The 1,034,965-nt window shown below is 41.1% G+C and overlaps 44 protein-coding genes, 2 long non-coding RNA genes and 3 other non-coding genes across 122 annotated transcripts; 18 read left to right on the forward strand and 31 right to left on the reverse strand.

Annotated features, from left to right (window-relative positions):
* Window positions 1–1,523: 1,523 nt before the first annotated feature.
* On the forward strand, window positions 1,524–17,304 carry LOC114800549 (synaptopodin-2-like). The gene is given in 10 exon segments (XM_028998051.1): window positions 1,524–1,645; window positions 6,341–6,492; window positions 7,192–7,255; window positions 7,258–7,945; window positions 9,179–11,753; window positions 11,756–12,731; window positions 12,734–12,809; window positions 12,812–12,967; window positions 12,970–13,009; window positions 16,534–17,304. Coding segments are annotated over 10 exon segments (5,367 nt in total). The 5' UTR covers window positions 1,524–1,537; the 3' UTR covers window positions 17,066–17,304.
* A 2,145-nt stretch (window positions 17,305–19,449) lies between these two features.
* LOC114799536 (myozenin-2-like) lies at window positions 19,450–24,201 on the forward strand. Its single transcript, XM_028996314.1, has 6 exons — window positions 19,450–19,579; window positions 20,229–20,318; window positions 21,237–21,400; window positions 22,250–22,379; window positions 23,600–23,783; window positions 23,890–24,201. Exons 2-6 carry the CDS (start codon window positions 20,237–20,239, stop codon window positions 24,134–24,136), a joined length of 807 nt encoding a protein of 268 aa, XP_028852147.1. The 5' UTR covers window positions 19,450–19,579; window positions 20,229–20,236; the 3' UTR covers window positions 24,137–24,201.
* A 17,858-nt stretch (window positions 24,202–42,059) lies between these two features.
* Window positions 42,060–64,591, forward strand: LOC114799061 (inactive ubiquitin carboxyl-terminal hydrolase 53-like). Its single transcript, XM_028995272.1, has 16 exons — window positions 42,060–42,338; window positions 42,906–42,998; window positions 43,077–43,211; window positions 43,981–44,094; window positions 44,586–44,668; window positions 45,095–45,194; window positions 45,450–45,596; window positions 49,621–49,770; window positions 51,066–51,228; window positions 52,401–52,562; window positions 53,597–53,749; window positions 55,793–56,564; window positions 58,456–58,532; window positions 61,726–61,777; window positions 63,221–63,936; window positions 64,012–64,591. The coding sequence occupies exons 1-16, from the start codon at window positions 42,195–42,197 to the stop codon at window positions 64,089–64,091; spliced, it is 3,141 nt and encodes a 1,046-aa protein (XP_028851105.1). The 5' UTR covers window positions 42,060–42,194; the 3' UTR covers window positions 64,092–64,591.
* Window positions 64,592–65,035: 444 nt separating this feature from the next.
* Window positions 65,036–95,603, reverse strand: frem1a (Fras1 related extracellular matrix 1a). Of its 6 annotated transcripts, XM_028994839.1 has the most exons (39): window positions 90,147–90,283; window positions 86,765–86,836; window positions 83,699–84,040; window positions 82,136–82,230; window positions 81,717–82,027; window positions 81,327–81,523; window positions 81,157–81,193; window positions 80,870–81,060; window positions 79,424–79,532; window positions 79,162–79,293; window positions 78,740–79,084; window positions 78,511–78,653; window positions 78,222–78,418; window positions 78,059–78,149; window positions 77,810–77,977; window positions 77,158–77,366; window positions 76,919–77,012; window positions 76,575–76,827; window positions 76,059–76,238; window positions 75,724–75,909; window positions 75,402–75,598; window positions 75,086–75,311; window positions 74,300–74,444; window positions 73,516–73,657; window positions 73,183–73,378; window positions 72,797–73,061; window positions 72,237–72,654; window positions 70,796–70,997; window positions 70,544–70,688; window positions 70,306–70,435; window positions 70,162–70,234; window positions 69,938–70,087; window positions 69,184–69,392; window positions 68,228–68,275; window positions 67,611–67,775; window positions 67,347–67,481; window positions 66,228–66,343; window positions 66,003–66,088; window positions 65,036–65,910 (listed from the first exon to the last, which is right to left on the reverse strand). In XM_028994839.1, exons 3-39 carry the CDS (start codon window positions 83,936–83,938, stop codon window positions 65,708–65,710), a joined length of 6,429 nt encoding a protein of 2,142 aa, XP_028850672.1. In that variant the 5' UTR covers window positions 83,939–84,040; window positions 86,765–86,836; window positions 90,147–90,283; the 3' UTR covers window positions 65,036–65,707. The 6 variants fall into 6 exon arrangements, 5 of the variants coding, with proteins under 5 accessions (XP_028850672.1, XP_028850507.1, XP_028850587.1 ...); XM_028994674.1 differs by lacking the exon at window positions 90,147–90,283 and adding an exon at window positions 95,562–95,603 and having other exon boundaries at window positions 80,870–81,193; XM_028994754.1 differs by having other exon boundaries at window positions 78,059–78,113; window positions 80,870–81,193.
* On the forward strand, window positions 75,254–94,963 carry LOC114799190 (bone morphogenetic protein 4). 2 transcript variants are annotated; one of them, XM_028995720.1, is made up of 8 exons: window positions 75,254–75,338; window positions 83,840–83,988; window positions 90,497–90,547; window positions 90,889–90,998; window positions 92,486–92,704; window positions 92,840–93,461; window positions 94,059–94,118; window positions 94,350–94,963. In XM_028995720.1, exons 5-8 carry the CDS (start codon window positions 92,509–92,511, stop codon window positions 94,474–94,476), a joined length of 1,005 nt encoding a protein of 334 aa, XP_028851553.1. In that variant the 5' UTR covers window positions 75,254–75,338; window positions 83,840–83,988; window positions 90,497–90,547; window positions 90,889–90,998; window positions 92,486–92,508; the 3' UTR covers window positions 94,477–94,963. The 2 variants fall into 2 exon arrangements, with proteins under 2 accessions (XP_028851553.1, XP_028851465.1); XM_028995632.1 differs by lacking the exons at window positions 75,254–75,338; window positions 83,840–83,988; window positions 90,497–90,547; window positions 90,889–90,998 and having other exon boundaries at window positions 91,553–92,704.
* A 36-nt stretch (window positions 95,604–95,639) lies between the features above and the next one.
* On the forward strand, window positions 95,640–109,066 carry tspan5a (tetraspanin 5a). Its single transcript, XM_028996057.1, has 10 exons — window positions 95,640–95,995; window positions 101,204–101,254; window positions 101,779–101,925; window positions 102,664–102,834; window positions 103,402–103,527; window positions 104,057–104,104; window positions 104,945–105,061; window positions 105,731–105,792; window positions 107,352–107,386; window positions 107,532–109,066. The coding sequence occupies exons 1-9, from the start codon at window positions 95,915–95,917 to the stop codon at window positions 107,362–107,364; spliced, it is 816 nt and encodes a 271-aa protein (XP_028851890.1). The 5' UTR covers window positions 95,640–95,914; the 3' UTR covers window positions 107,365–107,386; window positions 107,532–109,066.
* Window positions 109,067–110,108: 1,042 nt separating this feature from the next.
* Window positions 110,109–147,609, reverse strand: rap1gds1 (RAP1, GTP-GDP dissociation stimulator 1). Of its 4 annotated transcripts, none has more exons than XM_028979630.1 (15): window positions 147,269–147,609; window positions 139,454–139,564; window positions 137,985–138,107; window positions 131,585–131,710; window positions 125,514–125,660; window positions 122,395–122,523; window positions 122,073–122,198; window positions 119,699–119,842; window positions 118,581–118,712; window positions 117,614–117,748; window positions 117,238–117,363; window positions 116,514–116,653; window positions 115,013–115,139; window positions 112,276–112,404; window positions 110,109–111,578 (listed from the first exon to the last, which is right to left on the reverse strand). In XM_028979630.1, exons 1-15 carry the CDS (start codon window positions 147,270–147,272, stop codon window positions 111,451–111,453), a joined length of 1,827 nt encoding a protein of 608 aa, XP_028835463.1. In that variant the 5' UTR covers window positions 147,273–147,609; the 3' UTR covers window positions 110,109–111,450. The 4 variants fall into 4 exon arrangements, with proteins under 4 accessions (XP_028835463.1, XP_028835453.1, XP_028835484.1 ...); XM_028979620.1 differs by having other exon boundaries at window positions 117,229–117,363; XM_028979651.1 differs by lacking the exon at window positions 125,514–125,660.
* A 10,776-nt stretch (window positions 147,610–158,385) lies between these two features.
* On the forward strand, window positions 158,386–169,762 carry slc1a1 (solute carrier family 1 member 1). Its single transcript, XM_028969836.1, has 12 exons — window positions 158,386–158,665; window positions 161,024–161,164; window positions 162,156–162,248; window positions 162,395–162,509; window positions 162,604–162,646; window positions 162,751–162,852; window positions 163,041–163,225; window positions 165,103–165,210; window positions 166,207–166,329; window positions 166,644–166,838; window positions 166,927–167,061; window positions 167,324–169,762. The coding sequence occupies exons 1-12, from the start codon at window positions 158,566–158,568 to the stop codon at window positions 167,562–167,564; spliced, it is 1,581 nt and encodes a 526-aa protein (XP_028825669.1). The 5' UTR covers window positions 158,386–158,565; the 3' UTR covers window positions 167,565–169,762.
* Window positions 169,665–186,453, reverse strand: spata6l (spermatogenesis associated 6-like). 9 transcript variants are annotated; one of them, XR_003748867.1, is made up of 13 exons: window positions 186,267–186,453; window positions 185,878–186,015; window positions 185,623–185,671; window positions 185,376–185,417; window positions 185,135–185,259; window positions 183,655–183,747; window positions 183,321–183,584; window positions 182,649–182,763; window positions 182,180–182,226; window positions 181,852–181,943; window positions 181,393–181,486; window positions 181,088–181,206; window positions 170,115–170,199 (listed from the first exon to the last, which is right to left on the reverse strand). XR_003748867.1 is itself a non-coding variant. In XM_028969900.1 (12 exons), exons 1-12 carry the CDS (start codon window positions 186,312–186,314, stop codon window positions 170,113–170,115), a joined length of 1,194 nt encoding a protein of 397 aa, XP_028825733.1. In that variant the 5' UTR covers window positions 186,315–186,453; the 3' UTR covers window positions 169,665–170,112. The 9 variants fall into 9 exon arrangements, 8 of the variants coding, with proteins under 8 accessions (XP_028825733.1, XP_028825715.1, XP_028825690.1 ...); XM_028969900.1 differs by lacking the exon at window positions 181,088–181,206 and having other exon boundaries at window positions 169,665–170,199; XM_028969882.1 differs by lacking the exons at window positions 170,115–170,199; window positions 181,088–181,206 and adding an exon at window positions 176,045–180,598 and having other exon boundaries at window positions 185,878–185,898.
* An 878-nt stretch (window positions 186,454–187,331) lies between these two features.
* Window positions 187,332–192,784, reverse strand: trmt10a (tRNA methyltransferase 10A). The gene is made up of 8 exons (XM_028972014.1): window positions 192,661–192,784; window positions 192,187–192,376; window positions 190,619–190,781; window positions 190,433–190,504; window positions 189,163–189,237; window positions 188,442–188,591; window positions 188,198–188,303; window positions 187,332–188,128 (listed from the first exon to the last, which is right to left on the reverse strand). Exons 1-8 carry the CDS (start codon window positions 192,665–192,667, stop codon window positions 187,845–187,847), a joined length of 1,047 nt encoding a protein of 348 aa, XP_028827847.1. The 5' UTR covers window positions 192,668–192,784; the 3' UTR covers window positions 187,332–187,844.
* A 916-nt stretch (window positions 192,785–193,700) lies between these two features.
* Window positions 193,701–203,166, reverse strand: c1h4orf54 (chromosome 1 C4orf54 homolog). The gene is made up of 2 exons (XM_028971999.1): window positions 198,642–203,166; window positions 193,701–197,126 (listed from the first exon to the last, which is right to left on the reverse strand). The coding sequence occupies exon 1, from the start codon at window positions 202,882–202,884 to the stop codon at window positions 198,664–198,666; it is 4,221 nt and encodes a 1,406-aa protein (XP_028827832.1). The 5' UTR covers window positions 202,885–203,166; the 3' UTR covers window positions 193,701–197,126; window positions 198,642–198,663.
* LOC114785611 (uncharacterized) lies at window positions 200,323–206,744 on the forward strand. The gene is made up of 2 exons (XR_003749084.1): window positions 200,323–201,213; window positions 204,916–206,744. It is a non-coding gene; the product is annotated as an uncharacterized LOC114785611 (long non-coding RNA).
* A 12,397-nt stretch (window positions 206,745–219,141) lies between these two features.
* Window positions 219,142–254,636, reverse strand: mllt3 (MLLT3 super elongation complex subunit). 2 transcript variants are annotated; one of them, XM_028967084.1, is made up of 13 exons: window positions 254,582–254,636; window positions 251,623–251,803; window positions 238,035–238,117; window positions 237,694–237,837; window positions 236,765–236,803; window positions 236,036–236,164; window positions 233,674–234,312; window positions 226,544–226,616; window positions 224,929–225,067; window positions 222,672–222,771; window positions 221,663–221,731; window positions 221,335–221,406; window positions 219,142–219,487 (listed from the first exon to the last, which is right to left on the reverse strand). In XM_028967084.1, the coding sequence occupies exons 2-13, from the start codon at window positions 251,717–251,719 to the stop codon at window positions 219,356–219,358; spliced, it is 1,716 nt and encodes a 571-aa protein (XP_028822917.1). In that variant the 5' UTR covers window positions 251,720–251,803; window positions 254,582–254,636; the 3' UTR covers window positions 219,142–219,355. The 2 variants fall into 2 exon arrangements, with proteins under 2 accessions (XP_028822917.1, XP_028822882.1); XM_028967049.1 differs by lacking the exon at window positions 254,582–254,636 and adding an exon at window positions 252,325–252,456.
* Window positions 253,707–299,039, forward strand: focad (focadhesin). Of its 4 annotated transcripts, XM_028967021.1 has the most exons (45): window positions 253,707–253,748; window positions 255,307–255,393; window positions 255,497–255,571; window positions 256,270–256,424; window positions 258,924–259,022; window positions 262,708–262,809; window positions 265,542–265,761; window positions 265,990–266,196; window positions 268,287–268,374; window positions 268,752–268,945; window positions 269,803–269,902; window positions 269,990–270,063; window positions 272,343–272,447; window positions 273,348–273,449; window positions 273,600–273,730; window positions 274,109–274,235; window positions 274,316–274,450; window positions 274,652–274,702; window positions 274,809–274,892; window positions 276,187–276,319; window positions 277,866–278,054; window positions 278,520–278,641; window positions 279,377–279,469; window positions 280,840–280,928; window positions 282,446–282,487; window positions 283,046–283,154; window positions 284,558–284,674; window positions 284,911–285,149; window positions 285,623–285,712; window positions 285,792–285,939; window positions 286,076–286,195; window positions 286,729–286,851; window positions 287,139–287,216; window positions 290,261–290,332; window positions 290,607–290,709; window positions 291,315–291,395; window positions 291,510–291,638; window positions 291,720–291,835; window positions 292,177–292,437; window positions 293,943–294,032; window positions 294,481–294,658; window positions 294,997–295,094; window positions 297,480–297,731; window positions 298,098–298,173; window positions 298,493–299,039. In XM_028967021.1, the coding sequence occupies exons 2-45, from the start codon at window positions 255,331–255,333 to the stop codon at window positions 298,564–298,566; spliced, it is 5,334 nt and encodes a 1,777-aa protein (XP_028822854.1). In that variant the 5' UTR covers window positions 253,707–253,748; window positions 255,307–255,330; the 3' UTR covers window positions 298,567–299,039. The 4 variants fall into 4 exon arrangements, with proteins under 4 accessions (XP_028822854.1, XP_028822828.1, XP_028822873.1 ...); XM_028966995.1 differs by having other exon boundaries at window positions 269,803–270,063; XM_028967040.1 differs by having other exon boundaries at window positions 269,803–270,063; window positions 285,043–285,149.
* Window positions 298,278–305,586, reverse strand: hacd4 (3-hydroxyacyl-CoA dehydratase 4). 2 transcript variants are annotated; one of them, XM_028967108.1, is made up of 7 exons: window positions 305,521–305,586; window positions 305,288–305,394; window positions 305,070–305,197; window positions 304,139–304,206; window positions 303,931–304,037; window positions 299,617–299,745; window positions 298,278–299,507 (listed from the first exon to the last, which is right to left on the reverse strand). In XM_028967108.1, exons 1-7 carry the CDS (start codon window positions 305,523–305,525, stop codon window positions 299,425–299,427), a joined length of 627 nt encoding a protein of 208 aa, XP_028822941.1. In that variant the 5' UTR covers window positions 305,526–305,586; the 3' UTR covers window positions 298,278–299,424. The 2 variants fall into 2 exon arrangements, with proteins under 2 accessions (XP_028822941.1, XP_028822931.1); XM_028967098.1 differs by having other exon boundaries at window positions 304,139–304,251.
* A 5,466-nt stretch (window positions 305,587–311,052) lies between these two features.
* Window positions 311,053–314,042, reverse strand: fcer1g (Fc epsilon receptor IgFc epsilon receptor Ig). Its single transcript, XM_028976078.1, has 5 exons — window positions 313,807–314,042; window positions 312,114–312,205; window positions 311,997–312,035; window positions 311,752–311,775; window positions 311,053–311,447 (listed from the first exon to the last, which is right to left on the reverse strand). Exons 1-5 carry the CDS (start codon window positions 313,865–313,867, stop codon window positions 311,385–311,387), a joined length of 279 nt encoding a protein of 92 aa, XP_028831911.1. The 5' UTR covers window positions 313,868–314,042; the 3' UTR covers window positions 311,053–311,384.
* A 125-nt stretch (window positions 314,043–314,167) lies between these two features.
* ndufs2 (NADH:ubiquinone oxidoreductase core subunit S2) lies at window positions 314,168–319,621 on the reverse strand. Its single transcript, XM_028976069.1, has 14 exons — window positions 319,466–319,621; window positions 318,952–319,055; window positions 318,675–318,865; window positions 318,004–318,124; window positions 317,753–317,865; window positions 317,581–317,655; window positions 317,420–317,497; window positions 317,196–317,281; window positions 316,707–316,826; window positions 316,484–316,613; window positions 316,309–316,404; window positions 314,622–314,705; window positions 314,474–314,531; window positions 314,168–314,356 (listed from the first exon to the last, which is right to left on the reverse strand). Exons 1-14 carry the CDS (start codon window positions 319,567–319,569, stop codon window positions 314,319–314,321), a joined length of 1,398 nt encoding a protein of 465 aa, XP_028831902.1. The 5' UTR covers window positions 319,570–319,621; the 3' UTR covers window positions 314,168–314,318.
* Window positions 319,622–320,433: 812 nt separating this feature from the next.
* Window positions 320,434–342,584, reverse strand: kirrel1a (kirre like nephrin family adhesion molecule 1a). Of its 2 annotated transcripts, none has more exons than XM_028996675.1 (15): window positions 342,330–342,584; window positions 334,583–334,729; window positions 333,515–333,664; window positions 333,127–333,284; window positions 331,891–332,044; window positions 331,440–331,545; window positions 331,211–331,359; window positions 330,994–331,121; window positions 330,775–330,901; window positions 329,843–329,943; window positions 328,319–328,532; window positions 326,341–326,448; window positions 326,104–326,225; window positions 325,663–325,776; window positions 320,434–322,651 (listed from the first exon to the last, which is right to left on the reverse strand). In XM_028996675.1, the coding sequence occupies exons 1-15, from the start codon at window positions 342,376–342,378 to the stop codon at window positions 322,013–322,015; spliced, it is 2,466 nt and encodes an 821-aa protein (XP_028852508.1). In that variant the 5' UTR covers window positions 342,379–342,584; the 3' UTR covers window positions 320,434–322,012. The 2 variants fall into 2 exon arrangements, with proteins under 2 accessions (XP_028852508.1, XP_028852514.1); XM_028996681.1 differs by having other exon boundaries at window positions 320,435–322,651; window positions 325,663–325,740.
* Window positions 342,585–343,630: 1,046 nt separating this feature from the next.
* trnar-ucu (transfer RNA arginine (anticodon UCU)) lies at window positions 343,631–343,704 on the reverse strand. The gene has a single exon. It is a non-coding gene; the product is annotated as a tRNA-Arg (tRNA).
* Window positions 343,705–345,192: 1,488 nt separating this feature from the next.
* Window positions 345,193–350,390, reverse strand: il13ra1 (interleukin 13 receptor, alpha 1). Of its 2 annotated transcripts, none has more exons than XM_028982275.1 (10): window positions 350,159–350,390; window positions 349,865–349,989; window positions 348,682–348,826; window positions 348,236–348,332; window positions 347,956–348,140; window positions 347,735–347,871; window positions 347,426–347,546; window positions 346,773–346,869; window positions 346,563–346,632; window positions 345,193–346,324 (listed from the first exon to the last, which is right to left on the reverse strand). In XM_028982275.1, exons 1-10 carry the CDS (start codon window positions 350,232–350,234, stop codon window positions 346,238–346,240), a joined length of 1,140 nt encoding a protein of 379 aa, XP_028838108.1. In that variant the 5' UTR covers window positions 350,235–350,390; the 3' UTR covers window positions 345,193–346,237. The 2 variants fall into 2 exon arrangements, with proteins under 2 accessions (XP_028838108.1, XP_028838100.1); XM_028982267.1 differs by having other exon boundaries at window positions 345,193–346,327.
* Window positions 350,391–350,435: 45 nt separating this feature from the next.
* Window positions 350,436–387,153, forward strand: LOC114776533 (uncharacterized). The gene is made up of 3 exons (XR_003745585.1): window positions 350,436–350,510; window positions 386,351–386,390; window positions 387,070–387,153. It is a non-coding gene; the product is annotated as an uncharacterized LOC114776533 (long non-coding RNA).
* Window positions 350,744–410,529, reverse strand: dock11 (dedicator of cytokinesis 11). 5 transcript variants are annotated; one of them, XM_028966747.1, is made up of 55 exons: window positions 410,323–410,424; window positions 406,654–406,770; window positions 406,309–406,398; window positions 406,073–406,155; window positions 405,800–405,863; window positions 403,669–403,764; window positions 403,168–403,302; window positions 402,360–402,531; window positions 401,599–401,678; window positions 401,233–401,316; window positions 400,897–401,037; window positions 397,201–397,446; window positions 395,281–395,403; window positions 394,739–394,821; window positions 394,456–394,578; window positions 394,036–394,112; window positions 393,231–393,415; window positions 392,975–393,040; window positions 391,265–391,357; window positions 389,381–389,492; window positions 389,177–389,298; window positions 388,928–389,011; window positions 388,700–388,789; window positions 388,472–388,593; window positions 388,265–388,334; window positions 387,830–387,952; window positions 387,268–387,339; window positions 385,692–385,838; window positions 385,483–385,566; window positions 384,398–384,509; window positions 384,067–384,105; window positions 381,836–382,017; window positions 378,319–378,432; window positions 378,030–378,102; window positions 376,373–376,455; window positions 372,820–372,934; window positions 372,389–372,455; window positions 371,858–371,905; window positions 371,374–371,516; window positions 371,030–371,139; window positions 369,717–369,854; window positions 368,746–368,928; window positions 368,347–368,460; window positions 367,045–367,260; window positions 364,050–364,107; window positions 360,625–360,731; window positions 359,479–359,601; window positions 357,962–358,075; window positions 357,176–357,322; window positions 356,264–356,474; window positions 355,691–355,881; window positions 355,411–355,508; window positions 354,976–355,114; window positions 353,327–353,346; window positions 350,744–353,112 (listed from the first exon to the last, which is right to left on the reverse strand). In XM_028966747.1, exons 1-54 carry the CDS (start codon window positions 410,422–410,424, stop codon window positions 353,332–353,334), a joined length of 6,126 nt encoding a protein of 2,041 aa, XP_028822580.1. In that variant the 3' UTR covers window positions 350,744–353,112; window positions 353,327–353,331. The 5 variants fall into 5 exon arrangements, 4 of the variants coding, with proteins under 4 accessions (XP_028822580.1, XP_028822554.1, XP_028822569.1 ...); XM_028966721.1 differs by lacking the exon at window positions 353,327–353,346 and having other exon boundaries at window positions 410,323–410,529; XM_028966736.1 differs by lacking the exons at window positions 353,327–353,346; window positions 384,067–384,105 and having other exon boundaries at window positions 410,323–410,529.
* A 10,114-nt stretch (window positions 410,530–420,643) lies between these two features.
* Window positions 420,644–426,824, reverse strand: lgi2a (leucine-rich repeat LGI family, member 2a). The gene is made up of 8 exons (XM_028975624.1): window positions 426,538–426,824; window positions 426,393–426,464; window positions 426,018–426,089; window positions 425,473–425,544; window positions 425,300–425,371; window positions 424,536–424,705; window positions 423,986–424,150; window positions 420,644–422,472 (listed from the first exon to the last, which is right to left on the reverse strand). Exons 1-8 carry the CDS (start codon window positions 426,714–426,716, stop codon window positions 421,655–421,657), a joined length of 1,620 nt encoding a protein of 539 aa, XP_028831457.1. The 5' UTR covers window positions 426,717–426,824; the 3' UTR covers window positions 420,644–421,654.
* A 2,558-nt stretch (window positions 426,825–429,382) lies between these two features.
* Window positions 429,383–439,541, reverse strand: sepsecs (Sep (O-phosphoserine) tRNA:Sec (selenocysteine) tRNA synthase). Its single transcript, XM_028981309.1, has 11 exons — window positions 439,289–439,541; window positions 439,057–439,211; window positions 438,805–438,923; window positions 438,388–438,546; window positions 437,976–438,129; window positions 435,931–436,033; window positions 435,671–435,800; window positions 431,588–431,679; window positions 430,634–430,727; window positions 430,350–430,437; window positions 429,383–429,903 (listed from the first exon to the last, which is right to left on the reverse strand). Exons 1-11 carry the CDS (start codon window positions 439,400–439,402, stop codon window positions 429,654–429,656), a joined length of 1,458 nt encoding a protein of 485 aa, XP_028837142.1. The 5' UTR covers window positions 439,403–439,541; the 3' UTR covers window positions 429,383–429,653.
* A 712-nt stretch (window positions 439,542–440,253) lies between these two features.
* aco1 (aconitase 1, soluble) lies at window positions 440,254–451,612 on the reverse strand. Of its 2 annotated transcripts, none has more exons than XM_028989917.1 (21): window positions 451,335–451,612; window positions 449,416–449,552; window positions 448,841–449,009; window positions 448,334–448,471; window positions 447,179–447,248; window positions 446,883–447,066; window positions 446,228–446,367; window positions 445,876–446,047; window positions 445,674–445,774; window positions 445,450–445,566; window positions 444,962–445,121; window positions 444,745–444,880; window positions 444,203–444,287; window positions 443,954–444,110; window positions 443,763–443,887; window positions 443,556–443,660; window positions 443,262–443,404; window positions 442,946–443,093; window positions 442,526–442,648; window positions 441,435–441,620; window positions 440,254–441,091 (listed from the first exon to the last, which is right to left on the reverse strand). In XM_028989917.1, exons 2-21 carry the CDS (start codon window positions 449,510–449,512, stop codon window positions 440,975–440,977), a joined length of 2,673 nt encoding a protein of 890 aa, XP_028845750.1. In that variant the 5' UTR covers window positions 449,513–449,552; window positions 451,335–451,612; the 3' UTR covers window positions 440,254–440,974. The 2 variants fall into 2 exon arrangements, with proteins under 2 accessions (XP_028845750.1, XP_028845761.1); XM_028989928.1 differs by having other exon boundaries at window positions 451,323–451,612.
* Window positions 451,613–452,095: 483 nt separating this feature from the next.
* Window positions 452,096–455,202, reverse strand: LOC114796061 (U2 small nuclear ribonucleoprotein A'). Of its 3 annotated transcripts, none has more exons than XM_028989937.1 (5): window positions 455,118–455,202; window positions 454,263–454,494; window positions 453,775–453,957; window positions 453,572–453,649; window positions 452,096–452,510 (listed from the first exon to the last, which is right to left on the reverse strand). In XM_028989937.1, the coding sequence occupies exons 2-5, from the start codon at window positions 454,424–454,426 to the stop codon at window positions 452,366–452,368; spliced, it is 570 nt and encodes a 189-aa protein (XP_028845770.1). In that variant the 5' UTR covers window positions 454,427–454,494; window positions 455,118–455,202; the 3' UTR covers window positions 452,096–452,365. The 3 variants fall into 3 exon arrangements, with proteins under 3 accessions (XP_028845770.1, XP_028845778.1, XP_028845786.1); XM_028989945.1 differs by having other exon boundaries at window positions 454,263–454,348; window positions 455,118–455,192; XM_028989953.1 differs by lacking the exon at window positions 455,118–455,202 and having other exon boundaries at window positions 453,775–453,949; window positions 454,263–454,368.
* Window positions 455,203–457,949: 2,747 nt separating this feature from the next.
* ppp1r15a (protein phosphatase 1, regulatory subunit 15A) lies at window positions 457,950–459,977 on the forward strand. The gene is made up of 3 exons (XM_028998685.1): window positions 457,950–458,181; window positions 458,455–459,435; window positions 459,705–459,977. The coding sequence occupies exons 2-3, from the start codon at window positions 458,632–458,634 to the stop codon at window positions 459,906–459,908; spliced, it is 1,008 nt and encodes a 335-aa protein (XP_028854518.1). The 5' UTR covers window positions 457,950–458,181; window positions 458,455–458,631; the 3' UTR covers window positions 459,909–459,977.
* Window positions 459,978–460,800: 823 nt separating this feature from the next.
* Window positions 460,801–467,129, reverse strand: acer2 (alkaline ceramidase 2). Its single transcript, XM_028998697.1, has 6 exons — window positions 466,773–467,129; window positions 466,515–466,629; window positions 465,193–465,334; window positions 464,927–465,064; window positions 462,089–462,226; window positions 460,801–461,979 (listed from the first exon to the last, which is right to left on the reverse strand). Exons 1-6 carry the CDS (start codon window positions 466,875–466,877, stop codon window positions 461,793–461,795), a joined length of 825 nt encoding a protein of 274 aa, XP_028854530.1. The 5' UTR covers window positions 466,878–467,129; the 3' UTR covers window positions 460,801–461,792.
* Window positions 467,130–468,131: 1,002 nt separating this feature from the next.
* On the reverse strand, window positions 468,132–510,057 carry dennd4c (DENN/MADD domain containing 4C). 3 transcript variants are annotated; one of them, XM_028977101.1, is made up of 35 exons: window positions 509,819–510,057; window positions 490,394–490,704; window positions 487,822–488,074; window positions 487,404–487,473; window positions 486,495–486,664; window positions 485,195–485,436; window positions 484,917–484,983; window positions 484,751–484,809; window positions 484,075–484,219; window positions 483,646–483,821; window positions 483,423–483,523; window positions 483,053–483,271; window positions 482,691–482,836; window positions 482,543–482,581; window positions 482,216–482,346; window positions 481,684–481,816; window positions 478,902–479,108; window positions 478,654–478,782; window positions 477,174–477,321; window positions 476,824–476,952; window positions 476,522–476,644; window positions 476,082–476,222; window positions 475,452–475,882; window positions 474,027–474,731; window positions 473,546–473,726; window positions 473,343–473,440; window positions 472,978–473,153; window positions 472,045–472,227; window positions 471,775–471,958; window positions 471,583–471,693; window positions 471,241–471,378; window positions 470,921–471,038; window positions 470,666–470,819; window positions 470,435–470,499; window positions 468,132–470,337 (listed from the first exon to the last, which is right to left on the reverse strand). In XM_028977101.1, exons 2-35 carry the CDS (start codon window positions 490,690–490,692, stop codon window positions 470,201–470,203), a joined length of 5,808 nt encoding a protein of 1,935 aa, XP_028832934.1. In that variant the 5' UTR covers window positions 490,693–490,704; window positions 509,819–510,057; the 3' UTR covers window positions 468,132–470,200. The 3 variants fall into 3 exon arrangements, with proteins under 3 accessions (XP_028832934.1, XP_028832927.1, XP_028832918.1); XM_028977094.1 differs by having other exon boundaries at window positions 475,452–475,879; window positions 476,824–476,961; XM_028977085.1 differs by having other exon boundaries at window positions 476,824–476,961.
* Window positions 510,058–511,105: 1,048 nt separating this feature from the next.
* Window positions 511,106–520,056, reverse strand: haus6 (HAUS augmin-like complex, subunit 6). The gene is made up of 16 exons (XM_028984229.1): window positions 519,618–520,056; window positions 519,022–519,117; window positions 518,761–518,839; window positions 518,524–518,656; window positions 517,564–517,708; window positions 517,344–517,406; window positions 517,210–517,267; window positions 514,968–515,141; window positions 514,678–514,871; window positions 513,533–513,662; window positions 513,304–513,406; window positions 513,155–513,218; window positions 512,922–513,087; window positions 512,444–512,539; window positions 512,067–512,193; window positions 511,106–511,831 (listed from the first exon to the last, which is right to left on the reverse strand). The coding sequence occupies exons 1-16, from the start codon at window positions 519,746–519,748 to the stop codon at window positions 511,128–511,130; spliced, it is 2,463 nt and encodes an 820-aa protein (XP_028840062.1). The 5' UTR covers window positions 519,749–520,056; the 3' UTR covers window positions 511,106–511,127.
* LOC114802962 (small Cajal body-specific RNA 8) lies at window positions 512,739–512,869 on the reverse strand. Its single transcript, XR_003751839.1, has one exon.
* A 1,521-nt stretch (window positions 520,057–521,577) lies between the features above and the next one.
* Window positions 521,578–523,851, reverse strand: plin2 (perilipin 2). Its single transcript, XM_028990127.1, has 8 exons — window positions 523,750–523,851; window positions 523,609–523,667; window positions 523,319–523,514; window positions 523,079–523,161; window positions 522,663–522,948; window positions 522,327–522,511; window positions 522,135–522,239; window positions 521,578–522,019 (listed from the first exon to the last, which is right to left on the reverse strand). Exons 2-8 carry the CDS (start codon window positions 523,627–523,629, stop codon window positions 521,612–521,614), a joined length of 1,284 nt encoding a protein of 427 aa, XP_028845960.1. The 5' UTR covers window positions 523,630–523,667; window positions 523,750–523,851; the 3' UTR covers window positions 521,578–521,611.
* Window positions 523,852–525,754: 1,903 nt separating this feature from the next.
* On the reverse strand, window positions 525,755–533,052 carry larp7 (La ribonucleoprotein 7, transcriptional regulator). Its single transcript, XM_028983311.1, has 12 exons — window positions 532,450–533,052; window positions 532,192–532,292; window positions 532,027–532,110; window positions 531,596–531,760; window positions 531,233–531,338; window positions 530,839–531,159; window positions 530,385–530,517; window positions 528,270–528,406; window positions 528,063–528,178; window positions 527,791–527,950; window positions 527,277–527,368; window positions 525,755–526,817 (listed from the first exon to the last, which is right to left on the reverse strand). Exons 1-12 carry the CDS (start codon window positions 532,658–532,660, stop codon window positions 526,740–526,742), a joined length of 1,704 nt encoding a protein of 567 aa, XP_028839144.1. The 5' UTR covers window positions 532,661–533,052; the 3' UTR covers window positions 525,755–526,739.
* A 1,116-nt stretch (window positions 533,053–534,168) lies between these two features.
* On the reverse strand, window positions 534,169–538,153 carry LOC114792285 (NACHT, LRR and PYD domains-containing protein 3-like). Of its 4 annotated transcripts, XM_028983274.1 has the most exons (6): window positions 537,703–538,153; window positions 535,780–537,490; window positions 535,248–535,331; window positions 535,084–535,167; window positions 534,811–534,888; window positions 534,169–534,603 (listed from the first exon to the last, which is right to left on the reverse strand). In XM_028983274.1, the coding sequence occupies exons 1-6, from the start codon at window positions 538,004–538,006 to the stop codon at window positions 534,264–534,266; spliced, it is 2,601 nt and encodes an 866-aa protein (XP_028839107.1). In that variant the 5' UTR covers window positions 538,007–538,153; the 3' UTR covers window positions 534,169–534,263. The 4 variants fall into 4 exon arrangements, 2 of the variants coding, with proteins under 2 accessions (XP_028839107.1, XP_028839116.1); XM_028983283.1 differs by lacking the exon at window positions 534,811–534,888; XR_003750104.1 differs by lacking the exons at window positions 534,169–534,603; window positions 534,811–534,888 and having other exon boundaries at window positions 535,144–535,167; window positions 535,248–535,688.
* A 369-nt stretch (window positions 538,154–538,522) lies between these two features.
* On the reverse strand, window positions 538,523–628,780 carry LOC114791890 (ADAMTS-like protein 1). Of its 11 annotated transcripts, none has more exons than XM_028982432.1 (26): window positions 628,353–628,780; window positions 597,821–597,943; window positions 576,611–576,738; window positions 569,765–569,810; window positions 569,370–569,606; window positions 569,065–569,191; window positions 566,890–566,964; window positions 566,071–566,228; window positions 563,962–564,073; window positions 563,698–563,836; window positions 563,402–563,452; window positions 562,159–562,363; window positions 560,559–560,706; window positions 560,290–560,374; window positions 556,498–556,790; window positions 553,794–553,923; window positions 551,255–551,462; window positions 550,704–550,883; window positions 549,374–549,527; window positions 547,903–548,896; window positions 546,345–546,472; window positions 545,780–545,870; window positions 545,239–545,425; window positions 544,840–544,949; window positions 544,507–544,727; window positions 538,523–540,845 (listed from the first exon to the last, which is right to left on the reverse strand). In XM_028982432.1, the coding sequence occupies exons 1-26, from the start codon at window positions 628,401–628,403 to the stop codon at window positions 540,736–540,738; spliced, it is 4,491 nt and encodes a 1,496-aa protein (XP_028838265.1). In that variant the 5' UTR covers window positions 628,404–628,780; the 3' UTR covers window positions 538,523–540,735. The 11 variants fall into 11 exon arrangements, 8 of the variants coding, with proteins under 8 accessions (XP_028838265.1, XP_028838273.1, XP_028838292.1 ...); XR_003750062.1 differs by having other exon boundaries at window positions 540,711–540,845; window positions 544,507–544,671; XM_028982440.1 differs by lacking the exons at window positions 597,821–597,943; window positions 628,353–628,780 and adding an exon at window positions 580,126–580,291.
* A 14,242-nt stretch (window positions 628,781–643,022) lies between these two features.
* col25a1 (collagen type XXV alpha 1 chain) lies at window positions 643,023–767,230 on the forward strand. 18 transcript variants are annotated; one of them, XM_028990149.1, is made up of 38 exons: window positions 643,026–643,578; window positions 643,681–643,750; window positions 709,570–709,614; window positions 712,716–712,723; window positions 726,106–726,132; window positions 728,198–728,224; window positions 733,013–733,084; window positions 733,879–733,995; window positions 734,686–734,721; window positions 737,752–737,778; window positions 739,260–739,304; window positions 740,516–740,560; window positions 741,098–741,124; window positions 741,870–741,914; window positions 745,298–745,330; window positions 745,444–745,479; window positions 746,589–746,633; window positions 747,848–747,910; window positions 749,829–749,897; window positions 750,788–750,832; window positions 750,950–750,994; window positions 751,712–751,789; window positions 752,003–752,026; window positions 754,737–754,781; window positions 754,941–754,985; window positions 755,078–755,158; window positions 755,282–755,344; window positions 755,498–755,548; window positions 757,195–757,221; window positions 757,836–757,916; window positions 758,225–758,260; window positions 758,712–758,765; window positions 759,284–759,337; window positions 759,423–759,449; window positions 759,627–759,680; window positions 761,729–761,815; window positions 763,803–763,841; window positions 764,058–767,230. In XM_028990149.1, exons 1-38 carry the CDS (start codon window positions 643,315–643,317, stop codon window positions 764,058–764,060), a joined length of 2,040 nt encoding a protein of 679 aa, XP_028845982.1. In that variant the 5' UTR covers window positions 643,026–643,314; the 3' UTR covers window positions 764,061–767,230. The 18 variants fall into 18 exon arrangements, with proteins under 18 accessions (XP_028846776.1, XP_028845563.1, XP_028846224.1 ...); XM_028990227.1 differs by lacking the exon at window positions 761,729–761,815 and adding an exon at window positions 762,236–762,313; XM_028989985.1 differs by lacking the exon at window positions 761,729–761,815 and adding an exon at window positions 762,236–762,313 and having other exon boundaries at window positions 764,722–767,230.
* Window positions 767,231–767,296: 66 nt separating this feature from the next.
* etnppl (ethanolamine-phosphate phospho-lyase) lies at window positions 767,297–776,815 on the forward strand. Its single transcript, XM_028991074.1, has 13 exons — window positions 767,297–767,432; window positions 768,229–768,347; window positions 768,529–768,688; window positions 769,939–770,013; window positions 770,546–770,639; window positions 771,234–771,350; window positions 773,010–773,092; window positions 773,207–773,432; window positions 773,592–773,746; window positions 775,341–775,430; window positions 775,633–775,763; window positions 775,858–775,928; window positions 776,033–776,815. The coding sequence occupies exons 1-13, from the start codon at window positions 767,374–767,376 to the stop codon at window positions 776,138–776,140; spliced, it is 1,488 nt and encodes a 495-aa protein (XP_028846907.1). The 5' UTR covers window positions 767,297–767,373; the 3' UTR covers window positions 776,141–776,815.
* A 2,088-nt stretch (window positions 776,816–778,903) lies between these two features.
* On the reverse strand, window positions 778,904–782,209 carry ostc (oligosaccharyltransferase complex subunit). Its single transcript, XM_028983191.1, has 4 exons — window positions 781,807–782,209; window positions 781,387–781,480; window positions 780,432–780,629; window positions 778,904–779,306 (listed from the first exon to the last, which is right to left on the reverse strand). The coding sequence occupies exons 1-4, from the start codon at window positions 781,943–781,945 to the stop codon at window positions 779,288–779,290; spliced, it is 450 nt and encodes a 149-aa protein (XP_028839024.1). The 5' UTR covers window positions 781,946–782,209; the 3' UTR covers window positions 778,904–779,287.
* Window positions 782,210–784,305: 2,096 nt separating this feature from the next.
* On the reverse strand, window positions 784,306–785,887 carry rpl34 (ribosomal protein L34). Its single transcript, XM_028988505.1, has 5 exons — window positions 785,852–785,887; window positions 785,341–785,413; window positions 784,925–785,024; window positions 784,727–784,830; window positions 784,306–784,448 (listed from the first exon to the last, which is right to left on the reverse strand). Exons 2-5 carry the CDS (start codon window positions 785,403–785,405, stop codon window positions 784,364–784,366), a joined length of 354 nt encoding a protein of 117 aa, XP_028844338.1. The 5' UTR covers window positions 785,406–785,413; window positions 785,852–785,887; the 3' UTR covers window positions 784,306–784,363.
* Window positions 785,888–786,113: 226 nt separating this feature from the next.
* Window positions 786,114–795,218, forward strand: trmt44 (tRNA methyltransferase 44 homolog). Its single transcript, XM_028982286.1, has 11 exons — window positions 786,114–786,529; window positions 786,606–786,720; window positions 786,858–787,077; window positions 787,229–787,297; window positions 787,467–787,574; window positions 788,521–788,592; window positions 789,358–789,464; window positions 790,277–790,460; window positions 790,768–791,122; window positions 794,563–794,679; window positions 794,820–795,218. The coding sequence occupies exons 1-11, from the start codon at window positions 786,199–786,201 to the stop codon at window positions 795,050–795,052; spliced, it is 1,911 nt and encodes a 636-aa protein (XP_028838119.1). The 5' UTR covers window positions 786,114–786,198; the 3' UTR covers window positions 795,053–795,218.
* Window positions 795,219–814,447: 19,229 nt separating this feature from the next.
* Window positions 814,448–816,725, forward strand: gpr78b (G protein-coupled receptor 78b). Of its 2 annotated transcripts, XM_028983253.1 has the most exons (3): window positions 814,448–815,374; window positions 815,695–815,808; window positions 816,040–816,725. In XM_028983253.1, the coding sequence occupies exons 1-3, from the start codon at window positions 814,707–814,709 to the stop codon at window positions 816,275–816,277; spliced, it is 1,020 nt and encodes a 339-aa protein (XP_028839086.1). In that variant the 5' UTR covers window positions 814,448–814,706; the 3' UTR covers window positions 816,278–816,725. The 2 variants fall into 2 exon arrangements, with proteins under 2 accessions (XP_028839086.1, XP_028839095.1); XM_028983262.1 differs by lacking the exon at window positions 815,695–815,808.
* Window positions 816,726–817,574: 849 nt separating this feature from the next.
* LOC114792267 (carboxypeptidase Z-like) lies at window positions 817,575–824,928 on the forward strand. Its single transcript, XM_028983240.1, has 11 exons — window positions 817,575–817,885; window positions 818,201–818,230; window positions 819,368–819,742; window positions 820,743–820,961; window positions 821,407–821,636; window positions 821,915–822,079; window positions 822,173–822,334; window positions 822,646–822,781; window positions 822,915–823,054; window positions 823,301–823,400; window positions 823,579–824,928. The coding sequence occupies exons 1-11, from the start codon at window positions 817,801–817,803 to the stop codon at window positions 823,917–823,919; spliced, it is 1,983 nt and encodes a 660-aa protein (XP_028839073.1). The 5' UTR covers window positions 817,575–817,800; the 3' UTR covers window positions 823,920–824,928.
* A 21,529-nt stretch (window positions 824,929–846,457) lies between these two features.
* On the reverse strand, window positions 846,458–847,799 carry LOC114798427 (homeobox protein HMX2-like). Its single transcript, XM_028994140.1, has one exon. It carries the CDS (start codon window positions 847,737–847,739, stop codon window positions 847,179–847,181), a length of 561 nt encoding a protein of 186 aa, XP_028849973.1. The 5' UTR covers window positions 847,740–847,799; the 3' UTR covers window positions 846,458–847,178.
* A 320-nt stretch (window positions 847,800–848,119) lies between these two features.
* On the reverse strand, window positions 848,120–849,389 carry LOC114797646 (homeobox protein HMX1-like). Its single transcript, XM_028992590.1, has 2 exons — window positions 849,022–849,389; window positions 848,120–848,814 (listed from the first exon to the last, which is right to left on the reverse strand). The coding sequence occupies exons 1-2, from the start codon at window positions 849,212–849,214 to the stop codon at window positions 848,387–848,389; spliced, it is 621 nt and encodes a 206-aa protein (XP_028848423.1). The 5' UTR covers window positions 849,215–849,389; the 3' UTR covers window positions 848,120–848,386.
* Window positions 849,390–859,687: 10,298 nt separating this feature from the next.
* On the forward strand, window positions 859,688–877,328 carry tdrd7b (tudor domain containing 7 b). Of its 3 annotated transcripts, XM_028979238.1 has the most exons (17): window positions 859,688–859,801; window positions 860,493–860,704; window positions 860,792–860,936; window positions 862,961–863,147; window positions 864,168–864,250; window positions 864,612–864,829; window positions 865,077–865,636; window positions 865,891–866,086; window positions 866,162–866,273; window positions 867,423–867,625; window positions 867,712–867,846; window positions 868,407–868,490; window positions 869,492–869,626; window positions 869,746–869,856; window positions 872,587–873,116; window positions 874,004–874,164; window positions 874,816–877,328. In XM_028979238.1, exons 2-17 carry the CDS (start codon window positions 860,498–860,500, stop codon window positions 875,034–875,036), a joined length of 3,288 nt encoding a protein of 1,095 aa, XP_028835071.1. In that variant the 5' UTR covers window positions 859,688–859,801; window positions 860,493–860,497; the 3' UTR covers window positions 875,037–877,328. The 3 variants fall into 3 exon arrangements, with proteins under 3 accessions (XP_028835071.1, XP_028835082.1, XP_028835089.1); XM_028979249.1 differs by lacking the exons at window positions 859,688–859,801; window positions 860,493–860,704; window positions 860,792–860,936 and adding an exon at window positions 862,407–862,622 and having other exon boundaries at window positions 864,168–864,266; XM_028979256.1 differs by lacking the exons at window positions 859,688–859,801; window positions 860,493–860,704; window positions 860,792–860,936 and adding an exon at window positions 862,407–862,622 and having other exon boundaries at window positions 864,168–864,254.
* On the reverse strand, window positions 876,202–885,880 carry plaa (phospholipase A2-activating protein). Its single transcript, XM_028979264.1, has 14 exons — window positions 885,657–885,880; window positions 884,995–885,185; window positions 884,655–884,755; window positions 884,448–884,568; window positions 883,861–884,028; window positions 883,336–883,471; window positions 882,824–882,993; window positions 882,545–882,696; window positions 881,684–881,903; window positions 879,507–879,572; window positions 878,926–878,997; window positions 878,575–878,682; window positions 878,158–878,325; window positions 876,202–876,936 (listed from the first exon to the last, which is right to left on the reverse strand). Exons 1-14 carry the CDS (start codon window positions 885,803–885,805, stop codon window positions 876,365–876,367), a joined length of 2,394 nt encoding a protein of 797 aa, XP_028835097.1. The 5' UTR covers window positions 885,806–885,880; the 3' UTR covers window positions 876,202–876,364.
* Window positions 885,881–886,759: 879 nt separating this feature from the next.
* Window positions 886,760–901,576, forward strand: zdhhc21 (zDHHC palmitoyltransferase 21). Of its 3 annotated transcripts, XM_029000234.1 has the most exons (10): window positions 886,760–886,916; window positions 887,629–887,689; window positions 888,197–888,355; window positions 888,876–888,974; window positions 891,837–891,948; window positions 893,991–894,129; window positions 894,824–894,940; window positions 895,546–895,603; window positions 897,710–897,753; window positions 897,903–898,043. In XM_029000234.1, exons 3-9 carry the CDS (start codon window positions 888,202–888,204, stop codon window positions 897,724–897,726), a joined length of 696 nt encoding a protein of 231 aa, XP_028856067.1. In that variant the 5' UTR covers window positions 886,760–886,916; window positions 887,629–887,689; window positions 888,197–888,201; the 3' UTR covers window positions 897,727–897,753; window positions 897,903–898,043. The 3 variants fall into 3 exon arrangements, with proteins under 3 accessions (XP_028856067.1, XP_028856077.1, XP_028856058.1); XM_029000225.1 differs by lacking the exon at window positions 895,546–895,603 and having other exon boundaries at window positions 886,763–886,916; window positions 897,903–901,576; XM_029000244.1 differs by lacking the exons at window positions 895,546–895,603; window positions 897,710–897,753; window positions 897,903–898,043 and adding an exon at window positions 895,096–895,515.
* An 8,849-nt stretch (window positions 901,577–910,425) lies between these two features.
* LOC114784552 (nuclear factor 1 B-type-like) lies at window positions 910,426–995,314 on the forward strand. Of its 6 annotated transcripts, none has more exons than XM_028970041.1 (12): window positions 910,426–910,621; window positions 924,916–925,447; window positions 965,319–965,372; window positions 967,129–967,197; window positions 970,449–970,569; window positions 970,899–971,020; window positions 974,259–974,381; window positions 974,587–974,771; window positions 977,712–977,850; window positions 978,258–978,334; window positions 983,859–983,947; window positions 989,349–995,314. In XM_028970041.1, the coding sequence occupies exons 1-12, from the start codon at window positions 910,526–910,528 to the stop codon at window positions 989,476–989,478; spliced, it is 1,737 nt and encodes a 578-aa protein (XP_028825874.1). In that variant the 5' UTR covers window positions 910,426–910,525; the 3' UTR covers window positions 989,479–995,314. The 6 variants fall into 6 exon arrangements, with proteins under 6 accessions (XP_028825874.1, XP_028825896.1, XP_028825888.1 ...); XM_028970063.1 differs by lacking the exon at window positions 910,426–910,621 and adding an exon at window positions 920,914–921,260; XM_028970055.1 differs by lacking the exon at window positions 910,426–910,621 and adding an exon at window positions 922,066–922,372.
* trnah-gug (transfer RNA histidin (anticodon GUG)) lies at window positions 917,408–917,479 on the reverse strand. The gene has a single exon. It is a non-coding gene; the product is annotated as a tRNA-His (tRNA).
* Window positions 995,315–1,034,965: the final 39,651 nt, after the last annotated feature.

Genomic DNA, 1,034,965 nt, shown 5'->3' on the forward strand with positions numbered 1-1,034,965 from the left:
TGTAAATCATGAACAGAATCATAAATACATTTTTAAAATGCTCAATCCAAGACTGTGTGACACCAGGGCAGCGAAAGCTGCGATTAGTAAACAGGAATATTTGACTAAGAATGACAGTTGCTTCTTTACTTTTCCTTCAGTGCCAGTCAGAAGGTTTAAAAAGGACCTTTGGCATTGAACTACGAGATAAGAGTTGTGTGAACACAATCATTTGGAGCCAGTAGGCTTCCAATAAATACATCATGTCTTCAACTAGTTGTCCATACTCATCAGAATAAGTATTTGACGCTATCACTATAAATACCTCTGCACGATGAATAAATCAAGCTATATTTGACTGCATGAACGTCACGGGTGTTAGGTGTTGCAGGTTTTACGTGAGACTAAATAAAAGTGGCTACACTTCACCATACTGTCCGTGGCGTCGCAGTAGCTGACATTCATTTAAAAGTCTCAGCGTGAGATACTGCGCAGGCTTGGCTGGGCCTGTTGGCACAGTCACAGTTGTGACATAGTTCAGTCTGTCACTTAAACGAAGATCAAGAGTGAGTGAACAGATAAAACCTGCTTTCCTCCAGCGACATCCTCACCGTGCCTCTTACATAAAGCGCCCTGCCCTGAACTGCCACGTCAAACACCGTTATGAAGCATCAGCATCATGACGCTAGCGAGAATGAATGGGCTTTTTATTTTAGACTGTATAATGTAGCTCGAATAATAAACGGCAGGTGCGATCGAAGCTAAGAACGGGATTTTGCAAGACGAGATCAGTTCTACACACGCTGCAAACACTTCCAGATCAGAGAACTTTCGTATAACGATGCGATTAACATGAAACGTTTGAAAAGACTACTGTCCTTGGCGCGAGGCGAAACGCGGCGATTTTACCCTGAGTTTTCGCTCGGTACCCGAACGCGGTTGTATTTACCTGTGCGACGCTGAGAGGCGGCGGTGGCGCCGAGTGCCACGTCAAACTCCAACACAGCTGCACGTCCAGCGGCGTGCGCATGCGCGGAGCGGAGCCACGCAGCGAGCGCCACACGTCAGATGTTGCGGGAGTAGGAGGTTCCACATGTGCTCCGATTTCACCAGCAAAGCTGCGACCAGTGCAGACTAGTGTACAGACCTGTTTCCAAGGAGACACGGAGATGTTGAGCTGGGACATAAATGAAATAAATCATTGTTTACATTTAGTTATTTACATTTTAGGTATTTCCTCCACTTCTTCTGTATCACATGGATCGGTAAACATTTTCAACACGGAAGAGAAAAATCAGGTTTCATAGTAAACTTACACTAAGACATTTATGGAACGTTCAGCACAGTGAGCGATGGTCAAATATTTAAACATAAATGGTTGAGCTATTCTTTCACAGAAATAACGATCCGTGGGATCAACAGAAATGAATTTCAGGGATGAAGTCCTTGTGAAATAAGGAGGCGGGACCTGGAACGTGACGCGGCACCGGGCTGGACCTCCAGAGTAAAAGCCGAACCTCTGTGCCGCAGACTGCCGGGACCCGGTGCTGGGCACAGGATGGGCGCGGGGGATTATTACTGCTTCACGGTGCGTGGGGGAGCGCCGTGGGGCTTCAGCCTGAGCCAGGATAGCGAGGACCGTCAGCATCCTCTGCACGTTCATCAGGTAGGGTATCAACCATCACCATCACTAGCAATTTAGTGATCAGCTACAACTGAAAAGTGACTTTTTCAAGACGAAATACTGAAAACGAGCTCCACCGGGGCTCATTTTGCTTCACATATATTTTTAAGGGCAAAAATAATACTTACTTAACTCTTGAACTAAAGTTATAGTTAGTTATGATAAATAAAAATAAACTCTTTCACTCTCTCAATGAATTAATCATAAATTCCTACAACAAAGCATTGTTTTTCTATTTCCCGACATCCTTATCGGTGTTGACCATTCTTCTGCATGATTGCAGCTTGCAAACTGGCTGCGTTTCTTACTACTGAGTCATGGGAACGGCGCATTGGTTCTGATGGAAGATGGATTCGTTGGTTTTCTCCTGTAAAAAAAAAAAACAGCCGGAGACCTTATATGGTCACGCCAAGGAGAGGGTGGCTGATCCGTGATCAGTTTGAACCCTTTTCTTTTGCCACACCACCATCCAGCACACAGACCACTGTTAAAAAACGTGGACAGGTGACTGGTGGGACAGCTCACGCCTGAGACAGGGAAGGTCATAGTGCAAATTCCTTGGACGGGGGGGCTTGGCTCCCCGGAAAAGGGGAGCGGTGAAAAATTGACCACTTCTGAGTTATAAGTTATATTTTATTTCCCATGCATTTAGGCTCCTGAAGATCTTGGTATAGATGTTTTAAATTATTATAACAGTAATAGAACAATCACAGTAACCGTCATGTGCAGAGGGCTGCATGCGACGACTACACACCTTATGCCCTTGTGTTTGGGAATCGTTTTTTAATAAGGGCAGGACCTTCAATATGACTGACACGAAGCAACATTACTTTCTCTCTTTTAAAAGGGATTGAGGGCAAAATGTAGGCAAAATTTATTCAATGGTAACTCACTATCGCTCCTATATGGTTAGAACACTTCAGTAAATGTTTTTATGTTAAGTGTTCTTTTTTAATTGATCTTTAAGATGCAATCATTCAAGAAATTGTTAGATTAAAATAGTTCCCGTTGCATCCATAAAACTGAAAGCCCTGAACTGGTTCTGGCAAGTGTAATCATTGGCAAGGTACAAACTCTTGGCAAGTGCTAAACACCTCTGGGAACTCCTTCAAGACTGTTGGAAAACCATTTCAGATGACGACCTCTTGAAGCTCATCGAGAATGCAAGAGTGTGCAAAGCAGTAATCAGAGCAAAGGGCGGCTATTTTGAAGAAACTAGAATATAAAACATGTTTTCAGTTATTTCACCTTTTTTGTTAAGTACATAGTTCATAAGTTCATAGTTTTGATACCTTCAGTGAGAATCTACCAATGTAAATGGTCATGATAATAACCATGTGTCCAAACTTTTGGCCTGTACTGTATATGCACCATATCTACATGAGTCATTGTTTCATGTTTCTATATCTAAACTTTGGCCAAAGAATGTGGGTCCTTGTATTTGTAAGCAGTTGTTTCTCTTCACTGGCCCTCATTAAATTACAGGCAAAGTATCTTCATTAATAGCAGCTGATAAAAACTGAAAAGGCACAAAAACACGCAAAGAATCCAATTTTGACAATTTTTTTTTTTAGATTTTTTAAGTACACTATCTTTTGCATGAGGCCACCCTTAAAGCTTGTGGTGTTGGTTTACCAAACCTGTCAGCATGCTGTCTTCTTGCCCAGAGAAGTGATAATGTCTCTCAGAAACATCCCCACATTCCACTGGGATCAGAGCTGCTCTTGGAGAAAGAACTACTCCAGTGCTTACAACTAGAGTCATTTTCTAAAAGAGGATTCATGGCTGATGGCACATCAATTCTGTTGATCTAATGCTGGACAGATTCACATATTCAGTCTGTTTATACTGAATAGCTCTTATATTAAATTGCTATATGATGTTGAGTTAAATTTGCACTAAACCATTTGCAGATGACCAATCCTTTAAAAGACATTATGTTGTGATGAATACACTTGTACCTTTGTGATGATGGCAATTGAAATCAAAGATTTCCCTCTATATGTAGCTCTATGGCTGCAGCAAATCATACAAAAGACAGACCCTAAACCCATCTCTGGATTTTGCAAAGGAATACTTATTGGCAAATATATACGTATTATACCGAGGTCAGACTGTTCATGCATTTTTCAAGGAACAAGCAAGCAGTGAAGTTTTGATGTGCTGAGGGGGATACACGCTCAGGAGTCTGTTTCCCTTATATGGCAGAGTGGCTTTTATTTGGACTTTTTGGGAGTCCTGGCTGGAGTACAAAGAGGGTGAAGTCATAACTCCTCAGATTTTTTAAAGGTGCAGGGTGGCCATTCTTCACCAGAAAATAAGACAGGAACCTAACTTTGCATGGAAAAAATGGATGAAGAATGCAAACAGATGTGTGTGTTATCGTATCAGATAATTTTTTAGAAAGCATTTTCAACATATCGATGTATTTTTATTAAATGCATTTTAGCTTCATTCTGTAACAATGTGTAGAATGTGTTCTACACATTAATTCTATTGGATACTCAGTGCCCTCCCACTCATCATGGGTGCCACCCACAGAAGACCTTTATACTGGACAAGACTGTTGCTGGACTGAGTAACCATTTTCATACTTTTTTGCCACAAATTTGAAACCCTATCAGAACTCTCACTCTCCTGTTTGAAAGTTATTATTTCCTCCATCCACACGCATGCATCCTGCCTTCCAGCCTTGATCTACCTCCATGTCAGACAGTGGATGCTGTGAACAGTTTTACCTGTCCAGTCACTGGTTAATGTTTGCTGTTAATGTGAAAAGCTCATTGCTGAAAGCTGATTTAAGCAAGAAAAGCCTGCAGGGTTACGCTTCCTGTAGCTTTTTTTTTTCAACTTTCCCATGCCATGCCTCAGGAACTTTCTAGAACAGCCTTTGCACTTTACTGCAAATAGTTTGTGCAAAATCGTTATGACATATTCAACAGCAATGCAATTTATAAATTATTTTGTATTCTGTTCATCACCAACACTTGAAGCGTTGGAGGCAGCAAGCCGAAAAGGTTGCTCTCAGATTTCCATTGTGAATGCAGATTTGTGTATTTCAATGAGGCCATGTGTTTTGAAAGATTTCCCTCCCTTTTTTGGAGGGGGGTTGAGCAGGACTGGTTGGGCCAAGTTGATGTCTTGTTACTTTCTTTGTGAGGTGTGATTCCAAAGACACAGACTGCACAGGGCCTCCATATACGGCCGTCTGAACAGTAGAAGCAGGGAGAGACTTTCACACTGAGGGCAAGTACAATATAACACACCCCACACAGGGCAGGTTTAGGAATGATTGGTGTTTAAAATAAACGTGGTTCCTTTTAGCAGTAATGGTCTGCAAGAAAGGTCTGCTGTATGTGTGTTGCAATCAAACATTTCATACAAATATTTAATTGCACTGGAGTTATTCCATGCAATACACTTATCAACACATGAACATATTATACTTTTACTGTGTCTCTGAACTGTTAGTGAGGTTTGAATTGTGAGGCTGATTTTGTGCTGCCACCTAGTGCTAAAATAAGTGCATTGCAATCAATCTGCAAAATTTCCCCCTTTCCCACATATATAGTGTGTTAACCAAACTTCATGTTCCATATATAATTAAGTATATTTGAAATATATATAATATAATATATCAAATATACTATATTATATAAATATATATATTTGAAATATATATAACATGAAGTTTGGTTAACACACACACACGCACACACATATAAACACACATTACAGATTATAATTATGCTAAATGGCAGTTCAGAGAGTCAATCTGTATTCTTAATAAATGTAGGTACATTTGAACATACCAATGTATTAACATTCCCACCCTCTTATGACTGCTTTTGTTATGTCAAGTTAATCATTTTTCATATTAATAATTTTTCATACTGCAATATACAGAGATTTGTTACTTTGTATCATCTGTTGTGTCAAATAAAGTTCTTTGAATTGACCTGAATTGAATTAAAGCAATACTAGCTATGGTAACATTTCAACGATCCTGAATTATAGATGTTATACTTACAGTTGGAACAAACTACCTAAATACATATATAATGTTTGGATATAGACCTAACCATGGTTTGTAGAAGTCATGTGAGGTAACTTCAATTAGATACACATACAGTATATTAAATACAGGTCACTGCATGCAAAATGACATTGCCAGGGGCCATAAAGCTGATGTCAGACATTCATTGCAAAGTTTATGATGTTGCCCTTTCCTAATGTCAGACCACAGCACATACGGAAGTAATAACTCTGCCCCCCAGACACAACCAAGCAAAGAAGAATATAAGGAAACTTGGCTACTGCTGAAAACTGGCCTTGATTTTTATGTACCAACTGGTGTTTTTTGGACATGTCAGTGCAATATCCAGAACATAATTCCAGTGTACCCTGCTGCAGCTGATTACATTATTGAGCCGACTGGTTGCCATTTTGGTGCTGTCATAAAGTACAGCGTTAAATCTTGCACTCTTGCACCTGCCCTTTCTGTGAACACCGCCTTTGTGCTGTCACATGGACCGTCACCTGTTTTCTGGCAATCACTGGGATGATCTCATTTTGATGTGGGTTTTAAATGAAATGTTATACATTAAATGAATCCGAAAGAAGATAATGGATACATTTCAGGTGGTCCATTAATATCACAAATGCCCTTTATTTCAGGTAGAGGAGGACAGCCATGCCTCACTGGCTGGGCTTTGTGAGGGTGATGAACTGGTGTCACTGAATGGAAAACCCTGTGCTGGCCTCACTCTCCGGCAAGCTGTAGCTCTTGTTGAGGCCTCTGCCGACTGCCTAAAACTGCTTGTCAAAAGGTACAGTTCCACTGGATAGATGTCTCTCTTCACAGGCAGACATTCTGGCTTGATAGTTATTTCATAACCACAGAAATAAATGAGATCTGATTGCACAATTATATTTGTGTCTGACTGACTTATTAATATCCCAAAAGAGGCACAATGAGTTTATCTTTTAATTTTCCTATAAATACCATAGCTGTGTAACAGTTTTTTTTCCCCTCAAATATGCACACAATGCAAATCGTGGCTCTGTTAGTCTTCAGGATGCTCAGAATTGAATTAGCATGTAATGGGCGTTGTTTATGGACACGTAGTTGGTTGGTGTGAGTTGGTTTATAAGCAATTAAGTTGACCTTTGTCAGCCAGGCATATTGCAAAGTAGTGTCTCTGTTCAGCACACAACTGCCCAGATATTAGTTTTATGTTAGTGCCCATAGGTTCTATGATATGGTGTAAATTATTCACATGCACTTCTACCGCAGTCTTGGCTCATTAGTTCAAGCACAATTCATCAATTAAATCTCTTCAGGTAATGAAAGGTCAAAAAGAGATTAAGTGCTGGGTATCTCTTTAATAATTCAGAAAGTGTTAATTACAATTACAATTTATAATTAATTGATTTAATTGTAATGTTAGAATGAATAAGCAATTAGAGACAAGTAGATATGAACTTTATCTGCTGTGTTGACATGATTTCCTTCCTTCCTGTTTCAGACATTGTGTTCAGTCATCCCAGGGCTCAGATTCAGAGCAGGAAGACTTCACTGGGAGAAAATCACTAGAAAGGGTCTTCAGAGCACAACTCTCCGCATCCCATCTCTTTACCAATCCCAACCCCAGCGTGAGCTCTATACATCAGATTCCCAGGATGAAGCTTATTATGGAGAGACAGACAGTGATGTTGATTGCTCCAGGGGAAGTCGGCTGGTTCGAACTCAGTTCTGCGTGCCAGAATATGAGGGCAAGGAAGTACCGGAGACTCAAGATGCTAGACATTCAGGGCCCCGGGTAGAGGTCCCTGCAGGGACTATGGTGGAGCTGCAGCTATCCCTCTCAAAACATACAATGGAGGACTCAGTTTGCACCTCTCTTGGCAGTGCTAAGGGGGTGGAGGGGCCTGTCTACAAAAAGAAAACCTCTGAAGAGACCAAAAGCACATACATCAGTGCCCACAGCTCCCTCTATATACCCATCTCTGAAAGAGAGCCTCTTGGTCAACGTGCTCTGTTGGTGAGGTCCCCCGCACTCCACACCCAGGTGCAAGTGACGCTTCAGGCTTCAGGGGAGGGCTATGAAGGACAGAAGGAGGGGCATGGGGGGTCAGAAGCCGGAGCCAGTGAAGAAGAAGAAGGAGGGCAGAGTGAGACAGCTCCCGCCTCCTCTGGCATCTGCTGTGGTATCCTTTCAGAGGAGTCAGAGTCTGAGAAGGAGCTAAGTAAACCCAGCAAGCACCGGGCAAGACATGCCAGTAAGTCTCTTTTTTTTTCTAGCCTGGTGTAAAATGTTTTTGGACAGCATGTGTAATGTATGTAATCTGATAATGTATCTGACAGTATGGTCATTGATTTTGCAAAGGCTATATCAGAAAATATATCAAAGAGCAAAATTTGTCCACTCAAAAAAAACAACAATGTAGTGATTCCTTTGCATGTAATTAGCCATAAAGTTAAATTGTTTACGTAGAATTACTTCAGAATTAGCTTTACACAGTAAAGGCTTTCAGCAGGCTGTAATGTGAAGTTGACTGACACGGTGACCAAACTCTTACTTTGGCTTTTGGGATAAGAATAAAACACGGGCATGCTGATGATGCCTGCAGAAGTGCTGTTTGACAGACACCAGCATGTGGGTTGCTCACTCATTACCCGATCCTTTAAAGCTGCAAATCTTAGCCATACTGAAAAGGGAAGCACTCACTCCTACAGATCTCTCCACATTGAGGTTAGGCGAGTGTAAACTGTAACAAAAACGTTGTTTAAATGTTGTCTTTGATTTTCTAGATATAAATGAGAGCTGCCATAGAGCTCTTATGTTACTGGGCTTCACTTTACTGAAAAGAGATATTTAAATTGAAAAGGCAAGATCTTATATAATCTCATTCTGCCAAACCAATTTCCAGGGTAATTTTTATTCGTATTTATCATCGTATTTATTATTTACTTGCACTTATTCCCTGGCTTCAAATTGACACTTGAGGAATATTATATGTTTAGATTACTTATTGTTTAAATAATTATTGACTGTGTAACTTTCTGCTGGTTGAAGGAACGATATATATTAAAATTTGTGATGTTATTAACTGTTAAGTTTTGCATGTATTAAAATGTTTTATTTTAATATTTCTATCTTTACTTATTGTTCAAGAAATGCAATGAAAGGATGGCTTAATGTTTTTGTGCTTGAATAACTGTCCATCCCATTATACAAAAGGTAATTTAAATATTACAGCAGTTAAAATTGATTTTATAAAACTTAAGGTGTTAAAATTTAATATGCAATTCATGCATTTACTATTCACACTAAACAAACTACTCACGTTGCATGTTTTGTGTGGAGATCTCCTTTACCATTACCTTTAAAATGTTCATGTTTTATGTGTGGAAGTAGATCACAGTGTGTAATAATCAGAAATATCTCTCTTGTATCCTCCTATCTCCTATCATCTTTCTCTCTCTCTGTCTGACTTCACCCTTTCACACAGGGCTCAGGCGAAGTGAAAGCCAATCAGAAAAGCAAGTAAAGGAAGCTAAGTCTAAATGTAAGCGCATTGCACTACTCCTGACTGCTGCAGCCCCTAACCCCAATAATAAGGGGTTATTGTTGTTTAAGAAACACAGACAACGGGCAAAAAAATACACACTTGTGAGCTACGGTACTGGTGAGGACAAGCCTGAATTTGAGGAGGACGACGACGTAGAAGATAAAGAAGAGCATGCTGTTGAGTTCACTGTACTAGCAACCAGTGAATCTGAGGTTGATGAGGACTTCTTTACTCATGCCCAGAGCCACGGAAGTGTTGTAACATTTGACTGGGACACTGGACTCCTCGAGATAGAACGGAAGCTTGACAACCAAGAGGAGATGGATCGACTTCCTGAAACCAAGGGTAAAGGAGCCCTGATGTTTGCTCAACGACGGCAACGAATTGATGAAATCGCAGCTGAGCATGAGGAAATGAGACAGAAAGGGCTCCCTGTAGAGAGTGTCCAAGAGGCAGAGAAGCAGTTAGTCTACCAACAAGCTGAACATTCTTATATGCAAGCTGAAAGCCAAAACTACATGGATGTCAATCTGCACCAACAACAACAGCAGCAACAGTATCACCAAGAACAATATTATCAGCAGCAACAGTATCAATATCAGCAACAATACGAGCAACAGCAACAGTACTTTCAGCAACAGTACCATGAGCAACAGCAACAGTATTCCCCTAACATGAATGGAATGGTTCATCTCCAAGCTAATGAGATGCAAATGACAGTAGCAAACAGAAGTGCTAAACCCTTTTCAGCAACCCAGAATAGAACTCCTGCTCCATTTTCATCCCCCATTCAAGAGCAGTTATCATATTCTACAGAAGGACAAGGGGAACAGATTGCATCCAGAGATGAGCGAATTTCAGTGCCTGCTATTAAAACTGGAATTTTACAGGATGCAAAGAAGCGGAACACTTCCAAACCTATGTTCACCTTCAAGGAGCCTCCAAAGATTTCTCCAAACCCTGAACTTCTGAATCTCCTCAACAGGAGTGACAAGAAAGGTTTTGAATCAGGTCCAGAAGAGGATTATCTGAGTTTGGGAGCAGAGGCTTGCAACTTCCTGCAGACCCCAAGAGTAAAGCAGAAAATCCCTCCACCCGTTGCCCCTAAACCTCAAATCAACCCAGCCTCTCCCCCATGGTCACCACAGCCAGAAAATGCAAGCCAGGAGTTGCCTCAGCATACTGAAAATAACATCCCCACACATGCTGAGCCCCTTGTTCATGACACCAACCCAGCTCCAGAAATGGAGTACTCTCCAGCACCTGCCCCTCCCCCATTGGCTGTTCCTGAAGCCAATGCTGCTTCTGCCAAACTTCCCTCACAAGAGCAAGACACCACAGCTAATGCCTGGGGTACAACAGCAGTTCAAATTAATTTATCCCAGCAACCTGAATCTTGGGGTCAGACCCATCAGCCAGTGAGTGTTCAGCAACCCACAATGTCACATCCTCAGTCTGAGACACCTGTCAGTTCTTGGGCTAATGTTCAAACTCAGTCACTACAGCAACCAGCTGTGAGTACCTGGAGTCCATCTGAAGTTCAAACTCAAGCTGCAACTCAAGATCAATCACAGCCCACGTGGGTGACCCAGGCTCAATCACCAGATGTGCAGGTGCAGGCACAAACTCAATCGCAGTCTCAACCCTCTTGGGTAACCAATGCTCAAGCCAGTCTTGTACAGTCACAAACATCAGTGCAAACACATTCTCATTCTCAGCTGCCTTGGGTAACACAATCCAAACCATCTGCTGAAGTGCAAACTCAGCCTCCAATGCAGTCACCTGCACAACCACCTTGGGTGTCACAGTCACAACCTCAGGTTAATACTTGGACAGACTCGTCTCAGTCCCCACCCCAGATGTCTTGGGTCCAACCACAAGACCAAGCCAAACCACCAGCTAATGCTTGGTCCCCTGATCAAAATCAGATACAGCCACCTTGGGTTCAACCATCACAACAACAAACAGATTCTCAGCCACTTCCACCCTGGGCTTCTTCACTCAAACAACAGCAGCAACAGCAGCCTCAAGCAAGTGCTTGGGCCCAGTCTCAGTGTCATCCACCTTGGATGACTCAGTCTCAGTCACAGTCATCTCCACAACCAGCTGTAAGTGATTGGGTCCAACCTCAAAGCCAACTGCAAACTCCTCCACAGCCACCATGGGTTCAAACTTCTCAAGCACCCCATCAGCAATCACCACAAATGCAGCCTCCCATCAGTTCTTGGCCTTCTGCACTGCCAGCAAACTCACAGGCACAGCCACCATGGGCTCACTCAGCTTCTCTTCAGGAGCAGCCTCAACAAAGTTTGAATGCTTGGGCCACAGATCAGAACCAATCACAGCCCATTTGGGTGCAACAACCATCAAATCAATCTCAGCCCCAACCAACATGGGCACAACAACCCTCTAATCAGTCTCAGCCTCAACCCCCCTGGACCCAACAACCAACAAATCAGTTTCAACCCCAACCCCAACCCCCTTGGGCCCAACATCCTCAGCAGACAGCACAGCCTTCATGAATCACTGGAAGCCAGCTCCTTCACAGCCAGATCCAGTGGGGTCAGTGAATACATGGACATCAAAATCACAGCAACCTTCAGTAAGTACCACTGGCCATGTAGAAAACAATGAGGTGTCACGCCATCCCCTTAAAATGTGGAACCAAACACCAGACAGACAAGTTTCAACACCCCCTTCAACACAAAGAATGAATAACTACACACTGGGCACCAAAGTTGCCCAAGTGGAAAGTTTGGGTTCAGCCTTTGAGATGCCTGCCTTAAGAGGCAAGGGGGCAGAGTTGTTTGCAAAGAGGCAGTCTCGAATGGAAAAGTTTGTTGTAGATTCTGCCACAGTGCAGGCTAATAAACTTAGACCTGCATCCCCCACACCATCTTTACCAAACTCCTGGAAGTACTCACCAAATGTCCGTGCACCCCCACCTTTGGCTTACAACCCTCTTCAGTCACCTTCATATCCCCCAGGTGCAGTCAAACAACCTCCATCTTCAAGCCCATCAACAAAAGCTAAGTCCAAAAGCAAAGAAAAAGAGAAGCCCACCCCTAAGCCCCTTCATGTCTTGGATGTCATGAAACACCAGCCCTATCAACTGAAAGCTTCTCTTTTTACTTACGGTCCAGCAGCAGAGGCACTGGCAGAAAAGCAAAAGGCTGAAGAAGCAGCTCAAGCTCAGGCTCAGGCCCAAGCACAAGCACAAGCACAAGCCCAAGCCCAAGCCCAAGCTCAAGCCCAGGCTCAAGCCCATGCCCAAACTCAAGCTCAAGCACAGTTAGGCCCAGGACAAATGCCCCCAGGCTATGGCTTCATAACACCACAGTCCCAAACACAGCAGCCCTATGGGATGCCTGGCCCATCACCTGCAATGCATGATGACCCCTATTATAATGCTAATGCTTACCAGCAAGCTTCAGGGCTCACTGCTTATCAGCGTTCTCCTTACCAGCAACCCTACAACCAGTCCTATCAGTCAGCCCCCTGGCTAACCCTTATCAGCAAGCCCCTACTTCTGCATACCAGCAGGCTCTCAATGCTCCCTACCCACAAGGCTATAACCCCCCTACTCAGCAGCCCCAGCAGCACCTGCAACAAATTACCAGCCATCACCCAATACCTATGTGGTGCCCAGCTTCGCAGCAGCAGCCAAGGCAGACTCTGTCTCCAGTGGGACTGCAGTAGCAGCACCGAAGCCAAAGTTCTCAGCCAAAAAAGTGCTGCCCAGGTGTGGAAGCCATGTGCTACAGAGAAGGAGTGACTCTTTGCTCAAGAAAAACAAAATTCATATTTGATGCTTCAGTGCAGGGAGTAATTAATGTATATTGATTGGATTTTATATGGTGTAAAATAACATTTTTTAGTTTTTAGGTATGCTCTTGTAAAGAACCATTTAAACCAAGAGTAAGTGACAAATTTATTGCCTTTTTTTTTTTAGAAAAGGCATTTCAGAAAGCAATACCTTTTCTATGCTGGAATGTATCAGCTAGACTTTGATACTGTACATGAATTTGAATTTCTAATTTATTTTTTCCTAGAACAGGTAGATTCATCTTAAATTTCATTTTATAGCCAATCAAGATACATTACCCAGTGGTTTAATGATTGATGGGGATACGGAGTGAGAGATGAGAATTAGTTGCTGTCCAATCTATAGTCTCCGCCAAAATCTAAATAAAATCCATTAATGGAAATATTCACATTTTGGTGAAGTAGATTCACCTATTCTACAACTACAAAGAAAAATAATATGAATTTGTGCAGAGTCAAACATTAAACACTATTAGAGCTGTCAAGATTTTTAAGTGTGGGGTATTCAAACTTTTTCAGTGTTAGATGAAGCCAGTATTTCTGACCCTTTTAAGTAATCTTGCAATGGTTTTGGAGAACACTGCATCTTAACGGAGCATAAGAAGGTTTGGGTTTTGATGGAAAGAGTTTGTGTTGTTTGGTATACTCCAATAGATTCTTAGTGAATATGAATAATTTAAACTTTCCCAGATCGTAGACTGGACAAAATTAGACGATGATTAATGACTCAAGGGGCAAATGCAATGTTAGCAGCTGGAGTTTGCAAATTTGGATAGGGACACAATTCAATAGTCAGTCATAGTAATGTATAAAAATAAAAATGTAAGCTTAACATACAATTATTTAGAAATATATATGCTTTATTTTGTAAATTGAGTTGGAACCCAGTCTCAAGGATGAGAATGTGTATGTATGAATGTAATTGCCTGTGTTGGTTGTGAAGAATGGTCTTTCTAAGACCCAGTTTGAATACCATTGTTTTCCTTTAAGTTGTTGCTTTGTGTAATTGAACTTTTCTTAAGTGAAAATTCTGTAAGTGAAGGCAGGTGAAAAAGATGTTTCTGATGAGTTTGTAATCTTAGGTAGCTGTTGAAGAGTTAGGGAGACTCAGCTACCAAAACTATGCTAAGTTTGTAGGCATACAAAAACATAATTTTCCCAACCATGTTATGCAGTGCTTACTTTTCTTCACTTTCATTCTTCCGACTGTCTTTTTTTCTCCTTGACACATCTGGTGACAGAAGAGCAGCAGGTTTAAAATGCCATGATTCACCTGTGTATGGTTAAACTAGCTTTAAAATTTAGCTGCACAGCTCATAGGCCTCAGTTTCTTGATATTCTTTCATTCTTCCTTTTTCTGCTGCATCTTTTGTGTGTTTATTTGTTGTGCATATGCTCTGCAGGTTTTGCCACAATATTAAAATGAATCATGTCCTTCAGTTTATGTTGCTTTGGTTTACTATTGCATGGGTCCACTTCCATCACGCATGGCAAAAAGCATTCATTCACTGCCTTAGACATTCATTCTGTATCATCTCACCTTTACTCAAAACATGTGAGCCACATCAATATTTTTTTCTTTTTATATGATTTTTAAATTATAACAATGTCTCTTTTTAGAATAGGGTTAAACAACTATTAGAATTATTTTAAGTAAGTGAACACATTTCAACCGATAAGCTTTAACAGCAAATTAGCTTTATTTTCTGTCATATGATAAATGCAATAGCAAAGGAGCATTATTTAGTATCAAAGTCTGGCTCTATCTACTGAATCTATAACTATCTAAAAGTTATAATTCACAAACTATGAAGAAGTGCCTACCTAGAAACCATAGCAGTTTCTGATAATAATTTCCCATCCCCTTCTAATGAAGCTCAATCTACAATCATGCTTTAAAATTGTATGTATGCAATTAGCTAAGTCCTCAAATATATAAATCAATGCTCAGAGGAGTCTGAGGTCAGGGGCTATATTTGGAGAAATCTGATCTTCTGTCTCCCGCCCTGAGGGGTGCACAGCATTACAATTTGTTACACCTGTTCTCAGTTCTATCTTACATGAGAACCTTTTTTTTACTTATAACATAAAAAAAGGTATTTAGAGAACGATGACAGATTTAGAGAAATAAATCATGCTTTTCTTTATGAGCAAAACACATAAGGTCAAGTCATAATGTGTAATGTTTCAGTCATAATTTTCAAAACTGCTAGTTCTTTCCATCGTCTAGGACTGAAAGTACTTTTCCTGGCTTTGACCTTTGACCCATATCCCACACTACGCAGCAGCATTTTGTGCAGTAGGCAGTATAGTGCTGGGTCACTGCAGATTTTCCAAACTATTTTAAGCATTGTTATAGATTGAAATGTATAAATCTTGATAATCTGCATCAGAACCCTGATGTACCATATGTGGCAGTGCAGGCTAAACATCTGTCTAAAAAAAAAAACGCCATCTGGTCAGGCAGTTCAAAGACTGGTGGGTGGGCAACTACAACACCCCCTGACAGAGTCCTGCTGTCAAATGTCATATAAGGTGCAGACAAATGACAATTATATAATACGAGTTTATTTTGGATGGAGATATCTACTACTGGTATTTTTGTATACTCACTGAGATTAAAAATTATTGCTTTGCCAGAGACTGATAATAAAGATCCATGAACATTACTTTACAATATGTTCTATACAGCACATGTGTACATTCTGTCAGGCAGTAATTGCACCTTCACAATTATTATGAAAATTATAATATACTGAGTTACCCAAGCACGTAAGTCTGAACGTTATCTTTAAATGTTTAAAATGTTTCTGTCAGGGGTAGGTGGAAACGCACTGATTTTTATTAGTCTTTTGCCAGAAGGTGGCGGCAAACTCCTTCATGCTTGCCTTGTGCAAGTAGATCAGGGCGCACAACTGAGGATAGACTTTCTCTGTTGCTTGAGCAAGTTCACAAATGGGCCTAAAACACAGCCGAAAGTGATAGAACTGATAAAAACCACCTAAGCAGACTTGCTGACTCTCGGAGATGAAATGGAAATGTGTCCTGCGCAAGTCCCATTAAAAAGATCTAAATATGACTTATGGGGAAAAGCAACTTATGCAAGCCAATTGTTCTAAGAAATCAAAGAGCTGGACATGGTCCAGCATAAACGGGCAAGTGGCTCCATACAGAGGAAGCTACTCAGAGCAGTGCTCTGCACAAGTCCGCTATTGTTTCTTATGTATAACCACTCAGGGGGCTCTTGTCTGAGAGAATGTTTACTTGGCAACATTTTACATTTCTATCCCAACTTAAAAAATGAGAGAAAATGTTACTACAGAAGATAAATGCTTCAATTTTAACAATGCTGAATTTAACAACACATATTATAAATGTACTGCTGTGAACCCTAATCAATATTTGAGCTCACAATACTAAAATATCTTTTTATAGGGTCTTGGCAGAAGCTCCTTTTCTCCTCCCGCAAGATTTTCTGCTGTAGGACTCAGCGCTAGATCTTCCTCAGCCTCCCCATCACTGCGGCTGCAGGCCCCCAGCTCCTCGACCAGAGCCAAGGAAAGGCAGGTTTCTAAGTTGGACCACAGTCACAAGCCACCCACTCCCTGGGAGGCAGCTTCACGTCACCCACTGGGTATGGTGGATGAAGCATTTGCTTTTCAGGACCTGCAGCAGTCTATTGCCACCAACCTCCGGTCAGCAGCTCAGCGCAAGATGCTGCCTCAGCCTCCAGAAGAGTGGAAAGCCTGTGGGGCCTACAAGCCTCCACCAAGGACCCACATCTCCAACCGCTCCCCATTACCCTTCCTCTCCCCCACAAAGAGCACAGCATCAGCTCCTGCTGCCAGCACTATCTACACTACATCTCCTCTCCGACAGTCCCAACCACAAAGGTCCAAAACCGAATCAAGCATTGGACCTCCATGGGTCACTTCTGAGCCCGGCAAACCACGGGCACAAACGCCCTACAGATCCACTTTCACCGGCACCTTGAGACACTAAGTGTTGTAGGGTGTGTGAAAGCTATCAGTCATCACCATGATCTACACCCGTAGTTGCAGATAACAAGCAAGCAGTGTTTTCTTGTTTTTACCTACTTATTGATGTAAATCTTGAGGACATAATTGAACTGGTATTTGCAAACAAGCCCCATATGCCACGTCCATTACATCACATTAAAAGTAGGGCCCTAAATCAGATATCTTATTTGTTAACACAATTGAGTACTACGATAACAGCCTGAACAGAAATTATTTAGTGTTTTTAAAAGAGAAACTTTACAGAATGACACCCAAAGACCCATTCCAGCCAACCTATCTGCTGACAATGGAACGAGACACAGGCCAAGGAAGTCTGACTAAAGACAGTGGCAAAACTGTAGTGTAATGGATGTTTATGGAGAATGTTTCCTGATTAGTGTCAAGGAAGTTTAAGTGATATCGAGGAATTTTAAGTGATAAGTTGCCTGATATAGGCAAAAAGACATGGAAATATTGGAAAAAGTTCTGACAGAGCCCCATGCCATATTCTTTATTGTTTGTGGCTCTGGATTGTTTATGAAAAGGATATGGTTGTGAGAATGAAGAAAGAGAGGAAGAGATCATTGTTTGAAATGAAAAGGAAGGTCAAGTTCATATGACTGCATATATAGAACAATATTCAGCCATTTCATTAAAGAGACATATTATTGTTGTAAAAGAGGAAAAGAGCTATGACTGCTACATGAGCCTCTCTTCATCCGATATAACCCATAGTAGAGTTTCATTAACAGCAGTACATCAATCTGTGGGTACAGAAGCATGATGTGCAGTGTAGAAATGCACAATATATTAGGAAAAGAGTCCGTGGGACCCCACATGCTTGCGAAACATGTGCAGGGCAGTGAGTGCTCAAAACAGCCAAATCAGAGGAACTTTGTACATTTGGCGAATGGCTGTTGCATAAGCACCACTTAAAAGGATTACGTTGTTCTCTAGCTGTTGCCTTTTATTTAACTGTGACTCCATCCTCACCCAAGAGTGGATGGTTGATTGACAGCTGGATGATAATACGTCACCCCTTATATGGCTGTGGCTGTTCTACACGGAAGACCTGCATTGTGTTTGTGACTGAAACATTTTTAATGGGAAAAGGCCCTAGAGCTTGCTGCTTAATTGTGTTTTTTTCTTTTATCCTCCAACATTAACTCCACATTAATGCCGTCTGATTTATGTGAGGATCACATCTTTGATTGGTGTTTTTGAGTATGTTTTGGATTTGGATATAATATATATTAATATACATTAATCACATCTAATTACACTGGTTTATTGTTTTATGAACAGTATTGAACCCAATCATTTGAGAGCGACAACTCAAAAACATTTTACATAATCCCCATTGGTTTTTGGATATTATAATTAAAAGAAGAGCTAATTTCAAACATTTGCTGTTCACTGTATGTAGTATTATTTTGAGCTTCTTTCTGATGGCATCTCAACAATGACAAAACAGCACTTGATTGTTGCATTAACTGTATTAAAATGGATTTTAAAAAAAATGAAAGAAGTGCCATGGTGTATCTACAACTGGCCATCTTTGAACCTCCTGTAGAGTGAGTGAGGGTATGAGTGTGTGAGATTCAGTTACTGTAGTTTTGTTGCTGAGGGAGATTGTGTATACCCTTGATTTGGCCTGATGTGATAATTTGCAAAACTGCATGTGTTCAGTAGGGTGTATGACTATCTGTAGTCATGCAGACAGTTACATAAAGTCCTATAGTCAAGCACAGTGAGTGCAAAGTAGACTATAACACACATGAATTATGTCTGCCACTCACACTCACTTTTAAAAAAAGACTAGGTCAAGCTCATGCAGTTCACAATTTGTCATCTCTGCTGCTGGAGTAACTCCATATTTGGAAAATGTATTATTTTCATTAAATTCATGTATTCCTATATTTGGACTATTTTACTTTTTTTGTACCTACAATTGCAAATTTCTAAATAATGTGTTAAAGTTGGGTGTTTTGAAAAGAATGAACTCTGACCTTGGCTTTCAACCATAAAGAGCTTCCATGACATTATGGCTCATAAAAGCTATGAAACTATGGGTCTTATTTCACCAGAAATAAAGAAAAATAAAAATAAATTAGAGAGAGAGAGAATATAAAACTCCTTTATTACAAGAGTCATGTTATGAAAAACAAAAGCCAAACAAAATCAAAGAGAGAGAGAATATAGAAAGAAAAAAGACAGAAAATTACTTTAATGAAAGTTAAGTTCTAGTCTGACCTTAACCTTATTCAATTATTCTAAACTGAAAAAGTAGTTTGTGTGTGTATGCGTGTGTGTGTCTATAACACTATATTTAGCTGGCTGTTAGCTGCATACCACTGACCATACACACACAGACTGGGTACAGTCTCAGAGTTGTGCGGAAAGACACAGCACCCAGTCTGACCTCACGCTTCTCACCTTCCTTCTTCACGGGTTCAGACACCACCCTAAAATCTCAGTAGGGAGCTCCAAGCCACAGGTAACTGCCTGCACATCTCTGCCAACATGTAAGTCTGTATTGCTGTCTTTCTTGGAGCAGAATGTGACAAGACATGATTTGTATGCAATGGAGATGAACATGGAGATTCTCAATTCTATTCCTATACTACTTGAGAATAGATTTATCATGATTTTTGTTTTCTGTAGTCACTCACATCTGTAAAATAATTTTGAAGGCAATATTTCATCATGAATGGTGTAAAAGGATTGGATTAAGAGTGCAAGACGAAACTGACGACACAGTACACATGTGGACAGTGACTAGGACTGGCAGTTTCTGTCGCTACAGATTGTATTCATCCCTCTGCTCTCACCTGCCTTGTGTGATGTGTGTTTAAAGGGCTTCAGTACTCTGTCAGCCACAGCTGTGTTACACAAATCGATTGTGTGCCCTGTACTGATCGCCACAGGAGAGTATTCCTCATGTGTAGTGGCTGCAGGTTATTTAAAGGGGTGTGCTAACTCTGCCTCTTTTTAACAGGTGTGATAAATCCTGACTCCTCGAGCATGAGTGACCAGAAAGCTTGTCACCAGAGAGTTTGAGTGTGCGTGCATGTGTCTGTGTGATCAATGTCAGTGTCATGTTGGTGTAAATGCTCATTGTCCCGTGGCGGCTGTGTGCTCTCCAGGCTCCAGTATGTCACAGCACAGCCTGATGACAACACAGGAGAGGAAGCTGCAAGCAGCAGCCATCTGCAGAGAGATCAAGGGACCTGATGGTAAAGGATCAAATATCTGTGCAACTATCTATGGCGGCAGAGGCCTAGCGGTCAAACAACTTGGCCATCAATCAGCTGACCCTCAAAGTTAGAAGTACAGCCATGCACCCATGCTCTTCCTATTGCACTGTAATTACAGTCTGCATGCTGTACAGCCAAGCACATATCAAGCGGGGAGAACCAGAGGGTCACATGTGACATTTCACCTTTTAACTTTACAGAAGCAATAAAACTAATTGATTTGAACTAATTTAGTAGAAGTGCACACATGGTCATCCCATTGCACCATAATTATTGCTCATGCTGTGAATGTGTTAAATCAAATATTCAGCAGACTTACGGCATTACATTCCCATTGGCCCACAATGTTTCGATTTGCATTGGTACTTTTTTGCTGTACATGAATGCTTACAAATGCTGAGAGGACAACCTTACCCTGAGTATCTTTTTAAGCAGCACACTCGAACATGTCTAAATATAAGACAGTTGGATATTTTAATATCCAAAGAAGAAAAAAATTGAAATTCTATTTTTGGGACAGCCACAACTGCACTGTCCCTGGGAGCTTGAGGTTTGCTGACAGCTGAAGCAGACTTGGGTGGGACAGGTTCCCCTGCCTTTGACAGGCTTATAACATTTCCGTAATTGGCCGGCATTTGGTGTTCAGCATATCTGGACAAATGAGGTCAGTCATTTTAATGCCCCACTGACTGTCTGTCTCTGGGTATAAGCCAAACAAACTCATTTCTATTAGCCTAGAGCCAAGCACATGCAACTTTAGCTTTGCAAACATCACAAAAAAACAATTTAATTTTAGATTGAGAATTGATAATATTGGCATAGTATTACACTTATAATGTATTCTGTACATGTAGTTTGCACACACAGGAATTAATGACACTTTTCTTTTCATCACAGATCCAGACATGGATCTTGGAAGGAAACTGAATGCTCCAAAGGAGATAATGCTGGAAGAACTGTCCCTGGCATCCAACAGGGGCTCCCGTCTTTTCAAAATGCGTCAGAAACGCTCAGAAAAGTACACCTTCGAAAGCATCCAGAATGCAACAAACACAGACATCATGTAAGAATAGGCTCTGTAACACATCACATTTCACCATGAGGGAAGCAGTAAGACCAAATACTGAATAAAGATTTCAAAGCATGAATGTAAAGGGCAAATATGACTAGATGTTGTTCATTCAAACACTTGAACATTAGTTCATATTGCAGTGGCCATAGGTAGAAACTATCATGACAGCATTTTAACCTGGATTTCATAGCTTGTGGTTAGCATTTAACACACTACATATTTAACACTCTGACAGTATTAACAATAAAATCAGTACCTCAGTTTGAGAACCATAGTCATAGCACATGCGTAAAGCCTTCAGAAGCCGTTTTTTATGTAAACCAATAATTGTAGAAAAGTCATACTAGAACATAATCTTCCATGTTGTTTTAAGAAGCATGTCCTCAAGTACTTACAAAAGCCTTTACACCCTTGGTCTCACCAGGGTGTACACCAGGGTGAGATGATAATATCTATTTCATAATTTCATCTAAGCCTTGGCAGCTATTGCCTGGATAACACAACAGCTTCAGACTCCAGTGTGTCCATAAACACTTGCAACGCTGGACAGGGGTCATATGTGTGTGAAGAACTAATGCTGTAGAACAGAAGCTCCTTCTTTATTTAGAGGCAGTGTGCCAAGAATCCCTTAGGATGTCCTCGGATTTTCAGTCTTCAGTTTTAGATGTAGTGGCTGTAGGAAATAGAACTAGTCAAAGAATTTTCCATGCTAACTGCAGAGAATGATATTGTATAATTTGTCATTTTATAACTAACATTTTTCAGATTCTATCAATTATTTTTAACACTCTCTTTATCTGCTTTTTCATTCTCTTCCACCCTTCAGAATGGTGTACACTCTGACCCAAACTGTGCCAATACCCCTGAGCTAAAATTTGATACTGATGGGGATGTTGACCAGTCAACAAAAACACCTCCAAACACACCAGACCCAAGAAGCATGGCTGACCCCAACATCATAGCCCCAGGTGAAGCCATTTTTGTTTATTTGTTCCTGTGGGCACAATCCATTGCATTCCATTACTCAACGGGTGTCCACTGCTGCCCCTTCCTATCCTTTAAACATGCCACATTTTGAACTCTGCTGAATCTGTAATCGCTCTCTTTGTCTTCCGCTCAGTGTTTTTATCTTCTCCCTCCTTCGCTCCTTTGCTCTTTCACTGACCTGCAGTAGAAGGCATTTTTGTTTAATAGTGCTGTGAGCCCCACAGGAAGCATGTTATGGATTTCCTGTACATGTAACAGGGTTGCTGACACTATCATGCCCCCATCATCTCTCATGCTCTGATGTTGTCCTCTCAACATTACAACATGGGTGCTAGATTTAAATCTCTTCCTCATACAAGGTAGTTTTGAGGCTTGCAGTGGGCCAGTGCAATTGGAGGGTACGTTGCTGTAAATGCAATGGCAAGGGGATGTCCTTTTGGTAGAAAATCAGGAAGCCTAGCTAGGACAACATTTTCTCCCTCTTTATCAGGTCTTTGTGTGTTGAGAGCCAGATTAGAAGAAGCACTCAGACAGGCATGAGGTGCTAGGAATGGAAATCTTTGTGCTATTAAATAGAATCCCTTGGTATACATGTATAAGTTTTTTTTTGCTCCAGGGGCCTAATAGTCTCATACTGGATGCTGCCCAAATATGCCCAGAAAACAAATAGCTGAACAAATGTTTCAGGGCTTTGAATAACTAATGGCTGGGCCCTTGGGGATGAGCACTATGGTGTGTCCCGTTTCCTTAGGCCAGATGAACTCAGGAAAGAGTTTGCTCACAGCGCAAGGCTGATACGTGACAGTTATGTAACAAAGGCAGTGCTCAGGTTTGAGGCTACAGATAATCAGTTTAGGGGATGCTGGTTTGTTCAAAGTCTGAGGTGGAGCTGTCCAGTTTGCTCGGGCTCAGAGGAAATCTTTATTAATGTGCACAAATGACTTAGCCATGCGTAAATTGAGTCAATCCTGGACTGCATTCCTTCCTCACATGAACACAGCAGGAACTGTTTCTCCTTGGCCTGTGAAGCCCTCTCTCAAGGCAGCAAGCTTGTCCTCATTCATCATCCTATTTTATGCTCAGAGTTGCACCTCTTTCATCCCTCTTTCCCCACGCTGTCTTCATTTTTATTTTATTTTGTGTTTTAGTCTTTTCTTCTCTCTCTACATGGTAATGAACTTCTGCCTGATACTCCTTGTAGGTTATGGGGGACCTCTGAAGAACCTCCCAGCAGAGAAATTCAATTGCACAGCTATACCTAAGTCCTACCACACGCCATGGGAGCAGGCCATCATCAATAACCCATCCCTGGCTGACACACTGGTCAGTTGCATGCCTGACCCAGAACCGAAACAGCAGGCACCTGGGTACAAAAGTTTTAACAGGTTGGTTACACAAATTGAAGTTTCTGCACAATTATACACAAAAATAAGCATAATTAATGAATTGGGAATGTTTGGTCCAAATAACAAAATGACTTGAACTTTTCAGAGTTGCCACTCCATTTGGTGGTTTTGACAAAACCCCCAAAATTACTGTTCCTAAGGCAACAGATCCAATTTTCCATTCAAGAAGCAGTCCTTTACCCCCAGTGATGCCACCTGAAACTGTGACCAAGCGTCCCACCTTCAACAGAACAGCTCTAGGATGGGTCTCTGACAGTGCTCCCCTGGTTCTATCAAGCGCCACCCTGCAGTTCTTGCCACCTGGGTTCCTCCCTGAGACAGAAGACCTGTAAATATTGTTCATTCCAGGGGAGGAGTGCCATTGTATCCTACGTTCTGTGGCATTCACCACCCCTGGCAACACCGGGAGCGCAAGTGAAGCCCATCTGCACAGTACATAACAAAGCTAGTCTATTATCAGAGCTTGCCCAGTTACTCCAGCACATCTGTATATAGACATGTAAAAAAAAAAAACTTATGATTAATATTTAACATTGATCATTTTAAAGTAAAAAATAAAGAAAACTAACACCTTGTTTGTGCATCTCAATATAAAAATAAGCAGAATATTTATTTATTTGGGGATTTGAAATATGTCTGCATTGAGAAATGCTTTTGCAGGTGTGCCCACTAGATTCTGCATACACACTATAGAGCATCCTTTGTATAAGTGTGTTGTTTGACATTGTGTGCACTCTACATATTGTACACTCCTCAAGGTTACACACTCAAGGCTGACAAATTGAATCTGTTTCACTGACGCCAGTCTGATGAGTGATGAGTCTTTTGCCTCTTGGCCACACTTCAGTCTATTCCTTCACAGGGTACTGCTGCTGAAGAGCTCGGGCCATGGCTATCGGGCACGCACACACATAAACACACCCTATCTCCCTCTCCCTACTTTCTTACTTTGTGTATTTCAGGGTGGAGAGGCAGTAGAAATGGCACATGTTGACCTGCTCAATAGAAGTAAACACAAGCAGCTAGAGGCAGTAACATGTCACTGGTGATAAATAAAATAAAGACCAGTTTAAGAAAAAATGGTGAGTAATACCAGCCGCCAACATCCCAAAAATGTTTCAAGAGTGGGACTAAATGGAGATTCTCCTAAAATTGGTTAAGATTGATTGAGATTTCTGCCCAAACTTTGACACACATGAGATTAACTTGCAAGTCTCACTCAGGGAGAAAAAAAAATAGATGCAGCAGGCATAAGTAACAGTTTTATTTTCTTCTCATTACCATACAGGGGGCGCAATTGAAGTATTAAAAAGATCTTATTTTGCATTCTGATGGGGATTGGTTGAAAGTGCAGCTTGATTTTTCCAGGCTAAGATACAAGTCATAATAATATAAAAATAAACCACCCTGCTTCTGCTAAGTCTATGTGATTCTGTAGCACGGGCCCCGTCATGCTGCTGCCAACGTTGTGGATATAGCCTCCATGATCTGGAAAGTGTGGGCAGGGATGACCACTCTCACCACTTCAGTGGTCATTTGGTATGCTCAGATGGTGCATGGGACTGACACCGCACAGCCCACAACTACTGATATACAGTCTCACCACTTCCTCAGATGAGAATTTAAAGCTGTGATTTACAGTCACATGCTAGAGCCGTGGATTGCCAGCTGGGCCGTCTTGAGTCAGGTTGTGGGTATGAGAAATGAGGGCGGGCAGGTGTCAAAGTCCTGCGACTTTCTTTACATGAAACCATAAATCTGAAAAAAAAGCAAGCTGGATGTCTCCAAGCATCGTTTCCCAGGACGTATAGCTCCAGTGGTAAATGGGACTCAAGCTGGATCCCAGCCAACCAATTAGCTTTAGTTTGCTAGCTCAGGATGAAAAAGTTGCTGATTTTTCTGTCTGCTGCTCTGTGACTGCTCTCTTGTCTTTCGTTTCTCTCTTTACCTCAGGGGAGGGAAATGTCATGAATTCTGTGCTGTGCTGTGTGCTTTGTACAACATGTTTATTTACCCTGATCAAGCACATAATGCTTTAGTCTATTTTTTTACCAGGAATAAGCTACATATTATTACAACTTTGATCAGTGCGGTAAAGCATCAAAAGTACCATCATGGCAAAAAAACCATCCGGAGTAGTTTTGCGTGCAGGACATTTTATGAATTCTTATGTGCTCCAACTGACAGCCGCAAACAGGAACTGCCATTCTCTTACAATGGATCATCCAGTGCGGCACTTCAACTACATTCCTTGATGCTGTTTTGCTTGGAATCCACAGCCCCAGGGAAGCTACTGGACGGGAAATGTCCTGTACGTCCAGGACTTACTTGCTCGAGAGTCACAAGCAGAAGATGTGGTGTGTGTTTAATAAGGGTGGGACGAACTCACTTTGAACTTTTGCTGTGCGTCAGTACAAGAGGGAGAAAGGAAAATATTGTGAGACATCTGTCTTTTATGTCCACCTGCTCCCCCCTCAACAGTGTGTTCTTTGGCAAAGGGGCATGCTACAATATCTAGTCCATCTATGAGAAGAAGTTATAGACAAGGCCAGATAGTGGGCTTGGTCACTGATACTTATTTGTATAAAACCAGTATCTATAATTAATAATTAATGCTGGACTGTTAGCGTCTGATCCGTTACCTTTGGGGTTACCAATGTGAAATGTATTAAAGAAAAATAGCTCCATATAGGTTTTATGAGAGCAGCACGTTGAAACAGTGACTCAGACGACACTAAAGCTACCAGGAAGGTGCTGCTATACCTTTAATTCTGGAGACCCTACCGCTCAGTAACCAGTCTGTAAATCATCCTGCTTATACGCAAGATGAAGTATGGGGAGTCACCTGGGGAGGCCGCCACTGCACTCAAAGCTCCCAGAGGAACCATGCAGAATGGCAGATGGCCAAATAAAAATTATCTCTGCCAAGATCCATACAGTATTATATACACTGACGCAACCAGTACATATCTGAATAAAACAGGGGGGGGGGAGTTTGGCTTCCCTGTTTGTACATACATGCATCAGGCTATTATTCAACCATTAACAACAACAAATGATGCTATTCATGAGCCATAAAAACGAATGAGTCATGAATCTTTTGCCTCTTGGTCACACTTTAGTCTGTCACTGTACTGCTCTTGAATAGCTCAGGCCATGTGTATAAGGCACATACACAAATGGAAATATTATAAACAGAATGTAAATTGACCTGTTTTTGATATAATTCCATCTTCCAGTGGCATCCTAATAGCATCTTTCTTGTTTTTAATTATGTGTGGAATGCTTAGGTTCAGTGTAAAAGTTAAGCCATTGGAGAAGAAATGGGATAAGTTAGCATTGCATTGCTGACCTAATTGTTGTGAACAGCAGTCAACGACACCACATTTTAATCAGTGATACCCATATACAGGATTTGGCAGATGCTTTTATTCAGAGCGACTTACATAAACGCTTTAAGATGTCTATCATTGTAATTACTCATTTGGTTTACAAGGACCCGGTCTGCAAATAAATATTCATTTACTATCCTTTACTGCTCAGTTCTGTTACCATGGGACACAGCTCCTGAAGCCCATCCTGGGATGTTGGGTGCAGACTCACCCAGGGTAGGGCACCAGCCCACCACAAGGTGCACACACACATCATTCAATAAAACACTCACATCTACGGTCAAATCAGATTTGCCAATCCACCTAGAGTGCTTGCCTTATACAGTGGAAGGAAACCAGTGCCAACATGGTGAGCATTCAAACTCCACACAGGACCAAGCTGGGATTTAAACTCACAACATTGGAGGTGTGAGGCCATATCGCATCACAGTGCACATCTTAACTGCTGCATCACAGTGCCGTTCTGAAAGAAAAAATACCCATTCGTCTATAGTCAGATGTGGGACAATGTTGAGTGATGCAGACTTGTCTCTACACCTAAGGTGTAGAAGAGGAATTAAAACCAAGGGGAGAAATCACCCAACAACAACCCGACAGTGAAAAGACACAAACAGGGCAGCTGTATAAAGGCATACACAGTTGAAAACAATCCGGAATCAAAGTAAAACAGGACATACATAAAAATCCATTCTGAACCCTGAGACCCAGAATATGCCCTTCTGAACCGGATCCTGACACTGAGGCTATTGTGGATGGAGTGAGGGATCTGGTAAACAACGCTAGTTTAAAGCTCCATAAACATTAGAAAGCCTCAAGTCATTGTGACTTTCCATCCCTTAAATTTATTCAGGATCAATGGCATGCACCTTTTTTCTGGAGAACAATTATTCATTGACTGAACTGGTTAATCATTCATGAGAAAAGGCCACATGTCTATTCTGAATCATTTTTAATAATTTTGTAACAGTGTATATGTCTAAAAGTTATTGGTTAAGCCACACCGAGGATTGTTATTGTGGGAATAACATCCTCAAGAGGCCAATTAACTTCTTTACCATCACAGAAAGGTAGACTAAGAGATAAAGCCCAAGAGGACTGCGTGAACTGATGTATGAAGAAGAGAGGACAGTCATGGATTCTAGGTAATGTACACGCAGTGATGGTTTTACCTTAAACAGACTTTGCCTCAAATTCTCTTGGCTAAGAGGAAAAAAATGAAACTCAGCAAAAAAATTGGAATTTTTCCTGTAAGGCAAGAATGTGCCAGAAGACATTTTTTTACAGAATGAAACTGCAGTGGGATCCCAAATGTCAGTGCCCATTCCTTTCCTTAGCCAGAGCAGGAGCATCACTTCTGCTGCAAGTGCCCTGCGCTGCCACGGATACAGCAAACAAACCAGCACAATACATCACAGTCATTGGCTGGCCACAGGCCAGAGTTAATGTAACATGGTCATTTGCCAGAAAATGCTGCTTATGTCATCCCATTTTCTCCCTTCCCTTTGGTAGACGCTGTACAAGACAGTGCAGCAGTAAGAAGGTAAAAGGGAGGTGTGAGATACACACACACACACACACAATAAAAATGATATTCATTGGTAGTTTTATTAATTTTGATTTTGTGGTATGTGCAATTCTGCAAACAATGTATTCCTCTAAATGACGTTTGCATTATATCAGCTAAAACTCAGAGAGAACTGTGTATACACACTCAATGTTTGGAGTATTTATGCAAGTGACTGGGATTTAACCAGTGGAATGGGGAGAAGGAAGATTTCATTTTGTGTGTAATCTCATTTGAAAATAAATGCAGTCCCAATTATAACATTAAAATTACAAAGCACAACATCTTCATTGTTTAGCATAGCATATGAAAATAATGCACTGGAATTTGATTAGTTTCAAGTCTCAGTAAATCCTCTTCAATGATAAAATGAGAGCTGTGTGACCGGCTTCTGACATATTGGGAGAAATGCTGAAACAATGACTGTTTTCTAGGTCATGAATGCATCTTTTAGTCAGCTTGTTTCTTGCTATTGTTGATTGTGACCACTTTGCCCCCTTATAATGGAGCAGAGGTTTTAACAGGGCTCATTTGGCTTCCTTCTGAGTTTCATTGTAAACATGAAACATAATAATTATTCCATTGCACAATTTTGAATTTGTTCCAATGCCAAGTGAAAAATAAAATGGTTTAAAACTCTCTGAGCTGAACAACAAGAGCTTATGGTCAATAACAGAATATGTTATGTTTACCAGTGGCAACCCTGGCAAAGTCACAGCCAAGCCCAGCCATCAGAATGAGCAAACATGATCTGACTCTGCCTGGCCCCCGATCAATACTGTGAGTTCATCTGAGGCCATTAAACTGCCAATTTGATTGATCCATCACCGATCTCCTCTATGGACTATTGCCACTAATAGTCGGTTGTGCAGGGATATTGTTTCTCAAGCCTAACTTCATTGTACGTCCGGGTAGTGAGTGGGGAAGACCGGCGTGTCAGTCAATCTGCCCATTGCAGTGTTAAGCAAAAAACTCTCTCAAGGTGAGAAACAGGAGCAATCACACTAGGCCTCGAGGGGGAAGATGCTGTGCCTGCACCAAACTTAATGAATCCCTCATTTAAATGTGTCTGTCACAATGCTGCTGCTGTGCTACTGCACAAACTTTCCACTGCAGAGCCATGGAACCAGAAATGAACCAAGATTCTGTTAGTCTGGTTCGTTCTCAGTAACATGTATGTGTGAGAATGGGTCTGTGATTTGTAAATAGGTCCATTCTTTCTTGCAATGCACATTTTGTGCTAAACTGTGCAATGACTACAAAGAAATCTTATGCAAAGAAATTCTGTGCATATATCGCAAATGTCCATAAAAATAATATTCGCCACAATTCCAGTCTGTTTTATAGAAAAAAGTCAATATTCAATAGTCAGTGACTGTCTATCGGAATTTTGGTTCTGTTGGCGACGAGAACATCTTTTCAGGATCTCACAAGTAGCTGTGTGATCAACCAGCTCTCTTCAAGTATGAAACAACTAACCAGTGATCCTTTTACAAAGGATTCCCCTCAGGAATCATACTTGGCATAAAATAATCTGGTTTTTCCTAGTCTTATTAAAAATATGTAATTCCAACCTATGCTGTTTACAACCTGCCACTTTCAAAATCAGTCAAGATTGGGTTAGAGTAAAAACTATTTAAAACTATTCAGAACTATTTAACATTATTTCAATACACGGTATACTGTGTACACTGTTGCACTGATATAAATCTCTCTTGAATCTTGAATCTTGAAGTATGTCCTGCATGCACAAGGTAGGGAAACAAGTGAAACACGTCTACAGGCCAATTGTGATGTTTTGTCTTATCCTGCTAACCCAGAAATCCTTCTTAGTTTGAATCCCGCCCAATGTCCTCTCCAGCCTGTTGTACTGTGTTTGTTGGCACCACTTTAAAGTGAAGGGACAACACCCAAGAAATAGGCGTAGCTGTATATTTATATTCATGTGTGTATGAGAGTGAGAGATGTTGTGTGAGATTGTGTGTTTATGTGTGGTTAAATGTCACAGGTGAGTAAAACATTCATTCGTAGTGGAGTCTACAGTAGAGTTGAAAGTTTTTAACAGATCTTCTTTATCAGAACAAAACACCATTTCCTTACCACTTAGGGAAGCGCTTGTATAACTGATCTCACTCAAAATGGCACCACCATGCAGTTTTCCAGGCCACTGGATTAAGTCATTGATTACACAACCATCCAAAACATGGGAGTGTTTCTATTCAATGCCAACCGAGTCAGTTGTCCAACTACTGGCAACCTGTGTAAATCCCATCAGACCACTAGCTCACATATGCCTGAGAGGGTCTGCCCTTCCCATCACGCACCACGATTAACATGCTCCGAGACTTGTTGCACATTGGCAGAGGAAGCATTATGTGTTCCCCAGGGAAAGACTAGCAAAGGGGAAAGAGCCATTGTCCATATTGAGGGCCTTTTAAGTACTTCCCTGGGAAAGCCTGGCCCATTCAGATACACCGTGACCCTTTTCACTGCGCACACTTGATGATTGTGTCTGATTTCCGCATCCGAATTGGACAGCTCCCACTAAGAAAATCTTTTTCCTTTACCAGGCTGCCCGGATCTTTGGCCTTGTGTGAAAATGACCGTCTGATATCAGATTAAGGACGAAATTATTCACCTTCCTTTTGACAGGAATATCTCATTTACTTGCACAGCTGTATGTGATCTATGAACTAGATATCTGAATTAGAGCTGTTTATACCTATGGCATCTGCTAAATTCCTCATGAACTTTAACTTCAGTGTTATATTTTGAACTGGTGATGGTATGTGTCAGTTTAAGGATTTGTGTTCCCGTAATTTCAATGCTTTGTGTGCCTGCAGAGCATATGGGAAAGTACAGTTTTAAAAACGTTGGTTTACTATCCTTCTGTTTGACAAGTGTATTACTACATTTCTTGAGTACTTTTATATGCTTATATAAGTATATGGTTTGTAAAAAAAAAAATCGATGTTTTCTACAGTTGTTTTCTAGCCGATTTGTAAACGCGTTTTCCAATCGAGAAGTCTAAAAAGTTAAATTGTTAGCTTTTATGTAACGGGATGGAACAGATGGTGTGTGGATAAGCGTGCTCTTACATCACATTTGGTTGTGGCCAGTTTCTCTGCAGCCTCTGTCTGGGGCTGCATTTTTTGGCCCCGCATCCAGAAAGTGAGCCGCGGATGCAGACCAACGTGTACCTGCTTAACCCCTCCCCCTATCCCGAGAGAGAGAGAGAGAGAGAGAGAGAGAGAGAGAGAGTAAATATGTCTCAGAAATAAATGACGTGTCCGGATATGTACGCGCATGTAGGAGTGTGTGCTTGTGGGAGAGAGAGAGAGAGAGAGAGAGAGAGACTGCAGCAGATACAGTAGAGTGCAGGGGGCGGGGCCAGGGAACATCACTAATCCAGTATTTCAGGTGCCCGAAGCCGCCGCGCGCTCACTCAACTGCTCGGGAGTCGCGCTCGGAACGTCGCGCTTCCCACGGAATTAATGAAGGGGCTGGAAAAGGAAGCGGAGAAACTAGCAAACCGGCTTCATTTCTAATACGCGCCAGTCGATTATATTAAAAAAAAAACAGACGAAGCGAGAAACTCCTCTTCGCTCCAGGTCCCAATGTGGACTGAATTGTGGATCTAACTCCGACTTCACAGGAGCAGAAACTGAGGAAAATTCTATCCGGGATTCGTCGCTGACACGGTAAGCGGCGGCCCCGCGCTGCCTCTCCGGTGTTCGGTGGAAAACTTTTCCTCGCCATTTTTCTGAGCTCCATTGCGCATGTGGAGGAAATGTACCTGATTCAGGTAAACAGGGCGGTCGCGACAGCGACAGCCCGCTGACACGAGCGTTGAAATGAAATAAACCCCCCGAAACGGGAGCAGCCGAGCGGGTGTTTACTGTGACCCAAGCCGCCGCGAGGCGTGTAACTTTATTCGTCGGTCGCCGTGTCGCATGTTTGTGGTGGAAGTCGCGGGCAGGCCCGAGAAGCAGCGAGCGGGTTGCTGCTGCTGCCGCCGCTGCTGCTGCTGCTGTTGTTTGTGTGTGGTTCTTAATTCTGAAGTATTATAATATCCGTACTGTTAACAGTGGTTGTGTCTTTCCCTACAGTTGGAAGTATAGAAGCTCCTGGCTCCGTTCCGCACGTTCACTGGTCGTAATGCGCCGCGTACTGTACGATCTGCCAAACCGCCTGCCGCATCGTAAATTTACCGAAGTAAATGCAGCGAGCTGCAACACACCTGCACATTCTTTCTCTTATTTAATCTGTAAATAACCTACATTAACTTTTTTTTTTTTGTACACTTGTTTAACTGTTTAACCATGATTGTACCCGCACGATGTAAACTTTCATTACGCTGTATTTGAGGAAAATAACTGGACAGATAATTAAGAATTCACGGGTATGAGGAAAACATTTTATATATATATATATATATATATATATATATATATATATATATATATTATATAAAATCTAGTTAATATGTGATTTTAATTATCATGAGCAGGGATGTGTAGGTTGTGGTCTTTGCTGCTGGAGTTGCGTGGAAACTCTGTCAAAGCTTCTGGTGATTCTGGAACCCCAGGCGTGATCATGATCAGGCTTCCTGTTTGGGCGAACATTGATGAGTAGTAGGCATGGGAGTGGCCCTGTTTATCTCTGCAGTGTTTATCCGGCCATCTGAACACGTTGTGACTGCTGCAGACACATCAAACTTGTGCATAATTTTCTTTTAACTTCTGTGTTCAGTGAGCAGGAGGAAGCTGGACTAGTGCGGGCTCCATCTGGCATACTTGTCATTTTTCACACGCTCAATTTTACCTTTCGCTGCTTTGTAGACCGTGCTGCACGCTAGTTAGTTCGGCCAGCATGATTGCTGAGCTGGGAGAAGTATGCGGTGCAACTGGCTGCCGTAGTTTCACCAATATGCAAACAATACGCTTCCTGGTGAAATGAATGAAATGAAATTGTTTGGGTGGAGTCTGCGGTGTGTAGTGTGTGTGTGTGTTTGATGATGTGGAATCAAGTTTGGACGTGTTTTCTCCTCCCCCTTCTCAGCATGGAAACTGTGATATCAGCCATGGTTGAGAACGCAGGAGTTACACGTACAGACACCTCTTACTCTGACGTATTTATGTAGGTTGTGATGATGCCTGGAATAAACGTCTGGTCAGTCACTCGCTCAGTGTAAAAATGTAAAGAACAGGACTAGTCATGTTTTATTTTGAACTAAACTCCTTTGGTCCTTTTACTACAACCATGGAAATTGTGTCTTGTGGTGAACACAGTGAAAATTTGTCTGTGTTCTTTGGTCCCTTCTTTTGATTATTAGTGCGGTGTGGTCATGTGGTGAGGGTGTGACTCAGTGTGGTGCAGATGGTGACCTGTTCACTGTTTTGGGACTAAGCCTGTGCAGTAGCTCTCAGGAAGCGCACGCAGGAAGTGGCTGCTGCATTGCTGCTTTGGCCAAACATCCCTCGCTGAGGCCTTCAGGGAATTAGGTTTCTCCTCTGTTGTTTCGGGGTTTCGGGAACGTGTCATGTTGCGTCCCAGCAGCCTTCTCCACGTCAGCTCCCCCCACCTACAAGTATTTCTCAGTTGTTGCTTATTTCTTTGTCAAGTTTGTTTTGTAAATATATATTATAATATTAGTGTGTGTGTGTGTGCGTGTGTGTGTGTGTGTATATATATATATATATATATATATATATATTAATCAAGCATGAAGTTCAAACTTATTTAAAACTGCCCTGTCAAACTTCAGCTCTTATGCTGCAATTATTTTGTTTTGTCCGGATTTCCTCCTGCGTGTTTTGGCCACAAACAAAATGGTCCCATGGTGCCACCCTGCACATCCTCCTCAAACCTTCGATTTGAAGATCATGCATGATGTGCTTTCAACTTTCTGCTGAGTGGCGTGTAGGGGTCCGAACATGGTATGGTGTGTTGTCAGGTGTCTTGTCCACTTTATGGTGGGGAAAAGTGGGGGTGTTGTTGCTTTTCATATGTAGTTCAGGGAAGAAAACATCTTGCACAGGAAGTTGTTCTTTTTCACAATAGATCTGCAATGCACCTTATTGTAAGGAGCAATGCAGTGTTCCGGTTTAGGAAAAAGTACTCCATAAATGTGAATTTGTAGATATAATGTCTCCAGGGGCAAGAATTTTATTACATTAGTAATGGCTCCTAACCCTTTCATTATAGCCCTCGGCGGATCTGCATTTCTGCTCTGAGGATCTCAGAAGGAGGTGGAGGAAAGCCTTGATCACTCTAGCGTGTGTGGTTCATAATGTCAGAGGTTTCCAGTTACATTTATACATGAGTTTCAATTAACAATTTAACAGCCATCGTCGTTTTCCTCTGGCTGCCCCCATTAGGGGTCGCCACAGCAGCCGGTTGTCCGCAAAATTGATTTGGGAAAAGTTTTACGTCTGATGCCCTTCCTGACTCAACCCTCACCATTTCCTCGGGTTTGGGAATGGCAGCAAGAAATGCACTGTTCTATGCATCCCCAGCTGCTGGGTTATCAATAAAACAGCCGTACAATGTAAAAAAGGTCTGTATAGAATTGTTGTAGATTTAAGTCTGTTCAAACATAAGTTTTTTTTCATTGACAGCAGGTCATGTGCCTTGCTGCAGTGAATAAATAATTTAGATTAATTTGTTTTACAGTAGATGCAGCACTGAGATGAAGAGATGTTTTAGCAGTTTGATTATTGCAGTAGCATTATTGAATGTGTATTTAGAATTCTCTTTGACAATTAGTTCTGCTAAAGCGCATTTCAGACTCTATAAAGATTTTCCCTATATGAAAATTAAAAGGCGCCTTTGTACACTCCAGTGAAGTGGTGCAGGTGATTAATGTTGTCTTCACAAGAAACTACTTTGCCAATTAGTAACAAGCTATACTGTGTGTGTGTGTGTGTGTTGTTCACTTTACATTTGGAGTTAATTAATTTCTGAATCAATCTCACGTGCTGTCAGTTAATCAAAACACTCTTGACTTTAGCACAGTAGGGCTATAAGTTATATCACTGTCAATAGGGAGATTCATTTAAGAACTGCTTGTGTATAAATCACCTCTCAGGACGTGACTCTCTCTAGCCTGTATTTCCATCCCAAGTGTGGATTATGAAGTCATAATGTGGAGGCAGAGGATAGTTTTCTTTGAATCAGTGAACATAATCAGCTAATTCTGCTCTCATATCCTGAGGATTATGGCTTCCACTGCAAAAGCATTTCATCATGCATTGTGATTAATTATCTCTCCGAGTTACAAGTGTCGAGGGGGCAACATGGAATTGTACTGGCTAAGGGATTTGAGGGGAGGTAGCCGAGCTGAGGGATTACAAATCGGCATGAAGAACACTGCTCTTGGGGTGGCAGCTGTTTCAGAATTCATTGGGACTGAGAACTGCGTGATTGTTAATTTTCTTAGTCTCAGGCAGCCCACTGAACGGCTGGACTTAGATCCTGAATGTGTTCTTACTACAAGATTAGAGAAATCCAGTAGCTTGTTAGATACAGAATTTCTGTGAAAGTCACATATTAGTGTGACAGAACTATCTTATCAGTGTGACCAACAGATCTGTGCTTACTGTTGATGCTCACATTATTCTTGGCTTCTCTGATGTTTTAAAAAACATTTACTGCATGTATTTGCTGCTAGTTTGTACGTTTAGTTTAGTACAGAATGTGGTGAAATGATAATGTCACGCTGATGTCACATGCCTCATGAGTAACCGGAGATGATGTCACTTTGCAAGAGTGGGGAGTGGTAGAGTCCTGTGAAATTTCAGTCACATAATTCAGAGAGCCAGTGGACAAAAAAAATTAGCCTACGTTTAGAAAGTCCAGTTCACTCTGCGAAGAGATTTTCAATAGAAAATAAAGAGAACACAAAAATAAGACCCCCTACATCTGAATGAATGAAATTTTCTTATTGAACACTATTTTATCAACCCTTCGAGGTCTTGATTTGGAGTCACACCCTAAATTAAAGTCAAAATGAGCCTCAGCAGTGGTGTGTGGCCTCCTCGTGCTTGTATGACTTTCCTACAACACCTGGACATGTTCCTGATTAGGTGGTGGATGGTCTCCTGTGAACCTTCTCTGGTCTCACAATTCGATTATGATTATCAATGCATCGATATCGATGAATCATGATGCATCCCATAAATTTTCAACATGGTCACATGATGTTTTCAAATACAAGAGTTAAGGTATCGTACACCTGGGTGGATGCTTTGATTTGCTACAATAAGCAGAAAAACAGTCTGTGTTCAGTTTGCACCCCCAACACCGCAAACGGCAAAAGAAATGCCTGGTTCACACCATGGTGTCAAGTGAACAGGGACTGAGCACAGACCATTTGTCTGCTCATTAGAGAGAATCTAATGTCCCTTTCGGACCAAATGCTCTGCGTGCATCACAGGCTCAGACCAAAAAGTATGCATGTTTTTCTAAACTCCTGATAAGAACATATACGATAATGTTGGGTTGTAGATCTCTGGACACTCAGAGACTGTTTGTTTGGTGGGCCAGCCCATAGCATCTTGCCTTCGTGTTGCTGGAACTGCTGACACACTCCAGCCACATGAGGTCTAGCATTGTCGTGCATTAGGAGGAACCCATTGCCAATTGCACCAGCATATTATCTCATAAGGGGTCTCAGGACCTCATCTCTGTAATGGCAGTCAGGCTACCTCTGGTGAGCACATGGAGGGCTGTGCCCCTCCCCAAAGAAATGCCACACCATTACTGACCCACTGCCAAACCAGTCATGCTGGAGGATGTTGTAGGCAGCAGAACATCTGTCAGACATCAGACAATTTTCAGACATCTGTCACATGTGCTCAGTGAACCTGCTTTCATCTGTGAAGAGCACAGGGTGCCAGTGGCGAATTAGCCAATTTTGGTTTTCTCTGGCAAATGCCAAACTTGCTGCATGGTGTTTGACTGTAAGTACCTGTGGACATTGTTCACTTATACCACCCTCATGGACCTGCATGGGGCAGTAGTGGCCTAGCGGTTAAGGAAGCGGCCCTGTTCGAATCCCGGTCTGCCAAGGTGCACTGAGGTGCCACTGAGGATAGTACCGTCCCCGCATACTGCTCCCCGGGCGCCTGTCATGGCTGCCCAGTGCTTATCAAGGGTGATGGGTTAAATCGAGAGGACTCATTTCGTTGTGTGCACCGTGTGCTGGAGGTTACTTTGCAGGGCTCTGGCAGTGATCCTCCTCTTCCTCCTTGCACAAAGGCAGAGGTAGCGATCCTGCTGCTGGGTTGTTGGTCTCCTACGGCCTCATTCACATCTCCTGATGTATTGGCCTGTCCTCCTGGTAGCACCTTAATGCTCTGGACCACTATGCTATGCCTTGATGTGGCTATCCTGCTCAAGCTGTACTACTGAGCCACTTGTGTGGGTTGTCTCATTCTACCACTAGAGTGAGAAAGCACCGCCAGCATTCAGAAGTGACCAAAACATCAGCCAGAAAGCATAGGAGCTGAGAATTGGTCTGTGGTCACCACCTGCAGAACACGCCTTTATTGGGGATGGCTTGCTAATTGCATATAATTTCATTTGCACAACAGCATGTGAAATTGTCAGTGTAAGTGGAGCAGTTTTCATAGAAGTGTGATTGACTTGGAGTTACATTCTGTTGTTTAAGTGTTCACTTTATTTATTTTTTAAGCAGTGTAGTTCTGTTCTAACAGCCTTAGTCCAGGCAAGGGATATGTCATGCAGGAACGAATGGCCATGACTGGTCAGCAACCTGCCATATGGGAAAGAAAACTGCTGGCCACCATGCAGGACTGTCTTTTGGTCTCCTCTGGTGTGTCATCACCAGACTGCAGCAGGTATAGTTTGCACCAGCGCATTATTGTCAGCAGTCACCAGAAATGATGTGTGCTGAGTCCACTTCAGGGACATTGAGGCAGGGGAGAAGGTAAAAGGCTGTTAATGGCTACAGTATGTGGGGAGAGTGGGGCCGTTAGATAAATCAAGTTAATAGCGGCACCTGGTGATTGATACCCATAAATTTGGTATGAGCACGTGTATATACATACACACATTTAAGCTTGGAGAACTGAGAACAGTGAAGTACTTTTAATCAAAAATGCAAGCTGAGCCTTTAGATTTTAGATTAAGGATTAGTAATTGATTTAAACGTAAAGTGAAGTGCTTGTCAATGTGATACACTGTAGCACAGCACACTGTGCACACAATGAAATGTGTCCTCTGCTTTTAACCCATCCCCCTTGGTGAGCAGTAGATTGAAAAACAAAACAAGAAAGCATTCATTTCCAACCCTTTATTCAACAACAGAACAAAAATCTTTAGAAAGTGCTCAAGCATGTTGCTCTTTGAGCTGTTTTAATAATAATAATAATAATAATAATAATAATAATGCTCAGTGGCACCTCATCGGCACCTTGTGGTTCGGGATTGGCGTCACGCGTGGTCTGTTTTAGCATGTACAAAAAAGCGCACGTAATGTGTGGTAGTGCAGAGCATATGGCGCTTTTCATAAAAACACGTTTTTTTTTTAGCTTAAAACCATGTGTTAAAATGCAGGCGAATCATGGCCCATATGGCCTTGTATCTTTCCTCTACCCTCTGCTCATTTTTTTCTTATTGGCTCCACCCAGTTTATCAGATGCCGAACTCTGCTAGCATCAGTGTGCGAGTGTTGAGTGTGTTTCGCTGCTCTCCACGTACAACTAAAAACAGAGATGTTCTTGAATGCGTTCTAGCTTTGGTCTAATCCCAGAGGCCTTGTCGTTTCGGCAACACTGGATTTAAGGCAACGCTTTGGAATGCTGTTGCCATGGAAGGCAGCAGCCTACATGGCAAATGTGCAGAGCACCTCAGTAAGGTTTTCTAGAAGTGGTTTCTGTTGGTGTTCTGTGTTTTTGTGGAACAATGAATGTGGAATGTGAAACAGCCAGTCGTACCATAAAACTGTGGCAATAGTTGAAAGTCAGTCATTGGGTCACATTGCAGTGTATGTTGTACATCTGGTTCAAAGGGCAGCTATGCTGACAAACTGGTTTTGAGTCCCAGCTCTGTCTAAACATGCAACAGTGTGCTTCACTGTTTGAACTCCAGCTACAAGAAATACACATGTTCAGTAGACTTTGTGTAATTTATATAACCAAATAGTATAGCTACACTTTTTTTTTTTCCTGCAGAATAGTACAGTAAGATAGTTTGAAACATATTTTGGCCCTAGTGCTTGCTTTTGTGGTGCAGATCTGTTTTTGTTAAATATATTAATTAAAATTCAGGTTTAAAGATCACAAACTTCAGATTCCAAACTGACACTGCCCAATTCTAGAGTTGTATTATTGAAGTGTTGGTTGTGGAGAAACTGGAGCTCTGCTCTGTGCATGTGACACATTCTCTCAAACAATGAGCTGAGAGTGTTGCCAACTAGGGTTGCTGCTTCCGCCCCTAACTACTGATATTCACCAGACACAACAATCCGAGTTTCAGCCATGGCACTAATGAGAGATCTTGGAAGTTCTGTGGTGTCACCTTGATGCTTAAATGCAACATTCATTATCAGTCATGTAAATTAAGCCAGTTTCTGTTAATGAATGACACCCACATAGACTAGAGATTAACTACGAACATGTGACCTTTTTTTTAGCCAGGATGCACATTTTCTGTGCCTGTAGCCTTAAATGCAAACAAGCACAATGTTTGCTACAGACAGGAAGTCGTGTTACCATTAACCCACTGGTTCTTCGATACATGTGTGCTCATTTTCACATCCAGTCACCGAGCAACTGCAATGCTTTGTATGTTTGGAAGCTATGAAAACATAAGGGGACAAATTACAGATCAGACCGTCTAAGCGTCCACTTTCTGAAAGGTGAAGCAGAATGGCCGAAGCACTTTTTAAAAATCTCTCTCTCTCTCCTCCTCCTCTCCTCTCTCTACTCCTCTCTCTCTCTCTCTCGATCACCATAACTAGCCACTGCAGGACCATAGACAGGCTAGGGGAACTGGTATTAATGTTAAATAATCTCACAAAATTTCACTTTCGTGATAAGGGGACCTTTAAGTCTTCATACATTGTCTGGTGTCACATTTGTTCTGAATCTTATGATATTTGCCTGTGCGTTACTGAGACCAGTTCTTGGCACATGTAGACCACGTGTACAAAACTGAACCTACTGAAATAAAATTATTTTATAATTTGAAAAGTTTGCAGTTTTAAGTAGCTTCATTGAATTGATCGTGTTTTAATGTTTAAATTAGGTGATCTTCTATTGCACCCTTTGGCAATATGGCGTATTAGTCATATTTCATCATTATGTGATTTTATAGTGTAGTCCTGGTCTGAGATTAGTTTGAAGTTGCATGTTTAGGGTGTGTGGTGTGTGTGTGTGCGTGTGCACGCTTGCACTCATCAATAGCTTGTGCCTAAGGAAAGTTTGGCTTGTTTCTGAAGCATGCAGCAGTGTGGTTGAGCAACTAATGGGTCAAAAAACCAATAGTCAAAACAAGATATTTATAACCCTTTCAGTTACATGTGTATAGGTGTATTTTGCAAAAAAAGTTTTGATCGTAAATAGGTCAGACCAAAGAACAGTTGTGCACGTTAATGAATAACCTTTGTTACAAAGAAAATGGGGAGGGTGTGGGGACTGCTCTACTGACCTGAGAAGTAACACCGTTTTCTGCATTTTTTCTGCCAGCTTGTGGTTTCCACCATATTCAAAAATATTTGAAGCGGGTGATTAATAATACGACCTGAAGGGCAGATGTTCTCTTTGCTGATCATGCTTGGTTTTGTAAAACATATGGGCATAAAGCTCCTCTGGGATATGTTTGTTTACGTGTCAGTGTAGACCAAACTTTTAGTAACCCAGCTAATTAGGATGAAATTGACACCATTTAATGCATGTTATGCTTGTTCATGCTTGAATCTTTTGGCAAATGTTTTTCTCTTGTGGCATCTACTTGCTTATAATTTTACTTATTTTTATTGACAGGGTTCCACTGACAATATTTTAAGGCCTTCCTGGGGCTGAAATTCCCTCTAAGGGAGCCTTGGATGAGACAAGGATTTCCTGTTGATCTTTGAACAGCCATGCGGCAAAGACCAAGAGACATTGGAGTATTCGGGTTGTGAACAACAACAACAGCAGCTTGCTATTCCTCCAGATATCCCTCAGAACCCAACAGAACATTGTATACTCTGAAGACCTCATTGGGTTTTGGTTCTTTACATGCTTCATGCTGGTGCGTCCAAGAGCCTGTTTAATAGATCTCCAGTGTCGCAATGCTGGATCTTCTCCTGGAGGAGTAACATAGCATCTGGATCACAAGGCTCTTTCCCAAGGGAGTAAACACCACTACCCCCCCAGCCTGACTCTTGGTCCCTGTGAAAGCAGATCCTCCCCCACCCCCAATCCAATGGCATGGGTCAAGTTCTTCAGAAGGCCAGGAGGCAATCTAGGGAGGTCTTACCAGCCAGGGAGCATGCTGTCACTTGCTCCCACTAAAGGGCTACTGAATGAGCCGGGACAGAACAGCTGCTTTCTCAACAGTGCAGTGCAGGTGAGTAGCTACTCTAACCACACATGAATTGAGCAGAATTATAAATCCATGTTTTGAAAGTCATTTTTACAGGTGTAAAGAAGTTTAACATTTGCATTTGACTGTCTAGTGTCCCTCATGTATTACATCACAAGAGAGCCTAAATAAAAAAAGTTCATCACAAAAACATTTATGCAATTGAGTCATATCTACCCTGAGGACTACAGTCAGTTTCCTACGCCACATCCAAATTCTGACTCACTGTCTGCTTCACCAGCATGTTACTGGAAGGTTATTTTTCTCCTGGGGTGGAATGATGGACAGTGTGAGTAAACTCGCTGTCAGTGGCAGTGAGCTTATTCCGTAGGCAGAATTTGGGCTTCCCTAGTTCCTCTTGCCCTTATGAGGTCCAGTGAGTCAGGATTTTAGTCTCCCATGTCTTTCAGATGTCCCTGGTTTGAGCAGTTTCATCAGGGAGTGAAAAGTGCTTGAGCAGAACACTGTAACTGCGAAGCAGCGTGTAAGACACGCACATAGTTGTTTATTACTTGGCAGTTGGTTGTGAGTGAATCTTATTTTGTTTCCCAGGTTCTCTGGCAGCTGGATATCTTCAGGAGGAGTTTGCGGCAGCTCCCTACACACTATTGCCTTGGGGATTCATGTATCTTCTGTGCATTAAAGGTATGAATAAAAAATTAATAAGTTTGACAAATATTAATTAAGTAAGTAAGTCTTAAAGTCTTATCTGTCTGTTTTCAGGGCATTTTTTGCCAGTTCCAGCATAGTCGAGAGCGAGCCCTGCCTTCTGATAACCTCCGTAACGCTCTGGCTGAGACCTTTAAGGATGAGCAGCGCTTCCAGTTAGGCTTCATGGATGATGCTGCAGAGTGCTTTGTAAGTGTGTAATTGAGGCACAGCAGTGCTGGTGTTTTGGGGTGTGTTCCCTCCTATGTCTTTGTTCACCACAGCCACGCTTTATCTGCTATTTCCTCAGATGATGTAAGAGTTTAATCAGTAAGGGATGTGATGTAATGGCCACATGAGCACACTGACACTCTAGTGTGTTTAATCTCCTTCCCTATAAGCACTCAGAATATTATGAAATTTTGTGGTCAGTATTTTGGAACAATGTTATGTTCCCCAAAGAAAGTAATAAATTGTCATTTAATCACTCTGCTCATTAGCATTTACTATGTACTGCAGCTTATAAAACTTGATATTTTATTTAGGGTTGATAATGTTCTAAAGATTTGTTCCAAATCAGTGTAATTATTTCAACCCTCCTGCTTCAGTTTGTTTTCACTGGGCCACAGAATAACATTTGTCCTGCAGTAAGCATTGTCCTTCCCCCAGGCCAACAAAGGCTTCGTCCCTGCAGGATAATTGCAGTAAACCTGCTTAGCACAGAGATATAATCTTTTTCTGTTTAGCGCAGCAGCTCTGTGTAGAAATGAAGCCATTGGCTTCTCTTTAGTACATCAGCACCACAGTGAGAAGTCTTATTTACCAGTCAGTCTCTAACCTATGAACAGACAACTAATTAACCAGTGTCTCATTAGCAACACCTTATTTCTGGGGATCTCTTTCCCCAAGCTGTACCTTTTGGTTGTGAAAATGAAAATTTCCTTTGAGGATGTGAGAATATTATGTTCTGTTTTTACAGGAGAATATTTTAGAAAGAATCCACCTGCACATAGTTCCTAATGCTGAAACAGATTCCTGCACATCCAAGTCATGCATAACACATCAGAAGTTTGCCATGACACTGTATGAACAGGTATGAACTCGCTGCCTTTTTTTCCCTTCTTTCCTCTCGCTCGCTCTTTCTCTCTCTCTCTTAATCACATTTTTGTGTGTGTATTGAACATAGATCACTGTCATTAGTGAGGGTCTCCCAATTAGTCATGTTGTCATGTTGGAATACTCATGGAAAAAATAAAAAATGATCCCATTTGTGGTGCTGACACCCATATCTAATGCACTACTGATCCATTATGAAAACCACACCATGTTTTAGTCAGAGTCTGTGTAAGGTGCTGTGCAATGATTCTTGCACAGCATCGGCGCCCAAAATGGCCACATTAGGGGAAAATAATGAACACAAAAGCAAATTCTTTTTGCCTATGCATGTTACTCAGAAATGACCCAGGTGCCTGTAACCTCAGTCTGTACCCCTACTGTCCTCCAAAATATCCCACTGAGAGCAGTAATTAGCACTTAGCAGTGGCTAAGTGGTGCCTTGCTCACTCGGCTGTTTGCTTTCTGCAGTCTGTGTGCCGGAGTTGCGGAGCGTCGTCTGACCCTTTGCCCTTTACAGAGTTGGTCCACTATGTTTCCACCACCGCCCTGTGGTAAGGCCGCAACCCATATCATCCATGTCTGGACAGTCTGGACAGAAGCCATCTTATTTTTTTCCTTCTCTCTTACAACCATCCTGCATAGTTAGGATATTAACAATCATCTCAGCCTAATTAAAGAAAGTTTGGAATTGAAATCATGTACAATATCAGGACCGTAGACTTCTGAGAACTGGGCTGAAAACAACTTCACACCATTTTTGACAAACCAAACTGACAAAACAGTGTAAAAACAAACCCCACAGAGCTGTAGTCACATTTGTCTATATTAATATACTACATCTAATATTATTAATACAATTTATTATAATAAATAATGTTTTTATTATAATAATTTCTACAGTGTGCCATCTAATCTTTACAAACACAATTGTCATGTGCTTGACGAAAGGTTTGAGAAGTTTTTGTTTATTTCTTCAGCCAGCAAGTCTATGACCGGAGAGAGGAGAAGTTACACACCGACACGTTTGGGGAACTTCTGCAAGCAGCTAGTACATCTGGAGACCTCCGGAACTGCCCAGTAGGTGGCCAGTGAACAGCCTGATTTTGGATAATTTTGGATTGAACTTATGTTTCAGTTTATACATTTTTTTTGAATATTGACACTGACTTTTAAGCATGCAGAGTCAGAAAGAACCTCGGTCAGTGAAATTCTACACATCACTTGAAGTTTCAAAATAACCCAGCCTTTTATTTTTCTTGGCAGTAGTTAGCCTGCCAATATAATAGTTTCTAATTCTAAATCATTGGAACCAAGATGTGTTTCTCTTCTCAGAGCAACTGTGGCCAACGGATAAAGATTCGCCGTGTGCTTATGAACTCACCTGAGATAGTCACCATTGGCTTTGTGTGGGACTCTGAGCATTCAGACCTGACTGAAGAGGTCATCCGCTCACTGGGGCCACATCTCAACCTGTCAGGGGTGAGTGTGATGTACTTTTAGCCTTTTTTAAATTAATTTCAAGTGAGCATGTTAAAATTCTGATTCAGAAGATCCAGTGTTGCTGGAGAGCTATGCAAAATCCTCTTGTACACACCAGAAGTGTACACTCATGGAATCCACCAAAAGCCTTTTCATTAGAATAGTGCATACACAGCCTTCCAGGCAATATACAGTGCATCCGGAAAGTACAGACACACCTTTTGTTATGTTACAGCTTTATTCCAAAATTGTCTGTATACCTCCGAGACAGGATCTGGTATCACAAATATGGAGAAGGTTACAGAAACATTTCTGCTGCTTTGTGGGTCATAATGAGCACAGTGGCCTCCATCTTCCATAAAAAAAACCCAGAACTCTTCCTAGAACTGACAGGCTACCTAAACTGAGCAATCTGGGGAGAAGGGCCTTCATCAGGGAGGTGACCAAGAACCCGATAGTCACTCTTTCAGAGGTCGTCTGTCAACTGGGGAGAACCTTCTAGAAAGACAGCAATCCAACAATCAGGCCTGTATGGTAGAAAGGCCAGATGGAAGCCACTCCTTAGTGAAAGGCCCATGGCCTTGAATTGAATTGAATTGAATCTGATTGAACATCCCTGGCGAGATTATCCAACCTGAGCTTGAGAGGTGCTGCAAAGAGGAATGGGCGAAACTGTCCAAGGATAAGGCATGCCAAGCTTGTGGCATCATATTCAAAAAGACTTAAGGCTGCATTTGCGGGGTTTTTTTGTGTGTAGAATTCTGAGTAAAAGAATGCATTTATTTAATTTTGTAATAAGGCTGTAACATAACAAAATGTCGAAGAAGTGATGCTGTGAATACTTTCTGGATGCACTTATAGAGTGCCATTATAGAGCCATTCAGTGCAAAAGAATTAGTTAGCAGGTGAAATGTAAACTCTGCGTCTGGTTGCGCTACAGAGTAGTGTTGTTGTAGTCTTGTTTTAAAATAGCAACAACTCACTGATTGCTCAGAGATAGTGTTGCTGATAGTTTGGGAGAGATTGATGGGGAAATATGTAAAAATGTTGTTCGGTAGATTTGCGTCGTGTTGACTGTTGAAGACATGGGGGTGGAACCCTCCTTCCCCTATCCCCTCCACTGATTGAATGTTGTCATTGTGGTGGACTGTGGCAGTTTTAATGGTGCTCCACAGCATATGAGGGAGCTAAAGTGCATCTTTATCTGCGCTGTTCAGCCACTATTGTGTAACCACCCACTATGCTCCACTGGCCCAGGCTGATCCAAAGCTCTCTGTCACCAGAAGGTCACCTCATGTCAGCCTCACACTGCCAGGGGTCTTTGTGTATGTGTGCATGAGGGAATGAGTGTGAATGTGTGGCACTGACCTTGTTGACGCCTAGCTGTCCCCACAGTCTCTGTAGTGTCTTTGAATTAGTCTGTAGCCATGTGAATTTTACAAAGTTTCAGTTATCAAAAGCTTACTATCTCCATATTTTTATATGGCAGTCAAACTGTGGCCTGCTGGTCACAAGACCTCAAAATGAGATGTGTTTGAATCATCCAGACTTGACAGTCCTCAAGGCATGTCTACATTGTAAAAACAACCTTTTATTTTCTTCTTTCACATTGAGATTAGAACAATGACCTACTTCTGTCAAGTTCAAACCAAACATCTCCCCTTCTGTGGCCTCTCATGGATTTGAATACATTCCAGTTGTGGATTAATTCACCAGATCACCATGGATGCCTACAAAGGCATTTTCTTGTGTTCCATGTGATTGTTTTGGGTGCTAAAACAGCCTCCATCTGTGGCAGCCATTGTTTAAGGTGGCTTTGGGAAAACCTGTTATTCAAGAAAACGGAGCAGCACATTTTGCAATAACAGCTCATACAAATGCCTGTTGAGTGCCTGAGGAAACGTGAATGTTATAGAAATCTTGCTCTTCATGTCATCTATATTATGTATAGATGACATGTAACATTTACAGGGTCCATGGACTTTATTTATTTTTTTTAGAATATTTTTTAAGAATATGCTGAAGTCTATGGTATTATTATTACAAGTAAGCTTTTCCTGTCTGGTCTTTGCAGTGCTGGTATACAGCTTTTTTTTCTTACTGTATGATATTAAATCGGTTTTAGTTTTTTCAGTCTTAGGCCCATTTATATTCCCAAAATGACAGAACTGGTTTGTGGGCTGTCTTGCTCTCACATGTCTTTTCAGCCCCGACCACAAATTTTCTATGGGATTGAGATCAGTGCTTTGTGATGACCACTCCAAAACATTGACTTTGTTGTCCTTAAGTCACTTTGTAGCAAATTTTGCAGTATGCTTAGGGTCATTGTCCATTTGGAAGACCCATTTGCGCCTGGCTGATGTCTTGAGATGTCTTTCTTCATGATGCCATCTATTTTGCAAAGAGAACCAGTCCCTCCTGGAGCAAGACACCCCCCACAACATGATTCTGCCACCTCCGTACTTCACAGTTGGGATGGTGTTCCCAAGTATTCCCCCTTTTTTCCTCCAAATATGAGTATGGTCATTATGGACAAACAGTAAAATTTTTGTTTCATCAGACATGTCTCCAGAAATCAGGTCTTTGTCCCTGTGTGTATTTGCAAAGTGTAATCTGGCTTTTATGTTGCCTTTATGTCCTTCTCTACTCACATCAGCAGTCTTTCCCGCTCATGTAGATTCCTTCTCTACAATATCAGATGAATCCACCCTTATCTATCAACACAGGCCACCCAGCTACTGGTTCAGTACCATCCGACCTCTACAACTCATACAAAATGAAGCAGCACGACTGATCTTTAACCTTCCCAAATTCTCCCACACCACCCCTCTGCTACGTGGCTCCCAGTAGCTGCACGCATCAGATTCAAAATACTGATGCTGGCCTACAAAACCAAACATGGAGTAGCACCATCCTACCTCACAGCCCTTATTACACCTCGCACTGCACCTCGTATACACCGAGCCTCCAGTACTGCTCGCCTGGTCCCCCCCATCACTAAAGGTAAAAGACATTCATATAGACTCTTCTCCGTCTTGGCCCCTCGGTGGTGGAATGAAATACCCCTTGAGGTCAGAACCTTTTTCCTTACTGAGAAGTCTTTCAGCGCATGTCGGTACAGGACTCGTTTCACTGTGGATTGTGATACACTTTTACCAGCTTCAGCCATCCAAACGGGCCTAAAACTGAAAGGGTTTTGTATGTTTTAATATCAGACAGTTAGAAAAAATACAGCATATGTAAACTTTTGGTTTCAACTGTATATGTTCAAAATTTTGTCTTTCCAGTTGACTTAACTTTAGTCTTTGCGTCAAGCTGTCATATTATTTACTCATTTCATTCTAGTAATGTTTCAGTTATAGGTTAGTCAGAGAAATCTTTAAACCTTTACTGTTTAATGTGTTAGTCAACATATACTGATGACAGTTACTGACAGTTATCTTATTATTTTATTATTGATACTTTATAGATTCTCTGATTTGATCCATATTTTTTTGATCACACATTCTGTTTTCTCTTCTACTTCACATTAAAGTAGATTTAAAGGTCGCTTCATTTTCTCCTAGCAATCAGCTAAACCACCACAAGTATCCTGAAATCTAATTAATGCCATGATTGCTTATTGCGGAAGCAATGTCATCTGTACAACCAGATGGGTGATACAAAACACAGAAACCATGATATAATAACATGATTAAACGAGGAAATAACGTCTTGTCTCATTTTTCATCAATGAAAATTAAGACTTTAGTATAGTTGTTATTATGTAAACCATACTGAGTCAGATTTTAATTAATTGTACACACTACTTCTGTTTTATGATTAAAGTATATTGATTCATTTTAGACCATTACAAATAGTTTTGTTTATGAAAAAAGATGCATTTATAATCATTTTATCATTGTTGCAAATTCTTCGGAATCAAGAGATGCCAAAAGATTCCCATCCCTATTAGCAGTATGTGGTACTGTAAATTCTATTGCTTACAAAGTTTGTTAAACACACTTTTTGTTTTGTTGTGCAGCTCTTTTACAGAGTGACAGATGAACATGCCAAAAAAAGTGACCTCCACCTGGTAGGGATGATCTGCTATTCCAGTAAACATTACTGTGCCTTTGCCTTCCACACTAAATCCTCCAAATGGGTCTTTTTTGATGATGCTACTGTCAAAGAGGTGGGTTCCCTGAACAAACTATCTGAAATGGACACTTAAGACATGTATAATCAGATATGTACAAAAATGTGATTATAAAATATCTGAGATATATATAGTTATGACAGGGTTGAACTTCAATGTTTTTTTTTTACTCAATTGTAATCATTGGCAAAATTGTAGGTTTCCATAATCACAGTCATTGTCTGTGTGCTCGTATCCCTCAATGTGTATCTAGGTTTTAATCTCTATTTAGATTCAGTGGCCAGTCCTTGGTAGGTGGGTGGGACTGGTTCAATCTATCAGCTCTCTCTGGTTGTGCTGCTTGTGCTGTGTGTGCAGTTCAGCACCGAAAGCCGCATGTCACCAACTCACCAAGATAAATCTTTTGCTCACTCTCTCACACACACAGACCCCCCACCAAATATCACACACACACACACACAGACATATAGCAGAGTTACTGCTAACCTGAAAAAATGAATTCTGTTGTTCACTAAACCACACAACAGACTAAAAACATAAAACTCTTCTGCTGCTCATAACCTCTAAACAGCCATTATGAACTAAATGCTGTACACCATCATGGTCCACACACTCCAGTCTGTCCATGGACTAAAGTGTTGTTTAATTTGTGCAGTGAATCAATATTGTTGTTTAAAATGTGCTGTTCTTTAAATGAACTCAATTAGTGCAGTTTCTGGGTAACCAACCCAGAGTTCCTGTTGGTGTATTTATTTATTTTTATTTTTTTGTAATGCAATTATATTGCAAATGTTTGAGCTTGGGACATTTATGGATGCCCAGTCACTACTGATTTCTCATGTTTGGATCCATGTGGCATGTGCTGGGACATTCCTCAAGACATCAATCCTTTTTTTGTTCTGTTCTTTTTCTTTCTTTTTGTCTCTTTCCCTGTATAATTAAGGACCTTGTCTCCATCTGTTTGCCTGTAGTCATGCTCCGTAGCCATGTAGCAGAACACAGATGTGTACCTCTTACCTGAACCTGTTTTATGAGGGGGAAAATAATATGAGGGGTTTCTAATAATAAACCTACCTTGTCAGGCTAGATCACGCACATTACGTGAGTGTAGGGGAGAGTTCTGTCCATGTCCATGTCCTAGTATCTGTCAAGAATATATCCTCTGTGCCGAAGAGAAATATGTACACACCTAATTGCACTCTCTAAGACAATTCACTTTAGGACTTCTGAATGAATCAACATCAGATTTTGTAGTTTTGCCAAATAAACCTACTTTTAAGATAGCAGGTTCAGTCTGCTGAATTCTTCAGATTTTTTTTTATTTGTTATAGGTTGGCACAAAATGGAAAGATGTGGTGGTCAAATGCATTCGGGGCCACTTCCAGCCACTGCTTCTGTTTTACTCCAACCCAGACGGCAGTGCAGTGCATACAGACGACTCTGCCAAACCCAGCAGCATCTGGAACAAGAGTCCTGCCAATGGGGACACCACTGGTGAGAAATGTCAAAAGCTATGCTAGCCCAGCAGCTCACTTCATGTTAACATGGAGGATTCTGTCATTGGCTGTCACACTTAATCTTAAAAAGGAGATGACTATTGTCCAAATAAATAACTTTTTTGCCAGATGCACTGTCAGTCTGTTCCTGGTCTAGCCTGACCAGCCTGGTATTTTGGTTGAAATTACCAATTGTTTGGAGGAATTGCTGTTCAATGTCTGGAAACTTAACCCTAGCGGTTTTGTGAATTTTTCATACACTCAGAATTTCTTTTTATTTTGTTTTTATTGGTGTGTTTTCAGATATTTGTATTTTTCAGTTGTTCCCATGATTAAAACGTCATCTACATGCCCACTTATTTGGTTCACTGGACAATACTCTGTCTATACACAGGCATTACATGGACTTTGTAACAGGGAGCTGGCAGGGTGAATCCCATTTAATGTCTGGTTCAACTGGTTTGCACAGTTGCATTCACACATAGAGCCCCTCAGGGTGATGTCTAGATAGGTTCAGGGTTGCAGTGCATGTCAGAAAACAGCTTGGGTGACCTGAGATCTAATGACTATTGATTAATGCTAATTGACTGGTGTGCTCTAATTTTAGACCACTGTTATAACAGCTCAATTTCCCTGTTAAACCAGGACCAGTTCCACATACATACTGAATGAACATTCATTTAGACTGATTGTATATTTTATACTTTTTTCACATTAATTTAAATGTAGTAAATTTGGTACAAATAATAGAAACTTATAGTTGTAATAATTTAGTGTTGACTGGACTGATCCTTTTAAAATTGAGAGAGATGCTTATTGTGGAACTTGACAGGATCTTGGAACACTTTTGTATTTGATACAACATTGTAGAATTGCACTTTTTGAAGTATAGGTTGTCTGACTGGGGGTTGAACTTCCCACTGATCCTGCGTCCCAGTGTCCCCTACCATCATGCATTAATTTATGGCTTCTTCTGTTAATTTCCCACTTCCACTAACCTCACTATGATGTATCTAGATGTATCCTTTTTCTTTTGTTGAGTTAGGAGTTTTAATGGACTTGTAGGCATGGTTATGTGGTTAAATAATATAGCTGTATAATTTTTCTGTGTATCAGTTATTATTAATATCATGTATTCATGTCCATATCTTAAATGTGTGTATATATTAGGTTTTTCTTTAGTGCCAGAGACCCCTCTGGTTGCACCCAAGAAGCTCGAGTTGACCAAAGAAAATCTGAATGCTCTGTCTGGCCAAGGAACCCTGAAGCAGAAAACGCCCGCATCGCTCTTCAGCCGAGGAAGCAACCAGACCAGTGGCGGGAGAGGACCAGGTACCACCACTTTTGAATTTTTTTTAACAAGAGTAATATATGTGACTCAATGTAGTAATCATGGCATTTTGGGCTTATTTTTAAAATACAAATACTTTTGGAAAAAGACAAAGCTCATGGTACAAGTGAGGATGAAAGAGATAGCAGGAGGGTACTGACATTATTGCCCTAGATTCTATTTGTAATTAGGGAGTGCTTACACATTAGCTTTGTTTCCTAAGTCTTCACCTTCTTAGAAAAATATAATGCTAGACCACCATACTGATTGCCAAAATTGCACTCAGTGAGGTACAGCCATAAAAGAGGTCAGATAAAGGGACTGATGGTCAGTTTCACGTTTGAATTTAAGGAAGATGATCTTGGCTGCTTGGCATTTTTTTGAGGGTGGTGTGTGTGTGTGTGTGTGTGTGTGTGTGTGTGTGTGTGTGTGTGTGTGTGCGAGTGAGAGAGAGAGAGAGAGGGGGGGGGGGTGTTGCAGTGCCAGCTCAATGAATTTCCCATACAGCAGAATGCTGATCTCGCAACCGCCCAGCATCGATCACTATAAGGAGCCTCAGTGGGTGTCAATTGGCATCATCCCAACACTTACCTTATACACACACACATATATGCAACAGGATAAATCATAAATGTGCACTTAAGTATTCACATTTTATATATATATATATATATATATATATATATATATATATATATATATATATATATATATATATATATATATATATATATATATATATATATATATATATATATATATATATATATATTTTACACACACACACAAACATGTTATTTATGTTACATCTTGTCTATTGAAATTCAGGTTCATACAATTTCCTGCTTTACTGCAATCTTGAAATGTAAATGTATGTTTCTGCAGGACTGTTTCTTGCCTTACTTCATTTATACATGCTTATAAATATATACAACTTTTTAACATCCTGTCTCTTGCTCTCTCCCCCACACAGATAACATGTGTAGTTATGTTGTGTAGTTATGGTGAGTTAATGTAAATGTTTTTTCCTCCACAGTTAAAATATTCAACGATCCCAAGAGCCGATTACGGGAGCTTTCAAAAGAGGTGGCCCAGAGGGCTGGGGAGATGAGGGTAGCCAATCTAGTTAAGAAGGAATCAGAAAGGTCAGAGCGAACCCAGAGACGACATGACACGTTAAGGAACAGAGGTAAACACAAACCACACAGGCAGTCCTGCAACAAAAAATCTGTTCTGTTACATTCCATATAGCACTTATTTCTTTAATTAAAGCTGCTGCACCTTTATTGCATTTCATAGGATGAAACTAAGAAAAAAGTGGCTTGCTATGGTACACCACTGGTCTTTGTATAAGCTGGCCTAGGAGAAAAAGATTAGTTTTTTTTTTTTTTTTTTTTTATCCCCCCCCATTCCCATTTCGAGCAGTCACAGCCACTTCATAATGAAGAATTCTTGACTCTCTCTGCAACAGTCAATTTGAACAGCCAGAGCAGTGACCACACTGCCCAATAATAAACCTTCTTGTTGGAGCAGGAGCACTGATTAAGGCTTTTTTCATGACACTGTTACTGAAAATATTCTAATTGAAATTTTGGCATGATTGGTATTTTTGCCAAGAGAGTAAGCGTGGTCATTGACTGAAATTCTGTCATTCATTCAGTCGCCATGTAGTCATCATCTTCGCTCACTTTTTTTTTTTTCTCTGTGCTATGCCTGAGACAAAGACACACCATGTATCATCAGAAGAGTGTGCAGAGTGATTTCATTCAAATTTAATTGTCAGCACAATTCCCCTCCCTCCAGCTGCCTAATGGCTCATTAGAAGCCACGTTGATGGGCCTGCGCTCACATACATCAGCGTTCAGCTATGCTCCAGAGTGTGGCGATGGCCCCTTTTGTAAAACCCGTATCAGCACTCACACCACATCAAATTACCTCCTACTCTATACCACCTCACCATGCTGCGACCGCAGTCCATTAGACTGAAAGATTTTGATGTGTTCCGTGGCACAAATTCAATCTGCCTGCATTTTAGATGAATGTAAATGTCAAAACATTCAGTCACATTGAGTGTGCAAATCAATTAATTACAATGAAAGCAATCATGCATGCGGCTTTCTGAAGGGAGCAATAACAGCACAACAAACACCCCCTTGTGTGAGTTTGTGAATGTGCATGTATTTGTCAGGGGGAAATGCTGCAGGTTTTTTCAGAACACTTGTGTGTAACACAAAGAACGTAATGCCTCCATGCTGGGAGCTTGGAGGACATGCAAATTGGTTGTAACAGTGACCGTTCCCCTTTATTGCACCAGTCCTCTTTTACGACTAGGCATTAGCAGGGCGTTAGTGGACATTAGTGACTGCAGTGCAGGTGTCTGAGGTGTCACTACTGGGCACTTGATCTCCACTGCGATTCATATTGTCCATGGGTCACAGCACAAACAGGAGCACAACTAGCCTGACCCGTCTGTGACAGAGCTGACTGCACTAATTCAACAAGCTCAGACCCTCCATAATAAACCACAGAGATACTGATTTTACTTATTGGGTTTGTAATTGTCTGGCAACACGCTAACAGGTATATCTGTCTTTTTTTTTTTATGTATTTAAAAAAAAATAAAAAAAATTTTTTATTGGACTCTGAGATGCATTGTCACCTTTGGGTGTCACTGAAATTCTATCTCTACAGTTTGACTACACACTTACTGGTGTTTTAAATGCCAAACTGAAGACATGTACACACATCAGCAGCCTTTGACGAAATCCAGGGGGTTTGCTGAACTTGGCAGTGTCCACTGACACAAAGGCATTTTGACACATTAGGGCAGTTGAGGGGTGTGTGTGCCAGATTTAACTGAGCCAGATTCAGCAATATTCTGCATGGAAACTCTCCTCCTTTCACCAAGAAAGGTCATCCAGGCTGTTAAAAGCGCCTGTCTTCTTCCATTGAAGATGAATGGCCCTGCAACTGCCAAGACCACATTACAGCTCTGCTCTGCTTACACACTGTGCCCTGTTCTGTTGCTTTTTTATATATATATATATATATATAAAAAAAAGATAATTTGAGGTATTCCTGATCATTTTAAAATGCGGTAGTGGCTACAATACATGAATTCACTCATATTATGATTTGTGTTTTAAGAAAAGGGTAAAATGTGAATCCTCTTTACAGACATGCCATAAGCTATAATGAGTAATACATTTTTTTTTTTTTTTTTTTTTGGTAGATATGCAATCAGAGAAGACACTGTCTCGCTCCCTGTCCCCTCCAGAGAATGGCTTCCGGCAGTACATGGAGCCAAGACTGTACAGCAGCCAGGGCAGGGGTCCCTTACGGACTGACAGACCCCACTACCCCAGCCGAACAACATATGAGCCTCGTGCACACTCGCAGGGTAGGGTAGCTGTTCTGCACGGTGACAGCAGCAGCAGAGGCACAGCAGGAGGTTACAGCGGTGGGCAACACGGCCGACGGTTGGATATTGCAAATGGATATGACACAGACAGCAGCAGTCAAGACTCACGGGAGTGTCAGGGCAATGGGCGCTCAGGACGCACTAATAGAGTATGGAGGCCAGTGCGTGAGGCACTCAATGTGGACCATGTGTTGAATGACCAAGGACAGTGGGGTAACAGCAGCCCTCGGCGACAAGGTCCCTTTCAGGAGCAACCGCTATATGAGCGAGATGTGGCCTGGACAAGCCACGAAGATCGCAAACCCAAGAGCCTGATGACCATCTATGAGGATGAGCAGCGACATGAGATGGGCAGTCGCAGTTCATTGGATTCGGATAGCCATGGCGGCCCTCAGGACCAGGAGCGAATTAAGGGCCAGGCTAACCTAAAGGTCCGCAGCGACAACTGGAAAATCCAGCGCACAGAGTCTGGCTATGAGAGCAGTGACCGCCTCAGCAATGGCTCTGCCAACCTGGACTCTCCTGTGGTGGAGAACGTCATTACCAAAGAACTGAGGCCCATACCTGAAGCCCATCCTTCAAGGTAAATGTTAGTTTTTTTTCTGTTTTTCATCTTTTGTTAATGTTTTGTGGTGGAATAATGAATATCCTCCTCAGAGCAGAAATAGGTACCTGAAAAAAGCTGTTAATTCGTATGCATGGTTTCATTCGTCAATATTATGCACTGGGATTTTATTTTGAAATTGATTGTGACCAGGAAGTATGGTCAAGCAACAGAAGTGAAGGGGGAGTTTCAGTGTTTTCTGCCAAATTTATTCTGGTCCTCTTTTGTTCGTGTCTGCTTTGATTCAATAGTTATGTATGTATTAGAGCAATGTACACTTGTGGTACACTTATTCCTTAGTCAATTAATCAGACAAATGTTTTTCACCAGTTATTGATCATGCTTTTTATTGAGGCTTCCATACCTCAAATATTTTCCCAAAGTACATAATCATTAAATATTAATAACTATTTGGATTATGTGTCTGTGCTGTTTTTTGAATGGAAGCTAGTCTCACTGGCTTGGTTTTTCCTAGTGTGAAATGTATGGGAAAATAAACCAGCAAAGTCTTGCCTTTTCTGGACGAAAATCTGTGGGTCTTGGTGTGTTTTGAAACCTATATAACTATATGAAAAGTCTTACTCCGTTATTTGATCAGCCTTGATAAGGCTGCCCCTAAATGATTACTCTGCTAGTTGCTTGTTCAGAACCAGTTCACACAATCCTATTTGTAGCTGTCCTTTACTCACATGATAATGTGCTTTCAGAATCAGTTTTTTTTTTGATTGGTTTGGATTTGACAGTCCTGTTTTTATTACACAATGTACCAGTCAGTTGTATCTGGCTTGCAATTTCATTGCTACAGATTGCAGACAACAGTGCAAATTGTGTTTTTTACTGTTTGTATAGCCATTGCTAGCAGTGGTTTTGGGAATAGAAATTAGAGAATCTTGTCCTGTAAAGTGTTCAGTAGTTCTTGTATGTTGCTTGTATGTAGCATGATAACCCTTTAGCTAGGAATTAAACACTAGTAGATATTTGGAGGTAGTCCAAAGACACAGTGGTTTACAAAAGTCTATGGTGTCCACCATCAATTTAAAATGACAGAATAGACTAACTGGTATAAAATGCTTTTATGAGTTTTTCTTTCTCATTCAGTGCCTAAATGCACCTTGTTTTCAGTCCGTTATAATAATGTCTTAAAACGTATATACTCCCATGATGTATTCAGTTGAAAGTTAAAAAGTGCATGTGTGCATTTGTGTAAGGGTGCAGAATTGCTGTGCTTTAGTAAGGATTGTTGATTTGATTTGATCACATTTCACTGCTCTCTATGGACTATAAAAGGCTGCAGAGTGTTTTAAATCAATTCAAACTCAGTCTTGGTGTCAGCAGAGGCGTATGTGTTGTGTATTTACCGGCCATTATGTGGACCTCTAAACGGGTGAAAACCTGCTAGTGTCAGATGCTTCTGTCTAGCTGAGCATTAAATACAAGGAGAGAGCCTTCCCAGCATGCCTCAGTGAGACCCTTTTGCAGCAGTCCAATGGATACTCAGCACACCGTTCACAAAATGAAATATCTCTGCATTTAACCCATCACCTTGGTGAGCAGTGGACAGCCATGAAAGGTGCCCGGGGAGCAGTGTGTGGGGACGGTACTTTGCTCAGTGGCAAAGGCCGCTAGGCCACCACTGCCCCAGAAAGGGGAAAAAAAAATTGTGGTTAAGTGTCAGCCAGTACACTGGTGTAAAGCAAGAGTGGCGCATGTGTGTTTATGCCCGGGTATAGATTAAAGGTAATCAGGATAAAACGTGAGCTGCAGAAAGGTCTGCATGCTGACAGTTGTTTGTTAGATGTGTTAGCTGGGGTGCATGCTAGGCCTGGATGCCAGCTGCAAAGTATTTATTGCTGTGAATTGTCTGTTTTAGGGACCAGTTCTATCACAGGCGGTATGATGACTCAAGATCTCGAGATGCAGAGATCTCACACACTACCATCTCTTACGGTAAGCGTTTGTACCTGGAGGCCATTTTCATCCGGACGTGGTTTAATTGGAAGAGTACCTGGATGATGTGATCACAGGGTCCATGCTGAATCTGGCCTAAACACTGCGCAGAACATGAAGGGAGACATCTTATGCATTCCACAAATTCCACTGAATTCCTGCATATGGAGTAGATTTGAATCGGGGGTTTCATATGAGAGTTTACTTGCCCATGGAATTTTGGTTTTTAAAAAATATTCATCCTCTGTGTTCATCTAACCACAGGTCTGAAAATGGCTCGAGTGACCATGATTCCTAAATGGATTCCTAATTTCTCATGTAAATATAGGACTTTTAAAAGCATATAGTACAAGAAAGCAAAATTGAGACTGGTTTAATGTGGAACTCTATAAGGCTGAATCTTTTCATCTCATAACCACACTGTCAAGTCACTTGAGGGTCACTTTTCAGAGCTGGAGATGAGTGGGAGGCGGGCAGTGGTGGAAAATAAATAGTTTGCCGTTCATTTTGAAAGTGGGGGGGGGGGGCTCGCAAGTTCTCAGAAGCCTATACTGTGAAGAGTGTCTTCCGAGGGGTCAGGAAGAGAGAAGGGCCCTGTTTACCCCGCTGTGCCCATCCAACCAGAATAAATGGCACAAGTGAGGTTTTCAGTGAGGGTGGCATTTTAACACACAAATGAAGCAACATTTTAGGTCTGTGCACAAGCCAAAACTCCCACTCCAGCGGAATTTAGTATGCCGTCGGTTATCTGGCTGGTGTTAAACATAGTCCTTAGTCCTGTTTAGAGCAGCAGTGATGTGTGCGTGCGTGTGTGTTTGTGTGTGTGTGTGTGTGTGTCCCTTGTGGAGGAGAATCTGTTTACCCTGTTTGAAGGTGGTTTATGTAAGACTTTAGTGCTGACAAATCAAAGCGGAAAGGACAGCGTTTAAGGCTGTCCCTACACCAGAGAGTGTCTTGACCAAGGGGGTCCATGTGCAGAATCCCTCCACCAACTGCATTAAACCCCAGCTCCTAGCTCTTTAAATCTTTTTTTTTTTTTTTTTTAATTGCTTTGTTTTTTTGGGAAAAAAGAGACTCAGTTGAAACAGGACATTGTCCCAACACTAATGGCTTATATTTTAGAAGATTTGAATGTGACATGAATTGAGAACACTTCTTGCAATCAGTGACTTGAGTGCTGCTGTATTTGGGATTTACAACATGCCGTCTCATGCGTTTTAGAAATTTATGTAAAAAAAAAAAATTTTTAACCCCCCCTGGTTACAATAGTGGTGTGCTTGTTAAAAATGTTGACACATTTGAGTATGGCCACATACTTTATTTGAAAATGTAATACCTTAAGCAATTACTGGGTTATAAGAAAAGGGTATGTACAATGCAGCACAGTATAAATTGTTAGTGTTTTACGTAAATATTTTGTAAATGTAATCTTGTCTGACCTGGATCGGTTTGCTGGTTTAATTAGCAGAGACCTTATCTGAGGCTGTGATGTGGCTTACGCATTTGTAGCACATTGTAAGTTGTAGCTGCACAGAATTTTTTTTTATTATTATTTTATTTTCTCCTTGCAGAGCACATAGAGTTAATTCTCAGAGGCACATAGCCCAAAAGATTTTGTTTCAAGATGGAAAATAGTTATTCTTAGGCATCAATAAATACTTTTTGACAGCTTTCTGGTCTGCTGATCTGTAATCTGGTAAAAATGTAAGACTGCCTAAGCATGCACAATCAGCACATTCACATTTTCAGATGTCCTTTGTCTTTATTTTGTATGCAGATTTGTATTCATATGTGGACTATTTCAGTATGTCAGTATGTCTTTCATCTCAAAATGCACACAAGAAGAGGTGTGTGTGTGTGTGTGTGTCAGCGTCAGCTGCTTAGCTGTGTGTGATGTCATTGTCCCATATAGCACAGCCTGACCACGCTGATTTATGACCCAACAAACTTCTTATAGCCTCTCAAGTCTGTTCAGTGCAGACATGCTCAGATCCATGTCCTTTTTTTGTTTTAAGATTTATAATGAAACCATGATTTAGCTTTGTCTTCTTTAAAGACCTTGTTGATGATCCAGGACTGACCTGTTTCATTTCAAGAAGCTAAAGTGATTTGTTTTATATGTTTTCCAGTTGGTTTTGTTATTCCTGCTTGCCAACATTACAAGTCAATACCATCAACTGAGATTCTAGGCATGAGCTTAGCAGCTTAACTGTGACAGCCTCTGAAAAATAGAAAATGGGGTCTGAAGTCCAATCCTCTCATAATTGTTCTAGCAGAGGGGATTTTAGACACTAATGCACTGGGAAAAACAAAACGGACAAAGGAGAACGTAGATTGTGCTGACGCATCACACTTGCACCCATACGCTTGAACACACACACACACACACACACACTTAAGTGACTGGCATCCTTTCACACATGACAGCAATTTGGGTTTGCTGATAGTATGATTGGATCCAAGTAATCCCACCCAAAATGTATTTTAAAACATTTTTTTAATTTTGTATGTACACATCTACTGCCTACTTTTTTTTTCTTTTTTTCTTTTAAATCAAGACAAATGGATTATTTTACTATTTTAAAAGAATGTGGATTATATGCATTGAAAAGTTTAGAAGGATTCATTTTAAAATTGCAAACTCACTAAAATGACAATAATGTTCCCAAATCATCACAGTGGTGTTTGTGTGCCCCCTACTGGCTTGTTAACAAGAAGTCATAAAAACACTGACTTGGTAACTTCAATCGAAGCATCAACTGAACAGTGTGTCATCAGGCTGAGGGTCTGAAGGCTGCCCCAGCATCACCAGAAACACATGCCATCATGAGATCCCTGCCTGTCCAGTTACAACCGGATAGTCCGGCGGGGGCATGGGGGGAAAGACCTGGTAAAAGGGAGGGGGGTTGAATCCAACAGATCCTGGGCTCTCCAGTCTCCAACAACATATTATTGCTACTGCCAGACAAGCTCTACCCTGACCCCCACACTAGCTCTACTGCAGGGAACATCATGAGAATGCTTCCTCTGCTGTTTAATGTTCTTAATGTAACACATTAAAATGAATCTGTCCAAATTGTTTCAACACTTGCTAATTTTACAAAGCCCTTTAAATATGTCTGAACGATTTAGAAAAATTATGCAAACATTCCCTAATGTATTTTTTTCCAATTCTTTTCCATTTCTTCTTTAGGCGAATATCTCCGGAAACCTCAAGACCTTCTATCCAGTCCAAGTTTACAAAGGTGAGACTGAGACATCTGCCAAACACAAGTTTAAACTCTGCTTCCAGCAATACAGTTTATGTAGGTGATGCAGGATATTTTCCTGGTAAAGATGAGCCAGTAATGTAACATTGAAGGTAAAGAATAAAACTTTTTCATCCCCTGAAGCTAGTTCAAATTATAGCAGCTATATTTTAAAATGGGAGAAGTGTTTTTTTCCTTTTTCTTTTTCTTAATGATAGAGAGGTTTAAGGCCTCATATGATACTAGCATGATAATGATTTGTAGTCCACAATTTATGATTTCCAGAAAAAGTGTGGTAGACCACAGATCAAGGTACTGAGTGGGAAGGCAAAGAACCACTGTGCAACAAGCATAGAGACACATGGCCTTGACTAAAAGAGAACTCACTTGATTTCTCATCTTCAGAGTCATACATTTGTTAATGAAGATCCTGTCACCCAGAATAGAGCTGGGTGGAGGTGGGGAAAAAAAATCAAAATATACTTTCCAATGTTGAATATTGCCAAAGACACCATAGATAATGAAGAGCTTATTAACATATTAAACCATGACTTGAGCTGCCCTCCTCAGCTCCATTTTCAGCCATTTCACTCTTTGTGGAAGTGAAGTGATTGTCATTGTGAAACGCAGCATAGGATGCACACAACGAAATGTGTCCGTTTGCTTTTAACCCATCATCCTTGGTGAGCAGTGGGCAGCCATGACAGGTGCCAGGGGAGCAGTGTGTGGGGACGGTGCTTTGCTCAGTGGCACCTTGGCAGTTCGGGATTCAAACCCTCAGCCTTCAGATTATGGGTCCACTTCCTTATCCGGTCGGCCCTTTTTCATCTTTACTCAGTGAACCACAGATCACATACTATTGTTCTCTGGCACTAGGCAACACAGATGGTGCGTTGCCTAGTGCCACTACGTACTGCCATTTAATACACATTCAACTATTTACATCCAACACACACATTTCATTTCCCTCTTAGTTTAGTGCTCGTAGTGCTCTCAAAGCATGCTGGTACAGTCAGGTTGACCAGCCTCTGCAGTCACAATAATGTCGGACTGTAAACAGTTTTGGTCTTTTAAAAAGTCATGCTTGTCATGCCCGATTACAGATGTAATGTAACTACACACTGAATGTAGAGCAAGCAGTGCTGCCCAAAAAAATAAAAAAATTAAAATATCTGTTTAACTTAAGTGACTTGTACTTGAAAGGGTAGACTGTTCAAGTCACAAGATACCACTGAAGTCCCCTTGAACAAGGTACTGCCCCCACACACTGCTGCCTATGGCTGCCTACTGTACACTAAGATGCAGAGGACATGAGGATATGTATGCCCAGCGCTTCCTGGTCAGTGCCTATACCGGTCCAGTTTTTAAAGCAGAAATTAGCATCAGTCAAGTCAGTTTTATAATACTCTTTTATATCCAACACACTTTTTTCCTTCACAGACGCAGAGCTTTCAAACACACCCCAGGTAGTCTGGAAAAAAACGAGGAGATGGAGGATGAATTGGATGAAGTAGATGGGGGTCTTTTCCCCTCATACCTCCCCAAAACCAGCAGCTCTGAGTGGAACAGTTCAGATGACCTTACGGGCCCATTCTCTGAGCAAGAAGACACCTTGCAGCACTCCAGTGACACCACCCCAACCTTCCCACCCTTTTCCTCACGACAGCACATCTATCGCAACTTTGCACCTCCTCTCCCCCCGAAACCCTTCAGTCTTCAGCCTAGGGAAGATGGCCCTAGCCCCCCTCTTCCACCCAGAAACGGCCACTCTGGCCCACAGCGATGGGCTGAAAGCCTAGTCGATCCAAACACTCTATCCTCCTCAGACTCCAGCTCCAAATCTGGCTCCTCCGACCAGGAACGGAACGAGCTGTCTGCGAGCGAGGGTGAAGAGAGATTCACCAGCCACTGGCCCCACCAAGACTCCCCTCTGCCTTCTGACACGGTACTGCCAACAACCTACTTTTCTGTGGACAGCTGCATGACGGACACATATCGAGCCAAGTACCACAAGCGGCCGCCTCTGTACATGATTAACGATGCTAAAGCTGATGACCCTTCCTCATCTGGGGAAAGCGATCATGGAGATGGAACAGTTCCTTCCTCCTCAAGTCCCCTGCCTGAAGAGGGCCGCAGACCTGCAAAGATTGAACCGGGTAAGGATTTTAAATGAGTAGTAGGTACCGTTTGTACTAGAGCCACATTGTCTACAGTCTGATTTTCTGTTTCAGGTTATGCTACCACCACCAAACCCACCGCAAAATGGAACCCAGTCTCTTTCAAAGGCCTGGATGAGCATGGGTTCCTGTGATGTGAAATGTCTGAAGAACACAGAGGCAATTCTAATGGTGTTTACCATCATGACCAGATCCATAATCCAAATTCCAGGCATGAATTTTCTGAAATAGGCCTTCACTATAATGAAATTATGTAGACCTTTCTAAAACGTTGTAGAATGGACATAGAGTTGGATGCCAAAGAGATTCAGATTTTTTTTTTCTTTTGTACAAAAGCAACATGAGATCTATTCTTTTTGCAAAGAGCTTTCCATCAAGGAGCACGTAAGCTGCTGTTTGGCACTTTTTATATTTGCACTGTTGTGAGCCAAAAGAGAATGATTTCACTTAACTAGAATAATCAAATTTTACAGATTTCCTTTGTCTGATCCTTTGTGGTCCGTTTTGCTATGAGGTCATTTTTTACAGTGGAAAATGTAAATAATTTAAGGTTATGTACAATGGAAGCATCTGTGGACAAAAATACACTGCATTGCACTCCATTCAGTCTTGGTTAAACCTGTGAAGAAATTCTTTTTTTTTTTTTTTTTTTTTTTTTTTGCTGGTTTGGAATAGAGGCTTCTGAATGAATCCAGTTGTATTGGCTGAAGTCTGAATTCATTGCTCAGACCTGGTGTGTGTTGAAATAGTCTTAAAATGTTTAAGAAAACAGTATGATGGTGTACTTTTTGCAGTTAAAAAAACTGGGCACACTAAATATGAATGGGTAGCATTTCTTTCTCTGCTAATAACTGTTTTGTTGTAAAAGGTTATTTTATTTTTGTTAAATACATTTTGCATGTTGCTTCACCAACACTGACCAGTGCCTTATGTGTATTATGTGTTAAGATGGCGTAGGTATTACAATTTGTAAAATGTGTACTTTTGTAGATGCTTTTATATAACACTTTAATTTTGTTTTTGATTAACATATGTTTAATAAATGCTTTTATTTAATCATACAACTGAACATACTTCATTGTATCATCTTTGACTTTATTGCAGAAGCACATTTTCAATTCACTTGCCAAAAATGGTAGAATTTAAGCATAATAGTTTTATGTTTTATTAAATAGATAGTGAGTAATATGTAAGCCTATAAATCCTACATTTTCACAATCATTTGAACAGTGTTTCTACCATAAATCCATGTTTTTCATTTCTTATAGGAATAACATTTCTAATGTAATTTATGGGAACTGTGTATATGCAGTATAAATGAACTACTGTATTTTTTATTATTTTTTTTTTTACTCATTACTTACATACTGTAAATAAGGTTTTAAGAAAATTCTGTCATTTTTATCAAGCTACTGTGGTATAGCCACCAAAAGGATTTTGGCAGATTTGCAGCTCAAATGAAAATATATGTATATCAGTTTATATATCAGTACAGTTTCTTCCATATCTTTGAACATCTTTATTGTCTACTGACTGAACCCCACACTGACCACCCATTGATCAGTTTCGTACCCCATGTTTGTGGATCTAGTCTACACACAGATCTCCTGTCAACTTTTCCACAGAGACCTTGAACCATTCCATAATATTTTACAACTGTATATAATCAGTATACCCTGGTTATTGTCCATTAATCAATGCTCAATGTGCCTTTTGAGGGATGATATTGATAGAATTGTCCTCCACAATCTCATGATTTCCTGTAGCACACATATCTATGGCCTTTTCCAGTCTTGCAGTCCTGGACCTGCCACTTGGACCTCCTCCAAACCAAAACACACTTCCTAGAGTCCTTTTTACCAATCCTTGGTGGGCTCCTCCTCCAATTGGTGAATGTGACAGGCTCCCCACCCACCCATTCCCATTGTCCTTTACTTTCACGGTCATTCAAGCCTGTGAAAAGGAAGCATTGAAATATTTATTGATTCTTTATTCATGGTGTTCGTATTCATAAAAAATCAGATCGATAATCATGATTTTTTTACCAATCCAGAAAGGTTTCCGTCCACTGAAATCCCACAACCAGTCCATATCAGCTTTAGAGGGTACACTCACAAGGTTTCCACTGAATCTATTAATAAAAACTGTTGATTATCATACAAGAATCATGATTTTTCAAACAAAATTTAGGTTTAGGTTTCAGTAGGAAGAGCTGAAGAGTTTCCTCTGATCCTTCCCAAAAAAGTTCAAGTAATGCATTTTGTGTTCACCTCTCCCTGCAGGTTCTTGCTGCAGTGTTCCACGTAGCCTTCTTCTCTGTGCTCAGGTAGTAGCAGTAACGGCTGTGGTGGGTCCATCCCTGTTGGCACTTCTGAGCACTGACTATCTGTATCAATGAGGATGGAAAAGAATAGCATTTCAGCCAAAAAGCAGTTGTCAGTAAAAGGTTTTCTTACACACGTATGCCATTAGAATGAGAATTTGTTAAGATATTGGGATTTTTTTGACAGCACATCTAATATTTCTAATACCTAAACACATAATACCTTTAATCAGATTTATGGGTGATTGTCCTGCTTCCACTACCAAGTCTCAATCTTTTAGCAGAGGGTTTGGGGTTTTGCTGAAGAGCTTCTTCATTTTCACAAAATAACCAAAATAAACAGTAGGACCACCATGCTCTTTTGAAAAATTGATCATTCCTCCAGAATGATTTCTCTCAATGTGATTAGCCACAAACTGAGTTTAGCACTGTTTTCAAATTGGTGCTAAGTGCAGTATTTTGGTGGGGCCGGTTCACTGGTAAAATGTCAAAGAAATCCTCAGGCCTTTCATAAATAAATGGATAAAACAAAAAAAAAAACTGTATTTTTATGCATGTGACATAATGACTTTCAGACTGAGGAACTAGCCTGTATGAGAGCTGTCCGTGATTTGGCTTCTCCCATCTTAAATAAAAAAAAAAATGAAAGATCATAATCATGATCATGGGTGACAGAAATATTACGGTCAGTGAAATACTGCAATGAAATGCATACTGTATTTCACAAAAGTGAGTAGTCACATTTGTGTAAATATTTTGGACAATTTGGAAATTTTTGGCAAATTTACACTGCTGTACAAGCTGTACACTGACTAAATTGTCATATCTTCAGTGTTGTCCCAAAGAAAGGTATGAATATTTACATAAATGTGAGCTGTATCTATGATGAGTGTATGTCAATGTTTGAGCACAACTGACTTCAAATATTTCCATTTTCTAATGCATAAACTTTCTCCTGAGCCATCTGTTTAGAACACATTCCCTGCAAATAAATGATCAATGTCCATCACAAGGACAATGAAAGCCCAGGGAAATGCAGCTCAATGTGCCAACTTCGAAGGTTCACCTCATGAGTTGGTGCCCAGGGTTTCCAGGAGACTCCACTACATCTGTATAGCTGGCCAGAGCCTTCGCTGAGATGGAGGAGCCCTTTCAAATCGGGGGTACAGGCTTTGGGAACAGGTGAAGGAGCTTCTAAATTCTATGGAGATTTTTGGTCACATTAAAACGTAGGCAATGTGTTTTCTAATTAGGTAGTTACATTGTACAGAGATAAAGTCATAAACCAACCATTTGAGGTTTTATGTAGCAGATGTAACTTTTTGCAAACCTGTGAAGATGGACCATTCTTCTTTTGGGAACTTGAGAGCAGGTTTATACTTGATATAGTTCCAGTCCCATACTGGCCTCTGCTGGTCACCTGCACATTTGCTCTCCTGTCCATACTTGAAGCTGTGGTTTCATCCTCTACACGCATTGACATGATCCCATGGTACTAAACACAGCGAAACAACAGCATGTACTTATAATCTATACACTGCTGATAATACTGAAATATATTACTAAAATTATATTACTATTTCCATAAATTTTGTGTCACCTTTAACATGAATGAAAACAAAGTGAATTGCAAAGTGCCTTCGTCTCAGCAGATTCAAAGCAACCATGAATTTTCACTGTTGCAAGTAGCATCCCTATTTGGTGGTCAAGATAAGGTCTTTTGTTGAGGAGATGAGTTTTATCTACACCCACTGGAAAAATGACCATTACGGTCTGACTTTAATAAACTTTATGTAAGATTCAAGAATTAACTTTTGTAATTTGAAATTCAGGATATAACCACTGGCTTTATTCACATTAACCCCCCCTAATTAGTATGCATATTTTCTGTATCAATTAGTACACCAATTTTCACATTTGCAATAAGAATATGAGAAATCATCTTACTGTGTACACAATGTCAGATCCATTACGGTGAACTGAAGAAGGTTTCACCTGGAAGAATATGTTCTGGCTGACTATTCCAATATAAGGAAACAGAGAAAGTAGTGCTGTATACTTTAGACAAACATACAGTGGGTATGGAAAGTATTCAGAAAGAATTTTCATGCTTTGTTATATTGCAGTGATTTTCTAAAATCATTTATGTAAATCATTTCCCTCATTCCCTTATTCATTGACAGAAAAAAAGAATTGTTGAAATGAAGCACCCTTTTGATCTAATACAGCCATGATTGTTTTGGGAAAAGATGCAACAAGTTTTTCACAACTGGATTTGGGGATTCTCTGCCATTCCTCCTTGCAGATCCTCTCCAATTCTGGGAGGTTGGATGGTAAAACGTTGGTGGACAGCCATTTTAGGTCTCTCCAGAGATTCTCAATTGGGTTCAAGTCAGGGCTCTGGATGGGCTTCAAGAACAGTCACAGAGTTGTTGTGAAGCCACTACTTTGTTATTTTAGCTGTATTCTTAGGGTCATTTTCTTGTTGGAAGGTAAAACTTCGGCCCAGTCTGAGGTCCTGAGCATTCTGGAGAAGGTTTTTTGCCAGGATATACCAGTACTTGACCGCATACATCTTTCCCTCGATTGCAACCAGACGTCCTGTCCCTGCAGCTGCACAACACCCCCACAGCATGATGCTACATCCAGGATGATCAGAAGAAATGGACAGCACCTGACTTAAATATATGGGTCACAGCAAAGGGTCTGAATACTAAAGATCAAAGTTTTTCTTTTTAATAAATCTGCAAAATATCAACAATTCTGACAGTATGGGGAGCTGTGTGTACTTATTAGGAAAAAATGAACTTAATTAATTTTAGCAAATGGCTGCAATATAACAAAGTCTGAATTCTGTCCGTACCCACTGTAAACTGCAGTAGAGCTTTGCTGTTTGACTGTACCTTTCTGTGGCCATTAACTAATAGTCGCTTTTTCTTGTTTTGAGGCACCATCTGTGGCAGACCATCTCCCCGTGTGATCAAAGTCCCTTCAACCTGATCTAGGGGCAGACTCTCAACTGTAATGGCGCCGTGTTTTGGATATGGGCCTGGATGGACTTTTGAGCCTCCTAGTCGAGCACCCTGTGTATCTGTCTGTAGACCGCACCTCCCTGAAAAGAAATTAATGGTGGACAGATAGTGGTTTTGAGAGTAAGTTTCTACCAGTCAACAGTTTGGATTCACCCATTCTGTGGTAGTTCTGGAGCCAAAGATAGAGGCAATTTGTAGAATCCACATGGTGAAAAAAAGAAATATTAAGTATTTGTCATATCAGGAGAAAGTGTTTAAACATAGTCACTTCTTTTAACCCTCATACCTTCTTTGTTCGCTATTGTCATCATCATATGCCACGTCATGAGATGCTCATTACCATGAGTGAATAATAAGAAAGTGATCAACATAAACCTCCAGGACTGTTGGAAAACGTCTCCTTTGTCCAACTTAAGGTGGTGGAAAGAAAATGGCAGAAATGCCTTTTTGCCTTGTTTATTTTTTATGTTTATTGTACAACAACACATATGTTATTTCATAGTCCTGTGTATACAGTTTTATTCTATAATATAAAATGTAAGACCCATAAGTGCATCCAACTTTTGACTGGTAGTATATATTGGGCTCATATATGAAATATGTGTGAGTTCTAAATTCTACTAACCTTTGTCTGAATCCATAATTTTTACAATAGCCTTGGTGTTACCACGCAGCAACGAGCCCACAGGGCTCATCAGGGTAACTTCAAAAGCCTCATCTGCCTCTTCAAGATGGTCCTGGGTTATTCCAACCCTCCAGTTTCTGCTTGACATGCCTAAGAAATATATGCAATAAGGACAAGAAACCACAAGACAACCAATGTTACCGATACCAAAATGTTGTCCTTACCAGGATCAAATTGGATCAGACTAGAAGATGGGGGGATAAAATCTTTTCCTTCAGACGCAGTGATATCTTTTACCTAGGATAAGGCAAATATGTTATTTATGTTAGGAGTTTCAACAAAACTCACCAATTAACATCAGAACTAACCTTAACAGTCACAAATGTTGACTCCTTTATGTTGCCCCTCCTCAGAACTGTTAGCGTTATGGCACCCTGGCTCTCACATGTGACATATTCTGTCTTTTCAAGCTCAACTGTAGACCAGCTAAACTCCAATCTGAAAATGTCACTCTACCAGTCAGTCCCTTTCCATGTTACACTTGTGGAGTTTTATTACGTCAAAAGTTTTACAAATTGAAGGAGATATAGAGAAGGAATGTTTTACGTTTGGGAGGGTCCTGTGTTGCCCAGTGGATCAGATACTTGAAACTCCAGACTGTCAGAAGAAGTGTCCTGGGTGGTGTCAATGATGAACAGAAGAATTCTTCTACTCAAATCTCTCTGAGAGAAGCGATGACGGACAAATTCTCCTGGTGGAAAAGATGGTAGCTGTTCCAAACTGTTTACAACTTCGGACACTGTACATCATGGTTGAGAACTTTTACACACTGTCACAGGATTGGGAAAGGTTTCATACCCGTGGCAGTATTTTCAAGGTATCCATAATATGGAGTCTGGAGAATTTTAAAATTAAGTTCTTCATCAGCAGATTCTGTATCCTGAGCCCTCAAATCTCTGGAGGAAATGAAGATCCCATAACGTCCATCTTTAAGATGCTCCACTTTCCATAATGTTTGCTGGACTACAACCTGGGGGGCAGAGCTGTCAAGACACTCTATCTGCAACACACACAAAAACAGGAATTTCACTTTGATATTACACTCAAGTTGCATGTTTGCTACTCTGAAGGTCCAGGTTTGAGACCAGTATGCTTTTGCTACTGTTCCCAAAAAAACATGTCAAGGTGTTGACACCAGAAAATGTGGAATTTTGCACAAGATGCTATCAACAGATTCTGTACATTGTCACATTCCAGAGATGCTCAGTCAGACTGAGGGCATCCAAGGGAATTACAGTACAGGCCAAAAGTTTGGACACACCTTCACATTCAGTGAGAATCTACCAATGTAAATGGTCATTAAAACACATTGAATGAAAAGGTGTCTCCAAACGTTTGGCCTGTACTCTACATGTAAAATAATATTCATAAAATCAGTAAATTCATCAATCAGTGAATCAATTTATCTGTCATTCTAAAATGCTCAATTTCACTTTGGAAAGTGTGCACTGAAACGAGAGAATATCATTACAACTGAAGGTGCTTCTGGGGGTGGGATCAGCTATTGTACACTTACTCATTTTCCAGATTCTAGCACATCACTTCCTAAAAAGTCCTGCCCATTGACAGTTGCCATGACAGTGAATATCACTTATAAATGCCACTTGCAACAAAATAACTCTCTCACTCACATTCCATGTACCATGTACCAGAGCCCATCCAGCCCACAGCAGGGTGCACACACACACCATTCACTCACACACAGAGACAATTTAGAGTTACCAGTTCACCTAGTAAACTGAAAGTGAAGTGATTGCCATTGTGATACATAGCAAGGAGAGCACACCGTGACACACCTTTGTATTTAACCCATCACCTTTGGTGAGCAGTGGGCAGCCATGACAGGCGCTCAGGGAGCAGTGTGTGGGGACGGTGCTTTGCTCAGTGGCACCTCAGTGGCACCTTGGCCGACCAGGATTCAAACCAACAACCTTTGATTACGGTGCTGCTTCCTTAACCGCTAGGCCACCACTGCCCCCGCTAGGATACACAAGATCTGAGTTGGGAGTCAAACTCACAACCTTTAAAATGGCCACATCGCTAACCACAGCATCACTGTGCAGCCAGCATTTTCAAAAAGAATAAAGCAATCAAAACTCAACAAATAATTTACATAAAGTTTAAGTTAACAAATATTGTCATTAGCAATGGAACTGTAACATATGTGTGCAGATAATGAAATCTGTAAACTTTACCATATTCTTATTAAGAGCAAAACCAAAAAAGTGGTGACCCTTACCTGTATGGTGAAAAATACTGGCTCTGTCTGCATCTTTCCATCCAAAAGAAAGCCCCTTCCACTGCTATCAGAGGCGGTGAAAGTAAACCGATCAATCTGGGATGACCCTCCTGAGTGACGGTATGCAACATCAAGGTCCTGGAGGTGCTTTTGGGTGAAGTTTCCCGGAGATGGTAGAGGTACTCCTTTGAGGGTCAACTGACCATACTGCGGTGGCTTCGTTATGCTGAAGACCAGGGTGCTTGGTGGGGTGTCGGGATCTGATAGGCTCAGGGAGTCAGTGGTCAAGGTTATGGTAGAGCCTTGCGGCACACGCAGTCCGGCATTCCGCACCAGCAAGGGCAATATCCTGTCCGTCATCTCCACCAGTATCTCCAGGGTGCCATTGCGGGTGGATTTGCCATTGCTAACAACAAATCTGGTAAATCATAACAAAGGATCTTTGATTCCATTAAAACACTCGCAATGGAAATGGAGTTCACAAAACTGAAAAAATAATCATATAATTAAGGCCAACTAAATGTTTTATTTTCTTGAACAGATAAAGTGAAATTTCCAACCTCATTGTCTCCTTTGATGACGTACCCCTGTTGTCATGGACGTAACACACAAGGTTGGCTACAATGTCCAGCTGGCTAAAGGAGTCGACGGGAACTCCGACGTGTTTGATGTACTCCATGTGGCCACTGGCAGGGGGCACTGTGACCACATACAGCATTTCCTCAGGTTTGTTTGTGCCGTCCACAGCTAACAGAACATCTGTGGTCAAAACCACACGCTCTCCTCGACTAGCCTTCACAGGCTTCACAAACAGGGCAATGTCACCTGACATATAAAATAATAATTGAATAAAATAAGTTATTCTTACATTTTAAGGAAAAAAATATTAGGAAAACAATGTTTATGTTTTAAAAAATGACTGATTACAGAAACATATTCACACAACCTTTTGCCAGATCTTTGAGAGAGATATAAAAGTGCTGGGCTGGTGATTGGTTCTTTCCATCATGTAGGTGGAACGTAAAGAAGTCCTCTGACTGATCTACTGGAGGTGCTGTGTGCTGGTAACGCAGCAGGTTTGTGTCAACCATCTCCTGAGTACAGTTCATCCCAGCAGAGAGCTCCACCCAGTCCAGGCCTGCCTGAGAGTGTACCTCACAAATCAGGGAAAGGTTGGAGGGCACTTAAAACCTTATTCATGTTCAAAATAACACAGTATTTTTTACAGCAATAACTGTTTAAAATGTGCTATACCAATAATGTGAAGAACGGCACAGACCTTAACTTGCAGTTTTCCACGAGAAGGTACACTCTGAAATATATATAAAATGTTCTGAGGTGGTGTATCATTGTCCTGGGCACAGAGAACAGCACTGGATATGAGACGCGCCTCACCAGCATCTACTTCTATCCCAGTATTCCTACAACAAAAAATTATAAAAATATAACAAAAATATAACCCAGGTTGTGTCTACCAGTTTTAGAAAGGCATTGATAATCCATTGTCATCATCACTTATTTGCTATGGTTACTTATTTGCCCTGTGTGTGTGTGTGTGTGTGTGTGTGTGTGTATATACTGTAGCGTTTGCACCCAATAGGGCTGGGCTCATTTTCAAATGGCTGCCTCTGGGGGTAGCGAGGTGAGGTTCTACCCACTGTTAGGGTGAGTGTTGGGTGAGTTAGTGGGCTGTTGCCTGGAAATGGGGGTACTTAGAGCAGGCAGCGGGTGTGTTGTGATCTAAAGTGAATGCCTCCCCTGTTGCTGAGTGGTCTGTCTAATGAAAAGGCATTTTGGTGCTAAAAAAGTGTACCTCTCTTTCCTCCTCATCGCCAATCTGCACTATAATATATATATATATACACACACACACACACACACACACACACACACACACACATACATATATATATACATACATACACACACACACACACACTGTAAATAAGTAACTATAGTAAATAATTGATGAAGAAAGTGGATTATCGATGCCTTTCTGAAACTGGAAGATACATGTGTTATAATGTGTTATAATATATATATTTTAAGTCTTAATGTGTTACCGTGTAATGTGAGGCTCCTCATCATTAACAGGAAGTACTTTGATGACCACTTGATTCTCAACAATATGCTTCCCATCAGTAAGTTGGATGGTGAAGCTGTCATGCATGTTCTCTGTACCATCATGCACGTAGAGGAGACTCATGCCTAAGAAGAAATGGGGATGTGACATTTGGCAATATACCTGTCCCATTTCAGACATCAATATATGTAGAATGTTTTTGTCCATTAATATTGCTAATTTAATTAGAAGGGATGTAATGATGCACATGGAGCACCGCAGTGGATGAGAGATCAGTCACATTCTAATCCATGAACAGTTATGTTTTCTCCAGACTGTCTTCATTATGTTCCATGGTATTTTTGTACCCTTTTCCAGACTGATACCTTTCAACAATTATACATTTTTGATGCTTTGTAAGCTGTCCATTAACCATGGATTTTGTTGTAGCAGTCAATTGAATAAGAAATCCTACTAGGGCAGCTGATTTTGAGTAAATCAGTCTTGATTAACGGTAAGAAAACTGAATCTGTCCTTAAATCAAAAGTATTATTTTACGGGGGTGCACTCTTATGCCACCAGATTTGCTTGTTGACTTTGCTGTTGATTTGTTTGTGTTTTAATTGGGATCAGTCATGGGTCACATCAAGGATGGTATTGTGGTCACATTGTGGTCTCAGAAATACCTGGCATTTTAATGTTTTTTCCACATGATTGTTGCCAATATACTTATTACATCAAAAAGTAAGACAATGGGTAGTCAGTGGTGTCTATATTTAAACAGTACCATTCTTTAGCTCCTCCATGGTGAATGCTTGCACAACAATCCCCAAGTCAGCCTCGCCTTGCTCCACCCTCCTGGGACGTACCCTGTCATCTCCATAGAGACTACCTATAACAGAGCCATGCTGCGGGGCTCTTGTCAGGCTAAACTTCAAGTGATCCCGAGGAACATCAAGGTCAACCGCATTGATGATGGATCTGTCAAGTTCCTTACTGTCTCCCTCCTGCACCTGACAATGCAACCAAACCACACTAAGGTACTTGACAAAAGGATTCTTCTCTGGATTCCTATTATTTCTTTGTTTTATCAAAAAACTCACTGTGATGTTTTTGGTGAGGATTTCTGGAAGTTCATCATTGGTTGGGTTGATAATGATATAGAAGGAAACTACAGGAGAGCGGCGCAGACCATCCGACATGCAGACCATGAAGTGGTCAGCAGTTGGCTCTATTCTGTGGTGTCTGGACTGCACATAGTTAATGTTGCCATTCAGTACATCTCTGTAGGAAAACAACCCTATCAGTGGAAAGAAAGCATTAAAATTGCATTTAAATTTCTATGTTTGTGAGGTACTTCTGCATGCAACAACAATTATTGCAATTATTTCAGTTTCCCAGTGTTGTCAATAGTGATGCACTCACCAACACTGATGCCCATGTTGCTTTTCTCAAAGCCGGGGCTGGGTAAGACATTTTCAATGTAGCCAAACTGAGGAGGAGAAATCAGAATAACATCCAGCTTCTGCAGAGGGGTGTCCATGTCTGTGGCTGTGATGTGGGTAACAGTGATAGAGGCCGAACCCCCTTCATCCACCACGAATACGTCACCTTCAAATATTAGGACAGTAGATTACCACAAAGGCAATAATGGCATGTGATTCAGTCTGCATTAGATGGCTGCTTTCGCTTCACAATAATATTCAAATCATTTAGAAGTTAAAGGTCTAATAATAATAACAACAGTTCAGATCATTTACCAATAGTTATGGAAGGTGCTTGAGTGTCAACTGGAAATACAGTGACCTTGAGGTCATAGACAGGAAGGTTATGTGACAGACGCGATGTTGGCCTGTTAAAGCAACATGAAGGATCTGACTCGCCATCTGAGATCACAAATGTGATGGTGTCATTGCGGGGAGTCAGTCCAATCTCTTCTCCTAGGAAACAGGTGAACAAAATGGCACATAACATCTTGAGGAACATTTTGTTTTTATTTGAATTATCAGCAATAAGAGATTAGCCTGCAGTGGCCTCAATAAACAAAACTAACCTATGACAACACATATTACTAAGAAGCACTTTGTATGGTAGTAATGGGGAACCTGATCCATTGAAGGTTGGAATGGGCACAGGTTTTTTTTTATTTATCTCTCACTGAACCTATTACACCGGGGTACAGAGCCATGGGAGGATTTGATAGGTTGTCTCAAAAACCTGCATCCACACCAGTCCACCATGGACCAATTTCCCCACTCATATTATGTTTTCAGTACCTGTGTGCTTGTAAGTGATAATCCCAGCAATTATATCAGATTGAGTGAACTGGTCAACTATAACCCCATTTCTTTGAATGACACCATAGTAAGGATGACGGGCAATCATGTAGGACAGCCGGTTATCTTCACTGTCCACATCTGTGGCACAGACATACTCAATGGTGACGACCACTTCTTGTCCCTCTGCACAGTCCAGAACAGGTTTTAAACCTGAATTCATGACTGGCACTTCATCATTGACCAAAGTCACCTGATAATATAGACACAAGATGAATTGCACTGATGATGTTAGTTAAAAGTATTCCTGACAGTCATGGAAATGTCCTTCAAATATTTGTTACCTTTATGGTTAAAATAAAATCCACTGTATTTATCCCATCTGTAGCAATAAACTCAGTAGCATCATACTCAGTCTCTGAGCTATCATGGTGATACCTGTTCATGCAAGCACAATACAATTATTCTGACTGTACAGTGCTGTATAAAATGTGTTTACTGGAAGAATGAAGAACCTCATTGTAAATTCAGTTTATTTCAGATAAGCCATCACCACAAAATAAATGTCAGAAGAATGTCTGACCTAACTTTTAGTCTGTTCAGATCCAGCACTGTGAAGCTTTGCCCTGGCCTCATGGGGGTTCCATCAACCAGAATGTCTCCATGTTGGGGCCTTTTCTTCATCTCAATCCTGATATTTTCCTGGCTGGAATCAATATCTGTGACATGCAAGTGATCCACACTCACCCAGCAATCTGCTCCTTCATCCACAGTCAATGGATTTGTGAACACCTGAAAAGAATTATATGCTCACCAGACTCAAAGGATTTTCTGTCTTTAACACATGTTCTTGCCACATGGCAGAATCAGTTCATTGCAACCATATCATACATGACTAGCGCTGCATGTGAAGGGCCTTGTCAATGAAAATGAACTGTTTAGAAGTACACAATACAGTGCACTATACACTCACTATACATTTTGTCGTATGGCAAATATATAGTTACTCAAGTAACTGTGCTAACTCATTTAACAGGGAAAACCCTTTACTGTTCCTCTCATCATGCAGGACTGAAGGCAGAATTCATGATTCATTCATTCAAAAATAACTTTAGATTTACAAAGTGATATTCTGAAACAGGGCATGTTGCTGCTGCTGGTTTTTGCACATTTCTCCATTTCTCCAAAAGAATACAGTCTAAACTATGATTATGGATGGATGTTGCAAAAAGTACCTCAGGTGCCTGGTCGTCCACTGGGAAAACAGTGATGTTGAAGCAGATCCCAGTGACCGTTTTTCCTTTCTCGTTGGTCACAGAGAGCACAAAGGCAATGTGTTGGGTGTATGGTCCAATGTCCACAATAGGAGGCATGTAGGCTACCTTCATGAAGTTGACTGCTTGCTTGAAACACAACAAGGACCAAACATGACTTTTCTCTGTGATCAATGCCTGTTTGGCAAATTGGAAACACCTTAAATATACCTGTGTGAAAAGTCTCAGGATGGGTGCATCAGGATCCTTGGTAAACTTTGGGATGCTGTCAACCAAGAAAAGTCGTCCAGCATCAGACCCCCTGTCCAAGAGATGAAAATGCTGTATACATTTCACCATTAGCACCCACAGTACTCAATCGGACAGTGCTTACCTAAAATTGCTGGTAAAGAATGGAGGCGTTGTCACTGTGTATGTAAGCTCACATTCAGGTGACTCTAAATCAATGAAATGGAGCTGTTTCTTTGTCAAGTGGATTACCTCAGTTTCCTTGACAAATAGTTTTCTTATGACACCTGGTGCCTCTGCTGGAGGCTGATCAGGTACTGGTTTGATGACAACCACAATTATCTGGGGAAGGTTAAAACCATTTAGAAAATCTCCATGATATTTGAGTATGGAAAATGTAGTTTCCTGGGGAGAAAAGAGACAACTAACCGTACCTGAGGGTCTGAGAGGTTGGGTGGGTCATGGAAATCAGAAAGGACCACCTCAAAGGAATCATCAAACACCTCATTGCCCAGATGTCGGTAGTAAATGATCGAGTGAAAAAGGTCTTTCTGAAGAAAGCGCCTAACAGGATAACCTAGACATGCAAGGTTTCTCACAATAATTCTAAAATGGTTTAATATTTGTACTGCAAAAATAAATAGCTGCCTTTTGTCATCTCACCTGCGATTCCTGGCCCAGGGATCTTCATGATCTCTCCAGCCTGTGGTGGTCTGGTAATGTTGAAAAGGATGTAGTCATCACTAGAGTCCATATCGGAAGCCTGAAGGATTGACCCCCTTAGTAGGGCAGTCTGACCCTCGGAGAGTTCCAATACCATGTTTGTAATGAGGAAAGGGGGACTGTCATCCTTGGGTAAGATATTTATGGGGAATTTGTGCCTGGTCTGGTGGTGCCCATCAGTGATCCGAAAAATCACAAAGTCTTTGTTGGTGTCACTATCATCATGGTGATAGCGCACAACTCCTTCTTTGATTTCGCTGATGCTGAACATAAAGCCTTTGCCTCCTAATCAATAAGGATAAAAACATGTCATGTTAAAACCATGTATAAAATTATATTTAATAATTTTAATGCATTTGTACCTCTCACAGTGAGTCTTCCATGTTGTAAGCCATCTACAGTAATAAGGTGGACTGCCTTTGGATTGTCATTGTCAACAATCTGAAGCTGATCCCATGTTATAGGCCTAGACTGGCCTTCTAGAAGACTAAGACCTGTTAAGAGAAAAGGCTTGTGCTTGGTAAGTAGGGCTAAAGGTATGACATATAACAGAACCAGAACCAGAGGTCCCAGATATCCTTAGCAATACAAAAACAGATTCTACAGATCCTAAACTGGACTTACCCATGTTCCAGGACACTCTGGGTGCATTGGTATTTGCAGTCTGAACAGAGATGTGAACTTTTATTGGAGTGCTTTTCTCAAAGTAGAAGTCTTGGGCTTCAAATTCAACCTGATAACAAACATGACAGTTTATTTGTTTGTATTTTTTAATGCATTTTGATGTTTTCTTCCTCAGAATTCTACACCTCATAATGACAATGTGAAAAAAAATTCTTGAAAAAAGAGAAAAAAAGAGAAAGCACATCAGTATAAGGTTCCACAGTTGACAGTTTATGTCAAACCAAGCATGAAGTCAAAAAAATTGTCTGTAGACCTCTGAGACAGGATTGTCTCCAGGTACAAATATGGGTAAGGTTAAGGAAAATTTCTGCACAATGGTCTCCATAAACCGTAAGTTCCAAACTACCAGGACTCTTCATAGAGCTGGCCGGTCACCTAACCTGAGCGAGCGGTGGAGAAAGGCCTTAGCCAAAGAGGTGACATAGAACTCGATGGTCACTCCAGAGGTCCTCTGTGTATAGAAGGTAACCTTATAGAAGGACAACCAACTCTGCAGCAATCCAGCAATCAGGTCTGTATGGTAGAGTGGCCAGACAGAAGCCACTCCTTAATGAAATGCACATGGCAGCCCACATGGAGTTTGCCAAAAGCACCTAAAGGACTCTCAGACCATGAGAAACAAAATTCATGGTAGTGGCATCATGCTGTGGTTATGTTTCTCAGCTGTTTTTCAGTGTCCCAACCAGTGTCCTTCAGTGTCCCACTCAATGCCAAGACTTGAACATCTTAAAATGACACATGCTTCCCATACAACCTGTGAAGTGAAGTGAAAGTGATTCATTGTCACCTGTGACGTACCACAGCACAGCACACAGTGAAATGTGTCTTCTGCTTTTAACCCATCACCCTTAGGGAGCAGTGGGCAGCAATGACAGGCGCCCAGGAAGCAGTGTGTGGGGACGGTACTTTGCTCAGTGGCACTTTGGCAACCTTCCGATTATGAGTCTGTTTCCTTACCTGCTAGGCCTTCACTGTCCCATAACCTGATGCTGCAGAGGTGCTGCAAAGAGGAGAGGATTTTCCAAAACCTAAAGTAAACCTTTTCAATTTTTCACATGGGGTGTTGTGTGTAGAATTCCAATGGAAAAAGAATTCAATTCATTTTAGAATAAGGCTGTAACATAATACCATGTGGAAAAAGTGACGCGCTGTGCATACTTTACATTTACAACTCCTCAAACAATAAGAGGGTGTCCTCTTCACATGTGACACACCACAGCACAGCACCCAGTGCACACAGTGAAATGTGTTGGTTTTGTGTTAGTTTAGAAATGTGGAAAAGTTTAGAAAAGTTTAAGAAAGGTGTAAAAGTTTAGAAAAGTTTGAGTAGGTTTGTAAGAACAATGAGCAAAATTTAAGAGTCCAAATAAAATGTGGTGATGATACCTCATAGTTCCTTCGCTGGATGTGGCTGGAATTGGGAGGCTGATAACCGATAAGCATTTCATTAAGGTCTACCCATGTAAAGGATGAGATAGACCTGGTGTGGTCTGAAAGATGGGTGATGAAGCCTTCCTTTGGAGGCTTGGTTATATTGAATACTAGTCTCTGTTTGGGAGTCTCTTCATCCACTGCATCTAGTGTGGTGGTGGAGAATGGTGTCAGGATGAACTGATCCACCTCCAGGGTCAACATGGACATGAAATTTGGCTTTGGTGGCTGGTTTGTTATACCACTGATGATTTGTACTGGAATCCAGGCATGTTCAGACTGCAAAGACCATACAAGCACACAACATTCATTAATTCAAATTTTTATATCCCAATGGAAACCATAAATGTATATCATTTGGTTACCATCGGATTTTTAAAAATGAGAGTGATTAGGAATGAGCAGAAGGTACCTGGTATACATTCCTGCTTCTGGTGTCTACAAGATCCAGTCTGATGGCTATATAGTCAACATCAGGTGATGGTGGGTCAATATGCTGGTACCGCAGACCCATCAATAGAAAGTCTTCACAAGGCATCTTTGTTATTTTCACTAGTTTGAGGCCCTTCAGGCAGTGCTCACTCTTACATTTGGCCCTGGCCTTGTTATCTGAAGTGTGAAAGTTATTACAGACAGTAAATTAAAACAATACATTTTTGTTTAAATGTTCAATATGTCAGTGCAAGACAAAAGTGAAGTGAAGAAATAAATGAATAACACAAATGACCAATCAGTCATACTGTGATTTTTCCTTTTTGTCATGAAAATAATTAGCCATAATTCTTTTAATATCATGCCATACCAAGCTGTCGTAGGAGTGGGACAAAGCTCTCAGGCTCATCCCCTCTGGCCTCCAGTTTGTCTGGTTCACCTGTGACAAGTTGACCGTGCACAGGAAGATGGGTGTCAAGTGTGATGATCTGAATGTTGCACTCCAGGTTTGTACGGCGCTCATAGTTGAAAGACATCACATTGCCATCGAGTACATTGGACAGACCATAGAACTCGGGCACCTCCATGTTTTTGGGCCCCAGATCAATGATGTTACAATCAGGCTCCAAAATTTTCACATGAAGGTAGAATGTCTCAGTGTAGGTGTCTGTTTCAGTAAACCTTGGAATAAAAATAATATATTAGCCTCTGCATTTTGTTCAATTTGTTAAACTAAATGAACGAACAAATGGACTCTCAATTTTTAACTCATCATACAAAATAGCATACCTATAGAGACGAAACTTTACAGTGTCTTCTGTTAAAAGAGGGCAGCCATTGTGGACATATTTGACCTCATCCGTTAAATAGTGGCAGTCAAAAACCTTCAGCAAACCAATATATAAATTATATAGACATTAAAACACAGTGCTAACAAAATAATCATTTACATTTGCAAACTGGGAATGATACAGTCCCTATTTGGTTATATGAGGGACTAGCCTAAAGCAATGCACCCTCATTAGTGGACAATGGGTGGAGCTAACATCCTCTGAAGGGGCTGTAGAATTTTGAAAGCTCCTAGGCCTGTGTTACAGAGACACCTTTCAGTGATCAAAGCCAAGCTTGTCATCAACTCTCTGAATGCTTTTAGACAACATGATAACAGGGAGATCCTTTTAAATGTCCACCTTTACCTTCTCACTTGTAGTTTATCACACATAATGTGTTTCCACCTGAAACACCCGATCAACATTTAAGGAACCAGCAACTAGTGGTTGACACATGTTTTTAGTTAAATGGCTCCCTCCTTAGTTGGCTTCACCATTTCACCACTTCAGAGATTCCTGTGGACTTTAAAAGCATTTGGGTGGCCCCTTTGAAGGATGATCTCTCTTTCATGTTATCTTTGGGAAGTTGTGAAGGATTGAGCTGACAGACCAAGCAGCACTCAGAAGAAGAGCATGTAAAACAGAAACAAAATCCCTACCAATGTGTGCACAGAAAACATCACTGTCATTTCGTTTTACACACTAATTTATAGAGAGCTTTACAAACTAATTATTTCTTGTGCTGTTTTTATCCAGAGCTACAATTTGTTTTAGCATTAGTAAAGAAAATATATTTTCAATATATTCAATAAACATGTAATTGGTTGCAGTGGTCATATAGCTCAGACGTCAGACAGACTTGCAAGAAGATCTTTCAGCACATCTTCATTACATCTCATGCCTCTGTGTCTGAGCTTGCTTGAACAGTTATCTCTACATCTGCAGCTCTTCTGAGGGAGTGCTGTTTGGTTCATTGGTCAGAACCATAACAGTGTTCCAGCTATGAATGATGAAAAAGGCCACAAGAATCTCCAAGGCCGCACACTAGAGAAATATCACTGCTCATAGTTTTGGTCTGTATTGGGTAAAACCTGCATGGTCAATCTCAAACTAAACAATTCCCAACAAAATTCTGGAATAAAACATTTTAAGTGTCATAGACTACAATACGTAATTGTAGACTACAATACTTAAGTGTGATATTTGTAAATTAGACAGATAAAAATTAAAACAAATACTGTAAAATCGCCTGTTATCATACTGTTATGTATATTGTCTAATATAGATGTAAAGGCATTATTTTAATTAAAACATCTAAATTGGAGACAACTTGTAACATGACAAAAGCACCTCTTAGTTTTACAGTAATATGTAAGAGTGTAGTGTCTTATGAGAATTGTGCTGATAACAGACAGGAATAATCTCACAGTTTTAAATCACTGACGCCACTCATGGCACCTTAACCAGTCTTCTAATTGACACTAAAGTGGGTTGTGACTGACAGCACAATGTGGTTTGTTACCTGAGGCTGCAGTTTTCCGACACGTTGTGTTATGGGCTCGTTCAGGATGACCTCTAGCTTACAATTGTCTCTCTCTCTAGGAATGTGGAATTCCAGGTCCCCTTTCTGTAGGAAGCTTGACTGACCCCTCTTCACTTTCAGGCCAAGGTTGGTCTTCACTAAGGACCCATGGATGCTCCCAGTAGCCACAATTAAGAAACAAAAATGCAGTGACCACTGTGTCTTCATTTGTTGATCCATGGTTCTCAGTATGCAGCTGTCTTCAGCCTCCACCAGCCAAAGAAATCCAGGTAACTAATAAGAATCTATGTATGTTACCTTTGACATGTTTCTTTGAATTTTCTGTAATAAACAATATAATTAATAAATTAAGTTAATTGTTAAATTCTAAATTGAAAGACATTTTAGTGCAGTCCTCATTAATACCCATTAATAATACCCAATTAATAGGCCACCACTGCCCCAGTGGTTTTAATAGATAAGCTGATCTATCTTGTACTGAAGCCAGGCCAAATAACATCAGTTTGAATGAACACACTGACTTCTCAAGGGGCACTGTTAGAAACATGGATTCAATAAAAAAATATACTATTAATTAGGGGTTGATACTGGCAATCACAAATACACTGACTACTGCAATTTTTTGTGATATTCTACACAGGTTGGTGCTTTTTATATTAATTATTCAACACTTTGATATTGAACTGACATTGTATTAAAATGAAAACTAACACTCCTGCACTTTATCTGGACAATGTGCTTCATCTGCTCATACATCCTGGGCACAGCTACCTCCGTGATATGTGTGCGTTTGAATCCAGGATGTAGACCTGTATCTGAAGTGGGTGTTTTCTACCACATTATAATTTAGCAAATCCTGTGTCAATAGGTTGTTGCTGTACTAATAAAGATAAATAAATCACCAGTGGACCCCATCAGAATCTTCCTAAGGGTGACTGTATTGTAATTTGAGTTCTGCCTGCTATGCTTTCACAACCCAGTCCTAAGTCTTGATTTTGCACATAGATATTTTCCAAGTATGAAAAAATTATTTTACACAATTGTTACATGTTACATTCAATGCACACCTTTAGGAAAATACAAGAACAATTTCATTGCATGGATGGCTGTTTTAAAGAGTGTGTCTTAAGCACACATTACCCCAGAGATGACATAGCAACTTGATTGATTGATAGACACATGAAATGGCAGTTTCCTACAAAGTGCTTTACTTAACATTTAATGGACGTTTATATCAACTACATAGGTAAAATCTGTGTTTATCTTAAATTCTAAATGAATGCAACTCTTTCAGATGGTTAATAAGTTTTAGATTAGGCCCATATGGTTAAAACAATCAGCTAACTTTTTGATCGCATCTGAGCTAATAATAGCTGAACTAATTGCACTACAAGAATGGGGTCAGCTCTCCCAGCTCTCAGGCCATTGACCAAATTGCTCCAGTATAAAAGGCACAGATGTATTTCATTAATCACACAGGCACCCACAAAGTGGATTTCCCTTATGTTGCAGTTTCATTATCATCCAAAACACACAGGAAGTGGCAGGCAGCCAAAATAACCACCCTTGGGATGATTCTGTAAATTAAGTGGTATATATGTCTTTGTAAAAAATGGGAGTCACATTCTCAAGTGAAAACAAGTCTGTTTTCACTTGAGAAATCTTAAGCTTGTCTTTGTTTATGTTTTCTTTTCTTTACCCTGTCTTGTGCATAATTTCTTTCATTTGCACATCCCTTTCACCCTTATGAAATGAAATAGTAAATGACAAAATCTATCTGGGGATTAACAAAAGGATACAAAGTAACATTCTTTGGAAAATACAAATCAAATGAGGCAGAGAGATTATATTGTTTATGGTTCACTCTCTCATCTGTAACTGCTGAATTTAGAGCTGTAGCTCAGCATCCCATCCCAGGACATTAGCCACTGGGTGGGGATGTAAGGAATAAAAAAAATAGAGATGAAGAGGAATGTCACTGTTGCACATTAATAAAAATAGTGTGCCATATATTTAAGAATTTCAGAATAAATGTATGTTTTCAGTATTTAGTTACAATTATTTACAATTAAATCTTCTCCCACTTTGACATCCATGACATACATTATTGTCTTTTCCTGTACTTCTGAACAGATTAAGGGGCAAGGGGTCAGGGGAAAATGTGATCACTATTTGGCAGGCCTGCCTGTGATGTTAAAGTAACTGACATTACTCTATACAATCTTTTGCCATCTAAAATTTACATTTACAGCATTTATCAGACGCCCTTATCCAGAGCGATTTACAATCTGTAGTTACAGGGTCTCCCAGCTCCCTGAGGATTATATGTCTTGGTCAGGGACACAATGGTAGTAAGTGGGATTGGAAGCTGGGTCTTCTGGTTCACAGGCAAGTGTCTTACCCACTAGGCTACTACGACCCTGTGGTACCAACATGATCTCAAACATGTTTAAATTTTGGCAGAGAAACTCGCTTAATGCTATTTATGTTGACCCCAAAATTCTTCATCCTCCACCAGCTTCGCTGGTACTTGGAAAGAGACATGTCACAGTTATGTTGCCTTGCTGAGATTATATGTCATTGTGAAACAATGCAACACAGCACATGGTTAACACAACGAAATGTGTCCTCTGCTTTTAACCCATCACCTTTAGTGAGCAGTGGGCAGCCATGACAGGCACCCAGGGAGCAGTTTGTGGGGACAGTGCTATGCTCAGTGCCACCTCTGTGGCACCTTGGCGGATCGGGAACCTTCTGATTACGGGGCTGCTTCATTAACCGCTAGGCCACCACTGCCCCAGAAGGCCAACACTTCCCCTAGAGCTTGTTTGGTTTTAATATGATCAGTCCAACAGTTTCGAAGTTTGAATAGTTAACAGATAAACCACAAGATGGTGAATTAATATTAACTCCTTTTACAGACATCAGATGTCTATGTGCTCTCTTTCCATAGGAGCATAAATCTCATTATCTGATACGGATTTGGTTTCCATGCCCAGTGCCTGCAGTAATTACACACAATGAAAAACATCTGAAAGTCTTTACCTGTGGTGATGGATTTGTTTGGGCCTCCTTGATAATATTTCACTCTTTCATCTTCCTGGCTTCATAGACTGGCTAAAACAGAGAAGCAGATGGAAAAATGATAAAACTCTTTAATCTAGGCAGTCACACACACTATTCCCAGGACACTAATTCCAAATATGACAACAAGTCTCAGATCCAGAGCTGCATGCATTCCTTGTGCTCACCAGCTTTGTTGGAAAACCAATTAAATTTTGTGGACACTCCACTTACAGGATGTTGTATGAAGCCCAGACTAGAACTAAGGTCCAGACAAAGAGGGTGTAAAATGAACCATCATGACACTGAGGGCCTTAAAGTACCAAAGACCCTGTGGATTAAGTGTGCTCAGTAGAGTGAAAAGATGGTAAATTCCTTAACAAATTTTCCCATCATTCTCGTCCATTATCCATTAGCCCCATCCAGGATTGTGGCAGAGGGTGAAGCAACTCTGAAGTGAAGTGAAGTGATTGTCATTGTGAAACAGTACAGCACAGCACACAGTGCACACAACGAAATATGTCCTCTGCGTTTAACCCATCACCCTTGGTGAGCAGTGGGCAGCCATGACAGGCGCCCGGGGAGCAGTGTGTGGGGACGGTGCTTTGCTCAGTGGCACATCAGTGGCGGTTCAGGATTAGAACAAGCAACCTTCACCACATCAGGATCTTGCTATTTAGCTGGACACAGGCCACCCAAATACAGGTTCAGTCATTAGTAATCTCACAACTAGATTACTGTAACTCCCTTCTTGCTGGTCTTCCTCTATGTACCATCCGACCTCTACAACTAATACAAAATGCAGCAGCACGACTGATCTTCAACCATCCCAAATTGTCCCACACCACCCCTCTGCTACATTCCCTCCACTGGCTCTCAGTAGCTACACGCATCAGATTCAAAATACTGATCGTGGCCTACAAAGCCAAACATGGAGCAGCACCATCCTACCTTATTATACCTCGCACTGAGCCTCCAGTACTGCTTGCCTCTGAAGGTAAAAGGTAGACACTCATCTAGACTCTTCTCTGTCTTGACCCCTCAGTGGTGGAATGAACTCTCCCTTGAGGTCAGAACAGCTCAGTCACTGAGCACTTTCAAACGGCAGCTCAAGGCCTTCCTCTTTAAAGAATATTTAGATTAACTTGTAACCTTCTTAACCTACAACAGAGTGAATAAAAAGATTATATTCATAGTTGGGGGTTCTAGTGAACCAGAATTGATCACTTCATTGATGGTAACATGGAAGCACGTTGTAAGTCACTCTGGATAGGGTGGTACTAGCCTAGTGGTAACACACTCGCCTATGAACCAGAAGACCCAGGTTCAAATCCCACTTACTACCATTGTGTCCCTGAGCAAGACACTTAACCCTAAGTTGCTCCAGGGGGGACTGTCCCTGTAACAACTGATTGTAAGTCGCGCTGGATAAGGGCGTCTGGGATAAATGGGGAGGGTTCCATCAGGAAGGGTGTCCAACATAAAACCTTTGCCAAATCACTTATGCAGACAACCAGACTGGTTGATTCGCTGTGGCAACCCCTAATGGGAGCAGCCAAGGGGGAGTTATGATTAATCCCCATACAGAAATCACATAATATGTGAGTTTCCCCATTCATTAATCAAACCTAGTTCTAGACGGAAAGAAAACTTCAGTGAGGTTCTCAATTAAAAAATGAAGTTTTTGTCTAGGATTAATCCATGACATAATTTAATAAACTACAGTTTTTCACATCTCTGCATAGTCTTATTTGATTGCTCATGGTCAGATGCACCTTGCTGCAGAAGAGCATATACTTTATAAGACAACCAAGTGCATTCTCCCCTAAACATCATGTTTCAACCACTCAGCGACCCGCTACATTGTTCTGAGGGCAAGATGAGGCATGTTTCAGAAATCCTGGCCATGATTATACCATTCACCTTTGTTAAAGGTGCTCACCGTGAGGTTTGGAGCAAGTTCAACACACAAGTGTTGAAAGGACCCTGTGTAGCTTGAGGGAAGAACAAGGTAATAAAGACACCAGTTATATTTATGACAGAGACAGACTCTGCTGAGGTGCAAATAGCGACAGACTCCAAAACAGACTTATGTTGGAACAGAAAATATTTTTCACTGAATTGACATCTCTGAGTTAAGTTTTCTTTCACTGTTAGTAGCACACAGGTCAAACAGAGTTGATGGATCATCAGAATTTTAGAATAGAAAAATAACACAGAATACTAATACAATAATACATGTATTATTTATAAAATATCTATCACTCAACTTAAAAAAACTAACCCTGTCCTTCAACCATTTCAAAATGAATACTTTATTTACATAAAAATATTAATAAAAACATATTACATAAAAAGTTCAAAGAGTCAACTTCTGCTGTGTCAATCAAACCTGGCATGAACGGAATGGCAACATATCATATGAACACAAGTCTGGACATTTTGTTACCTGGGTTGTGCTTTGTTCATGCTGGATTTTAGAGGCTATATCAGGCTCTGAGCCAAGATCATTTCAAAGTTCATTTGGTACTGTAGTTTATAACTAATGTCTGTCCTCTATGAGTAGAGTTTTAAAAAGACCTCTGCTAACCATTACACCCATCCTCACCCATCTGCTGTTGAATTCCAAACCGCCACAACAGCAGTCTCTGACACCATAATTGCAACCATGCATTTTCAAAGGCACGCAAACACAAACTATCTTTTACACTGACTGTAAGAGGAGCAAGTTCTCCCCCAGTCTGACTGGAATGGTTGGGCCTTGCACAGCTGGACACGCAGCCATGCTAGTTTTCCTCATGCTAGTGTAACTGGTTCTCGTCTTATACATGAGAGGGTCCTCACTAGCCACATTTCCATTGTCCGAGAAGATCAGAAAGAGAGAAACGGAAAATGTTCTACGAAGAAGAGAAAGGAAAGAAAAGGAAATGCAGGAGCTGTAAATACTTCTGTACATAATGACATAAGATGTTTTTCCTTCAAAACGTTACAAAATTTTCATTTAAAGCAGATGAGTTTTGGTTGAATAAAACAGTTTAACAGACACATGTTCTAAATCCACTAAGGTCACATAAACAAAGACCAGTGCACCAGAGCAGTAAAATACAAAGAGAACACAGCCTGTCACCCTGAGGATTCATTTCTGCCCGAAAACACACATAGCCCAAAAAACACTCAAGAAATCATGTACCACAATTTAGTGAATTAGACTAAGAACACATTTAGGACATGAACACGATGGCAATTAACACATACAATCAATTCACATTGCAAAATACACATCTTGCCACCAAAACAAACTCTGACATCACTTTTCCTGTGCCGACATGGTTCCATGCATCTATATACAATAAAATCAACTTACAGAATGATAGATGTACAGGTATAATTTCCGCCTTCCTCCTCTGCTCCGTTGCCCCACAAAAACTGTCTTACGTACAAAATGGACTATACACCCCAAATGAAAGGAGGAATGAAGGCGAAGAGGAATCTGTGTGTGTGTGTGTGTGAGGAAGGAGGAGGGGATGCAGGCCCACATTTAAGGAGGAGTGGGTTGGTTCAAGGGGGAGTCACCCGACAAAGAGTGGGAAAATGCCAGAGCCAGTCAGAATGAAACAAACATGATCATCGAAAAAGTCAGATCAAAGACAGACTCAAACACTCCCCACCAGGCCCTTGGGCAGTGACAACAGCTTCATCTCTCTGTAATTACAGAGCAAGAGCTGCCTGTGATTTCTTCAGCAACAGAGCAAGAGAAAAGAAGCGGTAAGTCCATGGAAGGAGTATATGGCATATAAAGACCTATTGCCTTGTTCCTGTGTGCTTTCTGTTATTTAAAATGAAATTCTCAACTGACTGAAAATGCACAAACCATCCTTCCCACAACTATGTTTATGCAGCACACATTATTACACATAATTATTAATCATATTAAATTACATAGTATTATGTCATGTAATGTCATACTATCATTAATTAAGAAATGTTAATTAATTGATTGATTACAGTCGTTGTGAGCAGTGATAGTGTGGGGAAATTACAATGCTGATAACACTGAAAAGTGTTGTCAGCAGTGTTGCAATTAATCCATGTATCTTATTTTATAGGTACTTAAAATGTCAGGTAATGCAAGAAAAATGTGTTGCAAGACCTTAAAAGGCACATCATCTGCTGTGCTCCCACGCCTCAGGCCAGCCAACAGACGCATTTCTGAGAAGTAAGTGGATCCAGGTTTGACCAGCCAACAGTCATGAGGACAACAGGATTACGGCTGGACATGCTGTCTCTACCTACTATCAGCCATCCTTCTGCCACTGATCTCTATGTGTCAGAGGGGTCATTTCTTTACAGGTTTTTATGATGTTTAAAGATTCAGAAGACCCTTCAAAACCCACCATGTCCCAGTTCAGCAGCACAAAACAAAGACTTTTATCAGAGAATGTTAATGTAAAACAAGGCTGAACAAAATTCACAGCTCAATATTATTTGTTATTTAAGTGTAATGGTAGGGTCTTAAAGGTTATCCTAAAAGCCTGCATACATGCAGACCTTGGGATTAGAGTTTTAAAATAATCAAAACTTGTTTAGTGAAAAGCAGGAAAGAAATGACCCTCTAGAAAATGAGCAAATTTTAATAAAAAATCTCTTGTGAAACTATCTGGCGGAAACCTGTTAATTCGCTTTGGATAAAAGCGTCTGCTAAATAAAGTAAAGTGAAGTAAAGTAAAGAAGGAAATAAATACAGCTATCTGCAAACCAACGGAAGGCTGTTGGACTTTTCAGATAGGCCTGGTAGTTACCTTTAAAACCCAACTCCTGAGGCCAGCAGAAATTCCGGACAGAGCTACCCAACAGCACTGCTGGGTAAACAAGGCCTGATTGAAACTGATAAATTGGCTCATTGATCATTCAGACCAGACCACTGACACAGAGTGACAGACCTGACTGTGACGTATGGCATTAGCAGCAATGGTGAAAATAATGGCTAACAACAGCCATGAAATTTAAGACTGAAACTGAAGTTCATTTGAGACATATTGGAAAATGGGTTTAAAGGTTAGCCGGTGGTTTTGCACCTTTCAGTGTGAGTCAATATGTATGTGGTAAGTCAGTTTAAACCAACTTTTGGCTCCACATGGTGGTTATGTTAGGTCACTGCTGCAGTGTCTGCATTCTACTGTAGTATTTCAGTTTCTGAGTAGTCACTCAGTACCATTTAATTTCATTTAATTATTTTCATTTATTTTAGACAGATATAGATCTGCCATGAGATCTTTGTAAATGTGTACAATCATTTTTGGAAAAACAAATAAAGTACGCAGTTCACAAAAAAGGAAAAAGAGTAATGAGTTGTGAAGGACCATAAACTACCCATCTTAAGGGTTTGTGTTAAACTGGAGATGGCCCTTTTCCCGCCTGCCTGCTTGTTACAGAGAGCTCACAATGCTTGTCAAATGGACTGTGACATTCCAGTGGTTTTCTGTTTGAAAACTTGGCCATGGGATCTGTCAGTTGCTCTCATTCCTGCCCACCTCTTCCAATTAGTGAGCAAGTCCCCCTTTCTAGTTCCTCTGGCGGTGAAGAACAGTAAACAACGTGTCCACTAAGCTGTTGGTTTCCTCTAAGTGAACAGCATGTGGTTACTGCGCTGCTTGACGGTTTGTGTTTGTGTAGTGACAATGCTTCTTGTCTTTGGTTGGGCAGGGGCCTTCAGGTTACTGGAGCACATGGGAGAGGCAACGGAGAACAAAGATCTAGGGAAAGCCATCCTGGAAATGCTGCACATTGACAAACTGTCCGCACCCCAGCAAGCCAAGCCACACCCCTACATGAGGCAGATGTACCAGCTGCTCTATGCTCAGGAGGCCGGAAAGATGGGTGGAGAGGATGGGACACTGGTGCAAAGCTTCCGCAGCATCCAAGGTAGGATCAGCATTTTTCTTTTTTCAACAACAAACTGATAAAGATGTGTCTTTGGATTTGCCTGTTATCTTTTGACTCATCAAATAATTGCTGTTTTTATTTAATGATGCCAGAAACTCCTGCTGCTCCTTTCAGGCTCTAAATATGGCAGCCCTGCCTGGATATGGTTTAATATATCTCACCTGAAGTCCTCCATGACTGTGGCAGAGCTTGTGCTGCTGAGGAAGACCATCCATCCGGAGCCCCTGAGTGTGACAGTAGCTGTTCACAGCATGTCAGTCGCTACAGGCAGCATAAATGTTAGCGCTCCCCTTGTTGAACGTCTCCTTACCCTTGACCAGCAACCACCCCTGGGCTTTGACGTCTTCAATGTGTCTGAGGTCCTGGTGCAGCAAAGAGGTTCAACAGAGGTCCTAGGATTCCAGCTCCGCTACCACGATGAGAGTGGTAGCCTGGTGTTCCATGAAGCCTTGACCCAGAGCTTCTACTGTCTGAATGGAAGCTCTCTCAGCCAGCCCTTGTTGGTGGTCTACCGCACACACCCACAACAGCACCATAGGTCAGCAGCTGGAGTGATGGTGCAAAGGCAGCATCAGCAGTACTTCACTACCCAAGTTGGCCAGGACAAGCATTTTCTCTCTGGACGTCCACGAAGACATGAGCACTGTAGGGTCCATTACCACTATGTGGACTTTCACAAGAGTGAGCTGGCATTGTGGATCATACAGCCTGAAGGGTTCAATGCCAGTGTCTGCAGGTAAGGAATTATCTTGTCTCATGATCCTACATTTCCAGAACTATTTTTCCAATTATATAAATCAATTCATGAGGTGATGATATTTACTTAAGTACTTAAAGCCATGTTTGCACTTACAGATCTAATTGGTTCAGATGAATAAACATTAGTTTGTCTTAATGGTTAACTTTAAGGACCATACAGTCTTGTTTTTTTTCGTACATGCAGAGAACAATTTGTTTGAAGAATGGACCTTGATATCTAATTTGTGGAAGATCTAAAACCTTTATTTTTACCTGTGGAACCCTGAGATTCTGATGAGCTCAAGAGTGTTTTACAAACATTTTATTGTCATCAAAAGTGAAAACAGATCTGACTAATAGTCTGTGAAGAACTATCTAATTACCCTACAAACTGCACAGTTTGGTGCAAATAATATATTCCCTAGTATATATTAAAGAACCCTTTAACACTCTGTGAACAAATAAAAATCTGGGAACCTACGGATTCAGTTGAATAGAAAACACATCTCTTAGTTTACAATAAAAATAAACGTGTCTGTATATAATCTGATTACTAAAGGTATTGATTTTCTTTAATCAATTTTACTGTCCTCAGAGGTTCCTGCTATACAGGGGCCCACACTGAAAAGAAAAGCAGGCAGGCCAGAAGGAACAGGTAGGTAATATTGACAGCCCTACACGCTTCTCTTCTGTACTGAACACACAGAGATCAGGTTCACAAATCACCGCTGAATGAAGGAAGAATGAATGACTTGGAAAATGATCAGATGACACACAGTGTGTCAACCTCACAGTGCCGTGGGATCCCAAGAGGAAGACTGGAAATTAATTCAGCCGTCACAAATGTTGGTGTTGATTAGAACCCCTGTGTATTCTTTTACTGCAGTGCAAGCTGCACGGCACAGGAGCTGTCATCGTTGATGGTGATGTACAGGACAGAAGGGGACAACATCTTTATCGAGGAGTTCGGACAGGCAAGAGCAGAGAGCTGTGTGTGCCAATCAAATGTCTAGAAAGTACCACTCCCTCCTCTGACCCTTCAGCACACATAAAAATAAGCAATTGTCCTCTGTCATGCAATACAACCAAGTCACCAGGTGAGGGAATAAAAGAGCATGGATGTGAAAATGTGCAGTTCTAGGGTACTCAACATGTAAAGAATATAACATATACGGTGTGTATAAAACCGGTGCAGTGGTGGTCTAGAGGGAAAGCAAACAGACCCGGAATTTGAACATTGCCGTTCCCACTGAGGTGCCACTGAGCAAAGCACCATCCCCACACACTGCTCCCGGGCGCCTGTCATGACTGTCCACTGCTCACCAAGGGTGATGGTTAAAAGGACACATTTCACTGTGTGCACGGCGTGCTGTGCTGCGATGTGTCACATGTGAAAACGAATCACTTTCAGTTCACTTTAACTTTTATTTCTTGTAAGTAATTAAGTAAATAATGCCACACATATATTAGCTGATAATAGAATATAGATTTGGGTTAAAGCACCAGTCATCAAAGAATTATGCCTACAAATTATGCAAGTACCAATTTGTATTTGCATGTATTTATATCTGCATATAGATTAATCCACTTACAAACAACTATAAATATTGATAAACTGTAATAAATGGTAAGAACAATGTGTTTTCAGCTGGTTAAGACACCATGGCGTTTGTTTGAACAATTTGTTTTTTTTTTGCTATGTAGAACTACCGTTTTAATGAAGAAAATGTATGTTTAATTGCTGTACTGAGTGATTTGCAAATATACTGTTGTTATTATTTTTGTTGTTACGAAGATATTCCTGAAAATACAGACTAAAGAAATGAAAATTAAAATAGCTCTTTTGTGAGGACTAAAAAATTAACTCTTAAATTAATTGTTTAAACCTCTCTTTATATCTCTGATATAGAGGCAATGCCCACCATGCCAAATCTCACTGCATAACCATAAGTATGCATAACTATGAGCTAAATAGGAGAATTCTGTCGTGCGGGCTCACTCAGTATATCATCGTATGAGGTCCAAATGGCGGAATATTGAATATTTCAGGGATTTCTCCTGTCACAGCATCTGGACTTCAGGGAAACAAATCAACTACCTTCCCATTCCGTCCAATAGGATGCAGCGGAAAGAGGAAGTGGGTTCCTGACCCAAAATCCACGCGTCTGATTGGTCCGCGGCGCCGTCCATCACGCAGGAAGGCCATAACACGGGCGAGAGCCGCGCTGCGCTGTCACTGTGAGGAAGGGCTAGTTATTTCCACGCAGCCCGGCCGGATTTGGCGCTTTCGAGCGAATGACGCCTCTCGTGTCTGTTTTTGTTGAACATTACCCGTCTAACGTCACGCCGCGCCTGGCAGGGTGGAATGCGTGTGTATGCGTTGTCAGCGCTGGGCCGTTGAACCCGCTGTCGCCCTGCGTTGCTGTATGTTGATGCTGAAGAGACGTCGGGATGTCGGGCAAACATTACAAAGGCCAGGAGGTCAGCTGCTGCATCAAGTACTTCATCTTCGGATTCAACATCATCTTCTGGGTGAGCTCCCCGCCTTTCTTTGTTCGGGTGGTCGCGACCCCCCCGGCTACGACCCCCGGTTACCGCGAGGCCTGTTACCGGCGCTGCTGTCGGGGCGCTGCGGTGGAGCCTGCTGATGATAAGCGGATTTGTTTTCGGTTTGGACCGATTCTCTGCCGTGATCAGCTTATTGTTGTAACGTAGTCGGCTGTAGGGAAATTCATGACCCACCGCTTTCATATTCCATCATGTTTATTTCACTAATGCTCATGATAAACACTTCAGCAACAATAAATAAGTCAACAAGTAGAATGAATTTCTCATTGTACTTAGATGTTAAAAAAAATATTCAATGTCACATTCCTCGCATTTAATCTGCAAGTGAGCACAGTGGCAATGATTGGCTGCGTTTATATTTGTCAGATTCTGAATTCGTTTCTTATGTATAAGGCAGCGAGCTGTGGACATTTTTTTATGAGGTTTTGCAGGGTTAACAGGTGGTTTGCTGGCTGAACATGTGTCTTCACTCTCCCGGAGGATATAAATGTTACTGGTAGCACGAACCCTGAATGTACAGCACTGTACGACAGTACGGTTCTCCGGTAAACAGCAGCAGTGTGAAGCAGGGCTCCGGGAGGGACGGGAAGATTGTTTTAGTAATGGCGTTCCACATCCCCTGTGTTCATGCCTCAGCAGCATATTTCCTCCCAGGGGTGAAGGGTCCTTCTCTGGCTGAGGGGAAACCCGAGGGAACAGAATGTCTGGTCACTGACAGGCTGATGTGTTGTACGTCCGCGAGGATTCACTCCCCAACCCCGCCCCCTCACTGCTTCCGAAAACGTTTCATGATCAGTAGGTGTGACTCTCACATCTCTATAATCTTGCATTCAGGCGACCTGCCATATTCTACTCCCCATACGCTCTGGAACATTGGTACAGGTCAACAATGCCTGCCAAATTAAAGACCTAAACTAACATGAATGACTGAAGACATTCTCATACACATTCTACACATATACTCTAGGTATAGATGTTAGAGGTTTCATTAATCATTGGTAAATCAGTCTTTTTGGGCATGCATAGTTTGGTAATATGGGTGTCACATTCATTAAAGTGTTGCAAGTGTAGAACAATGACTTTTGATCATTTGGTATATCAGGAATTTTGGAATATATCTTCTGTTAAATCATAAAATATAATGTGTGATTTCCAGGTGATTGATGAAGGTTGTAAGCATATGTGAGGTTGTATTCAAATATATTTAATATACGAAAATTTGCTTGTGTAAATGTTTATACCAGTGTCTGGGCATTGATGGTCTTGCCCTGACATCCACTGAAGTTTCTTGTAGGCTTTAGAATTGTAAGAAGCCTTTGAAACTGCAGCGAAAGGAAGGACTTTTTCTGAAGAGTAAATTGGAAGTTTGGCTCGCTATTGTGTTTGCATACAGGCTCTTAAGTCAGCCATGTTTGCACAGCAGATCACACTGCTGCTCGGCAGTCTGTGTGCACACGGCTGACCATGCTGTCCCCCACATGGTGGTTCAGTCTGGAGTGGCAACCGCTGCCCCTGGAAGTCTTGCCTTTACATTAGGCATGGATGCATTTATTTCTTTTGTGTGTGGTAAAGAGTTTGGGGGTGATATTTTTCCATGACAAGCTGGATTTAAGGGATGAACAGAATGGATAACTGGTAGAAGAGTCTTGTTCTACTATTATCATGCACTGGGGAGCATTTCTGTTCATTTTACAGACATTTTATTTTGAATTATTTTTTCTTTTCTGGTTTTGTCAAATGGCCTCATTGTCATATTTATCAAACTTAAATATGTGTATGGAATATTTATATTTATCTTGAATAATATAAATTAACTATGTGATTGCATATGCCTGCCATATTAGGACATTTCAATATTTTGAAGAATCTTTTAGAAAATGTGTCCATGCCACTCTTTACCATCTCATAACCATTAACAGAGTAAATGAAAAGAAAATGCAAAGTACCCAACATAGGAACACTTTCGGTGCAGGTATCTGACCTGTGTGTGCGTGTGTGCTTTCCAAGGATCAGTGACAGATTTGTTTTTTTCCTTCATCACTTTATACTTTAAAACTCCTTTATACACCTTCACCCTACCTGTTACACATATTTTATATTTTAGATTAAAGACATAAAAGTGTAATGTTTTGTTTTGTTTTCAATATTTGCAAATTGGTTCATTGTATATTTGCAATACTGTGGTCTGTAGCAGTCGCTAAAGTATTTCACTGCATATCATACCGTGTATGACTATGTATGTGACAAATAAAATTTGAATTTGAATGGCTATCATCCTGTAGCTGAAGGCAATTGTCCATGTTTTCCATAGTAATGTGACAAAACGTCCACTGATTCCAAACCTTTCTTTCACTTCACAGTACAGTTTTGTGTGTGTTTGTCACCATGGTCTGTGTGTGTTGATAGCAAGCTATGACTAACACTTCACAGCCAAAATACACTTTCTGTTGTCTCTGTTTTTCAGCCGTTTACATGGATTGATCTGTAAAATGATCAGCTCATGTTTTGGATGCAGTTGCACCTAAGGCAATTATTGTTGAGATTTCTTGCTGTGATCAGAAATACAGATTCTTTTCAGGGAATTGTGGGTCTTGTGAGGAACATATGAAGGTTGCATGTATTATTTGTTTTGTATTTATTTTATAATTGTCTGGTCTGTATAGCTTTGTTTAACTGCATGAATGTAAAGAATATCTTGAATTAAGGAAAAGCAGTAGCTCCTTCAAAGATTTCCTTCTGTGTAGTGGCACAGTGTATCGTGGTGGTGTTTGAACAAAGTGAAGGCAAGATCAGCCCAGTAAAGTATTTTATGGTTTTAAATCTCCACTGTCTATTTGCACATCTGTGTATTTCTGCATTTTTGAGGGTTGCAGGATGCAGTGGACAATAGGTCATTTCCTCCTTACAGTATTTGCCAAAAATGGTCCGAGATTCACAGACCATGTCCTGGCTCAGAACTGTGGAAGTCTTTGGTTTCCAGGGAAAAGCTGAGGGTGTTCCTTATTACAACAGCCGTCATTCGTATCTGAAAGTTATGTGCAACTTTTGTAAAAGGTTTTTTTTTTTTTTTTTTTTTTTTTTTTTTATAAAGGAGAAATGTTGAATTTAGAATTTTTAGCTCCACAGCTATAAATCCTTCATGGACTCCCATCTGTTCTTCATATATATAGAGAGAATTTTAGAGCAGCTAGCTGCAGATTTTAATGCATATTTCTTTTTAGCCTGTACATTTTCGTGCTTTTAACACTAATTCTACCCTGCATTTAAAGCTTTACAACATCCCACAGGAATCCATACAGCACTTTTACGTGGGTGTTTCTGTGGGAGGATGTGAAAGCGTTTCATTATACTTTTGATTTCCAGCATATGCTGAATTCCTGTGCTTGTTCATGCTTGCAGATCAAGAGCAAGTTGAATATCTTTCCATACTCATCCATTGTCATGAATAGTTGATTCATAAATGCACCCATTCTGGCTTGATTTCCATCCTTAGACCCAATGGAAAACCGAAAGAGAAAGACAGATAGGCCGCAGACATGAAAGGGTTCATGAAGGGACTTTTTCAGCGTCCAGTGTCCTTTTGGAAGATTTCCAGTTTTCCGCCTGCAAGAGGAGAAACATGCAGAACAGTGATAGACAGATTTGTCCACTAGTGGCAGGTTGACATTGAATAGCATTTTTTGGTTTAGTTTTTTCTATTCCATATGGAGCAACTTTGTGCTCATTCTCACTCTTTCTTTGGCTCAGAGTCTCTTGTGTCTTTTGGAAACAGATTTATGCATCCATCAGCTTGGTGTTCCAGCGCTATTTATTCACGTACTTCTTTGCAGAGGTTTTTTGGCCTTGGTATCAGAGTAGTGCACTGCACTGCAGGAGTTTAGTCTACTGGAGAATGTTTTTGGTAGTGTTTTAGTTAATATTCCATGATCCTACCCTCATTCAGCCCAAAATAAATGTCAGTCACATGAAACGTTACATAAAAGAACAGTGCAGAGTAGTACAAATTGTGTGGGTGAGTCGGTCAAGGTTATGGTTTCTGGCACTCCCATTGTCCCTGCAAGACTGAACCAATGTCTGGTGGGTGAGTTAAATTAAAATGCATTCATATTCTGTACTAAAAATGAAATCACAGGAAACTTACTTAAAGTGAAGTGATTGTCACTTGTGATACACAGCAGCACAGCACACGGTGCACACAGTGAAATTTGTCCTCTGCATTTAACCAATCACCCTGAGTGAGCAGTGGGCAGCCATGACAGGCACCCAGGGAGCAGTGTGTGGGGACGGTGCATTGCTCAGTGGCACCTTGGCAGTTCGGGATTCGAACCGCCATTACGGTGCTGCTTCCTTAACCGCTAGGCCACCACTGCCTTAAACTTGTGTGAAAGGAATGTTTTAAAAAGAAATGGCTTATAGTCACAGACATCTTATGAGGGTGGTAGTAGCCTAGTGAGTAACACACTCGCCTATGAACCAGAAGACCCAGGTTCATATCCCGCTTACTACCATTGTGTCCCTGAGCAAGACACTTAACCCTAAGTGTCTCCAGGGGGAGTGTCCCTGTAACTACTGAGTGTAAGTCGCTCTGGATAAGGGCGTCTGATAAATGGCATAAATGTAAATGTAAATCTTATGACCCCAGTTTCCCATGTAAACTTCACACATAACCTCTTTCATTATGAAATCATGCATGCCCTTTAGCCTGGTGGTTGGTTGCAGGGCCACTCTTATAGGCGGGCATAAAATATGGCATTCCAAAATTTCCTTTCTAACAAACTGAGGTATTTCATATGTGTGATATAACAGGTGTAATAAAACATTCTCGCAAGTAAAATCACATGCTCATTCAAATCCTGAGCAGCAGTGCGTATGCCTCCAATGCGGATTCGATACACAGACTTGAGTTGTTATGATTCCCCTCATCTGTATATCATTTCATGCATGTGTACAGTGTGTATACTCAGTCTGCAGCAAGATGTGCAGAGGCATTTTTTCCCCATTCTTGGACGAGACTGTTAGGCATGTCTTAAGTGTGACAGATGAATCTTGAAATTTAAACACTGCTGAGCAGAATGCAAAGGAATGTTGAGACTGAAAACTTGGTGCTTTTATTTATTCCCCCTGCATTCCTAGTATTTGCACATGTTCATTCCAGTCTCTTCTGATTTCCAGTTACTGGGTGTGGCCTTCCTGGGGATCGGACTCTGGGCATGGAGCGAGAAGGTTTGTAAGAACATAGAATAATTGGTAAACAACAAAAAGAATTTCAGTTTAGTTATGTAACATTCTTCCTGTGCATGTCTGCATGGTAGTGAAGGTTGTTGGGCTATAGGGGTGCTGTGGTGAGCAGCTGTGTGGAAGCAGCATGGAGAGAAATGTGTGTGGAGTCGTTTGTTTTTACCAAGACTCTTAATAAATGATTATAAATGCAATAGTCACAGTCTATGCACACACACAGACAGCACATGGAATAGTAGACTGAGTTTCACAAAGTCAATATTGACTCGCTGCTTATCCTGGCTGGCCCAGTAGCTGCGAGTATGAAATTCTTTCGGCAGTCCAGCCGAGCTCACAAAGTGCTCCAGGCCCGGCCTGACCTGGCTGCGGTCCAATCAGAACAGCAGAACATTGCACCATGCTCCTCTGCCATTTTTCTGCAAAATGCATGAAAAAGTATCTTTTAAGGCACTGCAGATTTATTTCTCTCCTTTTTTCTATCCCTTTTATTCATTCTCTCTCCCCTGTAGGGTGTCCTTTCGAACATATCTTCCATCACAGACCTGGGGGGGTTTGACCCCGTGTGGCTGTTTCTGGTGGTGGGTGGAGTGATGTTCATCCTGGGCTTTGCTGGCTGCATCGGGGCCCTAAGGGAAAACACTTTCCTCCTGAAGTTTGTGAGTTGTATGCTGAAAGTGTCCCTGTATATTTCATTATTGCATGTGATAGAAATTATTAAAGGTCCCCTGAGGTGAAACATTTTTTTGCTTTTATTATAGGTCTTAGTAGTCCTCTAACGCTATATCTGAAGTCTCTTTCTGAAATTCAGCCTTTGTGCAAACTTACAGCCACAAGGATGCGCACGCCACTTTTTTTTTTTTTTTTTTTTCCCCCAGGACTCACCATTTCAGTGTCTGTATCTTTAAATGCTAATGAGGAAGAGAGCAGCCTATATAAGTCCTCAACACCATTCACAAACCACAGACAGGAAGTAGTGTCAGCGTTTTTTCCAGAATAAAAAAATTCCCCTTTTGACCACATCAGGGGACAAATTCCAGATCCGGATGTCTGAGCTGTTGCTCTCTAAACAGCGAAGCAGAATGGCCGAAGCACTCTTTACACCCATCACCATTTCTATCCACTGCAGGAACATAGACAGGCTGGAGGGAACTCGTATTAATGTTAATTTCACTTTGTGACATTATTTTTCATAATAGGGGGGGACCTTTAACAATGTCCAGATACTGAAATATGTCAGAGCAAATCATCAAAAAAAAAAAAAAAAATCTGTGAAACATAGTAATAGTAATTATAATTATTACAGTGTTGGGGGTTGGGAACCTTTTTAGTTTTTCCTCATGTTGTAAAAATAATATTGTAAAATAAATTGCCATTTTTCTTTCTTTGTCTTCCAGTTTTCTGTGTTTTTGGGAATTATTTTCTTCCTTGAGCTCACAACTGGGGTTCTAGCATTTGTCTTCAAGGACTGGATCAAAGATCAGCTTAATTTCTTCATCAACAACAACATCCGGGCATACCGTGATGATATTGACCTTCAGAACCTCATCGACTTCACCCAGGAATACGTAAGATGCAGAGACTAAATCAATCTATATGCAGATAGAGCATTCAGGGGGAGGTTGTTTGACTAGGTTTTTTGGAGTTTGCATATTGTTTGACAAGAATGGAAGTGTGGATGACCAAGTGTTCCAAGAAGTATATTTTCAGGCTTGTAAAAGTAAAATATATTTTTTTTAAAGTTTTACGGAATTACAGGTGGAAAACCCCTGTAGATATGGTCTAAGTGATTGTTCCTTAAAATGAAGGAACATGATCCAGATGCAGGGTTCAATATAATATTTGGTTATCCAGCAACCATTCACAATGGATACATATGTATTTGTATTTTCCAAATAAAATTTTATCAGCAGCATACTGTAGAGTAAAAGGTGGATAACAAGAAAGAACAGTTCCAGACATTTAAAGATCTTCTCTGACCACCTCAATCAATTTTTGGGGCAGAAAAAAAGAGCATTTCAGCAGAGCCCTTTATATGAGATCCTCACTGACCTTGTGCTCTTTGCAGTTTCTAAACCACATGAAGGTCACAGTGGAAACACTGGCACCCTAATATCTCTCCCTGTCTCTCTCAGTGGGAATGCTGTGGGGCCTTTGGAGCGGATGACTGGAACCTCAACATATATTTCAACTGCACAGACAGCAACCCCAGTCGAGAGAAGTGTGGAGTCCCCTTCTCCTGCTGCACCAAGGACCCTGCGGTATGGGATTGGTTGGGAGGGTCAGGGTTCCACAAATAAAACTCCACATTTATTTGTTGAGTGTGCGCGCAAGACGTGGACAAGATGCAAATGAGGAAACAGGAAATTATGCACCATAAACATGAACCCTCAGACTGATTGACAAAAAAATTATTAACCAACATTAATCATTCACAATAAAACTTAATCCATGCTCATCCTGCTCTAATGCTCCAGGGAAACTGAAGCATGTACAAATAAATGTAACCTCTAAAATTAAAAATATTCCAAAAAGAACTGTCAAATTAGTCTTGTTTGCCCGTTTGTGGTGGATTGCAAATATTTCTTAGTTCTGTTAAGGACTGTACAATCAACAGTCTTTCAAAGACTGATGTTGTAGTGTTTATTATAATGTTAAGGCACATATATGCATAAACATATCTGTATGCTACATTGTGAAAGGTATACAGGTTCTAATGTCATAATGTCGCTGAGGCCATTTGAACACAAAAGCTTCTGCAGTCCAGCTAATAGGTGGATCTTTTTTCAGGAGGATGTCATCAACACACAGTGCGGCTATGATGTGCGAGCAAAGTCGGTGAGTGTTTCCTTTTTCCCATTGCCTCAAATGAACTGAACAATCATTTGGTGAAATAGTCTGTTCACGGTCCTCTCCCATGTCATTGTGCATGGTTATTAAGGGCAGTCTATGTGGACTCTGCTGGCAAAAGATCCCTGTAACTGTTAGTAGGCCCTTAGAGAAATAAAGGCCAGAAATCTATTGTCATGAAAGAAGAAACCAGGCTGTTCTGGCGGCCTGTCTCAACGTGCGGTTCTGGCAGCCTGCCTCAACAACTCCACAGGAGCAGCTCCAGAGAATGCCACCCTAAAGTGCCCACTATAATCACACATGCTTCAGAAAAGGAGAATATGCTATGAACAAGAGAGCCTTTTCTTGTAGATACAAGAAGAAATCAGTCATTACAGGGACAGTAACTCAGAGTTAAGTGTCTTGCTCATAACCTGTGACTTATGGTCTTCTGATTTAAAGTTGAGTGTGTTAACCACAAGGCTATTATCACCATCTCCACCATCTTTGGCATAGTGGAAAGCAAAGTTCACTCATTACATTCAAGTATTACCCCATTCAGGTTCCAAGTCCTATGTTTAACATCTAGGCAGTGGTGACTCCCTATCCGCCAAGGTGCCACTGAGCAAAGCACCATCCCCACACACTGCTCCCCGGACGCCTGTCATGGCTGCTCACTAAGGGTGATTGGTTAAAAGCAGAGGACACATTTCGTTGTGTGCCCCATGTGCTGTGCTGTGTATCACAATGACAATCTCTTTCACTTTTTTTTTAATACAGTCACACAACATAATAATAGTAATGAAAGGTAGTTTCCATGTTTAACACTTTGCCCACTGCTCTGTTTAGGATGCTGAACAAAAGACCTACATCCATGTGAAGGGCTGCGTACCGCAGTTTGAGAAATGGCTTCAGGACAACTTAACAGTCGTGGCAGGAATCTTCATAGGCATTGCATTGCTACAGGTGAGTATGGCGCCCCCTGGTGGCAATGGACCCCTTATGTCGCAAAACTGTCAGGGAAATTCACTCAGACTTTACTGGGTGCTGGGTACGAGCTGAACATTTATTTGTTTTGATTATTTTTCCATAGACTGTAATATTGTTTTCCCTTTAGACGTGTAATGTGTCGTGTGACATTCCACAAAAAAACCCCTGCAAAGTCACAGGTTCAAACCCCACTTACTACCATTGTGTCCTTAAGCAAGACTCTTAACCCTGAGCTGCTGCAGGAGGACTGTCCCTGTCACTACTGATTTTAAGGTGCTCTGGATAAGGGCGTCTGGTAAATGTCTATTTGTAGAATGTAGAAACCAACAATGTACTTAAATTTAAAGATTCTGACAGCATTGGCACACTATAAATGTCTGGCTGTATTTTGTTGTGTTCTGATATCAGCAGATCTAGAATTTTGTACATGTTAGTGTGACTTCTGGGAACTGGTCACTGATTAAGCTAAGATACATCACAACAGAACTACAGACTCCAACAATTCACACAGAGAGATTGTAAGTCGTAGCGGTAAATGTGTACTGACCCACAGAAATATATATTTTGTAACTGCCATGCTTTTTATTAGACTGACATTTGTTCTGACTGGATATCAAGTCTGATACTCTATTGGTTTGTCTTCAGATATTTGGAATCTGCTTGGCACAGAACCTCATGAGTGATATTGAAGCTGTGAGGGCGAGCTGGTAAGACCTTGTTACTCAAGAGAAATTCTGCAGCCTCACTCACTTTGTCATTTTGTTTCTTTTACTCACCACAATGTGTGCTAAATCCTTGTACAGGATTGTGATTTTGCTGAATTTAGCTGCTGCTAAAAAAGGCATAGCTGAATTAAAATGATTTGTTAAAAAAAAAAAAAAAAAAAAATCATACTTTTGATTTGTTAGTCCTTTCATAAATCATTCTAAATCACCTTAACACAATTTTGATGAATTTAAGTTAAACCTGCTACATTTTGTCTGCCAGTCACAATACATTTGCATTATATTTGTTTTATATTAACCATTTGCTGTGACCTTTTTTTTTTCTTTTTTAAAGCACAGACAAAATCACATCCTGCTCACATACATGCGAAAGCGGGCCACTATGCCACACTATCACACCAACTTACCTCACTCTTCATTCTTCCTCTCCATGCCTTGTCAGAGTGCCCCCTTTTCTCCCAGTCTTCGCTCATTGGTTTCCAAGAAATCCTCTGCCATGAAGTGTGTGTGTGTGTGTGTGTGTGTGTGTGTGTGTGTGTGTGTGTGTGTGTGTGTGTGTGTGTGTGTGTGTGTGTGTGTGTGTGTGTGTGTGTGTGTGTGTGTGTGTGTCTCCCTCTCCATCCATCCATCCACCTGGTGGGTGTGCAGTATTCTTCTTTCTGCTCTGTACCTGCTGTTTCTTTTTATATCTTTGCTAATATTAGGGCTGCATAGAATAAAAGGTACAATATAAATTTGGCCAACAGGAGAGATTTTTAATATATTGCCCTACCACAGAAATATCAGTTCCTTGCGAGTCACCTGTGAGAAACATGCCTACTTGCCGCACAAGGCATTTGTTTTGGGCAAAAGCAAAGAACCTTAAAAAGGTCTAAATTAGAGTTAAAAAAATTAAGGCCTTAAATATCATTAAAATGACTAGTAATCATTAAGTCTTGTTTAAAGGTATTAAAATACTGTAGACCCAATAAATAAGATAAAACAAGCCTTCAGTCTGTCAGTAATCCGCACTTCCGGGTTCAAGCAGAACCGCTTTGGGCAAGTGATAGTGATAGCATGCATGACACCTGTGCTAAAACAAGTCATTATGATTTTTAAAATCACAAAATTAAAATTTTGGAATACTAGAGGGACTGCATAGTGTTTTTTTTTTTTTTTTTTTTAATACAGAAAATCTTGATTTTGATTGTGATAATCAAGCTTTTTCATGCATTAGTCTCCTAATTCTAGGTTATATGGAGAGTAACATTCAGTCATTCATACAACACTCATGCTAACTAGACTTTTTCTTTTACTGGTCATCTGTGTCTGTTTATGTCTCCTCTCCAGTATTAGTGGTGTAATAGCTGCCATGTCATGAGAAGAACTGCCACCTCTGAGAACTGTGCCACTTGTTCTCCTTCCCACTGTGCACTTCATATGTCTGCTCTCCCATTAGTGTTACCCTTTTGCCATCCCAAATCTGTCCACGTGACATACAAGGTGGTTTTGTTATATTATGTCTGATCTCACTTCCTTCTTTCTCTCTACTTTTCATGCAGTTTGTTCTCTTGATGCCAGCACTAGAAATACACAGGTACAGAAAAACACATTGTTCCTTAAAATGCAGATGACAGACATTTGAATATGAATTTCAGTAGAGTACACTCATAAAATTAGTCAGTACTTTATCAGTGATTACAGTCTTCTAAAAATACTGTTAACTTGTCTTTTTGGCCCAGGACTCCACCAGCATGAAAGTGCCAGCACAGGGGATCTGCAAATGCCAAGTTCAGCTGGGCGTGTGCCCGCATGTGCCCAAGCTCAACCTGAATCTATTCTCTTTTATGATCTGTAAATATTACTAATGTTTCTACCCTTACTACTGTTGGACTGTTTTCACAGAGTCTGTCTTTAAGTAAGAGCCTGTGTGTGTGTCTAAGGCTTTAAATGCACTGTATGCCATTCACAGTGGCAATAATGTTTCCTTGATGTAACTTTTCACTCACTCTTCAATACTGGAATATACAGTTTATCTCAAAAGTACTTCCTGAAATATCTTTTTTTTTTTTTTTTTTTTTTTTTTCCCTGAAAGTGAGGAATGAGTATGAAATTGATACTACACAACACTGACTACTCAAATCACTCCTTTTAATATTTATTCAATTAAATGTGTTGTCCTACATAAGTATTCAGTCTCCACACAACAGTATCTGTGACAGCATGTTACTGGCTCTGCAGATTACATGTCAGGGTCATATCAGCAACTCTGGATATTGCACTGAACTATTATGAGTTTAAGTGGAATAAATAAAAGGGCCATAAACCTCATTCAATCAGTGTAAAGCACACTGAAGCAGACCTGATGCAATTTCACCATTTAAAATATAGAGTATCAGTGTTCTTCAATAGAGGCTGAAATTTGAGTTCACACACTTTCGAGCTCCACTGTGCATCAAGGAAGCCTGAATTGCAGCTATGCTTGTCACTCCAAGGGTTTTTGAAAGGTGGGGTTATAGCCAATCAGGGCTCAGCTTGCTTATAGGAGGGCGATGATCACAAATGCAGAAAGGTTTTCATTAATGCCCTTTGCACCCATTTCCACATGATGCACATTGTCTGTGTGGTTTTATGTTAAATGTTTTTGAAACCGTGTACTTTACACAGAAATGAAAGTGAAGGATTGTTCTTTCTCTGAAAGGAGTCTGGATGTGTTATACTTTGTGAATAGCTGAAATGTAGATTTAATCAGTCTCTTGCCAAACAGTGAACTGTAGTTTAAAATAAAGTAGATTAAAAGTATGTCAAGCCTTGGTCCCGAAGGTCCAAAGTTTTGTGGGGCGATGAGTACACACAAGTAGGCATGTAGAACCAGGCCTGTTTATTTAGCCCATTAATGTTATCTGCTGTATATAAATTACTGTTTTGTTTTCTTTTTAATCACCTTGCCTTTCTCACCTTTCCTGTGCATATGAAATTTATTTGTTAATTAAGTCACTTTGAGTTTATCTTTGCAATGAATCAAATGACAAGTAATTCTAATTCAATAATTCTAATAAAGAAGGTCAAATATACCCCACATCTGCAGGTTCAAGTCTCAGAGGCCATCATGGTAGGAAGAAGTTAAGTGCTGAACTAACTGCTAAAAGCAGTGGCCACACACTAGATTAACCTTTACCTCTCCTGCTGCCTTGCCCTCATGTAAAGCAAATGACATTTTGTTTTTTGTTAACCCACTGACATTGTGAAGATATTAATAAACATTAAGAAAAGCTGAGAAGAGTGTGTGAGACTTTTTATTAATCTGTAATAGTCTGAGTAAATTTCCACTGGAAGTAAGAATTTCTCTTTAAAATAATACTTTCAGATAGTGTTTCTTTAATGATGGGAGAAGCAATGATGCCTTGCGGCAGTTTAAACATAGTTTAAAGGATGGTTTAAAGGATATAAAGTACAGGCTTAAAGTTTGGACACACCTCATTCAACGTGTTTTCTTTATTTTCATGACCATTTACTTCAGAGTCTCACTGAAGGCATCAAAACTATAAATGAACACGTGGAGTTATGTACTTAACAAAAAAAAAAGGTGAAATAACTGAAAACATGTTTTATATTCTAGTTTCTTCAAAATAGCCGCCCTTTGCTCTGATTACTGCTTTGCACACTCTTGGCATTCTCTCGATGAGCTTCAAGAGGTCATCATCTGAAATGGTTTTCCAACAGTCTTGAAGGAGTTCCCAGAGGTGTTTAGCACTTGTTGGCCCCTTTGCCTTCACTCTGTGGTCCAGCTCACCCCAAACCATCTCGATTGGGTTCAGGTCCAGTGACTGTGGACTCCAGGTCTCCACTTTTTGTTAAAAGTACATAACTCCACATTTGTTCATTCATAGTTTTGATGCCTTCAGTGAGAATCTACCAATGTAAATGGTCATGAAAATAAAGAAAGCACATTGAATGAGAAGGTGTGTTCAAACTTTTGGCCTGTACTGTAGATAAAGGCCTAAGCTGAAACTGTGGTAGTGTGATGTTCATGCATGCCTATTTTCTGACATTCCATATTCTTCTGTTGCTTTTACATTGTAGTAGCCACTTTCAATTTCAGGAGACTGAATACTGTACTGAACCTCAGTATTTTCCTTTTCATCACTGATGGCCCATACAATATTATTATGTGCTTTGTTAATGGAGAAGAACACGACAGACCTGGATTCTGTTGTTAAAGGTGACGTGATGGAAGTACCGCAATGACCACAACGCTGAACGTAATTGACTGTAACTGGTCTACAAAGCCCAGCTTTACTCCCGAAAAAATCCAGTCATTGTCAGCAAGAATCTTTAATAATAAGTTCACTTTCAAACTTTCAAATGTACAATTCATCTAGGACACACACACAACAATGAATTTATATTGTATGGAATTCACCTGTGGCTATAACTCCTCTTTGTTTTACTGTAAGGGTATAAATGTCTTTATTATGATTTTTTTTTTTTTTTGGTGAAACAAAAACAAAAGGGATACACCACACGGTCATGTTCTGTATCTGACATGCAGGAATGTGCATGTATGTGATACCGTTCATCTGTGCAATCAAAAGATCATTATACACATGCAAAAATATTCAGTCTGGCAAAAAAAAAAAAAAAAAAAAAAAAAAAACGTACGCAAGAAGATTCTCCTAAAGCGTCTTGTGTACAAGCAGCTACGACAGACAGACACATACTCATACACACCGACACACCTGATCTGTTTGTTGTGATCATTCAAAATTACTCATTCCCAGGCTTCTAAACATCATAAAACTTCAAATAAATAAACCACATTTTCATGAACCGCTATGGTGGAGAGACACCTGTCCCCAGCCAGCATTGCTTCATTTGCTCAAACAGGAATAGCACTATTACTACTGTAATTATTATCATTATTAACATTATTATTAGTCATTTAAAACACCAGACCAGTGACGGGAATATCATATTTCCCAGCACGGTGAATTGATAGATGTATGTGACGGGCACTAGGACCAGGAGGCCAACGATAAAAAGAAGAAAAGGCTGAGGGATTACTCCCTGGTCCAGACTATTTATTACAGTACAAACACGTTTGATCTCTACAGACGTACTGGGCAGGTGTGCAAACGGGGGTTTGAGCTGGGCGACTGGGCAGTTGGGTTATTTGAAGGTAAAAGGCAGGTCGGTTCGTGTAAAATATGGATATAACAAGGCTGAACACGGTCACACAAGCAACGGCACTAAAGGAACATGCACGTCTTTATTTCTCGGCTTGTTGCTTGAGCTACATGGAACACGTGGGATGAGTCATGGTTGGCTTTTCTTTTTTTTTGCTTCGCTTTTTTTCCCTTTTGATTAATCTCTCCCTTGGCTCCAAAATGTTGTTTTTAAATGTACTCTCACTTTATTATCACAGCTGCGGTCTTTAAGTATTCCTTCTTCAGTGTAAATATCTATTGCAAAAATGCCATGGAAGGACCTTATTGACTGAATGGCATTGAGCTGTGTGTGCATGCACAGGATTCAGGGTGGGTTGTATAAGGGAGGGTTCTGAGTGGGTGTGGCGCCTTGGCACATAAGAATGGAAGGGGAGCTGAGGTCGGGGGACACAAGGCAGGCTTTGTGGGTGCTAGGGAAGGCGGGGTGTGTCCTTCAGCTCTGTGCCGTAAGCTTCTGCTCTGTGAGGGATGCCTGGTGGGCCACTGTTTTATTCTCATGGGAGCGCAGCTTGGACACCACATCGATGAAGGCCAGGCTCTGCACTTCTTTATGGAGAGGCTCTGAGGAGAGGTGGAGGGAGAGAAAGAATGAGTGGCAGGCTTCAGAAAACTTTACATATGTAACCAATAGGGCTGCCACGTTTAGTCAAATATCAAAATAGTCTATGACCAATTTATGACCCTATTGTTGATGAGTCGTTGATTTTTTTTATTTAACCAAGTTAACATATTGTGGAGTTTTGTTTTCAGCACAAACTCCAACCAATAATATTGCATGAGTAAATGGCTCTAAATCATATCATTTGTAAACAGTAGTTTTGAACACTTACAAGAATGTTGCTACATTGAATGTTTATGCTACTTAAAGAATTGTTTAATGCTACAAGCTGCAAATTGCATTAAAAGTTTAATAAACTATCATCTTGTCTTTATTTTTAGCTGACACGTACCTTAAACACTAATGATGGTTATATAAGAGAAGGTGCATACTGGTGCAATAAGCTGTACATTTAACATCCAATGTATGATCATAAGTCAGTCTATCACAACTAATTGATGACTAATAAATCTAAACCAGATATTTGCTCTGATGCATAGTATCAAATTAAAGACACAGATCAGTCCTACATCAGCGCTTGCCAACCACTAATGGCACATTTGTAATATTGATTACAAAGTACAGTCAGTTCTTACAACAGAACCTTTAATGAAGTTTCCTTTTCAGTGAATGGGGAAAATATAAGAGAGGCACCTCTACCTGAACCCATGACAGCACAGATGAGGATCATGGAGTTGTATTTGATTTCAGGTGCACTCCTTTCGTCTGTCAGCAGCTTGTGGAGGACCTGCACTAAGTTGGCCCCAACAAAGTCCTTCTCTGCCAAACCTGAAAACAATATAAAAATAGACAGAAAATTTTGACACAGGAGTAGACCTAATGAAATGTATGACTGCTAGGATTTCAAACCATGATATAGCTCGCAGGCTATACATCTGAACTAGCAGCAACATTTCTGCCAATTGACAAGCTATACCAATGATGAGGGACATATCCCAAGGGTTTTTAGTTTCATCTGTACAATTAGTGTGGACACAGACTGGGCACAGGGTGTTGAAATTAATTGTATAATCGATGCATTGTAATGCAGACGTGGACTATTCTGCATCGATGCAATGCAGAACATAATCAACAATATCATAATGATTTTATGGCCATGACATAAACGCTTGTTTTTTTTTTTTGGCCTGTCAGTAACACAGTTGACTATATGTGCTGTCATAATTCACTCGTCATTCACGTCATGTTCAGCTGCTCCATTGTGCCTGTGTGAGCCCTCATACACACATATGCAGATATTCACACATTCACCCAACATGGAGATACACAAAAATAAACGCTGTATACACATTCACAGTCCCCATACTTACTCTACCCCAGACCCTCTAGCCCAGGCCAAACCACAGAGGAATAACTACACCCCAACATTCAGTCAACTCCCAGACTAAGACAATAGACACCCAAGTTGGGTCCATCCTCCACCCCTGATGGAGCTGCCCCACCTGTTGAGTGGATGTGTAATCTCCCTGCCTGCTAAAGTTCCCCGCACACAAGGAACGGGCTCTGATGTATACACCAGGTCGCGACAATGGAGACACACTAAATCAGGACCCAAGCCCATTCAGACCCTGCTAGAACCCTGGTCTGGACGCAGAGCACCCCCAGAGGCCCAGGCTCCCAAGCCCACCCCTTAAAAGTAGAACTGGTAGTGACTGTGGCTGACTCATCTGAGCACGACACAAAAAAGCATGGCACTTGGTGCTTTCAAAACGCAGGGGTCAAAGTTGAAATTTGTTGTACTTTGACAGCTGCGTGTTGTGATGCATTTCCATGCATCAAAGTGGTTGTGTGTTCTTTCTGCCACTTTGAAACACACGACTGCATGAAATACACTAAGCTGGGTTCGCTGCCAGATTTGGAAAAAAATCCAGGGTGAGTCTGTCAACGTTGTTAGACCAGCCACGGATGAAGTTAGTTAGTAGAGGTGTGAACCTTCACTGGTCTCACGATTTGGTTCGATTACGATTATCAGTGCCTTGATATCGGTGCATCACGATGCATGCCATAAATTTTATACATGGTCACATAATGTTTTCATATACATCAGTTAAGGTCTCGTACGCCTGTGTGGACGCTTCGATTTCCTACAATGAGCAGAAAAATGTTTTGTATTGTTCTCTTCCGAGATGGTGGCCTGTAACCGTTAGTAACTTTCAAAATGTCTAATTTCACTGCAGTGACAGAAGGTAAAGATTTTAACTGACATTCAGGTATAACAGGTATAACAGGTATAACAATTGCATGTCAAAACCTCTATATATATTCAAATATAAACAGTGAACAGCAAAACAAAAATCCAACCCTGATGTTATTGTGACATCTTAGTGTAGTAGAAAATGTTTTTTTTTTTTTTTTTTAATTCAATTGAATTAAACTAAACATCCCATTTCATATGACCCTGATGGGACTATTTAGACTGTGTAGATTGAGAACTGTACACTGTGTGGATGATTTGATTTGCTACAATGAGCAGAAAAAAGATCTGTGTTCAGTCCCCTGACACCACGAATGGCAGAAAACGCCTGGCTCAGACGTCTGTGGCGTCAGGTGAGCTCAGACTGAACACAGACTGTCTTCAGACAAAATGAGCTGTGTTCGCCACGGCACTCAGCACGAAAAGAAATAAGCGTGTTTTTCTAAACTCCCGATAAGACGATAATGTCTTGTTCTAGATCTCTGGACAGCTTTTCCTCCATTCCCGCCTTTGGTAGAAAGAGAACTTGGCCTCTCGGATTCTATTGGTCACACAAAAATACATCACGGCCGCCAAGCCGCCAGTTGCCGCACCGTGCAGCGTGAAACACTGTACCCTGTAGATCAGGCCGCCACAGTCACGACAGGCACTGCTTTTTAACGAGAATTTTCATATCTCACCAAGCAACATCATTATGCTATGATCGATTATGTTCTGCACTGCATCGATGCAATATCGTCCACGTCTGCATCGCGAGGTATTGATTATACATTAATTTCAACACCCACCCCAACCCAACCGGGTTTGTTATTGATGGCAATGAGGACCGGTCGACCAGCCATGGCCGAAGACTTTAATTTTCCCCTTTGCTGGAGATCGCGGTGTTATTAAATAAAAAAAGGTGGTGGCAGTGGTATCAGCTCAGATCAGTAAGGTCCTCTTTATTGAGAACACTTGTTACACATGTACCAAACCATGAACCAAACAATAAGTAATACAAAATTAAATAGTAAAGGAACCACAGGACCTTGGACCAGTCTGCTCTGTTCCTCTGGTTGGTGGAGAGTCAATCTGATCAGCCACATAGTGAGTGAAACACATTGGCATCACAATTCTCCAGTACACACTCCCAAGTCACATGGCCTAAATAAATGCCTCGGAGCAAGATTTAAGTCCACTCACCCAGATCTAGAGCCGCAATAAGCCCCAGGGCTACCAACGCTTCATTCTGCATGATCATGTGCTCGCTCATCGCCATGCTGACCAAGTGCTTCACGCCTCCACCCTGAATGACAGTTCTTACCACATCCTGGAAGCAAAAATGTTTATAAACCTTCAGAATTCATATGCAGTTCAATTTATGCACATTTCATCTCAAACCCACTTCACACTAAAACTGGGGGAATATTGTCACTGCCACTGAAGTGAGTCATGACTGTAGCAATTTTGTACCTGTACTCTCACCACACACTGTGAACCATTCAATATACAGTTATGTTCACTATAATGGCAATTTGTTTAAAAAAACGTAAAGCTCAAAATCCTCATAATGTTTTTTATTTCCATGGATATTCAAAATATGAAGAAAATGTATCAATTATTTAATAACATTGAGGAAAAATTAGGTAAACAGAACATAAGTGTCTGCTTTTGTCTTTACACACTTTACTGTATAAACGGAAAAATCTTTAGAATTTAACAATCCTATGAATTACTAAACAATTTTTTTTAATAATAACGTCTGTCACATATGAATAGATATTTCAGCCCAAGATGATCTGACAACATTCCACAATTCCTCTGCAATTGCCTCAGAAACAACTATTTTGATGTCAATCAGATTAAGGTCAAGGGGTTTGGCAGGCCTCTCCAAACTGATCCACGATCCAGTGTATGTGATAAATAGGCCTGACACCATAGTGAGAGAAACATTCCCATATCATGATGCTTGCACCACCATGCCTCACTGAATTCAAGCAACAGGACACACTGAAGACAGTGTCTGGGGGTCATCGGACAAACTGTCTGCAGCCATTGGACCCAAAAGTACTCTTACTCTCATCCCTCCACAAAATGTTTCTCCATTTCTCTTTAGGCCAGTTGATGTGTTCTTTGGCAAACTGCATCTCCTTCAGCAAGTGGAGGAAGAAGACTTCTTGCAGTCTTCTAACTGTTGACTCTTTGCCATTCTGGCAATTATTCGATTAATTTGATTGGAAGTAGATTGGATGTGCAAATAGGGTGTAAGGCAGCCAATGTACAGAGTCAGGCAACTGAACTGAGCTGAAAGACCACACAGAATAACGACCACACACATATCCCAGTAATACATAGGATACATAGGTCCTGAAGGGGAAAAAAAGTTATGTACAGAAAAAAAGCACAGAAACTTAAATCACTCCAGTTAAATTACACATACTTCCTGTATGTTGAACATGCACAAGGTGTAATGTTTTATGGCACAGTATGTTGCACGGTATGAGACACGTTACTTAATTTGTACCTAAATGCACTGAAATCAGTTAAATGAGACAGAATAATTAAAACATTCAATATTCAAACAAGCTAGAAAAACAATGATTGATCGAATTAATGTTGATAGCTAACTATGATAGCTGGAAAATATCAGCATCAACAAACAATGTAACTGGACTTCTTTGGACGAGCTGGTCACTGGACTGACCTTTGACTTGCTGTGTCGAATGAGAGCAGACAGCAGCCTGTTCGACTCCCCCATCACCCCCGCATGGTCTTTGGCTTCACACCACTCCACCAACCTCTCCACCAGCTTGGTATTTGTACCCAACTGCACAGCTGCATCAGCTAAACACAAACAACACAACTGCATCTGCATTATCCACAGCACTGCTCGGGAAATGCACATTTGTGGAACACACACTGTGGTGGCTGAGCAGTTAAGGAAGCGGCACCACTGGAACACCAGGAGAATGAGATTAATGTTAATATTTGCAGCTGCTATGTGTTCAAATACAGTGTAGTTATTATTCTGAATATCCTCAGTGATGAAGAGTGTTTGACTGCAGTACTGCAATTATCTTTCAATACAACATTCGTGTGACCTGACATTTAAGTAATTTTAATTAAAGTAATTTAAGTAATTAATTTTATAAAAGACCTGCTCTAATTACTGAAGTCATTGAACGAGGGTATGAAATTATAGGTTATTGCTCAAAGACTAAAGCATCTGAACTGATGACCAGTCAGAATGTGCAAAATATGCCAACCCCAATCTCCTTCTGTTATACTGCCATCCATGGTAATTCAATCAGCCTCTGATGCTATCAATATCTGTCTCACTTCATCTCCTCTAAAGGCTAAATGATCTTTTGCTGTTACTGGGCTAATCAAAGTGCTCTGAAGGGAGACTTCTTTCGTACTTTTTATACCTTGTGTGTCGATGAGCATCCGTAATGTTCCAAGCAGCTTGAACTGGACCGGCGGCATCTCAGACTGCAGAAACTTCAGAACGACATCGGACACGCCAGCAGACAGCATCTTTGATTTATTCACCACTGAGGAAAAGAGTAAAGTCTAAATAAGGCCAACTAAATTTACTTCTCCACTGAATATTCTTTACAATTCTAAACCAGTTATGTTCTGGTCATATTTACTTTGCAGTAAAACATATTAGGCTGTTCTTCTGTTTACAGTACCACTAGCCATGAGCCAAAATGTACCTGACTGATTTCTACAGATAAATGCAATGAAAGAAATAGAACAGCTTAATCGAACCGTGGAAAACAGCTTTTTACAGATCTTTACCAGGAATGGCGAGGTTCCTCAGAGCACTGAGGGCTGCGTGCTGTACAGTCACATTGCCTTCCTCCACATGTCTGTCCAGCAATTCCAGAAGTTTCTGCACAATGCCAGTGTCCACCATATGGATGCAGTTACCATCTAGAGACATTTCAGACATTATAACCTTTCTGAACAAGTAGCACAATTAATGTCATACGTAATATTATCCAGCCATTTTCAGTGTGGTTTATGGCTTTAAGCAGGGTTTTTGGTGGGAACATCACCAAACGGGGTGGTAGTAGTAGGGTTCTCAACATTCTCAACCCCAAATGAGGGACACTTTCTTGCAGGTGCACATGCAGAGCAGCTAATTTCACCCCAAAAAACAGTGGTATAGCACATCCCTAGTGGAAACTGCTCCACTGCCGTGAAAAGATCCTGTTCGACATGCACCTGAAGCACTGCATTATGACATATGCTGGTTTAGGGGTGTCAAACTCGTGGCCCACTTTATTATGGTGCTGATAACATGCAAATTACAGATCCCATGATGCAGTGCATGCTTGGCTGACAAATTGAGTGCACATGGCGCTATTTTGTGCTGCTTCACAACCAATTTGCAGTCAACATGGAAACTTCTCCTGTACAGATTCAGTTGCAGTGTAAAGATTGCATTCGGCAAGGCAACTGAAGCACTGCTGTGCTTGAAATACAGGACTGGAGAGGTCCCGATAATTCAATTTGTCCCAGACAATTTGGGATGGTTGGCATACCTAGGTAGTACCCTAGTGAACCAGAAGAACCAGGTTCAAACCCCACTACAACCAATGTGTCCCTGAGCAAGACACTTGGGTGTCTTCAGGGGAACTGTCCCTGTAACTTCTGATTGTAAGAATGTAAATGTAAACATACTAGGTAGAGCCATAATGCAGGTGGTGCCATAATGTTCCATTATATCTGGTGAAGGTTTTGATTTGCTGGAAGTTCTTACCATTGCGGGCAAAATTGGCAATGGCCAGAGCCCCTGCCAGCTGGAGCTGGTGGTTGTTGGACGGAACCCAGGAGAGAACCCGCTGGAACACACTGCCCTTCCCCCCTTCAAAGAGCTTCTGCATCGACTCATCTATTAAGAAAGGGCTGGACAATTACACACACCCTCTGCACTAGAATGACACTTCTACTAAAGAAAACAGATCACGAATGTGGAAAGCAAATAATAAAAAGCATTTGATGTGCTTAGTCAGGCTTTCTTTTAAAACCGCAGTACTAAAAGTGGGTTACGACCACTGCAGTATTCATTACCCCTCTGCAAAGCTTGATGCCAGCAGTGAGATGCCATGATTTTATCAAGACTACAGACACCATAAAAATAGTTATGTAGAAAGGAGCTGGGCCAATAACTCTGTACAGGTCACAATCCATTAGCAAACACGCAGTCAACTGGTATTAAATATTCATAAAAGATTGAGTCATTTTGCTGCATACACATACAGACACACTGCCTGTTCACAAAGAGATTTAAAGAATATCCAGCACCAGTACAGGGTGTTTGATGTTGTCTTTGTCATAATTGATCTTGGGATTGGGGTATAATGATCAAATACTGGGAACGATACATTGATCTTCAGATTCCTCATAAATCTCTAATGAGTACCACTGTTATAATGATTATATCAACAAAAATGTAAAAAAAAAAAGGGAGATTTTTCAATTTATAAGGATAATATAAGAAATCTCCATTAGTGTGACTGGGCATATGCACATTCATTCAATTATTGAGTGATCGGGGTAACTTGGTCTTCTAATTTTAGTCACTTCTCTGTAGTCAATGAAAGCCATTATTCCAGGCTTCTTTAAATAGGACGTTAAATTAATAATAAAGCACATCTTATAAAACTAAATTAAACAATTATCAGTACAGTAAATGTGCAGTAAAAACATATATGAGGTTACTAAGGCAGGACGCATAGAGATGTGGGATGAAGTAAGGGTTATTATTTTTTAGCCGTATCGGTCTTAGATCTCAGACGTTTTCACACTGTGACCCTCAACCGTGAGCTACATCACGTACATATGTAAATTAAAAAAAAAATAATAATAATAAATTACCTCCCAGCAGCAGCAGCACCATGAGGTCAGAGGCTGTCTTGAGCTGCGCCATGTCTTCCTCGCGGTCACTGTCCATCGTCTGGGCCACCACCTCCAACAAGCACTCCACCAGGCCCGCCTCTACCAGCTGTAGCTTTATTACATCTGAGAGGGCGAGCGAGAGTTAAAAGGGAGAGGAAACGGCATAATAAGAGGATGCTACTGTAACTGCAGCGTGATTGATGGCTGGAGCGGCGGCCTCATTAGAGAATAGTGTGCACTCTCCACTGTCTTTAGTGATACAAAACAGCCTACTAGATAATTGGCAACAATTTGTACTTTAAAGACGATTAATTTGCAACCATCTATGAATAATTAATAACTACTGAAATTAATTGTACAGCTGAGGAATAGCCTACTTTGTTTAAAAATGTTAAAAAGCAGCAGCAACAGCATTTTAATGAAACATTCCTGACTGTCTCCACACATAACAAATCCACCACAGTGCTGCAATGAGAGCAGTTTCTACATCATTAAGCAAACTGCTGAGTCACTGTAAGAGACTGTAAGAGTACAGATGTGTTTTGGAGCTGAATGGAAGGTGATCCAGTAGTACCATTTGGTACAGATTAAGTCCAGTGCGGGACCAAAACGTACAGCTGCTGTTGTGTTGCTCTGTTATGTAACATCCGAGGTCTCTCTCTCTCTCGCTCTCTCTGCTGGGCCCACATGAGGCTTTGCGCCAGGTTACTGTGTAAAGGCTGTAAGTAGGACGTTGTCTTGGAGACTGGCAGAACGGGAGAGCCCAGTGTGCTCAGAATGATAACAGTCAGCCTCAACACTACCCAACACCTCCTCTACGCGCTCTCTCACACACACACACACACACACACACACACGCACACGCACACACACACTACATATCAGTCACACATTCACTGCTCACAGTCTACTTCTGACAGCTTTTAATAAACATCCTCTCTCTCTCCACTTCTGGTGTCTTTCCTACATTCTCTCTAACATACAGCTCTCTGCCCCATCACTCTCTCTCTCACTGGAACAGTCGTCCTCCTGGCAAAGTGCACTCTCTTTAATTTCCAGATTTCTCTCTGTACCTCATCTCACAACCATTTCCTCTCAATAATGCCTCACTAGCCTCTTGCATCTTCCATTCTAAGCACTCTCATCACCTGCATTTTTCTTCTTCTTCTTCTCTCTATTCTCTTTTAAAAAAAGATTTCATTTCCCACCATGCATCCAGGAGGACCCTTGTGAAGGGCGTACGGTTCCTGAGGTGAAGGAATTAATAGACCAGACTGGCTGTGGTCTGGCACGAGCGCAGCTGCATTGGTGTTGTGTCCGTCTGTGTTAATAACATGTCATAAGGCACTGGTGTGGAGTGGGGTGGGGCTGTGTTTCTTTGCAGTTGGAAGAACACAGGTGGCATCAACAGTGCCAGCCCGTGGCATAGGCAATAAAGGCAAATGCTAACGGTGCCATCCAAACAGAGGGCAGAGAGAGAGAGAAAGAAAAAAAAAAAAAAAGTAGTTGGTATTACTAAAAAAAGAACAAGATAGCGTGAATTTACCTGCGTAGCAAAGCCTATTAACTAGAAATAGTAATGTAGTAATGATAAATAAATTTCCTCTGAGGCCACTGAAGTGCACCCTCCCCATCCCCCTCCACTACAGCAAGCCAACAGGGCCAATAATTGGCAGGTTCACAAGCATTTTTAGAGGTAACACCGTAAAAAAAATGCATTTTGTTGCAAGAAAGCAGTATTAAAAAAAATGCCGTTCAATCCTCCACTATGCCGTTTTATTTAGTGGTATTATCTGCATTGTTTGGTGGTTGCTCCGTGTTTATTATTATTCTAATATACTAACTATGTAACTATTAGGGGTGTGTATTGGCAAGGATCTCACAATATATACAATTAAATCATGGTATATTGCGATATTGAACATTTTCCACAGTTTACTGAAAATGTAAAACAGAGCTGAAATACAAGATGCTGTTTATGATCAGTGTGGATCACATTACATTAATAATTCAGCCAAAACAACACAACTCAGAACAGAATTCTGGACTAAATTTATATAAAAATTTCAATATTTGATGTCCCTGTATTAATACAATATCACCACGTAAAATATCACGATATATTGCTGTACTGATATTTTCTAACACCCCTATGAAAAATTGTCTGTTTGTAAACCATTGCCTCTCATGGTTTGTTTTTTATTAGATATATTCTTTATGTTACTTATACTGTAGATACGTACAAGTAGATGCAGACCAAATATTCTTTAATGACAATGCATAGGTTTAACTGATATTATTGGTTTAATCTAAAAGCATTTCCTTCTCATACTGCCCTCTGACCCAGTCTTACCATTCTCTGCCAATGGTGCCAGCACCTCAAAGATCATCTCTTTCTTCTCATGCTCCACCTGTTTCCTAAAAAGCCGCACCAGCTCCTCTGCAATGTTGGTGGAGGCAAACTGCTCCTTACTGGACTCTAGATGAAAGATAAAAACTATGATTATTATGATACTGTTAATTGCATTATGTTTTTAAATGTGTTTAAAATGTCATTTCATTGTAGATCATGGATCTTACGCTGAAAATCCATTGAAATTGCACAATCCTGCTACATACAGTACATCAAATCCGATATATAGATATATATCTCCACATTTATATTCACCACACACCCAGTTCAGCCAGATTCCCAAAGGCAATCAGGCACATCTCAGTCAGGGATGTATTCTGGGAATGGATCCCCAACAGCTTAACCAGGGTAGGAATCACACCCATGTTGATCAGCTGCGCTTGCAAAGAGTCTGGAAAAAATTCAGAGAAAGCAAGAGAGCAGGTAAGACACAGACATGCGCTCAAATAATTAAAAAGATATTCTTATCAATCATAAATAGTTTAATAAATTAAAGACCTTTCTGGAAAAGCCAAAAAACTGTCTGAACTGTTAGACCATGACTTTAATCATATCCAGTGGGACCTTTATGGATTGGCCTGTCAGATTAGACCAGGATGTGGCAAAGGCGGATTTTTCACCCCTACCAAATAAAAACCTTGCGAGATAAGCGAGAGACTCTTACGAGGGCCAGCTCAACATTAAACATCAGGCAGCCAGTCAGACCACCTCTTTCTGGAATGAATTAAATGTGAAAAGGTCTTGTTCTGTCTTTCCTCGTCTGCAAGCTACAGGAGGAAAAGAAAGCATGGTTGTTAAAGATTTTACAGCTAATGCTTGGTGCTCATTTGGTCTCATTCGCTGTGCTTGGCTTTTAAAACCAATAAATCAATGCAGCACACACATTACTCTAAACGCAAGAGAATATGGGCACACAAGCATATGGGTTCCTATAGAAAAGAAAAAGAAAGGAAGAGAAAACCAGCATCTTCCCCCCCAGCCACACTCAGCCAGAGAGAAAGACAGACATCTCAGTAATGAAAGCTGGGAGGAGCAAAGGGATGAAGGAAGGAAGTCTAAGATAATGTGTGAGACTGAGCCTGAGTCCAGGAACAGGTCCATGGGAGTTCCTGTGCAAAGGAACGGAACTCTTAAAAAATACAAATCAATCTGGCACGTATGAAGATTAACGCAAATGGCGCAGAAAATTCCCCACCCTTCAGCATCAATGCTCTAAATGATTTTTATTAGTGTACAAAAATAACAACAAAAATGGAATAATGTCACAGGGTTCTGGTATCAACAGTAACAATTCCATGGTTGTCATTAATTACCTAGAACATTAAGAATATCTCTTTCTGAACGTTTGCAACCTCTGTGAAGTTACCCCATCTCTCCCACGTTTCACACCGTAATTGACTGACTGCATTATTCCACCTTTGTCAAGCTCCTATGTTGAGTTCATTCATGTCCTGCAATAAGACGGTCAAGACAGAGTGAATTCATAGAGCAACATTTTCACATTTAATGTCAAATGGTGCTGACCAGTTATGAGCGGAGCATAAAATGTTGCATTTATCTCATCTCACTTTAAATTAGGATGGAAGCTTGAGACACAGCAGATGTTACAGAGCCAGTGATGTATATAATAAGTACACAATGGTGAAAATACAGGAGAACACATCATTTCCAGTGAGCCAAGTCCTTCTGACAATCTTGTCCAGAGGAACTCAGTCAAGAGTTATAAAGAAAATTCACTTTGACTAGATAGGAAGGAAGCAAGAGAGGAATAAAGACAAAAGACTGTGACGCACGCTGTGTGTACGCAAATTCATTGCAATTACAATCTCATTTTAACAAGCAGATGAAAGAGAGCAAGACAGGAAGCTCTAATCTCTATAGAGCCAACAGGCTGTGACTGGCTGACAAAGCAGAGGAAGTAATACACTGAGTAGTAAATCATCATTCTGTGCCTGGTGAGACACGGTGAGAGGGCAGGGGGGAAAGGCTGGGCATCAATTATTCATAGAGATTCTTCCAGGCTGAAGTCAATGCACAAAATGGAGATGTAAATAATCAAAATGTGCCTGCTGCCGTTCCTTACATATAATCCCAAATAAACCCATCCTGAAGTCATTCACCATCCCCCCAAAATCAAAGAAAACCCTGAGACTGCAACATTTTACTCTAGAATTAAGAAAACATTGTGGTGGGGTATACAGACAAAGATTTAAATGTGTTTATGTCCAAATATTTATGGACCTGGCTGTATATGTTGACTTAGGGGCAGAACACAGATGAACAGAAACCTAGTGAAATGCACAAGAAAGCTGCTTTTCCACTAAGGATGAATCGCTATGAAACACGCAATAGACTAATTTTTTTACGAGAATTTTTTTCCATTCCAATGGTTGGGAGCCATTGAGTAAGCATGCAGTCTAGCTTAAACCAACTATCAGGAACTTTACTAGTGTCCTAGTTGGCAGCCTGGTTGGCACGGTCCACGGTTCGCATGGACATCTGAACCAGGCCTTTTCTGGCATTTGAGGAGTCAGGAGAGCGACTGTTTACTGCTTAATGGAGCAAATTTAAAGCGTCCAACACGGGCGTTCAGCACCATCATTCTGTCGGCTGCACATTCGAATGGCGTAAAATAACGCTGCAAATTAACGTTTTTTTGCCGTTAATTTCTGCCGAAATCCTGACTAGCGTAAAACAGTGATTACTGAATGCCAATGAACCACCAATCAAAACACAGCTAGAATGCTGGTGTGGACAAGGCCGAACTCCTACCGCCGTGGCGCAGTACTCAGATCAAGCAGCCACACTCACTACCTGCACTACTGTTGACTAGAATCGATGCAGAACAGCCCACACCTAATTTTTGAATGCATGCCATGTTCTGTCTGAAACCAGCTTTACTCGATCCCTCTCATGCTGTATTTCAAATGCTCTAGCATGATATATATCGTGATTCTTGAGTGTTCCAAAGCGATTCATCCTTTGGTAGCTTGTCCTTTCTCAAAATAACTTTTGTTGTTTTTTTTTTTTTTGTATCTGTACGTGCGCTCAACCTGCATGCGGCTGTGTGCTGGATTGGTTTGGAATTACAAAATAATCAGTCTGACAGGTCGATCACCAATTTTGATCCCTTTCATCCCTATTATGTATGTATGCATGTATGCATGTATTCATTCATTCGACACCCACTGACGAGAATTTGGGAAAGGGAGGATGGAAAATGGGAAAGGGATACTATGTACAAATGTACAAATTTGTTTGGTCAACAACAAAGTCATACGAGTCACAAGCACACAGAGAGTAAGCCTGAGATCTTCCATGGATGACGTTAAAAAGAGTTAAGACTGTGTGATATTTTTTCGTCGGGGCGGTGGTCATTACCATTATCATTGCTATAGTTCATCAGCATGCCACAAAAGACAGTCAAGAGCTTCCCATTGGGTGGGTCAGTATTTTGGGCCAGTGCCCTTATGTGGTCAGCAACTAACTGCGCACCTCCAGCCTGGTCAACTGCACTCCTGCCCTCATCTGCAAAACAAAGAGGTCAAGCAAACATAAAAACCAAGAATCAAAAGAGAGAAAACCTGAAAATTATAAAAGTTGGAGGAAGTAGGATTAACCAAATTGCATTAATCAAAATGCAATGACACAAACAAATTGCCCTACAAGAAAAATAGACAATGCATCTGAAAATAAATACAAAAAAAGCTTTCAATAATGAAAAAGATCAAACAATCCTCCCTTTCTGTATGAAACAGAACCAGATTCACTTCAGACAACCATATTGGTTGTTATCAATACTCCATAATGTGAAAAGTTTGCTTTAAAACATCCAGAAAATATCGATACAGCAATATATCACAATATTTTAGACGGTGATATTGCATCGATTCAAGGACATCAAATATCAATATTTTTATATACAAAAATATGGTGTTGGCTCAGGTCTGTACAAGCACCACACCAGCCTTAGATAACTGACTGGGCACTTAAATATATTCTTTTCAATCTTATACATTAATGTCCACTACTTTAGTGTGTTCAAATGCAAAGACAATACAGTTAAAATTCAGTTCTGAGTTATATTATTTTGGCTGATTTATTAATTTAAGGATTGTAAGAAACAGAGCTGGGTACAGAATGAATGTCCCAATGAGCACAGTGTCCTCAATCATCCACAAATGGCTGCCGGCCAATCAGTGTGGGAGGGCCCTAGTCTGGGAGGTGACCAAGAACTCAATGTTCACCCTGACAGAGCTCAAGGATTGCAGCGATAGGAGAACCTTCCAGAGGGACAACCACTCTGACCTTCGGACTGGAGGAAAGATTCATCTTCTAACAGGACAACAATCCTAAGCACACATCCAAGGTATCAAAGGAGTGGCTACAGAACAATAAGGCAAATTCCCCTGAGTGCCCCAGACATCTCTGGAAAGATCTGAAAATGTCTGCGCACCAACACATCATACATAAGCACCCATCCAACCTGACTGAGCTTTAACAAGTAAATACTTGTATGTTTTAATTTTGTATTTTTAATTGCAAATTTTATACATTTTAATAAAGTTTCAAGCAAACGTTTTTCACTTTGAGAATATAGGGTATTGTTTGTAAAATGGGATCTGTTGAGTTTGATTGCTCTCCCCGTGCTGGTGCAGGTTTCCTAAGGGCTCTCCGGTTTCGTCCAGCTGTCCAAAGGCATGCACACCTAGGTGAACTGGCTACTCTGAATAGTCAGTAAGGTTTGCTTGTGCCTTGTGTTGGGCTGGCGCCCTGCCCTGGGTGAGCCCCCGCCCTGCTGCGCACAGTGTCCTGAGGTGTGTCCCTAGATGAGTGTGAGTGTGTACAGAAAAAGCGCTGTAAATTCTTTCCAGATACACTGTAGATGGAACACCCCTTAAAATAATAATGCTGATTAGTAAGCAAATGTCCACCATTCCCTGCACCTCTATTTTTCTGTATCCAGTATTTTTCATTTTATCTTTCCTCATTATTATTCAATAAGTATTTTAGAATATTTGCAATGCATGCAAACAAATACACACTTAAAATTAAATTCTCTAAAACCACAAAACAAATTATTAAGGAAAAGAATTGTCAAATAAACAAAATGACTCAATAGGTATATTAGAGTAGTAAATTGCTTCAGCTGCTGCCCTTGAGTAAGAAGGAAATGTTGAGAGGCCACCAGTGGAAAGGACAGAGAGCTGCGCTGCATCATCTCTCCTTCAGTCTCGCTCTGCTCTTATTTTCCCCTGTGAAGAGGAGTTGTGCCCGACAGCCATGTGGCCCACAAATGACTTGTTATCGCTGACAGACACCGCACCAGACAACTGCACTCACACCCACACACGCTCAGACAGGGAGACCGGGTATACAGGAGGTAGTGAGTCTAGCAGCAGACAGGACACACAGACGGACAGAGATTTTGAATGCCAGGGAGACCCCTGAGGTGACCTTACACTTCAAGACGCTTGCTTTGTGTTTTGTCTTGGGACACCACCTATCCTTCCTTAAAAGTCAGTATTCACCCGTCATCTACACCAGCATCCAGGAAGACAGAGGGGCATGAAAGTTGTCACAAATGCCTCCAGACAGAGAATTTATATACAGTGTTGTAAAAAAAAATGTTTGCTCCTCTCTGATTAGTTACATTTATATGTTTCAGATTCGTTTTTTTTTTTTAAGTGAATGATTATATTATTAAGGGAGACAAGAAAAATCCAAACGTAAAGGGAGCAGGGATTCTGGAACACAGTCTCAAACATATTTTCCTGATTATTTAGCAAACAAAAAAAGTGCAGTTCAAGTAGAGATGTGGGTTGCATTAATGCATTAATGACTGCATTGATAACTGCATTGCAGACCTGCCAAACCATCTTCAAACCAATGCCAAAAACATACTGGAATAACTCCAATTCATTTTGAAGAGTCATCCCAATGACAGAATTGATCAGTATAACACACACCTTTATATATATATAAAATACCTGAGCTGCAAGAACTGCATTATTCTGGCCAGGGTTCATGCTGCTCTTGGTGTGTGTGAGAGAGAGAGACAGTGAGCAGGAGAGGCCGAGTGTGATGGAATGAGGCAGATGGAGATTACTGTGGAAAGGACTGCCTCACGCAGGATTGAGGGATTTTGGAGCATATCCAGAGTCGTTCCACTGGTCTGGCTGGATGTCTTTCAATCTAAATGATTACTGGTTTCTGTCCTAATAAACAGACATCCTAAACTTCAGTCTCAAACAGTTAATATGGATTTCACACTGCACAACTCAGTTTACATTTGGTGTTAAAATCAGTCTTGGGTGACTGAATCATGAGTGAACAGAACTAAATACAAGAGGCAGCAAAGAAAATCCCCAAAGCTGGAATTGGACAACATATTTCTTGGTAAACACTGTTCTGTCTCCAGCACAGACATATATACAGAAAATGTATAATGAATGCAGAACATGATGTTTGTTTTACTGACATCACTGACAGTAACTAGTGTCTAGTACATGTTCTTTCTAAGACCATGCTCAACAAATGCAGCCTGTGTGCTGAAATTATGGAAAAGATGAAGACATGATAGAGCCAAATGTTAAGAGAGGTCTCTCAGATGTCTACTTAAGATCAGATTGCCCAAGGTGGGTTTTTATTTATGTGTGTGTGTGTGTGTGTGTGTGTGTGTGTGTGTGTATATATATATATATATATATATATAAATACAATACAGGTCAAAACTCTGGACACACCTTCCCCTTCAATGTGTTTTCTTTATTTTCATGACCATTTACATTGGTAGATTCTCACTGAAGGCATCAAAACTATGAATGAGAAGGTGTCAAAACTTTTGGCATGTAATGTACAGTATTTTAAAACAGTGCTTTGACAGCGTTTCAAAGAGATTCAAACATTCTAAAGTATCGATCTAGATCAGGGTGGGAAACTGGTGGCTCCGTGGCTGTCTGTATTTAAAGCTGGTTTCAGGCTGAAAGAGGATGAACTGCGCTGCACTCAACACTGTGAGAAAGAAGTTTGAAAACAATTTTGGGTGTGGTAGGCCTGTGTTTGGCATGATATGTTGCCTTTTTTTAAACAATTTTAACCGATGTAGCCTAGCGGATAAGAAAGTGGAACCGTAATCGGAAGGTTGTCAGTTCGATTCCTGATCTGCCAAGGTGCCACTGAGCAAAGCACCGTCCCCACACGCTGCTCCCTGGCCGCCTGTCAGGGCTGCCCACTGCTCACTAAGGCTGATGGGTTAAGAGCAAAGGACACATCTTGTTGTGTGCACCATGTGCTGTGCGTGCTGTGTATCACAATGACAAACACTTCACTTTCACTTTGTTGAGTGGCTCTTCACAATTGCTTGAGGCTTTTTTTTTTTTGCCAACCCTTTATTCAGGTTGCCTTCCATAAGTGGTTGGATATTTTGGGGTTTTTAGGGCTACGACTATTTTCCTTCCAGTTTATGACCTGTAGGTCATGCAGGTCTGCAGGGGTGTGGCATCACACCATGGTCTGGGTTTTAGGTGAAAATGGGCATACATTGCCCAGAAAGGTAGATGGGTGCTACTCATAGGCTCTTATGCAGTTTGGATAGTTTTGTTTAATTTAATCATTAAGCTAAATGCAACACATTTTTTATTCAACATAAAAGATCAAGAAGTCAATGTAAATGTTGAATCTATTTAACAGGCATTTGTAAGAAAATAAAACAAAGTTCTGATCCCCTTTTAGGGCTTGGAATGACCTTTAATTTCATGAAGTGATTGGGTTCTCTCTATACTATACTTACAGAGAAAAGGCAGGCGTTGTCCAATGGACAAATTTTTGTGTTTGGAAGAATTTATAAATGTCATTTAGGCACACATTTTCTCCCTAAAATATATACAACTCATGTGCGATGCACAATCCTAATTCTGAAGAAGGAGCAAAGGTATTTTAAGCTCCCAATTTGACAACTGGTCTTCAGGCACGGTAAGGGAAGACCTAAAGATCTCCCTGTGCAGGATAGCTGAGTGGTGATGGCAGGGAAGACAACACAATGTGGATGGCAATTAGAGACAGACTCAATTTATTAATTTATATATTTTTTAAAAAACTTCAATAAATACAGTTTTACTATATACAGGCCTAAACTAAACAGCAATATCAATAGGTACCATTACAGACCTTGGGTCTGTTACAGGCACACATGATAAAATCCTAATTGCATTTTGTAACATACTGGCTGAAATGTAAACACTGGTGTGCTGAGAATGCAAATACTTTCTATGAAAAGGACATAGATCAAAAGATTTCTTAATTTTCTTTTCAGCTTTGAACAAAAATGATGAACTTTGTTACACTACATGAAGGAATGTAACAGAAATTGCAACTCAGCAAAGTGGCATAAACATTTAGGAAGGTATAATAAGGTTTAACTGTGACGAATTGTTATTTAACTGACTGTTAATAGTATTTTTTTTTGCATGACTATTAATAATCGTAGTTTATTGACACACATAAACTTTATAAAGCACTCATTTTTGCATTGAATCCTGGGAAAATTTTGGGGGAAAAAAATTTTAAATTCTTATACGGCAGGGAGACAATATCCAAGAACCTCTAGAACAAGTGAAATTTCTGTAGAACCACAGATCATACTCCTTATATTTAGTCACTTGTTACAAATCTATTTTCTGTGATGGAACTGCAGTTGTAGTTCTACATATTGGGTGGGTTGGTAGACACAAGGTTACTGGATTCTCCAATTACAAATGATTTAAAAGCATAATGAGACCAGACTTTTTAATTCTCCACTCACGCAGTTACATAAAATAAGCAGCGCAAAGAAAAGATACCATTAAAAAAGCACCAGTCAAGCATTACACAGTCAAAACCACATAATATCTGCACAAAAATAATTATGCAACAATAATACAGGTCATCCAAAGCAATCATGATCAGACGATTATGTAATAAATTGCGACATGCATAGGCATAATGAGAAATTATCTTTTTATGGAAAAGGGCTATATTGCCGTACACTTGTTGAAATCATAAATTATATTTTATTTGTAATTTTATTACTGCACTACTGCATTTGCTACTCAAATGCAAAAAAGAAACAAGGCAGACTTTTATTCCATCATTTATCTTTGTCACTGCTTGCCTTTTCAATGTATTTTTTTTGGGTCCCGTCCGCAAAAAGCACTGGTGTCAGCATGGTGGCACATGTACAGACATCAGGGAGTCTACAGTCTGGGCTGCCAGACAAGCGGGGGGCCACAGTTGCTGCACCACCTGTCCTGTAGCACTCTCCTGCACTTTCTTCCACATACACACCGATCATTCTTAAATTCTGGCCTTGGAACAATCAACAGTTACACTCATAAAAGACTAAAAAGAACTGAAGTGATTAGATTAATGGGATGCAGTGCGACTCCTCTGTATGGAAGATCACGGTTACTTACGGCTATCATAGCAGATGTTTCCCAGGGCCCGACCCGTCTGTAGCAGAATTTCCTGGTCCTTGCAGTTGAGTAGTTGCACCAGAGGTGGGATGAGTCCGGCTTCCACACAAGGACTTCTCATGAACTCTGAGAGGAAAGACATCATTCTATCAACACATTTACATAAACTATTCCAACCAACACACAGAACACTTGAAATGGAAATGATGCCAATATTTCTCCAGGTTATATAGACAGTGATGCAACATTCTAGAAATAACAACCAGTAAAGCATACAGTAAATACTATGGTACAAGGCACTGAAGCAGAGGGTTTCCCAGACTGTGCCAAGATATGACTCAACACAGATGTTGGGAGAGGATGCAGGGGGGAAATAAATGCCAAGCCTGGCACACCAGCAGTCAGTGATCATTAGCTGCCTAGCTAGCTCCTAAAATCCCATTCATTATTTTAACCTTTTTAGCTCCTCTTCCACCTCCATATGTAATGAAACAGGCCTCTAAGGAAACAGTGGCGTCTTACAAGCACTGATACCATACTCTTGAATGGGTAATTTGGGGATAGAAGAACAGTGTTTGAAAGTTCTGACTTAAATAGCTTTAAATATGAGCAAGAAAAATCAAATTCATCTTTTAGTGAAACCTAAAATGTTTATAGCCTATGAGCAGAGCCAAGGATTTTCCTACAAGTTCAGTATGTGTCATGTTACAATAATGTGAAAAAGAGAGCTTGTTAAAGCTCAGAGGCTGCCACGGTTACCAATTATAGAAGGATAATTTCTGATTACAACAATATTCATTAGGAGTGTTGAAATTAATCTCATAATCAATACATTGTGACTCAGACATGGACTATTCTGCATCGATGCACTGCAGAAAATAATCAATTATATCATAATGACATTGCTTGGTGATTCTTGTTAAAAAGTAGTGCTGGTAGTGACTGTGGCTGCCTGATCTGAGTACAGTGCTGCTCTGGATGGTAGTAATGCTCATCTCACTTATGCATTTGAAACTATAATGAAGAAAAATTGATGGGATGCATCAATGATGTATTGCGATCCATCCCGAATCAAAACACTGACATGAATAGTGGTACCAGTAGATGTTCACATCTCTAATATTTCACCTAATCTCACATTTGGCTCACATACGCATATTCTTCTTGTATGGCGGATTTTATAAAAGTAGATCTGATCCACACCTCCATTTTTCATGCCAATACTTGACATTTGAGGTTATTAACTCAAGGGTTCATATTCTTTTTCCACTAGTAATATGAGCTGGTGTTCTCAATAAAGACAAAGATCAGAATTGTGTTATTATTTAAGGCACATTATATTTATCAAAACCCTTGACTTAATGCTAAAAAACATGACATTCAAAAGTGTACTTTTAAAAAGAATCATCAAACATAGGTTCAGTTATACTTTTCTACACATGATAAGAAATGAATATTTTTTCATGCAACGGTCACTACATTCCAATCGAGCAACCTGAGGAACATACACAGACTTTAAACCATACCAACCAATACCACTCTACAGGGAGTGCAGAATTATTAGGCAAATGAGTATTTTGTCCACATCATCCTCTTCATGCATGTTGTCTTACACCAAGCTGTATAGGCTCGAAAGCCTACTACCAATTAAGCTTATTAGGTGATGTGCATCTCTGTAATGAGAAGGGGTGTGGTCAAATGACATCAACACCCTATATCTGGTGTGCATAATTATTAGGCAACTTCCTTTCCTTTGGCAAAATGGGTCAAAAGAAGGACTTGACAGGCTCAGAAAAGTCAAAAATAGTGAGATATCTTGCAGAGGGATGCAGCACTCTTAAACTTGCAAAGCTTCTGAAGCATGATCATCGAACAATCAAGCGTTTCATTCAAAATAGTCAACAGGGTCGCAAGAAGCGTGTGGAAAAACCAAGGCGCAATATAACTGCCCATGAACTGAGAAAAGTCAAGCGTGCAGCTGCCAAGATGCCACTTGCCACCAGTTTGGCCATATTTCAGAGCTGCAAGGACAATGCTCCATCACACACGTCCAAGTACTCCACAGCGTGGCTGGCAAGAAAGGGTATAAAAGAAGAAAAACTAATGACATGGCCTCCTTGTTCACCTGATCTGAACCCCATTGAGAACCTGTGGTTCATCATCAAATGTGAGATTTACAAGGAGGGAAAACAGTACACCTCTCTGAACAGTGTCTGGGAGGCTGTGGTTGCTGCTGCACGCAATGTTGATGGTGAACAGATCAAAACACTGACAGAATCCATAGATGGCAGGCTTTTGAGTGTCCTTGCAAAGAAAGGTGGCTATATTGGTCGCTGATTTGTTTTTGTTTTGTTTTTGAATGTCAGAAATGTATATTTGTGAATGTGGAGATGTTATATTGGTTTCAGTGGTAAAAATAAATAATTGAAATGGGTATATATTTGTTTTTTGTTAAGTTGCCTAATAATTATGCACAGTAATAGTCACCTGCACACACAGATATCCCCCTAAAATAGCTAAAAATAAAAACAAACTAAAAAATACTTCCAAAAACATTCAGCTTTGATATTAATGCATTTTTTGGGTTCATTAAGAACATGGTTGTTGTTCAATAATAAAATTATTCCTCAAAAATACAACTTGCCTAATAATTCTGCACTCCCTGTACACTTCTATATCAAGCGTTAACATCTTCTTGCAAAGTAGTATTCATATTTGCTTTGCATTGATTGATTTTTAAATCATTAAAGGCTTCCAAAGTTACTGATTATACACCTTCCTTCTTTGCAGTTAACATGTAATGAGGATGTGATGGTGGAGGATGTCTGATTTCTGCTGTGCAGTGCAGCAGCTTCTCTTGAGGAGAAAAATGTAAGCTTAGCTGATGCTGGCTGCACTACAGGGACGCCGTCTTTATCAGCGCCACACATCTCAGACAGGCTGTCAGGGACTGGCAGCCCTTCCACTCAGCTGGGAGGAAAATCTCCAGGGTCATAAAACAGGCTTCAATAACATCATTAGCAGGCCCTTTGGAAAACTTGCTGACCAAAAGATCACAAGGGGTCCATGTTTCCTTTTTTTAAATAAATCAAATGCCTTAAATTTGAGATTGAAATTACTTAAATATAAATTGCCCACACTGAAATCTGATTATTTTGTTACTTACACAGGCAATGATCCAACACATACACATGTTCTCTCTCCCCCACTTCCCATGCCCTAATATATTTCCAGTTGAAACTGTAAGATGGGAAGTCGTGGAGCCATGACATTTCTGTGCCTTTGTTGTGAGATTCAACACCTCTGTTTTTGCATGTCCTTTGTCGAGCGACATTGCAACAGTTGGGAAGTCTTGGAGCCATGACATTTCTGTGCCTTTGTTGTGAGATTCAACACCTCCGTTTTTGCATGTCCTTTGTCGAGCGACATTGCAACAGTTGCCGGCCCTCCCCCGAGCCAAACATGTGAGGTGTCGGCCGTCGGGACAACCTACTCTCTTTGTCTACCCCAGACGGGAGGCACCGGGGGCATGACGTCAGAAACAACAGGTTCTGATTGGTCTGTGACAGCTTCCTGTAGGCCAGTGGTATAAAGATCTGTTCACATGTGGGGAAGGGACTTTCTATCTTTCTTTCTCAGCTTTTTTCCATCGGAAGCCTTATGGCTTTTCGAGGCTTTTTCTCTCTCTCTCTCTCTCTCTTTCTCCCTTTACTCTTTCTTTTCATCTTGGTTTTCCCTGTAACATTGGTATCCCAGAACAAAAGCAAAAGACCATGTGAAGATGCTGGCAGCTAGTAAGATTGTATCACTATCCAGAGTGAAACGAGTCCTGTACCGACATACACTGAAAGGCTACTCAGCGAGGAAAAAGCCATTACTCCCAAAGCTACATAAAAAGGCCAGATTACACTCTTCAAATACACACAGGGACAAAGACCTAATTTCTGGGGACATGGAGACATGTCCTGTGGTCCGGTGAAACAGAAATTGAGCTGTCATATTTGGAGGAAAAAGGGGTAAGCCTTCAAGCCTGAGAACACCATCCCAACTTTGAAGTACAGAGGTGGCAGCATCATGTTTTGCTGCAGGAGGGACCGGTGCACTTCACAAAATAGATGGCATCATGAAGAAACAGTATGTTGAGATATTGAAGCAGAGTCTCAAGACATCAGCCAGGAAGTTAAAGCTTGGGCGCAAATGGGTCTTCCAAATGGACAATGACCCTAAGCATACTGCAAAATTGGTTACAAAGTGGCTCAAGGACAACAAAGTCAATGTTTTGGAGTGGCCATGACAAAGCCCTGATCTCAATCCCATAGAAACTTTGTGGTCATAGCTGGCAAGCCGGCCTACAAACCTCAATTACACCAGTTCTGTCAGGAGGAATGGGCCATAATTCCACTAAATTGTTGTGAGAAGTTTGTGGAAGGATTCTCAAAGCATTTGCGTCAAGTCATAGAGTTTAAAGGCAATTCTACCAAATACAAAGCAAATGTATGTAAACATTGGACTTTGAAGAAAGTAATCTGTAAAAAACAATTAGCTCACACATTATTTTGACATTTAGCAAATAGAAATTATTTGGGGAATCTGACCTAAAATTAAAAGGGTTAAGTATGATTAGATCGGAAGAAAATGTATTTGTAATGTATTTTTATACAGTGTATATAAACTTTTGGTTTTAACTGTATATGGCGCACCAAAGCAAACTAAATAAAAGGAGAGACTGGTGTTTTTATAGTATTGTAATGTGTTTTAGTTTAATAGATTTAGATTGATTAGAAAATTGATTAGTGCAGAAAAATAAAATAAAAAAAAAACCCAAATAAAAAAAGGAATAAGTATAACAGCAGGAAATAGTAGACTATTTTGATAGTCAACTGATCATAGTCTATAATCAATTATCAAGTAATCAGATCACAAATTGCATTAATAAAATGCGCCAATTTAGCATAAGGTTGCTTACATTATATATATTCTAAGAAAGATAGATTCTTCACTCCAATATTGGATATTTGTAGGCTCTATGTAAAACATCTGAACTTCCTTTCTCAACATTTTCACGTTTCAAAAAAAATGTTTTTTCTTTGCCTTATCTAGGGTGAAATGTTCTAGAGCATTTAATGTGTGATGATGCCTGATTTTTCTACTGAATGCGATTCTCACCAGAGTGTGGTGTTTTGCAAACACCCCAAGTCTCCTGGAAGTTTCAGGAGCGGCTCCCTGATGGCCGCAAATTAGTGGTGGCCTAGTGGTTAAGGAAGTGGCCCACTAATCAAAAGGTTACCGGTTCGAATCCCGATCTGCCATGGCGCCACTGAGGTGCCACTGAGCAAAGCACCGTCCCCACACTCTGCTCCCCGGGCGCTTGTCATGGCTGCCCACTGCTCACTAAGGGTGATGGGTTAAAAGCAGGGGACACATTTTTATCACAAGTGACAATCACTTCACTTCACTTAAACAAAATATCCTGGAAGCCAGAGCATGTACATGAAACAATAGAGTAACTGACAGTAACTGTGTGTGTTAAATGTTCATGTAGCCCGGGCTTGATAAAGAGCATCCTGATTGGTTAACTTAGTGAAATAAGGCAATCAGATGTCAGTGCAGACAAGCTTTTCTGAAGCACTGAAGTTATGATAACGGTTATTGGTTGAGTGTAGAATCAAGGCAGTGGAAAAATGACTTCACTCCTAGCATTATTATCAAATTTTCTCTACAATGTCAACACCCCTCATTTCACCCATAATGGACATCAAGGAGATGAGAAACTGGATGACAGAAAATTCCCACAACCCCCGCATACACACAAACACACGGTGTACACACCTCGAGATACGCCTTTTGTCTATTAGCCCAATGCCGTCTGTTGCAAGTCAAAACAGGAGGCTGTTCTGTCTGAAGATGGGGCACCAACCATCTCTACAGTAAAGTGTGGTGGTGCCACCTTCATACTGCTGGGTATCTTTTCATGGGCATAAACCTCCCATCTTCTAGAAAGGAGGATGGGGGGACATGTTGGAAGACCTCAAGCATGTTGATGGCTAAGAAATGTGATTAACTTTCTACAAGTTAGTAGCACAATATTCTGAGCCCACACTATACATCTGCAATCTCTGTGGGCCCTCTTCCTCTCATTCCAAACATCAAGGGCATCCACTCAGTGGGGATCTTTGTCCCTCCACCTATAATACGCATGGCTTTCCACATGAAAGTCAATGTCCAAGTCACTCTGTAACAGCCCCCAAAAAGAACTATCATAAAATGTCTATTTTAAGTATATCACAAAGCAGCATTCCTCCAAAGCAGCATTGCTGAATTGCAAAAGAAGGATATGACCTTCCCAAACAACAGAATGTGGATGAACATTTCAGATTCAGGCTGAAGGTGGGGTGCTCACCGTTCTTGGCCACTTCTGCTATGATGTTGGCTACTTTGGGTGTGCAGGAGGACTGTGAGCTGAGTAAAGCAGGCAGCTGAGGTAGGACACCCATTTCCAGGATCTTCTCACTGGCCTCAACATCTAGGGAGTAAATGAACATAATGACAATATGAATTGGTTTGTCAATTGCTTTATAAAATTATGACAAAATGATATGCTGCTTCCATACTAATTGTGCATACCAGTAGCGTTATTAACTATGCCTAAACACATATTTTTACATATAAAAAGATGTTATAATAGTTCTGAGTTGACCTCAGTGTTTGTCAGTCACAATTAAGCTCCTGATTTCTTCTACTTCCAGTCGAAAAATGAAGATAGAAATCCATTAAACTACAAAAAAAAAATGATTTGACATTTATCTCACTGACATTTTTGCCCATGTCTCCCTGTCCTACCTCTACTTAACAGTGTCCCTGGAAACAACTGTAATTACACTGAATCAAAGGTTGCCTAAAACTCAAAGCTGGCTGCATATGCTAATATGTATTTCAGGCCGGTCAACATAATGTACCCTGCCATACTCAATCTTTATGGCTTTCCAGTTAAAATTGTATCTAAAGATGTAAAATGGTCACCAACATCAACTGTTTCCATCACTCATAGAGACATGGTGATCATTAGTTCATAACTTTCATTTCTCTCTAACAATGAAAGACAGTAGCAATGACAATAGTTTGCACACAGAATTTACGCCGTTAGAGTCTCAATTTTCATGATTATAATGCAAAGTACCTCTTTCTTAAATTAGCTGCACATCACTAAAGAGCTTTTTTTAAGTCACTTGAGCTGTGACAGACACAGTCTTCATATGTAAATTGTAAATGACTTCACAACAAGTTGAAATTACATGGCATTTGCAGCTCCAGCTAGCAGTCAAACTGATGTACTGGAACCATGATAAGTCAGCTGATTTTCTGGCATGACTGGCTTGCGCTAGTTTGCGTCTTTTCTCTATTTCTGAGTTTCTGAGTTATTGACTGCAAGTGGTCATCAAATATGTTCTTACAAAAGAGTTGTCCTTCCGATTCATAAAGCACTAATAGTCGATTTCCATAATTTTTGCATTTGCTTCGTTTGCGCGGAACCAATCGGGCAACCAACACAGAGCATGCACAATACATATGACTACAATTTTAAAAACTCTAGTACAACCTAAATAAATCAATGTAGAACTATATAGAATGACTAGTGCACACACATTTTTGTTAATTACTGTCTGTTGGTCGCATTGTAAATATCACTGTGCTGATCTATTATTGTGAGGTTTTTAAATAAAACCAAAATATTTAATGAATTATGCTTCTGAGCATGAATTAATATACAAACGATACATGTAAGATACACACTTAAATGTACTGTTAAATACATATATAATAAATGATTCATATTTGAATCCAATGAAATGGTGATTAGATCAAACTTACTGTTGTGAGCCAGGGCCTTCAGCAGGCAGTCCAGGCAGCTCTCCACACTGTCATTTGAGCTGCAAGCCGAGGAGAGCTTCAGCATCTTCAGGGCTTCACTCAGGTTGTCCGCTAAAACCACAACACAAAATCAAAGGTTATCCATTGCCCTTACTTCCATAAGTGTATGGCTATGGTATTGGATGTCTGTCAAACAGGGGTCAAAAGGCCTTCTCTGATAAGAAGTGGAGCAAATGGTGGCATTACAAAGACCACAGCAGTTTTGTCACAAGGATGACAAAACTGTCATTTTGCCTTATATCATTCTAGTACGCTTTAAAACCGTGGCAAATATTTTAGCACTTTCTCTGTGGCTATATATTGAAGATGGAATTAACAGGAGCTAATGCACAAATCCGCTTAAGGAATGTCAACCCAGAAAATATTAATACAGCAATATATTGTGATATTTTGTGTGGTGATATTGTATCGATTCAGGGGCACCAAATATCAATATTTTTGTATACAAATGAGGTCGGTCCCCAGTGAACAGTCACCTTAACAGTCACTGGTGGAGGAGTTTGAGAGCCCTAATGATCCTAGGATCATGTCTGGGTCACTTGGTGGCCCTGGTAGGGTCTCCCATGACAAATTGGTCTTAGGTAAAGGGTGAGACAAAGAGCCAGGCCTGGGGTTTGGGCCCATGAGCGAGCGCCTGGTGGCCTGGCTTTCACCCATGGGGCGAACCGGATACATGGGCTCATCCAACTGTGGACCCACCACCCGCAGGAGGAACATGAAGGGTCCGGAGCAATGTGGATGGGGTGGCAGACCAAGGCGGGACCTTTGGCGGTCCAATCCCCAGACAAGGAAACTGGCTATTGGGACATGGAACGTTACCTCTCTGGCAGGGAAGGAGCTGGAGCTTGTGGAAGAGGTTGAGCGGTACTGGCTAGATATAGTTGGAATACATAGACACATAGCCTTTGCTGGAGTTGCTCCGGGTGAGAGGCGGAGGGCTGGGGTTGGCTTTTTGTTAGCACCAAGACTCTCAGCCTGTTTGTTGGGGTTTACCCCGGGAGACGAGAGGGTAGATGGCAGGGGATAATGCCACGTAGCCCTGGCAGACCCAAACGTATAGTGAGGGTGCCTGGCAGAAGAACCTGTCAAGATGGTCTTTAATTCCTTGTTCCGCTCTGCAATTGTTGAGGCGGCTGTTGCTAGCTGTGGTCACAAGGTGAAAGTGAAGTGATTGTCATTGTGAAACACTGCAGCACAGCGAAATGTGTCCTCTGCTTTTAACCCATCACCCAGTGGGCAGCCATGACAGGCGCCCGGGGAGCAGTGTGTGGGGACGGTGCTTTGCTCAGTGGCACCTCAGTGACACCTCAGTGGCACCTTTGGCGGCTCGGGATTTGAAGCCGCAACCTTCTGATTACGGGGCCACTTCCTTAACCACTAGGCCACCACTGCCCCTACATCGGTTAAAATAGTTCAAAACAAAAAAAAAAGCAGTCTGAAACCAGATTTAAAACTGACAGCATCTTGTTCGGGCATCTGGTCAGGAATCCTCTTGGATGCCTCCCTGGGAAGGTGCTTAGGGCATGTCCTGCCCTACCCAGGACACGCTGGAGAAATAATATCTCCAGTCTGCTCTGGGAACGCCTTAGGGTCCTGCCGGAGGAGCTGGTGGAGTTGGCTGGGGAGAGGGCTGTCTGGGATTCCCTACTTGGGATGCTGCCCCATGACCTGGACCCAGATAAGCGGAGGAAGATGACGACAACGACGACGACAAATGAGGTCAGTGTGCAACTAAAACCTCCACTGCTGTAGATGGCACTGTACTAGGGCTGCACGATATATAGAAAAATTACCATAATCGCAATATTAGTATACCTGATATCTGTATAGCAAAGAGTTGTGATAAATGAAATTTATGCTGCGTCCGAAATCTCATACTACCTACTATTGTGACAAGCCGTCGCTGCGAGGTCAGGAAAGGAGAAATTGGCTCAATCAAGAGTTTTGGAATAAAGCTTTTTATTGAACGGAAGCCAGGAGGTGGCGCCAACAGCCAATACCTACTCCCCGGATTTTACATCTCTTCTTCTCCTCCAGACCTACACAACTACATCCCGGTGTAAAGTTTCTCCCCTTGCACATGCTACATTAAATCCCCATAACACACACATCCCGAACCCCAACAAAACACATTTACTTGTAACATGTGGAAAAACTCATAGTCCAAATTCATAGTATGGATGCAACGATACAGACTCCACATTTTCTAAAGTACTCATACTTGTTAAAAGTCAGCCAATACCGGGGACTGATACAACGGTCTGGGAAATATCTGTGTTTGAGCAGCGTGTACGGGTTAATCACAGGCGCCAAGAACAGAGAAAAATGTCCAGAGACAATCCACGTGAAAATAAAATGGGCAATTATCGAGTGCATTGCATGGAGTGACCAGCCACTCTTGGTGGTAGAAAATGTGGGATTCCTGCATCTCCTCCATGCAAAATGTGATTACGGAGGCAGCATTAATTTATATGCCAAGCATTTGTGTGTCCAAATTTGTCTAATCAGATGGGAACTTGCTATATTTATATCCGCCTCCCAAGTAGGTGATATAATGGTATTGGCTAGAATGGGCGATGTAATGTTAATATAAATTTTTGTTTATGTGGATGTTGGCAATATGTTAGTGTTTCCACTACATACCAATTTATTTAAGGCCTGTACACTTTGTTTAATAGTATTTTCTTATTTAATTTTTGTTTAATAATAATAATATATATGTGTGTGTAAAAACAGGCAAGGCAAGGAAATATTTTGTTTAAAATATGCTCTTGTTTTAAGACACTCTTGATGAGTGTACGGTTACATGTTAATAAAAAGTAATCTTTGAAAGTAATTCATATTGTGTTGGCAGGTCTATGGTAACAGCAAACAAAAAATCTGAATATCTGCTTGAATTTGAATTAATTAGATCAGATGAATATATATTACCTGTTTATTTTAGTATGATCATTACATATGTACATTATTTTTTAAATAGCTAATAATAATAATCACTTAAAAAGCATTTCTCTAGGGAAATATTATGTCGCAAGAAATATTGTTCTCAATATTCAACAACAATATCGCATATATCGCAGCTGTATGTAATGTAAACAGTATAAGTAACACATACTTTATTACCATTTCTAATAATGAGTTGTATTTGTCAATGGGACCAGCCTATACAGAATAGAAAAGGCATTATAAAGTGCAAAAAGTGGCTCCACACATCAGCTGTCACTCTGAAGAATATAAAGGGCATCTGGAGGTGAGTGCTGGAGATCATTATTACATCTCCAACTGTCTACTCCAGCAGGTATCGGCTGGATTGTGCTAACAGGGTGTCCCAGGATTTTATTCAGATTCAGCTGTCACTGCAGTCACTGTGAAAAGGAATACAAATACAAATAAATTGTATAGCAATGTAGGTGCATGGTGTGAAAACAGATGTGCAGGTTCATTTTTCAGTATCAATTCATAAAAAAAAAAAAAAAAAAAAAAAAAACAAGGATACACTGTGATACTTCTTTTCTACAATCAAAATGATGATCAATATTAGCAGTGCATCACCGGGTATTCAGTATTGATGTATTCTTAGGATGAACGTTTAAATGGAGGAACTGAATGTGTTTTTACAGTTTTTCAGCTATAATCATCGTAATATGTTGATTATTGTACAATAAACTGTATTGTGATACCAATAGTCTACATACAGTGTTGGGAAGGTTACTTTTTAAATGTATTCTGTTACAGATTACAGAATACATGCCCCAAAATGTAGTTTGTAACGTATTCCATTAAGTTGCTCAATGTGAGTAACGATGTGAGTAACGTATTCTGAATACTTTGGATTACTATATATATATATATATATATATATATATATATATATATATATATATATATATATATATATACACATACATACATACATACATACATACATACATACATACATACATACACACACACACACACACACACACACACACACACACACACACACACACACACACACGCTTTTTACAACTACATGAATGTAGCATTCACAGAAAATAAAAAAGCCCTGTTTTTCCTTAACCATTTCTTTATTTATAAAGCTGAAAAGTGGAATAGTATTAGACAAATATAAAATATGCCATTGAAAAGTACTTATTTATGGTCACCAACATATTCAATCACTTAGTTAAAATAAAGTAGCCTTGCACAAGGACAAAAAAAAAACAGCATTTTCAATGACCCTTTTTAAAAAAAATTTTTTTTTAAAAGAACTGACTTCCAGATGTTTCTTTAGGTTGCATGTGGAGTCTTTGGACGCTGAGAGCAGCTTGGTTGCTAGCAAACCAAGTTTGCATTAAATGATCAGATTCATCCCTTCCTTCTTTAAATGTGAAGTGGTGTCAGAATTTCCAAGTAACAAATGCATTCCTGCCTGGCCACTGCTGGCTCCGGGTCCACCAACGTTAACAGGACGCTTACATTAGAGCCGCTTATTGCGTGTTTTGTTTGGGTTTCCGGTGTTTTGTGCTGCTTTGTCGGTGCTACCGTATAGGGTTCCATTTAAATTTGTGCATTTCTGCTAACGGTACAAATCACTTTAAATGGCACCAATACTCAGTCCATATGCACTGTATAAAGATCATATTTATTTACAATTTCAGGGGTAGCATGGATTTATGGGCGCTAAAACAGAGCGCAAGCGCAGATCCGCTAGGTAGCACAACTCGCACCAGCAACCTTCTGATTACGGGGCTGCTTCCTTAACCGCTAGGCCACCGCTGCCCTCAAAAAGATGCACCACTCCTTCCAGCCGAATGACATTGACGATCACAAGAGCGGTTTTGTGCATCACCAAGAACAGCACAAGCAAGGTTGAAATGAGTTGAACTTTGACCGCTGTGAGCCGTGAAGCAAAAAATGATATTAAAACATCAAAAGCAATCTAGTGGAGGGGGTTATTGAGATTTTCTAAAACAATGCCTTCAAATACATATCTTTACAATAAAATATAGTAAAAGGCGGCATTCAAGCTGGCAGAAAACAGTTTTTACAGTGTTTTATTGTGAAAAACACTCAATAACACTTAAATCATTTAGCTGTGTAGCGTTGTTGGCTACAGATTGAAGTTCACTTCCTATTTGACTATAACAAGTATGTTTTCTTCTCTGCCAGTCTCATAAAAAGGAATTTCAAATGTAGCCTGTTTGCATAGACCCTAAAACGGTAACTCCCATAAAGCGTTTGTCTGCAGATCGATTTCGTTTTATTTAGTAGGGTGACAAGACGTGCGTACAAGTTGAATTTTTGGTAGCCTCTGTGGATTGCTCCAACTGATCCTGCAGAGAGTGTCCAGCAGTAGTGGCAATATTCAATAGTCATCAATCAAGGCTGAGCTCAGAAAACAGGAACACACTCACAATTTTGCACTTCAACTGTTGTATTTAAGATTTTGGCAGCAACAAATGAGCTGTGCTACCTGCTGATGTGTACATCAACAGGTAGCACATTTTATTTTATTTACACATTTTATTTTTCTAACTGTCTGAAAAGATGCAATAAATAGCTTCTGTAAAAAAACTTAACATAATGTGTTTGTATGATTTATATATGTTAATACAGTTGTGAAATGAATTCACATAAAGATAATCGTGAAATCTGGATTATTTCAACACTATAATCGTGCAATCAGTTTGTAGTCGTTGCATCAAAATTATATCAAAATGAGGCCGCATTATGAAATCGGGGAAAACTATTTTGAAATAAAGGAGTACTCAGAACAAAAGGCCATTTTGGAATAAAAACTGCTGAAATTAAATAAAAGGCCTCTGCAATTATGTATGTTGGTGGTGAAAATTAAAGACCATGAAATTTTATTTCACAATAATTTAAACATTTAAATAATGAGCTGTATATCAAAATATGTTCAGCAAGTTCACAATGATCATTTCTTTTGGTTCCCATGTTAACATTGCCACAAATACCTGATAATGTACCTCAAAGAGCACAGTCTTCTCTTACATATGCAATGAAATCATGTATTTTGCAGAGTGGGTTTTAGTGGACATGGATGTACGTCACACATCATGCAACCCTAAAGCAAACCAGTTAACTGCAGTATAAACATCTGACTAACCATCTTTGAAACGCCAAAAAAAAACGGTTTCATCAAAGGTTACTGCACAAAACAATATTACCTATAAAAGAAACATGAGTCACTGCATTGCCTTCACAAGATGTGAAAAACAGAGGTACAGTCTTAACATGCCTTGCTATTAAAAAAATGAACACACCAATGAATAGGTGGATTCTGCGGAAACGCATCCTGAGGAGGCAGCGGACCTTGAGCAATGACAGTGAAATAGTCTTGAAACAAAAGCAGCCAGCACCTCTCTGGGTAAATAGCCATGCACTACCCACACAATCTGCCTCATCTGCTGTGTATGGGCTAGCGGCTCTGTGAGGCTGTGAAACGCTCATCACTGAACAGCTCTGGAAGAGCCACATATTACACCTCCCGTCTTCACCTCTTTTAATGAGAACACTGCAGACCTTGAAGTCCCAAATTGTTGGCTTTATTCACATTTCCAGTCTAAATATTCCTGTTGTCATGATATTAATGATTGCCTTATAAATACCCTATAGACTGCTATCCCCTGCCATCTAAATCCATGTGTGTTCCTCACCAGATGATTCCTCTTACTTGACACCGCTAGTCCGCCCTGGCTGGCCATGACGACTCATGCTGAACGGGCCACAAGGGAACGAGGGGGTCACTGTGACTCTGACTGTGACCTCAAGCTCTGGCCTGTCTAACTCAACCCTGCAGGGCAGGGTGCTTCAGGCAGCCGTGAGGCAAGATGATGTGGATGTGCAATACTACAAAGAAAGAGCCCTGGTCATTTGGAACTGCTTAAACGCTGTATGACTGACTACACATGACTCGACAAGGCATGGTGTGGAAATGCATAACAGTTTGGCATAAATCTACTACTGAATCTGCAAACAGCAAAGCATAACTGGAAAGCAGTGAGAAGTGTGTGTGTGTGTGTGTGTGTGTTGGGAGGGGGGGCAGAATTTATAGAATTCACATGCTCACATCTGCAAGGGATCTGCAATAAGAAGCTGCAAACGGAATTTAAATCCTTGCCACATTCCAAGGTGCAGGGTAACAGCTGTGACTGAAGAAATGTCTCTCGTACGTAACGGTCACTGATCTACGTGTCAAATGATCCTAAATTTACACACTACTCCGCAGCTGCATGGTCTGACTGGGTGTGGATGTTCCTGGCCTTTTTGCCAAATAGTCTGGACTGAATTTATTATTGTTAATGAGCACATGTTCTCGTAGAAATGCCAATGTAACTTGGCTAAAAAAATATTTTGCACATTATACAGGCAGGACGTGTTTCCAGTCCAAAATGTACATTTCTCATTTCAACTCAATTAAAAAAGATTATCTGAAGGTCTTGCTCCGAATAAAGCGGACTCTCACACCGTGCACAAAAAAAAAAAAATCACGGAATATTCCCGCATTTATGATACGTCACGGCCCAGCACTCGCCACTCCGTTACTACGCTGGAGTTACGTAATGTGATGCTCTAACGCAGACGGTCGGTGGTTCTGTCAGACAGACAGACAGACAGATAGACCTACTCTACTCGCCTGCTGCTCGGTGCCACAAACACACACCTTCTACTCTACACGTACTACTCCACGACTTGGTTTTACAAGCAGATGCTTGGATCGAGGAAAAAGATGCGAACCGCACTCACCCATCTGGCTCGCTGCGCTGCTCGGGTTTACACAACGAAACGGGCTCTCCGGCGGCAGACTGCTCCGCTGAATGGGCAGGAGGTTGTCAGATATCCGGGCAAGGCCCACCTTAACCCACGCCACGCCACGCCGCTCCGTTCCGTTCCACAGCCCGGAGCTACCGCCGCCAACGACACAGCAAGCCGGGCCCGCCAAAACCCACCAAACCCAGCAGGTCGAGGTTGGCGTCCGTGGTTATGTAACTTATCCGCGGAGACTGATGCGCAGAGGCACACGACGTGACATCTACAGCGCCTCGGCGAATTTACTTCCTACTGTAGCCGCCTGGTTGCGGCACGGAACCTTTCAGAGTCGGAGCACCGCCTTCTTCACACCTGATTGGTCCACGGCTTGTACACGTGGTGCTGGTCCTGTCGCTTATTGGTCATGGCACGTGTCGAGCATTCATACTACAGCTTGACGTGTTCGAAACGCAGTGCCGTTCATTCTTCACAGGCAAAGCATCGACGTTACTTTCAAGCCTCGCCCAAAAGTAGCTGCTCACTCAGTATATGGCTTAATGCGGGACATTGTTCCCGTGTTTTAATTGGCGCATTGTAAAGCCATTCAGTGAGAACCGACGTATTTCTTGCCCGGGTAAATTGTGAGAGTTGCGATCAGGAAGAGCATCCAGCGTCAAACTTTTAATAGCCAGACCGGCTGATCATCTGTGCGACCCCCGACGGGAAATGATACATTTAGAAGGATTTATATCATTTGTGGTTGGTTCATTATAAACGTGAAATCTTTGTGCACATTTTCCATTGTGTAGGTTTAATTAAAGTGCCTGACTTAATGCACATTTCCTCTGTACAATGTACAGAAGGCGATCTCTGCATAAATAATAATAATAGTTTATAGTAAAATATGAGAGAAATGCTTTAAGAAATAGGCCTACCACACAGATGTTCTTGAGGGTGCATATATATCTCCAACTCCTGACAGGCTCCTGTGACAGACAGTTTGATGTCAGAACGCATCATTTTGACATTTTGAATACAGGTGATTATAATACATTTTTGATGTGTAAAATAAAATATTTGAATTGTAATTGCTGTATTTTCTCTTCTCTATATTTTGCTATATTTGCTATATAATTGCTATATTTTCTCTTCTCTTATTTTCTAAATTCTTTCAACGTTTTATTTGGGGTGCACTGCCCCCTGCTGTATTTTTTTTTTAAATAGTTGAAGCTGGGCAAGACGAAAGAGACAAAAATCTTATACCAATAGGTTACACAAAGAATATAGAATTTAAATAATAAAATCATTGCTGACCTTAAGACACCATTCTTCAGAATAAGACTAGATTATTTACTAGTATTTACATTGAGATCATAGAAAAAAACACACAACATTGCAGCTAATCTGAAACTTTTTATTCTTATTGTAATCAACGTGAAATCAAACTTTAAAAATGAATGGTGCCATTCAAAGAAGATTTGGTGGTTAAACAAGATAATGCTGATGCCATCTTCATGTTTATGATAGACATAGTTTTTGTCCTGTCAGTAACAAGCATGAAATGTAATTATTAGTGGTACAATTTTTTTTTGTATTGGTACTTTACTAAAGTATTTACATTTGTATAGGGTTTTTACATTTACTGAGGGTGTAAAAATCTTTTACTTTTACTCCAGTACATTTAAAAGTAAAAAATCTTTTTACACCACTACTTTTTCAAAATGCTGTCGTTCCTTTTTCACGTTTAAAAATCTAACATTTGACCTGTTAGATTGCATTCGGCAATGCAACTGAAGCAGTGCATTATGGGATTTGTAGTTTGTGTGTTATCAGCGCTTCATATCACCAGACCATAATAATAGATCTATAATAAATGATCTCGTAGGCCGGATGTAAATGTGACAACTGCACAAAAAACAAGCCTAGTATGTACAGGCAGATGAAAACAGAGATATGTACCCTGTCGTGCCAATGGCATAACCAAAAATGAAAATGAAATGAAAATGATCATACATTATGGGATTGTTGCTAATTGTTGTTTGTACAATATGTAAAATGATCATATAAATACAATAATTATCGTACATCTGGTAACACTGTATGTTTATCAGAGATAAACATGATAAAGGGTCTGAAGTCAAAATCCCTGAGCAAGACACTTAACCCTGAGTGTATCCAGGATGACTGTCCCTGGCACTACTGATTGTAAGTTGTTCTGGATAAGGGTGTCGTAAAAATTAAATATATGATAATTTATCAGTGGCATAGTAATGAATGTCATTCCACTAAAAATTTGTACCAAAAAATTAAAATGAGATATTAGATCCACAATAAATCACTTTTTGCTTTTGATACTTAAGTACATTTGAAGGCAAATACATTAGGACTTATTTGTACTGCCATGTAGTGTAGACGAGCGGTCTAAGGCGTTGGAACACAGCTTCAGTCTCTCTGTAGTTGTGGGTTCATATTCCACTAATGCCTGGGGTAGCAGTGGCCTAGCGGTTAAGTAATCAGAAGGTTGCCAGTTTGAATTCCAATCCACCAAAGCGCCACTGAGGCACCACTGAGCAAAGTACCGTCATCACACACTGCTCCCCGGGTGCCTTTCAAGGCTGCCCACTGCTTACTAAGGGTGATGGGTTAAAAGCAGAGGACACATTTTGTTGTGTGCACCATGTACTGTGTTGTGTATCACATTGACAATCACTTCACTTTTGCTTAAGTAGAGATTTAAAAAGAGGACCTTTATGTTTACTGGAGTCAAATTTTACCCTGAGTTACACTACTTTTACTCACTCAACAGATTGGGTCCAATAAAAATTGTGTAAATTGTGTACCACAATAAAATATCAAACATGTAGCAGTGAATAAGTGTCGAAATGTGATGCCCCGGGGCCATTTGGCTGTCAATGGCACCTGAGTCCTGCGTAATCTCAGCTGGAGCCAGTGAAACATGATTACTCAGGACCCAGTTGGTGCTGCAACATTGATGTGGACCTTGTGTTTTGTTGCTGTCATTACAACACATGCCATCTGGTTGTTTTTCGTTCTCCCCTTTGTTCCCTCTTTTTGGCCCTTGTGTCGTTTTTGTTGCATTTATAATAAACCTTACCTTTCCCATTCCTCTGCTGCTGTGCATCATTCCCCATCCGACCCCGAGATGTGACACAAAATTAGAATAATTAAAAACATTTTTGGTTTTTTTTGCAAGAGAAAGCAGTGGTAACCAGTGGATTCACCACTAGATTGAAATGTTCTGAGATGAAATGCAGCAGACCAGTGTCTTGTTGTATTGTTTAAATTTTGGGCTCCTGTTGTTAAGAAGGGTGTTCCAAAATGTTATTCTGGTTCTTCCTTGACCTAAACTGGAATTATTTTTGTCTGCCTTTGTTTAATGTCAGTAATGGTTAAAAAAGCAGATTATGAATCACACAATCTCATCAGAATAACTGTCTACATTGTGTTACTGTACAGATTTATCATGGTGAATAGACAGATCACACAACCCCATTCGGCCCTTAAGTCTCAAGATCACAGCAAGATGTGAGAGTGGCATTCTGTGGATAGGAGTTTGTATGCTCTCTTAGGCATAGATTTCCTCTACACTAATTGGATTGATGTGTATGAAATTGGCACTGTTTGTGAGTTTAAGTGTTAGAGAGAGTTTCAGTGGTTGACAGAGTTCTGTGATTTAGTTACTTTTGTTCAGTGGCTCTGACTGATCACCTCACACACCCATCCCCATATAACAGCCATCAGCTGGACTTGGCACATTATCATCATTGCAAGGGCGTGGAGTTAAGTGAGCCCTGATAGAGCCCTGATAGGAGGTGACTGTTGAAGCTCCTAGAAAATGCACAAGATGGCGCACTTAAAGGTCCCCCATCATGACAATTTCATGTTTTTGTCTGTTTTTATTGTGATCTTATTGAGCCCATGGTAGTAAAAACACAGCCTCAACCCATTGTCCTTCATCTTCACTTTCACTTTCTTGGCCACGAAGAAGAACCCGATGGGGTTGGTGATGTGGACGGTCTGATGCTTCCATTCTGTAGGGCCTCCACCATGAACTTCTCCTTGGCCTGGTGTTCGGATCTGGACAGTGAGTCCAGTGGTGGTGGACAGTGAGATGTCCCAGTGGTGGCGGTGTGCCTGGAAGCAGGTCGATGGCCATGTCCCCTGTTCGGTGTGGAGGAAGCTGGGCTGCCCTGGAAGGACTGAAGATGGTCGTCTGGTCGAATAACGGGAACGGACTCAAAGGACTGGGGTGGAAGAGGAGGTGGTGACGTTGCTGAAGGTGGTTATTGTGGCTGAAGACAGTGGCAGAGAGAACCCCACTCTGATTAGGAAGCTGTGGGCAATGCAGAGGGATGGTACTGATGGTACAAGGACAAACTTGAGTGCAGGATTCAAGACAACAGTTTAAGAGAAAGACTACAAAGGGAACAAGATCAGTATCTTGAAAAAGCAAGAACAGCGGAGACAGTGAAAACACAACAAAAGATTTGTTCAGTGAGAAATGCAGCGTGAGAAGATTGCTTCTCAGTGAGAAGCAATGAACATCGAGTAGTTAAAATGAGAGCAGCTCCAGACAAGGTGGGTTGAACGTAAACCAGTGCACAGAGATCTGCAGGGGAAAACCTGTGGTAGATGTGGCACGCACCATCCTCCCAGAAAATGTCCAGTATATGGAAAGGTTTGTCACAACTATAACAAAAAGAACCATTATGCACGGCAGTGTAAAAATGAGACACAACAGAGCAAAGTTCACACAATAAATGAGACTGACTCTGAAGAATTCTGTGGGGAAATGGTACTAAATCAAGAGTCAGAAGAAAGAGACTGGATAATGACATTGAAACTGAATGATACACACAGCTCAGGCAAACGTAATATCAGAGGCCGTGTTCAACAAAATTAAACCCAGACCAAAAATACATTCAACAAAAGTGAAAGTAAGCTACTCGGGTGCAGCGACACCTGTTAAAGGGAGATGCATCGTAAAAGTGACACACAAAGGCAGAGTGTATGAACTAGCATTCATAGTAATATCTGGAAATGTGCAGGCCATGTTGGGCTTATCTGCTTGTGAGAGACTGAACCTATTAAAGAGAGTACTTGTGGTGGAAAATCCAGAAGATTTGGAATATAAAGGATTGCTGACAGAGTACAGTGACCTTTTCCAAAGTCTTGAATGTCTTCACACAATCAGAGTGGGTGAGAATGTACCACAAGTCATCAATCCATGTTGGAAAGTGCCATTCGCTCTTCAAAAACCATTGAATGAAGAGTTGGACAGGGTTGAAAAACTAAAGGTGATCAAACGGAACTAACTGACAGGGCGAGTTCACTAGTCATAGTCAGAAAGAATGGGAAACTTAGAATCTGCATGGATCTGAGACAGTTACATAGAGCTATAAAGAGAAAGCATTTCAACCTTTCCACTAGAGAAGAGATAATGTCTCAGTTCGAAAATGCACAGTACTTCAGCAAGCTTAATGCATCATGGATTTTGACGGCTGAAGTTGGACAATGCAAGCTCAAGACTGTGCATGTTTAATAGTCCATTTGGTAGGTATAGATTTCTTAGATTACCTTTTGGCATACCCGCCTGAAGTGTATCATAAGACAATTTACATGGTCTATGAATCTGGATGAAGTTGACACATCCATGGATGACATCTTAGTGTGGGCGAGTACTAAAGCTGAACATGACATGAGAGTTAAAAGAGTCCTGGAAGTGACAAGAAAGGAATTTAAGACTAAATAAAGAGAAATGCCAGCTCGGAGTGGGAGAACTGACCTTTGTGGGTGACATTCTGAGCAGTGAGGCTGTTAAACTAGACTCCAGAAAGATATCAGCAATAGAAAATATGCCAAGACCACAAAACAAGAAGGATGTTCATAGGTTTAGTGGAATGATAAATGACATGAGGAAATTCATACCTAACCTCTCAGAATGATTAGCACCACTGAGACACTTGACAGAGAAGAAGACAGAATGGGAATGGAAACATGAACATGAAAAGGCGTTGAAAGACCTGAAGACACAGCTCACAACAGAAATTGTACTGAGATTTTATGACCCAGCAAAACCCAGCAAAATATCATCTGATGCTTCACAGAGCAGACTAGGAACTGTTCCACTGCAGAAGAGCGAAGATTGTTTACGCATCACGCTCCATGTCAGATGCAGAGACAAGGTATGCACAAATTGAAAAGGAACTCTTGAGCATAACATGTGCCTGTGAGAGATTTCGCCAGTTTGTTGAAGGGCAGTTCATCAGTGTGGAAAGAGACCATAAACCGTTCATTGCCTTATTTCAAAAGCCTCTCACAGACTGTCCTCTGAGAATCCAGAGACTGATGATTGGGCTGCAGAGATACTCGTTAACAGTGAGTATACACCAGGTAAGGTGATGTATACGGCAGACACGCTATCCAGAGCAGTTGACCCACAGGAGCCAAGTAACACTTACATACAGGATAATTTAGATGTCTCTGTGGACATAATCACAGTGCATTACCAGTGGCAGATGAGAAAATGGAGGAAAGAAACTATCAAAGATGTGACTTTGAAAAAACAAAGCTGTGAAAAAATCATCAAGGCAGGATGGCCTAACAATAAGCAAAACTGTTTAATCAAAATCACAGAGAACTGGAATTGCAGAGCAGAACAGTGGTTGGAGATATTGTGTACAAGGATAGCAAGATATTAATCCCAAAGAGCTTGAGAGAAGACATGCTCAAAAAGATACATACAGGACACCTCGGAATTGAGAAGTGCAAGAAAAGAGCATGTGAGGTAATGTATTGGCCAAGAATCAATCAAGACATAACAAATGACGTGTCCCACCATCAAACATGTCTGAAATATCAAGCAAGCGAACCAGCAGAGCCACTGAAGCCACACCCAGTGCCTGACCGACCATATCAGAAAGCCAAACGAAGTCTTCTCAGATAATGGTCCACAATTCTCCAGTGAGAACTTTAGACACTTTGCGAAGGAATGGAACTTTGTGCATACAACCTCTAGTCCTCATTACCCACAATCGAATGGACTAGTCAAAAAATCAGTTCAGACAGTGAAGAAGCTGCTATCAGTGGAACTGACTTCTATCAGGGCCTGCTTACTTACCATACAACACCATTAGAATTTGGCATGTCACCAGCTAGGCTTCTCATGGGGCGTCAGCTAAGGTCAAATCTGCCCATTCAGGAAGAATTGTTAAAAACAAAGAATGAGAAGGAGGTAACGTGAGTTCAAGGAACAGCAAAAAGGGAAACAGAAGTCATATTATGATCGAGGAAAACAAAAACTACCTAAACTGCACACACGTGACCCAGTGAGGCTCAAAGACACAACAAACACATGGTTGAAGTTCAAGTTGAAGTTCAAGTTGAGCTTTATTGTCATTTCAGCTATATACATGTTAGACAGTATATAGAGAAACATAGTGAAAAAACATGTAGATAATCATACAATATAACAGAGGTAGTGTGTATGTGTGAGCATGTCAGTTCAGAGAGGAGAGTCCCACTGTGTTCAGGTGTCTGATGGCTTGTAGGAAGAAGCTGTTGCATAGTCTGGTAGTGAGGGCCTGAATGCTTCAGTTCCTTTTCCGGATGGTAGGAGGGTGAAGAGTGCATGTGAGGGGTGTGTGGAGTCCTTCACAATGCTGGTGGCTTTCCTGATGTGGCGTGTGTGGTAAATGTCCGTTATGGAAGGAAGAGAGACTCTGATGATCTTTTCAGCTGTCCTCACTATTCGCTGTAGAGTCTTGTGGTCCGATGCGGTGCAGTTCCCAAACCAGACAATGCAGCTGGTCAGAATGCCCTCAATAGTCCCTCTATAGAAGGTGGGGAGGATGGGTGGTGGGAGATTTCCCTTTCCTCAGGCTACACAGGAAGTAGAGACGCTGCTGGGGTTTCTTGGCTGTTGAGCTGGTGTTAAGATTCCAGGAGAGGTTCTCCTCTAAATGAACACTGAGGAACTTTGTGTTCTTGATGATTTCCACACAAGAACCGTCAATGTTCAGTGGAGAGTGGTCCCTCCTTTGTCTTCTGAAGTCAACAATCATCTCCTTCGTTTTGTACCCATTCATCTCCTTCATTTTGTCCCGCCAATTGTTGACCTTACACCAGTCCGTTAGTCGTTGCGCCTCCTGTCTGCATGCTGATGACCAACCACAGTCGTGTAATCAGCGAACTTGATGATGTGGTTGGAGCTGTGCATCACTGCAAAGTTGTGGGTTAGCAGGGTGAACAGCATTGGATACAGTGCTCAGTGTGGTGATGCTGGAGATGCTGTTCCCGATCTGGTCAGACAGAGGTCTCTCAGTCAGGAAGTCCAAGATCCAGTTGCAGAGGGACGTGTTCAGGAATGGTGTTGAATGCTGAACTGAAGTCTATGAACTGTGTGTATGTGTCCTTATTGTCCAGGTGGGTGAGAGTCAGATGCAGGGTGGCAACGATGGCATTGTCCATGGAGCGTTTCGGGCGATAGGTGAATTACAGTGGGTCCAGGGTGGAGGGCAACAGGTTCTTCATATGTTTCATGACCGGCCTCTTGAAGCACTTCATCATGATGGGTGTAAGTGCAACGGGACAGTAGTCATTGAGACATAACACTAAAGTCTTCTTCAGCACAGGCACGATGGTGGTGGCCTTGAGACATGTAGGAACAACGACAGTGAGAAGTTGAAGCTGTTGGTAAGAACATCTGCCAGCTGGTCTGCACATTCTCTAAGCACTCATCCAGGGAGGTTGTCTGGTCCAGCAGCCTCATGTTTGCCGTGGTTAGACACAGCACCTGATCACAGGAAGGAGGGTTGGATTTCCTCATAGTCACGTTGTTCTGTGTGTCGAATTGTGCGTAGAAGTCATTCAGCGCATCTGGTCTCATTCCAGGACACTGAGCAGTATTAGACAGGACAGTGCGGTCATGCATGATGTGGTCTGGGGGCCTGCCGATCATGCCACCCTGATCAGCTGGGTGGTGTGTTACCCGGATGGATGGGACAGAGGGCCCGATGGTGTTTGGGGGAAACACAATACACGTAGAGGTCCTCTCAGCAGAGCCGTTCCAGTTCCGTAGGTGTTAGGGAGGTCCGTCGCAGGGGTTCCGAGCTGCAGGGTGGTTGGTGCTGGTTCTGGGTTGCAAGAAGCTTGGTCAATGTGGCCAGTGTACTGCAGATGCCTAGCTGGTGGATCAGCAGATAGAGGTTGATCCGCAGTGTGAGCTGCACCAGTGCTTCAAATGTAGACAGCACCTCCCGACTGATCATCTCACTGAGGATCCGAGGGGCCAGGTCTTTGTAGTACATGGCCTGGAGGGCGTAGGGATTCATGGAGGTCTTGGCTGCCAAGGAACGGAACTTGGCTGAGGATGTACCCTGGTGTAGATGGTACAGCTCAGAGGCCACATCCTCCACATCATCTGGATGGCAGAAGATGGCTTTGAGTTCTTATACAAATGCCAAGTAGGTGAGGGACACAGTGGTGGACACAGCTGCCGCCCATTCAGTGGATTGTCCAGTCAGAAGTGAGAACAGCAGGCCGATCTGGAAGCGGGGTGTAGGGTAGCGGATGGGCTGTAACTCAAAAATTAGAGGCATTGGGGTGTTATTAGAGGTATTAGGGTGGTCAGAGGTATTAGGGTGGTAAGAAGGGCCCTGTCGCACCCAGAAGCCACCTCATGCAGGCGCTGTCACAGGAGATTGGCCTCCTGAGACAGACGATTGGTCACGATGGCTTGCCCACTATGCCACCACTGACCCAACAGGCCACCACTGCCCCCAAATTTGCTCTGATGCACTGTATTCAATAACAGAGCTAATACTAAGACTTAAGATATGATTTTACTTATTGTTACAATGTACAGTACTAAGTGACTTTTGTATGTCCAGTAGGGGGCAATGCGAACCAAATCTGTCACCCTATAAACAATTTAAATCCTAACTGCATTTAATGTTTGATCAAATGAATATTATATGTATTTTACTGTTGTGGTGTGTGTGTGTGTGTGTGTGTGTGTGTGTGTGTGTGTGTGTGTGTGTGTGTGTGTGTGTGTGTGTGTGTGAATTTTCCATATTGGGGGCCGAAAATACCGGGGTGGAGCCTGCAGACAGGTAAATCTGTGCATCTGAGTGTCTGCATCATGGACGCCATGGGAATTTTAGGCTGTGGATGAGAATGAGGGTGGTAGTAGCCTAGTGGGTAACACACTTGCCTATGAACCAGAAGACCCAGGTTCAAATCCCACTTACTACCATTGTGTCCCTGAGCAAGACACTTAACCCTAAGGTCAGTCCACGCCAGGGTTACCGCGGCCAATCTCCCAAGCAATCGCCTATTACCATTTTATCCAGTATATCTTTATTTATTCATTAATCCCATCTAGACCCTTGCTTATCCTGAAAGTCTTTTCTTTTTTGAATTTTTAATTGCATCTTAAACCAAGGTTTGTCCACCGTTATTGAGTCTTTAAGCCAGATTAGTGACACTGCACATTTAGCTTTGCAACTCACCTCTTGTTTGCTGACAGTATCAACATAATTGCATGAGCCAAGTATGAGACCATATATCAAGAAAAGCTCACACATATAATACCTTTCCTCACGCATCTACATACAAACCTCATGCATACACCATATATTTCTCACGCATCTACAAACACAGCAAGTCAAATATAGAAAGTCTTTATTTCAACCTCATAATTTTCTTTAAAAAACAATACCAGAACCACTACAGGTCCACTCAAAATACATCGTTAATACCTAATAAGGATTTTTTTTACTATTGAATGTATAAATGTATATTTTTTAAATCAGCATTTTCAACCTTTGTCTCTTATTATGTAATTTTTGACATTTTTATCTTATAAGAGACAGTATCAAAACATCAAAAAATGTATATGATTATTATTAATTTACATTATATTATGCACATTATACACATCATTTGAAATGTAAATTATATGCTAATAACTGGTCCGAGATCAGGTACAAAACCCGCACGTTTCTGTCCTCTCGCTAGGTATAGGAGCTGCTCACACACACGCACACACACACACACACACACACACACACCTTGTTGTTGATACTCTCGCACACTTGCATTCAGTCACACACAGTCGCGCAGTCCAGGCGCAGACAGTCTCCTCCTCCTCTTCCTCCTCTTCCTCCTCCTCCTCCACCCATCGACCTGGTGGAGCAGACAGCAGCATCAGCACCATTCCTCATAATAAAAATCGCTGCTGGCGAAGCGAACAGCCTCGCCCCGCAGCCGGCATGGAAATCCTGGGGAAAAGGGAGCGGAGCCGCTGCGACGTGAAGAGCTTCCTGAAGAGGAACTGGCTGCTCATTGCCACCGTGCTGTCGGTGGTACTGGGTAAGAGCTTCATCCATCTCTACCTCGCCTCGCCTCGCCTCGCGTCACCCGCAGTGTGACAGAGGACGTGACGGGAACAGCCATGACCTGCCATGGCGCTCATTCCATTCAAAATTCCTGTCGGAGTGCAGCACATATTTTATTCTGACATGGAACGAGCGAATGGCGAAAATCTGTATGTTTCATGTTCATCTCACATTATATATATCATTTAGATGATGCCTCAGATCTTTAATTACAATCTTCAAGGATGAATGTGTTGCTCAGGGACGCAGTGTTTGCAACTTTGCGGTTCCACCTGCTCGTAGGCAAGTTTCCTTTATAAAAATCCAAGATTAGCATAATAACTCTCGTCAAGAACAGAAAGCACGGTTGTTTGGTTAACCTATGTATGTTTTCAGACATTACACAGTGTTATAATTATAGAGATTATAAGTATTTTAAAGCAATTCACCTCGATTTATGCCTGCATATAAAGTGCAATGGTTTTCATATTACCTTTCAAAAATTGTGAACTTTGGATGATGCTCTTACTGTACAGAGTGAATCATCAGAGGCTGTAAAGTTGGACAGACAGAGAATCAATGTTCTGAATACTCTGTTTCGCCAATTCAGGAGAAAAGAACGGTGGCGTACCTTGAGTCTGAGGAGGAAGACTGCAGTCTTTAGAATGTAATCCAGTCAGACATTGACTTCCATGCACCTAATAAATCACATTTTTAACAATTGTAGTGTATATGTCATATGTCAATTCTTTTATAGAGTCCAATCATCATTCATCAGAAACGTGTTGTTCCTGTAGTGCTCCCCTTGGCAGTATGTAGTATCTAATTAAGATTATCGGGCTTGATAGCAGAATGAGGAATCAGTACATGCTTTTTGTTTGATGATTAGTCAGGGGTGTTAACCTTAGTTTATGTGACTGGGTTTTCAATTTTAACTTAAAAAAGTGGGATTTGCACCTGTGATTTTGTGGGTCAGCAGGTTAACCCATGAAGCATATAAATGTAACATTATTTCAGCCAGTTCATGTAAGGGGCAGTGTCCCTAGACATGCTAGTGTTTTGTTAAATCTGTGCACGGGAGGGACAGATATGAAAAGTGACAATGATCCACAGCATGCTCTTTTCTTTCCATTTCGCAATGGCAGAACATGGGTTTTATGGACCATTTCATATTGCGTTGCTAGGCTGTCTGTTCAGAGAAACATTAAATTGTCCCATTATCACAGGATCACTTTTTCTCCACCTTTTTCAGGGGAGGAGCTAAAAATAATTCTCCTGCCTTTGGATTTTTGCTGTCTCATGATTTTATGGTTATTGTACTTGTGTTAGTAGTAACATAGTGTCATGGTGTCAGGTAAAAACAGAAATGATGAAATGAAATGATGGCACTCAGACCTCTCCCATGACCATGCAGTGATCATAAATATGCTCTTTTTCACTGTGTTAATGAAGTATTGATCTGGAACTGTTAACACATTCTCGCCATTTACTGTAACTCAAATTTAAAGCACTGCATCAGCAGTGAAGTTGGTAACTAATTTAAGCTCACACACGCTGTATGAACTTTTTGTAACCTTTGTCACAACTACAGGTTGTATGCTGTACACAGTCATGACCAAACAATCCCCAACTTGATTAGAATTTCAGATGAATGAGGCCTAAATGACCAGGAATCATATAGTGAATGATCAAATTGCAGTTTTTTTTTTTACAAGGCTTTTACTGTGGCTTGTAAATGTAGGTCAAACATACACACACACAAACACATGCATTAGATGTACAACGGTGAAATGAGTAAATGAGTCTCCTAATGGCTTTTCTCGTGCTGTCATCTGCCGCACCTCTCAGACAGGCAATCGTCCTATCATTGTGACCTCAGACCATGTGAAGATGAAGCATCTATTATCCTGACCACAGAGAACCACCTTCTCAGCAAGACAGATTACCACAGATCCGACCCCAGCAGAATTAAATGTGTATTTGACATCATGTACACATGCTGACGTGGATGAGTGATGTCTGTTCATAGGGAATATTCCTGTCTTCCTGTGTGTGTTGAGATAAGAGAGAACTATTGCTCAGAAATTCCAAAAAGATACACTGTGTCACTAGATGCTTTATTGTGTCATTGTTGTATTGTGTCCTACAGCTTAGCAGAACATGTAACTGTTATTTTATTAATTTACACAGTGGGAGCAGTAGTATATTGTGATGACACATAGTGATAATGTAGATTATTTTTGTAGGTCAGGGTCCATGTTGAAAACATGAATACTGGTGACATTTTAACAGTATTCCCTCCCTCCCTCCCTCTTTCCCTCTCACTCTCTCACACACGTCTTAACTACTTCAGGAATTGGGCTGGGTGTGCTGGTTAGAGAGTATGCATCGCTTTCCAACCTAGACAAACAGTACTTTGGCTTTCCCGGAGAGCTGCTCATGCGAATGCTGAAGCTGGTCATCCTCCCTCTCATCATATCCAGCATGATTACAGGTACTCCAGGCTTGGGATCTGGGAGCAGGAAATTGTAGCATTAAACTATCACTCGTGAAAGAAAAACCCTAGTGTGTGCCGACACAATGCACGCTTCACACATTTGTGTTTGCACACCAGAAACCCACAGTTCTCCCCTGTCTGCACACATCTCCATATCTCTCAATGATCTCCTTATGCACACCTGCAGAATAATGGCGCAGAATGGAGATCACAGCCAAACAGGAGCTGTGTCTGACGGCTACATCTGAAGCTCTTTGTTTCTGAAGCTTTTTGGGGAAATGGGGGAGTGTGCATGTAGTGGAGCAGTATTTATACAGGGGGTGTTAGAGTAGATAAGACAAGCATAAGACATAAATTATTCCTCCTTGTGTTTGCTCTTATCCAACAAAGGATTAAGGACATATCAGATATATTTGCCAAAAAGAATGACAGAAATGCCAGGCCTGGGTGTCGATGGGCCAAACGAATATGAGTAAGGATTTCTCCCTAAACAGGAGAGAATGGATAGTTGTTGCCAAGGCAACGAAGGCAACGCATTCTCTATTTTTCTTTTTTTGACTTTGTGCTGCTCTGTTGGGTATGCAGCAGCCCACGCCTTCTCAGCTCCCATCAGGTCAATGTGACACCCTCGCTCAGCATTTCTGAATTGACCCAGTCTTCTAGTTACTGACACTTATCATGTCTTGGTTGACTGAATTCAATAATGCTTAGTAATGGGGAATAAATCAAAAGTAAATATAATTTTGTACCCTATTAAGACATGACATGTTTTGTCAGCAATTAAAAAAAAAAATTATACACATTGACCTTTATAACAGCCCAGGGTTTTTTTCCTCAGTCTTGAGTTAAGTTTGACGTTTCAGTCTGTCTTTACCTGTTTACCGATGTTATTCACATCCACACACAGTTATCCTGTGTAACCTTGTGCTGAAATAAACATTTCGACTTGGAATGTAGTGCGGTTCATTCCTGGCCTTCTGTGTTGTAGGGGTTGCTGCTCTGGACTCAGAGGTGTCTGGAAGGATTGGCCTTCGTGCAGTAGTATATTATTTCTCTACCACTATCATTGCTGTTGTTCTAGGTGAGACAACATGAGATTTGATATTTAGTAATGCATTACATTAAATGATCTATTTTGATGTAATAATAACCAGTTGTTATTAATAATAAACTAAAATTTCTGAATTAAATTTTCAATCATTTGAATCATCAATGCTGCTTGCATAGGAATCTTGTTGGTGACAACTATCAAGCCTGGAGTCTCACAAAGTGCAGACAACATTGATAGGGAAGGAACAACTCCCAATGTTACCACAGTGGACACACTTCTGGACCTTGTTCGGTGACAAAATCCATGACATTTGCAATATCCTATTGAAAAAAATAAAGAATGGAATTAATTTTGGTTACTAATGTAAATGTTCCTTGACCAACAGAAACATGTTTCCTGAGAATTTGGTCCAGGCCTGTTTTCAGCAGGTGAGGACTTTAATGAAATCTACAATGGAACCTTCATCAAATTCATGTTACTGTCACACATGTTTTCAGTCAGTTTTTACTTACATGCACAATTGATTTTCCAGTACAAGACGCAACGCAAAGAGATCATTGTGTCTAATCCAAGTCCACCTATGAACACCACAACGTTTCCACCATTGACAACTATCTTCACTACAGTCGCTCAGGTAGGGATGACTTAATTGTCGATGGCTTACTTATGTGTATCAATTAAGGCTCTAGTGTTGTCTCTTAGTGTCAGTTATGTAAAGGTTACGTTTAGACTCTCAACAGCTTGACAAGGGATTTATTTTGCTCTCATTTCAATAAACTGTATGCCAAAAATAAGACATTTTGCTTTTGTATTCTTTTGCAGAACCTAACAAAAGACTATAAGATAGTGGGGGCGTATTCTGATGGTATCAATGTTCTGGGCCTTATTGTCTTCTGCGTGGCCTTTGGGCTGGTGATTGGCAAGATGGGGGAGAGAGGACGCATCCTGCTGGAGTTCTTTGATGCCCTAAATGAAGCCACCATGAGACTGGTCCAGATCATAATGTGGTAAGGACTAGTATAGCCTAATTTGATGTTCAGTAGGGCTGAAACGATTATTCGAATAACTCGAATGATTCGATTACAAAAAATTGTTGAGGAAAATTCCTTGCCTCGAGACTTCGTTTAATTCGTCACCAAAGTCCATCTATAATTGTATCACTCCCACGGAGCTGCACAGCACCGGAATCATTGTTCTACACGGACTGATTTTAATGACGCGCTTTTCCAAGATTTAAGGAGGCGCGATTTATTGCCGGAAAATGAAGATACCAGTGTGCGTAAAAGGCATAAATGTATCAGATTTTTATGATTGCTAACTAACATTAGCGCTTCTTAGAACGTACATTATTTGTAATTATTTGTTATGAGTCGATAGTGAAGAGGCATGATAAGAGAGCAAATACACCACAAACACACGCACACACACACTGATAGGTTACATCTCAAAACACGCCTTCCCCATACATAAGGTAGTAGTAATAAATGCAAAAGATGGACAAATCTACATTCATTAGCATAGAGATTTACTTTTGGGCGAGTTTATAGCATTTGTTGTACATCACAGCGGCGCAGGCTTGCACATGCATTGCACACACATGCACTCTCTCTCTCTCTATTTTGCACATAACATTGCACAAAGACAAACATTCTACCTACCTACCTCATCTGGATACAACTGGAAACTGAACTGTATTGTATAAGTCGTATTATTAGTAATACTTGAATTGTTTGTTTATATTTTCTTTTTACTATTTTGTACCTTTATACTTTTGTTATTCTCAGATGGGCTATAGCAGGGGGTACACCCCTTTTTCCTTTTTTTTCCTTTTTTTAATGAAAATAAAAACAAGGACAAATAGGCTAACCTATGTTTCATAGGTTTTTTTTTCATGTACATCATGAATGTTTCACAGAAAGGTTGATTAAATGGGCTTAGTTCTGGAGCCAGTTACCCAAAGATTTTAAGCTTTCATCTAATAAAAAAAACAAAAAACTTTTTTTTGTGAGGAACAAAAGCCAAATGCTTGCTCATTTTAAGAGGATTTTCATGTTGCAAAACACATTATTGATAGAGTTGTTTACTTGTTGTTTATTGATAGAGTTGTGATTACTCGATTAATCAATAAAATTGTCAGAATACTCGATTCCAAAAATATTTGATAGTTGCAGCCCTAATGTTCATGATTGTTTAAATCAGCATATCTTCTCCATATAATAATGACTGGTCCTAATAGTTAGGTAGCACATCCAGTTTAATGTCTAAAAAAGTTTTTGTTTCCATAACTACAGCATCTCAGATCTTAACACAATTAGCAAAAGAATTGCTTATGCATTTGCAATTCAAATTTGGACTGGAAGCTGTTAGTTATGGCTGAATCCTGAATAAATAGCCATGAATGCATTCAGTAATGTATTCCATTACAGTGCATAAATGTTCTGCATTCAGAATGCTTTTAGAATACATTTTAAATGTATTTTTTATGCATGTTTAAAATAGCTGTGCTGCATCATTATGATTTACAAAATCTTGGTTGTACATTAATCCTTGGTTTTAGGATAAGTTAATGATATCCTTAATTTTGGCCAAACTGGATTTCTAATTTGCTTTTTATGCAAAACCATGAGTTTCATGCCATCTGCATGAAATTGTTCTGATTTGAATCTCCTCAAAATGCTCATAAACATGTGTGGCTTTGCAATCAGCATGCCTGGCATATGCAAATCTTGACAGCAATTATTTTTGTATCCTGAATATGTATCAGCATTCATATTGTATTTGGTTACATCCTAATCCTGTTTATAGATCAATATAGAATTATAGTTTCAAAACTATTTAAAAAATGGAGTGCCTAAATCTTTCTGTTATCTGCCATTTTGTGCAGCTACATGCCTGTAGGCATTCTATTCTTAATAGCAGCCAAGATCATTGAAGTGGAAGACTGGGACATCTTCAGAAAGATGGGACTCTACATGGTGACAGTGCTGAGCGGGTAAGCTAATGCTAACATCATTAAGCACCATTCCTCCCCACTCCAGGACCAATAAACTGGATTCACTGCCGCGCTCAAGCGTCTCCGTTTTTGCGGTGAGATATTGCAAAGGTCTCTGATCGCCCACAAAGGACGTTTTAAAATTGCTCAACCTGCAGATACAATTTTTGTGAAGCGCAGCACAGCCCACCCTTAATCTCCCCTGACATGACTGATGCTGCAGAACCCAGATGGTGGCCTTTGGAGGCAGGGGAACATTGTGAACCGCAGTCATGTTATGTTGTGGGGGGCAGTGCTGACTCATCCACTGCCTGATGCTTGTATCTCAAGCACCCAGGCCAGACATTAATCTCTCCGGGTCTCCTGTTAAACTGTTCTTTATAGTGAGAATGATGAGCAAGATCTTTAAAGGAGATGAAATTGCTATTCACACTTTTTTGCTACCAAAAGGGATCTGTTTTGTTGTAAGTGAAACCTCGCGAAAACCTTGCATGGACCATTGGCTGGTCCAAACATAAATTTCAATTTCTGTCTTCCATGTAGTTATGCAGAAGCAAAATGTAAATGCTGTCTAATAACAATAAACTTTTCTGAGGTTTTACTAGGTTACCCATGACAAAATAAAATGAAAAAAACTGTGTTTATTATATTCTTCAAGTACAGATTGTCAAAATTTCAATAGTTATCAAAACCATTCTAATACAATACTGGTGCCATAATTATACAAGGCTTTAAACAAGTTTATACTAACTATTATATAATACAACAAGAATGCTTTATCTTCTGAATGGTTCAATTGTCAAACCAGGAGGTTTAGTTGTCAAAATAGGAGGTTTAAGTTCACAGCACTGGATTGAAAACCTTTCATAGTTTGATTGCGCTAAAATTCTCCCTGCCATATGTACATAGTTTTCTGAAGTGGTCGAAGAGTTGTATTATGCGTGCTATTCATTGAGAGGTGTGTAAGTTTCAAATGTAATTTTTCTTTTTCAACAGATTGGCCATTCACTCCATAATTTTTCTGCCCCTGATTTACTTTGCTTTTGTGAGGAAGAATCCATACACATTTGCACTGGGAATGGCCCAAGCTCTGGTGACGGCCCTCATGATCTCATCCAGGTTACTACCAACCTAACCCTTTACTCTAGATGTGACTTAAACATTGTATTCATTGTATTCCCATGTTTACTTTGATTGTTGCTTATAGTGCTTATAGTGTACCTACTTCCTACATCAGGGCAGGACAGCATCAGACACACACACTTATAGTGCAAGCAAAGAATATTGCTGTCAGAAAGATTTTTTTCTTGCTTTTTAAAGCAACCAAGAGAGGAAACCCCTTTCACCAACAAACTCAGACAGCAGATGAATTTAACAAGCTATAACTGTAACAATATTACATTTAACAGTTTAATGCTGTAAATTCTCTTCAGTTCTGCCACGCTGCCGGTCACATTTCGCTGTGCTGAGGAGAACAACAGGATTGACAAGAGGATCACCCGCTTTGTGTTGCCAGTGGGTGCCACAATCAACATGGATGGCACTGCGCTGTATGAGGCAGTGGCAGCCATCTTTATTGCACAGCTCAATGACTTTGCACTTGATGTGGGACAGATTGTCACCATCAGGTAACAACTATAAATCATCTGTGACAGTTAAATTTTTTCACAGCATATTTTTTTTATTAAACTTGTATTGTTTACCCTCCGACTGCAGTATAACAGCAACAGTTGCCAGCATTGGAGCTGCAGGAGTGCCCAATGCTGGCCTGGTTACCATGGTGATTGTGCTGACTGCAGTGGGCCTGCCTGCCAGTGATGTAACCCTTATTGTTGCTGTTGACTGGCTAATGTAAGTCCCCAGTATAATTTAATATAATAATAGGTTGTTTTTAAGTGTTCAGTGTTCTGATAAGTGGATGGGAATTACAGCGTGACTCATAAATTCAATAACATTTCAATATGTTGTAATGAGTAAATCACAATACAGCTAATTCATTGATTATAAACACAAAGCATATTATAGCGCTGCTTGCAATGCAATCATGACAGTCAAAAACACTTTTTTATTGTATCACTTCTATTCTGTATTAATGTTCTTCTTTCTATTGCAGTGACCGCTTCCGTACAATGATCAATGTCCTTGGTGATGCCTTTGGTGCTGGGATTGTCCAGAAGCTGTCCAAACGTGAACTGGAGAGGATGGACCTGACCTCAGATGTAGATGTGGCTAACCCTTTTGCACTGGAGACCACTCTGGATGATGACGAGTGTGAGAAGAAGTCCTATGTGAATGGTGGCTTCACTGTAGACAAGACCGATGCCATTTCTTTCACCGAGACGTCACAGTTCTAGAGCTGGTTGTGGAAACAGCATATTACAGAGGAGCAGGGAGAGGCAGCTGCCTTCGCAAGCGCAGGAAAGGGCAAAGACGATCCATAAAATCAGTGCCATTAAAAGGGAGGAAGCAATTACAAAGGACACCTTCAAGTTCAGACATTAGCAATAGCCACCATTCATCCTGTGATGACACCCTGTTCAGAAACGCCTGTGCAGTTGTCAACTAAAAAAAAGACTCTACATTCATGGAAGTCACAAATTCATCTCGGATTTCCAGTGCTTCCTCCATTCATGTTGCCAAGAAATATGCAGAGTCACTTTAGATTTATGATCATTTTTAACTGTTGCTGTTTCGTACTCATAGTAAATTGACAAGAGACAGAAAGAAGGAAAAGCTTTGTGTGCCATTGTAGCTATTTAGTATTTTATCACTGTATATTTTACATGTAATCAGTTTGTGTGAGTGTGAGTGAGTGCAGAATGGACCATTCAAATTGACACTTCACCATGCCTGGCAGAAAGAGCTGTGTGTGTTGCAACCAAGGGCACATCTTTCACAACAATTATAATCCAGAAAATGAACTATACAGTAAAAATAACAACTAACAGCAGAGAAATAGTGTACTGATTGTTGCTTGAACTTTACCAGTTTTCTTAAGTCATGCCAGCTCTGTGTGCACACATTTGTTTAACAGCCAGACCTTGTGATCTTTCAATGTGTCAGATCTACTTTTTGTGCCAAATTGGTATGGTTTGAAGGGAGTGTCAACTGATTTTATAAGCATGAACTTGTGTAAAGCTTTGTCCATATTTCTGAAATCCTCAAATCCCATTTTCTCAAATCCTCAAGTGCTCAAACTAAACAATTGAAACCATATCAGCGAACTGTAGACAGAGAGCAATGTTCTTTTTGAAGAGCAGTGGCATTCTCCTTACACCCCCAACCACAAATATGATAGATCTATTCTTTCAGCATAATGAGGCACCTAACTGCCATTCCACTGAGGTTCACACACATTACTACAAGAGAGCACTGGCTGAGCTATCTTTGATAGCATTTTTAATTAAATTAAACACAAACCTCAGCCCTTGCATTCAGAAGCTGGTTATTATTGACACTCACAAATGTGGAATATTGAAGAATTTTTTCAAGTAATAGAAACTCACAAAAACTTATTACATTTTTGTCATATTTATGTATGATTCCTAAGGGGTTCACAGTGAAAATGGTATTACTTATTACTACTTATTATTATTACTTATTATGGTATTACTTAATGACTTATTATATGTAATACAATATTACTATAATTTCATCAAAATGTTAGTGTGAAAAATATATGAATTGTATTAAATTGGCATATTAAATGGCTCTCATTTTCATGAGGCCATTACAAAACCTGTGACAGCAGTTTTGAAGGCCATTCATGAATTCACATGGAAGGCACAGCAAACATTTATGCTGAGTAATTACAGGCTTGGATTTCTGTTTTATTATAACTGCAGACAGCCTATTAATTTAGGACTTCTCTAATTATTTTTAATGCTGTTCGTTTTGATTGAGGCATAAAAAATCATTTACTGTCCATTAACTTAATAAACCAGAAATCATAAGATAGATTGAGTAGTTAAATACAAGTGCCAATTTAAAAAGTGCTGGCTAAAGAACCCCATGTGAGATAAGTTACTTTATAGATGATATGACAGCAATGGAAAACCTGACAAGACCTGTATCAAACCTCCCTCATTACAAAAGCACATGAAGCCAAAAAATAACACAACCAATGGAATTATGAGTTTAGTTATATACAAGTTATATCAGTTTTCTATGTGGCAGTATATTACTTTAAATGAAAGTATACACAACTATTTAATAATAATCATTGTATTTTCTGTATGTTAACTGGCTAGCTTTTGGTGGATGAATAATTATACTTATGTTCTCAAAAACAAAAGTAATTAGTCTTTTGGCATTGCTTACATAGCTAATACCTATGCTTAAAAGCTGCAAAATGATTCCCTTTGATCACTGCTTTTCACTATGATCACACTACAGTATTCTGACTGCATATCTTCTGAATGTTCTCCAAGCAAACACACCAGCTGAAAACTGTATAAAATAAAGGCATTTATTAAGTAATACAAATGCATTCTGAACATTAATTCTTTCTTTTGAATCATATCATCATTACTAAAGTCAGGATATAAGTTTATCATAGTTAACCCCCTAAGATGAAGCCTTTTAAAACAATGTTTACCATTAAAAACCTGTACATAATTCCACTTGGAATACATGTATGAGTATCATTTTAACACAATATGTTCATTTAGAAAAGATCAGTGGTTCTCAAGCAAGTTAAACATTTTGGTTGTTTTTCCAACACCATCATGACACTGTACACAGGGTAATATCATAGCACCACCAAACGGCTGTTCTTATCATAGGCCATTGTTCACCTTAGTACCATCCTAACAATGTCTGTTTTCATCACAGGCCACTGTTCACTTTACCTTAGACCTTGCAGGAAGGATTAAGGATGTATCACATAGTGTTACCAGTTCACTAGTTTTGATTTCTGTGTGAAGCCCCTCCATTGGGAGAAATTGACATCCGTGCCAGCACTTCATCAACTTCTGAAACTGTAGCACCCTGCATCAAACACAAAAAGAGAAGCAGCAGTCAGAGACATACAGAGAGTGCATGAGTATAAGCAAACATGTTGACAGGCTTCAGACCCAATACAGACCCAATAAAAGTCTATGGGTACGGTTTATAGGTTAATCGGACACTTATATATTCCTCTTAAAAGAAACTCAACAAAGCAGCACTGCTGTTTTTTGCAGGTGACCAACCTTCTATCTCAGTAAAATATGGGTCTGTCATTTTAGTGTTATTTAAGATGGCCATCCTGCATCATCTTGCTTGTAATGTTGTTTGCATTGTGCTTATTCTGGCTTGAGCAATCATCAAATGTAGCGAAAGCCCACACATGTATAAGAGAGCACTGGCTGAGCTACTCTTTTGAACTAAATTAAACTTTAACATCAGCCATTGCTTTCAGAAGCTGATTCATCTAATGCTGTTTATTCAGTACATATTTTTTTCTCAATATTTTACATTCACCATTACTTCTCCACAAACATTGCTGAATGCTATTATGAACTGGAATAAATATATGTTTTGTGTGTGTCTGTGTATGTGATTGCATGCTTGCGTAAAAGGTGGAGGTAAAGGTGCGTGAGAGAGTGAGAGAGAGAGAGAGAGAGAGAGAGAGAGAGGGGGAGGGAGAGGGAGAGAGAGAGAAACTATGAAAGAACAATTTTATTCTGGTATTTGGAATTTCAACCTGTGTTCACCAGACACTTAAGAAAAACCAAGTCATCTTAACCCTCCTTAGACACATTTTAAAGGTGTACAGAAACAATCTATTTCTAGAAACAGTTTTTCAGCCACCCACTATCACAAGTGTGTATTTCTGACCAAAGGACAAAATAGAGTTTGTGAATGTCAGTTGTATAAAGATTAATCACGTCTTTGTTATTGACATCTTTCAGTGAATGAGAATACACTGAGAATCACTTATCTGGACAATCATCAGCCTCATCTGACATGAAACAGACTTGAATACAGTCTCCCATCCAAAGTTTTAGCACAAGATGAAGAGGGGCTGCCAAACATCTGAGACATCACACATCATAATATAAACCAAAGCTTTTAAAGCCACTTCTGCTGAAATATAAAGCACAGATAACCAGTAAAATCTAGAATTTCTCAGTACTGGCCTTAGTAGATAAAAAAAATGTATTCACATTTATGAAACATTCATAAACCACACCATCTTAAGCGCAAGATCATTAGTCATTAGGTGAAAAAGTATTAATGTCATGCGAGGATTTTTTGGGAGCCATTTGATGACAGCGAGGAATATTTAAACTGTGCTGAAATGCACCACCATCAGAGCCACCCAGGCACTGTCCAGTTGGTCCATGGTACGCATCCAGCACAGCATGAGACCCCACAAGATTTGCCCTCACTGGCCACCACCAGAACTGGCACCCAGACACTTCATCCCACATTCATCCGTCTCTATGGTTTCAGCACTGGTGACTGTGGCTGCCTCCAACACAAGCCTCCCCAGTAGGCAAGCAGCTAGCACAACTCAAGGTCCCTGCTGGTTGCCTCCTGCACCAGCGACACACCCCACCTTCATCTGGCTCCCTGGCCTCAGCGGCGCTGATGGCGGCAGCACCAGCTCATCCTCCACGAATCCTGACTCCACCATTACTGACCACATCTCCTGATTGGGGGCAGCTCTAATCGTGAGCAAGACGGGGCAGAACCCCTTTAAACAAATGTCCTGCCCCCTTAAATCAAACTTTAAGACATGATAAATTACACAAACTGAATATGGAGAAGGTTCACCACATCATCTGACAAATCCACTGGAAAAGGCACAAATGAGATGTTGGGTCTTACTTCTTGTTTGAGGGGGGGGTGATCCTTCCTCACCCTCCCCCCAGCTAAACATCCAATCACTGTTAGTATGCTAATGAGCATTTTGGTTTTTTTTCTCTTGTGTAAATAAGCACATTGAGTTTAAGATGCACAAAGTCCTGTGGAGTGTTTTCCCTAAGGGGATCTAAGGGGCACATTAAGGAACTACCTCAACACTTTGTAAGAGGAATCAGCTAAGCTGATTTTAGTCTGTGTGCTTTTGAAGCCATGTCTCTTCTGCCATGGGAAACACACTATGGAGCGTTGTAAGAAGTGTTCACAAAGACAAGATCAGCTTTCTGAAGGTCTTTGCTCCAATTGTATGAAACAGGGACATATGAGCAGAATATGTAAAGAGAAGATAAGGTGTCAAGAATGTCAAGAAAAGAAAAAATATATATGTATATACACACTTAACTATACTGACAAACAGGACAACATCATGTAAGATGCTTGTAAGTGGATATTTTGGACATTTCAAACATATTTCAGACAAGACACACAAGACAAGACAAACATGTGCAAAATGAGCAGAAATGTGCAAAAAGAGCAGCTATGTGCTAAATGAAGTCAGATGTGCAAAATGGGAAGAATGTTTTGCGGTGCACAAGGCTGGAAGTGTATTGTTGTTGAGTTTAACAATCTTTTGGTGATGGCAGTGCATTGACAGCCCTGACTGCTTGTAGGAAAAAGCTCTTGCAGTGTCTGGCAGTTACAGTTCTGATGCTGCAGAACCATCTGCAGACAGTAGGAGGGAGAACAGGGCATGTAAGGGGTGGTGTGAGTCCTTCAAAATGTTGCAAGCTCGACGAATGAGGTGATTCTCATAAAGCTGAGAGATGGGTGGAAGTGAAACCCTGATGATGTGCTCTGCTGTCTTCACTATCCGCTGCAGGGCCTTCTGCTCAGCGGCAGTGCAGTTACCATACCAGACAGTGAAGTGGCAGCAGAGAACAACAACAACAACAACATTTATTTCTTATATAGCCCATAAATACATACAGTATGTCTCAAATGACTTGAACATGCCCTACAGTTGACCCTCTCCACACTTGACCCGTCTGCACACAAGGAAAAACTCCACTCATAAAAAACTCTAGGAGAGAGAAAAAAGAAAGGAAGAAACCATGGGAAGGAGTGATACAGAGAGTGACCCCCTTCTAGGGTAGCATGAGCCTGCAATTGCAGTTAGTGCAGGGTTGGTGATGATTTGTCCAAGAAGAGATAAAGTCCTGGAAAAGTCCAAAGTCTAGTATAGAGCATTTGTCCATGTTTTAGTTCAGTGTCATGGTGTACATTGCATGTCCATTATAATGCTACTGGTCCATTTGCAGATCCCTAAAAGTGAAACTGATTGTCACTGCAGCACAGCACACGTTCACACAATGAAATGCTTTTAACCCATCACCCTTTGTGAGCACTGGGCAGCCATGACAGGGGACGGTGCTTTGCTCAGTGGCACCTCAGTGGCACCTTGGTGGATTGGGATTAGAACCGGCAACCTTCTGATTAAGGGGCCACTTCCTTAACTGCTAGGTCACCTGGTTCATTTCATGCAGTTCGTCTCATTATGAGTTCATTGCTAGGGATTAACTGGTGCTTCATCTGGTGGTCTCTTCATTGGACTCTGCAGGTGGACTTGATTCAGTGCCTTGGAGAGAACAAATACAAGCAGCTGCAGACAGTGGCATTGTACAAGTGGTATAGAAATATGTGGCTATAATGGTATATTTGTGCAAAAGTGGCCCGATACCATAACTAGGACAGCCTAAGGTGAATTTAACACTGTCTGAGCTTGACAGGGTGACTGTGTAATAAAGTGGACTTAATAATTGACACGGTGTCTGGGATTTTAACAGAAGGCCAGATTTAAACACTGAGACCGTGTCTGTGTTCTGACCACTGACTGGCAAACTGTTCCACAGCTACGGACCTCTACGAGAAGGATCTGCTCCCAGCTGTGACATTTTGTACTTTGGCTACCCATAGTGACCCCACACCCTTTGAACACAGAGGGCGTGGTGGGTTGTAAATAAGTAATAGTTCACTGTGGAGTGAGACCATTTAGAGCTTAATAGGTCAAAAGGAGGATTTTGTAGTCAAACCTGAATTTGATGGGTTGCCAGTGCAGTGATTGTAAGACCAGGGTGATGTGTCAAATTTTCTAGTTTTAGTTAGAGCTCTGACAGCAGCATTCTGAACTATCTGGAGTTTACTCATGCACCAAGTAGAATATCCAGACAGTAATGAGTTGCAGTAATCTAACCTTTATGTAATAAAGGAGTGGACCAACTTTTGTGCTTTGTGTATTGAGATGATGTTTCTTATCTTTGCAATTATTTGTAAGGTGAAAAAATGCTATCCTAGTGATATTATGTACACCTGCATCAATAAGGACACCAAGATCCTTTACTTCTGGACACCAGCAGGGACATGCTGTGGAAAGGGTTGAACGCCACCAGAAGACACCACCCTGGGGTATGGTAAGCGGTCTGCCCATGATTGAGTTTGGACGCCTCTGCGCTGCTCCCTTGACGGGGGTACTGTGACGGCCCGGGACCATGGGGCTGTCACAGCAGGTGCTGTGATAATGGAGTCCTGATCCATTGCACCTGCCACCAATCGGGACTCCATAAAAACAGGGTTGTGACATTGATGTGGCCTATTCGACTTACGTATGTAGTTGTTTTCAGTTCTGGCAGATTATTTTTCGTAGTAATATCAACGGAGCTGTTTGGTTTGCTTTTAATCTTAACTCTATTCGTAACAATTTAAGCATTACAGAAGTTCATAAAATTGTCGCTACTATGATGATATTGAGTGATATTATCCATGTCTGGATATAAGGAATATATTTTATTTGGAATAAGTTCAATTTGGGGCAGTGGTGGCCTAGCGTTTAAGGAAGCGGCCCTGTAATCACTGAGGTGCCACTGAGTAAAGCACCGTCCCCAGGCACTGCTTCCCGGACGCCTGTCATGGCTGCCCACTGCTCACTAAGGGTGATGGTTAAAAGCAGGGGACACATTTTGTTGTGTGCACCGTGTGCTGTGCTGCAGTGTTTCACAATGACAATCACTTCACTTCACTTTACGCATTTACGTACTAATTTCATTATAATTCGCGGTCTTCTTAAGCAAGTGCGTGTCATCATTATACCAAAGTATTACATTTATATCTCTGACTATCAGGAGCAACATTGTCTAATGTAGTATGCAGTGTTAATTCTAGTCACTTTGTGTCAGGATTGCCTGCAGCTGGGCTCCACACCTGACTCCAATCCTGACACCCCATAAATGCCGGAAGTTTCCGCCCCTTCTAGGTCTCCGGCATTTTCGTGAACTCTCTGCACGAACTTGACCTGGTTTAGTTTCATGTGTTTTGAGTTCTGGCAATCGCCACACGCCTACGGGTTAGTTTCAGTTCTTGATTTACGTTAAACTGTTTTCGGCCACCGCGCCATTGTTTATTTGTATTTATTGTTTGTTTGTTATAATAAATCCCCTTCCCAGCATGTCAGACCTCTGCGCTTCCTTCCCCCGTAAGTCCGTAGTCGTGACACTTTGTCGAGTTCAGCAGGGTCTGACATGAGTTGATCAGCGGTGAGAAATCTGGTAGGGTATTAATAAACATCTGCGCTGTGCTTGATATAATTATCTGTTTGTCTCTAGAGCGCAGAGAGTTGATTTTATTGTCTAAGACATATTTTAAAAAAATAAGGGAATGATCTGATAATATCTCAGATTGCAGAAGAGTGACTATGTCTGAAGGTCAGCACAAGATCGAGCATCGAGCAACTGAATCAATTATAGACAGGAATGTTGTTCTTAGCAAGTCTTCAAAATGATCACAATTAAGGTTTTATCCACAAATACAATTTTGGAAACAAAATCTGTAAATTCACTAAGAAACAATTTATAGGTCCAGGGGGTCTATAAATTATAATCAATGGAATAAACTAATGATTTTTATTTTGCGAGACTACATGGGTTATGGTGGTATAGAGAATCTCAAAAGAGTAAAATCCATTTTGTGTAATACCAAGGTTATCATTATATATAACTGTGACGGCACCTTCTCTTCCAGTCAAGCGAGGTTGGTGTACATAGCTGTATCTAGGAGGACTAGACTCATTTAATGCTACAAATTTGTTTTGTTTTAACCAAGTTTTGGTCAGGCACAGTACATCAAACCCCTGATCTGTAATAATTTCATTGACAATGAGTGCTTTAGGGGTGAGATATCTAACATTTCATAATCCTATTCTTATATCGGAGGTACGTTCAGTAGGAATGATATTAACGGATAATAAGTTGCTGAAACAGACACCCCGTCCAGCCCGGGGAACAGGCACAGTGTCAGCATATTTATGTGTTTTTTTTATTGATCTTCCTGTTTCTTGTATGAGCTCTTGTTTAAATAGAGCGAGGTAAAGACAGTGTCAATTGTGTATAAATTCAAATTTTATTTGTCATGTATACACTGGACAGCTCTACGCAAATGGCAGTTCAGCCAGTCTGTCTGCCACCTGGTCTTTTTGATTCAGAGCCAGATTTTTAGATAACTGAGTGCCGTTGTCCAAAAAGACCAGACTTCCCCCGAAATGTTGGCCAGTTATTAATAAAACCCACTTTATTTTTTGGACACCACTCTGACAACCAGTGATTTATATTGAGAAACCTGCTACAGGTCTCGTCGATATGCTGAAACTGCGGTAACACTCTCAATGGTACTGCTGAATGATGTGAGGGAGGTTGTCATTTTTCAGCTTTCTGAGGGAATGCAGACATTGCTGGGCTTTCTTTTTTGGTGGAGGTGGTGTTCAGGCTCCAGGAGAGGTCGTCTGTCATGTGCACACCAAGGAACTTCATGCTGCTGACGATCTTGACAGCAGATCCATCAACGTGCAGTGGGGTGGGGACAGTCGGTTTCTTCATAAAGTTAACAACCATCTCTTTGGTCTTTGAGAGTCATTGAGAGTCAGATGGTTGCTCTGGCACTAATCCACCAGATGTTTTATCTGCTCTCTGTAGGCAGACTCATTGTTGTTGGTGATGAGCCCCACTACTGTTGTGTCATCTGCAAATTGGATGATATGGTTCAAACTGTACTGTGCAGCCCAGTCGTCCTTGTGGGGAACCTGTGCTCAGACTGAGGACCAAAGTCCAACATCCAGCATCCAGAGTGGAGAACTTATTCCCAGCATGTCCAGTATTGACAGTATTGAATGACAGTATTGAATGCTGAGCTAAAGTCAATAAACTGCATTCTGGTGTAAGTGTCTGGACCAAGCGGCTCGGCCGGTAGGCGAACTGAAGCGGGTCCAGATTCTGTGGAAGTTGGGTCTTCATTGAGGCAGGACACATCTAAATTCTTTGACACTGGGGTGATCTTTGTGGTTTTGAGGTACCATGTAGGTACCATGGCTGAATTCAGCGATGTGTTGAAGTTATCTGTGAAGATAACTGCAAGTTGGTCAGCACACTCTAGTAGCAACATACCTGGTAGGGTGTCTGGTCCAGCTGTTTTCCGTGAGTTTACTCTGCGGAGGGTCATGCTGACGTCTCCCGTGGAAAGACAGAGGACCTGGTCGTTGGGAGAGAGGATTGTCTTCCTTGTCTCTGCCTCAAACCATGCAAAGAAGTCATCTGGCAGGGAGGGGTCGCTGCTGCAGGCCAGATGTGTTGCCTTGTAGCCCATGATGGTCTGGATCCCCTGCCACATGAGCCGTGTGTCCTTTGAAGATGTGAAGTGGCTGTACATTTATTCTACATAAGCTCACTTTGCCTCCTAAATAGCCTTTGGTTTGGTCGGGTGATGACTGTCTTGGAGATGTTGACATCCTCAAAACACTTGCTGATGAAGTTAGGGACTCTTTCAAGTCCTGTGTGGTCATAGGTGGCTGCATCTGTAAACATCTCCCAGTCTGTGCAATAGAAAAAGTTCTGGAGGGCAGAGACTGTTTCGACTGCACAGAACACATTGATTGGCTATAGTGAAAGTGAATTGAAAGTGATTAGTTGTCACATATGCACGGCACAGCACCCAGTGCACATAGGGAAATGTGGTCTCTGCATTTAAGCCATCTCCTGAGGGACAGTGGGCAGCCATGACAGGCGCCCAGGGAGCAGTGTGTAGGGACGGGAATGGGAACATTTGATTCAGTCATTAAAGTTACAAGTGCTAGATGATAAAAGGTCTTCATACCATCATGTGTGAGACAGAGGCGATAATCAACAGTTGTCCAATTACAAAGGCCTCTAATGATCTTTGGCTCTCACACCCAACCACCTTATGCTGCTTCACATCAAGGCCATCAGGACTTGGAAGGCAATATTTTGAGCTTATTAAATCAACCGATCACCAAAATCTGTCTTTTCCAAGAAGCAGTTTGAGACCATGGTAAAAACTGTTATCCTATGGTGTGCCATGTGCTGGTAACCTCTGACACTGGGGAAACGAAGATTGTTCTCAGAAGAATTGTCCTGTTTCTTTATATAGTTTGGCTCAAAATGTTTAATTGTTTGGTAACTGTCCCCATTTTAGAGTACAATTAGGGGTTGGTATATAGGAGTTTTTAATTGTTAATTTGATTTGAAGTTCTCGGCCACTGGCATCAGGTGATGTGTTGTTAGCCTAGTGCTCATAGCATGCAAGGAAAGCCCGGTTTTTAAAAGGCTGTATTTGTCATGTCAGGTAGGGTTTAGGCCGAATTCTGCGGGGCTTGAGCAATTTTAATCACTGCAATTTTAGTAAAGCTTATTGACTTTTTATACTATTTGGCCTACCCTTATTAGTTTTTGTCACCGTGGGAGTTGCAGACATGCTTGGAGCGAGGGGACAAGTTGTCGTACAGGGAGAGGACACTGGACAAGTTAGGGAGGATGACCAGAGGCACTTGGCCAGTGAGAGGGAGGCAAGAGTTGAGTGGGAACAGGAGTGGAGCAGTGGACAAGCCGCAGCGCGGGAGGGAAGTCATGGGTTGTGCCACCTTGCTAAAGTTGCAAATGAAGCGACGGTAAAAATGAGCAAATCCGAGGAATTGTTGTAGCTGACAAATGGTGGTGGGTTCAAGCCAGGCCAAAGGGCATGACCAAATACTCATAGTGTCCGGATGGCGTTATAAAATCAGTCTTCCACTGGTGGTATGCATTTCGGAGGTCCAGCTTGGTAAAGATGGTGGCCCCTGCCAGGAGTTCAAAGGCGGTGTTCAGAAGGGGGAGGGGTACCGGTTCTTCTTGGTCACCGCATTCAATTTACAGTAGTCAATGCATGGCCGCAGTCCCCTTCTTCCCCACAAAAAAGAACGGGGCTGATGCTGGAGAGGTGGAAGGATGGATTATGCCACTAGCCAGGGATGCCGAGATGTACTCATCCATCGCCCCTCGCTCCGGAAGCGAGAGCGAGTACAGACGGCCTCACGGTGGTAAGGCGCCAAGGAGCAGGTTGATTGCCATGTCATAGGGTCTATGATTTCTCCTTACCAAAGACTGCAGAACCCCCAGTAAGAAGGGGGTGGCCCTGTTTGGGGACTGCGGCGTGGCAGATGAGGGCACATGTGACGAGTCGTGTTCCATGGGTGTGACTTCAGTCGATAGGCATGGCTTGGTCATGGTTAATCATGGGAGCATGGGAGCATGGTTGACATGGCACTGGATTGGACGAGGGCATGCGTCTGCAGATGGGCATGGTCTGCCTTGATCTTAGCTTGAACAGGGGTGTGGTTGAGTTTGGGGGTGGGGCTACTGCAGTCTTGGACCGGGGACGTTGGCTTAGGCATGGATTGAGGGGCGTGGCCGAGTCTCACCGTTGCCACATGTTTGGGGCGAGCGCGACTCGTGGGCATGGCCTGTTGGTGGTGGACGCATTGGCGTCCCCACTGTTTGACGGTGCCCGTGGTCCAGATGATGTGGGGCTCGTGGACGGTCAGCCATGGGTAACTCAACACAATGGGATCGTGGGGAGTTGTGGTTAGGTAGAGTGTTATAGTTTCGACATGGTTGGGCTTGAGGCAGATGGGCAGGGACTTGGTCTGAAACAGTACCTGACCCGAGCCATCCAGCCATCCAGCCCCATGGCCGCTCGTGGTGCATCACATCGGTTGACCGGGAGCTGGATTCGATTGGCCAGGTCGACGTCGCTGAGATTCATGGCTGCCCCGAAGTCCACCAGGGCTTGCACTTGATGTCGGCCGGGTTTGGGTTTCTTCCAGCAGACGGTGATGGGAAGTGAGCAGCGGATGGTGCAGCAGGGAAGGGATTTGGTGCTCACCAGGGGGTTCTGAATCTCGGGCAAGGGATGAGGGTTACCGATGGTTGTGGTTTGGTTCGACGGTTGGGACAGCTGGCGCTGAGGTGGTTCGGGCCTCCACAGTAATAGCACAGCCCCTGCTCTTCCTGTCGCCTTCATTCGTGGGTAGTAAGCGGGGGTCGGGCTCGGCCCATCTACATGGGTTCGTCGGACACGAGGGAGGGTGGAGCTCTAGGGGCATCAGGCAGGCGTGCTGTGGGGGCACTGTGGAAAGGTGCGTGCCGACACCGTTCTTGGCCGAAATCTGTGAGACGTCATATGTCAAAAACACTTATCCAGACTCACTGGTCTCACGATCTGATTCGATTATAATTATCAATGCCTCAATATCGATGCATCCCATACATTTTCTACATTTCATAATTTACATGATGTTTTCAAATACAAGTGTTAAGATCTTGTTTGCCTTTGTGGACATTTTGATTGGCTACAATGGGGGGAAAAAATGGTCTGTGTTCAGTCTGTGCTCCCCTGAATCCACAAGCTGCAGAATAATGCCTGGTTCAAATGCCTGTGGCGTCAGGTGAGCGCAGACTGAACACAGACCGTTTTTCTGCTCATTGGAGAAAATCTACAGCCGCTTTCAGACCAAACGTGCTGCTCAGCTCAAAAAGTGTGCGGATTTTTCTAAAGTTCTGGTGTTGTAGATCTCTGGACACTCAGTTACTGTTCGTTTTTTTTTCTCCAGTCCCGCTTCATGTGTTTGTTTCAAAGTGACAGAAAGAACACTCACCCGCCTGGATTCTATTGGTCGCGCAAAAATACATCATGGTGCGCAAGGGTCAATGTTCAACAAAGGACAGCGGTGCGAGAACAAGGCCACCGGGTGCCACACTGCGCAGCGGGAAACTCCTACCCAGATCAGGCAGCGACAATTACTACCAACACTAATTTTTATCGAGAATTTTTATGCTGGCAGCAGAATATCATTTTACAGAAAAGTGTCCCTATGTGGAGAGGAATACATGTGGTTACTGTGCAACTGTATGAGATCTAAATAGTGTTAGAGTGCGCATGTGTGTGGAGTTTCACACTCACGCTGGCCAGCCTGTGAACAGCCTTTGGGGAGGCGAGAAGGGCATGGAGGCGCTCCTGGACATTCTCCCACACATTCTGAGAGCTAAGCAGTGACCTGTTTGGATACACATCCTTCAATAACAAGCACAACACACCTTACAGGTTGGTGAAACTCACTAGCCTGGGATATGAATCTACATGGCACAAGTTCAAGCAGCCACTAAGACTCATTTACAGAGTTGGGTTGGTGATCAAAGTCTAAGTGAGTTTTACATTTCATCTTTTTTTCACATGTGGTAAAGAAGAAAACTAATTTGAAAGGTTTTCTATTTTGGATATTTCCAAAATAGAAATTCGAAAAGCGGAAACAGCAAAAGTTGACAAATGTATAACAAAACATGACATAAACAGTGTCAATAAAATCATCAAAGTGCATACACAAAATTACACACAACCACAAACAATGCTCAATGCACAAACCTGCAGAGACCTGGGCTCGGTCGGTAGGCCCTAGGCTGGGAGTCAATGGCGTGTTCCTCAGTATCTGATGACCAGGACTCTTCATCGGGTGTCTGCAGACATAGCCATTTTTAGAATAAATGTTGCACATATTGCACAATACATGTTTGTATATTTCTGTATATGTCTATTGTTAATGTTATTTATATACATTTATATTTATTGTTTTTGTAACCGTACTGCTGTGTGAGAAACTTTGCACACAAGAATTTAAGTCATATGCACCTGTTTATTGGTGTCAATTGATGTGACAATGAAAGCAATTTGATTTGATTTGAGGAGAACCTACCCAGCCACTGGAGCATGTCCTCTTAAAGGTTCTGAAGCAGTGTTCTTCTGAAATAACAATGTTGGTTATGTTCACTCAGCTTGCGATTTGTTTGTTATCATACCCTTGGATCCTCCATTAATCCCACCTACTGCTCACTTGACTACCATTATTTTCAGAGGTGTAGGTCATGATTGCCCTTGCCTCTGGAACTCTCTCCCACCTTTAACTTTTCAAACTTTCATTCTGACCCTGACACTAACCTGAACAGGCCTTATTCAATTTTTCAATTCCTTTTGTTGTTTTACTGTTGTTTTCTTTATATTGAGTCCTTGAAAAAGCCAATAAGTAACATAACATTATGTATTTACATCCCAAAAGTCATTGTTTTAGGACATACATTTACATCTCTAAAGTTCAAACTCTAAACTGGGCCTTGCTCTGAAGAAAAACAGCTGACAGACTGAGAGCTGACAAAACCTTTTCATACCTGGTTTTTGAGGAGCTTCTGAGGTAAGCAATGAGATTGTTCTCCTGTTGGTCCTGAGCATACCTGGAGAAAAACGGGAAGTGGAATGCTGACCTTCCCCTTGCCACTGTTCACACTTAAATATAAAAAGAGAAACAGAGAGACAATGTGACAGAGATATAGCCAATTTCCTATTATTATCATTATTCTAATGAAGACATTCGATTCAGCATGAGCTGTGAGCTGTCAGCAGAGCAGGGAAAAAAATGAACTTTAATGCCACCTACTGGTCAGATCATTTGAGAAAAAAAATGACGTTCCTAAATTATTTAGTTATTACATCATTTTTTTTATCCTCACTGCATACTAAATATATAAAAGATGCCAAAACAGCACTCGCTGTATATGCTATACCAACTATATATAGAGTGGTAGTGAGGTAGTACAACTATATATAGGGTGGTAGTAGCCTAGTGGGTAACACACTCACCTATGAACCAGAAGACCCAGGTTCAAATCCCACCTACTACCATTGTGTCCCTGAGCAAGACACTTAACCCTAAGTTGTTCCAGGGGGACTGTCCCCTAAAACTACTGATTGTAATTAGCTCTGGATAAGGGCGTCTGATAAATGCCGTAAATGTAATGTAATTTAAAATTAATACTGTTTGAGAAAAATGAGTTGACGCTTACATTTTCGCACACAGACTCAGGGCTATGTACGGTGAGGCTGGAGCCAGGTCTCTGCTGTGCCACCCTATGTGACCCACTGTAAAAACCCTCAAACAGACTGGGACCCTGTGGGCACATGGGACTCAAACTAGGTCCGGCTGACAGCGCCCTCTTTTGGATTTGCTGCCCTCTCAGCCTGGTTGGTGAGCAGGAGCTGAGCCTTTGAAGAGAGGACAGGCGTCCCTGCCTTTTGGACTTCTTGCTTTTTTTGTGTGTCAGCACCTTCTGAAAAAAGAAGACTAATTAATATATTCACAGAACAACTCTATAGAGACTGAAGATAAAAGACCGGTACCAGTGGCATGCTGGCATTGCTAATCTCTGCTGAGTTGGCAGAACACTCAATGATTGTGGTTCTGGTAGTGAATTCTAACCTGGGACAAATACCCTGTAGATTGAAAAAGGATAAAACATTGTTACCATATATAGTGGTTACGGAAAGTATTCAGACCCCATTTTTTCACTCTTTGTTATATTGCAACCATTTGCTAAAACAAGTAAAGTTATTTATTCTTTATTAATGTACACACAGCATATTGGCAGAAAAACACAAACATATGACATATTTGCAGATTTATTTACAAAGAAACCTGAAATATTACATGGTCCGAAGTATTGAGAAACCTTTGTTGTGGCACTCATATATTTAACTCGGGTGCTGTCCATTTGTGTCCAGCTGTGTTTGATTATACTGATTGGACTTTATTAGCCACACCCCTGTCTATATAAGACCTTACAATGCACGTCAGAGCAAATGAGAATCCTGAGGTCAAAAGAACTTCCTGAAGAGCTCAGAGACAGAATTGTGGCAAGGCACAGATCCGGCCAAGGTTACAAAGAGCACAGTGGCCTTCATAATCCTTAAATGAAAGACATTTGGGATGACCCAAACCCTTCCTAGAGCTGGCCCTCCAGGCAAACTGCACAATTGGGAAGAAGAGCCTTGGTGAGAGAGGAAAAGAAGAACCCAAAGATCACTGTGGATGAGCTCCATAGATGCAGTCAGGAGATGGAGGGGAAAGTTGTAGAAATTCAAACGTCACTGCAGCTCTCTATCAGTCTGGGCTTTATAGCAAAGTGGCCCAGAGTGACCCCGACCAGAGCGGTCGCTCCGCAGTGCCACATTCATGAAAGCCCATATGGAGTTAGCTAAAAACACCTGAAGGACTCCAAGATGGTGAGAAATAAGATTCTCTGGTCTGGGGTCAAAGGCTAACCCTAACCCTAACCCGTCTAACAAGACAATGACCCTAAGCACAAAGCTAAAATAACAAAGAAGTAGCTTCACAACAACTTTGTGACTGTTCTTGAATGGCCCAGTCAGAGCCCTGACTTAAACCCAAATGAGCATCTCTGAAGAGACCTAAAAATGGCTGTCCACCAACGTTTCTCATCCAACCTGCCAGAACTGGAGAGGATCTGCAAGGAGGAATGGCAGAGGATCCCCAAATCCAGGTGTGAAAAACCTGTTGCATTTTTCCCAAAAAGGCTCATGGCTGTAATACTGTAGATCAAAAGAATGCTTCTTCAAAATACAGAGCAAAGGGTCTAAATACTTGGGACCACGTGATATTTCAGTTTTTCTTTGTTAATAAATCTGCAAAAATGTCAGCAATTCTCTGTTTTTTAGTCAATATGGAATGCTATGTGGCTGCACTATAAGAAAGAGTGAAAATTTTTAAGGGGGTCTGAATACTTTCTGTACCCACTGTATATGATACTTAACCTGAATAACATTTATAAACTAGATGTATTCTGAAATGGCATGATCTTACAGGAAATGCAGGGCCCCTTGTCATTAGAACTTCTCTGCCCAGACCCGATGAAGATGGAACCAACTTGGGCTCAGGAAAGAGGAAACTTCTGACATCTTTTTCGTAAAAAGCAAGGCACTCCCCCACTGCAAGCAAAATTGCACAGGCCAAAAATCATTTAGTGTGATTTAAATTACATTTATATGTGAAAATGATATACTGTTAAGTACATGAAAAAAAATTTCAAAACAGATGCTCATACTTGGCGGTATCAGCTGTATGAGTTCCACCACTACAGTTTCATCTAGTATGGGACAAGAAAGACAAACAAAGCAACAAATTTGATTGAAGATCATACTCTGCTTAAAGAATTAAAAAAGTAATTTAGTGTTAAAAATAATGAAAGAAGCCGAGTCAGCTGTTTGTATCTTGCTACATAATAAAAGTGAATATAATTTAAAGTAGAATTTTAATGCCCTTTCAAAATAAAAAATAAAAAAGTTACTTACATTCTAGAATTTTTGAAACTGCTCCAGGGTCTGCAACATGCCAGAATATCTGACAACAAACAGAAACCGTCCTCGAATAAATGCCACAATTTTTTTTTTATGTTGATACATTGCTGAGGATTAAGCCTCATGGTTATGTTAATAATAATGTTAAAATGTTGCCATTTTAGTTATAACTGATACTATTTTGTTTCATATTGTGTTACAATGATAGGAATCAAGCTTCAGTGTTGACTCATAATCCATTACCCTTACCTTCTCAAAGGTCATTTTCTCCTGGAGAAGTAAGGGAAAGATAGCAGGGAGTCTTTCTGTTTTTCTGAACTGGTTCATAAGGCATACATTCAGATAGACATCATCTTTTGCTGTCAAGTGCACCCCAGGACAGGTCACCTTTAGACAGTCATGATGACAGGGTCAGCAGTGTGCTAGTTTGGGACAGGTTTATTAGTCTTTAATCCTCTGATGAGATTAATTACTAGCTACAGACAGTTCCAATAGCATTTCTTGTATATATAATATGTGTGTGTGTGTGTCATCATCATTTTCCTCTGTTTATTAGAAAATGAGACTTCACACCTTAAGGATATTTAAGGCTTTATTCTGTTTAACAAAACTTTATTGCCAGTAAATGATCTTCTTACCGCTCTAACCCTCAACTCAACCACCACCTTCATGGCTTTCTGAGGCATCTCCTCCCTCTCCTCTACAGCCAGGATTCGGCTCTTCAGTTCGGCTCCCGAGCTTTTAAAATAAACAAACTCCTGCTAGTAAGTAGCTCCGCAGCGTCATGTTGCCATGACGGCACGAACCGCACATGCGTATCCACTTCCGTCCCAGCAAGGAGAGAACAAAATGGGCGTTTCTTATCCAGTAACGAGAACGCCCACAATACAAAATGGGCGTTTCTTATCCGGTAACGGGAACGCCCACAATTCGAAATGAGCGTTTCTTATCTAACCGTGATCCAATCACCGTTAACAAAGCCGCCATTGGTGGATTATTGATTCGTAATTAGCTTTCAGCCTGCGAGATGACATACAAAATGTAAAATAAAATGTGAAGTAACTAATGTAAAAAGATTGTTACAATGAATATAACAATACCAGCTCAGAACAAGCAAAGAACAATTTTACTGAGCAATTTTCCCTTTTAAACTCTGTTATGATATACTTCAAATTCACTGTAATTTTATGTCATTTGTTAAAAAAACTAAAAAATGTTTATTACATTCACAATTTTTGTTGCATCATAGATTCAGATGTTCTGGTCCCATTCTGAATAAATATATAATTGGGGGCTTGGCACTAATAAATAAATAAAGTGAAGTGATTGTCACGGTGCACACAGTGAAATTTGTCCTCCACATTTAACCTATCACCCTGAGTGAGCAGTCGGCAGCCATGACAGGCGCCCAGGCAGCAGTGTGTGGGGATGGTGCTTTGCTCAGTGGTACTTTGGCGGATCGGGATTTGAACCGGCAACCTTCTCATTACGGGGCTGCTTCCTTAACCGCTATGCCACTACTTCCCCAAACAGGACTGGCAGTGATGTGTTGCAAAAATGAGAAATTAGTCAGTCATTACAGGTAAAATTAATTACACATTACACAAGGAACTTGTAACTTAAAACAAATATTACATAACTGTATCCAAGTTGAGATATTGCACACAAATTTTAAAAGTCTGGCACAGACCACGCTATTCATATACAATCACAACAAATCATATTTATTAAACCGCAAAACTACTTACAGTGGACATCTGAACAATGATGTCTGCCTCCATCGTTTTTTTTTCTTAAACGCAGATGTAAAAGCCCATATGCCCTGATGTAATGGTACATTAATATTGTTTTGCAGAATAGAATGTGTATAATTAATGTGTGCACATATGGAGTATGAGAGTCATACAATAAGAAGTAGCGCACAGATTGTGGTAGAATATGAGGTAGTGAATAAATTTAATTTTTGTATTATTTGCAAAATAGGACTGACATGACTGTGGCCCTGCTGGCCTTATGGTATCTATCTGGTGATGAAGTGATGATTATGGTAATGGTCATAATATTAATGAAAGTAACAAATTCTGAATTCAAACTCTGGTCCTGAATGTCAAAGAACAAAAATATTATTTTCAAGCTTGAAATAAAACTTGCATGTACTAAAAGAAAACAACAATAAAAAAAACAGGACCAAAAGAATATTAGAACACCACTCTGGTCTATGCAGCAGTCCATTCAGCAGAGCATGCTTCTAACTGGTAGGCTGGAGGTTCAGGTTCTTCTTGGTTCTTTCTCTGCTGGTCCAGAATGTTACTGTCCTCATGTGTAGCTGCCCCTACTGATTCAGGATCTTCATCTGAATCATCTTCCTGTTCACCCTTAGGTTGTCCCGAACTGAGCTCCTCCTGTCCTACAGGTGTCGCTCCTTTCCTTTGAGGCAAGACGGTGAAAAAAGCCTCCTGCCAGTCCTGCTTCTCCAAATATGCGAGAATGATCTCAAACACTGTAGAAGAAATGCAAACATTAGCCCCAAAATATAAGATTTTATTTCTACCACGTTAAAATCACTCACCATGATTGACCGCCAGCACTTTACGGCTGTTCATCTTGACAAAATCTCCCAGAGGGAGCTGAGCGTGATCAATCCCAAGCTCTTGAGCTTGTTGAAAAGTGATGCCCTACAAATAAAAAAAAAAAATTATTTGTCACATACACAGTCATACACGATATGAAAGTGAAATGCTTTAATGGAAATGAAACAACAGCAGCAATTTTATTTATTTATTTATTCTACTGCACCATACCAGACATCTGACCTTATGGTGGTTGTGATCCACCAGGCCTCCTATAACATAGGCTTTCGACTCATCCAGTTCCTTCAGCACATTGGGCGAATCAGAGGTGAGGTACACCAGCTCCTCCTTATTCAGGATTTGGTGAAAGTGCTCTGATTTGATATGGATGTCCTGCATGGTGTTAGGACACATGGGGTCAAGAACTGCAGGTGTTAATGTCATTATCTCCCCTCATGCCAAACTACACTCCCATGACACACAACCTAGATATCTACAGTTACAGGTAATTCCAGAGTCTTGCAATTCGATAGCAACTTTGATTGGCATGGATTGAGATCAACCATAAATATACAGATTTGAAATTGTGTGCTGGCCGGAGGACTGAAATGTTCTGAGGTGTGAAAACCACTAGTCACTAATCCCTATCTGGCTCCACTTGACAAATATATCAACATCGATTTTAAGTGATTGTTTTTGTCATTGTGAAGCACTTCAGCTCAGCACACGGTGCACACAACAAAATTAAATTTAGTCCATAACCCTTGGTGAACAGTGGGCAGCCATGAATGGAGCCCAGGGAGCAGTGTGAGTGGATTCGGGATTAGAACCCTTTCAGTTACCAGTCTGCCTTAGCCTCCTTAGCCACAAGGCCAGCACTACTCCACATTCCAGGTTTTAAAAATGGAAAATGATAAGCAAAATTATTCTAGATTTGTGCAGATAGCAGATTGATAAGAGATACCTTCCAGTTGACCCATCCTTTGTCTTTTTGGTTCATGTTTTCCTTCAGGTGGCCACCATGACTAGTCAGATAGAACTGTTCAAACAGCAGAAATTCAACAATCAATGATCAGTTATCAAAAATTTGTATAATACCATAAGTAAAGATTAGTGTTGTTTCTGACAAAATATCTTTATACACAAACCTTTAAAACGTGACAAAAACAAGAAAAAAAGAGATGTAAATGCTGGTCATGTGACAACTGACAAATAAAACCAGACTAAACGTGGTTTTCAAAATAAAAACAATACTAAAATTTTCATTGACTAAAAATGAGATGAGACATTATTTCCTTTTTTCTTTAATTGAACTGTTATCATGCACCCGATCGATCACACAGATGACGTCACTTGCTAAATTTCCATTTACGCAGGATACATGGTGATTTTCAGAATACATGGTGATTGGTTAGCAGATGGCTGGAAGCAAAAGCCAAAGTGACCTTTGGGCACACTTCCTTACAAAAGAAACAGAAAAGAAACAGAACGGGTGGTCAAAAACATGTGGCAAATGAAATGAATGTAGAGTATTCTTGAGTCTACAAGGCAGTGTTTTTCAAATAGTTGGGCACAGAGTGATGCCAGGGGAACGCGTGGGACTCTTGGGAACATGTTCTTTTGCCACAGGGAGTAGGGGTTCTTTTTTGCACTGAAAAAGAGCTCGTAGGATTTATGAAAAGAAGTAATAAACCAGTAGATGCCACCAAGGCAAGCCAATAGGACCAATAATAGTCAGGTTCGTGACGCATTTTAAAGATAACGATGTTAAAAATGCATCTTGTTGAGTTTATTTCTTCCTAGAGGGCATACCAGAAAATAATTGAGCAGTGCTATAAGGTAACAACAATATAACAATAGGATAACCTTGTTTTAATTATAAAATGAGTTTGACTAAAACTTTTTAGTCTGTTCTACTAGGTGACATCACTTGCTTTATTTTTATTATTTTAAAATAATAATAATAAAAACTTAAAAAATTAAATTTTCATTGACAAAAAATGATCATGGATAATTCTGACTAAAATGCTCAGACTTTTAGTTGAGTGAAACTTGACTAAACAAACTTGACCAAAATGAGTATGGACATAATAAAAAACTAATAAAAACTAAAATGATGGCTTGATGCAAAGATTTGACTAAAACTAAAATTAAGACAGGCTGCCAAAAACAAATATAGCAAAGATGTGAATTGTGCTTCTGCTTTTAAACACACAGTGTGAAATATGACTCACTTGAACAGGGTGTTGAGCCCGTCTGTTTTCTGAATAACATCGCTGGATTTGCTTATGAAGTTTCCGGACATCCTGAAAACCAGAAAACCAGCAATTAATGGGTAGTTTTAGTCAAAATATTCAACATAGCAACAAGTGCATGAAAAATATGCATGGAAAAAAAAGGGAGCAGACAGTAAGAAGTACCTTTAGCACCATTAGACTGTCAAAGCTACAATCCACCACCAGTCTGAGAGAGCTGGGTTTTGGTTCTAGGTGCTGGCGCTTCCTCGCAGTCGACTCCACCATCCCATCCCCCTGGTTCTGATACTCCTCTCTTCTTTTCTGCTTCCTTTCCTTGCGCTTCTGTCTAGAGGATAAAAGGAATTGACAAACTATTTCTTTAAAACTGCAAGAACCCAGAACTAATTGAAGAGATCCTCTAGCACAAATTGCCAAGAACCTTAATGCTTGCCATGATAGATAGCTATAGACTAGTCAGAAATCCCCAGCAAATATAATGGGCCATCAAGAAAAAAACTCGGATTAGTGAGTTTTACGTCATGCACGCTGACCTGGCTGTAGACATCAGATAGTTGTAATAACCTGCTGTAATATGCTGCTTTTGGGAATTAATGTGAATGTTTCTTTGACACATTCAGTCCAACTAAAGATAGCGGCAATTACCTCTTTGTGCCACCTTAAAATGCAAAAAAGGCTTTGGCCACAGCTTGAGATGCAACAAAGGACCTTGACATATTGCACGGCTCAGTAACAGATTGAAGAATATGACAAGACCAACATTTTGACTTGGTCTTCAAAAAGGTCTTACAAAGGCCATGCATTAATCGGTCAGACACCACAAATGGTTAACAATTTAAGGGTGTTGAAAATTATTTAATAATCGATTGTTTACCGTTTTTAATAATAAAAATAATGTTAATAGAAAGGTATTAGACATTAAAATAAATAATTGTTCTATAAATCAGATCTATAGTTACATCAATTGTTTACAATTACAAATGTTATTTAATTTAATCTTGACAATAGAGGCCTTGAACAGAATCTTTGTATTGTTCTCTTTGCCTGTAACCTTTTTCATTTAATTTCTATGCTGTGACTGAGTTTATAAAACACTGTTAAACTGACTTTACTAAAGTAAATTTACTTATTCACTGTTGATTTGTATTACAGTAGAACAATAATATCAGTTCCATTCTTTAGCTTCTGTCACAGCAGTGAAATTAGACATTTAGAAAAGTTACTAGCGGTTACAAGCAATCATCTTGGAAGAGAGCAATACAAAAAAAAAACTCTGCTCATTTTAGCAAATCAAAGCATTCACACAGGCATACAAGACCTTAACTCTTGTATTTGAAAACATCATGTGACCACGTAGAAAATGTATGGCGTGCATCGTGATCCATCAGTATCGAGGCACTGATAATCGACTCCAACCGAATCGTGAGATCAGTGAAGCTTCACACCTCTACTGATATGTGAATATATAACCCACACACGAACAGGGTCATAATATTATAATTACTTACGTTTTTATAGCATTGGATGGTAAAGCATTTAAATAACTTATACAAGCTGTTGTTATCCTGTTTGAGGGGAACATATCATCTTTTCTGATGATGACAAATTTCCTATTATAAGGACAAATTAAACATCTGCGAGGATGAGAGGTGTGAAAGTCTAATGAAGCTCATCGGTTGTGGCGAGACAACCGCTCTCATTCCGAAAAAAAGAAAAAATACAGGAGCACCAACTTGCGCTGCTCTCTCTGCTCTTCCCACTGTTGGTGCCTCAGTAGCCTCTTCCTCTGTCTCTTGGACAGCCTCTCCGTCTCGGCACCTTGGTCATCCTTCGCCTCTCCACTAACGCCATCTGAGCGCAGCGCAGCAGAGCCTTCCTGCTGCTCATCACTAGACATCCTCTCACCGTTTCCTCGCCTGTCAACTGGAAAGGGACAAGAGAGACAGTGCGCTGTTACTCTATAGTACACTCATCTTTTGAACGGAACCCTGGCAAATGCTTTAGAGTGAACAGAGAAGGGAAATTTCAGCTCGTGACTGTATTCAGGGTGCATGTTAGCAGCTACCCAGCAGCACTGCGGCGTGTTTGGTTAATTCTACACAAGTAAAGCGATCTAGACCTGAGTACGGTTTCTCTCAAAATAACGTCTCTGACGCAAAAAAAACCCCAAAATGGTCAACTTCAACAAAAGGCTCTAAAATTTTTACCTTGCATACGTCGAACTTGCCATTCCACGTGTCGCCGACAGTTGCGTCATAAACGTGCGCCTTATGCATGCCGAGCGAGGCGGACCTACACGTCCGCCATTATGGTGAGGTAAACCACGCTGACCGCAGCTGGCAACACTGCTCTAAATACACCCTGCTAAATATTCTAATATTAACAAAAGAAAAGTTGTAGGTGCTGTCCATATAATCAAATGTAGTCAGTTTCCATGTAATCAATGTCTTAACTCCACAATTGCATCATTCCATTTTATCAGACACCCTTATCCAGAGCAACGTACAGTCAGTGGTGTTACCTATCTGGTTGATAGGTGAGTGTGTTACCCACTAGGCTACTACCTACCCTACATTAGTTGGATCACTGCAACTAATGTATCGCTGTAGCACAGCAGTTCTGTGCCATTTTGAAGACATGTGTGACATGTCATAGGTTTTTATGACAGCATTAGGATGTGGACAACACAGACGTTAATTAAGAACAGTACTTCTACTCTAATTTCGTAGCTAAACTCCCCTGCAGGAGTTTTGTATTCTAAACAACACATCAGTCCTTTGAATTAATTGTCCCACAAACACGCATTTCAACATGCCACACATGGCTTTTCTCATACTTAGAAATAATAAGCATTTATCAACTGAAAATTCCTACAGCGTTTCACAAATGAATCAAATCATGCGTTCCTTACTGCCTCCACCACCCAAGCCATCTGCTCATCCCTCCTGATAGTCATCTGCTGGAACTCTAATAACACTACATCATTATACACAACTGCAACAACCTCTATATGGTTCAATATTTCATGGATAAATCTCGTTGACCATCCCAGTATAATCCAATGTTGACCAGGAGATGATGGGTTCCCTGTGTTGAGCCTCGGTCCTTCAAAAGGTTTCTTCTTTTGAGTTTGAGCTTGCCACTGTTGCCTGGGGCAGTGGTGGCCTAGTGGTTAGGGAAGCGGCCCTGTAATCAGAAGGTTGCTGGTTCGAATCCCGATCTGCCAAGGTACCACTGAGGTGCCTGAGGTCATGGCTGCCCACTGCTCACTCAGGGTGATGGATTAAATGCAGAGGACAAATTTCACTGTGCTGACTTGCTGACTAAGGGCCTTGTGCACTATTGTATTGTTAGGCCCTTTATGACAATGTACATTGTAAAAAGCATTGTATAAATAAAAATTGATTGATTGAGTATTTCAAAGTCAAAGTGAACTTTATTGTCATCTCACCATTCACAAGTACACAGAGAGGCAAGGATATTCAGGGATTCAACATAGTCTATATAGGCACATATTTCATACAGATAAATATATATGTGTTTGACATTTAGAGGCTACTTTATCTTACTGTTTTATTCATTGTTTTGCCACTCTAATCGTTATATCTGGCCAGAATATTCAAGTGGTGGCTACTGTCAGTTCCATTTCAATAACAACAACATGGGAATCAGGCAAGAAGCTTAATCAAAGTAAACAATAGACATTAAAGACAATAGATACTATTGTTTTTTTTTTTATTTCAGTAGTGTTAATTCACGGATAAAATATAGCCTCAGTGGCTTGCCTCCCCCGTAGCACCCCTGTAATTCCAGTCTTGATTACGACTAACACTAACAAGTTCCTGTTTAGTAATTCCCCATACAAATGCATCTCATGAATTTCCTCATGAATCAAAAGCAAACATTAATGTAGCATTCATGTAGCAGACATTTAATTTGTTCACCCTTTTGCTTGTAAAACGAACACAGGTCACATGCCTGTTCTCTTTAGGCTCCTATCACAACATCAGCAGTGATTGAGTTGGGAATAGTTGCCTTATTCTATTGAGTGAGTGGGAAATGACTGTCTGTCTCGCTGACAGTCTCCCTGTATGATTAGGGATCCTGTATGATTCAGTTTGATGCTGCCTAAATCTGTTTATACCTCTATTTCCTATATCTTTCTCACCCCCCACTCTCTCTTGTACTTCTGCTGCTGACCTCAGGATGATACTGTTACTGATGATCAGGATGATCCTGTTACTATGAGCCAAGGCCATGCATTTACATGTAAGATGCCATTAAGGTATATCTTTCTGTTTCAGGATGTGTAAGCTAGAATAAGAACAGGTGTCTTGATATATGTATATGGTATTATATTTTATGTGATTGCTGGTAATATTCAGCAATAATGTAAAGATATGCAATGGGTTTCATATTATGTAACATGTTTTATGTGGGTGTTTGAAAGGGAACAAGAGAAAGAGGGGGATTTATTTCCTATGTTGAATATTTGCTTTGAAATTTGCTTTTGAAAATATTTGCTTTGGGAAATAAAATGCCCTGATGCTTTATATCTGTGTCGTTGTCTCGTGGCTGCAAGGTCTCTAACAGTAGGAAATGGCTTAAGAGTCCAACCATAGAATTATTAGACCAAACAATTACATGATTTTAATCATAAACTACTATTTTGTGTGTTAATATATTAATTATGATTTAAGTACATTGTGCTTTTAACCAATACATTTTTTCACATAGGATTTTAAATGTTCATGGTATTAAATTGAGCATCTAAGCATTGCCCTAGCCTGAATTTTATTACAGGTCTCTAAATTTGTCATAAAATTTGTGTGTTTTTGGTGGCAATTATACAGTAAAAAATCTAAATGATATTGAATTGTATTTTCCTCCTATTTGTCCCTTACTTTGCAAGGGAACCATGATTTAAACTGCTAAAATACTAATAAAAATTAAATTTGTTCCATACATTAATTTTAAAAAATCACACATTTTGGAAAAGTAACATTTATTCATTCATTCCAAAAATCCATCTTCATTTTTCACAAATTTCAGATATTTTATCTGCATTTCCCCCTTTACATTCTGAAGATATTTTTCCAAACAGATGAAAGATTTGTTTGTGCATCCAGAAAGGATCCCGAAGCAGAACCACAGTATACAGACGCCATACAAAGCCATGTGAAAATGTTAAGAGGCTCCAGATAACTTTCTGTTCACACCTTTATCACATTTATCACATCACCAACTTTATCACATTGCACTAACCTCCCACAACATAACTGAATCCAGCTCAATTCTATGCTTTTCAAACCTCATTCAAACACAAAACCGCTCCAACACCAGGCTTGTCCACAAATTTGGACTCCAGGTGAAGGTATATATGTACATCAGCACTGTGTTTTATGAATTTGGTAAGACACAACTTCAAATCAGGTTTATTAGCAGCTCTGGACCTGTAAACAATTATTACACATTGAATGACTATCAGTCTCCAGCAATGAAAAGAAAACTGTTTTAGAATACTGTGAACATTTGTTGCAAATAAGCCAACAATTTGATCAGGGTAATAACTCTTTACAGGTCAAGTACATAAAGCCATTTTTAAAAGAATGCAAAAACTTCAACAACAATCTTAGAAGCTAAGTCGGACTGACCAGCAGACCCGCTTTTGAACTTTAGTGTAGGTTAAAACTAATAATACAAAACACCAGCCTACACAAGTGTATCAGATAGGGAAAGAAGAAAAAATCAGTAGCTAAGCTACATGTTAAGATATATGTTATAATTTACAAAAGAATCTAATTCCTGGGTATCCATTCAAGAAAACAGTTACAAAAGGCTTTTTAATTCCCGTGGCTTTTTAGAGGTATCAAATGCTGACTGAATGCTGATTTTGCACAATAATTAAACACATTTTTTACACTGAATATTTGTTCTGAAGAAGGTAATTAATAAACAGGTCACATATGCCACCTTATTATTCAGAAATTTCAGTGTATGTTCTTATGTTGTACCATAATCCAATTAATTTAAACTATATAGTGTTGTGTTACAGCAATGAAAACCTGCAGAAAAGCATTTCTCTTGTAGTCCCTTCTCCTTATTCAAATTTTATGACACTAGACTAAGCCCTTCCTCAATCTGACACTTTTGTGAAATGCATATCATCTTTGGGGAGTCTTACATAATAACAACAATGATGTGTAATTCTTCTGCTAGTAGTACCAAATGTATGCAATGTGTTTAACACATTTTCAATAAAAAATACAGTGCAAAAAGTACAGAAAAACTGGCAACTGCTGTCCAGAGTTGGGAGGGGAAAGTTGTGTCCAAATGATCTGCTGAAGTCAAAGAGACAAAGAGACGTGCATCGTCTACACACTTCCATGTAAAATTCATGTTAATTAACGCCGTTCTCATTTGCTGTTAATTACAGCTAATGTCTTCTCTTTTAGGACATAATTAAATGTTAAAGGCAGGACAGGGTGATACGCCCCAAAAACATCACGTTAGTAATGACCATTACTACAGTGAAGATTAAGAAGAAGAGGAGTGAGTCTTGGCTTGACTGAGAGACTTGGTTGTGGACCACAGATTCAGATTTAATGGAGGGGAGGGATGATGAGAAAAAAAATCCTAAATGAGGATGAGGGGATGATTTTTCATGTTACTCCTGTAAGAAGCAAAGCATGTAGAGAAATCAATCATTTCAACACCACATAAAGTGCACAAAACCTGTCCCCTCTACTCTATTAAAATTTTAATTGAATCTATGTATTTCCCTTTAACTGAAATTACTCATGCAACTGCATGCCAGAATAAAAACGACATTTTAAAGTCATCAGCCACATGCAACACAGAGAGAGCTGAGTGTAGGAACAGCAGCAGAAGCACAGTTCCTCAACGTTTTCTGCTGTATCATTTCTTTGGCAGTGGGGGGTTGGGGGTGCATGATTTGTTTATGTAATAGATTCTTGCTCTTTCCCATAGACCAGTAGACAGGTCTATTAAAAGGTGACCCCACCCCCTTCCCGGAGCACCACCCCCCCTCCCCCAGCGTCTTCCTCCTTGATTTCCAGTAGCAGCTGGCCTCCCCCTGCATCAGCACAGCGCATGCCACATAGCAACTGACCTTTCCCCAGCCGGCTCCAGCCTGTGTCTGCAGTGCCATGCCACCCGGCACCCAGCACCCACACTCCACTCTCACTTGATGCCTCTGAGACCTTACACATACACAATGCAGCTGGCTTATAAAGACATATCATCACACGGGCTTTAAGAGATTAGGCTCAGAAGCATGAACTGGATCCTGTCAAAGCGCATAACTGGGGCGGAGAAAGGCAGATGTCAGACCAAGTAAAGATTTGGATGAAGATGACCATGGATCAATCAAAACAGCCTTGAGAATGAATTCATACTGAAATATAACTAGAAAGCCAATAAAAAGTGTACATAAGGTTGCTGTTTAGTTAAAGGATATAGTCTACCACCAAATTGGTTGGTGAATTCTCTAATTATTTTGCAGTAACAAACTGCCACCCTGTAGCTCATAAATCACACCTTTGCTGTTATGAATTTGCAATCAGCACCAAAGCTCCAGAAAATCTCTTACCATGAACCTAGTAACCCAGTTCTCCAAAATAGCCAGCACTCCTATAAGTCAACTGGATGAAGATTAAATATCCAACACCTCTGTAACATTTAGCTATTAGTTTCAAGGCAGAGTTATTCAGTGGTGAGTTACCATTTAAAGATACAAAATGCAATTAGGAATAATAAATATCAGGTATCAGGTTAGCCATATCTTCTTTTCATTGACAGTGAAAAGGAACTATGACAATCAAACTATTAAGTGCTTTAAGCACTTTTAAACAAATGGATATATATTAATAAAATTTATATTTACCTGTACTTGACTGTATTTACAGAACTCTTGAGTGTGATCTAAATAATTTATGTAACTATACTATGCAGTTGTATGGGTGTACAATAACCACTTTAGGTATTTTCTTTTGTGAAATGTTTATTTAACACACTTAAAACTATTTATATGCAGTAATATTATAACCTGTTAATGGCACACTGGCATGTTTTAAGACATTACAGGCCCAAACATGCACTGTATTTTCCATGTGTTACATAAAACCACCCAGATGCTGTGGGAAGCCAGTACAAGAAAGGGACTTACCTATCATGTGACCTTCCGCTGTTTACCTGTGTTCCACAACAAAACTCATGGTAGTGCCATCAAAAGAGGGTGGTGCAATGATTCTGGGGCCTTGCTGGGAAGTAATACTGATGACCGGCTGGTTGCTCCCGCCTGCCCGGCCTCCAGGTCCACTGCTGTGATGGGTCATGGGTGCTGCCTGCATGGTCTTCCCTGTTGGCATGTAGTAAGGGCCCTCCATGTAAGCCCCGTCTCCCTGCTGGCCCAGATGGACTTTATCTCTTTCATCCGCCTCTGATTGCACTGATATCTGGGACTGCAGCCGTGATGGGATGACTGTTGGTGTGGGCATGAAGCCTGGGTAGATCATATAGGGCACAGTGTGGCTGTATGCGTTGGAGCTTAGGGCTAAGGGGGAGACTGACATGGGCAGAGGAGTCATGGGCGGCTGGGGCATGGGGACGTCCACATACTGACCCGTCTCTGGGTCGAAGAGCCTCCGCGTTGCTGGCTGCACTGGAGTGTCGACCAGGTAGTAATTACCTGTGGTGGGGTCCAGCAGCATCTTTCTCTGAGTAGGCTGAAAGTGCTCGACAGAGGGTGGTGGCTGAGCGACTGTTGGGGAGAAGCAGATGACCTGTGGCTGAGCGCTGGATATGGCGACGGGCAGAGCGTGGTGGTAGATGGTAGCAGTAGGGGTGTCTGGGGACCGTGTCTCCATTCCAATGGACTGGCGGCCCTCGATGTGGCACCTGATGTGACCGGGGTGACTAGGTGGGCTGCTGCTCTTGCCTTTGGAAACTCCAGCTGTATATCTGTACAGTGACATCTTCTCCTGCCTGGAGGGGTTGGCATGTGACTTCACCGGAATGGTCAGGTAGTTTTCAGAATCTGCCAAACCACTCTGCTGGGCTGTAGTCTCACTGCCATTGGGCTTTTCCCTGTCCTCTGCCACGTGTCTGGACGGGGAAAACTTCAGAGAAGAAGGCAGCTTGGCAGACTTTGGTGAAAAACTCTTGGAGCTGAACGGCATTTGCGACGCTGAAGACAACTGAGAGGTTTTGACGCTGCTGCGGGTGCTAGTGGAGAGGGGGACCTTTGTTCCTCCGCTCGCCTGAATCAGGGCTTTAGGGACATTCCTGTCTTCACAGGTCACTGGTGTATGGAATGGCTTGTCAGTGGCTGAAGTCACCATCACTGGTGAGGTTTTGTCAGCGCCTGGGTATAAATCCCCCCTCACAGTCCCCGCTGAATCATTTCCTGTCTCCTCATCCGGGCCCTCGTGCTCTTCTCTGCTGATCAGTGAGAGCACATGACTGTCTATTAAAGGCCTCGGCTCAGTCTTCCTCTTCCACTCATTTTTGTCGAAAATATACAGCTGCTCCATGGTTTTGACAGCGGCCTGTAATTTCTCCAAGGCAGCCTGGTTGGCCATCTTTGATTCGGGCTTCTTCTCCACCGATTCGCTCCCCCGTTCAGGTCTCCTGGCTGCAGTCTTGGCTTCAATTCTCGCCCCAACAGGTCCCTCGGGCAGATCGCCTTTTGCCCGTTTGACGTTGGCCCTTGCTCTTCTGTTGGCGCCCTCTGCAGCCTCTAGCGTCTCCTCTCCAGCTCTGCGTTTGGGGACCTCGATTGGGTTTCCAGATTGCTTCACGCCGCTATTTGTATTCACCGAGTGGCATTTAATGACTATGGGCGAGAGCGACGCCGCGTTCCGTTGCTGAGGCCCCTGTTTGCAAGATTTTCCTTCCGAATGCACGTCGCCCGCGTGGACGCTGCACCTGCTCTCCTGGTTGTCCAGAGACACGAAGTGGTACGAGCTCTTCACCAGTTTGCGCACGTCCCTCACCTGGTGGATGGGCGTCTGCAGCTTGTTCTTGTTGTCCCTGATGTCCCTGACCATGAAGTGGGGCACCTTTTCGGCGAGCGCGTGGCACTTGGAGTCCTCGGACGGTCTGGCCGCGCCGGGAGCCAGCAGCCTGGCGATGCCGAACGGGTCGCGCTTGCCGTCTTTCACGCTGCGCAGGCTTATCTTGATCTCCGGCGACTTGGACGTCACCACGCTGCCGGCCCGATCGGCGACGTACAGGCGGTTCTGGTCGTCGGCGCGCAGCTTCAGGCCGGTGATCACCTCCCCGCGGAATGACGCTCCCGCGGGCGCGTTCTTCCCGGCGTCCTTCTCGCTGGACAGGATCTGGATACTTGGCACGAACAGATGGGACATTTTGGTGAATTTGCTGTTGGACGACAGCGAAAGTCTCACCTCTGGAGGCTTGTCGTTTTTATGTTGTTCCTTCTGAAACTCTAGCTCGCCGTCCCGCCAGCATCTGAAGGCGCTATTTTGGCTGCGAAGCAGCGCGCTTTTGGACGCTTCGAAAGCTTCCGATCCTTTTTTAGTATCGATTCCCGCTTCGTTTGTCGCCTCTAAATTGGTTTCTCCCCTGGCGTCGCACGAATTGGCGTCCGCGACGTCGCCCAGGTCATCCAGGCAGCCGATGGTGAGGTCCGAGTCGGCTTCGGACAGTTTGGAGCCCTGCCTCTGCAGGCGCCCGCGCTCCCTGGCCCCTTCGTGGAAGCAGGGGGAGGACGCCGGGTAAGGCTCGCTGATCTCCCCCCGCTCCATTTTACGCTCCTGCTCGAACTGCATTTTTTTGGAAATGACATTTTTCAGAAGGCTCGAGGCGAATATTGCTTTCTTGTGTGTGCCGTCCATGCTTTCCCCCGCGTTGCAGGGCTGCTTGCTGGCTTCACTCCCCTGCCCGCCTGGCAAGGTGTTGGTAACTTCATCTGTGGAACGTGATCCCGCCGCATTTTGCGCAAAGTCGGCGAGCCTGGCGTCACCACGCGCCCCCTTGCCCACGTTGCAGCGAAAATTCAGCGTTTCCGACAGTCGAATCAGGCCATCTTCCCCTTTCCCCAACTTCCCCATCAGCTCAATTTGCTTGGCGGCCGATTTCGTGGCATTCTTGGGGTCGACCAGGTTCCCATTTAGAGCAAAGATCTCGACTGGGGGCGCTCTGAGACTGGTCATGGTCAGGCCCGTGCCCCCTTTATTCTTGGCCAGATGAAAGTTTGAGGTGTATTTGTGGTAGGTGACGCTTGGCTCTCGCCCCTTTGTCACGTTCACGTTGTTGTACTTAAGGTCGACGAACGTGGACCATCTGTTCATCCCCAGCCCGTGTTCCGAGGCCGAGGATTCGCTGGAGGTGCTGAAGTTAATGGTATCGAAGTAAGGGTAGGCCAGACTCTTGAAGGCCCTGGCCGTCAGATTGCGCACCTCCTTGTCGGCCTCGTCCAGCTCACTGACAGCGCTGGACGCGCCGCTGGACCAGCCGTGCGCGTCTTTGCCCCTGATTTTACCGCCGAAGTGCAGGCGCCCGGGCAGGGCGATGTAGCGCTTGACGTTGTCGTCCGCGGCGACGGCGGGACGCTTGGCATGATACAGCATGCTTTCCTTTCCCCGGGGGCTGCTGGGCTCATTTATAGCTCGGGACGTGGCTTTGATTGACAGGTGGATCTGGCCCACACTCTGGTCCGAGTTGGCGCGCGGTTCCGGGACGCACAGATCGCTTTCAGGATGCGCGCTGACCGCCGCCCCGTCCTCGCTTATCGTCTGGTCACTGTCAAAAGAGGCATAATCGACAAACGAGTAGACCCGGTGGTCGTCCTCGATGTCCCAGCTGGACCCCGACGCCAAGTCGAAATCCGTATCGTGGTCCAACTCGGACAGCTGGATCTCGTGCGTGGTGATGTAGTGCGACTCGGGCTGCGCGCCGCCGGCCTCCGGCTCGGTCTCGTCCGACGGCACGATCGTGGCGTCATCCTCGTCCGAGTCGCTCTTCCTGCCCAGCTCCGTGTCCGCGTCCTGGAGCCCGTCTTCCAGTGGGCTCTGTTCCCGGAGGTCCGCCGCATTTTTGACAGGCGTCTCGACGCGCTCCACGACGCGCTCGTGAGTATCGGCCCCTTCCGAGGACGCCGTTTCGAAGGAGCCGGCCGAGTCCCCCGTCTGCTCCGTTGCTTCTTCCCGATCGGAACCTCTGTTGTCGCCTGTTTCGACCGTCGCCTTGTGCTCCCCCGTGCCGCCGTTGCTCTTATAAACCCCCAGCTGACTCCCTTCCCCTGTAAAAGTTACTTTCACCGTTCTTAGCTCGTTTGCTTTGCGCTCCATGAAGTCGTTTAAATCCACGTAGTCCGCTGTGGCGCGTCCGTTCCACGCCGGCTCCGCGTCCTCCCGATAGATCAGGTGTTTTTCTGAAGCAGCCATTTTACACGTGTGGTGCAACGTTTCTACAGATAACCTGGGACAGATGAGAGACCCGCGTCCCCAGAAGTCCCTACTGCTCTCCCTGGCGAAGCTTGGCGCTCAGGACTGTCATTTCAGACGCAGGGCCGCATTCCTGTCGCCACCTCCCCTCTGGATATCTGTAGCGCTCACCAAGACGCATGAAGAAAAGTTACGTTCTCTGTAAATACTACAGTAAAAAACTATGTACTATGTATGTAAATGGCCACGCTAGATATCCAGAGGGGATGCGGTCCGATCTAAACCAACAGTCTGCCTGCGCAACGCATCGCTCGCTCTTTAAACTCTAAAACGCTACAAATATAGAAATGGTGACGAAATGCAAAAACAGCTATTTTAAACCCGGCCGTTATGTGTTCGTCTTTTGTTACACGGGCTACTGTAGACACCACGCAGCTCCCGTCATAACATTCATGCTTAAAAAAAAAAAAAAATCCATAACACGTTGTGGGAAAGCTGGGGTCACTGCGGTGCCAAATTTAAAATGGATGGACTGGAGTTCAGGGTTTAGCAGAGTTGGGCAAGGTCATGTGGCGGGTGCTAAAGCGGTGCTGAGACGGGTCGAGGGTTTCTGACCATGGTCAGGATGTGGTCGACCTGGAACTGGTCACAGAGTGTCAGTTTTTTAAAATGCTTGCGATTGCACACAACGCACACAACGAAATGTGTCCTCTGCTTTTAAACCATCACCCTGGGTGAGCAGTGGGCAGCCATGACAGGCGCCCGGGGAGCAGTGTGTGGGGACAGTGCTTTGCTCAGTGGCACCTCAGTGGAACCTTGGCGGATCGGGATTCGAACCTTCTGATTATGAGGCCACTTCCTTAACCCCTAGGTCAACACTGCCCCAAAGAGCTGCTCAAGCACACCGTGCTTATTTGCAGTTCATAACTGCATGGTTTAATTCATAATTTAATTGTTTATTTTGCTCTTAAGGTTGCTGGTTCGAATCCCGACCTGCCGAGGTACCACTGAGTCCTCACACCCACACCACTGCTCCCCGGGCACCTTTCATGGCTGCCAACTGCTCACCAAGGGTGATGGTTAAAAGCAGAGGACACATTTCACTGGGTGCTGTGCTGACAACACTAAACCGCATCTTGTAGGAACAGACCCATTTTTTTGTATATCAGCACCGCTGGGTCGGACAGCTCCTCGCACATGCTGATAGAGTTCGTTATATTATTTACACAAAAAAATTATTGGAATATGTTCCAGATTGCAGAAAATATTTCCACATAAAGTTAAAGTGCTAGTAAAAGTCTTTATATATCAGTTATATATCAGTTTATCTAATTGATTTTATTAGCCTAGTGGGTAACACTCGCCTGTAAACCAGAAGACCACAGAGTCACATGTTCAAACTCCACTTACAACCATTGGGTCTGTGAGCAAGACACTTAACCCTGAGTTGCTCCAGGGGGCCTGTCCTGTCACTACTGATTGTAATTTGCCCTGGACAAGGACGTCTGATAAATGCCATAAATGAAAAGATACATTTTATCATAGAACTACCTGACCATAAATTTTAATTTTGCTTTATCCCATAAGACACCTGTGCTGTGAGAGTAACTAAATTATCTAGAAAGTTCTTTTATTTTTAAATGAGGCACATGCAACTAATGCTATGCAGTCAAAATTTTATCACAAGTAAAACTGATTACTTTTTTGGTATTGTATGGATTTTACATTCATTACATTTAGTAGCCACTCAAATTGCATGCATTAATGTTCAGTAATTACCACTATTTACCATATAATTTAGTCATGAGAGGATAAAATTGATGGAGGAACCACCTTGCAATTTTACAGGACTGCACTGATGTCTTGGTACCGGTCTGGAAAATTGCTTTTAACAGTACATGTGTATGTGTGCAGCAGTTTAACAATGCTATTTTTTACTAGTATGTAACTGAGATTGTCATGGATACCAGATCTTCTCTTGTTTAACCCTTAATCTACTCTCTCTCTCTTTTTGTCTATCTTCTCTCATAGGTATGGAACCTGAATGTTATGTGATATGCCATTAATGTAACATCAGAAAAATACAGATCACATGCTCCGCTTGAAATTCCATCCCCTTTTGGGTGCCAGGGTCACTATAGCCCAGGGAGGTATAGTGACAGTGACCATGTGACCAACTACAGCCCCACCATTGGAGCAGAGTGGACTAGGGATGACATGAATGTCTGGTGCTTTTGTGCATCTTGCCTTTGAACGTTAGAAACAGAAGGATATCAACTGTTTTAGAGTGTCAATTTCTGTTTTTTTTTTTTCAGAACTGCATCAACAAATTTCTATTTTTAATACAGACCCCAAATTTACTAAATCTTAGAGACAACTAATCTTACGTGATCAGGTTGGATTCTATTTTGTACCTTTGAGTGTCATTAGTTGCTAATTTAACCCTTTAGTAAAATGGCGCACTTCCATTTTCTGTTCAAGACTGAACCATGGAGAAGAAATATTTTTGCAGCCTTTTTCCATAATAATAATAATAATAATAATGAGAAAAAAGAAAACGGTCAGATCAGACAGCTGCAGCACTGGCAAACAGAGTAAATTTAGCTATTTAAAAAAAGATCTGTCTGCCATGCATGAGGAGATAAAGTTTCTTTCACTGGCTGTATTAAAACCGGCAAGTGTCACAGCATAGCCACCCATCATTAATCATGCACAAAGCCGAGTCCAGTGACACGACTAACAAGCTGCTTCTCACATACACAAACTCACACTCAACACACAGTCTCCTCACACCTTCTTCTCATCCCTATATCCACCCCTTACATTTTTTCATTATTTACAGTGCATTGATCTATGTCTTTTTCCCACATGTGGCAAGTGTCAACCTGTTCCTGCTGTGTCCAGTTTCTTTTTAAATCAGGTTTGTTATGCTCAATATAGTTGGCTTTGTATTCAATTTCCATGATGGACTCTCGAGTAAGACCCTTAATACCTCAATGTTTCCAGGGATCCATGAGATCACTGACCAGAATGCTATCCAAGTCATCACTGGGATATTTGATTGGGATAGGACATTGACTTTTAAGTAATTTCTGTACAATTCAGTTTAGGTTTCCTCTGGTGACCTAATGTCAGATATTTTAGCTGTTCGTTGTGCAAGATTTTGAGGTGGAGTTCTGTGATTTATTCACATTTCTTAATGTGACTAAGCATTGCACTATGGCAACAAATAAGTTAGACACATTAATGACATGCTTTGCATCAACAAGTCTGTGCTGATTTGTGTGCATTTGTGTGAGAGTCCCCGAAGGCCACATTTCACACTCGACACCTCTTACACACTCTCACACATGCCGTCATATTCTCACACAGTATAAAATCACTCCCAACACCATTCCCATGTGGACTGACCCCCTTGTCATATTCCTGCTATTGGTACTCCTGACACAGACTTTATTAAGTATTCAGTATGAGCTACCCAACCAACTCTTTGACCTTTGCATTATTTGCATTGCTTCATTAATATTTGGTCTTGGTTGGGAATTTTTAATACACAATATTATATTTCTGTATACAGACAGGTCATGAAACATAAGGCAGAAGAAACCCATAGTAGCTTGGTGAGTCATGATGATCTTTAAGGTGTGGCCAGACATCTCCTTTTAGCTGACAGTATAAGACCTTACTCCCCCTTTTTGGAATATTGTATTTCTCTGCATTTTTACCATTCCGACAGTGAACCAGGCATCTTATAGGAAATGAAACTTTAGACCAGGAAAATGTATCAAACAGAGGTTGAAATTTTGTTTGCCTGAAAAATGATGCATTTTTTATGATTAAAGATTTAAAAACTTGCTGTACATATATGTGCTCTAATTATGCTAGAATGTAAGGAATGGTACAGAATTTTCTAGGAACTGGCAGTCCTCTGGCACACAGAACCCTGCCACTTTGGAGAGGCCTCAGCAGCCCCTGTAACATCAGACTAGCTCCAGTATAACCACCGTATCACCGGCTCTCTGACTACTGTGCCATCTGTCCCCATCATCAGCAGGGTGACAGCAGGGCAGCGAGCCACAAACAGGGGATTTCCAGGACCACCCTAGGCCTGCAACTCTGGGGATTGTGTTGGAAACGTAGCAGTGTGTGGCTCTTTACAAATGAAAAATAGGATAAAGTAAAAAATCATATCCTTATTCAAGATGAACAGACATGAAGCCAATTCCACTGAATTGGTGAATGCTAATTAACATTGGATATGGTGTATACCTCTGGTGACTCATATTAGCTTATTTATCGCTTTCATCCTTGGCATATGTTTAACGGTATGTATTGTTTTGTATGTATTTGACAAAGATATATATGGCTTAGAGTTATGGGTCATGAGTAACAGCTTCTCTATATTGGGTTCAATATATAAGTATTTTAGTTGACAGCTGAAAGTTCTATTGTTTCTGTATGAGATAAATTGACATTTTATAATCTTGAAAATGCAATGTCAGCAATTGGGGATTGTACTGTATGCAGGCATCTTAACAGTTTTTCTATACTAACATTATGAAGCATTGGAACCCTTGTGAGGCTCTGCATGGCAAATGTGAGTGACTGTCTAACAGGGATGTCACCTAGCTGCTGGCTGTGTAGACAACTATATTAAGGACTGGAGGCCCTGAAACTGAGAATGTGTTTTCATAGAAACCTGAGACCAGAAATATCCATTTTGAGTGAATAGTTTTCATTGTAGAATGCATCTTGGATGTGACTGGAGGTGTGGGAGATGACACAACTGTCATGCTTTATGGGTTTGTGGCAGCTGAAAGACTTGTCTACAGTTTCATGTCTACAGTTTAGTACAAGCTTATGATCATACTGAAGGAGAAAAGATATATAAAGCCCAGCTGGATATCTGCATCGGTCAAGCAGAAATGAAAATTCTGTGACCTTTGCACTCAGTGGCCTGGGCTGGAGCTGGGAGTCCTGGTCTGAACCTCTGCACCTCTCCTGTTTCAACTAAATCACTGCGGCAACTTAGACAAGGCCACCTTTGAATGAGGTGAATCGGCAAAAATGAAAACATTTTATGCAGTCAACCATAATTTTTTCACCAGCATCCCAACAAAAGCAGCAGTGATCCTTCAGCTTGATGTGATTTCATCATATTATTAAGTTAAAATAGGAATCACATATCCAGTGACATCAGTGGCGACATGCTGGGATACACTGTGGAATCGCTGAGAATAACTACGAGCAGGATGACAACAAGAATTAAAATAGCTACAATATTGTTGTGGTCTCTTTTAGCAACCTGGGGCTGTGACACAGTGCTTTTAGAGGAGAATATAAGATATACTGTAGAGAGCTGTCATCAATTCTGTGAGGAATGGGAGGCATGATGGTATGTCACTCTCATGGTCTGCCACTCCCTTTTGACAGTCGTCAACATGGTTGCATTTACAAATACAAACAGATAGATGTTGACATGGTGCTGAATATATGCCTTGTCACACACTCCAATCATGTGAATGACAGTATTAGATCATAGACAAAAGTCAGAAACATGATGTCAAGCCACTCTAACATACCACTGAAATTTTGGTTTAATAATAATTATTATTATTATTACTTATAAAATATAGCCAGTTGTACTTATTTTAATTGCTCTCACTGTGGATTTATTTACTATTGTAATGGTTGTAAATAAATGTTAATTTTAATTTAATTTTAAACATTTAAGCATTAAACTATTATAATATATTATGATATTTAATGGCAATATAATAAGTGCTATACCCAGTGTTGGGGAGTAACAGAATACATGTATTTAGAATACAAAAGATGACTAACTGTATTTCGTCACAGTTACCTTTTAAATGAGTGCTAATCAGAATACAGTTACTTTGTTGAAATAAATGGATTACACGGCGGGTTTTTCCTGTTTCATATGTTAGGCTATCCCCCCTCTATCGCCTCTCTAATTTTGGTAATTCCACGCTGCGCGGACCACGCATAACTCGGGTGTTCTGTCGGGTGGTTGTAGCCTAGTGGGTAACACACTCGCCTATGACCCAGGTTCAAATCCCACTTACTACCATTGTGTCCCTGAGCAAGACACTTATCCCCAAGTTGCTCCAGGGAGACTGTCCCTGTAACTACTGATTGTAAGTCGCTCTGGATAAGGGCATCTGATAAATGCTGTAAATGTAAATGCTGACTATCGAGTTGCGCTATAGCGGATCTCAAGTACCTCAGGTTTGCGCTCTGTTTCAGCGCCCATAGTGCACATGGACTGAGTATTGGTGCCATTTAAAGTGATTTGTACCGTTATCGGAAATGCACAAATTTAAATGGAACCCTATACCAACAAAGCAGCATAAAACACCAGAAACCCAAACAAAACAGGCAATAAGCGGCTCTAATGTAAGCGTCCTGTTAACGTTGGTGGACCCGGAGCCAGCAGTGGCCAGGCAGGAATGCATTTGTTACTTGGAAATTCTGACACCACTTCACAAGTTACCCTTTTTTGTCCTATTCGGGAAGAGGGTCATTGAAAATGCTGTTTTTTTTTCCTTGTGCAAGGCTACTTTATTTTAACTAAGTGATGGAATATGTTTGTGACCATAACAGTAAATACTTTTCAATGGCATATTTTATGTTTGTTTAATACTCTTCCACTTTTCAGCTTTATAAATAAAGAAATGGTTAAGGAAAAACAGAGCTTTTTTATTATCTGTGATTGCTACATTCATGTAGTTGTAAAAAGCATGACAATATATTAAGTAATCCAAAGTATTCAGAATACATTACTGACATTGAGTAACCGAATACGTTACAAACTACATTTTGGGGCATGTATTCTGTAATGGAATACATTTTAAAAGTAACCTTCCCAACACTGGCTATACCTAAATCTGAGTAAAATTCATACAGGATAACAATACCCACTGTTAGTTGTGTCCTTTCTAGTGGACATGGAAAAACCTGTTGATGTACACTACAGGGAAGAAGTTTGTGTATATCCACAGACTAAAAAAAAAAAGATACTCTTCATTTTATTACATGCAAAGTAAACCATTATTGGTTTTGAACAAGACATATTTGGTGTGTCTGCAGTACATTCATACTTATGCTGCTGGCTGAACAAAAGTTATTCCCAGAAATTTATGTGATAGATGTAGGGAATCTAGACTTTAATATCCATTATATTGTCTTTACTGTAAAAGTTGTTACTTCACATATCAAAACTATTTACTTAGTTTTCTTGGCTCAGCGGGAGAATTCATTTACAGAATCTTTCCCTCGGTCCTTGACTGCATACCTAAATTCAGAAGCACAAAGAGGAAGTTCATGGATTGTGGCAGCAGATCAGAAGCATGTCTAACTCTGTAAATCAGTGGCACATTAATCCCACAAGAGGGAGCCTTTCTCACATGGGTGAGGTGCAAAAGCTTTTTTCTAAATGCACACTTGCAATGTGTGCATTTAGAAAGGGGGGCCATGTGGTTAAATAATGAATATTTAAGTCAGGTGCATTACAGAAAATGTAGGTGAAAACTGGGCCAAAGCTGGCATCTAATAAAGCAATTGTTGCTTTTTAATTAGCCACCAGCAGCTAAATTGAAAATCCCCACTAACACACACCACTTCCACCCACATAGTCTGCACAAGACCAGCTGATAAGATATTAAAAAGCATTCCACATTTTAGGAATTTCCCCTGGGAAGGAACTCCTGGTGCCAGAAGGTGGACAGGCTGCCTGAACGCAGGTCAGGACTCAGCCGGGAATGAGGCAACACGCTTGCAGGTGTGGACCCGGGCAAACAGGATGGTGAACGGTGCCAGTCAAGCCACACACTCCAGGTTATCTTCCCAGGAAGCTGAGGAGGTGGGGGTTCTGTCTCTTCTGGAGGAGTTCCCTTCAGTAGCAGGTTGCCAAACGATGGGCTGGGATCAAAGGAATCATCTGAACATGTGTTCAGTGTGTGTTCTTCTGACCTTTCTTAACAGACAAGTGGGAGAATAAAAAAGTTAACAAGTGCCCCTTCATTAGGCCAACTCAACTAAGAGAATTTTTTTTAATTTGCTGAGGGATCGCATTCCCCCTGCCCCCCAGCCACGCAATGCTGGCACAAACTCAGATAGTTGATATTTGCCAAGGCTTGAGTCAGCACATTTCTATCCTTTAGCAATTAGACCACTCATGTCAGTGTACTCATTTTTTTCTCCCTCTTCTCACCATTAATTCGGAAAAAAGCAATTGCCCTGATTTTCAAAGCACTGTACAAAAATCTAAAGTGACACAATGTCGTAAATGTGAGGTAAATTACAGCAATCCAGTGGGCCCCTGGTCATCTCCTCCAATTCTCCTAGGGCTGTGTTGTGAAAGGGAAATTTGGTGGGCTTGTCTGGGCCAATCAGGGCTGTTTGACATGCCTGGGTACTTAACTGGACAAATTAGTGATAGAAAATGCACATTGATCAAAACAAGGACCCCTTTTTACAGCACAGCTTGTCAGTGCCACTTCATGGCCCGCTAGACTGAGTCTTAAGACACAAAAAGATAATTACCATTTGCTGCCAAGTCGCCAGCTTCCTAAGTGCAATGGGTTGTGGGAGCTCTGCAGGTGACAAGGAGCAAATCTCTTCCTTTACATAGCTTGAGACTAGTGGCCTCAGTGCTTCTCTCTTGTGACTTTCATTGTGTTCACACACAATATGATGAAATTGAGGCTGAAGGTGCCAGATAAGGCTGAAATCAGGTTCCCACTGGTGAATGAGAGTCAGTGGTGAATTTGTGGTGATAGATTTTTTTTTTTTGTATTCAAAAACCTTAAATGTTGCTCTGTATTTCATGCCTGCCTTATTTTATCTTTCAGCCAAGTCCATCAGCTTTGATTGCTCATACCTGGTGGCAGGTCTCAGATTTTGATGATGCATTACCAATAATGAGCACAGATGTCGCCAATTCATTACGAAATGATGCTAGGTGGGCGACAGCTGAACAGCAGCCTCCGCCAAACCCTCTCAACACCTCAATTCATTTCCAGTGGAAATGGAGCAAGATGCTGTTCGTCAGCTTACAGAATTGCCAGACAAGACATTGGTTTACACTCTGTTTTGTGCCACCATGAGGAATTGTGCGTGTATGTATATACACACACCTGTACATTTCAGCTTGATTTAGCATCTCATGTTGCTGGCAACAAAATTGCATTTTTACATTTACCTTTTTTATTGTACCTGCTGAAAGAGGGAAACCTGGTCTCCATATTTGTATAAATAGTTGCACCTAATTTGACCTATTTGAACTTAAAAACGAGCCAAAAAACTAAATTTTCAATACTTAAAAAGTGAACTAAACTAAGCTTTTAGATTTAAAAGAACTCTGCCTCTTGATGAGCTTATTTGAACATTCATTAAAGTCAATGCAGACAGAAATATCAGTTAATCTTAGTATGCACAAAAGCTCTGAAAACCTTGAAAAACTTTTTTTTTTTTTTTAAGTCTTATTCCGAAACTGGTTTACCCTGTACCACTAATTAACGACTAAAGGATTTTGCTATTTAATGTTATTTAAGGTTGAGCAAGTAGTTGCTTTTCATTGACTATTATGACCAAATGGTTACTGTGGTTACTTCTGCTGAAGGTCAGTCATAAGGATCCCCCTCAATAAATGGGGGGCATTACTCTAAGGCATTAGAGTAAGGAATTACTAAGGCATTACTCTAAAAATGCAATTTTCCAAAGAAATAGCTCTTTGAAGTATTGTTTCAGTCGAGCCACTAAAAGCCTTTGTAAATCCTGTAGGCTACTCTGACTCCTAGAGTCATAATTAACCTGCTATAATTTGCTTGGTTTTTGTCTGGAGCAGTATTGATAATTTGTTGTGCACCACTGATGAAAAGCCGCAGCTAATGAGCATTTTCACAAGGTCAAGTCCATTACTCTGAGTACACAGGATGGGCCAGCCTCAGTAGCAGACCAAAAAATAATGTTTAAAAAAAATTCTGCTTCTAGCACACTAGCATTTAAACACATGGTTTATGCAACAAGAAACACAAACTATATTATCTCAAATTGTCTCATTGCAGGCAGATGCACAAGCCTGTCATACTGCATGATCTAAATGTGCTTCCATTTACTGTAGTTCCATAATACAAACAGAATATAACATAAAATCAAAGATGAAAGTGAAGTCAATGCATTTTCACTGGACAGGCCAAAATGTATCAACTGTTGTTTTCCTTAAAGACTAAAAAGGAAATGCTTGTGTAGACCGTACAGTTGGAAGCTCATAAAAGCCAAACCAGAGGCAGGCGTCACATAAATTTTTTTTTTTTTAAACCTGGTTTTGTTGGCAGGTGGTGGACTGCAAGACACGACCTTGTCTTTACATCCCATCCCCTTCTCTTTTTGTGCATCAGAACTAGCATTTAGAAGAACAGAGTAAAAAAAAGACGAGAAAAAAAAAAAAAGAGAAAAATGAAAAAGAATTCATTTTGGAATGCTACACTAGACTCAGTACAGAGAGGTCTCTGGATTTTAAGTCTTCCCCCTTCCTCCTGCTTTTTGGGATTTTTTGTCTGGTGGGGGGACAGTATTGTGTGGGTGTCTGTGTTGTGCACGCTCACACAGACGGGTGGGCTGGCTGGGGTCACGGCTCAGTGGCCTGCCTAGGGCCCTCAGAGGGAACAAAGCGGCCCCAGCCAAGTGCAGGTTGGGACTGGGCTCCACTCCAAAAAGGACGGCGCGTATTGCAAAGGGTTCTGAAGCTTGGGGTTGGGTTTGGGAGCAAATAAAAAAAAAATAAAAAAATCCTGGGTGTCTGGGGAGCTGGGTTATTCGGGCCTTTGCTTGGTACTCCCTGCTGAACATGAAGAATCACCTAACGTGATCCAACTCCGCCTCTGCCCACCACTTTGAAGTCTGCTTGCTTTTGTTCTTTACATAACTTGATCTGATTTTTGAAAAAGCTAATTTGTATGCGTTTTCAGCCAGAGCGCTGCCACCCAGAATTCCACAGAAGGGGCTGACAGGAAGGTCAACCCGATTGGCCATAGAAGAAAGGACCCAGACACAGCAAAGCTAAACCATATGATAAGTGCCTTTCAATTATTGTCACTGTGTGCAAATGCGCAGACAAATGGCAGATTAACGTGAGGCATGGAATCAGGGGGATAGGAGGATAGAGAAGGAGTGGGGGGTGTTTTGTAACATCCCTTCTCTATTAATTTCTTCCCTGAACCATTCAATCAATCAGAATTCATTTCCAAAAAGGGATTACCTTTGAACACACACACTTTTCCCTACTGTTGTAGCTCAAAAGACTTTTCAGATTAAAGATAAACTCACTTATTACACGGTGGCTAAGAATAAATTCAAATCGGATTTTTTTTAAAGAAAAGAACCCACCATATGTCACAGTTATTCACATATCTCTGCTTGGGCAAAAATGTGTGACTAAGCATCTTCTTGTACCCCAGTTTTACACATTTACAGACTTAATTTAAAGCCCATGGAAGCAGGAGCTGAGAGTTTCCTTTTTTTTGATGTCTGCGTTTACAAGCCTTTGTCCAGGCCAGTGTGGACGATGCCTTTGGGAGAGAACGGTACAAGGAAGCCCAGAACTTTTCATCGGCTGCAGCTTTAATGACATCCTTTAGGTGCTTTTTTGACTGCCTTCCAGAAGGGACTGTGGGACCCTTTTCTCTCCAACCCTGGCCCTGTGCCAGGATGACAATCAGCGTCTGTGTCTCTTCTGTGGGGGCCTTATTTCTCAGGTCTCCCCATTTTTTTTTTTTTTTTTGGAGGAGGAAATGGTATTGGGAAGCTCAAACAGGATGTCCTGCTGTTGGCCCTGACTGTGAACTGCTCAACCCCTCCCCCGAAAACCCCTCCCAGGGTCGACACTGTGAAATGGCTTAAGTTAATCCAGGGTCCCTCTCTCTCTTCTGCCCATTCTTGTCTTTCCTCCCTCTGAGGACCAAAGAAAAGCCAAAGTGCCTGAGACGGCCATGCTGGTCTCTGTCTCACGCTCGCTCACATGCACGCGCACTAGTCGCATGCTGGTTGGACCCAATGCCTCCTGCTCCCCTATCGTCAGCAGACGCCGGTTGTTGCCGCAGTTGACCCCGGGTGTATGTCTGCTCTGAGGTTTGCAGCGAGGTCCCAGAGAGGAGAGCTTAAGCAGTCACGGCTGAGAAAGCCCTTCTGCAGAGGATCCAAACAAACAGTAAAGGAAGGGATGACCAAAGAAAAAGGAGGCAGAAAGTGAGGAAAAAAAAAAAAAAAAATGTCTGAGGAGTCCAATCCATAACTATCACAGATAGAGAAGGAGCAGCTGCTGGCTTTTTAACACAATCATACTGCAGATCGCACAACTTATCTGTAAATGGCCTGTTAAGTTGTGAGGCTTTACTTTAGGCATTATTTTATTTTTTTTACATTTTTTTTTCTGTGCCCCCTTCTCAAAAAGCCTGACTTGGAATTTCTGTGGTTCCTTTAATTGGGTCTCTCTGAGGATTTATGAAGTAATGAACAGGTGTTGGGTAGGAGGAAAGGCATAATGTGGATTAAAGATGATCCTCTCATCCTTTCCCTCTCTCTACACCACATGGTCTTACAAAGTTCTCACCCTTTTACCCAAGGTCTGACTGGCTGCACGATCCATTTTGCACATCACCCAATGAGATTGGCTTTTGTAATTTGTAAAAGATACTTGTGACTTTCATAACATTTTCTTGGCTACAATCAGACCCTCATGCCAAATCTCTACTTAACCCAGAGTAATTGCTCAAATGGCTGTGAATCCTGTGTTCAATTTATAAGTGTCATAACCCCTCAAAGCGTTTCTGATCTCAGGAACTAATTTCATTGTAACCGGTTGAAGTAGGGAGGATTAGCCCAGCCTCAAGGTTTCACAACTTGGATATGATTGGAACATTCCTGAGTGCTGCTATTCAGTATCAATAAAAACTGAAGGCAGTTTTCCCACAGCAGTGGTGGTATAACATTGTGCAGTTTTTTTCTTGAATTTGCTGCTAAAAATGCTGTAATTTATGGTCAAATTCTGTTTTTGAATTTTTGGTAGATTTTTGGCAGACAACTTTCCTGAAATAATCTGAGCATTGCATCATGGTTATAATGGTAAAAGTATTAATGTACTATTGTATCTCAGGGCTCTCTGTGATTCCTACCACTAATTAATACATACACATGCATATATCACAGTTAGAGGCCGCTAATGCTTCTTGGGGGGTGGGGGTGGGGGGGCAGAAAACAAAAACAATACATGGAGAACATGATGTCACAATTCGTATGTTGTATGCCATTCATTCTTTGCTGGGGGCACAAAAACTACAGCATTACGAGACAGTAAATCATGTTTTCCATCTCAACACTCAATATGAGAAAAAAATATGACTCAGGCATGACATGATTACAGTAAGCCCCAGCTGGCACTGATAGTGAAGAGGCTCAGAGGGTCTGTTATAAGTTGTACACATTGGCTCCAGTACACAAGATCATTGCTACAAGTCCAATCTAACGTCACTTCTGCACGTATATCTACTTACATACATGTTTATAAATTGCTAATAGCCAGGTGATTCATAGAGTTGGAATGCATAAAAGACTGATATTTCTTGTATTACACTCCAATTCCATCTCCACTACACAGCCACCCAAGTTAATCCGTCCATTCATAATGATTCCATCTTAGATGATTCTATAGTAACCAAAACAAAAAAAAAATGGATTCCTTGTGGTAAAGTTAACTAATCAAATAATATATGGACAATTGTACTGCCAAATAGTTATTTGCATGCTTTTTTAAAAAACTCAGAAAACCTCAAAATACAGAGTCTGACCAAACTCTGTGAACTCAGGCTGACCTCTTCATCTCAGTCCTGTCACATGACACAAATTCCTGCTTTCCAGACTGGTTGGCAGTGAAAGTGGTTCTTGTGGGGAACAGGCCTTTGCTGCCAGTGCAATGGCGACAGCCAATGTTCCAGAAGCCTCGGCAGGATCCTCACCCCTCCTTAGAAAATTAAGATTTTGGAGGCGCTCCAGGCTTCTTTGTCAGACCACCCAGTTGGCTGAACAGAAGATCCACATGTGCTGCATCATCACAGTGTCAGTCCTCAACACTGGTGAGCGCTAGGAGGTGGAGTGTTATGTATTCATAAACTGTTCCCATGAACTTTTACCCTTGTGTGCACTCATCTTTATGCACTGTTTAAGGACGGTCATGAGTAAATTATATAGAATAGTACTGACTAAAGAATATTACTCTGCTGCCAGAGATTTTTTTTTACATGGGCATATGAAATCTGCAATATATGTCATTAATATGACCTGACCAGTAAATCCTGACTTCAACATGTATTTTCACTGGCAAGCAGAGTTGAGAAAACAGAGCCTTCAAACACCGGCTGTGAGCTCAGGAGGCCGAAAAGGTCATAAATAACTTCACCCACTGGTTTTGAGAACAAATATTCTCCTTTTTCACAAGGATAATGCTCAGATAGGGTCCCAAAATAAGCCCCTATGGTTAATTTGGCAGTGGACATACTGGAACCCTGCTCAGACCTTATAAAACAAACACTTAGAAAAGACTTCACACATATCTACCAGTGTGCTACATAATACTGTGGCAACTACACTACAGCTGCCCCTTACCACATAGGAACAAAATGTTTTAGCAGCAAAATAAATCCCTTTGGAATGGAAAAATAAACAAAATAGCATTTCAAATAGCCACAGCATTTAGTTCACTGGTCAGTCACTAGTCTTCACTCCTGATGGACAACTGAACAGCCACAGGATAGCTGCTGTGTTGTAACTGTGGTCCAGCTGTGAAAAATCACAATTTGGCCCTTCTCAAAGGGGCTCAGATCCTTACACCAGCATATCAACTTTAACAGTGGTTTAAATTTTATCGGTGTGTATAAACCTGGTCCTGCTTGGTAGTTTTCATTAAAACACAAATTAGTGTCTTGAATTATTACTTAATTAGAAATGGCAGACAGACAAAAATTCATTTAAGATTTATATTATAATCAAGGACTTTCAGTGGTAGCAGGTCAGTACCTTCCAAATAAGGAAAGATAATGCGGTTTTATCACATATAAAGTTTATATACATATATAAACATTATATAATGATAAACTGAAAACAAAAAGTTTTTTTTTTGGCTTAGAACTCAACTCGGGAAACCAAGGTTAAAATATACAAGATGTAATCCATTCTGCAATACAGACTGAAACAAAATACAAAAACCCTTACAATTCTTACACACAGTGCCAAAAACCTCCACCCCGCATACCCCAATCGACGGTCTGTAGCCTTTATAGACTGAATTAGTGACAAATGTGCATCCTGATAGTCAAGAGAGAGACAAAACTCCAGCATTGTTCTTAAGTCAGTTCTGAATGCACATAGTGTTCGGTTGGAACCTTCCTTTAGAACCTCAGGTTCTTCAAAACCAGGCTGCACCCAGCAGACCTATTTAAGTAAACTTAATTTTTTCTTTTAGTACAAAAGTTCCATTCCAACAAATGGAAAAAAGCACACCAACTTTCTAGAAGTACACTGACAGAAAACCTCAACAGGAAAACTGAGGTCCTCACAAAATAAATAAAAAAAATCTGACAACTGACAACTCAGCGGTTATTTCTTTCTTCTCAGCGCAGGCCTGCCTACTCCTAAATGTAAAAATTTTAACCACCTCGTGTATCTGTTCAAGGTATTCACATGTTGTATGGGCATGTCTCTATAGTTCTTCCACTACAAATTCATTTTTGGATTTTCAGCCCTACTATAGGGCCCCCACGATTCAGCTGGAGGCCCTGTTAAATTCTGCTCAAGAAGAAGAAAATAATATAAAACCTTTAAACAACAGGTGCTCTGCTAGAGGCAGGGAAAGGATCATGTGAATGCTTGCATGGGTTTAATGGATTGTCCTTGTGCTCACACCCAACTCTCTTAACTCAATAAATAGATGGACAATGCAGTAAGGCAGTGCTGAAACATGCATTCATCACAACAGAGTTAAAAAAAAAAAAAAAAAAAAAAAAAAAACACACACACACACACACACACACACACACACACACACACACACACACACACACACACACACACACACACACACACACACACACACACACACACACACACACACACACACAAACAAGGTAACAATATGCACTTGAAGAGCCAAGACTCCAGTACTGATGTTTTTCAAGGCTTTCCGGGTGAAATCCTGGTAGACAGGAATAAGATCCTAGGTGTTTTTTTTTTTTGTCACTGAATTTTTTGCAGTGTGTAATTTCCTTTACTTTTGTTCAGTCCCTCTATGTAAGTTTCCTTATGTGGCAGGTTGGTCAATGTTCAAGGTCAATGTTCAAATGTCAAATGTAGAAGAACCAAAGAATCTCTTCCTCCTGATGGCAGCCCGCTGCTCTGATCCTCACGATGGTCCAGAGTTTTCCAGGTAACTCTGCAGCTTGCGCACTGTGGTTTTATCCAGAGAACAAAGGTCAAAGTCAAATGTGGTGTTTGTGATGTGAAAGTGTCCAGTTTCTTCTATGAGGTTCACAATCTGTTGTGGAGAAGAAAAAAAAAAACACCACCACACATTTACACACTGATAAACAATCTATGATGTTAAATGTTCCACAGGCTACTTCATATCAATATCTGAGAAGTGTGTTTGATGAGAGGTATGTGGCAGCATCATATTGGAGTTATTGGAGTATGTGTTATTATCCTGCATAATGTAAAGAAACACATTATCGGCAACAAATAGTCTTGAAAGTTCGGACACACCTTCTCATTCAATGTGTTTTCTTTATTTTCATGACCCTTTACTTTGGTAGATTCTCACTGAAGTAATCAAAACTATGAATGAACACATGTGGAGTTTTGTACTTAACAAAAAGTGGAGAAATGACCTCCACAGTCACCTACCTGAACCCAATCGAGATGGTTTGGGGTGAGCTGGACCGCAGAGTGAAGGAAAAGGGGCCAACAAGTGCTAAACACCTCTGGGAACTCCTTCAAGACTGTTGGAAAACCATTTCAAGTGACGACCTCTTGAAGCTCATCAAGAGAATGCCAAGAGTGTGTAAAGCAGTAATCAGAGCAAAGGGTGTCTATATAATATAAATTATGTTTTCAGTTATTTCTTCTTTTTTTGTTAAGTACATAACTCCACATGTGTTCATTCATAGTTTTTAGTGAGAATCTACTAATATAAATGTCATGAAAATAAAGAAAACACAAGGTGTGTCCAAACTTTTGGCCTGTACTGTGTGTGTGAGATGTGTGTGTGTGTGAGTGTGAGTGTGAGAGAGAGAGAGAGAGAGAGAGAGAGGGAGAGAGAGAGAGAGAGAGAGAGAGATAACACAAATAAACAGAAAAAACATAGGAAAAAAAAAAAAAAAAAAAAAAAAAAGTCTCAGTGTGTTTGTAAGGAATTTTAAAGGTTTGTGTGTGTGTATGCAAGTAGAAAAGCTGGGGACCGCTTCCATCATTATTAGTTCCAGTTCTCTCCCGTCCTGAACGTCTGTGTTGATGAAGCTGTGCAGTAATGGGACCCAACCTGATCCATTTCACACTATAAAGCTGAGGAGCTTCCATGTGGAAAGCATTTCTTTCTTCCATCACCATTCCCCGCCCCACCCCCCTCTCAGTGAACTAGGGCCAACAACAGAGAGGGACCCAGAACATTGTTATGACAGACCAGATCGGGCTCAGATGTTGGTGTGGCTGGTGAGCCACTTCCTTGCGAGCTTCAGCACACAGGCTGCTGGTGACTGTAGCACCAATATTTTTTTCCAATTTTTTTTTTTTTTTTAAGTAGAATATGTTGTTACAAAACTTGAAATAAAATCCTATATAATACAATGTTCCACATGCTAAAGATTTGGTACAAAGAAAACATCATGCGAAAAAATTACACACAAAATTCCTCAATGATTTAAGCCAATTGTCCAATCTGTGGTTTTAATGCAAAAAATGATGAGCTTTTTCTTTTTTCCATTCCCACAGGCTAGTAATCACTTCCATCTACTGTGATGAGAGCATGGAACAAATCACAGAAACTGTGGGAGATCAGCTTCTAGTCCACTTCAAAACTCACTTCTCAACCCAACCTTACAGCGGCCTTCTGTAGCACAGTCCACCACCCCCTGCTGCATTCGACATGCTTGGAGAACATAATCTGCTGCATGATGTGCTGCAGAGGGTTTCGATTGTTCAAGAGGCAAACAGAAAATGTCTCCCAGTTCTGACATTCAGAAGTGGAGGTTAAAGGAGTTACTTAACACACATGAATGCACTCAAACAACTCTGGGCTGCTGGCCAGGGATGTCATAGGTGCCATCTACAGTTGGTGCAGATTCAGAGGAAGTAGTGACCTTAATAATGATCAGAGTGGAACAGTACCTGCTGCAGTATGTGCCTCTCTCGCAGTGTCATTAATCTTCTGTGCAGCTCCACCAGCTCATCCAGGTAGGCCTACAACACAGACGGCCTGTCAATACAGTTGCCAATGAGAATGTTACGAGTTCTGCTCTATCAGACTTTGCCACCCATCAAACACATGGTGCAAATTGGCATTAACAACGCATGATTAATGTGTCCTTATGCTGAAGACTTTGTCCAACATTCAACGGCACATTTCAGAATCATTAAATCATGACAAATGCACTTCAAAAAACCCTAATGTGAAAGCTCATATGAGCTTGTTGTTTCTGTTTGGGAGAGTTCTTACCTTATCACAGTCAATGTTTTTACTTTTTTCCTGTTTGCTCTGCTTTATGGGACTCTTCACCTCCAATATCTGTAACGAATACATGTCATAAACTTCAACAATCATAACCAGATCAAATGCACAAATACAGTTTTAAAATGCTAAAATGCTAAAATTAAAAGAACTATTCAGATTTGAAACTATTCCAAAAAAAAAAAAAAAAAAAAAAATGTTAGTAAGCAATTCAATTATGAATTATTCTAAAATGTAACATCCTCCATATACAATCTCACACACACATGCAATGTATTATGTGAGTGGTGTTACTGTCAAGTCACGTATATTTGTGACTAGGTGTATGCAATTGTTGCCTGTTCGGTCTCATATTATGTCATGAGAGACCTCTTACTTCAGAGAGACCCATGTTATAAAATCACAGGACCACAGTAACGTCTTCTGATGCCAAATCAATTTAGCAGAATTATCAGTAATTTTTCATTAACATAAAAACCTTAACTGAATTTTACATTTTCACGAACTTAAATTTGTTATTGTATATTTGTTTTCCCCCTCTCAGACACAGAAACAGCACGTCCTGGCAAAATCTCATTGTGGGACTGGCTCAAAGTGTCTGTAATATTTATAAGGGCAAAAACTTTCATGTCAGGGGACCTTTAAGAAAGTGTTGTAAAATTCTGATGAAAATGTTATTAATAATAAAGTAAATAATAAAGTGAAGTGATTGTCACATGTGATACACAGCAGCACAGCACACGATGCACACAGTGAAATTTGTCCTCTGCATCACCCTGAGTGAGCAGTGGGCAGCCATGACAAGCGCCCGGGGAGCAGTGTGTGGAGACGGTGCTTTGCTCAGTGGCACCTCAGTGGCACCTTGTCGGATCGGGAATCGAACCTGCAACCGTCTGATTACAGGACTGCTTCCATGACTTCTTTCCATGAACTGACAAATACATTGAAAGTTGTATTCACCATTCCTAGCATGGTTCATCAAACCTGGTGGTCTTACCTGATTATTGCTCGACTTCAGCACTGGAGGAGGTTCATTTCGAGGAAGTGGTGAAGAGGCAGAGCTGTTCTCACTGTCACTGCCATCACTCAAGCTCACTCTGAAAACAATTGAGTAGAATGCTTTGTTCATTTACATTTACAGCATTTATCAGACTTACAATCAGTAGTTACAGGGACAGTCTAAACTACCTGTGACAGTTTCCCTGGAGCAAATTAGTGTCTTGCTCAGGGACACAATGGGATTTGAACCTGAGTCTTCTGGTAGTAGCCTAGGTGTGTTACCCCTTGGTGTGTTACCTCTAGGCTACTACCACTCCTCAAACTACCTGTTTTACCCCAAGAACAGACATTATCCAAAGTACTTGGATGAGGAGAGAAGAGACAAAGCGCTTTAACAATACCATAGGTAGTGGTCAACCATTACGTGTTTAGCACCACATATAGCAACAATTACAAACATACATTTTTATGTGCTGAAAATTTCTATAATCAATCAGTCAACCACTAAAGATAAACCAATACACAGTGTTTCAATGTCAAACAGATTAATCTAGAGCAGGGACATATTTGACTGTTCCTTTATCCACATTACAAATGTAAATAAACCCACCACTACAACAATATATTCAAAAAAGCACAGTGGTTATTTACAAGCAAAAGACTTACATTTTCTCCCAAGCGCACATTTGTACACACTAGGGCTGCAACAATGAATCGATTGAATCGATAAAAATCGATTACTAAAAGAGTTGGCAACGAATTTCCTAATCGATTCGTTATGTCGCGCGACGCGGAGACATTTCATTATTAAAAAAAACATGGCATGGCACGGCACGGGAGCACCACGGCAATGATCCTGCACCTGAAACGCAAACATGTTGGAGTGTTTGAGGAGGAAGAACGGAGTTCAGCAGCGGGGTAAGTCGCTACAGAATCCTACTTTTGTTCCGTTTTGAAGCGAGGAACGTAATGTCCCTGGTGCTGGTGTTTAACTCACCGCGGAGGAGAACTAGACGGGGACTTACAGCGCCACCTACAGGTGTGGAGGGGGGGATGATACAGCGTTCGGCTGTTCTCTGCGTCTCCGCGTGGACGACTCGCCTATTGTGTCCCTGAGCAAGACATTTAACCCTAAGTTGCTCCAGGGGGACTGTCCCTGTAACTACTGATTGTAAGTCGCTCTGGATAAGTGCGTATGATAAATGCTGTAAATGTAAATGTTTACCCATCATCCAGCTTGACAAGCATGACAAGTTAGCGTTAGCTCGTAGTAAAGTAGGGGTGCTATAGTTACTTTGCATTAAAAGACTAAAAGACATGTTTTTAATCACTAGCCTTTTTTTGGACCATTCATTTTTCAATCTGTTGTCATGTATAGCTACACTGCAAAAAAAAGCTTTTCTTACCAAGTAATTTTGTCTCGTTTCCAGTCCAAATATAAAAAAAATCTTAAATCAAGATTACTAGACAAGAAAAATGGCATGAGAAAATTAAGTGATGCTTAAAACTTCTGTTTGAGATTATATCTAATTAAGATTAGTTTTCTTACCCCATTGGCAGATAATTTTGCTAGTTTTAAACAATCACTTAATTTTGAGATGTTTTATCAAAAAACAAGACATCATTTCTTATGCTATTTCATGTGTCTAGTAAATGTATCTTGATTTAAGATTTTTTAGAGATTTGGACTGAAATCAGGACAAAACTACTAAGTTAGAAAAGCATTTTTTGCAGTGTGTGTGTGTGTGTGTGTGTCAGTGTGAGAGTTCAAACCAATCCTGTTAAATTTTCTGATTTGTATTGTTCTTTATTTTTTTATAAATTATCTTTCTGGCAGCTCAGGTGGCACTTTATTTTAAAAAGTCTATATTTGGCAGATGTAAAGCATACATGTGTATGATTTTTGTGTTAGTCAATTTTTATTTTATTATTATTATAACAGCTCAAGGAGCAACATGTTTGTGCACTTTCTAAAGATTTTGGTTCTGTTTTTGAATAAAGAGTTGGAAATGAATGCTTTTCTTGTTTTTTTATCCAAGTCTACGATTAATAAAAAAAAAAAAATAATCGACAGATTAATCGATTATTAAAATAATCGTTAGTTGCAGCCCTAGTACACACTGAGCATGGGAAAGAACATATGTTTCTAGCTGTTAAGAATTTGGAGGAATACAAACAATAAACTAATCAGACTGCTTTGGCATCACTTTGGTCAATTAAGGACCAGGCATGTTGTGAAGTGATCTGTTGCGTACCTACGGTGACGGTGTGTGAGGTGTGTCTGCATCGGCCTCTCCAGGTCAGAGTCCATGTCGTTCTCATCTTCATCCTCAGACTCCTCTTCATTGTCGTCAGAGTGCAGGTCCTGGATTATCGAATGCAATGGAGCAAGAACTGGACATACACACAAAAAAAGTTGGTTTTTTTCCTGAGAGGAAATTTTTAATACTGTAGAATTAATAAATTCATGCATACACACATTTAAAAGAACCCTTTGAACATGTGGCAATAACATTAATATGTGTATATTATTTAAAAGCACATGTATTGTATACCTTAGCTAATTTATAGTCTACAACATCCTTTGAAGGTCATTTTAACTCTCACAACAACAATGATGAAAAGGCCCGTGTTATAAACATGGTCTCCGTACCGTCTGAATGATGAAAAACCCGTCTGATGTAAAGGAAATACCTGGAAACCACACATTAATACTGCTGAGCTGATCTGACCTAGAACATGCCTGATGTAGTGTGAAGTGTGCAAAGCCCTACAGGAGGACAAAGCGCCAAGCTGTGAATGATTCATGGATCTACAGGCTGCTTGTCATGCTGAGATCTAGCTACACATGAGGCAGCATAGTAAGGACCATCTGAGTTCACCACAAGAGTGGAGCAATAGTTACACTTTGCTCAATCCATTCATTTTCCACAATGAATCAGGTTTCTGAAATTACTATAAAGACTACAAATGGCCCTTGCATATGGATCCTAACAAGGGTCAAGGAGTTTTTCCATCAACAGTCTTTGTTAAACAGCAGGATTATGAAATATTCACATGCATGTAAAGTCAAGTTTTTACAACTATCTTTTTAGGTTTTTAACAGATTTTGCCAGAAGGACAGAGAAAGAAATATTCCACTTTTCCAAGAAAAGTTCCATGTGGAGCCCTAATGTGGTGACTTACTGCATTTCCCCATTCACAGCATTGCCCAGTCCAGTCACTTGATGTGCTTCTCTTTCTTTTTTCCCAGAACATTGTCAGTTTTTGATTACCCCCATTAACCCCAAATTTGATCACTGCTCATGACATGCAAATGATACCAGCCATTCCAAGTACCCTCTTTACCCGAGTCACAATCACTATAACTGACAACTAGCAACCCAATAATGCATTCAGACAACACCTCTTCCAAAATTCATTCCTCAGCTCCAACATTCCAGATGTCCAGCACTTGTTAAGTTGCTATAAAGTTCCAATAGCATGCTAAGTCAGAAATATATTGATTTTCAATTAAGAACTTTCAATTAAGACTAATTATATAGCCATACATCTGAATAATACTGACCATCATTAGAACCTTAGGATACAGTGGAGTTAGTTTCATCAGGCAAAAGTTGCCAAAATTAGACAATTTCTATCTAAAACTGCATTAGTGCAACATATTAAACTTCCACTACCATAACCACTCAATAATGACAGTAACGTCACATAATACCAGCAGACATGCACTGAAGACAAACCAGAATACACTAGTCAGATGTGTAAATGTGCTTTAATTGTCATCAAGAATATCCCTCAGTAAGTAAGTTACAGAATCATCCACCTATCATTACATCGATAATGAATCACCTTAAATTTGAAGGTTACCTTGACGTTTGTGGGTAGGCCCAAATCCTGAACTGGAGCTTGAACTGGAACTGGCTGGACTGGGTTGTTCAGACTGAAGAGGGAAAAAGAGAGAGAAAACAGAGATCATGGGTTTACAGCTATAGATTGCTGAGCAATGGTATGTTAATGTTATGTTAATGATTTCTGGCACTGAATCGGGGGGAGCACATGTAAGCATTCACACACACACACACACACACACACACACTCTCACTTTTAATATTCAGATTTTGCACATAAATCTGTCTTAAGGAAGCTTTTACACAGTAATTAAATTCAGAACAAGACCGTCTCTGTCATTATTTGAAGTATGTTTGTGTGTGTGTTTCCTAAATCACTCTGAAGAAGATAGCTGACACTGATCGTAGAGCATTTAAGAGTTACAGGAAAGCTTTAAATCAGCCAGGCCATAAAGCTGGTCCCATTATCTCCAGTGAGTCCTGATCCTCGCTAATGGCTTTGATGGGTTTAACAGCCACCCTCCTGTTGTAAATCAACACAGAGACTCTGCCAGATGAATATGTCCCTATACAAAACAAATGGTGCTGTAAATAAATCCATCTCCAGACGTACACATACGCAAAACTGGCCACTGTTGAATGTGTATCTTAGTTATTTAAGATACCAGCTGATGTAACACACTGTCAAAGGGAGCATGGTCAGCAGCGCGGCTTTTTTCCCCTCACCTTAAAAACAGGTTTTGCGTGGCCTTTGTATGCGAAGCAGAGATTTATAACCAGCCTTTGAACTCTTCGGCACATCAATCATTATTGGCTTGAAGCCACCAATCAATAGGGTTGACGCTGCCACACACGGAGGTTTTGCAGAAGAGGAAGCGAAAGGAAAATTTAAAAAAGGGACCCAAGACTGAAGCTCAAAATATATTACATCCAAAATCCCTGATTAAGTGTATTCAGTACATACCAATAGAGAAGAACAAAACAGTATAACAGTATGGCCTCATTAAAAGCCTTTAAAAGTGATGCTGATCAGACCTACAGTGATAGTAGAATGTACAATAGTGATAGTAGAATTTCCTGCATAGTCACATGTCTACAGTCCTGAGCTGCAGATATTAAAAGTTAAGTCTTCCACCAAGGGGAGAACGTGACATGTTTTACTGCCAGTCTCTTAAGTGGTAGAGTATTTACAACCTCACACACAAACACACAGCTGCCTACAGCTCACAAATGTCTTGCTCAAGTCTTATAATAATGGCTGAATCTCAGTGGTATGAAGCTGTGGGTGTGGATCAGAATTCCAGTTATGTTTTAACGAAGTTCCAGTTAATAAATAACTACCACATCTACAGCTCCTGAGGCAGAAAACATTATGACAAACTTTCCTTTTGTTATAGTTTAGATAGAAAAACAATGGGCAAAAAACATGGTTGGCCAGTATTCCTTTCCATTACACATATAAAACTGCTGTGCTGCTTCTAAACATATGGTATTTTTTTAAAAAAAGTAAATGATAATATTTGGTAATATAAATGTAATGCAGACTGAAGTAAAAAAATCTACATATCACCATTACATGTATTTTGTTAAATCCCAAGACTATTAAAAACCTACAGCTGAGGGCAGTTTGAAGAAATTTGAAGAAGCCATTAAATTTAATCCAAAATTAATTTGTTTGTTTACATTCTTGTCTGGTGAGCCTGGAGAAATACAACTGTTCCCCTCAAAGATTTCAAAAACAATTTTCGACAGGCATTGCAGCAGGCAGCCCCTGCCCCAGCTACCTGGAGGACCCAATGTTTACATGATAGACACTTTAAATGTAATTCTGCAGCACCACGCTTGCTAGAAAATGTAATAAAATAAATAAATAAATAAATACATACATTAACCAAAAAAAAAAAAAAAAACAAGAGGACGTATTTTGGATATAAACCAGATAAACGAGGAAAACCAAAAGATCTGGAACATTTCCAAGAAGTTGTTGCTATCAAAGCGAGCAGTCGAACATTGCTCGTAATCCGAATATTTTAATTGCCACTGTCAAACAGTACTGTTGAAGTAGGTTAACTATAAGAATGACTGTGTCTTCGGTGCTTTCTCCACATTTTATGCAACATTCACTTTTGTGACATGAGAAGAAAGTAGAGCTTTTTAAGTTTCGCTTAAACTTGAAAATACATTTTTCATTTATAATTTTTTTTATTTATTAATTTCTTTATGTAGTGTATATATGTTCTGACTATTTTTCTCCCCCTGTAGAATCCAAAATAGTGTAAAGTATCATCCTTTATCGAGTTTGAAACTTCAGCATGAAGACGAGCCTAATAGGTTTATTTGGACAAAGCAATAACAAAAACACACACACAAAAAATGCATTTTTAAAAAGAAGTTTTAAATGAATTTGCACTTTTCAAATAAGCCCACCATTGAAATTGTAAACTGATCAAAGAAAAAGAGATTTAACTCCACGCCACCAAAATCCATCTAATCATGTCCCTTTTAACCAGGGGTGTGGGTCATAATATTACACCCACTTGCAGCATCCACACAGGGAGACGAAAAGAACCTCTAACATTCTCCTCTGACACCCAGGTGTAAATTAGCACACTTGACAGCCAATCGTTATTGTATGTCACCTTTTTCCTTGGCTCAGTATTTCAATGAAAACTATTAAAATGCTGTGAAAGCAGCTATACTAAATAAAATTCAATTGCATTAGAGCCTGCCAACCACTTCAGATTTCACATACTACATAGCCCTATGCAGAACATTCAGCCAAGGCCTAGAGGAGTAATAAGCACAACAGAAAAGAAAAACAAGCAGCAATGAAATGGCTCAAATTATCCTTATTCATTCAACTGCACTGGTCCAGCTTATTGAATAAAAAAGCCATTGCATTGAGTAAATCCAATATAATATAAACTGGGCATGTGTATGGTTGAGGACTGGAAGGCAGGGATTGATAATGCAGACCTCAGTCAGCAGTACTTTCTGTACGCCGTCTTTTCCATCAAAATCTTACTGAGGCGCTTTCTCAAATGGTCTCAGTTGGGAACATGGCCTGGATTTCCATTCAGGTTCTCATGGGTGTGTGAGTAGCTGCAAATCACAGCCTCAGACATAATCATTTCTGAGGCTATGGGGATACCCCTACTTAATCTACTGCCAAGACAGGCTTTCACTAAGCCGAGCTGCTGAAACCATATACCCTAGTAATGTTTTATGAACTTTTAGATCCAAGGCTGCAGTCAATTAGGATGGTGGTATGTGACATTACTCCTCAAAATCACTTTATTTAAAACTCTACACTTTAAGATGACAGGCAGAAATGAAGCAACAGGACTTCCAAGGTACATCAACCACACAACCATATACATTCCACATTTGGAAGGCACCTGACAGGGAGCTGAATTGCACAACAAAAGCGAATTTCTTGATTAAAAAACATAACAGATTTTCTTTGATCGTGGATCAACAATACAGGTTTGGTTGTGGCAAATATTACGTAGACCTTGGTTCTAGATGTCATTCACAGTAAAATGTAAATCAGTCATGCCCATAAATACGGCAAGTGTTATGTCTTTGAGCCTCTGTAAGTGGAAGAAAATTACATGAGGTCACAACCAATTAGGTGAATGAATTGATCACCGTGGTTGGTTCTTGGTTGGTTTAAGGTAATGTTGCAGAATTTGAACCTGGTTTTGTTTTATTAGATATATTTTGGATATGCTGGTAGCAATTCAGCTTGCTGCACATAACTTTTTTTTAAAGAAAACACACCATTCATTGCCACTGTCTAAAACTTTCCACCCAGTGATCTTTCCTAAGAGTGAACATCCAACACAAACACTAAAATGTCATGTGTACCTACTGCAACAATAAAACTCACAAAACGTCTGAATATAAGTCAAAAGCCACACCAACGAAGGAAACGGAGCAACAAAGGAGGAAGAAAGGAGTTGTGAACTTCAATAGCTGTCACTACTGCGCTGACCAACAACATGCAGCTGGTCTATTGGTTTACGGCCCTACTGCTGTAAATCACACAGTCTCTTTGGCTTAGGCGGGGGTTCATTGTCTCGTCCTGTTTCAAACCACCAAAGAGCTGCTCTAAAAGGTGCCATAAACTGACTTCAGTGTTGAGTTTATCCCCATCAATCTGTGCAGGGCCTGTCCTTTCAACCAGCCTCCAACCCCATAGCCTGTTGTTCAGCCACTTCAGACAAGAAGGAGGCTGAAAGGGGGCAGTGAGCTTGGCCACACACACACACACACACACACACACACACACAACATACATACACACAATACTGTGCAAAAATCTTAGGCACCAATACAAACCAGTGAAAACAAATCCACAGAGCTGCAACCAGTATTGATTTCACCTAAATGGTTTACTGACAAATTTGCAATTAAACAATGGCATTACGTGTATAGCGAAAGAGACAAAAGAAGTTTCCTGTTATCCTATTGTTCTCTGAGCCACAAAACAATATTGTTTTCCATTTGTAGAGATCATTCCTTTGTTTATAATGTTGGGAGTTACCAACCAGTTCTTGTAAAATTACGGTCACTTTGCCTTTTGAATCTTTTTGTATGTGTATAGCACTGTATATATGTCAAAATTTACTTATTTGATCTCAGTTTAAATTTGAGATCATAATTCCGATATGAGGAAGAAAAAAAATGATACATGCTATTCATTTCAGCGGTTTTACTTTCTACTTTATTACACACGCATGAACACACACACACACACACACACACACAATAACTACTATTCAGGATGGAACAATTTGTTGTAGTTACTGCAATTACTCCACCACTGCTAAATCCCCTGAGCAGCTAGGGGGTCTTTGCCCATTCCCCCCACCCCCTTTAGAGTCATGAGAGGACAGGACTCAGTGGCAAGAGTATGTGAGGCCTTCCCTCTCTCATTATTTGAAACAAAGGGAAACCTGTTTTTAAAGGTTACTTTAAAAATATATTAGATCCCTCTTAAAATTTAAGTTACACATCTTTGATTCTGTAAATAAATGTGAACAATTTATAAATAAAGTTTTAAAAAGTGCCAACCAAGACCTTTTCATCATAAAGGACTGAAGAGGAAGTGGGGCCGCGCGCACACACACACGGCCACCACTGAAGGAGCACCTGGCATTTGTCTACACCTCACCCCACATCACATTTATGACCCCCTCGCCACCCCAAACACACACACATTCAAGCTTAAGGCTGTGATTGTTCTGCAGGATCAGAAGAGGAAATGGTTTATTCTTTTCAGCGCTTATATGTTGTTTGTGCGTTTAGGAGGAAGAAAGTTTGTGCCTCTCAATTGCACCCCGGAGAGGCTGATTGTCGGCCCAGAAGGAGCACCGATGGGAGGCAAGTGGAATGGATAATGAAGCGTTGTTGGTCACATCTGTTCTGCTCAAAATGTAGCCTTTTAAAAGGGTACATATAAAAGAGAATGAAAATAAAGAAAACACAAGATGCCCAACTTTGCAAGGAAATAGCATTACCATGCCTTTGTTATGTGCAAAAAGTTGCACGCACTTAAGACACAAGATTAAAGAAAATAGTAAACAAGACATTCTCTTTGCACGCTGTAAAACAATAAATCTGTCCACTTGTGTCCCTGCCAATAAAACAGCCACCTCTTTGTGTCCTGTTCCCTCACCAAGTGTGTGAAGCCCTAACATCCCTTTGAAAGAACTTCCAGTCAGTCACACATCACATTTGCTTTGGGACTTTGGGTGTGGGGGTTTGGTGGTCCCCTTAAAGTTTCATAAGCAGAAACTGGACTAAAAGAAGGTGTACTGCATTATAGACTGATAAACATATGTAAACTATAATAAAATAAAACAACCTTTTAAAAAGGCACTTTTTTTTTTTAAGTTCACAATTGTTTATATTAAATCTGTAAACACAGATCGGTAAATATATATTATATTGTAACTGTATGGAATTCTCCATCCCATTAATAAATACCACAATCCCATGGAAATTGCTTTAAACGCGTTTTGGGGATCAAAACAAATTGATCCCCAAATCTTTATTCATATAGTAAACGAAAAATGTGAATAAAATCACCAGGCTAAAAGTTAATGAGACATTATCAGTACTGAAGAGATTTACTTGTGCACAAAGTCTATTTGCATTCATTATGCAAACTAAAGCAAAACATTATTAAGCAATGCCACGCTAGGTGAGCACATCTCATAACAAATGCTTCCTTTAATGAAAAATCCCAAAAAAGCAATGCTAAACGAGGTGCCGGTAAACGAGGTGCCGGTAATTATGAATTGACCAAAAGTAATTCTCACACACCCACTTGCCCCTGAGGGAAGAAATGAGGCCACTTACATACACAGACAATAACCGAAATAACAAAACCACATTTTTTTTTAAAACACAATTTCTGCCCCAAACATATTATACCACCACGTACATGATTCTTACTGGGATAAACTTGCAGAGACCTGGGTAATGTTAACCAGACCCAAATGTTCTTCCCCCACCTTTGACTGAGCAACCTAGGCCACAGAGTGGCATGGATTTCCTGTGGCCCTCGTTGGTGAACACCCACTACGTTTATTAGCTGGTCTTCAACATCCAGACCTCCATGACAGGGATACTCTCAGTGCCTGTCTGAGCCCCTTGTGTTTGATGTTTACTGCCATGGCCTGCTGGAGGAGGGTCAGCCAGTTACAAACCCCCCCCCCCAAACCAAGTGCTAGATGTAAACCTTTCTCTTTTCATGCCCCATGAAACAGTGGTAAGACTTTGATTCAAAAGCATTACAATGTGAATAAATAGTTTGGGCCAAGAGTACCTGAGACTAGTTAAGAGCCTTGTGGTGGCCTAGCGGTTAAGGAAGCGGCCCCGTAATCAGAAGGTTGCCGGTTCGAATCCCGATCTGTCAAGGTGCCACTGAGGTGCCACTGAGCAAAGCACCGTCCCCACACACTGCTCCCCGGCCGCCTGTCATGGCTGCCCACTGCTCACTCAGGGTGATGGGTTAAATGCAGAGGACAAATTTCACTGTGTGCACTGTGTGCTGTGCTGCTGTGTATCACATGTGACAATCACTTCACTTCACTTAAATATCAAAATAGCAGTGACCTCATCCATAAACACACTCACCTCTGATTTTGTAGACATGTTATCATCCATATCAGAATCATTGGGATCAACCAGATCCTCAAAAGGTGGAAGTGTTGACTTCTTTCTGTCCACTGACTCCCCCTCTACTCTTAGCTTGGCTGGACGAATCTGAGATTTGTCCTTGGGCAGTTTTTTGTCTGATAGGTGATGCTGAAGACCAGAGGAGCTCAGAGGACCTTTCTGTTGCATCTCTGAGAAGCCTTTCTTCCGCTTTTTGGTCATGTGATCTTCACCAACACAGTCTCCTGCTTGTGGCCTCTTACTCGTACTCCCAGCACCCATACAGCCCCCATGTGAAAAAGTTACTTCAGATGATCGGTGCTCCTTGGACAGGGGTTTTGGCTCTTTGAAGCCCATCTTGGGGACAGGTCGCTCATCCCGTAACGGCTGGTTCTCTTTGGGTTTTTTTGATGAATCTTTGGAGGGTTTGACCTGTTCCCTGCTAGAGTCTCTGAAGGCACTTTTGGGATCTTTTGAGTCTTTAGAAGATTTATCCCTATGCTCCTTTGAGGGTTTATGGAGCTTGGAGGAGTTGATGTTGATGGAGTTATTGGTGGTATTATTGTTGGTGCTATTATGGGTGGAGGTAGTGAGCATGCTGCTACCTTTGGACCCGTCCTGCAGAAAAACACCAGACACCAACATTTAGATTACATTTGGAGTTCATAACTAGAATTGATGGCTATATTAAAGGTACAAATATCTCAATTACATAGATGAACTCTCAAAGTTTAAAACTAGAAAAAATGTCAAGACAACACTAACATTTAATTAGCACTTTTCTTGATGTTTGTCACATTTCAAAATAAATGTTCAGAAAACAGCATGATGAAATTTCAACCAAAATTCAACAAATAATGGAATGAAACAGTTTTATGTCTCATTGTTTCAAAGCCGCAGGGTGTTCAGAGCTTTGACCATCCATTCTGCAATCAATGAAAAACTGCGCATATATAAAAAAAAATATATATAAATAAATAAACAGGTGTGGTTTGTGTCAGATGGTGAATCAATGAAAATGTTTTAACAAGCTCTGGATCAATGAAACCAAATAGAAATGAGTTTTTCTCGGTCAGTACTCTACTCTTTAGGTTTAGAAAGAACAAAATATATGTTTTGTTTTTCTATTACTACTCAAAGTCTGCTAGACCTGTTTTTGAGTGGGGGTTGGAGGTATGGGAAGGGCACACACCATGTGTGGGTGGTTGATGAATGTGTTGCCTGCCCTTTAACAGAAGTGGTCATCGTGAGGGGGTCACGTCTGTCCATCTTGGTCAATATTTCATCAGCGCAGTAAAGCCATTAAGCAGTCTAGACAGTGGGTGTGTTACGACCTGCCCTAAGCAGAACTAAAGATTTAAACTTTGTCTACCTGCTGCTGACCTAGTGGTGGCCTAGCGGTAAGGAAGCAGAGCCGTAATAAAAAGGTTGTGGGTTCAAGTCCCAACCACAAAGGTGCCACTGACGTGCCAGTGCCACTGCTCCCGGGCACCTTTCATGGTGATTGGTTAAAAGGACACTGATTCTACTGGCAATAAAAAAAAAAGGAATGAAACGAGTGGTAAATTAAACAAAAATCAGGAACAAAAATGTATGGAGCAATTCCCAAACATAAGAAGCAATTTTAGAAATTGTATAAATGGGTAGATTTAAATCAATATAGCTAGACAATAAATATATTTTACATTTGTTTAAGACAACAGTGCAGCAGCCACAACAAGATGACCTCTGGTCTGTCAGACATCCATCACAGAGTAAACCCTGTTTAGATACAAAAGTGTTTCCATGTGCACCAGGTCACTCGTAAGCTTGCCTGAAAAGCTCATGCTGATTGGCTCTGGTACTGGACAAGGTGAACGGCAGTGATTCAGAGACTAAACAGAACAAAACGAAACCAGCATGGTGGTTATAAGCATGTTGAACAATACTTGACAATTTTAAGGACAGGCAACAGACCCATAATTATAATTTTGTTAAATCTTCCATAAACTGTTTAAACCTTTAATTTTTTTTATGTGCGTGTTGTTTAAAATAAGTTACAAAAATTAATTTCCTACAAAGATAGGCCTGGCGTTTCATACAAGGGTCCAGTTCCACCAAATACATCACAGGTCTGCAAGTTACAGCCTTTGCAGCAGCCAAGAAATATTTTCCTTAAGCCACTTTAACACAAAATCAAGCCTTACACAGCCTCCACGCCTTTGAACTTGTCAAATATGTGGGAATTAAGCTGGAGCCTTTGATGATTTAAGAACTGTTTACAAAAGAGGGGGCAACACAGAGTCCAGACAGTTTTGTGCACCCTGGTGGCCTTAGGCCATTCCTGAAAATCCTCTCTCACCTTTGCCCCTGGGAAGGGCTTGGTCTTCTTAACATCAGAGAAGGTCAATGTTAGTGAGCTGCTGGGCAGAGTGGGCAGCTTCAGGTGCTGACCAAACAGAGACGTAGAGCCCTCCTGCATGACCATCACCTGCAGGAGAAAGGCAGTGAGTGGGCAAATGAGAGATTAAAGGTAACCAGGTTTAAAACAAAGCATTGAAACACACTTCCTTTCTAGATACATAAAATTATGTTGTTTTCACACTAGCAATCAAAAGGTTATTCAGAAATTAAATGATAAAATATTGCAAAATTAGCAAGAAATAAATCACTGACAAATACAGAAATAATGATTTAGACAAACAAACATTTGCTGATGTACCAGATCCTCAACTAGTCTGACAGTCCATTTTTTGTTTGTTTCTTTAGTCAAGTATTTTCAGTACCAAGAAAATTGCAAAAGGGTTTTCAATTAATCAATTGAACTATGTAAGTAAGTGACAGTATTTCCATTGGACCAATTGATGCTGATGAGACATTTCCAGCTACCAGTCAACAACATTATCTTGTCTGGAGAGAATTTTCAATAAATCAGATTTTTTTAATAGACAACACAATTGTATCTTAATATAATTTTTAAATTGAACAGTAATTCGATTACTAGCTATTGCTATTTGCAGTCTGTTGATTCTGTGATAGAAAAATCCTATAATGTTTATCTATTTTAGATCTATTACTCTATATTTCTCACCTTTGAGTCTTCTGAAGTTCTTTTGTGAGGATCACGTTGCTGTAGAAAAAAAATAAATCAGGGTAAAATTAATGACACATAGACACAACGCTTTCATTAATTCATGGCACTGGTGGCCTAAGGAAGCAGACTTGTAACTGAAATTTGCGGGTTTGAATCCTGAAATGCTCCTCCAAATAATGACTGCTGATTAAATAAACAATGCTCACTGCTTGTTTGGCTATTTCCAATGCCTGGCTTCCATTCCTGCTACACCTCATCTATAAACCAATTGGCACAAAGTCAAATGATATCATCTGTACACAGCCATAATACACTATGTTCCTGGAATAATGCAGAGAGTGGGAAAGCTAAAAATAAAGGCATGACCATGCAGAATTCTGCAGTGATTAGAATAATGTAGTTAAACTAATTAAAAAAACAAATAGAAAGTAATCAAGGTTCCTTCCTAAGAGGATTAATTGAAACCAACCTAATGCTGCTGTGAGCAGTCCAGGGCATTTTTCCATAAGGAGGCACCGAGGCGAGAGAGGCGCAGTGTAAATAAAAAGCACTTAGAGCTCATTCATAAAAAAACATTACAGTGAGCTCCTCTGGCTCAGGGCCAGGGATAGTGCTGGGTTCCCCACTGATGAATGACCAGTTTTCAACCAGCCCACCCTAATCCGGTCGGGTTTCTCATTGTGGATTCTGCCTGGGAGACTGTGCAGTAGCCTGGAGTGATGCAATGGCAGCCACGTCATGGGAAATTTGGCTGTCTTGTTACATGTTGGACACCATTCTGAACTTGTTGACCTCTGTATCAACAGTGCTACCACCACTCCACTCGGCTGGATGTGGGCAAAAAATAAATAAAAATTCGCAATTTCTCCTGTTTTTGCCTCCCTAGAGACCCTCCCCTGCTTCTGGTTAGCCCAATGACACCATACCCCTCCGGCCTTGAGCAGCTTCCTGCGAAACTCTTCCGTGGGGTTGTTAAAGGTCAGCTTCTCACAGCGCAGGTGATTGACAGGTGGGTGGCCTTCCAAGTGCAGGAACAAGTCGTAGTCGAAGCGCACTTTCTTAGGTTCTTCCTGGTGGAGAAGAGAAGGGAAAGACAGCATGCTCACATTACTCCAACATATTTACACATACACTGAGTTCAGTCACAGAATACTGCACATATCTACTCACTGCCCAATTCGATTAGTTAAATATTGTTAATATAGTGCACAGTTTCCCACCAGCCCAGTTTCAGTTTTATAGTGTTAGGAAGCATTTCTTGCAATACCTTGTTCCTGAAGTAAACCTCGATGGGCAATATGAAGCCAGCGTATCCAGACTCCTCCACTTTATATGGGGGATCTTTGCACACTGCAGGGAAAAAAAAAAAAAAAAAAGTCCAGACTTTTAGTAGTTGGAAATGAACAGTCTACAAAAAACATCAGAAGACTCATCCAAATGTTTGTCGCATACTAACAAAGATTTTACTATTCCAGTCAGGAGCGCATTAACAGAATTATTTTAAAATGACTGCACCAAATTGGGCATAAATAAAGCATTATAGTCTTAACGGTACAGACTTCTCTCTGTCCACAATTACACTCAAGGGAGCACCAGCCTCACAATCTGTGACAATGAGCTGCAACTGAACATTTGTTGACATCTTATCAACGTCTTATTCTGTCTTAATTACCTTAAAAAATAAAAGGGTAGCAGTTTTCCTAGACAAAATGTTTAAAGCTTGAGACAACTCCAGAGTTTACTTGAGTGTGTTCACATTTTGCATTTGGCAATTTGAATTAAAACAGCTATAAATCAGTGGTGAGCCCAGATAAGTCACTCTATAAAACATGCTCAAGACCTCCTGGGAGCCAATTAGAGATACAAAACAGTCCATGGACAATTTATCCACAGCCCCAAAACACATTTTTACACTCTCTTACACTGACACTGCTACTTCTACCCTCTCCAAAACACACACAGAACCACCACAAAAACCACCATTCCCTTTGGAATTAATTTCCCCCTTTCATTTTTAAAAAAAGACAAACAAGAGTAAGTTCAGGTCAGATGATCATCCTCTGTGGCACCTGTTTATTGAGTTTGCCCTCTCCCAAGGGTGCAGAGGCACCAATTAGTCTCTCCACAGGCTCCATGTGTCTATGGATACCCTGAAACCTGTAGGAAACCACACCTCAACAGAGTTTCCCTATAATCCTTCATTCTTTCCGCAAAGCACCAACTTCATTAATAGTGTTTAAGTCAACTAAACTGAGACAGCCTGTCAAAGACTACACCGACAAGTGGAACACAATCCAAAGCCAATTAAGAAACTCATACAAACATGTTAAATATGCACAAACCCTTGAACCTTTACCCTTAATGACTAGCCTCAGTGTGCTAGCCCACCTGGCTAATAGCGGCCCTGTGTGTCTCAGGTAACACTTAACCAGTTCTTCTGACACCCAACAGACCTCTCCACCCTGAAGGGTTGGCCGGCTAGGCAGAGTCTGACCTCGTCACCCTGGACTCCAGGCTTCGTCCCAAGCTCAACAGCACTGCACAAATACTGTGGGCAGTGATTAATGTCTTGACTGGGTCAGGTACTATTACACACAGCTCAAAACATCCATTGATGCCAGGTTGTTTACACAGACAATCATGAACGGGGTGAGGTGGAGGGGGTTCCAATGTGGGACTCACCATCACATTCCCCACAAAATTAGATCCCAAATGAGGGTAGCATCCTGCTGTGCAACACTCAATCAAGCTTCCCAGATACAGCATGAAATTTAAACAAAAATAAACTTTGGATCAAAAAATTAAGCCACACAAAAAAAAACAAAAAAACAAAAAAAAAAAAAAAAACACCATGGGGGTATTGAGGCTGGCTCTATTGTCTTGGCTTTGGCCGTCTAGCCGAAGCTGAAAAGGTCACTGTAAATGCTAATGGTAGACAATGGGATTCACAATACACTCATTGACCTGTGACAGGAACCAAGCCAACAATTACAACAGAGCTGAGAGCATGAAAGAGAGCGACGAGACAAGAAACAGAGAAAAAGAAAAGCGCGAGAGCTTGCCAGCAGTGCTCACTTTATTCCCTTCCAAGATCTGAAATGACAATAGCAGTCACAACACATTTTCCCTTTCAAGATCGATTCATACTGAGGCAATCACAATGAGATGAAGTCTGGCCAAATTCCAGAAATAAATTATATTGATGAAGCTAGCAGATTCCCTCATACTCTTTAAAACTTGTTAGTGCACGTTCAGAACATCATAATATATCATGATTCTGCAGATACTGCATTTTTGCAGCCTCAAATATTTAATGCTGGAATTTACTTTCTAAGAGTGGTAGAGTTCAGATTTTTACTAAAAACTAAAGCATGTTCTGATTGGCCTGCTTGTCTGTTAAGCCTCGCCAGAGTTCCCAGTTATTCTAAACCCAAAACATACCACAGCCCGGTCTACAGCTTCTTAGTCTATATGAAACTTATTCCCCAGCTCCCCTGAGACAGAGATTACCATCTACCACAGCTGGATCCAAATGCAAGTCCACAGCAGGATATGTTTCAATGCTGCTGGAAGGCAAGAAACAGGAACTCTGGAGATCCAGTGTACTGCGCCGCCTTTGACTGAACCAGGGCCAAGAACATTAGTCTCCGAGTCAAGATTGAGTGTCCTCAAAATCTCCAGTCATAACAAAACTTAAAAGGCTGCCGGTAGAATTCAGTCATTATTTTTCAGACAATATATCAATGCAAACAAAATGTTAAAGATCTGTAATGATGACAACCACTGCTTCATATCTATAAAATGACGACAGTCACAGTGACACTACTGACACAGCATGTCTTCTACAGGAACCCAAACCTTCACAGAATCAGCATAGCAGAGTAACTGGGAATGCTGACACACCCTTATCTTTGGAGAAGTACCTGCCTCTGGGGATATGGCAGTTTTGTAAGGATGCTGAACTTAAGGGCAGTCCCTTGTCAATGAAGGAGAGTGGACATCATTGGGACTGTCTCTAAAAACTCAGATTTGGGCACTGTAAAAGCAGAGTCACTGTGAATTTTCACTGTCTGAGAATTTCCCATTCAGGTCATAAAGATTTTTAGTGGTCATGCTCTGCAGGTTTCTATGCAAGGTCCTATGCAAAGTCTCCTCCAATGCCAAACCCTAAAAGGATTCACACCTGCTCACTCGTTTTATTATCCCCCTGCCAGTTGTGGTTGAAATTAAATAACAAATCATTTGCAAAAATTCTAATTGCTGGAATTCGCTAATGGTTCCCATGCCCAGTCTTATACGGACAGCATCCCAACTGCAGTTTGCACAGAAGACGGAACTCCTAGTTCAGCCCCTACCCAGGAGGAGATGTTGGCCTCCCTTTAATTACAGGAAGGCACTAATGGTAATTTAACCATTTACATATTTTAGGAGAGCTTTTATTGAGTCCCAATTTGAAGAAGATTGGGGGGGGGGGGGGGGGGGGGGGGGGGGGGGGGGGGGGGGTTGGGATGCGTGAAGGCAATCAAGGTAGTGGTCACAAATGAGAGAGCCTAAATTCATATGGTGAAACAGTAAAATAACAAAGAACCAGCTGAATCATTAATTCTGTGCTTACTCAACTGAGTAGGACCTCTGTGCCTGCATATTCTTTACCATCCTTAACATCCACACAGGTTAAGTATATATGATTCGATTTGGTTGGAAATTCTGAACTATTCAAAAAGAATATTTTTGATCATTTTGAATAAATTAGAACACCATTTATATATATATATATATATACACACACACACACACACACAATTTGTGTAATGTGTATACACACACTACACAAAGAAATAAATCATTACTTAATTGATACAGATAAACAAAATAATAAAATATTAATATTAAATATAACACACACAAAAAAAAAAAAAAACTTTGTGAAATTGCATAATTGTAAAATGCAGAGAGCGAAGACACAGCCATTCTTATAATTTCTTTAAAAGTATTGCTTGACAGAGGCAATTAAAATATCCATATTTCGTTTGAACAAATTTACTCCCCTCTCAAATCTTTTGGCTTTCCCTGTTTTCTGGTTGATATCCGAAATACTTCCAGACACCGCTCTTGCTTTTTACATTTTCTAGCAAGCTTGTTGCTGCAGAATTAACACTGGAGCTGCTTTCACCCGCTGCCATGTTTCAAAGTGTCTAATGTAAACATTGGGTCCTCCGAGTAGCGAGGGGGAGTGGCTGCCCGCTGAAATGCCTTTTAGAAAAATGTTGTAGTAGAAAATTGTTGTTGGTATTTAAGCCTCAATAGAAGTGCAACAAAAAAGGCAAGTTGAAAGACAGCTGTAAAATTTACGAGAAGAGGGAGCGTGAGAGGAACTGCTAATAACAGTAATGAGCCCTGTAGTTGACTATTTGAAAATGATGAGGACCATATTTGCTCCCACACACATACGTTATTTGCACATTGCAAATAAATGGTCTCAGTATGAAACACTACTACATCCCTCTTAAAGAGGCTGTTTTTTCCTCACTAATCCAGCACTGCTGGTCTCCATCCACCTGCATAACTGGACCTCGCATCCACCTGCCTGATAGGTTAAACACTCACGATGATAAATGGTCAAAAACATGCGCACGTTAATTACGGCCACGCTGGCTTTCCATCTTTCTGCCATACGGCTGGCCAGCTGACATAATCCATCTAAAATCTCCATGTAATTGCCCTAACCTTTTTTAGAGCACTCACACTTTCCAGACATTATTTTTGAAAACCACTAAGTAGGTTTAGGGCGCCAAAGCCTCAAACTATGTCCCTCCTTGGAAAAAATGTACTATCATTTATATAAACCAACTGCGCCTGAGTAATAGTGCATGCATGTGTTTAGAGCAGCGAAAACACTCCCCTGACAAACATAGTAGTACAGGGTATGCTTTCAATGACAAAAAAAATACACAGGGGAAGAAAGAGAAGTGCACAGAGCACCTTGCCATATGTGAGAGTCCCTGTCTGAACCCAAACCTACACCTCCTCAGATCAACCTCAGACAGAAAAAGGGGGGATGGGGAGAAAGGGTTTCACGGACCCTGAGGAATATGAGGACTTGTTAGAACAACAGCCTGTGACACAGACACGAAGGACACAAGGTCTAATGGGAAAAGGCCCAGGGGTGTGAATAAGGGCTCCAATGTCACTAGAGGGGCTCCTGTCATAAAACTTCTAAACAAAACCCCAGTCAAATTGCCATCTGTGCTACCAGCATCCCCTGACCCCACACCTTCCAGCTGCAGTCCTTCATCCAATATAAAAAAGAAAAAGCCTCCAGACCTTTACACACTTCAAGGCATGTTTTTGCAATTTCATTCAACCCCAGGGCTAACACCATGGGTTGGGGGTTAATTTCCTCCCCCTTTTTAAAAATGACCTGGGTGTTCAGGTACTAATGAGTCTCGCCAGGCTCTGGACAAACATTTGGTAGAGTTGCTGTGGTGCTCTGTAACTCCACCTGCCTGACACCATCACTCATTCCTTGATTCCACACTGGCCCATTCCATTTGTTAGTGTGACTGAGCATTTCAACACCTAGAACATGTCAGCTGTAGACCCCCACTGAGTCAGACATGTCTGCCTCAGTCACCCTGAAAACTGACCACTATAACTAGAAATTATGTACAAACTGACCTAGAATAGTCAAAGTGAAAATACTAACTCACTGTGAGCTGATTGGAAAATCTCTCTGTATGTCCCATCCTAACAAATTTAATGAGTCAACAGTTTTTAAAATGTTAATTTTCAGAAAATGTCAAACACCAAAGAAGACTGCTTAAACAACAAATAACAAATGGCATGTCCAGCCATATTCTGTCTGTCAGGGACTGTCTGAACTGAAATTCTAAATGGATGTCCACAAAAACACACATACCACAAACCACAACTACAACCGCCTGTCTTTATTCAGTTTGCTTTGAGGTTAGCCAAATAGTCCAAATGTCAAAGCCCAGCTGCGCAGTAAATAATTTGGTAAAAAGTCAGATGGAAATGTGAAAGCAAGCTTCTGTTAAGACCGCAGTACTGTAAGCTGGGTTCCTGAACCCAAATTGGACGCCTTCTTAGAAACAAATTAATAAAAACATACATATCAGATCAAACAGGATAGCATTTATCAACCTTGGGTCTACTAAAAAAAAAATAAAATGATATGTGTGTGTGTGTGTGTGTGTGTGTGTGTGTGTGTGTGTGTGTGTGTGTGAGAAGCCTTGACAAAAACAACATTTCAGGGATTTACTCCAGGCTGAGAAAATCAAAACGAGCCAGTACAAGGAGAAAAAAAGAAATGACAAAGCATACCTATAAGGAGTAAAACACACTGTTAAACACCTCTTCAAGCACACTGATTTTTTGCAAATCAAGGGTGGACTTCTTTTTTTTTTTTTTTTTTTTCTTTCCCCCAGAAGGCCTTGATAATGAAAGTTCATTAGCCAGGTCCCGTCCACACAAACCCTAGACTTAAACCCTGCCAAGCATTCCACAATTTTCACTTTTAACCAAACCTTTTAGAATTGCAGTTGGTTTGCTGATGCCAGAGGTCCCAAGTTAATAGAAAGTTCCAGCACTACCCCCAACCTTCAGACACAACTGGCCCAACTTTTATTAGAACCGGTACATTGGCATGCTCTAATATGCACCATACTAAGATGGCAACTGGTCAAGTAAAAATTCCATTATGTCTTACATTAAAAGTTTATTAATGGCCACCACCGAAACTATACAGAAGCTTCATTACCATTTACCAAAGCAATCAAACTATATATGTCCCAGTCAGACAATCTTGCACATGACAGACAAAAACCCAGGTCAGCACATTCAGGCCAACCTACTGTCAGAGGCCAAGAGTCTGATTTAATTATCTAAATAAGGGATCAATTCCTCTGCTCCTTCTGAAGCTTTCTGAAAGCAGGTGGGAGAAAACAACTTGCGCTTCACTCCACTGACTCGTACGAAAGGAAACAAAATTTGCTGAGTCAGTGCTAAATGCTTCCGCACCCCAAAAATTTCTATTCACATGTGGTATCACAGACCACCAGGAAAGAGATATACAAATGCCTTGATGCAGACCTCAGTCTCAGGAGAGTCTGCTTTTCAAATGGTCTGCCTGTGCTTGTGTAAGTAGAACCGATGTTTCATAATGAGCTCTGGGCCCTGGCTGGGAAAACATTCTGTAGTATTACTATTACCAATTCAATTCAGCAGCCCCTAAGCAAGCAAAAAGAAATTGGATTCCATGATGTGAGCCTTGCAATATTCTTCAAACAAAATATAGATCCCATGATTGACACACACACACACACACACACACACACACACACACATATATATATAAATATATATATAGAGAGAGAGGCTTAACACCTGAAGCCTATTAATTATGAATTATTTCTGCTGCAAATCTGGGCCATGAAGACACTGTGCAAGCAGTCCAAGTATGCGTGTTAACAGCATTAACTCTTGTGCTTGATGGACACTGTAGAGCTCAAGCATAGCATAGGAATAACTTAAGGACAATGTACACATGGTCCAAAACTGTATGAGTTGAGAGTCTTAAACAAAATAATGCAAATAAAGAACACCAGGAAGGACCGTAACAATTCATATTTTAAGACCAAGAAGGACAGCCGGGTTTGACTATGAGGCTGAAAGGATTCATAACAAATCCAACATCGCAGCGGCAGAGCTCCCACACAGCGAACGGCAGGGACCACGCATCAGATTTCACCCCTGCACAGTCCACGTCCGAACCTACTGCAAATCTAAATCTCTCTCTAACCCCCCTTACAAAAAACAGCAAAAAGTCTCTTTAAATCAATCAAAGGAGCAACTTCCCTCAACCAGACACTCAGTAAGTATTTGACCCACTGCAAAGAACCTGCCATGATATATTCAATTGAGCAATTACTCGAAATTGTCACTGTTACAGCAAATATGGAATTTCATGCAAATCGTCCACATGACTCATTACTAAAACAAACCTTAGCTTGAAGATTAGACTAAAATGGCCCAGCTATATATATTTGGAGAAGGGGTGCCATTAAATTAGAAGGCCGAAAAAAAAAAACCCAAGACAAATGTTTTATGATGGGCACAAATGAAAGAGTGAAAGACCTGCCAACAGACAGGCCTTATAAACCATGCTTCAATAAACCACTTCCTCCACCTCCTTCCATTGACAAAACTGGGGGGAAGACTAAGCATTTATGGCCCAGTTCCTGTTTTTGAAGGTGGCCGCCGCCAACCCCCCTTCCCCACCCGCCTGTGTCTCCCCGTTTCTCCCTCACTGCTTCCCTCCTCTTTACACTCTTTTCATGCCAACAGCTACGGCAGCCTGCCGTTCCACAGCCTTGGCTTCTTTTGTGTGCCACCTATACAAGTACGTCTGATTTCAGCCCGGCTTTAAAACAATTACTGGCCAGTTCCTACAGGTCTTTGATTTGTGCCCTGTGGTTAAGAGGAGGAGGAGGAGGAGGCAGCATGAAGACACTCAGACATTTCTCCTTGCACTACACAGACACCAGAGAATCTGGAGTAGATTTTGTTCACAGATAGGAGGGCGAAGAGTGCTTGGGATCTGAGGCAATGTTATACATTTTGCTTAAATAATTCGATTAATGAATATCAATATAGTAAAAAAAACATTATGAATTAAGTGTAATATAAATGTAGAAAAAATTAAACAGAACAGGAAAAAGTAAATGGGATCAGCACAGTCTTATATTCATTTGTCTGAACGCCTGATTATTTAACACTGTCTGCTCCCAGCACCCAACATAATCATTCTGGGCTTCTGGTTTGTGGGATCTCACTAAAGGCCACTGACGTGCTGGCTGTCAGGGCAGCCAATGTGCCACATACACACAGCGGACACTGGTGCAGTTACCATTCCGAGGCCGCACTTCCCAGTCGGGAGGGTTAATCAAAACGGTTCCTCATCTGACAGAATCTCTAAGAGCACAGTGGGGGTGGCAGATAGAGGCAGGAAAAAAAAAAAAAAAACTGCAATGCACAGGGATGCTCCCTGCCATATGTCAAGAACTCAAATTATTCAAAAAGGTAGGAATGACCCCATTATTTCTGTTGTGTGTTGGTGTGTTTGCGCTGTGTGTGAACTGTTCAGAGGTGTCAGATAAGCACACTGCACTGCAAATGGTTCAATCTGCAAAACCCTACTTGACTATTAAATCAGGGCATTTCAAATGTCCCCATCTGCTAAGAACATTTTCAAGTAAGAGTCCACATGTATAAATTCATTTCTGTGTAATTCATCTCACCAAAATACCCATAATGCATGTCAGTTAATCTTAGTCATTTTTGTATTCATATTATTCCACATTCTTCACTGCACTGAAGCTGAGCCAGCATTATACTGCCATGCTCTGTGTCCACATTCCCTTAAAAATGGTGGGAAGCGCCTCCAATAATGGGTAAGAAGACATGGGTGGGATGGGTGACTGAGCCTTGCAGAACTGTGTCCGACTCCTTGCATGCGTAAAGTATCAGGAACATTACACTGTCAGGAATGGGTGGCTGTCCTCCTCTGGATGTTAGAGAAACCCTACACAGAAAAGCTGTGCAGAGCGAAGGCAACGTCTGAAGCACACTTCAGTCAAGGAATCTCCCGTTCACTGTACAGGGTTACTGAGATGACTTAACTTATTTGGTATGTGCACGCCAACCACAAAAGAGTGATGAGGGAGAGGCAGCGGGAAGGGGGGGGGTCGCAGAGTTAAAAGGCTTAATGCTGGAGCCGCAGAAGCACATGAAGGAAAGCCTAGAGGCTAACATACTGACCTAATCATTAAAAGACCTCAATGGAGGGGAGGGGAGGGGAGGGCGTTCGGAAGTGCATGTGTGTATAGCGAAGAGTCCACATTTTATCAGATCAAGTTGTCCCAGCTCTCTCTGTATAGTGAAAGAGATGGATGTACTGAACTGTACAAGGCGACAAAATGCGGTCTGACTGCCCACTGGTTCTGAAGAGGCATTCCCATTCTTTCCCTGAACTGTTGTCTAGACGGCAAATGCCCCCCTTGCAAAGCAGACACAATATTTACATAGAAATACCGCTCTTGAAAGGAGACGGCATCAGATCCCATTTAAGAAGCCATTATGGCTGCAGAGAGAGGATTTTATCACATTAAGCAAATGGTCGAGAATCAATAATAAAAAATAAAAAAAAATAGCAGTTGATTTAATATTGACTTTGCAGTCAATTAATATATATCTTGCTATGCTCCATTGAAAAGATGGAGCCAATACATGCGACTCGTCTCCACGGAAACACCTGAACACAAACTCAGCTCGGCCTATTTTAATGAGGCATTACAGTAACTTCCTCAACAGTTGCATCATTAATCTGAAGGCATCAAGGAGCAACCATCCCTGACAATGAGATAATGCCCTTTTCCAAGATTTCCCTTCACTGCATAAGGAACCTTATACTCCGCTGACAAACAACTGTCCCAATTTGCATCTTTTCAGATGCAAAACTGTGTGAGATCTGCTAACAGCTAAAAATACAGTGGTATGTTTGACATTTTCAGAAGCTGCTGAAGGTTGGTGCAGGTGAAGGAATAGCCTCTAGCAGAACAGAAAGGACTCTCCAGATTGTTCATTTGGAGTTGGCCCTTTCCTCCTACGAACAGCTCCTGCACAAAATAACAGGTTTCCACGGCTACCCCGCATGCCATCTAATCACAGTGCACTTTCCACACAATTCTACCCAATATCGTTGCAACAAAAAATACTACAATATGAACACACCATAAAGCTTATTCAAAAGGATTCAGCATTAAATGTGCCACAAATTATAATACTTAGAATAACCTTTGTGAATAATAATAATTCAATAACATTTTATAAGGTTGGAGGATACATCTCTTGATACTTGTCTGACTCTTGTGCACTCTTCTCTTTAGTGCAGGACAGTTCCGGTCAACGATGGGATAATCATGGCAAAAGATTGATCCTGTGGCCAGCTAAGCACTGTTAAAATTTGGACATCTGCGTCTGATGATCGTTCTTCTCATTACAGACAAGTACATCTAGAGAGTTTAGAAGCAGAAAGCTTGAAAATGCCAGGTGCCTGCATCATTTCCAGGGCTGCTGCCGATAACTATGTATCATTTCTTCATGATTTACTGTAAAAGTGAATTCACAATTGCCTTTGGTAGCACCCTTTGTCTGTAATGAAAACATTCTTATTGTCATATCTATTTACACAATATAAATAAAAACTCTCTCTTCATAGACTGCTGAAGGACACCTACATAGAGACTTCAAATGAAAGTGAGGTGAGGAGAAGAATGAAAAAGGAGGAGAAGAAGAAGAAGAAGGGAAAAAAAAAAAAGAAAAGTCTTTCATGTATAGTGAGAGTACCAGTCTAATCCAGAACAGCTGCACAATGGACTGTGTTAAACAGAAGAGAGGATTCAAAACTGCAAAAGAGTGAATTGGCGAGTGGAAGTGACCTAATGCTGCAGCGCACAGCCTCGGATGGTAGCATGTGAGCGCAGCGTCTCACGCGCAGCTGTGCCCTTATGGGGCCGCGTGGAGAGCGCTGGCATTAAACTGTCAAACACAAGCCTGTCTAAGCACGAGGTCTCCCGCTCGTCTCTGCACCGGCCTCGGCTGATCAAAGACAGACTGGGGGGAGGGGGGGGGGGGCCCTCCTGGGACGCAAAATAATAACCCTGATTGTTTACCTTGCAAGTGCACCATAAATTCTACAGAGCCCCTGAACCTCACCAGAACCTCACTTTCCATACTTGCCATCAAGGGACTGTCCCTTAGCCATGCCTCAACTGCAACCCTATCCACGTAAGGGAAGACGAGTCCAAAAGTTCTCATTTAACGTCTCATCCAACACTATCCTCTTCAACAAAGACAACTGCACACGCCATGTTCTTTCAGCTCGGATCAATCAACAGCAGCCAGCACCCTGTGTCCACTGTGGGGTGGCAATAAACTGTGATTGTGGTTTGGACAGACGTGTTTGACGTGTTTGTGATCCATAAGCGCTTTTCCATTAACTCTGCACCGACACACATCGCACTCGCTCTTCCAGCCCGGGGGACCAAGAAACTTCCTGGGCTTCTCTGGCCTATGACGCTCTGTCAAATCAATTACCTCCATTTTTAAAACAAAGCCACTCACCTCTGCTCTCCCACTTTTTTTTGTGAAGCACAAGAGTAGCAGAGGAAGTACTTAGGCTCATAATTTGTCACAGCGTGAAAACATATTATGTCAGTACCTTTCAACTTCTGAGGGTTTGTGGAGAATCTTTAAGCTTGTGTCATGTTGGAAGATTTACTGGAGGTTAATCCTGCTGGTCTTGGGACATGTTGGGAGAGCCCTGCACACATTCATCAATGAGGAAGGTGGTCGGGTAAACCAAGACAAATATTTGGTGCACCTCTAGTCACTTAAGAACCATCAGAACACGTTCCGATGGTTCTAAGTTTAGCTTTGATTTACTGCCCATTTTATCATATTTCTGTATGTAATGCACACACATTCAAGTTGTGAGGAAAACACATCTTCAGATCACCTCTCTTGCTCCAAGCACCTCCAACACAAGAAGATAATCAGAACTGCACTGATATATGTGTGCACCTAAAATCAAGCTTGGCTGACAGCAAGAACTCTGAGCATGAGATCATATATTAAGTCTGAGTAATGTGCCATCTCATTTTTTATACCTTTTAATCCAGTGTAGATATCTTACAAGTCATGGACCAAGCCAAACCACAGGATGATGGAATCTCAGAAGCATCAAATATCAACCAAAATAAGCATGCTGACTAATGAAGTGAACAGAAAAAGAACATTCCACAACAATGACTTAACTAAATTAGGCATACAGAGTTGTGCCTTAAATAGTTTATATTTTTTGAAAGCCGAGTGTATCTACAGAGGTGGTGCCAGGAATACAAAATAACATTTTTTGTGACAACGCCGCAGGAAAACCATGAAGTGAGAAATGGAGCAAAATGACCCCAAAACACCACGATCTTACAACTGTTATCAATAAGCTGCGAATGTTCTCCTGCAATCGGAGTCGCGTGTAATTACAATATGACAGGGTCTCTCCACAGCACCAGCTCTGGCACTATTCCCAGCACTTGTCACGTCAAAGAACACTCAAACGCACAAGCAGCAGAAAGGGGAGGGAGGTAAGGAGGGGAGGAAAAAAATTTCCCCAACCAACAAATATTTTAATTGATCCCTTCCGTCTTGCCAGACGTTTAACCAACCGCCGTGACTACCCCTTCTTCTGTTCCCCCCTAGCGCTCCTCCCCTTCCAGGACGCATGCACACAAGTCATCATGGTCTGACATTTTTTGCATCTTATATATAATATACACACCCTTCTCACTAAGGATTTTGCCGTGATCGCAGTAAACATAAATCTGCTTTCATTAATCATCTATAATAAATCTGCAGTAGCCGCATTCATTTTACTTAAACGCAGGGTTATCCAAATCCCATGGCGCATATGCATCATCATGTGTTATATACCACCGCCTTCAAATAAAATCGAACGCGTTTAACATGAAAATCAGCTATTAGGGCCAGCAGCTCCCGTGTCGGCCGTAATGGCTGGGCGACAACAAATGGCAGGTTTGCATGGAAATCCCTCTTTCTTCCGAGACACCGCGGAGTTGGTGTTGCAAATAATATCATTTGCATGAGCAGATGCAAGGCTGCGAGTTCGTCTCCGCAGAGGTCGCGACACCAACTTTCCAGCAGCTGCTCCGACCGTGGCCGAAACACAGAGAAATGACACCGACGCTGGAAAAACGTACCTCTTTTTGGTCTTGGGAAGCTTTCGTGAAGGTGAAAAACTACTTTTTCCACAAAGTGCTGAATGTTGCTGTGCTCCGGTCCTCGGACAAAAACCATCCAGTCGTGCGTAAAGCCCTCCACGGTGGGTTTCTTCCTGACCTGGGCACGGTGACCAAGCTCCAGCTTCACCTGAACAGCGCCCTGAAACACCCAACAGCGACACATGACACGAACCCCCCGATCTCCGATCCGACCTGGCGATCGACACAAAAGCACCAACGTGCTAGAAGCTGTACGTGGTTTTGTTTTGTGCAAAACTGGTTTTGCAGTCCGTCACCGAGGGGCTACAATAAAACTCAAGGACGCGCGGGCTGCGGCGTTATCTCCCAAAAGCACAAAAAAAAACCCTACACATGGAAATTGAAAGAGCTGTCACTCGCGGCTACACCGGACTTTCTTTATCTGGAACAGTTTAAATTTTTTTTAACGCGTTAGGCAAAAAAAAAAAAAAAAAAAAACCCAAATATATTTCTATGGAAAAACACTTTGTTGTTGCGACTCCAATCCCGAGAATCCCGGCGCCTGTTCCAGACGTGCCCAACTTGTCGTGCGACGTAGGTGGGGAAACGGCGAGGAATATGATGGGAATATGGCTGGAAATCTGCAGACAGAGGCGCGAGGGAGGGCAGCGGCTCGGAGGCGCGAGCGGCCGCGGTACTCACCGAGCTGGCCATCCTGGGGGCCGCGCGATAATGCTATTTCATGGAGAATTTGGCTTGGACGAGAAGACAGAGCAGCGCGGGCGGCCGACGGCGGACATGGTCTCTTAATTGAACTCAGCCCGAGTTTCAAAGGCTGAGGAGTAAAGTAGGACGCATGCGCGCTTCCCGCGCCCTGACAAGAGTCGCAGGCGGGCCAGCCAATGGGACGGCGCCGACGTCAGCGCGCTTCACTCGGCCAGCACGGCGCGCCGCACAGCGGGCCTTTAAATTCCCGGACGGGCTGCGTCACCCCAAACGCTGGTTCCGTGGAGCAGCGACAGAAATGTAGACAAATAACGTATGGATGGTCTGCTCCGGACAGCAGGCTTCACCTCCACGCGGTCCACGTTGTGCCACGCTGCCTCACAATTCCTTCCACAGAGCCCGGGTTTACTGCACTTTTTCACTCACCCTAATTTCATTTCAAACCCATTTTTAGCAAAACCCATTTCATGTAAGTTATTCACACAGGTTGCTCTTACGAGATTACCCTCGAATTAATGTATTTAATGAACATAATCACGTGAAATCATGTACAGATTGTTGTCTAAATTATGCTCAATGTACATAGGATAAGGTAGTAAAAAAATCTTGTTGAGTACTCATGAATATCAAGCATTTATATCACTACTTCTGGTTTCAGCTCTGGTTTCACATCTTCTCATCTTAAGGTCTGAAGACAACAGTAATGACAAAGGTGAAGTGTTTAGCTGTTATGGCCAACTTTACTTGGGACAAAGAGACAAGGTGGTGACCCAGAGCGGCAGCAAAGGTTGGGCTGCCTGCAGAGCAGAGCTGATGCCTTGTGACAAGATGAATGAGATGAACTCTTAATGGTCAGTGGTTACTTAGGAGGAGGTCAAGAACTGGCCCACTTCCAATGATATGTTGGCTTTTCTTGCTAAGAGGATAGATAAATAAAGTGTGCTTTTTAGAAAAGAATGTTTGATCGTACACAGAAGCCTGTGTTGAGTTATATATAACTTATATATATATAATTAGTATAAAAGTGATATGTGTGTGTGTGTATATACACATATTGTTTATTTATATATACACACATTCACACACACTAGTTCAATGGTAAATAGCATTCAGTAATTCAAATTTTAGGTTGGAGTTGGAGTTGGAGTGAGAGAGAGGGAAGGTGAAGAACAACTCATCCGAAATTAAATGTACCTCTCTTTATTCTACATAATTGTGTGCTGTGTTATATGTGTTCAGCAGTCGATATACCAGAAACCTAACGACATTTAACAATGACCCTGAATTTACTTGACAAAAGGAGGAAAATAACCAATCGCTTTTGGGCCAGCAAGTTTGGACCTTCCCGCCCACCGTCGCTGTGCCGCGCGCGGAAGGAACGCGTTGTGTTGCTCCTGAAGGTAAAACAGCGACGAAGTGTCAAATGTGCGGGGTGGGTGTCGTCAATTACAATAAATATTAAGATGATAAACAGCTTCTGTGCACTCGTTAGCATTGGGGCTACGGAATAGTCCGCACGCCTGCATTTTAGTACACCGGAACCATTCGTTGTAAGAGATGAATGAAGATTTGTTCCCAGTTAGCTCGGAGTATTTAGCGGGCTATTCAGACAGAAAGTACAAAAGTTTTTGAAGCTGCTGCTCACCTTTATTTTTTTATCGCCGAGTAATATTTGAAGCCGCTCATACTTCGTCTAAAGAAGCTCATGCCAAGTCTTCACAACTTTTCCTACCCGGAGAGAATGAATTCACTCAGCCAGTCTGGCTTTATTCATTTCAGACGAAAGACCAGACAGACAGACAGTCAGGCAGGCAGACAGGCATTCGGCTGAGTATCTGTCAGTGTCAGACAGTTCAGGGATGGACAATGTGGCCCAGCGCTGTCCACAGACAAAGCATTGCAGAGCTAGCAGTATAGAGCCCTCCACATTGTTCACGGACAAGTAGCCCAGCAGCTCTCTAGAATATTCCTGGAATATTTCCATGTATGTGCTTTGCTGACGACCATTTAACATTTAGAATGTGGTTTATGCTTCACCTAAATGAGTTCAGTATTCTACTGATAATTCTTAATTAATAGACATGGAGATTCTCTCTAAACATTATACATCTAAACTAAACACTCCCACCCCCCATAATAATAAAGTACAAATAGACTTATGTTACAACTAGTAATTAAAATCTAAACTAAACAGCACTTTATCCACATTTTTCCACTTCAGTTCCAGACTTACCTGTTCAGCAGTGGTGGGGTCCTGTTGTGGGGAGGCAGTGTTAGGGATGATAGGACCCACTGTGCCCGCCTGTCACTTATGCAGTCCCCAGAGGGCAGGGTGAGGTGGGTGGGGTGTTGGTGGACTGCAATGTGGAGGGGGGGGGGCAGCGTTGTCTGTCATGTGCCTTGTGTTTAGTGAGAGACTGCCTGCATAATCTCCCCCCCCTGGCCATTGGCCAGCCTGATGGCTCCGAAAACAGCTGCTCGACTTGTTTTAGCCTGTATTTTTATGCCCCAGAGGATGTCAGCAGACAGTGTGGTTCGAATGGTGATGCTTGGCCAAAAAGGTGTCTCTTGAATAATGCATACAAGTTAGGAAGCCAAGGGACGTTGCCACCTGTCAGCGCCTCACTCCCAGCATGCCTGGTTCGACTTACAGGGAGCGAGGAAGCTGCTGTCCCCTTGTATTTGGCAAGTACGCCCGTGTGATAACATGTACGAGCGAGTGTCCATGTCGGCCTGAGGCCAGTGCTCGTCCAGTTTCACCGGTTCACTGGTGTTGGTGAGCGTTCTGGAAGGTCCCCTGCCATTAGTGTTGACTAATGTCAGATGAGACCTGTAGGCCAGTTCTTTCTTACTAATTAATGTCACTGTCTAGGTGGACTGCTTTTTATTTCTCTGGTCATTGGCTAAAATCACCTCAGTATTATAACAAATTAACACAAGCTTTCTGTATTCTCACAGCAAAAACATTGCCTGAAATAACCAATGACGATGAATGAAAGTCTGAAATCCAGATTAGAGTTTCCCAGCTATCTCATACAAGCCCAGGTAAAATGATCACGGTATTAATTGTGGTATTGGTAAGGGTTGTATGTAATCAATTATTTTAGGTATGTTGTCTATGTATGTTGTGCTTTGTTTTTACCTGCAGGCTGTGAGGAGCCTGGTAGCTGCTGTGCTGAAAGAAAAGTCTCAGAGTGGGAAGATATGTCAGACATCCATACAGGTGAATGCACCATTGGTTAGAGATGTTCATTTAGTTTAGCTGGACATACACTGGACTATGGTGTATTGTATGATTATTCGTGTGTTGCTGGTTTTTGGTCTATTTACAACTTTCTGTTCCTTTACTCTTTATTTTTACTTATTTATCTCTTGTACGACATAGTTAATTTGTTATAAAGGGGTTTAATGTTGGAAGCTGTTAGTATGCTCACCATCAAACCTACCTTCAACTAATTTATGACTAGTGAGATAGCAGCAGTATGTGGGCGAGCAAATTATGCATCACAGTGTTTTCTGATCCACCAGTATATTCACAGTTTTTATTGGAATGGATTGTTAATGGTTTTACTCATTCAAAATCACACTAAAATGTGATTTTGTTGGAGTCACTGGCAAATATGGGCAATATGATTGTTCTATAACAGTTGCAGCTAATATAACATATTATAAACAACTTATAGCATCTTTTTTTCAGCATTAGCAAACTGCTCTTTTATAGAGAGAATGCTGTGCTTCTTGGTTATGTTGCCCTACCCAAACTGAGCCATGTTTACATGTACATAAGGGTGTGTTTATTGTGTTGTAAAGTCTTGTGTGGACTGAGCGGGAGTGGTGTTTCTGTAGTTCTGTGTGAGTGTTTGTTTATGTGTTTGAGGGATTGTGTGAGTATATGTTTGTTTATTTGTTTATTCGTGGTAGGGCCCGGCTCTGGAGTCCTTATGGGTGCAGTGCTGCAGCGACAGTGCACTTGTTCGCTCGGCTTGCTGTGATTCTCTGGTTCTGCTGGTGGAGCAGGGCCATGCTGACCTCCAGTACATCCTCAACACCATCCTCAATGTTCTGCCCTCTGCCAGGTAGACCATACCTAACCATTTTTCCCATGGCAGTTTTTATATAACCTGGACTGATCTGGATTACTGGAGTATACAGCCATTGACTGAAAATAGGAAAAAGACATTCCAAATGGTGTTTATTCATACTGAAGGTAATAGTAACTTCCTGAACCAGGGTTCCATGCACAATTTATATTTTACATGTATGCCATTTAGCAGATGCCCGTATCCAGAGTGCCTTGCAAGAAGAGTTTTTCAATAAAAAGCTATTTTGTTCTTCTTTTTTTTTGTTTATTTTGATCTTTAAAAAAAGGGACTGGAGAGAATATTTACATTACCTTTATGTGCTTATCCAGAATGACGTCAGAATACTATCAGTACAATCAGTACAATTAGTCAGTCCTCCTGTAGCAACTCAGGGTTAAATGTCTTGCACAGGGACACAATTGTAGTAAGTGGGGTTTGAACCTGTGTCACCGATCCCAATCTGAATTTTACTTGGTATTGGTTCGGAAAGGAAATCAGTGGTATTTTACATCTCTAGTGCGCAGGTAAATGCACAACACCGAGGAGGACCAGCATAAATGCTACCAGTTCACTGTTTGTGCCACATGACAGTGCTACTTGCTGCTTCCACTGCATCTCCTTTGTTCTCCCCATGGTGCTTCTGTCTGAGCATTCGTGCCCGTGCTCAACGGAGCTGCCACGACATGAAGACCACGCAGCAATCTTCACCCCAGCCCAAACGGGCTCGATCCTCCTCCCCCACACCCATCGACACTGCCTCCTCTCACCCCATGTCCACATCTGCGCCCTACAACCTTCCTCCTGACAGTACTATAGACCGGAAGGTCATGTTTGCTGACCAACCAGAGCCGAGCCTGACTGAAATGATAGAAATTGAGTATGAACTCAATTCAACCAGGCACAGGACAGGATTTACAGCTCTAGTCTAAATAGCACACAGAATTTTTTATAATCCTACTGGGTATATTATTGGTATTTTATACATTTAATGTTTATTAATTCGCCCCTCCCTGCGATATTAATAGAAAACCATGAGTAGTCATTAGCACATCAAGTTTTCTTTTGGAATATTACTGTTGTTTCCTTGTAATTTACAGTTCATGCTAGGCATGTATGTTGAATGAGTAACTTACTACCCACACCTGCATTTTATTCAGCTGGCAGAAAGGGAGCAGGGAGAACGCTGGAGGTACATCGCATATGCAGGCTTCCTGGAAGAAAAGAGTCGCTAGGATTAAGTGCACCCTGTTCTCTCATGTTTATTCCAAAGACATCTCACATCGCTGCAGCAGTCTCAGTGAGCCAAGACAGGCTGCCTACACATCTACACAGATACTTTGAATTAAGCAACAGAAATGGAGACAGTGGAAAAAATGCATAGAAGGGAAAGAATATTTTTGCATTCAACATTAAATATGTCATATTTCAGTGGTAGGGAGCTGTTTTCTTGCAAGCTATATAAGATCAAAACTCCCAGATACACACTCACGGTGGCCCACACTTCCCTTCAGATAGTTGTATGTACAAATAATTAACATAGCTACTAGTTATCGCTCCAAACAACATAAAAAACATAAATCTCGGTACAGGTTATGCATGTACCCCATATATGGTCATGCTGAAGAGATGAGAGATAATGTTTAGGTATGTGGAAGGAGAAGAAGAATGCTCTGTAATACCAATGTGATTTATAATGTATGAGGCATGAGCAACCTACACCTTGTTTTCAGCGGATGGGAGCTCATCTCTCCCAGATCTTGTGATGTAGTGTGGATTTGCCATCAAAAGGTTCCAAAAGTTCTGCTGTTTTTCAGCCTGTAGTTGTCAAAAGCAGGGGTCTCATGCTGACTTTTTCTTATGAGTTTGAAGTTGGTTTGAGATCAAGCAGTTTCTTTGATAGAGGCAGATCTATGCCTGCCTGTGAACATCTACTTGGATGACTTAAGCATGACCCCATTTTTGGTGTGATTTAATGTTATAGCTGCATTTGAAAGGGTAAGAATCGGTGTTGAAGACCAAAAATATTGCCAATGACCTCAATAGCCTTTTGAGGTATTACTGTTTATTTTTTGTGCTCTTTGAGGACCTTCTTAGTTCATAATCTCTATCACTCAGTTTTGGTAAGAATGTTTTCCCCATTCCAGTTAATTGAAAAGCAAAAGATACAGAGTTGGGATGTTGGTTTTATACCAGTTGATCTAAACATTAGACTCTCTCACTTCTAAATACACACAGAGTTGTTTATATTAATGAATTATTATGTAGGCTCTAAAGGCTCTTAATTATTAACTCAAATTTCAATGCAAATTATTATTCTGATTCTTTATATTTCTGAACACTTGTTAGTCTGTGTCTTTTGCTACTACCAACTCCCAGGTAAATGTTATGCTTGATTCTTATGCTGTTGATCTGGGATTTTCCATTTTTAAGTTATTTAAAGATGGCTAAAATGAACTCAAATGTCCTCTGATTTGCCTATGTGTTTTGTTACAGGAATGTGCAAGGCCTCATAACAGTGGTTGGCAAGCTGCTTCAGATACAGGCCAGTGAGAAGGAGGAAGGAGCCTACTTTACTTGCCCTTACTCCATCAGGTCAGTAGCACAAAGCAATAACAGGCTGTAACTGGAACAGATGGGAATTAGTATAAGCAGTGCATGAATACACAAAAGACATGTTTTTCCTCATATCCTTTATTTCCTTTCTCTGGATGAAAAAGCAAGGTTTTACAGCTCATTTCTGTATTAGGTCCCTGTTTCATGACATGTAAATAAATGAGCCATGAATCTACATCTGTTTCTTTGGCTGAAAGATGGGTTAGCCTCACACTTGTCTGTAGGGCTGTCAAACACTTAATGGTGAATAATATGGAGCTATAGTGCAAAAAGACTAAGGAAAGGCTCAAAAGCACTGTGTTCTGTGGTGTTTTAGTTGTGGTGAACTGGAGGTTAAGTACCACTTTGGTCCTGCTTTTTTCAGCAGCTGTTATTGGAATGGTTCCCTGAGCTGCTCAGTTCTGCAGAACTCGTAGGTCTGCCAACTTTATCCCTGCATGTGATATTCAGCTCACCGATTAAATCGGCCTTCTGACTCCAGCCTTTGAAGTCTTAACCCGAACAATTGGCCCCTTTTAATCATTTACTCTCAGACCCATGAAGAGCTGGAGTGAATGATGTCTGAATCTGTTTTTCTCTCATTCTTGTATGTGCTTCATATAATTTAAATATTTCCTTTCACACTGTCTTCTATTACTGATTTCCCTCCCTCCTTTTTCTCTAACTACAACAAACTCTGTCCACACTCTCTGATCTTCCATCCCTGCTTATCTCTCTGCCCCCCTTTCCCTCTCCATATATTAGTCACTTCCTGTAGAGAAGAAGAATGGGTAGAGGACTGTGATTGGTGCCCTTGTGCTTGATGATTGGGGGAGGGCTGCTGGATTAATGGGCGATGCCCAATGGTGCCCACTGTGGCCGTCTGCCCATTGCCGTCCCTCTGCAATCTGCCACGACGGCGCTAAGCCACTTAAACACCCAGCAGGGAGAAGAGGGGTGCAGGAGCGCAGACCAGGCTCATTCCTGCTCTGGATCATTTCCTCCTTATGTTCCCTTTACCCCCTTCTTCGAATATGAATGAGCTGAGTATGTGTCAGCTGCTACATGGAATCAAGTTTAGTGGTGGGATCAAGTCTCTTTGTTTTTCATAGGATTCTGGACTTTTTGGAAAAGCATTACAGAAAAATTGAGACTCATTTTCAGAGAACTGTACTGATTACTATTTCAGTGTCAGTGTTATGCAGCTGATTCTGTCTCCATTTCTAGAAAAACTTTCTGAGTTGGCTTGGGTGCTTCAGTCAGAAACGTCATTTTTGACCTCTATAGTGGTGCTATGGGCAAGTCTTTGCAAATTCAATGCACACTGAGAACAATTTTCTTGGTAACTTCTGGCTAAATACCCATCATTCTTTTAAGTCCTAGAATCAGTGGCATGCATACCTGATTTCACATGGGCACTGCACAACTGTTACAACGTAATCACATTGTTAGTATATTTTTGGAACATTGAGTTTTTTAGTAGTTTTAGTTCATGCTGGGCATCCCTGTACTAAAACACTATGAACTTGCAGTTGAACTCTTGGCTGAGGAAGGTCAGTCAGCCAGCCGGCTGTCCAGCCTTTGTCTGGCAGTGAAAAGGTAATGGCTCACATGTCTGCCCAAAGGAGGGAGTGATGGATTGGTTGCAGAGATGTGGATGGTAAGAGGGGGGGAAAGAGAGATGGCTGCTGTGATTTTTGTTGAGCTGTGAAGGTGGGCGTAGGTGCTTTTGTTGGACCTGATGGACGGATCTTAGATTAGTTAAACAGTTGTGTCCTCGCGGAGAAAGACTTCCTTCCGATAGTTGATTGTGAGCAATGATTAACCACTGACTGGTAACTGAGACTTTGTAAGGATATTCAGTTAGTCAGTCTGTTGAACGTGTTGTGAAGTGGGTTGTGGATGTGTTGTTTATTTGCTTTTTTTATATAATTACTCTTTTGTTCGGTGGACACAAAATTGCTGTTGTCAAACATAATACAGTTCACCTTACATTTCAGTTTTCATTAAATGAAGGGCTATGGCCATTGTGTGTTTACTCTGCCTTTTTGAATGTCTTCCATTTACAGTGTTATTTTTTTATTTTTTTTGCCATCACAGTCTGCTCTCTCAAAGAGAACTGTGATTCACTTTTCTTATTTATTTTTTTATTCACTTTAAGCACAACAATAAACTAGTTCACAAGCTATTCTGTAAGATTTTGAGAACAAGAAAAGCAAAGATGGGATTCAGTACGTTTCAGTCATGTTTCTTCTTTCCTTTGTAATATGAATGTTCATTGTTCAGATTATCTCCATCTCAAATCTGAGAAACCATACTGAAAATCAATGAAGTCACATTCCTGTTTTCTTTTTACAGTGATTTTTTTACTTTCTATTTATTTCATAATAAAGCATTGTGTAGAGTAGTATTTACCATATTGCTTACAGTCAACCTTGTTTCTGCACTTCATAATTGTTATGCTAATTAGCCACAAGTGTAAAATATTTTGTGAAGTGTAGGTGAACACCTCCATGCGACCTCATCTGGAGAGAACACACCAACAAATCAGCCAGACAGAAAAAAATGATCCTCTCTCATTTCACTCCGAGCCTCTCAGTAGCTATCAGCTACCTAGATTTTGGGATGGATAGCCACCCCTTTGGCTCATTGTGTGTCATTGAGGGGGATTTTGTGAAGGACCATAGACCCTCTGTTTGTTCTTGGGCCCTGGGCCAGATTTTAGGCAGGGTCGAGCTCTACCGACGCCAGCCCAGCCAAGCTTCAGGTGGCTGAAGAGTGGGGGTGGGCTTGCTAGAGTGGGGGTGGGTTGGCTGATTTTGTGGGTTTTTTGGAAGGGGTTAAGGGGACACAGACTAGCTTCTGCTAATGTATTTGTGCCCCTCCATTGTCCTGCAGTCGAGCTGTGGCCAGATTAAGTTTCACAGACAGTGGCACCGTTTGTAGACGCTGATAGTCTGTGCAGTGGACAAATGCCTAGGAATGTAAAAGCCCATTATTTCCAGGGGTGTCGTATAGACAGTATCTAGATGTGGTATAGCTGGGCAATAGGTTTCAGTCTGTTTTGTTTAGTTTCATGGATATTCTCACGCAGCAAGTCTACAGTTTCCTGTGTTCATCTGTCTGTTCGTTGTTCCAACTGTGTCCATAGGCTGTTTGCACAAAATACTGAGTAAACATGGTGGTGGTGGTGGTGGGGGGGGCTCTCAACAAACAAGTGTTTTATTATGACATACAGTTCTTCATTGACATCAATCAAGCTGCCCAAGTGCATGAGTTATGACCATACATTCACCAATGTGTTACACCAGTGTTCCTCATCTAGTCTTTAATTTTCCATTTTATAATATGTTGTTTTTTTTCTAAAACAGCAAGTACAGACATTCCATTCATTCACAGAGCTGTTGTTGGTACATTTTTCCTTATCACTTTTCAGTAAACAGCAATCAGTTATTTATTTATTTTTTTACATTAATTCACATTACTCTTAAATCCATATGATAATTATGCAATAAACAACTTGATATGTTTTTTTCTTAAAGTTTTGTTCAACTGTTTTTATTTTATAAAGCACACCTTTTTCTCCACTTTTCATTAATATTTTGTTTAATTGTCAGTTGTAAATTTCTAAGATTATATTTCCGTTTTGTGTTTGATAGTGTACATTGTAATGTGTGTCTCATAGGAACAACCCCCACCCCTACATAACAGTGCTGGAGAACCGTCCAGACTGTTGGCCATCCCTACTACAAGAGATTGATGCTTTCATCAAACGTGCATCAGATAGGTGAGCCTCCCTCTTTTCTGTGTCTGGTAGATGCAAAAAAAAAAAACGCCCATCTTTACTTGAATCATTTGCCTTCTGACTGCCAAATCTAATGCATTGAGTTTGAAATAATCTTGTAGTCGAACTAGGGCTGGACGATATGGCCTAAAAATAATATTGTGTGATTAATTTAATGATTTCCTCTAAATCACTACATACATGCTAAATTAAGCAATTTATTTAATAAAAAACATATAATGAATTTAATAAAAGTTTAGTATCCAGGGTTTCTACAGTCATTAAAAACCTGGATACAGAACGGAATTTGAAAAGAGAATTTTCCAGGCCCTAAACAGTTTTGGAATACGAAATAAACATATAAAGTTATGGAAAAGTCATTAAAATCTGATACACATGAATGTATAATGAAGTACGTTGTTCCCGTAAGACTGCATGAGAAACGTTTTTCTACTTTTGCAATTGGGCTGCACGATTTGGGGAAAAAGACACATTGCGATTATTGAGATCAATATTGCAATATGATAAAGGACACTTGCTTGTATATCAATGAAATGTTGCATACTAATAGTGAAATTTTAATTTCAAAGTGAAACATACAAACTACTTATAACAACCTGAAATGCCCAGTGCTTTCAAAATACAATATACAAAAAAAATGAAATAAATCACAAAAAACTCTGTCTACATTACTGTCGAACGACAAACCCTGGTAAGGCTAAACAACTGTTTTGATTATATTTGGCCATTATAAAATCCCATATTATAGTTCTTATGTTTAACCAAAACGTTGTTTGGAGGCTGACTTGAACACAGGGATGCATAGCTTTGCTAGCTTAGCTAAGGTTAACATTTGTAAACTGAGGTGAATTTCTTTAGGAAACCTTCAAAGTTTGAGAAAAGTTAACTAAACAGCAAAGAACAGTCTAAATAGTTAATGCCTACGTTTAGCCAAAACGTTGTTTGGAGGCTGACTTGAACACAGGAATGCATAGCTTCGCTAGCTTAGCCTAGCTTAGCTAAGGTTAAGACTTATAAAACAGGATTTTATAATAGCCAAATATATTCAAAACAATTGTCCAGCCTTACCTATGAAATGTAATCCCCCGGGATCTGGTTTGGAACGTACAGCGGTTTGTACAGCCCCAAGCAGAACAAGAGTGAGGCATTTTTATGTACTTCTCTCCATAGACATGTATATGCTTCACGCCACAGCAGAGCCTCTCACAATATGGTGGCGACGTTGACGTACGATGCAGCGTCTCCAAATCGAAAGTCATGTGACCAAACACGTCACATCCGACTGAAGTGAGACTTCAGTCAGCTTGCAAACTTTGAGAGAATGAGAGAATGGATCGGATATGTTGCCGATCCAATCCATGTACTAATAATTTAAATCGCAGCTTTTTGCGTTCATGTAATCACACAGACTGACATCGCGATTACGATTGCGATTAGATTAATCGTGCAGCACTAGTTTACAACTACAATGTTTAAAACTAGTGCAGGTCTATAGTATCTTTGCTAGTTTTACATAGTGAACCACATCACATGCTACTACATGCATTGCTTCCATATTCCAGTAAATTATAGCTGATTATCTCTGCCCGAACATGATTGAGCCCATTTTGCTTGGGCTGTGCAAACTTGGAGGAAGAAACACTATAGTTTTCAGGTTGTCATAAGTTTAGCTTAACAATATTTTTACCAATTTTTTTTTTGAAAGTTTGAAATTTCCCAAATTTCAGAGGATTTATGGTCATGAAACTTTGCCTTAGATTTATTGAAAGGTTATGGAAATTCTTTTGTAAAAATTTGTAAGAACCCTGAATATCGTTAATGCTTTTATTAACCAAAGTATAAAATAGATAAGGTTTACAGGTTCTGCTGGACCACAGTTCTGTAGTTGTGGAGGAGTGGTTCACTTCTGTTAACTGTTTGGCATTTTTCTTTCACTGATTCCAGTAGTGCTTTATTAGCAGGCAGTTGATACCTGGGTCAAGTGTCTTAAAGAGATTTTTGAATCCACTATCCACTTTCCGCTATACTAATTGTATAACAGAATCCCATGGTATGTGGGAGACAAGCAAAACCGAACCATCGTGTCAGGATTTGATGTCACTTGCCCTAAGGGCCCTCTGATTTTGTTAGGTTGATTTTATATCCAGAGAAAGCAATAAATTATGCAAATGTTTTAATAAGACAAGGAATATAAATAAAGGATGGGACAAAAATAACAAGATATCCATGTAGAAAGAGATCTTGTGCATCCTCCTGTCAATCTAAATACCGGAAATTTGTACATCCTCTCTTATGTCTTGTGCCAGTGGTTTATTAGCAATGTCAAGTGGGCTGAGAGGATCACCCTGCCTATTTCCACGATAGAGAGCAAAATTACTGGATTAGTCCATAAACCACTGCAACTGGTTCATTATATAGAACTTTAATCCATTTAATAATTCGCTTCCAAATCAAATTGTTCAAGAACACAGAATGTGTAAGACCACTCAATTTAGTGAAATTGCAAGCTGTTTTTAAAAATAAATAAATAAATGTATTTCTTCTAAAGACATTCACATTGGATCGCTGCAGTTTTGGAAGAAATGTTAATCAGTTGGGAGCCTTCTCACTTGTGTGTGAGTGTGTGTTAAGGAGGTTGTGAAATTGTAAGAGTTGTAAGAATTGAAAAGAAATGAAGGCATGTCTTGACATCTCCATGATTTTGTCGGTCTCAGGAATGATCCAGAATGTGTGCCAATGCTGCTTCCGTTCCTGAGGTACCTGTTCTGTGAACCCCAGCGGCTATCTGACTATACTCTTCTGAGGCAGGGCCTGCTCAGGGCACTACTCTCCATGCCAAGTACTCCAGCCTTGTCTCTGGGTATGCAGGCCCCTAGTCCAGAGGTGACTCACTGCCTGGTTCAATGCCTGCTAAACCTCATTCCACACATGCAGGTGAGTTCCCTGCAAATGGTCTCTGGGTCACTAGGAGAGTAAAGCTGCATATTTAAACATTTATGGGGTGATTGTGACATTTCATTTATAATGTCTTACTACTAATCAGCGCATTTCCCTTAATCTTGTTTACAACTTAGTTGGAGCCAGTTTTTTGCCTTAAGAAGTTTTTGTATGTTTAGTGCAGCAAAAATGCATTACAAATATTTTAAGCTCTGTCTCCTGCAGGTGGACAGCATAACAGCAGTACTGGAGGTGGGAGCGATTGTGGAGGTCCTGTGGCCAGTGATGGCACAGGATTCTCAGCGGTGGCAGAGAGAGCTGAGCCACTTGGTGCTCCAGCTCCTCTGTGCTTGTCACCTGAGTCTGGAGTTTGGGGGGGAGATCAGGCCCCTCCTGCACACAATGACTGCCATTCTGCCCTCCTGTGCTGGGGTGAGTCCAGTATGTCCTGAACTGGAAAAGGTGTGGAAATTGAGTGGCACATTTTTTCTCAAGAAATATAAGCAGGAATTGTGACCCCAAAAAGGCAGGATGTTATCTAGAATGCACTCTGTGCAGGTCATATGTACACGACCATTCAACGGTTGAGGGACATTTAGAAGTGTGACAAGAACTTTTTGGCTCCATTAAAAAGCCATTAAATGAGTCAAAATTGTTGAATATGTTTTTCCAAATCAATTTAACCTCTTCTGGAATCAACAAATACAATTTTACATACTATTAAATGAGCATTATCATCAGTAATAAGGTTTAGTGTTTAAAAAATAAAGGGAACCCAAAAATAAGACATCCTAGATCTGAATGAATGAAATATTCTCATTAAATACTTTGATCTTTACATAGTTGAATGTGCAGACAACAAAATCACATAAAAATTATTGATGGAAATCAAATTTATCAACTGTCACATGCTCAGTGTGAAACTGCTTTCATCTGTGAAGAGCACAGAGAGCCAGTGGCAAATTTGGCATTCTTGGTGTTCTCTTGCCAAATGTCAAACATGCTGCATGGTGTTAGGCTGTAAGCACAACCCCCACCTCATATCACCCGCATTGAGTGTGTTTCTGACCGTTTGAGAAGACACATGCTTATTTGTGGCCTGCTGGAGGGTATTTCTTTGGTCTGTCTCTTGGTAGCGCCTCCATGCTTTGGACACTACACTGACAGACACAACAAACAGCTCGCATTGATGTGCCACCCTGGATGAGCTGCACTACCTGAGCTACTTGTGTGGGTTGTAGACTCTATCTCATGGTATCACTAGATTGAAAGCACCAGCAGCATTCAAAAGGGACTCAAACATCAACCAGAAAGCAGAGGAACTGAGAAGTGTTCTGTGGTCACCACAGTGGTGGCTTAGCGGGTAAGGAAGAAGACCCCTAATCAGCAAAGCACCGTCCCCACACACTGCTGCCGGGACCTTTTATGGCTGCCCACTGCTCACCAAGGGTGATGGGTTAATAGCAGAGGACACATTTTGTTCTGTGCACCATGTGCTGTGCTGTGTTTCACATTCACTTTCACTAATTGCCTATAATTTCCACATCTTGTCTATTCCATTTGCACAACAGCATGTGAAATTGTAAATCATTGTTTTCTAAGTAGACTTTGATTTCAGAGAAGTGTGAACAGTGTATTTTACTACCTTGTATATATTTATATGCAAATATGGAAAATGTATTGATGAAAATTTAATTCAGTTTGGATATTTTGGGTAGGGTGTTTACCGACTCCAGGGATTGTGCTTTTTAAGAACATTCAGAATATACACTTAAATCTCACCTATTTTTTTGAGGCTGTCCAGGCTGTAACTCTTTATATAATGGGCTTCATCGTCTGGTTGCAAGTGACCACATAGTACATTTCAATAGGCTACATCATATTGGATTTTTTTATGCAAAAGACTTATAGTAAATAGTAAATCTGAGAAAGAGGTGAAAAATAAACTATATGTTAGCATCACAACATTTGAGCAAGGTCCATCCTCTGTGCTCCAGCCTCACCCAGGCCGACTCAAGGGACAATTCATAACAAATTTGTTTCCCCTGAGGCAGAGTGGGGATCTTCATGTGTAATTGTAGACAAGGAAGAGAGACGGTCGAGACATCAAACACTGCTCATGGTGTCATCCTAATCTCTTCAAAGGCCTTGCACTGTATCCTACTAAATGCTCCTCTGTGGTTTCAGACGGCAGCTGGAGCAGCTGTCAGATAGCATTCAGCCTCCTTCAGAGATTCCATCTGGTCTTCATTTCATTTCATACTTCCTCTCTCATACTCTCTCTGCTCATCACATTTTTGCTCTTTCTTTGTCTTTCTCACTTTTTCACACCTTTACACAATGTTTCTTTCTCACCCCATATTTCTTTCTGTGCTTGACTCTTTCAATATATCACACTTTTTTTGCGCTTGATTTTTCACTTTTATCTTCCACTTTTTTGTTATTTTCATATTTAACTCACTGTATCCCTCTTCTCTCCCCCCCCCCCCCCCCCTCTCATTCTCCCTCTCTCTCTGCTGTAGGAGCTCCCATTAGAGAAGGTCATGATGGGAGTTTCTCTGCTTCTATTGAGAGCTTCAGTTCCACAGCAGAGCAGCCTCTTGGAGCTCGGTAAATCCACCAATAGACAACATAACACACTCGCCAGCAGTTCATTTGCCAGCACAAATGCTTTTACCTCTCCTTTTATAATGTTCCATATCTCTGTGGGAGGGAGTTAGATTCTGTTTCACATGTCATAATTAAGAAAATGAATTGAACTTGAATTCTTTCCCCTGACAGTTTTATGGGAAGTAACAGATTTCTCAATTAGTTCAAATTAACATTTAATTATTACAACTGAAATTGACTGGAAATCTACTCGTCATTTTTTTGTTAACCTATTTTGTACTATGCTATTGCCCAAATTAAATATAGAAGCTCTCTAAATGACATGTTCTTTTTTCCTCTACCCCCAAATCCATGAATGTGGTGATGATCTTCCCCAGCCACAAGGCTGATGCCTGATCAGTTGAATCCCCCATGGGGAGCACCGTTGCTATTGCTTCCTCTGCTGCAGGTCCTGACTTGTTCCAACCTCATGGAAGCCCTGACTGACCCAAACACAAGGGAGAGTAACCAGAGTCTAGCCCAAACTCTGATAAAGGTGGCACAGCATGGGGCCAACTGCAGTCCCACAGAGGTACCATGGATCCATGATTCATCTACATTAGTTTAAAGTGAACATTTTTTGCTCAGACGTGAACTATGTGTTTAGGGAAAAGGCTGTTAATATATGAGTCATTCTCACAGGAATAGATGGGAAATGGGACTGAGTGTATGTATTGCACTGTTCCCTCACACTTCAGCCACTTCTGTCAGGACCAACCAATCCGGCCAGCCACACAGCTGACATGGCCAAAGTTTTATGCAGGATGCCCTTCCTGACTCAGCTCTCTCGATTTACATGGACATGCCTGGGCAATACCAAAAAATGCTTGTTCCCAGAGCATGTTACAGTCTCCTTTCAGTATGGGATTATAAGTGAAAGCAGTAACATCTGCATGATTACTTTTCATGTTACGGTTCTGCTTGCAATAACATTGTGCTTTTGTCCCCATTTCCTTTACATGTTTACAGCAACTTGCAAAGTTTCGATCGGTGCAGAGAATAGCATTGACTATTTTGTTACATTTGCACAAGGCAGGTGTTTTGAATGGATTTATTGCATAGTTTTGAAAACAGGAGAATTTGGAAGAGGGCAAGCCAGTGGAGGATGCTGAAAAATGTTTGACTGGGTGCTATATTCATGTGGATTTTACTTTGACCCATACACCTACCTAAAGATGGTTGCAGTCTACCTATATCCAGTATTCCTTAATAAACCCAGCAACATGGTGTGACCTGCCACACTGCAAAATTGTTTTAAATTGGGCAGACAGAGCAGATGTGTGTATATCAGATTCATAGATGACCATTTTCATAAATGACTGGACTTACAGGATCCCCTGGTATAAATTGCTTTTGTCAACTAATCTCAGTCACTTACTTTGTGTGCAGGCTGACATTGGGGAGTTTATGCCTCTCAGCACATGGTACAGTGAGTTGCAGGTGGGCTGTAGTGTGCTGCGGCACATGGCAGGCAACACCGAGGCCACAAGTGAGTGGCTATACTCTGTCCAGTCCATTCTGCCACTTTGTAACCATGTCCCAGACTCTCTTCTGCTCATACTTACGTCCATCATAGTCTCCAATGAGCGAGATATCTGCCAGTTGGCATTTGACACCACAGCAGCCATTGCACAGGCTGACCCCACAAAGGTTTGTATATTTCTGAAGAATATTTTTCATTTTGTATAATTATTTATTAGTGATATACAGCAGTGGTTCTCAGTTTTTTCACACTGACTACCATCTCCAAATACTGCTATTGTGAACAGAGTTAAGTACTGTGTAAGCCTGTTTATAGATTATATAGGAGGCAATATTATTCCTAATATGAATATTATTTATTATTGATTGTTACCCACTGTCAATACTGCAGTCAAGCATAGAGCAAGTGAGTGTATTAAGTTCAATGCATTGATGAAATGAGGATTTAACCCAATGTGAAAACAGTTCCTTAGTGCTGTAAACAGCATTTACATTTATTCATTTCAGTATAGCAATTTCAGTATAGCAATTATAGCAATATGCAACTTAAAGGCATGATAACCCTACCAACAGCAAATTGCCATTGCATTGTTGAGATTTTTTGGTTTAGCTCTACAGCAATTCTTTTGTTTTCAGCATTGTTTTGGTGTGAAGGAAGGCTGCTGACAGAGGCTGGACAAATTAGGAGCAAACTCATAGTCACCTAGTCATACACACACACACATATACATGCTCTCTCACTGTCTACCAGAGCTAACCATTAACCATGCAGATGTTGGGGTTGCTAGGCAACATGCAAGGTGCACAGGAATGGAACGATAAGCACAATATGCAAACGAGGCACAGCTCCACGCTATAGCTGGAGCCGATGCACTAGGAGCAGCTGATTAAAATGGTGTTATGCAGCCTCATTGTTTACTGTGTGCACTGTGAATAAGGGGTTGTAAAGGCCAAAGCACTGTACAATAAACCTGCAAAAAAGAGGAGCATGTAGGCATTCAAATTCAGACCACAGTCACAGACAGTGCACAGGAGATGTCTGCAAAATGTGCCCTGCAGCATGCAGAATCCATCACCACGGTTACAGCTGACGCTAATTAAATAGGATCTTCTCTGAAACGTGCCTTTGGCCGCATCCTCCTACACCGCAGTCAGTGAAATAGCTGTTCTGACTTCAAAGCGGCTTTGTTTTTTGGGTTTTTTTTTTTTAACATTTTTGACTTGTTATTTGTCCCCTTAATTGCCCCACTACTAGAGGTTAGAGGTCAGTCTGAGCTAGGAGAGCATGTATGGCATTACCAGGATGGTGCATTGTGGGATGTAGAGGTTAATCTAGGGTCACCTGGGTTGGGGGTTGGTGGGGCAGGGGATACGTCAGCCAACATCATGTTGCCAATGGGGTTAAATCAGCTTTCTGTAGGCTAGTTGACATGGGCTCAAGTCAGCAGCTCCTAGGGAGTGTGTGAGAGGTGTATGATTTTCCATGATCAAGAGGACAGATTAAGTATTTACACGGTCCATTGGGACTGTCTGTGTGTAAATATAAGTTGGGGTCAGATAATAAATGTACCAAGCAGTAAATGTACACCTATTTACTGCTTAGGCATATTTTTAAGCTCAGATCTACATGTGGGATGTTAGTTTTTCAGTTGAATGAGAGATGCGGGGTTTTTTTTCTCTCTCTCTGCAGATGTTTTTGCTCGGATGAGAGCACTTGACACCTCTGACAGCGTTTTGGCTCTCAGTGCAGTTTGTTCTGTGCTCTACCCCGAGGCTTCACACACCGGGGTTTTTCTCAAGGCTGAGGGGGAATGCAGATTCCAGGGTTTTAGCATGGAGTAACACAGTGTAGGCACAGGCAGAGGGAGGGGCTGGGAGTGAAGGCACTACAGGAACTGGGTTCAAAGCAAATGCGCTCTCACACATAGTGTATTGTGTTGTTATGTGCTGTTCAATGTGACATGCTTTCATTTACATTTACAGCATTTATCAGACGCCCTTATCCAGAGCAACTTAGTAGTTACAGGGACAGTCACCCTGGAGCAATTTAGGGTTAAGTGTCTTGCTCAGGGACACAATGGTAGTAAGTGGGATTTGAACCAGGCGAGTGTCTAACCCACTAGGCCACTACCACCCTACCACCCACTACCACTACCATGCTGTGTCTTAATAGTGTGTTTGTGTTGCTAAAATTCCTCCAGTCAGGTCAACAGTTAATGGCAATTTTTATTAAACTGCAGTTACATCAGATTCTGAATACAAAAGTACACTTACACATACCACTCACAGACATTGTTTTTCTTTTCTGCTCTACTCTGAGGTCATGCTTTATGCATAAATCTGCTTAACTTTGCAGCAAACTTTGCAGCCAAGCGCTACTGTAAAATGAGGATGTGTGTAGACAATACTGACTATTTTTCTTCTATCTCTTCTCTCTTACTCTTCAGGTCCCATGTCTTCTCTCGGTGTTGATGTTTAAGTTGGGTCAGGTTTCTGATCCGGCACTATGTCAGTCCATACTTTATACCCTGCCAAAACTTGGAACCCACAAGGTAGAAAACAAAATAAACACACACACAAATATGCTTTGTTCATTTGCACAGGATTTCATTCATAGGAACAGATAAACCTGCACATGGCACAACTTAATTTCACTGCATTGGTGTGTTGTCTCTTGCCAGAAAACCACTATGTGGTTTTATGTTTTCCTGGTTTTGTTAGAAATGTCCTGGATGTGGGTAACATCCAACAAACACCCACCTTAAACTGTATTGTAGATGAATTCAATCCATTATCATTCACTGCGCCCGCAACCATTATGCCCATTATTCCTGGTGGCTTTTACAGGTCTGTGTGGCTGAGAGCTGAAGCTGACATTTCACTTTCACCCTTAATACCAGCATGCAGAACTGAACACCTAACCCCCACCATTGGGCATATAAAAAGAGTATGGAAAAGTGAGGTGAAGGCTTTTTACAAAATGCAAGAGAAAAGCACTTTGTGTGAGGATTTTTCTTTTGTGTTTATGATGCTTGAGGATTATACGCCTGTGATTCTCTTAAAACCACACGCTCAGCTCATTATAACATGGGATCGCTGCATTTGGTACTTGAATGACATTCCATTAATTCTTCAGTTAACATGCAAGATGGTCTGGGAGCTATTGTGTCTACAATCTGTGTACGTTAATAATATATCTCAGTGTTTAAGGGATATGTTTTTTTTACTTTGTATGACCTTTGCTACTATAAATCTTTAATAAACAGAAAAAAAAAAATACACACTACCAGTAAATGGTGGCAGTAGCCTAGGGATTAACACCCTCTGCTCACAAAGTAACGGGTGGGCGTATCTTAAATGCCATAAATGTAAATGCTGCAACATTGTGCAGTCACAGAGGCAATGTTATAACTGTTCAGTGCTCCATGGGTAACACAAATTTTCCTTGTCAGTTCTGTGTTCCTCAGGTTCTTCAGGTCTTGCATACCTTAGGGAGTGCTGCAAAGCTCAGAGGTGTGGTACTTCGCCTTGTCACAATCCTATGGGAGAAACAGGTATGCCTTCTCTTCAAAGAGATTATTTGTATGTGCAAATGAATGTAATATATGGGATAAAGGCCAAGAGTCAGAATTTGTCCCCATAGTGTGCTAGAATGACCTTTTAAAATTAGAATGTTTTAATGATGGACTCGTCCCTGTCTGTAGGATCGTGTGTACCCTGAACTGCAGAAACTGATGGCATTAGTGGAGAGGGGCACTGTAGTAATGGGGAAGGAGTCTCAATGGGAGCTGGTGCTGGCTAGGGCTGCATGTGTCCGGGACATCTGCAAAGAGAGGTCTGCCCCCAACATCCAGTCCCACCATTCCTCCATAGCCCCCTGTTGCTTTTACCCCTTTACACTAGTACTCAGAGATGGCAAGTTCAGTTTCAGGCAGCAGTTATTTGTGCATCTTATCTAGAAAAAAGTTATAAGATTTTCTTCATGTGTACGTTCAACCTCTGTTATTAGTATGCTTTTTACAAATTAACAGGACACCCTTATCTAATGAACTGGAGAATGCAATGTAGCTTATAAGTAAGGTGTAAGGTCTCACATTGGACTACTGTATGCTTTTGATGTGAAAGAGAAGATTTGGTCATTTTAAGAGCGTAGCAGGAAATGTTGGTATGCAATGAAAGCAGTGAAATGGACTGTGATTTTAATCTCCTGTAGGCCTTACCAGCATGGAGGTGATATGCTGGCTGCTATTACCAACACAATCACACAGTGCACCAGAAAGGACCAGGCCACGCCAGCTGCCCTGGCACTGCAGGGTCTGCAAGAACTGTGCCGGGCTGAGGTGAGAAGCACATGTTAAATTTCCAGCTGAAAAGGTGCCTGTAACCCTTCCTAGCTAATCTGCTGTCTGCTTTCTCATAGGTGGTTGATATTGGCTCCACGTGGAAGGCCCTGTCCCCAATGCTGAGTTGTGACTCAAGACCCATTGTGCTGAAAGCCATAGCTGGGCTGCTGTCTCTGGTTCCTCAGCTGGCTGTGAAAACTGATGATTATGAGGTACATTTCTACCCCTTTACTTACACACTTACTAGTCCCTACAGTTTCTCATAATTCAATCACTGCACACCATTACAAGCTTATACACTCTGAACTAATGGTGTCTCTGATTCTGTGTTTCTCTTGACTTTATAAAAGTGAGAGAGCCTGAATTTAGCCTTCGTTTTTGACAGTTTTATTGTGTTTTCTCTGTATTAACAGAAATTAAAAGAACAGGTTGTCACCATACTTTGGAGCTATACACTCAGTCAGGTCAGTATTCATACTGAAACACTGTGGTGTGGTATACGCAAATCACAATTCAACTGCAGTTTAAAGCAACATTGCTTCCTTTCTGCTAATTTAATGGTATCATTAGGACCCTGAGGTTGCCAGCTCTGGCTATAGGGCTCTTTCTGAGTTCCCTGAGACCAGTCATGTGATCATGCACCTCCCTGAACAGGTAAGAGGGGGGAAGTGCCCCACCTGTGTTCTCTTTATCCAGGTTCACTACTCAGGAATCTGTGAGATGTCATAATGGCATTTCAAGATGGGACACAGTCCAAGAGCAGAAGTCTCCCAAGACCTTCACAGACAATATTGTCTCTGTTACGATCAGTTTAGTGATGAACTGACTTAGATTTTTGTACAAAGACTTTCTCTGTATGTTTACATTTCTGTGATTCTCTTTATAATTTATAGCTTTAGTTCATAATTAAACACTATAAGAGATACAAGTAAAGATATTTATCACTGTAAATGTAAATTAGTATTTGGACAAAGGGATTTGTTTAAAGGTTCTCTTTACAGAAGAACATAATTTGTATCTTTGTACATATATAAGCATTTTGAATAATTCTGACAATTTTAAGGCAGTATTTAATGGCAATGGAATAAAAATTTTTCACCACTAGTGTATTCTTAGTCAACTACATTTATGACAAAATATCGTCATCAAAGAACTTTTATGATGTGACTAAAACAAGACAAGATGTTATCTCATTTAATTGCATTATTATTTGTATGCAGTATTTCTGGTTCCTGTGTCTCTCATCTGGTCACAAATATGATGCCATTTCCTCAATATGCGTTTGTGGTATTGCTTAGATACTTGTGGTGGGTTAGCAGATGGCTGGGAGAAAATGATGAAGTGATCCTTGAACACACTTTATTTTCAATAAAGTGGAAAAAAAAGTATGTGTGGTTGAAAAACATGGGAAGAAGTGTGGCCATAGAATTGTGTGTAGATTACTCTTAATATTGTTACCTTAAAGACTATAATAACCTTGTTTTAATTATGAAATGGGTTTGACTAAATAAAAATTTAGTTTTAGCCGAAAGAGGAAGATGTGTCTGCGCACGTCTAAGCTACGACTGTTGGTGAAGTAACTTTTTTTTTAGGGGAGGGGGTGGGAGTTAACCTCTCCCCTTATAACTACATAAAGGGAGTCATTCCAGATCCGACTGTCTGAGCTGCCACTCTGAGCAGAGAAGCATAATAGCCAAAGCCCATGTTAGAGAATTTCGTTTTATGTTATCTTTTATTCATTTATGTCTGTTTACTGTTTATTCATTTACTATTGTTATTTACTTGTTATATTCAACCATATTTTCAGTTAACCAGCATATAATCATATTTAACCATATTTTCATATATGAGAGTCACTTTAAGCATATCTGGGTCAGTCTGATCTGAAGATATAAGAAGTGTATCATTGCAGACAGGTGACACTGAAGGTTTTTTTTCTTCTCCCCAGGCAAGGCCAGTGGTGATGCATCCAGAAAGTGAGGATGAGGACTTAAAAGACAATGAAAATGAGGAGATTGTGTCTGTCCCAGGCCCATCTTACATCAAGCTGATTGGACTCACACAACAAGCAGTGCTACCAGGTTTGGAGATTTGTTGAATGAGGTACTCGTGATATTTGAGTTACAGAGGTGATGGGTGGAAAGGACATCAGAAGCAAATCATACCTGGTAATAATTTATCTTCCTGATGCTGATCTGACATTCAGCACATATATGTAAGTGTTACAAACAGAAGTGTACAAGTTCCCCCAACTCCTTTCTCTGGTATTCCGGGCTTCTAGGAGCCACTCTGGCGGCCCCTGAAACCCTGTTTACTCAGTATTTCTGTCTCTCTGTCTTGCTTCCATTGGAAACCCAACACCAGTGTACAGATGATGAGAATAAATCAAGAAATCTCTCTTCAGTGCAGTTCAGAGACACGTCCTGAAGCCATTCTCTAAACAACTGTCATCGTATCAAATCCTTGGGATGTAATTCAATATGGCGTAGCCCTTATATAAAACATTCATGGTGTTTTTTTTATGGAGTAAATTGACCCTTGTGAAGCATTTCTTTGTAACTTCAAGCCTCTGGGTTTTTCTGCCCCACCCCTTCCCCCAATAAAGAAAGTAGAATGTTAGTGTTTACGGAAAATGTGCCCATTGTGTCATATACAGTGCTGTTAGTCTGCATGTCTTCTCAATAGGCCCTGGAGCTGACAGTATCTGTCTGGTCTGTGCTGGCTTTGGGGCTAAAGTTTCAGCCTAAACAGAGACCAACAGAGATGGTCCTGAAGAAAAGGGAGGGGGTTTGGTAACCTAGCCTCCTTCTCTCGTGCTTTTGGACTCGACTAATGCTGGCATGATACTGAGATATTGTCGGAACATTGTTCTCAGAAAATCCTCTTCTTCTCTTGGCAGTGTGTTATCTGGATAGCCGTGGACAAAGATTCCCCTCTTTAGACACCGAAACACAATTCACTGCCTGTCAGCAGACCATTTGCCACACTTAGACTGCTGTTAATCATTCATCACATATTTTTTTCCTTTATCCAGTAAAACATATCAGTGCATCTGATCTCCTTTTTCTAACAGGTGCTTCTGCAGTTAAACGTGTCTGAAGTTACTTTTGCTTTATACCCAGTGTGGCCAAGTCTGATACAGGATTTCAGCATCTGCTTAACCTCCTGTCTGGTTGAAATGAAGACATTTCTCATTAAGGTTCATTGTTGCTGTTTTTTTTATAAGAGGAGGACCAGTTATGGCAACATTGTTGTCATTCCACCTCCACCCTGTCCAGTCTAGTCCTGTCACTTGGGTAATTACTACACACAAAGGACTTACTCATCCTCTCACTACCCCTCTCCCTTGGGGTCAGGGTCTCAGAGGGGCAGGTTAGCTTTAGCTTTGAACTGTTCTGCTCTGTGTGGCAGCACTAACGCTTCGGGGGGTTGGAGACAGACAGGGGTCAGCACGATTGACTGCAAGAGCTTCACTTGTGTCTTAAAATGCATGTCTTGATAAAGAAACTTAGAGTTCTGATGAATGTTAAGCCAAAGTATAAATCATAGAAAAGGAACTGGGAGATCAGTGCAATGATTTATCTCAAGTCCTTAATATGCCATATAATTACCCTTCTTTCTTTGTAGCACTGGAGGGGTTCTTGACTGCCATGGTCAGGCAGGAGATGAGTGAGATGCCCAGGGGAGTGTACCATTCTGCCCTTCGAAGAGGGAACCTACGTACAGACCAAGGGAAGACTGTTGCGGGAATCCCTGCCTTCATGCATAAAACTTATGAGAAGAACAAGCAGCCAGGACTTAAGCCTGGACTGGCAGGTAAGCTCAATAGCATATACTGCCGACTCGAAATTCTAAGACCTAAAAGTAAAGAGTATGGAATACGTGAGCAGCATGTGTCCCCTCTGAAGCATCACAGTGATAAAATATATCCAGGAAATGTGCAGGAAATGATGTGTAATTTAAATTGTTGTGTATGGACCAAATACAGTACAGACCAGAACTATTTGTATACTGGTGCAGAGTACCATACAATACACAGCTGTGCCATTTTCAACTTGCCTAAATGATCTACTTCTACTCTTATATCATACTTTAGGAAATGTTTCCTTTTGCCATTTCTTTTATTTGCAAGTTGAGCAGTATTGTTAGATATTGTATAGCAGATATTGTAGCAGAATTTGAGTCTGAAAAACATTGTACTCTTTCTGTTTACAAGTATCTGTCTCGGCATCTCAGATGAGTTGGGTTTAAGGGTTGGTCAGCTCATTTTCTCTCTTGCAGTCGGTCTACTCCTTTGCTATGACCTGCCCATTCAAACTGACAAAGAGGGCCAACCAATCAGGCGCTTCTTGGTCAGCCGGGGGCGGAGCTACCAGCAGATGTTGGCAGCCCTCATCCAAGAGGTGCACCAGTCTTTTGTAACTCATGCTGTTTTTACACTTCCACAGTGGTGTATTAGTATCTCCTGTGATCTCATCCATGCCGATTCTCTCTCCGATTTCCTCCATTGTTATCCAAATAAATTTATTTACACTGAACACCTGAAGCCACAACAGCCCTTTAGGCTTATGCTGCTATGATTATTCTGTTTGGACTGCCTTCTTTTTTATCATGGTCAGCATTAAGTGAAAGTAATTTTATCATTGCACAACACGGAACCTTGCTCAGTGACACCTTTGTGTTTTGACCCATCATCATAATTTGGCAATTGTTAAAATCACTCTGATTCTCTTGGCTTGGGGCCATTTTTTCATGCTTCAAACTAAGTGAAGTGAAGTGATTGTCATTGTGATACACGGCATAGCACATGGTACTATTTTTAACCCATGCACCCCGGGGAGCAGTGTTTGGGGACGGTGCTTTGCTCAGTGGCACCTCACTGGCATCTCACTTGGTGCATCGAGATTCGATCCTTCTGATTACTTCTGGTTACAGGACCAATTCCTTAACCGCTAGGCCTCACCACTTCAATTCTGACAATGCCGGGATGGAGGCTATCATTGTAAAAAAATATTCAATTCACCTGTCAGTGAATTTAATGTGGTGGCTGTTAAGTGTGCTATCCTGTTTGTTTTGATTTAGACCTTTTTTTTGTATATCAGTAAATACTGTCTCATGCTTTTGTGTTTTACTTTCAGGTGAACATCCAGCCATCAGAATGGCATCGTTCCATGCTGCTACCTCACGCATGGAGAGGTTTCATGAGTCGAACTTTCCATGCTGCTCTGCAGGTGTGTGTGTTTATATATCAATGATTCTGTGTTTGTTATTGTTTTGGTGATGAAAGTTATCACTGCATCATGGCTACAGGTTTGTGTTATTTCCTTCCTCCCAAAATGTCCAGACTGTGAACTCTAAATCAGGCCTCTCCAACAGCAGACATGGAGTGTTTCCATCACATGTTGATTAATATTTTTGTTTGTATGGTATTTACACAGTTAGGTTGATAATTGTTGTAAACCTTTTTAGACGTTTTTTGTACATTACCACTCAAATGTTTGGACACACCTACTCATTATTGTTCTGTTTTTTACATTATAGAACAAATTTGAAGACACAGGACACACATTAGGTTATATAATAAATTGTTAATGAGCATTTCATGAAGCGTGTTTGGATTATTACAATAGTGACAAAAGCAGCCTGCTACAAAAATACTAAATATGTTTCCTGCATTCTTGGACTTTTCCAAATGGCTCTATCGTAGGTTCCATAACTGCCACAGAGTAGGTGGGTCCAAACTTTGGACTGGTAGTATATATAATGTGTAAATCCTGCACACCTTGTTCACACTATGCCCTCCACAATTATTGTATAGATTAGAAAAAACATTCTGTGCTACAATGATTATTACCTGTGCAATTATTATATCAGAGCAAAAAAATTGAGAACATTCCTTTTCGCAAAAGATCTTCATATTATAAGTGTCTTAGACCCTCTCTTATGTATTCTCCTCTTGAGCTCACCCTACAGCTTTTTAGTGGGGTTCAGGTGAGGGGGCTGAGATGACCTTGGAACAGTCTTGAATATTTATTGACAAAAAAGTTTAATATAGACCACAGTCCCAAGCACTTACATTCCAAATCAAATGTCATGTGGATGGTGTCTGATTATTGTTTTGGGGAGATTTGTGTGTGTGTGTGTGTGTGTGTGTGTGTGTGTGTGTGTGTGTGTGTGTGTGTGTGTGTGTGTGTGTGTGTGAGTGATTCAAGTCATTCATCTCATGTTTGTACCCTAGTAAATCAGAATGTTTGCCAAATAAAGTAAAGTAAAGTAAAGTAAAGTAAAGTTTGTGGATTACATCTTGACTGGTCCTACACACAATACAATAAAATTAAAAAGTAATACAATTGCTAATGGTATTGCTAATTGACACAATCATGTTTTTTCTGTTTAATTAGCTTTTATTAATATTCTGAACAGCTCTGGGTGACTGTATATACTGTATTTTATTGTTTATACATTTATGGTTGCTGTAGTTGATTGTTTGACTAATGGTTTCTGTCTGGTTTTGATGTATTATTGTAGTGGTTTTAGGGGGTTGTTTGTAGGTGTAGGAGTGCTGTCTTTGCCTGTCTTTACCATTTTTCTGCTGTTTTAGGGTTATCGGGCAGAACTGGAGATGCAGTGGAAACAGAGCAAAGAGAAACCAGACGAACTCCAGTACCAACAGCACTGCGCCTGGCTGTGGTTAGAAACACATACAATATTGTGGCCAATATTGCCTGTATTAGATTAGACACGCATACCAAAATATGTTCTGCTGGTAGAGAGAATGGATGCAGACTAGGGCTGGGTGATTATATGATCTTGAAAAAATTCAGCTTGATCTTGGTGATCAGCCTTGGGCATTTTTTTATGATCAATGAAATGCCAGAAATTAGCATGTTTTGTTTGTCTTTACATTATGAGACTCGCAGCTGCCAGATATACCAAGTCTCCCTTGAAGTGTCAATAATCTCCCACATATTGATAGCTTGTCCCTGATGCCTGCAAATTGCATAAAATATCTTGAACACTAGAGCAAGCAAACAAGAGCATGCATGCAAGACGTTTGAATTACAGGCTCACTCAAAAGAATGAGAGAGAAAGTGAGAATGGGTGTGTCTGCTTCCAGAGACAAACAGCATCCTTTGCTTATTTTGAAAAGTAATCCAATCATATTTCAATGTGGATGGGCTTTTATTTAGGAGTGTTTTATTTGGGAGTGTGATAATCATTTTTTTCTAATCTAGAAAAAGTGCAGAAGAAAAAAATGAAAAAAGTTTGGAAACCACTGGTGTAATGCTAACAAAGAGCCATATCACCAAACACTGCAGGGCTCTAGACTAACTTGTTGCACTGGTGTGCCTAATTTACTTTCTTAGGTGCAAAGAAAATAAGGTGTACAAAATTTTGGACTACATCGCATTTAGCAATGCATTTTTTTAAAAGCAAAGTCTGAGGTGTGGAATAAACTTTGAACATGAAAAATGACGTTAAAAATGTATAAAAGACTTGAAACACGTGCAAAGCATGTTTGTAGTCACGTTAGCTTGCATCCGCCATGACAATAATATTAGGTTTTTTGGCTTTTAAAAAGCTGTTCTTGTCAGGCTTAGGACAAACTTTATGGCCCGTTTAAAGCTCTAATCTGTGGCTACATTCACTGCTATCTGACCAGTCCAGGCTACTCACCTCCAGCACGCACACTTTCAAACGTACAGGAATATCTGGACCTCGGCCAATCAGAGGCAGGCCCTGCCCTTCACAATCTTGGTTTTTTTTCCTCTTCACACCATTTGAGAAATAAGGTTAATACTGCAGATTAGAATTTGCATGTCCATCTGTATGTGCATGTGTGTTTGAGCATGTAAAAAAAAAAATGCATGTCTCTTCTATGTTCTGATGGGGATGAAAGGCCCATATGGGGTAGAAGTCCACTCCATCACTCACTGAGCTGTCACACTCAGACTCTGACCCAGACTCTACACAGCTTCTTAGCCCTTCTGCTAAAATCTGCCCGTTCCAAACCAACAGATGACAGACAGATTGGGCTCAGTCTGACATGGGCCAGTTCTCTATTCTACTGTGGCTGGTGGCCTGTCACATGCAAATAAAAATAATGGCTGTTCATGGAGCACCTCTGCGAAGGTGTGTGTGATTGTTGAAATAATGCCCTCTCTGCAACCTGCTAGTCATCTTTCTATCTTTCCACTCCTGTACAGGGTTAGGGACCAGCTCACTGATGTGATCAAATCAGCAGCCAAGTGAGTTTTCCGATCATTCTTTTTTTCTGTTCTCTTATCAGTTCCACACATTTCCTACTATCATTTGTCTGCTCACTGCTATCCTGCTATATTCAAACATCTAATAAAACTATAGAATTATCTTATCCCCAATGATACAATATACTAAAATAAATGTAATAACACTAAGAAAACTCAATTCAATTGTACACATGTAACTTGTGAAGGACCAAGTTAAACATTATTTTATGTAATAGACAGAAGCGTAAAAGCCATTGACTAACCCACCTTACATAGTTACATTGTTTATCAATAATTTAACACACATTTTTGCTGCAGTGCATTATGTGATTGAATCACTGATTAGATTTTTAAAATGTTTAAACTAATTTACATAGAAGAATGTCCTAATAACCAGCATTTCAATCTAGGTTTTATTAAGAATATAGCTGGTGCATTTCATGACTTAATCACTGCCAACAACTTAATGAATTGAGACTGGCCCAGTGTGCCAGTGTTCCCAGTGGCTTGTGTAATATCTAATAACCCCAGTAAATTTGAATGTCTCCATGGTAATAGAGAAAGCCCTGTGGTGCAGGGAAACTCCATCTTAGCTCTGAGTGGGCTGGCAGCCGTGCTGATCAAGTACGAGAGCAACATGCCGTCTGACAGCAAGGATGGACCCACAGTGAGTGTGTTCAATAAGTCAAAGAGCTGTTTTATCACTTTTTCCACATTTTTATGTTATATTTTTATGTTGCATTTTTCCTAAGAATTCTACACACAACACCCCATAATGACAACATAAAAGTTTACTTGAGGTTTTGTTAAATTTATGTAAAAAAAGAGAAATCACATGTACATAAGTATTCACAGCCTTTGCTCCATACTTCACCCATTGGCCAGTTTCACCCATTCCTCTTTGTAGCACCTCTCAAGCTCCATCAGGTAAGTGTCGGTGCACAGACATTTTAAGATCTCTCCAGAGATGTTCAATCAGATTCAAGTCTGGGCTCTGGCTGGGCCTCTAAAGGACATTCACAAAATTGTCCTGAAGCCACTCCTTTGATATCTTGGCTGTGTGTGGGTCGTTATCCTGCTGAAAGATGAACCGTAAAGCCAGTTCATGGACTCTCTGGAGCAGGTTACCATTCATGTCTCTGTACATTGCTGCAGTCACCTTTCCCTATATCCTGACTAGTCTCCCAGTTCCTGCTGCTGAAAAACATCCCCACAGCATGAGGCTGCCACAACCATGCTGCACTATGTTTCCTCCAAATGTGAAGCCTGGCATTCACAGCAAAGACTTCAATATTTGAACAGAGAATTTTATTTCTCATGTTCTGAGAGTGTTTCAGGTGCCTTTTACTAAGGAGTGGCTTCCATCTGGCCTCTACTATGCAGACCTGATTAGTGTATTGCTGCAGAGATGGTTGTGCTTCTTGGTTTTTGTGGGACCTTATATAGACAGGCGTGTGCCTTTCCAAATCAGGTTTTTCCACAGGTTGACTCCAATTAAGCTGCAGAAACATCTCAAGGATGATCAGAGGAGTACATGGAATTTCTTTGTGTGTGTGTGTGTGTGTTTTATTTTGGAATAAAACTATTAACATAACAAAATGTGGAAAAAGTGATGCACTGTAAATCTGCCAGTATTTAAGCAATCTTATTATTAGATATGTTTGCTTTCAGTATCTGGTGTGACCATTGAGGCACCAGTAAAATTAGCTACATTTTTTGTAGTTTTTGATCAGTCATGGTTATCAGTATGGATCAGTTTTTACACAATTCCTTCATATAGAACCTTCACAGGAGCCTTTTGGTAGGTTTCCTTATCTTACTTGGTCATGTCAGATCTATTGGAGTAAGATTAGTTAAGTTCTGTTCTTGGTTTATGTCTCTTGGCGGGATGTTTTGTGCTTGCATTCATTGTGTTGTGCTTAACATTCAGTTCACACATATTTACAATCAATATTTGCCAGCGGTACTGGCCCAGGTGAAACAGACCAGACCCAGTACCACCATAATTCGGACAATAATACTTATACAAGTGTATATATTTTTCTTCTCCAATACTTTACCTTTCTCTAGGCTGGCCCTGAGATTCTGCCAACTGGTCATTGGTTGAACATGGTGATTGACACACTGGTGAGCATTGTGAGCAGCACCTATCGCCCCAAAGGCCTGGTTTTCCCGTGGTTCCAGCATGTGAGTTAGTTGTTATTTTCTTAATTAAAGAAGGTTTATTCAGAATGACAAATACTTCAACTGACTTCAAATTCAGCTGAATGTTTGTTGAATCAGTGCCTTAATCTCTGCATAATAGTGTACACATTTATAATATTTAGAATGCAATGTTGTCCGATTTTGCCATTATTGTTAACCCTTCCTATTAATATGTCCTGTAACCTTCTGACCACCTACCCTCTTCAACCTCATCATAGCGCTCGTACTCTGGTGAGAATACAGCCAGTGCCATCGCCCGCTCCTGTGCCGCTCTGGGTCTTTCCCTGCTGGTCCCTGTTTTGGTAACCTCTCACCATGACAGCCTGGCCGACATCCTGTCTATTCTGCAGGTGGGCCTGCCAGGCTCAGCCTCTGCAGATGAGTCCCAGGCTGTGCAGTTTCACACAGGTCTTGCTTTGGGCATGTTCCTGTTTGCACTACACGATGAACGCATTAGGTGAGCTGTGGTGATGCAGAGGTTTTACTCATCTTATGTTCCATTTAGCTGCCTGAAAAAAATTACCTCATTTTGCTATGTTTTGTACATTTTTATGCAACAAATGCTGAGCTTGATCAGCGAAAATCATTATCATACAGTATCATGTGGATATCCACAGATTTTCCCTCTAGTGTGAGACGGCGGGTCTGTCTCACTCTGTATGTAATTAGAGGTTTGATTATGGGCTGCTATAGTTACAGTATCATTTTCTCTGTCACAGATTTTCACAGCATGGGGGTTTTGTTGTATATCTGTATTACATGATCCCTCTTAATGTTTTTCCTAAATGAGCTGTATTGACACAAATGTTTCCTTTCACGATATTGCCAAAGGGTTGAACATATATAGTAAACAATAAATGAATCTGTGTATAATAATGATAATAATAATAATAATTATATAATACTTATTTAATTCCACTGCTCTCTCAGTGAAATTTCTGGACAATCGATGGCAGGTTTATTAAAGCATTCTCTGGATTCATTGGAGAACTGCTGCTTTGACTCCAGTCTGGAATATAAGTAAGTACAATACACTCTGGATTATTCTTTAAATGCTGAAAACTTTGTTAAGCAGACTCATCTGATTTAACCTGTGCAGTGCAGGCTGTGTGCTGGGGGTGGCCTTGGTGCTGGCATGGCTCGCGCGTAATGGGAGGACTGAGCAGCAGACTCAAGTGGGCCACACCCTGGATCGCCTACTCACTAAACTTCAGGATAGCAGCAGTCTGGGCCGTATGCTGCAAGAGGTCAGGCCAGCACTAGTGTATCTCTTGCAATCTCATCTACAGAGTTCTTGTTCTTTGTCTGCCAATTCTGAATGTAGCATTTACATTAATTAAGTTCTCTCTCCTTTTTTCTCTCATCTCCCTCTCTGTTCTTTAGGTGCTGGCATACTCAGTAGCCTGTGTTGGAGTCTCGGGCTTTAGCTCAGGTTTAGTCAGTGCTGATAAGGCAGAGGAGATTATGATCACTATTCGCAGTATGACTGAGGAGAGCCAGCAGGTGAACTGTCACACAATGTTTCTTTAACAGTGAAAGCCTGAGTGCCCTAATCAGTAGAGAGTCATTCTCTGATTCATTGTCTGGCATGGCAGCATAATGAGCATGCAGTCCAAGATTTAGCAGTGCAACGTTTACACAACACTTTTCTAACATCCATTTAGTGGCAGAGTACTTCTCTCAATTCTTCTTTCGATCCACTGAAAAACAAATCCAAGCCCTAAGCCTCATTTAGGTTGGCTTCCTCAGCGGGATTACTGTAATAACCCTGCTAGTTATGCTAATCCGCCGTTTAAACACCCCCACCAATAGGGAACAGCAAGCCTCCCCTAGGCTCCTGAGAAACACTCCACTCTGGGGGAATGGGGGAAAATTAGCAGGAGCTACAAGAGCACCATGGCAACCTTTTTTCACCCCTTCATGACATTGTGCAGTGTTATATCCTAATATTTAGCTGCAAAGTCTTGTGGATGTATTTTTATGATGTGTCAGTGAACCTAACCCAACTATATGTTGTTACATCTGTGATCCTGTAGACTCCCGGCTTGGCCCTGGCGTTAGGCCTAGCAGTGCATGGCCTTTCGTCCTATGGGCACGGGAAGGCCGATGACCTCTACCCTCGTCTGCTGCCTGCCTGGACAAAAATCCTACTAGCAGAGGTACAGTCCTGGCATACATAAAGCATGGAGGTTCACAATGCTCGCTGATGCATCAGTGTCAGGAAGTTCAGCAGCAAACATCTTATTAATGAGGATCTATAGCTCTTTTACTGCCAGAATGAAGACTGTATTTGGCTTAGCATTTACTGTATCTGCTCCAAAATTGGATGGTGTTATTCAGATGAGGATGGGTGTGGTTCTGTGCAGTGTTGAACCCCCAGCTCAAATGGTGTTAAACTTGGAGGAGAGGTGTAGACCATACATGGATGTTTATATGGCTTTCTCAGGGCAGCCCCACCATGCAGAGACTGGCTGCACTCAATGGCCTTGTGGCACTGGCTGGATCAGAGGTAGCTCTCATTCAGGTAAGGTCACCCAATGCATGTTATTAGACTGATGTGTGACTCTTCTCTTAATTTCTGCATATAGTTTCTTCATGTTTATCTTCGTTTTCTTCCGCTTATTCTGGTCCGGGTCGCGGAGGCAGCATCCCAGACAACCCTATCCCCAGCCACCTCCACCAGTTCCCTGGCAGGACCCCAAGGCGCTCCCAGACCAGATTGGAGATATAATTTCTCCAGTGTGTCCTGGGTCGACCCGGGGGCCTCCTGCCAGCAGGACATGCTCAAAACACCTCCCCAGGGAGGAGTCCAGGAGGCATCCTGACCAGATGCCCAAACCACCTTCTTCAGCCTGACTGCTCCCCTAACCTCTGGTGTCCACCAGCGGGTATGGGGGTTACTGCCACGACTGGCACCGGCCACCTTGCGACCACAGCTAGCAACAGCCGCCTCAACAATCGGAAAAAGGTCCATTCAGACTCAATGTCCCCCAATGCTCTCAGGACGCGGTCAAATCTCTGCCAGAGGTTGGAATTGAAAACCAACTTGACAGGTTTTATGCCAGGCGTTCCCAGCAGACCCTCACTATACGTTTAGGTCTGCCAGGTCTACATGGCATCTCCCCCTGCCATCTGATCCAACTCACCACCAGGTGGTGATCACCCGAGTGTCCAAAACATATTACCACATTTCAGATGATACGACTACAAAGTCAATCATCGACCTGTGACCTAGGCTGCCCTGGTACCAAGTGTACCAATGGGCATCCTTGTGTTCAAACATAGTGTTCGTTATGACCAAACTGCGGCTTGCACAGAAGTCCAAAAACGAAACACCACTCGAGTTCAGATCTGGTGGGCGTTCCTCTTAATCACGACCCTCCAGGTCATGCTGTCATTGCCCATGTGAGTGGTGAAGTCCCCCAGCAGGACAATGGAGTCCCCAGTCAGAGCACTATCTACATTTACATTTACATTTACAGCATTTATCAGACGCCCTTATCCAGAGCGACTTACAATCAGTAGTTACAGGGACAGTCTCCCTGGAGCAACTTAGGCTTAAGTGTCTTGCTCAGGGACACAATGGTAGTAAGTGGGATTCGAACCCGGGTCTTCTGGTTCATAGGCGAGTGTTTTACCCACTAGGCTACTACCACCCTATCTAGCACTCGTCCCAGGGACTCCAAAAAGGGTGGGTACTCTGAGCTGTTATTTGGCACATAAGCACAAACAACAGTCAAGACCCATTCCCCGACCCGAAGGTGCAGGAAAGTTACCCTCTTGTCCCCCGGGGTTAACCCCAACAAACAGGCTGAGAGTCTTGGGGCTAACAAAAAGCCAACCCCAGCCCTCCGCCTCTCAGCAACTCCAGCAAAGGAGAGTGTCCAACCTCTCTCAAGGACTTGGGTTCCAGAGACAATGCTATGTGTCGATGTATTCCGACTATATCTAGCTGTTACTGCTCAACCTCTTCCACAAGCTCCAGCTCCTTCCCCGCTAGAGAGGTGACGTTCCATGTCCCAATAGCCAGTTTCCTTGTCCAGAGATCGGACCGCCAAAGCTCCCGTCTCGGTCTGCGACCCCATCCACAGTGCACCGGACCCTTAATGTTCCGCATGCAGGTGGTGAGCCCATGTATCCGTTTCGGGTTGGTCCCGGCTGGCTCCATGGGTGAAAGCCTGCCCACCATGTGCTCGCCCACCACGGGCCCCAACCCCAGGCCTGGCTTCAGGGTGGGACCCCGGTAACCCTCCGGGCCGGGTACTCTGACTCTTTCTTTTTCCTTCCATGAAAGATATTCAGAACCGTTCCTTTACCTAAGACCAATTTGTCATGGGAGACCCTACCAGGGGCACCAAGTGCCCCAGACAACATAGCTCCTAGGATCATTAGGGCTCTCAAACTCTTCCACCATGATAAGGTGACTGTTCAAGGAGGAGTATTTTGCTTGTATTTTATTAATTCAATAGGTGCATAGTAGGCACACTGGAATTATGTTTTTCTCATTTAATTTATTTCCATTTGATTTGGCTATATTTAATCTAGCATAAATACAGTACAAAACACAATACAGTACATTTTTTTATACAAATGGTAAAACTGTATGTGTGTGTTGCTTCCATTGTTATTCTGGGCTAAAGTATTTTGCAGTCCCATCAGTATGAACACAAAGGGAGTAAAACATATTTCTGAAGTCTGGATTTGCCTGCCTGTAATTGTAGCGTGGCGGCCACCATTATTATGGGCGTTGGTGCTGTTGGATGTTGCCATGGAGAATGCCAGCCTCTGATGGGCACCTCCTCGCCCCACACCTGTGACAGCCCCGGCTTTTGTGTGGCAAATTACACCCAGCCATGCCCGCCCCCTCTTCAGCAAAGCCGCCTGTATAGATGGGCACCAGTTGTTAGTCTTTCTCTCTTACACACACACACACACACACACACACACAAACACACACAGGCCCACCATCTCCCCCATTTAAATGCAAATCCCATCATGGTTGGAGAGCGGCCAGGAAACATCTCCATAGAAACCCAGACAGCAATGGAAAGGGGAAGAGAGTTCTCCCTCCCTAGTAAAAAAAACGTCCTGCCAGATAGAGGAATCATCCTGGGTGTGTCCTAATAGAAAATGGGATTTTTTTTTAAGCTTGTTTAATTTTACTTTCACAAATGATTTTGTGCCCCACAGAACAATTTACCTAATAAGAAGCCAAGGCCAGGCATTATTCTTAATACATCAACAGACTGTCCATTGATTTATTTTTTTTTTTTTGTATTTTGCCAGCAGTTACATAATTTTATTTTGTTGCTAGTGTGTGTGCTCGGCACTGAACATTAGTTCAGAACGAAGGCTGCAATGGTTAAAGGCTACCTCCGCCTGTTTAGGCATTAATAGAAGTATGGTTCTGCTTATTTTAAAATATATGTGCATGAGTAGGTCATTTCCGTTTGGTCCACTTTAGTTTACACTTGCAACATTTAACCACAAGGCTACAGTGAGTGTGTCACGGTATTAATAACCACAGAGAAATATGTCATTTCCACTGTCCTTTTTTCTCTTTCACAGCTGAAGAGTGAATCAGAACTGTCTTCCCAGCAGCAAAATCGACTCAATGAGGTGATCAGGGCAATAACCCAGGTGAGAGTCGTGAAACACACCCACCAGACACCTGCGCTTTATTCCCACAAGGTTTAATTTCTCATGGCTGAGCACAAAGGAGAGGTTATCTGCACAGCTAAGAACGACTAAATAATCTTATAAAAAGGACATTCACTCTTGAGACTTTTTAACGTTTCAGTCACCAAATAAGTTAAAATGTGGGGGAAAAAATATGCAAAGTAATGTTGAATGTGAATTTGCTTATAGTGTGTTATTTCTGGTCAGTAATTGAGCCCCATCTTTCTAACCTCAGGTGATCTCTTTCTCTGGGGCCATTGGACTGCAGTCAAATGGGGCCTGCCTGCTGGGGCACCTTCACCTGGCACACATGTCTTTCAGCGATGGTCGAACTGCAGGTGAGCGTCAACCGCCTTGCCCAGCGACTGTGACAGAAGGGTTTTGCTGAATGTGTTCTTTATAGATTTATACAGTACAGGTCAAAAGTTTGGACACCTTCTTATTCAATGTGTTTTCTTTATTTTCATGACCATTTACATTGGTAGATTCTCACTGAAGGCATCAAAACTATGAATGAACACATGTGGAGTTATGTACTTAACAAAAAGTGGAGACCTGGCCTCCACAGTCACCGGACCTGAACCCAATCGAGATGGTCTGGGGTGAGCTGGACCGCAGAGTGAAGGCAAAGGGGCCAACAAGTGCTAAACACCTCTGGGAACTCCTTCAAGACTGTTGGAAAACCATGTCAGGTGGTGACCTCTTGAAGCAAAGCAATAATCAGAGCAAAGGGCCGCTATTTTGATTAAACTACAATATAAAACATGTTTTCAGTTATTTCACCATTTTTTGTTTAGTACATAACTCCACATGTGTTCATTCATAGTTTTTTAGTGAGAATCTACCAATGTAAATGGTCATGAAAATAAAGAAAACACATTGAATGAGAAGGTGTCTCCAAACTTTTGACCTGTACTGTATATTCACCCTCTTTGTCGGTCAGTCCCCCAGGACTTTGGTTATCTCCCAGAGAAAAGTTTGATCAGAGCCACGGTGGACTTCATTACTGAGGCAGGAAAGAAAGGTGCATATCATTATTGTCAAAACATTCGTTAAAATAACCCTTGATCAAACACAAATTGGATTTTGGAGAACATTGAATTTTGCGTGCAAATAATGAAAGGTATCTGATTCACAGGCCCTGAATTCACATCTCCTGAACTGGCCAAAGTTGCCCTGGCTTCACTGGCTTTTGTGGGTAGAAGCTTCCAGTATCCTCCTGTCAACTGGAGTGCTGTCCTTTCACCCCTAATGAAGCTGAACTTTGGTAACACCAGAACACTTGAACACACTTTATCGTACAGATGTAAGAAATAATCACTGAACTGCCTTACTGCACCATCTGCAGGTGCTGAGGTGCAGCACCACTGCATCGAACTGGCTGCCATGCAGGCCCAGTCCTCCCAGAGTGCATCACTCTTCTTGGGTGTTTGGCTTGTTCCCCCTCTGGTTCACACACTTAGTGTAAGCCCTTTAGATTACACTTGTGCATATATTACATTGATTTAAGCAGCATTATCAATATATTCAAAAAGCAGCATTTACTGTTTTGTTCATATTATATTATTGTTTATTTATATATTCTGTTAAATTACTGTGTTTTTATATGTTTATATGTATATAACACAGCAATTTAACAGTACATATTATATATTAATTATTAATGTTTAAAATGCTGCATTTTTCATTTGTCACTGTAATTGGAAATGTCTCTTCCATTTTAGTCCTACAGCACTACTTAATCATTTACAACCCAATACCCAACCCTTACCCATCCTCTCATTCATCTTTTTCTGTCTTTGCAGCTCCGCACCCGCAGGCTCCTGTTCGAGGTGCTGGGTTCCTGGATGAAACACGTCACTGATGATAAGTTGCAGGCTTATGTGGAGACACTGGGAGTGCAGCAATTTGCCCCAGACACCCTGCCACAGCGCCTCCTCCTTTGCCATTCCATCCTCAAGGGTCTGGCCTCAGCCATGGCTCTCCCCAACCCAGCCCAGACTTGCTGGGTAGTTCTCTGTGCCACAACTGAGAAAATCTACAACCTTCTGCCAGGCCTATTACAGGTGGGGCACTCATCAACACTCTTAATCAGAGAAAACCAAAATTGTATAGTTCAACCAATCATTTGATAAGATTCATCTTGGCATTAAATTAATTTGATCTACACTGCTCAAAAATAAAGGGAACACAACAATAAGACATCCTAGATCTGAATGAATGGAAGATTTTTATTACATTCTTTGTTCATTAAATCCTTCATTCATTTGTTGAATGTGTTGACAGCAAAAACAAAAATGATTGAAGGAAATCAAATTTATCAACCCATGGAGGTCTGGATTTGCAGTAAAACTCTAAATTAAAGTGGAAAAACAAACTACAGGCTAGCCCAACTTTGATTTAATGTCCTTAAAAAAGGTTCAGTAGTGTGTGTGGCCTCCATGTGCCTGTATGAACTCCCTACAACACCTGGGCATGCTCCTGATGCTCCTACTCCTGGACAGTCTGGTGACACGTGGAGTTGGTGGATTGAGTAAGACATGATGTCTCAGATGTGCTCAATTGGATTCATGTCTGGGGAACGGGTGGGACAGTCCTTAGCATCAATGCCTTCGTCTTGCAGGAACTGCTGACACCAGCCGCATGAGGTCTAGCATTGTCTTGATTTAGGAGAAACCTAGAGACAACCACACCAGCATATGGTCTCACAAGGGGATTGAGGACCTCAAACACCTTGTGCTGGAGGATGTTGCAGGCAGCAGAACGTTCTCCACGGCATCTTTAGATTATCACGTCTGTCACATGCTCAGTGTGAACTTGCTTTCACAACCCGCACCACTGGATGTCTGGTACTAATATCATCATCATGGAGTCTGTTTCTGACCATTTGAGCTGACACATGCACATTTGTGGCCTGCTGGAGGTCATTTTGCAGGGCACCTCCTGTTCCTCCTTATGCAAAGTCAGAGATAGCAATCCTGCTGCTTGGTTGTTGCCGTCCTATGGCTTCCTCCACATCTCCTGATGTACTGACCTGTCTCCTCGCAGTGCCCTCCATGCTCTGGAAACTACGCTGACATGACACTACACTGCACATTGATGTGCCATCCTGGATGAGCTGTACTACCTGAGCCACTTGTGACGGTTGTCTCATTCTACCACTAGAGTGAAAGCACCGGCAGCATTCAAAAGTGACCAAAACGTCAGCCAGAAAGCATAGGAGCTGATAATTGGTCTGTGGTCACCAACTGCAGAGCCACGCCTTTATTGAGGCTGTCTTGCTAATTGCCTATAGTTTCCAACTGTTGTGTATTGCTTCCTAAGAGGATAGTTTGTGTTTACAGAAGTGTGATTGACTTGGAGTTACGTTGTGTTATTTGAGTCTTCCCTTTATTTTTTTGAGCAGTGTATTTTGTAGCATGCAAGGTTGGAATGGAAAAAGTGGATAAGCGTGTTGCGCCATGACCAAAAGACATATAATGTTTGGTCATGGCGTGTTGCGCCATGACCAAAGACATATAATGAGATCAACGATTTTCTAAAATTAAAGAAATTCTATGTTTCTCTGCAGGACACTGATATGGACCTCTATGAGGGAATTGCAAAATGTCTTTCTGAAATGAGCGACACTGAAATTGACAGAATATGCAAAGTCACTGAGGTCAGTGTTCATTTGATAGCCCTTTATTTGATAACCACGTACAGTAAGTTAACTATAAATGCCTGTAATCATTTGTATTTGCCTATCTATCTGTCTATATATATATATATATATACATACACACACACAAACACTCTCACAATAGTATACTTTAATAGTACATTTAGCTGTAGTTTTGGTTGTCAATATTCTCAGGTTTTCTGTGGTTAAGAGGATAAAGACAGATAAAATGTGCCTCAACTGCCAAACTGTAAAGTTGTACAGTAACATAATTTAGATTTGTTTATCTGATTTCTGTCTTACTGCTTGCTGTTAAATATGATCTGATGGCATAATATTTTCAGCACCATGTTATGAAGTACTGCTGTATGCCTTAAAAAATATATATATTATATGGAATATGCATATAGTAAGTAAAATGTTCTGACCCTAGAAAAAATGTTTGCAGGTCAATCTTGAGAAGGCAGGATTCATTCTAGCCTACCTCAGTTCTCAGGGCAGAGTGCCTCTCCTGGGGCTTAATGATGTCATCACTGTGGCCTTACAGCATCCTAGCAAGGAAGGGATGGGATGGATACTACATCAGTGCCTCTACCAATCACGTCTAACATTGAACCCCTACACAGGTTAGTCTAGACTAAGCAGAAACATTTTTTTTTTTTTTTATGTCAAATGAGTTCAAAGCCATTTTTGTGCTGTTATTTTATTATTATGTGAAAGTTATTATTATTATAGAGATATTGAATTAATAATTTGCTTCATAGTAGAGTAGTGATTCATAGTCTGTGTCATACTTGAGAAGTTAAACAGACTATGCACAATATCTTCCTGTTTTGTTGTTGCCAGACATGGCATGCAACAAACTGACTAATGTGTAAGCTGACTATTATCTAAATCGATATATATGGGGTTTCAGGGTGTGGTAAATTTTTTCCAGGCACTGACAGCATATATTATTCTGTAGGTGTTTCTAAACGGATGGAGTGGTTACTGGAGTTAATGGGCCACATCAGAAATGTTGCTTACAGAGCTACTACAGTGATGTCCCCAAGTGTAAGAGAGGTATGTGCTATGGCCTACAGAGCAGTAAAACCACAAACAAATATTCTTATTATTAAGCATGGATACTTGCTGTTCTATTCCAGTATATTTTCCTGACTAACAGTACTTGATATTGAGTGGAATAAGTTCCAGTATTCATTAATCCACTTTACAGTCTGCACTCCTTCTGGAATGTCTGTTATATAAACAATTCAGAGCAACACCAGGCACACAGAAAAGATTCCTGTCTTGCCTCTAGACTTTGTGTAAAACCTGACATGTCCTGTTCTAAATTTGCTTCTTGACTTAAAATTGTGCATCAGTTATATTCAGTAAAAGATGGCCATTCCAAAATAAATAACTTATTATTCACTCACTCGCCACATAGGCATCGGGGGACATTAAGAGCAGGGTAGGGACTCGCACATTCACACCTATGGACTGTTTAGAATTGCCAGTTGACCTAGTGTGCATACTTTTGGGAGGAAACAGTAGAACCCAGAGGAAACAAAGTAGTCATATACAGGTCCTTCTCAAAAAATTAGCATATTGTGATAAAGCTCATTATTTCCTGTAATGCCCTGATAAGCATTAGACTTTCATATATTTTAGATTCATTACACACAACTGAGCCTTTTGTAGTTTTAATATTGATGATTTTGGCATACAGCTCATGAAAACCCAACATTCCTATCTAAAAAAATTAGCATATTTCATCTGACCAATAAAAAAAAAAAAAAAGTGTTTTTAATACAAAAAAAAGTCAACCTTCAAATAATCATGTTCAGTTATGCACTCAATACTTGGTCGCGAATCCTTTTGCAGAAATTACTTCTTCAATGCGGCATGGCATGGAGGCAATCAGCCTGTGGCACTGCTGAGGTGTTATGGAGGCCCAGGATGCTTCGATAGCGCCCTTAAGCTCATCCAGAGTGTTGAGTCTTGCGTCTCTCAACTTTCTCTTCACAATATCCCACAGATTCTCTATGGGGTTCAGGTCAAGAGACTTGGCAGGCCAATTGAGCACAGTAATACCATGGTCAGGAAACCATTTACCGGTGGTTTTGGCACTGTGAGCAGGTGCCAGGTCGTGCTGAAAAATGAAATCATCATCATCTCCATAAAGCTTTTCAGCAGATGGAAGCATGAAGTGCTCCAAAATCTCCTGATAGCTAGCTGCATTGACCCTGCCCTTGATAAAACAGTGGACCAACACCAGCAGCTGACATGGCACCCCAGACATCACTGACTGTGGGTACTTGACACTGGACTTCAGGCACCTTGAGTTCCGAATGACATGCAAAATTTGATTTCATTTCTCTGTAGCCCAGGTCAGGCGCTTCTGCCGCTGTTTCTGGTTCAAAAGTGGCTTGACCTGGGGAATGCTCACCTGTAGCCCATTTCCTGCACACGCCTGTGCATGGTGGCTCTGGATGTTTCTACTCCAAGCTCAGTCCACTGCTTCCGCAGGTCCCCCAAGGTCTGGAATCGGTCCTTCTCCACAATCTTCCTCAGGGTCCGGTCACCTCTTCTCGTTGTGCAGTGTTTTCTCCCACACTTTTTCCTTCCCACAGACTTCCCACTGAGGTGCCTTGATACAGCACTCTGGGAACAGCCTATTCGTTCAGAAATGTCTTTCTTGCTTGAGGGTGTCAATGATGACCTTCTGGACAGCAGTCAGGTCGGCAGTCTTACCCATGAATGCGGTTTTGAGTAATGAACCAGGCTGGGAGTTTTTAAAAGCCTCAGGAATCTTTTGCAGGTGTTTGGAGTTAATTAGTTGATTCAGATGATTAGGTCAATAGCTCGTTTAGAGAACCTTTTCATGATATGCTAATTTTTTGAGATAGGAACTTTGGGTTTTCATGAGCTGTATGCCAAAATCATCAATATTAAAACAATAGGAGGCTTGAACCTCCTTCAGTTGTATGTAATGAATCTAAAATATATGAAAGTCTAATGTTTATCAGTACATTACAGGAAATAATGAACTTTTAGAAGGACCTGTACTAGTCTGATATTGACTATTTGCATGCCCCTGGGGCAGTGGTTGGCCTCACAGGTAAGAAAATGGTCCCGTAATCAGAAGGTTGCCGGTTCAAGTCCTGAACCACCAAGGTACCACTGACTAAAGCACCGTCCCCACACACTGCTCCCCGGGCGCATTTTAAGGTGATGGGTTAAAAGCAAATGACACATTTTGTTGTGTGCACTGTGTGCTGTGTTTCTCAATGACAATCACTTCACTTTTTAATATTTTAAATGATACACAATGTTGTATGTGTGTACCAAATTAGATGCTACTTTCCTAATGTGCAATTCAAGCAAAGCAGCTACATCATCCTTGGTATTGGGAATCTAATGTGGAACCTGGTTAATTAACATGGACTCCTTGACTCCTGTCAGGCAACAGAATTTCTCTTTGGAGTCTTCTCGGCAGCCTTGGTCTCCTGGTCCGACCATGCCACGCCCCTCATCCTAGGTGTCAGAGCACAGTGGTTTCCATGGAAACAGTGCACCAAGAAACCAAGGTTCTCCCATGCCCTCTATGGCACCTCTCATAGAGTAAAGCATGGACTGTCACAGTGTCTTCTGGCTGTGCCACCCTGCTTAAACCTGCTGCTGGCCAAAGAACCATGGAAATCCCAGTCACAGAAGGTAATGCTCACCATTTTTATTGGTCTCTATATGTATCAATACAGGCACATCAAAAATGTATATTTTTGTAGATAAATTTAGTCCACCAGGTGGTGCTGTCAAGTGTTTTCTTCAGTGACTCCTGTAGATGGCGCTATACAACTTCTTTGAAATACTGCCTGGCATTTTAGAGTGTAATCACAAACAATTAAATTTTCAGTGAACTGTAGAATATTGTAATACTTACATTATTATATTGTATTGTGACCCATGAATAGTGATGCGTATGGTATTGTGTAGTCCTTGCCAATACACAACCCTAGCTTGGCTCTATTAGGTGGTAATGAGGTGAATTCAATATTTTAGGCTATTTCTCATTTTCTTCAGTTCATAGACTGGCTCTTCAGTATTGCTGAGGGCCCCACAGAGAATCTTTCCAACAGCACTATCTTCACTGCCAAAGGTTAGTCTGATTAATGTATCTTCCTTTCAGTGTGCCCTTTGTAGAGGATGGAAGGAATTAGCTACTGCTAATTCATGACTGAAATGCATATTGTTAAAATAATATTTGTAAATCCATAATAAACTTTATTAAGAATATAATTTTAATACATATATAGAACATGTTACATTTTGTATTTAAACCTGGTTAACAGATAGAATAAATAAACACACATATTTCAATTTAAAACAGTAAGTAGTACTTGTACTGTATGCCTAGTGCCTTTAAAAAATAACCTACATGCAGGATGTTGCTGAGACTGATTTCTGTTATATTCTAGCTTCCCTGCTAGCTCTGCGGTTCACTCCAGAGTTTAAGAAGAAGGCTGTGTGGACCCGAGCCTATGGATGGTGATCTCCTCCTCACTCCGACTGTAAATATATAAAGAAATAATAAATCATAAAGACGCTACCTGTAACGCTACATGCAATCGTGCAGCTGTTGAACTGGGTGGGAGGACAAGTTCCAGAGCAACTTAGAACTTAGTAAGTTCAATGAGGGACATTATCTATAGCATGAATGTCTTCTTCAATTTACAGAATACAATGCTAACAATAGAGAATACGATATTCATTTTCAAGGAGTTCTGTTTGTGAAGCATACAGAAGGTCATGTAGTTAATAAAAATGCTCAATTTCTCTTAAACTTGAACTGAGTTGGATTATTAGGACCAGGCTATACTGATGTGTAAATTGTCTGACTACAAAGTACTGTTTTGTTCAAATAATTGGGGTAATAATCATTCATTACCTGATATTGAACACTGTCTTTCCTTTGGAATGAGATTCCATTAAGTAATAAGGATACAATAAAACAGTATTCAGCTTGAAGGCCTACAATAAGTCTGTGGCTCCTTTGAGTTTGACACAGAATATTAAATGCTTTGATTAGTCTCTGAATTTGTCTAGGTCATTTAGTCCACCATAATATGTTATGGATGCATTTCAGGCATGTGTATCCCACATCTTTTCTGGATCAAGTGCATATCCTGATATGCACATCCAATATAGAAAGTAATGATCATACTAGTCCATAGGAGCAACAAACTCTTATAGAGTCAGGATATTCATAGCAGTAACCACTTGTATCCAAAATGGACACATGCATAGCTGTGCTCGTCATGTTCACAGTACTTCCTGTGGTGTTGCTGTGAACATGCTGTGAACATAATTGAGAGAAACATGAGAAATTTGGAGTGTGAATTTTCCACTATCACTTCTTCTTCTGCTTCCTATTCCAGTCATCAAGCTGGTGCTTCCGCTCTTCAACCATGAACTTCACTGTAACAATGGACCCTAGAAAGAAAGCAAATCAGACTGATTAAATTCAATGACCATTGCATAAACATGCATGTCTGAGGTAAATTAATCAGGGTGTCTTTACAAAGTTATGGGCCTCACTTACCAACTGCTAGTAAAAGCAGATATCCAATCAACACATAGGAGGAGCGGATGAATACAGGGACTGGTGCATCCAGTTGGACTGCATACATGCTGTAGTCAAAGTATGGGATTGCCTGCCAAATACTGACACCTAGGAATGTTTTCACAGTACCATATCAAACATAGCATATGGGGAGTGTTCGCAAATGTAGCCCTCACAACTATCAAAATTCTGGAATTTTGTTCAATGTGTATTTTACAAGTTAAGAAACAGGAGGAGGATGGGAGGACTTCTAGAACCTCTCCTTTTTCTGCTGTAGCCAATGATGGGTATGTTTGTTTGTCACTTATTGACACACATGGGTTTAAATCATTCAGAATGAGAAAGAAAGCCTGCATGAACAATGTATTAAAGTTGATCTTCTGGGTATAAGAAATACTGTCACTCAAACAAAAATGTCTGTTAGCTTGTTACTTTGTCCTCTATACAATACAAATAAAACAGTACATTCCAACTCTGCTATATAGTACAGTTAAGCTTACGCTAAATTCTACACTGATCAACATTAATTATTTAACAATGTTCGACTGATATTGTACTAGCTACTGTCAGATGAACACATCCAGATAATATGATTGTTAGTCAAGCTATTCTTGCATGTATATATTATGTATATGGACAATGACACAATAGTCCAATTAAATTAAAGTACAGCTATAATCGTAGCTTGACTATTTGTGCATGGAAATATTTCTGAGTGAGCAATATAAGTAAACAGACAGTTCTTAAAGTGGATGGGTTTGAAGCATAAAAAAAGTTTTCTTTTACATTACATAGATGATGCACATGTTCTGTCTTTTTCATTACTTTAGGACACAAACAACACAAAATATGACCTCATCCCTTTCATTTCTTATATCATAAACAGCTCAATGTCATCTTGCCATGTACCATCTTAAAGGCTTAAACAGCCAGGGTTCTTCCAATCCTAAAGAAACCCACTGCTGATCCTACAGACATCAACAACTACAGACCAGTTTCCCTCCACTCATTTCTTTCTAAAACCCTTGATCACACCGCTCAAGGATCTACAATCAGCATCACTTCATCTGTCACAGAACAACCTCCTGGCTTCAGAACAGCTCATTCTACTGAGACTGCCCTTCTAGCTGTTACCGAGTAGCTACATGCGAAAGTGAAGTGATTGTCACATGAGATACACATCAGCACAGCACATGGTGCACACAGTGAAATTTGTCCTCTGCATTATCCCATCACCCTGAGTGAGCAGTGGGCAGCCATGACAGGCGGCACCTTGCTCAGTGGCACCTCAGTGGCACCTTGGCGGATCGGGATTTCTTAACCGCTAGGCCACCACTGCCCCAGTGTCCAGATTGGCAAACTGTCATCGGTTCTTATTCTCCTCAACCTCTGCAGCATTTGACACAGTTAACCACATGACTCTCTTGCAAATCCTGAAGAGGCTTGGAATTCAGGGATCAGCATGGCAGTGGTTTGCTTCCTACCTTGATGAGCAATCTTACCAAGTGACTTGGAAAGGATCCACCTCTGCTTCACATAGACTCTCCAGTGGTGTCCCTCAAGGCTCAGTGTTAGGTCCTCTCCTTTTCTCCCTCTACATGAGATCACTTGGTGACGTCATTTCCTCACATGGATTATCCTACCACTGCTATGCCGATGACACACAACTCATTCTCTTTTCCTCTCTCTGATCTACATGCTGCTTCCAAAATCTCTGCATGTCTAACAGACATCTCATATTGGATGGCAGCCCATCACCTCAAACTCAATCCCACCAAAAAATTAACTAATATTCATCCCAGCAGATTCTTCACCACATCAGGATCTTGCTATTTACCTGGACAACTCACAGCTCTCTCCTTCTACAACAGCCCGCAACCTTGGAGTAACAATAGACAACCAACTCTCCTTCTCGACTCACATCAGCAATCTTTCCCACTCATGTAGATTCCTACATGAATGAATGCAGCAAAGAATACTGGAAGACTCTCTGCACTCATCAGGCTAGAAGCTACTCATGGGAAGCACTTGAACTTTCCAACATGATTCCAACAAGACCACAAACAGTCACTGATTCTCTGTATTTTCCTAACACATTTTTTTATTAAGACAGTTTAATTTGAATCCCATTAAATACATATATTAAAAAAGTCATTGTGAAACACAGCACAGTGTGGACACAACGAAATGCGTCTTCTGCTAATAACCCATCACCCTTGGTGAGCAGTGGGCAGTCATGAAAGGCAACTGGGGAGCAGTATGGGGACTATACTTTGCTCAGTGGCACCTTGGCGGCTTGGGATTCAAGCAACCTTCTGATTATGGGTCTGTTTACTTACCAACTAGGCCACCACTGCCCCAGATTACCCATATTTTCCTTGACCCAGGAGTGTCCAAACTTTTACAATGAGGGCCACATATGGATAAACATAGAGGTGAGGGATACTGGGAGGGATTTCTTGTAGTTGCTTTTATGAGGTTCTGCAGCTGATGCAGAACAACCAACATTGTTTTATGCATGATTCATTTGGGGTTGTAGGTCAGATTGGAGGCTGGGCTAATACATCAGCCATTTCACAATGTTTTTTTGTTCTCATGTGGATGGGGCCTTAGTCTAGCCCTCAAAGCGTGTGCAAAGAAAAGGGGGCTTTTAAAAAGCTGTACTGGTTAGGGTCGGGCCTAACTTTTCAGGCCTGATTACAGCTCTCACACACACCAGTTAGCGCACGCTGAGGTTTCGCTATATTATTTTCTCACCTTGTCTGGAATTTTCTGCACTCACTTGTTATTTACATTTTACATTTATGGCATTTATCAGACGCCAGAGCAACTTACAATCAGTAGTTAAAGGGACAGTCACCCTGGAGACATTCAGGGGACTTGCTCAAGGACACAATGGTAAAAGTGGGATATAAACCTGGGTCTTCTGATTCATAGGCAAGTGTGTTAACCACTAGGCTACTACCAGCACAATTTTGAGTTTCTTTTGGCTTTTTCATTTTTCTGTGGTTACGATTGTGTTGAAACTAAGAAGTAAAATACAAATGAGAACAAATTTTATATGTGGGCCACATTTCATTATAATTTTAGAATTAGCTGCAAGCTAATAAAAATTAATTACAGGCTGCAGTTGGCCTGCAGTATGTAATGTGGACCCCCCCTGCCTTAAAGAATTTTTACCAATTTTACAGAATCTGTCAGGGTATGTAAATTTACAAGCACAGCTGTATGAGCCAACCTTGTGACCACGTGAGCCTGCTGACTAGGGAGGTGTGGAATCACTGTGATGTAACCCTGTGTAGTTTGAATTTTGGGTGTGGACACCTTTTTATTTAAGACAGGCATTTTGCTGTGTTGGCATTCTCCCTCCCTCCTATCAAATTGTCTGCCAAAACAGTAATAAGCGCGTATTATAACCCCACACTATCCTGCAGACACACGCCAAACAGGGTGGTGATCTGCTGATGTCTGTGCAAGTATGCACACACACACACACACACACACACACACACACACACACACACACACACACACACACACACAAGACATGACTGCCATTAATCTGATGTCAACTTCCTGCTTACTCAAACATGTGTTACACAAACCCCCACAGTTTTTAGCCTGAACAAGTACTTCAACAGGCAAGCGTCTACAATAGTAAAGACCGTCTATAATAAATATCAATCATCCTTACAAAATTCTCAATTTAATAGTGTTTCTGTGCTCTGGCTGGATTACGTGGCGAGGAAATGACTCAACATATTTCTATGTTTAATCCAGCTGTTGGCCTTAGTGCTGATAATATTTTGCCAAGCTCCTCTGTTTTTACTTTGCCACCACTTCAATTATAACAATTTGCCTCAAAGTCTGAATTAATGTTAAAAGTTCTACAATGCCTTCAATGTCCAGTTTAGTCTCTGTGTAAATTAACTAGCTAATATGTAGATAAAGATTATAGAATATGTATATAGCATTTACAGCATTTGGCATATGCTCTTATCCAGAGTGACTTACATAAGTGCTTTACAATCTGCAAATACTATTAGTATTTATTAGCATATATTCCATGTGTTTCTTTAAAAGGAAGGATTTTATTCCATGTCCATATAAACTTTCGCTTGTTTTTGCAACTTTCAATCATTTAAAAAAATCTAAATTGGATATTCCAATATTGGTTAATACAGTTCACTGTGTGTTGTACCCTGTATAACTCTGCATATGACAAATAAATGAGTTATTATTACTCTTACACATAATACATGCAGATGTCTACTGTGGCAGGACCAATATTACCTTCTGATATCACCGAGAGGATGTAAACAGGGATGCACAGCGTGTATCTGGCCCACAGCAGGTTGCCCGATGGCGTGCTGATTAGAGACAGGAGTCGATATGGGTACCTACACACCGGATAAAAAGACACTCAGCATTCTCTGCAGCTTACCAGTGCTAACAGTTTCATTACTGGCCCAGATGTCTTTTAACATTGAAGGAAACAAACCGTAACAGTTGTGGTATGTTCCACAGGTAAAACTGCACACACACAATGGGTTTCCGCTGAAACTCTTCCTGACCGACAAACACCACAAATAACAGTAGATTACGTTCCACAATCTGCAAGAAGAAAAATAATCTGGTTATGAGGTGTGTAGAAGCAAGTCTAGACTGATTAGTTAGAACATGAAGGGGTGCTGTGGTATCAGCAGCAGATCCTATTATCATCAGGTGGTGGCTCTATGGATCTGACTGTTTCCCCCCAACACCCACTTCATCGTGATCGGTTTGCAATCTAGAGTCAATGGACTCAACTCACTGCCGCCACCACTTGCAATCTTCCCATAGGGAATAGTGGTGCCATTTCTTCCACAAACACACCTGGCCAGCCATACAATCCACAAAATGTGATTTATTTAATTCATGGTCCAGTTCTTATGCTGAAGGGCCTAGTGCTTGTGTTTTTGGTGGTGGACCTGGCTTTGTAGCCATTTACTCAAATAAAACTGTTATGCACTATGTGTTCCAACACCTTTCTGTATGAGCCGGCATTAACCTTTTCAGCTACATAGCTCTTCTATTGACACAGACCAGCCCTGCACATGTGTATCAGTGAGCCGCCCATGGCTGCGGTGGGTTTTCATTCCTTGGACCACGTTTGGAATGTCCTGGCAACTGCAAATCAAGAACATGCCAAAAGAAATTCCAAAAGAGCCGCAGAGATTTCCACCCGATATGTCCCAGACATCTGGCCATAGAATCAGAATCACAAAACTTTATTAATCCCGAAAGGAATTGCTTAAATTGCACTCAAATTCATGTTCTTGCCCATTTCTTCAGCTTGCAACACATCACTTGTGAGAAGATCATCAGTGTGTGTGTGTGTGTGTGTGTGTGTGTGTGTGTGTGTAGAATAGAATGAGCACGGCGCTACTCACCTGTACGAACCGCGGGAGAAGCATGCCCCCCTCCAGACTGTCTGCGATGTGATACAACTCCAGCAGGGACAGCAGCTGGCACACACTCATCACAACACCCACAAAGTAAAAGGTGTCGGCCACAGCATCTTCCAACAGGGGGACACAATGCAGCCAGCTTTACGCCCAGCTTGCGTTCATGCGTTAGAAAAGCCAGATGCTTCCATGCCGCCAGTTACCTGCTCCAAATGAGAATAACCTGGCAGTCATGTTGGCAAAAATCCACGTGTTCCCACAGAACTGCACCAGGTTGTACAGGAAGAGGTAAGCCACCCTGAGACAGCACCTGCAGAAAGGTCACATTAAGGTCAACCAGGTCAGAGTTCAAGCCGGCGACGTGGCATTCCTCCTCGTTATCCGGCGTTTCATTAAGTCCCACGCGTGTCCGCGACGATCACCCTTGTGGCCCTACCTCATGTCGCGGGACTTCACGGAGCGTCTCTGGAAGTAAAACTGGCGACTCGGGCTGCCGCCCGGTTCCCTCCCTCTGACGTCACGGAGGGGGCGCGGCGCGCGACTCTCGCCACCGATTTCGCGCTCATTCGTGACGAAAGCGAGAGTCGGCGGTAAACCCCAACTTGCATGCAGCAGATTCATTAGTAATTTATTTAATATTATAGATTCATCACTACTGTGGCAACGCGGTGCTCACTCACTATCCTAAAAAACCTTTTTGTGGTATTATAGTAGCAGTATTGTTGTTGGTGCTGTTGAATTGTCTGACGCGTTTTTGTGGTATTATAGCAGCAGTATTGTTGTTGGTGCTCTCGAATTGTCTGATGCGGTTTTGTGGTATTATAGCAGCAGTATTGTTGTTGGTGCTGTTGAATTGTCTGACGCGTTTTTGTGGTATTACTATCACTCCTTCTGAACCTACCACCAGCACCCCCGACATAAGAATAGGATTATTAAATGTTAGACCTCTCACACCTAAAACACTCATTGTCAATGAAATGATTACAGATCAGGGGTTCGATGTACTGTGCCTGACCGAAACTTGGTTAAAACAAAATGAATTTGTAGCATTGAATGAGTCTAGTCCTCCTGGATACAGCTATGTACACCAACCTCGCTTAACTGGAAGAGGAGGTGGCGTCGCAGTAATTTATAAGGATAACCTCGGTATTACTCATAAACCCGGACAAGGATTTAACTCTTTTGAGATTCTACATACCACTATAACTTATGTAGTCTCACAAAATAAAAATCCTAAATTCATTCCATTGATTATTATTTATAGACCCCCTGGACCCTATTCTGAGTTTCTTAGTGAATTTACAGATTTTGTCTCCAACTTAGTTCTATCTGTGGATAAAGCCCTAATTGTCTGCGACTTTAACATCCACTGTGATAAATTAGAAGACTCACTAAGAACCGCATTCCTGTCTTTATTAGACTCAGTTGGAGTTAACCAACATGTAACAGGACCTACTCACGAAGGTGGTCACACGCTCGATCTTGTGTTGACCTTCGGTTTAAATATAGAAGACATAGTTACTCTTCCGCAATCTGAAATGGTCTCAGATCATTTCCTCATCGCTTTTAAAATATGTCTCAGACACAACAAACTCAAACCCCCTCATTATAGAGACAAATGGACAATTACATCAAGTACGGCACAGAGGTTTATTAATACCTTACCAGATTTATCAACGCTGATAAACTCACCGTCAGACCCCGCTGAACTCGACCAAGCGACCAAATGTCTAGAATTAACACTGCGTAGTACGCTAGATATAGTCGCTCCCCTCAAAAGGAAGATAGTAAGAGATAAAAACTAAATTCCTTGGTATAATGATCACACGCACTCGCTTAAGAAGACCGCCGGGAAATTAGAACACAAATGGCATCAAAGTAAATTAAACATATTCTGAATAGCTTGGAAGGAGAGCCTACTTAACTATAAGAAGGCTCTTAGCACAGCTCGATCAACGTATCTGTCCTCGTTAATAGACCTGGTTAATGACCTGCTGTTGGCCTCTGATCAGGGACGCATCTCGCTGCTTGTCCTGCTTGATCTGAGTGCAGCGTTTGACACTATCGATCACGCTATTCTCCTTGCCAGGTTAGAGAATGTTATTGGGATTAAGGGAACAGCCCTTGAATGGTTCAGATCATATTTGACCAACCGATATCAGTTTGTGGACATCAATGGTGTTTCGTCTTCACAGTAAAGTAGAGTTTGGTGTTCCACAAGGTTCTGTCCTAGGTCCGTTACTTTTTTCTCTATACATGTTACCTTTAGGCGACATCATCCGCAAACACGGTATTAGCTTTCATTGCTACGCTGACGACACACAGCTGTATCTGTCAGCAATGCCAGATCAGAGGCAGCAGCTGAACAAAATAGAGAATTGTCTGAAGGACATTAGACAGTGGATGCTCACCAACTTTCTGCTGTTAAACCCTGACAAGACAGAAGCTCTTGTACTTGGGCCTCAAGCAGCCAGGCATAAACTGGCTGACTACACAATAACCCTGGATAGCCTTTCTATCTCACCGAGTACTGAAGTGAAGGATCTAGGTGTCATCATTTGATGCAGGTCTCTCATTCAGTTTGCACGTAGATAATGTCACTAGAATAGCATTCTTTCACCTTTGAAATATTGCGAAAATAAGAAATATCATTTCAATGCATGATGCAGAAAAGTTGGTCCATGCATTTATTACATCAAGGTTAGATTACTGCAATGCATTATTGTCTGGATGCTCTAGTAGGTGCATGAGTAAACTCCAGCTAGTACAGAATGCTGCAGCCAGAGTTCTAACTAGAACCAGGAAATTTGACCACAATCACTGCACTGGTTACCCATCAAATTTAGGATTGACTACAAATTCCTACTTTTAACCTATAAAGCTCTAAATGGTCTCGCCCCACAGTACCTGAGTGAACTTTTGGTTCTTTACGAACTGCCACGCCCCCTTCGATCAATGGGTGCGGGGTCACTACTGGTACCAAAGGTGCAGAAGGTCACAGCTGGGAGCAGATCCTTCTCCTATAGAGCTCCGCAGTTGTGGAACAGCTTGCCTGTCAGTGTCCGGGATTCAGATACAGTCTCAGTGTTTAAATCCAATCTCAAAACCTATCTGTTTTCTCTGGCTTTTTGACTAGACCCTCATTTCACTTGATTTTGATGCAAAGTGTCAATTATAAAGTCCAGTTTATCACAGAGTCCCCCTGTTAGACACAGACAAAGATAAATTCACCATAGCTAGGCTGTCCTAGTTAGGGTACCGGGCCACTGTAGCACCAATATTTCAGTATCGGTCGTACAGTGCAACCGTCTGCTGCTGCTTCTGTTTGTTTTTCTCCGAGACACAGAATCAAGCGCCCAGACTACTGGCAGACCCCAGTGATCAGACCAGCAAATAAATCCTGGTTCCTGACAACTGCTTTACAAGGACAAAACATAAAACAAACCAGAGGGTCACCACAGCCACCACCACCATTACAACTACAGCTTCAGGGATCTTCAAATGGACCAGTAACATCATAATGGACACGTAATCTAGACCATGACACTGACTACATCCTGGACTTCTCCAACCCTACAACCGTAGGACTTATCATTATATCATATCCAACCCTGCACTGACACAATTTGCAGGCTCACTCTACCCTGGAAGGGGGTCCCTCTCTGTATCACTATGAGTTTTTTTGTGTGGAGTTTTTCCTTGTGTGCAGAAGGGTCAAGTGTGGGGGGTGTCAACTGTAGGGCCTGCCAAAGCCCATTGAGACATACTGTATGTGATTTTGGGCTATATAAGAAATAAATGTTGTTGTTGTTATTGTTGTATTATAGCAGCAGTATTGTTGTTGGTGCTGTTGAATTGTCTGACATGCGGTTTTGTGGTATTATAGCAGCAGTATTGTTGTTGGTGCTGTTGAATTGTCTGACGCGGTTTTGTGGTATTATAGCAGCAGTATTGTTGTTGGTGCTGTTGAATTGTGTGACGCGGTTTTGTGGTATTATAGCAGCAGTATTGTTGTTGGTGCTGTTGAATTGTCTGACATGCGGTTTTGTGGTATTATAGCAGCAGTATTGTTGTTGGTGCTGTTGAATTGTCTGACGCGGTTTTGTGGTATTATAGCAGCAGTACTGTTGTTGGCGTTTTTGTACAAATTTCCAGCAGACAGGACCGTTTCTGAGAAGAACTGGGAAAATTGGGTCTGATCATGATTAGGCATTTGAAGAAGGCATAAATAAGCCTCAGAGGAATTTACCTCTGCAGCAGTTACGAAAGATCAGTGTACTTCCTGGTCTTCTAGGTTCTTCAGTCTGCTCGATTGCGAAACTTTCACTAACTTTTGTCAGGAACTGAGCGGAAGGAGAGAGTAAACATTTCAACACAACTGATAGATGTATTCCACATTTTAAAATGGAACACAATCACACCGATCTCTAACACTCTGTAATATAACTCTGAAATGTAGAAGAAATGCTACCCAGGTCCATCTGCATCCTGCTTTAGACTTGTTTCAGCTTATTTACTGGTCTTCACTCTGATTTTAGACAACTTTTCAGAGACTGTATTCAAGATAAATAGCTTAAACATGAACGCTCTTTATCTCAAATGTGTCTGTTTTACCAATCAGTTGGAAGAGTTGCACTCAGGAAAAATGATTACATCCTTCACAAATATTTCAAATCATATGACTTGGTTAAAAGTCCACAGAACTGTAATGAAACTAATGAAATGTACCACCTTCTTCGCCATGTTCAGAAAAATAAGGAAAATACACAAATGATGGTATAAATGCTTACCAATAAATTGAATACATTGAAAATGAAGGTGGTTTATACTCAACAATATAAATATTGAGTTTAAATCCAGTTCATTCAAATAAAAAATATTTTAAAAAATGGGAATCAACATAAGTGTGTCATTAAGAAATGTGTAATGAAATAAATAAAACAGACCAATAAAAAATATTAAGCAAGCTATATATACAGTACATATATTCAGATATATTATTTCTATTCTGCTTTCTTAAAATTGTGTATTGTCTCAGTTCAAATGTTTGATATTTTATATGTTCCACTGTGAATAAATGTACGTACATGTACAGACTACACCAAATTTTAGATTTTGGAATCTAAAATTTGAAATATATTCAAGTATCAAAAAACTTCAATCGACAATACACACTGTAGATTAATACAGACAACACAATCATTTGTTCATGTTCTTATTTAACTGATCAGAGATAAACAGTGCTATCGGCAGCATCTGTATAAGCGCTCACGTTGGGGAAATGAAAGCATCGTAGAAACTCCTCTTGTCCCCGTCATTGCTGCGTCTATGTGTGACAACGACCAAAGGGCCACTTTCGCAAAGCCTGATTTGCACCATTTCAGCGCAGCACAGTGTCATGTCCACATAAAGGTCTACCTCTTGGAAGGGTACTCCATACACAACACTGCTACCTTGCGGTATGAAACCCTTGTGAGCAAAAGACAGAAGGAGCTGCTTGTCACGGTCACTCTCCTTTCTCTTGCATATGAGCACATAGAAACAATGAAAATGTGTGTGTGGTAACAGGATGTGGTGGCTTTGGTATTTTGGCCAGCTCTGTGCGTGTATACTTTTAAGACCACCAATGGCAATGCGAGACAGGAAGATCCCTTGAGCCGTTTCCCAACAGCAAGTGCAACCGATATTGATTTTCAGCCTTGTTCCTTGATCAGGAATTTCACCAGATTTTCTGAATCATTTGGTGTTATGTTATTAAGTCTTTGCAATTTTTACATCTTCACTTCTGAGACACTCCGCACCTCGAAGTTTCTCTCTATATATCCAGTAAAAGTCTAGGACCAACAATCAAATTCCAAGTAAGCTAATATTTTGTACTGTACTCTGAATAATGTACTGCAAATTATTACATTCTCTTGCATGTGAATAGAATAACTGAAAATGGATATGGTAACAGGATGTGGTCGCTTTCATATTTTTTATTTTTAAGACCACCAATGGCAATGCGAAACACAAAGTGACTGGTGGCCAGAGAAGACATGTCATGGCAATGAGGAACAGAAACATTAAAATGGAGCTGGGAATATTTAATGACTTGATTAGAGTATAGAAAAGTTGTACTGCTCATGGAAATAATAAATATATATTCACAACATTTTACCCAAATGGCTGTTTATAATGAAATAGACTTTCATACTTCATGTCTAACTCAACAGAACCATGTATAAACATAAAGATACTGACAACCCATACGGTGGTTTTCATTCCTGTGCCGCTATGCTCTTCCTTTCAAGTCCTTCTCTAATTTCCTTCTCCTTTGAGCTTGATGGTCTCATAGGGATCTTCATTGTGACAGCCCAGTCCCTGAAAGGTGACAGAAAGTGAAGGAGGCAAATAGTAACCTTCATATTTCCATTCAGCAGCACAAGAAGTGCTGCTACCTCTACTGTGTACAATGTAGAAAAAGAAGGACTAACATAGTCGTCTAAATATATTATGATTGTTGTCCATTTGCTTCAGTTGGTGTTCTTGGGTAATGTCCTGATTTTCAGTTTGCATATTATCTAAAGAAAACCTAAAGGTTTCAATACTGGATGCCAAATAACACTCAACTGCAAGGCTAAATGGTTGTCCATGAGAATGAGAAAATAATGAGAAATAGTCCTACCTCATAGATGCCATCAGATGTTTTCTGTGGGGGAAAATGTATTTGTTGTTATGTTATTATGCTTTAGCACTTTAATAATATGATAAGCTTGAATCCTCAAAAGAAGGAAGAAAATGAAGTCTCTCTCGCTCTGTGTATGTGTGTGTGTGTGTCTGTGTGTGTGTGTGTGTGTGTGTGTGTGTGTGAGAGAGATAGATAAGACAGAAGATAATAAACCCAAAGTTCAGTTATAGAGTTATTCTCACCGCTGGGTTGTAGCTGCTTTTTTCTTTACTTTTTAGAATCTAAAAAATGAAACAGAGATGAGAGATTAAAAAAACAGGTTTGAGGAGATGAAGAACAGGTTGGAGAGAAATGCGTACCTTGAGTCGACAGTACAGGACAGTGAGCACGATGCCGTACAGGAACAGAATGCTGTCCAGAACATAGCAGACCTGGGGCTCGCTCATTGCAGCTTATGGAAAGGAAACAGTGATGTTAACATGCACACAACACAAATGCAATCAGCATTTAAGTAGTGAAAAGTCCTGAACACAACACACCTACAAATAAATAGTCCATACAAATAAACTAGAGCAAAAGGTGGAGTAGTTTTTTTGGAACAGAAATGTGTCTCCTGCAAATCCAGACCAGTGTCCACCAAGTCAAGGCACACAAGGCCATTTAAATGACATTTCACTTCCAGAGGATGAGTACATTTTTACTGTATGCCTTCTTAAAAAGTGTTTTTGTGACTCTTTCACTAATTTGGAAGGTAATTGTTTGCACAGTAAATAATAAAAAATGAAGTGAAGTGATTGCAAATACATATGTGCAATGTCATTTCAATTTTTATACAGCAACTTGTGCAGATCCATCACATAAAATTAAAAGGACATTTCAATTACAGTTTGGAATGTAAAAAAAAAGCCAAGGGAGTTAATACATTTACAAGACACTGTATATATTTTCATGTTTGGTATATTTTTAGTTTCCATGTTTTTTACTTGTCAAATTTCCTTGGGGTAACCTAATTATAAGTAAATGTACTGAATCTAAAAGTTAAATATTATAATTGTATATAAACAATATTATATAATAAATGGTTTTCATATGATATTTTAAGAAATTGTACATTTTTTCCCATCACTGAGGTCTAGGAGCCGAAGAGGACAATTGCTGGAGTTTTAGGAGAGGAACGCTGCCCTGTTTTTGTCTTATTTTTGACTTATTCATCTACTTGCTCCAGGGTTTTCTTTATCGTTTCTTTCGTTTCATGATGCACCAAATGTTTTTATTTGGTTAAGGGTCCAGACTGCAGACAGGTCAATTTAGCACAAGGAAGCCATGCTTACATCTACATGTATATTTACAGCATATAGTACAGCAGTACTTTGTAGTCCATAGGCTCTCAAGCTCTATGGCCCCATGCATTGATTTCCGTTATTTCACTTTTTTAGTACTGTGTTGCTGGAGCCAAGATCCCTTGAGCCGTGTCACAAGATCAAGGGCATCCAAAATAGATTTTCGGCCTTATCCCTTCATCAGGAATTTCAATAAATTCTCTGAATCATTTGGTGTTGTTATTCTTTGCAATTTTACATCCTCACTTCCAAGACACTCCACACCTCGAAGTTTCTCTCTTTACATCCAGTCATGATGTTACTGACCTGTTGGCTATTTACCTATTTAGTTGCAAATTGTTGTTCCAGTTCTGTTAAAATCTGCTTTTTTGAACCTTTTTTAGCAATAAACCTAAAAAAGAAGTCTAGGACCAACAATCAAATTCCAAGTAAGGTAATACTGTACTGTGAATAATGTACTGGTTTGCAAATTATTGCATTCTGTTTTTATTTCCATTTGTCCCAGTTTTATGCAAAGCTCATCATGTTAGGAAGTTACACCTCTGGGTTGCCTGAACTGCAACATAGTTCTACTTTCCAAAGCATGACCAATAAAACTTTCATCATCCCTCCAAGATCTCTAGTTACTCCAAGTCTCATTTACTACTGTACCGTTCTGCCAAACCACCTAATGTATGACACTGTTGAGCACGAAGCAGGCATCACCACTCACCAGTGTTTCCAAAGCACAGCCATAGAGGAAGAGCCGAGATCAGTGCGCATCCTCGCTTCATTTTTTTAAATCACCAAGAATGGAGAACGTGGACAGAATTTTTTTTAAAAGATGAAAGGCACAGGCCACTCTTCTTCAAAAAGGACCTCGACTTCTCAGTTCGACAGAAAGGAAGAAGCATTGGTTGAGGACGGGAAGTTGTGGTTGTGATATGTATTTTTTTAATTTCAGCACCCTCCCACAATTACAGAGCAACAAATGAAACACTGCTCATTCCCCCTGCCCTTGTAGGGTCGTCTAGAAACTTCACCTTGTTTTTAGAGAGTTTTTATAAAAACATAATAAATGATGTGACAGTGGATTTCAATTTTAAAATATTTATTAGGTTTGTAACGTTTATACAAGAGCAGTATGGCGGAGTTCTTTCCTCCCTGTCTGATGACCTCTGCAGTGCAATGGAGACAGAAGACAGATGGACAAAAAAAACCCAGAAGAATCTGTAGAATATGGTGTTAACGGTCAACTTCTCCAAACACGATATCCTGTGTGCCTGTAATCCAAACAAAATAAAGGGAAGACAATGTAAAATCATATCATTTTCATAAAACATTACATTTTAAATAAATAAACAAACAAACAACAAATGTCTGAAGGAAATGCATGTTACCAATGATGGCCACTACATCAGCAAGCATGTGTCCTTTAGCCATTTTATCCAGAGCAGCCTGCAATTAATCAACCAATGAAACAATCAATACATAAAACAAGTGTCAGACCATTAGTAATAGCAAAGGAGAAAAAGAAACATCCTTTACCAAGTGAGCGAAGCCTGGCGCCTTGATCTTGCAGCGGTATGGTCGGCTGGAACCGTCAGAGACCAGGTACACACCAAACTCTCCCTGTGCCAAAAAAACAACTTGAAATGTGATCACTGACCATTTTCACACAAAAGATCTTAGTGACCTTCCTCATGTGGTTCCAGGAAACCTTAGCAAAACCTTCAACGGTTCGAATTTGAGAGAAAAATAAGTTCTACAACGTATTGTACTGCTGCCATCTAGTGGGCGTCAACAGTGGATGTAAAAACCATTAAAGCCCAAAAGTCACAACAAAGGGCATATTTATTTATTTTTTCCTCACTCATATAGAAAGTCACTCCATCTGGATTCAGACACAAACGATTGCTCAAAATTGCAGTATTTGAAGATTTATAATCGGCTTACCAACATTAAATGCAAAACAACATTAGCTGCTTGGAAGGTGAAAAGCTTCAGAGAATAAAAAAATATTCCAAAAAATTGACAGCAGGATTTGACTGAGTGATATGTTTTACATTAACCCATATCTGGAATATTAACAGATAATAAGACTGCACAAAACTGTACCAGTGTAAAACCATTTTTATTGTTATTATATACCATGTTGGTGTAAAATTATTAATATGAAATAAACGGTTTATGGGGATGTGTAAAATTTATTATGCAGCAATTTATTGTGGACACTTGAGTTCTGTTTCCCAGTGTAACACAGACATGTTGTGATGTAAAAGTGTATGATAATTTCATTTACGAAAAATGCATAGGACCAAAACAACAATTTTTATTTCTGGTAGCCAAAACAACTGAAATTAACTGAATAAAATATAAATATATGTATTTAATGAATTGACAATTATTGTTAGCATTGTATCACCTAGTCCTAGTTGTAAGTGAGCCTTTTCCCACACAGTATGTAGTCCTGGCTAGTCTCAGCCAACCAGTGTATTAAATCAACCTTACTTCATCGCAATCACCAGGTCATAAATAATTTCTTTCAACATCAACTGACCATTTAAAACATTTTGTTCCATGAATATACCTGAATCATAAATTTAACCAACACAAGATCATAGGTTAATGAGCATTTTGAATACTTACTCAATTACAACAGTAAAGAGAAATTTTGATGAACCTGTCTGAACCTTTTTCCAGAGGAACTGGCTTTAATCATTAAGCAGCAACTTTGGTCACTGGACCAAGTGTTCATTGTAAAGCGGAGCAGGAGAAGCAGGCGGTCGTAATAAAGCGGCCGAAGGAGCAGGCGGTTGTAATAAAGCGGCCGAAGGAGCAGGCGGTCATAAATTGATATTTTTTTGTCTAAAAAAAAAAAGATTAAAATAATAAACGCATTCCTATTTTTTGGGGGGTAATGCATACAACTCGTAGACCCCACAGAGCCTAATTTCAGCCCAAATCCCAAAAAACATGTTTTTTTCCCCCCACACTTTTCCAAATTTTGTGCGGAGAGGCCACGTCTTACTGTGACAGACATTATTTCCCCCCTGGATTTCTGGGTTTTTCCAACCCCTGTTGCCGTTATCAACAAGTCCGATATGTCGGATTGTGAGTCTCTGCCTCGACTCCCGGGTCGCTATCTTTGACAGCCAGCACTGAGGGCCAATATCCTGTTGCAACACAAGAATAAATGCCATCATACTGACTTAAATTATGGATGAACACACACCTTTGGTGCTTCTACTGCTGTGTATGTTGCTCCAGGGGGAACCTGATATCCCTCCGTATACAGCTTGAAGTGATGGATTAGTGACTCCATAGACATCTGCAATGTAGGGGGAGGAGAATCAATGCCAATGTCACAGACAGACAAGAGAGAAAGACAGACAGACTGACTGACCAACCTTCATCTCAGATCTCTTAGGTGGGGCAACCTTAGCATCATCCACTTTTATCTCTCCTTCTGGCATTTTATTGAGAGCCTGGAGCATAATCCTCAGAGACTGCCTCATCTCCTCCACCCGACACAGGTACCTAAAAGACAGATGGAGAGAGCGAAAGTCAGAGAGTCACTTACTGTGAATAAAGAACAGGAAGCTGAGATTAGATATGAAAGAAAATACTCACCGGTCATAACAGTCCCCATTCGAGCCAATGGGAACATCAAACTCAACCTCGTCATACTTATCATATGGCTGTGACTTCCTCAGGTCCCACTTAATACCTGAGCCTCTGAGCATGACACCACTGGGGGAGACACACACACACACACACACACACACAGGTCATCACACAAATCCAGGCACTGAAACACACCTAGTGAACTGTTTTTGGAAGTATGGTGTAACATGAAGATTGATGAACTCCTGACAGTCATTACAAGTTCATGCTTTCCAATCATGTATTTCGGTGGAGTGGTAAAGGCGCTACCCCAAGGTTGTGAGATTGAATGCCAGCTCTGAAATTTCGTGTGTGGAGTTTGCATGCTCTCCCCATGTTGGTTAGCAACTCTGAATTGTCCCTAGGTGTGTGTGTGTGTGTAGGACTACAAGCTTAAGGAAAATGAGTGTGAGTGAAGGAGCAGTCATGTGCAACCTCACCACACTGCATCTTTACCTGAAGCCATAATTGAGGGCGTCCTCTGCAGAAACAACCCCAATGTCCACAGTTCGGTTCTTCCATATGCGGTTGTTAGTCAACATCTACAGGAGGGAGAAGGGGAAATATATATAAAATTTAAATCATAGCATTTATTCTAACGGAATACAATGTTTTCATCAGGAGACCAATTTGACAAAGATTGCACTAACTAGGACTGAGAAAAAAACAAAAAAACTTACCTCTTCCACTTCATCAATGCGCAGAGAAAAGCTCTTACACCACTCGTAGATATCATCCATGAGACCCAAAGGAAGATCCTAAAAGCAATAAACAAAACCACAATCAAAAAACAAATCCCTTGTGGAATGAAGATCTTTGCCTTTTCACACATCCTCCTCACCTGATGCACTCCACCAGGTCGGACATATGCTGCGTGCATCCTGGCGCCAGACACACGCTCGTAGAATTCAAACATCTGAGAGGGGGGAGGGGGAGATGACATTACACATCTGCGGTGAGATGTGGAGCACTGAGATGCTGAGACACTGGTCAATCCCTCCTGCCACTCTCACCTTCTCTCTCTCCTCAAACATCCAGAAGAAGGGTGTCATTGCACCAATGTCGAGTGCGTGTGTGGTTACAGTCATGATGTGATTGAGGATGCGCGTCATCTCCCCGTAGAGAACTGAGGAGCAGACATAGTTTAACTCAGATAAGAAAATACTCGGATTATGTGACTTTGGTAACTTTGATACACTTAAAAGCTCCCAGATTACTGTTTATTTCACATTCTTTTCTCAAATAGTCATGAAACAGCATCAACCTCTGATCCACTGTGCACGGGGTGGTGCCGTGATGTTGAGGAGCTTTTCCACAGCCAGAGCGTAGGCCTGTTCATTACACATTATGGACACATAGTCCAATCTGTCAAAGTACGGCAGGGCCTAAAACACACAGGAGAAACTTTCTGCAGTACATATCATATAAAAAGTGTTAATGTTTGGCTGGTATAAAATCTAACAAGATGCTGAAACACTACTAGAATGTTGAATTAAACAGCATATATATATATTTACAATCAGGCAGCTCCGTCTGCTGTTTATATACACACACACACACACACACACACACATATATATATATATATAAAAACTGCAGGCGGAGCTGCCTGGTTGTAAATGTGCAAAGTGGTTTTGTGATCAGTGAAACAGAGTACATTCCATAGTACACCGACAAGATGGCCTACTGAACAAACAGGAAGGTGATTTACACTTAAAGCATATCAGAGTTACTTAAAATCAGTAGTTACAGGGACAGTCCCCCTAGAGACACTCAAGATTAAGTGTCTTGCTCAGGAACACAATGGTAGTAAGTGGGGTTTGAACCTGGGACTTTGTGTTCTTCTGGTTTACATGCAAATGTCACACGCTAGTCTACTAGGACCATATTAATGCCTACCACTGCCCCTTTCATATTTCGAAGAGCGAAGCGTACCTGCAGATAGGTCTTGTACTCAATAAGCTTCTCTGTGCCACGGTGCAGAAGACCCACATGTGGGTCACATTTCTTCACAGACTCCCCACTTAGCTCCAGAACCAAACGCAGCACACCATGAGCTGCTGGGTGCTGCGGCCCAAAGTTGATTGTCAAATTAGACACCTCCTTCTCTGCAGGCGGATCCTTATCTTCAGTTCAGCATGTGACACAGAGATAAAGAAATGTCATTTCACAGGGGACCTGGCATGAAAATATACATTAACAGCAGCCATACCATTCCATGGTGGGGGAACCCAGTTCTGGGTAATGGCACTGGGGTACATTACTGCTCCAGCATATTGCTCTGCCCACTCCACATCTGGCTGCCACTGCTTCTGCCTGGGAGGGAAAAATAAACAGACATACATAAGAGTGAACTGACGTCAAAATGACTAATATCAGTCCAAATTGAAGTGTACAACCAAGTGTAGCCTGCTACTTATATTATATAGCAGAATGTGTTTCTGTAATAATGGTTATTAAAGACCTTTATAGATGTGCGACCATTTTTCACAGCATAACTGCGCTTGTATGTTTAAGATGAGTCATCCTGCTATTTTCTTGCATAAAGAAAAATATTTATTTATTTTTCTGACCACTGGCCTATGCTGTAAAACATGAACACGAAATATGACGGTAGATGCCAGCATTACAGCAGACACCATCAGAGAGGACACGCGAGAATATTATGGTCCCTGCGTCGAGCAACGAGGACGACAGCGCCGTGAGCAACATGCAGAAAAGATTACCTGGTCTGCAGGGCCACGCATCCCGGGCTCACGGCGTTACGATTTAAAATGATTGTTGAAGGACGTCCGAGTTTACTGAGCGACCTCAGAAGAGTCGCCGCCATCTTGGCAGACAAATTCTGAGAGCACAGTGGGCATGCGCAAGTTTCTTCTTCTGCGCCCGGTTAACCCGGAACTGCGACATCTAGAGTCCCGCTGCTGCCACCTACAGCATTGAAAGCACACTGTTATCACGAGGACTTTGGAGTTGGCACGACGATTTAAAGGTAACACATTTGTCAAATAAAATAGCTTTTACAATATTTTTCATATATACGCTTATAAAATTGGCAGTTATTCGTTACTCTGGCATCTAAAAATGCTGCAAGAAACATGATTTGGCTAAATATACATCATATATATCTATATTTGGGCTAATACAATGACAACTCAGAGACACAACACATTTACACTTTTTATAAAAACAGTGCTTTATTTCTGTAATACTGTGGAAAAATAATTACATACCATTTTTTAAAAAATATTGAGAAAAAATAAAAGGAAATAAAAACATGAAAGTTCAATAATGTTGTACATTGTTTTAACGTTGTCTCTCTTTTTTTAGCTACGAAGAACAGTACAGTAAGATCAAGATTTATTTTCTAAAGACACATTAATACAGGATACAGTCCTACCAGCAGAATAAAGGTATAGTAGCAGGATTGCGTAGGAAGTAAGTAAACGGATTATACAAATAAATCTGGCCACAGAAACCCATGTGGTAAACACACACACACACACACACACACACACACACACACTCTTTCTCTCATACACACACATTTAGGGAAACCTTTATTAGGACTCCACAATTCCATAGTCTACTGTTGGCTGACAAGGGTTATATTAGCTAAGTTAAACATTTTTCCTAAGGCCACTCATTATTTACCCCCCCCCCCCCCCCCCCCCCCCCTTCCTTCTCTCTGTTTCGTTCTTCAACCCCTTTCTTAAAGGACAAGAAATGCAGTCACTGCATTGGCCTGTCAATCACAGCTACAATCCTGTAAAAGAGTGTATCCACCCCAAACCAGACTGTGACTGTGATTGACCAGGTGGTTACAACCATAGAGCCTGCATCAGAGCTCAGCTCTTCACAAGCCCCTTGTCCTTCTGTCAGGAGACTGAGAAAACACAACAATACTGCATTGAAGAGAACATCAGGAAGATGTCAAATAATATTTCTGAAATAGGTATTACAAGTATTTACAGGACTCGTTTTTGGAACATGGACGTCAAGCTGTCAAAAGGCCAATACCAGCCTTTCGTGTCAGTTACGAACAACCTTAACCAAGGGATCTTCATCCTCATCACCAGCCACCATCATCATGGTGTCACCTTCATTAACACAGAGTATTGAAAGTCTTCCTTCCCAGACTATATCAGTTCCAAGTCAAGTCTATATCTGGCCATTGCTGACTATGTGTGTATTTGTGCAAGAGGAGAGTCTGCTGTTGACCGTGCAGGCAGATTTGACAAAAGCAATCTGCACAATGTGTATGTGTGAGCTGGAAGTTGGCTTCTTGCGGTTTTCTGTGCATCTCTGACAGCGAGTCCAGCATGTAAGCCCCACACCTTCTTATAAATGCCTCAACCTAACCTCATTGCCACAAACTTCGAGTCCAGAGAGGAAAAAACAACGTATACATAAAAAAAATCTGCATATTTCCTTGTTTGTTAAGGTGAATATCACCCAAATAAAGACTGATACTCTTAACATTGAACCTTTGGTCCACAATTCCTTACAGAAATATGAAAAAAATAATTCTGTAATTCTGCAATATTAAAACATAGAGAATGTTCTAGTCTAGTGTGCAAATGAGTACAAGTATATATAAGGGTAATCTAAGCAAGAATACTGAAATGCAGTGCAAACAATGGCCCCACTGCAAAGCACCATGGGAAAAGAGCAGGGCACTCTGACGTGTATATGCAAATATATGTGCATTAAGATGACCAAGTAATGACAAAAAAAAAAGAAAAACAATCAAATAAATGAAACAGCAAAACATATATATATTTGCCATCCATGATCCTCCACTGGTTGAGGTCCTGCCCCTCTTTACTGGTACCACTGAAATCAGAACATGTTTCCATAGCAACTTTGTGTGAAGGCCGCTTCCATCCTTTTGCGAATACAAGTAGCCTGGAACATTAGACACTGTACCCAGCATTGTCTCTGGCCATATGCCATTTGTTCAGAAATGACTGACATCAAAGACCTTGTCTTCTTGCTTGATTGTGACTCTCGCTCATCAGCTCCTGGAGCTGGAAAAATAGAGAGAGTGGCGGCGAAGGCTGAGCAGAACGGCCCTGTCCAGCTTCGCTCTCCTGGTGCCTGTTCAGTCTTTTAAGCTTTTCCTCTCCATCAAGCTCATCAACTAGTCCTTCATCTTTTGAGTAAGGTGTAGGTGTACATGTGAGTGTGAGTGAGAATACCTACTGTGTATGTTAAGTGTGTTTGTGTATATTAGTGTCTGTGTGCGTGAAAGTTGTCCCCTGTTCTCCTCTTCACACGTGGGTCTGCATCCTCTGTGTGTGTCTGTGGGAGTAGTCAGAATGCTGTGAGGTGTAGGAGAATCGGGTGGAGCTGCCATACTTTCCCAGTCCAGTGTCTGAGCCGGCCGAGGCCACTGCCCCCGCTCCGGCTCCAGCCCCCACCAAGGGACCCACCCCATACATCTCATATGCCGTGCCCCCCTCCAGAGGCGCCAGGCTGGGTGGTGCGAAGCCCAGCCGGTAGGAGGCATAGTGGGAGGGGTAACCGAAGTTGTCGTAGGCCAGCTGAGGGGAGGAATCAAGCAGGCTGCAGTCCCCGGGGAAGTCGCTGGCACTGGCGGCCGGGTTGGACTGAGGCTGCTGACTCTGGCTGGGCCGGCTGAAAGTGTTAAATTGGGCGTAGCTGCTGTGGGACAGTCTGGAGGGGGGCCGGGGGTCATAGCAGGGTGCCCGGGTCCCTGCGGCCATACTCCCCGGAGTACCCCCTCCAGCAGATGCTGCCCCTGTGGCTCCCCCGGCGCTGGCAGTAACAGTCACAGTGCCCCCTGTAGCGTTGGAGGGCCGATAGTCAGAGTAATGCATGGAGCGAGACGAAGGACGAACTTCATCATGGGTGGAAGCGCGCACGTTGTAGTAGCCATTAGTGGGATCCTGTGAGGATTGGTGAATAAGAGGACAGAGGGTTATTTCTGATACTGCATGTGTCACACAACACATACAATTAGCCAGATGCTGCTCTGCACTTATGAGCTGATCACCAGCAGGTCAGTGCAGCATGAAGCTGGAGGACACCCTCCTCCCATTAATTCAGGCATCTAGGGAGTCACTCAGCTCATTGATAGCCTTCCCAGCTGGTATCTACCTTTTTTAGCTCATGCTTTTTATGCATTTTTGGTCCCTAGCTAAAATTTGAATTCCAAATTCCATTTGAAGACCTCTATAACATGACACATGAGGAGAGTTATTGTGAAGTTCTCTTCTAATGAAAGCTGCATCTGGTTCAGCACTGAAGCCCATTATGTAAAAAGAGCAGTTAAGGGGACACACAGGGCAACTTTAAGGCAACTGTTGTTTGCCAATAGGCACCCAGGTGACTTAACGGAGCGACAAACAGTTTGAAACAATCAATTAGATAATGTAGCTGGCACTATAATGGACCATAGTAGGAAGTCAGTAAGCTATGCGATTTCTTTTGTTAATTTGGATTAATTATTGCACAATAATTAATTGATTGCTAGAGCAAATCTATTGTCAGGGAGACAGAGAGCACACTGTAACTTTAGAAGTCAAAACCACCACATTATTATCTTAATAATCAATTTCTACATTTAACTACTTAAAATGCTACATTAATGTTCTAAAATGCTAAACTGCTAGTGCTAAAGCCCACACAATATCTATAATTACCAGGAATAAAAGTCTGTTTTTCTATTTATTGAAAGTTTCAATCCAACATGATTTTATTTAAAGCCATGGGTGGTCATGTGCTTTGAACGATCCAAATCATTAGAAATTATGTTCCTCAGTCTTGTCTAAGCACAACTGCTGAGCAATATTAGCACTTTCCAAACTTGTTAAGCAGGGTCACAGACATTGAACAGGACAAGCCAAATTCTGGAAAAAAAATATGAAACTATATTTTATTCACAACAGAATGCAGATAACATAACAAATGTTTAACTTTGAAATTTTACAATTTTATGCATAAAATTAGCTAATTTCATGCTAGCTACAGGTCTCAAATAGTTGAGGAGCACAACTATTAGGTGTAGGAAATAGGTGTAGGAGTTCCTCATCTAAACAGTTTCATCGAGGGCATCGAGGTAATGAGTTCCTGGAGTTTTGGTGTTTGGTCCCATTCAGACCTGATATAGGTTTCCAGCTGCTTTGACTATTTTGTTTAAGGATGCAGCAAATGTTCTCTTGAGGTGAAAGATCTGGACTGCATACAGGATAATTCAGAAACTGGACTCATCTTTGATGAAGCCATGCTGTTATAATAACTGCAGTGTTTGGTTTTGCATTGTCCTGCTGAAAGGTCTTCCCTTAAATTAACGTAATCTGCATGGGAGCATTTGTAAAAACTCTAAAACATGCGTCTGGTTTTTGAACTGAACACTGATAACGTTCACCTTATCATGGAGTCCTGATACGGTCTCCCTCCTCTTTAGCCCATAGAACATGACCTCCATGATTACCAACAAGAATGTCAAATTTGGACTCGTCTGACCATAGAACACTTTCCCACATTGGAATAGTTCTTGGCCCACAGGACACAAGGCAGTACTGGACCCTGTTCAAATATGGCTTCCCTTTTGCAAGAAAAAATGGCATCTACAGATGGCACGGCAGATTAATTTTACAGACAGCGGTCAAGAGTTGCAGTGTTGTCTAATGGCCTGAAGACCATGGGCATCCAAGAAAGGTATTCAGAGATATTCCCAGTCTCTGATTCTTTTCATGATGTTATGCACTGTAGATGATGAAATTTGCAAAACCTTTGCAATTCAACATTAAGGAACATTGTTTTTAAGTCAGGACCAAGCTATTAGTGAGTGAGTAAAGTGATTGTCACTGTGAAACACAGCACACAGTGCACACAACGATGTATCCTCTGCTTTTAACCATGCTTTTTAACCAGTAGCACATTGGCGAATCAGGAATTGAACCGGCAACCTTCTGATTACCCGCTAGGCCACCACTACCCTATGAGTTCGTAAGCGTGTGATTCCATGCACTACACAAGTTAAACAACTATACCATTTATAACCTGAGAGTTATCTTGAACATTTGGCATAGTGCTTCCTTGCCTGGTATGTATCTTTGGAGAACTTCTGGGTGGTGGTAGTAGTCAGAGTAGGGCTGGGATATTATATAATGATTTGTAATTTTGATGAAATTCAGGTTGATTACAATGATGACATATTTGGGCATATTTGGTCAATCACACATGGCAGACATTTGCACTTCAACTGTGATTTGTTTGTGACCATACACATGCTTGATAGTAGTTGTGTCTGCCACACAGCGAGCACAGAAGCTGTGACCAATAGTTGTTTCTCGCTCACAACAACACAGCAATATTAACTAGGCATAAATTTGACCGATTGTCTGTCAATTAAGATAGGTCGTTTGTATAAGCGGATTTGATTGGGTGGTACTTTAATATTTTTAATCTTTCTGCTGTAAACCATTCCAAGTGACGAACCAACAATTCAATTTTGCAGCACATGATGTCACCCTGTTGACACCTGCACCATGTACATGTGAATGCAGCTTGCCAATCAAGGTAAAGCTAGAATGTTGGAAATGACTTGGAGCTCTTCTCAGAGGCTGATGCCATTTATGTCAGTTATGAGGCAATTGTGAATAAGTATTATATTTTTCTATAGTTATGTTATTAGTGCATGTTATTTTGCTTTATATGTTAATATATATTAACATATTTGTTCTGGTTTCAGTCCAGATTATCTAAAAATATGGGATTAAAATCAATATGGGGAAATAAATCATGATGAATTATTTTGCAATAATGCCCAGCCATTGGTCATAGGTTGTTTCTTCTGTTGGCTTCTTAACACAGCATTATGGACCCACATTACTCATCTAGAGTCATGCTACTTGTATTAATTAATTTTTTGGATATCTGACAGGATTGTTACCTTGAGCTCATAGTCCTGGCGTGTGTCGAGAGTATCGCTACGCAGCTCTTGCTTCAGATCAATGTCATCTTTAAAGGGCTGGGAGGAGGGAGAGAGGGTCACAGAGGGTAAAAACTAAATCATAAAACGATAAAAGAACCACAGAGAGGAGGTAGATCCAAAGCAAAAGGGAGTGGTGGAGAAAACATGACAGGGTAAGAAGAGGAAGATGGAGAGATAGGAGTAAATGCCAGTCAGTTTGGCAGAGGAAATTAATTTAGTTAAAAACAAAACATTGAGAGGCACAGGACCAATGATTTAATCCATCAGATTGGTCACTAATTTCACTGTGAGCCTGAATTTATCTGATCTATTAATTGTCACAGGTTCATGCTGCCAAAATGAGTGTTAATGCTTTTTGCTGGTCAGTACTCCATTACACATGCTGTTACACAAACTCACAGAGTACACGGCCTTAACCATGCGTGTGGAGACGCTGGCACTGTCCTCCTCCAGACTGTGGGTTTCTTTGTTGATGGTCTCCACCTTGATGTCAGGCTTGCCCAGAGTAACCCCACGACGACCTAAAAAACAATAATGAAATAATTTGCTCCAAATGATGAAATGGTTCCCTCACAGTTTTGTTATATTCCCCAAATTGAGAGGGACACTTTGCTTGTGTGTATTTGTGGTACTCACTGCCTTTGCGCTGCCGATACAGGAAGAGGACGAGGGCCATAGACAAGAGCAACACCAAGATAATGCAGGCCACAGTGCCCCAAGCGATGATGCCCACTGGCACGATTTCTACAACAGAGGAGTAGGCAAGTTACTCAGTACTCAGTGTGCTTTATCCCTGATAGTTTCTGTGGGTGGACTGTTATAAATGTGAATGATGTGTTTTTACACCAGTAGGGGGCAGAGTTACTGCTCTTTTACAACAAGACAGGGGCCCTCAGGCCTGTTCCTTGAGGAGAACAGCCAACAATTATTTCAGTCAGAGGTTCCTGTCTGTCACATGTATTATTAGATTTATTTATGGCAACCTGGACCAAATTAAATCCTAATTAAGACAGGCTGGAAAGATAATGTCTTGGCAGGGGGGCCAAGAGAGAAGTGAGAAACTCTTAAGCAACATGATACTTAACATGATCTATGACTTTGTGATTGTATATAGATTGTAGATTGTAATGCATGGTTTTAAGTTACAAAGCAGACACAAAATATCACTCACTCATTCACTTAGTCTTTATCAGGGTTGCGACACCAGACACAGGGACAATGTGCAGAGTGCACACACGCACACACACACTTACACCTATGGACAATTCAGTGTGTGCATGCATCAAAAGGAATCCGTCACCAACATGGGAAGAACACGCAAACTCCACACATACAAGGTTCAAGCTGCAATTTGAACCACTAAATCTTGGAGGTGTGACCAGAGGTGGGGAATTAACTGATAATGATTTGCTCTTAACGAATTGAGAGTTGACTTGGACATGCGATGTTTTGACTTACGAGTCATAACTCATAAACAATGTTAATTTCATGGAGGTATTTATGTAACCGATTCAGAATTTAAGAAAAATGTTTAAAAATAAATACAAATATTGCCAGGAATGAAATATTCACTAACATGAACATAGTAGATAGTCTACTGAAAAAATGCAGCATGGTCTAAAAATATTGCAGCAATGCAGTTAACAGCAGCTTTAAAATAACAGCTGTTTTTTTAAATAACAGATGCTTTTCCCCCAACATGTAGTAATTTTTTATATTATTATTATATTATTAGCTTTATCATCCAAGAAAGTAAAATTAATTTACATTTGAAGTACATTTTCTGATCAATTTTGATATTCTGTATAATAATATACATGTATGATAAAGTACAGTACATGTTTTTCATACACCAATGCAGTATTATCTGCAGAACGTTCATTTCAGTCATTTGAGACATGAGACATCACGTGGACTTTGGACTAAAGACTTGAGACTTTACTTGGACTTGGAAACCAATGAAAAAAAACCTCAGTTACATTTGCTTATGTTTAATCATGCATTCCATAGACAGCTCAAATTAATTTTAAATTACTTATTTTAACCATGCATATTTGATTTTTTATTAAAGTTTAAACATTTTAAACATTATTTTCTGACCATTGAATTATAATCATAATTTGAATCAGTGAATCATTTGCATCTGAAGCATTTTAAAAATACATTTTGAACCAGTGTTTGGTACACTCCAAACTGTAATTCCTTTTGTAGCAGTTTAGACCCTACCCAGTGTCCCAAAGGCATTCCTGGAACTACAATCAGTTCGAGACTGAGACCTTTCCTCTGGTACAAAAGGACCTATACATGAAAGTTTAGAGAGTGTGATTCTGTCTGCGTGTTTCTGTAAATTTAAAAGTGAGTGAAGTGATTGTCATTGTGATACACAGCACAGCACACGGTGCACACAACAAAATGTGTCCTCTGCTTTTAACCCATCACCCTTGGTGAGCAGTGGGCAGCCATGACAGGCGCCCAGGGAGCAGTGTGTGGGGACAGTGCTTTTCTCAGTGGCACCTCAGTGGCACCTTGGCGGATTGGAATTTGAACTGGCAACCTCCTGATTACGGGGCCACTGCCCCTAAACGCTAATTTGAGGGTACATGCATATGTGTACCTGTTTCCTCCAGGGTAATGATCATGGTTCCAGGGCCAAATGCATTCCAGGCAGTGCAGTTGTATGTGGAGAGGAAATCAGACTCCATCACGTTGTTGATGGTGAGGGTGGAGAGAACAGCTCCACCCTGGGAGAGTTTACTCTGCTCCACAGTGTAGCGTTCCGGCAGGGTGCCCTTCTCCTTCTCCCACACATTCTCCTTCCATGCCCATACCTACACACACAAGTTTGACGTCCAGACATCATAAATGTTTCATGTACAACTACCTCTATTTGCAATGCCTCACACTGCACCTTCCGTTTTAATAATTAAAACTATGTAACAAAAATGTATAATAAATGTACATCTAAAAATATATAGTAATTTAGTTAGTGCTGCATTTATTTTTAGTAACCAAAGGGTTGTTTTATGCTCTTTTATAAATTAATATAAATATATGTTCTTTGTTCCAAGATGTTCAAATAAACACACCCACAAGGTTTCATACTCATACAGCATATAGGGCTGTCTAGTCGGTGTCACTCCAGTCAATTCACATGAATCATTTCACTTGAAGATTTGTTTGTCTTGGACAATAAAAAGAGTCATTCTGTTATTTGCTACGGTGGTAAATAGACCTAATCCATTAGGAAAGGCACACTGCCTAATTATGATATCACAGTGGGGTTAATAATGCATGTGGATAATGTGCGGTTTTCTGCGAGGAAAATCTGATGTGCTGTGCTGGCAGTATACGTGAGCCAAATCTCTTGTGTTTCACCAAGTCTTTTCTGCACCTCTGCCAAACCAGAAGACAATACAAAAATATGTTGTGTGGTGTTGTGTGTCTCCCCCAGAGATCTGAAATGGAGTGTAACATTGTGGGTGGTTTGTTTTCATTTTAAGCTCTCAAACACCAAAACAAACACAATACACAGGAATAATCCACTATTAACGGACCCTTTAAATTTACAAAACCACTAACTTACCCAAGTCTATATTAACACACAGATGGGGCTGCACCAGAGTTAGGTTCTCTGCCTTTGGATCCAGTGAGAAACTAGCACATTTTCTTACTTAAATCGCACTAAAGATACTGAATTATGCACATGAGCTACGAGCCGGGCTTTAAAAATGTATCAGCCCCACATGTTCTGCTTAGTTCCCATTTAGAGCACACGCGGCGGGTGAAAAAAAAAAAGTCAAAATGCAGGCAGCCACATGGAAGGGGAACAACAGTCCCATTCCCATGCTTCATATTTTATAAAGGCCTCTCTGTTCTCGCACCAGGCTGCGGCTGGAGTCAGGTTAAATTACGCTCGGAGCGTTGGGAATAGCTGCCTACGTGAGCGGTGCTATTCTGGGCGCCGGCCTCGGTGAAGCCACATACAGCTGTAGCGGTTCCACCTCATTGGCTCACGGCCGCAACCGCAGCCAGGTAGAGGAGCAAGAGCAAGGAAATGATGGCTGCCTTCTGAACAAAAAAATGTTTAATGCCCACTCTAGTCTGGCAGCATTCAAATGGGTTTGTTTGTGACACTTACTATTTTGTCAGGTGGAGGGGTGCTTGCAATGTAACATTTGACCTCTCCCCTTTCACCCCTCACTGCATACTGTACTGGCTCACTGGAGATGATAGGAGGACCTGGAAAGAGAGCAAGAGAGAGAGAAATTAAATATATTGCTGTGCAAAATACCATTAATCTTAACTCCTTGGTCTGCTTGAATGAAATTAATAATAACAACAGTTTGTTATTATGAGAAAATATATAACATTCAAGAAAAAAAGACAAAACCGGGGCATAATATTGTGTTTTTTCATGTTAACCACGACCAATACTGAAACCAATGCTGCAAAGATGCCTCAGAACCAGAACTTTGCTGGTGTGGAGCCAAGAACCTGTGACATCATTAGAGGGTGAAGTCCGAGCTGCTGAAGAAATTAACTTCAGCAAAACATAAGGATCAGCACCAGAAACAGTGCAGTGGAAAAGCGGTAACTGTCATGGATCCTACACCTTTTAAGAAAAGAATTTCCAAGATGTTTCCATGACTTTTCAATTACTCTAAGGCAAATTTTTATCACCATAAATTAACCAAAATATTGTTAAACTAAATTTATGACAACCCTGGGCTTAATTTAAGATTAATTTAAACAACAGTGTTTCTTCCTCCAGGTTGGCGCAAGCCCCCATTAACCCCATCAGGTTCAAGAAGAGATCATCAGCTGTAATTTACATGATTTTTAAAAGGAGACACGTTGCTGAGAAAGGTCTCGAATATGGAAGCAACGCACACAGCAGCACGTGATGTGGTTCACTATGTAAAGCTAACAAAGATACTATAGACCTGCACTAGTTTTAAACATTGTAGTTGTCGAAAAAACTTTTCTCTTTTCAAATTCCATGACTTTTCCAGGTTTTTAATGACGGTAGGGAATAATGTCCAGGGAAAAAATATGGGTGGTTTGACTAACCATTGACAGTAAGGGTGACCTCCGTCTCTCCCACGCCAATCCTGGGGACGATGGCCTTACATACGTATTGACCAGCATCCGCCTGACTCACTGACTTCAGATACAACTGATTACTATTACTGAGGACCTGCAGGAAACACAGGGTGATGGCCAGGTCACAGAAGAACAGGAATTTGCTAGAAACCAAAGAAAAACAATCAGACAGACAGGAATGCTCACCATGTTGGATCCCTTCTTTGTCCATGTAAGAGTCAGGGGAGGATTTCCTGACCACTTGCAGTTAAGTGTGACATCAGAATCCAAGTCCACTGTCTCTGGCTTTGGCTCCACAACCAGATATGGCCCAACTGAGAGAGGAAGTGTAAGGGTCAGGGTCAACATGCAGTCACTAGGACTAAGCGATTCATTTGGTAGTAAGTAGTGCCTAATGACTTACAATGAACATCCACAAGAATGCTGACGTTGGTGCTGCCAATGGCGTTGAAGACCTGACAGGAAACAGGCTCGGTGAAGAAGGAGTGATCTGCTTTTGTTACGAACACACTCTCTCTTGCCCCCTGCAGGATAACTCCACCCTTTGCCCACCTGAGAGGGAGATTGTAACATAAGACCTATTGACCAATGTAAGATTTCCATACCATCTCTGTACAAGAAAACATGCATACTTGTATCCCATGATGGGAGGGTTGGCTGTGGCTTGACAGGTGAAGGTGACTCTCTCTCCCTCTAGTACCGAGCGGGGCTCAATGGACAGAGTCACTATGGGAGGATCTGTTAAAGAGTGAAAAACAAGAGAAGACAGCTAAAATCTGCTCTTTATAAAGTTCAAACAAGTTCTGCTGTTTACACATGAAAATGAGAATTCCATACTTTTTGTGTATTTTTTTTTTCTCAAACATGGTTATTAATGGGGACTGTGTAAACAATAATTTTATTATAAAACAATAAGTAAGAAAATATACTTTGTTACTGTGTTCTCTAAAAATGAATAAAACAGACTAGATATAATGGTTAATAAGTGACATCTCCAGGGTAGATGTTGTCACCAAATCTAGACATAATTCTGCCTTACTCACACACACACACACATGCACAGACACACACACTCTCTCTTACGGTGTACGTTGAGGGTGACCGTTGTGCGCTTGCCCTTGGCTGGTAATGCCATGTTTGTGGCTACACAAGTGTAGTTGCGGCCAGTGTCTGTGTCCATGGGGAGTATGGGTAGAAAACTACGTGTGGTCACCCTCTTCCGGTCATGAAGAACCTCCTGAAAAGGAATAGTGAAATCAAGTAAAACAGATGGCTACCTTTTCCTAGTGCCACAAAAATATAGAATAACTTCTGTAAATGTCAAACTCATCCAGTATTTTAGATGACACCACGTCTCACTGTTTCCCCTCTATCTATCACAGATACAAACACATGAGCTGCTGTATGGGTGTGTAGGATTTTCCACTGAAGGCCAGCAGTTCTTTAGATTAACAGTGACCAACTCGTCACTCTCCCAATTGAATCATAAAGTTTGTTCAATTCCATCTTACTATGCCTACTTTTGCAATGTGTTTAATATGAGTTTAGAGGACAAATTGTTAAGCAATTAACTGAAATTCTTGATTAAATTGTCTTTTGTTTGTTGTATTTTGTTATTGTACACATGATACACCTTATGGAGACGATCCATTTATGTCCATTGAATACTGGAACAATGCAGAGGAAATGAAAACATTGAGATGACATCATTAGTTGAAGGGTACAATGATCAGTAATGCCAAGACAAAAGTGGCCAATTCAATACTGAAAATAACCCAGGCTTGGACTTCACAGACTTGTTTGGTCACAGTCAGTCAAGGAGAGAAAACTGAAACATCACTGATGAAGTACGTATCTTCAACAGGAAAATCCATTCATTCCTAAAATATCTCACACATATGCCCAGGAAAATGACATCCAGGACAACAACAGTCCCGTTGTTTTGAGTGAAATGAGCTGGCATGCTGAGAAACAAGAGAAACAATTCCGGCTGGTGATGGAATCAGTCTTTAAAACACACACACACACTAACACACAAAATACAGACCTTTTTTGTGTGTTTGTGGGTGAGTGTGTTATCAGTGTTTGTGCCTGCATCACATGCTTGTTAAGATACAGTCCCATATAGCAAATTTACAATCACAAACAAATCATGCCTTGTGGGGCATTTGCTTTTAACCTATAATATAGGGTTAGAAAATTTGTATTAATATCCATCTACTGATATTAGTTACTTCTTCCTACAAAGATATGAATAAAAACGTGTGTATGTGTATTTGTGTGTGTGTGTGTGTGTGTGTGTGTGCATGCATTACTCACTGTGGTGCTGACCGCTCCCTCCACAGGCATGTCATCTTTGAGCCACTCGATGACCGATGCGGGTTTGGCCCCTCTGGACACACAGCTGAGGTTGTGGGGAACGCCTGCTGTTAGCAGGATCTCAGGAGATCCGTCAATCACCGTCTCATCGGGAGGTACTACACACACAAATGAACCATCACATACATGCAAAAAATAATCCACGCTTTATTATTAGTACACATGTTAAACCAAAATTAGGATGATCACGCACATCTCATAAACCAGAAATATAGTGTGCAACACTTTAAATTAGCCAGATACAGATCAGATCAGTCCCATAAAGTACCTTACACTGCTTTCAAAAATATGAATAGACACACACACACACACACATACACAAACTTACTGAGCACTGTGAGTTTGGCTCGTCGAGAACGCAGCGCTGCCTCTGTGGCCTGGCACTCGTAAAGCGAATCGTCAGACAGCTCGGCTGAGGTGATCTCCAGATTATACTGACCCACCTCCACCTGACGCAGCACACGGTACCGTGGCCAAGCTACAACATACACACACACACTCATGTAAATATACAGACACGTAATCCAGAACACTGTGTCTGACACACAGACAGTGACGATGCTGTAGCTTTTATCCAGCAGGTGGCAGCATGGCTCACACAGCAGCATGATGAACTGTGCCGGTCACAACACTGCTGGTGCAGGCGAGAAATGACAGATACACTGCTGTGGATTACATCATCTCTTCCTTTCTTTCTTTCATTCATTCTTTTTTTTTTCTCGTTCACTTCATTCTTTTGACTGTGGTCCCACGTCTCTCCTCACCCATCTTCTCTCATCTCTTTATACAATCTTCTACTTTAACTTGAATATGTCCCTCGTTCTTTCCCCAAGTCTTTTTCTCTCTCTCCTTGTATGCCCTTGAGTGTATGTGTGCCTATATATGTGTGCATCAGCCTGTGTGCATGCAAAATATAGAGGAAAAGCATGAACACGTGTGCAAATATGCGTGTGGGAAATGCTTTGTTCATTCACATGCATCTATTTAAAAGGCCCAGTTTGGTGCACTGAACCATTACAGAAAGAATATGATTAAAAGAAGAGATAGAGGGACGAGGAGACAAAGAGGGCGATCGAGAAAGAATACAGTGGAGAAAGGAGGGTGTGAGTGAGGAAAGCTGGCTGGTTCAAAAGTGAGGAAGTGATGGAGGACAGAAAAAATGAGAAAGGAGAGAGGAGTAATGCCGTAGACTCCGTGAGGCCCAGTAAAGGAGGGTGAGGAATGCAGGATCAGATGGGACTGTGAGCAGAGGAACTGTAAGAGCCCAGAGAAGAAAACTTGAATAAACCAGTGAAGGAATGAGACAGTTACCCCAGGCTAAGTGGATGAGTAAGTGAAAAAATTGAAGCCGGCAAGAGAGCAGGAAAAGAGGGAAGAAGAAATGAGGGCTCCTCACCCCGGGGGTCTTCTCCTAAGGCCAGTCCGTCCTTGGTCCACTGCACGATGCCGGAGTAGTTGAAGACTACGCAGGACAGAACCACCCTTTGGCCCAAGACCACTGACTGGTCTGCTGGCTCCTGGGAGAACCGTGCTGTCCACACTACTGTAGACAAAACAAAACAAAAATGGAAATTTGAAATAAGTACCACGATAAAAGATCTACATGGGTTTAGTCTGTGATTACACAAAATGCACCTCGCTTATAGTGTTAGTATGTAAACTGTGTAAATATGTAGGATACATGTGATGAACTGACACATGTTCACATCAGAACCATATCAGGACTAAAAGAACAAATGTCCAACCTCACAGTTCTCAAACAACAGTTGATAACCAAATCTATGAAACTTTATTCCAAATGTCAGAATATTTGTGTGAGAGACAGAAAGTGGAAGCAGAATACTATTTGCACTTTCACAATGTCCAAATTTGAAACACATTTATTAAGGCTGAGTTCACTATTGCTACAGCATTTTACCAGCTTGAATCATATTCCTCTGCCTCCCACTATGCCTTCTCAATTTCCCTGTTGCTCAACTTCACTCCAATATTCCGTTTGTCTTCTTTTCTTCTCCATATCAGGAATCATTTTACAGGACAGTACTTTTTCAACACCATGAGGACAAGAACTCCAAACAAAATAGTTTTGTCTTTAAGACATCAGTTCTAACCAGCAATATTGAGAGTTACTGTTTCAAAATACGTAATGTTTCATGGCAAAGACTGCAATTAAGAACATTCCCCAGAATGAGTAAAAGGAAAAACATGTCAAACCCCTGTCTCTATCAATATTTTCTGTGTGTTCTCCCTTCACTTCATATCTAAAATTGTTCTTTAATGTGCCCTGTGTCCAGCTCTGCTTTCTATTTCTGTGGTCTTCCTCTCGCTGGTTGGAGGGGGTTTAGAGACGCACTGTCACAACCCATTTATCACATTAAATATCAGCCCTCTGGCCCTCTCCTCTCGCTCCCACTCGGTCTCTCCCTCCCTCTCTTTCCCAACCCTCCAGCACTCATCTGTAGGTCCCCATCTCTCTCACTTTCTTAACAACTGGCATATGCCTGTTTCATCCACCCATGACCCAAAGTATCTCTCTCTTACACATTCTCTCTCTCTCTGTATTCTCCTGACAAGCCAATTTCATCATTGGGAATGAGATTTAATGAAGGTTCTGTGAGAGGGGAAACACACTGCCAGCCATTCGGGATAATCTCATGTCCTGCATGGTGTAACATGTTTGCATTAACTTAAGCCAAGCAGTCACTGCAGGGCACTGATAATTACACATGCTGAAAGCTTGCATGTCTCCAACAGGACACACACACACACGTTTACTGCTGCATGGCAAATTTACTGAGAATGGTCCAAGGATTATCCCCTGTGGTACACCCAGGTTAGATATAATGCTATCTATCAGAATACAGATTGTGTGATATCCTCAGACAATAAAAGAGCAAATTCAGGATAGCAGAAGGAATGGTTATAATAATGTAAAATTATTTGTAGCTTCAGTCATACATTATACGCCTAGGACCTTCTGCCCCAAATGCAGCTAATATGAATACGAAATAAAGAAAGAAAAACCCTAAGCCAATCTGGGTAAGAAATGAATGTATCAACAACACAGGAGAGAAAGAGGAGCAGATGGAACTGAAAGAAGGTGAGAAAAAGAAAGAGAGGCAGAGTACATTAGAAATAGGAATAGAGGGAGTATATCAACGAGTATTTCTTTCATTATGTGGGTTATACTGCAGTGACAAATTTAGAGCGTCCTGATTTTCTTGAGTCAGTGATCCCTCGATACCAGTGAGTGTCGGCTCGCACAGGCCTGACCGCCGTAAGACACAGTCACGCTGTGTCCACACAAACAGACCATTTATCAAAAATAATGCAGTAACTGCTGGTCCTCTGTAATGAAAAAGGCAGAGTGTATTTAAAGGAGGAACTGTCAACAAAATAATAGCTGAGAATGGGCAGCTATAATTTTACAGTTGCTCAGAATAGTATTTAAACATCCTAAACACTTAAAACTGAAGGGCTTTCCCTGTGTTAAATCTGTAAAAATCTCATAAATAATTACTCGTATTACACTATTACACATCTAGCTCAACTAATTATGTAAAAGTGCTAGTCTAGCACAGTAATTTGCCCACTTATGAATGTCAGCAGATTCACAGAAGAGGGGCAACACTCATTTTTATATTCAAATATTCACAAAAACCACACCCAGCACTATTCAAAATATTCCTCCCTGCAATAGATGACTGGGTACGATGATGTCATGCAGCTACAGCCTTTGTGTGCCCCTCAGCACTGCCCCTTTGTTTCCTGCACCTGGTTGGTACATATGAACTAACTGGGATCTTTAATGCGACCACTGTCTTGTAGCTGTGGGTTCAGCATGGGATGTAGCCTTGGAAAATTCAGCAGCTTGTCAGGACGGAAACAGCATGAGGCAATTTGGGGCAAAATCAGAGTTTTTGCCCCTAAAATACAGCACTGGTTTATACATACATACATACATTTATACATATACCAACAACTTCTGAGACCTAGATAATAAACAACTTGCAACTGTTTTAACCAGGGTAGCATATTCCTGACCTGACCATCCCTCTGAACAAGTTACTGATAGGAGAAATGTTCATGATGTGGTTTATATTTCTTATGCAGATTCAGTGAATGAGCAGCTGAAATGAATGGCAGAATGAATGGTTGTAAACCTTCCTACCCTTCCATGTTCCATGCACATCTCTACACAGTTCCATAATGAGTCCATCCATGCATTTCTGATCTCCCCAATCTATCTTTCTCTTCTAACTCTTATATCAATCCCTTTTCTCTTTTGCTCTCCAACAGCCAATCCAGTATGCTCACTGGCTCACAATTTTCCATCACCATGGCAACAGCTGACGTTGGCGAAAAAAACTACCCCTAAGTTTTTTTTGCTTGTGTGTGCAAGCATGTGCATCTAAATAAAAATGAATGTGAATTACATACAGCGCTGACAAAAGAGTGAATCTGTCTTTGACTACACTCACACCTACCCTGGCTCCTTTTCTCCATCCTCTATGCCTTGCCCTACCAATCTTATGCCTATGTCCGCATCGCTCTTTCTTCGTTTCACCATTCTTGCATGTTGAAATATGCATGTCGATGGCATATTTTGCTTACTGGCAACGCAAAGGACAAAGGAGAGAAATTTTCTTGACAGTGACTGGAAAGGTGAGCACATGGCCGCTCCATCTGTGTCTCACTTTAGCAGAATATAACCAGTGTGGATGAAACACCGGCCTCCTGAAACAGAGCCGCGCTGTCACAGGTAAAACATGTGAGGAGGGACAGGAAATTCTGCAATGTCTTCACCCTGCTGACTCCAAACACCTCAGTCTGAAGCTGGACATTCTGTCTGCCATTTAATTCTCTTGATTATTTTTTACGGCTACACACCACATGATTATCCTGCTGTGTCATTAGCTCTATCCCAATCTTCTCTCTCTCTCTCTCTCTCTCTCTTTCTCTCTCTATATATATACACACACACACACACACACACACACACACACATGTTTTTTTTCGTGTTTACATGTATGATGTCTGGGGGTCTTTGTCTGCTTTGGTCACTCAGCTGTAATACATGCAGTCTCTCCTCCCTCTCCTCTTCTCTGCCTGTATCCATCCCTCCTTCTCCCCTCGCTCTCTTTCTTTCTTTGTCCCTCTCCCTGTGCAGATCCTGGTTGCTATAGAAACAGATTTATTTGAAATAGGAAGGGAGCAAAATCATTTTTCAGCTGCCCCACAGTTAGCATTTTGTCCCCATGGTTTGGCTGGATAGAGGGACCCACTCCTCATGCTCCCGCCATCACTCTTGCTCACGCTTCTAACTCATCTTTCATCATAATGTTCCGTTATTTGCATGAAACACTGTTGCAGCCATTGTTGCCATGGCTACCCCAGGAACACTGACACAATAACACACAGAGTGACCATGGCAACCCCGAGGGTCAGTGCAGAGTGGTATGCAAATGCGTGGTTTAAGTGTCTGTCACACACAGGACCAGTATTAACCCCTCCGGAAAAAAAAACAACATCTTATAATCTACCTTCGGTATCAGCTACTGAAACCAGGGATAAGATGGGCAGGACGTCTAACAAAGATAACCGAGGTAATTTCCACTGGATTTTAGCGGCTTCAGAGCTAGAACAAAGATGTGAACTCTGGGATAGGAGAATTAAGCTAGTTCAAATAACGACATGCCTATCTGCAGCTAATCGCTCGATGCTCACTATGTGTGTAAAATTTCTGCTGCATGCAAACTCATTAGGCGGCTAGCTACAAAGGTTTTATTGTATCTGGAGTAGCTGGCTAGCGCACTGCCAGACGGCCAAGCTGATTGGTGGACTCAGACTAATAGCCCCTCCTTTCCCAAGTCAAAAAACTTCAGAGCGAGAAATGACATCATCATTCGCAACATTCCTCCGATGGGGGAGGGGGGCAACCAAAAACTCTCCAAAAAAGAGACCCATAGAGCAAAGAGAGGAAGATGAGAAAGTGGCATCGAAGCTCGCCAGCACGTCTGCAGTGAAGATCGCCTCTTCATCATGTGCTCCCTCCTCCTTTAATTCATGTGCTTCTCCCTCCATCTCTCCCTCCTTCCTTCTTCTCCTTTCTCTCCCTCTGTGTCTTTTGCCATGACCCCTCCCCCTCTCCTCTGACTAAAGGAATGCAAGAAACACATCTGGAAGTTATTAGAGAGAGAGGGACGGGGGGGAAATGAGAGGGGGGATGGAAAGAGGGAGAGAGGAATGAGGGAACCAAAAAAATGACTAAAACAGAGAAAGAAAAGAAAGAAAGCTCAGCAAATGTCCTGAGGACCAGCGGTTGCTTCTGTAAGAACAGAGTCTAGAGAGAGAGGAGAAGAAACCAGAGAATAGGTTGCAGGATGCAGGGGAGGAAGACAGAAGTTCTAAAACAGACAGAGGATCTCAGTTCATCCTTGGGTATGATGAGTAGAACACACACACTTTCACAAACGACCGAAGGAGACGCCCCAAAGCACAGAGAGCGGGTTCAAAGATTCTCATTTGGGGAAGCAGCCTTTGAACTCTCTCGTCCACATTCTCGGGGATGGAGGGGAGGCCAGCCATCCTCAGTAAGAGAGCAGCCAGGCATGAGTAATCACCCTATTCTCTCCCTCTGGCCTAACCCCCCCTCCCCCTGTCTCTCTCTCTCTCTCTCTCTCCCTCCTGTTTTCTCTCTTTTCATCCCCCCATCCCCCTACTAACTCTGAGGAAAGAGGAGAAAAAGCCTCTAATCTCTCACTGGCCCCCAACTTCACCCACCTGCCCCAAGACCCCCGCTGTAAACCACACCTCCAGGACTCCAACTCAATCCACCCTCTGTGAAAGACAACTCACACATGCACACACACACACATGGACAAACACACACACAGACTCACAGTGAACTCCACTGCTCGGCACACTGCTGGACACGAGCTTGAATACAATCATCCAAATGAATAAGGATTCTCTGTGAATGGTTCACACACACACACACACACACACACACACACACTCAATCAAGCACAAAAATAACTCCTACCCTCCTACTAACGCACACACAGACACACACACACACACACACAACATCCCGAGTCTGAATTACAAAGAGAATCACACACTGCCTGTCTCCCTCTGAAGAGGTAAGTCTTTCTAAACTCTGCAGGTTGAACCCAGTCAGAATTGGCGAATGATGACTGCGGCGTCTTGAAGCTTCATCTGGGTGTGTGTCAGGTCACCTCCTTCTGAAAGAGTGCAACTGCGTTTCCTCAGCACAGCCTGCACACTGAAATCATATGGCAAATGTTTTATGTCATGTCATCATTAAGAAATCGTTCTATGTAATCCTGACAGAATGAAAATGCCCAGCATGACATCAATTACAGCCCCTAACTACAGTCCCTGAACAAGTTGTCGTGACCAGATGTTAAATAAAGTTCAGCTCAGGCATAGTACGTCAAGGCCTGTTAAGTTAGGTTAGTAAATGGAGGATAAATATTTATGCGCTACACACATTTGTTTATAACGTTACAGTAGTTCAGTTGTAGTTCTGGTATCATATGTGAGTGTGTTACCCACACTCCCACCCTACTACCACCCATACACCCATTCATGTAGGTAAGGTCACACAGAATGCACCATGTATCTGAACTGGGTATGGGCAGACATGATCATGAGGTCAAGTTCATCCTTCTCCATGATTTGACAGGCTTTTAATAAATAAAACGCGTTGCATTAATTGAACCCTAGACAGTGGCTAAAGGGCTGATGGGAAACCTCTTTGTGCATATATCACCAGTGCTTGGCATCTCTGGTGTATAATGAGAGCTTTGGAAGTTGAACCGAGTTCACAGTTGTCCAATTACATATGATCTTTTATGGTCAACATTTAGGCCGTGGAGCCATAAAACAAAGCTGCTCTGGTGTGTCCTGCCTGCTTCATGAGAATTCAGCCAATTAGATTGTGTGTTGCTGACACATGTAACGATGTGTCATACAAATCTGAAACCTTATAACATGTTCATATATGTCCTACTACGGCAGCATAGGACTTCAGGGCAAGGTTATGGTTAATTATGGAGATTTGGTGTTGCTGATGTCAGGTCAGAAAGGCACAATTATGAAATAAAAGGGTGAAGCAGGATTACATCATCCTTTACACCTTCCTGGGACAAAGCAAAACACGCCCCTTATCTAGGATGGAGTGGTACCTGCACACAAACACACACACACACACACACACACACACACACACTCTCACACACAGTGTACCAGCAGACAGTGGGAGAGGGAGGGCGTCCGCATAGGCGCAAGCACGTGAAAGATGCCGTAATCTTACAGGTAGCTTGCGGGACCTGGCAGCATCACATTCACCCTGATCACTTCTGTCCGTCTCCTAGCAACCCCATCCTGACGACGTCTAAAGGCGCAACGGTGTCACCAGGAATGATGCTATACTGTAAGGGCAGCCCCGTGGTGAGTGAGATCGCAGAATAAAAGGCCAGGTGTAGTGCCGAATCGCCCTGCCCCGTCGGAAATCTGGACTGACGTTCTGAGGCTACTCGCTTTTTTATTGCCCCTCCTTTATTTGACCACTGCGAAAGGGAGATTCTTTCACTCCTTCTAAAGACGTGTGCGACGAGCCACACACATTAAAACCAGTTCGTGTGAAGCTCGTGACGGCGTGGGGGCTCAGGGAGTGACATGTCGGCGCATCACTGCCACCAACCTCCCCGCGTCTTTGTTTCGCGCGCACGGCCAGGTCGCGCGCTCTACCTGCGCGCTCCCCGCTCGGCGCGCGCCCGGCGCCCCCCCCGCAGGTGAACATGCACGAAAAAGAGGATTGCCCCGGATTTACAAATATATAAATAAATTATGAATCACTGCGTTGCGAGATTAAAAGCGCATATTTGACAGTTGTCCAGTGGGGTTTAACTCGGGTGCATTTCAGGATGCTCGCGTTCCGGAGAACCGGATCCAGGTAAACGTGGATCTGGGTCGGAACACGTTCACCGCGCTAAAGGTCATTTTCCCCATTTTCCACCTCGCGTACGCCACGAGTCTGTCTCCAGTTCACGCCGCATGGAGCCGGCGTAGGAAGACCAAAGTTTTGTTGGAGGGAAGCTCCGGCCGGCTCTTACCTCCGAGCAACCCGCCCAGCGCCAGACTCAGGAGCAGCAGCCGCTGCATGGTTCAGCCAAGCGACGAGCCCGTCCGCTCACACTTCCGCATGGAGAGCATCAAAAATGCCGCCCTGGTCCCGCTGTAATCCGCGCCCGTCCTCCCTCGCCGACTTCTCACCGTCTTCTTCTGCTTTTGTGCTTTAAACCATCCTCCCCTTCTCCGGGCTTTTTTCTTCCTGCCCTCCACTCTTGCGTGTTCGGCGTTGCTCCGTTTTCTCATTAGCGCCACATTCCTCCCTCTCTCGCTCCCCCACCCGCTCTCTCTCTCTCTCTCTCTCTCTCTCTTTCCCGTCCTCACCACTGCCGACCCCCCCGCAGCCACCCAAAGCCCCACTCCATTCCGGAGCTCACCACCGACACACAGCGGAGGGCAGCCGCGGGCCTAAAGGAAACATTTCGGCCTCGTCCAGCACCGGACGCCGCAGCCGCTCTCCCCGCATCCCAAACCACGCAGCGGCCCGCGGTCCACCAGGCGACCCCCCACAGGCCTACGGCTCGGGTGGCATTTTTTTCTCTTGTTTAATTGGTAATTGGTATTCCGTCTGCTTGTATGTGTTTGTAACTTGTAATAGTTTTAAGTCATATGTGGAGTTTTACCGTCTGTTCTGCTCTGTGGATTTATTACGTGTGATGGATCTCCGGTCGTGAGGATGTGGCGCCCTCTGGTGTCCACGTCGTGAACACAGGTTCTCACAACAGCATAAAAGTCATTCAAAAGTCGAATTCGAATTGTCGTTATCCCAATAACAACAACAAATAATAACAATATAATTACACCCATAGTCCATGTTAGTTGAGTGTTTTTTTTTGGACAGTTGTTTTTCGCCATTTCATTGTATTTGTAAATAAATGTATTTTATATTATTAACAAATCTGTTAGCAATATTGTAATATTGTTAGCTATTGTGCTGCTATTGTTGTATTTCCATAAAAATGCAATGATTGAAAAGTGAAAGCGTCATAAAATGCACACTGAATTCGTTGCTTACTATTTATCAGATATATTACTCTGCTGTGCATTAGGCCTCTGTCTATGTTTCATTTGCTTAAACTACAAAAGAGGTTTGCCAGATGAAAAAAAAAAATATTTGCATTTAATCAGCCACTGCAATGACCGTGACTTTAACAATGAACCAGACCAGGACACATTTTAGTAAGTAATCTGAGAAGTTATAACAGCGTTTATGCCGAACAGCGTGATGCATTTATATCGTATATTTGTTCGAAAAAAGAGCATGCCCCACTGGGTTCATATGACCCATCTCTGCCGGGACTCGAACCCGGAGCCTCTGGATTAGAAGTCCAGCGCGCTATTCCATTGCGCCACAGAGACTGAGCCAATAGGAAGGATGCTGGCCTCCTTTAGATCCGCACGTGCTCTGCATCGCTCTCTTACAGTAACTCGCAGCATCAGGACCACGCCGCATGTACCAGCGCGGCTGAGGGCGCCGGCCGCTAGAGGGCGCAGCGACCTCACTTCAGTACGAAAGCTGTTTAAAGCGGCACAGGCCTTGCTTTCATATTTTTACTTTACGTTGCAAGTAAGTATTTGCTTAACTGCTCTTATGTTCTTTGGCAGGAAAAGAAGGAAATCATAAACAGAGAGCCTGAAAGAGACCTTAATTTAAAGATTCCCGAACATATTTTATGCAGCTTTTAGAACCATGTGAGAAGTTACAATATCATTTCTCACCAAAAACAGAGCATACTGCTCCACTGATGTTGGTACCAAATTTTCTTGATTTACATCCATTTCTGGCTAAAACTAAAAGGGCATTATCAATTTTATTTTTTTGTGTGCTGCATACATAAAGGATCCACCTTTAAAAATTTGGATGTCATTTTCCAATGTGCGTCTTCCTGTCTGGATATCTGGCAACACGAATCTGCGTCACAGCTCGACTGTCAGATTAGATCCAAGATGGCGACGTTGCTCTAGCATCCTGTATGCAAGAGGAATTAATTGGCTTGAAGTTACGTTTTTTCTATAAAACATTAAAACATCACGCATGTTTTAGTAACAATTATCAGGTCTTTACATTTGACTGCATTGTAATAAGAATTGTCAGAACAAAATCCCTTTATTCAGAAGTGCTTCACCAAATCATTAAGTAAAACTAATAGATTCTTTAAGTTTAACTTCTTGCAGTTTCTTGTTAATGAAGAAAGCAAATAATATTTTCTTCACCCTTTTGCTATGGAAAAAGGTACCAAAGCATTTGGGCCATCACTGCCAGACTGTACCCTCAGGGACAGAACGGACACACACACACACACACACACACTTGTTTGTTTAGAATATATTATCGACTTTGCACATCAGTATTTACCTTATTTGTATGTGGCACCTTACATTACACTCATTTGACAGGTTTAGTGGTGTCTGACTTTTTGTTGTCTACATGTTTTATTTGCCTTAAATGTAATTCTTGCACTGTCTGTGTGCCATGTTTGCACTTTGTTTGTCTGTAACTTTGTTTAAATGTTACACGTAGCACCAGGTTCCAGAGAAGCGTTTCACTATGCTGTCTAACATGACAATAAAGCTCAAGATATTTGCATCATTCTGTATCTTTATTTAACTCATAATATGTTTTTGTTTAACTCATCATTAAACATTAGATTTCCTGAATGAAAAGCACATTTTCATCCATAATACTGAGAGAGTTCTTACTCTGTTTTAGCAAACAGGCATTTAAGTGTGTGACTTTGGGGAATTTTAGGTAGGGACAGAGGCCAAATTGATATTGCAAATTCATTTTATGCATTCAATATTAACAAATGCCCCTTCATTTTACTGACAAACTGCTGTAAAGTTGCATAATGAGAAGATACAGTTTTTATTAGTAAACAGTGTAAAACAGTAATACGTTAACAAACATATTTACATCCCTAATATATAATGGAAAAACACAGGTCAGCATAAGACCAGGATTTCTTGTTTTCTAAATTTGTACATTTTAAAGATGCCTTTAACGCAAGATCACCACAGTTCTTAGATGCAGCTTCTTTCCCAGTCTCACAATATTGTGCAATGACAAATAAAAAAAAAACTGACAGCAGTTACAGGCTCATTTCTGCATCTAGTCAATTTAAAGATGTAGCTCCCATGTTCGTTCACTTACAGACATTCTACCTTCTCAAGATTGAAGATAGGTTTATTGTCAGTACAACAGTATACACAGTATACAGTCTATTGAAATAATGTTTCACACAGACCCCCCACAGTGCAATCATAAAAGAAAGAGAAAAAAATTCTATTATATATACACACACACTAAACTAAACAAAAACTTAAATTCTGTACAGTAGCTCTATAAGAGAAAAGTAAAACTTTTTTTGTACAATGAACAGAACAAACAGGACATAACTGGACATGTAGGAGCTCACAATCATAAAAAAAAAATCAATCATCACATTATTTCTGTAAAGGAGAATGTAGATGGATAACCTGAAGATGGATAACCCGTAAAAATTAGAACAAAGTTGCTGTCATGCAGTTCTTTGAGCATTTTGTTATTCCCTCTGTAGTGAACAATTTAATATCACATTTTCCTGAAGACCATCTCCTCTTATGTCAGTTGGATCAGATAGTATTGTTTAGTGTAACTGTTCATTCCACGTGGACACACACATGCACACCCCCCTCATCTGGGAGTCAATGGAATTATTTAGTCATCAGAAACCCTGAAAATGACAACTCCCATTGCATTCCATGTAAGAACAGCAGCAAACAATGAGCTCAGAAGCACTCGGTCCAATGTGAGCAGTTGTTCTAGGTTCCATTTACAATCATGGTCAGACCATGGAATCTCCCACATGGATCACACATTGTGTGGATGGATCTGATCTGTCTGTGCTCTGGATTAGAGGGATGGAGTTTCAGGCTGGACTGGAGACAGCAAACAGACCTTGCTGTACTTAGTAGGCGCAGGAGTAAACAGTGCTTTAGGCTGCTGGGAAAAGCGGAAATGAGTCAGAACTACACAGTGGCTGTTTCTCCATTTACATTTCTGATCTGGGATCACTGTCTCCAAAAATACACCCAGTGGCATAAGGCAACACTGAGAACTGGGCTATGCAGATTGATAGTGCCATGTAATAAATAACTACTACACATCTTTTACAAGGTCTAACAATTGTAAAAACTAGAGTGCAGGGTAATCTATGATTAATTAAAACCACACAAACCGGTTTTTGGCTGTCCCAACCCATTAGTCTTGCAGGTATTGGAATCTTCGGCAAAAGTTTGTCCTTATATCTGAAATATGATCAGAAGTAAAACATTCACTTTTGCTTGAAAGGAGTGTTGAACTGCTTCACATTGTTGAAAAAAAAAAGAAAGTGCTGTGTAATCAGGGGAGGGTGGAATGTTTTCAGAGAAATACATCTGAAACTTACTGCCTATACAGGACAAACAGGATAATGCACAGGCAGACCATCACAGAGATGCAGGTGACAAGCACAAATTTAAGAACACCTGATGAATCATTTCTCCCTAGGAAATGTGGGGTAGAAAAACATTTTTATGCTTTGGTCATATTACTAGCTTGGTCCTAGCATAAATCGTTTTTGTCTAAATATACTTTTTATCTTTAGTTGTTTAGTATAGGAATGAAGTGTCTGTAGTTTGCACTGACCGCCATGAATAAACTTTTCAAAAATTCAATAGACGTGCACCCAACTATTTTACTTATTAGAAAATATGCCAAAATATTAATTTTGAGGCAAAAATTCATTTCCAGAAAAAATACGAGCATAAAATTCTAACAAATTGTAATACTAGATATACATTGGAAATTAATATAATTAATATGACTAGACTGGGATAACCTCTCCAAAATGGCAGATCTGAACTACAGTGATTAAGACCACCCAAAGGTGGAGGACAACCTTGTGAGATTGTGGAAGAATAGTTTAACTGCAGTTTGTTTTAAACAGCATTTTTATGTATGTATCATTTAGCACTTTGTGAATAAGACTACACTTTAGACTCTGTACTGCTGAAATGTGTGGGTGGAGAGTCATTTTCATCATTAACTAATAAAACATACCATAGACCACTTCCTTGCTCAGGTCACTCTTTCCTGACCCACATGTGAAAACAGACTTCACCTTCATCCTGTATTCACAAGCTGGGTCGTAGTCTTCTATGTGTCTGTTATCTATAAAATTCTGTAGGGCACAGTCAGTGAATAGACTATAGATCAAATGTGGATGAAAGTCCTTTTACTAGCACTAGTACAGTGTGTTATAATATGGGCTTCAGTGTACAAAAGACATATCCATACCCAACTTCTTGTTGTAAGAAGGGTTCTGCTGAGTTTAGTGAGGTAAACCTGCTGAAGTGAGGTCATCCTTACCTTTGTTTGCTTAGAGCCACATTTAGAAAAGAAGGCTTCATATTTCAAGCAGTTAGCATCAAATGTGTCAGTGTCCCACCTAAACAAGAGTTTGTCTCCTTCCAGGCTTACACTAAGCTTTGGAGGATCAGGTTTGACTAGGAAAAAATCATAACATATTCATAACAAATCAGATGGCATACCCAATTTAGCACCAAGTGATCAATTCTTATTTATCTCACCTATTTTAGGGTCCGTCCAGAAGGTGTTATTCAAATTGGAGCCGATATCGTTCAACAGAAAGAAGATGTTAGGGGTTATGCTTTTATTATTAATCCTGTAAAGTATGTGACAGCCTGTCTTCATAGTCCCATTGTAAAGGTATGTTGTGCAGGGTTTCAATGGTGACCTCTCTGGCCACTTGATCCTAAGGAGTAAGATACAGTTTAAAAAGATTCAACAGTAAAACCTGTCATGTCAGTAGTGGGCAAAAAGACAAAAAAAAAACAATGGTGACCTCACCAGTAGTACAGATGGATGTTAGTGTTATTGAGAGAATCCCAACTGCAGTTCATGGAGTGTCGTGAATAGACAACACAATGAAAGTTCTTCACAAAGGCTGTTGGTAAGATGAAAATTAAAAAGTGACATTTTAATTGTATAAACTGATTTAACTGAATTGAAGCCATGATACATACTCAACATTGTTTAAACATGATCACTTTTTTATTTAATTAAAGTAGGTAAAACCTTATTAAGTATCTCACAAAAATACATACATATATCTTTCTTTGGGTCAACACCTTATCAAAGTGTCATTTCTTTAATGTAAAGAATTCAGTTTGCAGCTTGTACAACAGTGTAAATTTGCTGACTATATGTCACAGCATGTGCCTTAGGTAGGGACAGAGGCCCTCATTGACCTGATAAAACCCCAACGCTGCCTCAAGCTACCCTACTGAACTTACCTGGGTGCTGCCGAATGGTTACAGAAACGGCTTTTCTTTCTTGATCACTGTCTGTACATTGTGCGCTCACTTCAAAGGTCACATCCTTATCCCGTGCCATGCAATTAAGTCTATAGAAAGATTCTGATGTTTTGTACAATGTACTCTGTAAGCAAATAAAAAGAATATTTCAGACATTTCAACCAAGGAATCTGGTTCAAACTGAAATAGCCAAAACTGTTGTTAAAGTGAAGTGATTGTCAATGTGCAACACAGCACAGTAACACAACCAAAATGTGTCCTCTGCTTTTAACCATCACAGTGAGCAGTGGGCAAACATGAAAGGCGCCCAGGTAGCAGTGTGTAGGGACGGTACTTTGCTCAGTGGCACCTTGGCAGTTCGGGACTCGAGCTGGCAACCTCCCAATTACGGGTCTGTTTCCATACCTGCTAGGCCACCACTGATTCAGAATCCAAAGAAGTGTTCACAAAACAAGCAAGTGTTGTACAACGTTGTATCAACTTACATGCTAACATTAATATGCATCTGGACATGGCAGTACAACGCATGGTACAGCATCATACAAGGCACAGCCAATAAAGCTAATTCTGATGGAACTGGATCATGCCAATCAAACATGATTTCTTCGTATAATTACAATACTGCTTCTGCCCTGCCTCAGCCGAAACTGAAATGTCCGGCCTGTCTCCCACAACCTGAAAAATCTGTAAAATCTATCATTATTTTATGTGGTTATAATAATAACAACAACAATCAAGCGGCCTGCAAGGCTAATAAATATGATCTTGAGCTAGTGGTCTTCCGTTTTAGATGCTGCAGGAAGCTCTTAATAATTTCACTTCATTTCATTTCATTTCCCTGTTCCAGGCAAAGCTTACTCATAATTCCAAGGCACTAAACCTTATCGGACCTGCCAAGCAACTTTATTTTCCTGTTCAAAGATGTCTGTACACCGATCATTTGTACAAAGTTTCAGACTATTAAAGAATCTCATGGAAACAATTGCAAACACAGCAAATGGAAATAATAATTATTGGTATTATTTAAAATACTTATTCATTTTGTAATACTTTAAATTCGAAGTAGCATTTTTCCCTTATGGAAAACAAAGGACATTTTCCTAAATGTCTCCAACCTTTGGAAGTGTGTCCACAGAGACTATGGTGCCTGGACAGGACTCACCTTCTCACCGTCATCATTCACCTTGCTGATGTTGTAATTACAGTTCCCGTGGGAGTTGCTCCAGTCTAGCAGTGGGCAGAACTCATTGTTCCAGACCACCTTCACGTCCAGAGGAGGAATCTGGCCTGGAGAAGGTCGCGGGGTTAAAGACGAATCATACACGGTATCGACACACTGTGGTGCTGCTTATTACACTCATTGCGCAACTGCTTATTCAAGTTGACGTCACGGATTTTCGGAAATCGTTGGATGTACCGAGTCCCAGCCTGAGAAAATGTCGCGCGGTGTGCTCACCTGTCCCCTGTCCCACAGCGAAAAACTTCACGAACAAGCTGATGACCACGGAGATATTCCAGTGTGTCAAAATCATCTTTCCCGGGGTAAAAAAATTTAATAAAAACGTGTGGCGTTGTAGTGCTGAAACTCCGTCAAAGCAGAGTAAAAAGGCCGAGTAATAGCAGAGCCAAATCAGGAGTGCGCCGTGAGGAAAAGTAACAGCTCGCTCCTGCGCTCTTCTCCTGATAGAGCGGACTCCGCCCATAATGACGTATGTGGGCGACTATGTGGGAGGGGTCGGATGACGTCACGCCGCGGATGTTGACTGCGGGGCCAGATGGGGAGAGCAGCCACGTGTTCGGGGAATTAGGTAGGTGTAGTGAAACGCACCCGGAAAGTGGTTTTAAAATCTATACAGCTGCGTAAATGGTCGAGGTGTACGAATTTTTACAGCGGTGCTGAAGTGTGCTCACCCGTCTTCTTTAATTGTAGTGTTAATAACCGTGTGTTCACCCGCTCTCGCTGCACGTAGGAAAGAGACCGACTATTATTTGGCGGAATAATTTTGTTATTATTCGGGGAAAATGTGGCTCTCACTCCGGAGCGGCTTCAGTTCACTTTATTTAGAAAGAGACATGTGCACTTTACACGAATAAAAGCATGTCAATACATCCAGAAATAAAAAAAAAAAAAACATTTCCCTGTAATTACAGTGATAACCATTTACACATTATTTTACGTTTTTATTTCCTATTCTATAAATCTGCATATCTTCTGAACATAATTCAGCGCAGCTATGTGACACTTGAGTGTGTGTGAAAGAGTGAAATAATAATAATAACAGAAGGCTTTGTATGAATCTTAATTACAATTAACAAAAAAATACAGCATTATTATTTAATTATTTTGAGATGTATTCTCATTAAAAGTAAGAGTTCATTTTAAATACATACAGAATGTAGTCAAAAGAACTTTTGTACAGAGTCATCCCGCAACTGAAGCCACTTTAGTCTCTATGTCCTTCCAATGCAAAACACCACTGCATCAGTGTTTTCACTCCCTATACAAAACAAGACACTTACAACTCATTAACTGTTCAGATCAGCAGCAGAGCTGCTACGGTCCACTGGCGATAAGTCACGTGAATCATAAATGACGAGCTGCTTGATGGACTCGACTGAATCAGAGCAGGACACGTCAATGGGCAGGCCTGCAGCACACCAGGATGCCCATACCGCTTCCTGCCCTTATGGATCGTTCAGGAACTGTTCATGGTTCGACTTCCGATGTTCGTGGAAACTGCCTGGCTGAGGAAGTGAAGCTATTAGCAGTTACATGTTTTGCGACTACTGCTTCTGCCCTGTTTCTAATTAATCATGGCACTTCATTGAGGTGTGAAATAAGAGCGGTTTAGCTGCCTAATGCTGGATTAAATAACATATCTAAAAAAAATTATTGATCCATGCAAATAATTAACAAAAATGCTTCTGTCAGATTTTTCTTTTCAGTTGCATCTGATCAGTAATACGGTTTTACAGCTTGTCTGACTGTAAGGCAGGTGGGTTTAGTTAGTGCACCATTTTGGCCGCATTTTTCAAGTGAGACGCTACAGACAAGCAAGCTTCATGACCCCATCAGACTGTACTAAGAAGAGACATATATAACACTGCAAGTGGAATCATGTTGCTCAGCATTTTTGTGTCCAAAAAGGCTCAGAACAACTGTACCAGGATCCAAATGTAACACATTTCCATTTAATAGTGGTTTAAAACTCCTCCACACTGGGCACAAATATGAAGACAAGGGAGTTGGTTCATATTTTAACTGGTTCTAGTCAGAGCTGGTTACCAGAAAGGGTTGGCTTGTGTTGGTTTTGTGAATGTGCTGAACGAGTTGGGCAGACAATGAAAAATTGTCGCCAGGATACTAATGCAATTGCACTTCCTCTTTACTTCTGAGGTTAGAGAGTCCTCACACATTACAGTCACCACAACAAGGAAGTGCCTTTTTGCCATAGACTTTTGTTATATCAAAGCAGGCAAATCTGAGATATCGAAGAATTAAACTATTAAGTTTTTTAACTGCAGTAACCTTTGTGAAGGGGGGTAGTTTCTAAAAAGTATATTGCCTTGTACTACTAGACTCTTGGAGGCACTTAAACAACAGAGTCACTGAGAATATTCTAGAAGGCCACTGTTCCTGACAGCAGCAGTGAAAAGATGAAGGCGTAAGAAAATTAAGGCAGGATTTTAAATCCTGAAGCAACATAATACACCACAATATTCAGTACTCTAACACAGCAGACCTTCAAATCCATCATGAGTTGAATCGCCCAGGTCAACTTTAGCTGGACTCCTACTATAAAGCAGAATGATGGAAATGTATGGACAAGCAAAGAGCAGAAGAGCGACAATCTTTGTAAGCTGGGCTGAGTGTAATCAGTAGTAGATATGAAGTCATGCCTCATAAACAAATACTGACTATATGACATTCCTAACCTGCCTCAACCTGATCATGCAATCAAAACATTCTGCAATCTGAAACTAGAAAGAGTGGGAATTAAGTGTTGGAGTTTTAAATACAATAAAATGCATTTTCAAGCTTGTCTGGAAGAGTGTCACTTCAGCACAATAACATAACAAAATAGCCAGTTGCTCTTAATTACGGACATTATCAAAAAGTGCTTGGTCCAGGAGGTTAGCCAGAAAATTCCACAGTGACATCAAGACGGCTTCAAGTGTGCCCTGTGATTCAAGCAGTACCAACATTTTACATTTCAAAGCACTTGGATGGTGCAATTCTACACTTAGCAGATGCATGGGACCTGTCCCAAGCCTACTGGAATGTAGGAGGGGAGTGGACGAGGACTGAAGGGGGTTTCTCTAGCCTAGCTCGCTGGAAGTTCCACTTATGGCCCGGAATACGTGTATTGAGTTCTGAAGCAGAGAGCGTGTCATGTCCTCTTGGAAGATCTATGGATGACAAAGAAAAGTTATTTGTGAGTTAATTGTGATAGCCTACACATTTGTATAACCTTAACAGCAATGCCATGATGATATGCAATAACAAAAAAAAAACAAGATTGAGTGACTGAGTAAGAACCCGAACCAAAAAAATACATGGGACACGCTTTAGCTTCAACATAACATGATAACACAACATGGTATCAGTTATCTGGTCACTTACACATCTTAGCATTCCTGAAGCTAAGGTTGAGGGAGGCAGTGGAAGTGAAAAGAAAAGTTGGTTAGTAACACTGAAAGGAAAAAAATATTTCTTGGAAAGAAAAAAGAGCTCTGGTCTGGTCAAAGTTAATCCCATTCAATGTAAGCGCCTGGTTCATTCATCTGCTGTCTGTTCCAAAAGAATCAAGTAAAGCAAAGCAAAAGTAGAGCAACATACCAACTGAATTCATGCAAGGTGTGATTAATTTCATGTGTGATTAATTAATATGTGTGTGTTTTCGGAAAAATGCTTATTTATGCATTTGCAAGTTCCACTTGGCCATGGTCTTTACGTTCTCAGCGTGGACCTAGTGCAGAGTGATAGGACAAATCCATGTGAATAATGGCACTTCATGTTTTTGAGTATGGGTGTGGGTGCCCCTTGAGTCACACTGCCCTATGTGTCATTGTATGACAGACAGCAGGCATGTTGCAACCCATTTTAGAGGTGGCCATTCCAGCCTTTCAGATGTACAGGACAGAAATAAGAGAATCAAAGTCTCCTCATTCATACAGGTGGAGTACCCACTTCGAACACCCTGGAAATACAATAAATCTCATCCATGTAAATTAAACATCAGCCACAATAATTAGCTGCTCAGTAGAGCATGGCTGAGGCACCAACACCATGCATGTAAACCTAGAAAAAGGAGAAAACCATTCCCAATGCCATTTAAAAATCATATTTAAATATTTACATTAATAATATGTTTGCATGTACACACTGCAAATAAATGAACTGCACAGACTCTATACATAAATAAATAAATAAAAAACATATTTTACAGAAAATGGTGATAATTTACTCTGGTAAATTTACCAGATTAATACATTTTGATGAACACAGAGTTATGTGAAATTGTGATAACATACAACAAAAGCTAATTATCATGGTTTAAATGATTCATTCATTCACTGCTGTTCACTAAACAGCCACAACATGGCCGCAACCCAATATTTTGAACATTCACAAATCCTTACATGCCAGAGTTATTGACATGGCCTTGGTGTGATTGGGTGTCTGTGGGAAAAACTAGTGAGTCTTGTGAGCTGATAAGTAGACAGGTTTGATTGCAAAATAAAGTAGGTATTTCACCAGTACACCTATATGAACAAGACCAGCATCCTTATACAGCATTGCCTCACTCGTAATTGCGTTTTTGGCTCTGGCTCATACTGTGTCGGAATAATGTGATAGATGCTTCAAAAATCAAGAAAACAGACTTGATTTTATTGATAACCCTTGTAAGGCACATGTGTGTGTGAAAGATTTGAATGAGACAAAGGGTGGGAATGCTGAACATTGTAGAATGTGAAGGGGCTCGCAGTAACAGAAGTGACTTGATCAATTTTGATTGGTCCATAGTTTGAGGAACACTGCCATAGTACATGGTCCATGTAATGTTCGGTCAAGCCTGTGTGTGTGAAGCTAGTCACGTAGCAGTAATATCAATGCAATTACAGATTAACCAGCAATTACAGAAGCTGCTCCTCTGACGTCCTTTCACATCATGGATTTAGATTTACAAGTTGCCATTTGTTACCAAAACCAATTTCATAAGAAAAAACAGCTTATAAGTGTATGTGACTACAAGTTTATCTCTGCCCTACCTGCTCCTGAATAATGCCAGATAGTTCCTTCACCATGTCTTTGAAATTGCCCTTCAGCCCCTCATGGTATTCAATTTGATCCTCCTTGATGAGTTGCTCATTGACATCCAGAGCCACACTGCAGGCGTGAACAAACCTCCTGAAGAACAGAAAAATGCAGATCCTCACAGAAAAGATAGAACAGTTAAAGTAGTTCAATATTTCAACTCACACTGACCCCTATGAAGAACATAAATTAAGTTTTCAGTCATGAATGCTAAATGATGCGATAGATGTGGAATATGCTCTGCACATTAAAAACATCCTTAGTGCTCCTGTAGTTATTGACAGAAGCCTCTCTATTCTGTACCTGTAATGGGCCTAGATATAAGAAGATGCATATGAAGATGACCTTTTGCATAAATCATCATCTCAGTACAAGCAACATGTACACACCTGAATATATCTTTGAGATCTTTTGCCTTCTTGCTGGTCTGGCTGGACTTGGACTTGTCAAGGAAAGCTCTAGCATAGGCCATGGGACCTGCATTCACCTGTCAGACAGCAGCAACAGAAGGCAACTTGGAAGGCAATGTTGGAAACTTCAGGTAAAAACTATCATACATTTATGATGTGTTCGTCCTAATCTGCATTTAGCTGTGACTGCTCTCAAAGTGAGGGGGATCATGTGAGGGTCCTGTATCAGGATGTAGAAGCTGCCGCAGTGGTGCTCTACCTGCACACTGACGCAGCCCTGCAGTTTGAGCTGTAGCTGGATCATGTCCACCTCCTGGTTGCAGCACAGCTTGTCCAGCTCGGCTGTGCGATCACGCATCTCATCTATGGCCACATCAACAGGCTTCAGCTCCAGCTGTTTCTCCCCTGACACCTCCACTCGCTTCTTAACATACGGGAACCAGTTAGCCGCTATGCATAAAAAGAGAGTGGGTGTAGGTGACTTTAAAGTGCACTAACAAGCTGAGACCTGTCTGGAAAACATGTCTCTAGTATGTGTGTGTGAGTGTGTTTAGTGTGAATGGAATGGAATTTTTTCCCCATGTAAAGCTAATCAACAAAGTGAAACATAATGCTTGTGGTCAATATAGACAACCCTCTCCAAACATCACTAATAATCTTGTTAGGAGATTCATTGAATTAAATAAGATTTTAAATATGATTCAAATTTGTTCATTCTTAAAAAATAATTAATTATAGGCAAAAAGGCTGCGATTCATATGAATCTCAGGATGAATTTTATGTCAGTGCTGTTTCTATGTGAGGTATGAGATGAGGTATGAAGCAAGCATACTTGTGAGGATTGTTCTTCTCTTGCACTGTTCCTCCACTCCACCATGTTTCTTGCCCGAAAGTGTGTACGGCGTCTCAAAGACAAAGCGACTGATGTTATGACTCTTCTCAAAGTCAGTCTTCTTCTCCTGGAGGTCCTTCTCATCAAAATATGGCTTTACAAAAGTTACTTGTATATGTGCCAGTTTTGGGTCCAGATCCTTTGGATTGACCTATCATGTTATCAAATAAAATAACATGAACGTGACAATAAAATTGTCAATGGGCCTTCATTCACCGACCAAAAATACACTTCCTTTAGATTCGGGCCTTCAGTATTGTCTTGTTTTGTATTGGAACACACTCTAAACACACTCAAGAGCCCTCAATAATAAAGTCAAAGATTATTTTCAAAGATTACATATTATCATTACTGATTTGGCCTCAAACATCAAGTCATTTCTTTTCAAGGCTTTTCACTTTTCAAACACTACATCAGTTCACTGCATAGCACTACCAACATACAAAAATATAATTTGATGTTCACTTCATACCAACACTACAGAACTATTGAAGATGTTTCCTACTTTATAGTTTTGTTTTTAGGCAAATGGCCCATACAATTCATTCTACATAATGTAATGAAACCATGTAGACGAGAACAAATTCTAGAAAATCAGTAGATATTGTGAATGAGGCACAATGACATCCTCATATTAAGTGTAGACTTCATAAATGCTATATTTTAATCATTTGATGATTTATACATCTTCAACTTTTCCCATCAAAGGATTTCGGCTGAATCCAGAAAGTTCATCATCTTATCAGTAAATGCCCTGAGTCAAACTGTTCCCTGGTTATGACTATGACAGGACTATGATTGTGCCAACAACAATGAAACAAAATCACATTCAGATTGTAATATGCTGGTTACCTTATTTGAGTCTTGGATGATTCTGACATTTTCTGAACCAAACTTTTCACTGTAGAGGCTAAGCAGACGCTGAGAGATCTCAGACAGGCCAGTGAGTTTAGGCTCTTTGTATATGTACTCCTTCCCATCTTCCTCTTCAAAGAAAGCCTGTCAGAAATCACAGCCAACAGGACCCACCTATAATTATATAACTTGTAACCATCTACTGCAACATGAACCTAAAGGCAATCCCCGTGTTTCACAAAACCAAAAGAAATGAATCTAATCTAATCTAATCTTCATGGGCCACAGATACGTGAACTATGATACGTGAACTATGTTCTCCTCAATGGAGACAGCTTACCCCCCAACTGAAAGTGACTGTCATTGTGAAACACTGCAGCACAACACACAGTGTACACAGTGAAATATGTCCTCTGCTTTTAACCCATCACCAGTCGGCAGCCATTAAAGGCCCCAGGGAATGTGTGGGGACAGTTCTTTGCTCAGTGACACCTCAGTGTTACCTTGGCAGTTTAGCCACAGCTTCACAAGGCAACTGTGACGTTCTGCACAGACCTGTTCTTGGGTTACATAGAAATGCGATTTTCCCAATTATATATGGTGAAATCCAGAAGCATGGGAAAGTTGTGCAATCAGGTATCACTAGCAAGGGAAATATCTTTTGAGGGGTGTCTACACACATGGGTGGGTGGGTAACCACTGAATTGAACTACATTAGTGTAAGAGTCCTTGCTTTTCATCTGGTCAGTAGAGTAAACGTGATCTTTCCTAGTGTCTACCCACTTGTCCATAAAAGGCCACCCTGAAGAAGGTCCCCAGCAGCCTCCGGCCGGTCTGCATCACCTCCAGGATTTTGGAGTATGCACGGTGCAGAGTGTCATAAAGACGCTTCAATTTCTGCCACAAACATAGACAGGTTTCATTATTCCATTGCATCTGGGTGATGCAATCATTCTGATTACTTAATATGCAGACATGATGGACAAAAATACAAAAAATTTATGTGACTGCGGGAAATTATTTGTCTGGTCAGCAGGATCCTCAGTGATGTGAAATATTTCTGTAACACAGTGGTATGGATTTGTTGAGGTGGGAGACAAGTAACAAGAAAAAAAATCTGCTCATCTTCATACCAATCACAGTTACTGTTTACAGCAATAGAAAACGGCCAGAATAAACTTCCCAAAGGAGTATTAACAACAGTGTGGGAACTCTGCCTCTCTTCCCTTACATGGGATGACTTGCTTTTCAATGTTTTCCTTGTTTGTGTCAGCCCAAAGTAAATTATTACATCTCTGGCTATATGAGGAAACACAGCCATATGTAAACAGGAAGTGATTTGGAAGATTCTTATTGCTTTAAAATGTATTAAATGACATTGACATAAGCTGTCAAATTGATCCTACTTTTTCTGTCATACCCCAAACTGTTCCTCTAAGTTTCTTTCGAGGTCTCTATATGAATTTAGACTGTTTTGGGTTAGTTAATACAGTGTTTCTCAAACCTGCTCCTAGAAACCAACATCTCAGCATATTGTAGGACTAATTAGCTAATGATGATCTGCAGCAATTAGCAAACATATTTGCTTGAGGGTTATAATGCATAAGCTGTGGGTCTTCAGGTGCAAGATTTGGAAACACTGGTGTCAAGAATAAACAGAAACCAACATCTAGACAGGAATATATAATGATATCTACAGAGATGCCCAATCTTCAATCCTCTACTCTACAGAACAGTGATGATAGTATGCTCTGGTAAAACTGTGTAAAACTGGGTGTTCTGTATTTAACACACTTAATTTACCTTGACTAGTAAAGATCACCCTAATCTTGAGCACAACTAGGCATTGTGAAAAAGGTTAAAAAAAAAAGCTTATGCTGGGACTTGCTCCAGGACTTGAAAAAGTTATGTAATGGAAGCTATCATTGTAGAAACATGTGGAAAGAGGGTGTAATTGTGAACTGATGAGGATAAAATGCTGTTGCCAGATTTGGTGCACTTTTGTATTTTTTCATGGAATGGAATATCCACGAAAGTATAATTTGCACTAATTATTTTTGTGACTGGTTTGAAACTAAACTGCAATAGTAGTAAGTATAAGTCATCTTTAAAGTGTACATGATTTCTAATGGTCTTGTCACCACTTCCTAAGCATTTTTTTGCGGAAATCATTCCCACTACCAACTGGATTTCCTGTTACTGTTATATTTCCTGTTACTGTGGTATTTGGCAGCAGACATGACTGTGGCTAAATACAAATTACAAATAGTGTTAAAACATGCCATGCTGAATGATCTTACCTCAAACTCATGCCGTTTTTCGTAGACAGGGATGATTATTTTGGCAACATGTGTGATCAACTCATAACGCTCAGCCTTCCATAGGCCCTCCACACACACTTCTAGATGCTCCACCAGCACTTCCTGCACCAGAAAAAAGCCATAGTCATGGAAAAATGGTATATATGAAAGTCAAAGTGTCATTGTGAAACACAGCACAGCACAAGGTGCACACAACAAAATGTGTCATTTGCTTTTTTACCCATCACCCTTGGTGAGCAGTGGAGTGGGCAGCCATGAAAGGCACCTGGGGAGTAGTGTGTGGGGATGGTGCTTGGTCCGTTTCCTTAACCACTGTCATAGGGCATTATCATGGCAAGAAATATTCAGAAATATTCAGTATATGAATACAAAAGACCTGAGCCTCTGCAGCAGGTACAGCCTGCTCTGCCCTTTTTTATAAAGTGCATTATGAGTTATGAGTCCAGTCCAGTCCATTGTTCAGGTGAACACCAAGGTACTTGTAGCTATCCACTGCCTCAATGGCTATACCCTGGATGTCCAGTGGTTGCAGTGGAGGATGTTTGTGCCTGTGGAAGTCTACCACCAGCTCTTTGGTTTTTCCAGTGTTGATCTGGAGGTAGTTCTGCTGGCACCAGTCCACAAAGTCCCTTGTCAGTTCTATGTACTCAATGTCGTCCCCATCTGTGATGAGGCCGACTATTGCAGAGTCATCAGAGATCTTCTACAGGAAGCAGTTGGTGGAGTTGTGTGAGAAGTCTGCAGTATAGATTGTGAAGAGGAACGGCGCCAGAACCGTTCCCTGCGGGGCCCCTGTACTGCAGACAACCGTGTCTGACACACAGCCCTGAGTTCTCACATACTGTGGTCGGTTAGTTAGGTAGTCCAGGATCCATGTGGATCCATTCTATATCTATACATCATTACAATGGCTTCTGGCAGTGGGTCAAATATACTCTGCAGTAAATGTGGAGTTGGTTCTAATAAAAAGCTGTCAGAAAACACATATGGGGCTGCATAGCCCCACACCAGTCAGGGTGGCCATGCTAACCTGTGTCCACCACCAAAATTACATACAATTTTGCATGTGGGCAAAAGAACTGGACCAGACTCTGTGCACTTTTGCTTGCTTCAGGTTGTTTGTACCTCAGTGTAATAGACATCTTGCATGCCAGAATCTTCCTTCATGGCAGCCTCCTCTTCAATGTTCAGTGTGATCTTCTTAAATGCTACAAGGCCACTCTGGAAGAGCTCTGGGAGGGCATTAATCAGAAAGCTTGAGTGTGAGAATTCAATACATTCACTAGGCAACTATGAGATATTTCACTTGTCATTGTTTAATCAAAGATGTGTTAGGTACATACAGTGGGTTGCAAAAGTATTTGGCCCCCTTGAACCTTTCCACATTTTGTCACATTACAGCCACAAACATGAATCTATTTTATTGGAATTCCATGTGAAAGACCAATACAAAGTGGTGTACACTTGAGAAGTGGAACAAAAATCATACATGATTACTTAAATTACTGAAACGTGGGGTGTGCGTATTTATTCAGCCCCCTGAGTCAATACTTTGTAGAACCACCTTTTGTTACAGTCTTTTAGGTAATGTCTCTACCAGCTTTGCACATCTAGAGACTGAAATTCTGTGGGCAAACCTGTGGGCAAAACAACTGGACCAGACTCTATGCACAATGGAATGGTTTAAAACAAAACATGTCCATGTGTTAGAATAGCCCAGTCAAAGTCCAGATCTAATCGAGAATCTGTGGCAGGATCTGCAAACTGCTGTTCACAAATGCTGTCCATCTAATCTGACTGAGCTGGGGTTGTTTTGCTAAGAAGAATGGGCAAGAATTTCAGTCTCTCGATATGCAAAGATGGTAGATGTCATGGTTCACGGAACCAGAATGTGAGTGCGTGTAGGAGGAGATGAGGAACCCTGGTGCGGTGGGACACAAGGAGGCAGGTAAGTTCCCTCTGACTTAACATGCGAATGCTAAGAGCATGATGCTGCCACCATCGTATTTGACAGTGGGGATGGTATGTTCAGAGTGATGTGCAGTGTTAGTTTTCTGCCACACAGAGCACCTTCTTCCACATGTTTGCTGTGTCCCCCACATGGCTTGTGGCAAACTGCAAACAGGACTTCTTATGATTTTCTTTTAACAATGGCTTTCTTCTTGCCACTCTTCCATAAAGGCCAACTTTGTGCAGTGCATGACTAATAGTTGTCCTATGGGCAGATTCCCCAACCTGAGCTGTAGATCTCTGCAGCTCGTTCAGAGTCACCATGGGCCTCTTGGCTACATTTCTGATTAGCGCTGTCCTTGTTCGGTCTGTGAGTTTAGGTGGATGGCCTTGTCTTGGTAAGTTTACAGTTGTGCCATACTCCTTCCATATCTGAATGATTGCTTGAACAGTGCTCCGTGGGATGTTCAAGACTTGGGAAATCTTTTTATAGCCTAAGCCTGCTTTAAATTTCTCAATAACTTTACCCCTGACCTGTCTGGTGTGTTCTTTGGACTTCATGGTGTTGTTGCTCCCAATATTCTCTTAAACAACCTCTGAGACCATCACAGAGCAGCTGTATTTGTACTGACATTAAATTACACACAGGTGCACTCTATTTAGTCATTAGCACTCATCAGGTAATGTCTATGGGCAACTGACTGCACTCAGACCAAAGGGGGCTGAATAATTACGCACACCCCACTTTTCAGTTATTTATTTGTAAAAAATGTTTGGAATCATGTACGATTTGTTCCACTCCTCAAGTGTACACCACTTTGTATTGGTCTTTCAAATGGAATTCCAATAAAATAGATTCATGTTTGTGGCTGTAATGTGACAAAATGTGGAAAAGTTCAAGGGGGCTGAATACTTTTGCAACCCACTGTATGTATGTAACACATCGCTGCCTGTTGAGACACAAGAATACCACATGCATGGACGTAGATCTATAAGTCATAAGTTAATCTTTGATTAAACAATGACAAGTGAATGTTGCAATAATTACATAGGCAAGACCATGGTGATTAAAATGCAAAATCTGCATTAAACATGTATTATAAGTATTTGCAGTTGGAAGGTCCACTCTTTTTCTGTGTTCTCGCTGTCAAACTAAAGACCATGATACTAAAACTGCTACTACTGAAACATGGGTGTGCCAACCCTTTCAAACCTGCACAGATCTCCACAGGTTCCTTTCATGTCTTGTTTGTCCTGTATTCAGCCAATGAGTAGGACTAAAATAGTTAAACCAACAGCACTTGATGCCTTACAGCCACACTAGGGGGAAAAAACGGTTTGGTGGCTTTGTTTAAGGTTTTGCATGTCTTACCATACTGTGTGTCTTTTTTTATGCACTGCATTGTTGATGGGCATGGATTGTTCAGACAGGCTAATGATCTGGCAATTAAACTAAAATGCTGTTTTACTACAGGTTTCTTGCTTTCTTAAGTTTAATGTTTTGAGAAAATTAATTTAATAAATTAATTGTACACTTTTTCACTAAAAATCATGGTTTCACCTCAATCCCGCCTTGAATAGGCTCGTGAAGTAGAAAGTTCCACAGTGAGAAAGTTCCACTTCACGAGCCTATTCAAGGAGGGATTGACGTGAAACCAACCTGGAGGATAAATTTGTGGGCACAAGCCAACTTCCCTCAGATTGACAAAGTTCTGTGGATGCAGAATGAAATGTCTCTACCTTAAAGAAAGAAAGTCCAGTTGTCATGACTCATACTTTGTATTACACTGTCATTGTAAAAATAGGCAAGAGACAAGACAGCGCAAAATACAGAGGCAACAAATGGTCAGCGTGAAATGAGAGTATTATAAGTTTCATGGTTCTCATCAGAGAATGTATTCTGACTAACTCCATAAGGTATACATATTAAAAACTTATTCTTCATAACACAGGGACATATGAGAAAGTTCACATTGAACATCTTTCCCACTAGTATTACCTAATATACAATTTTGTAATGTAAGTTGTCCAATAAAGAACATGCTGCTAATCAGCAGCTCAAGGATACACACAGCATATGGCTCCCTGTTTACTCAAACCTTACCTCCTAACATCACCTATGCATCTTTCTTCTGAATGTATACAAACAACAGTTCCTACTATAGTAAATCTGACTTGGATAGGTTTTAAATGGAAAATGTTTGTTTTCACTTTAATGAATTTCAGACAAATGAAAGACATTCTGTTAATGAAAAATTAAAAACATTTTGTGCCAAAATGTTACACAAAACTAACATTTGAAACATAATAAATCCGTACAGTTTCACTTTTGGTACCTTTCAGGGGAAATACACTTCTACATCTTCTTTGACTTCATACTGTGCACCCCTCCCCTCCATTGGACCCATAAAAATATAAACACCATATAAGGTTTAAAGGTCGTAAGAAATGACTGACTCAAGTGCCAAAGCTCGAGTACAGATTATTCAGGGTCAACAACCAAAGGAATTCAACTCCTTGCCGCCAGACCATGTTTTTAACTAGCTGGAGACATTCTGAGACTGCAGAACTCATCATGCAATTGAAGAAGAGGAGCTTACTCTTTCTGTGGAGGTACTCAGCCACCAGTGCAGCCATATGGATGTAACACATCGCTGCCTGTGGAGACACAAGAATACCACAAGCATGGACGTAGATCTAAAAGGCATAAGTTAATCTTTGATTAAACAATGGTGCAATAATTACATAAGCAAGACCACGGTGATTAAAATGATTAAAATGACCCACTGCCACTCTTGTTCTGGGTACTCTCTGTCAAGATAAAGACCAGGATACTAAAACTGCTACTATTAAAACATGGGTGTGCCAACCCTTGCAAACGTAAACATGATCTGCACAGGTTCCTTTCATGGCCTGTTTGAAGCCTACTAGCTCTTGCCTTCAAAAGACACCTTATTCTACTAAAACAAAAACCTGGTAATATTTTTCATATCATATTCATACTCATGTTTGTCTCTCCACCCAGAATTTCTCAGTGAGAAACAGGAAGGGCAGATCTTGCCTGACCATTTCCCAGAGCTGCTTCTTGCATTTTGCCACTTCCTTGTTTTTCATCAAAGACTCTGCTATGCAGATTCAAAGACTCTGCTATTTTATCTGTTCTTTTTCTATCCATTCCACACACCCACACACCTTGTGTTGTAGAGGGAAACAGGAACAGTCTAGTCCTTCACCACACACTTTACACAACACTAACCAAACGAGCTGAACAGTGTAAATGTGACCTGATATTATAAGCCCCAGGCATCCTACAGCCCTCTTCAGCTCAGGGGTGAAAGGAGACAGCCCTTTCATTTTACGTGTGAAAATAATGCATCTAAATTTGCCCTGAGGCCTGAAGAGGATAAACATTCACAGTCAGAAATAAATAATAAATGAATGTGACCAAATGGTACAGACACAGATGGTGCAGAATACACACACACATATACCCAACAAACAGTCCCATGGAAGAACATTAGGACATTCAAACAATTTCCTAATGGTAGGAAATAAACATAATAATTAAACATCAACTAAAGTGAGGTTTTAAGTGAAGCATACTAATTGAAGCCTCTCAATACTTGTAAATGGGACCAGTTTCTGCTTTGCCGTTGTGGACTATTGTATAATTACAGAAAAAATAATTTAATCCATTTTAGGATTAGTCTCATACAACACTATAAGGGGTCTGACAACTGAACTGTATATACACTTGCAGCTTAGTTGCAGCTTTTATCATTTACAGTTGTGCTTATGATTACCAGATTCTGATCTGATCTTATTGCCAGTGTCTTCTGATTCCTATGGATTCCTCTTATTCCTATGGTGCAATGGTGATATTCTTTTATGATGAAAACTATTAACCATACATCCTTTAACTTTGCATTTAAATGTTCCCAAGATTAATACCAGTGTTTTATCTAAAAAAGAAATTCAGTTGAATGTGAAGTGATTGTCATTGTGATACACAGCACACGGGTGCACACATCGAAATGTGTCCTCTCCTTGGTGAGCAGTGTGCAGCCATGACTGGCGCCCGGGGAGCAGTGTGTGGGGGTGGTGCTATGTTGGACTACTCTAACTTCACCATTCTTGAAACATAGCCAGTAGCAGAATTCTGTTGTAGCAAGAATGAATGCATGTAGATTCAGAACAGGTTGACTCTACTATGATTCAGTACTATCCCTTGTCAAGACAGCAGTAGTTAAAAAAACAAAGGTAGGGACAATGGCAGAATGTCTGTAATGGGATGGTTTTTACATTATCAACTGTTGCACTGCTGTTTCATAGTCCGGCCTTTTATCATCCACAAAAGCATGCACATTTTGAGTTAATTGAATGGGAACATTCAACCTGTAATTCCTGATTAACTGGGGTACAAATTTGAGGGGCCAAATTCCTTTAGTCATATATGAACATGGGAAGAATAAAAGAAACATAAACCAAATGGAGGAGAACTGTCTTGCCGTTCATAAGTCATAAGTCAGGGAATGGTTATAAATCATTTTCAGGCCTAAAAATGGCCAATATCTACTGTAGGCAATAATGAAAAAGTTAACATAAAGAAGAATTGTTACAAACTTGCTTAGGATATACCCAGAGAGGATACCAACAGGATATACTCAGAGGATGAAGAGATAAGATCGAGCAAATATGAGGGCCTAAATACCCTGGATTCTGTAGAGGTTGTCAGAAATGGCAGTTGAAGCAGATATGAACAAGCATGATGGTAAACAAGTATAAAAGAAAAAAATACTACGCTTTTCTTGTTCTTGGATTCAAGGCGGGGTTAGAGGAGAGCGCATGTTTTGCATAGTAAACAAATTACAGATGTCACGCTATAAAGTGAGTGTGTGCCAGAGAATGATTGTCATCTGCAGAAGCATGCACAGCCTGTTAAAGCTGTAGCACACAATTTCATAACTTAAAGCAAAGGTGTATTTATAAGGCACCTGCAGAACAATATGTGTTTTAGCTTATAGCATAGTCACATGTGACTATAATCAGTACTAGATCAGTACTAGAGTATAGTTTATGATTTTTTTAAGTGATTGGTCTAATATCATTATTTCATTATTTTACTTTTAAGAGTTAGGCCTTGGACTTTCACATGGACGTTTGAACCAGGCTATTTTCTGCCATTTGTGGCGTCTCGTGAGTGCAGACTGAACGCTGACGTTTTTCTGCTCATTGGAGCAAATCAAAGTGTCCAATGTTTGTCTGCTGCATATTCAGATGACACAAAATAAACGCTGCATGAACTACTGCCCTAGATTGAGATCAATGGACAAATACTTTTATACTTAAATCTGCAACTATTTATCTTCAGGGAGGATGGGTTACATGTGGATCTTGATAATCCCGTGGACTGTGGGACCCACTGTGTTATAGAAAAGAGTCGGTTCTTTTGTACTGGGAAAGGGAAATCATACAAAGCCTTAAATGCAGTTGATCAAAGTATTAAATGGTAGCTAATATTTGTAGAAAATATGTATATGAAAATAATGTGTCTCTTGTAAACCTATGAATTCATGTATTCTTGTTTGCTGGTACCTCAGAGAAATCTCCATTCTTCAGGTGAGCACGGGCCATGCTGTCCAGCCAAGTGCGGCGCAATTCAGGGGTGCTGGCATAGGAGCGAGCCAGGCTGTACTGCAGGTCCAGAAGCATCTCGGGGTCCTTCTCATGCTCTTTCATCTGAGCTGTGGCCATCAACACTGTTCTAATTCTTTTAGTCAGTCCCTTCACTTCTGTTGGAAATGCTGAACCCTGCACAATGGAAAGCATGTGTTTTTGAATCAGCCATGTACTAATCCCAGCCTTGATTACAGGCAAAAAAATTGAAGTTGCAACGGTGCAACCAGGCATTTGGGCAAAAAAAAAATCTCTGTAAACTCCCAGTGGTTTGAGCAAAAGACACACATTAGCTCCAGATAGATCAGATTGATGGAGTGGATGTAGCCCCGAGCCCAACAAGTACAGATTTTTAAAGGCCTGAACCCTACACTATTGTGGCTGTTGGCCAACATGCCTGTAACAACATGCTTTGCATGCATTACAAGTCGTTAATAACTTTTTAAAATGTTTTTTTTCATGTTCAAATTTTTTTACCATGTTCAAAGTTTTTTTCTTCAGCTCAGACCTTGCTTTCATTGCCAGTGCAACCAGAATGTAATTGCCTTTTCACTGCCTCAGAATCCATTTTTGTGCTAATCAAAACACATCACCTGACCACTAGTTTACCGGCCAAGCCTGAGAAAAATTATAGAAATTAAACTCTGAAAAAACACAGTGCATCTAAAAACACATTACACAGCCCAGCGTCCCCTCAGCAACAGGCAGCAGCAAACAGATCATCAGGCAGAAATAATAAAGTTCAAGCTCTGTTAACCAGATTGTTAGTAAATCATGTCAGAATTGCCGATATGCACAGCGATTTAAAAGGGGGGAAAAGTGAAACTGTACAACTGCAGTTTTAAATGTGATGAAGTTGAAAATTTGATGCACCTAAAAAAAGTTACAGTGCAACCAGTGCAAAAAGTTAGTCTAGAGCCATGGATTCTCAAATTTTCTTTGATTTAAAAAATTCGACTATTTAATTTGACCATTATTCTGAAATAACAAAATGTATAGAATGATGAATATGGTGTTTTAGTACACAATAATAAAATGTATGTAGTTTCCAGAAACCGAATACCGTTTTAGGCAATAGAGCTCATGAGACTGATATTCTTGGTCTTTACAATATTTACTGACACATTAACCTTCTCCAAAACACAAGCCAGCACTACTAAACATAAAATATTTGCATATTATCTAGTCATGCTTGTTCAGGCACAAAAGACAGGCACTGACCTTCATGGCCTTGTCGCTGTTGGCAAAGTTGTTTATGATTGAAAGTGACTCTTGGAAGCGCGAGCTTCCAGTCAGAGCCACATCTGCAATGAGCTGACTCACAGCGATGATGATCTGAGAAATGGACAATGTGATAAAGATAACAGGAAAACATGCAGCAAAAATGACTCTATTCTTCACTTTTCCTTGGTTTTTGCTTACTTAGTATGACTTAAAGAACTGTTACTTAAAGAGATACGGTGTGTGTGTGTCTGTGAATGTTTGCTCCTGCATTCCTGCACATTCTCACATGGACTTAAACAGATTACAAAAACATAATTCAACAGATGAGAAATGTAAAGAAATTTAAGGATACGTGTTTGCAGGATATAAGGAGGAAGGGATGAATAGGTCACAGACCTGGAGATGAGTACGTAGGAAGGTCTTCCTCTTGGTGAACTCAAAGTTGTTCCTCATGAGAAGATAGAGAAGGGCAGCAGCCTCGCCACGCAGGGAGCCCAGCTTCGACACACAGCACTTCAGTACCTCATAACATAGAGTCCCGCACAACATCACTCTGTCCTTAAACAAGGCTGTTGGAAACTAACAGACCCAAACAGAAATGTATTGATTTCATTAGTAATGTGTTACCTACATGGCATGTAGAATTGGTACAAATGACATAGACAGTGTCAAAACGATGGAATTTGTCACAATATACAGTGGGTACAGAAAGTATTCAGACCACTTATTTTATTGCAGCCATTTTCCTCATTAACGTACACACAGCACCCCATATTGACAGAAGAACGCAGAGTTGTTGACATTTTTGCAGATTTATTAACAAAGAAAAACTGAAATATCACATGGTCCTAACTATTCAGACCCTTTGCTCAGTATTTATTACAAGCACCCATTTAATCTAGGATGCAAGTTTTCACACCTGGTTTTCTCCACACATACTGCTTAGAATCAAGGCCAAAAATATCTAGATTGGTCTAATGAGACCAGAGAATCTTATTCCATCTTGGAGTCCTTCAGGTGTTTTTAGCAAACTCCTGATCTTTAGGTTCTTCTTTACCTCTCTCACCAAGGCTCTTCTTCCCCAATTGATCAGTTTGGCTGGACGGTCGGCTCTAGGAAGGGTTCGGGTCATCCAATCAGTATAATCAATGAAAAATGAAGGTGTAGAACCATCTCAAGGATGATCAAAAGAAACTGACAAAACCTGAGTTAAATATATGAGTGTCACAGCAAATGGTCTGAATACTTAGGAACATGTGAGAAAGACAATACGCCCAGAATAAAAAACGTAATATTTTGGACTGGGTGAAAATATGCTTCTGTTCCTATCATTTATTTACTACTGTCAATTTAACAAAACATTGTACCTTGTTAATAAACGCTCTTAAGGATGCAAAGACATGCTTCGATGCAGCTTCTGATTGTCCGACCCTCAGGAATGTAAGATAGATGTCAAACACCTTCTTCATGAGCGGGTTTTGGCCATCACTATCCAAAAGCTGGTTCTGAAAGAGAACACTCAATGTCAACCAACCAGTTATATCAATTAAAGTCAATCATTCAGTAAACACTGTTGTTGCAGTAGCAAATTTAATTTAATGACTAACAATTGTAAAACACTACTATTGATAAAATCTGGAATCATCAGGAGCATGAAATTGTTATAGAGTTGCTCTGTTAAATGTGTTATATACACTCACCAGCAACCTTATTAAATTGACATGTTAAATTACTTGTTAACACAAATAGCAAACTAGCCAATCACATGGCAGTAACTAAATAATGAAAATGAATTTATGTGACTTTGCAGTGTTTATTGAAACTACTAGAGAATTTTTTTTTTTAATAAAAAAGTATCCAGTGAGTGGCAGCAGTGTGGACAAAAATGCACTGTTGATATCAGAGGACAATAGGCTGACACCAAAATCTGGCAATAGAAGATTGTAAAAGTGTTGCTTGGTCTAATTAGTCTTGATTTTATTGACTTTATTCACATGGTTAGAATTAGGTGTAAACGTAATAATTTAGACAGCACAGCCATCCTCTGATGGTGCTTTATCTTGTTGAATATAGCCATGGCACAAAGCCAAAAGTTGGTTTATTGAACAAAACAAAGATTTTACTGCCTCCAGTCGCCACATCTCAATCCAATAGACCTTCGGGATGTGTTCGAACAGGAAATTTCCATCATGCACATCCACCCATCAAATCTATAGCCACTTCATGATGCTATAATGTTAAAATGGACCAAAATCTCTGAGAAATATTTCAAAAGGTAAAAGGGGGTCCGACTTTGTACTACCAAGGTGTACCTAATAAAATGACCAGTGAGAGTAACTATCCAGAGAGTATATTATCCAGTGTTATGACACCTTTACAGTCTCTACTAAATATTGACTGGGGCAGTGGTGGCCTAGTTGATAAGGAAGGGGCCCCGTAATCAGAAGGTTGCTGGTGCGAATTAGATCCGCCAAGGTGCCACTGAGGTGCCACTGAGCAAAGTACTGTCCCCACACACTGCTCCCCAGGCGTCTGTCATGGCTGCTCACTAAGGGTGATGGGTTAAAAGCAGAGGACACATTTTGTTGTGTGTACCGTATGCTCTGCTGCACTGTTTCACAATGACAATCACTTCACTCTCACTTTCACTTCAGGAGTACAGCTGTGCATGTGTTTTCACCTTAAAGTTGATTGTGAAGGAAGACAGAATGTCCAGCACAGTGAGGCAGACCTCAGTGGAGATGTTTCCTTCCAGCAATGCCTGGTGCTGCAGCTCTGCCTCTGAGGAGCCTTGAATGAGCAAATTATGACATGATATTTGTAATTTATCACAACAATGGTGCAGTTATTTGAATCCTAAAACACCATTTTATTATGACACAATTATAATGACTGTGCCTGCAACATTTCCCCATACCTGAAATCACACTAACCTGAGTTTAGGTTAAACAACTGCAAGAAAATAATCTGTAAGAGATTTTGGTGCACACACATGTGCAAATACACATACACAGAAGCACATACCAGCACTTAATGACATAGAGGTATCCATGGTGCCAAACTGCTGAATCTTTGCTTGTAAGATTCCAGCACTACTGCGCATCACAGGCATTGTCTGAGACTTCCTGTCTGATGAAAACAGCTTAGACATCCATGCTTCATGTGCCCTGCAAGACCATGTGAACCACACATGTATATGACTATGCACTGGGGAAAATCTACATGTTCAAACATTCATTTCAAACTATTTTGGACTTTCATGAGTTTTAAAGCAATTGTAATTTGAGATCACAAAAAAGAAATCTTGAGATCACAAAAAAAAACAACTCATCATGAGATAATAGCCTCAAAAAGTGTAAATCCCTGGACTCTAAAGGTTTCTGTGCATTTTGCAACTTTTTATTTTTCCCCATTACAGGAATGTACCAACAAGAGTACTCAATACAGTACTTTTTGCTATGTTGCCAAAAAATGGGCATTTTATGAATGGACCCTTTGGAGTTCATACCTGCCGATGTTCCTTTTGCCCGTGTACCGGAACTGTGTTAAACATATCCTGAAAGAGGTACAGAATGTACAAAGAAAAGCATTTAAGGTCTATTTACTCTAGGACCTCTTGAAAACTGTCAACGTCTATGACAACAACAGATACATCTATGGCTGAAATGACACTGAAGCCTGGTTAAACATGTTCAAGAGCTGAAACAAGATCCATGAGCCATTTCAGCCTGCAGGAGCGCAAGCTGACTGTGGTAACCTCCTCTGAGTGCAGCGTGTGACCCTTAAAATAGTGTAAAGCATTCATGCATAACCATTATTATAAGCCTGTTTCCTAAGACAATTAAAAATATAAAATATATGCTCAAGAGTAAAAGATGACAGTTTTTTTATGGGGCACGATTAAGTTATGTGATCAGCTTGCATGGCATGCTGCATATTCTTTAGCACTATGAATATAAATCTATGCACAAACACACACACACAACACAATCATTGTGATATGATGGAGAGGTAAAATAAGAATGATTGCTCCACTCACTCTATGAGACTGAGGAAGTTCATAAGGTCCTGTGGGTTGACCTTGTTCCAGTAAGCCAGCAAAGAGTCTGAACAAGAAATCATAAAGCGCTAAGAGGACAGACCAGCATGCCTCATTCTTATGACAAGACACTACAAAACCATCCTTAGAATTATTATCATATCATAGAACATATTATCAAACACAGCATTTTTGGTCATGTACTGCTAATGATATTCATTAAATTATGAGATTCATTTCCATGAATGCAATCAATAGAAATATTTTGGAACAAGACCAAGACCACCATTCTCAAGGGTGCTGTTTTAGTCTTAAGGTAAGGAACAATTACTGTGTTCAGTACTGATCAGTCAAAATGCATCACAGCAGAAAAGAAGTATGACTAAACATGCAGCCATGAAATAGATAAAGAGTGTATTTCAAATACTGACCATCAGAAATGGTCCTAATGACATGCATGAAACAGAGCAGAAGTCCTTTGATCTCATAGCTCCCCAGCCGGCCAACAGGAGGGAGATTACTCATTGTTGAACCACGTCTTTGCAACTATGTACAAGGGGAAAAACACTTAAACATATAATGAATAAAAATAACCATGTAAACATTTGTGTGCTGTGCATGTAATATTTTACTGCATATTTTCTATTTTTTGAAATTGTCCTGTATATAGTGTCTTATAATAGTGAGTACACCTCTCACATTTTTCTAAATATTTCATTATTTTTTTGGGACATCATTAAAGATATGACATTTTGACACAATGTAAAGTAGTCAGTGTCCAGCTTGTATAACAGTGTAAATTTGCTGTCCCTTCAAAATAACTAAACACACAGCCATTAATGTCTAAACCGCTGGTGAAAATGTCCAAATTGTGCCATGCATGGAGTTCACTAGAGCTTGGTTGTCATCAGAGAGAAGTGAAAGAGGATTCCTGTGGCATCACAGAGCTGGTGGATGTTAGAAACTCCTCCACATTCTGTTTGAAGATTATGCTCAACAGGGTTTAGATCTGGAGACATGCTTGGCCAATTCAACGCCTTTACCCTCAGTTTCTTTATCAAGGCAGTGGTCACAAGTTGTGTTTGGGTAGATATATTGGAATACTGCCCTATGGCCCAGTTTCAGAAAAAAAGGATTATTCATAATTCCCTCTATGAATTCTTGCCCCACAGTGGCAGCACTCATGCAGCACCAAACCATGACAATCCTATCGCCATGCTTGACTGTAAGCAAGACACACTTGTCTTTATTCTCCTTACCTGGTTGCTGCTACACACACTTGACACCATCTGAACCAAATAAGTTTGGACATGGTTCCTGTGTCCTGTCTGCTTGTCTTCAGCAAATAATTTTCTTGTGCAACATCTTTAGAAGACATGCCCTTCTGGGATGACATACATGCAGACCAATTTGATGCAGTATATTATTTCCAGATTTGGAGAGGCACACACCTGTCTATGTAAGGTCCTACAGTACAGAAACAGTTCATGTCAGAGCACAAACCAAGCCTGAAGTCAAAGGAATTGTATGTAGACCTTCGAGACAGGATTGAGGCACAAATTCTTGAGGCACAAAAGATTGAACTCTTTGGTATGAATGCCAGGTGTCATGTTTGGAGGAAAGCAGGCGCCGCTCATCACCAGGCCAATACCATCCCTACAGGGAAGCACGGTGGGGTAGCATCATCCTGTGGGGATCACAGTTATAATAGTTTTGGATTTTTCATTAGTTTTAGTTTTTATTTAGTTTAGATTTTTTTTTTCAAATTCAGTTAGTTTTAATTCGTTTTTAGAGGCAGATTTACTAGTTTTTATTAGTTTTGATATTTTGAAATTGCTTAGTTTTAGTTTAGTTTTTATTAGTTACAGTGTTAGTTTTAGTTTTTTTTTTTTTTTTTTTGAAAATTAGGATATTTGTCAGGTGCATGAATCAAAATCACCAGAATAGCCTTATCCATCTTAGCTCCGATAAGGTTATTGACTCTTGCAGTTCCGGGTGTTTTTAATTTTGGTTCGAGTGAAGTGGTGAACTTTTTGAAGGTAATCGAGTCACACAGTCGTGTAGACATTCCAGTCTTAATAAACATATTTACCAATGCTTCTTCTCATTTGTGGTGTTCCTGCGTATTTACTAGCCAGCAGCTACTTGGTCGGCGGTGGAAGCAGTCCATTATGGATGCTGTAGTATCACGTTCCTTTCCCATGTTACCTGGCCTGGCTACCGCTTCTCTTTCGGGGGAGGGCGGGCGAGAGGCTAGCTTGTTCAGGTACTCTTGGTTCGCCTTTTTGTGTGAGCTTTTCAAATGGACTTTCAGATTCGTGGGGTTTTTCCCCTTGAGAAGTATTCCACATATTGTATCACCTGCTTCTACAACAAGGCACTTACTTTTATTTTTGCCACTGTCATAATCAAAGAAATGCCAAATAGGACTTTCTTCTGCTTTCTTCCGACTTTCGCTGCAGCCATCACGCTAGCCGTCACGGACAGACTATGGACACGTGACGTCACAGAACATCTGGCTTAAAACTGGCAGCGTGAAGTAAATAGATTTTAATTCAACCCAAAAGGCTTATTACAAAGACGAAAACGAAGGACGTTTTTGCTATAATATTAGTTCGTTTAAGTTCGTTTTGTATACACACAAAACAGTTTCAGTTAGTTTTTGTTTTTTTTAACTCTTTATTTCAGTTAACGAAAATGCTTTTTCAATTCTAGTTTTAGTTTTATCGTTCGTTTTCGTTAACTATAATAACCTTGGTGGGGATGTTCTTCAGCTGCAGGAACTGGGAGACTAGTCAGAACAGATGGAAAGGTGTCTGCAGCAGAGACATCCTGGATGAAAACCTGCTCCAGAGCACTTGGACTGGGGTGATGGTTCATCGTTCAGCAAGACAACAACCCTAAGCATGCAGTTAAGATATCAAAGGAGTGGCTTCAAGACAACTCTGTGAATGTCCTTGAGTGACCCAGTCAGATCCCAGACTTAAATCCAATTGAACATCTCTGGAGAGATCTTACTGAGAATTACTGTGAACCAACGCTTCCCATCCTACCTGATGGAGCTTGAGAGGTTCTGCAAAGAGGAACGGGTCAAAATGGCAGAGGATAGGTGTGCCAAGCTTGTGGCATCATATTCAAAAAGACTTAAGGCTGTAATTAATGCCAAAGGTGCATCACCAAAGTTTTGAGCAAAGGCTATGAATAATTATGAGTGGGGATGAGGAGGGATGTCATCCCGCCTGAAATAAGAACAGTCAAAATCATCTCCCTTCTAAAATGAACATCCCGAATTCCATCCCTCATGCTATTTTATCAATGAATGCATAGGTCTATCGGGTAAAATACTGTACCATGAGCTAGAGGACACACGTGAATAATGATGAAAGGACCAGCCCGTGCCATAGGCAATATAGGCAAATGCTAAGGGCACTGTCCATCCAACGAGCTCCATAAAAAAAGTCTTAAAAAGTTCTTAAAAGTAGTTTGTATTAATGTGTCTTAATATGAAGACAATAAGAACAAAAGAACAACTAAGAACATAGCCTATTAAGTAGTAGTAATAATAATGATATGCAATTTTCTTATGAGGCCATTATGGGGTGTTGTGTGTAGAATTCTGAGGAACAAAATGTATTTAGTCCAGTTTGGAATAAGGCTGTAACATGTAGAAAAAGGGTTGTGAATACTTTCCGGATGCACTGTATGTCAATTTTCAAAAGATGACCTCTGGATATGACACTGAGGATGTGCTCTAATCTCCTAAGGCGACACCAGTTCTGAGTGGAACCTGTTCTGTTAAACTGCTATATGGTCTTGGCCACCATGCTGCAGCTCAGTTTCAAGCTGTACACTGACTACTATACATTGTATCAAATTGTCATGTCTTCAGTGCTGTTCCAAGTATAGATATAATGAAATATTTACAAAAATGTCAGTGGTGTGCTCACTTCTGTGAAATACTGTAGCTGATGAGGGCTCTCTCACCTCAGCACTGTCTGAATGATCCATGAAAAGTGAACATCTGGAGTCATCTCTTCTAACACAGTGGCCATTCTGTGCAATGACCCCTACCGACAAAACGACACAAATTCATATGATCCACATCTTATCAGTAGACATAATAATGTCTCCTAAAATAATATAAAATGTTCTACAATTCTAAAATGACTGTCAGTGTATCAAGTTTTCTTTCAAAAAGTCTGCATACAGTGGGGCAAAAAAGTATTTGGCAGCCACCAATTGTACAAGTTGTTTCACTTAAAAAAATGAGAGAGGTCTGTAATTTTAAATCATAGGTACACTTCAACTGTGAGAGACAAAATGTAAAAAAATCCAGGAAATTACATGGCATGATTTTTAAAGAATGTATTTGTATTTGGTGCAGAAAATAAATATTTAGCACCTAAAAACAAGGAAGAATTCTGGCGCTCAGAGAACTGTTCTTCTATTCTTCACTTGTTACCTGTATTAATGACACCTGTTTGAACTCGTTATCTGTATAAAATACCCCTGTCCACACCTTCAAACTGTCCAACCTCCACAAAGGCCAAGACCAGAGAGCTGTCTAAAGACACCAGGGACAAGATTGTACACCTTGTACAACACTGGGATGAGCCAACATACAATAGCAACTTGGTTAGAAGAGATCAATTGTAATTATTTGAAAATGTAATCACTGACAATCTCTCTCAAGATGGGGTTCCATGCAAGATCTCACCACGTGGGGTACACATGAGCTTGAGGATCTTGACAGTGAGGAAACAGGCCAGAACTAAACTGCTCAATGACCCGAAGAGAGCTGGGACCATGGTAACAGAGGTTACTATTAGTAACACACAACTTCGTTGAAAGATCCTGCTAATTGAGGCAGCACATGTCCAGGCCCATCTAAAGTTTGCGATCTGGATGATCGAGAGGAGGATTGGGAAAATGTCATGCGGTCAGATAAGGCCAAAATAAATCTTGCATTTGGAGGGGGAAGAATGTTGAGTTGCATCCTAAAAACACAACACCCACTGTGCAGCAGGGGGTTGGAAACATTATGCTTTTGGGCTGTTTTTCTGCAAAGGGAACAGGACGATGGATCCATATCAAGGAAAGGATGAATGGGGACATGTATTGTGAGATTTTGATCAAAAACTTAATTCCACCAGTGAAGATGAAATGTGGCTGGATCTTCCAGTATGACAATGATTCCAAAAACCCCGTCCGAGAAACAAAGAAGTGGCTTCATAAAAAAGAATTACAAGGTTCTGGAATGGCCTAGCCAGTCTCCAGACCTCAATCCAATAGAGAATCTGTGCCCAGCGACAGCCCCATAACATCACAATGCTTAAGAAGATCTGCATGGAAGAATGGGCCAAACAATCGGTGGCTGCCAAATACATTTTTGTCCCACTGTATATAACCACTGATTTCGTGCTACACGAAAATTTTAAAAAGTGAATCACAGACAGAAAACACTACACAGCCTCCACATTTTATTCCAGATTATCGTCAAATCTGCAGATGGTCAAGTAGGCTGATGGGAATAAAATGCAGATGTCAGCATAATGATTTACACCTTCAATGATCATGAATATGTTTCCAAACAGCAAAACTAAAAACAGTTTCAGGGTGCAATGTATGAAGAATCACTCACCATGGTCCTTGTCAATGATTGTGCTTGTTCTTCGGTTTTCTGAACCAGACAATGACAAATCCTCTCTTGCAGTCTGGACAAGAACATATAATCATCTGCATAAAGCATAATTTCTCATCTACATAAAATAGTATTTAGGTTATGGTACATCAATTAGATATTGTGCAATAAGAAAGAAATACTTAATAGAAATATGCTTAATTAGTGGAAAAACACACACAAGCTAATACTTGGGTGAATGTCAAGTTGCACCTTAGGAAGTCCCAGAGACTAAACCAAGAATTCTCACCGTGAACCCCAGGTCACTGATGGAGGGTGGTTTGTGGGCTGATAGCTGGTGGAGGTTCTGGTAGAGAAGCTCAAAGAGAGGAAGATAGAGCAGGCAAATCCGAGCCTGCTGGTTCTGAGATTGAAACAATCAAACCAAACCCAGTAAATCACCAAGATAAAGCAATATGTTAGTACAAAAAATATAATTATGTTATCATAAGTATTATGACTGCTGCGTTATAAAATGGACACTACACATTATACTAATGATGAGTCTTAAGCTAAGGCACAAAGAACTGGACAGGGCATTGTCTCGAAGTCAATGCCAGGTGAAAAATATGCTTTCCAGGCAGATCTGTCAGGCTTTTGTTTATCAGAACAATATCTTGTAATGCTTGCTGCATTTACAGCACTAATAAATAATGCAAACATAAGCAATATTATGTAGGCCGATGCTAATCAGGGCCAGACCATAAAACAAACAGTTTGTTCTTAAAATTTGTGTTACAGATAACTCTTAATTCAACAAACTTGGTGAGAAAACAAGTTTGGCCACTAATTTTCTAGATATTTTTTTTCTTAACAAACAAGGTACAACCATCTCTTTGCATAACTGACAGGCTTATCTTCGTTGAGCGACGAACATTGCATTCTGTTCAGAATTATCGTTAGGAATTTCCCCTTTGCATATTCAGATTATTTCCCCCCATCATAAAAATCAATCATTAAACTAAATATTACAACCCCAATACTGGAGCAAAACATATATAAGCAAATATCTAGGACTAGAGGACATTAATATCAACTGAAATGATGTTAGAATGTTAATGCAGTAGTCTCTGGAATCTGCTCTAAAAGTCCATAAAGATACGCATCTCCTTCAAAATATCTAACATATAGCATTTTCATAAGAAATTATGTCTCAGTTAAATAACAAGGTGCCCTTCATTGTACTGCACATGTATGTTGTCTACATTAACAATCGCTGAACTTAAAGCTAAAATAGTATGGCAACATCAAGTAGACAAAATGAAGACAAAATAAATATTTTCATTGTAAACCATGTTCATAAAATAAATACAGTCAACATTAATAGTTGAATTATAATTGCTGAGTCAGTATGCAAATATAAACTGTAACAGCCTAATTACTACTAGAATTCCACAAAGTGAAAGCCCCAGTCCCAGAGGCTACACAACCTTACCCTGTCACAGGAATTGTCCATGGTTAAGTCTCAAAACCCCATTTCTCTCTCACTCTCTCTCTCTCTCAAATATACATGAATATACACAACTCACAATAATTTATGGCTATTGTGAGAGACTTAGTGGATGTAATGCATACAGTGTTTGTTTCACTTCAGACATTTTGGGATAGGGAGGCTTATCTATTGGGGTAATACACACCTCATTTTGTGTTTTGTAATGGTCTTGTGTACAGGTGTGCCTTATACAGGGAGTGCAGAATTATTAGGCAAATGAGTATTTTGTCCACATCATCCTCTTCATGCATGTTGTCTTACTCCAAGCTGTATAGGCTCGAAAGCCTACTACCAATTAAGCATATTAGGTGATGTGCATCTCTGTAATGAGAAGGGGTGTGGTCTAATAACATCAACACCCTATATCAGGTGTGCATAATTATTAGGCAACTTCCTTTCCTTTGGCAAAATGGGTCAAGAAGGACTTGACAGGCTCAGAAAAGTCAAATAGTGAGATATCTTGCAGAGGGATGCAGCACTCTTAAAATTGCAAAGCTTCTGAAGCGTGATCATGGAACAATCAAGCGTTTCATTCAAAATAGTCAACAGGGTCGCAAGAAGTGTGTGGAAAAACCACTCAAATAACTGCCCATGAACTGAGAAAAGTCAAGCGTGCAGCTGCCAAGATGCCACTTGCCGCCAGTTTGGCCATATTTCAGAGCTGCAACATCACTGGAGTGCCCAAAAGCACAAGGTGTGCAATACTCAGAGACATGGCCAAGGTAAGAAAGGCACACAAGCTGAAACGTCAAGACTGGGCCAAGAAATATCTCAAGACTGATTTTTCTAAGGTTTTATGGACTGATGAAATGAGAGTGAGACTTGATGGGCCAGATGGATGGGCCTGTGGCTGGATTGGTAAAGGGCAGAGAGCTCCAGTCCGACTCAGACGCCATCAAGGTGGAGGTGGAGTACTGGTTTGGGCTGGTATCATCAAACATGAGCTTGTGGGGCCTTTTAGGGTAGAGGATGGAGTCAAGCTCAACTCCCAGTCCTACTGCCAGTTTCTGGAAGACACCTTCTTCAAGCAGTGGTACAGGAAGAAGTCTGCATCCTTCAAGAAAAACATGATTTTCATGCAGGACAATGCTCCAATGTTCCAAGTACTCCACAGCGTGGCTGGCAAGAAAGGGTATAAAAGAAGAAAAACTAATGACATGGCCTCCTTGTTCACCTGATCTGAACCCCATTGAGAACCTGTGGTCCATCATCAAATGTGAGATTTACAAGGAGGGAAAACAGTACACCTCTCTGAACAGTGTCTGGGAGGCTGTGGTTGCTGCTGCACGCAATGTTGATGGTGAACAGATCAAAACACTGACAGAATCCATGGATGGCAGGCTTTTGAGTGTCCTTGCAAAGAAAGGTGGCTATATTGGTCACTGATTTGTTTTTGTTTTGTTTTTGAATGTCAGAAATGTATATTTGTGAATGTGGAGATGTTATATTGGTTTCACTGGTAAAAATAAATAATTGAAATGGGTATATATTTGTTTTTTGTTAAGTTGCCTTATAATTATGCACAGTAATAGTCACCTGCACACACAGATATCCCCCTAAAATAGTTAAAAATAAAAACAAACTAAAAACTACTTCCAAAAACATTCAGCTTTGATATTAATGAGTTTTTTGGGTTCATTGAGAACATGGTTGTTGTTCAATAATAAAATTATTCCTCAAAAATACAACTTGCCTAATAATTCTGCACTCCCTGTATTGGGAACCTTTCTGAATGTGGCATCAATTTCATTTACATTACATTTACAGCATTTATCAGACGCCCTTATCCAGAGAGACTTACAATCAGTAGTTACAGGGACAGTCCCCCTGGAGCAATTTAGGGTTAAGTGTCTTGCTCAGGGACACAATGGTAGTAAGTGGGATTTCAACCTGGGTAGGTGAGAGTGTTACCCACTAGGTTACTACAACCATTTCAACATTCTGTATGTATAAAAAGCTGATATTGTCAGTAAGTCAAGTTCATCATTCAGCCATGAACACATGACGCCACTTAACGGACGAGCAGCGTCACCTGGCCATGGAGCATCTTCAGGTCGGTGGCAGGCAGTCATATGTTCAATGAATGAAATTGGTGTTTCTTCTCATACATTATTAGTAATATGAAAGGGAACTTTTACTTATTTAATTAAAATACAGAGCAAATAAGAAAAGCACTCATGTAAATAACAATATCCCAAACTTATTGCGGTCAGAAAATAGAGGCACAACATATCTAACATAGTTACGTGTGTGTGCTGTGTTGCTGCTGCCTGACCTTGAAAGCATTGTAGCGGTCATCTATGGCATGTTTGATCATGAGATTCTTCAGAACAGCCACAGCCAGTTGCCGGATGTCCGGGCTGCGCTGGAGCCCATCAGCCACCTCCCGTAGGAGCAGTCCAACCAGGAAGTGGTTCCTGCAGTAATCCTCTGTAAGGCTGTATTCCACACACTGGTCTACAACACAGTGGAGACATGATGGATGTTGGGCACCCATCCACATTCATCCTTTAGTTTTTTTTTTTAGTTTATATTCTTCACACTTATGCATGTACAGTAAATTCCTTAAACTGCCTCTAAAAGTGTTTTTTATTGAAAAATTCCTCATGCAAGTCTTGTGAAGATATGGCATAAATGGACTCCGAATACAGATTACAAAAACTGACTCATTGCAAAGGCAGCAGGTTGGAGCAATTTGTAAGGTTTTATTCTTTACCCCATACACCATGCAAGACTGAAGGGTGCATATTCGCATCAGCAATTCTATTTTTCAGTGTGGAGAAGGTTTGGGAAGGCCCACAAATCAAACCTGCTTGGGCAGGCATAAGCACAGAGAGGGAGACACTGTTGGAAAAACCCTATTTCAATATTTACTTGGATCATCAAGAAAAATATCTTATCTCAAAATATTATTTTGATTAATTTGAATATTATTTTTGATTAAATTCAATCCATGAAGAAACTGATGAAAGTTTTAATTAACTGTAGCGCCAGATGATAGTAAAGAATTCTGCAATGGATAGATTCTACACCAAAAGCTTCTGCAAACAGCATTGCTAAAACCATTCCTGGGTTAGCCAAGGGGCAGAATGCTCAGCATGCATGTTTCGACGGATGGCAGGAATCATGACAAAACTGTGAGAAAAATGCTGCAGATCCCGTTGAAGTCTGTTTGATTTGTGAACGTGTTTGTCCACAATGCAGCCTGTGACTGAGGAACAGATGTCCTCCAGAACACACGCACACAATTATACACAAAATAAAAAAAAAAAGGAAGTAAAAACATTGAGTTCCCCAGAACCAGATGACAAGCTAAGCAGCACAAATTTGATGCTGTGTCCAAAACAGTGTGGAAAAGTTGTATTTCATATACAACATGTCAAACATTTTTATTCAGCATTATATTTAATCATATATTATTAGTAGTATTTTTAGTTTATGGTTAACTTTTTATTATTGTTAATATTATTTATTGTGGCACGTCTTCCAGTTTGTTTTCCTTTAAGTCTGTTTTTTTCTCATTTTTCTATTCCTTTTCACCAAAAAAAAAGACTGTGAAGTGATATTACCAGCTAAATGAAAATTCCCTTTATTCATATCCCTGAATATGTTTTGCCTTCTCCATGAGGTTTTATGGCAGTAATGTTAGCCCCCCCACTTTAAAATAATATATATGTATATACACCAACCTGCCATAACATTATGTGAAGGAAATAACGTGAATTATCTTGTCACAGTGGCTTCGGGAAGTTGGAGAGTTATATTAAGTGACTGAAGCTGATGTGTTAAAAGCAGAAAAAAAGGGCAAGCGTGACAGATATTTAGATATTCATGGGCCATGACTCGTCATAGAAATATTAGGAATGTTTTTGCAAACATCAAATTATTGCAACTGTGACTCCTGAGTTTAAATGCTCATGGGGAGGTTTGGTAAACATGCAGCAGAAATTACAATAAAGCATGTATACTGTATACTACTTTAACAGTATGCAGTGCGTACTCGTTGCAGTATGCAGCATGTCTGTGTAATGTACACGGTTTCAGACACAGCCCGCGTCAATTCACTTTCACTTCAATTATAGTTTTGTTTAGATGGATTTGGATGGATTCAACATCGGTAATATCATAGCATAACTATCAGTGCAGAGCATAACTGCAGTGCCCGCCAGCTGTCTGAAAACAGGAAACCCAAGTTTCTGTTCCAAAATGGCCATGTCTACAAAGGTTATGTGGCCACACAAGCTCAGGGTGAATGGAAGGCCATCATTAGGCCTTTTTATTCCTTATAAACAATTCACAGTTTGCCACGCTCTACCACACTACAAAAAAAGCCCAGGCATATGCAGTGAAATGGGGTGAGTCAGCAGGCAGTGAAAGTTAGAGAGTGAGCACCACTCCGAAAGGTAAGAGCCAAAACTGCGGACGTGGCAAAGGGCTCAGTAAAAAAAGTAACAACTTATAATATTATATTGCTCAGGCCTTCGCACATCGGACGGCATCACCTACCTAATATGCCAAAACACTCCGCTGCATACGAAATTAAATCTGGCCACAGGCAAAAAAATAAATCAAAAAGAAAAAGAAAAATGAGAAGAAATGATGAGCATAAACATGCCAGAACACAAGTGGGTTTAAAGCTCAAAAGCACTGGGCTGAAGGCCGCACTACTTCCCCTGGATGGTTACTAAATATAAGCTAATGAATGGTCCACACCAATAGGATAAAAGGGGGGGAGGGTGGGTTACAGGTTAGGGTGACAGAGATAAGGAATTTTGTCAGTTTAAAGGGGTATTCTACAAGCGAAAGATAAGGTACTGTTTGGCACACGGTGACCTACCCTGTACCCTCTGCAGCTTTGTGCGACCGAACGCCATGGGCAGATTGAGTGGTATGTAATGCTCATGGTTACACACGGTCATCAGAAACTCCAACTTCATCTCAATTAACACCTGGGTTTCAGAGAGACAGAAATTATAATGAATAAAATGTTTTTAAATGTTTTCAACTTGATTTTGTCTGAATGAACATTAATCCATTTATCAAAAAAAACAGCATGTATGGTTTAAATAGTTGGATTACCTGAGGAAGGGCAAAAGCAGAACAAAACACAGCAATACATACCACAAAACATTCTGACTTTGTGTTTTTTTTTCATAATAACACAATTTCAAATAAACACATGTACAGGCCCAGGCATTTACACCAAGATCAATATTTAAGCCATTACAACACTTAACGTCTTAAGTGGTGAAGAAAGAATACTTTGTACTCCCAGGCACACCATTTATCTACAAAAGGTGTTGTTCTGTACACTGGATGTGGTTTGAATCTGATGGGTGTCTGATGGGTGTGGTGCTTTTGTGCGTTTTGCATTTGTCAACACAGGGTCATAAGAATCTCTTTTTCCATTTAACTGCACGTCAGGTCATCCCGATTGCTGAATCCAGTGCAAAACGAACATGAATAAAATCTCAACATGAATATTCTTTATTGTTTATTTGTTTAATAAATATTTATTCATTGTATTGTTATCCACATCTGCATTTGAGCAGATTATTATTTCAAAGCAGACATATTCCATATTTTACTTTCACTAAATGTTGCCTTGCTAAACGTACCAACCAAATTCATGATGTTCATATTCAAGTGAGATTATCTGTTTTCTTTTCTATTGCTGAAAAACCTACATCAAAATACCTCAATCCTGAAATAAAATATAAATAATATGTACATGGTCCAGTTTCCCTAGCACGTTGCATTAATCCATTCATGAATTTTAATTGTTTTCAAAGGAAGGACACAAGCATGACAAAAACACGATTGGCAAATTATCAAACTCCTGATGTCAGTCCCTGACATTCCAGAATGTTTTTCTGAAAATGCCAGAATTGCTACTCATCATGACCTGAAAAACATTATTACCTTTGGATCTTTCAGACCAAAACCACACATATAGTTGTTGATCAGACTGAAGGCAAATCCTCGGTTCATCAATGTAAGGCAGCGCTGTGGAATAGAAAAGTAAAAAATAAAACAAATAAAACTGTAAATATCAATCACCAATCCACCAATTTATTGAAGTCTGCAGGTTATGAGTGATAGCAGCTCAGCACAGGTTCACAAGGACTCACCTTGATGAAGTTTGCCAGACCCAAGTTGATAGAGCGGGCTTCCTCTGGGATTTCAGTGTGACGGATGGTGATGTGGGGCATGATGGAGAGCAACAGACTCTGAACTGCCAGCTGAAAGCTGTCTGGGAATCTCTGAGCACGAGGCATCTGAAAGACAAATGCACAGAATTGACTGTTTATAAAATTCAGAGCTGTTATGTATTTTACACCGTTTGGAGGAGAACACACTTAGCACACAAGTACACAATGGGACATTAACAACGACCGAAATGCTATTCAAAGCTGTAGGTTCTATGTAGACAATAACAAATGAAAATTGTTTACATTGTAAAATAAAATGAATACAGGACTTTGATAAATGTTGACAGCATTCTATATGAAACCACAATGAAATATTTCCTTGAAACTTCATAGTCTTACATTATAACTATTTCACAGATTTACAACATAAAATTCAAGGGTAGTTGCTGCACTTAATTTATTGAAAAGTGCTTCGTTTGGCATCAGATCTGCTACGTCTATGTATATATATGTGGGTATGTTGTCAAAATGTAATTTGTAATAAGTGACATTGACGTTAGGTAGTTTTGTTGTGCATTTATGATTGCATCTATTGTGCAGTTCACTAAGCCGTTGTGTGTGCTGGTTTGTTTTTCCAGCAAAGGAGCTTGAGCATGCAGAAAAACTTTCCACATTTAGGTAAGCACACTGCAGTCATCTGACTCCTGATCTCGATTTTACATGTCATAGTGATGGGTGAAATTTTGTTTGACATAATTAATGAAATGTTCTTAAAAGAAATAAAGCTGCATTTAATATATGTGGACTTTTTGCCTTTATATATATGGCAGGTTTTTGAGTTAAGCCAGCACCACAACACAGTAGATAAATAAGGAAAATTCAAATGTGACCAAAGAGAAAGCAAGCATGCATTCTTGAGAAACTATGAAAATGAGTAGTTAAAGTGTGTGCTTGGTTATAAAAACTGGTATAACTGCTCAATTACCACCCTGCTGGTTGCTACTGAGCTCCAACCGCAAACGAGCAGAAAGTACCTTGGCTAATTTTAATGCGAGACCAAATATAATAATAAGGAAGTGGGTGCACAGACGAAACAGTAACAGCTCCTGCGGTCCACTGTTGTTTGCTTATCAAAGCAACACACCTTTCAAAAGATCATCTTCCCCTGCACCAGCTGTCCAATCTGTCCATGTAACATAAGGCAGAATAACCACAATATGTAAAATGCCAAGCTGAGGGAAAGATGAGTGTTGTAGTGTTTGACCTTGGTTGGGTGCCCATGATTCTCCAACCATGAACAAATAACTTGTGCACGCCCTATTCATACTTTTTCCCTGTTGTCTGTCATGATGGACAGGTGAAATCTAAAATGAACTCAAAAAGTGAAGAGGACTTTCATCAACAACGAAAGGCAACATGCCCCTAAGAAGAAGAACAGGTAAAGTATCTGAATTACCTGTTAGACCAGTTTCAACACTGAGCATTAATAAAAGAAATGTTTTCACTTTTGAGTATGCCAATTGCTCAATGTCAAAAAAGCTAAAACCTTGCACACCTTCATTCTGTTGCCATCCTGAAGATACAGAGCCATCGACTTGGCAATGGTCTCGAAGAAGAACCAAGAATACTGAAAGATAAAAACATGAAAATAGGACAAATCACAATTAATGTGTTCTTAACCTCACAATTAATGTGCTCTTAAGCTTTTGCAAAAAAAAAAAAAAATGGACCCTGAATGGACCAAATAAATTCATGTTTGTCAATCACAACAAGTTCCAAGCATATTCAATTATTCAAAGGTATAATTGATATAATTATTATTACATTATATTAATGTGTTGTTGTGCATCATGCTGAAATACAAAAAATATAAGTTTAATTAGCTAGTTTTAAACAGTTTATAAGGCAAAATACAGGCACAGTGTTATAGTGTTCCCTATTGGTGAGTAAGAGAAATGCATTAAAAATTGTGCATTTGTACACACATTTATAAAACGAAATACTTTGGCTGGTTTGACTGTAAACGAATATGATTACAATCTATTGTTTTTAAATTCAATATTTTACATTTTCATAACAGGGCAAAACTAATAATTAAAATGTCCATATTAAATTACCTTGAGTAGCTTGTTACTGGTGTTGAAGTCAGCTGTTTGTTTTAGGATGGAGGTCACAGCAGATGACAGGACCTCATGGGTGGTACCTGAACTGGTAGTGCTACAGCTGGTCTGGAACACATACTGGTACATGAAAGACATAGAGGTCTCAGACACACACAGTAACCCAATCACTTCACAGGTAGAGGTCTGCTGACCTAATCTACATGATTCTCTCTAAGCTGGTATTGTCCTAAAAGTTGTCATTAAATGTGTTCATTATCAAAAACTCTTATTAATTCCTTATTTATTTTATTTGTTGTTCAATTATTATTTTGTACAAACATTGCACTAGCCACAAGTCTGTCAGAGTTAGTTCAAGCAAAAGGAAATGCTATCATTATATGATAGAAATGACATTATGCAACAAATCGTTCAACTTTCCTAGTACTCTACCTTAAGAAAAGATCGCAGGTAGTGCTCCACTCCTTCTTCATGACAGAGTGAGACAATGTGAATGATCACACTGCATGGAGAAAAAATTAATCATCACCATTAAAATCCACTTGTTATTTCTCAAAAGTGGCTACTGTTATCACCTTTACCTCATGGTTTTCTTAGCCGTATCTATGCAAATGAATGAATAGAATATGTTCTACCCACCGAGTGGAGTTTATTGCTATCTCTTGAGTGTCTTTGGTTGCGGTGGTGAGAATCTGGAAGAGCTGCATCAGTACGGTGGGTAAAAACTTGATGATGACCTGAGTCTCCACTGCATGCAGGCACTGAGAAAGGTGAGGAGAAACATAGCAGCAAAAACTTTTCTGTACAAAATTATGTAAATTTATGTAATTGCCCTTTATTTAAAATTGATGCATTCAGAACTCTCACCTTCAGATACTTGATGAGTTCTGCTGGGTTCCCTTCAGAACTGGACTGCATAAGCTGGCAGTGCTGGAAGAACTTGTGAAGGTGCAGATCCTAGAGTGGGTCATTCATTACCCATTAGAGATGCATTATGAAGAATCAAAGTTTAGGAGGGAAGTCTGCACAGAACTCCTTCAGGTATTTGTTTTGCATGATACTGCAAGGGTAAAATTATGCCTTTTGATCACATACCTGACTGTATATTGTCGAAGCTACATGGATTCTGACTTTGAAAAGTGTTTTGCCATTTTCCACCCACTTAATGTCAAGGGAGGACTGTAAGAAAAAAAGTTGGCTTTTATTAGGCTTATTAATAATAACTATTAATTTAATGACATTTCATTCCTGATTTTTGTTGTGTGGAGACCATCAGAAAACAAACAGAAAATGCTCTCTTACACATTACTAATTCAGTCTATGTTAACATTTAACCAAAGAAACCTTTTTGGAGTCCAGAAGTTTGTCTTGGAGGTATCCTGCAGGGAGATTCGTTGATGCAGGGAGCTGTAACTCTGAGGACTGTATCCGCCCATCCTTCAACAACGTAGCCCAGGAGTAGCCCACTGAAACAGCCATGATAAAGAGCAGTGGTTTATGAACTGACTAATGTAAAAGTCACACCCAAAACACGCCCCACCCACTTACCAACTGTTTCTACACCTTCTCTCTTCTTGTTGCTGGACTCACAGCTGATGTGGTAGAAGGTGAATAGAATGTGATGCTTCTCATGGATGTGGACAGGAAGTTCAATCTTAATCTAAACACACAAACACACAAATCCATCCAGTAGGTTTTAAATCGTACTATAATATGCGAAGGCTCAACATCCCATATATGACGTGTGCATCATTTGGAAATTTGAAGGTGGTGGTAGCAGCCTAGTAGGTTGTCAATAAACCAGAAGGCCACAAAGTCACAGGTTCAAACCCCACTTACCACCATTGTATCCATGATCAAGACACTTAACCCTAGGTTGCTCCAGGGGGGGACTGTCCCTGTAACTACTCATTGTAAGTCGCTCTGGATAAGGATGTCTAATAAATGCCAGATATTATAAGCACCATTTTAACTTTTCCCATGCTAAATAGTTTTAGGTGATAAAATGTACTCTGTGGAGCTGCTGCAATTATTTTTATACAAATTGGATAACAAATCACCATTATGCATAGTTCCCACTGCGTTTTGGCTCAGCAGACATGTTATTATACATGTATGAAGGAGCAGTGGTTGGTCTAGCAGGTAAGGAAGCGAACCCATAATCCAGAGTCAACAACTGAGGTGCCACTGAGCAAAGCACAGTGTTTGCACCATGTGCTGTGCTTGCTGTGCTTCACAATGACAAACACTTCACTTTTCACTTTATAATATACATATATAATGAAAACATAATTTAATGTTAATAGATTGCATATACTGTATAAAAACAACAGATGTTGTCCAAATTCTATTTCACTTCTCTTATATTCAATGCATTCTCTACAGATCATGTTTCATGGTGGGGCAGTGGTGGCCTATAAATTAAAGAAGCGGACCCATAATAGAAAGGTTGTGGGTTCAAATCACAAACATCAATGTGCCAGTGAGGTCCCCTTGAGACCACACTGCTCCCTGTGTACCTTTCATGGCTGCCCACTGCTCCCTCACGGGATGGGTTAAAAGCAGAAGACACATTTCACTGTATGCACTGTGTGCTGTGCTTGCTGTGGTGTATCACATATGACAATCACTTTCACTTATTAACCACAAGGGGGCAGAATCAAACGGAATCAGGTTAAACACCCTCCACTCTGTACTGATCCATAATGACATGAGGCCAAGGGCAATCATCCAGAGAAAAGGTTTGCAGGGGGTGAAGTTTTAAGAGGGCTTTCCAGATGGCAAAATCTCTACATCTGCCATTTCATTCCCATGAGAAAGTTCTGGGTCAACTGTTAGCCTACCTTACACTGTTTGTGGCAGTGGTGGCCTTGCGGTTAAGGAAGCGGCCCCGTAATCAGAAGGTTGCTGGTTCGAATCCCGATCTGCCAAGGTGCCACTGAGGTGCCACTGAGCAAAGCACCGTCCCCACACACTGCTCCCCGGGCGCCTGTCACGGCTGCCCACTGTTCACTCAGGGTGATGGGTTAAATGCAGAGGACAAATTTCACTGTGTGCACCGTGTGCTGTACTGCCGTGTATCACATGTGACAATCACTACACTTTACTTCACTTTTTACTTTACATCCAGACAGTTAGGGTCAGATACATTCTAATGGGATTACAGATGTGTAACTGTTGTGGAGGACAGAATAGCACTGTAGATGATTTGCAGATGAATGCAGCATTGCAGAATGAAGTAGTCAGAACATTACTCACAATAATTCCCATAGTGACTGGCCTCCTATCTGCATATTTGCTCAGATTACTCAACATGCCTGAAAGGTGGCAGGAGAACTGAACCTGGATAGGGCTGCATTAATGTCATGTGTCCCTTCTGACTTAATATCACACCTGGGTGTAAAATGAAGATTCACTGGATTAAAAACTCACCTCATCATAGAACTCTGGGCTCTGGTTATGGTGCAAGACAGCAGCATAGGCACAGGTTGTGAATTGTGTCTCCCCTGGTTTCCCATAGATACACTGGAAGACAACATTAGAGTGTGCACATTGGTATTTTCCACATGAGCCCACAGAAGTCAAATAAACTAGATGGACTAAATGGTTTAATGACTACTGACACATTGAGCATTCATGCATTCATTTCTCTATACAGCTTTCATTAGAGAACAACACAAACCAGATCACATGCTGCAGACATTGTCATGGTTACACACATTTCCACCCAAAACTCTTATACTGCCAAAACTATACTGAGTACCAGCTCTGATTTCAACTCAGAACTTGGCAAGGTTACTCCAAGCCCTGCCATGTGATGTGTGAGGCTCAGCAAGGGGATCTGGAAATAGGGTTGGATTGAATGGCAGGAAAACTGGAGATGGAGAGTGGTGAGAATCTCTGAAGGCCTAGATAATTTATTCTCCATTACTGATTAAAGCATTGAAGTGTAAAGTTTAAGTCGATCATAAAATCATGGCATCACAATCATGGCATTTCAAACTGCTTCTTCATTCCAGTTTATTAACCCAGCTGCACAAACTATATTATATATTAATATATATAATATAGTTTTGCACAGGGCAATCTTCCTCAAGAGTGAACACGTGGCACAGAAAGTTCAGGTCACCTGAGTTTCAGTATTTTCTGTGTACTTCCGCCATGACGGCAAGTCACACAGACCACATTTCACACTGTGCAACACACTGTGGAGCATACTGACACATTCATCTTGTCATTTTTCTCTGCAATCAGTAACAGAAAAAATAATTAGGTATTTGACCTCATTAGTTTTTAATCTAATTGTTTGGGGAGCTCTCATCTGACTAGATTTCCCCATCAATAAACTTCCTGAAAATGCTTTTATGCACAAACCTGCTCTTATGTATACATAAAGCGCTCGTTCACAGCTCACATAAAACAAGATGCATTAGCACAAAGATTAGGAGAAGAAAATGGCCATATCTGATCATACATTATGATAAATATATTTACATAGGGCACCTTTAACAATTCTATGCACAAATGCTGCCTACTTGCTAATATTACATGACAAGTTTAATGTTAATGTTGATGCAATTAAACCATAAACTTGTCAACAGCAAAAAGTGCATAACAATTTAGTCTGGTTAATTTGCTAACAATGCTTAAAATAATAATAATCTTATTGGGCAGAGCAATAGTGTTGCCACAGTGCTGACACTCTTTTACAGAATGCCTGCTAAAAGGCCTTAATGTTTTTTCAAAGCTGCTCTTCCATTTTTTCACTTCCTTCACTCTGTCTGGTGGAAAAGTTAACTGTGGACTACATTCATGGATGTTTCCACCCACAAATATGTGTATCTCCCTTTTGAATGTTTATAAGGAATGTATGATGCATGATAGCAAGAAAACAAGTGAAAGAAATTAAAAATAGAAAGAAAGAAACTATTATGTCTTGTTGTCAGCTGTAATAACTGGTCTGTGAACGATTTTGCCTCATAACTTTTGAGTATCTGTTGATTATAAAGTGAAACACCGAGTAAGCACATGAACACACACAGGACAAATTTCCTCAATGATGATTACTCTGTGACATAGTCATATTCCCTGATAACCAATTGTCATTTGTTTAATGCAAAGTGACAAAAACACACAACTCACCTTCAGTGCAGTCGCCCCTTCATCATCTGAGTCTCTGAATTGAACACAGACCCCTATGTTTCTGGCCTATAGATACATTAAGCAATCAGTAAACATATTTCATATAGACAATGTGTTTTTGTTTCCCGATTAATGACATTGTGTTAACATATGGCAAATATAATGCTGCAAAACTGATTACTGGAATAATTTATATGAATACTATTATATGGTGGAGTGAATGACTGCAGCACCCATGCTGATGTGAGGGCTGTACCTTGGCAAAGGCCTTCTGGTTGTCATACTTAAGCTGCTGTGGGTAGATGTAGACCTGGTTCTTGTAGGTGGCAAATGGGTAAATGTACTTGGCCTCTGACGGTACAAACTCCTCGACTTCCACAGACACCCTCTCACATTTATCATCAAACGGCTTCACTGGAACGTAGGAGCAGGTTACGGAATCTGTACAAAACAAGTAGGCAATAATAAGAAAATAGTTTGTGTCAATTCTGCATACTTATAATAAATCATAGCTGATAAATATCGCAATTCATTTCTCAATATTATTAGTTTCTAAGTCTATGATGCTCACAGGGTCTTCTTTTGGTGGTGTACAGGGGTCAGCTTACATACAAAGAACTCACCACAACACATATTGTTTTGGAGATACACTGATTCAGTCATTTTGCATGACCATCTGTTCCATGTCAGGACCATCCTTTCTGATAATGATACAACTTTTTGAGACATATAAATTATCATCTACCCGTGATGTCAGAATTTTCTACATAGCTCTTAAGTAGAATTTAACAAGCTGTACACATCACATATCACTCAGGATTCAACTGAAATTTATTTGTGTGTTTGTTTGTTTATTTGCTGTCTTCCTATTTGTTTGTGTCTGTACAGTATGTCTGTACAGTATAAAGCAGAGATGACAATGTTTACTTTGGCTTTGCAAGCAAATGTTACCAATCGTGGATCAAGTAGAACATATGGTTTGTTTTGCATTTAGCAATAACATATTCAAAGCATTTTGTGAAGTAGTTCAAGTGCAAAAAATTAACTGCATGAATACACACTTGAAAGGTCCGGAGGCACACACTCGATTGTAATGTTGAGTTGGCCAGGGATGGTCTGCAGTTTACTTTTCTCTGGTCTGAAGTGGGGAAAAAATGAAAAAGGTCACAACTCATACAAAACAACCCAAAATTGATGCCAGTTAATGCATTTTTATTTTTTGCAGACATCACCTGCATAGCTGTACCAAATACATCCCACTGTCCCTCCTGCAAAATTTCACCCCAAAACATTCCTTATGCAAGATATCTTGTAAAAAGTAAATATAGACGGATATAATCTAATGTGTTGTTTTGCCCATTTTCTTTATGATATCTGGTTTGGGTGGTAGGTCCAATTCACTATTCCCGTTTCACTCATATCTAGAACACCAACTGCAATTTCTGCTGCTGCAGATTCACATCTCCAGACTATAGACTCACTTTCTGATGTCAGTCAGCAGCTTGATGAGGTCGTCATTGGAGATCTTGCTGCTGTCCTGTCGGTAGATAGGCGAGAACTTGCCATCCATGTCCAGGCTCCCTTTAGCATCCTTAAACACCTGCCTGACAAAGGGTGGGTTAAAACATTTTTCACCAGTCACATCATTCACCTTAAATCTTGTTTTGTGAAATCAGAGCACAGCACAAAAAGCATAAAAAAGCAAATATTGGTACCAACACATCTCCACTAAACACAGTCAACCATCAGTTGTCTCAGACTTACTTGGCAGCCCAGGCAAAAGGCATCCTGTATTGGCCCAGCCGCTGGCACGTCTGCTTGGCTGCCTTCAGAACTTTCTGTGCCGTCTGGAGCAGACATAGAAAACAGCAGTTAGCTGAGCAATACACCTACAAACTGGAGAGTTTAACTGACAACCAGGCCAAAAAAATCTATTACTCAATATTCCAAGCTAAAGAACAACCGAACTGCATTATGAAATAGAGACAAAGCCTGAAGTAGGAGTGCAGGCTAAAATGAAAACAGTCATTTTGTACAGTAGCATTTCCAGACAGTTCCTTATATCAATCATCAAATAAATTCAGGGATTAAATAGCCCCCAATGATTATACAAGTTATTGCACCATATATAGATGTAGATATAATTAATGTATAAAATAGACACAAAATGTTCTTAACCTTTCACAAACTTATGCTTCAGTCACAAAGGAATTAGGATATCATAAAGGAAAAGCATATTCTGAAGCATGTCTACTCTATAAAAGAAATTTATTTAACTTAAAGTAAGTTTTAGTGCATGAAGACACCTTGATGACATCAGATGTTTTGATGTAGGGCTCTGTGCAGTGGGTGATGCCGTTCTGCAGAACTTTCTCCACCCGAGCCACTAGGAAGATGTCTGTGTGAGGATTAATCACTGAGAAAATCCCCTTTGAAAAAAAACAAAAGACAGAAGTACTGATCAGTCACAGAGCCTGGCCAAATTGATATCTGTAATGGCAAGTAACGCATACATACATGACACATACATGGCAAGTAACGCATACACAGAATTAGCATATTAACAATGCCCCAAATTAGTTAACACACCACACACACAAATACACACATTCAAAATGTCACATGGGTAAAATCAGTGAAATAATCCAGCAATATTAAGTTTATCTGAGTACTAGTACTATCCTGTTCGCCTAACGAGAGACACTTGCCCTCATATAAGAGGTCCTTTGGCCCTCATTTAAGAAAAAAGATGCCAGAAGCAGCAACTGCATTGCCAGTCAAACAGGTACTGTATACATATGTGCCCAACGGATGCTTAGACACACTGACATGTAATGCATAAGTTATCATTTCTCCCTCTTTCTCTCTCGCTCTGTCGTTAGAGGGTTATTGAGTTTGACCATGCTGTGATTTAGTGCTCAGTCTCCTTCATGTTGTTAGTGAAGGCAGCCTGCGTCTGACATCACCGCCCATTAGGAATGCCAGTGTGGGAATAAGTCTCACACACACACACACACACATGCACACTGAGTATGAAAATATACACATACACAATGAAAACACTACACTTACATGAAACACACTACCAGTCAAATGTTTGGATGCACCTACTAATTTATGGGCCTTGCGTTTTTTTTAAATATAGAATAAATCTGGCACAGGGCTAAGAAATAACACAAGTGACGTTATGTAATAAATAACAAACAAAAAAGCATATAAGGCATTAAAAAACCCAGGGTAATCAAATGCTGACCAGAAGAGGATGGGCTCCCTTTGCTGCCGTTGCCTTAGGCTTGCTGACTAGGGGCCTTGAGCACCATGTAAATACAAATTGATTAATTTGATTAAATTTGAAAAAGTTGACTCTACAAAACAGGGAGCTTTTGCTCTTTTTCACACTCTTGGCTTCTCTCCACCAACTTAAGTTGGACAATGGGGATGGTTTCCAACAGTCGTGCAGGTTTATGCTGAACACTTTCTTATCATTTACTCATGTTAATGAGCATCTAATGAAGCAGCTTATGATGATGACCCTAATGAACAAAGCAGTCATGAAGGTAAAAAGTAGGTGTGTCCAAACCCTGTTCACCAAACCCTCAATAGACACCAGGGAGATTCTGAAATACCAAATTTCAACAGGAATAAGGACACACACTCACCTGTACTTCTGGAAGCCTAAAATATTGTTCTTAACAATATCTCTATACATAAGACACTGTTCACACCACAGAAAGCAATCTGAACACACTATGTATCACATGTGGTTTCCAGTAAATGTTGGCTAAGGATATTACCAATTCCTCTTTGCCAACATTCCCACTTTTCCAAACAGTGTCAGCAAAATATACACAGCAACACTAGGGAGAACATGGGGGAAGGTGTCGGGTGGTTCAGGCAACCATTTTCTCTGCAAGGTGGTGTGAAGGGAATCAGCTGAAGCAGCAACATTTTAAGTCTGCTTTGCAGTTTCATTGATGGTTGCTGGGATTTCAGAACTGAGCTGAATGGGACACAGCTGCCTATTTAGGTTCGTAGTCTCAAAAATGACTTGTTCCACACTTGAACATCCTGCAGAATCTTGACTGACCATTCCATTGCTCCATTGTATTGCTTTGTTGTGTTTTGGTCCAAGAAAGCCAACAAACAAAGATCATTACAATGTGCAGCACTTCAGCATCACTGCAATGGTAACTATGTGATTAGACAGCCCATGTGAAAGAGATTACCTGAACAGGGTAGCTTAGCAGTGACTCTGATACTCGCTGCAGGGAGGGCAGGCCATTCCCATTGCCTTGTCCTACATCTCCTCCATTGATATCAGCTCTAGCCTCTGAGTCAGGAGGAGTCTGTGCCAAGCCTTCAGTCAGCATCTCACGGACACAGGGGGGGTTCAGGTCTACATGGAAATCAGCAGAGATCTTGCAACTCCTGGATATGTCAAACAGGGCCAGGCTGATAAAGAAGGGCTCCACCTGCAGTGCAACATCAAACATTGTCATCAAAGTCATTTGGGTGTAACATATGATTTTACAGATGATGTACATCATGTACATTTTATGAGGTCAGTGATGTCAGTGATGGTATAACACAAATGCTCTGGATCCTATAATATGAGAAGGTGGGTGGAGTTCATTTAAACCCCACTTACTACCATTGTGTCCTTTTTCAGACCAACAAGAGCTGTTATCACATGTACAGCTCACTTTAGTGGCCCAGCAGCTAAGGATCAATTGGTTAGGGTTCAAATTCTGAACCGCCAAGCTTCCTCTGAGTTCCTACATTTTATTGTGTGCACCATGTTCTGTGATGTGTATCACACAGACAAAAACACTTTGATCTAATGCATGTATTGTCTATCAGTCAAATAATGACTCAAATAAATGGATGAAATTGTAAATTTTGATGTTTTTATACACTCATACACTTTGTCCTGACTCTATTACGAATATGCAATGCGCAGGTGTCATTGCATGTTTTGCAAATGTCATTGCATAGTGCTAGCAATAAAATGTCATCAGTATGGATGTATTTCACTCCTGCTAACCCTACGACAACATGCAGTTCCACAGCAACTGCCTACAGCACAAATGTTTCAAGGAGTGGCAGCAGCACTGCAAATGCAACAGGAACTGCAGCATTACCAGCTCCAGAAGCATCATACCAAAGAACATGAATCAATGGACTGTTCAAAGCAGTGTAATTATACATTGTGTGTATGCTATATTGTCCTAAATACAGAAAACTGTACTTGAAGTATCAGTCAGATTTCTCCTTAATAACAACAGAAAAATCTCAGTCTTATTCCAAAGTTAAACAGTGTATTCATTAAATATGGGTATCAGATAGAAATTCAGGACTGGCTAATATACAAAGAGCAGGATATCAGAATCCCAGCATAGCAAGTAAAGTTATGAGTAAAATTACGAGTAAAGACACGTAATAAGATGAAATAGTCTTGTAATGTATTTGGTCAGGATTGCCATTACACCACATGGACTCCACAGAAACAAAACACTATATGTTATAGTGGTTATAGTGTATTCTCTTAAAAAAAATCTTTTCGAAAATAATAATAATCTAGACACCATATATAGGATAAATTCTTGCAATGCTTTATGAACTTCATGTCATACAAAAAAAGATTTATATAAGATGTTTACTTAGAGTCAATAGTCAAAACATTAATGCCAGTTAATGATCATTTCATTCACTAACGCCAGGTTTCCCAGATCAAGGGCATTAATTGTATTATTATCCATTGTTACTTAATCTGATAACTAGATTCTGGAAGATTTTGAACAAGCTGCAGTCTTAGTGAGCTCTAGTTAAACTAAATCTGTACTGGGAACATCGCCACATCTTTCATCTTCTTCTCTGTGTCCTTTGTTGCTACTTCTCATCTGCTCTGATGCTAAGAGGATCAGATGCTTTCTGTAGGAAGTTCTCTATGTGCTTTTCCTTGGGGAGCTTTAAACTGGTTGTGATACAGTCATGTGTTCCATGAACTGCAATTGTACGTCACACGCTTGAAAACAATATTTCAGGTATGCCTTTTTTGACTTTGATGTATGGATGTGTACAATTTTTATTTCCATTGTAGCTGTTCCACCAGCTTGTGCCTGATCCTCAAATAACATTGAAACCTCTATAATGTCCTACCAAAAGTAGTAGTATAAGTATAGCACATAATATTAAGACCAGGAACGTGCAGAGACCCTTGAAAGGGGGGGGGCTCAAAATTAAAAAAGGGGCACATACAAGATTTTATAAGACCATATAACAATATAACCTGTACCTTACTTAAAATGGTCACAAGAACCACACTTCAGAACTTAAAATGACAGGTAATGTTTTGTTCTGTTGCACAGTTCACACACACGCCATACACACACACACACACACACACACACACACGCACACCAGCTCATATCTCTTCGTCAGTTGCCACAAGACAACTTAACAACATGCATAATAGCCTGATACTCATGTGTAGTATAGTGGTATAGCAACCTTTCTAAAATTGTGGGGACTGGGGAATGTTGTTGACAGCATCACTTACATCTGACATGCACTCATGTGTTTGCACACACACACAGTATGCATTAATTGACTTCGTTCACAAACTGAAACTAAAAAACACTGTATCAAACCTATATTTATTGAATTGCTGACAGGTAAACCTTTTTTTCTTTTCTCTGAACCAGATGCCTCCAGCAGCTACCTGTCCTAAACCAGAAGTCTGCAAACCAACAAGCTTTGAATGACTTGAATTATTTACGGTTCAGTTTACACAAAAATGTTTAATACCAACCACAAATTACTATATTTTTAATTTAAAATGATTCACCTAAAGGATGTCTGCCTTTTTCTTTTCAGCATCAGTGGAAAAAATGCAATTAAAAGCTTGGCAGTGGCATGATGAATCTGATTAAAAAAAACATACAACTGCTAACACGTCGTATAGTACCCTGGACTGGAGACTGGAGTTTATATATTGGGATGAGGAATTTTAGTGATTCACGAAGATGGGAAAACTAATCCGGTCAGATAAACAGGGAAGGAGAGGAGGAGAGGAATAGCCATTTTTGAATAAAGCGGGGTTAAACTATCTCACTGAAAAAGCCTGGGTGTTAAAATACCCACATATCCCAGTCCCACAGACCCATGCCTGCCTTGACTACACTTACCGGCGGTTTTACTCTGCTGCGCCGTTAATTATTCCCATTCAGCTGCTCAGCTCCACATTGCGTACTATTTGCTAGCTCATTTCCGGAAACTCGTGCCCACTCAGCCAACAATAAGCATTCATTGGTTATTGGTCATCATGTGACTGAAGGCATCCTGATGATTTTATTGAACTAGAATTGTTTTTAATAGTTAAATGTTATTGTTGAGGGGCACAGGCAGGCCTACACATACACTGTTAATAATACATTTATTAAAAAATACTTCACAAAAGGGGCAGGTGCTCAAGCATTCTCTGCCAGCCCCCCCCCCCCTCTGCACGTGCCTGATTAAGACATGCTCTTTACATTGAAGATATTAATGAACAGGTCAATGAATCAGACAGTTTTCTTTCAGGAAGAAATATCCCAGCCTACAAGACGACGGGTGGACTGTTTCCATTGTTTCCCAACCACACCAGCTAGGAATCCGACTTTTCAGGCTGTTTACTGAGATATCCATCAGTGTACTGTTCATCCCAGAATTAAAACCCTTTGAAATGATGGTCCATTTGACCAAAATTCCAATAGCAATTAGACAATTTATCAGACTCACTAGCTGCACAGCAAGAGCAGCTAGTGAAAACATGTGAACATACGTGCACATCAGCAATATAAACTTACTGTATATAATAAAATGTATGAGACACATTACATACCAATAATATACATTTTATTGTCTACAGGGAGGAGACTTACATTGGTCAGAATGCCATCATTTTTCTCACTGACGCAGCCCTGCAGGCTAAAGGTCAGATCATGGCAGCTAATCATGATCCTCCGGCCAAAGCGTTCCTCAAATGGTTTTACATCAGGCTCAATGCCAGAGAAGTCCAGTCTCTGCAGAGAGGGGCAGAGATGGTTTACTTCATGTTGCTAAAGCTGGGCTCTCTGCTGTTCTTTCTTCCTTATGAGAATCAGTAAGAATCATAATACATTTACTACCAGCAGCACCAAAATCATATGCAAATCTCATCCATTTACAAAATCACTCTGTAAACATAATGATTGTTCATTGTTAAATCAGACACTAACTTGTGTTTCAGGGTCCAGGGAGAAAAGCTTCAGTCTGCCTTCACTCCTGTTGATTTTATTGAGCTGGTCTGTTTCCCGGGCATACTGACAAACCAAGAGAGAAAGACCAATGACAGCACTCTCTTTAAACAGCAGAAAATATAAGCATATATCAGTTTAAAGTATAAAGGCATCAAGGCAACATGAGCTCTTCACAGACTAATAAAGATCCCAATAAAGGACAGACATATACAAAAGTAAAGATAAAAAAAGCAAATGTGGTGCCTAAGGGGTTAGAGAATAACCCTAAAAGGATATTCTATCCCTGAACCAGTATGTCAACCCTAATGTACAATTTCCAGTCCTGATTTGCTACAGTTTCATTACCTTTACCAGTTCTGGGTGCAGACTTCTCCCAGGATTGTCCAGTATTCCTTCCCCTTTGCCCTGACTGCCACTGTCATCATCTGTCAAAAACAGATAATAATATGAATATGCATTGGCCTGAGTGAAGTTGAATAAAATGTGTATGTATGCAGGGTGCTATAGCTGATGTCTGCATTGTGTTACTGCTACATTATCCATAAGGAAGCTGAGAAGTCAGCATTCCTCCCACTGCCTGGCCACAGCCAAATGGAGCCTTTCACTGTCTCTCCAACACAAGAGAAAATATTTACTCCAAGCAGCTGTCCAGGAGCAGGGTAGTGGAGAATCAAAGGCCCAGTGTTTGCTCACAGAGGCACACACACTCCTACACAATGACATCCACTTATAAAAATGCCACCAGCAGGGACAGACATATACTGGAAACGTGAGCCTCCACTAGACAAACCACAGAAAATTGTGCAGCATTGGGGAATCCTGTACGTATTTCTACAGGTCACAAAACTAAATCCACTTCACTTGTGGGATGAAATGGTTAAATTGAGAATAAGGACAACACAAAGAGTGTGAGAGACAAGATGCTGTACATGTCTGTACATGTTAGGTAGTGGAATGGGAAAGTGCCTTCTGCTCTTGTTTAGACTAGGAATAGACAGGGGAAATAACCATACAACATGGCAATTTCAGGAGAATAATTTTACCCAAAACAGGCCACAATCAGATGAACCTTACAGCATGTGTGTAATGAGTGTGTGAAGCATTACCCAGTGCACAGTCAGTATCAGCTCCATTCCTCTTGTCCTCAGAATTGCTCTGTAGAGCCTGTTTTAGTGTGCTGACCCACTCTTCCATCTCTGCCTCAGAGTCAGCTGCAAGGAAGTGGCTGTCACGCTCCTGCATCTTGAGCTCAAATCCATTCCTACGCATCTTAGGGCTCTGAGTAATAACAAATGTACAAACCTTTTATCTGTTCATCCATACAGCCATTCATATATGAACTCCAGGATTCATTTAATCCCTCTCAAAATTCCAAAACCAACTGTAGCAAGAAAAGGGGATGTATTAAAATACCAACATGATTTTTAAAAAGTGAAGCCTAAAGGCATGATGTTTAGAGAAGGTTACTGGGAGTGTGATGGGGTGACTTTCACGAGGTGGCTAAAGCCATGCCAAGAACTACTTTTAAATCCTCTTAATGAAGTAAAAGCTGCCTCTCAAGCAGAGCAGACCTTTATAATTGCATCTCTCACTGCTGCTGACCATTTCTGATTCAGTTCATTCAATTCATCCAGTTCAATAATCCCAGAAAAAAACTGATCCCAAAGTAGTTTATGAAGATCAAAACATTCACAGGTGGTAAGTGGTCCAGCATACATTCCGTGTGTGTATTATAGTGTGTGAAACCCTAAGCCCAAACCGTTTATTATATCTATACATTGATATCATTTTTAAAATAATGAACACAAATACAGAAATCTACAGATTTATACATTTACAATGCAATTTGTGTACATATACACACAGTGGGAAAGATACAAAAAATATGGAAGAAGAGATGTTGATTGTACTGACCGGAATGACATCAATACAGGAGTCCAGGTAGATGGAGCCCTTGGTTTCTTTGAAATTTTTCTCATCCTTGTATGAATTGAGTATGTATGAGCCATCTGGGAGCTGGGACAAGTAGAAGTACCTTCGTTTGAACACCTAAAAACACACAGATATACAAGACTCAGTTACGCTGTCTTCTGTGAGGTCCTGCCAAAATGGCTCTGGCTTAAGGTCCAGTCTATCTGACTTATCATTTGTGCTGCAGTCAGTCTGGGGTCAGGTGGGTTGACTGTTTTATCCCTTCCCTGCAGTTGTCCTAAAGAGATGTCTAAAAGATTTTGTTTAACATTGCAAATGTCTCAGTATGTCACCCGTAACTAACCTTGGGCAAGCCTGTCCTGAAGGGTAAAAGGTACAGGGAAATATCATTGAGTGAATTGATATACTGGCAATGTAGTAGTGACCCCTAAAACATGGAAGCAGTACGTTGACTGACCAGAAGCCAGTAACACTGCGACTCACCTTCATGGACACAGAGAGGCTGCTGTTGATGTTGGCTTTCTGTAACCAGCCCTGCTTCAGAATGCCTCCCCGCTGAGAGCAGATAGATGATGTGTCCTGATACAGATACAAAATAAAATGAAACAGTTCAGTGGAGGCCATTTACAACCACAGCTGCCTTCCCACAGCATAAATTACAGGTTACTAACAGACACATTTTACACAACTCTACACACATTTCTTTATATTTATCAAGAATTACAGCAACACATGTAATGTATGTATTATAAACATTTACAGTGCATCTGGAAAATATTCATTTTAATATATTTTTCATGTTCACATTATGGGGTGTTGTGTGTATAATTCTGAGGGAAAAATGCATTTAATAAGGCTGGAATAAGGCGTTAACATAACAAAATGTGGAAAAAGTGATGCGCTGTGAATACTTTCTGGATGCACTCTACTCTCCTACAACTTTAACATTACCCTAGCCCAATTTAATTTCTTTAGATTTTAAACTCTTAACAGAGTAACAACTGAACTGCAAATTTCAATATGTTAGCAAGTACATAAATATGTTAAAAAATAAACACACATGGTGAAGATGCTCTCTGCTGTGACATTAGCGTGCTTTACATGCATGACCTTGAAAACATACACTGAGCCCAACAATTTCAGTGACTAACGTACCACCTTGCATTTATTAACAGTGAACAGTCTGTTTCTCCAAAACTGCTACACAGTTCAGTTGTTTTCCATCAACTAAAATTCATTTACACAGCCACAGTCACAATGGGAACATTTATCGGTAACAAAATAATACAGAAAACTCACTTTCAACAGCTATGTGCAACACCCCAATTATAAGACTCAAGACTTATATGAGATATGCTTGTCCGTATGCATGTTGTGTTGTTCAAAAGCTCAATGTATATGTTTGTTTGTGCATGCACGCTGAAACCTAATTGCCATCCATGCTCCATGCTCTCGTCATTCATTTGTTACTAAGGCGTCTCTCCCCAAGATCAACACAGTAATCTAATATTGAAGACTTCTCCTCCCTCACTCCCTAGTTTCTTTTCCTCCTCTTTTCTGCCTCACTCAGAGAGGCCTTCAGAGTCTTTGGTCTCCCTCTCCAATCACCCTAATTGCATTAGCATTGATTGAGTATTCCTTGTGGCTCCGGGTAGTTAGCCCAGGGCATGTTTAGCATCCCTGAGCTAAGAGCAGATGAAAGATGGAGGGACTAAAGCCACTGTGACCAGACAAAAAAAATATATGTCCGAGTCACCAATTGAAAGGTTTTTTTTTTTTAAAGCTCAAAGGGTGTGGTCATGACAGATATGAATAATGGTTCCTGCCTCATCCGTCACTAACACACAGCCCAGGATAGGACAATATGTTCCCCCTCATCACTATAGCAGTAGAGCACTACATCCGGCACAGTGGCACATGTGGGCTATTTATAGCCACTCAGACTCTGGTTTCACAAATGCCGCCCATTCGCTCCCCCATCTACAGCTGGCCATGTCTGAACCAAAACACACCTTACATGCTGTTCCAAACCTATGACATCTAGCACCTCAATCTCTGCAGAAAGTGTTTTGAGTAAAATGTCATTTCTAGTGATGCATATAAAATTACATCATGTCTGGAACTGGAAACAAGCTAGAGAATATGTATAGGACCTTTTGCCAACTGGCTGATTCATTTTCACCAATGCTAGGGATGAGTAGCATATACCAAATGTACATACTATACTCTTCATTTATAATATACAGAAAAAAATCTAACATCTGGATGTAGATCATTGATATACTTTGACTGACTGACAAGAGAACAGCACTGACATAGACATACTAAATAATGGCTTGTACTTAAGGAAGAGGAAGGCCCAAATGGACCACAAATGGATTTTGTTCTTTAGAAGTATACAGCTGTGTTTCTTACCGTTTATTAAATATAGAATATAAAGATTAATGATTAGAGTTTCTTGTAGGATTTAGATTAGGTAATTTAGAAAACAGCAAAGTGCAGTGCTCTGCATTTAAAGGTCAAGCAGAGGTTCAAACACACAGACAGTAAACGTTCTAGAGTGGGCCACTTTATTAACCCCTGCCCATAGCTCAACATTGAAAAGGCTTCTTACCTCGTTAGCATCCTCGTCAATCTCAAACATGTGCGAGGGAAGCTTCTCTGTTTTCACCCCTTTGCTGAGAAAACAATCATCAACATAACACTGCTTATACTCTGCATATAAATCTTAATTGTTTTAGATCATTTTAAGTAATCAAATAATTATCCAATAAACTTTTGATTTATTCAAAATTTCCATAATAGAACATATTCAGCCTAATAGAACCAACAAAAATAATCTTATGTTCAAACGTTCCTTTAGAGTCTTCTATGTAACAAAACCTACCAAGGCAAGCTACGGAAATCTCCAGAATAAGCCTCATACTTGTAGTTGACCACATGCCAGTCGCTGTTGTAAGTCTTGATGCACTGCCAAACATTACAGCACAGATTGTTTAATACCATGCAGGTTTTTGGTTCACCAATATAAAGAACACAAGCCAGAATAACAATGACTGCAGCCTGAGCAACACTAAGAATGGTGATAGTAGGAATATGTGGAACTCCTGATCTACACAATACCTCTTGGGCGAACAGACTCCTCGCCTCTTTCTCTGCATTCTGTGGAACAGAGGGAACCACAGTTCTCCTCTGACGAGAGATCTGTGACTCCTGAAACACAGAGTGAGGGAGTTCAAAGAAAAAAAGGCAAGATGCAGTCAGTCAAAACAGAATACGGTATAGCTAGTAAATGCAACAAGAAGAGAAATTCTGGTTTGAGATCTTGCTAGGAAGTAATATCTGTATTATTGCTGTTTTATTATTATCAAGCTGCAAGCACATCCGTTGAGGGTCTGACAGACATTTTTTAAATCACCTCACTAGTCCTGCTCAGATTAAAGTGCAGAGTGGTACCATCATACATACAGAGACATCATCAGGTGGGCACAGCAGCAGGTCTCTGTGAGGGTCACTGTGGATCTGAGCTTTCCTCTGGAACACCACATTCTCATAGTCCAAAGGCTCAATGATCTTCGGTTGCTCCTGTAAACACAGCAATAAGCAGGCACCTGATCAGAAAGCACTTCAGATGTGTCTGTTCATTCAGATGCTGAACTTTCTGTTTTAACCTTGTGATAAACAACACACACAAGAATCACTCTGTGCTCAGAACTTAGCGTGTCCAAGCATGGTGACAAAACCCATTTTGATACAAGGATTTCATGAAAAAGACAGTGACTACTGGGTATCAAGAGCATCTCAGAATCACAGACATTTACCAAAATGAAAGGTGGATAAATGCAACAATTTAAAACCATACTGTGTAAATGAATTTGTAATCCTTGTTCTTGCAGACCAGTGTAAAATGATGAAATACATGAAGCAGCACAACACTGCAGAAAAACATTCTAAAATGTGTAATTCAGTACATAGCTCCTGGTGTAAAAGAAAAAAGGTTATGCCTGCATTTAATGCAAACTTGGCATCATGAACTAAGGAAGTTAATGGCTACACATTTCATTTGATCTGTAGGACTCAATGTCACACTATCAAGATTTATTGTGATTAAACTTGTCATTGCATTGTGTATATCACTGGTACTGACAAGGAAAGTGAAAGTGCAATAGATATTGTGAAAAAGTTGATATTCAGCACGGATTTCCATTTGGTAAAATTTGTTATGAGGCCAAGCAGTAAATCAAACACCATTAAGTTAATAATGGCCATACAAAGGACAGAGTAAGCACTTGGACAATGTCAGAAATATATACGATGAAGGATTCTGGCAGAAGAGCACAAATGAAGAAAAAAAAAAGTGTCAGCATCTGACACATCACCACTTCCTGAGTACAGTTTCATAGAGAAGTAGATGATTTCATATCCTCTATCATGCAGCAGCATTTTACACCAGTTCAGTTAAAACCAGAGACTCACTTTTTCTGAGAGGAGAAAACATTCGGTTTGGTTGTGCTCCTAGAAATAATGCCCAGTTAAGGTGTCGTGGTTAAAGAGGAAGCTCACAAGAGAAACATGATACGACTTGGAAATTAAACAGAGCATCTTAGCCTAGACCTTAGAAAGTGAAGTGATTGTCACATGTGATACACAGCAGCACAGCACACGGTGCACACAGTGAAATTTGTCCTCTGCATTTAACCCATCACCCCGAGTGAACAGTGGGCAGCCATAACAGGCGCCCGGGGAGCAGTATGTGGGGACGGTGCTTTGCTCAGTGGCACTTTTGATTCGATCCGGCAACCTTCTGATTATGGGGGCCGCTTCCTTAAACGCTAGGCCACCACTGCAACCTATCCTTATCCAGAGCGACATACAATCAGTTGTTACAGGGACAGTCCCCCTGGAGACACTCAGGGTTAAATGTCATGCTCATGGACACAATGGTAGTAAGTGGGGTTTGAACCTGCAACTTTGTGGTCTTCTGCTTCATAGGTGAGTGTGTTATCAGAACAAGCAATACATTTTTTTGTCCACTTGGGAAACAGGATATTTGCTAAATTAGAATAACAGTACTGGCCACAAACAAAAAGGCCGCCATGCTGACTGGACACTAGGGCTAAAAAATGGACAAAGTCAGAGTAAGACATAAGAGCTGCGGCAGCATTTCACTGCCATCCAAGCTATAACCACACTGCCAACATTTTTGTGTGTGCTTAAAGTGAAAAGAAAAGAAAAGTGCAAACTGGAGCCCAACGTAAGCTGTTGCTGTGTCTGCGAGAGGGTTGAAAGATTCACTGAAGACCATTTTCACATCTCAGCAGCTGGGGAAGGAAAGGGTTGGGGCGGGGCTAAAGAAAGTTTTCTTCTCAGCTGAAAAGAGTCCGTGTGTTTCACTAGAGGGAACGCCTCACTTTTTCCTTTATGTTGTCTACTGGTAAAGCAGCTTCAGAAGAAGCATATTGCACTCTCAGTGCAGGGTAGCTCTAAGGCCACTTCCTGTCACATGACTAGGCGAGGCATTTTGAACCGCAAGCATCATACAATTTTGTGCCGCACCACATAATCTGCCTTTTAGGACATACAGTCTGCTGTCAGAGCAGCGGCGAGGAAATAGTGGCGAGAGCCAGAACATTGCTCACCGATGCAACCACGACTTTGGGGAGAGGAACGATCACCCCCCCCCCCCCTCCCAGCAAGCAACATGACCCAAACAAGCTTCGGTATTTGCTCCTGACACAACGCTTAACAGCGACACACCAAGAACAAAACGTGAGGCCCCAGGGGCTCAGACAAGCGCTTTCCCAGATGTGGGTCTGCTGCACGGTTCCGCTGAGGTTGACGCACCCACCAGATGTACACACACACACACACACACACACACAGAGCCACATACAAATCACACACACGGGTGCAAACTCAGGTGTCCAGCCAGAGATGCATTTGAGTTGGTTTTAGACAGATGTGACGAAAACATTGTTAATATATACAGCACAGCTTCCTGTTTTCAAATGTCAGCAACAAAATTGCTTCATTCTGTGTTCCTCATTAAGACACACCCACGTGGCAGCTAACTTACTTTAATTTTCATCATTGTTTGAGTACAGGAAGTTGCATGTTGCCTGTACTGCTGGGTCTATTTTATCAAGAACTGATCTGAGGATATGAGGGACTTGACAGCACCAATGATAGCATAAGACCATAGACTTTAAAGTCTGTAGCGTAAGACACAGGAAGTGCATCGCCAGGGCTGCAGGGAATCCCCACGTGAATTATGCCCTGGTGACTGCTACAAAAAGGCCGCTTGTTCCTGATCACTTCAGCAACCGTTTCCCTCAGATCCTCCCCCCTGGGCAGCCACATGCTTCCCTCTAACTACCACAAAACTCTCACAAGGTCATTTCCCACCACCGCATCACCACCACAAGGCTGTGACAAAAGACAAGCGACTGTCAAAAATTGTGAGTCATTTCGTGTCTGTGTCTAAAAACCTGTTCCAACGCGTTATGGGCCTCTCGCTGCTGTCATTCTTAAAGTAACACATGCATAAAAAAATATCTTCACATGGCAAATGTCATCCATTGCAATATAGTAATGCATACATACAAATAAATGTGCTACAGTAGAGCCTAGACCCTGTACACAAGGCCACAGAAAACACTCAGTCCACCCTCTGCAATCTTTTTAGACCAATAAGCACACGTTCGGGTTCATGTATCAAGTAAGAGCTGTGCTGAAACCTGAAGCTGTGTGACACTGTACAGTTGGGGACCCTGCAAGACGTGTCCACTTCTGCCGGGAAGCCTAGACGATGGTTTCTGCGCACAAAAGGCGCCACAGGACCATGTGCTCGTCGCTGAACAATAACGAGGACACGCGTCCGTGGAAAAACCGCAAAGGGCATTTACAGCTATTTCAGCGATTTCATACAAACGCACGGATTCAGACAAAGCAAAGCACGAGCTACCCAAAATCCCGACGTGAAGCCGCAGATACGAGCACACATTTAAACGCAGCGGCCGGCGGGATCATACAAATAAAATAACCAAATGTGAGGAGCGAGGAGGCCAATTACGCTCGTAGACCGGTGCATATGGTGCTGGTTCAAGTAAAGATCGCCTGTATCGTAGAGACACTGACCACGATCACTGACGTCCGCACCGCCTCCGATACACTCTGCCGGAGCTCAGCCGCCGTCCCGGGCTTGCTGAGCCGTTTGGTGAATTTCCTCACTTCCGACATCGCCTGTCCTCCGACAAACCCGCCAACGACCAGATGTAAGTGTCACTCGCGGGAAGACATGCTGCCGAGACCCGGCGGCAGCGGTTGCAGCAGCTGACAGATGCGGGTGGCGGTGGGCGGGGCGGTGTCGCAACGGGGCGGGGCTTCACCCGCTGGAACATCCGGGGCCACGCCCCCCACCCAGTTCTCGTCCTCCTTACAAGTGAATTTGCGCAGCAAGACGGTTGTGGAATACGATCGGTTTTGTAGTTATATAGGTGCCACTTTTTTACTTTTTTGTGTTGAAGGTGGTGAGGTGGAGTTTTAATCAAACTATTTCCCATTTCCATCGAAATGTGTATCTCAGCTCTTTTCTATCGGTTAAGACGTTGTGATGCGTTTCCATCTAGCGACAGATGAAGAGAACAGCAAGAGAGAATTTTCACAGGATGTGGCACATTTCTACGACGGCGTAGTAGGTCCACTGTAGATGGGGTGGGGTGTTCGTAAATTCTCTTACCTTCCAAAACTTACAATTTTAAAAGCTTGTGACGCATGCGCTGAACTGCATGTCTGTATCAGGTAAGTGTCATTAAGTAATTACTGGCTGTAGGTTACAAGTTATGTTCAAGTTCAAGTCAGCTTTATTATCATTTCAGCTGCCAAGGACTTTAATCTCCCCCTTTCCTGGAGACTGCGGGGGAGCTTTTCCACTAAACCACTGAACTACACTGCTCAGAAAATAAAGGGAACACTCAAACAACACAATGTAACTCCAAGTCAGTCACACTTCTGTGAAATCAAACTGTCCACTTAGGAAGCACCACGCATTGACAATTCACATGCTGTTGTGCAAATGGAATAGACAACAGGTGGAAATGATAGACATCCCCAATAAAGGCGTGGTTCTGCAGGCGGTGACCACAGACCAATTCTCAGCTCCTGTGCTTTCTGGCTGATGTTTTGGTCACAAAATGACCTCCAGCAGGCCACAAATGTGCATGTATCTGCTCAAACGGTCAGAAACAGACTCCATGAGGGTGGTATTAGTGAACGATGTCCACAGGTGGGGGTTGTACTTACAGCCAAACACCATGCAGCAAGTTTGGCATTTGCCAGAGAAACCCAAGATTGGCAAATTCGCCACTGGTGCCCTGTGCTCTTCACAGATTAAAACAGGTTCACAGAGTCTGAAGACGCAGTGGAAACTTTCTGCTACCTGCAACATTCTCAAACATGGTGTGGGGTGGCATATCTTGGGGTGGCGTGGGGTGTTTCTCATGGGCCAGGCTGCTCAAGCCTGGTTCATGGCTTTTTTCTCTGTCTTCCTCTATCCCTTTCTCATTTCTTTTATTTCAGGTTTTTCTGTAACATTGGTACCTTTTTTACGTACAATATATACATGTAACTCTACTAGCATTAATAAATTAGAAACTGTTTATTCTTATAGTCTCTATTGTGCCAGGTTACATCTATGAGGGTTTTTAATACAGTGCCATATTTTTTACATTACTGAATTTTTTACATTACTTACATTACTTGTGAGAATTATTCTGTTGAATTAACTACATATCTTACCAAAAGTACAGAAGCATGTGATATTACAAAAACAAGATTGTGGTATGCTGATGTTAAATGGAAGACCTTTTGCATTCATTCAATAGATTGAGAAAAAGGTAATCTTTTCTGGAAGATTGTGTTCGGTCCAAATACATTCTTTCTGTACATACCAGATGATCTCTGCAAAATCCAAAAACCTTTTTTTTCTGAAACAAAAAATGGGCTTGTTTGAAAATCTCCTGGCAAAAATGTCAAATCAGTGAGCAGATCAATGTAACAGCAGGTGCACACAATTGGGAATCAGGGGGAAGACAGTTCAAAATCTTCGATCCAAACATGGATCTAGAGTATCCCACAGATCCAGTCCATGATACTCAAGATAAAATGCCGGTCCTTAAAACAAGAAGTGCCAGTGGTCCCTAAAAACAGAAGGAGAGCAAGACATCATAAAATTGAAATTGACACACAAAAAAAATGAGAGCAAAACATGTTGGAGTACCTGTTGGAGTACGACGTATTCTATACAGAGAAATGGGTGTACATCTAGGAGACAAGGGAAGACAAATTTGCGGTCTCCGTTTGTGTCCAGTGGGAGGAAGATTTCTTTACACTGCCTGATTAAATGAATCAAAAGGCCAGTCCACCATTCATTTTAAAATCTAAAAAAATTAAGTATTCTTCTTAGATGTCTAGTATTAACACACAGATATGCAAAAACAAAATAAAAAAATACTCAAAGAAAAAGGAAATGCAGTATGTGCATCCAGTTTGAAAATTCTCACCTGAGGTCAAAAGATTGCACATAAATACACTGAAGCTAGATACATAATGTATAGCCATGTTATATTTTATTGTATTTTAATGACATACCTGTTAGTGAAAGTGAAGTGATTATCACTGTGATACACAGCAGCACAGGAAATGGTGCACACAATGAAATGTGTCCCATGCTTTTAACCAATCACCTTGGTGATTTTTTGCTGTTCAGAAAAAAAATACTGTAACAGAAATGTGGAGATTTTTATCTCTATACACAATGTAATTGTTTAATGAAAATCTGTAAATCAGTATTTGATGTTTGACATCTTTTTGTTACATTTGTAGTTTAGATAAATTATTGTTTTCATATGTTTGTATCGTATCTGGCACAATACTTATATACTAGTGTGCGTCATACTTACATCATTCAATGAAAACAGCAAAGAAGATTTGAAAGTTTAAAACTGATTTGTCATGTATAAATCACACAATATACTTATCCTGTACATCTTGGGGCTTCAAATCCTCTTGTGTGATGTTCTTTGAATGTATATATTCAAAAGTCACCCTGGGGACCTTCCTCACAGTATACCTGAGAACCCAGCCCAGTCACTTCCCCCACCTCAGCAGAAGCCCCCAAACTTGACTGCACAGGAGGGGAAAAAATGTTCATGGAGCACCACCACTGGCTGGACAAAGGACACACATACACAAAACCAGAACACTGGGTCTCTGGCTCTGGTCTCTCAGTGTCCTCTTCTGGCGGCATGGTCATGAGTGCTGTTAGGAAGTCTTTGCATGTACCTACTGCTCCTGAAAACGGACTGGGTAGACTGGGTACTTGCGTCAGGGCCAGCAGGACACAGGGAGCTGTGAGCAATGGCTGCTGGGAAGGGTGATAGACACTTGCTGCAGGGCAATGCTTTTTAAAGGAGTCCTGAGCTATCGTACCTAAGCAGCTTCAGCGGTGATTACTCCGGGCCTGGTAAGCTGTAAGCGCCAAATGGAACAAAAGCATAACATGCATGTGAGGCAGGAACGTCCATGTATTGTCAACACTTTGCACTTCCACCGAAAAAGGCCAAACAAACACCAGGTATAGTGATGACAAAAAGGTGCAGGTTTATTTACCATGTGGGAAATCAAACAAAAAAATACAGAAAAACAAAAAAGGGCCACCATAGGCATGAATATATATATATACATAAGTACAAAAGATAAATAATCACAGCAAGCTGTTGCACTAATGCTGCCAAGTCACTGAACCACATGAAGGTCATCGGCTTACTAACTAGTCCCTTCAATACAACCCACAATCATAGCCTAATTGGGTGATCTTAAGATGGGGTGGGGCGGGGTGGGGGGGCTTGAACACTTATACGTTAACAAAAATAACACAGCAGACAAACACTTGTCCCAGTCCTCAAGCTTTAGTTTAAGTTAGACATTGTGAAAATTAGTTCCAAAACTACGGAGCTCTATATGAAGATCAACTCCCAGCTGTGACCTTCTGTACTTTGGGTACCAGTAGTGACCCTGCACCCGTTGATGTGGCGGGTCATAAATAACTGAGAGTTCACTCAGGTGAACGATGTGAATGTGACAAGTCACCAGCCTGAAATTGAACCTGTCTGTTCAAATGTTGAAGCTGGACTGTCCGTGTGCAGTATCCTTCACCAAAGGCTATTACTAAAGGATTAAAGTTAGCTACATACATCAGCTTCATTTCCTTCTTTACAATTTCTATTCAGCATCCATCATTATGAAGTAAAGAGATGCTATATTATTCAATGCAATTTAGTTTAACTGTTTTGTGTCGAAGTTTTAGAGGGTGGCTGAATGAGGCAAAAATGTTGAAGTTTATACTTTGTCTATACATTGAGTCAAAACAAATGCCCATCCTTATTTGGCTCATTCCACAATGTATAATACCATACCTCTGGCCTTAGAAGCTCAACATATTACATTGTAATCAGTTTCCCGCTGTACAATAACGTAATTAGTAACCATCAATCAAGACACTCATTACTACATCTACAAACACGCAGCTGCTCCACTCACAAGCGCGTCCACTGTAAAATGGCTCCTGGATCATCTGCAAGTAACCTGTAAATATGCAACTTATTTCAATAAATATCATTTGTTTTAAAATGGTTGTGTGGCGGTTCATGAATGTGTGTGGAAGGTCTATAAATTGTTGTCTTAATGACTAAATAATCCTGTAAAATGAGTCTTTGAGTCTAACTTGTCATGCTGTAATTATATTATCTTTATTTAATTAATCACTTATTATTATGTTAATTAATGTATTTAAAAGATTTTGACAGTAGTCAATGTTTAGTACTGCTATATTATGTAAACACTGCCAGGTTACACAAATTCAAAACGGTCAACAGTTAGGAATATTCATTCATAATTTTCAAAAGTTAACAAAAAAATTTATTTAATTACATTACATTTATATATATTCTTCACCTTTAGGAACTTTGATTATGGAAGATGGATGATATGTGATGAAGCACCCTCCTGCTGCAGAATTTGGCCTCTTTTATGGTTGGAAATATAAAAGGTAGCTAAAATTTCTTGTTTTTTCAGACTATTGATGTTGCCTTCCACCCTGCAGATCTCTCACACACCCCCATACTTAAAGTGAAGTGATTGTCACATGTGATACACAGCAGCACAGCACACGGTGCACACAGTGTAATTTGTCCTCTGAATTTAACCCATCACCCTGAGTGAGCAGTGGGCAGCCATGACAGGCGCCCGGGGAGCAGTGTGTGGGTACTTTACTCAGTGGCACCTCAGTGACACCTTGGCGGATCGGGATCCGAACCTGCAAGCTTCTGATTATGGGGCCACTTCCTTAACTGCTAGGCCACCACTGCCCCAAGAGAAAGTGCACCGCTACCAGAAGCACTGCAATACTGGGTCGATGCGTGGAGCGAAAGGAGCAAGCCCCTTTGCCCTGTTCCCTGTTCTAAAAATCTGCTGTATTGTGTATTGTTGCACAGGGTGCAATAGGAGGAAAACCAAAGACGCCCTCGAGACACCCTGGAGAGGCTGTGTATTTGTGTCACTATTTGTGTCACTATGTGAAAACACAGTAGTTTAATGTATCCTTCCTTTCTGGGAAATAAATTTGGTTAATGACAAAAGGTACAAGCTTCTGATAGACTTCCATAAAAAGTAGTTCTCCATGCTGAAGCAAACAGCATAATCTCCTACATGAAATCAAGAAGCCTCTACATCATGTGGGAGCGTTGCTCCAGGAAGACAGTAAATATATCCCCAGAACTCTGAGATGTTCGCCCACTTCTTTATCATCAAGACCTGCATGAAGTACTAGAAGAATGATGAGTTAAGTGACAGGAGCTTCTGAAGTCATCTTGAAATGTAATGATCTTGTTACGTCTTGTTACCACTAGAGGGAAGTGTTAGTTAGTGTCAACTCCAGGAATGCCTGATGTCTTTCTTTCTTTCTTTCTTTCTTTCTTTTCTGTTATTCAACCTACACACTTTGCTACACACTTTTCACAATCTGCAACAGTCCTGGCCTCTGGAACCTGTAACAAATGCATTGAGATCTTCAAGGTAGAATCAGTGTTTCAGCAGAAGAAGATGCTGCTTTGTTCATCTGAGCATCTCGGAGTTCCTTGCTTTGGAAACATTTCTCACAGGACAGACTGGGGTCTTTCTGGGGCAGTGGGGGCCAAACGGATAAGAAAGCGAACTCTCTAAGAAAATTATTCAAACACTTAATTGAAAGGAAATCCACTAAACCAAAATACACAAACTATGAGTGAAAGTATTAAAATATTAAAATATGTAAATGCACAACCAGTATAGTTAAACATTCTCATTCAGTCTTTGGGAGTGCAACTAAAGACCAGTGAAATGTTTATTTTTTGACTAATAAAAATGACTTCAACAAATATTGCCAGTTTGAAATGCAAAAATACATTAAACTCTGCAAACTTGCAGACCTTGCAGCATTGAACTAGAGCAGTGAGCTTTACCTTCTGTAGTTTAGTTTCTTCAGTCTCCTTCAGATTGACCCATTCCTGACTCCCTCCAGACTGAATAGCCCCCGCTATATTACTGCCATTCCACACTGTCTCATTTCCTTGTAACAGATTCTCCACTGAGCCGACACCAGAGGTTCATTGGAAAAGCATTACACAGGCCCAGCCACACATAAGCAGTGGAGGCTACACCAACCCTGGCACTGACCAAATGCTGAATCTGTTCTGGTTGTACAGAGGCCAGATCTCAGTTCCTCTCAACACAGTAACTCAGGGCTTCTCTCTAGGTCATGTTCTTTTTGATGAGGACAAGAGGTGCTCTGAGGAAGAATGTTGCTGTCAGGATTGACGGCACCTGGACACATCACCTGTGCCCAATCCGGACAGGTTTTAAAAGCCTGTGGCTCCGCCACTCTGCAGCGACGGCATTTTGATGAACTCTGTTATGAACTTGACCTGGCAACTTTGTGGAGTTTTTTGAGTTCTGGCAATCGCCACACACCTTTTGTTTAACTGTTTTTGGCAATCGCCACACACCTTTTGTTTAACTGTTTTTGGCCATCGCGGCACGTTTATATGTGTTCAATAATAAATCCTTGTTTCCCATAATGTCCTGCCTCTGCGCTTCCCTCCTCCGTCAGTTTGCCATCGTGACAGAATGCCGTCGCTCTCCCCAAAAGCGCAGAGGAAAAAGGCAGAGAAGGAGTGCCACGAAAGACTCAGCCAGGCCCGGGGGTCGAGTGGCACACGGCGCCGTTTGATCATGTCAGCGAAACCAGGAAGTGGCAACGGAGGCGTTCCGCCAGTGGAGGGATGGGCCGGCTCCAGGCAGAATGGCCAGAGTACTGCCTGTGGGAGCTGATCGTGCCCTGGGTCCAGGATGTCAGCAGGGTCGACAACCCTCAGGACCACCGGTGGGTTGTGAGTACAGCGAGGAGGAAGATGGCGAAGTGGGGGTAAGCTGGTGGAACAGGGCTATGGGAGGTCGCGAGCCAGCAACTGCGCTGCCGGGACTGCTTCGCGGGGAGTCCGCCCATCCAGTCTGGTCGCGAACCCACCTTTCCTCTGCCCGGATGTTCCCCAGCTGAACGGCAGCGCAGCACCAGCGCCCCCGCCTGCTGTAGTGGACGTCCACTCCCCTCCATGCCACCATCTCCACCGACACGCCCAGCCCCGTGTGGGACATCCCTCTGGTCCCAGGACCCTTTAGTGGAGCAGCAGGTACATGCCAGTCATTTATAACATCCTGTGGCATGTACTTTGCTGCTCTTCCCTCCCTTTCAGATGCGGAGAAGATCACCACCATCCTCACGCAGCTGACTGGGTCAGCATGGGGCTGGGGCGCAACCCTGTGGCAGCAAGGAGAGACGGACAGAATGAGTTTTCAGGACTTCCTGCAGAGGCTGAGGGCGGAATTCGATCAGCCAGAGCATGAGCCAGGGATCAAGCTCTGCCCAACCACCACATCCAGCGCCAGTCAGGATCTGGTGCAAGACGACCCAGCACTGGCGAGCGGCGAGAAAGTCTCGCCTCCCGAGATCCTGGCTGTGCCCCCTGAGGAGGTCCCGGAGTGCCCAGAGAGGGAGCCAGACAACCCTCTCTTCTGTCTGTCTCTGTCTGTGTGTGTGTGCGTGGCATTTGTGTCTGTATGTCACCCCCACTTCCCCTCTGTGTTCCAGTAAGTGCCAGTATGTCTCCCTTGGTTAAGTGTCATGCTTCACACAATTAATTAAAATAATTTCCATATAATATAATCTATTCAAATAAACATTCCACTTGTAGGTACACTCGCCTCAAATTTCGACACAACATTCTGATAACACACTATTCGGTTCTCCCTCTTCCAAGTCAATAATGGTTACCCGACGTCCGTTTGACCAGTTCTGGAAAGCCTTATCCAGACATTTCCAGGTACATTTTTCAATGTTTCATTTTTTTTGTTTTCATTGTATTGTTTTATTGTCATCCTAGCTCTTCATCCTGACCAGGTCATTTGCCTCACAGTATCTCAGAGCATTGGTTGATCTGTTCATCAATCAGGACATATTTCTGACTGTTATTCCTCTCTGACACTGTAACACTCACATTCACTGTCATTTTATTGTCAATAATAACCTTATTGTCTATCCAGCTAAAAATAACAAATAATATGTACTTACCATCGTAACAGATGAACTAATGCATAAAGTTGTTTGATTAATTTAGTCACTGTTGCACAATTCAAACTGCTGCTCGAAGTCTGAACTGACTGCAGTTCATCTCTGCTACCCAGAGACCAGTGCAATGCCCCTATGAGCCCACAGGTGCCATTCTTTCCTGCTGGTATATCTTGCTGTGTTTGTGGTGCCATGTCAGTTTTATTTTCAACGGAGACACGTTTGTATTAATAACATTCATTATTAATAATGTATTCATTTGGAAATAAATGAAACTGGAAACAGTTGTGACAGTTGACACAGGTTCTGAATGCACTGACCTGAGAATAGCAGCAGAATGTGGAAGAAGCGGTTCATGATTGCCACCTCAGTAGAGTGACACCCACACCACAGACCTAACAGTACTGTAATAACTCTGGGGGAAAAGGGGGAAAAGTCGAGGACTCAACCTTAAAGAGAGGAAATGCATTCCCTACATGAAACATGAGCAGAGGATTCAGAAGAGCAATGAAATTTTGACTCTCTGGTTCTAGATATTTTAGTAAAGAGGTCTAGGTCTGAATTAGTTTCCTTGGCTGTTGTATTTGCAACTCACTTAGACACAAAATAAATCCAGATTGCGATTAAAAGAAAGCATACATGACCTATTGACCATTCTCTCAGATCTGCCTTTCCTGATAAATTAAAATACACAAGCATGCGCATGCGCACACACACAAACGCATTAACACACGGCAGACTAAACTAAAAATATATGTGGACTTACAGATTCATTTTTCATACACTATGTTTGGATGCACCTACTCAATCATTGGTGTTGCATGTTGTACAGGTTAGGTAATAAACGAGCAAAAATAGAATGCTTATGCTAAATACTTATTGAATGTGGAAGTGAAGTCATTGTGATAAACAGCAAGCACAGCACACGGCACACAACTAAATTTGTCCTCTACATTTAATCAATCACCATGTGACCAGTGGGCAGCCATGAAAGGCACCATGGTGGTTTGGGATTTGAACACACAACTTTTCAGTTATGAGTCCACTGTCCCTCATGTAAATGAGCATTTCATGAAGCATCATTTGATGAAGACAATTGTGAACAAAGCAGTCATGCAGATGCAGATGCAGATACCAATTCATTAAACACACTTCAATATCCCCTGTTACAAAAATACAAAATATGATTCTAGCATTGGATTCTTCAAAATGGCCTTCATCTTAGTCTCAATAACTACCACAGAGTAGGTGCATCCAAATATTTGACTGGTAGTGTAATTCAATCAGTGGTCCTAAATCTAGCCATCCTGTTTTGATGTTAGAGGCCCACAGTGACCCCCTCCTACAAAAATTAGCAGACTGGATAGAGCTACTGAAATTTAAATTTAGCAAAAACCATATTAATAAATATGAATTCACACTGTTTAGCCATTACCAGTGATTGGACTTAATAATAAAGTAACCTTTTTTTTTGTTTAAAAAGTACTGTATTTAGTACAGGATGTAATTGGTAACATTACTTATGTTAATGCACTACATTAAGCACCTTTCCTAACCCTGCAAGAGTAATACAACAAACATATTTTAAAAATTAACCCATTATTAACATTATAGGACAATGCAATCAGAATGCACAAACACTGCAGCCAGTATGGAAAATTATAAATGCTAGAGGCCTAAAGAGAATCTGTTAACTGTGGCTATGATGAAGCAAACAAAAGTAGCCACTAACATGAAAATTGTGCATGATCCACAGTAATAAATACGTATCTGGAAAACTAATTTCTATGTTGGACTTCAGAAAGCACTTCATTGGTTAATGGTTATTTACCATGTGTGTAGTATGTAGAGCATGGAACTATATTTCTGATCTATAATGTGGTGCAAGCTAAAGGTAATAATTATTATTGTTAAAAACTAAACCTTAAAATCTACCCTATCGTTTGGTTAATTAAAAGCCTCCAAGAGAAATTCCCCAAAAATGTAACTAATTCTTCAGTTGATGAGTTTTTATTCACTTTCACTCATGGAAAAAACATGGAATTTTTAAAGAGCCGTTGCATAATTCATGAAGCTGATACATTAAATTCACATGGGTAAAACCAAAAGAAGGATCAAATTAGTTAGAGTATTCCAAGTTGTAGCAAAGCTACATATGTTGTACATTCAGAACTGAAGGACATGCTCTGATATCAAGCTGCAATAATATCAATAAGATTTAGATAGAAATATTAGCTCTTGCATTCCGCTGGTCCTACATTTATTTGAAATACACAAATAATAAAAAAAAATGGTAAAGAAATGAATGGCATGTTCCCACCTTCCAAGTCTTCCAACATCTGCAACAATAAAAAGATTTACAGGCGGTGGGTTTGTGCTTCCCTGCACAAGGTAATATGTGATACAATAATTTTAACAACTGTTCTGTAAATTCATTGCACTACTTTTCTACAAATACAAAATTGAGAATAGCTCGGGATGCAAATAAATATTTTCACAAATGCATGAAAATTAGGCTATGAATACATTTCTGATGATGCCACATGATGCCTCTTTTTGAACAAAAATCACTCTCATATTGCAATGAATTCACCTTAAGTGGCATATGCATGGCAAGTTAATTGACCATGTTCTGGCAAATGGAATACAGATTTGTTGTAATTAGGTTGGAAGACAAATAGATGCCCTTGAAACATCTTTATAAACCCGCACAAGCACTGTTAGCGCCTATGTGCACAGATGACCACTGGCTCACAAGCTCAAGTCGATGATGATGTGCTCAAAGATCTGTGTGTTGCCCTTGAAGCTGGAAGCAAAGATGAAGTCCCGTCGGTCTGTGGACACCACAGTGAAAGATCGAGGTGCTTGGATGTACACCTCCTTGAATCGGTCAAACGCCTTGCTCTCTGTATCCCACAGGTACACCTGTGAGAAGGTGTAATCACTACCCAGAGCTAGGTAGTGCCGCTGGCGGAAGGAGAAAGGCTGCAGGATCATGGAGCCTCGAGATGGCAGTGCTTGCACCTCAGTGAACTGCTTAGCACCCCAATGCAGCACCTTGGAGTCACCAATGTAGCGTGTCATTGCCAGGTAGAGGTCCTCGTTGATTGAGAAAGCCTTAATGGCTACCACATCCTCCATGTTGGGGATCTCGCTTTGCAGAGCAAATTTCTGGGCACTCTTGTTCCACTGGTAGATAACGGGCACTTGAGAGCGGCTGGCCAGGATGAGGTGGGCCTTGCCATCCAGGTTGACAAACTCAGCATCTGTGTCCCGGAACCACTCATGTAAAGACTGGTGTGAGTAAAAGCCCTTGTCATTCCACTTGTACACAGTGGAGAGGCCAGCCTTGGAGCTGTCAGCTATGATGAAGAACCAATCAGTCCCAATCTGGAAGGCCTCAATGTCGTTGGGCTTAGAGATCTTGGACACCTCAATGTCCTGAAACTTAGTGAAACGGCTCTGATCTTCATCAAATTTGTAGATGTGTGATCCACCAAAGAGTTGGGCCACAATAACAAACACCTGGCTCTGGATGATGACAGACTTGCAGCCTACAATCGACTGCCCTGTTTTTAAAGATGAGACAGAAGTTAGCCCAGAAATCTGTTTCTTACAAGATTATTAATTTACAACATAACATGTTCATTATACACTGATCAGGAGTGGGCAAGTACAAGTAATACATTCCCGTTTTACTGATTACTCTTAAAAATATATATTTTTACTTAGTACCAGGAGAAATTAGTTTCTGATACGACTTGCTTCTTTAAATGTTAACCTTGGAAATATTAACCTTGTAGGAGTCAGCACTAAAAATGCATGAAGACAAATACTGAGGCCGATTATAAAAATAATAAATCTATATTAGGGCTATCAAAATTAATGTATTAATCACTGTTATTATAAAATGTTAAACTATTTAAAATGTTAAACTAAATTAACACAATTGTGTTTGTTTTACTTCCAGTGTGGTGGAAGTAAAACATTTGCTTGTACATTTCCATTATTTTTGGAGATCTGGCTGTTTAGGAGCAAATGCATGCTGTCCATTTTATTTGCTGCTTGTTTCTGTAAGGTGTACATATTTTCAAAATCCCTGTCATTCCCTGCCTCGTTCCCACGCAAGGTTTAATAGAATTCACCATCCGCAGCTCAGATGGCCGGATCTGGAATTATGTCGTCATAATGGGAAAGGTTACTTCTTCTTTCTCAAGCTTTTCCCACCCCTCCCCTAAAAAAGTAACTCCACTGAATGTCATGGCTTCCAAAAGTGTGAAGCAATGCAGTTTATCTGTGATTGGATGTAAAAATGAGCATCAATGTATTTTTTTAGTTCCATCACACGAGACACTGTACAAACAGTTTTTTTTTTTCTGGAAGAACGCAGACATGACTTCCTGCTTGCTCCAAACATTGTGGTTGGTGAATGGTGTTGATGATGTAATTTCCACAAATGCCACTTCAACTTCTATAGGCTGCTCTCCTCCTCATTAGCATTTAAAGCTACAGACACTGAAATGGTGCGTCTGATTATGTGACTGGCTCAAAGTAGCTGTAATTCTGCACCATGGCTGAAATTCAGACATTGGATGACCACTAAGACCTATATAAAAGCAAACAAAATTTTTATTTCATGGGAACTTAATGGGACCAAAAATATTTGATTAATTAGTTATTTAGAAATGTGCATAGTTAGCTCCTGCACTTATCTTCACAACGTTCACGTTGCTGCTGAACTGCAGAGGCAGATGCTGTAATTAGTGTTTTGCAATGAACAATATTCTTTGCATCTTTGACTGAGACGAGCAGAATGTTATGTACAGTATGTGTGAGATACACAGTATTTTCTAAAAGCAACCATAATTTTGATTTTCAGCAGTTACATAAGTTCCTCTGTAGGCTGGCTAGCTTTTGCTCCCCTCAGTGAAACATGATTCTGCTGCCTGGTCACCATTTTTTCTTGCTTAGACAACAGCATAAGGGCAGCAGCCAACAAAAGCAAAAAGTTGCTCTGTCCCAGCACTCTATCACCTCCTGTTTTCTGCACATCACTGAATTAAACATTTAAAATGATATTACCTGTGATGTTGTCATAACTCCTGAAGTTCATCTCAATGTGATCCCACTGCAGCACCATGCAGCTTTCAGTGTTTGGAGCAGCAATGGCTACGTACACATCATTCTTATAGGAAAAGGTGTCCACAGATAAAGACTCAGATGGAACTGACTGGTGAAGAATGAAATCTATAAAAAAAAAATTAAGGGCATAAAGCAGAGCACATTTTAGCACAACAAAACAAAAAAAGCTATAACTATTGTGAATACAATGACTAAATGGATACTAACAATAAATGCAAAAAGATATAAGTAAATGTAATTTACTAATACAATATTATTAGTTGTCGGCAACTAATAATACTGGCAGCTCAGAAAGACTAGATGATGCACACCAAAATAAAGAGTTGTACAGTTAATCATTTATAAAATAATGCTATCTGAATATGACTGTTTCCACCAAAATCTCTGTAACAAGGTTCTGATCATTTACATCACCTTTATCTAAAGAAATACATAATTAATGGGTATCCTACTCTTTTCATATGACAATGTCATACACACACACACACACCTGTAGAGATACACTCATTGTGGAGGCTAGTCATGTCATTGAGTCTCTTGCCCTTCATTTCCTCAGGACCAGCACAGAACACGTCAGACACAGTGGCATTGGTGCTCTTCAGCCACATCATCAGCCACTTAACACGGCAGTCACATTCAAAAGCGTTGCCCCGCAGGTCCCTGCAAGTCCAACACATATAAGTCCTGCATACACTCAAACACGAACATTTCCCTGAGGACCCCCCCAAAAAAGCCCACCTGACACTTTCCTGCACCACACATTTACAGCAGCTCAGTTACTCTTAATCAATGTAATATCAATGCAAAGGAATAAATGCCTCCATTTTGTGATATTTTCATTTCATTTAATATCTTAAGCTAATTATGCATGTAATTATGCACGTAAATGCTGTTCATCTTTCTGACCATGGAAATTTATCTACACAAGACGTAAAAGTGGGCAGCGGGTAGCCATGAAAGACGCCCGGGGAACAGTGTGTACGGAAGGTACTTTGCTCAGTGGCACCTTGGCAGTATGACATTTGAACCGGCAACCTTCCGAGTACGGGTCTGCTTCCTTACCACATGCCCCTGGTTCAAGATGACTGAAAATGATTCAAAATGTGATTTATTCCTTGGCCATCCTTAACAAGGCTGTTTTACTACAAATCTCTTATTTCAGTCCTGTTTAGCCAGAAGGTTTTGGACTGCAGTTACCTCCAGACCTAATGTCAGCAGTAGACTAAAAAATTAGTCAGCAAAAGCTGGACTTACAGCTCTATCAGGGAGTCCAGGTCAGCGAAGAGGTCTCTCGGCAATGCTTTTATGTTGTTGTTGGCTAACGACCTGAGAAGAAAGCAGGATATTGCTCATTTAAAAAGACAGCAGTTCAGGAAATCAATAGCAGTGAAGAAGAGGAAGAATATGAGTGTTGATGGGACACTTACAGGTGGGTCAAGTCTCTGAGTCCCCTGAAAGCAAATCTGGACGGGGTTTCAATCTTGTTATTCTCTATAAATCTGCAGAGCGCAGCAGATATGATTTGCATTGCATTCCGTATACTACAGACATTAGACATAGGATCGACAGTGATGCTGCGCATACAATGGAAACTTTGCACACAGAATCCGTTTAAGTTTCATACGCACTGCAAAAATCTCAGCATGAAATCTACGGACCATTGTCCAATGAAAATTGGGAATGTGGGAATATATAGCTCCTACAGGAATACCCTAAAACCGTGTAGTTGAAATAAATGTCATAATATATGGAAACTAGACTGACTGACGTTCCCAATTATACCCAGAAGATTAAAGCAAGGATAAGCACTGAAGCTGGCTGTATTTGGGCTAGAGGACAGCCCAGCATACCGATTTCTGCAGTACAATTTTCTCAGTTTAATACTGCGCAGCATACTGCTGGCTTCCAATTTCCACTCCCACAACACCACAAAAAACACACACACACATAACCATAACAGTAATTCCCTTACAAATACTCAAGGTGTGGCAGTCCTGAGAAAGCATCGTCCCGTATTGTGGTGAGTGCATTAGAGTTAAGTAACCTGTGAGGAGAGACACAAAGGAGTCAACATTGCAACGTCCACATAAAAGAGTGCAGGGAGCACTTGGGCTGCTGGTCTGCGGAGAAGCGCAGTCCACACACAGCCTCTCCGAGCAAAGTCAAATCTGCGATCATGTTCTGCATGACGCACCCAGTGTCCTGAACTCAGATCTGGTGTCCGTGCTGGAGTTAAACTGCACTGTACTGACGCCAGATCTGATGTGCGTGAGAATCAGTTCCCCCACGCAGCCCACGTTAGGCCGGAGGGGTCTCGGCACTGCGGGGCTTCACGACGCTCACTTACAGCAGCTGCAAAGAGGGCAGGTGCGCGAACATCGCCTCTCGGACCTCGGAGAAGGTGCCGTTCACGATGCTCCTGTGCAAAGCAGAGATTCGGTCAGAGATTCGTGCGAAACGCAGTCCGTCCCGTCTCCGAACGCGCCACTCACAGCGAGTTGATGTCGTTGGGGTTGTTCCGCGGCACGTAACTGGAGCCGACGCAGATAATGGACTCCTTGGAGCAGCTGCACGTCGGCGGGCATTTAAACGGCTTCCTGGGCCGGATCGGCGCGGGCAGACCGAGGACGAGGACGCACAGCAAGCAGGCGTATCTGGCGACGGGCGGCATGTTGCGTGCGCGGCGGCGGCGGCGAGCAATGCTGCACTGCCGCCCCTGGCATCAGCGATTCCGCGCAGCTCCATCCCTCCCTCCATCCCTCCCTCCATCCCGACATTATTTATTAAGCAGCCGACGGCCAATGTCTTTTCTGCCTCCTCTATTTGAATGCAGGGGTTCTTCGATTCGTCCGTGATATCGTAGTGCGACGAGGCGTCACAGGGTCCCTGGCCGAAATCTAGATATGAAATCTATGCTTCCTCCATGGCTACAGACCAAAAAAAAAAAAAAAATGGAAAATGTGATTACTGTACAGACTTGTACAACAACACACATTCTGCACCACAGACCAAGAATGCGGCGCATTGTGGTCTATTTGTTCTTAGTGAGCAAAAAATCTTTCAGAAAGTTCCATAAAGGAGGACGACGCAGTGAACGCACAATGTTACCACATAATACTTTTGCCACATCATACTTGTGGAACAACTGAACCGGTTTACACAGTAAATTGCCAACTGTGTTTACAATCGATCATACAAATATATGAATAATTGTAAAAACTGTTGGCATTTTGGGTGGTTTGTTCAGACAGATCCGACACTTGGTACAGATTTTGCTCTGTCCCTCGGGGATGCTTGCACACAGTTCCTATAGTTTCATGCATTTCATTGCTCGGCCTTGTTTCCATGTCAAAGGTATGGCTTTTGAATTCAACTCTTCCACGAAGACCACGTCTGGCCAGACTTCCCGGACAGTGGTGGCCTAGCAGGAAAGAAAGTGGACTCATAATCGAAAGGTTGTGGGTTCAAATCGCCAAACCGCCAAGGTCCCACTGAGGTGCCACTGTGCAAAAGCACTGTCCCCACACACTTCTCCCCGGGTGATGGTTAAAAGCAGAGTGCACTGTGTGCACTGTGTTCTGTGCTGCAGTGTATCACAACGACAATCACTTCACTCAGTATATGGGTGTACCAGGGTAATACATGTGGTTTTCCTTGGTCAACAACTGCGTCCTCACCGTTTATCAGTGCTTTTCAAAAGAGCCTGAACAGCACATCTTGAAACCCCACTCTTCTCTAAAATCTTCATCTGGCAAAAACATAACATTTTGTTGTGTTTTGTCTTGTCCGTTTCATAAACCTGTCAAAACGTCTACAACCTCACCTTGGTAGCAGACAGATCTGTTCCCTACCTGCTACGCAGTAAAGGACTGTGTTTCAACTAATATGTGAAACTGGTGTACTGATGTTCACTATTGTCATGAAAAGCCTCTTCATGAGATGCTCTTTAACATGAGTGAATGATAAGAAAGTGTTCAGCATAAACCTGCAGGACTGTTGGAAACCATCCCCATTGTCCAACGTAAGGTGGTGGAGAGAAGACACAAGTGTGAAATGGTGCCGTCACTCCTTTTGTTTTATTACTTAACCTTGTGTCATTTCAGTCCTCAGGATATCTTATTTTCTTATCTTATTTTTCTGTGCTTGTAAAAAAGGAAAGTTTCAAGCCAGCATTGTTCTATAATGTAAAAACTGTAAGACCCATAAATGTGTCCAAACGTTTGACAGGTGGTGTGAAAAATGAAATGATGCTGATATGAAGAAAAAGGATAACACACCAAATTGTCATATGATTTGCACTGATAAAGCAAACAATTATCAATGAGCCTTTTTGCATTTTTAATTTACAGCATTTCACACCAACAAGAGTTAGGAAACACTTCTGAGTCCCCTGAAACCATCAATGTTCCAATAAACTGGATATGCAGTGGACATACAAGCAATCAAGTCTAATATATCTAGTGAAAATACATTTAGATACATTTATAGGATCTTAAAACCATCCAGCCTTTCCTTCAGAACATTTCAGAACAGAATGTAGCTCAGGTTCCCGAGGGAGGAGAATAAAGTCTGATTGGACATCCATAAGCTGTAATTACATTGCTGGTCAGTCCCGTTGGCCTCAAGAACAAAAGAAGACTATTCTCAATTCCATTAAGTATCCTAACCCATTTAAATTTCTCTTCGCTCTGACCTCTGTGCTGTGGTGTGCAACTCTAATGTGCTATATGTGCTTAGCTCTGACTAATGCAATACAGATCCATTGCAGGGATAATGGACCAAAAGAATAGAAGGGCCAGGGAGAAAGAAGTGTTTCTGTGGCTATTGTGCTATGCATTGTAAACACATTTCCAGATGAAATTGAAAGGCCACAATAATGTCTTGAGTCAAAAGGAATTAAGTGAAGCCTTCAATAGACATGATCTCGTTAAAAGTCACGTGCTGCAATAGATGTAACGTTAGCTCTGCCATGGTACAACACCATGCTGGCTAGAAGCTTTTTTAACAAGCACAGAAAAATAAGGAAAAAAAACTTTACTTATCCTGAGGGAAATTCTTTTTAAATGAAGGGATACCTTTTTACCATTGACCCTTAACCTGAGGTCAACAACAGTAACAGTAATCATGGATTACATAGAGCGTTTATTTATTTATTTTTAACATTTAGCCATGCCATTTCAAAAAGAATATCATGATTCCCTGCTTCAAAACCACGTGCCCTCAAATACAGTGTTAGATTGCTTTATTTTGTTCATCTCAAAAAGTTTTTCATTTCAAGAGGACTCTTTGGTTTTCAAGAAAAAAAAAAAAAAAAAAAAAAAAAAAAAAAAAGACAGTTTGGTAGAGTAACTACATTTTAAAAACAAAATGATTTGTCCTATGCCTGATTTACAGTTGAGTGCTTTATAGTCAGAGTGCTGCATTATGTGGTAAGCATTGTAAATAGTCCTTTAACTCAGTCCACCACAGTGCTAACCCCACAGGATAATAATTACAGTTCCTTAATCAAAACATATTTGCAAAACGTTTTATCTGTTCCCGCTCTTCTCTGTTATTTACTTCTTCCAAACAAATGTCTATCCAGCATCTGCTGTCAGCAGTGTTAGCTTCAAGCTGCACTTTGTTCCTCCAGGCCTGTGAGGGGGGCTGGATCTGTAACATGTTCAGAGTCACCGGTCTCTCTCCTCAGGCTCTTCAGGCACTTGTCAAGTCTTTTGATGCAGAGAGCCACATCATCACAGGTGATTCCAATGGCCGATGCAGCATTCAGGTATGGGTATGGGTAAGACTCAGAGTGGGACATGAAGCCTCGGAATGTGTGCCCACTGATGGTTTGCTCCACACCCATTTGGACCACTCTGTTTTAAAACAAATATGTATGTTACATAGTAATCCATCTAAGATTCTGAATCTATATCCAAGCATTGGTTTCAGTTCTCCCAGGTGTGATGCAAATAGTGACTGTAGCTGAAAGAATAAGGATTCTAGAGACTATCTATCTTCAGTCCACAGCAGCCTCTGCACCATAACATTAAAACCAAATCCCAGGGTTCACTCATTTCATGTCCATAACTGTCTCTGGGCAAACAAGGATATTCTGGGTCTGCAAAAAACTCATTATCTGGGATTTTATTATAGGTAAATCTCTTGCTAGATTTTGGTCAAATAAATCAAATGGGAAAAACATGCTAGCATCTTGAACATTAATAAAAAAGTTAAATTAGATTTTAAAATAAATAAAGCCACATTTATCCAGATAACCCCAGGTGGTAGGAATATCAGGAGGTAGTGGAGGAAATCTCACCTGGCTCCAGATACCTGTCGGGTGAAGAGCATAGAGCCCAGCTGGGTAATGGCACCACCGTGAGTCTGCAGGCTGCTCAGAGACATGGCTGTCAATACAAAAGAGTGCAGAAGAGTAAACCAAACCTGACGCTGTAAAAGCTGAAAACCAGCATCATTTACTTTCATAAACGATCAAAATCCACAGAATTTTATTTTATAAAAAATTGTTTATGAAAGTAAATGATCCTCACTAACTAATCCTATTTTTAATGAGGAATGTGTTTGTGGAGCTGCGTTTCTTACCCAGTGATATGGGGTTGTGTGGGGTGTGTAGCAGCCTCTCGCCATACTGCTGGGCTAACGCCGACAGCTCCTGGGACAGGTGGCAGAACAGCTCCTGCGGGCCAGATAAAAAATAAAAAAAAATCATAGTTAAAAATAGCATCCACCCACTCCCACCCAGTCTTATTTTAGCTGCACAGATGGATTTACTGCTGATCAAGCAATATAAGCACCCCTTGTTTTTCCACCTCCCCTCTCTACTCTCTTGTATAAGTGTCTCTTGCTCCATCTCTCTCTATCTGTTCCACATTTACAAGATCATAGTTGGATGGCGAGACATTTGCTTCCTTGTTCAGGATTGAACGGTAGATTAAGATTCGCCCAGAACTGCTGATTATGCACATGCCTGACATAGGAAGGCCATAAAATTCTGAGAGATTTTCTGTCCAGAACTGAAACATCATGGTGTGGGATGTTGGGAAATCAATAGGTGCTACTCAGTGAATGAATGTCGCAGTATGAAAAGTGATAAAATCAAGTCCACTTTACATGTATCAGGGAACACAAAAATGCAGAGTGGAGACAAAAGTTAATGCTGAAATAATGTAATTTATGTATACATAAATCACTGGTTGTTTGCTAAGACAGCAGAAAAAAAAACTGCATCAAACGCAACCACAAAAATAAACAACCCATGTAAAGTACAGTAATTACATAAGTCATCTGCCTAAATAACACAGTTGAAAAGTCAGGCGAATTGAGTCAGATGAGAATCTGTCTTGAATAATGCTCACACACACATTGGTTCTAGGAAAAGGAACTGAAAGACCTTTCTGTGTTTTCATAAATGAGAGACCCTTTTAGACCCTTCCTCCTTCACATTGTCGATTTTTCTCTAAATAGTAGGAGCACTGGTACATTTGGCAGCAACTGAGTGTGTGTATGTATGCAGGTGTGTAGGTTTGTGCTTTTAACCTTTCGTTCCGACAGCAGTTTCCTGTAGCCACTGGCCCCAAGCGTGAGTAAGGTGATCAGGACATCCAAAGAAGGGGATGCAGATGCTCGACCTGGGAGAAGAGTTTAGAGAAAACCCTTTAGGAGTTCCACCCGACAAGAATAAAATGTTACGGTCTATAAACATATCCAACAACTCTGATGGTGATGGCAACCCATACTAAGTGCAGATGTACACTGCTGAGTGTCTCCCCACTACTGAAATTAAAAGGGCAGTCATGACACCTACTAACACATTAACAGTGTTGCTGTTTACGTCTGTATATTTTTACTCCCCTCTAAATAGTTGCAAAATTTCAGACACTGTAATCCTTAGATCCTTGTTTCTTAAACTATGGTACACATACTGGAGCACTGGTGGTACCAAAATATCACTCATCATTGTTTTAATATTCACAGCTGAATGTGTTTTTAAATTGAGTGTAATTACTAATAATATCATTGGAGTACAATTAATATCAGTATTGATACTTCATACTTCAGTATTTGACATTTAGTATTGATAAAACTGCCTCTGGTGTGATCTTGGTGGTCTCGCAGGTAAGCAAACAGACCCATAATTAGAAAGTTGCTGGTTTGGTTCCCTGAACCTCCAAGGTGCCACTGAGCAACGCACAGTCCCCACACACTGCTCCCTGGGCGTCTGCCATGGCTGCTCACTGCTCTCCAAGGGTGATGGGTTGAGTTAAAAGGACACATTTCGTTGTGTGCAATGTGTGCTGTGCTGCAGTGTTTCACAATGACAATCACTACACTTCACTTCAAGTGTTAATGCTCTTTTGAGTCCACAGACATACAGACAATGCAGTATTTCTTATACATGCATTTAAATTGGTTTTAAACACTATTAATTATTTAAATTTGGATAATTACCATTAATAATTTAAAATTGGATAAGTGGTGATGCCATATAAGGATAGGGTTACTGCATTCAGCTGGACCTGCTGAGTCAGTAACCCAGGAAGGCTGACCCATGCAATGTTAAAGCAAGATGTGCTCAAGTCTTAGGCATTAAGCAATGAGCTGCCCATAGTTTTCTGATCACAATTTTGGACTTCTTAGCAGATCTGGGGAAAGATTTGGCACCCTTAACCACTGATTAACCACCTTAACCACATCACCATTTGTGATGTTCTAGACAAGCCAGCAACCGTAAACTCTGGGAGAGCATTTTTTTCCCCTGTTACCATGTTGGTCAGCTGGTGTCCATTACGGTGTCAAAAACTTGGTCAAAATGTGTTCAGTTCAAATATATTACATTAAATTATATCTTAATGGTTCTGCTTTCATTTTTTGATTTGGGTCTAGGATTGGCTTTGGAATATCTTGGAACAGGCTAAATAAGTTGGTAATGAAAAGTTAAGTCAACGGTTCACTTGAATGGTTGTTAACAGGTTAAAAATTATATATTTATAATGGGACTGAATTTGAATCTACAAACAGTTTATCAATATAGTTTTATAAAAAATTAATAGTGCAAAATACTGGCCTTTGACAAGATGTTTCAGATAATCTCAACATTTAGGAAACCATTAGGACCCATCCACAATCACCCATTAAGGCTCACTGAGCAGCAAGCAGTGTCATCAGTTCATGTCAAGCCTTTTCTCTGCAAGATAAATTAGGGTGCAGACACAAGTTGTAAAAGACTCTGAAGGACTAGAGTGAATCAATACCACAGCAGCTCATTCTGAATTCACACTGCATTACTGCAGGAAAAGTGTTGGTGGGGGTTTGAGACCCAAAGGGATAGATAGTGTGCGAAAGGGAGTATGTGAAAGAGAAACATGTAGAGATGAGAGAATAATTACTTTCAAGCCTCAACCACAAAGGTGGGTGGAAGGAAAAGCTTCAGAGAGTTTGTATAGATATAGAGGGCATATAGAAGGAGTTACAAAGACTGCAAAGTCGTAAGCTATTTCTTTAGAATACCAAAGATTGGCTGCAATGCTACAGTGATAATCAAGTGAGTTATGTATCTATTATTTTTGATAATATCATATCAAATCATATTCAGACAGAAATAAATTTTTTATGTTAACGTTAGGAAGCACCAGTACATACCAGGGCAAGGTAATTTTGTGTATATGACCCATGGAGTGGCCTCCATGACTATTAACAGAGGGCACATTACAGGAAAGCACATGGTTCATTTCAGTTCGGTCAACTATATTGAATATCAGTATCTCAAAACAGGGTTTCTGCAGGTTTAAGGAAGACAAATTTTTAAGACCCCTACCCTTCAGGGTAGTCAAATACATTTGTCCAATGGCCAAAGTTTTTATTGTATTTTATCTTAATATATAAATATGAATATATTATTATACTTACCATGTGATGCATGGTACACAGAAAACTAGTCTCACAAATATTTCAACGCATCAAAACTGTGCAGCACTTCAATTAACTAATGATTATGCAATACCAATATATGCAGCTAAAATGATCAAGATAGTGTGATTCATGGGACATGATGCACAGGTCAACAATGTCATCATTGTCGTCTTCCTCCGCTTATCTGGGTCTGGGTCGCGTGGACAACATCCAAAGTAGGGAATCCCTACTCCCCAGCCACCTCCACCAGCTCCTCTGAGAGGACCCCTAGGGGTTTCCAGACCAGATTGAAGATATACTTTCTCCAGCGTGTCCTGGGTCGACCCATGGGGCCTCCTGCCGGCAGGACATGCCCGAAACACCTCCCCAGGGTGTCCAGGAGGCATCCTGACCAGAAAGCTCATTACCCAAAGCTCATGACCATAGGTGAGAATTGGGACGTAAATCAAGAGCCTTGCTTCCCTCAGCTCCCTCTTCACCACGTCAGATCGTTTCAGCGTCTGCCCCAATCGCCTGTCGATCTCCTGCTCCCTCCTTCCCTCACTCGTGAACAAGACCCAGAGATACTTAAAAACGGGGACCACCACCCGTCTTCCACTCCACTGGAACTGCCCCGTTGTCCACGCAATGTTGCAGAGATGAGTCAACAACGAAAGCCCTACAACATCCATAGCCATGAGATACCCAGAACGTTTCTAGTAAATCTTTACATCACAGCAAATGTTTCCCAATACTACAGCTTAATAAAAATAAATGAAGTTAAAAGTGAAAGTGAAGTGATTTTGATACACTGCAGCACAGCACATGGTGTACACAACGAAATGTGTCCTCTGCTTTTAAACCATCAACCTTAGTGAGCAGTGGGCAGCCATGACAGGCGCCCGGGGAGCAGTGTGTGGGGACAGTGCTTTGCTCAGTGGCATCTCAGTGGCATCTTACCCGCTAGGTCACCACTGCCCCAAAATAAAATCAATAAGGTTTTTTTTGAAAAACATTGTGCCCTTTTAAGAAAGATGTACTACATACAGTAGTATATAGGAACTGCTGGATATAAATGGGACATTTTAGATACAAATTTGTTGTTGCATTTTTAACTACAAGTTCTCCATCGCCAAACTCTATTTCCATTCCTACCTGGTCGTTGTGACGTCACACATGCTACCTGTAAAATGTGAGACTGTGCACATTATCAATATATTATGTCACATGATCAGACACCTTGATTGTGCAGCACTGCAGATTTCTAAATCATTTGATTTAGAAAAAAATAAATGTAGAAATGTTATTTTCTCTCCTCCCTATTCCTGATTCCAATAATATTAGATAATATTTTATGCAACACCAATATATTTTAATATTAGGAGAACACGTCTGTTGGTGAGTATTTTTTAAGACAAATAAGTATGAATTAAAGTATTACCAGTCATTTTAAAGATTTTTAAGGCCTTAATTTTCAAAAATACAATTTAAGACTTAAGGATCTGCAGATACCCTGTCAAAGGTAACTTGCAGATCAAGATAGATATACCGATGTCTTATGCCCTTTGTAAAGTCAACTGTTTAGACAAATCTCTAATTAATCAACATCTACATCATTATATACTTAGCAGGTTATTTATATTTTATATTAAGCAAATAATTAAATCAGCAAACAATTATGCACAATCACAAATCCTCCAGGCAGTCTACAGGGACAGCCAGGCTACTCACCTGGATACATTTTGCTGATCTCCTCAACAAAGTCCTCATCAAAACCAGCTATTATTGCTCCACCCACAGGAACCATAAAGTTTTTGTCCAAACTTTGAACAAAAGCATCTATTCTCCCTACTCGAGCACCCTAGAAATAAAGCAGTGCATGGGAAAACATACCATAGTGAGTTTGGAACAAGACTGTCAAAAAAAAAAAAAAAAAAAACTAATATATATATATATATATATAGAGTTTTTTTAATCTGCGGCTGATGTACCTGCTGAATAAGATGCATGCATTTTGATGACTGAATTCCATAAGCATTGTTGACCACATGGGGGATGTTATGCTTCGCACAAATAACAGCTAACTCCTCCAGCCTGGGAAAAACACAGGGAACAGCCTGTTAAGACAAAAAAGCTAGAAAGAATTACTACAAATATCACTTCTTTACCATTTATTTAATCATTCAGAAGAATTCTGCAGTATGAGATTGGTTTTGTTTATGCAAGCATGTTGCTTTGATCAAATGATTAAATGGAGCATATAATATACTACACTCATCAGGGCTTGTGAAGGGCGGGGCCTGCCTCTGATTGTCTGTGGTCCAGATATTCCTGTGCGTTTGAAAGTGCACATGCTGCAGACAGAGAGGTGAGTAGCCGGGACCGGTCAGATAGACAGAGTGGGTGTAGCCACAGCTTAGAGCTTTAATCAGCTCCACACCTCAAACTTTACTTTCATTGCCTGTGCAACAAAAATTATCATCACAAGCTTAGCTCTGTTTCACCGACTCAGCATCCATTTTTGTGCTGAAATGATAGAAATTAAGCTCTGAAAAATCACAATAAATCTATAAAACACATTACATGCAGCGATAAATGTACTGGCCCAGTGTCCCCTCAGCAACAGGAAGTAGCAAACAGATCAAACTTGCACATTCATTTTAGATTTTCTTTTTATTAAATTTATCTTGTTTTACTTTCAGCTCAGTGAAGCACTTTAAGCACCAACACATTTTCAGTAAGTTGCCTGTCTTGTAGAACTGTGCTTCAAGTAATGAACCAGAATGTTAGTTAATCATTTAATATTGCAATATTGCCTATTTACAGTGATAAAAAGTGAACCTGTAAAACTGCAGTGTTAAATGAGATGCATTTGAAAATTTGATGCGCAAATGAAACAGGGCCCTATTTTCATCCATGCAGAAGATGCTATTACTATGATCTCGAGATCATAATGATCAAATGAGCTTGTGTATTCAGATCTCAGTTTAAATGAGTTAGCATGGATTAAAGCAAAAAAGAAATTGTGGTTAAAAATAATTGAAACATTCACTGCAGGCTCAAAAACTAGTAGTGGTTTAATCCCACCACATAATGCATTTTATAACTGTACCTCATTATTTCAGTTAACAAAGTAGGTTTATAGGTATCATATGATATTTCTAAACTGCCAACAACAAGCAACATTCACTGTCAAAACACAAATGGCATACCTACACCATACAATATTTTTCACCTTCCTCGCGGTAGGGTTGAATTAATTCACTATAATCAACTTCTAATTACTGATATAATCAACCTCTCAACTGCTGTGTCTTCAGTGGCATGCGGAAGGACACTGCTTCACAGCTGGCCGCATCACTTGCCACTTACTCACTCACTCTACAGATGCACATCCAATAGGGGCAGTGGTGGCCTGGCGGTTAAGGAAGCGGCACCATAATCAGAAGCCAAGGTGCAAGCAAAGCACCGTCCCCACACACTGCTCCCCGGGCGCTCACCAAGGGTGATGGGTTAAAAGCAGAGGACACAGAGAACACTGTTGTGTGTCACAATGACAATCACTTCACTTTCAATAGAAAACAATTGGATTCAGAGTCCAGCACCACACTTTGTCCGCTCAGTTGGCAATCATAAAACTTTAACCGATAAATTTGTATGGAGTGGTAAAGCATTGAAATGAATTCAGTGCAAGATTGCAGCTATATACATTTACATTTATGGCATTTATCAGACACCCTTATCCAGAGCGACTTACAATCAGTAGTTATAGGGACAGTCCCCCTGGAGCAACTTAGGGTTAAGTGTCTTGCTCAGGGACACAATGGTAGTAAGCGGGATTTGAACCTGGGTCTTCTGGTTCATAGGCGAGTGTGTTACCACCCGGGCTTGCAGTAAATGCCCATCAGCGCCTACTATGTGATAAATGCAATGTGATGTGATTAACCCAACTCTGGAATATTAGCATACAATATGTTGGACAGATTGCTTGAATTTTGGTTAAATTTGCCAGTATTAACAACACAAGTCAGGCTACCTGTCCGGGATACGAGGGGCAAAGCAGGATGTAGTGGAGTGGAGACACAGGATATTTTCTGCTCCCAACTCGTCTATCTTCCTCTGCACAGCCTCAAGGTTGGTCCTCAACTCATCTCCTTCAAGAACGTTCTCGATTACCACAGGTTCAAAGCCTGATGATCACAAGAAATCCAGCACATGTGTTGAAGATATAATTAGAACTAATTAAAGATGTGAAAAATAACTAAATAAATAGGGGGCATAAAACAAGCTAGTCAATATATTAAAAAAAAATCAGATACAGGAATAGGACAATATAGGAATCTTGCTTTCTGTGCAGAAGCCCATAAGTGCTGTAAGATAAATACGCAGGGTCTGATGCAGGGTTCTCCCTAAAGACCCCAGTTTAGGACAGACAAGCAGTTTCTCACCAGCAGTGACCATGGATTTGAAGCAGGACTTCTGGTCAATTCGGGGCCAGATAATGTAGCGGGCCCCTGGCCTCCGGTGCCTGAGCGTTAGGAAGCAGAGAGTCAGACTCATGCCTGTCGCCATGGGAACCACGAAACAAGAGGCCGCACTCCGCACACCTGCACACGACATAAAAAAACAAAGCAAGCCAATATGTACACATAACCGCGTATGTAAATGGCATGACATCTATAAAGTAGATTAAATAGGGTAACATTTCTGAAACATTACAGTTTTATAGACTTTTGCTTCCTAAAAACCCTAAAACGCCTGTTCGACAGATGAGGACGGCCTTGAACTTTGTACCAGCTAATGTTTAACTGTACTGGAAGACAAGATAACTTCATGCTTTGTGGACAGCGTTGAGGTCAACACACCAGCTAGTTTTAAAATGTCCAACACCACAGAGTTGGTGAGCTTGTTAAGGAGACTGGAGCCAGCAGCCTTCGGCTGAATCGCAGCAATATCTCCTGATCGGCCAATGCCATGGATCAACCTGCAGAAAACCAAATTTCACAAATGAATTTAACGAGAAAAGTGTCCATGTTCATTATCTTAACACTCACTAGAGTCCTTGGCTTGATATTTACAACCGGCAATTGCACCAGGTACAACACACAGCCACAAACCTATAATGTCTTTTAGCCACCAGGCTGGAGGCAACCCTCCCTTCCCTCTCTCCAACGCCACAGTTTCCCAAGAAATTGTTGCTGTCCATGACAGCCAGCTCGTTCAGGAACAGCTCTATGGTGGCCTCGCTCCATCCCTCCTCTGGACATTTCCCCTTACCAGGGAAAACACACACACATTAGATCTCCCACAAGGCTACTGACATGTCGAGAGCCAAAATGTGCATGGTACCTGCTCCAGCAGAACTCTGATCAGCTGCTCATGACCCCGTCGTGCCTGCGAGCCCTGGCGAACGTAAGAGGACGACACAATCTTCTCACTTAGGCAGAAGTTTTCGCCGTTCATCCCTGTATCTATTTACAACGCTTCTCTCCCTTTAGTATCAGTTGCTGCTAACGCATGTGCTTTCTTACGTGAGAAACATTCCCGACATGAGCAGCTCATAAAACGCGCTGTCACGCATGTGAACGAGCTTCCCGTTCTTCTGCTTGCGCAACAACCGTAGCGGCTTTTTAATAATTGGGCGCATTATCGCCCCCTACTGGGATGGCGTATAAAGGCAAAGATACAGGAGTCTGGTTAGTATGAGTGACTTTGATCTTTTTTTTTGCAAATACTGGTTGATTCTAGACGACCAGTACAATGCCTATTTAAACAGACTAGCCTGTCCTGTTGCAGGTGCACGCACCACACCTTCCACATGCAAATCAAAGCCAGGCGTAGATATTTTCAACCTCTATACGTAGTTGCTGCATTTTTTATTACGAGATATTTATTATCCCATACTATTTATTTTTCTTAAAGACTCTGGTTTCCCTTCACAATTCCATAGTGCCCCAGTTTTCAGGACTGCAAGCAGTATTTGGTAATATTAATCCTTGAACATGAAGACCAAGTACTAAAGGTATTCCTCTTGGCATCAAAACTCATTGTTCCAGACAAAATTCCTCACTTTTTCCTGATTTTGTACTATGGATCATCTGAATCCCTTCCCAGTCCCTTTTCACAAATATCCTTTTTGTACATAAACATTTTAATCTAACAATGTTATTCTCCCAAGGACGAAATCTCACCATCCCAGAACGACATTACTGTGTGGTATTCATTTCTTTTGGCGGTTCTTTGGCACAATTAGACAAAAAGGGAATTAGATGCATTTGTTGCATTTATTTCAGTAACCAGATACACAACTGGAATGATTGAAATATTTTTTTTATAGGTAACAGTCCTCACTGCACCCATGTTACAGTAAAACAGGCAGGTATTGGAATGGAACCATCTCACTGTTTATCCTTGGAATCAATTAAGGCACTTGAAACAACATATTTTCAGCAACATACAGGAATGCAAAAAGTGAACTAAGAATTTGCATTTAAGGATTGCATACAATTTGTGAGAATTCTGCCACAGCAGCGATGATCAGGGTGGCCAAATGAAATAATCTTCTGGGTAAACAGAACACAGGAATTACAGTAAAATATAAACTAATCTGCAAGTATTATTAACCATATTAGTCTAGAGACTATAGTATTATATCCGATGATATCTGGAATATTAACAGGTTATCATGCCATTTCTGGTACACGTTCTGAACATGGCGTTCTGACGTCCAGAAAGGTCAACAGTTATTTGAGAGACTCCACTCACTTGAACAGATTACAATCGTTTTCAAAAGCAAGGACAGACTGAATTCTGAGGTAGGAATTAAGCAGCCCATGGGTCTGCTACAGTGAAAAAGAAAACAAATTTGGTACATTATGCAAATGAACTCAGTAAATTATGCTAATAGCCATAGCTGTTTATGTCTTCATAATTGAAAAAAATGAAACGGTTTTTACAAGACAGTTGACTACAGATACATCTTGAATTTGGTCCATGGATCTTCTGGCTTGAGGGATGGACGGATGCCACTTCCATCTACTTCTCAGACATTTTTCGAATCATGTAATTCAGGATGCCACCATGCTGGAAGTAGGTTAACTCCACATCAGTGTCAAACCTCATCCTCACATTGAAGGTCTTCCCAGTGTCCAGCTGAAAGTAAACACATGAAGAAAAAAAAAGTCTACATATGTTTCAGGCAGCCTTGATAGTCAATGCAAATGACGAATTTCAGTGAAGGAGAGGTTGGAAAGGACAAGTCAAGCCCAACTGAACAAAAGATCTAAGAAAATACAACAGATTTGATCTGTTATCTATCTGATACCGTTCATGAAATCACATTCCACATCAAAGCATTTCTTACATTTTATAACACAAAGGAAACTTAATGTATGTTATGGAATTTCCTTGTTGATACACAGTCACAGTACCATACAATGATCATGGTTTTTGAATAATTCCCTTCTTTTACTTGGTTCATTCATCAACAACATACCTTAATTTCCACTGTCATTCTGGGTGTGATCTTTTCAGGGATGACTACAGTGTAACGTTCACGACCTGTGAGACCAAGGCTGTCTGATGTGTCACCGGGCAGATACTCCAGTGGGATCACCCCCATGCCCACCAAGTTACTGCGGTGGATTCGCTCATAGCTCTCAGCCAGGACTGCTTTTATGCCCTATGGAAACAGAAAACCACATTGCTTCTCAAACTGTAATGCTTACCACAACTGGTACTCTGGATTCCTCTAATGGTACAACCAGAACTTTTATTAATATTCACTTCTGCTGTGTGTTTAAATGTAGTGTAGTTATTAATCTTACTATACTCAATGCAGTACAGTTAATATTCTGATAGGCTAGTCACAAAACTGAAATTTCAACCTCAATACTGATGGTATCGATATATACTCGATAATATTTTTGATATAATGGCGTAGCAGTGGTTGGTTATTCTTAACTTACTTCAATAGTATTGCTTGACAGTGGCAAATAAAATATTAATATTACAACAAATGTATTCCAATCTTAAAACTCAATTCAATGATTTGCTAAATTTGTTGTGCTGCTTGGTTTGGTAGTGACAACTTTGAAGCACTTCTTGCGAATGGTCCAGATCATTTGGTTTTCCCCGTTCACCTGGTTGATATCCAAGATACTTTGTGACAGTGCTCTTGCTTTTTACATTTTCTAGCAAGTTTGGTGCTGCAGAATTATGTCATGTAAACAGTGGGTCCTCCAGGTACCCGGGGGGAGGGGCTGCCTGCTGCAATGCCTGTTAAAGTCTGCTGGCGATTTCAGTGAACTGGTAGATGCAAAACTGAAATTTAAGTATTGATACAGGTGCTAATTTATATCGATATAACCATTATGACGTGCTGTGTTAGCAGTATGGACAGTTGATGACAGTCAAAATTCATAACTCATTATTTCATGTGTATGCCATTGTTAAATGGTGGTAAGCAAAACATTTTCTTGAATTTTTAAAGTGCTTCCTTCAAGCACAGACACAATACCCCAGTCAGAACCATGACATACACGTACGGTTTAAGAAGGAGGGAAACAGGTAGAAAGTGCCACTCACCAAAAGGAAGGGCCCTTTAGCTGCCCAGTCTCTGGAGCTGCCTGATCCATACTCCTTACCAGCCAACACCAGCAGAGGGTGACCATCCTTCTGGTACTTCTCTGCAGCATCAGACACATCCATCTGCACACATTACACACACACACACACACACCATTGGCTACTTCGATGCATCCCAAAGTGGAGGGCAAAAATATGCTACAAGAAACACATTATGCAGGTCACTAATGTTGTATGCTGTATGAATTTGGACAAGTCTACTGGACAAGTGTATGAAGATTTCAGTATGCACCTTAATATTATGCTATGTACATTTGTTTAGATGGGCTGAAAAGGTGGAAAATGTTTTATCAAAGATTAAACAAACTGAGAAATTTTTCTTGTCTTTTATGAGAGCTGTGCTGTGGCGTGGTGGCGCACCGTCTCTCCAGTGGGCAGGTGGATTGTGCTTGGGGCCTGCTTCCCCAAAAACTTATTGAGGAGTCGGATATTGGCAAAGGTCCCACGGGCCATGACTGCGTCGTTGCCTCTCCTTGAGCCATACGAGTTGAAATCACGTGGAGTCAACCTGAGGAAGATGAAAGTGTAGTGAGGGCTTCCTAGTGTAAGACTAAATGTGTTAGTGTCTATGTCTATTGTGGGTCTTTATAATAATAATGATCACAGCTTTCAGTGTCATTTCCACATTAGTTGTACTTGTACTGCATGATGGTTGTGTGATGCTTTTTATTCTCACCCCCGGCTGGTCAGGTATCGCGCTGCAGGGCTATTCCGAGCAATGTTCCCGGCAGGAGAGATATGGTCGGTGGTGACAGAGTCACCCAGATTCAATAGCACATATGCGTCTTTTATGGACTGGGGTGGCTTAAGATCTCTCGTCTGTGGAATCCAGGTCAAAATAATAGAATCAAAATCAGAAAAGTGTATTCATCCCGAAGGAAACTGCTTGTAAATTTCTAATAACTTAAATTATACCAACGATGGCTATAACGTATTCATACACAAGAGGAACTTTTAGAAAATTGCATACCAATCCTTCAAAAAATGGAGGAGACTTGATATAAGTTGACTTGGGGTCCCAAGTGTAAAGCTTATCTGAAGGGGACTTGAGGGAATTCCAGCGCTCATTCACATTCTGCAAAAAGACGTTCAAGACAACAAGTATTAGTGCCAGATGGATTTTAATGTGCTTATACAAACAGGCCACAACAGCAGTTACAGTTGCTACCTAACTTACCTCAATCTTTGCATAGACCTCTTTGAACATGGCAGGGATTACAAACTGTCTCTCCACATTCTGGATCTCCTCTCGTGTGGGCCAGATGTCTCGAAGATAAACCTCCTTACCCTGGGGGTTTATTGCTGGTTAAAAAAAAAAAAAGTCAATTTGTATTACTGTTAAAATTCCCTATTTCCCCAGTGACTCACCAATGGGCTCATTCTCAAAGTCTATCCTGACAGATCCAGCAATGGCATAAGCGATGACCAGTGGTGGTGATGCTAAGTAGTTGGCTCGGGTGTTGGGATGAACTCGGCCCTCAAAGTTCCTGTTGCCTGACAGAACTCCAGCAGCCACCAAGTCACCCTGGTGAGTTTAAATTAGTCAACCGAGTGTTGCTCTAACCAAACTCTGGTACTAATTACTGCTATAGTGGCGATACATTTGCCAGGCAGTACCTGAGTGATGGCCTCAACCACTGGTTCTGGAAGTGGACCACTGTTGCCAATGCAGGTCATGCAACCATAACCAACCACCTCAAACCTATTTGGATCAGAAGGGAAACAATGCAGATTATCTAGTTGCTGAACTTACTAATTTGTTTAATTGAATGTATTTTTAAGCAATAACCCATGAGAGGGAGCATGATATGGAAGCATGTGTGCTGTGGCCATAACTGCATTACTGTAATATCGCTGTTGACCCTTAAATATATTTTCAAGGTTGTAGTGACAAAAAGCAAGTTTTATCAATCTATGACTGGGGTGAACAATATGTAGTGTAAAGCAGCAAGTCATGAGATCCTGCACTGACAAAAAATGCAAATATTATTGAAATGTAATTTATAAAGATTATGAGAACCAAAACACAACCTCAAACAAAACATAACCAAGTAGGGCCAACCAGACAGTTTAGAAGTGAAACTGACTCATCGTTATTGTACTGTGTGTGGTTTGTGGAGATGGATAACTATATACAGTAACTATATACATTCATTTACCCAAGCTGAGAGAGGTAATCCATTACTCCACTCTCCTTCAGGTAGTATGTGACCACCCCACTGCCAGGGGACAGACTGGTTTTAATGTAGGGTTTCACAGAGAGACCATGCTTTACAGCATTCTTTGCAAGGAGGCCTATGGGGGGGGAGAAAAATATGCATTGGTGTATATAATTCAGTCCTATGCAGCACTACAAGGCATGCTGTTAAAACATACCTGCCCCCAGCATGACAGAGGGGTTGCTGGTGTTGGTGCAGCTAGTGATGGCAGCAATGACCACAGAACCATGAGAAAGGGAGTAGTCCTCCCCATTGTACTGAAATGGCACAGAGATAGCATGGCGCTCTGGGAGTACCTGGAAGCCCTTGAAACCTTGCTAAAAATAAAAAAAAGCCCACACAACAGATCAAAATGAGTCAATATTATCACATCTGTGCTCTGAGTCAGAACACTATGATTAAGCTACATGACCCAATTATGTGAAGTGATTGTCATTGTGATACACTGCAGCACAGCACACACTGCATTTAACCAATCACCCTTAGCCATGAAAGGTGCCTTGGAAGTACCTTGCTTAAGAGACCTCAGTAGGCCCTTGGCAATTCGGGATTCAAATCCGAAACCTTCCTATTATGAGACCGGTTCCTTACCCAATAAGCCACCACTGTCCTAATAACATATATTATCGACCATTACTTCTGTACCTTTGTTCCCAAGCAAGTCTCAAAGTCCTTCTTCATGTCTGCAATGGGCACACGGTCCTGGGGTCTCTTAGGTCCACTGCAGCAAGGCACCACAGTGCAGAGGTTCAGCTCCACTACCTGCTCAGCAAAAACAGTTACACTCACTCATTCACTTTAAGAATCATTATATAGAAAAAATATATAAATAGTTACTTTGAACTTGTCAGCAACTATCCTCTACATACCTGAGTGAATTCAGGGTCTTGGGACGGATCGCTGAAATTTCTGTACATACCTACTGCCCTCAGATATTGAGATATATAACAGAGCTTCTCAGGATCTCTTCCTAAACACCAGATACACACACATTACTAAAGGTCATTTTAGAAACAAAAGGTCTCAGTAATTTGTATTAAATTGATCAGAGAATAGTCCCTTCTCACCCACCTGTTTGCTCAAGATATTGCACACTGACGTCATCCACAGGGAAGAAGGCGGCCGTTGCACCATATTCTGGGCACATGTTGGCAATGGTGGCACGATCAGCAATTGAAAGCTGCGCCACACCTGGACCAAAGAACTCTACAAACTTTCCAACCACACCAACCTGGCGCAGGTGCTACACGGAGGGAGAGGAGGCAATCAACACTAAAGTCAAAAGGTATCAACATGACCCATTAACCTAAATAATTTGGCACATTCTGTATCTAAAGTTACCCTCCAATTAAGCACTCAAAGGTAATGATGTAAAGATAATGACAAACAATTTAATAAATCGGCTTGAATACTGGGGACATACCTTGGTGACGGTAAGAACAATATCAGTGGACGTAATGAACTTGTTTGGTGTGCCCTGGAGTTTGTAACCAATAACCTCTGGGAGCACCATGCTAATTGGCTGGCCTAACATGACTGCTTCTGCCTCAATTCCACCCACTCCTGCACACAAAGTTGAAGAAAGACAGAGGAGGAGGGAAGCAGGATTGGTTTGATGTTTTTTCCAGTGAAATTTAATTCAACATCAATTTGAGTGACTTTTAAGAGGAAATTTGGGAACTATTACATGAATGTACTTCAACCAATTTCAAACAAATCTCAACTGAGATGTACGGATACCAATTTCATGTGCAGAACAGCTAAAGGTCATGATTAAGGCCCCATTTTTGCTGGCAAATTATATTTTAACATGTTTACAATCTACAGTCAATCAACACTATTAATTATACAGAAATTAATTAGGCTCACTATATACACTTGGTAAAGTATCCATTATTTCAAATAAAAGTTTGTTTACAATAAAAGACTATAAGATACTGCAAGATATTATTGAAATCAGTGACTTACAGACAGAACTAAAGCAAAAAGTAGCACAAAACAGCAATTTCCAAGTCCACTGACGGGTAAACTAGGATTAAGGTGATCACTGACTACAAGAGCCCAGAAGCAGGACATACCCCAGCCCAATACTCCCAATCCATCTATCATGGTGGTGTGGGAGTCAGTCCCCACCAGACTGTCTGGGTAGTAAAAACCATCCTGGTCAAACACTACCCGGGCCAGATACTCCAGGTTGACTTGATGAACAATCCCAGAGCCTGGAGGAATGATTCGCATGTTCCGGAATGCTTTGGAACCCCACTGTGGGAGAGAAATGGCATTACAATAAGTTTTTTTAGAGGGGAAGGATTCTGAGGTTCTATTCACATTCTATTAGATATTACAAAAAGAATTTTGTAGAATGTCATAATACCTTTAAAAACTCAAATCTTTCTCTGTTTCTCTCAAACTCCAGGTCTTGGTTTTTCTGGAGGCTGTCAGTCCTGTAAGTAACACACAAATTAATTTCATATTCATCTGTTGTTTTTAGGGATGCAACCCACACATCTAACCCCACTTCAAATGCTGTGTTGGAATCCAGCTACACATGCTTAACTTAGTTTATTTCATGTATCTTTTGTATTTATTGTTTATTATAATGATGTAGTCATAAAATTACATTTTATTTGCAGATTTCATCATAGTGAAACAAATTGTTTCCAGTGTTTACATAAATAAAGTCCAGTGCATCATTACAACCCTAGTTCATGTACATACTGTTACAAAAAATGTGGCACACACAAGCTTTCAGCTGATTGCACACATTTTAACTGCAATCTGCAATTATCATGTCTGTGCACACAAATGTTGCACAAATGTCAAGTTTCAGGATTGGCTGAACTACTGTGGCCATGCAGCCTGCAGGTGGTCATGTGTTTTGAGACTCTTCCAGACTGGTATCACCTTGCTATAGTGCTAAGGTCAGGGTGGGAGTGTTGAAATCCGGCATCCTATTGGTCCCCAAGGCCACCTACCAGCAACCCACCATTCAGAACATATTATTAATCATCAAGTCTGGTGAAATACAGCCTGAATTACTGTATTTTGAGCATGTGCCCTCTAAAATAACTTATTTACAGTCCTCTCACAAAGCAGTGAGCAGTGACCGGCAGTGAAATATGAGTTATGGTTGAACTTTAAACTAAACACTAAACATCAGAAAACAGCTTTGCAGATCAGACATCGTTTTAATATTTTCTTAAAGGTCATGTGACTGGAAACAAAAAGAGGAAACTAATCTCATGTATCTTGTCCATGAGAGTGAGTGTGTGTGTGTGTGTGTGTGTGTGCGTAAGAAATGAGGGCTTACACTACTCAGCAGGCACCATGAGTTCAACAAGAACATTTCATTCCCATGCCTCGCCTTCCCATCTTTAAAAGACTTTAAAAGTAACCTTGCCAGTTTCAGCTACAAGTATCTCTAATTTCCAATAAGTAAGACATTTACTATGAAGTAGGAGTATTATGACATATTTAACACAGCACAAGAATAAAATAAGCTCCCAATATCCCCTAAGCTTTGACTTACTTCCTGTTAAAGTCCACTTGGATGGAATGGTCAATGACGAGGTCAGCAGGACAAATGGGGTTGATCTTCTCCGGGTCGCCACCGAGCTGCTTCACTGCATCACGCATGGCCGCAAAATCCACCACAGCAGGTACACCGCTGTCACAGAAACAGACCACCACAGACCATGACACTTCATTCAAGACACGCAAGAGACATGCAATAAACCGATGATTAAATAAAACTGTAAATGGATGTGGCCTTGAGACTTTAAAGTCAGGTGTATTCTGATGTTAGATGACAGGAAATAAGATTATTACTCTTCTTTTTCTGTACTATTTGTTGAGGTCTAAATATTTGGTACCACTAACCCTTGCTGGGATGCCTCTTATTAAATGGCAGCCTGAGACATGCCATTACTAATGCATTTAGCAGACTAAATTCACACAGTAATTCACACATGCCTCTTCATTTCTGCTAAATTATCACCATCATTCATGTCAGGCACATCCCACAGCCCTAACTCACGTGAAGTCCTGAAGAATAACACGAGCTGGCCGGAAGGGTACCTCCACCGTCTCAGTCTGGGTCTTTTTCCAGTTCAAGATGCTTTCCACATCTCCTTTCTTCACCAGGAACTCATCACAGTTCCTCACTGCAGACTCCAGCAACACACGTATGGAGAATGGCAGTCTGTCTACAGGGAAAAAAAAAAAAAAAAAAAAAAAAAGTGTGTTCTTCTTGATCAAATACATTTCAACACTCCTCTAAGTAGTATTATATTTTTAGGGTTACACTGATTTCACAATTGACAGTCAGACAAGTAAAGCAAGACAGTAAATACAGTCTATAAAATTGCCAGCCAAATTTTACACAGCAGTATTTGCGCTATTTTTTACTTTACACTTTTATTATTCATTTCACTAGTTTAGTGCTGTCTGTCTCATTGTTGTCTACATGCATTTGTTAAAAGTTGCACTGCCTGTGTCCCTGTTTGTATGTTATGTAGCCCAGTTTATCTGTGTTGCACACAGCATGTGAAGTTTGCTGTTTACATTCCGTCCAGAACATGAAACGTCTTCAAAGATGAACTTAGCTCTTACCATATCTGGGATCTCCAAGCTTGGAGAGGTTGAAGAATTTGTGATCAGGCCTCTGTGGGTCCAGAGGCTCCACAATGTGTGCGAAAGGGTTGCTCATGACTGAAGATGCTCTGCTGTATCCACTTGCTTGGAGTTATCTGCAAGAAGTCATGCAAGTCCACAAACATTTAAAACACACACTCTCAGAAAAGATACAAAATGGCATAAAACAAAATCAGTTGCATAAAAATGTAATTAACATTTTGTTTCAAAGCGCTCAACTAGTGGACCATCGCAGTACAGTCTGCTGGACACGCTGCACCCCTATTTAACACCAAAGACTTGAGTCGCAGCCAGGAGCCTGGTTTGTCGATGTGTCACAACTGGGATCACACCATCTGAGATAATGTGGCCACCACCCCTGCATGGGAGGGTGTGGCAACAAAATGATGTCTTATCAACCCCTGCAGCAGAGATAAGTTTATGCAAGGATTCAAGTCCCAAAAATTGCTTTAGAACATATTGTGTCTCGGGGGGGTGAAATAGAACCATGAAAACCAGGGGTGGTCTCGCTGCAGAGTGGCGTTATTGAACGGATTTTGCTCCTCCAAGCAGTTATGAATACCAGCCCTAATTTTACAGAGATTAAAAAAAAGTCTTTAACAGGTTCCTCAAAATTTCAATTCAAGGGGACACCCTTCCCTCCAGGAAGGCCGACTATGCATTAGCTCTCTGCAAACAATGTTAACTTTGAGAGAAGTGAACACATTGGCCACATGAGGTGATGGGTCTAGAAGGGGTGTGGCTGCGGAAGCAGGTAAACCCCATCTTTCTGAAGTGCACACGTTCATCTTTGGGTTGGTTGGTCCAGCAGATGGGAGGGTTTCATGTATCTACAAGTTCTGTTTATTTTGCAGGACCTACTACATTTGGCTCACCACCTTTCCGACCCAAGTCCACAGGGTGACGACCAGTGACTTCGCCAAACCAGTCAGTCTAACCCTCTGCATGAAAGCAGGGTGTTGATGTCCATGTTAATATGTAACTTGCAGAGAGTGTCAACCTCCTGAAAAAAGTGGCTGGAATACTCTGCTCTCTTGGTGGTGGACACGTGGCTGTAATTTATGGTAGGGGTTGTGAAGGTGTACCACAATTCCTTTTCTGATGTTCCATCACTTTTATATTAAATGCATTTTAAAAAATGGTGTAGAATTTCCACCCACCAACCTCCCAAATCCAGCCTAACAACTTCATATTGTCCAAGACAGAAGCAAACAAGGAGGTTCCTTACAGCAATTCTTGTTGGAAAGTCAATAACTGCGAAATCTTACGAAGTCAGAAGACTTCAAGGTCAGATTTGGGGGAAACCGCAGCAGACGTACACAATTTACACAGCTTTAGAAGATTTTATATATCGACATGAACGAAAGCAAATCCCATCAGAGCTTCTAATCCGACGGTGAAAGCTAAAAAAAATTCTATAAAAATGAAGTAAAAATGAAAGATTAATCGGCGAGCGCGTTCCTCGGTTTACTGCAGAACGGGCTAAAGGGCGAGTCAGCGGCTTGCGAAACTGGACTAAACTGTGATTTGCGATGCGGAAATGCACCGAAGAACGTTTGTTTTACAAGCATTTTCCCATTAAAGTAATGCGTGCGGAAACGACGCTTGAGGCACCATTCACAATTATTGCATCTTTCCCCCAGAACGTATAATTGCAAATGTCCTCCCGACTGGAGAAACGTCAGCTCGGCCTCCTGGACGTGCGACCTTCTTCTGCTCTGCTGGAACCCCCCAGCCGACCAGTTCACGTCGGGGGGCACGATTTCTGCAAATGAACGGTCGGAGCGCGTCTTTGTGTGTGTGTGTGTGTGTGTGTGTGTGTGTGTGTGTGTGTGTGTGTGTGTGTGTGTGTGTGTGGAACAGACCTCAACACTCACCAAACGCCGCTCCTGCCCAGGACTGGACGCAGGTCATGTACTCATCCGCAGCTAGCCTGTAGTAGGTCAGGTTGCGTTATACTTACGTTACGCTTACGTTACGTTACGTTATGGAGCGAGTGAGTTCTTGAGAGGCATTAAATGCAACCTTCGACATGCAGCCTACAAACCACAGTTTTTCGTGAATCTTCTCGGCCAGCTTGTTCAGTCTGTGCGCATTGAACGGAGAGAAACACTTAGAACCTGTTCTGTCCCCTCCCCCCATGTCCCAACTACTACCGTCATTACGGTAATGATTCAGCGTTAATAACAGGGGGCGCTCCCGGTATTTAAAGACACTAAGGGCATTTTATTTTTGTATTTTTATAATAAAAAACACTTACATTCTACTGAGGGACACCTTTTTCAGAGGTACATCTTCAGAATCAGAATACCACGAAGTCACAGGTTCAAACTCCACTTACTACCATTGTGTCCCAGAGAAAGATATTTAACCCTGAGATGCTCCAGATTGTCCCTGTAACTACTCAGTGTAAGTCGCTCTGGATAAGGGCATCAGCTTAAATGCCATTAATGTAATTTATGGATAGACTTATGATCACTATATGCACCATTAAATATATGTTTGTTATCCTTTTTCATACAAACGTAACACTTGTGTATTCTCTGGCATTTAAGAAAATGCTTTAGCTTTATTTAAATTATAATTCATTCATTAAATCATTTAAATGTAACAAACAATTAATCATATCCAACCTCTATTCCAATTTTTTACAATATAATTTTATTGATGATGCTACAGTGTCACAGTTGGTGTATTGTATTTCTTTAGACATTGATAGCAATATTATGATATTTCACAATTATATTTCAAATCTATTTCATATGTTGTTTCCTCATTTGGATCTTTGATAACATTTATCAAACTGTTCAGAAGGTGGTTAGATCCAGCCTAAACAATTTTCATGATGGCAAGCATTGCTATACACTAGACAAAAAACAAAATAAATTAAATATATGAACTGATGAAGTTAATGTTGCAGCTCCTTCCTTCTCTTGTTGCCCTTCTGCATGTGTGGCATCCTATAGGTTTTCTTTGCAAGGATTCGTTCCTTTGGCAGGACCTCGGTATCATCCAGTACCTCCAGGCTGGAGAGCTGGCTAATCACGTACAGCCTGAAAATTTCATTAAGGACATTGCATACAGAAAGGTCATTGATAAAGTCAAACATTACATTCAGTTTTAGTAATCAGGTTCAGGTAAGAGACCACTATAGACAATGAGATCAGGCTTGAAGGTACTGCCATCACCAAAAAACTGTTAAACTCAACAACAATGCACATTAAGCACCTTCTAACATCCTGCCTATTTTGCACATCTCAATTCATTTTGCACAATTTTGCTGTCTTTGATGCATGATGAAAGGCAAGATCAAAATCCATCTCAACAGAGAGTTAGAACAGACAGAGAGTTAGAGTTCAGTCTATGGCACAGTCATATTTTTTTCTGTGCCGAATTATGATTACTCTCTATCATATGTTTACGCTCTATTTATTGTGGACAACTTGCAGGTATTGTCCCTGCACATCTCAGAATGTGACAAAACATCTGTAAATGTAAAAAAATGTAAAAGTTTAATAGTCTAGGTGCACAGAATTATTCATACAAAGAACAAAGTTACTCAAGTACTCTAACTATGACCTGCATTAAAATACAGCAGTGCAGGACTGTTTACATAGTTTACGCTGGAGGTAATTTTATTTATTTCTGAAGTTTTGAAACATCACTGTAGTCACTCAGGATATTAATGACATATTAACTACATTGAGGAACTCAATAAAACACATGGCTTTTGAGATCTTCTGTATAATTACATTTACAGCATTTATCAGACACCCTTATCCAGAGCGACTTACAATCAGTAGTTACAGGGACAGTCTCCCTGGAGCGACTTAGGGTTAAGTGTCTTGCTCAGGGACACAATGGTAGTAAGTGGGATTCGAACCCAGGTCTTCTGGTTCATAGGCGAGTGTGTTACCACTAGGCTACTACCACCCATATATATAATCTCACTAGAGGGAGCCAGAGAATGGCTAGAAGGGCTGTAACACACCTTATAACTCTCCACATCTACATGACTGATATAAAGTGGCAGATTAGAACTCATGTTATGTTATCCCTGTTTCATATACCGCAGCCCACTTAAAGGAAGTGAGACCTGGCAATGCAGCTTCACCTGTAATCCATATACTGTGTCAGACTGCCTCCATTGAAGTAGCTGGGTGCTGCTTCATTATTCATCATACTGAGAATCCTGTATGGAATGTAAATGATAAAGTTTATTTATGAGAAATGTAATAAATAAACCAGTGAGTGTCTATTTAGAAGCCCATGTTCCTAGGACAAAAAAAAAAAAAAACTGAACAAAGCATCTCTCACCTGATGTTGGGGAATTTGCAGCGGATCTCTTCCACAATAATAGGCAGATTGCAGATCTTGTTTTTATTGATCCACAGAATAGTGAGGCTTGGCATGTAGGGGAATTTGACATGAGAGCTGTAGTTGTTGCAGTCCAGGATGAGAGTATTGAGGTTCTCCAGCTCTCCTAGAAGTGCTGGGCTCCGTTAACAGCAGAGTTAAAGAATCCTAATTTATGGGATAGCCCTGTTATAGTTTATACATTACTATACTTTTAAATAACAATGCAATGCAAAAATAAATAAAATGTGATCAATATTTTGTTGTTGTGTCACATCTATGTTAGATGAATATATATTAGGTTCTATTGTGCTAGTAGATATTTTAAAATGTCCATGATATGCATAACATTTATAAGTCAATTGAGCCATTTATTGTGGCCTAAATCTTTCTAGTCATGCAAACAAGTGAAATTAGTTATGATTAACAAGAGTGAGAAAAAAAGATACTCATCAAGAAGGTTATAACTGAGGTCCAGGACTTGAAGACTGTCCCTTTGCTCTAAAATAGTATCATAAGGAATCTCCAACAGCCCCTGGTAGGCAAAAGACAGTCTCTGAAGCCTGAGCACTGGAGTAGGACTCCTAGAGCTTGCTGTCCCAGATTCCCACATAGCGGTTGTGTTGCAACTCAGTATGGACAACCTCTTACACCAAGTCCAGCCAGAAACATGCTGCTACCCTTTGTGGACATAATTTGGAATGATGAATAAAATTAGTGAAGTTATCAAAAGTCAGTGTTCATCAAAGTATTTGTTCCGAGAGAACTGAAGACAGCCCAATAATTTTAAAAGTAGCAGTTTAACAATTTAACTTTTGCAGTTTAACAGTGGCTGCAAAAGTGGAAAAATGTGACTCCACAGAGCAGAGAGGATGGGAGCTGGAAATGATGGCAGAATGGGCTGCAGAAATGAGCTCAGGCCATGAATAATGTGAAACAGCACATTTCAGTTAAATTCCTGACATAATATGGCAGTCAGATGTCCACACAAGCACACTGTAGACATTGTCCAAGTTGAGATAAATGGTTCTGCCATACAAAAAGTCTTGTAGCAATGACAAAATGACAGAATATTTAAATGTAAAATCAAATGATGCTGACTAAGACTGAACGACTGAACAGATTCACTATAGCTTTTACATGGTTGAGGTAGGAGAGGTCTCCTAAGACAGTTGGACACAAAAACTAAAATAGTACATTATAAATTACCATCAAATCTGCAGATAGAATTTAAAACCCAGCACATACATTCACACATATTCAGCTCTCTACACAATGTGATCCTGTAATTTCCTTTCACTCACCGGCATTTGGAGCACAAAGTCTGTCTTGCTGTTACTGAAAGCCTGTGTGCTGGGTGCAGGCCGGTTCTGTGCACATAAAAAGTTCTTTTTCATAGATGTGCTCTGAATCACAAGGTCTGGATAATCACATTGGCCATTAACCATTTACCCCTCCCCATGCTGACATAGGTCAGGCCAGCTACTGTGTGAGTGGGGGAGAAAGGGAGAAAGAGAGACACCATTTAAATCTGTCTGCAAATCTGAATTTAATCTGTCTGTGTATTCAATTTGTTGTGTTCATTACTCCCAGGTCAATGTACAGTGGGGCAAAAAAGTATTTGGCAGCCACTGATTGCCCCACTTAAAATTATGAGAGCGGCATAATTACACAAATAAGTTCTTCTAAAAAGTAATTTCCTGGATTTTTTTTTACATTCTGTCTCTCACAAGTATACCTATGATAAAAAAGACCCCTCTCATCTTTTTAAGTGGGACAGCTTGCACAATCGGTGGCTGCCAAATACCTTTTTGCCCCACTGTATCTACTGTTACGTAAAATCCATGTACCTCGCACTGCATTGTTAAATGTGAATGTGAAAGCAGGTCATCTTTTTTCATGTATCAAGTAATGCTAGAGTAAAGAGAATTTTGATCCTCTTGGTAACACAAGTGAGAGTGTTTAAAAGCAAAAGGCTGGAGATCATTCTGTCATGCTGATTGAGTTAAAATAGCAGACTGGATGCTTTAACAGTAGAACTCCCAGGTTTTTCTGACCCTTCAGCCCTACCACAAGGAAGGCCAAATTACCTGTGAGACCTGGCACAGACAAAGGCAGGCCAAACCTCTGTGTATGACATGGAGGGCTTCACAAAAGTATGCATAATCTATACAAAATATCCCACACACTAACTGACCTCCAAATGTGAAAGACACACATTCACACAATATATGGAAACACAAGTCTGTTTTATTTATAAAAAATTAGTGTTTCAAACTTTGCAGTGTTTGCAGACCCAGTGACAATTGTCCCTGCAATTGGTGCAAGTGAGTTTGTAATACTTTGCACAGGTAAACCTGCTGTGATTTCTGGTGCAGTTCTCTTGTACCTGGCACTGAGTTGTCCATACAAGCAGCAGCCTTCATATCTGTCTCCATTGCCTTTTGCTGCATAAATCAGCAATGGAGTTCCTTGGCAAGAAGACTCAAAAAGAATCTTCTTTTGCCTTCCCACACTGTACATACCTTGTACACAACGTTGGAATTTGCCACCACCAGGTCCAGTATGTTGTAAAATACAGCTACTGAAAAACATCTCACGATGCTCAATATAAAAACTCTGTAAATCTAGTGCTAAAGTAAGCATGGCTGTGGTGCAGTGTGGGTTGAAGAAGTAGGGAGGCCGCTCCCTCACAGCCAACTAGAGATATATTCATGTAATGGAGAGTCAACAGAAGAAGTCAGAAGAACTGTCAAAAATTGCTTGCAGGGCTTCTTGTTTTTGATGAGTTGGGACATCCTTCACACTATAAGAAAATGTACAGTTGAGCATGGCCGCAAGATGGAAGCAAACTGGGACATGTCTGTCTGTCTACAAAGGCAACCATTCACACATGATTAAGGATATTAGGTAAAAACAACCAGGCCAAATGGCCCCTCTCTGGGAGTTCTCATTGTTCTTCCTCTGTTAACCATGGTTACCTGCAAGGTAACATGTGCAGTGATCATTGCGATGCTGCAACTAAGATTGCACCTAAATTAACCATTTATCAGTTCATCAAAAACTTCAAGGAGAGAGGTTCGGCTGCAGCTTGCTCTTGCTCAGGAATTGCAGCAGGCAGGTGTGAGTGTATCTGCACTGACAGTGAAGCAAAGACTTCTGGTGTCAAGAAGGGCAGCCAAGAAGTCGCCAAGAAAAACATCAAGGATGGTATATTCTGCAAAAATGACAGGGATTGGACTGCTGAGGTCTGGGGTAAAGACATTTTCTCTGATGAAGCCCCTTTCTGATTGTTTGGGCATCTGGAAAAATTATTGTCCGGAAAGGTGAGCGCATTTGGCTCAGAAGTTGATTGACAGCATGACAGGGCATATTTCAGAGGTCTTGAAAAAAATGGTTGACACTGAAAATATTGACTCTTTGCATAAACTTGATGCAATTGTCAATAAAAGCCTTTAAAACTTGAGTTCATGGTCCCATTTATTAACAACAAAGCAACAAAACAGTCCCAGACCATCACACTACCACCACCATAGTTTGCTATTGATATGATGTTCTTTTTCTGGAATTGGTGTTACTTTTAGGCCAGGTGTAGTTGAACACACATCTTCAAAAAAGTAATCAGGCCTGGATGTGGCTAGAGTTATTGAACCACTGTGTAACTTAATAGCTTATTTGCCACACAGGGCCATGTAGGTATGGATATTTTTTCTCCTTTTATAATAAAAGCCTTCAAATAAAGGATAAACATTTATTTTTGATGATCTGAAACATTATGTTTACAAAAATACTTAGTAAATAGTATTATATATTTTCACTTTTGGTACCAAATAGGACTACACAGCTCATTTGTTTCATAACTCTTTTTATCATATCGTCCCGTTCTCGTGTCGATATGATATGGGGATGATTCATTAGCTGCGGGTTTGTTTGGGGTTTGTTTTGTTTGTTTAGCAACTAGGAAAATAATCGAATTTCCCCCATGTGATGTCATGCTATTTCTGTCTGGGCCGCGTAAACTCCCCGCCCCCTCCGACCGGAAGTTCTGGAAACGTTGCGAAACAAGCACGTCGGTCACGTAAGCCTAGAAACTCCGCCCTACTGACGTCAGGGCGTTCTTACGCATATAAATCGTCCTTCAGCAGCAACGTATCAAGTCAGTCTGCTTCTAGAGAAAGAGAAATGGAGATACGGTGCCAGCGTTTCTGAGTAATTACCGACGGATATTTATGCACACAGGAATGGAGTCGAAGCTCTCATGGAAAAGGAAATCCTGTCTAATCAAGAGTCTCGAAGATCCCAGTTTTACAGCCCGAAGCCGTCGATGGAACGACTGCCAAGCTATTGGATGAGCGCTGATCTGAAAACGTAAGCTCTGAACTGTTTGTTCCGGTTTCATCATAGCGGGTTGTCATTGTTTTTAGTATTATTTCGATATATGGTTAGTCTTGGGTGTGTATGTATGTGTATGAATAGCTGCGCATTTATTAAACATAAAACCACGCCATTGGGTGTCCGCCCAGAGGACTGTGACGTAGACAGCGGAGCTGCGTGTGACGCCCTAGTCACAGCAGAAGATGGACGTCTGTGAAATGCTTGCTTGTTTCCTAATGTTTTTATGTGTTTATTGTTTTTATCCAGCATCCTGAATGCGAGTGATCTGGAAAATCCAGTCCAACCTGTGCAGATGTCAGCAACTGGGGGCAAAAATGGTTCATGTTTGCCTGTCCAGAGAGATGCCATCCTTATCTGAGTGTCTGTGGTGGCTGATGGGGGGGGGGGAAAGTTGACCAAGAAGCTCCTAATCTTCTCCAAACAATGCCTGGAGGACGTGCTAGTAGAAAGTTCTCCTCTTCTGTGTACGACAAGCTGAAAGCCTACCTGTGCGAGGTGGTCGACATTTTCCACTGGTGTGTGGTGGCCAAGAGACTCTTCAGTTCGCTCAACCTTTTTAACTCTATGTGTGCTGCTTACGTAGGTGTCATGGAATCAGAGGTTGAGGGATGCACTGTGGGCCTGGGTGGAGAGGAGAGGCCTGGATCAAAGTCTGAAAAAACAGGCAAAATCCACCAAGAGGTAGATGACCTGAGAGTGGAAGAAGGATCTTCATCTGCCTCAGTACATGATGACCAGTTGTGCGAAGAGCAGGACGAGTTTTCCTCAGGAGAGGATTATTCTGACTGGTCAAAAAGTGATGAGGAAGAACAGGAAATTGATGCGGATGCAAACTGCGATTGGTTTGAATGGGATATTGAAGAGGAGCAAGTAGATTGTATCCGATCATCCTTTACCTCCAAGTGTAAAAGCTTACAGCAGCAGGAGGGGGATTCGGACTCCTCAGAAGATGAAGATGACTATTCAGATTGGTCAGATGATGATGAAGATGATTTTACGGAAAGCTCTGGAAAGAGTGCAGAACTGTGGGAGTCTTTCAACAACTCTGACCCATACAACCCTCTTAACTTTTCATCATCCACTGGTAGCAAGACCAAGAGCTCAGAAAATGGTCAAACATGTACTTCCAAGACTCTGAGCTCCTTCGGACAAGAGAAGGCCTTAGGATTAGGCAAGGGGGAAGAAATGTGTCCTGGTCACAGCCAAATTAAGGAATTGGGGAAGAAGGTATGCCACCTTTTTTGTTTTAGTTTGATTTATATCTATGTAAAATAAAAGCTGGAATCGGTTCAGTCACCTAACATCCAGTAATTCATTGTTGTAATTCATGTGTAAAACCATCATTGAGAGCATGATTGTGACTCAATGAATCAACACGTGCTTCCTTGACAGCACTTGCTGACCTCATCAGATTAAGGCTGAATGCTAACCTACTGAACCTGAAGACATTTTTACAGAAAGCACACATGTAGTGACCTTTTAATACTTTTTTTCAGGTCAATTTCAGTGACGATGTGACAGTGGTGTGGACCTTTGCCAGCAGGACATCACGGGACGGCTCCTGCTGGCTGCAGATGGCCAGAGACCGTGATCGTTTTATGAGAAGAGTGGAGGATGTTGGGAGGATCATCAGTCCCTGCCTGACTCAACAGCACAGGACTGCAGTGTGGGAAAGAATTCACAAGCAATCTGAGATGTGAAACTGTAAAAAAATGTATTTATTTATTTTTTATTATAATTGTGTAAATTAAACTTCACTTTTTATCACAGTGCTTTATTAGAGATCATTATTTTTCTTTAAATCAGATGTATGTATAATGTTACCATCTTGTCTGGTGTATATTAGCATGTTGAGTTTACAATAATTTATATATATTTGTTTTTTGAGACTACATATCTTGTAATAAATTCACAAGATTTCAGGCATTTTAAGTATAAAAAGATGCACACAAATACAAGGAGGCAATGTTTCTTTATATATATAGTATTCTGGTATTAAAATAAATAAAAAACCAATTTGAACAGTCTGGTTTCATGACTAGTCTGGCTTCAGGCACAAAATGTTCCTTTCATTCCCAGACACATTCCAGAATTTCCATAGCCCCCCATTCATGATGACCTAAAGAGCTGCATTCAGATGGGTTTCCGGTCCACTGTCCGTTGTGTGGCTGTTACCATGGATTCAGCCCACAAGCATCAAAACTATTTGTTAATTTTAGTGTGTTTCTTTTAAGTGAATTAGTTGATTAGTTATATAGTTAATGATTAGTTATCATATGTGACAGCACAGAAACCAGTGCACACAGTGAAGGAGTAGTGGGCAGCTGTGGGCTGGGGTTCTTTGCTCAGTGCACCTTGGCGGATCAGGTTTCAAATTACGGGTCTGTTTCCTTAACCGCTAAGCAAACCACTGCTTGGTTTGGTAAATTGTCATTGTGATAACTCTTCACTCACTAAAGTAAATTAGGGCATTAATAAAAGTTAAATTAATAACAATCGAATGTCCTGAATTATTATATTCCACTAGGACAAACATTTACAGCTGTTGCAGCAGGCAATGCATGAGCTCAGGAATGATCACTGACACACAAGTAAACAGGTAGTGTTTATTACAATTATTGTAAAAATACACTTGAAAAATCCATACAATTTTTGTGAACAGGTATTTGGTTCTACACAATTTGCTGGTTAAAAACTGTTAAATAAATAGGACTTTGTGCAGTTGTTTCCTATGTAGAGAAAACAATGTAATAATAATATTAATATAATTTTTTTGCCAGGTTTTAATGCTGCCATGGTACTCTTTTACTAATTTTTCCAAATTCCATGTTAAATTTTTTATAAACTCAAGCATATATATATATATATATATATATATAACAGTTTCATGCCCTTTCAGTTCCCATTAGTGTGTTATATATTAGTTTACTTAGTGCTGTTAATGTGTAAATATGTTTAACAAAATGAACAAAATCATAAAAACAATAATGGAAAAATTCAAATTATGCCCAGTGAATACTTTTAAATAATGAATATGAGGCTTATTGTGCATGGAGATAATACTGTTAATGCTGATTAATATTCTATAAAAAGCTTTGGTTTCTGGCAAAAAGATTTGCTTTTCTGTTAATAATAAACAATGAAAACAATGACATGAAAATGTAAACCAACTTGTGCAATGTCAAGTTTGCTTAATTTTATTTTTACAATAAACTTGCTTAGGTAGATCGCAATGATCATTATTCTGAACCAAATACTTCACACCCATAGCCCAATATTTAGTAAAATAGTAAAGGAGCAAATTCTTCATTTTGTATCTGCACTATATTTTGCATACAGCCTCACATTAGCTGTAGGAGCCCTTAGCTGCACTTCCTTTCTAGAAACTTGTTGACATCATAAATGTGCCTTATTATGAATTGAGGATCAGGAAATATGGCATCTCCCCTTAATTTAGTGTCCTTCAAAAATGACACGTTGCATAAGTAGCAAATTTGTATGTCTTCAAGTTCATTTCTTCAGAAGTCTCTGCAAGAACATCGCAATACTTCACAGATAATGTCAAACTCAAGCTTTAAGCCAGTTTATGTCTCCTTGATGGAGGACTTCTTGTGGACACAGAGCAAGGTTACATATGGCACCCCAATGAAGGCCCACTTCTCACTTGGCCAGAACTTCACAACAGGCCCCTGCTCTGGCGCCTCAGATGCTGCATCAAAATATGCAAAGCACACACAGCCCAGGTAAGAGGCCAGGCAGATGAGAATGTGCCTAAACAAACAAAGAGAGAACAGAAATCAGACAACTGGAACCTAACCCTGCTCACACACAGTAAGTAAAGCATGCCCCATGATCCTCAGTATAATATTCTTTATCTCACCAGGCACAGTGCAGGTACGGGAAGTTGACAGAGGACCACATCTCACAGAAGATGCGGTCGCTGATCCAGCACATGAGCGCCAGAGTCCACCACATTCCAGAGAGGAGGCCGAGTTTAAACACCCGCACGTTTTCACACCTGTGGAGAAAGTGAGGCACTGAGTTTCAGTATTTTACCTACAATACCGTTTCACTCTGGAAAAAAAACACAGCTACACTGAAAATGGGGTCACTGAGAGTATATAGGATGGGCATATTGTTTTGACATATTTATATCTCCCATAACATCAGTATTTAGTTCTTACATCCTACCTACATAGCCACTATAATCTTTACACCATACTATAGGATGGCAGTTCTCTGGGGGGCAGTGGTGGCCTAGCAGTTAAGGAAGCGGCCCCGTAATCAGAAGGTTGCCGGTTTGAATCCCAATCCGCCAAGGTGTCACTGAGCAAAGCACCATCCCCACATACTGCTCCCCGGGCACCTGTCATGGTTAAATGGACAAATTTCACTGTGTGCACCATGTGCTGTGTTTCACAAATGACAATCACTTCACTTTCTTCTTTGTCTCATACAGAGAGCACAGAGGCAAACTTTGTTCATCCTCTGCAGATGCGCTGTTGGTCTAGCTACAGGAGTTCTGGTTGTTTTGTTGACTATTACACTGACACGATTGTTTGGAAAGGCCTAGCATCTGACTGACCTACATTAATTCATCAGTTTAATACATCAGTCAAGCTCCCGATTAGTGACTGTTGTACTGATGTCAGGACAAATACAGTGTGCGCAGCTAATTATGTGTGTGCTATGTTATAGGTCGAGCTGCATAATTTACAATGTAAAATGTCATTTTACTTTTAGCAGACACCCTTAAAGGTCATGAGTTACAGCTCAGGGTTAAGTGTCTTGCTCAGGGACAATGGTAGTAAGTGGGGTTTGAACCTGGCCTTCTGGTTCACATGCGTGTGTGTTACCCACAAGGCTACTTCCACCACTTCAAAGAAACACAAATATTTTTATTTAGTAGACAACTTTGTATTGTTAACCATGTATAAAAAGTTGTGAAGATTCATCTAACATTTATTTTAACAAAGCAAAGAAATCAGATATTTACAACATATGTCTGATTGTGCTGGTATAAATAATTTTTACATAACAGTATTAACAATAATATTTATCCTGTCATATAGTAGAGGGAGCCTGAATTCCATAGTTTGAGAACCAAGGCTCAAGACAAAATTATGCCAGAAAGGCTTTCTATAAGCAATGGCTGAAAAAATATCCAATATTTTCCTGGTGGAAGACCTGATGACCTGAAAGAAAGCCTCTGCTCTCAGCAACTGTGCACAATGTGCACATTTCAGACAGCCAAATCTTTTAAAGGTGGCATGTGCATGTCCCCAGCCATCAAACCTCTTAATCTGACACTCTAATCTGGACTCCCAGGGACACCCTTCTATCGGTTGACCCTAATCAGAGTGAGCCACAACAATGAACAATAGCCAAGCTTGGAATGCCATCTTTGCAAAGTATACTATTGCTGCATCTACAGGAAGCTGAATGGAAATGGGACAGAGTGAGGGCACAGGAGCCAAGTTAAAGTAAACTCTCAGAAAGAGAGGAGAGAAATACAAAGGGGAAGAGGAGGAAGAGGAGGAGGGAAACAAGGGTCATGCAAACCAGCATGACAATAACTCATACAGGGAAAAATGGAAGAGTCTCAGCAACAGTGTCACTGAAACATAATGGATCATGGGTTCAGCACACAACTAGACGTTATTGCCCCAGTATGTTTTATGTCTCAAGACACACAGAGTCTGGCTTTTGCAACTTTGTTACACTTCTTCCTGAAATGTTGCAGTAAACGGTCATCTGCGGCCATCATGGTGGCTGTGGAGAATGTGTAGTTTTCATGTATAGATTATTTAACCAAACACATGCACACAGATAGGCACACCCACTTTCAACTGCAGACACACACATTCACATAAACACCAACATGCACACAAACAGCCCCTGGACATTGCATTTACAATAGAGTGCTAATACAGGATGACAGGTCATTAAGGCATGAATATTAATCTGGGATAAGAGCAGAATGACACATACACACACACACACACGCTCACTCAGTCACAATTCTGGAACAGGGACAAAAAAAATTAGACCAGTGCAGCAAGAGAGCAGATGTCAGTTTTAGAGATCTGTTCCTGAAACCTTACAATCTAACAAGGTAATCTGCACAATAGTTCTCACAGATCATGTGCTAAATTAGACTGTGTGAAAGTGTGGCTAAAAATCTGCAATGCAAAGAGTGCTGTATGCTTTTTGAATATTGCTCATTGAATGCTAGCAAATAAATTAGAATTCGTAGATGGCAATAAAATTTAATATTTGTAGTCTGACCAGGAAAATAATCCTATCCAGCTGCACTTTCGAAGAGCAATTTTGTCTTGCCTGATACGAAAGGGGGCATAAAAGTTATAATAAATTTGTCAGCCAAAATTATTATATTACCCAATGGTGTCAAGCAGTCCAGAATTGAACAATCAGTTGGCTGCAGTGTACTACCACCATTCAAGTTTGAAGATTTGGCACACTACAGGGAATTTGGAACTAATAAAGTTTAAATACAGCATGAAATTGCTGACAGAAGGCCCATTTAAGATGATCACAACAAGTTAACAGCACTGGTGTTGAAGAAGCTTTTGTGGCACTGTGGTAAGAATCGCAGAGATTTAACATGTGCAAGCTTAAATGTGTAATGAAGGGTTACATCTGCCTCAGGAACGAGGGAACAGAATTCCTGTGGAGGCTTCCATGGAAGGACACTGACCTCTTGAGCTCTGTGATGAGGAGAGCAGTGCAGGGTATGCCCAGGGACATGAGAGAGATGGAGTTAATTGCAGGCTTGATGAAGGCTAGACCCGTGGTTATCCCAGAGAGGATTCCAATAACCAATTTAAACCTCGATCTGCATGAAACAACACAGAGAGAGATCACATTTCTAAGAGAGAAGCATATACCATGCTTAAGTTTCAGTCATCCAAATCACAATCAAATCTGAGTAAGAGAACAGTATGTACTGTATATACCCCTTACCTGTCCCTGCGAAAGATCTTTGGAAGGTATCTCTTGGGGAACCACATGCCAATTGCACACATGAGGACCCACAAGATGGCTAATTCATCTAACATCTGCCCCAGGAAACTGAGCGTGGCATGGAAGTATGTCGAGCCAATCCCTAAACAAGAGATACTTGTTAGTCCTATTAACTCACCAGAACATTTAAATGATCTAATTTAACATTTAATTATCTAATCAAATAATAAGACAAGCAAAGCGAATTCGGCAGTCTCATTTGTCTCAAGGAGACTAAACCAACATTACTTCAGTCAGCAGTTGTTAACGACAAAGGCTGTCTACTCATCCACAAGCTTCAAAGTCAACACTGACTGAAAGATTAACCAAAGAGTCCAAAGCAACTACAGCTGACAAACATTTCCTGACAACTTGTGCCATGTAGCCCTTGGGGACACACTCTGATCCTGAAAGCCCAAGAGAAGGGACAAGACTATAGGCCAGAAAGCTTTTTGCAGTCTAGGTGACAACACATAAGCGAGACTTTATTATTCCCATTAGTGCTAATAATTAAATGATTCCCTGGGAAGCACGTCTTACATACAAACGTGTCAATATTACAAAGTGACAAGATTCAGCCATGAGGGTCAGCCAAGATTAACAAAGTCAGCAGTGGCCTTTAGAACTTGAATGCTTGTACAAACAGGAGTGTAGGCACTACCGCAGACGCCTCTCCGGAGCCAAGCCTGCTGAGCTGGTCATTTTCCCACGACGCTCCTGAGCCCTGTCGCTGGGTTTGGCGGGCTGAGTCCATTTTAGTCTATGCCAACCCTGGTTCCCTGGTCCTGGAGGAACGTCTGCCAGGAAGTTTTCGTTCCAGCCCACATATCTTCACAATCAGCCCCACTCATTATCAGGTCATTAAGTAAGACCTGAGCCTAATTAAGGTATGGCAGACGTTCCTGCAGGACCAGGGTTGGGAACGCTGCGTTACTGCACTGTGACAGACGAGCTTGAAACGTGACTTTTCAGACACGTCACTCATAACCGTACATACCACCCGTAACAAGAGTTCTCTCACTGCAGAGGAATGCATACGACAACAAATACATTAACAAATGGCAGGAGTTTACTGTATAGTAACGTCTTTAGAAACTCATATCCAACAACTTCAAGTTCACAGAACAAAAGGGTCAAAAAAATAAAAGTACCAAGCAGTCACGAAAACAAGGAAGTGAAAACTGACAAAGCCACAGAAAACCCACTGGTGCCGAAAAAGTGGAGGAGGAAGGGACACGGTGCAAGACTTTAGGCTGAACGTTGGTGCTACTTCGGAAACTCACCGACCACCACAAGCAGCGTCCAGATGAGATAAATCCCGCTGTTGAAATGCGTGGCATACTGACGGAAGAGCCACATCAAAATTGGGGGTAAAATGAAAAACAAAATGTTGCTAATCTGGAAAGGAGGAAAAAAAAGCAGAAGTCACCACACGCAGACGGGGGTAAATGCAAAGAGGGACACAGGGCAAGGAAAGAAAGAAACGCATCAGCGCTCCGTCGTCATCATCTCAGCACAACTTTTTGTTCCACGCGTATTACCGTGTTGTAGAACTCCGCTATGCCCGGGTAGATCAGGTAGTTGCCTTCGCACCAGTCCACCTCGGAGCTTCCAGCTTGAAGGTGATTCCAGAAGTGCACGTTCATGTTTCCAAAGTTTCCACAGAACCAGCTCGCTGTCAGGGGGAAGCGGCGAGCTCGACCGCCGACGGACGGGAGCAGAAGCAGCCTTGTGTGCTTTTATATTTGCCGTCGGTTTCGCGTGTGAACGACGGAACGTCCTCGGCCGGACGCCGTCATGCTGCCGAGAGATAACGAGAGCTGGCTTACACCGCGGTCCTCCTGGCCAGAGATCTGCCCTCAATAACAGTGGGCGCAACATGTGATCGGCGCATGCGCACTGGCGGTAAACAACGACCTCGGTTCCCACGCCGCACCCACGCCATCACCCATAAATTCACCCCCCACTCGTGGGGAACGTGCGAGGAAATCCTCTCACAGGATACGTTTGGTGTCTACAGCGCTCAGTTTGACTTGATAGGCCATAAAAAGTATACCGCGTTAGGCTTAAATTGGGGAACACGTAGACTCAATAAAAGATAAGTTTGCACGTTTAGAGGAGCGGTTCTGCGTGTTCAGGAAATCCTCGGACGGCGCGAAATGTTCTAGGAAGGTTGGTTCGTCATTACTGGAGAAAAATACTTCCCGCCAGACGTGGAAATGTGGCACATTGTGCACATTCCTTCTTTAGCCGAACGGATGTCCTTTCTTTATGTAGAAAACGTCGTGTGTTTGAGGAATTTCGGCGCAGACAATCCACTACCCATCCAGGCCGTCGGGACATGTCGACCCTCGTGGGACTTTTGTCAGGAGAGTGCGAGGGCGAGGCAACCTTCCCAGCCCATGGAGGCTGCAGGTGTTGGTCCTGTGGAGATAGAAGATCTGGCAGGGCTGTCCCTCACTGTAGTAGTAAAAATGACCCAGGAGATGCAACTACCAAGCTGAGCCATTGTTCAGTAGCATTAACCATTGATTGTTATCAAGAAACTCTTCACATAAAGAATACAGAGAATCCTTTAAACCGTTAGTATTAATTATTATAAATATGATAACGTTCAGTCTTTTAGTGACTCCTTCCCATTGGTGTAAGCCAGCAACCCAAACACAACACTACACAAAACTCCATGAGCATGAGGAGTAGTGACAAAAGACCTACACAACCTAAATACATGAGGCTGGATTTACACTGTAGTGTCTCTATTTGGACCTACATGAACCGGATGTTTCACTTAACTGGGAAAAAAAAATTCAACATATTTAGGAAATATCTTAAAGACTTGAAACAAAACAAAGGACACAATTATGCAAAGTACATTAGACCTATAATGAAATTCACACACCTTTTAATCGGGACTGTTTTTATTGTGGTATAGACAATTTCACATCCATTCCAACATGACAGATTTACTAACTATTGTCAGATAAGGACAGTCCCACCCCACCACCTCTCCTGAAGAGGTGTCCAGTTCTAGTCCCATGGAATCCTAGTCCTTCAGTTTACCTACTCCTCACTACTTCACGTGTGCACAGTTTACAGATTAACAACCCCCAGAGACTAGAGCCAACACACCAGTGGTGGAGAAAGCACAGGAACTACATTTGAGAAATGAAGAACGTTGGAATCACTTGGTATTAAAACAGAAGACATTGGTTAGGAAATGTCAATAACATTTTATACAGGTTCAGACTCTTATCAGCTTTAGAAACAGAAGAAATTGGGAATGTTAAACAGTTCTTACACTGAACTTTATGATTATACTTCGGATATTCTCATCGCAATGTTTCTAGAACTGTCCCCCAGATGTTACACAACGTCACTCCTTAAGTTAGATTGTGAGGCAAAAAAAAAACCTTTACTGAAGGCCTTTGTGCAAATCAGCATTGTGTAAGTACACTTTTTTTTTTTTTTTTTATACATTACTGTTTTAATTGGCCTTGGTGAGACTTCAGCAGGTCCACTAAGAACCGTCTCTGCGGCGAATCAGTTGAAAACTTCTCATGGGGCATCCAAGCTCACACAGAAATGTGGCAAACCAGCCAGATTCACAGCATTTTTACTCCAATAAAATTGTTAGGATAATTAAGACTACTGGTCAGTAAACATAACAATTGTTAATGATATTTTACAAATATGAAGGAAAAACTAAGGCAGACCAAACAGTCTGACATGTTAATTTATTAGTAGTAAAACCTACCATGTCCAAATAACAAGGCATAAAATCTACTTTTGCCTCATGAGTGATAATTATTTAGGGTAAACAATGGGGTAATGGTTGGTTTGTTTCTGTTATGAAAACAAACCAAAAACCAACCAAGTCTGTATTTGGGCTCAGAGGCCCTGAGAACCTGTTTATTAAAATGATGCTGTTAAAAGGGAACATTCAGCAGAACCACCCTAACACTTTATGCAGGAGCTGGAGTGATGTGAGACAAAGTTCATGTGCTTGCATGATTACAGAGAAATATATACGTGCGGATGTGTGAGAGGAAGCTACTAGCACACTCCGGCCTCTCATTTCCCTTGGCTGTTTGACTTAACCTTTAGAGGACCAGGAGTCTTAATATACAGCTGCTTATCCCCACACTATTACAGAATCCACTCTCATTACATCACTAATCTTCTTTAAGACTTCTGTTCAGCTTTCTGGAATGTTCAGAAACTCTTCAGGCTGTATGTGCATAACAGGGCACACATCCACTTCTAAATATAGACAGACAAACACAGACACACAGACACACACACACACACACACACACACAAAAGTACTGAACAAAACCCTGTACAAAACCATGGGAATTCCCAGATTAACAGGCTTCTATTTGCTTAAGACTGAATCTATAGAAATCAAGTTCAAAATCCCTCGCGTCAATCTGGTTAAAAACATACTGAATATATATACAAATATTTGCCAACAATGGAGACAAACCTGGTAACCATTTCAGAAAGTGCACAAAAAATTAAGACTGTTTACATACTATCTGCATATTAGGTTCCTTCCACAGGTGTTTTTTTTTTTTAAGAATAGGAGGCAGTGAAGACTGTCAGGAGGCCTGATGTAATGAAAAAGCTAAAAAAAAAAAAAAAATTCAAAAGTCTGAGCTGACTTTCACCACTGTCCAGAGACATAGACTTATGAACAAGGACGGCAGCGCTGGTATCTGTTCTCTTCCAGCAGTCCGTAAAAAGGCTGGAAAGCAATGGTGAAAAGTCCTAGGAGTTTCAATAGGAACATTTTATAAAATTAATCCATCTTTGGGTGAAATTGGAGAGGTCTTGATTAACTGTATAAGAAGGGACAAAAAGAAAAAACAGCATCCAACGCTCCTCTGCAAAACACATTCTCAGCCTTGATTTTTAACACTGTTCTGCGCTGCTTCTGCCTCCTTGTCCACTAGGGGACAGCGTTGTATCAGATGAATGGGGCACCAAAACACTTGAGGCACCACTGAACGCGCTTGCTGGGAGGCTGGTCAACTGAGGACAGGGCTTTGAGCTGCTCAGGGCCCAGCTGCTCATAAGCCAAGCTGTATTCACGGTCAAAAGCCTCTGCAATGAGAAAGTGGATTGGCAACTCAATGTCCAGGTAGTGAAGAAGTGACATTTACCACAAAAAAAAAAGAAAAGGATTGATGCAAACACTCACCTATATCAATGTTCTCCCGTCCAAGTGAAACCAGAGACAGGAAAAGGATTTCTCGATAGATACTCCTGTATCAGGGAAAACCAAAAAAAAAAGCAAGGAAGAAAAACATGAAAGATGGATAGTTTGCAGTACATGAAGAATGCAAACAGTTCTGTAGCAGACAATTGGGTCAGTTTTTTATCACCCAGGAAACTGGACCCTAGAATAAGGACGTTTAGTGCTCATTCTAACCTTTGCCTCTTGACCTCAGGATGTCTTTTGATTTCTCTGAGGAGCAGGTTAATGGGACTGTAGACATCATTGGTCTGGATGCTCCTCACAATGGTGTTCATTAGGGTCCTGGTCTCCTGGAAATCTGTGGGACCCAGAGTGTCCTTCCTCTCCTCTGCAAGAAGCAAAGGTGAAAAGTTAGTCCCACTCAATACAGCTCCAGTGCAGTTAAAAAAACATGCCCTATGCCGCAGCACACTCAAAATGTGTACTCACTGAAAACCCTCCATAACAGGTAGAGGGCCTCAGTGGGCTCCCGGTGCAGGTTGACGTTGTCCCAGAGCAGCTGCACATATACCAGCTTACTGTCTGCTGCAAGGGACGTCATGGGGAGCTGCAGTAGGAGACAATAATACCACTCTTATTGGTCAAACTGGAATATTATATTGCAGTCAAGTGGCATATTGCAAGGAGAGAGGTATATCATGCATTTTTGAGGAAGAAAATTCTTTCATTCTCTTTCTCTCAATCAGGAACAACAGGAACAAAAGAGAATGAAAAAGGGAAGAGCGATATAGAGGGGGGTCCCCACTAACCTGTACTCCGTTATTACAATGCTCTGATGTGAGAATGATTCCAGGCAGGCTGCTGGGTAGGTCTAACCGACGGAAATACCAAACCAGGTTCCAGAACAAAATGGGATGCTGATTAAGGAAGTTATGGGTGTAGATCACCTGAGAGGAATACAAATAAATAAATGGACATAAGTTATAACATTCATTATTGTTTAGAGAGTATAAACCAAAGGGCTATAAGTAGCACATTCATCTTGGCTAGCAAAAAAAAAAAAAAAAAACATTGTCTATATTACAATCTCTTTGAAAAGATACATGGCTAAAACAACCAATGAAATACATTCAGCATTAAGTTAAAATCACCTGGTCCCCCTCATTCTCCAGCAGAGATTCCAGTTCTTTCCGCAGCACCAGTGGACTCAGGTAAGGCACAGACACAGGCTTTGGATTAGGTCGCTTCTGCCCCAATGTGTCCTGCGAATAGGATAGATAGAGCAATCAAGCATTTGCAGTGTTAATAACAGACTGTTTTGCACTTTTTATTTGGATACGTACAGTCATGTCATGCAGACTATTTGGCAGGCTGGTTGTGGAGACGCCATGATTAGGACGTTTGATTAAGTCCAAACTCTGCAAAGGACCCCCCACACTGTTGCTCCGGGTCAGAGATGTGTTGCGGTTCTCTGTTTGCCGGTCAGTCAGGCCCAAAGGATCTGACAACACCGGCACTGGAACCAGCCTAAAGAGAAAAGATTTAATATCTGGTCAGAGCAAAATCTGATTTGTACATTGCTTAACTATCCAAAATGGTTTATTTTGACGCACAAGTTCTCTGTGGCTGGATGGCTGCTTTGGGGATCTTGTTGTTTATCTCCTTCCTCTTGGAAGCTGATGAGGTCACGGCCATCACTGGGAGGTCCCAGCTTGTTTTGGGAGGAGCTGGAGGCAGAGGGCTGAGTGTTGCTACTGATGAGGCTGTCGCCTGATGTGCTGGACTTTAGGTAGAACCTGTGCACAGAACACAAGCAGATTAACAGTTTTGAAATGTTCAAAACATGCACATTAAAACAAATATAAAGAGTCTGTAGTAAATGGTGATAAAAACAGTGGTGAAAATGCATTTGCAATTGTCTAGTGTCCGGGCTGCAGAACCCTGTGCCTCATGTAAAACCTTTTAAGGACCATATTGGTGTAGGGTGGTAGTAGCCTAGTGTTATTTTCACAGTTTCACTGTTGTGTTATTTTCACAGTTTCACTTTAAATACAGTAGCCACAATTGCACTGGCACTACTTTACTGATTGTTTTTGCTGGCCTGACTTAAATTAAAATTCAGTAATTGCACCAAGCTGTCATTGTAGTTTTTATTAGTCACGTCCATGCTCATTTTAGTCTAGTCAAGTTTCAGTTAACTAAAAATCTGAGCATTTCGATCTTCTAGTCAGAATTATCCAGGACTATTTTAGTCAATGTATTTAAATCATTTTTAAGTAATGCAATTCTATTTAACCCAGTCAATATAGTAGTATAATAGACAATTATAAAAAAATATTTTTGTCAAACCCTTTTCACAATTAAAACAAGGTTGTCTTGTTGTTACATTCTATTTACATTCTTTTCCACTTCATGGTCAACAATATTACATGATACATTTCTTTATAGTTATCATCACACTATTTATGTCGCATCTGGTCTTGTTTCAAATGTTCATTGAGTAAATCGACACTGACACACACACAGACCCAGAAACACACACAGACCCTCCAGTGGTGCGCAGGTCCTTGAACTCTATATGAAGTAGTGGCAGGAAGGAGCTCTGGCAGAACGGACAAGTGCTGTTCAGGTTGGAGTCATCTGCTGTCCAGCCAGCCATGATCTCCTCATCATACACCAGACTTAAACACAAATGGCACTTAGAACAGCTGGACATCAGTACCTGTGGAACCCCACACAGACAACACTTTGTTATTAATAAGAATAGAAACTGGCACACACTCTGTATGGCTTCTCATTAAGATTAATTTCGTTATAAGATGATTGCATGGCTTGTTCTGAAGATGTGTGATTCAGGTCAATATATGTAGATGAATAAATGTGAACTAGCAGGGAGAGGTGTGGCACTTGCCTCCAGAGCGTAGTTCTGATAGATGCTGGAGGAACTGGCATGATGTGAGGAGCTCTGCTCCGAGTCAGCACCTCGCCCTGAACGACCAGGAGTCATTGCTGCAGACAAACACACCAATTTAAACTTGTGAGTGTGTGTGTGTGTGTCTATAGGTGATTGAGTTTGTGTCTTTTGGGAAGAACAAATACAATCTGAATGCTCACTTGTGGTGCTCTGGATTTTCTCTGGATCACTGCTGCCACTGCTGCTGCCCAGGCTGGTGGAGCTGTGTGTGAGGCCATTAGAGTTCAAGCCTTTGGGGGACGGGGTGTCCACTCCCTCCTCTGACAAACACTGTTCATCCAGATGTGCAGGAAAGCTGTTCTTCTGCTGTGGCACCTCATCCTATCAAAACCACACACACAAAAACAATATATTCTTGTTTAGAGCTTGAAATTGGGATGAATTGCCACTGATTGATTTTGTTTGCTGGAGAGGGGTCACCATCAGTAACTGATCATTTATGCATCCCAACTTTTGGTTAAACAAAAAGGGTCACAAGAAAGAATACACCTCTATTAAAACTGTTATGAATGTTGCATAAAATCGGTTTTTAATGGAGGAGTACCCCAAAAAATTGGACCAAGAATAACTGAACAAGCATAATGTGATCAGAAAGCATCTCAAACTTTAGGCATCACTAACCTCTTCATCAGAGTAGTAGGCTGAGGCGACTACACCCCACATTTTGCTTGCCACATTAGCCGCTTGCTTCATCCCTGACTTAAGGACGTCCATCTTAGGTCCTGAGAGGAGGGCGTCCATTTTAATTCCCGATATGGTATTGATGACAGAGCCAAGAGATGCATTCTGGGAGGAACGCACTAGTGCAGTTAGTGAAGAAGAACGCGGGCTGCTTGCCACCCCCTGGCTCTTTGATTTGACAGCAAAGGTCTTGGATCGTGTGACAGCCGGGCTGGATTTGGGGGTGTCTGCTACATTCAGGGGGTTCACCTGTGTGACAGGGAGGCTAGACCTTCTCTCCAGAGGCTGCTTCCCATTAGCTGAGTCTGTTTCTGAGGAATCAGTTGCACTGCAGGATTCCTGGTGTAGCTCCATGCTGGAGGCCTTTACGCCCAGGGGACTCTGGAAGTTCATGTACATCTCAATCTCATCAGCCAGGTTGCGGGAGACCACGGCAGGCATGTGCTGCTGGGATTCCTGGCTCTGCACTGAGGCAGCATCTTCACTCTCCGACACAAGAAGAGACAGAGGGTCTGAACCCATCTCCACGTCCTCACGCTCTACTACCCGAGTGGCAGACAGGCTGATGCTCCGATTTATAATCTTGGAGGTGGGTGGGGTAGAGGCTCCGTCAGATTTTATCATAACCTTCTCTTGTGCCTCCTCCTGAAAAACAATTGTGTCAAATCTTTCAAATTAAGCGAATATCAGAAATGTGGGATTGTGAAATAAGCAGTGAACTGAATTACAGACAATAAATATTCATTGGTCAACAGGTTGTAGTGTGCTCCTGATTCATTCAACTCTGTTAACAAGTTCTGTCTGAAAAAAAACTCCATTAGTGTTTGACAAACACATAAATCAGAACGTCTCTGCATCGAACCTGGAGAAAATTATATATACGTTATGTATTTTTTACTCAGTGTCTGCACAAAAAAAAAAAAGAACCTTTATGGTGGATTTGTTTATATTTATTGATAAACTTATGAGAGTCCTAGCAGCCCTATCAGATAGATATTTGAGATTAATGTGCAGGAATCAGTGTTTATTTAAAAAAGTAATTAGTCATAGTTACTAGTTACTTCTTTAAAAACTGTGAAAAATAAATACTTTTACCAGTTAAAGTAACTAAAACAAATATGTACAAATGTACAATTATGTCAAAATGTGGAGGGCGTGGCTCAGTCTCCTCTTTTGCTAGTATAGTAAAATGTCCTAGTACTATTGTATGCATCATCAGCCCTCATTAATTTAATTACTTGGCCTAGTATTAAAGAACTCTTCAAATTAAGCCCTTGACAATATATAACATTTACAGAATTTGTGTTCTAAGATTGTAGTTGACTATTATATATTATTATTAGCACTTCAGGTGTTTAAAATTACCTTTCCCCTTATAGGTTCAGGCCCAGGATTGTCACCGGTCCCCTGAAGAGCCTTCGGCTGTGCATCCTTCTCTCCCTCAAACTCCAGGAAGACAGAATTGGTTCCTGTATTTGGCGGCGGGGTCTTTGTACCAGAAAAGGCAGCAGCCAGGATCTTGGCATCTGCACCCATGTGGGAGGCCATGTGGTCCACGCTGAGCTCCAGGCTGCTGGTCTTCAGCAGCATACCCGCCCTGCTCTCTGCACTGAAACTGCAGCTCCGCTCTGCAAAAGCTTTTATACGTTGCCCACTGCTGGATGTCTGACTGTGGGGGTTCCCATGTCCATGCCCCGCTGGGGAGATAGAGTCTGTTGCCAGGCTAATGCCATCCTCAGGCAGTGGCACGTCTTCACTTACGCTTCGTCGTGTGAATAGTTTACCTACTCCCCCTGCTGGGGGCAGCACAGACATAGGAATGGTGAATGTCTTTTGTGATGTATTATGCATAAGGATAAATTGAAACAAATTAAGCAATTCCTGGACCAGTTAATGAATGATTTTCAATCAGAAAAGTGAATGACATTTTGTTTTTTCTTTATGATTACTGTATAATAATTTGGAACATAAGTCAGTGCAACAGATTTAACTCACCGTTCTCTCCTCTTCCTGTCATTCCATCAAAGCTTCCAGTGGACAGTCTGACAATGCTGGGTGCCATGGGGGCGGAGTCTGCAGGGCTAGGGGGTGCAGTCACAGCAACTGCACTGTCCACAGATCCTGCCATGTCTTCTCCTGGCAACAAGTGATTGTCAAACCACAAGATTACCTTTACCATCTAGAAACAATTATTTAGTAATCACACAGGGCACACTTATTTGGGTTGCTATGAAGTTGTTACATTCATAGCTCAGCCATACAAAATGAAAAGTTAATCAAAATGAGTAAAGTAAAAATGCCATGCAATTTAAAATATCTGTAATCATTAGCCTGGCTGTTAGAGGTAAGATGTTAAAAGTAACATATTAAGGTAAATGTTTCCAAAACAGAAAAATAAATCAATTTCATATTAAGCAGGGGGATGTGTGCTGTACCATGCTGGGTCTTGACTGCTTTGCTTTGCTCTGATGCAGAAAGTGGTGAGGCTGGTGGAGGGGCATCTGGAGACTCCCGATGCAGCTCATCTTTAGAGCCATAACCCTGATCTGACTGTCCTTCTGTGTTAAACACATATAGGGAAATTTAGTGAGGGGCACACATATTGTACACAAATACAAACAGGTCAGAGAGTGAGAACACACATACAGAATTCAAATAAATAAATAAGCAAATATTATCAGACACTAATTAATTGTAAACAAAACAGATAGCATGTGAGTGGTACTAGGTGTGTTACCTGTGCTGCAGTGTCTGGTAGTGACCTCTCCTATGACAAGGCTGCGAGCGAACAGAGTGTGTTCTTCACCGTTGGTCTCACTGTCAGCACTGCAGTGGCTGAGCCGGTCTCCATTGCCACTGCAATCCACTAATACCGCTATTCACCATTAAACAATGTCAATTATTCATAGTAACTAAATATCATATCCTTTTTATACAATTTTTACCCCAATTCAGGTCAAGATCAACAGTGATGATAAAGTACACGAGCTCAAACTTCATAAAAAAAAAAATAATAATAAAAAAAAAAAAGAGCTTCCTTCAGAGCAATCCTATGTACCTTGGGGGACAGTAAGTGAAGAGTCTTACCTGTCGTGATCAGAGGTCCAATTTTAGGAATTGAGGTACTTCGCAATGCCTGCTTGAACTGGGCCACACCACGCAGCACATTACGAACTTTGGTCCACATGAAGTAGCCACTGCGATTCCGGCTGGGCCAGTGGCTCTCCAGGATGGCCTTGTAGTGACAGAGTAAAATAAGTGAATGACCGGTAAAGACATGGAAGTGGGAACAAAAAAATCTGATTTAGATCCTAAACATATTAAAATATTATTTTAATGTGTACATGGATATTAGGAACAATGAACAGCAGGACTGATTACATTTCTGACCAGGTTTTAAGTCAAAGTGAAAGTTATTGGCATTGTGCTATTGACACAGCACACGGTGACACAACAAAATGAGTCCTCTGCATTTAATCCATCACCCGTAGTGAGCAGTGGGCAGCCATGAAAGGTGCCCAGGGAGCAGTGTGTGAGGACAGTACTTTGCTCAGCGGTAGCTCAGTGGCACCTTGAACCCACTGTTACAGGTCCGTTTCCTTACCTGCTTGGCCACTACTGCCTAAGAATAGTGAAGGACTAATTAATCTAGTGTGCATAACAGACCTGATTCCAATTTCCTCTGTATTACCACCCACTGGCTTAACTTTGCAGGCACTGTACCACCTGTACCACCCCCAGTAGCATCACCATCTCTCTGTATCCACCTCTTGAGGCTTCAGATGGATTCTGTGGGTTGGCAAATGGGCACCCCCTTGTTTCGATAAATTAAGACATATCTTCAGGGGGCTCAGTGATAAACCAGCAACCCAGAACTACCCTCAATTTCCACCACCAACTCAAATGGCATCTCAACGGCCAATACCCTAAAACAAATACACCAGGATGCCAACTCTGCCATGCCTTTGATGCCCACCTGCCCTAAACCTTGCCAGAATGACTTCCTTGCACAGCCTCTGGGCATGTTTCATTTTTTATTTGAAGAAGAACATGCAAACATAACAGCCAACATATTTCCAGTTGTAAACATTCCAACCTTTCTGCTGGCACTTTAGGGCAAAAGCTTGACATTTAGTCAACTTGAACTCATTTGTACTCATTTGTAATGGTTGTCTCAGCTGCCTTCTATGTTTTGCAATCATCTTGCATTCATTTGCCAATATCCCTGTGGTCCTTGTCTCGGTCACCCTGGTCTTTCCAACTTTAAGAACTGGAGTCCTAGGTTACCTAGGTCTCTTCCTTGTCTGCTTATACACCTGCTGCCAACTGGATTAGAATCTGATCATGTCTTCACTGAAATATCCCATCTACCAGGTTTGATAAGATATGAGGATAGGACATGTTGGTCTTCCTGGACACCTTTTTACTGCTCACCAATGTGATTGGTTAAAAGCAGAGGACACATTTTGTTGTGTCACCATGTGCTGTGCTTCACAATGACAATGAAGTGTTACCTCATAAACAAAGGCTTGTTACATGCATCTCATAGAATATTATATCTTGATACCTTGTTGTAGTAACCGTAGGTTATTGCATTCGGGCAAACTCCAGCCTTCTTCATCTCCATCAGAACTCTGACGGCCATGACTGGCATACTCCACACCCCACACAGCTGCAGTACCACACGGTAACACATCTGCCGCATAAATCAGTCCCATTACGGAATGTCCCTTATGGTGCATTCTGGCCACAGGCATTACATAACATAACACACCTAGACTTGACAACATTGCTAAAGTCCATTCACACACTTGCCTCATCCAGGACCTCCATGTCAGAGCTCCTCATCTTGAGCAGGACATTGTAGGCTTGCTGCATGGCTCGCGGTTTGGACTGGGCACAACGCATGCTGGCTGGCAGACAGATGAACCACAGGCTGTAGCAGTGGCTGAACAGGTACTTGGCCCACAGTGGAGGGTTGGAGTTATAACGGCGGGCCATCTTCACAGCTAGTTTGACCTCCTGTGGAGAAGGGGAGTCAGAGAGGGGAGAAAAATAAAATCTGGGGACGCACAAACCAGAATGTCCACAAACGGCTCAGATCTGTCCTTGCTAAGACACTCAGCACCATGTATATGCGTAAAACCCATAATAAAACCCTTGAAAAGGTTTCATATTTTAACTTTGTCCCACACAATGCAAATTGATGGACCCACAATTCAGTTTGGTGGCACATGATGTCACAATGTTGATGCCTCCACAAGACACTTTGTGAGTACAGCTTCAGTTACAAGGGAAAATAATGCAAGAAAATAATAGAACAACCAAAAGCAGAAAACAAAGGCAGCAGAAGTGATGTAGACAGGACGTTCCCTCTGATTCTGATCACTGGCTAAAACATCAGTTGTGTGGTGAATGTTAGGTAATGGTTGCTATGGTACAAGCTGAACAGATAAAGTTTACTGAATATTTTAAAGGCAGGTTATTTTGTGATAATTTATTTTTTCAATTTTGCTTAACATGTTAATCTATTTTCTTCAAATTTCAGTCCAGATGCTCTCAAACTGGCATTCTAAGAAAAAAATACTGATTAAAAACAATACTGGTCAATATAGGACACTGGCAAAAACTTTATGACTGTTTAAAACTCAACCCTAATAGACAGCTAAATTCTACTGAAAAAAGGGTCAAATCCTAAACCTGAAACAAGATGATTACTCAAGCCCTTCAAATAATGAGTAGTATTATCCTGGAATTTGCCATACCCAAATTTTCAGTTCCAGTTACAATAATGCTTCAAACTATTCTAGCGTATAATCACGTATGTGTCTGTCCTTTTTATGGGTTTTAAGGGATAATTCATGTTTGATTTTAGAAACTGCTTTAAGGTTTTCAATAACATTGTCATTTTGTCCACAAACAAGTCTGAAAGTTCTATATGACATTTGTTCTTACAAAATTAACCAATGGAATACCCAGAAGGCATTGTGGAAGTGATAAAATTGATACTCTAACAGATCTCATCAGCCTATCGAGTGAGACAGTCCACAAGGAGCTATGTGTATGCTGACAGACTTTTCTGAAGATGCCACACCACCCTCGACCCACTGCAATTCACCTATCGTCTGAACCACTCCACGTATTATGACATCGCCACCACCCTGCATCTGACCCTCACCCACCTGGACAATAAGGACACATATAGACTTTAGTTCAGCATTCAACAACATCATTACTCAGCAACTGGTCAAGAGGCTGAGCCTACTTGGCCTGAACACTTCCCTCTGCAGCTGGATCTTGGACTTCCAGACTGAGAGACCTCAGTCTGTCTGGATCAGGAAGAACATCTCCAGCATCACCACACTGAGCACTGGAGCTCCTCAGGGCTGTGTGCTCAGTCCAATGCTGTTCACCCTGCTGACCCACGATGCACAACTCCAACCACATCAAGTTCACCGACGACACGACCGTGGTGGGTCCCATCAGCAAGAACAATGAGTCAGCATACAGACAGGAGCAATGACTAACGGACTGGTTTAAGGTCAGCAATCTGTTTCTGAACGTGGACAAAAGTAAAGACATTATTGTTGACTTCAGAAGACAACAAAGGGACCACTCTCCATTGACCATTGACTGATCTTGTGTGGAGATAGTCAAGAACACAAAGTTCCTCTGTGTTCATCTACAGATGAACACCAGCTCAACAGCCAAGAAAGCCCATCTACTTCCTGCGTAGCCTGAGGAAAGCCCATCACCCATCCTCACAACCTTCTATAGAGGGACTACTGAGAGCATTCTGACCAGCTACATCACTGTCTGGTTTGGGAACTGGACCATACTGGACCACAACAGCAGCAGATAGGACAGCTAAGAAGATCATCAGAGTCTCTCTTGCCTCCATAATGGACATTTACAACACATGCTGCATCCGGAAAGCCATCAGCATTGTGAAGGACTCTATACACCTCGCACATGCACTCGGTCACCCTCCTACCATCTGGAAAGAGGTACTGAATCATTCAGGCCCTCACTGCCAGACTATGCAACAGCTTCATCCCACGGGCCATCAGACACCCAAAGACTCAGGGATTTTCCACTCTGGACTGACACAAATTCTATTACATTTCTATTACAGCAGTATTTGTACATAACAGCAGCAGCATTTGCTACACTGTTATTCTGCACCTTAATTACCAATTTCCTACTTTTTTTAGTTCTGTCTGTCTTCTTTGTAGTCTACAAGTTTTATTTGAGGCTTTTAGTTATTCTTGCACTGCCTGTGTCCCATGAACTTTATATAGCTGGTTTGTCTGTCGCACCTTAGCCAGATCTGCTGCTTTCAATCAACATGTTCCTGTTCAATCAACCGTTCTGGACAGAGCTATTACAGCTCATTTTCACAGCTTGATCGGAATTCACTTTCTGAAATGACTTTTGCTCATATCAAAAGTGGTTTGGTCATGAAACTGGCTTAATAATTGTTTAATTAAACTAACGTGCCACTTGTGTATCACAGTGCTGCATGAGAGGTGTTTCACGGTAGACAATGTTTTGCAGGTTGACACAGACCAGCATAGAGACCATTGTTGTTCAGTACCTGTTTGGTCCTCCTGGCCATAGGGGCAGGGCTGCTGGATAGACTGGTGCCTGGTGCTCGGCTACTGAGCATTTGGTGGAGATCACAGGGGCGATCAAATAGGTCCAACTGCAGATGAGGGAAGTCATCATAACTACAAGATGGAAAGAGAGATGAGTGTCATATGAAGCAGTAATAGAAATGTGTATCTATGCTGTAACATCTGTACAGAGGTAAGAAATATCTGTTACGTGCCAAATGTCATACAGTGTCACTATATATGCTATGTTATCAAATAATTAAGAAATTTGTAAAATCTCATTGAACAATTTTACAGATGAGTAAAATGACCTTGCCAATCTCTAAGATTGGGAGTAGGATGTGTAAAAAAAAAAAAAAAAAAAAAAAAAAAAAAAAAAAAGACAGCACTAATTGCTATTTATCTAATACCCCAATTTGGAAAACCAGCTTTAGATAGTGATATTTATGTTCATAATCAATACATTTTTTGAATTTACACCAGTCCTAAGGCAAAACTGATCAAAATCTGTACCTGTATCGGACTGGCAGGTCTGAGCCAACCTCAGGTGGCAGTTCTGGTGGCATAATAAAGACCGTGTGCTCACTTTTCTGAGACTCATCCTGTTCAATCAACCGAGTATCTTCAGAGGCCTCGCTCTCCACCTGCAGAAAACTATTGATCACAGCTGATCCCACAGCAGATCTGCCTAAAATGGTTTATGCACTGGATAAAGAAAAAGGGGGTCTATAGAGTCACAACTATGATAACTGTTCACAGTCTGTGGGGTACACTGTGACGTTCTCTGTGATTCATGAACTGTGAAGTCTCAAATGAAGTAGCAATTAATGTAGGGTGTACCTTTGCACCTTTGTCTGTTCCTTTATCAGAGGGAAAGAGCTGGAAAAGAGGAAAATGTTTCACTTTATTTAAAAGGACCCATGAAATTTAAGCTGCCCATACATAGTGATTATAAATCATTAAGCTGTATATTAAATACTACACTCACCTTCTCAACGCAGTCATCAAAAAAGGCTAGACCAGTGTCCTTATCACTGACGAAGGTGCGCTCCTCAATGAAGCGAATGAATATCTGTGTTTTTGTCAGCTGGGAATAGAACTTCTGATGGGCACGATCTCTGCTCTTTAAAAACCCTGAAAAATAAATGAACCAGCCAAAGCACAAAATGTTCAAGCTTAACAAATTCTCCTTCATAGCACGGTGTTTCAATATTTCAGGGCAAAGTGCATACAACACAAAGTTTATGCTTTCAATAGTTACACTGTAATATGACTTAAATTAATCAAAAAATGGCATCATACAGCTTCAACTGAGCCTTAATCAAAAAATCACAGTGGAAGACACTGTACCTTGCAGGTCATACAAAGAGTTGGCAGCAGTGGCCTTGTCAGATGGGGTCTGTTGGATGGGTTTGAGGAAGCTGAGGTACCCCTTCAGGATGGAAGCCATAAATCGCAGGAAGGTCTCTTGGATCTCCATCTCCAGACCTTTTTTCTTCTTGTGCCAAGTGAAGTCTGCCTCAATGGGAGTCATGTCCACTGCAGAGTCCTCTTGGGCCGAACGGTGAACTGCAGTCAAATCAGGCGTGGGAGCACACAGTATGGAAACACAGATAGTATGGAAAGTCGCTAAATCAATGAAAATCCTTCACAGCATGAAAGACAGGCAATTAGAATGACACACACAAGTGAGGAAAAAGTGATAAACAGGTCTATTCACCAATACATAGCTGGTGGTGCAAGTTGGTTAGGGAGTTGAGCAGACTTTTGCAGGGCTTCTTTGGGAGACTTTTCCAGTTACAATGTCTTTTTTCATCCGATCTGGAAACACATGGTGTAAGGATATTTATTTAATGGATAAGACAGTCCTCTGGCATGTCTCAGGTGGAGTTCTACTGGCTTCTGGGCCTGAGGTAATTCACTGATAGTGAGTATGGACTCACAGGTAGATGGTGTTTGTGTCCAGGTCAACACAGACAACATCTGGCGGGGGGTCATAAAGGTCAAAATATCTGGAGTCCACACCCACAATGAAGGGACAGGGTGCATTGAGAACCCCAGCAAGAGACAGTGGGCACAGTGGGATGTAAGGGCACTGCCATTGGAAAGGGAAGATCATCTGATTGAGAGAAAGAGGGAAACTACTGTTAGCACAGCCCTGAGCCAATAGAAATCATTTTATCCATGTCCACCAGCTCTATTTATGCCAGGCCAGTGGGTGACAGTGTTTTCTCTGGCCATAATTAAAACACCTTGAGCCTGCACAAGTTTACCAAATAGGTATCTGTGAAAATGACATTTTTATGTCATGTCGATTTTGGGGAAAAAACAAAATCTCATTGGACATGTCCGTGCAAAAATACAAAACTCACCGCTACCACTGCCTCTGCCACCCCTGTCAGGACAGCAGGTCTTAGCGAGTGCAGAAGGATTTTGCTTTCCAACAGAATAAAATGGAGCAGGGTGGCACAGTTTTCTGATCCCAGATTAATCAGCAGGGTACTGAAGTCGGCCCCACTGTAGAGACAGAAAGTCAGCAATGTACACACAATTCACAATCACAAACATCACAGAAAAACTGGGTGTTGGAACTGCAGGAATCCAATAGCCGAAGTTGAAAAATGAATCTCGCCCCACACTTTAACTAATACTAATTCAAAAACAGAGGAAAGGGATAAATGAGGCAGACAGAATGCCCATGTGCTGTGCAGAGATCTGAAATTGAGATTTAGTACTCATTAAAAAAAGCTTTTAGATGGGGGTACCTAACAGCAAGGGTTCTGCCAGTCCTACATTAAACAGATATATGGGATAAGGGAAGAGGTAAGAAAAGGTCTAAAGCTTTATTCCTTTTCATAATGCAGAAGTATATGTTTTCCAGCATTTATAAATATTGTCAGATTGTGAGTGTGTATTCGCTTCTGTGAGAGGCAGGATCTTTAGTGGCATCAAAGGCATTTCTGCTGGTGTTTAATTACCAGCACTAATGCTTTAGTCTGGTAATGATGTGTTACGGAAGCAGGATATCTGAGGCTCAGATTAACTCACCTTACAGCTAAAGGTGTACACACTGGCTGAGACAGTATTAAGGCATCATGTGCTGAAAGCTGAGGGAAAGAGAGGGGTTGAGAAAAAGAGAAATCAAAAGACAGAAGCCAAATCATTTAATGTCTGAAATAAACTCAAGACACAAATACAGAGCATGCCATCTCACCTGAACCAGAATTCTGGGCCTTTGAGGTGAAGGAAAGGGCACATTGTGCATAAAATGAGATATGTACCTAAAAAGCACGAAAAAAAAAAAATCCCTTACTTCACATAATTTAAATCCCACAATGACACCAATTCTCATAATTGTGAGTCAGACATTCCCTGTTTACAGGTCAACCTCATCTGTAGATCTAACCCCAAGATGAGTTAACTGATCCTAGATCAGAGCCTTAACTAGTTTATAGGTGCACCCCACCCCCCACCCCAGCAAACCAGTCTTACTTCTCAAGTGGCAGGGGTTGTGGACCGGAGACAGACAGTTTGTAGAGGAACATGAGGAACTTGCGAAAGGACTCAAAGAATGGCCAGCGAGACAGTAGGCAAATGCACTTGTTGGTGTTGACCAGCCGATCAGGGATCAGCTTTTTCTCCACGGCAGTGAGGAGGCCCAGCTGGATTTTCTGTTTCTCACTCAGTTGCTCCAGTGGATAGGGCTCATAGAACTGGATGGCGGCACCATATACCTGTAGTGGCATGTTTCGTTTAGGCATTAGAATTTTAAATGACAAAATTGGAGAGCAGTGTATTACATTCAAACCTGTGTTAGTGTTAATTTTAGTGATATTCATCATCAGAATGTCACCTGAAAATACACATATCAGCCATAACATTATGGCCACAGACAGATGAAGGTAACGTAATAGATTATCCCAGTAGGGCATAAAAATGTTTTTTAAAGCTATGCTAGGTGCAGGACTATGCACTTGGCATGGACCTTTCCTTGCTTGTGTAAGGTTAGAGCAGTCCTCAGGATTTACATAAATACATATCTATTTATTATGTGCTTGGAAAGTTTTTGTATCTTGACTAGCTGTTGCCCAGAACTCAATCTTAAAATTCTGTTTGCACACATGATTATTTAAAAAGTGTGCCTCACATTACATTTAAAAGAGGGAGTAGTGTGTGTCAGAGCGGTCAGTCTTCGCTATGTAAGCATCTGTGTGATGGTAAACACAGCATGCCTTCAGAGGTCTATCTGAGACCATGCCTGATCAGGACAGAGCTGTTCTGCCAATAGAAGAGGGGCTTTCTCATAATGTTACGGCTGACTGGTGGCTGATACTTCAATCTTGACCATATTAATTCATTTACACAGTTATGACTATTCTATTGGCAACAACCTTTCTGCAGAATGTAGAGCATGGCTCAAGTGTTATAGCTGTTATACAGGGATTATGGATACATCTCATGATGTCATTATACTGTATCCCGCTGTGACTGCCACCCCCTACCCTTACTATTTTCCATCTATCCACATTCTTGAATTGTAGGCTTGCAAGAGCAGTCATCTTAGGAGCAGTCATCTGTGCAACTTAAAGTTGTGTTGCTGATTAGATCTGCTCCCTGAGTAAAGCACTAAAACCAGGTTTTGATCCCTGCTGAGAGTGCTGCATGAGCAATCAGTGTAATTTCTTTGGGTAAAAGATATTTTCCAAGTAATAAAAGTCTGATTAGGGAATGAGTCACAGGTAAAAATAAGTTTGTAAGGAACACGTATAAAATGAGAAAGAAAGCATGTTACCTTCTCTCCAGACGAGATAGTCAGGACGAAGGTGGAGAATACTGGGAGAGGCTGGCGTGTGTTGGGTGCCCAGCACTCAATCTTAGCTCCCATGGGCATGCAGAAGAGAGGAACAGACTCAGAAAGAGGAAAAGACTCATAGTCTTCCTCAGGGTAGCGGAAGATCAGGCCTATAAAGAGGAGCAAAAAATTCAGCATTAATTGTGTAAGTGCTTGGGAATGTCAACTTAAATGTGTATTATAATTGCGAAGAAAGAGAACATTCTATCAAATATGTGTTTAATAACATTCCTGATTCCATGAAATCAGGATGAACACTTTTACAGCTTGTTCAGCTGTGGTGGTTCTGTATGAACATGTCTCATTGTGCTCATGGCCCTCAATGGAATGTCTCACAAAAAATAAAACCTTCATAATGGTCCCAAACTAATTGAGGGTGCGAGGCAGGTAAAGAAACTCTTTTCAGACATCAACAATCAAGCCATACTCCCACAGCACAGAAATGGAGCGAAAGGGCGCGTCAGGATGTTAACACTGAGTGCCTGATATACATGGTCACATGATAGGAAGTTATGCAGTGCAGAGATAACGCTTTAAGAACGTTAACATGTTTAAGCAGGAGGGCAGGGGGAGGTGTGAACCGCAGGGAGAAAGGCATGTCAGACAGCCCAACAAGCATCACACTAACCCACATTGCACTCTTTACAGTATCATCTGGTGTCAGAGCTGTGCTGATGCATTTCCCAAGAGGAGTTCCACTGACAAAACCCAGACACCCCAGACATCTCCAAGTAACAGAGGCCCACAGAAACAACTTGAAGCTAAAAGGATTTTATAGTTGATACATCAGTCTTGCTGGTTCAGAATCTCGAAATCTCCAGAGATCAAACTGTGATGGAGGACACTTACTGGCTTTGTAGGCAATAGAGTTTGATGCAGACACTGATTTCTTATAGCACAGGAACACGCTGGATCCCCACTGCAGAACAAACAATACATTCATACATGAAAACAGAACAGAACAAAAAAAGCCACATGCCATCAAAGCAGTCACATCACTAACATTTAAAGCCTTTGGAGAGAATGCAAAACAAAACAGAAAAATAAGAATTCCCTTAGCTGAGACATATCCAGAAAAGACAGTAAAGAGAGAGAGAGAAAAAAAAAAAGTACATTTAAGAAATGCACAGTTTTAAAAAATTCAGAAGATCACAAGCAACAGATGCATAAGTGATCACCATCAACAAAACACTCACTTTCCTTTTAAAAAATAAATTAATTCAGCCTCAAATAAGACAGCGTTTTTAACTAATATCAACAATCTCACCATTCCACAGTTGAGGTTTTTATCCACCTTGCAGAAAGTGTGGGGTGCGGTTTCTCCTTTGTTTGTGACAATGATGCAGATGTCAGTGACCGCAAGAGAGTTCTGGGGCTGGACGGGCGGGGCCCGGCGGTAAGTGATGAAGATGCGCTGTGATGAGGCTGAGCTGTTATTGACATTGGCACAGCGGCCATATGGCGTTGCCTGGATGACCTCACAACCCTGGATTAGACGATCCTTCCCCTCATACAGTACCCTGAGAGAATCAGACACACAGATGGAAACCACATCGCTGAAGGAAAGTACTTTTAACACTACAGATGACAGAGCAATGCATATATACACAATTTCTTTTTTATAGAGATTCAAGTTTCCCAAAAATGCCAAATGTGTTTATTTGAGAGCCTGTACATGGCTCATTTTACCCTAAGTCTAACAGAAAAGTGTAAGCAAAAAAAATGTAAGCTTTAGTCTTGTTGTGGCTGTCACCTTTTCCTCATGACCCAGTGTGCCATGAATGTAGCAACATCTACCTCAGTACACAGAGTGCTGACCTGAGCTGCTCATCAGGATCTGAAACTGAGACTCACCAAGCAGCCATGCAGGCACTGCAAAATTATGTCTGCATGAACTGACACCTGCTTCTTAGGAGGCAGCTCCACATTCATGCACAGAGAATTGGACATTGCACAAGGCTGACTACTATATATAAATTAATAAATAAACCAATAGCTTTTCAAGACCATAACAAGTGTCCACAACACAAAGCTAAGCTAATGGAAGAGATGGTGATCACCTTGTGAACAAGAATGTTGCTGTGTATGTTTTACTTTATCAATGAATACTGTGGACAGATAGTTGTTAGAATCATAAAAACAAAAATCGTTTAGAAAGACAGCATTGCATGGTCTCTGAGGTACATCACTGCCTTTTTATGGTGCCATTAAAACTAGACAGATAAAAAAAATACAGCTGCACTTTGCTAACCGCACCACTGAAACCATGCCAGCGGGAGCAGGGACTTGGCCAAGAACAGGAAGAATGCCCTCTCCCCCCAAGCAACCAGGAATGTGACGCCCACCCAGTCCACTGGCACCATGGGCCCATAATTGGGAGTCTGTAGTGGGTCAAGGGAGCAGGTGATGGAGACTGCGAAACACAAGGAGATGGATGGAACCGATTCCCTTGTGCCATCTGGCAACGACTGCTGTTCAGGACCAGAAGAGTGAAAGAACTTATAGACACAATAGAGCAAAGGACAGAGAGCAAGAAAGAGAGAAAGGAAGCAGACATTCATGGAATGAAAGGGCCTAGGGGAGGATATCATACATGTTATAGAAGTATGGCCATGGCTGTTGAAATCACTTCTAACAGACTCATCACTATCAATTAGTACTGGGATGCAAACAAACTTTCTTTCTTTAACAAGGGCCAACAATGTGGCATGCAATTATTGATTAACATTTTTCAGTCCTGTAAAGTACGATCACATGTACATACACAACTGGTGTGAACCAGCTCTCAGCATGGCATATTGGGGCCTCTCAGCTTGTAGCCTGAAGCAAGGGAGGTGACTGTACTATTTTGTCTGTGAGGATGTGAAATCTGCATCGAGTTTGCAGCACTTTTTTTCTTTTTGCAGAGAACCTGTATGGTCTGAACATTTATGGTTGACGGGGTTTTGGCTGTGTACCAGTGCTGACAGACCAGTGCACAAAGGCTAAAAAGAAGACTTGTATAGCATAATGCAAAACTCACACTTGCTGCAAATGTCCTCACAAAGGTGCAGTGAAAATTATTTGTATTTGAAAGTATTTGAAAATGAAATGTAACTGATTTAAAAGACCAAAATACCATAGTATAACAGTATTTATTATAACAATACATGAATATATGCAATAATGGAATGTAATTTTAATGGCACAACTAACAAAAACCCTTTTAGATTTCAAATCAAGATTAATCTTGCAAAATGTGATTCTCATCAGTAGATGGCTGGCCACTTCTCTAGTATATTTGAAACATTCAGCATGCTAACAATGAATTTTTGATATAGCTTCTGTATTAGCTGCCCTTTCCCAAGAACTTGATCTACTCACACAAACCGTGACATTAAACCAGGTTTTGTAATTACTTAAGGGACCATCTGTTTTCAGCATTTAATGGCATTTGCTGGTAAAATGTGATGAAACAGGCAGTAATGATTTATTTAATTCAGTTTCTCTCTCTACTGTCACTGCCATCAGACTGAAACACTGGGAGAAAAAGTGAGAAAAAAATATTTGAACAAAGAGAAAGAAAGACGGCCAGAGAAAAGAGAAGGGAAGAAAATATATTATGCTCAAGCACAAATACCATTTAAACAAGTCTTATTATAAAGACCCAGGAACATTTAAAGAGAATCCAAGTGTTGCACACAAATGCAACAGTCATGCCCGCTCACAGCTAGTTAATATATGCCATTAACCTCATGGTAAGTATCCAGCTCTAAGCCAAACCCAAACACAAAAAAACAACAAGCCTTACTGGCTCATTAGCTCAGCAATGGGAAGGAAACACTCTCACACAACCTTACCCAACATCAATGAGTGGGGCCTTCCCACGGCCCCGCCGGTAGCACAGGAAGAGCTCTGGGCTTTTCAAGCTGCCATGGTTGAGGTTGGCTGGCTGGCCGGTGTAGGTGGTCTCGATGCAGGTGAAGCCCTCAGGAACCGTCTCACCTGCAGACTTGTTGATGACTGCCAGGTCAGTTATTGGTGCTTTTGGTCCGCTGGACTTTGCCTCAGACAGATCCTGCTCCAGAGGGGTGGATTTGTCCGTCAGCCCGGCCACCACAAAGTAGTCTGTCACACGGTGTCCCTTGTCCTCAATCATGGCTGGGCGTGACTGGAGGAACAAATGGGTACTGATGAATCACTTGAACATGAAAGCAAAAAATTCAGCACAAATTTGCCAACATTCATACCACCACCAGTCTGAAAACAAGAGTACTGAGACGCAGCATAAATAATACAGAAGTCATTTCTTTAAGAACAGATTCAGTCCCATAACAAAATTATATTTCCAGCCTACAGAATTTTTTGTAATAAAAAAGATTTCTATTTAAGTTTCACTTAACTGCTTAAATTATTAAACATTAGCAAAGTAGAGTAAAAAAGAAAATTTAATATTCAATGCATCGAGATGCACCAAGACTTCAAACATCAGTTGATTCTCCACCATTTTCTGAGAGCCTCACTTCACCATCAGGCCATATTTCTAGCCAATTTGTATTATATTGCTTAAGCGAATATAGAAAAAATACCCTAGTTCCACCGAGACAGAATAAAGTCAAAAGCTGACATAAGAAAGAAAAAATTTCCCATTGTCTATACTTAATCATTTGTGCATCAAAAGCAAAAGGTCTCATCAATATTGTTCACACTTTAAACACTCCACCTATTTGTATTACACAAAGTTCAACTGAACAAATCAAATTCAGATGGTGGTTTTCAAAGCATATTTCAGACCTTCAACACTGACCTACTTTGGGTGCATGTTCTGTATGTTTAAAATGTACTAGTCTCCTTTCTCCAGGTTCACAAAGAGAGGTCAGGTCTGTTGAATGTTTGCCTAGCAGCTAGTTTCCTGACTTGAAGGCAGTAAAGGTCAAGACTTCACACAGCAAACAAACTAAAGCAGGATAACAAAACTATAACAAAGCATTCCAAAGTAGGGAAGAAGCCTTTTCAAACACTTCAACTGTGTACATTTAGAACATAGCAGACCTGACGCCTGAGCCACGAAGCACATGATACAGTGCAGGATGACAAAGCTGCTGCTTAAGTCAGAGTCAATAATCAGCCTGTCTCAGACAAGAGCAGTAGAGAGGAGACAGTCCCCAGAGCTACAAACAGCAGCTGAGCACAGAGGAATGCAAGTAAATGTGATGGCAGCAATAAATCAGACAGGAAACAACTAGATAAAACAGTCCTCAGCAATATGGAACAGTAAAATTGGTTCTGAGCACATTCACTTTGCCTCTAAAACGAGTGGAGGCACAAGACGTATATTTGTTAAATGGTCCCCTATTATGAACATTTCACTTTGTAAGATTATATAACATTAATACGAGTTCCCCTAACCTGTCTATGGTCCTGCAGTGGCTAGAAATGGTGATCAGTCTAAAGAGTACTTTGGCCATTCAGAGAGCGGCAGCTCAGACGGTCAGATCTGGAATTTCTCCCCTTATGTAGTCATGAAGGGGAAAGTTACCTCCCCTTTCTCATGCTTTGTCCGCCCAGAGAATTTTCCACCCCTCCCCTAAAAAAGTAACTGCCACAAACAGGAAGTGTTTATCATTTCATTTCTGAGAATGCCCGCACACTTCTATAGGCTGCACTCCTCCTCCCGCCTCTCTCCTCCTCATTTGCATTTAAAGTGACAGATGCCGAAATGGTGCATCCTGGGGAAATCTCATTGTGGAACTGGCTAAAAGTGCCTGTAATTCAGTGCAACACCTGAATTTTAGTAAGCGACTTCAGATACAATATTAGGGGACCTATATAAAAGCAAAAAATGTTTTACTAATAGGGAAACTTTAATGATAATTGCTGTTGTGCAATTAAAACAGATATGTATTTGAATGTTTTGAACTGTAATTTTCCTAGCAGGCACTAATGAAGTGAAGCATAAAGTTAGTGGCAGCAACAGGGCTGTTTGTGGCACAATCAACTAAGATTTTTTGTGATAGTAAAAAAAAAAAAAAAAAAACATTTTGTGACCTGGGAGCCATACTTCACACACATTGGCTGGGTATTACTTGACACACAGGCAGTCAGAAAAAAACTAAAAACTCAGATCAGAGATACTAACACACTGGATTAATTCACTGCATGAACTAAGGAGAAGGCCTTCGTAGCCAGAACTCTTATGCAATTTCATTTTGTCCTCAACAGCTTTATTAGCAAACAACGGAAAAAAATATGCCGCATGTTCAAATCACTCAGTACAAAAACACTTCCCGCTGCAGAAGGTTACACTAAAAAAGCAAACAGTCGTTCTCCCTTCAAAGGGCTTCAGGAAGTGAAAGTTTCCAGTCCTGAGTCACTAGGGCCTGTCTGAACTGGCGTTGGGCGTTCCTCTGAACAGAGCTGACAAGACTCTACAGCATCACCTCCACCTATGTTGTTTTCCATATAATGTTTAATAGATTACTAAATTGACTACTTGATTTTTATGGCACCAAAACAAAATTATAAAAATGTACAAAGCTGTGAAAATGTTGAAAGCAACACTCAACAAAGTGTGATTAACAAGCTAAAAATGCAAACTATTAAAGAATTTGAATCAAATCCATAAATCTATTTCCCTCCAAAACTATAGCAATTGATCCACTAAACAGGACATGGACCATGAGACATACTTACTACATACTGCTAAATCATTGATACACTGGCAGTCCAGGTATTATTGTTAGAACTAGAAGGTTTGGAATGAAGAATAAGAGAAATCTAAATGTTAAAAATTTGCATTAAGGGCCCTATGATTTGTAAAACGTGGGTTGAAATCACGGAATCCAACAAATAAAACGGAATCAGTTGTAAAATGCAGAATTGCGTATAATTCGTGTTTCTGGCCACTGCTGCCCACTGACTTTCACACACACACCAACAACTCGCTGTAAGCTAAAGTCCGTGTCAAATCCAGACTACTTTCAGCATTTCGGACTACATTGACTCATTTCAGCTCTTGGTCATTCAAACAAATCAGCTAATTCAAAACATGATGATTCCAGTTCATTATGCAAGTTGGGACAACTTTTTTGTATTCCACTTCTTCTCAATGTTATTTTATTGATTTAAGTTGATTTCAAATATAAAGCATGTTTAACATTGTGATTTCATGAAATGCACATATTATTTACAAGCGTATACAAAAGAATTCAGAAGAATTCAAATGAAAAAATAACAAATTCCTGATTTCATAGGGCCATAAATGAGATATTACAAGCATTAAGGCTTGTTCTGATAGATGCTAGTAGACCAGTAAAAACACAGCAACAAAATTAATAAAAATTCAAAATGTATATTTTGTGATTTGAGTTTAATTGAAGCCCTTTATTAAAGCAGTCAGATCACACATCTTTATGTTCAAGTGACAAGAGCGCAGGGTTCATATTTTTTTAACCTGCAAATGATTCGAGTTAACATTTCTAAGAGCTGCAGTTGAAATTTCACTGGGTACTTCTACAGGAACACTGAAAGCAACTCATTTCCCTTGGCCCCAGGGGAGGGCTTACTCCATGCCTGTACAATTGTCATTGAATAGAAATGATATTGTTGGCTGGAAATCACCTCATCCCAATGCCAGTTTAATCACAGCTTCTGAATCAGATCTGTAAACACAAAAGGTCTCATTTGTCAAATTGCGTACGACAGAAAAACTGGTATACCATCCTTCCTACGCTCATTTTGTAATTTATCAAAATCAATACACAGAAGTCCATGGCTGCTTTCAGATTGTTTATGCATGTCCACTCAATGCAGACTCACACAGCAGCACAGGAAATTAAGTTGTGCTTTTTTTTTGTTTTAGGTCATAATATTCCACTGAAAAAATTCCTTGAGTAATTGTGTACAGCAGTCAAAGAAACATCCAGGATAAATGAAATCATTGTTTAATTGATGTTAAACAATGAAAGAGACAGATTTAAACAGAGCAATAATCATATTCAGCCATGGCAGATCTGCCGCACAGGAGAAGAAATGCAACATTGCATACAGCTGCACACAGGTTACGGTGTAGTGCTGCATCAGTCTAGGGCTGCAACAATGCATCGGTAAACTTGATACAAATTAATTCCAAAATAGTTGGCAATGAATTTCATAATCGATTTGTTGTGTAGTGCAACATGGAGACATTTGATTATTAAGGGGCAGTGGTGGCCTAGCGGTTAAAGAAACGGCCCCGTAATCAGAAGGTTGCCGGTTGGAATCCCGATCTGCCAAGGTACCACTGAGCAAAGCACCATCGCTACACACACTCAATGGTATCCATTCCATGCCCCTTTTTGAGATCAACCAAATCAGACCAAGCAAGGAAAAGTTTGAAAGCCACTGCTGTGAACTTAACCCTTCATCCTGTTTTGACTGTTGAACTCAAACAGTATTAATGCATCCACTGGTTATACAACTTTTTTATTTTTCTGTATTGTAGTTACTTTAACAAATTTCAGTAAACAAACATATAGATGACCATTGCCTTTTTGAGTAAAACAAAATACGATCAGTATTGAGCAATATAAAGAACAAGGCCATCAAATGAGAAATGAGAAACTTAGCAATGGTCTCTTGATTCCCTCCCTGGTTGTATCCATTTGTATTAAGGAATTCAATACAAAAAGAATTTGTTGTCCAAATCAGCATAGCCTCCCTGTAGGACCTTTTGGATCACTGTGGGATGTTTGCAAGCATATCATTCACCTTCTGTTAGTCATGATTAAACACTATCTGTGTAAGTGGATTCCATAACACTTGGATTTATGACTTATGAATCACTATCTTGGATACAATCACACATTCTTTGCTATTCACAGATGTTGAATATGGGGTCATTTTCTTCATTAAATCTATTTGTGGACCATTTCAAATGGTTTACAAAAACCGCTATACACAAATATGGGGTGACACGAAAATACTAAGCATTCTGAAAAAAAAAATGCCCCCATAGATCGGTCTGCTCTAACTTAATTCCCTGTGAGAAGAGAATTTCTATGTATTAAATTTCTAATTTCTATCTATGCTCATTTCGTTCCAATTCCACAAGCCTAAAACCAACAGTCCTTTTTACTCGTAAGACAAAAGACAAAGCCAAAACTGAGAGTTGTGACTGAGCTGCTGTGGGAACAATTGCACAACATTAACCAGCACAGGGAAGGACATCCGTTCCAGACGATTGTGAAAGGACTTGTGAATAAGAGCAATGGCCTGTGTTGGTGTAAATAAAAGCGAGTTAGCATAATGTTCAAGCAAGAAAACAGATACATAAACACAGATTCAGTTTTGTGTAAGATATTCATCTTAAGCACTGTACTGTATCTGAGAACAACGTATGGCCTACATGTGCTAACAAGAAACTGTAATAAAATTGTTTTTACGATGAGTCTCCCACACCTCAGTGGTCAGGGCCGGTGGCTTTCCTAAAAGATACTTGGATACTTCTATTGTCACCGTCTGAGTGAGACAGAAAGATAATTGAAAGAAAGAGGGGAACAGACAACCCCCTGAATGTATAACACAGTGGAATCAGTTATTACCTCGCCCAGACCGGTCTGGCTGGTAAAATGGGCTGAAAAAAACTTACTCTAGCATTCTCTGTTTTTGCTTCACTTTGAAAAGCCACAGCCTTTTTTTAAATCCCTAAAATAATGAACATTCTGCAAAGGTTTCATGTCATCTACATTTGTTTCCTATTAAGCATAGTAGTAGACTAAAAGAAAAAAATAATAATCCAAATTCCCCATTCAAAAACATTTTAACCTAAGACTTGGTTCATGAATCCATGAATGGGAAAGTGGCCTTTCATGTCTAAGTGGCCTGCGGAACCGGTCATTGAAACCTGAGCTGTTTTATCTAAAGACGCATCTTCAGTAATGGTGCTTCACGGTGGTCGAACTTTCACTGGCCTGAGATTTACAGTCCAGATGACATGGTTACGAAACACCACTGGTCACCACGGCTTGCTTCAGTCTAGCAGTATAATAAGCAAAACTATACTAAAAACATTCTCTTCAGTAGACTTGATGTACTGATTAGTGCAGGGATTTAGAAAGGCAACCACTGACACATAAGTGTGGGCAAGAAAAATATAAATTAGGTGCAAGAACTGAGATAATCAAAATTTCCACCACGTCCTTGGGGACTAAGTCACTAATCTGTCCGTCAGTGTGCTTCACCCTACTGGCAGCCTTTCTACCTGCTGGAGGAATGCCTCCACAGAAATGCCTTGGATCTTCAGACCACTGCAGATTGAGAAGCAAAGAGTGGACACACACACAAATGTTCTGTTGTACTGATGTACTGTTCCACAAAAAAAGAACAATAAGTGAAAAGGAAGGGTGACTTGCATCAAAACTATCCCAACTTTTTCCAGTGGGTGGTGCGGTGGCTCTAGTGCCACTGAGGGACATTCGACTGGTTATGAATCCAGAGGTCAGGTGGAAGGCAGATTTTATGCATGTTTTTCGGAATTTTTCTTTTTTTTAAATAACGTTTATTCATGAGTGTATACAAAATCACTGCAGCAGCATGACAAGTCTCTGTTTTGGTTCACAGTTGCCACATAGGTTTTTATGGTAAAATGTGGAAAAACAACTTAGTGTATATTAGGGTAAATTTTGGGTTGAAAGAAAGTTCTAAAAGTTCATATAAATGAGGGCACTTTACTTCAACACCAGTGAAATAGTTTAAACTAATATACTTCATGGACCATAGTAAAATAGGAACAGAACAGCATGAACCAAACATCAGTACCATTTAACACAAGGCAGGATTCTTACCCTCTTTCAAGACTTTTCAATGAGTCCAACGGCAAATTTTCAGGACCATATGTTCTCTGAAATTGTTTCTTCAAATTTGCACAAATTCTTCTAAATATTAAATTTATGACAAACCTGAAAAGCTCTGCTTAAACAATAGTCTTCTTCCTCTAAGTTCGCGCAACCCCGAGCCAGAGTAAAATAAGCTCCAGGGCATAGATAATCAGCTGTAAAAGCAACACACGCGACATGGTTCACTAAGGAAAAATAGCAAAGATAATGATACCTGCGACAGTTTTAAACATAGTTGTAAATGTAGAATACGGGTGTTTTTATTTTTTATCGTATAATTGATGCAGATGTGGACGATATTGTATCGATGATATTGCTTGGTGATTTTCGGCGGCGGTATAAAACTTCTTATTAAAAAGTAGTGCTGGTAGTGACTGTGGCTGCCTGATCTGAGTACAGCACCGCGCTGGGCAGGAATTTCATTCTGCATGGTTCAGTTTTTTATAGTCCATAATAACCCTGTACTGGGCAAAAGGATAAAACCAATCTCTGCATCTATAGTTTGTGCAATCAATGACAGAGCAAACAACAACCATTCATTTTTCTACTATAACATTCAATTGTCTATTGGGCTCATCCCTCCATGGCTAGAAGGAGGCAGTAATGTTGGACCAGACAGCAAAACTTATCTACTCCATCGAAAGCTACTGCTGAGGGCGGCAATGGTGCCCAGCTCTTGATGAATGAAGGCTTTACACTGGGGAGAGACAGGAGAAGTTGAGTCACGGTGTAAGCGCCAAGGGTTCCTGGCAGCGAGGCACAGTGCTCCGCTACAGCATGCCAAGCATGAGTTCACACCCACAGCGATGCCGGCTGAGAATGGCAGTGCACATATGTGTGGCGATGCAGACTGAGGACAAATACCCGCACCACGCCAAGTGAGAGGTGCAGCCTTGAGTGAAATCTCCAAGAAAACTGGCAGATAATGAACGAGCATGCCCGATTGTAAACATAGCATCTGACCGTTTTTTCCAAAAGCTGCAATGCATGTTGCAATATTTTTATATAAATAGTTTGCTGTGAAATTGAGGGTGGAAATTGCAAGTAGTTAATTTTTGCCTTTATTAAACCTTCACTAGTCTCACGATTTGATTAAGATTATGGATGAATCATGATTTCTACATTACTTCACATAATGCTTTCAAATAAGTCAGTGAAATGTGAAAGGCCTAATCCACTACTGATAATGAGATTAATTTCAATTATCCTAAAGTTTTACAAACTTTAACAAAATATGATGATTTGTATTTGACTAAAGCTAAATCTTAACGCAGACAGAACATTGACAGAACCTGTAACAAGTACAAATAAACAAGTTTTATCCTAGCATGGATACTGGCTCATGAATTTAACACGCATCTCTGTATATTCTCAAAAGGCACCTCTTATCACATAGTGTTCTGGAGTTAGTTAGCATGGTACCCCACTCACCAGTCTTATTCTGGGCCATAAGACGTACCTTGCAAACACCTGTATTTTATATTTTTAACAGGAATGCCATTTACAAACCAGTCCAGTTTAAAGAAGGGAAAATGGTGGGGAGACAACCGGAGCCGTGAGAACTGATTCTAATGAGGCTGCAGAAGAGGGGAACCTTTATCTTGGGAGTGAGTGGACGGGAAAGACAACGCTGCCAAGCACCTAATCCACTGTGTGCTCCCAACTAATTACGGTCTCTGGCAGGAGGGCCTACATTCCACAGGCGAACTAAAGGACGGTTCTGATGTAGGAGGAGGCTGAAAATATATTTCCTGCTTAAATCTACTGGTCACAACATTTTTGTTCTTTCATGTATTAAAATTAGATGCTTAATATGTGCTTACCAATCCATTCAGTGGATTTTGTTTGAAATAATAGATAATAGATGAAAAGTGCATCTGCAAGAATCATGACCGGAAATAAAATGTCACATATTCATAACCTTTTACATTTACGGCATTTGGCAGATGCCCTTATCCAGAGCGAAGTGCAACGTGCTTTCAAACTACGATCAATGAAGTAATCATTTCTAGGACTCAAACCACGAATACAATCAATTTATTTCACTGTTTTTCTTGCATAAATCAGACTATAAGAAAGTTACAGGTTAGTCTAAGTATTCTCTAAAGGGGAAGGTCTTAAACTGCCATTTGAAAATACTCAGCACTCAAAATACTCTGCTGTTCTAACCTTGAGGGGAAGTTCATTCCACCACCAGCAGGGTCGGAGAGTGCGAGGTGCAGTGCGATGTATAATAAGCACTCTGAGCAGGGATGGTGCTACCCCGTGTTTGGCTTTGTTGGCCAGTGTCAGTATTTTGAATCTGATGCAGGAACCTACTGGGAGCCACTGGAGGGAGGGTAGCAGTGGGGTGGTGTGAGAGAGTATTTGGGAGGGTATTGAAAACCAGTCGTGCTGTTGCATATTGCATTAGTTGTAGAGCCCGGACTGCATTCAGAGGTAGACCTGCTAGAAGGGAGTTACAGTAATCCAGTCGTGAGATTACTAGGAATTGAACAAGTATCTGGGTGGCCTGAGTAAGGAATCTACATAAGCGGGAATATGCCTAACCATATTCATTCAACCTATTATCCATATAATCAGTATGTTATCTCAAGAGTTCTATGTGGCAGAGAAAAATGCATAATAAACATAATCATGTGAGCAGAACTAATTTCAGGCCTAAAAAAAAAAACACCATGCAGCCTTGAACAGTCAATAAAATGTAAGTAAGTAAGTAAGAAAATAAATAAGTGTGTTTTTATTCTTGTCTGGTCTGGTAGCGAATGTTCCATGGCAAATGTTACTGGGCGCTGCTGCTACCAAACAAATATCTCATGTACATATTCATTAGTTTTGCTGCACTGGTAATGTTATTAGAGCAGGCTGCACCTGTAAGGCCAGAAGGTCTTGTCATTCTGTCATCTGGAATAGAGACACAAGATCGTGTTATTGCATATCATTACAACCCAAATATCTATGAAAGAATATTTGCCTAAACCAACACCCACTCCATTTGGATTCACCTTAAAATAGTAATTAAAAAAAAACCAAAAAAAAAAAAAAAAACCACACACACACACACACACAAACACAAAATAGAGGGGGGCAATAGAGGCAAAGTCCTCTCTGTGTCCACAGCAAGGCAGGCAAACAACGATGCTGCCATGGTAACGGCACCAACAGGAGAATATACTCACAAAACCACACAAAGGCTTGCGCGCAACCACCAAGGAACCGAGCTGACTGTCGGTCTCTAGCCTCACATGCAGATCCCCCTCTCTAATGCAAACACACACACATGCATACATACATACATACCCTAATAAACCCCACCCAATACATCAAGGAATGTCATAGGTATTTCACTGACATAACACACTTATTTTTAATGCTAGTTTTTGTTCATTTTAAATACTGGTATGAGTATAATGAATTATCTTTATATTTTAAAAAGATATATATTAATATATTTGACATTTTAAAGTAGCTCATGATTGATTTCCATTAGTTCACAGCTCTTGCTGCCTTTCACATTTAGATTTAGAAATCAGAAGCACATGTGTGATTAATACTATAAATAATCTGTTATAATGCGGGGGTATATATGCAAACATTATTTTATGCTTACTGTGGTGAGTAAACAGTAAATATATTCAATCCAAAGAACCATGGCAAATAAGACTAAATGGGAGAACACATTTGTAAAACAACCTTCATTTAAAAACTATGTAATCCAATGCCATGTGACAATGCCCCAAAAAGTGGCTCCTCCCTTCAGCTCCAAAACCGGTTTCTCTGAAAACAGTTTGCTGGAGTGCCATAACAGATATGTCTGCATTGACTCTTGGGCACAAGAGTGCCAATGATTCAATAAACAAATGCAATTATAAGTTGTCTATGGCCTATTATGAACCACCACTGGGTATATGGACAATACATTTTGCCAAAATACCACAGTGTTTTAGTTATCAAAGTAAATCTTTGTGCATTTGTTTAAGGAGCAGACCTGTGTTCATCATTCATGAATTGTTTCTGATGTAAAAACCAGTCAAACCAAAGAGGTCTGCCCTTTCTATTGCATTTACTAAATCATTAAAATATCCAGTGCAATCCAATGCTTCTTCCAGTGGTTGTCAATATAACAAAACTTCAGCACGTCTTCAACCAACCTGAGTCACTCAGTCAGGCAGGGAACTTGAGACATTCGTTTTGTCTATTGTTCCTCACCGCTAAACGCTTTTCCACTAAGTTCCCACTCCATCCCCCCTGCATCCAAGTGGACAGCTAAGGGCCTTTTGTCTCTGGAAATTTGAGGTCACTTTTCTTGGCTGCAGCGTGAGCCACAGCTTGAAAACCTGATGAAAGACGCAAGCCTAAACGCCTGCAGGCAGATGACAGAGTTAAGGAACGTTCTATCAGATCTCTATATTTGGGACTGTTGGATATGTGCAACTGTTTGTAAATATAAATATTATTACATTGAAACAGACACCAGTTTTTTTTGGTTGGTCAACAGCAAAGCTGACTGGTACCATAAAACACTCATCCACACAAAGGAACCAAAAGTCAACCCCTGAGGGAGAGAGAGCCCCAATGTGCCCGACCTCCTCCGCCCAGTCTCTGTGCTGCCCTATTCAGCAGGGCTTCTCTGGCCTGAGGGTAGTGGAAACAGTACTGACTAAGAGTCATGCACAAACCCATTAGGTTGTGGGGCAAGGCCCAACATCAGTAAGGTCAGAAATGAGCCTGTGAACCAATGGGAGGTACAAAAGTATGCTGAAGCAGCAAAAGGGCTAAGACTTAAAATATTTCTGGAAAAAGAACTATTAAAACAGGACTTGTCAATGTGTCAGCCGACCAAACATATGATCTACAACAGTAAGCAGATGTTGACGTGTTCTAAAGAATGAGCCCTTGACCGATCAGAAGTCAGCTGGTACAAGAGGTCCAAGCGAACTGGTTGAACACTTGCAGCTGACATAATTCTACTCCACATGACACCAGAAAAAAAAACAAAAAAAAAAAAAACTGCCATCTGTCAACACAATGTGGCATGACCAGCAAACAAACACAAGCAAGGCAAAATCAAGACCTAAGATTTAAACAAAAAATGCATTGAGATGTTTCACAGACAAATAATCTGTTCTGTCAATCAATTAAACTGGATTTTCTTACTGAATTATGACACATTTTGTATGAAAAAAGTGAACTAAGCTCCATCAGAGGTGGGTAATCGCATTAGCAGTTAATTAATCACAGCAATGCGGAGGCACCTGCATTGCACTGAAGGCAGGATTGGACTATTCACAAATATTTTTAAAATCACATTAAACTATCTGTTTACTCCATGATAAATTTTGTCTGTGGGGAAAGACGTTAAGTATTTAGGATTTGGAATTGTTGTGCCCTGTTCTAAGCAAGGAGAAAGCTTCCTCAGGAATTCACCATAACACTGTGTTCTCAACATCAGCATAACAAGTGCTCAGGATTAACCAAGTGATTGTAAGCAACTGGTCCAACATCTGGATTCAATTAATTGATCTATGATGTATTTATTATTGAGTAAAGTGCCAGTTAGGAGAATTTGGGATATTTTGGAATATTTACATTAACTGAGACTTGGTGCTTTGCCATTTTTAAATAAAGTCGCTACATACCTCACCTGTTTTGCTCACCCTGAAGTGGACAAGACCAGGAAGCCCTTTGCTTATTATATGCCACATGGTATGAATGCAATCACAGCTCAAATCAGACATACACAAGCAGTGAGATGCCCTGCTGATTGAAGAAAAGAGGCTGGTAATAGGAAGGTCCATGGAATTCCCCCCACCCACCCTCCTGGTGCTCAGTGGAAGGTGTGACCATCAGCTCATGAAAATAAAGGCTTGGCTCATGAAAAAAAAAAAAAAAAAAAAAAGAGCTGACGATTGAAAAAGGATCCTGTGTCCAGCCTGTCGGTAAAATTTGAAAAATAGTCTTGACTTCTTCCCTTTCTCCACTCTTTTTCCTTGACCAACAGCAACATCTCTCCCACACACAAAAGAGGGAATATCCTGGACCTGGTCTTCAGTCGTCCTTCCCCAATTTCCGACCTTTCTTTCCAACCACTCCACTTCACATCTCTGACCACCACACTCACTCTACCGACAGGATCCACAACTATCCCCCATCCATCCTTCATTCGGCACAACCTTCACACTAGTGCTGCATGATTAATATAATCACGATGTCAGTCTGTGCGATTACATGAACACAAAAAGCTGCGATTTATATGTGACGTGTTTGGTCACATGACATTCGATTTGGTTCAATGGAGACCTCAGATTCGTGACTCGCATAGACATATGGGTACACGTACGTCACCGTCGCCGCCATATTGTGATAGGCTGTGCTGTGGAGTGACGCATATACATGTCTATGGAGAGAAGTGCATAAAAATGCCTCACTCTTGTGCTGCTTGGGGCTGTACAAACCGCTGTACGCTCCAAACCAGATCCCGGGGGATTACATTTCATAGGTAAGGCTGGACAATTGTTTTGAATATATTTGGCCATTATAAAATCCCGTTTTATAAGTCTTAACCTTAGCTAAGCTAGGCTAAGCTAGCGAAGCTCTGCATTCCTGTGTTCAAGTCAGCCTCCAAACAACGTTTTGGCTAAACGTAGGCATTAACTATTTAGACTGTTCTTTGCTGTTTAGTTAACTTTTTTCAAGTCAGCCTCCAAAAAACGTTTTGGTTAAACGTAAGAACTATAATACGGGACTTTATAATGACCAAATATAATCAAAACAGTTGTTTAGCCATACCAGGGATTGTCGTTCGACAGTAATGTAAAGAGTTTTTTGTGATTTATTTAATTTTGTAGAATATTGTATTTTGAAAGCACTGGGCATTTCAGGTTATAAGTAGTTTGTATGTTTATCATATCGCAATCGCATATCGCAATATTGATCTCAATAATTGCAATATGTCTTTTTCCCCCAAATCGTGCAGCCCTACTTCACACTGTCTCACCTTCATCTTCCTGCATTCTTTCACATCTCCCTAGCTCTGATTCATTAGTCTCCTTACCACTACAGACAGCCACTAACTCTTTCCTCAACTCACTTTCCTTTCTAGGGATCATCTTTGTCCCCCATCTTCTAAACCCAAAAGGACTTCTCCCCCTGTGCCCTGGCTCTCCAATACATTGCGCAGCAATCAAAGAGTACTTTGAGCAGCGGAGAGAAAATACAAGAAATCACATCTTGACTCACACCTACTGTATTACCAGAATCTTCTTCGCAAATTTTCCACTAACCTTACTACTGCTAAAACTGCTTTTTACAATGCAAAACTGGAAGCCTCTTCCCATAACCCACAAGAACATATCTCTACTCAACCCTCCGACTACCCCTACCCCATCTTCCCTAACTTCTGATGATTTTTCCAACTTCACAGGGAAGATTCTACAGTTAAATCCGTTTTCTAAGCTCACATCAGATGAAATCATTCAAATTTTATCTACAGGCAATCCAACCACCTGTCTGCTAGATCCAATCCCTTCCACAATGCTCCAAACATCTCTCCTGACCTCATCCCTTTCCTTTCTTATATCATAAACAGCTCAACCATGTACCATCTGCCTTTAAAACAGCCAGGGTTCTTCCAATCCTAAATCGGTGTGTCTACAATCAGCTATCACTTCACAGAACAACCTCCTGGATCCTAACCAGTTTGGCTTCAGAACAGCCCATTCTACTGAGACTGCCCTGCTGTCTGTTTCTGAGAAGCTACATCCGGCCAGATTGGCCAAACTGTCATCTGTACTTATTCTCCTTGACCTCTGCAGCATTTGGCACAGTTAACCACAAGACTCTCTTGTAAATCCTGAAGAGGCTTGGAATTCAGGGCTCAGCATGGCAGTGGTTTGCTTCCTACCTTGATGAGCGATCTTACCAAGTGACTTGGAAAGGATCCACCTCTACCTCACGTAGACTCTCCACTGGTGTCCGTCAAGGCTCAGTACTAGGTCCTCTCCTTTTCTCCCTTGCTGGGGACCTCCCTGAGGTCATTTCCTCACATGGATTATCCTACCATTGCTATGCCGATGACACACAGCTCTTCTTCTCTTTTCCTTCCTCAGATCTACATGCTGCTTCCAAAATCTCATCTTAACCTGGACAACTCACAGCTCTCTCCTTCTACAACAGCCCGCAACCTTGGAGTAACAAGACAACCAACTCTCCTTCTCGACTCACATCAGCAATCTTTCCCGCTCATGTAGATTCCTTCTCTACAATATCAGACAAATACATCATTATCTGTTAACTAGTGGTGGGCCGTTATAGTGGTGGGCCGTTAAAACGAGCTGCGTTAATGTGAGACTTTTATCGGCGATAAAAAAAATATTGCCGTTAATCCATTCACAAAGTCGGGTTGGGAGCTGGGTCTATACTACGCAAGCTATTGTGCCGGAGTTAAATGGTTACACTAGATTTATAAGTATATTTCTTCTTTCTTGTGTCTTTTAGTTTCTTATTTCCTAAAGACTTTTATTTTGTTTTTGAGACCCGGTTCAGGTCTCTTGGACACATTGCGTGAGCTGTGAGAGCTGCGTGGGGTTTGTGTGCAAAAAGGAATATTTTGCATGTTTGTTATTTTGTGAATATTTTTTATGTTCTTTTAATACTGTATATTGTAGAGAGAGGTGCAGAAAGACGCGATGTGTGACACGACCTTGCTTTTTGTACAGAATACACTTTGCACAGAAAATCTCTTGGGTGTCAGCTCATCATTTGTGGTTCAAGAAACGAAATCAAAAAGTTACACAACGCAGAAGAAGAACTGATACACTATGATGACTTTCACCTTGATATTTTAGCGCGGATGTATACCTAGCCGAATTGCACTGTAGGGGGTGAGAACGAGTCTTTGAACTGTGAAATTACCACATCAAACGTGACGTGGTAACATGGATGCAGCTATTTAACTGAATAAACAGTTGGTAAACACAAGTACATCTTATTGAACATAATTTATTTTCATCACCAATTATCATAGTAGAACAGCTTTCTCAAGTGATGCAAAATGTGATGCATTTTGGAAACAGGAGATGAGCCCCTTGTCTAATGCGCCACCTGGTTTGAGAAACCCATTCTCAAAAACTTACTTTTAGTCATTATTTGGGTAGCACACATATTCTGAATGTCTTCAGCAGAATTCAAATGAGCCATTTTAATCTAGATGAATGTAGATTAATTTAGATTACAGTGAGATTAATCTAGATCAAGAAAATTAATCTATGCCCACCTCTACTGTTAACACAGGCCACCCAGATACTGGTTACAGATACAGTCTTCATGAATGGATTACTGCAACTCCCTTCTAGCTGGTCTACCTCAATGTACCATCCGACCTCTACAACTTTAACCTTCCGAAATTCTCCCACACCACCCCTCTGCTACGTTCCCTCCACTGGCTCCCAGTAGCTGCACGCATCAGATTCAAAATACTGATGCTGGTTTACAAAGCCAAACATGGAGTAGGTAAAAGGAAGACACTAATCTAGACTCTATGTCTTGGCCCCTCGATGGTGGAATGAACTTCTCCTTGAGGTCAGAACAGCTAGTCACTGCGTATTTTCAAATAGCAGTTTAAGACCTTCCTCTTTACAGAATATTTAGATTAACTTGTAACGTTCTTATTGTCTTATGTATAGAAACTACAACAGTGTGAATAAAAAGATTGTATTCATATTTGGAGGTCCTAGTGAACCAGAAGAGATCACTTAATTGATTGTAACATTGAAGCACGTTGTAAGTCGCTCTAGATAAGGGAGTCTGACAGATGCCTTAAACGTAAATGTAAATCTAAATGAGGGGTTCACCTGAGGCTATCTGGTGGCAACCAGAGATTTAATTAAGCTAAACAACAGTTGGAAATGTAGGATAACACATGGCACCGTTACCCTTCAGGCAAACGCATAATGTTGGCAGCTGAATATTCAATAGCACAGAAATACCATTTGAAGTACAACAGTGTTTCCATAAAAACAAGGTCAGGGAGTAATTTCCCACATTTGCTACATTTTGGTCTATATTGGTAATGGTCTAATGTACATGCTTAAAACATGGTGCAGGTCAGAGCCAAATACAGTGTATTCCATGATGAATATTTTTAATGCCGACATCAATCAAAGCATCTGTTGAAGATTTGGACAACCTTTCTGAGTCAAAATATGACTGACATGGGGATAAAGCACAATAGAAAGGTCCACGGCCTCCGGTTGCATTAGTGGAATATCAATAACACCCCTACCCTCCCCTTCCTGGGAAGGATACAATGCCCCAAGTTCTCATTACACTACTAGTGTAACAAAGCTGGGGCTATCAATGTTGTGAATAATCTAGAAACCTAAAGATGATCATTTATTCAACACAAATTAATCATATTACAGGCTACATACATGGAAATTTGGAGAAGCTAAACAGGAATTCATGGAGAATGGAAATGTAAAGCAACATATGCAATTCTGAAACAAGTGCTCATAATTACAATAACAACCACAAAACATGCAAAGCTGTGTGTAAAAACCGGAAGCTGTGTGCCACTTTTAAAAATTCTGCTTGACTCATCCATGTCTGGCAAATCTAACATCATGTGGGATGCACAACAAAATTCTTCTTAACTGTAGAACCTAAAATACATGGGTTTTGCAATATAGAGACCATCACTGATGGACTAGATTGCTCAAGCTGCAATAGTACTTCAAATAATCCACCCATTTTTATTTCAATTTCTTTTGTTTTGCTTTATTACATTAAATTCTCAATAAAAACTCAATTCTCAGCTTTCTATCACTAAACAACCTGAATAGTTTTACAGAATGGAGAATGCATTCAGAGGTAACACTGAAGCATGCAATTTGAAAGGGTGACTGCAGCCATGCTGACGCTGCTGTAATTCTTTGTTAGAAGAGGAGGTGCACCTAAAATGGTGTATGGTGTCACATTTCTCTCTGGTGGAGGCCCTGCCTACCTGCCACATACACTGATCTGTCACACACCTTGCTTTCTCAAACACTGATCTCCCTCAATTTCCTGAACCACAACAGTGGCAAAACTGTGTCAGCATAGACATGTACACACAATAAACCTAGTCAGTATCAAGGCACTAAAATGTAGGATAAATTTACTATAAATCCATTACAGTACTTCCTGTGCTGCCAGATTTGCTATAGAAGACACATGTAATTCTTCTGAGGCGACCATGGGTCGACTTCCGGCACATGCTGTAGTACAATTTACCAGTTGGGTGGTGTGAGTGTGTGTAGTGTATGTTTTGTCATAATTATGAACCAACAGAGTAAGATGTATACATCTTATACTGTTCACAGTCACACAATGATCTCTAATAATTAACCTACATTCTGGGTCACTTGCTAGATATCAGAAAAAGGACCTCAGACCAGTGAGAGTACAGACAAGAAGGTCATTAATTAAGAGTTGCACTATAATCATATGAATACCAGCTCCTTATTAATGTACTCATGAAACAAAGTGATTATTGGAAGAAATGTTCTTGTTATTTTATCCAAAATATTTGACTAATTGTGAGACTTGTTTAAAAAAAAAAATCATTCAATTAAAGTGACCATGAAAAATAAGTTTTCAAATCGATATACAATACAGTCAAAAGTCTGCAACATCGGAGCACTTCCGGCACTCTTTGGTGGCTGGACTGAACTGCATGGGCTGTTTCACGCTGGTAAATGATTCAAGTGCTGTTACAATGCGGATCATAAACATAGGCTAAACACCATAAACGGAACAGCTCGTTCCTCCTGCCGTCAAAGACCGGCGGGACGGAATAAGTCACCAGTCATGCTGCGGTCTGGGTGGAGGAAAACGTGAGTCCGGCTGGTTCGTGTTCGGACCACGGGTGACTCGTCACACCCTTTGCACCTGCACTTCTCCGTGTGAAAGGGCGCGGAGGATCCTGCTCCTCAACCGGCGCATGCGACAGACAGGGCACGGCGACGAAAAACCGCGGCCCGTCGAGCGTCCAACAAGGCGGACGAGGACACTCACGCGCACGCGCGTGCACGGAAAAGACGCTCCATTGTGCGCGAAAGAAGTTGAGAAGGGAAACACACACAAAACGTAACTTTTTTAACCACTTAATATAACACACGGTGTGTGGTGCAGGTGCAGGTAAACAGGGCCAGGTCCGCGTAAACCATATTTATCAAAGTGCCCCCATCGTCACGGAGTAACAACAGAGAAAGTGGCAGCTGACTGGAAAGTAACAACGCAGTCGACGTCGCTGCGTACAGCGGCTCCCGTGGCACGAGAACTCGCCACAGCCGAGTGCGTACGAACAGGTGAGGACATGACGCAGGCCTGCAGAATAAAGTTGAGAAACTGCGCGGCCACGGCAGCGCTTACCAGCTGTTTACCCGAGCGAAGAGAAGCGCGCTGACATGTAGGCGCGCCGCCGCTGCGCGCTCCCAGCACCCAGTCCGCGCTGCTGGGGTCGGGGGCAGCTCCGCCCGAGGGCACGTGGTCCGGTCGTGCCGGGAAAGTTTATTCCGCCACCTGTTCGGGCTGCTCTTATCGGTGAACGCGGGATCCAGCGGGCGCCATGTTTGTGTGCGGTGAGTTTGGAAGCGCTCGAGCTTCTCGGACTTCAGAGGGAGGGGCGGGACTAGGGCTTGGCCACGCCCACCGTGACTCGTTTCCCGATGACACCTCGACTGTTCCGGGTTTGGCTTCGAAGGGCACTCTCGCCCCCTAGCTAACCGAGGCGCGGGTAACACGGGCAACAGGTGCCACTTCGGCTGCGTAAAAACACGTTCCATTTCTTTTTAGATTACTGTAAAAAAAGTTTAGATATATGATCTAACCTAGCCCGAGGTACTGACGTTTATGCTATCTCTAATAGAAAGGAGTCAGAAGACCGAGTGTATCATGGTTGGTTATATCTGGCATGTGCTGTGAACATCACAGCTGGACCATGAAGCGATTGAAGGTGGTGTCATGGGTCATGTCTTCTTAGCCAATGCAACGGCATGTCCTAGGGACATGGTAAGATATTTACATTATTGCTCACCAAACAATTCTTTTTTGGAAACTATACTCTCTAATTTCCACATGAAAGTGAAATGATTAGCATTGCAATCCATTTCGTTGTGTGCACTGTGTGCCCTCTTGATTTAACCAGTCACCCTTAGTGAGCAGCCATAAGAGGCACCTGGGGAGCAGTGTGTGGGGATGGTACTTTGCTCAGTGGCACCTTGGCGCTTCAGGATTTGAACCAGCAACCTTCTGATTACACTGCCCCAAAATACAGGCGTCCAGTTGCCTTGCACAAATTGTTAAGTGTTCATTTTCATTCTCTGAAATTGTCCAGTTGCACAGGCTGGAGGGGGGGAAAAAAAAAAAAAAAAAAAAAAAAAATGCAAAAGGCCAAATAAGGTCTCACACACACACACAAAAAAAAATGAAAAAGGCTCAACATAAACCCCAAATAGAAAGTAGCATTTAGAAAGTGCAGAAATTTATTTAAAAAAAAAAAAAAAAAAAAAAAATCCAAATGTAAATGGTACAGAACTAGTTAAGTCACCCAAATTCAAGCATTAAGAAGCAGAGATTGTAACATTACAGATACATGATTAAGTCGAGCTGTTTATTTAAAAAAAAAAAAAAAAAAAAAAAAAAGATCGCCCACCAAAATATAAACTTCAATGTAGGAAGGCTATTTGTGTGTCTGTGCTAAAAGATCATCAACAAAATTTAAATCAACTAAATTAGGAAGCGATAATTCCTTGCAATGAGAAGGGCTCTCTAACTGGTCTAAATCCAAAGAGAAGATTTTATCATTGGGTCCCAAAGCAGGCTGTGTAGGAAGAGGAGAGAGTGGAAATGAGTTCTGGGGAAATTCTTTATGGTCTTTAAACGAAGACTCTGCCAGAATTGCTTGTAGGCGTCGACGTGCTGCCTGGAGTGGAGTCTCAGCCCCTAGTGATGTAGAAAGGACCAGAGGGAGAACGAGTTCATTGTGCTCCATAAGGTTTGTATCCTCCATCCTTTCTTTCTCAAGAGAGAAATTCAGACCGTCATCGTCGGTACTGAGAAGGCTGTCATTAGACGGAAGAACAGGCAACGTCTCGTGGATTATGTTAAACTTTATGAGCTCACTGGAATTTTGGCTGTCCAGGGCCTCAAGGTGAGAAGAGTCCCAGGGCAAAGTGGAGTGCAGTGACCTCTGCTGGCAAACAGGGGGACTGCAACCTGGAGAAACTGAACCAGTTTCAACAGACTCACTCAGGAGCAAAGCTCCCTGGCAGACCTCTTTGTAAGAGGCGACATGGCTGGTTTCTGAAAGCTTGCCAGAGCCGTGATGTTTCTCAGCTGTTCCCTCCTCCATTGCTTTCCTCCAGGAGTTTCTCACATCCATAACTGAACAGAAGGGGGGAGTATTGTTACTTGCCAGGAAAACAACTTCAGATGTTTTCTGGTATAATCCATGACAACTAGCAAACTGGACAAAATGTTCAACATTTCACCAAAACAGTACACCCCCACACTTCTCCAATTCTTCAACTTCCCGTTTGAGCCTAACTGGGAACTAGAGTGTGTAAATCTATGCATTGACCTGAAAGGGAAAACAAACAAAAAAAAAATTGAAACTTACTCAGGCTCTCTGGAGTTCGTGGCAACTGCTTTCGGGTGGTGAACGGGTCAGACAGGCTGTTTAGGAACTGCTCCAGTTCTTGACCTTTCATGCAATCATCTGGGCTTGAGATCACAGCTTCAGCAAACTGATCAAAGAGAGAGAGAGGGGGGGGGGGGGGTCATGTATGTAATGAGAGTTTTAGCAAAGAGGGACAAAAGAAGGATTCTAAGGAGGACTAGTGATAGGCAAAACACAGCTCAGGACAAATCCAATGTCTGTCCACCACCAACTTGGAGTTTATCAGGCCAAAATGTCTGAAGGGAAATTTACAAAGTAATTTCCATATCAAGTAGCCAAATATTGCTAATTTTCATAGATGTGCCATGTTCTCATACTTGATTAGCAAGGTTGTCATATTCCAGACCTAGGATGTCAGGTTTTTTCTTCATTCCAGAAGTCTTTTGTTTATGAGAATTCTTTTTAAGGCTGACCTGTAAAAGAGAGAGGGACAAGAGTATAAAACCCAGCCACACACTGTTCTTACACTGACATAGGCAGGCGCAACAAATTCCTCAGGACTGTGGCTTCCAATTCATTAAGATCATAATACATAAATGAAGCAGGAGGAGGAGAAAAAAAAAAAAAAATCCCAAAAACACGCAACTAAACTATTTCTGCAGTGCAAAAAGTAAATGTCTGCTCCGTATCTGTCCGTTGCGATTTCCCTCAATTCGCCCCGGTCATCAGAGAGCACGGATACTATAGGGAGAACTAGTGATGGGTAGAACACTGCTCAAAACTACCCAGGTATCTGTCTCCCGAAACAAAAGTTCAAAACTAAAAGCTATTAACTAAAGTACACATGCTTGTTACCTTCATAGGAGATGGGGTTATGAACGTGACAGGGACATCAGGAGGGTGTGTTTCAGCAGGCAGCATCCCAAATGGGGTCACAGGCTTAGGTAACAATCCAACAACCTCCTGAAGACCCATTGTTGGTGCCGATTTAGTCAATGGTTCCTCAGATGAGATGTATGTGCTGCCAGGAGCAGAAAGTATTAAATATTGGAGACAACACGGTTCTTAAAAATAAGACACTTGCATACCTTGTCTGCTCTACCGCTGCAATCTGTTGATTTTCCTGAGGGCACTCCTCCTGAGACAATAACTCTGTGAAAATTAGTTTTACAATGTGGATATAAAATGAAAGCAACTAAACCGCTGCCATGTCGCACACAAACACATTTAGACTCACCAGGCAATTTTGCTGGGTACTGAGAGAAAATGCTGGGATTGTGACCGCACTCATGTGTTAAGTTAATAGACTGGGGACACAGGGGTGACAGGAAATCTAAGGCCTATTGGGGGAGAGAGAGAGAAAAATTAAATAAAAAATAATAAATAAATAAACCCCCTCAGTAAGGACTCAAATTTAACAACTTGAAGTTATTGTGCAATCAAGGGCATAGCTTCAAAAATCTTACTGGGTCAGTACTCAAGAAGGATGTCAGAGGATCATGCTTGAGATGGTCAGACCACTTCTTATCCCAATCGGCCTCCAGCTGCTTGATGGAGCTCTTGGCCTTCGGAATGGCCTCCTTGACCAGCTTCCTCCTAGAACAAAGAAAACAAAGGAAACATCATTCTTCCCTATAAGAAAAGCTATTGGAATGGGGAAAAGTTGGAGTTCTAGCTTATAGTTAGTTTGACAGTTTTGGTGCTGTCTAACACATTCATTTTTATCATTAAAAATGACCCAAATGGTAAACTGGACAAAAGCCTGCCAGTGCACAGATCAGCTTTCAGCAACTGCCTTTTATACTGAAGAAAGGTTGCGCTGAGTGGGCGTGGCCTTCCTAATTACAACCACTTCCACCTGTTTCCAATCGAACTCCCAGCTTCCAGTTAATTCACCACAGGCTCACTCTAGTTACCGCGAAAGGTTTTGGATTTTCTATTCAGTGAAAGTTAAAACGCCCACTTCAACCTAATAAAACACCAGTGTGAAAATGCCTGATTGGACCATTGTCTATACAATCCAGTGCAGGAGACTTTGAAGTCACACAAACCAGATTCTGTACAACTGGATTTTTTACCTCATGTTTTTAAGTCTCCAGTGCACAGTTAAGTGCAACAACCTTTTCCTGCATGGCGCATCTTCACTCGTACCAGCAGAGAAAAGTGATTGAATGAGCTTGGAACCCTGTCCAAATATGACTGCAGTATTGATGCATGCTGAGAGGCTGAATGTGACATCTAAGTGTTTATACCTATGGCGTATATCTATTAAGAGTTGACAACTTTTTCAACAACGAATGAGGAACATTTTCTTGCAGGTGTGCGCATAGCCGTGCTCGCCTCACTGCCACAGTTTGAAGTTGCCGCTCAGTATATGCTTTCATTTGGCCCCTGGTGTTTTTTTTTCCTATTATAAATATAGCCTATTTAATTTAATCATGCAAGCCAATATCGTGATCAAAATTTGATTTAATTAAATTAGGTGTGAAAATGGTACTTTTCAGATTGGATCACTGTCTATCCAAAACAGTGCAGAAGACAACTTTGAAGTGAGCATCAATTACTAAATAAGAAGTCACACAAACCACATTCTGTACATTCAAATTTTTACCTCATGTTTTTAAGAGTATCCAGTGCACAGTTAAGTGCAAGAACTTTTTCCTGCAGGGTCTCAGGGCGAAGCTCTGCAGTGGGACCGACAATCTGACTCCTTTCCTCACTGAAGAGTCCCACTGCTTCATTTAGGATTTCCAGCAACCTCAGAAACACTGGCTGTCCAGATTCATACATTTTACCCATGCTGGACTGGAGACACAGGAAAATACACACAACATACATAAACTTAATAGTGCATAATTGTGTCATTTGCATCTGTATTAAAAGTTTCCCCCCAAAACTAACCAAATGTGACAGTTTCTCCATCCGTTCTAGCAGAATGGTGGGAATCTTCAAATTCATATCTTTTCCATCTAGAGTGTACTGGTCAACGTGTCCCTGGATAACACAATCCACAACCCTCCGTTCCTCTTCTAATGTGGACAAGATTCCTTCAATTTCCTCCCAAATTGACCGAACCTATAAAACAAGCATTTTTCACTTATAAAACAAACCAAAACTTTAAAATGTGTGCTTATGCAAATGTGTATCTTAAAATAGGGCTGCACGATTATAGTCAAAATAATAAAACCAGATTTTTTTTTAGTATAATCACGATTATTAAATTAAGATTTTTCATTATTTTGGGTACAGTTACAGCATTTATCAGACGCCCCCATCCAGAGCAACTTACAATCAGTAAGTTGCGCCCCTGGAGCAACTTAGGGTTAAGTATCTTGCTCAGGGACACAATGGTAGTAAGTGGGATTTGAACCTGGGTCTTCTGGTTCATAGGCGAGTGTGTTACCCACTAGGCTACTACCACCCTGTGTAAATGTATTGCCCTTTCTATTTTAAACAAACGATAAGTGAACAAGGCTTTCAGATGTTTGGTGATAAAAACCAGCCTGTCAACATTTGTTGAATTAAGAGATGACCGAAGGCAAGGTCACTTTTTAAAATATTTATGAAAGATGACTCCATTTACCTACTAATTTGGAAAAATAACTATAGAAGGGGAGGTCCATAAACAGGTATTTTGTATAGATATTTGTCAAGAACTATAGACAATGAACTAACTATGCAATATATAGGAGAACATCAGCTGTGCCTTTCCTAAAAGGTGGGAAGACAGATGCTCTGGTCTGGAACATGAATAACATTATGTCAAACACAAAATTTCATAACATGGAAGATGATAAAATAAAATTTGACTTATTTTTATGCCTTGATCATTCATTATTACAGCCATACGTGGAGCAAATGTCCAGCATCTTCACTCATACAATCAGAGAAGCATGATTGAATGAGCTTGGAACCCAGTCCAAATATGACTGCAGTATTGAAGCATGTGGAGATGCTGAGTGCGATGTCTAAGTGTTTATACCTAAGGCGTATAGAGTTGCCAACTTTTTCAACAACAAATGAGGAACACTTTCCTGGAGGTGTGCGTGTAAACATGCTTGCCTGACTTCCACAATTTGAGGTTGCCACTCAGTCTATGCTTTCATGGCATTTGACTAATTGTGCAGCCATACCTTGAAATGCAAAACTCAGTAAAGTGGTCCTTACGCCTTGTCGGGGAATTAATTAAAATACTTTAAAATGTCAAGAAAACTGACAAGTTCTGCATCAGACCAGGGCATGCAAGTGTGTTAGCTACAGTTTAAACATGAAAACAGCCAGGGTAAATTGATGAAAATAAATACGTTTATTAGACATAAAAAAAAAAAAATTAATAAATCCACTACTTATTCCTTAAAAGCCTTAATGTAACAGCCAACGGCTCTGAGCAAGGCAATATTGTGAACCTACCTGAGTGACAGCAATGCCATTGCCAACATGAATTAACGAGTGTTTAGTGCACAGGAATGGATAGGGTACTTACAGTACCTAATACTGTTTAAAATAAATAATAATGGTGGTAGTAGCCTAGTGGGTAACACACTCGCCTATGAACCAGAAGACCCAGGTTCAAATCCCACTTACTACCATTGTGTCTCTTTGATATTATACCAGGCATAGCATGGCGTGTTAGCAAATGGCATAGTTAACCAAATACAAATTATTTAATAAAACTAAAAGAACAGTTTAGAATGATGAAGTAGGGTGTGTGAGGGCAGTCAATGAATATAATGGAGAAAAACTCAGACATGGCTGATGCATGATTACTATCTGGCCAACTGTGTTTTCTTCAGTAGAACAGCACGGCCACTTGGAGTGCTTAGTTACTCCCAGCTCTTTGTGAGGAAACATAAAACCCTTATGTACCCTTATGTACATTGCAGCCACCTTATAATGACACACAGTAAAATATTGATTATTTTTTTCAAGAAAACATCTGAAAACCAATCCACTGTGTATCAAATACTAGGCTGCAATGACTAATTTAACAATACTAACATACCCTTACTGGTGCAGGATCCCCTGCATGTGTGAGATCTAGATGTCTAGCACTTCCTTCAAGCCATGCAATTACTCACTGAGGCTGTAAAAGGAACATGTCAAACACATTTCTGCTTAGAATTCATTAAAAACCTTCACAAACCTGCTGAATCATGTCTAACTGCTTGGTCGTCTCCTGCTTTGGTATTTTTTCTAGGTGCCTGCAGAAAAAATTATGTAAAAGGAGCGTTCTTAATGTTTAAAACATGAATATGATTCCATGAGGGACAAACTCACTTCAGCAAATCAGTGTATTTAGAATCATCAGCTCTGAGTTCATGTATAGATTTCTCCAGGATCCTGCAGGAATGGGGAAACAATCATATTAGAAACAGCAATACCTGCAATTAAGTGCTTGACTCAGGCAAGACTTTCTGGTGCTAGCTAGCATCTTGATCTTCGATGTAGCGGTATGCGGAGGGAATCTGTTTTGTGTGTCAGACCAACAGGTCCTCACTGTGCTCTGTGCTGGTACTCCCGGATGACTCGGTCCTGGTCCACAGCTGCTCTCTCGAAATGTCGCTTCACCAACTGAAACCGCTTCAGTTCTAGTTGCAGGGAGGTGGCGGGCACTGCGGCTGCCTCCGGGATCCACGATCCATCTGGAAATACAATGGCAGCATTGAAAACACGGACAGGATGCTTTAGGTCAAAGCTATGTTTAATCAGCAGCAATCAGATTGGAAGAACAAGAAGCAAAGGTTTCAAATATCAACCGTTATAAATGATCAGTACAAATAACAGGGTTCCGTCTCTAAGTAAGACTTAAAATTCCCTGTCTTTTCCATGGCCTTCCAGTATAGTGCTTGGGTGCAAAGCAGAAAATGGCATTTAAAGGGATTATACATTTCAAAACAGCAGTTACGTCATTGTTTTTGAAATATAGGTAGCTTGGCGTGTTGAATGGTAAATACAGAAACCTCCAACTCCTCCTCTACATGCATATTTTCTCACTTAAATTCTCCCAGTCCTTAAATTCTATAAATTTTCAAGCCAAATATCTGTAAATTTACACTTGCCTGGTGCGTTTGGTAAATTAGCAAGTGTGAGGAATGTATCGACAGAGACTTCACAAAGATTTTGCGTTCTAGAATGTTGCAAATTTTTAATGCAAAGCAAAACACTGTGTGCACTGTGTGCTGTGCATCACAATGTCAACCACTTTCACATGCTATTAACAAAATTCCCTGATAATTTTCCCTGTTACCTTTACAGAAATTTCCTGACCCATAAGAAACCTGAAATATACAAAGTGATAGAATTTGTGTGTTTAAATGATCTATGAAAGTTGTAAGTACATGGTGTACACCATGTTCTTAAGCATGCATTGGCTTTAATTTAGATATTTTTGTGCAATTTTATGCCATGGATTTAGTGTAGCTACCATCATTAAATGAAGAGGCTTCAGCTGTTTTACCCGTGCTGAAAGTCTTCATTTCCTGCAGCATGACGTGCTTAGCCAGGCTCAGCATAACCTGTATGAACTTTGGTCCTCCAGGGGAGAGGAAGTATGATGCCAGGATTTTTGGGAAGACACTTCCTGGCTCATTCTAAAAGAGAAAGAATTTGAGATGTCTGCAGGGAATTAAACAGACTGAAGAGTCTCTGCTTTGCCATATTTATTTGACATTAAAGATGTGCAAAAAATTCTTACAGCTATTTCCTGAAGCCATGCAAACGTCACTTTGCGAAACTCAGCATCGGTCTTAGGATCCAAGACTGGCCAGCAACATCTGTGAAATGAACAGCTTATTATATAAATATATATATTTTGGTTAAAATAAATCTAAATTAAAAATCTACAACTATAATTTCTGAATATGATAAATAAAATTGTGTTGGTGACAGAAATAAATTGCAGTAATTTCTAAATTGTTATTCTGTGTAATTAAACCAGTCAGCTATGACGTCTCACCTGAACTCGTCCCGTGTACGAGACGGATTGAGCTTGTCCAGCAGGAAATGGGTGACAATGTAAAAAGCCTCCTTGTTCGGTTTCTCAAACATATTACTTTTAAGAGAGAAATATGAGGGGAAAAAACATGCACCAGTCAAACCCTTCTTCATATTATTATCGAATGACATACAGTACAGGCCAAAAGTTTGGGGGACACCTTCTCATTCAACGTGTTTTCTTTATTTTCATGACCATTTTCATTGGTAGATTCTTACTGAAGGCATCAAAACTATGAACGAACACTAAACTTTTGGCATGTAATGTATGTCTGCACTGAAGGAACTGGTTTTAATATCATTGTACATGTACATAGTGACAATAAAAGGCATTCAATCTTCTATTCTACATGTTTAAGTAATATCTGAAATTTGTGTTTGATTCGGTAAATATTGAAATATGACACAGTAACAATTTTTCCACACGGCATTGAAGAGAACAGGATAGTAACGTAGGCATTTGTGAAATTCGTAAACGATATAAAACAACACACAATAGATTGATAAACGCGATGCGCACGTAAGACAATAGAGTGTCCGGCGTCTGCAGACACTCACCCCGCCAGGACCGGGCGCCGCAGGTTCGATTTGCTGATCCCGCCGATGTTCGCCGCTACATCGGGCTGAAATCCGAGGCTCAGAAGATACCACCATAAATACTTCGAGTTCTCCTTCTGCAGACTGCACATGGCTGCGCTAATAGTCAACTTCGACAACTCGCCCGGGAGTGCGCGCAGAGTAACCGAGGAGTAAATCGTCTGCGTCTACACATCCCCAGTCAGGCCCCTGGTCACGGGCGGCTGAAACGTTTACAGCCACAAGGATTCAAGTTCAGCAGAACGCCGGCCAGCTTCCGACTCACAGCAACAACAGCTACGATTCGGCACCTTCCGTCAACCGCCAAATTATTTGAGACAAAAAAAGTGACCCGGAAGTTGAACAGAATCCTTTCCGGTTTACGCATGTAAGACCGACAGGTGGTGCTGAAGTTCGTAATGTGACCATGTCTTTTATACATATTAATCCAGGCACGGACTCTACAGTAAACTAAAGCCAGGTACACTCATTTTAATAATTAGAAATTAGTTAAAAAATATATATATATTATTGTACTTCTTTTGGCGTGGGGGTGTTTTGGGTAGTGGGAGATAGGCATCCTAAGGCTACACAAATGTAAATAATGTTCCTGTTTTCTGAGCATGAGAGGGGCCAGTTTAACAAAAAAACTTCAATCAGTCAAAAAAACTTTCATAATTCATACCCACATCAGTGTTGCTTCGGTCACCCGAGAATGAAGACAATTACTTAAACTATTCATTTAATAATATATTCACGGGTGTGTGAGGTACTGAAATGAGTATGTGATATTAAAGCTATATACACTTATATACGCTATATACGCTTAGTCCTGCTCAGGGTTTGCGTGATCCCCCAGGACACTGGGTGCAGGGCGGGACACCCACCAGAGGGCGCACACACACACACACACACACAGATTCACTCACATGCGCAGACAGACACTTCAGTCACCAATTCACCTAGTGCGCATGCCTCAGGCTGGTAAGCGGAAACTGGAGTATCCAGAGAAAACCCACACCATCAAGGGGAAAGCATGCAAATTCCACACACAAGGTTTGAGTCGGGATTCAAGCTCACAACAGTGGAGGTTTGAGGCCACATCCCAAGCTATATACAATGCACAAAAATATTCTTTATTTCTGCAATGTTGTTCAGAGATAGAAACGAGAAACTAATTTAGATTTGGCAGTCAAGTTGCTGAAACACATCCAATTGGAATCTCCCCTTATTGCGCTCATTTAAAATGCTGAACAGTTTACAGTGCATTTCAATGTATAATTTATATCACATTTACAGTTTAGTGCCCACTTATATATCTTAAATATGATGCCCGAAAGACATGCAACCATACCTCAAATATGACATGGAAGAGCCCATATATAGAAGAATTTGAAATTGAGAGACTGGTCTTACAGCCTTCACATTGACACCCACATAGTGGTAGTAGGATAGAGTAAGATAGAAATCCATAGGTGCATTTTACTTGACCAGTTAAATATTTAAAAAAAAAAAAAAAATTGGGTTAAGAGTTTAAATATTGAGGACAGTAAATTAACATTAACAGCTTAAACCAAAATTAAGCAGCCCCACAGGTGTGAAATTTTAGACAGTTTGACAGGGCAGTCAACTGAAGAAAGATCAGAGAAGGTGAAGTCTGGAATCTGCCAAAAGAATAAATAAACCCCTATGGCTGTTTAGAGCTGAATGGGGTAGCAGGATAAGAGTTTGAAATAAGACTCCAACTAATCAAGCAAAACAAAGCACACATTTATTAAATGTTACAGTCAAAAGATTACATTGTGAACGCCTTGAACAGTGGCAGTCAAACATAAGTTAGGTGATAAAGGGATTAACAAGTAGGGAATGTTTAGATTCACATCAGTAACAATTAGTAAACCTTACACAAAAAAAAAAAAAAAAAAAAAAAAAAAAAAAAGGCTCAAAAGACAGTGATTAAACAAAGAAAAACAAGTCTATGACACAGAATCAAATGGGTCCATCTCCAAGTCATTTGGACTCATCTCTGGGCCTTCACACTTTGGGGTTTCAGGAGCAGTAGCAGGCTCCAGACGGGGGTAAAAAGGACCTACCAACCAGTTGAGAGGAGTGTTATTGACCAAATAGTCCATGACGTTATCCAGGGATTCACGGATGCGGATGAGCTGGGCCTTGCTGGACGCTAGAACCGAATCAGAGAGATCACCAAAGGCAGTGGCCTTGCTGAAATTTGTGTAAATCTCCATAGCAGACTGGCTGATTGACATTGCCTGGTCTTGGATGTTCTGTGGGAGTCCCTGAAGGCTCAAAACCAGACCTTGGCATGTAGTCTGCAGACTCTGGGTGAGATTGCGAGCAATGGCTAGTGTCCTGGACTCTATTTGCTGAGAAGAGAAGAAAAAAAAAGGCATGATTATGATTTTATATTATATATATATGTACACTTTTTTTCCCTCCAGAAACATGTATTGTAGAGAATTACTCATGGGAGAAATCTACCTCTGTCTCATTTTCACCATGGTCACCATTCTTTTTCACAATAGAACTGAACTTGTCATACACCTTCTGGTTGGCACCATCAATATTCTTTTTGGCATATTCAATCTATGGGGGAGAGAGAGAAGTAACATTTTAAAAACACTCATTCCAGATCCAGACGGGGTGCCAACAGCTGTGGGCTGCAGAACCTACCAGATCCACAGTATGATGGAGCTGTGAAATGGACTCCTGGCTGCGCTGCTTGGCATCACGCACCTTGACAACTGCCTTTTGATAGGCCCTCTGACGTAGTTTGTTGGAGAGAGAGCCCAAGCGGACATAGTAGCTGGGGGAGCCTGTGGCATGATCAAATCCTTTCACCTGCTTAGCTTCCTGTTCTATAGATTTAAACAGATTTTTTTTTTTTTTTTTTTTTTAATTCTTCTGAAAAGAATGTCTAGAAAATCTTAAAATAAAAATAAATGAAAGACAGCAGCATCAGATATTTTACTTATTACTGGTGAATTTTGCCAGTACCACTGTGCTCACCTAGTTCCTGTTCCGTACGAGGGAGAAACTGCTCAACAAGGTTTTCCGAGGTGCTGAGGGCGGAGTCCATTCCGCTGCTCATGAGGCGAACTACGCGGCTCCCCATAACACTACTGACTCCTTCATTCACTACGGCCTTTGACTTCTCAACACTGTCCTGCATGGCACCCCTGGTACGATCAATCACACCAGTCAGCGTGTGGGACACCGTGTCCTTGGCACCATTTACGGTCTCAGACATCACATCTTTGGCACCAGTCACAGCATCCTTTGCATTCGCAATAATCTGAGGGGGAGAGGAGCAGTAGAGCTTTTTGACTACAAACAGTTTTAAAAGACTGAGATTCACCAGACAGCCATACAACACTAATTTGAAGGGCACATGACACCTTTTTAATAGGAAGATAAAAACTTACCTGTCCAGACGGCTGATGCAAAATCGGCAAGGTCTTCTCAATCTTGTCCAAACCTTTACAGGCCAGGTCATTGGCGATGGCAACTGAAGACACAAAAGCAAGGACATGAACGTCATGATAAAAAGGTTAGAGGAGACTGCAGGTGAAAGGTCAGGCCACGTCATTCATCTGACGCGTCACGCTTGTTTCACCATTAGCGACTGAGCCGGGCACAGCCGGCACACGCGTTGAAAGTCTTACTTTGCGGCTCCAGCTTGCCGATGATGGGCAGCGCGCCAGTCAGCGCCGCGGAGGTGATGGTCTTAACCCCGAGTTCGGCGGCGTCGCACACGGACTTGATGTAGGGATGCCGGTCCTTCGTGTTGTAGTACACTGTGTACATCATGTCGTAGGTAGAGCTCACCAGAGGCAAATTGGCCACCCTGGCCACGACATTCTACAGCGAAACACGAGGAAACGACGTAAAGCCACGTGACTGGTTCTACCAAAACGAATACTGTGGAAACTTAAACATTACAAATCCATCTTACCTGGGGCGTTACAACTTCCATCGCTTCTAGAGCAGAGAGGATTTAAGACTTGGGCAATCCTGAAGGTAAAACAACAAATATATCTAAACAAATTTTTCAACGGATACACATAAAACCCACGGAATATAAGACGATACATACCGAATATACGCTATACGAGGCGAGGCGCGTCGCGTCCAAAGTCCTCACGCCCTCCTGAATCTCCCAGCCAACACTCACTGACGCCCCCACGCCGCTGAGCGCCAATTTATAGTCTCGTTATCTCGCGCGATAGGAAACGCGTGAGCGCCGGCCTACTTTTTTTGGGTTAAAGTTCACGAGCGCTTGCACGGGACTTTCCTCGTTTCGTGACTATTGCGATCGAAGAGCCGCGCCCACCTGCTTTATAAATATATTAACACACCACATGAAGTCCACTTTAGATGTTTATTTAGTGGGCAAGTAATGAAGTAAATAAAATTATATTACATTTCTACATTTCTTTCGATTACCCACATTTAACCAAATGGCTCTATAATGGTGTGAATAATTATAAAGACCTGTCTTAAACTTTATTAGATTTTATGATTTTAGTTTGTGATATGCACCACACAGTAACTTGAATAACTGAATTATATATATATATGTGTGTGTGTGTGTGTGTGTGTGTGTGTGTCTATGTGTATTAAATATTATTATATTAAATTTATAGTGCTCAAATGACATTTTGCCTGGTTTAATACTAGTATTCATGGGGTTAGTTACGTCATATTAAACATTCCACGCAGACACATTATGCTGGACTAAGATCAGTTTTGAGTTGACCCTTAGAGGTGACGATGCGTAATTCATTATATCGTAACATGATTGCTCAGCAATTGCACAACTTATGCCAAAGGATAGCTGATCATTATACAGACCCACTCTTGGGCTTTGTTGAGTGGTGAACTTGCATGAGTATTTTAGTTTTTTTAAAAAGTTGAATATGGAGACAGTGTGAGAAAATCTATGCCATTTCAGCTCAGTCCAAGAGACTGAAAATATTCTTGTCATATGAATAAACATATTCATCTTTTTTGGAGATGTGTTTATATAATTTATTTATAGATAATTTCATAATATACAATTACATTTTATATTTACAACTTTCATCAGACAGCCTTATTCAATCAATAGTTACATTCTGTCCACATCATCTTGTAGATCACTGGGTGCATCTGAGGAAGTGATGTAGCAGTATACACTCTGGGTAGGAGGAATAGTCTACACAACGAGCTGGAGTACGTTCTGCAGTGATGCCTTGGCAATCAAGTGGATTCTACATAATGCAATTCCTCACTGACAGTGACCTCTTTCAAAAGGATTCTGTGTCCAGCTCCACTTCAAAAATGTCCAGGAAGTATTTGAGGAACATGATATGACCTCCAAGTCAATTTCAGGCATGTTTTTTTTGGAATATGAAAAGTATGACACATTTTGGTTTTGTTTATAGTGTTTGCTTCCAACGTGGAACAGTGAAGGTGCAGCTAATGAACACACACACACAGATTAAAATTCCTGCTCTGCTAATACACAGGAGTTCATGAAAGGGTTCATTATGTAAAACGAGGCAGCTTTAAAGGCATCTTGTGTAGCGGGTGTTCAAATTCGTTCACTCAGTTCAGTGGACATATTTTTGCAGCAACACTTTATCTTATATCCTACATTCCTTCCACTGTCCTCACTGCTGTCCAAACTCTGTGAACACTTTGTTTACATGACGGCCTAAAAATAGATCCAGTTTTGTTGTGCTGCTGATGAGTCCACATCACATGGTCCGTTCATCTCCTGGTTCAAAACCTCATACAGTGCTCACACAAAGCTCTTTATGTTTCCTTAATATCTTGTCATAATTTCACATTTTAATAAAGCTCTCTCAGTAATACTATATAGTACTGTTGTGTACTTTAATAACTCCCTTTAATAAATCTGCTCCCTGAACAAAACAATAACTGAGTGCTAAAATTCATATCTGATAACCATAAAAAATTCATTCATGTATGTCTGCTTTATTCTTGTGCTAACTGAAACCTTTTCATGACAAATCTCAGCACAACAGTTCTACAGGGAGTTTATTAAAAGTTTATCAAAAGATATCGGCATCATGTGTCATCTAGTGGCCAAAATTGGTATTGTAGTTTTGGACTGTTCTGAAACCAAGTGGCCTGGACTAATTTTCTTCTTAAATTAATAATCCATAAAAAGAAAATCATTACACGCCCCTGCGTATAAAAAGAGAAAATGGATCATGCCAATAAGAGTAGGTGGAAGACTACTAAGTTGGCTGTACTAAAAAAAGCTGTATTTTTCAAAAAAAAAAATGTTTTTAAAGTGACAGACTTGGGCTAACAAAGACAGAATTCAATTGAAACAGATAAAAGAGAAGATATAGAGATGCTTTTGCCTTTTTCTGGTTTGTACTACATTATGTTTTGTGCTGTGTTGTACTGTGTGCTTGCAGAAGTAAATGTTTTGAGTAGAGCATGTTTGGAAGAAGAGATATTTTGGCATTTTTTTTCTTAGTATGACAACACGCTCATCTTCACTTGACAGGTAAATATCGCTGGCAACACACTTGATTATGAAGTTTCCAACAATATGGTTCAGGATGCATGTCGAACAAACTTTGAATCTCTTGCGATTTATAACATTTATTGGTTTCAGCTTGAGACCCAGCAGGTCTCAAATGCCAGAGATATGTTTAGGTCTTTGTAAAAGGTATTTATATATATATATATAAAAAAAAAAGATTAAAGGATTCAGATATAACTGGTTTTCTCTTTCAAATAGATTCTAAAGTCCAGTTATGTGATTATTCTAGAAAAAATACATTGTAATAATACTCAAGAACACAAATAGCTGATTTAAAAAAAATTATACAAACTATAAGGAAAAAAAATGTATTTATTCAAGGCAAAATGTTTAAAAACAATAAAAAAAAAAAAAAAAAGATTTGTATCGAAAACAAATAATTAAAATGCTTCTATTAAGAAGGGGGGAGGGGGGGCCTAGCCTTTATTGATAAAAAGAAGAAGCTCTAAATCAAATGTACCGAATGCTCCATATTACAGTAGTATATTTAAAATGAATATCCCTGATGTGCAGTTGCTCCATCACTCATCAAGGAAACGGATGTGTTTGCTGGCTTCCTTTGCTCGTGCAATGATTATTTTTTCAGCCTTGGCAATGAGCTAGAACAAAAAAAGTAACAAAATGTATTTGTGCTAAATTATATATATATATATATATATATATATATATATATACACACACACACACACACACACACACACACACACACACACACACACACACACACACACACACACACACACACACACAACTTATATAACGATGCAACATAGATGGTCTGTACCACCAAAGAAAACATTTGCAAGGACCACCATTATGACCAACATACAGTATAATAGGCCTATGTAACTATTTTACACAGGATGCCGCTTTACATTGCGGATAATAAGAATTACAGCTGCACTGCATTTAAATATGCAGTAGCTGTGAATTTTAACATTAAACGCACCACTAGAGGGAGTAAGTTCCACAAGTGCTACACTACGTGCTACATGAGGCATATACAAAATACTTTTTTAGAAGCAGTCAAGTCAAGAACAAAAAATTAATCTCTTCACCTTTTCAGTACCCCGCTTCTTGTCTCTTGGACGGTTGAGTTTTGCCTGACGGTCTACCAAAATCTTCTGCCAATACCGCTGTTCATGATCACCTTAAAATTTAAGTCATCCAGAAGAAACACATTTACTACTGGACGTATTTACAATTAGGGATGATCAATCTGACATTCTCAGCACCAATGTTAACACAAGACGTTTTTTTAATTTCCACTGATCCCAAATACCGATCTGATATCTGTGATCTGATTACTGTGAGGAGGAGACTGAGATTAATGTGTTAAATTTAACAAAACATGCAGTTCAACAAGCACAGTGCGTACACATTATGGAGAGCACATGCGCATGATGTGGTGCACGTGCATAAAAGAAAAAGAAGAACCTACAACTGAATTGATTGGTTTCATTTAGTGGCATACTGTTATTTGAGTCATTATCAGATACTCGTATCAGACCTGTGCAACCCAGTATTTCTACAGATTTATAATGTTAAGTGGACAAACAAAGAATAAATCACCAGACAGAATATCCAGTTTCCAGCTGTACTTCTTCTGAAGTTCATGCTGAGCTGTAATCACTGCCTTGGCATCTTCAGGAGTCCTGAAGCGAATATGACCTTCAGCATCTCCTTCTAGGATGTCCACATACATTACTGCTGACACTCCTGAAAGCGCATCCTATGTAGTCACAGAAAAAAAAGACATGCACAGCATTCTGGGTCAATACAATTAGACTGAAGCCATTATTTTAATACAAGTAGGGGTAAACAAACAGACCCTAACATGGTACCTTAATGTACTTTCTTCCTGGTAGAGGCTGAGTGTGAGTAATCTTTACAATGACTCCACTTTCAAACTGTGGTCCTGCTGGAGTTTCCTTATCATTCCTGCATTTCATCCTGTCAGCTTTGGAAAATAAGTCACATTTAATAGGTGTTCATCAGTTTACAAACTACCAACAGGACCAATCTACACTTGTATAGAGTCAAGGACAAACCACTGTTTTGCCCACTGGCATCATAATCCATGGCGACCTCTGTCTTGGGGGTAATTCGATTCATCGACTTCTTTAGGACAGCCATGCTATGTTTCTGTAGCATCAGATACTCCCGTTTCAGGACCAACCACTCTTTCCTTCAGTCAAAAAGAACCAAAGCAGATGAAGAAAAATGTTAAGCCCAGCCGAGCAGTTGAGATGAATATCAACAATAAGTATTTATGTATGTACAGTTGAAACCAAAAGTTTACATACACTGTATAAAAAGACATAAAACTTTTTTTCTTACTGTCTGAAATTAAATCATACAAAAAAAAACCTTTCAGTTTTAGGCCCATTTGGATTCCCCAAATAATTTCTATTTGCTAAGTGTCAAAATAATGTGTGAGAATTTTTTTGAGATTTTTTTTAATTACTTATAGTGTATATAAAAGTTTACATTCACTAAGGTTACAGTTACTATGCCTTTCTTTTTGTTACACCATAGGAAAGTCTAAAGAAATCAGCCAAGACATCAGGAAGAGAATTGTGGACCTCCACAAGACTGGTTCATCCTCAGATCCCTGAAATGTGCCACTTTCATCTGTTCAAACAATTATACACAAGTATAAACAACATGGGAATGTCTAGCAATCATCCCGCTAAGGAAGGAGACGGCTCCTGAGTCCAAGAGATGAACGTTTTCTGGTGTGGAATGTGCGTAATCAAACAAAAGCAAAAGACCTTGTGAAGATGCTGGCTGAATCTGGTAAGAGTGTATCACTATCCAAAGTGAAACGAGTCCTGTACCGACATAGACTGAAAGGCTACTCAGCGAGGAAAAATACATTACTCCCAAAGCTCCATAAAAAAGCCAGATTACACTCTTCAAATACACACAGGGACAAAGACCTAATTTCTGGAGACATGGAGACATGTCCTGTGGTCCGGTGAAACAGAAATTGAACTGTTTGGCCATAATGACCATAGTCATATTTGGAGGAAAAAGGGGGAAGCCTACAAGCCTGAGAACACCATCCCAACTTTGAAGTACAGAGGTGGCAGCATCCTGTTTTGCTGCAGGAGGGACTGGTGCACTTCACAAAATAGATGGCATCATGAAGAAAGATCACGAAGTATGTTGAAATATTGAAGCAGCATCTCAAGACATCAGCCAGGAAGTTAAAACTTGGTCTTCCAAATGGACAATGACCCTAAGCACACCGCAAAATTGGTTACAAAGTGGCTTAAGGACAAAGTCATGGTTTTGGAGTGGTCACCATAAAGCCCTGATCTCAATCCCTTAGAAAATTTGTGGTCAGAGCTGAAAACACGTGTGAGAGCAAGGCGGCCTACAAACCTGACTCAATTACACCAGTTCAGTCAGGAGTAATGGGCCAAAATTCTATTAAACTGTGAGAAGCTTGTGGAAGGATACCCGAAGTGTTTGCGTCAAGTCAGCTTAAAAGGCAATTCTACCAAATACTAAGCAAATGTATATAAACTTTTGACTTTGAAGAAAGTAATGAAAAAAATCTCTAAAAAAATTCTCTCACACATTATTTTGACATTCAGCAAATAGAAATTATTTTGGGAATCCAAACGGGCCTAAAACTGAAAGGGTTTTGTATGATTTAATATAAGACAATAAGGAAAAAAACTTCTATATCTTTTTAAACAGTGTATATAACATGTATATATATTTAAATTGAATAGTTTAACTACTAATCAGCTATGGCATTGTTTAAAAGAACTTATGCAATGTCAAAATTGAAAAGTTGTATTAGTTTTTCACAATGTTGTTGAATCCAGAATGATCCAACTGAAGCTACCCCAGATCATACCACTGCCTCCACAGGTTTGCACCATCACTCTGGCATGGGACACCCCAGTAAAATGTCAAATTCCATTTCTTTGAACATCAATTGTGTCAATCATTTTCCCGATTCATTTTTCAATCATTTTATGGTCAATGAAAATGCAACTTAACTATTTTAGTAATAACTGAAAGCCAGTATGCAGCCGTACGTGATGAAAAATGACATACATATTAGGGGAAAACCGGCCATTAGTACTAATAAAAATATAGCTTTATATCTGAAATACAGAATGACTTTTGTAGGTGATTTTTCTTACTTTGAGAGAACGCGGAGGGGAATAACCTCTTCTCCAATCTTCAGACGCTCCTTGTGCTTCTTCTTTCTTTTTCTCTTGGCCTTCAGCAAAGAGTCATCTTTCTTCAGATCCCCTTCCTCCTTTTCACTTGTTTCTGTATTCGATGCGAGCACACACACACACACACACACACACACACACAGGGGTTTTTATCACAAACTATTAGACAACAGTCTTCTGACAGATGTGGCTAAACCCAGGAATATCATCTACTGATTCACCCACAATCATATTACTTCATTATCTCACTTGCAACAATGTCAGCGAGGTCAGTCCTAGGAAGTCTGAAAAAAAATTAAACCACAATACCTGTACTAGTATTCTGCATGCGTTTAAAACCCAGACATGAAACATTTAGTAAAACCTCTTTTCTGCCAAAGCAGAAGCAAGAATGCTTCATTAGTTTTCACATTACCTTTCGTCTCAGTATCAGTTTCTTCTTGCTCTTGAAGCTTCCTTACTTTGGCTGGCATCTCAGCCTGCCCACTGCCCTCAGAGACCTCAGTGCTTCGACATCGACGCCTCTTCTCCCCCCTCTTACAAAGGGTCTTTGCTGCAGCTGCATGCTCCATTTCTGTCCTGTCTGCTTCCTGCTCATCCTTCTTGTCACCTGGATTGACTTCATTTGCAACTTCCTGCATCTTTGACTCCTCAAGCGGCAGCTGTTGGGCCGTGATTTCTTTCCTGCTGCGCGATTTTTTCTTCTTCTTCTTTTTCTTCTCATCCTCATCATCCCCTGTAAAAACAAACATAAATCGGTACTGCCTACAGTGACAATTGCTACAATTCCTATTTATAGACAAAGGTACCTTGAGTTGCCTCTGCAGCAGATGTTAAGGGAACAGGTCGTTTTTTTTTTGTCTTTGGGAAGATACCTGCCTTCCTTGGAGCATCTTCTGGGGGATTGTTCAGCATCTGGTCAAAGCAAAGACAAAATTCTGAAGTAAATTTAAAAGTAATGTGGAAGAAATTCAGATTCTCCAAACCAGTGCATGGCTGATAAATTAAGCTGTTAATGTGCAGAACACAATCACTGCTCACTGTAAATGAACACATTTAAAACCAGGCATTCATGTTAAAGTTCTGATTGTTCTAATAGTGGAAATCTTATACAGAGAAGAATTTCAAAAACAAAGAGAACAATTCATCTCCTGAATTACAGCGTAATTTACCTCTATGGCTTTTAACGACTGCTCTTCACTCTCAAATTCCACAAATGCAAAACCTTTTGGCTGGCCTGTTGACTTGTATCTGGGAACACTAATATAAACAACATTTCCACACTTGCTGAAGACTCGCTCTATCCAGCTGTGGGTGACATTCTTGGGAAGAAGTTCCTTCAAGAAAAAAAAAAAAAAACAATTACAGTATGACATTTAAAGAGGAAACAGCATCTGATGGGGCCAGGCAGACAAATGAATTCATGGGACTTCATGTGGAAGAACACCCGACAAGACATGGACTAAAAACCCATAAAAACTACAAACTAAAAAGTGTGTACGTGGAAAAACTAAGGTAGACAGGAAATGTACTTTTCCACTGATCGTTAATGCAGATGTAATGAATTGCAATCATGGCCATTGAATTCAGAGTTCAGTTTTACCACATAAACTGTGCGACTGTCGACGTCTTTGGGGTGCTCTCCAAGGCGATGCTTTCGGCGTAGCTTGGTTCCTTCTAAATTCACCTGTTACAGTAAACAAGACAGCTTTAGAATCACAGAGCAAAATTGATTCATGTACAGTTTGTACTAAAAATGCCCATTTACCTCTACAACAGAAGAATTTTTCAGAGCTCTGGCAATCAGTTTCACATCAGTGGTTAACTTTTTCATTCTGTTAAACGTTGTCAACACAGAAATCTCTACATCTATTAGGAAAAAAGGGCAAAAAGTAGTAGAACATGCTTGGGTATGTTCATAAAAAGTGCAAAGAACACTGTATAGAAAATGAATGTAAAAGACAAAACATATAAAACCAATAAGTGACCGTCCATCCTGACAGACATCATCAGCATCTATACTCACAGCCATCTCGGGACTCTTCTATGAGCTGTCCCAGAAAGCGGTCCTTGTGGAGGTTCACGTCTCCGAACCAAAACTCCACCTGTTTCTGAACGTCCGCCAGCAGCTGCTTCACCCTGTACCTCTTTTTCTTCTTCTCCTCCTCCTCCTTCTTCTCGTCGGGCTTTCTGGAAGACGAATCTCCCCCTTTGGTTTTCTTCTCCGACTCAGCCATGCTGCAGGACTAAAAGCATCCCCCAGCGCAATGCGATACTAAAAATACTAAACTCTTGAGAAGTCACAGTGAAGTCGGGCTGTCACCGTATACTGGCAGCAGTTTACGAGGTTCGGTATCACGGGAAAAAAACACGGAAAAAAAACGTTTTCTGAACGTAACTCGCTCGTTTTCTGAAGAACTGGGTCCTTTTGAAAGCAAACTTCAAGTAGATTTGAACCGGGATGCCTCGCAAGCTCAGCACCGTTGATAGCTTTTACAAATACAAAAGCCAGACAATACGCACGTTTTACCAACACCACAAAACCACAAAAGTTTAATCCGCTGCTTCAGCTGAACTTATGGTCAAAATTTACATCAGGCATTTCACTCTGGGAGCAGTGTCGCGTGTTGATGACGTAGGAGAGGCGGGGAAATTTAAAAAGGCCTTGATCTATTATGTTTGTATTGAGGGAAAAATATGAGAGAAATGACAGAAACAGAAGAAAAAAAGCAGGACTAATGAAAGACAAGCAAGCAAAATATGTACTTTGAGGCACAAAAAATGTATTTGGACCAGCTCACATTCTGAACACAAAATGATTCATTCAGGCAGAACACCAAACTGAAGAGTGAATACATACAATAATGCATTATGTTAAATAATAAAATATAGAATTATGATTTTATATTGACTTCCCAGACATGTCCTCTTTTTTGAGACTCGGGAATTATTTCTGGCTGGGCTTTTACAATTGTCCAGGTTTTTGAGCTGCTTACACACCCATGTTGTGAATGGAATGATGGAGATTCTGGAGTGAAGCATGGATGGATATTTTTGTGTGAAATGTCTACTATGACGTATTGTAAATTATGTGATGAAGTGGGTGTGATCCAAATAAATTATGCCTTACTTTACCTTATCTTACAAAGTCTAATGACTTGAGAAAACCAATGTAGTTCGGACTAAAATGTACTTACATTTTTTTAACCTTAAGAGTCTGCAGGGTGTTTTGTAAAAAAAAAAAAAAAAATCTAGATCTATAGACATATCTTCTTGTTTCTTCCGCTGCTCCCATTTAGGTTCAGCACAATGAATCTTCCGGTCTGGCTGTCCATACAATTCACATGGCATAAGTTTGACACAGTCCTAGCCATTTACCCAAGCTTGTCAAGCATGAAATACATGCATCCCCTGTGGATGGGTTATATCAATAAATGAAATGAATGACCAGAAATGAATGAATGATACATTATGTAAGGAATCTGTGAGAGGGATGTATTGACAGATATGGCATAAAAAGATAAATGTTGATAGAGGATTTGTGTTGAATAAATTCTGTATAAAGAATATAATGTATAAAAAAAATCTGACCAAATTTTTTATTCAGTTTCATGTTTTTCTTGAATTTACCCATTCATTCACCTTATCCTGGCTTCAATGTATTATCATAAAACAATAACAGTGAAAATAATAATTTAAAAAGTCATGTTGGATGGTGTTAATGAATGCAGAATGCAATAAAACATAGGTCCAAATTTAACATTTTATTTTGTTTTTGATAAAATAATTTGATACAAAAGCATTTAAATAAAAATACATATTCTGTATAAATATAATCACTCACAGAACCACAATTGTGGCCACAATAGACTCAAACTTTTCCAGTTTCCTTCGTAAATCATCTTCATCACATTTGTCCTTTCGCTCTCTGATCAGCTTTAGCAGTCTTGTGTAAAATCCACGTGCCCAGGGAATCTCCAGGTCGCACACTGACACTTTACAAATTTTATAAAGAACAGTCACCAGCTTGTCAGTGTTGCTGACATTACACCGCTGCAGGACCCACTGCACCCACTGCTCCCACATTAGGTCATCAGTGAAGGAAACAGTGAAGCACTGGCCTGCAGACACACAGTTGAGGGGTTCGGCTTCTTCCTTGCTCACGTCATTCCAAATAGCACTGCAAGAGAGTCATTGTAATTGAGTGCATCTCATGCTACTTCAGGAGAGACTGCGTGCTGTTATTACATTTTTATGCTGTGCATGGGTTTATTAATCAATGCGTTTTTGAACTGTTCGTCTGACATGTCACCTCTCACATGACTGTTTGAAGTTGAGTGACATGTTCACTATAGCCACAGCTGCTAAATGAAATGGATGGACTCACACCACATTAACCAGAGGAAGTGGAGTTAGTGCCTTTAGGGAAGATAAGCCCTTGTAGCTGATTCTGTTTCCTTCCATCCTGAACAAATAAAGAACAAACTACCAAATTACATGCATGCACTCAACAAACAAGACAACCTTTAATGTGAACATTCAAACATGTGTGAATTACAGGGCTATTGCTACATCAACCACTTTAACTATGTTTTGGGGTGCATTAAATGTTTTGGTTTATTTTTCCCTGGGCCACCTTTGCAAAAGGTCAGGAACTCACCACAACTCCCTTAGAGTCTGTTTAATTTTGATGGCATCAGCAAGAACAAATACTTCTTCATCACTGATATTTGTCCAGCCTAAGCTAAATATGAAAAATGATATGTAACAACATGCTTTGTTATAGTTTCCATATAGAATTTAGTAGATGATATACAGTCTTACCCAAGATACTCCAAAGTGTCTGATGACTTCAACACATCAGCAATAACATGTATTGCTTTCACGTCAAGACTATTTTCTCCAAGCCTAAACAGTAAAAAAAAACCATCAGTTGTGCTCTGGCTAGCTGGACCACTTTCATCACTCTGACCTGAAAATGTCACGTTTGACACAGTGTTCAAATTTTGTTGAATGTTTTGCTGAAGTGATTTTGTTTCATTGTCAGAATTGGACATTCCTGAGATAGCACCTTTGTTTCTGCAGGGAATGTAAGATCAAAGCAAAGCTGAATGTCAGAATTTGAAAGTGAAATCTAATGGTCTTTAATGTAGAAAAAAATGAATTTTGCCAGGGTCAGAATGAACCATGCTAGTCAGGGTGATCCCCATGCCCCAGTGGCATGGTTGCTTGGAGACTATTGATTTGTGCCCCATTATTCCAAAACTAGGAAATGGGAATAGAATTGAAAAATTATTTATACATATTACATCAGAATCTCTTTGTAAGAATATGCTCAAAATACTTAAGAACTCACCAAAGCCTTTCACATCTGCTCAAACAAGGCTGTAAATTCTTCAGTTCCTCTGAGGAAACCCCAGTTCCTGTTAGGTCCAGTTCTTTGATTGTCCTCTGCATCCCTTGCAGAAAGTTCCTCACCACAAGGTGGTCGACAGTAGAGAGTGTAGCATCAGTAAGGTTGATGTGCATCTCTTTGGGATGAAGCTCCTGCAGGAGCAGGTCATCCTGCTGCTCAAAGAGGCAGTGCAGGTGAGTCAGGATGTAGGCTCCAGTCTCACACAGAACCTCAGTGTCCTTCAGGAGCCACTGACAGAAAGACTTGCCACTGTCCACCTGCTCAACAAACCTTGCACTCCGGGAGAGAAGCTCCTGGTTCCGGTTTGACAGAAGGCCTGACAAGAACCTCAAAAACAGGTCCCAGTGTCCTGAGCTGTTCTTCCAAATGTAATCAGACAATAAAATCTCAGGTAAGACCCCATCTTCCATGGCACAGTAAAGTGCTGCAAAGAACTCCTGGACTGTGAGGTGTGTGAAGGAGTAAACGTCTTCTGTAAAGCCAGGCTCCTGCATAGATGTCTTGTCAAGGAACGTACTGACCACACTGTTGCATGCCAGCTCCATTACCTCCACACTGCTGCCATAGAAAAGAGTTTCGTGATTCAACAGCTTTTCATAGGCCAGTTTCCCCAACTTGATCACAATCTCATGGCACTCTTCCTTTTCCCTGTTCTTGTTGAGGGATGTGTCCACTCGCGCCTGAGTGTGAGTCCTCAGTAATGCCACTAAATACTGCGTGTAGATGTCTGTCATCGTCCTTGGTGTGTTTGTGGGCAAACTGTGACTCTCCTTCAAAGTGCTGCACACAATATGGCAGAAGGCGGGGATGTAGCAAAGAGTTAGCATGAACTCATTGGCCTGTACAGTCTCAAACATTTCCTGGGCAACCTTCTCCCATTGGAAGAATTTCTTGAAGAAGTCCCTGATCTCCATGGTGGAAAATCCTGTGATGAGTGTGAAGCAGTCAATTGCACCTATGGGGACATGGCTGACAGCCATTGGTCTGCTAGTGAGAAGCACTGAAGCCTCTGGGAGAAGCTCACCTTGGATTAGGCTGGAAAGGACTTCAGCAATCTCTCCTTTTTCATCTGGGTCGGTTACAAATACATCTACGTCACATTCATGGTAGTATTTGAACTCATCAAAACCATCTAGGATGATCAGAAGCTTGCTCTCATTTGCCAGGATGGCATCTATACATTTGGTGAGGTGACTGTTTTTCCGGAGCAACAACTCTCGAAAACTTATGGGTTTGCTGATCAAATTGAGGTCCCTGAAGGTCAAGTGCATGATAAAGTCAAAGTTACAGTGCTCTTCGTCCCTCCCAAAGTCATAGAGAATTTTCTGCACCAGGACTGTTTTGCCAATGCCAGCAATGCCGCTCACTAGAATTTTCTTAGCAGATTGGGATCCTGTCGCAGCAGTGAAAAGCTGAGAGGGCTTGATTATCCTCTGCTCCACAGACTTGCACTGCATAGATAGTCTGTGCTGGCCGAAGGTTAAGACTTCGTGCTTTTTGATCTCAAGGCTGTGGTGTCCTTTGACAACTAAGAGATTGACATAGTGTTGTGAGAAAGGCATCTTCTCTCCGTGACGAGCGTTGTAATACAGCATACTCTCACTCCGACGTTTCAGCACAGCTTTGTGCTTTTTTATCAGCTTGGTGTAATCTATGATGAGGTCGAAATCTTACATTGTCACGTTTTATAAAATATGTGGTGAAATAAAGCACTGTTTTTTGACATAGTTTTAATAGCTCAACTAAACAGATTAAGTTCAGTGTTAGGTTTTCTAGTTGAATCTGAACCAGAAACCATCAGTCCCAAACTCGGGCATGTGCTGGAGCTTAGTGTCACTCCTTTCGCTTTCATTATGCACTTACCTGTGGAATTTCCTGTTTTTATTGTGCCTTCTGTTCTCATTTCACCCAGGTGGCGGATTGCCAATAGGAAGGTTCTGGAAGCTTCTTCCCCTTTACAGTCCAGAATGTCCAGCACCTTCCTCACCCTCCTTCGGGATCCATTCTCACACAACACCTCCTCGCGGTCATCTCTGGAGAAGACCTCCATTGAGGTGAGTCGCTCCACAAGGACATCAACTTGGTTCTCTATCCTGTCCACCAGAGTCTCTCGCAGCTGCCTCAAGGTACTTAGGCAAGAGTTTTCCTTCATGCTGGCAGTTGCCATTCCCAGTCAACAGAGGGTGACTACTGAACAACAAGCAAAGATGATAAATGCTCCAAGACTGAAATTTCTTCAGCTGCTTTGTATGTACAGCCGTTTGACTAGGTTGCGACTGTCAGAGTGTACTGCAGGCGCTGTTCTCACACTGTTTATCTCTGGAATGAGGAGTGTGGGTGGAATGTATGACGCATGACTTACACACAGGATGCAAAAGAAGAACCAACAAAGGCAACTAAAATGACTGTGTGTCATATGATGCAGTCAATTGCACCCAGGACTTGTGATGTGGTATTTTTTTGCCATGTTTTTCCTTTTATTGTAAGTTTTGTGTGTATGGAACTCACTTTGTCTTTCTGCCAACTTTGATATTTCTTTGAAAACCATGTAGAATTAAACTTAACCTAATAATTTCACAACTTTTTCATTTGTATGAGCTCAGATGTATGAGTGAGCTGGTCTTAACAGTTGTTTGATGGCTGAAATAATTATGGTTTTGATTTGGAGTACTGTCACATCAGGAAAAGGAATGTAGGAATTTTATTTCAACTATTTTGAATGACAAAAACAGCCTAGAACACACCAACATGCTTTCAGTAATCTTCAAATGACAACCCATGACAAAATGACACATTTAAAAACACAGAAAAATATGTATTTCATTTACAGAACAAAATGCATTTTAATAAATATTCAGAAAGTAGAGAATCAATGACTGTGGCATATCAGGTGGTACACACGAAGATATGGAAGAAAACATCTGATGTTTTGGGGGGTAAATTTGAACTTTAGGTGCAAATAAAAAGTCTGTTTAAAATCCACTTACATGTTTCATTCATATGAACCTGTATGCCACACTGCTGTAAGTTTCCTCAGCTTTTCTGGAATATTCGTGAAATATACCACAACACTAACTAAATTATACAAGGTATGATCAGATGCAGAATTTTAATGTAAAAAAAAAATATTGTAACAGGTTGTACGAATGCCAGTATTAGGTATCACATACTAAAACGTACACCTCAACAAGAGAATCTCTCCGAACAGATGTGAAAAGATGTGGCGATGTTTTTCCATTACACAACGTATTGGGAAAACGTGATGAAGGGACTATTACTTCCAAAAACAAATGGACATGCACAATGGATTATTTTGTCTCCATGGAAAGGACTATTTATTGGATGACTCTAATGGCAACAATGATGAATTAAATCAATAAACAATAAATGTCTGCTTTTGGACAAACAAAGACAAACCCCACAGTATCACACTGGTTCAGAGAAATGTGCAAGGTACACCCAAAGAGGAAACAGGCTGTTATGGTTAAGGTGATTTTACTGCTTAATAGCAGTTTTTCAATGAAACTTTTTCTTACACGACATCATACTATGATGGGTATGCATAGGTGGAGAGCTAGGTGGGCTGCAATCCATTTAATGTAATGATGCTATAATATGTACTCTTAATGAAACCATTTCACAAATTTATCTTGTTTGCTTGGCAACATATACTGTCCTGGGACTGCTTAAAATGAATGTCACTCTGTTAACTGCATCAGCTGCAAGCTTTGGCATTTTATAATCACTATGGCAAAGTACTTTAAAATTAAATTCTCCCTGCTTTGTCATCAGCACAACTTACCTGCTTGTTGTGATGCAGGTGCCTTCATTAGCTGACTTCTCTCCTTTATATTTTGGGGTGCATCTGAAGTCCTTCAAGATACTTCTGAATTTATGGTACATTATCTTGTGACAGCTCTTGTCTGTATGGTGCACTAGGTGAACACCTGCTTTGGCAACCTTCATAGTGTTTGTTCAATCCATCAAAAGCAAATCCTCATTTAGATATTACTATCTGCACAATACACACAATATTTTTGATTGCATGCACATTTTGCATTATTTTGGATTTTAGTCCATACCATAGTTAGGATGGTGCTAGGGATCAGTATAATGAACATGTCCAGGAATTTATGAATGTTAAGATCAATTGAAAGCATGACGATGGGGAGTAAATTAGGGTTCTACACATGGAACCTAAAAGTGCAAAGTAACAAATCCCAAAACTGAGAGTATTCTCTGAAACATGGGCACTGGAAGCAAAAAAGATTAGTGCAAGCATTCATTTCATGTAGAGAGCCTATATGTGTCTAGAGCAGGCCAGTCCAAGCATGTCCCACCAATGTGGTGGTTTAAATCAGGCATTGCATGCTACCTCTCAAACTAATGAGAAGGTTTATGTTCTCTTAAAAACAGCTGATGCAGTTCAAATCCCTTTTAAATTCCTTTCTATAAACAACTAGGAAACAAGCTGACCCATCAGTTGTCATAGGCTCTATCTTTAAAATTTGTTTACTGGCTGCCACAGTCTTTTTAGGGAGCAAAGAAGAAGCATCACACTCTTATATGCATATGCATGGAATGTGTCTTGTCTTAGTTCTCCTCACAGGAAGAAAGGAAAAATATTAGAGCAGAAAACAATTCAATCAAAAGCCTTCATTAGGTTCAAATTATGGCAAATGCCTATGTTTAACATAGTCACATTAAAAGTCAAGCTGGCTTGTCTTCTACAGGCTAGTCAATGGATCTAATCCATGCCTGTCTTTAGACATGACAGAATCATCCCTTGTCCCAGATGGACCCCATTCTGCTGGTGAAGGGCAAGTGTGGGTTTGTCAAGGTCGGATGGTCTCTTTGCATCGTGACCTGTCTCGGTCCCTGTCTTCATATATCTCCTCAGGTGTCACGACAAGACAGGCAGCAGCGGGATTTAAACTGTGGGAGAGGGCAGAGATCCAGCTGCCGAACCTTCTCGCAGTACCTTGTGCTATCTGTACAGTCACCAACTGAAAAACACACACAGAGTAAAGAGCCATTAGTTAAGCCATGCCATTGTATCACTGAATATTGTAGTGATACAATATTAAAATTTCATAAAAATTTCTATAGTCTTGGGTGAACTTGCACAATAAAGTATTTTAATCAACACAAAAGAAACACTCCTCCTTGAACCGTCACCTTATCGTGGTGGAGGAGTTTGAGAGCCCTAATGATCCTAGGAGCTATGCTGTCTGGGGCACTTGGTGCCCCTGGTAGGATCTCCCATGACAAATTGGTCTTGGTAAAGAGTGAGACAAAGAACGGTTCAGAAGACCTTTCATGGAAAAAAACACAAAGAGCCAGTGTACCCGGCCCAGAGGGTTACCGGTGTCCCACCCTGGAGCCAGGCCTGGGGGTGGGACCCGTGAGCGAGCGCCTGGTGGGCGGGCTTTTGCCCATGGTGCCCAACCGGGCCTAGCCCGAACCAGATATATGGGCTCATCCGAACTGTGTACCCGCCACCCGCAGGAGGAACTTGAGTCTGGTGCAATGTGGATCGGTGGCAGACCGAGGCAGGAGCTTTGGCGGTCCCATCCGCGGACAAGGAAACTGGCTATTGGGACATGGAACATCACCTCTCTGGCGGGGAAGGAGCTGGAGCTTGTGGAAGAGGTTGAGCAGATATAGTCGGACTCACCTCGACACATAGCATTGGCCCTCGAACCCAAGTCCTTGAGAGAGGTTGGATCCTTTCCTTTGCTGGAGTTGCTCCGGGTGAGAGGCGGAGGGCTGGGGTTGGCTTTTTGTTAGCCCCAAGACTCTCAGCCTGTTTGTTGGGGTTTGGGTAGCCTTCACTGCACCTTCGGGTCGGGGAATGGGTCCTGACTGTTGTTTGTGCTTATGCGCCAAATAACTCAGAGTACCCAACCTTTTTGGAGTCCCTGGGATGAGTGCTAGATAGTGCTCCGACTGGAGACTCCATTGTCCTGCTGGGGGACTTCAATGATCACGTGGGCAATGACAGAATGACCTGGATGGGCGTGATTGGGAGGAATGGGCCGCCATATCTGAACTTGAGTGGTGTTTCGTTATTGGACTTCTGTGCAAGCCGCAGTTTGGCCATACAAACACCATGTTCGAAAATAAGGATGCTCATCGTTACACTTGGTACCAAGGCAGTCTAGGTTGCAGGTCAATGATTGACTTTGTAGTCGTATCACCTGACCTGCGACCATATGTTTTGGACACTGGGGTGAAGAGAGGAGCGGAGCTGTCAACTGATCACCACCTGGTGGTGAGTTGGATCGGATGGCAGGGGAAGATGCCACATAGACCTGGCAGACCCAAACGTATAGTGAGGGTCTGCTGGGAATGCCTGGCAGAAATACCTGTCAAGATGGTCTTCAATTCCCACCTCTGGCGGAGCTTTGACCGCGTCCCGAGAGCAGTGGGGGACATTGAGTCCAAATGGACCTTGTTGAGGTGGCTGTTGCTAGCTGTGGTCGCAAGGTGGCCGGCGCCAGTCGTGGCGGTAACCCCTGTACCCGCTGGTGGACACCATAGTTTGGGGGAGCCGTCAGGCTGAAGAAGGAGTCCTACTGGGCATGGCTGGTCTCTGGGTCTCCAGAAGCAGCAGACAGGTATTGGATGGCCAATCAGGGTGCACCAGTGGCAGTCGCCGAGGCAAAATCTCAGGAGTGGGAGGAGTTTGGTGAGGCCATGGAGAAAGTCTACCGATTGGCTCCAAAGAGGTTCTGGCAAACCATCCGACACCTCAGGAGAGGAAGGCAGCAACTTGCTCACACTGTTTCCAGTGGGGATGGGGAGCTGCTGACGTCGACTTGGGCTGTAGTTGGGCGGTGGAAGGAATACTTTGAGGAGCTCCTCAATTCCATCAACGTGCATTCCAAGGAACCAGAGCTGGGATGCTTGGGTATGGACTGTCCAATCTCAGGGGCAGAAATTGCTGAAGTAGTCAAACAGCTACACAGTGGCGGAGCTCCGGGGGTGGATGAGATCTGTCCTGGGTATCTCATGGCTAAGGATGTTGTAGGGCTGTCATGGTTGACAGGACTCTGCAACATTGCGTGGACATTGGGGGCAGTTCCGGTGGAGTGGCAGACTAGGGGGATCACACTCCTCAGCCTCACTGGAAAGGTCTACTCCAAGGTACTGGAGAGGAGGGTGGTCTTCATCGTGGCCGCGAAACTGTGGATCAACTCTTTACCCTTGCTAGGGTAATGAGGGGGCATGGGAGTTTGCCCAACCAATCCACATGTGTTTTGTGGATTTGGAGAAGTCTTATGACCATGTCCCCAGGTGCACCCTATGGGGAGTGCTCCAGGAGTATGGGATGGGCCATTCAGTCCCTGTACCTGAGTAGCGTTAGTTTGGTCCTCATAGCTGGCAGAAAGTCAGACCTGTTCCCAGTGAGGGTTGGACTCCACCAGGGCTGCCCTTTGTCACCGGTTCTGTTCATAACATATATGGACAGAATTTCTAGGCACAGTCGTGGTGTGGAGGGTGTGAAGTTTGGTGCAGAAGAATCTCATCTCTGCTTTTTGCAGATGATGTGGTCCTCCTAGCTTCATCAGGCTCTGACCTACAGCTCTTGCTGGGTAGGTTCGCAGCAGAGTGTGAAGTGGCTGGGATGAGGATCAGCTCCAAATCTGAGACCATGGTTCTCGACCGGAAAAGGGTGGCTTGCCAACTCTGGGTCGAGAGAGAGGTCCTGCCTCAAGTGGAGGAGTTTAAGTATCTCAGGGTCTTCCCTCAGTGAGGGAAGAAGGGAGCAGGAGATCGACAGGTGGATTGGAGCAGTGTCTGCAGTGATGCAGACGCTGAATCAATCTGACATGGTGAAGAGGGAGCTGAGCCAGAAAGCAAGGCTCTCGATTTACCGGTCGATCTACGTCCCAATCCTCTCCTATGGTCATAAGCTTTGGGTAATGACCAAAAGAACTAGATCACGGATACAAGTGGATACTCCGTAGGGTGGCTAGATGCAGCCTTTGAGATAGGGTGAGGGGCTCGGACATTCGGGAGGGATTCAGAGTAGAACCACTGCTCCTCCACATCAGTTGAGGTGGTTTAGCATTTGGTCAAAATGCCTCCTGGACGCCTCCCTGGAGAGGTGTTTCGGGCATGTCCTCCCAGCAGGAGGCCCCATGGGTCGACCCATGACACGCTGGAGAAATTATATCTCCAATCTGGTCTGGGAACACCTTGGGGTCCTGCCGGAGGAGCTGGTGGAGGTGGCTGGGGAGACTTCAGATATAGTGCTAGGGGACCACTAAGACCTACATTAAAAAAATTAATTATAGGAAACCTTTAACTCTGTCAACACGATTTATATCCAGCTGATGAGTACCACCCTTAATCTCTAAAAACAGTACCTTAGGCCTATTTAACTAAATTAGAGGAACTCATTTGCTCACCCTTTTTGTTTGAGTGTGAATACTTCTGACAACAAGAAGATGAACTTTAATAATTTTTTTTAACCAAATTTTATCTGGGAGGAGCCATTCACTAACAGTCATCATTAGATGTTTCATATTGCACTGCAAAAATATCCTCCATAATGAAACTTGCACTTTTCATTTCTGTCAAGACCCTTACTGATTTAGACCCTTAATGGGGTCTAATTAACCAATTATGTGGTTTGTAGCTCAGAGTCACAAACTGTACCTTTTCCACAGGACCGAATGTTGCACCGTCTCCAACTTGTGGGTCGCGGTCGCCAGGAACAGTGGATTTCCCGAATGGGCTTCCTATTGTGGCGGTGGGCACATGTCACATGGCGTGACTGAAAGCCATGACGACCACAGGTGGCAGTGCACTGAGTCCAAGGTCCTATCAGCCAGTGGAGTGCACATGCATCAGTCGTACAGTTTCTGCGTGACGAGGGTCTGTTCAGAGTCACACATACACAACCAACTGTTTATACCGAACAGCCTTAATTATTTCATATCAAATCTAGATCTAGTAAATTAAATTAGTATTTGTTACACAATCTTTTACTTTGAGAGGGCGCTGCACATTCTGTGGCTGGCTCTGGTGCTGTTCCTATCTTGGCAGAAAACAAACCGGTGCTGGGTGGCCAAACGATGACCTATACAGTGACCTTGACACTGTCATTAAACACAAAGAGCAAAATAAACATGGTCAATGTGATATGCCTGTCAAGCCTTTCCACCCATGATATCAGGCCGAGATATGCCATATTTTTTTCAATTTCTGGAATGATTCTAAAATATCAGTTTGTAGTTATAATTATATTCTAAAGGTAGTAAGCCACAATTTAAGCTAAACTCAAGAATCAGAGACCCACACTTTTTTACTGGGAAAGATCTTTGAACTGCCATAAAATGGAATAAAATTCTTATTTAGTGTCCTGTCTGTAGGAGCTGTAGTACTCACTGGCCCCCAAGAGGGTGTCATCCATTCGGCACAAGATTGGATGCTACAGGGCTGCAAGTGAGACGGCCTCTTCCCAGCCACTGCACACTTATGATCCCCATCTTCTGCACCCTGACAGGTGACTGTGCGTCTCTGCAGGCCTCCTCCACAGCTCACTGAGCAGGCTGACCAGGGGGACACCACCCACCTGATCAGAAAGTTTCAAAGAAGTCAAACACTTGAGAGTGGAAAGAAAGTGTTTATGATCTGGAAAGTAAAAATGCATTAGTCAAAATATTGTAATCAGTGTATACCAGTAACACAATGTATATTCCTACTTTTAGTTTACAAATTAATGTTGTCGGTTTCATGGCACTATATAGTGAATTATAAGCATTATAAGCATTTTTTACAGAGTATAAATCCTGCAGAATTAGTGAGTCAGACATTGTTATGTCCTAATTCTGTGAAAATATTCATTTCACAAATTGTCGTGTGAAGAGAATATGTTTTTTGGATGTGGGTGAAAGGAGATCTCAAAAACATAGTACAGTTGAATTACCTGGGGGGGCAGTGTTGTCCATGACATGAATCTGAAGACCTGTCTGGACACATCAAACTGTTGCCTGCTGCACCATCTGAACACGTACTTCCTACAATGCATACATGCCCAAAAAGAGCAATGGTAAATGTACAAGATGCCACTTGTATACTATGGAAACAATGATTCTATTTCCTAAAACAAAACAAACCATGGGTAAAATGTTGTTAATAGTTTAGTGCATTTGGGTGAGTGAATCTGTTATATGCACACCATAGACTGTCCGAGTATAAAACAACATAGCGAGACACACATCTCTAAGTAGCAGCTTCCAGAGACAGTTTTGTTGTGTAAATGAAGGGTGTAAATTGTCATTATGTTGTTTTAACCTGTTTTTCCCATTATGAATGTAATCAGAACAACAACTGAAAAAAGCCCCCACAAACAGACCTGGCATTAATTTGCATTTAGAGGGAAAAAAAATGCTTGGAGTGCTCAACATGCTTTTTGGCCCCAAATTTCATTGTCAAGTAGTTTTTTTCTGAATTCAGTCCGTCTCTTCCTTTGAGGTGAATGAAAATCAAACCTGCAAGCTTTAGAGATGACGACACAGATGTGGAGCCCACTTGGTTCTTGGCAGTACATGTGTAGAGTCCAGCATCAGCTTCACATGGAGACTTGATCTCAAGGGAGCTGTCTGGCAGAAGGCCTACTCTGCCACAACATAGACAACAAGGCTACAAGGTGGCTGGAGAGGAAGTTTACAGAGAATATGCCTTCATACAAAATGGTTATTAATTATTTTTACTGTCACTCCAAGCACTGAAGTGGCCTGTGATGCCTAAATCAAAGGGCATGGTGCAACATGGCGGGCAGTGGTGGCTTAGCTGGTAAGGAAGCGGACCCGTAATCAGAAAGTTGCCGATTCGAATCCCAAGCCACCAAGGTGGCACTGAGGCGCCACTGAACAAAGGTCCGTTCCCCACATACTGCTCCCTGGGTGCCTTTCATGCCAAACCTTTCTCTTGGAAGCCCCCCCACCTGTATCCAAGACAAGCCAGGACCCTCAACCCAAATTCCTTCCCGCAAACACACATTAAAATAATACAATTATTAATTATAAACTTTTATTTGAGAAAAAAAAATAACAGCAGTTTCAGGTTTTTGATCTTATTCTCATGGTTTTACACTGCAGTCTATAGAGAGTCTATATCATTCATCATTCATTTGAGTTATGCTCAACCCAGCCTGAGCCTGATAGAATTCAGCCCAAACCTGACCCGAGCTGACTGTTAAAGCAGAGGGCACATTTCATTGTGTACACCGTGTCTGCAGTGTATCACAATGACAATCACTTCAGTTTAATTTTTTTGTGCAACATTTCCATACAACTAAGACCCTGTGAGCTCTTGCAATGTTCAGCTTTTTAAAAGCTGTGCTTTCTTTGCATGCTCTACGAGTGCTATATTAAGAGGGAAAGGAAATGTAATAAATATAATCGTCAGATTCTTGCCTCCGTTTAACCTCCTTAGCACCTCTAGCAATAATTAAAATGCATCTGATGACAGGGCCCAAGAATTGCAAGTCACACTGACAGTTAAAACTATTATTAACAAAATTCTGCATATCAGTACAGAAAGGATAGGTAGTATACACCAGAAGTTCATGTTTGCTGACTGAGTCAAGCCAACCCGAGCTCCAATTAAAATGATTGAAATTGAGTACGAACCCAACCCAAACTGGGCCAAGGTTTACAGCTCCTGTCTATACAGGATGCAGGATTACAAATATTTTTGTAACCTCAGCGCAGATACAATTGTGTTCCTCCCCTGCGATCCCAGGTTGGTAACCAGTACGGTAAAGTGGTAAAATGTCACTTGACATAACAATTAACTGCTGAATATATAGTGTGGATTTTACTATTATTATTTGACCATACAAACATATTACAACACATACAACACCTTTTAATGTTATGGTATAAAATAAAATTATTGGAGTTCATACAGTACATCATTTCACTGATAATAGAAAAAATCTTTTAATGTTATGTGTTTTTTTTTAATGAGAAATCCCAGTTTCCATATCTACCTGTACATATTTTGCATATCATGCATATTTTTCAATGGAAAAACCATTCTTACCTGCTGTTGTACTGTAGTTCTTTCCCATCCTTGGTCCAGGTGATAACTGGCTCAGGTTTGCCTGATGACTGGCATTTGAACACTAGTCTGATGACCTGTCTTGGCAGCATGACCTGGTTTCCAACATTGACCATAAATTCTAATGGCGAGGCACTGTTGCTCCACTGGTCCTTCTGTATGATCACTGGGCTTCTAAATGCTCCATCCAAAGGTTTTGTGGAATGAGGGGCTGTTCTCAGGTCAGTTTTCTGTGTGACCACACTCTGAGTTGAAACTTCCATGATCTCTTGAACATGAAAGGTGGACTCATTGGCCTCTTCATGGTTCTGTGTGAGCTCCCCCAGCAGCTGGGCCAGGAAGTTTTCCTTCTGCTGGCCTCCTGACAGGTTGCGACTGACCTCATCCAGTGTCTCCATATCCGCTACCAGAATAATGGCTGTTTCATCTTCCACGTTGGAGCCATTTTTCTCTGAAGACTCCAACAGCTCTTTGGAACTGGGACTTAGGTCCTTCATATCAAGGATACGCTGGACCACCATGTCATATTGATCTGGGGTGAAGTGTAGCTGTGTTGTGGAGAATGAAGCACCATGGACCTTCTTATCACTTTCTGAAAGCCAAAGATCTCCTTCTGGCACAGCAAGCTTCCGTTTGCTGCCAATAAATCTTAAGACAAAGTTCTCTTGGGCCTGACCTGCAACACAAGTATACACTCCAGCATCTGAGGCTCTCAGCTGCTGAATCTTGATGTAGCCCAGGTGGGAAATAGTGAGATGGGGCAAGCTCACCAGGGCCTTGCCATCTTTCAGCCAGCGAATATGGCCCTTGCGGAAGCGCCGAGTAGGGCAACGGATGACAACAGATGTCCAAGGCAAAAGGTATGCATAGCCACCCACCACAAAGTGCAGTTTTCGCCCTTTTCGCCACTGGATGTAGACCTTTTTCTGTGCTAGGATGGTTGGTTCTGGGTTGACAGCTACTGGCTTGACAAAGCCTGGAAATGACAAGAATCAGGAAACCTATAGAGTGAAATGTGATCTCTCCCTCTAATGCAGCCTTACTAGCCTGGAAGCTAAACTCTCTTGGGTGCATTTGAATTCTGTAGCTGAGCTGCTCAGAGTGGAGGAGTCTGAGAGATTTCAGCATCAACTTCCATCTGGCGCTATTCTCTTACACTTGCATTTCCCAAATCCTTTCTTTTTTTGGATCCATTGTTCCCTCAATACTTTCAACCCCCACACCCTGAATGTCTTTTCCTATTCTATCCACCAATTTGCTCTTTTAGAGCCAATAAATACCTTATTGTTCTCTATTGTGAACTTTTGGCTTACAACAAGGGTGTCAGAATAGGTTCAAGACAGTAAGCACCGTAACAGAAAAGAGAAAAATAAATTAATTTAAAAAATGATCTTGCCCCTGAGTTAACATGTGTGTTGATGTATGTAATTTTTAGCATAACTGAGACTCTTACTCTTGCATGGCAGCAATAAACACACTCGAACAGTGCCAGGCCGGGGACTGGAGTCACAGGCATCCGGCATAAGCGTCTCGTACTGGCCATTCTTGTTCAGTCTCTGGCACACAACTAGGAGCCTCTGTGTACCCTCTCCACAGGTGGCAGAACACTGGACAAAAGGATAAACAGATATCTGACATGGTGACAGTGATTCTGTCCTGTCCTGTGTTGTGCTAACCCTGTGCTGATCCTGATCAAGAAGGAGCCAGAGCACTCCATCATATTGATGTGGACCATGTAGTTTAAATGGATCTGTAGTACAGGAAACGGTAAGTAATCAGGTTGCCTGGGATAGGATGTTCTTTCTAAATTGTTAAATCAAAACATTGTTCACTGGCCCATGGTGCAGTGGGTTGGGAAAGTATTCAGACCCACTTAAATTTTACTCTTAGTGATATTGCTTCCTTCAGCTGTCCATCCGGCCAAACTGAGTTATTGAGGGAGAAGAGCCTTGGTGAGAGAGGTAAAGAAGAACCACTGAGCTCCAGAGATGCAGTCGGGACATGGGAGAAAGCTGTCAACCATCACTGGAGCCCTCCACCTATTGGTGCTTTATGGGAGTGGCCCAACGGAAGCCTCTCCTTGCATGGAATTAGCTAAAAAATCCTGAAGGACTCCAAGATGGTGAGAAATAAGATTCTCTGGTCTGATGAGACCAAGATAGAACTTTGCACTGCTCATCACCTGTCCAATACAGTCTCAACAGTGATGCATGGTGGTGGCAGCAACATGCTGTGCTTTGCAGGGACAGGACGACTGGTTGCATTTGAGGGAAAGATGAAATGTGGCCAAGTACAGGGATATCTGGACGAAAACCTTCTCCAGAGTGCTCAGGACCTCAGACTGGGCCGAAGGCTTACAATAAGACAATGACCCTAAGCACACAGCTAAAATAACGAAGGAGTGTCTTCACAACAACTCAGCGACTGTTCTTGAATACCCCTTCCATCCCTGAATTAAACCCAATTGAGAATCTCTGGAGAGACCTAAAAATGGCTGTCCACCAACATTTTACCATCCAACTTCCCAGAATTGGAGAGGATCTGCAAGGAGGAATGGCAGAGGATCCCCAAATCCAGGTTGATCCATATTCCCAAAGACTCATGGCTGTAATAGATTAAAAGGTTGCTTCTACTAAATACAGAGCAAAGGGTCTAAATACTTTGGACCATGTGATATTTCAGTTTTTATTTGTTAATAAATCTACAAAAAAAATCTTTTTTTTTTCTCTGTCAGTAAACAATATTTTTTTTTGCTACTGAATAGTGAGTAATGAATTCCTTACCTCTGACCAGTCTGTTGGGACCCACTGTGGGGGGCAGTCAGTCTGGCCACATGGCTGAAGTGTTGGTGGGCTAGATGTTGGGCAGAAGGTGTCAGGCAGCTCTAGGACACTCCCATCTGCCATACGCTGCTTACACAGCACCTCTCGCTTCTTAGTCCCACCCCCACAACTACGGGAACACTACAGGACAACATTTTATTAAAACAAAATATAAATAAAATACATATTGCTGAATGAATGTTATTTTGTTGCATTAAGTTTGAATGTACATACATTTTATTTAAATTATTTTGGGACTTTATTTGTAATCTGATTTATGACGCTGTCTTGTCCATTTAAACTGCATGTATAGCACCCAAACAAAACACAGCACACAGCATTTTGTCAGTAGTGGATCTGTATAGTGCTCATTGTTTGTACTGAAGCACAACAAATTTGAAAAAAACAAAGTGTTGTTCTCAGTACAGATATATGAACCACCATGATGCAAATGAGCAGTGTCAATGAATGCAAAGTGCTTACATTAATCTAAACAAATTTAAGATGCTCACCTGACCCCATTCACGTGGGTACCATGAAGGTGGGCAGTCAAACCGATTACAAGCCTGGACCAGGCTGGGTTTTGGCAAATTGCATTCCTCATCCTGCACCATCTGAGTATTGTTGCTGTGGTGCAGCCGCAGAATGCATTTCACTGCCCGAGTGCGAAGACCGACCCCACAGATTGCTGAACAAGAGCTCCAGGGCCCAGTGTCCCATCTGATAAAAACATTAACCAACATTATGGAATCAAAAATGATCTAAAGATTTAGTGAAACATCATGTATGCCATACTTAGAAATGCTAATGGAGACTCAGATCAGAGATAACTCGGAGATAAAATGTTGCTATGAGGTCAACTTGACAAGCAACTTGTGTACCAACAGTGGCTGCTATGAACATTGTCCTAAATGTGTCTACTCAAAATAGACGGCATTCCAGGCAATAAAAACTGAGCACCCTCTACAGACTCCCTTTATATGGGAAAGGACCCAAGAGTGAGAGGGGAAGGACTAGTATGGAGGCACTGACCTTGGCCAAGGGAAACATGGAGAACACAAAGTTTGTTGTGCTTCAAAATAAAAGAAAGTCTTGAAAAAACAGGCCAGGGAAGACAGCAAGTCTCTGGGTTTTCTAACATAGTGTGAGGAGCAGAACACCAGCCCGATGGGTACCAAGAGTGTAAATTTTCCAACTGTGGTCGGCCACAATAAACGACTTTACATTCTGCAAATGGTTTGGATACTTTAATGTCCAAGGCATTAACAGCTTTATATATTTTCTTCAAGAGACAGACCATAGTAATGATTAATGGATATTTAAGAAAACATGCTGAAAATAAAAATGGACACTTTTTTTGTCCAAAGCTAACATCAAAGCTTTTACCTGGGGTGGTAGTAGCTAACACAATATAACTTATGCATATATTAATGCTGTTTGATAGCACTTTTGCCTAAAAATAAAACACACCATTGGCACCCTGAAAATTAACAAGCTTTTATAGATCATTGATCTGAAAGCATAATTTGATTTGACTGATCCAAGGCCCTTCTAAAGATGTTTTCATGTGATGTACAAAATGGAATGGTGCAATGTGCTTGGTCTCGTAAAGATTCAGGGAGGAAAGGGAGAATGGGGAAATACGCCAGACAGATGTCCTGTTCACAGTAGTCTACCCAGTGCTTTTTTTGTGGCCTGACTGTGTTCTTGTTTCAAGGCTGGAATTGTACTGTTTCGATTTATTAAAATGACCTTGGTAAAACGTTTGTGCCGTTTGACTCCCTCTTTCTGATTGTTCACGTTCCTGACCTAGACGAGGACATAACAGTAATACACTCAAACCAGAAGACCACAAAAAAGATGCAGGTTCAAACACCACTTACTACCATTGTGTCCCTGAGTAAGACACTTAACCATGAGTGTCTCCAGGGGGTCTGTCCCTGTCACTTCTGATTGTAAGTCGCTCTGGATAAGGACGTCTGATAAATACCACAAATGTAAATGTATTCAAAGTAATAGGGATGTAAGGACATATAAATACACTTGTTGTTTTATTGTGCTTTGCAATACTGCAGCTCTGCTAACTTTAGCATTATCAAATGCACTGCAAATGCAGATAATAACTTTGGTTGCTTAAATGTAAAAGGTGGCTGTGACCTAGCTTGTTATTGAGACTGTGATAAAATCTGTTTGTTTACTTACTCAGTAGGGTAAATAAAATAAATACATGTATTATTTATATCATGGATGTTTTTTTTAAGTCAGTTAAAAACAATTACAGTATTTAATTGTATCACAATATATTTAATAGTAACCCACACAGTGTCTAATTTGTATGGAATTGCTAGATTATTGCCCCAAAATAAATTGTCCAACTCCAACATTTAAATGTAATTTCAGATGAAAGCTGCAGAACTACAAACACAACCCTTACTGTGTAATACCAGCTGGACAACTAGAATGAAGTGGTAGATCCTTTAAGTGGCTTTGACAGATAATGGTATTGAATAAAAACCTCCCCAATCTGCAATGCTTCTGATTAAGCTGCTTACTGCCCAGAGGACAGATAACATGGATGACATCCCAGAAGCCCTCTTCAGAACAGAATAACGGAAACCTGACTCTGATGGTGTCTGACCCAAATTGTATTGTCAGAGTGAGGTGACTGGGTTCATTTCCTGAACTTGAAGGGAGCCCCATTCATTTCACCTGAGTGACTAAAGTGAGTGTGAGGGAGATAGAACATTTGATGTCTCCTCTAAAAATCATCCATTTTTGTTAAAAATAATAAAGCAAAAGCAGAGCCAGCGGCAACAATACATTAAGCACTACATGAGTTTGCTTTGATTTGTGGGGTTACATAAGCATCAACAGAACGCCACTGGATCCATGCCTGGATGAAAACATGAAATGTTTTAAATGCAATCTAGCAACTGCAAAAGAACAGGAGACACAATGACAAATATTATTGGAGAAGGAATGACACTGTATGTAATAGATTTTATACATTTGATTTGTGTCATACATTGAACCTGGTTCAAAGAGTCTAACCTGGGAGGGCAGGGTTCAATATTGCATGCTTGCACCAGTTCTGGGGGTCTCCGGGTTCTTTCACACAGCCCTTCATCTGAGACTTCCTGTGTCTGCTTATTGAGACAGATCACCACTGCTTCCTGCATGCCTGTACAACACATGGAGACGAAGAGATGCACATGGTCATGACGTCCTCAAAAGACATTCCAGTCCTAATTTAAATTGCCTGATTCAATTTGTTTTAGAAGATCAATAACACATACAACAAATTCTATAGAGATATTAAACCAAATTAATGCATGGTATCTTAATAATGTAGCCATCTCTATTAAAATGAAAAATCTGTTATTTAGTGTTTGACTGCATTTCATTTCTAGCATAGTGTACACATTTCCATTTATATTTCAAGTTTTTTCAGGTTTAATGTCTGAACCAAGTAAATGCTGGAAATGGTGGTCTATCTGACCTCACGGTTATTTTTATCAGTACCCATTTTTGCTATCTTGACCCTGTCTCCTTGTCGCATAGACACCTGACACTATATAATAGGGCTCTCAGACACCCTGATTTGGAATGGTCCATCATCAGCCTTTGGAACACATTTATATTATGTATAATCTTGAAGCATCAGCTCCAGTAAGCAAAGGTAAGGCTCAGACATCTGAACTGCTGAGGCCCATCACTGGATTCTTATTGCACTTTAGTTCTAAATATAGTCTGTATAGTCCAGTAAGATGAGTGAGTGATCAACGCCAGGTCCACACTGGTTTTGAAACTAGTGTACAGAGTACAATGCAAAGCCTTGTAGGTTGAATGTGAATCAAGTCGGCTGACACTGTGATTGGTGAAGTTATCAAGGGGCTCAATTTCTATCTCAGGAAGGATCAGGTGGGAATTACTAGGGCAGTGAAGGGGATCTTTAGACATTCATGTGACCTGCAGCAGTTTTAGGAACCTAAAACGTTACCTATCTCATACATCTCTAAAAAACAACATACTGGTTGAATACACTCCTTTAAGGTTTTGCTCTGAGAGTTAAGGTTTTGAAATGTAGCACGAGGTTATTTTAAACCTTCTTCCATGCTCTTGGACTAGATAGTGCTGGTATAAATTGCTTACTGCTGATGAAGGATGTAAAATGGATGGTTTTAGTCATTTACATTTACATTTAAGGCATTTGGCAGACGCCCTTATCCAGAGTGACTTACAATGTGCTTTCAAGTTTCCATCGAGGAAGTGATCAGTTCTAGTTCATTAGGACCCTCAACTATGAATGCAATATTTTTATTCACTCTTGATGTAGATTCTCTACATATGTTAGACAATAAGAATGTTACAAGTTAATCTAAATATTCTCTAAAGAGAATTTTCAAGCTGCCGTTTGAAAATACTCAGTGACTGAGCTGTTCTGACCTCAAGGGGTATTTCATTCAACCACGGAGGGGCCAAGACAGAGAAGAGTCTAGATGAATGTCGTCCTTTTACCTTTAGCAATGGAGGGACCAGGCGAGCAGTACTGGAAGTTCAGAGTATACGAGGTGCAGTGCGAGATGTAATAAGGGCTGTGAGGTAGGATGGTGCTACTCCATGTTTGGTTTTGTAGGCCAGCATCAGTATTTTGAACCTGATGCGTGCAGCTACTGGGAGCCAGTGGAGGGAACGTAGCAGAGGGGTGGTGTGGGAGAATTTGGGAAGGTTGAATATCAGTTGTGTGGCTGCATTTTGTATGAGTTGTAGAGGTCGGATGGTACATAGAGGTAGACCAGCTAGAAGGGAGTTGCAGTAGTCCAGTCGTGAGTTTACTAAGGACTGAACCAGTATCTGGATGGCCTGTGTTGACAGATAAGGGCAGATTCGTCTGATATTGTAGAGAAGGAATCTACATGAGTGGGAAAGACTGCTGATGTGAGTCGAGAAGGAGATTATGCCACCACGTTTGTTGTCACGATTGGGTGCACCTGGAGACGCATCTGGCACCCATCTGCAGGGCGTTTATAAGGCGCTGTTGAGCATCCCATTGGGGCTGTGAAATTTTTATTACCCATGTGTAGTGTTGTTTTCAGTTCTGGCAATTGCCACAAGCCTGTGGGTTAGTTTATGTTTTACCTTTTGTTTCCCCTATTTTTGGCCCTCACGCCGATTTGGTTTTTGTTTAATAAATCATTGTTTCCAGAATGTCCCGCCTCTGCGATTCTCTCCCCAGTCAGCTCGCGGACGTGTAGGTAAATGTGGGTCATAGATTTCATCTTCCCAGATAAAATATTACCATAATGACAATTAACAGTATGCTGAACAGAGGTCAAAATTATAGATGTAGTTTTTCAGTGTACATGCCTTTGAATGGTGAGAGGAAACTGGAGAACACAGATGAAACACATGGGGAGAGCATGCACAAGGCCTGAACTGGGATTCAAATCTTGGAAGTGTGAGGTCACAGTGTGAACCACTGCGCCACTGTGCACCCATAATGCCTTATTAATTTATCACAGTGAACAACATTTTATCATAACTATCTATTTTTCTTCAGGTGGTTTCATATACAATGTTCTGGTTTCTAAATAACTCCTAGCAACATTTTTGGCTTTATATTTGAAATTCTTTATGTATTGCAGATAATAGAAAATTTGGTGCATTCACTAGTTGTCTTCTGTGAATCAACTAATACTACAATACCTATTTTACAGTGACGGCTAAAGTAAATATAAGGATCTTTACAATTTACCTCCACCACATGTCTCAGAGCACTCTGTGAATCCTTCATACTCCCAGTCATGTAGAACCTCTTTCTCTGGTGTCCGAGCCCTGTCTCTCTCCCTCTCTTCCCCTGGCTTCCACCCAGGACATGGCGTCTGGTAGCATGGCTGGCTTTCTAATGGCCTTGGTCCCTCACACTCATCATCCGGCAGGTCAGCAACTGTTTGGGAGAAAGGTAGCAGGACCTGGCACTTCACAGTTCTCCACTGCGTACCTGCTCCACATGACCGGCTACAAGAACCCCAAGGGCCTGGGATGAACCTAGAAAAAAAGAACTGGTTAGAGAATTTGATTATGGTTCTCTTTGTTTTTAGTGAAAATGTGTAAGAATTGTAAGAATATGTACCAATAAGGAAATGGGTAAGAATTACATAGAAATACATAAAAAGCAAGAAAAACACAAAGTTTAGCAGCTGTATCACAATCACAACTCATTACTCAGCAATAACTTTCAAAAGGTGCACTACAGCAGAGGGTCTTTTCTGGCCATGTATTTTTCTCACACATTTTAGTCATTCGCAGTTCAGTTCATAAACTAGAGGAGTGTTTCTGAAAGGCCATCCTCCCTGTGGTTCACTTAACAGCTGCTCTGCATTAGACCCAGTGCTCTTGAATAAATTGCTTTGATGCTTCCTTCCTCCATTTTTGAGAATGGATTGTAAGGGATATACAGCTGGAGAAGTGGAGTATAAGAGTCTCTCTGAAGCTGTTTTTTGTGTGCCAACATGATCGGGGCTGAAAAACAACTGTCATACATTCATTTGTTAAACTGAAGGGCCTGGTGGAGAGACAGAGAGGGGTGTAAGTGATCCAATATCATGCAATATCCATCTTATACCTTCAATAGCCAAGGAAGGAACTCATGCTTAAATGTCACACAGGTATCACTCTCATTAAAGAGTTCCCATGAGATGAAATAAAACTGACCTGTAAATTGTGTGCTTTTTGTGCAGTAAAAACTCACCAATCTCATAAAACCACACTGCTAACATCTGCTAATTTTTAGTAATCATTCATGAGAGGACAGGAGATTTTGGGCCTGTAATAGGCTGTGTTGTTGATGGCTTCTTTAATGAATGGTTAACTTTCTGTTGTTTTGACTTAAATATTTTTCAAATCAGAACTGAGGGTCAGAGGATATCTAAAGAGTTGAGGTTTGAAGGAATTATACGACTAACATCCTGGCATCCCCCAGATGGTGCTACATATTTGTTTACTTCCAAATTACTAATCAAATTAACCACACATGCACGCTTTGTTTCCTAGGCACTGTCTGTGGTGCCTGTATCTGTTTTAGTTCTCAGTTCAGGTCCACCCGAATTATTTGAGGTCTGATTTAGCCCGTCGTACCTGCTTTCTGTTCTTGTTTATGTTCAGCTTACCATGTCATGTACTTGTGCCATCTCATGCATGACAGAATGAGCAACACACCTTGTTTCAAGGACCTGTAGGAAAGTATGACGAATACTGAAGCTCTCTCTTTGAGCAGTGAACAGGGGTTGATTGGCTGGCCTGACTTCAATTATGAGGAGGGCAACTAGGCATGGACAACCCTCTGTCTGGATCCAGAGTATGAAGATGAGGGTGATTTGGAGGGAACCAAAGAGTGGGAGTTTTGAATTTGGCAGGACTGAATAATTGGAGTGGCCTCGCACAGAAAACCAGTACTCCACGAATGGTCTCTGTCACCAACTATACAACAACGCATCCTTCTACACCAGTTCCAACACCACGTCATCTGGTTCTGCTCACCACTGGTTTCTTTACCTCTTTGTCTGGCTCTGTTCTCTGCCGTTCTTCCTGTCCCAACAAAGTTGCCTTGTCCAATCTTCCACCGTTTCTTCTGTTCCAGCAGGTCTGTTCCCTACCTGGTTTCTTCACACCATTGCCTGGCATCCTCCTTTCTTCCAGTACCAGGAGATTTGCCATGTTCTTAGTCTGAGCTTCCAGCTCCAGCAGGTTTGCCATGCTGGCCCCAACACACTTGCTCTGGTTCCAACAAGGTCTGCTTTCCTCCATGCTTCCAGTACCAGCAGAGTTGCCCGATCCAGCACTTATTCTGGCTCAACATCCTCTCCTTTCACCCTTCTGTGTCTCACTCTTTCACTCTCTACTGTGCCCTAGGATGGTTTCCTGTGCTCTCCTGCCCCCAATGCTTTAGCTGGTGGACCTAAAGATATGGTTGGCTGGTCATAGTTGGTGGTGGATTGGAAAGCGCTGGTACTATATGTAGGGTTTGGCTGCGGAGGATTCAGTCAGGGTACTGGTTGCTGTAGACATCACCCAGAAATGCATGTCCCTGAGGTATGGTTTCATAGTGGCTGGTAGCCATTCCAAAACGTCGGGCTTACTGAATTCCTGATTATCCTGCTCTTTGGCTACCTCCAAATAACCATCATCTTTGTCCTCCAGGTCCAACCAATACACATCATCCTTTTTGTCCAGGCACGTGAAACATCTGTCCATGCTGACCTGTTATTTAGGTGTTTAATCTCACAATGTCATGCACTTGTGCCTTGTGCCTTTTCTGAAGCGTGACAAAGTCCATTTAAAATATCTCTGTCTGGTTTGAATTCATGGCATTGCCAGACCCATCTGTTGTGCCTGTGAGTCATCAAATGACATAAAAAAAAAGAGGCTGGAACTGTTTTAATTTCCTCCTCTCTATCCTAATCCAACACCCCATTGTAGCCTGATTCCCTCTTGCCACCAGGGAAGCATCTGTACGTTGAAAGTGATTTTAATGAAAAACCCATAACTTGTTCAAGTATCTCTAAAGTCAATGTCATTTAACATTTAGAACACAATTTAATGAGAACAACTACTAATAATTACTAATACTAATACTTAAAATAATATAAAATAAAAGTATTTATTTATATTTATGTACTTATTTATGCCTGCAATCACTTGGCTTTATCTAATGTATGTACCTGACACTGTACACTAAACACTGTATGTTTATTAAACATGGTGTTTATGAATCAAATAGTTTTTAACTTTATTCTTTTTTTTAACTTTATACTTTATTAATACAATTTTAAGTAATGCATTTCTTTTAACATTAAACAAGGGACAAATCATTTCTATTCAGGTCCTTGCTGACCAGCAGTGACCTGCAGGAAAATGTGGAAATGATGTCTAAAGACCAAGGGGTGGCTGGGTGTTAAAGACAAATAATGTCTAACTCATTCCCCCTTTCCAGCATTAAATATTAGAGGCGGATATTTAATGCTATAAATCTTTGTGCTGCACATTGCATGTCTGGATTAGCCGTTGCTGCGCCGTGCTGCTCTGTCTAAATCATCACCTGAGTTGAAAGACCATGATGACTTCAGCAGAGAATCTGCACACGCAGTGAGTCTAAGCTGCCACCTGCCCACGCTGTCCAACTCCTTCCAACTCATTCGCATCCAGTTCAGCCTTTCCCCCAATCTATTTAAACCAGAACCACACAGCAATGGAAGACCCATCTTACTGAGGTCAAACTTTCCATGCAAACATGAAAGAGGTGCATGTGAGCATTTCTTTCTTCAGCATCCATCTGAAAGGTCTGGAGAAGAATCTATTGCCAAATTTCTGTTTTATGCTTAGAACCAGGATGGACCCAGGATTTCTTGTTGAATGTCCAAGTTTTTCAAAGGACTGTGACAACAACTACAAGTGGACTAAGTTCAAAGGCAACTTCTGGGCAACAAAAGAAAAGGTTTCATGGGGTTTGGCATAAATGGGATTTGACCCTTAGTTAAAAAACACTCACGTGGGTTCCTCTGATATGGTTGTTTCTGCTTCCAGTTCCTGGGCCTGCCTGAACCAAGGTGGCTTGGCCTCAACTGGGAGTTTCTCTGTAACAGATGGACAGAGAATGAACATCCTAAACCCTTTTTCCTAAAGAGGAAAATGTCTGGAATTACTTCTTTGTATCTCTGCTAAGTGTGCCTCTGCTAAACAAAGAGATGCAAATAAATTAAAATAATAAATTAAAATAATGCATTGAATGCATGTGTCAAGGAGTCCAGAAGTAAATACCCATGGGTTTGTAGCAAGGGACAGCAGCCAGACAGTCCTCCTTGATGTGGGGCTTGGAAGTAGGGTTGCAGCCTCCAGCATGGAGACCTCGATGATCAACACACAGGACCACCCTGTAGCGCAGCCCTTGCCCACATGTTACAGTGCACTGTGGAGAGATAGTGTATATACAAAAATGGCAACTAGTATCTTACTTTTCGGTAAACTGAATAATTAATAATCCAGGAAACTTTAATCCACCCAGCCAATAAGAAACACACTGTTAACCTTTTTCATTTTGGACAAAGAGCTCAATCCCTGCTACTTGTATACTGTATTAAATGTTCCTTTTCAACTGTGACAGTGTCCTGCCTCAAGCTTGAGAGCAGAAAAGACGACAAATGCGAAAAGTTGTCTGCCTGCAAAGAGCTTTTTCAAAGAGTGTCCTCTGCCAAGAAAAGCATTGAACTTGAGGTCAGAAAGAGGAATGTGCAAGGTAAACATGGTCCTAGGTTTTCTGAATTTTTCAGAAGGCCACAAATCTGGTTCCCCTGGTCTCTGGATGATCTCACTCGAGGGGGAAGTTCATTTCCGCGTGAAATTGTAATTCACAGGGCTATCTTAAACAGATATTTGATTGGCTTAGGACCGCAATAGATATGGGGAAAGTAGCCCTGAGACTAGGAAATGTCTCATTTTGTGGACTGGTTTACTGATACCAGACAAGAATGTGAAATCTACTCTGTTAAAACTGCAGCCTTTTACAAATCAAACTTTTATTTGAGTGGCTGGTCTCCGGTTGTAATGTGGGGGCCATTCTTTGTCCAGACGTTCAAAACCAGATTAATCATGCTGTTTTTTTCACCTCTGCCAAACTAATTAACACATCATTAGCAGTGAGAGCACTGCAGCTGATCAGAGATAACAAAGACTAATGAGCTGCTCACTGACGCATGATTGCAGGGTCAAGTGCTAACAGTGGGGGGAAAAAACAACTCAGCACACCATAGTTCAGACGTTTTCTGTCAAGGTCTGCACACCCCTGTGATGTTTCTCCATAACCTTGAGACATAGTGCGGTTTTGGGATATTTCACAGGAAAAATGTAATCTCAGGGGCCAGCAATTAAGGGTTCAGGTCTTTGCCATGGCATGCAGGTTTCTCTAATTCACTACTTGTATTTTTGTCTTGGACTGAACCCAAGTCAACGAAAGAACCCCTTTGGTATACAGGCCTTATATTCTAAAAAAAAATTACAAAGATCCTAGGCATGGTGGTTGGAATGTACCTTTCTTCAGGTACATTACATTATGATTGCAGGTCATGCACATGACATATTGCAAATAGTTCAGTTGTACTTGTATTAATTGCGCTTAATGGGAGTTCAAGGAAAGTTAATCCAGAAGGAGTGTTTAGCATGTCATTCAGTTGATCTTTCTCATCATGCTTTTTTTTAATTTTTTTTTTTACCCCAGAGTCTTTTGTGTCTGAAGTAAGTTAACCCAACACTGTTTCACTGCAATTTCACTGTTCCACTGGAAACCAGATCCATGTTAGTGCAATTCACAATATTACCTGCTTTCACTGTATCATTTAGAATAGTGTAGAAAAGAATAGAATACTTGTGACCATTCCTGCGCCAGCCATGTTGGACAGTCAAAGTTGTTGCAGGGCTGTAAAATTGGTGTTTTGGGAGCATAAAGGCACTTCCATTCCTCTGTGGGGGTAATGGTCCCCTGCATGTCCTCTTCCACACAAGAAACCGAACGGCTTTGAACTCCCCCATCACATGAGGTGGAGCAGGCTGTCCATGGACTGCTTTCCCACCTGAAGGTAGAGTAATCACACCAGTAACAAGTGTAAAGCCATGTTCCATGGTAGTTCATGTAGAATGAAGTAGGGGTGGGCAATCTGTTCAGACAATCTTTTGGGGCAGGACCTGACACACTATTTGAATAAAAAAAACTGTATCTGTATGTACAATTGTAGGAAACAAACAGTTCAGTTTTTTCTGTTTGTGGTTCTGGGAGTTAACCATTACTCTTGAACCAGCAAAATGGCATGAGGATAAAAGGGATTTCCAGATCAAACTAGCATAATCTCCAAAGCTTTTGTTGAATTGAATTTTTGTGATACCAATGAAAATATGAAGTTCACATAGAGAGACCGTAATCCCAAACGAACTGTAAATTGTGGGAAGTAAGTGCCTACCTGCCATGCTGAGTGTTCCTGACTGTTAATAAATCCCATTTGTTTGCTTTACATTGGTATCTTCCGTGCTTCCAACACGGTCCTGACAGCACTTTATTTATTTAATGACATATTCTGTGTGGTTCCTCTGAAAAGCAGATCAAATGGAAAATTTAGATTGTCCATGGCACAAGATCATTAGATTGCCCACCCACTACACTGAAGTATACAGTGAACAGTTCTGTGAAGTTTGTCTAGAGTTAGAAATCAGTTCATCATAGACATAGACAGCACTGCAAACAACCCCCTATGGATTTTCCTGAACTAAAATGCACCATTCGCAGCACAGTGAGTTATATTGGAAACTCCGTAAATACCCTGAAATGTTGCCAAACAATGCTATAAAAAGTCTGTTTCAACATTATAGTTCCAGAAGCTTCCCTGTGCATCACCATTGGATATCGAAAGGGGAACACTTTTGCCCCCCATGTGCTACTGATGTCTTTCCAGACTGAGCTGGTCTGGCCTGGACAGAATTAGACCTTTTGACATCTGGAAACCCTGTAATGGTAGTCTCAGGTGTACTGGAAAGATGGAGAGGAACAACAGTTTATGACAGACCTGAGCCAGACTGCAATATACAGTCTTAAGGCACATGATATTCTTGTTACATACCGTGGTAAGGGATGGTAGAGGTCATATGGCATGATCTGTTTGTAGCCATCACTAAAGCAAAAAATTAAAAATAAAAAATAAAAATTCAGTGAGCTCAAAATAAATAATCTTCTTGTCACCTTTTATAAATGCCTATTATCCAACCCTTTATGGGGTTAAATGAAGATCTACACTTAAATATGCACATAACCTATCCAGACAGATGAAAGTAGAGTACAGTATGATGATCCAACCACAGAACTATGAAAACATGCTTTAATTCAAATATCAGTTGCTTTGTGACTGAAAAACCTTACCTTGCGGGACAAGGGTCCATATTACACTCCTGAAGCTTTGGTTTGGGTTTGATGTTCTCTGGATAATAGTGACAGTACTGGTCCACCACCACACGATAAGTCCTCAGATCAAAGCATTCAGCAGAAGTAAGCTGATATCCTGTTACAGTTAAGAAAATGCTCGGCATTTGGCATTGTTTTAGTGTGCTATTGCACAATCAAAACACAGATGCGCAGATACAAGCTTTTATAGCTAATATGTTATAATATGATTTAGCATCTGACCTCCCCCGCAGGTGACTGAGCATGGGTAGAAATCAGTTTCCTTCCAACGATGGATGATGGGCTGGTAGAATATGAACTGTACCACACTGTCAGCACCACTTGAATACTGGACCTAATATGCCATAAAGTAAAGGAAAAAACACTTTAACAACAACAAAAAATAAGAAAAAAGAAACGATGGTTCAGTTGCAAAGGGAGTTACAAGAGTTAGTATTTCCTGCAAATGCATTCTGAACCCAGCTAGCTCTCAGTGGGATAACAACACAACCAACCACAACATTTTAAAGTGACACAGAGCATACAGAATGTTTGAAATGTTCCTGGACCTATCAGTGACCTACAGAACACATTCCACCGTTACTGACAGCCTACGTCAATGGGGAGTGAGAATGGGCCAGAATCAGCAGAGTTTGTCCAGAGTCTTTTGCTGTGAAGAGTCCTGCTGAGTCCACTTGGCCAGTGGCGTCTCAAAGTCAGCTATGTGGCTCTAGTTAAGCAGTGAAAGGACATTGTCTTAGAGTATGTCCGCAAATAATTTTTCAGTTCATTGTTCATATAGTTCATATAGCATTAAATCTTCCTTTGAACGCAAGCAACACTGATTAAAAGAAAGTAGTAATTTTAAAACAAAAAAATGTGGAATCAACAACATCAGTTTAAATCATACAGGTTGACCAGATATAGTCTCATTTTTTTGGATCTTGGTGATTTTGGTGTTGGTATTGAAAATATTGTGTGGTGCAAATTTTCCAATTGGCCCTAATAATAATGGTAATGATCATAAAGGGTTGAGAGTGCACAGATCTCACACAGAAGATCATCTGAAGACTGTAATCGGTCCTTCATAAACCCGCTATTAAAGTCTTGCTCAGAGTGAGAGAGTGGCTTTGGTGTGGTCCTGCTCAAATAAACCTGCTAAAGCTTGTCACATTCCATGGTGGTGACAAAGTGTTTCATAGTAGGGTAAGATATAGCTCCCCATGCTGCACAGCTGAGCCAGGTGTGGAGCCCGGCAAAACAACAAAAGCTCCTCAATCCCTTCATCTGTTAATAAAGAAACCTATTGAAAACATATGTCTGAAAACATGCATTTTGGAAAAGAGGTCTGACGAACATACGTTTCCTCTCCATCTACTGCTGATCCCATATGGGTTGTGTGACAAAGTATTGGAGAGTTTCTACATTGTAATAATTCATTGCAATCATTTAGTATGATGCAGGGACACAGTGACTGGCCTTACTTGCAGTACAAAGAGTGTACTTGGCTGAAGACATTCTAAAATGAACAGCAATTATTTGAGTTTAGAACCGGTTAAGAACCTGTTAAATTTATTTTCAAATTTCCTGCCATGAATTTGGACAGAGGGATCAAACATCTAACTATTAATTTACCAAATCTGACAAATATTTGCACATTCACTCATAATAGAACAACCATGTGACTTGTAATACCTTTTCCGACTCTCCTCTGTGTTTACAAAAGCTGTGATATGAACTGGCTGTCTGCCTGGTGTTAGATTAGAAAATTAAGCATTTACAGCATCTATTTCTATTAGGATTGGGCTTTAGGTTTGTGTGTGTATGTGGGTATATGGGTGAGCTGTTTTCAGGCGTTTTCCATCAGGCCTGGTACATTTGTAACGGAATTTAGTTCTTTGTTGCATGGAGATTAATTAAAAGCATAGCAAATGGAACATGGCTTCTTCACAATGGAAATAATAAAAGCCCACCATTTTTTCCATCAGGAAAGCCCACCCTGTAGGTTGAATCCTATAATCACTTGCCATGTGGCTATGCAATGCCTTTGGAGGGAGATTACTGAGAGAGAGAGTTAGACTGCTAGGATTTCCATCTATCAACCCATATCAGACAAAGTTCCTCTCTCTAGCTTTCTAGGTAACATGCACTCATATTTGTAGCTTATTTTTAATGAATACTTCATGCTACATCACTGAATTGAATTATTGAACCAGTATCAGAATGAATTTCTGATTTAAGTACTTCTGCAAGTTACTAAGATGCTCTGCATAATGTAAATGCAAATGTCTTGTACCACAGAAATAGGAATTCGGATAGGTTTATCCTGCTTGACCACGGACAGTTTCTTACTTTGACAGAGAAGTCAGCTCCCAGCGGTCCAGTGATTCTGAGGACTTCTTTATCGGGGAGCTTCTGATACTCTACTGTGGTGTTCTCCAAATGATACTGCTGGGAGGCATCCAGGGAGAGCTCCCCTTTCATCCCCTGAAGTGTCTTAGTCTCCAAAACTACAAAAGGAAACACAACACCAACTTGCTAGAACAACAGGTACCCCTACAGGGAGTTATTGCTACCAACAATTACTTTCAGAACCTTAGATCGCAGACATACTGGCTGATAATTGTATTTGTCAAGTGTGTGCATGGACTTATGAAACTACAAATTTTTTTCTTTACATCTTGACCATGAATTAGCCCTGTGCTAAAACGGGCTGTGTTTTAATCTGGCATTGGGCATTTACTGAATATTAACAGCAGCAGTAAAAACACATTTCAGTCTCTAGTGTTAGGATGGACAGATCCTTAACAGAAGTCATGTGTTTGATCATTAAGTGGGATAATCTCACATGTGCACAGTATGACAAGTACAAGTGAATGCTATAATAAAAATAGATTAGCTCAGTCCCAAGTGATGTATTACCTTGAGCCACAGAATTGTTTTAAAGAATAGGTATTTCCCTATAAAAGTGTGAAACAATTTTGGTGCAGTTAACAAAATGCAACCAGTTACTGTTTGGTCAATTGTGACCTTTTTCATGTAAGGTCATGCCATTGACCATTCCTTCCTTCCATGTCAAAGCAACACTTAGCATTGTATACATAGTGATACAATGAGTGGACAGACTTCTTCATATTTTAGCAGAAGCCCCCTAGACCTACCAAGACTTACACAAGTGATCCAGGCCTTTTAAAATCAGTCGCACATGACGGCTGCCATAGGGGATAACAATGACTGTGTCCTCAGCTGAAAGAAGAGCAAATGGTTTCTGTCAGTTTCACATGAGACATTGTCACATGTTTCAGATCATCCAACAAATGTAAATGTCTGACAAAGATAACCCAAGAAAAATAAAATTTAATTTTGTTTATGTGCGTTATATTTATCACTTAAGTGTGACAAAAATAAGAAACCAGGAAGAGGCAACTGTATATAACAGCATTGTATGTAACCGTAAATGAAAACTATAAAACAGAATATTCCAGTAGTGATATCCAACACGGCCAGCCTTAAAAGTGTTTTAATCATGATGCATTTCTGTATATAATTCTCAATTCACCTGACAAGAACTTGGCAGCATGGTGCATTTAAGTGGGTCATATATTCCTTTGATTAACTATATCTGCCTAAATTAAAATGCAGTTAACTACAAACATGCAATCATCTTCTAATCATTTATAACATGATATACAGGGAGTGCAGAATTATTAGGCAAATGAGTATTTTGTCCACATCCTCTTCTTGCATGTTGTCTTACTCCAAGCTGTATAGGCTCGAAAGCCTACTACCAATTAAGCATATTAGGTGATGTGCATCTCTGTAATGAGAAGGGGTGTGGTCTAATGATATCAACACCCTATATCAGGTGTGCATAATTATTAGGCAACTTCCTTTCCTTTGGCAAAATGGGTCAAAAGAAGGACTTGACAGGCTCAGAAAAGTCAAAAATAGTGAGATATCTTGCAGAGGGATGCAGCACTCTTCAAATTGCAAAGCTTCTAAAGCGTGATCATCGAACAATCGAGCGTTTCATTCAAAATAGTCAACAGGGTCGCAAGAAGCGTGTGGAAAAACCAAGGCGCAAAATAACTGGCCATGAACTGAGAAGTCAAGCGTGCAGCTGCCAAGATGCCACTTGCCACCAGTTTGGCCATATTTCAGAGCTGTAACATCACTGGAGTGCCCAAAAGCACAAGGTGTGCAATACTCAGAAACATGGCCAAGGTAAGAAAGGCTGAAAGACGACCACCACTGAACAAGACACACAAGCTGAAGCGTCAAGACTGGGCCAAGAAATATCTCAAGACTGATTTTTCTAAGGTTTTATGGACTGATGAAATGAGAGTGAGTCTTGATGGGCCAGATGGATGGGCCCGTGGCTGGATTGGTAAAGGGAAGAGAGCTCCAGTCCGACTCAGACACCAGCAAGGTGGAAGTGGAGTACTGGTTTGGGCTGGTATCATCAAAGATGAGCTTGAGGGGCCTTTTCGGGTTGAGGATGGAGTCAAGCTCAACTCAGTCCTACTGCCAGTTTCTGGTACAGGAAGAAGTCTGCATCCTTCAAGAAAAACATGATTTTCATGCAGGACAATGCTCCATCACACGCGTCCAAGTACTCCACAGCGTGGCTGGCAAGAAAGGGTATAAAAGAAGAAAAACTAATGACATGGCCTCCTTGTTCACCTGATCTGAACCCCATTGAGAACCTGTGGTCCATCAAATGTGAGGTTTACAAGGAGGGAAAACAGTACACCTCTCTGAACAGTGTCTGGAAGGCTGTGGTTGCTGCTGCATGCAATGTTGATGGTGAACAGATCAAAACACTGACAGAATCCATGGATGGCAGGCTTTTGAGTGTCCTTGCAAAGAAAGGTGGCTATATTGGTCGCTGATTTGTTTTTGAATGTCAGAAATGTATATTTGTGAATGTGGAGATGTTATATTGGTTTCACTGGTAAAAATAAATAATTGAAATTGGTATATATTTGTTTTTTGTTAAGTTGCCTAATAATTATGCACAGTAATAGTCACCTGCACACACAGATATCCCCCTAAAATAGCTAAAAATAAAAACAAACTAAAAACTACTTCCAAAAACATTCAGCTTTGATACTAATGAGTTTTTTGGGTTCATTGAGAACATGGTTGTTCAATAATAAAATTATTCCTCAAAAATACAACTTGCCTAATAATTCTGCACTCCCTGTAATATGATCACATATAATTATGTTCCTGCAACCTTCAAATGCATTGTAAAGCACTAATTCTTTAATGAGGAAATGCATAATCACATGAACTTGAATATCCAAAAATCAAAGTCTTGGAAAAAAGCTTCAAATTTCGTACTCTTTCCTGTTGAATGCTGGGTTTTGAAGTGTCCCCGAACAAGCCTGCAGGATGTGCCATCGCCATTGCAGATGCCACAGTTGTCTTCCTTTGCTGTGCTCCCAAGTTGAAGGTCACAGCCAACAATCTGCCATCGTAAACAGTAGCTTTATTCCTAGTACTAACAACTGCTCTGCATTTTCCTTTGTTTAATCAGTGTTTTGAAGTCTGCCTAACCAAACTCACACACCTTTAAATCAGGATCATAAGATTACATAGTTCCCATAGTTAACACAAAAGGAAGGGGAATGCAGCATTAGTTGTACCTGGCAGGCTCCACTGATGCACATATCCAAGGACTCTGTATAGCAGCGAGTCCCATCCAGTACCTTTGGTGCCAGCTCTACTACAAGGCCTGTGCCCTTGGCCTTGCATTTTAGAGCACAGGGGTTTTCAGGATCATTGTCCACTGGTAGCCATTCATAGTACTGGCCCTGGTAGTGAACATCAGCATGGGCTGAGCATTGCTGAGCACGGAAGTCTCCAGAATCAGGGGGGCAATCCTGAAAAAAGCATATACGATCATGTGATATTAGTAATACCATCACCAACATCCTCCATGAATAGCAATATGATCTATTTTGAGTAAGGAAAATATATTCCTTACACTTTATGAGCTTCAGTCCTCCACATGCAGTAAAGCTCAAAATCTTGTGCTTACCAAATTACTGCAGGTCCGGTATTTGATATTCTGTCCCTCACAGGATCTGTGGCAGAGGGAGGAAAATGAGGTGAGAGCAGGCTGAGAAAAACACAATTACACCCAGATTTACTGTTCACTTCATCTGTCATGTGAAACTCTTGAGGATAAACTTAGACAGCTACTCGGCCATTAAAAAAACCCAATCATACATTTTTTTGTTTTGAGAAAAAGCAAACAGATATGACCCTTGTGCCTCCCTACATAAATCCTTACGCCTCTGTGAGCTCCACGCTAATACCTCATAAAAGCAATGGCTGTTAAACTGAGCGTGCTTAATATTTAGACTCTATGGACTCTCTTCAGAGGTCTTCCCTTTATGTTGTCTTTTTCACATAAGCCCGACCACAAGCCTTGGATTCCTTTTTGCTTTGAAGGCCCAGCAATAAATGACACGGCAGCAAAAGGCCGATTACTCTGCAGCACAAGAGAGATTACATAAATGAGGTGCTTTGACTTCAGTAACATATGCGAAATTCCTGTGTCACTTGCGCTTATCTAATCTCTACCCTTGATTAGAGGCAACAAGGCTCCCCAAGAATTTTGAATTGTGGACTCACAGAGGATCAAAATTTTATGATCTTATTTCAGCGGGAAAGAATAGGAGATGCGCATGGCATGGCAAGACCATTATATCCACAACATATCCAGACTGGCCGGCCTGCCAAGCCAAACAGGCGAGTGAGGGGCCCTCAGCCACTTCTCTGGGGATGTTTGAATGACAGGCAGTGCAGATGAAATTTGGTGTACATAAAAATGAAGCCATGTTGGTGATTTATTTCAGAAGTGGAGAATGAGTAAAACTAGGGAGAGAGAAAATTCCCAGCACGCTGCATAAAGTGAACGCAAGCCAGGTTTGAAAGCAGGCAGCGTGCCTTGGAAGCCAGACCAGGAGAAGGTGAACGGGAATTCATCATGACATCATGCAATTGGGAGGGAGGCTGTTTTGAATTCCAGGGGTCCCAAACGGACATGTTAACTCCTGAACTACAACCAAGACACACACAGCTACCAAATGCTCCCTCCTTCCGCCCCTCTGCACGGAAGGCCCTCCAGGCTGCCAGAGAGCTGGCACATAAATAATTCCTTCTCTGGCCCTGAGGAAAAACAGGATACAACAATATCACGGATGTGTTACAATTTACAAAGCAAATGGAAGTTATGACCAAATCAGTAAAAACCTTCATAACGAAATGACCACACAGTTAAATTTGATTTAACTTTTTTATGCTGGCCACATGATAAATTAGATTATGCATACTTAGGATGGGTTATGTAGCTGAATGCATGAGCTTAAAGAAATGGGATCTGTTTGAGTATGAAAAGCTTTTCGAGGCATTTGGATGAAAGCAGGACCGACATGGAGTGTTGGTCTATCAAAGTATTGTTCAGTGCCCTACTGACCTCTCAACAGGTCATTTGAAGGTAAAACGAGGAGTGCCGTAATAGAATAATCGCTCACAGTTCAGGTCAGAGACGATGGCGAATGACCCCTCATCATCGCCAGAATTTGAAGAAAGCACTAATGACTAGGGAAACATGAGGAGAGAAACAAAAGCCTTTTAGAAAGGGAAAGGTCACTAAGGGAGCATGTCAGGAAATGGGAGACATTGCACATCTCTTGGTCTGTCTGGAAAATCAACAAATTTGTTTGTTAAAACCCTTGCAAGATTTGAATGTCAGAAAAAATTTGAAACATTGATCTGCAAAATATGCATGTTTCAGAATCCAAAGAAACTGAGGAAACTCCCTGACTGTGTTTCTTTCATACTTTTGGCAGAATAGGAAAGGTCACTGCTGCAAGGGCTGCCTCCCCTGTCACCCCCTGGCTGTGGTTCATCCAGCCAATGCTCTTTCCTGCCGACAACGTGTCGCATGCTCTCTCACTTTCTCTCTCTCTTTCAAACTCCTTTTCTCTCTTATTGTATGCAGCTGGAGGTGGTTAGAGTCCAGCTCTGTAACACTCACTCAGCACATTTGGTGTGATGCTGGAGCACAACGCTGAGGCATGTGCATACACATACACATACACAGACACACACACACACACACTGTCTACACATCTAGACAGAGGCTGATTCATTGATGGTGATGCTCCAGGTTAATGACAGAGAAAGGCTCAGTGAGGAACGGGAAGACAGACACCACGGGAGATTGGATTTCCAGGTCTGTCATACTGTCAATCAGTTCTGGAGCTTCCATTATGACAGACTGATCTGGTCAAGCTGAATGAGAAAAAGGGATGGCTAATTCCAATCTCAAAACCTTCTTTGGCTTTTTGTTAAAGTCCTAGACACTCATTTCACTTCACTTTGACACAGTGTCAATTATAAAGTCAAGTTTATAAAGTTTATAAAGTCAAGACCCCCTGTTAGACACAGACACAGACAAAGTTAAATTCACCCTAGTTAGGCTGTCCTAGTTAGGGTACCGAGCCACTGTACCACCAATATACCACTATAACCACATATTTCAGTATCGGTCGTACAGTGCCACCGTCTGCCGCTGCTTCTGTTTGTTTTCTCCGAGACACGGAATCAGGCGCCCAGACTACTGGCAGACCCCAGTGAAGAGACAAGCAGATAAATCCTGGTTCCTGACAACTGCTAAACGAGGACATAGCATGAAATGAACCAGAGGGTCACAACAGCCACCACCACCACCATTACAACTACAGCTTCAGGGATCTTCAAGTGGACCAGTAGCATCATTATGGACACGTAATCTAGACCATGACACTGGACTACATTCTGGACTTCTCCAACCCTACAACTGTAGGACTTATTATTATATTGTACAAATCATCACTAGCCCTGCACTGACACAATTTGCAGGCTCACTCTACCTTGGAAGGGGGTCCCTCTCTGTATCACTTCTTCCCAAGGTTTCTTCCTTTCTTTTTTTTTTTCTCTCTCCAAGAGTTTTTTTTTCTTTGGAGTTTTTCCTTGTGTGCAGAATGGTCAAGTGTGGGGGGTGTCAACTGCATGGCTTGTCAAAGTCCATTGAGACATACTGTATGTGATTTTGGGCTATATAAGAAATAAATGTTGTTGTGTTGTTGTTGTAATGTCTTAGTGGAGATTCAACATTCAAGAAAGTATATTGTCAGCTAATGAAGTCAACAGAGAGTTTGAAATATATTGTTTTTCTGGAGAGATGCTCCAACATTTAACAGAACAATCATTAGATGCACAGTGCAATTTAAGAGAAGATTACAAGAGTGTAAGACCAGGAAGCTATAATTATTAAAAACTTCCATATGCTTAGGCCTAATCAGAAGTCTTCAAGCATGGTCTTTAAATAACTTACTAAGACCACAAAATACATAAAACACTTCACTCACTCTCACTCATTCAGGATCCAGACTCACTTACTCCAGAAAGCCTAAAGAACACAACATGAAGTTAAATAATAAATATAGTTAAATAGTATTTTTTTCCCACATAAATCAGCAATACATTTGCAGTCAGAAGTTCAAATACACTCATCATGAGTATGAATGTCATGGAAATATGGTGATTTTTAATGATTCCAAGATACAGGCTGTATAATTATTCCATACCAGGAAAAAAATATTTCAAAGAAATTACTGAGAGACTAAAATTACCATTACATTCATGGCTATGATGAGTGTATGTTAACATCTGACTGCAACTGACCATCACTTATTCATTGTATCAAAGAGTACAGGCACTGGATGAGAGCATCTGCCAAATGCTGTAAATGTAAGGAGTATACAATAATATCACCATTATAACCTTACATTTTTTTGTATATTGTATTTTTTTATTTTATATTTCATCTTAAAATGTAAGTTCAAGTGCAGGGTGGTAGTAGCCTAGTGGGTAACACACTCGCCTATGAACCAGAAGACCCAGGTTCAAACCCCACTTACTACCATTGTGTCCCTGAGCAAGACACTTAACCCTAAATTGCTCCGGGGGGGACTGTCCCTGTAAATACTGATTGTAAGTCGCTCTGGATAAGGGCATCTGATAAATACTGTAAATACTGTAAAGTTCAAACAGGCAAACAAACAATGGTTGGTATCCTTACATGGCATCATGGTTGGACGTAGTTTAGCAATGCTGCATATTGCATGGTGTGTATATGTTATGTTCACCATGCAATAGATGCATGACTTTAGTCTGACGATTGTTGAGACTGTTGAGGTTCTAGTTTTCTAACCAGTAGTTTTAAAAAAACGGACTGTTTCTTAAGTTGAATGTAGAGCCCAACATTCATATTCTGCCCAAGCAATATTCCACTGAGGTTTCTGTGTGTTTGGTTTCAGCTCTGATGGATTCAGAGTAGGTGGTCCTTAAATGTCAGTATGTTAGTGAACCTCAAGATGGTGGCCAATAGCTAATTGCCAATTTATAAAAAATCTAAAATAAAGAAGCACACTTAAATAGTGCTTCATTCCTAGCCATGAATAGCACATACTAAAATATCACTGTTTGACCTTATAATTACTGCTGATCATGGTTTTGGAACTCTAAATGTTCAGCTGTGTGCAAAACGTTTGTGTTTTTTTTTAAATTGAAATATGTTTGGGCTGGAAAAACTGCAAATGCTGGGCATGTCCAATTTTTTTTTTTGTGAGATTGGCCCCGGCCATCCTGTGGAAAAACCTAAATATCGCTACAGCCAACTGGTTTCTACTGTGGCCAGCCATGTATCTATCAATACTGGTTTCTCACATCTTGCTCAATTGTTTGGCTCCACAGCGAGACACTATTAATTCCAAGATTTCAGATTTTATACAAGATTTTACATTTCTCAAATTTTTGTCAGCAGTATTACAGGCTATTTTAAAATGTCATTAAAACAGAACTTTATATTGTTTCAGGGCATCACCTGGCAAAGACAAAACAGGTGTAGAATTCACCTATCCAGTCCATTCTTATTTGTGTGTGATAAAGCAAAAGACATGACAAGTAGATTAAAAAATTTAATAGACTGCATGCAAGCATTCTACTTCTCTTAGCTTGTAATACAGAGAAGTTGGGTATCAGTATACCTCACAAACATGATTCCAGCTAAAAGCATCTCAGGACTACATACAAGAAGGCTTATCAGTGATTTAATTCAAACTTTCTGATGGGCAAACTAGTGAAAGTGAATTTCTGAACTCAGTGAGAACACAAAGCCTTGTACACTTTAAAAAGGTCTTTGATCTTCCACCCTGCCTAAGATCCTGACCTTGTTTCCACGCTAAAGGTTAACATGGCTGCTTAAAAGTCCCAACACCACAACAATTCAGCCCCTTTTGCCAGCTCACACAAACAGCCTGCAAAAGCCTCACCACAATTCCTCATAAAGTACTGGGCCTCAAACACCTCCAGTCGCAGGGGCCTATTTTTAATGGCCATTTCAAAATTCAGGGTGTGCTCAAGTGCCAAATCTCACACTGGCAAACAAAATGAACGTGTGCCTTGTCATAGATTCAAGACTGAAATGTTTCCTCATTTTTTGCACTGGGCAAGAATGAGGGGCTTTCCAGTAGAGAGTAAAAAAAATTGATTTGCATTCTGGCTTCAACTGATATTTAATGTCACATTTACAACATTTATCAGATGCCCTTATCCAGAGCGACTTACAATCAGTAGGCACTCAGGGTTAACACAATGGTAGTAAGTGGTGTTTGAACCTGGGTCTTATGATTCATAGGCTACTACCACCTCAGAACTAAGCATGTTAAATAGCTGCTACTTTTGAAGAAATGCTCCATGATGACCTTAAATAATACTGTTGATGCTAAGATGTATAATTTCATCTAAGTCTGGACCAAAATGGCAGACTCGATCCCTCAGTGCACTCAGTCCACTGGGCATCTTAGAAACTCACAGTGCATCATGGGAATCATAAAGGCAAGAATGCATGAGGTCACTGGGCAGACATTTTCCAGCCCATAAATGTGACAACATTTCTATGGAAAACATACTCTCTTACTCTTGCACGCCATGGCAATCCCTTTATAATTGGCCACTTCATTTATCCACTTGCTGCTGGATTTGGCTCAATGCAGATTTATTGGAACTGATTTGGCACAGATTTGTGGGGTAGGTTTCCGTGCCCTCTATTGATCATCAGCCTCCTCAATCTGGCAATGGCACTGTTTGCTGCAATACACACATGTATTCCTGGGCTCCATTTGGAATAAAAAACCAATGTTTCTCTGCTAACTGTCTTTAACAGTCACATAAAATGCATTTTATTATTATTGAGTGTTTCTGTTACAGACATTGGGACACAGTCCTATGGCGATATATATACTGTTATTATGAACAAATCCATGTGTATTTGGAAGGACATAAACCAGCAAGAGGGACTACTCTTTTATACGACTTAATGGAAATCAGTCAGACCATCTGAGAAAAGAGATTCCTGCTGCCTAGTTTAAAGAGGCTTTAACTAATTGTTTGGTATATTATTGGTTAATTTGGGAATTTATGATACAGTTTTAATGACACTTGATGTTATGATCTGCCAATTCTTTTGTTTTCCCTCAATATAGTTGGTGTGAATAACAGTAAAGCACTTGTGGTTAATTTAACACATTAATTGAACAAAATTCTTAAAAACCTGGCCACTTTCACCTCGTTTTTTACAACGTTGCTCTGAGGTCCCCCCTCTTTTTCAGACATTTTTGTTGTTTGCTGAAGCCCTTTGTCACATCTTTAACAAATAAACCCTGAGTTGTAGCACAGTAGGTGTTCAGAGGGGTGACCCTGAGGATGGGCAGCAGGCTGTTAAAAAAGGCATGCGGACGAAAGAGTCACAAGGGATCATGGGAAAGTTTACTTAGAGCTGAGGCAGCGTCTAAGGGAGTAGGAGGCCCCACCACCGCAGGTGCGCGAACACTCGCTCCAGGAACCCCAGGCGTCCCACAGAGTGTCTCGGTCCTCCTCCGAACGCGCTGTGCGTGAACTCTGCAGGGGATTGAGAGCGAAAGAGAGAAAAGAGTTCATAACAGTAGCATATAGGTAACAGTACAGTGTATAAATATTTACATACACTGTTATGGTCATGAAATACAGTAACACAAGACATGAATATATGTGAGTAAAAAACACACATTGTTCTGCTGCAGTGCTGTTTCAACAAAATAAAACATTAAGAGGGGGCAATGTGCGATGCTGAAACCACTGAGATTCTTTCTAAACAGACACTGGCAGCAGGGATCAGGTTGCAGCACTCAGCAACGAGACAAAAAGACCCATATCACTCCATCCACTCTCCCACCTCCAAGATGTTCGACTTTCGCTTTCACTGTCATCACCTTCTGCTCACTTTTCAATTGGCTGGGGAAAAGTGGATTGAAGACAACTCAGACACAAAAGAAAGACTGCTTGACCCACAATGCCCTTCTTCAGTGTGAAGCTTGACCCTGCCAACTCCCAGCAGGTACTCTTAAGGGCAGAGATACATGAGACTCAGAAAAAGATTGAAGAGGAGCATCTATTCTAAGGTCAAATGGAATTGTTTGTCAGTCTGCTACTGCCATCTTATCAGTACACATTATGCCTGCTATGTGATGCCCTACGATTGCAGGCCAAATGTCAGTTGTCATTCTGTGACTGTTAAGACTGCACCGGTACCAAGAAAATCTGTATATTTTATTGCATATAAGATGTCTAAAGAAACATTTTTGCATTTTAATGTTTAGTAGTCAGTCATTTTTTAAAATGAATGAATAGAAATGCATCTCCTAAAGAACAGGGTAGAACCCTTGCTGGTAGGAAATGACCAGAGCTCTTTCATTTCCTTCAGTATATTCTAGTCAGATGTCCGAGTCATCTTTTGCAGTCCCAGTCCTCCACTCCCATTCCCCCTATTCTAATTGCACTGCAAAGCTCTGGGCAAGGTCCAGATATGAGATATGAATCTGGTTCCAAGATCAATATTATGAGAAGATGAATTTTACACTCGCAAGGACAGTGTGCAGCTCAGTCATGCCGTGACAACCAGCAGAGCCACAACCGCCTCTTTCTGGTCGGGCCAAAGACTGCAGATCGTTGTTTTCACAAGGGGTTTATCACTTGTGAAATGACTCACCTTGCTCGCAGGCCACAGTCTGATTGGACCACAGTAACCAAAGACGATTGTCTAGATCCTAAATTCTCATTTCTCACGATTTGACGTGAGAAACTCAAGATCTATAAAAATCATGGACAAATTGCACAAAGACAGAAACCACTAGAGTCCTCTTAAGTACACTGGTTGTGTAGGGAGTTTATGCAGAAATAGAAGCTTCCTTTCAATTGCAAAACTTAAAATAAATAAAAATATATCATGCCCCCCTTTAGAAAATGAATTGACGTATGTGATCACACGAAAGACAAAAAGAAAGCAATATAAACTTCTGAGTTCTAAATAATGCAACAGATCCAAAAATTCATTGAGTGCAGGCTATTGTCAGTGCATAGGTTTAGACAGGGGACAATGGAGCCCATAAAAGAAGAGCATTTTGGGCACCTGTGTTTTTAGTATTCATAGGATTTTTCCCAGTGGGAAACTTCTCAGAAAAGTCTGCAGAAAGCATTCAAATTTTACACCTCTGAACCCATGGGGAGAATCTCTCTGGAGAAACACCTGCTCCTCTGAGAATGAACCGATTAATGCCTTTTTTTTTTTTACAGTACAGGATCAAGCTTCACCAGGCCCTCCTTTTCCTGTGTTTTTAAATGGAGAACAAATGCCTGCTGGGCATGATTCTCTTCCTTTGAAGGCCCACTTCCACTTCAAAGTTGCTGGCTTCATCCCAGCAGCATGGCATCTCATTTAAACTAAAGATGAAAAATGGCTCTTGTGAGGAAAGGAGATACAAGTTAATGATACTGTCAAATTATTTTCTTTGGGCCCAGTAGCGAAAAGGGTCAGTTATTCATCTGGTGGTTCCAGCATATTAAAGAGGGAGCGCTATAAACAGTCCTGAACGCTCAGAGCCCTAACAGATGACGGCAGGGAACTCAGAGATCTAAACACGAGCAACTGAGCATGGAGGAAATTATATTAGTGACACACACTTTGTCTGCAGGATTTATCGTCAATGAATCTGAATAAATAAACCTCTGGCCCTCAGTTTGAGGTCTGCTCTGGACGCCTCCTTGGTTTCCTGTGAAAGGCAATCAGTGGATTTGCACTCAATTACTAGAAGCCTGTTTGTATGGCAGATGCTGTGGGGGGGGTTGGGCATATCCAGGCAACAGCCAGTCCACTGTTACCAAGTGCAACAATCTCTGCCTTTGTTCAGAATCAGATAAACAAAGGAAATGCAAAACATAAAATGAGATATATGACTATTATAATTACTCTTCATGAACAAGTTGCTCATTCGATTTCACAATGCTATTATATGCTATTCCATTTTGAAGGTTAGCTCTCACAAGAGAACAATTTCATAACTCTTTTAGATGTTCTCTTGAATGCCATCTGACCCCTTTTAACTTTAATTTTCTCCTGGATGATTCATGCTTCTTCTGTTTCTTGGATGAGTTTAAAATACCATACACTTTGCACTAGATCCCCACTTTCCAGACCACCAGCCCCCCTCAAATCCAAGTACACTATGCCCCACAGTGATCTCTGCTGACTGCCAGATAGGATGGGTGTCACGTTTGGATGAAGATGAGAGCAAATGCCCTAAATTTTGCACCTCACGTGGGTAACTGTTGTGACGGGAAATGTCAGCAAAGCTGTGAATTTGATTTGTGGGGGTTCTGCTTGCTTTTCAGCATGAGCGTTACAACAGGCCAAATAATTGAGCACAATGCTCGCTTTCACAGACCCTGGGCTACATCAATATACACGGCATGGCCTTTATTTAATTGGGAAGTCATACGATCGCCTCACATCTGCTTAAACCCTTGTCTCTTCCCTATGCCACATACCAAATTTGTCTCTGCCATAGGTTTCTCAGTATTGTCGATTTAATTCAACTACCTAAGTTGCCTAAGGCTGTGACCTGCACTTACCACATCTGTATAGTTAAAAATAAATTGATTATAAATCTACAGAGTTTATTAAAGCCTACCTTTCTGAGTTGTCAGGAACTAACAAAATGTGCATCATGTTAACTGTCTAATAAAACCACCATCAGCCACTGACAAAACACACTACCTCTCCAAAATGCATTCCATTAGCCTAACGTAACCACTCCATTATAAATAAGCTCTGAATTCAGATAGCCTTTGTCTCAGTTAACTTAAAATTCAAACCTGTTGCACAGGTCCAAACAATCAATAAGTAAAAAAAATCACAATAAATCTGATATGCTCCATTTCCTCAGGTGACAGGCAGAAAAGATTTTACCATACCAGTAGCAGGAGAGTTGCCAGCCACGCTGCAGAAGTGATGGATTGGTCCATACTGTCTGAGGCAACAGAGAGTGAACTATGTGTGTGTCAGCGTGTGTGTGAGTGCAGGTTCGGCGCTCCGCATCCAGCCAGGTCTTATGTGTTTGTGTGGGTGTTTATGAGAGAGAGAGAGGGTGTCGGCTTGCCGTCTTGCTCTGTGTCCTGTCCCACTGAAGACGGCGTCTCTGAGCCCCAAAAGCCCCTCGGGTCTAACGTGCCAGCCAATCAGAGGGGGCCCCAGTCGAGCATGCTAAACCAAACAAGAAGCCGACCAGCTGCAGATTCACACATTCACGCACAGTCACTCCGTATCCTGCTTTTTTCCTTTCTCTCCACTTTCCACTTTACTAACTTTTCATTTTCTTCTTTTCACTCCTCCTTCCCTTTCCCTTTCTTATTATTTTCCATTCTGTCTTCGCTTCAGATTTATTTCTGGGATTCATCTCTCTGTTAGTCTTAGCTCAGGCAAGTCCAGCCCCATCCATAGCCACCTAACAGCCCACTTACTGCAGTTATCTTGGAAAAAAATGGCAGATGACTAAATCAGAGAATATTTGCACAAGAGCCTGTCTGTACACACACAGACTCACAGTGTCTGAGGCACATACTGGGACACACAAATGCAAATGTTGTGATGCATCAGCCATATAAATCACATGATCCTTTCTGATCCTGTCAGGACCAGTGAGATGGATTTCTCTAAAATATATTATCATGTCATGAACTGAAATGCATGACATCGGGTTGCTTAAAAATTAAATATTAGTAAGGGGGACCATTCTCCCATGTCTCCCCCAAAGGGATAGTACCTGAAACATAAAAAGACCACGATGTTTGTGTAGACAGGATATATTTAACCCCTTAATACTTCATGAATCAGCACCAGAGACAGCTCCCTTGTATTATTCTGTAACTAAAATGTATTAATGCAGAAACTACATGGAACTAAGACATGGTATGGATGACTGAACATCACAGACACAGACACACACACACACACACACACACACACACACACACACACACCTCACATACCTACAATTGAAACAGAACACCACAATGATTATTAAATGTGCACACTTTTTCTATTTAAAACAGCTTCACTAAAGACTCTGCAGTGTGATCCTGTGTATCTGACAGACTGGAGTCTGGAACTTGATTAATTCATCCTAGGAAAATTATAGCAGTTTTTAGTCTGGTGCTGTTTTTAGTGAGAGAATTAATATGTTAACTTACATCAATTTTCAAACCATACTTGTGTGGTTGGACACTGCAAGATCCGCAGTGACTGTGGTAACCCAATTACACTTTAGCAGTCCACAGTATCCAACCACACAAGTAAGAAGAAAATTAGAGGTTTGGGGTCAAGCAGTAAAAGGATTTGGGTACAGGGAACAACTATAAGACATTTGGGCACTAATTTAATTATAAGATGAAAATGAGTTGGAGGGTGCAGTGGCACAATTAAATGACAATCAAATTCTGGTATTTTCTGAAGTGGGACACTTCATAATTTTAATTGTGTAGGCCAATCGCTAGGGTAAATCTATGTACTAATGAATTTTATAGTTTGCAGGCACATTATCTCATAATTAAATGTACTAGCAAAATAGACAAGTCAAGGTCAGGACATGATGCCAGGGCTAATTCAGCTGAACTAGACCATTTGAACGTGCAACAGAAGATAGGAACTCCATGCAGAGAGCACCTAAACTGAGATATAAATCTGGATCTGAAGCAGCCCTACAAAAATTATGAGTGCAGATTCTATGTTAAAGCAATCAAAAGAAAATAAAATATAAAAACTACTGTAAAGAGCATACTACCAAAGTGACAAAACTACTATAAAATCAACAATAGACAATAAAAGCCACTGGTCTGCTAGGATTATTGTGATACACAAGGGACACAGTGAATGTGTCCTCTGCATTTAACCCCTTGTGTGAGGGTGCAACATGTAGGAATGATACTCTTCTCAAGGATACCTCAGTGGCAACTTGATTTCTGGTGAATTTGTACCTGTGACCTTTCTGTCACAAATCTGCTTACTTACACCATAGCCCGATTGCTTTAGATATGCTAAATAAATTCATAATGGCATTTAAGTGTGAGTGAATTGATGTGGTACTGAAATTCTTATAAGAAACTAAAATATCTGAAACTAAAAAGTTTTTCCTTCCAATGGAGCATAGCTCAGCCCTTTCAGATAAAAAAAAAAAATCCTTGGAAATCCATATAATTACTATCAATTACATTTTTGTTTGCTTTCCAACAAATCTTAACATTTTGCAAATATTCACCCATAGGAAACATGCTCACTACATCTGCCTGAAGAATGTAAATGAGTCTGGCACCCCCTAATTTTTGTTTAATATTACTTTTTCTTACGGTCCTCAGTAAAACCTTACTTAAAAAATCCTAAAATCTAAAATTATTTGTCCTCCTTGCAGGCTGTTATGTCCTTGGATGTCTGCTTGTGCTCTTGTGCAGAAACAAGCCCCCAGAAAGTAATAAAAATCCTGAAAATGCGCCTACTGCAGATGTAAAAAGAATGAGTACATATCCATCTCCTCAGTGGAGAAATCACGAGACTTGCATAAAAGTATAAGCAGAGGCTCCAAGGACCCTGGCTGAGGTGATTTATGAAGGAAGAACAGTTGTAGTCCAAAACCTAAAAATCTTAACATGACATAAACAATGCAGTCTCCATCTCCATGGATTTCAGATCTAATTAGTATCTAATAGAGTGGGGACATTTAAGTGGTGAATGAGAGGGACAGCCAACAGGTAATGACAATGATGAGTAGTAATGTGGTTTACCACAAAAACTTTCACACAGTTTGTGGGCAAATTTCTCCGTCTTTAATGATAAGTGAGATATTTTTATGGTAGGAGTGGACTCTTACCCTCTGGGTATTTTTCCATAAAATGGAAAGAAAATGGTATGATGAACACTGGCAATATTTTCCTGTTTTGTTTAACTTTACATTAAATTCAACAATTTGTCTAAGGACACAAGCATTAAAAGCAATACACATTGGAATGTATTTTATTTTAGTGCAAGAGATCAGCACTCAAATGATAGTCTGAAATCTATAAACGTACCTCACAGAGTAAGTAACTTACACCATGCCTCATGGAAGATTTACAGCTACACCATTTTACCTGCACTTACTGCTGGTTCCTCATGGCCATAAACAACAAAGAGCTCTTCATGTACTCCAGCAGAAATCAGATGCTACAGGTTCAAAACTTTTAGAAGTTTTGGAGGTTAAAATAAAGACCAGAGAGCGAGTGCTGAGGGTTTCTTCAGTCAAGAGCCCAGGTCTCCAGAGGAAAGTTAATAGTGAAAGAGGGATAAGTGGTAACCCCCAACCATTTAAAGGTACATATGCTTGGGACATGATTTACAATGAAGTCATAATTTTAAAGTTTTTTGAAAACCTTGTTTTGAAATGTTGTACTAGCTTTATGGTCTATAGCTGAAAACCAACCTCAAACCTTAAACCAAGGAATAAAATAAAAACCCGATACTCTACTTCTTGCATTTCACTGAGTTAAAGTGATACATTTTAAACATGACAGAAACATGAAAAAATAATTGTGTATTAGAAACCCTATTTTTTTAATGCATTGAGGAATAAGCAGAACAGGGTTCAGAGTAAAGATCAAAAGCTATGAACATGACTGTGTAAGACCACTAGTGACAAAAAACTAAAAATTACTACTTAGTTTAAAAATGACCACTTGCTGAGTACTAAACTGTGGATGATTTATGAATCATAAATAAACAACAGTGAAATGAGTGAGTTGGAAAAAATTATCTAAAGCGCTTCTTCATCTCCAACAAACACTGAAAGGGAGGATGATTTTGATTTTCTATAGTTCGTTCATTTCAGTCATAAAGAACTAACATTTAATCAAGCACACTGTTAAATGTGCTAAAATATTCAAACATATATAAGTATAAATTTTGGTCCCTGCTATTAGTGATTTTGATGGAACTTTTCTGCTTTGTTTCATGCTCTCATTGTGTATTTTGTCAGACATCTTGAGAACTCCCAGACACAGTTCCAGGGACCAACAAACCTCTGAACATATCTTCACATGGTCCTCATCCTGTCTGCTGAACTAATTGGTGCTGGTCCCTAACAATCCTCATTAGTCTGTGAAGGGACAGTAAAGGACCAAACTTAACATTGCAGGAAACATTGCATGCAGTGCATTGCTTCATTTTGTTAATACAATTATGCTAAATCTTCAACACTCGATAAATACGATTTTTAAGGTTTAAAACATGCTAGAGAATGCTTCTCAGGAGCGGATAAATTTTTAATTTTAACATCCAATCACTGAGCAACTACAATGCTTTGCACAGTCGGTGGAGTTACATTTTAGAAGAGGGGTGGGAAATTCTCTCGGCGGACAAAGCATGAGAAAAGGGAGGTAACCTTTCCCCCTATGATGACAAAAGGGGAGACATTCCAGATCCAACTGTCTGAGCTGCTGCTCTCTGAATGGTGCAGCAGAATGGCGAAAGTACTCTTTATACATATTGCAATTTTTAGCTATTGCAGGACCACAGACAGGAACTTGTATAAAAGTTAAATAATCTAACAAAGTAAAATATTCATAATAGGGGATCTTTAATTATTTTATTTTTTTCAATTTATTTTACATGTAGCCCTGTGCTTTTGATTGGGTTCATATAGAAACTTGATACAATCTCTTTGTGTCAGATTTTTCTTTAATTTATAAGCTTCAAAAAAGGTGGGAGTATAAAAACAGTTTTTTAAGAAATTGCTAACCATAAGGGTTTTGTAAAACCTGAGGGAATAACATTGACAAATATTGAAGTTAGAAAGGACCTTTGTGACTGTTGGTGTAATGTTTGAAACAAAATAGATCATGCATAGTGGTTAAAAGTATATTCTGATTTTCCCAGATGTCTTCCAGATCTTGCGAGGTGTTTGGTGTTTTTTCATAATATGAAGCCTTAAATCTAGTACAAGATGGAAAAATCATTGAAAGAGGATTGTGAATTTCTCAGAGTCTACATTCTGTGCTAACCCTTTTATTAATAAAGAAAGCTGTTCAATACAATAGAGAGATGCGTGTTCTTTTTGTTTTAACCAATGACTTCACCCAAGCACTTCTCCCTAAGATGACCGTAATCACCCAGCTACACATGCCTATGCAAAACAATTATAAGCACAGCATTTATAAATGTATTTCTTATACATTTTCATATTTCATATGTATCCTTTATCTTAAATAAAGATACATATGAAATATAATATTCCCAACACATGGGCAATTTGAAATTGCACATAGTTTTAGACCCTCAATAGATTACATAGAGTCAAAAACCCACCACAGTTCCCAGGCAGTCACAATCCAAAGAACAACCCATAGAGAGTCCTGTCTTCAACAGTCAGGTATTGGCTAGAGATGGGTTGCAGGCTATTTTCAGATCCAATCAAGTGAGGAGCACCAATTGCTTGAATCAACACTGGGTCAGTATGAGTTCATGCAGATATTACCCCTGGGACAGATGGAACTGAACACAAGGAAATTAGCCAGCTAGGTTTCACAGAATAAGCAAACAAATAAATGAATAGATGGCTCACCCCAGGGCAACCCTGTTAGGCGTTTATGTGGCGCCTGCTTGGTTCATTCAAGACTGTGTGCTGAGTGTGCTGTCTTCAATAAGGACCCTACAGGTGACTAGGAGCCACGTAACAAAATTCACTAAATCTGTATACCTAGTAGTACCATTTCAAATAATCATTTCAAAGCAGCCATGGTTTTGTGTGTTACAGTCTAGAATCTACAGTCCTTTTCTGTGGTAAAGTCATTTTTTTTGCCTCTGCAATAATTGCAAAGCATATAAGTGCTCACTATTCACTTGGTATTACATAAATTAAAGCAACTCCTATGTGCTGCTCTATTAGTTACTTCCTTTAGGCTAAAATTATTTAAGTATTGTGTTCGGATGTGTGTATGAATATCAGCAGTGAAAATAGAAATGAGTTGTATAATATTTTTAATAACAATAATAATAAAAAAATGTAACACACACACATACACACAAATGTTTTATCAATGTTTTTACTACTTACCTCAGATAAACTTTTCTATTCTTATTGACTTATGGTCATAATGATTTCTTACAGCCATCAGGTATTTCTTGAAATCCATGCCACACATTTCAACTGTCAAAACGCACCTGCAAACATCCTGTCAGTCCTGTTACAACACGATCATCAGCACATTCTACTGGATTTGAGTGATGAAACATACACCCAGGGCATGGCTGCTCGACTTTTCTTAGGCTATGGCTCATGTCATATGTCCAGACAGCACAGAGACATCTTTGTGCCAGGACCTGATCTGTTTTTCCCACAAACGCGCTCAATTTTAATTCATGCTGGCAGACATTGGCACTACCTTATACCTTGATATCTTATCCCTCAGCACTGATATAAACTATTACAGAAATCTGAGAAAAGTCATCCAAGGCCAAGTTTCTCCGGCTTACAGCAGAAAATGCATATTCCCATGAAACATCATTTATATTTATTAAAACAAATGATACCTTATATACTATGTTTCCTAACATGTGATGAGGAATGTACATACCAAGTACTATATATCAAGTACTTTTTTTTTCCTTAAGCCATTGGGCAAGTGGAAAAGTGAGATCACCCATTCAGAGTGATCCCAATCTCCACATCTCCATAAAAAAGAAGTCAGATCTCAAATCCACAGAACTAAATCACTAAGTCAACATTGAAACCTGTCTCATGGGATCTCAATCTCTATATATACATACACACACCAGCCTCAAAACAAATACCATGTAATCACTGACCATCTTCCCATTCCAGGCCCTCATAATTCAAAGGACAACTTTAAGTTAAACATTTGGGTTGAAAAAAGAAGGCAAGTCAAAATTCTGTCATAGGATCGCATGCATGCAGGGAACTTAAATCCAAGAAATATGACCACAAGATAATGGCAAAAGAAAACAGCTGACATCATTCTGGATGATGGTAGGAGCAGTGAGGTGAAATGAGAAGCTGTCTGTCTCCTGCCAGTGCAAACCATCATCATGGCTCCCAACCCCTCAAAAAAAATTCCCTCAGATGCTTTGTCTACTCATGAGAGGACTTCAGGTGGAATACCCTTGATCGAATAGAGGATACATGACATACCTTAATACCTTACAATTTACATTACCTTGATTTACAATGTTGTCTTTTTGGGTCAAATAAAATTAATGTAATGTCGGCACAGACAGGTCAGAATTACCTGATATGGGCAAATGATTCCTGGCCTGTTTAACTTACAGACATTTAACACTACATAGGCAGTGGTGGCCTAGCATTTAAGGAAGTGGCCCCGTAATCAGAAGGTTGCCGGTTCGATTCCTGACCCGCCAAGGTACCACTGAGGTGCCACTGAGCAAAGCACCGTCCCCACACACTGCTCCCCGGGCGCCGGTCATGGCTGCCCACTGCTGGGTGATGGGATAAATGCAGAGGACAAATTTCACTGTGTGCACCGTGTGCTGTGCTGCTGTGTATCACATGTGACAATCACTTCACTTTCTTTCTAAAAAAAATAATAAAAACAACAATGATAAAAATTTTGCCAGTCCACTTAAAAAAAAAACACTTCGGAGGACATTTGAGGATAGATTCAAAATGGTGGTCCTGATTTTAGAAACATTTTTATGTCTCACAGACTCAATTGTTTTGACCGAAAAAGGTGCTAATCATGAAAATAGAGGTGTTTTAGTAGCCCGTAGACAGAAACTGAAAAATATCTTCTCACAAATATATTTGCAATAATGAGGCCTAAGGGTCCTGCCAGGGTCTCAACATACTACCCTGTCCTGGCTCTGAGCCCGCTGCACGAATTGTCATTAGAGCAAAGGCATAACATTCTCAGTTCATACTGGCACTGCCTGAGCTTCGTATGGATTATCTGGAAAATATAAGGACTCTAAATGTTTAATAAACAATCAATCTTAACCTTGACGTTAACATTAGACTTTGCAATGTAAATCTCAAAACTGAAGTCATATACAGATTTTTCTAATTTCTAATCCCTTCTAACCAGGGATTAATTTCTTGGCATCAGATTTATACTGGTTAAAGTTTTAACTGGCCATTTGATTCTAGCACCTGAGCCACCACATACAGGGAAAGAGAAGTGATGAAAATGTTGACAGGTTATTAAATATGCCTTCTAACTACCCAACTCACCATAATCTTCTACCAAAACAGCACAAACCGAATCTTACAATTGTGGGCAATGAATTGTGGTGTTGAGTGGTACCAGAAGCCCCCTTCCCCGGCAAGTGGGCTCTTAGCTTCAGCCTGAGTGGGCACAGCGTGTTAATGTTAGCATTAGCTCACAAGCCGGTTGGACCACCCTGGAGAAGAAAAAGACAGCAAACTACAGAGAGCATGTGAGAGAGTGCATGAGATTTGTAATAAGATATAGATATAGGAAGACAGGAACACCCCTTCATACTGAAATCTTTTCCAATATCAGCCAGAAATGATTACACAAGCAGCACTGTGGCACAGCTTAGCTTGATCTTTTATTCATTCATGTTCACCACTTGAATCAATAGAAAAAGGGAACATCTGAATTAAATAAAAAAAAATCAAAAAAACGATTTTTTGTCATGATGTTCCCAAAACCCCAGAACATTGAAAAGGGCCTTATTTGGGAACCCCTAAAATTATATTACTAAAGACTCATCTGCAAGATAGGGAATAGCTTTTTATGCTTTTTAAAATGGATATGTCAAAACAGATCCTTAAACTGCACCAACCAGTAACTGAATACCTGCTGACCAAAAACCAAACAGACAAGGTTGGTTGAATAAAGGGCGTCCTCTTGTGTCCATTTGACTGAATTGCAGTTTTCAGGTAAAGGTACTATTATTAACCCTCTTTATTTATTAATTTTAGAATATAATTTCCTTAGTTGTGTATTTCTAACAGTCATATTATACACTGAATCCAGGCTCTGGCTGTGGTCCTGTGTGTGTGTGTGGATTTGTGTGTGTGGAGTCTGCATGGGTTTCCTTCTGCAATCTGAAGACATGAGCACTAGGTAAGTTGGTGTCTCAAAAATGCTGATAGTATGAATTAGTGTTGAGAGAGGCAGAAGTGGAGCAATGAATCCAAATCCATATGATACTTATGTAGTGCTGAGATACTGAAACTATGATTAAATCTATTTGGTAGCAGAATGTAGTAAAATAAATTATCTTGACAGTTTATTTAAGACATTCAGACACCAGACTAATGACAAATGGTGCCAAGCCATCTTACTTTCATCCGTGAATGCTTGCAATATGAGCTGCAGCCCTTCCTGGTAGCTGCTGTAACCACCGTCAAAGGTGCCTAATCATCAAAAGATTGCTGGTAGTGTTGCAACCCCCACATTCACTCATAAGCAAGGTTACTGAAGAATTGAAATAAAAAACACATTTATTTCTCCCCTGACTGAAGCTGAGAAGGTGGGAAAGGGTGCAAACAATAGTGAACAGTGAAACTAAATAGAAGGGATTCACTGCAGAGTAAGCCTCAAGCTATCCAAGTGAAAGCGAAAATGAAGTGATTGTCACTGTCAAGCACACAAGCAGTGCACACTGCGAAATGCGTCATTTAACCAATCACCCTTAGTGTGCAGCCATGAAAGGAGTTGCACCTTGCTGGCTCAGGATAAACTGACAACCTTCTGATTACGAGTCCGCTTCCTTACCCACCACTGCCCCATTTGTTTTATGGTCAAACCTGACCTTCTCTCCTTCCTTCCTGAGGGAATAGATCCTTAATCTATACTGCAGAGAATTGCAGCTCATCAATGGTCTTCTCAGGGCTGTACATGGTAACTCAAGAGAAGTTGCTTTAGTAAGAACCAGTGGAAAAGCCAAACTGTTGTCAAGAAATCAATTTTACACTTATTATCAAATATTTAGATTTTATCAGATGGAAACACTTATATACCTGGCAGTCGCACAATTACACGTTTTCCATTTTTGCATGATGGATTTTGGTACACCAGTCATTGATCACCTTGAACATGGTTCTCTGCTGTGTTTGTTGTTGTCACTGCCGGTTCTGAACTCCAACACTGTATGATATATCTGTTACGGCAAAGTGTGTATGCAAGCAAAAGTTCCCAAAGAGGCATCAGTGCGTTCATGAAGTGTGCGTATCTGGCATCTAGGGCTGAACGATTTTTAAAATTTTAACTGAAATCAACTGCTATTATTTTTGCAACCCCAGACTCTGCTCCATTGGTTAATGTCTGGGTTGTTGTGCAGACATGCTGAGATGGCTAGAGGCAGTTAGTGAGGGAGAGACTGGAGAGTTGGTGACCCCCTGGCGCGTTGGGGATGCAGACAGAAGAGAGGCAGCTACAGCTTGCTGTGGTGGTGATAGTGTCCAAAGGGGCGTGCGTGCAGCTGAATGGGCAGAGCATGGGCAGATGCTGCTCCAATGAATGTGGCGAGATAGAGTTCAGAAAGAGTTTGTACCATGAATCAGCAGTAAATCGCAATATGTCACATTAATTTTTGATCATCCCTACAAGCATCCCATCAAGTGCGCTAACTCGGTAATGCTGTTAAAATAATTTATGTAATGTTTTGTCAATTCTATCTTCAGCAAACCAGACTTTTAAAATGCTTTTAGAGTGCCAAGCCACAGTGTCGACTGGGGATATATCGCTCCTGTACCTGCAGTCTAAAGGATAATTGAGAGTCAAGGGTAACCATAGAGTGTAGGGTTTTGTTTAACTAGACTCTCTGAAGGCTCTCAAGGCTCATTTTACAGCTTGGAAGAGTATTGGGAGTTTTTTCAATTTTGTGTTTTTAAACATTTTTTTGAGGGAGGCTGCTGGTAAGATGCCTCATTTGGTAGCACTTTGTAAAGATGTGCTTCGTTCTTACCATACCATATGTTGCGTATGTGGGGCCTGATCATGCATAGCCTGCATGTTCCTCATTTGTTACTTCACTGATCCAATTGAAGGCTTTCTGAAGGAAAAGTCAGTGGAAAAAGAGACCACCTTAAAGTGCTCCAGACACTGAAAGTTCACAGAAGATGTTCCTTATAATTCCCTACAGTGAAAACATGCATTTGCATAAAGAAGGCAACTATTCAGGGTACTCTATAGTAATATGAACATCCAAGCAAATAAATTCTTCTGTGTTGTATGTTGTAGTTAAATCAGTATGTGCAAGTTGTACAGTTATGCAGTGAAGCAACACCAAATTGTAATATATGACAAGGTTTCATACCGCTCCTGAAAATGTTGTTGGTCTGTGCCATGATATTGTTACAACAAGTCTGGTCTTTGCGTAAATGAATATTGACCAAGAGCACACCAGCCCATATATATCAGTGTGTGGAGTTAATTAAAATTGGTTAAGGCATGGCTATCTGGAAAAAATGTGAGCATGCCTGCACAGCACAATGTGAGACTCAAGATGGTGTGAGTGATATGGATGATTGGCCCAGTGCTTCTAACCTAATCAAAGACAAGTCTGTGAGCCCCAGGCATAAACAGTAAGCTTTCAATGTGTGAAGCATATGAAATGGTTTGGCCAAGGGTGCAGCAGTATAGGGCACACATATAATAATCATAATGCATGCAAAACAGTTACAAATGGGCAAGATTTGTAGATTTGTACCCTGGAGCTGCATGCTAATAGGTGATTACAGGGCATGTTCACCACTATGGGAGGTCTGGGCATCTGGTACAACTACCCACAGTAAAGTTGCAGGAATAGAAGTCTGGTTTTCACTTAAATGAATAAGCACACGACATGCAGAAAAACACAGATACACACAATGATGAAACCAAGATGAGAAAGAAAAGGAAAAACATTTAAAAAACATGCATGTCCTACAGCACTGGGCATTTTCTTGCAGCTGCTCATAAAGGCCTCTGCACTGCCTCTGTCCTGCTAGCAAGTGGCTTCTCAGGACTCTCTGAATGTGGCTAGAAGATTCCTCTACAGAACATAGAAAAGCAACTCAGCTAAATGAGAGAAATAAAGTGACCTCTTTAACTTTTGCTGAGCTGAATGGTAGTGTAATCTGTGTAATTTATGTGCATTGGTCAAAAAAAGTCAAACATTTCTTCCAGTTTTGGCTGGTGACCATACACCTGGAAAGACATCTAGGATGAGCACAAGCTGGCAGGACACAGTGGCAGAGCTCATGAACCAAAAATAATAAGAATATTCCCTCTGGCCCTATAGCTTCATACTGTAGTAAATGCCATTTAAAAAAAGGTTGACAGGAGATGTCTCCTTACACAAACATTAGGTCAACAGAACACTTATGCATGAAAATTACCACCACTACCAAAATTCGTTTATAATTTGTGCCAGGGCCTTTTTAAGGTAGTAAAAGTTTGATTTGTTACATTTCTTCCTCCATCTAAGCATTGAAGCAACCTCCGTGAACCCACTCCCTTCCCTTCAGGCAAATTAGCTGGTTGACGCCCTGTTGCCACCTGTAGTTATCACATCTTCAGGACAGATCCTGCTAGGGTTTCATAGCTCTACTGAAGTTTTTCAGATCACACGAGGCTCAGTCATCTCCCCTATCGGGGAAATAGATCCCTGCTAATCACTTTGCTGTCTAGGATTAGAAAATGATGGAGAAGAAAGAGAATAGCTTTAAGCTGCTTCAGGAAAGTCAACAGGAACACATGATACCCGAATTATTCTATCAGTGCCCTTCCACACATTGATGCTTTGGTTGCAACTCTAGCTTCTTAGCTATTGGAAATAAAACTATATTTAAAAATCTAATTCAAACTATGTAACTACAATCATTCTTTTTATTACACATTTACAGTCATAAATAGCAAAAGCACTATGCCATGCTATTATGCCATGAAGATCAACTCACATCTGCTTAATTTTTCCCACCTTGAGGCAATTTGTCACTTCATATTTGTCTTCCAGTTAATCAGGATGTCATGGATCACACACACATGGATCACATTTTAATCAACATTGTGTTCATTTCCAGGGGTACCAATAATTACATGACTTCTCATAAAATAATGTTTTAGTTTTTAATGTTGTGGTAAAACAAATGAAAACACAAGTAAACAAAAGTCTGGTAAGAGTAAGGTGAGACAATTTTTTAGCCAATCATCTGACACAAAGACAAGTCAATATTTTGTATATCTAAGTATTTAAAGGTCCCCTATTATGAATTTGATTTCATATAGGTCATAGTGGTCCCCTAATACTAAATCTGAAGTCTCTTTTTCGAGATTCAGCCGTGGTGCCGAATTACAGCCACTTTGAGTGATGGGAATTAAAAACACATTTGTACTCATTTTTACATCCAATTTTACATCCAACTGAGCAACTGCAACTTTTGGAAGCCATGACATTCGGTGGAGATAATGTTTTAGGGGAGGGGTGGGAAATTCTCCTGGCAGAAAAGGATGAGAAACAGCAGATAACCTTTACCCTTATGATGATATAAGGGGACAAATTCCATATCTGATCGTCTGAGCTGTCTCTATCTGAATGGCAAAACAGAATGGCCAAAGCATGCTTTATACATATCATTTCTACCCACTGCAGGACCATAGAGAGACTAGAGGAACTACAATTAATTTTAAATAATCTTAAATAAAATAAGTGACATTTTCGTAACAGCGGACTTTTAAAGGAGGCAGGATGTCTTCGTTTACAGTAGTCATAACGGTTCTTGAATCTATCTGAAGGACAGAATGCATGAATCTCACTGTCTGCCAATTGTCTCTCTTCTGGGCTTTTTTCTCCCCAAATGAGTATTTGAATTCTGATGGAGTTTTGAAGTCTTTGGAATGTTACTGGCCTGACTGATTCACATTTGTGTTCTCACTTAAAAACCGTTTAGTTAATTTTGAGGTAAGGTGAAAGGGCTTAAACATCCAAGTCAACATCTTGTAAATTCACAACGCAATTCAGAGCTTTGAACAAATAATAACATTTTGATTTGCTAGTTTGCTATATAGCTATTGCCTGGAACACTACATAAACTGTTTAGAGAATTTTTGTCCCTAAGGACATTTTTACACACCAACTTTTCTACCTAGTAACCAGTAGTGTTCCCCACTTGACTAATTCAGCCAGACAAAAATTTTTCTTTCAACGATAATTTCCTCCTTGTCATGGCAGGGTGGCACTAGTTGCCAATGGTCCTCTGGCTCTCGAGATTTTATTTATGGAATAGAGTCTGAAAACACAGTTGGATCTGAAAAATATTTTTAGATCTTTGTTTATTTTTTTAATAAAAATGTTATGGACATTTATGTGAGACATTGGTGGGCATGTATCAATCACAACTAACCATTTTCCATATTTACAATTATTTTAATTATTTGTAATGGTTAATATTAGCTAATGAGGAATTAATCTGATATTTTTCACTAATTTGAGAATAAAAAAGCATGAGTGCACAGAAGCGACTAATACGGAATTCACCCAAATTAAAACTTAGCAGAATGGCAGAACAACAGGGTTCACAGCTGTAAATGGTTTTCCTCAAAGTAGGTGGTAGTGCAGTTCAAGACATCTGAAATGAACTTCCTCTCTGGAAACAGTGATATTAAAACTGCATACAAAAAACTCAGCTGTGCCAGCATTACAGCCATTCCTGGTTCTAAAACTTGACTATGACCTTAATTTCTCCTCATTCATTAGATTTCTAATGTATGGAATTTTCCTGTCAAGAGGCCTGTTAAAAACTTCCTTTGAGTTAACAAGGCTAATTCGAATAAAATGACTGTAGAAGTCATCGGGAGGTCAGGAAGAATTTTGGCAACATTACAGAAGACATTTTCAGACTATTCAGTTTGTATGCTTTTCATTTAGCAGATCTGGCCACATCAGAAAGGCACTAAACCTACCCTAACTGCATCTGGTCATTTAATTAAAAAAATAAATGTGAGGGCTTTTATCACCAGTGCTTTATTATCAGCATTATCATTTTATTACTTTATTCTTTATTACTCACAGTGATGACTGATGCAAGTTTGAAAGGAACTTGAACCTTGAAAATACACAGGCCCAATGTGACATATACCACAGACTCAATTATTATGTGGTATGCTTGCAGTATTTTTTGATTATAAAAGGCTTCTGTCACTGAGGACGTCTGTTAAGAGTGTAAGAGAAGATGTCATAAAAAGTAGCCTTTGCTACTTAAAAGGTACTCTATAAACAAAGGCAAACAAAGCACTAGAAAGTAACAGCCTGTAATGTAACAGGATGATGGAGCAACTGGTTGAACTGTTGCACCTAACTTTTTTCTTAGGTGCACCAACACAAATGTTAGGTGCATGAAATTTTCAACAGAATCACATTTAACAATGCAATCTTACAGGTTCACTTTTTTCTGAGAAAGAGTGGAGAGAGAGGAGACTTGGCCAGTACATTTATCATTGCATTTAATGTGTATTATTGATGCATTGTGCTTTTTAGTGTCATTTTACTCTGGCTCGGGCAGTAAATTATTTTGAACAATGACATTTAAAAATTTAGAAATGTCTTGTTATGCGTGCAAATCATCCACTGGTGGCATCCACCACCACAAGAATGTGTTCGAACCTTTTAAAAAGCTGTACTTCTCGCGCTTGGGTCTCATTTTTAAAGGTCCCCTATTAGGAATTTTATTTTTGCTTTAATATAGGTCTTAAGAGTCCCATGGCATTTGCAGAATTTATGTCACCAACACCATTTACCTACCACAATGTTTGGCAAAGGCTGTGTCTGTGTTTTTCAAGAAAAAAACTTAATTAACCCACTGGTTCTTCAGAGTCTCACATGATGGAACTAAATTGTGTTCAATTTTACATCCAATCACCTAAAAACTGCAATGCTTTGCACGTTCGCATGGAAGCCATGAGGGTCGGTAGAGCTACATTTTTAGGGGAGGGGTGGGAAATACTCTCGGCGGAAAAAAGCCACAGAAAGAGGAGGTAACTGCAGATTCGACCATCTGAGCTGCCACTATCTGAACAGCGAAGCAGAATGTCCAAAGCATGATTTATATATAACACCATTTTTAACCACTGCAGGACCATGGACTGGCTAAGGGAACTAGTATTAATGTTAAATAATCTCACAAAGTGAAATGTTCATAATAGCAGACCTATAAAGCCTGATTAAAGCTCTAATCCGTGGCTTGTATCTAGTATCTGATGGGTCCAGGCTACTCACCTCCCTTTGTCTGACTGTAACACGCGCACTTTCAAACATATATGGACCACGACCAAGCACAGGTGGGCCCACCCTTCACAATCTCTGATTGGTTTATAATACAACATGGACCTAATAGCTGTCTGTTACGTGAACCACAGGCAGTTTATAGAGATTTTTTTTGTCAGACACTTGAGAAATTAGGTCGCACAGTGTAAGTATACATCTAACTTCTTTATGCAACTGCTACCCTGCTAAAGTGCTTAGAAAAACAATGGCCTGCCAGTAAGGGCTAAATGTGTACAACTGTTATAATCTATGTTCTTTTATCTTATTAAAACCCACACATGGCAACAACCCTCATTGTGATTAAAACAACAAACCAAACCATGCAATTCAACCAAAAGAGTCTACACAGTGGAGAGTGACAATCAATTGAATGTGGAAAGAGCATGTGCTCCACTACAGTCCTGCTCAGCCAAACTTTTGAGCTTGTGAAATAGCTGAACTGCTTGATGAAATGATTGGCCAAGGTCAGTGGAATGTCAATAGTTCCGTCATGCCGTTTACCATGTGGGGAAGAGCTCTTCCATTCTGTGCATTATTTTAAAGCTCATGCTGCAGATACAGCATTGTGATTGTATGTGTTTTTATGTGCTGTGCATTAGCTCAGTTAGAACCTTGCTATTACTTAAAAGAAGATCTGGTGTAATGTATCCTATAGATAAAATTCAGTTAAGCCCTTGGGATGTAGGAGTAATGAAGATGAAAAGTAACACAAGGATTTTAAGGTTAGCTTGTTTCAGGTCAGCGAATGAAATGATTGCTGTACATACTCGTTGTTTAAACAAAACTGACAGATTCAGTCAGTACCCTACATTATGTGCAAGGTGACTCTGTGATGGAACGTTATTTGATATCCACTTTCTTTCCACTCAAGCTATACTGCACATGGAGTTGGGGAGAATAAAATAACATTTAATTTTAAGTGCAGTACATTAGGATGTGTACATTTAGAAACATATGTTTGCATTAATGCTTTAATCTAAAACTGATTTTTTTCTTTTTTGGATACAGTTAGCTTTGCAGGTACATTTAAAGGCAAAGCAATTATAAACGCCTATATATCACTGTGGGTACATATACAGAATTACTTTAAAATGTTCCCATGGAAGAAATTTGGGTTAAATGCCCTATTAACTTTTGCCCTTAATAACTGTTTTATAGATGTAATATGATTTGCGGGGCCGAGATATTTTGTGAATGTACCCACAGTGATATAGAGGCGTTCATAATTGCTTTGCATTAACAAAAGCAGGATGACAGATGTGTGCGATTGTAAATTACATGACAGCATTTAAAACTACCCACGTGAGCGCTGCCAAATATTTCTGCACAGCTACTTACAGCGTCTTCATGTTTGTGGCTGCCAGGACCATTGTGAAGGTTTTCAGCAGGAAAATCATCACGCCGACTCAGGGTGAACTCCCGGATAAACACAGCATCACCGTCACTTCCATCCACCTGTGCCTGAGAAGAAGCACAGGCAGCGAGAGTCATTAATTTTACAGCACAGTGACGTGTTATTTGAGAAAATCCAGTGCTTCCCAGGCTAAGTGTAATGCATCTGCCTCAATATTGTAGCCAGAATGAAAAACATCATATGTGTTCTGGAAAAAAAACTGATAGAGGGACGCAGGGAAATGTACTTATATAATTAACCCTGGTTCATTAAGCCTCTGTGAAACCAATGAAATCTCTCCTCTTCAACTTATAAGACCCCCCAGTTCTCTATGCTTAGCATGTCTGAATGAATCATCCAATTTCTTCCCTGCATTAAACATGGGATTTTCTAAATGGTTATGATTTGTGCTCCCTGCACCCTACAAAAATGGGGTCAACAGAGAGATTTTGACGGCTCGTGCCAAGCTTCAAATGGCAGGAGGGGTAGTTGATGAGGTTGGGGGAAGGGTGGCCAAGCAGGGGTCTCTGGGGCTGCTAAGCAACTCTAGCAAAATACACTATGCATGTCTGTGGGAAAACGTATTGAAGCTGTTGCTAAAAAGTGACAAATCAAACTTGCGTGAATTCCCCAAGCTCAGCGTCATCTTCTGTAATCAATTAGGCTGTTGGAAGCATCTGAAATAGCAAAGAACTGTCCTGGGTATACTGCAAGAAGAACGCCTGCATGTCAACATCGCCTGCAAGATTTGTCTTTTTTTTTTTGCATTTCATGTATTATATCTATATTGCCATCATTGTACTTAAAAGTTAAGCTTTATGCTTTCTGGTTCATGGCTTTCCAATGATTTGGTCTGTAAAATTATTTTTAATATCTCTCTTGTATTTCCATGAGGCCTGCATAAGTTCATATTGCTTCATATTGAGCTTCACAAAATACAAAGATATAATATTTTTTGAAAGTGGAAAAAAATATTAGGAAGTACAGTATGTATATTTTTCTGCCATCATGAAGGGACAGGGACTGGAAGGCCTACTACTGTAAAACTGACATTATAGGAGTTATACCCTTGGTACCATTTTCCAGACGCTAATGTAAGTATGTCAGTTCAGGCTAAGTGGTCTAGTCTGTCTGTGGCACATCAACTATTCCAGTAAAATGGGGAGAGACAATGAGATGGGAGGAGAAAAATGGCTGTGGTTATGAAGAGGTATGAGAGCAAAATCCCACTCCTGCACCCAAAAAAACAACTGAAGCTAAGAATGGATATTAGATCATCTTTGACTCAAATCTGATATTGAATGTCAGTGTGGAGCACACTGGCCAAGCCTACCTTTCAAGAGGCATTACCTGGTCACTGATCACCCTGGTCCCTTCTCATACAACAAATCTGTGCATAAGACATGCACTTGCATTTTGTGAGTCTGTGAGTTCTTTCACAAGCTGCATTTAACAATCAATGTAAACATTTAGCTTCAGAAGGCAGTATTTTTTTATTGCAGTGATTTTAAGCAACAGATTTGAGAGGCGCATTTAAACAGGAAACAAGCAAAATCACAACAAAAAAGGCAAGAAGGGAGAAAGCAAACTTTTATTTCATTCATTTAGGCACATACAAATAGTCTTTGGTTATTGAACAAACCAGCATTTAATTTACTACACCTACTAGTGCTTCATTTGCTACTGAGTGAATTCACAAGAATGTGACGTAATATGCTATCTAATATCAAGACAAAACAAGGCCAAGCTTCACTTGATGGATGACTATTTAGCCAACATCAAAGCTTTCTTCTAGATGGTTTTTAAATGTCAGATCATTTGATAGTGTGTGTTATTTTGGTGAATTACCACATTTCAGCACAAAATAGCTTTACTTTTCTCTGCATGGAACTGAACGCATTCTTGGCAGAAGAGTTAATCTCAGATTCCAAATGGTGGCTTTGCATCTGCAATCCACATAAAATGAAGAAGTAGCAAAAAATAAGTCCTATGACTAATCATATTTCAATTTGATAAATATGTAGATGGATTCATGATATTAATATTATATAAGACAATTTCTGACTATTTCTATACAGACCTTTGACCTTGACTGGGTGACATTCCGAAAAAAACAGTTGACCACAAACTGTGCATGATTAATTGGTTAAGATGCTTTAAAATTTTTTTACTTAAAACTGTTAAACTATCAGAAATGTCATAATAATGATAATGGACTTTTTGCCTTTTTGCAAATGTCCAGCTTACTTCATAGCTGAGGTTGCTGTTTTCAGTGCTGCTCTCTCTGCCTGCCAGTGACAAGATATAGAGATCAGTGGCGTGAACACCATGACCGTCAGGTCTGACTCACAGCTCCTCCATTAGTCAGCTGAGAGCCAGAGGACAGCCTGAAACCTGGCTGAACCAAAGTATAATGAAGCATGGCAGCCAAATGCTCTTTCCTGTGTTTAAGATGAATTGATCAAATTCCAATCTATTTTTCCCACATCTTTTGTTAAAGAAAACAAGCCAGATGTTAAAATTGATCATCCTGGGCTTAGCAGGACTCTCAAGGACCCCATTACATTATCAGCCCCATGTCCACTGTAATTTCTGACAGGCAAGATGCCCCGTTGCTTCCTGTGAATGATGTTCTTTCACCTCAATAAGGTGGAAAACCACACTCCCACGTGCTTGAGATAAAGAGAGGGGTCTCTGGTCCTCTCTGTCATTTTTCTGCTTCAAAATATCTAAATCTGTATTTCTCAGAAATTTCCTATTTCCAGTCACAACCACAGGGGAAAAAAAGCAAAGACCCCAAAGAAATATTTGGTTAGTAGGTATGGCCTCCCAATCATCAGTGAGTATGTACAGTACTTGCTTGTTGAGTGTGTGTGGGATGTACACACCAGCCAGTCAGCATGTACAATGGTGTACCAGAACACTGATGTATTCCTTTCCATCAGTGTTGAATTTCAAAGCGTAGCACAAACGGCACGTGGAGAGCAGGATGAAGTGAACCCAAGCCAGTGCACGCCTTCAAAGGGCATAATCAACAGTAATAACACCAACCTGATATCATAATTGGGCTTTACTGGAGGGTGATGCCAGCTTCCAGTGCGGGGGAAATTGAAGGGGCTACACCTTTCGCAGTGCACAGCCCAGTCCCGGTTTCTGTTTCATGCATGGTCTCCTTTGATTAATAAGATCCCCATGACTGTTTTGATAAGGGCAGCCCAACTACCATACAGCTCCTGGCTGGATGAAATGCTAGATGAAAAGATATTTTGCTAATCCACTTTAAAAGGATAGCCTAAGAGGGGAATGAGTAAATCTGTAAAGTATGGAGAAACAACCCATGGATGTTTTTCTTTGTTTCACCACTCATTCTTTTCTTCATTCAATATAATTCCTCTGGAGGAAATTCTTTGTCAAACCTGTCCTCTTTTGCACCTTTCCTATATATACTCAGGTTTTTGCCTGCTTATATGGAACTATGCCAAGATTTTCCATGCACCTTGTACAGAACATCATCTTGGGTATATCATGGTCCACCTTCCTGGGTTCCCACTGGAGAGACGAGAGAGTAGGAACTCTGAGTAATAGGCTGTGATCTCAGAGCTGATAAAGCCACGTGTCTGAGCTGCTGTGGCAGTGTCTTGGCTCACCCCGGGCAACATTACCCGCAGTGTAAAAACCTCTCCTGGTTACAATTTGCACTTCAAGCATTGTGCCGGCAGAATGTGGCGGCATGGCCATGAGTGACCGCACATGAAAAAAAACCAAGCTCTTTTCATCACTTTCTCTGATTCCCGACAGATTGTTCAGTTATTTAATATTTCAGCTTTCACTGGGCCTTTGAAGGCATACCTTCTCCTTCCTGCAATATTTTTCTTATGTCAAATAAGGTAAGGTGAAGACAATGTGAGGAAAGACACAGATACAGAGAAGAAAGGCCACAGCTGAGGGTGGGTGATGGCATCATGCTGGGTCTGGTTGACACAGAGCATTTGTTATATTAACAGGAGAGAAGAACTCACTCACTGGCCAGGATTCTGTTTTGATCATTACATTGTTTTCATATGCTTATGCTCTTCTTTTTCCACTTACATTACTCATATTATTACCACTCATATTATTTAGATGACATAGTATTTCTATGGCTTCTACCTTTCCATTTATAGGAAGAAAAATCCCCCAATGCATTCCAGACACCCATACAACCAGCCACAATTAGACATGAATCCATCTTGTACTCTTTGCCAATTAAGTCTTATGGGTCATGACCAAGCAACCTGGAAAGGGCTTGAGCTTCATAACCTCTTATGGCAAGATCAGTGCCACCTTGTCATTGCACGAGTGGCGTAGCCAGTCAGGCACTCGAGTTGGTGATGTCTAGGCTCTGGCTCATGCAGATCTTTCAGCTCATTTGTCATATGCTCTTCACCAGCCACAACATTCCTTGGACTGCTTCTGCACTGTAAACTTTGTCTCCCATTCAGTCTCTCTCTGGTCTACATTTCCCCTCCAGCCTGGCATTTCAGGAATTTGATCTGAGTGACCAAGAAGCTCAACAACAACAAAAAAACATTGCCTGATGGTGTTTTATGAATATACTTTTTTTTTTTTTTTTACCTCCGGCACATGCTAGCCTTAGAATAGGATATGATATTTGATATGTTGTGGCAGTGGTGGCCTAGCAGGTCCCGTATTCAGAAGGTTGCTGTTTTGCTCAGGATTCGAACTGCCAAGGTGGCACTGAGCAAAGCACTGTCCACACACAGATCCACGTGTGCTTTTCATGGCTGCTCACCAAGGGAAATTTGTTAAAAGATGAGGACACATTTCGTTGTGTGCACCATGTGCTGTGCTGTGTTTCACAATGACAATCACATCACTTTCACTGATGTTGGAAAAAAACATTTAGTTTAGTAGTACACTACTGAACTAAATATCAAACAAATATTTTAGGTACTTTTGTGTACCCAAATAGATCAAAAAAGTGCACACATCTCTAAAAAATGAAAAGAACTGGATCAAAAAAATAATGATGTGTACTATAGTTAGGAAACAAGGAACATAGTTTTCACTCTAAATTCTTTCAGAATGCTAAAATTAGCATTGGTTTGTGTGTTATGCTGACATATATTGACCAGCTGGATGCAAACTGCAATGCATGCTGACACTAATTGTAAACACCCATAACACATTACACAGTAAATCAGTGGTATTTTTGTTTGGAGTCCTATGGAAATAACTCTTAAGATATGTACTTAACCTGTATTGTTTGAGGTAGTTTGCCACATTTATTACCTTTAGTATGGAAGCACAGGTCTGTTCTAATGGCATCAAACTGCACTTAAAAGTCATAACCTACAAAACTATGTTGCCTCTATACTGTGCTATATTAAGTGCTAGGTGTAGATTGTATAACTGTCAAACTGTCAGTCTGTCTGCTGTCTAGCACCTCAGGTAATGACTAGTTTTATGTTTAGTGGTGTTAAGTACAATACTTAACAGTTTCCACATACTGGTCCTGACAGCTAAGAGACTCGGGTGGGGGTAGGGAGACCAATTCAGTACTTGTGTTAAAACAACTGCCAGCCACCAGGCTGCCATGTCTAAGGTGAAACCCAAGGCCCAACTGGAAACAGTCCTCAGGGGATGTGTAATATTTGTAAATGGGAGTGCTGTCCAGGTCAGTTTCCCCTTCACTGAAACTGCGGCCAAAACCGGGTTTGGTCCATTATGGTCCATTATTAAAGCAAAGGTGTTGAGTTGTGACTGATCCAAAGGGTCCATCCCAAACTCCTCCTTCCAACTCCAGACCTTTAACTCCTGGAAGACAGTGCCATTAAAAGGCATCATTTAGCAATCTCTAAGACACACAGAGTAGCAGTAGAGAGCTGAAATAAGTCTCATTTTAAAACTATGCTGAATGCTGGTATGCATTTAAAAAATAATGTCTCTCACTGCATTCAATCAGCAGAACATGTGGAGACACATCAGATTTGACTTCTCTCAAGTAAAGTGTTTGCTTTGGTACAAGTAAGCTTTTCAGACAAAAAAACTCTTCTGTTATAAAGACATCTGGGAACAGCAGTTTTTGGCCTAGAGTGACCTACATGCACTGTAATAGCAACAGCAGGGCCTACACTGGAAATTCTGTCATAGTGTCATTGAACACAGAACATTGCCATACACAGTAGGTAGCATTTGATCTGGCTGACAACCAAAGACACTTCCTGACAGATACCTACCCTAACTGTGTCTTGGTCTACATTAAAACAGTTTAGTTTTTTATGTTTGTATGGTAAGAGGGTGCCTCTGCTATTCACCTGCATTTTATGGCTTCACAAATAGGGGGGTTTATTACATAAAACAGGTACACGCGTTAGAACAGTACATACAGATTGAGGACCAGACAGGGAAAGGATACAAGAGATGACATTTATACACTCACAACAGCTGCACACAATCAAGTTGATAATGAACAAAACACAACCAAGCTCCAAGTAGTGAAGGCAGCTCCCAGTTGGAGGAAAAATAAGGGGTAAAAAACTGTACTGACAATCATTCTGGTTTAAATTATCCACCCAATTTTCATCTTCCATTACACCCCCTTACAACAAAATACCATTTGTTTTTTGTGACATGGCCTTGACAGATGATGAATGGCTGGCCATGGAGTGTGTTTGGCTCACAGGCACTCAAGCTCACACACAAGAAAGCATCGGGATGCAGAGCAGCAGCACACTGTATTACAACTGTTACATTGTCTTCACACCACTAATGCCTAAATGCTCTCTTTTTTTGCTCTCTCACACTTTTTAGGGAACATTGATCCTTCTGTACCCTTGCCTAAAATGGTCAATATCATCTCACAATGTGCCAAGAACACACACATAAATATTTAACAGAGTAATTATTTAAAAGGAGCCTTCCAACTGACTGGGGTGGACACTGTAGTGTTGAGAGTTGGGTGTTCCCCAATGGAAGTGATGAGAGAACACTTACTGGCTACTTATGGGTTCAGACAAATACTGTAGAGCTTAGGTGTGTTGCCCGAAAGGGGCATTTTGGGTGAGTCCAATGTCAGAAAAAGATTTTTTGAAGAAACAGCCACAGGATTCAACCAGTGCACATTCTGATCAGTTGCTCACACTTAGTCAAAGGTTGTGATACACAGTGATTTCAGAAGCAACACTGCACCACATTTAACCCTCAAAGAGACATTTGGACCCAGTTTCCACAAAAGAAAAAACAAAGAGCCACAAATTCTTTTTGACATGTAAAATGAAGATAACACTGCATATTATTTTTACTTTTATAGTATATATAAAAGTACTAAGCTAGTGTGTTGCTTGTGAAATTTTATTTCTGCAAAATTTGTGGGGGTGGTGAGAAAGGGATTTTGCGAAGATTGCACATGCGCGTATGTGTTTGGGGGAGGATGTGAATGCTGCCAGATGGGCGTTTTTTCTTAACTAGCACAAAAATGTGTGAGGAAGCTGATGAAGTGATGAATGTTTAATCACCCAGACAAGTTTAAAAACCTGTCCGGACAGGTTTGGGGAAAACAGGGGATCTGGTCACCCTTACTTAGCGCCACTATGCTAATTTTACACAACTTATGCAAACTCAACATATGCAAATCATTAAACACTAAATATTGCAAACTACTGTTCAGATTTTGAAAAGTGATCCACAGGGGTGTTGGGCATATAGGGTAATTGTGATGCATATACTGTGCATTCAAAAATTAAATCCATTGCATTTTAATACTAAATTAAAATTTCGAAAAAAACAGATACAAATAAAATACACTTAAATGATAATTTATTTTCCAAAGCCACAGGGAGTCGCAGTTTAAGGATGTGTCAGGATTGGCGTCAGATGGAAGACATCACCTGTGGCCAATCCAGACAGGAGGATAAGAGGCCCTTCGGCGACTCTGACATTTTCGTGATCTCTCTTTCATAAACTTGACCTTCGTTTGGGACCTGGCAATCATTAGTGTTTTGAGTTCTGGCAATCGGCACACGCCTGCGGGCTAGTTTTTGTTCTCCACGTTATTTCCCATTTTCGGCCATCCTGCCGTTTTGATTTCTGTTTATTAATAAATCCTTGTTTCCCCAGAATGTCCCATCTCTGCACTTCCTTCCCCTGCCAGCTCGACGACGTGACAGAATGTCGGAGACCAATCCAAAAGTGCAGAGAGAGAAGGCCGATGCAGCAGGAAAGTGGCGAGTGGCGCATAATGATGACGTTGATCCCTGGAGACTCTGCGAAACCCGGAAGCACAACAGAGGCATTCCGCAAACAGGGAGATGGGCTGGCTCCAGCCAGAATGGCCAGAGTACTGTTCATGGGAGCTGATCGCGCCCTGGGTCCAGGATGTCAGAAGGGTGGATGACCCTTGGGTCTACCGGTGGGAGGACTAGAATGACAAGAGAGAAGAAGACGTGGATTGGTGGGCGGATGGGGCTGGGATGGCTTCGCCCATCGCGCACGTCTAAGATTATCGTGAAGACTTCTGAAGGTTCAAGGAAGACGAGGGAGACATGAACTACAACGAGAACGATGATGATGCGAGTTGAACAGTCGGTCCCGGGATGGCTCTGCCCATCGTGCCTGACCAGGATCGTTGCGAGGTGCCCCCTGAGGAGGTCCTGCAGAGCCCAGAGAGGGAACCAGATGACCCTCTCTTCTGTCTGTCTCTCTCTGTGTGTGTGTGTGTGTGCGTGTCACTTGTGTCCATATGTCGCCCCCCACTTCTTTTCTTTGTGTCCACCAGATGGCGATCTGGCAGCGGAGCTGAACCCCTGGGAGGAAGTTCCTGACCCAACTGCGCTGTTCCAGGATGAGGTTGATGAGCCCCAAATTACCTTAAAGTCCATCCGGGGAGGGGGCGCCCCCAAATTTTTTTTGGGGGGGTGGGTGCAGTTCAGGTTCGGGGCTCCTCCTGAGGGCAGGGTGGGGGGTGAAGCGACGGAGCTGGGTCCTCCGGTAGCCAGTAAGGAGGGTGGAGCGCCACAGAGCCCCCTGGAAGGCATGAGGACCCAGCTGGGACAGGCAGGAAGAGGGCCTGCTTGACCCAACGGACGCAGAAGGGGCTAGCCGGATGGTCTGGCAAAGCCCCCACACTGGAACCAGGGAAGTGCAGCGAAAGTGGCTGCATGTTCCCAGAAGGCCTGGGGTGCAGTGAACGGTCGGCAGAGGGTCCGGGACCGCCTCCCTGTGCAGTGCAGGTGGAGAAGCCTAATCGCACTGCCAGCGGGGACGTGCAGCAAGAGGGCCTGCATGGTCCCAGAATGCACCAGCCTGGGGTACTTTGAACGGTTGCCTGAGGGTTCGGGACCGCCTCCCTGCATAGTGCAGGGAGAGAAGCTGGTCGCACTGCCAGTGGGGATGTGCAGCAAGAGGGGCTGCATGGTCCCAGAATGCACCAGACAGGGGTGCCGTAAATTGTTGTCAGAGGGTCCGGGACCGCCTCCCTGTGCGTGCAGGGAGAGAAGCTGGCCCCTCTGCCAGCAGGGACATGCAGACGTGTCAGAGGGGACGTGCGGAGACAGGGCCTGCACGTACCTGGAAGGGTCGGCCCTGATTTATGTGTGCAAGTTCACCACTGGGAGGACACAGCAGGGCAGGAGCCCTGTGGTTGCCGCTGCCTGGCCCGCGTCCGCGGCTGATGGTACTGCTGGGGCTCCGAGGACGTAGCCCTTGGAACCGCCAACCTTCTGATTACAGGTCCAGTTCCTTACTGTCACAAGGTGAGTTATGTGATGCACTTGCAGACATGCTAGGTGCTGGGGAAGAAGCCGTAGCACTGGAAGAGGACACTGTACGAGCTGGGGTGGAGGATCGGGGGCGTTTGGTCTGTGAGGGAGAGACTGGCAGGGAATGAGGATGTGGACTAAGCAGTGGACGCACTGCAGCGCGGCGGGGAGTGAAGTCGGGATCCGTGGGGATTACCGGGGCAGAAGAGAATTGGAAGACGGTGGGTTTCAGGATTGTCCGGGAATGTGGAATGGACGGGAGGATGTCTTGGGCAGAAGGAAGGTAAGGGAACATGGATTTTGTCGTAGTCGAAAGGATCAGGCAGGCTCAGGGTCATTAACGGGCAGAGGTCGGGACCGTGGAGTTCAATTCAGAGTTTCCAGGGGATCAAGCAATTCTCGGAGTTGGGGGCAGGCGAAGGTCGTTGTTCATGGGTCAATATCTCTGGGTCGTAGTTAAGGGAGCGAGCGTCTTGAATGAGGAATCTCATACAAAGTGTCTCCTCGGGGTCACCTGACTTTTATACTCGACGCTGCAGGCTTCCGTTTCCTCTTCCGGGTCGTGGTCTTCCTGGCTGGTCTGGCACTCTCTGGCGGGCTGGATGCATGTTGGCCATGACACTTACCTTTTTTTTTACTTTTACCTGGTAGTGAGTGACAGGGGTGTATTCTCTCACCCAATCCTCTTCCTTTATTGGATGGGTTAATCATGTCTACATGGCATTCAGTTAAATGTGTTTGCGCATTTCTGTTGAAGCACCAATTACCCTCCATGGTAAGGTGTCATGGGAACGGCAAGGGGGAGCATTCACGGACATGTCTCTGGGTGCTGGTGTGGCTGGAAGAACTTATGGGTTGGAGGAAGTGGTGTGCAGCCATTTGGGGTTTTGTGTAGCGACGGGAAGTACAACAGGAGAGACAGACGACAGTGCAGTGGACCGCATGATGGGGGAAAAGGAAAAGTCTTTACTGTGGCTTGGGTGAATATGAGACGGATGGGCTATAGAATAACCTTTGGTCCAATTTTGGCAGCAGCAGGGTCCAAGTCATACAAGGGGCAGGCAGAGATGATGTTGGGGCACTGGCGGAAATTTTGGAAAAATATAAGGCTAACAAGAACAGGCAGGAGTCATCTGAGAGAATGGTCAGGAATGTAGCAAGAGTCAGCATGAAGCATGGTCAGAGGCAAGGAAAAAGGCAAGCAGATACAGAGGAATGAATTCACTACTGAAGGGCAGGCAAAGAGTTGAGATGGCAGCCGGATGTTTAATGGAGGAGGTCATCTTCCTCGCCGGTGTCTGGACGGCTGGTTTTGTGTTCTGTGTTAATTCCATTTGCATTATGCCTTTTTGTACTCTGAGAAGCTTCCCTGAAGCTTCACAATCTCATCTCTCTGTGTAATTGTATATGGTGAGATGACAATAAGGTGGAATTTGAATTCTCCATTGCTCCAAGTGATGCAGCAGAATGACTTTAAGAACTGTCATGACATTAATCTACTTGGCAAAGAAAATAACAATTGCTATAAGACTCTGTCTTCTAAGAACTATTAGCCATAATCATGTCCTAAGAATGTCCAGTGTACATTGTACAGTGATCTCCAGTGATCAAACATGATAAAATAATAAAAGAAAACGTCAACCCAAAAACTGAAATGCGGGGTTTGATGACATGGAGACGATGAAACGAAATCATGCTGCAAATAAATCATCCAACACAATTGTTAGAATACCAGGGTAATGACACTCATTTGTTTTATGGCATTTTGGATTCAGTAAAAACAGCAGGCCTTTAAATTGTTTATTTTTACATTTAATGACTGGGGTATTTTGCAGGGGTGAAGGAAATGAGAAAAGTTGTTGAGGAGAAAAGGTTCAGCCAAAGCCTTCACAGTTTATGGGACTTTTGCCCTAGTGTCCCCATACAGAACATACTGCCACTTTGATATCTGAGCTCTGAACACAAACACCATGGCAATCCAGGGTTCACCCTCTCATTGCACAAAAAAAGATTAATCATATCTAATCATTAAAGAGACTAATGATATTCATCGCATAACCAAAGAGAACTGACTGACAGACTGAAGTTATCAGCTGCTTGAAATGAATACATAGAGTCTTGCGTTGAGAAAAAACATTTACCTTGGGAGACAAAGAGTTTGGGAACAGGGCAGGACATTTAAATAGGTAAGAAATGGGAGTGATGTAGAAAGCTCACAAAAAAAAAGAGAGAGAACCAGAGCTGGGTGGAATCGGGAGACCTTATTGAGCCAAGTAATGAAACTCCATTACTCAACCATAACCTGCAGAAGGGGAGGCTAATTTAATACATTACCACATATTTAATCCCATTAAGATGTACACAGTATAGTCAGAGTTATTAAAAAAAATTAATAACACAGTGTTCATTTTTCCATTATTTAGTATTATAGGATTTTTACTCTCAAACAGATGTGCTGTTGTGGGTTGTGTTCATGTGCCAAGGATTTTCAGAGAAAGGTGTATGGATTTCAATATAAATCTGATATGTAAAGCTCCAAAACAAGATTGTTTTAAAAAATGTTCTAGATTTACTTAAATCTCTCTGTTTCTGTGTGCATGTTTCACATGCTTGGGAATAACAGGGAGAAAAAGAGTACCAACAGTCTCCAACAGTCACAAGCCACCACGAATAAAGCCCTGCAGTGCACTAGTGTTTAGCTGTGCTTGCAATTTTACTCAACTAAAGACATGGCAAACACATAGATTCCAGACAAACCCATAAAGCCAAAAGATTTCAGGGCCTGCAGTTAGAGCTGGAACCCAGTGCCTTCAAACTACAGGTAGACGCCAAGCGTATTAATGACCCTACTCAACTCAGTTCTTCCAATTGGTCCCAGTAACTGGGAAAGCCATCTCTCTGTGTGCCCTGATATGTTGTGCAAGCGGAACCAGCTACATCAATTTGTAAGAGCTGCAGCACTAGTCTGGGAGGCCAAAAATACGAACTGTGCCCATTAATCTCTGAGTTTAGTCCAGAATGTTTCAGTCACTGGGTATATCTTTCCAATTAGGCCTAAATGAGATGAGTGGAGAAAATGCAAATCTGGAATGAGAAGTTCTAGCAGGGCATTTACGGAAATTTGCTCCACAAAGTTTTCTTCAGTGGCTCTCTTCAAAAAGAAATGCATTCCTCTAAGACTCCATGGAGCACCGTCTGCCACAATTACAGTGGACCGCTGCTGCGTTCTTCATTTTCGAATAATGCCATCACTGCAAAGTACTGACCAAATAACAATCTATATTTCCATTTTCCATCTGATCCTCAAGTTGTGAGTAATCGCAGTGGAAGAAACAAAGTGATGGGCAGTAAATGTCAACCGCAGCATTTTTCTGTGTTCAGACGAGATCTTTATTCCACTGAATTTTACAGAGCATCAGCACAAAACTGGATAAGATGATTAGATGCTCAGGTTTTAAATGTTCAATCTCCTTCCAGATCTGGGAGTGCAGAGTGGTTAGCTCAATGTTTAAGGCTGTGTGTTCTCATCATGTATCACTGTGTGCTATCAACATTTCCTATCAGAAATCTCTTTATTGCTTCAGCCTTGTAGGTTAGGGTTAGTCGTGCGATGCAGCCAATTTTGGGCTGAATATTTTCAGGTGGCCATCAGCCCTGGAGCCAGAGTGTCCAGGCTGTGTGTGTGTGAATATATGAAATGAAAACATGAGATTTTGCAATCACTTTCTCAGTGTGGGACATGACTGGAGCTTGAAAAATAGCGGCACCACGACTGTCATGCTGGACCTGTAACGTTACAGTATACACTGAAGGTTGAAGAGTGTGCCATGCATAGAGCAAAAACCCATAAACTAGCAGCCATTAACACAACACAGGTCTACTTAAGACATGAACATACATTAAACTAAAGAAACCAGCATGAGTCACATTATTGTTTTGTTCACATATAGACACATACAAAAGGATTTATAAAAACATGGAGTGGCCAATATATACTACCAAGATACAAAATCTGCAGCACAACCCATAAATGTGCAAAAACACATTAATTCCAGGATACAACCCTGATGGATGAAAGAAGAAAGGTAGATATTTTTGGCACAGAATACAGGCTTAGGGCAAACACTGGCACAATATTAAATTCCTCAACATGTCATAGGAGACTTACAGCTCAAATAGGTACCTGTTATGCATAAAATGATGATATAAACAAAGAAAATAATGGGAAGATCTGTGCCGCTGGTAGCTGTGTTTATCTGCACAGTTTTCAACACCGCCAGCTTACCAAAACACGTTGGCTGCAAACTAACAAGGTCTGTTTTGTCACAGTCTCCAGGCTTATCTTTTGCCTACAACTCACAACCAAACAGAAAGTTAAACGTGGCCCACAGTTCAACTTTGGGGACCATGGTTCAAGATTTCGAGACCATTCAAGTCAGTTCAGGCAGTCCAATACACGGTCTGAATTTGTCAGGGAGGTAGAGAAATATAATCCAGTCAGCCTTCGAGCTGATGAGTAAAGAGCCATAAATGTGGTGTGTTGGTGCATGTGTGCATTTGAGCTCACGTCAGCATGCAAAAGAGCAGATGTTCTCATGTGCAGGCAGCTGGAGAAGAAACAGATAGAATCAGCAAAAAAGAGGAAAGACACACACAGAGCTAAGTGAGCCTCTCTTTTTAGACCATTAACATTTCAACTGGTGTCTGCACCCTGTGATGTCAGCCCGACATGAATTTAAAAGGCTGTGTGTCCCATTGTGTTCTGCCAAGGATAGCATTTCATGTTCCACTGAGGCACTGCACTGAGGGTAACAGACCCTACCTGGTTAACATTATCTGCCACATTCTAGGGCTGCATCGCTGGCATGCAATGAACCCATTGTGATGTTTTTATTGGTCCACCGGCTGAGAGTGTTGAGATGTGGGGGGTTACATATTAAGTATGTTTTGTGTTCTGTTGCTGATATGTAGCTACCTGCAAAAGAAACCAAGTTAAAGGGTCAGTGGGTGAAAGTGTAGAAGGCTGGACAATCACGTTTGTGGTGTATATGATGGACAGTTGGGCTGCAGAACAAACAAGAAGGCACGTCATTGTGGCTATGTTAGCTCGCTGTCTGTGTTGACTAACGTAAGATGGAGTGGCTGTTTCCTGGACACGTTGGCTTTGGTAAGCCTTGCTCAGAATGTCTCCATTTTGTTTCTTGGAAGTGTCAAGAGAAGGGTGGGAGGGTTCCACCCAAAAGCCTCAATAGCAGGCCTGTCTGCCTGTTCAACTGGGTGGTGTGGCAGGAGATACATGCAGATGTAGGGCATCCTGAAAAGAAAGGAAAACTTCTTGACTCTGGGCCTGTGGAATCTGTTCTGTACGCTTGGTGAATTGGTCTTGTTTTCACAGCTGTGGACAACTTACACGGCAAGTGCCAGTGCTTTCTGCACAACATACACAGGATTGTGTAGTTTGTGTATCTTCTAGCCCAGTTTCAGGCCCATTAATACAAAGAATTGACCCCCTCAACAACTTACCTTTTCAACGTGTTCATTTAGGCCTGCGCAAAGGTGAAAATATGTCCATTAATAAAAAATAAGGAAATTGGTGAGATTAGGTTTGATATTGTTTCACCACTAAAGATAAGTTATATAAATGATTAGACAAGTAAAGATTTTGCAGACCCCATGCCAGCCTAAACTATTAGGACCACTTTGCATATCGAACAGCACATTACTTAAACTACTCTTGACTATTAATTACTTCATAGAAAACGAAAGTAACAAAATAATCAAATGACCTGTGCAGCTATTAACATTACAAAACTGAAACATTTATATATACCACTTGATGATGTGTTTGTATGAACTCCTAGGCTTTACAATTTCTAAAAGAGCTTGGACTGATATTCTTGCTATTCTTGCATATCAATGGTATGAAACTATGATACAAGAGCTGATACCCTACTAGCCAGTAAAATGTATGGTTTGCAGTAAAGACGAGCATGGAAAAAGCCTCCAACCATTGCTTACAAAGGCCCTGGCTCCAGCTTGGGTGCATACCCCCTTTTAAATTTGCCATGTTTTCCTTGGAGCTGAGTGCTGCCAGGGTGCTAACTGTGGCAAACACAAATGCCACTGACATGTATTCAGTGGGCACCAACCGAGTTGCGTGTGACCATTTGCCGCACGTTGTGTGAATGACTGCTCCTTCATCATGGAATTAGCTTCCACATCCAACAGGCATTTTTTGAGGGTTGAAATCACAGGTTAACCTTTCTGAATTCAGCTGATTTTCAACAATTTGTCTGAATCATGCTCTTACAAAAACGTGTGTTTTAATGTGTTTATGTAAAATATGTAACCACAACCCACAGGTTGCTGAACAAGACTTTTTTTTTCGGCACACAGTGTTTCATGTACAGTGTATTTTACATGATGTGATCTTTTGCTATTTAGTGATAAAATAAATACTGATGATGCTAGAAAAATACCACAGTGTCTATTCTCATTTATGCTTTATTTAGATCAGGGGCCAACCTTCTGTACAACTGGACACAGCATCTTAGACTACAAGATTAATTAATAAAACAATATAAAGATATTAATTTGTGAAAGAAAATTTATTTAGGAAATTAATTTGTTGTTTATTAATTATTTAATTAGCCATTCAATCTGTATTGATAACCCATAATAGTAAATAGGCTACTCTGAATAATTTTATAGTGGATTTATTTTGCAGATATTTGAAGAAAAACTGCTAGTGAGGAATAATTATTGAGTAGCCTATTTCTTGTACTGCTTGCGCTGCACATATTTGTGTAGTTTGCAAATACACACCAATATACCCCTATCATATAACACTGATTTAGACAGATGTAGACATAGACAGCATATATGAGCAACCTAAAATTAAGGTCCTAAATGTTTACAGGCAGCCTAGTAGACATGAAATGCAGAAATCTGAAACAAAATGTGCTTTATTCCAATATTCTCAAGAAAATGTAAATCATGGGGATAAAATGGTGAGCTAGATATACCTGCAGCAGTATCCTTTCTAAATCCATTTTGAAATAATCAGCTTTTGATCTGCTGGCGCAGAATACATGTAATATGAAACAGAAGACACATGAGAAAGGGGACCTCTTCAGACGTAACCAACCTTTAGGAAATTATCCAGTCTCAAATTTACCAACATGTACATTCAGCCCTGTGTGGTGATCCTGTTACATTTTTGACTAAGGACACACAGAACTCAACCACAACTGAAAAAAGATCCCATAGACTGACATATCTGAGACCACTGTAACAATGCATATGCCCATCATCCTGTGAATGACTTAAATTACTCATGGGTTAGGCTACTATACTCAAAAAGGAAAAAGGGGTTCTGGGGGTTGAAGGCTATACCTTACCAGATTTAAACATTCTGCACTCTCCTAAGGAATTCCAGATAGAAAGTGGCATCTTGTGTTTCAATCTGATAATTCAGAGAGCTTCATGCACCTCATGCATATCAATTTGTGTGAGCTTCCATTACTCCATTGTGTATGAAACAAAATGCTCAAGTCTTGAAACATTTGCATTCCATTTGCATTTGCCAGTATACCAGGAGTTATGCTAACTCAAAAGTCACTTAGTTTACTTTTTCTTAATCTCAGAGACATGAGACATACATATGGATGTTTTCACATGTGTTGTCCTCAGTAATGGTCTGGAATAAATATATAGCTGTGTGAACTATGTGAATAAGAATTCAAGCAGCAGTAGTCCTGCAATATCCAGAGGTTTCAGGTCCTTCTTTTAGCCATATCTAATTTGACACCTCTATTATATGTTTTATTTATATGTTCCATGGAAAAACAAGGGCAGTTTGGATAAATCCCCACACTTCTCCACACTTCAAGCTAAACCTGTGCGACCAGAATGATGCAATGGGAACAATTAAATGCCTTTCTGGTTGTATTAAGGAAGAGAAAAGTATCCATGTATGCTAAGACCCTTCACTGGATTTGTATCTGGACTGGCAACAAGTAGGCTAGCAATAAAAACACTCTGAGCTCTCTGAAAATACAACAGCCATTTCCTGCTACAGTCTGACCTCAGATCTACAATTTCATCCTCTTAGAATCCCATCATGCACACAAGACACTCACTCTGTTTCCCTGCTCCACACCAGTGCACTCCAAGCCCCCCCTCTGCCCCCACTAATGGAAGTAAATATAATGCCTCTAGCAGGTGTACAGGTAGTGGCTAAGCGCTCTGTTAATCTTTAAGAGCAAAGCTGTCAGGAAACAGGGAATTATGGGTCACAGAGAGGGGACCGATTCACACTAGACAGGTGTTCAGAAGACTGAGTGATCTGGCAGTAGATGGGGGTGGTCTTTCAGCTCAACACCACTGCTTGTAGGAGCAGGAGACCTCCCAGCTTCATAGATGTCACATATGTCGCCTTCATAGATCTGAGTTTCCTTCTGCCATCAGTCAGCCAGAACCATGTGCTTTATCTTTGAAAAAGATTTTAAACTTGATTAGATCAGCTCTGTGGTAAAGACAAGGTTCTTTCAACTGAGGCTACAGTCCAAGGTGAACGCCTACATATGATGGCAGGACAGACTGACCCACACCTTTATATCTCCCTGCACATCAGTCTAGATCAGTATTTGGTTTGTCTATGCAGGCTGTCCAAAATTCAGCTGGATCCATGTGTCAATATAAAAACAGACTTTAAGGTTTTATTGTTTGTTTATAAATGTCTTAATGAAGAGGCACCACCATTTCTTGCAAATGTTATAATCTCTCACATGCATTCTAGAAAAATGAAAAACCAATTCCATTCACATGTTCCAAAGTCCATGGGACCAAGATTGACAAAAATTATGTCATCAACCCCATTCACCAACCTCAAAGTTTGGTGCAAACAGGAAGTTGTGTCTGTGTTTTTCCAGAAAAAATTTGAATTAACTTACGGGTTCTTCGGAGTCTATAAAGAACTAAAACATTTGTGCTAATTTTTAAATCCAATCATCGAGAAACTGCAATGCTTCACACATTTGGAAGCCATGACATTGGTGGAGATAATGCCTTAGGGGAGGGATGGGAAATTCTCTGGCCGGACAAAGCATGAGAAACAGGAGGTAACCTTTCCCCTTATGACGCCATAAGCAGAGAAATTCTAGATCCAGCCATCTGAGCTGCCGCTATCATTAATCTGTATTAATGTTAAATAATCTGACAAAGTGAAATTTTCATGATAGGGGACCTTTGTTTTTACAATACTTGCATTGGTTCAATGAATCATACATTGTCGTGTACATTGCTCCATAATTAAATAAATGAATGAATGAGAATGCATCCCTGAAACACATACCCCAACACACCTACATATGAAAGCTACTCTGTGGTTCTGTGCCTATACAAATACATTTGTAACTGGCTTTTGGCAGTGGTTATGTCACTGACTCTTGAATTGTTAATGACTTGAGGTCAGTTTTAAGGTCAGTTTAAATATGGGACCAAACATCATTACTAATTGGAACCTGTGGAAAGACAGTTTGGAGGTTTTAGTAGTGTATAGATAAATAAACTCACCGAGTCCCTTCATCTTTGTGTGGTGTGATGCCAAAACCAAATCTTGTTGTTTCAAACTCCCACGGTGACCTTGAGCAGATACTATCTTTCAAAACTAGAACAGATAAAGCACTCTACAAGTGCACTGTAGTGTTTTTTAAGAATTCAAATGAATGGCAAGTACAGTAAATAATAAACCAAAATGTACTGTTCGCTTGGCTTCCACATTAAAACAATGCATTTAATGAAACAACAAGCTTAGATAATTAGAAATTGCTGGAAGTATAAAAAAAAGGTCTTGACTAGACTCATTTGCTCAAATGGTTTAAAAAAAAATACACACACATTTTGTCCTCCCTGCTTCTCTCCCAGGACTGGGCAGTCCACTCCATGATAGTGTTTACATCACACAAAGGAAAGAAGATGTCCTTCTGCATCGCCATGACAGCCTAACCTGTGACTGAAAGGAAGTCTGAAAGGGGGGAAAAGGAAATGAAAAGAGGAGAGATGACTGTGAGGAAAAGTTGATGCAGGGGAAGGACAGGAAAGGGATTGGCAGTGGGAAGTGCAGTGGTGACCTGACCCTCTGGATTGCATATGTTCCAGGAAATCTGGGCAGTGTAAAGAGAGGTTCTGAGATTATAAAATAATACCAAAAATAATACACTGCAACAAAGTTGAACATATTTATACACCAGGTTATGTAACAAACAATATGCTGATCTTATGATGAACATGGATGCAGCACTCCACATCAGTGTCCAATGTCCTGGGATGGACCACGGCACCAGCAATTGTGATATAAAGTGGTTATGGATAGTGATTGAGTAAGTGAGTGATGTACATGTGCTATTGTGTTAACAGCAAAAATGTTCATTGTATGGGTGCAATTTCCTGGACATCCTCAGACAATTCTGATGTTGGTTTGCATGTAATTTTAGTCCTATTTAGATAAGTGAAGTTACAGTACAGGCAAGGGCACATATCAAAACTCACACATGTACTTGAGGCTGCTTACACATATCAACTGGCTGGATACACACCTCACTGAAAAAAGAAAACTGTTTAATGTTTTTTCTCTTTACAGTAGTTAAAAAAATATTAGTTTGCTCTTTTAAACTAAGCTGTCTAATTTATGTTTATGAGTAAATATATATTTTTATACTATAATGCTACTGAAAACAGGTTTATTCACATTATGGCAAAGCTAAAATATTAGGTGTGACAGATTATAGATTATATTTTTTTAAATTGAGCCACTGTTTTCTTTTTTTAGTGCTCTCATAACCCATTGCTTTTTGTTTAGTACACTTAACTGTTTTTTGCATACTTCCATTCTCATACAAACTACACCTCTCATTTTCTGACTGGGTTCATTTTTTGGTTGGCAGCATTCTGAAGTCTGATCAAGTAATGATTACTTTCCTGTGTGGGTATGTGATGACTGAAGGTGTACCTGTTGGACCCTGTCTGTCTAGAGTAGCGTGTCTGCACACATCTCACTCTCTGTGTAAAAAGCATGGAGTAGCTCAGACCTTCAGTCAAAAATGTTACTTCACCTTTTGCATTTGATGCGAGTTGTCAAATCACCTGAATGACTTGGACTGTGGAGCTGTAGGAGGAGTATCAGCTGTGAGGGAATCACTGACATGGGATGGAGGTGCGGATGTGTGGAAAGGTGTCTTCAGGGGGCTGCTGTAATACTGACAAGCCCTGTCAGAGCAACAGCACTTGGCTGTCCAACCGAACTGACAGACATATTCTTCACACTATAATATTAAACATTTTTGTTAGGTTGATGAGGAAAACTGTGTGTTACTGAGTGTGTACTTTTCTTAATGTAAAAGAGTTTTCTTAATGTAAAAAATAAATCCTGGCACATTTATAATCAATTACTAGCATCAATTACTAGTTATGTTGAATGATACTGGGGATACATCAGTGATGTAACCTGGGGTACTAGGCTGTCTTTAGAGCCTCAGACACCCTTACCTAGGCAACCCGACCGGGGTTGATCAGACCTAATCCTGTATTACAGCAGCATCTGTACACGAATCAGCCCTCTTTTTCCTTAGTGACTTTGTATCTTTTTCTGTGGCTTCAGTTGCGGATTGAATTGAAATATAACACAATACAATACAGGGCCTGGTTTAGGGTCATGATGAAAAGGGGATCATTTGATCAGCGATCATAATGTGACCACATACATGTCATTCTTTTTAATTATTTGCTATTCTAACATATTTGCTTTCAACAAGACTGCAGATATTTTGTGTATCTGTGGCTTCACTAGTGCTGCAGGTATGTACTAATACACAAACAATTCAACCAACTGTATGGTTCTGAGTATGTCAGCAAAGCCAGAAGGAAAGAACAAAGAACACTGGAGTTACATGAAATGTCATTTCTTTCCATGAAATAGATGCCAAATATCTTTCAAGCAGCATACCAACAGGCGCAGCACAGGGGCTGGGAGAGAGGTGAGCACTCAGTGCAGACAGACCTGCACTAGGTGGATCCTTTGGGATAACAGGCTGGTTAATGGAAATGTAATTACTTTTCCCTCATCTTTAGGAAGGGTGTTGCCCTATGTTTCCTTTACAGATGGTGTGATTCATTCTGTGTGTTTATGTATGATCAAGAATTGGGGGATGTGATGTCAGTGGTATAAACAGAGAGGGACATGTCCAGTAAATGCTAAAAACACACCAGCAAACACCATGGCAAATCAAAATATACCAGTAGCCTAACAAATGCGCAGTAATAACACCAAAACAGTAGCAGAACTGGGTTTGCATTCAACACAACACAGAAACACACAAGGCTGAGTGCTAAAGTGTTTTGGCTAATGCAGGATAGCAGGACGTCAAGCAGGACGTGGACCGCAGGTCGACTGACACTGACTCAGTTTTAATACTCTCACATGAGATGTGTGGGCCAAATGCTCAGCAGAGGCCCCTGTCCATTTCCCATGGCCGCTACCTGCCAGACAGGACCACACAGGAGCAGAGCTTCCACTCAGAGAAGTGAGGCCACAGCCCTGGGGTCACAACAGCCAGTGCTGTCACACAAGTCAGAGGCACTAAAAACGAGAAAGAGAACAAGAGCAACAAACCACTCCAAACAGAGAACCGCCTGACCTGTAATCCACAGATCTGGCTGGGAACGATCTGTGGTCGTGGTCATGAGACTCATGTACACACACATGCCTGCACACACACATATATACGATGCCATGCAGATATTCACAAGGAAAGCCACCCACAAGAGCAGGAACACATAGGCACATTGTAACATTGAATTACACAACTACAAGGTAAAACCAGACAGACACACACAGAGAGGAAGGCATAGGTTGTAAAAATCTTTGGTTTCACTTGTATACCTGCACTAGATATTATAGGTATTTGGAAGAATTTGTGGTATTTATTCTTCATTTGCTTTGCCTCATTTTAGTATTATTATGATTCATATCAAAACAAGTAATTGTGGTCACTAGTCTGCATTTAATCTAACTGAACATTCCAGAACATTCTGCTGAAAGTGAAAGTGATTAGTTGTTACATGTGACACACCACAGCACAGCACCCAGTGCACACAATAAATTGTCGTCTCTGCATTTAACCCATCACCCTAAATGAGCAGTGGTCAGAAATAAAAGGTGCCCAGAGAGTGGCAGTCCAGTGGCACCTCAGTGGCGACAACCTTCCAATTATGAGTCTGTTTCCTTACCCACTGTGCCACCGCTGGAACCATTAGAAAACACCTGTGTGCAGTTAAGCTTCATAACACCTCAGATGAAGCCCATCTTAAATCTACACCCAGAGAACCAGGAAAACTGAGCAGAACCCTAAGTTATGAGCAGAACCAGTAAGTTTCTACGTATATAATTGTACCACACCACTATAACATCCATCACAATAGAGCTACAACGAATGTAGGGACATTTGCCCAAAAAAACAAAACAAATGCCCATAATAGACTGAGAGCACTCTATACTCTCACATTGTGAACAAATATTAAACACAATATAGAAAATGCTTAAACAATAACAGCATGCCTAAAGTAATGTTCACTGCTCTGATAATGTTAATAATTTTAACTTTTCACCAATAGTATTCTGTACACTGGTGTGTAAAGCATGAGTGTGAAAAAAGTGTCTGCACAGGCATAGAGTTCAGTAGATTTGGCTAATTGTTGCTGCCTGCATGTTTACCTTGTGTTGTGTGAGTGGCATTTTGATGGCCCCCACAAAAAGAAATTGCTATTTACAAAAGATAAAGCTAAATGCAAACAGAGAGAGACTGTACATTACAATTATGACAGTGTAACACATTAATACAAATGTGTCTGTGTGTTTTGTAGGGTGCTTAACTAGTGTCCACAGAGAAGTCAAAGTGGAAGGACAGCCGCAGGAAGCATTGTTAGCTTTGTAAACATTTACTCAGTCAACTATGGCGACCCACCCACCTGATCTCTCCTCACAGGCTACCAGCCCTTCTGTACTCTGTCCGCTTCTTACACCATACTCTGCACCATCTCAGTTGACTGAGGTTTATTTGAGCGACAGGCCAAAGGCAAGTGTCATCAGTGTCGAACACCCCATCCTGGCACCACAATGTTGCTCTGAAACTCCAACTTCAGAAGACCACATACTCAACTACCCAGATGGAAAAGCATGATCAAGGCTTTGAAGATCTGTCCAAGACATTTCAATAAACATCCACTCACCAGCAACATTCACTTTTCCTTCTGGGTCAAGCAGAACAGACACCATATTAAGACAGTACAACATTTACATTTACAGCATTTATCAGATGCCCTTATCCAGAGCGACTTACAATCAGTAGTTACAGGGACATTCCCCCCCTGGAGACACTTAGGGTTAAGTGTCTTGCTCAGGGACACAATGGTAGTAAGTGGGATTCGAACCCAGGTCTTCTGGTTCATAGGCGAGTGTGTTAACCACTAGGCTACTACCACCCTCTACAAAATACATGGGATCTAATAAGTTGTCATGGATTGGTGCATGGCAGAGAAGAAAGGACACATTTGCATGACTTATAAAACAGGGAATTTACTGAACAACATAGGCACATAGATACTCATTCAGGACACAATAGATATGCAAGGATACATTTATAAAACACACAACAGGTGAACACAATCAGGCTATTAGGGAGACAGAGTCAGGACTGTGACACAAGTTCATTTCAGTCAAATCATCTTCCACCATGTTACAGGTTAAATTGCCTATCAGCAGATTTCAGATACCAGCTTCGCTTGCCACCGGTAGAAACAGCTCCAGCCCCAAATGCTGCAGAGTTCACCAGAAGGGGCAAAAGACTAACACACAAGATAGAGAGGGAAATGTGAATGGGAAATTCAACACCACAATGGCTCATTATAGTGTTCCTTTGCTCAACATTCCCTTGAACTTATATTTTGGAATTCAGCCTCACTATCATCTCTTCCAGCACTTGGACAAAATGTGCCTAGGAATGTTGAGGATCCATAAATCTTGGCCTTGACTAAAGGGCCAAATATAGTATTTTTTAGTGGCTGAGGTATCCAAAACTTTAAATTAGGGGTGGAGAACCTGATCCACGAAAGGCCATTCTTGGTGCAGGTATTTGAAACAATGTTTCAATTGGCCAACAATAGAGGCTCCTCCCATGGCTCTATACACCTTTATTATAAGCTCAAATGTAATCACAAAAACCTGCTTCCACTCCAGTCATCCATCTCTGCTCTAGTTCTGCAGGTTTAAGTAGGCCAAATTTAAAGGTCCCCTATTATGAAAAGTTAAATTTGTGAGGTTATTTAACATTAATAAGAGTTCCCCTAGCCTGTTTATGCTCATTCAGTGGTTAGAAATGGTGATATGTTTTAAGTGTGGGTTGCCGTTCAGAGAGTGAACGGCACTCTCTGGATCTGGAATGTAGTCATTAAGAAACCTTTCATTTCTCATGCTTTAACATTATCTTCACCAAAATGTCATGAATTCCAAATGTGTGAAGCATTGCAGTTGTATTTTTTTTTTCTGTCATGCAAGAATTTTTTTCAGTTTGCGGCAAACAGGACGTGTTGATGATGTCATTTCTGCACATGCCCGTGCACTTTTATAGGCCACTCTCCTCCTCGTTACAGTTTAAAGCTACGCACACCAAAACTGCGTGTCCTGGGGAAATCTCATTGTGTGACTAGCTAAAAGTGGTTGTAATTCTGCACCATGGCTGAATTTCGGAAAGAGACTTCAAATATAGTATTAGGGAACCCCTAAGACCTATATAAGGCAAACAAAAATTCATAATAGGGGACTTAAGGCCACCTTCATCAGGATCATCAACTACATTTCACCAAGGGCCACAGTTTTTCTCAGAAGATTTTTGGATTTTTTTCAAAAACAGGTACATTTTAAGAAAGACGTACTATATAGGAACTGGTGGATATAAATGGGACATTTTAGCATTTTAGATGCTGAAACAAATTTGTATTTGTTGTTGCATTTTTAACTACAAGTTCACCCTTGCCTGATGCCATATCCATTCCCACCCAGGCTGTCAATGTGATATCACACATATGACTTGTAAAATGTGCGTGGTGCTTCAAAAAAGCTGCTCTGTTGTACAGGGTGGGTGTGATTTTGAACGGCAAATAAAAGTGGAAAACCCTGTGAAAAGTAATATGCCCCCTGCAATAATAAATACTCTATTTGTCTCACTACTTGCCATGGAAGAACAGAGATTTATATTTGTTGTATATGTGGTCACAATCACCTGATTACACTGGCCAGGATTTGCTAATCAAATTGACATTTCATCAAAAAACAAAATAAATGTATTAACTTAAAACATATATATACATTGCACACAATTGGCGTAAATTCGCTGACTGATCACTTACTGCGCAAGCTGATAGAAGTTAATTTCCAGCTCTACCCTGCGTCCCCAGACCCAACAGACTGAAGTGAAACCAAGAAGCCGGTCTCAGTTTAGTGAATAAGAATTATTATGATTATTAGGGCTGCACGATTTGGGGAAAAAGACATATTGCGATTATTGAGATCAATATTGCAATATGCGATTGCGATATGATAAAGGACACTTGCTTGTATATCAATGAAAAGTCACATACTAATAGTGAAATGTTTAATTTCAAAGTGAAACATACAAACTACTTATAACAACCTGAAATGCCCAGTGCTTTCAAAATACAATATTCTACAAAATTAAATAAATCACAAAAAATTCTTCACATTACTTTCGAATGACAAACCATGGTAAGGCTAAACAACTGTTTTGATTATATTTGACCATTATAAAATCCTGTATTATTGTTCTTACGTTTAACCAAAACGTTGTTTGGAGGCTGTTTTGAACATAGCTTTGCTAGCTTAGCTAAGGTTAAGATTTGTAAACTGAGGTGAAACCTTCTTTAGGAAACCTTCAAAGTTTGAGAAAAGTTAACTAAACAGCTAAGAACAGTCTAAATAGTTAATGCCTACGTTTAGCCAAAACGTTGTTTGGAGGCTGACTTGAACACATAGCTTCGCTAGCTTAGCCTAGCTTAGCTAAGGTCAAGACTTATAAATAAAAACGGGATTTTATAATGGCAAAATATATTCAAAACAATTGTCCAGCCTTACCTATGAAATGTAATCCCCCGGGATCTGGTTTGGAGCGTACAGCGTTTCTACAGCCCCAAGCAGCTCAAGAGTGATGCATTTTTATGCACTTCTCTCCATAGACATGTATATGCTTCACGCCACAGCAGAGCCTATCACAATATGGCGGCGACGTTGACGTACGATGTTGACGTACGATGCAGCGTCATGCGGCGTCTAACCATATGTCTCCGAATTGAAAGTCATGTGACCAAACACGTCACATCCGCCTGAAGTGAAACTTCAGTCAGCTCGCAAACTTTGAGAGAATGAGAGAATGGATCGGATATGTCGCCGATCCAATCCATGTACTAATCATTTAAATCGCAGCTTTTTGCGTTCATGTAATCGCACAGACTGACATCGCGATTACGATTGCGATTAGATTAATCGTGCAGCACTAATGATTATGATACTATATTGTCGCTTCAGTCCATGTACTCATAATATAAAACGCATTATTTTGAATTCATTTAATTGCAAGATCTGACAGCGCTGCACTTGTAAACCCGCCATTCAGATCTCATACACAAAAATACAAACCGCATATTAGAAACTTGCCAAATTATGTAGAGGGTCTGCAGTATTTTTCAGACCTTTAACTCTGGATTTAAGGATTACTATACATTTTTAATTATATTTTAGGCCTTTGTTTTCAAGACTTTTTAAGGATCCGTAGAAACCCTGTCTATACATTTAATTAAAGAATTGTTCAAATATTTAAAGGTTAAAAAAATATTTCAGTGACGTATCTAGTGATAGAATGAGCTCTGACCACTGCTGAAAGATGAATATCCTGCTAGTAACATTACAATAAAGTTACAGCTGATCACAGGATGTCCAGGGTGGAATAGGACAGAGGTGACACTCTGAACTCCTCCTTCAACTCCTCAGCTGCCTGTGAACTCTGACAAGTCCCCAAAATGGACCTCATGTACAATCACAGCCATAATAAACCACTAATGGTTTATAAACGACAGATACAAGCTCCTCTTTCTAGCTCTCTTTTTCAGGCACTCCTCTTCTTCCCAGATGTGAACAGTGATGAGGTCGAGCGCTCCAACTAAAAACACTCAGTCTTTTTAACGCACTCCAAATGCTGGCTCCACAGTCTGGCACTTCATTCTGACGATTTTTGATGAAACCGCTCAAAATAATATTAAGCTTTCCATCCCACACTTGTACACAGAGCGGCAAATAAAAGCTCTAATTGGGGCTTGCAAAGCCCTCAAATCAAGCAGGACTGGAGCCTCAGAGCACTGAGGAATGCTGCAGGCTACTGCTCGCATTCGCCGCACAACTCATTAAGCTTCTGACTTCACAGACAGCGGTTCTTCAGCAAAAACTGCACTGTTCAGGAGGAGGAGCTGTCATGTGACTTGTGGAATAAGCCCCATGAGAACTTATTTTGAGAAGGTGGGCAAGGCTGAAGGACAATTACAACTTATTGTCCTAATGAAGCACAGCAGACAGGTCGACTAGCACATGCTTTTGTTTTAAAAGTCATACATCTTCTGCTTCCTCCCAGTAAAGCTGAAGGCAACCAGATTCGCACACCATGGCTGAGCTGGCACAAAAGTTTTTTATCCTAATAAAAAGACTCACACGAGCAGAACAAATGTTTGAGAAAAGCAACAGGATGCACAGGTTTATGACTTTGCCAAACCAGACCTGGTAAAGTCAAACCTGAAATTTGATTGTGAGACTATTTCTATTTCACAAAGGTAATGGTTCAGTCCTGCAGCTCACAGGTGACAAAAGTGTAGTCAACAAACCCCATGGCAGAGTAGGAAAAAAACTACATTAACATGCACGCTTCCCCACCAGCAACCTAAATGTGCCAATTATGTGTAGACTAACAATGTAATAAAGTGGCATAAAAAATGCTATTTAAAATGTTTCAACTGATACCATAATCCAACTGTGCCTCGTCTACTCTACTTTTATTTTCTGGTCAACCTGGAGATGGAGATGCAGGCAGGGAGAAAGAAGGATTGACCGATAGATAGAAAGGTTAACTTAAGGGACGCCTCTCTCTGAGTGACAAATGACATTGTATGTGTTCCTGCAAGAAGTTCATGGAATCAAAGTCTTTGAGCAAACACACTCACACACACAAAACACCCCCAAAATCTATGAACATATACATCCCCCCGACTGAATTAATTTTCACTCCAGTAATTGTGTGGACAGAGGACTTGAAAAGAAAATGTGAAAAGGAGTTGAGCAGCACACAGTGACTAATGTCCCTGACCCGGGAGGGGACGTTTTTGATGAAGTGGGTTGGTGAGCTGGTGAACTTGCTTTGTGTGTGTGTGAGTGAGTGAGTGAGTGGGTGGGTGAAAAAACTGAGTGATCCCAAGCGAGGAGTGTGGACGTAATATTTATGTAGCTATGATTGAGTGTCTGTGTGAACAGCAAATGTAAGTTCAGAAGTGTGGGGGAGAACAACACACACATACATAACTAGTCAGTTTGCGGTGTGTGTGTGTTACTGGTGCTTCACTGGAAGAGCCTGCCTTTAAAACCTCTAGTCTCCTAAGTCTCCCATTTTACCCAACCAATGGTCGGAGTTGGCAAATAGTCTCTAAAAATACCAATTTGCCAACAAACACCTGAAATAGCAAAATTAAAATGAATCCAGAGAATACGTATTTCTGTTATGTATTGATGAATTCGCATCCTTCAGCATCCTGTCGGTAATCTCTACAGAGGGGGAGGGGGCATGCCAGACAACTGAATTAGGACCAGCTCGTGCCCGGTGTCATTCTGCAGCTCAAAACAGCAGAGGTGCGCTGGCTGTTGCTAGGTGCCAACACTTGCTCCTTCTGAAACGGACAGGTTCTTGGACAGGTCAGCAGGTCAGGCTGCAGCGCTGGTGCCCGGTGGTGTTGTCCAGCGTCTGGGCGCGTGTATCGTCTTTAATGATGCCAGAGAGGGAATGCTTAACTTGCTGACACACCGCCACACGAGCACGGATTTACAACTTCATCCGAAGCCTGCGCGTTGCGAAGTTCACACACGAACCTTAATCACGCCAAACTGTTCATCATTCAGACTAACAGCATGATGTGTTTTAAGCACACGTGTAGCAATTTATCGTATTAACCACACGCACACACACACATACACACGCAGCACTGTGCTGTGACCCAGTCTTTGGATCTGACACCCACACCGAAGCTGTCGCCGGCCTCTCCGGCGCTCCATGCCTGCCGGCCCCCCTCTGAGTTCACACACCACAGACCACAGCATGGGAAACACATCTGCTGAGCTACGAGCACACACACACACACACACACACACACTTATCCCTGCTGCACGTGTACAGTTAAAACGACCTGTTGTTCGAGAGCCAACCATTCATACCAGGCAAATGGCTGAACCGCACACACGCAGGAAGGGCAGAATTCGTTTAAACCGGTCCTGTTACGGAACTGTAATGGTGACGGGCGCAGGTGCGCGTCCCGCGCCAAAAGCGGCGATAATTCCTCCTACCTGCAGCAGCATGAGGGCCCAAAGGCAGACGAGCCCCGTGGGTGCGCGCATGTTGCTCGTCCCTGTCCAGGGTGCCAGTCTGGCGCGGCAGTGGGTGCGAGGGAGGCGAGAGGCGGCGGGATCCTGTCAGCTCTGCGCGGTGAACAGCAGAAAGCGTCTGGTGACGGCGCGCATGTTTGTTCCGGGGGGGCAGAGCGCGTCCTTGCTAAATTTACGTTTGCATGCCGGCCGCGCGTCAGTGACTGGGGTCTCTCCTACTTTCCTCTCTTAAAGTCGCAGCATCGCCCCCCGCCTTCCCGGCGAAACTTGCGCGTACTGCACGTGCAGAACCGTAAATGTGAAGAAGAAGAAGAAGAAGAAGAAAGAAAAACGCACAGATCGGCTCGTCCAATCAGCACGCGCCGAACGCGATTTCGGACCCGCGTATGTCTTCTGTGGGAGAGATAATGAGGGTGATTAGTTGGCTCCCGACATCTCAAGGCTGCTTGCGAGGAGGGAGGTTTCCTCTTTTCCTCCCTTCTGTCACGGCAGTGACGAGACAGACTGGTACCTGCGCATCAACCTCTGCTGCTGCTCTCAGGCTTCTCGTGTAAGATCTTGCTTCACAGTTCGTTTGAAAGTGACTTGCTGGCTCGTTAGTGAACCACGGTCATGGAAATCACGTCATTTATCTCGAAATGAGGATTCAGCAATTATTTTTCTCTCTCTCAATTTCGCCTTTTCTCGAGGGAACGTCCGATTATCCTGAACTGCGACCTAGAAACATGGCGCATGTTTCAACTGACCCTCAATATACACGTTCAGATTAGTGAACATAACAGTTTAATCTTTTGCTCATGCTTATTTAAAATATTTATATGTTGTAATCCTCATTGTATGCTTCATTTATGATAATTACATCCCAATTACGATGTATGACCTAATGAAAAGCATTCAAAGTTAGCATAATTCTTAAAAAATATATATATATTATTAAAGGACATTCAAGGTTGCCAGGTTTCTGCTGATTTTAGACTTTTTGAGGGCTTGATGACCTGCACCTATAAAGAAACATATCTGTAACATATAGCATATGTCACCTGGTGACATGACTGTGCTGTAACTGAATTGAACCGGCACTCTGCAGCTCCACCTTAACAAGACAATTTGATAAATGGAGCCTTTGAGGCCAAAATGTTTCTGAAAAAGTGGTGCGGTACAAGAGCACCATGTGCACCGTGTGCTGTGCTGCTGTGTATCACAAGTGACAATCAATTCACTTCACTTTTTTTTAAAAGCCCTGTAATAAGTATGCCGGGCTGTAATATCATCCATCCGGGTGCAGCTCCGCACTCAGAGAGGTGCACAATAGTGCAGGTATGCCTGGTATGAGCTACCTGAATTGGCGCCTGACACGCAGGCTTGAATTCAGCTTAATCTCTATTAACACGCCAAACAGAGGAATGTAAACGCATTTACCCTCCCATCCATCTCTCTGCCTGTTTTTTTTCACCTTAAACATGATTGTCATACCTGCACACCGCCCCCATCTGTTAAAGAATGTGGAGCCCCACTTTGAGCCTTACCTTCTGCGTCCACGAAGAAAGACTGCAGCAGAGTTTACTTGGCGTGCAGAAACAGCACAGTGATGCTTAGCATTCATGAGGACTGATGGTGCATAGCCCTGGTCAGCCCATTACTAACGGGCTCTGTCACTTCTGGAGAAAGCTTATGAAAGGGGTGAATGTGCATATAGAGGAGTTTTTCCTTATGTTGATTTCTGCTGATGCACACCAGCATCGTGCATTCGCACGTGAAGGAATCTGTCGTTTTGTTCTAATGCACGTGTTGTCATGCTCGGAGCCATTTGGAGCCGTTTGTGTGCCGGCATGCAATGAAAACAGGCCGACACGTTACAGCGTATAAATCAGCCCCCCACCGCCACCACCACCACTTCTCTGCTGCTCTCTGCCTGGAGTTGACACCAAAGCATTTGCTTTGAGTGAAATTAGATGGCAGGGCCGTGGAGTGCTGCCAAATGCTGTGTGCAACATGCCCCTCGAAAAAGGCTGTTGGGAAACAGCCCCGTTTAACGAGCATGCTGTGAGAAGAACAAGACATTTCTGCCGAGGTGATGCAATGAAGCGCCTGCCCAGCTGCCACGGGACAGTTAATGGGGAGAAAAGCAGTCCTTTTTTTTCGAGGAACGAGTGCCAAAAGGGCGCAAGTTCACAAGCCAGAGGAAACCGGGGTCACTGTGAGAGGGGAAGTTCTCCAGGAGAATGCAGGGTGTGTAGTGCTTCAGAGAACAGCTGGCCCCCATGCAGAGAGGTTTATTTTCTAAAGAGAAGGTCCGATTGTACCCTGCCCAGCCTCAGTGAAGATGTTTATATGTTGTTATGGCCACGTAAAGCAGAAACACGCACCTCACAAGAGACCCCACACACACTGGAGTAACCACACAACATCAAACTCACTAAAATCTACAGACACGTCAGAAACCTCATAACACAAATAAACACATCAGCAGACACCCACAATCCTTCAGTGGCATGTCGGATTTAGACGTTCCCGCTACAAGAAAGATGATTTATGGCGTCCTAGGTGGCTTCTCTCATTTGCTTCAGTTGCACATTACCCTCCAGAGAATGTGTCACTCTGTAGGGGTGGGAATTTAAGAAGGAGGGGGCAATCATAGACTCTACAGGACAGCAGACCCTAAAATCCAAACCCTTCCTCACCCCTTGGCTGCATGGCCTTGGTGTTCCCGGAATGTGAGGCCTGTGGTGGGACGGTAACCTGTCTGTCTGTCAACACAGATCCATTTCAGTGTCCTGACGCATTCCACACCCAAACCAGGGACGCAGCCGTCTGGACTGCAGGTTTAGGGCTCCCTGCCATGGCTCAACCTGACCCCATGGCTTTAACTTCCTCCGCCCCTTCTGGATATCACCAGAAGGCCTAGCTGGCCCCTGTCCCAGCACAGACCCTGGAGGTCAGCTGGGTTCAAGCCTGGTAGAAATGCTATGGAAGAAATAAGATGAAAGCTCAGACAAAGCTGGCTTTTCTCCACCTCTCACAGATGGTCCAAGGACGCTGCATTTCATGGAGCCACTGGTGTCAGAGGCCAGCGTTGTCTTGACCCCGAGAGTTAAAGAGTATAGCATGGGGTGGTGTTGAAGGGGGCACTCTTTACAAATTTAATCATCTGCTGCTCTGCAGTCTGTGCACAACTTCTTGCTGTTTATTTTCTTCAGAACATTCTCCAATCACTTTGTGACCAAAGAGTACCACCAACAGGTAGCAGGAAAATGGATCAGATTTGAGTCCAGTTAAAGGTGCACTAGGTAACATCTAGTGGCGAGGTTGTCAACTGATCCAACGAATACCACTTCCTTTCCAAGTTGACATTACAGCCAATAGAATCCGTTAGATGCCAGGAAATTCACCATGAATAAAACAAATCAATAAATATTGATTTAATAAATCTATTTATCTATTGATTTAATAAATCTATTTATTCTTCACGGTCAAATTGTCGTTCTGGAGCCGTGTGGACTGTCTTTAGAGCAGGACTGAAACAGTCATTTACTACTTAACACAGGTGATGCTGCTATGCCTTTAGGGTGAAGGACATGATGGACAATGGATTGTTGCAATCCTTTCATTGTACCACTGAAATTTCAGCTTGATTCCAAGCACATTGCCCACTCTCTTTTTTTACCTCTGCCTCCCCAGCACATCTCAGTATAGAAGAGAGTGCTGGAAACCATGTGCAGCCCACGGACAGTTTCTTGCAGATGTTGAAAGACCCCAGCCTCTTTGTGAAATAGAACTAGATCTCTTCCTTCCTGTATAGTGCCTGTGTCTGTATTTGTCATCCAGCTGCTGATAACTGTAGGTCCTGACCACCTCCACGCTGACCCCCTCATTGGAGACTTGGGGCCTGGACCCCCAGGAAGTCTCCTTCGTCTTGGACGTGTTCAGCTGTAGCTGGGTCTTTGGGATGTTTGCCTTGTAAGTATGTTGTATCAGAGGTTTTATAATGTTGGGTGACTGACTTCAAATGCTACAGGTTAGCGATCCTTGCAATTCAGACTCAAATGCCCAGTACATAAGCAGCCGAAGCAAATCTCTTTCTCCTTTAGAAGGTTCAGCTTTTCTTTGTGCTTCTTCTTTTGTAGTTGACCACAGTCCTCCAATGTGGGACTTCCTGCACAGCAAACGCATAAACCAGAAATGGACAGCTTTCTATGACCATGCCTTGTGGATTTAATAGCGTCCACAGATGAAATAATAGTGGCAAAGCTGTTTCATTTAATTCTGTTTTTTGGATTGCTCTTCAGAACCTCTGGGCCAGCTTTTCCACCTGGTACTTAATGAATGTCTCCAAAAACAGAATGCAATATTTGATGTGACTGCTGTCATGTTTATTGGTAAATCAAGCCTTTTCATATATTGCAAATCCTCCATTGCATTGCAACATCCATATAGAGAGTAGGCTTAAGGTTCTCTTCCAACAACCTTCTTGCTTCAGCATATCCCTGGTCCGAGTTCATGTGCTGGCAATTGCACACCAGCTCCCTTGGCAGCCCTCATGTGAATTGCAATAACCTCTTCATCTCTACTTCTTGCTCAAATGCCTTAATGAAAGACCTGAACTGAAGAGGATTTCCATCAATAACCAGAATGTCTCTTGCAGGTAAGGATGATGATGGGTGTTGCTGTTGAACAAGAGTTATTTAATTTTGTGTTTGTAATATTGAAGTGAAGTGAAGTTGAGCTTTATTATCATTTCAGCTGTATACATTTTAGACAGTACATAGTGAAACAAAATAACGTATTGTGTAAAGATTTCAAGGTTGTGTCTCTGTAATTGACTGTGCATTGAGCGCAAAGGGATCCAAGGGCTGTGACTGACCATCCACCTGTACTGTAGATCTATGTGGCAGCTCTTCCTTATTTGTGCCTGATGGTACTCTGGAAAGGCTTTTGGAGTCCGAAGCTTGAAGAACTGCTGTTTTTCCAGTGGACACAGCATGCATTGCCTCCAGTTGAAGCTGTTTCTCTTTAGTTGTTGCTCCTGTTCCTCCAGACTGTGCTGCAACATGAGCAATGAGCGCATTCTGCTTCCGCTGTGATCCTTGCAGAAGATGTACTGCTAAATTCTTTCTGCTTGAGTGTTTACTGATGATATTAGAAATACTGTCCTCAGGCCTAACAATTATCAACAGCATGAAAATCACATGAAGAAACCCATTTTTTCATCTCAAACATTAATTCATCATTAAAGATAATTTTTGCCTAAAACCAAGTGTCCTCTTTTGTCTTTTGTCTTTTTTTACGTTTATTTTCCAATCAAAACTGTCAAAGCCCACTGTCCTCGTACCTCGGCTACCAATGTGTTTGGGATTACACCTCTTATGTGTGAATAGTCACTTAATGGCCATTCATAAAGTCATAGCATTGCACATTACTTAAACCACTGTGGATGCCATCAGCTGATGTGAATGAGTTGTCTCTGTCCGCTTGCCAACAGTGGCTCCTGGTGTCCCATTTTGGAGGACGGCTTGGTTAACTGGTGAACCATGCTGAACACTGAAGCTTTCCAGATGCTGTTCCGGTCTTTCTGAGTCCTCTTGCGGAACACTCAGCTGATTCCTCTGGTGTAGACCGTCGGCATGTTTTGACTTAACAAGATTAATTTTTGACTTAAATATTGCATCTAAGCTGCTACTTAATGCTCCTGAGTGGCTGCTAGACGTTGTAGGTGCATGATGACACACTATGCTTTAATAACACTGTCCAGGCTTTGATCTTCTTTGGATACATTTACTTACTGTGCACAAAGTGCCCAGTCTTTGACGTGATTTATACTAATACAACAGCCCATAAACCTAAACCTACAAATGGTGAGTAGTGGCAGAAGAGTGAGATCAACAGCTGGAGTGATGAGAATCACACTCCAAAAACAGTAAACCTGGTCTGTCTAATACCTGCCACCTGTCTGATATTTCCCATAGACCTTACTGCCACATAGTGGACCCCCAGTGAATACCACAATTAACCCTACAATGGCTCTTACGCAGAATCAGAATGTCTTTATTGTCATTGTGACAAGTACAACAAAATTAGCCGGAGAGGTATCTTAAATACTGTGCATAAAAAGAAAGTAAGATAGGATAAAGCTAACTTAAAATGAAGACAACTTGCATATATACTAATATAATAGAAAATATTATTTAAAATTAAAGGGTGGGGTAGAAACCTTATTGCACATAAAGTCCTTATTGCACATGAAAAATAAATAGAATTGGATGTGTAAAAATAGATAAAATTTCATTAAGTGCCCTGATGGCAACAGGGTAGAAGCTGTTTAGTCAGTTTGACCTGTTTTTAACGCTCCTGTATCGCTTGCCTGATGGCAGCAGGTCATGATCGGGATGTCAGGAGTGCTCTCTAGAGGCAGCAAGAGCTGTGCAGTTTGTCCAGACGGGGTAAAGAACAGCCAATGATTTCCTAGGCAGTCTGCTGCAGTGATTTCCTCTGCACTGTAGTGCAGCTAGAAAACCACGCACAGAAGCAGTAACACAGGATGCTCTCAGTACATCGATAGACTTTGTAAGTCGTTCTGGATAAGGGCGTCTGACAAATGACTTAAATGTAAATGATAAAAGGACCCCAGCAGTTTTTGTGAGATTTTGAGAGGAAATAAAGTCTCTGCTGAACCTTCTTCTCCAGCTCTGTTCACACCCCAGGACAGTGATGTCCTCCGTGATGTGAATGCCCATGCCCAGGAAGTGGAAGTCCAACACCCTCTGCACACAGTCCCCACTGATTTAAAGTGGTTTGATGTCAATTTTCCAATTTTCACAACAATCTCCTTGGTCTTTGCTGTATCATTGTCTGTGCACCACGCTGTCAGCTGCTCCACCTTGTGCCTGTGTTCAGATTCATCTCCTTCAGAAATGAGCCCCACCACAGTGGTGTCATCTGCAAATTTGAGGTTGATGTGAGCTGCTGCTGCTGCATTTGGAATAGCTGATGTGCCTTACTCCCTGCTAAACCTGCCTGCTGCTGTTACCTGCTGGTCCAGGTTCTTCTCAGTCGTCCTACTGTAGTCCCTCTTGGCCATCTTGATGCCTCTTTTCAGGTTTCGTGCCATATTATACATGACCTTATCGCCAGGCCTGTGCAACCTGAGGGCTGTGTTTCTCTCCTCTAGCGGCAGCTGGACCTCCCTTGTCATCCAAGATTTCTGGTTATGGTAGACCCATAGCGCAGTACACTGTTGCTGTGGAGTTCTAGGTCAAATATTTCCCAATTGGTACAGTCAAAGCAGTCCTGCAGCTGCAGAAAGGCATCCTCAGGCCAAGTTGTTATGGTTCGTGTGATAGATCAGATTTGCGGAGGGGGGTGTATGCAGTGTAGTTTTGAGTTTAAGAGCAATAAGCATATATTGAAATGTTAAGAAAATAATGTTTTTGTCATTCTTATATCTAAATTAGAGTGTAAAAATAGCTATATTAGTCAATTACTGTTGAAAATATTGAGAATTGAATCAAACCGATTACAAATAATCGGCAGAGTAATAGTTTAAAAAAGAATCGTTTGGGACAGCCCTGTTTTATACCCCTCTACGGTGTGTATATATAACTGGCAAAAACAATGAAGTTTTACAGTGCTCTATGCACATGTTTCAAAATCACACATCAGCGATATAGCAGTAGAAAGGAAATCTGATCACAACCGTCTCGATAGATCTACATCAAAACCAAGCAGTTGGTTTTTGGGTTATCACGGTTAATCTTTGTAATGCACCTGCCATCTTTCAGCAGTTTGTCAATGATGTCCTGCATGACATGCTGCGAAAATGGGGGGATGCCTATCTGGACGATATTCTCATTTACTCACCATCCCTCGAGACCCAGCACGTCAGAGCAGTGCTCAAGTGTCTGCTCGCCCACCGACTGTAGTGAAAATTGGAGAAGTGCACCTTCAACCTGTGCACTTCATGGGCTTCAACATCTCGTCCCAGGGTGTGGGAATTGAGCCCAAAAAGCTGGAAGCAGTGGCATTGTGGCCCCTACCCGCCTTGGCCCTAATGTTCCTTGGGTTTGCAAATCATTGCTTTATCCGTGGCTACAGTACAGTTGCAGCTCCCATCACTGCTATCACCAAGCCATCCACTCATTCAATCCACCAGAGGTGTCACCAAACCAGAGGTGCCTTTCATGTTAATTAGTTTCTTATTTTTCATGTAGTTTAACAGCAAAACAACCAGGTGTTAATTTAACTCTCAATCCAGTTTAATTTTAACTGACACTAATTGGTTTTTATCCTTAGGACCTAAACTGATAACACTAATTGCCTGTCTGTCAGCTTTGCACTACATGATTTTGTTCCCATGCATTCTGGTGAATCCTTTGGGGCAGTGGGGTCAGCTGTCTCATTTTTGGTTCTTTGAATGAAACCAGTAGTTGGCATCACTAAGGGTTTAGCACAACCCATTTTAGTGTCAGAACATATTTCACATAGTGAATTCTTTTGGCTTTTTTTTATACAATCCCTTTGGATTTTTGTGAAGGCTAAAACACATACTCTACAGGCCAATGGTTAAGAACCTGCCAGAATTTTTCAATCAAGGGGTGATTTTTCCCCAAATGGAGGTTCTCAGACACCAATTACTCAGTTTTGCAGATTTTGCATCTCATCCAACTAGAGTGCTGTGAGCTTCTTTGTTCAGCCTTTGATTTTGTAAAGCCCCACTTGTTTCCTCAGTCCTGCATCTCAGTGGTTCCTCCTCAGTCTCGTGTTAATCAGCAGTGGCCAGTGGGGTCACTGAGAGCCAGAAGCAACGGCAGAGGAAAAATCTTGGAGAAGAAGCAGAAAGTGAGGGCTTGCTTCCCACATTGGTTTTGGCAACACAACCATCCCCAGACTCTGGCTAACACATCCAAAATAAAGAGATTGTCTGTCTAGGTGCCCAAATAGTTTTCTACTACTCACATTCTTACACATACAGACACAGACTTGCAGACACATGCATACACAGACAAGCTATTTGCCCTAATTCCTTCATTACAGTCTTTCTGTAAACAGCTGCCTCTGCCCTTCATACTTTGGTCACTTGGAGTTGGATTCTCAATTATGTCGTAATTGCAGAGACTATTTCCCTGTCAGCAACAAGGCCTGAAAATAAAGCTGCAAATACTTCACTCTCTGCCAGCACAAACAGTGACTCTGATAATTCTGGTATGGCCTTGTTGCCCTTGGTGTGGTTGTGGTGGGTTGATGGTCTAGTGGGTTTTGCCCGTTATGGAAGCTTGAGAAAATCCAAGGGGCTGCAGCTGACCACATGTGACAGACACCTTCACTACCATTGAAATAGCAACGTTGGATTTATCTGTCCAAATGACGAGAGGTACCATGAACATTATTCTGTACAGTGTTGAGGAGGGGTGTAGACAAACGTTTGATTTTCTGAGCAAGTGCCACTTTGAACAGAACCAGACACTGCTGTTCACTACACTCTCACCACTGCAGGAGGTTGGCAGCAACAACCACATTGTAGCAATTGGCTGGACTTTCAGTGTCTATCGGACAAAACCATCATGGCTGTAATAGTATACAGTTGCTAGATAATGTTCATGTTTGATTATTGGCCTGGTAACTGCAGACAAGCTGAATCTGCTCTTCTGTTGACCGTCCAAGTCAGTATTAAAGGCTTATTCACAACAGTTGTGTAGAGAACTGGGGCTGGCCTCACATGCTTTCTCCTGCATAGTTACTGATGTCCAACAGGGAAGTATGTGTTTGTCAAAGTCAAATTTAGAAGGATGTTAAAATGTCAAATCCCACTTGTTCCTTTTGATCTATTAGAATTTTATACGACTATTTCATAATAAAATTTAAAATGTAGCAACAATTAAGCAATTTATGTGTAAGCACATTCCTTAAGAACTATTGCAGTACAACAAGCCCTCAGTGACTTAGAATATAACCCCTTAGAATATAACTATTAAACATTAATTATGTATTTTAAAAAGTAAAAGCCTAAAAATAAATGATAAAGGCTCAGCATACCCAGTTTCCACATGTGAAATTAAACCTGTACAACAAGAGCACCAAAGTCTTTGATGGTTGAGAACCCAGTGGTCACTATAATCTTAGTCCAAAAAGAGTTGAAAGCTTTTGTGGAAGTCTTTATCTTAGTGTAAATGATGGGACTTTTCAATGTTTTCTCAAGTTGCGTTCCTTCCTTCCATACTAATTGTTCACAGGCTGATGCTTGGACACATTCTTGGATGCCAGTCTCAAGCTGAGAACAGACAACTCTGAAGTTCAACAATGGTACAGATTGTGCAGTCTCTTAAAAAATATGAATATATCCTGGTAAGATCTGCAAAAGGATTAAAGCAATGCTCATAGCATACTCTCTTTGACCATGAGCTCCACAACAGGACATATTTCATGAGGATAATCTTCACTGGAATCATAGGCACTCAGAAACACAACTTCTTGCCAGCACTTCAAAGCAAGATGTTTCTTCCATCCTCAAGATGTGTAATAAATGTTTCCTAATCTACAAAGCTATTAACTTAATATGTTCACATCAAGTAAACAGATTGCTTGAAAAATAAATGTAGATATTTTGGAAGTATTTTGCATATTCAGATGAACATAATTGCTCAGGAGAGAGGTAGAACAGGACAGTTCTAAAACTAATTGGAACTTAGAGGATCAGTCAAAGAAAGTCAGTTTCATGAATGTAATACACGTTTGTCTGGCTATGATAAGACTTTTTAAGAGACTTTACAAGTCATTGCTCTTTACCAAAAAACAAATTGGTGACCTTTTGCAATCAATTTTTAAACATTTCTTTTTAATGATGATGCTGCAAGTACCATCGAAAATATAGGAAAATCTGTAATTTAGTGCAAGGGCACAAGCTAGTGGAGTCATACTGTAATTACATAATAGGACAGTCTCTATTCCCTTAAAGTACTGTACACCATATCAAAGATATATAATGGATTGTAATGCATTACAGCAAAAACCTAAGAAACTTTAGAAATATTCAGCAGAACATCACTTTAATTGGATGATTATACCAAGTAAGGGCTAAATTACACTGGTTTAAATTCAGTGTATGTGATTTGAACTGCAGTAAGATGACATGATATGGTTGAACTGATACCTGTACATTAATGACACAATTGTAATGAAACGCGTGACTTAGGAATTGGTGTAATTAACCACTAGGGCGCGCCCTTTACACATAAATATTTATTGCGTAAAGCATCTGTTTGTAAAGTATATGATACTTATAAATGACAACGTAATGCCTAATTTTGCACACATTTTGTTTTTCTTGCGCTTAACTATGAGACAGAAAACGTAAATCATAAAAACATTATTATCTATTTAAGGCAATAAATTAAAAGGGCATTTATGTAAGAAAATTAATGACTTTCCATTCCTAAACCTATGCTTCGCATTCAATGAGGATGATCTGCAACTGAATGACTGTAACAGTGGTGGTGAACTCTAGGTAAAATTAGTAAATCCAGGCTCCTAGAAGTGCATTTAGAAGTAGAAACTGTAGAAGCAGTGCATTGTTAAATAGAGGTATTGATTAAATACCACATCAAATCCACATTAAACAGAGGAGAGAATAGAGTCCAAGGTATGTAGAAGAGGCTGGACTGTTTTAAAACAGGGATACATGGAAATAAGAATTAATTTTGAAGAAAGTGTAGAGCCAGAGTTTGTCGAAGCCCATTTTCCCACCACTAATATTGCAGTCTGCCTGCACTGGGTCAGTCCTGAGAGACGGTGTTCAACTTTATCCAACAGAAATTAAATATTTTCTCAACACCACAGAACAACCAGACCAGCGTCCTATGATCACTGAACCGTGTGTCCCACACTTTCATGCACTGTGTTTGGATGGCAAAGTAGGGTGCAGGGTTTTGGCTGCTCTGTTTCATCAGTGTAATACATGTCCCAGACTGGTTAAAACACATACACACACAAATACACAATCACTCATCTCCACAGGCACAAGTAGAGACTGGGCTGGATTGTAGACCCTCCAGCTCCACATGGTGTACAGTATGTAGCCCTGGGGTGTTCTGGTCAGTGTGTCTTTAGTTCTCAGCAAGGAATAGTGGCTATAAAATAACACACCTCCAACTGGAAATCTAATGTCTAAAAAAAAGTGAATACTTAAAAACCTAAACCGATTCAAACTCTAAACGTCCCTCAATCATGTTTCTTTTATTAGCCTCACCATATTAACTAGGCTGAAACATGGTATTTTTAACATAACATTATGACCACAGACAGGTGAGGTGACATGAACAACACTGATAATCTCTTTTAAAGTAAAGTGTGAAGTGATTGTCACTTGTGATACACAGCAGCACAGCACACGGTGCACACAGTGAAATTTGTCCTCTGCATTTAACCCATCACCCTGAGTGAGCAGTGGGCAGCCATGACAAGCACCCGGGGACGGTGCTTTGCTCAGTGGCACCTCAGCGGATCGGGATTCGAACCGGCAACCTTCTGATTCTGGGGCTGCTTACTTAACCGTTAGGCCACCACTGCCCCTTTACAGTGGCACCTGGCAGTAGGTGAGGCATATTAGGCAGCAAGTGAACACTTTATTGTTAGAAGCTGGGACAAAGCATCTCCAAAGCTACAGCGCTTGTGGAATGTTCCTTGTCTGCAGTGACCAGAACCTTCCAAAAATGGTCCATGGAAAGAAAAATAGAGAACCAGTGTCAGGGTCATTGGAGGTAAAGGTGCAATGATGCATGTAGGGAGTGCAGGCTCATCCATGTTGTCGGATAGAATGGCTACTACAAAACTGGAGAAAGATTAAATGCTGATTATGATAGTGGTGGCCTAGCACTTAAGGAAGCGGTCCCGTAATCAGAAGGTTGCTGGTTCGAATCCTGATCCACTGAGGTGCCACTGTCCCCACACACTGCTCCCCAGGTGCCTGTCATGGCTGCCCCTGCTCACTAAGGGTGATGGGTTAAAAGAAGAGGACACATTTCGTTGTGTGCACTGTGTGCTGTGCTGTGTATCACAATGACAATCACTTCACTTTAAAGGTGCCTTTTTTATAATATTTCTGTAGTTTCTGACACTTTATTGTATTTTGTATTGTTCTTGTATTATTTTCTACATACATGTATGCACTGAAGGAGGTCATTTCATTGTACATGTGTATATTGACAATAAAAGACATTATATTCTATTTCAATAACTCAATAACTTAATTCAGGATTGAGAAACTTTTCACCAATTATGCAAGCAGGAAATTTTGCTTCTTTGATTCTTCCTTTTTAAAGACCAGACACTGCAAGCTCCCAGTTAACATCAATTGGGTTGTGAGTGTTATCAAATTGTAAAATTCATGTTTTTTTTATACATTTTCCTGGTTATGAATTTTGTACAGTTGTAACATGATTATGTGTTACTGATCTGTTCAATTTTGTGGTACATTTGTCATGATCTTTACTTTCTTTACTTGTTTTGTACTAACTAGTGAGACGAAATGCCTTCCACACATCAATTAGTTATCTGGAGGACAATTTGGTTGTAGCTTGTTGACAAATACAATATAAAATTAAACTACTAAAACCAGAGACATGTTGGCTAGGACTATAGTTTATAAGTTTTAAGTTCAAAGAAAAAAAATATTCAGAATGACAGCTGAGGTGTTTGTCTTTTCTTATTATCTGTATCTTCATTAAATCACCATTTGCTCTTGGATGATCATTCATGTTTTTTCCATTGCTTCAAAGTGAACACATTTCTTGTGTTTTTTTGTCTTTATGGTCAACTTTTTGTCATTTTCTACTGCTTCCTGCAGACAATAGTAAATAAGGAAGGCAGCCATATAAAATTACTTCAAAACATTGGCCAATTCTGTAGATTGAAATTCAATACATATACTCAGTTTACGGTGGAATCAAATTAAAACCGGCAAGAGGTCCATGTAATATCATTAAGATATGCCCTATTCTGGGATTGGGATTGTTGAACTGATTTCTGTTTTTCTTGCTTAAACAAAATAAATGATTTCCCCGTGTTTCTTTGCTAAAGAGACAGAAGTAAAAGGTAAATTGAAAGACTTTTGTTTCATTGAATTGCACAGAACCGTGCTTTATCTGACAATGCATGCGCATTCAGTCTTTATTTAGCATGGGACAAAGCATAAGGACAAAGCGTTTTGCTGGAGAGCCAGTAAAATGGTTACATTTTGGTGTTTTACCCATACACCCCAGGTTGGGTTGGATAGTTCACAGGAAAACTGCATTTTGTATTTCAAATGATAAAGTAGGAGGGGTGCAGATACTTTTTCACAGCACCGTAATTGTGCACACTGCTTCCCATAATGTGTGTAGTGAAGATGTGTTGACAACACTGCTGATTGCTTATTGATTGATTATTTATCACGTCAAGTATTCTACATATATCATAGATATACTGCATGTAAAATAGATATGTAGAAAAGAAAAGAGAAATGGCACGACATGGAGTGGCCTTGGACACAGTGTGGTTTAAGATGTTGAAATGTGGAGAGGGCCGGGGCTGCGCCGCGGAGGCGTGCTGCGCAACTGACAGCTGAGAACGCGCGCAACTCTGCGCTCCGCCGCGCCGCGCCGCGCCGCGCCACTCGCTGCGCAAAGGCGCCAGGCTGCGGCTGTTCCGCTAACGCAGGTTCACCTCCGGTTGCATCGAGGCGACATTTCTAATTCTTTTTTTTTTTTCTCCTCTTCGCGCAACAGTTTGCCGAGGCTTACCGAAAGCCGCGAGAGCAGCACGCGTGGGCTCGACGAGGGCGCACGCGGTCCCCTCCATAATTCCAAGCGGGCTACGTCAGCGCAGGTGACGCGGGGAAATTACGGAGCCCGAGTGACAGAATCTCAGTCATTTCCACGGAGAAGGTCCAGAGACAGGCATGAAGGGAGAGCCCATGTGCGCCGCGAGAATGGAGAGGGACGCGGGACACTGCTTCAGGACTGTCCTGAGCGCGGCGTCCTTTCTGTTTTCTCTGCTCTCCGTGGCTTTTTGCATCTTCCTGGGTGCCCAGACGACGGAGATGATGGGACGGGTGGCGGATTTGGAGACCGGACATGAGCGGCTTGTGCGCCGGACCCCCGGCTTTGACGTGGACCACTTGAATTCCCTGGTGCAGAAGCGAGTGGATGCGCTGCTCTCTCAGGTGGGTCTCTGATGTTATTGCCCTAAGTAATGAACTACGGTGCCCTGCGCATTGGGTAAGTTCTGGCCCTAAAAGTTCCCGCGACTCTGCCTTTTATTCCAGCGCACCTATGAGCATCTGGTGAAGATCCGAACGGCCCGGGAAGCGACTCCTGAATGCAACTGTCCTCCAGGTAGACGCTGGCTTGCTGCTTGGGTGCATTTGGAGTCATTTTTGGCAGACTCTCGCTGACAGAGCAGCGTGCGCGTCAGACACTGCATGCCTGTTCATTTACAGCAGTGTGTGTGTGTGTGTGTGTTTCCTTGCCAGAACTGCGTTGCTTTCAACCTGCCACATTCATTAGTAGGCTATTGATGGTCACGTGAGCCTCATTAATGTCAGGCTGGAATGACAACAATCCTAGCCCATTTATTGAGCTCATGGGAGAGCATAAATACTTGTGATTGCTGATTGCAGTTATGAACATAGTCCAGCTACAGGGCTGCATGTTATTTCACGCGTTATTTCATGGTTCGATCATGCCGATGGCTTTGCTCTTCTCCTCGACATGTGACTATCAGTACATGTGTTCTCCCGAATTGCTATAAACGTTAAAAGGATGCGCTGTAAAGGGTCACGCAGGTCACAGTTAATCATACTGGTCATACGACGGATGCACAATGCGAGGTGCGCAGAAACCATTTGTCTTCCCGGTGCATAGAGGGGGCGTCGTGAGGCCCCTGCCGCTGGTGGTCCTTGTGCGCTGATAGATGGAGGAGTCTGAAGGATGCGGACAGCTGAGAGTGCGCTGCCACCGGCAGCAGGGGCGATGCTGCACAGCTATACATAGACACACTGAGAAGTTTTGGTGAGTGTCAACAGTATTAACTGCCTCTGCGGAACGCTGACACACCAGCTGGATCAGGCCAAACAAATTGTAGCTCTGGCTTACAGTAGGTCAGGGTTATAGCATATATGCCTTTTAGCCCAATTGAGAAAAGACTGTTATTAGCATACCTTTGGTAGAGTGTGGTTGATGGAGAATGCCTGAAGATCAAATGGGATGCATCCCTCTTTCACTCTTCCATTTCATTGGATTTTGCCTCATGCTTCAGCACTGAGGAAGAGATGGAATGGCTGAAATTCCCAATTTCGACCAGCAGATGGAAGAAGTGCAAGTCATTTTCAGGGTTTGACCATGAAAGAGAGCAGTTTGAGTGTTAACTGGACAGGGGCTGTTAGCGATCTCTCATGCAGTGTTAATAGAACCTGATTAAAGGCTGTGTGTTACCCCTGAGGGCCAAACATGGTGGGCATAAACTTTCAGGTTGGTTTATGTTAGTAAGGCAGTGCTACATTCAGGTCATCATTGGAAGCCCCCTTGGAAGCCCCTTATTAACTACATAAAACCAATGGAAAAACAGACCAGACCATGTGATTTAAAAACACATCTTACATGCAGGGCACTATGGCAAGACACTAAACAATATAAAAATTTCACATCAGAGTAGGAATATTTTTTGCAAAGTGTAATGCTAACCTCGTCTACTTTCACATCGTCTCCGTTGCTGCTGTGAATTTGACACAGGCAATAAAACTCTACTACTGTACCTTGACAGCCATAACCACTCTGAGCATGTCGCAGTTCACAGGGAGCTCAGATTGGATAAAATTCCACCATATTCCTCCCAGAATTCTGCCTGGACATCTACGTATTGTCCTTTTTCAGGATGGCCTTCCTCTGTTCACCCAGTCTTTCACAACGACTTCACCCAAATTAGACCAGGCCACGGCCGTAGAAGAAGTGGCCTGTGGCAGTGACCCGGCCTTTTAAAGTGGGAGGATAATGTCTTTTTCATATTTTTCTTATTGTGAAAACTGATGGAGCGGAAATGGCAACAAATAAAAGACGTAGTGATGGATGGGCGCTTCAGGACACACTTTAGATCAGATGGCAGAAAGGAAGATTCCTCCCTGTGCTGGAATCAATGGGGCTTGGCATAGTCACGCAAAATCGTGACTGCTCTCGTCAAGCATTGGTGTGTTATCCATCAGTCCTGTCAGCATTTTTTGTCAGTTTATGTTTAGTTCAAAATGTTTTGTTGGTTACTTTATTATGTCCCCGCCCCTCTCCACGCTCACCAGTGTTGGCACTGCGTTCTGTTGTTTAATGGGACCTTTAATAATACATGAACTTTTGCCAGGAAGATCCCTTTCAACTAGTGCACTGCCCGCCCTCCATCTAGCTCGGGCCAATGCTCCAAAGGCCCTGGCAGCAGAAAGCAGGCCAGATATGCTGGAAAAATATGGCGGTGTAGATGCCTCGGGAGCATGGTGGGGGAGTGTTCATGTTTTTTTCTCGCCCAGAAGAAAGTGGCACTGGCTTTGATGGTCACATGTCCCTTTAGTGCTGAAGTGCCACTAATTCAAAACAGAACAGAGTAATTTGTTACCCAAACAGTCATTATTTTTAATTGTTGTTACCATAACTTTGCACAGCTGCATTCTGCTTTTCAGCAATATGCGTGTCCACAGCCAGGTTAGAATAACTGCTTGTGTAATTTCTATCAGCGGGGCACATGAACGCCCGGCGCCATTGAGAAACACTGCAGCCCACATGTCAAACAGCTCCGGAGGATCGCTGGTTTTTAACTTCCCTGGGAATAGGGTTGGATTACACACTTCCATCAGTACCGCTTGCCTTCTTTCCCCCCTACTCTCCATCAGCCAGAGCCTGTCAGTCATCCTGTCCGGCGTCGGCAGCGCATTCCCTCAGACCGCTCTGAGCGATTAGACAAGTAATTAATGGGGGGCACACGGGACTCGACCTTCTGTGTGGTTTTTCGCTCCGAGAGGTGGCCCACGTAATTATGAAGTGTAAGTAAAGCTAAGCAGACTCCCTGTGTGTGAGACACAAGCACCAGCTGCTTCTGGTTAGCTACCAGCCAGCCAGACAGCCAGTTGCCGCACGACAGGGGAGGGTAGCAGAGTCTGCAGATCAGGGACGAGACAGGAGTCTGAGACATTGCAGGCGAAATAGCTGTATGGAGAACACCCTGCCATCATCATTGTATTGTCTCAGTGGGAACAGCATGTACAGTGCGAGTTAAAAAAAAATGGCAAAACTTCCAAGCCAGTTGCACCTGGCCAATAAGTGGAATAACTGTTAGACCAACCAGATGCAGGCTAAGAACCTGCACATGTTTGAAGTACATCTGAAGAACATGTGAAGCCAGCTGCCTGCTTGTTTTCTTTGGGCTTATTTGCACATTTTTAAGGGGAGGTATCTGAAAAGCACAATCAAATATCCATAGAATGTCACTGAAATTTTGTGTCCTGTTGGAACACAAAATGTAAAGATTTTTTTGATACAGAGAGAGCCAGTAACAAGTTAATCATTTTTTCAGACCTTTAGAAACAATCTTCTAGTGGGTATATTACTTTATATTAATGCCATTGTAAATGGCAAACAGTATGTGAACTGTTTCAGTTGAACTAGGCATCCTTATTTGAATCATTTTTATTAATCCCGAAGGAAATTACTTATGCTACAACTGCACAGAGAGAAAGACATACAATGTACATACAATGTATGTACAAGACATACAACAAGTACACAGAGAGACAGACATAAATTTATGAGTATCAATAAAACTACAACTAAGCTCTAAGAATAAGTATGCAGTAATGGCTAAAATGGCATTGCACATTATGTAAGAGTTAAAAGTTAAGAGTCATTAAGTGAGTTATTGTGCATGTAAATGGAGACTAAATCAGCATCAACAAGTTGAATCAAAGGCACTGCTACTAGAAAAGTAGAATTACTGTGAGCCCTTCGCACATTTAGTCCTCTAGCAACCAAAACATAAAGCAACGGGTAATGGGGAACAAGTAAACTCTTTATCTGTAGATGCTTTTTAATGCTGGTTGTTAAAAATGTTGCAGCTATGAATAGTTTGAGTTTACCTAAACCTGAAGATCCAGACCTGGCCTCTGTGGAGGTGATACCAAAAAGTTCCTGGCACCAGCATTACTTTTGTCCAGTGGAAAACTAAAAAAAATTGAGTCAAGTCAGTACAGTCATGCTGTGGAAAAAGCCAAGCTGGGAGTGAAAACTTTGCTCCCTGCATAATAACACGCAGTCAGCAAAGCCAGCAGAATAATCTTCCACGCCCTACTCTTATCCCTAATGTGCCTGTGCAAATGCAGCAAGGTTTTTATTGAAGGCTAGATAAGGGCATGCTTAAAAGCCAAAAAAGAGAGAAATCGTGTTAATTCCAGTAAACATTTTCTCCTTCCTTCTAAAGAGAAAACACACAACATTACAAACATTAGCAAAACTTTTACAGGACCTTTATATATCATTTTAATCAAAGAGTTTAGCACAGCATGTTTTTTTTTAATAAAGGACATCATTACACACACACACACACACACACACACAACACATACATCATTTGATGAGTGATGACGAGGCATTTTTTTTAATCGGCTTCAACGAATCTGTCGGCGTTTCTGCATTAGGCTGCCATGAACCCAATGGAATGCTATGGTGGGATACAGGGCAGCTTTTCGCAATTGAGGGGAAAAAGACAAAGATGAGCTTTTAAGGATGTATCCCAGTACATAAGACTCACCTCAGGTAACACAGTGAAAAAAAAAGTTCAGCATGGCTTATGTGTTTTAATAGTTTAAAATGGAAAGAACAAAAATTGTAACCCGGCAGGTTGCCCTCACCACCATGCTGACTCCTTGGCTATCGCCGTGGGGTGGAGGTGGAGTAGAAAAGAAAAGGGAACATGTCTATCGGCCAAGCTCCTCATCATGCTGCTGGGTTGCTGGCAGCGCTCCTGTGGGCGGTAAGTCGGCTTGAGCCGAGGAGATCCCGGTCTCGCCTGTTACCACGGATGCTGCTTCGAGGCGCACGCAGGGGTTTCCATGACCACAACACATGCCTGCTCGCTCCAAGTGAATTAAAGAATTGCCCTGAGTTTTGAGCACAGCCACTTAGTCAAGGGGTTCCCATCTGATCTTCTGGCTGATTCCTTTTTATTTCCTAACGTATCTATTTTTTGGACATGGCATTTTTGTCACGCTATTGGATTTGTTTTAGACATGCCTTGAGGGTACAGTGTGTATATGTGTGCTGGTGGGTTAGGGCTTTACAGCTCACTTGAGGTCCAGTTGGATGCTTTACATGAACTGGATGAGATTACAAATGGATTAGGGAAGATTCAACCTGAATCGTTTTTTGAAAGCAGAGAACAACCGGAGCATGTAATAGCCTGAAATAAGCACTCGGGCTGGCCGGTACAGCACAGTGATTTGATACTCGCTGCTGTATGGGAGGCTGAGACACGTTGTGTGGAGACATTAAAGTTTAAAGAGGAAGCCTAGGGAGAAAGTCAGAGGTGTGCTAAGGTCACACTTGATTTTAAACTCCACTGACCACCTGAAAAGTTATCTGCACTCACTGAAATGTGCTGAATATGCAGACTGGCTATTACTTAAGCAGGAAATGAAAGAAAACAAAAAAAGTAAAGCCTTATAATTTGTAATATAAGGCTGGACAAGCACAGAAAGTGAATTTAGAATAATATTAAGTAACTGCATACTGTCTGTATACAGTATATATGTATAAATCAGTTTAGATAGATACATAGATATATGTGTGTGTGGTCTATGTGCACAACAGAGTGTCTCTCAAAGAACATTTGTTTCCCAACAAACATCAGAGACCCTACCCCCTCCATCTCAAACTCATCACTCCAAAGGGGGCTTTCCCTGGCCTGCTCACCCCAGCCGGGGTCACCCTCTATGCCCTGTGCTCTTTGGCAGAGGTGGGTGTTGAATGATGGACGCTGGATCTCTCAAAGGGCCTCCCCCATGCAGAGCACATCCAGCGGCGTCTTCCAAACACTGGGCTTTTATGTCCCGGTCAGTTCTCCTCAAAGCTGTTGTCATGCTTGGACATGCTAACCGGTTTGTAGCCAGTGAATTGCAGCGAAGAGGATGGCACATGCAAGTTGACATCACATGGCTCTAATTGAAACTCCAGTGCAGCCTAGAGAAAGCTTTCAACAAAGGCTATCTGTTCTTTGAATAATGTCTGACACCAGTGTCCTCTCAGAAAAAACACTCAAGTTTAAATTGTTGCCTACTTTGGATTTTGATCTGGAAAAATATAACACATAATAACTCTGAATGTTGAATACTGCATCTACCATTTGAAATGTTTAATCCATCCATAATTGTTGGTACCTGCAGCTAAAGCACCAGAATTATTCTGGTAACATACACACACACACACACACACACACATTAATATTATGCAAACTAATATTAATGTATTGTGGTATTGCTTGTATTGAATTAGAATTTGGGTTTCATGTGCAGTGGATCTGCGCTTCCTGATTACACAGAAACTTCCCAAATCCATACACACATGAAAGTATCTGAGAAGCGTGCATCTGTGCACAAAGCAGAGCATCAGCGGCCACTGGGCAGACTGGGTAGACCTTCATGTGGCTAAGCAGAGCTGCTCCACGTACCTCGCCAGAGACACTACCGATCTGCCCTCTGTCAGAGTAATGGGGAGTGGCACCCTTGGAAAACCGCCCCGGCACGACGAAAGTGTGTGTGCTTTCAATGCGTGCCACAATTAGACCCATGAAACATATAGGCACTGAGACAATCACCATGCTTTTAAAGAAGTACAGTATATCAGAACATCTCCATAAACATGAATAGGATTTCGGTAGGACAATATTAATGTTTGTACAGAAACAAACATTAATAAACACAGAATGACGTTTCTGGGGAATAGGCAGTGTGTTTCTAATTACAACTTGCAGATTTTTTTATGATATGCTGGTGTTATCACTGGCTAAACTCACCACTAATGTTGAGAGAATTGTCTTTGAATATGGTGCAAAATATCTAAAATGTCAAGGTTCTCAATGGTCCTCTCATTCAGATCAACTTGCAATGATTAGACCCTGGAGGGACTCAGGGTTAAACTTGTGACTTTGTGTTCACATAAATGTAAAGTCAAATTAATCTAAATGTAAAATGTTCAGACTGCAGTTTTGACTTTTATAAACTGCAGGCCAGTGGATGTTCTAATCAATGTAATGTAATAAATGTATTCATGTTATGGTATTATTTTAATAATTTAAACCATATTTAGTCCCTTCTGATGTCTCATCCCCCCCAACCACACACACACACAGCAAAAGAGATCACCATGACTACAGCTTCTTATTCAGTAGTAGTAAGTGAACTATAAATTGTAGGGAAGTGTTTGAAGTGAAATTGCACAATTTCCTGCACTGCAAACATGGATGAATCCATTTTTATACCTCGTTTGAATGAACTGCTTTCTCCTATAAGACAACAATTCCATTCATAGAATTGGTAGGACACATGAAACATACATTTAGATGAAGGGGCTGAATTGGTTTGAAGGAAATGTTGTGTCAATGCTTTTAATGGATAAATAATTGACCAGATGACCAGTGAAGAGGAAACGTCAACAATACCCCATTTGTGGGGTTAAAAAAAAAGTGTCAAGCAGTGCAGGTGGGAAACAGCTCAGAGGTCACGTGAACTGAGATGGCCGGATGTCAGAGTTGGGTTAGTGTCTGTGACCCTGGAATCCGAGGGGAGGCTCATAACCAGCAGCAGTGGCATAAGCTTCTCTGATGGTCCAGTGCTGCAGTATCTGATGGACTGGAGGGTGAAAACAGCTGTGTAAGCCAATGGAAGTCGAGGAAAAAATAACCATCATGAATTTGTCTACCACTCCAGCATAATTGAATTGTGAAGTCATTTGATACGGACCAAGAGAGCCCAATGGCTGCTAAATTGAAAATTTCTGCACCCTGAAAAAAGAGTCTGGTTCTATGTTTGTGTAGATGGAAATTTGCTCAAGGTGTTTTTTAAGCACATTCTGTTCGGTGCTTTTATTAGAACAGTTCAATTTGCATATGATCTTATCCTATTGAAAAAATAACCATAAGCATGAAGAGCACCATCTGTTATCACAATTATATCAAACACAATGTTAATTCCCATGAATATTAAAATATACTGGGTATATTCTACAACTATATTAGTACGGAAATGTTTTATTCTTCACTTCTGGTTAGTAGGCAGAATTGTCTAAAATTGAAAATTGTAACATATAATATGAAGTTGGCTGATTGTTCTAATTAATAGTGTTATGTTAGAATTTTGGCCTTTAGATTATTAATGGCTCGTTAGAGGACTCAGGTTTACTGAGTATGATTTCATTACATGCATTTTTTGTTTTGTGTAGATTATTCTAACCTGCAAGAGGTTGGATGATAAAAATGCATCTTAATGCCAAAGAGCTCATTTGGCCAAGTTTAAACCTTTTAGGCAGGCAAAGATAGAGGTTTTTCTGAGGGTAAAAGGATATGACATTGCTATCTTAAAATATGAGTTAAACATCATTCAACAGAACATAAAAAGATTGTGTTATGTTTTTTTTCGTGGCCCTGCTGTCATGTTTTTTAAGGGGATGTGGCAAGATTTACATATAATATGAAGTTGGCTGATTGTTCTAATTAATAGTGTTATGTTAGAATTTTGGCCTTTAGATTATTAATGGCTCGTTAGAGGACTCAGGTTTACTGAGTATGATTTCATTACATGCATTTTTTGTTTTGTGTAGATTATTCTAACCTGCAAGAGGTTGGATGATAAAAATGCATCTTAATGCCAAAGAGCTCATTTGGCCAAGTTTAAACCTTTTAGGCAGGCAAAGATAGAGGTTTTTCTGAGGGTAAAAGGATATGACATTGCTATCTTAAAATATGAGTTAAACATCATTCAACAGAACATAAAAAGATTGTGTTATGTTTTTTTTCGTGGCCCTGCTGTCATGTTTTTTAAGGGGATGTGGCAAGATTTACATATAATATGTTTAATAGCACTGTAACAAAATCATGGTTTGTGCCTTTGCTTATGTAAAAAGTATATATGGGTTATAATGTCTTTCATTTTACAACCTCTCATGCAGAGGAAGAGAGAGAGTGTGTGTGTCTGCTGGATTATTAAAATCAGATAATGTTACAAGATTATCAGTACCTTGTCTCGGAAGCTTTTGTGCTGTATCTCGAAACTCTCAAAACACTTAAAGAGTATGTGTGTCAAAATGAAGCACCGAAACTTCTGTAGAAGACACAGAGAGAACTGTTTTTCTCACTTTCAGTTAAGATTATTGTAGACTCATACCTCAGGCCTTAGGTTTTTGGTCCTGTTCTAACTCCTTTTAAAAGTAAATGATTTAATGCCTTAATGACTCAATGGACAATGGACACTGGGAACTGTATCCTCCCCGGGAGGATACCTACAGACAGCCTTTAGAGAATGCAAGAGGTTGATTTAAGTTGAATCCCCAGTGGTGCTTTAATGAACCAGTCCTCACTCGGTTCTCAGATGCGGCGCACAAGTAGAAGGGGCAAGAAGCCTGCTGCACCTCGCCGAGGACTCCTGGGAGTTTTGTATATAGCAGAAGTATACTAAAAGAGACAGAGAATGGGATGTTGTTTAGAATGAGTGAGTGCAAGTGAAGTTGGAAGCAAAGCCTAATGCTCCTTTCCTAGTCATTTAGAGCCATTATGCTTGCAGGTAGATTTCACCCTTCTGGCCTGTTCTCAAATTAGCACTGGCTGGCCAAAATAAATAGGAGAAGGAGCCGAGGAGTGTTCCCTTCATTCGCTTGGATAAAACTAATGTCTCTGTAGAGCCTCCGTAAAAGTGGCCCATTTGTTACACATTATGCTTATTACAGAACTTCTGAGACATACTGAATGCTAGTTACCTCTGCAGCGTACAGATAAATGCAGTTCACACCAGAGTCAGTTTCCATTTCAGGGCTAATTGGAATTTTAGTTATTTAGTTATCCCTCCATATTCAATGAAAAGCAGAGTTTGATAAAAATGTTTTGGTAGAGAACCAGCTGCTTTCTATGTATGTCTTGAATTGTTTGAATTGGGGTGGGCTGTCCTGTCTTTAGTTAAATGTATGATTAAACATCATATGAAGATTAACAACGGTAGATCAGCACTGAACAGTGACTGCAATCTGTCACTGTTGTCATGACAAAAAATAAGGTGCATTTCTGATTAGTGATCTGAACTTTAATGGTCTTAAAGAGCAGTACAGATTGCATTTTCTCCATTCTAAAGAGTTAATTTCAGGTTCAAACGTGACACAAATTAATGAGCTTTGTGGTGTGTAAGACACTTTTGATGATCCTTCGAGAATACTGGATATTGTGACATAAGTAAATTACATGAAATCTATTTGAATTCTGTGGGCTCTTAAAGACTCACTGACATGAAATTTTTACTTTGTGAGATTATTTAACATCATTAAATTACATTATTATGGTCTATGGTCCTGCAGTGGCTCGAAATTGTGATAGGTGTTAAGAGTGCTTTGGTCATTCTGCTTCGTGGTTCAGAGAGCGGAAGCTCAGACGGTAGGATCTGGAATTTTTTTTTTTCTGGAAAAATGCTGACACGACTTCCTGTCTGCGCCAAACATTGTGGTTGGTTAATGGTGTTGATTACATCATTTCTGTGATGTAAGTCACCTACTTGCCTGGCCTCTTTCCTCCTCATTATAGACACCAAAAGAGTGCGTCCGGGGGAAATCTCATCGTGGGTCTTGCTAAAAAGTGGCTGTAATTCTGCACCAAGGCTGATTTTTGGAAAGAGACTTCAGATACAGTATTAGGAGACTACTTAGCCTATATAAAACCACAAAAAATAGTGTACATTGGCCTTGTAAAATATACTGTAAAATAGTTTTTTTGATTATCATGCTGATGAGTTTGAATCTGGAGTAGTTTTTTGATATCTTGATATCTGAGACTGACCTGTCCCTTTCGTGCCACAGGGTGAAAAGGAGGGGATTTTCATAAAGGAAACCATGACATTGGCATGATGGCCTGAAACAAAAACACAGCTGACTGAAAAGCAGTAAAACATCAATAATGTAGGACAAGGGAGTGAGGGAGAAAACCAACATATATAACGGGTTCTAATCACACATGTCAAACGAGCGTGAGCAGGGGGTGATTAGAACCCTTGTGTGTATGTGACTGGCAGCAGCTGGCTAGTCCAGGGCTACCTGGGTGTCACAGTCCTTCTTTATCTATGTGTCAGAAAGAGAAAATAACAGTTTGACTATGTTTTTTTGGGAGAACATATCCCAAAACATGTCCCAAAATAATCAGACAGTTGCTATTTGGTTTTGTTTCCAGGCCTCTAAATGCCTGTAAAATTAGGATGTTTGTGACTCATATCCAGAATGTGACAATGTTTTACCATGTTCAATTCTTACACAAGCACAAGAGACAAGGTCAATGCCCTAGAGACAAGGTCAATGATCTATGTCAAGGAGATAATCATCTGACATAACATCAGGGGGTTGTCCACAGTTTTCTGACCTCTGCATTTTCATCTTTAACTACAGGGTTAGTGGACTTCTGGGTAATCTTGTGGTTAAACAATTGTGCTTACAGTGGAAAATAGTTCTGTATAAAGCAGGTTTTTTTTATGTGTTTCCTCCATACGCTTATTTTTTGGCTCTTATTTGACCTTATTTCGCCCAACTTCCTATTGATGAATTGGGCACATATAAGTGTTGAGAGGTCATGAAGCCTGTGGTTAAATGTGTGCTCTGTCAGCACAGCTTGCCTCTGTGGTGGTGTGGTGTACTGTTGCCATTAACACAGGAGATCAGCGCTAAGACCCAGTGTTTCTGCTCTGAAAGTGCAGAAACAATTGACAATTCACCAGCGCTATGTACAAAGGCATATGTCCAAATACCTGCAGGATAAGGAATTTATAATACACCTTATCAAAGTGGATGACAAAAAATATCATCCACAAGTAGTCTATTCTCATATACCGTAAGGGCATAAACTACTGTCTGAGATGGTAAAAACCAGGGAATCCTGAAAATAGTCTGTTTTAAATCACTAAATTCGACATTATCAAGTGTAGTGTAGATTTGACCATATTTTGATACATCAACCTGAACTGATACTAATGATTTTACATTTATTTACAGCATTTATCAGACGCCCTTATCCAGAGCGACTTACAATCAGTAGTTACAGGGACAGTCCCCCTGGAGCAACTTAGGGTTAAGTGTCTTGCTCAGTGACACAATGGTAGTAAGTGGGATTTGAACCCGGGTCTTCTGGTTCATAGGCGAGTGTGTTACCCACTAGGCTACTACCACCCATTTTGGTATGTATTAGTGCTAAGAGGTCAACATTAAACCTGTAATTATGAAACACAAGTCTGAAGGGTTAAATACTTCTATGCCGGTCTCGTCCTGGAAGGAATAGCTAAAACTTTTCAGCCTTGCAAATCAGTCTCCTTCAAACATTCACTACAGTTTTATTGAATCAATATGTAGTTCAGCCCAGCAGTGGACAACAGCTTATTTGTTTGTTGACTGGCAAAACATAAGTGCTGCCAAAGTGTGTATCTGTGTGTACCACAGTCAGGAAGTGGACTGTTGGGGAAAGAACTCTCCGCACAACAGTGGAGCTGCATGACTGTGCGATGCTGATATGAGTCCCCAAATTATATTTGTATCCTTGTCCATTCTTCTGTGTTTACATTTCAGTGAAACTACTGAAGGTTTTTTTTTTCACTGCGTAAAGTTTGGATGGCAGCAAGGACACTTTTCAGACATTAAATGGGTCATATGAAGTTCTTGCTACATGAGAGTGTTACTGATGACTACTGATGAAAAACAGAATGCTTGGTTGTGTTCCCTTGGTTTGATGTCAAGGTGATGATAGATGTCCCTAGGGATGAATAGGCCAGGATTGCCATTGCAAGAGACTGCGTGCACAAGTCTCAGATGTGTTTGGTGACACCTGCTGTTACAGGCTTGTCGAACACGCGCTCCTGTCTGATAGAGGCAGGAATGAAGAGCATATTGAATGGGAGGGGTTGAGACTAAGCGTGCAGCTTTGTTTTGCACCAGGAATCCCATCTATGTCCCCTAAGAAGATGGTATGCATAGAGGAAGTCACTGAAACTAAAAACCCACAGTCAAGATGAAACGCGGGCTGTGTGATGCCTGCAGCTGACAGTCCTGGATCAAAATTCAAAAGAAGCCCCCGATGTGCGTGTAAAACCTTGTGTATGACAGAGGTCAGCAGTTGGTAGAGGCCCCAGCTGAAGCAAACTGAGCAACTTCTTATTTGACCGGAAAAGAACCTGTGAAGAATTTGTTCATGTTGTGGAGTCAGTTGGGTGTCAGTTGCATCCTCCTAACAGTTCCAAGCGGCAGCACGTAAACACGGCTGCTGACCACAGCAGGTGTGAGGATTGGTGGAGGTCTAGGCCTCCCGGTTCCTTTGAGAGTTGCTCTGGAGAATGTCAATATTAGCCTGCCGTATCAAAGCTGCCTCTGTTATTTATCACGGCAGCGAGGTTCGCCTTGCCGGTAGTGATTTTATCTGAAACTCTGAATATCCGCCTCTGTTCCTTGCTCTGCGTCATTTGGGGAAGGTGGAAACAAATGCTGGTTTAACTTTGATGCAAACATCACCCAGGGTTTTCCGGTGTCTTGTGGTGGAGACGATTTTCCTGTTGTTCTCTCAGGAGAGTCTGACACAGACATCTGAACTTTGTCAAGCTGACTTGGTTACAATTGAATCACAATGAATGCGAGACGAGATATTCAGGAAAAGTGGCGTAATATAAAAGACATCTATCTTCTTTTACAAATAAATCCAGTTTGTTGTAACAATTAGCCTTGCAGGAGTAAAAAATAAAAATGAATAACCACAAAAAAAATGCAGTCAAAATGAAAAATTATAACCAAATACTTAGATCTTTTATTTCCTTACACTGTTTTTCTGGGGAAGGTAATAATGCGTTACTGCATTACTGCCTAACATCAACCATGACTACATGCCAGTTCTTCCCTCTAGAGAGAGTTCAAGCAAATGAGACTGAACTGAATTGGGGAGCTACAAAATTCTAATACAAACGGTCTTAACTTATGTTTGGGAATCTGGAGACAGCACAGCAGGCCATCTTGTTCGCTAACAGACCACTATATTCATGAGGGTTATGTGAAAGTAATTTGTGAACGTATCATCACACATTTTCTTCATAAAAATGCAGTACTAGAACACCTTGTTGTAATGATGTTAAATTGAAACATGGCCCCACTGGCCACCTTTCCGCTTTGCGCCATTTGAAGGTCCTTTTTATTGCTTCCTTCCTTCGTTCTCACACTCAACAGTCTTTAGAAGGCCAGAGCGCAGCGGGGAGTGAGGAAGTTAGCATGGTTCATTAGGAGAAAATGGCACATTACCCATGCCACCACAAACAATGAAGCCTTTCTTAAGACAGTGACATCTACAAAAAAAGGAAATATCAGTTTTGACATGATTTATTTAATTCCTTTGTGGATCAGAACAGAACGTGACACAACCATCATATCAGGTTTTTAAGCAAATACTGAAGAAAACATTTGTTTAGTTTTATTACATGATTTGAGAGTTGGGTATTGTGTATGATTAGCCAGCTTTGCTTGTTATTTTGAGATCCATCTTTTCACACCGAGAATTTTATTAAAAAGGAAAAAAGAAACTCTTCTTGGCAAAACTGTCCTTGCTCTGAGAAGGTAATAAAGGCCTCGGTTGGCTGGCTGTCAATTTGATTCTACGAGCAGTTCCAGTAAATGCAGCTGAGTGTGAAACACTGTCTGAAGGACAAGATAACATGCTAGTTTTATTTAATAGAGGATTAACAGGGTGTGTTCTGATGTAAACTGGGTTCTGGCCAGTAGAGTGGATTAGCACCTTCTACTTGGGTTTCTTGACTAGAAAAGGCTGGCAGCATCTGGCCAATGGCTCGGCGCCGGGCTCAAAATTGCACAGAGCTCTGCATGAAGAATAAGGTATTCATGCACCTCTGGAATCATAGTTCACAATATCAAATAACACCAACCATCTCTGATTAACAGTGATGTGAAGTTAAAGGGGGAGATTAGGGTTTCCAGCAAGTGTCTATGTTTTTCTTACTTTAAAGGAGTATGTCAAATCTTTCGATTCGAATCATGAATCAAAACAGAGAACCTGCCTCAATGGCTTTACCTTCTGTGGCTTAAAAAAAGAGATCCCTTGTCTTAAGTAAATAGTCTGCGCAGTTCTCCCCAGGGGACTCGATTTTCTGAGTTAATCAGGGACAGCTTCCTGCTCGCCTGTAATCCTGGAGCTGTGTTTTTGCACCAGGGAGTAATCTGAGGTGTGTGCACATGTGGCCTGGTCTTTTTGCTCCATCCAGACTCCACTTAAGGCATTTGTGAGTGGGATGTGCTGGGGTAAGGGGGCGGCGTTCTGTCACCCCAGGGACGGGCAAGCGTCTGCTTTCACATAAGGGTGTCGGTACTGGGGATTAAGACAGCAGAGTGGTAGAGGTTGTGCCGCAAGGGCTTCCCAGCTGCTGGTGTTTATGCTGTGCCACTGAAATGCAAACCAGATGACTGGGAGAGGCAGTGAATGCTTGGTAGCAGAATTTATATTTCTTTAGTCTATCTGCTGCTATGAGGGAGCAGCAAAGTTAAAAATGTGTCCTTATAATGTTCATCCTCAATTCATTTTTAGTGCTGCAATGTTGTTGACTGCAAAAATTAATACAAAATTTTAAGTGTCAATATGTTTGCATCCCATTTACCAATGCAGAGAAAAGTATAAGCTGAGCAGTAAGCAAATTTGTAACTTTTACCCATAACACATTTACTGCATTAACAATAATGTGTATGATTATAATTAAACATGTTCATTTTCTAAACAACAGTTTTTGTTGCTGAAATGTTTTCACAGATGCAGTTGGTACTTTTGCATATTGCTGAATGTATCTTTGTGGAAAACTCAAATGCAATGAGATCATTTATTTAATCAATTTTGGAGTGTCTATGAAACCTATACACCTCTTGCAGCAGCTGCACTGCATGGTTTGGTGGCTTTGGTGATGCCTGGCGGCTTCAATTAGGGTCCTATTACCATCTCCCTTTCTATCCTGGCGAAAGCAGTAGCCTCTCCCATTTAATCCCCAGAGATCATGTAGGGTTTTCCTTGCAGAGTTTACTTTATTTTTTGCAGATTTAATGTGCCATTTTTGCTGCCCAAAAAAAGCTCTTCACATAAACCCCATATCCTTGGAGAATCTGCTCCTCCGGTGTTGGGATACTGATGGGGTGTTTGCTTTCACTTTCATGAAAAACCCCAGTGCCATTCATCTTCTGGCATTTTGCAGCAGCATGTGAGTATTGGCAACTATTGTAGTTTCCATTAGGGGGGAAATAATAAGTCTCAATGAGCAGCAGAACACTGAAGGTAACAACTTGCAAGTGAAATGCTTTGGCGAGTACTCGTCATGCTCTCAAGTTCCTGACGGTTGCTAGCGGCGCTAATAACTGCCACACTTGAAAGGAAGTGACAGCTATAAATGATGTGGGAATGTGGTGTTTAGTTAAGAAACAGTAAAAATGCTGCAAGGGTCACACTAAAAGACTCGTCCTCCCTTGCTTAGCTATGAAAACAGACTTCTTTGGTTTGTAATATTTTTCAGAATTCAGAATGTTTTTCTATGCGGTATGGTGGGACGTTGCTTAAACAATGCACTCATGCAGGGGATTCTTTACGTGTGCCCTTTAAATAAAGCATTTGCCAGAAGGATATATTCCACTCTGAAGAGCTTCCATTTTTGTTTATTTGTCCTGGCCCTGTCTGTCATCATAGTAAAACCCAAGTGAATGATGTCTGTGGCTGACTGACTTTAAGAATCTGTTTATTTTAACTTTGGGACTTGTGTAGCACTGGTTATCACTGAGAGCATAGCATGTTTCACCTCTTACACATAAACGCTCAGCTGCCTTCATGTTGCGAGGTCTCAGGGTATTTTGTTTGGTCAGCAGTATGAACCTACCAATAACAACTATGTGATTGGTCATCTTGGGCTCTAACCCTGACACAGAGGTCAAGGACTGTCTGCCTGATCAGACAGCCTGTCTTTGGGGACTCTTGTCTGAGACCTTGCACCACTCAGCACCTCTCACAGTCTGGGAAGCTACTGGGAGACACCACAGAGACCACCTGAGCGTCAATGGCAACTAATGTTACAAAAGATCTGCAGATCTGAAGAAACTGTGGCCAAGAAAAACAAACGTTTTCATGACAAAAGAAGCTACTGAGGTGTAGCTGCTCGATATTTCCCATTTAAAGTGACTGCCAGTGAACACAAACATGCTGTAAACACTTCACTTAGGGAAAAAAAGGAAAGGTTTTACCTCCCACTGAGCATATCTCGGCAGATGCTGTCACAGCCACAGAAAAACAAAGACATTAAGGGCATTCTGTGAATCTCTTGATGTTTCTGTGATGCAGTGGCATGAACAAAGAGATTAGTCCCCTTTGAAAAAAAAGACTCTATGCCCTTGTAAAGGCAACATCGGAGGATCATGAACCCCAGTCTGTGAACCCCAGTCTTTCAGGAGAATGGAAACAATTGAAAAACAAATGAAGACCATGCTTCCACTGCTTCTCCGCCACTTCAAGGTCCTCCTTCCAGGAGGTAAAAGAAGCCAAGCTGCCAAAGCTTTGGCCCAAGATGTGAAATGTTAGGAGACATTTGTGTCATCAATTGTTTGCAAAATGAAGTGCTATTTAGTCTTTTTGTCCAAAACCAAAGCAGATTATTTGCATTCCTTGTGGATGTTTTTGTGTGTGTGTGGGGAGGGCAGGTTTGGCCTTAGACACATTTAACAAATAGCGTGGAACCAGTTAATATGCCGAGTCCCGGAGCTGCTCTGCTGTGGTATGCTTTTGCTGCGTAGCCGAGCAGTCCTCTTCCATTCATTTTCAGATGTCCCAAAGTGAGCACCTTCAGGCCAACACACACTGTTGCGTGGAAGGGGCTATGTGAATGCCAGCAGTGGGCCATTGTTCTGGGAAACATTCTTCGGCGCAAGAGTTTGTGGTGCACCGTTTATAGCATGGGCAATATAGGCAATCATCTGGGAGAAACAAATCAGTGTGCTGTAATCAATACATCTTTTGTTTGCAGCACGCCACAACTCCCTGGTATATGATCCGTGTTATGCCCTGCAGCCGAGCAGCTGCCTTTTAAGATCCCAGTCGAGGGGGGATAATGACGAAGTCTTGGGGGCATGTAATTGTGCCTTGCTGATGGTGACTGGCTTAGCACCAAAGTCATGGCGGAGCCATGATATTTCCTGCTCAGTCTCACATTACCACTAGTGGTCGGGTGGGGACCAACACTTGGTTTGCATGGAAGGATTCTTCTTATCATTCATCTGAGCCCGAATTGCCTTGCTGAACTGTTGATTGACGCTCAGGGATTAGTTTTAAATTGGGTTTAAAAAAGCCTGTTAATTCAAATGTTTTTTTGATTAATCTCCCATTATGAATTAAATAGTCATCAGACCTCAGTCACCCTAAACGTTATTTTAGGTTTTCTTCTTCACAAGAAATGGGCTGTAAATTTGGGCTGTACATTTTGATATGAACACTGGCACTGTGGCATTATCTTTTAGTATCAATGTAAATAAACATTTAATTAATGCCAATTAAGTTAGATATTCAATATTTATACTTATTATACTTATAACTATACTCTATAGTCATTTCTAGAAACTTTCTCAGAAACATATACTTTCTGCTGTTGAATTTTAAAAATCAGAAAATGAATACAGCAATAATGTGGAATGTTATATTGGCATCTATGTTGAAGTTTTGAATATGTGTGTATGAATATTTTATTTGAATATGTGTGTCTGAAATCAATATAGTGTTTCTTCACTGCATATGACCTTGATCATAGTACAGTTTGGTCCATGACTTCATGTCACTTCTAAGCTGAATGGCAGTGGTGCTCCTTGTATGCTAAGAAGTCAGTGCACCTGTTGCTAAATTCAACTGGGATCTAAGTCACAGATATGGAAGGTCTGCTTTAAAACCCATCTAACTCTATTCAGTTACAGGTTTCTGAAATATTCTCATTTTTTTATACATCCTGACAGGTATGTGAAAAAGGTGATGGGATTGGAGGCATGACAAGAAAACTTGGAAGTGTTTTCATGGGAACTTCAAAAAGCGATGATTAAAATTTTCACATTGTAGATCATAGCTTTGGTTTTGAATTCATATATAAATAATGTTAAAAGTTGCTCTTTAGCATTGCAGAGATAGAAATGGCATGACAGAAGGAGTGCAGATAAAAGAGAAATTCCCCGTCTAGTGTGTTCTTTCTGAACATTTCTGTTCAAACAAGGTGACAATTCCAAAGAGTACTTCTAAGACTATATGACATGTCTAAAGAAGCATAGGCGCTAGGAACCGGTTGTCCTCAAGACCATAAACACTTGATCACATGGACTGTAGCCAATGAGGCGTGTACAGCTGTGCTGCTTTTATACCATGACCACTCAAGTCACCCTGCTGGCAGCCAAATCCCCCCTTAAGGCGACAGACCGCTTTTGACACAGTTGGCGTGCCACGCATGTCATTGGCAGCCAATCACATTTTATTTCAAGTCACATGGTCAAAGAGGTCACATTTCAAAAAAAGAGGTTGGGTGGGGCCGGTAAATTTAGTGCAGAGTGCTAAGACAAGTATTGAATATATAAAATTCAGGGAGGAATTTATTTAAGATACTCTCAGTTCTCATTTTCTCATTCTTCATTTGCTTCACAAAGCACTTGCAATCACAATAACTTTAAATTGCAAAGCTGTCATGCTGTTCAAGAACAGACAATGGGTCGTCATTTTGTTAATGATGCATTGCAAATGTGCACTTAATGTGTCCCATTATGTGAATTGACTTCATACATTTTGTCTGAACTTTGGTTCACATGCAGTATGGGAACACTTCTGAGCTCATCCACTGACTCAAATCGTCCTCAGTAATACTGATAGTGGGGAGGTAATGAGCTGTTTGACAAGCGTCCCACTGCCACTGTCATCAACTGCCAGGTTAAAGGATTTTAAAGGATCTTACTTTTTCACATGTCATCTTAAAATGGGTGTGTAGGTTATAATACTTTGAAAGACTGTGCTCTAATTGCTGGACAGATGCTGTTTTATACTTGGACCTAGAGTTTGGGTGGCAATATTCACAGAAGGAGCATAAAAAGAGTCCACTGTCCTTAGGCTGTGTAGCATTCTGGAATATATCCCAGAGAGGGGAAAGGTGCACTACTTCACACTGTGCTTTACTGCCAAAGCCATAATCCCAATCCCACGTGCAGATTCAGAACAATTAACGATCAAATTAATTCTTCTCCATTTTGGAAACCTCAACGACAGCGTGCAGGAATAGACAATCCATGCAAAAACCATGGAAGCTGTTCAAGGCAGACAAAGGGTAGACAAATGAGAGTGGAAACGTTCACCCACTCCCAGAGAAATAAATCAATGAAATGGTGAAAATGTGTTTCTGATTGATCCGTGGTCGTACTCCTGGCGCTTAAGGAAATGTCAGAGAGGATACCCAGCCATTAAAACGGGGCCAAGCAGTGAGACAACTCCTGGAAAGAGCAGTCCTGCGTGATCGCTCTGCTTCTAGCGAATGATAAAACAGCCCAGAGGGATACCGTAATTGAATGATCCATTATGATGGTAGACCATAAAGCCTAAATAACATTTTACAGTTTTATTTATTGTCTTACTCATATTTTTAATGTGTACATGATATAAATATCCATGACCTAAATCACGTAAAATGTGAAATGCTACTAACTTCTTCTCGTAGTACATAAATGTGTTGGAGAATGCTTGACAGAGAGAACAGGACCCTGTCATGAGGTCCTGGGCCAAGCACGATGCCCAGAGGGCTTTGCAGGGCAGAGTTACAACTTGGCAGTGGCCCATGCTGAGGTAGAGTTTCCCTGGCTGCCAGTTCAGATAGGCAAGCAGCAGTCAGTGTCCAAAGAGCGGTCCTGGCCAAGAGTGAGCTCAAACATCAAGGCATGGTGTCGTATGAGGCCGACACCAGCTGTGGATGGAGGGTGTCGGCCGCTTGATGGAGTTACTGCGGTTGGTCAGGAGGAGTCGAATATCAAAATGTAAATATCCGAAGCCTGCGTGACATCAAGGTTAAATACTTGTGTGGCTGATACGTGATTTCGACATACAGAAATGGCTGTATCCTAACCTGACAAGTAGCTGTCTGATTTCTTAAAGCATATTTCACTTTTTGGGCCCAAACTATTTGAATCAAATTTCTTTTGAAGATGGTCGTACTGTGCCAGTTTTATCAATCATGACAGATAATCACAGTGCCCCACTGTAGCTAGGATAGGCCCCGTGGGTGTAAATTCTCAAGCAATATCTTCATTAGGGAGGCTATTTAGAGGGTATAATTAGATTCAACTTGGGTGAAGTTCAACTTCAGTGTCAAGTTTCCTGATAAAGTTTTTTTTTTTTTAGACAAACTTAAAGAAGTTTAAGGGGTGAACATCTGCTTTATCTGCCCTTTTCCTCCTTATACATCTATCTACAACCTCATCCTCCTGTTCAACGGATTATTTATTTTTTTTTTGTGGTGAATTTCTAAACTTTTCTAATTATGAGGGTTAATCAAGCACCATCTCATTAGATGTCTGGATCTCGTACAAAAGCCCGATGATGGTCTGCTGCTGCACATCGCGCCACTTGTGTGTTTGGTATCATAGCAACTGTACAGAGAGGCGTACAGTTGGGCGGCCTTTGAAGGCAGCCTCAGCATCTGATGAAAGGCTGATATTGTCAGAGTCTAAAGATGTCTGTCTGGTTTTGATGGCTCCCTGTCATCTTTGTGAGAGGCCATGTTTGTTGACTCACAGCAGGAGGGTTTTGTGAAGCCTGGCATTACAAACAGATGCTGTTCACTTGCCAGCTCAGCTCACAGAGCAAGTCGTGCTTCAGAATGCTGCTACTGGCCTGGGACCAGGAAGTGGCCGCAGTGACAGTGTGAGTCTCCCCGAAAAACAAGCTGTGAATTTCACTTAGATGCTGTGAGTCAACAGGCACCATATTTAGAAAAAAAATGAAGTTTAAATGCCCATGATGGGTTTACAGAAAGAGGGAAATTGGACAAGTTTGTCCAAAGCAAATACAGATGAGACTCTCTAAAGAGGTGCAAAGACCTACAACAGACACAGATCTGCAGGGCTGGGTGTGAGCGGCTTGAGTAACGACGTGGGTCAGGCGCTGCCAGAACCTCTCAGACTGTGTCGCTTGTCTGCTTACGTCTGCTCCTTGATCTGCTGCGCTCGCTGCGGCGTCCAGTGTCTAGTGAGGGGGAGGTGAAAAGCTGGATGTGAAAGCGGGTGGGTGGGAGGTTGAGAGGGTGGTGGCGACTGAGGCCCTGGAGCAGCTGGCAGCACCAATCTGTGAGTGCTTAAAATGTCTGGCACTGAACCCGGAGCCCAGAATCTCACTGCTTAACCCTCCTCAGATCAGGGTAAACAGGATATTATTGAAAAGCGTGTCAGATGTCAGGGCAACAGTGTTCTTAAACCGGGCGGGGCACACTTTAATTTTCTCTAACAGCATTAGGGAACATGCTTGTTTCCTGGTCTTGGGTTCAGATGATTTATTTTTACTTCATCATTACTGAAACTGGCCCAAAAACAGAAGATAGTCAGCACAATGAGTTGCAGGACAGAGCATCGCATCAGCCTCTTTTCAAATGCGATCAGACAGGATATTGAATTTGGGAGAAGAAATGTGAGGGGCATTTGTCTTTATCACAATAATGAGAAGTATGTCTCCAGGAAGCTGCCTGAGCTGTGGGCTGATTTGATTAATGGTGAGGGAATTGCACCCTCTTCAAATGTTCACAGATAGACAAGGCAGGATACGAGCAATGCAGAGGGACTTTAACTCATATTCTCAGCAAATCATCTGCAAACTACTCTTTTCCGAAAAATCAAATGCACTACTCTGCTGTGATTCAGGAGAAAACATAATGTATTTTGATTTTGGTATCTAATAGAAATAAAGAAACCTTTCTGACTGCCTTTACCCTTTAATGGCTTGGCCTGGATGCCTCAGTTGTCAGCAGACTGCGTCAATGGGCAATGGCTCATCACTTCAAGTCCTTGGGCATAACTTTCTCTTTGACCCTGGTCTTCCTCATCACACACACACACACACACACACACACACATACACTCTGTACACAGCAACTCCATGCTAAGCCCTGGGGACTCGTCCTGGAATGTTCTGGAGCAGGCCCAAGAGCAGGTGTTTCTCTTGGCAGCCAGGCATCAGAAATCAAACCCGTTTTTTTTTGTGCCACTGCACCGAAAAGGCCCTCAGATACACCGCATGTGTCTCCTGAGCCTTGTCCCACAGATCCAAGTGGTTACAGTGCACACTTGTCCAGACACTGTGGGTCATCAGAACCACCTGCTGCTTGAGTATCATGCAGTTCCGCCAATTGATAGTGACAGACACACTTTTATGCCATTATTCTTTATATTGCAGCAGTTCATCCCAGTTAAATTGAATAGTCTCTCACACCTTGGGAGTTCAGGGAGAACACACAACATTAACATTGCATACATTATTGGTAATGACCAGTCATGGGTATACATTGCCAGACTTTAAATGTACATTTGTTTAAAGGAAGGCTACATTAAAGTTGGCCCTTGGCTGTTGCTTTCCCTCCAAATCTGTTTTCGATGCGAGGATCATCAGGAAGCATTTATGACAACCTCAGCCACACACCAGCTTAAGTGTTCCCTACTGCAGACCTTTACTGACATTGCAATCTATGTCTCATAAAAGAAGGAGGTTTTCGTGTGCCTGTGAATGGTTTTGTGAATAGTTTTATACTGCATTTTTTTCAATACACTGGCATGCGCTCTGAATGTTTAAATCCCTATTTTACTATATGGTCTGCCCACTTAATTACTGAACTACATGTTAAAGCTGCTGGCACTTTCCAGTAAAACTACTGACCTTAAGTATGATTTGACTGTCCTGAAAATAGTCAGTTACTTGTTTAGATTTATTGAACCATTTAAATATGAAAATGCTGACTTCATAGTTCCTAATATATATTGTATATTCTAACTATAAACTGGTCTTCTATGTGTGTATTTACACTCTTCAAAGATTCTTCTTTTATGTAAGAATTATTGATGTTTTGAAACATCTTCATAAACAGGATAATCCAAATATTACATTATTCTTTTTTCAGTTTTCCATACATATTGCAAACACACTGTCTTTGCAAGCTGTTCTGTGTTTATTGAGAAACAGAACATGGCTGAGTTACAATTTGTTTGAAAAGCCCAGTTTACTTGACCTAACTTGGGTTCTATAATCTTCCTGCTCTGAAAAACAGACACTGCTGTTATAATAGGAAATTACATTTAAACTACTTTTACCTGTTGATGGGCACTATAGCATCTCCTGGGCCCACAGGCCATTGTGTTTTTCACTGGCTGGTGCTAAAACTTTTTTTTTCTAGGAAAAGCTGGGTAGAATAGACATCTCATTCTTTATTACTGGTTACATGTGACTTCATAAGGAGGGCAACATCCTGTCATCCAAACTACTAGGTTTAGAGGAACTTAAATAGGCAATGAGGGTTTATTCAAGATATGCAATGCACAACCTTCTCTGATGTATTCACGGGTTCAGTGGTGAATACTGGTCTATCAATCTGAATGTTTACCAGGGTGACAGACAAAGCATGGGATAGATTAGGACTATGGAAAGTCTTGAGTGACAGTTTGCAGAGACTGATGACAAGTTTGAGTGCAGTTGGCATTTGTGCAGCACCCGTTCTCCTTGTACAAGGGCCAGGTATGTTCATTTATCATCAGCTACAACAGCCAACCAAAGCGTCTAATTTAGTTGATTTACTTTGTCTAAATTTCCAGCAGGCCTCCCAGATCAGCCCTCCATTGAGAGTCAATAATGTACCAAGAAGAGGAACTTTAATGCTTTAAAGAAAAGTACAAAAAAAACACTGTAGGTGACTTTCCAGAGTTAGAGAGATATTCTCTTTCTAAAGGTTTTTTTTCCATTATATTAACAGTAGGCAACTCCTGTGGTGTCACAGTGTTGAATAAATTTCACAAGTCTACATCTAACACTGACACTGATGTAGATTCAGACCCAGACAAAGGGAAGCACTTGCCAAGTCAAGTTCCCAGATATTTGCTTATTTTTACAGCAGCAAAAGACCACACAAGTAGATGCTTGTCAGTGAATATAGCTTGCCAGAAAAATAATAAACTAAATCTCATTCTCACTGGTCCGGAATGTTCCCTTGAAGCAATTAGCAAGCATTGGTATAAGATCACATAGTAGGGTAGGAACCTGTGTTGTGCCTTTTTGTAATATTTCTGCATTAAGTACAGAGTATTTAGTTCATGTTAATTTATAAACCCCATATGTAAAGTAAGTGACAGGACAACAGGAAGTGTAAGACTATTTAACTGTTTTGCTGACAACGGCCAACATCTGGTTGCCTTGTGCTCTTTTCATTGTTAAATGTGGAACTTTCCACTAAACCAGACATTTCTAGCACTACTTTTGAAGATTGGAGTACTCCAAGTCAAATTAGATGAGTGAGTTATGCAAAAGTGGAACATCTCTTTAACATTTACAAATGTGAAGAATGTCTTGGAACACAATACTGAGAAGACCAACCACACTGAAAAGGGATTCTGCATTTTAGTGACATCAACCCTCTTAGGTTTAAATGGGGCAGGGCCTGGTTTTGGCAAAGATCCCAAACCCTATTTAATTAGATTCAGAAAAATCATTGGGCAATTGGGAGAGTAAAATGGAATCAGAGAGTAAAATGGAATGACATTTCAGAGCTCGACTTACTCACCCTGTCATAACCATCTATTACAGAGGATTGACATACCCCATCGGTGAAGAGAACGATGGTTGACTCTGCCCATCTGGGAGCTTAGCACATGTTATAACTCACTTTTGTGGGTTGTGTGATGCATTCTGTGGGCATTCTGCTTGTGTGAAATTACACCGTTTCCAATAGCCAACTGTGGGCAATCCATAAAAGTGAATCAAAATGCTGTTTAGATTCCCCAGCTGCACACGAAAAGGGACTACTGACCCGAATGTTTTTGAAATGTTCTGATATTACAAGAATCTGTGTGATAGCATGCCTTAAAAACATCTCAGAGCATCTCATGTGACTCTAGCTATGCCCTGTAGCAGAGACCACTTTATTTAAAAAGGTTTACATAATGTATGAATAAGTGTTTAGTATCTGACAAGCATACTTCATAACAGTATAGGGTCATTACCCACTCATACCACTAAATATGTTAATATGAAATGAAACAAAGTTATTTTTCTCCCTCTGTATAGCAAATCCTTTCAAACCTTCAGATCACTCTAGACATGGTAATTAGTCAAATTCAATGCCTTATTATAATGCTAGGCATATTTTAATTGGATGAAATGACTGCCAATTAAATAAAAGCGCTATAGAACAAACTGGTGCACTTTAAAACAAGCCACAGGAATGGACTGTAAAACAAGCTTAAGAGACAATGCAGTCTTCTGGCATGTGTGGTAGAACAGACATGCTTTTAGCATAAGGAAACAATGGGTACTGCTATGTGTTCATGGCTGGAGGATCACAGAACCACAATGCGTAACTTAATCTGCACTGGCTGAAGTCCTGTGTAAAGTTTATGCTACACATTTTTGCAGTGAAGGAATCTCCATTCGGTTTTACTCAGTACTTGTATGTATATTATTGCATTGATTTCTTATCAATATAGGGCCTCTGAAAGTAGTGGGCAGTGGGCAGTGGTGGCCTAGCGGGGCAGTTGTGGTTAAGGAAAGCAGCCCCGTAGTCAGAAGGTTTCTGGTTCGAATCCCGATCCGCCAAGGTGCCACTGAGGTGCCACTGAGCAAAGCACCGTCCCCACACACTGCTCCCCGGGCGCCTGTCAGGGTTGCCCACTGCTCACTCAGGGTGATGGGTTAAATGCAGAGGACAAATTTCACTGTGTGCACCGTGTGCTGTGCTGCTGTGTATCACAAGTGACAATCACTTCACTTTTACTTTAAGAAAGTCCCTACAAGAAAGTTGGGTACAGAAAGTTGGAGTTTAAAGTCCCCTTTAAACTCCAACATTAACTACTCTTTGTAAAATAAATAAATAAATAAATAAATATATAAAAAAAAACAAAAAACATTATGACTTTTTGGGCATGCCTGCATCTTCCCACCATCTGTGCTTTGTAGGGGTCAACAGCACTCCTCCACCTTTGAAAAATTGCATAACTATTTTTACCATTGTGTTAAATTACTTTGTCCACCTTAAAAGAATGATTCTAAATTATTAAACTTTTATTAAATTGTTAAAATGTTGATGCTTTTCTCTCCTGTCTCAGACTTTGAGAATGTTTGACTTTCAAGACTAAGACCCCCACCACCCCAAAGTATTGACTTCATGGCTATGGCATTATGGTGCTTATTTATGTTTTTCCTCAATGCTCAATATCCATTGAACATGCGCTCAATGTGGCTATCGTTTCCTGTTATGGATAGGCTCTTTTCTCCAAATTACAAAAAAGCTCCATGGTGAATAAAGAAAACCACAGAGAACTTGAAGGCTGCTTTCCCTCCTGCTCTTTTTGCACATTGCAGCAATTTGACCCACAGATGTTCCCCTTGGGGTGTCCTTGTTCTCTTGAACTCAAAAGTATTGAAACAAAGAAAACCAAGAAAAATCCTCTATTGCCCACAAAAGAATGATACTATCTAGGCCCATCTAGCTACCACACATCCTCAGCTGTTACAACCTGTCACCCTGTGTGAAAGATTAAAAGCACCTCTCCCTCTCATCCTCTCTTCTTTCTGAATGACACTGGACTCCTAAACCTTTGCTTGGGCCAAGAGAGATGTCTTTACAGCCCCACCCAAGAGCTGTGGATCATCAATCATAGTCAAATATATTTAACATAATTTTTTGGCCAACTTGCAGTGAAGGATTGAGTCAAAGACCTTTTGGTACACAGTGTCCTGATTCAGGAAAGTCTTCCAAGATTCCAAAGTCTTGTTTAATTAAGACATGCCATGCCTTGGTCCTGGAGTTGCGCTAACAGCACTGGGAGCCGAAGAGGGAAGGCAGAGTGAAAGAGGTGGGGAGAGACAGGCAGACGCCAGTTGGGTTGGGGGTTTCAGCGGAGGCATATCTTCGCTGGATGGTTTTCTTAGTGGTTACACCTGTTGAAGTACTTTGGAGACAGTCACAACACACTCTAGCATTTAAAAAAGCAACAGTCCTCCATCACAGCCACTGATTAGTGAGGGGTTGGGCTTCAGATGGAAAGTGGAGTGGGCTCATCTTTTGCCAAGTTGATAAATAAGGTTACGTATTTAAATCCTCAATTGTCAAGGTTCCACTGAGGCATACCTGAGTGAGGTACCATCCCCACAAACTGCTCCACAGGTGCCTTTCATGGCTTCCCATTTCCCAAATGGTGATGTGTTAAATGCAGAGGATAAATGTGCACATTTGCCATGTTATTCTCTATATCACAATGACTAACTATTTCGACTTTGCCATAATGAATTTTCGACTCATGCCATAATGAATTTTGCATTTTTGTGACACCACGTGACACCATTCATGTCAAATGATTTATTCATGATATTTGAGGGGAAGGGGGGCGGGGGGGGGGGGGGGGGGGGGTGATTTTATTGCATGTTAAGTAGGTTGAATATTTCTACATGGGATACATACATTTGGAACTCTTTCCAAAAGTTCAGCCACAATCATCTGGACTCTATCAAGGCCATTAGAAAATAAATAAGAACCTTACACTTGCTGTAACAGTATTCATAAATTCATAAAACAACTATCTGGAGCACCATTAGCGACCAAATTAGCATTTTCCATCAAAAGTGTTAATATTGCATGAGCTCTTTTGTAGCCAAGTTCAGTACTGAAATTAATAGAAATCGACTTTTTATTTCCTAATCACTCTGCAGGTTCAATTTGCTGCCAATTCACAATTGGCAGCAAAGCAAGAGTTTTTGAAATACAAGAATCTGTGGGATAATAAGACTTTGATTTTCTTTTAACGAGACACAGACATGACATTTTAGAGTGTGAGGAGGAGTTGTTTAGGATGTGAAGAATCTCTGATGTGAACCTCTGATCTGAACCAATGATGTGAAAAGGGAACATATAACTTTAGACTAAACTCAATATGTGGATGGTTCAACATGCCATAACATGCTGTAACAAGCCTTGGTTAGCAACTAATAAACACACAATGCCAACCCACTTCCTTCCTAAAGCTTGAAAAGATGTTGTCCTCCTTAGTGTATTCAGAGCACAGTAGATTTAGTGGTCATAAATGTGCAAAGCTCTAGAGGCCAGGTCAGGATTTATGGCCGTATTCAAAGGCATCTGGCAAAGCAATGCTCTTATGTGTAAACACACAGGAAACACACTTGGAAAGAGTAGTTACCTAAGTGCACTTGGACACAGATTCCACTTATGTGCATGGATTAAACATATTAATGGTGTGTTTAAACTTTAAGGTTTTTCCAGGAGGCATCTGGCCTAATGGTTGAAACTAGCTCATGCTATGGGTTAAACAGATCATAAGTAAAACTGAAGGAAACAGAATTTGACTGTGTATTGTGCAAATTACCTTCTTATCTAATAAAAAGAACACAGAGGTTCCACTCATAATGGTTGACATATAATTTAACGTTCTCATCTGTGGGCTGTCTCTCACAACAGTGCTCAAATAATTACCAAGGACACATGGGCTATATGGGAAGGGCGACAGCCTGTGTCAGATTTGCTTTAGAATTTATCACCTGACACTTGGCCAGTGGAAAATTACAGTTGTACTGTAAAGCCGGAGCCAAACACGGTGATCACCCTCATTTGAACAGAAAGGCATGGGAGAAATGGGATGGGATAAACACTTGGAAACACAGGAAAATGAGTGAAGAAGTGGTGGCACCTGTGGCAGACAACCAAATTGTTTAATGCATCAGTGTCTATAGAATGAACAACACGCAGCACATGACATGAAAAGAAACTTTTCATTTTTCATTTTCATTTTCTCAGTACTTTGTTATCATGGTTAGCCAGTGTGTAAGTGCATAACATGCTGTATATTTAGCTGTGCCTTGAGCTGCTAATATATGAGCTTGAGCCAGTAGCTTGAGGTGCAATTGTACAGTAGGAGACAGATGGCGGGAGGCCCTTTTTTGTGAGAATGCACCAGGAGCGTGAGTGCTGGAGTGTCAGCTTCACTTTGGGTCGCAGCAGACGTGCGGTAGGGAGTGTGCCACAGATATTTTTCTTGGAAGCTGCTGATCACAGCCTGTACGAAAAACCATGATCAATCGGTGGGATAGTCACAGGCTCTGCTTTAGTCAAGCATTCTCTAAGAACTGTAGAGCCAAAACTGGTTTAACCAATCCTAGGGACCTCAGCAGACTTAGGAAAGCATTTTGACACATTAAAAGGACCAAATTTAGTTGATGAGAATACCATCGATTTTGAGGGAAAGCAGGGCTTTGGACTTTTGTGGAAGTGTTGGAGATATCTGTTATGATAACACTAACTGTTTATTTCTCTTTTCTTTTATTCCTTATGACTTCAACTACAAATCAATTGGCAATGCTCTGGGACAGGTATGTGAAATTTTGTATTTATTTTCTTTCAGTCAAATGTGCAGCCTTACCCTTCAGACAATGATAACTTTGACCCATGAGGACCCCTAAACTTTAAACTGATTACACCTAAATAACGTATTGGGTGGGTATATTTTGGCAGTGAACATATAAAACTTAAAATGTTGTTGCTACAGCATATTATGAGTTGAGCAAACAAATCAGACCTTTGCTGACTTGCTGCAAGCTGGGAAAAGACCACAGAGCTCAGGCCCATTAAAGTAAATGAATATGTAATAAGAATAAATACCCGTATTCAGATCAAAGGGCACCAAATCCCTGGAGGAAACCATAAGCAGCACTTTGAAGTGTTGGTAACATCACCAGCTTAGTTTGCCTGCTTTTCATGTACTGTGGAGAGAAGAACGAGGGAGTGAGACAAACCACAGAGAATATCACTTTTAGTGTCAGAAAAAAAAAGATCCAAAACATGCCCTTGCCACAGAAATGTTGCTGGCCTGGAGCTGGAATCCTCTGGCCTTACGTATTTGGGTACTTGTTCAACTTGCAATTTACACCGAGGCCTCAGAGAGCAAAACACAAACGAGGTGGGCTGCAACAACAAATTCTTCATTTCAAGACCCCCGCAGAGCGTGAGTGTTTGCTCAAATAATAAGCGTGATTTATTGAAGCCCAGCCAGAGATGGCAGAATGTTTTTTTCTGAGGCAGTTTTGCTAGCTGGACCCTTCTGCCATCCCACAGATTCCTCGGAAGTGTTTTGTTCTGGAGGAGCAAGCCAAGAGCTTTTTTTTAAGGTGCTTCAATGCTAGAGACAATGGCCAGTGACAATATTAAAAGTGGCTGCTTTAATGCTGACATGAATGATGGAGGGATCAGGCTGGAGACTTTTAATCGCCTGTGTTTAATTGCCAACCATCTGAGACGGAATTGTCTACACACAAACTCCAAGGCATCATGGTTTAATCTCATCAATCTGCTTGATATGGTCATTATAGTGGATTGCCTCTATACCCGTGATCCCTTTAAGCCTGTGTAAGGCTGCACGCTGCTTGGCAAAGAGGTAGCCAACATGTCACATTCTTGATCATATTTTATTCGATGGAATACCAGTCACATTATGTATTCCTAGCAGTTTACAGAGGTGAAAATGATGAACATCTTTAGCTGACCATGCACAACACAGCTCATAGCCCCTAAGTGCTCAGATCCCAGCGATGATCTCAGATCACTGCATTGGCTTTTGAGTTGTTCTGCTGTTGGGTGGTTGGGCTGGTGGACAGGGTGGTGGGCATTTATTCATGAGCACTTACATGGGAACATGTCCATTTCAATCCTCTAACAAGCAGTTAAAACCTGCCCTAGAGCTTGTTGTGTTTATGGGTAAACAACCCATAAAATCGAACAATGGCTGAAGTAACCAGCTCAATTGGAAAGGAATGAAGCTGTGAATCATATGTCATTGCTTTGCTAAGGATACTCTTAGACTGCATGACTTACAAACTCATCAAAGACTATCAGTGGTGTTAGATTCGTTAGAACGAATATGCTTTGGTACAAAACAGACATATCATTTAATTTACAGCACAAAATAAATATACAAGTGTGCAGTACTAATTTAAAGTTAAAGTCTTGCTACATGACCATATAGCCATTAGCCTATAGTGGTTCTATTTCATGAAATAGGAATATGAGTTGTCTAGAATTTCGTTCTGTGTGTGATGGATCTGAATTGATTTAAGATGATTAATAATCAAAGTGCATTGCCTGTGTCAAGACTGATCTCCACTGTGGGCTACATCTTCAAGTTCTCAGTAGATACACTATGCCTTTTCCCTGCTGTTCATTTCTGTAGGATTTAATATTTGCCATCCACTCTGCAGGTTTCAGTGCACTGTGCCAGCATCCAACCCCATTGTCCCCAGGCCATACTGGCACTGCTTGACCCGCCGCAGTGATAATCGATGCCACCTGTTGGGTTGCTGCACTAATTACAGCATGGGCTGTAAATCAGCCAGGGAGCGCTGTGAGATGGCTGGCCTCTGAGGCCGTAAACAACTGACTGGGCACGGTGGGCACATATTTCCTCTGCTGGCACTAGCTTTCCACTTGCAAGCTCAGGTGGTTGGAACGTCCAGTGATAGTAGGAGACAGAGTTGGAGTCCAAGGTTAAATTGACTCCTCCATCACCATGAACAAGGTGCAGTGGAAAATAATATAACAAGGTGTGGGAGAATAATGATTGCCTTACGTGTGTGGGCTTCTTGTGAGGCTTGTAATAAGTTTATGTCACATATTTTGCACGCAGTGGATGCACTAATGCCATCCAGATCATTCTGATTTACACGCTAATAGACAGAATATTCCGGATCATGGCATGATGAAGTTACAGATAATGTTGATTAGCTGTCTAAGGATGTCTACATTGCAGAGCAGATCTGTCTGACATCAGGGTGAAATGTCATTGCTGCTGGTTACGAGACCACAATAGTCTAGTTCCTCTGGCTTTGAAATGGGAGGCTGCTGGGGCCTTATTGGGCGCATACCAGGGCCTAAGCTGGGGAACAGTTGTTGTGTCAGGTGCTTCCGTTGGACAGGTTATTTTTATGGCAGAATAGAAAGATGTGTGCTGGAGTCAATAAGGACCAAAGAAGTGTAATTTTGCAGAAATAAGATGGAATACGTACCAATTAAAACACTTAGTAAAATGCTGGATCCAAGTGAAACTATGATGGTGAGATTTCCCACCAAAGGAAATATAGATGAAGGCTGGTGGCATGTAAAAGGCCTGTTTAAAAAGAAACTCATCAGCATGCAAATATTGTGCTAGAGACATTGCCTGACCTCAAAATTACTTCCAGAGGACAACTGGGAAACTGAAATATGGTGTGAGAAATATCCCACAGTATCACTAAGAAATTGCACAAGGTTTTTGAAAATATACCCGAAGGAAGATTGTGCTGCTCACAAAAGCATAACAACTTTGTGTCATCAGAAATAGATCTTCTCTTATTTGGAGATTAGTAAAATCTGACTTGTTTCTTCTAGCCCCCTCAAGAGAAATAAGGAGCAAAAATCAACTTTTACTGTTCTCAAAATTCATCTCTAGTTCACCCACAGTCATGAATATTAACCATTTCAAATTAAAGCTTTGTCTATTAGTGCAGTTTGGTTTGTTCATAAGAATGAAAGAACCAAATTCCTATTACAACAATTCTTCAAGTTTCTCCTTACTTTAATAATTTAGGTTTCAGGAACTACAATAATAATAACTAATAATAAATAAATAAATAAATTTTCATTTGTTATTAATCCAATATGTGTCCAATAAAAACTAAATCATGCAAAAGTCTCCTACTGCCTAAAACTCTTTCTTTTTTACAAAGTCTACAGAGTCATTTTTACAAATCGGGGCAGATCTTTGTTTGCCTGTGGGCTCTTGGGTACACGTTAAGGTGGAGATGATATTGTCCAAGTGTTCAATGAGAGCAAATATGTGCAATGAGAGAAATGAAAGAGCATTTTAAGATCTTAAACTGGGAATGAGATAAAATTACTGTAAGGCTCTTTCTCAGGAGATTAAAGCTGATCAAATCTTTGCAGGAATCTTAAGTATGGCTTAAATGATAATAATTTACTTAATTTTTCTTTTGGGAAAAAAATTGAAACCTGACCCAAATAGGTACTACAATTATGAGAAAAGGTGTCTTGAATAAATATTCTGGACAAAGATGAGATCTAATTTGAAATGTTTCTTTCCTCTGGGTATACAGAAGTCTCCAACCTGAGTTCCTCTGAAGGAAGCGATTAACCTTTATCTTCATCAATGTTTCATAATACGAAGCAGCACATCCTATCCATGCACATGCACTGGGATATGTAAATAAAGCCTAAATGCGTAATTTCATTTTCATTCTGAATACAAGACATGCGGATCCATTGGGGGCCAAATTCAGTGAACATGGAGGCAACGTGTATTAGTAATGTGTGCATGCTAGATAGATAAAAAGTATGCTGGTTTACACTGTGGATTAATGTGCACATTATGTATTCTGTGAAATGTGTTTTTGTTTCGTAGCATCTCTCCAAGGAGCCTTCAAGACATCTGGAGCAGAAAACAAATTATTTCTCAGAGGCACAATGTTTTGCTCACATCAGCTCAGCAGTAGTGCTTCTATTGAAAATGATCTAAAATCAGGCACCCATTTATGCAGATGGGTACACAAACCTGAATGTTTGGCAAAACAAGTCTCTCTGCAGGTGTGCAATAAATAAACTATTGCTGCAAAAAGCACCGAACACTGTCTAGCAAAGGGAACACCTTCCACTGGCATATATAAACACCCCCTAACATTGCTCTTTACAGTGGCTGAATGGCATGCTGGGAGAGGTCAGTGTTGATGTAATGGCTTTTTTGGAGTGCGACTACACAGCTGTGAACTGTTACCAGACTGCTCCAGATAGGGTGAGCAGGTGCCTTGCTTTGTGAAATGCTGCAGAGCATTTTGGCCCTTTGGCCTGCATTTTCGTTGGCCATTTGTTTTTTGAATGTCTGAAATAATAATGTGCCTAGAACCAACACTACCCAGGAATCAGATGTTTAGTGTGAACGTTCTTAAGAGAGGCCATTGAAATTACTGGCCTTGGATTGCAGTGCAAACCTGGCATTTGCCTTTAAACTGCTCTGACCCTTTCTAGAGCTATAATGCCACCTATAATGCTGCAACTTTATTTAAAGATTTTTGTCAAAGGAAATGTCCTTATTCATACAGAAGTGAAGTTTTAATAAACAGAAAAAATGGCAGAATGGCCAGAAAAACATAAACAGAAAAGACATGCAGCATACAGCTATCGCTGTAAATCAACAAGGCATTGTTGGTACACAGGCATGCAGTGCACAGTCTTACATTTAAAGGGCCCTAATCACACAAACTAGAACTAGAATGAAACAGCATTCTAAATAGATGTATCCAGAGAAAAAATTGCAATCTGTGTTGTTGAGGAAACAACATTTGGCAAATAAATGTCAGAAGCTTCAGTCAGGGACATGAAAGCAGGTGGGCTGCTGAATGGCTGGTGGCTCCTGGCGGCAGCAGCTGTGCTAACAGTCAGTCAAAGGCATGGCTGCCCTTTACCATTACAATCAGTGGGCAGCATTCCACATAGCAGAAATGTAGTGATTCCTTCCCTGTTTGGAAGTGAAAAAGGTGATTGGTCCAAGCTGTTCTTTATGTTTTCAAAAGGCAACAAAAGCGTCTACAAGTACTTGTGTCTGTCCACATAATGACCTCAATTCAGAGCAGTTTTACTTAATAAAAAGCCACTTGTTCTTGCCCATTAAGTCGCATAAAGTGAGAGAGCAGATTCCCATTAAAACCAAATGCATAACAAAGATGTGTCGATTTTTGGGCTTTGGCAGCTCTTTTAATCTTGAATCTCTTTTTTTACACTCTGCCACAATTAACATGAGCCAACCAGCTCAGAAATGTTCGGAAAAATGTACCTTCATGTAGCGAGCCAGCGCACTCATTAGAATGTGTACGCTCAGCCGGGCAGAGGCAGCCGAGCAGAAGGAAGAGTATGGGACCTATTGCTATTGTCACATCAAATCAATTCCTTACACAGAGACAAAATGACCAGGCAACATTCCAAGCCCTGGAATGAGTGGGCAGCTGGCTGGATTGAGTGTGATGTTTTGTCCTTGTCGCACTTCACTATTTCTCTCTCTTTTTGTTGTGTGACATGCTTTTAAGTTCTGAAAGTATCATGCTGTGGGCTTAGATGTGTCTGATGGGGAATGACAATAGCAATGATGAACTGTCTGACACATGTCCATGTTTTAAAAGCAAAATAAAAAATGTATATTATTTATAGGGATCAAGAAAAAAAAACAGAAATGAACAAAAGTTTGGGATGAACATAAGTGAAAATAAGAACATAAATGATTTCAGTATTTACATAACAAAAAATTTTTTCAGTTCTAAATAACCTTTAAATAATATTGGTTCATTTTCTTTTTTAACCTTTTAACCTGCTAAATAAAGTAAATATAGTAAATGATTTAGGAGAATCTGTCTAGAATTAGCAGTCATTCAGTGTTACTAAAATACTAAAAAAACTAGTTCTATAGTGCTTAAAAATTTAATACACAGTATTTATGATACTGTCATGGACTGATATTGCGGGGTGCTCAGGATTCGTGTCCAGACTGTAGATCCCCCTTTAAGTGTACATGTCACAGCCAATACACCTCCAGCCCACCAGAGAGCACCAGGCCAGACAGAGAGACGGCGACCCGGAAGCGGAAACGAGAGCTCTTTGAGTTGAATTTACTTCCATTGACGCCAGCCTTATTTTCCCACGCTTGATATCCATGACCACGACCTTTGCCTGTCCCCGACCTAGAACTTTGCCTGCCCCTCTTGTGACGACGAGCTCTAATCGGATTCTCCAGTGTGATCACGACCTTCGCCCGCCATTGACCTTGAGTTTGCCTGCCCCCTTTTGCTAATACGATCTTCCCCGTTACCCCCCACGGAGCCAGAGTTCCCTCCCCGCCACGCTGCGGCGCTTCCACGGCCACACTCCCGTCCCAGCTCACCTCCGGCCGCCTTATCACCGGCCAAGCGCCTCCGGTCCTCCTCTCCCAGTACGACGATTACTCCATCCGCTCCAAGCATGCCTGCGAATGCGTCCCCGAACTTGGCCAGTGACAGTACAAGTTGAGCGGATGCATCCTCTATGTCCACACCAGCACCAGCAACCGTGACAGATATATTGGGTTTGACAGTTTTGTGTAATGTTAGTGTCAGTATGACAATATGAACATCTTTCATTTCTTTGTTTTTAGCTGCATATCCAAAAAATGTTGCTTACACTGAAATGAAAACATTTCCCACATCCATCTATATTTTTCTAACTAGCTATTCATTTGATGAAAGACTTTGGAAGACAGGAATGGAACATAAAAATCAAGTTTGTGTACTGAGCAGTCTAAAATGAAATACCTATTTGGCCGAGTAGGCATTTCATCAAATAGGTCCCCTACTATGAAAATTTCACTTTGTGAGATTATTTCACTTTCAGTTCCCCTAGCCTGTCTATGGTCCTGGTCTGGCTAGAAATGGCGATATGTATAAAGTGTGCTTTGGTCATACTGCTTTGCCATTCAGATGGTCAGAAAGGTTAACTCCCGTTTCTCATGGTTTGTCCGCCCAGTGAATTTCCCACCCCTCCCCTTAAAAAGAAACTTCAAAAAAGTAACTGACTTACTTCTATAGGCCGCCCTCTTCCTTGTCCCGCCTATCTCGTCCTCATTTGCATTTAAAGCTCCAAACACTGAAACAGCTTGTCCTGGGGAATTCTCATTGTGGCACTGTCTGAAAGTGGCTGTAATTCTGCACCATGGCTGAATATTCAGATCGAGACTTCAGATATAGTATTATGGGACCACTAAGACCTATATAAAGGCAAAATTAATAATTAATAAAGTGTACTTACTGAATAATAAAGAAGAGCTGTCTGTGGTGCTGAATTCTGTGGTGTTAAAGGGTTAATATAGAACTACCATGGTAACACATAATCTTTTGTCACTTTTGATATCACTCTCGATATTTTACTGTGACAGGGTACTGTAACCTGAGGCCAATAATATCCCTTATGGTCAAGTATGATGCCTACCGCTAACAGCAACCAAGCCTCCGATCCAGTCAGGATGAAAGGGTCGTACACTGACTCTCACATAACCCCCATAAATTATGTCAACTCCAAACGCGAATGCCTGCCAGCACCGGCAGTCATGGGATGGGGCTGAAGTTTATTTGCCAATGTCAGCAGAATGAGCACTTTGAGAACACATCAATTTTTAAGACGTTAGTAGCCTAACATTCTTGTTTACTAAGCAGGGGGTGGCAGGGAATGGGATTATTGTTTTTTTCATCGCTCTCTACTGCTGTGAAGGGGACTTCAGCTGAACGAACAGTAATTGGTAGTCGCACCTTAATAAGAACAACTCAAGTGAGCGGGGGCGTTCTTCAATCGATTACACAAGAGGGGGGCACAGAGGACAGTACATTAAGTTCCTCACAGGGGAGATGGAGGCAAGCTCAACCATCTAAGAACTGGACAAAATTATGCTGCCATGACTACAATATTAATTGCTCGGCAGAGTAAACAGCTTGTCGGAGCTTGGGTGATTGTTGTCGGATTTGCTTCGACTTTGTTTATGAAAGATGTCTGCAGGGGAGGGGCAGCGAAGGAGTGTGTTTGGGTGTAATTGACTTGCGCTGCATGATAAACAGGCCTAGTCTCATGCTCTCAGTGAGGGCAACTGCTTGTGTGTTTGTTTACACATTTGTGTGAGAAATGAAATAATTTTCATTACCCTAACTTAATCCATTTATTCACAAAGAATAAATATTTTTTATTTGGAATGTACCAGAAATATTAAGGTACAGACCATCCGAAAAACACCAAAGAAATTATTGTTGAGCTGTATTTACTGCTGCTGCCCCACAGGGATCTAATCTTGAGTCTAGATATGTAATGTGATTAGGATTTTATGTAAAATCACCTCATTTTGTGGGACAGAAGATTTTGGATTGAGTTCTTAAATAAATACCTTAAATACCCTGAAACCCACCAAGATAATGGCAGAGCTGCTACTGTATGGAAAGTTTGACTCTGAGAAACTCAATATAGTAGTTCATGCTCTCTGTGTACAAACACAGCCGCCGTTCAATTCAGCTGTGGTTCAAGATCGGTGGGCAGTGATCCAGCAATACTGAGCTCAGGCTGTCAGAATGAATGGACATACTGCAAACTGTCCATTTGTGTGACAGTTTGTTGAATAGGCTCGACTCCCCAAATGCGAGCATGGCAGACAACACACAGGTTTTTGCTTCAGGCACACACTTATACTTAACACTTATACTTAACACTTGTACTTAACAAAAAGTGTCAGCTGAAACATGTTTTATATTCTAGTTTTCCTTTGCTCTGAATACTGCTTTACACACTCTTGGCATTCTCTCAATGAGCTTCAAGAGGTCGTCACCTGAAATGGTTTTCCAACAGTCTTGAAGGAGTTCCCAGAGGTGTTTAGCACTTGTTGGCCCCTTTGCCTTCACTCTACGGTCCAGCTCACCCCAAACCATCTTGATTGGGTTCAGGTCCGGTGACTGTGGACGCCAGGTCTCCACTTTTTGTTAAGTACATAACTCCACATAGTTTTGATGCCTTCAGTGAGAATCTACCAATGTAACTGGTCATGAAAATAAAGAAAACACATTGAATGCGAAGGTGTGTCCAAACTTCTGGCCTGTACTGTATGCATAAAGATCCAGACCAGCTGTAAACCTGTTAACAGCCAGATATCATCAGTCTGTCAATGCTAGGTGCCTGTTGTCTCCTCCCATAAACCCTTTTAGCCGTGTGCCGATTTCAGCTAACACTATGAGTGGCTGTGCCACATGCTGGGCTGCAAAAACCCTCTAATAACCTAGCTGGCCATTTAATTACTATAAGGGATGCCTGTTCCCTGGCTGACACCTGTTGTGGCCACATGGGCCCATATTTCACGGCATCTACAGTTTCCAGAGACTTCCAAGTCTGTAACAGTCAAGTATAGATACCGGTTTGAGTGGTCTGGAGCTGCCAATTGTCCCTGTGAGGGTCTGGAGTTTACAGCTGCATTTATGTTACTGCTTATTGTTTCTAAAATTGAGCTGCATTATTTTGGTTGTTCCCAGTTGGATTTGTGCAAATGCTCCTCTAGGGCCATGTTCTCCGTGTGGTCTCTTACAATTACATCTCAGAGCCTCATGGGCCCATGTCCTCAGACCAGGAATTCTCTGGCTTGAAGGTATTATATTTCATCATATTCCAGAGAGCAAAATTTCCCCCACTTACACTGAAAGGGAAAAAAAAAAACTAAATTAAAATAATCTCCTACAGATGCACTTAGATGGTCTGGGACTTAACACTGAAGGCACTGCTTTTTTCTTTAGCTAAATTGTAGGTGACAAGTGAGAGGCGGTCTATAGAGGTTGATTTAGAGGCTGACCGATGTTCTCGTGAGTGCGTGGAGCATTTGACTTGGCAAACACCATTCAATATATAATCCATAAGTAATGCAAGAGCCTGTCACACCTACTACCACAGCAAACTACTACCATTTTACTTGTTCTGCTTTTACATTTACTTGTCCTAGAGCTAGGGTTAGGGTCAGGATAAGGATAATGATTAGTGTGAACATTTGCAAAACATGTTTCATAGCCTGTTATTCATAGTCTGTATAAAAGTTTTCTAAAAGCACAGTTCAGCTTTAAATATGGATGGCTACTGATAGCTGGCACAAATAAATAACAGTACTGAAATAATGATAAGCTTATAAGCTCCTGGACAAACAGTCCTGCTATTTGCAATTTTGTTCATGTTAATTAATGCTGACATTGCAGCGTTTTTCAAATTAATCCTCTCATACTGATAGCATATTGTTGGAGTTTTGTGTTCATGGGCAAAGGGATTTAATGTAAATATAATGTATTTTACATAATATTTTTACATTAAAAGCACAATGTTATATGATGAAAACAAATGAAAAAGTGCAGCATGTTCAGCTAAACGTGTTTTGCCAAACTGAACGTGCTGCTGCCTTGACTTGTGCAGTTGCATGGTACCATCGAGACCATTAATACTGACTTTCCATGCCTAAATCCTTGATGAATCAAAGCCAGATGGTTGGTGACAGACTGTACCAGAGGTAAAGGCTGGCAGACAGACAGATCGTAGGTTGTCCTGTCCTCAAATAAATGTTTTCTTGTCAGGCATCTTCATCATGAATGAATTGTGACTGAAAATATTTACTAAATTGATTTACTCAGCAGTGCCTCATGCAAACAAATTGGCCATTCTGCTTCACCATTCAGAGAGTGGCAGCTCTGATGGTCGGATTTGGAACGGGGATCCCTCCCGTTTCTCATGCTTTGTCTGCCCAGAGAATCCAATCCTAAGACATTATCTCCACCAAATGTCTTGGCTTCCAAACGTGCAAAGCATTTAAGTTGTTTGGTGATTTGGATGTAGAAATGAGAACAAATTAATTTTTTTGGGTTCTGTCAAGCAAGACTCTGAAGAAACAATAATTTTATTTTTGCCTGGGAAAATGCAGACACAACTTTCTGTGTCTGCCAGACATTGTGGTAGGTGAATGTTTTTTTTCCCTTCAACTTCTCTAGGCTGCTCTCCTCCTTGTCTCACCTCTCTCCTCCTCATTAGAATTTAAAGGTACACACACTGAAATGGCACATTCTGGAAAAATCGCATTGTGTTACTGGCTCAAAGTGGCTGTAATTCTGCACCAAAGCTGAATTTCAGATAGAGAATTCAGATATATAGTATTAGGGGACCACTAAGACCTATATAAAAATGCATATCAGGTGACTTTTAATGAAAGTGTAATCTTTTCCACATACATATGCACACAATGTGAGAGAACGTATATCAGTTGTAGCATGTGAGTTGAACAACCTTGTGTGCCATCTATAATTCAGCACAAGATGAATTTAGTCTGCAATTCTCCACTTAAAGCAAAAAAAAAAAGAAAAATGCTAATAGCAGCCAGAATGATGATCATATGAACAGTCTCCGGAAAAAAATGAATGCTGCATGAAATTCATGGAGCCAGACACAGCAGAAATGTAACATTTAAATTACGCTCTTGTGTCCAGCAACCAAACAAAGGCAAAAGAGGGAAGTATAAGTCAGAGGAGCTTAGAACTTGGCAGGTTGAAGAGTGGATGCTGACTTTGAACACTCTGTTTCAGGAGGTTCTATTTTAGCCGTGTGAGGTATGGTTTATTTAAGTCTGTGAAACTGCCAGCAAGGAGGTTTAAATCACTCTCAGCTTTTTACTTGCCTAAAAGGCCAACTCAAAAGGATTTTTTGGAATGAAGTCAACTGAAAAGAATCACATTTCCACTCGAAAATTACTTTTCCTGAGCATTGAGGGGGAATGCATTAAACAGTCTGGACAGTGTTAAAGTTGCCATTGTTAAGTGATATCTGTTTATCAGGAGAAATCATTCGCAAGCATGTTTTAAATAGTTAATCATAACTTTTATTATGCTTTTGGGCAGCTCCAGGCTGACATACTGACATACTGTATGTGGGATGATCAGTTATACTCAAAAACAATCTATACCGTTATCTCCAGGACCTCGTTAAAGTACTGAGGTTGTTTCTCTGAAGTGATCACTTCCCTACAGTGGATGTTGCTGGGCGAGGTTCATAAAACACAAAGATCTGCATGAGATGAGTCCCAGGATGGAAATGTTATACAGGCCTTGCCATGCATTTGATTTCTCTGGGGTTTTGTAAGGAACATTTTTAGTAATACCTAATTTCCTCAGGTATCACTCATACTTCTACCCCCATTTTGTACCTTTAAAAACATTCCTAACTGCTGCCAAATCCTCTTTGAGATCCATCTGGATGTTTATTGTGCAGAAGTAAAGTCACGCTGAGAACAAATAAAGACTGCATGAAATGGCAAAAAAATAAAACAGGCTCTACATAGAATTGCTTGGTGTGCACTAATCATCAAATCCAAATAAAATGGCATATGGCTGTTGATTGAATTTAAACAGGCTAATAGATTTCAGAAGCATCTTCATCACTCTGTTCAAACTGCTACATGCATTTGACTTTGATGAACTCTGAACATGTACATCGCAGTTTTTTATTCTTACTGTACCAATCAGACCCCATGCTATTTATAACTGTCATACGAACAATGACTATAGTGGTCTACTACAGTGACCTATTATGGAAATGTTACAGGTCATAACTTATGAAAAAGTGCAGGTATGGGTATACAAAATGCAGTTTACATGTCAGTGTACACTCCAGTTGCTCGATCGGTTCTACAGGAAAACTAAAGTAAATTTGCTTTCCGGATTAATAAAATTCCTTCAAGGAATGTCACATATTCAAAATAAAAAAATAATCTTATGGTCATGGTATTTAAGGTCTTAATGGTAAAGCTGCGAGCACAGATTTTGATTTGGGGCCAACAAATTAACTAACTTGTCCAAGATGTATCATTTGGAAGAACCTATTAACTGCAATTAGCAATAGTGACCTGTGAATAGAGGAGAAACCAAATTGTCCTATTAACCAGAACCTTCACTGGTCTCACGATTCAATTCGATTACACACGATTCAATAATATTGTGTTGTAGATCTCTGGACACTCAGAGAATGATCAGCATTTCCTCCATTACCGCTTGTGTGTTATGAAGTGGCAGTAAGAAAACTCTCCCGCTTGGATTCAATCTGTCACCCGCAAAATACGTCACAGCCGCCGGGTGACGCACCATGCAGCGTGAAACTTCGACCCGAAGCGACTCTGCACTCTGTAGATCAGGCCGCCACAGTCACTACTGGCACTACTTTTTAAACAAGAATTTTTATATCACCCAAAGAAAAGCACCAAGCAATTTCATTATGATGTAATGTTATGTTCTGAACTGCACCGATGTAAAATCGATTATACGATTAATTTCAACACCCCTAATTCACACATATTATTTTACAGTCTATATATATATATATATGTGTGTGTGTGTGTGTGTGTATATACAGTACAGGTCAAAGGTTTGGACACACCTTCTCATTCAATGACCATTTACATTGGTAGATTCCCACTGAAGGCATCAAAACTATGAATGAACACATGTGGAGTTATGTGCTTAACAAAAAGTGGAGACCTGGCCTCCACAGTCACCGGACCTGAACCCAATCGATATGGTTTGGGGTGAGCTGGACCGCAGAGTGAAGGCAAAGGTGCCAATAAATGTTAAACACCTCTGGGAACTCCTCTCATTGAGAGAATGCCAAGAGTGTGCAAAGCAGTACTCAGAGCAAAGGGTGGCTATTTTGAAGAAAGTAGAATATAAAACATGTTTTTTTTGTTAAGTACATAGCTAACTATAAAGGACTGGATTTACAGTGGTCAGGTGGCTGAGTAGAAGCCCCTGAATTTATTCTAGAGATGCTCAGTTCTCCAAGTTCACGGTTCAGTTAAAGACACGTTTATGGTGTCAGTGTTTTTATTTTTTCTCCCTATCTATTTTTGTTGTTTGGAATGTAAATTAGCAGGAATCTGAAACTGTGGATTCGGAACACTGCTTCCACGGGAGCCCTTCTCAGCTCGGAATGTCCCGGAACTGTGACTGGGGAGGAATGAGCGTCAGGCTTGCGGCCTGTGACGGGAGTCGGTGGTGCGGGCTGGAAATAAAAACATCTGAATGGCACACAGTGAAAGGGAGCAGGAATATGCAGTTGGCAAATTATCCCTTCATGTTTAACTTGGCCGTGTTTGATAGAATTGACAGTAAGGAGGAGCTCAGTAAATCACAGTTTCCTAGCTGCATCCTCCATCATTCCCTTCTTCCCAGACTACATCCTTTTTGTCTGTGTTTTTCGAATTATTCCTCTCCTTGTCCTTCTCACTAACATTTTCATTGACCCTCCCATGACAATGTATAGTACTCACAGCAATAAATTTTGCTGGTTTAAATGTCACTGTATTCTAGAGATAGTTATGATTTTAGACCCTCTCTAGCCCCTCTCTATCTTTATTGTTGGCACCACACTGATGGACTTTTCAGTTTCAGTTTCACTCACAGTGAACAAACAAAGTGATAGCCCTGAATGAGTAAAAAAAAACATACTGGGATTTTTCAGCAGTTTTGGCTCTCTGTTTTCTCTCTTCAAGCCAAAGGTCTCAAAAATATGGTAGTTGGCATGATAATGAAGAGCATGTGTACAGTCTGAACAAAGATGACAATGTCTGAAAAGTGACCATCCAATCATAATTTTGGCAAATGCAGCTCTTCCTTGTTTTTAGAGCAAGATTTTCTGTTCTGAATTAACCTGAGCAACATCTTTCGCAGTACCTTGCATTCATCATAATCATGACTCGGGACTTAGGAAGCAGCTGTTCACAGTTTGCATTGGTCACTGTTTATTTTTTAGGAATCAAATATGGTGTCATGATACTAAAATGTATATGATTTTGACATATAACTTCAGAGAAAATACCTCTTCCATGTTCTCTCGAACACCCAGCAAAGCTCAAGACATTTGTGCTTCAAAAGAAGCACAGATCATTGAGATTAATGCAATCACAATGTCTCAGGGCAAGGTGGGCCAGGGGAGGTGATTAATTAATGTTTTTAATTAACAATATCTTTATTATATAACAAATCTCATTTACTACATTCAAATTTCATAGTGTTTTCCAGATATTGTGCATTGAAGCACTTTAAATCCATTGTTTAGTGTGAGAATTGCTGTAGTCTGTGTGCTGAAATATGCATGGCATTCAGAACCACCCAACAAATAGGGTTCTGCTGTAACTTCTTTAAAGCACAAACCAACAGAACACATTTCATATCAGACCAACACCAGGCCACACATTCCAGCCCGTCTGGGAAATGTCCTTGGCTCAGTGTCCCAAAGGACCTATAGTAATTGTTAACCCCTTTGAGATACACCTGTCCTTCAGCTGCCCAGAATAGCACAATGGGTTTATGCAGATTTATTTGTGATTTCTGTTGAATGCCATCTTTAAGAAGATCCAGATAAAATATATAGAAAAAACACATTTCCTGTATGGGTATTGTCAACTGTCAAGAAAGTCCAGTCCTCAATTATATCAAATCCTTTAGGATATGGAACAATCGTGATCCCACACTAAGGAGCAAGATATGATGGTGCTTTTCATCCTGTTCTTCAGATTGAAAACATCTGGTCTGTATAAGTACTGACATTACCTACATCCTCTCTCCAATAAAAGCAAACTTCCTTGTTAAAAATGTGCTGTATATTTTGATATAACATTCATTATGAAACATATTCTTTCACCAATGCACAGCACATCAGTGAAAAAAAAACATTGCTGTCAGTAAGTAATTACCGGAGAGTTATTTTATCAGGCAGATGATCTCGCGGCTGTAGAAAGGCATAGTCACTGGGAGTAACAAGCATTGTATTGTTCTGTCATTTTGTAGCATCACCATTTTCTATTGTGGTAGTGGAAGGGGGTGGTAGTAGCCTAGTGGGGTACCACACTCGTCTACGAACCAGAAGACCCAGGTTCAAATCCCACTTACTACCATTGTATCCCTGAGCAAGACACTTAACCCTAAGTTGCTCCAGGGAGACTGTCCCTGTAACTACTGATTGTAAGTCGCTCTGGATAAGGGCGTCTGATAAATGCTGTAAATGTAAATGTAAATGTATTGTTTTTCCACCCCATCATGACTCCCTCATTCTGTTCTTTCCTCACACAGATATAGGAACAGGGTGATGCACCATATGTCCACACCATACTTATGTTTATTGTTCATTTAGAAATGGAAGCTCTCTTGAAATTCAGTCTGGATTAACTTGAATGAGTTCCAGAGAAAACAGGTATGCTTGAACTCAGTAGTTCAACTTTGTATGTCCAATCAATTCACAATATAATTGCATTAATTTGATACATGTAACTGTAAGGGAGGGCAATAAATGAAATTAAACAGTGGCTTTGTTGGGCATTGGATGAAACTAGTGAACCTAATTTTACATGGACAGCTATACATTTGTGCTATATGTTGGTTATGTATGTCTCAGCAAGAAACGCCTCACAGGGGTTATCATACCCAGGGGTTATCATACCCATATCTGGCTGGGATGGATTTTAAAGTGGTATAGGGTTAATTTGAAGGTGTTTCTTGTAACATATAACAACAAAAGCAGGTTATGAAAACTGATCCTGGGCCAGGTATATTGGATTAGGAGGCCTTGTCTCCAACACATATGTTTTCTTCATCAAAGCCTAGTGAAAACCAAACTACAACAAAATTTTTCAGAACAATGGTCACAAATTCTTCTCTTTTTTCTTCACTGTAGGACAGCATTATTATAATTTAAAACTCCACTGAACAAGGTAATGCTAAGGTAACAAGGGGGACGTTGTGCAGGCAGGGGATTGTTAAAGCGAAGTGATTGTCATTGTGAAATATTGCAGCTCAGCACACAGTGACACAACGAAATGTGTCCCCTGCATTTAACCCATGACCTTAGTGACAGGCACCCTCAGATGGTACTTTGCTCAGTTGCACCTCAGTGGCACCTTGGCGGTTTGGGATTTGAACCAGCAACCTTCCAATTACCTTTAGTGTTTAATTAAATGTTATGTGTAAACCACTGTTGCTGAATTATTGTTGCTGGGCTGTAAAATAGGCTGTTGGGGCTCAAAGGGGTGTGACAGGGGTGTGACAGGTCTGACAGGAGCAAGCAGCTATTGAATGTATGTCTGCTGCTGGGGAAGAGAATGGGGAAAACAGGGTGCTCCCATCTTGTTCCCTCCTCCCTCACCAGGCCAGATTGTTCTCAGCGTAAGACCTAATAAACCGCTTCCTTCACTCCCCGGCTCCAGTTTTATTGAAAACAGTCAAACCACTCTCTCTTTCTATCCCCAAACCTTGTCCTCATTGCCATTGATGGGTAGCTTCTGCTGTTTCTTTGTAATTGATTCTCTCTCAGCATTTGTTTTTATTCTGGATGCTGCTTATCATTGCTGGCAAGCCTTTTACAGTGTAGCTTCATGAATATGGGAACATCCAAGTTAACTTGAGTTCTAACTTTGTTCTGCAAAACTCTGGTACTGGTGTGAAAAACAAAACATGGTTTGTGACTGGTTTGTCACAATACCCCTGAGCATTTGGCACGTGCAAGTGCCTGTTCAGCTAAAGCCAGTGGGAACTGCACAGTAGCTCCAGAAACATCTCAGTGGATGATCTGCAGGCCTGCTTGCGCTCCGAAGAGCTGCTCCCTCTTCCTCCTCCTACTCTGACAAAACCACATTAGCTTTCATCATGTGGTGCAACCTCTGCCTCAGGCCATGAAATGCCAAAATATTTAGCAGTAAACATTCCCACTTGTTGGGCATGTTATATGGTCTTCATTTATTGGCTGTTTTCTGATGAAACTGGATGGAAAGCACTTTCCAGGCATATTTTTAGGTAATGAAGATGCGGCCACAGTTCTTCAAATGGGCTATCTAGAATCAAGATGTTTTGTGTTAAATGACTTAGTCTGTGGGTTATTTTTTGACCATATAATGAAGTGACTTTGCCCTTATAAAAGTCTGCGAGAATGCTGAATTGAATACCATCTGAGCTTGCAGACTATTATGGATGAATCTGCAATCATGCTTCTTGTATTTTGTCCTTTTCATGCATAATATTTTTCCTTTTTTACTTCCTTGATCATATTTAGATGATATTGGAATTGCAGATGTAGTTTCTTAAGTCTGTGTTACTCACTGTGTGTTTGGAGGTGCTAAAAATTACAAAGTAGAGTGCATCTGTAGCATAGGGTTCAAGGAACCACTCCATTCACTCTCAAGTCCGTAACCTGACCGCAAGTTAAGGGTTTACCCATAAGGCCCGAACACGCCCCCTCCTTTTCACAACCTGGGCATGCCTGTGATGGGTCCTTTGCAAGTCTGCAAGCCATCACCCCACCCAGCATTAAACCATGATTTCCAAGGTACCAGACCTGCGGCAACATGCATGCTCACAGTACATTTGCATGCAATTTGAAGAATAGATCACCCATGCTCATACAATAGTCACTGTGAAGTGTTGCATTATAGGCTAAGGACCTGAGAATACTGCTCCTTACTCCTAATAAGCCAAACACGGGACTGTTATGTGTGATTTAGTAGCTGAAAAGCTTGCTATGAGGAGAGGATTGTATCAACTACTATTAAACTTTTGAGGTAGTTTGGAGGCAGTTTTAAATTGCTGTCAGCCATGCTTTTTTAAACTTGCAGCTCCAAGATAACATAACTAAAATGCATGGCTGCACAATGTGTGGAGTTTCATCTGTCCACCACAAATAAAACACAGCAACATGCTCTCATGGAACATATGCTGTTACATAATGTGGCAATAGTTATGTGGCTGTTTCAATGGGTAACAGGCTCCAAGACGAAATCAAGAAGACTTGCTAAGACCTCAAAAATCCATCCATAGCTTGTTTTCATGATACATGGTGAAAGTGCTGTGCACACAACGAAATGTGTCCTCTGCTTTTAACCCATCAACTTGAGAGCAGTGGGCAGCCATGAGCAGTGTGGTGGGATGTTGCTTTTGCTCAGTGGCACTTCAGTGGCACCTTGACGTTCTGATTACAGGCCAGTTTTTGTAACCGCTAGGCCACCACTGACCCCATGCAGTACATGTTAGGAACAAATATTGATTTGCCTACAAAATTTTATTGTAGAATTTTCTTATTTTAAAAAATGTGTGTAGAGAATTGCACAAAGACATTTTGTAGGTTTATATTCAGTTGTATGATCAATCTGTTGTTCCAAACAGGTGCTAATGAACATCAATTTCACATATAAGTTAAAACACAGTCATTAACTTGAACAGAAACAGCTGTGTAGCAGGCTTAAAACTCAGTGGGGAACAGCCAAACTCTGCTACCAAGTCAAGGTTGTGGAAGTTTTCTGACACATGGCAAACCTGAACACAGCAACAAGACACACCGTAGTTACACTGATGCAGAAAGGTCTTATCCAGACTAAGATGTTGAAGCTGGGGTTTCAATATGTGCTGTTCAAGCTCTTGAAGCACAAAGAAATGGGAAATGCTAAGGATTGTAGACGCAGTGATAGGCCAGGAAACTGAAGACACATGAGGCTTATGAAGCTTATTTCCATTTGAAATCAGAATGTCCAGCAGTGTCATCAGCTCAGAATTTGAAGAAACAAGAGGGAGCCTGTCTATTGTCCAGAGAAGTCAGAAGTGGTAGTTGTGGATGAGTTGCAGCCAAAAAGCCATGCCTCCAATATTGACAAGGCCAAGCCAACTTTTTAGAAAAACACAGGAACTGGGGTGCTCTGGACTGATGAGTCAAAATTTGAAATATTATTATTTGAAAATAGCAGGAGTCGGTTTGTTTGCTGAAGACCTGGAGGGAAGTACAGTAATGAGTAACTGCATGTAGTGGAGTTGAAGGTTGGGTTAAATTTATTGCCGTTTTCATGCTGAGAAATACAGGCAGATATAAATCCATCATGTAATTCCATCAGATAAGCATCTGATTGGCTCCAAATTGAATATTCAACAGGACAACAACCACAAACATACAGTTAATGTCAGTAAGAATATATTCAGCATAAAGAAGAATAAGTAGTACTGTTGATTCCATTTGGATTACTCTTCTTATCATTCCCGGCATTTTTAATGAATGAAAAACATAACATTTTCTGAACAAATGTAAAAATTAAGATCAAACTAGAGGTAAACAGAGGAGGATGGAAAATGTTTGGATACATTTTTTGGGAAAGATTCAAACAAGTAAGTATTCACAGCAGTTACATACCTATAATGCTAATCAGTGTGTCTTTTGGCGTATTGGGTTGCTGTTGAACTTTAAAATGTCCACTGTGAGGAATTAGGGTGCCTGAAAGCTGTCAATCATTGGCATGGGAATCCTCCCCTTATTAAAAAACACTAAATGTTCCAGACCTTTCCTATCCAATTCAAAACTTGGAATCATTTTTAGTTCCCAAACCTGTTTTAACATTCATGTGCTGTACTTTATAAGGCCATTTTCGTGGTGGCACTGTGAATGCATCAAGATAATTAAGACAGATGTTTCCAAAGTCCTGGTTAACATGAGTGGACCTCATTATTGAATGCTTGTCCACTTATAGTGTGTGTGGTCTATTGACAATGTCAGAGAGGGATGCCATTGTAAATAGGTTCACTCAATTACTAATTGCAAATTCACTGGAAAGTTTCTGCAGAGTCAAGTCAACAGACACTCAGAATGAATGATAATTAAATGTTAAGTTGAACAAAGAAAACTGGAACCAGCTTCCTGAGACTGCAACCATTATAATGTAAATGTTTTATTACATTTATTTTCTGCTTTGTTGTCTTCATGTCCAGCACTTTTGTGAGTAGAAGTTTAACAAATCTCAGACGCAATTTACATTCCCTTTAAAACCAAAGTTTGTAAATATGGCCAAAATACACTTTTTATGACAGAGCCTTCACATTTCCATGAACTGGTGGTGTGAATATTAAGTTGCTGTTTCACAAATTACTAGACATATAGGTGCCTCACATGTCAGTTTGCTAATTTCTTGCATGCAGAAATCATTTTAGCCACAAAGCTTAATTCTCATCAGTTGCGTAAGTTAATAGTTCTTCTGGCACTGAAGTGTGAAATGCATCTGATAAAAATTAGTTGGACTCTTATTATATTAAAACATTTTGTTTAACTTTTGGGTTTTTTTTATTGGAAAGACACATGATTTTGGTGTCAGACACATAGGGTCCCTCAACATTTTGCTTTAAATGCCGTTTAAACCTCCACCATCTCCCACAATTTACTTGCATCTGTTGTTTATGCTGAGTGGTTAAGTAATTAGTAGTGGAATGATTCTCCGACAACCAACTGGAATGAAAGAGAGGTTCTGAATTACACCAGGAAAATCTGAAATTGAAGACTGAGAGGGTCTGAGGGGTATCCTTAGAGAACCAGAGAACGCTTAACTCTCCATCCTGACCTCTGACCAAGTTGGATTGATTGACAAACCATGAAGTGAATAGGCTACATTGCCACAAGCTTGGAAAACATTAGACCTGCTTAACTTTGTTTTTTAATATGACCTTGTTTTAATTGTAAAGTGGCCGACAGGAGTGAATGGTTGTGTAATACTTAAAATTTATAACAACAAAACAGTAATAATGATAATAACTTGCGCTTATACTGGTTAAAAATAATGTTAAAATCTAAATAATAATAGATGTATTAATCTAGCTGCAATATTTTTTATTTATGTATTTATTTTGAATACCTGTATACATCCAGTTTTGCTGGGACCAGGCATGCATCACTGAATCTATCATCACAGAATTGCGCAATATGCATAATTTACACGATGTGCACTAGAATTCGAGAGTTGACTAAGCCAGAATAGATAAATATTTATGAAAAACTTCACCAGGATGTTGAAGCACTTTTTGCCAGATTGCCTTCATTTTATAGACTATTAAGAGTATTAAGGCACAGACAATCATTAACTGTCCAACAATCAGTGTGACATGTTGGAAACAGGGTGAGTTGGAGTGAACACTGCTGGTGCAAGAGCATGGTTTGGAAATGTTCTAGAGTGACTGCCAGTGTCACATACATTTACAAAAATTGTATAGCAAGAAAGAGCCATCCATCAGGCTATATACGTATTGTGATTTGATCAAAACCCCAACAGCTAGAAAAGGGTGCACTGGTTTAAGTGGGTAAAATATAATAACGTATAAAGAAACTGAGGGCTTGTTCATTACAGAGAGTTTTTTTTCCTTCTGAGAAATCTCTATTTTCCTGATGTAATCTCTGTCAATCTAATGAATTTTACATGGCCGGGGCCACTAGATCTTTCACTGCTGAGGCCACTTCTGTAAAGCTAACACAGGTGTGCAGGGGTGGGGTGGGTGATCTGTGCAGTGGAAGGGCTCTGCTAGTCTAGCTGTGTGTGCTGTGGGGGACCTGTGGGTAGGGGTGGTGTTCTCACTGAAGGGAAAATAAACCAGATTCTGGCCAACTGTCAGCAAGCACAGTCTACCATTTTAGCGATGACACTTTATTTTCATTTCCACTTGCTGAGAGTCGTAGACACTACAGCCTTTCAGCATTCAGAGGAAACTCGTCCACACACTTCAGATGCAGAGTGGACTAGGTAATTAATGAAAAGCATCACAGATAAAAAGCTGAAACCGTTCACATGAAAACAGACACTTTAGAAATTGTCTTTTGAGAATTCAGGATGTAAAATCCTTTGGCAAAGTGACTACACCATAGTCATGTTATTTAAAAAACACAAACAGTGTACACTTCATTTATTATTATTTTTATCGATATTTCAAATAATCCTCTGATAATACATTGATATTTATGGCATTTGGCAGATGCACTTACTCATTGTGACTTTCAACGTGCAATCATGTTACCATCAATGAAGTAATCCAGTCTGGTTCACTGGGACCCCAACTATGAATACAATAATTTTATTAATTCTGACAAGTTGGTCATTCTGACTTCATCACAGTACAACTGTCCTTATAATCTGCTCAACAGTCCTACAACTGAGCTTATAAACAGACAGTAATCAAAGTCTAGATTCCTACCTTTCCAATACAAAGATGGACTTGAAGCACTAGAAGGACTAGACAGTAGACACTGCAAGCACTAGACAATGGGACTGTTTGCTAACGTAACATGAAGTATGTCTTCAGGATTTCCACAAATAAACAACCAACCAAGACCTTTCTTTTTGTTTGTTTGTGTTATTATTTATGACACCCAGAAGTTTAAAATGTGAATACCTTGTAACAATGACAGCTCTCATACATCCCATGACCTGATGCTGGACAATTTAAACCCATTTATTTGCAGAAAAAATGTAAAAACAATGCTAAATTAATAACGTTTGCATGTGACTGTTAATTAGTGAGAAACCATTTTAAAAAGCATTTTAGTATGAAATTGTTTTTTCTTTGAGTGGTGATTTCATTTCTAGACATGGAAGGCAAAAGTGCTGTACAATTGTTTTGGTACTGCCCCTACTAGATGGAGTATAAATTCAATAAATTACCAGTTCTTGCACCTTTAACAGAATTGATAACTAATGAGCTCAGTTTAAGAATTAAAGTTAAAAGTGGACCGAATGGAATTTTTCTGTGGTACTAGGGGGGGTGTGTCTCCTGCTTTGATATCCAGGCGCTGTTTGTGTTAATTACCCAGTATGCTCCCCACTTTCCTTTGGCCGAGTATGCAAACATCAGAGGCCCTGAGAGACAAGACAAATTCCATGTGTCAGCTGGACCTGTACAATGAAATTAGCTCTTGGCTGATAGAACACACTAGGCCATTAATTTTGATTGAATGGGGGAAAAAATATAAAGCTGTTTTCCCTGCCAAACATCCATCAAATGCACGACTGACAAAAGGTTTAATTGGTAGCTTGTTGGGAAGCGGCGATATTCAAAGCACAGCCGTTTTGAACCACTGCGTTTGTTTAATGTACAGTAATGATCTCTGGGCGGCTGTGGCATTTGTATTGATGCCACTAGGCTGTGTGATGAAGCCGACGGTACTCATAGTCTTACTGCCTCAGTTGAGCCATGCAGATGCTCTCAGGGTGTATTCATCCAGAAATCAAGAGGGTCACAGCTTAGTCACATGCTGTGACCTAATATTTAATTTCCCAGCTGGATGGTATATCTGTATCCATAAGAATCTTAGTTTAGCATCAAATTTAAAACTGAATGTATCTGAAATTTCATTCAGTTTAAGGAATCTAATCTTATATTAGACAAACACAGACACACACACTCTCTCTCACGCATATTTCACTGTGTAACTGTTTCTGTTGACAGGGCTGTCAGGACCATCTATGACATAACTGACTAAGTGGGAAGTATCAGGAATAATTCATCAGAGCTCATACCCCACCTTAGTCTGCCAGTGTGCGGCTGCTGCTATCACCAGCTGATAATTGGTATGGTGGGGAGGGCATGAGCCTCTGTGCTGAAACCAAATCCTGAGCGACAGGGTCAGATATAGAACGGGAAATGATTACTCCAAACTCCAGTGCAGATCAAAGGGTTTAGCAAGAACGCAGTGTATCGATTACAAGGTCAAAGTGTAGGAACGTATGCACTAACCAGTCCAGCGCGTTAACTGAAGCTCCTATGGGCACATGTGTCTGAAGTGTCGCCACAGAAGCAGGTGGGTGGGTGCTGTCTCTGAGATAATCCCAGGCAGCACTTACTACTTCACATTGGGATTTGCAGGGATATTTTATTGCAATAGGTGTGAAACCTAATAAACACTTCACATCTGGATGAGCATTATGAGATTATTTTGGTGCATCTGAGGATTCTGAAGCAGAGATGGTCATTTTTAACTCAAATCAGGTTCCTGTGTCTTTTGCTTCATATTTATAAAATACTTTTCATGGCACACTTGCCTTACCCTTAATAAGACGAACAGGGAGGGTCAGCCAAAAGTCAAGCCATGTCTCAGCATAAACTGAGACAGCACTCGAGTCCCCATGGAGAAGAGTCACATGATATTCCAGAGACATGGCAACTGTGGGTAAAGATTAGAAATTATTCTTATACAGCAGCGTACATCTGATCTTAGTGGGAGCAGAACGTCCCATCTGTGCTCTGGCTCACTCAGTGACAGAAATGTTGGATGCCCAGAAAATGTTCTTGTTGTTATTACTATGACTTGGATACTTTTCACCTCCCTTGAGCCATTTTCCTTACCAATACACACATGTACACACAAACACACACACTTACACATATCTGGCCTGTCTGTTGAAAGGCTTTTCCCAATGATGGTATTCCTGCCAGCTGTCACCTCTCAAAGCCAGGTGCCAAATCACATCCTCTTCACCCATTTGCCCATTTGCTGCTTTTTGCAGATGCCATAGACTGCATTTTCCCAAATTCCACTGGAGATTAAGCTCTGCTTTCCTCAAACGATACCACAAGCACAAAAGATCATCAATAGATAAGATCCTGACAATGTAAGAAAAACACATGCAAAATAGCACACATTTTTGTCATTTCTGCTGGCAGATTCCCTGGCTGCAATCTTGACCATCTTGCTGATAGAACAATATTTAGTTCCGCAACAAAAACAGGACAAAGACTTGCATGGCCCAGTCACGCATGCACTTTATGCCAAAGACAAGAACAGGTCCAGCACAGACAGTTAGACAGACGTCGGGCCAATTTAGTACATGCTATGAGGCAACGGCTTGGCTATTGATCGCGCTATTATTGACCTTCACCAGCAGAAAGAGTGTTCTGCTTCCAATTGGACTGTGGTGAGCAGGGGTAGGGAGGATAATTACGCTGCGGAGAGCACACGGTGTGGCTTTCAAGTAACTCACCACTCCACTCTGCCAAAAAGGGAAACTCATTGATCTCCAAAAGTGATGAAAGGTCTTCTCGTAAAGGACTTCCTTTTATCAATGTCCTGGTCATTGCACTGAAGGCACCAAGGCTGGTGTGTGTGTGTGTGTGTGTGTGTGTGTGTGTTGGTCACTTGTCAGTATGTAAATGTTGAAGCTGTTGAACCATTTGCTGAGAGTCAGAGAGCATCTGAGTTTGAATGTTTGCTGCTTATGTTTGCAATTAGCTCAAGAGGGCCAATTTTTGTCCTAGTTTGTGTTCAAAGGGGATTTAAAAAATGCATTTTTAATATTAGCTCAAGCCTGCTTAATGTAGGCCTAATAAAGCCAAAAGTAATGGACTGCTTGAAGTCTATCACAGGAGATAGGAAGTGGAGAATCAACTAACCAAAGGAGATAAAAGCTCTTCTCAGACTCGTCATCAGAAGATTTCACATTTGTGTTAAACCCTTGACTGTGAGCATGAATTAAGGAATGGCGTATGAGCACAGCAGGGGAGAACTGATGTAAATGCATGCATAATTAGTTTGTTTTTAATTAGTTACAGCCTCATGCCTAATTAATGCTACTTAACATAATTAGTCTAGGATTTTTCTGGGGTGACGTCTGGGAGATTTGCAGACACGAGCTGAGAAAGCAACATAAATGAATTCCCTCAGTGACTTGAGCACGTGGTGTCACTACATGGGCGAGTGTCATTACCAATAATAGGGCACACATAATAAATTAATCTCCTAAAAACCAGTCTTTAAGCTTGTGGCATAGGATCCACATTTATTAAACTTCATGACTGCTCATCGTTTATACATTTGAAAGATACTTGCACAGCCCATGGTAGATGTGAGTCATGGATCTGTTTGCTCAATGACCCACCAGACACACCTAAAACACACACATACAGGCACACACACACACACACACACACACACACACACACAGTCTTTTAACTCTTCATACACAGAAAACTGTGTGGACTGACACTATGAGAACTGACGTCCATAAAGGATAAATTGCTGATGCCAATGATGAATAATGCTGTTATTCATCATTTTTATAATGACATGGTTCAGTTAATATTTCAGAACCCTTAATGTAAAGTAATGTGTGTTAAATATCAGTCATATATTCTCTGGGTGGAGTAGCTAGAAGCATCGACTCTGCCTATCAATCCTCATGGCTGCCTTTTCTCTTAGTGTGTTTCTTTAACCACTTTAACCACATAAAATCATAATTTCTTTCCCAATGAACAGAATTCTTCACACTAATTCATCAGCTTTATTCTTCACCTTTCCTTGTACAATTCCCCCCATCTCAGGTCATCGTGAGATGGGTTAAACAGTGTGAGAAATCAGGGGTGGGGAGGTCAGGAAGGTTAAAGTGTCTAAACTGGTGATAGACCACAGCACTACATGTGGAGACTGAAATCTGTGCTGAGGTTTGGGGACTTGCTGCTAGATTTGCAGAAATTGGTAAGAATCCTGCATGTGCAAAGTGGAAAATGGAAATAAAATATATGAGCAAACAATAGCCTATTAGACATAATGATATGAAAATGTTCGGGGAGTGAGAGCAAAGTTATTTATTTACACAAATATTCACAAGCACCAGCATATATGTATTTGTATTTGGCTGTGTTTTTTGTCAGGATTCAGTTACAGATTACATAAATACATCTGGCAATATGAAAATTTAAAGCACATTTCTGTGCCATTTTTTTCTTAATGCTGTCACCTTTTGCACTTCATTCTCAAAAGAATGTTTCTCATTAAAACACACAGCCCAACTGTCCAAGAATTTCTCAAGGGCAGGTTGAATATGTAAACTGTCAACTTGCAATTGAGTTTTCATGCATTTATTTATTCACTGTCAAGGACTGCGGCTACATCACTGAAATATTCTTCCTCTCTGTGTTAAGCATTTCTGTTAGTTTGAGTAACTTGAGGCACTAACACATTTTAGCTTTTAATTCATTCAGCCAATGAAGCCTTTTTTCAGAACTTTGAACCTATGCATTTTCTCAGAGGTAATTTGAATGGGGGTGTGAATATAATATCTTTCTAGTTCAATGTTTTATCCAAAAATCAGACAGGATGGGATTATAATCTACATCATTAGGCCTGTGGAAAACTGTGCTTATGTGGATATCATTCAGTAACCTGTAAAATTCCCAGCCAAATACCCAGCGCAAGTACCTGGCATTGCTGCTGAGCCATTTTAGAAAATTTGGCCTGAGGCTTTCATATTACACATACTGTAATATGGCAATGTCTGCATCTTAAGAGCTATGCATGCAGAACTGCAACACAATTCTGCATTAAAACAACAGTTCCATTCAGGACATTCAGTTTTAGAGTGAATTAGTTTTTTGCACGACTCAAATGTATTGTGCCTCTAATGTAAAACAAGACTTGTTGGATTTTAATCTATTTTCCCCTGGACAAAAGCCCTGTTCTCCAACTGTTTTAGGTAAGAGTTGCATTCACATTTTAGAATGAACTAGCCACAAGTACCCAGATTTGGCACAATTGTCTTCCCAAATTCATTCAGTATAATGTATTTATATGAATCAGCTGTGAACAATAGGAATGGCCTCAAGTCATTTGGTATTCATAAATCAGAGCAAACAGTCTCCCTCAATTGAATCTAAAAAAAAAAACTGAAAATGACTCTCAGGAGATGGAACATGTACACACACATGCACATTTAAGATTGAAAACATGTAGGTGTGTGTCAGTATAAATTAATTGTTCTCAAAAACAAAAATAGGCAAGTTCTCAGTAGGGTTCCTAAATTAATGTGAACTATGAAACTGCTTTATAACACAATATGTGTGTTAAAGTTTTTCTAAAGATGCCCATTAAGTTGTAGGCTAATTAAGTAAAGAAATGTTTACATGCTCTTATGAACACAGTCCATATGTGTATCTGAAAGAGGCATAAGCATGTTATTTTAAAGTATGATCTCAGGCATAATTTCTTGTTCGGGTGTTCTTGGCTCAGTGTTTGGAGTTTCAAATGATTAGATTATGAGTTTTGATCATTACATTAAACTGAAAACAATGCAGGTTTGTAAAAGTGTTTTACAATGGAATATAGTGATAATATCAGATGGAGTTGGTATGGAAAACAAATATGTATTTACTGTATTTGCTCTCTGCGTTACTTATTTTACTTGCTTCCATATATTATATTCTAAGATGAACCAATATGTATCTTCCAAAATAAAATACTGAACTCAGCATTAAAATTATGGGAAGTCACATATGTTTTCAGCTGAGGACATGCATGGCAGATTAATATACATTTGCGAAAACAGCGGAAACAAAAAGAGCTCAGAAAGGATGTGAGGAAAAAAGGACAGCAGAAAATTGTTGGTAGAGTGGTGTGAAAAAGTTTTTGCCCCCTCTCTGATTTCTTACTTTTTATTTATTTATTAGATGATCTGAAACATTTAAATGTGACTAACATGGAATGTTAGTCAGAATGTTAACATGGAATGTTAGTCACATTTAAATGTTTCAGATCAAATAATATTAAATATTAAACACAAATCCAGTTAAGTGAAGGATTTTATTATTAAGGGAGAGAAAAAAAAACAAACCTTCATGGCCCTACACGCGATAAAGTGATTAGCCCCTAAACCTAATAACTGGTTAAGCCACCCTTATTAGCAACAGCTGCAACCAAGCATTTGCGATAACTTGCAATGAGGTTTTTTTTTTACAGCGCTAATCAGAAGGTTTAGGCAACCTTTTGATTACGGTGCCAATTTCTTAACTGCTAGGTCACCTCTGCCCCATGGTCCTAATCTATGATAGACACACCTTCCAAACAGTTAAACTTCTGTCTCCTCAGTCCACAGAGAATTTTCATCAAGATGAATTATGGCAAAACTCAGATAAGCCTTGATGTTCTTTTGGCTCAGGCCAAGGAGCTCGATGAACTGGGCAGCCTTGGAAAAAGATCCACTAACATTCACTGGATTTGTTTGGTGGCCGGGACGTTTGGTGAGAGAGTTGTGGTGCCCCCATTGCAGTACCTGTGGTTGGGTGGACGTGGGTACGTAGGGTACGTAGGTACCTGGTGGAGGGGGCTCATTGGTGTGTTCCGCCATGACTGTCTGGAACTGGTTCCATTTTAAAAGTGTGAGGATGTGGGCCAGTGGGATGATTGTGTTCTGGGAGTGGTTGTTGCTGGAGTGCAATTGGGAGAGGGCATCTGCTTTGGTGTTTCATGTCCCTTGTTAGTAGGAAAGGGTGTAGTCAAAGCGGGTGAAGAACAATGCCCACCTGGCCTGTCGAGGATTGAGCTGTTGTGCCTCTCAAATTTATGCCAGGTTTTTGTGGTCTTTGAGGACAAGGAATGGATGAATGGCTGCCTCTAACCAGTGTCTCCACTCTTACAGGGAAAGTTCATGAAGGTTCTGGTTAAATTTGTCAGGAAGTACAGCATCGCTCGATTGGCTGTCGATTGGCTTTTTAGCATTCAGGTGGGGGTCATGAGAAGCAATGTCTGAGGCATGGAATGATGTCCTTAGACATCTTATAACTTACCACAGGCTCAATTTCAAGGGTAAACAGCATTTATGGACTTGATGCTTTTTCTGCTTTTTTGAACTGTGTAAAATTTAGCCCATCATGAGGAAGATGTTTTGAAAGATTGCAGCTGTTGTTGAATGTATTCTAACAATTGGGCAAACTTACTGAAGCCACTCTCACAACATATTTTCTGCTGCCAAGAAAGTGGTTCTTCACCCAGATGAAGAATTGACCTGAGGTCATCCGATAAACCAGTTCTGTCAAACATGTTGCTTGATTCAGACATCGTCATGTCCATTTATGCACAAATGAAACTTCTGGATTTTATGTTTGTAATCAGTCTAATCACTACTGTGTTCACAATGTGTCAAATCATAAACAATTTAGAGAGTTTTGAAACCTAGAATTGTTTAATTTTGTTCCCATACCTTTTAACGTATTCTGATAAAGCAATTATGAATCAAAACAAGGAGGTATATCTTGCACAATGCATTACCCCTCCATAAATGAGTAGCAAACTGAGTAGTAATTGAAGTTAACGTTTAATAGCACTTTGAATACAATTCCCACCACAAACCATATAATAAATATACATATAATAAAATACTTGAAAGAATGCTAACACAATTCTCAAATAATTTGTACTATTTAGGCCTCTTCCACAATAATCTTAAAGTATGAAGCTAAAACTACAGGGAGTGCAGAATTATTAGGCAAATGAGTATTTTGTCCACATCATCCTCTTCATGCATGTTGTCTTACTCCAAGCTGTATAGGCTCGAAAGCCTACTACCAATTAAGCATATTAGGTGATGTGCATCTCTGTAATGAGAAGGGGTGTGGTCTAATGACATCAACACCCTATATCAGGTGTGCATAATTATTAGGCAACTTCCTTTCCTTTGGCAAAATGGGTCAAAAGAAGGACTTGACAGGCTCAGAAAAGTCAAAAATAGTGAGATATCTTGCAGAGGGATGCAGCACTCTTAAAATTGCAAAGCTTCTGAAGCGTGATCATCGAACAATCAAGCGTTTCATTCAAAATAGTCAACAGGGTCGCAAAAATCACTGCCCATGAACTGAGAAAAGTCAAGCGTGCAGCTGCCAAGATGCCACTTGCCACCAGTTTGGCCATATTTCAGAGCTGCAATATCACTGGAGTGCCCAAAAGCACAAGGCGTGCAATACTCAGAGACATGGCCAAGGTAAGAAAGGCTGAAAGACGACCACCACTGAACAAGACACACAAGCTGAAACGTCAAGACTGGGCCAAGAAATATCTCAAGACTGATTTTTCTAAGGTTTTATGGACTGATGAAATGAGAGTGAGCCTTGATGGGCCAGATGGATGGGCCCGTGACTGGATTGGTAAAGGGCAGAGAGTTATAGTGTGACTCAGACGCCAGCAAGGTGGAGGTGGAGTACTGGTTTGGGCTGGTATCATCAAAGATGAGCTTGTGGGGCCTTTTTGGGCTGAGGATGGAGTCAAGCTCAACTCCCAGTCCTACTGCCAGTTTCTGGAAGACACCTTCTTCAAGCAGTGGTACAGGAAGAAGTCTGCATCCTTTAAGAAAAACAGGATTTTCATGCCGTACAATGCTCCATCACACGCGTCCAAGTACTCCACAGCGTGGCTGGCAAGAAAGGGTATAAAAGAAGGAAAAAGTAATGACATGGCCTCCTTGTTCACCTGATCTGAACCCCATTGAGAACCTGTGGTCCGTCATCAAATGTGAGATTTACAAGGAGGGAAAAGAGTACACCTCTCTGAACAGTGTCTGGGAGGCTGTGGTTGCTGCTGCATGCAATTTTGATGGTGAATAGATCAAAACACTGACAGAATCCATGGATGGCAGGCTTTTGAGTGTCCTTGCAAAGAAAGGTGGCTATATTGGTCGCTGATTTGTTTTTGTTTTGTTTTTGAATGTCAGAAATGTATATTTGTGAATGTGGAGATGTTATATTGGTTTCACTGGTAAAAATAAATAATTGAAATGGGTATATATTTGTTTTTTGTTAAGTTGCCTAATAATTATGGACAGTAATAGTCACCTGCACACACAGATATCCCCCTAAAATAGCTAAAAATAAAAACAAACTAAAAACTACTTCCAAAAACATTCAGCTTTGATATTAATGAGTTTTTTGGGTTCATTGAGAACATGGTTGTTGTTCAATAATAAAATTATTCCTCAAAAATACAACTTGCCTAATAATTCTGCACTCCCTGTATTGTGCATTGTGTCTATTAATGTTTCTCCATTAATTGTTTAAGAATTGCATGATGCCTGACCAAAATATGGCCACAATATGTTTACCTCCAGAGTAGATGAGTTGATTAGTTTGGGCATTTCAAGGGTATTTCAAGCACTTGTCCACATGGTACTTGTGAAATTGGAAATACATAGCTGAATTGGAAAGGTTTTTGCATTCGCATTGGTGGATCTAAAGTATAGGTTCAAAATGCAAAAAAATTAAAATACGAGAAAGAGGTAAAAAAAAAGCATTTTATAAAAAACTGCGTTTAACCTCAAATATCCTGTTCATCAGCTGATCAAACGTTATCTGACAGGCATTCGAGCTGTCATAACCTCCTCATGAAAAAGTGTTTCTGTCTTCAAACGTGGCAGGATTGCTGAGATGTATAAGTCTCTCACAGTTCACCATAACTGCTGAGGATGGTCGCAGTGTCATTTTAAATTTCTGAAAAGATCCTGAATGTTATGGGACAAAAAAGCCAAGTGTTAGACACCAAGTGTTACCTCACTAAGCTGGAGGATCCAACGGGCTGTCGGTGAAGACAAAGGCCAATTTTCAACCCAAATGAAGGCCCTTACCGATGCTAACTGCAGCCCAATAACCATAAAATGTCACCTGCAAAAGAAGGGTTTAAATAACAAAAAACATCTACTTCCACACTTGCCCGATTTTGCCTGGAAGCAAGGGAGTATAGATCAGATATATCTCTTGACTGATGGCTCTCATCTCTGCGGTAATCTTTCAGCAGGATCTTTTCACTACTGGCCTTATGGAGGACCCCTTGCAGGAAAATGGCACTCTTTTTGGCCACCTTCTATGTTGTCCTGATTTAAATCCCATTGAGAACATTTGGGGAAGGATGGCAAGGCATGTTTCCAAAAATGGGCATCAGTTCCAAAATATGGATGCCCTTCCATAAAACCGCCTTCAGTGCATGGAGCAATAGTCCCATCAGGCCACTGAAATGTTTTTAAATGATCAAAAATAACGTTAATAAAAGAATCAATGTGTTCTTTGGATTATAGTCTTAAACATTTGATCAGCTGATGAGCAGCTGATTTGAGTTTAAATGCAGTCTCCAAGAAATTGCTACTCTATTCTTTTGTCTCTTGCTACTGTTTTTTCGATTTGCAATTTGAACCTTTTTTAACTTGTTATTTTCCACCGGTATTAGTGGTCCCCTGATGTGAATTTTTTTCCGCTTTTATATATGTCTTAGTTGTCCCCTAATACTGTATCTGAAGTCTCTTTCTGAAATTCAACTTTTGTTGCAGAATTACAACCACTTTAACCAGTCCCACAATGAGATTGTGGTGTCTGTAGCTTTAAATATTAGGGAGGAGGAGGGTGGCCTATAAAGGTTGAGGGGGCATTTGCGGAAATCAACACCGATGGTGTCATCAACACCATTCACCAACCACAAAGTTCGGCGCAGACAGGAAGTCATGTCAATGTTTTTCTAGAAAAAAATTAGGCTACTTATGATTACATAATGGGCTAAATGCCAGATCTGACCATCTGAGCTACCACTCTCTGAATGGCGAAGCAGAATGACCAAAGCACCCTTCACATCTCTCACCAATCTAGCCACTGCAGGACCATAGACAGGGTAGGGGAACTTGTATTAATGTTAAATAATCTCACAAAGTGAAGTTTTTATGTTAAGAGACCTTTAGAGTTTTTTCAGGAGTATATGTGTGGTTTACATTTTAAATCCATAGCTAGTTGTTGTATTGTTAATGGCTTGTTCTGTTGATAATGGCATTTAAAAATTGAATCTGATACCTTTTATTATTGAACAAAATTATAAAACTACATGACACAGTGGGAATTTCATTTAAGGTTGACCCAAACACTTATGTCTGCCACAGCCTACCATATGTGTATCTACCTAATTATGGAAGAATGGCTATGTGTAGCTCATTGCATAGGTTTTACAAAGCATCTTTCCAGAAATGAAGAGTTGACAATGCGTGTAATTACTGCCTAAGAAGTTTCAGATTGACATTGTTCATTAGAGAGATGCAAGGAAAAATAACTGAAATTGCCATGGCAAAACAAAATAGAAATCAAGGCAACCATGCACACAAATTTTGAACAAAAAAGATAAATGGGATTTTAAAATAATCTAATACATGTAGCAAGACAGTATGTGCCATTTTCCCATTGCAGTTCTTGACCTCTAAATACTTAATGAACCTCAGGGTAGCCTTGAGGGGAACAAAGCATCCAAAAGAAATATTTTGACAAAGCTTCCATTTTCTAAAGAGTGCTTTTTATGGCAGTTTGAAGTCCAAGACACTGAAATACCAGCAAAAGCAGTGACATGAAAAAAAATGTAAAACTGTTGACCAAGTGAAAGGAAGCCTGAAAATGACATTCTTTCTCCTTTGGAATCCAGGCCCACCAGGGAAGCGGGGAAGAAGAGGACGTGATGGAGAAACTGGTGAGTATTTCTTTGTATAGTTTTACTTCTGCCTAGTGCAGAAGTCTGTATATCTGTGTGTATGTGTACTGGAATCTGTGACATTTGAGAAAACGGGTTTTGGCCTCTTTTGCTGTCCATTGCAACTAATTCACTTTTGGTGGACCTCCAGTAAGAAGCCAGAGATTCAGCCAGCCCACTAAATCCTGTTCAACTGGGCCTGATTTCCATAGAGAGGACATTTCAGTGGTGACCTACCCACACACAGTGTGATAGATTTGAGTTTGAGAAACATGTAAAGGCCATGTTGGTGCATAAAAAATTTAGTATGGAAAGCCAGCAGCAGAGGTAATTGACTTTATTTGTACTATCGAGGCATTACTGTCTCCCATATCAGATCAGGTTCTCCCTTTGAAATGAAAATCGGAAAAATCTTATTTAAAAAACTGGATTTCAGTTACACAGAAGGCCATGAGGTAGCAGTTACGTTGCTGCATTAGAAAGCAAGAGCAGGCGCTGACAGAAAAATAAAATATTACTCTGGAGTTTTTGTTAATTCCAACATGTCTTTCATGTCACATGAATAAAACACAATTATGAGGCAGGATGGATTTCAAACACTCACTGTTGTTTGTATTCAGTGTTTTGGTTCCCACGTCACAGATTTTTCCAAATTAATATCAAATCTTATAAACAGACCAGTCTGTGTTAGCAGTTAAATGCTGATTGAATAGGGATGAGGGTGGTATGGATTTTGGCCTGCAGTCTTTATTTACATAATGTTTTTTAGAGATGATGGGAGAGCTTCAGACAGAGAAATGATATTTTAACCATTTTGTTCTGCAGAACATTTGACTGGTTTTCTGAGAGTTTCGGATTCAGCTTTCAGTATAATGTTGTCATGTTTGAGGAACACTACAACTTCACTTCCTGCTGACTTCTAAATTCTAATACTGTCTGCATGCTGAGAGGCATGACAGGGATCTGAAGAGAGGACACTGAGTAGAACTAAAAACAATCACCCCACTGTCCTTCACAAGCAGTGGTTGATAAACCAGAACCACTGCTGCAGCAAATGTGTTTGTGCAGTCAGATTTTCTTCAGATTGTGCAGAATAGTCTACACCTCTTAAAGACAGGCCAGCTCTTCTTGTGCAGATACTGTGCATTGTACCAAACAAATTGGAATGTTCTGCAGAGTCGTGTGCAGGAACAATACTCCAGGACTAAACTTAAACTGAAATGTATCTGTCAAGCAATATCTGTAGAATCAATTGTACAGCTGACAGCTTGTGTTTTTAGGTGCCAAGATCTGCATGGTTTAGAAGTCAAATGGAAAAGAATATTTAAACCAAACAAGGATCAAAATATCCCATTATATCCCAAAATATCCCATGCCCACATGACCAGTTTCGTAAGTAGAGCAATATAAGTCTCTATGTAGATAACATGAAATCATCCTAGTGCTTAATAGTGCTGTCATATCCTGGGTCATGGGTCATGTGCTATTCTGAGAAAGGCATGGGTGGCTTTGAACTTACTGCTAGCCACTGTGAAGCTCTGCCTCATTGGCTAAAAAAGAAAAGTAAACATTTCACAGGCCGTATTTTCACTCACCATGCGGGTGACTACAGTGCATTTCCTCAACTTCGTAAAGTCTGGGTCAGCCATATGGGCTTTAGATTAGAAATGTAAATGCTTCCATTCGCATCTATCACAGTTAGCGAAGCAGAGGGAATAGTATCTATTTTGAGGACACGTCTTTCAGCCGGCAGTCCCTCACCACCAGAGTGGAACAAGTATGGGCCGAATCTCCCTGAATTGAGATCTCTGTTTTGCGTGTCCTGACTGTTTCCAGAGCAGAGTACACCAAACCAAAGGACCCTGTTGACCCCATGTGAGGGAGTTGAGCTGGCTTTCATCTGGTTTTGCCTGGGCTGAGAGGAACCCATTAAATTGAGGCGGGTGGGCGTCTGAGGTAAACTGCAGAAAGGCCAAGGTGTTTACCTGCAAATTACAGTTCAACGGGACTCTTCACTGGAAATGTCTGGAGCTTCTCACAGTGAATAAGGATCGAGCGTGTAGTGTTTGAGTAGTGTGGGGTAGAGGCGTGGTGTGCAGGCTGCTGTGAACTCCTATATGAGACCGTGGTTGTGTAAAGCAGACTGCAGGATGGTCAGTGTGAGGTTGTGCCAGTGTTTTCCACTTTGTATGAGCCATTGAGCTTCCTTGTGCGGCGTTTAGTCTTTTTTCCTCTGTTAATTAGCTCTCTCTAAAAATGTGGCTAATTTGACCAAATCCAAAAAGAAAATGGTTAAAAGACTTTATCAGATGGAGATCTTTGACTGGGTGTTCTCTCAAAAGTCAGGGATCAAAACAGAACTATATTCTGATGATGATGTTGCTGCTCACAGGGTCATATGTTAGAAATACATTTATGTTACCCTGCACAATTTAGTTGGCAAATCTGATTCCTGACGCTCAGAATGCCCCCCACCTTGAAAAATTGAGACGCTGTGGTGATTTGCACTTCACCTTAAAACAGGAAAAAAAAGAGGCCCATAAAGGAGCAGCTGCACTTTTTAATAAGTGCCACAAAGGCTTGCAGGGGTCTTTGATATAGTAGATTAGACCATGGAGCACTGACCCAGTCAGGGAGGGGTTGTTTCTCTCTTCCTCAAAATATTTGAGAAGAAATAAGTGGATAATAATACATTCAGAAAAATGCACTAACTGCAAGCAGTGAAATCTTACCTAGCCCACTACAAAGAACCAAGTCATGCGACTGATGGCTGTATCACTGTTGGTAAGATGATACAAGGATAGGCACATTTGTCATTCTGCCAGGTTTAAATGCCATGGGTATAAATAAAAGCATAATTATGCAGTTATGAGGAAATATAATCCCCAAAGTTAGTGTGGAAATGGAAGCATCTGGAAGCAGAAGACTCTGCATAGGTACACCGTGTACCAACAAATCTCTCATTTAAAAAGGAGTCAAATATGGAGTATCATGTGTCTAGTGGTGACAGTGACTTCAATCATCACTGCCAACTGTGAAATCAATGTTTGATTGTCAGTGACTCAGTACTAATCTTTGTCATTCTTTTTTTTCCTTTCCAGGACCACCAGTAAGTACAATGGAAATTGTGATTTGGGTCTGAGCCGAACTTCAGGTAAGATGACTGTAAATATTACACAGAGATAACACAGTCATGCGATAGAAGGGACAATAAAGGATGTTTTTTGTGACCTACTTACACTGTGCGCCACAGAGCTCTTTTACTTCACCAAAATCCCATAGCAAATCTGCTCAATCCAACCTAATGTGGAGGTTTTGAGTCAGCCTGTGCTGCCCTCACAATCTGACAATATGATTAATTTTATCCATGCTGTCCCCTAATGGCAAAGCTTGCCCTTTGATTTGGTTTCCTGGAGGCATCCATAAGGGTTACCAAAGAGCAAGTTTATATTTTGCCAGCTCATGCACTAAAAATGGGGGTGAATTGTGTCTCACTTCATTAAATGCAGAGCGATCACAGAATTCTTTGTACCTCTTAGATGGAAAATGTCTGGTTCTACAAACAGCTGAACAGGCCCATATTTAACTATCAGGAGCTCTAAAAAAGTCAGGGTGCAGTGTGGTGCTAACCGGGTCAAAGCAGACGTGTGTGTTCTGTTAAAATAGTTTATAGGGTTAGTGTGAGAATGATAAGAGCACGAGCCCTGTGAAACCATGAAAGTGGTAAACTAATACACTTTGCCCCTTCAGAAACCTCCTGAATGCTCGCGAGGTCAGAGTTGTAACTGAACACAGGTGGTCTAGACAGATTGGTTCTTCACCGACAGGTCTGTCATCATGGCCTGCAATACAGTCATCAGTCATCCATCCAGCAGTTGCGCTTCGGCTCCACAATGATTAATAACCTCTGGCTTTTCACAACCAGGCCTTTGAAGGTACCAGTCCGGAGGAACTGATAGAGGCGGCCGTAGCATTGGAGAGTTCGCAGGTGCTAAAGAATCTTTTTGTGTAGCTCAGCCAATTTGCTTCACAGTAGTGTTTAACCTGGACACCCTCTTAGAATGGGATTCTGTGAGATACCCAGAAGACTCTATATCAAACTTCTACTTTATATCTTTTACTTGCACTTGAAGTCATTCAGTGTTGGACAATTGGTCATGTCTGAGTGTGGCCTAAATTTTCAGAGACAATAGGTCCTGCAGATTCATACAGATCATTTGAAGGCCTGCACTGTTTAAAGCCCATCTTAGTTATAACGCTTCTGCAATTGTTACATTTTCAGCAACAATTTCATACCAGGACCATACTTTTTCATATCAATGATTATCTTTTTCTAAACATCACAGGGTTTTATAGACAATACATACAATTGTATTGAATTCAAGTCTGCTACAGTCAATAGGCTATATTTGTTTTTGCGTATTGGTGCTCCACAGTATGAAAAATTTGGTTAGCAGGTCCCTTTACTCATATATTTATCTATGCTAATGCTGTACTTCTTAAGAATACAGAATATACAATATGCATTACTCTCTGTACAACAATCTCTATAATTATTTAAGCAGGGGACAGTTCAGAACTACAAATACATTTGTTGTGTGTCAATAATGGACTGGATTATGTCAGGGTCAGGCAAAAGCAAAAAGCTTTCGGTTTGAATGATATGTCACAAACAAGAGATTAATTATGCAGTGGGGTTGCCGGGATAGGAAGCGCACTAGTGACATGTGGGAGTGCAAGTCCTTCCCTCATCCATAATGCACTGTACCTGTTAATAAAACATCTTCCAGCTGGACTTTGATCAGCCAGTAAAGGCAGCACTGCCAGTGTGAAAATGTGCACAAACCAGCATCTGATTAGCCTTGCAAAACAAAAATCTGAAAAAAAATACAACAGGAAGCTCATGTGATCTGTTCACATGTTCAAATGTGTTTACTGCACTTCTATATGCAGTATTGTAAAGGAACTGCAAACCAGTCCACACTTTCTGGGCAATCATAGAGCAATCTTTACCAGTTAAATCTCTGTACTAATAAATACCTGTTGTTCTATGGTGGTGTGGGGATGTCAATAGCCCCAGTGGACATGCAGCCAGAATAAAGCCCGTGTGGGGTGTTAGGGCGACAGACTGGGAAGGGAGTACTGTACTCCTCCCCTTTCCCATTTAACCCACCTCATCAATAAGAAATTAGTCAGCCCCACCACTGCCTGTGCTATGGATCCACTTAGGGATTTTGGAAAGTATGGGGCCTGCTAGAATATTCATACTGCAAAAAAGGACAGTACTTGCTGCGGGGGTAAAGGTGAACTGACAGGCAGGGACTCCAATGCTCCCCTCCTCTGTATTTTAGTGAATTACGCAGGTCGAAATGTCAAAACCTGAGACATGGCAGAAATGGAAAAGATACACTTTTCCATCATTATAGGGCTAACCATGTGTAGTACATGGAATATTCCCAGGTTGGTTGTCTATGGTGACTAAATTTCAGTTTTTCCTTTGCTTAAATTTCCTGACAGCTTGTTTTGCAGTGGATCCAACATCACAGCGGTTATGAATTTTTGCTAGTTATTTAATGTGCATTTGTCTATTACAAATGCACATTAAATAACCAGCAAAAATTCACCGATTACATGTGTCTTTTTAATTAATTAATTAATCAATTAATTAATTGTAGTACATTACTACAACAAAATAAAAGTAGGCAAAGACACTGACAGATCATTTGGTTTTTATGAAATAGTACCAGCATTTTCTGCTAACGCTACAACTGAGATGGACATTTATTTATCATAAATTGTAAAAAATAAAATAAAATGGTTGCCTGTGAATGGCAACAAAATGTTTTCAGATATGAGACATTCAGATATAAGGTTTGAACTTAGTTCAGTTACCATCCATAAATCTATTATTAACCAAAAAGTCTTCTGGGTCAGGAAAAACAATGTTATATTGATAATTATTGCTTTCATAAACAACACATGACAACTATTGATCATAGTAAGGAATATCCATCGTCTTGTTCAGTAGGGTGGGGGAGAATTGTAAGGAGAATTTAATACTCGTGTTTATTTACTTTGCTTGTTCACATTTTGGGATTGGTCAGTATATACATTTACATGCTATCTACTAGTCTATTGTATTGTGTTGTTTTTAATATTTTTGAGAAATTATTATGGAAAGGGTTCAGGCTCTGTGAAATCACACAGAATGTTGCAACAAAACCACATGAGTAGTAAATGATTTGGAGTAGCACTGACCTGATGTTAGTGTTCTGATTTGCTCCTTCTCTAGAATTCATTGAGTTCATTAGTAGTAAAAATTATATGCAAATCAAGGGTGGTGAAAAAGCACAGCCAGAACAGTGCTTTGAAAACTTTACAAATGATGCCCCAAATGAAAATGCCTCAACATAGAAATGTAAATGCAACAGCAGAGAAAGGAATGAGTTAAACAGTAAAGTGGTGACTTTGTTGTTGGCCATGTCTGACTAGCTGAGCACCTCTGGCTAGATTCATTAGAGCTGTGGCAGCTAAGACTAGGCCTCCCTAAACACAAGGTGACCCCTGCTAATGAACTCGAACAGTGATCTGCAGAAGCCCTGGGACCTTTTTATGACACACATTGACTTATACTGTTTCTCGTTTTTAACTCACTCTGACACACATGCACACGCACGCACACGACATGAAAGTCATTTTATGCCGAACTAATTGTGATACAGTGTGGATATGGGAACCAGATGCCATTCCCAGTTTTCCAGTGTGGTTTTTCCATATCCCAGTCTAACCTCTGCATTGGGATTCCTCCGAGCAGCACCAGCCACTTGTGGTCATCCATTCCTGCCCACCGCACTCTGGTAACTCACATCCCTGTCCTCGATTAGACCCAAGAACATTCCCCCGGGGCTCTTGCTAATATGATGAAGGGCTCTGATGCAGAACTAAAACACATAGACTGGAGGTAGAGCTTTTTTCTCCCTCACTCTTCTCGAAGTTTGAGGCGTGCATGCAGAAATTCATTCAGTGGGTTACTCACCACAGCGCAACATTAATGTTTCCTCAGGAAATGCCTTGAAGAGTGATTGCTACATCCCCTCACTATTTACAAGATCTGTGTTCTTGTTTATTTTTGCATGCAAATTTCAATCATAAGATTGGGATGGTAAGTCAATAAGTATGCAGGAACTTCAGATTTAATTATGATTCATTTGAAATGAAGTACGTTTGCTTCTTGATGTTGTCAGAAGACTTGACCTAGAACATCAGGAGTGAAACAATAGTTTAAAAAATTATATTTTGTGAATATAGTCACGGTTGTGAAAATTTGGTTTACAAGCCTGGATCTCCATACCAATGACATTTTTCCAGAAGGCAGAAGCTAGTCCAATTTTTTCTTTTTTTTTATGGCCGTGTTTTACTGCAATTGCCACCCTGGATTTATTAGAAACTCCAAATTTATGGTCTGCCATCAACAACGTACATTTTTCTTTAAAGACGGAGGCCTGCCATTGACACAAGTTCTGCCTGCACAAAGGGGCAAGTATCAGGTGTATTGCTTTTTGCATGTGGTCACCTTCTGAAAAGAAACTCCCCACTGTGTTCAACAGAAGACCGGACACACTGATTGTTTTAATTGCCTATATATTTTCTGGTATTATGCAGAATATTCAGAATGTTTATGAACATATATGTAATTTAGTAAACACAAATAAGCATGGCACGGTGGCCGAAAACGGGGAATAACGTGGAAAACACAAACTGGCCCGCAGGCGTGTGCCGATTGCCAGAACTTAAAATACAAACACATACACCGTTGCCAGGACGAGTTCATGAAAATGCCACCGGTGCAGAGGGTGGAGCCACAGGCTTTTAATAGCTGTCCGCATTGGGCACAGGTGATGTGTCCATGTGCCGTCATTCCTGACAGAAGATTTGACACTTTGAAGTAGTTGTGTATAACAGTGTAAATTTTCTATACCCTCAAAATAACTAAACACACAGCCATTAATGTCTAATTTGGCAAGTACAATAAATGGAAAATATGCAGAGGTTGGGGATTGTGCACTGCTTCAGTATGTCACAGTACATATTGGCATTTATGTTCAGCAGTCATGCAACCCCCAAAAATACACACCTCCACCACCATGCTTGACAAGACACACTTGTCTTTGTTCTCCTCACCTGTTTGCTGCATGCTTAACACCATCTAAACTAAATAAGTTGATTTTGGTCTCATCAGAGCACAGGGCATAGTTTCAGGTACTATGTCTTTAGTCTTCTTGTCATCAGCAAGTTGTTTGCTTTCTTTTAAAGATGCTTCCTTCTGGGACGACCAATTTGATGCAGTGTGCGACTTATATTTAATTTTAGTTTTATTCTAGTCTTTGCATCCAACTGTCATTTTAGTCTCAGTCATGTCCAGATTCATTTTAGTCTAGTCAGGTTTCTTTCGGCTTAAAGTCTGAGCATTTTAGTCCTTGTCACGTCCATGCGGGCATGATGCGGCAGGTGTACGGAGAGGACCAAAAGTGACGAGGAATGAAGGACGCTATCACCTGACATCACAAAACAGGGGTTTAATGATGAATCACAGGACAGGAGAAGACATCCGAGACGTTGACACTGGTGAACACGGAACATAACGTTAAAGACCTGACAGCGAACAGGGCAGCTTTATACAATTAACACAGGTGAAAAACGATTAGGGAACATTTCACATGACAATGAAACCCAATTTCGGACTGGATCGTGACAGAATCCCCCCTCTTATGGCACGACCCCTGGCGGGCCAGACGAAGCAGTCCATGAAGGAGGGAGGAAAGTCCAAACACAGAGTCTGAATGGTTCGAGTGGACAAGAGGAATCGATTCGAGTCGAGGAGAGAAAAGATGAGATGAACAGGGAGGAATGATAAATGAATGAATGACTGGTCCGTTATTCCAGATGGACGAGCGGCGGTTCTCCAGCGCAGACGGCTTCGGGCCAGTGTGGTACCGGCACCACGTTCGCATGCGTCCGCCGCTCCCTGTCAGTCTCCGGCTCGCCCCGCTGAATGGCCGCTCCTCACCTTCAACGCCGTCAGACACGGGACTGAGAGGCAGGGGTCGGGACCCTGCAGAACAAGAAGCCATGGAAGGCCAGGGACAAGGAAGCTGGCGGCGTCCTCCCGGCGAGTCGCAGCTCCTCCGATCTCAGCGGGGCTGCATCAGGTGGCGTCCAAATGTGGGTCAGGTCTTTCTGTCACGTCCTTGCGGGCATGACGCGGCAGGTGTACGATGAGGAGACGAGGAATGAAGGACGCTATCACCTGACATCACGAAACAGGGGTTTAATGGTGAATCACAGGACAGGGGAAGACATCCGAGACGTTGACACTGGTGAACACGGAACATAACGTTAAAGACCTGACAGTGAACAGAAACGAACAGGGCAGCTTTATACAATTAACACAGGTGAAAATGATTAGGGAACATTACACATGACAATGAAACAATGGGGGAGCAACCCCATTTCGGACCGGATCGTGACAGTCCTATTTTAGTCTGAATATTTTAGTCTAGTTTTAGTCAATGAAAAACTAGACTAAAATGTCATCACTTAAGTCGATGAAAATTGTATTTTAGTTATTTTTGTCTGTTCTATACCTGTACTATATTGACTGGGTTAAGTCAACATATTACAAGTATAGAACAGACAAAAAAAAAAATATTTTAGTCAAACCAATTATTAATTGGCTGAAAATCAGCCAATTTATTGTTCTTTTATTTCTTCTTCTTCCTCTACTACTAAAACTACATTCATGTTTCCAGGGATTAAACTATATATTTTGTAGAAATGTGCATGTGCTTTTATAAGAAATATAACATTCCACTTTCTCATTATTATTTTTTTAATGTTATATTTTCCCCATTAACATAGCATTGGGCCATTTTGAATAGCTCTTGTGTTGGCAATGTTTATTGTATATTCATGTCACACAACTTTATCATAATTTCAGTTTTCCAGTTTTTTTTAACACCAATTTCAGCTTTGAATATCAAGGTCTTAGGCAGAAGGGACCCTAATCTCACTATATTATGGGTAGGTTACAATGTCCTTTAAATTCATTTAGCACATTTTTGCATGTGCCCAATAATTTTAACATGACGTCGTGCAGAGCTTTTAATATACGAGGGTTTTTTTTAATAGTCTAATGCAGCCGAAGGCCTCTTTTGACGATTTATACAAAACCCATACTTCCATGTTGTCCCTCTGTCAGAAGTGTAAACACAAATTCACAAATGCTAATTTTACACAGCAGTTATTCAGAAATGCCAGTGACCCTTGCTGCTGACACACGGAAATGCAGAGTGTGTGTGTTTGTATATGTGTATGTGCCGAGCGCACAGAGAATCTCATTAAATAGAACATCATGCTCTCACGGTTGTAATCGCTGATTATAACCACAATTATAAATCAAGCTGGTAGCACGTTGTCAATCCCTCTCTTTTTCATTTTTCTTTGTATTTCACTATATCTCAGTGACCTGTGGCCCAGCGGTTTTGGTGATGAGCAATGCCTGGTTTTCTCCACATATACCGCTTAGAATTAAGGCCAAAAAGTTCTATCATGGTCTCATGAGACCAGAGAATCTTATTTCTCACCATCTTTGAGTCCTTCAGGTGTTTTTAGCAAATTCCAGATCTGTGACTTGCCACAATTCTGTCTGGGGGCTCACCAGGCAGTGACCTCATGATTCTCATTTGCTCTGACATGCATTGTGAGCTGTATGGTCTTATATAGACAGGTGTGTCAGTATAATCAAATACAGCTGGACTCAAGGTGTAGAACCATTTAAAGGATGATCAGAAGAAATTGACAGCACCTGAGTTATATATATGAGTGTCACAGCATAGTCTGAATACTTAGGGTCATGTGATATTTCAGTTTGACTGCAAGGAGGAATGGCAGAGGATCCCCAAATCCAGAGGAATCCCCAAAAACTTGTTGCATCTTTCCTCAGAAGGATACTTCTACTAAATACTGAGCAAAGGTTCTGAATACTTAGGACCATGTGATATTTCAGTTTTTCTTTGTTAATAAATATGTCTTTTAATGGGGAGCTGAGTGTACATTATTGAGAAAAAATGATTGCAATATAACAAATATAAGTGAAAAATATAAGGGGGTCTGAATGCTTTCTGTATCCAATGTATATTTACATTTACAGCATTTATCAGATGCCCTTATCCAGAGCGACTTACAATCAGTAGTTACAGGGACAGTCTCCCTGGAGCAACTTAGGGTTAAGTGTCTTGCTCAGGGACACAATGGTAGTAAGTGGGATTCGAACCCAGGTCTTCTGGTTCATAGGCGAATGTGTTACTCACTAGGCTACTACCACCCAGGTATATTAAGTTAACATTATGCCACACTGTATATTTTTCTTTCAGCTGAGAACAAATATTCTCTGTTGTGGCACTTTTTAATGATTGTATACCTTCTTTTGAAAAGCAGAAAATATTGGCTTATTTCTTTGTAAGAGCTGGTCCTTATTGAAGTCATCACATACTATAATAGATGACCTTCCTAAAGAGCATTCAGATTTGACATAAACTCTCAACAGCCTATTAACAATAACAGTAATCGAATTGGAGCTTCCTCTTTCAAGACCAAAAATTCTAGGTCTGATACGTTTTGACATTGATAATTATAATAATTTATTGCAATTTTAATCAAATTGAATTGTAAGACCAATGAAGGTTCAATGCCTCCATATCGATGCATCACGAGTCGCATCCCATAAATTTTCTACGTTGTCACATGATGTTTTCAAATACAAGAGTTTAGGTCTCGTACCCCTGTGTGGACGCTTTGAGAACAAAAACTGTTGCTCTTCAGTCCACACTCACCTTGTAACAGTTGTATATACTGGTACTTCTCCTTTAAATTCGCATGGCACTATGCTGTGGGAAGAGATAGCGTTCTGCCCTGGTCCTGATGCAGATCGACTCTCCACCAAGCTCTTGTGGTCTCTTTTATTATTTAATTTTGTATTACATAAAAGCAGTATAGTTTTGTACGTCTCATGTACGAGTGGTTACCGACATTTGCCCATTGCCCATGCTGACAAGTGCCAAATGCCACAAATATAAATACCCTGGTGTGGTAGAAATGAGGTGCTCTAAGCACAATAAATAGCTAGTGTGATGAAAACCCCAGCAGCGGCATGAGATTCTCTTTCTTCCCAGTGCACCTCCTTTCTTTTTAGAGTTTCCTTCACTGTACATTGACCCAAACCGGTTACAATCTGAAGCCACAAATGTCACACAGGTTTTCTGCTCATTGGAGAAAATCCAAAGCCGCTTTCAGACCGAACATGGCATGTGCTGTGATCACCATGCTCAGCGCAAAAAAATATGCATGGTTTTCTAAACTCCTGATAAGATGATAATGTTGTGTTGTAGATCTCTGAACACTCAGAGACTGTTAAGATCAGCTTTTCCTCCATTCCCCCTTGTGTGTTTTTTCAAAGTGGCAGAAAGAACACTCACCCACTTTGATTCTATTGGTCACCCGATCAGGCTGCCACAGTCACAACCAGCACTACTTTTCAATGAGAATTTCTATGCCGCTGCCAGAAAACTACCAAGTAACGTTATTATGATAAAATCTATATTTTCTGTGCCGCATCGATGCAGAATCGTTTACTTCTGCATCGCGATGTGTCGATTATATGATTAATTTCAGCACCCCTATTACATCCACTCATTTTTAATCTTAATCCATGACTCTTTTTCATTGTGAGTGCAGGAATATTTACCTACTTTTTAATATTTTCCATGAAAGGTAATTTAACTGTTACATTTATAACAGTTTAACAGTGAGGCTGTGTAGTTATAAGCAATAAAGCAGTTGGACTGATTGTACTGTTGTATTGTATATTCGCACTTCAAAAAAGCCTCTTTGAGCCTACTTGAATTTCATGATAAGAAATTCACTTTTATGTAGTTATATTATTGTTACCTTACAGACTCAAGAATACACTACAACCTTTCCAGACGATTTTTTCCATGTTTTTTGACCACACTTTCTGTTTTCTTTTTTCACTTCATTTTAAAGAAATGCATCCAAAAAGTGCTTTGTCATTTTCTCCCAGCCTCTTCTGCTCAGCCATCAGAAGTATCTGAAATCGATGTGATTGTGTTTGCGGAAGTGATCTGTGCGACTGGATGAAAATACAGGAAACAGAAAATGCAATATAATAACATGATTAAATAAGAGGAAATAACGTCTCTTCTTGCTCTCATTCATTTTGCAAACCATATTTAGTACCCCAAAGCTGGCAGCACTAATACATCTATTTTCAAAAGACCACCTCTGGATATGATGCTGAGCAGTTGACGCCTGTTCTGAGTGGAACCTGTATTGCTAAACTGCTGTATTTAAGCTCAGTTTCAGGGTTTTGGCGATTTTCTTATAGCTTAGGCTATCCTTATGTAGAGCAACAATATTTTTTTTCAGATTTTCAGAGAGATCTTTTCCAGTTTGAGAGAGTGTAAGAGCAATAAGTTTAACACACATGCTCCCCATTCACACTTGAGACCCATGACACCAGGAAGCGAAAAGGGCGAATTTTCCACAATTATTTACTCAAGAGTGTTCTCACTTTTGTTGCCAGTGGTTTATACATTTACAATCACAAACAAACAGTTTACTGACTACTTTACATTGTTGCAAAGTGTCATGTCTTCAGTGTTGCCCCAAGGAAAGTCCTAATTAAATATTTTTAAAATGTGAGGGGTGTACTCACTTTTGTGAATACAATACTCCTCCTGTCAGATTTAAAGACTGTGCAATTATAACTACTTCATGAATACACAATCACAACCATAGACTTAAATGAACAGACTACAGATGTAGCAAGGCAGGCAGTTTATGTCAAAGCTAATCAAAAATATGCATTTATTCATTTATTGCAAGCTTAGAAAATATAGAGAAAGTTTGATTGCAAGGATGGAATAGGTTTGATTCAGGGTTTACTGGAAATAATTTATATGGTGAATTCCTCCCTGGAAGCCAAATTGGTATTCTGGGAAAACAAATTTCCTCTGTCAGATTGATTTGGCTATACCCCCTCCCCCATAAATGGTCTGTCTCCGAGAAGTTTCAAGCCAAGTCAAACTCAGTAAGACATAATAAGCTCTTGATCATAGTGCATACCTCATTCCATCATTCTACCCTAATATGCCACAAGAACCCATCAGAGTGCTCACAAATCATAGAAAGAGGATAAAAGAAGACAGACAACCTATGTTTTTTGAGAATTTATCATGTTTTATTAACATTAAGTGTATCCTCTTTATCAGAAATGAGAACTGTGGGGAGCCAGAGATTCATTTTCCTATGTGGCTTTGCTGTTAGTTACCAGACATATAAATGTAAGACCTGTGTTTCCTTTTTCATACAAAGCTACTGGGGGCATGACTGCTTGACCTGATCTTGAATAGAGGACACAAGCACATTGTTTATGACTGAATGAACAAAATATTGTAGATTTAAATGCATCTTAATGCAAACCAAACATTGCAAATTAGTTTCATACTGAAATAACACTGCATCACACATACAGGAACCTCTGTTTTTACCCTCTGGTGGTCAAGTCCGGCACAGCAGTATCTTTTCACAACTAGTGCTGAATTGATCATTATTATTAATTTTATCCCACCCAGAGCTGATTTATTAGTTTCTGGTTACCAAATAAAAAATATGCCATATTATTTATGGCTTTAATAAACAGTGATAAAAGATGGTAGAATGGAACTGAACTTGTTCCTGTCAAACCTTTACTCACTACTTGTAAGATAACTGTATTAATAGTAGAAATGTTTGCTTTGGAAAAGGCATTCTATTTTATTTATATTTGCATTCTTATAGGCTTATTACCTTGCCCAAAATAATGAAAAATGTAGTTTTAGAACGGGTCAAAGGAAAATGTGTGCAAAAATAAAACCGTTTGGAAATGCTGGTTCTGGGTGTCTGGAATCAGCTTTTGTTTTGTTCAGTTTCAGTTTTATTTGTCATATGTTGTTAATGCAGAGACAACATTATAATGAAATCTGTACAGCAAAGCTAAATATGTTAGATACTTTTGGTTATGTTTAGTAAACCTTGCCCTTAATTTTTGTCCTTTTTTGATGTGGTGCTATGATGAAACTGAAAACGATTAGACTTATATTAAATATCATGGGAGCTATAAAGTAATCCCTGAGGCCTGTAATAACTGAGGTGCAGAGTGGTCTCTTCTCCACCAAGATTTTATGTGTCAGATGAGACAAGTGGGCTGTAAAGCTGAAATCAGTAGCTTGAGTCAGCTCAGCATTTTTTTTATGTGTCTGTGGTCTATGGAAGTGGCTTTGTTTTAAGAAAGTCTTGACTAAAATGTTCATAAACCTACTTGCAAATCATGTTGCAAATTATATGTTTAGCTATATGTTTTAGTGTATAAAATGTGTTTGTGGGTGTTGGCCTAGCGGGTAAGGAAACGGACCCATAATCGGAAGGTTGCTGGTTTGAATCCAGAACCACCAAGGTGCCACTGAGGTGAGCAAAGCACTGCTCCCTGCTAAGATGCTCAATAAGGGTGATTGGTTAAATGCAGACACATTTCATTGTGTGCACAGTGCACTGAGCTGCAGTGTTTCTTAATGACAATCACTTCACTTGTCAACAAATGTTATTTCACTGTGACCCATGATTGTGCAAGATGGTTAAACTAGGACAAGTTTCTTGGTTCCTCATGAATTTCTACAAGCTCACTTTCTCCTGGGCCACAAGTCACACATGGATCCAGCAATTATACACAGATGCAGTGATTAGACACAGTCTGTGTTCTTTATCTCGCAAATCTGCAGCTTGCTGTCTACAGACAAAAGCCAGAAGCCACCATGAACATACTGCCCTATTAAGCTAAAAAAAATACTGTATCTGCACAAATACACAATGTGTGAAATGCAATATTGTAGGGAAAGAGAAAAGAAGATGTAGGCCTTTGTACACAGTCCAGCAGAATTTTATCAGAAATGGGAAGGACTATTGTTTAATAAAAAAATAACGTAAATATATTGCTTCCTGAAGGATACAAAAAACTATGTCTGTTTTACCTTTGCACTGTTCTATGTTTTGTGTGATTATCTGGACTTCTGTCCTGTACATAACATAATGTCATGACCTGACTCCGGAGGGGTGCCCAGGCTTCTTGATCCGTTTCATGTGTTGCTGTCATCCCAGGATTCACGATTGTTTGCAGTGTTATGTTATTGTTATAAATGGTTGCCTGTTGTTTCGTGTTCTTGTCGGGTCATTGCTTGTCCTTGTTAGTCATGTCTTGTTGTGTATTAAAACCCCTTTGTAGTAGTTGTGCATTTACGTCCATCATTCCACCTGACTTGTTTTGCCGTGACACATAAAATGTATTATTATTACTATTGAGTGCTCCTTTTTTTTCAACAGGGTCCACCAGGTCCAAAAGGTGACAAGGTAAGTGAAATTTGCAGTGATTTAAAATTAATAAATAAAACAGTATCTGTAGCTTGGAGAGAAGGGAATCAGAGCTACAATAAAGCTGTAAAACTACGATTTTAAAAAAATTCCAATTGAATGTAAACATTTTAAAAGTTTACATGGTTATTAAAATGGGTCTGAGATGAACTTGAGAGATCTTGTCTTGCTGTATATCAAGTATTACACAATCATCAGTATTATGATATCATTACTATTGTAAGCAATGTATTCAAATGACGTTTTTTTATGTAGGATAGTATGTGATACCCACCCCTGTTATATAAGAGTATAGGTTTTATCTCCCCCTTTGAGTTATCCAAAGCTATTATTCACAATTTAAATGTTAATTGTAACATTTCACAAAATAGCTCAATTCAACACAAACCTCAAAAAACACCTGGATGAACAAATATATCTATCAGATTTTCTACAGCACAAAAAAACTGAACATGCTTCCACTTTATTCTTAATTATATTTTATTCTATGAAGAATTTTCCTGCTTGTATTTCCTCACTGTTTCCCATTCCCATTGTCCTGACCTCAACCTCTTGTCCTGATTTTTAAAACCCCCATGCTGTTCTCAAATCCTGAGCACACTACCATTAATGCCACAACACCAGGCCTAACTCTGAAGTGCTTTAACGCTTCGTCACAACTCTCTCTATAAAACGGATGCCGAACGCTAGAAGTAACCACACTATCTTTTTATTAGTCTGAGGGACCGGCCACCAATCTTTACCAAGGCGTACCACATGGAGAGATTAAAACCAGTCAGATGGAGAGTTGTTTCACAGTCATTCAGCAATACAAAAAAATGGAAATGGAATAATCAATGTGTTTATATTTAAGTGTGGTAAAGACTAATAATAAAACTATTTCCAAAGATTGCACTGCTCTTTCTGAAAACTTTTGCAATTCTTTCAGAGCAAACATAGACACACTCAAGAATGGAAAATACTACCCTAAATATGTGGACATGGGAAGCAGCTCTCATTTATAAAATAGGAGAGTCCACAAAATTGATAAAAGACAGTCATTTAATTGGATACACTTGCACAGAATTTCAAAAGTTGTCCAACTTGAGTCATTGCTATGCGGTGTTTGTTGTAACTTCAACCACAAACCCCCGAGCTGTGAAGGCTTGCCAAGTTAGAAGCAGTTCACCCCTCTCTTCAGAAATCTGCTGCTTTCACATTTATCACTTCAATTAGTTTCGCCAATTTGAAAATCCTGTTTTGCATGGTCTCTAAAATGAATGAAAAACAAGTGAGTGTATGTGTGTGTGTGTGTGTATATATACACACACACACACACACACACACACACACACACACACACACAGAGGCAACTCACTAAGCATAATGATTCTGATATCAGCTTATGAGCCTGATGTGATAAATGTGTTGTATATAGTAAATATGCAATAGCTGCTAGTTAAGACTCACTCACTCACTATACATAACCACTGAATCGAGAGCTGGATTGAGGTCAGGACACTAAGAACAAACACACTTATGGCCAATTCAGTCACCAAGCAAAATCTGACAGACAAAGCAGGAGCCCGGGTTCAGACTCATGACTTTGGAGGTGTGAGGTCATGACAATAACCACTTTAAAATAAAGTCAACCTGAACTTAACCACAGTTACCAAATGCACTTTTAAATAATTATTATTATTCAGCCTTCATATGTAAATTTTCCTTTGGGGTGCCATCATTATAATATTACCATTGCTGTGAGCATATTTGTATCCCAAAATAAGCATTTTGAATACAAATACACGCTTGAAGGCACACAAAACACACATGCATGCATTTATACACACTCATACACAACAAATACCCACATACATGTGAAGAAACACATTGTGTTTGCGTACCTGCAAATACACACATATGCCCAAACCTATGCCCCTACAATCAACCCAAAATCACTTCTGATGTTTCACCAGTTTTATTTTACTCACCACAATGGACACTTTTTGTGTGTGTAGGGCTGTCACTATAAAACCCAAACTGAAAATCTTTTCTGTTCTTCTAGGGAGATCAAGGTGACCAGGGGCCGCGGGTATGTGGTCTTTGCAGCTCTCACTGTTGTGCCCATGAATGTGCCTTTCTTGTTTATCTCCTGAATTGAATTATGGTGCACATGTTTGAAATATGTTGAATTCTGCAGATGCTGTTTGCTTGAGCTTGTTAAAGAATCAGGCAGATGTGAATTTGGGATCAATAACCAGAAGATGCCTCAGTGCTTTTGATGGAAAATGGGGGCTTTGAGGCTGCTTTCAGCTGCTCAATGGCACATTCACAAAAAATCTGCTACATCTGTTTGGTTTACTTTCTTAATTCTTAATTCTTAATTAAATTTTATACTAAAATCAAGGACCCCTGCTTTTGTGTATGGTTAAGGCTTGCATAAACTGTAGAGTAGAGTTTTCTTTAGCTGTACCTCAGTAAAAGGTCTCACGACTTGCCAGAGAAAGCAGCTCAAAGTTTGTGTAATTTTTACTGCATTAACTGGGCTCACTGTCATGGTCCCTAAAACATCTGCGTCTCCCTTTCTCTGTTGATGAACACTTTTCAGGGGGGTCGGAGGGGAGACATCCATCACTGGCAAACTATGTGGTCAGCATTGCTCTAAGTGCCTGTAATTGATTTGCCCTAGGCAGCGGAGTGTGATAGCCGTAACCGATAGTTGCAGTTTTTGGGTCATTGGTCCACCAGTGCTCCTGGCGTTAATCACATTTGACCCTGTTGTCCAACCTGCCTGAAAAGACACTGCATGTTTGGACTGATGACAAAATCCTTCCTGAGGCAAATTAGTGTCTAATTATGTCCAGAAACCCCACAGTTGTGAATTTGATTTGTGAACTCAGCATCCCTGAGTCCAACTCCCTTCCTTCTGGCCACAAGAATACCAAAAGAGACACCATGTGTTTTCGTATTTTCTCACATCTCAAGTTTAACCATGTGTGACCAGTAATGAAGACTTCCTTCAAGTGCTGGTGAAAGTTTCTTTGCAGTATGTTCTCTAGACTGCTGTCAGAGTTTGCGTGAGACCAACTGGGAAAACAAAAGACAAAGCGTTTGCAAATTCCTACCCCTTCATTGGATTAAGTTTGATTTTTCATCCAGACAGAGCGTCTGGGATCAGTCCATAATTTGTCTGCATGTTAAAATCACCCAGCGTGAAGGAGCTCACTTCACATTTGGAGAATCTAGACCTGCAAAGGAGAAGTCCTCTGGCTGCCTCCATTCCATCCATCTCTTCATACAAATAAACAGAGATTTAAAGCTCAGTGTTTGTCTAATTATGGCCATCATCTTTGCTGTGTACTCATGGGACTAGGAATAAAGCCGGACAAACCAAATCAAATTATCCACTAAAATGACATATTGACTTTGCACGTTGAATTAGACTATAGATGTGGTGGAGTAAAATAATAGAGACTTGCTTGATGAAGGATTCTGAAATATGAAAAGACATACTTAAAAAGATGTACAAAAACTTGACTACAACATCAAAAATGGATTTATTGAGAGTGATTGTTTAATTTGTTATGCTTTTTCATTCTGAGCTATTTATTTACATCACATATTTTGAAGTAAATATTCCTAATTTAATATGTAATGGGACTACAATAACTAGATGACTGCCAGAGGATCTGTCCTGTGTCCTGTCAGTCATTTCAGAGCTTCTGGCCCTTAGGTCACAAGGTCAGTAGGTGAGCATCAACAAACCAAATGGTCACTCCTCGTACAGTCAGCAGGGTCCACTGCAATTTAATGATTTACTGAGCAGAGACCAACTCTTTGCCCTTCATGTCGTTTATACTCTGGTTTGAAAGAAATACATAGTTTTGAGTAAAATAGTTATAACTGATATAACCTATTTTACAAATTTGGCAGTTGAATAAAACCACATCCACAATGCAAAAAATATATATTTTAGGGACACCTTTTCACAGATTTTTCCAATATCATTTCATTGATTTTTTTATTGATTATGGCTAATAAGGTTGACCATCAACATTTATCATTTTGCAGACTTTAAAATATTAGATTTGAAGACTTCGCCTAGACATCTAAAAAAATGTACTTTTGGGGGAACTTTGTGTAACAGAATGAATATATTCCTTTATGTAAAGAAATCTACAAAGTGACCCTACCTTGCATGACTGCTGGCCAAATTGTAAAAATGAGCTCAATACTAACCCATGCATTCTTAATCTATTGTATAAAGCGAAGGGTTGAGGGAATATCAATAAGATCTGGTTTTCATTTTCTCCGAAGCAGCTCATTTGATGAAACAGTTTCAGTCATCAATATAAATGAAACAGAAGAGATGTTTCATATTAATTTCATATCTGATATTATTTATAGACATATAGAAATATATATGTACCTGAGATCAACATGTTAAAGTGCAAGGACTATTGATTAAATTAAGCATCTTCATTTCCAAGATTGCACTAATCAGCATCTAGCCATAGCTAAAGTCTTTTTTTCTCTAGGGAAAAATGACATTTTCTGGCAGGCCTGGAAATGGTTGCCTTCTTTCCCAACACTGTGAGAACAGAAGTTCAGTTTCAGTCTTGTTGATGGTAGAAGGCTGTAGCCAAGCCTGTGGTGTGCTGAGGCCGCAGGCATCATAAATCAATCTCATGCAGCTCGTAAAAAAAGGTAGGGAGATCAGGATTAAATCTCACTGTCTCTGAGCAAATTGATCAAACTGATTGTTAAACTAACAGGACACAGTACTGGGAAGCGATTGCCAGGTTTATGATAGAGTTTTATGAAGCACGAAGGATTGAGCTTTTGCTAAATAAATAAATAACTGTTGCAGTGCTCCTGTGTTCTTGCCCATTATTGACCAAAAGACACTTGTGGCTATGAGCTAGTAACTTGTGGGAAATGTTAACTGCCCAGTTCTCTTTATGCAGAATACTAAAATTGTCAAGGCAAATAATCTCTTCCTCCAAAATACAGAATAATATGCAATTTACATCCTGCATTTGGCTAAAATTTTTATAGAGGTGATGTGGCGCACCATCGTTGTAGACAGTTATTCATTTGTTTGGTGTAGCTTTATAAACTCATTATACTTAGCTACATATACTCAACTATCTCTCGAGTGAATGATGGTGCCATAAAATGGTGATGCGTGAGTCATAATCTGATACAGTGAAAAGCTGCAGGTCAATTTGTTTTACAGCTCTGTCAGGTAATTGCAGGCTGATTATAGTGTTTCATCTTGACATGGAAATAAGGCTAATTCAGCATGTGATGAGTCTTCGACACTGTCACGATAGGACAGGAAAAGCAATGATGCAAAAGCTACTTGCCACCCTGTGAGAATATCTGAACTGATTATAAAGTCATAAATCATTTCACTTTACAAATCTTTTTGATCCGAATTGTCAGGTGTTTGCCACAACACAAAGAAAAAACTCCTAATTGGCTACTGCACTTCATACTAGTCAGGCAAAATATTTTTTAAGATTGATTTCAGAACAGTACAGGTCTAATCAAGACTCTTGACTCCACTGCTAGCAGGAAAATGTTGGGTTTTAAAGCCACATAATCAACATGAAGAATGATTTGCTAAACTTTGAGACATTTTATATTTTGTCTGAGCCAGGGCACCGCTCAACTCCTCAGATGTTGTATATGTGTGCCGATGTTCTTGTTTGCGTTTTGTGTGGTGGTGTCTGCCATGCCATTTTGTCTGTCTTTAGGGACTCCCTGGTCTGCCCACCCTGGCTGCTTTGCACAGCAATCAGATCCTGACCATGAAGGTTTGTTGCAATGGCTTAGCTGCGGAGTGAGACCCTGAGGATGGTCGCACACATTGAGACTTAACATGTTGAAGGCACACTTATCCCCTGGGCCCAGTTGATGAGAGAGCCAGGCCAGGCACAAGGAGGTCTAATTAATCAAACAAACATCAATTATCATCCTAGACCTAAGCTGCCATGATTTTTTTAACAAGAACTGGGGGTTTCCTTTCCATGTGAGATGCCAGGGGCCAATGAAAGCAGTAGATCCTACAGTGAAGGTATCTTTTCATAATGCGCAGTTGAATAGAAACAGGATTTACATTTTCTAACCAAGACATGGTCTGGCTGTCATCCACTGGTGTTAAATAAGTGGAAAGAACTGAAGTAAGGCATATTAAATGATAAATTTGAAGTGGCAAAAATTTTATTGATGCCCATGGTTTTCCACAAATCTCTCCATCCAATCAACCATTTTCTATGGGCTGTTGAGGTCTCAACCCCCTGGGCAATGGTGGTCCCCTCTTGTTCAAGAGCTGCATTTATAGTGGCAATATATATATATGGAAAGTATCTAAAATCACCTTGTAAATGTTGCCATTTAAAAGCAGTCTTAATACGAGGTGGCCAGTATAAACCTTTGCAGGGTTACTGTCCATAAGGACCTAATTATAGTTTTGAAGGTCAGTGTTGCCTAATCATTGTGTGCAGCTCCTTGGGTATGACTTGGCACTAAGCATGACTGTAATGACAGTGCTTTCATTGGGCAGAAGTTCCCATTTTTCCTAGATTGGCAAAATAAATATGCTGTCCTGCCACCCCTGAAGTCACAATTGTGGGTTATGGCACAAAATTAGGCCCAGACTTCCGAGGTTGCCACAGTGGAAAAGTGAGGATTTCTGCCGGTCAGTGAAGACACTGTTCTGAGGTGCCAAACCTGGGCCCACATCTAATCTATTTTTGCTTTTATTTCCTTGTCCTGTTCCTTTTCCTCTTTTTCCGGGAACTCATTCGACTATATCCTCTTCAACCTCTCTCACCTCTGACCTCCAACCTCTTGATCCTTGACACCTGCTCAGATGGTCTTCCCTAAGATCAATCATGGCTTTCTTTCCGCTGATCAGCAGCTCATTAAACGCCGGCTCATTAAGGTAGTGCCTGTCCTCACTCTTTTCCTTACTATTCCAAGATGCTTTTCCTCTGAGATCCACACTCCTGTTCAGTCTCCCTGGCTGCCACTCTGTAGGAATATACGGTTGTCAGATTGAAAATTGGAACTAGAAATAAATTCTACAAGCGCTGTAAATAATCTGTATATAGTGTTTTTGAGGGCCATCAGGTTTGATAGTACCACATATAGGGCATCTTCTCCCAATTACACTTATTTGTGCACAACTGGCCCAGTTGCTGCAACAACAATTAACAATAAAGCCTGCTTTAGGTTGGAGCCATGTGAGTGAAATATAGATTATTATGCCCATTTTCACACCAACTTTCAGGTTTTTGGAGATTTTTAACTGACAGCCATAGTAAACAACAGAGGCTGCTAAACGGGAAAATCACGAGTGCAGCTACAGGATGTGATCTGACACATAGTGACAACTAACATTTTTAACAATGTCAGCAAGGCTCATAAATTCTTTAGTCGTTTTGTCATCATAATTTGTTAGGACAGTTTCTCTGTTCTAAATAACATAAAATCCATGTTGACAGTGTAAAAAAGACTGAAGGCTCAAAATCATTATCTTCAGCTCTGAGAGTAATCATGTCTAATTACTTTTAGAATCTTCGGTGTGTGAGGAATAATAAATCAGAATGTCTCATGCCTGTTAGTACCTCTTTAAAAAAGTTAGAACTAATCTTTGTCTCAGCTTTCTCTACTAACCAATTTTCTTCTGCTCCTAATGAATATTCTTGCAGAGCTTGATGTACATTTTATCCACAGGGAGATCAAGGACAGGCAGGACCACCCGGCCCACCAGGGCCTCCAGGCCCACCTGGGCCAAGAGGACCCCCAGGGGACACCGGCAAAGATGGACCCAGGGGTTTACCTGGGCTCCCTGTAAGTACTTCCCAATTCATCAAACAAATGCACAACAGGAGACAAGGTTATAAAGGCAAAGTGACCCACACTCAGACTGGCTTCTCCTTCTACTGTACATCAGAAAAAAGAAGGATTTTGCCTCGCTCTTCAGATTTATATTTATCTTCTTTTTAAAATGTAACTCATTCCATGTGTGCTGGGCTGTCAGTGTCATTGTGTGCAAATTTATGTATATTCAGAGAAGGTCTAAAGAAAAAAAAACACACCAGTCAATTATTCAGTCAACTTTTCCAGGATCTAAAATGATTTCTGTTCTTCTGGCAGTACCCGAAAACTGAAGTGTAAATATATTAAGTGTTGTTTATTTGTTTCATTCCAACTAAGATCATTACTTTTTTCCACTCTTCCAGATGCTTGTTTCAGAACTGAAACAAGACTCTTGTTTGACTTGTTCGATTTTTCCAAAAGATTAGTCCAGCGCAAGGACTGCTTGTATGACTCAGTGCCTTTGCATGTGAGCAAAGCCCCTAAATGGAATAATGAAGAATATACCAGTTACATATGAAGAATTGTATAATCAATACTTTCATTTAAGATTACAACCTACTGCAGTAACTCATAACAGTGTGTGAGTGAGTGAGTGAGTGAGTATTGTTGTTCGGTTTTTGGTAAATGGAAATAAAAAGAAACAATTTATTTTATTTACAGGGCGATGCAGGAAACCCAGGAGAATTAGGCCCAATGGTGAGCAGACAATATCTACAATCATCAATAAATCCTTTCAGAGAATCATTATTCCAATGATGTTAATTATAGCATTTGTATTAATACCATAGCCTCTTATTATGTAATATGACACTATTAGCATATTAGGTGTAAGTACATTGTGATTGTGCTTATTTACAGATAAATCAGTTTTCATTAATGTATTCAAAGTGGATTTTATATTTAGTCACACACACAAATATAGGAATGGAATCAGAGTGCATATTGGGTTTTTTTTTTGTGAGGCCTTTCTAATTTCATACCTCTATTCTTAAAATAATTAATGTGTTTCAGAAATTATTTCAGACCAATGTGTCTTACATTTTACAGCCATTGTGATGAAACAGGATATTCACTGCAGAGTGTGCCACTTATGAGCTATTCCACAGCAATGAGGCCAGTTAAATCAATTACTTAACAATGCTGCTCCTCATTTGGAGCACCCGTATTTAAGCTCCATGTTAAATTGATTTGGTTCGTCTGATTCATTCAAACCATTCTGTGACTCATAAGAGTACATTTCATGAAAACTCTGTTACAATTGTTTTGTTTCACACATGAAACCCATTACAGGGCCAAACTCTTCATATTAACAGCAACTGAATTGCTTTTGCTGTTTAGCAATGCATTTAATCAAAGTTCCCTAATGCAAATGCAATGTGTATTGCAAAGTCAGCCATGGCCAAGATAGATGGTGGAATGAAAGGGGGTGTTGGTACTATTAAGGAACATGGGGGTGCCTGTGGGGTAGGGAGAGAACTCCATGCCATAACTGCAACTATAGGGCTGGAAAAGAAAGAACGTTTGAGTGAAAGAGAGTGCTTTTCACTCCAAGAGATTTTGCTGATACCTCAAGATCATATGACATTAGGTCATTTACACTGTCAAGATGACTCAGGAACCTTTGTCTCAGTGTAGACTCAGACTTATACATTTTTAATCCAGTTCACTTTCAAGTGCACCCGAGAATGCTCTGCCATTTTGGACACCTTTCCAAACTATTTACACATCTTTATACATCTGCTGAGATGATCACACATACCACTAAGTAGTTTTTTCAGTTTATTAAATTATGCAGTTTGTCCTATTATTTAACGAAAGAAAATATGGCAGAGGCAGGTTAAAATCAACTCCTGGAAGCACAACATCACTCTCAATTAAGGCAAAATGGCTTCTGCATTCCTTCAGGAACAACCGTGGGCTTTATGTTTCAGTGGTTTATGTGAACAGTGACACTAATGTACTTTTAACAAGAAGGAATGTCATCATCAGGGGATCCATCTGCCCATAAACAGAGTGGAGTTAGTGTGCATGCATCCCAGCAGTTGTAAAAAGATATGCAGCCACCAGGGAAACGTGACGGGGCAAGACAAGATTATTTGTCTCTTCTCCCTCACATATTAAAATGAAGGTATATGAAAAATAAACTGAGATTTAGATGCACATTTTGAATATGACTGGATGGCTAGTGAATATCGGGGCATTTCCACATACTGTAGAGTAACATTTTCATGTAGGCTATGGTAACAGAGGAGAGGAGAGTGAATTCTATTGTTTTCCAAAGACATCCAGGACATGTGGTGCTGGTTAGTAGGATTAAGCACTTGTAGAGCTGAGAGGAGAGGGAAAAGGGGAAATATTTGGATGCATCTTTTCATAATCATCAGTGCCATAAGGTCTCTCTGGGGGGAATTTAGGGCTCTTTTGCTTTCCAAAGGTGGTTTGCAGTTGGGCTTACAGTTTGCCTTGCCTTGTGTGTGTATGTGTTGGCTGGGGAGGATAGAATTTATTTTAAAGGGCTAGATATGGAACATCATGTAATTTAGATGTCCTGTGATGTCCTTTGAAAAGAGACCCTGTTATCACAAATAAATCCAGTAGTTTCCTACTAAAGTTGTGTCATACTTCTCCTCTTGCAGCAATAAGCATTGCAATTATTTTTCCCATTTATTGCACACCATTATCAGCACAATACAGAGAGGCAACTCTACACACTGCCCACATTACAAGGTCAGTCATAATGGCCTTTATTTGCTCTGAAAGGTCCCTTCAGTGAAACAAGTAATTGAGTGCTCTCAGGTACCCCCAGACTAATTAGTATTGGAGTGGATGCCCTAACCTCAGTCATGAGTTAAAAGGACTTTGCAGATAAACACAGGAACAACATCAACTTATGGGTTAAAGATGTTCATTAAAGCAAAAGAAAGGCAATGGCATGCAGCTTTTTCATCATGGGAATTTTTAAACAGATCAGCGCTGCTTTTGTATTTTTCTGAATGGCTTTTTAAATCTGCAAACAAAGATTTAGCCAAGAGCCTCGTTTAGCTTGGAATATGAAGCGAGAGAAATGCAATGTTTGTTAGTCAGCAGACCACACATTACCTCTGGAGACATATGGAGAATCTCATTTCTGGCCTTTCTATGTACTGTGTACTGTGAGCATTTAGCAATTGTCTCATTTCAAAGAGTCTTGAATATGATGCTTCAGGTCTGTGTCAAGTGTAGATGCCATAATTCATCACTGTGTCCAAACACTGGTGTGTAAATGCTTTGAGCAAGCGCAGATGCGTCAGAGGCCATGCACATGCAATGGTCTCTTCAGCGGCCTTCTGCAGGTTGATGGTCACAGGAAGCCTAGCGGGTACGAAATGCTTCCTGTGCAATGAATGCACTTGCACTTTTGCGTTCATGGTGGACAGTATTTCTCACAGCTTCACCCCTAAACCACTCATTTAAGTTTAGAGTGTGCAAGGAAAACAGGTATTTCTTCCCCTTTCCCTATTTTTGTAAATGTGAAGGTATAAATAAAGAGCTGTAAAGATAGATCCAAAATCTATCTGAAAAATATAGAGTAACAAAAAAAAATATGGGTAACAAATGTATTCTGAGATCTGATACATGAAAGTAGATTCTTTATTCATGAATCAATTCAGGCATGGAATGCCTGATACTGCAACATTTGGAAAATGTTTTCATACTGCATCATGTAGTGTTTTGCTTCTTTTCCAGGGACCTGAGGGCCCTCAAGGACCAAAGGTATGGCTGACAATATATTACATAAAATATGTAATTAAGCTTTTCCTTCAAAATTATTTCATTCATAAATTCAAAAGGTTTACATAAAGTTCACATGAAAGTGTAAAAGATTAATTTTTTCCAAAGTTTAATGTCATTTTCATATAGTCATTAAACCATTATGTTCTGCTATTCTGAATTTCACACAGAGAGGCTTAACAAAGGCTTGGCTGGATTTATTAGAAAAAATAACATTAAAACAACTGTGAGAGTGATAGAGTTAGACAGAGGGAGAGAAAGCAGAGCGCTGAAGCAGAGGTTTCACTGTCCCACTGGGACTGATGTGGACAGCAGATGTAGCTTTTCCTCCTGGCAGGTAGCTGCCAGTGTTTTTCAAAGTAACCTAATAAGACACTTCCCGTCTGAATCCTCATCTGTCGACAAGCTTGTGTTGCCCCTAGGGTTTAATGACATTTCTACGCTGATGACTAACACATTAAGGGTTCACCAGCAGTCCTTATTTGGACACATACACACTTATACATTGTTCAGGCAAAATAAAATACTAATTGATGCATCTATTTTACATTGTAGAACACAACTTAATACTCGAAATTAAGACTCAGGAACCTTGCAAGAGGCTATGTAGTAAACAAAAAATTGTAAAAAATTTAAATGTTTTTTGTTTCATTTGTTTCATTTTTTCTGTAATGACCGAATGTGCTGTCATGAATGTAAAAGTAGACAACACTGAACAATCTGATACATGAAACCAATAATACATGAATATATCAAATCATCAACAGAGTGAAATATATGAATCAAAGACTGTCTGGCCTTAATTTCAGCTCTTTTTGTGTCTTTTTGTGACTTGTTCACTAAAGTTGGTTTTGCACTACGTGGTTGGATTGTTCCATAACAGACGTTCTTTACCTCTTTCCACTGCGTTGATGCCATTGTTTTTTTCACGGTGGTGGTTCCCTATTTGAAACGCATGCTGCTTTGTTCGACTGAAACATTATTTGGTGCCAGTACCCCTAAATTGACTCAAACAAGTACCAGAACCTTGCTTGTCTGAAACCATGATGCTAAAAGAGGAGGATGGATTGTGTGATACCACTTTAGATAATGTCTGACAACACAATTTAGGGCTTTTTACCATTTGTATAGTAAGTGTTGAGTATTGATTGTGGTTGTTGTAGTGATGTCACCAGCTCTCACTGTGCTCTAACATTGGGTCAGTTCTGACTGGTTCCCAACTTTATCCAAGGACATGCACTGGCTCCAGTGTCATGGGAAATGGGTGTTTTTGGACTTGCCAGTTGCTGAGAAGGAATCACACTGGGTCACAGAGAGTTTAACCTGTTTCAGTTTAGACTGAAGCTCATTTTAGCTCCTTTTCATTATATAAATTGTATAGACTCATAAAGAATTTTTCTATTTTCTAAATATGAACTAGCCAAAACAAGTCAACTGTTTCAGACTGTTTATTTTACTTGTAGGGGTCATTAGGGTCTCCAGGTATTCCAGGCATTGATGGACAGAAGGTAAGAAAAATGTTATGTTTGTTTATGGCTCAGTCTGGCTGAGAGATATGTCTGACTATATAAGACTATTCAGTTTAGTCTGTCTACTTGGATTTCAGGACTTAGATAAGGTCACAAAGCCTATATTCCTTTTCACCTTTTCACCTCCTCACTTTTAAGCATTTAGATCAAGATATAAGATACTGCTATTCTTAATAGTCTTCAAAGCATATTTGAGCACAGTAGGGATTGAATAAACACAAATATGTAAATGACTGGACACTTAACAGCATCTATGTTAATGGAAAAGCCATGTATTCGAGGTAGGCATGCTCTTTTTTTTTTGAGTATATTGCGTGGCCCCATGAAATTGATACCTGGTAAGCAATCTCACCCAAAACAGATTATTTATGGTCCTTTAAGCAGATTTCATGCAAATAATTAAGCTCAATTGCATCTAATAAAATATATATCACCCAAAGAATCATATTCAGTTGATTGGTCTTTTATTATTCCTTGTATTTTCAACATTATGGACAAATGTTAACCTAAAGGCAATCAGTAGTTACAGGAGCAGACCCCCTGGAGGAAATTAGACACAATGGTAGTAAGTGGGATTGGAACCTGGGTCTTCTGGTTTATAGGCGAGTGTGTTACCCACTTGGCTTGTACCAAATATCTGCAGTCTATTGACTGGTATTAACAAAAGACCACTGCCCATCTGAACAATCAACAATTATGTATGTGTATAAGAAATTTAAAATATGCTTTGGGAGCTGCTAGATAAAAAAAACATGCCTGCAATTCAATGATATTGTACATTCTTCGACCAGCCATGTTGTGTAGAGTTCCCTTCAGCCACCCGAACAGAGGTCTCTACCTCTTGAGGTGACCTGCTGTCATCTAGCATCACAATTTGGCCAAAAGTCACTAAATCACACCAACACCTAGAACAGACTGATCATTTTCTAAATAATATATTTTTTTCATTGTTAATTATTTCTTCTGTCTGTGGATTTAATCTAGTCTATGTGAGGGTGATTAACACACCATTGCTAATTTTGAGCTGGTATTTCCATAGTTTTTACCACATGTAATGAAAAATGTAATACAGTAAATCTCATAGTATTGTTGTGTATCACTTTACTTTGCAAACAAAGAAATTGAGAATCTGAGATTAAATAAGAGAAGAAGAGAATCTGAGCAGGTCACACTGTGCATTCTGTCTGTAGGGGGAGATGGGTAGACCAGGATTAGATGGAACTCCTGGTGCTAAGGTTTGTGCCACATGCCTGGGAGAATTCTCAGAAAATCATGACATTGTGAGATTATCAAGTGCTTCTCATGCCACACCTGATCAAGCATCCACTGGCATCATAGTGTTTTGTGATTGAAAAAGTTGCCATTCCATTCAAATGAAATGGAAACGTCATTATCCACTGAACATGCATCCCATAGCTGCACTTTTCCGTAAAAAAGTGAGCATACATGGAAACCATGGCAAGTTCATCATTATTTCTGTTAAATTATACTCTGGCACATGTGGGCATGTAATAGAACACAACCTTGTTTTTGCATGCATGTAATACATCACATCTGGGTGTGAGGGAGTTTACTTTAGAATGAAGGACAATATTTGGAAAATGTCTCTCTCAGTAAATGCCCCAAGGGAAGAAGAAGCTGAAACACGATACGTTTTTTTTTTTATTGAATACGAATTTAACCCCAGATATGATCTAATCAGGGCAGTCCCAATTTACTACAAAACTCCCAAGATTTATATGTTTAACACACTCTGCTTTCTTTTCCAATAGGGTGAAATGGGAGAACGGGGTGAGAAGGTAAAGATTTTTTACTTGTTAAATTAATTGCCATGTGTTTTTTCTGTTAGAGCCTTATGTACATTTTGGCCTGCTTTGGCATCATTAAAATCCCACTGAAAATGCAGCCTACATTTGAGTCTGTTGTTGTCTGTGGCACTTAAACCCTCTGATTCTTTGACAAAATATAGTAGGTGATGCATTTTTCACCCTGCCCATGCTAGATGTAGCCCATTGTTTCTGTGTTTCCAGTGGTCTGATGGAAAAGTTAATCTATGCCAATTAGGAGGCAAGTTGTTATGGTGAACAAAGACAGTCAGCTAATCTCAAGATAATGACTTTATTCGTAATTGTTGGCTGTGAATGAATGAGAAAGCAAATATCTGGCCAGTTCCAGGGGCCTCAAGATGTAGGAGGGAAGTGTATGACTCACCTTAGTCACACACCACACACCCTCATCCCAGCGACCAAACAAAAGGCTTACTTGTTCGGTGTGTCTACTCATCAGAATAGTGATGGCTTTATTGAAGACTTTGTGGGAAGTCTGCGGGATACCAAGCACACAAACGCCATTGTCCATGTTAAGATATGGTTTTACTCTGACATTTTATTATATGAAGGCATTTGATATCATGTAGTCATTTGAAATGTATTATTGAAAGAATTCACAACAACAATTATTAACTCATTTACTCTAAACTATACATGTGGCGGTCTTACTGTATGATTAGAATTTTCACTAATATGCTGCTTGTCTTTTTGGTAGGGTGATATGGGAGATGAAGGGTCAAAAGGTGAAGCAGGTGAAAAGGTAAGCTTTAAAGTCTATTGTAAATGTTCTTAACATGGACGTCTTACAGAGAAATGTCTAAATAACTCACTGAACTGCCACTGTAGTAGTAATCTAAGATACAATGATGAATTCTGTGAGTCGTTATTCATGGGTGCACTGTAGTCTGTAATCCTACAAAATAATCCTACATTTCTATGAAATTTTTATTAAACCAAGAAGCATGCCATTTCTATCATGAAAGCAATGCCATGTGAGTTAGTAACTTCACTGCAGGTAAGAGATTCATGATTCAGAAAAGGCTCCCCGGGTCCCATTCATGGCTGCCCACTGCTCACCAAGGGTGACTGGTTAAAAGCAGAAGACACATTTCGTTGTGTCACCGTGTGGTGTGCTGTGTTTCAATCACTTCACTTTCATTTCACTTACCTGCATGCCCACCACTGACACTTTCACGAAATGATCTCATATGTTTAATAAAAAAAATAGGCCAGAGTATCTTTGAATGACACCTTTTTGATGCACATAATCCAACCAATCAGAACTAAGCATTAATCCAGTTCATGTAAATAGCACCAAGAAAATTAGAAAAAAAAAAATCCTTCTTGCCCAGTGAAAAAGTTTTAGTACTTTACTTTTCATGACCATGTGCTTTGTTAGTAGTTTGTTTTGTCATCTTGTGCACAAACAAAAGTACATCAGGAAACATGAATGATGAGCATCCCTGCCTCATCTAGAGTGCTAATGTGCTTGTGAGAACCCTGTTCAAGGACTGAATCTGGACTCGCGGTATTCCAAAACCCCATCATAACATCTCGTCTTGAGATGTTATCATCATAACATCTCATCTTGAGAAAAAAAGCGGAGGAGAAACAAATTCTATAAGAGCCCTGCAAGCAGTGCATATTAGCAAGTCTAATCACAACTTTTTCTTATCAAATGCATTTTTATTAAGTTCTTAGAATGTGTTCTGTCTACACTATTAAATCTAAAACGTTTTTTTTTTTTTATTCCAGTGGCATTCAATGCAAAAGATTCTTAAAAAGCAATTACTTTTTGGTGTGATGGATGTAAATATTTAATAGGGTGTGAAATTAACTGTGACTTACTATGCATGTCCAACCCTGCCAATTTTGGGGGTGGAAAACTCTATTTGGGTTTGGTGTAAGTAAACTCTCTAATTGGGTCTTAAGTAGCTTTCAGGCAATACTGCGCAATCTTGAGGTCAGCGCTTACCCGAGATGCCTGGACAGAGTTCAAGGGCTGGCAGTTTTTTGGTCTGTGAACAGCTTTGTGGGCATTCTTGATTCTCATGCAGAGCTGGTCATTAGAGGCTAACCCAACCCTTGTTTTAACGTCATGGCCCCAGAGCGGCACAGCTTAAGTATGGCTATAATGCTGAATTTTCTACTCTCACACATTGCTACTCTTGTTGGGTTTTATGGTACAAATTAGCCACCACACACTTTTCAACTTAACAGCCAAGCCGCTAAGACTCTCCTTTACCTCTCTGGCCTCACCTGGCGCCTGCTTGACTCACAGTGGCATTAAATCAGCACCTACACTGGGATTTGAACAAGCTACCACGTCGCCCATCCTTCGCTGCAGCAGCGTTGGCCTTCCCTGCTGTGAACTTGCGATGAGGTAACAGACTGTTGAGTGAAGTCCTCTTGGGCCAGTCAGATGGCCTTCTATCATGGAGTGACTGCACTAGACCATGTTGTTCTGCTTAAGTGGTATTTCATTTGGTGTTCATTAAGGTTTGTGTCAGGGTTCAAATCAACCTCTCGCAGTCCATTGGTTTGTCTGCACACTTCATTTCTCTTGTCATGATTCCCTGGAAGTAGCTCTGGCTATGTTTTAATTATCTGTGCACCTTCTCTTGCCATAAGTTGCACAGCTTTTAATCATAGCCTTCGATGTTACATCAGCCAATTTATTATTCCAGTAAAATCAAAACAGGCTGCAAATTGCTCTAATGTCAACATTTGACAAATTGTGAATTGCATTCAAGGTGTCAGATTAAATGTCCTCTCTGTTTTCCAAAAAGGCAAAAAAGATTTTCACTGCCATCGGTGAGCACACAGACATAATGTTTTATGATGTTTGGAGAGCCACATCTCACATTTTAGCCCAATGGTGGCCCAGGTCATAGGTTTCAATTTCTCAACAGATTTTAAGAGACAAATAAATGGGAACCACATGCAATGCATTATTGCTCTTGTACAACACTGCCAAGGCCCAACAGGTGCACAGCGGAATTCACTTTGATGTTTGATCCCTTAAACTTTAAACTGCTCTATAAAGTCAAAACATGTCAGGAATTATCTTAGAACCTCATGGTTGTAGTCCATTTATGCCTTGTAGTTTAAAATATGATCCTCAGTTTGCAACCTGGACAGCAGGTTCAAGCTTTTAGTGAATGAAATGCCTGAAAATACCTTGTCATGTGAATTAATTATGATAACTTGTGAAAGCATTTAATTAAAATATTATTGTGAGTGTTCCAAGATGTTGTTTGCAGAGTGACCGATGTTAAGGGTGGGTTTAGTGATGCCCATCTGTAACTGTTAATGCAGTTTATTGGCACCAACAAAACATGTAGCAATTAAACATGCCTTGTGTGCTGTGCATCATAATGACTTCCATAAAAGTCGGGGCAGGCATTCTTCAGCAACTTGTGAGCGCACGGTGCATGTGAAGTGGAACCGCAGATCCAGCACCAGGCAGAGGGCCCAGCCCTTGCTCCCAGCTCCCACCAGCCTTAATCATCCTTCAGCCCCCAACCCCTATCCCCCTCCTATCCCCCTTTCCCTTTCTCATCTGAGGCACATGCCCTGCCAATTAGTGTTAAAGGCCTGAGGTTTTTATTTAGGTTGTTCCACTAAAAATGATACACCCAACTAAAGTGCTGATTTTCCTCTGCGGGCGGTTAAGCAATGTTAGTGTTAGGAGGCAGGACATGCAAATGCTTCTCTGTTGGGTGTCCATTACTGGACCACAAAAGTGGCAAAAACAGTGGCGACTGAAGATCTGGGATGTTTCTTAATCAGTCTGTTATAAATGGTTAAATAAAATTGCTATAATATTAAATAAAATGGTTAAATATTAAAATATTTAAAATGGTTATAATGTAAAATTAGATGAAAAAACATTGGGTATATTATGGCATTGTGGTTTTCTGCTGGCATATTTGTGCGTTTTTATTAACATATTTCCATCGGAACAGTTGTTAGCTAACCTGTACGCCTTCCTCGGATCTTTTGTATTGGTGTTCAAAATATATTTAGCCCTACTGACACCATTATGCCTCAAAATTCCCAAATGGAAGAGAAAGGAAGCATTTTCATCATCACCAGTCACCCTAAAAGCATTTCAACAAAACTTTTCTCTTTTTTTTGCAGGGTGATGCTGGCTCTTCAGCAGCAGGAATCAAGGTACATGCTTTAGCCATACATCATTAGATCAGTTGCGTCCACAAAGATTTTTGGTTCTGTTCTGATTTAGTGTGATGCAGTAGACATAACTTTATTCATTTTTCTGATTACAGGGTGAACCAGGAGAGGCAGGACGTAGTGGACAAAAGGTAATATCACATTATACTTATCATTTTAATGCCAGGGCATGAGTTGGGATTTTTTATATACATGGGTATTGAATTATTGGTATTATATGGTCTTAAGCATTAACATCGGCATAAGATTTACTAACATGCTTTTATACACATTATTGCCTTTTTATTAATAATCTTATGTATCAATCTTACTGCACTCTGCCTGAACTTGAATTAAAACCTCTTCTATCTGTATTTCAAATGTCTGAGAATTAGATTTTATTTTAGATTTGTTCATTTGAGACATGGCAGCACAAGATTGAAGATTGCTAGGGTTACTATAACTGCACTCCATCACATCTAACTACACCAATTTACACTCAAAGTTTTATCCCATGATTTCCCCCCATAATTTTCTGGGCAGAAAATGGAACAGTTGGTGGACTCTGCTGCTGCTATGTGAAGGCCTTGGTCCTGCGTGCCATGCAGTCTGACTTTTATTCTTTTATATTATAGCACTCATCGTCTGTGTCTATTTGCTTTCTTCTGCCTTTGCTTTCACTGTACTTTATTGCTCATTCTGATGGCCATCAATGCAGTGCTGATCTTCACTGAATAAATCATTTGGTAATGTTCAGTGGTGCTTGAGAATTTGCATTTCAGTGGCAAACACACTGTTCATCAACTTTACATCACTTTCAGGAGGGCTGTAGAGCAGTATAAATTTATAGGGGACTTGGTGGTCTCAGTTGCATTGAATTTGATACTGCTGACAGTACTCCAAGTATACAATATTTTAAACAAATAAAAGAAAAATCTAAACAAAAAAAAGTGAGGTAGTCTCAAATGTATATGCCATTTTTTCTCAGATTCTGAGATGAAGGAAATAAATGTAAACCTTTCATTAATACATTAATATATTTGTTTATATGTTTATATATATGTTTATAATGGGCACACAGAGAAACCAATTTATTATTTGACCCAGATTTAGCAAAACACTGACAAGGCATCACAATAAATTACAATTACAGACCAAGTTCCTGGATAAATCAAGATGGAATGGACATTTCTTGGTTGTGCTGGGTTTCTAGGCTTCCTGCCAGGATTAAAATCTTAATTATGGCGCTTTTCCTATGTAGGGAGAGCCAGGACTTCCAGGGCTGCCTGGACTTCCCGGGATAAAGGTAAATGTTGTGTGTTTGTCCACAAATCCTTGCATTTTCCCTTTTCATTCCTAAGACCTAGCTATTCCATTCTTCCCCTAGACCTCAACAGTACAATCCAATAGCACACTACCACTCAGCATTCAACATGGATTTAACCGTCAAAGACATTTGTAGATGGCTATTGTTGACTTAGCTACCAGCTTGTACAGAATAACTGAGTTGATGTCATAGGTGTGACGGTAGAGGAATCCTAACTGTCCATGAAAACTAAGAAATGCAATAAAAAATAATAATAAAAAATCGGTGGCTGCCTGATCTAGTAATCCTGGTGAAAAAAATAGACATATTTGCAAAATACATGATAGATTTTGCTCATACATTCTTGTGTACAGAGTGGAATGACCACTGAACAGTAGAAAAAAATCTGAAACCTGCTAAAACCTGCAAATGTGAGCCATGACAAAACAAGCATGGGAAAAGTTGCTAGGTTGGCTTGTTTGGCTGTTTCATCTATGTATGCACGCAACCTGTTGGCATTGTTTAATTAAAAAAACAAATACATTTATAGCATATCCATTTTATACAACCCTGTTTTGTCTTCACTAACAGTGTAATACTCGCACATTCTTCTGCAGCTGATAAATCTGGGGGCAATTTTTGTAGGTTGCCAGTGCTCATGTTCTCATTCTGCACCCATTCACCTTTACTTTGTGCATTTTTAACATCTGTGATACAGTCAAGTCAGACCTTAACGACTGCTTGGCAGAAAAGATTTTAACATTGTGTAAGTTGTGATACACAAGGCAACCTTTTGAGAAACAGCAAAAGGGTGAGTGCAGAAATCCAAATGTTTTTGGGTGTATATAACATGACAATTCAAATGATGCCAAATTACTTTTTGTTGATCAATACAAAAAACCTGCATATTTGTGCTTTGTGCAAAAAGGTGAACTGTGTATCACAACCATAAGGCTATCAGACTTAACAATAGTCAGAAATGTTCAGCTTGGTGTTAATGATTTTTTTACATAACCTTATTGTTGGCCTTATATTATTTGATCAAAGTCTTTCAATTCAATTGAAAGCCATAAGAGGACTTTCATGAAACATCCTTTATGAAACATTAAGTCCACATATTGAAATTAATTTATTAAATGTTTTATTTCTATCAAGAAAAACCTAAAATGTCAATCATCAGTAAAATGAACAGTTTATTTTTATGTGACTTTTAGGGAGAACCTGGTTTTCTTGGACCCCAGGGGGAACCAGGGCTTCCAGGTCTGCCAGGGACGAAGGTAAATCACTCCACAGCACTTAAATCAACATGCCAGCACAATGTAATCCTGAAGCCAATCCATGCACATGCCTAATGTAGCCCACTTATCAAGGTGTGGCCATTTTTTACTACCTGTTTCTCTAATTTAGGTAAACTTTAGGTAAACACAGGAATATAAATGCACTTTTATTTTCAATATTTATCATAATTACTATTAAGGTGCTAAATGTTCAAGGTTAAGAATCATGGAAAATGTTCATGGACTGTATTTTCATGGTAGTGCATGAGGAGTGCTAATTCATTCAGTCGTTAATTTCTTCAGAATTTAAATAAATAAATAGATACAAAGGTCTTGACAGTAACCTTGGAAATGAGATTCAGGTTTAGGGCCAAACAATAAGGTTTTTATTCATGTGTCTATTGTAAATGAATATCCACATCTATTGCTATTATCTTTTGATATTGCCACCAAGACAAACATGCAGATGAACACATTTCAATTTCCCTATGGTCGATCAACACACACAACATAAGATGGTCAAATGTGCTGGTATGGACAATGTAAAAATATACGTCAAACTTGCTTCACCAGCTAAATTTGCGCATTTAGTTTATTTCAGCAAGATTATAGCAACAGTTGAAGTGATTGTCACACGTGGTACACAGCAGCACAGCACACGGTGCACACAATGAAATTTCTCCTCTGCATTTAACCCATCACCCTGAGTGAGTAGTGGGCAGCCATGACAGGCGCCCGGGGAGCAGTGTGCGGGGACGGTGCTTTTGCTCAGTGGCACCTCAGTGGTACCTTAGCGGACCAGGATTCGAACCAGCAACCTTCTGATTATGGGGCCACTTCCTTAACCACTAGGCCACCACTGCCCCTGTAACATCGCCCATGTAGCATCGCATAGGCAATCAGATTAATATGATAACCAACCCATGTGTCAACCAACCCTTGTCACCGCTATGCCATGCCTTATGAATACAATAGATTTATTTTCAAAGGAATGTCTGTGTTAAAATATATTATTAATTTCAGATTGTATCATCATTACTGGGTTGTGTTTTTAAAAAGTGGTTATTTGATTCTGTTTGCTGAAATTATATGTTTATGAACCTGAAATGTCCAGCTGTACACATTATTATTATATTATAGCACATCAACTTACATACATTTGTATTTTAAACCCATTCTTCCTTGAATTGTATTGGATATTGGATCCAACTATATAGGATATACTGACATAGTAGTTATTTTATTCCACTCTTTATATTTTATTCTAAATGAATTGCCAGCTTGCAGCAAATCTCAATTCAGTGACTTGCCACTTCATTAATCAACTTAATCTGAAAAGCTCATTAAAGTGAATTAGCTTTGAGTATCAATTGGGCATGAGGCAACAGAAAGAAGGACAAAGCATTCACCATGACTTGCTATAGGTAACAGCATGATATATGACTTGAAACACAGGCAGGCAATATTATCCAGATCGTGGTGGTGTGGGTGCAGGATTCTGCGGAAAATCCCAATTTAGACAACAAATTGGAGATCCAGTTTGTTCTCATACCTGGATTGAGCAGCTCATCCATACTCTTCCCAGAAAGCAGTATTTAATCCAGCCCATTAGAAATAAATGTGGAGACCCTTTAGTTACAGAGAGTGAAGACTGCCCTCTACTGTTCATTATTACTAAGAAATCTTGTGAAATTAAGTGAGTTCAAATTCCAAATCAGAAGACTACCCAGTGCAGGGAAAAGGAATTGTGAGAAATGACCACAGACATGTGACTGACTGTATTTGCCACACATAATTCATCTCAGTATTCAGAGACTTCTTAGTTTCAGGATCAGGATCTACACAATGAAGCATCCTGCATGCAGATCTCACATACCAAATGTCCCACTTGATCTACAGAAAGCATTTGCCTCTGCAGGGTGAGCGAGGAGAACAGGGGCTGCCAGGAATCGGCGAACGAGGAGACCTTGGACCCGCTGGACAGAAGGTCTGTGGTGTGGTCATCAAGTGGGCAAAACCACTGAGGTCAACGCAAAGGAGGTCATGCAGGAAAGCATGACTGTGGTTTTAAATTTCTGCATTCCACATATTTGCTCCATGCAAGGACATTGTATTTTCCAGAATGTTTTGAGCATTGTGTGAGCAACGTTGATCACAAGATTCCAGTGGTTACACACTGGAGGATATTTGCCTCCCTCTAGTGGTGTTTTTAAATAACTGATTCTGTGAGAAGCCAAAACTTAAAAAAAACAAAACATCTAAAATGCTCTGGCAAAAAAGATTTACATTAATTTCCATTTATTGAGCATATTCATTACACTTGACTTTTTCATTGATGTTAAAACATGTAATTTATCTTTCCATCATTTTCATAATCAACACTTCCAAGAAATAACAGCTCTCAGTATCAATGGCTTACGCCCATCAATTCAATCTCCTTCTGGGACCATATGCTCACAAATTTCAATAAAATAACAGTTCTGAAGCATTTTCTCATGTACACCACCATGTGCAGCACCGTGTACACCTCCCCAATCACTGGGTTGTCTTCCAAAAATTATTAAAAATGGTAAAACTAGACTAAATTTCACACAGGAAAATGAGCAAAATCCAACTTCTGAGAAATAACAATTCCCATATGCAGGTATGGGAATTTTGTGGAAATGTTCAAGTAGCAATCCATGAATTCCTAAGTAACATGACATGACACAGCGGCCAAGTTCTGTTAGCTATCCACAACCATTATATACACCTTAACCACAAATACCATGAGTCTGCGTAAAACCAATATGTACTGATCAATTATATGTTATTATGATTATTATGAATATGTTATATGTTATTATGATTATATGATCTATTATGTTTTTTTTCCAGGGAGCCCAAGGAGAATCTGGAACCCCAGGGCCAAAAGGGTCAAAGGTGTGTTTAATGAACTCTGCTCTTTTTCTTAAAAGATGACCTGTATGACTAAATTACTAAATCATGGAAACTTATTTGGATTCTTCATGAAAGGTTTTGCTCTCTCAATTATTCCAGGGTGATGCTGGAGACAAAGGAGATGTGGGTGCAATGGGACCTAGGGTAAGCCCTACAAGAAACTTGTAACAAAGCAGTTGCCAGATTCACAAATCTCTTTTTTGGGTTTTCAGTTGAATGTGTATCATTACGGCAGGAAAAGGTTGCCATCACAAGTTCTATAAACTAGAGGGCAGTGTTTCACTTTTTCATAAAAGGTTTTTAACAGGAACTGCTGTTAGTAAAAAAAATATATTAATAATAAAAGGCAGGTCTGGTTGCAGGATCAGACATCAGAAAACGTGTGTTTCCCTGCTGGGTATGAAATTATCATGACACACTAGGAATCAGAAATAGGTATCTCTATGTGCAGGATCTGTGTCACCGCTGTGCAAAAAGTAGCCTGTGTTAAATATTGTTATACGTTTAAGCCAAGAACCACTGAAAGCAGGTACACCTTATCCTGACTGAAATGAACTGAACATTGTGCTTGAACTTATTGAACTTATCTGAAACCACATTGAAATATCAGCTGCCAAGTGTAATGTATGTTACATTCTTTTAGACACAAGGGTAAAGAAAGGCAGAAATATGAATGACAATGAGGGACAGGGGTGAGTTTCTCTTCACAGGAGCCCCAGAGAGACCCCAGGGCATACAGCACTCAAAAACATTCATATTTATGGATTAGTCAAATTATCTCATTTATGTTTGCTAGCATTTTTTTTCTTGCTTTAAAGACTGTATGGAATCCATGATATTTTCTGTCATACCTTCACACAGGGTCCATCAGGGCAGAAAGGTGACCAGGGCATTACTGAAATCATTGACTACAATGGGAACATCCAGGAAGCTCTTCAGGTCAGAAATCTCATAACCCACACCTTGGTCAATCCATATACAACAGAAATTGCCATTCATTTCAGTTTAAAACTGTGGTATCGGTAATGGTAAAACCACATTAAACAATTGGTGCAATTAGGTGCAAATCAATTTCACACATAACCTCAGGTTCTGTCTGGAACATTACTGGTAATCTTATCTTTCACCTCCCTCCCACCTGGCCTTCAACAGAAGATTACCACTATTACAGTGACGGTAATTCATCTCCATCTTGTCTGCGTTATATGAGTGCTACACCTTTGCTCAGCATGAACTCTACCCCACCTTCCATAAACTAATATTGTATATACGGTCTGTGTTGATCTTTGTGTGTGTTAGAAAAAAACCACCACAACATAAACATAAAACTCATTTTATGTTCATGTTGTGGTGTTAATGTGATTGGTCATGTGTGTGGTTTCACCTGTTTCACACAAACTCTAGTAACCTACTCTCTCCTTCAGCTCAGTTTCTCAGTATAAGGTAACACTTCAGAGGGGTGCCACAAGACATTTTAGATGACCTCAGCCAAAAAGAAGGCAGCACCATTTCTCTTACCTGCTTGCCTTCCTCTGAATAGCAGTGCTACACTGCAACAGCTATGTCTGAACTGTGCTAAATATTATTACTAAGCTATTGATTCTGAATACTTCATAAAAGCTGCAACAAGATCAAATTTTTGGATTTTTTTGGATTCCATCTTTACAGTATTGTTCAAAATAATAGCATTGCAATGTGATTAACCAGAATAATCCAGGTTTTTAGTATATTTTCTATTGCTACATCGCAAACAAGTTACCATATAGTAGTAGATTCTCAGACAACAAACAAGACCCAGCATTCATTATATGCACACTCTTAAGGCTGTGCAATTGGGTAATTAGTTGAAAGGGGTGTGTCCAAAAAATTAATTGTCTGCTATTTAAAAAACATTTTAACATAAACAAAAACAACATTTTTGTTTCTAGGATTTAGCAATCCTGTGAATCACTAAACTAATATTTTGTTGTATTTGTTTGTTTTTATAAGTGATTCACATCTGAATGGCATGGAGTCAACAAACTTATGGCACCTTTCAGCTGTTATTCCACTACATGATTCTTTAACAACAGTCCACATTCCATTTACATTTCATTTACATTACAATTCATTTACATGATTCAGAAACAGTATTTTTGATATCACCCCACAAGTTCTTGATTGGATTAAGCTCTGGGGATTGGGCTGGCCACTCCATAACATTAATTTTGTTAGTTTGGAACCAATACTTTGCATGTTTGCTACTGTGTTTTGGGTCATTGTCTTGTTGAAACACCCATTTCAAGGGCATGTCCTCTTTAGCATAAGGCAACATGACCTCTTTAAGTATTTTGACATATGCAAACATATGCAACATAGGCCCAACACCATAGTAGGAGAAACATGCCCATATCATGATGTTTGCACCACCATGCTTCACTGTGTACTGTGGCTTCAATTCAGAGTTTGGGGGTCATCTCACAAACTGTTGGTGACCCTTGAACCCAAAGAGAAGAAATTTTAATTTCATCAGTCCACAAAATGTTCCTCCATTTCTCCCTAGGCCAGTTGATGTGTTCTTTGGCAAATTGTAACCTCTTCTGCACATGCCTTTTTTTAAAATAGGAACTTTGGGGGGGATTAGCTTCACACAGATGTCATCTAACTGTCAGTACTCACAGATAACTTTGATCATTCTGGAACTGGTCAGTGGCTGAGCCTTTGCCATTCTGGTTATTCTTTGATCCATTTTGATGGTTGTCTTCCATTTTCTTCCTTGTCTCTCTGGTTTTTCTCTCCATTATAAGGCATTGGAGATCCTTTTAGTTGACTATAATTTTTTGCATCTCTTTATAGGTTTTCCCCTCTTCAATAAACCTTTTAATCAAAGTACTCCGTTCTTCTGAACAATGTCTTGAACAACCCATTTTCCTCAGGCTTTCAAATTCATGTTCAACAATTGCGGGCTTCATCCTTAACTAGGGGCCATCTGATTCACACCTGATTTTTCACAAAATTGATGACCTCACTGATTGAATGCCACACTGCTATTTTTTGAACACACCACTTTCAACTAATTACCCAAATGCACAGCCTTTAGAGCGTCATGAATGCTGGGTCTTGTTTGTTGTCTGAGAATCTACTGCACCTACTGGTAACTTGTTTGCCATGTAGCAATACAAATATACTGAAAATTTGGATTATTCTTGTTAGTCACATTGCACTGCTATTACTTTGAACATTACTGTATAAAACACAGTACCTTGACCTCCTACACATTGCCAAGTTCCAAACATGATGCAATGCTATACATATGTACTTTGTACATAGCTACATTGCACAAGGTGAATATCAGATCCTCCTTACACAGATGAATAATAATGTCTATTGAATACTGATTATTCATTTGAAATATGCTTGTGTGACAGGTTTTGCAAGACATCCATTGTGTGGAGTGATATGCAGTTATACATTTTTTATTACATTTGAAGCATGTTGTTGACATATTATTTGTTCTTAAAGGGGCACAGCAACCATATTCAAATATTTTGATCATGTTCAGGAAATATCTGAAGTGTTTAAATAGGTAGTCAATTTTTTTTTCAAAATATCATATTTAAATACTTATTTTCCTTGAAGAGGTAAATAAAGTGTGCAGTCATTCAAAAATGTGTGTACTGTGACAATACAATACACTTTATTTTGGCTAATTAATAAAAACAAGAATTTTAACTTAATCTTTTTTCAGTTATTTCAAACAATATCGAATAATTTTGAATTTGGACAAAAGGCCCCTTCAACTTTGTGTATAGCTATATTACCAGAATTACCATTGTATTTGAACAACAACCTTTGCATGTCACATTACTGAAAAGTTTAGTGTAACCCAAAATATTTTCTGCACTAGGGACCTCCTGGACCTCCTGGACCTCAAGGACCACAGGGTCTTAAGGTATTTAAATTAATACTCAATTAGCAATTTTCTTTATCCTGTCTTTCATAACTTTTTGACTGGAGGTGCAATGTTCATATAAGACTAAATGTTGACTGAGTATCAAACGTTGGCTATAAAAAGTTAGGATTTAAAGACTTGTATTTATTTTAAACCTAGGGTGAACAAGGAGCTCAGGGATATCCTGGATTAGATGGAGAAAGGGTAAGGATAACTCACCTTATATATTTGACAAATGACAAGTGTAAATGTATCTATTACTTATAATTTATTTATAAACTTTTATGTCATGTAAGGGAACAAAGGGTTCTAAAGGGGACACAGGAAATCCTGGAGTGTCAGGAGAGAAAGGATCATTGGGTTTGCCTGGATTACCCGTAAGCAGTAATCTATATATAGATCTTTGTGCATTCTCAAACGCATTCATGAACTTTCAGAAAAGTTCATGAATAGATGTTAGGCATGGTACACCTCAATATAATGCTCTGTAAATTTCCTAGGGTGTTAATGGCTTAAAAGGAGAGAAAGGAGATGCTGGCCTGCCTGGTCCACAGGGACCCTCTGTAAGTTATTGCATGCAAATAATTTGGAAGGAAAAATTAAACAGTTCACTGCATTCTAATTCATGAGTGGCAAATGTCTGCTGGAAGGATCATGTCTGAAATTCTTTTTTCTGACTGTCTCTATTTTACATATGCACATTTTTTTCACAATAGATTATTGGACCCCCAGGAGCAGCAGGGCCACATGGTCCCCCAGGTCCAATGGTAAGTTTAAATTTCTCATAAGAAAACTGAAAAACAGCACTTACACATATGTAAAGGCAGAAATAAAGAAAAATGGCATGAGACCTAAAAGTAAGACAGTATGTATAAACCAAACACAGACACCTTCAACAACAACAACAACATTTATTTCTTATATAGCCCAAAATCACATACAGTATGTCTCAATGGGCTTTGACAGGCCCTACAGTTGACACCCCCCACACTTGACCCTTCTGCACACAAGGAAAAACTCCACACAAAAAAACTCTAGGAGAGAGAAAAAAAAAGAGAGGAAGAAACCTTGGGAAGGAGTGATACAGAGAGGGACCCCCTTCCAGGGTAGAGTGAGCCTGCAAATGGTGTCAGTGCAGGGTTGGATATAATATAATAATAAGTCCTACGGTTGTAGGTTTGGAGAAGTCCAGGATGTATTCAGTGTCATGGTCTAGATTACGTGTCCATAATGATGTTACTGGTCCATTTGAAGATCCCTGAAGCTGTAGTTGTAATGGTGGTGGTGGCTGTGGTGACCCTCTGGTTTGTTTCATGTTTTGTCCTTGTAAAGCAGTTGTCAGGAACCAGGATTTATTTGCTGGTCTGATCACTGGGGTCTGTCAGTAGTCTGGGCGCTTGATTCTGTGTCTCGGAGAAAAACAAACAGAAGCAGCGGCAGACGGTTGCACTGTACGACCGATACTGAAATATGTGGTAATAGCGGTATATTGGTGCTACAGTGGCCTGGTACCCTAACTAGGACAGCCTAACTGGTGAATTTAACTTTGTCTGTGTGTAACAGGGGGACTCTGTGATAAACTGGACTTTATAATTGACACTGCGTCAAAATCAAGTGAAATGAGGGTCTAGGACTTTAGCAAAAAGCCAGAGAAAACAGATAGGTTTTGAGATTGGATTTAAACACTGAGACTGTGTCTGAATCCCGGACACTGACAGGCAAGCTGTTCCACAACTGCGGAGCTCTATAGGAGAAGGATCTGCTCCCAGCTGTGACCTTCTGCACCTTTGGTACCAGTAGTGACCCCGCACCCATTGATCGAAGGGGGCGTGGCGGTTCGTAAAGAACCAAAAGTTCACTCAGGTACTGTGGGGCGAGACCATTTAGAGCTTTATAGGTTAAAAGTAGGATTTTGTAGTCAATCCTAAATTTGATGGGTAACCAGTGCAGTGATTGTAAGACTGGGGTGATGTGGTCAAATTTCCTGGTTCTGGTTAGAACTCTGGCTGCAGTATTCTGTACTAGCTGGAGTTTACTCATGCACCTACTAGAGCATCCAGACAATAATGCATTGCAGTAATCTAACCTTGATGTAATAAATGCATGGACCAACTTTTCTGCATCATGCATTGAAATGATATTTCTTATTTTCGCAATATTTCTAAGGTGAAAGAATGCTATTCTATATTCTATGTGCGAACTGAATGAGAACACACAACATCCACTCACATACACACAACATTCCTTACAAAGGTTAATAAAAGACAGAGCATTAGTTAGGTATTATGTACTGTCAAATTCAAGAGAGCTCAGCAGTCATGGGAATGACATTTTGTTATGCATTCATATCTCATACGTGGCTGCTTAAAAGTCACCTCAAATAAATTCACAGTATACTTATGTCATTTCTCAGGGACCCCATGGATTTCCAGGACCAAAGGTAAAATAGCCATGGGAAGACAGTGTTCTGCTTGTCTAATACTAATAATAAAACAATAAATGCTGTATAATTAAATGTGTAAAATGAAACAAAAACCATCCTACTCTCAAATACTGACAAGCTGTGGTGAAAACCTGCTGCAATGTATCAAAGAAGGGATCATTCATTCTTAATCATCTTATCCTGACAAAGTATTATTAGTCATTTTAGTTTAAATATTGTGATCCACCCTATGCACCACCCTGCACTCAATGTTCCAGGACAGCCTGTTTAGGAATAAGCATTCATTTATAGTGAGTATGTGAGTGGATGAGTATACAAGGCAGTGGTTGGCTTACTGGGCAGGGGTTGGCCTAGTGGGTAAGGAAGCGGACTCGTAATCAGAAGGTTCCCCAAACCACTGCCACTGAGCAAAGCACCGTCCTCCACACACTGCCCACTGCTCACCAAGGGTGATGCGTTAAATTATGCATTTTGTCATGTGCACCATGCTGTGCTGTTTAGAATTACAATCACTTCGCTTTCACTTTCATAGTCTGGCAGCACATTGCAGCAGGTCTGTAACCACAACCTAGCCCCATCCCTAATCAGTCCTCTGTCATTCCCGCATTTAGGGGGAACCAGGGTTGCATGGTCTAAAAGGAGCACGAGGGGAATCAGGGCACAAGGGTGACAGAGGGCCCCTGGGCCTCCCTGTAAGTACATATGAACTCCATGATCAACTCAAGATCTCGATTCTGCACCCTGTTTCTTCTTACCTAAGAATCTCCCACCAACTACCAACCAAAAAAGGACTGGTTCTGTCCAGATTTGTCTTTAAACTATATAAGCGTGCTGTCTGTGCGTGTGTTGTTTTTCCAAGCTGTTCCCAAGGAACATAAATTTCCCCCAATTTTATTTTCCACACATGTGGTGTTTTTCTTCAGTAACAACTTTGATAATATATGTTCATCATGTACTAATCCCCCTTGTTCATGTCACTCATACCTCCATAACCGCACAGGGAGCATCTGGCTTGGACGGCAAGCCGGGAATGAGGGTGAGTCTCATGTGACACAGATCCACCCTTCTAACTCACCCCTCCACTTCAATGCTCTTATTTATTTGTTGAATTTTTTATTTGATTTCTTCTGTTACAGCATTTTTTGGTTTATGTCCAAAGACTCCATTTCCTGGCCATGTGTCCAAAGTAGATGATTGAAAGAAAAACCCAATATTAACCCAGTATTAACATTCACTCATCCATTAACATTACTGTCCATGTGATTCTTTGTGATCAGTGCAGGGAAATAAAAGCTAATATGATTATTAATAGTAAAAAAGAGTGAACAGAGAATTCAAAAAGGGTTTTGGACATTATGGGAGAGTAGAAATTCTTCTGAGTTCAGCATTAACATACTCTGGGTCCAACAGGTAGTGCTTGGATCTACGCTGTTCTCCATGTTGCTAAAATAGTCAGATTATGGTAACCCTTTTCCTTTGTGCTGCAGGGTATGGATGGTCCAATAGGAGCACCTGGCCCTGCGGGTCCAAAGGGGGACAGAGTAAGTTTGGCTGAGTAGGGGTCCTAATCATTTAGCTTTAGCACTTAAGCACAGAAAATACCTTGTTATGTTCCTAACCATCCCCTTCCCCTTATATCTTTGTTGCTAATAATAGCTATGCTTTAAATCATTGAAAAGGAATATTGAAACTAAAACATAACCAATGAATGTTCAAATTGAAATTCTGATATTCAAACCCCAATTTTTAAATATGGTTTGTAGAATATTGTAGGACTGGTAAAGGATATGCTGTTGATTGGTTTCATTGATTTTTACTTATTTATAAGTGCGCAAATACAATTAACTAACATTTAAATTAGCAATATTTTAAATATTAAAATAGACTAAGTACATGGACTGCACACACCAAAATAAAGGAAGGGATCAGCACCAAAGACAGCGCCATTGCAGCTGCTCTTTTTACTAGGTGGAAGTAATGCAGCAACATGATTGAAGTACAGGAAGTACTATGAAAAGATATTAAAATTTAAATAAATAAACAAACTGATTTGGCACAGGGAGAGAGAGGCCCTTCAGGAGAACCTGGACCACGAGGACCATATGGTCTACCTGTGAGTGATGAAATTGTGCTATCGTGTGCTGTATAAAATATCTTTTATTTAAATGTTTGTCAATGAATGTGTTTATTGTCTACAGGGTGCAGCTGGAACACCTGGACAGGATGTAAGTTTGATGCAGTGCTACGTCCAGTGTGCATGTATGTGTAGTTTCATTTTGGGCATGAGCACACGTCAGCTGACATTTGCTGGCTGCGGTAAAATGATACTCTTCGGTCTGTAATCAGACTGTATTCACATGCACTCAGAGGCATGTGTAATATACTGCAGTTGTATTTTTCAGGGGTTACCAGGCTTAAAGGGAGAGAAAGGTGACGTGGGTGAAAGAGGAGAAAAGGTGAAAAAGATCTTGCATTAGGGAATTTATATTTTATCCAATAAACTACTAATAAGAACTGGTGTCAATGGACCATTGTATTTTTGTAGAAGAACTGCAATTGCAAATGGCATAAATGTGCCATGCAGCACAAAAGTAAGCAGCCAGCATGTATGCCAGTATGGATTTATAGAATATTGGTTTTATTTTAACATTACATATGTGACTGTTCCAAGTTTAAATTCCATCACATTCTTTACCATTTTCCATCTCCTTATCTGATTAAACGTTTTTCCACTATTCATAAAACCAGCTTTGTATAAAAAAAATGTAATGTCCATTGACAGCAGACCTTTGATCCCCATTTTGAATGCATGCAGAACCAATTAACATTTATCATGTCTTTATACACTATTTATTCTAACCAAAGGCACTATTTATTTTGCTCTAAACTCTATGGGTCAGTTTCCCATTCATATATTAAGCTTAGTCATAAATAAAGAAAACAGTACTTCAAAGTACAGTACAGGCCAAAAGTTTGGACACACCTTCTCATTCAATATGTTTTCTTTATTTTCATGACCATTTACATTGAAGGCATTCTCACTGAAGGCATCAAAACTATGCACGAACAAATGGAGTTATGTACTGAAATAAATAACTGAAAACATGTTTTATATTCTAGTTTCTTCAAAATAGCCACCCTTTGCTCTGATTATTGCTTTGCACACTCTTGGCATTCTCTCGATGAGCTTCAAGAGGTCGTCACCTGAAAAGGTTTTACAACAGTCTTGAAGTTCCCAGAGGTGTTTAGCACTTGTTGGCCCCTTTGCCTTCACTCTGCGGTCCACATGTGTTCATTCATAGTTTTGATGTGAGAAGGTGTGTCCAAACTTTAGGCCTGTACTGTAGTTCTTTTTTCAAAAATGATTTTAGTGTAGGACTAGGCTCTTGTTTGAATTTGTGGGGTTAGATGCCCTTAGTGATATAAGCATTACTTTTTCAGGTTATAATGTTTCACCCAACTTATCATTTCAATCTCAGCCAAATCATAATTACAACTTGATTGTGCATGAAAAATGAAGTTGAGAGTTGAGTTTTAGCTTTTTCCTGTAAATTTTTTTTTATTGAGGAAACTGTATCCCCCCTCTTTAGGATGCTGTACATGTGGCTCACTCAGTTAATTTAAAATGGTAAATGGCATATAGCTTTATTATTGTATATAATTTATTTGCTTATCCATTTTCTTTGTGAAGCAACAGCATGGACTGTTAAACCCTGTTAAATTTACTTACAAGGGATACAGCATCCTGGGAGTTGTGGGAGGCTTATATGGGGCAGTGGCATGATTTGTACCCCTTGAATTGTCTTCCCTGCTACTCTTTCTCTTCCTTTGTGCCCTGCTGGAGTCCATAAGGCAAGCTTTCTTCTATTTCCTGTCCCCACTCCCTCTTTCCAAAGGAAACAATGTTGACTCCTTATCCTTCTGACTCCTTTCCTGTAGATTTACCCTTCCTAACATTTCTCTATGCCCTTTATAATGGGTCACATTCTATTTTAATCCTTTTGTGGTGGCATTTTTATATGTATTATGTTAAAGTCAATGAATCTCAGGTTTTAATGATAGTAAACACTACAACACCACACAAGGGTTAGTTTATCTGTCTAATTCTGATATTGACCCAGTGTTTTGATTCAATATGGATGACCAAATACACTATACAGTAAGGTGGGTGACTAAAGTTCATTTTTTTGTTGTATCATGCCCATATAGTTCATATATTGTTAATTTTAATCAGACTTAGTCTTTATGCTCATATTTGTTATGTTCTACATTATTCTTTTAGACATTATGTGTTTGTTAGATAATAGTTGTGATCTGGGCAACCATAAGAAGCATGTTCAGTTGATTTACTTTACTTTAGTCATCACACATATTATTTACAATATACAATTTACACAGTAGAATCTTTTGAAGTGAAGCGGTCGTCCTTATTGGTCTCAGTAGACATGTACATTCCAGACATGATCACAAAATTCTTGAGCTGACCAAACTATTGTGTCCACAGGGGGAAAAGGGAAAGAAAAGCAAAAAAGGGCCTAAGGGGGAGAAAGGAGAACAGGGTGCCCCTGGATTAGATGCACCTTGTCCTTTGGTATGTGCCAGCTATGAGCTGGAATCCTTGCTCTAGTGTCGCAAGACTTGCGGACCCCCGTCTCCCACCTCCCTAAAGAGAGGAGTTGCCCTGTGGTCAAACTGAATCGTTGGAATTCCCTTCATGTAGATCAATCCATGATTAGGAGTTGATTTGGTCTACAGTCATGGAGAGTCGCAGCACCCCTGCTGTTCTTCTACACTTAGGTGAGACAGTCCAAACAAAAACAAGCACTGCAAAATCTGCAGTGATAATAACCTCTAGTGTTAAGAACTGTCCTGGAAATCCACAGTGACAGGATGCCAGCAGACCTTGGGGCTCCTCCTCTCTCCCCTGGACCAAGCCCTCAGTAGTTGGGGCTGGCAGGGTGCCTGCAGCCTCTATCCCAGTAACACTCCTAGTTCCATCTCTGTGACACAGGGGTTCCGGGGCTTTAAGGGTGAAAAGGGCGAACCAGGCCAGCCTGGTCTGGACGGGCTGGATGCCCCATGCCAGTTGGTACAGTATTCTCTTTTCCTACCTTTCCCATGCATGCCTAACAACTGCATGAAAACACCCAAACCCACTCTCATACAAATATTTCTAAATATGCATCACACAATTGCATACAAGATATAATGCTCACACAAGCAGCTGACAAATACAGCTTTGGCTGCCTTTCCAAGCATGGCTCAGCCAAGTCCTTGTCCCTCTCTGCATGACTGCATGGGCCTCAGATGCTAGATCACTTCTGTAAAACCAGTTCCCCATTTATGAGGGAACAGTTTTCCAACTGTTTCCATAAGGCTTGCTAAAATCAAAGAATACAGGCAAGCCACAGCCATCTGACGAGCAGCATTCCTGTTCTTCCTAGTTAACATCCCTTAAATACATGCTTCCAAGCTATACTTCTGCAGATTAATGAAGTAAAGCTTTTTTGTGCATATTCTGACAGTTCATTCCCTTCAAATTACTGAAGAATGCTCTAAAATAAAAAAACAAAAATCCTCTTACCCTTTACCCATAACATTTTCTTCTTACTCCCAATTGTTCATCAGATGCTAACCTTTCTTTTGACTCCACCGGAGTCTTAACACCTTTCCCTCCCTACTAGCTGTATGTTTTCTGTTCCAACTGGACAGGCCATGAGTGGGGAAGTGAGGGGAATTAAGGGATGTCATAACATACGTCTTATTTTGTTTATGAGGGAACAGCTCTTACTCATGTAGTGTAATTTTATTAATCCATCTCAGTGAGAGAGACAATGCATGTTAATGTGAGACCTTGCATAAGAAGCTATGCTTTTGGAGTGCACTGATTGCAATTATATATTAATAATGGATTTGAATGACCAATTATCAATTGTTGTAACGAATTAAATAAACAGAAAATATGCAATGAGACCTTTTTATGCAGATTGTGATCATAACAAGTACTGTGATGATTTATTTTGATATACTAGTGCATGCAAAGTGAAATATTTTTATTTTAGGTTGATAATTATGGATGATATTATATAAAGTATTCAAACATTACATTCAATACAGTAATGTCCAACTTCTGACAATTATCTTAATGTATACACTAAGTACTTAGTTGGAGCTGTAGAGTTTTGATATCCATTTTTTAAATATTTTTGAGATGCACTAGAATGTCATTGTATAATTGCCAAATGCATGTTTTAGAGCTGATACATTGTTTTGTCCTGTAAAATTTTGCCTGGTTTGTTTGCTTATTTGATACAGTGATTGCATGGCCATTTATTGTAAACCATAGGGAATTCTTAATCCTATCTTATAAGGTGCCACTGCTCTGCATTTAAACATAATAGTATGTGATGAATAATATATGGTACTTCTCACAAACATCACAGCTCACTAAAGCTCACTGTGCCATCTAACTGGCAAACAAAATGTAACTGCAATGCATTGGGAAGTGGAAAAAATACATATATTACACTAAATCCCTGTACATGAAGTGCACAAACTTATATTGTTCCCCTCAACAGGGTCCAGATGGCTTGCCCATGCCCGGCTGTTGGCAGAAGGTAAGCATGAAGAGTACTATAGCTTAGGGCAAAGCACTGAAATATTGTGCATTAGTTGTGTTTCATCCAGTTTTAGCCCAAAAGTGTTGCATGGTGTCTGTTAACACTCATATCAAAACAACATTGAGTGAAGGGTAAAGACTTCACCTGCTAAACCACTATTTGCTCTCTGAACAAGCTTCACATGTTCTTTCTCTTTTGTGTTCTCTCTTGCAGTGATCACTCTAACTCAAACAGCATGGAGTTTGTAAATAATGCTTTGTTTTGTATTTATAGTTTTTTTTATTGAAATTATGTATTAGAATGAATCGTAATGTGTGTCCATGAAAAGTGCAAGATCTTGAAGTTTCATGTGTAGCTGCTTTAACTCACCCCGTGCACTTTGGAGAAGTGTGTCATTCTCACATCGGCATTGTGGAGTTCAGGCGCTTGACCAAGGACATACACACTTGCACAAGAGGGAACTTTGCGCCCTATCTTGCATAATAGCCCTCGGAATGAGACTGGATTACCAAAACGGACTATAGGGGGAAATAAAAAGGATCGGAGGAGGAGGAGGATAAAGAGGTGGAGTCGATGCAGGCACTGGCTCTCAGCAAGAGATACCAGAGGTTCATGTACAGTTTGTGTTCATCTCAAATCCATCACTCATTCATGCTACACTACCAATTGAAAGGACTAAAGAACCATAAAAACATATCATTCGTGTCATCAGCAACCAGCATGAGCACTGATTTAAAGCACATATAGCGCATTGTGTTGTTTACAGCTTCAGAACACTAACTGGCTGTCTGTCTGTTTTGCTTATCTGACAAAAAGCAGCAAAAGAGATACAGTGCTATAAATCTGATTTTATCCCCCCTTCTGTCATCCTTTAAAGGGTGTCACACCTTGGCTGGTGGCTTGAAAAGAGTGAAATTCGCCTCCAAGTAGAAAAGGTGGTTTCTTTTTCTTTATTGTGGAGATGTGCACTGTGCGTCCACAAAATTGCTGGACGTCAAGATTGCACTGGCGTGGACTCCGGGCCCAGATCCTCACATGCTGAGACCTACAGAGTTTAGGGACTTCAGTCATTGGATGGAGATTGGAGTACAGCTGGATCCACTGCACTGCAAACAGCCAATCCAGAGAATGTGAGGCCAACTTTTGTTTAGATGGGCTCAGCTCTGGGTGGATCTGCAAATTCACAGAATCGAAGGACGAATGAGTCTTGATCAAGGGACATCCTTCCCAAAACCTGACAGGATAGCCCAGTGGTCTTCATGAAGAACACATACCTGAAAGCATCTGAAACCAGAGTCTATGTTTTAGACTGAGGGTACCAACCGGATAACGTTTCCTTTCATAGCTGATTTTGTCGGTACTTTGTTTTCTTGTGCATAATAGCCTTTGGTGCCTCAAGATTTTGTTATTCATTCCTTTATTGGAAATACAATACATACATTTTTTTCATTATTGAATAATTGGAATGGTGTTTTTTGAGCTAATTTGTATTGTCTATAATGTTATGTATAACGTTGTAGTTAAAACACTTAAGTACATAATGATGTTAATATGTTTTGAGGGCCTCTGAAGTGCTCTTGTTCTTAGCATTGTTTTACATGATGGCTTCAACGGAGCTTGTGTGTCAAAAATGTTTGGATAATGATTGGATAATATTGGTATTTTAAGGCAGCAGATCACCTATATTTACTGAGATATTCCACATCTCACTTCCTGGATGAACGAAGACTTGTTTACTGTCAAAAATGGTGGGAATTTTGTCATTGCAGTGATACGTCTTCACAGTCTTTTTTGTTGTTCTCAAGTAATTAGGGGAACATATCTGGAATAAATTGGTTTGTGAGATTTTATTTGGATATCCGTGGCTCACGGGATCACGGAACCAAAGTAATGCATGTCACTCTCAGTTTTCTAGAATATGACAGTTCTCTTTGGAAGTTAGCAGCTGAAAAAGCACTGGAACTGCATTGTTGACTCTAGGAGGGTCAGGATTAAACAGAATATACAGTTGAACATGTTGAAAAATTAACATTCCGGGATTTATAGCATTATTGACCTCTTGAATTTCTAGTCATTCAGTAAAGATCAATGTAAAACTGATTTTCGAGGGAAAAAAAAGATTGAGGAAGCAGTTGAAGGGCATTTTTCAGGAAGGCAGTTTTTATTTTCTTTATTTTATTTTTAAATGCTTGTATTTCATGTACTTTTATATTTCCTCACTATTTGAAGTGACGCATTATTTATTTTTGTACAGGCATATTGGACTTTCCTAGGCATTCCCTTATATACCAAGGTTTCTGTTTCATTGTTCACACCCTTAGCAGCTGTTTTGTCAAATTGCACTGTAATGCCTGACTCTTGCTTAATGTACTATTGCATATGGTACAGACTGTCTAATAATTTGCATATGTGACATACTGTGTCTAATCAGCATATTTCCTCTAATGAAATTAAATCAGTAGTAGTCAGTCCTTGCCCACGGTACCTGTCCCACTCTTTACCTCTCTTTCTTTGGGTCTCTGTTGCATTGAATGTAGATTAATATATTAACGTGTGCCGAAAATTGTTCATTTGAGAAAAAGTGCAATTTACATTTCTGTAGTATGTATTAACACAAAGTGTAGGGTTATGTAAATGCAACTTTTCTGGATCACATGCACATGTTTATTTTCAAAAATGTTAGTTTGTAATATGCCATAACACTAGGCATTTATCTTTTCTTTGCTCTTGAAAGTCTTTGTAAAATCTCATAGCCCTTCTGTGAAGATTTACTTTTCTTTACAGATCCGTGGCTATAACCGTATTCATTAATGTTTGATTGTTTTACAGAATGCCTTACCATTATAATCATTTGATTTTATCATATATTTAATTCACGGTCTACTTTGTACACTGATGATGGTGCTGCATTGGGATATTAGCAGGTGAAAAGTGAAGGAGAAATGAATTACCTTTGGCGTTTCATTCAACAGTCTGTAAAAAAGTGGTACACTTTATTGTCTTTAAGCCAATGCCAAGGCCATATTTACACTGTCAGTTGAAAAGGATGGAGCATTTTACCATCTGTTACTTCTTTTATTAGCAAACACACTTTCCACACTTGTTTAGGAGAGCAGGGAAAACATATTCAGGGCTTTGCATAGGTTTCTCTTCCTTTTTATCGCTCTCTCATAATTGCTGTTGTGTGAGTGAATGGTGTAATTGTATATCCTTTCTTTTTTTCCCCAGCTGGTATTATAGTTCTGTAACTTTTCTGCAAGTTTGCTGATCTTTTTCACATGCGTGTCCAAGCTTTGTCCCTCACACTACACTCGATTTCAGAAAAAAAAAAAAAACTTTTAATTGACTGTACTGTTGGAGCCAAATAAAATGGGTGTTTGAACCTGCATCTGCACCTCTGCTGCTGTTTGTTGTCCCGGGCCAGTGAGGTAGCGCGCGTCGCTCGCCACGTGTTCGGGGGCGCGCGCCTGGAAAGGGAATCCGGTCCGAGGACGAGCCGCGCAGACAGCCGGAGCGCGCCGAAGCGAAGATGACAGCGGCGCGCTTAGATAAACAGAAGACGATCGACCTGAGAAAAAAACACATCGGGTAAGAGCACCACACCACCTCCATTTAATGTTATCTTCGTACAATAGTAGCGTGACAGCAACAACATTCAGAGTCTGCGTCTGTTTACGCACAGATTCTAACGGTAAAAATACATGTAGTCGACGGTGCAAATACATGTTCAAAATTGCAATGAAATGTAATAACGTGTATGAACAGTATTAGGCAGATTAAGTTGGTATTGTAACAGGAGCGCTACAATGTGACATGATCTGTATGATCTGTACAACAACAAAAATGTGTTTTTTTGTGCTTCAGTGCAACTGTAGTGCTGGGGCTGAATCTGATCAAATGAGTCACTTATTGGCAAATGATCAGATTAGCTATGCATTGGCAACAGTTTTAAAAAATGTGGGAATATTGTGGGAAAAAAATGCAGTTTATCAGCAGTTTCCATATTGAGCTTTGATGCAATACTCATGTAAATGGGCCAATAGTAAAACACTGTAACTTTGCAGTAACAGAAATATACAGCAAGTGGTACAAATAAAAAAAGCCCTATAAGCATTTACTCAAAAACAAAAATACAATAATGTGAAAACATGAATAATATCTTCTTCATTCAGATTCTCTCGCCAGTGGACAACTGTTTCTCACAATTGATCAGGCAAAATTTGTATTCTGGATGCCCAAGAAATATGCTATTACATGCATACCCAGTGGCTTGATTTCAATATATAGATAATCTAATTATTACTGTATGGAAATTGTCTTGTTCCACACTTTGTTGATTTTGCTGGAAGATTTTTGACATAATGTTCCTTTGATGTTATGACAGGCCCTCCTGCAAGGTTTTCTTCAGCCATGACCCTATAAAGATAGTACAAGCCCAGGGGCAGTACATGTACGATGAGAAAAATGACAGATATTTGGATTGCATCAACAATGTGGCCCATGGTAAATGTTTTTAAGAACGTCTGTTGGATCATTCATTGTCTGCATTTAAAATGTCTCCTAATTCACCAGTAGACAGACTGTAGGCATTGATTTACCCCTTCAGATTGGATACGTAATGTATTGTACCTTTGAACGGATGAATTTTTGCCTTCTTTCACTGTTCTCTGTACTTGTCCTCAAGTGGGCCACTGCCATCCGGAAGTGGTGAAAGCTGGTGCCAAACAGATGGAGCTGCTAAACACCAATTCACGTTTTTTGCATGACAACCTTGTACAATATGCTCAGCGCCTACAGGCTACTCTCCCAGAGAAGCTGTCTGTGTGCTATTTTGTCAACTCAGGGTATGTAAGCCATGCTTCCTCTCAGGTGTGAACAAGTCAAGCCATATGTTGTGTGGAAGAAGTCCTTGTCCTGCACCAGCTGCTGTAATCTGCAGTTCAGTGAACTTGTATTGTGTAATCATACATATTTTGTAAAAGGAGTTATATGAAATAGCAAAAACATGAAACATGAACTACCGACCTTTAATTACATTACCAGTATTGTTGACTGTGTGTTAGCATTTATTTAATACACTGTTATTTATGCTAGCAGGTTTATAGATGCAGAAGGTAGCTTTCCAGTCCATGAAGAAGTGATTAGATTCATGTGGTGGCAGCCAATCGTGTTGTGTCTAAGGGCCTCACACCCACAGCCATCGACCAAGGGCCAATGCCCTGTGCTTTTACAGCAGGAATGTAAACACTCATAGAACACAGAGCCTATGTCTGCTTCTCTTCTCCGCAACACGTGTGAGGAACCAGTCCTTTTTGTACTTGTTGAACCTTTTTGAAAGCAAACTGATATCACGCTGCTGGGTGTTATATGAGTCAGCGATTTTGAAGGTGTTCAAAGTTGTGCTTTGGACTATAAAGTGCTCTTGGGCAATCCATTCACAATGGGAGTCAAATCCACTACCTGGGGCATTTCGGTTTTTCTTCAATGGGCTAGGTGTTAGTTCCCCCACCTGCTGCATGAACTGCTCCGAAGCATCATGGTGTCTGTGGTATCTAGCACCAAAACATTAACAGCTGAACCTTTAAATTATTTAAGTTGCAAGGTTTGTCCTTTATACAGTGGACTTCTTTTGCCAACCAGACTGAGATCTGGAGAATATGGAGGCTATGCCAACAACATGAACTCTTCATCTACTGTCAGGACTAACTGGTCTGTAATGCATAGAACTGTATACAATGCAGGTTATAATGCTGTTCAGTATTGAGGTTTTTAGCAGCTGTTCCCTGGGACTATTTTTGGTAAGCCTTAATTCGCCTTGAGCACCCATGATCCATCAAAGCTTTACTGTTTGTACATTCTTCATCCACTGTTGGTCCACTATGTCCCTGAGATCCATATACCTTGCTCTTTTTCCTTGCATCCATTACTGTTCACTTCTTCCTAATTAATCTAGCCCTAAAATACCACTGTAACAGAGCACTGTAACATTTCACCTGTTGTGTAGTCATACACTATTAAAAACATTATTGTATGTTCAGTTGGAATGACTATGGTCAGACTAAGATAGGTGAACCTTTGTCCATGTCTTTTCCAGATCTGAGGCCAATGACCTAGCCCTGCGATTAGCCAGACAGTACACTGGCCACAAAGACATCATCACACTGGAAAAGTGAGTCAACACTGTCACTGTCTGTGTCTGCTGCCCAGTCAGTGGCACCTAAACAGTAACCAGGTTCTGAGAAACACTGGACGAACAGATTACACATTAACCTAGCTGGCGTCTTAATCCCCCTATGGAGACTAATGAACTGAAATAAGTTCTCTCTTGTTAGCCAAAATGTGTGTAATGTAATATAGGAATCACATTTTCACAATTTAGAAAATAACTCTGTTTTTTAGGCTGGCAAGCACATAAAGAATTTGACTCTTACTGTGCAATATGCGATTAGTCCAGATAGCAGATATATAGAAGGTATAATTTACATTTACAGCATTTATCAGATGCACTTATCCAGAGCGACTTACAATCAGTAGTTACAGGAGCAATTTTAGGTTTAAGTGTCTTGCTCAGTGACACAATTGTAGTAAGTGGGATTTGAACCTGGGTTTTCGGGTTCATAGGCGAGTGTGTTACCAACTAGGCTACTACCACCCGCAACTTATAATGCAAATTCCCCTTGTGCTTTTATGAATTCCTGCAGTGCGTATCATGGACACATATCCTCCCTCATTGAAATCAGCCCATATAAGTTTCACCAACTCACTGACACTGAACAGAGTCCCCATGTCCATGTGGTGAGTATTCCTAATGGCAGTGAAAACAAACTGGTGTAGCTGAAATGATTCTGTGTTTTAGAAGTTGGTGAATGTAGTTTATTTGTATATTGAATGGGCTTTGAGTTGCTTAATTGGGAATAGTTTGAGTGAACGCTTTAATACATAATACAGATTTGCTTATGAATTTATTCATTTTCTCTTAACAATTGTTGTGGACGTTTTACCGTCTGCCAGTTTTCTCTCATGACACTGGAAGAAGTTTGATATGGCCTATGTGATCTACCACTATTGTATTACAAGTTAATGAACTAAATCAGTATTCCTTACCAGCTAGCATGCATTATTAATTGTAACCTTGATCCTTCTGTACCTCCATCTTATTTGTGTCCTGATGAACACCCCTCAAAACCTTGTTTTATAACTTATAACCAGGTTTTTTACGGTGCTGCGTGTCTTCCAAAATGACTAGAAAGAGTTTTTTTTTTTTTACTGTCGACTGACACACTAATGACCCAGTAAAAATTCTTACCAAACAGGAATCTCTGACACATTGCAAATTGCACAAGAACATACTTTGCATTCAAACAATTGTATACTCTCTCTAATACACAGGCCCTGAGTCCGGATACGTACAGAGGAAAGTACAGAGAGGACCACCCAGACCCTGCTGCCGCATATGCAGACAATGTCCGAGAGATCATTGAGAAAGTAGATGACAAAGGGAACAAGGTGTGCATCCGTTTACAGCACTTGTGTAATATATTCAACCGCAATCTGCATAAATGTTCCTGTTACTCAGGTTTAGAATTTAAAGTTAGAAAGAGACAGGTGGCTATATTTTTTTGAACCGTATTATTTGTATAATTTACTGTTTTTTTTTTTCAGTTTTAAACATGTTTACACATTAATTGATAAATGTACACATTAACCTGTTCAGGGCCTATATTAGGCATATATTAGGGGGCAGAAAAAAACTGTGAAGGGGGCACATGGTGGCAACAGAGGTGGATAATGTGGTGAGGTGGGGTGCTCTGGATAACTGTTTTTGTTACTTTGTTAGGCTTCTACCCTAACACCTGTCCAATCTGGGTGTTCCACCTGAAGGTTGTGCTTAGTGTCACAGAGGCACACAAACCCCCCTGACCACTACAAGCTGGCAATCCATTAGTGGGGGAACTACAAAATTAAACAAAATAGTTATAATCATCAAAATGTTTAAACAAAACTAAACAAAATAGTTATAAGAATGGTGGACTAGTCCACTGTACAAATATAGATATAATTTTAGTTGATAATAATCTCACCAGTCACTAAGATATTGAAAACTGAAATGTGCTGCTTCCTCTAAGCCTCCAATTTGTAAATTGTACATTTTCCTGGTCATTTACATTTACATTTACATTTATGGCATTTGGCAGACGCCCTTATCCAGAGTGACTTACAACGTGCTTTCAAGTTACCATTTCCTGTCATGGAGTAAACACCCAACTCAAACTGTAGAAATAAATCGCAAGCGAAAAAAGAAAAAGCTCACAATTTATGTGTACACAGTATATGGCCCGATGCTCAGATGCAACCTGACAAAATGCACTGCTTTGGCCATTTGCTGCAAAATCCCAAAATAGGTGGTGGTGCATATGGTTACACTTTAGAATGGGGGGGTCACAAAAATTTATTTAATTTACCACATTTAAATACATTTTTGGTGCGAGACAGTCATGATAAGTAGGCGTGACTACTTGTGTTTTGCTTGTGTCTGTCAAAGCTGAACAAGCCAAAATTCCATGTGCTACTAACTGAACTTCAGTTTAGTGAGGACAAACCTCACAACAGGTGTGATATTTTTATGACTAGCTGATTGTGGGTCTTGACCTGGTAGGGAGGTCGTGCATCATGTACACTGCTTATATATTCTCTTATATGCTCTTATATTCAGTTTCAAAACAACAATAGACAGGTATGCCAACATGATTGAATTGTGGTACCTTGTAATTCATAATTACACAAAATATTGAAATTTTCTCTTTTGACTAATGATTCTGTTTTGGTTAGATTTACTACGGCAAATTTCAGAATTAAACTCTCAGTTCCAGGTGTGCAGGTGCATTGTGTCTGGTATTCCTGAAAAGATCAGTGCAGTTCTAGATCAGAAGACCAATGCATTGTGGAATGCATGCAACTTTTGTTTTTCATCTTGTATTTTTTGTTTTAGGCTGACATGCTCTCCTCATGTTTTCCATTAGCCATGCACATATTCACAAAGCACACAGATGTGTTTACAGACAGGCCTGGGTCACAGAGGCCATGTCTGGTGTCCTGCTCTGTGTCCCATGGCTTCTAGTCCAGGGGAGTGGGATAAATCTTGTATTAATAGTCTTGTTTTTTTAGATTGCCGCTTTTATTGCTGAGTCTCTGCAAAGCTGTGGAGGACAGGTTATACCACCTCCAGGCTATTTTCAGAAAGTTGCTGAGTATGTATCAATAGGCATAATACACTCATACACAGATAATTACATACAAATCACAAATTGTAAACAGAATGTTGAATCATGCTATATAGAGAGAATATCTTCACTGCACTGCAGGCATGTGAGAAATGCTGGAGGAGTCTTCATTGCTGATGAAGTACAGGTGGGCTTTGGGCGTGTGGGCACACACTTCTGGGCATTCCAGCTCCAGGGGGAGGATTTTGTCCCTGATATCGTCACCATGGGCAAACCCATTGGCAACGGCCACCCAATGTCCTGTGTAATAACCACAAAAGAAATTGCAGAGGCTTTCATGTCTTCTGGAATGGACTACTTCAACACAGTAAGTTAAAGACTGTCACCTGGCTAAATGAAAAACAAATGTCAATTTATTGAATTAAATGAATGTAACTAATATGTAAGTAAACACACATGTAAATGTGGGGTGATGAAGGGAAAGTCAGAATAAAACAACACATATTGATAGATATTTTTTCCTTAGTTTGGTGGCAATCCAGTGTCCTGTGCCATTGGTCAGGCTGTCCTGGATGTCATAAAGAAGGAAAATTTACAGGCCAATGCCTTGGCTGTGGGGAGCTACCTTTCTCACCTCTTGGAGGAACAAAAGGAGAAGCACCCACTGGTGGGAGATGTCAGGTAGAACTGTTCATGGTTGCAGAACCTGTGTTGAGATAAGTTCAGCGTCCTACACTAGTGCACTGCTTTACAGCACAATACAACTTTTTGTTTCATTTTGTGCTGGGCATGAATGTGTAATAACAAAGTTCAGTGTACAAAGTTACATTTATTTTGTTACGTATTCAATTTCTGCAGACAGAAATGCTAATAATGAGCCCTAGAAGAATGTCCTGCCTACAATACAGCTCAATTAAACACACACACACACACACACACACACACACACACACATTGTAGGCAGGACATTCTTCTAGGGCTCATTATTAGCATTTCTGTCTGCATATATATATATATATATAAAAATAAAGAGTTCTGGCATTTTCAACCTGGGTACATTTCAACTGTGTCAAGACAGAATGTAAAAAAAAAACAAGGAAATCACTCCAAACAAGCAAGAATTCTGGGCACACAGACCGGTTACTTCTCTTTCAGGCTCTTCTATCCTTCACTCGTTACCTGTATTAATGGCCCCTGTTTGAACTGGTTATCTGTATAAAAGACACCTGTAAAACACCTTCAGTCAGTCAAACTCCAACCTCTGTGGCTGCTTAAGGGGAGAGGACGACTGATCCGTATTAAGGAAAGAATTAATTGAGCCATGTATCATGAGATTTTTGGCAAAAAACTCTTTCCATCAGTGAGAGCATTGAAGATTAAACATGGCTTCCAGCATGACAATGATCCCAAACACACTGCCTGGGCAGTGGCCACGTAAAAAGGTTCTGCCTAGAGAGTATCCAGACCTCAATCCAATCAAAGTCAGCCCCAAGATATCATAGCTCTTGAGAAGATCTGCGATGGAAGAATGGGCCAAAATACCAGCTACAGTGTATGCAAACCTGTTGAAGACCTACAGGAGATGTTTGACAATGTGATTATAATGTGATTTCTTGAATTTTTTTTACATTCTGTCTCTCACAAAAACAACCTCTCTGACCTTTTTAAGTTAGACAACTTATATTTCTGCCCCACTTTGCATGAATGCAGGACCCAATGTAGCTTTTAGCTTTTCTATTGGATCGGACAAAACAGGCCAGCCTGCAATGCCCATGTGCATTGGTGAATCTATGCCATATATGACCCTGTCATTGGTTCAGATGTTTTCCTTTGCGGACTAGGAATGCAGCTCCCACAAGAGCTGCAGTTTTGGAAACACAATGATCCAGCTGTCTAGTGATCATAATTTGTCCCCTGTGAAAGTAATTTTTTTTCTGCATCCAACACATCACCTTCCAAGATTAATGTTATTAACTTCACCTATCAGTAGTCATAATGTTAACATTTAGCTGTGTCTATACAGTGTAGGGTGTTGAGGCCAATTTTACAGTACAATTATTTGTAAATATTTTCAATAGATTTATTTCTGATCTTATGGATCTGTTTATGAAGCTCTTCAATCTGAACTGGCTAAAACTGATACTTGCTAGTACCTGGTCAAGTTAATGAATGTAAGGAACTATTACAATTATTAAAAAGAATCCAGACTGGCCAGATCTTTTCTTGTAACAGCATTGTTCCAAGAAAAGCTGGAACCCTCTGTCACATTTTGCAGGGGCCGTGGCCTGTTTGTCGGGGTGGAGCTGGTGCGAGACAGGGTAAAAAGGACTCCTGCAACAGCAGAAGCACAGGATGTCATATACAAGTAATTTGTTGACATATTTGAATTTATATCTTCAAATTTTCTTTTTTTAATGGTTACTGAATGTGTAGAGATAAGATAAGAACATACATTTTTATTTTTAACAAGGTCAACAGCAAACAGGGAAAGGCAACACAGATATAATACTGCAAACCTGAAAGACACCTTGGGAATTTAACTTTGTCCTGAAATTGTACCAATGCAGACTGAAGGAGGAGAGGATACTGCTCAGTGCAGATGGGCCACACCGCAATGTCCTCAAGTTTAAGCCACCCATGTGCTTCTCCAGACAGGATGCAGATTTGGCTGTGCAAAAGATTGACCAGATACTCACAGGTATTCATGTCAACAGGGAAAACAAGTGGAATCCACATCCTCCATTATTCCTAGTAATTAGTCAAACATTTATTTTTTGTTTAATTGTATGCAGAAATTGAAGCAGCACTGGGTTTGGTCATGCCTAGCAAAACAGTTCCTGCAAATGGGACTAGCAAAAGGAAGGTGAGATCACTGGAAAATGGTTTCAAACCACTGAAAAAAACCTAAATTTTCAGACTATAAAGATGAATTAAACATTGATGTTTTAACCTCACTTTAATGTCAAGGTACCCTTTGAGGAGAATGGACATCACATACATCCAAATGAGAAAAACCACAGCCATGGTCTAACCACAGTTAAGGCATCCAAAACCAACAAAACAAGAAGGACATGACGAATTAATCTAAGGTTCAATCTTTACTAAATAATACTTTGATTGGCAAGATGGAAAAGGTGATACTTTTAGCCAATGTTGTATGTATTATTGACCCAAAAGAGGTACTTGAAATATGAATGGCTTATTTGACATCAGAAATTGTGAAATGTAATTGAATAATGATTTTTATCTTTTATGACAGTTGGATCTGAAATGATAACTATGCAATAAAAGGTCAGACATGTCATAATCATAACTTCTTGAGTATTGTTAGATGCAACCAATGTACATTTTGTCCTGAGAAAAAGGAAGATATTAACATGAATGTATGTGCATTGTCAACATGTCTTAGATGCATGCTGTGGATGAGAAGTGCCTGTTAATCTCAAATGAACTGGAAAATGTTGTGAAACAGGAACAGGTGGCAAATGGAACAAATCATCATGCTTGTAATAGAATAATTAAAAGAAGCCCCTGGTCCCTAAGACAAATTTTTTATTTGTGTTGCATATACTGTACACTACATGTACAACAATCACAAAGACACACTAAAAGAAAATGCTATGAAAAGCACATACAGAAGCCTATTCAGATCAGCATGCATAGAAAACATTTGCATTGAAAGATATGTGAAAATTGTCAATAAGGAATGGTAAACAAGCATAAAAATAAAAACAGCCAATGTTCAAGTGATGCGCTGTAATTTTGCATACTTTTTATACTTTTGCACCTGGATTTACTGCCACTTTCCAGGCCAAACAAGTAAATCCCATGTGAACTAACAACAGAACAAGAGTTCTCAAAGCATTTTTGTTCTACTAACAGGTTGAAGAAATCATATATAATAGATAATGGAAGTCACTAGTCGGGTGATAGCACCCTCTGGTGCTAGGCCTTCTGAATGACCCGTGGTCTAGTGAGGGAAGAAGAGATTAGCCAGACAGAAAGAAAATGTAACATTTTGGTTGTTTGTGGGTATTAGAAGAGAGATTCTTGGTCTTTGTTGGCACACATACGTCAAAAACTGATATAGGATGTCAAATGCTGTACTGTCATGGATAGAGAATGACACAAATTCTGGTTTTCACAATGTTTAGTGCTTTTTGCATTTTTTTGCAATTTGCATATTACATATATGGCGAATGTTATCAAGAGTGATCAGATGACTTGCTAAATCCCTCTTTGCCATGAAAATTAGCTTAACTTTGAACAATGTTGACAAGCACAAGGCAGGAGATCATTCTGTCATGCTGATTGAGTTAGAATAGCAGACTGTCATCATTGCGTTGCATAGAAGTGGCTTTACAGACACTAAGATTGCCCCTAAATCTTAATGAGAGAGGTTCAAGTGTTGTTAAGAAGGCTTCAGTAGGCCCAAGCAAGTCCATCAAGTGCCAGGACCGTCTCCTAAAGATGATTCAGCTGCAGGATCAGGGTGCCACCAGTGCAGAGCTTTCTCAGGAATGGCAGCAGGCAGGTGTGAGTGCATCTGCATGCACAGTGAAGTGAAGAATTTTGGAGGATGGCCTGATGTCCAGATAGGCAGCAAATAAGCCACTTATCTCCTCGAAAAACATCAAGGAGAAATGATATTCTGAAAAATTACAGGGATTGGACTCCTGAGGACTGGGGTAAAGTCATTTTCTCTGATGAAGCCCCTTTCCGATTGTTTGTGGCACCTGTCTCGTGCCAACAGTAAAGCATCCTGAGACCATTCATGTGTGGGGCTGCTTCTCATCCAAGGGAGTGGGCTCACTCACAAATTTGCCAAAGAACACAGCCAGGAAAAAAGAATGGTACCAAAACATCCTCCCAACAATCCAAAAACAGTTTGGTGAAGAACAATGCCTTTTCCAGCCTAATGGAGCCCTGTGTCATAAGGCCAAAAGTGATAACTAAGTGGCTTGAGGAACAAAACATTGAAATTTTGAGTCCATGGCCAGGAAACTCCCTTCAGTAGATCCCTGGAGCTGTGTGAAGTCCCATCTTGCTTTAAATGCTCCACCCAGTCCCCAATAAGTCCTCCATCACCGAACTGTATGAATAAAGGCCTGTCATTCAAACATCTGTGGTTGGCCTGCCTGAAGACTGTTACAGAACAGTTGCTAGACACCTTGCAGTTTGAAAAACATGGTTGATGTAAACGAATGACTGCACATATGCCAGGATAATTTTTGTGGAATTTAGCTCTGCATTCAACACTATTGTTCAGGAAGCTCTCTCCTCCTTTTTTTTTTTTTTTTTTTTTTTCCTGGAGCTCTTCAGGGATGTGTCCTCTCCCCTCTGCTTTTCTCCCTTGACACAAATGGTTACACCATTCTGGTGATCCATATTTTTAAGGAATATTGCTGCTGAACAATATTTCTCGATGTGGCAGGTGCATTACTCTACTGAATGATTCCACTGCCATCAAGGAAAACTGCTGCCTTGAAAGGATGGGTGTCATCTTCAAATTTGGCTTCATCCCATGAGTTATGAGTTAGCCTGCAAGTTGTAAATAAATTGACATGCTACTTTCTCCGGTTTTGATAATTCGTAAGATTTATCAATGCAATCTGAACTGGGAAAAAGAAGCAGATAATGTAATGTAAATCTAATGCGGTTACAAATTTTAATAATGAAAGTATGTTCTGTAGTACCATGCATGTAATAAAATTTTCTGCTGCTTCTGTGTAGACAATGAATTCATTGTTAGACACTCTTTATTTGATGTCCCCGGCATTATTCTTGATAACACTTCATGTGTTAGCTTCTAAGGCCATACAAAGATCTAATCACACATTCTAGAAAGACTGTTTATTCTTATTTCTGATAGAAAACAAGTACATCAGAACGCCCCACATACACACGCTCCATTACACATTTAAAGGCTTTTCTAGAGACTGCGATATCAACTAAATCAAGTGCATCAGGGCAGTAACATTTCTGACATCTTCCATAAAAATCCACTCAGCTGTGTCTGAAGGCTTTATACCAAAAATGCTACTACATTAATGTTTACAATGTAGAGCTAAGCCTCTCTCACGGAAATAAGCTCAAAACAATGAAATGTTGGGATGATGGTCTTGTAACAAACAGTCTGCATTGGCACTGAAAGGTAGATGGGCTGTCTTCAGGTCACTCTCAAACCTTCTTTATGTTCTCGTATGTGAAGAAAGTGAACCTCTATCCCATTAGATATCCGCTAGAAAAGACAGAAAAGTATTGGTAAGTCGCCAAAACACATTCTAAGATGTTTCATGTCTAATTTTGTTTGTGCAAGCTGCAGAAAAATATATCTGTGATCAGAAATTCAGTCATGTTAGGCTTACAATGATTTCCTTTAACTTTTCTGGGGGTTACTGGGATAGAACAACTGACATCCTTAATAATTAAAAAAAAAAAAAAAAAAGATTTTGGTGCACAATACTTTTGGATTTTGTATCCAAGTGAATATATATGAACCAGAACTGTTATGCTCTCAGTACAAAATAACACAGTTAGAACACAATTCATTGCTAATTGTCTAATTAATATCCTCACCTAATAAGCAAAAGTCAGCAAATCTCTGTTTAGCTATTCAATTTGATTACCTATTTATTATAATGTACCTTCCATTAAAGTTGCAAAAACATTACTAATGCAAGATGAAACAAAAATAGACAATACAATATCAGTTTTGAGGTGTCAAAGATGTATATGGAATGTCTAGCACAGATCGCACTAAACTAGCAGTTTATCATGCTGCCTTGTAATGCCATAATATATAAAATAATATATTATAAGTTACAGATCAGTTACTGTCAACTGCATTGGTTCTCACACTCCATTGAACTCTGAAACCCTACTTTCTTGTCCTTTTCTTGAACTAGCTGTGAACTGGTATAATAAACTGAAGAAATACCTGCCAGTTACATAAAGGTACATTCTGATGTGAACTTGTGTTTTTTAATTTGGTCTCACAATGACAGTGGCACTACGATAATTAGGACAGACTGCTGTCTAATCAGCTGAATAAGGAAGCGAAATCTTGCTCATTGCTCCCATTAAAAACAAGAATCAAACTCAAACATGTGAATTGAGTGTAACTCAATGTATAAACCGAAACATGAGCAAATCATACACCAAGAAACACAGCAGTCTGGTAATGTTTTCAACTGATCTCAGGTGACTGCTTATGACATATTATGACTAAGTGATATGCATATATGTTGCCAATGTAAAGCAACACAGCAGAAGACCCCAGGAATAACTGCTGTAACCAAACACAATGTCATAATAAATGTGTACATGTCCAGGGTCACCTGGAAGCAGATAGAATTGGACTTACGGTAGCTTCATCCTCATGAAGACCCTGGCCATGAAGAAGCTAAGCAAGACACTGACAAAACCAATGAAGAGCAGCAGGAACCGATTCAGTTTTGGAATGTTGGGAGCATTGGAGCGATCCAGGATTATGAAGCCCAGGCCTCCCATGGTGAAGAGGAAACTGGAAGCCAGACCCTCCATAATGTACTGCCCATTGACCCTGGAAGTACAAAGAACATGCAGAGAGAGATGTTCGGGGCAGTGGTGGCCTAGCGGTTAAAGAAGTGGCCCCGTTATCAGAAGGTTGCTGGTTCGAATCCTTAGCCGCCAAGGTACCACTGAGGTGCCCCACAAACTGCTCCACGGGCGCCTGTCATGGCTGCCCACTGCTAACCAAGGGTGATGGGTTAAAAGCAGAGGACACGATTCGTTGTGTGTGCTGTGTTGCAGTGTTTCACAATGACAATCACTGCACAAAAAAGAATTAGGATTATTTTGATTCATTTGACATTTTTTCTTTATTAATTTTTACATGTGTTTACTAACCCTTACATGAATGAGAGTTTTGATGGCCCTTTAAGACAGATTATAGACAGGTTATTTAAGGTTATAGAAAAAACTTTTGCTCTGTAACTGGAGTGGAACAGCAAGCAACAAATGCAATAATGCAAGACCCTGGATAGCTAAATTGGTAGAGCATCAGACACTTCATCTGAGGGTCCAGGGTTAAAGTCCCTGTTCAGGTGTACTCTTAGTGGGACAGTCTGAGGTCCCCTTGAGCAAGGTAATGTTACACACACTGCTCCACTGCTCTCAAATGGTGATGGGTTAAATGCAGAGGACTAGTGCTGCAGTGTATCACAAATAATCCAGTTCACTTTCAACATGACATGAGCAACTAATCAATTGCTACATTTATAGGCAAATGTTTTAATAGAGTGAAAGCATGAATTCAAACATTTTCAAACTCAACTTACCTGTAAGCCAAGAAGGCAACGGGTCGCTGATGACCATGTTCATCAGTCATTGAACCTACACTAGGCGGCTCCACAATAACATCATAGATTATGCCTGAAACATAGCAAGTCAGTGACAGTTAGAAAAGCTACAGCGAGACCGCAACTTGTCGCAGCTTGTTCTAATGAACAATGCAAATAATACCATCAGCCCATAACAAAGACAGCTAGGTGGAGTTCTGCAAATACATCCATTCATGCTTCATTCATTCATCCAACGCCAGAACAACCCCAGATTAACCAAAAGGATGTCGACGAGACGGGTCACTTCATGGAAACATGGCGCGACTCGGTAGGATTTAGCAAATATTCCGCAAATATGGTTATACGTAATAACGCAAGACGACTAACTCTGCTGAGGTCGAGCGCAGGCCGACTCACCGCCAGTGATAAGAAAGTAGGACACAATGACCACGGCGTACACCGTCATAGCCGAGGGCATGTGCAGCCACCAGGGCTTCTTCAGTTTTATATTCGGACATTCTAATACAGTAAACGGAATGCTGTATAATGTTTCCATAACTGCCGAGTGCAAAATTCCTTCCAGACACCAGCCCCTTCAGCGTGCGCCAGGCGGATGCATTCGTCACACTGGTGATACGCCGACGTGTACAGGAAGTGTTCAGGTTTTGCTGGACAAAATCGAAGGAGACGCGCAGAAAAGCCACGAGAACCCCAAAAATTACTTCCGCTCAGTATGGTTACAGTATACGGTATACGCCACGCGTACAATCTAAAAGGTCCGAAATATGCGAAAACGCTTATTTCGGAGAGCGCATGTGACCACTTGGCGGCACAAACACAGGCGTGACGTAGGTAGCGCGACCGGATCTGAAACTGTTTCACTTAGGCCGCCATATTGGCTCCACTTAGGCCACCCTTTCGGGTCAGGTGCGTAGTAGGGATGTGCGGATCGATCCAAAATATCGATACTATCGATACCAATGGGATCGATATTTTCGCTCTTCTACTTTCAGTACCTTATTCCAACTAAAAAGCCGGTAGCAATACTGCTTGTCAAACATTATCCTGACGCAGTGAATTCACGGAAAGTGGCGGTCTCAAACACCACAAACTCCGACCCCCAGCAGCTCAGAACACAAGACAATACTGGACACACACTTTTTATTTCGATTTTCAAATAATTATTTCGTTTTTGAAATAATATCAAAGGTTAAATTCAACTTCAACAGAATTTTACTTGGTATCGGATCGAAAAGGAAATCAGTTTTATCACACATCCTCAGTGCAAAGCCTGAGACCAAAATAATCAGTAATCCTGAAATGAATGAAAACATGAATAGCACGAACATGAATTTGAAGAACTAAATTTGATTCATAACATAGTGTCTGGTTTTAAAATAGTCTATCCTATATTAAAATTCTTAATCATCACTGATTGTTGATCTGGTTGAACCTCTTCTGTAGCCAGTGCTATATATTCCTCACTTCCTCACCTCTGGCCTTACTCCTCTCAAACAACAGTTCACGTTCACAAAAAGTTCATGTAAACCTGGTGCAGAACCCAGCAAGCTGAATCGTATTCCACGCTAAATATTTCTAATATTATCTGTTTGAACAATTGGACTAGTTATTGTAACTACTGACTGTAAGTCGCTCTGGATAAGAGCATCTGATAAATACTGTAAATGTAATTTAAATGTAGTTATTCGCAGCTTCACTTGCCTATAAACTCCATAAACTTCAACAGGTTCCGAATTCACCTCCCAGCATCATGAATAGGACACTTTTTTTTTTTTTACTATGAAAAAAAACTATAGGCATAATGACATTCCAAATCAAGAATTCAGTTTAAGATTATCGGGTTATTTTTCAAAATAAAATCCCCTGCAGTATTTGTGTTTTGGTTCACCTTGTAACAAATGGTCCCCTGGTTGGGGAAGGCTGTTATATTATAACTTTAAAAATAATTTTTGTTTTATTATGTATTTATAGATAATGTAATAAGTGCGTTACCAATGCACCTGTAAGTGTAGCAGCAGGCAGATGGAGGAGATGTGAGTTCTTTCTTCCGGCACTTATTTGATGGCACAATATAAACTTTATACACTCACTCGCTCTCCATAATCATCTAATCCTACTCAGGGTCTTGGCCAAGTGAGATGCCAAGCAGAGGGTGAGTGCCTGTGTAACAGGGTGCATGTCTTTGGATCGTGAGAAGGAACCAGAGAACCCAGAGAAAGCCCGCATCAACAGGAAGAACATACAATCCATAGGACCACGTTTTAAAACTCATAACCAGAAGGTTGCGGGTTTGAATCCCAAACTGCCACGGTTCCACTGAGCAAAGTACCGTACCCACACATGGCTGCCCACTACTCACTAAAGTGATGGGTTAAAAGCAGGGGACACAATTCGTTGTGTCATGCTTCACAATGAAAATCACTTCACAACAATGACATTTTCACTTCAATGGTAAGTATAAATTCTGGACATGATCCACAACATGTTTTTATATAACATGATGCATGTCTGCTTTGAAATAAATATGAATAAACAAAGTTCCTGTCCTGTGCCAAATGTCCCTGGATGGGCTATGGTGCCTGCAACCTAATTGTGGATTAAATTAAATCAAACACTTCACATTTTTCATAGAAAGGCTAAATAATATATTATTAAACGCATACTTGACATACAGACCTTTCGAAACCCCTAACATATCTGCAAGCAATTTGCTTGCTTCACTCGAAAAACAAGGACATTTGTGAAGTAACTGAGAAAGGAGTACACACTGTACATTTTTGCACCGTACCAGGCATTTTTGTTCTTAAAGTAATTTCAAATGAAGTAGGGTGGTGGTTAGTAAGTGTCTTTGCATCATTTCACATAACCCTACCACGCAGTGAAAAAAACAGAACATTGTCTTTAAACCACAATTTATTGCAGCAACACAAATACACAGATTTTAGATTTTTTTTTACTTAGATTTTTGGCTCTGTGCCTGTGCTTTCAACACTTTGACAACGATCTTCTGCTCCTCAATGAGGAAAGCACGCTTGATCCTAAGGAAAAAAAAATAAAAAAATTACATCAAATTACATGTGCAAATTTGGATTAAGATAACATACAGAAAGAACAGTTAAAAAGATGGGATTTTGATACAAGAGAACCAGAGATATACAGTAGCACATCATACTATGAAACACTTGCACTATACTCAGAAAGGTCCTTGTAAATGTCAAAACGAACATTAATGCTGTAGTGAAAAGCCTTTCCACGTCATTAGTCAAGCATAAGCAAAAAGAGATATGGCCACGCTACCATCGAGAGGAAAGCTTACCTGTCTCGCACACATTTGGCACACATGGAGCCACCATACGCTCTGCTCACATGTTTCTTGGTCTTTGAGAGCCTCATCAGAACCTGAGGTCTAACAGCCTGGATCTGTTGAGCACACACAATTGGACAATTTACAGATGAGATTTTCAGATTTTTTGGGAATTGAAAAAATGAACCGGCCTGAAGGAAACACACTTACACCACGCAGCCTGCCTGGGCAGATCCCACATGCTGACTTGGGGGCCTTGCCGGTCTTCTTGGTGTACAGATAGACAATACGGTTACCAGGCGTCCGGGACCTTCACAAGAATAATAAGCAATCAGTTTAAGTCTGTTGCGCTCAAATGAATAAGAATGTAGAATAATTAATAATTCTAAAAGAATAATTAATACATTTAAGTTATTGGAAATATGATTGGGATGTGCCAAAAATAATAAAATACGATCACTAACATTAGTGCCTGCATTCAGTTCCCCTCCCTTATTATTTTGCTATAAAAACATGCAAGTTTAAGAGTCCAATACATTTTGCAGAGTTTTGACAACGCAAAGCAACTGTTACAATATATTACTTCCAATCACATTACAACAAACGGAGTACGAGTTGGAACTCACAGCCTGGTTTTGTTTGATGTGGTGTTGTAGGACAACCTACGACGGTAAGTCAGGCGCTGCACCATGTTTGTACCTGGGAATAAAAGAGAGAAATGAACCCAAAAGCATTTATGACGTGTTCACATGCAGCGAAAGACATCTCTGCCTTATAGAACGCTTTAAAAGCACGATCCTTTCATAGCTAAAACAGCGACTTTACAGAAGAAGCTGATAACTGCGCTGCTTTCTCACATCGGCAGGAAAACCGCAACGCAGCGAATGATGTCGGGGCTTCATATTCAACAAACTGCAGTTTCAGCTTGAGGGCCAGACAGCAGACTCGACTACGACATGAACTTGATTAATATGACCAGTTTTGCCTACACACTTTATAAAAATATTACTAGATATCTCGTAAGTGCAGCTTGCTGCATTTACACAATTTAAACGCTGAACGTAGAATCGCGGTAAACGCCCGATTAAACTGGATAGGTTCCGCTGTATTTTCAGGAGAAAACGATAGCCGCCATACCTGCTGTCGCCTCGAACGGAAGAGGAAGCTTACCGCCTAGAGTGTCAAAGTTCAATTTCCCTAACACCGGAAGTTCTTTGGTACATTTCAAAATAAAGTTCTTTTCGATGGAATTCTACGTATTATTTATTTTATTATAAAAACGGGTAAGCAATATCAATGCAAACATGTATTCCAAATTTTATACACACTTTAAATAAACAAAACGAGGATTTTTGAGTGTTTGTCCATTACAAGGTTCTTTATTCTGAAACATAGAAAAACGTAATCTGTTTGGGTCTGTTTTACTGTATTCAAGGCTAAAGCACGTTGTTCAAAAATGTCTGGGTAATTCGTCTCTTTAAATAATGACGGAATTATTTGAAATAACTTTTAAGGACAAAGACGGGGCTCTTCCATCTGGATTTTGGTCGGCTGTGGACACATGGATCACTAAGCCTCATGTTGTCAATAAGCGGCTGTGCGGCGCGAAGCAGGATGAGAGCAGGGACGTGGGTGCTGATGAAGTTGTACAAACTGTATCAAGACTAACAAACTGTGACATTCAGGACGATGTAGTCTCTTTTTTGGACACTGACCTCCACGAGCCAGACCAACGCTGGAGCGTTGGATGTAGAACCATTATACCAAAAGTGAACCCTTACGGGACAGATGTGCAGAAAGACATTATAGTGAAAGGTGACTTTTGCGAGAGCAGAACATTTTGGACGGATCCCATCATTATCTTATTGGTTTTCGTGTGCTTCCTTTCCAGATTTTTATAGGCAAAGAGTGACATTTTTGCCTGTAATAGAAAAAGATGAAAAACACATTCTACAAAATAGTAACATATATCAGTTTCAGCTTCAGCCTTTGTCAAATGATGACTGGTGAGTTTTGTTATGAATTGATTTTCAAGGCATTTATCGTGGCGTTTATGGCTTCATGATACAGAAATATTTACGATGAGCTCAGGGCCTTTCGAATATTCTGCATATTCATACACTGTTCTTTTTCGTCCCCCCAGGTTACTCTCACTACATGCACTAAGGCCAGAGGACTGGGAGGCTGATGGAGTGGCTTATCCCAAACTGCCCTGGATGAGCAGGGAGCTCCTGCCAAAGCTGGTTCGCTGGGCCACAGAGAGCAGGAGCAGTGACTTTAAGAGCACTTTGTCCCTCATCTCTGTGGAAAAATACAGCGTTCTCTATCAGCAGCTCAAGGACAAGTACAAAGAAATTGTGAAGGTAGAAATTGTGAAGCGTGAAGTAGTAGTCAATGTGAATTCTTCCTTGCTTGAACGTTCCCTTCTCATGTCATGTTGTCAGAACTGAAAATGTTAGACAAATATTGTTTTGAGTTAAAATAACTACTTTTCCCACATAATTTATTTCCAAGGTTTGGCCAGAAGTAACCGATCCAGAGAAATTTGTCTTTGAAGATGTTGCCATTGCTACATATTTACTGGTATGTTTTGCCATCAAAAGACCTTTTTTCTAAAGACAATTGTAAAGAAAATGGTTTTCACATTTTAATGCTCTGACCTTATCTGTCACGCAACCTGGGTGTGAACACAGCCCTTTCAGCTGCGTCTGGTGCTACCTGATGAATGATGGATGGTTTTATCATTGCTCAGGTCTTGTGGGAAGAAGAACGTACCAAGCATGGGCTGATAGCCAAACAGTCGTTTGTGGACCTGGGCTGTGGAAACGGACTTTTGGTTCACATTTTGAACAATGAGGGGGTAAATTTACTATTATACATTGAAACTGGAAAGTATTCTGCCGTGCATCACGTTTTCCACATTTCCAGCCATATAAATAAGTTAAATTTTTTCCCTCTCAGACTATGAGAAACTAAATTCTCTGGTCTGATGAAAAAAAATTTGAATTCCAGGCGACACATTTGGAGGTGAAGCACGGTGGGGTAGCATCATGCTGTGGGGATGTTTTTCATCAGCAGGAACTGGGAAACTAGTCAGGATATAGGGAAAGATGACATCCTGGATGAAAACCGGCTCCAGAGTTCTCTTGAACTCAGACTGAGGCCCTAAGCACACAGCCAAGATATCTAAGGAATGGCTTCAGGACAACTCTGCGAATGTCCTTGATTGGCCCAGCCAGAACCCAGACTTGAATCCGATTTAACTCTAGAGAGATCTTAAAATGGTTGTGCTCTGACGCTTCAGGGGAATGGGTGTAACTGGCCAAGGATAGATGTGCCAAGCTTGTGGCATCATCACTTGAGGCTGTAATTGCTGCCAAAGGTGCATCGACAAAGTATTGAGCAAAGGCTGTGAATACTTATGTACATGTGATTTGTCAGTTTTTAAAATGTACCTTTTTTCCACATTGTCATTATGGGGTATAGTAGAATTTTGAGGGGAAAAATTCATTTATTCATTTTGGAATAAGGCTCTAACATAACAAATTGTGGAAAAATACTTTCAATACTTTCTGGATGCACTGTATATGACTTGTATAAAGCATATACATAAATCATTGTATATATAAAGAAGTATTAAAAAAAGTTAGCATTGTATGTCTGCATAAGTGACATTCTTTGTGTTCCACATTATCAGATTCACAGTGCAATCTACATGGCCAGCCCTCAGTTATTTATATCTAAGATGCCAGTTAAACATGTTTCAGGGCTTTGGCTCTCTAAATCTTGTTTTGTTTTTCTTTCAGCATCGAGGAAAGGGCATTGACGTCCGAAGACGGAAAATCTGGGACATGTATGGTCCACAAACTCACTTAGAGGTTAGGACATTTTTCTGAAATGGTCAGCCATTATGTAAGGACTATTTGTTTGCCCAAATTCTGAGCTTTCTACCTGGTTCTTTGACTTATGATTCACCATTAAAAAAATATGAGGACTGGTTTTAAAACATTGTTAAAAGTGTGGCACTTGAAGAATTCCAACAAGCGACTACTGCTTAAAGCATGGTTTGCTGATTTAACATTTACAGGCTCAAGATTGAAGGCGGTGTCCTGTGCGTCAACAATGTCAAGTTGAGCTAAAAAGCTGCACTGAAAAGCTATATGCATTATGCATGTGTGTTCTTTAGAACACTGTGCTTCATGTCCCGAGCTGCTCTTTCTCCCTCTCTCCCAGTCTCTTAGCACTTCCTCTGACCAATTCTTTACCCTACCTAAAATTGTGGGCCGTTTATTATTCAGAGTGTTTTCCTGAAGGTTGAAGTGCTAAGGTTGTATGGTGCCAAGACCCACAGGAATCTAAATGCTTTTAGATGAGGCCATCTACAATATACTTCAATAAACAAAACCAGCAATATGTCTGTTTACACTATGGACTGCCAAGCTCATACGTTGGGGTGGCCATCTGGTCTCAAACATGATGGTTGAGAAAAAAAAGAAAAAAAGACCATCACTTGGTGAAATATACATGATTAAATGTCTTGCCCTGGGCTGAAGAATTGTCCAGAAAAATGATTAAGAAAATCATTACATCCTCAGATGTTGATAATGAGATGTACCCCTTTACATGGGGCCCATCTATTTTAGGAGGCAGCAATCACGCCCAGCGATGACTTCCTGTTCCCCCACACTGACTGGCTGATTGGAAACCACTCAGATGAGCTCACACCATGGATCCCTGTCATATCAGCCAGGCAAGTCATCTGTGCAGGCAATTTCACTGCAACTCTGGAGTGCCAGCTGATCTCCCTGAGTGGGATGAGAGTGGAATGTTTTAAACTCTTCCTCTGGAGGGAGCTGTTGAGCTAAGTCTTTGTTATTGTACTTTCAGGTTTTCTTTAGAAGTAAACAAATATGTTTTCAGATGAACTTGATTTTATGTTTAGCTCCTTCAGCAATTATGTACAGTTTGTTGGCACTTGAGGGGACCAGTGTAGATACTTAATAGCAACCCCAAAGTCTCTAATTGACAATGTCTGGATTGTAATTGATTCAGATTTGGGCAATCTAATCCAGAAAGGACAAGAGGAGCTACTGACATTTGCATATATTTATACACAGGCGTAATAATTCCATTATTGTCCATTTTATTGTTGGAAAATTTAGAAAATCAGGAAACATGAAATTAATAATAACTAATAGCTGTGATATATAAAATACAATGTAAAGACATGCATGTTTCATTTTGTTGTGATAATGATTAATAATGATTTCATTATTATTGTAATGTATTTTATTGCATTTTAACTGCATCATAATTGTAATAAAAATGTAATATCTAAATGTAGGCCCAAAGTCTAGCTTTGGGACAAAGGCAAGTAATAACCATTTGAAATTGTTTTAGAAGTTCCTCTTTGTTATTGTTGATAAATTACATTTATATGAATATGCACTCAAAATGCGTCTATTAGTTGCTCCTTCAGGGTTACAAACACCTTAGTTTTAGAATTTGTTACAGAGTGAATGTGCAGTAACTTATCTGCCATGTTTGATTCTGCCTCTCCAGGTCATCCTACTTTTGTCGTTACTTTGTGTTGCCTTGCTGCTTCTTTGACTTCTTTGGAAAGTACCAGCGACGACAGTGTAAGAAGTCTCAGTATAAAGAGTACATTGACTTCATATCTGTGGTCAGCACAGAGTGTGGGTTTAACACGGAAGAGGACTGTCTTCGGATCCCTTCTACTAAACGGGTATGTGACGAGTTTTGGGAAGAAAAATACATCCCACATTCTGGGGCACTGTATACACAGATATGACATTAGAAAGCCATTAGTTTGGTGCCAGGACAGTTCATTTTTTTGCAAAATCTGTATTTTGCAGTGGGGGAAATATTATACTAACTGGATGGGGTTCCTGATCCCCCAGGATTTGAAATCTTTTTTTATGTATTCTGTAGTGATGTTTCATTAATTCAGTCATCCATGCTCTTTGTTCACCAGGACTCTTGGTTAAAGTAGTTTTCTTCACTAACAGTTGTGTAATTCCTGTACTCATCAGGTGTGCCTTATTGGCCAGAGCAGGAGTTACCCTGCCACCGCAGAGCAGACCGCTGAGGAGAGGAGGGCAGGCTACATCAATTCTCGGCAGTACAACTCCTCAGTCCAGAGCAGCTCTGATGGGCCTCACCTTGAGAACAAAGACCCCGGCAGACAAGAGGACACTGAAATCCAGAGCAGCTGGGGTGATTGCTTCCATCCCCGTGAGAGGATTGAGACGGTGCGGAACTGTGCCACGCTGCCCCGGGAGATGGTGGACGCTGTGGTTTTGCACGTAGCAAACACCCTGCTGGGCCTGACAAAGGAGGAGGTCTGGACAGAGCATGAACGTGTCAGAGACACCTGGAATACAGGGGGTAAGCAGAGCTGTGGGGGGTCTGGAAAGAGTGAGAGATGGAGGTAGGGTGCAAGAAAAGTAGGGTGGTAGTAGCCTAGTGGGTAACACACTCGCCTATGAACCAGAAGACCCGGGTTCGAATCCCACTTACTACCATTGTGTCCCTGAGCAAGACACTTAACCCTAAATTGCTCCAGGGAGACTGTCCCTGTAATACTGATTGTAAGTCGCTCTGGATAAGGGCGTCTGATAAATGCTGTAAATGTAAATGTAAATGTAAAATTGACGAGAGAGGAAAATATTTGTTAAATCTCCTTTCCCCTCAGACTAACAGCGTGTAGTTAGTGGTTTGTACATTTGAAATGAATTAAAAAGATACATCGGACACTAGAGATTTGTGTCTGGTCCAACTCCATTGGCATTATCTGTAATAAATAATTTATTAAAGCTAAGTAAGTATTAGCTCAATATTTAATGAATTATTTAGCGAAGACTAACACATTACAGGGCCATTGAAGGATGTTATTGAGTGACCCTGTGGCCTTTCGGCTGCCTCCCCGGAAGTCCAGGGGAGGCGACAGTGGTGGCACCCGCTCACCCGGCTTTGAACATTGGCCTGTTTCATCCTTCACCAGTTACTTCCTGTGTGAGGGGGCGACGCACCCACTCACACACCACATGCCTCACAACACACTTGCACACACTGATGTTCCTGACTAATATATGTTCACACGCTTGATTGACTGAGACATATGAGTGAGAGAGAGAGAGTGCCGGGAATCTACTCTTCTTTGGAAAAGCAGGGTATATAGACGGTGGTGGGAATTGTTCACTGACGCCATGTTTTATGCAAGAGTTGTTTGAGCTGCTCTATTTCAAAAAGTTGTTTAAAAAAAGTGCATCCTCTGTAGCACAGACAGGCAGAGAGCCGTGCAGCCCACCCACATAATGTGGTGCAAGAATAAGGCTCATCAGATTAACAAAGTTTGATTAGCTTGTCTGATTAGCTTGGAGTATGCATAATTACAAATCTTTTCTTCATATTTGAAGATTCATTTGGGGATGCTCAGAGTATGCATTTAGAAATACTGAAAATATAAAATCCAAGTTTAGAACAAAGAGTTCAAACTACAAAAAAATATATATATTTTTGTTAAATATCAAGTGGAAATGTTTTTGTTTCAGCGCTACGTTTTTAGCTCTGCGTTTGTACTCCTACTGAGGGAAGGACCCGCCGCATCTCATACTGTAATCAGGTAGTTCCTAATGGCCCTTTCTGTGGCTCATAAATCCCCATTTGCCATGTTTTCTCTAAAGGCCAGCACTAAATGGGCTATTGATATTGTATTAGGAGAGGACTCCTGGCGTCACAGATTCTGAGACCTGCTCCTTTCGCTTTTAGCACATAGCGTAGCCATCTTTGACCATGCATTAAAAAATTAGTGCCATTGTTATTGCATTAAATGGGAATGTTGCGAAATAGTAACGACTTGCCAAACACCCAGTAACATTGCAAATTATGTTAAAACTATCTCATGCTTATATCGTTTGTTGGGATTCGAATATCTGTTTCTGAAGTTGGATCCTTATCATGTTGGAGATAGTTCAGGTCTTTTGGGGGTCGTAGGTGGGGGCATCCTGCCACTGGGACATAGAAGGCTGATAGTGTACAGCACAGGGAGCTGCTCTGAAGAAGCTGACATGTCTCAAACAGCAGCTAAGGACATTCTATAGCAATCTGGTTTTACTCTTTTAAATTTTTGGGACTGTGTTTCTTTACTCTTTGGAGTAGGTCAGTGGTGGCCTAGTGGGTAACGAAGTGGACTTGTTACTGAAAGGTTGTGGGTTTAAATCCTATTGATGGGGTAACTAGCATTGATGGGGTAAATGCAGAGGACACGTTTCTTTGTGTGAACCGTGTGCTGTGCTGCAGTGTTTGACAAGAAACAAACAACTCAGGTTTACATAACACTTACACAAATATATTTACGTATACACTTAATCAAACTGGCCACCGCTTTTGTTTTGCTATTTGTCACCATGCTTCTGGAGACGTTTTAGACTTTGTGGTGGTGCTGCCACCTCCAAACATTGGTGCTTCAGATATTGCAAGTTGTCATCGAACAGATTGGTGCATCCCTTGATAGTTTACTGGCAAAAGAAAATTGGGCTTTAAGAAGTGATTGTCTGAGATGGTACTTCCAAGGAATTTCGAAAAGAGAAGAATACGAAACATCTCCCCTGTGCCAGAGGGTTCCAGTGTGCCGAGATCCGTGCCAACTTGGTGGTGAAGATGTATTGACTCAGCTGCCTACAGCGAAGGTCAATGTTTGCTCGCCCTCTGGGCCTGGCACAGTTGTGATTGTGGTTTAACACTCACGTGGGGATATCTGTTGAATACAGCCCGTGGACTGCCTCCTTGTTACTATGGTAACAAGACTACAGTCTGAAGATTTAAATCAGCCCTGGCATGCTTTGTTTGGTTTCTATTTATAAAACCCATGGTATTATATTAAACCCAACTGTGATTATGTCGATAGAATATTTTGAACTGACCCTTTGAACTTACCTGTCTTTTAATCTGCCAGCAGCACATATCAGATTTGCAATATTTTTCTCCCTCCTAGGGTTTTATTTAATTTCATATATTTTATATTTTGACTGGTGTGATGTTTGTAATAAAACCTCTGGTCCTGCCCCCTGGTCATTAGCCGGTTGTCTTGCCAGGATCCACAGTGCAGACAGGAAGCTGCGTAGGGCTGAAACAGTGCAGTGAGGCATAAGAAAGTGCAGATCAACACCAGATTAAATAGCACAAGACATAGCTCATCAGAATGAAATGCAGATGGGAGGAAAAAAGCAACAACAAAAACTGGTCTCCTTTTGTGTTGTAAGGCACAGTGTAGAAACCATTTGGGAAACTTCTACATTATTTTTTGGCAGAATCACAAAGATTATTGGCAATCAGCATGCATTTGCTAAGATGTCAGATTCTGCTTCGCTCATTTAAATGTGTTCTGCTCAGTCCAGACTTTGCATTACAAATAGCCAGCGGGGAAATGGCGAGAGAACGATGATGGTGGCTCAGACGTTAAAATGGCCACTGGGAAATCTGGAAGGTTAATGCACTCTGCTGATCACAGTCACCACCGTGTCTGCGGCACTGACGTACGCGCACGCCACAAGGCCAGAGTCATATTTCTCCAGGGCCTGTCGGGGGAATGAGATGTATATGTGTTGTTGATTATTGTTTTTAGAGTATGCAGCATTTCTTAGTCTTGGAAATGCTTGCAGATTATTTCTGTTGGAAAGTGTAATAGAAAGTTCCTTCCCCCACCTCGCTTTCACCCACATTATTTGAAAATAACATGTTTTATAATGTTTCATGGGCTAAATTACATTAAGCTTTTGTTGGCATGTGGGGCAACAGTTTTCTCAATATTCCTTTCTCTCTTTCAGGCAGTCTGTCTCTTAAAGAGGTGGCCGAGCTTCTGGATCAGACTACGCTACTGACATTTAAAAACGAGTGCGGAGGCCTGCAGACCCTTCTGAAAAACAACCACCAGGTGTTCCGAGGTATCTTTCCCCAATGCTGCACCGCCATTTATTTTGTTGCTTTTTATTTATTTTTTACTTTTATGTCATTAAATATGTGCAAATAAAGACATTTTGCTATTTGGTTACAAAAAAAATGAAAATTTCTCTTTCTTACACAGTGGAAGGTGGCAGGGTTTACATACGGGACTGGAGGGTGCAGGTCAGGAGACGGGCAATCAGAGCTGACGCCAAACAGAAGCCACTGCTGATGGGAGCACGGAAGACCCGGCCCTGCTGGTTTTATGCCCACCACCCCCAAGGGTGCCCTCTCCTCACTGAGATGTGTGCATTTGCCCATGGCCCCAGTGACCTACGGCCATCAACACCACCACATAAGAAGCTGCAGAACTGAGAAGGATCACAGTGTGATTCTGAAGTGGAATTGGATATTATTTGTATTTAAAATGCCTTTTACTTTACTTTAAAGAACCTTTTTGATTAAGACTTTGCCTGTAAGTCTGAAGTCTGTATTTTTTATTTGATTAAAGGTATAATTTAAATAAGCAATTTGGCAAAACATGGGCTGCTTTGTTTTCTTCAATAAAGAAATTCTTATAAGATGAGGTTCTTCCCCAGTGTTGTTCACCATGGCTGCACCATGGTAGAAAGGAATTGGGCTGGACCTGCACTGTAAATGTTAGCAGCATGAATAATTTGCAGGCCAGCGTGGGAGGTCTTTTCTGTTGTGGGGTCACTGTACCAGCCCTCCCCTCAAATGTCACTGAGATGGAACACTGCCTCGCCCCCGTCGGGGCCAGATGAATGCTGGTGCTTGCTATGAGTTTTATGGCAAATTTATATGACAGCTCAGTGAAGGTCCTTGTGTTGTGTTGATGCACACCTATTTCTCAGTCAATTTGCACTTAAAGCAGGCTCACTCAACTTGAAAGTTAACTTAAAAAAAAAAAAAACTCCCAACAAGAAATGAGCCACTGATTTAGAAAAAGCTGCATTTATAATTAGATCTAGTTAAATATTAAGCCATTCAATTCATATGATAATCCCTAGACAGTAACATGCCAGGCTAATATTACAGTGATCCTTAGCACAAGTGATTGATGCAGAGCTCAGTATCTTCATTAAACTCCTCTGGGCGTATTTACAATGGAGTGTGAAGGACATCTTTTACGCTGCCCCTGTGCCTTGAGAGCTAGACCACACTTTACTTCAGGACATATATAGTGGCAACTATTGACAAAACTAGCACTTGAAGCCTTGAGGTGCCTGGGGAGAAGGTGTGGGGGTGGTACGTCATTGGCATCTTGGCGGTTCGGAATTTAAGTCCACTTCCTTACCCGCTAGGCCACCACTACCCCAACTTCAACCGGTATGAAAAAAGGTTGAAATGTAACAAACATGCCTGGAAGTGAAATCTTCAAAATTAGATGCCACCAACCCTTTACAACTAATCTTTATAATGGATGCCAATAACTGCGAAGGACACAGTAAAATAATACTTGGCACTATACGTTTACATTTCACTCTGAAGTTGCATTATTCTACCAACAGCTGCTGAAAAGAAAAAACATTTAGTTATTGTCTATCGTCTAGAACTGTCTGAGCTCAGGTTCTTTTGGATCCCCTGACAGAATGTCATTAATCAAGTGCTATGTTAATGAGGCTGTGTGATTAGTAATAGAAAATATGGGAGATTGAAGATGGTGACATTGAAAACTTTCTGATATAAAGCCACTTGTCTTGTTTGTGGATTTGAACAATAAAATGATCTGAAGTCAGCCATGAGGACATCCAACATACAGACATAAAGTGGCTACTGATGGAAACACACTAATGTCAGAAGTCTGTTTTTTAAGAAACAAGTTTCCTACTGCAACAGAACAAAGGAATGAATGAATACCTACAATTGCTATAGGTGTAAAAGGAAATAATCAGAATGAAAGCAGAGAAGAGCATCTGGTCTCCACCACCACCACTGAGCCACTGCAGACACAGGCTCAGGGAACCCAGCCTGCAAGATGACAGGAAGAAGGATGGCCACCCTGGTCTGTATCTGGGTCAGTCAAGGGACTGCAATGGAGAAAGTGAGAACAAGCCTCATCTTGCCTCATGCAGTGAGCTATCAAATGCAACCCCAGGAGGAAGAACTCTAGTCCAACAGTCCCCTGGTGCTGCACACAGTAGATGGTAAATAATACACTGTAACATCTGGTGAGCACGAGCACGCTCATCTCTTATTTAGTGATGGCCTTTAAAAGATGGTGCGATTGTAATCAGTTTTATTCCTAAAAAAATAGAGGAGGCACACTCTACATTTTAAAATTTTAGTTACAAAAGTTTTTTAATAATGTTTTCTTTGAAACAGTTGTTTTTTACTGAGTAACAAGTTCAGGGTGACGTGAGCAGCCGGAGATGCAGCTACTTAGCAGACAGGGTCTTTCTTGCTTTGCTGCGAATTTGAGAAAACAGACTGGAAGGACAGTGTCGACAGTTTTGTCGTGTTATATCAAATCTGATGTTTATAGAATCTCTCTCGCTTGCCATGTCTCTCTATGTAGATGTGTGTGCAGGTTACCATGAAGCGACTTTGAGGTAGATTATCAAATTTGGTCCATTGGTATATACACTATGTACTACTATACATTATATAGAGTGTGTGTTCTTTCTGGGTGTGTTGGTCTCTCTGGGTGTGTTGGTGAACTAAATTAATGAAGTTTTTACAATTAACTACAAAGGAATAGATTTTAATATCCCGATGGTGTGTGTGTGTGTGTGTGTGTCAGATGAGAGAAAACCAGTTTAGTCAGTCTGAGGTCATTCTCCATGTGGGCTGGACATGGTCAACATCCCACTCCGAGCTGCTTAAGGATTTATGGCTTTGTCACTTGCTGGAATTTTTTCCAACTGACAGACACCAGTGATCCAGCTCCTCACGGTGTGTGTGCTTGTGTCTGCCTGAGAGTGTATGTACCTTAAATGACCTGTTGTTGTTCTGACAATGCACCACATTTAGAGAAGCAATATTTCTACTGAAAGCAGCCAATAATAATAATGGCTGTGAGTGTGGTAGTGTATCTATGTTTTAATTCTAAAATCCTGCTCTTACATAATGAAAACATTTGTAAATTGGTAAAAATGTTGTCAAATGCCAGGAGGAACAACTAATCACAGATGAACAACAATATCCAAAAATCATCTCTATAATCATTTGTACATATTTAAGATAATTTGGGGGAAACATACTAGACTAGTTTTTCCTCTAGCCCTATTTCTTTACCCACCAACTTCCCTCACTATTTCTCTCTCTCTCTCTCTCTCTCTCTCACACACACACACACACACACACACACATCCACAAAGTGAAGATGAGAGGAACACCTGCGACACCCTCTCGTTCTCCCTGTGTTCCCGACTCTGACAGCTTTGCCACATCTCTGGTGTGTGCACCGCATGACTCACACTGACTGACTCACAAACAGCTGCCAACATGAGATACGGCCCCTTCCCCCTCCTGCGCCTTTCCCTCCGCTCGCTTCGGCAGCATCATTGTCTGCGTTGTCCTCGTGATCGGTGTTTTCATCCTTCCCCACTGTCGATGCTCACATGACGCGCTGTCACCTGGGAACCGGGGAACCCATTGTGGACCTGTGGCCAGGGAGACACTGATACTGACCCTGCCCAACATCCGTCCACTCTGGGTGGTTTTCAGGCGACTCTCTGCTACAGATGCGTGAGGAGGATTTTCTTTGTCATGTGAGAGCAGCACTGGGGAGACTTCAAAGATTTGCTCCATTTGTTGTGCTCCAGTCACAACTTTCAAAAATGTTGTTTAAAAAAGCTATTTCAATTGCAATTGTCTTGCATTCCATATGCGAACAGGTGAACAGTCTGGAGGAAAGTCTGTCATCCATCTGTATCTTTTTAACGTAGAAGGACTGTTCATTATGTCATTCTGTTGTTCCATATAGTGTCATTTTAAATCTTAAAATGTAAGGTATGATCAATAAAACATGCTTGATAAACACACTTCTCACAGCTTTGTATTGTGAACTGAAAAGAAATCACTGGAAGCTGGAGCAGATGAGAACAAAGGTCCATCTGCTGAAAGTGAACAGTTTATAGAATAAGGAACAAAAACTAGGTGAAACTCAAGGACGTGCCACCTGGAACATCAAAAGAGAACAGAACAGAGACAACAGCACAGAATATATATATACACAGGGTAAACAAGGTGAGAAAATCGAGGTGATCAGAAAAGCTTGAGACAGGGTAAACACCCGGGACCCGGAATCCTGGCTAAGGATGGAGCCATGAAGGATAAGAAAAAAATGTATCATTATTAGTACAAGCTCAACCCCCTGTCTGCAGACTCATAATTAACCTCTCAGAAATGGTAAACAACTGTTGGGTAACACACTCGCCTGTGAACCAGAAGACCCGGGTTCAAACCCCACTTTCTACCATTGTGTCCCTGAGCAAGACACTTAACCTTAAGTTGCTCCAGGGAGACTGTCCCCTGTAAATACTGATTGTAAGTCGCTCTGGAAAAGGGCGTCTGATAAATGCTGTAAATGTAAATGTAAATGTTTTTTTTTTGCATTTTAAAATTCCCAGTCAATTCCCTAACTACTTGTATTTAAAACATAGCACATTGGGAATGTTTGCAAGTGTTACATCAAGTATATTCTCTGGATTATCAGAAGTAAACAGTTGCAAACAAAAAAAGACCGATTGGAGGTTACCTACCATCTGGAGACAAGAAAATCATGACCCGAACAGCCCTTTCTGTTTCATTTTGACAGTTATTTCTCAGTCAGAATGCAGAAACACATGACAGACTGATGACCCCCCTCAGTCAATACATCACACACGTACTGCAGAACCATATTTCCTCCTTCATTTCCCTCTGTTGTATTTGTTTTTTAATGTTTTAAACCAAAATTTTTACCTTTTACCCAAACCAAAAAATCACCATTGGCAAGTCCAGACACACCACACATGTATTACATCAGGGTAATCAATAAAATGAATTGAATAAAAATGAATGAAGACTTGTCTATATCGATGCTTTCTTGGGGGGTCTAAAATAGTCTAAAGAGTTTAAAATAGTCTGATTCCAACCTGTCACATATTTAAATTGAATTTAAACATTTATCTTTTACAATGAACACATGTATTTAAAGCCCTTCTGAAGCGTCTGGTGGAGGAATTGCTCCTAATTGTCCCCCAGGAGTTCCTTTCAGGTGGTGTCCTCCCCAGACGGAGATTTTTAATGGAAGGGTGGTGGTAATGGAAAGCTGTGAGTAAAAATGAACACTAGGAGATGGCTACTGCATTATCCATCTTATTACACTCAGCCAGCATCTGCTACCCTCGGACACTGCCTGCCTTTTCCACTATCTAGATTCCATCCGGTATCTACACTTGTGCTGTGCACACATGTAAAACAAAACCAAAAGTGTGTACATTACATGCATATCAAGACTTTCAGAAAGGACAGGCCATGGATAAAAGGTAATAAAAACTGGTGTTCACAAATGTCTTGGTGTGGTATTTCGATATATTTATACATTCCCACTATAGCCTAAATGCTTTAACATATACAGTAGCTAGGCTTACTACTTGTTCCTTATTTGAAGAAATTGTCATGGTTTTGTCAAATCAATATAGACCACGATTAGTCCCATTCTCATCGTGCCATTTAATGGCATTACATGTAGTGTTGTTTATGATGAAATATATTCATCAACAAACCTTTTTGACACAATGAAGATGAGATGAGATGTAAATGCTGGACAATAACTATTATGAAATATATTTACATTTACATTTTACATTTACATTTAAGGCATTTGGCAGACACCCTTATCCAGAGCGACTTACAATGTGCTTTCAAGTTACCATCGATGAAGTGATAAGTTCTAGTTCATTAGGACCCCCAACTATATAAATCTTGTATGAATATAAATCTTTGAATATAAATCTTTTTAGATTCTGTACACAAGTTCGACAATAAGAAAGTAACAAGTTCATCTAAATATTCTTTAAAGAGGAAGGTCTTGAGCTGCCATTTGAAAATACTCAGTGACTGAGCTGTTCTGACCTCAAGGGGAAGTTCGTTCCACCACCGAGGGGCCAAGACCGAGAAGAGTCTAGATGAATGTCTTCCTTTTACCTTTAGGGGGGAATAAGGCAAGCAGTACTGGAGGAATTATATCATGTAAAGTGAAAGTGAAGTGATTGTCAAGGCACAGCACAGCATAGCACAGTACTGCACAGCACAGCACACGGGATCACAACAAAATGTGTCCTATACTTTACAGGGCAGCTTCCTTAACCGCTATACCACCACTGCCCTGGTAAAATTTTTGATAAAAAAAAATAAGACTGAATATGGTTTATTTTACAAAATAAAAATTATACTAAAATGTCTAATTATACTAAATGTCTAAATATACTAAATGTGTAATAATTTCCAAGACTGTATTATTTTGTGATTTCAGTTTTCTCCCATCCAGTCGCACAGATGATGTCACTTCCACATGACACAATCGCGGCATTAATTATATTTCAGGATACTTCTGATGGGTGAGCAGATGACTGGGAAAAAATTGAGGATGTGATCTTTGGATACATTTTCTTTGAAGTGGAAAATAAACAGAATGTGAGGTCAATAAACATAAAACATAGAACATCTTCCATGTCTGAAATGGATGTAGAGCACCCTTGATAATAAAATTATTATCTATAATGTAACAATAATATAATAATATTATAATCTTGTTTGAATTAAGAAATGGGTTCATCAGTTGACTAAGACTAAACCAAAATATTCATGGATAATTCTGACTAAAATATGACTGAAATGCTGAATTTTAGTGGACTTAGGCAATCAAAAACAACTATAATTGCATGTTAAACCTGATCTGGGGATAATGACAGCAGATGCCCTAGTGCATGATGGGCTTCCCAGATAAGTTCTCTCTTTCATCCACTTCAACACACAGGGAGTCTGACACCCACCCCAAAGACTCCATTACAGACCTGCCCTCCAAATGACCCCTCCCCCATCCCTCTCTATTGCGCTCTCTTACACTCTGACTCTTTCTACACTATTTTCTGTTACAAATATTGTCTTTTGCAGATGTTCCATGTTATTACATGTGATAATAAATTCTTTTGCAGTGGTCTTTAACAGAGAAACAGTCATTGTGAATATTATTCCAGTTTTATTGGCAGTAAATGGGTGTTTGTAGCCTAGTTGGTGACTATGAACCAGAAGACCAGAAGTCACTATTTGAAACTCCACTCATTACCATTGTGTTTCTTAGCAAGACACTTCACCCTGAGTTGCTCCAGATGGACTGTAACTATGATGTCTGAAGAATGCCATAAATGTGAAATGCAAATGTAAAGTTATCTGTATATATATTGGAAAAAAATCCCAAAATATAATTGACTGTAGACTGAGTATTGCAGTGTTTACTTCTGCTGGGCTTACAAACAGACTCATGACACATGGTCTTGTTCTGTCACTGCCAACGGCCATCGAATGATCTCCATTTAGAATAACGGTATATGTTTACGCAGTGTCCTTTTTGACAGTTACCCAGCTATGACTAAGCAACATTAAAGATAAAGGATGGTGGGGGGATGAGCCCAAAGATGACAAAAATCTCCTCTGGCTTGTGCCCAGTATGTGGGCTATTCATGTGTGACTGTGGTGTGCAGGGGGTCAGATGCTAGACAGTGAATAGCATCCCCTCATGTGACACATCCAAATCATTTTTTTTTACCTTTTGTGCCCACATGTTAAAATGTGTATTGATGTTATAATCTGCGACTAATTTTAACTATGAGCCCTTTTTGGACAGAGACCTAAAGTGTCAGAGTGGGCGGTGGTGTCTGAAAATAGTTCCTGCAAGGAAGAGATGAATCAACGCTGCACCTTGTGCTTAATTAAAGATTAACGAGAATTCGGTGGCGTACAGAGGTTTCTAGAAGCCTCACTTACTCTCCTGATTAGACTTATGTAACACTGGTTAATACTGCATGCCTTCTGAAATAGTAATGCCAATGGAAGCTATGGCACAGTGATGCTTTACTGTTGGACATTTTGGAAATTTGTGGCAACACGATGAAGAGCTACCTTTCATTACCTCTGATGGATGATTGTGTATATTTAAAATCTATATTCAGAAATCCCAGAGCAGAAAAGCTGCACCTGAAAGCCCTTTTCAAGTCGGTGTGGTCTCTGACAAAACCTCAAAAAAGCACTCCAAGCTCTATATCTTCTTTCACATTAAATACAGGGACTTGACAATGAGCTGAAAAGAGACACACATTCAGGCTTTTGTGTGTATGGGACATGCAATGTACCCCTAATGCAGCAAGGAGAGAGGATGGAATTCTTCTGTCCACTTCCATGCTTTGAGGAGACGTGAGTCATGATTTGTTGCCCTTACGTAACGCGGACAAAATCCCAGGAGGACTAAATTGATGGCTCTGTGGCAGTCCTGCCTTGATGCACAGCTTAAGTACCCAGACTGTCAGCTACCTCTCTCAGCCTACACCTGTGTCCAGGGTTTCGAAGCTCCTGCTCTGTGGGGAAAATGTCACAGCCAGTTTAATAGCACTAACACTATTTTTATAAAGGCATCATTTTAGATGAAAAAATGCTTTAGGTTGAAACAATGTCACCAGTCACTTGGTACCACTCGGTCTGAATCTCAAATGGTGATGGCTTTGAAACAGAACAGACTTTTTTACTTAAAGGGAAAAGGGGCCATGGTGTCATTAATCAAAGTGACTTCTCTGGTCAATACTGTGGGTATGTTTTATCCTGCCTTTGTGATTTATGAAATTGCTTTTTGCATCCTACAAAAAAAGCAGTTTCATGCTTTTTTCCCCTTTACTCAGCAGTGCCTGCTGTGTGATTACAGTGCAATGTGCAAAATGCCCATCAGGTTTATTTTTATTCCATCTGCTTGCATGATTTTATTCGTCTGATTCAACATTTCATTGCCCCAGACATAGTGACTGTAGCTGTGGCCATTACAGCATGTGTGGGTTTGTGTGTGCATGAATCCACCTGATTTCACCAAGGCTGAGTATACCATCTGCTGAGTATTACATTCCATAGTCCCATTTTTTAGTCTGTCTGGTTGGATAAATGCTACATGAAGAATGAAACCGCACTTGTTCACATGTGATTCAAAGCAGATGACATGCAACAGGGCAAGCAAAAAGTGCTTATACATTTGATATGTAATGTATGTAATACAAATGAACAAATGAAACAGAATTACATCCCCAAAGTTGTGTGATGTTGTCAAACATTTCAGTCTGCATGCAATTTATCCATAATATATTATAATATGTAATTATAAAATTTGCTCTGGTCCTATAGCATACACAGATACGTTCAGGTGATGGACCTTATTATATATATAAATATTGGACCTCATAAATATAAATATTAATGCATTTGCTCCTCTCTACATTTGAGTTGCATCTTCTGAAAGGCAGACTTTTCACCATATAAAAACCCATGATGTGTACATTTTAACACTTAACAGCTGGCTTGACATTGCACCATGGGGTTGCATAACATAACCTATTTCAGTCTCACAAAATTGACCCACTGGAAATATGCAGCAGTGTCAACAATGAGGGTACAGCATCTTGAAAAGGGCCAGTTAAAAACTCTTGGTTTGCTGACAGTTGTGGCAGCTGCGAGCAGACAGAGTGATTATGATGCTGAGGGCTTTTTCCTTGTTTCTGACATATGCCATGCCAAATGCCTTACAGGAAATATATTTACACTGTTGTTATCCTCAGTTCCACATGATTCTATTATAAACCTTTTTTATACTTATTTGATTTATTTTTTTCAAGGATCAAGCTAAAGAGCTTATTGATGTGGACTCTGTGGCACACTTTCCTGCTCTCTGTCCATCTCCTTTGGTCTCTGGATGAAAGAGACTCCCCTATGACCAAAGCAAAGGGTAACTTTGCCATGGCCAAGAACCTCCTGCAGAGAGCCAGGCCAGCTCTTTGTGAGTGTGTGTTCATATTGAAGATACCTTCAGCTCAACATTGATGTGAAGAAGCAGGAAATGGCTGTTGTGGAAAGAGTGCCCATATATAGATATGTTGTGCAATTATGACAACACAGGAATATCTGAGAGAAAACATGCATGTATCTAGGTAGCCTTTCTTTAAAAACCACTAAGATGATAAGAACAGCATCCTTTGTGATAATGTTGTTGATTTTTCTCCCAATATCAGTTTGCTTGAATCCTAAGTCTCACATCAGCTTTGTACAACCCTTAAAACCCCCCAAGAAACAGCAACATAAAGAGGACCATGTTTCATTAACGACATTTTATAAAGTGTGAACCTTCAGATGGATAATTTAAGATTATAAACAACTATGAATAGAAATACATGCCACTCCTGAAATACGTATTGTGTAACTCATTACTCGTTTACTGCGCACAAGTGGGATTAGAGAATGTGATTGCAAAAGTCTAGAAACACTTGCCTTGTTAAACTTTCCCCATGCTCTGCTGCCAAAGTAAGTTCTCTTTTATCTCTCAGAGACCGATATATAGTGAAATGTACATGTTTACCACATTACAATATGATGGTATAAAATAAGTCATAGAAGCAGGGCGAACAACTTAATCACTCCAGAGCTGTGCCTGTCAACCTTCTGTAGTTTCTGTCATAAATTATTTTAATCCAATGGCATTTAAACTAAAGGCGGACAAAGCTCAACCTTACAGTGTTGCCATGGAAACATGACTCATAAGAACTCTTTGCCATTACCTGCACCAGCTGGGAGATGCTTCATGACATCCATTCCCTGCTGATCTGTTTGCCAAACTGTTTAGAGCTCTGTTTCATGCTTGAGTTTTCTGGGTGGTAGTAGCCTAGTGAGTAAAACACTCGCCTATGAACCAGAAGACCCAGGTTCAAATCCCACTTAGTACCATCGTGTCCCTGAGCATAACCATGAGTGTCTCCAGGGGGACTGTCCCTGTAACTACTGAATGTAAGTTGCTTTGGATAAGTGTGTCTGTAAATGCTGTAAATGTAAATTTAAACGTGATTAAGGGGAATGTTTACTGAGTAAGGTACACTTGTACTTGTGTTGTGGTCATCTTTTGCTGAAAGGAAGCACAACGCTGGGACATATTTTAAACCTTTATCCAATTACCAATTGAAATAGAACAGGCGTTTTGAAAAGACTAGAAATTCATAAACATCATGACATAATCTCTTCATGAGACTCAGAGCTGTCATCCAACACTTTTGCCTGAAAAGGTTGGAAACTCTTGTGAGAATCGGAGTCTGTCATATCTCATCGCTCATATCCAACTAGTTGAAACACGTTTGTCAATATCAATGGACGATGAACAGCAGCTTCCTAAAAAGACTTGGTCTTTGTCCTAAAGCTGGCAGTGATAATTCAATGCAAAATGGTGTCACAAGAATCTTAACTAGAAAATTTGGGCATGTTACTATGATTATGTCTTTACTGTATTGGCTACAAAATTCTTCTATTAACATACAAAGCTAATCACGGATTTGTCTCTGGTTTCTTATTAACATACTTCTCACCTACACAAGAATTACACCCACAAGACTCCAGGTTCTTACTGATACAGAGAATCAGAGCTGCCCTGCTTTGGAACAGCCTTCCTGCTAACGTCCAGAATTCAGACACAGACATAAGACGATTGTCTCATTTAGGCTGCCCTACCCCTAACCCATTGTTGTGTAAGATGGGACATTCTGCAGTGGGGGATCTCACAAACACATGGCTAGCATTTCACACCTCTTGCCGTTTGACAAAGTCATGGAGAACAAAGAGGTGATTGCCTCTGGACAAGACAAAAGGAGCAGAAGAATCGTGGTCCTGCAGAATATCCCATCTTACAGTTGCACTTGCATTCCCAGACTTTCTACCATAACCATGCATTCTCAGTGAGTCGCTCTCTGATACTGGTTCCTCACATTGAGCTGCTGCTGAGAAATACTTGAATGAAATCTGCCAGAGGGTCATCACAGCCACCAAGCACCATAAGGGCTGAAGCTAGAGGGATCCTAAAATGAATTATCAGACTAGTTGAAACATACTGTACGATGCGCAGTACTTTCAAACACAGACAGTTTTTTTTTATCTTCAGATCATGTGTGTACCAAAACGTATACAGGGATCGGTTCAGATACTGGATGAACAATGATCCGTTGCACCACTAATTTTTAATGCCGACCTTGCCATAAAAACACGTTGGACTCTTTGTCTTGAACAAATGAGTACCAACCTTGCTCTGACATCTAATGCATGCTCTCTCTAACCTGGAAGGGTAGATTCACTCTTTTTTCCCTCCATGAGTATTTTAGATGAGTGTGTCTTGTGTGCTAAAATTGTTAAAGTGTGGGTGTGTCAACTGCAGGGCCTTTCAAAGCCCACTGAAACATGATGTACAGTATGTAATTTTAGACTTAATAATAAATAAATGTTGTTGTTGTTTGTACTTAAGGGTTACATATAGGGTCAGGTACATGGTGTGTGGTAAGTACATGTTTTTAATTTTTTAATTTGTTTGTTTTTGAAGGCATTTTAAATTTAGAGCACTCTATGATCTGGAAAGGGGCTGTCATACCCTGAGGTTTTTTTCAACCAGTTCAGATTTAAGCAAAATAAAAGAGTTTTAGAGTATCTTCTTGAATCAGAAACTTTATCCATGGACTATGTCCCACATTATAAATGTTATTGACATCTCTGGGGCTCGCAGTTATTGAAAAATGTCATCTGTTTTAACAGTATGCAGTGAATGACTGTGTGCGTGTGTGTAGCTGCCCTGAGGGTATACTGAAGTAAAGTGAATCTCTTCTTGGAATCTTCTGATAACAATCTTTCATAACAATGTCATGGCATGTGTGTGACGGTCAGTGCCGAACTGAAATTGGCACTGAAAAAAATAAAATCAAATCTCACAATAACCATGAGTATGACAAAACAGGAGATTAATTTAAAATTCATTAATTTATCATATTAATGTACATTTACAAGTTGCACAAGTTAAGTAATAGGAATGTCATTCTTGTCTAATACAGACTTCTAGTTGCTCCACTGTCTTAGGTCTTCTATGTCGCATCTTCCTCCTTACGATGCGTCAGATGTTTTCTATGGGTGAAAGATCTGGACTGCAGGCTGGCCATTTCAGCACTCAGACCCTTCTTCTACACAGCCATGATGTAGTAAATGATGGAGTATGTGGTCTGGCATTGTGATTTCCATTACAGTAGCATTCCTGTATACAGTGCCGTCTAAGGGCCTGAAGATCATGAGCATCCAGTATGATTTTCCAGCCTTGACTCTTCTGCTTAGAGATTGTTCCAGATTCTCAGAATCTTTGGATGATATTGTTATGAACTGTAGATGATGATAACTTCAAACTCCTTGCAATTTTTCTCTGATATTGCTCCCCTATTTTTCACTGCAGCATTGGTAGAATTGATGATCCATCTTGTCATTCTGAGAGGCTCTTTAACACCCAATCATGTTGCCAATTGACCCAATAAGTTGGTCAAATTGGTCCTCCAGTTAGCTGTTTCTTATATGTGCATTTAACTTTTCCGGCCTCTTGTTACTACCTGTCCTAACTTTTTTCAAAACGAGCCAATTTTTGGCATGGCATTTCAAAATGTGTCACTTTCAATATTTTATTTGTGATCTATATTCTATTGTGTACTTCCTTTTTTGGAATCGGTTTGTATAATAAAAACAATGTTATTGAATTTATGTAGATTTTATTAGCAAACTAAAACCTCACAAATTGGAAAGTTCAAAACAGGTTCATCCCCCATTATCCCATGAGACCAACCCCCAAAAGACAATTGCTGCTGGTTTTGGTTTTGCGCAGGACAGGGTTCAGCTGGAACCCTGAAAGGGGTTGCTCACACCACTACATGTTTAGGTGTTTGGTAAGATGCCTGACCACCTTCTGTCATGAAATGCTTCAGTGGCTTACAGTCTAAGCTCCAATTTATACAGTTTATACATATGGTCAGGACAAGATGCAAGACAAGACTCAACCAGGGTAGATTTATACATAGCAACACATGTGTATAAAAAAATACAGTTCATGTATAAAGTTTGCCATTAAAAATGTTTTCAGTCAAGGAATATAGGCTCAATTCATGAGTAGAAAACTGACACATAAACATCACAAACTATGTTGTGGACAAACTTTAATATCGCTGTTGTCTCTTGACAATGACAATGAGTGAATATAGTACCACTAATACAGGGAGTGCAGAATTATTAGGCAAATGAGTATTTTGTCCACATCATCCTCTTCATGCATGTTGTCTTACTCCAAGCTGTATAGGCTCGAAAGCCTACTACCAATTAAGCATATTAGGTGATGTGCATCTCTGTAATGAGAAGGGGTGTGGTCTAATGACATCAACACCCTATATCAGGTGTGCATAATAATTAGGCAACTTCCTTTCCTTTGGCAAAATGGGTCAAAAGAAGGACTTGACAGGCTCAGAAAAGTCAAATAGTGAGATATCTTGCAGAGGGATGCAGCACTCTTAAAATCGCAAAGCTTCTGAAGCGTGATCATGGAACAATCAAGCGTTTCATTCAAAATAGTCAACAGGGTCGCAAGAAGCGTGTGGAAAAACCACTCAAAGAACTGCCCATGAACTGAGAAAAGTCAAGCGTGCAGCTGCCAAGATGCCACTTGCCACCAGTTTGGCCATATTTCAGAGCTGCAACATCACTGGAGTGCCCAAAAGCACAAGGTGTGCAATACTCAGAGACATGGCCAAGGTAAGAAAGGCTGAAAGACGACCACCACTGAACAAGACACACAAGCTGAAACGTCAAGACTGGGCCAAGAAATATCTCAAGACTGATTTTTCTAAGGTTTTATGGACTGATGAAATGAGAGTGAGACTTGATGGGCCAGATGGATGGGCCCGTGGCTGGATTGGTAAAGGGCAGAGAGCTCCAGTCCGACTCAGACGCCATCAAGGTGGAGGTGGAGTACTGGTTTGGGCTGGTATCATCAAAGATGAGCTTGTGGGGCCTTTTCGGGTAAAGGATGGAGTCAAGCTCAACTCTCAGTCCTACTGCCAGTTTCTGGAAGACCCCTTTCTTCAAGCAGTGGTACAGGAAGAAGTCTGCATCCTTCAAGAAAAACAGGATTTTCATGCAGGACAATGCTCCATCACACGCGTCCAAGTACTCCACAGCGTGGCTGGCAAGAAAGGGTATAAAAGAAGAAAAACTAATGACATGGCTGTGGTTGCTGCTGCACGCAATGTTGATGGTGAACAGATCAAAACACTGACAGAATCCATGGATGGCAGGCTTTTGAGTGTCCTTGCAAAGAAAGGGGGCTATATTGGTCACTGATTTGTTTTTGTTTTGTTTTTGAATGTCAGAAATGTATATTTGTGAATGTGGAGATGTTATATTGGTTTCACTGGTAAAAATAAATAATTGAAATGGGTATATATTTGTTTTTTGTTAAGTTGCCTAATAATTATGCACAGTAATAGTCACCTGCACACACAGATATCCCCCTAAAATAGTTAAAAATAAAAACAAACTAAAAACTACTTCCAAAAACATTCAGCTTTGATATTAATGAGTTTTTGGGGTTCATTGAGAACATGGTTGTTGTTCAATAATAAAATTATTCCTCAAAAATACAACTTGCCTAATAATTCTGCACTCCCTGTACTACTTTGAAGGTTACCATTAGACACTATCACATCTATAAATAGCAATAGCATGTTGTTCTCCAGAAGTGCAGCTGCAAACTGAGCAGAGGTCTCCAGTATTTTTGATGAGCCATTTGTAGGAGACTAACATTGTGCACTGCCTAGCTCTCCATGCATATAGTGCCTCTGACTCACACAGTCCCTGAGGATGCCTGAACTTGGGCACAGAGCACTGAAGTTGCATCATTAGTGCTTTAGCACCAGTTCTGGATTCTGGATGGTGTCTGGGTTTAGCACTTCCTCACTGCACAAGGAACCCACCCACCCACCCACTTCCATTTGAGCTGGTGCTAAATTGAGTTTATCACTTCAGGGTTGGGATTATGTAGTGCAGTCATGGATTCCTAACAAGTTTGTATGAACACCCACGATGCTCACCATGAATGCATGTTGTGATGATTAGAACCAAAAGTACCAAAAGCCTTTCAGCATTTCATTTAAAAATACTGAAATGGAAAAATACTTTAAAATGGTTAGACTTTTTTTTAAGACAGTGGAGGTGATTTAGATTTTTAGATTTCAATTCTAAATCCCAAATATAATTTCTTAATTAAATTGAAGAAATACAACTGAAGAAATATAATTTCTTAATTAAATTGCCATTACTTTAAAATCAACACATTATTCTGATCTAAATAAGGTTTACTCAGGCTCAAAGTGGCTAATTGGAATACTGGGAAAATTCCTGGTGGGCCAGTCTGATGTTTGCATGAAAAACGCAGACATGAAACATTGTGGTTGGTGAATGGTGTTGATGATGTTGTGTATTAGGAGACCACTAAGGCTTATATAAACGAAAAACCAACTTTCATATTAGGGGACCTTTATACACAAACCTAGATATCTCTACTTTCACAAAGTCATGTATGTCTGTGAACTTACACACAATTTAAGTTTTTCTATAGCTGCAGCCGATGAATTGTGATAATGCTAAATAATACAGCCGCTCTTCCAATTTAAGCCGTTTGCTGCACTTTTGACCATATTCAGCATTTCAAATGGAAAGTCAGGGAATTATTTAATATACATTAATTTAGTGCCTTTCAGCTGCCTCATTGAAATAGTCTGCATTGTGAAGTAACCTTTACTTGCACTGAATTGGAAATATAAAAAAAAAGAATTTTTACAATTTTACATAGACTTAATATATAAGGATAGAGACAGGGGAGACAGGGGAGAACATGTAACATAACAAAGACCCGACCAAGAACACAAACAAACAGGGCAGCTTTATACAATAAGACACAGGTCAAAACATTTAGGGAACATTACACAGGACTAACCCCTTCCGGACCGGATCATGACAACTCCCATTTATTGCAGAAGAACATAAAGGAACAGAAGGATAATCCATCCAATATCAGGTGTTCTTGCTTGGAAAAAATCGTACTTTGTTTTGTATAGGGTTAGGGTTTTAACATTACATTTCATTATTGTCACATTACAGCCATTTTTTAAAAAATATTTTTCAGGCTCTTATCTTATAGGATCTTTACAGACCTGGATAATATTTACAAGCCAAACTTCTGTGAATTTCCTGCTCCATGATTATTTTGGGATTGCTGTGAATAATAAATTTCAGGAAACTAATATTTTCACTGGCACTGCAACCCTAATGTCCACCTGGTTCCGCCTGTCAGAGTAAGAGGCATCTTTAATCAAGAATAATCCCCTCCACCACCACCACCACCCAAAATTGTATTTGGGTTACTTAGCAATTGTATATTAAATCCTCATATTTCTGAATGACATGACTAAAATAGACATATAGACCTTGCTGCTTGAGAATAGTAGGAAAAATAATAGGACAAAAATTGTAGTTTTCTCCCTGTTACTGTTACTAAGCATAGCAAAGGTCTCCAAATTGAGGACAATGGGTGTAACATTAACAGAATGAAATATTATGGTTAAAATCAGATTGACAAAGTTCTTCACAGACATTGTGTCATGTGCCTTTTATGAATGCGCAAAAGTGGCAAGTGTAAACCTGGAGGAAACATACGAATCGGATGCAGTGTGTTTTTTAAGGTGATGTGTAAACGACCAATTTAAAGGCAAGTTAAATAGGGAATCAGGCTTCAGCTGATATAGACAATATAGGCTGCTAGTTCACATCCCTAAAATAAACAAAAACAAAATAAAAATCAACCCTGTTGAGCGGTGGAAGGTTATACCCTGAAATAAAAATGCGAATAATCATTTATAATTCCATTTTTTTAAATTAATTTTTGATATTACTTTATCAGGTTTTATTCTGTCTCTTACAGATCTGTCATGGCTGCCGGCACACCACCGGACCACCAGAGGGCGTGGCCAAGGTCAACGACCCACATAAATAGCTTCCGGGCATCATTCCGAACACTGCCTGCTCATTGAATGGTTTCACCCTCTGTGCTGCTAGCCTTCCTTTCTTACGTTACGACCGACTATACCCGTGACTATTATTCTCGCATTATCCTCACCTGATTGAGATGCCATGAATGCTGCTGACCAATCAATCCACCCACGAGCACGAGAATGCCTTGCCCTCTGATGCATGATCCGCCAAGGTGAATGACCCATGCCGTCCCCGACTTCTCCGGCCAGCCATCTTTAACTACGCCTATGCCATAGTAAATCACGTACTCTCTGTCTCCCTGGGTATACGGCTTACAGCCTCAGAGCCCTCGCCTCCCAAGCCCTGTGCCACTCCATCTCTGCCTTACCTTCTTCCCTACAGCCTCAGCGACGCCTCTTGTCCTTCCCTTTCACGTCAGCTCCACAGTCTCATCCATCAACACCCAAAACTTCCTGATAGGTTCAAATAAACCAACCATTGAAATTTTAGATTGATCATTTCTTTGTTATTAGGCAAAATCAGCAGGGGATCAAATAATTATTTCCCCCACTATATGTACTGTATAATCTGGTCAAACTTCATGGGGGGTATTTTGAAAGCATTATATAAGGCGTAGCACACTGGATGTGTTCAGGGATGTTAGATTCATTCGTTTGCTAATTCTTTAATTAAAGTGCTGATAATCTTCATGTTTTGTTCTGTAGTGGACATAACCTTGGGATGATGATAGCAGTGATAGCGTTTGTGATTCCAACACAAAGGAAAAATAACACAACATGGGGTCCCTTGTGTTTCTCAAGTCTGCCACATTATTAAATTGAATCACAATTCATTTTTCTTAAGGACATAAATCAAACAAGTTTTTCAACCTAAAGAACCAAGTATTTCTACATTCTACCATTAGACTAAATACAGAGAATAGACAGCAAAACCAGTGCTGACAAATTTGACACCATCAACACCTTCTGTATATAATAGCAATATCCTTAGTCCCTATAGGTTCACAAGTTGTTCAAATATCCAAGACTGGAAAAACTCCAGTTCCTTCGTCACATGTCAGATGATTAACTTTTAACTATGCTCATGATTAAAATTAAGAATTCCACATCTGGTTATAAAAATGATAACGATAAAAAAAAGTAATAGTTCATGTTTCAGCTGCTAAGCGTCTGATTTCAACTTCTACATTTATCTGGAACAAGTGATGTTGGGATGCAACACTTTAAACCACTCAGGGTGTTTTTTTTTTGACTGGTTACTTCTGTCAGTCCACCCCATTCTATTTTTATGTATAATTCTACTATCTACTCATTTAATGAGTGGTTGTTAACATTCTCATCTTTTACACATTCTGGAATTGTCTAAGATGAGAGCTTCAACAGTTCTTGTCTTATCCGTTTAATATCTCCAGTTCATTCTGATTGTAGACTCGTTTTGAGAATTGCCAGGCGAATCATTGAATCGGTTCATGTGATGAATATTGTTTATACTATTTTGCTCCATGCCACTGTTCCCTATTGCAGTGTAGATTTCAGAAAGAAAACTTTAGTCGTTCGTCACTGTTCAGCACACGGCGCAGTGAAGGGGAGTTCGCGTGTCTTGTGCGCATGAGCAGCGCGCAGTGGGTCTCCGTGGAGCGCAGCAGCAGCAGCAGCAGCGGCGGCGGCTCCGATGGAAGTGGGTTCGAAGCGCAGCTCCACGGACCGGGGGGTGTAGGGCGGCACCGGCTCAGCATGACCTGAGGGTCCGAGTCTCCGCTCCAGCACCCTGGACAGCACCTCTTGGCCCTACTTTGCGGAGTTCTTTCCCCCAGCGAGGAGTGAAGAGGGCACGCCATGCCGGCGACGGGGTCGATGGTACTGCCGGGCTCGTAGAAAGCGCGGCGAAGTGAGAGATGGACTTGGTGGAAGTTGTTTTGGCGCTGTTTATACTCGTGGTGGCAGTTGTGTCTTTGCTGTCGAACTTGCTGGTGCTGCTGTGCTTCATCCACAGCATGGAGATCCGCCGACAAGTGCCTGGCATTTTCACCATGAACCTGTCCTTCTGCAACATTCTCATCACCGTGCTGAACATGCCCTCGACCCTGGTGGGGATCATTCGGAGCCAGCAGCCTTTTGGGGATTGCCTGTGCCGCACCGTCAGCTTCTTGGAAACCTTCCTGACCGCCAACACGATGCTGAGCATGGCCGCCCTGAGCATCGACCGCTGGGTCGCCGTCGTGTTCCCACTCAGCTACTCCAGCAAAATGCGCTACAGGGACGCGCTGGTGATGGTGGGCTACTCCTGGCTGCACTCGCTAACTTTCTCTCTCGTCGCGCTGCTCTTCTCCTGGCTGGACTACCACCACGTCTACGCGTCGTGCACGCTGCGCCTGAACCACGAGGGCGCCCGGGTCCCGTTCGCCGTGTTCACCGTGGCCTTCCACGCCACCAGCTTCGCGCTGTCGCTGCTCATCCTCTGCGTCACCTACCTGAAGGTGCTAAAGGTGGCGCGCTTCCACTGCAAGAGGATCGACATCATCACCATGCAGACGCTCTTCCTGCTGGTGGACATTCACCCGAGGTAAGTTCTCACCCACAGAGTAACTTTTTCTACCCGCAACACCGACATATTGTACAACTTTTTAAAGCCCAAAGCTGAGTTGTGGCTGCTAATATTAATAACATCCATAACAAAAGACTAAAAGCTCATGTCGTTTTTATTTAAAACAGAGCCCAATCATAACTGTAATAACGATGAAAATGCATTCTTCAGTTACATGTGTGGGAAGAAAGAACAGTTGCAGACATGCAGTGAACAACCAAGTCGCAGTCGGAGTTACTTGTTACTTGTATGATTCTCTCTGCTGCATGCAAATGAAATGCTCTACTGGTTACTCACAGCGTCAAACAGCGGTGTGTTGCTGAGCAAAAGCAGAGAAAACAGCGAGCGACTAAGAAAATCAGCATTTTCATCGGGTCATTCATCATCTGTTTTGCTCCTTATGTGATCACCAGGTGAGATATAATTTATATCTGTCCAATTATCAAAATACCCAAAGGATTCATTGTATGCTTTGGTAATTATTATGTGCATTACAATTCGATCTATTTATAGCACCATTTCCACACAGTCATGTGATGAAGCTCACCACTGCTTTCTTTTCTTTTCCTCCTGAAATCTATATTTTGATTTCATTTCAGTGCTGATTGCTGATGATTCTGTTTTTTTTTCTCGGTTTGTCCCAGGCTGGCTGAGCTCCTGCCGTTTGTGGGCATCAACCGACACTGGGGCATCGTCAGCAAGTGTTTGACCTACAGTAAGGCCGCGGCCGATCCCTTTGCTTACTCCCTGCTACGGCAGCAGTACAAGAAGGTCCTGGTCTCAGTCACCAACCGACTGCTGAAGCGGGACCTGTACCCGTCGTCAGGACCCAACAGCTCTATGGACACGGAGAACGACTACTGTCTCCAGAGGATCAGCTAAGACCACGCGGTGGCCCATTGAACAGACACCGTTGTGCAGAGACTTAGGACATCCGCACTGTAAAAAATGTAGAGTGGAAAAAATAATCAAGGCAACGTGATGTAATGGGTTTTTATTTCTTTTTGCCTATGTGGTTTATGAGATTAATAGAATCACATCCACTTGATCTTCTTTACATTTTTTTTTACAGTGTGTGAAGTGCCGTCACGTGTCTGTGTGTTATAGGGGAATTTAAAAATGGAAAGAACGACTGCTATAGCAACATTCACTTTGACGTGCCCTTCACAGGCGCCTGCTCACCAATTTATCAGCATACACATATGAGCGTCCAGAATTATCCTGCCACACCTGACAAACACCACAAACGTGGACAGAAATACACACACACACACACACACACACACACACACACACACACACACACACACACACACACAGGGGCAGAGAATCAATCAATATTAAAATCATCAATCAGCTAAATAATAGCAGGACGCCTTCTTTAAGGAACCATGTCTGCAGTGAGGATGAAGATAGCGATCCCTACAGATTCCCCTACAGCGACCTCACTCTGTTCATGACTTGAGTGAATGGAGGAAAAAGGACGATTCCCAGCCAAATGTAAAAGTTATGCTGCCGTCTTTGTCGGTGTTTCAGGCAAGTTTGGAGAAGAAAAAATATATATATATATATATTCTTTTCTGACTGAAGTTAAGTGTTTGCAGTTGTTCACTATATTGTCACTGGATTTATTGCACTTTGTTAATATGTCAGAGATATGTAGTTACAGAAAAGCCAAAGGCAAACATGATTTTTACTGATAAAAGCTTGTGTGGTAACTGAATGTACTACCTACTTCTACTAGTAAGCGCCACATGTTTGTACTACTACATTATTTTGTCAGGAGACTTGAAGTAAAATGTTTATATGGATATTTATATGAGACGAAAACCGATGTACATACTTTGTACAACATGATGAAATATGTGTATTGGTTATTTTATATTACTTTGTAAGCATATGTTTGGAATGTTTAACGTTGATGGTGTGAAGCTGTTGACGTGCTTTGCAGAAGCCGCACTTGTGCCAGACTACGTTCATGTTACTGTAAAGTTTTTCAGTGTCGTAAAAAAACGGTTCTTGGTCAACTTTGGACGAAAGCTGTTTAGAAGAAGCCAGTCGTGAGTATTTCATTCTGTGGGCCATGTGCCATTCTGGGCATCTGGGCCAAGCCTTTATGTGAATCTGGTGCAATAAAGTGAGAACAGAGAGGCTGTGTCGGACGGATTGTCTGTAATATGTCTCAGGCGTGGGTGGACGTTATTGCCCTGCACGTTCAGACGCTGCGTGGATTTTTCCTGCTCTGACCAAACGCCACTAAAACGCCACTAAAACTTCCCTCTGTAATCTGAGAGGCGACCGTAATGCGTGTAGGAAAGGGACCTTTTCGGGACCCTCCCACGAACTTCAGCAATTAAAGAGGACGGAGCCGAAGTGCCACCTCAGCGTCGGTCCGGGCGGATAAAATGAAGGCGCTTGTTCTCCTGCAGCTCTCGCTGTCGGTGGTGGCGGCTGCTCCGCGGCGCTGTGAACCCGTGGACGAGCTGAGGGGTAAAGTGGCGTTTACAACTAGTTTATGTCAGAGTGTGCGATGTGTAGTTTGTAGTGCAGCCGCACGCAATGTACTATGTGAGTAGTGAGACATCTAACATATAAGAACTATGTGAGTATAAAACAGTTTAATGAAACAGTTAAAAAAAAAAAGTTACATCTGTAAATCGATCTGTAAGTCGTGCAGAGTTTTGTGCGCCCGGTCAATTTTATATAACAGGTTGGCGTTGGGCAGTAAATTGTACTGGGGAACATAATTCCTCTGCCGCCATCTAGTGTCCGAAAGTAACATTTTATTTTAACGTATGTTGGCAGGGTGGTGCAGGACTACAGTGGAGCAAAAACGTAAGTGGGGACAAGGCCACATGTGACCCAGTGCATGGTCTCCATCATTTCATTTTTATTTGTTCCTGTAGTTCTGATCCAGTGTGTGAGAGGCACGTGGATCTGAACCTGCAATGTTGTGGGTCAGGCTGGCTCTGTTACCCAGCAGGTCAAGCTGCACTCAAACAAAAGCAAATAATACTTCACCAGAAGGAACAGTCACATAATGTCCTGGGCAGTGGTGGCCTAGGTCCCCTTGACCAAGGTACTGTCCCCACACACTGCTCCCTGGGCACTTTCATGGCTGCCCACTGCTGATGAGTTAAATGTGGAAGACACACTTTGTTGTGTGCACCATGTGCTGTGCTGTGTATAACAAGTACAAAAACAATCACTCTCTTTCACTTTCACATTCATCCTAATATGAGGGCTGGCAGTTGAAGACTACAACGGGACAACTACAACAACCAAAAAAGTTTGACATTGCAATCCATTGTATAACATATTTTTTGGGTTACAGCTACATCTACAACTTTGTCCTATTTTAGGAATCAAATGAAATACTTGGCCCCTGGGCTGCAGGAATTCACCGTCAGAAAGATGTTCTGATGACCGATGATGATCAAAGTTATAAAATATTGAAATCTTAATCTCAGCAAGCAAGATTAAACACTATATGTGACACAGGAAGATGTCGTGAGAACAGGCTTCCTTCCCTCAATTAACGTCCCACTTTGAGTGTAGAAGACTTTTGGAAAATGAAAAAATTCAGTTGTAATTAGCTGCTATTGAAGAGCAACTTCTAATCACTTGCAAAAAATCTGAAAAAAATCATAGAGCTTGAAAACGATAATCATCACAGAAAATGTAGACATTGCACATGAATTATTCATTTCAGCATGTTCTGCTATAATAAGCTTCTTAAGTGCTGAGTATATTAGATATTCTCAGAATCTGATTAGTATATAATGAAGAAAACCTATATTGGCCTCTTTGCTACCTATGTTATTTCCACTCTTACTGATTTATTATAACCATTATAAGATATTGGCAAATTGTCATGTGTTTATGTTCATTTTGTTTAATTTTCAGTGAAAGTTGTTGTTTAAGACCTCACCACTGATGTTTTGCTGTATCTGTTTTTGACTGGGCCTATAGCCAAGTGCATAGAAAATGTCCTGAGCTACTGTATGGACATGCCCTACACCCAGACCATGTTCCCCAATCTTGTGGACCATCGAAACCGAGACACCACAGAGCTGAGCACCGAGTACCTGCTGCTGAGCGTAGTTGACTCCCTGCTGAGCGGAGAGTGCGTGCCGGACCTACGCATGCTGGGCTGTTCGGTCCTGACCCCACGCTGCGAGAACGAAAAGGTCCTGAGGCCATGCCGCAGCACCTGCGAGGCAGTGCACAAGCGGTGCACCCATGCCTTTGAGGCCATCAGAATGGCCTGGCCCTACTTCCTGGACTGCGATCGCTTCTTTGTCAGTGAGGAAGAAGGCTGCTATGACCCCCTGGAGGGGCTGAGAGGTGAGAGTCATGACTCAGGACAAATTTAGACTGAACCTGAGCACGCCTACAGTGTTTCATGAAATGTGGCAAAGTGCCTAACGTTCAGTTTAGAGAGGGAACATGGAAAAATGACCTTTGCGTACCATTCCCCAGGCGTTCATTAGCCTAATGAGGCCAGTATCATATTACTGTCTTGACATTCCTGTTATCTATCATGGCTGCCGACGGTCAGGCGGAAAATCGGTTTAGATCTGCTTATAGTAAGAAAATTCTCGTAATGCCACAAAACAGCGGCAAAAAACACTCAGCAGCACTTAATGATTCACGATTGAGAAGGATGCTTATACGCATCAGGTTTCCACTGCCAAGGACACCTCTGGAAAGAAATGAAGCCAGCTTGTATGATCCTCCCCATACCAGTTATATCCAGTTTGATAAGAGGCTGACGATTGTCTCAGTGAACTCGGTAGTATAAGCACGCGTGTTCCTGGACAACAGCGCGCACTGGAGCATAAAACACTGTCAGCATTTACTGGTGTAAGCCACTCAACCGAAAACACAAGCAGATGTTTAGAACTCTCCCCTGTCTCTGCTTTTTAATTGTTCCCAAGCCTCACGTTAGATTCCTTTTGCTTTTAAGGGCAACTCTAGCATTCCCCATGTTGTGGCCTTTGATCTTATAGACTCTGGATTTGGCTTATTTCATTTGCATGTGTCTGGAGAGTCTTTTTAATTTTGTGCTACATTCTTAGCTTCAGAATGGGCTTAATGTGGCTGAACTTCTCTAAACTCAGCAGTGGGGCACAAGGTCAAAGAACTAGAGCAATCTTTATACTTTCAGTAGATATTTTACTCTGGCAGATTTATTGTTTTGGAAGCAGGAAAACACATAAAAAAAAAAATCAATCATTTGGCTCTAATTGTTCAAAAGCACAATTTGCAACCCAGATGCAGTAAGCACACGAAATGACTTTGCTAGTAGATGCCTGTTTTAAAAGCCTTTCTTCCTCTTTTGTAGAAGAGACACCTGAAATGATCTCTGCCAGTGCAGCCAGTGTTGACTATGGCACCGTCCTGCAGTTTACTTACCACTCCCACACACAGCTCGTGAACATCTTGAAAAGGACGGCAGCAGAGTGCTCGCACATCTCCCGGACATACAGCATTGGACAGAGCACCGAAGGTCGGGACCTACTGGTAATTGAGTTTTCCAGCAATCCTGGGGAACACGAGCTATGTAAGTGGCATCAATAAACTGATTAATCTTCAAGTTTACAGACTTACAGTCCTCCTCAAGATGCATGGAGGCAAAATGAACTTGGGTCTTCTTCCAAAAAAGTTGGTAACCATTTTAGTTAACCGCATTTACAGCATTTGGCAGAGGCTCTTATCTAGAGCAATAGACACAAGTGCCAAAAAATTTTGTTATAATCCCAAATTTTAATCACTAGGAGCTGATCTGCAAATACCATTAGTTTGCTCAGAATCATACTTAACCATTACATATTGTTTTATAAATATATACAAGATCCCAATTTAATATGACACTCTCATATTTCCCATGTTGATGGTTGGAAGGCAATTTGGCCTCTGCACCACATGGATTATATACTGAAAGTTCCCACACACTCGCACTTTTTATTTCCAGAGTTTGTCATATGATTTGTCTTTGCCTTTCCCAGTAGAGCCAGAGGTCAAGTACATTGCCAACATGCATGGAAATGAAGCATTGGGCAGGCAGCTGCTAATTTACTTGGCCCAGTACCTGTGTTCTCAGTACCTGCTGGGTAACATCCGCATCCAGGCACTGGTCAACACCACCCGCATCCATCTTCTTCCTTCCATGAACCCAGATGGCTACGAACTGGCCAGCACTGACGGACAGGCAGACAGTGACCTGGACTATGATGAGGTTATCCAATTACTCAGGAGATTTTGAATGTGCTGAATTTTAGTGGCATCTGAAATGTTATAGCAGTATAGGCATTGCAAAAACTGAGGCTGGAGTTCAAAATAAAGCCCATTCAGGTGGTGTAAGTATCTAGGTCCATAACAAAATGCCTGGAGAGTATATGTACTAAACAACAATTTTAAGTTGCAAAACACATCTTGTGTCAGTTTTATTCAATATATATGTCTTATGAATGAATCACAGCAGACAACCTCCCTAATTGCCTGATTTATACCCAGGATGTTCGGTATATGGACACGTATGTGACTGGCCGGGGAAATGCTCAGAATATTGACCTGAACAGGAACTTTCCTGACCTGAGTTCCATAGTCTATAATCGTCGGCGTTATAGGCGCTTACGAACAGATCACATCCCTATTCCAGTCTCCTACTGGTTTGATAAGGTATGCATTCATGGTTTTAGGTGTACAACCTTTACACACACTCCAGTGAAATTGCTGTGTTGCAATGGGATGTGTTCACTTTTTTATGCCAAGGCTGTTGCTCCGGAGACTTATGCTGTTATGAAGTGGATACGTTCAATCCCGTTTGTGCTGTCGGCTAGTTTCCATGGAGGAGATTTGGTGGTGTCTTACCCATATGACTTCTCCAAACATCCTCAGGAAGAAAATCTTTTCTCTCCAACTCCAGATGAAATGGTATGACGCAACAGAAAAGAACATCAGCCTAGCAGGTAAGGAAGCGGATCCGTAATCGGAAGGTTGCTGGTTCGAATCCCGAGCCGCCAAGGGACGGCAAAGCACTGTCCCCACACACTGCTGCCCGGGTGCCTGTCATGGCTGCCTACTGCTCACCAAGGGTGATGGGTTAAAAGCAGAAGATACATTTCTTTGTGTGCACCATGCGCTGTGCTGCAGTGTTTTACAATCACTTCACTTTCACTAAATCAAGTGAAAAAAGGGCTTATAATGCAAATTGTAAACAGATAATAATGCACTCTTCTCTACAGGTCTTTAAACAACTTGCTAGAACATATGCAAATGCTCATACCACCATGACAAACAGTGACTCTGACCGATGTGGCACTCAGTTTGCTGAAAAAGGGGGCATCGTCAATGGTGCAGAGTGGTATAGCATTAAAGGAGGTAAGATACATTTTTAGGTTGTACTCGCTAAACAATGAAAGACTTAAATTCATTGGAGACATTTTCATTTTTTTCACCAAAAACACTACAAACATGCACTCATAATAGTGAAAATATGTTTTCCCTTAAACAGGAATGTCCGATTTCAACTATCTTCACACAAACTGCTTTGAGATTACAGTAGAGCTGGGCTGTGACAAATTTCCAACTGAAGAGGATTTGTACTTGGGCTGGCAAGAAAACAAAGAAGCCCTGTTGACCTTCATTGAAGCAGTTGAGTGTGTGTCATATTTCACCAAAACAGGCCAATTAATTCATTACATTACCCCTTACACAGGCACAGAGTCCCTTGATCGCTCCGTTTCATATGATTATTTAATACCCCACTTGTAGCCAAACTGTATCTAGTTTAGCTTGAACTGTTTATTCTATCCCAAGGTATCAGCCAGTGATATTCTTAGAAGAACCTATCCAGAAGTGGGGGTGATTTTTCAGCTGACAACCTGTCTATGTTCATAGGTTCATCGGGGAATCAAAGGAATAGTAAAAGATGAAGATGGGAATGGAATTAAAGGAGCAACAGTGTCAGTAAAGGGCATTCGGCATGACATTATCACAGGTAACGTGATCGAACTGCATAGAAGATTCATGCACTCATGAATATTAAGATCTGAACTCCACGTGATCCCTTTCTCTTTTGTCTTCTGACTCATCTATTTTGTCTCAATAACAATGTGAAAATATTTGCTAGGTCTGAAGTTTACTGTTTCTGTCTGTATCATATGTATCACTCTCAGCTGAAAATGGGGATTATTGGAGACTGCTGACCCCTGGCATCCATATCCTGACAGCTACTGCACCCGGTTACACCAGGTCACTGAAAAAAATTATCTTGCCTGCAAGACTGGAAAAGGCTGGACGTGTTGACTTTGTGCTCAAGAAGGCTGCGGTGAACCAAGAGGATTTTATTACCCCATCCATAGACACTTATGATCGCTTTGACCCCTTCAACAAATTTGCATGGTACAACCAAAGGGACGCTGGTGAACAAAGAATGGAGAAGGCAGAACAGCCTTGGTGGTGGTCTTACTTTACTCGCTCAGCTGGCATCGCTCCCACGTGGCTCCTAAGACACTAGATCGCCCTCTGGTGGCCATGACTTGGCACAACAAGGTACTAGCATAGCTCTACCCATACTCCACAGATGATGGCTGCTATCATAGAACTATAATTTTGCTGTAGTGAAATAAATAAGAAATTAAAAACATCCGTATGACTGGTTCATCCAGAAAATGTTTCTCCTAGAACACCATGGTCATACATGTCGGTGTAGCAGCAAGAACGCTTTCAATTGCAATTCCAGTATTTATGGCTATGATTCCACAACAGTGTTGTATGTTATTATGCAGAGCTTGTGTATTATTGCAAATTAAGCTGTTCTCATGATGTGGGAATAAAATATGTTGGACCACAGTAATAAGTACTTCCAAAAACCCTGAAAGGGAAAACTTCACAGTAGAAAATCGCTGTATTTCATCATTATTATTATTATTTTTTTCTTTTTTCATACAGTGTGATGTTTCTTAAGACCTAGTGAGGGCCCACAACCATATTACTTTATTACTGGTGGTCAATCCACATGTAATTTTTACAGGTCTTTTGTTTATATATTCATCTGACATCACTATTACCTGCAAACCCTGCTTGTTGTCTCAGTTTTCCAGGAAAAAGGAGACAAGCGATCCATGGAAACCATTGGCTATATCATATGCACAGTGAACTTTTTTGAAGTAAACAGAAGGTGGCAGTAATGGGTCTTCATCCTGTCTTTCTTAGACAATCATTATGTAATGTAGATATGTCATATGTGGTTACATTTAAAAGACATTGATGTAAAATGAATGCTGTATTTTTTACGGAATAACAATAATGTTTATACAGTGCAATACAGTGACGGTCCGTAGGTGGCGCCCTGATTCCATTAACATGCAGTTACACTACAGAGCTCCCCCTGTTAGTATTCTTAAAAGAAACAATAGTTTGTTGTGTTTTTTACAGATTTTAATGCATCGTCATATACACTGATCAGCCACAATATTAAATGACTAATGTGTGAAAGTCCATAAAACCACTCTAATCCATTGAGACATGGACTGCTGAAATTATTTGAAGGTGTTCTGTGCTTTGTGAAACTGAAATATTGGCAGCAGATCTTTGACATTGTGAACTGGGTCTTCCAGGGATCAATCACATTCAACAAAGACCAGGTCCCAGCAGAACAGCCTCACACTGCCTCCACCAGCAGTGTCACATCTCCTTTCTATATAAATAATACTAATAACAATAATATGAAACAATCTACAATTTAAAACAGCATTTTTTAAAATAAATGTATCCCAGCCACTGGTGATGCACAGAACAGTGTATTTCTTGGTGCTGGTCCCAAGCCTGGGAATAATGAGAAGGATTGCATCAAGAAGGGCATACAGTGTAATATTGGTAATATTTTCCTAGTATAAACTACTGGATATTGGAAACCCTACAAAACACAACAGTGTATTTTTATAGTGCTATTGAACTATTTGAACAAATGACCTCTGTCTCCCCACCTCTGTACCTTGATTCGCCTTGCACCTGCATCTCTACACCCATGTGCCTTGTGATACAGACATTATACACACTTAGTGCATGAAGAACAAGAAGTAACTGGGACTATCCTCTGTAAGTCATGTTGAACTATAATGTCCTTGTAAGTCAGTAAATTAATTTTTTTCAGAATGGATTGGACAGTTGAAATGTTGATCATTGACAGACAAATGTTCTTTGTTACAATAGAATAAATTAAATATTGCACCATTACACAATGTTTTAAGTTGGCACAGGCCATATTCTATTCATGCAGCATGAATGTGATGTGAAATTTGAATTCAGTTTCAGCTCCATTCCATAGCTTAATAGGTATTTTGTGTTGAGGTTAATGCCAGAGGAAGTTTGGTTTGCTCTAAGTTTGAGGAAGTACTACTGTAACTTCTGTAACATTTCTAGATGACATCCAATGAATTTATTTTTTACAAATGCAAGGTTCTTGCATGGCAAGGTTCTTGGTTTTGTATGTTTATAACCATTAGTCTGAATGAAAAAGAATGAGCACATCTACGAACAAGTGTAAGTGCAGGACAAAAGTGAAATCAAAAGAAAAAATGGTCTGCACACCTAAAAGGACTCCATACGCCTTAATTCTTGAGCAACATTTCACACTAACCATCATTCAAAATGGATCTAAATGGAACACTCGAATTTAACAGTCTGAAACAATGTCCCAATTATTCAGTAGTGTTGGTATACTGCCACTACATGGAATCCCTCTAATTAATTTTTAATTGATGATCTTAAAGTAGTGTTAATCTAATCATCTAACATTACTGTGACTTCATCTACATTACATAACTAATCTATTATAGACTTATTATAAAGTGTTACACAGGGTTTTGTCATGAGGCACAACGTAGTATTTTCTTTTCATTTGAACTAGCCATCTGGTGGACAGCAATATTTTGGAAACTGAAGCTTGCCTAATTTGAACTTTTGTATGTTGGAGCTCCTGTGGTGGGGCACATCAAGCTTTCAATGCCCTTTCGGTCAAAGTTCCTCTGACCAAATCTTGAGCTTCCACTGCCTTTCAGAATTACAACATTTACCCCCTTTTAGTAGAATTCTGACCAAGCACAATAAATAATGACTGCAGATTTCCATCTTAAATTTAACATGTGCGTTTACACTTGATATGAAAAGAACATTAAAATTTGAATGCACCACAGTTTCACATCCTTGAAGGTAATGCATTCCAGAGCACTGCAGAAATGGAATCCAGGACATTTTTGCAGATCTACAGACTTTAGTTTGCCTGTTGTATTCATATTTAATCCATTTTACCACTTTACCCTCCCCATACACACACACATTCACACAAACCTGCTATTGAGTCACATTCAGTACCACATTTTTCCATAAAGTCATTACAAATAGATTGCAATCTACATTCGTTTTGTTCATATCCACACTGCTTCCCTCGCACTCCATTTACCAGGAAGCGGTAATTAGTTGTGAAGACGCCCCAGCCACAGGGAGACAGGGCATGAAAAAGGCCATGCAGTTACTAGGATTGCTGAGGCCTTCTAGGGAAGCAAACTCAGTGTGGCAGAGATCATTTGTTTGCTTTGCAATTATTTACCGTCAGTGGAGACAAATTGATTTGAACAGCGAAACCGACCTTCACTGAGAGGCACCAGACTTCCTGAGCACCAGCAAATTCACTTGAATAGCATGATCTTACAGGTTCACAGCGACTAATGATCACTAGATATTGAAGCATGTGCATGCAGTATTGTAAAGCAGGGTGAATTTTTCATGCTTTATGGCCAAATCTTTGCCAAAATCCAAAGGGGTAAGGAACAGGCCCATAATCAGAAGGTTGCCCGTTCAAATCTGAACTGAGAAGTTGCCACTGAGCAAAAGCACCGTCCCCACACACCGCTACTTGGGCGCCTTTTACGGCTGCCCACTGCTTACCAAGGTGATGGGTTAACAGCATAGGACACATTTCATTGTGTGCACTGTGTGCTGCAGTGTTTCACAATGATAGTCATTTCACTTTCACTTTCTTTCAAATTCATTAACTTAATTGCAACATTATTTTTGCAATAAGTATCTTACAGTTGTCATCAATTCCATGTTCAAATGCACTCAGCTGGGCTAAAAATGCAAAGAATTTTAGCAGCATGAAACATCCCATTTTCTGCTCAAAGTGCTAAATCATGGGCTTAAGCTGAACTGTGGATGTGTGGGAGAGAGAGCTTTGTCAGAGGGTCACATGTTTTTGGTGGAGAGGGAATGGGACAGTCCTACATAGGACTGGGCTCTATCCCACTCGCACCCCATGTGAGGTGGGGTTCTAGGTCACCAATTACTTAGGGAGTCTGAGAAAGTTGTATGGGTCTGCCCTCTGCTGTCATGTTAGATTAGTGTCAGGCGACTTGCAGGTAGATGATTGCTGGCTCTGCTTTCTTTCAGTTGACTGAACCTTGTCTGCAGGCCCAATCGACTTTGAATCTAATTGTTTTGTTAAATGACAATTAGGCTAAATGTTTTGGCTTTGAGCTTATCAAGCACTTTGCATACTTATTTCATACTGCTTTAGCACTAAATGAGGCTTTATATGAAAGAAATCAGGTAGAGTAGATTACCTCAAAGGTTCAGGTTAACACAAGCTTGAGATTCTTTGAAAATTTTGAACAAGCTCAGTCCTAGCCTCTAATAGAGGGCCTAAACTCCTTTGAATAGCCGACCCCCTCACCACCCCCAGACTGGGCTTTGACTGGCAAGAATGGGTCTGCTCTACTGAAATTATCCCTTTGGCGTCACAGTGAACAGCACTGGGTTCAGAAGCTTTGCAGTTGTGAATAGATTAACTTTTTATGAGAATCACAAGGGCGATTCACTGTGCTCAGCCAAACTAACATAATCGCAAAAACAGCATTTGATTTCCTAATAATGGCTCAGTGTCATCTTCAATTCAGTCTGCTTGTTCAGTGGCAGCAATTACCAGGTTGTACATGTGCAGACAACTACTTCACTAGGTGATAATAAGCCACTTTCTTTGTTACGGACCCTGAGCAGAACACATGAAGCAAAGATAATGCGATAAGTCATCCATGACTCCACAAGAAAAAAAAAACCTTGTCAAAAACTCATGGACTATGACAAACATGGGTCTTACTGGGTTAAGGTAATAACTCCTTAATAGCACCAGAGCCCTTTAATACAATAGAACATTGCTGCTCATTTGCAAAAGTCACTTCCTATTCAAAACACCAGGGGGTTCACACGTCTACCCCTCTTGCTGACTGTCCATGAGGGGCTTACCTTGTGTTTTTTAAACTCTGGCACATTTGTATTGCTCTATTTGGTTTTGTGTCCACAGCCGTGACGTGGGTCATGAGAGAGAACACAACCGAAGCAGTGGCCTTGACCCTGAGTCTGATGTCTCTTTAATAAAAGGCTCAAAGGCCATGCTTTGTTTTTGTTCCTCTGTGTTTTCTTTTTGGTTTTACTTCACCCAAAAACATTTTGTTTCCTCTGGATCAAAGTAAGGTCTGGACATTCACTGGGGCAGCACAAGTTCTGATGCCTGGCAGTTTCAGAATGGTCATCTTTATTAATTTAATTTCCAATTATGCATGGAAATAAGCAAAACTATAGAAGTAATCTCTTGTGCCAATCAAACCCTAGAAATTTGTAACATAATAATGTGTGAGTGTTTTCAGAAAAAAAGAATATAATGTAAAAAGAAACAATTTCATAATTTAATTTAAAAAAGGTAACTCTCCATATATGCTTTATCTTTTGCATGTAAAAAAAGAATTGCTTGTTTGATGTTGATGGTTATGACTGAATCATGATGGTGATGATGATCTGAAATTCAGAATATTAAATGATCAAAAAACATAATCTATCTTTCTTTCTCCTTTGGCTTTTAAGGGTTGCCACAGTGGAGAAACTGGACAGGTTTTAGAGCAAATACACTATTCTATGCATTTGGATCAATGAAAACCATGTTTTGGATGAGAAATGTTATATCCTGCAATGTTTGTGAGACACTTATGACAGATGGGATGATGGGGGAGGGTGATTTATGGCATGCCCAGCCAACAGCAGGAAAAACAGAGAAAGCTTTACAAACGACTGCATCTAGTAACTCCAGACAATATCTTTAACTCCAGACCTTGTGCTCTACCAAACACCTGCCAGGATTTCATGGAAACCTTTGCTGACAAATAGGGCATTATGTCCCCATGTTTCATACAGCATGGCAACATAGCAGCAGAACAGAAGGCCTGACTGGGCCTGCGGCAATATCGCCTTCAGATCGTATTACAGATACACATCCGCTCAAAGAGCTGTAGCCATGGCTGCATTACACTCCAGCATCATCTAAAGGCCTGCTGCCAGCGAGGATCATTTGTCACAATGCCTTTGGTCATTTAGAAATCAGTTCATTGTTACGTTCTTTTGGAATTTTTGTCGTTTGGTTTAACAAAATGAATTATCAGCTAATTTTATTAGGAAATTTGTTACACCATATACTGAAGATTTGTCAATTATACTATGAAACTGTACAAAAATGTTCCTTTCATGCCTATTTTACTGTTGAAAACAGTGTTCTGTGCAGATGTTAGTTTATGTTGTTCCCTGGTTTTTGTTTACGGCCACCAAGCCAGGTTTTGTTTCAGTCCTTTTATTATTTCTGGAGTGCTGGAGAGGACATCCACCACCCCCCATGCCACACACCCACCACCATCTCCAGCTACGAGCCCAGCCCCGTGTGGGACGTCCCTCTTGTCCCAGGACCCTTCAGTGGAGCAGCAGGTACATGCCAGTCATTTATAACATCCAGTGTTCCGGGACCGCCTCCCTGCACGGTGCAGGGATGGAAGCTGGCCGCTCTGCCAGTGGGGACATGCAGCACGTGCTGCAAAATCCCAGAAGGCACCAGACAGGGGTGCCGGGAACGGTCGCAGGAGGCTCCGTGACCGCCTCCCAGGAGCCCAGTGGTTGCCGCTGTCCGCCCTGATGCCTCCACTGATGGTACTGCTGGGGCTCCGAGGACATAGCTCTTGGAGGGGGGACTCTGTTGGGATTGACAGCACCTGGACACATCACCTGATCCCAAGCTATTAAAAGTCTGTGGCATTTTTGTGTACTTGGCCATGAACTTGACTTCCGTTTGTGAATTTGTTTATGTTCTGAGTTCTGGCAACCGCCACACACCTGCGGGCTAGTTTATGTTGTTCCCCGTTTTTGTACTGTTTACGACCACCAAGCCTGGTTTTGTTTCAGTCCATTGATTATTTCTTAATAAAATCCCTTTCCCAGCATGTCCTTCCGCGCTTCCTTCCCCCGTCAGCTCGCCAGCGTGACACATGTTGACAATGGTCTCAGTGGGCAGTGGAAGTATATATAAAATATACAAAGAGCTGATGTCGAAAGGTAAACACTGTAATTAGATCATCTGCTTGAGAGAAATACAATTAATGAATCTAAATGCATGCATACTACAAGCAGAATCTGGTTAACCTTCCTCTTTGGCTAATTCAGCCATTTGTCTTTTTGGGGTGTTAATGTCATATTACTGTAGTATTACTTGGTTCTCCCTGGATGTACTTCGTGGTGCAAATCTACAACAGATGCTCCTCCACTGGAGCAGCATGAGAATCAAGGGGCTCTGATTCACGTGTATTTCAGATCGTGTTGCTTACGGTGGTTTGTAATGGACTCTTATTTACATAAAACACTTTTCTCCCCCATCATGCAGCCCTCTCTGCCCCTCTGAATACTTAGCAAAGTGAATTCATTTAAATGAGAGTGTGCCCCAAGGGCCACGCAGTTCCAGTCCTGTCCTGATCACAGCATTGCTTATGTTCTTACATAACCCACAGCGTGAATCATTTCCCTGGATGGAGCGCAAACTTGAAAGGTCATGTTAAACAAATTCATACTGTGAGCTATACTACTTCATGAGGGTTAATCTGGAATTCTTCGTTAGGGCCTAATTGAACTTTGCCAAGTTAACCATTATGTTAATAAACATGGTGGTATTAAAGACCTAGTTTTAGAATGTGAATGAAATCTGGATTATTAGTATGTGTACAAATTATGGAATTAATAACATCCATTTGTTCAGTTTTGCTCTACTTGCAGTATTTGCTGTTTTGAACGCATCCAACCCCTGAAAAGGGTGTTTGAGGCTAAATTTGCCAATAATTTTTTAAAACTTTTTGATAAGGCTGTTCATTTACTTTTTTCATTTGATAAGCTGTTCATCTATACACTCTCTTTTCTGTATTTCAGAAACTTCTCAGTAAACTGCTATCCGTGCTGCCAAATAGGCTGCAGCATTAAACCGATGCATAATGTGTATGCTCAGAAACATACCTATGTGATTATTTACAGTTTCATGACTACAGAGAGTCCTGCTGGCACGTCTGAATCAGAAATATCCGCTCTGACTCCTGTTGCGGGGGCCTGCTGCTCATGAGAGCTATTTCCAGCATGCTACGGTCTAGACATGGCAAAATCAAGACCAGAATAAAACATAAACCCCGATTGAAATAAGTGTTCCTGATCTTAATGCACATTACCATCATGTCCCTTGGATAAAACACTTAAAAAGTCAGACAAGCGATGGTGCGGGGGTTGGGTGAGAGTGCAAGGGAAAAAAATGCCTGGAGTGTTGGGAACATTTCCGTGTTACTCTCAGCTACTTTAGCTGTCATGCAGCGGCACTGCAATGCATCAGTGAGTTCGGTGATGCCCAGCTTAAGCGTTCTAGCTGCCTCACGGTCAACTGGATTCTGAAAAACTTCCGTTTCAGCCTCAGCCTTTCAAAAACACCACTGGCATAAGTGAAACTGTCTCTGCACATTCTATCTAGTTCAGCCTTATGACAGAGTTTGTCACTGAGTGATGCAGATAGTGATGTATTATGATGGAATAAAGGGGGGGGAACGGAAAGCAGGGAGTGAAAGAGACTTAAAAGTAATGAAGCGCCCTCAAAAGAAAACTGAGCCTATCCTGGCTGATGGTTGGATAAATGAAGAGAGTGTGGCCTAGCTGGAGGACAGAGCAACATCACAACACAGAAACTGTGACATTAAGAGACAACACAATAAATCAAAATGACATTGTGTTGCATTTTGCCATCAGGGCAACCTACAGGGATGAATGGGAAAAAGCACAAGATCCCATCTGACACGATGAGCCATTATAGCTCCATGTCTGTTGCCTAGATACCCAGGTCCAGCTGAAGTTCAGCTATAAATTATGAGATTTGCTTATGTGCACTTGACCCAATGAAAGGGTCAGACAGTCCTGAGGGTTCAAACACTGTCAAAAAATGTATCATGACACCATGGCTGCCAGCTTTATCTTTGACAACTTTTTGTAATGTGACAAATGACACCATGTTAACTGGACCTAGGAGAGTATAATTTAAATGCACCACTTGAAGCATGTCACACCTTACAATATCTCTGATTTAGCAAATTCTGGATGAGCGTGTTGAAGTGGTTGAAGGGTGTTACTCAATTTTTTTTATTCTTTCAAATTATAGTAAATATTGAATTAAGGTTTTGCATAACAGAATATGTGTAATGATTGTATGTTTTTTTTATTTATATTGTGTATTTGTAGTTTAATATTGAATATTTGTTAAAAGCATTGCCTTAATTGCCCATTGAGCAAAAATGGTCATAGCCCGGCCAATGTGGTTGCACATCCCAGTGGATTTGACTTTGTTTAGAAGCAGAATAGTTGATTAAATGTAATCCTTTGACCTTTAAGCTCTTTATCAGTAGTCAAAAGCAATATGCCACCTGGGTTCATTGCACAAATTACATGAAGATACAGTACCAGTCAAGTTTGGACACATCAACTCTATGGAGGTTATGGAGACTAAGATGGGGACATTTTGAAGAATGCAAGAAATATATTTAAATATTTTGGTAGCAGGAGTTTGATGAATTTGTTTTTTCAATGTCATTTCATTTCACGTTCGTGACTGCTTTGTTTACTATCATCACCATCAGAAGCTGCTTCATGAGATGCTCAATAACATCAGTGAATGAAAAGAATGTGTTCAGCATAAGCATTCAGGACTTCACAGCAATACAAGGACTTCAATGCAATAAAAGATCCCTGATTTGGAGAGCTTCAAATGTTAAACATATTTGCATTTTTCCCATTTATTACATAGCCTCACATATGCTATTTCATGGCAAGACCCATGAATGAGTAAGTATGTCCAAACTTTTGACTAGTAGCGGAACACAGGGTCGTTTCTCGATAGCAGATGACAGTGTGGAAGCCTAGCAGCTTTCCAGCATTGGCTGTTTCCATGGCTGAACATGGCAGCAGTGTCAGGTCAGATCAATATATGGTTCCCAGGATTCCTTTGGAGCTTTAATCCAGGCCTCTGTGGGTGATGACCCCAGGGTAAAGCCTAAGCTCTTGTTTTCTTGTTGCATTTTTTCCAAAACTAGCTGGCCTTATGGAAAAGACAGGGCAGAACAGATGCTAATACCTAAAACAACACATACACATTTGTCTGTACATTAAACAACACATTCAAGAAGATGTATTACTCTTTAACCTAATAATTCAAAGCATTGTCCAAACACCTACATTTAAATGGAATTGGTTTAACATCTTAAGCTAATTTCATCAAATATAAATGTTTTAATTGTTGCTGGTTAACGTAAGGGGTATGTTTTCAAATGAAGGAAAGTCCTGCTTTTACAGAACATGCTTCCATGTTCCATACTCCTGCTTCACGTTTTTGTTTGGAGAGCTATATACCCATTTGACAAGGAATTAGCATAATTAGTGTAATAGACTTCTTTGTGTGAGTGAAATAGCTCTTTTGCCCGAGGCCATTCATTTCTCATGGTTCTGTAGTTAAACAGAGCAGATATTCTGCAGTTTCTGTTAAAGCTTGAGGTTGGCGTTCCAGACCTTCGAATTTAACAAGTGCACTGAACCCCCACCCCCATCCACACACAGAGAGGGAAAAAAAGAACAGTTGATTTCACAGATCCAATTAAATAATCAGCTTGTGTTATCTTACTTAAACTAACAAGCGATAATCTTGGAATGGTGTTAATCAGCCATAAAATTAATGACAATGTTTAGTCAAGTTCTTTGACTACAACTGCTATCTAATGTCCTCCCAGGCACCCCGGTCAAATTTTGTACACCAACTTGATAGTAAACATGGTGTCATGATCAAGGAGGAAGCAGGGAACTGAAACCTGTAACATTGCAGTTAGAAAGCAGTTAGGAATCCATAAATAAACTGACAATGGCTACGGCATAGTAGGGGTAAATGAAACACTGCCATAGGGAAAAGCTGAGATAAAGAGCTAATGTGATCCAGGCCCATGCGATGCGCCCCCGAGAGCAGCTTTTAAAAACCTCTCTGATACCAAATTGTCAGAGCAGATAAAGAACAGGGTTGGAAAACAAGGGAGAAAGGGCTTTGCTAACAGTATGGCTACATTCCCTGCAAGTGCGACTCACTTAAGTCAACAGCTATCGTTATTAAAAATGCAAAATTAGCATTTTAAAGTGGAACACATTTCTGTACTGTGCTCCAGGGGCCGTGAAACTCATACATGCATATAATATGTGCTCAGTCATTCCCAGAAAAGCTGAGGGGAGGTGGATTAAGTGAAAAGGGATCGGATTGTATTTATTTTTTTATTTAGGGGGTTTATTTAGAAAGAAGGTTATAGCCAGTGCTCTATTTAATGTTGCTGTGCTCTGTGTAATAAAACTTTTGCGGGGTAGTGGCCATTGCTATAACAGAAAATTTCCAAGAACTTTTAGACGAGTCTTTCCTCTGCTTGTCTGATTTAATTTTTCTCTGTGAAGCACAATCTTGAATTACAGCAATGACTTATTGTCTCTCCTTAGAGCACTTTGATACAAAATCACTGGGTTAATAAATGGTGACTATTTTTACCGATTTGTTATTCCATCCTCTGTGAAGCAAACTGTGTTAGCATACACATGGTAATGCTATAGGGGTTCCAAATTAAATGTGACTGTGCCCAGGAAAGGAAAGGCGCAAATCTTTCTCTTCCCACCCTAAACCCCATCAATCATAATCAATTGTAAATTCTTCACCTTGGATCCATTTGTGCCATTAAGATCAAACAAGATCCTTGAAGCAAAGCACCCCCCCCCCCAATCCGTCCCACCCCAAGATAATCAATGTCACATGATAGGAAATTTTCAGGAGCAACAGTAATCACAGTGAACTATTAAAAGCATTTAGAAATGGGAGTTTGCTGCCCATCTATTTTTCACAGGAAGATTTGCATTTTGCACAGCAATGTAATCATCTGGCAACAAACGCTATTTGAGTCATTACTTCCTCACATGAGAATGACCTAGGGACTATTGTTGATGCTGAACAAAGCTGATATTTACTTAGAATATTGAAACAATGTAATGAGCAACGCACATTTGTATTAGCCTGAGGATAGTCCCCTGAACCCCAAGCCTTTAATCTTTGCTCTTAATGGTGAGATCTGCTCAGTAAATATTAGCATACTCTTGATTACTAATGACAAGTGAAAGGAGCCCTTGAACTTGTCTGGGTTAAGAATCTTATGAGTGTCCAGGCATCAAGGCTGTAACCCACTTAGTAATTAATACTAATTGTCACTGTGGGCAATGTAGCATGGGAACAACTTGCACTTTATCATTTCACCTTCCCAGAGTTTTACCACCATCAGTGAAGGATGGTCTGCAGGACAGCAAATGTCCTGCAGACCATGAACAAATGTCCTGATTCATCAATGAAACCTTTATTCTTGAACATAAAAGAACACTGGCTTTATCATTTAGTATGTTTGTGCTCAGAAGATGTAATATTAGCAAAACTGTAATATTTTTTAAGGATGAAATGTGTTCCATTTCAGAGGCCACATAATATGTTTGTGGTTAACAAGGGGTACTTGTTTCTGAGTGCTGTGTAGTTTAAGGGCAGCGTCACTTTAACCAAAAGTGATTTAAAATATGGCTCATGGTCTTGTGGGAAGGCCATTGCCTTGGAAGTCATATGCTCTGGCCACAGGCACTTGGCCACTACAGTCATAATCGGACACAGATTGTTGAAAAACTCCAACTGCAACAATGGCAGCACATGTTTGAGGGAGGGGGTTTGGGTGTGTAATGAAATCCATTTGAAAATCTTTTGTGGGTCACATGTTCATTAGTCAGTGGTTACCTGTGAACTCATTTCTCAGTCAATTTACAGAGCTTGTTAGTCATTCAGTTTAACTCACATGCTTTGGACTTGTCCCAGTCTGAAGAAGGATTGGTCTGAAATATTCCTGACTTCAACGGAAGCGCTTAATCAAGACCTATCATTTAGTTTCAAAATGGCAGTTAATGGAGTGACCAGAGTAACTTCTGTGTATTGATATTTTCTGTGTACACATAGAAAAGTAATGTTAGAATTGCAAAATCTTATAATCCCATTAAGGACCCACTACGAAGGACACAACACTATACAATAAAAACATGCGAGGCTCACACACATAGAGGAAAAACAAGCAGGGCCATAACAGCTCATATCTACTATATCTACTAAAGTCCTAATTAAAGATATACCCCCCCCCCCTCCAAAAAAAAGACCTAAATGAGGATCACCTAAACATTTTCAGAAAATTGAACCTCAGAGGGATTGTTGACAAGCAATACGCTTAAGTGGCTATGCAATGGTTGTCAACAAGAAGCAGCAGCTGCTATATGGAGCGGCCGAGGGATGCGGACGCCCGGCAAATGCCCAGGGGATCCAGTTTAGCATGGCAATGAGCGAGATTAGTGTAATCTACTGTAATGCCAATGTACATTCTGCCTTCATGGATCAGTGGTTGGTACACCAGTCATTTCAATTTGGGATCTTACAGCACATTGCAGTTGTGGCTGCATCACGGTGTCGTTCATTCGAAGGCGCAAAAATTTTGTAATGCTGATCTGCAGCTCTATTTTGCTGTTTAGTGTGGTTACATTAGAGTGCTAAACACAATGGCTGTTGGAACACTTTCCCAGGTCAGCCAAAATGACTTGTCCGGACGCCTCTCCGATATGAAAGCATCACTGCATGGTGAGGTAATTAGCCCTTTCAATAAGCAATAATTCTTGCAGCTCATCACTCTCAGTGACATGATTTCTCTTGACACTTTGCTTCAGGCAGAACAGGCGGCGCATTTAAATGTGCATTAAGCAGGAAACAAGCTTGTCTTCAATTCCTTCTAATATAGAACCCTTAAAGTATTAAATACCTCCAACTGGTGTGTCTCTCCATAATGTTTTTAATATTTTTTATTTAATGTTATTTATTTAGTCCATATGAAGAACTTAGAATGCATCTACATGATTTGGGGTGTAGCTGAAATTTACAGCAGCTCTAATGCTATAAATTGGTGAAAGTGGTGATGAAAAAAGATGACTCTTTTCTCCTGATTTACTGGGACACTACTTATTCGCCCCATTAAAAAAACAGTCTTAAAAACCAGTGCGAATTATGCAGTGCACAGAAATAATGAAGCGTTTGCTATTCATGATGCCAATGTTGCTGTCAACAAAATGTGTCTTGCCCAGTGGGGCTGTACTATGTTATCTGGCACTGGCTCTGTGCAGCAGCAGAGCAGAGGAACCGGCAGCCCTGAGTCGCTCCAGTTAATACAGCGTGATGTGAGCAAAGCAGACAAGCCAGCGGAGCGCACCCCGCGGTCATGCAAAATGCAAAAGGAATATGACTTTATTACAGCCTTCTAATGGTGACATAACAATCTGTTAAAGCACTTCCCTGAATCTCACTACATCTCTCACTTCTCAAACCCCCTCCCCCTTCAGTCCCCGTAACTCTCTCTATTACTGTCCCTTTCTTTTGTCTCTCTAGAGTGCAATTGTTTGAGAGAGCGAGAGAGAAACACAAATTTGGAAGTTTTCTCTTGTATAGTTTAGTAACAAATAATGAAACTGTATAAGTGTGGCAAATCTGATCCTGCATAGTCAATACATCATCGTGTTTTTCTACCTATTAGAAAATGTAAAGTTTGTTTAGCTGACCTTATTCCAAGAGAAATTCAGTTCTTGCAGAGTGACGTAATTCAATGTGCATTGTAATATATGCAAATATAAGGTCATGGCTGAAAAAGCCTCCAACATTTCCCTGTGGCATAGCAGGCCTTTGACAATCCCTGAATCACTGTATGATGATCTTTAGAACAATGTTAATGGTGGCATTAACAGCTGATGACACATTGCATCAGGATGTGGAGCTATGTGCTGATAGCTGATATCTAGAAAAATTCCCAAAATGCAGTTTAAGGTGGTCCTGCAGTGTTTTACATTTTACATTTTTGGTGTAAATGCTGTAATATTTCTCGGCCATTCAGGTTCTGTCTGTTTATCTGTTATTCATGCATGTGAACAACACACTGTAAAATGTCATCTGCTTAATCATCTATGACTGTCTCTCAGTTCAGCCCACTGGATTTGTGTCAGATGAGTGCTTCAAAATAAAATAGATGGAGTGTCACAAATTCTGTTCCTCTTTGTTTATTATCAGGTCCAGCGGACCGGTGAGCATCTGAAGGATCATGTACAGAAGCCTTTTTTCAAATGAGCATTTGATCAGTGCGTCAGGAGAAAGTTCCAAAATAATATTTCCACATACATTAAAATATGTTTGAGACTCATTTCAGCAATCTTTAACATTGATAGAGAGCTCTCTCCATCCTCCTGGACCTGGACCATCAGTGTCAAAGTTTAGAAGGACTTTAGAAAATGCCAATAGCATCATAGTGGAAATATACTTGCATCTGTTAAAACCTACCCTGCACTGTTCAGTATCTCCAAACATGGAAAATACTTTGTTCAGTGCACCTTGATAGACACCTTGGCTACTGCACTACTATATCCCACTACTACATAATAAACAGTATATGAGGAAAGTTAGTTCATGAGAGCTGTCAGTCATTACCGATGTCCCCTTCTTGAACCTAAAAAAACATTAAAGCTTGTTTTCTAGGTTTCAGAAATAGTTTTTTTCAGAATGGCTTTATCCTCTATCCAAAGATGAGCTGATCAGCTTACAGAGCTCTTCGTAAAGATTTTGAATCTGTCCCTGACATCTGCCACTGACCTCCCCTTAGAACAAGGTATCGTCCCCACACACTGCTCCTCAGGTTCTTTTAATGGCTGCCCACAGCTCACTAAGGGTGATGGATTAAATGCAGAGGACACATTTTGCTGTTTGCACTGTGTTCTGTGCTGTGTATCACAATGACAAAAACAATCACTTTTTCACTATTTTTCGCTATCACTTTCAATATGTCAATTTTACATATTTACATCACCAATATTATTTTTCACCGAACATTTTATTTTCCATTCATCTAGTAGCCAACACATAAGAAGAGTAGACATGTTCAACAGTGTACCAACTCATGATATCATATTCAGAAGATGTCAGAGATTATTTCCGTTATTGCCTGCAGCAAAAGAAAGAATGCAATTATCATGAGGAATGTGCAGATTTACCAAATAGTATAAGCCAGTCAAATTTAATAAACTATTTTGTTCCTTCCCAGTCTTTGATGTGATCAAAAGACATAATCCCTGCAGTGTAGCAACCCAGTGTACAAGCCTGCAAATTAATTTACTGTAGAACCATTCAAGATGGAATCAGTGGGCTTTATAGATAAAACATATGAACATGTTTAGTAAATCCAAATTCATCACATTTCATACACTCCAAACTAACATTGCCCAAACATTCAACTCTTTTGGAAATGAAAAATTCTTGGAAGTAGAACAAAAGGATGTGATGTAACTCACAGTAATGCTCACATAGCATTTAATGGTGAAGCATCCTAATCAAGAATATGTTACCTTTCTGATATTTAAAACCATATTTTCATTAATAAATGTAGGTCTTGTTATACTCGTCCTTGAGATATTCACACTCATTGACTCACCTTCTATAACAGATATTTCCTAAGCAGGATTGTAGCTGCTGGAGCCCACAGGATGGCATGCACACACACACACACACACACACACAGTATTCATTCACATACCATAGTGTGCATGCCTTTGAACAGCAGGAGAAAACCGAAGAACCCAGAAGAAATCCTTGCAAACATGTGAAGAGCATGTCAACTTTGCACACACAAAGCTGTAGCGGGAATTCAAACTCATGACCTCAGAAGTATAAGGAACATTGCTATCTACTGTGCCACCCATGTACAAAAAGATGAATAACGCTTTAGAAAAAGCAGAATGAAGTTTTTGTGAATTAATGTTCATGTCACTGTGAATTATGTCTTTAACATGCATATTTTATGTAGTTGTTTAGAAGCTTATTATTCCATATATACACTGTTAATGTCAACATGCCCATAAAGTCACGACCAAGGGGGGGATGGAACGATGGAAGTTGAGGGTAGGGAAAAAGGAACACAGTTTATTGAGAAAACAAAGGAAACAAGCCACCACGCCTTGCGCTGAAAACAGTCCCCTCTGGTTCTGCTGTACTCTCCCTGCTTGCCCGCCTTCACAAGTCCTACGCCTTGCACATGGCAGCTCTCCTGCAGACCAGCAGGCCTGGATGCACACGTGTCCACATAGGTTCTTGTATTGCACACGCAAAAAGACATACGACATACAGCACAAACCATGCAGAGGGAGACAGTGGGGACATGGATCCGCTCTGCCCCATCCACGGCGCCGCCTGGCGATATGGAGCCCCAGTCACGCCGATGGTAATCAGCATTAGCTGGGTGCGTTCAGGGCTTGCACCTCAGGTGCGTCTGTGGCGTCCAGGGGAAGCTGAATATCACACTGTCATATCTTATTGTGTTAAAAATACAATTACAAAATGCTAAACATCTGTACACCGGAACACATAACCTCTGCCTGACCCTCTTAATAGTCTAAAACTACTGCTTAAAATCTATTCTTGTTTTTGTTAGTAAGGAAAGCGATATTCCAATTTAATATGATTTCTTAAATTTCTTATCTAAACCTACATATAAAAATGAGGACAGTCATCGCTTATTTAATGTACAGTGTATCATTTATTTAAAGGCAGTATCCATGAATTTGATCTACTGAGAAAAGTTCCAAAGTTGACTCCTGTTAATGTTCCTTAATGAAAACGCTTACACCAAAAGACTGCCTGAACATGCTCATGATGTATTGATCTGAGAAAAAGCAGACATCAGTATATCTTCCCCTCTGTCGCCAGACCTGTGGCTGACGTCCCAAAGGCACTGAGGGTTAGTCAATAGTCTTCCATTAAGGGCGTATTCGCTGTCATGATGACCTGCTGACCCTCATGCTGGTGCCACATGGCCCTGACCGACCACACAAATATGAATTTAACCCCACAGCTCTGCTACAGACTAGCCCATTAGAGTGTGGTATTACTTACCACCAACATGCACTATTGATTTGCCCTAATATCTTTTGTCAAAGCATGTACAATGATCAGAAAACATGGAGACTTTGATGCATTGCACTGACTTCTAACACCAGAACACTGACAGGCCTGCTTTCTGAGTCTTGTTTTTTATGCTGATCGCATCTTCTCACCTTTCACAAAGGACATGTTTCCATGCAAACATTCCAAGCAGATGTCTGCTAATTTATAGCTCCAGATGACAGACGGTTTTGAAGTTGTCCATGAATGACCAGAGGTCAAGGCTTTTCATTTGTTTGGTCTAAATACAATTATCTGCTGGGTAATATTTGTCACAACATTACAATACATGCTCATTATTAATTTTAAGGAGATTAAGGTGATAACATAAATTGTGCACACCGAATGTTTATGTATTTTTTTCCCATCCCATACAAATATGAAATCACATGCACGTAAAAATCTAATTAGGTTGCAGACAAACACAACTGTGTTCCAACTGTGAAGCTCTGACGTTGTCTCTCATATCACTGGAAATGTCTCATTTTGTGTGATGTATTGTAGTAATTTTATAAACCCAAATATGCATCCCTTACTTTTTGATTAAATTTACCTACAACTGCATTAATTCGTTTTTTTTTTTTTTAACCGTTGTTAGAGGATGTGTTTTGGGGGTTGAATGTAAAAGATGGTTTGGGTGCTTTTTAGGTTACCTGTTAGCGCGCCGACCCCAGAAAAAGCTTAGAAAAGAGGCAGAATAAGAAAGCCTCCTGACAGGGTCAGACAATGGAGAACCTGGGAACTGAGAAATCAGTTCTGTTTTCCTGATCCTATATTGTTGCTGTGAAATACAAATAATCCTATAGAACACATATTTAAAATTGATGCTCCCAAAAAGGAACAAAGTTCATTTTATTTATGCCTCTTTTGCTTCCATTATTGTATGCTTGTTTTCTGAATGAGTTCCCAAAAAAAAGGGCTTTCATGTCATGAATATTGCATTTTCATTTTATTATAGGGTGTCATTGTCACAGCCTTTTTTCGGTTAAAAAGCCACTGTAATCTGTTGGTCGCCTTTCAATTGACTAACTGTGTCTCTCTAACATCTTCTAAATTAATGCATTCAATAATCCATCTGAAAGTCTGCTGGGACATCCTCAGTGTACCACAGTTCCTCTCAGATTTCAGCACTTAATGAATGGGATGTTGTTGATGTTGTTAAGTGCTGTGTCTTTGGCCTTTACCTCAACCTCAGAAGACCCTTAGGAGTTTTCCCCATCCTCAAAGGCAACATGAGAAGACTAGATCTCCTCTTTATACAACCAACACTGGGGCATGTATGCATTATTAGAAATCAAGAAAAAATCTAATAACTTGAAACAATTGAAACAAATGACCCTAGAACAATGGAGTGGACAGTTCTATCTGAACATCAGAATATGACCCAGACTCTAATTCACACTGGCACATGTAGTGTTTGTTGCTTGGTTTTTGCTGTAGGTTCATTCTTTGCAAGAGGCTACAGTTCTAACACTGAGCTGAGGTTCTGGCCCATTTTAAACTCAGCCAGGGCACAGTGCCAGCCCACCACAGGGCTTACACACACACCTTACATTCACTCACACATTCACACCTATGGTTAATTTAGAGTCAACAGTCCACCTGTGTGTATGCCTTTGGAAGGCGGGAGGACACCAAAGAACCCAGAGAAAACCCATGCCAACATACAAATAGCATGAAAACACACACATCCTCAACCTCATAACTTTGACAGAATTAGGCAATGTTGCTAATTGCTGCACCACTATTCAACACTTTTCCCAAGAATAGTTTAACACTAAATGTGATAAAAATGTTTGTAATAACTTCTAAGGGCAGAAGTCAAAACCATCTAACTAAAAAAAAATAAAAAATTACTGGGGATGCCACTGAACCTGTCTTTGATTACATGTCCAGAAAATACATATACAGTCTTTTTTTCTGCAGTAAATTGAAATGCAACTGTTGGAAATATGTTAATTAGGTCATGCAAATTAATACAAAGTGCCGAGACAATGTAGTGTGCAACTGTACCAGCTCAGTTATTCTCATAATCACCTAAGGCACCAGTGTCTTGCTGCATTATCCACATTTTTGCACCACAGAGGAAAGTGGTGAGGATAATGCAATGTATTATAATGTGACTGATCTATGGTATTTAGCAGACACCCAGAGCAACTTACAATCAGTACTTATAGGGACAGTCTGATAACATTCAAATATATGTCATTTTTATGAATGGACCTTCTTGGATTAGTAGATAAAATTAATCCTAAAATCCTATGTTCCTGGAAAGTTTTAAATATTTTGAAGTGATCTATATTTCTGAGCTGTATAGATAATTCCTTGATCAATACAACAGTCTCCTCCAATTATTTTAATAAATTGGAGTTCATAATGCAAATTATATAATGATTACATGCTGTTTGATGAAACAACACACATGGTTATTTACCTGTTTGAGAATGATTGTCAGAAGGTGTGATGCTCAAAAGTGCCTCTGAGCCACTTTGGTCAAAACATTACAGTAAGAGCTAAAATGATCAGGCAGATATCTACTTGCATTTATTTATGCCTCTGAAGATAAAAATATTTATTTGTGCCTTCTGTTTGTGCCTTTGAAGATCCACAGCCCAGACTGAGTGGGCAGGAGCAGGTTGTGATGGAGTTCAAACGCTGAAGAGCTCAGCCATTACAAGAATATGGGCAGATAGGCACTTAGAACATGATCTCTTAAGCCACATAAAAAAAACACTATTCTTGCAAACAGTTTTTTTGTGATTTTGAAATTGTATGCATAAAGCCAGTAGTTACAACATATAATATATGTTACAAAACATGTAAGGTACATGTGTTGTTCATTTATTTTATAAATAATACCACAAATTACCCAAACATTATGTCTTGATCCAAATAAATATATTATATAAACTGACCACAGTACTATTTACATCAGAGAGCATCTTTGATTGTACACAGCGTACTAGAAAATAAGATATTATGCAGGCCAATTGTAAACATATGGTCAGTGGATGACTTTTGCTAAAATATGAGAAATGTGCTGACAGTTTTGGACTTTAATTTAAATTAAGAATAACATTACTGAGGCTGCATCCAGCCAACCAGTTCTTTGTAGACACCGCTGGCAGTAAGTCAGTATTTTATATTAAGCTTCCCATTATGCACTCTAATTAGCTCTGAATTAGTGCATATTGTATCAGGTTTAGAATTTAATTGATCTTTGCCCACCTTCAACCACTCCCTGGATTGTAGAGAGGCTCGCAGTAGACTGCAGGCCGCCAAAAGGTCATCTAAAAAAGGCAGTGTAAAGGCAGTTTGTAAAAGGACAGCTTTTAGTTTCAGAGAAAGTGAAGAAATTTAATGACTGTACAGTGATCTCTGCCACCGTCCTCGCCTGGAAAACACAGCCATATCCACTGATAGAGCCATTAAACGCAAGGTTAATGTTTCTGCCATGTGAACCTCATAATCTCGCCTTTTAAAATACTGAAGTAAAGTCCACCTGAGTACAAATTCATGTAGTAAGATCATTGTTCCTCAGGAATTTCAGTCTGCCAGGTTGATAATCTCCTGGTCTTATTGAACCCTTATTACTGCACTGGACTCTGGACACCCACAAGAATACGAGCATGACACAAAAAGTGATGCTAAAGTGAGAAAGCAGTCACTAGACTCCTTACTGTCTATCTTTTGTATATCCTCAGCCATACGTAATTCCTTATAGCCCTATTTCTACATCTGCAAATATGGACTACTCATACAAAACTGAAGAGGCACATTCAGGTCACCAATTTGAGATGGTAGTATATTATAGTAAATAATCATGATCAGCACAAATAATCATGGACCATACACACTGTTTACAATGAGAATGTACTCTGCCTCTTAGGAATTATAGAGAAAACTATATAATTGCATGTTACTTTACAATTGTGGGCCTTCTAATGTAATGTAATAATAAATTATAAGCAGAGGTCATGAGGTTAAATACAGAGGTCATGAGGTTTTTCCCCCTTGTGGAATTTCTACAGGAACTCCAGAGTGGTAAACCCTTCTCCATGACATTTTCAGCTCGTTCATGTTGTTATTCTTGCTTGACCTATTCTGCCAACCCCAATCCATAAGAACCTATTTACTGCCGGGTTCACCAACATGATGCAAATGTCCCTGCGCTCCGGCCTATTTCTGGCAGAGTCTGAGGACATTACCAAAGCAAACAAATGCTTCCCTCCCAAAGCGGTTGAATGCACAGGTTAACTGCAGCTCGGCCCTGAATGGCTGTGACAGGGAGTAGGCAGCCAGAGGCTCAACTGACCCGGAAAGGCTGGGGGCGCGAGTGTGGTCTTTTAGGAAAAATCTCTCGAAGCAGCAGCTTCTCCTTGTTAGACAAAAAAAAAAAAGAAAATAACAGACATGCTGGCACAGGCATACCAAGGCAATCATGTGCTAAAATATTACTGAGACTGAAATATACTTGCGATTTGAGCAAAGTTTTGCAGAAAAAAAGTACTTCAATTGCACCAATAAAGTACATTTTTAGAACATTAAAACATATTTATTTTTAACTGGGTATAGTCTCACATAGCTATGATGTACAAAAACTCAGCAGTGGAAAATATAAGGGTACTTTTCCTTTCCTGCCATTTCAAGGCAAGTTGCTCACTGAGAAAGGAACTTTTTTTTAAAGGAGGACTTTTTTTACAATCCTGAAGCCTGTTTAAAAATGGTTACGCATTACGTGAGAGAAAAGGAGAACTTTATTAATTAACACATATTATTTTTAACTTCGTCATTTAAAAAAAGGAAAATAGAGAAAAAATTTACGTGAACGACATGTCTTAGTACAAAAACCCGTTGGGTCACATAAAGTGCACAGTAAAATAATAATAATAATAATAAAATCTGAATAGTCCGAGATCACTCGATAACTATTTTAAAATGAACGTCGAGCTAACGTAAAATAGAAAACATGCATAAAAACAAAATCATTGATATTTATACATTCAATGACATATTACTTGCGCAGTATTCATAATTCTGCTATGAATGCATGCTTGCACTATACTTTGGTCCATATATGTAATAAATGTAACAAGAACAAATAATTAAAATAATGCTGTATTAATCATCTGGAATTATAATTACACATGATCATAGTAATGGTCGAAACAGCGCCTTATAAATAAAAAGAAAAACTCTTACGTAAGTACAGTAAGTGAGTAAGTGGTTTAAAAAAAAAAAAAAGGATGAAGAGCCAGTGGTCGCCTGGTCGTCCCGAGGTCATACGTCCCCGCCGAACAGGCTGAAGTAGTACAGGCCGCTGGCCGGGTAGAGCGCGGGCAGCGGCGCGGCGAAGAGCTGCGCCGGCGCCGGCGCATCGCCGTCCGCGCACAGCTGCCGCTTGAGTTTGTTCCGCCGGTTCTGGAACCAGATCTTCACCTGGGTCTCGGTCAGCTGCAAGGAGCTGGCGAGGCAGGCGCGCTCCGCGCTGCTCAGGTAGCGCTTCAGGTCGAACGTGGACTCCAGCTGGAAGATCTGGCGCTTGGAGAAGATGGTGCGCGTTTTCTTCTTGGCCGCCCCTTTGGACCTCTTGGCGAGCTTCTCTCTCTGCTTCGGGCTGCCCGGCCCGCCGCGGACCGGCGGCGCGGCGGAGGAGTCGGAGCTGTCATCGTCCGGTTTTACCGGAGGAACCGCGCCCGTCCGGCTGCTCGGCGCGTCCTTCAGGCTGAGGATGCTGTCGATGGTGAAGCTGAGGCGGGACGGTCTGCATGGCTGGCCCTCTCTGCTCATATTCCCCCCCCCGCTGCTGCTGCTGCTGCTGCGGCGGCGGCGGAGGCTCATCGCGCCGCGGCCCGGGATCCCGCGCCGTCCGGACGCCCCGCCGCCTCAGCGGCGTTTTCATTGGCGGCGAGGGCGGAGTGACGCCAGCTGTCGGCGTGGTCGGGGGTTACACCCTCAGGCCCTACTCCTCCTGCATGCTCGTGTTGGGGTTTTTTTTTTTTTATTTCTTCAGCAGCGAGCTGTCAAGTCTGAGAGCTTAATTTAATTACATACTGCAATTTACTTTTATATTCGTTTCTTTGAACGACGGAGGTCACACCCAATGTATATTTATTATTGCCCATCTAAAAAGCGTTCTGCGAATTGCCGTTTCAAGTAGTTTTATTTAAATAATGCCTGTCACGTGTCATTTTAAAACACACAAGGAAACAGAGACCTAATTATTTCCTTTTATTTCTTTATTTGTAACCACATGATAAAAATATCACCATATAAAACTTTAAATAAAAAATCATAATAAAGTGTACTCCACACCTCTTCTCGCCGCCTCTATGACTAACATGTGCGCCAGAATTATTGCTTTATTTAATGGTGCTCAGAGAACAGTCCGAACGGTGCGCGTCTTTATTCTCAGTCCCAGAAGCCAGTTCCCTCTCCTTTACATCCACGGGCGTGTTGCGGAGGTGTGCGTGTGTGGAACGGCTCCGTCACACCAGAGCCGCCATCTGCGGCCTCAGAAGCGCGAAGGGCGGCGCGATGGAGGAGAGCGCGTAACTCCCCGCGCCCAGGTTTTCGTGGAAGATGACCGGGACGCGGACGACCCTCTGGGCGGAGTAGGGCAGGCTGGCCTCCACGTCGGCCGCTGCCTGCCTCTTCCACTTGTTCCGTCGGTTCTGGAACCAGATCTTCACCTGCGTCTCCGTGAGCTGCAGGGAGGCCGCCAGGCCTGCGCGCTCCGCGCTGCTCAGGTAGCGCTTCAGGTCGAAGGTCGACTCCAGCTGGAACACCTGGCTCCTGCTGAACACCGTGCGGGTTTTCTTCTTCCGGCCCCCCTTCTTGAAGTCTTCGTCCTCTGTCTCCCCACGGTCCGAGAGAGGCAGCTGGTCCCCAGAGCTTCCCTTGCGACCCGCCAGACCTGCACGCAAGAGAACACGTCAGGTGACATTTATTTCCAACCCACCTAGATACGTAGATACGAGCGAACTAGAACCCAGTAAAACTGGGGAGAGCATATTAATAATAAGTAATCATTTATTTCCTTCCAAGTGTACTTTGTAATCAGCCAGTAACAAAAGCCGCGGGTTCGTACTCACTAAGAAGCGTTTGTCTGAACTTTACGCACTTGTGCAGCGTGGCGCGCTCTGGCTTGGCGGCGCGGGGGTGCTGGCTCCACCGCGGTCCGCCTTCTCCTCGCGGCCGCGGCGCCTCGGCTCTGCGGGCGCGGCAGCTCCCTCGTCGGACTCGTTCGATCGGAGTAAATCCTCAATGAGGAACGAGGAGACCCTCGGCGGCGCCTTGCGCGTCTTCTCCAGCATGGTGGCCGTTTTCTCCGGCTCAGCTGCTGAAAAAGTGACGTTCGTCCAGCATCACAGCTTCTCCACGGGGCGCGCGTGGGAGCGTCTGGGGTCGGGGCACCTTGGAGACGCGCGGATGTCACACCGTCCCGCGGACCGGCTCGCCTTGAGGGGCTGATAGGTCCTCGCGAGCTTATTTAGGACAACCAGGGAGCGAATGGAGACGCAGGGATCAGGCCTGCCTGGTCCCGTGTGGTGCACTGCCTCCTATCGGCCACCCGCGCATTTACAAGCGCACTGTGGGTAGCAGAACTTCCCCCAAAAACGGAGGTCCAAGCAGGTCCGACTTACTTACTGGTAAATGTTAACTGGTTTTTTATTCATGGAACACCGTCAGCTCGGGTCTGTGCGCCAAGGCTGGGAAATTACGTTAACATCGAGGTAAGCTACGTACAAATCTCAAATGTTGAAGGTGCTTTAGGACCCCAACCTGTAACGGGTTTAATCGAAACGGGTACAAATTATTGCTAATTATTCCGGAAAAGGTCTAAATTAAATCACTTGAAATTTCAAATCTCATGTAAATAATTGTATCAGTCGTGATTAAAATAAAGTCTATAACCCACGTGTTTGGATTGGTTATTGTTATTATTTGTATTATTTTGTTGATGTAGTTTATTAATGTGTAATTTTCGTTAAATATCTTCACCAAGCACGCATTGGGGGGTTCTATATAATAACACATTGTACAAAATGCGTTGAAATCTCTATGTGAATACCAAAAACAGGGGTTTAAATAGGACACGCGTGGAAAATATTTAAGTGAACGTTGTGATGTGTTTTACATTTGTAATGTGTGATGCCCAGAATTACATTTTCTTTCAGTTTACTCGGTACTGCAGGATCTGTAGGCTCACTTCCAATCTTGCGTGTAGAGATTGTCCATTTCTCTCGTTTTTCATATCTGTCTCGTCTGGTAAACGACTTCGCGATTTCGTGCTGATTCATGATGTTACTCTGTTACTCTAATGTGATCAAGATACATTAGCGTTTCCCGACAGCTTAAAACTCCGCATCAGCATCAGCACTTTTACCCCCGATATCGCAATCATACACAAAATCAATAAGTAGAAATGCTGCAGGAACACGCACAACTCCATCTGCGGACGTCGTGAGCGACCGTTTCCTGCCCAGATTCTGAGAGCATTCGTGTCATTGTTGGCCAGAAACTCGGGTGGTTTGGGGATTATGGGTCACTGTTACACGGACTCTGCTCCAGGTCACCGCTGCGCACTGGGCCAGCAGGAGAGAGAGACGACCCGAGGCCAACCAGAAGCCTTCATTCTTCCATAAACCCTACACACACACACACACACACACACAGAGAAATGGCCCCGTGGATGATCTTCATTCAAAACTGTATGCTAGGATGGCTGATCAGTCGGACAGAAAGTATCCCTGTAAAAATAATTACATTTAGAGGCAAAAAAAAAAAATCATGAAATGGCAACTTTTGTTTTCCACGTTTATTTGAGAGTGCAGGTGAGCGCATATTTTGAACAGTGTGTTCTTCAGTATTGTAACACGATAAGGAAACGACGTTTTAATGCTTGCAAAGCAATCCACAACCCTGCAAAACTTCATCGAGTCCGATTCCGAACGTACCGACACATGAGAGATGTGGAAGCTGGAGAAAGAGGTGTAGAGCACGTGGACTGGGATTACTGGGAAATGAGATCAATGGTCGCGTATCTGCTGCTGCATAATTCTGCATAATGCTGCTCACGATGCCAGCCGCTACTCACAAGCGCTTTGGAAACCATATTAGCGTATTGTACGAGGCCTGCGTAAAGAATGTCGAATATCGGTACGCGCTGTGTTGCGGGAGAGCTGAAACAGGACTAGTTTGGAAACGAATCTCCCTAAAACACCCTCATGAACCCCGGTATTTTTATATGATGCTTTTACTAAATTTTCATCATCGTTGTATTTAATTCAGGGTCCATTCAAATATTATGAAGATTAACTTTACATGGGATTTAGTTTCCATTTACTGTTCAGATTATTTAATATGGAATTAATCTACTTAAACAATTAAACATATAATTATAATTCGAATTTTAGTGCATTTGGAATTTGTCGAGTTTTTTTTTCGTTTAAAAGAGCACAAAACAGCGTCTTGAAACGCGGACTGAATAGTCCAACAATACGATATACAGCATAAAGAACAACATTCAATCCAAACCAGTCCAACTTTATTTATTGAGCATTTTTACAACCACACAGGAACAGAGACTAACACAAAAAGTCACAGCCGATCTCGCAAAGATTAAAATATACAAAAAGATTAAATAGACAAGACATAAAACGAACAAGAACACTAACGAATGCGCAAAGAAAATAAATTATTTACGCACAATACACATTACAAGCAAGCTTTAAAAGTACACATGTGAATCGAGTCAATGTGCGCCGATAGGACGGGGCTTTTAAATCAAAGCCTCATATCCTCAAGACGCCTCAGCGTCACGAGGCTTCTTGTCACGCAACGTCTCAACCTGTGTTACGTCACAGACACGCGTACAAATTTCACGGAGGAGCAGAGCCGAGTCATTGCTGCTGATTCGGCTCCAGCATGAGCCGAACACCCCTCCAAACCGAACGCCTCCTCATTTCACACGTTGCGCTTCCATCAGAAACACGAGTTGCAAAGTTCATTTGATGTTAGGGGTTTACTATTAGCAATAGCACCAAAATAAATTAATACGTTTGATGGAATGTGCAGATATTAATGTGTTGATCGTTCCTGAGAACTGTAGAAGAAACAATATTTCTACACAAAACACTCTTTATGTTTTGACTGTTTTAGTAAGTTATATGCAAGTTATATAAATTTAATTAACAACTAATTACATTATGTCGCAAATGTAAAATCAAAACTTTATGATGGTTAATGTGAACATGATTTTCACCTTTTAGTATACAGCGCCACCTTGTGCCAGTTATGTGACAGAAAAATATCATGACGTCAAAACCTATGGAGGGGTCGCTGGGAGCACTAGGATTGAGGTCTCTATCATAAATGAGAATTTGATACATACAGTATAAAAAGAACTAAATAATCTACCCCAGAAAAATTGAGGTACATTTTGTTTAGCTAATTTATATTCAATATTTTTTAGTATCTTACATTTCAGTTACCAACCAAATAGGGTAAAATCTAACTAAGACTCATGTGCATATTATTAGTAAATTGTACCTTGTTTACCTTGTAAACTGTAAATTGTACCTTGTCAAGTTAAGAAATGCCTAAACAAGTTAGGTAAAATCTAACCAACACTTGTCATTACACTATGAGAAGATTTTATTTTAAACACATTTGCTAAACCTACTTAGTAACATCAATCAGTTAAATTTATTAGCCCTAACCCATTTAAATTTACCCCAAATAAATTTCCAAAACACAACTAATAATGTCAATATCTTTAATCAATAAATAATCAAATACACAATGAGGTACAATTTAGGCAGGCAATGCATATTTCACCAACTCATCATCCAGACTAGCAATCAACCAAATGGTATGTGCCCCCAGTAACCCCCTTATTCGGGTCATCCCCTCCCAGGGGAGTGTTTTATGTTCAAGTGCAGTTTTGGTCACCTGACTAAGGTCCCTTTTCCCCTCGCTGTGTTTAGGTGGCTGTCCAGCTCTTGGAAGAGTCCTGGGGGCTTTGAACTTCTTCCACTTATGGATAATGGAGGCCACCGTGCTCATTGGGACCTTCAAAGCAGCAGGAACTTTTTATTGTTACCTTAACCACATTTGTGCCTAGACATAATCCTGTCTTTGATGTCCACAGACAATTCCTTTGACTTTTTTTTTTATAAATTTGCCAAAACCTCATACGTTTTTCCATGTTGTCATTATTGGGGTTTTGTGGGTGAGGGGGAAATTTTATTTAATCAATTTTGGTATAAAGCTGTAACATAACAAAAGTGATGCACTGTGAATACTGTAAACTGTCCCATGCATCCCAAGTGGCTCGGTTAAACTTTACTCAATTCCAGTAACTCCAGTACCTCATACTTTCCTCCTCTGTATTTTTGCAGAGTCCAGTTTTGAGTTATGGCTCATGATAAGTCCTGGGAGAAGGCTCCCACATATACACGTGATTTACTCTGGAAGTCCATTGAGGCAATCCAGGGCCAGGCAGGTGCCAGCAGATGAGATTTTCCATCCACTGTGGTTAATAACACTGCAAAGATATAGTTGATTGGGGCCCTAACTATTGCAGCATCATCCAAGTATGAAGCAAGATTGCATTCTGTCCTGCAACCCGGCTCAGACATAATGTAGCAGACATAATGGCCGTCTGTGTAGTTTTTTTAGTTTTTTTTTTTTTTTTTTTGTGGGGGGCGGGGGGGGGGGGGCGGCGACACCTGTCTTACACCATATTCTATGACCGTCGCTTCTTGCGACCCTAGGGGGCGCTGTTTCGTTGATTCGGTCAGATACAAGTTCGCGTGCACGAGCCCCGCACGCTTTTTACGCAACGCACTTCTTTTTCTTTTGTCAGCTTTTGCGTTTCTCTTGTGTGTGTGTATATATAAAAATTAAAAGCTGTCTCCGTTTTTCCAATCAATGTATATACTTTTAACACGTTAACACGCAAAATGAATTTTTACAATGAATGTAAAACGTTATTTCTGACAATATATTTATACTTCTGAAGTTCTGAATAGGTGATGCATTTAATTCAATTCTGGAGTCTGTTTGAATTAAACTAAATATTGTTGGACTCACTCACTGCTACAACCACACTTCAGACTTGATACTCAGCTACAATATTGCACTGTCAAGATGCTACCAATAAACAGTAGTATCTGAAAGTGAAATGAGTGAAGTGATTGTCATTGTGATACACAGTGAGCAGCCATGACAGGCTCCCGGGGAGCTGTGTGTGGAGATGGTGCTTTGCAACTTGGCAACATTCTAATTACGGGCCAACTTCGTTCATCGCTAGGCCACCACTGCCCTTCTCAGATCATTTTCTGATCTTGTGTGCAGTAAAACACTATTAGATTAAATTGACACCGCAGATAAAAAACTAAACCAAACAATCACACAAGCCTCCACTACTGGGTTTTTAGATAAGCTCCCAGAGCTTAGTATAGTAAATAAGGTACCATCAAAAAGCTACACAAAGGATGGAGTGAAATGGCTGAACATCTATCAAGACTAATTTCCAGCAGCAAGAATGTCAGCAGACTTCGGTTTAACACAATATCTAGATTAACTCGGGCCATACAGGAATCTCACCCCAAATCCCACCTGCTTTTAACCCTGAGGACTTACAATTAATACAATTAATACAATTAATACAATTAATCCGCGAAACAGTGCAAACTAGAAGTCCATTGTGGATCATACACATGACTGCCTGGAAAATTTTAGCCCGTTACCCCGTTACAACCACAGGAAATCAAACTCGACCTGCATATTAGACAGCATACCAACAACGCTATTCAAGGAGATTGTTGGTACAATATGGGAGCCATTACTGGATCTAATCAATGCATGTATAAGCACTGGTTATGTCCCTACACAAACAGTTGTCCCTTAAAGTTATAAATCCTATAAAAAAAAAGCCTGATCTTGACATGAAAAGGCCGTTGGTAAAAACAGCACACTCGATGCATTCCAGTCAGGTTTTAGACAACGTCACAGCATGGAAACCACTCTTAGTCAGAGTCACAAATGATCTGTTTATGTCATGGTTATGTCTCATGGTCCTTCGCCTGCATTTCCTTGACCCGCCTCCGCTCGGACTCCATACTCAAAGTCCTCAACTTCGGATCGACTCATCATGCACCAGACAAGAACAAGAAGCAAGAAGCAGAAACAGCAACCTGCTGCAAAACCATGCAAGAACGCTGCCAGCTGATGTCACAGCCTGCCTGAGAGTAGGAACACTCGCCCACACACACACACACCAAGCCACCGGTACATTACTAATAGTGGGCTGGCCACTCCTAATATATCTTGCCTGTCAGCTTAAACAAGGGTCTGCATCACAACCCACAAAGTTATCTGCATCACCATTCTGCTCATACAAGGATTTGGGGATGAATGAAACCTTGTCATTTATGTTTCTATACTTCTATGTTTAATGTGGTTCAACTTTAGTTGACAAGGTGTGGATGGTACAAGAAACGTGAATCTTACCACAACCGTAGTATAGCTCCATAACAGAACACCGACAGTATAGCACAAGGGTTACAAGCATGAGATAAGCGCAGATAAAAAAAATATATTAAATGGGAATGCTACCCGAAATGGACCATAAGATTGCACATTCATTGGCTGGCAAAAAATAAAGCAGATCTGGGGATAACAAGCTCTTTTTACATTCACTAAAAACCACAGATGCTGCAGGCGCAACAAAACAGCAATTGTGGGCTGCTGTGCTTTCTCTTTTGATGGCAAAATAAGATTGGAAGCACACAAGATCGAAAGCGCTGGTTCCAGGCATTTCATATAAGTGTGAGGAGCCAGAGAAAGGACAGTGGGCAGGACACAGACACAGTGCATCGCCCCCTCGAAAGCACATCTGAGAAACTGCCTGTGATCTGGGTGAATCACGATATGAAAATGCATGTCTGTCAGGTATATTGTTGTGAACCAAACCTTCTGGCTGTAACATTTTGAAATTGTACACATGCAGGTGCTTAGTTTAACATTTTGTACGCTTTGCAACGTTGTACGTTCATGAGAGGAACCGATGTCCCATTTAAAGGCTGCAACTGACCCACTGAGGAAAATGGCTCATCCAGATAAATTGCCCTATCGTGGTATGGCATGTTTCACAGGGTCAGCCAAAGATGCCACTGGGCCACACTGTAGCAGCCATGCCTATAATCTGAGGCAAATCTTACCTCATTGACGAGTGTGGTGATGGCCCCTTACGGTGGCAACACGCTGCCCATGCAGGTCAGATAAGCACATCACCTGGTAGGTCTGCAGCAGGGTGCAGTGCTCTGCTGAGAAAGAGCTGAGCAGCCTGCATGTCCTCATTTACATTTACATTTACATTTACGGCATCTGGCAGACGCTTTCAAGTTACCATCGATTAAGTGATCCTCCTTGTCAGAGGACTCGAAGGCTTGTCGAAGTCAAGCTCAGCCTGGTGTCTCCATCTGGAGAAGCAGCTCATTCTATCTCAGTCTGGAAAGGCCCAGTAGAGTCAGAGAGAAGAAGGTCATCGTGCTCCACATTGTGCTCACCCAAGAGAGGCTGGTCAGTCAAACCTTTTGGAGCAACTTTGCTGAACTTTGCAACTTTGCAGATCAAACCCAGAGTCATTCAAGTCCAAAACCACTAGCGTCGTAACCACTTTACGCCCATTTTGATGGGTGTAAAAAGTGTCCTTAGCGAGGAGCAGATCATAAGAACTGAAGGGGATATGGCAGAAACAAGTGGTTTTATTGGGGGGGCATGGCCCCTTCCCCTCTTGCCCCGTCTCCTGCTTATAGGCTTGATTAAAGGTGTCTTCAGCTGGAGAGTCAGAAGCGTGGTTATCCCATACTTCTGTTGAGTCAATCGACTAAAAGTGAACTAACTGTCCATAGCCAGCACCTCTCACAACATAAAACACGATGCTGAAGTAAGCTCTGAATTGTCTGTTCCACCGTAAATGCTGCTCTGCAGGCTGCAGTACCTATTACGGACTAATTTCAGGCGGGCATAAATAATCTAATGAATAACTTTTTCTAGGTCTGTGTAGGAGTGAATATGTTTAATTTTGGAGATAAGATACAGTTGGAAAACTGTGACAATTGAATTAATTTGCTTAGGGCCAGGAAACCTGTTTCAGAAATAAAGAATGTCTTAAATCTGTATATGGTGATGATCTCTGTGCCCACTCAAAATTCTGAACTATTAGAAATGGTATCAAGTGTTACCTGTCTGGCCCAACACTGTATTCACTGAAATTGTCACATACGAACTGTGCATTGGATTGATGAATGCCATACTTGTACAAAACAAAAACTCTGAGCCACTGAAAACATGTAAACGGTAAAATAGGATGTGTAGAAATAGTATCAACTAATACCTTTCTGGCCCAAAACGTTTTTCATTGTAAGATTGACCTGGGAACTTTGTTCATGTGCACTTCCTGGGTTGTGCGAAATTGCAGAAAAATAACACAAATCAAATCTGCGCACTAAAGTCCCTACTCATTTACACTGGGGTGATCTTTGGGTTGGAGGATGAGTGTTGATACTGGAATGCAAAATTAACACCGATGGAAGATGGACAATAAAAGGTCCAAAGATGGAAGATGGAAATACATTTCAAAGGGAGGAAATGCTGCACACAAAATGTTTGACTCACTGAAGCTTCTAGTTTAGGTAAGTAATTCGTATTTACGAATGAATCATTTAGTAATATTTATAAACATGGTTATTTAATAATTATTTATTAAACTTTATCCTATTAAATTTATATTTGTTCATGATCTTTATGTGGACAATCACACATGGCATTATGGCACACCTCTCTGAACATGTTGAGCACCTCATTACAGATTGCCAGATTAGTGTGGTACAATGTGCGATATGGCTAAAAAACTGACCACAATATACTTTCCCATATTGAAAGATTCGATCACATTTTTCGGATATTGCCAGACTGAAACCAAAGAAGCCACCAACGATAATAAAAAGTTTATTCATATATTAAACCATAACTTTTGCTGCCCTCCTTGGCTCCATTTTCACCCAGTTTGCTCTTTACTAGCCTTATACCAGTGGTTCCCAAACTTTTTCTGCAGGACCCTCTTTTCTAGATAGGAAAACTATCACACTCCCCATATATTTTATGTGGAATATTCCCGGACCTAGGGATATCTGGCAGTGTCTCAGTTAAAAAGTAAAGGCACACACAAAAGAGGATAATTTATGCCATTTTATTGATCGTGAAAAATATCCAAGACTAATCACAGAGATTGATTGTGAAGAAATTGCGCTCTTTGATCAAGATTGTATAATCGCCCAGCCCCATATTTGCTACACTGTTCCCTGTCATGCATACTATGTAAACTATGAACAAATGATTATTTTCTTTTAAGGTCTGCTCTTACAAACTGTATACCTGCTAGGTTTAGTTATTCACACATGATTTTGAAAGTTAATTATTATTTTAAGGTTTGATTTAATATCTTTGTAAGGATTTTCCTTGATGTTTTTGCTTTCAAAATATTTTCCCACTTTTTTTATACGAGTACATTCCTTTAGTGTAATATCATATGCTAAAACTGTCCATTATGTTTTTTTGAGGATACTCATGGTAAATTAAAACCTGATGACCTGACATGCCACAATCTGGATTGTGAAGAAGAAGCAGATCAAAGCAGATCAAAGTCTGTTACAGGCAGGGATTTTTTGGAAGGGTTGCAGGATTACAAAGTGTTCCAAATGCATGTGTCATCCTTCTTGGCTACTGAGATACACATTCTTCCAAAAAATTATAATGCAACTTGACTGGGAAACTGTCCCCCAATTCTGACTTTAAAGAACAGTCTATTCTATTCTGGCTTTAAATAACAGTCTATAAATGTATGGTAAACATTAATATGACTGAAAATTCATAGGTAAGAACATTCTACCAGACCTCTTTCTAATTTCTGAATTAATAAGGAGTTTGTGATATAGTTATTACACAGCTTTTTCAATTGGGCATCATGTGGGCATTGGTTAAGTGGAATGTTCTGCTCTAGCCTGAATTTTTCCCACCAGTTTTAACTTGGCTGTCGAACTACAATAATAACAGTAGTAATTATTGTAGTATTAGTAGTGATAATAAATGAAGTGATTATTTCTCAAAATTGAGCCTAAATGAGCCTGCTTAATTGGAATTTAAATGACATGAAATTGAAAATTTAAGTAAAACTTACCTCAAATGTTAAGCAGAATATACTTAAAAAAATTGGCCTATATATTTTTGCATTGTACCAGCAAATTGTACATTTGAAGGTAAATACTTTTGTACTTTTACTCAAGTAGAATTTTAAAAGGGGGACTTTTACTGGAGTAAAATTTTACAATGGTGTCTCTAATTTAAGTACATGGTTCATGTACTTTGTCCACAACTGAATATAATTTACATCCTCCCTTTTTATGTTTGTGCTGCAGTATCAACACTGGATGAATAAAAATGTGATAAATAAGGCCTACATGATTGTATGTCAGAATCTTTGTGGTACTGAATTTGACTTTTGAGAACCACTGTTCTCCGTAAGTGGAATAAAGGCTTTAATATTTCCACAAGGCCACAACGACAGGCCAAAAAGAGATTTGCTTGGTTTCGGAAGGGTTGAAAACTAATCTGATGCAGGAAGAATACGCGCCCAACTCCTGCGCATGCGCCCTGGCGCTAATTAGCCGGGATAAATAGCGGCCAGCAGCCAATCACGTTACTGCTAAACGCAGCCAGCGCAGCGAACGGCGGTGTTCGTGCCTGGGAGGACAGGAGCGACAGTGGCCAGCATTCCAGGAGGGAGCCCTCAGACGAGCGACCCGGTTCCGTCAGCCCACGTCCACGGCGCGGTGAGTTAGCACGCGTCACGTCGTCGCGGGCTTACACGCCCCGTTTACCTGCGAGTCTGAAGCAACGAGTGTGTGACACTTGAACTAACGTGGTCCGACTTTTTTTTCCGGGTGCGACCACTTCAGGCGACTGACCATGTTAGAAAAATAACTTGCTGGAATTCTTTATGTCGACGTGGAAGTGGAATGAACTTCCCGGCTGAGTATCTGTGTGCGCGCCCCATCCCTCGGCATAATGGGTGCGGATGTGACACTGACGTCACCGAATGCCACCGTTCCGAGAACGTTCCCGAACATGGCAGAAATCCTTAAAAACCCTTGTATGGATTAATGATTTTGTTTTCGTTTCAACTGTGTTAATACACAGATATCCGGGAAGGTTTGTAGTTCACGACCAAACTTTCATGACCACGTGAGCAGGGCGCATTTCCACCACTCGTCCGTGGAAAGCGACGGAATAGGAATGAATTTAAAGCTCACTTGTGCCTTTGTAGTCATTTCCTTCGTCATAACCACTTTCAGGTGGAGGTTCTAAACCATGTTGTCTACGCGTCATGTGAAAGTGTGCCCGGGCGTGCGCAGTGCATTCTTCTCCGTGAAACGAAACTGAACGCTTACCAGGGCCACTGGCACCGCGGGTTGGTTCAGCAGGTGGGGCTCTGCGAACATTGCACATTTTATTCTTCTGCAGCAAAGATGACTGACGCTGAGCTGGTGAAAAAGATGCTGCGGGCGGTGCTGCAGCCCAGCAAGAGCGGGGTGCCCCTATCCCGGCTGCAGGCCCAGTATAAAGAAGTGACCGGAGAGCTGATCCCCTTCAAGCAAATGGGCCACCCCACCCTGGACGCCCTTCTGCAAAGCATGCCCCATGTGGTCCAGTTGGAGCGTAGTCGTGGTGGGGAGGTGAGTTTTTTTTTTTTTTTTTCCTTTTCACCTGTTTCTTAATGTTCATGTGAAGACGAGTGATGAAGATTGCATGTGCTTTCGCAGGTGCTGTGCTTTGCCACAGGGGTCGGTGAGATGGCGCACGTTGCGAAGTTGGTGGCCCGTCAGCGAACCGCAAAGAAGACTGGCCGACCACAGCTGGTAAACTGCCAGATGAGAGTGAAACCAGTTGCTCCTCTAATGCTCAATGGTAAGCTGAGCTTACAGTCTCATTCTAGTAGCTATTCCTTGTAATATATGTCATGGTAATGGATCTAATTCTGCCAGCACAATATAGTGCATTTTTTGTTGTTAAATCATAGTTAGGAATTCTCAATATCTTGCAAAGTGTCTCCAGTCTTCTTCACTTTTCACATGTACTGCCTAGTTTGCTTGCTTATTTGAGGATTGATTTGCTGAATTACACCACGCCTGGGTTTCAAGTATCGGCCTATGCAGATAAGACTGTACACCCCTGCACAAGGTCAGGGAACTTAACCATGGGCTGGCACACTTGAATCTGTAGACCAAATATTTCCCAGAGGATGTTGCAGCAGTTCCAAAAATTTGATTTTTTTTTTAATGGCATATTACCTTTCTTAGTATGACAAAGTATGATTTATTCCATCTATGGGATGTTTCCTTTGGATGTACAGTACAGGCCAAATGTTTGGACACTTTCTCATTCAATGTATTTTCTTTATTTTCATGACTCCACATATGTTCATTCATAGTTTTGATGCCTTCAGGGAGAATCTACCAATGTAAATGGTCATGACAATAAAGAAAACACATTGAATGAGAAGGTGTGTCAGAACTTTTGGCCTGTACTGTATGTTGTGTATTCTGTTACACATTTGCATTACATTGTTTTGCCACCTAATTAACCCGATATTAAATGGACTTTAAATGTGTGAAATGGTCGAACTCTTTCCAACTTGTGAGGTACAGACATAAAGGGCTATTTTATAATATAACATTTCATTATCCTTCATTTAACTCTACACTTGGCTGTTTCCAATATGTTGGGTCCTCATTCTTTCAAAATTGATGCTTGAATCAATTATAGTGTAATAAGATTGTAGCCACTAATTAAATTCCTTGCTCATGATTTGTGTGATTCCTAATCACACAAATAATAAATTTTGACCTGCAAAATCATTTTGTTACTTTATTGAGGGTAGCCCAACACAAAGATGTTTATTTGTAATGTTTACTATATAACTATATATTATGTTGCTATAGATGATGTGATGTCAGCACAATATGTTTGTGGTTTACATTTTTTTGTAAACTATATAGGCAACACAGCTGTCCTATATATGTTCTAGGGAGGAATGAGGGTTTTGGGAAGTGCTAAGAATAAATTCCAGTATGAAGACAGTGGACCTTTCCTTCTGCCAAATGGTGTCACTGCAAAAGTGAGCAGTAGAAAGGTAGGGGGGGGGGGACTCATTCTGTCTCAGAATTTTATAGGAGTGTTAAAATGGGGCATGTGGTTTCCTCCTAAGCCCTGATACAGAGAATGAAGCATCTGTTTCATTTCCCGTGCTGAGCCACGTTGCATGCCAATGCAGCCTGCTCCTGCTGGGCTCTTTTCCTTTTTTGACCCCTTCCCCCCCTCTTTTCTCAGACAGTGATGCCGTGGCTGCAGCATCAGCCCTTGCTTGTTAGCTTGCCTCATCTAACCTCGCTCTTAAAGCAGCCTGCGGTATCCGTGGAGAACCAACACCGTCTCGCGCATACAGCAGCAGAGATCTCCAAACGCTCTTATTTCTTAGCTGTGCGAGAGAACGGAGAGTAAGGCAGTGAGAGAGAGCACAGGGAGGGTTGGACTGACTGCATGATGTCATGTTAAAGAGCTGCTTCATACCATGATGTCATATCGGGCTGGAAGGTAGGGTGTTGGATATGTGATGGGATGCTTTGGTATCAGGATATTTTAAGGACAATGTGAAGATAGATCAAGCTTACTGCTGGTATAGACAGCTGCACTAACAGTACGGCACAGCTGAATGAATGAGGCTTCATGCTACATCAGTTAAATTCATTCATGTCTGTCAGATATTACTATCATGAGACTAAATTTACTGGACTGAAAAATATGGTACTGTTTCTGGAGGGAAAGGTACAGAATACAGAGGTTGTGCCAGATTGATAAAATATATTCCTAGGAGCAGGGTCTCAGGAAAGATGTTTTGCTCTGCATTTGTTTTACATTTGTCTAACCAACAGCCAAGCCCAGGACATCACTACGACAACCTGATCACCAGGGAAGACTAGGGCGAGGAGGTAGCCGGCAGGGTGGGCATGGCGATGGCCGGCAGGGGTACGTGAGGGACAACCAGTCTGACTCCAGAAACACAGCCCAGGACAAGCCCCCAAACACTCCCACCCGGAAAAGCTCAGTGCCCTCAGACAGGTGAGTTGATAAGCAGTCAGGGGTTGTGACGGTTTGTCTGCATAAATATGCATTTACCTCGGTAGAAAAACAGCTAGGGACAGAGAGAAGTGGCAGGACCAATTGTTTGCTGTTGTTTGTCTTACTCTTGTTATGACTGCTCATACATTTACAGCATGTTATCAGACGCCCTTATCCCGAGCGACTTACAATCAGTAGTTACAGGGACAGTCCCCCAGGAGACACTTATGGTTAAGTGTCTTGCTCAGGGACACAATGGTAGTAAGTGGGAATTGAACCTGGGTCTTTTGGTACATACGTGAGTTAGTGTTACCCACTAAGCTACTACCACCAGCTCATCATTTCATCCCTCATTCAGGACAGGGAAGAGAAAGAGGGAGACTGAATGACTGAGGGCGAAATGCTGCTTATTCAGCACAGGTTGCTGTTTGATACCCTATACTCTACACCACAACACCACCCCCTTGCTTTTCAGGGAAAACAACTGATCTCACTCAAGCCCACACCACTACTTCTGTTTTCTCTCTCACCCCTACCCCCACCCCCCCAAAAAAAAAGCATGGCACACAGAACAGGGCAGAGGGAACTATGGGTGGCACAACTGTGGTGCATGGGCTGGGGGCCTCTAATCCTCAGCCATTCTACTACAGATTAGCCATTCTAAACCAACCCGGTATGACTCAGCACATTTCCAGTGTTACAGACAGAGCTTGGTGTATTTGACCACAGAAAAATACCAGATAATTCAGCAGCTATTTTATTATTTAACATCTCTGCTGTAGACATGAATAATGGTGCACTGGATGGACATTTTGCAACATTTTTTTTGCACCATTATGTGGGATCAACACACAGTTCTGTTTAGTCATTTAATTGAATTGGATACTTGAATTGGGTCATTAAGTAATGTAGCAGATGCAAATTGGTTACTAATTTTGTTAAATATGCAGTTTAGTGAATATGATTTGTTATTTAGCTGTGAATTGCTTTTTGAAATACACTGTAACTTTTTGTTTTCAGATCAGACAAGAGGATGACCCTTCCCTCCAGATTTCAGAAGGAGGTTCATGCACATCTGTCAAGGAATACACAGCAAAGTAATAGTAGGTATTACTGGAGGTGAATATACTAGTTAATTTTGGGAACATTGAGATTTGTTTGATCCCTCCTAAAAACACAGATTTATAACTGTTGGTTAGAATTACTGAGCTATTCAATTTCTCAGAACTACATATTGCCATAGGGTTCAAGTGTAGTATAGGACAATCTATGTGTTTATGGGTTGTAGTTACAAAGCTTTACACAGCTTCCTGAGGTGATTGCTTATTGGCTGTTGAAAGACAGCTCAAGTTGGTCATAAGCAAAACTTTGATGTTTAATATCTCCTGATGGCCTTATAGTTGTTGATGTTATAGATGTGCTTTATTACAACAGTAAGTGCTGTAAATGTGTCTCCTTTTAAAGCTACCAACCCTAATGAGAGTACACCTCTGGGAAAGCCAAAGGCATCTAACACAGGGTACAATCCCCAACTGGTGCAGAGTCGCTTGAAAGAAGTCCTGAACAAACATAGCCATGGATTCTGGGTGTCAAAGTTGCCTCAACTCTACCGTGAATTATATAAACAAGAGCTGCCCAACGAAGCACTGAAAGATCTGGAGCAGTGGACACATCTCTGCACAGTAAGTTATTGTCTGAAACCTGACTTTCCATCATCTCATGGTACCATCATTTAAACAGAATCTTGTAAAATGTAAGCTTTATGGTTAAGGATGAAAGTATGTGTAAGTATATGAAAGTGATGTGTAATGCAGTTGTATATGTACAGTTAATCTCCTGATGTAATGTGATGTAATTATCTGATGTAATGTGGCTTTCAGATCTGAATTCAGCCACCCAGGGTGAATTTGGTTTCTGCCCTTCTGTTAGGTGGAGAAACCTTGTAGCAGCAATCCTATGGAGCTCCTCTTGTACCCTGCCAAAGATCTGAGCCACCCCTGCAGCCCCAGTACTGTCATAACTCCAAAACAAGAAATGCAATCTCCTGTCCTTCACAAACCACACAAGCCCAAAACAGCCATCCCCAGTCCTCCCGACTCTCCTTCATCCCTGTCCCCAGAACTCAAGCACAAGTTAGGAGAGCTTCTCCTCAAGTACAGCAGTGGCTTGTGGGCCCATGCCTTGCCCAAGCTGTACCAGGACACCTACAAGGCCAAACTCCCTGAGCATGTGCTGGAGAACCTCTCATTGCTATCTGACATTTGCACAGTTGACTACCCAATGCCCGACAACCCAAAGAGGGCCATCCTCTACATGCGAGCAGGGGAGGATGAGAACTGTAACCCTGCCCCTTTCAGAGATCTGCAGGCCCGGGCCGAGGCTGGCAAACGCCTCAGCAGTCAGTTGGTGCCCCCTCTCCTCATCCCAAGTGAGGAGTACCCTTCTGTATTGGTAGTGGAAGCAGCCAGTACTGACAGCGTCATACTCAGGCAAGGCTGCAGACCAGCAAACTTTTCCACCTGTGCTGTGAGGGTTTATTAATATTTGCACAATCTTTTATGTGAATATGCACTTGGAATGCAGAATGTTGAACTCTCACACATGAAAATGTTTATGATAACTGAAGACAATATTTATCTAAAGTAATTTTTCATTAGCCATGACATTAATTTCTGTTTGAGTGACTGAATCTGGATGATTTGTATTCAAATTACTTCGGATAACATAGATTGTGTGTGGACAGGTACATTGGTGAGGGCTACTCCAAGGCTCAGGAGAAGATGGAGGATGAGATGAGGGAGTTCTATCGTCAGGACAACACCAGGCACGTTCTGTCTTCACCTGCCGCGGGACAGCTGGCAGCAGTGCATGCTGAGGAAGAGGAGGAGATTCTTCGTGCCCAAGTGTGTGAGGTTATGACCGATAAAAGCAAAGTAAAGGTGAGTCCTGAGCTTTACAGCATACACTTTTTGTCTAAATGAACGTGTGTAATGATTCTTATATTGGAATTGCAGGTTTATTATGTGGATCATGGGTTTTCAGAGATCATTAGCAAAAGCAAACTGCTGGAGCTTCATGAGAGGTTTTTCAAACTGCCTTTCCAAGCCACCAAATGTAAACTGGCTGGTGAGTTCTACAAGATGTAAAAACTGAGATCTTTAAAACTGAATGTTCAAGTATAGGGGTGGGCAAACTATGGCCTATGGGCCACATCTAGCCTGTTGGTCTTTTTATTTCAGTCTACCAAAGATTGGTAAGGAATTGGCCAAATCATAATTATGCCTGCTTTCATTTAACCTTGTCCGATAATGCTTGGTGTTCCACCAGCTGGCACAATAGGCGCTGATAGAGGTAAATGAGGTGATGCGTTTCGATTAACAACTTGATGCATCGCAATGAGTCCCATATGTTTTCTATGTTACATCAAATTATTTATAAAAAAAAAACGAGTTAAGGTCTTGTTCACCTGTGTGGATGCTTTGATTTGAGGTCTGTGCTCACCTGATGCCACGGTCATCTGAACCAGGCATTTTCCTGGTATTTGTGGCGTCAAGTGAGCGTGGACTGAACGGCAAACGTTTTTCTGCTCATTGTAGCAAATCTATAGCTGCTTTCAGACTGTGCTGCGCTCGCTGCGAGGTTTGTGCTTCTTAAAAAATTTGCGAGTTGAGCTCAATGCACTGCATTTGCTGTGGGGCTCAGTGCAAAAAATATGCATTGTTTTCTAAACTGGTAGATCTCTGGACACTCAGAGACTGATAAAATTAGCTTTTCCTCCATTCTTGCTTTGTACGTGTTTTCAACACTAGACCATGAAAATGCATAACGGTGCGCAGCGGTCAAAGTTCAACAAATCTAAATTTGCGGTGTGCTCACAAGGCCACTGAGTGGCCTGCTGCACAGTGCGAAACTCCTACCTGGAACGGCTTGGTACACAGATCATCAATGTCAGCCTCGCAATGTTTTGATCAGATTAAAACCTCTACTAACCGCCCACCTACATTCAACTATTTACCTCGGACCTGCTTGTTTCTCTGCATGTTTCCTTTCATTCTTAAGGGGAAAATATTAACACTGTAATGCCATTTTTATTTTTATGTCTAATATGTATGGGGCCTGTCTTTCAATTTTTAAAAGTCACTGTGGCCCCTGAGCTAAAAAGTTTGCCCACCCCTGACCTAGTACAACCTGGGTACAGCGAACAACTTTTTGTTAGTCCTACATCCTGTGCAATATATTATTTTGTTGACTTATACATCTATGTATGTCACACAGGTTTGGGGCCCTTCTGTCAGGAGGCAGCTGTGCTGAAAATGTTTGAGTCCATGGCAAGTGGCAAGATAATGTTAGCAGAATTAGTGCAACGTGAGGAGATCCCTGTAGTGGTTCTCTATGATACGTCTCAGGATGATGATGTGAACATCAATGCTGCCTGCATGAAAGCCCTGCACGATAAGTCATTGGAGAGCCCTTTGCAGGTACTCTGTGTTCTCATTCATGCTAATTCCTGCAAAGCCCTCTGATACCTAGCCTATCTAACCATTTCTCTGTTTAACTTCTATAGGTGAACAGTGTCTACATGAATGTGAGCGTGACTAGCGTGCGCTCTGATGGTACATTCTACTGTCAGCTGCCCTCCCGTGGCCTGGCCAAACTAAACGAGATCCTGGAGAAGACTGATTCATACTTCCACACACAAGTACCTGACTAAGCTATTCCCTCTTTCTGGCAAATAGTTTATTGTTCTTTCTATACGTGTTGAATTTATTTTTAGTTGGTGACTATTTAATGAAAATTACTGTCCAGAGAGTTTCAGATCAAACACACTTGTTATATAATACGAATATTTGCCACAGAGTGTCCAGTGTAATTCAATATTTCTAAATATATTTGTGTTCTACCCACACTGTACCTAATCTTAAACCAGCCTTCAGTCAGAAGGATCTACAGAGTGCTGGCCAGATTGAGATTAAGGGACCTAATCAGGGGTTAAGGACTGTGGGTCTAATCACTGACCAGTAGACACTGACCCAGTGGCACATATACACAACTTTAGGTAAAGTATTCAAGTACCGTTTAGTTTCAGTGGTATTGTGTTGAGGCATATCAGTACATATGTCAGTGTTGAAAGTGTAAACTTTTTTTTTTAATTTTATATCTGGTGCAACAGATGGAGGAGAGGGATAGGTTGATATCTTTGTGTGTCTGTGTGTGTCTGTGTGTGTAGAGAGAGAGACAATGTAATATCCTGTGTGGTAGGTGACATCAGAGCTCCTGGTTTCCCGGCCTTTCTGTGGGAAGAACTGTTTGGCACGATACAAAGGCAAATGGTCTCGTGTGGCGGTAAGCAGATATAATCAGTGAACATATTGTCGTGTGCCAATTCTCTCTCTTATCTGTGGACCAAAGAAAAACATACTGCTGTGATTGGGCCATGAAACAGGACTGAATTTTTAGACTGTTATACAGTCTTTAGTTTTAAAAAACAATATACGCTCAGTTCCTTGACTTTGTGTTTAATAAAATGATGCTTAATGAAGCTGCAAATAAATCCAAACTGTAGTAGCAATTACCGCATGGTTGTGAGATGGTTAGCAATATGGCCACAGCTCAGACGTTGTGAGTTTGAATCCTGTATTTGCGGGATCCCTTCCACTGTCCAAAGGTGTGCCTACTACATTTACATTTACATTTACATTTACAGCATTTATCAGACACCCTTATCCAGAGCGACTTCCAGTAGTAGTTACAGGGACAATCCCCCCAGGAGCAACTTAGGGTTAAGTGTCTTGCCCAGGGACACAATGGTAGTAAGTGGGATTTGAACCTGGGTCTTCTGGTTCAAAGGCGAGTGAATTGTCCAACTCATGTGAGTGAATATGTTGAATGTATTCGCCCTCTGGTGGCCTTTTTCCAACCCATTCCAGTTCTTTGCTGCACAGAGTGTCTCGGTATTAACTCCTGTAGCCATGACCCTGAGTAGGTGTGGTTATGTAAAATGAGTGATTGAGTGCAAAGTAACAACTGCATCAATTTGAAATAACCCTCTGTATATTTCATTGACAATTGATTTGTGTATAACTATGAATAATTTTATGTATTCATAAGGCTATGTGGATTGACAAATCATATCCTTATGAACTTTGGATCAAATTCTAATGGTTTTAGTGGGAGCTTGAACCATGTACAAAAATTTATACCATAATGTATGATCTGTGAGGCATGTTATGATCCTGGATTTATTTTATGGTACCCATTGCCAGCATGTTTTCATGCTTTGTTCTTTCCTCAGATAAAACAGACTTAAATTTACACAAATAAATATGTGGTTCGTATAATTGCAGATCACTAACCTGCATGGTAGTCGAGTATTGGACATCCTTTTTGTAGACCTGGGTGTGCAGGCGTCTGTAGAAGTCTTTGAACTCAGAGAAATCCCTTCCTCCTTCCTCCGGGATCTCCTTACCATACCACCCCAGGTATGTAAGTTTGCAGGGATTCGACCCAAACGTTCTTACCAGGCTGAGAGCACCATGTGTTAGTGCATGTAGTTTTGTCTGTAGAATACAGCCTGACATTTTGTTGTCTTTGTGTTCAGGCAGTGAAGTGTTGTCTGGCTGACCTGGCTGTGAATGTGGGTTCCTGGACCCCTGATGCAGTGCAGTGGCTGAGGGACACAGTGCTCCACTGCACTGACTGCAGTATAAAGGTTAGTCCACCTCTGCTTATAAACAGGAGACCATCTTTTTGTATTCCCTTTTTTGTCATTTTCCCCACTGGGCAGGACAGAGTACAATATAGACATTTATATTTATACCTATTCAAATTCTTCACACCAACATTTCAGAACACAAGACTTGTATTGAATCACCAATAACCAATATTTTATTCACAACAGATTAATCACTCGCTATATTGCCCTAATGCAGCCTTTCCTTTCCTTTGGCAAAATGGGTCAAAAGAAGGACTTGACAGGCTCAGAAAAGTCAAAAATAGTGATATATCTTGCAGAGGGATGCAACACTTTTAAATTGCAAAGCTTCTAAAGCGTGATCATCGAACAATCAAGCGTTTCATTCAAAATAGTCAACAGGGTCGCAAGAAGCGTGTGGAAAAACCAAGGCGCAAAATAACTGGCCATGAACTGAGAAGTCAAGCGTGCAGCTGCCAAGATGCCACTTGCCACCAGTTTGGCCATATTTCAGAGCTGCAACATCACTGGAGTGCCCAAAAGCACAAGGTGTGCAATACTCAGAGACATGGCCAAGGTAAGAAAGGCTAAAAGACAACCACCACTGAACAAGACACACAAGCTGAAACGTCAAGACTGGGCCAAGAAATATCTCAAGACTGATTTTTCTACGGTTTTATGGACTGATGAAATGAGAGTGAGTCTTGATGGGCCAGATGGATGGTCCCGTGGCTGGAATGGTAAAGGGCAGAGAGCTCCAGTCCGACTCAGACGCCAGCAAGGTGGAGGTGGAGTACTGGTTTGGGCTGGTATCATCAAAGATGAGCTTGTGGGGCCTTTTCGGGTTGAGGATGGAGTCAAGCTCAACTCACAGTCCTACTGCCAGTTTCTGGAAGACACCTTCTTCAAGCAGTGGTACAGGAAGAAGTCTGCATCCTTCAAGAAAAACACGATTTTCATGCAGGACAATGCTCCATCACACACGTCCAGCGTGGCTGGCAAGAAAGGGTATAAAAGAAGAAAAACTAATGACATGGCCTCCTTGTTCACCTGATCTGAACCCCATTGAGGTCCATCATCAAATGTGAGATTTACAAGGAGGGAAAATAGTACACCTCTCTGAACAGTGTCTGGGAGGCTGTGGTTGCTGTTGCACGCAATGTTGATGGTGAACAGATCAAAACACTGACAGAATCCATGGATGGCAGGCTTTTGAGTGTCCTTGCAAAGAAAGGTGGCTATATTGGTCGCTGATTTGTTTTTGTTTTGTTTTTGAATGTCAAATGTATATTTGTGAATGTGGAGATGTTATATTGGTTTCACTGGTAAAAATAAATAATTGAAATGGGTATATATTTGTTTTTTGTTAAGTTGCCTAATAATTATGCACAGTAATAGTCACCTGCACACACAGATATCCCCCTAAAATAGCTAAAAATAAAAACAAACTAAAAACTACTTCAAAAAACATTCAGCTTTGATATTAATGAGTTTTTTTGGGTTCATTGAGAACATGGTTGTTCAATAATAATATTATTCCTCAAAAATACAACTTGCCTAATAATTCTGCACTCCCTGTAAATGCCTGTCCTCTGCTGCCAAGTGGTCTTGTGTCTCCTAGTCTTGCGATTCCCTTATTACCTTGATTTGTTTTCAGCGGTTATATCCTTACTGTGTCCTTTTTTTAGTTTTAATTTTTTCCACAATTTGGTTTGTACTTATATACAGTACAGGCCAAAAGTCTGGACACACCTTCTCATTCAACGTGTTTTCATGACCATTTACATTGGTAGATTCTCACTGAAGGCATGGAATTTTTGTACTTAACAAAAAAAGGTGAAATAACTGTTTTAAATTCTAGTTTCTTCAAAAAATAGCCACCCTTTGCTCTGATTACTGCGTTGCACACTCTTGGCATTCTCTCTATGAGCTTCAAGAGGTCGTCACCTGAAATGGTTTTCCAACAGTCTTGAAGGAGTTCCCAGAGGTTTTTACTACTTGTTGGCCCCTTTGCTTTCACACTGTGGTCCAGCTTACCGCAAACCATCTCGGTTTGGTTCAGGTCCGGTGACTGTGAAGGCCAGGTCATCTGTTGCAGTACTCTATCACAGTAGGAACCAGGCATGTGGAATCAATGACTCGGATGAACTTGTCTTCAGAAGCAGAGGTTACTCTTGGTCTTCCTTTCCTGGGTCGGTCCTCATGTGTGCCTGTTTCGTTGTAGCGCTTGATGGTTTTTGCGACTCCACTTGGGGACACAAAGTTTTTGCAATTTTCCGGACTGACTGACCTTCATTTCTTAAAGTAATGATGGCCACTCATTTTTCTTTAGTTAGCTGATTGGTTCTTGCCATAATATGAATTTTAACAGTTGTCCAATAGAGCTGTCAGCTGTGTAGTAACCTAACAACACAACTGATGGTCCCAACCCCATCAATAAAGCAAGAAATTCCACTAATTAACCTTGATAAGGCACACCTTTGAAGTGAAAACCATTTCAGGTGACGACCTCTTGAAGCTCTTCGAGTACATAACTCCACATGTGTTCATTCATAGTTTTGATGCCTTCAGTGAGAATCTACCAATGTAAATGGTCATAAAAATAAAGAAAACACATTGAATGAGAAGGTGTGTCCAAACATTTGGCCTGTACCGTACATGCAAAATTACTTTTATTTATTTATATGAGAAAGATCTTGTCTGCAAGTATTTAATCACAAATGGTCTTCTCTCTGCTCACTATACTAGGTTGCTCAACTGGATGAAGGAAAGAGCATGGTGCACGTCTCCCTGTTCACCAGCAATAGCTTTCATGACTCAGGACACAGTGTTAACCAGCAGCTAATTGAATCTGACCTGTGGAAACACCAGGCAGATGTTTACCTTAGTAGTGGTCACAGTCCCTCCAAGAACTCTGCCTCCACACTTTCTGCACCCACTCAAAGCCAAAACATCACAGGCAGTCCTGCCAGAAATGGAGGCCGGATATCCCAGGCAAAGAGATCCAATTTACATCCAGGTACCAAGGGCCCACAACCTGACACTCCTAAAGCCATCTTTCAGGTGCCACCTCTACTGGAGCTACCACCTGCTGGGCACAATATGGACATTTATGTGTCACTGGCTTGTCATCCTGGGCACTTTGTGATACAGCCATGGCAGGATATGTACAAACTGGTGGTGCTGATGGGGGAGATGATTCTTTACTACAATAAGACAGAGGAGAAACCCATAACTGTGGAGAAGAACCAGGTGTATGCTGCCAAAGTGGAGAACAAGTGAGTTCGATAATTGTCATTGTGTGATATGTGGCTGTTTATGTTTCCATAATGGATCTTGAATTTTGGAGTGAGCTCATGAACTACAATGGGTACGCCAAATTTTCACTGTTATTTTTCAGCCATTTGCTAAAATCATCTAAGTTCTTTTTTTTCCATTTAATGTACACTTGGCACTTCATATTGACAGAAAAACGCAGAATTAGTGATGTTTTTGCTGATTTATTAGCAAAGAAAAACGGAAATATCACATGGTCCTAAGTATTCAGACCCTTTGCTAAATATTTAGTACCCTTTTGATCTAATACAGCTTTAATACAGAGTCTTTTTGGGAAAGATGCAACAAGCTTTTCACACATGGATTTCGGGATCCTCTGCCATTCCTCCTTGCAGATCCTGTTCAGTTCTGACAGGTTGGATGTAAATGTTGGTGGACAGCCATTTTTAAGTGTCTCCAGAGATGCTCAATTGACGGTGTAGAACCATCTCAAGGATGATCAGATGAAAGGACAGCACCTGACTGCATACTTTCAGTTTTTCTCAGTTAATAAATAAAAAAATGTCAATACTTCTGTGGTTTTCTGTCAATATGGGGTGCTGTGTGTACATTTGACGAATAAAAAAGAATTTAAATGATTTAGCCAATGGTTTCAATCTAATAAAATTTAAGGAGCTCTGAATACTTACCCTCTGTATACATGCAGTTACAAAGTGTTGTGTTTGTTTATTTATTGTTAATGAATAAACATCATTCTATCATTTGCTGACCAAATACCATGATTATATAATATTTCTGACAGTATACAGCAAATTGTGCTCTTCATCTTTAAGATTTTTGGTTGTAGAAAAACATTCATGTAACCTGGTGTATGTTTGTTTTCCTCTAGCTGGCACCGTGTCTTGGTGAAAGGGATCCTTACAAATGGATTTGTGTCTATATATGAACTGGACTATGGGAGACATGAGCTGGTCAGCTCTACCCGGCTTCGTCCCCTCATTCAGGAGTTTCGTCAGCTACCATTCCAGGGCATCACTGCCCAGTTAGCAGGTATTTTTTTATTCTGAACATCTGTGACTATCTGACAAGGCACAACATATAAAAATGAGGCATTATCTGATGTCAAAGTGAGCAGAACAGAAGCATACATGCACCAAAGGAATGGAAAAGCATGGTCGGCTATGTAGGCACTCTGCAGGTTACAAGGTTATGGCACCATCTGGAGGGCCAGAGGCATCAGGAGCTTACAGGAGTCCTATTGATCATACATTTTTGACTTTTGAACATGAATAAAGGATCATACTTGATGTCACTAGCTACAGTCAAGCTGTTTGTTCAGATGCTGTTTCATTCACAAGTATGAAGGTCATCATGTTGAATTTGTTTAGAACTATCAGCCTGCACTTGTGTGATTTAATTTTAAATGGGTTATATACCACACTGGGACTTGACTACTTTTATTTTTTGGGCTCTTCAACTGAACAGTGGGGAATGTGTGAGCTGTAGTTTGTTCATTAATGATGAGCATGGTGAGGTTGAGGTGCAGGAAGTGAGTGAGTATTGTCAAGGTTCCAGAGTGAACATGCATTTGTAAACTCTTAGACTAAATATAGGATGAAAATTACGTTTTCAGCACCTTGTTTATGCTTCACATTCTTTACATTTGATCAAAATTCTGCCCTCTTTTCTAATATATAACAGGTGTGAAGCCCAGGCAGTGGACTGAGGAAGCTTCCATCGTTTTTAGAAACCATGTGGAGAAGAAACCTTTGGTGGCCCAGCTTGAGTCAGTTCAGGAGGCGTTTCATCCCTGGGACCGTAAGGTCACTGTATACCTGGTGGATACCTCTCAGGAGGAGAAGGACATCTGGGTGCATGACCTCATGGCTGAGTTTGCAGAGGAACTCACAAAATCTGCGTAGAAGCATCATGCAGGCGGTGGATTAGGGAAGCTGCAACATTTTGGTACCATTTCTTTTTCAGTTAGATTAAGTCTAAAAGGTGACTGATGATTACTATCACTTTATTCAGTATGAAGCATTAAAAGGTGCAAAATGTAGGATTTGGGGGAATTCATGGACTCAAATGGAAAGTGGAGTATGTTTTCATGACATTTTGTTTTAGAAGCTTAGAATGAGTCATTTTAACTGAAAAGGAACTGGATCCTCTTCCACGTTGCTAAAGTAGCCCACAACAATCGATATACTGTTTCTAAAAAGTGCGTTTCAGGTGCCAGCTTGAATCCAGCTCTCACTGTAAGCACATACTGGCTACAGTGGACATTTGGAAAGAAGGAGGACTATTCAGCTGGTTGTAATATGCAACCACATTGATCTAGTATCACACTGCACCTATAACTGCAAACGCTAAGGGCTGATCCTGTTGGAGTAAAAGCTTTGCTTTAATGGTGAAATGACAGTGTTTTTAAGCTGCTGTAATCTTCTGAATGCTTCTGTAGGCAATAACGTTATCTGCATTTCTGTTCCTGAGGGGAATGGGGTGTGCTGTGTGCTTTCAGGCACAATTTTCTTTTAGTTGGATAAAACTAAAGACTCAAACAGCCAAAAGTGATTTTATAGAGTAAAATGTTTACATGGCCTTGCTTCCATGAGTCTTGAATTAATAGGTTTACAGAAATAGTAAGGATATTCCCACCGCCACAGATGTTACAAAGCCATTTTGCTGTTCAACACATTTTGGCTATTGAACGTTTTCTTTTTCCTGGGATTTTAGCTATTTATTTTGATGGATTACATCTCAAGTATAGACCTCACACAATGGCTGCACAAGGTGTGAATTTTGCTGAGGTGCTGGTCAACTTCTGACTTGCATAAAGCCACATCATGTAGCACAAGTGTGAATGAACAGCCAAGATCTACATGAACACTAAGCATGGTTTGTGTGTGTATGGACCTTTGGTTTAACAACTAAATGTTTAGGAATAAAGGAGAAAAAAAAGCAAATCCCCTGTGTTAATTATTTGCATGTGAAAATGTTTGAGTATTTTGTATTTGTTCCGAGTATAACTTAATATTTTCAGGAAGAGGGTTCTTACCCCCTAATCTGAATGAAAGACATAACACCTGCTTTAGTAAAGCTTCATTTATACACCTTCTTTATTTGCCACACATGCATTCAAATCGATCACCAACAAAATTTAAATAGAAACTATGGACTGAAACAGATGTGATTGTGTGTGGGCCAAGGGAAGATGGGGGTTGTGAGGATAGTGCTGTGTGATTTTCAAAGGTCACTGCAGTTCACCTAGAACCAGCCGGCAGCAGTCCCCTACTTTGGCGGGGTCAGACACGCTGCAGTACTTTGTGATCTGCGAGGAGATGCCCAGTGAGCGTGCCAGGCCTTTGGCCGAGTCATCCCCTGACACCATGGTGCCCAGTGCCACCAGCAGCCTGAAGACAGCTTCTTTGTCCTGCACCACCTCCAGGGCAGTACTGGCCACAGACAGGCACTGTGCCTTGGCCTCCAGCTCTGAGGGCTGCCCGTGAAGATGCCCAGCATAGTTCAGGACCAGAGTGGCCAGCGCCACATGGATGTTCTTGTTGCAGACAGAGCGCAGATCAGAAGCCCGAGAGAGCACAGCTTCCCGTTGTTTCAGGAGGAGCTCTTGACCCTGTGCAGCCGCAAAGAGGTTGCACATTGTACGCAGTGCTAGCATCTGATTGGCTGGGCGCCCCTCAGGGCCCATCAGGCATAGCAAGAGGTTGCAGAGGCTCACACCTTCTGTGTCACTGCACATTTGCCTGTTGACCTCTGGGTGTCGCACAGCTAGCCGCAAAATGTCCAGCACTGGGAAAACTATGTCTGAGAAAGCGAGAGAGAGGAGGATGAGCTGTGAAGTCACATTGAAATTCTCACATTGGTCACATGAATTTGGTACTTTGATCATTGATGGTAACATAAGGCATAAACCGTTTCAGTCAGAAGACAGAAGACATTCTGACTATACAACAATTATTATTCAAATTCTACCCGTGAACCTATTTATTTCTTACTAGATCTTTACATCTACATAGGACAAAGTTTCAGATACACTACCAGTCAAACATATACTTTATCAATAACCTCTTTTTACATTGTTCAGCATAAACTTGGAGCATAAACTTGGAGGGCAGACTTCAGACTGCCCTCCAAGGTGCTCAGGAACCTCTACTCCTGCACCATAGAGAGCATCCTGACGGGAAATATCTCAACCTGGTTCGGGAACATCACCATGAAGGACAGGCGAGCCCTACAGAGCGTGGTTCGATCAGCCGAACGAATCATCCTTACCAAGCTCCCTGACCTTCAATCTATCTACAGCAAGCGGTGCTGCACCAGGGCCAGGAAGATAGTGAAGGACCTCACCCACCCCCAACAATGGACTCTTCTCTCTGCTGCGATCAGGGAAACGCTTTCGCTCCCTGAAGTCCAACACAGAGAGAATGAGGAGGAGCTTCTTCCCGCAGGCTGTCCAAGCTCTCAACAACAGTACATAGAACTTTCACCTCCAATCACTCCGGACTCTTTGCACAAAAGCACTCTGCGCTTTTTACCTTACTGCTCTTTTTTTTTTTTATGGTTCTTTTTCTCTTTTCTTTAAACATTGTCTGTAACCCATTTGCACACCTTCACCCTACCAGTTACACATATTTTATGTTAAAGACGTAAAAGTGTAATATTTGGTTATGTTTGCAATATTTGCATATTGGTTCATTGTTTACTTGCAACATTTGCAATACTGTGGTCTGTAGCAGTCGCAAAAAGCATTTCACTGCACATCATACCGTGTATGACTGTGTATTTGACAAATAAAATTTGAATTTGATTTGAATTTGATTTAAACATTCAGCTCCCTGTTCGGAGAGCCTCAAATGTTAAACATTTTGCCTTATTTACAGTTTTTTTGTTTATTACATAACCTCACGAATGCTATTTCATAGTCCTGTGTTTTCAGTTTTGTTCTATATTGTAAAAAAATGCCATAATGACCCATAAATGAGCAGGTGCATTTACAAAGCTTTATATCTCCTTCAACTTGTATACCTTCAGGCCAATGGCAGGTTTTCCACAACAGGCTGATCTGTTCAACAGTGGGTTGACCTTTGGTCTTAAGGTCAGAGATGGATAGCAGAAGCTTCTCCAGGCTGTTCAGTGCCTCTTCTGTTAACTGGTGCACGTGAGGTGCACCACCGTTCAGCTCCTTTAGTTTGCCTAAAGAGAAACACAAATTACAAGAAAATCATACAAAATGTAGCATCCTGGAACATAGCAGCAGCAGAAGCAAGGGAGGAAAAAACAGCACACCATCTTTAATAAAACAAAATCCAAATAGCTATTTGGTCTGTCATATAACCATTATTAAAGAGCATTAATAATGTTAGAAAAGACTATTCATTGCATTCTATGCAGTGTAATATTTCATTAATTTCAGTGATTTCTAATTGAGCTGAGGCTGCTTACCCAGTATCTGTGTGGCATTGGCCTGCTCAAACATCACACCATCCGTCTTGGGGAAGTAGATGTTTGTTATGGTCTGCCTGACTCCAGAAGATGAGTAAGCACTTCCACCTAAAATAGGACAAGATCAAAGTTTGTGTTGTAGGGATCGGACCAGCTGACCCTCTAGTATCCAAATGGCAATGTGAACAGGTGTAATGTGAAGTCCTCTTGAGCTGTTGGGTCTGTGATTGTAAGGGGCAGCCTGGCAAGAACACTGGAAGTTTCATTGTGTTCAAAGGACAGCATAAACAAGATTTGATAAATTCAGCTAAATATTGGTTGTTCACTTTATGCATTACAAGCACATTTTACCTGTAAAGGGGTCTGCTACACCTGCTGGAGCAGATACTGTGGAGCCAGTCCCTGGTATGTATCGCCCAGACCCTGAACAGCACCAGATAAGAAGTCAATTCATTGCATTCATTTCAATTAATGTAATCAGCAACATTAAAGGTCACCATTGTAAGAAGAGATGAGTAAGTTGAGATTGTGCAAAAGCAGTAAAAGCCACAGGTTCCAACAGGTATACAAATAAAATAATACAAATAATAAAACAAATAATACAAATTAAAAAAAATCAACCAAATGATAAAGAACGAAACCAAAGTCCGATCTGCTGAAATCAGGCAAAAAAATGCTTCAAGAGTATTATGGCCTTATCAGATAGATTCAGAGGAGCTTTATCAGGCCGTAGCTCCACAATTTTTAACTGGTCATTTGTTTGTAGAGTTGTACATAATGATTGTATTTGCCCTAGACCTGATTTTTTGCATGCTTGTCACACTTAAGGATTTCGAAATCACACATTCAAATATTAGACAAACACAACCAAACTAAACAAATGCAGTCAAGTGATTTTATGTCGGTTTGTATTTTTTTTCTATTAATAATACCTGTGAATGGGTCAGCACCATAACCACCCTCTCTGTCTGAGGTACCAGGGATGTACCGACCTGAACCTGGAAACAGACATGGGTCAGACATGGTTGACTCTTGTGCAAGACACAAATAGGAGGTATAGTAGGTATTCTGTAAGTACATTTTATCTACTCATGTCAAGTACATGGAAATGTAGAAATGTTGTAATGGTTTTTAATGAGATGTTTCTGTTTTACTTTTCTATTGACTGACATTCATTAATGAGTCTAGGACTAATTGAACCCTAATCATGATTTATTATGTTCCTACCAATGACTTGATGGATTGATTAGAGAGGACTGGGTAATGGTTGTGGGTAGGCCTGTGTTTCTTATAAATAAGGCCCACCTTATGTAGGGGGGCAGGCAGTCAGAAGAGCGGTGGCGAGGACTTAGACCTGGGACCTGTGACGTTGCCGATGGTTATCGCATCGCCGCTGTCAATGACAGCAGCATGAGTTCCCCTTGAAGGGATGTCGGAGTTGTAACTCCCGGTTTGCTTTTTATTTCCTTTGGGCTTGGGGCATTACATCCATTTCCCGACTGATTTTGTGTTACAGTGGGATTGTCGTTCAGAAGCTGAGGTCGACATCAGGAGGAAGTTTGTGGACGTGGGTGAGCGTGAGAACGTCAACTCTCAGGTTACGTTTCCATTCATATAAGCCTGAAAGAAAACTGGGCGGAGTTCACTGCCATGCACTCAGGAGGCAGACTTGGGTGTGTTTGTGGGGTTCTGGACTGCGTGACCTGGCTCATCTGCTGGGTTGGACCGCTGGGAGACCAACTCGGGATGAACCATCTGGGTAACAATTTGGTTTGTGTTGGGGTTGACGGATTTTGTACTGGTTGGTGGGAGCCGACCAGTACTGACAGTTTTTAGGATCCTTTTCATTATTAAGATATAAACATGCCTTATTGTATACTCAGGACTGTTGTGTGTGTACGGGGGTTAGGATAACGAGCCTGGTTGATCTATTATGCTGATTTATTACCCACCCAACCATCCTAGAGTGTGAATTGGTGGTTTTTCACTTGTGGTTTCTATTTTGACAAATTGTGGGTTTTTATATGTACTCTGAACTGTCACTATTTTCTGTGTGTGTGTGTGTGTGTTGGGGAGGGCAGCATCAAATCGGCAGTACTGGTGATGTGTAACAGCTCCGGGCAGTGTTTTATTCCAATATGCACCAAACATTAATTTTTAACTGGTTGATCTAAATAGCACATAAAGTGTTACTATACTCATTTGAACTTTGTGTGTTGTCTGTGTCTGGGGTGGACCAAGGTTGAGCATAAAGTAACCTCACGGTCACGTCACGACACTCACAATAAGCATATAACATTTTCTGAATAAAGCAGTTGTCATCATTTTTTTCCTGTTTGTTTAAACATATTTGGCCATGCTCTCTCGTTAGTGGTTCTCTTTCTTGTCACTTAACACTCATTATTAGTGTGTTAAATCTATCCCATTCCCATGTCAAAGGTGAAAGCCATGAGGACAGACACCCTTTTCCTTAGCTCTAGAAAGACTTTAATGCTACTGAGTCCATCTCAGCACACAGTAAGCTGTTAATATAAAACTTAACCATAAATGTATTCTAGTTCTAAGTTCTGTAACCTTAAACATCCTTTAAATCATGCTGATAAACACCCATCATCATAAAGGAAATCCCACAATTCAAAGTTATTACATACTATGAAAAATAATTAATTATTTAGATAATTATTTCCATTAATGTCATTAATGTCATTAACGTCCTTATCCAAAGTGACTTACTCTGTACTAGTCTGGTTCATAGGTGAAAGCATTACCTACTAGGCTACTACAAGCCCATTTTTTGTAAATCATTTTCAAAAATGCAAGTCAGTCCAAAATCACACCACACTGTGCCGCAATTCAAGAGGCCTTTGTTATTATATCCCCATAATGATGTGGTAAGTGTGATATGATGGCAGCAGAGACAATGATGGTCACTTTCTCTAAAGTGTCTTGGTGTAATAAAATTCTAAAGTAAAGCGAAATCACTATATATTGAGAAAGAGCCTGTATATATGGCAGAAGAAACAAAACATAGAAAAATGCAATTTACTAGTTAGGCTAACCCTAACCCTTAGCCTAGATAAACATAATGGGAATAGTGCTTTTGACATACCTGTGAAGGGGTCAGATCCCACAGAAGGTGCTGATCCTAGCGTGTGTCCTTTAGTGTTCTCAATGATAAAATTGGCTACCTGGTCCAAGAACATTGGACTCAGGTCATTCTTCTGTAGGAAGTTATGTGCGGTCAGCCAGGGGTCATCAGTTACATTGTAGGGTAACTTCATGGAGGGCCCGCCCTCATTCACGTCTATAGTGAAAACAAAGTCGTATTCCTAAAAAGAGAGGAGGCGGAGTATATGGACATTTAGTCTTATGCAGGATATATACGGCTTATGACTTTAGGGCAATTTAGAAATGTCCACATTGCCCAACAGTTTTGTCCATTAATATTAATCAAATTGATCAACAATCCTGTCCAGACATTATTAAATGTTGTAATTGAATATGGTGCCTTGAAATGTATTTTAATGAATGGAATATCTTCATAAATAATGGTCTTTTTTCTAACTTGTCAATGACTATTTCTAATTAATTTGGTAATATTTTTCTTTTCAAAATCATTTCATATTTTTTCTTAACAGCATACTACATTCTTAAGTGTATTTTGCAAACACTGTGTTGCATATATCAAATTCACTAGTTTGACAAATGAGATTCTTGAACGAATCCACGGTCTGATTTGGTAGGCCATAACAGAGATTGTGTGTCATGTACACAGCGTTATTCAAGCAAAAAAAAATTAAGGAAGGGTGAACACACATCATGTCAAGATCGAATAGAAGTAGTCCAGAATGAGAAAGTAAGGCGCATTAATCGTTCCAACTGATCATTCCATCCCTTTATAACAAAACAGGGCTTATTGAGTAGTTACTTTTTCCAAGAGAGACACAAAGTCATGAACCAAGACCCTCACCTTTCCTTCATACATAATTTTCTTGGATGGCTGCTGTGAAGACCCACCCACCACATCTCCAATTTTTATCCAACGACTTTCGCTCATGCTCCACTGATACGCTTCAACGTGACCCCCCTCCTTAATAAGTCGTGTCTGTCCATCACGGTTCCCTGTACACACACATACACACCAGATACCCGACTGTGACAAATTGAATTGTAAGAGCAATCATTGTTTCAATCAAATGCTTAAAATTCTGATGCCACAGTAGAAACATTCAAGATGACTACACCATACCAGGCTCATTCAAATGTTCTCTTCCTGGGAGATCCTCCATCTTAATGTCACCCAAATCTCCAGTCTTGGGGTCGATGGTTGCTTTGGAGAGTTCATCCTCAAAGGCCTGTAGGTCCTGAGCACTGGCGACACGTTCTTCTGACTCCGTGAACACGCGGATGATACCATCACTACAGATTGGAGAGGGCAAAGTACATACATATACATAACCAAATTTAATATTACTTGGTCAGAGCATGTCCAAAACCACAGTGCTTTTGGGAGTGTTCCTAGTCCAAAGAAGGACAACCAGTGAACCAGCCACAGAGTCACTGGCGATCAGAAATTTGGCCATCTGTAGCCTAAACTGCTGAAAACCTTGACACTAAGTATGATACATAAAGTGTCAGAACATTGGTTGGAATACCATTACATAATGTTTTCAGTTTCATCAATGATATCACAGTGATGTCATTAGTGTGCTACTTGATCTTTGTACCTGTTAAAATAAATAAATAATAATTTGTACGTACCTGGCACCAGCAACAATGTCTCCATTGGGCAACACACAGCAGCACCACACTGACTGGGCTGGTAACCGAATGGTCTGAACACAGTCACCCTTCTTCCATATCCGTAATGTGCGATCTTCACCCGTGCTGACAAAATCTGAAAGCACAAATGACCTATTTATTGCCTCTGAAACATATATAGAAAATGTGAGTCTAGTATTTAGTGTTATATCATTTATCTTAATGTTTTTGGTGTCCACTACTTCAGTGTTGAAATTCAGTTCTGAGTTATGTTGTTTTGGCTGAATTATTAATTGAATGTAATCCACACAGATCATACACAGAATCTTGTAAATCAGCTCTGTTTTTACAGTGAATTTTCAGTGAACTGTACAACATTGCAATATGTGCAGCATCACAAAATATTGTAATCGTATGTAATATATGTAATCGTATGATATGGATCGTGATGCATATCGTATCCTTGCCAACACACACCCCTAATCAGAAACCTGGTAAAGTATCTTTATACAGAGGACAGGGTACCTTGTCCATTAGGGAAAACAGCCAGGCTGTAGATGTAGTTGGTGTGGCTGTAGTACACCTGCACACACTCTCCTGACACCATCCACCTCCTGATGCTGGCATCATTACTGCAGGAGAAAAACTCGACATCGCTTACCACCGCCAGGCCACGCACACAGTCCTCATGACCTGAGGGGAGGAACAATAAAGTCAACTGACAGTATGGAGGAAAAAAAAGGTTTACTTAATGTAATTTCACTGAATATTTACAAAATATATTAATAATGCTGCATACATTTTATAAACTGCTAAAGAAAACACTTAATGTGCATAAAAATTATAAAAATACTACGGTTAATATTTTTAGATTTTAGAAGCGGAAGCTTTTTTTTAACCTCCAAAAAAATACAGCACTACGAAATGCAGAACATGATCAGAAACTATATATGCCCCCTTGTGGCACAATTCAGTAAACAGACATGCACTAAATTCCAGAAACGAATTAAAAAAACGACAGAAAAGTGGACAGAGTAATATTACTCTGCCTAACCTGTTCCTCTGTTAAACAGATATTCAATTATGTTAAATCCAGACAGCATAGGCCCCACCTGTAAATGTCTGTTCACATTTTCCAGCTTTCCACAACTTGATTGTTTTGTCAGCAGACCCAGTCAACATCAGGCCCTGTTCAGGCAGGATGACCACTGCCCACACGGCTGCTGAGTGCCCCTGAAAAATGCAGTGAAATGCAGTGAACTTACACTTTATCCAAAGTCCCCAGACATAAGTGCATAGTGTTTTTTTTTTTATTTTACCTGGAGAGTCATCATGCACTTATCACCAAGCCACACTTTAGCCGTGGTGTCCCAAGAACCACTCAGGAGTGTTCCAAACTTCCCAGCAGAGAGTGAGCATACTATTGACATGATGGACATAATACAGAACTTTTGCAGATTAAGCATGCATGTACAATGCTTACCCACACATGCCATACAACATATACATATAATCTGCCTTATACCTGTGAGCGAAAAACAGATCTACCTAACCGAATATTTTATTTCAGCAGCTGTCGTTAGAATGACAATAGAGAGAAATCTGTCTTAAATATTTCCATGATACAGATATGCACAACTTACACGAGGCATGTCTTACCTGTGTTTTTGTGTCCTTTCAGGACATACAGAGGGTCTGGTCTGTCCAGTGAAAAAACACAAACGTTGTTGTCATTGCCACCTGTTGCTATGAGTCCTCTGGGGTACGTTTCACTGGGTGCAACGATGCACACACAGGAGACAAAATTTGTGTGTCCATTCATACAATGCATTTCTGTGAAGCCATTCGAACTGGACAGAGAGAAAGAGTGCAAGAGAACAGATGAGGTTCAGTTAGTTAGGACTGTCACAACGAGGCTAAACTTTCTTTCACTTCCTACCTGATTAGCTGAAAATGCATCTGGCAGTTTTGGACACAATATAAAAAATACATTATAGAAAATAATCATGGAAAAGTTTAGCTGACTGAGGAGAAAGGGGAGAGGGAGTGAATTCCAATAGACTGAGACTTGAGAATGAAGACCACAACGGGGAGGTGGATCTCAGATAGTCTTGTTTAGTTAGCTATTCTGCTCTCACTTAAGTACATGTAAATTAGACATCTGCCAAAAAAAACCGCTACCTCGTTAGAAGAGTCCGAGAACCACAAACTTCCCAGTGAATTGATTATTAATCAGATCAATGTTCAGGTTCGTATTGACGCCAAGAAGCCAGCGATGGATAAAAACCATCCGTCTGCGCGAGTGTTAGCCAGTGGGGTACCTGGAGTCGGGAAGCCAGACCCTTGCGGTTCTGTCTCTGGACACAGACACGAAGGCTCCTTCTGGGAACCACGTGGCAGCAAGGCCCCTCACATCCATCTCATGGCCTGGGACGGAACAGCTCAGCCTGTAAGTGTTAGAAGAAGCCATCCTCGGAGAATGAATTGACAGTTCCTGCGAGCAGCTGGCTAGATGTTGTTAGCGGAAAGGGGGACATCAATGAACCGGAAGCGAAAATTGAACAATGCGCGCGGGGTCATGAGCGTGTGTATGGACACAGTGCGGCGTGTTCTCATACAGGAGCCTCGCGGTGATTCCAGATTCTGACTTGGACATCACTCTACTCTCATATAACAATAAATACATATCATTGTTTAGGAAATCGAAATATTCATCCTTGTCATGTCCATAGACATAAACACCAGATGTCGCCTTCAGCCTCTCGGCATGCGTCAATAGCGCCGCCATATTTGGACGGGGTTACAATCTCATTCAATCATTCAATTTTCCTTGTCTGAAAAAAAATGTGTACAGTTCATTGTACTTCTCTAAAAAATCTACACAAATGCCTGTTGATTTGGATAAAAGCATAAATATAAATGTTTGGAGAAAATACCTATATGCATATTACGTTTTCAACATAAAATGATGCTATATGCTATACTATATATTACAAATGCCTTAAATATAAATGTTCTCGGTCGTAAACATGTGTTAGACATTTGAAACGAACCAAGACAATAAAAGTCGCTTTCCATATTTGCCGGTTCATGATGTTTTAATGCTGGATTTCACCTTGGCCCTGATAGACGCTCATTCATTTAGAAGTAGCTCCACCCCACCCCAACATGGCGGTTCTGTTGACGCATTCGCTCCCATCGGCGCCCAATTCAACGCGGTATCTCGTGTTTATGTCTGAGTTTGCTCAGGGGAGTCGGACATTTTGAGTGGGGCACTTCCGAAACGGATGTTCGCTGATGGTCGGGGCAATGGAAAAGCGATCAGAATGTTTTGCAGTACATATTGTAAAATATCACGATTAATTTACGACTGACTGTGTTAAATGTTTGGGCAAACAAATTTCTACATTTTTTGTCTCGTGGAGTTTACTTCCTGGTAACGTGTTAAGCCAAGATGGCCACCTTTTTTGACATGGGGTTGCTGCCATTCTATGGTTTTATTTCCTTGTGAATGGCTGTTACGGAAGCGCATACTTCACTGGTTTCATTCAACGCTGTGGAGATCTGTCAACTGTCAACAAGTATGTAACCAAGCGTATTTCGAGTTATCTTATTTGTTTTGCTTCCTCTTGGTTTTTGTAGGCGATGCTGTGTTATTATCAGTAAATACACGGCAGTATCGTGCACATAATTAACCTTGATGAAAATAAATCAATAGCTATCCTCTCATGTTGCTAGCTAATGCATGCTAGTCACTTATTCGTTGAGTTATTCTCTTAAAAATGCTAAACCACGCAGACTAGGCTTGGCGTGCTCTTTGTCGTATCCACCACTACGTTCTTGGCCTGTCGTTTAATAAGCAGGATTTTTTTGAGCTCTGCAGGCGAAAGTTTGCTAAAAAGAAAACTGACTTCTGTCTCTACATTGGTGCAGGTGCTCCTGGCAGCTGGGTGAGACCAGCACAGCCACTGATGCCCTGTGGCGCAGTGTAGCTTGTGGAACTCGCATAAACCCCATCCTATGCATTCTCATGTAGAAAGAGTTTCCCCTTTTAATAGCTGAATTGTTTTAACTGTTTCCACTCAAGTCAGTTAGTTGGTCATGGCTTACATCATGACACAGTCCTATAATGTATATTCTGCTTAAGCTTCAGGATCAGGTCAGATTTTGAAAAGGTGTCCACATTTTAGTTGTACACACTACTAATGTTCTTGTATGAAGATATTAATGCTAGGAGTTATACTGTATATTGAGTTCTTAATTTGTGCTGATCTTAAATGTTTTTACTTTCAGGACTCCATGGCAGGGGGCTGCTGAAATGCAGAGTTCTGTGCATTGAAGAATCAAGAAAGGGGTAGGTTGAAAGCCTGATGTGATCTTGATCTTCTCCCCCCATCTTTACAGTAGCCTAACCTGCCGGAAATATGTGGTGTGTCCTGTTTTGAACAAGAGATCTGGCCTGCTTGGCCTGGCCCAGGGTGCTTAGCGTGAGCATTTTCAGGGTCAGGGGTTACTATTGCTGCTGACAAACTGTGAGCCGTCAGGGGACTGGGACTGGCCTTGAATCAGAAAGTCCAATGTTGTCCATTTGACTGCTCTTTGTTGTAATCTGTGCTGAGGCTTTTACTCATCATCATTTTAAGGTGAATTTTTTTGTTGTAGACATTAATGCAGGCAGTAATGCATTTTTAATATTTCCCAGAGGGCTCAAAATGATCAATGTTTTCCACATTAGGTCCTGTCTTCATGTCCTCAGAACAGACCCTGGCAGAGCTCTGACTCCAGCACTCAGCAAAGGAAGCTGGAAACACCACAGTTTCCTGACTGACCACTCCCTGTCACCTCTGATTCTCTCATCCAGGAAGGATGAAGCTGAGGCTGCATGTTGTTGTGGATCCCATGGGCTGGTTCTGCATCAGCACCGTGTTCTTCATCTGGTTCTACAACACGCTCTTCATTCCTAAGCTGGTGCTTATTCCTCACTTTAATGAAGGTCACATTCCATGGGCCTTGGTCATCTGTGAGTATTCTCATTTCTCAAAAACGTTTTGCTGCAAATCTACAGGGACACTTTTATGCCCAGGTTTTACTGGATTCAGTTTACATTTAGGTAAAAAAAAAAAGAATGAAGAGAAATTAAGGAGTAAAAAGTTCTTTTGTTCATTGCAATTGGCAACGTGAAGCAGTAATGGTAATTTTGTGACCTGAAAAACAAAGATTTCAGGAATATTTTAATTTAATGTATTTGTTTGAGAGAAAATCATGACATCCAGGTTAAGATAACCAGGATCACCAGTGAGACATGTAGCTATGTTGGCCCACATTCTGTCTGGCTGAAATGTGGTTTGTGCAGTGCATCAGGTATGACATTGTTGTGGATGCCCAGCCTGGTATGACTCCATTTACCCCACTTCACCAGGTTTGCTGTGAGATAAGATGATATATAGATGGCATATGTTACTCTCACCTGACATTTTCTGACATGATGTGTCTCACATCAGTACAGAAGAACAACATCCTTTTCCCCCTTTTTCCTCTAGGTTATTACTTGGCTTCATTTCTTTGTGTGACTGCGTTGCTCCGGGCCTCTACAGCTGACCCAGGAAGACTTCATCAAGACCCCAACATCCCACATTCAGGTACCAGCATATTCTCATCTGCCACAGCCCTAACATTAGCCTTTGTAATGCCAGGCTGTTACCATCCTCCAAACAAATATTTTCACCTGATGTTATAAGGGAAAGTGGATTCATTACATGCCCAGTGTTGACATTGAAGTTCTGGAGTTACAAAGTCTCCAAAATCATAAAACTTTTAGCTTTCCCATGTTTCTGGTGGTCTGTTTTTAGTGCTTGTATTCAGACATTTGAGTGGAGAGAGATTAATAAATGAAAGCTATTCATTTGTGGGTAGTGGTGACTGGTTCGAATACTGATCTGCCAAGTTGCCACTGAACAAAGCACCGTCCCCACACACTGCTCCCCAAGAGCCTCTCATGGCTGCCCACTTAAAAGCAGAGGACACATTTTGTTGTGTCACCATGTGCTGTGCTGTAGTGTTTCACAATGACAATCACTTGCAGATTAGTTTAATTTTTAAATATCCAATTTACATTGCATTTTACACTTGTTGATCTCAAATGCTAACTAAAACCCACTAGAAAATTATTTATATATATATAAATATCTACTTTCACCATATGTATTACTTCCATGTGGTGTTATAATTTCAGATCATATTGCCATCTATGGCCACTAGATGGAACTGTCATACTAGATGGATTTGTCCACTTTATTTACATTAGAACCTGGCTGGCTGTTAATCTAACCAAGCTCTGGTTTTAAAATGATAATATGCCAAGTGATCATCAGTTTTGAAAAAACTAGTTCATTAATCAGAGTAAATAATGGATGGATACTTGACTGATATTATGGTTTTAAAACTGCCCAATGAACCAGTGTGATATATTCTAAAATATAAAATCTTAAATTCAGATTACAATCAGAGTACAACATTGAAAACTGTATGTTAAAATTGGTTTTTAAATTTAGTCAAACTGTGTTGAGACAATGATCTCTGTGGTCCTGTAGATGGAGGCATTGTCCTACTTGAAGATTCCCTCATTTTTCAGTGTACACTTCATACACTTTCAGTGTATATACATACTGACCTATTTGATGAAGCAGACATTGTTTAAATCATTGCCCAAATTACAGTATATATTGTGGATATATTTTTTATATAAATGTAACTAAAACTATCTGAACATATTTGTTTTTGATCTCCGTCCTATATTTGTATGAAAGTGAATTCGTGAGTTGTTAAATCCCAGTTTATTCTTTGAATTGGTCAATTTTGAGATTTTATTTGCAATTAATTTGTTTAGCACCAGTTCTAGCACAGCATACTAGAGTAACCCTAATTTGCCATGTTGATCAACAGCAGTTTTATTATTATCGATTTTCACGGAGTGGTAGTTAGAGGGGTTGAAAAAGAAATACAGTAAACTATTAGAGGTGGGTTGTCTACATTTAATCAGAATTACACTTTAACAATTAATTTGAAGTATTAAATTTGGAAATTATTTGTATACTTTCATTATTTATTTACATTCATTTGTATGAATGGAAGCCTGGCCGTGTTGTTGGCTTTTTTTTTTTTTTTTTTTTTGATTGAGCACTTGAGTTAAAGTCGTAGAGTGATTAAAGATGTAATTGTAACTTGTCTGTTTTGTCTCTCTTCTGAAACCAGTGATTGCAGAAATTGTTTCATTCAGACCTCCATGCTGGTGACTTAAACTGTGTTACTCATGCATCATCAGCAAGCTCAGCGGTGTTCATTGCTTAAGAGGCTGGAAAATGTGCACAATCACCCCCCCCCCCCCCCCCCCCCCCCTCATTTGTCACTGAGGTCTTCTCTCTTTCAATCTCCAAACATAGTGTTAAAGGCAAAGCACAATAAGGAAAAATAGAAAAACTGCACACATTTAGAGAGAAACCTTTAATTGCTAAATCTAATTTGATAATGTTTTGATGTATTGCTTTAAGTTTACAGTACACTGCTGCTTTGTCAGCACGCACAACCTTTGTGCTGGACTGGATATCTTTTCACATAGTTCTCACATAGCTGTAGCTGTTTTCACACAGGCAGAAGCAGCTTGCTACTGATGTTGAAGAGCTAATCAGATTAGTCAAGATGGACATGACTGAGTTTAGCGGTGATCTGCTTGTCTTAATGGTGTTAGAAACTAACGCTCAGGGTATTGTTTTTTTGTCTTTCTTCCCGATTGGATTGTTGTCGCATGCCAGCTGTTTTATGCATGTATATGTATAAAGCAGGGAATTTTCTTGAATGTTGATTCTCGCTTACAAAAATCTGCTCAATTCTTATTAATTAGGGGATGACATTGTGCTCGTTGGTGACATGGGGTTGACAAAAAAATGTCAAAATGGGAATTGTCTTCTCTCACATTAATTATTGTTTAAGACTCCCGATTGAATTGCTGCTAATTGAGTAGAGACACTGCATGGTGTGATGTACATGTTGTCATCAGAATTGCACTGTGTGACAGACGCTATAAATGAATAGAGGCCTCTTTTTTTTTTTTTTTATGAAATTGTGTATGTGGTGGTCACCAGGCCCTTTTAATTTCAGTATAATCTTAAAACGAACCTTGATCCTTAAATTGATTTGTGAATTCCTCAGTCTGAAACTGTTACTGTGAAGAGGATCTGACAGAATGGTGTTTAGTGTTGGATGCTGTCAGGATTTCACAGCTGATAGTTCATATGAGGAGAGTGGCTGTGGGTCATGGGTAATCTCTTGTGTGTGGGTGTGTTTAGTGAGGAAGAAACACCTCTAGACTGTATAGGAACCATCAACGTCAGTGTTCTTAGTTTTCTCTGAACAGAGGCTCAGTACTTCTCGGAGGTTTTAAACATGTGCCAGCATGTGCCTTGTGACTGCAGTAACACGCTTGATTGTGTGTTTGTGTTTCACAGAGAGAGAACAATGGGAACTGTGCAATAAATGCAACCTGATGCGACCAAAGAGATCCCACCATTGCAGCAAGTGTGGGCACTGTGTGCGCAGGATGGACCACCACTGCCCATGGTAAGGCCTAATTTGGCATGGGTTCCACCGTATCCTCCTAAAGCTTAATGCCGCACTGCAACAATGGATTTCTGGCAATGCTTCATCTAGAAATATCTTCTAATGAGGAGAGACATAAAATGGCTGCTACTCTGAAGAACTGAGTAAGCAGAACCTTATTTGGTCACTGAACTGATCACACAAATCATATTTTAATCAAGAATAAATATTAAGTGCCTGAAGCTAATGGTCAGTACTCATTAGCATCCCTTTTGTTTTGATGGCCATCTTAGGAGTCTTTTGGTTCTTACCTGGGTGATTTTCACACATTCATCCTTCCTCTTGCAAGATGCTTGGGCCATCTTGTATGTACTGTTCTTGTCTACTCACAGATTGTCAATGATGTTTAGATCAGGGGACGATGAGGGCCATGACAAAGCCTTCAGCTTATGTCACCTGACACAAGAATTTTGAGGTGTGATTCCGATCATGGACTCATCAGATGATGAGATGATGTTGTGTTTGCTACTATATATTTGAATTGATTCTTTACTATACTAATTAATATTCACTGTGTCACTGGATGCAAGTCAAAATCATGATTGATCTTACTTTTTGCTTTAATAGTTAGTGAGATTTTTTTTTTTTCTGGGGGATTGAAAAAGGGTTTTTTCCCCCCAAACACACCTTTGCACAAGTTATAGTTTGAAAGGTTTTTTCCCCCCAAACACACCTTTGCACAAGTTATAGTTTGACTTAACCAGTCATCATGTATTTCATAAGCAGGCTTGTATAGATGTTTCTAGATCACAATATTTTCTTATGGTGCTTCCATATGTAGAGTCAGCAGATGTCACTCCACAGCCTTCTGAATCTTTTTATTTCTGCCTTTATAATAATCCAATGAACATTCATTTCTTAGGAAAAATATGGATATCTTCTTCATCCTTCTGCTGCTTTGCAAGCATGATGTAAAATTTGCCTGTTTATTTTAGGCATTTGCTATAGTGTTTTTCCTATCTCATGCTTTCTCTGAGCAACACACCCTCACTCTGTCTCAGGAGAGCAGATATACTGAAATTATTACTTTTCAAGCAGTTAATTTGAGGGTTGTTTTTGAATGGTGCTTTTTGCTTCAGCTTTAAAAAAAAAAAAAATTACACTCTCTATTGGATTTACAAGTTACATATTACCTCGACAGCTGTACTTGAGGGTAGGTGCTTAATGTAATTTTGACGAGAACGCATTGTATGAGAGGTCTACATACAGTGTGCATGCTAATGCAAATTTGTTATGACAAAATCCAGGAAGAGCAAATAATAGGCATACATGCAAGACAGACAATATTCACAAATACTCAATTTCTTACACACTCATGCTTTGGTTCAGTATGTTTGGTTTGGTTCAGTAGGCACCAGTGTGTGGTGTCACCTCCGAGTGCCCTGCACTGCAGCCAACCTCTTTTTTTTTTTTTTTTTTTTTTTTCTTTCTCCCCCCTCCTCTCCCCCTCTGCCCCCTGTCCCAAGGCTCGGTTAATGAGGTCTCAGTAGAAAGTTAATGGAAGGAGCGGCTGTATCAGGTGACCTGGGGAATCGCTCTGTAGTGGTGCAGGGTCATGCTGTACAGTAGGGCTCTAGAACAACGGTGCTTGGTCCGGATTCAGCAAATTGCGACTCGCTGTCATCGCCTTTAATGGCCAACAAGGGAAAGTTTTTCTTTTTCCTCTTTTTTTTTTTTTTTTGGTACCCATATCATTTTCCAGGCACAATTCAGTCCAACTTTTATTTAGACCACTACTTGGACCATTTTGCATGGTTATGACTAAGATTAACACAGCTTGTCATTCTCAGCCACTGTCTTCAGGCTGCTTTGTTCAATCACTGAGCATGTCTCTGAGATTCTCATGCCCAGCTGCTTTCATATATGTGCTTGTTAGAAGCTGGATTTGTTTGGGGCCAGTATTCCTTGTCTGAAACATCTACACATTTACAATCATTTTGATTTAATGTTTGGTTTAAATGTATTGATCCAATTTTTGCTTTCTGGTTTCTTTTCCTCTGTAGGATTAATAACTGTGTTGGGGAAGACAACCACTGGCTCTTCTTGCAACTGTGCTTCTATACTCAGGTGCTGAGTCTGTTTACTCTAGCTCTGGACTTCTGCCATTACTACTACTTCCAGCAACTCGGCATCATGGACCAGGTAAGAGACCGGAAGCAGACCAGCTCAAACCAGCCCTGCTAGTAGCCAACTTTCCTCCCCATCATGTCCAGCAGATGCAGTGGTCCATGTGTCTCCTATTGCCAAGCTCAAAACCCGAAAACCCCATTACGAGTAAATAAAATCGCAGCAGCTGAGACATCACAGTCGTTGATGTGAGGCAGTCTGTAAATTAAGCCTCTAATACCTCATTTCCTGTTTTTGTTTACTTGTGCGTCCTGTTTCTCTGTAAACGAAAGGGGCACAGCTTTGGTGTGGAAATCAAAAGAGAGGGTGAATGGCTACAGAAGCATCTGCCTCTGAGAGATAATGCTGTTATCACCAGGAAAAAGCTTAACTTTCCCAAGCGGGGCGGAATATGTTGGATCGGCGCGTCACATATGCTGCAGCACAGCGATAGTCTGTGGAACGGGCCCCCAGTGAGGGGAACAATCAGCTTCACCGCAAGTGACGAGGAATCAGCGCTTAAAAACAATATGGTTGTCAGCCGCACAGAAAAATGCCTTTTTTTTTTTTTTTTTTTTTTTTTAAATCCCCTGAGACAGCATCTATATGTGTCCAACAGATTAACATGTTCGGAATAGAGATTGATTAACTGTGTGTGTGTGTGTGTGTGTGTGTGTGTGTGTGTGAGAGAGAATGAACATAAAAATGTCGTTTTCATTTTATTTTACAGGAGGAGTTTTCGGTACGTCATGAGTTAGCCCTGCTCCGTATCTCATGCTTTATGGGTTTGGTGATGTTTGGGGGGATGAGTAGCCTCTTCTACACCCAACTCACAGGCATTCTCACAGTGAGTGTTTTTTTTATTATTATTATTATTATATGTTATTGATTTGTGGCTATATTTCACACAAAAATAATTGTATGGTCACATTTGATGACATACCAATTAAACACAATTCATAATGAATGAAATTAAATGTTGTGTTCATCTTTTATTTATAGCTCATATGCTATGTGAGTGCTCACCTGCCCCATAATGAACATAATGCAGGTGACTGTTGTGTGGCAGGGTGAGTTTTTGTTAATGACCACTAAAAACCAAATCTCATACAAAGTCCCATACAAAAACATAAGATTACATAATCATTTGTAACAGTATAGATACAAACAGTGGCCACTTATCTGTATCTGAACAGTGTTATGTTTCCCTTAATGTTACAGGTTGAGAAATGCTACTAGACAGACAGAGGCAGTTTATCCTACCAAACTTGACCAAATATTTAGTGGTCTTACACATGAGACAACCTACAAATATTGTTTATTTTGCATACCTGAGAGAAAAATAAAATGTTGCATGTTCTTTTTCCCTCTAGTTGCATTAGTTGTATTGTTCTCATTTTTATTTTAACATTTGTTCTTTTTTCTCCCCTTGTGTGGAACTCTCGCATGAAGGCTGGAAGCAGCAATGTTCAAAAGTCAATACTATGTAACCTGCTAGAGAGATCTATTAGTAAGAGCTGCATTACTGACTTGTTTATCATGTAATTCACCTAATTTCTCTTAGCTCTATTTACTTTGGATTTTGAACTTCTTTGTTAAGGATTTAATGAATTTGTTCTTGTAATATAAACTGAACTGACAATCTTAGAATCCTTTTGTGAGAGTCGCACCTCAAGGCCTTTAATCCTCTTTATTGGCCCAGTGTGTGTGCATTCTCTGTTTGTGTGTGACGTATGACACTGCGTGACCTTTTCTGGTGTTTTACCCTCACACACGCACAGAGGCACAGACCTCCCACAGCCCCAGACCACACTTAGTAATCTGCCTTGGACACTTGGCGAAATCTGTACAGTAGAGCCCTACTGTTCAGCATCTCTGGGCTCCCTGGGTCTCTTTTGCCATCTTGTTATTGTGAGGTCCTCCAGAATTGGTAATGAAATAGGACTGAAGACTGTGCAGCAAGATAATCACTTTTGACTGTGATCCCTTAATTGATTACTTAATTGAGCGCCAGCATAATACAGATTAGCCATGACCCAGTTAAACTGAATATTAGTCATACCTTTCATTTATTAATAATAAATGAACAAATAGACTTTCTTCCATTGCTCTTTCAGCACCTTCATCCCTCTTTTGGCTCTATCCAAGTGATTTGATTGACATTTTATCAAACTGCCAATTTGTTTTTTCATTTGCTTAAGACACCAGCAGGCAGATTGCCCAGGACCTTTGACTTGCATTTCCACATTTAATTTAATCTAATCTTAACTCTTGACATATCTCACTGTGTTATCACTGATTAATTTAAGAGTCCTGTGGTGTATCACACACCTCTACCACAAATGCCCCACAGTTCCTGCTCTGCTCCCCCCATGTAAGTATGGAGTGGATTTTAAGTAGGCACCAGCCTGTCCGTGCCATGGCATTTACCTGTGTCTTTTGCCTTCTCACTGCCTTCAATCCAACATCTCTTATGCATGGTATTATGGGATTTGGCAATCGCCAGTGTTCTTAGTGATCGTTCAGCTGGCTGAAGGGACTTGAAGAGCAGGGCTTAGCTCTTGATCCCAACTTAAGATGGCATCGTCCTTACACCTCTTGACCAGGGCCACCTGAGGCTGCAGGATGTTATTTTAACAAGAAGGCACAATGAAATCAGTCTTACATGTGTTTAGCACACTCCCTTCAGAAGGTGAAAATGAATGGTTTCTTTCCTTTTCCTCCTTTGTGCTTAAGTGTATGTACATACATTCAATTTATTAAAAAAAGTCTTATAAATTGTTGCTTCTTATATTGGATTTTAGCCATAATCTTAATTCTGATAATATATATAGATGATATTCCAGGATCAGTAAAAACTGAGGAAAATCAGATCTGCTAAACATGCATGTAGTCTGTATATACTTACATGACTCAGATTAATGCATCTGGTTGACAGTGTGGGCTTCATGATGCTGGCATTATTGTTTACCCTGCAGAATTGATTGAAATCTGAAATCCTCACAATCTTTATTTATTTCCACACTGATTTAGTCACATGATCCCTTCAGTTTTAGGGTGTGAATATAACTTATCACCCTGAGGCTTTCTCCCATGCATGGGCCACTCAATCATCCCTGTGTTTTTAGCTCCACACACAGACCCTTCAGATGGGCCCTTTCAGTGCAGAGAGGCTAATCCCGTCTCATTAGCATACACCCGCTTCTCCACCCTCCTCCACAGCCTCTCCTTCTGTGTTGTGCTGGTCTCCTCCATTCCACGCTCCTTCTCTTCACATGTGGAGGGATTTACCTCTACGTCGTGAACACACACACACCCACACACAGATATATATATATATACACACACACAGCCCCATTGTGCACAGGGCAGCTGCCCCTTGCCCTGTGCCAAGTTGGCAAGGTGAAGGCACAGAAGGATTGGCGCTGGTGTCAGCTGCACTGTCGTCCATTGTCGCCCCGCTATAATCGCAGGCCACGCTCCCAGCGTGGGAACAGTGTGAGGGGACGTGGAGTGTCCCAATGTGTGTATCTTACATATAGCAACTGGCTGAAAATAGTGCTAGTGAAATCATGTTCTTCCCATAACTTAACTTTTCATGTGATTCACCTTACAGGACACCACCACTATTGAGAAGATGTCGTACTTCAGCAATGATGCGTGAGTGTGCAGAATCCTTTCTCTACACTTCAGAATTTCATTTGTGGATCTGTACTGAAATTCTTAGAATACAAGTTCCTTTTTGTCATCCAATGCCTGTTAACTACTTTTGCCTGTATTAATTCTCTCTCGCTCTCTCCGCCATGCAGTGGACCCAAGAGGCCGTGGCAGCAGACACTGGCTGAGGTGTTTGGCACTCGATGGAAGATCCTGTGGTTTCTGCCTTTCAGGAGCCGGCAGCCGCTGGGCCCGCTGCACTCGTACCGCTCCCACGTGTAGACAGATGGGCCCGTCTGGGCGGAGGGTCGCCATCTTTGGCAAGTTGTGCTGCTGCCCTTCTTCCTCTGCCACCCCTGTCCTTTGCTGCCAATTCCCTCTCACTGAAAACCCAACCCCAAATCTCAGTCACCACTTCCTGTCTCAATTGCATCTACACTTTGTGAGCTTAATAGCTTTCTGATTTACACACTAATAACTCCACTGCCCTGTTGGAGGGTATGACTAAAAGAATAATACAATTGCTATCTGAATTGCTATCTGGAAGAATAAAGCACTGAATGCAGCCAGTGTAGATTTTTAAAATTGCGTCCCTTTAATTTGGGCACACTCTCCCAAATAGGTGTGACGCAAACCCACCAAAAGCTAGGCTGTGTAGTTTCCCGGGTAACCCTTATTCGTTAAGATCTTGGCACCCCCTGCCTGAAGCACCCCCTCCAGGTCCAAGCCATGTGACCTGCGGTGACAGCCTTGGCAGGCCGGCCGATGTGGACAGGCTTTTTGTCTGTCTCTACAGGACCGGGATTGATAGCTGCGGAATGGGGCTGTGACCCTTGGCAACAGTGAGATGGGGGAGATGTTCCGAAATGACCCCTCTTTTATTTATTTAAAAAACAGCACTACCTCTACCCTTCCTCAACCCCTTACATAAACACTATAGACGCTAACTGCCTGTCTTTTGAGTCTGTCCTGCCAAACACCCTTTTACCTCGGTGGCAACACCACCATATCCTCCTTAATGCCCCCGGCCCGCCTCAAAAGCACTGCAGTCTTATCACTCCATTCACTTGTTAGGTAAAATTCACTCTTATTTTATAGTATGTGCCTTTTAGACTGCAGCATGAGTTTAATCATCTGCAATGGTCTAAACTGACCTGCCAGTTAATAATATTTATTTTTTAAGTAATGAAAGTGATGGGTTAACATTGCAATCATACTGACAGTGTGAAACAAGGTATTTTTAATTTGCATCTCAAAATTTCTGTCATTTTGTGTGTTTTTGTTTTTTATTGTTATTTTTTATATAATTGTTTTTTTTTTGTTGATTCTGATGTGGGAAAATTGTAATGGGTATTTATAGGTGATAAATGCTTTCTTTTCAATATTGGAAAAATGAATAGCTCACAATTTCCCTCCAATTTCAAAGTGCCTCCTTGTAAACCTTTTTTTTTTGGGTTCCACCCAAGGAGCTCTGTGTCCATCTTGTTAATTTGCCAAAGAGTCACTGCTATGCTCTTTTAAGCCAAGTTACTTCAGAGTTCAGCATAAAGTGGTACGTGACCTTTTTAAAATGTTTTTATTAAATGTTGTCCTTGATAAACAGAAGGATGCCAGTACACAGGGTGACTTCTTTTCAGTTTTAATGTCTCTACCGTGCTGAATGCACAAACAGTATAATTAGAAATTGTTCATGTGCTGCTGTGTTGCTTTTTGATCACTAAACATCATACACACCTTTTGTTATGTATAAATTGCAAATTCACTTCCAAAGTGGTGACATTGCTGAAAACACATGCACTGATACATTTGCTTGTACAAAAGAGTCATATGGTACTATGCAGGAGTGTTAGAACTATAAAAATTCAGAATGTGCTATATCTGCTTTGATATACTTGTTTTTCAGAAAATTGTTTCACTGTACTGAGAGATCAAAAACTATTGCTAAACATGAACTGAAGTATACAAGGCTAATTGTTAAGAGAATTCAGGGATAGTGTTCCATAATAACAAGACTCATCAGTTTGCTGTCCAATAAGACCTTGTTTTGTGGAACACGCCTCCAGTCTGGTCATGCTATCTGGAAATTGTTTGAATGCTTTTTATTTTTGTTTACAAATAATCATAAGGGAACTCTGAAAATGCACTACTTCATAGGGCTGGGCAATATGACAGTTTATGCCATTGTATGTCATAATAAACATGAAGGAAAATAAATCTACAAATGAGTAACATTGTTGTAGTATTAATTTCAGGTATATTGCATTGCATAGGCAATCAGCATTGATTTATCCACAAAAGAATGACAAACTTGGTCCACTTTAATTTACTTAACATTTATTGTGGAAAAGAGTATTACAACAACAATGTATTTCTTATATAGCCCATAATCACATACAGGATGTCTTAATGGGTTACAGTTGACACTCCCCAAACTTGACCCGCACTCGATGATATTATTCATCTTGCTTCAAATGCTTGAAGATGACATCAATGTTCATATCACAGTAACACAATGTATACATATTGCCCAGCCTTTCTATAACATTAACCATTTGTGTTTTTGTAATGTTTTATGGACTTGTGTTTTTAAATGAATTTACGTTTTATTCATTATGATTGTGATTATTTTGTAGATGTAATTGTTGTTTCAAAGGGTGTATATTTTGGGCCTTTATGATTGTACTGGGTTTGTCCTGTGATCTCATGTATAATTATATAAACATATATGATTTATATCTACCTGTGTGTTTGTTAGGAGGAAAGACTACAACATACCACTGTTGACCTGTTGAATGAATTCCACATCCTACTTTAGCTTTAGTTGCTAGCTCTTCTCAGCTGCCCCAAGAATGGTGGTCTTAATTAAGCAATGAGGACATGGACCTATATCAGTGCGGTTAATGTAAAGCTGTCTCTTCTGCTGTCACTTTTTAGTATTTTATTTAATTATTTTAATAATTAATTTTGTGTGTGTGAGAACATGTCATCAGTATGTACTGGGTCAGTTAAGCAGATTTATGGAAGGATTGTTATTCTATACATTACTATTAATAAGATTACCACATAAAACCATTACTGCACCTATTTTTAACAGAAAGCAATAAACTTTCATTCGCCTTGTTTCTGATGGCTTTTTGGGTTTAAAATCGAATGTTTAATTAACAGTAGCACTTATTACATTGTTACACGTATTTTACTTTTCCAGTGTAATTATCACAATTTTTAATTATTAAATAAACATTCCAATCCCTACTGTTGGGCTTCATAATGTATTGCTTGTGAAATTGCTCCAGTAATTAAGTCCGAGCACAAGGATTGTGGTCCCAGAGAATACATTTGTGATGATACAAGGTAGAGGCTCAAAGGTCCTCTCTTCAGTTGTTGCTCTTTAATAACGAGTTTTCCGGTGACCTGAAGTCATCCCATCTGTGGCGGAGCTAGCCATGTCAATCACTACGAAGGAGTTATTTTCACAGGCCTACACAAATAAAGTACACCCCGTCCTTCTGAACTGAACCCCCCTCCAAATCTGACTTTAGGTGCAATGGGAACCTGTGGGACCCTGAGAATTTTCTCTGTCTCTCTTGTCTGCCTTTATATCTGTCTATTTAAAATAAAGAGCTGCTTTATTTTGTTTAATGCCTATGACGATACCTTTGTCATTGTTGGACTGATTTGAACGTATATGTTTATAGTGATGTCGATTGCATAATACTTTTAGAAGAGCTTTTGTTACATTACATGAATATCATTCCTGATTTTCCTTGTTTCTTTTAAATCTGTGTGTAAATTGAATAAAGATTAAATAAAATATGGTGTAATATTACTTTAATGGCTTCTACTTTTTAATTCTACTTCACAATTCTTAACTCCGCCAACATCAACAGCATCAGTAAGAATCAGATTAGACAGAGTAGCGTTGTTATTATTAGATTATTGTGTTTCTGATTTTGTTGGTTGATTCTTCTCATTTTGTATTCGGTTCTATACATCTTTCTACTTTATTCAACTTCTCCTGTTTGGGGTCACAGCAGATCAACAGCTCTGGCTGCCAATTGGTTGTCAATTTTGCCAGTTGACCTGGCAAAAGCTTTACGCTGGATGCCCTCCTTGACGCAACCCTCCCCATTTTTCACAGGCTTGGGACCATCACATGAATCCCCAGTGAATGGGTTAATATAAATCTTTTCTAATAAGTCGGGTTGTTTTTGTTTGTGAGCGTTCAGTGTTTTGTTCCTGCAGGTTTTTTTTGCTGCATTGAATATCTCACTCCTAAATGTTGCTCACATGCTATGTTGAATGGCTGGTAGTACATTGTGCTTTTGGGTGAGTTTGGACATACGGATAGAAAGGAACTATAGGGTTTAGTTTCCTTTTGAGTGCCTGCTCAGCTTCTGTTCACTCAAGTGAAACTATCGCTCATGTCCTGGTGTGATAGGCACATATTAGCAGATCAGTCCTGTAGCTGAACATATGCTCAGTCCTAGCAATCAGGTCTTTGCTTAGGTTAGTGTGCATGTGCGGGACCTAATTTTCTATCAAAAACAGACAATTGCATGATTTTGTATTCCACATGTGAATCAAACTTCATTAAAATGTATTCTTACTTCAATTACATGGAAGTCATTCACAATTTATTTTTTTTAGGTATAATTTATGCTCTGTGTAACCTTTGACAGCTTCCAGTTCATCTGTATGCAGGAGATATTTGGGGATTACACCATTGTGACATTGTTGGCTTAGCTAAATGACACCAGGCTTGGTGGCATAGCCTCCCAACAGACCCTGTTAAAAGTTGATGCCAACTGTGGGCCACTAGCCATGCCCTGTGTGCACACTTCTATTTGCCATACCCATGTGTGTTCTGTCTCGTCTTTGGTGATAGGCATAGTGCCACACGCATGTGGTGTGACACTGAAGTGCCTATCTATGATGCCATTGGGCTTGTCAGACAGTCGGAAGTTCATGATGCCCAGTGTCTTTACACCCACTAAGGCACACCAGTGACACCAGATTAGGTTCATTTTCTCAAGAGCTTTGAAACAAAGCCAATGTGGTCTACTACAACCTTGACTGAAAGGTTTTGTCACAGTCTTGATGTGAAAATTTATACTCAAATTTGCATGATTGAATTTGTGGTCAGAAATGGAAAAAATAGGCAAAGCTTTAAATTATATATATTTAGTATCTAATGTTGTAGGATATTAAATAAATCTAATGTTTCAACATGAACCTGTAATGAAAAGGCAGAAATATACCTCACTTATCTAAAATGATCTCATTGAACGTTGCCTTTTACTTCAGCAAACTCAGCACTGTACTCCATGTAGCAATCTGTTTGAAAGAGATTTTATTAATGTGGTGCTGACATGAGCAGTCACCTCCACACACAGGCAGTAGGGATCGCTCATCTTTTTCTTTCCTCTGCATGCTCCTGCAAATGAGAGGAATATGAGCTGCAATGGTTTACCCTAGGGCTGTGCACACCTCCTGGGCCCCTGGAGGTGAGCTTGGGGGCCCGTGGATCTCCAGCTGAACAAACAGCCATCCAGCTGAAGGATGGGAGGACTGGGGTTAAAGTAGGGAGTGAGCCGGAACTTGACTCACTCCACCAAAACAGTGACTGTTAGTGTTTTTCCTTTCCGATTACGGGCCTCTGAATCTGTTCAGCATTGCCTACGAAATATACCAGATGCATGTGGTGGTGGGGGGTGTAGGATCCTGTCCTGGTTTCCAAAAGGAGGTATGGTTGCCAACTGGTTGGCCTGGTTTCCATAGAGATGTGGCATTTGTGAGTGGCTGGCCTGGTTTCCATGGAGATTGTACAGTATGATTCCTGTTTGCTGGAGTCCCCTTTATTAGTGACAGAGCTCATTGTTAGAGCAAAACTCGGTTACCTGAGTCTTGAACCACATGGCTTCTGGTCAGCGCTGTTCTCCATGGACCACCTGAAAGCTGGGTACTTTAGAATCAGGTTGCAGGTTCCTAATCTTGTAAAGAATTTTTACATGGCACCGCACTCACTTAGCAGCATGTTTGAACTAGTAAATGAGAAATCTGACCTAAAAGACCACATCTAAACGTAAAATAAATTTGTTAGTCAAAAACATCCCTTTAGCAGTTCTGTTATTGATAAACAGAAAACTTTTTTTTCTTCCCCATGAAGGACCTTGTACCTCCTGGGTTCTAATGGGACTGCTTTCCCCATCAGAGGATCTAAATGCCTTCGAGTGATGGACATTTCGATAAGTCAACGTCCTTCCTCGTTTAAAGCCATCCCTTTGTCGGCTGGGCATAAAGAAGAGACTTCAGGGAGGATAAACTTAGCTTAGATGAGAGGAAAGGCAGGCCTTTTATCTTGGGCAGGCACTGTTTTTTACACAATGTCTCTCCAGTAAAGCTCAACAAAGAGCCCCTTATGTACTTCCTTTCTGCTGGCAAGCCTGATACACCAGCTCTAGTGATGCTAGGAAGGAGACGTCTTTGAGAACGAGGGGCTTGGATGGAGGGGGGATAAAGAACAATTCATGGGAGCAAAGGAGGGGTGGGAGGGAGTCCATGTCCTGCTGAAAAGTAGCGTCTAGGCTGGTCTGAAATAGTTCTGTAGTGTCACTGCCGCATGCTACCCACCTTCAACGCTTAAGACTTCCTCTAGACATATTTTTCCAGTTCATTCACTTTGATTTTGCGATATGATACTTTTGGATGTAGGGTATAATATACATCAAACAAAAGCAGGAGATGGTATTGTCACAAAGTCTCCCTCCCCCCAGATGGACTAGTGGTGTTCTCCAAACAATTAACTCTTAATGCTATTAACCTTCTTTCTGACAAGTTGTCATGGCCATTAACTCATGCAGGACTTCACCCTCCTTTCTGCGACATGGATGGATGCCTCCTGGTTGGATGCATCGCTGTCCAGGCTCAGCAGGAGCGTCTCTTCATCAGCTCGGCGTGTGTCCCTCGTCGTGTGGCGGCGTGAGTGACGGTCACTGTCATCACTGACGAGCTCCCTGCGGCTTGTATTCTCTGCTTGAGTGACAGCTGCCCCATACCTCCTCCAGGCAGCTCTGAAACGCCGCCCGTGCCACCGCAGGGTCAACTGCTCCCAAAAAGAGAAAACATCTTGGCCTGGAGCCCCTAGGATAGTATTGGTCTATCCATACTCCCAGTGTTGAGCAAAACTCAACTCAGCAGGTCCACATCGACAAATTAAATGGGAGCTTTAATGATATGACTTACTAACTATTCTATGTAGAATTAATTTTCTGAATTCAGAACTTAGATCTGTGCCCCCTCTAATACATCTCAAATAGAATTTATTTTTATGAATCAATCTGATGTTTCATTTTCACTGTGCAAAATCTGAAAACTATAATCTTGTAAATCCTCTTTTTTAATCTAAAAATAATAGTTTCAATGATTTATTCTTAGTAAATTGTCAGCTCTGATGAGAGTTAAATTAATTGTCAATGTTTTGAGTCATATAAGACTGACGTACATCTTGGATAATGAAAAGCAATTTTTAATTGTAGGCTTGAGTCAAGGCTGCTTAAGTAGGATCTTGTATTACAACAGCAGACTATTAACCCATATTTGATTGGCCTATTGTCCTAAAACAGATGTCTTATTTTTTGACATTATGACAGGTGGTCTTTTGTGTGCAAATTAGTCAAACTCACAGATCATGTCAGTGGATTTTGTAATTAACTAATTAGAAAATCCACAATTAAGTGGAAAAATGACTAGCACAAATGAGAATTTTACATATTTTATTCCAGTAATATTTGAATGAAAATGTGTATGCTTATTTTCTTAGCTTTAAGAGTCAATTATTAAGTTATTTCAAATTTCATATTTTCCTCAAGTCTGCAGTCCTGCTTCATAAACTGGCCTAATTAAAGAAATGGCCACCTGTTATTGTCTATGGATTGGACATCTGGCTAAACAAAGGGGGAATTATGGGAATGAAATCATAATAACAGACCCTAGAGGAGTGATATCTGGGATGATATTTTTACACAGATCTATTAGCAGGATGATTGAGGGTATTACATTCCAAATGTGATTCCGTCTCTCTCTATGTTCCTTTGGCACTAGACTGGGATTAGGCACAAGATAGAAAACCTCTCTGGACACTGTTAATCATCTATTAATCACAGACCAGCATGCAATTTCTTGTAGTCATCTGACTGTCCTTTCCATATGGATCAAGTTTAATCCAAGTCCTTCTTATTATAAATATTCATTCTGTACCACACTGTCCCTATGTGACACGTTAACAACACAAGCCAGACTGGCTGTGGCATCTTTAATACATTAGGCTGATACAAAGACAGCAATTATACGTGACCAGTAGTATACATGACCAATTTGAGCGGCACTATAAACAACTAAGCCAATTTACTTGGCAACAATTGATTTATAAAACTGCAAATAAAGTTCACATTGTGATTAGGGTAAGCATGTGCAATCTTTAATTTCCTAAATGGCAAAGTAAATAAGAAAACTCACAGGATCGTGACTGCTATGTGAGAACTGCTGGACCAGAAAAATTACTTAGTTGTGTGGCTTCAAAATATTTGGAAAGCTGGGACACAGCATCATATCTGATGCATAATGGGAGGAATTTGCATCCATGGGTGTTTTGCTGTAAATGGAGTGGTTCCATTGATCCAAAATGTAATGTAATTTGACCTTCTGGCCTTCTGTGTTATTGATTGGAAATATTGATTTTTCTTTTTAAATCACCAAATACTTTGCTGAAAGAAAGTAGAAATCCAATTAAAACTAGAGCATTACAAAATAATCCTAATCCAATCAAGGCTAGAAAACTTTGATTTTGCACAAAATCAATAAAGTTTGTATGAACTTGGAGGGCAACAGACGTAGTGTCAAATGTCATTTGGCGACGTTGGCATGGTTTTCATCTGCAAAAGTTTGCATGACAACCCCCACAAATGAGAATGTAGAGGGGGAATTGAGCTGTTATTTTGGACTATATGAAATTGGATCGAGGGATCAGATGTGGATTCATTTGTTTATTTGCTTTAAGAAGTTTTAGGCGTCTGATGCAGCTTCCCTGGATTGAAGTGGCTTTTCTTTGGACTCCACTGCTATTATTCTGCCTGCCAAGCTCAGGCAAACACAATGACACAGTTAAAGCTTCCTCTAATGCATTTCTAAAACATGTTTCATGTGTAACAGGATGTCCTGGAGTTATACTGGATGTCAATTTTACTTCTGTTACCAAACCAAATGGAGCATTGAAGCATACTTTCAATAACCGAATAGTGCAAAATCAAACCAATGTCATTATTTAATTGGCAATCATCTATATCTACTCGGCACGCTTTAGTGCAGGGAAAACGTACAAAACAGCAAGCCATTGAGAGAAAAGCAACAACAAAGAGTTAAGACAACACATCCCTGCATGGCAGATTAAGTTAGGGTGATGGAGGACAACACTAAAGGTATTCTCTGCTGTGCCCCTGTTGGTAAATGCCATGGCCCCAGAGTGCCCGCAGTTGTGTGCCTCTGCAGTTCATATTTGTCTGACTCTTTCTCTCTCACACAATCCTACAATTCACATGCAAGGGCCTGGCTGCCACTGGGAACACAGTGTGAGGAGGTGGCGGTTTGGAATGTGGTGCCACCAGAAGAAGGTCTCTATAGGTTTACAAAGAAAGCAGTAAACAGACAACAATGCTCGCATTCACCCATCTGTGCAAGCATCACTGTCAGTGAGGCAGGTTGATTAGTAAGTCTGTAAATGTCAGTGCCGTGACCTCGGTTGTTTGTTGAAAACATTTATGAGAACGAATGCATCCGCCGGCCAGTGGGAGGAAGACCACAATCTGCACGGAGCTCATTAGCATGCTGACAGCTCTTTGGAGTTGCTCTCTGATGAGGCGCAGAGGAGTTATCGTCACTATAGCGGTTTGCTAGTGCAGAGGATCGGTGTCAGACTTGGCTGGTTGCATAGAAGAAGACTGCTCTTAATTGATTGATCTAGGAAAAGGCCACTTTGTACTGGTTTAAACAGCCAAAGCTCCCCTAACTCTATTACTTCAAGCCAATTACTATGTGCCGTCATGCCCAATGGCTTTGAGATGTGCACTCTTACCTTATTTTAAGGTCTTTTCATGGGAGACTCTATAAATATGGCTGTTATATATTTCTGCTTGAAAATGATTAGGACTGTTTTATTTTTCGTGAGACAGGCCCACATGTTTACACATTGGATTTTGTAGCGTTCAGCAATGTAGAGAACTGCAGAGTCATCTTGTTACAATTCTCCCCGTTCCTGCTTTCAGTTAGCATCTATTTACATTTAGATTTACCTTTACATTTAAGACATTTGGCAGACGCCCTTATTCAGAGCAACTTACAACGTAGTTACACATGTTTCAACTTACAACATCTATTTCCTTCATAAATGCCATGTTTATTTTGCATTGACATCACAGACTCTGCCTATGCCCAGAAGCTGACAGTCCAGGGATGATGACTCTTGCTCGTTCAATTGAATTAGGACTAACACCAAGATGTACCAAATGTCCGTCTGTACATCAGAGCTTAGATTAGAATTGAAAATGTCACCAGGAGCAGCCAAATGTAATAATGTAGTTAGTCAAACCAGTTAAAAATTTAAATGGATAAAACACCCAAACACCTGCACTAACGTGCTAAGGTCACGTCTACCGAGTACGATAATAGACACTGTTACTAGGATTTGTAAGTAAAAGCTTTTAGAAAGCTTTTAGAAGCCTAATCCACCAATAGAATCCTGGGAAGACCTTAGAAAAACACCTTTTGGAGTTTTTTAATCTCATTTTACAGAGTTCATTAATATAAAATAAGTACAAGTGTTGCCTCTTATCATCTAAGTTAATTGCATACTTTGCCTAGATGTAGTCTAGAATTGTACAGAACATTAAACACAGTCTTAAATTAGGTGAGCAAAATCAGATTTACCTATGGGAAATCCAACTCTGCAATGTCTTTTGCATAAAATAGTTCCTTTTACTGAAGACATGTAATGTAAACTCCATATTGTCATGGCAAAATGATTCATGATTTTTAAAGTATTTTTAAAGTATTAATTATATATCAACATTATCGAAGCATGTGATCTATCTGTCTCTGTACTTTATATTTTTTCCTTCAACAAAACGTCCTTTGTGAAGTCCATCCAGTAACGGCAAGGTCTACATTTCCCCAGTTTTTGTGCCAGGTTGCTCTTGGGTGAAAATGTACCACAACTGAATTGAGAAAAAGGACCTCACATTATCCTTCTCAGGTGTTCACTAGTTACTGAGTTATGATGAAAACCAAAAAAAAGAAAGAAAAGAAAAGAAAAAGGAAATAACATCACCAACAGATATTTGCACATTCATTTTTCTCGTTTATTTTCCATTCATTCATTTACATCATGTTTCATGTAGTGTACTGTTCATGATAAAGGTGAACAAACTGGTTCTGTAGAACATTTACAAGCTATAGGCAACATCATACTTTTGTCCATCTATGTAAATACAGTATAGTTAACTACATGAGGTTTGTTTAGTTCATTTACAAAATATATACTAATAAATATTTTGAGGCAATAATCACTTTGTAAAATTAGTAATGAGAAGTACTAAGATATTTTATCAGGCAATGTACATAATTATCTAGGAGTAAAAAAGTTATATTTCAATGTATGAAATGTAAAAAAAAAAACAATTCCCTTTCAAATTAAATGACTGTAGTTACAAACAGAGCTGTGCAGTTAATGAAATACAGAGTGAACACAATAGAGCACATATACGAGTAATTAGTGAATTGATCATTTGCATCATTAGCACTGCACCTGTGTTCCATCTGCAAGTCAGGAGCGGCTCCTCAGATGGCCGGTGTGCTTTTCTGCAGCTGGAGTCTCTCAGAACACTCTTTGCATGCTCTGGACACTAGTGTTGTAGACACATTTTTTTTAAATAGATGAAATGGTTGCTCTTAGTGTGGGTGATTTCCCCTGGAGTAAACTTTCGGCTGCCTACCTGTGTGCTGTTCTCTCACTCCTTCTCTCTCTCCCTTGCTGTCTCCCTCTCCCTCTCCCTCTCTCTCTGTCAGTGTATGCTGTCTGTGATATGTGAACTGTGCCCAATGCTCATGTCCATGCCTTTGTTTGGAGAAATTAATTCTATTTGGGCCTCCCCTCATCTACATGGGCGTTTTTTTTCTGAAGGGAGGGGTTGGGAGGGCAGACTTGAGTGTGTGTGCTAGTTCTTTTTGATGGAGGGGTGGGTTAAAGTTATTGCAAACCATGGGTCGAATGGAACAATATACAACACACAAGAATGCAAATAAACTTTAGCCATCTCAGACTGACAGAAGCCCCTCCAGACGCCCCTTCACCGGACTCCTTGGGGCTCCACAAAAGAACCATGCCTCTGTTCTCCACCACTTAAAAAATTAAAGCTGGACTGGCTGAAGGGGGTGGTGTTGGTTGTACGCGCGCGTGCGTGTGTGTCTGTTCGTGTGTTTGAGAGAGGTGGGTGTGTGTGATATGTGTGTGTGTGTGTGTGTGTGTGTGTGTGTGTGTGTGTGCGTGCGTGTGTGAGGGACGCAGATCCCTGATCCTGTCATTATACCAGTGAAGCAGGAGTCATTGGTAGTGCAGGAGCTTTTTTCCCATGATGCAGTGTGATAAGGATTGGCCTACATGTAGTTCAGCCTGTCTCCGCTGATGTCTCCTTGATTAGGTGTCTTATCTCCCCTTGAGCTGCGTCTGATGAAGGCTGCTGACAGACTAATGGCGGGGAAAGCGGCAGACGGCTCCATAAAATGGCAGCTCTGTTATGACATGTCAGCCAGGACCTGGTGGATGGTAAGTTTTTTGTTGTTTTTGGGACTTTTTTCCCCCTATCATTCTCTCGCGTTTTTTTTTTTTCTATAACTCCTCCTTCAATGCTGTGAATGGCATGTGTTAGAAAGTTGAATGCGAACTTCTGCAATAACTTTTCTGGTGGCTTTTTAAAAAAGGACTGCACTATTTGTGGTCCTGCTGCCCACAATTGCTGTAATTTATGGGGTAATCTTTGAGTCAAAATTGTTCTATTGTCTCATATCATCTGTGCACCCATCCTGAATGTGCCTCATTCTAAATGACACCCCCCCATCACCCGCCTCCCCCCGCCAACAGCACCCGCACACTTTTCTCCAAGTTTGGCAGAGGTGCTGTTGACCAACTGCACGAAAACAAAGGAAGTTTGGGGAGTGCTTGGTGTCGGAAGCTGGGGTCAGTGTGACACTTGGGGTTATGCAGGTTCAGCAGGTGGTGTGTGCCGGGGGTCTCGGTGACAGTAGTGCTGACGGAAGGCTGGGGTTGAAGTTGGACTATTGTGACAGGTCGCTGCTCACTTCTTAATCAGCCTGCCGCCTGTCTAGCCGCCCTCGGCCACATGCGGTCTCAATGCACCCCTTGTGCCGGCGATGAATACGGCAAGTCAAGCAGTGGCTGATGAGCGTGCTGTTTGACATGCTAAATGGCTGCTAATGAGAGAAAGAGAGAGAGATCGAGGGAATGAAAGAATTTCTCACCGTTTGCTTCCTCCCTCTGTTCTAGCAAGTGTGATGCTGGTGGTCTTCTTGTAAGGTAAATCTTCGAGTGAAAATTGTTGCTCATAGATTGTAGTTTTTTTTTTTAATTTGGGATGCAGACGGAGTCAGAGCTACTGGGCTACACCAGCCTGCATCTTCAGCTTGGGTTTGTCCATTTTTCCTCTCAGAAACAATGGGCTCTTGTTTTCTTGTTCTGGCCCATCCCTGAATGAAGCCTGATCAGAGTTCCGGTGTGAATATTAATCTCGTATGCTGCAGACATGTCTGGCCATCACGTTGCCTTTGGTTTATGTTTGTCTGGACTCTGGATGGCTATCATACCTAATGCAGAGTGTGTGAAAAGTGTGTGGACAGACAGGACATTTAACTTCAGAGGCAGGTTCATCAAACTTGCTGGGGGGAAGGAGACCTGTCGCTCGCCTCTGTCCCCTTAGATGTGAGGGAAAACACTGGGTGGGTAAAGCAAGACTGTTTTGATGTGACCTTTTTGACTGAGCTGATGTGAGATTGTTTGTTTCGTAATGAATCAAAATTTTTAATATTTTTTTTCTGTCATGCTTTGAAAATCTGCAAATTTGCTATTTTAATAGCATTCAGGCATAATGCTACAAAGTGTCTAGAGTAAAATATCTCTTGTCAAGTGCTATGTTTATTTTGTAAAAAATAAGTCAGTGAGTGTCTTATATTGTGAGTAAGTGATGTTACATATTTTTAAAACCTGTTTCACATATGTGTAAATTTTGTGTTTTAACAGCAAATAAAAAATGAATGAACTGTGCTTTACAACGATTACTTTACCTTATTACGTTAATCATACAAAATGTCTATTTTAACAACATTCCTAAATCTATTTGAATAGTTTAATGTAGGTTTCATTTTGTTTTTAAGAAAGCAAACCAATATTATTATTAATGTATTATTTTGTTATATTACATGTAACATTTCCAAACACTACTTAATAGTTACACATTTTCATGAATAAATAATAACTCACTACAAGATTAAAAACACAATGAAAAGGATGACAGTAGCTCATTTTATAATTATTTTTTTTGCCAAAAGTAACTACACCCTGGTTAAATGACATAAACGTCATTGGTCACAATGACCCCTTCTGTCCTGCGGTGGAGGAGGACCCTTTTGTAGGGAGGTACAGTTCACCTGAGGACTTGTTAGTGACCTGAGAGGAGTTGGATGACCTCTCCAGACTCCATGGTACTGGGTGGTCAGATAGTCCAAAAGCTGGAGGTGATGTGTAGAGGTGGAATTAGATAAGACATGAAATTCAAGCCCCTGGTCCGTGGAGCCAGATGCACTTACAGTATGAGACGGCAAAAGCTGGAAAAATGAAACCCACCGAGCAGATGCTTCAGTGCCCACGTTCAGAGTGGAAACCAGTGTTTGTTTCTAATCCCTGTGGCCAACAGTTGTTCATTAAGGTACACAACCAACTGCCCCTTCCATCCACCCCCCCTCACTGTCTGTCAAGGCACCTTCTCTAACATTTGCCATGTTTTTTTTGTTGCCTGTCTCAATTGTGAGGTACAGCTGGGAGCCATAATGTCGGTTTATATTCAACCTCCCAGCAATCTGGCCTTCAGACAATGCCACACTGCTCCTGGTGAATTTGGGTCGTAGATTAGCATAATACCAACCTAATTGTGAATAACATTAGCATTGAACAAGGCAGCAATTAAAGGGATTAGAGGATAGGGGAGCTGGGAGAAAGACGAAGAAACTCCGCAGACACTGTGCTTGTGATACATTTGGCTGAGAACCGAGTTACTGCAGGCCTGGGTGTCTGTCATACGTTGTGTTGACCGCTGGATCCCACAAGTCTAGTGAGTTGCCGTTGTCTTGATCAACTCAAAGTCTGCTAATTCCATTCTAACGATTTAACATAAATGTAGATGTGAACAACTGTGAACAATTGTATTGATGATATTTCAAGCAAAATACAGCTAATGCATTGAGATTTACATTTACATTTACAGCATTTTATCAGACGCCCTTATCCAGAGCGACTTACAATCAGTAGTTACAGGGACAGTCCCCCTGGAGCAACTTAGGGTTAAGTGTCTTGCTCAGGGACACAATGGTACTAAGCGGGTACTAGGCTACTGTTGTATTTTTGTAAAGCCTTTTTTGTTATATTTCTCCTATTTCTCCTATAACAAATGTGGATGTGTGGTTTTTGGAGTGTGAGCCTCACCAAACACGTTAGTCTGATCACTTACCTCACCATGACAGGTGTGTGTGCACATGCATCTGCTCATATTAAGATATTTAAATAAAATATTTCCATACATGAATTCTTGGTGATTTTTTAGATGTGGAACCATATGAAAAAGGCCATAATCATGTACAATGTATATGATATATTAGATGGCATTATTGAAAATGTTTTTTAGTTTTTTTAATGTAAAATATATACATATAATGATAAATGAAAAAAAAATATCTCAATGTATAGCAGACTTTTTTTTAACATCTGTGTGTGAACAGGTAGCCATAGCAAATCTGACATTTTTGATACATCACTTATAAGACTGGTATGATGGGTGTGTTTAGTCAGCATTTTTACTCTGCCCACAACATAATTTGTAACCTCTGGTGCCTGACTGATGTTCAATACCACTCTTTAATTACAATGTTAATTATTCCGCCTGTTAAACTGACATCAGGATAAAAGAGGCCTGTCTGATCATTATCAGAGTGAATAGTCAACTTCCCCTTGATTGTCTGCACTTAAATCTGTCAAAGGCACCTCTGTGTGCAAACTTTATTAGGGAAGGTTCAATATAGTTTTCTGCATAATGCTTGCGCCGCTTATTAGTATTTTTGCAGAGCGATCTGACTTGATAAATGATCGAATGGCTCCCCTTCAGAATATGTCATGGACATGGGTTACTTAAATAATGTTTCTCGTTTTCTCACTCACTACAAAAGCTACACTAAGATGATGTAAAGATAGGAAAGTAACAAATTATTCAAGCCTATCGACTCAATCTGAGGACACAGGCACCGACAGACTTTGAGATTCCTTTATCCATTCAGTCCTTCTCATATACACATCTATGTGAGCAGGGTCTGTCAGGGTAGAAAATGGCCGCTGTTGTGAGTGAAGGAGACCTGTGGTTCCCCCTCAGCATTACTCAGTGCTGTGTATTCAGCCCTAACGCATATCTGCCCTGGGTAATTGTTGAACAAAGACCCTATTGTTGGGTGTGGGCCTTGCTGAGGAGGGGGCACCACTGACAGAGGCCTGGAAAAGGACAGAGATCCGGAGAAAGACACCACAGCCATGGGGGAACGGCATGTACCTACGGCCAGCTACTTCACTTTTCTGCATGGGTGACACTGTAGGAATCTGCTGCAAACCAAAATAATAAAGTATGTAGGACAAATACTATATTATCAAAAACAACTATTTAAATGGTCCAAACCATTCAAAAATGCAAGAATTCTTTTCTGCAAAGCAATCCATAATTCCATAATGGGTAATATATATTATTATCCGTATAATTCCTCTGCAACAAAAAAAACACATCTTAACAAAGTCATGGTAAAACCCCATTTTAAATAAACATACCTGAAAAATGTAATGACAGTGATAAAATTACTTTACTAAATAAATTAAAATACATATACTCACATGTGAAAGCATGCAGTCATTGTTTTAATGTACCAGGAAAGTTGCTTCATTATATTTGAGATTTATTTGAGATATATTTGGTTGAATAATTAGGGTCCTTACTTTTTGTGTGTGTGTGTGTGTGTGTGTGTGTTGATGCTTTGATCACTGTATATAATGTCGTCCCTAACAGAAAATAAATTGCTATCAAGAATATTTCAAACCCTCTTAGCTACCTCTGAGAAAAGACCACAGGTCATTGTTGTAAAAAAACTACAATGTGTAACAATGCACTCCACAGTTTTCATTTACAGCCTACTCCTGGGCACCACTCCCAAATTGCTCACTTTCATTACCATTTCCTCTCTGTGATTTCCAGCTAGATTTTTGTCTCTCCTTTTGAGAAGAATATCTCTACATCTCTGACGCATGCATTAATGTGATGATTGAAAAATGCCTTAAAGTCTTGTTTGCCACAGTGTGATTGAACGTGCAAGAAACCATCGATTAATGGCCCAAATTCTCTGCCACAGCATTTTTCACAAAGGAAATGTAATAGATTTGCTTACGTGCCACTACAGGTTTAAAGGAGTGTCTAATCGCTTTACATCAGACTAGACTATATTTACATTCATCCCCCATCCTCTGAAGAAGTAATGTTGATTAATATTTCTATGCTTCAGTGGAAAAAGGGTCTGTAGGACTACAAGTAATGAAACCCCCAATATCTCAGCACTGTCACTTCATTCAATAGCGTCATTCTGTTTCAAAAACAAAATAAATCAGCATACCAAGGAGTGCCAAATAATTTTCACATCAAAGCTTCCTGTGACATTGGTGATGTGATAAAAGTACCGGCTTGTGGCAAAATATTGTGGCATGAGATGAGCTAGAATGAGACGGACGATGTGGTTTAACAGGGGTTACTAAGGAGAACTTGCAGAAAACGCGGGAAGGAAGAGCGACTGAGGGAGAGGGAAGGGGTGATGCAGTAGACTGCAGTTTTGTTTTTGTCCCAGTGGGTGCTCACTGTGTCTATTGTGAGACTCGAATGTTTGTGAATGGGAGCTTCAGAGGGTTTGGCAGCAGAGCCTTGTTTACTCTGAAGTTTCTCCCTGTTTATTTGTCTGGGTCGTTCATTGTTGCTCTCACACTTGACGGCTGGTAAGTGTTTGCGTGGAACAAGGACGGCCTTTCAGTGGCCCCAGCAGGTGCAGGGTATTTTTCTGCTGCGTGTGGCTGTGAGACCTGCCTTTGGAGGTTGGGGCAATTCACTCCTGCTCCGAGACAGGGGCCAAATCATGGGAAACACACCCGCACAGCCACAGATCATGGTCATGCCATTCACAGTTAACCCCTGCATGCATGCAGAGAATGAATGGGGAAGGAAGCGCATTACGTAGAGGACAGACACTTACCAAACAAACTGGCCGTCACTAATTCAGTTGGCTAGTTTGGGTGCTTTTGTGGTTTCTTTTAAAACATGGTCAGTCAGCAGGTCAGTACATGGCCTGTATAGAATTTTTGTTTTATTAATATTTTTGGAGTATTATTGGTGTCCATTGTGTTTAAATTGCCATTTAGGGAAATATTCAACAATTGATTAATTTTATTTATTTCTTTTTTTTATACTCTGGTCAAATGGTGAGATCGATCAATTAAATCTCTGGGCATATCCTTTTTCTTTCAATTATAAGTTGGAAATGTATATTGTTTTAATTTTCAATTAATTAAATATATGTACTTAATTTAAGTAAAATGTCCTATTTATTAATAGGATAAACACATAAATGTATTATTATAGTTTAACATTCTTAGTATAGATTTATTATTACTAAGGAATTTTTCATATTCCTTTACTGGTTTTACTGGTTTAGTGCCCAGATAATATGTGAGCCCTGACATGGCACCAACTTTTCTGATTATACCGAAAGGTCATGTGTGTGTGTGTGCATTAAAAGGTCTATTATCGCTCTCTAGTGGTTGGGATGGATAATGCTATCAAAATTCCGAACGCTCCGGTATAAAACATGATAATGTTAAACTAAATGAACGTACATTTCTTAACGATGCTTAGACAAACTGCTTTAAGAATAGGCTTTGACGTTAAAAATGAGGCACCTCTTTGGGGCAAATGGGGAGGTACAAAATCTGTTTTTAGGCATATTAATATTAACCCCCCACCCAAGATAAAATATATTCTTGCTGCATCCACGTGTAAAGAAATGCGTAAGTACATATAAACAAATATCGACAAGATCGTATTTTCTTTTTGGCTTTTCCAGTATTTCCGGGCTTTTGGAGTAAAAAAATGTTTTGTTTTTTTTTATTAAACCGGAAAAGGCTTGGTTAAATTACATATGTTTTTATGTTAAATAAAAGAGGAAAATTCTGCTCGTTGCCGTGCCAGGTTTTACCTGCCGTGACCCGGATTCGAACCGGGGTTGCTGCGGCCACAACGCAGAGTACTAACCACTATACGATCACGGCGAGCTACGGAGCAGATGAGGGTTCCGGCGCAGGCGCGCGCTCTTAAAGGCGGCGCGGCGTATTAATGGGACTTCGCGGAGGTTGTCGAGAGCTTTTTCTCACGTTTCGACGGATAATTACGATGGATCGACACGATTTACAAAAATATCGTAAAAAACGTGTCTTTTACGAGACCGACGGCAGCTTGGCAGCCAATCAACGCGCACTATGTAGCACTCGCTCAGCGCAGCGTCCAAACTAGGCGGACAAATCTGCGGAAATGTGTTAGATGAGATCAGGTTTATTCAGTTTGCATCTTAACTATATTATTTTAGACTGAACCAAGATAGGAAGGTGGGAATGTGGTGAATTTGGTCCAGTTTGTATGTGGAAGTTTTTTTTTCTCGTTCTTTCTTCTTATGAACAAGTTGCCTGAAGACACTTTCTCGTCTGGCCGGGGAAAAAAGGTCTGGGGATGAGGCCTCTGTATTGCAGCAGAACATGCTGCACATGGTATTTTAGAATGGACTTGACTGTGAACCAATTTCCTCCATCCCATCCCTTTCCCTGAGGCTAGCAAAAGACAGGTGTCCAAAAGCCCCACAGATCCTCAGTCTTTCCTGGATAAACTCACTCCTTCCCCATCTTGGACTGACAAGGTTTACATTTTGACCTTGCATTAGATTTTTATATATATATATAAAAGAGGTGTAAACAACACCACTGTGCAGGAACTAGGGATTCATTTCCCATTTGTGGGTTATGGAGGTTCTGTTTCAGTCTAGGACCTGGATTTCTCAGACTGTGATGGATAGTTTGTGTTCTACAATTTAATGCTAAAACACTTCTTGAGTTGCAATAAAAACTTTACAAATTTGGAACCTTTTACATGGTATCTGTCATATTGTCAATTAATATAGTGTCCATTGAAAGGCCCAAACAAATAATAATTACAACAGCAAAAAATATGAAAAAAATATTTTTATTTAGAGAAGCAAAAACATGAACAATTTTAATTTTCTTTTTTTATTTAACGGCTGTGACAGATTCAGTGAAATAATTTTCACTAATGACCTGTACAAGTCTGGTGTGTGAAGTCATCTCAATCGAACAGATTCAGTCCAAAAAGATGCTATATATATTTTCATCAACAAAATCATATTCCATATAAAACTATATAATTAATTGCAGACTTATTTACAATATTGTTTCTCCAGGACTCAGGTCATAAATGTGCAGCATATATGATTTATTTATAACTGTATCATTAAATAGTAAAAAAAATGCACAGTAATTGTATGTCACAGTATGTCAAGTGAATTTACAAAATTCAACCTAAAAAAAGTCCACCTAAATATCACTATCAACAGCATATTATTTTAGAACATTCTATTATTCCATCTGAATTGCAATGGTAAAATGACAACCACCAAACCTTAACAGAAAAGACCATGGTTTTGCAGATATTTAGTGTTTATGAAAAAATATATTGAAAAGAATGTAGATTTTTCATGGTTTGGACAGTAAGTAAATAACATTATAACAACAATAATAAATCAAAATGGTATAGCAATTACTGTTCTCTCTTCCACAAATAAAAGTGTGTGAATCTAAGAACCTGTTCACAGACACAGACACTCATTACAGCTGTGGGTGGCACATGCCAATCCACACAACTTGAAAGCATCTTTTATCATCTTGAAAGCATCACACACACACACACACACACACACACACACACACACACACACACACACACACACACACACACACTCCAAATGCTCCAAAAGATCCAAATGGACACCAGAGGCTGCAAGTCTCTAGTAAGGGCTGTTGACTTCTCACTGGTCTGGAAAACATGCTTTAAAAATGGGTTAATGCAGACATAAAGGCCGATGTGGTGGTTTAATCTGGTTTGCAAAAAAATTTGCTAAATGTTTATGTGATGTAAAATTAGCAAACTTACGATAACCTAAAGATACATTTAAACAGCAAATTAAATGTCTTATTAAGTGCCAAATTCTTTGGTCTTTCATCAACAAAACCAGGAACAACATATTAAGAAAAATGACAATCACAAGAATTTATATCCAATTGATATTAGAATTGAAATAGCTAATTAGTTAACAATTAAAATAAAATTATATTAATTCAATTTAAGCAAAAATAAACGGATGCTTATGATATTACATTCTTCCCTGGAAATCTCACATTTCAATTTTTTTTTTTAAAGTAAGTGTCCCAATTCCTTCCAAATGATCTAATTAGCTCCCGGTAAATGTGCAGGTTCACCATTCCCGAAAAAACAGCTTGTATGGGAAGTATAGTAGGCGACTGAGCAGCTCATCTTTGCCTGTAAATAATAGTAAAGAGCAGCCGAATAAAAACGCAGTCATGTCTATGTTTCAGGATCGGAAGTGAAGAAGTGGGAGAAGAAGAAGGGATGGGTGTGCTGGGTGTGGAGAGTTCACTTTTCCTTTTTTTTTTTTACGTGTGTAGAGCCACTGACAGTCCGAAAAATGTCGCCACCCGCGACAACGTGACGATGAAACTGTCAAATGCGCGCTCACGGGGACGCCGGCCACGCGTCGCGAATTCCCACCCGTGGCAACAACTCGGCAGGCGCGAGCACGTCTCTGTAAACTTTTTTTCACCCCCAAATGGGTTTCCGTAAAGAGAAAAAGTATCACCGAGATCTTACCCGGTGTGTGCCTGCTCCGCCGCTCGGTGTTCCGCCCTTTCCGCCTCCCGGCTGCTTCACTCCGAGCGGGGAAATGTGGCTCCGTGTCCGCTCCGTGTCCGTGTCCGCTCCGTGTCCGCCCTTCTCCACCTTCCCACCTCGCCTCCTCCCTCCCTCCTTCCTTCCTTCCTTCCTTCCTTTCTTTTCTGGAGGTCCCGTCACTCCTGCCCCGTGTGAGCTTTCACCTGGTCCCGCTCGCCCCGCTGGTGCGCACGTGTGAGTGTCCACAGCTGGCGCGAACCTGCGCGCGCGCGTGGGAGCTTGCGGCGTGGATTCGGCAAGAACTTTTCTCTGGGAACTTTCGGGAAATTCCTCCATAAATGTGTATTTACTCCTGTGCGTACATGTAAGTGCCTAAATGACTGCGTTTTTCAAACCTTGCAACCCCTTGTAACGACACTGATATCTTATTTATTAAATAAACAATATTAAAATCATATTCGTGTTCTCCTTAGCATAATACACGCTTGTTTTAAACCGAAGTATAAAATGCACGTGTGCTTTTTGTTACATTCCGCCTGCTTATCTGTTTTAAAGTAAATATTCTCGCTCGGGACAATTTGACCTTCCTCCTCGGTCCGCGCGAGCCGCTCGTCTTCGGATATGCAAATGAGGCGTCCGCGGAGCGGAAGTGAGGGTCCGGGCCGCCGCCGCGTCGACCAATCAGGTGGCAGCAGCGGAGCCCGAGCGCGCAGCTCCCCCTTCGGCGGCCAGACAGAAAGTAAAGGCGCAGACCTGCCCAGTTCCAAGAACTCTGCCTCTTCTGGACCGCGTTCAACTGAGCCACCAAAAACGCATCCAAAACTCTGACTTAAAGAGGAAGGAAGATCAAATAAAAAAAAAAGAAAAAACCGAGGTGCTCGCTGACTTGATTTTGCCGCCTGTCTGCCAAGAATTCTCTTCCGGTGTTGATTTTTTTTTTAAAGCACCACATCGAGAAGGGAAAAGAAAAAGAAAAACTGAAAAAAAGCACAACATTGAAGCTGAGAAATGTGAAGGTACCGGCTTCTCCCTCACCAGCCGCCAGGATCCCCGTTTATATCCATGCAGTACAGTGCAATGGTACGTGGACGTTTCACGTCATTTACTGTGTTGGTGTGACTGTCGTGTTTGCGCCGCGATCCCGCGTGTCGGGAGTAGCTGGCGGAGTTCGGGAGCAGAGAGGGCTGCGCTTGGCAGACGTCCTGACTCCCCGACTCCCCCTCGCCGCGAGTCGTGGAGGTGGGGGGGGGGGCATCGCGACGCCGGCCGGGTCAGCGCGATGTCCTTCACGACGACGATGATGATGATGATGATGATGATGATGATGGGGCGCGGGAGGGGGAAAAGTCAGCACCGGTGTGACGCGACGCGACTCCCGCCCCGGTCCCGTGCGAGACTTCGACGGCGCCAAAGTTGAAGCGCTGCCGCTGCTCTGTAGTGAAACCACAGTAAAGGAAGCACGTCCACGGTGTAAAGTGTGTCCTGCGTGTTCTGTCTTTTATTCGAGTTGTGTAGGTTGTTTCAGGGCAGATGGACCAGGTATTCACAAGTTGCCGGATTCACTTCTCGCACGTCCGACAACTTAAGCGAGTTGAAAGTGATCGATATCATTTTTTTTATGAACAACAACAATTAAAAATCGTGTCCTCGCGTTTTATTGTTTTAGTTGAGACGCGGCCGATCGCGCGCCGGCTGCGTGGCTGCGTGGAGCGGACGGCCGCCGCGGGCTCGTGTCATGCGGGGAAATTTCCACGACAGGAGCGGGGTGGAATAGAGGAGAGGAGAAGGTGGGCTCGCGAGATGCTGCTGCTGCTGCTGGTGGAGGAGGAGGAGGAGGAGGAGGAGGAGTGTGAGGGTGGAATTAAAGAGAGGAGAGCTTGTTCCCGCGCCGTTTTATACCCACGCTGAACCGCCTTCCGCGTACTCCGGGACGATCTTTCTTTCTCATTTAGCGTTTTGAAAGTTTTTTTTTTGGGTGGATGGTTCACGCTGTCTGAAGTTCGCCTCCCTTCCTCATTTCTGAAGGGGACTTCGGACTTTTTTTTTTGGATGAGCCCTTCATTTTCCCCCCAAATGAGGATAACGGTGTAGCGCGTGGACAGAGAGGGATGAGCAGATAGGAGCAGTCAGCCTGAGCCGAGCACTCCTCACACCGCCAGGTCATGATGTATTCTCCCATCTGCCTGACGCAGGTACCCGCACCGCGCCGCTTCCACGCCGCTTCCACGCAGATCGCGGGCTCGACTCGGGGAAGGGACGTGTATGTTGGAATGTCACGTCTCCAACACGCACGCACGCACGCACGCACGCACGCTGGTTTGGCCGGTATTATAAAACGAGCCTCCGTGCGACGGCGAGTAAAAAAGGCGCTAAAAGTTTTTTTCCTGCCCGGTCAGAGGCGACTGGCAGCCAGTGGCGGGCGTGGAGTGGAGATGAAAGGCGCGATAAAGGCTGATTCGGTGGCTGGACACAGTTCTTTCTTTTTCTTTTTTTTTTCTTTTTTTTGGCTGACACAGTTCCACTGTTTATATTTTACTTGGCATCAGAAAGTGATTGAGGGAGATCGGCTTTGTGCTGCGCGAGGGGGCCGAGCTTGGAAACGCTGCAGAAAAGGCGTCAGAATAAAAATCTGCCAAGAGACGGACTTTTCATACAAGTTTAGATAAAAAAATACACTGACCGTAAGTTACAGTAGTTTTTAAGTGGCAGCATATGAATGACTTAATTCTGTAGATGAAGTCAAATAAATAAATTCTATGTTTGGGCTGGAATCACCCAAAGAAAAACAAGTGTCTAAACGGACAATATATACTCAATAATATACTCAATTATATGTACATTTAGATGTGGAGTTTATATTTGCGTGTTTTAATGAATTTTATTTTAAAAATCAAATTGGAGCAACTTTGAGTGTAAATGTTTGTAAATATGCAAATCTTTTTTTATTGCTCTGAATGATCACAGTAGGTGCTGTAAGTAAAAAAGCAATCGGTTAGTTTGAGTAGTTTTGCCATCTTTTTTTTTTTTTTCTGTCTTTATCAGTGAGCGTCTGAGGAGAGCGGCTGTTGAAGCGGTGTGACGCTGCTGTAATGTGGCCTGCGTGGTGTGTGGCTTCTCCGCTCTGCACACGAGGCTATCGCGGAAGGGCAGAGATATGAAGTGGTTTGCCGGTTGTGGTTTCCCCAAGCGCAGCCGCCTGCCTACACAAAGAACAATATGTGGTTTAACTCTTGCCTGGCTCTCTGAACCCGCTTTCGGCCACGGCAAAATAAGCGCGGGTCCCCTTCTTCAGCTCTACCCTGCGGTCGGCCTTTTCACTTTTTAGCTGCTATTGCACAAGTTTATTGAACAAACATTTTCCTAATATTGTCTGTATTGCACCCAAGCTTTAATATTAGGAAAGTCCTACGATGCACGTTGGGCGTCACTGAAAGCATTTAGGGAATAAATACAAAGAATGCTTATCGTTCACATGCATTTTCACCAGAATAGTTTGTACCAGAATAATTTTCATTGGCAATTTTCCTATTGACAATTTTACAAGCATGAGAGAACCCCAGAATTTTGACTTTGTTTTCCCTTTTTGAAGGATTCAATAGAACAAACTGGGGCATATGGGCATGCACACAATACGTATGAGTACGACAAATATGAATTAACCCTCGCAAGCTTGAGGGGGTACAAGAATTTCGCAAGTGCTGCTTTGGCATGGGATATTTTATTGCCACCCTTACAGAACAGCTCAGGGGCACAAAGAATGCAGAGTTTGTGCCAAGAGGCTGTTTTCATTGTCCAGCTTGGTTTGATTTCGACCTGGAATAAATTGCGTTGCGTTTGCCGCACCTCTGAGACAGGGAAGCGGTGCGTAAAAGAGTTTCTCCCCGGAGAGGCCCAGGTGTCCCTGTTTAAAGACTCTTCCTTATGCACCGGCGTGTGCGCGCGTGCATGTGTGTGTACAGGACAGGGGTAACAAACGGGGAGAGGGAGAGACTTCTTTTCTTTTGTCTGCCTCTAGGCTGTTTGACTGCGCTCCCTTTCCCCCCCCCCCAAAAAAAAGCCCTGCGAACCTCCTATACCGTGAAGCTGCACTGGAATGCTGGAACGGCTCAGTAAGAGAAATGGAAGTGTGAGGGGCGCATGCTCCCCCCCCACCCCCCCACCCCGTGAGCGCTCGCTCCCCAGCTCAGAGCATGCGAGGAGTGTGCGCGAGCGCGGCGCGATTACTTTATATGTGCGCTTTGTGCTGCCGCTGCGTTGCCAGTGGAAAAATAAAGCGGCGGCGTCCTCTTTGCTGTGGCTGTTCCAGCACCTGTGTGAGAAATTGTAGGCAGGGCGCCTCGGTTTTGAGATGGTGGACGGAACCGTTATCCCTGCGGGCTGGCCGCTGCCGCTGAGAATGGTCGTGAATTGCCTTTATTTTATAGGGAAATTGACTAGGAGGACAAGGGTCACAGCCTTGTGCCGTTTTTTTTTTTTTTTTTTTACGGTTTTGTATCTCAAAATAATTTTGGGCACGACATAAATTGTCTGCCTTTTTTTTTCTCCAGCAATTTCTGAGCTGGATTTTAAATGGTCTGTTTCGTTTTGGCTGGGATAACTTTTGGCTAATTGAGTGAGAGCCTTTGCCAAAAAGGTCACTTCTGTTATGAGACTGTTCCTGTTAACTTCCTCTTTTTTTGCTGTTTTCTTCTCTCTCCCTCTCTCTCCCATCTCTTTTCCTCTCTTGGTTTGGCAGGATGAGTTTCATCCCTTCATCGAGGCACTTCTACCGCACGTCCGAGCAATCGCCTACACGTGGTTCAACCTGCAGGCTCGGAAACGCAAGTACTTCAAGAAGCACGAGAAGCGGATGTCCAAGGATGAGGAACGAGCGGTCAAGGACGAGCTCCTGAGCGAGAAGCCTGAGATCAAGCAGAAGTGGGCGTCCAGGCTGCTGGCCAAGCTCCGCAAGGACATTCGGCAGGAGTACCGCGAGGACTTTGTGCTGAGTGTTACCGGGAAGAAGCACCCGTGCTGCGTGCTCTCCAACCCCGACCAGAAGGGGAAGATCCGGCGCATCGACTGCCTGCGGCAGGCCGACAAGGTCTGGCGCCTGGACCTGGTGATGGTCATCCTCTTCAAGGGCATCCCTTTGGAAAGTACAGACGGCGAGCGGCTCGTCAAGTCCCCCCACTGCACCAACCCAGCACTTTGTGTCCAGCCGCATCACATAACCGTGTCGGTCAAGGAGCTGGACTTGTTTCTAGCGTACTATGTCCAAGACCAAGGTAAGCAGCCTGGCGGCATGAGTTTGTGGATGGACGGATGGGCGTGTGAGTGATATGAGTGGGAGTCGGCGGTGGGCTGGGCACGATTGTTCACTGTGAGGAACACATTGCCCTCTTGGCAAAGATGGCAAGTCAGCATGGCCACGGAAGCAGTCACACGTCAAAAAAAGTCACAGTTCACCAAACCAAACCAAACCAAACCAAACCAAACCAAACCAAACCACAGAGTCCTCATCCGTGTTTTAGGCCGTCTAATAATTGTTTAATAAATCAATAAAGGCGTAAAACACTGGACTGAGATCTACAGACACACGTTTAGTTTCAGACATTTTATCAAAATTACAGTAGAATTTTTTAAAGGCAACATGTAATAATAACTTTATTTTAAAAAGCAAAATATTAAATTAATATTATATCATTTTTTTTATGACTGGCTAATTTCAAGCTGTGATTTTTTTCAGCTGTGAATCAAATTTTTTTTGAATAAAACTGATTAGAGAAAATGTAAAAATAAATGTATTACTAAAATATGCTATTTAATATGCTATTTGTTAATTACACATTTCAGTAAATATTTTTACAAATTAGTGGGATTTTTCAAGCCTGTAATACAAAATATTTTACAATTAAATTCATCGGTTTCACTTGGTTTTGTTTCAGAGTTGCACAGCAATGAGAAAAGTTAAGCAATCGTTTTCTCACAGCAAGGAGGGAAAAAAAGACACACAAACGCGCCGCGAGTTGCAGAAAATATTTTTGTAAGGCACCGATACTTTTCTCTCTGCCGTATGAACTGCCAAGCCCTGGCTCGGTACCTGCCTTGCAAAAAAGCCTTCTGGAACAATTTCATCACCCCCCAGACTGGGGACACTGAAACCATTTGTGAAAAAGAAACCCATTTTTTTTTTAACACTACTCGTCAGCATTGCCATCCCAGTACATCCACATTCGCACGGCATGGACAATGTAATAAATGCCTCTACATGCAAGAACTCCCTGCATGTTTCAGCGGCAGTGAGCGAGAGCGAGCCGCCCAGCTAGCCCATTAACGGAGTTCTGCGCCTCCATTTTGTGATCCGAGCGGTGCCAGGCAAAGCAGAAGGCATAGCCGAGTGACAATAATGGTTGCCACTGGCACCACGGTTGGCATCAGACCCTCTTTTGTGTCTTTGTAGGACGGCCCTGATTTTCCCCGGGTTGGCACAAATAGAGCCGCCTTAATCTGTTCGATATCAGCCCATGCAAGATAGCACAAAAGTAGCTTTTATACAGCTTGCAAACAATTAATGAAACACTATCCAGGTTTTTGAATGGACAAGTTTTTTTTCTTTTATTTGATACCATTATATTTTTAGTATTATTATTACAATTATTGTTATAATTATTTTGTACTCCCATACAATTCCTTAGCAAGAAAATTTAGGGAACAGCAGAAAATATTTAAGAATTCCTTAAAATTGAAGGAATAAGTGTATGTGTTCTAAGTTTGTGTGCCAAGTTCATGAATTCTTTCTGTAATAAGCCGTCAGTGACACGTAGCATTTTTTAAAAAAAAGAAATAGGCCTTGTGTTCCGGCTTTTAGATTTCAGCTTGATAGCAAATAGCGGTTTGCTTGAATTTCGTGCTGTGGGGCATTAAAAGAGGTAAACCTACCCTAACAGAGGGAAAGAAACAGTGTGCTGTGAGGGTAAAGGTTGGGTGTAACGTGATTGGCACCCAGTAAGCCGTGCCCGGACAATGCAGCCACATTGTGCTAGCCTGCGGTGAGGCCACCATTTTGTTTCGCGCCGTGCCAGGGGAGAGGCAGGGAAATTGCCAGTAATGGTTGTTAGAGGTATGGAGGTTGGCATCGAACCCTCTTTGTCTGCTTGCAGCATGCCTTTGATTCGTTGGTTGGCATCCGCAATGCAGTGGGCATGTTGGAAAGTTTTTTCGGCAGTGGCAGAATGGGAGCCGCCATGCTTTGTTCTCCGGCAATCGTACAAAGAATACATAAAGCGCATACAAATCTTAGTGTGCAACTGTTTTAATTGTTTTGAACAATTTCTAATCAAAATTCTTCACACTGAAAATAGTTTATTTCTTTTTGTTACTCCGCCTCATTCCCTTTTGTAGCTCAGCCTCATTGATATAAACAAAAAAAAATGGTCTCATCCGGAAACAACCAAAAAAGGTTGGTTCCGGATAAATAATGTTGGGTATTGGAGCATCTGCCGTGGTAGAATGGAGGGCACTTACCCCCTTTTTTGTTTAGACAGGGTTGCGCTAAGCTGGGCAGACTCTGCCATGGCACCCCCAGAGCATGGCCAAATGAATGCCCGTCGGGGTGGGGGGATGGGAACGGTGCTCTGTGCTGGTGGGCAGTGTGCCATGCCCTGCCTCCTGCACTTGTGGCAGCCATTGTGGCAGACTTGGCTTGGTGGTCTTGGAGTGAGCTGTTTCTGTCCCCCTCCTCACCATTTACCCTGGCATTCATCGGATGTATTTATCTTCTTTTTTTTTTCCAATAAAAATGAAATAAAATCTAAGCCACATGCTTTCATCCTGGACAACTTGTGCCAATGCAGAGTGGAGAAACTCTGACCTTAAGACGAGTGCACCAAGAGACAAATGCTTTGTGTCTTGTGCAGTTGGCCGAGGTCCACGTTCTTAGGCAGCGCAGTAGTCTGATGGGCTCACAGATGATTAGTTCTGATTAAAAATGTCACTGCATCATTTAATTAAAAAGAATTATTTTTACTAAAAACTTCAATGATAGGTCTCTGTTTTCCCACAGAATTCCACAGTATTAATGTTATTATTAAAATCTGCTTATCTTTTCCAAATTCCAAGTTGTTCAGTTTCATAATGCAAGCCAGAACACGTTTCTCTGTCAACCATGCTTTTATTTCATAACTTGGCTATTTCATGAGCCTGGAACTTGTTGGCTGCAAGGGAAGAGCTGTGAATTCTCACTGCTGTGTATGTGTGGGTTTTTTTTTTTTTCATCTAGTATTGCGAAACAATATGAGACTTTTTGTGTCCTGTATTTGCAATCAGCAAAGCTCTTGTGTTTTAGAAAATTCGTACATTTTATCTCAGTTTTCTTCATCACCACGCTTCTCCCTTTATCCTTTTCTCCTCACAATCTGGAATACATTTGTTCACAACCCTGAAGGCTGTGTTTGGGTTTTTGTTCAAGGCGTGCAACTCTCAAATAAAAATGAAAACCCAAAATGCCAGTAATTCAGTATCAATTAAGTGACTGTTTATGCCTTTCAGAAATATTTAGAAATGTCTGGCTTAGCGTCTGTTTCAAATTTCTAGACAGCTTTTACTCCTTCAGTCAGTGTAAAGTGTAGCAACGCAGTTAAAAAAAAAAGTTCCACTGACTTTCATTCATGTTTTATTTTTTAATCATTTGTAATGTGCAAAAAATATATTTGGTTTATCTCAGGAGTCCTGCTCATCTCATTATTATTCATGTAATTTATTTTCATTATTTATATAGAAAGGCTGGATCACTTGGGGCCGGCATTAATTTCCAGGAATTATGGCACATTTTCAAAAAAGTAAAACATTTTGATTTATCTTTCTTTTGACCCACTTGGCTTTGATTCTGAGTAAAGCTGGATCGTGACACGATCTTGACAGTTGTTGAAAGGGGTCCTGTTTAACGAGGGCGGGTCCCAGCTTCTGGCCTTGCAGTCAGGACCTCAGGAGAAAAAAGGGGGATGCGGCGGGTGTCCTGTGAAGTTTAATTGAGCAAGGCAGCTCTGTGAAAACACTGTGGTGGCCAGAGGCACGTGGGTGGAGGCTGTGGGTTGAGTGGGAGGGTGGGTGTGTGTGTGGTTAGGGGTGGCTGAAAGGGGATGCTTTTCGTTGTGATGCCGTAGGGTCAGGACCTTATGGGCCGGGTACCTGCCGCAGCCCTTCTGCCCTCCTCTGACCCCTGATTGTCTGGCTCAGAGGATCACCAGACCCTTCACCCACATTGGCCATTCATCTTCTGTCTCCCCCGCAATGTGTGTCAGTGTGGTGGGTGGAGAACCTTGAGGAGGAGGAGGAGGAGGAGATGGGCTCAGTCCAGCACACTTGCTCCCCCTCTCGAGTGTCCTCTCCTGGGCTGGCGTTCGTCTGTGCTTCCCCCCCCCCCCCCCCCCCCCCAATGAGCTCCGTCTGCTCCAGTTCTCCGGCTGTCCTGCCTCCTGCCTGTGCCCCCGAGCAGGCCACGGCATGGGGTGGCTGTTTGCACCTAGTTTTCCAGGTGGCTGCATGTAAGGCACGAGGAGGACCTGCCGGCCTGACCCTGGGGTCAGTGGCGACACCAGTGACTAAGCAGAGCGACCTCTGTGCCTCATTTCAGCAGTGCTGCCCGGTGCTGTGCCCCTTCTGTGCCAACTCCCTGCTTTGCCCTCCTCTCCTATGGCCTGAACACTGATGCCAGCTGCTCACCAGCCCAGACCTGCCCATGGACAAAGAAAAAGAGAGCGAGCGAGAATGGACTGACAGCAGTGCAGGCGGAACCGTTACGGAAGCACAAGTGCATTGTGGTGGTTGGCGGCGAGGGATGCTGCCACGCCATTTGTTTTTGTTTAGCCGTTTATTTATTTGTTTCCTGATTGTTTCCAGCATGCTCTCGTGTCTGTTGCCCACCCCTGGCCACAGTTTTGGCCGTTGGAGGCCGAGAGCGTGCAGTAAAGCAAACCGTGGGTGAGCCTCGCTACTGGCCTGCTCCCCAAGCCGTTACAGATGTTGCTGTATATAGAAAAAGGGATAACTGTCCGTACTTTACACCTTTTTACATCTTTTATTGCTTTTCTTTCAAAGTCATCAACAAGTGATATCTGCACGCTTCCTGCATTCAGTTATTGAAATGAAATTGCTTGTATTTGATGTGCTGGTAAATTAAATGTGAAGTGGGTGGAAAGAGGCAGGTGGAGAAACAGGGTCCTCTGTCATCATCAGCTCAAATGATGTCCTCCATGCTGTTGGGTCACTGTGGGTATATTTGTACTCTGATAAGCCCACCCTTCCCAAGTAGAACACACACAGTGTCACTAGGGCTGGACGATATATATTGAAATCAAACCGATTTGAATAAACACGATAAAAAAAAAAAGGTAACAAAATTGCAAAATCCGCTCTTTCTATTTCAACTTTGATCATGGTGCGCACGCAAGGCCAGCGAGAGAACCCTAACCATTGTACATACGCTAAAAATGGCTGTAGCTCGTCGGTCACGAGGGCACACGTGCCACCCTCCCGTGTCCAATCATGTCCCTGTATGATAGACAGTCATGCTCACCAATCAGATGTGTCCCATGTTAAAGCCACGCCCACTCACGCTTGCTCTCAACTCGTGGTATGATACATCGCAGTTCATATTTCAATGTACAGTTATACAACAGTTTTTAATGCACATAATATAGTGAATAATCGTAAATTAAATAGCAATCGTGATTTTTGTCAAATAAATTACAATTTGATGTTTTCTCAAAACCGTTCAGTGTCTCTGACTTTGGATGTGATTGCTCAAATATTCCTAATGCCTGTTTACTGTGGAATTCAGCCCAGGGGACTGAGACACCTCTCTTGTTTTCTCTTGGTTTCTTTTGGTTTCTTCTCTCTCTCACTCTGTCTCTGTCTCTCTCACCCTCTGTTCTTAAAATGTTTTATTTGCTCTGATGTCATTTTCAAGCAGCACCCCAGAGGTGTGAGTCCTACCTCACTTGCCCCTTTTCACTACTCTTAGACTGTGTAAAACCTGCCATTCTACACCTTTAAAAATCACCAAACAACTAGAGATCAGAATTCACAGTAGACGTTAATGCTCTCATTAGATTTATAATGTTGGGTGGAGTGGAATGTTTCAAGAGGGGCTAACCAAGTCATGAGACCTGTGACTTTAGGCATAGTAAACACTGTTGGTACAGCTGCCCCTGAAGAACTAGCTAAATAAATTAAACATTGAAACATCCTAAATTACTATTCAGTGCAGTTTTATAATTTAATATCTGCATGCATGGGGTGTTTGTGGTATATAATGTATTGTATTATTTCTGTACCTACATGCTGTAGGACTGGATGTAACTTGCGGACGTCGGTGTACTGTAGAAGCAGATGAGTATGAACTCATGGCTCATTAGTATTCCAAAAGGCCTGCGGTGACTACCTCATGCAAAGCCATAACCTATCGAACACATTCCCCAGATTAATCCATTTAGACACCCCTCCCCGCATGCATTCTCTGGCCCACTTTATTGATTTACCCTTCTCTGTAACCCTCCTTCCCTTTCTATACTCTGTTGTTGGTTAAATTCAGCAGTGCTACTTCATTAAACAATGCTTAATAAGACCCTTTTTCCTTCAACTTCTCTTTTTATTTTTCTCATTTCTCACTTGTCTATCGCCATTATTTTCTTTCCCCCCTTTTGCCCTTTCCCTTGCTTTATCTCGCCAGCTAAAGTAACACAGGCGATGGTTTCGCAACAGCTTTCACTGCTGAGTTTGACCTGCATGTCATTAACAGAGGGTTTTTGCACAAGCAAATACCTCCAGGCTTAAGCAGACTGTGTAACCTCCCCAGCCCTCTTCTCTACCTCTGTGCACTGTGTACATACGTCTCCATGGAAACAGGCATCTCAACACAGAGCAGAGGCCGTACAACTATGTGGGTGCCTTTTTTCTGGTTTCCTTGTTTTGTTGGGAAGAAAATCCACACCAGAATGTTACATTAGAAGGAGCTAAAAATATTGGCTTTTATGGGTGATTATTCTGAAACTGGGAATGCTGGCATAGAATTAAACTTGCCTTTACTTCAGCTCTCAAAGTTCTTGGTCAACTGTATCATGAAATCTGCTGGAGGTTATGTCTTGTGAAAAACCAGAATACACTGTCCTCCAGGGACCATTTTTGACAAGAGGAACAGCTTTCCTCTCCTCTCCCACGCACTTCCCAAATGAAGATAAACGGAACTCTCCTCCTGCCCCCCCACCACCTCACTGTACCTCACTGTATGGGGCATCTGGGTCTCCGCCTACTCTGACTAGACGCCCCGCCGCAACAACCTCCCCTCTCCTCAATCAAGCTCTTCATGGCTGACACGGCCCCTTATCACACAGCTGTGTTCATGGAGTGTAGCCAAAGAGTGCGGAGACTGGGTAGTGGTCCTCAGGCCTGGGATGTCGCGCCAACTGGGCATCCTTCATCACTGGATGGGGGCACAAGATTTGCTGCCAAGCAAAGGGGTGGGGAAAGTCATAGACAATTGGTGATGTTGCCAGGGAGACAGTGACTTCTTCACGCCCTCCCCCCGGCGGGACCTCTTTTCAGAGTGGGACGCGACAGTTCACTGGGCCAGAGTGATGGCCGTCTCCTCTTTTGTCTGGCCTGGTACAGTACCCCCCGCCTTTGTAACGGATTGGCTTGAGTTAACAGGGTGGAAAAAGAAAGGCTGCCTTGACTGTTAACCCACACTGGGTTTGGAACCAGGGCGAACAGATGCCCCACGCAATGCGGAACCGCCCTCCTACGGAATGCTGTAAAAGAGAGAGCGTGGGGAAAGCTGGGGGTGGTGACAGGCTGAAAGCACAGTGGCAGATTGGACTCATCGCTGGCCCTTTTGTGTTGTCAGGAGCCCAGTCTGTACTCCTGTCTGGGCCCACACCCATCTTCTCAATTTCTCGGTCTAAAAGCTGCATGTCTGAGAACGACACTGTAGCTAACCTTCATTTCATGCTGCAAAATAAAGGTGACGTTGAGAGGGAACCAAGTCTCGTTGAGTAAAAAGGGTGTGTCAAGCCACTAATCAATATCAGACATGCAGCTAATATAGATCCCTTCCCACATTTAATTTCAGGTGGAAGGTAAGGTAATAGAACATTTTGAGAAAATGGAGCCTGGAGACCACACTGTTATTTATGTTATCTGATCTCACTGTATTGATCATTCTGCAGGTTGCAGAGAGGTCAGGATGTTGCATGGATCAGACAGGATCATGCTATCTGGACCCCGTAAAGGCATTAGGAAGCCAATCCAGTTAACAGAAATTTTGATTTTTAAGATGTTACAAAAGTTTGGTATTGGAGTTGATTCACCTCCCATATACAGTACAGGCCAAAAGTTTGGACACACCTTCTAATTCAATGTGTTTTCTTTATTTTCATGACCATTTACTTTGGTAGATTCTCACTGAAGGCATCAAAACTATGAATGAACACATGTGGAGTTATGTACTTAACAAAAAGAGACCTGGTATCCACAGTCACCAGACCTGAACCCAATCGAGATGGTTTGGGGTGAGCTGGACTGCAGAGTGAAGGCAAAGGGGCCAACAAGTCCTAAACACCCCTGGGAACTCCTTCAAGACTGTTGGAAAACCATTTCAGCTGACAACCTCTTGAATGCCAAGAGTGTGTAGAGCAGTAATCAGATCAAAGGGTGGCTATTTTGAAGAAACTAGAATATACAACATGTTTTCAGTTATTTCACCTTTATTTTGTTAAGTACATAACTCCACGTGTGTTCACTCATAGTTTTGAGGCCTTCAGTGAGAATCTACCAATGTAAATAGTCACGTAAATAAAGAAAACACATTGAAAGAGAAGGTGTGTCCAAACTTTTGGCCTGTAATGTAGTGCAACAACTCCAATACCAAACCTTTGTAATCAACAAATATCATGCCTTGTCATGCCTTGTCATGATTGAAAGTGCAACCTTCTTCCACACTATGCACACAAAAATTATTGGTCAATGAGAATTTGAGGTTAGGTGACAATCTGAGTCAGGTGAAATTTTTGCAAAGGCTTAAGAGAGACTTGGGGACTTAGTTTGCCCTGTCAGGTGTGAGGCGGGAAGAAAGTCCCTGCTCCCATAAGAGGTCTAGCAGAGGTCTTTTAAACGTTTTTCCTTTCTAGTCACTCTATCTCTGAGTTTGTAAAGAAAGTAAGAAACTTTGCATTCCTGTTGAAGAGGAACGCACAAATACTGCTGAGTTAGCTGAACCTATTTTGATTACTCCAGCAACATTAAGATGAGTTCTATGGCCAGACATAGATAAGGGTAATCAATTTGGACAGACTGCTGGTCTTCCCATAGCCAGAACTCATGTGAGGGATGACAAAAGAACTCCAGGAAAACCTGCACGGTAATGTTCTCATGGAGACTATGGAGGCCTCTGCATTTTAGTCAGATGGGGGTGATTAAAGGCACCACCCTGGTTACAGGGTTGCTAATGAAACAAGGGCTTTTATGGCTGCGTATGGGCTTCGTTATGACCAGTTATGCTGAAAGGATATACGTGTTGGCTCTGGATAACTTGAATTCTTCACAAATTGGCTTGACTTTATACTTGGTATGGTTATTTGATCGCTTTTTTTCCCACTACAGAGCACACACACATGCACACACACAAATAAGCTGCCCATAGTATATAGTATAGCAAAAAGTTTACCCTGAGAGTCCTGTATAGCCTTCATAACTGTTGTCATAACCATGTGTCACAGGGAGAAGTGTTTTAAGTACAAAGGTTAATGTTTGGGTGCTGGTTTACTTTTTTGAGTTTGTAATGAGGGTTGTTACATGTGTTCCAGTGGTAAACCCGCAATTACGTCTGCATTTTCTCAAAATGATCTCTTAACTGAATGGCACAATTAAGTTTCTTTGGCACAGTTTATTTTCAGATCTGTTTGCATTGCAAAGTCGTGCAAACATGCCAGCCGACTTGTGTGGCAAGTGTAGCTTCTTCGCTTTCTTCCTTTGTCATCATAAAATACTTACCTGTTCATTGTTGTCATTATAATTTAGCATTTCAAATTCTATTTTTCAGTTGGATGAATGGAAATTGTGTGGTAGGGACGTGGTAGTTTCCCTGTATTTTAGGTTGAAAGTTTATGCTGAAAGAAAAGACCTCAGGAAGAGGATGCTTTGTGGCTGAAGCGCCTTTTCTTTCTGACAACTGGGTTGGAAAAACGGCGGGCAGGGACAGCCACATGATTGCTGCTCTCCAAAGTTCCCATGGTTTACCCTCCTCTGGGCAACACTCCACCAGCAGGCCACTTTCTTTCTCAAGCCCCATTCATTCTCTCAGCTGCCCACTCACCGACCTACACAAGCCTAACAAGTCTGCATTAGAGACAATTAGGTATGTGGTTTGTGTTGATTTATTAACTCAGCTGATACTTAATGGCAAATGAGGCAAGAAGAACTGAGGTTCTATGTTCTAAGTCCAGTCTATGGCAACTTACACAGTATGTGTGGAAGCCAACCCGCTTAACAGCTCTGGTCTTTATCGGACATTTCTTGGATAAAGAGGAATAGAGGAAAGTTCACAATTTTCCTTCTATTGAGACACCAAATTTCAGACACCATTTGCCCGGTTCAGCCATAGTGTTTTTTTTTTCTAAATGCATGAAATTACCTCAACAGTTGCCACTTGTAAATATGTAGTTTGTAGGAGCGAAAGGATGGAAAAAAAAGCATAAGTGATATAGAAAGCAAGTTGGGTTGGGCTTTTGGTTTTTTCATTCATTCCTCCTGCAGATAGCAGGGAAGCCATTCTTCCAGATTGGGATCAGACCCCTTGGACAGAAAAGTGAAGGCGATTAGCTTTTATCCTTCTGGAGTACTGGCATACATTAATGCACTTAGCTGTAATTGAGGGCGATGTTGGCCTGAGAACGCTGACGCAGGTGGCCTAAGTTTAGGTCAGAGTGGCCTTATCAGACATCAGACCACTATGCAGGAATTCTTTATTAATTAGTGACTAAAGCTAGGGTCTGTGAGGCTATGCTGTTATCCTGGAGGATTGTAAGCCCATTGGCAAAGGGATACTGTAGTCCAAATTTTTAGATAAGACTATTTGAGGACAGTGAATTGCGTTGAATTGGCTATAATAACCCTTACTAAATTAAGACATACTGGGCTACTAATGCACAGCATTCTAAAGGCTTTTTCTGTTCTTATGGGTAAATCTCAGGGGTGGTATACTGGTAGTGGAACACTGGTCTGAGGAAAAGATACGTTCTAGCTAAAATTGGTTGAAGTGCCTCATGGGGAGATGGAATATAGACTTGACTTTGTCCCACTAGGCAGGTGGACATGTGAAAAAACAGACAACATGGAGAGAGTGAGGGAGAGTTTTGGGGAGAAAGTCCATTGACCCTCGGGGGAAAAGGCGCTCTGATGAATCAGCACTCTGTTTTGAAATATCTTCACCCACTAGTGTAGACATCCCCCCCACTCCCACAAATGTGAAACTATTAGGCATCGACGGAGGGTGTTATTTTCTTCTTCGTCTTCCTTGTGCACTTCTGGCTGAAGCCAGGGTTGCCATATGTATCTTGTTAAGGGCAGTTATGACAAATGGCAGCAGCTGTACAAACTAATCTCTGTAGCTTTCACACATGGTGCCCAATTAACAATGGGCCACTGTCGGGCCTTAATCCACGCCCTAGCTGCGCACTTCTCCTCCGGGCCACGCCAGAGGAGCCTTCTGAGGCCCTGCAGCAGGGTGTGTGCATTTATCTGCCTACAAATGATTAACCAGCAATATGAGCCTAAAGTACCTCTTCTAGTTTTATTAAATGTATTTTTGGTTACTTTAGAAAAAGATACAACACACACATATACTTATTTATGAAAAAAGAAAAAAAGAATATGCATAAACAATGGTTACAATACCAACGAGACCCTTTTAACACACTTCTCTAATATTTTGACAGATGTAGTGGTCATAGTCCCATAGACACGAGGCATGTTTCATGCATGCAGCTGCAGAAGACATAGGAGTACGTGCCGTGAGCCCAGTAGCAGCGGGAAATGGCCTGTCAGGGGGGCACATTCCCAACTGGTCTCTAATGACAAACTGCTCACTGCAGTGGTCACTGACAGCTGGACAGATTGGCAGTGAATGTCCCCTGCCTGTCTGCTTTTAGGGGAATTGGATCACCTCGAAAATCTTACCCTTTCAGCACAGCCAGGTTTTTTTTCTATTGTTTAACTGGCTGTCCTGCTCATCCATCTTTAGTCTTAGTTGGGATGATAGACCCTCCTCAGGATGTCTGTTGCTTAGAACTCTTTCTTTGTTTTAATTAATAGCTGTGCCAGATATATGGCTCTTATGTATCTATAAATAATCCAAATGACCCATGAAAAAATGGAATTCACGCTCTGGCAAGGTCTCAGTGGAGATATAGTCACATCCTCTATGAGTCCCAGAGACAGTGTTCCTTGCTGAAGTGAAAATTAAATAAAAATGTCTCTGAAGTATTTGCCAGAATTGGGTCTGGAGAGTGCCAGGTTCTGTGAATGGGAAAACTACTGAATGAGAAAAGGAAGGAAAAAAAATCTAAAACTGTGTCCAAGAATAATTAGGTCTAGCCCTTTTAGAACTGGCGTTGTGACCATAGCCAAGATTACAAGCAGAGAGGGATGAGGGAGAGAGTGTTCTCAGCCCGGGTGTGGAGACCAAACGATAACCGACAAGAACGAATCAACCACAGCCACCCACCGCTCAGACACTCTTGCTCTCGGCTGTCTCTGAAAGTTTTTGATATTATCTGTCCTCTGTGCCTGGCTTTTTCCAATCTTACCTTCAGGCCTGAATACTGCCTTGGATTTAACAATTAAATCATGACTTTTACATTCATGAATAGACTAGGGAGACTGTATACTGTGAATCGGAGAACACTGGCCTTTTCCTTTACCTCTTTTCACCCACAGAAAATACCGGTCTGGGAGGCAGCCTCCTCTGCGCTGACGTGGGTTTTTATTTTAGTGGTGCAGTGTGATTTATATGTGTTAGGATTTATATGAGGCAAGGGAGGAGCCAGAGGGTGCAGCTGGTCTAAAACTCACCACCCTAAAACCCTGCTTCTGAACGCAACACACACAGACTCTGTCTTATGTCACTCTGAGTGCCCAAGGCTGCAGCAACACACACACACACACACTCTTATAACAGCCATAGTTACAGAGAAACATGGTCATTAAATGTGCTGCATGATCCAGCACCACAGCCTTGTGGTTTGGCGATGATGGCAGGTTTCCTGGTCCCGAAACATGGTGACATGGAGAGTGACCCTTGGAACAACAACAGTGACTCATCAGATCCATTCACTTTCAGGACCTTAACCCCGCTATCCTTTCTTGCTTCTAAACTTACACACACTTTCATAGAACCACAATGACCTAGTGAACAGCTGTGGCCATTTAAGACCCAGGTGTTTGATCTTAGCATCAAGTGCTGTTCCTAGAAGAACATTATGTTGAATTAGAACAAAACCTGGATTCTTCAGACATTCTAGAACCTTCACTTCTCCCTCCTTGGCTATTGTCTTCAGTCTGTGGTTTTGAGTCGTTATTGAAAGCGAGCCTGTGTTTAACCTTGCAATGATACATCTGGAAAAAAAAGCAGAGGAGCGAACCCAACTGCAGTGAGGGACGGCTGAAGGAGATAAAGAAGGCGGTGTCACATGACTCTACCAGGCGGCTAACTTTTCCTGAGAATACCTGCATTATCTCTAGCATATATTTTTTCCTCTCCCTTTTAATAAGAATGAATCAAATCATGAAAACCTATCTGACTGGATCTGAAGAGAGGCTGTAAACCAATCTTCTTTACCCTGGAGAATAGGAGAGATTTTTGTCTCTTATTTGTCTCTTTTTCACCCCCTTTTTTAACCACTGTTGCTTCTGACATGTGCATTGAATTAATCAAATCCCAGAGACTGAGAGAATATAAATATCTGTCTCCCTTTTCTTTTTTGAAAGGAGGGAATGTTGGGTTTTGTACTGCATCAGGTTTGGGTTGCGATACACAGACCGGAGGTCGGTTGCACCTGCGCTGTACCCCGTTCCAGGACACTGCAGACATAGGTTCCAGTCATTCTACACTCTGGCCTGTGTGCCAACTTTTCCTTAAGGATCAGGTCTCTCTCTGTCTCTCCCCCTTTCGCTGTATGTGTATGCATGCACGCACATGTTACTGCACACTGTGCTTTGTGTGCCTTTCCTGTGAAATGATGTGTGTGTTTGTCGGAGCATGTATATGTGTCAGCACCTGAGTTCTTAGCTGCATTAGCACGTAATAAATCTTGCGGTATCTTTCAGGTATTGCAGCATACCAGCACTGCCTCGCCGTCCTATTTACGTACATGTGTGTGTGTGTGTGTGTGTGCGCTTACAGAGCATACCATAAGCAAGTTCATTGCGGGACACACACTAGCCTGTTCAAATGACACACACACAGTGCCACCTGCACAGCCACATACAAAACCAGTTCCTCAGAGCAGAAGCTCTCCACATCTGTGTCTTCGTCTGTATTATATGTATATTATATGTGTGAGTCTTCTTCACTCTCTTTAAAAGATATTGGCAGTAATTAGCAATCATAAAATCATATCCACTCTTTCTATTGGGATTCAGTAGCATGTTCTCACCCCAAGTGGTCACGGGGGGATTGTGTGTGTGTGTGTGTGTGAGTGTGTGTGTGCGTGTTGGGGTGGAAACTGTGGCTTGCTGACAGAGACTGCCTGTTGTTTCTTTAAACCTTTAAGAAAAGGGCTAGTGTGTCTGATGGCCCTTCCCCCTTTGCCTCTTATCCTGCCCCCCCCAGCCCCCCCCCCCCCAGTCTCTTCTATATGTCTTCATTGTGGGGCATTGTGGGGCGTAGTCGGGGGTGCGACGGCCTTTCGGCTGAAAAGCCGGAACCGTCACCTGCCAGACTAAAGGAATGTTAATGCCGTGGCCCTGATAATTGGATTTTATACACACCGTCTGTGGGGACAGCCAGGAGCTTGCGCCTTATTGTTGGGCTCGGTCTGGGGACCCTCAATGGAACCTGTCTATGTTTATACAGCGGCTCATGTCTTAATAAAGAGTGTTTACAATGTGCGTGTGGGTTTGAGTGTGTGAGAAAAAAGCAGGAGAGTGACGGAGGGGCGAGAGGAGAAGAGAAAGAGGGTCTGTGTTTTCAGTTGTTAGGGGTGTACGTGTGGAAAAAGCCAGTTATGTGGGGGCGCGGGGGCAAAAGAGTGAGTGAGATGCTCGTGCTGTAATTGCCCGTTACTATATGAATGCCCAAGTCGGTCCCAGAGACCAAAAAAAAAAATGTGAAAAGGAAGAAACAAAAAAGTAAAGAGCACCAAGCTAAGAAAAGAATTAAGAGTTACAAATGGAGGGCAGAAGAGCAGAAAGCATTCAAAAACACTACAAAAAGTGTGAGAGAAAGAGAGAAAGAGGGAGGTATGCAAGCAGGGATCATTACGGCTGTTATGACTGCTCTTGTGTCGGGGCTCTGGGAGCTGGACGTGCCTGGTGTGTTCGGCTCCCCTTTGCCGGCCTCCCTCGCTATTTTCACTGAGTGATGGCCTGTGCTGGTTAACCGTCTCAGCTGTACTGACCTACATTCTTTTCATTCACCTCAGAAGACCCTGGACTTGGCCCACCCGCTTCCCGTCCTTTCACGTAAGCTTGACTAGAAGCATTTACATTTACATTTAAGGCATTTATCAGACTCCCTTATCCAGAGCGACTTACAATCAGTAGTTACAGGGACAGCCCCCCCCCCTGGAGCAACTTAGGGTTAAGTGTCTTGCTCAGGGACACAATGGTAGTAAGTGGGATTTGAACCCAGGTCTTCTGGTTCATTGGCGAGTGTGTTACCCACTAGGCTACTACCTCCCTAGAAGCAAACTTTATGTTTTGTTTGCATATAAAAATGTCCTTCCCGAACATAAGGAAACGGGGACTAGAACAAATTCCTCCACCCCCGCTCCTTTATTTCCTGTTAATGTAGCTGAACAAATGCTAAAGATTTTGCCTCTCTCGTTGCCTCTCTCTGTTTCCCATTCCTTTGTGTCTGGAAGTCAAGCTAAGTCAAAGAAGCTGCTGTGTTTGACATCCACTCTTCATTTGCATTTAATCTGTGTCAGAAGTGAAGCTTCTGGAGTGCTTACCTTTATAGCTTCATTGACAAAAAGCCACAAGCTGTCATGAACCGGCCCGGAAGGGGTTCACGTTTGTTCGGTGTAATGTTTCCTAATCGTGTTCTCCTGTGTCTGTTGTATTAAGATTCGTGTCTGTTCACCATTGGGTCTTTGTTATATGTTCCCTGTTCACCAGTTACCGGATGTCCCCCTGTCCTCTTCTTCACAAATTAAACCCCTGTTTCGTGATGTCGTGCGAATGCGTCCTTCTTCCTCGTCAAGTTTAGTCATCATTTCAGTTCACCTGCCTCGCCATGCCAAATGGCTGTGACACAGCCGATAGGCAGTATGACCAGAACCGGCTTCCTCATTGCATGGGTTGAGCTGCACCAACATCAATGATGGTGGCTGCTTCTGGGGCAGTGGTGGCCTAGTGGTTAAGGAAGTGGCCCCATAATCAGAAGGTTGCCGGTCCATCAAAGTGCCACTGAGGTGCCACTGAATACCGTCCCCACACCCTGCTCCTTGGGCACCTGTCATGGATGCCCACTGCTCAATAAGGGTGTTGGGTTAAAAGCAGAGAACACATTTCTCTTTGTCTTTGTCTGTCAGACACTTTGTCTGAACAACACACTATTTCATCAGGTTGAAATTTCTTACACCATTTCTTGCACCAGTGTGCCTAAAAGGTTTGAAAGGATTGAGAGCTCCTCTGGATGGATGCAATGTGTTTCTCAGCTGTGTTTGTGGTGTGTGGTAACTAATGAGGGGTAACAAAACGGTGTAATACTAAACTTTTTTTCTACCCTCATTTTGTCTCCAAAGTGCTTTAGTTTGAATTGTTTAGTATTTGGGTAAGAAGCAAGCTACTTATATCGAAGTGCAGAATGTAGCTGAAGACACCAGTCAAGTACACAAGTGGATATTGGGACATCCAGACACAAGGGGCCTGTTTAGTCTAAATGGAATGGTAAAATATGTTAACAGAGTTTGACATTTTGCTCTTTCTCAGCCTCGTTTTTTTTTTAAGGGCAGAGGTGTCTGGTCGAGTGGTGTTAACCACTCTGCACCAAAACCTTGCATTGGGTTAGCTATCTATGGCCTTGACTGACGGCCAAGCAGATGTTTTTATTGGAGCAAGCCCCACGGTTGGCCGAGACGGCCAATTGGCCGCCTGCTTCTCAGCTGTGGGGAGGACAGATATGGGTTTCCTGTCCACCCCTCCTCCTCCAGCCCAGTGTCCTCTCCACATGTGCCAAAAAGCAGACCCTGCAGTCCAATGAGGCTTTCCCGCCAACAGTTCAGTGTACCTCCCACCGTGAACCAGTGTACCGCAAACAACGTGCCTGCTGGGATAGCCCTTCTTCCTGGTCTTCCACTGCCGTCATGGGAGGTCTGACTAACTTGGACCAACCCTCCATCCCATTTCTAAAGGGGCTGTGAGGCTGACCTGACATCTGCCTAATGTTTTTGCACATCTCTTGTCATTCACATGAAACTCAACACCAGCATACTGCCATAGTTCGAAAATGGCCAAACTGTCTCCCACAGGCTATTTCAAGTTTTATCCTCTTAACCAGAATAGACACATTTAAGAGACTAGCCGTTAACATCCAGCTTCAGTTTCATTACATAGTAGTCTGCAGACGGCCCCTTGGGCAACGTTACCCTAAGTGCACGGTAAATCTGTAGGGACCAGGAGCAACAACCAGTTATGGACATGTTGATCCCAGTACAGGGCAGGAATAAATTAACAGGCTCAAAGGTCTGTCAGACTGTAGCATTGTATGAGTGGAAGAATTTAGGACTCACATCCTTTATATGATTGCCCATATGTAACTGTCACCTTTTAATAGCATCAAACCACCACATCATCAATGAAGGAAGTGATAGGAAAGACACCTATTAAAACCCCTATTAAAACCCCTATTAAAAAATTTACTGTAATCCATGTGTTTACATAATTTAGAAATACATTTTAAATTGCTGCTGACAAAGAGAAGTAATCTAACTGTAATCAACAGTAATCTAAGTGATTATCAGTCAATCCATTTTGTTTCAGAGTCCCAACACTACCTAATCTATCAATATTCATGTTCAGCTACAGAGCTACCCCCAACTTTGTCAGCTGAGTTATACATGCCTATGCTATTGGGTATTTATAGTGAGGTGTTGCAGGACGTGGGCTCTATCTCCCCACCTGTGTAAACACAATCGCCACACTCTTCAGAGAGAGAGAGAGAGAGAAATCACAGCACCTCCTTTCTGCACAACTGTCCATACTCCTCCCTTTCCTGGTATGGAAAAAAAAAGCCAAAAGAACAATGCGGACGCCTGCCTCCTATCCTACAAAGCTTATCTCATAGTTTGGGAAGTGAGTGTGTTGTTCATGCATGGGTCTTAGGTAGGGCTGGATATAGAATTTTGGAACCTTCCATTAAGCAAGGGACAAATCTGAGCTCACTGCTGAGCTAATGTGATGGAAAGAGAAAATGCAGAACTGATCATTAGTTTTTGTGTCATTTAGCACTGACGAGCTTTCATAAAGACACATAGCTATGTTTTGTCTGCATCATAACTAAAATACTCTTTCACTTGGATATTATAGATCGCGTTTAGTAAATAAAGCTGGTTTCCATTTTAAGCCTTAAACATTAAATGCGTGCTTCAGGAGAATAATCTTTTTAGAGATTTTGTTCTAAATCAAGTTCCACCCTCGTTCATTTACATTTATGGCATTTATCAGACGTCCTTATGCAGATGGACTTCGTTACATTAGTTATTAGGTCATTAGTTACAGGGACAGTCCCTCAGGAGGCACTCAGGGTTAAGTGTCTTGCTCAGCGACACAATGCTTTTGTGGTCCTCTGGTTTATAGGTGAGAGTGTTACCCACTAGGCTACTACCGCCCGTTCAAAAACCAGTTTTCGAAAACATATTTCTGGTATTGGTGTCAAAACGTTTAAACAGTACCCAACCCTAGTCCTGGTAGAACTAAGCTCTATCCTCTGCCTGCTGAACTTGCTTGTGCTTGTACACCAAGGATGAAGTTAGTCCATGGAGGTGAAAAAAGGCCTAGTGAGCAGCCAGCATTAGCGCCATATGTTTCATGCCATCAGACAACCTCTGTCCTCCACCACTGAAAGCGCATCGTCTACAAGGCACTGAAGCATGTAACCATTGTTGAGCCACATGTAAGAGTGAGCGCAACCGAAAGCCTGGCCGCGCTTAATACATCTGCATTCTCACTGCATGACATCATCTGCCCTTGCTGATCATTTTACCCCGCTGTGGCACAACCGCCACTCAGAGTTGTATGGAGAGTGCATCCGTATCATATGCTGCGGCTGCAGGGACTGGCTAATCGTGCCACGCTCTTCTAGAAATCGTGTATCCCAAACTTGTGTCTGGGGCCGTGTAACAGTATCTCAGGAGGGGAGCGCAAAATGGGTGCTTTGTGTAAAAGACTTGCTCTGGAGGGGGAAGATAAGGAAAACTAACAACCAAGGCAACCCAAAAAGCTACAGGTTAAATTTTTTTTCCAGTTGGAGACCTCGCTTTGTTTTTTTTGTTTTAATCACACCAGATCGTAATTGCACCAGGCGTTGAATGTGCATCAGCGGTGCAGTAATTCATGTGAACTCGTGCATAAAAGCTTGTCCTTACTGCCGGGTGGACGTGTCCCCTTCAGTGAGGTAATATGCAGGGGTTGAGGGGGACACACTACGCTGGGCAGCTAATAAAAATCACCTGCAGTGACATCGGTCATCCGATTCCCCACCGCCTCCTCCCCGTCCCTTGTGAATGCACAAATTCGAACAACCCGAACCACATGTGCCAGCAGACCGCAAAGTGCTGAAGCCATTACTGGTCGCTACGGATGCTAAATTGAAAGCAGCCATTCTGTCTGTGTGCTCGGAGGTGGCTAAGTGTCTGCACTTCATGCCCTAAATGGCTGATTTGGGGTCTGCTTGGTTGCCGATCTTTGTTAGTGGGTCCTTCAGATGATGCGCTGTAAGTTTAGAGTAAAACGAATAGCAGGGGACAATTTCATTGACTTGTCGTTGGTGGACTTCTCTTTCCAACCACAAAATGACAACCAGCTGCTGTGATTTAAGTGCGAGCGTGTGTGTGAGAGAGTGTGTTTGTGTGAAGCTGTTGGAACGATGCCTTTTTAGGACTCTTGCTTCGAGCTCTTTATACAGCCTATATCCAAGCTGTTTATGGATGGTTATAGTTTTCTTAGTAGCAACTTGGCACAATCATGGACAGTGCTCAATGCAGAACTGGCATTTTACAGTAGCTTTTCTTTTTGTAATTCCTTTTTTTTGTCCTGAAATACCCCGTTCTCCACTCAGTCCAAAACAGAGGTCTTGCTTTAAGGCTTTTGGCTCCAGTGTTCGGGGCTCTGTGGCATTTGGCACACATTCTGCAACATGCACTGGAGCTGCCGCATGCTTGGCAGTAGAAACTGTAGCCTCAGAACCACCGAGGGTAAGCCTTGTCTGGTGGTGATGATGCAACCCTTCTCTTCTTCTTCTGGACTGGACTGGTTAAACTGCTCTTTACGCTGTGGTTCACTATAGTGAGTCTTTATGACCTTGCATTCTGTTTGCTGAGTTTAGTGGGATTCTCGGATCCACAGGAATCATACTGTACCCCCAATAGGAGTCTTTTGGTGGTGGATGTAAAAGTTTTTCTGTAAGATATATTAATGTACTGAATTTGTACTGTACACTTGGTCTCCCGCCTTTTCCCCCGTGCTCAGTTTCTCAGGCGTTTTTTTTTTTTACTTGCATGTACTTGTAATCAGGAAATGAGGCTGCATACCAGAAGTAGGCCGAAAGTCACCTGCTGAAGCTGAATAGCTGTAAGCCCTCCCTGTATACATGACTGTCAAGCTCCACAGCCTGAGGACTTTAACCCTTTCCTATCAAACTATCAGGCCTGGTTTACACTTGTGTTAACACCCTGTGTTCTTTAGTTTAAATTTGTCTGGTCAACTTTGAATATATTGAAATAAGGAATTAAAAAGAACTTATCTTTTCCCACTTTTCTTTTTTGATGGTTACTCCCATGGATAGCTCTTCCCAGTTGGCTTGACAGGATGTTAAATCTCTCTGGATTTGACTCTTGAAATGAGAACAAAAGATTAATGTATATTAAGTTGGCTGATGTGACATGTTGTACCTGGTTATTCTCTTAACTGCTTCTAAACTTTTCCACAGAATATGCTGAAACCCTAGAATTTGATGGGAACTTTTGCAGGGATCATTGGGTGATTTCAGGAACATTCAGGCCTTTACCGTCACTCGTTGAAGAGGGAGCTCAGTGATGAGGGATCTGTATGTGTGTGACTGGGACTGCTAGTGAATGATGGTGGTGTTAAAACAAGAGATTAGTCAGCAGCTTGGACTAATGACCTTGACAGGTCAATTACACCTTTGTCGTGTGGATGAAACTCTCACTTTCATTTAATGGGTGTGGTCTAAATTCACACTGAGCTGGTGCTCAAATACAAGATCCCACCATAAGCAGGGTTCAGGTGAAATGGCGACATTACCATGTCTAAACCTATATTTGCATCTATCCATGGAACGCCCTTGTTTCTGTAAATTAAAACCAGAGCGAGATGAGCATCACACACAGTGGGCGCAGAAGCTTGTGGTTATCTGCGGACGGACGTCACTTGTGGTTTGAGACAGACTGCCCTTTCATTCACTCCACCCGGAAAAGAGGCTCACACAGATTTAAGGGGCAGCTTTGTTTGTGCTCTGTGGTGCTTAATCAGTTTGGATTGGACACCATATTAAATTTGGGGAATTGTTGGGAGAGCCCAGTGGCTGCGTGCTCTTTTGTTGTGGACTAGGGCGAAGAGGGGGCAGACGCTGGACAAGACTATACAAATTCATGGGGATTGGGCAAACGGGACCTTTACGTTGCTCCCGCAGACTTAACTGAGATCAAAGCCGAGAAAGGAGGGGATGCAAAATTTGTATTTTTAACAGACCGGCAGAGCATGAGCTGCTTCTAAGAACTTAAGGTTAATCCCTTAGCATTAGCACGGCTCTCTGAAGCATCGGCAAGCACTGTTCTTTCTCACGGACCAAGTCAGTGACTTAAATACTGCATTAAATAAGCAATTTACCTGTCAAACATACTTTTTGACCATGAATTGTCTGCAGAAACTCTCTCTCTCTCTCTCTCTCTCTCTCTATATATATATATATATATACACACACACACACACACACACACACACACACACTATTGTCTGTATGAAAATATGGATCTGTTGACAGTGAAATTATTATTTAGTTCAAATATGCTGAATCATTTATACAGCACAGACATTTGTACATTTCCATAAAATAAGTTAATGAATCCCAACTAACTCCCAGTCCGATCAGCATACCGTCATTATGCCCCAATCCACCCCTTCCACTTCCATTTGAGGCTCTTGAGAACTGATTACACAAATGTTTACATATTACATAGCGCACTAAGGGAGAGATAAAGGGCCGCTGATACTTATCCTCTGCCTACACAGTGGAAACCACTAAGTTCTTACATAAACCCAGTCTTAAGTGTCAGTTGTAGCAGCCTGCCTTGCACCTTAAGTGGTGGGGCCAGAATAGTATTATGTAGATGAACCTTGACCTGTCAAATGGGCTCTTCATGAAGAACACTGGCATTATTTGTTAGAAATGGAATAATAAAAACTAAACATTTGACTGTATCAAACGGCACCAAGGTACTCAAGGTAATTAACCGAGGTGTAGAAGGAGAATGAAGGGACCTGGCCGCAAAGTTGGTCAGGGAGATTACGGGAGAGGCTCTCGGAAAGGAAGGTGATGAGGGCTAAATTTATCTTGTTCTTTAGACCAGTGCGCTTTGCGAATGTTGTCACAGTCACTGGTGAGGTGCGCCTGTCTCATGCTGTTCCTTTTGCGGTGGCTAACATTTCAGGTCTATAAATACTCTTGCATGCATGTGTGGTCTTTCTTGCATGCTGAGCCTGCTTTGCCTCCTTGGCTGTCAATGTGATTCCTAATTCAAATGTTTCACAAATAAAATCAGAACTCTCGGAATCCTTAAATCATTTTTACATTATTGTGAAAAGGGCAGTTTGTACAAGATGCCCTGAGATTATAGGGAGTTAAATATTCCCACTCAAACTCATTCTCTTGTTCTAGAAATTGTTGAGAAAGTTGAGTGAACCAAGGGTTAAATACGGTGATAAGAAATTGTCTAAAATATTCTGTCGAGCTTGGCCGGTTTGTCATTCTCCTGGGTTGTATATGCTTGGATAACAGTGTGTTATCATTCGACTTTGCAAACAAAAGAAAAGACTTTAAAAAAGATTTTTTTCTTGTTAATAAACACAGGGTTCTTTTTGATGGTAATGAATTATGAGCCAACACAAATCAAACTAATGAAAATCCCTCTCCGTTTCTTTGTTTGTCATTTCTCCCTGGGTGGAGATCCTCAAGTGACAAGAGAACCGTCTGAACCAGTAACCCCAGGTGACATCTAATCCACAGTCTCTGCTTCTGCCGAGTAGTGAACACTCCTTTTATTGTTTGAGAAAGGTTGGGTTTGCCTAATCTTGTGTATGACCCAGTTTATATTCCATTTCAAACAGCCCTCCGATAAGGCACTTTAAACCATTCAAGCTGCATCTGCCGTCTGGCAGCCTCATTGAGTGGAGGAGCCCCACGGCTGACTGGTGTACTTCTGGACAATCTCACTTTTTCCTGGGAGGGTGTACCTTGAGAGGCAGAGAAATTCCCAAAGTGCCGATTGGATGGGGTGCTTTGTCCTAAGTCAGGCTTCCGGAGTCTTTTGGTGTAGCAATGTTGAATGGAGTGGAGCCTGAAGCGTTTCCGTGAGCTTTTTAAACTATTAGGTACCAATAGCAGACGGGACTTGTTCGTCCTCATTTATGGAGACCCCTCTTTTATGAGGTGCTACTGGACTGCTAATGCAGGTGGAAATGAAAAGTGACCATTCACGTAGCTGCTTTTTACTTTCACCACAACCCGTGGATGGGGCTTTGACAGGGTCAGGTGAGCAACAAAGCAGGGTCAAGCACCTTCTCCTTCCACCAGTGTCAGAACTAACACCATTTTTTTTGCACGTTACTTGAATTAAATAGTTTTATATGGTAGTGCTTTTGTAAAAGAGTGTCATTTAAAAAACAAATTGCCTGTGGTACACTGCCTACCCTGCATATATACAGGTTTTGTTTACAAAGTCACTTAATGCACCGGGTTTGGGTAATAGAATTGCTCGATTAACTGTCACAACATCTCGTCCTTTCTGGCAACCCAAGCCAGTGCAGAAATGGGCAGCTGTGTTTATAGCTTCCTCTGCCGAAATGTGCATAAAGAGTGGCGGATAAAACAAGACGTGATTTAGAGACTCGGCCACAATGCGGATGATCGTAGCCACCACTTCCTACCTTTGTGTGGCCAAGAGTCCAGAGGGGGTGGTGGCGGATACAGGGTCCAGGCTCCAGGCCCTGTGCAGGGGAAGGAAGCTGAACCTCTATTATCTCAAACAAAAAGCATTTGCGTCTCTCAGGGTAGGATGTCACTAATGCAATTGCATTTTTTTGGGAAATGAGATGTGGGATTTGGAGTTACACTCAAAATTAAAGTGGAAATACACCACAGGCTGGTCTAACATTGATGTAATGTCAAATGAGCATCAGTATTGTGTGTGGCCTCCATGTGATAGTATGACCTCCCTACAATGCCTGGGCATGCTCCTGATGAGTTGTCGGATGGTCAACTGGATGGGATCTCCTCTCAGACCTGGACTAAAGCATCCGCCATCTTCTAGACAGTCTGTGGTGCAATGTGGCGTTGGATGATGTGAGACATGATGTCCCAGATGTGCTCAATTGGATTCAAGTTTGGGGAATGGGTGGGGCAGTCCATATAGCATTAATGCCTTCATCTTGCAACTGCTGACACACTCCAGCCACGTGAGGTCTACCATTGTCTTGCTTTAGGAGGAACCCTGGGCCAATCGCACCAGCAGATGGTCACATGAGGGGTCTGAGGATCTCATCTTGGTACCTAATGGCAGTCAGGCTACCTCTGGTGAGCACATGGAGGGCTGTGCGAATCACCAAAGAAATTACACCGCACACCATTACTGACACACTGCCAAACCCATCATGCTGGCAGTGATGTTGCAGACAGCACAATATTCTCCACTGCGTCTTCAGACTCTTGTCACGTCTGTGACATGCTCAGTGTGATCCTGCTTTCATTTGTGAAGAGTACAGGGCACCAGTAGCAAATTTGAGTCTGTTTCAGACCATTTAAGAACATTTACATGCACATTTGCTGCCTTAAAGTCATTTTGCAGGGCTCTGGCAGTGCTCCTCCTGTTCCTCCTTGCACAAAGGTGGAGGTAAGAATCCTGCTGTTCGGATTTTGCCCTTCTATGGTCTTCTCCACGTCTCCTGATGTACTGGCCTGTCTCCTGGTAGTGTCTCCATGCTCTGGACACTACTCTGACAGACACAGCAAACCTTCTTGCACAGCTTGCATTGATGTGCCATCCTGTATGAGCTGCACTACCTGAGCCACTTGTGTGTGTTCTAGACTCTGTCTCAAACTACCACTAGAATGAAAGCTCCGCCTGCATTCAAAAGTGACCAAAACACCAGCCAGAAAGCATAGGAATTTAGAAGTGCTCTCTAGTCACCACTTGCAGAACCACTTCTTTTATTGGGGATGTATTGCTTATCGCCTATAGTTTACAACTGTCTATTCCATTTTACAGAACAGCATGTGAAATTGATTGTCAATCAGTGGTGCTTACTAAGTGGACACACACACACACACACACACACACACACACACGCACACAGTGCAGGTCAAAAGTTTGGACACATCTTCTCATTCAATGTGTTTTCTTTATTTTCATGACCACTAGTCAAATAGGGCTATTCACTGTATAGGCCTTTGTACCAACCCTACCTCTGCACAACACAACTGATGTAAAGCATTAAGAAGGCAAGGAATTAACTCTTGACAAGGCCTGATAATTGAAAGCCATTCCAGGTGACTACCTCATGAGGCAGACTGAGAAAATGCCAAGAGTGTGCAAAGCTGTCATCAAAGCAAAAGGTGGCTACTTTGAAGAATCTAAAATGTGAAACATATTCCGGTTTGTTTCACACTTTTGTTTTGGTTTCTACATACTTTTATATATGTTTCTTCATAGTTGGCAGGTCAGCAGAATTAATTAACAATGTAGCAAATAAGAAAACTAAAGAAAAACAATTAAATTAGAAGGCATGTTCAAACTTTTGACTGGTACTGTGTCTATATAAGACACACACACACACACACACACACTGCAGTGCTATAAACATTTTGGTTCATGACTTGTAGCCTTTTATTTATTCGTACAGTATTGTACAGTGCTGTGGCTCTGCTCTGTGCGCAGGAGTTTCTTGAGAGACCTTGAGAGAAGCCTGTGCAGGCCCCAGTTCACCGAGTGCATATGGCATATTTCAGCTCAGTGCACAGAGACCGCCCTCACCAGACCCCAACCGCCCATTCTCCTCCCACCCCTAAGCACATAGAACTTTTTTTCCACCCTTGTCCTAAGGAGTGCTCCCTGTAGACAGACTGGCTGGTCTTTCACAGACCTTCTCCATGAAGGAAATGCATTATGTGTAAAAGGAATTCCATATGGTGACATATGATCTGTGTAATTCCTTCAATTGATAAAAAAGAGCCTACCTTGTATGCACCATTCTTTGTGTGCCAGGCATGAATAGCTCAGGAAGGAGCCCTCCCCCCATTTTTTTCCCGAATCATGCGCTGCTTCTTTGTACACGTGGTGCATTGCTCTGCAGAATGCTGTTGTGATGGCGAGGCCTCCAGGCTTTTGCATGAATGTTTACATATGGAGAGCCTGGGGTGTTCCAGGTGAGACTTGCCAAGCTCAAGTGGCTTGAAGTAAAGCTCCTGTCCTGCTGAAGCACTGTGAAATGCCTGTCATGGGTGTCAGTAGGACCTGTTGAGGACACACTTCCAGACAAATTGCCTGAAATAATATTTGGCAAAATAGTTTTTATGACCATTGGTTGAGTGGAAGTGTTGGACATGAGCAGTTCCATCAATACATATAGATTAGTATGGTTGATTCTCTGGTGGCTCTTTGCTATATTTTCCACCTCCATAGTTAAATGTTTAGATAACATTTAATATCATATGGAGAAATATGATTTTAAGCAGTCTTAATAAAGCATTGCATGGGCATTATCCCAGCCCCCACACTGCATGTCTTCCTTGAATAGTCATGAATAATGTAAAGTACAGGATATTATATTAAAAGAGAAAAACAACCAGGACCCTCAAGTTTGGGGACCCAGGGGAGAATAGAAATTTGGCAAGGGTTGGAGACAAGAAAGGAGTGTAGTTTGGGGCATTACATAACAAAGACCTGCAGACATAGACTTCCAACCTGTCTTTAGTGTCAAACTTGCCTTAGCCCCATTATGCATATAGCATGGTCTGAGCTGATTCCCTTGTTCAGTCATGCAAACATTGTGTAGTATATACACACCTAGTCACAGTTTGAAAGGTTCTTTTTCCCATGAGAATGGATTTGTATGGATTTAGTTTCTTGATTTGCCCGGTAGTTATTTTAATGCAATACATCTGCTGTGGAAATGTGTTCACATTACCCCACACCAACTGCCCGTGCAGTGGGAATTAATTTCTATGAACTTTTCAGATGCTTGTTTAGCTGCATGTTTCTGGGAGTTCTTTTGTAAAAACTTTAAACACAGCCTGATCAAATGTTCACGCAGTTATGGCCACACAGGGAACCTGGTATATATGGGTAGTAAAGTATTCCAGGGGGTTTTCTGTGGAATGTTGGAAAATGGCTACAGGGCAATAATAATGAATCCACACAATAGTGGCATACCTGTCCTGAGTTATAAAAAAGCTTGAAAGTGTGAGGACATGGGGCACGCCTCCAGGCCTGGTACTAAGAAGCAGGGGGGATGAAAAGGGAATTTTGCGTGTCATCTTGGGTGGTGCATTAGAAAATGTGATTCAGAGATACATGTGCAAAGGAGCAAGTTAAGTCACAAAAGACAGTAGCAGGCAATTTACTTACATTTTTAATTGACCTTTTTTATTCTTTTTTCGTCTCTTTGTTTTTGTTTTACATCCTTCCTTTCCTACTCTCTTCCTTTCCTCTCTCCTGGCGCTTTCTACTTCCCTCGGTGAAACATGCCCCACGTAATATAAACAAGAAGTCCCCACTTGCCCTGTGGTGTTTACTTTCCTGTGCAGCCAGAGCAGTGCCAGAGAATTGTCCAACACGACCTCCCCAGCTCCACTCGCCACACCCCCGCTCGGCCCAGTGTTCGCCGTTGCTGATAAACTTAAAACGACATGCTTGGGTGACTGGAAAGCAAGGCAGCAGGGCTGGCTGTGAAGAGAGTGCAAAGACCCCCACCGCTAGGTTGAGCGGACGATCACAGGGAACAGAGGAAGTGGCGGAAAGAACAAGGGAAAGGGTTGGGGGAGGGGTGCGGGTAGGACGGGGAATTCCTGAGGCCCAGCCATGGAAAAGCTGACAACATACGTAGATTTTCATCGTCACATAGACCTCCTGACCAGGAAGTGCGGTCACTTGATGAAAAAGCTAAGAACCAGTGCAAAAAAAAAAAAATTCTGTCTGATCAATGTTGAGCATTTTTTCTGATCATCCACCCAGAATGCAGTCACTCTCACACAGCCACTTGCATTCTTCTGGCGGCACCTATACTGTAGAAAAAGAGACTTTTAAACTGCTAAGCTCTAATGTGTAAATCTAAAGTTCTTTTAGGTACTCATGCTGTAATTATGACATCAGTTTTGTTTAATTTATGTGTCACATGCTAATCATCTCTCCATAGAGATTGAATGGGATTTATCTGACTGGGTTTATTTATGTATATGCCTTAGGCCAGTAGCATTTAAAAAGAATTTTAGAAAGGGTTTTGTTTACAGAATAATGTGTTTTTTGTATTATAAATGTCACAAATTTAACAGATTTGCGGCATAGGAGTGGCAACAGAGATTATCTGATTGGTTGTTGCCAACTGTTTATTGCCCGTCACCCTTGGGCATTCTCAACACACTCCGTTCTTTCATAACATAACATTTGAACGCAGCTAAGTGAGGTGATAATAAATTAAGGAAACCTCAATAATACTGCAAGTCAGGTAGTGTTTGTTTTGGCAGAAGGCCATTGAGAGCGAAATACTCTCAATGGCCTTCTGCATTCCTATGCAGGGATAAAGCTCACAGCGTTGTGCTGTACATGTGACTTTGTGTCACACATTTTTTGTTTCCTTGACAAATTTTGGGTTCTGAAGATAGGAAGACTGTAAATTCAAACCCCAAAGGAAGCGTCATGAAATATGTATGCGTGCTCCTGGCATGTTTGTTTTATAACCTATCTGCAAATTTGGTTCCACAAAGTCTATTTGCACACGAACTCTGGACATCAGATCATGCTCTCACAGATATTCATAAAGGCTTTCATCTCTCAGCAGAGCACGGTTTTAATTGGAACTTTCCTAGACATCCCTTTTGAAAGAGATGAGTGTATCCTGGTTCCTTAATGCCAGATTTTGTGTAACATTGTTTATGGTTCTGGAACAACAAAATCTGAAATTCATTTAGCAGTTCCTTTCCTCACCATTGCCCATATAAACTGGGCTCCGGAGCCAAACCACATGTTGTTATTGCTACAGCAAAGGGCGGCCCCTCCAAGCCTCAGGAGCGCTGGGAGGATTTGCCTCCTGAGCCTGTGCCAGAGCTGGGACGCTCCTCGTACAGAAAGGAATTATGGGAGCTCCAGCTGTGCTATGCTGTTCTGCTTTGTGTTGCACGGATGAGTGCCTTCAGCCGCTCCATTGCGATCAGCAGTCCAGTCTTCTCAGGCAACTGTCTGATTGGACCACTGCCTTTGAGCTGACCTTGCAGTGGGGCAGTGTGGTCAGTCCCACGTGAGGAGCTTCATTCCCTCATTATCTTCATGTTAATCATCAACCCACTGCAGTGCTGACTCTCTTAACCCTCTCGGAGGGGAGCCAGGAAACCACTTACCGTTTCCCATTTCAATATTAATTTTATTCATTCACAATCACAGTCTCACATGGTGCATAATCCACCAGATTGGGCTCATTAGCGAGAAACAAAGGACTTTGCTGCACATGCCATGCCCAAGATCCTGTTTGTACCAAAATTGATAATCAGCAGACCTTTAGGCATAAAGGTGGCAGTTTTGTTATATTTGTGGAATTATGTGATTGCAATGGCCTGAATAGAATGTTTGGCATTTTGGTCCATCATTGGGTCTCTGCAGGTTTCTAGCTCGGCATGGTGACACAGCGGAAATTGATGGTGCTGTGAGGGGGAGTCAGGGTTGGTGTGGAGGCGGCAAGGAACAGGTAAAGCAGCGGGGGGCTTATAGACAGGAGTGAAGATCAACATCTGCCAAAGGGATCTGTGCTCCCTGCAATCTGGAGCTGATAAAGTGGATTGGGGCCTGCCTTTCATGGCCCATATGCACTCTGTGGTGTATTAGCAGGTTTCAATTTCAGCACACATGTAAATTATTTTTTTGCTGTCGGATTAAGCACTGTGATGAAATGGTGGTAAAACCCCTGTGTGCTAGATGTCATAAATTCAGATCTGTGGGATTACTGGCTCCAATGTTTTACATGAAAAATGTAAAGCCAAGACCATTTCTTGTCATATCACTAATTCCCACTTTTCTAATCAGGAGGATCGATACAACTAGATGTTTCCTACCTCCCATCAGTCTCAGGTACTTTGTACTTTAATCTACGGGACATGTGGTGCGTTCATGTAAGTCATTGTTCTATGAATGAGAGACTGGGGGGCTTGAAGCAGAGTGGACTTTGTGGATAATTGACTGTTGTGGCACAATATGTGTTGCAGTGACACCTGCAGCATCTCTTTTCTCAAAAGTATAATAGGTCTGTAATAATCTGTTGGCTATGATGGCAGTCTGATTTTTATGTTTGTAATGACATTAAAACTCAGCGGCCTCTTCCATGTCCCAATCCCTGTTCCTTGCTCAATGTGTGAGAGCCAGCAGTGCCTAGTAATTAAGTGCCTACTTTGTTCCTATGTCTGTTTTGCCAAGATCTTGCCTTAGATGTGGCATTATATGATCTAATAATTCCACCAACAAGCTAATTAGGATGTGCGTGTGTTCGGTTATATGCTTAGCCACAAGTCATACTGAGTTGCAGCAAAGGAGAGTGTAAATGGTGGCAGGCCGGGCCTCTCTGTTGCCTCATGCCCAGCTGGAGAGGGGCCATAGTTGTGTTTGACAGACCCCGCTAGCCTGGCACTTCGCCCTGCGTCCTCCTGTACAGAGCTCCCGCTCCACTGGACCACTACACCACAGAGACTGGCTGTTAACGTGTGCCTGATTGCGCTAATGGAGCCGCAAATGCCCCTTTCATCGCTGCCTGACCTGCATTCTTGTGTCTTTTTGTAGTTACGGCTGGTATTCTTTATTGAGGTATTGTTAAAGCTCAGTGATGATCACCATTATTTACACTGCTGACACATTTGCCACTTGACATTATCATTAATATATTCCTCATTATCTGCCATGTTACTTATCAGAACACACTGAACTGCCCTCCATGCAAATGTAAAAGGGCTAATAATCTGAGCATTAACAAAATTTTAGATTAGCAATTTAGCCATTTGTTGTGAATTGGTATCTTGGTTTGAATGGATGAAGACAAAATATTCTGTGTTCACAGTCATGATCTAAGTCTTACTACAAACTTGGAACAGTTTGGAACCCCTTGGGGTGTCTTGAAATCAAACAGTATTTATGGTATAGAGAATGAACCTAACCTACCTAACACACCTTCTGTATTACTCAAAATCTGCTTTATAATGAACTCACTTTTTGGCAGTAACGAGTTGGATCATTACACAAATACACAAAAGATCTATGTTATCAGACATAATTGTGTTGTATTGCTATGAAACTCTTTGTGATATGTTTTATTTTTATTGTTTAGTGGAATACCCACCACTGGGGGCTTTTGATATAATTGGTCCAATATATATATTCTATATTCTATCATTTTGATGATGGTTTTACATGAAATTCTTTTTGTTTACAAAAAACAATATCCGAGAAATTGAATGATGTTAGTGTTTCAATTATTTCATGATTACCAAACATAATTAATCAGATTATCTTTTGACAGCTTTCAGACCTTTTCTGACTAGATGTTTTTGTCTTCAGATCTTGAGGTTCAGATGCAGATGGGAGTAATGGAACTGCAGGTGTTGCAGATACTGCCATGACTGATTGAGATATTGGCATCTTGGCAAGTCCTAATGGGGTACATAGTGCTGAAAAGGATGGGTGACCACCCCCTCCAACCACAACTTTATATATAGAGAAAAAATATGTTTGTTCATTCATATTTAAGATCCATAATTCATTGCAGCGCCTTGGGACCTTTGATATGCTGGAATAAGAAGACTTGAGAGTTCTGCATGCAAACTGACACTTCGGGACAGCAGTCGATCTGCACTTAGACTGTATAAGCTCTGTTGCTTCAGCACAGCCAGTTCTCTACAGGGTGACTTGACGGCTTGAATAGGTTATTAGGCCTCTGTGATCCTGCGCTTTCCTATTCCTCTCCCTCCACGCTCCAGACCCTTTTTGGGGTGACAGGGTTGACGGAATACTGCCTTTGTCATCAACTTGTCAGACTGAAGGGACAGCGGGGTAAAAGGGTAGTATGTGTGCATCTCTTTCTCACACATAGACTATTGAACTTTGGTTGTGCTACCACCGTTCATAATCATGCTGTTCCTCCCAATCGGCCTCCTGCTGCTTCATTCACAACTACACAACACTCCCACTCTATGTGTCTGTCTCCCTCTCTCTCTCTCTCTCTCTCTCTCTCTCCATCTCTGTCTGTCTGTCTCTTTCTCTTTGAGACTCCCTTTCTCTCAGCCCCCTCCCCCTGCCCCTTAAATGCTTGTGTGGAGTTAATGGACTGTTTTGGCTGGGCTCCAGTCTGTGAGTGTCACCTCATTAGAGTGCCTCCAGACTGGAGCGACAGGGCCATGCCGGAATGTCATTGGTCCGATCCCCCGGCCTTTCCAAGCCCCTCTTCCGCTCCCTATCATGAATGGGAAAATGAAATCTATAGTCTCACCCTCTCTCTTTCTCTCACCCCACTCCTTCTCCACCTCCTCCTGTCGCTCCTGCCAGGTCCAGAAAGGGTCACTTTGGATGTATGCCACTGGGAGGAGGGATCTGGGAGTGTGGCAGCTTTTCTTCCCTCTGCTCATCCATCTATCCTTCTCTGTCGTTCTCTCACTCGCTTTCTCTCACTCATCCCTCTAGATGTGCACAATGGGTCTCCTCATTCATGTCAATCAAGTGATTGAAATGCTGGACACGCCCACACTGCTCCTTCTCCATAATTTCCTTCCCATGTAACATGAGGTCACAGATTTTTGGCAGAGAGGGACGTGTGTTAAATAAACAGAACTTCTTCTCACATGTGGTGCAGCCATAGAGAGACATGCCTGGCGTAGTTATTGGACATGCAGTTGTGTTGTGATGTTGTTTCTGATGGTAAACAGGCATTTACAGCTGTGTGTGTTGCGTTCAGTTCTGTTGTATTAAACAACAGCTGGCAGTGATGTAATTTAATGTAAATGCGGTTATACCAGGCAGTAAGTGGAGGATGGGGGGGCTGGATCCTCTCACATGCATGACTGCTTTGTCACTTTGATTGGTACAGCTGGAGCAGGTGATGTGGAAACACACACTGACACACACACACACACACACACAGCACTGTCATTGATATGCACTAATTTTTCACATGACAGATGACTTTCTCTGTGTTCCATGTTATACTTATGAGAGAACACATGTACAGCACAGACCTCTGCAGGGTGCTTGTCTATGTGTGTGTGTGTGTGTGTGTGTGTGAGAGCGAGAGTTTCTGTTTCCATAGCCCTATTGCTTCTCCGGTATAATTTTCTCTTTGACATAAAATATGAAGCATGTACATAACCACACTGTTCAATCTCATGTAACATTTTTCGTCCTCCTCTTGATGGCTCAGCCACTCCTTCATTTGTCCCTGTTTGGATTTTATAGGACACATTTGATAATCTAAAGACAAATTCACCAAGTCTTTCTTTGAAAGAACAGGAACAGACAGACACAAAAAAAGGAGATTTGGCTTTGTCCTCAATCCCTCATCATCTCGATGACCTCAAGCCCCTGTTTGGAGTGGATAGTTAATATGGGCAGACCAAAACTCTAGTCCAATTCAGTCCCTTAATAAAAAACATCTTGTCCCAATTACTCTGTAATAGAAGCTTCATCGACCAAGCCAGCAGGTTAAGAGAAAAAAATATAATAGGCTATCACCTACCAATGGACGACATTTAAGGGGATGTGAAGGTTCTGGGTAAAAGTGTGTGTGTATATGTGTGAGGCCACTGTCTTGTGGTGATAGGCCTTTTGTCCTGAAAGCCTGTGGCTGTGTGTGTGTGTGTGTGTGTATGTATGTATGTATGTATATATGTAAAAGTGAGAATATGAGGGCAGGGCTAAAGAGGGACACACTACATACCCCTACACATTACATTGGTATTCCTGTCCTGTAACAAATATAATAAACTTTTGTGAGCCTAAACCTTACCTCTAAACTTAATATTATTAACCAAAAGCAAAATTTTGAAATTATATAATATAATATAATATGTAATTATTTTGTGTTAAATATACATACCTGTCATGAACAACAGCATGACTTGACAGGAACAAGAATGACATTCTAATGTATTAGATGTATTAGACTTTCCTTTGTATTAGATTTACTAATACAAAGCACAAAGTACACATCATAACACAAACATTCACCCACAATTTAGGCAGTCAGGAACACAATAGACAGCACGAAACTGACTTTATGTGTTTTTTCACTTTGTTTAGTAAGGTACATAATATTGTTAATCAATTATTTAATCTACATTTTAATCTACATTTTTGGAGGTCGAAGTATATTATTGTAAACATTGGTATTATCAAAATCAGTTATTTGTCATTTATCTATTGCATTTTTAGGATATAGGAACACTAATATAAAAAAAAAACAACAACTATAGGGCATTTTTTATGGTTTAGTTTTTTATTGTAAAATGTAGTTCTGTAAACAAAAACTTGCCAATAGCATTCTTATTAATGGGCTTTGTCAGTGGCTGCTTCTGTAGCCATTTTTTTCGTGGGTGCAGTAAGGAGATGGGCCTGCAAGATGGCCGCCGTTCTGGCTTTGTGTCTGTCCTCCAATAGCGGACGTCCATTTCAGGGGGCCGCCTCCTGGCGCCCACTGCCCACATTTTTTTTTTTTGGAGGGGAGCTTGCAGATGCCAGGCCATCAGAACCCTCCTGCAATCTGGCACCCACCGCCTGGCACCCACCTCTCTCTTTTTTTCCCGCTAACCCAAATCTCCATCGTGTTGTTTGGGTTAGGGTGCTGCGATAAAGCTCTGTGTTTTGTCAACAGTGAGCGGCACGGGCCTAAATAAAGACGGAGAGAGTGAAAGAGGAGGGCGGACACTGGATTGGCAGAAAGTTGATGGAAATCGTACGGAAAGGGAGCTGGGAGGGTTCAGAAAGATAAGGCTTGGTCTCGAAAATGAAAGAGAATGAAGGCGAGAAGTGGTTCAGGATAAAACCTCAGTAGACACAGCCAGAGATGAGCAGATAGACGAAGAAGAAGAAGGAAACAAATAGTCATTGGAGGAAGTGAGAAGAGAACGGACCGAGAGGAAGAGAGGTAAAAAAAAAAAACAAAAAAAAAGCGATAAGATTGGAAGCCTCTGTGTTGGAGTCGATGCCTGGAGGCGTGAGGTCGAGGTTGCGCAGCCAAGTTTGATAGTGTCCAAAACCCCCTCCCCACCCCCAACCTTCTCCCCTGTCCAGCATGCACGGCCACGCCAAAATATTTACACAAGCACAGCTGTAGTGTGGAAACATTACTACCAGGGCCCCATAATTAGGAGATCTTTCTGCCTCCCCGTCTCTTCTCACTTTCTTTTCTCTTCCTCCCTCTCTCCCTCTCGCTACCTCCCCCCAGTTCGGTGGCTACGGAACGTCTTGGCTCAGGACTCGACTCGTTGGCAGCTCCGTGTATGTGCGCCGCTCCAGCTCGCTTCTAAAATGGCTGCCAGACGATGACTCCTGAAATGTCGACGGCATGCACGCGTACCGTGCGCGCGTGCGCGTGCGCGTGTATGTTCTGCACTTGCGGAGACGGTGCGCCGCAGGAGCCAACAGGGAAAGTTTCTGAACTCTGAGACACGGGCCGTGGGGGCATAACGCGCGTGGTAGGGAGGGGTGTTTGATGGGGAACCATGGCATGAGGTGGGCATCTGAATTTGTGCAGGCGTCACTGCATTTTCCCAAAGACCCGGAAAAGTCTTTGCAGGTCGAGAAAAAAAAGTGAGCAGTGCAGAGTGGGAATTTGGATGTAATTGAGGTGTAATTAGGATAATTGTGTGAATGGTATGATAATGATCGTAACAGATTTGGAAGATCGTGTCGGCCCAGAGTCAGACGTCATCCATACGAAGACTCTCTCGTTCGCTCTCTCTTTCTCTTCAAATTCCATTTTCTTGGCAGGTTTGTTTGTTTAAACAAGTGGCAGGGCGTACGGGTGCCAGGCCGTGTTGTTTCTGGAAGTGGGCCGTGGGTCTCTGCTATCTGTCCTCCAATCAGGTCCTGCCAAGCTTCCAGTGCAGTGCCTACCTCACAGACCACCCTGTTTATTTGCGGGTTACAGTAGTTTATTTTAGTACGGCACCATCAGACACCATCTCTTCTACTCTGATTCCATATGCACGTATTCGCCTGCACACACACATTCATCCTCACCAACATAGTACTGGTTTATAGATGGAAAGATGCACGTGCACTTTTAATTCTTTTAGTTTTATTTGCATTGAGTTTCTCTCTCAAACATACACTTTCTGTAACTTCTGATAACGGTGGATGCTTGCTGCAGAGGCATTATTTACAGTGGCTTAAGCCCCAGTGCAAATGCTAAGTGGCTAACGGACTTTGGAGGGCACGTGAGCGCTTCCTGGAAGACGGTAAATGGTGGCAGGTCATAATGGGCACAGCCAGCTGTTGGCACCGCTCACATGTCAGGGTCACTTGGGTCACCAAGAACAAAGGAGTTTTCTTTCACTCCTTTCCTGTCCTATTCTTTTTTCTTTTTTTTTTTACTCCCTTTAGGTTTTGGCTCTGATTCAAAAATGTCCTTATAGGTATATATCATGTCAAAACCTACATTCCACAGCCTGGAATGCAAATGCATGGTCACAGACAAATAAAACCCGTAGAATTATGCAATATACAGTACAGAATTTAAAATAAAAGGAAAAAATGGCCAATAATGCAATTAATACACTGGTCAAAACACAATTTACCCATTCATATTTTTTTACTGGCTTTTTTTCTAGCCGTGATCATGTACACTCACATGACCTTGTGACTCAAATCTAAAACCAGACTTTTGAAATGTCTGACAGACATACCACAGTCATCAAACCGATTTCCCCTCATGCGTGTAAACCAGGATAAGGACGGTAGACCTGTTAAGTTCAGCCCTAACTGTCTTGCTATGCAGCGTCATTCAGGAAGCAGCATTTCATCTTATATTGTAAAGATGGTAAAGAATCCAAAATTCAATTATAAAGAGATGTAGAGGTCCCAACAAAAAGCCCAGCTCAGTCCCATACAAAAATAATGATTCTTGTTATAAATGTTGACCCTTTTGGGAATTTGGGTCTGTCTGTTCCCCCTCTTCCACACTTACACAGGTGTTGACCGCCCCAACCCTCCGCTTCCAATGCAGGCACAGCCCCTACCCCCAGTGGCTGGCATTTGGTTGGACACACTGGAGAGCGGCTTCTGAAACATGGCGCTTTAATTGGCTGGGCCAGCTGGTCTTTTGTCGCTCTTCTGTGTTCAATCACAATAAAGAGCCATGATCTAACGAAGCCATGCTTTGAGATTATAGATGCCCCCTGTCTCTCACGCTCTCCCTCACCACACACCCTTTAAGCAGACTGATGGATGGCCTTTTCAAGGGGTGCTGGGCGAGGGGGTGGCACAGACGTGGGCACGTCCGTGATGCCTGTCACTTCGAAAGCCACCCGTCCCCTCTGAGAGCCCCGACTGGGAACATACCCAGCCAGCCTGCCAGCTGCAAAGGGCACAGCTCTGCTGTCATTAGTTCCAGATAAATAATACCAGTTTTATTGCCACTGAAGGTGATCGTTGAGTCACATGGCACAGTTGTATGCAACAAATATGTCTCTTGGTCCCCTGTCTCCCTTATTTCCTGTGATGTCTTCAGTATTTAGATTTGCAGGGTTAAACATGAACATTTTTTCCTCCTGCTCAACGTATGGTGTTCCTCCCTTCTTTGTCATTGTTGAGACGAGGCCAAGAACATTCCGTTTTTGCAGTGCAGTTTAATGGTCAGTTTGAAGGGGGAGAAAAATAAATCTCGCCCTCCCCCCTCTCCCTTTCTCACTCGTTCGCTCTTGTGTCTTCTCCCCCTCCTCTATTTCACGTCCCATACGAGGCTCTCGAAGGCTTCGCAGGAAACGCGCTGTTGTTAGAAGTAGAGGCTATCTGAGTTCACCGCCTCCCTGCTCTTGTCCTCATGGCCGGAGTTAAAGACATAGATCATATCTCGCCTGTGTTTCTCATTGGCTGAGGTGTGCACGTGGGGCCAGTGTGTAAATCATTGGGGAAAGGTAAAGTCCACACCGTCCCGTCCCCCCCCTCTCCTGCTGAACACATGTTCCTTTCTCTAGCTGCAGGTCGACAGTTTGGTTTGATTTAGAGCCCCGATACGCTGTTGTCACCCTCTGCTTGACTTAACCGGTTCAAAGCCTGAAAAGTAATGCACAAAGGCCTGACCCTGGATCAGGTCATATTTATAGTGCCACCGGTATGACCAAACCAGGCCTTCTGCAACGGTCGTTAATGGCTAATAGTGATTTGGCACTGGTGCTTAGTGCTGGCTGCGCCGACATCGGCATGGCTGTGATAAAGCCGGACCCTTTGTTTCATCCAGCGGTGGAGGACAGCTTAAAGAGATGAGCATACCCCCAGTGACTAATGGGAGTTTTAGCCATGCAGCTCAAGATTAACCTCCCAGAGGTACCGTAAGGTAACATCGTTAATCAGAGGAGTGTGTGCCAAGCCATGTGCCGCCAGCGGGCAGGATTCCTCTCGTCTTTTCTTCTCTGCGCCTCACCCCCCACCTTCTGTCCTCCCTTCCCCTTCTCTCACTTGCGCATTTCTCAAGGTGGCGTAAGGCCTGAAGCGCCCCTCAGGAGGTCTGTGGTCTGTGTGTGTGTGTGTGTGTGTGTGTGTGGGGGTGTGTGGGAACACGAACAAGGCGAGTGCTTATATCTTATGCACACATTTCAGCTTGCACTTGCTTTTTTTTTTTGGGTGGATCATGTCTGTGCAGACATCTGGCCTGTCCTGTCATGACTGTATAGAGGGAAAAAATTACGACAACTGCATGCTGTTGCTTGGATGTGTGTGTACAAGTTTTGGGTGTTATTAATGTTTGCATTCGCTGTTTGCAAATGTTAAAAAGTGAATTACACCTAAATAAAGAACATCTCTTAAAATGCGACGGCTACTTAACCGTTGGGTTCTGTTTTGTCTCCTGATAGGTATTTTCAGGAATGGTTTAAGTTGTGAAAAAGCTGGGAGACAGTGTGATGAGTGCTAAACTAGCTTGAGGCTCTCAGGGTGTTTGTGTTCTAATCCACCTCCTTATGTCTGTTTGCAGACTCACAACAGTCAGGAAGTCCAAGCAACAATGAGCCAGGCAAGAACCCTCCAGGTATGTGCATACGCACACACACATGCACACACACACTCTGCATAAACATGGCTCCACACAGTGCAAAAGAATAGGCCACATGGAATTAGAGTAGAAAGCTCTTGTAGCGCTGGGTACTAATAAAACATGCAATTTCAGTACAGAGGTCAGTACAGAGGTTGCACATGATGGTAACGTCCAAGATTGAGACATTAAGCGTAGGGAACACATCTGGAGTAGAAGTTTACCTTGTGTCACAGAGGAGTACAAGAGGACACTCATTATTAAAAATGTGGCGAACGGGCCAAACACTGACAAGCTAAAACGAACAAGCAGAGCAACCGCGTGACTTTCAGCCGGTGGGAATGAGAGCTCTTCTGAAGAGCCGATTGGAAAGGTTTTTTTCTTTCTCTTTTTTTTTTTTCTTGATGGGATCTTGATGGGATTTGCTGAGGCCTGGGGAGGATAAGTCGTGATTGTTCTTGTACGTTGCAGGGCAATTAGTTTAGTGTATGTGACGCGCCTGTGCACGCCTGTGTCAGGACAGTGCATGTGGGCTTATGTATGTGTGTGTTGGTGTAGACACGCTGTATTCACTTTTAACAGTCCTAGTTCAAGAAAGAGTTCAATAAAATTCTGATTTTTTTTCACTGAGAAATTCATAACAAAAACAAACAAACAAAAAAACGAATCTCATTAACTTTCTCTGGGAACTCATAAAGTGGTTAGTGCTTCAATGATAATGTGTCTGAGGAATGATTTAGTAAAATATCACAAGCAGAATTGATACTTTTCAGCAGCATGCCTACTGTCAAAAATAATCCTCTGTAGACACAGCCATTTCTTTGCCAAGATGACTGCAGGTAGAATAAAAAAAAAAAAAACCATCAAACCGAGTCCGTTGGTTACCCAGTCTCCCAGCCAGCGCGCCCTGTGGTCGCTTCACATGATTTGATGGCTCGTTGCTCCTTTGGACCAACCTGTGTTTTCTTTTCCTTTGGACATTTTTCCATTTTTTCGGGGGGACGGGGGATGGACCAGTGCTATGTAATGCTCCGAGAATGAAAATAGCAAGGGCATAATTATCCCTCTACCTCGAGAGCAGGTTCTGCGTTGTCTCCTGCCAAAGAAAATACCACACTCAGCTCATGAGTCAGGCTCGAGGGTAGCGTTTCCTCCAGCGCCTGCCCTGCCAGGCCTCCCTCGGTGGCTTGTGTTAGAGACATCTTGGCCGCAGCTCACGGCGCGCTCGTCTGTCTCTACCCAGGTACTGGACCCCATGTGTATTTTGTGCTTGGCCACAGAAGCTTGTGGGAGCACCACAAAGAGGAAAAAAAAAATGCAAAGCCAACTCAGCTCTTACACTCATGAAGTAACACTTTTTAAAGTGGGTTTTGTGGCACACCTTGTTTGCGTCACCAGCGCACCTTCAAGGTGCTTCTTATTGTTCTATGGCTCTGCCTTTACTTGTCAGTTAGCGGCTTATCGCCTTATCTTTTATTTGTTATATGGGAGGGGATTTATGGGAAACTTTCTTTGTTTACTGTAATGGTTCATTGTACCACACTTTTCCAAGTAAATTCCTGTTTGCTGCAGGTGGGATCCATGTAGGATCCATGTGGTTCATATCCATATCTGACAGGATATAGGGCTCCACATCACTGCAGTTTGCATTTGATGTTTATGTACAGACAAGTGTCGTCGAAACAGCACAGTGACATTTTGGACATTTTTACTGTCAGTACATTCCACAATGTTGTTTTTCTCTCTCCTGCAGTTTACTTGGAAGACAGCTTCATCAAATCAGGGGTCTTCAGTGTTTCGGAGCTCATACGAGTGTCTCGAAGTAAGTGCACCCGCACCCACCCTTATGGGGATCTTTCCGTTGGGTTCTGTTCATCCTTAGTAATAGTGAGAGAAATAGTGGAACATCCAGTCTGGCGGGTTGGCTGCTTTAGTGCTACCTATGCGTGTGTGTTTGAGTGTGGCTGTGTGCATACACAGGTGTGCAGAAATGTGTGTGTGTGTGTGTCCGTATTTGTGTGTAGACATGCCTGCAATCATCAAAAACGATGACAGATGTTCTTGCAGGAATGCTTCTCTGGTGACTGAGGACAATGGTTCCCTGAGGCTGGATTTGCACACACTGCCAACAGGGTTGTCAGACCTTTTCTCTCACACACATAAACACACAAACACACACATACACACACCCTGTACCATATGCAGTGTGCTGAATTGCAGCATAGTGCTCCTGTGAAACTGAAGCATGCACACACATGTATATGTTGGGTCCCTTGTGCCGCTGTGCCTCTCCAGTGGGGCTTTGAAGCCCTGATCTGACAAAACCAGCTGAGAATTCAAGCCTGCCTGACAGTCCGTGCTAGCAGAAGACATGTTCATTAGCACAAAATGAGGGAAATGTATAAGCCAGGACAAGTTTTTCTTTCCTTTCTGTGTGTGAGGTCTACAGCCTGAAGACGTTGGAGAATCTTATTTGATTTTCCAGAATTAAGAAAGCCCCATCTGCCAGAGCCACGTGCCTCTGCTTTGATTGAGTCTCAATCATGCGCTGGTGGAGGTGAGCTGAGCGGTTAAAGCGGATGCGGAGTGTTTACTCGTTGGCACCTCTGCTCTTGTGGCACAACCCACCAAGGCTCCAGTGCCAGGGGAGTCTGGTGAAGTTTGGCAGCGCGTTTCAAGCTGAGCTGTGCTGACTTGGTCTGTGCCATGGCTTCAGCTGTTTCTTAATGCCAGTGGTGAACCTCAGCCCACAACAAACGCGCCAGCACGCGCACACACACACACACACACTCCAGACCCACATCAACCTCAACAAGCAGATCCCCTCCCCCAAACACTTCCTGCACGCCTCACTGGCAGAACCACTCTTCCTTTCAAACAGACACAAATTTAACAAAGACCCCCCCCTAACGTTTCCATTATCTCCCTGAAATCATATCTGTCAGAGCTGACCACAAAAGGAAGCAAAACTAAGAAAGGACGAGATAAATGCAAGCTATCTGCTAAAAGAGGGATAAGTTGTATTATTCTAATTACTGTACAGTCTGCTTCCTTTTTCCGGAATTCTGCTCTGAAAAGGATGTGATGCTTGTTATCGAGAAGCTGGTCAAATAATCTATGAATTTTTAGAATATCACATTTAATGTCCAGTGCACTTGCACCACCATTTCCTGGAATGCACACTCCAAAAAGAAGGTTCTATGGCTTAGCTTCAAAAGACATCCATATGTCTATGTTCTTCTTGTGGCCTCGAGGCGTATGTATAAGATCATTTTGTCAGTGAGCTGGAACAATGTTTACAATGAGCCACAGCTCCCCGCAGACCTGCAGTCACTCACTGACAGTGTTTTGGGCGGCCCGGCTGGCTCCCCCTGGAAACCCTATCACACGTCCCTCTAGTGGTGTTTCGTAAAGCGTGTGGTTTTCACATAGTGCGCTGCATTTATTTCGAGCCCTGTTGTAAGTCTGCCGGCTCAGTCACCCGTCTTATCAAGTCTTTTCAGGGGCAGCGAGTGTGACTAATTGCCCGTTATTTATACACGTGTCTTTTACTAAGGCCATTCTGGAAATCTCCTCAAAGCACTCAAATAAAGACTGGGATCTAAAGAGTCGAGTTCAGCTCGCGCGGTCCAGCTTTATGTGCACATCTGATCTGTGACTTCCATGCAGAACCTGCAGAAGAGAACAATTCAGTTAAGCATAGTGGCTGGAAACAAAAGGCATTTCTGGGGTTCTTTTCAAACAGCATTGCGGTTTTGGTGTCATGCACATAGACGCTGTGAGGCCTCAGGCACCCATGCTAAAAGATTATATTTCGTTGGGTTCCTGTCTGGGGTAGTCCCACTGTGACTAGTGGTCTGAGTAATTTTGTGTGTGTGTGTGCGTGTGTGTTTGTACTGAGGTGGACCAGAATTTGAATATGGTTGTCAAAAATTTTGATTTGTTTAAATACACATGTATAGTGAAAAGCAAACAAAACCGTATATATATTTTTAAAAATAAGACAAAGTTATACATTAGGGGTGTTGAAATGCAGATGCAGTTCAGAAAATCAATTATACCATTTGTTGGTGATTTTCTGGCAGCGGCATAAAAATTCCCGTAAAAAAGTAGTGCTGGTAGTTAATGTGACTGCCTGATCTGAGTACAGAGCTGCTCTGGGTACGAGTTTCACTCTGTACGGCATGGCACTCAGTGGCCCTGTTCTCGCATCGTGATCAAAGTTGAACTTTGTTGACCTTTGACCGCTGTTTTCACCTTGCCCCTTCGAAACACACACACACACACAAAGTGGGAGTGGAGTAAAATCTGATTTACAGTCTCTGCGTGTTCAGAGATCTACACCATGACATTATCATCATACCGGGAGTTTAGAAAACCATGCGTATTTTTTTCAGCGCTGAGCCCCACGGCGAGCATAGCAAGTGCCACGTTCAGCCGCAGATTTAGATTTTCTGTATTCAGTCTGCACTCAACTGGCGCCACAGACGCCTGAACCAGGCATTTTTCTGCGTTTGTGGCTTCAGATGTAACGGCTCCCCGAGAGGAAAGAGAATCTCACGCTCCCTATTTATTTTGCTTACAGCACCTCAGTTTTGCAACGCAAAATGTCGGTAACTGCTGGTACATGAGACATGGACATTAGACGTACCAAACGCTACTGCTGTTATGTAATACAAAATGAAATCATAAAGGGACCAGAGGAGCCTGGACAAGTCTGCTAGGTTCCTCTGCTTGGTGGAGAGTTGATCTGCATCAGGACCAGGGCAGACGACTAACTCCGCCCACAGCATAGTGCATTTAAAGGAGAAGTACCAGTATATACGACTGTTACAAGGTGAGCGCAGACTGAACGGTGACAGTTTTCTGCTCATTGTAGCAGTAGGGGATGCATTGCGATGCATTGATATCGAGGCATTGATAATCGAAATCAAATTGATTCATGAGGACAGTGGAGGTTCACACCACTATTATGCATATGTCTGTGTTGTAAGAATCAGTTTCATTGTCAGTGATTTACAAATGAATGCTTTTACAGGAAGTGACTAATAAAAGGTTTCTTTCTCTCTCAAGCTCCCATCACACAGGGCACAGGGGTGAACTTCTCAATGCCAGACGTGCCCAGTCAGCCGTACTATCATGACATGAACTCCAGTGTGGGACTTCACCGCTCACTTTCTTCACCCCCTGGCAGGTCAGAACAACACTACACTCACGTGTCCGAATTAACACACGCATACACACAATGCACACTCACGCACCGGCACAGGCAATGCAAAATGCTCACACTGATTCCAAGCACAGAATACACACTTTCATACACTTGCATGTAGTTCACACACTCACAGTTGAACAGTTGTTCCTGAGCCAGTTTCTTATTCCTCTTCTGCCAGCATTTTCTTCTTCATATCTTAATTGGGACCATGCGATTGGTTGAGGAAATAGGTACTGGCTTTGGATTGATAGGAACATCACTTAGAACCACTGCATGGATTCTCATCTCTCTGCCATTGGTTTCAACAGTAAACGGGCCAAGACCATTTCCACAGAGGACAGCATGGAGACGAGTCCCAGTGGCCATGATTTCTACTCATCCCCCAGCTCCCCAGCCAGCGTCAGCAGGACCTGGCATGAGAGAGAGAACGGTGAGAGAGAAAGCGAGTTTGCTTTACATCTTTTTAGAAGAATGTCCCTTCTGTTCCAGCAAGGGAGGACTGGGGCCTGTTGGACTGTTGACTGTTTTTGGTTGCTGTGCTCCCAGAAGCCATGTCACACTCCCAGTTCTCCAGGAGACCGGTGGGGAAATCCCAGTGACTTTCCCACACCCACAGTTTTACATGTTCACAAACTCATCCATACATGGGGCTCCTCTCCTGGTGCTTGCGGGTGCAGCCGGTACTTTCTCGTTCTGCTTAATCTGTCAAAACAGTTTCTCAAGGATCTCGCAGCAATGCTGATAAACTTGTCTTTTTGCCTTTATTTCTTCCTCTTCCGTTCCAAGAATGAGAGTCAACCTGTCATCTGAAGACATAGAAAAAAAACATCCTCAGATGATGGTGTGACAGTTGCAGTCATTGTCACGCTTTAACAGACTTTTCTGTTTTTTTATTTACTTCTTTGACTGCTTTGATGATGGCTGATGAAGTTTTGTAACAAATGTTTTCCCAGCACACGGCCCGCAGATGTACTGTTACAGAGAGAGGACATGTTTGTTTTCATCTGCAGTGATTTAAACCTATGATAAGCCTGTGAGCTTGTGTGTGTGTGTGTGTCTCATGGCTGTGTAAAGAAAACAAGGTTAGCTTGCTTTATCTGGGGGTGGAATTGAAACAGGCTGTGTGTGTGTTGGTTTGCGGATGTGGGACTGTGAGAGAGGGGACCACTCACGGGTTAGATGAATGAGGGGGGGGGTCTTTTGCCCCATCTGCCTCCTGTTGAGGGGTCAGGGCATGGTTTTCTAAGCATGACCCTTGAAATTGGATTTGTCTTGTGGAAATGCAAAGCAATTACACTTGACCTGCCCCATTGAGAGCAGGAGCCATGGGTGAGGGTGGGGTCAAAACCTTTGACCTGTGGGTGCAGGTCAGACACCAGAACAGCATAAAGAAAGAGAAACAGACACGGGTGGTCGGGGTGGCGCGATGAGATGCAGGCCAGCCAATATTGATCAGCTGGAGGTCAGAGTGCAAGAGAAGGTCAGAGTGTTTGTGTGACTGATTGATGTGGAGTGAATCAGTGTGGAGATGGGCTGAACAGGTGTCTGTGTGTGTACGTGTGTGTGTGTGTGTGTGTGTGTGTGAGAGAGAGAGAGTCAGGCAGGTGTGGCGGCGGCTGTTTGAACCTGCCCTGGATGAGCAGGTCGCGGTATCGGCGTCTGACTTGACAGGTGGCCAGGCCAGTTGGTGGGACAGCAGACAACGTTCACTGCGTGTGTGAGGGGAGGGAGAGAGAATGTGTTACCCAGCTTCCCAGCAGAAAGTCCTCAATAACCTGTCCCTGGGTGCAGAGCTGAGCCTGCAGGTCTTTTAATTAAGCCAGCCCAACCGAACGTTTTTTTCCAGAACAATCTCGCCCCTGTAGCCTCTGCATGAAGGGGACAGGGATCCTCTGCCTTCTCACTCTGACACCGGTACAGAATGTTCTGGGCCCACTATTCTTCTTTTTTCAGTTCTATAGCTTTCTTTTGTCTCTGCTCGACGCTTTGTCTGGACTCCTCACACCGCTGGTGAAGTCATACTTCTACGCTGAAGCCAGAGGGGAGAGAAGGGAGGGGTGGCCAATGAGAGTGCCGTTGTTTTGTAACGAAAGTATCCAAAGGCGAGGGGAGCGATATTAAAGCCATATGAGGCCGTGGTGGGACGCCTTCCATGAGCCAAACCTTCGTTTGGGTCTCACGTGCAGAGCAGGCCAACCTACGATTTTTCTCAGCATGGAGGGACAGAAAAAAAGCGCTGCATTTGCTTTTCTAAAGTAAACCTCCTTATGTTGCCTCCTCTCTGATACGGTTGACTTTCCCCCGCCTTTTCTCGCTCCAGTCGAGAGAACTTTTTCACCCTGGCTGTGGTTTGATAACAAACATCTGTTTTGCTGAGAGGAATCAAAAACATATTTATATATTTATACATGTACCTCAATTTTCCATATCTGTGCCCTTCAGAAAATATGCATCCTCCTCTCAGCCGAGGCTTTCCTCCAAATACACAAACTCTGATGTCTGTTAGCTCAGGGCTAGGCCGGCCCCCAGTCGGTCTCTCTCTCAGGTCAGCTCGCATTTTCTCCCCTGTGCGCTGCCCCGTGGGACAACACTCTCCCTCCCTTCCTCCTGTTTTTGCAGGGGCCAGTGCTGTTACAACAGGTGTGGTGACAAAATATTATTTGTAGAGCAGCTTTGATTTTGACAGAACCTGAAAAGACAAACTTATATATATATATATATATATATTCAGTACATTGGGTCTCTGTACAGAATATAGAAATACAATTTAAGTGGATTTATGGTTGTGTTGCTGTCATCCAGATGATTGAGATCTTGAAATTGAAATTGACAAATTTGTTGGTATCCTATCAATTTTATTATTTCATCACAGTTTAGCTATCAGAATTCTAATTATTGACCAGAAACTATATTTATATTTATATATTTTTAATATCCACTGAAACATGTAACCAGTGGGTGAGACACAATGTCTGATTATAGAGCGCGAGAGTTTATTTTGTAGTACTTCAAGGATGTAATTACATTTATTTTATTTTACATTGACATTTATCAGAAACCTTTATCCATAGCTGCTCTCTCACAGCCCAGATTCCACTGCCTTTTGTCCCTTTCCAGAGGACCGATCTTTCCCTCCTCTCTTATGTCAGCAAGAAGAAGATAAGAAGATAACAAAATGAGAGAGAAATGGCTGAGTGAAAGTGTTTGTGGTGCAAATTACACAGAGACATGGTGTCTCAGAGATTTCACCTGCACATACACACACACACATGCAACAGTCATAGTTGACACACGTCTGCACTGAAATAACATAAAAAATGTTATTTCTTTCTTCCTGCCACATAGGTATTAGAAACCAGGACACTTGCAGTATAGTGATATTATGATGAATCTTATCGATTCTGTCTGGTGACAGCTATAACTCTTCTTCAGAGTTGAGTTTCTTGTCAAATTCCTTGTAACTGTATCTGATAGTGTTATCAGATGAAGACTTCAGTTAAGAATGGGTCAGTGACAGAAGTTTAACTGTCACTGACCCAGTCACTGACCCATTCTTTTGAACACAACACGTGGCTGTCTACGCTATCAACAGGCCATGCATTAATTCCAACATGGCTGCCTTTCTTCACCTCTCTCCTCACCATGTCTTGTCTTCTCTATACCAACAGACATGTCTTCTCCCACCATGAAGAAGCCAGAGAAGCCATTCATCAGCCCCACCTCCCCACAGGACTCCTCTCCCCGCTTGACTACTTTCTCTCAGCACCACCACCCAGCCCTGGGACACAGCGGTGCGTCCTCCACATTAGTGTGCAGTCACTCACTCCTAACATGTAGTCACATCCACAGCAGCACACAGGAGTGTCAGTACACTGTTGACTAATCCTTAGTTAACTCTCACTCTTTTGTGAAGTCTTTTTTGTTTCCGATTAATGATGCCAGCCATAACTGTCACTGTAAAAAAATATTTGTTTCTTTGTTTCTATCTGCATTTAGTCATATCAACGAGGACCCCACCCCCTCACTCCCCACTGCCGTTTTCAGCATCTGCGATTCTCCCTCCTGCTCCCTCAACCTACTTCTCCCACACCACCATCCGTTACCCACCCCACCTCAACCCATCGGACTCACTGAAAAACTATGTGCCATCGTATGACCCGTCCAGTCCACAGAGCAGCCAGGTGAACCACTTTTTAAAAATTACTTTGAGAATATGATTCTTTTTGGAATTTTAATATGTACTTGTGTAGGGTTTTCCCTACGAAAGGTATGTTTTGTGTGCCCTTGGCCCCTTTCTTATCATCTATCTGAGATTGTATATGACCCCTGTAAGGTTATATGCTAAGTGAGTCGCTTATCTGGCTTTGCCCATCTCTCCAGCTTCTGTTTTTTACTGCAGGGGAGCAGAACAGCACACTTAATCATACACACACACACACACACACACACACACAGACACTTGCTGAGTCAGGACACTTCTGCTGTGCGTCTGAATGTGTGTGGTAGCCAAGCATTAGAACTCAATAAAGCATTTTAGAACATTAGTTTATAGACATAGCTCATGTATTGTATATATGCTGTGAACTCATCATGGCTGCATGGTTTCAATCGCCTGAGAGCATTATGCTGAGGCCAGTGAAATCGACAATCATTCAGCCGCATTGCACCCTTAGCTGGTGTCGTTGTGCAACCAGTGTTTTCATCACCTTGCCGCATATGGGAATCACTTACGGATTCGGATGCCAAGGCCATTCCCTTTCCAGCCTTCCTTTCACCATTGTTCTGCTATCTAAACAGATGCAGGCATCGGAATGTTGAAGCATGTCGCCATTTAAACATTTGCTAAATGTGGTCAGTCCCATAAATCAAGCACATTACTTTTTTTTTTTACGTTTTTTTTTCTCTCTCCATTTTTTTGTGTTTTTCTTCAATGATTTCTGCTGATTAAATGAACACATTGTGAGTAGCAATTGACCCACTTTAGCTAACGAACACAAAATCATTAGTGGTTTGCTCTGTTGGCGCCTTGTCTAAATCAGGACCCCGGCGTGCATGTGATGCGACGACTGTGTTTACTTACATCGGCCCTCCTTCACCGGGCTGTGCGACTGGCAGGCAGAGAAAATCAACAACAAAAGAAGTCAATAAACACGCTAACCGAGCGAGGCGCTTCAGATTAGCAGCACATATGTATGCAAGCTGAGCCTTAGACCACTCACCCTCCCAGCAGCTCTTTTTTCTTTCCGTTTCTTTTTTTTGGGGGTTCACACACTAGTGAAAGTAATAAGGAACTCTGGATTCTGAGATCTGTTTCATTATCAATTCTTTTCTTGGTTTAAGCTAGAAACTGAGGACTCCTTTCTACAAGGGTTAAATTATTGAAAGAAAAAGGTGTATCCAGTTGCTATAAATAATAGGTAGTAGAATAAAATTAGAGTTAATCCAGGTAGAAATTGGGATCATTTGTCCCAATCGTATCTGCCTCTTTCCTTTGAATAATGGGCTGTTAAATTCAGAAGTATCCCAGCACGTCTGGTCAGCCGCCCTTGTGCAGGTATTCTTGGTGGTTTATGTTGCTCCTTTCAGTTGTGCTCTTAAGCTGATGATAGATGGGCCCGGAGCGATTTCACTTTCAAAGGGCCTGCTTACTGCCGAAAGCACCTGGGCTGGCCCACTCATCTCAATTAGCCGCACAGACCTGGCTCATAAACACAGAAACGTCGCTAAACAGCTCCCTAACTGTTGTTTATACTCCTCATTTCAGTGACGCTGTTAACGCTCAACACTTGCTTCGCTTCCCACTGAAAGAGAATGGTTTTAGGTGCAGCCACTTTATGGCACTTGTAACCGGAGAAAGTGGTGAAAACACTGAAAACGGCTGATTAATTTTTTTTGCGCTGTAAAGCTGTTAAAGAACGTCCGTTCTGGAGGGGAGGGAGTAAAACAGAAAAAACAAATCACCTCCTTGCCTGGTCCCGGCTCCAGTGGGGTCTGACACAAAGGTTGGGGTTTAGAGGGACCAGTGTGGTTTAAGGACTAATATGCTGTGCTGTGATATTCTCATGTCCCATGGCACAAGGTCCCATGGCACAAGGTACGGTTTCATAGTCTCGCTGCAGCCATCATTACGGCCGAAGTGCTCTGTAAAAAGTCGTAACTCAATATCCTCTCCGAAAAAGACCCCATTGCCCACTGTTAAACAAATGCAGTTATTGCGATGCATTAAAAGCTATTCAGCAGTGCTCAAGGTAAGTGAAACAGAAGACAATTTTTATGCAATTCAATACATTGGGAACACTACACTCCTTGTGTTTTTTTTTTTTTTCATCATGATGAGAAAAGGAAAGAGCGTTGCAATGTGTCTGTAGTATTTTTTTATATCCCCACTGCTCTCACTGTAAACAAAGGGCTCATAGACGGCTGCAGCACGGAGGTTGGGAACCGTTACTTGGGAGAACTGCAGGGAATGATAAAGGTCGTAAATATTTGCCGTTGCCGGGGTTGGCTCTTCATGGGGGTGAGCCTGCTTGGCAAATAACTTGCCACATATAATCCTATGGACGAGAGCCAGAATGTTTTTATGCTTGCTTTAACGCAGATTATATTACACTCTAATTAAGCATTCTATTCACATTGAGGAACCCTGTGGACGCCATTCTTTCATATAAAGGCCTGTTTGAGGTTTGAACTCAGGGCCTCGCAAAGTGAATTCAGCAGGGCGGTCTCCAGCAGTTAATTTTTTATTCTTGTCTCACTCACTCACTCTGTTTTTATCCTTGTATCAAAGTGGGGTGAGGGGAGAAAGCGCCAGCTCAGCGCTGCATGTCACGCTGAAGGAGGGAGTGTGGAGCAACTGATACTGTGCTGCAGTTCAGAGCGCTTACACTGCGTCGCCTTCATTTAAGCTCAGCCCATCTCTCATTGTCTGGTCGCAGTGGTTAATTTCAGGGCGAGATACCACCCACCGAGCAAATGCAATGGAAATGAATACAGCGCAGAAATGTGAACTTGTAGGAAATCAGAAGAAAACAAAATCAGTATGCGTTTCTCATGACCTGTAATGAGTGTTTAAACACTCCCTTTTTCTTTCTCTCTCTCTCTGTCTCTGCTATTTCTCATAGCCGAATAGCAGTGGTCAGGCTGTGGGGAAAGTGCCCGGCCACTTTACCCCGGTTTTGGCCCCCTCTCCACACCATGGTGCAGTGAGATCCGTCTCACTGTCTATGCCTGATACTAAGCCCATCACCACCTCGACGGAAGGTAAGTCACGCCCCATGTAGCTAAAGCTCAGTGACTAATCACATATAGAATTAACATGCTGACAGTAAACCATTAAACTATTTGAAATCATTTTTAGGCAGTTCCTTTTATATAGGTTGTGAAGATTCACAATTAAATAAAGAGCAGTATACTGAAAGTCATGGAGTGGGCCCACCTTGATTTTGATGGATTTGGAATAAAGTTTTCATTCAACCTGGCTGGAGAAATCCTTTTTTTCCTCAATAATTATAAAATGATCACCAAATTTAGTACCAATATATTTTTTAAATCATACAATAAATTATTCATTTATCCAAATTACTCTAGCCTAAAAGATGCTAGGAGAAACTATAGACTTATGTGAAGCCTGACATTTTTGTGTGTGTGTGTGTGTGTACACAACCCAGGCTTCTCAGCCCCAGGCACTCCTACAGCAAACCGTTTTGTTGGACTCAGAGATCCAGCCTTCCTTCACCAGCAACAGGTGAGAGTTCATCCTTATAACCCTTCCATCTCCCTTCCCCCAACCCTCTCTCTCCCCTTCCGTCCTCTTCCACATCCCTCTGCACAACCACCAGTTTAAAACTAGAGCCGCAGGTTTTTATTTTTCAAACCACAGTCCAGCAACAACAGCCAACCACACAGAGTCAAATCATGCATAAAACATGGTCTGCTCAACGCGGGCTGTAGGTCTCAGACCGGACGCACTCTGCATTTTTAAAACCACTGGAGCTAAAGCACAGCTCTATTGCTATTGTGGTAACATAGACAGAGGAAGTAATCAGCGTTTGGGTAAATGTAGACATGGTGGAATTTTTCCATCGTTTAAGAGGTCCGCCTTTTCCCCCTTTGTTACTTGCTTGAGTTTTTTCCTGCCCTTTGTTGCTTTGAGACCCCCTACTGAAGTTCCTAAGCCACGGGACCCTTGTCTCCATGGACACCCACAGAACCTGATGTAAGGCTCCCTTATTTTGCCAAAATGGCCATCAACACAGAAAGCCTAGTCTAAGTGAAAATGTCAGTCTCTTGTGCCGCTCTTCCAGCCATTTTGATAAATGACATTGAGGTACGGAAGTGAAACCTTCTGTAAATCTTGGCAGTTGTTGTACTTTACCCAGTCACTTCCAGGATTGGTCAGAAATCTGCATTTACTTTCTTATTGCTTTTTTTTTTTTTTTTTTTTTTGTGTGTGAATGCCACAGTTGAAATATTCTACATCTTGGCTGATTATGTTAATAGTGAAGTTGCAGCTCAGTCGGGGTAGGCCTTGACATACCCGTCAAGAATTTTTGGCAAAAGAGTACGAATGCAAACACATGGAGACCATTATTATGAATTACCATTGACGATCGTGGCCTTTAGGCTATTATATTTGAGTGTGTATGCATGTGAGACTGTGTGTGTGTGTGTTTGTGCACCCTTAAAACTCTGTGGCAGAAGTGTTAGGGAAGAAGCAGCACAGATTTGAGTGCTACGGCCGACCCACAGCAGAAAAGGCCTGGTCTGGGGCCAGTCTTTTCCACCCACCTCTAATTGAATTCATCTGCACGCGGCTACATTATAATTAGTGGTTTTCTCCTGCCCTGCTCCTGCGTAGGGGTAATGACAAGCCAGTCTTTATTGCTCCTCGGTTTGGCAGAGTCGGCCTCTGCCAAAATATGTGCAGCTCCCCAATTTACTGCTATGCCTTTTCCAAAGGAGGGATGAGCTGTGTTTAGTCCATTGACATTTTTCTCATGTTGCTCTCACAGATGGCTGGGGAGCTCCATTCCAGAAAATTCTATGTTTTAAGTTACACTTAACATACAGAAAAGTCCCTTTTTTAAGTTAATTTAAATCCTTGTGGCCTTTGGTAAATCATGGGGCAGTTAACTTATGCAGCCCATGAGTGAGATTTACGACGAGGTGTTTGTTTCACTATAGCTCTGGGGTGATAGAGATCCGCCTTGGCCAACAGATTTAATGCCCTTTGTTTTAAAACCACTGGACTGAATTGGAGAGGGAGAAATAAATGGACTGAATGATAAATCGCTCATCCATCTTATTTATATCGGCATGGGTTTCTTCACTGTGTGCATGGCTGTCGCCTGTGGTGTGATTTTCAGCAAGAGGCCTGACTCTTTGAATGCCTGGCTATAGAACCAGGTCCTCTGCGGAGTAAATAATGTCACAGATACACACCTTCTATTATAGCGCCGCCGTTGGCGTGTGATTTATCACGCCTGGTTATGAGCTGTATTGACACTTCCATTCTTCCCTGGGCCCTTTGTTGTGGTCATGGGAAGGGCGTATGGGGTGACACACGTGGCGTGTGGATTACAACAGGGTGTCAGGGGCGTCACATTTCAGCCCTGCGTCGTCCCAGCATGTAGTGGCAGAACGCAGCTCCTGTATTAACAGGACGTCCTCTGCCGCCACCTGGAATTGTAGGTGCGCGGTCTAGACTCATGTTTGCACCGCGGGACAGACCTGTTATATTCAATTCAAAGACATGGGTGGAAAAAGCTTGCAGAGACTGATTGAGTCTGGCATTCTAAACGAACAAGTGATGTTATGATAATTACTGAATTATGTAAGCCACAATTTTGGCTTGTTAAAAGGGTTTATATGAAGGACAGTAAGTTAACTGGGTGTGCCAATGTGCTCATGATGACTTTATTAGCTGTGTTTTGGGACCGTTCCCAATATTTTGAGTTCATGACATTCTGTAGAAATAGAATGGGATCCCATTGTTACATCTGATATCCGTAACAAAACTCCAGGCTTGTGGGTCCAAATAAATCCATGAGTGTTCTCAGGAAGAGTCTAATAATTGTCTGAAAGCTTGTAACAAAACTCCACTGCAGCTCTTCATGTCTTCAGGTGAAGCTGCCAGTAGGAAGATTTACAGCTTTCTGACAACAATCATTCCAGCCCCATAATGGATAACTTCCTTTGAAACATGGCTCTCCTTTCCAGTCCGTCTTATGTGACGTACTGTCAGAGCTGATGACAGAGCCATATATACAGTCTGGTGAAGTGACGTAGATGCGGTAGCCTCAGAGTGTGATGCTTTATGGCTGCTGTGCCTTGTGGGACATGCAGTCAGTTTTAGTTTTCACTTTCTGCCTGTGCATAGGCATGTGTGCACTGTTGTTATGTATTGGTTTCAAATACATTTTTCCATATAGGCTGAATTCTGCAATTCTGACTTGTCTGGGAACCTGAATGATGCCAGCAGATATCGTTTTTTTTGTGCACACATGGACTATATTTACACATAAATATAGAGACTGGTCACCTGGACAGATAAATTGACACAAAGACAAATATGCACAGACAAATAGGACAGATGAATAACAAACAATAAAGCACACACCAACACCTGCTCTGAGCTTCGGTTTCGGTTCAAAAAGGTTTACCAAAACACAAGTGGATAAAAAGAAGCAAACAAAAATCATTATGCCGCATCCCTGAGGGTCCCCAGACCCTTTCAGATGCACCATCTCATCCCATGAGAGACTCCTTTTTATGCAGATGGGGCTGATCAATGATCAAAATGTTATTTTGCTTTTTCTGAAATGAGAACGCTAATCCACCTTCCACGCATGGCATCTGCTCACCACAACACGTTGCTTAGGAGGCAGCAGCCCCCTTTCGCCTTGCCGCTGTGTCTGACAGATGGCAAGCTCCTCCAGGCCTGGAGCGTTCCCTCGTGTCCGTGCACAAACATGTGGCGCAAGTGCTGGAGGCGGCCCATACCCTGTGCTGCTTTGGTATTCTGGTCCCACACCACCAGTGCAAGCAGCCTTACAAGGTTCCAACGCATGAACGGAAAGCATGGAGACATATGGAATCACCAGGATTGGATAAGGAGCCTATAAAAAAGCAGGAGGTGTAATGGACTGGCAAAATAATTTTATCGCTTTATCTCAACATGATTAAGTCATGGCTGTTTGCTTGGAGAAATAACGTAATTCTGTGTTCGGGAGAAATAACGTAATTATGACATGAAAAATTCTTCATATCTGCCTTTCCAACCAGTCATGCCTCATAAGAGATGGTGGAGACTGCTCACACACACACACGTGCTGATGGTTGTTTAGTAATGGCCATTCTGAGCGCTGATTGAAATCAGTCTGACGTCACTGGAACTGTTCTCTGAAAAGGTCCACATGGCTCAGGGCCTGTCAGGAGGGGTGCAGAGAATTTGTTAATGTTATCCGTAGTTACAGATGTGTAATGTAAATATTTGCCACATACATGACTGCAGTCTTCGAAACCATTCACTTCTGATTTTCATCTGGGAAACCCAGGATGCGTCATTTTCTTTTTTGCTATGATTTATGTCCTCAGCACAAACACGTCTATGGCTTCAATGTAGTCAATTGCGCTGGAAAAGACCTTAGGTGAACTCCCCAAACCCCCCTCCACCAAACCCCCTGCAGGCTTTCCTGGATGCTGGATCCGTGAACCTTTCCTGCATCCACGCTGACTGATCCGCCTTCAGTGCTTTTCAGCACATATTGTGTGTGTATTTTTTATAGCTTGTGTGGTCCTCAAAAACAGGACAAAGTGCCGGCTGCAATTTGAATTTTTTTGATAGCTGACCTCGGCTCCCCCCCCTACCAGACCATTGTTTTTGGGACCAAAGCTCACTTCAGCATTACACCACTAACAAGCACTGCGACTGAACAGGACACAAAGGCATGTGAGCCATGGTGAAGTCAGAATGGCTCTCGATGTGTGGAAATCCGGACTGACTGAACAGACTGAGAGAGGGAAAGAGATCCTGAACTTTTGTGGGACTGGAAAATACCTCACATAGCCGTTGAGTTTCTCACCTTCGCAATGAAACAGCACTGCATTTTCTTCCACTACTAACCTTCTGCAGATAAAAAGGGTTTTTTATACGGTGGCATTGCTTATTAGTGTCTGAGCTATATTACCTTGATCCAGAGTCACTTGCTTCAGATTCATGTTTTTGGACACTCAAGGAGCATGAACGCTATTTCAGCCTTGTGCTGAGTTCTGAAATACGTTTAGAATCAATAAAGTGCTTTAGCATATTTATTGCAGTGGAAATTGATGCAGTTGCACCCGGGTACAGGTGCTCCCAGCAGTGGCTTGTGCTATTGACTAAAATAAGAGTGTTTTTGAATATTCAGTGTGTGATTCTACCTGATTAGAGCCTCTAAAAAGCCTCTCTTGTAGCTGACGCCAGTGTATAATGACTGTGCGGGGGTATGGCATTTAAAATGATGCATTGCCAAATGGAACCGTCTGCAGAGTTTAAGGATTAGATGAGTGCTGGCAAGTAGTAGAGCGCTTCTCTGCCTCACAATGACTTTGTGAGTGTCTATGGGATTTTGTACGTGTATGTGTGTCTGTATGTGTGCGCTTGTTTGCATGTGTGTGAGTGGATCTGTAATGTGTCGCTTTTATGTCCCTTTTCCTGTCTCACACCCTGTAAGGACACACACACACACACACAGAGAGAGAGAAAATTGTGTGTAAGCGCCCTTGGACAGCTGTCAGATGACTTGCAGAGTTTCTCACCCATCCAGACGTCAGACGCATTAATCAAGGGTTTCCCAGCTGGCCAATCCCAGCCACTCCACTGATTAAACAAGACAATAGATCCGGCTGGAGCGAGCAAAGTGGTCAGCAGTGTAATGAACGTACCTAGACCCATAGGCTGCTTAATGGTACAGGATGCATGTTGTGTCATGTTGACTGCATGAACTTACCACTTAACCAGAGGAACACACTACTGCACAGACATGGCACTTGTTTTTATAAACTAACCTCTCTTTTGATTTCAGGTCAGTTACTAATGTGATTGCATGCCACTTTTGACAAACGTAAAGGACAGAAATTAATTTATTTAGTTTTTGTTTCTTTTGAATGATAATGTGTGTCTGTTGTTGTGAAAGAAGCCTGTCCAGGTTGCATGCCTAATTCTGTGTAGTTTAATCAAAGTGGAGTTGTGCTGGCCCCATATCTGACTGCTAGGTTTCAATTGACAGCTCAGGATTTGTGACTGGACCATGAATCAAAACAGCAGGTCTTATGGGCCCAGTACCACTGAGGATTCTTTGGGGATTGCTTGGCAAAGGTAAAGTTTTCATTATTTTAAACAACCTCTCCCACAAGTCTGCTTTTATACCTTTATGTGTTTGTGTGTGTGTGTGTTTCTATCTCTGTCTAATTTGGTGCTCTCATCAACTTCTGGCTGCCCTTGGTATTTTACATAGAAACACACATACACACATACAAATACAATTTCTGTATCTCTTGCCTGTAGCCAAACATAGTAAATTTCCTCCTTACATTCTACAAACATTGTACATTTATAAAATGTTACATCTTTTTGGAATAAGGACACGTGGCCAAAGTATGTATGTTTTTGTTGGGTGTTCTTTTAATTGTTATTTCATTGTCCTTATTTTATTTCTTATTCCACAGACTGCAGGTGTAGCCTTCAGTGAAAGCATTTAGAAGTTTTTGCTTAGACCAATGTAGTAGACAAATGCATGTGATGAAGTACAATGTTCCTGAGTTAGTTCAGTACTCCTCAGTGCTCTTGAACTTTACACCAGAGCATTCGTTTTTCAGGATGATGAGATGAGCACAACCCACCAATGAAATGAAGCCTGTCTGTGATTGCTTACCTTTGGCATCATGAAAGGTTACAGTACGGGCAATGCATTTGATGCGGTTAGGTCACACTGAGGTTGTGTCCTGACATAACAGCATCTTCCACTGTAGAAATTATAAAAGAGCCACTTAAGGTATAAATGAACTGAATCAGACAAAGGAAAGTTCCCCTCAGGTGAGCTGTTTCAAATGCTGCTGGAATGGAAGTCATTAGTGAAGCCTTTAGCTATAAACATTAACGTCATATGGAATATCAATCATATCACATTGCTTTAAAGCTCACTAGCATTATTTATCAGCCATCAAATAGGGGCCATTTAAAACAGTAGTGCAAAGTTCACCGTGGCGGTATGTCTGTTTGTGTGTGTACTTGGTGGGTTACACCAGACGTTATCAATGGTGTGTGTGCTCCTGGAATTCTGGGAGAAATAATGTCAGGCCACTAAAGGTTACCCCTTCTCTCTTTCTCCCCCTATCTTTCTGTCTCAGTGTTAGAGTCTTTCTGTGTTTCCCCCTAGTCACTTGTCCTTCCTTCTCACCGCTGATTACAGTGAGCAAGCAGCATATTCATGTGTGTGTGTATGTGTGCGTGCACACATCTGCAGGATGCCCTCTGTTCAGCTCCACAGCTCTTAATGTGCTGCCTGCTTTCTGGCTGAGGGCCCTCTTCCTCACCCAAAGTGAATATTTATCTTTAGAGAATATTTCCTTAATTTTTTTAATGTATTATTATATTGCAAGACCTAAAACATTTATATTGTCAACCTCTTATCAACAGCAGACTCAGTAGCAAAAATGGACCGCAGTTATCATTAGGGGTATCAGGCCACTCACATGGACCTCTGCAGAATCGCAGGGCAACATCTGTTAGGAGCTCAGCTGGAGCAGAAGGCTGTTTTTTTCCTGAAGGTCACCGTTAATCTGGGGGTTTGTGGAGATGAGGTAGACAGGAACCCATGCAGGGATTCGCAGTTTTCATCTTGGCCTGAAAGGGCTCATTGTGCTGTGTGGCTCAAGCTTCGCTTCGCCTTTCGGTGCAGTTGGTCAGGGGCCAACAGCATCATATTATTGCAATATTCATTCGGCATCTTCCGTTTAACATAAACGCGAAGCGAGTCAGGGCGTCTTTTTAATAGATAACGTTGTTGATAGGTAATGAATATGCTAATGATGTGGCTGGCGCCCAAGTAAGTTGGATCTTGCACTTCTGGTTCAGGTCACTGTTTTTCTTTGTTTTTGCAAAAGCTAAACTCTACCCCTGACTCTATTCTGACTACATGAAGGAAAAAGAAATGCAAAAAAAGGAAAAAAGAAGCATGCGCCCCGCCGCTATACGGCACAACTCTACCCAGAGAAAATGCCTGCCTCAGCACTTCCTGCCGAGCACTTGCCTTTGACGGGGCATAGAGGCGAGGAGGTGCTGCGGCTGGCAAGGGCTGCTGGGAAAACGTGCACAGAGCGGGCAGCTTCCTCTGCTGTCGTCGAGGTTACGGGCCCCCTTTTCCAGGCCTCCTAATAGAGCAATGCAAGGTACACTGACGGAGGGAGGGAAGGAAAGAAAGCTGCAGACCGCCCGCCCGCCTGCCTGTCTGTCGGCTTGCCTGTCTGCCTCATGCTAAGGCTAATAGCAGCGAGTCTTTCAGCCCCCACAATGAGGCTCTTTTTCATCACTATGTCATTTGTAACCTCTTGCAGATATTGTTACCCAGAGTCAAAAATCAAAAGGCAGAATTAGGAGGGGGAAAACGCATAACTTGCATCTACAGATAGGTGAAAACTAGCAAGTTTCAAAGGAGACAATTGTGCTGGTGCGCTTTGAAGTTGAAGGTCAACTTTTTGCACTTTCCCTTGTCTTTTATGTATTTTTACAGTATGTGTTGAAAATAGGTGGAGGGGCTCTATGAAGTTCTAGAGAGGATTATATCTTTTTTTTTTTTTAATGCTTCCTTTGAAGGCTCGGTGGGTTTTCTGCGTATGAGGAGCTACTTTGAAGTTCTAAGCTTTTTTCCCACCCCTCCCTCATTACTCACTTAGGTGGATGGGGGTCAGGAGTTTAGTGGCGGCCAGCGGTTGCAAAAGGAGTGGGCAGAGAGGGAGGGTATGTAAATGTAATTTGTGAGAGTTATGCTTACGCAGACCTCCTTAAGTCAGGGGCGTCATGAGCGCTTGGCCACGGCCAGGGCCCAAATTGAATTGTGGCCAGCTTCTCTGCTCTGCCATCCTGCAGGAAATGGGTCAGCAATCCATTAAGATGCCATTAGATAATCTAATTTGCAAGATAATCCCAAAACGGAGCATGCTGGATGAGGCTGCAGCAATGCAGGTCTTTTTCAGGTGGTTGGTTGACTGGAGGGGGAGGGGTTGCAGCGATGAAGCGAATTTGCGTGGGGAAAAGTTGTTTGTTTGCCCGCGCTGCGTGTGTGGGGCTCTCACGTCTCAAGCTGTCTGGTATCCGGGGAAACCAGACATTAGCTAATGCCAGATTGAGCATGAACTTGAAAAGTGGGGGGGCACTCCCCCTTCCCCAACCGCACCTCACTGATCAATTGGCCATTTTGCATGCAGACTGCTCTGGGTTACCCCTTATTTTCCTCTTTAGAAAAGTCAACAGGCTGATTGGAGATTAAAGAAAGTTGTAAAAACAAAGTTGTAGGCTGTCAGTCCCGTCTACTTCTTTATCAGAGCGGCTGCCGTGTTCCTGTTCACAAGGATAGAGAAAGAGAGAGAGAGAGAGAGAGAGAGAGAGAAAGTGCAGAAATCCAGGCTCCTCTATACTCTCTTTGTTCAGCAAGGTAGGAAAACTTAATCTCTCATTTCCTGTCAGATGATTTCTGGCAGGCTGGAGATGGAGAAAGGAGAGAAAAAGAGAAGCGAGGGGAGGAGGGAAACATGGAGAAGGGAAGATCCACTTTTCTAATGTAATTCTTGGATTTTTTTCTTTCTTTCTCGGGCCCTACTGCAGCATTAGTGACAGAGCTGAATTGATTTTTTTGTGAAAAAAAGAAATTGTACGTGTGACACCCCACCTAGGAATTTATTTATAATATTCCAAACCTCAATTTTTGTGCAGTGGTTCTCTTCAAACTATGGAAGAAATGACAGAAGAAAAGACCAACATATGTGAATATATCCCAAAATAAAAGTATTTTTTACCTAAGAATGATAAACATTAGACCTTTTTTACATTGGCAACTAACCTACAGAAGCAAGTTATCAAAGGTGCACAAACACAGTTTACCCGCTATACATTTTTTGAAAGTAACACTTATATTTTCAGGCTGTTCTTATCTAACATATTATTCATGTAATTTGCTGTTTTTTTCATTGTGTTAAAAGTCTTTCCTCGGGTTCCGGAACATGGGCATGGTATCAAAAAGCGCACACTTTGTCTGCTTTATGCCAGCATTGTTTGGTTCAATTTAAACCCAAGCTGGTATACTGAGGGGTCTTCTTAATGGCAATGTAGTGGGATATATTTTTGAAGTCCCCCTCTCTACTCTTTTTCCCAGTGAGCGACACCAGAATCGTAATCTGCTGGCCTGTTGTTTTTGTCTTAAGATGACGCTAGTGAAGGTTGATTTGTATAAAATGCAGACTGAATCATTAGGGTCTTTCATGGCTTCTACCACCGCTGTCACTCTAGGCAGCCCTGGGAAGAATAAAGTCAGTGTTCCATATCCTCGACAGACCCGACCCCCCCCCACCCCCCATGCAAAGCCCCGTCTCTTCTACCGGCAGGCGGCTACAGCCTTCATCTGCCCCACCGAAAACAAACAAGCCCGCCCTTATTTCACTCCACCACCACCTCATTTACAGAAGCCTTGCACCTGCAATCAGACAGGGGGCCCTGGGAATAAAGTCAGCCCATTTCCCCACACTTCTACTGCCCCCCACAACCCCTTCATAAAACTAAAACAAAGAGCGAAAAGAGAAAGGGGGCATTAAAACACACAAAGGGGGGGCTGTAAGGATGCTGAGGGTGAGTTATAATCCATAAACAGAAAGCGCTGATTGTGTGAAGGCTGTCTTTAGGATGAAGGAAAGGTATATAGGTTTGGGTTTGTGGGGAGTGCCAGTGAGTGTTTGGTGTTAGAAGATGGGCCTTTTCTCCTGCTAATTATTTTACACTTGTCCATTCCGCTGAGCCCCCCCTGAGAACAGCTTGGCTTTTATGCACTCCTGCTTTCTCACACTTCCATTTTTTTATTTGCGTCACAGCTTCCAATTAACAATCCCTGTGTTGTTTTGCCCAAACAGTGAATAAGGGTGGCAGTGCTCTGTGTGCCACCCCTTCAGAACGAGGATGAGGTAGAAACTGAGCCCTTGTGCACATCCTGTTATGGGAGGGGACCTGCTGTGTCTTTACACTGTCTTCTTTGTGTACTCACATCCCTGACATCCTTCCCATAATGCACCAGGGCATGCAAGAGGCAAATGTATAGAGAGAACTGATACAAAGACAAAAGTTGAAGGATGAGAGAGGGGGGAAAAGTAAATGCCTTTCCAGATTTCACAAAAGGATTCGCTAAACTCATTTTTAGTTGGCCTTTGCCTAGTTTACATTGAGTAATTAAGTTTAAAAGTATTATGAAAAATGGGAAACTTCTATGACTTATATATAACCTTATAACATCAGCCTATAAACTATAAAGTCATAAAGTTATAATTATTTTGGAGAGTTTTGTGAAAATTTGAAACATTACAATAGAAAAGACATCATCTTACAGAATCCCTTTTATTTATTTATTTTTATTAAATCACCTTTGGGACCCTTAATGTAAAAAAGTTTTTTGAAAAGTTTGTTGAGAAGTACTTTGAACTCATCATCTGCCCATCTCTCCCTGTTTTTCCCTTTACAGTCCTGGTACCTGGGCGAGCTTAGTTCCATTCCAAGTGTCGAACGGGACTCCGATTCTGCCAACAAATGTCCAGAGCTACAGCATAAACATCATTGGTGAGCCTCTTCTCCAGGCCGAGACTGGCAACTGAAGGTCTGGGCCTGGGCTGTGACTGACAGGTCCATGGACAAACCAGCAAGCAGCACTTATACAATCTCTATTGGTCTTGTCCCTGCCCCCCTGTGGGACATTGGCCAAATAACACAGAATGGGGTGGACGGAGCATTCTGTATCTGGCGCGACCCCTCTCCATGCCAGTCAGTCGTTGTGTGAGGAAGCCCCTTGATTTTTGAAATACTGTGATGTATCCCATACAAATTTTAGATGCCTTAATGTTTGCATGACACGCTAGTCTCTTAGTATCTCTCGTTTTGAAATGTTGCAATTTCTAGTCTTGGTCTATAAGCAGGTTTAGTGGTTGAAACACACAATGGCTGGCTGGCTAGGTGATCAGAGTGCAGTCAATGCCTCCAGTGAACTCCCTGTCTTCTCCACATGAAGTCACCAGTTAATCCATGTGTTTCATAAGCATAGGACACCGTTTTTGTGAATTTTTGTTTTGTCTTGTCTCTTTTTTTTTGCCATGGTGGTTATTTTTTTGGAATCAGTGATCTTGTTGATCCTGTTCTTACAATTTACTTTAAGTTAAAGGTCAGCTTGTACACTACAGAGTTAAAAACTCTTAAAACAGCTAAAAAAAAACTACTTAATTAGGTTAAATGAATGACCCATTTCATTTAAAAAAAATATTTCCTTGAAAAAGGATTAAAAAATTAGAAAACAAAAAAATAACGGAATCTCATCAGAGGCAAGTGCAATTGAAGTGATTTCACTGAAGGGAAGCTATCATAGTCTGTTAGCCCCGGGACTCTAAAAGAAGGGGGATTCATTTTGTTTAAGGAAAACATTTGTAACGTGCATCCTCAATTCAGAATGTGGGGGCAAAAATGAATCGGAGTTAAATCCGGAACTGACAGGGAAAGTGTACCTGAGCAGATGAAACAGACAAAGCAGCACTTATATTGAGCCGTACCCTGACATGCGGGTAGCCTTGTTCTTATTTATTAGAATAAACAGGAGCACACAATGTGTATAAAATTGCATACAATGATTATCTATTATCTACGGAATTAAAAACGTATTATTTGGCCATCAGCTTATGAAGCTACTGTTTACAAAATGACATTATATATATAAAGAAAAAAAATATTGCAGAATGCAGGCTGATAATTGAAGAGATGCGTGTTGTGTTGAAACTCTAACCTGCGGGTGCCAGGAAGCTGCAGGACGTCTCCTGTAAACCCAGTTCATTCAATCCAGACGGGTTGCAGTCACACAAATCGACAGGTGTGCACGGCAGATCCTGAGCTTTTGCCTCTCCAATCCAGATAAATTTATATAACTAATCTTTCCAATAATCATAATTTGCACGAAAATATATAGTCCACTTTACGTGCCTTGCCTTTGAATATAGAAAATACATTGCTACACTTGTTTTTGCTGCATTTACTACCATTTTAGAGACAACAAAAAAAAAAAAACATTTTTATGATAAAGTTTTTGTACTCTGGATAAAATTGTGACATTATTGATTTTTTAACTTCATTTACTACTTTATCTCACATTTACAGTGCATATCAAGCCTGTGTATATTTGCCCTTCTAAAATTTATAATCAACCAGCATTTTTCCAGTATTTTGGGTGTTTTTTTTTTTTTATAAACCTTCATACTTTTTTTCATCTTCCAGTTATAAGTGGGGGGGAGGGAATTCAGATTTATGAAATTATGCAATACCAGGTTTTGCCTAAGTAGGTAGTGCTTTTAGCTCTGTCAGTTATTAGAAGCTAGTATGGAGGTAGACAATAATGTACTACATTTATTTTGTTGATGTTGATGTCATTGTTGTTGCTGTTGCAGTCTATTTTTTATTGACCAAAGTGGGAACTGCTTTCTATGCAGTATGTGACAAGGTCTTTTTTTTTTTTTTGTATACTGATAGTTGGAGAGGTGCGTGTAAGGATCATTTTGTTTTGTACTCGTGGCGAGGGGAGGAATTATTTTTCTACAAAGAGCGAACCCTTGGTCTAATATGGCTGCAAAGTCACTGATCTGCCTACTGTGACAAACTGGCTCCTTCTTCCAACTTCCCACCTGGGGTGCTAGCTCGAGGTCCTGGACCAAGCTCATTTTCACAGGAGAGAAGGCTTGACTTGAGAATGACAATCATTAAGAACAAAGCAGAGTAGATACATGTAGGAAGCTATGGCGAGACATGAACACAAGCAGGATACATCTAAATTAAGCCTTCAGTATCTCAGAGACAGGAAGATGTGACCGTTGTATGTATGTATACTTATGGATGAAAATCTTATGTGGAAAACTACAGTGACGGCAGAACCCAGGTCAGACCACCGCCAGCCTGGGTTTGGTATGTGGTTACAACTTGGCATCACTGTTGTCTCAGTTGCTATGAACAGTACACTTAACTTATAATATCACATTAGCATATTATAAGTAGCTATATGCAATTCCCAAGTAGATGCCTTAAAACACAACAAACAAGTGACTTGTTATGAATGCGCTACAATCATGGTCACACTCACATGTGAAACTCGTCACAATCAGTTTGGCTATCATTTTATTCTGTAAACATGAATATGCACTAGAGATACCAGTCAGTACCATGAATGTGAGGTGTGTGTCTGTGTGTGTGTGTGTGTGTGTGTGTGTGTGTGGCTGTGTGTTTCTCCTTGTTATAAGCTATGTGCTTCAGAGAAAGGGATGGCTACAGTTCGCTTTCATTCTGTAGAAGGTATATACATACGCACACAGTGCATACAAGTAGTCAAGCATCTTTCAGCTCTGCATTAAAGTCCTTAACAAACAGCTTTGAGCACTCAGGCATTATCCTTCAAAAGGGCAGGACTAGTTCAGTCCCAGCTGCCGCTCAGTCAGTAAGAGTGTCCGATCGCACTCCTGATCCCCATGACTGCCCAGCTATTTGAAGGGCCTAAAGGAAAAAAAATGTAACAAAAAGTGAAAGAGCCTCCAGTCAAGCTTCATCTCTCCTTCTTCACCAGGAAATTTATTCTCATTTTGTATTTAAAAAAAAAAAGCAAAACAACAAAAATCAAAGTCACCCCGTTCTATGTGCACTGTTCTGCCTTTTTTAATGTAAATTTCTTAATTTATTTTTTTAAAGGAGAAACATAAGTGCTTTGCAGCCTTTTGGCCACTGGCGATGCCACTGAAGTGCATTTTTTCCTCTGGATTAACGGAAGTGTCAGGGTCCTTCCTCTCTGTTTTAGGTTAATTTGGAAGCATTGAAGGGAAATGTAGATAAAAAAGGTCAGATTTTTTTGCCAACAGTGATAGCAATAGTCCTTGGGTTTGAAATGTGCTGTGGCAGATCACTGAGCTGTGTGTATGTGTGTGAGTGTGTAAGAGAGGAAGAGGTCATGAAATAGAGAGAGTAGCTCTGACACGGCATGTTAAGACAAGCTGAGGGTCTTTCTGTTGAATAGCCTGCCTTGTAGACAGAAGTTTGTACACTGTAAAACTTTTTCTTTTAAAACCCTCATTTGTAAATTTAAGGTTTTTAAAAACATATTACAGGATATAAATAATATCCTTTTTTTGGACATAATAACACAAACTTGTGGAAGGTGAATTCTAATAATGGCTCAGCAGGAAACCTTAAATTAAAAGTGACTATTAGTATTCATGTTCTTGTCTGATTCCTGTATGTTAAAAATTAATGTTTAAAAAAATGCTTGGGGGGGTAAATTCCTAAATGGAACTGTAAATGTTTAAAACAAAAATGATGAAGGTCTTTTGTTGTGTTTAGTGTTGATTAACTTTCGTAAATTTTGGAAACATTTCATAAATGTTCAGAGTGTTGTTTTACTTAGTGTGCCCATAGAGAGAGTGTTATGTGATTCTTAATGTGATATCTAAAAAGGGGGTAAAAAAATTGAATGAATACATATTGAATAGGGTAATACTGCGTTATTTCGGACGGCTGGGGACATCCTCGACACTTTACAGTACTGGCACCTGATCAGAGTTAGCCAACTGCAAATAGCAGGGTAATGACTTGTGTGACTTAACAGATCACTATACTGTATCATAGTGCAAAATAAAGCATATGTTATTTTCCCATTGCACCTCTTACTATGCGGTGTACAGCCTTTTTTTTTTCTGTTCAGGTGACATTTCTAGTTTTGTTCTGTTGCTACTTTTCTTTTTCTTTTTTTTTTTTGATGGGAGGGGTGGGGTGGTCGACACTTGTGATTACAGTTGGGCACTTCCATTTGCATTGTTTACATAGGTCTGCCATGGCCACAGACCGCTTTTGATAAAACATGAACACCATGCCGTTCTGCCTTTTAGCGGTTCAGTGGCCAGGTATGGATGAGTCCCATTATGAGGATTTTTAAACAAGACATCTGAACATTTGCACTTTTTTGGAATTTCAACTGCATCTTCCCTCCATTCCCTCCCTGTTTGATAAAACCTGGGTTTAGTACCTAGCTGGGCAATCTTTATTGGCCCTTATTTCTTTATACACCTTCTCATGTAAGGTGCGATTAACTGTCACACCATTAGCATGGCTACTTTCACCAGTGTTAAATATATTTTCTTTTTAGTTTATTTTATTTTGAAACCTTTTTGTTTTTATTGTGAGTTCACAAAACTACATTAACCCCTTTTTTCCCCTTATGCAAGGCAGACCGGTGGCACTCATGCAATATTTTCTGTGTAGTGTGTGACTTGATGCTGAATGTGCAACACTACAGGGCCTGACAGGAGAGACTAGCTGCATGCAACCTTGCTTGACAGACACGGACAGTGTGCGTCCCCAGCAGCATCTGTTCACGGGCATTGACAATGACATGAGTCAACATCAGGTTGTTGATAACAGGAACATAAACATAAAAACCAGCATATTGTTTTAAAAAATACCAAAAAAGACAAAAAAAAAAGTGTTAAAAGCAGTGCCTGTTTAAGCTCACAGTCTCAGTGGGGTTTCCATATGTAAAAATATATTTCTTTTCTTTTAATTTACACTTTTTGACAACTTCAATCAAAACAGAATGTGCGGGGTGCCTAATCCCAAGTTTCCCATTGATGTTTTCCGATGTTTATGTGTTGGAATGTGTATTCTTTTCCCCCCACTTGTGCTTCATTTGTTTTTGGACTCCTAGTCATTTGGGATGGAGTGCCCCTGTCTCTTGATATTTTTTTGAGGAGAAAAAAAATAGTTGGGCCGTGTGTTTCTTTAGATCGTCAATGCTACACTTTAGTATGGTAGATGACAAACTGTCAGTTGAAATGTTTAAATAATGCTTGCCAGCTACACAGCAGGGTTGATTTCTTTGGGGTCTTGTGGCACTTTTACACCCTACTGCAATCTCACCACAGTGGCGACAGGTGAATTTGGGGAGAACAAAAATGACAGCGACACCAACGCAACAAAAAAGGCTAACAGCAGTACTGCAGGTATATGCAGGCATCTGTGTGTGTACCTGAATGTACATTTAGCAAAGTTTTGCAGGCCTTTATTTGTGTAATTCTTCTTGCAGTCAAGAAAAATGCAGGTGCAGGAAGCTGGAGAGCAAAGGCCTCGTTTTTGACTTGTTTTTATATATAAATATTATATATAAATATATGTATGTAATTGATTTAGATCTTTTACTTTACTAGGCTAAACAGTAGGCACTGCCTTTCAGCTGGTTGCATTCGATGCAGGGGCTAAAATTGCCACAAGATGAAAATCAGTGTAAATAACGCTTGACTTTTTTGTGATTGTTACTGTTATATCCAGCCTATACCGCTAGCAGCTGTTTTTACTGCAGTCAATTACTGGAAGTGGATATATTTCCTATGCAAAACTGTTTAAACAATAAAATGAGCTATGCTACAAGGGGCTGCTGTTCTGTCTTCTGTGTAATCTCGTATCTAAAGTGATCTGATCATCTCACACTAAATCTGCACATTCAAACCTATTCACACAATCACGCAAGGGGACACTATCAGAGCAGCAATCTAATTGAGGATTCACGAGTGTTATCCAGAGCAAAACCAATATTAGTATATTACAGTTATCCAACATGAGGAAACGGTGAAAAATTGACGTAACAGCAAAGAAAAAATACTTGACCGACATAAAAAGCTCTCAAACATGATGTATCTACAATATACAATATACAACACACACACATACATACATACACAAATGCTTTCTTCTCACTAGAGTCTCATCAGAGATTTTGAAGTGTGGTTGCAGGCAAGAAGCTTCCATGTTCATGCCAATTCCACTACATGCTGAACACCCAGTGGCCTTAGAATCATGAAAAGTATTAAAATGAAAAAAATCACTCTGTGTCCACCAGATAAACAAACTCCGCTTATGAGCAGAGGACTGGCTCGACTGTGGTAGACGCCATCTTGACAATCCATCTGTCCTTTCAGAATAAGTCGATTACTCTGCGGCCTCGGTGTGTACTACACTGGAAACACATGAAACACCCAGGGTCCCACGCAGCACTAATCAATTAGGGTGAGACCAACACCTGGCCTTGGGCAGAAAAAAAGCTTCATTTGGCCACAAAACAAAAACAATATGGTGTTCTGCTGATATAAAATTACCCCAGTACATAATGGTTATCATTATGCTATTTATCTAAAACATCTGGCTTCAATAGCATGCCCGAAGACTCTGCTTTGGCTCTCCTTGGACTCTCCTTGTGTCCTAAATATTTTCTTTTTATTATCAAGGCATGCTGTCATTGATGTGATTAAGTTAAATAGACAGCATTTCTGCCATATTTTACTTTGTGACATAAAAGAAGACAGAGAAAATTCACTGTTGCCTTTCTCAGAAATTGCCATTGCTGCTGAATAATCTATAAATTGTAACAATTAGGACCATCAGAAAATGAACAGATTAATTAACAAATTTATGAATGTTGAATTTATCCATTTTTAATGCACAGCTGTGGTGCACATATGATGCAAAATTCATCCAAGCCTATTTAGCTTCCTAGGACTGTAGAACACAGCACATTTTGGTTGTTGATAAATCACATTTGACAAAGAATGAATATTTCACTCATCCAGCTGGTTTAACAGTGAAGTTCTGTTCCTGTCTGACCCTAAGTCCGTGGGATGCTTCTGCCGCCCGAGCCAGCAGAAGCAGGTGTTTATGCATGTGTTTGCTGGAGGAAGGGCTGTTAATGCCAACACAAAAAGAAAACACAACGTCCTTGTCTTGAGCCGTGGCAGCACAGAGGGAAGTGAGTTGGGGGAGGGTGTGGGAAATTTCTGAATGGTCCTCCTCTCCTACTTCATGATACACACCGGATTAGCCTTACCACTTTCCCACAAAGCCCCCTAACCCACCCCGCCTACACATACTAAACATGGACAATTGCGCACACCACCCTCCTCTGCCCCCTTCTTATTTGCATATGGTGCAGACAAGAGAGGCGCAACAAACAAACCTGGCTGGCCTTTCAGAAGCTCCCAGGCCCCTGCAGACCTTTCCTGTTCCACGCGTGGCTCCTCTGTCCTTCTTCATCTCACACCCTGCCGTGTGCCCCCACCGTCTATCCTTTTCGGTGAGCTCCAGACAGTAGTGTCTCAGTGGGAGATTGACAGTCCATGCGGACATAGGGTGGGTATCAGACACTTGTCTGCGTGATCACATCGACGGGTTCCTGTAGGAACGCTGAGTGAGCTAAAAGCGAAAGGGAGCATGGGGAGGTGTTGGCTGAAGGGGTGGGTTTGGGTTGTTTGCAAAGAGTCTGAGGAACGTTAATTGTCATTAATGAGAAAACACACCAAGTCGCATGTAGACTCTACCCCTGAAACGGCACCAAATTTTCTCTTACCAAAAAAAAGTATGTAAATTACAGTAGGTCCCTGGCACCAAGTTCCTATCAAGGCTGTGATTTACCGCACTTGATTCATTTGTAGGCCCCCTTGGGGCTCATTCAGTTGAAATATGAGAACAGAGTCCCTGAACACACATCTCAATGCCAATAAAGAGTTTCCCTCCAGACTGGTCACATTCAAACAGAATAAACAGCAGAGTTAAAAATGCATGGCTATGCTTTCCCCTCCCTACTTCGTCCTCCTTTTCTTGGCATACGAAGTTGTCCAAGGATGAGAGGATTATCCGTTTTTATATAGATCAGATTATATAGAGAAAATGGGAAAAAAAGTTTTAAAAAAAGTTTTATCAGTTGGTAATCAGGAATGGTAGAGGTATTTCAGCTATGCGTGCGCTGTCTACCTCGTCAACTCGACCTGTCAGATAATGGCAGGAGGAATGGCTTACTGTAACCAAGCTGTCATGAAACCCTTTCAGATGGCCACAAACCCTCTTTTGTTGCACCTGACATGCTGTTTTCACCCTCCAAAATTACACCAGGCAACACACACACTTTACCAAACATGTTTCATGCAAATGTTGAGAAATGATCTGCAGGTGAAGAGAGGAGCCTTCTGAAAAATAAAGGACCCTGAAGAACTGTAGGTGTTGGTATGGACCACAGGTCTTGCTCTGGACAGGTCTCTGCCCGTCTACCCTAATCTTAACCGAAGACAGCATGGCAGAGAAAAACAAAACATGTTGAACCTAGATCAACCATTTTAGACAACTTCATTTTAAACATATGCTGCAATTTCAGTGACTGGTCTACAAAGAAAGAATACGTTTCGATCCTTGAATATAAACAGAAAGCTGATAATGAAGTGTAACACTGAGCTTTAACAACAATGTCCATTCTCTCTGCAGATCTGGTCTCAAGGGCACCTAAGCAAGAATTCCTTATGCACTGTGTGGCTTACCAATAACATATACATCAATTACTTTCCACATAGATCCTGGTGAGATGGAGGAAGCAGGCATGATGATGTAGGGTTGTGGAGGCGTAGATGATGTCTTCAGTTTAGGGCTAGGGCTTGTCTGCATTATATAAAATGTTATGCATTATATGCGTTTACGTCGTATGCAATATATTTGTTTGCATTATACAAAAATTGTTAGCCATGAACAAATGGATGAGCATCATGATTCCGAGTACAATAAACACAATTATAATAGAAATATAAACAGGACAAGACAAACCTTACTCTTAGATTCAAGTTTCAAGAGAGATTTATTGTCAGTACAGCAGTATATACAGTGTACAGTGTATTGATGTACTGTTTGACACAGTGCAATGTACTAGTGCAAATGTAATGAACACATGTACTTAACAAAAAGTGGAGCTATGGCCTCAACACTGAACCCAATGCCAAACTGAACCTTCACCCAGAGTAAAGGCAAAGGGGCCAATAAGTGCTAAACACCTCTGGGAACTCCTTCAAGATTGTTGGAAAGGTGAATACCTCTTGAAGCTCATCGAGAGAATGACATGAGTGTGCAATGCAGTAATCAGAGCAAACATTTTTCAGTTATTTCACCTTTTTTTGTTAAGTACATAACTCCACATGTGTTCATTCATAGTTTTGATGCCTTCAGTAAGAATCTACCAATGTAAATGGTCATGAAAATAAAGAAAACACATTGAATGAGAAGGTGTGTCCAGACTTTTGGCCTGTAGTATATATCACACACACACACAATTGCAAAAAAAATGCAAAAAATGTGAACTAAAACTTACTTATACAGACTATAAATAAACTTTAAAACTTTCCGTAGACTGAACAACAAAGGACAAACAGGACAACACAATGTAAGATGCTTGTAAGTAGCTTCTTATTTATATATTTTTGCATTATATAAAATGTTATACTTTACTGTGTTATATAAAATTGTATACCTTGCACAAGTGGATGAATGTCATGATTCTGAGTATAGTAAACAGAATTATGGTAGCAATATAAACAGAACACATTAAGAATTTGAGTGGATTTGCCTTCCCCAGGTGCTCTAACTATCCAACTGAATGCCCAGATCAGCAAAAAGAAACCAGTTTTAAGTGAATCAATTTCACAGTGTGCTATGCGAGCTGCTTTGCCTCATATGAAGACCTCGTTTATGGATCAAGCTAATCCGACTCAGGAGGAGGCATCTCCAGGGAATCAATTGAGACATCATGGAGTCCCTACACAATAGGAGCAGAACATGCCAGGTCTTGTCAGCATTCTCCGAAAAAATAGTCCATGTCTTAGCCAATAAATGAGACATTGCAGTGTCCAACCCCATTTTGCCCATACCTACCATTGTGTAGGGCCTAAGATTTGCTGATGTGTCAACCACAGACATCCATTCATTCATCCTTTCCAAAGCATTTTAGTGTGTTTACATACTGTGTGTGTGCAAAGAAAGAATGTAGATTCTACAGAATTAAGCACATAAAGTGTTTGTGTAAAAAAAAACCTTGAGATTGAACACTGGAATGCAATATTTTAGCTAGTGGTTAGGACAGTGAGTCGTCATGCATTTTCTAATGCCCTTTCCCCTCCTCCTCAGTCTTAAATACATTTATTCCCCATCCAGAGTACAACAATCTGATTATATGCTGTATTAAGTGCTACAATCTCTGGTTTAAGTCAAAGCAGATGTCACCACAAAGTCTGTTATTACAGTGCAGTGGTGGGTGTGGCTTCTCTTCTGAGGTTCTTGTGGTTCCTTACCAACATGCAGAGTGTCTCATCACCCAATGTGGAAATCCGTCTGTGCTCAGGAATCCGTCATTGCTCAGTACACTGAAGTGGAAGGTCTGATGAAATTAAAGGAGAAGATGACACACGAGTACAGAAGACTTACAAAACCCTCTATATCTATACTGGATATCATATGCAATTTTGTCATTTTCCATTCAGCTGTCTCGCCACTATTGTCCCAACTCTTTTATTTTCCCTCTGTTTTCCTTAGTGTGTTTTGCTTTCATTAGCTTGATTTCCACCGTAACCATCCTCCTTCATTCTAAATGTGCTCGGTTTAGTATAGTATAAGAGGACAAAGAATGAGTTCATTCAGATGCAAAGAAAACAGCCTGGGTGCTACAATAGTATTATTATAAAATATTAAAAAGTCAAACCGCAAGTTAAATCTAATCAGTGGAGTCTGGTCAGTGCTGTCACATAAACAATGGTGAATCTGAGCAGTGCTCTTTTCTCTTTGCACTTAAGCAATGTATCAAAAGATAAACAAGATATTCATGAGTTGAACCATGCACCTTTGAGTCTAAGTTTAACCTCAGTTACAACAAGCCTCATATAAACTACTTACAATGCTTCAAAAGCATATAAAATGTTTTTAATTTTTTGCATTATCTGGACGTCCTTCTAAGGATTACCCAGTGCTGACTCATAATAATTAAATAATCAGTTGTTCAAAGAGCAAAACACCAGTGTATAATCGTAAATATAATGCAGAGAAATATGGGTGTGTCTGTTAAAATAGACCTTGAACTAATTAAGTGGTCATTATTGACTACAGTGAGTAGCTTTTCTGTGCAGCAGAGATCTTATAAGATCTAAGAATTTAGTTTTACACAAGGAAGGTCTTGTGGAGCCATTTCTAAACATTATACAGGGAGTGCAGAATTATTAGGCAAGTTGTATTTTTGAGGAATAATTTTATTATTGAACAACCATGTTCTCAATGAACCCAAAAAAACTCATATCAAAGCTGTTTTTGTTTTTGACAGTAGTTTTTAGTTTGTTTTTATTTTTAGCTATTTTAGGGGGATATCTGTGTGTGCAGGTGACTATTACTGTGCATAATTATTAGGCAACTTAAATATATACCCATTTCAATTATTTATTTTTACCAGTGAAACCAATATAACATCTCCACATTCACAAATATACATTTCTGACATTCAAAAACAAAACAAAAACAAATCAGCGACCAATATAGCCACCTTTCTTTGCAAGGACACTCAAAAGCCTGCCATCCGTGGATTCTGTCAGTGTTTTGATCTGTTCACCATCAACATTGCGTGCAGCAGCAACCACAGCCTCCCAGACACTGTTCAGAGAGGTGTACTGTTTTCTCTCCTTGTAAAGCTCACATTTGATAATGGACCACAGGTTCTCAATGGGGTTCAGATCAGATGAACAAGGAGGCCATGTCATTAGTTTTTCTTCTTTTATATCCTTTCTTGCCAGCCATGCTGTGGAGTACTTGAACGCGTGTGATGGAGCATTGTCCTGCATGAAAATCATGTTTTTCTTGAAGGATGCAGACTTCTTCCTGTACCACTGCTTGAAGAAGGTGTCTTCCAGAAACTGGCAGTAGGACTGGGAGTTGAGCTTGACTCCATCCTCAACCCGAAAAGGCCCCACAAGCTCATCTTTGATGATACCAGCCCAAACCAGTACTCCACCTCCACCTTGCTGGCGTCTGAGTCGGACTGGAGCTCTCTGCCCTTTACCAATCCAGCCATGGGCTCATCCATCTGGCCCATCAAGACTCACTCTCATTTCATCAGTCCATAAAACCTTAGAAAAAAATCAATCTAGAGATATTTCTTGGCCCAGTCTTGACATTTCAGCTTGTGTGTCTTGTTCAGTGGTGGTCGTCTTTCAGCCTTTCTTACCTTGACCATGTTTCTGAGTATTGCACACCTTGTGCTTTTGGGCACTCCAGTGATGTTGCAGCTCTGAAATATGGCCAAACTGGTGGCAAGTAGCATCTTGGCAGCTGCACGCTTGACTTTTCTCAGTTCATGGGCAGTTATTTTTGCGCCTTGGTCTTTCCACACGCTTCTTGCGACCCTGTTGACTATTTTGAATGAAACGCTTGATTGTTCGATGATCACGCTTCAGAAGCGTTGCAATTTTAAGAGTGCTGCATCCCTCTGCAAGATATCTCACTATTTTTGACTTTTCTGAGCCTGTCAAGTCCTTCTTTTGACCCATTTTGCCAAAGGAAAGGAAGTTGCCTAATAATTATGCACACCTGATATAGGGTGTTGATGTCATTAGACCACACCCCTTCTCATTACAGAGATGCACATCACCTAATATGCTTAATTGGTAGTAGGCTTTCGAGCCTATACAGCTTGGAGTAAGACAACATGCATGAAGAGGATGATGTAGACAAAATACTCCTTTACTAATAATTCTGCACTCCCTGTATATTCCAAGATCATCAATTCAAGCAAGTCTAGCTAAGTACAAGGTTTTGCAAATTTGGGAATAAAACACAAACTATCACCTGCATATGGAATACCAGTGTCACTGTCTACAGTTTTACATCACCATGAACTACCATCAAAGACCTTCAAACTGGCCTCATTAATGGTCAAATGGACAAGCCAAAATTTTATGGTCAGGCAAGACAAATATTGAGTTGTTTGGCAATTTTTGGAAGGAACATGAGGCTTTCAAAACCAAGACCACTGCACCAAATATCAAACAGGTTGCTGTTAGCATCATGCTCTCAATAAAGATAGGATTAAGTAGATAAATTCTTTTTTTTAACCTTAAATGTATAAGTTATAAAATAATATCAGCCTGAAAAAGTACCATGGCACTGTCCATGTCCATTATTGTTGTAGGTAAATTTCTGACTAGAATTGTGCATTGATATTTGGATGTGAAATGCTACCTGTTTAAAACCTGCTCGATGTTCAAATTCTCCGTTTCTGAAAATACTCGCTGCCACTGGACTGCACATGCATGGTGCACAACCCTAAACTGACTCACATTTCCTGGTTGATTCAAATCAGTCAACAATAGAACCTGTCCATCTTCCTTCACCTTTTGTTTAACTCTCTATTTTCTAGACCTTCATCCCTGTGACCTGTGGCCTCTGTTGGCAGCGCAAGAGTGACGCAGAGGATATCTGGATAAGTGAGAGCTTGTTTGGTTCCCATGTGGAGGGTGTGCACTGCACCTCTACTCGCTAATGGAACTGGTTGGCCAGAAATGAATTCAAATGGGGATAGCGTAGCTTCATTGCATGACAAGGTGTGGAGTGTTTGGCTATAAGTGGGTGTTTTGTAAAGTGTATTGTTTATTCCTCTTCATGCTGACTGATAAAGGATGGGAGCATTCCCCATTTTGGCAACACGCAACCGTGTTCAATATACCTATTACTAGGTGTCTTTGCATATACACTCATCTGAAAGTGCAGTGTGTGTGTGTGTGTGTTTCATCTTAATGCGTTATATGGCGGTGCGAACGCACGCCTGCCGAGCCTGGACCGCACCTCCGTCGCACCTGCGCTGCATTAAGCGCAAGCGTTCGGCTAATGAGCTGCAGCTGTGTGCTGGCCAGTCCTGAGTGGCGCAGGTCACCTGCTGTTTGTTTTGTTGGCATCGGAGATGGCGGCTGCAGTGATGCTGTCGCTGCCTGGCATGGCAGTGTGCGAGCTGGCAGAGGCTCCTCAGCGGCTCGGCTTGTTAGTGGGTTTCGCGGGAAAGCATTTTTTTTCTGTGTTTGGTTTTTAAAAATGTTTTCTTCTATTGTATATTTCCCTAATGTTTATTATAAAGTTTTAATTGGTGTGCTGTTCTTTCAATGATGAGAAATGATGAAAACTTTTTATTTCCAGCTGCTGAGAGTGAATGTGACAGCCTGTAAAGAGGAAATTGACATTTGCATCCATCTAATTGCATGATGAATAACAGGATGTACAGACTCTGTCAAGCACATATTGCATCACCCTCTATTTCTCAACAGTAATGAGAAATTCCCTCAGTAATTACAGTTTATGTTGCGAGGCCAACTTCTGCATTAATGCAATTAAGCCATGCACATAAACATCCCGGAGAGGAGAGGACTGCCATACATATATAAACGCTTGGATGTATATCTTTTTTTTTGAATCATCAGCATGATTTTTTTCAAATTGACAGCCTCATCATGTTCTAACTGGAGAGGGGCAGACAGGCACTTAGGATGTTGTTGGACAGTGGGTCTCAGGGAGTTGGGGGTGTTGTATTTGTGGTGTGGGCCAGTCAGGGGCCTCAGACAGAGTGAGGTGGTGTGTTAATTGTGAGCTGAGTCCAACTGCAGCATGCCAGGGGAGTTGGCCTGGGAGAATGGGATTTATCACATACTGAACAATAGCCTCCCAAGCAGGCCTGTAACTCCTCTGATCACCATGGAGATAACTTTAACTCCACCACAGCTGCGGTGGGCCATATGAAAGGACAAAAAAGGAGGGATTGAGTGGAGGAAGCGAGAGGCTTTTCTATAGCACCACAGGAAGAAGTCACACAATTTTGAGACAGTTTTCTTTCTTGTGTGTGTGTGTGTGTGAAAGATAGAAAGAGAGCGAGAGGTGGAAAAAAGGAAGAAAGACTGCAATCTACGTTCTAGTCATGTCAGAATATATCCCTGAGAATATATCCCTGAGAAAACATGTGACCAGGGGTGTAAGAATTTTTTTAACATAATGAGAAACATGAAGATGATGTAACACCAACTGAGTTTATGTTATTCTCTTGTTCATCTGACACAATTTTGCAGAATTCAAATCGAACTAAAAATTACCCAGATTGGAAGCCCACTGACAGATAATTGGTGATTATGCCAAAACCCCCACTGGCCCACATATGTATGCCTGGTTCCTTCTGCCATCTGTAATCATTACCACATCAACCTCTGTAATCAACCAATCTAATAACAATCATAGAATTTTGGAGAATTTATCACTCAAAGATCTTATCAGATGTCTGACTAATAATGTAAAAAAAAAGGTTAAATCATTGGCCAGGTCTAATGACAGTGAATTTACATTTTCAATATGATGCGACAAATGCTTGGATGCAGTCCTTTACTAATTTGAGAGATGCTTTAGGACCATGCTCAGAGGCAGGAGGGAATCAATCACTCTGATTGACAATGGTCTCTTTCGAAAAAAAAACCTGATTAGCCATTAATGAGTCTTTGACCAGTAAGTCAAAATGTACTTACTGAACAACCTTAGTGATGTTTTCTGCTTCATAATTGGATCATTTCATGGTAAGTTTGTGGGACACATGATCACTTTTGAGGCTTTTGTTTGTCTATGGATGTCCTATATGCTTTCAGCTGAGCCTCTGTTGTTGGCCAGTTTGTAAAGGACCCTTTCATTCAGCTTTATGTAACATTTCAGTCATTGACTTGAAGTCCGTCTCCTTACTGGTATCTGGGACAGATCCAATAGAATGATCCCTCATGCTGCTTTTAGCAAGTTACAGGACCAGCACAGAAATGTAAAACTGCATATAAACAGTTGAGTGTATGAGTGTATAATATATAAAAATAAGACCTCAGTTGACTTAGTTGAAAAGTCACACATGTTTTGTGGTTGTTTAATCTGAAATGTAATTGAAAGCCAAGAAAGTATGCAGGGGAATCGATCAGACACAATCAGCATGGTAGCAGGCATTTCTTCGGCCTCTCACAAGCCAAGAGGTGGGTGCCCATTTCAATCCAATCAAGATGCTGCTGCACCATGTCATCCATCACCACCCTGTGTTACTGTCAGATGAGTAATCCAAACTGCGTCGGGGCTGAACTGGAGCTGGAACTGTGTCAGCACAACTGCTTGCAATGTGGTACAGGGGTGGGCACCATTAACTGTTTGTAATGTTCACACCAAAGTATTGGTAATGAATATGGGTTCATTGCCTCAGATGACTATTATGTAATGACATGGTAGCAAGGCAACTGAAGCAATGCATTATGGGATCTGTAGTTTGTGTTATCAGTGCTTCAAATCGCCAGGCCATTATAATAGATCTATATTAAATAGTATGTAATAGGTTCCACTGAAATGTTGCAGCCCTGATCTGTCGGCTGCATTCCAGTTTCATGGGAGTCCCAATCCATTAAGCCCAATTGGTGCCAGGTGCAACATTTACATTTACAGCATTTATCAGATGGCCTTATCCAGAGCTGCAATCAGTACAATCAGTACAATCAGTAGTTACAGGGACAGTCCCCCTGGATCAACTTAGGGTTAAGTGTCATGCTCAGAGACACAATGGTAGTAAGTGGGATTTGAACCTGGGTTTTCTGGTTGATAGGCGAGTGTGTTAGCCACTAGGCTACTACCACACAGCAATGGATCAGGACTTCTTAATCAGGAGCATGGGCACCTGCTGTGACAGCCCCATGGCCCCAGGGCTTCACAGTACCCCAAGGGCGCAGTACCAAACTCAATCACGGACGGAGGGGGGCATGTAGGTGGCAAGCACAGGGATCTGGTAATGCTGTGGTCCTCCCACCGGTGGACCCAGACCCTCTGGCTGGCTCTCAGACATCGTCTGGCATGGCAGCATTGGCCCCAACCCCTGCCACTGCATGTCTCTGCTGTAGTCTCCAGCTCCCCGTCCTGCTCCGCACAGGGAGGCAGTCCCGGACCCTCCGGCAACCACTTATCCACCTGCAGGGCTGTGCCTTCTGGTGATGTGCAGCTTCTGCATGCCCCTTCTGGCAGTGTAAGGGCTTCGCAGGACCCCTCACGGCTCAGCCCCTTCTACGTCCGTTGGCTGGATTCTCATGCCACCCAGGGGGCTCTGTAGTGCTTCGCCCTTCTGGAGGCGGACCCAGGCTCACCGGCTACCAGAGGATCCAGCACAGTTGCTTACCCAACCACCCCCCGCTCAGGAGGAGCCCCCAACAAGAAAAAACTTCAGGGACCTCCTTCTGCGTTGTTGCCATCTGGTGAACACAAAGAGGGGAAATGGGGGCAACATACGGACACAAAACATACACAAACACACACAAAGACAAACAAAATAGAGGGTCTTCTGGCTCGGTCAGGAGGTGTGTCTCTACAGGTGGTTGGGGCGAGTGTTGGGTGGAGGCAGCAGCGAGCAGCTCCTTCAGCACACCAGTAGATGGTGGGAGGCGGGTGTGTGGATCTGGTACCGGTGGCTGCCTGGGAGAATGGGCGTTCACTGCAGCTGGCGGGTGCGCTGGTGCTGCGCTGCCGACCTGCTGGACACCTGGGCAGGGATGTGGAGTCCATGACCGGAACTGGAGAGATGAGTTCCCAGTGAGGCAGGCTTGGCAGCGCAGTTGCTGGTTGGCGACTCCCCATCACCCTTTTCCACCAGCTTACCCCCACGTTACCATCTTCCTCCTCCTTGCTCCTTACCTCTTCACAGACCCGGAAGTGGTGGGGAATGACGCAGGACTCCCGCCAAATCAGGAAGTGCGCGGTGGGTGGTGCCCACAACATGCCATTCACCTACCAATCAGCCTTGTCTTCACTGATGTCTTCCGGGTCTGGGCTCTCCCAATCCACTTGGGCATTGGTGAGGACACTGTGGAGGTCCACACTGGTCAGCATGTGCACGTAATCCTTGCACCATTGTCCTACGCATCTCCCTCGCTGCTGACCGCTTCCTCCTGGCTGTCCCTCCAACCGGGTGGGACTTGCTGCCACAATATGTGTTTAGCAGTCTGTACTGCATGCTCAGCTGCACCATTCACTTGGGGATAATGTGGTAGTAATGTGAACAAATCCATAACTTTGACAAAAATCCTTGAATACTGCAGATGTGAACTGTGTGGCATTATCACTCACCAGCTCCAGTGGTATTCCCCATCTTGTGAACATGCTCTTGAGTCTGTTGATAACCTGAAGACTATCAGTTGAAGACAAATTGAAGACATTATTTCAATGTCTCTTGAATTGTAATCTGTCACAATGAGGTAATTCTGTTTGGCTAGTTCACACAGGTCTGCTGCGATGCGTTGCCAGGGACCTCCAGGTAACGTAGTGGTCATTAAAGGTTCTCGTCACTGTGTGGGCTTCTCTATGTAGAATTGGCATGTTGACACCAGCTGAGTTATGTCCTGACTGTTACGTGGCACCACACAGACATCTTGGCTCATGCACGGCACCTTGTCAAACCTTGGTGTCCTTTGTGCAATTGTGTCAGCACCTTGGGCCGTAGGGTGACAGGAATAACCAGCCTATCCTGGAACAATACTAGCCCATCAGCTTCTGAGAGGTGTACTCTAGCAGAGAGCACTCAAACACATTCTAAACCTTGTACATACCGTGCAAATCTTTCACATGTCCACACACATTCTAAGCACTCTTTCTCTATCTGCGAGTACCGTTTTTCAGATTCAGTCAGTGTGCGTGAGTAGAACGCTACAGGCTTGAGCTCACCTTGGTGCTCTTGTAGTAAAGCAGCTCCAATGCCGTAGATGCTGGCATCCGCACTAATGACGGTTTTCCTGCTGGCCTCATGCCAGTGCTGGTACAGACACAAGTGAAGCTTTGACCTTTTCAAAAGCATTTTCTTGTTCCTCACTCCAGATCTAAGTGCTCTCTCTCTTAAGCAGGTCATTGAGTGGGTGTAACATAGTGGAAAGATCAGGCAAGAACCTGCCCAGATAGTTGACAAAACCCAGGGTTTGACATAGCTCCTCAACGTTAGATGGACTTTGCATCTCAGTTAGAGCCCTCACTTTGTTTGGGTCAGGTTTCAGACCTTTTGAGCTAATTACATGACCAAAGTATTGAAGCTCTGCCTGGTGGAAATGGCACTTGGCTTTGTTTAGCTTCAAACCACTGTCTCTTACAAGTAAGTGATAACCCTTTGGCTGTTTGGTTCCAAAGGAATCTGCCAGAACCCACACGAAGCATCAAGGGTAGAGAACACTTTTGCTCCAACTAGTTTTGGGGCAATGTCTTCTAATGTGGGCAGTATGTACCTCTCACTGCCTTGTTGAGGCATGTCAGGTCAAAACATACTCTTACTTTTTCTCTGTTTTTCTTCTCCACAGAAACCATTGGAGCACACCAATCTATAGGCCCTGTGACCTCTTCTAATATTCCCAAATTCAGCATGCGTTTCAACTCCGCCCTAACTTTTGGCAAAAGAGGAAATTAAATACGACGTGGTGTTGTTACCACATAAGGCACTTTAACTCGATTTTTACATTTACATTTAAGGCATTTAGCAGACGCCCTTATCCAGAGCGACTTACAATGTGCTTTCACGTTACCATCAATGAAGAGGTCAATTCTGGGATTGAGTTGGAGGTGATGGGCTGCCATCCAAGACGAGATGTCAGTTAGACATGCAGAGATTTTGGAAGCAGCATGTAGATCAGAGGAGAAGAGGAGTTGTGTGTCGTCGGATTTTTATTGGATTGCATGTAAGTAGACCAATGTCTCCAAACACTCCGTGGAGCATATCAGCATTGACAGCATTAACTCTTTTAACAAGGCTTCTTCCAAGTAAGCGTAAGTTCCTTTTAAGACTGTGACCCAGTACTTGTACTGCTGTCCTTTATACTCACTTGTGGCTAGGAATTTGCCCAGACACTGCACTTGAGGTCCTTGGCTGGTGAGATCCGACTCAGGCCTGACCTTAATGAAACATGGGCGTTGTGTCAATTTAAGAAATGCAGCTTGTGACATAACTGTGACGTCCTGTATCTACAAACTGGATTCCAAAAATGTTGGGACACTATACAAATTGTGAATAAAAAATGAATTAAATGATGTGGAGGTGCCAACTTCTAATATTTTATTCAGAATAGAAAATAAATCACAGAACAAAAGTTTAAACTGAGTAAATGTAGCATTTTAAGGGAAAAATATGTTGATTTAGAATTTCATGGTGTCAACAAATCCTAAAAAAGTTGGGACAAGGCCATTTTCACCACTGTGTGGCATCTCCCCTTCTTCTTATAACAATGAAAAGACATCTGGGGACCGAGGAGACCAGTTTCTCAAGTTTAGAAATAGGAATGCTCTCCCATTCTTGTCTAATACAGGCCTCTAACTGTTCAATCGTCTTGGACCTTCTTTGTCACACCTTCCTCTTTATGATGCGGCAAATGTTCTCTAGAGGTGAAAGATCTGGACTGCAGCCTGCCCATTTTAGTACTCGGATCCTTCTCCTATGCAGCCATGATGTTGTGATTGATGCAGAATGTCGTCTGGAATTATCTTATTGAAAAATGCAGGAAAGAGATGATGTCTGGATGGGAGCATATGTTGTTCTAGAACCTGAATATATTTTTTTGCATAGATGGTGCCTTTCCAGACATGCAAGCTGCCCATGCCACACGCACTCATGCAACCCCATACCATCAGAGATGCAGGCTTCTGGTCCAGATGACATGGCGTCCTAGATTTCCAAAAAGAACTTTGAATTGTGACTCGTCTGACCACAGAACAGTCTTCTATTTTGTCCACACTCCATTTTAAAAGATCCCTGGCCCAGTGAAAATGCCTGAGCTTGTGGATCTTGCTTAGAAAAGGCTTCTTTGCACTGTATTGCCTCTTATTGCTACTTGTCCCAACTTTTTGGGGATTTGTTGACACTGTGAAATTTAAAATGATACATTTACTCGGATTAAATGTTTGATCTGTCATCTATGTTCTATTACAAATAAAATATTGATATTTGCCATCTCCACATCATTGCATTCAGTTTTTATTCACAATTTGTTTAGTGTCCCAACTTTTTTGGAATCCGGTTTGTATTTTGAATACTACTGTACTGCTGTTTACAGATAGCTCCACAATCCACTCATTTTCAAGGTCAGGCTGTATTATCACATTTGGAGTGTTACTATTCACTGATCCCAGGAAGAACAGGTCCTCACCATCAGTCATGTTGCTTGATGTAACAGACACTATTTTCATTTGACACACTGCTTCTAAATGTCCTAATTTCCTGCATTTTCTGCACCTTTTATTTTTGGCTGGACATTCACGCTTTTTCCCATGTAGGCCATTACATCTGGAACAGACACCTGTGGTTTTTGGTACACTCAGTTCTCCATATTTCGGAAGGTGCCGCTCATCCCTGCTCTTGCCCGGGTGGTGATAGCGTCTCCCTCGCTGAACCGCATTCACTGTATAATCCGCTCGTCTCCGTATCTAATATGCTGATCACGATTCTGTCTGTAATTTGTTCCTCTGAAGTCACAGTACTGTGCCAGCTCATACAGGCTTCGGACAAAAGCTTCGGCAGACTCACCCGGTTTTTGTACGTGCTTGTGGAAGGAGGCTCGGTCATTTTTTTTTGCCACAAAATGTTCGCTGAATTTAGCAATCACCAACTCCGGTTGTCCAGCTTTGTCTCTTTCATACACAAAAGACTCGTAGATTGCCTCCGCATCTCACCCCATGACTTAAAGGAGTGTGTTAACCTGCACTTCACCACCGTACCTGTCCAGCTTCATCGCCACGTGGTAGTGATTGTAACGCTGGCGCCACAACGGCCACTTGGTCGGACGAGTAAAGTCAAACGGTTCGGGTGGTCCCAACTTTGCCATAATCACTTTACTTCACGCATACGACCATCAGCAGATCGTACACGAGGATGAACGTGTACCAGCTGTCTTTATTGCAAAGCATGTGGACCTAGAACAACTTAACATGTGACTATGGAAGCCTAGGAAACCCAATCAAGACAAATAATGACCAGGATCATGCAAGCCACTTCTCAGATGGTTCATACAATAGCGCAGATGGTGCACTGTCATTGTCAACGTTCAAGTTTGGGGACGCACTTGCAGACATGCTTGGGGTGGGGGCACAAGTATGGGGAGAGGACACTGGAAGAGCTGGGGAGGATGACTGGAGGCGTTTGGCCGGTGCGAGGGAGGTAGGAGGTGAGTGGTAATGGGAGTGGAGAAGTGGATGCGCCACAGCGCGGCGGGGAGGGAGCTCTGGCTCCGTGGGGAGCAGCGGGGAAGGAGACGAGGTGATGAGGCTGGTTTGAGGATGGTCTGGGAGCGTGGGTTGGATGGGAGGGAAAGTGGCAGGAAAGTGGGGTAACATAGAATATCATCGTAGCAAAAGGGGCAGGCAAACTCAAGGTCGTGGTCAAAGAATCAGAAACAGTCAGGTGTTTGTAAAGAAGGCTGGTGTCTATGAGAAGTAAATTCAACAAAGAGCGGGCAGCGTCCCTCCAGGACACCTGACTTTTATGCTCGGTGCTTCCTGTTCTCACTTCCGCTTCCGGGTCACTGTCTCTCTGGCTGATCTTGCTCCCTCTGGTTGGCTGGACCAGAGGATGGTATGTGGTTATGTTGGCCGTGACAGGTCAGTTTGGGAACAACTATTGAGGAGCCTTTGAACATTATAATTTTTTTTTTTACAACAAATAAAATATAAATGTCATGTCATAATACTCATATGCACTTTAAGCGTTTATGTAGCCTATCTTCTATAGAATACATATTGTAGCCTTCACCAGCATGGTCTGTATCTGTTTAGGATACTGGTTGTATCAGTAACACACTATCCTGTAATATTTACCAGACTAACCTCAATAAATCGGCGATATTCACATTCACCCTAAACTAACTCTAAGTGCAGTAATGTTCAGAGGCCCGCAGCTCAAATTGGATCCAGGATCTTGGCACGGCCAAAGCGTCTGGCTGCACTACCTCATAATGATAGAACGGGAGAGCTACTTCCATCCTGTTGGTGCTGCCTGTTTAACCCCTTTCAGGATATGGCTCACAAGGTTGCAGGGACAAAACATTAAACTAGGTTTTCATAATGTAAATTTGAAGACTGTATTTAAACTTGAAAATGTTCTATAAATCGTCCATCAAAATGAATGTGCAGGTTGTTCATAATGTGACATTTTTGTAATATGAATAGATAATATTATATATCAAAGAGTGCTATTCACATCTATTAAGGAAAGGAAAAAAAAGAAGGGAACCAAGTGAATAAGGTTGCAAATCTGGAATCGGGTGGAAAGTTTGGAAGGGAGCAGCGGCTGTTTTATGGTTGTTTTGCTTTCAGTCAAGCTGGCCTGTTACATACTGGGAATGACTCACACACATTCTTATTAGATTGTGGCTTGGAAAAAAAAGAACATTATAAAGAATATCTTAAGCATCTTTTGCGGTTATTTTTTTCACAAGAAAAATATTTCAAACCATATGCTGTAAACATATTATTACCTTCCTGTTTTTACATTTACTGCCCTGTTTAATTGTACAGTATTTTCATTCATTATGCCAAGGATGTTTATTTATTTTTATTTTATCTGATGCTTTGCACAAACTAGCCTTGACTACTCAGGACCACTTTTCAAAAACAATTATTACATTTTCAGTGTTCTTCAGTAATAATAACCAAAGAAAAGCTCTAAAGCTACTGTTTCTTAAGCACACCCTGGAAAATTGCAACCATGTAGTGGTGAAATGCAACCTTGGCTATGTGTATTTGTGTGTGTGTGTTTGGATCACTTTGTGTGTTGACTAGGGGCCAGAGCACAGAGAATAGTGCTGGAAAGGCCCAGAACATGCATTAGGTGCCTCCATCCTCTCACCCACTCCCATATGGCGTGTGAATCTGGGCACGACTCACACTGAGCTTAGGAAAAAATAAAACAAAGTCCCATATGCGAACCTGCTTCTTTTCAATTGGTCTCGACTGAGCAGAAGCGCACTTCAGCAGATTTATTGAAACTTCTGTCATCTGTGATGTCCGAAGATGCTCCCTATCATTTGCATAATGGCAGCTCTCCTGTCAAGCTGTAAAATGTATAAAAAAAAAATTGCAAATGCCAATCACTCATTAACGCTATGCTTTGTGTCTACTGTATAGGTGTTTGGGGCCAGTGCAAAGTGTGACATCTGCCAATATGTGGATTTTAAATGATTGTACCCACAGGCCAGTTCTTAAAAATATATATTATTAAATGGTCTAATCACAATTATGTTTCAAGGATCTCCCTTTTTTCATGTGTATAGATTTCTTTATGTGCTTCAAATATGGCTCTGATGGAATTTTTTATGCAGTGTCACTGTCAGTGTGTGCTGTCAAATTCTTCTTGTGAAGAGGGGCTTCAGGTAGGTGTTTTCCTGGAACACACCATCAATGAAAAAAGAGCGACATGTAGAGTGTAGTAAAAATTCCACACCCACTAGGTGGGTGATTGTTTGGCCACAGTGGGCACCAGTCCTACACCTCAAACATTGTGGCTTTTAATTAATCTGGGAAATGCTCATGAGACAGGCCTCCAGGTACTAAGTTTGCTTCTGGGTATATTGCTTTTTTCCACAGCTAAACCTTGCATTCTGGTAGAATTTGGAACATCCAAGTATTATTTAATACATTATTGCATATTTCATGAGGGTCTCTATATTTGGTGCTGTGGCATTGTGTTTGTATGTGGCTGGACAAGCCTGGTGATGTTTGTCATCAAATTAGCATCTTATCTAATGTGATTCCATCAGAGATGTTCCAACAGAGCTCTGTCCAGCTGGTAACAAAGGATAGCTGGAGCAGGAGGCTTCAGGATACTGCCCACGTTAATGGTTTCTAGAATGAGCCCTGTCACAAATAAAGCTCAACAGACTGTGACCAATAAAAACACAGCACCCAGGACAACAATCTTTTAACAGGAACCCACTATTGATCAGGCTGCAGATTGCATGCATATGGGTCTGGGTCAATAATCGAGATTCAAAATATTGCTTAGTCTAGACATCACATTCAAATATATTAAGAACCACTTTAGTCAATTCTAAAGCTGAACATTATTTCAACATTATGCAATGAACTTAAACGGCACCATGCAAATAATAAAAGTAAAAGCATTGCTGTTTACCTGAAAAGTTATGATCTGCAACAACCTACAACAAGGATTTGGGAAGCACTTGCGGCTAAATGGAAGTGTGAGAGGACAGCCGAGCAGTAGAGGCAGCAGATGAATGATCAGGTACGCAATTCAGGGTGTGTTTTTTTTGTGGATGTGTTTACGTAGGTGTGTTTAAGAAGGTGTGTTGCCCTTCTGGGTTAGCAGGCCCCTATCCTCTGCTGGCCTGGCGGATGAGGAACAGCCATGACAGGACCGCCCCCACTAGGCCCTGCACCGGACAGGCCAGGAGCAGCGGGATGGGCATCATGGAACTCCTTTGGGACCAGACCTCTCCCAATCCACAAAGTACTTGAAACCACACCCTCATCGACAGATGTCCATGAGTCTGTAGACAGAAACAGACAATGTTTAGGTGGGCAGAGCAGTTGTCTGCAGTTGCACATATTTCTCTAGCTCTTGATTTACTGTTTTTTTTATTGTCTACTGGCCTCGGGGTGGTACTGATGGAAACCCCTGCTGTCCCCGGAAGTGACACCAGAACTCAAGAAAATTGGGGACCCTGGTCTGACAGGAGGTCCACAGGGGGACCGTACTGACAGACCACTTCCTGGATGATGTGATTGTGTGAGTGGTCTTTGTGAGGTGGTGGTTAATGGGTATGCCTGGCGACTACTTCCTGGTGCAGGGTCCATTGGATGGGTGCCAGGATGTAGGTGGTGGGAACAAGGGGTTCAGGAGTGTGGGCCCAGTCATCCCTGGCATGCAGTTGGGATAGGGCATATGCCTTAGTATTGCGGGACCCGGGCTTGTAAGAGAGGATGTAGTCAAACTGACCACCTTTAGACAATCCTAAATTTCATGGGTAGCCAGTGCAGTGATTGCCGTGACTAGCTAGAGTTTACTCATGCTCCTACTAGAGCATCCAGACATTAATGCGCTGCAGTAATCTAACCTTGATGGGATAAAGGCATGGACCAACTTTTCTCCATCGTGCATTGAAATTATGTTTCTTATCGTTGCAATAATTCTAAGGTGAAAGAATGCTATCCTAATGGTATTATCTACATGTGAATGAGAGACCTGCATCAATGAGGACACCTAGATCCTTTTCTTCTGTACTTGGTGAGATAGAAAGGGTATCCAGAGTTATGATGTAGTCAGTCAGCTTATGTCTGGTTGCTTGAAACAGAGGTGTTATACAAAAAACAATGTATAGGGCTCTACTTTGGGAAAGGGGAAGTGAAAATGGGAAAAGGGAAGGCACCATTCACACAGGGGACACTCCACATCTGAAACACATCTGAACCACAATCATAACCAAACAAGATACCTAAGTTTCACCAACTCAAACCATGATAATTTCCAACCTGCTGGCATGGACCGCTCAGGGTCTGTCCTGTGGTCACGCCAGCCCACCATAAACCAGACACCGTAAAACCTGCTGGTGCGGTTTGTACTGGGAATTCCTTGTGGCCATACGGCAGGAATTCACAGGGAAGCTTGCAGCTGCACCAGCACACAGACTCGGATAGACTACACATGGTGACAGGGAAACAACAAGACTGAACCTGGAATACTGGGACCCAGAGCACTCTTATAAAGGAAGGGAAACAGCTGTGGGGAATCAGGAGGGGTCGTGGCCTGCCCTTAGTGTAAAAACTGGACGCCGGGGAAAAACATTTAAAGACTTGTCCAAGACTTTTGTTTCAGACAGGTTTATGTGGATAACAATATTATATTTTTTATTCAATAGTGCAACTGATTTTTTTGGGGTGAACATTTTTCTTTCATTGACTTCAATTGTCTTAAAATTTTGTCTCCCTTGTAAAGCACTAAAAAATATTCTTAACTGACTCTTCTGATTTTGTTACGAGTGTTCTAACAGCTGCATTTCTGAGTGTGTGGAAAATGCACAGATAATGGATTTTTGGTACCTCTGTCCAGGGGTCATCATACTCAATTGAAAGAGCATATGCTCTTCAGGACTGATAAGGACAACAACTTAATGGCGTTATAACCACACTTTGCTGGGATTGTCTTGTTGTGCTTGAAATAATTTGTGAAAATCACTCTGCTGCTCCCCAATCCCCAGTTATCGGTCGAAGATTTGTATATAGTGTAAGTGAAGCTGATCACGAAAATGTTGGTTGGCCTTGATTAAAGGGAACCCCCCTGAGCTTCTCAGCCCACTCCTTGGTCTGGCCACGGGCCGCACTGTACCATCAGCATCTCTATCCAGCCAAGAAAAAGTGGGCTATGTGGGGTGAGGGCGACACCAAGCCAAAATAAATGCTTTGAGTTGGAGAAAGCTAATCCTCTAAGAGCTAACGCCACAGCGTCAAATCTCCCACAAGCAGATCACTGCTCAGAGCACAACTGCTCAAGTCCAGGCACCAAGGGCAGCGTCTGCAGGAGCCTGATTAACAATAGATTAGCACCAGAATGGGCTCTCAAGTGCAGTGTGGCCAGCCATGATTGGACCTCTGGCGGGATCAGAGAGGATGGATCTTGGGCATGCGTCAGACCTTGTTCCATCACCATATTTCTAATTCACATGTATGTTAATAGGTTTGTTTGTACATGTGTAATGTGTATGTTTTAATTAAATATAATTTAATCAGCTAATCACAAAACTGTCCTATCAAAAACCACACTGTTTCATACTGTGTTTCAACAAAAGTCAGATGAGAGAGAAGTGCCTTTCTGTGATGCGTGGGATTTAAAACATAAACCTCATGAGGGGTAAACTGTGTTTTATACAGCAGTTATATACACTTTATCAAAGTGGCTCAAAATTCAAAGTTTTGTACATGTATGTATTTCCTGTCAGGGAATAAAGCTGTGACAGAGAACAAATTACATCAATGCGTTCTCTATTGAGTTATATTATTGAGAGAGTATAGGTCATGTAATTAGTTACATTATTACAGCCATGCTACCTTCATTTTTAACATATTTTATGTTGTTATATTTAACACAAAAAAAACCCTCATCTGTAATTTTGTACAGCAGTCAAAGAAAATCTATACATCCATGATGAGTTAAATAATTGTTTTAATTGATGTATTATTCTAGGTTAAACAATGAAAGAGAAAGAGAAACAGATTTAACCTCCTTGGGCTTAGTGTACACATGCATGGAAAGCAGTTTTTAGCTCTTATGTCCACAATAGTGTTCACTACTGAACTGGGGCATTATGGACATGTATGTTGGTACTTAGAGTCTAATAACACTGTGGTTAAAATTCAATATAGGCGTGAACATAAGGGAATATTAGTAGTAGTAGAATAAAGTAGCAGCTCCATACACATTGACCAGGTAAGAAGTCCTGTCATATTTTATTGATTATTCTGATTTATATATTTATAAATGCATTGTACATGTGTCATGACGTGCACATTTAAAAAAAAAAAGTTTAAAAAGAACAACTCAAGTACTTTATTGTTTAATTGATTGATAGAACCCTTTGAAGTACTTCTAGTACTTGTGGACTGAAGCTCCTCGACACAGCTAATATGCAAGTATTCACGTGCACAAGTATTCAGGTGCAGCTAAAAAGCTGTTCATTATCCCAGAAAATCAGTCAGTGTCTGGTGTGGCCACAATTTGCCTCACACAGTTCACACATCTGTCACATTGAGTTCATCAGATTGTTGATTAGGGCCTGTGTAATGTTGGTCCACTCCTCTTCAGTAGTGAAGTGAAAGTGAAGTGATTCTCATTGTGATACACATCACAGCACACGGTGCACACAACGAAATGTGTCCTCTGCTTTTAACCATCACCCTTAGTGTGCATTGGGCAGCCATGAAAGGAGCAGTGTGTGGGGACAGTGCTTTTGCTTATGGGGCCACTTCCTTAACCGCTAAGCCACTACTGCCCCAGTAGCTGTGCAAACTTTTTGAATATAGGCAGGAACTGGAACACGCTGTCGTATGCAGGACTCCATGAACAGAATACCTCTCCAACATGCCATCAAATGCATTGTATTTTATTGACAAATTCTTTGAAATGCCTTTGGAAACAGCAGAAATTAACATTCATTACACAGGCAACAGCTCTGATAGACATCCCTGTAGTCAGCATGCCAATTGCTTTGTTTTTTCACTATGATGTTCAAAGCACATTAGTCGATGTGATTTGTGGCTAAATAAGAGAAATGACAGTCATCATATTCAGCCATGGCAGATCAAACAGGAGAGGAAATACAACATCGCGTGAAGCTGCATACAGGAAGCTACAATGGAGCACTGTATCAACCATAACATGTCATTTTATCAATATGAGCATATCTTACGGTGAGAAGATCACAAAACGTTTCTTGTGCGATTCATGAATCAGTTGCACCTGTGCCAATCCGTACGTAGCACACATCCGTCTGGATAAATCCTGAATCGTTAAGGTGCCACCTGTAGGTACTCTTGAGCAAGATACTATTCCCACGCACTGCTCCCTGGGCAATGTTGGTGGCTGCTCACAAAAGGGTGATGTGTAAATGCATGAACTACATAGTGACACGTTTCATTGTGTGCATTGTGTTGATCACAATGATGAGAATAATCACTTACTTTAAACTTGACAGCAGATATGCAAGTGCAGATGACTTTCTGGGCCCTAATTTCAAGGTGCTGAGAGGTAAACCTTAAAAATTATAATGAGAACAATGTTTTTTCTGGAAGGTTATCTTTGGTGGCAATCATTGATTTGTTGAGTTTGTCTACAATAATACTGGCTATTTTCTAGTTCATGGGACTAGCTTGACTCAACTTTATTCTGCAGTTTTTTTTCTTTGCTTTTGTTATGTCTCTATCAGTCTATGGAGTACACTGTATTGATCCCAGGATGAACTGCAGTGGCAAATGAGCATAAGGAAAGTTCAGAACACGGGTCTGTCATGCTTTGTGCCTCATAAACACACTAGTTTTGTAGTTCAAAAGCAATTTTCATTATTTGCAAAAGAGGGAAATATTACATTATTTCATAATGCTGGAAGTGACTCAATAAGAACAAAACTAACCAATATGTGATTTCACCCTCTCGAAAACAATTAAGAATTATACAACTTAATAATAATGTAAAAGAAGTACTGAATGTATTCCACAGCATCTTTTAAGAGCACGGTTTTGCCAAAAATATCCACCATTTACAGATCCAGATATTACATATAAAAAATGATCGCATAGTGATAAATGTCTGGCATAAATTCCCCTACTGTTTTGTTTACTGTTCCATGTGTTAAAAAGTAAAAGGTACTTTGAATACAGTCTAATCTCACCCAAGACATAAGACATTAGAAATAAAGCAGAAGTAAAGTATATGTTAATGTAGAACACACTTTGGCCTGTGAACCCAGTCGATTCTCTGTACTTTTGCCCGGAAACTCACACTTGTTCAGTGTGCCAGATAACTCCTAAAAAAATTCAAGGTTGTAAATCATTGCCAGCTGCAGTCTAGAGCCTTTTTTGTGGTGCAGAAGTTAACAGTGAGCATCAGTCCAATGTCTCCTTAAGCTATATATATTTTCTTGATGACCTTTGCCTGTTTTATGATTATTCTTGTTGTGGAGAACAGAACTGAATGTGGTGAGATCGGAATATCTGGACACTATTTGGCCGTTCTTTACTTCACTTGTTTCCACAAATTATTAGTGTATTTTTTTATTTGCATTCATGTACCTACATTTAGTTACTGTCTCAAATAAATAGGTCTATGGACACCTACATCTAGGGTATATATCAGACACCCTTACCAGAGTGACTTACAATCAGTAGTTACAGGGACAGTCCCCCTAGAGCAACTTAGAGTGAAGTGTCTTGCTCAGGGACACAATGGTAGTAAGTGGGGTTTGAATCTCTGACTTTCCTAACCTAGTTAGCTAATACTGACACAATCTGAGGATTAATTCAACAATGCCGATGCTGACACAACTTCAGTGTAAAGAAAGCAAGTGATACACCTCCAAGATTGTAAAAGGGCTCATGGGTGGCTCTGTAGTGTGACAATACATAACAGGGTAGACTCACACATGCAGATTCCGATTGCTCACTCTTACACATACACACACATACACATTTTGATGAGGCGTGTGTGCTTATTTGCCAACCACATAATGTGTCCATTGTCCTGCATACTTCATTCATATGCTGCGGCCTTTATCAATCTCGTTCACCTCAGTCCCAGAGGAATGTCACTCACCCTCACCCCAGCCGCCACCTCGCTTCTCACCGACAGCCCACTGTTGTTTGGGCAGAATGGTGGGATGATCACCTAGGGGTTAAGGAAGCAGCTCTGTAATCAGAAGGTTGCCGGCTCAAATCCCGATCTGCCAAGGTGCCACTGAGGTGCCTCTGAGCAAAGCACCGTCCCCACACACTACTCCCCGGGCGCTTGTCATGGCTGCCCAATGCTCACTCAGGGTGATGGGTTAAATGCAGAGGACAAATTTCACTGTGTGCACCATGTGCTGTGCTGCTGTGAAGTGACAATCACTTCACTTTATCTTTACTTCATCACTACCTGGGAAGCCAATACATATGCCCCTACATATGAAACATAATTAGGGAAATCCTACAATCCTACATACTACAGTCTTCATACTTCTGTCACTCTGACTGTCTAGGTTCATTGTTAATAAAAAAAAGGCTAAATAATTATTGGGTCTACTGTTTGCTCAAAGCCCTCATTGTGTCCAAAATGGGCTGCCATCGAGAAGGCTGGTGTCTCATGTTTTTAGAAAGGAGTAATTCAAGTAATTCGATCTGTTAAACTACCTTGGAGAATGATGGAAACTGATTTCACAAGTCTCCTTCAAAGTTGTTGTTGGGTATCTTGGGACATGAATAGTTGTGAATTTTTAATATTTATTCATCATCCCAGGGTTTTTCATGGTTTAACTTGCAGTACTTTGGAAACTGTTCAGCATGAGGCTTGACATCGGGTGTGGAGAGTTGAGCATGCTGTGTTGACTTACACCACTTTGCCAAGTCAATAGTGTCACTGTCCATATTATCCAGTAAGAGGATTGTTGACATGTCTGTACTATGCAGGAGCTACCGAGCTGAGAAGGAGAATTCATCCCCTCCCCATTTGTTTCTGGAGCTTCGAAAGCTGACCAGGTGCCAGAGTCTTAACCAGATTTACTAGAAGAATCAGGGCTGACAGTTTCTCACATGGCCTTCACTTTTACTTAAAGCACTGGGTGACTGGGAACCAGAATTTGCCAGCATGTGTGTGTACATATGCGTGCGTGTAGGAATAAAGGGAGAGGAGTAATTCACATCACCCTTACATTTAAGTCCACTCATTAACACACACACACACACACACACACACACACACACACAGACAGAATGCCCTCTTCCACCATGTTCCTCTGCCATCTGAGGTGAGGTAGCATGTGAGGACGGGCCTCCATCTGGTGATGGGATGTGGTGGCAGAAGGTGCAGCTAATGAGGCTTGATTTGCAAAAACACCTGCCACTGATTTAGGTTCTCTTCCCCCCCACTCCCCACCACGCCCCCGCCAACTCCACCCCCCTCCACATTCTGCCCCTTACCGCCTCCTCCCAACCTCTCTCTATCTCCTGCTCTCTCCCCTGAAGGTGTAATCATTGGTTAGCTTAACGGGCGAGCGCAGGATCCCTGACCTGGGGAATTCATTACAGGATGGGCGAGACTCTGCCAGCAATGGAGCTGGAAAAGGAAAGAGTGGGAATCCAAACCCTGGGGGCATTTAGCAGAACTATCCATAATATAATAGCTCCCTTTCTTGCTGATTTCTCATTCCCTGTTTTCCCTTTTTTCTCCAATCACAGCTTTACTACATTCGACTCACGCAGGGCCTCTGTGCCTGATCAGGGAGATCATATAGCCGAGGACGTTGTTAAGAGAGTGAGGAATCTGAAGAGAGATTTCATCAGACACATGAGCACGTGTACACCTGCGCTCAACCAGGGGGAACATTCCCTCCACAGAGGAGGGGCTGCGCTGTTAAGTCTCCAGAGCCAAGATCGAGTGTAGGGCCACTGGAGTCAGTGATCGTCCAGTCTGGTACGGGTGATTGGACTCGAATGTGCGCACTCACTGTATATCAGTTTCATATGAGCGGGGATTGAGTTCCAGCCCTTTTAACATCCTTAAAATACAAACTAGAAGAAATTAGCTGCCAGGAAAACTGCTCACTTTCCCTCATTCCCACAGTGCAAATAGCAATTCGCAGATGTTTACAAAATAATATATACCAAATAAATTACAGAATAAGCTGTGCAACTGTATTTTACAAGGTAAGGGTATTTTTTAGTTTTTGCTTTTTCAAATTGACCTTCGGTGTACAGTCAGTGTACATTTATTAAAACATTTTTTTTTTTCTTTTTCAGTTGCACTTAAGTTTTAATGTGAAATTCAAAAATCCTGTCAAATCCTCATAGGCTCAGGGGTCTCTGTTAAAGGGGTCTACAAGAGAAGTGTTTTCAGCCAAAGAGTTGGAGTGAATAAAACTTTTTAAATGGGAATACTGAGACCAACATATTCTCTTGACAAGACTACATTGATTTAAACCTACAATATTTTGTACATTAAGAGTACATAAGTATGCTTTTAGATGCAATGCATAAGTGGCCATAAATTGAGACTTCATCATAGGCTTCATTTTCTTTTTGTACGCTTTTAACAAAGCACTTTGAGGAGGTGAAGAGACCACATAACCGGATTACTACAGGCGGCTAAACACCTTATTTGCTTTGTCAGCTCTTTCCCTGAAACAAGGGGCTCTACGGATATTTGAGTGAAATGAGATTAGTCAAGGTTGTGGTGGATGGTACAGTGTGCTGTGACTTCAGAGTCATGTTCGGGGATGTTGCACTCCGGTGAAACACAGTGGGCTACAGGAGTTTGTCTCAATGCACATGGAAGGAGGTCCTGGTGTCCTGACCTTAGGCAGACAGGATTCAGTATTCTCAGTGTGAACTGGAACAAACCCTGTGTTTTTTTCACCTGCGTTTGTTTCAATGTTAATTGAAGGACTCTGGGAAGCCTTATCAAACTCTTGGCACTGCAGTGGACCATTAGATGTAGTTTTTATGGGGTTTGTGGGAGTAGGATTTACCATTCATTTTAATGGAAGTGAAAAGTTTTTTTTTGCTTACTGGAGACATCTCCCAGAATTGTCAGTAAGTCACTGACTGGAAGAAAAAACAAATGGTTTCAATGAACACCATGTCAAATGATGACAAGTTTCCTTTTCCCCTCTCTATAAAGTCGTCACTAAATAAATCATGTCACTTCACTGGAATCGAGTTTTAAGATTTGGCCACATGAAAGCAGAGGACACTGGTAGGTCCACTGAGTTTATGTGTTTGTCTGACCTGCGGGACAAGCTCTCCAACTGGGCAGCAGAGGCACTGAGAAAGTGACTGAGAGATTAGGATCGCCCTCTACTGGTCAAAAATAGCAAAACACACTGACAGCAAACCCTGTTCAGACCAGCTCCACTTTTCGCTTTCCTGGGAAACTTTGTTCGGCATATATTTCATTTGAATTTAGGTTTTGTAATCAAAACAACAACTTATGACAAAACCCTCATGGTTTCGCAAAGTTTTAAGCTTGTAACAAACAATAAACAATAAACCACTTTTGGATTTAATTATAGTCACACATGTCTGTCGAGCTTCAGATGGCTGTCAAGTTAATACCATCACCATTATCTAATCTAACTGTAGTGCTCTCCAGAATATCAGCCCATCTCCCAATGGATTCTAGAGCATCCCCACGCTTTAATTACAAACCACCTCTATGCAAGCTCCAACTGAATTCGTCCAAATGGGCCATTGCCAAAAAACACAGGGAACCCTCTTTTACACATAACGCAGGTCCAGGAAGCATGACACGGAACTCTACAGAGCCCAGATAGAGATGGTGTGAATTTGAGGAGACAGTCATTCCAGCATCCCGGCAGAGGGAGACTTCTCAAGGGCAGACAGACCAGCCTGCTCCCCTCAGCCCCTCTACCTCCCCTTCTCTCGCTTTTCCTTTTGGCAAACCTCCCTCTCAGACTGATCAATACTGCTAAAACAGAGAAAGCATCTGAAGAGAGCAGGAAAAGCGGGTGGAGGGGATGAGATGCAGTGCGACACAGGGAGATGTTGGCGGTGTTGGAGCCAGTTTAAAGATTACAGTTTTAACCTCATGGTGCAGCATGAGTCATGCTTCAACTTCATACTGTATAACATAAATGTTCAATGGTTTGAATTGCTGTGAATTAATTTTACACTGACATGCACTGACATGAGGGATTGCATATATGAAGGGTGTGCTGTGTGCTCTGAGAAATGCCAACAGTGTTTTATATGTGAACACACAGGTCAGCAGTAAGACTTTATACCATCACTTGCTGTCAGGTGCTCCAGGTGCATGATTTATCACATGAGCAGGGCGTGTAGCTCAGTGCGGTTCAGCATGTGGTTGCAGGTTAAAGCAGATGGGCTGAGCAGCGGAGCGCTGCCTCATCCAACCCCTCAGTCGGCCGCAGAGCCTCACCAAAGAGCCCTTGAACTGCAGCCCAGCCCCCCGTCTGTAATTAGCAACGGCATGGTGAGAGAGAGGAGAAAGCAGCTAACAACGCCTTTGTCAGTGCTGATCTGTTCACAATAAGCGGGAGAAGGTGGGGTATGGCTGCGGTGGAGGTGGTTGTGGTAAGCGAGTGTGGGGAGTGGGGTGCGGTGGGGGGGGTATGACTTCTCAGGGAAGGCCTGCCGCCCTGCGCTGAGCACCAACGTGCCTTCGGGCGAGCGCTCGAGGAACAATTGGGTGTGATTTCAATGGCATGCTCATTAAGGCGAGCACTCGTTCGCACAGAGGGGAGGGATGCGGGGGGCTGGTCAGGGGGGGACCCGAAAATCACAACCCTCCCGAGCCTGGGAACGACACTAGGCATATTTGTCAGAACAGGGCACCAGAGGATGGGTTTCTTTGATCCAGTACCCTTAGTGGCACAGTGCTGGAGGCCATTATGTGTGACAGAACTAATTCAACTGATTTCAGTCTTTAGGGTCCGTTGATATGAATCTGCTTATTATCTGTCTCAGTCCTTCTTAGCACCTGGGCGCACAGAACTTTTATAGCATGGGGCACTGGGAGAAACCGATGACTTCTAATTAATGGCAAGATGGTTAATAGTTGTTATTTGGGTCTGGCACCTGGTGGTCACTTTAAGAAGTCTTGTATTTTATATTATCAGTAGATGTATATTATCATCAATAATGGAGCCATATGAGGTCCAAGCATTATTGTTGTCATGACACCTCAAAACAATTATGATCACCTGTATTAAACCCACTCAATTTTGTGTTCCAATAAAAACATCTTTTGTGAGAACTATTTTGATGGGGGGTGGCAGTCACTGCTACACGACCCAGGTCAACCATAATAATGATCATTTGACCCCATTAATAGACAAATGGCTCAGCAGAGGTGTTAAAAGTGTCAATTGATCATGTTTCTCCTTGGATGTAGAAATGATTTTTGGTAAAGCTGCTCTAAAACTGAAGATATAGCATTGTCTCTTTCTTTCAGGGCTTTTCAGTGAAATCAGGAGCAACTTTATACCCCACTATAGTACCCACTAAGTCTCAATTAACTTCTCTTCTGAAATTAATCTTGAATACAATCACCTTGAAGTGGCAACTGCTACATATTGCATGACACAAACTGAGCTGGGTCCAGCCACCTTGCAGGTGAATACCTCCTAAAGCGTTGCCAGGCAACATCTGTGGGCACACACTCGGTTTTGGTGTTGGTTGGCGATGCTGCCAGCACCAGAGGTGGGAGCCCTGTTTCAGCTCAGTGGCCAATGACATTGAGAGAGTGCTGGCACTCTGTGATTAGGGTATCTGCACCTCACAGAGCTCAGAGGATGAGGTAATATGAGTGTAAAATTAACGTGTGGGCAAGAGGAGGGGTCTTGCCAGCACAGGGGCAAAGTCATTACTCTTTTAACACACTCTCTCTCCAGTGTACTGTATAGGAGGGTGCCAATTTGTGTTTGTGATGCACCAAATGATTGGCATAAATGTTTTGCTGGCTTTATATTTAAAATACACAAACTACCATTTACAGAGAGGATTATTAAATGGAAATTCTATAGGCATATTTATTACAAATGGCATGACAGTAATTCCTGTCTGTTTGTTTGTCATAAATTGCATATGTTGAATGAATAGACTTTTTTTTTTTACTATTTACTAGTATAATGTGTATAATTGTTTTGCTAGACTTACATTTTTTTTGGAAAATCAGATATATTTCCTCATATAATCAAACAAAGACTTTATATTGTCTTTTACATTTTTGAAAGCTATAATTACAGACCATGTTAAACAGAAAGGCTACTGACTGAATTTGTATTTTTTTGTATTGATTTGTTTTATTTAAAACATATTGTTAATTTAAAACATCAAGTCATCAATAATGTATACCTAAAACAAGATAGTGTTTGTATCATGTTTCTTTTTTTGTACCATAGAGCAGACTGGAATGAAGATGGTTTGTGTAATTAGCATGGACATTTAGTCGTAGTGTTAACACATGTTGCTGTTTCACTGAGCTGGGCACTGCTACCAAACAGAGCATAGGGTGAGTGGTTGTGACACATGTTTTACCAGACACAACACATGGAAGGATATATGATCTCCTGCTTCCTCTTCCACACACACACACACACACACACACACACATCCCAGACATCCTTTCAACCCTGACATTACATGGGCCACAAAAAAAAACAACCAAAAAAAATTATATTTGGGCCAGTGGTGACCTAGCGGGTACGGAAACGGACCCATAATCAGAAGGTTGCCAGTTCGAATCCCGAACCACAAAGATGGCACTGAGGTGCCACTGAGCAAAGCGCCGTCCCCACACACTGCTCCACGGGTGGCTTTGCCCACTGCCTATCAAGGGTTAAAAGCAGAGGACGCATTTTGTTGTGTCACCATTGTGTTTCACAATGACAATCAGTTCACTTTCATAATCAGTCTTATGTGTGTGTGTGTGTGTGTGGTTGGAGGATACAGTCCATTGTCCCTCATCCATCTGATTTTGTTTTTAACACGGAATGCTCTGCTTTATGTATACTTAATTCTAGGATTGGGCGTATAGTATAGGGAAGTCACCGTGTCATCTGATATATTTCATAATCACGTTTGATGTGTTTAATATTATCCTATAATTGCTTTATTACCAACCCATGACTGCACTAATTATGAGATAGATGAACTGTCTTGGTTTGATCAGAAATGTATATGAAGATGAAAACATAAAGCTTATACGCTTACTAATTTCATCACAAAGCCAAATTTAAAGGTCAGTCGTATTGTTAATTTAAACTTAATCTCCAAACCAAATTGATTAGACATCCAACAACGTTGGATTTTTTTTAATTCAAGTTTTCAGAGAGGTATTAGAGAAGCCTTTTGAAGGGAGGTCAATTAGTGCAGAAGTGGGAGGCACCGTCCCGTCCTTCCTGTCTGGGCCGGGGTTGTGTAACAGACGTCTCTGGGAGCCTTGCAGATATGTTGCCTGCTCTTTCATGTGTGGGGGTAGAGGGGCCTTCCCGCTGCGCGACTCTTATTTTGGTTGAGCCCCCCGAACGATGGCACCACATGATTCCTGCATGGGGTCTCCCTCGCCATTCAGTGTTCAGCGAACGGATATCAGCCTCATCAGGATTAGGGAGGGAGAAAGGGCAACTGGGATCGTTTAGGGTGTGGGATTACCACCTGGGAGCCACACACCCTCTATCTCTCTGTCTCTTACACTCTCCCTCTGTCTCACACAAACACACATAAAATAAACAAATATGCAAATACAATAAATGCACATATGACACAAAACACACACACCAGAATACACAGCAATACAGTAAACACACATGCGTGGCACAAGCTGGGCATCTCAGGGACAGATTGGGGGGTATGGGGGGTTGCTGGTGGGGGTGGGGGATAGAATGACAATATGTTCACTGGGAATCCGAAACAAGGCCAGATGGCAAAAACTGACAGTCTCTGGGAATCACAAACACACACACACACACACACACACACGAGCGGTGAGAAGGTAGTCGGAAACTGCGTGCCTGGGTCGAGCTTCATGTTTGGCATTCCCTGGAGGTGCACCCTTCCATCTCTTTGAACAGTAGTGTCCTTTTACAAGCCATAGCTTTTTTCATTCCTTTTTCTTTTTCCTTTGACATGTCAGCTACTTCAAACACCAGCTCTCCCTCACCCCACGCTCTTCTCAACATATGCTGTACCTGACATATCTAAATTGACGAAACCACTCATACACACACACACACACATGTATATACATCATCTTGTAATTTGACATTTGACAATTGTATTTTATTTATCTCTCTGTTTGCTTCTTTTTTTTTTATTAAATTTGACATACTTAAATAGCCAATCCACAATGTCCGGTCCCCAAAAAGCCCACAAAATGTTATGCAGCTATTCACTTGGCTTTATGGCCAATTATATTGGAGAAAGCCCCATACCATCTGGATGGCAGGATCTGGTTTGGAGAAATAGCTGGAATTGTGGGTGAAAATGCGCTTTGAACGTTCTGATTAACAGAATGACAAGTGAGACTAATCCTTCTGTCAAATACTGCATCTGAATCCCCAATTAGCACAGAAATTCCTGATTTGAAGGGATAAAAACCTCAGAAAAGATGTGTGACTTTTTTTTACACCGTTTTACACTAAGCAGTTTGTGAAAACACTTGAGTGGTTGCTTCGTAATATTCCAGACCTGGTGAATGAAGGGGTTTTGTAGGTGTTTTGAGAACTTAGAATAACCATTAGAAGAACCATTAGGATCAGAGAGCACGTTTGCTCTTTGTTCCGTTTCAGTGTGCTATATGTGCTTCCAAATTTTAATGGTTGGCAGTTTTGATAATTCATACTGATTCCGATGAATATTCATTCTGGTGGCTGATGGCTTTCTGCACCACTGATTTATTGAAGTTGTTTGCTGTTTGTGAAATCTGTGATCAGTTTTTGTTTTTTTTAGGTGAAAGAAATTCTTCAGTGAATGTGCGGCAGCATATGTCTGCGGTTTATCAGTGGGAGCCCGGGGAGCCAAACTCAGTTTAATCACAAACACTACAAACTGTGAACTAGGGTCACTATGGGAATGCTGCCCTCTTCTGGCCTAATAAAATTGCAAACATGAATAAAAACCTGTACAAGTAGTGCTGCAGTACATCTATTTAATAGATTGCTCTTATCTGTGATTTATGTAATCCTTCACTTTGTATTCACAGTGACACTGTTAAGTTGTGTATCCTTCACTCATCATAGTTTAATAAATTAAGTTAATTTTTAATATCCATTCTTTTTCAGCAGTTTTTTGTGAACAAGGTAGCAGCTTTATTCGAGGTGTAGCAGCGCTTCACAGTTACCCTCAGTTATCCAGTTTTTATTTGACCAGTTTTACTTGCACAGCTTCTGAAAATGACACTATTCCATGAGTTGGCATCTGGAGGGCAGTTGCCATGCCGCCTTTCAACTGGCCAGCTCACACAGCAGTGGTGCACCCATGCAATAAACTTGCTTCGCCAAATATGTTGCGGCTGCTTAGGTGATGCCAAAAATATTTGCTGGAATACTGTGTAGAGCATCACACTTTTGACCAGAGGAGTACATTTTTTCACTTTAAGTCTCTTTCTCTCTCTCTCTGTGGCTCTCACATACACACACAAACACTCTTCCTTGTTAGTTCATCATCATTTGCCCTTTTTGCACTACACTTACATGGCTTCGGGACTCTTTGTCATATATAGGATTTCTGTTGCAGCCTCTCTGAGAAAAGAGCTCACTAACCTCCTTATTAGCTTACCTTCCTCCAGTGTGGTAAATTTCAGAATTCTAAAACTGGACTCTTTCTTTGTGAGACTATATTGCACTATTACTATTGTTGTTTTAAATCTCTTGTTCTTTCATAAAACAATTAGAATGTCACTCATGGTTCTCAGTGGGCTACTCATATATATATATATATATATATATATGAAAAAACTTTATTAATCCAGATGGAAATTCTTTTGTCCCAAAAAACATGCTCAATGCAAGGAAATAAAGAGGAAATTTAACTTTGAGCTACAACCTTCCTTCTGGTCGCCACTGACAACAATGCCTGGGAAGCTGCTCTAAATAAACACAGCCATTAAGTAAGAGTCTTTGAGGGTAACAACACTACTAAAACCTTAAAGAGCAGCTGGGAAGCGTGAACACAGTTGTGTGTGTATGTATTGTCACAATGAGAGACACTTTTGGTAATAAGAAGAAAAAGGAAAAAAAGAACATGCTAACCATCAAAAGCCAAACTTTAACCTACCAGTCTGAACTAGAGCACTAGGTCTTAAAATGAAGCTGATGTCTCCTGCAGATTAAATCCTCTTCCCTTTGTGGCTTGCTATATCAATTACCTAAAGCCAGATGTGGAGACATATTGGAATTGGTCAAATTTGGCAGGGCTTGCCATGGAAGTGTGGACTAATTGATTTGAACAGCTTTTTGGTGGCAGCCAGTCCATAGATTTTAATAGCATTTTGGATAAAAGAAATCAGAGACGCAGCTATGCTGCAGACTGATGAAGAAACATATGTTCTCCCTGAAAGACATACCTATGTAGTAGGGGAGGGTGTCTGATTTAGCCTATTATTCTGATGCTGTTTGTTCGGTCCACAGACAAAAGGAGCAAAGATGATTTGCTAACAAAAACTATATATAATAATGTTGTTGTCTGGATACCTTTTGAGAGTTTTGCAGATGCTGTAATAGAAAACAAAATCCAATTTCTAGTAATGTGATATTTATTTATTTTTTTACAAAAGTAAATTTGTAAAAAATAGTATATTAAAATAGTAGATTACAACCTGTATGGGTCCAATCCCCAAAATTGCCATATATCCAACTAATTTCCAGGCGATTGTGTAAAAAATCTGGAGAACAATCCTAGCCTTGTATCTCGCCATTGTAATTCAGGCAAAGATCCCATCTTAATTCTCATTAATTGTCCATCTGTCAAATTGGCAGCCTTGCCACTCTCTTTACTTGTGTTCTCATTAGCATGCACCCAAGTGCCATCTCTCCTCTTGCCCCAGCACAGGTTTTATTGTAATCCTAGAGCCGGAATTGGCGGTGGATTATGTCCCGGGTAAATGTGAGTGTTGCTGGGCAGATCGGACAGATCAGACAGATTTTGCCCTGACAGAACTGTGTTGACCAAATGTGCTTAGGTGGATTGATGTTTTATTCAGCTGCTGTACTTTAAGTTGATTTTTGAGATTTGCTGAGATTTTTCATTTTTCATGATTTTTTTTTTATTTAGTCCAGTTCTTCTGCTGTGTCGAAGGTACTTTTAAATCTGATTTATTTCTGGGAAGCTGTGGAATTGAGATCTGGGAGATCCTCCAGACATGTCATGAGCTCTGAACCTAGGGACACATTATTTAATTAAAGACATTTAATTGAGTGTGCAGGAGAGTGTTTTATAGAGAATGTGGTCTCAGAATCGATATCTCCCTCCTTCACATACTCGTGCACCAATGCAAACCAAAAGGTTTGGTTAATAAAAGTCTAAGACAAATAGTACATCATGAAGAAACACAACAAATTCAAATGTATATGTGTGTGTCCATACAACAGAAGATCCACAGACTGATATACATTGCAAAAATTACCCAATAGTTGTGATTGTGTAATCTACTGTTACATTAAATATGTAATATTTATCTAAGCCACAATACTGACATAATGCAAATTCTGTCACATCTGTGAATGTCTTTCAAAAAAACAAAATACTTTAGACTCAACTGGGCCCTGCATCATTAATGCCTAATTGTACTACATGGGTTTGGGACACCTCACCATGTCTAAGTGTTCTGCAGCTAGGAGAGCTGTGTGAATGGAACTGCTGGCACCAGTTCAGCCGGCATGATGTCTTTTGTGAGGATGCAGTCTATAATGGAGTGAAGGGATGCCATTCGGAGCCATTTTGTGATGACTGGTCCAATGGCCGGTTAGCACACATCTGGTAATGGAATTAATGAGACAGACACCTCTGGTGCTTAAATGCAACTCTTTCAGCTGAAAACACAAATGTGGCATTATAGTCTATGTTGTGAATATGAAAACCTATTTTGTGGTGGTGGCCATGTCATTAATGCCCCATAATCAATACAGGACCTGCCATTTGGTGTACAGTCTATAGTTTCCTGCCGGAGGACATTTTGCATTGTGCTGCTGCTAAATCACCAGCTGCAGTTGTTTTTCTCACTGTCCCGATGGGCTGCCAACCAAATCATAAAATGTGTGACTACTGCCAAGTGCTAGGCTACACACTCTTCACTCAGTCTTAAAGTACTCTTCAGAAAGCCCATAGCTACGAACAAAAGCAGCAGTGTTTACTTTGAAAGATATTTTGGCAGCCATTGTTTTTGTTCAGCTATGCACTAGACATCAGGAGGTATTAGTACACTGAGTGTAAGAGCAATCTACATATGAGACCCAGAGACAGTGTAGTGACAGTGTACAAAGACTCTATATTTTGGTCAGGGAGATGTTTCAGTTTAGCCCTTTAAGTCAAATGCCTTACTGCTTTTGATTAATCTGACTTAACCAGTTTATATTTATTTGTTGTTCCATTTTCTGGTGCAGAGTTTGGAGTTGATTGTGTGTGCCTGATATTAAGTGTATAAATGTACTCACATTCTCTCTAGTCCCCATTGGGTCGATGATGTTTCACCTTGTCTTGATGGATGTGTAATCCATTGAGCAATTGTGTCCTTTTACCTGCCCTGTCCTGGCATTGGGACATAACTTCACAAAATACACTATAGTAAAGGAAGCTGTGTGAAAACAGTTTTTATTAAACATGAACTAGAAGCAACTAGCCTCTTGGATCTGCCTGGATCTGTTGTGTTTTGTTTTTATGCTCATTTTAATAGACATCAGTGTCATTGTCAGTATCAATGTGATGCCCTGCTCAGCCACAGCTGCATCACGCCAGTCAGTCACATCTACCAGATCACTGTCATCGGCCTACTAATACACCAAGTTCATATAGCTCTCACTCACTTACTTATCAGGGTCCGGTCTTATACGATTCATGTCAGAGTGCTGTTCCGCTAGAAGCACTGTGATGAAAGAGGAATCCGTAGTTCTATTTTCTGTGTTTGTTTTCATTCTGTAAATAAAGGTCTAGTTGCTTGCACTTGGGTCCTTGCCTTACCTCTTCCCTCGTGGAGTTACAAAGTAATTAATGAGTTACATTTTTTCACCTAAAAAGGTATAAAAAATCAAATCAAAAGTGAAGTGATTGTCACATGTGATACACAGCAGCACAGCACACGGTGCACACAGTGAAATTAGTCCTCTGCATTTAACCCATCACCCTGAGTGAGCAGTGTTTGGGGACAGTGCTTTGCTCAGTGGCACCTTGGCGGATGGGGATTCAAACCGGCGACCTTCTGATTACGAGGCCGCTTCCTTAACCGCTAGGCTGTACTTTGTCCAGTATATAAATATAAATATAATTGATTTATTATATTTACATTTTTTTAAGACAAGGTAATGGGTCTCTCACAGTCAAAAAGTCCAGTGCAGTTTAGCTGTTTGCAAGTCATATGACTCTTTTTTTAAAAGTCTGCCTCTTTTAACAACTGTCCAGGTTTGCCTTTTCTGCTCACATACCCTCCCCTTACCTTATCGAACCCTGAGCTGCTCAGACTCAGCCTAACTCCCCAACAGCCATGCATGCTAAAGCAATCCCCATTCCTCTGCCTTACCCAAATTGGACCTTTCCACTGGAGGCCATGGGACCTAAAAACGACAGAGGGAAACAATGGCGTGGTGAAAAAGCTGAGGCTGATCACAGGGAATGGGTTCAGAACCTTGCACCACTGGCCAAATCTGTGGCTCAAAGAGCACTGGGGCCACGTGTGGCATTCCAGAATGATAAATGGAAACCAGAGGGGACTTGCTGTTTGACCCAAACACCCGTGGT

Source organism: Denticeps clupeoides, chromosome 1 (genome assembly GCF_900700375.1).
Source record: "Denticeps clupeoides chromosome 1, fDenClu1.1, whole genome shotgun sequence".
NCBI classification, from domain to species: Eukaryota; Metazoa; Chordata; class Actinopteri; order Clupeiformes; family Denticipitidae; genus Denticeps; species Denticeps clupeoides.

What these genes read in the sequence shown, in the direction of transcription:
- il13ra1 (XM_028982267.1), bottom strand. Translation starts at nt 350,234, where the DNA reads ATGATTTTGACACACTGGAATATCTCCGTGGTCATCAGCTTGTTCGTG. An exon ending in GAGCAAGGAAGTGGTCTATG is followed by an intron (nt 346,870 to 347,425) that starts GTATGTTTTATT and finishes CACATTTCCTAG; the next exon opens with GGAGAAATGATTCATCAGGT. An exon ending in CTGTTTGTCCTGTATAGGCA is followed by an intron (nt 346,633 to 346,772) that starts GTAAGTTTCAGA and finishes ATCATATTTCAG; the next exon opens with ATATAAGGACAAACTTTTGC.
- LOC114796061 (XM_028989937.1), bottom strand. Translation starts at nt 454,426, where the DNA reads ATGTGGGAATCTGGGACAGCAAGCTCTAGGAGTCCTACTCCAGTGCTC. An exon ending in AGTTATAACCTTCTTGATGA is followed by an intron (nt 453,958 to 454,262) that starts GTATCTTTTTTT and finishes CTGCTGTTAACG; the next exon opens with GAGCCCAGCACTTCTAGGAG. An exon ending in TGCAAATTCCCCAACATCAG is followed by an intron (nt 453,650 to 453,774) that starts GTGAGAGATGCT and finishes CATTCCATACAG; the next exon opens with GATTCTCAGTATGATGAATA.
- tdrd7b (XM_028979238.1), top strand. Translation starts at nt 860,498, where the DNA reads ATGACTGACGCTGAGCTGGTGAAAAAGATGCTGCGGGCGGTGCTGCAG. An exon ending in AGCGTAGTCGTGGTGGGGAG is followed by an intron (nt 860,705 to 860,791) that starts GTGAGTTTTTTT and finishes GTGCTTTCGCAG; the next exon opens with GTGCTGTGCTTTGCCACAGG. An exon ending in CATCACTGCCCAGTTAGCAG is followed by an intron (nt 874,165 to 874,815) that starts GTATTTTTTTAT and finishes AATATATAACAG; the next exon opens with GTGTGAAGCCCAGGCAGTGG.
- dock11 (XM_028966721.1), bottom strand. Translation starts at nt 410,424, where the DNA reads ATGTCGGAAGTGAGGAAATTCACCAAACGGCTCAGCAAGCCCGGGACG. An exon ending in TCAGTGACCTGGGGTTCACG is followed by an intron (nt 378,103 to 378,318) that starts GTGAGAATTCTT and finishes GTTCTTGTCCAG; the next exon opens with ACTGCAAGAGAGGATTTGTC. An exon ending in GATCTCAAAGATATATTCAG is followed by an intron (nt 355,115 to 355,410) that starts GTGTGTACATGT and finishes TCTGTTCTTCAG; the next exon opens with GAGGTTTGTTCACGCCTGCA.
- tspan5a (XM_028996057.1), top strand. Translation starts at nt 95,915, where the DNA reads ATGTCGGGCAAACATTACAAAGGCCAGGAGGTCAGCTGCTGCATCAAG. An exon ending in TCGACTTCACCCAGGAATAC is followed by an intron (nt 102,835 to 103,401) that starts GTAAGATGCAGA and finishes TGTCTCTCTCAG; the next exon opens with TGGGAATGCTGTGGGGCCTT. An exon ending in ATGATGTGCGAGCAAAGTCG is followed by an intron (nt 104,105 to 104,944) that starts GTGAGTGTTTCC and finishes TGCTCTGTTTAG; the next exon opens with GATGCTGAACAAAAGACCTA.
- acer2 (XM_028998697.1), bottom strand. Translation starts at nt 466,877, where the DNA reads ATGAACGTGCACTTCTGGAATCACCTTCAAGCTGGAAGCTCCGAGGTG. An exon ending in GACGCTGCTTGTGGTGGTCG is followed by an intron (nt 465,335 to 466,514) that starts GTGAGTTTCCGA and finishes TCTCTTGTTTAG; the next exon opens with GGATTGGCTCGACATACTTC. An exon ending in CTCATCACAGAGCTCAAGAG is followed by an intron (nt 462,227 to 464,926) that starts GTCAGTGTCCTT and finishes CTTTCTCCACAG; the next exon opens with GTGTGAAAACGTGCGGGTGT.
- plin2 (XM_028990127.1), bottom strand. Translation starts at nt 523,629, where the DNA reads ATGGAAGTTGTAACGCCCCAG. An exon ending in TGGAAGTTGTAACGCCCCAG is followed by an intron (nt 523,515 to 523,608) that starts GTAAGATGGATT and finishes GTTTCGCTGTAG; the next exon opens with AATGTCGTGGCCAGGGTGGC. An exon ending in ATGGTGAAAATGAGACAGAG is followed by an intron (nt 522,020 to 522,134) that starts GTAGATTTCTCC and finishes TTCTCTTCTCAG; the next exon opens with CAAATAGAGTCCAGGACACT.
- c1h4orf54 (XM_028971999.1), bottom strand. Translation starts at nt 202,884, where the DNA reads ATGGCTGCTTCAGAAAAACACCTGATCTATCGGGAGGACGCGGAGCCG.
- LOC114798427 (XM_028994140.1), bottom strand. Translation starts at nt 847,739, where the DNA reads ATGAGCCTCCGCCGCCGCCGCAGCAGCAGCAGCAGCAGCGGGGGGGGG.
- lgi2a (XM_028975624.1), bottom strand. Translation starts at nt 426,716, where the DNA reads ATGCCGCCCGTCGCCAGATACGCCTGCTTGCTGTGCGTCCTCGTCCTC. An exon ending in CTGCCACACCTTGAGTATTT is followed by an intron (nt 425,545 to 426,017) that starts GTAAGGGAATTA and finishes TGCGCTCTGCAG; the next exon opens with ATTTATAGAGAATAACAAGA. An exon ending in CTCAGAGACTTGACCCACCT is followed by an intron (nt 425,372 to 425,472) that starts GTAAGTGTCCCA and finishes CTTTCTTCTCAG; the next exon opens with GTCGTTAGCCAACAACAACA.
- LOC114792267 (XM_028983240.1), top strand. Translation starts at nt 817,801, where the DNA reads ATGAAGGCGCTTGTTCTCCTGCAGCTCTCGCTGTCGGTGGTGGCGGCT. An exon ending in ACCCGTGGACGAGCTGAGGG is followed by an intron (nt 817,886 to 818,200) that starts GTAAAGTGGCGT and finishes GTATGTTGGCAG; the next exon opens with GGTGGTGCAGGACTACAGTG. An exon ending in TCTCCTACTGGTTTGATAAG is followed by an intron (nt 822,080 to 822,172) that starts GTATGCATTCAT and finishes TTTTATGCCAAG; the next exon opens with GCTGTTGCTCCGGAGACTTA.
- frem1a (XM_028994674.1), bottom strand. Translation starts at nt 83,938, where the DNA reads ATGGATCAACAAATGAAGACACAGTGGTCACTGCATTTTTGTTTCTTA. An exon ending in TGGAAGACTCACTGTGAGAG is followed by an intron (nt 79,085 to 79,161) that starts GTACAAATGCAT and finishes CTTATTGATTAG; the next exon opens with GAGGCAAAGGCTTTATGTTC. An exon ending in TTCTTTACCAGCAATTTTAG is followed by an intron (nt 78,150 to 78,221) that starts GTAAGCACTGTC and finishes TCTCTTGGACAG; the next exon opens with GGGGTCTGATGCTGGACGAC.
- hacd4 (XM_028967098.1), bottom strand. An exon ending in TTCTCCCGCGGTTCGTACAG is followed by an intron (nt 304,252 to 305,069) that starts GTGAGTAGCGCC and finishes TTCTTCTTGCAG; the next exon opens with ATTGTGGAACGTAATCTACT. An exon ending in CCTCTCGGTGATATCAGAAG is followed by an intron (nt 299,746 to 303,930) that starts GTAATATTGGTC and finishes AAACATTCCTAG; the next exon opens with GTGTCAGTATTTGGCAGGCA.
- LOC114792285 (XM_028983274.1), bottom strand. Translation starts at nt 538,006, where the DNA reads ATGGCAACTGCCAGCATGAAGGAAAACTCTTGCCTAAGTACCTTGAGG. An exon ending in AAAAACAGGAAATTCCACAG is followed by an intron (nt 537,491 to 537,702) that starts GTAAGTGCATAA and finishes ACCTCATCATAG; the next exon opens with ATTACACCAAGCTGATAAAA. An exon ending in GACACTTTGGAGTATCTTGG is followed by an intron (nt 535,168 to 535,247) that starts GTAAGACTGTAT and finishes TTTCATATTTAG; the next exon opens with CTTAGGCTGGACAAATATCA.
- kirrel1a (XM_028996675.1), bottom strand. Translation starts at nt 342,378, where the DNA reads ATGCAGCGGCTGCTGCTCCTGAGTCTGGCGCTGGGCGGGTTGCTCGGA. An exon ending in CCCCTCCACCTGACAAAATA is followed by an intron (nt 328,533 to 329,842) that starts GTAAGTGTCACA and finishes TTGTGTGTGTAG; the next exon opens with GTATGGGCATGGAAGGAGAA. An exon ending in GTATCGGCAGCGCAAAGGCA is followed by an intron (nt 326,226 to 326,340) that starts GTGAGTACCACA and finishes ATTGTTTTTTAG; the next exon opens with GTCGTCGTGGGGTTACTCTG.
- larp7 (XM_028983311.1), bottom strand. Translation starts at nt 532,660, where the DNA reads ATGGCTGAGTCGGAGAAGAAAACCAAAGGGGGAGATTCGTCTTCCAGA. An exon ending in AACTGATACTGAGACGAAAG is followed by an intron (nt 530,518 to 530,838) that starts GTAATGTGAAAA and finishes CATCGAATACAG; the next exon opens with AAACAAGTGAAAAGGAGGAA. An exon ending in CAGGAAGAAAGTACATTAAG is followed by an intron (nt 527,951 to 528,062) that starts GTACCATGTTAG and finishes GTGACTACATAG; the next exon opens with GATGCGCTTTCAGGAGTGTC.
- rap1gds1 (XM_028979620.1), bottom strand. An exon ending in GAACTATAGCAATGATAATG is followed by an intron (nt 122,524 to 125,513) that starts GTAATGACCACC and finishes AATTTTTTCCAG; the next exon opens with ACTCTTTGCAAGCGCAGCTG. An exon ending in TGCCAATTTTGCCCGCAATG is followed by an intron (nt 117,749 to 118,580) that starts GTAAGAACTTCC and finishes AAATGTCTCTAG; the next exon opens with ATGGTAACTGCATCCATATG.
- aco1 (XM_028989917.1), bottom strand. Translation starts at nt 449,512, where the DNA reads ATGAGCAACCCTTTCGCACACATTGTGGAGCCTCTGGACCCACAGAGG. An exon ending in GTTATTCTTCAGGACTTCAC is followed by an intron (nt 448,472 to 448,840) that starts GTGAGTTAGGGC and finishes TTTCTGTGACAG; the next exon opens with CGGTGTACCTGCTGTGGTGG. An exon ending in GAATGACAGTGGAAATTAAG is followed by an intron (nt 441,092 to 441,434) that starts GTATGTTGTTGA and finishes GTTTACTTTCAG; the next exon opens with CTGGACACTGGGAAGACCTT.
- rpl34 (XM_028988505.1), bottom strand. Translation starts at nt 785,405, where the DNA reads ATGGTGCAGCGCCTGACTTACCGTCGTAGGTTGTCCTACAACACCACA. An exon ending in ACATCAAACAAAACCAGGCT is followed by an intron (nt 785,025 to 785,340) that starts GTGAGTTCCAAC and finishes ATTCTTGTGAAG; the next exon opens with GTCCCGGACGCCTGGTAACC. An exon ending in GCCCAGGCAGGCTGCGTGGT is followed by an intron (nt 784,831 to 784,924) that starts GTAAGTGTGTTT and finishes TGTGCTCAACAG; the next exon opens with ATCCAGGCTGTTAGACCTCA.
- spata6l (XM_028969849.1), bottom strand. Translation starts at nt 186,314, where the DNA reads ATGCCTCAGAAAGCCATGAAGGTGGTGGTTGAGTTGAGGGTTAGAGCG. An exon ending in TTGAGTTGAGGGTTAGAGCG is followed by an intron (nt 186,016 to 186,266) that starts GTAAGAAGATCA and finishes GACTGTCTAAAG; the next exon opens with GTGACCTGTCCTGGGGTGCA. An exon ending in CAAGGGGCCCTGCATTTCCT is followed by an intron (nt 183,748 to 185,134) that starts GTAAGATCATGC and finishes TTCAATCTACAG; the next exon opens with GGTATTTGTCCCAGGTTAGA.
- mllt3 (XM_028967049.1), bottom strand. An exon ending in CTCACACACCGTCACCGTAG is followed by an intron (nt 222,772 to 224,928) that starts GTACGCAACAGA and finishes AATTGTTTTCAG; the next exon opens with AGTGAGCTTGAGTGATGGCA. An exon ending in AAAACATTGACTGTGATAAG is followed by an intron (nt 221,407 to 221,662) that starts GTAAGAACTCTC and finishes TCTGTGTTGTAG; the next exon opens with GCCTACCTGGATGAGCTGGT.
- fcer1g (XM_028976078.1), bottom strand. Translation starts at nt 313,867, where the DNA reads ATGAAGCGAGGATGCGCACTGATCTCGGCTCTTCCTCTATGGCTGTGC. An exon ending in GCTGTGCTTTGGAAACACTG is followed by an intron (nt 312,206 to 313,806) that starts GTGAGTGGTGAT and finishes CCTTTCCATAAG; the next exon opens with CTGCAATGAGCGAGCCCCAG. An exon ending in AAAGCAGCTACAACCCAGCG is followed by an intron (nt 311,776 to 311,996) that starts GTGAGAATAACT and finishes TTTCCCCCACAG; the next exon opens with AAAACATCTGATGGCATCTA.
- ostc (XM_028983191.1), bottom strand. Translation starts at nt 781,945, where the DNA reads ATGGAAACATTATACAGCATTCCGTTTACTGTATTAGAATGTCCGAAT. An exon ending in CTACTTTCTTATCACTGGCG is followed by an intron (nt 781,481 to 781,806) that starts GTGAGTCGGCCT and finishes GCTATGTTTCAG; the next exon opens with GCATAATCTATGATGTTATT. An exon ending in GTTGCCTTCTTGGCTTACAG is followed by an intron (nt 780,630 to 781,386) that starts GTAAGTTGAGTT and finishes TTGTACTTCCAG; the next exon opens with GGTCAATGGGCAGTACATTA.
- focad (XM_028966995.1), top strand. Translation starts at nt 255,331, where the DNA reads ATGACGATGAATGAAAGTCTGAAATCCAGATTAGAGTTTCCCAGCTAT. An exon ending in AACATTGAACCCCTACACAG is followed by an intron (nt 294,659 to 294,996) that starts GTTAGTCTAGAC and finishes ATTATTCTGTAG; the next exon opens with GTGTTTCTAAACGGATGGAG. An exon ending in CACTATCTTCACTGCCAAAG is followed by an intron (nt 298,174 to 298,492) that starts GTTAGTCTGATT and finishes GTTATATTCTAG; the next exon opens with CTTCCCTGCTAGCTCTGCGG.
- haus6 (XM_028984229.1), bottom strand. Translation starts at nt 519,748, where the DNA reads ATGTGCAGTCTGCAGAAGGAGAACTCGAAGTATTTATGGTGGTATCTT. An exon ending in AGTTAGACATGATTCAGCAG is followed by an intron (nt 515,142 to 517,209) that starts GTTTGTGAAGGT and finishes CTTGTTTTATAG; the next exon opens with GTTCGGTCAATTTGGGAGGA. An exon ending in GTACCCAGCAAAATTGCCTG is followed by an intron (nt 513,219 to 513,303) that starts GTGAGTCTAAAT and finishes TAATTTTCACAG; the next exon opens with AGTTATTGTCTCAGGAGGAG.
- trmt44 (XM_028982286.1), top strand. Translation starts at nt 786,199, where the DNA reads ATGACGGAATTATTTGAAATAACTTTTAAGGACAAAGACGGGGCTCTT. An exon ending in GAAAGACATTATAGTGAAAG is followed by an intron (nt 786,530 to 786,605) that starts GTGACTTTTGCG and finishes CTTCCTTTCCAG; the next exon opens with ATTTTTATAGGCAAAGAGTG. An exon ending in CCTTTGTCAAATGATGACTG is followed by an intron (nt 786,721 to 786,857) that starts GTGAGTTTTGTT and finishes TCGTCCCCCCAG; the next exon opens with GTTACTCTCACTACATGCAC.
- ppp1r15a (XM_028998685.1), top strand. Translation starts at nt 458,632, where the DNA reads ATGCCTGGAGGACGTGCTAGTAGAAAGTTCTCCTCTTCTGTGTACGAC. An exon ending in TTAAGGAATTGGGGAAGAAG is followed by an intron (nt 459,436 to 459,704) that starts GTATGCCACCTT and finishes ACTTTTTTTCAG; the next exon opens with GTCAATTTCAGTGACGATGT.
- sepsecs (XM_028981309.1), bottom strand. Translation starts at nt 439,402, where the DNA reads ATGAACGGCGAAAACTTCTGCCTAAGTGAGAAGATTGTGTCGTCCTCT. An exon ending in GGACATTTTAAAACTAGCTG is followed by an intron (nt 438,547 to 438,804) that starts GTGTGTTGACCT and finishes TGTCGTGTGCAG; the next exon opens with GTGTGCGGAGTGCGGCCTCT. An exon ending in GCATGCATCTTATTCAGCAG is followed by an intron (nt 435,801 to 435,930) that starts GTACATCAGCCG and finishes CTTTATTTCTAG; the next exon opens with GGTGCTCGAGTAGGGAGAAT.
- trmt10a (XM_028972014.1), bottom strand. An exon ending in ACAGTCTAATGGTGCTAAAG is followed by an intron (nt 190,505 to 190,618) that starts GTACTTCTTACT and finishes TCTGGTTTTCAG; the next exon opens with GATGTCCGGAAACTTCATAA. An exon ending in AAGGATGGGTCAACTGGAAG is followed by an intron (nt 188,592 to 189,162) that starts GTATCTCTTATC and finishes AACACCATGCAG; the next exon opens with GACATCCATATCAAATCAGA.
- slc1a1 (XM_028969836.1), top strand. Translation starts at nt 158,566, where the DNA reads ATGGAAATCCTGGGGAAAAGGGAGCGGAGCCGCTGCGACGTGAAGAGC. An exon ending in ATGGTGACAGTGCTGAGCGG is followed by an intron (nt 165,211 to 166,206) that starts GTAAGCTAATGC and finishes CTTTTTCAACAG; the next exon opens with ATTGGCCATTCACTCCATAA. An exon ending in GGACAGATTGTCACCATCAG is followed by an intron (nt 166,839 to 166,926) that starts GTAACAACTATA and finishes CTCCGACTGCAG; the next exon opens with TATAACAGCAACAGTTGCCA.
- LOC114799190 (XM_028995632.1), top strand. Translation starts at nt 92,416, where the DNA reads ATGTGGTTACTGCGCTGCTTGACGGTTTGTGTTTGTGTAGTGACAATG. An exon ending in AAGCTTCCGCAGCATCCAAG is followed by an intron (nt 92,705 to 92,839) that starts GTAGGATCAGCA and finishes TGCTCCTTTCAG; the next exon opens with GCTCTAAATATGGCAGCCCT. An exon ending in TTCAATGCCAGTGTCTGCAG is followed by an intron (nt 93,462 to 94,058) that starts GTAAGGAATTAT and finishes TACTGTCCTCAG; the next exon opens with AGGTTCCTGCTATACAGGGG.
- zdhhc21 (XM_029000225.1), top strand. Translation starts at nt 888,202, where the DNA reads ATGAAGCTGAGGCTGCATGTTGTTGTGGATCCCATGGGCTGGTTCTGC. An exon ending in ATGGACCACCACTGCCCATG is followed by an intron (nt 891,949 to 893,990) that starts GTAAGGCCTAAT and finishes TTTCCTCTGTAG; the next exon opens with GATTAATAACTGTGTTGGGG. An exon ending in AACTCGGCATCATGGACCAG is followed by an intron (nt 894,130 to 894,823) that starts GTAAGAGACCGG and finishes TTTATTTTACAG; the next exon opens with GAGGAGTTTTCGGTACGTCA.
- LOC114797646 (XM_028992590.1), bottom strand. Translation starts at nt 849,214, where the DNA reads ATGCTGGAGAAGACGCGCAAGGCGCCGCCGAGGGTCTCCTCGTTCCTC. An exon ending in GAGCGCGCCACGCTGCACAA is followed by an intron (nt 848,815 to 849,021) that starts GTGCGTAAAGTT and finishes TCTTGCGTGCAG; the next exon opens with GTCTGGCGGGTCGCAAGGGA.
- LOC114791890 (XM_028982432.1), bottom strand. Translation starts at nt 628,403, where the DNA reads ATGCGCGCACCCACGGGGCTCGTCTGCCTTTGGGCCCTCATGCTGCTG. An exon ending in AGACGCTGCCTCAGCTCTAA is followed by an intron (nt 569,811 to 576,610) that starts GTAAACTTTCCC and finishes CCTCTGCCACAG; the next exon opens with ATCCTGTGAGGGACAGAATA. An exon ending in ACCCACGTGAATGGGGTCAG is followed by an intron (nt 550,884 to 551,254) that starts GTGAGCATCTTA and finishes GTTGTCCTGTAG; the next exon opens with TGTTCCCGTAGTTGTGGGGG.
- LOC114799061 (XM_028995272.1), top strand. Translation starts at nt 42,195, where the DNA reads ATGGCATGGGTCAAGTTCTTCAGAAGGCCAGGAGGCAATCTAGGGAGG. An exon ending in TCCAGTCCAAGTTTACAAAG is followed by an intron (nt 61,778 to 63,220) that starts GTGAGACTGAGA and finishes TTTCCTTCACAG; the next exon opens with ACGCAGAGCTTTCAAACACA. An exon ending in ACCTGCAAAGATTGAACCGG is followed by an intron (nt 63,937 to 64,011) that starts GTAAGGATTTTA and finishes TTTCTGTTTCAG; the next exon opens with GTTATGCTACCACCACCAAA.
- dennd4c (XM_028977085.1), bottom strand. Translation starts at nt 490,692, where the DNA reads ATGATTGAGGACAAGGGACACCGTGTGACAGACTACTTTGTGGTGGCC. An exon ending in TGTACACCTTTAGCTGTAAG is followed by an intron (nt 484,220 to 484,750) that starts GTGAGTTAATCT and finishes CTGTCTCTACAG; the next exon opens with TGGGGCCGACTTCAGTACCC. An exon ending in GAACAGACAAAGGTGCAAAG is followed by an intron (nt 482,347 to 482,542) that starts GTACACCCTACA and finishes AGTTTTCTGCAG; the next exon opens with GTGGAGAGCGAGGCCTCTGA.
- plaa (XM_028979264.1), bottom strand. Translation starts at nt 885,805, where the DNA reads ATGGCTTCTTCTAACACTTACAGGCTGAGCTGTTCCGTCCCAGGCCAT. An exon ending in AGTGCATGATGACTCTCCAG is followed by an intron (nt 884,569 to 884,654) that starts GTAAAATAAAAA and finishes TGCATTTTTCAG; the next exon opens with GGGCACTCAGCAGCCGTGTG. An exon ending in CAATGCCACACAGATACTGG is followed by an intron (nt 878,326 to 878,574) that starts GTAAGCAGCCTC and finishes GTTTCTCTTTAG; the next exon opens with GCAAACTAAAGGAGCTGAAC.
- LOC114799536 (XM_028996314.1), top strand. Translation starts at nt 20,237, where the DNA reads ATGTCACAGCACAGCCTGATGACAACACAGGAGAGGAAGCTGCAAGCA. An exon ending in AGAGATCAAGGGACCTGATG is followed by an intron (nt 20,319 to 21,236) that starts GTAAAGGATCAA and finishes TTTTCATCACAG; the next exon opens with ATCCAGACATGGATCTTGGA. An exon ending in CCCCAACATCATAGCCCCAG is followed by an intron (nt 22,380 to 23,599) that starts GTGAAGCCATTT and finishes TACTCCTTGTAG; the next exon opens with GTTATGGGGGACCTCTGAAG.
- ndufs2 (XM_028976069.1), bottom strand. Translation starts at nt 319,569, where the DNA reads ATGGCGGCGACTCTTCTGAGGTCGCTCAGTAAACTCGGACGTCCTTCA. An exon ending in AGTACAAGACCTATCTGCAG is followed by an intron (nt 318,125 to 318,674) that starts GTACGCTTCGCT and finishes TGTGTGTTTTAG; the next exon opens with GCCCTGCCGTACTTTGACAG. An exon ending in TGATGTAGTGGCCATCATTG is followed by an intron (nt 314,357 to 314,473) that starts GTAACATGCATT and finishes TTTGGATTACAG; the next exon opens with GCACACAGGATATCGTGTTT.
- etnppl (XM_028991074.1), top strand. Translation starts at nt 767,374, where the DNA reads ATGACAGCGGCGCGCTTAGATAAACAGAAGACGATCGACCTGAGAAAA. An exon ending in TGCTATTTTGTCAACTCAGG is followed by an intron (nt 768,689 to 769,938) that starts GTATGTAAGCCA and finishes TGTCTTTTCCAG; the next exon opens with ATCTGAGGCCAATGACCTAG. An exon ending in ATGGGACTAGCAAAAGGAAG is followed by an intron (nt 775,929 to 776,032) that starts GTGAGATCACTG and finishes TTTAATGTCAAG; the next exon opens with GTACCCTTTGAGGAGAATGG.
- gpr78b (XM_028983253.1), top strand. Translation starts at nt 814,707, where the DNA reads ATGGACTTGGTGGAAGTTGTTTTGGCGCTGTTTATACTCGTGGTGGCA. An exon ending in CTGGTGGACATTCACCCGAG is followed by an intron (nt 815,375 to 815,694) that starts GTAAGTTCTCAC and finishes GGTTACTCACAG; the next exon opens with CGTCAAACAGCGGTGTGTTG. An exon ending in GCTCCTTATGTGATCACCAG is followed by an intron (nt 815,809 to 816,039) that starts GTGAGATATAAT and finishes GGTTTGTCCCAG; the next exon opens with GCTGGCTGAGCTCCTGCCGT.
- LOC114784552 (XM_028970041.1), top strand. Translation starts at nt 910,526, where the DNA reads ATGAAGGCTGCTGACAGACTAATGGCGGGGAAAGCGGCAGACGGCTCC. An exon ending in CAGCCAGGACCTGGTGGATG is followed by an intron (nt 910,622 to 924,915) that starts GTAAGTTTTTTG and finishes TTGGTTTGGCAG; the next exon opens with GATGAGTTTCATCCCTTCAT. An exon ending in CCTTCCTTCACCAGCAACAG is followed by an intron (nt 978,335 to 983,858) that starts GTGAGAGTTCAT and finishes TTCAATTGACAG; the next exon opens with CTCAGGATTTGTGACTGGAC.
- col25a1 (XM_028989567.1), top strand. Translation starts at nt 643,315, where the DNA reads ATGAAGGGAGAGCCCATGTGCGCCGCGAGAATGGAGAGGGACGCGGGA. An exon ending in TTAAACGCCGGCTCATTAAG is followed by an intron (nt 733,085 to 733,878) that starts GTAGTGCCTGTC and finishes TTTTATCCACAG; the next exon opens with GGAGATCAAGGACAGGCAGG. An exon ending in TTGGACCCGCTGGACAGAAG is followed by an intron (nt 749,898 to 750,787) that starts GTCTGTGGTGTG and finishes TTTTTTTTCCAG; the next exon opens with GGAGCCCAAGGAGAATCTGG.